Genomic DNA, 990,980 nt, shown 5'->3' on the forward strand with positions numbered 1-990,980 from the left:
TAAAATGGAGTCTGATAACTTTCTCACATAATTTGAAAATAACTTTCTATTTCCAGAATAATTAAGATGAATTTGTCAAATTACACAATCAGTCCATGGCTCGTGAGAAATACAAGGTAAAAGCTTCAACCAGGGTAACCACTTAGCAAAAATATTTTACTAACTTACGCTAGAAAAAGGTACATATAAGGTCTGAAAAAAGTACCATTTATATTTGCTATCTTATTATCCGAGATCAACACAGAGTAAAGCTGTCAAATTAATATATATCCAATAATTATGGGAAAAAGTAAAAAAATCACTTGATTAGAGTCAGTTTTTTTACTTTCGATTTTTAATTATTTCTTATGCAGTTTAGATATGTATAGTTCATTCATTTCACATGCTAAGTGCTTTAGTTTTTCTATTTACATGTAAAAATTTTAATTATTTCATACGCAGTTTGCATATAGATAATTTATTCATTTAATGTGCTACTTGCATACAGTCTTATGCACATGAAAACAATTATTACATTATCTTATGATATTAATTTAATAATAAATATATCATATTAATTTAATATGTAATAAGTCTTAAGAAATAGTAACATCTGTTGCTACACAATGTTTTAATGAGTCATTCTACAAGGGAGTTTGTAGTTGACTTCTTATTTTATTCTTATTCATTGCCACTGTAATAAATATTTCGTTTTATAAATTTTATTTCAAAAATCATTCATTCTTGATATTTTTTTCAGTGTCCTCTTTGTAGATTCACAAAAATATCATTCACTGACAAGATCGTCATAGCCATTTGAACGTAATTTAAAATCTGAAACCATTCAGATTTTTTTAAAATATTTTTGTAATATGTCAAGTAAAAAACAATACTTTCTTTCACATGACACTCTTCTGATGTTTAGGTGAAACATCATGATTTTGATTAAAAAAGTTTGACTGGAAGGAAAAATTTAATAATATTACGAACATTATTACAAACTTGTCGGATTTTAGTCATGTGCTGCCATCTGTTGGCTACATTTCTCATTATTGTAATCATCATGAAAAGTATCTTTGGTAGATAAGAAAGTTTGACACGGTACATATCTTTACAAATGATATAATGACTGCATGCTATTTCCATATCTAAAAATAAGTAAAGATTAAAAAAGAAAACTGTGCGTTACTAATAACTTAGTTAAATAAAATTACTGTCATAGAAAAAATCATACGTTTTCCTCTGTTTCCTGCTTTTCTTTATAGATAATTTAAAGTGAACTACTACCTCTGCTAACTCAGTTAGAGTGAACTACTACCTCTGCTGTTAACAAGAATGTCTGATGAAGATGAATCATCATTGCCTTTCTCTCAATCTTCATTGTCTTTTTCCTTTTTCATTTACTGTTTCAACAAGGATGTTGTATTCATTGGATCCCGAAGAAGGTTCGTTTTCTATTATTATTCGGTAGAGAAACAAGATTTATTTTTTATTCCATTATATTGCTATTAAGTTGCTTCAGAATTCCAAAATTAAGTTTATACAAATAACTTTCATAGTAAAGCTTTTCGTTTTCTTTAGCAGATTCATTAAAGTCAAACTTTCTCCAACAATTACGTAAGATGCTTCTTTCCAGTTTTCAGTGATATATTCACATTCTTGCTTTACATTAATGGTAAAAGGATCAGGATACTTTTGTTCAATATTATAAAATTACAACCTTCGCTAAACAGTTTTTGTAACATCCTTTAAAATCTTTGATAAAAACACAAAACTAAGAACTAAAATACAGAAGTAAAATATGAAGGGAAAAACACTGATTCTTAATTTTTTGCAGATAATTTTGAGATGAGTAATTACCTAGAATAACAGTGACCATAGGTTTTCCCTAGATTATTTTGCTGCTTCATTTTTACATGCAAAATATGTTCCCAGTCACTGAATATTTTTTTCTTTGCAAGTAGCCAACTGATAACGGTTGAATGCTTTTAACACATCTTTGTTTTTAAGTTCTTTGGATCTTCTGACAAAAGCGGCCTGTATGCATCTCTATTGTTTGAACATAGAAATATAATTAAGCACAATAACACGCCGAATAAATACTAATTCAGAAGTCAAACAACAAAAATCAGTGTTATATTTACAAAATTTTCACAGGACTAGTTTCGATGGTTTTACCGAACCACTATCCTCAGCTGCAAAACCGCAAATGAACAAGATAGGAAATAATGATTATATAAGATAAGAAAGCGTGGACAAGAATAAGTTCTTTGGATGATAATAGTAAAGATGATTTAAATAAAGTTCTTTCAACAATGAATTCTATTGATCCTGCTATTCAGTTCACTTTTGAACTTGAGACTTGCAATTCTCTTCCGTTTCTCGACATTCTGGTCACACGTAATACATCCAACTTCAGTAATACGGTTTACCGTAAACCTTCATCGGTTTGCCTTCCACCACACTTTAAATCATGTCACCCGACTAAACAAAAGTTAGCTTCATTTTATTCCTATGTTTTCCGTGCTCTTCAAGTTTGCTCCTCCAAACTAGTCCTTGATGAAGAACTAAATTATCTAAACGCAATAGCTATTGACAGGGGCTTCTTACTCAACATTATTAATCAAGCAGTTAAAAAATTCTCATCTCAACACACTAAAAGACACACTCTTGTTTTAGGAGATTATAAAAATTCTGTTGTCATTCCCTTCTTTCCATCAATTAGCTATAAAGTTGCACATATTTTGCAGAAATTTAACTTTCGGGTTGTTTATTCTCTCATCAATAAAATTCCGAGTTCCATACTCAAGGACCCATTTCCGGATATGAATTCCTGGGGTATTTATAGGATTCCTTGCCACTGTGGTTTAATTTACATTGGCCAAACTAAGAGAGCCTTAAAATTTCGGGTCAAGGAACATGAGGCATATGTTAGAAAAAAGGAAACAGAAGTTTTCTGTTGCTCAACATTGTTGGTCCGAAAATCACACTTTCAATTTTTCTGCTGCCCAAATTATTCAAAAAACATCTTCCATTGGAGAACTGGATTTTCTAGAGGCATTTCACATTCACAAAAATCTTTCTGTTCTAGTTAACGATCCTAATTCCAATCCAAATTTGCCTTCGGCCTTTAAAGAAATTATGTTTTAGTTCTGGTTTCACCAACAGATGGCGCCACTTGCTTATTCTTGTCCAGGCTTTCTTATCTTATCTAATCATTATTTTCTATCTTGTTCATTTGCTGTTTTGCAGCTGAGGATGGTGGTTCGGTAAAACCATCGAAACTAGTCCTGTGAAAATTTTATAAATATAACGCTGATTTTTGTTGTTTGACTTCTGAATTAGCATAGAAATATAGTTAGTCCTTATTTAGATTTCTTCTCAATTTTCATTCTTAAAAGTGAATGCCTAGTCAGATAAAAGTTGAAAACCAGTCAGTCATGTTTCATTAACATTTTAAATGTTTTCTAGAGAATATGTTTCACAAAGATTTTTCGTCTCATATACAGCTTCATATTAATGCTTCATTCAAGTACAGTATATATTTCGTCGACTAAACTATATTTTGAATTAAAGAATATTATAATAACAACAATAGGAAATTTTTTAAGATCGAATTAATTATTTTCCCTTTATTTCTTATTGGTAAAGTTCGTTCGGTATACGTGCAAGGTGCTGGAATGGATTAATAACGTATACCGAAATACCACTAATACGTATAATATTGTGCATCCAAGCTATTTAAAATATTAGTTTTTTTTTAATTTTGAAGGGGGTTGGGAAGGAAGTACCAGAAAAAAAAGGAGGCGAAATTTTTTTGCTGTTTTATTTTCCATGCCTTTATTGTTGTAAGTCTTTCATAGCTACTGCTACTTCAGAGTTCAGTTGTGCTAAGCAGTTTCTTCTGTATCCTTGCAATTTTTATCACCTATCATTATAAGGAATTAATTTTATTAATTCCAATGACATTTATTATTTTATTAAAACCAATGACAGTGGATTTATGTTATCTCCCCTCATTTTATTTTCATAAGCTAAAATAGACCGGCTATTACGTAGATTCGCCTTCATAGTTCCTTCCTCTACTATTTTTCATGTTCTTTTTTTAAGCACCTTGTATATGTAGGACACCATATTAGTATACTATATTATAATACATATTAGTTAAACTAGAAAACTTTGTAATTTTCTGATGAAGATCACGAATTTTATTTAGAATAAATGAAGCCTTCAACCAAGAAATAACTTTATACACTTTTCAAAAGTGTCTAATTATTTTTGGTGTTGTAATCTATTTAAGATGTTGTAAATTATAGCAAAAAAATTTCTCCTTTTGTATTATTGTATGCATATGTTAATATGTAAATTTGAATTAATTTGTAATCTTATTAATTTACGCAATTGTGGTGAACTTATTTATAAATACAAGTGTTTTGATATGTTTTAGTTTTTGAAATTCTCTTCTTCCAAGTATTTATTAAATGTGAAGAGATCAAGTAAAATGAAGACATTGCCTTATCAACTAATGTTAATAAGGCAGAAATCAACTAATGTTAACACTAAATCTGATGGCAAACTGGAGATACTTAGCGAAAGCTGGTGATTGTTGAAATTTTATAATTTTTGTTCTGGATGCTTTAGTCGTAATTTGTTTCAGTCGAAAGCCGCAAAGCTGATGACGGATACGTGCTAAGGGTAGGGATTCTTTTATGGATGATTTGTTAATAGAAATCGGCTTTTATTCACGATATACCGGAGGGGGAAAAAACATCCAAAATCGGTTTTGAATTTATGTTCGGCATACTGCCATCGGTCTAACCCTACTAATCTAGTGTTCACCAGTTTTATTCACTCGACTGCTGGTGTGCCTGAAGTCTTTAAAGAGGGAACCAGTTCTAGTGAAGATACGCGAAATCTATGAAAATAATTCTTCTTTCTTAAGACCTAATCTGTACACATTACTCAGTCACTAACAGAACGTAACAAAGTAAATCATAGATTTGGATTCTTACATTATCGAAAAAATTAGAGGAACCGTAAGTGAATTCAGACGTCTGATGTCTGTTTTCAGCTAGCACTTTCGAGTGTTTCTTCAGGAACATTGAAGTTGCATTTTTTTCTATTCTTTACAATTTAGCCACTTTGATATTTTAATAACGGCAAAGTTTCAGGCATAAGAAGTTAGTACTTATCAGTTTTGTGTTGATCCAGCGATCCTCAAACTGCAGGTGGCGACTCAAGAGTAGGCATGAGATAATGTTTGTGGATTGCAAAAACATTATCTCATGCCTACTCCTGAGTTCGTAGTACATAATTATGTATTTTACCTGTAATTATAAAATAATTTATGGTACTAATGTATTATCCTGTTGACAGTAAAACTGTCGTCAAAGAGCGAGAGTTAGATCTTATGGATAAACGTGAGGTAGTTACGTATTCATAAGATCTGCGCTTTTGCTTGATGTAAACTGGATTAATTTACGATAAATCACCTGTGTTTCTGTGAATAAGGGTATAAATTAACTGTTATTGCTATATTTTTCTTGCATTTAAAAAACAAACAAACAAACAAACAACAACAACAATAACAAAAAAAGAATTTGAAGGATGTAGAATCACATTTGTGTCTGCACTCTAGTTCATTTACACGAGAAAATTAGTATCTTTTGAATGGCAAGAACAGCTGGATATGACCTACAAAGAGTACTAAACTTGAATAACCATTTGCAGGAAGTTTATAGTCAAAGCGCTGTTAAGAAAGCGTCCGGTTAAATCAGAGGGCCTGCAAAAACAGTAGAAATCGATGAAGGCTTTTTATATGAAGCACGAAAATGAAGTAGATCGAATACTGATTGTTTACTAAATAAAGAGGCGTCAGTTCCTTCAGAATTCTGCGGGAATGATTGGCACGAATTTTGCGGAATTCATGATTCAATCGTAGCTAATTTTCTCTGTTGACGGGATAATATGCAAGTACCTAATTTAAAATCATCTATTAGTGTTGATCAGTACTTGTAAATACATGTTTATATTTTACTAGTTTACTCTACTGATCATATTCTATTTTACTATACTGATTATATATGTTTTACTATGCTAATATATGTTTGCATTTTACTATTTTACCATACTGATTTACCAATACTGATCATTCTATCTATGGAGATATTGGATCTCCAAATGTCATTCCTCTGAAAAAATTCCTTACTATGAAAAAACATCTTGTTCTTAAAACTTTTAAAATTATGAATATATCTGCTGCATTTGGAAAAAGCATTTGCCATCTCGCCTAAAAATATGAATATAGCAGCAGAATATTTACTGTTTCTTTAAAATTTCATTATTTTATTTATAATCTCACACGCAGTGACTTTATATTATGAGCATTTGATGTTAGGGCTTTGTTCAGATATTATCATTATTGGTAAGATGGATTTTACGAATTTTCAATCGAACTTCATGGATTCCATGAACTGTGGATTTTATTTTTAATGCCATTGCATTTTATTTTTAGTTTTTTATTCCTCTTTCATGCAAATATGTTTCACAATTTATATTTTGAAATATGTATTGTAATATGAAAAATGTAATTAATGTAGCTATTGTTTAAAATTAAAATAAATATAGTTAATGATAAATGTGGGACAATACCCGTTAACAATTCCTGGTAAATACTGGGTTTTTCCATTCGACGTCAATTGAATTGGACTAATACTAGTTATATACGTTTAAGAAATTACATTGTCATATTCTTTTCTTCCCACTTTTAAGGAATAAATAAAACTCTTGAAAGTTCTGAGGGAATAAAACAAAATAATTCTTTTTTTTTTTTAATAAAACATTACATTAAGTTCAAAATATTGGCAATGTTGAATAGTACAGGTATACCGCTCGCAATATACAAAGCTACATCATGGATACATAAGTCGGAGTCATTCCGAGCTCGGACTGGACTCAGAGCTGGAGGACTCTTTATCTATAGAAGATTCTATGGAAGACTGGCTGCTGACTGCTTTCATTAGCTTGCTTGTCATGAGGCTATTAACCACTCGCGCATGCACGCGAAAGAATTCGTCCTTTTTAGGATCAGCCCATGTCATATTCTGTTGTTTCTGCAAACGTTCTATCCATGCTGGGCACTTCATTCCATCGCCTTCTCTCTCTTGCTGCAAATACACATAAGATCATAAATACATGTAAAAATTTAAAATAAATATCTGTAGGGAATTTACAAGTTTATAAGAAACTGAGATAGAAGATGTAATTACATACTTCGTAAGTATCTAAATATGAAATTACACATTAAGTGAATACGTACATGAACTTATTTACTTCCCGTTTTCGATATAAACAAATTATTAATGTAGCATTATTGAGATATTTTTATTAAGATGATGCTTTATTATCGTTATTATTGTAATACCCAGGATTATTACTTTGAAAAGAATGTTCATTTTCTTTGCGGATTTTGTAAATGGATCATTATGTACACTCAGATAAGAATAATTATCTATTTACGAATACGTACATTATACATATCCATACAGTGTATGCATCATATATTAATATATAGTGTCTGTAACACGTTAAAATCAAGAATCTAAAAAACATTCCTATTTCCGGTAGGACGTATTTAAAGTTTTGAGGTGTTCGATTAGATTTGTGACATTTTGCAAGTATCTAGTGCTTTTAACGAAATGTAGAATTTTGAAAACTCGCTAAATGTTACTTTCTTATTGCCATCAGCAGAACAGCTGCTCCATTGAGTTACGTGCTCATCAGCCTGTTGGATCCCGTCGATGGAATAATAATAATAAAAATAAAACTGAGTGTTATGTTCTCCAGGACTGGACAATATAAAATGAGGAATACTAGAAGGACCGGAACAAAAAAGGAAAGCACATGACGGAGAAACTGCTGTTCAGCACTACAGTGAGTTAGTTATGTGATTCTAGTCTGTTGGTTCCCGTTGATGGAGTAATAATAAAAAGGAAAAAAAAAAAAAAAACTTAGTGAAATGTTCTCCCGAATTTAACTATATAAAACGAGGGATATTAGAAGAACCGGAATAAAAAGGGAAAGCGTATGATGGGGACAGTGCTATGACAGAATTATAGTACAAGTTAAGCATGCAAATAATAATAAGGACAGGGTGTGGCTACAAAGGGATGCAAAGTTGAATCAGTACAAAGAGTTAGAACATTACATGCCAAACAAGAAAAGTTTTCAACATTAAGTAATAAGAATATATACAATAGCTCGATACAGTGGAAGATGTTACATGGTGTTATACTAATTATAAAACATTACAGTGCGGCTGGCAGTATTAACTAATTATCATAATTCTTGTCTTTTGGTAATAGAGAGAGTATGGGAAGTAAAGGCCTTAATGCAGGATATTACATGCCTGTTTTTGCAGGTGTTAGCTATCCATGCGTGACGAATCTCAACTACTGACTTCTGCAGATGGTAATGATTATGAAATGGGGCAATCTTTTTTGCTTAAAATGTTAGTGTAATTTTATTGCATGAAATGCTGTTGCGGCACTTAGTATATATTTGTTGGGCAATACACCTCTTGGGACATATTTGGGCCACGTGATTCGATAATTCTGAAAAGTTATTATTCGAGTTATATAGTTACATGGCTCTATGGACAGAATAATAGCGTTATGGGCTAAATCGGGGATATAAATACCCACTACTTAGATTTTATAGAGTTATTAAACATTTTAAAAGGTTTGTTTGTTTGTTCGTTGTCTTAAACTTTGTTTTCTTAAAATTTTAAAAGGCCTTATATAAAAAAAGGCGAAGAAAAAAAGTTGTCTGGCTTGGATGCACTCAGGAAATCGGTGTTTACTGAGTGTTAAATAATGGCATACTTTTTTTTTTCATTCGCTATGCTATTTAGATTTAGGATGTAAATTGATGACAGTATTTAAATTTGCTCCAAGATATCTTCACCTGTACAAATTGTTACTGATTGAAAAAAAGGTTCAAAATTTTTGGTTATTTGTTTGTTCTTCTGCTATGCTTATTCAAGTTTGTACGAGTTTGTACTGAGACACAAAATTGCTAACTCAGTATTTGAAAACACTAGAAAATATCAAAATATTTAATTCGTTGTTCTGAAGCTGAAGATGGTAACGATCTGTAGAGCAATTTAAAATGGAATCCTAAGTTTTAAAGAGTTTTAATTTGGAAAACAGGCAAGGTGTTAGTTTTATATATTTCAAACTGTGAATTTTAAGATTCTGGTTAATACAATCAGTAGCATGTTACAAGACTTATAATCATAATTCATATTCTGCGAACTGTCTTGATATTAGTTTTACAATATCATAAGGATGATTGAACTTTGAAGGTAAAAACTGCGTACTTTAGTTATTGCTTACTTTAATTATTATTTTTTATCTAAGTTATTGCCAGTGTTAGCAGTGACGTCAGCATCTTGACAGAGTTTCAGGCGTTCCCTTATTCAATTCATTAGACAATCGGCGGGTTACTAGTGTATTAGATTTTTTTGTTTATAGATTCATTTTTTATGCTTTACATATATTGCTTATAATATGGATATAATTTGCATTTTGTGATTTAATTTGTGATTGTTGCGTTCATTTGCCTAACATTATACCTTTTCTAGTGCAAAGTAACAAATGAAATTAAAGATCAAAAGATCAACCGAAAATTGTTAGCGTCATTATAATATTAGTCACAAATAGTTCAAAGTAGCACGACTGTAAGATATATAAAGATAAAAACTTACCATTTCAATTTTCTTTGCTTGTTGTTCTAAAATTTTCTCTAGGGACGTTTGCTTCGAAGCAGCCAGATCTCGTTTGAGTTTACTTTCAGTATACTTCTGAAGCGCCCGTTGGAGTTCTGTCTTCGGGTTGATACCAAATTTACCACTGTAGGGGAAAAAAGTACAATGGTGTCACACTTATTGTATTTTTGGATAAAAATAATGAGGTAATTTAACATTACTGAAAACATTCACACATTAGAGTATTCATATAATGTATTTAAAAATCTACAGAATTTGTATTCATCTTAGTTCAAAGTAGAACTTGAAAAACTTGAACTCCACCAGTTCATTTACTCCGACTCATATATTACTCTAATTTTATTCAGTTAATTTTAGTAGCTGTTAAACCTGAATGCATATCAATGTAATCTAACAGCCGTCACAATTTTAAAAATGGATTAGGCTTATAGGAATATTTCTTACAAGAATGGTGTGGTGTGGTGGTGGTGTATTTAATTATGGCAAAGCACACTAGAGCTCTCTGCCTAAGGGGAGGGATGCCTTCGTGGAGGACTTTCTAAGGGAAAGTGGCTCGTATACACGTTACACATGGGAAAACCACGAAAACGCCCTGCAGCCAGCCCGTTCGCGGGATTCGAACCTCGGACCGAATTACCAGTGTTCGGCGACTTTACCGCTCGGCCGCTGGTGGGCTCTTACAAGAATGATACAAGTTTCTTATCAAATACGTTGCAGAGTCTTTTCAGAACCTTTCGATGTCAGGAAACTGAAACAATCCATAATATCCTCGCCGAGATTCGAATTCCGGACCTCCCGAATACGCGTTGAGCATGCTTATAGTTTACATCACAAAGGAATGCGGAAAGGAGGAAGAAACTATATCATGAAGTTGTCAAGCAATTTATCAATTGAAATATAGCAGCTGACTGACTAATGTTACATTTCTCAATAGTCTCAAAATTACAACACCAGAAATGAAATCAAAAAATCTCCGGGTAAAAATTTTGCCTAAATTCGCTGTTCACAGTAAATGGCAAGTTAAACGGATTCCAAAAAAGAAATCCCACTATTACAAGTTATAAATAAAGGCCATCACTTATCATTTATAATTCTCAATACTTGAACAACATTTATGATTCTCATGTCAAATTCTAAAAGAAAAAATCTGATGTGTACAACACATGACTTCCTTGTACGGAATATTAAATTATACGCATATTTTTCTTGCATTTCATTTAAACTTATTGGATTGAATTAAATCTACTTCGCAGACAACGCATAAACCACAACAGAATAAATGCATTCTTTAAAATTCACTCTATTTGTTTACCATAGCGACACTCTGGCGTTAGGTTCACTTAACAGTATTATATTTCGTTCATATTATAACTCAGAATGCACAAAATTTTTATCATTTAAAGAAGTATCTAATCGTTGCCACATGTTCTATTCAAATACTATAATAAAGCTAGAACGATGTATAAAAGAAATTAAGCAAGCAAAACAAAAAAGAAACAGTTTTTCACAGACGATTGAGTATTTCTCATTTAATTAATTCAGTTCTCACTTCGCGACAAGGCAAAAATACATAAAAACTCAAAATATCTGTATTAAAAATTACAAAGTAAATTTTAAACACTTATTTCCTCGAAAAAATTCCAGAAAGGATTAAGCATGATTTAATTCGCAATAATAAATGAAGGCGTTATCTTTGTTGTTGCGAAGCTAAGTTTCTCTAGATTGGCAACAAATCCACTACTCTGCTGTTTCAAATGTAAACAAGCAATTGCCGCCACCAAAGAATTATTAGGCTTAGCGGCACTGAAACAACTTTAAAATTCTAATTCAGAAGTCAAACAACAAAAATCAGCGTAAATTTGCAAACAAAAGTTAGCTTCATTTTATTCCTATGTTTTCCGTGCTCTTCAAGTTTGCTCCTCCAAACTAGCCCTTGATGAAGAACTAAATTATTTAAAAGCAATAGCTATTGACAGGGGCTTTTCACCCAACATTATTAATCAAGCAGTTAAAAAATTCTCATCTCAACACACTAAAAGCCACACTCTTATTTTAGGAGATTATAAAAATTCTGTTGTCATTCCCTTCTTTCCATCAATTAGCTATAAAGTTGCACATATTTTGCAGAAATTTAACTTTCGGGTTGTTTACTCTCCCATCAATAAAATTCCAACTTCTATACTCAAGGACCCCATTCCGGATATGAATTCCTGGGGTATTTATAGGATTCCTTGCCAGTGCGTTTTAATTTACATTGGCCAAACTAAGAGAGCCTTAAAATTTCGCGTCAAAGAACATGAGGCCTATGTTAGAAAAAAGGAAACACAGAAGTCTTCTGTTGCTCAACATTGTTGGTCCGAAAATCACACTTTCAATTTTTCTGCTGCCAAAATTATTCAAAAAACTGTGAAAATCTTGCAAATTTACGCTGATTTTTGTTGTTTGACTTCTGAATTAGTATTTATTCGGCGTGTTATTGTGTCTTAACTTTAAAATTGTTGATAATTCTAAAAATATTGCATACAGATTTACTAAAGGCATAAAAACCTTAACCGGAAGATAAGAACAACATAATTCAATCATTTTTAAAGCAAAAAATGTACAATTTACAAACATATAAGAGTAAAGAAACTGAGATCACTGAGCCGAGTAGTAGGGTGGATGTATATATAAATATATTTATATTGTAGCGAAAATCGCTCTTTTCAACCGAGCTCCTCATAGCTTAGCGGAGAAGGCGCAGGACTCGAAACCTGAAAGTACCGGGTTCGAAACCCATCAACGGCAAGATGCCCGATAATTGGTTTTTATGTAAATATCCTTGTTGTTAATGTTATCTTATTTATGTAAGTTTCCTTCTTATTCTTCCAGAACATTCCAAGTCTGGAATGTTTCAGCATGTTCATTCAGTTCTAGTTAATAAAAAGTCTTGAGTTTAGACTTGTACTTGCTTGTTCATTAGTAGGATCCCCTCATCTACGCGACAATTTGGTGGAGGCGCCGGGTATTTCTCAGTTACTACGGCAGTGTTACGCCGAAGCCTGCGGATTCGAGGACTTCCTCCTGAGTTTGGGCTCTTACAGGATTCGCGTAAAAGATCGAGAAAGGTGGTGGATGAGAAGGAATCCGAGCAGAATTCTCCAGCAGCCAGTTCCGCTTCAAGTAATATCGCACCAATACCGATCCTGACGTACCAACTACCCAGAAGCCTGTGTATATTCAGCGGGGATAGCCAAGAAGACACTAATAGATGGCTCAAGGACTTTGATCGAATCGCCAACTATAACCACTGGGATGATCAAATGTGTCTGGCGAACGTCATTTTTTACCTTGGCAAAACCGCTCAACAGTGGTTCGATAATAATGAAGATACATTTACCAGTTGGACTGTTTTCAAGACTGCTCTTAAGAACACCTTTTTCCGAGCAGCTGATGTAAAGCGCCAAGCTGAACGAGTACTACTGACACGTGCTCAGCAGATCGATGAGACGTCTGAAGCATACATTCAAGATGTTCTCACTCTCTGCCGGAAAGTAAACCCATCTATGTCTGACGACGAAAAAGTGGCCCACCTCATGAAAGGTATTGCTGAAGATTTGTACCAGGTCCTAGGACTATGACAGCGTCCCAGGACTATGACAGCGTCGATGCCTTCGTGAAACGCTGCCGTCACATAGAAAGCCTTCGACGAAGACGTATCGTCCGATCACGATTCCAGAGGCTGCCTAATGTCTCCGCGGTCTCGGCCGATGCGGACGCCAGTGAACTAAAGTCTATAGTGCGCACCATCGCCAGAGAAGAGCTTCAGAAGGTCCTTACGCAAGTTCAGCATATATACACGGAAATAGAACCCGTAGCACCGAATGACATAGCATCTGTGGTCCGGGAAGAGGTTATAGAGGCGCTGGCACCACTCACAGGAGCAGGGAGAAGCAAAAACACTACCCAATGTTCACTTCCAGTTAGGTCGCAACCAAGACGGGAAGCCAGCCAGAGAACTGCTCCACAACGTAGGACAGATCTGTGGAGGACTGACGATAATGTACCTCTCTGTTTTCATTGCGGACGCCCAGGACATGTTCTGAGGTACTGTAGGGAAAGACGCCAAATATTTGAAAATGCAAGAGCCGCAAAGACGTCCAACCCTCGACGGGACAGGGACACTGAATCTACATACAGCTTCGACGACGAATATGCACAACCTAGTTCTTCCCGAGTAAGGAGCAGTTCGCCTTATCCGCGACGCTCTCTCAACCGCCGACAATCGCAGTCACCAGTACGCCGGTCCAGCCGTTCCCCACGCCGAACCAATGAGGAAAACTAGCTCAAGCGACCTGTACAGGAGGTGAGGCCGCAGTTGAAGAAAATCCTCCGACGTACACCACAGCCAAGTTGGAAAAGAATAACACTTTTATCACCGTGAACGGACAGTGTGTGAAAGCCCTTGTTGACTCGGGTGCCGATTATTCTGTCATATCTGAACAGTTACGTCGACAGCTAAATGCTCCTATGTTTGCTGAGAATGGACCTGTATTGAAAACTGCCTGTAGTAAAACTGTAGCTGCCTCGGGACGCTGTGTATTGAAAGTTGATTTGAATTTGACTAAAAAGCCGTTTGAATTCCTTGTGTTTCCTGAATGTAGTCATCAAATGATACTTGGATGGAATTTTTTCCGTGCCACCGATGCCGTTATCGATTGTGGAAATCAAGAACTTACACTTGCAGAAATCCTTCCAAACATTGAATATTTAAATAAGTCACAGCTTTCCTTGTTTGCCGCAACCGATTATGTAATTGAAGCAAACACCGCAAAGCGAATATGTGCCTTGAATTCAGAGCTACGGGAAGCAGATGAAGCTATAATTGTTGGAAATAGAGTTCTTATGTGCGAAAAAGAACTATCGATTGTCACTATAGAGGATGGTTGTGGTAAATTATGGGTAACTAATTGTTCTCTACGAACCCAACTGATACCGAAAGGGATGAATGTCGGCAATTTAACGACCATAAAAAGCGACGCTATTTGCTCCCTCAGTGATCAGGCTCCAGCAGGTTCCAAGGGACATAGGTCCAGGAAAAGGTTATCTCAAGAAAACTTAAAAGAGATTTTTGATACTGATTTGACCAATGCTGAGGAAGACGAGCTATTGAGTCTACTAGATGAATTTAGTGACATTTTTGACTTTAACAGTATTGCGAAAAAATCCCGATGCAATTCGGTGAAGCACAAGATTGATACAAGTGACAGTGCACCAATCAAACAAAGGCCATACCGTGTGTCAGCCACTGAGAGGCGTGTGATTGCAGACGAAGCGCAACGAATGCTAAAAGAAGATGTGATACAACCATCAGATAATCCATGGCCATCTCCAGTCGTGCTTGTGAAGAAGAAAAATGGTGAATGGCGTTTTTGTGTCGATTACAGAAAATTGAACAAGGTAACTAAAAAGGACGTCTATCCGTTACCTCGCATCGATGATGCTTTGGACTGCCTGGCTGGTGCAAAACTTTTCTCTGTGATGGATCTGAAGTCAGGCTACTGGCAAATAGATGTTGATGATAAAGACAGAGAAAAGACAGCATTTGTGACTACAGATGGTCTCTATGAATTTAAAGTCATGCCGTTCGGATTATGCAATGCTCCAGCCACATTTGAACGGATGATGGACACGGTACTAAGAGGTCTCAAATGGAATATTTGTCTTTGCTACCTCGACGACATAATCGTGTACGCACCTAATTTCGAAGAACATCAAAAGCGTTTGAGGGAAATATTGAAATGTATCCAAAGAGCAGGACTGACGCTAAATTCTAAGAAATGTTCATTCGGCAAAAAGAAACTGACTATACTGGGACACTTAGTCGACCAACATGGGATATATCCCGATCCACAAAAGGTAGAGGCTGTAGCAAAGTTCCCTATTCCGAAAAATATCGCCGATGTCCGAAGTTTTCTGGGCTTGTGTTCCTACTACCGACGATTTATCCAAAATTTCGCAGATATCGCAAAGCCCCTACAGGACTTGTTGAAGAAAGATGCAAAATTTTCTTGGAACGCGTTACAGATTGAATCTTTCGCAACGCTCAAAAGGCTGCTGACCAGTGGCACTGTTTTGGGACATTTTATTCCAGACGCAGAAACCAGGATACATTCTGACGCTAGAGGCTATGGTATCGGTGCAGTACTGGTTCAGATCCAGGATGGCAAAGAAAGACCAATAGCCTATGCATCCAGGTCCCTTAGTGCAGCTGAAAAGAATTATTCCACCACCGAAAAAGAATGCCTTGCCGTCACCTGGGCAATTAGTAAATTCAGGCCATACCTCTACGGAAAACCCTTCACGGTAGTCACAGATCACCACTCTTTATGTTGGCTGGCCAATGTTAAGGATCCATCCGGAAGACTTGCACGGTGGGCTCTCAGGTTGCAGGAGTACGACATAAATATCGTCTACAAGAGCGGTCGGAAGCACTCCGATGCAGATTCACTATCGAGGAAGCCTATTATAGAACCAATAATTGAGAACAATGAAGACATCCCTTTCTTTGCAGCAATCATAGATTACGGAAAAGAGCAGCAGAAGGACAAACGATTAAAATCCATCATTACAACTCTCAAGAGAGGTGACGCGTATCAAAATTATCAAATAAAAAATGGTATACTGTACAAAAGAAGCTATGACCCTATGGAACGGCAGTGGCTCTTGGTGGTACCAAAGCAACTTCGTAGCGCGGTTCTAAGAAGTCTTCATGATGCTCCAACCGCTGGCCATCTCGGATTTGCCAAAACGTACGACCGAATAAGGAGGAAGTACCATTGGCCAGGGCTATATGGAAGCACACGACGGTATGCATCACACTGCCGAGAATGCCAAAGACGGAAATCACCGCCGCAACGTCCACCAGGACAGCTTCATCCGATAAAACCTCCTGACACACCGTTTACAAAAATTGGAATAGATTTACTTGGACGCTTTCCTGTTACTCGAAATGGGAACCGGTGGATTTAGTTTGCACAGATTACCTTACCAGATTTGCAGTCACAAAGGCAATACCGACAGCTGAGGGCACTGAAATTGCCAAGTTTATAGTTGAAGAAATTGTACTGAAGCATGGTGCCCCCAATGAAATGATAAGTGACCGAGGACGCAACTTCCTATCCAATGTTGTTAAAGAAGTAATTCATCTATGCAAGACGTCTCATCTGCTGACGACTGCTTACCACCCTCAGACCAATGGCTTAACTGAAAGATTCAATAAAACATTGGCAGACATGTTGTCCATGTACGTAGATGTTGAACAGAAAAATTGGGATACTATTCTACCATTTGTAACCTATGCCTATAATTCAGCCAAACAAGACACAACGGGATTCAGCCCATTCTTTCTCATTTATGGCAGAGATATCCAGACTCCTCTCGACGTAATTTTCCCATACAGTATCGAAGATCCCGAAGATAGTTATGCGCAACATCTGATCACTAGAGCTGAAGAAGCTAGATAGCTTGCAAAACTCCATATTCTTAAAGCGCAAACCACAGACAAGCGCCGATACGACGAGAGATATCGACCTGTCAGCTACAACATCGGAGACTTTGTCTGGGTCTTCACTCCAGTACGAAAGGTTGGGTTATCCGAAAAACTTCTAAGACATTACTTTGGACCGTATCGAATAACACGACAGCTCTCTGACGTGACGTACGAAGTAGAAAGTGTGGAACAAAATAAGAAATGACGGAATTCAAAAGACATCGTTCACGTGTTGAGGTTGAAGCCCTATCTTGATCCGAAAGTACAACTAGACGATGAGAGAAAGCCCAATATTTCCAGGAGACCTGTTACAAGAAGCCAGACCAGAACGCAGCGGGACGCTGCTTCTTCCTAAGAAGGGGATAATGTAGCGAAAATCGCTCTTTTCAACCGCACTCATCATAGTTTAGCGGAGAAGGCGCAGGACTCGAAACCTGAAAGTACCGGGTTCGAAACCCATCAACGGCAAGATGCGCGATAATTGGTTTTTATGTAAATATCCTTGTGGTTAATGTTATCTTATTTATGTAAATTTCCTTCTTATTCTTCCAGAACATTCCAAGTCTGGAATGTTTCAGCATATTCATTCAGTTCTAGTTAATAAAAAGTCTTGAGTTTAGACTTGTACTTGCCTGTTCATTAGTAGGATCCCCTCATCTACGCGACCAATATACGTTTGGTACGGCCGATTGCAACTAAAATACGAAGTGCACATCTACATGTTTATAGCAGTCCTATATGCAAAATTGCAACGTTCTGAGGCTACTCGTTTTTGAGTTATGCGAGATACGTACGTACATACGTTCGTACAGACGCCAAGAAACATTCTCTTCAGAATTCATTTTAAAGCAGTTTTATAATATTTTTGGAGAAAAAAAGAGTCTTTTATTCTATTCTTACGTACAGATATCACGCAAAGTCATCGTTCAATTGCATTCGATAGCGGTCAAAATGGATATTTTCGTTGAAATATGCTGCCTGAAACTTTTCGCGATTACAATACTTCCTCTTTACTTCGTACAAGGAAGTAAAAAATATGATGAGTCTGGTCCTCTGATGGTATTTTTAATATTTGGCAGTCTCCGATAGTTTCAAGTAACCTTCACTAGTGTAATGAATTTCCATTTGTATAGCCAGTACAGATTAACGTTCAGTTATCGAAGTTTTAGTTATAATTATAATAATGACAGGCCGGCATAATACTGTTAAAAATATACAAAATAGCGCTTTTCTGACTTCAGTCTAGGAACTGATTTTTATGACTGGCACAGTGTTTTATAATTGAATTATTCCACGATCATAAGTTAGAAAACTGTAGGGTTAACAAATAATGACTATAGAATATCAATTTAACTTTTGCATGACAAAGATGTATAGCAAATGGAAAGTAAAAATAACGGAATAAAATATTAAATGAATCTGTTTAAAGTATCGAAACGTCTGTATGCACATACGTAGCCTTGAATTTTCCTCCATTCGTAACTTAGATAAAATTTAGTATCGTTTACGCTCAGATTTAATGAGTATTCCGTGTGGTGTGTGAATACTTACTTATTAATCAGAATTTCAAATTTCGTTTTCGAATACGCGCCGAGTGTGCTAACCGTTACACCACGAAGGCATAACGGAAGGAGGGAGAAAATACCTTATATGAAGAATGTGTGGACTGCAATATTTTATTCTTACAATTATATTAAAATATTTCGGTAAAAATTTATTAAAATTGGCAACGAAAAAAAATTTTTTAAGCTTTCTTTTCAAAACGTTTGAAAACAAATTTAAAAATATAAAAAAGAGCGAGCGAGCGAGCGAGAGAGAGATGGAAGATAGCCTCCTTTATTTGATGATGTAAAACATTATACTAAGAAAATTTTTTTATGATAATCAGTACATTTTATTTAAAAAACCTCTTAAATAAATATCTCTTATAAGGAACTATAAAGCAGATACCAGATATTTTATTACAATAGTAATTACTCTAATAAATTATTATTCTACCCCAATATGTCATTATTACCATAATAAGTACCAGTTCGACAGGATTTGCTTATAATTTAATTTTCTAACCACTTGCTTACAATGTAAAATAAGGTAATTCGATTTACGAAAAGGACGGTATTGCAACGACTTTAGGGGGAAAAAAAAAAAAAAAAAAAAAAAAAAAAAAATTGAAGTGCTCAAAAACTAAAAATACGTATGTAGTCTCGATCGAACACATCAACCCGAAACGAAAGCAAAGATTAATCGGCTTAGTTGTTGAGTCAAGAACACCGAATAGCACCGATTTTTGCCATTTAAAGCTACGAAAGAACTAAAGTAAAATTTAAAAATAAATCCGAACGCCATCTAAAATTAGAACGTTTGAAAACGAGTGAATTATTAAAATTAATATGTTCATATTAACTATCAGCTCACGAAAATCGTCTTTGTGCTTTACTCCAATCAAAAATGGCTTTTTGTGGTGTTTGACAGCTCTAAACTGTTATAGGCAATTTTGGTTAGGATTTAGGAGAAAAAAGATACTTCAATAAGACTTGCACTCTAAAAATAGTCTAATTTTTAGAGAGATTAAGCATTTTCTGACAAGAGCATTTCATAATTCAAACTGTCAGAAATGACACACTTTGTTTATTATTTTTTCTTAGGTAAAACTTGATGGAAACTAGTACGTCCCTATTGCAGATAAACTTGCATAATACGAAAATAACCCGACACCAGACGATTTAGCCGAGCACAGCAATCCGGTCTACACAATTTTGAGAGGTGAAACTGCGCAGCTATTTCCATTCGTATGTGCGTTTTTCACATTATTCTTGTTTTTAGTGATATTTTAAGTTTTTTGTATTACTTTGTGGGATTTTATGTATTTTTATGGGATGTCTGAGAAAGCTGTGAGTTAATGATAAATGCTTCTCTGCATTATACCTTTTGGCTTATGAAGGTTTCACAAGAGAACTCTACTTCCACAATGAGAAAGAAGTCTGCAATATCTACAGTTTCTCTGTCGGGAAAATCCAAACTCTCTCCTTATCACTTTTGGAGGATTCACTTTGTGACAATTTAGAATTAAATTTAAATAAAAAATAAGGAAGTATTTTTATAAAGCGGCTCACGAGTACAGTTTAAAATCTTGAAAAATTCTGAAGCGAACAGAAAACATAATGAATGTAAATGAGATAATTTGAAACCATTTTGGTAATAAAACACAAAAAATACATTAACTAGCTTGAGCAGAAGAATTATATTATTTAATTTTAGCACAAAGGATATCTGCTTAAATTTCTTTGTACTTTTGGTCGAGAACACACCCAAATAGATGAAATCTAAGGATATTGCATTCTTATTCCTCTGCCACGAACCTCTTGAAACTTTCAGACCGACAGAGTCTACGTGCCCTCATTCTGGAAAGATAGTGCAGTCATGGACATCCATGCCTCTGTCATAGTTTTAATTTTGTGTGGCTTCACATTTTGACGCATGCGCAGTAAGCCTTCATTAACCCCTATACAGCCCCTTAAGCAGATAGCAAATATATCTCCACATAATAAATATTAAGTAATATATCAGCAATTCATATTTTCGAATTTCAGAATGAAACGTGACAGCATCATGTATGTGTGTAACACATTCTATATACCATCCAGATTACCACTTTAATATGATCATGCACAACATTTGCGCAGTTTTTTACGAGCTATATGAAAGAAATTTTCTTTTATCCAGTATCTTAAACGAAAGGAGAATTTACATATATGCGAACGAAATTTGAAAGCCGTTTCTTCAATTTAAGGAAACATATTCACTTTTCCAATTAAAAAATATTTAATATGAATTAATACTTTGATATGTTGTTATTTTGATTCATCGATAAACTGCATTTTGAAAATTCCTTCTCAAGCGATAAAAAGAGAAATTTTGTGTATAAACGTAACAAAAACCAAATACATTAAAATCAAACCACAATCTACCTTTTTTTCGTTCAATATGTATGTAACAATTTCATTCAATCCTAGAATAGCGATTATATTCTTAACACAAGATTAATGAACATGTAATCTAACAATGGTCAAACGTTCAATTTAATTTTGCATTAGGATTATCTCTAAAACACTCTGCTGAAATTCTACTTTCTTCGAATATATAGCCGATTTATTTTAAATTGTGTTATCTTAGAAAAAGTATTTTGATTTATTTTAAAGTACGATTTTATGGATGCTTCAGGAATATTATTTAACTCTTAGCCATTCCAACAGACCAATATTTCTGAAAAAAACTCAATTACGTATAAAATAAAAACTACTCATTAAACTTTGTATCATTTGTTTAATTTGCCATGACTCAGATTGAAAAAAAAAAAGATATCACAAAGTGGAGTTTCATGGTAATTCTGGAAAATTCGATTACGTATAGAATAAAAACTATTCATTATATTTTGTATCATTTGTTTAATTTGCTGTAACTTAGACAAAAAATAAGAATATCACAAAATTAAGTTTTATGGTAATTCACTGAATAAAAAATTCTCGGCCACAGAATTAAATAAAGAAAAATGCAAGATAAATAGATTAGGATCCTGGTTTAAAGATTGGTGGTTAATAGACAAATCACATTACACCTTTATGTTATGACAAAAATCTCGAAAACGTCTGTTATAATATTAGACAAAATTTCCTGTTACTTACTATTTTTGACTGAATTTTAGCTCTTTGTGCAGTTTTTGTCTTTCAGTCGAATCTTGAAAGGGATAGGAAGGCTTCCTGGGCTGAATAAGTTCTTCACCTGAGGATGACTTCTGTGTTTCACTTACAGATTTCAAAAGCTCAACTATGGACAAAAATGTATAATTTTATTATTCATTTTAGAATAACAATTACGTCAATTTAAGAATAAAGTGATTTTTAATAACTATTATGCATTTTTTTTGCTTGCTTTGAATGAGAAACACATCACCGTTCAAGAATCATTTTAGGAAATGCGTATATTATATGTTAAAAAAACAGAGACTACAAGTTTATTTATTTAAATATTGGTCATTAAACTATATTTGCAATAAAATATAACGGTATTATGCATTTGTGTAACGCATTACTTAAATTAATTAGAAAGTTTAATGAAAAAAGATGCAAATTATCAGAAAAAGACTCTGGATGCTGTTGAGTGAAGAGATTTGAAAAATAAAGTTTTAACTTTTGAGATAGTTCCCATAAAGTAAAATTTACAATTTGTAAATTATTCATTATTTTTTAAATAAAAAGATTTGTATCTTTAAGCTCAAAATTCAGAAGATTACGCAACTAAGAATATTCGCCAAAAAGAAAAAGAAAACTTACTAGTTAAAAAATAAATACTGTTTTATTAAAGGTGATAACGATAATTAACTAACTAAAAAAATTTACCTCTGTCCCGCTAAAGTAGCATACCAGGCATAACAGAAAGACAAACAAAAGCTAATGGTTCACAATAAAACTACACAAAATTCCTCATACATTAACCTCACTATACAGCTAATATACAGCACTATACAGCTACATAAATAAAAATTAAGATATTAATTTCGTTTCCAGAAAATTGCTGAGAATTTTTTACATCACAGTACAAAGCATTTTATTTTTATCTAATCCAATGTAAAGAATATTTTTGTAATTAATGATTATTATATATTGATTATTATATATTTATTTATTATGAAGCAGAAGCACATTAATTAAATATTTAACTAATTAAAAATTTATTCGCGAGAATTATGCAAAAAGTTAAATTTTATATTTCCGAATGCTTCCCACCCACAACATCTGGACTGTGTGTTTAGAAGATTTTGTATCAAACTCTGCAATTGGAAATGTATTCTTAGAACAAATATTTAAAGAGATTTGTGGCATTAGTAAGGAAAGCAAAAATATTTTCCGCAGAAATATTTTATATTTAATATTAAAACGGCTATACCTTTTGAATAAAATTATTATTATCATTGATTCATGATCATTCTTAAGAAATTACGAAAACGTGGTTACACATTCTTTTAGTATAAGTAAAATCAAAAGTAGTTTTGTGAAATTGCGCAAGTCGCAATCGTAAGATGTACTGCATTCTAAGAAGCCGCCAAATTGTTGATTAACGATGTAATTAACGAAAGAAACATATTCTGTATGAGTATAAAATAAGGAAGCATATCTTATATAGCTTCTCTAGACCTTTATAACCATACTCAAGAAATAGAAAATTAACACATCTTGTAAGACTTGTTAACATTCCTGCAGAAGCTAAAAAGGTAGGAAACTGACTTTATAAACTCTAATAATTCCCCTGTAAACGTGTAGAATTTTAAAAGACTTGAAATCTTTTGATCATAGTAACACCTTACCATTTTAAAGACTATAAAATTTCTACAGCAGGGTTCTTCGCCCAAGGGGGAATTCCTCCCTGGGAGGAAATTTACAGATTCAGGAGAAATGCTGTCAGTATTTTATTTAGCTGAAAAGTATTTAGTTTTAATTTATGAATAAAAGAATCTATATTAATTCAAGTTGTTGGTATTCATCAACAATTTTTACACTTTTTGTTTTTAATTTATAAAACACGTTAAGAAATCATCGAAATCTAGATAAATGTGAATATTAATTTTTCGAATTTTGGAAAGTAGGAGGAAATGACCTTTTGGAAGTGGTGAAAAAGTGCAAGGGGCAAAAAAATATTTTCTTTTCTTTTAATTTTGAATTTCGCTTTTAGTAACTTATATTTTATCATTTATTTTCATGAAATTGATGTTGAAAGATTAAATTTTGATAATATGAAATATTCAAATATGGACTTTATCTCTTTTATACTACATATACTTAGTAGGCTGTAAAATTTACGTACTCATCAGATATTAATAACAATGAATACCACTGAATTAAAGTTTTCTGATTAGTGACGAGTTGCTGCTCCTTTGGTTTTGATAACGGCTCTCCCACAACGAAGCATAGATTGAACAAATCTACGAAAGTATTCCAGAGATATTGCCTGCCAAACTTCTAGAATTTCTCTTAAATCACTTAACCACACTCCCGCCTTCTTGGCATGCCTTCGTGGTGTAGTGGCCTGCACGCTGAGCGCATATTCCAGAGGTCCGTGGTTCGATTCCCGGTGAATGCGTTGCATATTTTTCATCTTTCCTGCTTCCAAAATACCTAATGTCTGTACAGTGGCGTCCGAACTAAAAGGGTGTTGGATGATGATTCTCCACACCCAGGATTTGGCGATTGGATCCCCTAAAACTCCGGGTCGCCCTTTAAAAAGTTAAAGGGTAAACCCTCTGAGAAGGCCTCCGTCCTAAGGGCAAACCAAGTGGAGTAATGCGAGCTCAGAGGCAAATTTGAGAGAACCTGGCCGACCGGACATTTGTAACTTAGACTGAGGTAACGATTGTCTTTTAAGTACTGTAGACGTCTTGCATGGTGATGCTGCATACAATTTGCTGATGTATATTCCTTGCAATAAAAATGCGCTGCGTAGAAGGCGAAGTTACATTACTGCACTTACATTGCATAAGGTATTTCTCCCGCCTTCTTGGTATGCTTTGGTGTGGTGGTCTGCATGCTGGGCGCGTATTTCAGAGGTCTTCGGTTCGATTCCCGGCGAAGGCGTTGCTAATTCATCAATCTCTCTTGCTTCCAAAAGATTCTTAATGACTCTACACGCTTAAGGACGGTACAGTGACTAATGTGCTTACACACTTTCCTTCATAGTACCCTAAAAGTGTTCAACAGTGGGAATAAATTAGGTTTCCCGGTGGCCATTTCAGTAAGTGGTGGAATGCTTCTTGAAACAGATGGGATCTATAACAGAAGTAGCTGTCCTGCTGATAAATTTCATTTCATTCAGCATGACAAGAAACATGAAGGAGTGTAGATCTACGACCTTGGATGCAGGGAGGAGGCTTGTTGCAGCTACCAAAGGTCTCAAACATTGCCAAGAAAACTCCCCAGACCACTACTGAGCTACGTTTGCCTTAATACGTTTTCAACATGGCGCGATGGATCCATCGTTTCATAGGGCTGGCACCATATTTTTTGCTTACCATCAGCATGAGATGCAGTAGGAATGAAAAATCGTTGCTTCTTGCTACTCGCCTCCTATCCAGTGTTCCACACAGTTTTCAGGGGCCCATGTACAACACTTAGCATGGTAATGTACAGTGGCTTCCTTCCTTTTGGAATGTGCAATGGTCTCCTTCACTTTTCAATGGTCTCCTTCCTTTTGGCATGCCTTCGTGGTGTAACTGGAAACACACTCGATGCGTATTCGAGAGTTCCAGAGTTCGAATCCCGGCGCGGGCGTTGTATATTTTTTACGTTCCCAGCATAAAAAAATCCTATTGATTCTACAGTGGCGCCCGAACTAAAAGTTGGCGAACGATAATTCGTCACTACCAAGATTTGGCAATACCAGGAATGGCTCATTGCCAGTCGCCATTTAAAAGAAGGAGTATATAAGTTATTTTCTCCCTCCTTTCCGCATGCCTCCATGGTAACTAGCACACTCGACGCGTATTCGGGAAGTTCGGAAATCGAATTCCGGCGACGGCGTAGCATATTTTTCACGTCTTCAGCATAAGAAAACCTAATCACTCTACACGGTGAGAAGTGGTTCTCTTGTGGGTTTTCGACTTCCAAAGCCTATATAGCAGTGTTTCTCAACCTTTTTCGCAGAATGAACCACTTTAAAAATTTTAAATATGTCACGGAACCCTCTGTGAAAAAAAATTGCTTAAACATCATTTATTACAAAATATATCCTGTTTTATTATTTAATTATTTTAATATTTTTATTTCAATAGTATAAAAAATTTGAAGAAATTAAAATTTTTAATGTGAAGGCTGTTGCTGCTTTTCCTTGATTAACAGATTGAATTGAAAGGCTAATTTGTGTTTCTAAAAATTTCAAATTTTATATGGTTTGCGAATGTTCTTCTTTCCATCGTATTGTGGATGTCTCTATTATTGGGAAATGGCAGACAGACGGCTTACAGAGGTTGCCCGTGACAAAAAATTTTTTTTTTTAATATTGATGCAAACATTTTAAAAATTAGGAGCAGTCGGCGGACCCCCAAAATATGACCCATGGACCCCCAAGGGGTCCATGAACCACAGGTTAAGAAACACTGCTATATAGTGAAGAAAGCACTACACTGTCAGTCTATTGACTTATTTAGTTGTTAGTTCCTTATTTAGTTGGGTAATCACTAGAGCTAAGGTTTTGTGTCTCTGGCTATGTACGGCTGAGTCTTCAAGGGTGTTTGCTCCTTGCCCGATTATTCATCCTTTTTCCGCTATCTGTATACTCTCGCTACACTCAAGCTCTTGTATGTTCGCGATCGAAGGCGTCTAAATCACATGTTTCACCTATCATGTTATTTTTAACAACTGCTTAGAGACTGTTATGCTTTCAGCTATACATAAGTAAATTTAATGCTTTCAGATGCACAAAACTGAGACAGCAGCATCACGATATTTTTAGAAATCTGCTTATCCATGGCTCAATGAGACTTCAGTGTATTAGATTCAAAAAGCAGCGAGTTTATTACGTTTAATTCCAAATCCAAATTTAGATGTATTATATTTATTTCATGGGATTCCGATTGATTTGTTTTCTTTTTAAAGGCCTATTGTTTTGACATCATACTTCCTATTCTTTGACTTACTCTAATCTTTTGTTTTTACCTGATACAAAATAAAGCCTTAGAAAAGCTTTAAAAAGAGTTGATAAAACAAAAAACCTTGTTTCCTATTTTCTTATTATGCTGTAAACGGAAGCAATCGATAAAATGTAATCTCAACAAATGCTGAAATAACAAAGAGAAATTCATAAACTATATATTTTTTGTTGTTATTTATTCATGAGTGTATTTGGGAAATGCTATAACACTTTTGAAGGAATTTTCAAGTAACATGAAATGGAAAATTGCATGAAATAGTGTTTTGTAAAAACAATAGAGCTGGAATATATATACACATTAAAAAATGTGATCACAGGAAGTCGCCCAGAGATTTTTGGAACTAACGTAAATACGATAACTCATATTGATTGATGACTAAGAAAGGCACTGTAGTCGTAGAAACATCCTTTATACTAGCATTTCCATATTTTCACATCTGTCCTCGTTTGTTTATATAGCTAAAGTAAATCCAGCTTAAATGACAAATTAAATTTGTTTTGAATTTGTATGTTGTGTGATTTCGTAATTCTTTCAAGATGAAATGATTTTGAATTCGCACAACTAGATAATAAATAGAGTAACCTAACGGTAACGTTAAATATTAATACGTTTAATAAATTATTAAAAATGCTATTTATTGATTTGAAAACTAAACATCTGCAATTAGAATTTTATTTTAAAACAAACTCTAATTAAAAATCATTACCTAAACCGATCAGGGAGAAACAGGTTAAGCATTTTAAATTGAAAACTTAAACAAACACAATTAAGCTCTCACCCAATACATTCTTAATGGGGAACATAGAATTATATTAAGATTTAATCACATCTTAAAATAATTAACAGCTATAAAAAAAACTTTATGTCAAATTTATCATAAATATAGTTCATGATATTTTAAGGCGATCGTTAAAATTTTAGGTTCAATAATTTGTCAATATTAAAAATTCAGCAGTTTACAAATATTTTAGTTTCACTTATTTATAAGTGTAATAGTTTCAATTATTCATAAATATTATAGTTACAATAATTTATCAATGCTGTAGCTTCATGCATCCATAAATAATGTCAATTTTCTCCTGCAGAGAGTATTATGAATTTACGTGAGTATTTGTAATTTGGGGATTTTAGTGAAAACATTTGACAGATTTAGAAATTTTATGAAAGTATTTATTAAAATTGCAGTTTTTAAAAATTGCCCGAAGCTTCGGTACATAGTATATAATATTGCTCTAGTTTAGGTCGTATCACACATGCAAAACATTTCGAAAATACTATTGTTTAGTATAATTTCTATGTTTTGTCACACGTTATAAAAGAGCCAATCACCACAGATCACACTGGAGTTACCATGTAAAAGAGAAACTGGTTCTTCATTACAAATAATGGTTGATGATGGGGATTCGATGCTGATAGTTCATTGGTTGTTGAACAATTTACACTTTTTTTGCGAAAGGAAGGAACAAATCGCCTGTCTTTCTTTCAATCGTAAAGCAGGTAGAAATGTTGTTTAAAATAGTTGTGCATCTGAAAAAAAATTGATGTATGATAGCAGCCTTAAAGAGCTTCTAAGTCATATAGAAATAAAAACTCAGCAAACCCAGAGAACTTAATTACAAAGGTGTCATATATATATATGTATGTATGTATATAAGTGATTTATACGTATATATATGATATAATATATATGATATACAGTGGTGGCCAAAATTGTGGACACTTTTGGAAATTTTTATGTTTTTGAACTTTGTATGCTTATAGAAAACGTTACGTTTCATAAAATGCAAACTTGTATATATCATTTTAAAGAGAATTTATTACTGAATTCAATACAAAACACAAAATTCAATTATTTACAATACAAAAAAGTTAAACGATAATAGTTATCGATATACATTAGATAGTGATGATTGCAGTGAGTTATCAATACTTAGTAGGGTACGCTTTATTTTTGATTACAGCTTCACATCGACGTTTCATTGAGCTGACAAAAGTTTTAAGCTCTTCTTTCGTTATTACATTATGCCAGGAAACAATTATAGCCTCAATTAGTTCCCTTTTATTTGATGGGCGCTTTATTCGGACAAGAGTTTTCAAACGGTGCCACAAATTTTCGATAGGATTGAGGTCAAGACTGTTTTCTGGCCATGACAACAATTTAATGCTCTTTGTGCGAAACCACTCTTTCGATAATTTGACCGTGTGGCAAGGAGCAGAATCCTGCTGAAAAATAAACGAAGCATTGTTGGGAAAGAGATCTCTGATGGAAGGTAGAAGTTTTGGTTCTAGAATAGTGTCAATGTATTTTCTGGCATTCAGTGTCCCATCGATGACATGAAGGCGACCAATACCATCTGCTGACACGCATGACCAAATCATAACACTAACTGGGTTCTTCACAGTTGCTTGAATGCAGTCAGGATGTAGCTCTTCTCCTATTCTACGTCTTACATATTTTCGCCCATCACTACCGAATAATGATATCTTAGTTTCAGCACTCCATATAACTTGTGACCACTGATCATCTGTCCAATTAATGTGTTCTTTTGCCCACTGTAGTCTTTTTTTTCGTTGCTGAAAATTAAGATAAGGGTTTTTTCGTGGAATTCTACCTCTCAGTCCAACATCTGTTAATCTTCTCCTGATTGTTCTTGAACTGACAGAAACACCTGCATCATTCAGATCACTTCTGATGACATTTTTCTAATCTTGGAGACATAGTCTTTTTATTCGTCTGTCATCAATAGATGTGGTGCACCTTTTTCGGCCTTTTCCTTCTTTGCTTTTTATTGAATCTGTCTCCTGATATCATAAAAAAAACTTTCGGACTCCAGATGTAGTCACTGAGCCACCCACCTGTCTTGCAATTTCAGCATAGGAAAGACCACTTTCTCGTAACACAATGGCCCACCAGCGGCCGAGCGGTGAAGTCGCTGGAACACTGGTAGTTCGGTCCGAGGTTCGAATCCCGCGAACGGGCTGGCTGCATGGGCGTTTTCGTGGTTTTCCCCATGTGTAACGTGTATACGAGCCAGTTTCCCTTAGAACGTCCTCCACGAAGGCATCCCTCCCCTTAGGCAGATAGCCCTTGTGTGCTTTGCCATAATTAAATACACCTGAAACACCTCATAACACAATAATATTACATCTCTTTCTAGGTGTCCAATCTACTCTTTTATTTGATGTCATTGCTTCTTGACTAAATATTAAAAATTTTTACAAAAATTCATACTTGTAATTGCAGTGTATAAGAAACAGGTCTTCCTTCTACAGAACAAAGCAAAATAATGAATTGTTTCAAGTGTAAACATGATGTCAGCTTCTACTGGCAGTTACTAACATTTGATTGGTTCTGAGAACAAGAACAGTGATTGGCCAGAAAGCTAGACATTACAAACCACTTCATAACTGTTTTTTTATTTATATTAAAGTACATATAACTTTTTTTTTGCATTGCAAATAAGTGAATTTTGTGTTTTGTATTGAATTCAGTAATAAATTCTCTTTAAAATGATATATACAAGTTTGCATTTTGCGAAACGTAACATTTTCTATAAGCATACAATGTTCAAAAACATAAAAAGTTCCCAAAGTGTCCACAATTTTTGCCACCACTGTATATATATGATATAATAAAAGCGATAGATAGCTGATGCGTAATAGCTATTAAATCCATGTTGAAGAGGAAGAACTCCGATTGCGTAGTATGCTAATATGTTGGACTTGGTGATATCTAAAGAAGTTGGCAGTCGAGGCAGTTTTAATTCCATTTTTATTTTCAACTGACGTTTGTAGCCACAATCAATTGGCACTTTAATCGTGCTCCTTCATACAACATTTACCTTTTTGATATTATTGCAACAGCAAGCAAAACAGTTGAATTAAAAAGTTTCAATTTGCAATTACGTCATCAGCGTGCGTTGCGCAAGCCATGCAATATACTATATATATATGCGTGTGTGTGTGTGTATATGTGTGCGTGTATATAATATGCAGTATACCTAATTTTAACAACTGTAAGCCTATAGCCTGAAAAAAAAATGTAAAAGAAAGCAGAGTATATTAAAGGAAATAAAACGCAATGTATAAATATAATGCAGAAGTGCAGAAGAATATTGACATATAATTAGATGAAATAAAGATGCGAAGTATGGTTAAACTGTAGACAACTTGTCCAGAAAGCCTTACTTATTTATATATTTATTTACAAAGTTCCTAAAAGATGTCTGACAAACAAAACTGTCATCTGAACGTTGTTTAATTAATTTCTTAAATTGGAACAATGGGTCTCCGGAAATCACTCAGGAGATATCCCTCACTTACGCAAGTGGGAGAAGGAAGCCACACACAGAAAGTAATTGCTTTCGAACAGACTAAGACTCAGTGATATCCAACATTAACAAACTTTACATTACAGTAACCTCGGTTATAATGTATTTTTCCCACTTTCCTAGCGTCCCTTCGTGGTGTAGTGGTTCTGCATGCTGAACCGGTATTTCAGAAGTCCGTAGTTCGATTCTCTGCGAAGGCGGTTGCTATTTTTCATCTCTCCGGCCTCCAAAAAATGTCCTAATGTCTTACATGGTTACAGACAGAGACCGTTATCGCAGCGAGAATTTCCGAGGTTATTTGCTAGAATTTTAAAGAGTTTTCAAGAATTTGAGAAAATGAAATTTTTATGGAAATGGCCAATAAATTTTCGAATATTTTCCCTATTATTTTTTAATTTTGTATTCTATTTATTAGATTACTTTTAAATTTAAATAATTAATGCTAATTTCTGTTAGAATTTCCACATAAATACATAGCAGAATAATCTTGTTCCAAAATCTGAATAGAAGATTAATCTCTGAACTGCTCATAAGTTTTGTCGGAATTTTAAAATAAGAGAAAAATTCATATCTCGGAATTAACCAAAGTCACACTTCATTGTATGTCGGTAAATAATTTCAGTACCAAATGATCCTTCTCAGAAAACGTGCTACTATAGAAAGAAAATCTGTGTATGTAGAATATAATGCATACAAACACCATTCGATTAAATTGTAATCTTGTTTCTAAGATAACGGTGTTGAATTTGTTTTCCAGAATCTGTTTAATCAATTTATAAATTTAAATTCAACTATAAAAGTATAATATTTTTTTTTAGTTACAGACTAATTATTTACTGCTCCGTTTCAGGCACATTTTAGCAAAATGTGAATATAAAAGATCGAGCCAATATATATAGAGAAATTTGAATATTTTCGTGAAAATTTAGTGTAGATTTTCTAGCCGCAAATACTTCACGAATTTTCAGAACTCAATCCGCGATGCTATGCAAATTTTGCCTTTTCTTTCTGCTGCTTTAGTTTAAAAAATAATTTTAAAAGCTGTGAAAATCGAGATTTACGGATAGAAAAAGATATGAAACGGGGGATTCATTTTCCCATGTTTGCACTCTTCTAGCCATATACAAATCCTTCATGTTATTTCAGTTGTTGCTGTCTTTCATTTCATTCACATTTTGCTTTTTTCCCGCCTTTAATAAAAATATTAAATCATAGAAAGAAACAAGAAATAAAAAAAATAAACATCCAACTAAGGAAGTTCCTTGGAAAATAAAAACAGTTATTCAGTAACGATGCCGGAGAACTTCAGAAATCTGAAATACGGTAAACATAAAAAATGTCAGTGCTGTAGTTCTTGTGTGAAACAATGTGAAAGATTGTGACATACGAGTATACCAAAAGAGGAGATTTATTATAGAGAGATAACCTTTTCCTGGGGAAAATATGTTTATTCTGTTGAAAAAATAATGAAATGAAAAACACAATATACTTTGAAGATTTGTTTAATATGAAGAATTTATATTCTGGCCAAGCTTCATATATGAAGTATACATATTCCTACGTATATGAAAAATTATTTGGAATTTTGAAAATAGATGTTGATGGTAAAGAAGAAACTTGCGTTCTTGGCCGATTTAAATATTCTCTTTTATTTTGATAGAGACATATTTCAAGGCAACCTAAATAAACTGGCAAATTAAAAGCGCCTGTTCTTGAAGAACTATATAGGTATCGATGGTTCGCAATAGGTTAGTTTCTGTTTTTCTTTATTTGGAGTGGATAGTATTTAAGCTACAAAATTTATTATTGGATGAAGCATTTTGTAAATAATCTGCATCATGAGCTTTATGTAAGTATCATAAGACAGCAATTAATCTTGAAATGACGCGGTTTAGAGAGGTTTATGATAAGCAATTGCAATTTTGTAAGATAAAAAGCAGAAATACGCAAATTAAAATGAAGATTTGAGGAACTATTGGAAATTAAAACTAGTGTTTGGATTTACTGCATATTTTTTTATCTCCATATGTATTCCTATTCATATGTTATTGGAAAATAGTATTGGAACAGCATACACTTTGTGAAATAAACTAATTTTTAATATGAGTTTCGGAGAAACCATGATAAATCACAAGGCAACTTTTCTTAACGATGTTGAACAGAAAAATGGTAAAACAAATTAGGTGAAGTACTAAAAGCGCGTCAAATTTATAAAGGAAGCCTTTAATAAAAATTGTTTTAACAAATTTTTAATTCTTATTCATGATTTATAAAAACTGGTTTCTGAACAGAAAATGCAATACAAACGATACTAGAAGTGGATAGAGAAATCAGATGTTGGGGCATCCGGAAAGTTCTGCGGTTTTTGAAAACGAAGCGCTTTTCCTTCTAATTAGTTTGTCATGACTGATATGGGGTGACTCAAAGCAAATTTTTAAATACAATCTTTTTTGCTCAAATTCCGTTAATTCTAACATGCATTCTAACATGCATTTTTGTTTCAGTGCAGTACTAACAAGAGAGAACCCAGAAGTTCATTTTTGTCCTATTTTACATTATACACTTTTATTTTAAAAAAGGAAACAAAAATGATAGTCAGACTGCTTATATAATTTGTGTTATATGGGAAAAAAGTGCTGTTGTAGATGACACAGTTCAAAGATGATATGAGAAGTTGATGCATGGGAATTTCAACTTTGAAGATAATGCCTGCCCAGGACGACCTTCATCTATAAACAAGGACGTATTAAAAGCACCTATATAGCTGAAAATTCTCAGTGAAACTATCAGGAACTATCAGACAGAGTAAATATTTAAAACAAATACAGTACATAACCATCTGAAGAAGATTTGGTATGTAAACAGCTTCAATATGTGGGTACCCAATATTTTAAAAGAGCAGTATATGCTTGCTCGAGTTTCGGCATATGATTATTTGCTGAAAAACATAAAGCTCCTTTCTTGAAGCAGATCACTACTGGAGATGAGACATGGATACTATGCAATAATGCTACAAGAAAAAGGTCATGGGATAAGCTAAAGAAACCTTCTTTAAAACAACATCGAGAGAGGCTTTTGTACAGTCAGACTACAAAGGAATTGTACATTATGAACTGTTATCACCAAGTAAGACTATAAATATAGAAAAATACTATTCCCAAATGGCAGTTTTGAAAGCTAAAATTGAAGCAAAATGCCCAGACTGCCCAATTGTCGAAGTGTTGTCTTCTGTGATGACAATGCTTAACCCCACATTTCGATAAATGTGAGACAAAGACTCACTGAATATAGCTGGTATTTTGTTTTGCCCCGCCACATATTTCCTAGACCTTGCCCCTTCTTTAAAGCCCTGGGATCCATTTCTTTGGGGAATGTCAAACAGCTCCCCAAAAAGTTGGAATAAATCTAAAGACGTTTTTAGAAAAAGAATTTTCCAGCTGCTGGAGAGACTGAAAAAAAGTCATGGAACAACATAGAGCTTACATGATTCCATGAAATTTTGTTATGTTTTTGTACTGTTTCATTTGTATTTATCATTAAAAAACGCAGAACTTTCCTGATGCCTCAATGGATATAGTTGGAAAAAAATAGGAAAGATTATTAACCCTTTATTATTATATTAAGGTCGTATTAAGTTTATATATAGGTATCATGCTAGTGGGAATTAATTTTCGTTGAATAAATAGTAATATATAATATGAAAAATTACGAAGCTTGTCAATTTATAATATAAGATCAGTATGATTCTTTGCTGTGATGGCTGACAGCAGACATATGACTGGAACAGTAAAAACTTTGGTGGCTGAGAGTAGACATACGACTGGTATGAGAAGAAATTTTTGGTGGTTGAGAGTAGACATATGACCGTAGTGGGTTAAGACGCTAAATTAAAAAAAAATATTAAGGCATTAGATTTTTGAACCATCAGAATTAGGATTATCTAAGATTACAACAAAAAACTCGAGGAAAATAGAGCGAACAGGAATGACTTCGAGGAGGAAATTTTCAGAAAAATTGTCTCTTATTCAAGTTACACATGAAGAAAATCGCGAAACCTTTTATGCAGTCTGCCTGTTCACCGGGACGAAATCGGTATGAAATACTAGTACTCAGCAGGTTTACCGTTCGACCATGGGAGTCTATTTATGGATCTCTTATTAGTAAACGATAATATTATTAAGGATTAAATATATATGTTTACGAATAGGTAGGTAACATTTTAAAATTTACATTGTAGTTAATTTAAACTCAGACCGGATGTTGAACTTAGGATTTTCTGATTGGTGGTTTGCTGAAATGAAGCTGAAATCACAAATCAGCTGAATGCACAAAATCGACTAGTATTTTTCTATAGTGATTGAAACTCGAAGCTACTGCTATACGACTGCTATGATGATGCAAATAATTTTTAACTTTTCAATATGATCTAGACAGAGTTCATATTTCTTATTAGAAGTAGGACATGTTGCAGGTAAGTATGACATGACAGTGGAGGAGAGCACAAAATTCTTCTACAATTTTAATTTGGTTGAATGCTACCGCTAAAAACTGTGATCCAGTTCAACTTTAAATCTAGAATCTTTCTATTCCCTGGACAAGATGTTCTTACCAATGCCAGAAAATGAAGCGGAGGCGTTACAGTTAAAGATTAAATTAATGAAATAAAGTGGTACCTCGGTATACGTCTGCTTTGAAACAAGTCCAATCTGATACACATTCCATTCAAACACGAAATGTGTGGTGTACGATATCTATTTGGAACACAAATCGGGTTCGATGAACCACGACTGCGCACACTACCCTTATTCACCTTTTTAAGAGACAAAGCTACAACTACCCGTGATCCTCCTAGACGTTATAGTGGTATGGGAACCTATTACGGTACCGAAAGGCCCAGGTTCGAATCCCGGAGAAGCCATGGTTGTAAGTGTCCTTTCCTTCAATAGGAGGCAACGGTGGACAACTATTACTTGCCTCCACAATAAAATGGCCACCTCTTCTGGTCTTAGGGGTGGCCAATGCTGAATAGGTAAGTGCTCGCTGTTGGATTAAGAAATAACTGCCCATGAGCATCAGTGTACCTGTTCCTACTATTCAATAAATAACTTGCACTATAATTTTGAATTTTCACATGATTTAGCGTAAGATCGTTGGCAATGAGTTTTAAGAAAATTAATAAGAAAAGTCATGCAACTATAAAATGGTCAGGTTATCACTGGAGGTGAAAAATAAGATTGATGAAAAGTATGAAGAGGACATGCGTATTTGAGACTTGGCTGTTGCATACCATATGCTGAGAAAGACAGTATCTACGTTTGTGAAAAGCAAAGACGTTGTTAAATCGGCTAATTTTGGGAAAGCGATTACCAAAGTAAGATCAGAGACATTAGAGCATACTGAGAAGTTACTTTGACGTGGCTAATAACAATAAGAACAAATTATGTACAGTTTTTCTTTTATGCACAGTATATATTTTACTCACTGTATTTGAATTTTAGTATTAAACAGTATTATAATAACAACGTGGCCTTTTTTATAAGGACGGATTAATTATTTTCCCTTTATTTCCCCCCTCATCGTAAAAGTTCGTTTGGTGTCCGACCAGTTTATTAAGGATGAGGATGAGATGCTACTGTATTAGAGTATTACGAATATATAGAACTCGGAAACATTGAAACACTTCAACAGGCGCATTTAGCGATCAATAGCTAAATCAGAATATAACAATCGATGAACTTTCCGTTCATCGATTGTAATGCTAGAGAAAACGTGGCGGAAATAAGGAGACAATAAAGATGCTCAGGGTGACAGTAAGTAAATTTTATGGCGATAACAGGTCATTGGTTTAAGTTCTAGAGTCATTACGAAAGTGCGATCCAAGACAATGATTCTTTGTCAGAAATCGATGACTTTAATTACTTAGAAAATCTTCTTCGGTAGAATGGCTTTGAATTCTAAATATGGATTTCTCCTCCCACTTGAAACTTGCGCTGATGTCATTGATCAACTGCGAGAAGTATTTCGCAGAGAGGATTAAGCGCTAAATTTAATTCTTTTAAAAATATGAGGACATTAAGAAGAGTTTGCGAAAGTTATGTAACAAATGCAAACTGGAGACATAAAAGTGTGAATTCTATAGAAGGAATTTTGGATTATAATGAGTATAATTACAACTGGCATCTTAAATATGAACTACAAAGAAATGAATCCAGAGCTTTACTAGATAAAAAATATGATGTACAAAATGCAAAAGTGTTATCGAAATCTGCAAAAAATAAAACAGGGAAAGTATTTGAACATCTGTTTAGAAAGGAGCTTTTAATCACTCCTGTGCTCCATATCCTTATGAAATACTTATACAATCTGCTTTCGTCTGTCAAAATTGAAGAACACTTTCAAACTTAACAAATGGTGCAGAAAATATGAAAGCAAACAGAAAGATATATAAACATGCAGAAGATATGTAAACAAAATACACTTCAAAACGTTTAATACTTATTACTTTTGTCATCGGTGCCTTATTGCTGAATCAGAAGGATACTTGAAGGATCTGCGAAAGGATGAAGCGAAGATTTCATTACTATTTTGTTTTTCTTTTAACTATAGTCGGGAAGTTTCTGCTGTCACGCTATTGTAATATACCAGAGGCATGCAATCTAATTAAGCAGACGTAACACAGAGAATATGGGCAGTACATATAGGCACGCACATTAAAGAATATGGGCAGTACATATGCATAAAGCACATTTAAGAATATGGGCAGTACATATGCATAAAGCCCACAAGCATAAAGCACGTACCGTATTTCCATGCGTATTTTTCCTTCTAGCGTTTTAGTGCTAGATTTCGAAAATTTTAAAAATATTCGCTTAATTTTCCTCTGTTGTACATAGTTTATCCCTCTGAGGCCTAGTTAATTTGTATTCCCTTGATTTATTTTTATTTGTATTCAATATATTCAATTTGTATATGCCTTTTTATATTAGCATTTCATCCACTTTTTTCGCTTGCATTTATTATTTGAAACGTACTTTATGCAGAAGTTTCATGAAGCTACCTGAACGTGGCAAGTATTCCCATAATTCAGAAACTTTCGAAGCATGTCCACCTTTTTTATTTACTTCCAGATCTTGTAGCCTTATCTGCTGTTGACGTGTTTGATCCATCAAAATTCAGGCGTTTCGTTAGTCCCTTTCTCCTTCGTTCCTCCGATGTTCGTCTTGGGAAATGAGTGCAAGAATCATTCATGTGAAGTGCTAGTGTGACTTCACAAGGTGACTGAGCCGCACATGTCGCGAATTGGCTCAGTATTCGATATTGTAATGTTAATATTGCTATATATTCTTACTGGAACGTTGGCTTCTTTTAAAGAAAAAATTTTGTGTTAGTTACAAGTATCACATGAATTTAAGTTATTCATATTTAAGTTTATCGATAACTACTTTGCATTTATTATCATTTTAAAACAACTAGTTTCTTTGGAAATTAAATTACTAGTCCAATTTTCTCCTCTCAGTTTTTTAAGATAAAAATTAGTTAAAAAAGGAGAAAAGTAAGCAAAGAAATAGGATAAAATAAATTAGAAATTGAGACTAGGATAGAAGAAAGATTAATTCACAAATCGGGTTCGATGAACCACGACTGCGCACACTACCCTTATTCACCTTTTTAAGAGACAAAGCTACAACTGTCCGTGATCCTCCTAGACGTTATAGTGGTATGGGAACCTATTACGGTACCGAAAGGCCCAGGTTCGAATCCCGGAGAAGCCATGGTTGTAAGTGTCCGTTCCTTCAATAGGAGGCAACGGTGGACAACTATTACTTGCCTCCACAATAAAATGGCCACCTCTTTTGGTCTTAGGGGTTATTCAATATAACAGCAGGAAGGTTTCTGTGTTATATTGAATATTTTTCAATATAACAGACCAATAAGTGAACAGAATGCATTTATGAAGGTATAAATAGAAAATAACGTATTCAGGGCGTAGTATATTTATTTTAACTAACATTTTAAATTTTAAGTTCAGACTTTTCTATAAGCCTTCATTTTCCTAATTGTAAGTTGCAGAATAGTTAAATGCTGTAGCGCGCGTGAACGCATGCAAATTTTCTATGTTGTTGGAAGTACACTCATGTCCATAAATTAAGGATAATTCGGAGTCACGCGGAAATCGAACTCTAAAATAAATATATCACCTGTAAAATCACTACACACATCTTCAAGAATTATATGCAAATTTCAGGAAGTAACCAGATGACACCGATGGTACGTCGCAATAACGAGAGTATAAGAGAGTGATATATAATTAATACAGGCAAAGAAGTAAAATTGTTCGCAAGCGCTTTATAAGCATTTCAGTGCAATAACCGAATACTTATGACACAAAGGACGCATTTGGTTGATTTTTTACGCGGGGGAATTATCGGCCGTCTAGAATGTGGGCGTACCCAACTGGAAGTATCAGACGAACTTGGAATTGCCCAGAGTGTTATCTCCAGGCTTTGGCAACGATTCCAAGATGGTGGTAATGTGAGTAGACGTTACAGAACAGGTCGCCCCTGAGTTAAAACGCCGAATGAGGACCGGTATTTGGCAGCTACTGCCAAAAGAAACAGGCGGAGCACACACTCAGACCTGTCTCGTCAGCTCTCTTCAGCCACTGGTACGACAATTTCAAGGCAGACCGTGTACAGACGCTTAGGGCAGATTGGTCTATATGCTCGTAGACCTGTCGGACGCGTTCCACTTACTGCAACTCACTGTCGCTGCGGTTAGTCTGGAGTAGAGAGCATGCATTGTGGACACCGCAACAGTGGGCTTGTGTGATGTCTTCCGACGAGTCAAGGTTTAGCTTGCAGTCTGATTCTCGCCGGACTTTCAAAATGGAGAGCTCAGGTACCCGTTACCATTAAGAAAACATCATTGAACGACACCGTTACGGTGGTGCAGGAGTGCTCGTTTGGGGTGGAATTATTCTGGGTTCCAGAACTGACCTGCATGTTCAAATTGGAACCATGACAAGCCAAATCTATCGGGACGTCATTCTGGAACAACATGTACGTTTTTTTCGGGGCGCCATGGGCGCACAATTTGTGTTTATGGATGACAACGCCCGTCCTCATCGTGCAAACATCGTAAGCGAATGCCTTCAATCGAAGGATATCACCCGTATGGACTGGCCAGCATTCTCACCGGACTTGAATCCAGTAGATCACGTGTGGGACATGCTTGGCTGACGAGTTGCAGCCCGTCAACCTCCTCCTACATGTCTACCGGAACTTCAGAGAGCATTGCTTTTTGAGTGGTGTAATATTAATATCACCCAAGATCCGATCGATAATTTGATACTCAGCATGCCTAGGCGTTGTACGGACTGTATTGCATCGTCTGAGAGACATACAATGTATTAACAATCATACCTACCATGTAATATTGGTTTTTGGTAAATAGGTGTTTTTGTAATATGCTCCAGGGAGAAAAAATCGCTAATTTTTTTAATAATATCAAACATATAACATCTTTTTTTGCTCTTTACCTTTTGTTTAATAAATTAGCTTTACAAATAAGTCAAATTTGTTTTGCTTCTAACTCTTCCTTTGCCTGATTTTGCATTATTATTAATTGATGAACATGAGTGTAGTTAAAAGCCGAGTTTCGGTAGGAGAAAGAGGAAGTTAGGCTCTAGCTGCCTTCTCTGCTGTAAGTACGTTTGCTCATTGCTAGTTCAAGTGGCTTAGGTTGCATTGCTTTGCTGCCATTAGCTTAGAAGGGGGTTGGTTCGGAATCTCGCTGATCCCTGTAGGTTAGTTTAGCACTTTTTAAACATATTAACTATTATTTTTCAATTACCTGAGTTTCAGTTACCGCCCCAATAGAGGCGAAGTTTGTGAGCGTCGAGTTGACGCATTGCAAAGAGTTAATAAAGGGTTTGAACCTTTCTTCTGTGTAGTTTCCTGCTAATCCTGTATCCAGATAAAAGTTAACCCACCTGGACTCTGCAAGGGTTATAAAACTTAAAAAGCAATTCATTGACCTTCTTAAACGTTAAGTCAAAAATAACTCATTCTAATAATTGAAACTCTGAAGGAGGTAGATGATTTTCTTAGTCAGTTGCTTTATAAACAAATAAACATAATTTTTAGAATAAAAAATAGAAAAATTTGATATTAGTGTTGATTTTAATTGCACGCTGAAGGTATTTCAAATGATGGTCTGACGTGTGTTTTTTTTATTTAAGAAGCAATATATTTCAAAATATGATTCATGTTAACTTTTTATTACACTTAAGGAATTTTTGACAAAATCAAAAACTGTTAACTTTTGGTCAATAATAAAGAGCTTCTCAAAGTATGATGATGACAATAAAAAAAGGTTCATATTAGGTCAAAAATATAACATAAATAATAAAAAAGGTTCATATGAAATAATACGTTAAGTAAATCATTTTCAAAAATTCCTCACTTGTTTTCGTTTTCATTTGATTTACGATATATACAAGCCTTGACACAGAAACCTTCCTGCTTGCTTCCTTATAATAGAGACGTACTTTTTTTTAATAATTGTTGTGCAATTAGTTTAAGTTTTATGAACAAGTAAGCTTAATTAAACATTGCTCTATTTGCTCTTTGATTCATGTTTACATAAATTCTCTCAAATCAGACATTTAGACAAAATAAAGTACACGTAAGAGTTTAAAAGCTAGCCAACGTTTACTGCAAATCGTGCTTTACTCAGAGAACAACCGTTTTGCTATGCTTAAGAGCTAAGCCGATCTGTTTGGAAAGACATAGTAACTGATCGGAGGTCGTATCGATTCCCGCTGTCGTCCAAGTTGGTTAAGCTCTCCGCTTCTACAGTAATTTGCTGACAGTAAAAGCCATTTGCCTGAAGTGGACAAATAAACTCAGCATAATTTTAAAGATTGCTTGTACAAACTGATTGTAGTCAGGTGGTAATTCGCAGCATTTAGGAAATAACTTCCAGCGAAATACTTTTAGGTGCTTTCGGGAAGTAGGAAAATTTCTACATTTACACACTCATTCTAGAACATTTACCAATACGAAAATCCCTTTAGATGTTTTTCCAGTAGTTTATTTATCTTTAGCATCTTCTATCTTTTTCTAAGACTAGTTAAAGTTAAATTTCAATATGTTGTCATATTGCTTGGTAGAGATGCAATATGCAGGGTGTCTCAACAGTATCTTCGGACTGAATATGCTGCTAAAATAATTTATGTTTAGAAAATTTATTTTTACACACTTAAAACATACAAATGCTCCGATTTAAGAATGTCGAGTTTGATTGGACCTGAAATACTGGTGTTTCATCACTGTCATTTCGCAGCTTTGTAAGCGTGGACTGCTATGCAAAGGAACAGCAAATTTTGACTGCGAAAACTTATTTCAAGATTGGTGAGTGCCATGCACAGACTAAAAGGAATCTTTGGAATCAAGCAATCTTTGAAATTGAAGTACACCTAATGAAGCAACAATTCGCAGGTTCAAAGAAAAACGCATAAAGAAATTTGATTACCCCAGGATCGACAGCATACATTAAATCACCACGTTCTTGATCTAGCCGGTATGTTGAAAACGTCGCTACTGTACATGACTGCGTTATTGAAAAAAAAAATGCCCCAAAATTCGAGCTAGAATCTTAGCAAGATCAACGACAGAAGAACTTAAAGAGTAAATTCAGTGTATCATTAGCCCCTTCAGTCGGCAGATATGTAATAAAGTGCAAAAGAGTGCAGCGCTGCCGATCAAGTCATGGCGAACATATGCCAGACATTATTTTTCATTCTTAAATCGAAACATATCTCTCTTGTAAATATGTAAAAGTATTTTCCACTTTTTAAAAATAAAGTATTTTGTTGGGCATATTAAATTCGGCCTCTTTTTGGGACTCTGTTTACAAATACAATGGTATACTTACTCTTCTTTAAGTAACGAAATCAATAAATGACTCTTTTTTTAAATTGGATAGATTTCGGTTATTATGTAGAATCATTAGATACTTATCTGAGTGTAAAACATGAAAAATGCACAATGCCTTTTCCGGCTCTCGAGCTCCTGATTTTCCGATAGCTAGCCGGACGTGCTTCCAGTTACACCAGGAAGGCACACTACAATCAGGGAAATATATCCTACATTTTCTCTCACATTAAGATGGCATCTGTTAAGATATTAGGTTTGTCAAAGTTGGAAAAGTTAAAAACAAATATCTTTTCAAACTCCGGACATCCAGATTGCTAGTCGAACGTGCTTCTAATTACTCCATGAAGGTACGCGATAAAGAGAGAGAAAATACATTGCAGTTAAGTTAATTTCTTTTCCAAAATCTCATTGTTCTATGCTATTCTTCGAATCGTCATCTGTCTTGCACACAATATTTACGAACTTTTAGATGAGAAAATTATTTTTAAATTTATGATGACCACCTAGGAATATATGAAATCAATAACTGATCTACTGTTATTATGTTTTATGATTAAAATTGTTCATATATATAATTTCATCTATCAGTGCAAGGAAATTAATGGATTGTATTGACTGAAATTTTGTTGACACAAATGACGCTGCGGTATAAATGGGTGATAGTTTATTAAATAGACAAACAAAAATGTACTGATAACCTGCTCTTATTACTGGCATTTATAACAGATGACCGAGCGCTATTTGGTACACTAAATACAATAACATACCGGATTTCGATGGAGGGATAGCTCTTCTTTTCTTCACGTCTTCTGCATCTTCGTCTTCTTCTTCCATATCCCTTAGGCGTTCCACACTTGTAGATTTCTCTTCATCGGATTCATCTTCCTCCTCTTCTGATTCACTATAATCGGGCTCAGGTATCATTTCAGGATAGAAATAATCTGCAATAGAAGAGGTTTTTTATTAAAAAGTTTTGAAGGTGCTTTAACGATCAGTTTCACTCACTGCTATATAAACAGCTATATTACATAAACAGCATATATTACAATAAAATGATTAAGTAACATACTCCGAATTCTTGAAACTGATTATTTGGAAAATAACCTTTTTACCTATTGCTATTGCAAATTCGTTTGCATAATATTGAGGGAAAGCTTGAAATGAATGTTTTAATTGAAAAAAGAAAATTCCTATTTGTCCTTTTGTTAAATAGACTCATTTTCCTTCTCCCCGAACCAGAGGAAAAGTATACCAACTCATATTCACTCATTTTATTCATTAATAAAATCTTAATTTTAATAGTTCATCTAAAAAAGATAATAAAGAAAAGGATATCAGGAATAAGTTATTCTAATGTTAAGTTTCGGTGCACAATAAATTCCATATATTATAAATGTAAAGACCTACTTTTTAAAATTCTGTAGTTCAAAGAATACAACATGTTTTTATTTTTCAATTATGTAAAAGAAAGAAAGCACTCCCACCAAGAAGACGTTGCATTTATAATACAGAAATTTTATTGCATTTGTAAACTTTCACACATTATAATGTATTGCTAATATTCTTGAGCTTTAGTTTCACTATCTGATAGGTTTTTAAGCCGGGATTTCGTACTAGTTAAAAAAACATATAAATTTTGAATTGATATTATCTGGCTTGAAGTTTGCTTATATTACTTTCGGGAAGTAGGAAAATTTCTACATTTACACACTCATTCTAGAACATTTACCAATACGAAAAATCCCTTTAGATGTTTTTCCAGTAGATTATTTATCTTTAGCATCTTCTATCCTAGCTTCATCTGGTAGGAATTTCTTTATGGACCGACAATTCAATCTGAATTTCAAATTAGGAAATGAACAAAAGGTCATAAGTGCCAATTCAGTTAAGTAAAGAAATAAATTTCCAATAAGATACTTATTTTTAAAAACAGTGAAGTGAGATAGTTGCGCTATCATGGAAGAGGGAAATGTACATTTTACAAAGAACTTTGCAATATAGAAATTTCACATAAAACCTTTTTTTTTTGCATTAAAATCCTTGCTTAGAACTAATAAATGATGGATATTATGTACAAATATTTTGCAATAAATAAATATTTTGTTCAAATTATCGTACATTTATAAGTGTACATGAATTATCGTACATTTGTTAATTGTAAATTTTTATAGGTGCGAAGGTCCTCACTTGTTCTAAATTTATGTAAGTACAAAAAGCACTAGCTGCTCTAAATTTGTGTAAGTACGAAAAGCAGCAACTGTCCTAAATCGTTGTAAGTGCGAAAGCCACCAACTGTCCTGCGTTTTCTGCAAATGCGAAAAGCACTAGCCACAAAAGATTTTTCAAGGTATTCGGCGGGTCCTTTGTTGAGCCATAGTTTGTTGCGGTCTAAATAACTACTAAAGTTGGGCTATACCTACATAACCTTTGGTTAAATATTCGGTGTCCACTGTCATCCAACCTGACCAGACCTGAAGTAACCAGTTCTCGGTCTGACTGCTTCAGGTCAGATCAGATTGCTGCTTAGTCCTTTTAAGACATCTTAGAACATCTTTCTGTTACCTCAAAATATCTCTGTAAAATACAATAGGGAATTTGTGACATTAGGAAATGAATTTCTAAGTACTTTCATACGAAAAAAAAATTAGCATTATTTCTGTGGCCTTCCTAACTTAAGCTTAGTAGCTTAAGTTACTTAGCTTTCCTAAATTTAGGAGGACTGGCGGTCTATCACACTGTGGCTTGCTCTTTGGCTTATGTTCTTAGTCATGAATCAAATTTGTTCTCCGTGATGATCGAAGAGGATATACAGGCCGGATTCTAAAAGCAAATAAATACTGAGAAATGGAGGGAATAAAAATTTGGTAATTAGTCTTTTAATATCACTCGATAGTTACGTTTAGCCTTTACGTATTCTTAAAGGGCTTTTACCTTTATAGAAACAAAAAGAAGTTAGGAAATATAAATCGATATCTTCCGTAGTAGACTTATAGAGTAAATTAAGTCTTTAGTAAATCTACATGCACTTTAGTCCGTATTTTAAATGAAACTTTACACCAACTCTTAGATTACAGAAAAATAAACTTTTTAGTAGCAATAATGTAGTGCAAAAGAAATCGTTTTGTTATTAAGCAAATTTCTAGGAAACTTGACAGAAAGTATTTAATCTTTCACTATTATTATTTAATAATGAAAATAATTGAAACTTTCCTCCTTTCTTACCCTTTATTATTGCTTTGTAATGAACCAATTTTTTAACAAAACTGCATTCTAATTTAGTTTAAAGCAGTGGTCTGAAACACAAACTGCTTCCGGGCCGAATACACGATCTGAAAACAGTTCACATGCTAGATTTCCTTACTTTAAAAACAAAAATGCAAGATTTTTAATTTATAGAAAAAAACTAGTTAAAATAAATTTAAAATTTTGCCTTCTAAATTTTACAAAGCATACATAAACAATAATAATAATATAGCAAAGGAAAAAAGTTAAAACTTATGTAAATTTTCTATCTAAAGTTCATTATCTGCAAGAAATTTTTGTTGGCTATACTTCGTAATTAAAATGCACCGACAGTAAAACATTATATGTTTAGACTGACATTTATTTCAAATAATTCTAACATGTTTAATTAATTATTTAATTACGTACTTTAATTTAAACTAAAAATAAATAAATTATGAAAATTTTCGAAGTTTTTCCAGAAACTTTTCCAAGGGAATGAGAATAAATTATGACAACTTAGACCCTTTCTCTCGTTCATTTTCGACGCAGAAGTAAAAATAACATATGTTTAGATGTAAAATAATTGTAAACGTTTTTAGTTCCTACAAAACTTTGATATTTGATGATATTTCGATTCTGATGGTTGTAGCTTTGACAGAAATAACTGGAATTTATCTTCATCACGGATTATAATTTTCTTTGGTTAAAAGAGTTCTCTTCTTATTAATTTTCAACTGTGAACCAAAGCTTTTCACATGTAACTGTTTTTAAATGAATAGATTAATTCTTAGTGCAAAAATCCGTAGATGAGCTTATTTAATTTTTGATGTGTACGAACAAAAACGTTAATAGAATCCGTACGTTCAAATCTTCGAATGAGGGTTATATCACACTGTAAATTAATTAGCTTCATTTATAGATTTTCTGCTGAGCCCATGAACATAATTTTAATATGCCAATCAATTCAAGTCTACAAAAGGTCAGATGGTCGAAACAAAAAAGCGAAATGTTTATGCATTAAAAAACACTATCAAAGTAAAATTTTAAAGTACTATATATTTTTTCCTGACAAGATGAAAAAAAACTAATAAAAATATAATAATTTTTGTCAATACCATATGTTGCTATTGTTCACCAATCCCTGAGGATATTCCAGGACAAGAAAGGATAAATAATAAAAAGATTATCCTTTGTTAAACTACTCAAGATTTACTAAGAGATATGCTGCAAATTTTATTTATAAAAATAAAATATTTTAAGAACAAAATGTATGCAGATCTAAAGAAAATAATGATGTAAAAAAAGGATTATGAGCAAATTAAGTAGTGCATTTTTAAGTTGAAATTACGCCATTAAAAAGTGGTTTCTGCATGTGATAGCATTCATTAACCGTGGGCTGTTAACGCATCTATCATTGGATTAGAATTTTATAGATACTTTGTAGTGATATTACGACTAACGATATACATTTTCATAAGCACTGATGTTTATTATTTTAATCACTGTGATGCACAACAAAAGAGCTGCAGCTTGTTGGCCAAGTAGTCTAAAAAGTCTAAAAATGTCTAAAAACAAGCTCTTCTATTAAAATCAATAATAATAATAAAGTCATAAAGTCATCATTCCTTTCTTTGTCTTTATCAATTGAAAATTTGCATGTATTTCATAGAAATATAACTTTAATTTTTCTCCTGTCAATAAAATATACAATTCTGTTTTTAAAGACCTTTTAACTGATATGAATTCTTGAATAATTTAGAGCAATCCTTGTTACTGTGGCTTGAGCTACACATTGGGCAAATAAGCTGAGCTTTAAAACTTCTCACCAGAGAACACGAGTCTTACGTTCGAAAAAAGGAAATAAATAAATCTATTAGTAAACCAATAGACTAACATATATATTTATACGTTGGATTATAAACCAGTTTTGCTTTTGCCAGATTTATTTAAAAATTTTTTCCTCGCTTGTTGAATAAAATTTCCTTGGATTTTTCTTTATTTATAATAACTTCTTTATTATAGAGAATGACTCAAAATTCTAATTTATCTCTTCCTCCTCCATCCTTTCTGGATGGCACGATTTACTTTATTTCATTTTATTATTTTCTCTTTATCACAGTGGGCGTCATGGTTCTGGTACGTGTCAGAAATTTCGTCAGTCTGTGCCTCTATTTATAGTACTTGTTAGTTGCAGCTGAAGAATATGATCGTGTTTGATTAGTTGAAAGCCCTTCTACTAAAATAAAGTCTACATAAATCAACGTTGAGGTTTCTTGTACTTAATTTACAGTGTATTTCATAGAGATTCTATTAGGTACTCATTATAACATACCACACATATATCGTTGCTTCCTTGAGTGGCCTTTTACTTTTATATCAGTGACTTGCACTTTTTTTGAAAGTTTTAAATTTTGTATGAAAAGAGATTTCTTTTATTACCCGTGTGACGAACGTGGATATTGCCAGGAATATATAAAAGTAACAATTTTGAGCCCTGTATTATTTAATATAGTTATACTTAATTTTGCTGACTTTTTAATCAAAAATGGCCTGTTTCATTAGGTTTCCTTTGTATATAACACAGTATAGTGAAACACTATTTCTAAAATGGAGCAAGATGGATTAATATTGTTTTAAGCACTTTTCTTGAAAAAGTGCATTTGTAGCATCGAGAAAAAAATACTTACGGATAAAAACAAAAGCCTATTCTTTATTCTGAACAGTTATCTGTTCAGAACAAAGAATAGACTTTTGTTGGAACTGTTCAGAATAAAGAATAGGCTTTTGTTGGCGCTTTTTTCTCAGATTAAACCTTCTGCGAGTGAACTTGCTGTATAGTGACTTTTACAACTACTTAGGTTGAGTATTAACTCTTGCTTTAACTGCAGGAACCATTCAGAGCAATTAGTGTCTAATGCTGAATTGACGTTCCCATTCTCTAGCGTCTTGCAGAAGTCAAACGTGGAGCAGCAGAAGAATGCTGATTACCACTTATAAAGTGTAGCTTCAACATGACTTGAATCACTATTGTAAAACTTGGTTTCTGCACCTTAAAAGGCAATCGTCGTCGTCTTAGAATCCTTCTAAAATCAAGTGCTCCGGATCGTTACTGCAGCTGTCAAAACTACTTCCGTACTTGCCATACATTAATTGACTAATTCCAACCTGTGACAAAGCTTATTTGGGTTACTTTTTCATAGACTTGTACCTTATATCCGTGTTTGGTTATACACCTTGCACAGTTGTGCTTACATTATTGTTGCGGGCGTACGAGTTCGTAATAGATCGAATGCTCGAGTCCGATAATAGGCTAATAAAACTTATTCTTATGAAAGGAAATATATCAGAACTCTGGAAGTTTTCTCAGAGATATTCGTACAAGTGTTCAGAGTACCAAGCAGTAATAATCAGTAGTTATACGTCAAACTACGAAAACTTTAATTACAACGCAATGTATAAGGTACTTCCTCCCTCCTTTCGGCATGCATTCACGGTGTATCGATCAGCACGCTCGGCGCGTATTCCAGAGGTCCGACGTTAGATTCTCAGCGAGGACATTGTTAATATTTCATCTCTCCTGCTTCCAAAAAATTCTTAATGTCTCTACGGTGGTCGCCGAAATAAAAATGTGGTAGATGATGATCTCCACCACAAGAATTTGGCGATCGGGACCTCTATTCCCAGTCGCCCTTTAAAAGGGGGGCATATAAGGTATTTCTCTCGCCTTCTCAGCATGTCTTCGTGGTGTAATGGCCAGCACACTCGGTGCGTATTCGACAGGTCGGTGGTTCGAGTCTCGGTGAGGGCATTGCTCCTTTTCCATGTCGCCTGCTTCGAAATAACCTAATGTTTCTGCAGTGGAAACCGAACTAAAAGTTGGTGGATGATCATTCTTCACCACAAGGATTTGGCGATTGAGTCCCCTAATCCCCAGTCGCTCCTTAAAAGGGGCAGTACAGAAGATCTTTTCCCCCTCCTTTCGGTATGCCATCGTGGTGTAACGGTCAACACGGCCGGCTTATATTCGAGAGGTCCGTGGTTCGGGACCCGGGGAGGGCACTTCTCATTTTTCATCTCTACTGCTTCCCAGAAAATCCTAATGCCTCTACAAATGCACAGCGCGTATAGAGAGAAAGCGTAACAGATTTATCTCAGTTCACGCGATACAACATATCGCAACAACAATAACTAAGAAAAATAACTCAAACGCCCTCTTTTCAGTCTTTTACAGATTTCGCGAGATATTTCTAATAATTTCTGCTTCTCGAGATTACTGCATAGCAATACAAGGATGGAATTTACGTTACAGCTAACATAGTGGTCAATTACATTTATTCAATTTCAATACAAACTAAAGAGATACCTATTTATTAAATGTTAAATGCACGTGATCATATGTTTTTACCTTTCCGACATAGCTTTTTCTCCAAAATTGTCTCGCTGCGTTGCACGGGGAAGTACAACAATTTCAATTGTAATTCTACTAAAATTATCTACCTAAACAAACAAAATTCGTAACAATTCGTAACAACGTAATTTCTGTTCCCAAGGACTGCACGTTCCAGGCAGTACAATCCCTGAACAGGAAGAAATATTTATAACAGGCATCAATAAAATAATAAACATTACAATACAATAATGAGCAACATAAACAATAAATGCAATAAGTAACATAAAACCAATAAAATACTAAATTAATAAATGAGTGCATAAATTTTCAAATTTAGAAACAAAAAGGACCATAGTCTTATATTATTTACATTATATACACTACGTACTCTGGCCATAGTAAGGAGCTAGCATGTCGTAATGAACGTACTTTAGGCTTCGATTGCGATGACTTACGGATCCAAACTAGGACGCTGTTCAGCCTGTTTAGGACTGTGCTGTAGTGTAGGACAGAGTCCTTTCCGTTGAATCGGATTCCACAACCATACATTGTCTCCTTCGTTGAATCGATGTCCTGTAGCTTTCATGTCGTAATGGGTCTTCATCGTTTCCGTCGCCAAGTTGACACGCTCTCGTGCAAAGTTATGCATCACTTCAAACCGTGCCTGGGGTTCTTGGATGTACTCCGCAGGCGATGAAGGCGCATCCGGAGGGCGTCCAAACAAAAGATCACAAGGCAGACGAAGGTCACGACCGAACAGCGTCGGAGACGAGGAATAGCCGGGACAGCACTGCGCAAAACCAGTAAAAATAGAGGTAAATCTTGTCCCAGTCCTATTGGTTTCTGGAAACCACTAACGGGAGGTTATTAAGGATTTGTTCGATTAAACCTTTATACCATGTCGCCTATCTAAAGAAAGCTCTCGTTTGAGTTTTGTCAATGCTGAGTAGCTTGCAGAGTTCTTTAATAACAGCCCATGCAAAATTTCTTCCTTGAACGCAATGCAATTGAAGAGGTACTCCGAACCTGGAAATCTAATGTTGTCCCATTACTTCTGCTACTGTGACAACCTCCTGATAAAGAATAGGATACGCTTCAGGCCACTTGGGGAAGTAATCCATGACAACGTATTTCGCTTTGACTCGGGAACAATATTAGCAGCTTTCTGGGCAAGGTCTCCCAGACAGGGAGTCGGCGTTTCCGTGTAATGATCCCTTCTGATGATGGATAGTGATGTCATATTCCTGGAGTCTCTGTATCCAGCTGGCTATTTGACCTTCGGGATTCCTGAAATTTAAAAGCCAGGTCAATGACGCATGATACGTACGGAGCAGGAATTTGCTGCCGAAGAGATAATGCAGGAAATATTATACGGCTTTGGCGAGCAACGCTTTCCTGGTGACACAGTAATTCCTCTCCAGCTTTGATAGGCACTTTCTCCAGTAGGCCCGACACGTTCTTGGCCGTTTATTTCTTGGAACAAAACAGCACCGACACTTTCATTGCTCGCATCCGTGTCGAGAATAAATGGTTGGCCAAGCTGTGGATATGTCAGGATTGGAGAAGATGTTAAAGCTTCCTTCAGGTTGTTAAATGCATCATCACATTCCTTTGTCGACAAGAATTTTTGTTTGGTTAGTTTGTGAAAGGATCTTGCGACAGAAGAAAAGTCCTTCTATTAATCTCTTATAGCGGGTGCAATGATCCACAACCTTCTTAGCGGATGAACATTTTTGGGGCCTCTCTAGTCTTTAACTGCTTATACGTTTTTTTGATCTGTGCACAAAACTTTCGCAGAGAAGACGCCCGAAGTAAGTCACTTCCTGTCTGAATAATTTACATTTAGCGATACTTAACTTTAGATTGGTTTCTTTCAGTTTTTGAAGCACCTTTCTAAGATTTTCTAGATGTTCTTCAAAACCGTTCCCGACGACAATGATATCATCCAGGTATCTCAGACAGGCTTTGCAGCAAAGACGTTTCAAAACGGTCTCCATGAGGCGTTCAAATGTTGCCGGCGCATTACATAATCCAAACGGCATCACCTTGAACTGTCAAAGTCCTTGTCCGGTAGTAAATGCCATATTTCTCGGTCATCAGGATGTATACCAATATCCACTTTTTAAATCAAGTGTCGAAAGCTATTTGCTTCTAGAAAGAGTGTCCAGAATGTCGTCAATTCTAGGAAGAGGGTAGCTGTCTTTCTTCGTAACCTCGCTCAACCGGCGATAGGCAAAGCAAAATCTAGTTGGACCGTCTTTCTTTCTGACCAAGACTATGGGAGATGCCCATGTACTTGCTGAAGGGTCGATGACATCGCTTTCTTCTATTTCCTTTAGAAGGTTTCCTACCTTTTTCTCTTTAGCAATCGGTAGACTTCTTGGATGGTGCGTAATTGTTGGTTGAACCCCGGTATCGATTCTATGGTGTATCAAACTGATTTGACCCACGTCAGAAGATGAGCGGGAGAAAACATCTTGAAGTTTTTGAAAGACACTTTCGGCAGCATTCCTCTTTTTATCGTTTAACTGTATATTCTGCAATAACTCCGATGTAATGCTTTCTGAAGACACGGATTCTAAGATGTTACTGTATCGTTTACGCTGGTCACTGGAGTACATGCTGCAACTGCTTCACTTTTCTTATAACTCTAGTCTTGTCAGTTACATTGGCAACTCTCACAGGGATAACGGTCCTTGATAGGTCGACGAGTGCTTAGGCTACTAGTATTCCTTTTGAGCTGTTACAGTTCTTTTCATATTTCATGGCGCTGTAGCGAAAATTTCTGTTTTCGGCTATGGATCGAGGAAATAAAAATTCTGTTCTTACTAGTATTGTGATATTGTCTTGAGGTAAGATTTGTGGACAGATTTCAGTCATTCATCAATAATTCCGAATAGGGCTACGTTTTCAAAGACAGAATGCAGTTCGTTATTTTTAAACTACAAGGTAAAATTGTATTTCTTTAAAAAGTCCAATCCCAGTATGCAAGGATCTGTAATATCTGCCACAAAGGTCATGTGATAGTAGGCGGCCCTTCCAAACGTGATGTTAACGTTTAATGTTCCATCAATGTCGATTTTATCACCGGACGCGGTCTGGAGGGTAACGCAGAACGGCGTCCAGATGAGTTTATCTTTCAATTGGTCCTAACATCCGTGCCCTGGGGTGTTCTGCAGTTCCAATCGTATGTGGCCTTCAGAATTACACTTCCAGCACTTTAGAGTCGATTTCTTGTGACTAATATTCTTTCTCAAGGCGCTGACTTGTCTGATTAAATCATCTAGGCGAGCAGCCATTTGATCCACTGTCTTTTGGATTTTCCCAGCTCTGATTGGGTTTCGGTCTCTACGAGTTGCTTGCTGGGCAGCCTCGAATTTCATGGCGTACAGCAGAACACTTTTTAAGTCCTTAACATCCGCCATTCGTAGAGCTTTCTGTATTTTAGGATCCTGGATACCATCGATGAAGAATTGCAGCGACAGGATTTCCCTTGTTTCTGTCCGGTACTCCGAAGAGGCGAGATGAGAGAGTCTTTCAACATCCGCGCCGAGCTCCTGGAGTGTTTCGTGCGTTTCCGTTGACGGGATTTTAATTGAAGCCTGCTGTAGTCTTTCAAACATTTCTCCTCAAAGCGCAGCTCTAACACGCCGAATAAAGCTTATAAATCTAGCCTTTGGTATCCCATCCATTCGCTTCTGCCATTATAGAAAATTGTCTTATATGTTTGCCAAGAGGTCTTCTCATCATATGTTGATAACTTCAGAGAGGGACGAGAAGGCATGGGTAAAAATTTAAAACCATCAGAATTGCTCTTTGTTGTCGCCACGAATTTCTTTAAGGTATCAACTTCTTTGGCGACCGCAGAAACCCCGTCATTAATTTCTTGTTCGATTTGTTGTTGGACAAAACTCTTCCTTCTCTTTGTTCTTTGACAGAAGAAACTCTTTTTTCGATATGTCCAACTTTATTTTCAACGGCGTCTATTCTGCCTTCCATAGCCTCAAATTTCTTTTCTATTTTCAGGTAAATTCTCTTTCCATTTCCTCTTGATCTGCTTCAATCTTTGCTTCAACAATTTTCATCTCCTCTTTAACAGATTCGCGACCAGCTTCCATCTTGCTTGAACGGCTTTCATGTCCTCTTTAAAGGATTCCTGAACAGCTTTCATCTCTCTTTAAAAGTTACATGACGAGCTTCCATCTTTTCTTGAACAGTTTCATTTCCACTTTAACAGATACTTGACCAGCTTCTGTCTTTTCTTTAACGAATCCTCGGCCAAATTTCACCTCTACTTTGAACGCAGCAAAGGCTGGCACCAGCTGCCTTAATTGTTGCTCCATCGCTTTTGTCACTGGCATTCAATCCCACTCCTGACACCAAAAAGTACTGCGTGCGTACGGGTTCATAATAGATTAAATGCACATGTCCGATAATAGGTTAATAAAATTTATTCTTATCAAAAGAAATATATCAGAACTCTGGGATTTTCCTCAGAGATATTCGCACAAGTGTTCACAATATCACCCAGTAATAATCAGTAGTTATACCTCAAACGACTAAAAACGTTTAAATAGAACGCAATGCGCAGCGCATTTAAAAAGAAAGTTAGTTCAATTTATCTCAGTCCACGCGGAACTACAACTCACAATAACAATAATTAATTAACTGACTAAAATGCTCTCTCTCCGGCCTTTTATAGATTTCAACCAGTCGCAAGATATTTCTAGTAATTTCTGCCTCTCGAGATTTCTGGAAAGGAGTAAGAGGATGGAATTACGGTTACTGCTAGCATAGTGGTCAATTACATTTATTCAGTTTCAATACAAATTAAAGGATATCCATTTATTCAATGTTAAATGCAAGTGCTCCTGTATTTTTACTTTTCCGGCATTGCTGCCTCTTAAAATTCGTCTTACTCTGCATTGCACGGGAAATACAACAATTTTAATTATAATTCTACTAAAAGTAGCTATCTAACTACTTAATTCATAACAATATATAAATTTTTGAATGTTTACTGTTTTCATAGTAGGAGGTTTTACAAATAAGGAAGCAAAATATAAGTTTACAGCATCTCTCACTAACAATGAGAAAACATTCGGTAGAAAATACAGAACTCTTTTGTTTCCCTTTAAATTGAGCATAATTTTAACCTGTTTACTCTAATATTCAGACAGACACAGATGTATGCTTAATAGCTTGATAGACAATGGAAACATTTAAAGAAATTTACATTTGCATAAGTAAATGCAAATAACATTATATATAAAAATAATATGATAATGTAATGTTAAGAAATAAATACTGCTCTTTTTATAACATGAAAAATTATGCATTTGAAATATACATTTGTAGCTGAAATTCCTTGCACGGATTTTTGACGATTTAAGTTGGCGGAATTGTTGGCACGGTTTTTTCAATCATCAACCATTATGAAAAATGCTGTTTTTACGTATTTTACACATAGTAAGTATTCGAAAATAAATAAATAAATAAATAAATATCGTTAAAAATAATGGATTAATTTTTGTTGAAAACGTTGTTTTTTTAAGATGACAGGCAAATGTAAATAAATGCATTTACTACGAGTATAAAATACTAAAGTAAAGTTAAATTATTTGGTAAAGTAAGATTGCCAAAATCCGTGCAACCGTCTACCAAAGTAACACCAATTTTAGATACAACACATTACTAGAAGTACAAGCCTAGAAAAAATAGTTAGTTATTGAAAAGTCAGATTAATAATCTGTCATTTATAAATCAGACTTCATGAATTTTTTGCGATATGGAATTAACTCCTAATACAGAAAAGTTTAAATCATACTCATCGGAAATAACTTAGAAGAAATTAATAAATGCTAGAATTCGTTAGGAAGGTTTAGAATCGGAAACCCACTAAAGAAACTGATAAAGTAAAAATCCGAATTAAACGACTCATGTGATGTCTTAATAATGAAATTTAAAAGAAATACGATCTTAAAACTAAAACTTAAATGGCTGTTTTATGTTCAACTTACGACAAGAAGAAATATCGCAATCAATCAAACAATTTTGCGTACGGGAATTTCTGCATATGTTAGGAAAAGGGAGCGAGACATGTTTTAAAGTAAATCAATATATACAATTGAGAATTAATGTTGCCATAAAACGTAAAAAATTGTTAAGCTATAAAAAGTAGTTGCTTAAAACCGGGAAGATTTAAAAAAAAATTAATTTTAAAAGTTTCATGATGTAAAAAAACGTGACGGATTATTTTTTCAACTTTAATAAATAAAGGTTTTTTTTAAAGTTGTTAATGGCGTATGGCAACTTTGATCGTTAGTTAAGAAGATAATTGGAAAGTTTTAAACTTCCAGAAGACATAGTAATTGTCTTCATCGATAGATGGCACTACATACAAACATTAAGTGGTGGTTTCATGATGTTCATCTGCGTAGGTGAATAACGATAAAATAATAAAGTTGAATTCATTGAATAAAGATGGTGTTGGTGTATTTAATTATGGCAAAGCACACGAGGGCTATCTGCCTAAAGGGAGGGATGCCTTTCGTGGAGGACTTTCTAAGGGAAACTGGCTCGTATACACGTTACACATGGGGAAAACCACGAAAACGCCCATGCAGCCAGCCCGTTCGCGGGATTCGAACCTCAGACCGAACTACCAGTGTTCAGCGCCTTTACCGCTCGGCCGCTGGTGGGCCTTGAATAAAGATGATATTGTTACCATCACGTCGGTAAAATAATATAAAGCATTTATCATTGCTTTATGGTCTTTTTATTGAAAGCAAAACTTAACCGATTTGCTCTCAGTGCTGTGTGCTTTCTACATTTGTTTACTTGTTATTTTAGTAAATTTAATATCTCCATAGAAAACTCAATTAAGTCTTTATTTATTTCTACGACCTTGTAAATTTGAAAAATAATTTTTGAAAGAGCATTTGTCAAACAATGAATACTGTTCTAATAAATTAAGACATTAAAATTACTGACATATGATATTATATGAGTATACGGTTAACAGCAAATTGGATTATGTTTGCATTAAAAGTGTTTATAATTCGCTGATAATTTCTTAGTTATTTCAGAATGCGGAGCAAATGACTGAAAATAAAAAAAAATATTAGTGGTACAAAACGGAAATATTAATTTCTCAAAAATGCAGTTGCTGAAAATGGTATTAAAGACTGCAGTACAATAAGAACGGAATAACTGTCATGGAACAGAACATTAGCGTTTTGAGCTTTTCATTAACTTATTCCTTCCAGCCTAATTTCTTTCTTCACAAATTATTTGAAATAGTTGAAATTCTGTATAAAAGAACATATCCCAACATGTATAATTTATGCTCACGAATAATAGTTAGAAGATAAGAGTAATCACTAGTATATTTTTAGAGCTTTGTTTGTTGGCCCAGCTATCTAAATGAAAGAGATATTACAGCAGAAAGTTCTTTTGGAATAATTTTAATTTGTTTAAAACGCATTCAGAAGTTTTACGAAGGAAATATTTTTGATGACTTTGAACAAAACCATGATGCAATATGTCGTCCTGATCATTGCAGTGGTTAGGGCTCTTGGTTGCTCTCTCTCATTGGGCTCAGGTTCGAACCCCGAAACGGCATACATATTTTTAAGTGTATATAGTCTGTGGGGCATGGGGGTCACTCAAAATACATGGCGAGCCGAACGTTTTCTCAGATGGTTTGGCTGTAGACTCTTGGACCGTCCCCCGAGATGTTCTCCATCAAAATTGAGAGCGGAAGCTGTCACCAACATGTCGTCTGTCACCAACATGGCGCACAAGGCCCATACCAATAACTCATTGTCTGATCTACCACTCTTAGATCAGACAATGAGTTAAGCCACAACAACAACATGATGCGATATAAAATTTAATTTTAAAATCCTTTCTGCCTTTCTTCGGTTACATCGCAACGGGAAATTATTATAAACACATTAGCCAGTATCCAATTATTCTTTTAATTACTAAATCAAGTAGAAGAATAAAAGAACCTAAGAAATCAGCTAACTTAAGAAGGTGTTTCAACCATCTAGACCAGGGGTTCTCAGCCTTTTTTGTCCCACACCCCTTTCAGTTCAGTTATAAGTTTATTCCCCTTCTTTGCAAAACTTGGAAAATACATGTACATTTATTTAGATTTAGATTATTTTTAAACATATTTTATGAAGTAAACAAGAAAAAGTACAGAAAATGTTGAAAAATACATAAACTAGAATAAAAAAATATTTTTTTTACAATCACATACTAAACTAAATACTGAACAGCTAAATAAAAGGTTGACTGCATTCTCGCCCCTCCCCCGAAACTAGGAAATTCCCTCCTGGTTGCGAATACGTGATCTAGACTGTCCTTTCGACTTGTGACGTTTTTCAAGCTCTGTGGTGGTAAATTGGTAAACTTTATTCAGGTAATTAAACAACCTGAATATTTTCAGGAAATTTAATCTTTGACTGACGTTCTTCGACCAAGGGAAGAGGAGGAAAAAAGAAAGACTATTTCCGTATAACATCAGAAAAGTGAAGAGCAAAAGAAAACAAACAAGAAAAGGGGAGGGGGACGAGTCGCATTTTCTTATAGTCTTATTTTTCTACTGAATTCTTATTATTCATTTCTTATTCTATTTTTATGAGTTCACTATCGCAGATTCGATTTGGATGACCAGCATTTCACTTTTAATGTTACTACCCGAAAAGTTCTTCGTAATTTTACATATTATGTTTAACTAACATAGTGTGATATAATTCAAAATTTGATAACTAATCAATAGCGAAATTGTCCAAAATTCTGAAGAAAATCCTTACAAAGTCTCTTGGCTGAATGCAGTACAGCCTTTTAACTAAAAGTTCAATTCAGCTGAACTCTGTGCACTTCTGGAGGTACAAAGTTTTGAGAATTCATAATATAATTCATGCCAATAAAAGCTATTAAGTTCTGACATATACTACTGATTTTATATCATGAATTATATTTTAATAATATTTCTAGAGAGATACAGACGTTTATATAATACTCACAAATAAAAACACAATTTCGATAATGTGAGAGGTTTGATAAGGGTAAGTAAACGGCTGCATAAGAGCTCGTCAGAAAACACAAATTTTATTCTTCTATGAAAATCACAGACGTAAAAACCACTTTTCTAAATATTATGTACAGATACAGGTATAAGTATGCAGGACACCAGAATTTAACCATTGGTCTCATAACACCAAATGTGCAGCTGTACCCCAGTTGAGATGTAGAACACCTCGGAACACACTCTCAGAGTGTCACACTTCTCTTCTCCTAAAATAAACCACTCGAGAGGACTTTCTTTTTCACCAGTATTTTAAGTATTTCCATGCTGCACATACACTATACATTTACAAACAACCATGCCTTCTCGAGGATTCGAAGTCGGACCCATAGGTAAGGCAGCCAGCGTCGCTAACCACTATATCGAACAGGGCGGCAATATTATGTATCGAAAGACATTAAAAGGATTGAAAGATTGGTCTCTTTGCATCACTTTAAATTTATGAACCAGAAGTACTTCCTTCCAAGGTACTTAATGCACTAGAAATACTTCCTTCCAAGGTAACTTGATGCTAAACGTTGTTCCCTAGCAGCACGAAATGTGAATTTGCAAACATTCATTATGAGGGAAGACACGTGAGATGTGCTTAAGGGATCATAACTGAATAAACAGAAGTTTTGTTTATGTATATTTAGCACCAAGATTCGCACGGCAGAAGATTAACTGAGCGTTTCAATGCGACCTCAAATGTAGATTTCTATTTCATCACTCAGATCTTTAATACTAATTTTCAGTATGGTTGACTAAACAGTAACCAGTTATTGAAACTAAGTATGATGCACGAAAAACCATTGGAATACTAGAATATTCATGGAAAAGAATGAATTATATTATTTCTGAAAATATTTTGTGGCATTGCTAATGTAATATTTTCATGACAATACTTAAGATTTAAAGAACGTAGCTATACAATTAAAAATGTTTTTAATTTTAATTATCCAAATATTTGCCACAAAATTTATGTGCAAGTGAATTTACATGAAATTAGACGAGTAACTAGCTCTAAATTAAAAACACGGTTGCTTGAAAGTATAAAAAATCCATGTTATTAGATTTTATATCGAATATACAGAAACTTAGAGATGAAGTAATTTGTTGCTCCCCGTTCTAAAAATCAAAACTAAAATTAGTTGTTATAAAATAAGTATTTGAAATAAGCTATAAATGGAACTCGTAAGCAACGCAAATGCATAACCAACACCCTAAAAATTTTGTTGTGAGACTTTTCTAAACGGTTATAGATCAAAAATAAGAACATAATGTTAACGATAGTTTTTCAGCAGATAAAAGACGTAATTGTTAATCAAACAAAATATTAAAGGTACTTAAATTTTTGGTTTTTACGTACTTAAAGAGATAGACTTCCGTAATGGCTTGTTGGAGACCACAATAACAGCGTGATTATTAAGTTTTCCAGGTCTCTATATTTTTGCGAATTTCATTTTCTCAATAAACATCATTACGATTTTATTTAGAATTTTGGTACAATATACTACATCGTATTTAAATAAATAATATTGTCAGTGATGGATATCTTTTGTTTCACCGAGGGCAAAATATCCATGCAACGATATAGTGAATTTTTCTCCCACGCGCCTCAGCAAATGCAGTTTAGAAACATGCTCTTTTAAACAGTGTGTTTTGAAAGCGTATAATTACACTATTACACACTAATACACCTGTATACCCTAATGATTCTGCAATATTTAATATTTTTGGTGTTTGGTGTTTATTGAAACATTGAACACCTACGTTTTTTATTAGGTGCCCAAACATCAAGCACTTTTATGTTAAAACAATTCTACGAAAATTAAAAGCTAAACATTTCTTTTGCTTTTCGTAAATTTTCAAAGGAAAATATAAACATTTCATTCTTAATTTAGCTATTCACTGACAACAATAGTAGATTCTAACAGTTACCTGAGCGCCTCCATGCTGTCCATCTTGCATTTACGTCACCGAGGGGCTGTGGCCTCAGGCTAGGCTGCAAAGAAAGCAAAAATTATTCTGTTGCTTTCTTACATATATATAATCAAGAAATTATAATTAAATCTAAAATTAGATGCCAACCGTCCATTGGGGAATACTTTCATTAAAATCGAAAAAAATGGTTACTGTTACATAACGTAATAAAATTAAAATTAAAAAATTAAAATTGTCGAAAATTCGTTGAATTTTTTCAAGGAGCAACTGGAAAATTTTCAACACAGCCACGTTTCTGAATTATGTGTATATAATTGTGAATTTTTTAATGTTCCTTAAAATTTCAACAAAGAAAAATTAAAAAAAAACTTTTTAATGTAAATAATCATGAAGATAAAAACTGCTCCGACGTGAAACCGAAGCAAAAATAACTTTAAAAATGAACGTTATACGAATCCTCGAATAAGAAATCAGAAAAACCATTCAGTGAATAAAAGCAATGTGATAAATAAATTTCTAAACAATAACCTCGACCAGTTCTATATATTCGGCCATCCGGAAAGTTCTGCGGTCTTTTTATGATAATTACAATTGAAGCAATATAAAAATATATGAAAATTTCTTTGAAGCACATAAAGCACATAAGCAACATTTTGTTCTATGACGTTTTGCAGCTGGAAAATTCCTTTTTAAAAAAAATCACTAGATTTATTTGCAAAGGTGTTATCAAGGTGCTGTTGGACTGTCTCCAAAGAAGTGATCTCCCCGTCGTTCAGAGAATTTTGAAGTAATCTGAAGGAGGTGAAAATCCAAGGGGATAAGGCGTGGTGAATATGGAAAATGAAAACATCTTAGGCATATTCAACAAGTTTTTGGTCTGACATTCATCGATATGTGGGGCCGAGCGGACATGACGGAAGAAAACGCCTCCAAGATAAATCAGTTCTGGGCGCTTCGCTTTGATTTCTGCTTTTAAAATTGTCGTCTGAGAGTAGTATTTTTCAGAATTTATTGCCTATTTGGTGGCAAAAATTCATAGCATACAAATCCTTTGTGGTCCTACAATACACTAAGCATTACTTTTGGCACATGCAGCTTCCATTTCAGTGTCATTATAAGAGGTTCTTTTGATTCATCCCCCCCCATGATAGTTTTCTTGTAACATTATTGTAAAGTATCCATTTCTCATCTCAAGTAGTGAAGAATTTCAAAAAAGGAGCTTCTTTATTTTTTCAGCAAAGAATTACATGTCGAAACTCGAGCATGCATATTCTTCTCTGTTGAAGTATGGGAACTCACAAATCTTAGTGGCTTACATACCCATTCCTCTTCAAATGATCATATACTTCAGATATTAGTCTGTCGGATAGTTTCTGAACTATACAACGTAGAGTATCATCGATAGCTTCTTTTAATAGGTCTTATCGAACTGTGTCATCAGAAATAGCATTTTGAACGCATATAGCACCTATGTTACAAGCAGTCTGATTAACATCTTTTCCTTATTTAATATTAAAAGACCATAAATGGTAAGCATGAACTTTTGGGCTTTCCAGTCTTTTGATCTATGCTGGAATTATTCAGCGTGAGCAGAAAAGATCTTATTTAAAATTCTTCGATCAGAGTCGCTTCTTATCAACAGTAACAAAATAATTAGAAGTTAAAGGCCTCCTATAGGAAAACCCGCATGAACTTTCAGGACGACCAGATATATCAGGACGACCAGATATATATCAGGACGACCAGATATATATATATATTACAGAAATACAAATAGAGAAAAGAATTGAAGAATGTAAAGAAATTGTCTGTACAATTTTAAATAGTTTCACAACTGGTCTTTTCTTACGTAAATAGTCTATTATTTTTTTAAAAAATGTTGTTATGGTCATAATATCTGAAGAAGATAATTAATATAACGGTTGAAGTTTATGTTAAATACAGTTGTATGTTGTTCCATCACTGCTTTGTTTTCGTTTTGTTAAATAAATCGTCTATTGTTTATAAAATCTTCCTGATATGAGCTTCTATTTTTTACATTTAACAGTTTATCACTATAGCGTAGAATTTTTCTTAAAAGTTTTAACTTTTCATATCTTATGATATACAGTTGGAACGGCGAGAAAAAAACTCAGTTATGAAATTATCTGATAAGCAATGCGCTGAAAAGACATTTTATTTAAGTCGTACAGTTATAAATGTGAAAAATCTATTGAACAACATGATATGAATTTATTTCATAATTTTCAAGCTTGCAAAGAGTTACGGTAGCTAAGTTAAAATAATTTGAATCGGTTATATTTTATTACCATGACTTTAATATTGACGACACAGACTGAAAACGTTGTCTATAAATACTCCAAAAATTATAAAGCAGATGTATGTGATCATGGTTAATGTTATCATCAAGTTGTCAAATAAAGTAAATATAGATTATAAAACTTGCCAAGAGTCATGAAAATACTGCCGAATTAAGGACTATAGCGCCAGATAAATAGCTTGTTTACGATTTTAATGGACCATTTAAAATTATACACCCTCCTCTGAAAAAAAAAAAAGGAAGCAGCCTTAGTTTGGCTTCGAACTAAGGTTGCTATTGATGTTGAGGATGATCTAATACAAGTTTCTATTAGGAAGGAGGAAACAATTCCCCTGAAAAGATGTACGCCGATTTGAGGTTATGTTTTTTGCCTAATTTTAAATTTTACATTTGCATATTCTCTTCTAGAGAATGATTGATGCCTTCCAAGTATTAAGATTACAGTTATAACATCGGTCGAATAATTCCCAAGAATGTAATGAGCAGCTTTTAAATGAACTATTGAAGACATTATGAATGGTTCATAAACATATTTTGCATTTTTTAAATAAAAATCCTATAAAATTACTTATTTATCTGTTTCTTGTTGTATTTATATTAAATTAGTTCAATTCCATTCTTGTTTTAAATGATATTTTTTCTAATCGTTTAATATCATCGTTCACTTAATGATATTTTTTCTAATCGTTTAATATTATCGTTCACTTCATGCTATAAAAATAACAGTGGACAAATGTGACTACATTAAGCGGCGCCTGATGCACTAATTATTCCTTCAAATAATATATGATTTTACGTATTTACACTCTGCTATGTCAAAAACATCTGCAGACTGATACAGGATGATACCTGATACTGATACCTGTTAATCTGCAAGATTGACGATGAGGCCACTTCGTGGTCAGGAGGGTCTGAGTGTACCCCCAATGTCTTAGTGTACCTGATTCCCCCTCCCCCCTCTCAAAGAAAAAAAAAAACTGAAAGCTTTTAGATTTTATATTACGCCCAAAGAGATGCTTTTTTAATGTTTTGTGTACTTATTAAATATCATGTTCTTCGTACTTAAACCATAAAATTCAATCCACCACCAATATCACAAAATATTTAAAAGAGCATATTTTTAGAATTTCCGATACAGGTCTCGTGCGCTGGAGATAATTTTTTTTTCCGTACAGTGTTGCCATTACTCGCTTTGTAATGGTTGAATTTCTTAATCAAAAGCTCATAAATGCTTTACAAAATATGAAATAGATAATAAAACAAATTCCAAATTTGGGTTTCCAGATGCCCATTTTCGGTTGGAGATGTTCATTATTCAAAATTGGATGGCTCTAGGTACCGTTGTTTTATCACAATGCGAGAAACATACATACATTTATCCAGATTCTTCATTACTTAATTTCTTTAAATATAATACAGGGCTCTAATATTTGTTGGCGACAATTTTAAAAGTGATTCGCGGTTTATAATGAATTATCGCAAAATGCCAAAACGAAATTAATAGCCTTTCTGGGCAAATTGCCCTTTTAGGCTAAAAAAACACTTTTAAGACATTTATGCCTCATTAAAGTTGTAGCGTCTTCTAGTGTGTTTCGGAATCATAAACTGGTAGACCCTACTGAAGGACAAGGTAGCGAATTCTCGCTAGGTCTTGAAAGGACAGATGACTACAGAAGAAGGTTTTATAACCTTTTTATTTTAACTAAATTGAACAAAAACGCATTAAGTCGGTGTTCACAATTTAACCACCACTTGTGGTTAAGCAATGTGAGCAGAAAATATTATGTACAATTACAATAAAGATTAGCTATTCGACTGGCCCCTACTTGACCTAGATCGCTAAATCAGCTGCACACAGCAAAGCCGAGCCTAGAGTATCAATATAATCTAAAGAAAGTAGCTCACACCAACTATTCAACTGCAAGGTTACTAAATCAACCACGCAGCATAAATTCAGAATTAAACTCTCGTACAGCGAAATCTTAAAACTGCAGTTTAAATATTGTTTCCGAACTCACTTATATTTGCATATACGTCATTAAATTTACATTCTTACAGGAAATTGAAATTAGAAGAGAAAGGAAAGTTTCTTGAACTAAAAATAATTGATTAGACCAAGATAAGGTCTTTACAAGGTTGCTTTTTTGCCTATTTTTAAATTTTACGTTCATAAATTCCCCTCTAGCGAATGAGGAATCCAAATGTTCAGATTACGGTTGTAGCATCGATGAAATGATTTCCAGAAATGTAATGAGCAGATTATAAACAATTTTTTGATTTTCTAATAACATTTCTGTGAAAATACCTATTTATATATTTCTTATTGTATTTATATTAAATTAGTTAAGTTCAATTGCTGCTTTGAAGGATATTTTTTCCTCGTCCTTATTCTCATTCTTATGTGGTTAATGCTATTATGCGGTTAATGGTATCCAGATATGATCACATTAAGTTGGGCCTACTACTTTTCAAAATTACTAGAATGAATTTTTTAACCATTTTCCTCAGTATATTATATGGATATTGCAAATAACTAATGTTGAAAATTTCCAATGAACTTGCGAATGCAAAGGCGTACCGAAGAGGGGGGTGACACTGCTCCGGGCCTCTAATCAGAGGGTCCTCCGGTAAGTTTTAAGTTTTAAGTTTAGGTACATATACATATATATACAGAAATATAAAAAAGGACCAAGCTAAAAAGTGGTCTGCATTGAAAATTTTAAAGTGTATTGTGAAATTGCTTTCCGGTAATGTATTTAGCTTATATTTGGCACTAAAGACTTTTTTGACAGTGTGTGTTTCAACAGTTATTTCAAGCTGAAGTTGATTACAAGCTATCTTCAATCAACATTGTGCCAAGTAAGAGTTAATGATGTGCAGTTCTTTCCATCGAAAATGCTGTAGTTAAAAACAGTAATTTTGATGCAGCTATAACACATTTTCAGAAATGCGCACGGAAAGCAGTTTTAACTTTTTTTATTGGCAGAAAAGTTAATAACATTTTTTAAATCATCAGAAATGGCAGATTATTAAGTTTTTTTAAATATATATTTGTCTGCTGGATGTTAAGTTGTTATTTCTTGAATCCTAATTTTTTTCGTTTTTCTAATTATTTTAACTATGTAATTTTAATTGAATAAATGTTAATTATATATTTTTATTGACAATTTGTATGGTGATGATTCCAATTAAAAGGGCGTCCCAGGTAGACTTCAGTCCCGAGTCTTGATAGGTGTAGGTCTGCTGCGCCGATATTCTTATTTCTGACAGGACTTCAAATATTTGTTTTATATTATTAACCATGAAATACAAATTAAGACACTAACACATAGATTTCATTATAATGTCAGCATATATTGTGTAATTACTAGGAAAATGGTAAAGTAAGACCGTAAACATTAAGGTAAGTTTTATGAAAAATATAATAACATCGATTATCAATGCTGAGTTAATTTGTTAGACGACTTTGTAGCTTTATATTCTATACTAATATTTTGGAAAGATACAGCGCACCAAGAACGAAGTGACAATACTTTTCCGATAAAAGAAATTCCCAACATTTGCTTTCCGTTGTTGGGGTTCGTCCTCATTGGACTTGCAGATAACTGGGCGCTGATGACGTCACGAGCAGGAAGCATCCACAGCAATTATGCATATGACGGGTAATGGCTCATCGGTGACGCGTCACGTCAGTGGAATAATATTAGAAGCAAAGCTTAATTTCGTTGGGTGAAAATATTACATTCGGAGATGTGATTTTCTGAAGGATACTTCGCATTTGCCTCACGGGAATGATGGCGATGATGATGAGCGAGAGTTGATGCCAGTGGCTGAATTTGAAATTTCTGAAAGATTAGGTTATGAAACATTAGTGTCTCTGGTAGTTACTCAATGGAATAGGGTTTAAATCATGTTCAGTATCATCTCACAGATGCTAAAGTGTTTTAACTGCGGGGAATTTCAGGAAATTTTCATGAGTGTTATTCAAGCAGAAAATCGTTTTTAGATAGCAAAGTATAAATCATTAATGTAGCATATTATTTGAAGGAATAATTATTACAGTAGGCGCTGCTTAATGTGATTACTTTTGTCCACAGCTATTTTGATAAAAATAAGCGAATGCTAACATTGGACGTTGAGAAAAAATAACCTTTAAAACAATAATTGAATTGAACTAATTTAATATAAATAAACAAGAAACATATGAATAAGTAATTTTACAGGATTTTTATTAGGAAATTGAAAAAATATATTTATGAACTGTTAATAATATTTTAACGCAGTAGTTCATTTATGACCCGTTCGTTACATTTCTGTAAATAATTTGATCGACGCTATAACCCTAATATTAATATTCGGAGGGCACCTTTCATTCACTAGATAAGAATATATAAATGCAAATTTTGAAAAACAGGCATTAAAGCAACCCTAGTTTAGCGTAAACGTTTTAAAGGAATTCTTTTTTTCGATCAAAAAAAAAAAAAATGTCTGCAGACATTTGTTTTTGCTTTTGAAGAAGAATGACCTGTGTCTCATCATCCTCAAAGCCAAAGTAAGGTTGCTTTTTCGTCTAATTGTATATGGTTGACTAAAGTGGAAAACAAGATGCTTGGTCTTTTAATCCTTACTTGGCGACATTTTTCTGAGAGTTATCAATGTTTATAATTAATTTTGATCTTTGGAAACTTTATCCCTCATTTGGCGACCTTTGTTTCAGTTTAAAAAATAATATTTTGATCATATTAATCGAATTGTTAATCACAATAAGCGATGCATTTTCTATTTTTTTTTTAATACAAATAGTCGGGACTTCGGAAATTCGATAACAAAATCCGAGTAACATTAACCTTGTTTACATTAAGCGGCATCTACTGTAATGGTTAAGGTTGCTTGGTCGCATAAGAGCTTGTGATTGATGGTGACATTTATGGAAGAACAAACAGTGTTTGCTTATATACAGCTACGAGTCAAAATGAAAATTTATTTATACAAGATATTTCAAAAAGGTTACACTATTAACTAATTATGTTTTAACCAGATAGTCCCAGTTCTATTCCTAGCTTACGATGTGAATAAAATAATGTTGGCTTTAATGTCACTAAAATTTTCAATCCCACTGCACAATTTAGCAGCAATACATCTATCAAATATAAATTTTGCACAGGTTTTCTGAAAAGAAATTTCTGTTTAGTTTAAAGTGATTAGTCGCCCAGGATTGTTCCAAGCAGTGGCGAATTTTAATTCATTACGGACCTTCAGTATGTTCTCAGAACCTGTCACGCGTTCTATAAATATCTATTTTGTAGATATAGTAGACATGAATTTTGTGAATGCCGTCCTGTACAGGGTTGAAGATGTTTTGTTTTAGATGAGATTAGAGAGAAACTTAATAGTCATTTTTTCTAGATATATGTTATATGAGCTCATGAGATCCGTAAAGAAAGATTGGCCTTTGAAAGAATTTACAGATTTTTATTCATCTGAAGATCTATGTTTTGTACGTGGAAAGTGGAGAGTAAAATTAAATCATCCGAGGAATTGTAAATGGAAAACTTATAGAAAATAATGCAGAATGTAAATATGAAAGATTAACTTCCGAAAGAAAACACTTTAACGAAGGATAATTCCATGGTAACAAATTATTCATTGAAATATAACATTTAGGAAGATATGAAATGCCATAATACAGCTGTCCGAGTATAAAACTAAATTTGAGCAAAATGAAGTAAGTTTTGTTTCATAAACAGGTCAACCATGTATCATACTTTCAATTTTGTAACATTGATAATGTTATGTATTTTGTATATATAGGTAGATGATTTTAGTGCAGTTATATGTGAAATTGTATTTTTCTGTGTAATGTAACGCGAAATATCTTAGGACAAAAGCTAAGCCAAGAAAAAAAAAAGAATACAGGGTAAAGTCAATTTAATATTGAGTAAATGAATATCTCGGTAGTTTGGCAAGATATTCTCAAGATGACAACGGTTTTGATGACTTATTTTGTAGCAATATTTTTTTTTCTTTGAGAACATACAGACTCCCCGTGCACCACATATGTACAACACGGGGCTTACAGAAGTAAGTTAACTAGAACATTAAGGTTACATGTATAAATAAACATTAAAAATTACATGCATAAATAAAGCGAACAAAAACAGAGAACAGCAGTCTGGACTTCACGAAAACAGATAAGTTCACTGGCCAAGTCACTCCGAACATTTTCAAATCGTTCTGTAAGCATAATCTAGGGCCATCAAATGTAGGGCACGAGAAAATCAAATGTTCCACATCCTGAGGAACTCTTTTTGAACATTCACATAAATTGTTTGATCGTAGATTAAAACGAAACAGATAACTTGCAAATTTACCGTGACCAGATAAAAACTGAGACACTTTAAAATTTAACGAGATGAATTTTGTTCATCAAACGTACAGGGAACAAGCGTAGCTTTACTTTTTGAAGGATTGAAAGTGAGTTTATGAGAAATCGCTCAACTGGAGACAAAATCTAGAACTTCTTGTGCTCTCAAAAGAATATTATTCAAAATCCTTCCTTGGAAAATTAATAGTAAGTCGTCTGCAAACACAATTTTTAAACAACCGTCGAGATGACTTAAAATTCATCTCGACGGTTGTTTAAACCGGTGTCTTTTTCAAGCAACAAACTATGTCTCAACTTATGATTAAATGGCAAGACGAGTGGAATAGAAGCGCCACAGGACGAAGAGTATTTAAGTACATCCCTAGGGTCTCCCTGGACAGACATATTCCGCCTTACTATACCCCTCACGTTTTGATAGGCCACGACCCCTCACATTTAACGTTTCCTTTTTTGCAAAAACACATTATGTTGCCATTTTGTTTTAGAATGAGAAGAGATATCCTAAGTAATTTTTATAAAATTAACAAAATATTGATATAATACTCTTATAATATAATCGATATATTCTGTTATTTGCAACCTAGGAAAATATACTGCATGTTATTTTAAAAGTACAGACTTTTGTTTTGCTAATAATATTTCTGTAGTAAATTAGCTTTATTTTCTAACAAAACAACTATTTAAAATTATTATTACTACTAATTAGGGTAGACTAAGGGCGCAGCCTGACTCTCCTTGCAAAAGAAATTTGCCCTATGGTCACAAGTGAGCTGTGCCGATTCCAGCTACCCAGCTATGCTCCATCGAATAGAATTAAATATATTAAGTAAGAATTACAAAATTTTAAGTACCGGAAAACTAGGCCCTGAGTCCCGAGTAACAAAAACGATTAATGTAAACAAACAAAAGGAACTCAAAAAATACAAGCAGGAAGCATTTTCAACGTACAGCTGCTGGAATAAAACACGCAAAGGAAAGTAAGAAAACACAAAAAAATTCAAATTAAGCAGAATATAGTGTTATTTATAAAACAAAACCAAAAATATAAAGGAAAATTATTACACCCGCACTAACACCAAACACACACAACACCTACCAACACAAACAGCAAAAACACAATTAACACTCTATGCCAATGGCCTCCCTATTGTTATTAATGATCTCCATTATTTTTCTTGCAATCTTCTGAGCTCCTCTCTATATATCGTTTTTCATAAAACTTGCGACTGCTTCATCAATGTGTCTTGTTAAAATACATTCAGATATAAAATGCAAGTTATCACCAACCTTATTACAAATTTAGCATATGTCGCTGCTCTGTGAATTAAATCTTTTTAAGTAGCAAGGAAACCTGCCACGCCCAGAGATTAGTTGGTTTAAGTTTATATCACATATGATTTTCATTTTTTGGTTGGGTTCAAATGCACTCAAAAGTGTAGTGATTTTTCGGAGAATCCCCATTGCATCTTCCATTTATCAAAAATCTCACTTTTCATGATATTGATACATTTTTTCCTAGAGGCTTGAATGTCCATTATACGTGTGTCTATACATAATGTTGCCTCCTTCCCTAAGGCATTTGCCTTCTCCTTACCTATATGCCCAATATCAGTTTTCACACAGAAACCGAGTGGATGTTTTTTAGTCAGCCGAAAACACAGATTTTTAACAATTTAAATAGTTAAATTTTGTTGGTCGGGGTCAAAGAAAGCCTGCAAGACAGACAAGCTGTCAGTATGAATTATATCTAATAAGATTCTCTCAAATTACTCAATAGCCATTTTAGCTCATTTTGAATTGCAATCAGTTCCGCTTCATAAACTGAATTGTACCTTTCAAATCGAAATTTTTTTATTGTCAATTTCTGTTACAATGATAAAATATTGCAAAGGCTAGTCCAATATTTCCGAACCATCAGTGTAAACATCAATTTCTCCAATACTTAGAACTTGCTTATTAAAACCAATAGAACGTCTTTCTCTTGGGTGTAAAAGGTGGTGATTAAAAATTGAAAAGCAGTCCTAAAAACAATTTCTTCACCATAACCATAAAAATCAGACTTTCCTGCTTTCGGTGCACATTTCTTACAATGGAATTCATACAGTAAAGAGAGTAACAACCTATTTCTTACTTAAAAAAAAAAAAAAAAAAAAAAAAAAAAAAAAAAAAAAGACATTTTTTCTGAGATATGGTGATGAAAAAATATTTAAATTAAAGAAAAAATATTATAAAGCGTCAGTCATTACATTTCAGAAGTCTCTTTAAGAAATTGATGTGTAAAATACAAACGCACACGTCTAGGTACAAGCAAAAAAATCTAGGCAAATAAAAACACGTACATTTGTTTTTATAACAAGAGTAAAAAAAGTTGGAAAAAGAAAAATATATTTCCTAAGCTTGAAAAGAAAAGAATAAATTTATGTTTATTTCCCAAATTTGCAACAATATTTCTTATTTTTATATTTGAAACGGTAAGATTTCAAGGATTTTGACAAGCATATATATATTTAACGGTTTCAGGGCATGCATTGAGGATTTTAGAGAGCTTGTCTATTGCTTATGTTAGTTCTGTTTTCTTACGCATAGAAATTCAAATCGATAGGAATTCTACTGAGTATTAAGTACGTATTTCGAAAACTACAGATTCACTTCAAAAGAATAAAGGATTTTCTCTTAGAAGATGCAAATAGCAAAATATGAACTCAATGCTCGTAGAGATAAATGTATCCATAAACATGAAATTTTAAAGCAATTATTTCTTTGAGATAAATAACAAATGCCAAAATAATTTTCGAGAAAATAAACTCGCCCTGTTAAATAGTAAACAATTTTTAAAAATTTTTAAGTATGAATAATTTAATAATTTTAAATGTATTGATATTTTATTTCAGAAGAATATAAAATTTCTAACAGTGTTATCTTACTGAATATTTCAACGTTAGGCTTTCTTAAAATTTCCTTTGATTATTGATTAAAGCAGTGCCATGGATATTGTTACGAATTTTGTACGAATGTAAGTAATTTAGAGAAATTATATATAAATTGTAGTATCTGTTGTATAATGCAGTATGAAAAGGCCTTAGAATACGAAGCATCACTGGAAAACGGTCCAGAGAGAAAGAGATACAGGTTTAAGTCCATTTAATATTGAGATACATGCCAACGTTTAAGCTGGCGATAGCTCCTCGCCAAATTGGAAAAAGTCGTCAAACTTGGCAACATTTTGGTCTAATCTCTGTGTAACTGCACATGTATTCGGCCTTGTATAAAATAATTGTATTCGGCCCTGTGTAGCTATAACTGTATATGCCTGCCAACAATTTCGACAAATCTCTGGCAGATGGGGAAAACTATATATAGGATAAGAGAGAGCATCAGTTTTCAGTTTACTTCGGAAGTTCAGAGTATTGAGAGATCACCGTATTTTAGCTTTTGAGGCACTTTACATTGCCTTCTGTTCGGCATTCTTAGTTGTTTGAAGCGGTAACTACTTATTGTGTTCTGTTATTCCAAAAAGAGCTGTACGAGTACTTTTATGTGGAACGTTCAAAATAGTGAACTATTTTCTGAAAAATACACTTCATCAAGCATTCATTGGTTCTGTGTAGATCCAATCCATTACGAAACTGTATTCATATAATGCTATAAATACTAATCGAATTTCAATTCGTTTATGTTTTTAGACTACTTATTACATTACGTTGCTGAGAGCGCTTGATACTAAAGAAGTGTAACGTGATTTTCATATATGATTCACAAGATTAATTATGAGCTTTTGCGGAAAAGATTAATTGTCTTGACGGTCTAGTAGATATATATAATTTTTTCTCAGTATCGTTAATAAATGATGACCTAATCTACTGATGAATGAAAATCACTGACCTACACTTCGAACCACATCCTTTTCCTTATTCATTTTTCAACGAAAAAATGTCTGTGAGGCTTACTGCTGTGACTGTGTGCAGTCGAGTATGCCAGGATTACCTTTGAGCAATTTCCTCGGCAGTTATCATTTATTTATCGTCCTTATTGAAAAAGTGTCTATACATATAACATTTTTAACTTTTACCATAGAAACCTCAAACGTGCATTTATAATAACTAACTGAATCAAACGAGTGTTTTTATTTAGATATATATTTCTAGAATTATCTGTTTTTGTACAATGATGTTTAAAATCTTGCTTCAGTTATATGTTAAATCAATGCACTGCATTTAAATTTTGTGAAATCTTCTGTTTTCAACACAGAACGTTTATATGTTTTCATACGGTAAAGTATATTTAAGTTATTCATATAAGACTTCAGTACTTAGAATGTATTGTGTTATAGCTTTAATATTGCAGAAGATTAATATTTTGTAATACCGAAAACATTTAACGCTTTCTAAATGCTGAAAAATCTTAATAAAGAAAATAATTAACATCGATGACGGAAACATTAAGATTATTAAGCTACTTAAATTAGTACGTTTTGTGTAGCTGTTCAGTACCGTATACCAAAATTCATGAAAATGACAATACGATGCTTGCACTTCGTGTGTCTGGGAAATACGAATATATCGCATGTCAAATGCCACGAGACATTGTTATGCATAAAGGGGCAATTTTATTTTGAAATTATTAATTTACTCTCAAGATCATTAGTATCATTATTCCTACGCTGGTTCAAATACAACTTGATCGAATAGACAGCGGAAATTCATACAAGCAATAATTCTTCTCTTTTCATCTCGCCATAAGTTGCGGACCGAAGTTTCCGCAACTACAAGAGGTAAACGCTCAATAAAAGTTCACAGACAAATTACTATGAAATTATGAAGTACTATCATGCGAAGTAGTACTATGAAATCTAGAAAGGACTATCTTATGTGTTATGTTACACAAGAGAAGCAGCAAGTATCTTTAATCTCTGCCAACTTTCTTCAGAGAATCAGAAACGAAATTCTTGCTAATCGCTTTCCGACGATAAAAAGACTTGCATAAAATATCCCCGAAACTTTTGGGAAATGGCTCGCTTGATGACGACGAGGTGATGTGAGAAGTAATGACGTTATTCAGATTGAGAAGGCGGGATAAATTTATGTCATGGGAATACTGAACATTATGCCCAAGCCTGATAAAAATATTGAAAAATAGTTTTATCTAATATAATTAGCTTTTAATGGAAGTTAGATCCAATAAAAGATTTGATGAAAAACTGAGCTTTGTGGCTTTATATTTCAGACACGCGTCATAAATAGACATTATGGCATTTAAGGCTTTAACAAATTGGTAGAAGCATTCGAAAACCATATTAAAATTTTGACAAACGGAAGATGCAAAGTTTCTAAGATTTCCGACTTTCAGTCAGGCATGCCATTTCTTTTAGAAAAGTCCATTTTTACCTCTCGCTAACCTTTATACGTAGATAATTGAAGTAGTATTTTCGGTTCAAAAATAGGGCAGTGAGTTTTCAGTTAATAAACACGAATTAGGGTCATGTCTTTATGTGCGATATTTTGTAATTTGCTTGACGCCCATAACAGTTTTTAATGAAAAAATTATATTAAAATATAATCCAAAACCTTTCAGTGCAAGTATTTAAGACTTTTATTTGAATGGGAACAACATACTAGATTTTGGTTTAAACTGAGAAAGCGGAAGTGATATTATACTTCAAAAGCTCTGAACAGACTTTCGTAAAAAAGTTTAATACGAAATAATCTAAAACTTCTCTGACTTAGTACTTTAAATAGGTATGTAATTGACAACCATATTATATTTATAAACATTAAATATATTCTTGGAATTGTAATAAATACAAAGAGAATAAGATCATTAATAAGAGCAGCTCTCATCATGAAGCTATAAAATACATTAGCCTCATTCTTCAATGTTGCGTTCGTTTCACTTTTGTATCGAATCACTTTTGAAATAAAAGGATGCTATTTTCCTTTTGCGAACTGTTTTGATGTTAGTTTTAAAAGATTAGATTATGATATGAATGAGCTTTATGAATGAACTGCCTACATTAGTTTTTATTCATGGTTACTTATTATTTCCAGCTTTAGCAGTGGCATGAGCAAATTGGTCAATAAAAAGTTGGCTTGCATGTTTTTGGGGTTTACTGTTTAGTTTTAATTCTCCAATTCACGTTCTCATGCAATTCATTACAGTTGCGAGTTTCATGCGTTCCCTTTCCCGATTCATTAGAGAACTGGAGGCTTACTTATCTTAAATATTTTGTAATATTGATGTTTAATTTTATGCGGCGTAACTGCGAAGAAATTTATGTTAAATAAGTAAAGCTAAAATGACAAATAAGTTAATCATTCAATTATGAAAACTGAATACTGATATTATAAACCGAGAAAAGACTGAAAATATATAGCAGTACGTAACACTGTGTCGGGAATTCTAAAGATACATGGCTTTAAACAAATTTTTCCATCGTCAGATCATCGATTTATGAATCCTAAACACTATATCACCAAAGGATACACTATGATTGATGCCATATTTTCGAATCAAAGCATGGGAACGGATATGTATATGAGCATATGCAGTTATTATTTTCCACTGTATGGGAGAGCAGAATAATGAAAAATAAATTGTGTTGTTGCTGTTTTCACTCATCTTGCTCGTCTGATAATATAACAAGCCCACGAAATTCATCGTGGTAAGGAGGCAAGACTGCGCCTGTCGTTGTGAAGAGGCTTGTGTACCATAAAAGTGACAGTACGAGTTTTGCTCAGTTTCGCCCCCAATTTTGAAAGAAAGTACCCCGCATAATGGTCAGGGTCTTAGGGTCTCCCATCTCTCTTTTCCAACCATCAACCTCTCGAAAGGACTTTTGGACTATCACATATTTAGAGTGTCCCCATGATTCACAGACACTGTGTACAATCATAAACATCCATGCCTTCTCCGGGATAGAAATCCGGGCCTTTTGGTACTGCAGTCAGAGTCACTAACTACTATTATGGTTGAGTGGCTGAAAAATAAGTATAATTAACATTGAACATAACGTTTATAAACAAATTATATTCTATTTGCAAACGGTCGAACGGAAGTTGAAAGTTTACTATGAAATTGGCCAAATCAAATTTTTTGAGCATTTCATAGACGTTCACGCCCAGTTCTAAGTATATAGGAGTTGTTGGCAGGAAGAAACTGTTGTTATCCTTAAACATCAGCTTCGCTGTAGAAAACAGTCATCCTTAAACATCCTTGATGCTTACTGTAGTATTAGTTTATATACTCATGAAGAACAGCGTATAACCTAGTAAATGGAAAAGAAATATGATGAGGGTAGGGCTGCCACATTTAGAGAAAAATCGCTCATTTGGCGAAAAAATTGGCGATATGCCATGGACGGATGGAGAACCTTCTGGAAAGAATTCTTATTGGTTTCCCAAAATGTTTTCGAACACAAAGCGAAAGCTATATAAACCCTGCTGGTCCGCAGTGTGTGTTTGTGTGTGTGACTCGTGTAGAGAGCTGACATTGAAAGAGTCAGCTATTATGTCAGTCATTGAGCGAGTGTCTCGAAGTCTAGCGCCGAGTTGGTCGTCGAGTGCATCGAGAGAGTTTTTAGTGTATCGCGAGTTAGTGCACCGTCGAGAGAGTGTGTTGAGCTCCGGGAATGACTGAACCGAAGAGTCGAGTGCTGTGCTCTGTGTGTCGTCGAGGGCATCGCGAGTTGTAGCGTGGAGAGTCTCGAGAGTACTTGGAGTTCCAAGAACGACCGAGCAGAGTCGAGAGCTTTACTCTGGTGCTTTGCAGTGAAACTGTCTCCACCGTTATAGTCTGATAACCTGAAGACTGTGTCGCTGATTGTTTCAGCGAGTGTATAGTAGATCTTCGACGACTGTAAAACGTGACTTTGGAGCTGTCCTGATTAATATTGCTAAAAGTGTGTTTCGATATTCCATCAAGTAGTGTCGGCGTTATTAACTCCAAATCCACACGAACCCCTTACGAACGTGAAGGAAGAAAATAACGTAACAATTGAGGCAAAATAGCTGTTATGTATTAGTATATGTTTCGAATACAGCGTTTGGTTAAATTTGAATCTAGTTTGGGAGTTTTATCCTTTTAGCCTTATTAACTTTTTCAATGTGATTACTGCTCTGCTTTCAGTCAATATCTTTTGCATTTTAGAAGATTACTTGCTATTTCATTCAGAAAAATTGACTCAGACGAAAAAGTCATCTTTTGGTGATTCAGTGTTATGCCAGATTTAAGATTTAAATTAAATTATGTGGTGATTCAGTCTTATTACTAAAATTCCAGAACAATAATTCTTTTCCCCCGATTTCTGAGAAAAATGGATTATAGTAATTGATATTTTTGTGCAGAGTACAAAAATGGCTGTTCTTTAATCTATAAGACATGTATTAAGAAGCAACAAATAATCATTTTTATTGTTCTACTGAAATTTCATTTGAGTCTTAAACAACAGTAAAGTTACCTCACAAAGTTCAGTGCAAGAAGACGAAACATTGTTCTTGATACATATGAACCATTTATATCAATGCTTCTATTTAATGACGAAATATGTTGTTATGAATTAATGCAAATATTTGTTTTATGTACATACGTATAACTGCTATTACGAATGGTGTTACATATGAATTGCGCAAGAAAAGGGGGGGGGCAGTGTTCCATTCTAGTGGACCGATTGACGAAATTCAACTTTCGTTTTTCATGTCTCAAAAGCGGGACTTAGGATATGTATTAGATTTATATATAACATATTGTTCTAATAATAGGTATTTGGAGACAAAATCGGACATTTTTCTGAAATAACATGACAAGAGTTTTCCATATTTTTGTAAAAATGGCATGAATAATTTTTAAAAAATTAGCCTTCAAAAATTTAGCTCCTCAGTGATAATTAAATTTGATATATATTTATTAATATCTCCTTTTTATTAAACTTATTTGATTCTTCCTTTCACCTTTCGAAATTTAGGTTCATTCTAAATAAAATTCACTAATATTTTATGATTATTTTGAAAATTTGTATTTTTAGGTACGCTTTGTAGATTTTTCGAAAAACAATTTGAATAGTAAACTATAAAATTTTTACCATCATCTTAAAGTAGATGTATTTCTAAGCATACCTGAAAAAATTTAGAATTTTTTATTCAAAATTTCGTAAGATATACGCGAATATACCTATTGGCGAGTTTTGAAATTTGACATATTTGTTTTGAAATTTGACAAATTTGACATATTTGGCGATAATAACACCAAATATGGTTTACGCAATTTGTTAAAATTATTTGAAAGCATGAATGATGACTTTTTTCCTGTCGTGTACAATCAAATAAAGGAAAGGAAAATAGGCTACTATAAATTAAGACGTTCGCCAAGGGAATTATTCTTGGCTCAAACTGGAAAAATTGCGCCAAGATAAAGTTTTGAATTTTTCCGTAAATTTCGAACGAAATTTTACAAAATTTAATATTTAGCCATAATTTGAGTCGTAGAATCAAAATATGGAAAACAATTTGGATGTGCATTGAGAGAAAGTCCGATTTTTTATGAAATTACCTACATTAAAACAGGTGTACATATCAGTTTAATATATATCCTAAGTCGCGCTTTCGAGACATGAAAACGCAACTTAAATTTCGTCAATTGGCCCAGTAAAACGGGAAATATAGAACTGTCCCATTTCTTTTTTTCGCAGTGTACGTGTCTTTCTTTTTGTGAAAAGTTCTAATAAACCAGAGATGTTTGTTACTAGAGGTATTTTACGGCAACAAGTATCAGGCTAATATTTGTAAATTTGTAGGACAAGTTTCGAAGGTTTGAATATAGTACATGTTTCTTCAACTGCAGAAGTGCAAATGACAAGGGAGGGGCCTGTGCTCAGGCGGTAACAATGCGAGGAAGAAAGCTGCTGGCGGCTTCTGTTGATGGACAATGAAAACTACTGTGAAATAATTTTCTTAAAAGCTGAGGATAAAGACAGACTGGAATAGGGAACGTTAAATAGAATTGAAAAATTTTAATTTTAAAGCAGTTTCCATTGGCAGAGGCTTTTCACCTAGCATTATTGCCCAAGCGGTTAAATATTTGTCATAGCAACACAACATAAAGCTCTCTCTGGTTTTAAGAAATTATAAGAACTCTGTGTTCATTCCTTTTTTTTCATCGATTAGATATAAAAATGCATGTATTTTAAAGAAATTCAGCTTTCGAGTACTTTCTTGTTCTATCAATGAGATTCACATTCGATCCCTAAAGACCCTATTCCGGGTATGAACTATGCGATATATACAGGATTCCTTGCCAGTGTAGTTTAATCTGCATCGGTCAAACTAAAAGAGCCTGAAAACTTCGCGCTAAGAAAAATGAGGTACGAAAAATGAAACAAAGAAACACATAAATCCTCTCTTACCTGACACTTTGGTCGGAAAAATCCCATTTTGCATTTTTCTGTGACCAAAAGTTTTCAAAACACATCTTCCGTTGGCGAATTAGGTATTCTAGAAGCGTTTTACATTTATAAAAATCTGTCAGTTGTATTCTAATGCAATTTTAACCCAGTTCTAATTTCAGTCCTAATTCCAAGCCATTTTACAATCAGGTTTTAAGGAAGTTATTTCATAGCTGTTTTCATTTTCCAGCAATAGATAATGCCAGTATATCGACTTCTTCTCTTTCATTGTTATCGCCTGAGCACAGGCTTCTCTTTCGTCATTTGTATTTCTATATTCAAACCTTCGAAGAAGAAATTTTTTATATTTAAATCTTCGAAAGTAGTCCTACCAAATTAGAAAACATTACAGTGACTTTTGTTGCCTTAATACCTCAAATAGTCGTAATTCGGCGTGTTATTTTAACTGAGATACAGGGGTCTGATTTCCATTTTTCCTACAGTTATAAGGTATTTCTCCCGCCTTCTCAGCGTGCCTTCGTGATGTAGTGGTCTGCATGCTGGGCGCATATTCCAGAGGTCCGTGGCTCGATTCTGGGGAAGGCGTTGCTCATTTTTCATCTTTCCTGCTTAATGTCTCTACAGTGGCGCCCGAACTAAAAGGGTGGTGGATGATGATTCTCCACACCCACGATTTGGCGATTGGGTCCTCTAAAATCCCCAGTCGCCCTTTAGAAGAGGTAGTATATAAGATATTTCTTCCGCCTTTTTGGCGTGCCTTCGTGCCTGGGTGGTGCGCACGCTGGGCGCATATTCCAGAGGTCTGCGTTCGATTCCCGGCGAAAGAGTTGCATATTTTTCATCTTGTCTTCATCCGAAATAAACCTAATGTCTCTACAACATATTTATGGTTATATGATAACATGACCTTATATAACGGTTTCTGGACTTAAAAAGGAAAAAAGAGGTTATAAGGAAATTGGAAAAAAGGTTATAAGGTATTTCTCTAGCCTTAGCATGCCTTTGTGGTGTAGTGGTCTACATGCTGGGCGCGTATTCCAGGATTCCGTGGTTCGATTCCCGGCGAAGGCGTTGCTCATTTTTCATCTTTTCTGCTTCCAAAATACCTAATGTCTCTACACAGTCATTTTAAGAAATCTGATAGATTGGTAGTACTTCATTTTTGTTGAAGTGACTCCATTTCTTTAAATTGCAGACAGTGAGATAGAAGCATGTAAGGATCAAATGCTATAACTGAAGATAATGCAATATTTATTTAGTAACGTAACATGTGCAATAAGATTTTAAATGCTGGTCACTATCTACAAATTTGACATACTGAGCTTCCCTATATTTCACAGCCAATGGCTCAATTGTATGCGTCTAAGGAGTCCTTTCCAACGAATATTTCACTATAAAGCTGTATATCGGAACTTAATGCCGGCTCTTGAGAAAAAAAAAAAAAAAAAAAAAAAAGATTTTCCAGGCCATTGGTTTGATAGGAAGCAATTGACTCGATAGATAGAGTCTGAGAGGACTCTTGGATGCTATAAAATTTTATTTTCCCATTTGAAAATATAAAATATTTTCTTATAGAAAATGCTTCAGAATTATCACTTGAAGAGTGGTTTTTAAAGTCACAGAAACAGAATATATTTCACTATAAAGCCGTATATCGGGACTTTCTCCTGTAATAACATTGTTTCTTAGAAAAATAAGTATATAAATATGTTTTTATATACAACTAGCCTCTACGAGGCCAGCCTTCGTCTGGCTTTTAAATGTACCGAGAAAATGCATGAAGGGAACACCAAATGTTAAATTTAAAAACTGCGCAGAAGAATTTTACTCTGCCGAATAACTTTATAAAAAAACATAAATTAAAAAAAAATATTACATATAACAAAATTACAATGAAATAAGCAATATCCCTTAATACAAATATTAATCATCCTAATAAATAAATTAACCAACTTCTCGTTACCTTCTTTCAACAAACATCCAGAATCCAAGAGAAAGATTAAATATTTAAAAACTGAACAGAATTATCGCCCTCATTTTTCCAAGTGGTAACAGTACTGATTTTCAACAGTCAGCAGTCCAGTATACAACTGAATGAAAAAATGTTGCCAAAACGACATTTCTAAAATAATGAAACTATTCAAAATGATGCGATAAAACCGAAAAGATAAAAGTAAAAAAATCTGATTGGAATTTTGAAAAAAAATCGCTTCGAGGTGCACTAGCTCTTGTCTAGATGCATCTATATACAAAATTTCGTATCCCTGGGCCTATTAGCTTACGCGCAGCACGAACGAAAGACACACAGACTCTTTATTTTATTATATGTAGAGATTAATGGATTTTCCAAAATTTGTAACCTATCGCAATATTATTAAACATTATTATTTACCTATAAATCCTATCGAGATATATATTACTTAGGGATGTGTTATCTGTCTGTTTATTGAAATTTATCCCATTATTTATAGTTAATTTTTCTTTCAAACTAATATTCATGCTTCAATTTTTAAGTTGGATTCTGTACGTTATTTATAATTTTGCTAATCATTTTAATCCTCATTCTTTTAATAAGATCTGCAAAAGGAATCACTGTATGTGAAAATTAATTTAATAAAAATGAAGTAATTCAGCGATTATTTTATTTTTCTATTTTATACGATATGATTATGGCAGTCAATCTATCAAAAACAGTGTATATAACACGTTTTACTAAATTATATTTTTCTAAAAATTTGAATATGGGTATTATATTTACTGCAATTTACATTAATCTTTGCAAGAATGTTTTTGTGTATGAAACCTTTATGCAGTTAATGAAACTTTTGTGAAAACAATGCAAATTCAAAAAAGAAAACAATATTTAAAAGTATATATGTGTAATGCATATTGAACCCTTTTCCTAGTAAAGTAATATAATTTTATAAATTGATGCAAACATTTCTAAATATTAAATTTTGTTTACGTATATAACCTTTGCAGGGAGAATTTAATGTATATTAGTTGTTTATAAGAGTATAATGAATAAAGTATAGAGTATAAAGATAAAATAGAAAATATAGAATCGGAGGTAGCGGAGCGTATAATTTAAAGCTTTGATGAAATTGCTGGCAGGTAATATTTGGTAAGTTTTCTGAAGTCGTATCAAGTTTTCTGGAGCTTTTGATTGTATACATTACATACTATCAATAAAACATTTTATATATGTAATAATACCACAATTTTGGAAGCACAGATGTAACAACACTGACACATAGAAAAGCAGAAATACTGATGGCGTAGACACTTGATGCTTAGAGCGTCCATCCATTTTGAAGAAGAAGCAGTTGAGCCAGTATAAATTCCATATTTATTCAAATTGACATTTTGTGGCAACAATTCACTTGGCATTCCAGTCGTGCGTATTTCCAGAACATTTTTGATACTATGGAAATGGAAGCGAACATAGATGATTTCAGAAGTGTCTAAACAGGATGAAAGCATAAGCGACAAGAGAGAGAGAGATACAAAGTGTCGCAGTACTTCGAAGGAAGAAGGGAGGTTGTCGAAAAAGGTTCAATTTAAGTTTTGGTTTACACTTTGGTGATTGGTCAAGAGGCAACTCATTAAGCGTTATATATATATATATATATATATATTTATGTTTGCATGTATGTGTGATATCTCACGTATCATTAATTCTTTTGATATTTGTCAATTAATACGTTCTTAAAAAAGAACATTTACCTTTGAATATATCGAAATTAAATTCTCTTAAACTTAAATGTTTTCTTTCCTTATTCTTTTTATAATAATTTTTATTGTATTTTTTCTTAATGGTAAAGTCTTTTATAAAACTGGTATATGAGGCTGTAAAATGCTAGATATCCGTTACTTTATTTGCCTACTTACAAATATCTGTCTTTTCACTTCTATATATAGATATGCGTATATAGAAGATAAATAAGCTTCAATAACCAGATATAAATAATAGACTATAAATAATAGATAGATATAAATAAGCTTGAATAACTTGAAACTGAATAAAAAAATTTCTGGTGTGGACACCACATGACTTCCTTGTAGGGCTTATTAAATTATACGCATTTTTTGCTGCATTTTATTTAAATTTATTTCCTCGAATTTCATTAGAGATATATTTCTCATTCAATTAATTCAGTTCTCACTTCGTGGCAAGGAAAAAATCTCAACACATCTTCATTGAAATTGGAAAATAGAGAAAAACATAAAATGCCAAATACAGTTAAAACAACAATTTTTACAGTTAACATTAGAGTTTTTATGCAAAAATGAACAATTCGGACAGGAGCAAGAAGGCAGATTTTTCGGTCCACAAAACTGAAAATTTACTTTTTGTCTCACTCGGCAAAAAGACACTAAAGGTGCAGAAACTGACTTAATTCACTGTTCTACTAAACAGGTTTAAATGTAAACAAATAATGGCTATATTAGGCTTAGTAGCACTTAAATAACTTTTAAATAATCTATAACAATCTTAATAATTCTACAACTATTGCATGCAGATTAACTAAAGGCATAAAAACTTTAACCGGAACATAAGAAAACATAATTCAATCTTTTTAAAGTAAAAAAATGCCCAATTTACGTACATGCAAGAATAAAAAACTGAGCTCACCGAACTGGGTAACAAAGTGAGTCTATATATATTTATATACTTTTGGTGCGACCAAAAAGAGAGGTGCACAACTACATGTTATAGCAGTCCCACGTGGGAAATTTCAACGTCTGAAGCTAAAGTCGTTTTTGAGTTATGTGAGAGACATACGTACGTACATACGTACAGACATCACTAAAAATCTGTTCTGAACCCGTTTTGGGAAAAAAGGTCCTTTATTATGTCCGTACGTACAGATGCTACACAAAACACAGCTCATATGCAAGAGCGATCAAAATGGATATTTTCGCTGCAATATGATACCCAAAATGTTTGGCTATTACAATACTTCCTTTGCTACGTACAAGGAAGTAAAAAGTATGTGTGACCAAAAATTTGACTTATTGAACAAAATTAACATAAATTTCAATTTCTACATTCCGTTCAACGTACGAAAATTTCGATTTATTGGAGTTCTACTGTATTTATATATGTATGTAAGATGAAAAGAAGAAAGAGACACCATTCCATTATTATAATCTGTGAGAGATCAGATCTTACTTTGCATAATGCCGGTGAAATATAATTGGGTCGTATTTCGAAACCCTTCAGAAGCTTCTTATTGGAAAATTAACCGCACGTGAGTCGAATGTCACTGACATTTATGGCGAAAATGTATGAAATGTTTCCGAAAATCAATACGGATAATTAACTATAACTTGCTGCATGACACGCAAAATGCGCAAGATGAATCCGGCAGCTTTGACCGTTACAACAAGGATTAATGACTGAAGCGACGCTTCTAGATCCACAGTTTGCGACAGTGAATGTCACATTCAGCTTCAGCTGAAAGCCAATAGGTAATCGCAGTATACACAATGTTTATTTAGGAGTTCACTTTAAGTGTAGGAGTTTACATCAGATGCAGTGGAATAATCTTCAAACTTCGATTCTGGAACCTTTAAAAGTGTACTTTTTGCCTGGAAACAGCATATTCATCGAAATGGATGTTAAAAAAGTATTAAAAATTTATAACAATTAAGCACACTTTTTAAGTACAGAGACTGAATGGAAAATTGTCATTTCATTATATTATAAAAATTGATATATGTTTTATTTTAAGTAACAATAAGAATAGAAATAAAAAAATAACTATTCATTTATATTTTTAGTTCTGAGGTGCACACGGTGTGAACAGTGCTTTGGAATTTTTATTATAACTTATAAAATTCCTAGAGGATTTTAGTATAACCCTAGGGCTTCGCAAAACACCGTTTGAAAAATCACTGATCTAGATGATTTAAAATAAAACAGGACTGAAACATTGGATTTCAAATAAATCTGATTAATTATATTTTGAGGCAAATTTGATACTGTACTTAATCAAAAATGCCTCGAAATGTATATACTAGACACCACTGTAAATATTTAACTCACTACAATGGATATAAAGCGCTTGGTTAAAAATTACAATTTTATGAGTATTATCTTTCGCTTTAGTGGGAAAACCTACACAGGAAATATTCCTTGATATAATGACACCTCAGGAACAATCACTGATAATAAATTTATATCAGAACTTTCTGTAGGCCTGAAAGTTTTAAGTTTAATTGACGCCGAATAGTAATAATATTATTATTATTTATTGAACGAATGGGTTTACTTCGTAATGTAGTTTAAAATTACAAGTGCGCGTTATACACCGATGCGCGTTATACGCCGGAATATACGGTACATATTTTACGAATTTTGTATACATCTAAATAGTACTAGTGAAATTATATGTGAAACTATAGAATCTTATATATAACGTAACATGAAAATTCTGAAGAGACGAAGCTCTACCAGGAAAATAAGATTACAGAGGCAAGTCTATCTGATATTGAGATAAATGGCTGTGCCGTTAAACTGGCGAGATATCACCAAGCTGGCGATGTCGGCTAATTCTTTAGCCAAATTTGGCGAGATATCGCCCAGTCGCCAAACATGACTACAATTTTGCGATGTTTGGGTTCGGTTCCTGTATAAATAGTATAACTGTTACTATAATTCATTTGCTAATTGATTATTATATGAAACTCTAATCGTATCCGGCCCTTATATGTAACTTTAACAGTATATGCCTTCCAGTAATCCGGAGAAATGGAAGGTAATAGATATTTCTCGGCGGCCGGAGGAAAACTATATAAGACCGGAGAGCGCATCAGATATCAGTTTTCAGTTCATAGCTGACTTCAGAGTAAAGGATCTCCGAGCGACCTTCGCCTTTTAGATGCGTTTTGTATTTCGTTGTGCTTAACGTTGTTAGTTTGAAGTGTAACTACTGATTGTGCTCTGTGATATTCAGAACAGCTATACGAGTGCTTTTGTGGAAAGTTCCAGAACTCTAAACTGATTCTTTCGTGAAAATAAATTTTATCAAGCTATCGTTGTGTGCATTCAAACTATTACGAACACATACCCAGCATCAATATATATATATATGTAAGATAAAAAATATGAAGGCAAACTTCTAAACTTAATTCACTATAATGTGATATATAATGTGATATCCTGTCGACTAATTAATAACTGTAATGTTTTCAGATGCCTTCTCGCCTTCGTCCTGCTAACGCTTCCGCTATGCTCCTCTTTCTTTGTTAGAACGTTATGATGTATTAAAGTTTAAAGTCAGTCGTATCTAATAGTTCAATTACTGAATAAGTTATTTGATTGACTTCATCTGGAAAAAGTCATCTGCTATAAATTAAAATAAAGATATGCTTGCTGTTAAAAGTGAAAAGTCCTGAGTCGTCATTTTTCTCCGTGCTTCAATCATTATAGCTTCGTCAACCATCTGCCAGAACGTGTAATAGAATAGCCTCACCATTCGCCCACGATGTGTTGGAATAACTGAAAACATTACAGTTATTAATTGTTATGTTTTTGAAATTTTGTTGAGAATTTTGAATACGAATTTTATAATTATTCTAAAAATAAAGGTGTAAAAAAATAAGTGAAATTATTACAGATATGTAATGTGAAATTATGGTAAATGCATGTTAAATTTATGGGTGATTGTACGTTAAGTATAGTGTATGTCGAGGGAGTACTGGGTTCTTAAGCAGAGGCCTGCAATTACCTCTGTACAGTTGTTCCCTTCACCCTCTTCAAGTAAGATAATGTTGGAGGCTCTCATTTTATGAGTGTTTGTAATTTTTTTATATTATTATTATTATTATATTTTTTATTATGGAATGTATTAGTGCAGTTCTCAAAGGCCAGTTACCTTAATGCAAGGAACGGAGGCCTTTTCAAGTAACTGTCTAGGCACCCTGGGCCACTAGTGCAGAGAACACACTGGTTAGCTCAAGAGGACAGCCCTATTGATGGATATGTTTGTTTAGAAGTATTGCGAGGCTTCCAGTTTGGTAAAATACAGGAATTGTAAATGAAAGATGATAACGGTGAAACCATAAATTCTGAAAATCTTAATCCTATTATTTATGATGTTAAATTATAATTTATCAGTATGGAAATAAGTATCATAAATATTTATGTGCATTACATTTAATTATAAGAAATGATTATGTAAAAGTTTTTGTGATATTCTGTAATAACAAGAACCTTCCCTGATGAATTATGATTATGTGAACTCTCAAACAAAAAGACTTTTGGACTGAAATGCTGAAAAAGTCAATAGGACTAAAAATTAAAAATTTATTTAAAAAAAATTCATATTTATAAATTATACTTTTATAGAATCAAAATTTTAAGATTTATGGTTTTTTTTTTTTTTTTTAAACATTTGCTAGTGCTTTAACTCTTTCTCTTTAAAAAGGCTTCTCTGTCGCTACGCCTTTTTCTTTTTGAAGGGGGGAATATGTAAGATAAAAATATATGAATCAGAATTATAATATAACTATAAACATTAATTCTTCCTCTCTATTCTAAAATCGTAATAACTTCTCTGCATTGCGTCATTTCTAGATCACTCTATGGCCCGCGAAGGTCTGATGACGTAATAATTGTAAACCAAAACTTTTCTCTTCGCGTGCTTCCATCTTTCATAACGACGCACTTCAGCTTTTGCCCTCTACTCTGCTAAGCTGTAATTTCGCTGGCTTGCTTTCTATCCCAACAATATCTAAAATGTAAATCTTCTCTGGAAAGGCACGACTAGAGTGCCAAGTGGTCTGTGGCCACATATGTCAATTGGAAATAAAAATGGAATTCAAACTGCCTCGACTGCCAAGTTCTTTAAATACTACGCAATCAAAATTCTTCAATATGGATCTAATCAAGCATCGACACTGCTCCGGCTTTTCCGTTATTTCCTTTGCTTTTATTATGACATATATATATATAGATAAAAAAAGGGCTGAAAAACCGCTGCACCAAGCACAGCATATAATAACAACCTGATTAAAGACAAACAGCTTTGTTATTTTCATTTTCTTTTGTTATTTATTTGGTTTAAGTCAAGCTTTTGGTAAATCCATACCGCATGATAAAATGCTTTATGTACGTTTAGAATAAAATAATCCAAAGTTTCTGCGATATTGAGGTTAATATTCGATATACATTGGATCTTTTTGAGCATTTCAATTCTTAGTCTGAAAGATACGTCAGTTTGTTTTTCTCCTAGGTTACACTTCACGAAACAAAAGTAATTTTTTTCCAAAATCTCAAAGTGGAACTCATCAAATTCTTTGAAAATGTAGCAGTTGGCTACATCACACTCTATTCACTATTCCGGAAGACATTTAATAAGCAGGAAGGAAAATAACTTACTTTCCCTCAAGTATTCATATTAACTTTCTCGCTTCGTGCGTTCTCTATTTGAAGTGATATTACCGAGCGTTTCACTTCGAAGTTTATTATGAACATTTCCTGTGTTCAAAAGGGAGGTTTGTATGATTTCAAGCACATATCTTTTAGGTGGGAGCCAATAATTACCTTTCAAAGTTACCGGCACTCATGAAAGAATTTGTTCCCATACTTATTTGAATTTGTTTCATGATTTGCTTTGCAGGGAATTTATGTGTTATTGGCACATAAGCCGTGAAAGACGTGTTTTCGTAGTTCCGCGTATTTTATTTATTCCCTTATCTTAGTACTCGAATTGAACGAATTTAATTTTGGCTAGCAGAACACGTTCCAACATGTTACCTAAGTTACAGCGAACATTTTGAACAGAAAATGCAGTCGCATATATTAGATTATTATTGAAAACCTCTCTTATTTTTTCCTTTCATTTCTTGATTTTTAAAAAAATTTTTTTCTGTCTTGAATAAAGTTCTATTTTGGCTTAGTTTGGCATTTTGTGAAAGATTTCCGTTATGTGTATTTCTTGAATGAAATGTTTAAGTCATAAAAAAGATTTTTATTTGAACTTGAGTTTCTTTTTATTTTTCAAATAAATTTTTCCTACACCGCTACACTTAAATTTTCACTGCCTTTTTTTCTACCTTTTTGTAATTTGGAACTTTTCGTAATTCAGATAGATACAGTGAGTGCTCACAAATTTTAGTTACTTATTTTCTTTTAACACTTGAAAATCTGGAACTAAATAAAGGCTCGTTCTAATATAATATAATATAATATAACCTTTTATAAATATTATTGCACTCATTTGATTAGTTGGCATTCTGACATTTTCTGTATTTGTTAAGAATATAAGTTTAACTAATGTTTTTTAACAGCAGTTCGTTCTTTCTTGTTTACTCGCTAAGTTACGAATGTATACCTAGCTTTCTTTATATGTAAAAATCTTTAATTTTAAGCGGAAATATATGTAATAGAAAATAAAACTCAAATAAATTAATGATTATTTTTATACGACATTTAAATCAATTTTTTAAATCCAGATATCACATGTAAAGAAATATGTTTTAATAAAAATTAAAAAAACATATTAAGTTGTTATAAAAAACTTGATCTCTGCCGCGTTAAATTCGTCATTTTCATCTTTTTCTCAGAAACTATAAAAGTTAGGAACCTGATATTTTTACGATAATTAAAACGATATATTTAGGTATTTTAACAACTCATTTTTCTAGTTAAATTTCAATTTGATTAATTTTTGATTGAGAGCAATTTCTTAGATGATAACTTTCATCACATTTAATTTTCTAGAATAATTCTTTTCCAATAAATCCTTAAATTTTAACATAAAAGCATTTCATGCAATGAAAATAATACATTATAAAAATTTCTAGTCATTATGTTAGCTACATGTTGAAAAGAAAAAGGAACATTAAGATTTAAAAAAAACTCTATTTAGGAAAAGGAGAATTAAAGATTATATCAACACTTTTTACAGAAAATTATGAATATCGATTTAATAAAAATACTAATTTATAAGATGGATTATGTGTTTCCTTTTCTTCTTATATCTTACGTATCTTTGAGTTTCATTTTGGAGATTTTGTTCTAGCTAATATTTCTTAAAAATATTTTGACAGTTTAAGCTCTGTGTTGTTTATGCATTATTTCTGACATCCTTGCTGCCTTATTTTTACATAGCAGAAGACTGGACTGATTGCAAAATGATATTTTATTATACTTCGACATCTTTTTACATTTCCTTCATTAAAATAGAAAAAGAATTAAATGCGCCATATTTTAATGTCTTCAATAATACAAAAATAGTCCATTCCAAAAAATCACGATTCTTCGAAATGGCGACTTGCTAAATAACTCCCTACTAAAAATATGTTTAAAAGATATGGCTGGGGAACCAATCTATATCCTGAACTGATTAGCTTTGTAACGTCAATCATAATTTGCAACTTACAGTGCCATTATATTTTACAGCACCAATTGTTTTTGTTGACTTCATTATGGTCATAGTTTCGTTTTCTCTAACAAAATCAAATGAAAATTTGGAACAACAAATTTCAGAATTTCTTTCATAACCATAACCAAACATTCTCAAAGAAATTAATTTTATTTATGTTTTTTATATATTGTTAAATTTACTTAGTATGCATTTTTCTGATGGAAAAATTAGAATGATTATCTTCTCTGACGTCAGAAAAGCAAATAAATGAATTCTATATTTGAAACATCGTACCAAATATTTAATAGGAAAAGAACAATAGAGCTTAAAGCACACGTCTTTGGCATTAGTGAATCTTAGTACACAACATGTTGGTTTATTTATACCCACTTTTAACATTTTTAGGTGAGTTAATCCTCTTAGGGAACTATTCAGTCTAATTTGTATACTTAGATTCTCCAAGGACATCAGAATACATGTTCATCAATCAACAGCACTCTTCCGTGAACACGTTCAGTCCTTAATACTACTGCCAAGCTCCACAATACCTAAGCGTCTCGCTTCAGAACAATAATTCCTATCATCAAGTGAAACTGAAAGCATTAAGAGGTATTAAAAATAGCAGAAAAGTGCGTCCAGTGTGTCGAAGAGAGATGGTTTCCTTCCGCGCGATCTATTTTCTTTTATGGCACATCACAAGGGAGACATAAAATATTCAATATATGAGAATGTTTGATGGTGTGAAAGAAGCTACGCTTAAAATTCTTCCGTCTTGGTAGACTTAGTGTCTGCATACTGGTGTTTTATGCTCTTTATTTTCGTTATTTTCCTAAAAATGGCAGCTTACAGAGCAGACAAAGCTCTTTAAAAGAGTGTAAAGTACCTAGCGTTTTGTTAATAGAGGAACCAGAGTAAAATTAAATAAACTTCTTCTGATATATGGCACACAGTTTCATTATTCGCTTGAGTAAATAGAAGTACTTTAAATTTAAGTTATAGAAATCTATCAAAGTTTTGTGAAAGAGAGAAGTTTTAATTATACTTAACTGAGCTTTATGACTTTAAAAAAACTTCCTTTTGAATACACAGAACAGTTGAATAGAAAAGTCTTGAAAAGAAATGAGAAAATGTATGAATAAAAAGTTGGTAACTCTTGTTAAATAGTTCAAACATTTGAAGATATTCCTACACGAATTATAAAACTGCAAGTATTAGAGGTATGTGTATATACTATGTATATATTCTAAATTATATATATACATATGAGTTTTAAAATTTGTACGCTCGTTTTAAAAAAGCTTTTAATTCAACTAAATTCTGCCACTTTTAGGCTTCTTTAGGTTTAGCCGCTATGTGGAAAAAATGGATGAGAGCAAAGAAAATATAATCTAAAGGTGCTATTAAAACTTTGAAAATGCTGGCAAAGTCCAAAGATAAATTACAGTTTAAAAACGATTTCTTTACGTGACTTCCCATCACTTGAATTAAAAGTAAGTTTAAAGAATTTTTAACTGTTCAAAATGTTCGCAAAGAATGACCTGGAAGATCACAGATATCAAAAACCCCACAAAGCAAGAAAGCTGATCGGATCATGTATCCAAATTTCAAGAAACTCCCTGCAGCAAACGAATCACAAGAAGATAATTTCAAAATCAAATCATGATCGTATGTTGAAGCGCTGTCATCGAAACAATTACTTTCCTAAATAATTCGCACTCTTAATGAAAAGGATCTCAAGTAGAATGCAGGTTTATATATGATACTTGGCAAAATGATTAGAAGATTCTTAGGTTTTTTTAAGGTAGATTGTTTGGGACGATAAGACTACGTTTAGAAACAGCCATTGACAAAAAAGTATTCATTTTTAAAGATTGTATTAAATTTTGAAAATTAACTATATGTTAATAAATTCCAAATGTTTAATGATTTGAACTGTATGAACGATATTTTTGAGTGCAAAATCTGTTTAGTAACATTTAATGTTTTTCGAGACGTGATATAACATTTCAAATTCAGATAAAAATGAGTGAACAATTAAAAAAACAAGGTAAGTTTTTTAAATTTACTATACTGTTTCAACTTGCATTTTTAGTTTTGTGATCTTTGCATTTTCAGGTACATAAAACCACCTTCTTTAAGTTTCACCTTCAATGGAAGTCAATGAACATATTTTGTTGCTGAAGAGTCCTCATTGGCAAATGAAATTTCTAGAATCCTTTTAATTTCACAATGTCTTTAATCTGACACAAATTCCGAGATTACAAGATGTTTGGGATTTAATAACTCATGCAACCGGACAACCATTTGATGCGGAAGAAATGTGATTAGTTATGAAGAGGCTTCCACAAAATTGTGTTCTTGGAAAGTTTTATGCAATCTCGGAAGAATTTAGGAGTGCAGTCACGAAATACGAGATCCTGCGTCTAACCTTAATCACCCTCTTCTCGATACTTTGCGTGACATGAATTCCCAACGAAGTTTTAATTCGATGCGTGGCAACGACCTTGTCTCTCGTTTCTCTTGTCTCGCGTTATATTCTAAGCAGGTGTCAGACGCTCACTTCATTTGTTTGGGAGTCCATATTGCCAACCCGTCAGCTGTTCTTCCCGATGGTGAAAGTGAAAATTTAATTCCGTTTTAATGTCTTGTTCTTCACGAACTGTCTATCACATCGTTTTACAGGAAAAGGGGGCAAGATTTTCTTGATGGATAGCAGTAACTCAAGATACAAACACTTGCAGTTTCCTCGCTTTGATAAAAATAACAGTATCACTATCTACTTTGATCGTTTGTTCACCAATATATTTTTTATCGTTTTGTTCTACAGAAGAATAAAATGTAGCATTTTACATATAACGTATATTTCTGTTTTTAAACAACTTGCTTCATTTATATTTTTATTGTAATTTACTTTGCTTAAGTTTACACTTTAAAATGTTATTCCATACTTGGCGAGGTATTTTATGTTAATTAAAAATTATTATGATTTAAACCTTTACTATGACATCCTTTCCGTAGTCCTCAGCAGTATGTAAATTAAGTTGAATTGTCCTTCAGTTGAGGGTTTTTGAATGTTTTAGATGAAAACCTTTAGGCAGTGACGCCTGCAGTTAATGTTTATCTTCCAGCTTTGTCCGTTAATATGCCGAGGTTAGCCATTCGGCTATCCAACGTTAATAGGCCGCATGTAAGTTTTGAGCCATCTTAAGTAGACCAGTTTGTGCAATCCTCGACTACCATACTTCTAAATTGACATTTCCAGTTTTCTTAGTTTAAATACCTACCAATGACGGAGGCTTTGTGCGTACAACAATCTGTACTTTACGTTCATTTCAAGATAAAACAATGATTTAAAACCTTTATAAGACTTTGTTGTAATATTTCAGACAGAGCGATAATTTGCTTGTTAATCTAATAAGATCAGAAGAATATTTTAATTAATATTATGCAAATAGAATCATATAACTTTTCAAGGAATGCATTTAAGCTAACTGTGCTCCATATACTAAACTTTAGTGTATTGGATTGGTTTGTAGGAATCTCTCCACTACCAGAAAAAGGAATATGGCTACTAGTAAGGATTCGGGAATCAGTAATTAATTAATAACAAACAGAGCATAGTATTTTTTTATAAATAATTATTATTTGGAAAAGGATAGCTATGTGATTATATTACACGGTAAATTTTTAAATAAGTTATTATATTTGGATTAGGATATAATATTACTGTTGTGTACTAACGCTGTGCTACCTAATCTTTTTAAAGTAATTCAATATATTTGCAAAGTAACTGCCCCGTCATCACTCTATAATAAATTCATCTCAAACACTATTCTAAGCAGAATAATTAAAGCTACCCAAAATAGTAATTAGACATCTAGAGCTATCGTCACTTAAATGTAATTGAATGTAATCACTGCCATTTTCATACCTGTTAGACATTTTAAGAATCCATTAGTGGGATGTTTTAATACTTGGGTAACAGATGAGCTGCTGTATTAATTTAATCACATCCGAAGTGGTGCTACGATAAATTTATTTGAGATTTAATCATTTAGAAATATTCACTCCTTTATTTAAATTTCCATTTCAATGATTTGTAATTAAACTGAATTTTGAATAAGCAAGTAAATATATGTAAATGTTAAAAACTTAAAAAATATATATATTTCCAAATTTTAGAATATATCGTAATTAAATTGAACTTAAATAGGAAGCAGTACTAGGAACTTAATAGGAAGTTAAATATAGTTCAAATAGGAAGTTACTTCAACTTACGTCAAATTTAAGAAGGTAACTTACAGAAGAAAGTTATTAAGAAGAAGTATTATTAAGAAGACTTCTTTAAGAAGTCAACATAATAGGAAGTTTACCTCAGGTAAATGGTTACTACTCTCCGCTTTTAATGCCATTAATTTTACACTGATTTGCTGTAGCTATGGGAGTTATTTAACTTTAATGACCTAACATTAAATCTTATACGAGTTTCGAAAATCTGGGATTTTCAATTTGCTTTGACTATACAAAACTCTAGGTTGAGTCTAACCAATAATATATATATATATATATATATATTACTAACCAATAATATATATATATATATATATATATATATTACTAACCAATAATATATATATATATATATATATATATATATTACTAACCAATAATATATATATATATATATATATATATATATTACTAACCAATAATATATATATATATATATGTATTATTGGTTGGACTCAACCTAGAGTTATTTATATTATATTATCATTATATTATATTATATTATCAATATTTAATGAGTAAGACAACTGTATAAGATGTAGAATTTCTGTTACTGACAATAAAATTCGTTAAATCAGGATAATAATAATCTAGTAATAAAATTTGGTAAATAAAGATTATTCCTTAATTCGGAAGATAGTGCAATAGACACACAATATTGCCATTAAATACGAAAAGCGTGCTTTTATATGAGTATGAAGATTTACGTGGAAAAAATTGAATACCTTTTACATAAAATAATGCATAAAATATCTTTTATGAGGTATATACATGTATTATACATAATGCATTCATTGCATTTACAAATCTTTTAAGTGATTTTTTTTTTTTTTGTATCAGCCCCAAGGAAGCTACCAAATGATAAGAAATATCACTGGCAACTAAGACATAGCAGCTTGCTTCAGTGATTAAGCGGAAAGAAGCAAGGACGTTTACTAAGTATAGCGAGATTGTTGTCAAGCAACTGAATGTAAATGTAATTGTACTTAATCATCTGGCATACTCACCAGATTTGGCACTTGCGAAATACTTTTTTTTTTCTCTAAAATAAAATTCCATCTTTCTGAGAGCATTTTAGAAATTAGAAATCCAGAAATATTGTAACGATAGAACAAAATAGGGTTTCAAGAATGCAGAGAGAAATACAGAGTCAAATGGAATGTACCTACAAACGGAATGTAATGGTCAATATACTTATTAAACTGAGATTTTGCTTAATTTTGGTTTGGGTGAGGAACATTCTTTAAATCTGAAAAAGAAATATCATATTTAATCGTTAAATCAGGAATTAATACGTTGTTTAACTCAAAATACTGTATTCTTCTAGAACTGCAATGAACTATATTACAATTTTTAACGAATTTTGAGCACCAATAATAAAACATACTACTGGAATATAAACTCTTTTATCAATAACATGCAACTCTATAAAAATATTTCGATAACAGTTCAATTTTAAGCAAAAGTATTGAAAGAAAATTATTTAACATGACTGTAAATAAAAATCATTAATTTTTTAAAACAATACTTTTCATCTCATTTAAAATATCAAATATACTTTTATAACTGAAATGTTAAGAAAAACAATTTCATAGTTTATATTAAGGAATTAAAAACTCAGATAGCAATAAATATAAAATGAAAATAAGGTAGGACCTTTCCTTATAAATGTTGTACTTTTCGTTACATTCGTAAGAATTAACTTACTCCTAATGAATTTATACAGTTTTAAGGCGTGAATTTGAAAGCTACATTATAAAAAGAAATCTGGTTCGCATTGGTTGGTTTGCTTTATTAGATTACGGAAAAGCACGCTAGGCCTATCTGCGTAATATGTGGAATGAATTTGAGGAGGAGTTTCTAAAGGAAACTGGCTCGTATACACGTTACACATTGAGAAAAGCACGAAACGCCTGTGCAGCCCGCAGCGATTCGAAACCTGGACCGAAATACCAGATTTCAGCGACTTTTACCGCTCGGCCTCTGGTGGTCTGGGGGCATTGTCAGTACTTGAAATATGATCTTACATTAAAACATTTCATGAGGACATTCAGGAAATAAAGTATATATAGATTTACAGAAATGAAGTTATGAGCTTTTTCGCCATGAAATAATTCATATTTGTCTAAGAGATATTTAAACACAAAATAAATTTCGGTAAAGGTGCAAGGTACAAGTTTCTTCAATAATAAGTTCCTTAAATTATTATGTTTACGAGTCATTTAAATTTAAGGCATGGTTATTCCTGCTTTGCAAAATTTACAGCGCATAATTCTCCTCTTAAAGGCAGAGCAATTTATCACTGAGGAGAAAGGTTGAGCTAATCAGCAGGTGCAAATAAATAAATAGAACACTTTCTGTCCTGGCGAAATGAATTATGACGAGAAAATTCTGCTGGGTGGAAGTTATGGAACATCTGCAGATTGAATAGATTGCGGTTCAGCAAGGCATCTTTTAAAAGATCGATTTCTTTTTAAAAGGTAAAAGCTTCTAAAGCAACCACTAGAGGAATGAAAGACGAAAGACAGTAACTGCGGACATGGATTTTTATTTGTCTATTTTTTTCTTCCAAGAAATCCTGAAGTGTTTCAGTTTTGAATATTAATGATGCTCAGCATTTCCGATGACAAAAGCAAATCCCTAGTTTTCAAAAATGATGAAATGTTTTCACCTGTTGTGCTCGTAGTTTTAAAACATGAAGGGGTAAAGAACATCATTGTTACGCGGAACTGTTTCGGTACTGATGCGAATTTCTACTGCGAGAGCATCACAGCCCAAACACGAAAACTTTAATTTTGATTTTTCATAAGAAAGCTTTCAAGTATGACTTTATTATTCATATACAGATCATTTAATAATAAAGTGGTACTTGATATGTTTAGTTAATATGAAAACATCTTCCCAGTTTTTTATTGTTTTAGTAAAATGCCGATTATTCCAACCTGTGAATCCTATTTTGCATAATAACTACTGAGGAGTGTTTATGCTTTTCAATCAGATTTACATTTTAGTAAGGTTATTAATATATTTGTTTGCAAATTATAAATCTATAACAAGCACTATAGTTACTATTTTCATTCTATTCAGAAAAAAAAATTTTGATGATCTTCAAATAATCATCTCTATTCCAAAGACCTTGTTTCAAAATTTGGAATAACCTAGATCTGTAAATCACTTTCATAATCCTTCAGAAGTTTCAGAATAACCTTCGCCGTGGTATTAAAGCCCTGAAGGAGAGTACGGGAATAGGAAGAGCGTTAAGAAGAAAAGAAAAGTTGTTGTGGAGAGAAGGAAGGATGTGTCTCAACACGCCTCAACCATTTCTTCCCTCGTTTGTGAAGTATAATGGTGGCTTTTATGGAGCGTAAAGCCATTTGAAAATAAAGTAGTACTTAAAAAAAAAAAAAGTTTTACCGGCTGTTTAATAGAATCATCTTCAAAGCGATCACCGCACCTCCGTTACGTGTGACCTGGTTCCGAATCTCAGTAGAGCGGGAAGTAAACTTGCTCAAAACTGCTCATTTGCAGTTAAATGAAGAGTAATTGAAGGGTACAGAAATAAAAAAAAAGAGAGAAGATATGCATTGCCATTTTTAGAAACGACTTAAACACGTTTTCTATTCTTAAAAAAGGAAACATTTGAAGGTCATAACGCAAAACGTAAACGAAATTTTAAAGACATAAAATCTGAAAGTTTTATTTCTTATTTCATGTATGTAATTATTTATTTTGGCAACTCAGACTGTGCTCGTTTGCAAGACCCATGATTTAGAGTCGTAAGAATATAAAATCGCTTTGCCAAATGTTCATTTCTAGATCGTGCATTTCTAAAATGAAGCAGAATATCCAAAATTTAAGACTTTTCTTATCAAATTGGGGAAGTCAAGATCAGTTTTTATTAATTGCACTTATTGCACAAACTAAAGAATGCCCATAACAAATACAGCATTTCACAACAGATGCAGTTTAATAATTTATCATTGGAATAATGTCTACATAACATAAAAACTTCAGATTTCTTCCCCAGACAGTCATGACTCATAACTATGGTAATGACTGCGGGGGAAAAGCGTTCAATCCTCTAATTAGCTAAAACCCCACAATTTCCCCTGTGAAGTGACAGCGACACACATAGCGATCGAAAACGACGGGAGGATCACTATGACCTTGAATTGCCTATTTTAAAGGTAACTGACGACAGTTTTATTATTTTGCTCATTCTTTAAGGTTAAAATCAGTTAGGCTTAATCTAAACACTAATCTTTCTTTCCTTGACTGCAGGAGGAATTATCGTCTTGTCCTTAACTTTTAATGTTGGAACATTAAGTAATTAAAATAACTAAAAATTTCAGTGATTCAACTTGGATGGATTCAAAGAAGGATTTCTTTTGTCATTCCTTTCTTTCCATCAATTAGGTATAAAACTGCACGTATTTTACAGAATTTTAACTTTCGGGTTATTGATTGTCCTATCAATATAATTCCTAGTTCCATACTTAAGGTCTCCATTTCGGATATGAATTTTTGAAATAATTACAGGTTCCTTGCCGATATGATTTAATTTACATTGGTCAAACTAAGAGAGCCTTAACATTTCGTGTTAAAGAACATAAGACGTATGATAGGGAAAAGGAAAGACAGAAGTCCTCTGTTGTCCAGCATTTGTGATACGAAAATCACACTTTCCATTTTTCTGCAGCCAAAATTGTTCAAACAAAATCTTCCATTGGTGAATTAGAGTTTCTAGAGGTGCTTCACACTCAAAAAAATCTTTTTGTTCTAGTTAACGACTCTAATTCCAATCCATCTTTACTTTCAGCCTTTAAGGAAATTATGTTTTAGTTTACTTGTTTTATCAGTTGGCGCTAGTAGCTTAACTCCTGTCCAGCCATTCTTGTCTTGCCTTATCCTTTCACTATATCTTATCTTGTTCATTTGCGCAAGGCCAACTTATACTCTAGTACTATAACTACTTTGTAGAAGGTGGCCTTGATTTGCACTTTGGCAGCTGAGACTGATAGTTCGGTAAAGTCTGTATATAGGTTGGCGGGAAATAGAATGCAGTTTAGTAACTTAGTAACGAAAAAAAAAAAAAAAAAAAAAGATTTCATAATATTTAGAAACATGGAGTGAGATAAACATTGCAAAAGTTAATTTGCCTTTGTTACATTGCCAAACGTTTCACAAAAAGAATATCTTTTCATTATTTATTATAAACTCAAACCATTTAAATAATTTTATTTCCATATGTTAAGTAACAAAGCTTTTCAGAGAAGCAATATTTCTCAGAATTAGCACAAATTTAATTGTTCCAGGCAATGTTTAATTCTAGGGCATTATTCTAGGTAATGTCTAATAGGTAATGTTTTTCAGTTTTGATAGCTCACTAACACAACGACATTTATTTTGCCAGTAACAGTAGATGAAAGAGAAAATGCTATGTATGTAACGTTATTATTTCCGTTCGGTTAATACACAAGTGCCAAAAGATTCTCCGCATACTAGATAACACATACTTAATAAAATCAATATTTCTCATTTTAAAATTCTGAGTAATTCACTCAAACAAACTACCAGCAATACCATATCGATATACTGATAATTTGCAGTATTATATTTTAATTCTGATTTTAGTCGGTATATATGCAGAAAAAAAAAACTTACATATACAAATAGAGATAGAAATTTATGGAAAAAAAAAAAGAATGATTCAATCCAAGTTTACACTTTTAAGGAAACTTTAAAATTTTCTTTCTACTCTAATTGAAATTTCCGCTTTTATCTTTACGTTTTAACTCCTAAATTGTTATGACACCAATTATCTAAAACTTTAAAACACACTACATGCCACAACAACTTGTACTGAATCTAAATTCAACACGAGAATGTGCCTCTTAATATTTAATGTTAACTCTAGCAAAACAAACATTAATAATTCACTTTATATTCATATTTTTACCCTCTAAAATATGTTACCTGGCACTATTAATAATACCTAGGACCTGAAATAAGTTTCTAATTCATAGTTTGATTTCAAATAAATTGAAAATTTTTTAGTTAAACCTTTTAGGAAATAGAAAAGAAATTTTAATATAGAATTATCTACCAAGTACGAAATTTAAAAACTGCAATTATATTTCATGTGAAAGGAACGATATTTCACTTTGATCGATTTATCGGTTTTATCCTACTTCTAGGAAATAGTTGATTTAAAAATAAATTCACTTATCTAGGACTGAATTACAAATTTATTTAACACTACACTTAGTGGATCTGTACTCCACTAAAATCCAGACGCCACCTGTCTGCTGCCAGGAGGCACATACAGAGGACGTTTAACATTTTTAGAACGATTTCGGGGTCGTTTAATTAATTTTTTTAAAACGTAAACAGCATTTTTTTAAATATTTGATCTGATAGCCTTTTTCTAACAATACATTTGCATTGTGATTTCAGTGATTAAAGGGCATTTGGTAAGATTTCCCAAGTGTATTGATTTCCATACTTCTTCTGCTACGTTGCGACCTTTCCGGGTATTCATTTGGAGTTTTTTAGAGTCTCACGAACGGGCTGGCTGCATGAGTGTTTTCGTGGTTTTCTCCAAGCATAACGTGTATACGAGTTAATTTGCCTTAGAAAGTCCTCCTCGAAGGCATTCCTTCCTTTATGCAGATAGCTCTCGAGTGCTTTGTTGTAATCAGACAAACCAAACTTTGCGCTTAGAAAATTTAATACTATGCATTTTACTGTATTGAATTGTAAAATGGGAATATTTCTCTTCAGAAAGCGTAAAAATATATCCCTTCAAACCATGGTTTATTTATGTGCGACGTTTTTGAAAAAATAATAAATTTAAAAGTAGCAATAAGCTGTTGCCAGTAGGTGTTATTCCAAAACATTTGCTTTTTTTAAAAATTTCTTATCAAAACCGTTCTAAAAATATATAAATATCCTCTGTAGGTTTTTTACAGAAATGGCCCTTTACTTCTTAACACTTCTGTTATATTTATTAATTTATTAAGAAAATTATTCCTTCTAACGTAGCACAAGATGGTGTTCGATTTATTTTAAATTTCTGGTTCATTTGTAAATGCGATCGTCTCATGTTTTAAATTCACGAGACTTCTAACAATAACAATGAAGAATGAAATTTTTGGTTATGAAAATCTATAATTCTTAGAAAAATAATAGTTAAAAAATCACGAAAAAGTTTTTGAAAACATCTGAACTTTGACAAGTTAGGTTAGAAATTCTGACCATCTTTCTCTCTATCCGATAATGTAAGCATAAGATTTCTGTGATGATTAATTTAATTATTAAAAAAAAATTGAAAAAAATTCAACGCCAAATAAAAAATATCTCTACCGAATTTTGAAATAATTCTTGCGGTACATTGCAATATGCATGCATGAAAATCTCGCCGCCGATATTTATGGGAGAAAAATTCAAGAAACGTCTTTCGATAAAGGGTTCAAAAATCAGATTCAAGATTTGTTTTTATTGTAACGTCTCTCACATGTCTGACAGTAACATCAGACAAAAGCACGAATTTTATCATGACTAGGGGCGCAGGACTGGGTCTTTTCCTTGGGCACCTAATACGACTTTACTTAGTCGCTCTCCAAGTTTGAATAAGAATCCACCGGGAAATGGGTCAAAGGTCTCCACCAAATCTCCCATATAATCTCCTCCCCTACCACTTACCAATACCTTCCCTATCACCAAATAATTGAAAGGATCCAGCTCGCCGAGTTCTTTGAGTGCCTCCATGCCGCAAAGACACTAACAAACATCCAAGTCTTCTTGGAATTCAAGCCTGGTCTCAATAAGCACGGAAGGCACCAACTGTTCTAAAATTATTGTACGTGTGTAAGGCGTCAAATGTTCTAAAACTGATAAAGGCGAAACACACAAACTATATAAATTTTTTTTAAATGCAAAACGCACCAACAGCAAAAAAAAATATCAAGGTACTTCTATGGGCTCTTGTAAAGCCCTGCGGTTTGTAGCGCTCATCGTTTTCCCTAATATCTTAAAGTAGTTAGGGATTTGGCCTTTCCTTAAATAATTAGGGCAGTTGGACTATATCCACATTACTTATGTTTAGGCCGCCCGACCGAGATAGTGATTAGTTACTCTGACTGCCGTACCGAAAGGTCAGGCTTTGAACCCCGGGCAAGACTTGGATGTTTGTAAATATGTAGTGTCTGCGTGGAATGGAAGCATTCAAAATATACTGTTGTTGTTGTTATGACTAATCTCACTTGTCTGGCAGTAACATTAGAACAAGCTTACGAAATTCATCGTGGCAAGAGGAGCAAGATTGCGCCTGTCGATGGCAAAAGCCTGGAGCACCGTACAGGTGATAACGCGACTTCGCTCAGTCCCGCCCTCAATTTTGATGGAGAGCACCTCGATGGGGAATGAGTCTGAGTGTCTCCCACACCTCTTCCCCTACCAACAGCCTCTGGAGAGAACTTTCCGGTCGTCATACGTTTAGAGTGCCTCCATGCCGAAAAAGCAATATATATTTACAAACACCCAAGCTTACTCCGGGATTCGAACGCGGCCTCTTCGGTACCGCAGTAGGATACCCTAACCATTATGCCGTCTGGGCGGCTCAAAATATGCAGCTAGCCGAAAAGTACTATCGTGATGTTGGAGGCAGGCAAAGAGGGGTGGGGGACCATCGGATTAGTCTCCAGGGGGTGCTCCCCTTTAAACGAAATTTTAAATGAGAAAAGTCACATTTTAATTTAAATGAGAAAAGTCACAATGTCACTTGTATGGTAGCCACGGCTGTTGCCAACGACAGGCGCAATCTTACCTTCTTGCCACGATGAATTTCGTGGTCTTGATTTGATATCAGACTAGCCAGATTAATCACAACAACATAACACACAACAACCTGTGGTTAAACACTGGATGCAGACTGTACTTTAATTTGACCTAACCTGACATAACCCAAATAAATAAGCTAAGTTATATAATACGAGCACAAAAGGAAACAGAAATTATAGCACTATCCACTGAGAAAAATAGCTGATTAGAATTTTGAGCTTACGCTTTTAAACACATTTCTAAAGAGAATATTTCAATTAAAAATTTTAATTTAACTTGATAATGATGTTTATGAAATTCTTCAGAGAAATAAAATTCACTAATTGAAGAAGTATTTTAGGCTATGTGAGGATGACTAAGAGAATAGACAAAGGACCAATAATGTTTAGCTTTGAAAGACTGAGTTCTTATAGAGATCTAATTATTTCGCATCTCGTATCTAAAATCTTCTTGGTCAACCTACTAACGCAAATAATCTGAAAAATTCCTGGACATTTAATGCTATTTATGCTATGAAAATACTGGCTTAAATTGATTTAATATAGATTTTAGAGAATGTGTGCATTAAAAAAAGGCTTTGCTAGTAATTTATCTATGCAATGATACTTGGAAAATTATTTTCAAAAAACATCCAGAATTGTCAAGAAAGAAAGGTAACGATAATATCGTAAAATATAGGATTTGCTGAACGGATTAAACATAATGACTACTAAACATTTCTGTGTGAATTATCACCACAAATCCAACTGGTGTAATAAAGTTGTAATCATAAACGCAGACGAAAATTTCTAGGCTTTCTAATACAAACAGTAATAGTAGCTCAGAGATGCAAACAAAAGTAAACCTTATTCGTATTCCTCTTTAAGGTTTTGTCTGAGAAATCAACAGGTCTAAAGTTGTATAAATCCTCCTAAGCTGGGCTGTTTTTCTTTGGTTCAGAATGCACACTCATATTATAATGAAGCGGAAATACAAATTGAAGAAAAGGACAGATAAATAAGGAATGAATTCTTCTAAAAAGGACTCAGCGCATACCTTTCCTTTGAAAAAATCGGAAGAACTATTTGAATAGGAAATGGAAGTGGGAGAGAATTCTATCGAACAAATGACTCAATGTAAAATAGCTAGGTGTCTTGAGAATAAGGGAAAAATGTGAATTTATGTTCTTCTTTGAATCCGTTATATTGCTTCTTCTCGGTCGGTTTTCTTATTCACAATAAAATGCGCGCATCCTCATCTCTAGGCAAATGTATTCTACTTTTATTAGAAATTCAAATACTGTGCAATTTCGTAGCCTGAAACCATTGGGATTCTAAACCTTGATAAATTATTGGACGTTAAATGTATTAGATTACATTCCATCCACCTTAGAGAGAATATGTAGATTATTGTAGCACATTATGTATATGATATGCAGTTGCAAGGCTTTTATGAAGCACAAAATGTACATTGGTGTTTGAAGATTATTTAATTAATTGGATTTAAAAGGCAGAACTTGAGTTTTTAAAATATAATTGGTTAAAATATTTTTGATGTTGAATATTTAAGTAAATGTAATTTATTTTGAATTTTCCAATAAAGCTGCTTGTATTCACGAATTTTGGGGAAAATGGCCGACATTACGTTTTAACCATGATATGAAAACTTCGATTTACTTCGAAGACATGTAAAGCGTTTTCATGTAAAACTTTGAATAATTGCTATAATAATTTGATAATTTTATTTCTTCAAAGTGTTAATCAGCAGTAGCTAAATTTAGCAGGATTTAGCTTTTAGGCACTGTTTTTTGAATGTTGTATCTATAAATAATTGAATAACATTGAAATATTATCATTAGTTTGTAGAGGTTATTTTAAGTTTTTAACAGTTATTTTAATTTTTAAACATGCTTTACTGTCTATTCTTGTTTTCCAACTACTATTCCCTACCAAAATAAGTTTTTAATATCGCGTTACATGTAAATGAGGTAGAAAGAGTATTTAAAAGAAAGTTTCGCTTACTTCAGCAGAAGAACTTAGCAGTCCTTAGTGGCACGTGTTTGCCATCAGACGAATTCCTTGTTAAAAGCTAACTACGGTCGACCGTACTGAATTCCGTTTAGTTTAGGATTAGATTAGTTTCTTATTTTCTTATTTTGATTTAAAGACCTTTTTGTAAGCCTTTTTGGAGGCCTTTTTGCAAGTCGGAGAAAAGGGCCATCTGTGCTCTTAGTTTGAGATAATGATGGGTGAATTTTACCCTTCTCTGGACTTTTCATTTACACACTTGGACTCAGCGAAAGTCGCCACATAGTTCAACAAGTTTTATACTAAGTTAAGCATAGACAAAGTAGTTAGAGACATTACAAGTCAAAAATATTTCTGTAATGATGTGCTAGAATTAATGTGATAACTGTTAGAAGTATGTGAAATAATATTTTTCTGTATCATCATTTTTTCTGAAACAGTCAAATATTCTAAAATAATGCCCACTTTTGTTTTATTTTTGATAATATCTTGCCAGTTGCAAAGAAAAAATATTTAGAATAAGACTTGAAAGGATATTTAGTGCACTCTTTCTATACTGGTTAATACAGCTGAATTTTTTTTATAACCTAACACAATGAGAGTTATGATCAAGTAAAATTTTGATTTTAAAAACCTCATATACTTTTTAGGTCTATTTTATAGTATTAAAGTTACTTTGATAAAAATAATCCATGGATATCGTAAAAAATTTTCAATCTTAAGAAACGGGATTTCCAAATTTTTTGATGCACATACAAATTTGCCTCTTTTTAAAATGAATGTCAGAAGGGAAATTCGAATGTTTTATTTTTGGCGACGAATTAAAATTTGGATTGTGATTTAAAAATTAATTAAAGCGTAAAAGAATAGATGTATATATAGACAAGCATTCATAGATAGGTGTACGTGGGATGGCTGTGTTTTACACTATTCAACATTTACAGTTTGTATACCAAAATCTAAACTATACTAAAAGTGTAATAATGATGTAACCCGAAAGGCAAATATAACAGTGTGCATACGTTCTTTAAAAAAAAATTCCACCTACATTTAAACACTCAACAAAACTAAAACATAAATTATTTTTAAAGAACAAAATTTATGCATCAAATTTAATAGTGTTCTGAACAATACATATGCTAATTTTATGCAACAGAATAGGAAGCGTTATCAATCAGGTTTTATAACGAATATCTAGAATAGTGATTCTCAATCTTGTTCCTTTGACTCAATTATCCTTTTCACCATTACTAAATAATTATTCTCCCATCCTCCTTCATAAAACTCGAAAACAATGTATACATTTATTTAAATTTTTTTTAAATATTTTTTTATTAATTTATAAAGTCATTAGGTTTATCCATGTCAGGAACGTGAAAAATGTGCAGTGACCTCGCCGCAATTAAAACTCCGAACCTCCCGAATAATTGTCGAACATTCTTCCAGTAACATCACGAAGGCACGCGGAAAGGAAAAAGAAAATACCTTATATACCTCCTTTCAAAGGACAAAAAGGAATGAGGGGACCCCATCGCCAAATCCTGGTGGGGACAAATTATCGTTCACCCTCTTTTTGGTTCGGGCGTCACTGTAGAGTTGTGTATTCATGTCAAGAACGTAAACAATTTACAGTGTCCTCGCCAGGATTCAAACTCGGGACCTCCCGAATACGTATCGAGCGTGCTTCCGTTAACACCACGAGGGCATGCGGAAAGGGAGGAAATACTTTATAAACTGAACAACAAAAAGTGTAGAAAATATTAACAAATACGAAAACTTGAATATAAGTATCTTTTTATATTCATAAACTAGAATTAAGCGCTTAAAAGATAAATTAAAGGCTGTCTGCATTCTTCCCCTGAAGCTATGAAATCCCCCTCCAGGGAGGAATTTCTTTCCTGGTTGAAAATCCCTGATATAGGAGCACTATAGTCTATGAATATCAAGTATAGTGTCTGATAAATTATCCCAAGAACATTTAACCCAAAAATAGCAGACAGGATAAAAACAGGTATAGACTGTTAGCTCATCGTTGGTTCAAATCTAGGTTGACGAATCCTAGGTTAAAATCCTAAGTTGGCTAAAAGCATGCTGCTTGGTACTTGGTAGTACTATTTATAAAAGGAGAAAGAGCTATTTTATTTTAGAAAGTCTTTCAGCAAAGTATTCATTCTAATACAGATAGATCTCTCGAGCTTTGGCATAATCTGCTAATCTTTAGTCATCCAGAATATTTCGTAACAAAAGATAGAGATAGCAGGCTGATTAATTCAATCATATTTAGTCAGTTAGGTCCTTTTCCTTATGACCATGCTATGCATTTTGAAGTGTTTTCTAACTGTAAATGATATCTAGTTTACACACACACACACATACATAAATGAAACTTTATAGAGTTTAAGTATTTAGCTATCCTCCAAAGTGCATTAACTCCTGATGGACGTTAAGCGACTTATTGCTAAGGCTAAAACAACAACAGCGAACCACTTGTGTCAAGATAACTTAAAGTAAGATGAAGTCAATTGCCAAGTTTAAATTCAAAGTATTAGCCGAAGTCTTCACAATCAATTTAATGTGAGGTTCCCTCAGAACGTAACTGGCGTAGAATTGAATTATCGGCCATTATAATACAAGTTTGAACTCTTATCTAAGATGGCAACCTAGTAACGTGGTGACGAGTGGCAGAACCCGCTCTGTCTTACAATCTCAGAATCCTAACCTTCAATATATGCAACTTTTCTGCTATGCCCACCCCGACTCATAGTCTTTTTCTATTATGCACACACATGCCAAAATGCGTGGCAGGCGCATAACGGAAAAGTATTGTCAGTTATTTAGTCATTTCGGTTTCACATATCTCACGTATGTAGTTTAATGGAGAAATGAAGGAAATGCTTCGTTAATAATATCATGTAGTGCTAATTTTGAGGGACTCACAATAGTTGATTCGAGATATTCAAAGAGTTTCTAATGAAACGAGACAATACCCGGGCATCTGTTAGTTAACACATGATATTCAAAGAGTTTATGTAAACGAATTAGTTTTATTCGTGAAACGTGCTGAGCGCATCTGGAAACGCTCGGGTAAAGTCATTACGGAAAATTTAATGATTTATTCGTATAATGATGAAGGCTTCAGAAATAAAAGTAAAAGCTTCGACATGCTAAATCCCTACACATCTGACAATGAACATGAGCCATAATGACTTGTAAACATACGTGTCTTCAAGTTCTAATGCCAGATGAGATTAAGGCAAAAATTAGAATCTGGTAGACCTTGCGTTGTACTGTTCTGACACTTACTCTAAAGTCGGGGTAATGGCCAAAGCACTAACGTCAAAGAATTCTTGAATTTTAACTTGAATTATCTGCAAAATGCTTCCCCACGAAGACATGATTAGTTTGTGACAAGAAGAAAATATAAAGAAGGTCTTTCCACTGGCCGTTACATCTTCGAAAATGTATTTCTATCTAAATAAGATTAAGACTAAACTTATCAAAACATACCTTATCAAAAACATATAAATATAATCTTAAATTAATTTATATTTAAATGGCATTTCCATTTCAAGCCAAAGAGATATAGCTATGAAATTATAAATGATTATTTTTTGTTAATAAAATTAATGTATATGGTTGTTGGGGCATGATATTTAACATTAAATGCTATGGAAGTTATCTTATGTGTCTTGGTTGCGAAATTTTTACCTTTGTTGTTTTGTAGCTTTGCATTTGTAAAACTACTTACATTTGATATAACTCGTTATCTGCAAATAGCACAAGACATGCAGAACGATATTTATAGCCAACTTTAAAATAAGTTCAATGACTTTGTAGAATCATTAATTCGAACTTGTTATTAAAATGAAAATAATTTTTAACCACAAATTAATAAGGAATTTCTATTATAATGAACACTACTAAGTTTTATTAAAAAATAATTAAAAAAAGCAGCAATTTTTCAGCCAGTGCAAATAATGTATCTTCATAAATAATTTAGCCAAATGAAAGAAGATGTTTGTGTTTGTTCGTCACATATAGCGTTTTATAAGAGGCTAGATTTCGCTATTTTCTGTTGCAAGGCGCTTTCGTTTGAAAATGGTATTTTTAGATATATTAACTATTTCAGCAAAATCAACATTATATGTCTATTAAACTAAGCACTTTTTTTATGAGAACAGAATAAAGCTCGTAAGGTTTATCCCAAGTTTATAAAAGTTAATTTTTAAGTTAAAGATTCTTTCCTATCTCTCCTAATTTCAGCTTATAAATCCTTACCAGGTTGTGTTTTCAAAATAAATGCAAATAAGACAGACAGACAGAAAGAAAGAAAGAAGTACAGGAGGCACCAAAACATCGCCATGGGCAAAACTGGTATCGCCCCACTGCACTAACCATCTATAGAAGAGTACCCTGACCGGGCACGCTAACACCATGTTCGGGAATTAGTTTACATTGCAGCAAGCAGCATACATAATACACTGTTATATATTAATGGTGCATAATTTGCATTGCAGACAATATTGTCTCTGATATACTTTACATGGGTACTTTGCAGTTGGATGGATAGATACAATAATTACAATGGAAAATTACAATAAGTTATTTACCAGATGTATATACATATTTCTTTTGTGTTTCGGTTTGGAGCTTTGTTGGTGGGTGGGGGCAGTGTTTATGGTATGTGGTTCGTTGTTTGTTTGGTTTTTTTGTTACACGATTCACAGTTTATAAGTTATCATTCATAGTGCAGTTCATAATACAGCATACAGTTTATGAATTCATTTCATGTACATAGTGTTGAGTACGTAATACTGGTGCATCTGTCACACATTGCACAATATGAAGTAGTTCATAAGTAGTGGTATGAGAAAAGTTAATGTTGTCTCAATGAATGGATATATTTAAATGTGTTTTCTAAAGGCACTCCTGTATAGTATGAGGGTGAGAGTGGATATTCTTATTGCTGCGTTTTATGAACTTAGAGGATTATTTGGGGTTGTAAGCTATGGATGACACAGGTCCAGTCCTTGACGGTGTAAGAAATCAATAATATTTTTGATGTTTTGGAAAACTTTACGGTGCTTAATAATGAATCTTCTAAATTCTATTCCAGTGTGGGTCGGATGGCGAATGTGATGGGCTGACGTTAGCGGACACTGAAACATGTAATGTTCAGGGTCTCCGCATTCCCCGCATATGCATATATCCGACGTAGCCATATTGCGATCATAAAAATACTTGGGGAGGGGACCGTGACCCGAGATGTACTGGGTGAGGAAGTAGGTTGAAATTGTGATATTTTCATCAACCTTGGGTAGTAGTTCGAATGTACGTCGTCCTTGTAGTCCTTCTTCCCATTGAAGTTGCCACTTTTCATTCTCCATTGACTTCGAGAGAAAGAGTCAGAGTTTCTGACTAGCGCGCGTTTGCCTTTTAGCTGGGCCCTTGATATACTTCGCTAGCTAATTTTGTATTTAGGGACCAACCAGTTTAGAATTGTATTAGCTTCGGGTAAATCTCTTTAGTTAGTCATTAGTTAAGTTCTTATTTCCTATATTTTTGAGTTTAAGCCCATATGGAGGCTTTGTTGTACGTCTTGGAAAAGGGACCGTCTGTACTTTAGTTTGAGCGCATAGCAGCTTCTAACATTGCAGGCTAACATCGACAAACTATTCATATGAAAACTCTCCCATTGCCACTGAAAGATAAAAACTTTCTTCATTAATTTTTGTAACTGTTGATTTTTTAAATTATAAAAATGTAGCTTCATTGAAAGGAGTTTTTCACTCAATCGAGATTTCATGTGCTTCTTAATAATTTTAACATATTAAAAGTACTTAATACTTGTTAATATTTTTAAAAAGCTATAGAAAGCTTTGGGAGCAGAAAGCTTTGGGAGCTACTTCTGACTTGCAACCCCAGCGTCGATGACCCATGGAACAATATATGAAAAATTAGAATTTACGCATTTAATTAAAAGAAGTAAATTTTACGTGATGAAAGTGTGCGCACAATGAACTGATATGACAGGCGATAGCTGATATCTCATACTAATAAAATGGTTATAAAAAATGAAAGTTTTGTAACAAAACCACAATACCACACCCAGAAGCAAACACATCAAAGATAATATTGACCTTAAGAAAACAAAAGAAGTACTATTCACTCTTCCGAATAAATGACATCAATTACATGGTACAGCATTTGTCGATGAAAGAAAACGACTCAAATGGAGCACTTATCAGCAGAAAAAGGTGGTGAAACAATCACTTCGGAGAAGATTATATATCTCTTTTTTAGTGAATCTAACGTAGAGCTCCTACGATCATCTTCACGGGGCCCAAACGTTTTGTACCAATGGGTATCATATATCTGTTTATTATTAGTTTTGTTTTTGTTAATAATACCATTTTTAGTCTTAAATTCGAGAAACATTTTGCTTTGACCGTAAACCACCTAAAATTGCCATTCTTACATTTAGTTGGTAGTTTAATTAAGCTTAAGATCTTATCATCTGTAAAACAGCATTTTAATTCTGTAGCAGAGAAGAAGGAGCCAGTTTGTAAATGTAGAGATTTTAATGCTTTTTGACTATTAATTATTAAAAATATTTTTTTGTATCGATAGCAATAAGGAATTAGGATAGAAATTTATTTTAAAGCAATAATTCTCGTATCAGGAACAAGGTACGAGAGGCGAAGAAAGAAAGCATTTAATAATTCAGGTGCGAAATGTCTCAAGATCCAAAAATTGTGGATTCTTGTTGAATTTCAGGCACAGTTTCGGCAATGTTACAAGAGAACGCTTGGACAAAGAAATTTTGTTTCACATAGGTGTCTGTGCCAAGTCTGAGATTAACTGTTTCACACAGAGAAGAAGTATTATGAATAGCATCTGGCAAGTTACATCTCTTCGGTAGTTTAATTAGGAAAATATGCCTTTCATTATTGAAAAGCCCAACAGCGGCCGAACGGTCGCTGAACACTGGTAGTTTGGTCCAAGGTTCGAATCCCGCGAACGGGCTGGCTGCATGGGCGTTTTCGTGGTTTTCCCCATGTGTAACGTGTATACGAGCCAGTTTCCCTTAGAAAGTCCTCCACGAAGGCATCCCTCCCCCTTAGGCAGATAGCCCTCGAGGCTTTGCCATAATCACACACACACATTATTAAAAAGGGGCTGGAGCACCGCATAAGGCTTAAAACTGATATAGCAAATAATTCTAATTATTCTTAAAAAGTCTATTCACTTGGTCTTCACTATAAACTGTAGCCTTCATTAACAATAATTAACTATAACCTTCATTAAAAATTTCTTCTAAACATATCAGCGTTTTACCTTCCTGACTACAATCAATTTACAAAGCACTGATTAAAATTCAACAAATATCACTTGTCCAGAACTAAAGCGAAAATTTACAAATTAAGCGTCAGTTAGGCGCAATAACTTTTAATATTTCAGGCCCTGAAATATTTTAGGCTCTGAAATTTACAATGATCAAACCCCAAATAAAAATAACAAACTAATCAAGGATTAAACAAGGATTTTAAATAAAAGCTGGATTTTCCCCCTCAACTATACTTTATAGAAGGGGCTTGTACATTTACTACTTTCGGATGGCAGTGGGATTCGATGTTGCCTTAGAATAGTTTTCAAAGAAATAAATGCTAATTCTAACGAAAAGTAGGGGGCTCTTTACTGCGGCACGAGCTGCAGAAAACCTTCGCTAGATTTTAAAACATCTGAGAAGATCAGAATTCTTGAAAAGGAATGAATATGATTTTTTATGAGAATGAAGAAGAGAATTAACAGTTTAACGAAATTTTATTCTAGTAATGATTTGTTTTAGCAAGACACACATTGTAATGAAAGTAACAGATTTGCTTCCAAAAATTCAAAGTTCTTTATCTGCTGAAACTGAAAAACTGAACAAACGAAAGCTGATGTTGCCAGGTAGGAAAAAAAAATGGGCGATAAAATTTGCACAAATGTCCCATTACTGTAACATAAATATATTGTATAGGAAGATATTTAATCAGGATCTAGAGTCTTGGTTCCAAGCAACATATTGAAGAAGGTTAAAAGATATTCTTCAAAATTCGAGTCCTTGAATTACGGTGGTATGTGTATATTCTGTCTTTTAATTTAGTTACATATTACAAAGGTTGCGATATTTTATACCAAACGTCTTTATGAAACGCAATCAATATTCAAAACAAAGTTGTCAACTGCATGATTGACAACAATGAACCAGATCGTCTTTCTTCTCATCCGAAACCACAAGTCTGACATTAAAGCGTATTGGAAATCGAAATACCTTACTTAAGTCGCTACCTCTAGAGATTTCATTCATTTTAAACTCGTTAAGAATAAATAAGATGCAAACGTAACGTCAACAAAAACTATACAAGACTGCAGCATTATTCTGTAATCAGGTTTGAAAAACATTCCTTAGAATTCCAGCCTTTTTTAAATCTAAATTCCTAATGTGTTCTTTTCTCCTTAACGTAATTTCTTTTCAAACCAGTTTAGTTTTTACATAATCTCCTGGGATGGTACTTTTTGTTTTGTTAAGGAAGTGGTAATCCAGTTTGCGAATAGTATGGATAGCTAGTCTCATTGTTTGGGCAAAATATATATTGATATAGATTTCGTTTTAATAATCATTGCTTAGAAAGAGGCTAATAATATTAGAGTGAATGAAATACAGCGAACAACCTTAAAACTTCCATCTAAATTACCAGATTTATCATCATACTGAAAAGGATGGTTATTTCCTGGTTCAACCAGAGTGTTAACTAAATATTTATAAAGTCATTAAACTAAATTGAGTGCTTTTTAATGAAATTAGTGTCAACCACATTCTTAGCACGTTTCCGACTATCCAAGAACTCGTTCAAATTAAATTTTAAGTAAAACTCTGAGTAATAATTATTATCGCACATATTAAATTTTTAGAGATATAATATGAAGTGCCTTTTTGCGCAAATGTAAAACAAGCAGTCTTACAACTTATATTTGAAAGCATGAAATTATGTAAACACTTTATTTATAAATATTTATTTATTATAAAATCTACATACCACTAGCAAAATTTAATTTGATACGCAATCGCAATATTAGTTTGCTAGTACACTCAAGTTCGAAATTGGAATAAAGTTTGGAGGTTAGGTTTATGGTGTTTAAAAAGTATAGGGGCACATAAAATCCATCTGTGCAAGAAAGGTATTAAATGTTTAGCTGCCATCTCCTGAAGCGCCTCAGTTCAAACATGGATGCTACTGGACAGAAAAAAAGGTGATTCTCAAATGTTTAAGTTTACTGCCATAATACGCATAATGCCTCACGAACGGATGGATTTTGACAGCAACAACATAAATAGGTATGATGGATGATTAAAACAGTTAACTTTAGTAGGAAATTAAATTTTATAAACATACTTGTATCGAAAATGCTAAGCAGTGCACAACGGAACCCCTTTTTTATTCAAAGTTACTTAATGTATAATCATATTTTTCTTCGGAAAAGAAAAATTATTTTCTGTCAACGGTTGTTGAAATATTTCATCATTTCCACATAATAATAGTAAATGTACTATGAATTAGTATATTTTAGTTAATTTTTTATGTGATAAATATAATTGTACTATTTTATAGCATTAAATTTATTCATCCTTAAGCAGAATTATCGGTTTTTGACCTATTTTTGTAAAATTGATTTTAGTCGTTTTCGAAAATTAAATTATTAGATTAGTTTCTTTTGTCTTTGATTATTTTTTCATGCTACAACCAAAACAATAAATGTCTGCACAGGTTTTTGAAACTGCAGTGAATATATATTTTCATGGCAGTTCTGTAAGTTTAAAATTACTATAAATTGTTTGTATGATTAAACGAAACTGCAATTAAAACCTGAAATGTCATTTCAAAAGCTGCGCACATAAGTATAAATGAGTGGAAGGCTGAGTGTGAATGTATTTTCATGACATTTTACATAATAATAATTATCAAAATCATAAATTTATTATAATTTACATAAAATAATTTGAATCTAAATTTACACAAACAAAGTATAATTTATAATAAAAAATTATTGTTCGCATAATAGGTCTTATTTTTACTGTATTATACAGTTTAATAAAATATTAATTTTTTTGGTACTTCTTTATTATTATGGCTCCCGTCTTTAAAACTCCAAGCTGGCGTCAGTATTATTATAAAGTTCATGTTTACTTTGCACACACACTTTGTGACCATCATGTTGCCGCGACTGCTAATAACATGGCATCAGAAGCATTTTCTGGTGCCAAGGACTTAACAACATGCAAGCCGCAGGCTCATGTCGATGGCAAGCCATGTCTCATTGATATTCTGCAACTTGTACGAGCGCTATAGTCTTCCTGCACTTTTTGCATGAGCAGTTGTTGTTAGATCAGCAAAACGTAATTTACGTTCACAATAAAATATCTCGAATCTCTGCTTTTTCCAGTTTTGTATTTGTATACTCGCCAACAGTATGAATAAATCGTCGATCTCTCTTGCACATGTTTGAAAATATTTGCCATGAGTCTTTCCTCTCTATTTGACACAGAATTTTCCATCAGTTTCTGGGCATAACTAGCAGTACTGGTGAGAGAACACTGCCATATTTATTTTTCTCTTTATGGATAGACTTTGTTTAGGTCCACAGTTTTTATTCTTTTATTTGGTTGCAGGCTTAATTATAGAGAAAATACCTCTCTCCAGTAAACAATCCTATTCTCCAATAAGAAACTCTTCCAGTAAACAGTTGTATTTTTCTACAGGTGCTTCTCTCAGCGCGTAATCGACGGCAATTTCTCTTTCAAAGAATAAATAAATTGTTGCTCTGTTACAAACAGTGAACAACAAACTGAAACTCGAAATGCTTTTTTATTAGTATGTAGTTTTATTTAACGGACATTTTCGCGTAATCGAATACGAGATAAAACGTATCTTTCCTGAAAAAAAGGTGCAGCGCCTTTTTCATCTTGGCATAGAAATTAAAAGTGTCTGAAAATCACATCTGTTACACTATAAAAGTCTGGTAAACAAATTTACTTAATTTGGTGACTCATCTTGTGACTCTGACTAGTTACTGAGGTGGCTGTCCTAACAAGGAAAGTACCAAAAAGAGAATACGACAACAAGTGGTTTACTCGGAGCTTTTATCATGAGTAAATTATAAATGATCATTATTTGGGCTGCCGGCCATTTGAAGATAGTTTACCTTAACGATTTATCGATAATCAGTGCTATTTACAAAATGGGGATTGTAATATTAAGGGAGTAGCAATTTGTTTCCTTGTTGAATTTTTGTTCTGGTTTTCATTACAGAATCACAGATGAAAAATTAAAGTTGGCGAAATAAATTATTTATTTCTAGAAGTAATTTAATTTAGGAATTGTGAAAAGAAAGCTAAGGCTTTTTATACAGGTACGTCTGCAGTATTTAAACTTTTACTATTTGAAACAACAACATTCGAAATACAATTAAGTCCGACCATGCTTTATCACAGGTTAACCTTCACGTGTTATGCATTATTTTTCAACATTTATTGTCTTAAATATTTGCTTGTAAATGTAACACGTTTACTCAAGGATTCTCATACGGACAATCTAAATGAGTTTGTATGAAACACAGTTTTGGGAAAGCGAAACATACTTTAGCTTAAGGAATACTTGCCAAAGAAGATATGGCAAAGAACAGAGGAATCGACATAAAATAACGAAAACAACAATAAATATAAAGAACAATTTTTAGAAATGCGAAAAGGATAAAATTTATATTAAAATTATGTCTATTATGTTACCTTACATTACGTTATGGTACCGAGGTATGTATTATTTAGGCAGTTCGGCAAATCATTTTTCAGAGATGTTGCTACTCAATGATCCATAAGATTTAACCTTCTTTTCAAAATAAAACAATGTACATTTCTTTAACAAATAGAGTGGTTTAAAATGGATGTATATAATTTTTAATGATTTATGACTTTATTTTATTTTGTGTTTAAAAGGCTTTCAGCGACATCTATTCAATTAAATGTGAATTGTTATACTATTACGCTACAAAGTTATTTACGTTTACACAATGTAGAAAATACTACTTCCATCGCATAAGACATAATTTTTTTACTTCCAAGCGGCCTGGCAGAAAGGCAGTTTTCATCTGAAAATGAGCTTTCATTTATCTTTTCCAAACTATAAATATATTGTTTAATAAACTAAATGTTTTAAAAGAAGTAAACTTACATGATCGTTTCTAAAAATAATAAGAATGATTAAAGTTTTTATTGTTGACCATATGTGCAATTATTATTTATTTCTTTCAAAATAGCTGCATAGTGATCAAATACAATAATTCTAGCATTTCTGTTACACTTTTAGTGAAGAAAGTCTTTATTCGAGACATTGTTCAAATCTATCATCGTAGTTGAATGGGCGTAATCAATGGTCCCAAAATGATGTACTTTGAGGTCGGTGTTACGGCTTGGGGAATAAAAGTAATAATATCTATGTTAAGTCAGGGTTATCCGAGAGATAAAAAACGGTCTGTAATAGTTTTGGGCTAAGAATTCCTTCACAGGCAATGCATGAATTGGCAAGTTTCCGTGATGAAGGAATTGGGAGTTTACAGCTACATGATGGCTGCTCTCTTTCTCAAACATCGGAGTACCTTTAAATAGGTACCTGTACGAACTTTATATGCTCAGTTCTAGAAATTTAAAATCGCCTTACTCACTATTCGCCAAAAGTGCTCTCTCTCCGTCATCCATGACTATGTTCTGTCACATGAAGATTTGGAGTGAAACAGTGTCTCCTTTAAAGCTACTTTGAACAATTGCAACGGTTCAGAATTATAATTCTTAAAAACTTTATTGCATAACGTTGCTCGAAACTCCTCTACAAGTTTTCACCTGTCAAGACACAAAACTATGAAACAATTTTTTAGAGTACAGATACAAAGGGATTCAACTGATATATCTAACTTTTATGAACGTTTACAGAATTAAAATAAATAAATAAAAAAGGTTTCTAAATATATTATATACCTTGGTAAAACATTTGCACCATTATTTTAATTAATAAATATTTCCAATGCCATTCATTACATACTAGAAGTACAGAACAATTTTTTGAGAACTGCCAAACAGTAGGTTTTGCTTTTAATTTCTATTAGAGTTCAACAATTCACATTAAAATGTAATTATAGTACTAACGAATTCTTGCTCTTAAAAACTGTTGCACGTACTTTCGATTTTACTGTAATAAATGATGTATTACAAAACCAACACGCATATGTATTTATATTTATTTATATGTATCATTAAATTCATTGAAGTCATGAACAAAAGGCTTAAAAATGAAGCAGCAATACCCTGGTAGAATATTTAAGTTCTGTAATATTTTTACCACCCGAATTTTTATCTATGTAAAACAGCACCCTGTTACACGTAACCAATGTTTGTACCTGGAAGAAGTTTCTTAAATTTTAAAAGAACAATTTGATTTGTTTCAGACTGATAGTTTTCAGTGGTTTCTTTCAGCCATTTTGTTTGGTTAGTTTCTGTTATGTTAAATAACGCCACTGAACAAAAATGCACTTCAGAAAAATTGGTTCCATAAAGTTGATAAAAATTTCAGTTTCATTTTTCTTCAGAGAGGGTATTGTACTCAGTTTCTAAGCATAAAAGCAATTTAGCACGCTTAGAGGAGAGAAAATGGTGTCCCCTATCATTTTTCGAAATAGCTTTCTCCCATTTTAGTGATTTAGTACTTCAAATAGTTATAACATGAAAGGAAAAGTTCGTTTTATTTATGTAATAGTTCTCTGATGTTTCTCTAACAAAAAGTACTTCAGATATTCTGAATTTTGTGGGTCAGGTCTTAATGTAAATATTAATTAAAATTTTTAATGAATTCTGCATTCAGTGGTTACTTTTCTTCTTCATACCTTTCTCTTCTTTTTTCTTTCCCTCGTTGTATACATACCTCCGCGTGTGAAAACTGAAAACCATGAATCGATCATGTGAATAAGCTACGTACATAAACGTACAGAAAATGCACAAAACGTACAGAAAATGCAAAACGATATACAGAAAGTCGTTCGCATGTTATGAAAACAATTGTGACAGTTAATTTTTATACTAAAAGGACGTATTTTTGCGGTGATTTGTCTCTATCTGATAGCCTTGCTTCTTGGTTGTAGCTCTAACTCAAATTTTATATGAAAGTAAATTTTTTCTAAACACCGTCGTGTCAGTTTTATTCCACTTCTCTTGGGTCATTTTCCAAAGTCCGTTCGGGGTTGTTGGATGCAGTTTATCTATCGTTTTAACAAACCTAAAGCTCAAAAATACATAGCGTAAGCATCAGGTGATTTTACAGGCATTTCATTAAAAGAGACACACTTTATTGCTATTTTTCTGATTCTTTCTTTATTAATAAGCGATAGTTGACTTAAACATATGACTAGATGCTTGTGCATATTAAGCTGATCTTTACTTATGTCCTTACCATATAAGGTTGGAAATTTTTCTAAAATGCTAATGGTACAGTGAAATAATTTTAGCCTTATTGAGGCTTTTTAGATTTATAATTAAAATTTTTCTGTACATTGAAGAATAAATTCTGTATGATCATTTACTTTAATCTAGCAATAGAAATTTCATCTTTTTACTTCCTTGTACGAAGTAAAAAGGAAGAATTGTAATCGCGAAAACCTTCAGGCAGCATATTTCAAAGAAAATATCCACTTTGACCGCTTTCGAATGCAATTTAACGATGTTTTTGTGTGATATCTGTACGTAAGACAGAATAAAAGACTCTTTTCCTCAAAAAAAAAAAAACTGCTTTAAAATGAATTCTGAAGAGAATTTTTTGTGGCGTCTGTACGTACGTATCTCGCATAACTCAAAAACCTGTATCCTCAGAACGTTGAAATTTTGTATATAAGACTACTATAACATGTAGATGTGCACCTCGTATTTTGGTTTTAATCGGCCGCGCCAAACGTATATAAATATAGTTATAAATATATCCACTCTGTTACCGGCTCAGTGATCTCAGTTTCTTTACTATAGTGTGTATATATATACTATAGAGTGTATATACGTACAATTTAATATTCCGTACAAATAAGTCATGTGGTGTACACATCAGATTTTTTTATTACAGTCACTTAAGCATATCCATGTTTAATCGATCCAAACTGCAACAAATTTCCATTTATCAACAGTTTGGTGTTTTTCATGAAATATTGTACATTTTGTTGTTCTTTCCGCAATATGCTTCGGCAAAAGCAAATGAACTTTCGGTTTAAACATCTTTTTTAATATCAAATATTCATGAATGATTTTACTCAAGGTGTAGAAGATACTGCCAGTTCCTATGAAATGGATCTTTGAGTCGGTGACTCAAAAGACTTCCTTGATATTTACCTGTGTTTGAGTAGTCTTAGTCTGCGGTTTGAGGCCATGTTTTTCATTTTGTTGTTTTGAGGTTATGTTTCGTTTTTACGTTTAGAAAGACCTTTTTCCTTTCATATTTAATATGCTAAAAATACCTTTCTTTCAAATACAGTAACTTCTATTTTGCACTGCTTAAAAATCTGCTGAAATAATACTTTTCCTCGGGAAAGATAATTTACGTTACTTTCGAGGCATTTATCAATTTTACAAGCCATTTCGAAAATAATTATTTTAGTTTGAATTGAAATCAAAATAAACCGTAGAAGATGATTATACATTGAAAATTGAAAGTCTTTATTTCAAAATAATAACGAGAAAATTTAAAAATCAAATCGTTTTCGTAAATTGCGAACGAACTTCTGGTAAAAATGACTAAAATTTCAGAGTGAATGCGCATCCATGGAATGAGTATCAAAATGTTTAATTTAATTATTCATTAATTTAGAAGCTGTGGAGGGCAACGATTAGTAAAACAATTTAAAACAGAGTCCTAGTTTTAAAACTTTTATTTTGAGAAACACGTAAGAAGTTATTTTAATATAATTAAAGCAGTAAATTTTAGGACTCCAATAATACAATCAGTAGGACATAATAAGCCTTATTAAATGAGCTAATTTTACATTTGAATTCTGCGGACTGTTTTGATGCTAATTTTAAGATATTAGGAGATGAATGAGCTTTAATGTATGTGTGGTCTGCTCCAGTTATTGTTTTAGTTATTATTGTTACTTTAGTTATCATTTCCAGCGTTATCAGTGATATCAAAATCATTGTTAATACGAATCAGAAAGGCAAAGAGAAAACAAATGGCGGATAATAAAGCAGGGCGAAAATTTAAAAAAATGTGTGTGACGTGAATACACTTAGCCGATCCATGTTTACGCTTAAAAGTAATATTTCCGAATATGAGAGTAATCGAAACCAATCATAGAAAGATAACTGAGCAGAGAAACAATTTAGTTGCCTTCTTGTCTTAATGAGTTAAAATCAATATAAACATATCAAAAACATTCAAGATAGATGATAGAAAATTGAAAACAAGGGTTGAACGCTGAAATTTTGGAATTTCACGATATTAGGTACGTTGCTTTCGTTATTTTAATTTAAAGCATTATTCGATTCGTTAAAGAATCGGAGGTTTACTATTAATTTCTACAGTATGTTACTTGCACAGAATTTTCGTATGAATAGCTAAGAAAACGTTTGAAGCGAAATAATTATTTGTTACTTTTATTACCTCTTCTTTAAACTCTAAATCTTGTAATATACCAATGTAGAAATATTTTGCCCTGTGCCTTCAGCGTCCACGTAATTGACATCATTTACAAATCTTATTTCATTGCAAAATTGCAATAAGTTTTCTTATTGATTATTTTACTTATATTAATTTCATTTCCTGTTTAAGGTGAGTCATACTTACTTTTCAATTGGATCTACACGGAATATCGGAGAAAAAGATAGATGGTGTCGATTTTCACGAGGACGTAAGCTTTAGAGAAGCCCTGGAAAGTGTTAAAGTGTTTTTCTATACGCAATGAGAAAAGATGCGAACCGTGGAATGATTTTTAAATCTCGGAACGTCGTCTTTAATTCGCGTCAAATTTCAGCCAAGAAGCAAACGAAATTGTACGACGATTTTTCGGTTAATAAGTAGTTTTTAATGCAGTGTATTCATGTTTAAAGTAATAATGTTATTTATTACAGTATATTCAACGTAAAAGTAATTATATTGTTCATTGCAGTATATTCACCGTAAAAGTAATAATATTGTTCATTGCAGTATATTCACATTGGAGGAAATAATGTTGCAATATCACTTATTTTCGAGGATTAATAGATTTCGGCTTTATTTTTTTCTCTCATTCATAATGTTTCCTTACAGTTTCATTGAAAAATGATATATCGAAGGTTCTACTGTATCTAAAATAGTTTTATAATATCGTATCTCCTCGCGTATCCCCCCTACACTAACATTTAAACTCCACGTTCTGCAAATTAAAGAAAAATATTCGCTTAATTTTTCTCTTCTTCAGTGCATTTAGAGAACGAACTCACCTAAATTTAAAAATGGATTCGTCCATGTAGTGAATGTTTTCGTGTTTAAAAAAGAAAAAAAAAACACAAATACTTTCGAAGGTTTCGCCAAATATTTTCCCTATAATTGTTGAAATTTATGACAGCCTAAACCAGTCACAGCCAAGTAAACACGAACTGATATTCAGTCTCCGCTGAGTCGCTCCACATTTAGCTTCTTTAATTATTTTTAGATGATCTGAAGTCAAAAGAGTAGCAGAGACAGCAGTAAGAACGGGTGAAATTCCACTTAGGCAGTAGAAAAAAAGATATCTTTTAGATAGTGCAATGTTAATGTTGCTGTGCATTCTTATTGGAATGTAGATTTCTTATAAAGAAATAATATTGTGATAATTACCGATAGTTATCAATAGTTTCGCTTTCATATTCTTACTGTAACCGGATCCTTCGGAAATTAAATTATTCGCATAATTTTCGCCTCTCGATTTTCAGACGATAAAATTACTAAAACGAAGGAAAAATACGATAGTTATCGCATTTTTCCTATGTAACAATGAAATATTTCAAGAGAAACGTTTAGTTTGAGATATTAAAATTACAATTTAATCCATCAAAGGCTGTTTTAAAGAAGAGTAAAATTTACTGTAGCCAAGCAATAAAATTTAGATTTATATACTTGTTACTAAATTTTTATTTCTATCATTTTGCATTTCGTATTTAGAGCAAAAGATATATCTATTAAAATGCTGATAAATTGAGAAAAATATGTACAGCAGCAAGTTATATATATATATATATATATATAGAGAGAGAGAGAGAGAGAGAGAGAGCTCGTTATATATCTATATATATATGTATCTCATACATATTTATATATCTATATATAGCACGTTTTATATATATATAATTGGCCCACCAGCGGCCGAGCGGTAAAGTCGCTGAAAACTGGTAGTTCGGTCCGAGTTTCGAATCCCGCGAATGGGCTGGCTGCATGGGCGTTTTCGTGGTTTTCCCCATGTGTAACGTGTATACGAGCCAGTTCCCCTTAGAAAGTCCTCCACGAAGGCATTCCTCCCCTTAGGCAGATAGCCCTAGTGTGCTTTGCTATAATTAAATACATATATATATATATAATTTTTAATTTACTCATAATTACTTTTATTTAGAATTTATATTCCAACTGAAAAGCCGCTTTGAGCGCTTTTTTAGTACCAGCCTACTCTCAACATATTACATCCAAGAAACTTTTAAAGTGTTCTCGCCAGTTTAAAGTACAGAACAACACTTTTTACGACTACCCTCTTACATTCTATCAACTGTATACAATTTTTATACAGCCATTTCGTTTCAAATTTTTGCAGGCAAGTAAGTTAATTTTAATTTCCTTCCTGAGCTTAATCTTCAAAAAATTATTTAATTATCTACTTTTATTCAATTTTATTTTTAGAGGATTATATCAATTTTGATTTTTTTATTCTTTTTATTTTGAAGTACTTTTTAGTGTTATAAAAATTTATAACTTCTTTTTTACTTTTGAATTTGAGTTTGAAAATGAGTGTGTCGGAAAATATGTAGCTCTTCTAAAGTAAGCATACCATTTAGGTGTGTTCTTCGTGAGGAATTTAAATTTAAAATATTATTTGCTAATTTATTTTGTTTATGAAGATTCTTTTGGCTTAGACTAATGACTTTCTATTGATTTAGTATTGTTCGAGACTTAACAATTTGGCTGTAGCAGAAATATAATTTGTTGCTTACTTGGAAGAAAGACAAAAACAAACTCACGTAATTCAGATGATGTTATTTGATAGAGGATTGGTTTCTTCTCTTTGGCAAGTCGATTAATCTGCGATCAATAACAGTAGCTACGTTTTCAATACTTAAAGTTTTTACTTTTGATTTTGGTATATTTTACGATTAAGGAATTTTCTTTATGATTTTTTTACTTTTTTAAAGCAATAGAGATCTAGAAAATGCTAATTTAAAATACTAATTAAAATACTGACTAAAATTTTTTGTTTAATAATTCATGGTTTAAATTGAATTTCTGTTTCTTTGAGATGGTATATAAATTTTTTTTAATTATATATATATAATTTACATGTAAAATATAAAATCTGAAAAAAAGTATTAAACTTAATTGGAACCAATTGGCAATAGACCTTCAAATTCATAAATTTTAATTAAACACATCCCCGCTTAAAGATTCGCGTTATACCATTTTGCGTCACTTTTACCCTGCAATTTCTCACTGCGATATCATCAGCGCAATAGCTACTTAGGGTTAACACAAAGTCGTTCCGGCTATGAGTACGACTGAAGTTAGTACGTATTACTTTTTCTCATTTGTTGTTTCTTGATTAAACCACATCTCTCGCTTCGCTTTCTTTATAATCTGAAATGTAAACTGCATATATGAAAATCCTGGGGCACGCTTAGCATCACTAGTGTTGTACCAGTTTTTAGCAGAATATATTTCTGAATCATGTGAAAATCCTGTATCTTTCCTGTGCAAAATAAAAAAGGTGTTTTAACCATCAAGCTATTTGTAGTTTTCGAATCAGTCATTATCTGAACAACAGTCTTCCGAGCCATGAATAAAGAGAGAATTGGTTTCACCTTCCACAAAAATTACATCATCACATACATATAGATTACTACAAGGTGTTTACAACAGCAGAAATTTGTTATTAGGTTTTATTTTTAATTCAGTTTATATTGTTCACAAGGAGAATTACGCATTTTACAGACGATATATCAGACGAAAGTTAAAAACGTATTTTATTTGTTATTTTGATGATATAAATACAGTTTAATGAAAAATATTACTTAGAACTGATAAAATTACGCTTTAAACGACTTACGTTGTTGGGCTCATTAGCAACGCACTTTTATACTAGGGAAGTAAGTGGAATATTTTTAGGCCTCGTCGTTAAAACTACTTCCTAATGTATTATACTTGTACATTAGGTAGAAGCCCCTAAATGAAGACAGTTTCATTCCTTTGAAGTGGCCCACCAGCGGCCGAGCGGTAAGACGCTGAACACTGGTAGTTCGGTCCGCGGTTCGAATCCCGCGAAAGGGATGGCTGCATGGGCGTTTTCGTGGTTTTCCCTATGTGTAACGTGTATACGAGCCAGTTTCCCTTAGAAAGTCCTCCACGAAAGCATCCCTCCCTTCAGGCAGATAGCCCTCGTGTGCTTTGCGATAATTAAATAATCCAATCCATTCCTTTGAAGTATTAAAAAATAATCCAAAATTTTATTATGACTGAGGCAGGAACATGTTTAATCTTAAGACTTGTTGGTTACCTCTAAAATATTACATAACGTCTTTTTCAATAACGTTTAAGCAATAATAGAAAAATTAAATGATGAAAAATAATTAGATGAAACATTTACTGCCATTATATTATTTATGCTGAAAAGGCATATTAAAAATAAATTAATTAATAGTTTGCTGTTTGTTAATCTCGAATTTGAGAGAAAAACTAAGTTTCCCACAATAAATATTGTTTTATTATTTTAACCTCTGTACGTTTAGAAAAATCAAATAATGAATAAGGAATAGGCTCAGCAGTATCTCTTTTATAATCGAAAATGTACTTGTGCATTTCCAATTTAATTCCTGCAACCTTTTAATGCATTCACATTCTTTTGTATCTAAGAAGACTGTTCATTCTTTCCATGTCCATGACAGAAGAAAAAGATTTCAGTTATTTTATTACTTTTGTTGTTGTGACGAGACAATACAATTCTATATCTCAAATTACTTTTCTTCTTATACGGAATCTTTTCCGCTTTACCGCCATGATTGAAAAAAAAAAAAAAAAAAAAAAGAATAACATTGGCAACCACTAAATAGAAAGTCACGTCTTGGTGAAATTTTTACATCAGACGATTACTTGCGATTCCTCCTTTTTTCATACGCTAAACCTAGCCACAACTAAGTGCTTTTCGTGATCATTTGACTCGTATGGTGGAATTAATAATCAATACGCAATTCACTTTATTGCAGAAAAAAAAACAACAGAGACTATACGGTCATAAAAGATTTTTAAAAAAAGAAGGCTTACTTTGGGCAGTTTGGTTGGTAACGTGTTACTTCGTCTTTTGAAAGACACAATCCTTGGAAGCACATACGGAGCTGATATTTCCCATTCCTTCATCGCGTAAATGCAGATGTTCTGAGTGTTTGTTATCTCCAGCTAAACTACCCTCACACTAAAATACACCATCTCATCTCATTCTATGAAGCTTTTGGTTTTTGTTTTCGCTTCACGTACTTTTTTCTCCGTTCTCAAACACTTCGTGTTTCACGCTAGAGTGATCCTTCACCCAAATATTCCTCTTACTCACTCGGAAAGAAGATGGGATACCAGACAACCAATCAGCTACAGTGAGACAATTTCGAAACTTATTGGGCATCAAAAGTGAGGAAATGGTGTTGATGATCTATAACTGTTGATACAGTTGGTTGCGTAAGTGGTTCTGTTGGTAGGAAAAACTGTACCAATATTTTGGAATTTCGTTTATTGTTTCGAAGTACGATATCTTCAAAAACATGCTCATTTTGTAATAAAATACATATTTCAGAGCTTTGAACTCTTAGAATAGTAGATTAATTTAGTGTCTTTTTGCCTACATATACTTTTTGCTTTATATTAATGCATGATCTGAAAATAGCTGACGAATTAAAATTGTATTTTATTTATTTATTTATTTATTTATTTATTTATTATTATTATTATTTTTTGCCATAGAATGAAAATTTTTATCAACAAAATAAAAAGCATTTTAACTTAAATTTGGTTAACTAAATATTTGTAAAAGCACTCATAAACAATAATAATAATAAAGGCAAACGAAAAATTCAATTTTGTATTTTTTCTGAATTCCTAACTTTGGTACCTACAAGACATTTTCGTTGCTTGAGTTTTTATATTTCATATGCATTGACAGCTTTAATGTTTTTTTAAAGCTTAGCTTTAAAAAAACATTACAAACATTACAAACAAATGTAAGTCAAAAATTTAATGTTTAACATTAAATTTTTGACTTACATTTGTTTCAATTAATTATAATATGTTCGATTAATCGTTAAATAATTTACTTTAAATCAAGCTAAAAATAAACAAGTTTTAAAAGCTTAATAAAGTTTTCAGATAAACTTTTCTAAGTAGGAGAAAATTTCCCAATAAATGATGACAGCCTAATTTGTTTCTTTGATTTATGAAATTTTTCTTCGGCTTATAAATAAAAATACATGTGTGTGTGTGTGCTAATAATTATAAACTCTTGATTTATTACAATTTGAAACTTGAAGGCTGACAAATTTTGTAGCCTTGGAGAGATATTACTAGAAATTACCTTCTTCACGGATTGCATATGGTCATCGGTTAATCGGGTTCTTTTCTTATTAATTTTCAACTGTGAAAAAAGCTATTCGCAAACAAATGTATTTCCAAACAAAGCGATTATTCTTAAAGCAAAAGTTCGTATCCGAGTGTACTTACTTTTTAAAAGTACGAAAAAAATTATTCAGATCTATATTTTCAAATCTTTGAATACTATTCATAGCGCAGTGTAAATTCCTTAGACCAGCCTATAGATTTTTTAGTGCATTATTCATGTTCATTTTTCATGATATGGAATTAATGTAAAGTCGGACTTCAAATAACTAAAATACTGAAATTTTTAACACCCCGTAAATGCAAAAAATAATGCAACTGAAATGTATTTGCAGGCTGCATAAAATTGATTAGGGGGACGCTAGTGGGAGATTACTGTATCGAACCGTTTAAAGTGTCATTACACTGTTGTTGTAACATACTAATGTCGGCGAGAATTATTATTCTGAAAGAATATTAAGATGGAGAGATTATAGCAAATTCGAAAATTGTTTTACATGTATCTTCAGTTATTGATAATAAATACTAAAAAAATTAGCTATAGCTGATTAGATTACTTATTTTTGTCTTGAGTGATAACTTAACTTGTCTTAACTTAATTAGTTATGATGTTCGATTACATTAGTTATGATTGTCTCTTATTTGACCCTTTTTCCCAAAGAGGAAAAGAAAGAAAACGTAACATAACTATTACTCCAGATTAATTAAAAACAGTTAATAAAAAAGTTAAAAAAAAGGAATGCAAATGCATTCAGTTATACAGCGTATTTTTAAGAGATCATCATCCAGACAGTTTATTGTAAACTATTGGTGAATGATATTTAGCTTTACTGATACAAGATTACAATGTTACAGAAATTCCCAAAGGCAAAAGTTCAGCTAAGACATGCTAGTTTTTCCTTATTTACTTGCATTGCATGGTTTAATAAGTAGTCAATTATGCAAAATAAGAGACGACATCCTATATTTAAAAAAATGTTCTTAGTTGTTTCAAGAAGTTCCAAGTAGAATTGAATTCTTTTCAAAATTCTCATTATATCTTTGTTACTCGGGGCTTTAATTTATTTAAACTATAGTAACCAAACGGAACAGATTATTTTTTCATAAACTGCCTAAATTGCCAAAAGATAATTTCATATTTTAAGTATTTTTTCTAGTACATTAATAACTTAAATGGCAGCACTCGCCACCGAGAGAGGATTAACTCTTGAAAATAAGCTTCAGCAAATCTTGAGTGAACTTTGAAAATAAAATATTTTTAAAATCCTGCAGAGATTTAATGTTTAATTAGCTCACCAGAGATTTAATGTATTAACGTGAAAGAAAAAATTATTCTCCCGTCATTAAAATCATGTTTAAAATATTTACACGGCAACGGAATAAGGGGCAAGAACTAAGTTTGCGTCAGAGGTTTATTAGGTTTCAGAAAGTTTTCAGAAAATTGCAGTTTTGTTTCCAGGGGAGAACGGAAAATTATTATAATATCACGTTCATAAATTGTTTTAAAAATTTCTTTTAAAATTTGAATTAACTAACTGCTGATGCTACTTTTATATGTTTATCCTAAAAACAATGTTACTGCTTCCTGAATGTACTCGTATATTTGAAAGGTTCAGACCGTTTTTTAAAAAGTCATATTTTTTACGTTCAATTATTGAAGCAGAAAACTTTATTTTATGTTTGATTTGATATGAAAAATTCAAATACATAATGATATATTCGAGATTGAGAATAATATGCCAGGTGATCCAAAAGTAACAGAAAATTTGAAAACCAATAATTCATGAAGTACAGACAATAATAGCACAATATGGTTTTCACAGCAATGCAAGAGTTTTTTTTTTTTTAATAAGAAACATTTTATTGTTACAGTAGTTGCATTTTTTATCGATAGTTGGTGCTTTTGTTGTGTCAGAAGTTCGTACAGTGACAGTTCGCAATAAAGCTACGATTACAACGACATATTATTAACATATTATTAACACTATGAGTTCCGTCATTCATGAGAAGTGGTCTCGCAGAGGTTTTGTCAGTAATTCTTATCACATAATGGCGAATAAGTTCTTTCAGTACTTCTTTCAGTAATGGTGGCCTACACCTGTAACTTAGAGTAGCTTTTAACCAAACGTCACAAGGTGTTAACTCTGGAGACCTTGATGGTAGCCATTTGTCTGGGAAAGTTGGACTGACGACGGGTCACTTTAAAATGTCAATTTCCGCAGGTGCTGGACAAGGCTTTGCTTAAATTCTCCATCTTGCATAAATGTTACGTAACAAAATACTTGAGTCTTTTGCAAAAAGAGTATGATGTTATTCTTCAAAGCGCTGTATAACGCTCGCTTGTGACAAAAACAGTTCGAAATGTACCACACCAAGCTGTCACCTTTGGCTAATAATACAAAAGGGTTTCCACAATCACATATGGACTCTCTTGCTCGCATGGGGTAGTTGCGTGCATTAATGGAAATTTTGTCTTGTCAGTCCACGGGATGTTTTTATAGGTAACCCGCATTGTTTTTCACCGACTGAAAAGCTCAGTTTTCAGATTCATAACGTCTCACGAAATTCATCTATAAGGTATTTCTCCCGCCTTCCTAGCGTGCCTTCGTGGTGTAGTGGTCAGTACACTGAGGCGGTATTTCAGAGGTCTGTGGTTTGACTCCCGGCGTTGCTAATTTTCATCTTTTAAAGGCGTTGCTAATTTTCATCTCTTCGGCCACCAAAAAAAAAAAAGGAAAAAAAAAAAAAAAAAAAACTAATGTCTCTACAGTGGCGCTCGAACTAAAAGGATGTTGGATGATGATTCTCCTTACCCAGGATTAGGCGAATGGGTCCCCTAAAAACACCAGTCGCCCTTTAAAAGGGGGAGTATATAAGGTATTTCTCCCGCCTTCCTAGCATGCCTTCGTGGTGTAGTGGTTCTGCACGATGGGTCGGTATTCCAGAGGACGGTGGTTCTATTCCCGGCTAAGAAGATTGCTCATTTTTCATCTTGCCTGCTTAAAAAAATACCTAATATCTCTACACATCATTTTAGATCTTGAGCTTGTTGGATTTTTTCAGAATACATCTTAAAGGATGATCCTAAGTGTTCGCCAAATATTCCCGTTCGAAATCACAGCTCTCCGAGTCTGATACAGCATCATCTGTTCGTGAAGAACGTAACTATTTGAACAATAAAATGTTTCGTTATAATAAAATTCTATACATTTTCTCCATGTCTGTGAAACTCGATTAGTGCAAGTCTCCACACCTTTTCGAATCACTGTATTTTGATTTTTCTCTTATTTTTAAGTCATCCGGCATATTGTTCTCGAAATATACATCATTAAATAGTTATTTTTTCAGCAGCCGTGGTTGGATTTGCTGCGATGAGAAATAAGTTGTAGGGGGAATAAAGTTTATCATTTATTAGAGATGTGTTCTATGCAATACGTAAGGAACACTGAAGAAGACAGTAAAAACTAACATTCCTCTGAACTGAAATACGAAAATTTTCCTAACTGAGGATTATTTTGGGCAGAGGGCTACAAAACTAGCCTATATGAGAAAGTATTAATCTGTAAACTAATCATGAAATGAATATTAACTTAGAAGCCAAACAACAAAAAATCAGCGTTATATTTTCAAATTTTTCGCAGGACTAGTTTCGATGGTTTTACCGAACCATCACCCTTAGCTGCAAAAGCGTAAATGAACGAGGTAAGATATAATAATCAGATAAGATAAGATAAGAAAGCCTGGACAGGAGACATTCAGGATTATTAAAATACTAGAAAGCTCGGTGGTCAGACGAAATGACCGCTGTTCTAGATATTATAAATTGTAATTAAAATGATTTGTGCAAAGGTGTCTGCTAATTCAAACTGAATTACCCAAGGCAGGCGGCGAGGACTGCCCTTTGCTTACTGCCCCACGGGGTTTCCCTCTTCTACTTGCTTAATTGCTTAAAGTAGAGTGCAATAAAGGAAACCACTGGCGGTACATTTCTTAAGAGCCACAGCTAGCTCAATAAATAAAAGTGATTTAAATAATAAAATGGTAATTAACATATCAAAGATCTCTTTGTACACATCATTTCTTGTGTAGATCTTTCCATCGTTTTTAAGCTCGCCTTGCAGAGGACCATCAATTATTTTTAATTTTACGTCCGTTCTTTCACGAACTCTTGAACAGGCAACATAAAGTTGACCGTGTCCAAATGCAGGCTCAGGTAAAAAATGCCAACATGCTTGTCCCTGAGACTTATTGATGGTCATAGCAAAGGGAAGTTTTACAGGAAATTGTCTACGTCTCGATTGAAACGGCAACCTTATGCCGTGGCAACTTCAACCCATTGGCTAGAACAGTTCCGCAAGCAACCAATAAACTATCGGCGAAAAACAGACACTTAAGCCGCATATATATATGGGGTGAAGTAACATCATCTCCTCCGAAACGGCTGGCTCCCAGGCTTAGCGAAGCACATCGTTGGATTCCGCAGGTCCGTTACACGCCCTTTTGACCATTCGCGTCTTCGTGGGACTTTAATTAGACGAGATATTAATTAAAAACTAATTTTTCCCTACGTTTCCCCTACATTTTCCACTTCCTTTCTTGGTTTTTCCCTATTAGAGGGATTTGGCTACGTGCCAAATTCTTTTTTCTCAAATATCTACGGAACGGCACCGATCTGAAATTCGAGACGCGTATCTTCAGATTCCAAAAATTTCTCCGAATCCATCGATACCATTCTCATCTTCGTACGACTATAATTGGCCGAGATATTAATTAAAAACTGCGGAAAAGTTAATTTCCGCGCTCATATTTCCGGGTGGCAACAATAAACTATCGGCGACAAACACTTAAGTTGCTTATATGGTTGCGTGGTCAGAGCGGACGTGGTCAGAGCGGACAGTGGCTACAGCGGACATGTGAGAGTAGCTGGGTGAGCAGAGCGGACATTCTTGCACCTATTGTATTGTTTGTTTCCTAATCAGTCACATGTCATGTGGTGGTTTCGAGCTTTGCACCAATTGTAGAGATAAGCCGATACTTTTAGGAGAAAAGATTTTTATCAATTTTTCAGTAGATGTTTGATCCTTATGAAGTGTTTACGTCGTTTTATAGCGTCGAAAAAATGTGATGGAACCCATAGCGATTTCAAAATTACTCTTTACAAAAAAAGAAAAAGAATGTTTAGTTTTAGATGATTATCCACACCGTTTATACCGAAAAAATAAAGTAGGAATTAGTATGTGTAAAAGAAAAGACACATCGTTGTAAATGAAATGTAGAGACAACTTTTCAAGACGAAGTACTGAAGAAAACTGAACATTCCTGCATGCTCAACATTGCTGAGATCGAAGTTAAAAGGAAGTTAGAGACTTACAGAAAAAGAGTCCGAGAAGAAATATCAGTTCCTGTTCCCCAGATATTTTAAGAAGAACTTTCAGAATTATATCATAAAGGTTTTGATTTCATTATTAAAACACCGATATACTCCACTGCCAAGACTGTTTTATGTAAGGAGAGGAGAAAGGCTTTGGGAGCTACCCAAAATCTCCAAAATGCCAACGACAGTCAATTTGCAAACGATAAACTTATGCTTTTTAATGGAGAAAAATACCTTTCTTCGTTTAGACTTTCAAAATGATCAACATAACAGGATTTTAGCATTTCGAGGAGAAGAATATCGGTACCTTTTGGAAAATGAAGACTTTTTTCTTAGATGGAACATTTAAAAGTTATCCGAAGCAATTTGCTCAAATATATACAACACACGTCGACTTAAGGAGTTCAGCAACTGAGACCAACATTTATCCAGCGCTTTTTGCATTTCTGCTTGATAAGAGACAAGCAACGTACATTGCAATGTTTCAGGAAGTGAAACGTTGGTGCCCTAAGTGGAAGCCGGAGATTATAAAATTGGAATTTGAAGCCGTAGCCATCAATAGCTGTATGTTAGAATTTCCCAATTCGATTGTTTCCGGTTGTAACTTTCATTTTAATCAATGTTTGTGGCGTAAGATACAAGAAATGGGTCTAGTAAAGAAACATAAAGAGAACGAAGATATAAGAAATGTCTACAGAATGATTTCTGCATTAGCTTACTTGCCAACAGAACACATAGATGATGCTTAGAGCATTTTATGGGGAAAATCTTTTAGCACTGACAAACGTACCACATCCATTGATTATTTTGTCGAGCAGTAGATGGACAATCCAAATATGCCCATTAAAGTATGGAATGCATATGGACAGCATCATAGGATAAATAATTCTGCTGAAGGGTGGAATTCCAAATTAAATGCAACCGCTTGCAGAAACCAGCTTAATGTGCACTTATTAGTTAAAATACTGAAAGAAGAAACACAAAAAGTGGCTTTTAATTTGAAAGCCAGAGAATTAGGCAACTCTGGAATAAAAAGAAAAAAAGTATATGTAAAATTGGATGAAAGAATTGAAAACATCCTAAAAGAATTCGGAACATCAAACAGTTTAGAAAATTGTCTAAAATCTTTAAGTTTTGTAATTGGGTTGAACTAAATCCAATGGTAAATGATATTTATGCCATTATAATAAAGGTTAGTTAATATTTATTTACTTCTATTTATTTGTCTTTTATTTACTTGTATTTGTTTTGTATATTTTACTTCTAGTATTTATTTTTACTTACATTAATGAAACTAATTAATTTTATGACAGCTGCCACCTGTTCTAATATTTATTTGACTTTAAAATACAGTTTTCACAACAGTTTTCCAGACGTACTAAAATTTGTTCACACCTTTCATTATATTGACTATTAATTTTTAAATATTTCTCTAAAATGTTTTATTTTTATTTCATTTAACTATGTTTAAAATGCACTAGCACTATAATATCATAACATTTTAAATATAAATAATTAAATTTGATTGGCAAAAATGTATTTATCCTTGTAAGCAGGGGCAAAAACGAGTGCAAAAACATAAAACTTTAAATAATAAAAAATAAAGTTATCCCACTCGAAAGTTTGCCACTGTTTCAAATTATATTTGGGATTTCTTAAAGTATTTATTTACATATTTATCTGTACCTTTTATCTGTTCTAAGATGGGGAAAAGATTTGTCCGCTTTAATCACGATGAGTTTCGAAATGTCCACTCTGACCACGAAATCGTATGTGTCCGCTCTAACCACGTCCGCTGTAGCCACACCACCGCTTATATATATAAAAGAATATTAATTTTACTCTGTGCAATTATAGGAATATAATTAATTATAGGAATAATTATAGGAAAAATTAGAGTAGCCATTGTTTGCACGTAGGTCAACTTCACGCGTAAGGAAAACCTTGCGGTAAAAGTATATAATTACATTCTTAACTAAAAGTTAAAAAATTAGAGATAAATTACCGTAATATATATATAAATGTTAATCTGCACATGTAAAATTAATACGGCATGAATATAGCTTTCAAATAAGCCTTTAAGACAATAAACATCGTTTTAATTCTGGTAAATACAATATTTGGCATTAAGAAAAGGCTATTTTTTATTTCTACTGCATAAGGTTTACAACGTTCATGAATGCTGACTTTGTTATCCTGATTTACCTGAACGTGTTTAAAGACTAATATGCTTCAGGGAACAGAACTTCAAAATAGAATGTTACATTTTGTGTTATGTTGCAAGTGTGATGAGGAAAATAAAAGGTGTGAGTTATTTGTAAAAGTGAATTTCCACAATATTCTTTGCACCAAGAAATTGCCCAAAACTAAAACTTCGGACGAGTGCACAACTGCTGGAAGTTTAGCAAATTCTATACTGTAGGAGGCAATGTGAATAAGAAAAATTCTTTGGATATTTACTTCGACGAAATGCACAACTGTGTATAACAAGCGCATCTTTTTAGCGTACTATATTAATTATTTTTATTTCAAATGATAAACGATTGTTCATATTATATCTATTACTATACATAAATGTAATTTTATTAGCAACCAAGTTGATAAGTAACTTTTGGCGTTAAAACATCCGCCACGGGGCGTCACACACATGTTACTATTTCAAGTGTCTTCAGATATTTAACTGGCCTGACCGCGCGGCCTGGCAGGTAACAATCTCTTAGAGAGATACATTTGAATTGGTATAACATCCTTAATCTTACATATTGCAACTCACTTTTATTAATAAACTAAGCAGTTTAAAAGTGATAAACAACTTGAAAATTTTATATTTTTTATATTATTTGTATTTTTGTTTTAATAATATTTCTGATTTATGATGCAATTAACTGCTAATTTGTATCAATATTTGCATCGTTATTTCTGTTACAATAAAAGAGGTTTCTCATGTCACTTAATGCTTATACTCGATATGAAATATATGTATATATGTCTGTATTAGTTCAAAACCGTTGTTAGTGTCGAAACACGATTTTGCTTCTGTTTGATTTTAAAGTCATCCACTTTAAATACGTTGTTTCAATTTTCATTTGGGTTTGTTGCCATTCGGAAAAATGTAAGATATTATTCTTTCATATTTAATCTGTCTGTTATTAATGAACAAACTAAACCATTTAAAAGAAATAGACGCAGCTCTTACGAAAATTATTTGTTTGTTTTTTAATCTGATTGATTTAAATATACATCCGTTTAATTCAAGATAGATCTAATTAAAAACATTAAATATTTTTTTTAGAATTACATTACGTATTTTTTCCTTTTTAAATATACAGAAGATATATAACGTTCCCAGGTTAGTCGAAATGGATATTCATCTAATATGTTCATAATGTTCCGCTATTCCACCTGGATCTCTGTTGAAAATCTCTACTGATAAGCTATATTAAATTTTAAAAGAGCTCTCTTGGGTGACCGTTAAAATCTGAAATCTTTCAAATTTTTAGTCTAAAAGGGCTATCAGTCACACGATTTCGCCTTTTACTTTAAATGTCGTCTACTATAAATCTGTCTTTTTTCTTTTTTTAATTTGCTATTGATAGCTTTCATTTATCGTAATTACATTAAGGCACTTTCTCTCAGATTTTCGCATGCCTTGCCGTTTTAACCAGAAGCTCGTACGATTCTTAATGGAGAAGTTCAGAGTACGAATCTGGGACAGGGCATTGTGGCTTTCTTCAAATTCCTAACATAAAAAAAAATTCTAAAAGAGTCTACAAGTGCCGCTCGAACTAAAACGTGGTGGACGATAATTCGTCACCACCACGATTTAGCGAGTGGGTCTTCTCATTTCCAGTTATTCTTTAAAGGGAAAGCGTTTAAAGTATTTTCTCCAAGTGCCTTTATATTGTAACTGGAAGCATGTGCGACACGCAATCGGGAGACCCTGAGTTCAAATCCCGATGAGGATATCTCACATGTTTCACGTCTCCCGTATCGTAAACCTAAAAGCCTATACAACGTCTACAATTACTTAAAGGGATCACAGTCAGTGGCAAACAGTATATTTATTGTTAAGAAAAAAAATTCATTTAGGCTAATAAAAATAATTGGTACACATTTTTAATAGATGTTGTTAAAATGTGAATATCGTCTTGTGGTGCAAATACATCTTCTTTGTAAATGAAATCTTATTTTCCTTTTCGATAATAATACTCCGAAAAAAAAAACGTAAAAAGAAGTCACTCTTACAATTATGTCATCAAGTACTCTCAATGAATTTTATTTTTTGGAAAATTCCTTTTCATTTAGTTGCCATCTCCGGTGTCGGGGACGTATTTCTTTCGGATGGCAAATAGTTTCTAACTTTAATTTTAAATCTCTTCTATTACTCCGTATGTATATCTAAGAAGGTAGCAAAGAACGGAAGTTCTCCCTAGATGGTCTTGAACGAAAATAAAGCTAAAGAAAAACATTAAGCTCTTGAAAAAATTGAGTAAACTTCTCTGCATAATTAGGCGACATTTTTGTCTGTCGTCTGTCTTTTCTACTTGCCAGATATGCTTATTACATAAACTACGAATATAAGTGAGGACAAAATTCCAGCTCCTATACAACGTCTATAATTACTTAATGGGATCACAGTCATTGGCAAACAGTATATTTATTCCTAAGAAAAAAAATTCCTTTAGGCTAATAAAATAATTGGCATACATTTTTAATCGATGTTGTTAAAAAATATATATTGTGTGTGTTTGGTGTGTGTGCTATCTATGCTTGTGTCCAAACTAAAAATATGGTGAATGTTATTCGTCGCAATTTGGGTCCGACACCAGTTCTTTCACAGGAAAGAGCATGTAAGAAATTATCTCATTCCATCGTTCCTGCTCTTAAACTGTAAATGGTTAACACGTCCAGCTGGTAAGTGGAAGGTCCGTATTCAAATCTGGCAAGGACAAACTAATTTCTCCCGTTTTTTTTTTATCAATTTGGGGGAAAGAAAAACTATAAAATTCTACGAAGGTAGCATAGATAATAGAACTAATAGTTGTAGAAATCGACGATATGAATAAGTTTAATAGTCATAATGAAGAACAGACGAAAAAAGCATTTGAAGAGCTAAATGATAACTAACCGATGAAGACCATTCCTGAAGCGTCAAGTAAATTTCTTAAAATAAGCACATTACAAAAAGCTTTCGCACTTGCTAATGAATGATATAGATCTTCTGCAGATACAATCGTTCTCTCAATCTTCCAGTGTAATTGAATCAACATCCCTTGTTTGGTAATGTAACCAGTTAATACATGAAATGTCGTGGGCTCGAGGGAGGTGTTGGCTTTATATATAGCGGTGGGTGCAAGACAAATATTTATTTACCAATGTTAGCCATCCAATGACTCCATCCTCTGTCACTTGTTACTTATAGCTTCAGGCGAAGTTCGTTAAGGTAAAATTAAGAAAAACGTTAAAATTTCTAGTAATTCAAATTGTAGTTTTGAGGTAAAATGAGATTTGTAGCAAATTTCATTGAAAGCAATTAGGAGTCAACGTAGATTTATGCATATGTATAGATATATATTTAATAAAGAAATTAGTGCTTTTGTAAATCATGAAAGTTATTTAAATTTATACAAGTAAGAAACGTTGAAAACTGGAATTAAAATATTAGCCAATCAATAAATTTTGTGAGGAGGGAGACGCACAAAATTTGCTGCATAAATTAAAGAGGCGTGCAGCAACAATTATTGCCCTTAGTGAGTATTAGACTGCTCGTGTTTTCTTTTACGTGAAAATGTTGAAATGTTTTTCACGTTTCTAAATATTTATTTAAATTTCAACAGCCGAAATTTTATGCAGAAATATCAAGTTTAAGAATGAAACTAAGGAAAATATTTTAAAGAAGTTATTTTTGATGTCTAAAATTATATTATATGTAGAAAACATAGAATCACAATGCAAAGTGTTGCACAGATAATGCCCTGAATTCTAAATAAAGTATAGAAACAATCTACAATGTAATCGCAGCATTTTAACATCTGTACGGATCTCCTTTAGCATTTTCGAAGAATTTTATCCACACATACCGGTACAAAGCATCTGCTTCCTTAAAATAAATTTCCTTTCTTTATACTTTCAAATTACAAGATAAGCATATGTAATACGCATGTTAATTTTCATTAAATGTTTCATTAAACTTCAACAGATAATTCTAGAGAGATTGAATTTTTTATTATTGTATTTTTACAACAAAAGTATTTATAATTCCGTGAAATAAAATGTAATATTTCTTCATAAACAAACTATGCAATAGATGTCATGTTTCTATACATTGACATATAAGCAAATTTATCAACGTTTTTTAAATTTTATTTTTAATTACAAATTTATATTTTAACAGAGTTAGTAAATACTTAATATGTTCACTTTCATTGATAATGTGAAAAATTTATGAAGTAGATTTCTTGGTACTATGTGAACGCCAGTATGTTTTGATTGACCAGAACCAAAGAATCTTCATATGGCTGTGAAGATTATAAAGATTAGAGATAACAGGGAACAGAAATGTAATGTCCGTCCTTGAAAAACTAATATAAACCTGAAAGGTCATAAGGGATTAAATAAGAAAACACGTGTGACTACAATATTAACGAATTTTCTGCTTGTTCTGTATGTGCTATCCTATCAAATCTGTGCATCCATCAAAAATTTGCTGCCTTCGTCAGACCCTTCATTCATAAATTGCCTCTATTTTTGTGGCAAATTTGTATTGAGATATTCTCACAAATGGGCCCGATAATGGTACATGTGGCAGCGGGTTAATCGTATTGAGAGCAGAAATCATCATTATTTCCATTCAGCGTGACATCAGCCAATTATTCAATGCTTCAAATAAATCTTCTGAGTAACCCACAGATATCCATACAACACAAAGTGTAGCTATGGAATGTTAAAAACCTGACAAACGTATCCCTATTTTAATGCAATAGAATGCGGTCTAAGCTATATAATTTATTTTTGCTGGATTTTTAAAGTGTTACGAGTTTATGAATAATTCTATAAATCTTATAGCTTTCGGCATATTTTATTTAACATTTCCTTTTACGCGTTTCTTTTCTTTGTATTCTCTCAGCTAAAATTTCAGTGCTTTTTGTCTTTTTTCGGTAGTTAAAATCTAGTGCTTGGATTTACAGCAGAAAAATAATTGAGTACAAAACTTCAAGTACCATCTTTTCCCATGAGTCATACAAAAGTTTTTAATATTCTACCCGTTACTCTTTACTCTTCCTTCGGGTAAATAATGGCGGCGGGGGGGGAGATGAAGAAAAGAAAACATTCAAAAGGAAAAAAAAATCTTTGTTAACATTTTCGTAGTTTGAAGAAAACAGCAGCATGTCATAATGTTATATTCTGCTTCGTCAGTGCTGACCTACTAATATTTTTAAAGAAAACTTTGTTAGAATACATATTCGCTTACAGGAAAACATATAACAATTAAGTGTAGAAAATGCAATTAAAATAAATAACAACTTTCCTTCATTTACATGTTTGTCTTATAAAAATTCTAGCTCATCAAGTCAATTCCATTCAGCATACCTTTGTTTAAAATAATTTAAAGATTTTAACTGCTTTGATCTCTTTAACAAAATTTTGTTAAGCTATTACAATTATCAGCATATAGGAAATTTGTGGTTTATTGCAAAATAGTGGGAACATAGTAGGAATGCAAAATTAGTGCAATTTCCTTATTTGTGAGTTCAAAATTAGAGAAATATAGATATCGTGGTGTGTTTTCTGTTATTAATCGAACTTTCACTTTTATTAACAAAGAATTTATTGTTCTACCAGCAGTATCTTTAGGTGTAATATATTCCTTTATTTCACTGCTAACAAATACTTCGGTTTTGGATGCTCATTTAGTCATTCGAAATCCCACCCAGTCATAGTCGTGCCATTCGCAAATACTGAGTAGTAACTTTAAGCTTAAGGAGCAGTTTAAGAAGCACTTGAAGAAAGCAGTAAATTTCAACTTAAGATTTCAGTTTAGAAGCAAAAATTTCGATCACCTACCAAAACTTCTTGATGTTTGAAAGCAAATAAGAAACTGTTTTGATTGCTTAAGTGTTAAATTTTTCGCATTGTATCCTTCTTTGTAATGTGCCACTCCAGTTTATAATTTCATTAAATTTGTGTTAACATAGTGGCTAATGATTCAAGAAAAACACAATTTAAACAAATGGATTAGCAATTTATAAACAGCTTCAAAATTATACGATCAGAAGGGTTTACTCAGTTTACAAACATCGCAGTTTAAAAACATAGTCGTAAGAAATATCGTAGTAAAAAATAAGACACCTACTAATCATTTCATCATGATAACATCGCCGACATGCGTTTTCCAAGTTTTGAAAGTTGTAAATGTATATTCGCATAATGAGTTGTGAGCGCAAGAAAGAATGAAGAATATTTTTAACTCTATATTTCATATGTTTGGAGTAACTAATAATTTTTTGTTGAAAAAGAAAGAAGAAAACTTAAGCATTCAAAAATTAAAAAGAAGTAGAAACTTAATCCTACATATAGCTACTAATAGAATTTTAAATTTATATACTTAATTATTCAAATTCCTTATTTAATTAAACTCATTTCTGAAGATGTAATGGCAATGTTTCATGAAAAATATTGTCTAAAAAATAGAAAAAGGAAAATGGGTAACTGCATGAGCTTATCTATATTAAAATAGTTAACTAATTATCAAATTGTAAAATTATTTTCTTTCAGTTTGTTAATCCAATATTCTTTTAGTAAAAATTAAAACTTGTTTTGCTTGAATAATTTAAATTTTGATAGTCTCATTCAGTTACTTAAGTTCCCTTTTCGTAATATCATTAGACTACATTGTTCCTGAAACACCACCAATACAGCTTCATGAAAGAGAGTAATTAAATTAAACGTTTTATAACTAAGTACATGAATTTAAAATTCTATTAATTGCTATATGTAGGACTAATTTTCAACTTATTTTCAGTTTTTGAATACTTAAGCTTCTTCCTTGCTTTTTAGCAAAATATTATTAATTAATCAAAAACCTGAAATATTCAGTTAAAAATATACCTCACTACTTGTTGCACTCGCAAATCACTATGCGAATATAAATTTAAAACTTTTTAAACTTGAAAAATGCGTGTCTGCAATGTTATCACCATGCGACGATTTGTAGGTGCTTTATTTTACAACAAATTTTTTACGACGAGGTTTTAAAATTTCGATATTTTTGAATCGCTTTATTTTCGACGAAGCTGTTTTATACCTGAGATGTTTTCTACTTGCTTTCCTTTCTCCCACGATGTTTTGTACTACGACGTTTCCGTCTTGCATTGTTTTCTTCACAAAGTTTTCGTCCGCCATATTTCTGCTGCTATATTTTCTGCGGACACGCACCTTATATAGTTTTTAAAGATGAACTTGGTAAGTAAGTGAACAATTTCAGCTCTTACTATTTTTTCAGTTGGTTATCGGTTGTTAATGCACGAGAAACCGGTGGATTAGATATCATTCCAGTTGTGTACTCATTTTTCTATACTCATTTAACGAATTTAAGTATCAGGTATAAAACAATAGTAAAGCCATCGGTATATAAAATTGCTCTTAAAGGTCGTGTAGCAAAATTTAGTTTTACAAATATCTATCATATCTAATTTTGTAAAAATGTTTACCTTCTAGCAAAGGGGGGAATGCTCTATATAATCAATGCCTTAGCTAAAGAAATACAATTTTTTATTGTTAAAATTTGATTTTAGTTGATTTTTGTTTGCCCTTGCATTATCTTAACAACCTTTCGATTAGACTTCATAAAAACCATTACACGATCCATGAAAGCTAAACAACACTATTGACAGCTGCATTAATAGAATGGGAATTTAAATTTGCTAATAATTTAATAAAAAGATGTGCAATTAGGATATATTTATAGTATTTTAATATTCCGAATATTTGCGCCAAAGATAGAAGTAGAGGTATTTGTACATGGTAAAAATTACATTCTAATAAAAATATTCCAATATATCTGATCTTTTTATTTTTCTTAGCAAAATGCTACTGTTTTCTCTAGTTACAAAATATAGTAAAGAAATGAGTTTATTAGCCTCAATAAGTAGCCAAGTAAAACTGGTTCTTATGTGGTCGTTAACTTATAAAGGTAAAAACGTTAATGCCATTAAATGTGTCATTATTTATGCAAATAAAGATTAAAGAAAAAAGGGAAAGTAAGCAATTTTTTTACAGTTACTTAAATAGTTTATCAATTCATTCGCTTTGCTTCTGTTCTGTTGCCGCTAAGATGCTGCTGCACTGCTTGCTTTCCTCCTATATTTACGTTTTTTATACTGCAATAGTATAAAAAACGTAAATATTACGTTCTGAAACAAGTACGATTAAAGTGCCAATTTGTTTGTGGTAGCAAATTATTTAAATGCAATAAAGAAATAGATTTAAATCTTCTATGACTGCGTCTTGTTGCATCTACAAGAGATCCAAATTTATTTTTTCATTGCTGATCTACTATGCATGCTTCAACATTCCTCTGTGTTATTTCCAAATCATCGCATAAATATTTAATTATATATACATACATACCATTGTTTTATATATACATACCATATATACATACATACAATACCACTATTCCTGGTTTCTTATAATCTTTCCTAGATCAACCAAAATATAAAAGAAAAATAATTCACGGAAAGGAAGACAAAATATCACGTATCTCACAGAATCGTTTTGGAGGGGTGATGTCACGAAATAGCTAACAGGGTATGCATGTTTCTGAAACACAATATAGAATGTAATAAAGTAAAAATTAAATTTTAAATAAATAAAAAATTCATTTTTGAGCTTTTTTCACTTATTACTCATTTTGAATTCAAGTTGATATATATACCTATAAATGCAAATGTGTTCAAAACCGATACAAACATATACATGTATATAAAATTTAAATTTATTTTTAGCAAATGTATATATTTTAATGGGTTTTAAATCCTTAAAATCCAAAAATAAATAAAATAAAAATGTCTCCCTTCGTTTCCTTTTTTTCTTTTAGTTTATTTTCTTTAAAAATAGAGGAAATTATGTATTTATTAAATGGTTCTCTTTTAATGTTCTATTTGAATAGTAGCAAAGCGTTTGAATATTTGTACAACATTGAAAAATGTACTTGACCTAATAATTATGACCTTATAATTTATTCAGTTTTATTGACGTCATAATCTGATTGATAAATTTCCCTTTTCTGAAGATCATAATTCTCAAATAACATTAAATAAATGTGTGTCCACGACCGATTAAATTAAGTCGTAACCAGAACACATTGAATGAAACGATGTTGTGTGAATAAACCAGCAATATTTTCCTTGTGAATGAATGTTCAAAATATATTCATTTGCGTGCACTGTCCTCATTGGTATTCAACGAAGAGAAACATAGTTGAAATCTCCGTTTCTGGACGCTCTTAAGGTCGAGTTGTGCTGATTCTAAATCTCAATAATCTTCCTCCACACCTCCGCCCAGCCCCTCACGATATGTGAGAACCGAAGGTCGGGCGTTCACCGGGTATGTTCACTTTACCAGAGATGAAACAAGTTTTTCGGGCTTACAACAACGAGATAGGACGCTAAGGCCAAAGCGGGTAAAAATAAATGAAGTCATAGGGAAACATTAAAAGGTATGAGACAGTTTTCGCACGGTTGATGTACACGTGGTTTTGGATTTTCATTCATCGTCGTCGTGTTCCGAAAGAATACTTTAGGACTTTTGTATCCCAATTGAAGAACCGTAGCGTATTTCACTGAATTTTCTGCATTTGTTTAAAACATGCCACGATTAAGTTTTTGTCGTAGAGGTGTAAGTTAGAAAACTCCCGTGAATTAAGAATTATAATAACAAAATTGCGAAAACTATGTAGTATTAGAGAATTTCCATTAATATTTTCGGGCATGGTTGCATACTAGAAACGAAGTGCTAGCGCTAAAGTCTGCTACTTTAAAACAGGAATCTCAAGGTTATTTTCTCTCGATTATAGAATTTAGTTTTACCATGGGGACAACAACAGCGGAAAAAGGATCGACTCACTAAAGTCTCAAATGAGGTGGAGAAAATAAATGCTGTGTGGTGATGACGAAACCAGTTACGATCGAATTGCTTAAGATAGCAAAGGCTTTGAAATGCTTATTTTAAATAACAAGTTGTAGTGTATAACTAAATAAGTTCATTTAAAAATAGTATTTACATTTGCAAGCCAACCAAATTCTGGAAACGTTACAATACTGTTAATTTAGACGAAAATTACTATTTAATGGATGGTGATGGTGATTTACTCATTAAATTGTACATATGCAGAATTTTCTTCACGAAAAAGCACTTATTTCGCCCCCCGCCCCCCTCAGAAAAAAATCTTTTCACTGTCATCAATTGGCAGACAGTTTTTATTATAACTTCTGGAAGTTTTTTTTCTTACTACTTTAGGATTTTGCAAACGTTAAGGCCATTTAAACTAATTCAACCTTCCATTTTAGATTTTGGAACAGAACAACTTTATAGTGCATTTTTGTGGAAATTCTAATGGAAAGTTCCCAAAACGTTATTTACATACCAAAATAATATAGCAATTATAATAGAAACTATAAAATAATACGTAAAATTATGAAACACAGCTTTATTCCGCGTTTGCGAAAATTCTGATATTCACGAAATTTTAGAAAATCTAAAATTCGGAAAAATACCGTATTTGCCGGCGTATAAGACGCACCGGCCTATAAGACGAACCCCCTTTTTTATACATATTTTTGAAAGATAAAACTTTATTACTGATCACATTAAAATGAATTTACATTATTTTAAACATAAAGTAATACTTTCAGAAAATATCCAATCTATCTGGAAAAGGACACCTTTTAATCTTATTCATCAAATCCCAGACACTCATAGTCACAGCTAAGTGAAAAATCACTTGAAACCTCTCCTAAATCAGCATTTGTCTCATCATACAACAAACTGTCCTCTGTACCATCCAATGCATTTTTAATGCCCCACTTCTTGAATGAATTAACCACTGTCTCTGTTTTCCCAGTATCCCATGAAGCTTTGATACATTCACAAACTTGCGAAACGCTAACTCCGAATAAAGTGAGTAACAACTTATAAGACGCAATATCGAAGCATAAGATGCTCCCCGTTTTTCAGACCTATTTTCAAAGAAAAAAAGAGCGTCTTATATGAAAGTGTGAGAGATACGTTTCAGTGCCGCAATTGAAGATAATGTTAAAAACAATATTTAAAACAGCTATTGTCGAATCCTGTCATTTTGTAAAATATCATAAGTCGAAGCATATGTCTGTGGTCTTAATAGGTGGAAATGTCTTATGGTCGAAAACTTTAGTATTGACAAAGAAGTGGTTAGAGATTAGTGATATTGGTACGAAATCAGTGAGGAAAATATTCAATAATTTTATATTTAATATTAAATTTAATTGAAACAAAATTTTTACTCAATTCATGCACTGTGTATCCCATACATAGTTTCACAATTTAGTGTAATATAATGCATTTATTAAGGAAAATTATTTAAATGCTAAGGTTTCTTTATATTTAGCTATTAGGTTAGCCGAAGCAGGAAATATAGAAAACGTATTATATTCTCTCCGAGATTCCTTCTCCAGAACTTCCGATCTTAGCCGGACGTGGTTCCAGTTATACCACGAAGGAATACGGTAAGAAGGGAAAAAATGCCTTACATTACCCACTTATATCTATCCACATGCACTTGTTGTTGCTCTTTTCGTGTCTAACATGAATATGAGATAGTTTACCGTAAAAAAACTTTCAAGATCTCAACTCTGTTTTTAGACAGATAACACTAGCATATTTAGCTGTAATTTGATAAACCTAATACACACGCGTCTTTTTAATTTGTCAAGCTCTTCCTGTATCTGCTCTCCTCTCCTCAGAAATGATATATATCGTGTAATGTTTCATCCCCGATTTTAAAGATGTAAAATAGCTTAGACTAAAAGCGAAGGGAAATGCAAGTAATACAGTAATTGTTTAATTTATTAATTTTGCCTCTAATCCTGTAACTTAAATTCATTTCGAATTTTATGATCGCAGCAACTGAACTTTTAATTTAATAAAAAGATCTATTGTCAATAAAATGAGTTAAATCCGAAAGTGTAATTATTTAAGTTATAAAACATTATGATGCCAATGAAGAATGTATTAAGTACAGTAACCAACGAGTTATTGCATTTCAAATAACAATTCTATCGCATGAATAATCTATTTTAAACTTTTTGTCTTTCTTTTGAGAAAAGATTAATTGGTCACATATCCCTGACAGATTTAACTTCGTTAAATACTGATAACGAATGCTGATTATTTGTAGCTTATAATTAATTGAGAATATTTAAGACTATTTAAAATGTGTGCGAAACTAATGTCAGTTAATCCAATTAGCTTGCGTGTTCTGCGTAAACCTAAAAATTACTTCGGATTTCACAGCATAATATAAATTTGAACAATAGAAATTCTGCTAAATCTCTAAAATATTTATTTTCATGAGTAAGCACAGTTTATTAATTTAAAAGCTATTGCCATTTAAAATATTCAGATGATCATTTCTAATTAAAGCTAGTCAAATACGTAAACCTATACTATAGTATGTATTCCGGAGAATATTATGCATATTATTTCACAAAATGTATGCTTGATACGCTTCAAATAACCTTGTCAATATCAAAAGGAAACGATAGAGAATAATATCTGGAGTAACACTTATTTGATTGAAATATATATAAATTAAATATGCTTTTCCAAATTCTTGTCAATTATATTAAACGTTATCATTGCTTCAACTACTATACTACTTCTATTACCACTATTATTAATACTATAAAATGTTACTCTTTGGAAAAATGTACGAAGTTTAAATTACTTACTATTATTATAAAGATTTATTTCTTTGGCTTTCACCGAATCGCCAAAAATACTTTTGGAGTAAGCTACGATGTTAAGAAACTCATGTATAAGTAGTGTATTGTACCTTTCATTTCGTACGGCTGTCGTGCTTGGGGACATGTTCTTGCTAAGAAAGTTAACAGAAGAAATTTAAGAAAGATTCAAAGGAGAATTCTTCTTCGTATTATTAGTGGTTATAGAACCTTAAGCTATGAGGCTACTTTTGTTCTTGCAGGAGTTCCGCCTATTGATTTTGAAATTGCATATAAGAATAATATTTTCGAGTCATTGGCAACTGATGCTTTGGAAGACTGTATTAATGGAATTATCTCCTTCGCTGATCTTCCTCATCCCGCTACTTTAGAACCCATAAATTTCTGCGATTATAAAGAGACTGCTGAAATGAGTTTTTATATGGTTTTCTTTACAGATGGCAGCAAGATGAACAACAAGGTTGGCCTTGCATTTGTTCTTTTTGAAGGTCATTCCGAGGTTTGTTTTTTTAGACACCGTATACGGAATGAATGCACAGTTTTTCAAGCAGAACTTCTGTGCATTTATCTTGCCGTCAAATGGATTCAGGATAATGGGACAACATCCTCAAAGAACCTTATTTTTTCTGATTCTTTTTATTCTCTTCAACTTTTGAACAGCATTACCAGCTGCGATAAATTAGTTATCGAAAACCTAGTAACTGTTAGTTCACTTAGAATTAGAGGTATTGATATCTGCTTTGCTTATGTGCGTGCTCATCATGGTTTCTACGGAAATGAAAGAGCTGATTTATTAGCTAAAGATGCCTTAAATTTACCCATTGATATCAACATTAGCATTCAGTTATTGGAAGTCCTTTCATTATAAAAAGCTTTTAGCTATGTGGAATGAGGAATACATTTCATCCTGTAATACTGAAGCCACCAAAAAGTTCCTTCCTTCTATTAACCATAGACTGAATTCCGAGTCTTTCCTCTCGTTAAATTTTAAAGTGTCTCAGTTTTTATCTGGTCACGGTAAATTTGCAAGTTACCTGTTTCGTTTTAATCTACGATCAAACAATTTATGTGAATGTTCAAAAAGAGTTCCTCAGGATGTGGAACATTTGATTTTCTCATGCCCTCCTTCCCTGATGCCTGCATTTTCTCAGCTGAGCTGATGCCTACATTTGATGGCCCTAGATTATGCTTACAGAAATGATTTGAAAATGTTCGGAGTGACTTAGCCAGTGAACTTATCTGTTTTCGTGAAGTCCAGGCTGCTGTTTTCTGCTTTTGTTCGCTTTAGTTATGCATGTAACTTTTAATGTTTATTTATGCATGTAACTTTTAATGTTTATTTATGCATGTAACTTTTAATGTTTATTTATGCATGTAACTTTTAATGTTTATTTATGCATGTAACTTTTAATGTTTTAGTTAACTTACTTCTGTAAGCCTCGTGTTGTACATCTGGTGCACGGGGAGTCTGTATGTTCTCAAAGGAAAAAAAAAAGGAATATTTTAACTGCTACTATTCCGAATTTCGGCTTTAATCTGAATTTTAACCGAAATCGTATTGCTATTTTCAATCAAGCAATTGTAACTTACTTTTATATTGACGTGTATTATAACTTACTTTTATACATCTCTATTTAGAAACAGTTTCTAAATCTGATGGTGTATTCAGGTTTGAGGAGTTTACTAATTACTTTTTATTTTCAAATTAATTACAAATGTAATTAATAAAGATACTACAAAACTTACGAAATAGAATTATCTTGAGTCTGGGTGTTGCATATTAATTCAACTACTGGTTCAAACTTTCATTAAAACTAATCTGTTATTTAAAAGAATAATGAAATCGTGATATATTTAAAGTCCTATCTTATCTTAAAATAGTATAATTGCGTTAAATAGAAGCAACAAACAAAGTGTGTTATCCGTTAATTTGTAGCCTGTTAAAGATCTTTTTATTGAAATTAAGCGAGAAAGCTTCAGCTCTATATAAAATTTCTCAAAACTTTCCTTGCATTTTTAAAACTGTTTTATTATACATGGTCTTCCAAAAAGTTGACTACGATGTTTTTTCCCCTTAAATACTGCTTCTAGACGCATACTTACATGTACATGTTAAAGTTTGCGAAAAAATAAAACTGCTGAAAACTGTAAAATAGTCTCAAAACTGTGAATGAAAAGAATCGGTTGGAAAAAGAAATTAGCTCTTAATGAAAATGCATAAAAAAGTCAGAACGGTTTCAGATTATAAAGGTCATCCAAAATTATTTGTTAAAGCTTTTTACGCTTTCGCTGACCTCGCAGTCTACCAGTCTGTTCTTGCACGCATTCCTGATAACCCCTTTTTTTTAACTTCATGATTAAGGATGGTTTTCTTCGCATTTACGACACATACAATTCAAGAATAAAAGCACAAAACTTGTAACTGTTGCATAGCAGTATATGTTTAGGATTCCCGATGCAACGTTAAGTGTTGGCATAAACACTTATATAATTTTTCAGTTTTTTCTCACCCCATCATATCAATATTCAATTGCCTTGGTAAGATGGTTAACAAAAAACTGTTTTGTTTTTTTATTATGAACTTATCATGTGTTCGCTTTGTTTATTAATTGACTTATCTATTTTAGCACTTAAGCCACATAAAATTCAATTCAACAGCAAAATCACAAAATATTTAAGAACCACACATCTATAGAATTCCCTGTAGAGTGTTAATTTAATTGCTGTATTATTCCTTTAAATCTAGACGCTCGCATCGCTAAATCAAGCATCTCATGATTATAATAAATGTTTATTTAAACAAACCAATTAAAAAGTAGAAAAAATGTTTTTAAGAATTGTGTTTATTGCTTTTAAATTGTTTAGTTTATTACTCAACGTTCGTAAATTCTTGAAGTGAAATTTGAAAATTGTATTGTAAAGCTTGAAAATTAGGTCGGAGTTCTTGAATCTAGTACTCAAGAACTCTTTTGCCCTAGCGGTAGAAAATAGCGCTTCCATGTCACGGCCTCAGGTTCTGCCTCCCCCGAAGCCAACGCGGCCTCTTGCACAGCACTTCTGATTCGATTCATAAATGTCGCGATGAGCAAGCCTTTGTTAAAACACCGAAATCAGAGCTGAGAACCATAAATCCCCACAGCTCACCGACCGCCACAATATAAATATATTAAAGCAATTGTATAAAGTAGTTTCTTTGCACATAATCGTAAAATTATTAACTAAATAATAATAAAAATCAATAGGTACTTTTAAAATAGGTATACCTATTTTAAAGGTCTCATTTATATTTTAATCAATTTTGTAAGCTATAGATTATTTTGACAGATAAATAAAACTGTTTAAGAACTTAAATCTTATTACAATATTAAACTAGTTTTTCTCTCATATTCTTCACAGAGTTTCAATTTAAGTTTAGTCGTAATGAATATGTCTTGCAGCATGTTTGTTTGCTCATGTTACTATGAAAGCAAATTATATTTTGTTATTTAATATAGAACATATTTCGTTTAATTAATTAAAAAATAATTCAGGTACTTACGTATTATCTCATCCACGGGCCAAGTAGCGCGATTTAGCGCCAATTACGGATGACTGCTTCTTTTATAATTCTGATCCCGCGAACGGGCTGGCTGCATGGGTGTTTTCGTGGTTTTCCCCATGTGTAACGTGTATACGAGCCAGTTTCCCTTAGAAAGTCCTCCACGAAAGGCATCCCTCCTCTTAGGCAGATAGCCCTAGTGTGCTTTGCCATAATTAAATACACCAACACCACACCACTTTTATAATTCTGCAATAACGACTGGCGATTGGCGACAGTTGCCGAAATTTCCGCCAAAGCTCGACGAGGAAATACGTAAGCACCATAATTAGAATTTAATTATATGTATTCATTTCATGTATTAACTGCATTTCGTAAGTTTTTCTTATAGATAAAGATAATAATTTAGTTTAAAATGTGAATATTCAGTTTAGCATGCTAAAGATAATAATTCAGTTTAGCAGTTTAGACCTCTTTTGAGATCTCATAGTTTCAAAGTTTAAGTATAAATGCTTAAATTTTGAAAACTATGAGAATAAAGTTATGTTCGTGTTCAACAGTAAATACATTTGAACGCTAGAAGAAGAAAAATAGCTTTGTGCTTCATTTGTTCATTATTTTGCTGATTCAATTTATTTTAAAGACTTCCCGATGTTTATTTGAAGTATTGGGATAAGTATAATGAGGCGTTTCTTCTCAGAGGAGGTAGCTTTTTTATGGTATTTTTATTTACTTATTATTATTTTTTTAATCATGCATGAAAATTGGTAATGAGGTATGAGTTAGTATCAGGTTTCCAATTGGTATAAGGGTTATACTTTCCATCCTTTCATAATAACAATAATAAATTTTATAAGGCCCACAAAAAGTTCGACTGACTAAACCTGAGAAGTTTCGCATTTTTAAATGTACCGCTCCCTGCACCCAAGTGGCTAAGATCTCTGAACTGTAATAGTTTGCTCAGGGTTCGAATCCTGGCGAACAAAAACCACCAATATGGTTGCGGTAGTATCCAAGTGCCAAATTTATTTCCGAAATAAATAAAAAAAACATTTACGAAACAAATAAAAAACACTTAAGAAACTTTATGTAAAAGTAAAAAATAAACATACACAAATATTTAGACAAACTTTCAACAATACAGAGTACTTACGGAAAAGCTCGTCGATCAATTTGCCTATTAAAGAAAAGACGCCAAACTACGCGATGTTTCGCCAAAATTGGAAAAGTCTTCTTCAAACCCGCTGGGTTTGGTGAAACCTTCATTACACGTTTTAACACTCTTGCTTTTAAGCAGAAGAAAGGAGATGAGGACTTTGGCGAACGCCATTTCCTCTAGTCCGTGAGGATAACGAATTATAACATCAAACGTTTTAGTTATTATTCTTGAGGTAAAGACTCTTTTTTTTTTCCCTCTATCGCGCATTTTCTAAAAAAAAAAATGATTAAAATTTAGGACCTGCCTCATATTTATTTTTATTATTATTTGAGTACCCATTTTTTATTATTATTTGAGGCGAAAAAAAAAAAAAAGTTATTTCACGAGATTTATATTTTCTCGCGAAAATTAAAACCTAAAAATAATTGCTTTTATACCATATCTCCTTGATAAAAATAATGGAAATTTTTAATGAAAAATTAGATATAAATAAATGATAATATAATAAATTTGAAAGAAAAATAAGATAAAACGTTTTTTCTTGTATTCAGTAAGTTTTTTTTTTTTTGTTTTGTTTTGTTTGTTTGTTTGGCGTGATTGTTGTCTCTTGTGGTCGACGGGATTTTCCGTAAGTACACAATACAGTAATAATATAATAGAATGCCTATTCATAATTATGTAAAAACGTAAAGCATGCAAAAAATTCAAAATATACTTGAATAAAGTTTTTTCATATGTCCTATTTCTTCCTTATATATGTTATATATGCTACATTTTGGTTTTTTCTTGCTAATTTATTGATTATTAAATGAGAATATTCTTTTCTTCAAAACAGAGCGTTTAAATAAAATCTAATTGCAAAAGTAAAAAGCGGATTGAAGATTGTTTCCCCAAGTTTTCAAAAAAGAGAACTATGCATTAAGTAAATTCGTTGCCAAGAAATCATGAACTTAGTTTAGAATATAAACTAATTTTTCGATAGAAATTGTTACTGATATTCCTATGGGAATGTTCAACCTTTGATTTTGCTTTCTTACTAGAGTATGTTTTGCTTTATTCTTACTAAAACTGCATTTCTGTAAAGAAGATCATTGAATAACGTAGAAACGTATTTTAAAAGCAATGACAAGTTTTATTTTGTTACTTTCTAGGAAAAGGAAAATAGTTTTTAAGAGAATGCACTAGAGTAATTTTTAAATCACGATGTTGTGAAGCGTATTTTAGATTTCAGAATTCATAAATTATACGTATCATATCATTTTCACTGATAGAATAAGAGCTTTTGTTACTTACAACACTGGTTTGACATTTTTCAAGTCAAAAAAAGAATTGACTTTTATAGAATAATATGTAGAATGTATCTCATTTACAAAAAATAAGAAGCGAATACAATTATTTCATTTTGATTATGTAATTAGTTACTAAACATTGCAATGGTCTCAAACTCGTGGCCTTCGCGCGTATACAACTCCTAAAGCATAATTATATGCAATCCACGAATACTTTTCAGTTACGTATTTGTTGCAAATACCGATGCTGCAAACAAAGATTTCAATATTTTATTCGTTGAAATCTCATGTTTAATTACGTTTCGCTACTGTAAAAACAAACAGGAATAGCGCCTCAGAGGATTAATCGATAAAACTAATTAATTTGCAGTGTAATACAGAAAATTTATTCAAAGATTTGAAGATACAGAGTTTATTAACTCATACATGTCATTAAACAAATAAAATTAGCTTCGAAATTTTGCCATAAGAATAAATATTTGTTTGAGAATACATTTATAGATGAACAGCTCTTATTCATAGTTAGTAATTAACAAGAAAAGTACCCTACTAACCGATGAGAATGTATAGTGCGTGATGAAGCTTTAAGGTTACAAACTTCAAAATCAAAACGCTGTCAGTGTCGAGCTGTAGTAAAGTTTATAAATGATATGTTATAAACGATATATAATTTTATTTATGCATCAAGGAGGTTGACCTTATTCTCAAGTTTTACACGGTTTAGAAATTTTTTTTTGAAAACTTAGAGAAAGTTTTCATAAATTTGTTTATTTTTATTTAATTAAACTCATTTATTTAATACCAGAATTATTTGAAATAAATGTTAGTTTAAAAATTTAATATTTAGCTATCAGTATATTTGAATTACAAAGTGTAACCTACAAATATGTCGCGCAGGCTCCAAACTTTAAATTTTAAATAAAAAAAAGTTTAAATTGTTTTTCCGTTACGTTATTGCTTATTATGCATTATTATATGAAAATTTAGTTAGCGATATTTAAATATTATGTAAAATATATTATTTTGTTAATAATTTTTGTTTTATTTTATTAAAAATAAAATATGGGCCCCAGCTGATTTTTAGATTTTGCGTTTGACCCGCTTGCTATTTGAGTTTGACATCCCTGGATTACTCTATATGTTTTTCTTTTTTTCTTTTTTTTTAAACTTGTTTTAGATAAAAAGAATTCAAATAAGTAGTACTAAACGTAAGAAAAAAATCCTTTTGGAATTCCTATAAATTTTTTTAAGATTTCTTCTGATTCTTAGTCTACATTTAGAAGACAGTTATCATTTTGAAATTAAAGCATACTCCATTAATATATTTCTTATATTTCAAACGAAAACTTAACATTGGTAAAAATTATTATCAAAACTAATTTATTTACACAGGTGTTAAGTGTTAATTTCTTCACGTCTTTATTTCTATGCTTGTAAAAATGAATTAAGTTGCTCAAACTAAGGGATACGTTTTCCGATCTAAATCTACTCGCTTAGATATATTTACTCAGAAAGCAAATTTTCATTTATTTGCTTCTTTCAAGAACAGGTTTTCCTTTAGCAACAAGAAATAGTTGCCTTTTAAGAATGTATTTAAATATGTCACGGAATGATTCTGTTAAACATTCATGCTTTTTCTTTCAAAAACAAATCTAGGCTGAAAGCCATGGGTGTATATGCGAGTTAACTTGAGGTCAAAAACATAATTAGATTACATGTGTTTTATTCATCATACATGTCTGCATAACGTTTTGTTATTAAAGTCTGTTTCTGACGTTCTATATAGTAACTATTTAATATAAATTTCTACTGTGTTTTGAGTAGTTAATGCTTTTAAAAAGCAATGCTGCGATTCAGAGCTTAAGAAATGGTCAATAGAGATAACAGTTTGACTACACATAAACCACTCAAAAGCCATCAATGTCAATATTTAGGTAGCAATATGAATTAATTCTGTTTTACGACTTTTGATCTCCAAGACACGCAAAATTTCTCCAGGAAATACAAAACTAACCGAGTGTAATTGAAGATACGGAACACGTATGAAAGCTTATATTTTGATCTAGAGCGCATCTTTGATATACAGTGCTATTTATTTTGATATATATATAGTGTCTTTAATTTCAAAGCCCACCAGCGGCTGAGCGGTAAAGTCGCTGAACGCTGGTAGTTTGGTCTGAGGTTCGAATCCCGCGAACGGGCTGGCTGCATGGGTGTTTACGTGGTTTTCCCCATGTATAACGTGTATAAGAGCCAGTTTCCCTTAGAAAGTCCTCTACGAAGGCATCCCTCCTCTTAGGCAGATAGCCCTAGTGTGCTTTGCCATAATTAAATAAACCTAAAACCTAAACCTTTAATTTCAAATGTTTCTTTGTTACTGTTCTGAAGCAAAGTAGACTGATTATAGGTTAAAATAAATATAATTTGAACTCACCTATTTATGTCTAGAGAGCTGGTGAATACATTATTTACCAATAAGTATTTGGAAACCAGTGATAGAAATGAAAAACAAAATTTGTTCAAATTCAGTAGCTAGTAGAGCCTCCACAAGCGGCAATCACAGCCTTCACCCTCTGGGGCATGCTTTTCACTAATCCTTGTATGACGGTTATTGGAACTTTCTTCCACATGTAAAGAACACTACTCAGTTCCTTTACCGATATTGGACGTTTGTTGCACCCTTAATTCGTCTATTCATCTTGCGCTAGAGGTTCTCGATTGCTATGGTTCAGGTCACATCATCGTATTAAACGTTCACTGTGGGCTTTGGGCAAGTTATTCCATTCTGTTAACCCCATTGTCATCATACCAATCCATGGTGAACCTCGCAACATGATATCTCGCAAAGTCGTCCTGAAAGTAACATGGATCCAACCTGTAAAACTGCCACAAAGTAGGAAGCAAACTTTCATACAAAATAGTGCAGTTGGCCATGAATTTGGACCGAGGGTTCAGTCCCCCCATAAAAGGAGAAACGCCCCCAGATCATAATTCCACCTCCGCCGAACTTTACTGTGCGCACAATGCACTCTGGCAGGATGCGTTCTTCAGGCAGACGCCGAACCCAGACCTTGCCATCCGAACTGTACAAGGTGAAACTCGATTCATTTACTCCAGAGAACTCATTTCCACTGATTCAATGGTTCAATGTCAACGTGCTTTGCACCACATTAACCTAGCACCGCGGTTGGACATTTTGAACAAAGGCTTACGCACAGCACCACGACCGGGAAAAGCAAGCAGATCTGTTTCCTTACGGATGGTATTCATCGAAAAAAAAAACTCCCGGATGCCTCGGTTGGGGGCGATTCTTCCGAATTTCTCTGGACAACACCCGTCGGTCCCTGTCTGCCAACTCAAAGCACATTCCGATAATCACCGCTCACCTTTTACCTCCGAATCACAGGCCACTGTCGAATTTAGGTAATTCAGTTCGCTGGATATGTCCCTTAAAGATCGGCAATTTTTATGATATCTGACGATTACATCTTTCTTGAAATCAGATAACTTTGCACTTCGTGGCATCCTACATGCTACTAATGCTAATATTGTTTTCTACATGATATGTTATGGTAGAGAGCGTGGCTTATATCAGTATCACACATATCGGCATTTGTATGGGTGTCCAAATACTTATTGGTAGATAGTGTATTTAGATATAGGAATTCTTACACATGAGATCGTTTATTAAATTTTAAATAGTTATTTAATTTTACTGTCGAAGTAATATGGGAGCATAATTATTAACAAATAAACCTACTAGCAAAATATATGGAATGAAGACATTTGCTCTCAAACGTTTATTTACACGCCTTGATGTCCCATTCCATAACTGCTGTTGTTCTTATTTTAGAAATATTTTGCAATTAAATATAATAGCTATGTATATAGTTCAGGATTAATACAGTAGCTATGCAGCATTTTCTTAAAACTTGCTTAGTATACACTTGTAAAAGTTTTCTGATACGCAAATTATGCTCTTTGCGGGAATGGTTTGGTTTTTTGTTATTAATTTTGTTTCTTTTCAATTCATTGTAATGCAAGTACTTGTTCTGAATATATTGTGTTTCATGTGTACTTCAATATGTATATTGTGTTCTTGTCATGTGTCTGCTCTCGCCCTGGCACGCTATCTTACCAATTAATACAATCATATGAGTTCCCATGATGTTGTAATATCACAGCCTCACCTCATGTACAATATAGAAACCATCAAACAAGTTGTCTTTTTTTCATGTGGCTAACACTCAGGGCGGAAATCATCTCATGAAGCATACAGTAGCTATAGTATTCAGATCTATAATTTTTAAAAATCAAATGTGCTGTCCGTAGGGCGTTTTTGCTTTTTCTTAAATGATGATATTGATTGAGGCTAATGATGATATTAATATGTATTTGATTTGATACTCGTATATTACGTAAAGGATAAAATCTTCTTTGGAAATTAAATAGCGAAGACGGTCATTCTGACTGATTTTCACAACTTTCACATAAATTTACACTTTTGGACTAGTATCTTGCTCTTCATTGCGCCTTTTCCCAGCAGTATCTAGTTTTTGTTTGCATATTCTTAAATATATTGGTTGTTTCGATAGTATTAAGAAGTTATTTTGTCCTAACTATGGATGGGACATTTGAATCTTGATTCTTCTTATCTCGAAAGAGATTCGAGTTTAGAAGTCTCAAGTCTTCGAATTTCTTTCTTCTTTCGAATACTTGGAATCCTAAGCTAAAAAACTATTAAATGTTTAACTCAAATCCTTTTAAAAATAATGTTTTGATGCACAGAAGAATTGTTCGCTAAAAATGAAAAGCCATTGTTAAAATTGTAGATATACATAAGTCACCAATTTCCACCCCCCCCCGTGGTCACCCTTCTAGTGGTTGAGTGGGATACGATTGCTAGACACTTGTATTTCCCAAGAATACCCAAGACTGGGCCAGCTGCATGAGCGCTTTTGGTACTCTTAATGTTCAGTGCGAACATGAGCTACTTTTGCTTAAAGAGAAGTGTGTAAAGCAGATAGCTCTAGTATGCTTTGTGACAGTCAAGCAACTGAGTACACCTCATGACGGCAATAAATGTCCCGTTGTTCTAAATAAGTACTTCATTTACTAAATTTCAGTTGTATATCTCAATACATTGTTAGTGCGTACGGGTTCATAAAGGTCTGAATGCACATAGAATCGATATTAGTTTGATGAAATTCATTTTTCTAAGAATTACTCATTACATTTCTGGAATGTTTCACATAGAAGTACTTATAAGCTCTTCTCAGTATACCACAGTTAGAAGATATCACTTTAAATTACTAGGAATGTTGAACGCAAGACAATGCAAAGCAGACTAAAAAGCAAGAGCTCGCACTATGATCTCTCAATATTTTGAACTGAATACTCTGAACTTCCAATACACTGAGCTAAGCTGAAAACTAATGCTTTCTCCTGTTTTATATAGTTTTCTTCCGCCCACCAAGAAGTTTTCAGTATATTCCAAATTTCTGGAAGACATACACACTTGCAGTTACATAATTCCGTATACAGTTACAGTTACATAGGACTCGGATCACAATGTCGTTAAATGGGCCTCAAGCTTGGCGACTTTTGGAGATATCCCACCAAATTTGGCAACAAAAATTAGTGTTCTAAACCATCGCCAGCTTGAGGTAAATGTACTTACCTCTTGTAACCCTATGTTTTCAGCCATTTCCGATTTTGAAGCTTTTCATTTTAGATTACGCTAGAGATATTACAGTTTACATATTATTTCACAGATGTGTCAAAATTCGTAATAATATATATGTATGTTTGAAAACGTACATTAAAGTTTATTTTTCTTTAAGCACAAAGTTCAGATTTGGCTTTAATTAAGCAATTTTAATGTTAAGTAAAAGTTTTTCCCGGTATTTCATGCTCTTATTCTTTTTCTTAAAGGACTCGAAATTAGATTACCTCCAGTACTAACAAATTCTAAAAACCAGCAGAGATACATTTCATATTCATCGTTACGGTATGAGTACAGTCAAGACGAGATAAAATTTATAATTTTACAATAAAATTAAAATAATTAGGATTATTATTAACAATCTATTAATATCATGATATAAAACAGTGTTTCAGAAGATCCTTTTGAATGCTGTCGAGAATAATATTGAACTAAGCTATCATTGATCAATACGAATTAATTTGCTACGCAAGTTATTATCTGTGTTGTTGTATCACGGAATTAATAAAGAAAAGTTAAAAAAAAACATCACCATGTACTTCTAAAATTCAGGGATGAAAGGTTTTTACAGTTCTAAGATAAGGTTTTATGGCATCTTTCTAACACAATCATGGATTTAAATCGCTTGATGGCACAAAAACAATTGTCAAAAACTTATATACAATGACACAAAAATTTTCATCCCTTGGTTTAATGTATGTCAAGGAAAAAACCCTTTTCGTACACAAAATAATATATTCAGGTTTTAGCTTGAGGCAGTGTATAGTAAGAATCAATTACGTCACATACAACATAAAAATCAAATACTTTGAAACATTTTTTTTTTTCGTAACGATAAATAAGCGGTTCTCACTCTTTTACATGGTTCGTTGACTTTTCAGCATTTTTTTTTTTTTTTTTTTTTTTTTTTAGAGTAAAAGAAGGGACATTTTTCTTTACGCGTTACTCTCACGCGCGAACAAGCATTGGTTGAAATATATTTTTACCGCATCCTTTATTTTTTCTGTACATTATTCGGATGCAATTTATACCACATAAACTGGGTTTCGGTGTCGAACATGCAAATCCATCATTTTGAGGCAGGAACTTCGCTTGACAGGTGAAGAATGGATGTTATAGTGCAGTCTTATGCATCCTGGTTGTTTTAAATGACAGATGTTGTTTTGAGTTGATCAACGTACAGTAACATTCCTCGTAACGGCAACTAATTATCCGGAAATATTAAAATAATGGCACTTTTGAAGGTCTAAATTTGAATACAAAGTTTAATTATATGAGATAAAGAATATCTAATGGCTTAACAATCGGATGACTTAAATGGGGAAAAAAATTTGTTATGCTTCTGCTGCTCAACGTAACAGCGTTGCTCAACCAATGAATTTCCCAGAATACAAAGATGAACTAATGGTCCATTTATGTATGTCGATGTGTAAACTTTAAAGGTAGTGTCCATGTTTTCACACTAAAAGGTGTCTTTGGCCCTTGCCTGGAAAGATATGAAGAAAATCGCTGTTTGATGTATATAGGGATATATATTCATTATTTGAGAAACCTCTTATCCGAAATCAAGTAACAGATTGTTGCCTCTTAAAACAGAAGTTCCCATTGCTACCAGTTAAGAGAAATTCCACTGTATCATGAAAGATTTAAAGACCGAAATAATTATGAATTTTTATCTGCATTTACGTACACTAATAAAGCATTAGTTTTCCTTTGCCGGAATATTTTCAGTCGGCAAAAGATGCTATAATTTTTGCCCATCTTATGAATTTTTCTTAGAAGCTGCTTAAATGAAAATTTTGCAAAATTGAAAGACAGCTTCTGTCACCCTTATAAACATAAATATCTTGTAATTACTGAATACAAATATTGACGAACTCATGCTTTCAGAAGCTTTTATGTTATGAAATACTGATTAAAATGTTCTTTTTTTTATCACTAATCAGAGTATTTGAATTAAGCAGCTGAAATAATATTATTTCTGTTCATAAATTAAAAATGCAAGAATTTTTTAAAATCTAGTTCTGAATATTTTTTACTTATTTTTTTAAACGGCTAAAGTAGTTATTGCAAAATTTTGATATTTGCATCATCGGAAAGATAGAAAAATAGTTTAATGTTTTCTTTGTAGCTTCATTTACCAGATTTCTACAACTTTCCAAAATTGATTCCATTTTTAGCTAACGTGTGTATTAACCATGCTGGATTTTAAGTCAAAAGAATTGATTCTTCTCTGTTAATATTAATGAAACAAGATTTTTAAATTAAATAAAGAAATTAATTAATTAAATGTAACATTTCATTATTGTAAATTGAAAAAAAAATGGAAAAAAGGAAAAGAAGGATAAATTTTATAAAAAATAAAAAAAGAAAATGTCTGAAAGGTTTCAGATATTAAGGGCCGCCTAAAGGAGTTTGTTAAGTGTTTTTTTTTTTTTTTTTTTTTCCTTACGGTTGCACTGAGCTTGCACTTTACTAGTCTGCTAACTGCACTCACTTCTGCTAACGCGATTTTTTGGATCCTTTTAGCTTTATTACTAAGGATTATGTTCTTCGTACTTATGCTATATTCAGTTCAACAACAAAATCATAAAAATTTTTAAAGCAGCATAGCAGCATATGTTTAGAATATATGTTTAGAATTCCCGATGCGGTGTTAAGTTTTGGTTCATTTATATTTGAATATTATAATTAATATATATATAATTAAATTATACTAAATATTAAATATTAATATACTAAATATTAAATATCGTAATTAAATTTTATATTTAAATATTATAATTTGTATTTAATTATTTTATATTTTTACATAAAAAACATTTATATATTTTTTTAGTCTTTACTCAGTTTATCGAATCTACATTCAGTTTTCTTAGTAAGATAGCTAATAAAAAAATTAAAATTAAAAAAAAATATATATATGTTTTCTGTTGAAAGTTTTAAAAAGTAAAAAATAATGGTTTATCATCATAAAAAATTGTGCTTTATATGAAAATCTAATTAATAATGGTAATCAATTAAAATACTTTCCCAAAGTTATCAATTTCATCATGCTTTATTGCATAGATAAAGAAAATAGAGGGATTTTATTACAGAAATATAATGCATAATTAAGATAAAGTCATTTTGTTTATCAAGATTGCAAGTAACATGTAATTTACTAAGGGGCAGTGTGTTTTCCAGGTTATGTACCTAATTAATCGCTTTTTAAATAGAATGAAGCCTATCGCCACACAGCTCTGTCAGCATAAGAAATAAGAGTGGGAAATTGAAAATAATGGTAATTAAATGCACGAAAGTTAGCAATATCCATCATATTTATTTCAGCTTAGCTTTCGTCTCCCTTTTCATCTGCTGCTCGGTTTAGTTATGTGCATCACGTACGAGAGATTTTCATCCAGTGCACGTATATTATTAGACCGTGACAGAAACTCACGTTTCTGTAGCGTAAGGAAATCGGAGACACATGATGTATATGTAAATCAGCAAGTAATTCCCAAATATGATGTCTGCGTTATGCGCTTCCTTTTTTCTTTAGATTTAAAATATCTTAAAGGTTTGTTTGAAATTTATTACAGTATCACCCATAGAAAAAGGATGTAAGCAATTTTCTAATCCACGAATCTACTGTATTCTATTATGTTTACATTCCTTTTTACTCATAAACGTTTTTTGTGTTTTTGAGTGTAAAGGTTTATATATTCCAGTTTCACAAAGACATCTTGCTCTTTATTTTCTTATGTAAATTTCTCTCTTAGTTATTTTTAGGCACAAATATTTTTATCACAAAAATATATATATTGTGTAGCCTACTTAGTAATAGATTTTTTTTAAAGAAATATGCTTAAACAGATTTAAAAAATGAAATAATGAAGAATCTGTATGTATTTGTATATAAAAACGACGGCCCCTACGGCCACCCAATTTTTAATACACAAACATGGAACCTAGGCACCCCAATTCTGAATTTCGAATTCGTTTTTGATTTTTTTAATATTTTGTACAAATTTAATGAGTTTTCGTTTAACAAACATAGCAATCTAAAAGCGAGAAGTGGCAGCACTATTCGAAATAAATAATATTAAATGCAGCGCACCAGGCTGCTGCCGTTCGACAAAATGTACGATATTTATCTTTCAATTTTAATGCACAAGTTCGGCTACTTGACAGAAATGTGTTGCCACTGCCTCTAACAGAATACTAATTACCTGTAAGCTCCAGAATGTTGTCATTTAGTAAAGCGTAAGATATTTTAAATTTCAAATTTAGAGAGCAAATTAAACGATTGTAAAGCAATAAGTAGTTCTTAAAAATATTTTTTTCTATATTTTAATCTGATTGATTTAAATAAAAATGCTATTATATCATGATATCTCTAATTAGAAATATTAAATATTTTTATGAAATGACACTAGCTGTGCTTATTAAAATTATAAATATTTTTCTTTTTGTGATAACTCTTCTAGACGGCTGGCCGTTCGAGCGTCTAGTTTTCAAAGAAATAAAAACTAATAAAGGCGGAAGCGGTGGTCACTTTGTTAGGGAGGCGCCGTCCTGCTATGAAGGAGCAGAAAATTTATATCCATGCGTTTAACTGGAATTCGAAACCGGATCCTTCGATACAGCAGTCACAGTCACTAACCACTTACTCGTCTGGGCGCTCAATGAAATAATATAGCAAATATAAAAAAAAAATGTGTAGAAACCGCTAACACTCTATTCGAAACTCTAAAGATTTAAATATTTTGTGATTTTGCTTTCAAATTTTACGTGGTGTAAATACTAAGAAAGCGATGCTTAGTAATTAAGCTAAAAAGAGAAAAAAGTGGTCCAGAAATGAGTAAGTCCAGGAGCAGACTGGTAACCTACGATGACCTATATAAATATATTTATTATTGGGTGGTTGCTACAATAGATTTAAATAATTTTACTATGTCGTTAAAATAATGAATCGTTATATTAACTTGAAAAGAGCTGGTAGCGTCATAGATGCATAATGGAGAAGAAACATTTTCAAACGCGGCCGTAGATTCAACATAGTTTTATTTTGTAATAATGCAAGCTTTGAGAAGCATTATCAAGTTCTCACATTATAACGGGCTCCACAATTTCATATGCCTTATCACATCTTTAAGCAACGGCGATACAGACAGGTGAGTGATGCATGGTAGCAGCGGGAAAGAAAATGCCCAGTGAATCTGTGATACATATAGTCAAAGTTTCTTTAATATAATTGGCGAAAAAATATATGTATTGCCACGCTTACATGAGATGGCGAATTAATATTCAGGTGTTTTAGTTTCATATATTATAAACATTTAGTAGTTTTAAGATAGGAAGGGGACGTAACAAAATTATAATGAGAAATTAAAAGAACTACTGCCAAATTAAGTTAGAAATTTATGTTCATATTCTATGTCTTACATATTTGTATATACGAACATATTTAATCTCAAACGTATGATTAACCTTTTTACAATACATTTTCTCGTGACCGACTTAAAAGAGAGACATTGACCATATGAAACGGTTGACTGAAAGATAATAATTTACTTATCTTTTTTGAGGCTAAAACTTGAGAGAAAGTGCCGGCAGCATTTCGTAAGTGTTAATTTTAAGCTGAAATTGTTCCGCTACTTGCACTTTCCTCACCTATATCGTTTTTCATAGGATTATTTTACAAAGTGCTCTTTTGGCAGACATACACTGGTGTGCAAAAATTGAGGACGAGACGGTTTTTTCAATATAACTTTGTACAAAAGCTTTCCAAATCAACACATTTAATACCATAAGATCCCCAATACATAAGGACATGAGTAATGTAAGCAACACTTACTAAAAGAGAAATCAGAGGGATAAAAAGAAGCTTTATTGAAAAAGTAGCATGGAGCGCAATGCGACTGAAGGCCGAAACAGCCCTGTGATGGGTGTCCAGTAAGAAACATCCGGTCTTTAATAGGGGATACGATCTCCCCTGACTGCTAGGCAGGTTTCACAGCGTCTGCCCATGCTGAGAATGAGGATGTCAATGAGTTGTTGAGGCATTGCTGCCCATTCGTCTTGCAGCGCCAATCGAAGCTCCGGAATCGTTATTGGTGGTAAGGTACGAGCTGCCAAGCGCCTGCCTAGAAAATCCCATGCATGCTCGATGGGATTGAGATCCGGAGATCGTGCCGGCCAATCCATACGTTCAATATCCTCACTCTATAAGAGCTGTTCGGCATCTACTGTGCCATTACATGGTGCATTGTCGTCCATGAAAAGGAACTGCGGACCCATAGCGCCTCTAAAAAGACGCACATATGGAAGAAGAATCTCGCTACAATCTCGTCCCGTTGACTGAACCTGCGTCGAAGATGTGAAGGTCTGTACGACTACCAAGCATGATGCCTCCCCAAACGAGAACGCCGCCAACTCCATACCTGTCCCTTTCAATGATGTTCGAGGGATGATTGTGGCTTCCCCGCTTTCTCCAGATGAGTATGCGATGAGAATCGCTACTCAGACTGAATCTGCTCTCATCTGTAAAGAGTACTCGTCCCCATTCATTGTCTCTCCAATTCCGGTGTTCCCGGCACCACAGAGAACGCCTTCTCCGATGGGCAGGCGTTAGAGGTACACACCGTACAGGGCGTCTTGCAAACAGACCACCACCGTGCAGTCTTCTGGCCACGGTAAAATGCGATATTGGTCGTCCAGTCGTCTGTGTCGTGTGTCTAGCGATTTCTCCCGCTGTCTGCCGCCTGTTTCTTCTGTCCTGTAAGGCAATATACCGGTCACCTGCGGGTGTGGTTCCTCGTGAACGACCACGTAGTTTGCAATTGTCTCCAATGTCGAACTCTGCAGCCACACTTGTCACACTGCAGCCTTCCTCCAACTTCCCAATGATTCGACCTCGGGTAAAAGCATCCAGATGTCGTCTAACAGATTGATTATTCGCTATTTCTCGCTGAGGCAGCAACACGGTGTGATTTTAACTGCTATACGGCGTGCAATCTCTTTGCCAGAAATACTGATCTTACACCGACAACATGCTTTATACTACTCAGACACTCCCCCATTACGTCTACCTGCATATCTGCGCATGTGCTACCGTACATCACCTTACTTAATCTTCTGATTGGTCTTTCTGTCCGCTCTGCCTCTTCGTTTAGCTGATATGCTAATTTTTCGACTTCGTCCTTAATTTTTGCACACCAGTGTATAACATAATCATTATGTATGCTTTTTTTACTATTAAATATAAATACTTCAGAAATAAAAGGAAAGAATGCACTTGTTTAAATTCAAAAATATATTGTCGATTCTACACCGAAACCAGGAATCTGAAAAACTGTAATTTCGGGTAAATTATGTTTAACTGTTTAGTATGAACTTTGTCTTGAGAAAACTGGAATTATAATATTTAAGTAATAATTCTCATACATACGTCTTACAAGCATTAGGTTTGCTTTTGAGTAATGTTAATAATTATAATAAACATTTTGTGAAATATTAAATATAGGAAAATATTTGTAAAAAAACAAAGGCAAAAAATAAAGATTGCTGCCGCCGTAAGTAAAGGGTTACTATCTTAAACTTTGTCGAGTGAAATGAAATAGATTTTCTACTAGCATAGCTTATTTCAGAGAAAATATCATGAATTTATTTCTCATTGCTGAAAAAATTTCATTGATTGAATTTATTCAAATAAAACGGAGTTAATTTGATAAAGATTTATTTTATACAGTCTTTAGAATAAACTCATAATAAATTATTAGCATATTCTACAAGAAAAAAAATTATAATTCGGGCAACATATTTTCTATCAAAATACGCGGCAACGTACTTGCAATTTAACTAGAGAAACGCAATTTAACTAGAGAAACGCTGTGATGGTTAATTTTAAACAAGTATCTACTATATAACTTTTTATAAAACTTTCGTAAACACGAAGTTTAGAAAAAATATTAAATACAATTCTTTCCTCACCAACAACAATCAAAAATTATTTTCCAGTTATCTTGTCATTTAAAACATGTTTACTTCGACTTTTGTGTACGGAAAGACAATGTAACGATAAGTAAGATTTTGAAAATCGTCCTCTTATATGCATAGCAAATTTTATAGTCGAGAGTTTCTTTTAGAATACAAGTAACTGCGGTATATGTATTAAATTGCCTGAAGACCTTGATGGATGGACGAGTAAAAAACATGTTTACAGTTCTGCACATATTTGAGTATCAACCGGACTGTTATGAATAGAAGCGCCTTTGATCGTTTTTACTTCAAAGGAGAAAAACATGCATTTTCTAGTCGGTATTTCTAGCTTTGAAGCATATGTGGAACATAAAATCATTTTAAAACGTTGCCCTTCCTTTTGATAGAAAAAAATCCTGCAAAACCCGTTTAAAAAGCTCTCATTTAAGAAGTTTTTCCACTTAACAAGCTTATTTTGCAAAGCCCTAAATATTTTCCTGTTTCGATAACGATATGTTTTCCTTGCATAAAACGTTTTATCATGAAAAATTTTCCCACTTAGAAAGTTAGCACTAGTTTTTTAGAAATTATTTCTTCCGTTGAAAAATAGGCCTTTTTCTTTTCTTTAAAAAAATATTAAATATCCTTATTTCCTGAATTCGAACTAGAAACGTAAATCGTAATAATTTTAGTGTAGTGAATGCTTTTTCTCTGTTGTTGTCAGTGCCTATTGACTAATTAATTGCATACTACAGTAGACGCCACTTAATGTGATAGCTATTAATGTTATAATTTGGATATAGTTATTCGATTGCCGAAGTCCCGCACGTTTGTATACGAAAACATAGAAATGCATTGCTTATTGTGATCAACAATTTGGTTAATATTATTAAAATACTGTAGAATAATTTTTTTAACTGAAGCAAAGTCTTTAAATAAGAGATAAAAGTGCCAGATAATGCGTAAATAGATGAATACAAATTACTAAATGTCAGAGAAATGTCGCCAAGTGAGGGATTACTACAAGGAAAAAAAAATCAGTCAAACAGCTATTCGGATTTTCGTCACCCATTTAAAATTAGGCTGGAAAGCAAACTTAGTTTGGCTTATATTTTGAATAAATCTATAAATTTTGAGTATGATCAGACATAGGTTCCTCTTCTTCAGGGCCAAAAAATAAATACTGCAGTTTTCCCCTTTCTTCTTAAAAAAAGGGGAAAAAATCCACTGAAAATATTTACGCCAGACTAAGAATTTATTTTTGACTAATTCAAAATTTATATTTACATGCTCTTTCCCAGTGAGCGTGGGACCATTATTATAAGACCAAATATTAAGATTAGGGGTATGGCATCGGTTAAATAATTTTCAGAAATATTATGAACAATTCGTAAATGAACTACTGTTTTAAAGACATTATGAAGAGATTATAAACAAATTTTTGCATTTTTCTGCTTAAAATTCCATAAAAGTACTTAAATATTTGCTTCTTGTGGTACTGATATTAAACTAGTTTAATTCCATGCTGTTTTGAAAGATATTTTTTCCCATCGATTAATGTTATCATTCGTTAATTTTATCAAACTAGCCATTAATGTTATCAAACTATCAACCAAACGTGATAACATGAAAACGCGGCTACTGTACTTGCTAGTATCATAATAATTCGCAAAATACTTAGCTGAATCAGGCGTTTAAGATGCTGAAAGATGTAATTAAAATTCAGCATTTTCTTTCATTACAATGCATAATGTGGGAAAGAAAACTTCGTAGAATGCGAAGTAGTAGACCATTATTACACATTTTTCTGTTGCTCATAATAGCATCATCCACTTTTGAGCTATTACACACTTTTTTAATAATATTATTTAATGAACTTTTTAATAAAGAATAAAATTAGTTATTTAATCATTGAGAGATATGAAGAAAAAAAACATATGAAAAAAATCTATAAAATATGCATGTAAATTTATTTTATTTTGCATACTAAACACAATTCAATTAAGTAATTTCTAAAGTAATTCAGTGGAAATTAAAAAAAGATAGTAATATAATTTAAAATAAAATTCAATAAGAATAATAAAAATTCAATTAAAAGCAACTAAACGGATAAAATTTCCAAACAAAGAATAACTTTAATGAATTTAGTATTATATTATCAGTAAACTGTTTGTTAATAATAATAATTTTGAAAACAGTTGTCTCCTTTTAAGCAGTTCCCTTACAATGACTGACATTTGTTTGGAACATATGTCGTTTTGAAATTTATTTCCATAAATCTTGTATTAAATATTGAAAGACAGAATTTGAAATTTTTTCTAATACTTTTCCTCTGTTTTAAATTTTGCTTCCTTCAAAATTAATACCATCAAAATATTCTTTGTACTAAAGTAATTTGTTCAAAAAGTGTTAATCAGTGATTCGGACATGCCATATTTTTCTTGAGGTATTTTGGTATAAGATGTTTATTGCCATAATATTTGCTTTCAGTGGAATTACATCACAAGAACTACGGTCTAGATTTGGAAATGATTACTTGTTAAGCAAACTGTATTAAAAGTTTCATATCAGAAGTGAACGGGGCAAGACGCTACAAATTAACAATGAATTCTATCAAAAATCAAAAATTTAATTAGTCATCTTCATTAAAAATGGTAAAAATATTCAAATGCCCAAACATTCCTTGATGTAAAGCGTTTAATATAAATCAATGGAAACTGCAAGGAACTATTGAAAATGCACTGTCTATATTCTAAGCTAACATCAAGGAATCGAAGATTTATCTAATAGAAAATAAAACAAGGCCCAAAAATTAGTGCTGGGAAACTTTAGCGGAATTAGGAGACTAGTTTGCAAAACGCATTAACCCTGAATATGTTAGAAGAGTAACGTATTCAGGGTTCAGGCATATGGATACAATGGGTAATCAGTAAGAAGAAAATTTTTGTCAACAAGACAAATGCTTCCGACAGTAGCAAAACCTATAGTAAGCAAAAATTTATTTTTATATTAGGAATGCTATATCTGAAGAGGCGTTAAACTTAATTTTGGGTCGGAAAGTTGAATTACTGTGTGATGAAAGCCGAATGAAGAATCAAATCGCCAAAACCTGTTGCCTACTATAGGAACATAAAGACATAATGGTTTGGGAAGTTTCACTGTCTCTGAGATAGAAGGTTTAAGGTTTATTGAAAATAATATGGATCAGCATAAATATATAAATATTCTTATGAAAAATTAAAAGCAATGAAAAATATATTCATGTTCTACTTGCTTCAAGATTTTAAACATGGATATTCACTTGTAGGTATTATACGATTTTCCTGAAGTTATTAAAATTTCTCCATATTCTTCAGACTAAAATCCTATCGAACACATATAGAGTGACTTGGAGAAATGAATAACGAAATGTGATATTTCTTCGAAATCTCTATTAAAAGCATTTATGAGGTAGGAGTAGGAAAAAAATAGAATATTCGTATTAAAAAAACAGCTGAATCCGCTCCTAAACGCATAATTTCAGTTAAGGGATATCTAATAAAGTATTCAGAAGCCTGTTATTTTCATGTGTTTATTAAAAATAAACTGTTTGCTTACAATATCAGAATAATTCAAGGAGTTTTGTTTTTGGAGATTTTTGCACAAATTATGATTATTTGTTTTCCACAAAAAATGTTTTCAATAACTTTTTCAAAACACGCAGGTTTTAAAAATGAAGATCAGGAGCGTAACGGGAAGGAAACTAAATTCGTGTTAATATTTGGTAAATGATATTTGCAAAAAGAAACTGAGAAACACAGGTGTCCGAAAACAGCTGGGAGCCTCTGTATTTAGGTCTCTTGAAAAACTTCTTAAGCCGGTTTTGCTATATTAACGAATGCATTGGTTATTCAGAAGGAGGCAGAGGACCAATCGTGTGTAGAATGTTGACACCCGTAAACTTCTTTTCTAACTGATAAACGATCACTGTGGAAAATGGTTAAATTATACGAGAGCTATTTTTAGTTTCTTCCCAAACCCTAATGGAATACGTGTCTGCTGATCGTCATTTTTTCCAATTAACCCTCACCCTACACGTCCCGTTATAAAGTGACTTTTCCTGTTGAGTACAAATGTGTACAGGGCAATGGAGAATAACCTTCCTGGAGTGGTACTTCCCATGACTGATCTACAGAAAGGAAGAGAAATTTCCACTGTAGCATTTTATCTCTGACAAAAGAGAAGGCAAAAAGATATTGTAGTAAAAATAAGAGGCAGAAAAAAGAAGAAAAACTGTACCTTAAATAACGTTTATAGCGCTGAGATTCGGAGAGGTAGAGGAAATGGGATTTTATAGTGGGTAAATATTCCTTTTTTATATCAGGCACCTCTGCTCTTCAAAGGAAAAAAAAAATTTAATAATGTGACAGATGTGATAAAAAAAAAGTTAAAACTATTGTAGAAAGTTTTTCTTCTGAAGGCAAAGAATAGGGAAAAATATTCAGCTGAAGATATTTTATACCTTCACAGTTTTACGTTAAAGCATGATGGACATCATTAAATGAAACTGTTTTATTTTCTCTCGTGTAGTTAAAATTATCGCACCTAACATAAGCTGATATCAAGGGAAAACTGTCCAGTAATTGTATTGCATCTAAATACTAATATAAACTAAATGGAAGAATGGATAATACTGGATTGCTTTCTCGTTAACATATATAGGCTATTATGTTCATAGTAAGCTTCCGATTCTCTAACAAATTGAATAATGCCCTGTGTTAAAATGATCGACCATCGTACTCGTCGAGCGTATCTAGAGAACTCACCTTTTTTGATTGCTCAATACTGATGTTAACTTGTCGATTACATGGACAAAATTTGACTGCTCAATGACTTCTCTCATTTTCAAAAACATTACTTGTAAATGAAAACCTTAATCAGATGACAGACTCCCATACATTTGGACTTTCATTTTACTTAGCCATTTTTTCTATTCGCTGTTCTGAATCATTATAACCAAGATTCTGATGTCATTGCTAATACTGGAAATAATAACTGAAGTAATAACAAATAACGATTATCTATATCTAAAGTAGACACTTCAAAACTTAAAGCTCATTCATCTTATAATATATTAAAACTAACATCAAAACAATTCCCAGAAAGCAGATCATTAGTAGTAAGACTTGTGGCGTCCTATTGATTATATTATTGGAATCTTAAAAAATTCAGAATTTTAAATGTATAATAGTAACATTTTATCTGTTTTTCAAAAATAAAAGTTAAAAAGTTTAGGATTGCATTTTAATTTGTTTTATAGATTTAGGTTAAAATAACACCCCGGACAAAGATTAATTTAGAAGTCAAACAGCAAAAATCAGAGTTATATATGCAAATTTTACAGGACTAGTTTTGATGATTTTACCGAACCATCGTCCTAAGCTGCCAAAGTGCAAATGACTTTGGCATGGCTTTAGAAAAGTGCAAATGACTTAACATTTGCACTTTGGCAGCTGAGGCAGTTGGTTCAGTAAAACCATCCTAACTAGTCCTGGAAAATTTGCAATTATAACACTGATTTTCGTTGCTTGACTTCTATATTAATGCTTTACAGACCTTTGACGTCTACAGTTTCAAAACAATAAATAATTAAATTGAACATTTTGATATTTTCATTATGTTCTGATACTGTATTAGTATTTTTATGTGTTAACAGTCCGTATAAACTTTGTGAATAAACATACCAGAAAGCAAATTATTAACCAAAAAGTTGGAACCTTTTTTTACAACTCCAAGCAGTAACAAATTTTACAGGTTAATATATTGGGAGGTTACAGGTTAATATACAGGTTAATATATAATATATTCCGCATATCTTCAACATATGGTTGCTGTCATCATTTTACATTCCAAGTATAAATAGTACAGCGAATATATAAAAAAGTATGACAACGCTTAACACTCAGTAAATGTGAATATTAAACAGCTAACTACATCAACGGCAAGCACAATTTGCCTTTTCTAATATAAGATTTTTTTTAGAATCCAGAGACATAACCAGGCTTTTTTCAGCATTCAAATCAAGCATTAGTCGTCCCCAGATGGGTGTAATAACCCTTTACATAGTGAAAGCACGCACGGAGGAATTGATAATTTACGTATATTCTTCTACATTAAAAAAGCACCTGAGAAGAGGTACAAAAGCCCATTGATCAGGGGTCAGTATAGAAACGCTTAGCGTTTTCGGTGTAAGGAAAGCATGCGTAACGGAATGCAGTAAGTCCATAAAGATATAATGACTTTTTACACATAAAGCGACAGGTCTCTTTATTTATCATAAGTCTGAAAATTGTGATTCTTACTATGTGCAAGCAAATAACTCTTCAGATAAATTCACAAGAACTGAACCCTTACAGAAATAACGACTATGTAAAAGTATGAAATCGGAAAATTTAAACCTTCCAGGCTGACTAGGTTTCAAGAAAAGTGTATCAAAAGTTAAAAAAAAATATTGAGAAAAATTGAGAAAACTATTTAAAATCTATTAATTTATAAAAGAATCATTTTAATAATTTCCTACACAATGATCGTCTTGAATTGACATTTCATAAAGTTGTTCTTGTTTTATTAATTTATATTTCTTTCTGGCCATTTTAGAAAGCTTTTGGTAAGCGAGATGGACACGAATTCTATCACAATCTATATTTCGCTAAGAATTTACCATATAAAATCTTGGTTGTATTCTTAATAATTTCATAACTTTATCGTGGCTTTGTACACCATCAAAGCCACAAACATACTATCGCATCTAACAAACCTAATTTTAATCTTATGACACTCAAACAGTTTTTGCAGTTATTAAAACTTTCATTCCAGTTTTGACTTCTTTCATGAGTGCAATTTAACAGTAGTTTTTTGCCATAGAGACTTGTAAACACACTTTTAACAGCTAATAAAACAGGCTCTGGTAAAGAATGTATATAAACATACTTTTTACCAGCTGAATATGGCTTTATTGTGGCCACACCAGACATCTATCCCTTCTAAACTGATGGATTTGGTAGTGCTTGTTTACATTTTGTAATGAAAGATTTCGGTCTTTTAAAATTTCGAAAGAAGCATAAATTATATATTTTTAGAATCGTTTCAGTCTACTTTATTTGTTAGCCCAAAATTGAAAATTTCAAAAATTTTATAGCATATGTCCGCTTAAGCACAAATTAGTTTCAATTTAAATAGCGAGAGAATTTGTGCTACGGCAATCTTTTCGTATAACATGCTATCTCGAGGAATGATTCTCCTCACCTAGCCGATCTATGGATCGGTGAGTGAATTTTTATCTTTTAAAGCATAGGATTAGAATTCTAATTTACTGGAGACGAATCAATTAAGCAAACTTTAGATTATATGTTTTGTTGCTTTAAATGTATGAGTTCTTGAAATTCCACAAGTAGTTTATTAATTAAAATTGTAAACTATGAAGAATATTTTAATAAATTTTTTACATTTTTCTTTTTAGTGAAGCTTACTTAGTTGCGAAGAGGTAATTCATTTGAATAAAAATGGTTAACTAAGGGCAAAGTCACAGAAGAATTCTTAACGTTTTTGATCATCAGAGAAAGTCAAACACACAACGTGTGGTACTCGGCGTTAGGTCTCGGAAGTAATCTACATCAGCATCCAATACACTTTGGCAGTTTACTGTGCTCTTGCAATGATACTTGAGTGATAACACTCGTTGGTCTTGGACACAAAGAAGTCCGTCAGTGGGAGCAGCAGGTCTGTCCGTTGTTGAAGGATTTCCCACTGAGATATCCAGGGTAGTGATGGGCAACTTCGGTAAATTCTTGTACCCGGTACGAGAGTAACGGGTGCGAGAGTAACGGGTACCGGTACGAGAGTAACGGTTTGGAGTACCAAAGTACCCTAGTAACGATTTGGAGTACCGAAGTGCCCTAGTAACGATTTGGAGTACCGAAATACGCAGCTAACGATTTGGCGCACTGAAGGAACTCTGCCACGTCACCACGTGTTTGATTTTATCTGTACAGAGTAAGATTTTGAATATCAGAAAACATGTCAACTACGGAAGTGTCTGAGGAGCAGACCATTCATGGACACAAGGAGCGCATATCACCATTTCGCAAATACAACCAGATACTACTGTCCTCGTACCAAAACCGAAGTAAGCTGAACCCTCATCGATCCTCCAGTAACGAATACCGAAATACCGAGAAGAGACGCATATTTTCGTTACAAAGTAACGAATACCGAAAAGCACCCGTTTCGGTACAGAAGTAACGAATACCGAAAAGTACCCGTTTCGGTACAGAAGTAACGAATACCGAAAAGTATCCGTTTCGGTACAAAAGTAACGAATACCGAAAAGTACTGATTTCGGTACTGAAGTAACGGGTACTTGGATGTACCGATTTTCAGTACCCGTTACAACTAAGTACCCGTTACAAAATACCCGGTTCGGTAGTACCGACTCATCACTAATCCAGGGTGTAAAACAGGTAATTTGTGGGCTGTAGGTCCAACAAACATGGTCTCAGCTGCGTTGCCGAGTGATGTGGTTGTCCTTGCTTCGTCTGGTCTCGCATTACCGTGAAGGTACAGGAAGTTCTTGCGGTAAATTAACGCTGGCCTTTTTCTGTTGCAATGCATGTTGCTCCATTGAAACTGCTGTGGATACAGGTCCTTAGTTGTAGCGTGACCTGTGGTGATAGCTTGTAATGCACCACTTTGCCAAAAGTCCACCACACCTAAAATACGATTTTGAGTGGGTGCAAAAGTGGTCTTTAGGTGTGAGGCAGACACTCACAAATGTCTGGTTAGCTAAGGAGTTTTATCCTGCCGCACGTTTCGCCACTAGTGAGCACTCGACCAAATACGCATGTTTCGCATTGCCGAGGAACAACGACAAATAAGCTAACATTCATTGTTCCTTGTTAGCTGGCGACAATGTGAGCACTAAAAATTAGCTACTCTACACATTTCTTATGTAGATACATAAGACACATTGCAGAATGTGAGCACTAAAAATTAGCTACTCTGCACATTTCTTATGTAGGCAGAATGTGAGCCCTAAAAATTAGCTACTCCACACATTTCTTTTGCAGATACATAAGAAACACTGCAGAATATGAGCACTAAAAATTAGCTACTATACACATTTCTTATGTAGATACATAAGAAACATTGCGGAATGTGAGCACTAAAAATTAGCTACTCTACACATTTCTTATGTAGATACATAAGATAGTGTAGAGTAGCTAGTACATAAGATACATAAGATAGTGTAGATAGTATGTAGATACATAAAAATGTGTAGAGTAGCTAATTTTTAGTGCTCACATTCCGCAATGTTTCTTATGTATCTACATAAGAAACATTTCTTATGTAGATACATAAGAAACATTTCTTCATTCTATACATTTCTTATGTATCTTTTACATGTACACATTTCTTGTGTAGCACAGATAAAGTCTGACTGATTCATCGGAAAGCTGGAAACATTGTTGGAAGCGTTCGTCAAATTTATTCCACTTTTGATTGCTGTCCTCTTCTATGGCTTCCAACAGGACATCGTAATACAGTGTCTGTAGTCGCTTGCTTGGGATTAAATCACAAATCATAGAATTGTCGTATGTAGTTTTCATATTATTCTGTAGAGAGGATATTCGGTTGAAAGATACTTCAGATGCGTATGAAACAAATTTCATATGAAAATTTAAGCAGAAAGCTGTAGCGTATAATCCAGTTCCGTTTCCGCCTTCAGTGCTTTCTTTAGTCTACTCAGAAATGCAAGAAGCATCGGCAACATTTTAGATATAATAGAAAGTTGAAAAATTTATCTTTTAACAATTTTTCTAGCTATTGTCTATAATTATCAAATTATCGCATTGCAATATTTATCTTTCATCTAGGAGAGACAACATTTAAAAGGGAAATAACAATGTCAGAGATCATCTTGTCAATTCAAAGATGGTATACTGAGATAAGAAGAGGAAAGCTTGAACAGGAATAACTTTTACTTCCACTTGCAAAGTGAACTTGCTCTAACGCTAGTGTAGTAACAGAAATGAAGGAAAAGTTATTCTCCTCGAGTGATTGAACTTGCCCTCTTTTTTGTTTTTGAAGGGCACCCGCAGGGAATGACTTTCCCCGAAGGAAGCAAACTACTGGAGTCTTTTTTGAAAGACTACAGATTTATATTCGTTCAGCCAAGCGTACCATACGTCAACTCGGGTTTAGAGTGCGCCAAAGGAGTAGTCGACATATAATCCCCGAAGTTTCTTATTTTCTGCGTAGGTTTAAATTGTCCTTCTTTCTTCGAGTACGAACTTGCTGTATAAGCTAAAATTAGTTTCTTCTTCAGCTGAATAAAGGAAGTTATAGCTCATTGATTACAAATCACTGAATCACTAATAAACATGAACTATATCTTGTTTAATTTTCCTGTGCTCTCAACGAATTCTTATATTTGCTCATAGCTAGTAGTCTGAAATTCTAAGGGCACAGTTAAAAAGGCAAACTTACTAAAAGGCTCATTAAAACTGATTTATAGGCATAATGTATCCACCACTACTCGCACGGTAGCAAAAATATAAATGTATAAATATGTGCAATAGAAAAAATAGCTTCAATGCGTAGCCAGTTCAAACTGAGATATCGCTAACTTCCACTCCTAAGTGCAAACACAAAAACCAGATCGGCATACTACTCAGAAAATAAAATGTTTATTCTAGTGTTACCAAAATTCTCTCCTCAAACTATAAATTCCCTCGTTATTTAAAAAAAAAAGTTAATCTGCTTTTGGTAAAGGCTGACGAAAGAAATATAAGTTACAGGAAAGAATTAACATAAATATAACGTAGCCTTTGATTATGTCATAATAACTTATTAGCTAAACGAAGCCTTACATTTTTTCCTTTTAGTTTCATTAAGTAGAAAGATTTGATTTAATATAAAATACACTTTTTACTAAGGAAAATTTAAAAAAAAATGCTTTTGGTAATTTTAAGTTTTAACACCTGTAGAGTAAAAATTTAATTTTTTTTACCAAATATTTCTTTTAAAACTTTCTTTTTTGAACAATTGTTCCCTCTGAAGTAGAAAGGATAATGGATACAGAGTTCAGAATGTTTGCTTTTTTTCTTCTCTAATCCTCTTTTTCTCTTTTCTTTGTAGAGAGATTAGGTATTTTGGAAGCAGGAAAGATGAAAAATTAACAACATCTTCGCCGGGAATCGAGCCACGGACCTCTGGAATACCGACCCAGTTTGCAAACCACTACAGCACGAAGGCTTGCCAAGAAGGTGGGAAAAATACCTTATATCTTACTAAAATACAAATACTATTTTTCTTTAAATCATAAGCATTAGTCAGATTTCATTATATATTGCGCAAAAATAAATTCATTCTGAAACAAATAGAATAGGAACTCCATGGAACTGAATTAGATGCTAAGGATAGTAATAAGAAACTAAATTCTGATCTTCATTTATGCTAAAAGCCGATGCCATACGAACATCAGCAAACAAAACTTACCATCGTAACGTCAATAAATTTCATTAGATAGTAATAAAATTAAAATACTTATAAGTTTAATCTATTAGTTTTCTGCATTTATTTATTAATAATAGAAATAAAATCTGTATTAAAATTTAATAGCTGTAAAACATTTTGGGAACTGTATACAAATTTTAAATGTTTAAATGATACAAACTTTGCAAATTTGATAAAATATTAAGTAACGAAACCCTGAACCATATTTTCTTTGAAAATGTAATATTCGAGGGTATGTTTACACATGCGGTGCTTCAAAAGGTTCACAAAACTTGAGGAGTTTGTGAAACAAATGTTCAGAATGCCTAATCTAGTCTGAAATTCTGCGTCACGAATACATAAATAAGTAATAAAACATGATACAGAGTGTGGAGAAAATAATTTTTCATTATAATATCTACATTTTTTTCCTTAAAAGAACCGCTATCAATCGCAATGTATGCGTCGTTGCGACTATAGAGTGAACCGCGTAAATTTCGGAAAATGCAAGGCCTCTCATGCATTACTGGAGTACTGATTCTAATTCTAGCGACAAGGTCCTTAGAGCTTGGATTGGAGTCTGATAGAATGTAGCTCTTCAGATGTTCCTCAGAAAGTCGAGACAGGAGATGATAGAAGTATCCTTGAGCAAAAATATACTTTTGATGTAGCACATCACAGCAAAAATATGCTGGCCTTCTATCGACGTCCTCGGAAGGTTACTGGTGGTACATTCTGCAGAAATTTTGACAGGATCTCTTGCAAAACAATATGTCTGGTTTCTCCGTTTAGGTAATCTGGTAGAAGATAAGGCCTAGTTAAGTAATTGTGGATGATTAGTTGCCCAAGCATTTATGGAGAACTGCTAACGGTTGCCCTTGCCCCATATTGCACGTAGCTATTACGGCGGGCCACATATGTGCGTTGTGCCTATTAACCATCTAATGCTGAAGATGACACCGCACTTGAATAGAACCGATTCTTTCACATTTGCCTGCAAAGCACTTTTCTCCAGTTCCACAAGCAAATTTCGTACGAAGGGGATAAATCTGTATTTACTTTTTGGAAATAAAATAAGTGTATTATTTTTCACTTAATACTTGAACAACTATGGTGCTATATGTTTTATGGTTAATGTGCATATTTTAGATCAATTTTTCATCATACCAAGGATATCTTTATCACATTCGATATAACCATCTTGGTAATACCTATGCTACGTATATTGGCATGAAAATGTACTATTTTATATAGCTGCCGGAGCAAGTGCTTAAATGCTTTCCGATGAGGAATTCATTAATTGGGAAAACGCTTTCGGCACTTTCGTAGCGCTTTCATATCGTTCTTCTCGGTACAGAAATAGTTATTTATCATTTCAGATGTAGAAATTGTGTAGGATGGACAATATGTTCATAGGTAAAAAATTCCTCCAGAAAGTTCTCTGTACTAGTTTCTGTACTCGGATTGATCGTGCATTCTACATCGGAAAAAATCTTTGCTTCAGTTTGTCCTACCAGCTCTTAAAATTTGGTCCATTATCTTTTGAAACACCGTATATTTTACTTACAAGATCAAATAACTCAAGAGATATCAAACCAAGCATGGCAGATGAATGTATACATAAGCTTATAACTAACATTATGCGTATATTTATCCGAGTTGAAACTGAAAATTAATAAAAACAATAATTACAAACTTTTTCTGAAACTTTTGACACATACATACTTTTAAAAATTGAGTATGAATAATGATTTTTAACCCCAAATCATAAAGACTGCATTTATTTTAATTGCTTATATTAATTGTTAATTTCTTTTTACTCTGTGGAAATTCAATAAGTCACAAATTTTACGTGTGACTATAATATTAATGTATTGCGTTAGCCCGACTGTGGCATGATATTTTTCTCAATATTCTATTTAAAAATTGTATTTGTCTTATATACACGGTTTAACATCTTAAACAATGTAGTATAAAAATTTGTTGTTTAATTTATATGTTATAAGAAAATATTTTTACACAATTTTATCTCATACGATATCGAAATAAATTTGTTACCTTTCTTTAAATGCATACGAACTTTTCAGAAAGCTACAAAATATCTTACATCTTTTCTTTCTTCCAGCCTTTCATGACTAAATAAAACACTCACCCACTGGGCATGCTACTTAACACTTTGGTATCATACCAAGTCTGGGTTCGAATGCTCGAACAAGGCATATAGGCAAGGCTCGACCAAGGCAAGTATATCTGTGGATTATAAAGATATTTGTAATGGTTAGTTTCAGAAGGATTGGTCAAGAAACTTTGGAATATTATGCCCCGAAAGGCATTCTGTGAAGATTGAGACGACGATGAAAAATATCCAATAAAAATTGTTGTCAATTTTCGCTCACAATTCATTTTTCATTCAATAGCCTGTTCAATCTGCTATAGAATAAATAAGAAATCGTATGCTTCCATTTCATCCAAGTCTTTGTTCGCATTTTATTTAAGGGGACTCATACACCTTAAACCCCTTATGATCTTCGAATATGTGACTGTTGCAAGAATTGGGATATTTTATTTATTTTAAAAGCAATTACTTCCAACTTTTTACAGCTGACTACATAATATAGCTGCTTTGGAAAATAGTAACCAGAAAGTTTGTGTTGCCACAAATATTTTTGTAATTTAATCCTCTTTGCGACAAAATATTTCTCCATGTTTCCACCTTGCGCGCATGATATTTTAAAAATGGCTAATGGTACATACTTGAAATTGGATGGAATTCTTTATATGGGCACTACTTTCTAACTGAACCAACAATCTGATGAATATTTTAATATTGAAAATTTTATGGACGAAAACATTACAAATTTTTTTAATAAAATACATCTTATAAACTTAACTCAAAATAAAATAAAAATTTAACATGAAAGTTTTAGAATTTTAGGTTCACAGTAGTTTCCAAATGTTATAAAAGCTATATATTAATTATGGAATTAAATTATGAAACAGAATGTTTTAAACTGTGCGCGCAAGTTGGAAACATGACGAAGAATGTTGTCACAAAGCGGATTAAATTATAAAAATATTTGTGTCAACACAGACTTTCTGATCACTATTTCAGAAAGCAGCTATATTATGTAGTCAGCTGAAAACGTTGGTAGCAATTGCTTTCAAAATAAAAAAGTTATCCCAATTCTTGCAACAGTCACCTATTCGAACATCTTATGGGTTTTAAGATGTATGAGTCCCCTTAAACGATTCTGATAATTACTCTTTATGCATAAAAGATATATTTCTTGCAGCGATTTTCTTCTGTGTGATAGCGTTGATCTTAGTTATAGCTCTAGATCGAATCTTTCATGAAAGAAACCTTTATCTTAATATCATCATGCCAAATTTATCCCACTCCTCTTGGGTTGTTTTTTAAAGTCCGTGTAATGTTCTTGGATGTCGTTTCCATAAGCGAACGAACAAACAGCACACAAAATCACAGGAGGAACATCAAGTGATTTTAGAAGTATTTAATTAAATGGGATGTATTTTAGTCCTGTTTCTGCTTTTCTCTATGCTAAATAAGCGACAGTTGACTTAGACGTGTGACTAGAGAGGCTTCGTCCATGTGAAGCTCAACTTTACTGATATCCTCTCCATATGGGGGCTGGAATTTCTTCTACAAAATCCTGTTCAGACTTCAAAAACTTAACTTCAAATCTTTATGAATAATTTTATAGTACCAGAAGACATATCAAATTCCGCTACAGTGGAACTTTGAGTCGGTGGAATTTCTTTCAAATTAGATAGCTCATTTTCTTGACATTTATCCGCATTTTACATGGGCAAATATTCGCGTTCTTTATATTTAACTGCGTTAGGATGCGGTTTTGATGCCCTGTTTAATTTTTATTTTCACCTGAACGCTTTTCCAATTTAATTTATTAGAAATACAATTCTTTGAAAAGAAATAACTTCGATTTTTGCACAAAATTACAATTTGTTGATATAAATATTACCTCGAGAGGGCATTTGCGTAAGCTTCGAGCCATCTACCAATTTCAAGAGCCGTTTCCAAAATAAATCTCTTATTCTTTATTCCATTCGAAGCAAAACAGCAGCAGACGATTATATTCAAAATGCCAAATCTTTATTTCAAAATACTGAATAGAAAATTTGGTACTATTCGGTTTCGAGGGCCGTAAAAAGTCGCCAAACTATTGTTGATGCCAATGCTGCCAAAAATAATTTCGGCAACCCTAATAATTGCGGAAAGAAAGGAAGTATAATAATAAATAACTGTTTAAGATTGATGTTTTAATTTAGATGAAAGTTTAATTTCATATAATACTTTTTTATTATTATAATTTATGTGAAAAAAGCTAAACACGACTGAATGGAAGTATAAGAGTAAATAACCATTTCAGATCATTTTTATAATTTATATAAAAATTGCTAAACGTTACTGAATGGATGCCTGCATCGCTATTTCGCTACCGACTTATCGCTTAAGCGTAATTTCATCTCGTTGGTTGTTGAAACGTAATTTTCTATAATGAATGATGCCTTTTCTTTGAAAATATTCTCGGTAAATTGCAGAATCGCTCACTTATTTGTTTGCCGCTTTTTACAAGGGTGAAAACAATTTGATTTTTGTCAATTTTCTTTTAATTTTTAAGTGAAAATAGGTCGATGTGTGTATAGATAAAGTATATAGATAAAGTGTACATAGATAAAGCCAAGGGTGTGTGCAGTGCCATTTTTGTGCAATTCTAGGATTTTGTTTTTAAGTGAAAATAGGTTGATGTGCACATGGATAGCGAGTATGTGCAATTCTTAAAAATGCGTCAATCAGTGAGTGACTCTGCACTTTACCCAAAGTTCTATTGCCGACTTTTCATCATGGGCAATTCCCAAATTGCTAAATCCATAGGATATCAAAAAGGGATTTAAAATCAAAACAGGAAGTTAAACTAGTATTTTAATGGCGTCTTAAGAAATATAGAACTTACGCAATATGAAACCAGCGCGTACGCTAGATTTGGCGCTTTTGCGCATACATTTTCGCTGCAATTTTTTTACGGCCCTCAAAACAGAAGAGTACCGAAAAGGTAAATAGAAAATTGTTTCCATAAAGTGAGAACGAACTTCTGTATCACGTTATTTAAGAAAAATATATAATATTAAAAAGTTTTAATAGCTTACCTTTGAGTTGAATTTAGCTTTATAAGCAGAATGGAAGATTTCAGAATTCCGCACAGCAGCCATTTCTTTCGGAAGACAGTGATATCACCAATGAAATTAATTTATCTTCAAATCTTTTCGTGTGTCTGTTCAAAGGATGTCTTCAAACGAACTGCTTTTTCCAACCAGCTAATCAGAAAGCAAAACTCAAATTAAACACTTTGAAACGATACAATAAAAAGCAAAACCAAACCCCAAAAAAAGTTTCTACGTAAACCTTTTATCTTTTTCCTTCCTTTTAATGTTCCGTTTTTTCCCTTTACAAGAATATAAACGGAAATTAGAAAAAAAAAAAAAAAAAAGATCCATCACAAATCACGGTCTGATAATTATTGCGTTTCATTCTACACAAAGCATTTGGATATTCCTTTTCTTTATTGTTAATTTTTGTTTCGGATATTGCATATTTCGAATGAGTTTTTCTGACACACCTCGTTAACTGAAACAACCGCGTATCGCATACATGCCTGCTTTAGAACAGGAAAACCATTTTTATTCATAATATTTCGAACTATTTTTCGTCTAACATGGTAAGATTACGACTCATTACCTACATAAAACTCCTTTCATATCCATCTTAGTTTGAGAATCGCAATTACTTTCCAGGATTTACTTTTTAATTGCTATCAAGAATATGCTAAAATCTGATAAAAACGAATCATTAATTTCCGCAGAATGATATTTTATGCTTCGTTTGCATCATTTATCGGTTTCACTTCTCTTTTGAATAATTTTTTAAATAATTTTTGCTTATTAAAGTACTTTTATTTTGTTATTTTTTACTTTTCATTTTATTTTTTCAACATTTTGTAGATATTCCTTGAGACGATTTTATTTTAAGGCTAAGCTCGGCACTTTTGAAGATCATCTAGAAAGAATGCAGAAATAAAAAATAAAAAATGTGCTTGTCGAAATGGCAAGATATTGTTATTTATAGCCGGATTTGGGTTTCCCTAGCTATAAATAACCAGTAATCAATATCGCAACAACAACCTGAAGAAAGCATAATTCAAATACGGAAAACTATAAACTGCCTTACGACGTACAACACTGGATGGATAGATAAAAAGTAGCAATGAAAACTTAAGACAGCTACTTCTTTTCCAATTTCTTTTTGTTTATTCATGCATTTGTTCCATTCGTGCACTATATCAAATCTTTTGGGACATAGCCGTAATAGGACATAGCCTAAATAAAAAAATATAATATTTATGGATAATGCAAGGGATATTTTCGGCATAGGTCCTGCGGCTCATATTTAGGTCACAGTAAAGTGCATGTAACTGTCTCTTTACATAATATGGAACTGTGCTCGTGAACTGAAACAAAGTTGCATGTTTAAAATATGTGTATTGTGTATGTATTAACGTAACTAAATATGCAATATGTGTATGTATTAACGTAGGTGTATGTATTAACGTAACTAAATCTGTAAGTGTTACCTATTAACAATGCAAGTAACAGTAGTTATTTGCATGTAGGTAGGATATGTTTATGTAATTGATATGTAAATGTATTTTGATATGTATGTATCTGTAGGTAACACTAGTGTATACAAGGGCACGTAGTCTCATGGAATAATAGCTGCATGGTTCATTACACTATCGGACATCTAGCGATACCCAAACCACTTTGTGCAAAATTGGCTCTGAGTAGCACCCCCTCTCTCTTTTTATTTTTTAAGCAATTTGTACATTTCTCTTCCGAGAAATTCTGTTTTTAATTACCTTTTTAACTTCGATTTCACATTTAGAATCTGTAGTCTGCATAAGACGGTGATTCCTTTGGTTATGACGTTACTTTTATGTCCTTGCTCTTTTTTTTTTTTTTTTTTTTCTTTTTCATAACTTCACTGCTGTTTGTTCTGTGGCGCAACAGTAATAAATGGCAACTGCAGAGAGGATGTTAATGCTGCAAGGCTAATTAATTATAGCTACAGGGCCAGCAGTTCTTTTTTTGCAGTGTAGCTAAGTGTATTCTGATGGCCGTATCCGTGTTTGGAGGCTCCGAGGAGACAGCAAGTCGCCTCCTTGCATCTGATATCGGTCTAGGGACCCTGCACCTGTTGTGATGGTTTGGACAGCCATTGGGTATACGACACTCACATCTTTAGTTCGGATAGACGGTAATTTGAACACGGATCGGTGCATTTCTGACATCTTACAGTGTTTGTGCCCTATCTTTAAGGCCTGCCAAACGCCTTCTTCCAACAAGATAATGTCAGACCACATATTACATGTCTAGTTCTGTCCTTCATCGATACACAGGGTATTTGATTGTTGCCCTGGCCTGCACAGTCCCCAGATCTGTCACCTATTGAAAGCACCTGGTCGTGGGTTGCTGAGACATTGGCCCGCCACCCCTCTATAGCTAATACGGTTGATGAAGTGGGGCGTAGACTTGAAGAATCATGGAAAGAGTTGCCCGTTTCTGTCATCCAAGCCCACTTCGACTCCATGCCTAACCGGGTAAGGGCCGTTTTAACTGCCAGGGGTGGCAGCTGTTTCTACTGATTTCGCACCCCTGTAAACCCCCAAACTGCTTACAAATTTAATCATTATGTCTTGACGCCATACTGTTTGCGTACAATATTTGCTTTCATTCATGGTGTTGGAATTTTAAAAGTGCAGTGTATAAAGTATTTTTTAATGATTCGTAGCATACACCGGATACAGGACGAAAGTATAAACACAAAGTCAAGAAAGAATTCGGCGAATCTCTTCGTTTGAAATTTGCCTATAAATAGAAAGGAATCGTAAATCGGTTCACGAACAAAATTTTTAGTTCAAATTTGCCTATAAATAGAAAGGAATCGTAAATCGGTTCACGAATAAAATTTTCAAACGAAAACGTTTTGGATGACTAATTATGTCTCGAGATACCAACAAGGAAGCCAGCAGCAAATAATACTCCACAATGTAGTTAATGCAGTGCAGAAGATGCATTAAGAAGGTGCAAAGGCTAAAGGAACATTATTACCTTGATAAAGCAGTGGTAAGCCATAATATAAATATCGGCAATGACAATGCACTGTTTTGATTCAAGAACATTTTAAAGGCCCAGCGATTCTCAAGTAGAACCGATAGTTATAGCACTAATAGTTATAGAGTTAATAATCAACGAAATAAAGAAAATGACAGTAATGCCATCTATTTAAAAAAATAACAATAAAATGTAAAAGGCTTAGATGTTAGAATTTGAAAGCTTTGGGATAAACAGGATTGTTAATCATACCATAAGTAAAGAAAGAAAAATTTTGTAAATATGAAAATTTCAAGGAAGTACAGCTCACAAACAGAAAAAAACTTTTTGGGTGATTTTGACACAATTAAAATCTAAATTGTGGTGTAAGGTATATTTTAATTTTATACCAGTTATTTTAATTTCAATGCACTTTCCTATCGATTCGCATTTCAACTTACAACTCCCTACCAGAATGAACTTTTAGAATCGCGTTGAATGCAAATGAGTTAAAAGTAGTACTTAAGGGAAGGTTCAACTTCGAGAGAGAGAGAGAGAGCTAGGAATCCTGAGTCGCTCGTGTTTGAATTCGGCCTAAGTCTCTCTAGAAACTGTTACGCTCAGCCGTATATTACGTGCTTTTGATATTCGCCAGCTAGTTTAAATTAAGACCCAACTATGGTAGATTTGTGCTAAGTCTCTTTTAGTTAGTTTCAAGTTTCTTATTTCTTATTTTGAGTTCAAGCCCGAGTATAGGGTTTGTTGTAAGCCCGAGAAAGGCGCTAACTGTTCATCTTATTTTGAGTGAAATAAAGGGTAATTAACCCTTCGTATGTTTATAAGTTTTGTTATTTGAACTCAGCGATAAGTCGCTTATCAGTCACTTTAGTAGAATAAGAGCGAGGAACTCTACAGTGGTTAAGTGATTATCTGCAATTAGCTAGGGTTTTTATTCCAAATCTTGCCAGTCTGAGATTCTATATCTGCCCAGTTTTAAATTCTACATTGTCACAACGTTTTCCCCACCATATTAGAATATAATGTTATGTAATTACAAATAAAAAGAGTTCTTTTTTTAAATGCACTTTAAATTCATATCAGAATAATCAATTTTGTCCTTTTATGGCGACCAGAGGTTTCTATTTCCTATCGCGAATCAATAAGATTTTTCTCCATGCATGACAAATCAGGCGGACGGAAGTTTCTCTAAATTTTGTATATGAAAGAAAGCACTTTAGGATTAGATTGAGACTTTTATTGAATAGTAATTTTATGGTTAAATTGTAAATTCCAAGAACTATTGAGCAGCTAAGCGAGGAAGAAGAAAACACTGTCAACCTTTCTATGATAGTTCAAGGTGCTTGAATATCAACAAATTAGTCAGAAGGGGATATTGTTTTAATGCATGCAGGCTGGAAGAAAGAAATCCCATTTCTAGAAACAAAATCTTTTGAATAATTAAATTCGCAATACATGGAGAATATAGAAATAGGAACTTGAATTTGAAAAGAAAAAAAAAAGTAAAGTGTATTAAGAGCTAGGTTTCATTCAATGCCACACTGATGCCGTCAGCATCACTAGTTCAATGTTTTAAATAGCAACGATCATTAAGTAAAGTATAACTTGAGATTATTTTAGATTATTTTATCCAAAATATAATACAGAAATTATGCTTAGTTTTCTTAAGAAAATGATCAACTTTCTTATTTGTGATTTTAGCTTTAAACCTCCCTTACGTTACAGAAAATTCAACAATAAACTCATTAAAAAAATTTGAAAGCTTGTAGATTTTATATTATGCCCAAAGCGGGCGTTTTCGTTCATTTACACACGCATACAGGTTTCGAGAGCTTTTGGGCTAATATCTCTTTAGGCTAAAAATTTTTAAAATGATCTTTAGAATTCCTGATAGACATCGCCCGCTGGAAGATAAAAATGTTTTTTTTTTTCGTACATTGTTAACATTGCTCGTTTTAAAACGTTGAGTTCGTTAATAAAAAATTCGTTAAAAGTTTACAAAATCTGAAATAGACAATAAAACAAATTCCAAAAGTACTGTGTTATTCAAAATTTGATAACTGTAGCTAACATTGGTTTTTCACAATGCGATAAACATGCCAACATTCAAGTAGATTCTTAATTATTTAGTTTCTTTAAATACAAGACGATAATATTTGGTGGAAGCAACTGGAAAACTGATACAGACATTTATAGTGATTTACGCAAAATGCCGTTTCGAGACTAATAACCTTTCTGGGCTAACTCCTGTTTAGGCAAAAAATATTTAAAAGCAGCGTGTATTTAGAATTAACAATAATGTGCAAGTGTTGTTACGCCTCGGTATTCGTTACATTATTTATATTCGCTACACGATTGCTTTAAAACTAATTTAAAATATATTTTTTCACAAAAAATCTGTTTGAAAGTAAAGTATTATTTCCATTTTTAGTAATTATAGCCATTTTTAGTAATTTTAACCGAAATGTAATATGTTGTTCTTATTGATATAAATAACTTTAATACTGGAACTGAAAAGCTTTTGATTATATTTTAATACAGTTTATTATTAAAACCTGCTATGGGCTTCAAGTAAATTTCACTTCCGGTTACCCATTAAAATCTGTTAAGGGCTTCAAGTAAACTACCACTTTTGTTTGTCCAATTTTACCTAAAACCTATTAACTCACTACATGAATGCATAAATTTCAAATATGGAAATTTTTGGAGGTTTTGCAGAGTAATCTCAAATCATAACTTAATAATCTTCCACACATACACATAGATAGACATCATTAAAAAATGGTAAAAATGTGTTTTGGAGATTCTAATTGGTGTTTATTAACTAAACACTCATTATCGAATTTTTAGACCGAAATTTTTATACATATATGGGTTGGTGTGAGGTAAAAAGAATTTGAGGATTAAATCTAGAATTGGAAACGAATATCAAAATATGTTTGTGAATAAAACCATTAACTATACAAAATGGCAACTTTCTTCTCGGATAAGAATTTAAAAATCAGGTAATAGTTTGAAGAACTTAAAAACTTCCATGTTTCATAAACTGCATTAATAGTGAATGTTACATTACAACTGCGTTTTATAAGATAGCCGGTTTTATGAAATAAAAACTACTTTCTTTTGTAAGCAAAATGTATAACCTCCCAGTTATATAACCTCCCAGTTTAATTTCCGTTCTCTCTGAGAGTCAGATGCATAGCTCGAGGATGTTTATCCTCGAAACTTTTTGACAGCACGAAAAATCGAACGATTAATTTCCAATTGCTTGCTTGTGTATAGAATATTAAACTGTTCGATCCAGTCAGCGCCATCTGGCAATCTAAGATTAGAGCTTTCTATTACATCAGAAGTGGTATATTCTGAAAAGTTTTATCGAGTATTGCATGCACTTGGCATTTATCGAGATTAATACGTCCTAACAAGAAAGGAGCAACAGTATATTTTTTTACTTTTAAACATGTAATTTATTCTTGCTATAGAATTTCTGCCCAAGGGTGATAAACGTAGAAGAAATGAAGATCGAAAGACGATAAAAACCCGCAATGTAACCTGATCTTTTGCTTTTTTACTGGCATTTAGTGGCTTTTATCACATGACAGATTGACTGCGTAGGCACTAATTTTTCCGCAGTTGTGAACTGAATTTCTGGTAAAAAAAAATTAAAAAAGGTTAAATTTCACTTTTGTAATATAATCGAATTAAAATACGGAATTTTAAAATAGGCTGCTGTATAACTGCAAATATCTTCTGGGCGGGAAAGACAACATTCTATCCGAGTATGTAGAAACCTATTTAATGTGGTTTATTTTCTCTAACGTTCAAATATTTTAGTGTAGCAAATGACAAATGGTATTAAGAAATCTTTTGATTATGTTTTCAGTGGTAGTAATTATCCTTCTGCATTTCTGTCCTGCAAATCCAAATTGCATTCAGTATTATTAAATCAGAATCCTATAACAGTAAATTTAATGTACTTGAATTAGTAGAGCATTGTCAAAGACAGTTAGGTCAAGTTCTGGTCCAGATGGTATAAGTTATGAAATGATAAAATATCTCTCCAGTGAATCATTGGCCGCCCTTCTAAGTATCTAGAAAAGACTGTGGAAGAAGCATAATTTTACAAATGCTTGGCGGAATACTTAGTTATTCGTTTAACAAAGTCAAGTAAAGATTTTAAGAATCCTTCTAATTACTGGCCTATTGCACTAACTAGCTTTTTGCGTAAAATTCTCGAAAATGTAGTAAAGTGTGCTGAGTGCCACTCTTTTCAGCCTAAGAATTAACTCCATTCTCAAAGCACTTCCTTGCAATGTAACGTTATATGCTGATGATTTGCAAATTAGCTGTCCAGGTGCGGATATGCATGCCCAGGTGCGGATATGCATGCCTGTCCAGGTGCGGATATGCATGCGGATATGCATGCTATTATTTACTATGCGGATATATGCTATTTAGAAGTTACAAACAGCTCTCAATAAAATTTCTAAGTTGCAGAAGGTCATCGATTCAAGTTTTCAAGCCAACTTTCACCTAACTTTTGTCGCAGAATAAATTTACATCCAGACACTGAGATCTGCTTGGTAGATACATTAATTCTCTTTGCATAGGAGACAAAGTTCTTAGGTGTAATATTCGATAAGAATCTAAATTTTCTCTCTCATATTTCGAACTTATGGAAATCATGTGTGAAAGCGTTAGATATTATGAATATTAATAAGGAAAATTCCTGATTTTAGTATCTTAGTATCACAATTTTAGTATCTCTTTTCATTTACATTCTATTTACTATTTGTATGTGTTACCCTTTTCCTTTCTTTTTTACAGTTTTCATGTTATAAGGTAATTTCTCCCTCCTTTCAGCATGCCTTCGTTGTGTAACGGTAGCACACTCGGCGCGTATTCGAGAGGTCCAGTTGAAGTTCCGGCAAGAGCACTGCTCATTTTCCCCATCTCCAGCATTAAAAAATAACCTAATGTATCTACATGCCTCCCGAACTAAAAGGTGGTGAAAGCTGATTCTTCACCATTAGGATTTGGAGATTGGTTCCTCTAATGTCCAGTTGCCCTTTAAAATAGAGGAGAGTATATAAGGTATTTTCTCCCTTCTTCTAGCATGCGTTCGTGATGTAACGGCAGTACACTGGGCGCGTATTCGAGAGGTCCAGGTTCGAGTCCTGGAGACGACATTCCATATTTTTCATGTTTTCTGTTTCAAAATAACCTACTGACTCTATAATGTGTTCCACGGCAGTATTTTATCTGGTTTTACTAAAGTTATTGAAATTTTGTCAGTTTGACTTCCAATTTGACGGAGTTGAAATTATTGGTAAAATAATCAGGTGCTGGGATCAGAATGACTTTTTTTTCTGGTTTTGCGCAAAACTAACCTGCTCTCTAATGCTGAATATTTAACGAAATAGTTCATTTTTTTAACTTAATAGATTATTACATTACGGTAAAACTGAGCTGTGTACGAATTTGTTTGAAAAAAACGAATGCTGCATACATTTTGAAAAATTATTTAGCTCATATTTCTCTTCTTGATACACTGATCTCATAAAAGATACACTGATATATATATATATCAGAACGTGACCTGAAATATAGAGCCATTTTTCTAATGCTTTCTAATGCTGAATATTTAACGAAATAGTTCCTTTTTCTTGCACTTAATAGATTATTACAATACGGTAAAACTGACTACGTTTGAAAACAAAATGCTGGATACATTTTGAAAAATGATTTAGCGCCTATTTCGCTTCGTGTATAAGTGTATCTCATAAAAGATACACTGACATATATATATATATCAGAACGTGACCTGAAATATAGAGCCAGTTTTAAAACCCGTGTCTTACTTTTGTTGCTGATTCTTTCTGGAAGCATACAGGCTCACGAAAGTAATTTTTGTTTTCAACGCTATTTCCAATCTAATCTAGATCTTGCATAAACGAAATCTGATCAAGGTAATGTTGGGGTAAGAGGCGAGAAAAAAAAATTATTAAAAAAAATAAGCAAATAAATAAAACAAATTAAAAAAGCTCAGTTAGAATAACTTTGCCAGTATCTTGTACAGAACGTGAAGTTTGGTCTATAATAAAAAAGCTAAAGTAAGTTGAGAAACAGATAGGAGATCGACTGTGAAGAAAGTCTTTATGTCTCCCATGATAAATAATCAAGTATGCTTCTCTACATGTGTGATTTTTTCCTTGCACTCTGACGAGTGAAAATCTTGTTTTCTCGTTCACATTGAAGCTTATTACCAGGGGCTACAGACAAAAAACATACCGCAAGTAAAAGAAAGAAAGAAAGAAAGAATACTCAGTTCCTTAATAATATATTAGAAAACCTTTTTTTTTATGTTCCCCGAAAAAAAAAACTTTTTAGATTTCCGCATTGCTAAGCGTGAGTATTGTTGCCCATGATCTGAAATAAGATGAATCCAATGTAATGGAAAATTTAACTTGGACAGAAACAAATGAGCTTTATTTAACTATAATGATATTTTATGCTTTATGCAAGTTTTTCTGTGCGCATATTTTTATAGTTTATTAGATGAAGATTTGAGGTACATTTTTTACAAGATTCATTTGCATAACATTCTTTCGATGTAGTTTTAACAATGCGTATTTACATTATTTTGAAATATTTTACATATTTAGAAAGTATGTATTTTCACTGATTGAAATGTTATGTAGACATATGCCGAAGACGCGGACGCCATTTCTGCACTTTCTTGAAATCTCTCTTTGTTTCAAACATATAATTTTGAAATTGGCATAAAAATAATGTTGGTACATGGAGACGAGATAATTATTGGGATGAAGGTTTGTTTGTGGCACATCTGATATAGTACAAGCACAATAAAGCACTGCATATAAGCTAATAACAATGGGAATAAAAGATGAGACAAATACGAGTACCTTTGCATTTTCTGGTGTAAGCTTTCTGTCTTTATCTTGCAATGAAAGGAAAAGGCAGTAGAAGCAATGCCGAAGCAGAGTCTTAGAATGCTTATGTCGAAGCAAAGCCTTCGGAAGAATGCCTTAAAAGCCAATGCAACATGACGAAGCAAAGCCTTAGAAAAATATTTCTTTTGAAAGTTTGAAAACTAATACTAGGTTTATAATATTTTCAATAGAGGATGCTGTTACTGAGTAATGTTAGTAGTTATTATTAATGTCAGCCTATATGGAATTAGATAAAAATCTGATGTCTCTTATATTGCTGTCAAGAATTTTCATAAATTTCTTTCGAAGAAAAAGCCGAAGAGAAAATAAAAATGTTTTCAAATGCTTCATTAGCTTAAGCATTTTTTCGACAGATGCCGCTAGTTAATTATTGCGTGATAAATTACAGTTAAACTAAAACAAAACAAGATCTATATGTACTAAAATACCAAGAAATCTGGTACATCAGAGTATAATTTATTAGATTTTATATGATTGCATAGAACTGCAAAAACATAGATATCACTATATGAGGGAATAAGCAATAAACACGGTGTTTTCAGCAAAGCGACCTATAACCTTTCATTCGGAAATGTAGAATTTCTAGGTTCCACAGATCACTGTATGACATTCCAGATGTGTTCGATAACTCTGCGATCTGTTGACATAAATAACATAAATAACTATGACAAGACTCCATACTCAAATGTCTGTTTCTCTAACCACAATATGGCATCTGTATATATGTGTGGCTATGCGTTATCCCCTTGAAAGAGGAATTAGAACATACCATCATGAATGCACGGCACAAACGTTTCGAACTGATCAGAAAGCACGCATGCACAGAGTTCACTTGTCAGAGACGTTCATGGACATAGAGATATTGAATGATATCAGACATGTCAGTTACCAGGAATGTCGATTCATAGTCTGTATAATCTCTTACTGACATGCAGAACCCATGGTTTTATGATATTTTTTCTGCAAATATGTATCCTTCCATATATTCCCAGAGTTGGAAATGCCATTAGCCAAAGCAGCTTATTAGTTTCCAGCCATCAGGATCTAATCTTCGAAGGAGAACGCAGGAGCTGCACAGTTGTGTATCGTCCATTTGCCAGGAGTATTGTTGTTAGATATGGGCTCCAAAAGCTTGTTTTAGTGAAAAGAATGTTACCTAGACCTATTGCTAACTGTTTTTGTAGTCCTTAGCATGGAATTCCTGTGTTAAACGAGATTTCAGGAAATAGAATTAAATAACTATGTACCAATGTTAAATTGGCCCCAGTATAACTTAATGAAAAGCCTTAGACTGAAATTCATTCTGAACTTTAATTTATAAAATTTAAAGCTGTTATGTGGTTAATTTGCATATATAACTTCTAAATAGTGTAAATATTTGTTTCTCTATTTATCTTATTTGTTTGGTTTTTTTTTATCTTTGGTTTGTATGAATTGGCTTCTGATCAAGGATTGTACTGCCTGGGAAGTGCAGTCGTTGGGAGGGGTCAGAGTTACGAAATGTCCAGGTGCAGCAAGATAGCTTTCAGATAAAGCGGGTTTAGGATTGCCAGAAAATGGTAAGGGAAGACAGGGTTGTCAGATTTGGAGCGAAATCGCCTATTTGGCGACAAAATTGAGGTATGCCACAGACGGATGGAGAAAATTTTAGAACGAATTATTACCGGTTTGGTCCAGAAAAGGCATGTCAAAAGCTATAGAAGCCCTGCTTGTACGCGGAGTAGCAGTCTAGTGTCGAGGCTGTCGTCGATTGTATCGCGAGTTCGTGCATCGAGAGTGTGAATCTTTGAGGTTATCAAGTGTATCGTCGAGTGCATCGCGAGTTGTAGGTTGGACAGTCTTCAGAGTACGTTGAATTCCAAGAACGATCGAACGAAGTCAGGAGCCGTACTCTAGTACTTTGCCGTGAAGCTGTCTTCACCGTTATAGCCTGATAGCCTGAAGGTTGTGTTGCTGATTGTTTCAGCGTGTTCGTCGTAGTTTTTCGATGACTGTGAACGTGTTTTTGGAGCTGTCCTGAGTAATACTGGTTAATAAATTGTGTTTTCATTCTTCATGAAGTGTTGTCATGAACCACTCCAAATCCACGAACCCGTAAGAACGCAACGATATGCACTGGTCAAAACAATTAAAGGATATTGCGGTTTTAGGTGGATCTTGTGGCTGGGAAAATTTTTAGCTGATTGATACATGGCCGACAGAAGTAGTAGATTATATGAGAATAAATGACACATGTTTGGCAGAAAAAAATGCATTTTAATGCGCATTTGTGTACAAAAGGAAAAAAAAACACAATTTGTGCATATGAGAAAAAAAAAGAATAAGAAAAGGTGTTTTCTTCAAAGGAAATCATTTTCAGTAGGGGATATGGTTTCCACGGACGGCCAGCAACGTTGAACACCTTTGTGGTATGGAGTCAATGATGCTATTAATCACGAGTTGGGGTATTCTGTCCCACTCTTCCAGAAGAACTCTTTCCATTTCTTTCAGAGTTAGTGGGGATGGTTGGCGGCCAACAACTCGTCTTCCTAGAGCGTCCCAAACGTGTTCTATTGGATTCATGTCTGGATAACACGCTGGCCATTCCATTCATACGATTCCTTCCTCGAAAAGAAAATCCTCCACCAGGTTAGCACGATGTGGCCTTCAGTTATCGTCCATTAAAATGAAGTCATCTCCGATTGCTGCAGCGTAAGGGACTACAATAGGTCTTAGGATCTCATCCCTATATCGGCGACCAGTCAGAGGTCCATCTCGAATGATGTAGAGGTCTGTGCGCCCGTCAATGGAGATGCCACCATACACCAACACTCCCCCACCGCCAAATCTGACACTTTCGTGCACGAACGCCGGATTATTCCTACTGCCACGGTCCCTCCAGATGGAAATACGCCTATTATCAGGATGAACAGAAAAACGGGACTCATCAAAAAAAGAACATTGCTCCATTCATTTCTCCTCCAGTTCACATGCTCTGTTGCCCACTCCCTGCGGTCGCTACGTTGCCTTGATGTTAGTCTAACACATACCATCGGTCGGCGAGCATACAGACCTACACGATGGAGCCGGTTGTGGACAATCTGAGTTGAAACCGTGGTGCCAGTAGCCGAGCGAAGGTGTTGTTGGAGAAGAGTAGCATTCATATTTCGGTGTCTCCCAGCCGTTAACATTAAATAACGATCTTCATTGGGCGTTGTTGCTCGTCTACGACCTTGCCCTGGTCTTCGGCCTGCACTTCCAGTTTCCAAGAAACGGTTTCAGATCCTGGAAATCACACTTTGTGACACTCCAGTGGCTTGCGCTACTTCGGCTTGAGTTTGGTCCCCTTCTAACCTACCAACAACTCTCCAAGCTTTTGAATCGGTTAAATGACTTCCCTGAGATATCGTACTCATCTAAACAAAGCAGTCACTGAATGCCGATCATCCTTGTCTTCATTGTCTTTTATTCAGTTGAAAGTCAAATTTCATTCGCTGCCACTGAAGCAACGTTTTTGACGTCGAACTCAAAATTAGCTTACTCCACAATTTGAAAATCAGAAAAATTTGCATTTGTGATTCTCTTCTTCCATTTTCGACAAAAAAAAAATTCGCTTATATCTTTATTTTATATAAAACTTACAATATCCTTTAATTGTTTTGAGCAGTTTATATACATGTGTGCATAATTTTTCTTAAATTAAATCAAAATAATTGCCTGTTCTGAATCCCAGTGTAGTTTGTACACAACTAAATTTGAGTTAGTATTTCATTTCCTTTTTTTAACAAATATATTTAATTCAATTCAGATATCTATAAGGAAAAGAAAACTGAAAATAATATACTACTGATCAACTCCTTTTACAATATAATAATATTGCTCAACCCAATCTGATACTACATTGTGGTTTTAATTCTTTTTATCTTCTAATTTTCTACAGTGAGTTATTAGCTATTTGCATGTAGGTAGGATATGTTTATGTAATTGATATGTAAATGTATTTTGATATGTATGTATCTGTAGGTAACACTAGTGTATACAAGGGCACGTAGTCTCATGGAATAATAGCTGCATGGTTCATTACACTACCTATACTTGCACAAAATTACATTTATTTCACAAAGTTACTTATATTATAGGAGATTTAAACTAACGTAGGCTCCACTTTTTGTCATCACATTTGTTCACAGCTATTTGGATAACGTTAAATGATGAGTAAAATTCTCTCTCAAAACAGCAATAGTATTTAACTACTTGTAAATTAATATAAATGCTGTAAGAAAAATCCAAGTAAGTGCTTTTACGAGATTTTTTGTACAAAAATGTAAATATTTGTAGATGAACTCTTCCTGAAAATTATTTGACCGTTACTATACACTTCATTTTAATACTATATACTTAATCTCGGATGACATACCTCATTCGCTGGAAGCTAAAAAGCACTCATTCACTGGAAGCATTCTAATATTTAAAAATGGGCGAAAGAGCAAACTTAATTTGGCGTAGATGTTTTAAAAAATCCTGCAGATTTATTTGTTTTTATTTTTTTAATTTTTGCTCTTGAAGAAGAAGGACCTTTGTCTGATCAGCTGAAAAATCGAGGTAGTTATTCAAAATACAAGCAGAAGTGAGGTTTCCTTTATGTCTAATTTTAGTTGCTACATTTTTCTGACACCTTCCGACGCCTTAGTCGGCGACATTTTTCTGACACTTGTAACATTTATAATCGATTTTGATTTTATTTTTCGTTGGCGACTTCATTTCAGTTAAAAGACTATTCGGTAATAATTTGATCACAATAAGCGGTTTATTTTCCGAGGTTTTCTATTTAAAGAGGCAGCACTCCACAATTATATAACAACATCCGAATGGATAATTAACCCTGATCACATTAAGCGTATCTACTACTGTAGATTGCAAGAGAAAATGCCCAGGGTTTTGCTTATATGTACACATGTAATTTCACTGCAAGACTAGTACTTTTAGATTTTGTGCACTTAAGGGGTGAATTTTTATTCTTAAATTGCGAGGTTGAAATCTGCGAACGCCGGGACATCGCGTACTTGTCATTGTTTGTACGAGAGAAGCAATTTGTAGCAGTGCCACATTCACTTCAATTGCTGCAAGACTTCCTTCTTTATCTTTAAAAAAGAAATTTAACAGGATTTACTGCCAAGGAAACAGTTTCTCCAGGATTTTGTAAATTGCTTTGGAATTTGTTTTTCTTTCTGAAATTTCTAGACTTTGTTCAGTGTATTTCTCCTTTTATTCCTCAACATATATATGATTATGAAAGAATTCAGCTCCAGTTCTGAGTTGTTAAGATTCGAATATTTTATTCATCAGATGATAAATCACTTTAAATTTTTTTTTCTCCGAGTATGAAAGGAAAACAGAATTGTTTTATTGTGCTATTTTATTCGTTTGCTGTTCCAGCATTTCTACTGTTTACAGAAAATGGGATTTATCAAAGATGCAAATTACTTCCTAAAATGCAAGATTTTTATTTATTTATTTTTGATGAACAAAGAAAAGTAGCAAGCATTTATTTAATATTTAAGAAAGAAAAAGAGCATTGAATTTGAACCAGAGAGTTTAAATAATTGATCTTTTTACATTACAGGATGAAAAGTAGTACTATATATGGGAGAAAAAGGCTTAATCTAGTAATCACATATGTGTATTAATGTGGTTCGTTCATTTAAAAAAGAGCTATATTTATTAAAATGCAGAAGAATATTTTAGATTTTAGGAAAAAAAAAGAAAGTGTATATACTAAGATATATTTTTAAATTTGTTTCCTAAAAAAAGAACTCTTTCAGAATTGGTTGATATGATAAGTGTGTAGCATCTTTAATTCGGCAAATTAAGTTTGATTTGCTATCTATACTCTCAACCCTTTTCAAAGGTACGCAAATTTAATAATTGTCTAGAAAACACACCTGACGTATAGATGTAGAGACAAGTTAATTAGTAGTAAAGCTTTGGCCGCATTTTGAAGCTTTTGTGAGAATCACCAGTTCTGCCCTTGCTTGTCAATGGCTTTATTACTAGCTAAGACATAGAACAGTGCAATCGATACCTCATCTTTAGTGCTAAAAGCTTTTAAATTCGTAATTATGAAACTACGCTGGTTAGACAGCTGTACCTTCTATTAACCAAGCTTTCCAGAATTCTCCGAACGATTTTAACTTAAACATATCGGTATTCTATTGTTCGGCTTAAAATATCAAGAATTCATGCCTAACATTCATCAACGTAAATTTTCATATGGAAAAATATTCGGGATTCTTACGTGTCTTGTTTGCTTGACAATCAATATGAGAATAAAATTTCTCTGAAAAGTTGAACATTTTTTCAATAATAAAATTCTCTAGTAAAAGACGTTTCTATCAAATTTATTACATAAAATTTCAAATATAGCATTAAGCATTAAAAATACAGGTTAAACTAAATAATAAAATTTACCCTCTTCTCTTATACTTCACAATATTCTCTGTCCATAAAGGATGTGACAGTATATATTCAAAAGTGTTTCGAAATCTTATTTGAACCATTTATCTTTGAAACACGAACGCATTACTGCTTCATAGCTCTAACTGAAAAAGAAATATTTTTAATAAATTCATTTTGTGTTACTTCTAAACTTGGTACTAAATACGCTTCATTTCTTAAATTTCCATTACATTGCTATTTTAAAGTGCCCTTTTTTTATATAAAAAGTACTTTTAGAGCATTCATCTAATAGAAAAACAAAACTTATAAAGGTATTTTATTTTAATTAACCATTTATTATGATTTAAACATTTACTATAACTTCACCTTTCTGTATTCCTCACCAGAATGCAAATTAATAGATTAAGTATTTATGTCGAGCGTTTTAAATGTTTTAAAGCTATAGCTTTTGCCACCCTCGTCTGCAGTTTACGTCCTATCGCCCGCCTCCGCCTGTAACTAATCTAGTTTTAGTCATTTCGTTAGCCGACGTTAAAAATGTGCCATTAAATTATTGAGCCAGCTTAAATAGGCCAGTTTTTGTAGTCTTTGACTACGATACTTGGATGTGAATTTGGCTTATATGATTTTATATGCCCGCAAGTGGCGGAGGTTATTTGTACGCACAGATAGTGCCTTCTGTTTAATTTAAAGATTTAATAAAAAGGATATTGTACTCTTTTCAGAACTTTGTCATATTAATTCAGATAAAGCAATAATTCTGTCATTTAAGTAGGTTCTGAAGGACATTGATTCAAACTTCTACTGACCGTACAAACTTTTACTTGTCACGGTATTAGCGGATACTAGTTTTCTCTGTATTTCTGTGAATAAGACTCTCGAACAGTAGAATGTGACTCGGGTTCAAATCTCGTTTGGTTCTTCAATAGATTTTCTCATGCGCAACGTGAATACGAGCCAGTTTTCTTTATAAAGTTCTCTTCAAATTCATTTCCTGTCTTAAACGTGCCATTAAACTGCACAGCCTGCTCAAATAGGCCAATGACAGATTGACTTAGTGTGATTTGCCATAAAATCGCAAGCCAATCCTTAACATTTCCTCTTACGTGACTCTTAAGCAAATAACTGTTTACTTTTTATTTAGCTAAAGGTGTAAAATTTATTATAATTAACATGTTATTTAAGTTGAATATTTGTAATATACAGTTGTAATATCTAGCCCCAAATACGAAAAAAATTGTAATTGATTTTGTTATATTCATTTAGTGTTGTTGGAATCTAATCTAAAAGCGGTGCAGTTTAGGAAGGTTTAGAAAGTACTTAGATTAAGTCAAACTGTTTAAATAAAAAGGCACTTTCCCCTTGGTAACACATTTTAAAATGGCGACAAAATGTTGTGTTGCATGATTTTACGTAGTAACCATTCTTTTATTTCTTTTGATGAATAATGTTAACGTTTATTTCTCTGTGCACGTAAAAATTGCTAACAGTGGATATCTCTCTCTCTATAATCTCATGTAGACAGACACTCATCATGACTTCTTTGTACGGCCTGTTAAATTATATGCATTTTATGCTGCCACTTTCATTTCCTCGAATCATTCTGACTTAATTAACAGATCACTCAAGGAAAGATGAAAATGACATCAAAAACTGTAAGTTTTGAAATTAAATATCCCGGACACTTTTTGCCGTACAGACGTCAAACTTTTTACAAATTTATTTTTTCTTAACGAGGATGAATGAAAACGTAAGGATGATGAAAACGCTTATTTATCGCTAGGTTTTCGACTTAAAAATTAAGCTAATTTTGCAAATTCTGCTTTGTTGAATGGAATTATACTACCTTTACTTCGACTGAAAAATTTGTGCCACATCTTATAATTGATAATTCTGCAAATAAATATTAAATATCTAACCCTTTCGTTTTAACCATTTCTCAGTCAAACTTTCACAACTTTTATGAAATAACATGGCTACATAATCAGTGATTAAATATAATATGTTATGATGTACAGTGTTAATTATCTATCCGAAAATGGCATTTAATTCAAATTCTTAAATGCCAAAACATTACTTACAACTGTGTGTGATTTATAAGCTCGTTGCTTTGATGTTAAACATTATTTGTGAAATTAGTTTCCAAATGTAAATCGGGATCAATGTTTCAGAAATCTGCGAAAAACAAGAATTCAATAATTTATCCCATTTGCAAGCCTTCATATCTTGTGGGTTTTCGTACTTCTTACCGTAGTCAGTTTTAAAGTAATGGTAATCGAGCGAAGATATCCAGTAGAGACATTTGTTTAAATGGATTACTAAACATATATGCTTATTCAAGAGAACTAAGTTTTATGTTTTTACTAGTCAATAATAAACACATTGCTAACAAACGCTGTTGTGATCCCCGGACCACCTCGGCACATAAATCTGCACCTAGTAATAAGCATGTAAAATGAGAACATAAGTGTTCACTGCCTTATAAGGACGAAAATCATTCATCCTGTGTATTTTTGTTTTCTGTCATTTCATCAACCCACTATTACAAACATCTTGAGTTCATTCCAGGTCAAGGAAAATACTTTCAAAGATTTCTATATACCTAAGCTCCGCTGTTCATTGCTCTCTAATAGGAAGTTCAAATCAAAATATAAGCACCATTCCAAAAATCTGAGTGTTAATGTACTATAAAATTTGAAAGAACCTGTATCCTCACAAGCTAGAGTATTTAATGTAAATGAAGAAAACCTGTGCCTTCGGATTAGATATAAGAATATTCTGTTGTAATATAAACTTTCTAAAATCATAAATTCTATTTATTGATAAGGATACGACTATTATTTAACATCAGTTGAAATATTAGGAAAAGTTCTGCTGCAGAGAAGATGTGTAATTGTGTAAAGTGATTTCTACTGAAACAATTTCAAATAATTTAACAAATAAAATACTAAGTAATATCTAAGGCTAGAGATCAACGAGTTAAGTCACAGAATTTAGAGAAGAAACATTTTTCAGTTTATTCAAGTTTATTGGTATAACGTAAATTCATTCAGCTCTCATATATGTGTACGACATTAGCATAGTAAGACAGAGGCAATTTAATTCATTTTTTTCCTTGTGCCACCATGTCCCTCAGTCCTGAAAATTTTTGAATGGAATCCGGATATTTGTCCAAAATTTATACAACTTCAATTTTTACCCAAGTCTCATTGAAACAGGAAAAGAATACAACTCTCTTGTTAAGATTAGCCTGACAGGTTCTTAGTCATAAATTAAATATTTCTAGTGTGAATGTTAGCTAAGAAAACTAGAAGTTTATTACTTGAAAACCAGGTCGCTCGAAGTATGATGAATAACCGGTTGCCACAGTAACGGATAAAATTAATCATAAAAATATTGGAGAGAAGTGCAAGAAGAAAAACGAAATCAATGCTGTTTAACGAATGTAGAGATTTAAATTTAGAAATCTTCGACCAAATTCCCCCCTTTTTTTTGCATATCCGCGAAGCTTTTATATTTATTACACTTATCCATTACTCTTACTAACACACGGGTATGTATACATCAGACCAGTTTCATTTCCTGAATGGATATATCCTCACTTTGCTTTATATTTGTAGAAAGATGTTTGTACATTCTGTTCTGTTACTGACATTTACTTGAACTCAGATTTTCTTTAACGTTAATTTACGAATCATTCTGACTTAATTAACAGATCACTCAAGGAACGATGAAAATGACATCAAAAACTGTAAGTTTTGAAATTAAATATCCCGGACACTTCCATTATGAATTCCACTTTGATTTTCCATTATGAAGATCTTACACTGTAAAGCGTATTAAAATATTATTTACTGCATTTCTGCAGCGTACCATGAAACAAATATAGACGTTCCATAATACGATTAACAAGAGCCGTGCCATGTTGTTTATTGGCCCCTCCTATTATTTCTCTAAAGGTAGAGGGGAGATGTTTTTCCTCACTACAGCGTTAACACGGAAGAAAAAAAAATGGTTTTACAATCAGAAAAGTTCCAGCTCGGTGACAAAATTGAAACTGTCAATAAGAGACCGAATATGCAATTCCTGATACAAAAGTGAATGAAGAAAATGTGTTCTCTAGAAACTATCGCCGAAAATATTTATACAGGGCACGTTTTATATCCGTGTGTTTGTCTATTTTTATTAATCGTGCTTTGGATCCTTGCCTAGGGATCAAATTTGAAAATGACCAGTATTTCATAGAACTTAAGCAATTATAAACATTGAACATTAGCTCAATAAGGCTAGCATCTGGAATCATGGGTGTTTGTCTTAAATAGTATTAACTTTACCATATAGACAGCGAACCCTCTCGTGGCGATCACGTCTCTAATAGGATCAACTTTACAGGAGACCGATATTATTAAGAACATAAATACCAGTATTGAGTATCACTTCTCTAAGGCGAGCACTCCTAAAAGACGTAAATCGTAGACATTATATTTTTTGTGTGAATGTAGTCGTGTTAGAGAGATGATGTTCAATACCAGTTTATGTGTGGTCTCAGAAATGTTGATATATTGCGCATATAAATAAATATGTATGTGTATATATCCAGTGAACGAAGTCGTGGTGACCACTTCCCTAAGACGACAGATACTAAAAGAAACCAGTATTTCTGAGAACATAAATATATATTGATATTGAAAATCACATGTCTAAGACGACCACCCGCAAAGAAAATTCTGGATCTGTGGCTGGTCAACTTAGACAGATTCATTTCGCAGAGACAACCTTGACCGCCTGTAAATGATATTCGTATTTCTGAGAACATAAATATATACTGGTATTCAAAGTTGCCTCTCTAAGGGGACCACCTTCAGAGAAAAAAAAATCTGGATCTGTAACTGCTGTGCCTTAAAGATACGACATTGTGTGTATGTTAATTATAATATAGTTATATATGTATCTATTATTGTTTATTATTTTCGACAAAAGTAAAAAAAATCAACAAGGAAACTGACTTTTATGTTGAAATTTTCTAAGAGGGTCACCTACGTTTCCCGGTTAGTCTGTCTTAAAGAGGTTATATTTACCTCATGTTTATCTTAAAGAGGTTATATTTACCTGATGAAATTATTTATATTCTCAGAAACATAGCTTTCAAATGTGGTCGTTTCAGAGGTTGTCGGGACGACAGGATTCACTGCATAATTTTCCATTTTAAAGTTTTCAGTTTGCTACAAAACTGAGATAACCTTAATCTCAACAGTAGCAAATAAATAAATAACTTAAAATAATCAGTACATAGACAATGTATATACCAATCGATTTTGGTAATTTGGTGACTACAAGTATTAATTTCCTTAAACTTCATTGTTTTACGGGATTCTAGTTAATGTCAGTGATCTTGTCAACGAGAATATTTTAGAAGTGTGTAGCGACTATTTCGCTAGCTTCTTAAAACTGCAAGGATAAGTTCAAAGGAAATTTAAAATACAATTTTATTTTAACCCACGAATATTCACAGTCGGCCACTCTCGCGCTTACAGAAAGCCTCCACTTGGGCTTGAACTTAAGATAGCAAATAAGAACTAAACTAATACTAACTAAGCCAAATTTGTACAGAAATAACTAACCAAGTTGGCCCTTATTTAGACAACGGCTGAAGCAATGATATGGCCAGAAGGCAGAACATGCTCTAATGAGAACTTCTGAGCTCTTCTGCGGAAGTGACTGAGACTTCCCATTACATACTGGTTCTTCCTAATTTACATAAAACGCGGTACTGAAAACTCATTCTGGCAGAAAGGTCTAGGTGGAAAGGTTTAGAAAATTTTAAAAATAATTATTAGGAAATAAAAATAATACCTACAGTTTATAAAATGTATATTGATGTCAGTTAGAAAACTTTTATAAACTCATATAAACCAGCGTAAGGTATGGTGACATCCATTTCGATTGCATTAATATATATAGGTAATAGGTACTATTGATTAGGCATTCTTACTATTGATACCAGTAAGAAAACCAGTAAAAGTCAATATAAACCAATACAAACCAGTAGAAAGTGTGACATTGACGTTAGTTACATTGGTTATCAGTTGATATCAGTAAGAAAAACCCACAGAGATCAATAGAAACCAGTAAAAGTCAGTAGCAATCAGTAGAATTCTATAGTAACCAGTAGAAGTTTTTTTGCTTTTATGGGACATTTTGATACCAGTAAAAAAACCCACTAGAGATCAACAGAAGCCACTAAAAGTCAGTAGGAACTCAAAAAATTCTATGGGTAATTCATTAAAAGTGTTACTGATTTCTAGGCATTTTTAGCACGGAAGCTTTTCATTTTTTGGCTATTCAAATAATTTAATAAGATAATATAAAGTATTAAAAAATATAAACTAATTTGATGGGTTTTGAGAATGGAACTCAGATACCTGTATTTAAAGTAGACTAACTATATATGTAAGCTGATGTAAAACAATGCAACAGCATTTTTTCTTGTAAGTGAAGGATGCAATTACCAACGGTATTTTTAACCTTCAGAATCAGCAGCAATTTCATCTTCTGATGATGAAAAATGAAATCCATTTAATATGTGCAATAAAATTAGGAGATGTCTGCGTTATAGAAAAGCATTTTAATAAACATTTAAAATTCTCAGTTTGCAAATAATATTAATAATATGAAACTTATAACATGAATTTAATGTTTGAGACAAAAACACAAACAATTCAGATTTCCCGTATTAACAGTGATATGAAAAAACAAACCACTTTAATCTTTTATAACAACAAGTCTTTTATAAAATTAACTGTTGGTTTAGGCTTTTAGAATTTTACTCAAGAAGATATATAATGACGATTTACCTAAAGAAAATTGTTTTTTTTTTTATGTACCAATTCATTTTACATCTCATTAATCTAATAAAGTACGGTTAATAGAATTTTATCATGACAGTAATATACAAATACCACAGAACAGTAGTAGCTGGTAGTACATAACTATTAATATTTTTAAATGATGAAATCATGAGATAGAGCGAATAAAAATACAGTTTAGAAATGAGGTCACAAGCAGGAGTAATGTAGCCCAGCTGAACGAAACTTGCGTGCCATTTCTGAAGAAAAAGTCATAATTACTCAGCTAAAATACTTTCCAGTGCCAAAATTAATTAAACCGATGACTTTATATTTTTATGAATGAAAAAGCTTAATTATCACTTTGCACATAGCATGCATATAATAGTAGTCAAAATGTATTTGGTGGAGTCCTGAGGTTCCACAAGTCAAAGTCAAACTTGTGGAACATGTAAGAGTAAACGTTTAAAGTGATTAATTAAACAATTATTTTAAAATTCTTTTCTTACTATTGCCTATTCTATTCCATTTTTACTAATGCGAAGTTGATCTATTTTAATTTGTAAAATTATAATTAAATAATACGCATAAAATATATATAACATTGCTATATATTGATATGATTTTTATTCATTTACTATTATGGAGTTGGTATGGATTTCGCAAAAAATTAAAGTGCTGTGGGCTTCCTGAATTGACAAAATGTGAAGACCACTCAATAATTTCTCAAGTACAAAATATCCTATCAATAGCTTCTCAAATACAGCTAAATGTTACTCTGAAACATATTGTTTTCATGTTAAATTCTATTTAAGAAGAGGCATGTGGCAAGGATTTTTAAAGATTAGATATTTTCCCATTTTCAGAGGCCTCATAGAAATTAATAAAGTAACTGCGGATAACAGTTCTACCCGGAGATTTAAAATATGCTGCCTAAAGAACTAAGACCCTCAAAATGCGAGGGAAGCGAAAATTCTTCAATGGTTTACATAAAAAAAGTAACTTCATAGCAAATAAGCTGAGTGTGCTGATTGAGTTCTCAGGGTGGCGACACGAACTTTAATTAGTTAAATAGCTTAATCAGGATTTGGCGGTACTGAGTTTACTACTTGTGAATGCAAATTTAAGAAAAGTAAACGTGTACATGTAAGTTTAAGAAAAGTAAACAGCACTTCCTCTGCAGTTTAGTATTAAAACACTGGATGTTAAACAGGATACGAATGCAATTTAACTTCTGCCGTGTTTATCATCTATACATTATTTTTTAGAAAGTTTTATATTTATAGCTAAACTAAAATTTAAAAGATAACTTTAAGGCAATTATGAATTATTACTTTTCGAAGATACTAATTTAATCAAAATTAAAATTTTCATGAAAAAAATAACGCTCATTTCATTCAACAGAAAGCTAAAGAAAAGTTTTCGAATAGGTAAGGGAAGGTATGTTTTTGTTTGAATTACTAGCTAATTGAAGGTAATGTTTTAAAATTAAAGAGAGACATTCTTATGCTCACGTTATGTATCCTTTTGGTCGCAATACTAGATTATGCATTTGTTAATTTGTCAATTGAATTTGCTTATAGCAAAATCATGTAACAATGCATCCAACCTACGTGAAGATTTAAAATGGAGGTTGAATTACCATTACCTAACAATATTATCCCCGCGATAACTCGTAGGTATCAAATTCTACACCATACTGACCTACGTTACAGACACTATCGGCCCAGAACTGAATTGGTTAATTTAAACTAGACTAAAAAAGAAACACGCTAATGTGACAATCAAAATCGTAAAAACAACCTACTACGCTTGTACTTACGCTAAATACAAGGCTATTTTTACGATTTTGATTACTTTAAACTAAACAAAACACGCAGGGTAACCTGCTTAAACTCAGTGCTAATGTTAACTCGGGTTTGAAAGAAAACGAATCTGGTGATCAGAATATAAAATGGCTTTATGTATGACTCAGCATACTTTAAGTGTGCCCCATTAATTAACCATAGAAAACAACCTGCTTTCAAAACTACCAGTAGATCAGCCTGGTATTAGGTACTATGTGCAAGAATTTCTGTAAGATTATTAAGTGAGCAAAATACATCCTTTTGTCGGCTAGTAGTTAACGATGCTGACTGCCGTACCGAAGGGACCGGGTTCGAATCCTGGAGAAGGCATGGATGTTTGTAAATGTATAATGTCTGTGCGGCATGGAGGCACCCTAAATATGCAACAGTAACGTTCTTTCGAGAGGTTGATGTAGGGAAAGAGTGATGAGAGACCTTATGACCTGTCCACCACCCAGGGTACTCTTTTTCAAAACTCGCGGTGGAATGGAGCAAACTCGTATTGTTACTTGTATAGTGCACAACGCTCTTGCTAATGATAGGCGGGTGGTGGGTTAAGTCACAACAACAACAATACATACTTTTAGATAAATATAAGTATTATATTTTCTTTTAACATAAGTCTAAATAACAAGTGATAAATTTAGATAGTTTTCACTGTACTTCGCATATATGAAAGGTATGATATTTCAGCTTAACATGTATGAATTTCAGAAGGATATTTATTTAAAGAGAGCATACACCAGTCTACGTGGAGTTTTGAAGTTTACTTGAGCGAGCGTTAATTACACGAAAGACTTTTGATATAGCTTACAGACATGCCGGTATTTTTACTTTTAATTTCATTTTTGATGCTTTGCTTAAAAGAGAACCATTTGATATATATATACCTCCAATACTCAAAAGGTTTACGACATGGAGCTACTTACAAATGGACTATTAATTTATTTATTAGGTTTTAATACGTAGTATTTTATGTAGTAATTTAATATGTAGTTTAATAATATTAATAATTTATATAGTTTAATTTATAAACGTCATAAGCTATTTGAATTATTCAAGTTCCTAATTTTAATGCATTGCAAAGAAAAGAATGTTTAAAAACTAATATTTTATTTTGAAAATATATGAATTAAAAAATTTAATTTTCTTACTCTGTAATTTGTTGTTAATATCATTTTATTTTCTGTTTATTTTAGATGAAGTGCCTTCTTCGTTTGAGAAGTCATTGTTTTATATAAATGTTTTGCAATAACATGTTTATGACATTCATTGTCCTATTTTTCTTGAAAATACACAACACTGATTAAAAATATTATTATCTCCTTAAACTGGTTTTTCCATTCTTAACGAAGAACTAAAAAAGTTAACTATAATAATTTTGACCTTTTTGTAATTTCAGCAGCGATAACCTCGTCAAGAATTTTCCAATCTGTAGAACAGGTATAGAATGTGAATAGTCTTACTTTCCTGATGGTTCAAGGATGACAAGAAAATTACATGATATAAAAAACTCTCATATAAAATTTAATGAATCTCAAAACTAAATCGTCTGTAATCCGATATTAGCAAACGTCTTTTGCAACTCTAACGAAGAGCTGTAGTATTGTTCTTATGGAATTAGGTTTAATTTGAATCACATTGTTTTTTCTGCGTGTAGTTATTAGATAATTTCAATAGTAAGTCTCAGATAGTATAATTTCTATAATAAGTCTCCAGTAACCTTTCGTAAAAATGTGTTAGCACACGCAAGTATTTATTTCATATATGGCCAAAAGCATTCAAAGACTAGTATTGGCCGTCATTAAAAACATTATTAATCCTGTTATATATGATTACACAGTAGAAATCTCACAATGTGATAGTGATTAATGTTATCATTAGGATAATATTATCGACCTGCGAACACCCGTCCCTTTGCATATGAAAGCATGGAAAATTCATCTTTCATCGTAATCAACAACTCGGATAGTAAAAATATTATTGTACAATGTTTTAAACTCAAGTTGCCACATGAGGTCAAAATAAGTTGTCATTACCATGGGAGAGAGAAACGTCGCCAAGTAAGTGATTAAACGGTTGATTCCGGTTTCGGTCTACCATTGACAGGTTGATTCCGATTTCTGTCTACCATCTAACCCAGTGTTTCTTTACCTTTTAATATTCACGGCCCAATTTTCAATCATAATTTTCATCGCGCTCCCCACCGCATACAATAAAATGTATACAAGAATAATTTATTTTGAGTATTTTGACGCTAAACCTACACTACAACCTTAATTCTAAACTTTACAAATTACCAAGAATACGGAAATTTATTGACATTTGGCAACATCGATCCTGAGCATTGAAAAAATAAGAGTCTTATGCCTTTTTATTGCTCTTGCGTACCGCCATGTTGAGCATTCTCACGGTTTCGCGAGAAGCTTCGATTTGTCGGAAATTTGTCTGGTCAGCTTAAAAGTTAAGTCATGAGAGTGCGCAGATGTGAACAGATGTTTTCTCATAGGGAGAAGAAGAAAGTTCAGTGACGCCAATTTCAATTCCAGACAATCTCATTCGAGTTGATCCTTCTATCGCTATTGAATCTATTCTGAATGTGTATGTTATATATATTTTCGTGTAATTGCAATTCACCGTATTATATATTCACGGCAGCAGACTTATGCAGAATCATAGATAAATTTTTAAGCGGGCGTAAGCGAGCATTGGACGATAGACAAGCATCAACAAGTACACAGACGAGCGTGTTTCCGAAAATAAAATCAAGAAAATATTCTCAAGAATACTTAAATTTTGGGTTCACTAGTACTGAAGTAAATGACGAAGAAAAGCCCCTGTGTATCATTCGCTCAAAAATGTTGGCGGCAGACAGCATGAAACCTAATAAACTTAAACGACATTTGGAAACGCTTCATAGTGAGTACGTAAACAAACCCAGAGAATTCTTCGAATTAAAATTAAAATCCTATGAAAAGCAAAAATCATTGTTTAAAAAAACTTTGTCTGTGAATGGAAAAGCTTTAATTGCCTCTTACAAAGTTTCATATAAAATAGCCAGACTTAAAAAGCGTCACACCATTGGTGAAGATATTTTGCCAGCCGCAATTGAGATTGTAGAAAATATGTTTGGAGATAATTTTGCAAAACAATTGCAATCTATACCTCTTTGTGAGAACACAGAATTCTCACAGTGAACAGTATATCATCATCGATACTTGAATCGTTATCGCGCGCTGCCACGTGCGTCGCATTGGATAAAAACTGGAAGGACTGGTTTGTCTATTTTTTCCTGCCTGACGTCGTGTTAACAAGTGTGTGGGCCTTCGGAACACACACAGCTCTCGCCATCGTTCCTGCATATTTTCACATGAAATGCCGTCGTATTTTGCATAGAAAGAAGCAGAGCTAAGAGATGTAATATCTAGAGGAAAATGCTTGGTTTGAAAATCAATACGTCCTGCTGCCGTGAATAACATGAAAAAACAGCTCAAGCAGATTATCAATAGGTGTTCGACTCCAGAATGTGCATAACCAGCGATGGATCATCCCGTGATCATAAGTGTGTTAAGGTGAAGTGAGTGTGAAAAAGAAGAGCTTGCACGTGTGTAATAAGACTGCGCGACAGCACGAAAATGAATACGAGAAAATTTTGACTGCATATATGTTCGATGAGACAGGATTGCACTTTATCTCCGAATAATCACGTTTTCGGCATTAGCCTACTATTCCATTTTAATTTATCACGTTTTGTGTTCTAAGTTATGATATTTTGATATTTTATATGTGTGTGATAAATGTTCCATATTTAATCCAGAAAATGTGTTCCATAAAATAAATGTGAGATTAGAAAAAGAAATTTGTCTCCGCAAGACTTATGCATGCCTTATTTGGTAAGTCATTTTATTCTTATTAGTAAAGATCATGCAATGTACTAACCACTAAATTTTAGTTTAACTATTTACGCGGAATTAATTCGTATTTGATACTCTTAGTATTGTTACATTTAGGCAGTCACACCAACAACACCACATTAATGGTGCCGTGACAAAAAAATGAATTTGAGTTTTAACTTTTAGTCCTGTTAAACAGTTCCTCTTTGATTTCAGGTAGAGAACCATTTTATGCATATACCTACTAATATAGATACACATGTGATTCCAGTATGAATATTATTGATGATTGCTTAAATATTTTGAATTTTGTGATTATGTCTGATATCAAATAGGTGAATATTATTGACGATTGGATAAAATTTTAAATTTTGTGATTATCTGATATGAATCATTAAGAAAGATTAAGCTGAAAATTGCATATGTATGAAAAAATAAAATTCCATATGACTATGTTTTCTGCTTAGGTGAAATAATTTAATGATGAAAAATAGATATGTGAAAATGGTAATATCAGTTCAAAATTGATCAGTATTTAAGAGAGTATTCCTGAATGTATATCATATTGTGTGATATTGAGTATGTAATAACTTGTATTTATGAATGTACTATGTATTAGGAGTAATAATAATAGTAATTTATAGTGGAACTAAAAGATAGTAAATTAATTTAGAATGGCTAAGAAAAATAATATAATGAACATGATTCTGGCTACTGCTCTGCCTACTTTTTCTGGGGAGCATGACAAAAATATAATATTTTTTCTAGATCAGTTATGCCAAATGGCAAGTTTAGAGAACTGGAATGAGCACAGAAAAAGTCTGGTGTTAAAAATTCAGTTGAGGGATTATGCATTAAAATTTGTAATGGATAATGAATCATGTAAAGATATGTAATTTGATGATTTGAAAGTATTACTAAGTAACAAATTTGCAAAATCTCAGTCATTTGACACGATTCAAAATAACTTTACCTCAATTAGACAGACCCCAAATCAGTCAGTCGAGGACTTAGCTGATAAAGTGAATGCTTATGCTACAAAATATTTTGGGTGCTATCCTAGTTCGAGTGAAGAGGTACATAACCTCACTCAAAAAGCAATGCTTTCAAAATTCATAGAAGCTCTCAGACCAGATTTAATTTAAGACTGGAGGTTAAAAAACTAGGACCTGTTGATTTTGCTACTGCTGTTAAACAGGCAAAGAACATAGAAAAAGTATTGGAGGATTCTGGTAATAGCTAACAGACACATGATTTTTTTCCAGAAATAAATACATTAATTGTGCAACAAATGCAAAATAATAGAGCCATTGAGGATTTGTCAAAAATATTTAATGAAATTTTAACTAATGGTAGTGTAAACAATGTAACTAGACTAGAACATAATGCTACACAAGGTAGTAATAATAGAGTCTTGTCATATTTGCCAACAGAATCATTGGACTACAGAGTATTTGATTTTTTATTATTTTCCTTCAAACAATAATTTTCAATATTACACACAGCCTAGAAACAACCACAGAGGAAACTTCTATAGGAGTAACTTTATTAATAGAAGGAATAGATATAATAGTCAGTATGCTTTCACTCGAGGTAATAGACTACAGAACAGTAGTAGAAATAGGCCACAATACAGAAGATACAATACTCGTAGGAATAATTTAAACTAGTGAAGGGTACTTGCAGATCTCCCAGATACACAAAGTATTACTCAAGTGCCCATAAAAGAATTTGGGGGAAACAAGACAAAATTAAGAAAATAAGGACCTCAAATAGGCCAAATACACATGAAAGGTTCCGAAACAAAATTAAAGAAAGTAGTGAACAAAAATTGGTAGCTTCTTGCCTGACTAACAGTATCACAGAATTACCAATAATAGAAATCAAATTTGGCGACTTTGTGGTAGAAGCATTGCTCTATACAGGTGCAAATTTAAGCTTGATACAGCCAGACACCTTGCAAGTAATAAAAAATTATACAAAGATTCATTACTTAAGCAGATCTGTAAGAATACATACGCTAAATAATGCTACTATCCCATATTTATCTGCTGTAAACTTAAAATTTCGTTTAGGAAATAAATGGCTTACCAATCAATTTTTTGTTACACAACATAATTGGAACACAGATTATCAAATGATTTTAGGGTATGATTTCATTCAAAAAAAAATAAAATACTTATAGATGCAAATAAAAGTCAGTTAATCATTGATAACACATATTTTGATCTCTTATACAAAAGAAAAAATTGTGCTAATATTAATACAAAAACGGTAAACAAGAGTAGTAGACCAGAGGAATCGTGTATTGTAAGAGTAGTATTAAATACCAGAATTTCGCCAAATACAGCAGAGATAGTAAAGTTAAACATTCCAATTAATAAAGAGAAAGAAAAGCAAATAATGTTCTCACCAGATAGTCGAAAAGTGGGCAAGATAGGTATGACTGACTCAGTTCATGAGTTAAGTGACAGGCAATATATATTCACCATAATTGAAAACAATTCCAATTCTACAATTATTTTAAGAAAGGGTGAAAACATTGGTAAGGTATATAAAGTAGAAGAAAAACAATTTGAAAAACCTAGAGAGCAACAAAATTTGCAGATTAACCATATAACTTTAAAAGAAATTAAAAAATTAAGAAAGGAGGAATTAAGCCCAGATGATTTTGATTTAAGTCATTTAGAAGCAGAACAAAAAATAAGATGATTGAAATGCTCATGAAAAATTCAGCTGTGTTTTCAAAATCTTACACCACTCTGGGTGAGACTGATGCTGTTGTGCCACAATTTAATTTGTTACATAATCTTCCAATTCAAACTAGACCATACACTATTCCTCGCATTGCTAAAAATATGCCCAAGAGGAGATAGCCAAATTGTTAGAAGCAGGTATTATAGAGCCATCGACATCGAGTTACATTTTCCAGTAATTTTTTTCAAAAAGAAATCACCACCTAATACTGATCCTAGTAAATTAAAATTTAGAATGGCAGTAGATTATAGATTGCTAAATTGCATAACTGAATCTTATCAAATATGTCTACTTAAGATTTCAGATATTTTGCATAATATAGCAGGTAAAAGTTATTATTGTGTGCTAGATCTTAAGTCAGCATTTTTTCAAATAAAAATTAGATCAGAAGGATAAAGAAAAATTAACCTTTTGCACGGAACTTGGCAATTTTCAACCAACTAGGTTACCTTTTGGTGCAAAAAATTCATCTGCTTATTTCCATACTCTAATATCAAAATGTCTAGGTGAATTGCATGGTCCAAATTTACAATATTTTCTAGATAACATAATTGTTGCAGCTAACGGTATAAATGAACTAGTAATTATTTTACAAAAGGTGTTTGACAAGTTAAAAAAATTTAATTTAACGTTAGACCCAGCCAAATTGCAGTTATGTAAACAAGAGATTACGTATTTAGGTTTTTCGGTTAATAAGAATGGTTTTGCTCCTTCAGAGGAGAATATTCAGAAAGTAGCCAAATTTCCTAGGCCAAGAAATGTGAAAGAGGTTCAAACATTCATAGGTATGGTAAATTATTTTAGACACTTAATTTTTAATTATGCAGAAATTGTCAAGACAATAGTAAATTTAACAAGAAAGAATATACCATTCGTGTGGAACGAGAGATGCCAAAATGCGTTAGATAAAATACAAGAAATAATTTTAGAAAAACCCACAATAAAAAACATAGAAAATGATAAACTTTTGTATTTACTAACAGATGCTTCTAGATTAGCCATTTGTGGCACATGAATGCAAAAAAAAATGATGATAAGTTTTGCCCAGTACAATTTTACTCAAAAATTTTAACACCTGCTGAGGCTAGATATCCTTCAATTAAGAGAGAACTTTATGCAATCTTTAGATCAGTAAAACAATTTCACGAACATCTGTACAGAAAAAAAATTATAATATTAACGGATGCTAAACCTCTGACTTTCCATATTAATCTTGAAAAACAGCCAGATATTGTAGCATGCTGGTTGTTATATCTACAGGAATTTCAATACACGATGGAGCATATTCCTGGTTTAAAAAACCCAGCAGATTACTTGTCAAGAGTTTCAGAGGATATTGTGGTAAATAATGTAAATATATTTAGGACCAATGATAATTTGTGTATTCAAAACATAATTAGTAAACAGCAAAGTGATCCATACATAAAATCAATAATAAAAAAATTCAGGATAACCATAAAAAGAAAGTGTAGAACATTTTATTGATAGTCATACAGATGTAGTAATGATAAAATTAAAACCTGTAAATGCCAGAAAGAAAGACAGAAGTATCCAGAATAAAATTATAATTCCTAACGCATTAATTAAAGATGTATTACAGACAGTTCATGCCCCTCACTTTGGTATTCAAAAGACATATGAGTTTGTAAAGGCAAAGAATTATTGGAAAGGTACGTACAGCAATACGAATAGTTTTGTAGAAAATTGTTCAAATTGCTTACAAAATAAGTCTAGACCTCACAACACTCTGCCACGTCTAATTCCTAAGAAAGATCTTGCTCCTGGAGAGATGATAGCTATAGACATAGTTGGTAAACTACCAAGATCCATAGATAATAAGTTTTATGTACTCACTATCATTGCTCATTATTCCAGAACTGCACTCCTCAATCCATCATAAAATTTTTAAATGATTATTTTGCCAGATTTGGCATTCCAAAATTTTTGTTATCAGACAACGCTTCTTATTTTCGCTCCACAGAATTTAATCAATTTTTAAAATTGCTTAAAATAGAACATAGAAAAAGTTTAATTTATTATCCACAGTCCAATGGGTTGATTGAAAGAGTACACAGGGTGATGAAGGAATCAATTGCAGCAATATCAAATAAAATGTTTGAATGGCCACAAAAAATAATGATGTTTAAACTTAATTTTCACCAGCAGAACTATTTTTTGGTAGAACATTAAATACTCCCATAGATAGCAATGTTCCTCTTAAATTAGCAGAAGATTTCCAAGAATATTCCAAAAGACTAAAGGAACAATTGAGTAGAGATAAGCAACAAGTAAAATTAAATGAGGATGAATACTTTAATTGTGCAAAAAAAAAAAAAAAATTTGAAAGGGATAAAAATTCCAGAATTGAAATCAGGTGATAAAGTTTTTATGCAGGAATTTACTGATAGAAGGGTGTTACATCCAAAATACAAGGGGTCATATGAGATCATTAAAAAGCTACGAAATGATAATTATCTAATACAATTAGATAATAAAACCACTAAAGTTCACGTAAGCAAATTGTTTTTACAAAAGCCTTCAAGAACAGATTCAACACAAAATGAGGATTAGGAGCGTAACACAATTGTAAATTGCAGATTAGCAAATCAAAAAAAAAAAAAAAAAAAAAGTGTAAAGATGTGGTTATGATAAGAATGTAGCATGTGTACAAACTAGACAATGAATGATGATCATGCGTGGTATGGGTCAATTTAGTGTAATAAAGCGCTAATTGCACGATTTTGGTAGAGTTGGCTGGTCCATATACCAGAAGAATTGAATTGTACTGTGCGGGGTCTCATTGATTACTAGGTAACAGATTCAAAAAAAAAAAAAAAAAAAGAGTGTGGTTCAAATCTCCTTGTCTTACTGCTGAATCAAATTGAAGGTATGTAATTTAGTAATGGATCTAATACAAATATAGCTTGTAACAATGTCATGACATATTGGTATATGAAATGTATATGTGAAATGAATACGATCAAATGATAAAAGTAGCTAAGTAATGAAATAGTGAATGTGATTCTAAAATGTAAAGAATAAGATAATGTAAACAAAGGTAAACAATGGTTAAGAGGAGTAACATCAAATTGCTAATGCAATATCATTAGTAGTTGATAAATTGATTTTTATCACATGTGAGTTATAAAGTATATATGTCAAAATTTCTTTTATGGAATCACATTTGTAGTGATATTTAGGTAAGAGTAGACATGCATGAGTATGTAAAAGAATAATACTAATTTAGGAGTGTAAAAAATGTGTATCACAAAATGTATAAAGTGCTGTGTTTTCTCAAGTAATGTGAAATATGTGGATAATGCAACCGAAATGCATAGAATGCAGTTATTTTCAAGGAATATAAAATGGGGAAGTAGTGCTCAGCTGTGTTCAGTTTTGGACAGTGATGTCATGTGTCCAGCGAAGGGACTTTCTTTTTCTTCGGCCGGAGGAAATGTGAGAACACAGAATTCTCACAGTGAACAGTATATCATCATCGATACTTGAATCGTTATCGCGCGCTGCCACGTCCGTCGCATTGGATAAAAACTGGAAGGACTGGTTTGTCTCTTTTTTTACTGCCTGACGTCGTGTTAACGAGTGTGTGGGCCTTCGGGACACACACAGCTCTCGCCATTGTTCCTGCATATTTTCACATGAAATGTCGTCGTATTTTGCATAGAAAGAAGCAGAGCTAAGAGATGTAATATCTAGAGGAAAATGCTTGGTTTGAAAATCAATACGTCCTGCTGCCGTGAATAACATGAAAAAACAGCTCAAGCAGATTATCAATAGGTGTTCGACTCCAGAATGTGCATAACCAGCGATGGATCATCCCGTGATCATAAGTGTGTTAAGGTGAAGTGAGTGTGAAAAAAGAAGAGCTTGCACGTGTGTAATAAGACTGCGCGACAGCACGAAAATGAATACGAGAAAATTTTGACTGCATATATGTTCGATGAGACAGGATTGCACTTTATCTCCGAATAATCACGTTTTCGGCATTAGCCTACTATTCCATTTTAATTTATCACGTTTTGTGTTCTAAGTTATGATATTTTGATATTTTATATGTGTGTGATAAATGTTCCATATTTAATCCAGAAAATGTGTTCCATAAAATAAATGTGAGATTAGAAAAAGAAATTTGTCTCCGCAAGACTCATGCATGCGTTATTGGGTAAGTCATTTTATTCTTATTAGTAAAGATCATGCAATGTACTAATCACTAAAATTTAGTTTAACTATTTACGCGGAATTAATTCGTATTTGATACTCTTAGTATCGTTACATTTAGGCAGTCAAACTAACAACACCACATTCTTTCAAATGATATTGTTGCCCGTCGAATTGTGATATAGCTGAAGTTGTAGAGTGTCAGCTTTTGTCGAAGTTACGTGACAAATTGTTTTCAGTACAACTCGATGAGGCAACAGATAGTAATAATGATGCTCATTTCATTGCCTATGTTAGATTTTGTGATGATTTGTCACTAGTAGAAGAATTACTTTTCTGCAAACCAATAGAACTCAAAGCAACAGCACTCGCATTATTTGCTATCTTAAATGATTTTATGAACGACGCAAACATAGAATGGAAAAATTGCGTCGGAATATGCACCGGTGGTGCTCGTTCTATGTCCGGAAGATTCCAAAGTTCAAGCACTTGTGAAACAAAAATCGCCACAGTGCGTCTGGACACATTGCATGATCCACAGAGAAGCTTTGGCTTCCGAAGAAATGAGTTTCTTCGAAAGTCAAAGCCTTTTTTGAATATTATGTTAACTACGGTTGTAACCGTAGTAAATTATATAAAAATGAGACCTCTGAAATCAAGAATCTTTTCCGTACTTTGTAAAGACATGGGTTCAATACATTCAGCTTTACTATTTTATTGCGAGTCAAGATGGCTATCACGCGGGAAATTTTGGCAACGTGTTTATGAATTAAGAGAAGAAATCGCCGTTTTCCTAGAAGAGGAAAACAGACCGGAAGCTGAGAATTTTCGCGATAGTTTATTTCTGATGAAATTGAGCTACATGGTCGACATATTCGAGAAATTAAGTAACTTGAATCTTCAACTGCAAGGAGCAAATACACACATATTGGATACGAGTAATAAAGTTAATGCTTTTTGTAGGAAATTGGAATTGTGGAGCAGAAATTTAAAGCAAGAAAACTTAACAATGTTTGCAAATTTGAATGATTGAATTAAAACTTACAAGGCTGAAGAACAACATGTAAAAGTTGTTTTAGTAACCATTGAAAATCATTTAGCAATGCTAGCAAAGAATTTTAAAAAGTACTTTCTTGCTGACGACAAACTGATATCAAGTTACAAGTGGGTGAAGGATCCATTTCAAAATACTCCCGAAGGACTCTCAACTGAAGAGGAAGAAACCTTCATAGACTTCACGGCAAGCGGCGAAACCAAAAGAAATAAATCACTCTTTGAATTTTGGGTAGGAGTGGATGATGAGTTTTCTGCACTAAAAACAAGGGAATTTCGCATTCTACTACCATTTTCAACATCTTACCTTTGTGAAACTGGATTTTCTGCGGTGGCTTCTTTGAAGACAAAATATAGATCTCAGCTAAATATAGAAAAAGAACTGAGAGTGTCTATTTCTAATATTAAACACTCCTTCGAAAAACTTTGCTCTGCAAGACAGGCCCAAGGAAGTCACTAATAATTATTAAATTTGTTTTTAATTTAGTAAGTTGTTTTATTTAATAAGTTAATTATTAAATATGTCGAAATGTATTTTGTTTTGTATGTGTGTGTGTGTGTTCTTTCCTTTCAGTCACTTAATCAATTTTTTTAAATAATGTTTTCTCTTGGATATGCTCGCCCCCCCCTGTTAAGAATCACTGATCTAACCGATTAGGCAAAAGAGCATGAAATGCATTTTGAATAATTCTATCGATTTCGAGGACGACCAAATGTAAGTTCCTCTTGTTCAGATCTTGTAAAGATTTTTCTTTTCTGCTAAAAACGTTTTTTGTAAACATCTCCGAAAATTGAGGTTGCTTTTTGGTCAGATTTTAACTCTACCCCTCGCAGTATTAAAAATTGGGCAAAAACATTGGCCAAATAATTCCCAGAAATATTATATTAAATATGTTTATATAAAATTCATTAAACTTCAATGCTATTTGAATATTTGTTTCATCATTCAATGTTATGTTTCGGTTAATGTTATCAAAATAAACCGTGGATAAACGTGATCACAATTAGGCGGCGTCTACTGTATTAATGAATAAATCTCGTTTTTCTCTTTTTAGTAGTTTCTTCCTTTAGTTTCTTCTTTGTATTTATGACATTATTTCAATCTCGAGCATTATTTAAAGAAGTATAGTGTAGCTGATGATGATTACAATATTATCTATATCAAATAATCTAAAAATAAATAAATAATTACATTTTTACTCTGTGTTGTGATGCAAAATTTCAAAAAGCTATTTGCTAAAAAAAGCTATTTAAAAAATTAAAAAAAAAAAAACAGCGTGGAGAAGTAGAGGATCTGCAGATCTTTTCTCAGAAACTCGTCTAAATTCTAGGTTTACTAAAATGCACTGTTATAACTTTTGATTGCCGACTTCTTGATGCGTTTATATATTTTTATAACTGTTAAAAATGTCACAATTGTGACTGAAGTTGCCGTTTATATTCCTTGGATACCTGTGTAGAGGTCTCATTGGCTTATATATCACATTTTATGTTTTATATATTGCATTTATTTAGTTACACATTATTGCCACGCGTACGGTTTTGTAACGTACTCATAGCAGCGATTATCACTTAATTCATAATTTTTACAGGTATATTGACTCAAGATCATCTAAACATCTACTAATGTTAAATTCAAACTTATTATTTTTATTAATTTTGATGATTTAAGACGGTGATCTCAAATTAGTGGGCAGCGCACCGTATCGGCTCCCGAAACAATTTTGTACGGAGCAAGAATGCGATCCAGCTATGTGGTATGTTGTTGTGATCTATCTTACTTTTCTGACAGTAACGACAGAACAGGCCCACGAAATTCAGCGTTACAAGGAGAGCAAAATTGCGTCTTTCGTTGACAAGAGCCTTCAGCACCATACATGGGACAGTATGACGTCGCTCAGTTCGCAATTTTGATGGGGATCGCCCCGAGGGGGAGACGGGTCCGAGGGTCTCCCATCCCTCTTCCCCTACCAACAACTTGTTGAGAGGACTTTCAGCTCAATATATTTAGAGTGCCTGCATGCCGCACAGACAAACTACATTTACAAACATCCATGCCTTTTCCGAATTTCAAACCCGGTCCCTTCGTACCGCAGTAGGTTCCCCTAACCACTAAACCGTCCGGGTGGCACTTCAGCGGGGTGACAAACATTTCAAGATTTTAGTTACTTGAAGTCCGAATTTACATTAATTATTTTTTTTATTATAAACGAAATTGAACGGATCACCGTAAAATATATAAATTGAGCTAATTGATTTACATATGATATAAATCGTATTCAAATATTTCAAATTACAGATCTGATTAACGTATATTCGTATTTGTCAAAACATAAGTACTCTCAAGTACGTAATTTTTGAATCCCTATGTTTGGGAATAGAAAACAAGTTTTTCTTACAGTTCAAAATTGATAAGAAAATCTCGAGTTTTGTTACACTTGGACATTTTTCTCCAAAAAACTTCGAAAAATTTCATAATCTGTTTATTTTTAATCAAGTTATTTAAAGATGAATTAAACATTAGAATTATTTGAAATAATTATCTGTCTGAAATATTAATATTTACTTCTCAATAGCTTTGAGTTACAAACTGTAGCCAACAAATATATCTTGGAATTACCAAATTTTGGATTTCATATAGAAAATAAATATAAATTTGAATTATTTTCCTTTGTGTTATTATTATTGTTTATGTATGTTATGATAAATATTTATTAAGCAGAATTTAAAATTTAGTTAAGAAATTATTTACATTCTTAACAAAAGGTTTCATTGCGTTAAAAAAATGGTCTGTCAGCTGTTTCCAGATCATGTCTGCAACCCGCGGGCAATCTGAGTTTGAAACCACTGGCTTAACATACTCAAAAATTTTTAAGAACTGTACAGAATTAGTTAAGTTGCATTAAAATTGTTTCTTAAGCTTTTTATCTTTTAAAGCTACTTAAAAATCAAAATGGCGCATAGTTTTGAAACTAGATATAAACAGTACACAAACATTATGTTTCAACGCATTAATCTCGTCTGGCAAATTTTTATAAGACGCACAGTTTTGGTTTTCATAACAAAAAGATTGAAAAGATTTTGAAATATGATAATATCAGATTTACTCACTTTACTAGTATTTGACATCTCCGATACAGAACTGAGACAATTAAAAACTCTCTAATAATTAACTATTCAAATTTTAAAGCAGTTATCTAAAGACAGAATTAACGTAATGATCAAAAACAGAACAAATACCTCTGAAAATATTTCATGTATCGAAATGCTAAGGATCGTAGCTATTTAATCCATATGAATTCCTTTTCGTTGGCATCCTGTACCTTACAGTTAGCTCAGTGGAACAAGTCTTCCTAATCTTTCATTAAACCTGTTTGATGACTTCCTTGACCTAATAGTAGATTTTTTTTTTACCTTTAATTGCAACGATTATAGAAACTTGAAAGCATTTTTATTTAAGTTTAAAACTAGTAATACGCCTAGATGAACCACAAAATAGCCCAAATAGCCTAAGAAACCAGTTTTTAAAGTTATGTGAAAGGTTTAATTTTATTAATTGAAGCAGATAATTACTATTTTTAAATGGTCTTTATAAAAAAAAAGCTTGCTTATCAGTCTTTACTTATTCGTCTTGTCGAACTTCTGTTTGCAGAGATGATACGAATTTCCTCACTGGTCTTGAATTTTCTGTCTTTCTTTCAAAGATGGTTTAGGACAAATCTTTTCTCTTCTACCAGAATATGCACAAAGCAATTTCAGCAGATGGATAAAAGTGTTAATTTGGCATTAGAAATATTTAATGCATTCATGGATGAAATTTCGATTTATTATTTAATTCTCTTAAATATAAATTCATGAGCAGATGTCAGAATAAAGATTAAAACTCATTTAAACAGATCTTAGAAAATATTGCTGCCTATTAGTCACCTTTCAGTTGAATGCGTTTTTCTTACCTTTGTTCACGGTGCTCTTGTTTTCAACTTAATTATTGTCAATATAAAGATCTTTAAGTATGCCATTCTATTTTAGTTTCGTGTTTATTAAAATGAGTAGCTTAAGAAATATACTTTTTACGTCTAAACAAGTTTTGTTAATATGCTATTTTATAATGGTAACGGCCCCTCAGGGACAATTGCAAGGAAACAAATTTTAGAACCTTTGATATTTCGATTTGAATTTTCCTTCTAATGAGTTAAAAATCGAAAACAAAAATATAGCCACTTACTTTTAATTTCTTGCATCATTAAACTTCCATGATATCATCTACACTTACCAGATAATTCTTTCCGGCTCCGGCCATAATGTATCCATTAAATGCACGGCTAAGTTAATTTTTAAATTAATAGTTCTGGTTGGGCTTCTATGTTTCTAGTCAAAACATGAAACATCACAATCCAGCTACGTTTTGAAACTAACGTCGATGATCTGGAAAAAGAGTGTCGCTTTAATTTATCTATGTTTTCTTTTTCAAGAAAGCAAATTATAGGTTCATCAGGAAACTCTAATGATGAATTACTATTTCCGAAAACAAAATAAAACCTCTTGCATGACACAGAACCTTGATTTGAAAAAACCTAGCTTGATTACGAGTTACAAAAACCTTTGCGAGCCTTCCCATATTTTATCGAATAGTTCAGATATAGTATTTCTGGCTTGCTGAAAGTTTTTTCAAAAATAAAATTGTATTATTAGTTTTCATATTCTTTTAAACTTTTTACTGAAATTGATGAGTAAAAGCATTAGTAAAAAAAGTACATAACCTATGCATGGAAAATATAAAAATAAAATTTCCATTTTAAATATAAAATAAACTAAATTTTTTTTTGAAATTTTTTAAATTAGATCTCAGTTTTTCAAATCTCTTCGTCAAATTTGATACCATTTATAAATTTTATCTTTTGTATCGTTTTGATAAATATGAAATTTATTTTTATGTATAGAAGAGAAGCACGCAGATTTCATTTACTCAAAGTTCAGCTTTAGATCGGTACTTGATTTTATAAAGAAATTACATCTTTTAAAAGCAAAGCTGTTTTGTTCTCTTTGAAAAAACTCTAATCTAGGTCTCCGAACAGCAAGAAAGTTCTAACATTTTTGGGGGAGGAATGTGTTCTTAAGAGTACAGGAACGTTTGTCCTTTATTTGGAAATTAATGTATAAATCAACTGTAACAACGTTTATTTTTGACACTTACGTATTATCGTAAAAACCATAGTAGAAATCGCCAAACTCTGGCAACCATGCGCATAACAGCTCGTTAGATAACCATATCCATTGTAAGTTGCAATTCGAAAATTCACCGGATCACCTTGTTTTTCTATAAAGACGGCCAAAGTGCGCCAAGGTATTGTGATAATAAGTAAGTACCAATTTTATTCACTTCCTGATTTCATATCTATCATTTGGGATTGTAAAGGTTTTCTTCTTAGAATCTTTTGTATTTGTTACGTATGCTAAGGTGAACGAAATAGTGTCTTCGATTGCAATGCAACTATTGGAAGGTTAATTTTATATATAATAAGCATAAAGATATTCTAAAATTTTAGTTTTCAAATGAAACATATTTGACATTTGATATTAATAGAAATTTCAAAAATGAGGAAAATAGAAAGCTAGATACGATTTTTTGCTGAGAATTAGTATAATATCAGCCTTACGTAATGAAAAGCAAACTTAGATTTCTTTCTCACATTTTTAGCAGTACTCGTCTATGCTTTTCAATTACTCAAATATTAAAGCAACCAACTTGAGGGAATTTGGAGAAATTTTTGCTGATTAAAAGGTGAACGTTACCTATGGGCTGAAAGTTGGTAATTTTTCGAATTCATTTAAAAAAGATCCTGTTATGTATTAATTGTTATTATTTTCAAGTTTAAAGTTAAGTGCTCTTATTCAGTTATTAATTTTGCTTTAGTTTGTTTAAAGTTGGTTGTAAGTTTTAAACTGTAATTTCTGTAATCTTTAAATTTAGGCTTGGTTGCTTTAAAAGTTTTCTTAAATTCAAGTTGTTTAATTTAATTTAGAGACTTAAGTTTTACTTGGATTTTGTACTTGTTTGTTTCTGACTCTTAAGGTTGTTTAACTTTAATTATTTTGAAGTTTTGTTGTTTGGTATGCTAATTTTAATTTTTATTAAAGTAACTTAATTTGTTTACTCCTATTTCTATTAAAGTTTCTCGAATTCATATTTTGACTGGTGGTAAGGTCAATCAATTGTAAAAGAAACTCTATCTTGAAAATAAATATGTGTACTTATTTCTTCTGAAGAAACAACTTATAATGTGTGTATTTCAGTAACTGAACTTAATTGTTAAATAATAGTTTTAATTTTTACAGTACTAAATTTGTTTATTGTGTTAAAAACTATCCACTGGTTCAGTAATTTTTCCATCCAAAACTGTCGGCTTGAAATTCGTTTCTCAGAATTCCTTATCTGGGGATTATCTGCTCCCTGAATTCTTTTGCCCAAGCACTTTACCATGTGTGCTGTTTTGCATATTCTGTACCCTGTTTTCTCAGGCATCTCTAGTATAGAAATGTTCTGCTGGGAGATTGCTTACAGGGGGTGAAGATTCGTCAGTTAGGTTGCTTGCTATACTATATGGAGATCCCAAGAGAGGCCAGTGCTTTCCCCCTTTCCTTCCAACAGAGAGGTATTTGACCTCGCGCCGTGGTCAGAGGGCTGCCTTTTTTGAACCGCTATGGATGCCAATTTTTGCGTCGAGGAAATCCTTCCCTTGAAGATTTCTCGTTGAATGTTTTTCCATTCAATTCTATTTGTTTATTTGTGTACATATACTGATATTTATAGTTATATTTCACCATCAACTGCAACGTATGGTATTGGATTGTAATGTCATTGTCATCAGCAACTGTATCTCCCGGCCCACACGTTCTTTATGTCCTAATGATAACCTTTCAATTAACGCCGATGCGTGGCATAAGTACGCCCTCCCTGTGGAGGTGTTCTTCTCAGGACGGTTAGTGTGAAGGAGCGACACCAGTTCTGACAATGGTGATGTGTTGGTGCTGTTTCTTTGTTTGAGGCTGCCGGGCTTGGCGTTTTTTTTACATCTCGTTACTTCCAGAATGAACAAAATGAGTGCTGCGTAGTTGAGACAGGAGATGGAGAGTGACCAAAAAAAAAAAAAAAATGCTACGCAGCGTGATCGTGAGAGAACGTACTGAGAAGTCGGGGAAATTCCTTACTGAGATGAGAAAGATGGCATGGCTGCTCAGTGAGAGAAGAGAGCCGGAGTTGGAGGCTACACAATATACAACGTTGAAAACCCCAGCTAAGTTGAAGGGTTTTTTTTCACCGAAATAAGAATGACTTGTTGGAACCAGCAGCCCGGGAGTCTGCTGGAGGGAAACGGCAGAAGGGCGGAGTTACCAGGCCGCCGCCCTAGTGGCCAACGTTTAACTAATTTTCACTTACTTTTCTTTTGTCTTTACAGATATCTTCCCCGCCTTATTGTATCGGGCAACCTGCACTATGCAGAGTATGATTGTAAAGAACTTCAGTATAATAACTTTGTGAGAAGAGGGGATCTTCCACTATTTTTAGAATGTTAATTAATTATAAAGGTTCATTTTGTCGTGTCAGCTAACCATGTTAACTTTGATGGTCCTCCGCCACCAAATTTAAAATGTAACCGTAAACCATTGATGTCACTAAATAAACATTAGATTGATTTGTCTTACTTATTTGTATTGTTTTTAATTTTAATTAATTTTTGACACTAGACCATGTACACTAATTTACTGGGTTTAGTTTCGCTTACACAACGCAAATAGTTGTTTGAAATTACCGAATTGTTTTATTGTTTATGTTCACTCTGATAAATACACGAAATGTTCTTGAATGTGATTTACACAGTATATATGTCGTATTGCACTATCTTGAAATACTCTGAGGAATGTTACTGATGTGGAGCATATTTACACCTTTGCCAAATACAATATTGGCATAAATACACACAGTATTATGAATTTCAATTACTCAGTGATGTTGACTAGTTGCACAAATTGTAAATGACGTATGTTATAGTGTTCTATACTTAATATAGAACAATCCTGAAACTATCTCTCTTTAGCGTAAGTCGGCAAACACTATCAACAAATAAAAAAAAATAATAATAAAAAAATAAAAAAAAACCATATCTTATTAATAAAAAATACAAATTTTAATTATTAAGTGGGAATTATATGATACGTACATTAAAAAATAAAAAGCACTAGAGAAGTACACAAACCCGACATCGCGCACAACTTCAGCATCGCTAACAGATTATCTGTCTAACGCATCTAATCACTGCTCCTTTTATCGATTTTATGGCAAAATATTCCATTCCTGCAGATGTTCTACAGCAGTTTCCTTCCATTGCTGACAAGTTCTTCAAGCAAACATTTTAGAATCCTCATTTTTATGTTGATATTAGTATAAGTGTTGCTCAATGACTTGCTGAATTTTATAAATACTTAGTATTGGATAAAATATATGAAGATTTATTCAGTATTCTAAAAGAACTGAAACAAGACACATCTTTCAGCTGCAGGTTTAAGAATTTAAAAATTATATTTAACTGTTTTAAACTTTGTGTAAACAGTGTTTGAAGCAAATTCTGGGTTTGTAAGCAGTTTTAAAAAGCATTAGGCATACAATAAGTTAATTGCATTTTTAGCATTAATTATTTACATTTGTTTTTTCTATTTTCCTTTCCTTTTGTAAGGCCTGAGTCTAACATCTAACAGCCGTCTAAATAATTAATTGTTTCCGAATTTACATTAAATAGGCAGCACTTAAATAAGTTCCAGTCTTCTAAAGGAAATTAAATCATCAGTACAAAGCAGTTTAAATTCGTTTAGAAGAAAGTAAACGTATATTTATCTTAAATGAAAAAACTGTAATGGAAAACCTACTCACATTTTTTCCAGCGACAGACTTGGGTAATTATTTAAAACTGTTGAAGCATGCAAAACAATGGGAAGGAAAGTACTTAAAAAAATACTACTGAATCTAAGTACTTATGGCAGGTGGAATTAAAGAAAAATCTACGAGCGCCAATATTTACTCTGGTGAAGTTTATTGTCTTAGAATAATAAGAAAACTTCATAATATCATCATGTTCTAGTTAAATCTCTATACTAAACACGGGATAAGTGTATTTTAAGTCATATGCTAGCAGCTATAAGTAAAATGTATATTTGGGGGATGACCAGTAGTCCCGTTGATTTAATTTATTCATTTGTAACGCTGTAACTCACACACGAACACACAAAAAATAAGTATTTGCAAGATGTAATAAAATGGTGTGTGTGTGTATTTAATTATGGCAAAGCACCCGAGGGCTATCTGCCTAAGGGGTGGGATGCCTCCGTGGAGGACTTTCTAAGGGGAACTGGCTCGTATGCACGTTACACATGGGGCAAACCACGAAAACACCCATGCAGCCAGCCCGTTCGCGGGATTCGAACCTCGGGCCGAACTACCAGTGTTCAGCGACTTTACCGCTCGGCCGCTGGTGGGCAGTAATAAAATGAGTTGCATTCTCTAAGAACGCTTAAAAGAGCAAACTAAATATTGGTTTTTGCCGTTTCGTATTTCAAACATAGAAAGAAAATCCATTGATGCTTAAATTTCCTGAATAAATTAAAAATAGAATTACTACAGAAATTTATTTTAAAAATTGTTTTAACTGTATTCTTATTGGAAGAGAAGTATGGTTATGGAAAAATGGGAGAAACAAGTTGCATTAAAGTTTACATCAATCCAAGATTGATTTCTTGCCTAATTTTAATTGCTGATTAATGACTGCTTTTATATAACATCTTGATTATGCTGATTGATATATTGAATATTCCCCGCTTTTTTATAAAATAAAGAACATAGTCAAATATTTATGGTTTTGAGACTAAAACATTTTCATCGAGTAATATTTAATTTCTTGACAAATGGGTAATTACTGTATGTTTTCACATTATAAATAAGATAAAAAATATAAGTTTTCAATACCAATTATAATATATTGTAATGTATCAATACCAATTATAATGTATTATAATGTATCAATACCAACTATAATGTATACCTTTCAAAAATATGAATTATCAATACCAAATATAATGTAACAAATGAAATGTTTAGAACCTTTTAAAGAATGCGTACTTGATCTATTGATATATAGGTAGAGAAAGATGAAGAAAACAAACTGCATTCTATTGTGCCTTAGAATGCACAAAACGTGTAATAATTATGAAATAAGTTTGAAAAACAATTAAAAAAATAAAATAATCATACGAGAAAATAGGATATAAAATCTGATCAATATGTAAATTTTTTGTATATATTCTGCTTTTAGTATAATGAAAACAGAACACGAAAAAGTTACAAGCTCTTTTAACGTTAAATTTGACGTAAGGAAGAATTTAGACCATCTTTGTTATTTAAAACAAAGAATTACACATTTGGAAACTTATGCTGGAAAACTCAATCGAATGGTTTATGTGTATATGTTGTTGCGTTTATTTGAGAAGAAAAAGTAAGTACCGTATTCAACTGAAAAGTAAAGATTTAATATTTGTTTGCCAAACTGAACAGAGGCTTAACATTAAATTTTAAAACAATTGCGGTTTGCTTGAGGTTCAAGGAAGATAATTAAATTTCCAAACAGCTTTGAAACAGAAGTGTGATGGGAAGTATGTATTTTGTACAAGTACCGTGTGGCGGTATAAGAAAGTTAAATTAACCACAGGTAAAATAAAAAAATAAGGTTCCTTCGGAGATATATTTTATTTCGTTCATTTGTGCTTTTGAAGCTGAGGATGATGGTTCGGTAAAACCATCGAAACTAGTCCTGTGAAAATTTAAAAATATAACACTGATTTTTGTTCTTTGACTTCTAAATTATTACTTTTAACTTTTGTTTTCAAATTAGCCTAGTTTAGAAAATAAAAATAAAAAAAGGCTTATCTGCGTCAACTCTTGAGGAAAACTGAGACTCCCCAAACGATTAGCACAACGGATGGCAAGGTTCCTTTGAAGATGGAAAATTATATCGGCAGTCTCAACAATACGAAGAGGTCACAGGTTTACTCCCGGCAAGCTGGCAAGGGAAGTCGATCTTTGGGAAAATTCAGCCAAACGGCTCAAAGCCCCAATATATTAGGGAGGAGGAAACCAGTTATTCGTAAAGAGATGAAAAACTGCATTGTTTCGAAACTATGATGGACTATAATGAGGATCGCTGACGAGAAACGATATTGACAGAAGAATATATAAAACGAAAACGATTCTGGATCTCCAAGTGACTATTCACCGATTCAGATTAAATAGAAGTAATATATAATGTGCTTCCAATGTCAACACTTCGGACACGGGCAACTGTTTTGGAACAGAGAATGCTTCTAGTTTGGATTAGATCATCTCACCTACACGTGCACTTTACCAAAAGAGGGTAAACCTACTGTGTGAGATGCAAAAAATATAACATTGCTTCTTTCAAAGGTTGCGAATTTTATCCCAAAATTCGTAATTAAAAGAATGCTGACAAAACTGCTCCTGAGCTGCCTTCTGATACCAACAAGAAGTTTCAAAAGCCCAGGAAAAGGTCCACTAATGTTTCTGATGCTATCAAAGCCGCGGCTCCTACCCCTAAGACTGCTGATTCCATCCCCAAGACTGAATCCCTGCTGAAAGCCTTCAAGATCATTTTGCTAACTTCTTTGGCAAAATCTTTAACTTTGCTAAGGCTTCTGTGGGAGAAGCCTGAATACGCAATTGAATACGAGGAGAAACTTCAGCTTGTTCTGTAGTTTCTTGACTTAATCGAACAGCTGGACTTTTAAATTTTCAGCCTACTGTACAATGACTGGAATTATGATTTTTTTCAATTTTTTATGTATGGTGATCTAATGTAATTTTGTGTCATGATGGTTTTACTTTCAGCGCCATTAAGGCACAATTACTTAAACAGAAAGTTCAGTTGTTTAGTTAGGTGCTGCTGTTACTGTTTCGAATTGAGCGCAAGATCGGATTAGCTTTCTCTTGAAATGCACGATGCATTGCGTTTTATTTAATGTTTTCAGTAGTTTGAAGTATAACTACGGATTATTACTGCGTGATATTGGGAACACTTGTACGAATATCTCTGAAGAAAATTCCAGAGTTCTGATATATTTCTTTTCATAAGACTAAATTTTATTAACCTATTATCGGACTTGTGCATGCAATATATAACGAACGCAACATTATTATTTTTTAAAACCAAAGTTGTGCTATTTAGAGGTCAGGACAATTTAACGATATTCTTGCAAATCGTTGGGCACGATTGCTAGATACATATTTGGTGTATAATCCAAGAATACTCTAGCAAAATTGCCAGAATATTGTTATACGGAAAATTAATTTGTCAATATAACTGTTATAAAGAAAGCATCATAAGTTATGTATATATAACATAATAATTGAAGATCATAAGCTATGATATTCGAGATTGCACAGGAGACTTAGGATTCTTCTTTGTTTTCCTGTAAACTTTGCAATACTCATAATAAGAATGCAAGATCCGTATCCGCAAATGAAACATGTCTTTTCCCAAGAATAAAGAACGAAAACAATCAAATGAAATGTATTTCAATTTTTGTCAGCGTGTACAAAGCTCTGTTGCGAGTTCAAAAAGATAAAGGAATGTATACATGAAGAAAAAATATTACAATTTCAGTAAATTCATATTTTAACCGAAGAAAAGTCCAGGTGCTCTTAACTATCGATTTTTTGGTAGTGGTTTGTCGAGTACTCGCGACGCAGGTATATGCCAAACATTTCTTAGCATCGGTATCCATAAAAAGCAACCTTTAGAAGTGTATTTCGGGAATTATATGAAGTGTATAATGCGCTTTACGTGACAGAAGCAAAAAGGATGTTAATTCGTGAACTTTGCAGTTTCAAACAAAACATACACATCAATATTAATGTGTCGTCATAAATTAAGCATGCAGTGAAAAAGCACATATGTGTAAAAAAATGTCATAAGTGTTTCAGAAAAATGTCAGAATTTTTGTAAATATTTTAAAAAATTAATTTAATATTATTTTAATGGGTATTGTCAACATGACGAAAATTAACAGTGAACTTACGTTTAGCTCTCTGATGGTGATTATTAACGATATTTAAATACGTTATTATACCCTTATGTTAGCATAAAATTTTCAAATTAAGAACATGGCATTATAGACTGATAATAAGTATTAGCTGACAGAAATGTGAATGGAATATTTTCTAAGGTTAACTGAAAGCGCTTTGATTTTATAAGATTACAGCAATAACTGAAAGAAAAATTTGAATTAAATAATAGCTATTTTAAAACGAGTTTAAACTTCTAACATCCAGTTGGTTAATGTTCTGACATTAAAAAATAAATTAATGTTTTTATTGGTGTAAAAAACATTTAAAAGCATTTTTCCGGATCTTTACTTATGATATAAAATCACGCAGCAAGGCTAATGTGTTATTTATAACTTCAAAAAACATCTTATACCATGTCTTAGATAAATCAGAAGATTAAAAGAAGATCATAAGATGGTCTTTCTTGTTTTTAACTACTGGAATAAATCATTTTATGACAGAAGTTATAATAATATAAAACAATAAACATTATATTTTGACTTTACTAAACAAATTATGAATCTGATGTTGGGACATTACTTATTAGTAATACACATTTAGAATTACATGGTTAATTGTAATGTTTGTAAATTATTAATAATTATTGATGTCGTTATATGCTCAACTCTTACTTTTTAGATATAGTGTAACATTTACTCTCTTTAAAATGTATTCATTTTAACCCTTTTTCTCTGTTTGGTGGCAATTACCACTTTCACGCATAAAGATCTTTTTTAAAGGAAAACCATTGTGTTTCAAAATAAGATTCTGACAGCGATTACACCCGCTCTGTATTTTGCAAGGAGCCACAAAATTAATTAAGGTCTAAAGATACAACATGCTCAGAACTTTTTCATGAAAAGGTTTCATAACTTTTCACGCAGATCATGAATTTAAATTGTACCCATATTTTCAAATTGAGAGATAAAGATCCAGCAGTCGAACATCGGATCAAGTTTGCATATATGTTTGCGTATATATTTTTCCAAAGCTATTTTGTCATTCCAACGTTGCTATTACTGTGTAGATCAAGCTTTTTATTTGCATCATTGCATGTTGCTCATTGCCACTTAGGCCTGCCAATTGCCATTACCAGTTAGAATACCGCCATTACCGCTTATCGATAGAGCTCTGCATTTTTTTCATATTAAACCGCCAATGGCTAAAAGAATCGAAATCCACAATTTAAATCGCAATTATTGTACAGCTGATCAATCTGTCCTGATTCAATGGTCAGCGGTCGTAGTACCGAATGTTTTACTATTCACCCACCCCGCGAGGGGCTCATCTGGAGGCTTGTCAGCATGCGTTTTCCATTTCGTCGTGTAGATATTTGCTTTTGAATGCTGTTTGCTCAATAATTTGATAATAGGAGCAACTCAAGTTGGAATTACTTAATATGTTGCAAAGAAGTTCTTCTAATATCTATAGATAATACTCTCTTACTCTTTAGAGAATTATCTTTGGCTTGTCTCAAGACATCCATGACTGAAAGATTTAATATGCAAAGCTTAACATTAATATATCAACACAGCTTATGGTATTCCTCAGCTTTTGTATTAAAGGAAACCTGTTTATTTATTTTTAACATAATTACATTATTTAAACTATTTAATCACATTTCTGAAATAATACCTACATATCAAATTCAGATATCGGAAGTTGTTTTACTGTTTGGCCTCTTTTTTGCTTTAAAAGTACATAAAGCTTTATATTCTTTAATATCTCGCTTTATAAGTAAGGTTGTTTTATATTCATTCCATTTCTGACACAAATAATGGTCAAAATTAATTTATATTCTAAAATTGTAACATGTCTTCTAAAGTAAAAATAAGTAGCATTTAAATGATATAGTTGTTATTTATAAAGAGATATTAAGATTTTCTTAGAATTAAGCTTTTACTATTTCTTATTTCTTTACAGAATTTTTTTAAAAATTTTACGTTTGTGAATAATATACAAAAAAATAATTTATTAACATACTCCTTTAGGAACTCTTAGCAAATTCTTTGTTCTTCTGTTTGCTGATCTCAAAATGTTAATTTTGCAACATTCTTTTAGTATTTTAATACATTCCCAAAGGGATGTTGAGAGTAACTAGGATTTATATTGCCGGGTCGATAATTCTGAGTACTGGATCACAGCCGCTACAGCGAAATTTCTTTCGATCCCTTGGGCAAAAAACGTTGCGGTCTTTTTGGACAAAAAACCTCTAAAAGAAAGTTGACGCAGTCAATATGTGCCACATTTGACTTTTGAGAGAATGCAGTATATTATTTTCTATTTTTCATCCAAGTTTCATTTTTCGTCAAGCTACGATATTTAAACTCCACAGTGAAATTCACTGCTAAGAAAAGGGGATTGAAAGAGCTGATATTTTATTACGTAGTAGAGATAGATGATAACGTGAAAGGTACTAATTCATCATGGAAAAGAGAAGCATATATTATTACATGAATACTATGAATGCACTAAACCTTCTCGAGACAACTGCTTAATATTTCATATTTTCCATTTAGAATTAATCAACTTCATTAGGTTTTTCTTAGAACAGGACATATGAAAAATATGCAATGCCCTCGCTGGAATTCGAACACTGGACCGAATGCTAGCCGGACGTTCCATCCAGTTAAAGGTTGCAGGGGATTTTCCTTTATTTTGTTACATTTATTGTTGATACTGGAATGTCAACCCTACTAGATAACTACCGAGTTTTCTCCAAGTCTTGAAATAATATGGCAGAGACTTACCAAGCCTTAAAAACAATTTTATTAAACTAAACTTTTAACATAAAAGGATATGACTTGGGATAAATCAAACCACTATTTGTAGCGGTGTAAATCAATAAATAACATGTCCTTCAATTTAAATGTTGATAAAAGTAGCTTAAGACTACACAGGTAATAAATTAAACTGGCTAAACTTCCTTTATCCGACGCGTAAGTTTTACAGCAGTCGTCTGCTAAAGAATGCAAGCCGAGATAATTACACTTAGATAGAGCTGGCAAATAGATACTATGCGAGTGTCAGAAGCCCTCTCACTCTGCTAAAATGCAAAACACTCAACTTAAGTACATTAAAAAGTTAAATTGCATTTTTAGGAGGCATATAGAAAGAAGTTAAAGTAAAGATAAAAATAATAATAACTGTTTAATTGAGAAAAGTACCTTAACATTATCAATTAAAAGAATTAAGTACTTCTTCTAGTCAGAAAGAGGACATAAGATGATTATTGAAAGGAAAAGTAAAAACTACTTAATCGAACATTTTGGCGAACTTTTCTGGGCTCCAAAGTATAGGGATTCAAGATTAACGTATAACCTTAATTTATGTAGTATAAATTATACATTCATTTCCATTTCTCTTCTGCAAATGTCTGGTTGAGGAAACAATAGTACATCATTATTTCCTTCTCCGTTGTCTATAAATCCAGTAAAAGCAATATAAAATCACTTTTTCAATTAACAAATATCATATAAATTTACAAAATATTAGAATTAATTTTCTGCTTTTCACTAATCATTCAAGTGTAGCATAATGATAACTAGGATTATACTTGAACTCAAAAGTTTTCAACAAGAAAATTACCAGACTTCATGCATGCGTTATTTAATATCGGTTTAACAGAATGGTAAAAGCTAACACCTTTACACCTTTCTGAATACGCAAAACGAATTTTCAACTAAACTAAATGAGGAAAATCATACGAGAATTATTTTGTGAGCAAGATCTGTTTTGCAATAAAAATTTTAAAAAAAATATAAATTTTGAAAAATCACTTATTTTCTGAAATGCATATAATTATCTATTTTTCTATAAAATTTCCTTTTCGCATTTTCCGATAACCTCCTCTAAAACCCCTGCCACCGGTGTCAATATCTAGTTCTTTTTTGGTTGATTTTGGTTCTCAATCATGGGTTTCATTTATTCATGACAGATGTTCGTATCTCCTTTTTGCGTGAATTAGGACATCAGCGATCTGCATCAAATCATCAACACTTCTTACGGATAACCAAATTTCGAAACGTTTCTAGCCTTCTTGGAACACAATTCGTTTTCGAATTTTACTGTCACTCATTGTATTGACATCATACACTTCCATATCTAGCCATAAATACCGGCAGTGTTCAAATTTTTTCTATTAAGAAACGAATAGCTGAGCATATTTTACATTTGGTGGTGCTAACTCAGTTGTGTTAAACATTTTAATCTCACACTGTGAACCCTACAGACTGGCGCCTGGGTGCAAGGGGCGTCGGATTCTGCGCAGTAAGGCCGGAATTATTCACACATACTCATGCACGCAAGGAATTTCAAACTTTACTGACAAACGGACGGTACTTAAAAATAGTTTACATTCAATAGATGTAAAGCAAGATTTACATGAGAATGAACTAATATAATGAAGAGAATGATGAATTACTTTTGCTGTTCTGTGATAAAAAATAATAGCTAAAATCTCTGCTTGATGTACTTTAAATTTTTATTTATTTATTAATTTACTTTTTTTGTTGGAAGATATTTAAGGACGTTCTTTTTTTAAAAAGAAAGAAACACTTGCTCCGGTTGCTAGTCTCTACAGAGTTCCATCCAGGAAATTTGTGTATACATAAGCTTGTCAAAAACACTGGCGTATCCTTCACTAGGAAACACATATGTTGTTGTATCTTTTCCACATACTCCATCCAATTATGTACGCTGAAAGATCACCTTATCAATATTGAGGATACCGAAGAATTCTACACATGTCAGTCCTAGATGAGAATCTTAGAGATTTAAGATTATACGATGGGTTTCTATAGAAGTGGCGGAGGGAAGCTAGACTACGTTTGGAGAAGTTTTAAATAGAATTTTGATCGAAAGTGATATCTTCGCATATATTTGTAATAATATAAGAGGACTTATCTGTATTACTTAATTATTAAGCAGATTTTATACTCGTAATTATAAATTCTGAAATGCATTTCGAAGATAGAGAATATTACCTTCTTTTCACATTAAAATTTCAAATTTCTTAGAAATTTACATATGGAGATAAATAATTATTCATGCATATTTTTAGCCAATGATTTCTCATTTAGTCTGTATTAGCGTAAAGATAAAATTTCTAATTAACCTTCTCAGAAATCTATAGGAAGTTTAGATATATTGTATTAAAATATGGCACTTTATTCTTGAAATGGGTATGCAAATAATAACACAAAGCATTGATTTATATCCAAATTAAACTTTAATGTAAGTTGTTCCTCTTTGAAATCTAGCATTTATTAAATGACTTTTAATAACACTCTTATATACAGCATTCGAACACTGAAGTGAACAAAAGTTAATTAAAATTTTACGCATTACAAGCTAAACAAATATACATTATATACATATATCGCTTTGGACGGTATAGCGTGTAGTAAAGGCTAACTGCTGCTCGGAAACCAAAGCTGTGGAATCGACTTTCGCCATCCTGGAGAGCGTAATATCGGTCTGTACCCTGTGACGCATTCTGTGCAACGATTTTGCCGATGAAATAGCTAAGAATTGATAAATTCATCCATTTTTCATGAACTGTTTTCGAGCAAAAAAGTATGGTGATGCGAAATTTGAGGTAAAAATATTCACATCAATTAAATTTGTACATTTCTTAAAAACTTTTAATAGCGCAAAAAGCTATTGCTTTCAATAAAAACAAAGTAATATCATAATATCAACTAATTTTGAATAAGGTAGACAACTGGTTAATATTGAGATGGCTAAGCAATTTTAACTAATGATAATGGAATAAGTAAAGCAAATATACTATTTTCTATATTTATTAAATAATTCTGAAAATGGAATAAGTAAAGCAAGTATATTATTTTCTATATTTATTAAAGTGATATTTTGTGTCTATATTTATTAAAGTGGTATTTTGTGTCTTTGCCATAATATTTTGCACTGATAGGTTTCCACAACAGTTAGATTTAGTTAGTTAGTTACTGTGGTTTTTTTAAATTATTTAGGGTAAAATATTTCTTTAACAAAAGATCATTTTATTTTTCTTTGCTTTGGATAAACACTGAAAGTATATTTATCTCGGTTTATTAAAAGATACTATATCTGAAATCTTACGTAACATCTAAAACATTTTACACTTTTACAAGATCAAGAAATGCATATGTAGTTGATATAAACATGCATAGCCAATTTGTAGTTCATATATGTATGAATCTATGTCAGAATACTTAACTAAATTCTAGTAACTTACACGATTTAGCGAAAAGTATAGGCCCCACAAAAAGTGTTGAAAACAAAAGTGCCGTATACAGTTTATAGTTTCATCAAGATACTGTACGTTAAGGCATTATTATGTTCAAAATATTTGAAATTTCATTCAGATAATACAGTATATAAGTTAAAACAAATTTTTGTTTCCTCACGATACTTACAATACTGCAAAATATGAAACAAAAAGCAGTTTTTAATCATACTAATATTCAAGTAGAATTTTCTTTCGGCTAGTTTGAATCTCAAACTAGCCGTTAAAGCCTCTTCAGTGCTGCAACAGTACAGTTGTTACAGTACTGCAATACTGTACTAAGATGAAAGGAGAAATTTTTATTTTCGGATATTTATTTTGGTTTTAAACTCAAAACAACCGTTAGAACCGTTAGAACAGCTAGTTGTTTCTACACTGAAATAATACATAACACAAAACAGTACTGCATTATATTACTAAGATGCTAAAAGAATTTTTTTATTTCTGTTAGTTTTAGCCGTTAAAGCTTACAGCGAGTTATTACAATATTGTAACAGTACACGACGCACAAAAGTACTGTAACATTGCACAACAGTACTGCTGCACTGCTACAGTACAGTTATTGCAGTACTAATGTGTAAGGAGAATTTTTTTATTTTCGGTTGGTTTTAATCTCAAACTAGACACTAAGCTTTCGGCTTAAAGTCTCACAGCGAGTTATTACAGTACTGCAACAATACCCAACACACAACAGTACTGCTACTTCCCTGCGAAAGTACAATTATTACAGTGCTAAGATGCGCAAGGAGAATTTTTTATTTTCTTCTGTATTTAATGTCAAACTAGGCGTTAAAGCCTTAAACTGAGTTATTACAGTAATAAAATTAAAATTTAGAAACAAATATCTTCATTTTACAATAAGTTATTTTTTTTAAGATTAATGTAAATATCATCTTGTCTTAGTGATCCAGCGTGTATACGAGCCAGTTTCCCTTAGAAAGTCCTCCACGAAAGGCATCCCTCCCCTTTGGCAGATAGCCCTAGCGTGCTTTGCCGTAATTAAATACACCAACACCACCAACACCTTAGTGATCCAATTTAATGAATAAAAGTGATACAATTTAGCTTAAATATTTGTTAATTAATATCCTTTTGTTCCTTGTTGTTTTCGTAATCGAGAAACTGAGAATCATGCTATTCATCGTGTTAATGCATGTATTGTAATTCTACAAAAAATCAAATTCATTATTTGATTTTTTTTTGCAATATGAAGCAGAAGTAGATTATTAGAAGCAAGTTATTCACATTTAGTCAACAGCGATTTCGAGGAATTATTCTGCAGTGATCGATTCGATTTTGAAGCAGAAATGGTCGAAAGTCAGTTGAACAAATTCAATTGGTGACGAGTTATTGTCAATAATGTATTTGAATTCTGACGCCAATGTAGTGATTAGATAGTGTTTAAAATATAAAACACGAGGAAATTAACTAAATTTTCTCCAAATTTCGGAACACCATTTGGAAGCTAAAAAGTAATATGAATTCTTTATCATTCTTCACCTTGATACTCCTCTTGGAAAAGAAAAAGAAGTATCTCCATACTAAACTCAAAGCTTTACATATATTTCTACCATGCGTACTTTACTGCTAAAAAAATATAGTTTTCTCTGTACGTATTCCAAGACACTTTAATGCAAGAGCATTAATTCCTGTCGAAATATCTTTATATAATAAATTCAAAACGAAGCACATAATCTTCCCTTAACCAGCCTCATAATTCACTTAAAGAAAATAAACTGTTCATAAATCAGATATATACAGTCATTTAAATTTTAAATGAAGTATTTAAAATTTAAATTTCACAGTAATTTAAATTTTAAATGATTGTGTATTTTAATTTTTATTTTAAATTTAAATTTTAAAACATGTTTTATGACGTATTTTCTTCATGTAAATGAATATTTTTAATTTTTGTCCCAATATCTTGAATTAATTAATAATGCTACTGGCATAACAACGTTAAGTATTACTTATTAGAAAATGGTTTTGGACAGTAATATTTTCCATTCGATGTATCATAGCAAAAATAAATCAAAACATATTCATAAACGGATAAGAATGCAAGTGTAATTTATAAATTATTCTTATTTTATTATGAGCTTGCAAATTATTTTATTATTTTGACAGTAATGTCTGAAATTCCATACAGTTCAAAATTTTAATATATTGAAATGATTAGACGTTCAGTTTCCTGAAGCGCGAACTGTTTCTTGAATGCATACGAACATTATGCTTTATTGTTTTTAGAGGGTCATAACTCGAAGGAACTTGATCCTTTTCTTCTTAAGGTTTGACACTATTCTGAAGATAAATTTTCTTTAGAAGTGACGCATTCTCTGTTTCCTGAACTTATCTGATCTTATTTGCAAAAAAAGAAAACATGAACACTTAAAGCACGAATCCAGACATCAAGAATTGCATGAGGGCATTGGTTTCTTCTATCTATTTCAGAAGCCAAAGGAAAACGAGAGCTTTTGTAATCCGATTATGTGATTTGCTTTTTTTTTACGATGAAAGAAACCTGCAGGAGTATCTGTGAACGAACTGTGACACGTCGACAGTAATGATAAAAAAAAGTATGAAATAAAAGATCTAGAGTAAGTAAAAGCAAGGGTTAATTATTTGGTCTTTCGGTTGAAAGGTTTTATTTTGCTTTTTGTTTATAGTACAATCTTGCTGACCACAAGATTTTTACTCCCAGTTAAAGGCAAAACGAAGCTTCTAATAATCTTTCAAATTTTTTTATATATTGTCATGTTGTATCAGCGTACTAAGCTCCAATTCTGACGATGTTGAACGGGATAATGAATATGTAACAACACTTATAACGAAAGTAAGCGTTTGGAGCTGATTATTTTAATTCTTGGTAACATTTCGGCAGTAAAAGCAAAGCTTAAATGTAACTGAAGAATATGTCAAAGGGCTAAGCGTTAGACAAATCAATAACAAGCAAACAAAATTGGCATATTACAAGAATCTCTGCAGAATTATACATTTAAAGATAATAATGAAAATTTCCATTTAATCTGCGGAAAGGTAAATGATGATAATGAAACATTAAAATAAGAAAAATATCCGAAATATTTCTTCACTAAATGATACGAACGAAGCATCTAGCACAATTTATTATGCGAAATCTGGCCAAAAAGTAGCTGATTGATGAATTTTTTGGAAGCTCATAGTAAAGAGTAGTATTTCTTAACCATTAGTAAAGGATTTTTATGAATGTGAAACGCTTCCAGAAAATTTAATTCACCAATCGACTACTCTTTAAATAGTTTTGTGTATAGGGTACAGGGAAACGTGATTTTTTGACCAACAGTAATGGGTAAAACAAGAGTTAAGACTTTATTTTCCTAATGTAAGTCTAATCCTATTTCGTGCGAACGTTCTTCCTGTTTGATCATTGTGTACTAAAGCTCATTAGCAAATAATACTGTAGATACCACAAAATTCAATCTTTAAGTATAAAACTGCGAATTGCACTAACAGAAGAAAAAACGTCACTAAACCTATGGAAAATGGGTGCAATTGTATAAGACTGAGGCAAGAACGGAATTATAACCGTATGACCTCTAGTTCCAAACAAACTTAACAATCAGATTTTCAAGATTTAGTCTCTTAGTTACTCTTATAGATAATTCTCCAAACTGTGATTTTATCTTTTAGATGGAATATTCTATTTTATTCTGTAGATGCGTATAAATTTCGGAAAACTACATTATCAAACTATGATAAGAAAAGTCAATAATTAAAATTATCCTTATCAAACATATTAAAAAATTACATATAAATTTCGTGATAAAAATGCTTAAACGTAAAATTTGATTTAAATTTTAAGGGTACAATTCAAATAAAAAGCAAAATTAACTTTGAAGTAGAATTTTTCTTCTAGGTATAGCTCTTTCATAAAAATATTTCCCTCTAAATTCTTAATCAGAAGAGAACCTATAAATTGAACCGGCATTTTAAGCTTGGTGGTTCTGAAACTCGCTATCGGTGAAAATTAATTTGGTACTTTGGTTGAAGAATTTCATGCTTCATTTATTCAGCTTTCATTATGACTTTCATAGATTAAACCTTTAATCCGAAAGAGAGTGACTTTTGAAAAAAAAAATATGTTTCTACGCTGCTTAAATTTTAAAGAGGACTATACACAGCTGATTAAATTTTTAAATGGAATATGGTTAATATTCAGCATTGATTAAATTTTAAAATGGATTTTCTCTATCGACTACCGAAGAGAATTTATCCTAGTTTCTTCGTATTTACAATATCAATAAAGAATTTATGTACATTCTGAAACATTGTTTCTTATAAATACACATTTTTCAGGGCATTAAGGAACGGGAATGCTATTAAATAATTTATAATTTTGTTATTTATAATTCGACAAAAATGAAATTTTTGTAATAGTCAAAGAATTAACATATGACGTATACATTTTCTTACTACTACTGTTACCTGGAATTATAATTTGCAGTAGACTTATTTGAGCATCAAATTTCGAATACACCTATTCGAATATTTTGAATCATACGATTATGCTAAAGCTAAATGCTAATTTATACTAATTAAATGCTAATTTATACTAATTAAATGCTAATTATCTTAATAAGAGTGCTCATAAAAATAATAAATTTTCAAATAAATAAGCATGTTCCTAAAATAATCCTGTGATAATTATTTTCCTGATGCATTAGCAGATAGATTTCTCACTGGTTGTTATCTAATTATTAATTAAAAAATAAAATTATATTAAAAGAAACACTTAGATAATGAAATATTTCGTAAACAGTGCACATTTCACTTTTTCTGTTATAGGGTGTCTCAACAAATGCGCATAATTTAATATGCATGAAAAATATGAAATTTTTAAATCTGTAAAATATTTTTACATACGTAAAACAGGTAAATGTTTCTATTTAAGGATGTGGGGTTTGGTTGGGTCTGGGAACCCTGACATTTTATCACTTGCAATTTATTTTGTCGCTTAGTCGACCTGGACGCTACACAAAGAAACAGGAAGTTTAGATTTGGAAAACTCATTAAAAGAATGGCGAGTGTTACGCACAGACTATTAGAAAGCATCGTGGAATCTTTGGACGCAAATGTGCATCTAATGAAATGACATTTCACAGATTGATAATGAAATCTGAGGATATGGGTTTGAAAGCAAACATTAAATCACCACGATATAGATGCAGCAAGTCTGTTGAAAAATAGCTATTATGGTTCACAGCGTTATTGCTTGTTTAAATATAAAAACAAAAGAACTTAAAGAAGAAACGGAACGTGTCGTTAATCAAGTTGACAGGCAGATACGTGTAAAAGTTATTCCAAATTTTCTGGAAAGAGTACTGTGCTGATGAGCAAATCATGGAGCACATATGCCGGACATCATTTTTCATTCTTAAATCGAAACAGTTACCATCGTAAGTATGTAAAAATAATAGCATACACATGCATGTTTTAGTCATTCAGCAGCTGTTATTAAACCTCAAAATATTCGCAAAGAATCTATGTTTAATGTCTTTATCACTCAATATGGTCTTGAGCTTATTAGATCGTGCTTTGTTAGTTAATTCTTTATCAAAAAGCCTATTTTGCACCAACTGCTTTATTAGACATTTCCAATTTTGGAAGGCTTCAAGGAAGTCTAATCACTGCTAAGCGATTCTGAGTACCATAAACGAAATTTGAGCCAACAATATCATCTGTAATGCAAGTTCTTAACCATTAGTAATTATCTGTAATGCAAGGTCTTTACAATCACCTAACAGAAGCACAGCAAATGTTTTCATGGGTTCTAGGAAAAAAAGCCACAAGAAAAATGCCCACCGGTATAAATGCTCACAGGAAAAAAGCCCACACAGAAATATGCCCACAGAGAAAAAAGCTCACATGGAAAAATGCTCACTTAGAAATATGCTGACACAGAAAAAAGCTCACATGAAAATAAGCCCACTGATAAATAAAATACGTAGAAATATCCTTATATTAATCAATCAATAATTAATCGATTTGAACATCGTACACATACCTAATTTTTAAAAGAAAAATTGTTTGATCATTTAAAAAAATTATTCAACAAATGCTCACATAAACACTTTCAGGGGAGGTATATAAAAGATTGAAAACTATAGTAAAATTTTGCATGTACTTTAATATTTTATACCGCTGCCCCTGCACAACATTTTTATTCCTGTAACTGCAATAGTTATTTTTTGTTTATTTACTCTATTTTTGCATACTTTTGATATGTATCTACAGAAATTGATGTTTGAATTCAGTTATTTATGCTTGGAGCCAAAAACGTTCTAGAAGACCACAATTTCTAATCGAAGTGTGGAATCATTATGAAAGCAGCTTTCGAAAAATCTAAAACCACAAATTGTTACGAAAGCTTTCATAAGGTACTAAATTCATTATTGAATTGTAGCCATCCCAGTATGTGGTTTTTATTTGACGGACTGAGAAAAGATTTAGCCTGTCAATGGTTATTATTAGCTATTGTAAATACATGGCGTACTGACGAAAAAAAAAAGAAAAGAAAATATGAAAACTTTCATTTGGTAATCGCGAATAATGTAAGAAACTATGATGAAATCGACGATAAAATTTGATATTTACATATATTAGCTAATATTCCGCAGTTTTATGTATTTATAACTTTTTGAAATATATATTTATGATTTATATATAATAAGGTATTTTACGAAATTTAAATAAAATAATTTCATATATTTGTTTATTCTTTTAAATGTTTATATTATAAAATGTGTACCTTATATTTAATATTATTTTATTTTTTTAACAATTAAAATTATAATAATTTTTTACTGTATATTCTGTTTTGTTTTTCCTTCTTTCTCTCCTTTTCCTAATTTAAAACGCTGGCTGCATGGGCGTTTTCGTGGTTTTCCCCTTGTGTAACGTGTATACGAGCCAGTTTCCCTTAGAAAGTCCTCCACGAAAGGCATCCCTCCCTTTAGGCAGATAGCCCTCGTGTGCTTTGCCATAATTAAATACACCACACCACACCACCTAATTTAAAACGGCCCATTTACTAATCTTATATAGCAACTGAATCTACACATAAGTTATACAGTTATATATAAATCATATAATTTAAATAATTTTACTTTGAACAATTGAAGTAGGTTCACGATGTTCAAATAGATTAATTATTTATTGATTAATCTAAGAATATATTTCTACATCTTTTATTTTTCAGTGGAATTATTTCCATGCGAGCATATATCTATGTGAGCTTTCTTCCGTGTGAGCATATTTCTAAGTGAGCATTTTTCAATGGGAGCTTTTTTCTAAGTGGGCATATTTCTGTGTGGGCTTTTTTCCTGTGAGCATTATTCTGCGAGCATTTTTCCTGTGGGCATTTTTCCGGTCACCGTTTTCATGAGCAGATGAATCTGAAGAAACATTTAAAACACTGAAGGTGCTTTGACTTTTGCTCTTGTATTAGCTTCTTCTCAACCCGAAAATGACTTTTATTCTCAATACAGGAACCAGGAATGAAGGAATCGGAACGGTTCTTTCGCTCGAGATTGATCGCCAAGAGCATATTATTGCCTATTTTATTAAAAGTCTCTCAAAGCCAGAAAGAAATTATTGTCATAATAAAAGAGCTGTTAGTCATCTTGAAGGACATTTCCATCACCATCTCTACAGCCGAGAATTTCAGTTGTGTGCGCAGCATCTGTCATTTGGTTGGCTGTTTAATTTAAAAAATTCGGAGAGTGAAATGGCTATACGGATACAGCGGCTACAGAAACATGACATGGAAATTCTGTTTCAGAACTTTTGTCGGTATCGATGAAGTTCTTCAAGAAGAGGCGCTTATTACCCGAATTTATTTGTGTTTACTTAAAAATATCTGTCAACTGGAATAATAAGAAATAATAAGTTGTCGACCATGTCTGCAAGCTTCTTTTTTGTCATCAAAATATGACCGCAACTAACATCCAAATCATTTCATATACATATATAAAACGCAGACAAGATTATAAAGGTATAGCTAAAGATTTAAGAACTCAAAAGTGATTTTTAATGGAACCTTTTTACGCAGAGTTATCTTTTTAATAGGATCTAAGTTACCATCTCAACTTATGATTAATCAGGGAACATGATAGTTATCCGCATTAAATAAGGTATCCCACTTAAAATCATAAGAAAATACGGTTGCTCCAATTATTTAATAAAAAGAACGAATCGATAGCAGATAAATTTAATTCAGATTTATTAAAACAACATAATAAACATTTAATAAATATTCGTGATCGAGAATAGAAATTTCACTCCATTAATAGGCAAAGACACAGAATGTGTGAAATTTCAAATAGTGTGTAAATGAAAAGTGCTTAAAGCTCAAATAATCTATCTTAGCATAATTATTTATTCACAGAAGCTTTGAATATTTTATGGAAAGTATTGATTGATTTCATGAAAAATATTATTTATTAGAAGTGTTCAAGTGGTCTTTGATTTTGCAATCGGATTAAAATTTAACAACGTACATTCAATATTTCAATATCAGCTACACAAATCAACTTCATTTCCGATTTTTGCTATGAAATAACATCAAAGAGAGTTATCTAAATGCATTTAAGAACTGCATTCAGAACGTTAGATAACCTGTTATTAAATCTAAATCTGAGGGAAGGAAAAATTTCTTTGATGATGTATTCAGAATATTGGAATTTGAAGTACTCATACAAATGCTCGCTCCATTTGAAATCTTTTTATATCATTTCATAGTAATAAGAAATCCTTTAGATGAGCATCTTAAATCGAAGAATTTGACCTGTTTAATATGTTTACTAACTGTTCAGGGAAATTCGCTTAAAATTTTTGAAAATTCATTCAATTTTAAAATTTATTCCTAAATCTTTCTAATTTGAATAAAAGTGTAATATGTTCTTCTGGCAGTCATATATTAAATGAAGTTGACAAATCATAATTTGAAGCCAGTGTGGTAGAATGTCCGAAGCCGCTACATAAAAGCTCGGTTGTGATACAGGGTTGAAATGAACTTCTAACTCAAGTTCTAATAATAACGTGGATTTTAATAAAATAAAAACATTAACAGTAAAGGTTCATGACCGATGTGGAGCTTCGATACATTTAATCCCGTAATTTCCGAAACTTAATAAACAGTAGAGTACGTTATTAACAGCATAAACGAGGAGTGATAGTTCTAGCGAGCCAAAATGCCCATAGTTCCAGCAGGAACCTGGCTCTTCTCAGACAAAAAAAAAAAAAAAAAAAAAAAAAAAAAAAAAAAAAAACCTGACTTTTTCGCTGCTCAAAACCTTACTAATTCACGGTCTCGTTACATGCCTTCAATTCCTGGGGGAAAAAAGAAGAGAATTTCTTCACTCGTGCATAACAAATGTGTCCACATTCCGGAGCCGATGGAACACTTCTTTTTCTCGGGATCCTTTGGAGTGACCTTCGTGGCTGCAATCGGAATCATTAACAAAAGGTACCTCGTTGTACCAGGATTTCTCATTTGCTATGAAAGAGGTACCAATGTATTCGGAAGTCAGCCATCTTGGGAATCTTGACAAAGAATATCTATATGACCATACCACACCAGTTTCTCTTCGTTTAAACTAAATGCTTCATCTTGACTACTAGTAAAATAATTTCGTGTCTTGGCAAAATAGGGAATTGCTGGCTCTTCCGTTGCATAATAAGTCAACAGTGCGGCCTCCATTTCGTAAACAGCTGTGTTGGTGGTCGACTCTGCGATGTGGTCATCATCAGATAATCATATGTTACAGACCTCGCACCCAGGGCATCAACATTTTTTGCAAAGTTCATTGCTGAAATACGTTCATTTAACAACCAGACTAAGAGAAATACTTTTGACCAACTTAATTAAAAATTGTACTTATGTCATATTGATAATATGTGATATTAATCATATCGCGATATCTTTCAAAGCCACCACTTTTTTATGAGCATTGCCTAGATAGTAATTTTTTGTACTCCTGGCTCATCTCACTAAATTGTACTTTTTTTGTTAAGTTCTGGTTTATATGAGAGTTTAGGTAATATAATCAGTGATAATTTTTATAAATTTGCTATACCGGTTTGAAAGATTTAACATAAGAACAATCTTGTTTAGTTGCAAGAGTGGACTGCAATAAGTACAGTGCAATATATAGTATACATAAAATCTCGTATAGACATTTCAGCCTTTTAGAGCAACAGCTACGGAAGTTTATCAAAATATATAAACGTATCATATCTTTTTCCTTTTTATAAACATCTGTAAAGCAATTCATAGCAAATTTGTTAAACAGCGTAACAAAAAAAAAAATTATCTATTTACTGTTTAAAATAATAAGACTACAATTTTTTGTAATTTTTTCCAGATTCAATATCATATAATGTATGGTAAACATTTCAAATTAAGAAATACGCCTGTAATTTAGAAGCTAATAAAAGTGCTTTCGAAAATTACTGTTATTTAAATCCATACTAAATCATATTGATGTAACTGTTAAGATATCAGTACTTTTTCTTTACCGATTATGTATTATTTTAGTTTTTATTATAAATAATGAACACGCTTCTATATATGACAAGTTTTACATATTATATATTATCTGATCAATATATTTTGGATGACGTTATACAAATTTGGTAAATATGTGTATTTATTTGTCTATAATTTGCCTTTTACTCATTTTTGTATTAGTGCATATTTATATTTTATCGTTTACGTAACGCAAATTTTGGGCTTTTTTTATCAAGCATTGTAGTGATTTTGGATTTGTGACTATTTGTTGTGGGTACCTATTCTGTATACTAAATTATAGAACTTTTAAATCTTAGTTCATTCATGACAGAATTGTAAAAACATTTTGGTTAGAGCCGGATATACACTGCTGGCCATTAAAACTGCAGCATCAGGAAGGAATAACCTGACGAACCTCAAAATCACGTGAAAGGAAGAAGAGGTTGCAATGTGCAAATGATTAGTATTTCATGACATTTAGCAGGAGGGAGAAACGACATCTGAAGCACTGCGTAAAAGAAAAATTTTGTAGTGGATTTATCTTTCGGAAAGCGCTTTGCAAATTAGGGGTTTGCTCTTATATCGTGTTATGCCTTGAACTAATAAGAAGAAATGCTTACCAGTAACTCACGAAATTAAGAGTGTGGATGATCGTTCCATGATATCGCCCGTCGCACTGGTCGACATCCAAGCACTGTCATGTAGGTATGGAATGAATGGGTTGCTGAGGATCATCTTGAACGGCATTCAGAATCTCAACACCCTCCCTTGACTAACACCCGAGAGGACAGAAATATTGTAAGGTCAGCCCTACAAAACCGGGCAACCGTATAAAGGACTATTAGTCAGAAAATGGGCATGTTTGCAGCCCAATATCTGCTCGTAGGATGCGTCGATGTTTGCCGCAGATGGACTATCAGCACGGCGACCATTACTTCGTCTTCACTTGACAATGCAGAATAGAGAGAATCGGCGACTCTGGTGCGCCGAGCGACAAAGCTGGAATGTCATCTTTTCAGACGAGTCCCGGTTCTGCGTGCAGTATTCTGATGACCGTATACGTATCTGGAGGCTCTGAGGAGACCGCACGTCGCCTGCTTGCATTTGATATCGCCATAGGGGCTCTGCACTTGGTGTGATGGTCTGGGCAGCCATTGTGTACACGACACGCACATCTCTGGTTCGGATCGACGGTAATTTGAACGCAAATCGGTACATTTCTGACGTTTTACGTCCAGTGGTTGTGCCCTATCTTCGAAACTGCCAAACACTTTCTTCCAACAAGATAATGCAAGACCACATGTTGCACGTCGTTTCTGACCTAACTTGATACACAGGGTATTCGATTGCTGTCCTGGCCTGCACGGTTTCCCGATCTGTCGCCCACTGAAAACATCTGGTCATGGTACGCAGAGAGACAGGTCCGCCACCCCTATCCAGCTGATACGGTGGATAAAGTGTGGCAGTGACTTGACGAATCATGGAAAGAGTTGCCCGTTTCTGTCATCCAAGCTCATTTCGACTCCATGCCTAACCGAATAAGGGCCGTTTTAGCTGCCAGGGTTGGCAGCTGTTTCTACTAATTTTTCCCCTCTGTAAACCCCCAAACTTCTCACAAATTTAATCATTTTGTTTTCGTGCTATACTGTTTACGTACAATAAATATCATTTTTGTATTTGCTTTCTTTCATGGTATTGCAATTTTAATGACTAGCAGTATATGAACATAAACTCTCCTACAAAGTCTTGGCAATAGTTTTAGAATTTCATGAAAACTCATTTTTGAAACTTTAGGATTGATTTTTTTCTTTAAATATCCAAAATTGTTTTTTTTTCTTTAAATATCCAAAATTGTTTGAGAAAGCCTATAAATAGGAGAATATAAGCGGCGGAATTAAATTCGCACTCTTGCGACTGTTTTTAGCTTCTCGATCGGTTGACATGCTACTTCAGAATTTATTATACAAGCAACTTTGTAATCTGCGAAAGCTCTCACGTATGAAGAATTTCGTTCAAAGAATTTGTTTACATTTTTAGGTTATTTATTGCTGTTAATTTTGCAGTATGAAACAAGAATAAATGAAAGCTTTTTGTTGATCTGGCTTAGTTAGTTATGAATGTTTTACGAATCCGTCACTCGCAGAACGTTACAGATTTAGAGAAACTAGACTAAAATTGAAATGTCAAAAAAAGTCAGATTTAATTGCACTTCAAGTTTTAATATCTGATATAAAACATGTGTTGAGTAATAAGAACTAAACCACTGAGGTCATAACCTCAACCTATATGTCAGTAGTTTTATGAAAACAGAGAAATTCAATTAGAAAACTATCTTCTCTTCGAATAGCAGTTATAGGTATGAGTTTATTACCTATTTCATTAACTGTATTTACACGGGAATCTCATTGTTTATCTTCCGAGTTCTTTGATGAAGCTTTAGACTTCAGAAATATTAAATTTCTGAGATAAATACTAAGAGCAACCAAGTGCCAAGATATGCTTTCATGTCTCACGTGGTCATTTTCGATTAATCTTACTTAAAGTTTTGTTATATCTGTATCTGACCTTATTTTATCGACATGCACTTGTAGAAAGAGTGAGATTATTCCGAATACTAATAACAGTATCTCCCTCTCACCCCAAAAAGGTACCAAACGTTCATTTTAGATTTGTGTTCTTATGGTTCTTGAGGTTTAGTTATAATGAAAACGATTTTAATTAAAGATACTGATTTTCTAAAATGAATCTGGTAAAGGCAATGAGCAATAATTTACGGATTAGGACTTTATACTATATTACAATAATAATAGTTTCTGAAATATGCCAAGTATAAATGTATACACATTAGAACTTAGCTCTGAAATATGAGCATTAGTTGTATAAACGTTTTCAAGAATTTCGCAAAGTAAGCAGCTAAATTTAAAATACAGATAAATGTATGGTAATTCGTTTCTTAGTTTGCTTTTTGCGTAATCTGTTTCAAAATAACTCTACGAGTGGTGCCCGAACTAAAAGGTTGTGGACTACAATCTATCATTTCCAGGACGACTGGATCCCTTAAAGCCCAGCCGCTCTTTAAAAGGGAGAATATATGAGGTGTTTTCTCCCTCGTTTCCGCATGACTTTGCTGGTGTAACTGGAAGCACATTCGGTGCGTATTCGGGAGGTCCAGAGTTCGAATCCTCACTGCTCATTTTTCTCATCTCACACATAAAAAAAACTAATGACACTACGAAGTATTTTCTTAATAAATGACCATACTCTGATCAATATATTTCGGAAGATGTTATGTATTTTGTAAATATTCGGATTTATTTGCTTATAATTTGCGTTTTACGAGTTTATTTATTGCTATGCACTTATCTTTATTTATTTACTTAACGCATTTTTACAGAAATTTTGTGTTTATTTATTGCTCATTTTATTGACATCGAATTTGCGACTATTTGTTGTAGGTACATGTTTTATTCCATGCACTGTGTTACAGAAATTTTAATTGTGAGTTGATTAATGACTTGTGCAATCTGAAATACAACCAGATATATGAGTAAGTCTCCTATGAAGTCTTGGCGACATCTTTCGAATCCTAAATAAATTTAGTTTCATTAAATTAATATAAGAGTAATTCAGTGTCAATTATTCCATATAATAGTAATAGAATACATTCAGTGCCATTCAATTAATATAAGTATTTTTCTTATAAATTATTACCTGATACTACATCAAATTCTTATAATAATAACTTTTTTTGAAGAATATTATGCACGGTAAAAAATAATTACTGTTGTAAACGCGTAGTTCAGTTTTCAAATGCATGTTATACTCAACATTGTCTCTACAGTAAGATATAACACCGAATGTTAACTTCGATATTATTCCTTTTGAACAATATTACTTTATGCTTTAACTGACAATTCCTAAAATGAGTCCGTGTTGCTGCACCATTAGATAAAGAAACATTTATACCAGATAAATTTAATATGATATCATTACGCTGCAGCTTACACCATAGAGTAATCACATCAGTTTCTTCAATAACACGTAAACTAAATCAGTCCTGGTCGTTGGTGTATCTACTAAGTAAATTATTTCACATTCATTGCTTATAAACAAGTCCTGTAGGAAAATGAGCATAACTTACGAGTTTCTGAAAACGTTTTTTAGAGTTTTTCTACTAAACACCAATAATTGGCCCTGACAAATTTCATCTCACAATAGCAAGCATTTACTTAAGCATTTCAGTGAATATTTTTATAATTTACAGATTTGATAATTTACTTAAAAAATATTTTTCTGGTATTTCAGTTTTTAGTAGTTTAGCAGCGTTCAGACAAATTCTTGACGTATAACATCAATTTTTATTGGTATAATTTAACAGTGAAGGTCATTTCCTTAGGAGTGGAATTTGAAGTTATTTCCTTAGGAGAGATTTTGTAGTTAACTGTTTTTTCATAATATACAGACACTGCTTACCTTTATTGCAAAACTGAGACTTCTTACCTTTAGTGCAAAATATGCATTTAATGATTCTAGAAGTTGAAAGAATGAAAAAAGGCTGGTTTGGAAAAGTTCGAGAGGAATGATTTTGGACTCAGTAAGCATTGTATCTTATTATCGCTTTGCTACAACGGAATTTCAATTGAACAAAGTTGAGATCAGCGACTTTTGCTATAAAAGAAAAAATAATTTAGAAGTTGAATTTATGCCCCGTCCAGAAAATTGTGTTAGGTTATGAAAAGGAAAAATAAAATAATTGCCACAACAATCTTTTGACATCTCTATAAATGCAATTATTCGTCTTGCAGGACGGAATGGCTTTACTACATGAAGAAGACAGAAATCGTTCCCCGCCCCTGAAATTCAGAGAATTTTCTTCAAAATAAAGGACAGTCCAAAGTTGTATATTTCTATTAGTGTATATTTCACGTCAGCGTACTCTCGTTCTGCTTGCTACACTGTTAATAAGATTATCAGCATCCAGCAATGGAAGTGCGAAATATGAGTACAAGACAATATTAATAGAACATCTGTAAAATTTATAACACATCAGAAATGAGTTAAAACAATTTCCAGTTCTTAGGACGTAATTTTAATTTAGGAATTATATAATATATTAAAATTATACTATAAAATGTTTTTGTTCATTCTTCTTAAGCAATAAATACATGAGAAGCGGATACATGTATTTCGCACTAAATATGAAAAAATTCAATGTGAAACAAGTAGAAGATAATTCATCACAGTATAAAGAAATTGTTTTCACCCCAGAAATATAAATAAATTTAATTATATATCATGAGTTGAAAATTTTGCTTTGCGTAAATGATAGTACAAATTCATAACATATTTTGATACATTTAGTGTCCTGATTTCGAAAATAATCACCACATTAATTTTTAATTTGTTTATAATGTATTAATTATCAAATTCTGTAAATAAATTGAATAGCGAATTTAGGGAAATAGATATGAAATTTTAAAAAAAAAGTATTCATAAATTTTACCTGGAATAATATTAGACAGAAATTACAGGGACTTTTGACAAAATAAAAAAAAAAAAATAAATAAATAAAAGCTAATATAATAATAAAAAAAAAATCTGAAATGTTTCAGATTTTAAATTACGTCCAAAGGGGCGTTTTTTAGCATTTTGTGTGTTACCTTTCTTTATTAAATATCATGTTCCTTGCATTTAAACCATAAGATCCAGTGCAACAGCAATATCGCAAAATAGTTTTAAAACGAGCATATCTTTAGAATTTCCGATACAGAGACTCACGCGCTAGAGATAAAAATGTTTTTTCTGCACAACGTTGCCATTGCTCGCTTTGAAATGCTTGAGTTTGTTAATCAAAAATTCGTCAAAGTTTTAAAAATAGGAAATCGATCATAAAACAAATTTCAAATTTCAAATTTGGTCTTCCACATGCTCATATTCGTTGGAGGATTACGTTATTCAAAATTCGATGACTCTATGTACCGTTATTTTATGACAATGTGAGAAATATACATACATTTACGCAGATTTTCATTATTTAATTTCTTCAAATATAATGCAGGACTCTAACATTTTATGGCAACAGTTTGAAAAGTGAACCGACATTTATCCGTCCGACGCAAAATGCCAAAACGAAACTAATAGTCCTTCGGGATTCAAATCCCTTTGGACTAATAATAATAATAATAAATAAAAGCTAATATAATAATAATAATAATAAATAAATAAAAGCTAATATAATAATAATAATAAATAAATAAATAAAAGCTAATAATAAATAAATAAATAAATAAATAAAAGCTAATATATAAAAAAAATTCTGTTACAGAAATATGAATTGAAAGAAAAGAATAATCGTTAAAAAATATATCAACTGGCTATATTTTAAAACAGCTGATGTAATAACTATGCTTCTCAATATTATACGTAACCATTTATTGCGGTTATTAAGAGATGCAGCGCCCTCTATACTTTTGATAAAGTGAGCATACAATTGCCCCTCCCCCCGTTTATCATTAGATAAAATATTGCATTTAGCTGTAATGTTCAGGATATATATAGCAATATTTTCTCTTAAATACTTTTCATGTATATAAAAAAAAACTTTCTTTGCTTATTTAATGAAGCTTAAATTTATAAAAGCAAAATAAAAGAAGAAAAAGGAATTTTAAAAAATAGAATTCTCACCATTCAAAACGAAGCCTTACTATCATTATGTTTGACGCGAAATATGCATTTTCTCTCAGTGAACCAGACAGATTAGTAGGGAAATCGTGCTAGTGACCACTGAACAGAACAATGCCATGTAAACTTCAGATGGAGGTCGCGAAAAACCGCTCTTTTCCAAAACTAACATGATTCTCGTGAATTGATTCGATTGCGGTCCGCAAGAGGCCGCTGCGCCCGCAACAAGTTTCATCGGAGCCTGCCGGTGGTTGGTCACTAATTGAATAATCGATTTTGAGCACGTTTGTAGAATTTTGAAATTACGGACCAATTATGAAACTCTAGAATCTTCAAATATCGATATAAGTTTCCTTCTAGTTTAAGTGTGATCTTTTTGATTTTGATTTAAGGATGTTAATTTAACTAGGAAATAAATTCCTTATGAAATCACTTATGACATTTCACCGCAGATTGAGTTGTTGCGCGTTACCACGTGTATAGGAGAATAATAATAAAGAAAGAAAGAAGGCTATTTTATTTGTAAGGCGCAATTTCGCTGGCTTTTAGAAATATGTATCTTAAAAAATGCTGTTCTTAATAATTATACAAATTGTTCGTACTACTACTACCAACGACTGAATATATTACTTTAAAAAATAATATTTAAAAATGTACTTTACTCGTAGAAAATTTTTACAGTAAAACAATTTGGTATTCAGTTTTCATGAGTGTCCATTAATCTGAGATTTGTTTCAGTTCATACAAGTAGCATGTTTGTAATTTCATAATTGTTTAAATTTGAGAAGACAAATGATATAAAACAGGCATTGTCAGACTGGTTCCTTTACCACCCATTAGTGAGCTATTTAAGTTAGGTGCAGCACAAAATATTTGTCAAATGATGAAGATTGAAACCTCTTCACCCGTATATAGATGTCTACATATTATATCATATACATACATATCTACTTGACTGTTACCCTAGGCGTCACGCTTCCCTATTTCCATGTATTTAATGTATAATGATATTATATGATGTAACAGCGTGTGACGTGAGGAGAATTGAGCTTCTTATACTGCCACTAAACGGTCCCCAGACGGAACAGGTTCCCTGAAACTGATGTTCCGGCTAGCTATGCGGGCCATAAATTTTCTGTTTGTTATAAATATATGCAAAATATAAACAACAGGATAAATTAAACTACATATTTTTTACGAAACTTAAATTAAATTACTTTGCTGTTGTGCTAAATTCAGTTATTGCCTAAACGCTGGGCGGCAACAGAATTTTGTTAACTTCAAAGCGTATAAATAGGTTTATTACCCATAATATGATAGATATGATATACGATTGACGACATAAAACCTGCTGCTACCAAAGTTCGAAATCCTGAAGAGAACTTGTCCATAATTGCTTTAGAACGTTAGGAAGCAGGAATCGTTATGGTAATTAATATTAGCATACGGCAAGCACATTTAAAGAAGAAAATTCGTTTCTTGAATTTTATGAATCCTTTGAAAACGTAGTTTATTAGCAGCTTTATCTTTATTAAAGATTGATTCTTCTCAGTAAGAGATCACATTTAATATTTTTCATAGAAATACAGTGCCAGATACTCATTTATTATTCCATCATCTAGTAGAATTGGATGAGTTCTTACTTAAACAATGTCACTATAATCTACAATATTTCGACACAAAGCAAGCTACGTTTAAATGCATTTTAATAGGAAAATTATTAGATCTTAGATCGTAAAGAATCTTTTTAGAAGATTCAAGAGAAATTCATTGTCTCTGTTATATATAAGAATAATACGTCCCTTCAGATTACAGTTGAAATGTCCAAATGTAGAGTGTCCTGTTTAACTAATTTTTAATTCAATCTAAGTGAATATTCATTAATAATAAGAATGAATAATAAAATAAATAATAAAAGAATACGGGATAAATTATTCAGCTCCTTTTAACTCAATACAAAATTAGTAAAGGTATTTCTTAAAAATTTCAATAAACCAATAATAGGAATCTTATAAGAGGTGTTTAGTGGAAACGACTAAATGTTCCATATTCCACAACTAAAAGTATTTATCAGAAAGCTATTTCAGATTTAATCTCAAATACTTTATTGTTGCATGAAAGAGGTTTGTGTCTCATGGAGGAATGACTCAGCATATTATCAGTCATAATACAACCTGCTTTGTGGGAAGCGAAAAAATGTTGTGCTAAAAAGAATGGCTTAAAGAACACTTAAGGCAGAAATGTTTAATATTTTTGACCACATGCTCTATTCAATCATATAAAATCTCTCCCTTACACCCACATTGCGATGATACACGCGAAAGTAATCAGTAAAATTTCACTTGGGAAAGCATACAAGGAAACAATGCTCCACATTGAAGAACTTTCCTTCTGAGATAAACGCTATCTTAAACGCTAAACTGTTACGTTTGATACATCTAATTTAAAATGTAACAGCCTTTTCTCAGTTTCTTGCAGGAACAGATATTTTTTATTAAAAATTCATTGAGCGGCCTGACTATGAGGTCATTAACTCTTTCATCCTTCAGTACCTGTGCATAGTTTAAGAAAGATATATTTACCAGTGCATAGTTTAAGAAAGTGCAGAGTACATGTCCTAATGAGAATCAGAAACGTCATTATTTAGAAGCAGTGGGTAGATAGAAAAGTCCAAAAATCCTCTTCGGGAAAGATGAGCTTACAACTAATCGTACAGTATTTGATATATGGAACAACGTATCGACTATACGTTTTGGAAAGCCTATGTTTTGTCTTTCTAGTTCCCTCCTAAATAGTCTTCCGGTTTTCATCAACCATATAACTGATTATCTGTTAACTATGGCAAACTAGTTCCGTTTAGGAATGAAAAAGAATTTCCTTAAAGGCTTCTGTAAACTTTTGTAATTTTCTTTGTAAAATAATCCACTGACTAGTAGTTCCAAAGTGTGCAATGATCCTTTAGAGAGACATGAAAGAAAGTTCAAAATGCTTCCACATAGGTAGGCAAGAACATTTCCTGTATTTCGTTAATCTCAAAGAGAATCAGATAAATTAACTACTCTGTGCTAAAATGTTTTACGAACAAATATTCGCTTGAGAGTGACAAAGACAGCTTTCAGTTTTCTGTCAACTGAAGTCATTATCATCACAAATGAAAGTAATGGTGATTAGTGCTTCACCAAATGAAGAACACTCATACATCACTAATGCTAAGAGAGATGGTCCAGTAAATTCGTTTCTTCATTGATACGAAGGAAGAAAGCAAAGCTGTAGCCTATTTATCGTTATCCAAGGAGTACCAGGTTAAGGAGTACTATGTTACACTGCTTGGAAATAGATATTTATTTATTTTTAGCAGTAGCACTTAAACATACGTTCATTGACTAGAATGTGACAAGCATACACAACACAAACACATCAAGAAAAGCTAAAACAGCATGAAAAAGATCATAATGCAAAGTTACAAAATGTCAAAAGACAAAACTCGTCAAACAGACTGGAAGTATTGAAGTCACTCTCTGGCCTGCCAGCATCTACTATATATATATCTAATCACTTCAGAGCATTCTTTGAGATGAGCAGCATCTACAACAGTATCTCTCCCTCAGAATACACAGTTAGGTGACGAATAGATACATGCTCTGCAGATGCAGTGGATTTAGCTTTATCCAAGGAGCATGACGAGGAGATCCACTATATTACATGTTTTAAGAAACGTTTCTGAGTGAATTTGACATTTGACAGGTTACTGAAAAACGCAATTAAATCTTTTAGAGGGGAGGTGTGATGATTTGGTGAACACCACGCATGCGCACTTTAGCCGAACGGCGCGCGATTTTGCCTCTCTCTCACGTGACACAGAGTCGAGATTATAAAATAAGCACGATAATAAACATTACAGGCTGTTCCCAAACGGAATATTAGGTTAATAACTTTATGTAAACTATTTTTCATTTGTTCGTGTTATAACAACATGTTCATCCTATTCATACGTATGCTATATGGAAATGATCACATCAAGTCCACGTTAAATATACCTATAACCCACCTTACGACGGATATATCACTAAACTTCCCAATGGTGATGAATAAATGCATATATCAAAATTATTGGAGGGATTCCAGCCATTAATTTGGGGAAGTACACAATGTGTTTGTAGGAGGAGTATAAAATAAATGTCAGGTACGAGGCCATGAAGGATAAGCCACATTGCAGTAGTGTATGCCATATGGTAGTCATCCATTTGCGTAGGATTTGTGAATGATAAGACAAGCACAAATGAAATTATTATTAGGTTTGGAGCTTATTACACCGAGCAAAAATGAACATGCTCATCCTGTGGAACACCTAACGGAAAAAGGAAGGCTAGCGTTGTAACATGGAAATAACTCGCAGAAAAGAATCACTTCGTTTTAAATATAGAAGTATACTCTAGCAACTGGAAATATGTAGCACGAAAATAATCACATACTTATGGACAGAGAAGTTTCTCTGTAACACCGATAGTAAACACATTGCTGGCTAAGGGCTATTAGTTTCAATAATCAACTTTAGGTGAAAAATTTCAATTAAAACGACTTTTCACTGTTCTGCTTTGAAACTCTTCTTAAGTGATTTACATGATGGTAAATTATCTCATTGGACGATGAGCCTAGCTAAGCAAATATAATAAGAAGCTCCTGTTCAGCTTCTGATGGCAAAGAGGAGGGAAAAGCTGTTATATAAAAGGCACCGGATGGCGAGAACAGGAACTCAATATTTCTATTTTGATTTGATGCTATATATTTAATAAAAAGAGTGAAAACATGATGCTCTGTCTTGAACAATTTTTGCTCCAATTTTGAATAAATTATAGATTTCTTAATAAGTTTCATTGATGGGAAAGTTTACTGCGAGAATCTAACGCAGTTACTATTGCTGAGATTAGGAATCCTACTCAATAAGATTGTCTAGTATAGTTATTAAGATTGTATATGCAAAGAAACTAATCGTGAAAGAAAGACGGAGAAACTGCCTGTGGTTTTCTTTGTAAGCCTATGATCCACTCTGTCTGAAATCAATTTTAAATGTTCTATGAATACTCTGATTGTATTTTACAAGTTTGCAAAAATACTCTTGAGCTCTGAACTTATGATTCTAAGCGAATTTCATGCAAGTGTTGTCAAAGCGATGCGGATTATGCCAAGCTTTAAGAATGATTGATTTTTCTGATTTCGAAATATTGGTCTTATCAAATTAATTTAACCACGATGTAGCAAGCTCTTACCTTGCTGGTTGCAACGATTGCTTTTAATTCCTATATTAGCTTATTAAGTTCATTTCATAAATTACTTTTTGTGACATTCTGGTTGCCATTTCTTGGATCAGCCAGTTTCAGAGAAAACACAGATAATGCGTACAACTGTATTAACAATATATAAAATATCATTAATACAGTTGAACGCAATGTTTAATTTATAAATATTATTCTCTAAATCTAATCTTTCAAAACTTTTTTATGTATTAGGTTTAAACTTGATAATGTAAAATCTGAGAATACTACACAAGATTAATATCATAAAATGCAATTAATGATATCAGCATATTAAACTGAACTTGACTGGCAATTCAGGAACACTAAACGAAATCTAACAGGTGGTAAAAGAGTACTGAATCAAGTTGCAGTTGGTATACTTATGGAAAATTTGAGACATAGCATTTAACTTCCCTTATCGGGTTATTGTACTTTGAAAAATTGTAATAAGGGAATAAGGGAACACAGCACTGTGAAAATAAGAATATAAGAATTTGATGCGTAAAGCAAAATAAAGTTGATTTTTATCAAATCTTAACTTTATCACGACAAAACTAGCCGGTAAATCAAGGAATGGAAATGCATTTCCATTTCAGATCATTAATTCCCATATGAACGAAAAGGTTAATAATTCCATGACGTTATTAGCAATCCTAAATATTAAACATATTGTTATGAAAGACAAATACGAACGAGTATGCATCGCTTCTCTTCCCATTCATCCCATTCATGCACTTGAGTTCATTTCCGAAATGCAAAACACTCTCAATACAGCCCTCAGTGTCTCAAGGTCGTATAGTCCCACAATTCCAAGAGCATGGCTTTTCACTCCAGGCCCTTTCCTTTCCAAAAGCCTTTGTTTCCGGTGTTCATTGTATAACAATTTGAGTGGACTCATCTGATTCTGGACAAGCACTTAACTTTGGAGACTGAATTGTAAATTACCACTCGGCTTTTTAGACACTTTCAAAATTTAGCTCGTTGATCATAAGACAAAAAGCTATAAAATTAAGTGAAACTTTTGATTCCTTAAATGTGTAAAGTTCTTGTATCTTATAAAATCTTAGAAAATTTTTAAAGAAGGACAGCATGAAGGAAATGCGATTTCAGCAACCGGATCCAAGTTTCGTAACTATTTATTTACTTTTTAAATTATTAGAAAAATAAATCTTTAATATTACCATCCAGCCAACTATTATTTGTTAATGAACGATTCAAACATAAACTGTTGAACCTGCATATGACGATCACAGTGTAAGATCTCTAAGAATATCGATAAAAGGTACAATGCTATTACTAAAAGGTTTATTAAATGCCTCGTCTTGTATTATAACTCATGTTTATCAAAACACAGCCATCGCTATTGGCAGAATAACAGAAATATCAATACTCAAATAGCTGCAAAACAACAAATATCTTCAATGTCTAATCAATCTTGTAAATGCTAGAAAAGACAAGAAATCACTCCGCAAAACCAGATACACGTGATATTCATGGTTTACGTGCATGCCGATATGGCATACACTTGAACTGAACACAGTACGCTTAAACTGCTTTCTGCATTGCAAAAGCTCTCTCTCTAAATTACGCATTCATTCGCAAGTTAAATTCCACCTAATCGCATTCTGGTGCAGATTAGGGAAAATAAGTTAAAGGAAAGAATTGCAGAAAAATAATATATTAACTAAAATAAACCTTACAAAAGTGATTAAAACAGATCATTGCTTTAATTTAAATAACATGCACTTAACAGCTAAATAAGATTAAGTTTTTATTATTATTATTATTATTATTATTATTTTATTTATTTATTTTTTTTTATTGTCAGAAAGTATCCCCATTAATCTGTTAAGTTGAAACATAAGCGAAGTCACATTATCTAATTTTAAAATACCCCTGTTCTATAAGAAACAAAAAAAGACTTACGAGCGTTTTCTGATTTACTTGTGTGTAATTTAAAATTCAATTATTCAGTTAATGGAATCGATTTTAGATATTACCATGATGTTTAATGTACTTCAGGAGCTATTTTCAGATATTCAATATAAGGGTTTCAAAATTGTAGACATTCAAGTGTAAAGAATACTGCCATAAAATAAATGAAATATATTTGAATCTATAAGAATCTAAAGAGCAAAAGCCAGTATTTTAAAATTTTGTAAATTGATTTCACTTTCAGAAATTAGATTTAGGAAATTATTTTACGACTCTTTATGCGGTTAGACTTGCATTATTAAAATAGGAAAAACGAAATAATCGCCATGTCAAAGTTACATTTATATGCAGCTTGGAACGTTTATTTTATGAAAATAAAAATAACTAGTTTGACAACTTCATATTTTGCACGGTAAATGTATGATAATGCAATGCGCATAAAAAATCATTTTGGTTGGAATCAGAGCTGTATGTCTAAAGGGAACTGAGTTTTCAGGAACATTTCTATTTCTGTTTTTTCACGATTAAGGAGAATAATACCACCATTAAGGTCTTCACTCCATTTTTTTTTTTTTTTTGTTCTTTTTCGAATATTAGAAAACTCCACATTACGTTTTTTATTCAACGGTAAAATAAAATACTTTGAAATTTTTATGCTTCAAATTTCAGCTAAAATCCAGAAAGCTGTAATAAACTCGAATTCTTAAAGAAGTCATTCGCATCTATTTTGTCTTCGTGAATTTGTTTCTTTCTTGATATAAATTTGATGTCTTATCAGAGAACCTTTACGAAAAATGATTCTGTCGCATAGTTTCGGTTACATTATAAAAGTCATATTAATTAAAAAAACTAGAGAGTGGTTTGGAACAGAAGTTTTGTAACAGATGCGGGTTTTCCTTGATGCTCCGTTGCTTCGATAGGTGAGGCTCTAGTGTTATTATCGTGAAAATGATAGCATTAAATCCTTCAAAATAAGTTGTTCAAAGACACGAATAGTACTGTAAATACTGGCAAATGCAAACTCATAAACACAGTTTAATCTTTAATGTTCTCACTGTGTTTCGTTGTGCGGTAAAAATAGTGTATCTTAACAGCAAAATTTGAACAAAAATTTAAATCTTATGTAAAGGAAATTCGTTTCTGTCATAAATAATATTAAGTAAAAAGATCTTTGATAAGCCAATGTGTGGATTCTATGAATTTTCTAAAACGTATTCTAACTCACAGAACACACCATGTATCACTAATAACATCTTTCTCTTTTTATAAAGTTGATAATGTAACTATAATACTTATTTCGTGGTTGATATTTTAGATAAAATATATTTTTATTGGACTAGAAGAGAAACACGCTAATGTGACAATCAAAATCGTAAAAACAACCTTGTATTTAGCGTAGTATAATGAAACACTCAATCGATTTCGAGGGCAGCTAAAGGTCCCTCCTCATCAGAAGAAAGAAATATCTAGAAAGAAGAAAATAAAGGAGAAGGAGTCTCAGAAGGACCACGTGTTTCTGAGACTCCTTCTCCTTTATTTTCTTCTTTCTAGATATTTCTTTCTCCTGATGAGGAGGGACCTTTATCTGCCCTCGAAATCGATTGTTTCATTATACTTACGCTAAATACAAGGTTGTTTTTACGATGAAGATGATGAAGATTTTACGAGAAGATGCTAAAACAATTAAAAGTGATTTTTTTAATGATGAGAATGTGCAAATGTTGCAAAAATTCATTTTGCGAATTTACGAACGGAAATTTGTTAAAATCAAAATTAGGAGTAAATCCTCCAAATAATTTCGTCATCCATTATACATAACATTAACGCAACTGTTACAATATAAGTAATGTACTTTTTGCTTTCCTCTAAAAGGAAGAGAGTTCTTGAATTCAGACATGCCTGTATTAATATTTATACACGTGTCGAAAATTTTACCATTCGGTACAATAAACGTTTCAAGTAAAATCCGTTTCTTACTAAATACTCTCTAGCTGAATCTGCTTTTCGGGATACGTTTTACATATTTGCTTTCCTTAGTTATTTATCATACATTATGAAGAAACTAAAGGATAATTCCAGTGTTATTAATATGATTTACATATTCGTGGATTACAATAGATGGTTTTAAGTTCATTAGTATAATCTGGACCTTCAATGATAATAATGAACTGTAAGCGAAAGCCGACGCACCGAAAAGAATTTATTCAAATAGCTTAAATTCAGTACGAATATATTTAAATGACTTGAATAAATCAATAAAGTACTGGTACACGTCCGGCCAATACGCAAACTTTTGTTCTGTTTGCATTTACTCTAGATAGTCTGCCGCTGTCATTTATGTAGACGGTATCCGGAGCGGATTTGAATCACACACATGTGTTCTGTTAGGTAGAGATAGGGCGATTTAGCTGGAAGCATTTGATATGCTAAGACAATCATCAGAAATGATTTCCATATTGAAGGCATTATCCTGTAGAAATCAACCCTAGGGTGCATGGGAAAGAGGAGTAACTCGGAGCGTAGAATATCGTTGACGTATTGCCGTTTGGTAAGGGTGTCATGAAGGCTTATCAAACTATCAAATTAAATACTCTTCATACCATTACACCATATTATCGGGCTAACTGATGGAAAATAATCCTGTTATTATCATACTACTGTCCTGAAAGTGTCCAGACACGTCTTCGCTCTTCATCGCAGCTAAATTCGAAGCACGATCCGACTCAAGCAACCTTTACCCCGATGGAGGAGATTTGAAGTCGAATGTGCCTAGCACCAGAGCAAACGCGCGTGTGGTTCTACATAGGAATAGAGTAGTTCGTGAAATTGGCATCGTGAGAACGAACGTCATTTTCTGCCCCACCTATCAAAGGTGTTTGCGACAACTCGCTGTTCCATTACACGCCAGATCGTTGATAATGAACTAAGTGCTGTATGAATCATTCTGATCACTCTTAAGTACTTTATCTCTGTAGGTCGACAGTTACATTCTGGACATGGCATTCTGTCAAGGTTCAATCATTCCTGACAACACAGTCGAATGGCTACATCTCTATGTCGACTTTCAAAACTTTGAACCATCCTTTGCAAATGAATGAGCGCTTTCTTTTAGGCCCCTCTCAAATGTTAACAATTACTCATATTGAGCGCGAACCTGTTTCTGAGATTTTTATAGAAGTGAACTGAATTGACGGAATCAAATTACGATAGAAGATATAACATGGAAGAAATTTATCCTTTTTTATGAACTATCCGTATGTTCACTTGCTATGCTCTGTAGCTTTAGCTTTCATTGACAGCCAAAATTAAAAAATTTAGTCATTTGCATGTTGTACGGAAATGTAATTAATTAATTTATTTTTGGTTTGAAAGTGTATTTACTTCACTCATACTCCACCCTTTTTCTGCCTATTCGGAAGTTTAGATTGAATATGAATATGGCAAAATACTGAATGACTATTTTCCTAAGCCAGAATCCGACTAATCCGATCGAATACGACTGTGTGCGACGTCGTAATTTTTTATGGCAATACAAAGTGTATATTTCTTAGCTCAGGATTTTGCAAAACCGCTTAAAATGCCAAATCCAACGGTTTCATAAATTAATTGTATTTTAACAAAATTAAAATTTTGAGTTTCTGAAATTCTTTGATTGTGATATGTTACTGCTGACTAGTTGATCTGTTATCTTTTAATTATGGCTAAACAGACGAGGCTTGAGAGATACTGATTTCGTGGTACAAACAGCTCGTATCATCAAACACATGAGTATAATCGGAAAATATATATGAGCATTGTCTCGAATCCCGGTGAACGGGCTGGGTGCATGGGTATTTTCGTTGTTTTCCCCATCTGTAACGTGTATACGAGCCAGTTTCACTTAAAAGGCGTCCCTTCCTCTAGGGAGATAGTCCTAGAGTACTTTCCCATTAAGTAAATAAACCAAACATAATGTGTATTATGTTTAGAGAAATAACAGATGTTCAGTACTCAAATAATATGAAGTTCGCAGTATTTGTACATCCGAGATGAATTTATTTGCACGTTACCATAGCTCATTATGGATTTCAGAATAGGTAAGACTTTAACAAAGAACGAAATAATTTAGAGCATGTTTGAAGTACTCTTTGGGATTTAATGTTAGGGCTATTACTTATTATTCAATTTATTGTAATTATTTCTTAGTAAAAGTAGTGCAGTGAAGCAATCACTCACTAAGGCATTTTAGAAATTCTAAGAGAAAAAATTACGTTTTAGAACAATACGAGTTAAATAATTTTCTCTAGAAAGATACAGGCAACAATATACTTTCATAGAGGACACATGCATCTAAGATTAGCTGATTTCGACTATGGTAAAATGTTTCTAAACTGAAGAAATATGCCTCTTAAGTTAGTTATTTCATAAAAACAGAAAGATTATAGAATAACAATGTGACAATAGAAATAGAATAGGAATACGGCAATAGAAACAGAAAGGCAGTAGGATAGAATTAAAACGACATACTTATAAACTATTTTAGTAAATACTTAGTTTGAAAATAACAGTTATACTGTAGAAGACAAGAACTACACACTGAATTTTGCTGTGGCCAATAGGCAAATTTGGCTCATATATGTTTCAGAAGAAAAGTGTTTGGTGCTCTGTTGAAAATTATATTGTCTGTAGGAGAAGATCCAAAATGCGCACCAAATGAGAATGAGATAGATTGCCCGGTTCTTGTGGATGGTAGTTCAGTCAAGGGCTGTTTTCATTTGGTGCGCATTTTATAACTTACTATGAAGTATTATGTTTTTAATTTTCAAAATTTTGTTAGGACAGTCTTAAACAGAATCTGAATAAACAAATGAGAAAGACTGATTATATAATAATTCGCGTATTTGTAATATTTTGTATTTTCAATTTAAGCCCTTCTGTTATTTAAAGTTTTAACTAACAAAGCACAGATTGAAATAATGGGTGTTAGAGGTAACAGTTATACTGCAAAATGTTATTAGAAAACAGAGAGAAATTTGAAAAAAAATTCATTTTCTTACTTTAAATTTCTTGAACTTGAAATAATTTCAATCCGTAACTTTCATGGCAAGATATATACTGCAAATTTTGCACTGATTACCTATTATTTTAGCTCCAAAACATTTTTGTTTAAATATATATTTTTTAAACTTTTGCTTTCATTTAAACCATAAATCTCAGATAAAATTGTTCAAACCAAGTCAAACAAGTTTCGCTGTATAACACTAAAACTAGAATTTATAAAATGTTTTAAAATAAGTGATAGTTTTATTTGAAGGCAGAAAAATAATCTAATCACTCACGAGAATCATTATTTGAAATGAAAAGATCACGCATCGATAGTTAACAAGGATCATGTTCTTAAAACAGATTGAATAAGCCACATAATTGCAGATCCCCAGGGTTGAAACTTGACGCATATAGATAATAACATTTCAAAATCGTTATCTTCTAAAAACTACGTATACAAACACCAATAATTGGCTATTACCGACAAAACGTTTGTCACTCAAATTTAATGATCTATTCCGAATAAACCATGCAGTAATGATGAAGCAAAATGAAAAGTATTTCTGTCTCTCCAACGAGCAGAAATCGAACAATTTCGGTTCTTAAGAGCATGCGCAGTGCAACGACATTATAATAATTGGCAATATAATTAGTAATGAAAAGATAAGAGAATGAATTTATAATAAAAAAAGATTAATGTAAGAGTGTACTGTTATAAATGTATACTCGTTTATTGAATTATTAATACACTTGTCAGTAATTATTTCTAACGTATGTTTTTATATGAATGTAACGAGATACTAGAAGGTGTATAGCTTCAGAAATTTGAAGTTAAATATTTTAAAGAAATATGTAGTCCTCTTTAGACTATGATCTTAGCAACAGTTATTATTAACATTTAATGCAGTTAAAAATCTTAAAGTAATTATTGACTGGTTTTGTAAAAATCGAGCTGAAATTAATTTCGCCTAGTGATGAGGGCAATGCTAAATGTTTCGCCGTCAAAATCCTGGAATGATTCTCGAGTTTCTCAAACCTCTCAAATATCGAATCTAAAAATAAAAAGGAAAGGAAAACATCTTTTACTTAATATTAATGGGCTCCAACAGTGACAAGTTCGAGCGATAAATTCGCTGAATACTGGCAGGCTCAAATCATAGCGGAGAGCAGGTAAGATGTTCTTGTGGTCTTTCTCATGTGTAATGACTATAACAGCCAGTTTTCCTAGAACGTCTTCCACGAAAGCATTCCTTCCTTTAGGCAGATAGTCTAGAGTGCTTTGATATAACCAAATGAACCCAACCAAACATTAATATTAAATTTATTAATTAAAGCAAAAATTCATTATCTGTATTTAAAGGAAAACATATTTAAGAACGCAGTTTACAAAAATGCATCTATATATTTACACATTGCACAAATGAACTATAGGATACGAACTTCATAATTAAGACTTTTGCACAACGCGGCTCAGCTGCAATAACATTAAATAATATTTCGAAAGTTCTGAGTCTTACCTTATAAGATTCCGAAGATTCGAATATTCAATAAAAAATGAGAAATTAGAGTTCTCGAATCTTTTCTTAAATTCGGGAATTTAGAATGCCGTCTCTAATTTCTCATTCGATAGGAGGATGTTCATAGCATCCGCTAAACAAAACATGATATCGGCAAGAAAGGCATAATGTAAATCATGGTATAAAAATCACGGATATTGAGCAATACTTTGTAAAAGCCATTGGAGATTTTGGAGGAGGAAAAGTGATAAATCAGCCACATCCTTGCCAGGATTCGAACTGCGTAAGACAGATCTGCGTGGACGTGCTGATCAGTTTCAGCATGACAATAATCATAGCGGAGGAATGCCGTAATTACTAACATTCGTATTCTTTAAAGGTCGACGAGGAACGAAATGTGACCTAACCAACGAGATCCAGATGATAAAGAATTATCATCCACTATATTTTACTTCGGAAGCAACTTTAGGATTATTTGCATTTTCGGAGCGTAAAATATAAAAACTCGAATTCCCCCTTACTGAGATTCGAGCCACGAATTTTTCAAGGCTAGTTAGATGGATATGATAACCACTTACTCTGGCCGAAACACTTAACGTTTTTCCACTTAAACGAAGGCCTGACAGGAGCCTAAGATCCTGTCGACCAAATCCAAATGATGAAGAATTACAGTCAACATAGTTTAGTGCATGTACGACTGTGGAGATCAACAGACACTGAAGTATCAATTCTGCCTTCTCCTAGTACTGAAATGTGAGAGCATTCAATAGGGAACGCCATAAAACACAATTTTCAGCAAAGAAGGGGAAAATCATCTGTCATAAAATGAGTTTTAATAAGTAAGTAACCTTGAGGATTTGTCAAGATTCGTAGTTCACTCTTGGATTCAATTTCTAAACTAAAAGCTGTGAGATGTAATCTTCTCGTTGTTATAAAGCTCTATGTATGTTGAAGATACAACTCAGCCCCGGGTAAGCTAGTTCCTTGTTTTTTATGGCAAGTAATACTGATAGTCAATGTAGTCAAATGTAGCAAGTGACTATTAAATTATGCTTTAATGGTTCGGAAAATATTACAAAATATTTTACTGAAACGTATTGCATATCAATCTTCATCTTTGAAACTTAATTCTATCTTGTAGATTTTATTAAATTTAAAATACCGCTTCTTCTTTCACCGCATTCATGGACTTCATGCGCCTGTACAAGATTTTATTGTCTGTTTGATTACTAACTTTTACGAATGCATTTTTGCTTGTCTTTGCTCGAATACTTTAATCATAAAGACATATTTAATTGGAAATATTTAGTCTGTATTGTTTCTTTGAGTGAATAAAAAAAGTATTTTAACCCTTCTCGAATCTGCGTTGTAAGTACTTGAACTCAGCGGTAAGTCGCTTAGTTCATTAGGTTCCTCGACATTTTATCATGACAAAGTAGTGAGGGACATTACAACTAAATTAAAGTTAAAATTTATATCAAAGCAGAAAAACTTGTTTTCTTAGAATTGAAATAAAATTTCATACATGCAGATTAATTTTAAGATAGGAAATGTAAAATGGACAACGGAAATTAGAGAAAACTAATTTCGAAACATATTTGAATACCCTTGTTTCATATATGAACAAGAGGTCATACGATATTTAATTTCTATTTTTAGGGCTAAATAACATAATTCTCCTTAAACTGGACAGAAATTTGAGTTATAGAACGTTTGATATAGTTACAGTTCATTGCAGCAGGCTTATATCAGTAACGATGAATTTTATGAATTCGGTATGCTAAATAACTAGAAAGTGTTTAATTTAATATTTAGTGTCATGTTGTCCCACCGAAAGTAAAAAGTGTTTTAGATATTCTTTAAGTAAAAACCGGCGACCTAATAATGGATTAGTTTGGGCTCGATTTTTTAATTTAGACTAAGCATACAAACGATACTTACATAATTTCTCTTCTAATTTTTACCGATTAATTTTTCAATTCAGTGATGTGTAGTGTTATTAAGATATAGCCTTCGTTATTAACTGCGTATAAGATATATTCTTACTTTAAGAGATTAATCTATAACACATTTCTTTCTCATTTAGAAAAAATTTTACTTGTACAATATACATGTGACTAATTTTTTAATATAATACATATTCATTGTCATTCATCTTTGGATTTAAAAGTTTAAAGTCTAAACTGTCCGTACTTAAAACTTATGGTAAGTAAGTTTTATTTTAAGAAAAGCAAATAGTTCTAACACAAAATATTCAGTCGGCTTCTACTTCAAAAGCTATTTCTCAATCAGCTCTCCGCTCTTAGATCCAGCACTATCAACTTTATTGGAGCATATGGTGTTCATGGGACTGCCAGGGGAATAACTTAGTGAGAAGCAGATGCACAGAATGGTTAAAAGGGCCACCAGTGGCCAAGTGGTAAAATTGCTAAATACTGGTAGTTTTGACCTGGAATCGAATCCAGGAAAAAGAGATATTTGCATTTGCGATTCCGTGGTTTCCTCCATGTGTAACGTGTGTTCGATCAAAGTTTCCTTAAAATTCCTTCCGAAGTCATCCATCCCTTTAGGCAGATAGCACTAGAGCGCTTTACTACAATAAACTAAACCAAACGAAAAACAATGATTAAAATTTGCCAAAAGGAATAAGATGCTGAAATTCACAAAAAACTAGGCGGTTCTAAGTATTACAGTTATGTGCTATGTATTAAGAAATCAAATACTTACAAAATTTAAATATTTTAGTCAAGTATTTGCAAAACGATAGAAATTAAATCTGATTTATTTTACTAAAATTAGTTCATACAGAATGTTAATGATTTGATTTGGATGGAATTTGATGGAATTTGGTGGAAATTTCATCAAATTCCATCAACTGGAATTTGATTTCAACTTCAAATTCGATCTTCAAATCCATCTTCAACTTCCATCATTGAACTTCAAATTCCATCAAGAATCAAATTCCATTTGATGGAATTTTTGGAAATGGAAGTTGATGATACATGACCTCAGAAGGAAAACTGAACACAAGCAGGAATTTAAACGGAAAAGAAGAAAAAATATTACTCTTAATTTGACTGAAGTTTGCATTAGTTGAAAGAAATTATCGAATTTGGTATAATTGGGTTCAATTGATGATCCTTTTTGTCATTGATTCTTAGTGGATAAATTTGAAAATGTATGTAATTAATATGTGCACTCGGGCTCAAACAAGGAGAACTAGCATTAGACAGCAATATTGGTGATCTAGTACAAAGTAATAGAAAAATAAAATAATTTGACGTCGTCTCATCCACTAAAAAGGCGAACTGAACAATAGACATCCTGAAAAGAAAAGGTATTGTCACATGTTACTAAACACCTTAAACTAAAAGACACACTGGATATTCTCGTATGTCACCATTGAGACCGGTGTCACAAATTCACCATTTTGATGCAAGTAAAAAAATGGTAAATGTTTGCCTGTCAAAAGTAAAGTACATATTTGTTGTCAACATCTAGAAACATGCGTACATTATGATAAACACCCGCGTGTACAAAAGTTCTTACGCGATTTTATCTTTTTGAGCCGTTTGTCGCAGACATGTATTTCTAGTTACAGAAATGTTGCAAATATTTTTGGGTTTTTTAATTAAAAAATATGAATATTGTAAAAATTAAAACCTCTGAGCTTCTATAAAACCCCAAAACCCTGTAGTTATATTTAGAAAAAATGTATACTGATTTTAAGAAAATAATAAAATCAATAAATATAAAGATGACTTCCGTATGAGGAAAATCAGTTGAGTGTAAGGTTTAACTTTAAAGTTTAGGATTTTGGATGTCATTACTGACTTGAGATGTTTGTTAATAAATAAAAGGAAATAACATTTTTAAATATTTTTAAAACATCATTCAATGATATTTTTTATGATGTAATAATGTATAACATTCTTTAATTCATAATTTTGTTATATTAAGCATGCCGAAAAAATTTTCAGAGGATTAATTTATTGTTAATTTTCAAATGCTAAAAGTGCGTTATTAACACTCTCATGCAGATTTACTGCTATAGAATTATGCTCTAATAATAACATGTAAAAGTATTAAATTAAAGCTATTTCGGATTTCTATTAGATTCTGAGGATAAGATTTATTTTTCCAAAAAATTATATTGAATAATAACTTACACATCTGCATAGAAATACTTAATATACTAACACCAGGATTTTTTCTAAACTTTCATTTTATTTGCACAGGTCCAAATCCCAACAGTTCGGTCTTCAGTTTGTCCCTTGCCCCTGAAAATAATCTCAAGATTTAAAATATCTCGTTCAATTTTCTTTCTTTTTTTTCTTTCAAATCTTTTGTATTTTATTTTTCAAAATGGTTATAAACATTTATTAATTTGTGTATTTATTTTTTTAAATAATTATTAGAAAATTTTCCTTAATATAACTAAGCACCGGGAGAAAAATAAAATAATTTAAATTTCGTAACTGTTATAGAACCGATTTTCTTATGAAAAATTGTCATAACATGAATGTTTGGGTCATTTAAAGCATTTTTGTTACTGGAAGTTTAGGTATACGACCAAATGGCTACAAAAGTAAAGGTCCCATAATTGTTTACATAAATTCATGTGTAAAAGTGTGCTCTTTTTGTGGGTGTGATGTATTTATTCACACTTAAAGAATTACTATTACTTAAATGACAACAAAATAAAAGTGTTTGCCTTCTACATAATACGTAGTATTTCTTCAAATATTGGAATAAGAATGTAAAAATTATTATTTAACGTGGTCAGTTTTAATAAAATTTTTAAAAAATTTACAGAAAAGCAACTTATTCTTCCCCTCCTCTCAAACAAAACCAATGGAGACATCCGAACACATTTTGCCATATTTTAGAAGATTTCTTGGAAGATATTTATGCTGCTACTTTTTTCCCTCATTAAAAATCTAAAATACGCCAATCAAACAACTTTGATGTCTGCGAATTATTTCGCTATTTCTTGTGCATGTACTTGGCTTGAGTTTCCTGAGGCAATATAAATAATAAATGAGCAAAGTACCAGAATTGGAGTGCTCAAAAGAAGCATAGCAGAAATGCGTGAATAATTGAAATTCAAAAGATACATGAGGCATGTAGTCATGCTCTTTCTTCCTTGGATGTTTTCTGATCAAAATAAAAGTCTAGAAGATAAATATGTCGGAACTTTTCGCAAATTTCATTTCTGAGCTCTGCACGCAGAACTTAATCATTACTCCTGATTTACAGACACATAAATAGCATAGTTTAAAAGTAATTATTTCTACTGCATTACTCAGGGCATCAATATAGAGATGTGGTAATTCACATTAACAATTACATCGATTTTGTTTTGTAAGCATTATGACTGTGAAATTATTATATTGAAATGTGGGTAATTTCAGTAAATACATTTATATATTACTTTGAAAGCTTGGAAACTGTTTAGCAAGTTTTTGTCTTTTGCCTACTCATATATCTGTTCAGAATGAAATTAAAGTTATTTAATCGGAATGCGACCTGATGCCACTGCTTTAGCTTTTGTCAGAAAAGTTGCGAGACAGATTTTCTTCCTGTCTAAAACTCGGAATGCAGTTCCCCCCTTTATCTGAGAGTAATGGATCGGTTATGCAAGAAAATTCATCCCATTCATCCAGAACGATGGAAAGAGAGGGATTTCTTCTTGCTGCACGACAATTCATCTGTTCGCAAATGGAGTTGTGGTACAGTTTCTAAAGAAAGAATGTGTGCCAGTTCTTAATCATTGTCCATATTCACCGATTTGGCGCTCAGAGGTCTTTTTATATTCCCCAAAATCATACTGCTCATGAAGATCAACGCTGTAACAACGTAACCGACATTCAAGCCGCAGTAACACACAAACTGTATAGTATCCGAAACAAGGATTTCTTTGACAGCTTTATACGGCTGTATGAACGTTTTGTGTGTTGTACATAAGCGCCGAAAACTATGTAGCACACCTGAAGCATTAAAACCTTCATGCTAAATTTTCTCTAGTTTTCATTAATTTAGTCTTGGAACGTTTCGGACAGACAGTATACACCTTAAGATGTTTATCATAAGTCATCACATTTAACATATTTACATTTTTCAAAAAATAAACACTAATTGGTAAATTTAAAAATTTTACATTTTAGTTAAGAAATAAATATGACTGTGAAGCCTGCTATTGATTTCATTTATTTTTCTTAACTTTTTTTATTTCTTCCTCCATCCATTGTTTAACGAGATTAGTTTTTTTTAAAAAAATGTGAGAAAAATCAATCTTAAAAAACTCCTATGTATTGAAAAGAAAAAGGATATGAATAATGACTTTTTTTCCCTTTCTATATTTATTCTACTCCTTGCTGAATATATAAATTGACTAAGAAAATTCTTCATAAAAAACTGTGAGAATACTTTTTGAAATTATAAATACAACTTTTTTACCGATTCACAGGGGTATTTTTTCTAATATTCGCCAGATTATTTTTCGCGCATAAACAATCCGATACATACACTGTGACAGAAAACTTTTCCACATGCTAATTAATCCTCTTATAAACAAGAAAGAAAAATACCTCCTCAAAGGTGATGTTCTGCGAAGTTCTCCAAAACTTCTGAAAAGCTGACATTCTGCTCATGATTTAATTAGATCATTCATTAGGAAGAGTGTTTTCCTAAGAAGGAAGATAATTACACACACCACCGAGCTCTTTGTTGTGGCTGCTTTTCATACGAACCCATCAGGTTTAGAGGCTATTTGTTCTGCAGTGTCTACCCTAAGTCGTATGTCATTTCACCTTTTGTTAATCAAACAATGTATAATTAATAGTCGAGAAAATGGAATGGAAGCTTCGTTTCTTAATCTGACTCATATAGTTTACATTTTGAATCCAGAAACCGGAATGCGGTCTGTTTTGCCATGACTAGGGAATATATACATAAAAGGGAGGTAATCATCTAAGGCTGGTAGATATGCCACTGATGTTTCAAACAAGTGTTACTGAAACGCATTTATTACAGTTGTTTTTAAAAGAAAGAATCAGTCTTGTGTACGGTTGAGATTTGTAATGAGATATTTCGCATATATATTTTTCCTCATAGCTGAAAGCGGAGCGTAAGGATACATAAATCTGTATTAAGAAAAAGAGCAATATTAGTTTAAAAAAAATATAATAGCTCAATAAGTGGACATGCGAGTTTTAATGTCCTGATTTCGAAACTTAAGGAAACTGAATTTTTTTTTCAATGCGTTATTAAAACGCTTAAGATCAAAATATAAATTTTTAAAGCTAACAAAAAGAACTTCATTAAATTGAAGTAACAAAAATAAATGTTAGAAGAAATTTGTGACAATGTGAGAAATATATAATATATACTATTGTAAATGTTAACAAATAATATCATTTCCAAAAGAGATATTTAAGCTAAGAAAATCTAAATATTTTAACCTGTCACCTAAAATCCATTCTTTATTCAAAGATATGAGTTATTTTTCGTGTGATACTGGAACTTTGCACTCAATCCTACAAATGTTTGTAATTATAAAACGTACTCTCGTAGGAACCATAAAAAATGGTATTAGATTTCATGGTTCATAATCTATTAATTTGTTTCTCACTGATTATAATCCATTGATTCTTTACTGGATCACCTACTTGAACTTTTATTTTGTTTACCAGACGTATTACGTGTTTTCAAGTGCGATTTGACACAGCTAAAGATACGTCTGCTTTGATACTATTTCCGTTTTGTATACTTCTGTAATTTATACTGATTTGTTCTTTGCTGTTATGTGCGTGATAAGGGTGCAGTCCTGTAGTTAAAATATTTGTCTTTGCTTTGCATTTTATTGTCAAGATTCATTTACATTTTCTATTTCATAATCTATCCTTAACTACATTTTATAATTTGGACATCTTTCCAAGTACTTCCTGAAAGATAGTGTGATATGTTATTTTTGTAAGTGGTAATACTTTTCTCATACAAAAGCTGCATTTCATCCTTTCCATGCAACTGAACATCTGTCTAAATGATTTAATAGAACAAAAGTAAAACACGCAGAACATTTAATAAGGCAATAAAAGGAGTGCATCTTAAAAAATCTTAAGATTTAGAGCCCCTCTCAAGAATAATGATGTTTTTAAGCTGCTCAGAAACAGAATGGTAATACGAGAAAATTGCGGTTGTCATGCAAATTTCTAAAAGCAAGAATTCAGTAATCCTGCTGTAGATTTTGAATTTATGAGCACATGCACAGTGAGATTGTTACGAATCTACTCAAATGCATGTATTTGTTTTTGCGAATAAAATAAAGAAAATGTCAATGCTAGGAAATTACTTTCTGCATTTACGTCTTATTTTAGAATAGAAAGGTGCATTACTAAATTTTTCAACGACGGAACTTCTGCCTATGAAATACATGACAGATTTACCTTTTTACTGTTTATTATGTGAATATTGTGATGTGAATAATACTAAAAATTTATCTGTTTACGACTGAGATTCCTGAACTGGACGGTATAGTTTTTATTGCAGACTGAGTGGCAGTTCTAGAATCAAGAATGAGGTTTATACTCCTTTCTAAGGCTTCACTACACATGTACGACCCTCTCCCTTTTCGCGTGTGTAATATCGATATATGGCGAATTCCGACATCTACATATATGGGTAATAAGGAACTCCTGATCATTACATATTCTCATGCCCCTTAACTGAGGCTATTCCCAAACATTCTCCACCGATATGATGTCATTCCAAAGGTTTCTAATTAAACAGAAACTTCAGTATCCGAATGTTTAGAAAATATACAACGACTCTCTACATACGGCCTATATCTTTGTCAATATAAGTTCTCATACTGCATAAATTTGAAGAAATTTTACATCCTGTGTATATGTAAAAATGACTCCACTTGTGAACTCTGTAAACTGTAATAACATTTTATAACTGTAACTCTATGGACACCTCTTTAGTATTATTATTACATTTTATTATAACACTGCGTTCCCAGTACTTATTATGGTTATCTCATTATGTTTATCTGTATGCTTATTATATTTATCTTCTATTTTTGTTCCTACAAAAGAAATGTTAAATTTAATTTGTGAATTTCAAATAGTATTAAACTTTATTGTAATATCTTTATGTCCTAAATCATTGCTTTTAATAAACGCTGGATGCGAGGCGTACGGTAGGATTCCATGATGTACCATAATAGGTAAACTCTAGATCCTTTGGAAAGCTCAATTTGCTCATTTTCTCAACCTTATTTGTAAATGCTTATAAAGTCTGCAATTTTTTAAGAGTTAGTCAGTATGGGAATCATTACAAGTTAACCCATAGCACATCGATTTTGTCCTCCATACTTTTACCTGTACCTGTACCTGCTTCTGATGCAACCTGGGTAACATTATGGTGATGAGACGGCAAAAAGACTTAAGGATTGGCTATTCCCGCCAAGATGCCTTCCAACAAGTATTCGGTTACTGAAAGAGGAAAAGAGGGATTTTGATTACTTTTAATAAGTAATCGTAAGTCGGCTAGTTTTCGGAAGTAAAATATTAGAACTTAATCATTAGAGTAACTAATTAATTATGTTTTTATACTATACAAGCACTATCTTTTACAATATTACCCGAAATTACAACTAATTTGTACATCTCTGAGGCATAGCATGAAGTTTGGGTGCATAAAGAGAAATTAAATCAAATGAAGATATGAACATAAACCGTAAATAATAATTAATACTAATCCTTAAATGATCTTTATGCTAACAGTGACTTGCAAAAGATGAAATAAAATGCTGATAAGAAAGCAGTGTCTAATATTGACAAATCATAATTAAGAGCAATAACTAACACTATTTTAAAATATTCCAAAAGCCTATTCTAATTTAGATATAAAGGAAATCAAGTGTTCTTGAAGGACATTGTACAGAAAGAGGAGGTAAAAAACATAAATACCATTACAAATTAAGAGCAATAATTTACACTAACTTAAAATGGCGCTCCAAAGCTTTACCATAATTAAGAACCTAACCAACCTGAAAACATTATCAATAAATCATATTTAAAGTGGAAAACCAGCAACGTGTCTTTCAAACGCTTCGTAATATGGAATTATTTTACTTCTCTTGAGAATCTTCTTAACACGAATTTCCTAAAACTTTACTTTATTTCCTTAAGACTGACGTCTTGAAACTTATGATTATGCGAACCTTATTTTCTTATTCTCTTACTTTAGTGCATTGCATCGGCTAATAGTTAGAAAATACGAAATGATTGGTGTAGATTTGAAAAAGTAACATATTTGTTTAGCTTATTCTTCTCTAAGGACATCACGTGCATTAAAATTAAATACGTTATAATAAAACTAAAAGAGAATCAGGCAGCTATACGGAAGTAACTGTTGGGTTTTTATTATTAAACGTAATTAGAGGAGGCTAACAAATGTCAAATTTTATTGAAAAAAATTACGTTTATTTACATCCTTTAGATTCGTTGTTGTTGTTAATGTCGTGTCCATGATGAGGTCTATTCAAATTGCTGCATGGGCGAAGGTGACAATCCTGCCAATCTGCAAAACGTTATCAATGTAGAGGTAAGATCTCTTAAAGAAGTTCGCAATATTCAACAATTCAGCAAGTATGGATGGCCAATCAAAAATTTGTGCAGTTGTCAGTTCTGCGCCCGGGCAGTTATCACAGTTTTTGCATGTTTCGTTGCATTCTATCAATTTTCAATCCTCTGTAATGGCCAGTCTGTTAAACTATGATATATATGTGCTTGGATTCGTTAATTGTTTTTTAGTTAAAAATTTATTTCAAATTTTATTTCCTATAAAATTCAAAATATCTAGCTGCAGAAAATGTGCCTGTAATTAAATGTAACTTGAAACAAATCTTTGAAATAGACGGGTAAACGTCTTATCACTGTGTCTGAGATGAAATAGAACATAAGAAGAGTGTAACACACCCTTTTATTTAAAACTAAGCAAATTTAACAGAAGGCACTCCTGGTGCTTACTCAGCCAGCATTTATAGCGTACACTCAAAAGTATAATTTTAAATTAAAATTACATCTAAGTATTTATTGACTAAAGGGCTACGCAGAGAACGATGAAGTTTGCTCTCAAGCCTACAACGATGTGACAGCATTATCAGCAAGAATAAAGCAACGCTGTAGACAGGAATACTTAACCTAGAATAAGAACTAGTTACATGGCCCTCAACAGGCAGAGCATGTTCTATTTATACAAACCTAAATAGGCGTGAATTAATTTTCATTTCGACAGGAAAATAGAAAGAGAGAATTGACAATACCACTCGAAACATAAACTAATAAGGTTAATTAATATAAAGAAAACCTTACAAAGTACTAATATGGTATGTGGATTGTCAAATGTCTGCACATGAAACACATTACATGGAATTCAAACTTTTGCACAGTAAAAATTAAATTTGAAACTTATATTTCTTTTGGCTACGTTATTCATTGGCAAAGATCTCAAAGAGGAAATATTTAATAACATTTAGGTTATAAAATAAGACGCCGAACAAAGAAAATGCCAAAGTGCTAATATTCGCACTTTTGCAGCTGAGGAAAATGTTTCGGCAAAACCATTGAAACTAGTTTTTTTTTCCCTTATTACGTGCTCCGCCCTTAGGCACTGCACGGAAAGAGAGGGATGCCCGTGGAAATTTTAAGGAAAACTGGCTCGTATACACTTTACACATGGGGAAAACCACGAAAACGCCCATGCAGCCAGCCCATTCGCCGGGACTCGAATCCCGGACCAACTACCAGTGTTCAGCGGCTTTTATCACTCGGCCGCTGATTTTTGTTTGACTTCTAAATTAATTTAATGATAGTGGAGTATTTCACCTGATTTAAAATATTTGTATGATCATCTTCATTAATATAGCTTTCTTTTTCCGTATAAGCTCAGGTATTCACTTCTGAGAAAACATTGTTTTAATCCTTTCATGAGTCAACATTTAAGAGTGACTATAATTTACATTTATGTTCTAAATGTGTTTCAATTCGGCATTTAAATGTTGATTTTTTTTCAGAGAATTCATTACAAATTATTTATAAATCTTTTTTACTTAATTTTAATAGAATTCTTTAATAGCATTATTAAAAAGTTTTAAAGGCCTTGCATTTCCGTTTTAAATTTTCTTTAATTTGTTTAGTATTTGGCTTACTTTTTCACTTATTTATTAAAACGTTTGAATAGTCATCCAGATATAGTTCAGAAACGTGGCTGTATTGAATGTTTTTCGGCTGCTCATTGAAAAGCATTTTCACTTTTTATTTTATTAAATTGTATTATAATATTTTTAGATTCTTTTATTCTCCTAAAAAAGCTATCAGTCTGGAAACACGATTTTGCATTGTTCCAGTCAAGTCTGTTGCCATTCCGTAAAAGACAAGATATTATTCTTTCATATTCAATATGTGTATTGTTAATTAACAAATTAAACTATGTAAAAAGAGTCCATGTAATTCTTAAGGATATTATTTTTTACTTTTAATCTTACTAATTTAAATAAAAATGCATTTAACTCATGATATATCTAACTAAAAGAATTAAATATTTTTATATAATTACATTAACGTATTTTTTAAGCATATGTTTTACCATGTTAGTCTAAATGCATATTCACCTAAAATCCTATTTAATGTTTCAGTCCTCCACTTGGATCATATCTATCGATAATGTCTACTGGTAAACTATATTATACTAAGAGAGTCCTTTTGAGCGACTGTTAAGATATCTCAGATTTTTTTTTTAATGTTGTTACTTTTTTTGTTCTTTTGTTTTTATTTCAATTTTTTAATTATTCCTGTTAATTAGTCAACTACCGCTTTTGATTTAAATATTATTTCTTGATTATTTAATTAACATCACAGCATACTATATGAATTTAATATTTAATAATCTTAATTTTAAAATTTATTAAAATATATAAACTCTTGTTATTATATACATGTATTTTATATACATATATCCTAGCAGCTGTACACTGTTGTTTATATATACGTATATCCGAGTAGCCCTGAATTTAATGAGACTTGTATGATCAGTTCTTTCAGAAGTGAAAACGTTAATCATGTTAATGCTTTTATTGCAGTGAATGACACTGAATTTATTAATTTTTTTAATTCTTTTAAAGAATCTGGAAAAGTGTTCATATTTTAATCTGGTATTATAAGAGATCTAATTCAGTGATGTCATGAGTTTTATTCCGTGATATAATGGGGCCAGTGAGGGGAATGAGGGCATTTCCTTAGTTGAATGACTGTTATATTTGTTAAAAGGTAAACTTTGATTGAATTCCTGGGTAAAAGATTAAGCAAAGAATTTTATGTAATTAGTTTTTGCCAAAATCTAATCTATTTAAGCTGCGCATAAAATTAAATTTGATTCAAACAGTAATTTAACAAATTAATTTTGTTACAAAGTTACTTAGAGAATAAACTCTACTTTCATTGCGGATGTCTTTATCCAATAAAGAAGATAATTATTAAAATGACGTTTAGAAAAAGACTGTTAAGCTTTTTAGAAATGTGTTTAAAATCCGAATGAGTTAAGGAAGCTGAATAAAAATACAACGTTTGAAAACAGGGTACATTATCTATTGAAACAAAGCTGACATTGAGGTTATGTCTCTTAATAAAATCACATATTTAAAGAATGACAAAATTTAAGTTTCCATTACTATTGGTTTATAGTTAGGAAGTTAAATGAAGTCTATATTGCACATATTATTTTATCCGTACTAATTTAAGAGTAATTTGAAAATTTTTAATCCCATTTGGTAAGGTTAAAATTTAATTATACTAAAAATTTAGCAATGTTGGTAAAAGCCTTTGAATTTTTTTTTAATTTCATATATGTTTCTCTTTTTGTGTGTGTGTGTATCTGATCTATAAAAAGACGTTTTAAGATCAGATTACTTTCTTGGAAGTCTTTACAGTCACCAAAATACCAAGAAAACATTGGACATTTCTTGGGAAGGGTGTCAAAACAGATGCTCGGATGGAAAATAAATTACAGGCAGCATTTTCTTTCGAATCTTCACTGCGACTAAGTACCCACAAAATAAAAAAAAAGGAGACGTGTATACTCTTTTTTCTCTTCAAAAAACATTTAATACAATACACAGATGTTCACGAATACTTCCAACATTTGAAAGAAGACATCATAATTCTTTAGTTTCTTGCTTCCTGTCTTTCGATTTTCTCTCCCCCGCGAGGTCTGGATAGGTACGCTGTACTGTCAAAAATTCTTTATAGTCTAGAAAGCCGTCGTTGTTACCGTCATGGTCTTGAAAAATGTCCTCCACCTGTTCTGGAATATCGAAACAAAAGTTAGGCATAAGAAAACATATCAAAGTCTGTGGAGATCATACCATCTCCTTTTTAATTTTAGAACTTTAGATCTTTTATTATCTTCTTCTACCTTATCTGAATTTCTGAATCTCAGTGGTAGATGTCAAAGCAAAGTTACTATTTTGATACCGTTTTAAAACTCTGCAATCCAGGGAGAAACCATTTTTTCAATAGTTTATCTTCAGTTTCAAATAATTATTTTACATTATTAAATTTATTTTTCGAAGTAGACTTATCTAAATTGTGTTTGGTTTCTTTTCCATTTTACGAATTATGAGAGAAACGGAAATTCAAGTACTATCCAAATCACAAGAGAATCTCAACAGAAAACTCGTTTAACCAAAATGATACTGAATAATTATTTAAACAAACCTTTTAAATTAGCTAATTCTTTACAAATTAAAACCTATTTCATCATGTAAATAGATAGTTTCTGAAAGGGAGCACAAAAAATTATATTTTACAGATTTGTCGCTGTTGTATAAGCTAATGGTTCAAATTTCATACTTATGCGCCAGAAGACGTCAGTAAGAAGAGCTTTATCTCTTATAGCGAACAACGATCTCCTCAATATAGCATCACCTAAAAGCTACTGAGTTACATATATGCAGACTATTATGAGACCGTCCATGACATTACAGCTACATCAGCGTAGATTGTAATGTTATCGTAACAGAACTTCATGAATCTTTATTGAATGGCAGTGAGTAAAACGCACCATACCGGGTAATCTGACAGTCCAACAGCAAGCTGATGAGATCCTTCGGCCCTGTCATTTCCGAACATCCTCTCAACTCTTTTTCTATAATCATGAAAAACTGCAAATACAACTTCACAAAGGAGATTAGGTGATTTTTAATAGTTAAATACATATATTTAAAATTCTATTAATTATTTTATGTAACATTTATGTTCTATTCGTTTTCAAATTTTGAGCGTTTAAGATTTTTGCTTTTGTCCTTTTCTTGCCAAAAATTATTAATTATTCCCAAAATATGAGATATAGAGATAAACATACTCCTCATTTCTTCTTGAGCTCACAAATGATTATGTAAATATACCTTTAAAACTTTTACAACCTGAAAAACTCGTGTCTGCGATGTTATCGTGATGCGATGTTTTGTAAGAGCTTTATTATTTACTGCGATATATTTTACAACTGAGATATTTCTGAATCGCTTTACTTCCGATGATGATGTTTTATTGGCAGTGATAACATTTGTTTTGAATTGCATGATAAATATTCGTCGCAGTAGTCTAATTTTTTATTCATATATTGCGTTTGGTAACTACTAACGTCTTTCCAAAAACATTTTAAGCCGAACCTTTCTACTGAGGGCAACCTTTTTTTGAAAGAAAATGTCGGATTAAACTTTGCTTTAAGAAAGCGGGGCTTGAAGATGAATAGACTGCACAAAATTTATCAAAATTGCCAACATGTCACTTACATTAACATTAAAATACATTTACTTCTGATTTGCAACTTTTTTAGCAGTTTTGCATTTTCTTTGGTTAAAAATTTAATTTTAATTATTTATATATCCCATTATGCTTTTTAATTTACACAGTGGTTTCTCTGGACAGAATTTTTTTTTTTATACTGTTTAGTTTTAGAGTATGATTTGTTTTAGAGTCACGTCAGGGCAGATTATATCTTGATGATGAATGAAAAAATAATGGCCTTAAATTATTATTTCAAATTAACTTAATTTTTATTTGTCACTTCCTTTTGAGTTATTTTATGAATTTATAATGGTCCAAATATAATTCAAAAAGGTTCTTCGTCTGCTCCTTGAAAAAAATCAAAGAGAATTTTCATCAATTCCTTCTGATTTGCATTTTTGTGAAGAAGAAATTTCTACCTTCTCATTTTTGTGAAGAAGAAATTTCCACCAATTCTTCTTCACAAAAATGAGGATATTTTATTAAGCTGTTCTGTTCTCATTTCAATTTCGATGCATATTCCTGTTAGATTGTTCAACCTCTATTTTTGTTTAATTATTATATCTTGATTATAGGAAAAGTGCGGTACCTATCCATGAAAGGTTGGTTGTTGTGCGAGGAAACTGAACAGTTGACTACCAATGAAGCCAGTAATATGTTATGGAAAATTATAAGATATTTTGAATTTTTGTTTTATGCTTTTATTAATAAGTTTCTCTTTTCTGAATATAGATGCATTTACACTATAGTACTGTGAATTTTATCATGTAATTTTCCAAATTTATGAATAAAACATTTCATCAGAAATGACAACTATAATGAAAATATTTGCATTGCGTTCATCAATGTCTGATAAACGAAATACTTAACAACTTGTATTATAACATAAATAAATAAAACGTTTAAAAGCAAATTTTAATGCTAATTGCATTTAAGATGCCTGAAAGATTAATACTTGTTTTTAATATAAAACTTACAAAAATGAGGTATATTCCCATTTATATGAAAAAAGGCATTACTTTATTGAGGCAAAAAATCATAAAATGAATGAAAATAATTTTTTGCTAAATGCACAGTAAGTTTATAGGCTTCTCTTCAGACAACTGGGATTGCATCTCTGATACCACACCAAAATCATAAATCTAGAAAATGATTTTTTTAAATAAAATTTGTTTACAGCTTCGACTGGCGTTTGCTTTTCAAAAAAATAAAGATATGAACGCTACGTGAGAATACTTATGTCTGATGCGCAGGTAACATATCTAGCTTTTGGAATACTCTAAAACACCGAAAGGATTTAAAAAATATACGCGAAAGAAAGCAAAATATGCAGATGCATTACTTTTGGCTGACGCCAATGGCCTTCATCTAGTACCTAATATTGATAAGATATTGATTTTGCTATAAATAGTTTATCGCACATCTACTAACGCTGATCCCAAAGTATTTTTATCCTCTATTACCTAAAGATACAAAAACTTAATAAGCTTGTTATCTCCCTCATCTGATTTAAAAAAAAAGTAATTTCATTCCTTTTGAGTTGGGTTTCTCGTAATGATGTTTATATTTTTAATTATTATTCATGTAGCCATAATATCAGTATCTGTATTAACACCGAATGACACAATAATATCAAAGTTGCCTCTTAGTTGGAAAGATGAAGAATCCTTACAGCATTTTAATAGCTAACGGATTAAAAAAAATGGAATCTTAAGAGGTTGAAGTTGAAATGTAGTTGTTCTGGAAATTCATTTTTACATACAGTTATCATTATATGGAATACGAAAAGCAGCTCAAGCATAATTAATAGAGTTAATATTTCATGGAAAAATTTCAGAGTATTTGTTTGCAATATCATATTCTAATATAATATTCTGGAAACTTTTATACATTTCTAAAATTAAGTTTATGAATTTGAAAGAGAAATTTACAAATATATTTACCACAGTAATCTCGCTTGAGTTGTATGAATAAGATTCCTTAGTATTCTAAAAGAAGTAATTGGAAGCTCTATCTTTGTCTCTCCAGAAAAAGGAAAAAAAAAACAATTAACTAAGAAATTTGACTCCTATAGAAAGGCAAATATTTATATATATTCCTTTTATCACTTTTCGGCCATTAAATTTCAATTAAGTTGAAATAAATATTCAATAGTTTTCATAAAGGAACTGTATAGGTCTACGGAAATCACTACGGAGTTAATGGATAAACATATGTAGATCTCAAACGAATGATTTCAAGTTTTTTTAAATTACTCTAAAGCGCTCATGAAAACATTTGATGTTTTATTATAATCAGTAATCTGTGAAGCGGAGGAAAGAAAACAACTCTTAAGATGAATCCGAGAAATCTTAAGATGAATTGCAATCTTAAGATGAATCCGAGAAAAACATTTTGCACAGTAAATAATGATGTGCCGATCCTTTATATCAAGAGAGCACGAACAGGGAGAATGCAATAATTCTTTACATTTGCTCACAGTTAAATATGTATTGGAGAAGTGAACAAGACTCTATATCGACCAAATACATGTGGTGAAGAATTACAGTCCATCACATTTTTTAAATATTGACTCTTGTGTAGACCATTCGGTTTTTAATAGCCAAAGAAACGAGACAAATAAATTGAGCCTTCAATGGAATTCGAACCAAGATCTTTTAAGTTGGTAGGTAAATGTGCTAATCATTTAAGTCACAAAAGTATGCTAGGGATATTTTAGCACGCTTATCATTACGTTTTTTTTCTAGTACGTTTTTTCTTCCTGTTTGCTTCAGGTAAGTGTTGTTGCAATTACATTTATTTCATTACTTTCAAGGGAGTTAATAATAATTATTATAATATAATAATTCAATTCAAATGCTACCGTATATTATCTTCATTCTCCATTTTTACTATTAAAATTTATATTTCCTCTTTTACATTTCGAGAGAAGATTTCTTTTTCGTTTACTCTTTCTTAATCAGTAAGCCTTTCAACGCTCATAAAAATTTACATGAATTAATGTTATCTGTTATCTAATATAACTCGTTGTTTCGGTCTTTCGTTTTTCTATTAACAGTCTTTCTTTTTAATTACGAAGAGAGTTAGAACATTAATTTCTAGCACGACTTGCTTAGGCTCCGAAGAAAAAGTATTATTAAACTGCAATGAATCATTGACTATTCATTTCGCTTTGAGTCTTGCTTCACATTTGCACATCGTTTCATTTTTGTCCTAATCCTTATCTAGTCATACTAAAGGAAAAAAAAATTATGCAGCCTATAGCTCCGATTATACATCACGGATTCCCTGGCGTATTCATCGATATTTCTTTTCGAAGTTTAAGCAGTTTTTCTGAAAGATATTTCTTTCTTTTGGTAGCATGCAGATGTTGAACATTTGGAATAACGTGAAAAGAAGAAAGGAAGACGTGGGAAATCTCAGATTGGACAGTTCAATTCTGGCTGGTAGATGGAAGAAGAATGAAGTTAGGACTCTTGATTGGAAAGCTTAGCATAGTTAATATTTTTTGACAATGAGGTTTACACTTTTACTCTTAAGTGGATAGGTTTCCATTTTTAATATTTTCATTGTTAATCTTCTGGAGGCTTCATTTTTGTGTCATGTGATAAACATATGTTTTCATTAGAAATTAACTTTAATTAATTGTAAATTTAATTAAAATTTAGTTTGCTACGCTTTAAAAATGAAATGTTTTTTATTTTCCTAATACACAAGTAACATTTTGAACAAAATAAGCAAATCATGTTAAAATTATATTTATATAAAGTCAGTAATAGTTTTATTAGTTGCACAAAAATTTGGCAGTTAAATGTATGCATTTGATTTTGATTTTGCTTGTTTTACCCTCTCGCTTTTTTTTTTCAGTTTTCTTCTGTGATTCTGGGTTTTGCTTATGGTTTATTCCGAAATGAATGTAGCATGAAGTTTAAACACATTATTTAATTTTAATTTATTGTTAACCATTGCCATCACTTGTCGCTACTTTCAATGGACAAGTGGATTGTATGTAGCTGATTTTATGAAATCCTCCTAGGTTTTTAAGTGCTTCACCTTTGTTTTTCTAAGCATGCACGACCACTTTTCAGACAATTTATACATGAACTTAGCTGGAGGTTTAATCATGGTGATAATTTTGCATTAATTTAAAGACCACTTGCATGAACATTAGCAAATTTAATAATTATGGAATTCAATTTTTAACATAGGAAACAGAAATATTATATAAAATGTAGTTACTTCAATGAGTTTTAGCTAAAAGTGATTTTATAAAAAATAACGTTAGACAGTGGCTCTTCATTAACAGATGAATGACTAATTGAAGTAATTACAGTTACATTTAAGGTATATGTATATCATAAAGCAGAAACTAAAGCACGTTTTTAGTTTCTGTTGTTTACTAACTTAAAAATAACTGCTTCCTTTTTGAAATGTGATATTTAATTTAGTAATGCTATAAATCCTACATATATTTAAACATAATATACCTTTTTATTGCTATAAATAAACCAATTATATTAAGGGAAGCTCATGCATCATGCAAAAAATGTTATGGTATTCTACCCCATGAAACTTTCACTCTCTAAAACCGAAATATGTAATTACGCATTTTTTATTGTAATTAAAAAATATTCATAAATAAAGTAAATTAGATATATACAACGATCCTTTTCTGGGATATCCTATTCCTTTCTTCCAAACGATTTTTTTTTCTGTGAGCTTTTAGATAAATGGTTCAATGAGGGCTAGAAATTCATCGAATTGATGAGATGTCATGCTAAAGTAATTAAAAGAAATTTCGATGTCTATCAGGCCCCTTTCTTCAGTTAAATTATTTGCATCTTCTTTCTAGAGCCGTAACTCACACATTAATATAAACCACTGAATTATACTTCTCTTTCATAAAGCGAGAAGTAAAATAAGTTTTAATCTAAAAGAAAGTGGATTCATTTAATGAAAAAAATATAACCGTAAAAAGTCAAAATACCCCACAAAAATTAAGATTTTTCCCCAAATTTCTGATATGAAAAACCATCTAGTGTGCGCATATGACAACGTTTGAAACGAAAGTTTCCGCGCTGTTGTCAATAGATGTAAAATCGGAGAGCGTTTTTTCAGCTTTTCGCGCCAACGGACCACTGTGAACGCAGCTTCACTGCGAGAATTTTACCTTTTTTCCAGATACTCTTTGAAATATTCCCTTCTGCCAGGATGACTATTAACAATGTGAGACTTTTACAACAAAGTCAGGTCAGTGGTTATCTCAGGCGGCGCTCAGATACATTTTGTGAATAATATCACAGCACTCTCACGAGATACAAAGCATGATATTTTTGTTAGTCAAATTGCGCTTTGTGACGCTGCTGACGGATGGAACAATTAATTTAAATTTGAGTAAATATTGTCTGAATAAGCTGAATTATTGGCTGCATGACTTTGATTTTTCATGAAGATCACAAAATACAGGATGTTTCAAATTGAATAGGACAAAAAAATAAGCATATTGTAAACGCTGGGCCACTTTATATATATATATATATATATATATATATATATATAAATCAAATTTACAGTCAAACTGTAGCCATCCAAGTTTCTATAGGTGTACTATACGTGCTCCTCCGGTGACACTACAAATATCTATGCGCTATTCCTATCCTTGCCACACTCGTGATAGAATTTCCTTTGTTAATGATTCGAGCACTTCAGTTATCGGCTGCTCCAGTTGCTTTAAGCCCTTGGGAAATGGAGGAACGAACACTTTGTCTTTAACAAAACTTCCTAGGAAAAAAAATAAGGGGTAAGATCAGGGGATCTTGGGGGCCGACAAAGCAATTGGCATATCGTTTGACCCACCACGGACATTCCGAGGATGGTGTAGACTCTCGTTCAGGTACTGGCGTACGTTGATTTTGTGAACTTCGTAAAAATTTCACAAATTTTTTTCAGCCACTTCGATTTGGATGTTGTTCGACCGAGCTAGTTTTCTTACGCAACTATCCCATCAACTAAAACTGCTTCACCCACCGTTCGATGTTGTGACTATACGGTGGCTGTTTACCAAATTTCTTGCGAAAATAGTTTTGAACGACGATAAACAATAATTTTGTATATTCTAAACACAGTACGCTTTCTCCTGCATGGATGGTTCCATTTTGATTAACAGCTCCTCTAGCGGCAATTTCGTAACCGGAAGATTTTCGCTGTTGCCAGATATAAATTATATAATTGTAGTTTCCGAATTAATTTGGTTCAGCTTAATAAATTAATTTCGGAATTTGTACTATGCTATTCTTTTTGTTCCATTCTGTATGAAATACCTGTATTTAGTTTTAAAGATATGAAAAAATGCAAGCGTTGTATGAATTTTGTAGGGTTTAGAAGAGTACTGAAGGTTGACTACAAAAATGTGCATACAATTCCTTTTTGTTTCTGAATGGAATGAAATTAAATTCTTAGTGTATCCAAATTAAGAAACAGTTGGATTATATATCAACTAGAATGCAATATGTTTACTAAATTTCGAAATATATCACTGAACGTAATCCATATCTGATTAGTAAACTGAAATAAAAATAATTATCATTGTTTACTTTAGAATATAGATATCTAAATTGCTTAAATTTAAGTTTCTCATAAATAAGTGCACTTATGATATGGGAGTAAGTTATGAGAAAGACATTCCTTTGTGTATCTCATAAGAAGAATCCTAATTGAAACGAAAGTATAAGATTCCAACATTTTAGTATGGTTTAGTATAGGAAATGAAAGAGAAAAAGTAGAAAACATTATTATTTTCAAAAGTTTAGTTATATTATTGTTTATACTAATGAAAATGCAAACATGAACTGCAACAATATTTTTAAAAAATCTATTGCATAGTGTAGCCCAACGTCTTCGGACAGTATGTGCTCATTTATGCAGTATTCGTACGAATAGCATAACCATTGTAATGAGTTAAATATGCTATTAATGTTATGTGAGCTATTTGCGTATACTTGGATGATTTAGTCATAACTTCAGAAGAATGAATCCCGTTCTTTATTTAGACTTCCGTTCGTTTCGAATGAACAGCCATGCCAGACCACGAAACATGGTGAACAATGTAAAGAAGCAAACAGAAAGCTTATAAATAACTCCAATGAGTTTGGTGTTAAACCCTGCTTCATTGAAAGTGGAATAAACAAAAGGCTTATAAAAAATCAAATTAGCGTCAAAAGCTATGTTCCCTTTAAAAGGTTACTTTTATGTGCTTCATTCTTTACAGGAAAATATATATTTTATGAAGAAAACAATAAATCATAATATAGCGCATGCTAAATTGAGATTTGTGAAACATTTCACGGAGAAATCACTTGCATGTATCTACGTTCATTGACCAAATTACGTCAGTAAACGTTTTCGTGGCATGTAAAGATTTTTTTAAATGAATAAACTATCAAAAACGAAAGCATCAACATTTTCAAACATATTTTGTTCTACATATTGGGAAAGTTTCCAAGTTCTGTGGACAATTTCTTCAGTGTACTGCCATCGATAATGTGAATAATCAATAAGACTTATAAAATAGAAAATTTCAGGATACCTGTGTTTTGTTATAAGATTTTTATTCCATGCCATTTCTAAACTTGTACACTTTTCATTTCCTTTAATTTTGGGTATTTTTATTTTTGTAAATATTACTGCATTTAAACTGTAGTCATGCTAAGTTTTTCTATGTGAATTTTCAACTTCGTCTACGTAACATGGATTTAGTATTTGAAAAATGATATTTGTGATAATAAAAATATTTCTTGTAATTATAGACTCGTACGGATTATGTTAATTTTATTAACAGTTAAATTTTGAGTTAAACTTTCTATCCTATCGCTTCTTTCAACTTAACACTTCCGGCCAGAACGTAGTTTTAGAATCCCGTTTCGATGCAAATTGAGGAAAAACGGTATTTAACTGCGAAGTTCTACTATCTTAGTCAGAGAGAACCAGAGATTCTGGCTAGCACGCGTCCGCCTTTTTAGGCTACTCTCCTCTCTTAAGCTATTATTACGCTCGGCCATACTTTAGGCCCTTGATAACTTCACAGTCAATTAGCATTAAGGTGCCAACTCCGTTAGAATCTTGATAGCTTCGGCTGTATCTTTTTAGTGATTAGTTTAGCTTAGTTCTTTGTCTCTTAAGTTCAAGCCCGAGTGTCGACTTTATTGTACAACTCCAAAACGGAATTCTGTTACACACGATTGAAATAATAAAGGGCCATTTCACCCTTCTATCTTGCTGTTTTCTAACGATTATTCGCTTATCAGTTCTTAAGATCCTTCACATTCAACTGTAACTTCTTCCGGCCAGAACGTAGTTTTAGAATCCCGTTTGTACACAGTACAGGACCTTTAAAGACTTAAAAATGTTTTTTTTTCTGCCCTAATAAACATGGTTAAACAGAATTCTATAATAATACGGACTAGAAGAAATTGTGGAACAGTTGATTATTAAAGAACTATGAAAAAAACTTTTAAAAAGACAGAAATTTAATAAACGAAACGGTATTAATTATGCAGAATATTTTTAAGGATTCTTGAACAGCTTAACTATGGGCACACTAACTAAGAAATTATTACTAACTCAGAAGTAAAAAATCAGCGTTATATTAAATCAGCGTCAAAAATCAGCGTTAACAAAAATCAGCGTTATATTTTCAAAATTTTCACAGTCCTGTGAAAATTTTGAAAGTATAACGCTGATTTTCGTTGTTTGACTTCTGAATTAGTATTTGTTCGGCGTGTTAGTGTGTCTTAATTAAGAAACTATTATTAAAAAGTAAATTCTACCGTAACTTTTTTCAGTGGATTGTGATTTATTGTTTATTTCTTTAATTTCAATTATTCCTGTATAGCTGATATACGGATAAACAGCAAATGCAGCTTATGTTATTTTTAAGCTAGAATTACAGCATTTATTTCTAATTAATCTCCTATATTTAAAAAATAAAATATGCTTCATATTCTGGTTTGAATGGCAAAAAAACTTAAAAAATTTAACACGAAAAAATTAAAATTTGTTTTCAATGCAATACAATTAGTTTTCGGTTATATTTCAACGCAAAATTAAAGAAGTAAATTTACAGTTGTTGGTTTCTTTCTTAACGGCTTAATTTGTTTTTGCCTCCAACAACAACAGAATAAAATAATTTCGGATCAAGAAGGTAAAACAAACTTTTCATTAAAATAAGTGCAATTTATCTTCATGTAAAAAACATGTATTTCGACCCAAAATGCATTTGTAATGTTAAGAATGGGGCCATAAATATTTACTTTGATTTATGATACGGATTAAACACAGTACTGCTGCTTTGTATGTTCTATTCCAAATATAGCTTCAGAATTAAATTTCAGCTATGTAATTTGTCCTTCTTTTTGAAAATACTACATATTAACACTGAAGAAAAATAGGTTGAATAAATATGTATTCATTTAAATGTGAAATAAAGATTAAGCCAAACTAATGCGATATTCTGCAATTAAACTTATATCAGACGTCACATTTCATTAAGAAATATTTCTGCTTACTTTCGTCTTGTTTTTTTTTTTTTTTTTTTTTTTTTTCTATTGCTTTTCCTTTATAATTTTTTGTTCTTATATATTTTATTTTTGATTATTAATCTACCCAACTGTTATTTTTATGCACTATTTAAGTTGTAATATATAGTACGATGGGTCTTTACTTCATTATTACTTTGGATCAGACTTTTTGAATAATATACGATGACTGAAATTTTAGACAATTAGTTGAAGATAATTTAAGCATCTTAAGTTTTCCGCTATAGCAACACTTGCCAAGGCTAAGAGCTCAAATCTGGAAGCTGATTGAGCTTTTTTCCACCATTCTCATGGTTATTAATGCAATGCTAAAAATGTTGGAAAGATTCTGCCAAGAATGTATTTAACGTCAAAAATCCTAATTAGTAAAATAACTGCTATGCTTCATTAAGCTAAAGAAGAAGCGTTCCGGATATTTGTGCTCAAAGTACTCAGAAATAGTTTAAATAAAAGTTTTAACGAAACCTACGCATGTTGTCTGCACATTTAGAAATGAATATTGCTTTAAATAATAGAAAATTCTTAATCATAGAGTAAAGTAATTTTTTACTTGTACATGCTCTCTAAGCTTATTCTCAAAATACAAAAACGTTCTTAATCTTTATTCTTAAATATCTACCACAAATAATGCGTGAAATTTTTATTGTGGAATCTAGGTCTAGTTTTATTTAGTTGATCACGTCAAAGCACATCAGGGCTGTCTGCCTCGGGGGAGCGAGGTATTTCTAAGGACTTTTCGTAGAGGAGTTTCTAAGACAAACTGGCTCGTACATATGTTACACATGAGAAAAACCATGAAATTGCCAATGAAGCCAGCCCGTTCGAGTGGAATCGAACAAAGGTAGAAAGCCTCCAGGCACTCTCACGCAATGCACAGCAGGAGCCTTCTGGTTAAAAAAATACAGGGATGTCTTAGCAGCATCCCTTTTCGTCCCGTACTCAGTTGGTTGCCAGCGCACGTAGGAATACTTGGAAATGAACAGTGCAGACGCAATGGCGAAAGAAGTTGCTAATAGTGCATATACACTTGAGTGTCCCACAACCCTTCCAATCTCGCTGCTAAAGCATTTCACCTGAAAACTTGTCATAAGACAGAGGCAAGCCCGGTGGAATGATTTCACAACAGGTCGACGCGCTCCCATGTGTAAGCATGGATCTGCAGAGCAAAACTGCCAGTATGTCATATTTCCTAGCAGGAAATGAACCGTACAAAGCACATCTGCACAGGTTTGGTCCTTCCAACCCAGACACCTGCGACTGTGGGAAAACGGCAGACCAGACCACTATACTTTGAATGCTGCTTGACGGCGAAGTTCCAGCTAGAAAAGACAGCACCCATGTTTCGCGCAGCGTGGTGGAAAAATACTCAAATATATTGTCTTGTCGAAACAACTTGGTATCATTACATATTGCCCTGCATAAACGCAGTAATCAGAAACAGTTTTCATCGTTTCCCTAAGCAGCTAAATTTAGGTTTCAACTTCTGTAATATAAGTATTAAATTTTTTTATATAGTTATCTAACTCTTATGATATTTAAATCTTTGTTCCGTCGAATCAGCTTTCTGATTTAAGCATATATTTAAATTCATCCAGTGTAATACATTGTTACATACAGATTTCTAATTCTCGTAATATAAGTGTTCATTCTATTATTGTAAATATGCCAACTTTTCACATGAAGTACCAAAAACAGTGCTGCATAATGTCATTTATATATATTTGTAGTGCAAAAATCCTTTTTTCATATTGATTGCCATCACTTAAATATAGCACAAGTGTATTTATACACCAAATGTAGTATTCATTTAATGCACTGTCATATGCATTTATATGTATATATACTATATAGTTCTCCTTGTATATAAATATTCAATTATGTAATATGAATGTTCATATGTAATACTTAAAATTCAATCAATATTCAAAATATCTCATATAAAAAATATGTATTGAACAACAGGTTTTTTATGCAAATGTAACGGATTTCCGCAGAAGTGACGTTCACTTCCATACGGCACGAACTAGGACGGATGTCATTTTCGCGGTGTATAGCATTCAGGGAATTTATCTCTAGGCCGCTGGAGGGACCTTTATTTTGTAATCTAATTAAAATATAAAGAATGTTTTGAACATAAAGTTTACTCAACGAATGCCATAGAAAATGTCAGATATTTGTTTCCAAATCCTTTCCATTCCCAGACAGCCTGGTCTTTAGACAGCTTTTATGAAATCTGGCATCTCATTTCAAGTGAGCACACGTTAAGAAGTGTATATCAAGGCTGAATATTTAAGAAAACAAAGACATATGTATATTTTGCTAGCAGCTAGCTCTCCAGTTCAATGTAAAGAGAAAATTTAATGAATGAAACAACAGTTCATTAAACGGTAATTACAAATATAACCACTAGTAAGAAAATAAATCCAAAAGATGAGTGCATTAAATTCGTTTATTTCTTTAGCAAAAAAGATTTCTGTACATTGTGTTGAACTAAGAGAAAATTGGATTCGTATTTTTTAGATTCTGTATAAATTTTGAATAGATCAAGATAAAAGAAGTACTTCTATTGCTATTATTAGAATAAATAATTATTATTAAATTACTGAGATAACCACTTTTTGTAATTATATTTTAAATCTTTATGTATGTATAGTTCTGAAAATACATATTTGAAAATAGACATAGATAAATTTGTTATGCTTTAAGATAAAATTATAATTTTATGACATTTATTATCAATATTTCCGTAACAATATACGCTTAATCATTTGAATCACGTATTCAGAATTTTGGGCTATTAGGCACACATGTTAAATTTGTTGAATAAGTTTTTAACCTCTGAATTAACATTTGTTTTCAGTGTTTTTTTCAGTGTTTCAGTGTTTCAATTTGATTTTTTTTCAGTGGCATTAATTTTAGCTTTAGCTACAGTAAGAAAATATAAAATCAGTTGTTTTTATTTGAAACATAATGGATCTATAAAATTTAAAATAAAGATATTTTCTTCTTGAAAATATATTCTATCAGGATTTTAGACAGAGAAAAAGCTAAGCATTTTGTCGCGCGGTGTACTCTCTGCAGATCCTGAATTTTGCTGCCCGTAAATCCATAAATTCCCATCTTAGACTTATATCTACGATCAAAATCTGCACATTGAGATCAATCGCATCAATCAAAGCATTCTTATAAGAACTATTATAATTACACTGATCATTAGTTCAATCAGTCAATTCGTTGACTGAATATAGATGCGCAATTTAATGCGACAATGTAGGCAAAAATGTAATGTAATTTCTTAAATGTAAATTGAACAATATGATGCTTTGTAAAACTCATGAAAGAAGAATCATTTGCGCTGTTTGAGTGAACTACAAGAAATAAGAGATTTAAAGGTAAAATTAAGAAATACGATTACGCTAATCTTAGGATAAAAATATAAAGCAACAGTTATTTCTTTTTCTTTTAATTTGCTCTGAGTGCAGAAAAATTCTCATTATTTTTTTTTAAATGTCATATCCTTATTCTCATTTTAAGACAATACTGATACTGCTTCAAAACTTTGGAACGAAATTTTTCCATTAGAAAATGACTGGAATTTGTAGAAATTTTCGAATTTGAATCATTAATCAAATTGCTAAGTAAATGATTTTCTGATGTGGAACGTAGCAAAACTCCTGTAAAAGCGATATGAAGATTAACCATTAGAAGAAAGTAAACTTCCTTTAGTAATAATACTGCATTGACACGAAATCAGTCATTTTCATACTCGAAATAGATTAGTTGAAGAATATATATCATTAAAATGTTTCAAAGAATATAATAAAATGTGCAATTTTTCTTCTTCCGTTTATTTGCTCTAAGGAAAATAAAATATGACAGATTTATTTTTGCTTTTCAAACTTCGGGTTTTCTTTTGAATCTTTCTTTTTTACATTTCTGATCATTACTCTCGCATTTGGAGAGATAATTACTTAGCACAAAAAGTATCAAAGGTCTTCATACAAAAACGGCATTTTGTATTTAAATGCACGTATAAAATTAGTTCGGTTTATGAATCTTGCTGATATAACCATAATCGTGTTTTGATTCAAAGGTTTGTTCCGCTTCGGGAGATCCGATTTACGAATGGATCTGTCGTCGTAAAAGATGCTGCGATGATTAAGATTTTTATTCAAAAAAACGTATAGGCCGACAACATTTAAAAGAAGAATGCTTATAAGAGGCATTCGAAATGCTTATAAGAGGTTATAAATGTTTATTTTATAATATGTTTATAAATGTTTTACATGTTTATAAGAGGCATTCAATATTATGTGGCATACGAAAAAATAATTCAATTAGTTTGAAATTGCAAAGGATAAAAAATATATATCATATTTTTTTACTGTGCGAGTTTTATAGAGTTCTTACTGAACCCATAGTATTTGAAACATCAGAGTTATATAAGAAGAGTATACGTTTGACGACAATATACTATGTCGTTACTGGTTTCCAAAATTCAGAGGGAAGACAGAAACTGTAAAGATAAACCAGGTTCTGGACTTCCATCGGTGGCTTTTAAGTAGATTTTGGATCACGTCATATTGAATAACTTCTGTGCAGCTATTGAGGGACACGCTTTTCGTAAGCAGAATAACAATTTCAAGCCATAAGCAAACAATTAAGTTTATCACAAAAGTTTGATCGATTGGTTCTACTATAGGTTTCTGAAAAGCAACGACCGGTGACATGCAGTACCTACGTTTCTTTGTTTTCTTATTCCAGATACGAACGATTTGATGAACGCAAAATATCAAAAATCTACGTTAGTGTTACACAGTCTGCTCTATCCACAACAAGAATAAAACACTTCCCAAAAACACTGCATCTCTAAAACACTTTTTTAAGCAGTTGGACAAAGTGCGGGAAAAACTAATCTGTAAGCTGCCAGCATTGTTGACCTCAAAGGTGTTAAATTACAGGTTATAACGCCAAACCTGTAGTTAAACTTCTTCGTATACTTCGAATTCGCTTTTTTGTCTACGCCATTTTATCTTGAAGAAGTACATAAGATGGGAAGGAAATGTAATGTTCACAGAGTTTAACTTAGAAATGAGTTCTATTCATCCTTCCGTAAGCTTTGAACAAATGCTCGACATTTTGCACTCCTTCGAAGCTACAGGAACACAAGTCTGTATTAGATAACCTAAATGTCTTCAGATATGAGTTGAAATTACCATGTCGAGTTAGAAATATGATAATTTCAAAATTGCAGAAAAAATGTTTATTATTCACTCTGTGAGGAATGGAAGGAAAAATAATTTAGTCAAAGAGGTAGTAATAGAATTTCAGTTCATTCATAGCTTGTTTTGCCAGCCAATCAGCCCCTTTTGCTGGACTGCCAGTGTAGTCATGTACATAAGAAAAGATGACATCAACACCTTTATCATTAAAGTGTTTAAAGAATGGCATTAGAAGTGACAATTAATTTATTACATGAGAAGATATTCATAAGAGAATATAAGGAGGAAAGAGAATTAGTGCAAATAAGAAATTTAGCATTTAGCAAACAGTTGTTAGATATCCACTTAATTGACTCACATAATATCATATTAAATATAATATTCATAAATATATGAAGAGTATAACATATAATGGTACCATATTTTGTGAAAATAATACTAGTTCAGATTTGTGTTTGCATAATTAGTTAAAATGTCTATAAATGTGACTTGGAAAATTAGTAATCCATGTTTGACTTTTAGTTGCTGTTCATATATATATATAGAGAGAGAGAGAGAGAACGAGAATATAATTTTATAAAATGTTCTTGTATTTTATGTTGCGTGCGATGTAACGATGTAAATCCCTATCAGTTACAATTATTAATTTAAAGAACTTTTGCATTAACGGCAATCACATAATAAACAACAAAACTTTTTAAATAGTAAAGGTTTCTACAAACGATCAGTTCTCACTTTATACTTTTTCGATAATTTATTTCGCTTTACATTTCATCAATGAGATGATTTTCGCTTGTATATATCTCGTTATCATAATGCATTTCTTTTTCTAAGATTATAAAATGTGTCAAAATCATCGGCTAGCTGCTGAATGTTTTGTGCCATGCACTATTATACCATCAAGTGGTAGTTTGTCTTAGGAAAGGCTTGTTTAACGTATACCGTGTAGACACTTATAAAAATTGTTTTAGGACCGCTTAATACCGATCTTCTTTCATTAATGTGGCATCACATTTATGCAAATCAATTGTTTCGGACAAGACACAAATTTTGTTAACAGCGCTTTGGTTTAGATTTTTCCTCACTCTTATGAACATGAGTTTCTATTTTGAGAAAAGCAGCCTTTATATATCATTATTGGTTACCTTTATTCCAGGTACACTATGCAAGTAGGCTTTTAATTTGTTTTTGTGATTAACGAAACAAATGACGATTCTACCTGCTAACGGTACCTTAGAATAAAATTGCCCTCTACGAAGGCTGCTTTTTATAAATTAGAAATTTATCTAGGTTTCCACCATCTTTATACCTAAATTGTCTTATGAAGAATTCCGAGTTTTCGAAACAAATGAAGATTAGGATATTGAGGCCAGATCCTTTATAATGGGAGAACCGTTACAGTGAAATATACTTGTATTCAACCACTGATACTGACAATATTCAGAAGAAAAAAAATTATAGGTACTATTTATAGTCACTGTGTACTTTTCCGAACCATTTCATGGGACATTTTTTTAGGAATATAAAAATGATAATTTTGGTAAAATTAAAGCATTTTATACATTTTTATTTCTAATTATTCAGTATGAAAACAAAAAGTTTAAGCGGAAAATCTGAAGCAAATTGCAGAAAATATTCATAACTAACATAATTGTAGATAAATATATCATATACGAATAAAGCTTTTCTATTGAATTTTACTTATGGAAAACAGTCTGATCTAATGCATAAAGATGAAATGGGTGCTGTGTTTCAATCAAGAGCCAAAACGGCTTTTGAAAACAGCATAAGAAAAAATCTATCTTTATTTGAAATAGCATGGATATCTATATGTTATTTAAATTATAATATATAACGTAAATATTCAAATCCTCGAGAATTGTTACAGACTCTGTTTTCTTCAGAAGTAGATACGACCTCTTAGAGAGATACTTTTAACTATACGGTCTTAAAAAAATCTCAAACTTTTTATGAGAAAAATATCAACGCTGAGGATGAGGGGAGTTTGTAAATACAAAATTTAGCATTTTTTATGATATCTGAAAAAGATGAAGGAAATGTAGTAAAATGCTCATTGTGCTTGAATATTTTAAACACACCCGTGTGCAAAATTATGAAAATTTGCAAATTATCTCATATTTTATGAAAAGTATGGAACCGATGTTATTAATTATGCCGCCGAAGAATTATGCAAATATTCTGAATAGAAAAAATAAATATACACATATGAGCCTACAAAGAGGTTTCGGCGATTTTATGCTTGTATTCCTTCATGACATTCGTCATGCTTCTCGAAACAGTCATGTAAATTTTATAAGATATCATATAAAATGAGTAGCCGCAAATGTATGGATGACGGAATGCGATGGGGAATTTTCGGTAGATTGGAGGCAGGCCAATCACAAGTGCAGATATATGCAGAGCTCCGTGTAACGCACAGTGTCATCAGCGATTTGTGGATACAGTTTCAGGACACTAGATACATATCGAAAAGACCTGGACAAGATCGTTCAAGATCCACAACGACGAATAAGAATCGTTTTTTGGCCCTTTCAGCGAGGTGACATAGGACTACTACAACTTCCCATTTCTCACGTAAGCTATATGCTCTCGCTGATACCCGAATTTCACGATTTACAGTTCTCCGAAGGCTTCATGAGATAAGGCTATGTGGCGGAAGACTTGCTGTTTGCATCCCGCTCACTGCAGCACACAAGAAAGTGCGCTTAGCAGGGGACAGATGGGTGGCTGGCATAAACCCGAAGTCAAATTCGCTACACCTGAAATCCCAACAACCAAAACACTGAGATTCTGAAATACCAGGAAAACAGCATTTAAAGATTTAAATAAGAATCCTAAATACATTTCTAGAAATATCATAAAAAAGAGTTTGAATAGCATCGCCCGGAAGAGAAATTTGGGGGGAGGGAAGACGACTATTTTTACAAAAGTGTTCACTGATCGACAATCAACCAATTTATTTTGAGGAGGCGTTTTTGCTAAGGTGTTGTGTATAAGAATTGCTTGAGCATGCAGAGCAGATGCTCAACGTTAATGATGTTCCACCTCGCTTTTTAAAATTTGATCTGGCGGTGCGCGCTAGCCGGTGTATAATATACGGGCTAATAAATATCTTGAGCCAGCTTGAGCATTCTACTGAGTGTGTAGTCTTACGCTGCGTTATCAATATTGGAATTTATATTTATTATACATTAATTTAAATATCCGCAACAGTGAGGGTTCATTTGTGTCACAATCAGTGCATTTCTCTTCATTTAAGAGTTAAATAAAAAAGGTTACTTTTAACATTCTGAAAATTTAGCGATTTGTTTCAGACTAAAGTGACAATTTGCTTTGCTGTATAAGGTCAACAAGACCTTAACACAAACTTATAGCGAAATCCTACAAACATTGCAATAAAAAGCAGGTAAGTTAATTAATTTATTTGTCTGAAGATTTAGAAAACAATTTCCTAGCAGTTTGATGATCAAAATATTAATGAATTTCTTGGCATAAAAGGGGCAAAACGTTCTTTCGTATTTAAGATGCTAAACAATATTTTTCCTTAAAAGTAAAAGATGAATAACAATTCTCACATGATTCTACTCTTTTGCAGTGAATAAAAGATTGCTTAAGTGACGATTTCTCAAAATACAACCTTCGTAATATAAAATAACTAATTAGTTGCTGTCTGAAGAGAATAACACCTACTGAGCATTACACTAGCGAATACAAATTGCAGACGAATAGGAAGTAATTGGGTGCTGCTTGTTGCTGATAACGGTTTAAGTGTAGCTTCAAAATTTCCCGGGTATTTATTAGAGGAAGAAAATGTCACTTCTATGTGTATGCACCTTACATAAGGAAGTTAATTGTTCATAGTTTCCTTATCGCAACACAATTGGTTGGTTTTCACATAAAATTTGCTGCAGTGAACATTTGCTTCAGTCCGTAACTCTTATCCTCGTAAAAGTATCAACATAACCTATTGTTGTTTCACATTCCCTGCGTTTGAAATAGTATTTGAATGAATATAGTCACTTCAGAAATACCTCATTTACTTTTATTTAGTTATTAGAATCAAAAGAAATATTGTAATGATTTCTGTCATTCTAGTTTTTGAATAAAATAAGGAAGTCCTATGATATTTTGATAATTTTTTTATTCTGGAAAGATCGAAACACATTCTATATGAAGAAATTTTTATCACAAAAATTTAAGAGCGTAATTATGACAGATGGAACGTATCTTTATGCTTTGTTAAGACCAATGTTAAGCGTAGTTTTCAACCATTTAAAATTTAATTTAAGGAAATCAGTATTTACCAGCATTACGAAATATATTCTAAAAGCACTTTTGAGAAGGCATGCGAAAACCCTTTGACATTATATATAAATACTGCCAAGTTGAACAAAATGTTTTGGCTACAAATATAAATTTTTGCTCAAGAAACATAATATCTGCTTACGTTGAAAACTTAATTGTGAATTCAGAATCTTATGCTCTCTAAGAAAACACTACATTGCTTATTACATGAAATCACCCTAAGATAACAAAAGATGTATCTGTCGCAATATTTGCGTCATGTTGAGTTTAAAATGTTGAGCAGAAATTTACAGTGTTACTGCTCAACATTTTAAGAAACGTGCTAGGAAAAATTTACAAATATTAAATTTCAATCAGGAAAATTCAAATTATTTGCCATGTTTAATTGTTTATGGGGCATAATAAATAATTCTTGCAGGAAAAAAAAAAAAAAAAAAAAAAAAAAAAAAAAAAAAAAAACCATGTATGAACTTTCCCTATGAAAGCCATTTTGTATTAAAATAATTTGAAAACGCTAATCAGATAATGATTGCAAGAAATCTCATGATCGCATTGCTGGAAAAGATAAAACACAGGTAATAATGCTGACGCACATTTAAAGGTACTATCAAAAAGACAAAATGTAATAATCCTTGCTTTTCTCATTTTAGCATTAAAAAACAAGGCATTCATTAACATGGATCTATAAACCAAAATATTATGACTACTTACTTAATTTAGTGAAAAGCCTTATTTTGCCTTTCCAAAACTGCTTTTAACCGAAGAAGCTGGCATGGAATGAGATACTGATAAGTATTTCGTGATAGCTGAAATTAAAATGTCAGCAGAATATGTTCCACTACAGCCATTTTACATAGCTGAATGACGAAACCGTTTTTCTATTTCAGATTGCGAATGCTCTATTGGACACATTTGAGATGAGTGTGGAAGTTGCGAGAACAGTTAGAACTGTTTCTTACGTTCTATGAAATAGTCTCTGGAAATAGTCTGTTGACAAAAGTCATGTTGTCATGAAAGGTAACATGTGATAGCAGCTATGTTCAGATAGGTAACAACCTGCTGATTACTCTGGAAAACAGAAATCCTAATAGTCATGCTTCATCCAAATTCCTCTTTTCTAAGCTAACATCTTTTCAGTCTAATGCTAAAACGCTCCTTTTGGTGAATGATATACATGATCGACAATCTACACGCTATAATAAAAATCGTAATTTGTTGGATTAGACGATCCTTTTCTAGTATTGAGCTGTCCTGTTATCTGTTAATATACCCACTATATGCGGGTCGGCGATGGACAGTTATCAGCATTGAAAACAGACGAATTGAAATGTTTGGTCATATGTTTCACGGTCATGAATAGAAACTGGGAAGGATTTGCTTCAGAGTAGTTTTCTTGTTATTTCATACGAGAAACAGCTACTGGTATCAATAAAATCTTACCAAATTTCCTTCTTCGATCTATTTTATACTAACACTGATGCACAGTAATTACTTATGTTATGAAGAGCTCTTGAGATCAAGGAGTTTGCTATAATCTATGTATAATCTATGTATATGATAATTTCTACTTTTCTGTCTCAAAACCAGATTAATCCATTGTTTCAATTTTTTATGCTTGGTGAAAAATAATTTTCATTTAATATCAACTTTTCTATACTATTTCATTCGTCTTCACAATGTCCTTCATGTTCCTTATCAGACGCGGCTCATTGTACAGAGGGGCATGTGATTATATTTCGTGGTAATAACATTATCAAACGTGATCGGTGAATAGTCTTTCTCTTTCCATATTTGAAAAAGGTACGAACCAAAAGTGAATAAAATTAAGAACCAAATAATTTAAAGAATTTGTTTTTGAAAATTTCACAAAAGAATGGGTTTCGTAGCAAATGAAATAGGAAAAATTACGGCTAGTATAGTCATTGAAATATGTGCGCATTATATGCACGCAAGAAATAAGCATTTTGTACCGTAAAACTTTCTGGGCTATATTTTATTAATAAAAACTGAAGTTGAAAACTCTTTTTTGTCAAGTAATTTATCTAAACGTCTGTGAACGAGTTTTATGCAAAAATGCTTCAACTTTAAAGTAATGTGGAAAATAAAAGTTAGCTACAAAAGCATTATGTTTATTGAAGTTAGTTTTTATGAAAGGAAAACCTTAAATATGGAGAAACTTTTCTTTGTGTCTCTTCAATACAGAAATTTTAGATTTTTAAAATACATGCTTAAGTAAAGAAATAAAAATAATTCACAGCACAGATGTGACATCGTAAATGATAAGTGGGCGCTCATTTTAAAACATTTAAAGCATAAATCTATTTCTCATGCAATCGGATGTAAGAAAATAACGATTACCTTTAATAATTTGATTTAAAATGATGAAGTTCGTTTATTTGTTAACAAAGGGATAGACTCTATTTTATTACTGATGTGGGGTTATTCATGGTTATGATTTAAATCTTATTTTGTTGGCTATAGGAATTATATTGTACTTTTCCCCTTTTATATAGTGTCTCACAAAGGAGATAGGTTCGTAATGCTTTTCAAAGTGATAAATAAAATGATTTCTTTAACACGTGTTAAAGATTTATCCTTCTTTGTGAAGTGCTGTATCTATTTTGTGAGAAAACTAAATGGTTTAAATGCGAAAGAAATTTAATAATTTCTTATCTAATAGCTGATTTGGAAGCTGTTCAAATTATTAAATATATTTCACAAAATAATAAATTGAAACAAACTGTAAAATATATATTAAAAACAAAACACAATGTTCAAAAACGCGGTAGGATTCTCACTGTTTTTATCGAATAAAATTTTGAGAGCATATTCAACGGTTTTCTCTCATTTCATTAAATTACACTATAATATATGTTACATTTTAATATTTTAGGCATAAATTTCTTGAGATTTACCTTTATTTCATTCTTGTTAATATGGCTTTGTTCGTTTTTTGTCATTCATTTTAATTATTGCTTTAAAACTATTTCGTTCTCAAATTTCATTTCTTGTCAAGCTGAATTTAATTTTACGAGAAGTAAGTTCTTTAAAGTTTAAGTCTAAGCATTAAAAAGGGGTTTGCTAATTTCAGAAATTTTACGCAGAATCTCTCGTTCATAACCGTCTCTTTGTAGAATTTAAAATTATTTTACAGGTTTAAGATATTATCTTGATAGATAGAAATTCCTTTGTAAAATATTAGTGTGCATGTATTGACCGTATGCATAAAAATTAAGGTTAAGTTTTCAATGCAAGACATATAATTCCACTCCAGCATATTCTCCATGAGATTCTCTTGTTAGAATTAGGTTTTGCTCTTGAAATTCTTCCTTAGACCAAATATCTTAAACTAATGATGGCAACAAATATAATTTTATTAAAACATTTAGAATTCCTATTTTCCCCAGACTGTAAATCGGAACTCTAAAATTGCTTTCTTCTTGCATGAATGTAATTTAATTACAACTTGCGAATTACACCCAGTATATCGAATTATTGTTTCAGCAATCTCAAAGAAGACGTGTGGCTTTGATTTAAGTTAAACACATATAAAAACCTGCGATTAAATTGCTCACTTGAGTTAAAAATACTAACCTGAGAGAATGATTCTGCAATGCATTACTTTCCGTTTACTTATTTAGAGTTATCCGTCTGTTCCAAAGACATACTTAACTGATACTTTTATTTTCCAAATGCCTAACATTTGTTATTATTAAACCGTCGAGAAACGAAGGATATAAGCTATAAAATGTTTGTTTGGGTCTGGAACAAAAATGATCACCAAATGAGAAGTTTAACTGTGGTGTGTGAATAGCATTTAGCGATCATTGAGAGATTTTACAAAAGATATATCATTTCAAATATTTGTAAAAATGATTGAACACTCGACAGTTTGCATTGAAATACGATACTGTTTCAGTACTGTTCAGTGTTTTTTGATAGTACGAAATATACATCTAAAACAAGACCTAGAGAAAGGGAAGTTAAATTATTCACTCAGAAACGTTTCATATGGTGTTACTGGTAAATGCGCCATCTGAAAATCAGCTGTTGAAAAGTCCACTAAGCACAAACCATAAAATTTCTCTGAGGTGATGGATGTTTGTGTGGCTTTCGAATCGATTAACGCATTGCTAAGAAAACAAACTTGTGTTGAATTCTTAGGCTTTATTGCAAAACAATTTAAGAAGTTCATGAAGTAGTTCTAGTATTTTACATCATTAGTTATATAACAAATTTCATAATTTAATGGCCATGGATGATGGCATATGAATTTAAACATGTCATGCTTGGTATGATAATGACTTCAAAGATTAAAAACAACAATCTAGAAAATTAAGGAGACTTAAAAATAAAAATATTGTGAAAGACTACATGAATTTTACCAAGTACGCATATGTGAAATGCACTTGATTTCTATTACTGAAAAAAATTCAGATGATTGTCACATATACGTGCATTTCATAATTGGTATAATCTTTCACAAGCTTTTTATTTTTACAACATTCTTAATTTTCTCAATGCAACCTAACAAATATCCTTACACGAAGCTTACTAGGTTTATGCTTTTTCAAAGACATTTACGATTTTCTAGAATAACATGTTTGAGTTATTATCCTTCTGCTTCACGTACAGAAAGCAGAATAAAGGAAGATTTAATTGACCGCATTCATAAAGTTACGAGTTTACCTTCGAGTCTTTATAGCACTTGTCATATTTATTAGATGAAACTCTGAGACACTTTTACAGCTCTTTCATAAAATGTTAGTAGGCCAACATCGCAATGCTGAAGGAGTGCATCATAAAGATAATGTTTCAAATGTTGTTTATAACTTCCCTTAAGCTCTATAACTACCGATACTTCCGAGTCTTCCGTATTCTGTTAAACTTTCAAAAGAAGACATTATATGCCTTTGTGTTGGTAGAGAAAATTGTTGCAACTTAACACTTCAGTTTATGAGATTTTAGATGACACAAACATGTATTACAGAATAAAGGTCTTGAAATATAGGATAATGGAAAGGTTATTGCAAGAAAATCGCATATAATGATGTATTTTTAGCAAGCTGCGAGTCTTTCTTGGAGTTTGACAAAGATTAATAAAGAGCTGTTATATTCTGAAAGACGTTATTTACATTAGAATGCTTTAAGATGAATTTTCTTTAAGCTCAAAGATATTAGATATATTAAACTATTTATAAACATTATGATTATTTCCAAAATTAAACACATAGAAGCGTTTGCCATTTGTGCATAATTTTAAATACATTAAAAATTAACAATACTTTTAATATTTATGCTTATTACTGATTAATGAATTATCTGTAAAATTAGTTAAAAATTCCGGAAAGACACTCGTAGATACGAATGTTTTTAACAGACACTGAACTTTTTTTAATATGTATATTTTAGTTTGTATGATTAGTACAGAAGAAGCTATTAATTCCAGTTATTTAATTATTCATTATTAACATAAAATTAGCAAAGCATCAACCTTGTGTTTGGTAGTCCAGAACTTAATCGATTCCGAGGGCAAACAAGAACAGGTCCCCCTTCATTAGGAACCTTCATTTCTCCCGGGGAAGAGAGATCTGTACCCGTAGCCCTCGAAATCGACTGAGTTCTTAACTAGTTAAACCAAACAAAAAGTTGTTGCTTTGCTAATTTTATGTTTCACTTTGGCATGTGTCTCTTCTCTTCTGATGAAGGATGACCTGTAACCTGTTTGCACACGAAATCGACTGAGTTCTTGAAACGTATAATACATATATGTGCATTTAAAAAATACATAATTTTTGTAACAGTGAAAGTAAGATTACATGCACTCTTAATACGTTCCAGCAGAACAGCATGCAAACGGATCAGTTTGGTAACACAAATAATCTTCTGAACCTTTCTTTGCAACAGTTACTGGTTTACTCATCAAGATCAAAATGACTTTTGAAATTTTTTAGGAATTATTTCGTAAGTTAAAGAACGTTTTGGTTTACAAACTCAAATGTCTAGAGTGAAATTTAGCATTTTGATTCTTTTAAATAAAGCTCCTTTCCAACCGAGCTATATTTGCGATAAAATTGTGGCCAAGGCGAAATATTTCGAGTTTTCTTTTTATTTATTGCGCTTAATATTCATACATGCACATACTTACAGAAGTCATAAAAACAGGGTATTGAATTCTATTCTTTAAAAAAGTGAACTGGGTTTGAGGTCATTTTACTGTTTTGTTTGCATAGAATATTCGAAAACTTTGAAAGATAAATATGCTACGCGAAAATTTCTGATGTGTTTTCCTTCTCCTAAATTCAGAGGGTATTCTTTAAGTTCTGGGAATTTAACTGCGAGTCAGATATGCAAAACGAGTAACTAAAGAAGGTGAATAGTGAAAGTTTTATCTGATTAGATTACTTAAAGTTGATTAATAGTGTGGTATATTTTGGAAGCGTAGTTATTTAAACGATATTATAAAATTTCGATTACAAGAAAAGTTATAAAAACTCGAAATATTCTATTTCGTACAAGAAAATAATACTATGCTCCTAATCATTCGGCTTAAATTAACTACATTTTCAATACCGAAATCGAATATCTATCACGTAATTATTCAGAATTTGATTGGTTAGTTAATATACAAATAAACTTTCTCTCTCGAAAATTGAAGTACCAGATGTGAAAACAGATGTGTACAGTTAAATCAAGCTGAAACTATAGAATGAATCATTGTGAAAGAGCTTCATGCACAATTGTCTAAAGTCTGGACACTTAAATCTGTATATTTTTACAAATAATAAAATTTTAGGTGCGGTTATTTTCAGTCTAAATCTGTAGCAAAACAAACTGGATTTTTGCAATTATTCTCATGAATATTATAAATAAAAACTACAAGTAAAAGCTCATATCGAGAAACATTTATACAGAGAAAGATATATGTCTTCCATAAAAAGATATTTACATAATAGCTGTGAAATATATCATGCTTTGGAATAATTTCAGGAATTCAACAATAATGCTAGTTATTTGATATGCGAGAACTAGAGATAATAGATCCAGTTTTGTAGAAAATTTATGAGAATCACAAAAAAAGCTTTATTAGTGTAAGAGAGATCTTTATTGCTTTAACAGCAATAAAGTTTTTTATAACTCACGTATATCTTTGCGTTTAATGCTACATAGCTAATAATGTCTATTTCAGTACTCATGGTTAGTCTTATTTATATATTTTGCCTAAATTATTTAATCCTACTTTGGCTGGGAATACATAGAAGAAGGATGTCTAAGGATATCTCACATTCGAGAACCGAATGAGAATGAGAAATATTTCATGTAACTACTATGGTAATTTTTGATAGAATCATTTCATTTCCAGTCTTCTCAAAGATGAAACTTGTGGATTTCTTCGCAGAATAGCCCCGTAAAAAGGCAGCAGATGTATGACGCAGTTAAGTACGTATTATGATGATAAAAACAGTCTCGCAATGAACTTGAAATGTTCTGTTCTTTAAATACCATGGAAGAATGCTTTCGAAAACATCAGACGAAAATAAAAGAAACTATTCGAATGCTCCAAGACAATTATACATCACGAAAAGAAATAAAGATCAGTAGAGTTAAAAGCTTTCATTGAAATGATTTTAGCAAATAGAATTTAAGGACAGATTAATGCATATACGTTACTTCATTTTAAACGTTTATTAGTAGTACGTAGTACGTTTTCATCCTTTTACATGCCATGCTATAACAGGAAATGGGTTCTTACCTAGTATATGTATAAAGAAATGTCGATTTGTTTGTTTGCTTGTATATAATTCATGATACTACAAAAACTATTCCCATTCCCCTAAATGAAGCCTCTTGACCTACTTAAAGCCCTGGCAATACTACTGGCCCTACTTAAAGCCCTGGGTACTTCAACTAGTAATAAATAAAATGCTTTAACTTGCTTTTTAAAATTTAGTATATTAATAAAAGCACTTAAATAGAAAACGAATGTCTTCGTTTAGAGAAAGTTTCCCCCTAAATTTTGAAATGAATTTCTCCCCATAGTGATTGTTTTCGGTCAAAGACAAACCCTCGCAATCTACTTTCGAAGATCACGCCGATTTTTTACCTCCTAACTGCTGAACTTCATCCAACCTAATATAAGAAACGACCAGTCTTTGCGAAGCAAACATGAATTTACATTCATTTGACGATTTCGCTGATTCATCTCCCCATTCAAGTTCTCTTAACTATTTATAATTGATTTGAGGCTTAAGACGTAGCAGAAAAATCAGTAAAATCTAAGGAGATTGAAATTATATTTAATTTACCATTTGTTTATTCATTACTACGTTTTAGTTATTATGTTTCTTCTCTAACCGCGTCCTTGGGAAATTAAATTTCAGAATAATTTTCACCCTCTCGATTTTCGGACATTATTTAAAAGGAGGATACTCAAGGAAATACGTTAGAGTAATAAGTCATACTCATGACACATTATATGGGTGTTATTTCATTTGTAGTATAGGGAATCCTCTTATTTGAATTTAAATCCTCGACCTCGAATTTATTAATGTAAATTACTCGTACATGCCTCGGAAGCTTCGCGAATTTTCACTATTTACAATATGAACTTTGTATTATTCCTTAGCTAAAAAAGTAGTTGGCTTATTCGTTATTGAAGTCCCATCATGTATCTGTAAACTTATCAATGTCTACTAATGTTCCTTAAAATCATTAATCTAGGTTTAAGGAATGTTTAAAGAGCGTATTTGCTGAAAAATATGAGCTTTTGTTGAAGAAATCATTAACTTTTTATTCTGTTTTCCAAGCTCATTTATATATAATATCATCATAAATAATTGTGAAAGAGTTGTGTTCGCAAAAAATGTTTCATTCTTCCCGGTTGAAAGCTCATGATATATATTTTCTTTAGATAGCTTCAGTCATTCCTTCCCTCAAAGATTCTGCCCAACAATTCCATATCATATTTGACATTTTCATTATTATCAATTTGGTGTATTAATTTTTTATATTGAGGCTAAACAATATAAATTTCAGCAAGTGTACTTTTCATATTTATGATTCGTTTACTTCATTATGCTCTCAAACAGATACTTCTCGTTTACGAAGGAAATGTGTAGCATGAATGGAATTCTTTAAACTTTCCCTTTTTATTTTTATTTTATTTATTTATTGTTCATTTATTTATTTTTACTAGCTCACCGTGCATATTGACTTACTACTCATTAACTCAATGTTCACCCACGTCACTCATTACTCATTGCTTACTCACATCGAAATAACAAACTTGTTAATTTTTACGATAATGCAGAGATCTTTAAAATTTTTCGACTTCAGGAAACTGAACAAATCTGCAACTGCCGTTGTCAAGATTCAAGCTCCAGACCTCCCGAATACGCGTCGAATGTGTTTTCAGTTGCACCACGAAGGCTTGCGGAAAGGAAGGAGAAAATACTTCCATACTTGTCCTGTTTGTTGACGTTAGCATGAAATATATACTGCTATTTCCAGCACCTCAGATAATCTTGTGGTGAGGTTACTACATATATAATATCACAAACATTCCAGTAAGAAAGTGCGAAAACAGAAACAAAAGGAGACCCTAGTCTTGGGAAAGCAAGGAAGTCAAGGAAAGAGTAGCTCACATGGAACGATCATGAATTGTAGCCTCGCATGAATCTGATAAACGAATTAGGAATGTAGGAGAAAATACCTCCTCTACTCCTCGTTTTAAAGGGCGAGCGGGGATGAAGGGATCCAGTCACTAAATCCTGGCGTTGACGAATTATCGCCCACCACCAGGAATTATTGTTCGGGCGCGCCTTGTGGAATTTTTCGATGTCAGGAAAATGAAGAAATCCGCTATTGTTCTCTCCGGGATTCTCCGAACCTTACGAATACGCGTCGAGTGTGCTTCTAGTTGTATCACGAAGGCATGCTAAAAAGGGGGAGAAAATACCTTATAATACAACGAGTATTTTGAAATCTAATATTTCTTCGGTGGTTTTTGAAAGTTAAGTAAGTTTTTTAAATGTTCCACTAACTTCATATTTCGTTTTCAGCAGCAAACAGAATGCAGAACTTAACAATATAATTTACCTTTTAATCACTACCCATGCAGATTACTTATCTGTATATTTTAATTCAAGGTACTGAACTGTTTATATCTTTTAGTTGTTTATTTTGATAGTCCACTGCTTATTTAGCTCTCCTGCGCATCATTAAATGTTATCTAACAACTTCAAATGCAGCTTTCTGCGTCTTTTCTGGAATCCCAACTCTCCATATTACAACACAACGCGAGCATATTAAAGGCATACTATTAAAATTAAGAAGACCATGCACTATACAAGAAGAAATAGTTGATCCGACTTAATTTGAAATTCCTAAAACCCCTTATAGCAAGCACCCAGCTACCAATCCCAGAATCTCTTTTACACTAAAACCATCTCCTCAGAACTTCTCTTATGCTATTATCTATACAGACAACTCTAAAATGAAATCAGGTGTTGGATGTGCTTTTATTATCTTACCAAATCTGAACCAAAGCATTACACTAAAAGCACGTATTGCTAAAGAAAATAGCATTTTTCAACCTGAACTCTTGATTATTCAATAATTAACAACTTGCAGCACATAAATATCTTTGCAGATAGTCAGTCAGCAATTCTAGCGCTCCAAAAACCTAAGCATAAATCTGAATTGATTAAACAAATTATCGAAGGTACCTATCAACATCCTTGCTTATCTCCAAGAATCTCATGGATCAAATCTCATGCTGGAATCACGGGGAACGAGGAAGCTGATACAGCTGCAAAATCAGGCATAGCATGCAGCATGATACTCCAATAATACAGCATCCTTGACCAAAATCCTACCTTAACATTTCGTCTTCGAAAAATTAAAACAAATAGATGGGAAAATAAATGCCAAAATAACGACACAGATATAATACTGTATGAAATCGCTCCTCATGTTAACAAACAACGCACATTAATCTACCACTACATAAATTGCTTTCTCAGAGGACATGGCACATTCCCCACATACTTTCCCAAAGAAACATCTCTACTTCCGATCAATATGTATGTGAGGATAGAGGAGACCCTAACCATTATATAAATACATGTCCCTTAACTAGATCATTTAATATTAAATTACCTATCTCAAACGCAAATGCTTTTTTTAAATTTGCTATCAAGAATAAGCATTTCAGAAAGAAAATAGAAAATAGTATAATGTACCTTTTATTCAGAGGAGAAAAATTTTGCGCTAATAAATTAAATACAGCTCAGTTACCCAGTAACTCTAATAATTATAACCTCACAGATTAACTATTAATACTCCTATTACGAATTACAAATAAATTCTACTATTACGAATCATGAATATACAAACATATACTACAAATGATGAACTGTGATTTATTATAAGCCTGGTCCTAGAGATATAAAGTGATTAATTATATACTATGACAAAATTCTGCAAACTACAAAAAAATGTGTTTCTAACAAAATTTGTACTGCCAAAATTCTGGAACTGACTCTAAAATTTGTAAGTGCAAAGGCACCAACTATAAACTATCATTTATTTATTACATTCTAAATTGATAAAAATGGAAGTGTAGAAGCTATACCCATTTACTTGTAGGAAACATTAGGTGCCCTATTACATTTCAACCTGTACCTGTTTATTTAGTTGCTTGATTATGTGTTTGAGTGTTCGCTCGTTTATTTGTTTGAATATGCTAAAAAAAAACAACAGTTAGCTACCTAAAGAAAATGATGCTTTCAAGGACGGTTTTTGAATAACTTCTTATATTTACGTTATACAGAGAGAAAATTAAGGGAACAATTACGAAACACCATGCAGCTAGCCATGTGCTCAGCTTGTGGGCTTTGTATATGGACTTGTTTATTTTTCTGGTATCTCGTTGTTAAAAATACCATTTATATTTAAAACAAAGGAAATTACAAACTCATTCTCTTTAATTTTGTTCAAATTTCAAATTTTCCTGCATATGGCTATAATTAGCAGCATTATATACTCCCTGAATTGTTTCCAGGTTAAAGAACTCAAAGTAGAGCGGATTTCAATCAATCATTCTACAGCTGACACCCCGATAACTTTCACCCCATAGTAACAGCAAAATTATATTTTTGAGAAATACATCATCTGTTTAAAAACAAACCCTTAAAATATATTTGTATTCTCCAATAATCTACTAAAAAACTGCAGTTTAAATGCAGATGATAATGCGATTTAAATTAACAGCTCTCATTTAATCAAAGTATAATAATAGTGGGGGAGAAAACATAGACCATAGTGAATTATGGCCATAGTTAGAGGGAGATTTTCTTTTTTTTTTTTTTTTTTTTTTTAGTGTCTAGAAGTTTTCGTAATGCTATTTTCGTGTTTACAACCAACAGAGCGAAAGGTAACGTTTGGGAAATGGGTAATCTGAAGTTGTTAACTTTGACTATCATAAAACTAATGTTTCTGAAGCCAACATGTTGATCTGAAACTTTTTTTTTAAAGTATGCAAATTTTACCTTTAGCTATTTAACTAATGATAGTTATACTTGCAAAGTTTCACTCTTTTTTATAAGGCAGTTTCGTTCGCTTCTACGTTTGTCATTGCTTAAAACCATAATGTTTAAAGTACTAAGTAAAATCTGGTTCTAAATACTTCTGAACTTAAATGACGCAACGAATGCCTGCAGTTGCGTTTAATTACCAAATATTTAAGAAACTTGGTTGTATGCATATTTTACCTTTATTCAATTTTGTAATATAGTGGATACCGCGGTATACGGCATTAATCCGTTTTCTGGGTCCTTGTATAATCCCAAATGATAGATAAAGAAAAATAGTTAATTCATTCATATAAAAAAATCCTATTGTTATTATTGCATTGTTTAATAGTAAAATACAGATTGGTGAAATATATACTGTACTTAAATGAAGCACTGTCCGTGAGACTGTACATAAACGATTTTGTGCTATCTGATGAAAAGCAATTTTTCAACATTCTCTACCGTCTCTGGTCAGCATTTGGTAGCTAACTAACTATATTTGGGCATTCACGTTCCGACGACATTACGTAGCCAATCCAACCGCAAAACGAGGTCCAGGGTTCAACCCCTGTCCTCACACCTTGGACAGGATTGACGGCATCGCCATTTGGCAACACTGATCTTCAAATCTGCCACCTGCTAGTCACATGAGCTATTCGTCGCCCAAGGACATTACCCAGGTAACCCGGGGCGCTACCCCGGGCTACTAGAGACTAAGATTTGCCAGACCCACAGACCGACCGATAAGCTATTTTTCTAGGGCTTTTAGAACCACCAGGTTCGTTATTTATGTACCACTCGTGGCCGAGACGGAGTAGGTACAGATCCTAGCCAGTACCTCCGCAGAGTTCTCTAGGTCGATCCTCGGTGGGGATCATTTGGTAATCGATTTCACCCCCTTATCAACGTTAATCGGTTTGATAGCGTCGTTGTTTTTCATATAGTCACCATCTTACTCGGCATAGAGTGAGCAAAAATCTCATCTTTACCCTTTTCAATAATCTTCGTTTTTCACTTACATGGTGATCCTAACAATTTTCTTCGTTGCTCGACGCTTCTCATTAACATTTCCTAAAACTCATTCGTAATAAATTACAAAACATATTCCCGAAAAAACACAAAACTCTCTTGAAAAGTAGGAGTTATTGCGCTGCGTAGTAGCAATAGGTGTGCTGACGCTCACGAACAATTGTAGCATTGTCTAAAAGAATTAAACATTTGTAGTTCGCTCAGTCCTGACTCGTCAAATTCGAATCGTACCCCAAACGATTTTAAATGTGATATTTTGAGAAATAATTTTTAAAATTATTAGGCCTAATTGTTTATTACACAAAGTGTACCTATTATTAAATAATGCACATTTTTGGCATATAATTGAAGCTAATAAAAACTTTTATTTAAAATATTATAATTTTTTTATTTGTTACGATTAATGATTTTGTAAATGGAACCCTTCATAAATTCGTTTGACTATAAAAGTTAATATAACTTATGTTACAAAATACAGATGAAGTGCGATATCTAACAATTGATCCCTTTTGCAAACCAAAGCCTAATAGCGACCTTGAGTACTGAGAATTTAAACGAAAGGAGGTTGATAAATATTACGAATGATGATAACATCGGCCATAAAAAGGACTTGATATTCGCTAAGACATTAACGATTGTTTTTATTTCTGCTTAGTTTTCTTCTACCAGATGCAAATATAAGATTAGAAATAATGGCACCATTTTACCGAATCATTTTCTGAATTAGTTCTAAAATATATTCTCACCTAGAAAAGAAAAACCTTTCCAGTGATGTACTTCGTAATTTTGTTTTCACTAAGATGTTTTTTAAAATTGCAGGAATCTAGTTTTCTACATACAGGATAGGACTTTCATTTGGTAAAGTTCACTATTTTGGTACGTAAAGTTTTCTTTCTTAATATACATATTTGGATAGGATAATATTTCTTGGTGCAAACCCTTGACTTCATAAAACATTCATACATTTTGAATATGCATGTGAATATGGTACACACAAGCTGTTTAAATGAATATTTACGGGAGATAAATTAATGCTAAAATGCGTCGCCATGAAGCTAAACAAATTTCTCAGTTTTAAATTTCAATTTGGATTTTAAAATATAACATCACAGAAATAAGATCAAATCCAAACTATTATTTATCCAGATACTGATCTGCACAATCTATTTTTCTCTTAGCGAAATGAAACCTTTATGCTATTTATCTTATTTTAAACACTGTAGTAGGTATTTTTCTCTTATCTGAAGTAGAAAGCATCACTAAGAGGAACAAACAAAGGTCTCAAGGAAAAGAAGATTTTTATTCAAGCGTGTCTTAGAACTTCTTTCCTCTCAAGATACACGTCCATCGCAATCTCTCGAGACTTTACGTTTCTTTCGGTCTCTTTAGGCATTATTAACACTTTACTACTCATATGTATGCTGTCTAAATATAATGGATTTCTATAAGATTTCGTTTCTTAACAATTAATGAATAGGTATTCTCCAAATTTCTTTTGATGCTTGTTTCATTTCCTTAGACGTTGAAAAATGCCTAAAATTCTAATTTTTCTTGTTCTTTCTGCTTGATCAAATAGCCTGGCTCAGTAAAAGTAGGCGGCCAGTGCAACTCTGATTAAAAATCCAGTTATAACCACGTGCAGTGCTAATAAGGACCACGTGTTTCTGAGACTCCTTCTCCTTTATTTCCTTTCCAGGTAATTCTTTCTCCTGATGAGGAGGTACCTTTAGCTGCCCTCGAAATCGATTGAGTGTTTCATTATACTTACGCTAAATACAAGGTTGTTTTTCGATTTTGATTGTCACATTAGCGTGTTTCTCTTCTAGTCTAACTGTTAAATAATTTGGCGTTGAATATCGACAGACGGTGCAACGCAACATTGCAGTTAGGAAAGGTCATATGCCTTGCTAAGATTCTTTCGTTTGTTATTTTTCCTGTTGGCAAGATTGACTGTTCAGTACAATTTGCATCCAATTCATTTTTTTCCTACTATACTTTCTTCAACGCGTTTTTACTATATTGTACCTCTGTAGTATGAATTCCATATATTTCAGCCAACGTATAAGGTATTTCTCCCGCCTTCTTAGCCAAATCCGAAAACGTTGCTTAAGTTTTGTACACTATTGCATTTTTAAAGTGTAAACGATGAGCATATTTCTCCATTCGTTTTTTTACTTGTATATTTAGAAATGTATACTTGGATACCTGGATATTTATTTAATACCTGGATATTTATTTAGTTAAGCAATCAAATGATACATTGAAGAAATTTGAATCGTAAATAAACCAAGCGGAATAGTGTTTAAAAGAAAAATGTCCTTTTTGCATACAAAAACTAATAATCTGTATAGATACTTTAATAATCATTTCTATAGTATCTTTATAAGGCATCTTTTAAAATGTACAAACGAACAAAAAAAAATGGAAACTCTTCTTAAATTTTAATGATTTTGCTCATGTACTTCTAAATGAGCAACATGTTGCAATATTAGGTCGGGTCAAAAAGTGAAAGGCGAATGCTATTCATTTGACGCGGATAAATACTAGGTAATTTCCATTAATTTGAAAAAGGCTTTTAAAATTGTGTATTATAATTCAATCTATATTACGAACAATTCCATTTTCTCGTACACTTTCAAAACAGCTGATTAGCAGACTCTGAATAATGCCTTGTGAGCATAAAATTGGCGGTACTTACAATTCGTTACTGGGTTCTACGTAAATAGTAATAACTAGACAGCAAATGTCTGCTGTTTTGCTGTAATCATGTCCACATTCATCGTCGCTTACTTTTACATAAGTGCATACTTATCTCATACAGGTCGCATTTACTATAATCTTTATGGATGTCTGATGAATTATGAGAAATAACGAAATAGAAATAATCAGTTTCTCAAGTTATCAAATTTTCAACAAACTATTAAGAATTACTGAATAATATCGAAAATTTGAAATTGAATTAGAATGAAATTATGCGATATTAAAGAAACATTTTTATCTTATTGTGGAGATATAGCATTGAACAAATAATTTAGATAAGTGAAAAAAAATGAGAGGGAGAAATTCTGAAGCGTACTTGTCAGCATTTCTAAGGAACTGTCCGAATTATTTCTTTAATTCTTCCGAAAGTAATGAACACCAACTGAACTTTGTTTTTGCGCAACAGATAATACTGCTATAAAATTGAACAGATATCCTAAAGTCTATAATCCAAAATAAAGGAACAACCTAAATTTCCAAAATGTGAAAATATGTAGGTGTAATTAGTAGCATTTTAAGAAGAAGTGCATGCTCTGTTTATTTTTTTAAATAATCTATGTGTGTTATTTGTTTATTATTAATATTATTCAGTTAACAGACGAAGAATTAACTTAAAATTATTTAGGATTTTTATAGGAAACATAACTTACTAGATATTAAAAATGTCATCTTAGTTTCGGAAGTTGTTTTCTACCAGTTTCTACGCTTTTAATATTAGTTTCCCAAATGTACCAAATGTTCTTTTTTATTTCTTTCTTGTTCCGTCTGTCAGTTCATTCATATGCACAGGCTTTAGAATTTACATTTATTCAAAATTTCGAGGTTTGAATCTGACTTGCGGAATCTACGAAGGAACTGAATGGATTCCCAGGATTTCACTGAACGTATACTGGTTTCCAAAGGTTAAGGAACAAACGGGAAAACTGACGATAACTGAAAAGGAATCAAGTGTATTGGATAAAACTTCATGATAATATTTAAGACACCACTTGCAACATAAAAACACAAGAAATTTATATACAGTATATTTATATTTTATGTTATCAACTGGAACATAAGGTATTCTAAATTTTGGCATACAGATAAATTCAAAAATAGTAAGCAAGATCACCCGAACAGCAATACAATGATGCCTCTTGCTGTTCATGATATCTATGAGCTGCTTGGGTAGCAATGCACATTGACCGCTAGAACACTTCTAAGCCAAGGTTTGGAAAGGGAGTTGAAGGCTAACAACAGGCTTTCCTAGAGCGTCCTATACATGTTTAATGGCATTAAGATCGTATCAACCTGCCAGCTCACCAGCGGGTGACTCGCTAAACATTATTAGTTCGGCCAGGTGTTCGAATCCCAGCGAATGGGCTGGCCGCATGGGAGTTTTCGTGATTTTTCCCATGTGTAATTTGTATGCGAGTCAGTTTCCCTTAAAAGGTCCTCCACGAAGGCATTTCTCCTCTTAGGCAGATGGCCCTTGTATACTTTGCCATAACCTAATAAACCAACCGGATCAGTGTGCTGGCCATTAAATTTAGACAACAGATTTTTTTCCTTCAAGAAGTTAGTGTACTAGGCGAATATTGTGAAGATGGGCTTTATCTGTATGCAAAATGGAGATACCGCCAATTGTTACTGATGAGATAATACAAAATATATTCGTCTCTGCAACTTTGACTCTTGAAAACTCCATGTTGTAGCACATACAGATCTGTGCGTTCATATAAGATACTCTTCAGTGAACATAAAAGTATCTCCAATAATTTTCAGTCCAGTTTACATGGTTAAGTGCAACGTGCCGAAATCAAACGCTTCCTCCAGTAGCAAGAGGTACACGGGGCGCATAATGCCGGTCGCCTACAACGATCTTTCATGCAGACTTCTAAGTATTCTCATGTTTCATACGGTCTTTCCTTTAGCAGAAATGAAGCGGAGATCTAAGCTAATATAGAACTGCAATACTGTTGTGACGCGCACTAAGTCGCAATACTGGTCATCTGAAGAAGTGGTGATACTTTGTCTACTACGGTAGATCTCTTAGAGAGTGGACCCCTAGTTAAGTAGGTTTCACAACCGGGGTACCGCAGAACGTTCGATATTTACCCATCTTGCAACGTTAGACTGTCGTTCATTTGCTTCCAATTGGCCTATGGCTCTAAAACGCAATTCTGTTGGCAAATGCTGCCTCGAACCCATTTTCACATTTTTTGGCTGTCCCAAAATTGTTCAATATACCGTCGTTGAATAAATAGCCATTCCCACATAAACAGCTGGCTAAGCTGTATTACATTTAACTAAAGCGATGGCAGTGACAATCTTTAGCATAAAGGTATTCGATGCAGCTTGCTTTTACGTGTAACAGATCCAAATTTCAAGAATTCTGAACCACGTTTAGTCGATAGTCGATTTATCGCGATTTTTCAATTTATTGCTTAACATTTCGGAAGCAGAATTTGGAGATTTCTGCTACATAGCGCAGAATTTATTTATTAAGCATTTATGTAGCAGATTTCTGCTACATAAATGCACCACTCAACATTGAAAATGCAACACCAAGAAGAAGTAATTAATTAACGCAAATTTAATTTTGCACAGTTCTCCAGCGCACGTTGAAGAAGAAATAGGAGAAGGAACCTGCCAGACTGTTCAGTTTTTGTGCCGTTGTTTCTGCTAGGGAAATCATCGTCAAAAATTTGGTCTTTTCTCAGAGGACCGTTGTAATAGCAGAGAATGCCAGGCCGTCGTACATACGATTATACGAGAATCATGGTGATCGGACTGAGAAGGACAGGTTAGTCCATACGGCCAATCTCAGCTGACACACACAACTAGATGCGTCCACAGTACACAAGCTGTGGCGGAGATGTTTGGAACAAGAAAATGTGGCAGGTTCAAGGGATACCGGTGCAGCCAGAGTGACGTGAGCATAAGTGGATCGACGCATTTCCCAACAAGCGGTGGCGCACCTACAAGCCACTTCTGCCTCCACTTCTGCACCACTTCTGCAGCATGTTCAAGACACTCTGGATGTTTCCATATCGATGAGAACCTTTTACCGTCGATTGGTGGCTAGTGGTTTGCAACGTTTGCTATGGTGCCGGGCCCGTGCAATGTAGACGACGGAAAAGCACAAGGTCGTGTTTTCAGATGAGTTATGCTTCTTTCTTTCCAATGATAGTCGCCGCCTACGTGTATGGCGTCGATGTGGAGACAAGTCCAATCCGACAGCAATTGTGCGCGTCCCATCCCGCAACAATGCGGCATCATGGTTTGGGCACAATGGCGTACAATCCCAGGTCACCTGTAGCTAGCTTTCATTGCAATGGGACGGTCCAACGATACGTGGATGATGTGCTGCGGCCGCTGGCTCTCCCCCACCTTCAAGGAGTGCCCAATGCCCTTTATCAGCAGAATAACGCCCGACCATACACTGCACGCATCAGCCGACGTGCCCTGCAAAGTGTGCAGATGCTTCTTTGCCCACCGTTCTCTGTTGATCTGTCACGAATCGAACATACGGATGTAACTGGACGCCATTTGCTAATCCTGCCACTGCCGCGTTCAGAAGATGAACTGTGACAGATGGTTGGCAGGGAATGGAGAGCCGTTCCTCAAGACACCATCCGTAGTCTCATTGACTCTGTGCTTAGACGTGTTGCTTATTCATTTTTTGTTGCTGTCTCTCTTTGTTTGCCAAGTTTTATCCCTTTCCCACCGCTCCTTCTTGGTATTACATTTTAAATGTCCAGTAGTGTACTACTTTTTTAAAAAATTACTAGATTAGGTTTTAGATTAGGGAGAGAAAAGTCTTCAGGTGTTAATGTGAAGGAATAATATACTTGTGAAGTAATAATATACTTGTGTAATGTGAAATAATAATCTTGCTGATCTCGCGATCGGTTTTGATTTGTACACTTTAATTTCTTGATTTGAATGTGTTTTAATACAATAATCGAACTCTGAATAATACTTAAATTCCTCATACCAGGCTAATTTTATATAAATTTTGACAACATGGACATATTTTTTTAAACAATATCCTAGATTTGATATCATCTTTTAAATCTGAGAATTACAACAAAATGCCGGCTTTGCTTGGCTTTCTTTAAAATTTGAAAGTACTGGATTCCGTTTGAAATAAGAATAAAGTAATGTTCTCAGAACTGATGAAATATATTTATGTCAAAAACTCAGAAAATATATTTTTCGATTTCCATAATCCCCTCTGTATTACTTTTATCTTTAACCGTAACGACACCGCTGTTGCCCAAGGACGTTTTTCCCGATAGAGTGTTTGGTGGAATCCTCGAAAGAAACATTGCTTATGTCTGCGGATATGTATGTCTAAATGAACATACTTTTTTTTGATTTGAGAGGTAAGGGATCAACTCGAAATCTTTCTATAACGAGGTCTCTAAAGCCAAAACATGAAAGGTTTTTCGTCTATTTGAGGTTGTAGCTGAGTGCAACGAATTTTTAAAGGATATCCACTTGTTGCTTATGTATCCTGTATTGTACTATTCGTTAGCCTGTTTTTACCCATATTTCTTTTGATAAAAGATTCTCTTGAAAGTCTAATTTTTACCGCATGTAAAACTGTAGTACACATCGAAATATTTATATACATATGTTTAAATCGGCTTCCATTCTTTATATGCACAAGCATTTTTCTGATGATGCATATTGTGGATTAGCAACCCAAGAATAGGCATGTTTGATTGTTCATGTTGCTTGTGTATGCATTTGTTTTTTGTTCATCCTTTTTCGGATCTTTATACCTTTAGCCTGAATTTTCAAACAATATGAGAAGGCATTCGGGACAGCGCAGTTTTATTAAATTCTTGCAAGTGTGTTATAATAAACAGTTTCATTTAACGTTAGTCTGGTCGCTATTAAATAATTAGTGTTACATTGCAAAAGATTAGCATATTTTTAGGTTTTACGTTTTACATTTTAGCGTACTTCTCTTATTTAATGCTTTACTTTTCTATGCGTGCCTTTCAATTTACATGTAATTTACATTGTATATATTTTCAGTATTTATGACTGGAAAGGCAGAAATGCTTAAATTAATTTTGCAGAACACTTTTATTCTAACGGCCAATATTATTCGCTGTAAATTATAATTGAACTTATTGGTCATTTATCAGTCTCATCACCAACAACGTTGCTCAGGGTGCATCATAGGGGATGACAGATTTTACATCCTCGAGGAAGAAGAATTCCGTCCCAATTTCGAAAGAGAACATCCCGGGTGGAGGGACCTCTGCAGCCTTTCGTTAGCAGTTTAAATGTAATTGCAGTTTCTCAATGGACTCTTGATGGGGCGTCTTTAGGGGTCTTATTTAAATCGTTGTCTTTAGGTAGTAAAGAATGATTAACATATAACTGCTTGCAACTTGTAGCCACAAAATGCCCCTCCTTCCGTCACCTAATTACCTCCTTGGCTTCTATTACCAACCTCTCATGAGGACTTTAGGTTTGATAGTATTTTAAATGCTCTCAAGCCACAAAATCTATGCTTACAAATATTCCTTCCTTCTTCAAAATTCAAACCCTGGCCCAAAGCTGTTGCATCCAGCTCCCTTATCACCTTATAAACATTGCGCTACTTTCCACAGTGTCAGTGCCGTTTATTGTATTTTGAAAAATAACGCAAAATTCACTTGATATTTGACGCTTAAGATGTAGGAATAAAAAAAATTTATGAGGGAAAAAGTATAAAAACGGTTCCATATTATCTCATTAGACTGAGTTCTAACACGTTCGCACTACAGGTGTAGAATGGGTGGGACATTAGAATTTCACAGTTTGTTTTACAAGTATAATCCTACCCCACCAATTTCGATGGAAGGATTCGTAGAGCAGGCAAACCCCTCTTTCCCTGTCGCCAACCCATACCACAAGATTTTCAACTCACTAGTATTTTGAATGCCTGCATGCCGCGTGCACATATATACTCTTACAAATATACGCGCCTTCTCCTGGATTCGAACTCGGGCCCATGGTTATGGCAATAAGCATCATATGAGCGACTACATATAAAATACTCTGAAATCTAATAACTTGCAAATTTAATTTTCTCAAAAGCTGAAACTTCTTTAAAACTTGTAGAATGTAAAATGGCGGAATCAAGAATTAGTATTTCATTTTGCTCATTTTGTATTGTTAGCAAAAAATCCGCTTAGTAAACACAAATTGCGAAAATTTATATATGCTTTATGGATATCGGAATTGTTGGATACAGGATACAAGATACAAATCACCAAATCGTGGTAAAAGTATAAAACGTTAATTAGATTTTAGCTATGTGTTTCGTGAAATACTTAAACATAATTTACTTATTTGCTTATTGACTTATTTTGTTGATAATATTGCCGCATAATTTTATTCAAGAAAAAGATAAGAGCATTAAAACACTGCTAATGTTGACATATTATTTTGAATATGTTTCTTTTTAACAAGAAATATGTTTCCTTTTGTCTTTTGCAAATTTATTTATGTTTTATTTTTGACTAATTAATTCTTTAATGGTTAATTGCTTGGTCAGTTAGGACAGAACATAAATAAGTTATTTTAAATACTTTTCCCCAACAGCTTTTCATTTTTAACAGTTAATTAAATAAGGTGGGAGAAATAGAATATTTACTTGGAATGACAGCAGATTTTGTCGTTTTTATTATAATGCACCTTTTGCATATGTTTCATTTATACTTCTTTTATACTTAAATGTCTTTTCATCATTTTCCCGATTAGTTCCAATTCTAATTAATACATAAATATTTCATTTATGATGCATATTTACGTCTTTATTACATCGTTTTCCTTTTCATTTGTTTATTAATTTTTTCACAGCTAAAGCAGATGCTTCAAATACTAGTAAGCCCCCAATTCTCTAACGAATAGAAAAATGCTTTAAAATAAAATGACCAATCAACCTACCTGTATCCTGTCCTACGTTCAGTTTTTCTTTTTAATACTGAATAATCTGCCTCGAATAAAATTTTGATGCGTTAATATTGATATTAACTCGTCCAGCGCACGGAGAGAACTGAATTTTATTCACTGCATAGTGTTGATGATAACTTGACGAGCGCACGCGCAGAACTACAATTTGATCTCTCTTAGAGTGTTTTTAATTATATTCATTTTCGAAAACATTACCTGTAAACGTTGATCAGTTTGAGTGCTTCTGCTTCCCCCCCCCCATATTCTTTTTATCTTCGGCTTTTTGAATCATGTTAACTAAGATTCTGATGTCACTGCCAGCCTTAGCAGTAATAATTAAAGTAACAATAAATATTACCTAAAGTAAACACTATGTAAATCAGGTAATTAGTGTCTTAAAATACATTCATCTCATAATATTTTAAAACTAAAATCCACATAGTTAGCAGAATGCAAATCCTGCGAGCTATCCGTTTCATTATTGTGTAGTTCAGTAAGCAGATTCTGAGTGGGTAACTGTTGCAGTCTTGCTTTATTCAAAGATTTAACGCTGAAAACCAGTGTCAGAGGACATTTGAAAAGTTTTCTTTAGGAAAAACTGAAATCTATAAATATGTAAGTAAATGAGATAAAAAAGTTTAAAAAATATCATTTACGTCAAAATTTTCCTGTAGAAAAATGTTATTTATTCAATGTTATTATTTATCTTACCTAAAAGTAAAATAATTATAAGATTTGTACTGAAAACTACGCAGTTTAAGTATTATAATTTAAAACATTTAATAATTTAACTTCCTTGAAGATGGGTAATATTAATAAAAACCTAACAGCAGGAAAATTAAATTCACTTTTTGTAATAGTATAGACATAGCATGAAAATATTGCAGTTAACTCATTTCAGATTAATATTTTTTAAATAATGCACCAGAAGTGACTACAGTATAACAAACAAAGACAGTGTAGTTAGTAACAATACCTTAAGTTAAATATCTTTCAGCATTATGATTATCATTGTTCTTATTCAAATTTACTAGTAAATTCTGTGAAGTAATACATTGTCTTTGATTACATGTCTTTGGAAAATGGGATAAGAGCGAATATAGTTTCAGAAATAATGACCAATTAAAGAAATATCAAATAAGGTTGTTCGGAGCCAATCTATCTTAAATATTAAATTGTGGTTACTTGGAAATAGTAAGGCGAGTTATCGCGCCATCTTAATATTTCAGCAAATGAACAAAAAATTAGGATACGCTTAAAATAAACCTTTCAGTTAGACTTCAGCTTAATTCACCAGACAAATAGCCCTAATACATGCAATGTCTCAGGATCTCGACTCGCGAGAGCAAACACGGCTAGCAAAAGAGTAAGCCGAGTCAGGTTACTTTAGAAAAAGAGGTGAAAATGTCACAATCTTTCCCTTAACGTTATGAACTATATTAACATCACTTATTTGTATCGTAGTGGAAGCCGTCGAAACTAGAAGCCCAGCCAAACTAAGAAAATAATTTATTAAATAAACGTAAAAACCATACAATGTTACGGTAGGTTAATTATTTAAGGCAAGGCACACGATTGCTATATACTTCAAGGAAGGTACAACTTTATGGAAATTATTTCGAGTGAAACTGGTTCGCATATTCAGGTTTCACATGGGGAAAATATCTATCGAACTAGTTCGCAGAGATCTGAATGTAGATCTGATTGGCAGTGTTCCTATCCACTCGTACAACAGAATAGGTGACAATTCATTGCACAAATGCCTCATTCTATGCACAAATGCCTACGCCATCAACTGTCACATACAGTCTGCTTTCTACTGCATTAGATGCGGACCTGTTCAAAATTAGCTGTAAGAATGTTCATATAGAAAAAGTTTTAAAATTAGCGGATCAGATTACTAGTGAAGGAAGACTTTCGATTGATTCATTTTACGTAGAGATTAAAATATTAAGCAAGTCATTATTTTTCCTTGTTGCATATTTGACTCAGTTAAATTTATTAATTACGGACATTTATTTATTGCCTTAGTGATAGTCTTTACTTAATATTGTTTTGTTATTTTTACTAATTACTAAGTTAAGCATTAATTTCAAGTAACTGTTTTAAATTACCTTTTTAATTCATTTAAAGTTTCGTTTCATTTAGAGTTTGATTGAGGTTAAAGTTACAACTCAACTCCAAAATTTTAAATTGTATGTTCGGACATTGAAACCTTAATTAGACAGAACGCAAGAAACCTAACCCTACCCGTATTTAAGACATTGGAACTTTATAAATAAGTACTTGGACTAAAAATACAATAAAATTTCAGGAATTTTATTTGGATTTTCTCGTTTAAGCTAGATAAAAAGAGGTACATTTTAAATGTATTTCATGCAGCTTGAGAACCTAAATTATCTAGAATATTACATTTCTAGAATTACTGAGATATCTCCAACTAAATCCATTCCTATTACACAGTTTTCGCATACAACTGGCTATTTATGCCTCTGTTTCACAAAATGAGTTTTAATCTTGTAGATATAAAAATAGTTTTAATAGATTCCGTGATATATGGATTATTTGTGAGAAGATTTACTCACGATTCGAGCCGCTTGGCTTATTTATACGACGTTAAACTAAATCTTCACTTTATGAGGTTTTCAAAATTTACACATCAAAAGGTTTTTTAAAGAATCCAGAATGAAATTTATTAGGGACGCCATTTCAAATTCTTGAACTTTTTAGGGTGAATCCATTAAAATAGTGGAGATTCTTCGTTTACTTGGTTCCAACTCACAGCTTCAATTATGAGAACTATGATATCACAAAGTATAATCATAGGCTTGTTCAGTCTTTCTAGGTCAAGTGTAATTTAGCTGATTAATTAAATCATATGTTTTAAAAATTTTGTTGACTTTGGAAGCATGAAACATGACTTAATAAATTTTTAAATTAGTAGAATGTGCATTGCATGCTGAATGGCCCACATAAATACGTGTGTAAAACAAAAATATCACTGAAAAAACATTTGCCTAATATACGCACTTAGTATTCTTGCTTGCTTGTGAATCAACGGTTAGCTATAACACGAGTGCAGTTTCTAAAACTCGATTGATAAAAGTGTGATGAAGTTGTACCACTTCCTTTTTTAAATATGAATAAGAAAACACTTTGAACTATTAAGAAGATCACTTGACGTTATGCGATTTGTCTTAGAATAATAAACGTAACTGCAGGGGATACATCGCTTAAACCTTTTATTGTACATCGGGGTGTTTTTAACTTTTTCCTTTTATATTTGAAACAAAACGCCGATTTTTCATAGTACTATAATGCTTTCTGGAACATGATAAACTAATAAAAGTTGCATGCAAGTGATTTTGCACTTGACGTGCTTGAATTTTACAATTATTCGATTGAGCGTAATTGGTTGAAATTTGTCTGGATATGTGGAGCTCAAAAATACCTCATATTTGAATTCTTCAACTACAGAGTGCACCAAAATTTCTTTTGAAATTTGAATTTTTAACGAACTGTAATATTTTGATGAAATAAATTTAGTTCATTGGTATTTCAATTGTGCCCCACCGCAGTCTTTAAATTAACCGGATAACATTGCATCCTAAAAGATTCACGGGAATTTGAAGAATCATGTGACTCCAAGATGGTATCAAGTTAGAGAAGGCGAAATGCATACTGTGATAGGGAAACCCAAGAACAGTACACAGACAAGAATACAGACAGACAAGATCTTTCAAGATCAAAAGTTTCTCTTTTCGACGCTTATAGACAGCATATCTTATCTGCTCAGGCTTATCAATTAAGGACGTCAGCATCACCACGCTAATTGGCCTTGATCGAGAAGAAGTATAGTAACCTTGGACAGGACAAGAGTTTTGCGCTGTGGCGTCAGAAATTCAACAACCTATTATACGATTTAATTTTATCCACGGGCGACATTCCGACTCACCCTGCCTGATAAGTGTTTATCCATGAGGTCATATTATTGACAACAGCATGGGAAAACGTATATATGAAAAACCACGACTGCAAATCACAGCGAAAATTGCTGTCAACATTTATGAAGACATAATTGATGTACCTCAAAGTGGACGCCAAGAATATTCATCCTAGTTTTAACTTTACAAGGTAATGAGCGTACAAGGTAATGAGCGTTAAAAGGTAAATCTTATGATGATTCAACGGTCCTTGTATTTTAAGAAAACTGTGTTATAATTAAGGCATATGGCTAATTATACACTGAGTAACAACTAAATTGAAAATATTATATGAAAAAATAAAATATAAAATCTGAAACGTTTCAGATTTTAAATTAAGTCCAAAGGGGCGTTTTTTTTTAAACATTTTGTGTGTTAACTTTATTTATATAATGTTGTTCGCACTTAAACCATAAAATTCAGTTCAACAGCAATATCGCAAAATAGTTTTAAAATGAGCATATCTTTAGAATTTCCGATACAGAGACTCACGCACTGGAGATAAAAATGTTTTTTCTCTGCAACGTTGCCATTGCTCACTTTGAAATCCTTGAATTTCTTAATCAAAAATTCGTTAAAGTTTTACAAATTATGAAATCGATAATAAAACAAATTCCAAATTTAAAATTTGGGTTTCCGCATGCACATATTCGTAAGAGGATTACGTCATTCAAAATTCGATGACTCTATGTACCCTTGTTTTATCATAATGCGAGAAACATGCATATATTTATACAGATTCTTCATTATTTAATTTCTTTAAATATAATATAGGGCGATAATATTTGGCGGCAATAGTTTGAAAAGTGAATCGGACATTCAGAGGGATTCGACGCAAAATTGCCCAACGAAAAATAGTCCATCAGGGACAAAGCCCCTTTGGACTAAAAAAGTAAATGAACTATTTACACATATACTTTTTCAAAATATCTGGACGTAATCGGAATTCTGATGTCTAGTTTTCAGCTTACTCTTTATAAATTTAAATTTGAGAGAAACTATGAGATGATAATCGATCATCGTTGTCAGCTGAAGCGTATTTTGTTGGATTCTACGTGCGAAACCAAATTTAATGCAGCTTCGATTAATTTTCTCCACAAAATTAATCAATATTTGTAACCTCTTTATATGTCTGCGATCTTCCTTCATATAAAATTAAGTTCTTATGATAACCATTAATGAATCTTTAATAATTAAATGCTAGTTAATGGAGCTTTGATCACCTTTAAACTTTTTCTAAAACTATGTATGTCGTATTTAATTACTATTCACTTCTTGCAGCATTTGATTAAAATAATGAAATATATTTCATTTTATGTTACAATATAAAGGAAAATTTAACAAACTGCAAAAGATAGTTTTCACGCTATCATATTAAAAGGACAATATCGGGGCAATATCAATAAAGCGTGCGACGCAACGAATGAACAAAAGCTAGTCAAGCTCTCTTATATATGTTACGTGAGTAATCTATCGCCCACATGTGATGTAACTACATTGTCGACCCGGTTTTAAATTAAAAATTGGATTCCAAGGAAAACAATGGAATAAATATTGTGTTTAGTAACTATGGAATGGTTGAGTAGTAACAACTTCTATGTTGCCTGGCATTTAAAAAGACATAAAACACCATCCTGACTGCTCTTGTTTAGAATATGCTTGTTCATCTAGTTTCCACAAATGGTCCGCGTTTGTCTTTTGCAGCGAGTAGTTTGCGGTGAGTTAGCGACTGTGGGATCATCGACAAGTTTATTCATGAGGTTGTAGAGACATTAGATATTTTTTGGAAGCGGAGAAGATGAAAATGAGCAATCGCCTTCGCCGAGAATCGAACCACGGACCTCTGGAACACCGGCCCAGCGTGCAGAACCACTACACCACGAAGGCACGCTAGGAAGGCGGAAGAAATAACTTGTATACTCCCCCTTTTAAAGGGCTACTGGGGTTTTTAGGGGGTCCAATCCCCAAGAACTGGTTGCGGAGAATCATCATTCAACACCCTCTTTGTTAGGGCATCACTAGAGACATTAGATATTTTTTGGGAGCAGACAAGATGAAAAATGAGCAAACGCCTTCGCCGGGAATCGAACCACGAACCTCTGGAATACCGGCCCAGCGTGCAGAGACACTACATCGCGAAGGCACGATAGAAAGGCGGAAGAAATACCTTATAAGGTCACAAGCAGAATATGGCAAACTAGAACTGCTGGACATTGCGAGCCATAGACGATTGCATGCTGCCTTATTGATAAGTGGCCGTAGGCAGCCCCTGAATGTAAGTGGTAGTAACATGTTTCCTTTGCCCTATATTCGTACTATTTGCTGCTTTGTCACTTAAGGAAAAACACTTGAGGTGTATCTGTCTATAAGAAGGTAGGTTATCATGGAGGATTTTCTAAAGAAAGCTGACCCGTGGTCACGTTTTACATACGGTAAACCACGAAAACACCTACACAGCTAATCCCTTCATCGTTATCCAAACCTGGGCAAAAATATGATACCATAGTACTTCCAGGAGCAAATACAAGTACAACTCAAACTCCTGTAAGATTCTTCTGGAAAGAAGAAGTTACTTGTTATTCCTTCTGTGAAGTTTGTAATATCCTAGCTAAATTGGACTTCCTTGAGAGCTAGGATATTGAAAAACTGTGTAGCTACTATTCGCTGAGCTTTTGTGAGTGAAAAATTCAAAGAAGGGTTAAATTACCCTTTTATTTTAAGTCAAAATAAATGAACTGATGCGTCCTTCTCGGGCTTACAATAAGCCTCCACTTGGGCTTTAACTCAAGATAGAAAAAGTAAAACTAATCTCATGCTAACTAAAATAAAACTAGAAGCCACACAGAATTAACTAACAGAAGGTCACCGGCGTATACTAGCAGGAACGTAAAAGATAGATAGCTTAGACTAGCAGGAACAATGCGGCGAAAGGCAAAAATATCCTCTTCTGTGCTGTTTTAGGAAAGGGACCCAGACTTCAGCTTAAATACTAGTTTCTACCTAATTTAGATACATAGAAATCCTGAAAACTCATTCTGGCAAAGAAACATAGGTGGAAAACGAAAAAGTAAAGGAAAGGCTTGTTCCAAAATAAAAATAAGTATTAGGAAAATAAAATAAACCTTACAAGTTTTAGACATCTCTGCTACTCAAATATTTTCAGAGTACAGTCAAAGCTATCTGAAGAACGTTAAAGTCGCTGAAGATTGGTGGTGTGACTCGGGTTCAAATCCCGGTGAATGGGCTCGCCACACATAGGTGTATTCTCCTTCCATAACAAGTATACTAATCAGTTTGCCCTAAAACTTTCTCCTGAAGGCGTCCCTACTCTTAGGCAGATTGTAGTCACGTCCTTTGCTGTAATCAGCAAATCCAAGCTAAACCAAAAATAACTGAAAGAGTCGGAACCTTGCAGAAATTCCTCGATATTGCTCTTGACTTCGAAATATATTTAAGAAGACTGGTTTATCTGCAATACACTTTCCTGAGTTCGCATACAGCTGTGCATTTTCAGTAGCCAAAAATCTAAGGTGTTGGTTCTGTCCATTGTGGTCTAATGATGCCGTCGGGCCTCTTCAAGCGCGTACGAACGTCCATCCTTAACCCATTTCTTCCATATTCACATCACCTCATAGCACACTTTGCGCACTCCATCAGTTTAAATCTCATATTTAGCGTTATTACTACTTGAGTCATAAACTGCCATAATTTTTTTTAAACCTAAGCTGGAAAAGTGCAGGTACAACTGCTATACTCTTCTGTAAAGTATACCTTGAGCTAATTTGTATACGAGAAAAAATAGCACACAAAATTCCAATGCTTAACAATGGTTGTCTTTTTTTTTCTCCTCATTCATTGCATCCAGGGGTTTTTATGGTTACGGATGATTTGTAGACGAACTACGCTGCTAATCACTAACTTTTCTCTTCACGATTCCTGCATCATTTGTATTCCCAGTAGAACAATTGTGTCCTTTTTAGTGTTACAATCTTAAATTCCAAATTAAAATTGTAACATAGCACTGAAACTAAAGATTGCATAAGCTAAACATGAAGGCATGTTTTAAACTCATGAAACAACCAAATACAAATGGTCTGGCATACAAGTGAAGTTCCTGCCGATGATGCGAACATAAGCAATAGCAGAAAGGATTACTAGGAATTTCATAATATTATCGATAATCATCAACATCCTGCTAAATTGCACTGCGAAATAGTCTCATATTCAATGTCTGCTGCGACCAGATATTTGTTACCGGGAACCAGTATTTTTGCTGATTTGTGATGGGAACATGACTAGCCCAGTTTCATTCTAGTTTTGATAAAGTGTACTCCGAAGGTTTGAACCATTCTTGTTCACCCCGAACCATTCTTTTTCTCCCACCAACAATCTAGAAAGGATTTTCATAACAAAGATTTTAATTGCTAAAAATTCCTTAAAGAATCTATAGTAAAAATTGTCTATGTCTCACTCATATTTTGATCATAAGCTTAGTGTTACATGCCCTTCGTTAACTGCAATTACGTAAGTGAAGCTCATAGTGTTCCTTTCTGCACTCTGCATCATAGACAGAAGATGTGCAGTCCATGGTTTCTAATCGGAGAAAATCCATTGCTGAGGAAATACTTTTTATATTTCATATTTTAAATTAAAACGAAGTTAATTAAATAAAAGAAACAGAAGGAATGTTTGCAAGCATTTTAATAGATATATATTTATTAGTTTAAACGCTCAAATAGTTTTATGTTATATGCTGTCAGCTAAATTGTTATATGTTGTATACTAACAGGCAAACAGTTTTGAATCTTCAAATGATTTTAAGAACTATTTACATTTATTATTCAATTTTATTCCTTTCAGCAAATGAAAAGAGAAAACTCTATATTGAGACAAACACAGCCAGCTCTAAAATGCAAATGTTGGTTTTCAGCGAGAATACCTCATTTATAAATAAGTCATCAATAAAATATCACTTAAGCCTATTCTTTCCTTTGACAAATTCTTATGAATAATGAATAAATCTCTTCTGGGAAAATGAGCTTAAGTGCAGGATCAAGCATCTGTATTTTCTTCCTGCGATAAATATCTTATGACGTCCTTTAAAATACATTCTAGAATATCCGAGCCTTTAGAGATCCACACCTTTCCAAAAATTTATTAGTTTACATTTTTACGAAATTTTCAAGGAAGAAAATGTAACGTGGATGTTTTATCTCTTTTAAATTACTAGAAGAATCAGTTTAAAAATTTGTTTACGTCATACCAAATTTCTCTTACTAATGTAATACTAAAATGTTAAGTATCAATTTACTTATTACATTTATAATGTGAGAATGAGCACATTTACTTTTTCCATATAAACTTGATCATTTCTGGAATGTTCTACTGCATGAATATCTAGGGATTTATATTTGTTTTGAAAAACCAGTTAACTTATACTTTTTTTCCTATAAGCCTCCATTCCCCTAATTGTCAATGCCAGCATAATTAAATTTGGTAGCGCACGTGAAGTAACGCAAATTCTACTCTGAGGAGAAACGGTTTAAATACCGAGTTTAGAAAGAAAAGTTAGAGAGTGTGAGCAAGCGCTGTATTTTGGTAGCGTGAGCTTTTTGTTCTGCTTTTATTGCTGGTTAAAGTGGCGTAACAGCTATTACTTTGCTGCCACTAGACTTCGACGCGGTTTTAGGAAACAGTAGTATATGAGTCCTGTAGAAAGATTCTATTGTTTGTTAATATCTTTTTTTTTTTTTTTTTTTTTTTTGAAATTTTAGTTTAGTTCTTGTTAGTTGAGTTGCCGCTCGAGCGAGGCGTAGTTTGTTAGCGTCAAGTCGACGTATTGTGAGTTTTAAAGAATTTTAACAAAGTTAGAATAACCCTTCTCCTGACTGGTTCCTGCACGTACTTCAGCTGTCGCACCCAAAATTAACAAGTAGATATTACGAGTACCTAAACCTAAGAATTCATTTATTCCAATAAAAATGTGTCAAAAGGTAAATTTATTCCAATAAAAATGGGCCAACAGCCACGTAAATAATTTAATACTTATCAGCAATCATATTATACCAATATTATATTTACATTTACTAGACAGTTAGTTATTGTGAAAATAAGACCATAACATTTTTACAGGGCTATCTGAGAAAAATCTCATATACTTGGGAAAATGGTAAATTTTCATTAATCTTATACATGAAATATCAATGAATATTCACGATTATGAAAATAATAGAAAACCAATACGTCAGATAACATTAAAAGTACTTCATATATGAAATTCAGTTTTAAAGAAATGTCTTTCCTTTTAAAGGGAAACAAAATGATAAATCGCATTTTGTATTTATTCTGGCATTATTTTTCTGTCATTATGCAAATTCGAACTGTAAAAGTGATTTACCTCGAAAGGAAGTATAAAAAATAAGTTCATCATGACCATGGTATAAAATAAGATTTGAATCTGCGCTGGTTAGAGATAATTATCTTGTGCTGTCTTCGTAATCAAAACAATTTAAGTATAGCGAGTTTATCAACAAATGAGCTTTTATTTAAGTACATTATTACATCGAATATTTCTCGTCTTATGAATTGAATAAAATCCAATAAATCATCCACACTCAACACGCGGCCCAGCGTGCTCGTATATGGGATCTAAAATAAAATTTATTTACAGCGCTTGGAAATGAAACTTGGGAGTCACCTGCGTTATAATAAAAGTTTAAATAGCTAAAGGTATGTTATATTTACACATAGTGTAAAGTTTCAATTTCTTATAACCACTTGCACAGCCATTAAAATATCGAACGCTATTGAGTGCATGATGGTACGTACACGATCGTGTATGCATCACTCGAACTAATCTTACATTGCACATGCATGAAGTTTTGCATTATGTATTACTTCGATACTTGCCTTTTATATTTTCAGTTATTTTAATATTGAGTGCACATTTGTACAGTATTATTATCTATGGTGACATGCACGCCTTTAAAAATAAGCAAAAAAAAAGCTATTTAATGGAGAGCAAATAAATGATTTTATCAATTTATTTGCTCTACTGTTCAAAGTACTTCATTGCCGTCTTTCCTCGAACTAGAACAAGACTGAAAGGCAGGCTGTTTTAAGTTTATAGGTCTATCCAAACCGAAAGGAGATTTTCCACATCCTCGATTCATTTTAATTATTTTCGAGCTGATAATTGTTGATTGCATTGGCACTGCACCTGTGACATGCTCAAGCAATTTAAATCCTTTCCGAATGCAGGGATTACGTCATTAATGCATTGCTCTTAAGGCAAATTCATTTAATTACTTTCTGATGCTAAAATGCTTCAGGTATAATTTTGAAAGTAAATATGTATCTTTAAATAATCTTAAACATTATTGTTGTTAAAGAAGAAACGAAACAAAAGTAAATCGAAAGGCTTTGATTATTACTTAATGAGTACATGATACAACTATTCTTTTATAAAATAACTGGTGATTTTTTGCTTGAGACAATGACTGACACAACTCTTAAAAGTTTCGGCTGAGGATAGGAAATACCTTTGATACAGTCCTCTCCTTTCTTCATTTGAATCAATCATCATTGCATATTCAGATAATTCCTGTGTCTTTTTATAAGCTTTTGTTTAGTTCATTCATGGTTTTTCATTCTGGTTGGAGTACTGCCACAGATATTTAAGCTGCTTTCTGATAAGCTACCGTGTTCGAATTTTCTACGTATATTTTTGGTCGATGAAAATGTAATGAGATAAAGAGATGTTCTCAAAACTCGATTTTCATTTTTTTATTTGATGTTTAAGCGTCTGTCTGTCTGCACCATCGAATAGAGCGGAGAAAGAACATTTTTTTTTCGATGAAACTCGTATAACAATTGTAATTTAATTTCTGATCTCTTTTCAAATTTTTGAAAATCGCACGACTCTTAAGTTTATTTGGTGTTTTCATGATTTTAAGATTTCAACATTTGAAAATTGGATAGAAAGTTTTAAAATTTTCACAGATTAAAAAACAAACTTTTCGCCCTCTTTTAAAACAAGAATGATAAGAAAATATTAGTGGAGCGACTTTATACATTCCTTACGAAAGTGTGCTGCAGTCTGAAGCAGGCGAGAGAAAAAAAAAAAGCTCGGAAAAACTGCTTTTTAATTTCTCTGCTTTATGGCAAAGTTTTTCATCTTTGCACACTTAATGACGAATTTTTTTCATTCTAGCTTGAAGTAAAATGCTTATTGTGATATTGTTATAACGTTCAATTTCCGAAACTGATCATTCAAATGATTTCTTCATTCTCTGAATTACGTTCAGTTACTTTTCTTTATTTCATAAATTTCTTATAATATATTGCTTGCGTTTGAATAATGATTAAAATTTCTCGCATTGATTACGCGTTATTGAGTATACAAAATAGAGTGTAAAATACAATTAAAATGATTTCATACAATGAGCTTTTATTTAAAAATGGATGTGACATTTAATTCACAAAAAAAGCAATTTGTCATATAGCTTAATGAAAATAATAGATTAAATAATTTTGTTTGCAGAATCCATCTACAATTATATATCACGAATAAAAACGAAGGGCGTCTATTAAATGAACGTTTAAATTTAATTACGTTGTCAAAAGTAAAAGCTCATATATTTTACAATTTCCTATCAATTTAATTTTTGTCAAATATATAAGCTATTATCTCTTAAATTTATCCTATTCTATTAATTTAATTGCATTTTGAAATGGATAAGCCATTATCTTTTAAATTTATCCTGGGTGTTGCACTTTTTTTTTTTTACTCACGATAAAAATTTTAGACGAAACCTGGAAACAGAATTATTTAATCTATTATTTCCATTCAACTATATGATAAGATATTTTCTTCTTTTGGTACATTAATTATCATGTTTAATTTAAACAAAAGCTTATTGTATAAACACTTGTTTTTTAAATTTTATTTTATTCAATAATTCGTTTAAATTTCTGTAATTTAAAGGCGCCGTATCTTGTTCAATTTGATTACTACCACCTTCGGCCGATATGAAAAGGTCACCCAACTTTAATTCATATTTTCTCTATTAATTCTTTGATTTTTCTTTCTTCCATATTTGAACGGTCCTTTACTGCCAGTTGTTTTAACAATTTGTACAATGATTGGCGTCATTTTCAATCAACAGAAATCCTTTAAAATTGTTGGTAAATTGCGGTCAGAACTGGTGATAAGAAGCATGAATGAACACTGAACCGTGTATGTATGAAATTCTAGTGTTAGATAAATTAAATGGAAATAATTAAGATAAAGTCTGTATCCGAAATCGCGTTTTGCAAGTTCCGCTCGCTAAGGTATTTTTCTCAAGAATTGTTTTCGTCATACATACCATTTGAATGTGTGATATTCACAATTTTAAAGTGTTTACATTTTGGCAACTTATGTTTGAAACAAAATAGCTTATTGCTTTTTTCATTATTAGCACTTGATTTTCATTTCACAATAAAAGCATAATTTACACTCCACTGTAGATAGATGTACAATGACTGACAGCTCTGTGAAGAAAATGCAATTCGCTTTGTGTTCACTACCTATCGCAGTACGATATATTTAGAATCGTTGACTTATTTATCCTTTTTTTCGAACCAATTTCACTCTTTAAGGAGAGATTTGTTCGTATATAGCATTTGACATACAAACTGTTAAATAGAAGTAAAATTTTAAAAAACTTATTATAATATTTTGAAATATAATTATATATAGTAGACAAAATAGTAAGAAATTTAGAACCTAATTCACAAAGAAAGACATTTAGAACCTAATTCACAATTTAGAACCTAATTCACAAAGAAATTATTTTGTGATAATTAATTATATATAGTATATAATTGAATATAGAATAAAATTAAATTATACGTAATTATGCATATAATATATTTAATTATATGTAATTTATATTATTTTGTTAATTCTAATTCTAATATTTTATAATAATACAAAATAATATAATTTCTAAGAACTAATACTAACTATAGAAATGGGAAAAGAAAGATCAACCAGTTTGGAATAAATTATAGAAGAAAACCTGCTATGTCTCTGTACACTGGTGTGCAAAAATTAAGGACGAGACGGTTTTTTCAATATAACTTTGTAAAAAAGCTTTCCAAATCAACTTATTTAATACCGTAAGATCCCAAATACGTAAGGACATGAGTAACGTAAGCAACACTTAGTAAAAGAGAAATCAGAAGAATAAAAAGAAGCTCTATTGAAAAAGTAGCATGGAGCGCTATGCGACTGAAGGCCGAAACTTCCCTGTGATGGGTGTCCAGCAAGAAACATCCGGTCTTTAATAGGGGATATTATCTCCCCTGACTGCTAGGCAGGTTTCACAGCGTCTGCCCATGCTGAGAATGAGGGTGTTAATGAGTTGTTGAGGCATTGCTGCCCATTCGTCTTGCAGCGCCAATCGAAGCTCCGGAATCGTTACTGGTGGTAAGGTACGAGCTGCCAAGCGTCTGCCTAGAAAATCCCATACATGCTCGATGGGATTGAGATCCGGAGATCGTGCCGGCCAATCCATACGTTCAATATCCTCACTCTCTAAGAGCTGTTCGGCAGCTACTGTGCGATGACATGGTGCATTGTCGTCCATGAAAAGGAACCATAGCGCCTCTAAAAAGATGCACATATGGAAGAAGAATCTTGTTACAATAACGGGTTCCGTTGACTGAACCTGCGTCGAAGATGTGAAGGTCTGTACAACTACCAAGCATGATGCCTCCCCAAACGAGAACACCGCCACCTCCATACCTATCCCTTTCAATGATGTTCGAGGGATGATTGCGGCTTCTCCGCTCTCTCCAGATGAGTATGCGATGAGAATCGCTACTCAGACTGAATCTGCTCTCATCTGTAAAGAGTACTCGTCCCCATTCATTTTCTCTCCAATTCCGGTGTTCCCGGCACCACAGAGAACGCCTTCTCCGATGGGCAGGCGTTAGAGGTACACACCGTACAGGGCGTCTTGCAAACAGACCACCACCGTGCAGTCTTCTGGCCACGGTAAAACGCGATATCGGTCGTCCAGGCGCCTGTGTCGTGTGTCTAGCGATTTCTCCCGCTGTCTGCCGCCTGTTTCTTCTGGCTTGTAAGGCAATATACCGGTCATCTGCGGATGTGGTTCTTCGTGGACGACTACTACTAAACCCCCGGATAGCTGTTCCTGTAGTTTGAAATTGTCTCCAAAGTCGTGAAACGATGCTGTGAGCAATTCCGAACTCTGCAGCCACACTTGTCACACTGCGGCCTTCCTCCAACTTCCCAATGATTCGACCTCGGGTAAAAGCATCCAGATGTCGTCTAACAGATTGATTATTCGCCATTTTTCGCTGAGGCAGCAACTCGGTGTGATTTTAACTGCAATACGGCGTGCAATCTCTTTGCCAGAAATACTGATCTTACACCGACAACATGCTTTATACTACTCAGACACTCCCCCTTTACGTCTACCTGCATATCTGCGCATGTGCTACCATACATCACCTTACTTAATCTCCTGATTGGTCTTTCTGTCCGCTCTGCCTCTTCGTTCAGCTGATATGCTAATTTTTCGACTTCGTCCTTAATTTTTGCACACCAGTGTAAAGTAAGTAAAGCTATAGGTATTAACAGGTTTTTAACGTGGTATCTTCTTTAATAGCATTTTCAAGAGAAAAGTCACAAAGAAATAATTCTAAAACATAAAGCAGGGAATAATGAAAAATAAAGGTTAAAACAATAACATTAATAATGTCTAAATAAAATTTTAAAAAACGTTGCAAAAGTTGGCATAATATCAAAAGAGAAAAGAAAAATTTCTATTGCTCGGGGTAGGAAAATGTTGAGTAATATTACTACACGAGATTAGAAAATCACTTCAAAATTATGAAGAAATGTTTCACAGCATGAGCCTCTGTTACTCACAGCTAGTTCGATAAGTATAAAAATGCCTAAACAAAATGTAAAATAGTAAGGGTGTAAAAATATGCGAGTAAAAAGGGAAATATGTAACAAAAAGTATTAAATTAAAAATGTAAGACAAATATGGAGTATTTATAATGTAACTGCGAATGTTTCACTTTAAGTCATATATCTAAAAGCACGTATTTGGTGATTAATATTTCACCCATTACATTAACACACGTTATGTAAAACAACACTCATTACAATTAATCTTCTTAAAACATTATTAATAAATTTTTTGTTAATAGTTTCATCTAAACATGCAAATGTTACATATAAATTCGTGGGAAATTCTTTACTTAGACTTTGGAAGCATAATGAACATCATACTAACCAAATTGTTTATTCTTTCTAGTTTAGGTAAAGAGTTAAATTCCGTGTTTTAAAAACCGTTTAATGACTACATTGGAAATGATTTTCAATCAAGTCATTTACCGTAGATTGAGGAACTGAAGAACTTCGTAATTTGAGGTATGTTTTTTGATATCAAAGAAAATAAAAGCTGTATTTGTCATTCCTGAACACCCTAAATGTTCTATGGAAATTATTTAGTTTTAGTTAATTATAGAATTTTTCACTCTTGAAAGACAGTTAATTATGATCACGCATGAAATTACATAAAATTATTGCTCAATCAATTAGTTATCATCTGCATTCTGGCGTTTTCCAAAATATATTAGAAGTAGTTAACTAATTTCAATGGAAATTTGTGGTGAAAACCGTACTTCAAATTCTCCTTTAGCCTTAATACAGTCAAATGAAATTCATCAAAACAATTTGATACTATTAAAACGATAAATATGGCTTTTTTTTCTTGAAATGTGCTGAATCATATTTATTTAAATTTATTAAGCTTGATTTTCACTGATTAGTGATTTTGGTAATTAAGCAATTAAGCACTTACTTTCAATATCCTCTGTAGGTGTATGATGAGTTTCAGAATGAGTCTCATTTGCATGCTTGGAATCATGGCCTAAAGCTGCGAAGAGTTCCAACCCGTCCAGCTTCTTATTAGAATCATAATCATGAGCTCTGAAAAGGTATGTCTTATGTATAAAATATTTTCATGCAAAAATTACCAAAAAAAGATTCGTATACTTATTGATGTTACAATATTTTAGAATTAAAACCTGAAGCGATTGTTAACATTTGCTTTTTCTTTTACAGGTGATTAATCTAAGCTTCAAATAAGTTTGCATTCATTTAAAAATATTATAGATGTAATTATTGCGTGATACTCATTGTTTTCTAATATTTAATTATTCCGGAATATGCCTACATAACAAAGGGAGTAAGAAGATAATAAAAAAAAAAAACTATATAAAAATGAAATGATTATTTTGCTTAACTTGATTTGCTAATTTGAAACTTATATAATTTTAAACAAAAGTACAATAAATTAAAAAATAGGGACAAATAAATCGGTAAAATGGCATAAATCAGTATCTCCTTTATTTATTTTTTTATTTCAGTTTGTTTACTTGTAAAGGGCAAAAACTAGATTTATAAAACAAAGGGTGAAACACTATCAAAAGGCAAAATTTTTATGAGTGCTTTATCCGGAATCAGATTATTTTGATCGGCAGAACTATACAAACTACTTTGTAAGTTGACAAAAATCTTTTTAAAAATATTGTCCAACATGTGTAACATATTGTCTTCTGATACAATTTTAGAAGAAATTTGCATTTTGTTATTCATTACTTGAATAACTTTTGTATCAATACAATGATTTATGCCGTTTCTGTGGCACAGATGTTTTTATAACTCACATGTTAATTATTTAAATAATGTATAATATGTATAATAACGTGTAACATTAGTATATTGTGTCAGCTGTATAGGTCACAAACTCATAAACCTTTTGTTACAGATGTCAGATATCTCCGGAAGAAATAGTCCAATCAGATAACACAGGTTGAATCAGAAGATAATTTACATATATTTATTTCTTATTTATAGCATAAAATGTTAACACTGTACCACTCTTTAAGCATTCCTTTTGCTTAAAACTAATATTATTTCGGCAGGAATTTTATACTCTCGTTTTTGTAAACATCTCTATGTTTTGCTCACTTTAGAGCTCAATCGCTAACAGTTATTTTTAGAATTCGAAAAGGAAGTCATGGAGATTACCGAAAGGATTTTAATAAATTTTCCGCTAAACCACGGAATTTGGATACTCTCTTTTCATGTTTTTTACTTACTCAGGACTAAGTGAAGGTATTTTCGGACATCCTTTCGCCTAAGCTAAGATCTGACCTCAGAAGGCTAATTTAAAAATGAACGATGAAGTTAAAACGCTAATAATGCTTATATCGTATTTGAATCCTATGCTTTATATAAGTACAATTCATTAAACAAAAGAAAATTGTAATTTTAGTCACACATTTCGCCTTTAGGATATCTAAGTACTAACTACTCGACCAATTCTGGTAACGGGACTTATGTTGTTAAGTATTATAGACATATCTCCTGCCGAAAAGAGAGTTCTTTTTTGAGAAGAGGATAGGATTAGAGGCAAATATTTCTAATGGATACAGACGTTGTATCAGCCTAAGTATGAGGTTTAACTAGAATCGTTATTTTATCATTGCCTGGCATGATCTTGATAATCTTTTAAGTGGACAATTGATCCTTTTATCTCTCTCGTAACTCGTTTTCAATCAAATCAATGTCACCAATATTTATTTGAGATGATCTTTTAGTATCTGATTTTTTAGTAAGCGCTCCTAGACATTCACTTCGAAATCTTTTCCTCAAATTGTCTTGCAAACGCTGTCTGTATTTTGCCCTTCTGTTTAAGCTCTTACGATAACACCATCTGGATTTCATTATGTTTGGATTTCTAGAAAAACATCGGAGGACTCAAAGGAGCAAGTTTATTTTTCTCGCTGACATAAAAGTTAACGAACGAGAACTGATATCTGACCTGCAGTCATAGAACACTGTTGTCATTTGCTCATATGGTTAAGGAATGTCCGCATCATTTTCTGAATAAATGTTTAAGTATTCTTAGTAATCCCGCCCACCAGTCACCACACCATGAGCCAGAAAGTGGGTTAAATTAATACTCTATTTGGTGAAAAAAATGCATCAGCAGTGATAGGATTTCAATCTAAATTTTGAAATAAATTTGAAGATCCAACAAAGCTTGTACTTTATCGCAGAAGATGATTTTGCATCTCCCTCTTCCAGATATGAATCCGCGTAGATCTAATTAGAAGACCTCTGCTGAGAGTCAAGTTACAAACTCCAGGTATACGGGGCGATAGTCTGTGCAAATAAATAGACAGATCCATGATTCTTTTACCCTCCAAGTATACTGAGCCTGCAAGGTCCATTACACGAACTTCGAGAACAGAAGCTTCACGTGATCTTTTCCTGGAATAGGTTCTGTAATAGTGTCCAGTTTCTTAAGAGAATACCTTTTGCACATTTCATACTTCATATAGTTCGTAAGTAGTACAGTATAAGTAGACATTTACATATTATTACTTCGTATAGTAGTAATGAATCTTATAGTTCTGCTTCCATCGAGATCCCAGAATCTCTCTCTCTCTCTTATTATGTTTAGCACTATCTGAGCTCCTGCATAAGAATGCTTCACACCATGATAAAATATTAATCTTCTAACGACTTGATGATGTGATGGAAGAATTTCTGATATTTTGAAATCTTCCCTATTTTATGAATTAACTAATTTGGTCTTTAGTCTGATAATATCAATTTCATCCTTCAAAGTTCTCAAAAATCTTTAAATCTCGTATCTTGTTCACTTAGAATGTACTAAGCTTGAGTTAATTCGATGACTTTGTTTTCAGTTTCTAAAAGTTTTCTGAATCCTTCCGGCCATGTAATGGGATGGGACAAATTTTTAAATTCTAATAATTCAGACAATAAGATTAACAATTGTGCTATACTACAAAATCAGGCAAAGGGACAAAGGGGGTCACTAAATATAATCCCAAAAGCTCACCGGATTAAACTAATGCAGCGGTTTTTAACCTTTTGACTAACGCGTACCATCTAAACAAAAATTGAAAACCACCCTTACAAAGCACTACTACCACCATAATTTTTGACCAAAGCTCATATCGCAAACATTTACGAGTGTTACAGAAAAAAAAATTGAATCAGGATGTTAGAGTTTTCATTTTTGAATTTAATACCGTCAAAAGTCGTTAATTCGGAAACCCATAATCCGGAATGATCTGTAATCGGGACCTCAAAGCTACAAACTCTCTGCGCATGCGTCGCGTTGACGCATGCGCGTAAGACATTTACGGCTGCGAATATGCTTGTGCGCGTGCGCAAAATACGTTTACGAGTGCGCGTTTAATGTATAACGGACGGTATAAGCTAAGCTAAAATTATCTAATTATCTATTTCAGTTAATGTTGCAGATTGCGTTGTTCCTTAATCTTCGAATTGGATCTGGCTTATTATTTTTTGCAGACTGTTAGAGCAATTTTATAAAAGTAAGCTTGAACTTTCGATTAAGTCAAATAGAATTTCTGATATATATTTATTAATATATAAAGGATCTACAAAGCGAAAGTATGTTTCGAAGTTCATTAAACAAAAAGTGGAATTGCTTCAAGAAATGGATAAAGGCATATCCTTTGTTTATCTAAACTTTAACGTTTGTTTATCTAAACTTTGTTTATCTTTAACGCATCGGCGCGCAATGAATTGGAAGTTGATCTGTCAGCACTATTCTTATCTTCAGGGCAGATGTTTTTATTTTATTTGGCTTATAATTCCTTACTAAATGTAGTATTTCATCTCGATGTACTCTGTCTTTGATATGATTTAAATCAAATTCCTCGTCATTATAATTCGCTTCCGATAGCGAAGAAAGTGACAGAGGTTATTGAAAACGAAAAAATTTCGATTGACAAATTAGTCAGTAGAAACAGCAATTATAGGACTTGAACAGCGGAACTTTGTAACTAAACAAGAAATTATGTCTGTTTATAGAATTAAAGAGAATATATTATCACATAAAAAACGAAGCAACTTAAACAACTTACATTGAAAGAAATGTTTAATAAAGTAAACAAATAAATATTAAGCTTTTTTTTTTTTGTAAATTTTGATACCTTTTAGATCATAATTGTTCTTTATTTCATAAATTACGGTTTCATATTTTTAATTTTATAATTTCTGCATGCCATCTTGCCAGATTTAAACTTATGATCTTTAATCCGGAAAAATCGATAATCCGGAATAGCCGAAGTCCCGACGAGTCCGGATTAACGACTTTTGACTGTAGTTAAAAATACTTTGCATCTTTGCGTACCCCCTGTTTTTCTCTTGCGTACTACCAGTGGTATGTGTACCACGGGTTGAGAACACCCGAACTAATGGATTTGCTTTAAAGAAATTGAATATAATAATATTCAGTCTAATTTGAAATCTTTCTCAGATAGCTCTAAATCAATAATTTCAGACTCAGATATAGTCCCAGTATCTTCAGCTTTATACTTAAAACAACTCACCACAGAAAGGATCCCACATGAAACTTTAATTAAACAGAGACACTCTACGCTGACATTGTAAAGAAGACGAGATTTCGAGCTCTCATTTTGTATCCCAAGAAGAATGATTAAAACACTTCTGTCCCAGAAGTTTCGGAAAAGGTAATTGCACTGAAAAATATAGGAATTAAAATACAGAAAAATTACAAATATACAAAATGGTGGAATTTCCATTTATTTCAATGATTAAGACGAAGTTCTAAGAGTCTAAAACACCCTACAAACATCACATACAACAAAAGATTACTATAAATTAAGATTTCCAAGAAAAGAAATCCAAAATGCTACGTGCGCGATGTCTCACGGAAAAACAGTGCAGAAAAGCTCACCAAGACTCTAGCGGAGCACCTAGAAGAGGACATAAAAACTGTCTCTATGCTCTTCAGTTTTCTTGGAAAAGGCAAAGGTATCGTTAAATGGATTACAGAATGCTCGCAAAAAGCTTTTAAACTTTGCATGGAAAAGACATATTTATACAGATTGGTGAATGTATAGATTGGGCAGAATTTTTTGGCATCAGAAAATGCTACAAATGCTAGGACTTTGATCATCATTCAAGTCGCTTTAAGTGTGCCAAAATACACTAGATGATCAAATTCTTCACAAATCAAAATTCTTCACACTTAAATTTGGGAAATTAGGCTCCTCTCAGCTTGCCAAACTTATAAATGACAACGCTCAAGATATGATCTTGATGCAGGAACCATTTTAAATGAAAGGTATTTAAGCTAATCGCAAGCAACTAGAATATTTTTCAAAGCAAGCCGGTTGATCAGAAATGCTCAATCAAAGCTACTATCATCCCCATCAGCGAGAAATGGAATTCAGTCCTGATAAAAGCTGGGAAAGAGATGTAATTATTATTATGTTACTCTCTTAATACTCAAAACGATCAATTCTCGGTAACGTCATTTTACTGATCTCCAACAGAAGAAGACCTCAGTTTGCATCTGCATAGATTAGACTTCTTAATACAATTTCTAATCATAACCAAAATTAAGAGCGAACGATTTTAATGCCCATAACGGGATGTACGGTTACCGATACAAACACAGCAGGGATGATCTTATGGAAGACTTTATTTCTGCTAAAAGAATATGTCTTCACAATAATAGCAATACCCCTTCATCTTTACAAACAACTTCAGGCAGAGAATGACCCTACTTATCTTTCTCATCTCACCATCTTAGGAACAGCATCTTAAATTTGAAAGTTTTTGAATAAGAAGAGGAAAAATCTTTTTTCTGATCATAAAAAAATTAGCTTCGGAATAAAAAAAAAACTCTTGCGTCAGTAGTAATCAGCGCTTTAGAATAGCAGGCAATACGTAGCAAAATATTTATTCGGATATTCAATACCTCCATCTCGAAATTACATTAAAATATTAATAGTGCAAATACTGCCAAAGAAATCTACTTAGCCCCACGCACTCTTTTAACTTCATACAAAATCCTATAGTGAAATCTTCCAAATCAAGCAACGGAATAATCAAATTTATGTTAGCTGCTGGACATCTAAATTACATGGTTCAATAAACAGAACCAAATCTTTCAGAATTCAGAACAAAGATGAAAAGCGTTCCTTCAGAAGATAGGAAGTAGGATAGAACAGGAATTTTTAAAAATGTTTCTTGTAGCCTCATGAAGAACTGCTCTTGATTTTTGCACAGAACCATCAGTAATGCCAAAAGTATCTAATGTGCATAACTGTGAAGCAGATTTATTCAGTAATAAATAATAGATAATCATTAACGAGATATCCTGCTCTCTCCTAATAAAGCTCTTGTCATTTTTCCCATCAAGGTAAATTCCCGTTTAGTCTCAATAGCTGAACGTCCATATGATAATATCTTATAACTAAATTTTACGAGTAGTCCTGCTGTGGCATCACCAATAAGCAATTCAGTCGGATCTTGATTGCTATCATTAATAGGAATATCATTATCTAAACTCTCTTTCCCACAAAATGTATGAGGCAAAGGAGCCCAGTCTCATACATTTGAAAGGCTGACTCAAAACATTAAAATTGCAATTATGAGTTCCATCAGTACTGGTTAAAAACAATGTGACTACATCACGTTTACGCACTGATATGCTATTTTCACTCAAATATCGAATGTTGAATGTATTAATAACTTTGAGCTTCATATCCTGTTTAGCAGTATCATGCAGTAAATACGAACGTTGATACGCATACTCAATTATTGCTCTTGCCTTTTGCCATTATTACCTCCAAGGATTACCATCAATACTTGAAAAATTACATTTTGAGATTGCGACACTTTGGCAAGCGTTTAATCGTTTCTTAGAGATATTATCCACTATCTTTCATCAAATCCATTCTTTTGCTTTTTCATTTTGATTTCTTTTTCATTAAATCCAACAAATGGTTATTGATAAATACTTCGGCATAGCCAAATGTGATATTTCTTACCGTACCATAGGCATCCTACCTTCATATTATACTGTCCAAAACGACTCCCTGACTTTAAACATAAGAAACAACACCGGGATTTGGCTAAAGAATTCTCTCTCTTTTAGTATCATCTTTATTGTTTTAACACAGCCTTAAATTTTTGAAAGTTAAACAAAATATATATATTTTTTTCTGTCCTGTAGCAAAGGTTAGTGAATTAGCTACACTTGGAACTTGCGCAACGTTCCAATATTTAAGTTAATTACTAGTAAACATTTTATTTTAAATTTGTCGCCTGCTTTAAAATTCTATTGCGTTTTCAGAAAATTAAAATTTTACAATAAGAGATGTATTCTCTGTTTTGTCATAACTTGGACTTAATAAAATTATAAAAACATAATTTAAATCTTTTTCTTTCCACTACTGCAGTCCTCTGTACTCTTCAGAACAACATGAGAAACTTAATTGATTGACTCATCGCATAGATGGTTTTTTGATGTCATGTTGTACTGAATAAACATACTTATTTTTCTTCTAATACTACTTTATGAATCAAAAATATATTTACTGGAATATTTACAAGTTAAACATTATTACTTAGTTTTGGATTTTTAAAATGCGTCTCTCAGAAATATCTTTTCGCCATTTTTCTCAGTAAAAAGTAAACGTAAAAAGAACATAATCACGAGAGCTAAAATAACTCACGGGCTGGTTCGGAAACTCATCGAGCGACGCAGAGCCCTCTTTTTTTAAACAATTTCTACATAATCCCAACCTGTACTCATGTCAATAAGTACACAAAATTTACACAACTATATTAACATTAATTAACATAGCTTAATGCTAAACAGTAGGACACATATAAAGGAATAACATATAGTAACTTACATCAAAAACACAAATGATGCACTATAATTAAATGAATATAATAATCAATAATATAAACAATGTAAAAAGCTCAAAAAGAACATTGAATATCCTAAATTTCAAATGAATATAAAAGCTGGATAGCTCTTCTGAATTTTCCGTTTGGTGTGCGAACGAGGCACGCTCGTATACGTCCATCTCGCCCCGCAATTACTTCTTCAACTGCTCCCATATGCCAGAATAACTTAGATTGTTTTGGTCCTTCTAGCAACATAACGTCTCCGGTCTTAAAGTTACGCTTAACTTAAGAGATCAGCAAAATTTTGAGAGTTTCTAAGCTGTAGCAAATATTGCTCTTTCGACTTGATCTATGTTAATTTTAAGAGTTTATGTTGGTAAAGCTTCCGTCTAGTTGGTGTCAGTTTCTTTGCCTGACACCTTGTTGAAAGTTTCTAAACAATGCTCAGGAAAAGTTAATGGTGTCACGTCCTGGAAGTGAAAAACCTTTGAAGGTGTGAAAAAACAGGCTTCACACAGCTCATTGCTCTCGTAAATTAACGGTTTATTGTTTTACACACACTCAAATTTAGTTAATATTGTAGAGAACTCTTCGAGAGTCAATTATACTCCGCCTAAGATTTTCTTCAGAGGTTCTTTGTTGCTTCTCATCAAATATTGCCTAAATCCTCCCGTCTATGGGTAACGTTCAAGCATGAACAGGCAAGTAATTCCTTCGGATGTTAAGAACTCTCGCACAGTAGGATCTACGCTCACCCTTAAATCCCTTAATTATTTCACATGGGCTGCAGCAATTTTTGGCATTATCCTAAATCACCTTGCAGATCTTTCTTTTAGCTATAAAACGTCGTAATGAAAACATGAAACATTTTTCTGACATATCTGACATGACTTTAATGTCTTACAGCACGAGTGACGGGGCATGTAAATAAGGCATTATCAGTATAAATCACCTTTGTGTAAAATAATAATCAATAAAATGTACACCTTTCTGTGGATCTCCGCTTTTCTCTAACAATAACAGCTCCAATTAAACCAAGACCTACACACTGAGAAAGGATTGCTTTTGACTACAAGATCTCTTGGTAACTGACCCGTTAGCTGTTTGTCGGACTTCACTGCCAATTTTAGACACACAAGGCAGGCATTAATATTTTTCATTAATATAGGTAGCCAGAAGTTATTCCGTATTCTAGATAATATTGATGCCACTCTTGAATGGAAAGACTTGTTCGTTCGTTCCACTAACGAACGTGTTCGTTCATAACCACTAAGTCAGTAAACTTAGATTTCGGAAATATCACCTGATGTTTTTCATGTTGAAATAAGTCGGCTTGCTCTAAACCTCCTTTGGCAAGCAATAAATCTATATTGTCAAGATATAATGGTAGGCTTTAAATCTTTGAAGTAGAAGGTATTTGTTTATTTTCCTATCTCGGTGAAATAACTATCACTTTACACTCTCCTTATTCAATATTCTTTTGCTTCTTTAATATCTGATATTGATAAGGACTCACTTTCAAATTCTTTTTCTTCCCACAAATCATTTTACCCAAGTTGTAACTCTAAATACTTTCCTTAAACTATTAAACCTAGGGTCATCTATAACAGTTTCTATTGGAGGAACAATTGCATGAACAGTTGTATTTAGTCGCTCTAAAACTTGATCATAGCTATTTTCGCTTTAATTTATTTTAGGCCATTTATTTTTAGAACATTTCAATCAGGAAGGACCGCACCACCAAACGCTATCACTTACAAGTGTATGAATATGTTCTCGTCGAGTAAATTTATCTGCTGGGTTTAATAACCTCAGACATCCGTCCGTTTTGCGTGACATCCGTACGTAAGGACAGAATAAATGACTCTTTTATCCAAAACACATCATAAAACGGATTTAAAATGAATTCTGAAGAGAAATTTTCATGAAGCACAGACGACGTACAGAGAATTACGTATCTCTCATAACTCAAAAACGAGTAGCCTCAGAACGTTGAAATTTTGTATATAGGATTGCTATAACATGTAGATGTGCACCTCGTATTTTGGTTGCAATCGGCCGCCCCAAAGGTATATAAATATATGTATATATATATCCACTCTGTCACTCGGCTCAATCTCAGTTTCTTTATTATTATATGTTTGTAAATTGTGCACATTTTGCTTTAAAATGATTGAATTATGTTATTCTTATCTTCCGGTTAAGGTTTTTATGCCTTTAGTAAGTTTGCATGCAATATTTTTAGAATTACCAACAATTTAAAAGTTGTTTAATTGCTGCTAAGCCTAATTATTTTTGCCATAGCGACCATGTTTGTTTACATTTTAAACAGCAGAACAGTAGATTTGTTGCCAATCTAGAGAACGTAAGCTTCGCATGGTCTGGGGAAGTAGGCTTATCCGGCGGTAGAGAGATGCCTGACGGCAAAGGATCATGGACTGTCTCCATCTAGAACGACAGAAAAGAGCAACCTTCATGCACGGAGGCTGAAGGTACAATCATTTAAGTTCTAAGTTCTGCTGCTGGCGGATTCGAAGGTATGAATTCTTAATCCTTCCTTCCCAAAATTTGGCAAGTCTGCTTTTTTAGAAATGGATTGACACACATAGGATCTTTCGGAAGCAGAATCGCACAACAGACTAACACTAAATGTGGAAGTATTTCCGACTATTTGGGCACTCAGGGTTTGGTAATAAATCATATCATTAGGAATTTGTTTACTCAGCGTTTCGAGGAGTAGTGAACTGACGTTTGTTTCTTTTACTCCGCCTGTGTTTTGCCCATTTTTGTTGGTTTTATTTCCTTGCACGTTTGAGACACACAGGCTCTCTAAATGCAACTGAGATTTCCAAATATTACATTTAAACTATTTCGCATATTCCCAAATATTACATTTACACTATTTCGCATTACGAAATATTTTTGTGACATTTTTTTAAAGCAGCGCTTACACTTAAATTGAACAACATAAAACGCTTTGTCTTTTTCTGAAATACTCTGAAAGTCGCTGTCTTTTGAGAGGCAAGATTTAGGACAAAAGTCACACAACTGATGTTTTAAGTTTTTTTCAACTGATGTTTTAAGTTTCTTCGCTGGTGCCAAATTCGTTTTAATAGGAGCAAAATTCTTAAGATAGTTGTCAGTATTTGTTTCTCTGGTTTTCGAAACTGTTTGTTGGTCAAGACCAAGAGTTAAGGATATTTCGCGTGCTTCTACTTGTTTTTTAGAAACGTTAATAAATCTGACACTGTTGAATCCTTGCCGAAATTTTATTCTCTACCTAACTGTAACAATAAATCTTGGGAGATACATTTATATAAAATAGGAAGTAATAGATTACCATAAGAATTAAAATTAATATCTTATGTTTCTGAACTTCTAGTTTGAATCGTTACTTCAATATTATAATGTTCTTACACTGGATACATCACTTGAACGACTCACAGGCTTGAAAGATAGGAAAACGTTCATATGTGCGATAACTAATATTTCTTTTTTTTTTTTTTTTTTTTTTACAAATCTGCCAGTTAAAATTTCGATCTTTTTTTATAGTTTTTTTCCTGTTAATGGTAATCCGCTTATGGCTTTTGCAGCTCAGCCGGTGAGTAAAGATCTTAAATAGGTCAATTTCTTAACATCAAGAAGCGTATTGTTTTCATGAATGTCAGCTTTATACTGATCTCAAAATTCAGCTAATCTACATATACCATCATTGAAAGTTTCTAATGCAATACGAGGTAATTTAGTATCATAATTAGTTTTTATTTCAGAAGCTTGTGGATTGTTTTGGTTTTAACCGGCTGTTTCGGTGATGGATTTGCTGTACTATAAAATATATGCAATATGTTCTATCATTATATTTATGTTTCTATTCTAGTATTATCTTTCTGTCTAGTATTATACTACTGTTTCTAATTCCTGCACAGTGTATTGAGCATTAATAGCTTCATCATATTTTAAAACACTAGTTTCTCTCTCGATTATCACTGAAAGCGATTCTTGCAACAGTTCTGCATTTGGATTTTCATTTTGTCTTCAATTTTAATTAATTTTTTGAAACTGGTTTGAACTGAACCTCTAATTTTTCTATTTCTTTCAAAACTTTCTTAGAGACTCATTTTATTTTGCAAAGATAAATTGTATGCAAATATTGCATATGAACAGCATATAAATTGTATCACTCATTTTGTTTTAAGTTGACTACCAATCCTTAAACTTCCTTTACGGCCGATGCGCCAAAACAACATAAGAAACTTTATTTTTTGGTTGCATCGATGGTTTTTTGATGTTATGTTGTACAGAATAAATACACATGTTTTCCTTCTAATATTACTTTATGAATCAAAAATATATTTACTGGAATATTTACAAGTAAACTCAATTATCATTACTTAGTTTTACATTTTTAAAATGCACCTCTCACAAACTATCTTTTTGCCATTTTTCTCAGTAAAAAGTAAGCGTAAAAAGAACATAATCGCGAAAGTTAAAATAACTTTCGCACTCGTGCGAAAACACATAGGGTGACTCAGCGCCATTTTTTGAAGAATTAGTAGCTTCTGCTAGCTTCGTAACGCTACGATTTGTTGCTCGCTAGCGTTCTGCAAGAATTTTCAGTGAACATAATTTCGTCATAAAATTTTCTCACCGACATTTTCACAGTGTTTTGTTTTTGAAGGACTTATATTAACGAATCTCTAACATACACTCGAATTAATAATTCTTCTTTTCCGAAAGAATTTTACAATTGCTTGAAACCACCTTTTCGTACCTGGCTGCGCCCAGAGGAGACCTTTTAATTAGTTCCTCCCCTATGCTGCATTTCTCCATTGCCTGGAATAAGAATGTATATTTGGTGCAAATCTAAATTTGGAACTTTATCGATTTTTTAACCAATTCCTCACACCTCCATGAAATTCGCGCAGTTGAAATTTTGGTTGACTTAATAACAAATTTTTCATTGGAACATCAGATCATTGAGAGAGCATACTGCATGTGGCACCATTAACTGTTTCAGTTTTTGTTCTAAAACACGTAAGTGGTCAGTATAACTCTCTGATTCATCTATTTCCACCTCAAGTAATTTTCATGAATATCATCTACTAACAGTTCTTATTTAATTTTGACATCACAGTTTATCATCAGTTTAGTCACTTAGATATTTTGGTTTTTGTCACTTACAAACAGTCAGATATTTTATTTACAGTATGTAATTTTTCTTCTTGTCTCTCAAATTTATTACAAGCATTTGTAAATAATCTTCGATATTAAGCTCTCTTTCTCCTTAAAAACTGCATTTGTTTTAATTCATGAAAGTCTGCCTTCACTAAACACAGTACCTCCAAATAAACAAAAAACACAACGACTCACCTGCAGCCGCGTTCTGTCTCTGGATGCCTATGTTACAGATATATCGAGAGATAGTCCAATAAAATTTCACAGTCTGAATTAGAAGATAAATTTTTGTAACATTTTTCGAGTAAATGTTTTGAGGTTTTTGTTTTATTTATTCTGCATTTATAACATAAAATGGTTACACTGCACCACTCTTTAAATACTCATTATGTTAAAGCACATAAATTTCTCAATATTCTCTAACTAAAGTTATTCTAATTCAGAAGTCAAACAACAAAAATCAGCGTTATATTAACAAAATTTTCACGGGACTAGTTTCGATGGTTTTACCGAACCACCATCCTCAGCTGCAAAACCGCAAATGAACAAGATAGGAAATAATGATTAGATAAGATAAGAAAGCCTGGACAAGAATAAGCAAGTGGCGCCATCTGTTGGTGAAACCAGAACTAAAACCTGATTTCTTTAAAGGCCGAAGGCAAATTTGGATTGGAATTAGGATCGTTAACTAGAACAGAAAGTTTTTTCTGAATGTGAAATGCCTCTAGAAAATCCAGTTCTCCAATGGAAGATGTTTTTTGAATAGTTTTGGCAGCAGAAAAATTGAAAGTGTGATTTTCGGACCAACAATGTTGAGCAACAGAAGGCTCTCTTAGTTTGGCCAATGTAAATTAACTCTTGTTGTAGGAGACTATGAAAATTCTGTTGTCATTCCCTTCTTTCCATCAATTAGCTATAAAGTTGCACATATTTTGCAGAAATTTAACTTTCGGGTTGTTTATTCTCCCATCAATAAAATTCCGAATTCCATACTCAAGGACCCTATTCCAGATATGAATTCCTGGGGTATTTATAGGATTCCTTGCCAGTGTGGTTTAATTTACATTGGCCAAACTAAGAGAGCCTTAAAATTTCGCGTCAAGGAACATGAGGCATATGTTAGAAAAAAGGAAACACAAAGTCTTCTGTTGCTCAACATTGTTGGTCCGAAAATCACACTTTCAATTTTTCTCCTGCCAAAATTAGTCAAAAAATATCTTCCATTGGAGAACTGGATTTTCTAGAGGCATTTCACATTCATAAAAATCTTTCTGTTCTAGTTAACGATCCTAATTCCAATCCAAATTTGCCTTCGGCCTTTAAAGAAATTATGTTTTAGTTCTGGTTTCACCAACAGATGGCGCCACTTGCTTATTCTTGTCCAGGCTTTCTTATCTTATCTAATCATTATTTCCTATCTTGTTCATTTGCGGTTTTGCAGCTGAAGATGGTGGTTCGGTAAAACCATCGAAACTAGTCCCGTGAAAATTTTGGAAATATAACGCTGATTTTTGTTGTTTGACTTCTGAATTAGTATTTATTCGGCGTGTTATTGTGTCTTAATTAATGTTATTCTCCCATTAATAAAGATTCGGCAAGAATTTAGTTGTCATGTTTCTGTAAACATCTCTGCTTTTTACTCAGCTCAGAGCACAAAAGCTAACTGCTGAATTTAGAATTCGAAAATACGTCAGCGGAGGTTTCCAAAACTATTTTACTAACATTTCACTGAACCATGAAGTTTAAATACTCTCGTTAAATACTCCAACTTACTTGGGACTAAGTGAAGGCATATAAGGAGGAGATGTGAGATTTAAACTTTTAACTTTCATCTAGGTTCTAAAATATTTTTACAGACAAAATATTTTCAAAAGCGTATAAGAAACCCACACTGTCTTGATCTTAGAACATTTTCTGCAATTGTGTTTTTCTGCGGACACAGACGTGAAACCAATGCTGAGGGGTATCCCCCCTAAGCCTAAGAATGTCATACTGAGAGGGGCCATACTTGTACATGAGGATATATTTATACAACATATACTAATAATATACTTATATATGCCAGTAAAGGTTCGAAACTTCTGAATCGTGTTAAATGTTACAGCTAATAACATGAGATTAAACATAAATTATGATAGCTAATCGAAAGTAAATTTGGCTAATTATGTATATAATTTAAAACTCTTAATTATAAACATATTTACGTCAAAAGCAAAATTTAAACATATGCATTTTAAATGCGATATAGGTTCGTCACTACTTAATGTTATTATTATACATTGTTTCATAGTTAGATGCGTTAAAAAACTAATATTTATTTTCAAGAAATTATTGTCAACTCGTGGAAGTATATGAAGTATAAACTACAATATAATTTGGCATTTCTAATCCTTGTACTTTGATATTAAAGGAGAAATTCGAATCCCAATACTGAAACAAGAGATAGCTCTACCTAACATTACCCAAGCTGTTTTTGTTGTATGTTGCTGCCATGTGGACAGGTTAGACGAGAAGTCGCAGAACCTGCGCAGCATAAAGCAAAAGCAGCTTGGGTAATGCAAGTTATTTGGATTAAATTATCAGAATTTTCTTAAATGTGGTACTATTTCTTTTGATTAATAAAGACCTTGATTTTCTTTCATTGATAATAGTATTGTAAACTTAGTTTCAAGTTTCTAAGACAAATTCCAGAATCATCAGTGGAATATCTTTAAAGCTATCAGAAAATGTCTCGTCATAATCAAAGCTATATGTATTTCTGCCGTTAATACCGCACATGGTGCCAAATTTGAAAAAGATAAATATGAGACTTCCAAAGATATCTAAGAAACAAGTAGTTGCCATATGTAACAGTTTGATTCTAAAATGATTAACTTTGATTTAATTACACTTATAATGAAGCTAAAACTATTTTACGATGTGTGGCTAAAGATTTATATCTGAACTGTTTGATGCATTTATAATGGGGCATTTTAATAATCCATTAGTAAACTATCTGCATTAATTAAATTGCTTCTAATATGATTTCAAGTCTTAATATTAATCCATTCTAAAATCTTAAAAATCTCTTTTGGTTTCTCTCAACCCTCTTGCTTTAAATTACAAGTGGTTCAAAACCCCTTAATAAAAAGTTTCACACTGAAGGATATGAAATCATTGTGATTGACATAAAATTTGAAATATGAATATTAAACGCAAAATTTGAATAATTATCGTATATCATAATAGTTGTTCCAGTAAAAGCGGCACATCTTCAGCAATTCTTGAAAAGAAAGTAATATTTAATTATTGCAATGTCTGACACTGCATAAAAATGGCGAAATTATACACTGACGTGATATGTTTTACAGCACAAGTATTGCAGGTTTTAATTTAAAACTCAACTATTTATTCAATCTCAGTAAACTGTAATAAGAGTATGTATAAATTCATAATTTGGTTAAAATCTAAGCTGAAGCATCTTATACTTTAGACCAATAGTGAGATACTGCTATCTTGCATTAATTTTAATCATTCGCACATTCTCCAGAGATTCGATAAAATTGTTTTCCCAATTAAAATTATTAAGCCCTTTTTGTTGCTAAAGAAGGGAGATCTGCGTCTGATTGCCATCGAAATCGTTTGGGTTTTATTCAAAATATAAGCCAATCTAAGATTACATTTTTGATTTAGTTTTCAAGTTAATTCTATTTTAGCATGTTTCTCTTCCAACTGCAACTGTCATATTTTTGGCGGCTTAGTGATTTTTCTGGATAAAGCAATTTCAGTTTTCAAATATTTTATTCTTTAAATAATAAATATGAATTCAAATTTTAAACTGTTGAGTACAAATTATTTCTGTCTCTTTTTTTTCGGGGGGGGGGGGAAGATTATTATAATATGAACTTTATTCTGCAACTTAAAGCTTCTAACGAAATTTATTTAAAATTGATGGAATAACATCGTTTCTTATTTTGAAGAGATAAGCACCTTTAGAGCCTCCTTTGATTATACAATTATCGTTTCCTTGATACTTTGCAGATCAGTATGCAATTATTACCATTCTACAACTTAGAAAATGCAACAGTTCATTGAATGATCAGGTCCCTTTAAAGTACAATTTGAGAAGAAACTTTAACAAATGAGGTATAACGTCAATGCTTTGATCAAAGAGCTACTTAGTTAAACATAACTAAAGGAAAAAGAAATACCCTGGCTCCCTTGTTATCTTGACGAACAATAGGTCAATTGAATCGTTATCGAGAAAGCCGCTTTCTGCCGAAAGTCCCAGTTGGCTATAAGAGGAAAAAAAAGGACCGACACCAAATCCCAGAAGATAATCAAGAAGATTATACTTGGTCTCTGTAAGTATCATCTGATGCTACCAACGAGTAATATAAGTAGTAGTTGTGAGGAACTCTTTATTGAGGTGATAGGAAAAGCAAAAATGGGGCGTTAGATTTGTAGGTACCTCCCTCCCGACAAAGGGTCGAATAATGATCGATTTTTGGTGTATTCGATAAATAGAGAGCTTAGGGTAATATGAAGTCTGAGAAAAGAAATACAAACTTAATTAACTCGGTTCCTTATCGGCTGTTACATGACCAGGAAAGTTGATTCTATCAAGTTTTGAACTCAGTTTTGTAATGTACCTCTTAAAGGAGAGATTAGAATTCCTTCCACATTTACAATGTCCGATAATTTTCGTTAATTAAGAATTTATGCTATGCTACTACATTATAGACTATTACATGATTCAAAAGTAAATTAGTAAAGTTAATGTGTTAAATATTCTATATCTTGAGAAAAATGAAATTGCTGGAGATTAAAGATATTTTATTTTTGTAAAATCTGATACTACTTTGTAGTACATTTCCTAGTTCAATATATATGTGATAAAACCGTATTGTTATTGAAATACGATGATTTGGTGAGAGTTGCAACGGATTGGCGTCGCAGAGGATTGCATCATAACTTGAAGACTTTGCTGCGTAGTTTGAACGATGGATGCATAAACCAAAAAACTTGGAGACATGGCCTAAATTCCACAAATAATTTTATGTCTTCGATAATGCACATTAACACTGTGGGTGCGCTATCGCTCCCGCCCCCAGTTTCGTACAGATTACATTTTCTGAACGAAACTGAGGGCGGGAGATGAAAATTAGAAAAGTAAACTCTGTTGCAAGGCGACATAAGCAGCAGAAGAGACGAACGAAAAGAAGAGAGTTGCGATGTAATTATACTTCTTATACCAAATTCCAAAGTTCTTTCGGTTCAGATTTCATGGTTAAGTGGGCATCAGAACTGCAGGGAGTTTAATTAGAAAAAAAAATATTGCTGTTATTTTTATAATGAAAATGGATGTTAAAGGGATATTAATGTATTATTTGAAAGCTGAATTTTGTATTTTACATTTCCGTCCCCCTTTCAAGAGAAAAAGGGCTGGGTGAGAGAAAACTTTTTAGAGAGAAAACGTTAAAGCAATAGCAAATAAAAAGAAATCATTTGAAAAATACAAATCCTGAAATTTTCAGTAAAATAATTATTTGCATGATTGGAAAATATAAACTTGTAGAATATTTTAAAGTGGTATTAAAATCTTTTTATTCCAAAAGTCTTTGTGTTTTGTGAGTATACATAATTAGATTTGTTTTCAGGTAAGGCTTTAAGGCTTTGCAAAGCTGTGCACACAATATAACAGTTGTAAAAATTGTGCACGCACATTACTTATTTTGAACAGTCACAAAAAATTTCAAAATTTTCGAAACATAACTAATTTTTATTATTATAACTTATATTTTAACATTATAAATTTTATAATAGTATTAAAAATTATGATTTTTTACTTTTATTGTTACATATCTAATTTTATTATTTTACATAAAACTATGAGACCCCACCCAGATTTCTCTAATTTAAACATTTCCATCTGTTGGGCGAAACCACTTAAACTGACTCACGTTATAACATAAGTGGTTAAGTCCCATAGACATTTGAGAAACGTCAACCAGTACTTTGTTAGTTTCTTTTCCTCCCAGAATTTTACTTCGTGGATTCCGTTTAACTAAGAAGATTGCTGCCTTAAACATTAGCAGATGCGATCTGTCAAGAAAGTGGCAAATGGATAGTTTCTCCTTGATGAACTGTCTGAAAGAGAGCAATGTCCAACAAGTTCAGCTCATCAACATTTCATGAGTAAAATGTTTCAGAATTATGAAACTTAAAAGCTTCCTTTCCCGTAAATTTCTTATTTTCAAATAAACTGCTTTTAAAATTTTTCCGGTTTTATTTTTAATGCATTTTATATGTATAAGTTACTAAAATTTCTGAGCTGTTGATTATCATTTGAATTTAAGTACAGGTTAATTAAGCTGCTATTAATAAAATCTGTGCTAACAAATAATTGCTGCAACTTTCATTCCTTTTTTGATACTCCTGAAACATATAAATAGCAATATTTATAGTTCGACTGCATTTTATATTATTTTCGGATATAGATTTGTTTTTGTCATAAATTAAAAATCTTTAAAACTTTAGCACTTGTCTATGTTCTTCATTCATATGCAAATAATAAGTATTTTACCTTAATTTTTACCTATAATTTTAAGATGTTTAGCATTATATTCGAATAATTATTAGAAAAAGGTATCTGCTTTATTGTGTTTGTTAAATATAAGCAACTGTACTCTATAGGACTTTTTAAATTGCCTTTTAGTAGCTCATGGTTACAAATAAAGGAGATTTCAATATTTCAGACTTTCAGGTATTTTTTATGTTGAAATATGCACCTTTATAAAAGGAATGTTATTTTCTGAAAACCTTTTGCCTTCTGAATAAGCAATATGTGTTTGAAAAAATGTATAAAACGCATTTTAAAATAAATTTTAACATTCATCTGCATAAAGCTTTGTGACTGAATGTCTTAGTTTCAGGTAAGAAAAAAAAGAATTTTTATGATTGTACGTGGATTGTTGATTTGAAAAAAGGTGAGTATTAAATGTGATTTATTTTATTTTCTCATAAGATATATGGAAGCAGACATTTAGAAGATTTAAGGATATAGCATGAAGAGTTTTTGAAAGATCAGTATACTCAATATTAGTTCCGAAGCAATATATACTTCCTTTTCAGGAACCGTATTGTAAGTGCTATTCATGCAGAACTCGAGCTTAGAAATTTATTATTAAAATATATTCTCTATCTCCAAGTAATTAAGTTAGTATTCGGTATAAATAAGTCTTAATTTCTGCTTTTTAAGCAATAATTTGGAAAATTGTGAATACCAAAGTTATAAAATTAACTACTGAACATGTTAGCTGTTTTAAGAGCAATTAGCAAAACATTTAGGAGATGAAACTGTAATAAAAACAATGCCAAATTTTCACTTTCCTTTTTTTTGTGGTACATAATCGAAATATTCATGAAATGAATTTAAACCTGATCCTGTTTTTATTTATGAATGTTCAGCTGATCATGAAGAATTAATAGGCTGAGTTTAAAATTTCTTGCTTTCCTGTCCTTGAAACACTAGTAAAGTTTTTTTGAACTAGGATTTAAAACAGTAGTCTATACCTGAAATAGTTTGATAAAAATAGCTTAACCAGTTTATTAAAAATTAGTTTAAATAGATTAATATAAAATGCCAGCATCCTTTAACTGGATTGTGCACCTTCGTGCGCTATCAACTTCAACCGGCACGCTTTGAAATGTTCCCAGTAATTTCTTCTTGAGTAGGATTTTTAGATCTGTGTAGAGAATAATCTCTAAGAACGTCCCTGTGTGTAACGTGAATATGAGGCAAGTTCTTTCAGAATTTCCTCAATCCTCTTTACTGAAAGCATTTCTCAATTTAGTCAGATAGCTTCTGTGTTCTTTGGCATAAGGTTACAATTTTAATCAAATTTTCCACTTTCGGAAAATAAGGTTTGACTTTTGATTTCGGTCGGTATTATTTGATTCTTATTATCACAGAGAAAATTTTGAGTATACATTGAAGCCAAGATCACACTGACATTTTTCCATTAGGCACGCATACTTTAGTGAAATTAAAATGACTCTAACCAACTTTACTCATTTATGCAGCATTTTTGTAGATATCACTCCTTTGCATTTTGCCTACTTAGAACTTCCTTTCTTTGTCTGGAATTTTTCAGCAAAGTAACATTTTGTATATTTGAATACTGTGAATACGCTTTGTGTAAGATGCTAAAAGGTACAATGTGAAATAAGAATTAAATGTCTAATTTTATTTTCAAGTTTACGTTTAACCCTCTAGTTTCTATCTCATATATAGTTTAAGATATTCAAGAATCACGTGACAACTTATACTCAGATGTCACGCGTCCTATTATACGTGCAGTTTCCTAAATTGGGTTCAGACTACGCAGATTTACTCGAGCTGCTCATGAATAAGATAAAATTAATTTCAGCATGCAATGACTAAATTACTGTCTGCGCGTAAAAGCAGCCGTTGTTTCTGAATACATTGCTGTTTTTATTCCATGTAAATACATTTAAATGTGTATATGGGCACGAGTTTTACAAACCTGTATACGAATATGAATGATTTGAAAGTAAAAGTACTTATTTTGCATCTCGCCGCAGGAATTAACGCTAGACAGTTGTTACCGAGCTATAAGATAGCAAAAGATAAAAACATTCGGCCTTGGTGAAATAACTTACTTTCGTTTTCCATCCTCAAAATATTTAATATGCACATGAATTTTACAGTTTTTATACTTAGCATCCGTTTTACATTTTCTAAAGCATTATACGGCACATTATGTAGTTTATGTTATTTAGTGGAATTTGTATGATTAACATTTTCATCAAATTATGCTGCTTTCGATTAAAGAATTAGATGATAATCAAAGCTACAGCATACATTAAATTAAACTTCGACTGAAAAACGGAAATCCCTTTAAAACAGAAATCTGATTCAAATAAAAAAATGGTTAAGTAAATAAGGATCTGAATAAAAAATGAATTATTTTAATTATGGAAAACATGGTTCATTTTAACATGTTTTTCGTAAACGTTAATTCAGTTTATGCACATAAAATTCATTTCTCAGTGACATAGCCACTTTAGTAAAACATTTTTCATTAGATTATGTGTACTTTAAATTGTATTAGAATTAATCAGTGGTGAAAGCAAGTAAAAATAACCAAATCAATGCATATTTCCAATGTCAGCTATAATGGATCAATAATTTTGTTATTTTAAAATGATCAAATCTAATTTACTCTGCTAGTTTTGAAAGAAATTTCTTTTGCTTATGTTAACCATAAGCAGAACACAGAAAGAAAACAATGTTGGCACATATTATAAATTTAAAAATATTCTGTGATTGCTTAAATAAAGGCGAAGTTTTAATCACAGGAAGTGACAAAAATTTTAATATCAATTTTTAATTTAAATATTCATTTTGTACACTATCGAATGTTTTAAAATTCTTTTAATAAAACTTAATAAATATTTGTAATTAGATTTTTGTCAGTTTTTTTAAATGGGGAAACACCTTAATCCTTTTACTTTCTGCCAAAAGGTCAAGATGTCACTGCTAACGCTGGACTAATGTTCATAGAAAGCAAATCATAAAATATATGATAATACATTAGTGCCAAAAGGAAGAGTCGTTGAACATTGGCAGTTTGGTACGGAGTTCGAAGCCCGGTGAACGAGCTGGCTGAATCGGCGTTTTCTTGGTTTTCATCATCTGTAACGTATATACGTATTCCATTTGAAAGCCCTCCGCGAAGGCATCTCTCTGCTTAGGCAGATAACCCTCGAGTACATTGCTATAACCAAATAAACCAAAACAAACCAACCACTAGTATGCAAAGTAACTCTTCTTATTTTGTCAGTAATTCCACAAGAAATCTACTGAGATACATGAAATTTCATACTATACAATAAAGTACGTATTTGATGACGAAAAAAGTAGAGTAACAAATAAAGTGGGGAAGAAGAATACCAGACAGAAGCGAATAGAAAATGGCTTTATTGACAAAATAGCGTTCGCACCAAAAGTTGTCTGGCCAGAAGGGAGACGAATAAACCAGCCTGAGTAAGGGCTACGACATCCTCTAACTGCAATGGTTGCGTTGTACCGTCTGCCGATATTCAGCACCAGATCATCTAACAGTTCTTGTGGTAAGACTTCCCATTTTTTCAAGGAGTATTCCTTTCAGTTGCCTGTTGTTCTCCGCAGGATAACATTGGGCCACCGGGAGTCTCCCTAAAGTATCCCACGCAGGTTCATTGGTATTGAAATAAGTGAAGCATGCTGACTAATCGATTTTGTGGATATCATCACTTTCTAGAAGTTCCACAAAATTCAGTCTAGTATGGCCACGAATTGTCATTCGTAAAAACAAAGGCGGGAACAACTAGCTGATATATACGTTACACATGAGAGAAACCACAAAAACTGCCCGTTCGCTGGAATTTGAACCCTGGGAAGAAATGCTAGTGTGCAGCGACTTTCTCGCTCGGCCGCTGGTGGGCTGTGCACTCTCTTTTGCCATGGTGCTGATATTTGCATATACATCACATTTCTACTGAGTTGACATTTCATTGTACTGATAGCAAAATCCCTTTCAAGAATTTTATCACTGTAATTTGGAAAACGAATTTTTTAAGTTTTACAAGCTTGTGTATTAAGGCTTACACCATTTTATTGGACATATTATTTAATTATTAAAATTTTAAATTGCAGAACTAATCTCAGATATCTTCAGTTTGAAATCATAGAATAATTAAATTAAACATTTTGATAATTCTAATGTTTTCAAATACTGAGTTAATGTACTTGTGCCTTAGCAAGTTAGTGCGTTTCGTTAATTTCATGAGTTCCTTGTGTTAGCATTTTATTCTGTTTTCTTGAGTTGGTATTTTCATGTGTTTTGTGTAACTTTGTGAAGAAACATCCTAGAAGAACAAAAATACACTGTGGCCATTAAAATTGCAGCACCATGAAGGAAAGCAAACACAAAAAATATATATATTGTACATAAACAGTATGGCAGGAAAATAAAAAGATTAATTTGTAAGCAGTTTGGGGATTTACAGGGGTGCGAAATTAGTAGAAACAGATGCCACCCTTGGCATCTAAAACGGCTCCAACCTGATTAAGAATGGAGTCGAACTGGCCTTGGATGACAGAAAAGGGTAACTTATTTCATGCTGTTTCAAGTCTATGCTACTCTTCATCAACCGTATTAGCTCGATAGGGGTAGCGGGCCAGTCTCTCAGCATCCCATGACCAGATGTTTTCAGTAGGTGACAGATCAGGAAACCGTGCAGGCCAGGGCAGCAGTCGAACATGCTGTGTATCAAGGTAGGTCAGAAACGACGTGTAACGTGTGGTCTTCCATTATCTTGTTGGAAGAAGGCGTTTGTCAGTTTCTAAGATAGGGCACAACCACTGGACATAAGACGTCAGGAATATACCAATCTTCGTTCAAATTACCGTCGATCAGAACAGATGTGTGTGTCGTGTACCCAATCACTGCCCAGACCGTCACACCAAGTGCAGAGCCCCTATGGCGATATCAAATGCAAGCAGGTGTCGTGCGGTCTCCTCAGAGCCTCCAGATACGTATACAGCCATCAAAATACTGCACGCAGAACCGGGACTCGTCTGAAAAGATGACACTGTGCCACATCCAGCGTTGTCGTTCGGCGCACCAGAGTAGTCCCCGTTTCTCCCTATGCTGCATTGTCAAGTGAAGACGAAGTAATGGTACCGCACTGATAGTCAACGCTGTGGCAAACGTCGACGCACCGTACGAGCGGATATTGGGTGTGTTGCAAACATGCCCATTTCCTAAATAATGCTCTGTGATGTGGTTGTACGGTTTTGCATGTCTGACCTCAAAATATGTCTTCTCGGGCGTTAACCATAAGAGGGCGTTGAGATCTGCATGTCAATCAATATGACCCTTAGCAACCCATTGATCCCATATTCGCATTATAGTACTTGGATGTTGACCAGTGCGACGGGCGATATCATGGAACGGTAATCCACACTTTCGATAGGTAAGATCCTGCCTCTATCGCATTCCGACACTTGCTGGTAAGCATTTTTTCTTATTACTTCAGATATAGCACGATATTCTGAGCAATCTCTGACCTTAAAAAGCACTTTCCGAAAGAGAAATCCACTACACATTTTTTTTTTCTTTTATGCAGATCTTCAGATGTTTTTTCTCCCTCCTGCGCTGAAATACTAATCATTTGCATATTCCAAATTTCTTCTTCCTTTCATGTGATTTGGATATTCGTCAAATCAGTCAGTCCTTCCTGGTGTTGCAATTGTAATGGCCAGCAGTGTATTAACCAACAATTTTGAACTTTTCTTTCTACTACAGGCAGTAATAATTTTTAGAGATAAATATATCTGGAGTAAATTTGGATAGCTTCATTAAGTTGCATCCCAAATATAAATAGAAAAGCGAATATAAAAAAACAAATATGTTAACACTTGATATTCTTAAACATAAACATTCAGCTGAATGCTTCAATGCCACACACGTTTTCCATCTTTGTCTTTTCCAATATAAGATTAACTTCTTATATGACATTTGCTTACGTGAGCAAAACAAAAAGAACGAAACTCAAAAATATTCCACCAAATCATAGAAAATGAGGTTTCTACAGTAATATGGATCAAAAGTGAACGACAGCAAACAGCCGCCAATTTTCCACGAATTTATTTCTTAGTTGCTTTTATTTAGCCAGTTATTTTCTGGCGTGCCATTTCGTTGCACGATTACTTGTTATTGTAAATAAATACATATTCAGTGCATATTGCATTTCAACTCTAATTGTCGATAATAATCCATTGAATTGTCCGAAATGCATTTCCCAGTGCGCGGGTATTCTGCAGCTAACGTAAGCTTTCGCAATATTATTTATTTAAAGAATGCTGTATTCCAGTAAGAATACATAGTAATTTTGACAGTATAAATATTTAACAAGATAGTTTCATTTCTACTTTCTGTATCTTGAATACTCGCTTATTTTATTGTTGTCCACTCTTACTCTCTAGGCCTCAAAATCATTTAGTGCTGCTGGAATTGCTGTGTGGATCGTCTGCTACAGATTTTATGTCATCGGCAGTGTTATCGTTGTCATCGTTTTTATTACAATTCCACGTGCAACGATCTTGAAAACAGTCATGAGATTACAAGGTATTTCTCCTGCCTTTTTAGCATGCCTTCGTAGTAGTGGTCAGCACGCTAGGCGAGTATTCCAGAGGTCCGTGGTTCGATTCCAGGCGAGGGCGTTGCTCATTTTTCATCACGCCTGCTTTAAAAAATAACCTAATGTCCCTACAGTGGCGCACGAACTAAAAATAGTGGTGGATGATGATTCTCCACACGCAGGATTTCGCGATTGGGTGACCTAAAACCCCAGTCGTCCTTTAAAACGAGGAGTATATAAGGTATATATCCTGCCTTCTTAGCATGCCTTCGTAATGCAGTGGTCAGCACTCTGGGCGCGTATTCTAGAGATCTGTGGTTCGATTCCCGGCGTAGGCGTTGCTTATTTCTCATCAGTCCTGCTTTAAAATTAACCTAATCACTCTACAAGATATTCCCGGTTTCTTAAAGCTTTTCCTTATTATAACTTTATCAGTCCTATTACGTCTATGGTAACCACAGCGGGCAATTATTTTGGCAACCTCTCGCAACAGGTAAATTGTCGAACTGATCTGGAGTGGTACTTGAAAAGAAGTGTTTTGTTTGCCTCCTTTACAGCCTTCCTATTTTTTACGAAGGAAGCACTTCGTATATTGCAATTGGGATTTCGAAATCTGTATACCAAAATTAAATTTGTCTTATATGTTATGCATGTGATCGTGAAATATGTACTGTATTAATAGCATATATACATGCAAAGTAAATAATATTATTATCAGAGATATGTTTCTAGATTAATTGTTTGCTTGTTTAGATACGACAAATCATACAAGGAAGTCTTCGTGGAGAACTTTCTGAAGATCAACTATCTTACTTTTGTTACGTATGAGGAAAATCACAAAAGCAAACCTACATACAACTTTCTCTTCGGGATTTGAACCTGAGTCAAATTAGCAGTATTCAGCTTTAATTACTCAACTACTGGTGAGAGCTATTAGCTTAAAAAATGCCCTCTTAAATGAAAATCTGCATTAAGAGCATGTAGACTTCCATAGATATTATATGATGTCTAGATTATACCTGTTCTATTGCTATGTTTAGAACTTTAATAGCAAAAGATTTAATACTAATATAATGGTTTTGATTAAAGTTTAAATTTATTTTAAAACATTCTGACACATTTCAAGTCACATAAACCCTTATTTATTATTAAGAGTACGTAAGAGAACTTAGTTTGAAATATTAAGACTACATCGAATCTTATTTTCTATTAGAACTAATTAATCTCTCTAATAAGTAACATCAAAATGATACTTAAATATTAATGCAACCGCATAAGTAAAAGTCGCCAAATTTGTAGAATGTGCCAAACACTGGCAACCATAAATATAGCTGTCCTACCAGAAAACATCTCCTAACAATCCTTCAGTCAAGCAACGCCGCCATTTTAGCATGCGTTCTTTTTTGTTGTATTCGAAGTTCCAATAGTTTTTATAGACAAATTATGATATCTTTTGCCTTGAACTTAGTTCAAAAATATGAGCTTGTAGAATTTGCCAGTAATGGAAGGAACTGCGATAAAAGTTTTGCAGAAGAACAGAGTTTTGTTGAAATTTTTCTAAAGGAGCCGCTATTGCCGATGATTGTGTGAGGTCGAGTCTCTGCAAATTCTCTGATATTTTTTTTTAAGCGAAAACGTTTCGCTGTGTACTTCAGAAGAAGAATAGCGCAAAATATATTACATAAAAATTTGAAGAAGAATTAAATGTTTTATTTTTAATGTATCTCGTAATCCTTATTAGATACTAAAACATTTGATTTTAAATTACTGAAGTATGTTTACTTTTCACATACTGATAATGCAAAAATATAAATAATTTGGGAATCTGTCTAAAAAAACTCTCGAAAACCACCAACTTATCCCAATAAGTGACTTTAACCTTTTAACCTCTAAACAATCACCACATTGCTCCAAAGTAAGTACAGTAAGACCCCGCTTAACGCTGTTTCGTTTAGCGCTGTTTCAGTTTAGCGCTCTTTTATTTCAACTCGGGGATTCCACGAAATCGCTCGCAGCATACGGGGATTCCCCGAAATATTATGCAGCGATAGGTTTCAAATACATATCCGAAAGAGTGTACTTGTATTTCTTGTTTGGTGCGGTATTGTACAGACATATTTTGAAGGGGTAAATGTGGAAGATGTCGAAGAAATAATTCAAGAAGCAGCGGTTAGTCTTTCTAATGATGAGCTCAAGGAATTAACTGAACAAGAAGAAAACAAAAATGTTGACAGCAGTGATTCAGAAGAAGAGCAAAAAGAACTTTCGATGGCGTTTGTAAAAAGGAGTTTGTCTACCATAACTGAAATAATAGATCAATTCATTGAAAATGATCCGAATTTTGACAGGAGCTCAAAAGTAAGGCGTGGTGTTAGAGATGCTCTATCCGTTTATGAAGAACTTTTAAGAGAACAACGCAAAAGAAAAAGGCAAACAACATTAGATGCTTTTGTCACAAAAAGGCAGAACACTGAAAACGCGGGAGGCTAACTAAATATGACTGACTGAGAATTTTATTTGTTTTTTTTAAGAATATTCGTTTTGTTATTTATATTTTGTTTTTATTTTTGCAAGAAATAATAATGTGGTATTAATTTGGGCTTTAAGAAATAAATGTTTGGTTTTATTTTTATTAAAAAAACATACTTTTTAAATTTAATACCTAATCAATTTCCTAGCCATCTTCCCCTAACCCCAATATTTACATGTAAAGCAATATTTACATGCCTCGTTTAGCGCTGTTTCGCATTACGCTCTACTTTGATGGAACGTATCCCCCGCGTTAAGCGGGGTCTTACTGTACGTTAATCTGTAAGTACTACCAAAATACTAAAATGTAAAATCCTTATGTCCCTTCAGGGGTTTGCTAATTACTGCCACAAGATCATGCTAATTGATGGTGTAAATAAAACAGTGAATATTACATAAAGCTCATATTCAGAGACTTATAAAGTAAATAAATTTTTATTCGAGAAGGTGGTTAAATTTATATTTAATTTACAATGCAATGAAAAACACTATCTTTCTGTTTCAAATAAATTCGCGCATTTTTACTTCATGGCATTCTATGGAGATTTTATATAAAGATAAAAAGAAATTAAGGTGAATTCTTACGCAAAGTATCGAAAATCCATTTCAGCATCAGAAAAAATCTCCACCCAAGAACCGAAAATATTCAGAAAATCGTGTTTTAAGTGCCTGAAAAGAAAAGAAAAAAATTATTTTGAATCGTTACATCTTTATCATTCTAAAAAGTCAGAGAAGAGTTACAAGAGCAAATGATGAAATAAAAAACCGTAAATGCCGTTTCAAAAAGAAGAGATTCGAGGTTCTATTCAGATCATCGAAAGGCATTAGGATTTGATTTCTAGTGATCAATAAGATTATAAGAATCAATAAACGTCAGTGGACTTTTCTCTTTTAGTCTCAGATTTCCTTTTTTACCTTTTTAATGCATATAAGGAAATGAAATCAGTCGCAAAAACGGATTTCTATATAGATCGCCAAGAAAATGTTCGAAAAAAAATTTCCATTTTAGTGGCAATACTCTTTTTTATGTTTCCTGAGTACGGTTGTTTTTCGACCTACATATATCTGCTTTCATTTCATACTTCTGCATACTCCTTTATGCATTTTAGGCAACAAAATAGGCAACAAAACTTGTTGCCCCTCGCCCGAAAAAAGTCGGACTTTTGTAGAATACCCTTGTACTAATTTAAAAAAAAAAAAACAGTGAACATAGATGAAAATGGAAACACAATAATAAGTATTAATAAGTATTAATAGCATTGTAACTGCAAAAACTGGCATATGTAAATTATAAATAAATATTTATTTAAGAATTTAGTTTAAGAAGGCTCTTCTAAAATTTATACGCTATACAACTGTGTCAACAATCCAGTGCAGAGCGGAATGGCGATTACAGATATAATGATCTTCAATCTTGATAAGCCAAAAGACATAGCTGCGTCAACATCGGGAGTTGTTATAGTAGTGCTTTAGGGATCACGGGTATGTAAAAGTAGAGCAAAAAGATAACATCAAATATTATTTTAAATAGGAAAAATCGGACATATAGACAATGAACATACATGATTAATTTCCAGAATTATCACTAGTGATGATATATAGCGAAAGGTTACGGACTCGCTTAAGCAAAATAATTTCGAGGCCGGATTCCACCGGTTGCAGGAACGATGCTCCCGGGGTGTTGCTGCTTTCGGCAAGCTTACTGACAGAGTCAAAAAGTTATACACATTGTTTATATTGAAACAGACGCTTGGATACTGAAAGAACGTTCTTTGAAATCAACAAGTAATCTGGAAGATCTTCCAAGAGCACAAGTCCATAGAATAAGGCATGACTGCGGGAACTCATGCTTGCGAATAACTGGAAAGCATTACAGATGTTCTTGGTATGTCGTAAAGATCTCTGGTGATCCTTGCCAGGTTTGTTCCTTACCTGTGACTCCTGAAGAGAATGAATTTTGAGTAGCAGTGAGCCAAGACACTCATGAACGTGTTATAACTCATCCTTCATTTCCAGAATTATCACTAGTGATGATATGCAGAGAAAGGTTACTAACTCGCTTTTGCAAAATAATTTCGTAGCCGGATTCCACCGGTTTCAGGAGTGATTCAATCGGGATATTGCTGTGCATGGTAACTGTTTCTAAAGAAATTACATTCAAATTTACTTAAGTAATGCGGATTTTGTCAAGATGGGTAATCCGGTAAATTTTCGATACAGTCCTCTACAAGAGAAAAGAGGGACAAATAGCTTGCTTTTGGAACAATTGGAAAATAACCTACAGCAAAGTTGTTTTCAGCATAATATCCTATGTAGAATTCTCGACATACGATTCAAGCTAAAAATCGTTCATACTTAAAAAAAAAGCTGAGACTAAGCAATAATATATTTGATTAATTTAGTGGGTAGACACTAAGACTAGTTTCCTCCCTTTTTATTGAAAATTAAGAAAAATTTGATATTAGATTGAATAAATATTTGATAAAACTCTGTCGATATCGAAGACATATATCTCCCTTCTTCAGTAGCAAAATTTCTCTGAAGTATTAGAAGCAATATATATATATATATATTTACATAGAAATCAATAAGCAAAGAGAAAACGAATATAGTGCCCTCTGTCAAGGGCAGTAGTAATGAAATTGTTTCGGCGGAATTATTCATAGGCCTTTATTAGTTAATGGAATGGATTTCTTCATCTTAACGTTCAAAAAAACCTAATTTCAATCCACGTTTTCCCCATAGTGTCAAAATTCTTCATTCTTAGATTCTCAGTTGTTTTTGTCAGGTTTCACTACTGTTTTCCCCGACAGATCGCGCTATGTTCTCTCTCTTACTTACATTAAAAAATTATTATTAAATATTTTTCTTTAATAAGATGCCATTTTCATATTTGTTATAAAAAGTATCTTAAGAAGCCATGAATTTCGGATTTGTATTGTGATGCCTTAGTCGTTGTATCGTAAATTTTGCGGAAACTGAGTCGTTATTTACAAGATAAATTTTATAAGCGCGAATTTTAATATCGTTCAAAAGCTCAAAAAAGATTCAAAATAAAAATACGTTAACTTAATAATTTTCGTTTCTTTTCTGGGAGTTGAACGAGGTCAGTTCAGAAAAACCATTCAGAAATCCAGTTACTGAATGGATTTTGAGTAATCATTGCTTATACATATGATTTGATACTGGTGCTAAGAACTTTTCTTTATTTATTTGAATGTAAAAAATTATAAGTATGAAAACATTATTTTATTTTCTTTTAATTATGCCTATTTACATACCCTTTATAATAAAACTTGCGTTGTATCTATTAATTGTGCTGAATCTAATCAGTTCAGAAGTGTATCTTGAGCTGAATCTAATTAGTTCAGAAAGTTCAAAATCATAATTTTTTATGAAAAAGTTTAAAATATTTTATCGTTTAAAATGTGCGTAACATTGTTTTAACTGTATAAATTACAAAGCTTTTAATACGTTAGTTAGTAACACCTAATGCAGGTTCAAATAAACTTAGCTAGCTCACTTACAAACTGTTTGAGAGGCCACGTAAATTCTGTGGGTGAATTCTTACCACTAGAACTCCTAAATAAAATGATACAGAAATCTATTTATCTTAAATATATCCTACCTTACACTTGTGAGGATTAAATTAAAATTATGCAGCACAATTTTAAAAGTCACCTGGGCTTGGAAAAAAACACAGGCTTCCTTTAGGCTGTTATAAAATAAAACAACTTAATTTATCTTACTTAAAGATACAAGCTATGCCCAAGACCGCGACAGTGATTCAAAATCTTACTTACGTGCCCAAATCTATCATTGCTCTGTTCTACTTTAATTCGAGAATAGCGGTGGAGACTACAGACAAACTTGCCACCGCAATACAATGCCGGAGTTAAAACCAAACCTCTGACAAACAGCCATGAAAAACCTTTCTAAGAAATTTTGAAAGGCGAGAACCTCATGACAAAATGAGAATAAACAGGAAATATATACACTAAACAACATTCGGTTAGAGAAACTTAAACAAAAATGCCAAAATTTCAAATTTTATTTTTGCTTTCGAACTGTTACTGATGTGCTATCAGTAAAGTAGCTAAATTGTTCAGGTATCAGTCATATGCTAGAAAACATTCAAAGTGGCGTTTATCTACTTTTCAGGTGAATTACAACAGCATTTGCTGGAGATTTTCACTTTAGGAACAAAGTTTTCTTATGGTAGAATTGCTAATGATAAATTACAAATTAATGTTACCGCTTTAACTGCTTGGGAGATTAATCGAAATTATTCGTGAAAATCTAATTGCAGTGGTATTAAATTTGCGTAAACTAATTTGTCTCTCAAAATGTAACTTATTTCTAAATCAAAAGTGATAATTTAAATTTAGCAAGCAACTCAAATACTCATTCTTTTCTCGCAGATGTCAAATGGCATGGTGAAAGTAAAATGCCTGATGTGGACATCACACGAGTTGCTTGTACTACCTATTAAATTCTACTCATTTTTTGCTGCATTTCATTTAAAATTATTTCCTGTGATTTCATTATAGATACATTCTCAATCAATTCAGTTTTCACTTCGTAGTAAGGCAAAAATACATAAAAACTCAAAACGCCTTCATTAAAAATTGTAAAATACAGAAAAACCTAAAGCAACAAATACAGTTAAAAGCCTGTTAAAAAAAATAATATTTACAATGAAAATTAGAGTTTCTACGCAAAAACAAGCAGTTCGGTCAGCGGTCAGTAAGGCAGCATTTTCGGCGCGCAAAATTGAAAGTAAACGTTTTGTTCCACTAGACATAAAAGCACTGAAATTAGTGAACCAATTCTCTTAATTCATTATTCGAATAAATTTTCAAATATAAACACGCTGCGGCCTCGTTAGGCCTAACCCCACTGAAATTTTATATTGTTAATAATTCTAGAACTATTGTATGGAGATTAACCAAAGGCATAAAATCCTTAACCCGGAGCATAAGAACAGCATCGCTGTCAAAGTTAAAACTGTACAAATTACAAACATATAAAAATAAAAGACTGATTCGGGTAACAGAGTAAAAATATATATACATATTTATATATGTTTGGTAAAGCAGACTGCAGTAAAAAAGAAAGGTGCACAAATAAGTATTCCTGCAGTCCCATATGCAAAATTTCGATGTTCTACGGCTATTCGTTTTTGAGTTATGCTAGATACATATTATAGGTATGTACAAAAATCACGAACGAAAATCTCTTCTGAATCCATTTTAAATCCATTTTACACTTTTGAAAAAAAGAGGCCTTTATTCTACCCGTACGTACAGAGGTCATAAAAAAGATCGTTCAGATGGATCCGAGAGCGATCAGAATAAACATTTTCGTTGAAATAAGATACTGGAAATTTTTCTCGATTGCAGTAGTTCCTTTACTTTGTACAAAGAAGTAAAAATGATCATTAAGTTCTATACTCATTTTTACAGCGCTTTTAGTTTTTTCTATTTAATTTTATTATCCATTAGTTCCTACCTCCCATATTGATTAAAATTGCTTAGAAGAACTTAAGATCTACAATATCACAGCGCAAAATATCCAGAAAGAGTCTATAATGGATTAAATGTAAACCGTCGTTAATTTTTTATTCACGTTGAAACATGCCTCTCATTGTGCACAAATACAGTAACGTTTATAATTCTGCTCAATTTTGCACGCTCTCATAATAACATGAAGTGTTAAAAAGTCGGCTAGAAGGTAGAGTAAAAGTTGTGGTAGGATACAGGAGTAATCGTATTTTTAGAACAATGAAATTTTAAGCTGGAAAATGATCAAATTATCAAAATTAATTTAAATAACTATAGCAAAAGAATGCATTTCATAAGAGGATCTGCACATTCTCAGCTTTTCTGTATTTCCATTTTATTAACTAACCTGTGAATGCATTACAGTATAGAATAACGTAATTTTATGGTATGGAATGATATGTTATTAAAATGGGGGTGGCAAGTTATTATGAATACCTGTGAATGAATCATGATATGGAGATATATGTCATTAGGCTCTAGAGTGATTATCTATGAATACATAATAACAGTGAATGACATATTATTACAATATGGAATGTTATATTATCATGAATATCTATGAATACATAATAACAGGGAATGGCGTATTATTACAATATGGAATGTTATATTATCATGAATATCTATGAATATGTTGCAATATGGAATAATGTATTATTATGATGAAATAACATATTACTACTTAATGAAATGCGCATTATTATAAATATCTGTGAATGAATTTCAATATGGAATGTACGTATAGCGCCGTAATAAGGCTGTGATATGTAATATGTCTAAAACCTGCCGCTTTTGTGAGCAGCTAAACGGTTTACTTGAATTGTCGAGAAAGTATTCTAGCATTTGTAAGCTTCATGCAAGCAACCATTTTGGTGTTATATGACGGTTGGCTAAATCTGTAATAAAATTTCAGTTTCAATCGATTTTTCAATTCTAACGTTAGAAAAAACTGCAATGTTCAATATTATGAGTACAGTAACAGCATTAAAGGACCTTGGATGAAGTTAAACATCCGAATGCAGTTTATTCATTTCCTCATTAAAGCCATTTAATATATCCTCAAGTTATGAATCATGACAAAAGTTATTATATTGTTTGCGGAGATAATGTAAATACACTTACTCTTTATCCACAATAATTTTTCTTTTCGATGGATTGACTCTTGAATAAACAAATGGCAGCAAACAAAGAAGAATAAACAGCTTCGCACCCATTCTTTCTCTAAGCACCTTTAAAAGAATGTTTTAAATGCTAGTAGATATGCAATCAAAATATACCATTAAAATCTGGCTCAAGAAAATTGATCTTATGAATTATTCGTTACATCAAATTTATAATTATTTATTCCCTTTTGAAAGAAAATTTAATTCTTTCTAAAACACTAACTAATGTTTCCTGTTTCATTTAAAGCTGAAATAAACCCTCGGTTATATATATATATATATATATATATATATGTATGTATGTATATAAACATATATATATATATGTATATAAACACATATATATATATATATATATATATATGTATGTATATAAACATATATATATATATATATAGAAAGACAGAGATGGAGAAATATTTTAACATAAACAAAAGATTTAATATTATCAAGTAGAAGCTTGAATTTCTGAGATAAAAGAAAAATAGATATTTTAATATTACTTTATTTCATTTTCGTGCAGTAGAAATGAAAGACATTTCAATGCAGTGCCGTACACACGTCAGAAAAAGGAAATGCTTCATTCTTTCAACATTTCCTTTAACAAGCGAAAAATTCAAGTTACGTGATACATCTTTCTACACAATGTAAAATAAAGCATCAAAATAGTCTACAGGCTCACCAGCGGTCGAGCGGTAAAAGCCGCTGAACACTGGTAGTTCGTTCCGGGGTTCGAGTCCCGGCGAACGGGCTGACTGCATAGGCGTTTTCGTGGTTTTCCCCATGTGTAACGTGGATACGAGCCAGTTTCCCTTAAAAAGACCTCCACGGGACATCCCTCCCTTTCCGTGTAGTGCCTAAGGGCGGAGCACGTAATAAATAAATAAATAAATAAATAAAAATAAAAATAGTCTACAAATGTTGTGAAAACAAAGGAGGTTTAGTTGCACTTATTTCTAAGGTTACTGAGCGATAAATCCATATTTTGCCCTAAACTGGAAAGTAAGCCCTAGCATGATTATTCAAAATGCTGTTTATAAAAATCAAACTCAAAAATAAGCTAGACGAACGCTAGACTTATTCCCGAATGTCGTGTCAAAGTGCAGAGATAATGCACATGAACACATGAAAACGGATGAAAGTGGTTGTGACTAATCACATAATCTTTGTGGTTCAACACGTTGTGTGTTATAAAGAATGTACTTAATTTTCTTTTGTGAATTGAAAAAATATTTACTGAAATTTGCGTCTGTAATTTTCGTCGCTTTTGTGTGTTTCATCTTACACTGCCTTCCAAAATTTAAGGAACAGCATATTTTGAAGTCTCACCATTACAAAAATGTCAGTAACATTTAAATTCACAGTTTATATGCATTACAGTAACGAATTTTATGAAAATATATGCAGAAACAATAGCTATATGCAAACACTTTTATTTTATAAAAAGGAATACTTTTATAGGAACTGAAGAAAAAAGGCAAAAATTGAAAGTTTTGTTCACGAGTGTTGATCTTCAATTGTTATTAGCAATTTGCTTGCAATATCCAGGAGAAGTCGGTTGGATGATAATGGGAATATCACAAGCGGATGCTGCTAGACGTCTCAATTCCTCTGATAATGCTGTCAGTCACCTATGCAATCAGTTTTATCCAAGGATTCTGTATCTAGAAGACATGTTTCAGGAAGACCTAGAGTTACAACACCTACGGGAGGCCGTTATTTAGCTCTTTCGGCCCCGAAGGATGAAAAACAGTACTGTGCCTCAGCTCATGGCAGGTCATTTAGTGGCAACAGGAATAAGAATCTCAGCTACTACAGTGCGCAGACGCCTGCACAATACAGGTCTGTATGCAAGACGACCAGTTACTTGTGTACCCTTGACAGAGGACACATAGGTGAATGTTTATGTTGGGCAAAAGAACACGTCTCCTCGACCAATCAACAATGAGTGTCTGTTCTCTTCACAGATGAGTCCAGGTTCACATTGGATAATGATTCAGGTCGTCAGCTGATCTGGAGGGAACAACGCACCAGATACAACCAATCCCACATTGTGGAAAGACACAGTTATAAAGGTGGTGGAATAATGGTTTGTGCAGGAATCTCTCGGTGGTCACACTAATCTGCAAGTGTTCCACGGAGGAACTTTTACCGATGTGACAAGACCGATTTATCAAGACGAGATCCTTGATCAATATCTACGCCCATATGCCGCTGCTTAGTCTTGGATTGTTCATGCATTTCTTCTGATGGACAACAATGCGCGACCTCACCGAGCTCGGGTTGCTGAAGAATATTTTGAGGGTCACGGTATTGAGCGGACTGAAGGCAGCTCAATTCCTAGACCTGAATTCGATACAGCATCTTTGGGACTATCTTGGGAGACAGGTCGCTGCTTTAAATCCTTTTCCAAGGGCGTTAGATGAGCTTGAACAAAGATTATTCTGTGTCTTATTGCTTCCCATTTTACTGTCCGACAGCTTAATTGACAGGATGGAACGTTGCTGCCGCCAGTTATTACAGCTAGTAGTGGACACATTCCTCATTAGAACCCATTTTTGTAATGTTATCAGCTCATTATTCCCCCGCAAATGGTGACATAACTGTTTCTCCAAGATAAGCAGCGGTCTCTGCCAAGAGTGCAATTTTTTGTTGTAATTCATGTTTGTGTTGAACTTTAGAAACATTCTCTGTCGCATTCCTTAAAGAACTGTTTAGTGAACATGTCCTCTAAATTTCTGGAAAAAAAAAAAAAAAAAAAAAAAAAAAAAACATGCTGTTCCTTAACTTTTGCAGGGCAGTGTATTAACAGTTTTTATTGACACTCCGATTCTCGTAAGTGCTGAACTCATATTGGGTTTACTTGAAGGATCTCTTAAGCAAGTACTTCATACTTTTCTGCAAAGAGAAGATGTTGAATCACCAAATGGTCCGAAAATGGTGATCAGAGTGCGATGACACAGTAAACAAGTAGACAAAGGAAATACTGAGGTTCCTAAGAGACGATCAAGCTGACAATCATTATTTCTTGAATGAGAAGAACTCATTTTCGGAAGGATTTTATCAGCTATAAATAGATCAAACAGAATCTTTCCTGGTAGAAGAATAAGAATTTTGGTTGCTCGCAGTTAATTACAATAGCTCCACATCTGGATATATGAATTGAAAAATTCAAATATCAGAATACTGAATGGATGGCTTCCTTGAGCGATATGAATTATCTCTAATTTGGTTGACAACACCGTTTAATCTGGAAAATATGAAGTTGTTAAATATACACTTGCATTCAAGATTCTTGTTAATGGCCTCAACATTTTTAAATTTCAAATCTTCAAAATGATTGCTATAGATAAAACTGCAGTATTTATGGATTAAGGATCTCAAATGATTATTTGTTTATATCGGTTGCTCGACAGTCTGTATTAACTTCATTATTTACGAAAATGCAAGTAATTGGCATCTGTAACATGTAGTTTTGCACTTTCTCTGGATTCAAAGAAATCCTTGTTCCTAATTAATACTAAGTGCAAGAAAGATAAGACTAAACCTGTTCCAGACACATACAAACAGCTATAAAGTAGTCGACTTTATGCTACAATTTAAGATCCGAAAGTTTGTGATTTAATCAGAACTCTTAGCACTAAAGACAAGGATAACTGTATTACGAAATGACGACTAGATCAAATCACGATTTTATGCGGGAATGGTTTCCTGTCTTTAGACTCTTGATGTTCCAACAAACTAGGCACTCAAGAACTATCTGCCCATGGATATTAATAATTAGATTTAAAAAGAAATGGAAAGGAATAAGAGTGGGAATTTTGTTAAACCTAGCTCGCAGCAGACCATGACTTCGGTGAAGTAACCAATTATAGCTGTCTAACCTAAACGGGCTACATGTACAATGCATATTTAAAACCAATTTAAATGCTAAACATGAGAGATAACGGCAATAGTTGTGCAGTAAATTGAAATCTCAGGAAATTTGAGCTTTATGATAGTGTACCAGTAGATGACATCTCTGTAGTTAAATAAATGTTAATTTTCGCATGTGAATGAGTGAATAAAGGTAAATTCTTGAATACATGAATAAATGTATTAAATGGGTAGTTATTAATTGTTTTTCATGAAAAACTAAGATTCCCTGATAATAAGCTCTTATACGTCGTTTAGAGTACAATTATAAAATCTGGTCTTTTGGGGGATGGAGAACAAGGTAACAGTTGCAAGATGTATAAAATCAGGTATAACCCGAAATAGTTCCTCAATATTTAGTGCGGATAAGGAGTGTTAAGATGTATATTTTTTATTTGTTTAGATACAAATATTTTATTTCATTGGCCAGATATATATATATATATTATTTCATTTAGTAAGATTTCGGTCAAGATAAGATGGACTAGAAAAGTCTAAAAAATACTCAAGAAGGATATTAGCTTGTCAAATAGAATTCAATGTATAAGATAAAAATACGATTAAGACATTGTTCAGTGCTGATGATGTTAATTATATTGTGCTGTTTGGAAACTCTTTTAATTTGAAGAAATCTGCACAGAACCGATGTGAAAAACGACCTAAATATTTGATAGGTTTCTAGGTTTTATATGTATATATATAATATCTACATAGCTTTGGTATATGTATCTTACTCCGAAAGATTTGTGCACATTTTTAAGTTTGTTTTGTAGGGTTTATATTTATTTTAACTAACATTTATTTTAAGTTTAAACTATCTTTCCTGTCAAGCCTTACTTTCCCTGGAACTGCCAATGCCAGAGTATGTAAATTTTAGTAGAACGCGCAAGGATTCAAATTATCAGCGGAAGTATTCTGATTTAAATAGAATGGAAACAAGTTCGAGGTGTGCTATTCTTACTCCACGAGCGCGGAGGTAGTTAGCCAGAAATTGAAGAACCACGCCTTTCGGCCTGTGTGCTTGCCTCGGAGAATTGTTAATCGTTCAACGTGATATTCAAAGTTTGCTGAATTAGCAGCGGTATTGTAAAACGCGGTGAGATTAGTGACGTTTAGAGACCCTCGTAGTTAGAGTCTTGTTATTATTTCTTTTCAGGTTCTAATTTTTATTTTAACGCCGGGTCGGCGTAGTTTGTGAGCGTCAAGAGCACGCAATTGTAATTTATTAAGTTGAATAAAAAGTGACTTAAACCCTTAGCAAGACTCTGTCTAAATTCCAGTTTCAACAGTCACCTCTTGGTTGCGTGCAGGTTGGAGGCGCGCAACTCTACATTGGCGCCCGAACACTTGTCGAACTGAAATGGTCGAAAATCGGATGAAAGCCGCGGGACAATCCCAAGAAATGGCAAGCCAATTGGAAGGATTTGGATACCTGATGCAGACTTTGAAAGCGTCAATCAAGCCAAACGTCAGTTTCGACGGACGGAAAAAATTCGGTGGCGATATTTCTAGAAGGCCTAGAAAATCACTTTCAGCTCTACCCTGTGCCTGAAAGACAAAACGTTGCCGTCGCCACATCTGCACTAACAGGACAGGCCGCGCTATGGTGGAAGAATATAGGCAAATTTTTATTAGGGGAATTTGGAAGCCAGACATATAAATTTGAAAATTTCAAAAAATCTTTAGTAAAGGCCTTCTCCATAGTGAAAGATCGAGCAAGGAGCAAGGAAGGAGCAAGGATCGAGAAGCCGAACTATATAGTTTCTATCAACGGGATATAGAAGAGTTGACGGACTTTATTCTGCGAAAAAATAAGCTGACGGATATGCTGTATGGGAAGAAACCCGACGCGCAGATTATTGAAATAATCTTACCAATATTGTTACCTGCTGTTCAAGACTACTTCGAAATTAGAAACCCAAGCACATTGCAGGAGCTCTTCGAATTGGCGGTCAAGTTTCAAAATCGCAGAATAGCGGATAAAGCTAGAGGGACATCGTATTCTCAAAGTACCCGAGGGCAATCTTCAAATGAGCAAACCAGAAATGCAAACCGCTCTTATGGGGGAAAGAGCTATCAAGCTAACTCATCGAACCTCGAAGGTCAAGGCCCAAAAAGGAAATTCGAAAACAAACATCCGCGTACCCAGAAGGCAGAAGTTGAAAGGAAAGCTTTAAACGAGTAGAGGGGCCTGTGAAAGCGAGGGTCCAGACCCCGGAAGTTTAAAAAAAACCCTCAAAAAACATTCAAATACGGTCATCGTAAAAAACTCACATCTACCAATTATACAAGTCCTGGTTGGCGATGTACCAGTAGAAGCCCTCATCGATACAGGAGCAGAAGGTAATTTTATGAGCGAAACATTCTTCAAAAAGAATTTTTATAGGTTACGATTATTTAAAAACAAAAATATGAAAGCGCAAGGAAAAACCTCTCACTGCATCGGGAAATTATCATTAAACATACAGGTAAAAGAGGAAAGCCTCAAAGTATTAATTTTTGTAGTGAAGAATCTGCAAAATCCTCTTATTTTAGGTATGGAGTTTTTAAGGGCCGCGAGGTTCAAACTGAATTTTCAAGACAGTTCTGTTGTGCTGGAGATGGACCACAGGGTGGTGGAACCTGTGAAACAACCGCAAGTTGACCTTAGCCATTTGAATGACCATGAAAGTCAAGCCATCCAGCAAGTGGTGAGTAATTTTTCAAACTAGTTTTCAGAAAAGCCTGGTAGCTGTCAAATAGTTACGCATGAGATACAGTTAACTGCCGAAAAACCTTGTAGGACTAAACCGTATCGTTATGATAAACAAAAAGACCTAATCATCGGACAACATATTCAGGAGATGTTAAAGAATAAAATAATAACGCCCATAAATAGTGAGCACGCGAGCCCAGTCGTACTATGTAGGAAAAAGAACGAGTTTCCTCCTTCGGATAAAAGGGCTTGGAGGTTTGCTATCGATTACAGAAAACTAAATAGTATTACTAAATTCCCAGTTTACCCTTTGCCGGTTATAGAGGAAATTATTAGAAAGATCAAATCTACTAGATATATGACTACTTTTGAGTTAACGTCTGGGTACTATCAAATAGCTATGAAACCCGAAGACATACATAAAACAGCGTTTATAACAAAATCGGGCACTTATGCATTTTTACGCATGCCCTTTGGTTTGTGTGGGACCCCATCAACATTCCAGAGAGCTATGGACATTGTTCTAAAGCCTGTCCTAGGAAAATCCACTTTAATCTATCTAGATGATATAATTATAACGAGTAGTACGTTGGAACAACATATTAAAGATCTAGAAGAAGTTTTTAAATTATTAAAAGAGGTCGGTCTTACAATTAACGCCTCAAAATGCAAGTTCGCAACTAAAGAACTTAAATATCTCGGTTATAAAATTTCGCAAAAGGGTATAGAAACGCAAGATTCAAAAATAAAAGCAATCAAGAATTTCCCACCGCCAAGAAACTTTCTTCTTTCCTTGGGTTATGTTCTTACTATCGGGCTTTCATAAAATATTTCGCTAATATTGTTGAACCACTGTTAGTAATTAAAAGAAAGAAAAGTAAATTTACGTGGACAGCGGAAGCAAATGTAGCAACATTAGCCGTATTAATGGGTGTACACAAATTTCGGGTTTATTTCGGCAAAGCGCCAGCAACAGTCTTTTCGGATCATGCGGCTGTTGGTAGACTTTACTCGGGGAAAAACCTAACGCCCAGGTTAATAAGATGGGCTTTAAAACTCCAAGAATATAATCTAATAATAAAATATAAACCGGGTATGGAAAACAATATTACTGACGCACTTTCTAGTATAAAACTGGACGATGAAGGAAATGAACTTAAATGCGCTGTGTTGACTTCAAAAATGTTAGATTCTAGAGATACGATTATCACTGAACTGAAAGCTGATACTGAATTTGGAAATATCTATGCATATTTGAAAGACCCCGAAGGCTTTGAGCACACAGATATCGATGCGATAAGAAATAGAGCAGAAAACTATGAAATAATAGATAATTTATTATTTTATACGAAAACAACAAACGAAAATCTCGAGTACAAACCAGTCATCCCAGCCTCGCTTCGATTAAGCATTTTGAAGGAATTACACGACGCGAAAACAGCGGGTCATTCAGGGGTCAGAAAGACTTTAAAAATGGTACACGAGGCGGTATATTTCCCGCAATTATACAAAATAGTAACTGTGTATGTCAGGTCCTGCAATCAATGTCAGTTAATAAATGATATTAATTACAGCCCGGCCGGATACTTAAATAGCATTCGCGCTACATTTCCGAATGAAATTTTAGGCATAGATCTTCTTGGCCCCTTCCCTCAGAGCGAGTTAAATAAAAATCGTTTTCTTTTAGTAATTGTAGATCACTTTCCAAAATGGACAGAAATTGCTCCACTTAAACGCGCGTCAGCCAAAACAGTCGCAGATGCATTCTTACACAGATACATTTTAAAATACGGTGCACCGATAAAAGTCATTAGCGATAACGGAAAACAATTCATTAGTCAAATATTTGAAAACACATGCACTGGACTTGGCATACGCCATATCAAAATGGTTCCGTATAGACCACAGGCAAACATAGCAGAGAGAGTGAATAAAAACATTGTAAAAATAATTCGCAGTTACGTTAGCACACATCACAAGCGCTGGGATGGCTACATAAATGAATTAGCTTATGCTTTAAGAACGGCAAATCACGATACTACGGGAAAAACCCCAGCAGAATTATTTTTAGGCCGAAAGTTAATTACGCCTTTGGATAAATTATTCTTTGTGCAACAAAGAGAGCAAGAGTTTAAACAGAAAGATGTGAAAAAATTTATTGATCAGGTGCTTAAAAGCTCGGATACGGCAAGAAATAAGCAAAAAATATATTACGATAGAAAACGCCGTGAAGCAGATTTTAAAGTTGGGGATAAAGTATTGAAGCGGAAATTTTCTTTATCAAGTGCCCCAGACAATTTTAATGCAAAGTTAGCTCCAAAATTTGAAGACCCCTATGTAATTCAGGAAATCAAAGGAGTCGTATTGTACCTTAAGAACGAGAGAGGGGAAATCTGTAAAGCAAGTCCCGACCAAGTGAAAAAATACTATAATCAAAATGATTTTGAAATCCTTAAAAGTTTCTTGCAGGACTCAAGCCTAAAAGAAGTAGAAGGCCCAGAAATAACGACAACCGTTCCACCACCCAAGAAGCAGAGAACTGAAGAGAGACCTAGCCTTTCTACAACCCAGGCGGCGGTACCGAAAAGAAAAAACGAAAATTTTCAGACTCCAGCATTTAAGAAAAACAAGAATGCAAAGCCACCGCGTAAAGAAACCTTGGTAAAGAGGAAAACACCACCTACAACGTATCGCAGTAGAAATTATACATCAAGGAGAACGCTCCCAGGGCCAGAGAGTCAGGTGCAAACAAGGCTGCCGTTCCGGAAACTAAAAAGACATCAGGAGGAACGAAAAGACCAGCAACAACAGAAGAAATTCAAGAAGGACTCCAGACCGGAGGACGTCAAGACCAGCCGTCCAAGGGAAAAACGAAAAAGACAGCAACCTGACGATTGCTACGCCAAGAGGCCAGCATGCAGAGGGCGCAAAAGAAAAACTAATGTGGACGACACTCGGAGGTCAGTAAGGAGAAGATTGACGTCCATGAAACCTATAACGTGGGAACAGTTTTGCCAGAAAAGAATGACGGAGTTTCAATCATCGAAAACTCAAAGATAATTTAAAATATTTAATAATTTTTTTTTCTTTTGTTCTGAAATGTTATGCGTAAGTACGAAGTTCTATGTTTTGACGAAAGTCAATATGTCTCGGTTGAGATTTAGTTTTGTTTTACTTTATTTAGCTAAGGCAAAAGTATTATTTTCTTTAAGTACAAAATCTAAGAACAAGCATTTTCTGTTGGTCGAAAGACTAATTCTGTTATGTTAAAGCCAAAATTTGGCCGAAGATAAAAATAACTTCATATTCTTGTATTAATAAGAATTTTAGTTTCAGTACCGCCAGCTTGGCGAAGAATGAGTAAAGTAAAAATTTATTTTCTCTTATTCATTTTATGGTAAATTGTAAAAATCATATGTATTAAAATTTTGTAAATGTACGTAAATACTTGAATGTTATGTAAAAGTAGAATTTAGTCTAGAAGCATAAAAGTTTAGATGCTAAAAGTAAAATGCTCAAAAGCAATGAATTCAAAATTTAAGTATTAAACTGTAGATAAAGTCATGCTTTAGAGCGAAAGCCTGCTTGTTTAAAGATGAATGAGGGGGAAGTTAGAATGAATGTGTTTTGTAGGGTTCTCCACCTACACTTGAATTTTTAAAAATGTTAAAGTAGCTCATCGAGTTGTAGAATGTCGAGTAAGGTGTGTCTATTTGGTCGTTGAATTCTAACAAATCATGGTGGTTAGGGGAAGTGTTGTAAGACTAAGACACGACTATTTCCGTTTGACACCACACATGGTGGAGAGTAAAGTTAAATTAATGTTTGAATAATTGAATGAATGTGAAGTAAGCAGTAACTAAGGAAAACGAATCGTTTAAAAACAAAAATTTATTCAGTGTCAAGAAAGTGTAAATTATAATGTATTTAGAAAGATTCTGATACTTATTTCTTCCAGATGCTGGAAGGAAAAGAACATGATTGATTGCTGAAGTCCAGGAAAAGTTGCTGTAAGAAGAGAGATTTATATAAGTATCTACAGAAATTTAATATACCTTTTGTTACATAAGATTTTTTTTTGTGTAAACGAGGCTCTTAAGAGTTAGTTCAGAATTGTAGAAACCTTACAACAGGTCGTTTGTAGAACCTGCTTCCAAGTTTTCCAAATTCTGGCAGCGGCAAATGTAGGGTTTATATTTATTTTAACTAACATTTATTTTAAGTTTAAACTATCTTTCCTGTCAAGCCTTACTTTCCCCTGGAACTGCCAATGCCAGAGTATGTAAATTTTAGTAGAACGCGCAAGGATTCAAATTATCAGCGGAAGTATTCTGATTTAAATAGAATGGAAACGAGTTCGAGGTGTGCTGTTCTTACTTCACGAGCGCGGAGGTAGTTAGCCAGAAATTGAAGAACCACGCGTTTCGGCCTGTGTGCTTGCCTCGGAGAATTGTTAATCGTTCAACGTGATATTCAAAGTTTGCTGAATTAGCAGCGGTATTGTAAAACGCGGTGAAGTTAGTTACGTTTAGAGACCCTCGTAGTTAGAGTCTTGTTATTATTTCTTTTCAGGTTCTTATTTTTATTTTACCGCCGGGTCGGCATAGTTTGTGAGCGTCAAGAGCACGCAATTGTAATTTCTTAAGTTGAATAAAAAGTGACTTAAACCCTTAGCAAGACTCTGTCTAAATTCCAGTTTCAACAGTCACCTCTTGGTTGCGTGCAGGTTGGAGGCGCGCAACTCTACAGTTTTAACTGGGGTATAAAATTGTAACACTCTTACAAGTCTCTAATATTAGCTTATTTCCTCTTTTTTCATTTGTGTATTCATTTTTCTTTAGATTTCAAAAAACGTTTTCTATTTTTAATTGTAAGCTTTTATATTTTTAATTGTAATTCATTCAATTATTTATAGCTCATACTCTAGCATTTCTATTTATCGACCATACACTACTTATTTATTTATTAATTCTCCAATAATAAATTACTATCTTTTCTGCACTATTAAGTACGTAATTTATATACATCTTAATATGTAGAAAAGTTGATTGCGTGGATAGAGGTTGATCTGTAAGTAATAAAGGGTAAACTTGGCAGCCTAGGCATATTTAAAACGAAGCCTTTGTGGAAGATTTGATATTCCACACTAATCGTGCCTGTCCTAAAGTCTTCGCAATTTTGACTGGTTTGCGTTAACTAGAGAAGCAGCATGCAGTAATCAGAAAGGCTGATGAGTAGAAGCAAAGTATGATGTATTTATGCTAAAATCTTAATTCAGAGCGGGTCAGTTTCGATTTCGGTACCATTTTGATTGCTTCATAAAGCTCTAATACGTATTTGCTTTAGGCTTATGTAAGTTATTTTCGTCAGAGCGTTATGTAAAAGTCATACGATACGAATTAATGTATAAATAATGTAATCTAAAAACTTTTGTTACAAGCAATCACTACTTTTAGAATAGAAAGGGAAAATACCTAAAATGAAGATTTAAAGGGATATTGCAAATTTACTAGAATTTTGATTTGCGTACATTTTATCTTACATACACACATATGTATACATATATATATAATTAAAAAGCTAGGTAGTAATTAATATAAAAAAGACTCATTTGGTCTAAAATTTTGTTGCGCAATATGCTGCAAAATTAAGGAAATGAGAAGAAGATAAATTGTAGTTAGCTCGCCAAAAAGTTACCAGGGGCTGTGGCTCCCAGAAAGTTTCAACACATTATTTTTTAACACAATGACATTGAAGGGTGAAAAATTAGGCTACATGCGAAATAAAATGTATAATATAAAACACAGCAAAATACCCATCGATGTGATAGGTGAAAAGTAAAAACTTATAAAAAACCGATCGATGGAACAAGTTAAAACTAATAAAACAAATAAAAACATGAAAAAACATAAAAAATTATAAAAACTATAAAGCGGAAAATGGTAAATTAGCTCAATTCGGTGCCCAACCTGGCTTTTTAAGGGAAATTTCTAGTTAAACGTCGAACCAAGCTAACTCCATTACGCTTTCGCCGAAACAGACAATTGAAACTTTTCTGTTAAGAAAATTTTTTATAATTAGATGAATTGTCCTAAAAAAATTTTTTTAGTCTCAATTCTCTGTTCCAATTTCCCGACGCGTCTGCACAAAACGACACATTAAGGTGTAAAAAATGTAACTGCAACTCCGATGTACAGCAATAATTAAAATAAAATAAAATAAAAATAAATAGCGGTCTGCTATTAGTCAAACTATACAATAACGTATGGGCTAGACCTGCAAGCTTAAAGCATTAAATCTTTATAAATTTTAGAAATCTGAAATTAAATTTAAATGAAAACAAACACAGTGGGTCTTGCTAAGACCAAGAATTTTTTTTTTTTTTTTTTTTTTTTTTTTTTTGTAAAAGAAACATAAAAAACACACCTGTGGCTATGCAGTCCTCTTATCGTGAAGCAAAGCTGAAAAGGGGTTGCAATTCCCCTCTGTGTCCTTCAACGCGATCCCACTCGTCGTGTGACGTAAGGCGGGGGAAACAATGTCACTGGGCAACAGCCAATGTTGGCAGGAACTCGTCCCCTTGAGCTAAAAAAGGGGGTGAAAGACTCAGAAAGACGTGGAAAGATTTCAAAATGGCGTCAGTGAAGTTGTTTGAAGAATAAAACTGATTCTAAAAGTGAAAATGGCTAATTCAACTAAAATTACTAACATGGCCACAAAAGTAAGAGTAAAATGGAAAAAACAGTCATTTGTTAATAAAAGTCGTAATTCTTCAAGCTAGAGGGCGATCAAGCTACAACGAAAAACGAAAAGGCCCGATTTGTTAATAAATACAGTAGAATTGGCCATCAAAGTAATTTAAAACTATTTAAACAATAGTATTAAATGTATTGTGCCAAAATATTTTGGAGAAAAGAACACGTAATGACAAGAACTATCTGTACATTTTTACATTAGATTCACAGAATCAGCCATCCACTTTATACCGTCCCATTGGGCTTTAAGCATAAAATATCACTATCTAACTCAAAAAATCTAAAAATTGGTAAGGCTAATGCCAGCTTTTTTTTTAAGGTATTTTTAATTATTTGTTGAGGAATTAGGTTATTTTTCAAAATTGTCACGAAGTATAGTATTTCTTCTTGAAGGTGTTTTGTTGTATTGCAGATTTTTTTATTCTAAGTAGCTGTGAATAAATTGTGTTTAGGATGACTCTTTTGGAAATATTTGAATTCCAGTTGGTTAATTTTAGTGTTGAGAAATTGAATTCTCTTCTTTTGTCGTAAACTTTTATAAAATTGTAATCAATAATACGTAAGTCATGTTAGACTACATTATGTTGCACCGTATTTGTATTATTTAGTTTTAAGCAACTAGGGTAGATATCAGCAACTTCTATTTTGTTGTAGTTGTTATTGGCAATGACATCATCAATATATCGATAGATGTGTTGGTAAAATTTATGTTCTTCTTTATTGAGTGAACGGACAAAGGTCAATTCTTTTGTAAAAAGGAATAATTCACAGACAGAACTTGAAAAATTACCTCCCATTGGAATTCCTTGTATTTGTTTAAAGATGCTATTGTTAAATTGAATAAAATTATTCAAAAGCACGCATGAGAGAAAAAGTTGCCATTTTTCGGTACTTATTATTGTAGAAATTTTCGGAAATAAATCCGGTAGAGCAAGTAAGCATGTATATATTTCTTCAAGTGGTAAAGTAGTATAGAGGTTTTCAAAGTCGTAGCATTGGATATGGTCTATTTTATGTGATTTTATAGTTTTTAGAACTAGTTCGTTACGATAAATCATCCAGTTGCAATGCAGATCCTTAAAATCATCGTTATTAATTAGGTCACGTACTAGGCGAAGATTTTGTGCAAAAAGATAATCTATTTCTTTAAGATAACTTTTGGTGTTATTGGATACAAACCTGAATTTAATCGGAGACTTATGAAATTTTGGTAGTGCATAGAGATTGGAAAATCTGTTATTATATTTCCGGGGATGTATTTTAAGTCTTTTATGTAGTGCGTTAAATTAATTGAGAAGAATTTTAGTGCTGGTAGTAATTTTATGGTATGTGCAGGTGTTATTTAATTCATTATGCAGAAGGTTGAAGTAAAACTTTTTTCAAATAACAGTAAAATTGTTGCCGGCTTTGTCAATCTTCGTGATGATAAAGTTATCTTGCAGTTTTTGAATAAGATTATCTAGTTGCTTTTTACTGTGCAAAGAGTTGAAACAAGGCGACTTGAAAAGTAAATGTTGAAATTCTTTAATTAGTGCAGCTTTCCATTCAAGAAAAGTAGTAGTATGTAAATTGGATTTATTACTAACTAATATGATAAATTTATCAAGATCATTATTGAATTGTTTGAGGCAAAAGTGCTTATTAATACTGAAAGTAGGACGAAATTTGGTGCCAAGTTGCATAAGGGCTCGCAATTCTAAGTCTTCAATGATATTGAGATCTCCAGTAATAACATGTTGGTGGAAAAGATCGACATATTTATTGTAAATAGGCAGTAGGCAATTACATATGCTATTTTCTTGTACTACGTGATGGTTGATAACTAGTTGACCCAAGGTCTTTTCAAATTTAAAACAGGGCTTAATTTGAAGTTGTTGGTCAGGAAGCAAGTGTTGATATTTTTTAAAAATGCTTGGTATTTTTAGTTGATCGTAATAAGGGTGCTTGAACTGTATAGTACAAAAAAAGTTTTTTGTGATATATATATATATGTGTGTGTGTGTGTGTGTGTGTGTGTGTGTGTGTGTAATTAATTTTCAATGCATCGAAAATGAATTAGCGATACAGTATGAGCAATAAATTATTTAATGAATTACAATTGAAATAATCAATACGAGTTTCTTTCTTTTAACACAAAAAAAAAGGATTTATATATATATAAATGTAAGATATATATATTCATATAAAGGATTTATCCTTTTTTAAATAAACATATAGTTTTAGATACGTGAATCGCATAACATATTGGTCAATGCGCATTAACTGATTGGTCAATCGCGTCGGAACGTTTAGTGCGTATCAATCGCATTCAACGTATTACCATAAAAGCTAAAGACTTCTCATGACTTAATAAATGGTTTATAAGTGCTTAACTTATAAATGACGTATGAGACTGGTGGCGCAGTCGCTAGCGCGTCGCGCAGCAGCACCACAGGTCCGGGGTTTGAACCACATGGCTATGGACAAGGTCGACTCAGCCTTTCATCCCCCGATTTCCATCTCTTGGGTCGATAAAATGAGTACCAAGTGCGCTTGGGGATTAAACACTGGGGGTCCTGCCACAAGCTGACCTTTTGTTCAGGACATATGCTTCTCGGGGCCCACGATCAAAAAGCAGATTTCGGGGTACTGCAGGCCTTGGTCCATTAGGGCTGTTTGCGCCAAAAAAAATATTTATTAAAAGTCGACAGGATTAACCTGGTGCAAGTTTTTCCGAATGGATTTCGAACTCTGCTGCTTCAAACTACCAGTGAATCATCAAATTCGTTTCCGGTGTGTGATTTAACGGCATATTGTTGTGTAGAGAATTTGTCTGATAGCGGTATAGAAACTAGGTGAATGATTTTCTGATTTATGGAAATTTTAATTTTATTTGATTCTGAATTATTTACTTTAATGCTTTAATTTTGGGGAAAAACAGATGCTTCTGGGAATATTATTTAGTTTAAAAGAATATTATTTATTTTCTTTTATTTGCAAATTTTGTACAAGCTTTGATTCATTGTGAAAGAAGCAGGGAAAGGGAAGCAATTTTTTTTTTTGCCAAGTCATGAATTCGCGCGCCTTGTCCTTTAGAATGTTCTAGAAGGATTTTCATTGTGTAGTTGACCTTAAGAGAGGAAGTACGTGACAAAAAGGTCAAAGGTTGCTACTTGTCTTTCAATGTAAGTCATTCAGGTTTTTGGCGATTGAGGGTCCGGTTGTTGGCTAAGTGAAGAAGGGCGCGCATGCGCGATCACCCTTATTTCCGCATTCAGGGGTTGAAAACGCAAATTTTGCCATAATTAAGGGGGCGATAATTGAAGCTATAGTGGGAGCCCGCGTTTGTGAAGGAGACGAAGGAATTCGAGTTGGAATCACTTACTGACTGGCGTGTGGAACTTACTTTGGACGTTACTCGTGAAGCTTGCTCTTGGGATGAGCAAGAACAGGCGAGCCGTAATTGCCTAGAAAAACGTTTCTGGCCGGGAGCTGCAAACATGCCCCCTTGCCGCGTTCTGGTAAAAAGGCGAAAATTGAACCAGTTACCTGCGTGTTGACTTAAGACTTTCAAGACCAAGCGGATAGCCGTGCTGGGCAGCAGTGCTCCTGTTTCTGTTTTACAGAGGTAAAATAACGTCGTCATTATGATAACCAGTTACCTGCGGGTTGACTTAAGACTTTCAAGACCAAGCGGATAGCCGTGCTGGGCAGCAGTGCTCCTGTTTCTGTTTTACAGAGGTAAAATAACGTCGTCATTATGATAACCAGTTACTGCGTGTTGACTTAAGACTTTCAAGACCAAGCGGATAGCCGTGCTGGGCAGCAGTGCTCCTGTTTCTGTTTTCCAGACTTAAAAATAACTTCGTCATTATGAAAACCAGTTACCTGCGTGTGTGTTTTCGCAAATAGTGCCAGGACAGGACGGTGTCTTCTGAAACTTCCATTTTTGTGACCGTAAAGATAAGCCCCGCCGACGTCAACGCTTATTAGGATACGAGTCCTCCACTTCAAGATGTCCACCCAAGATAAGTTTTATTTTTTTGTGTTTGAACTTTAAGTAAGTTTTCAATAACTTTTCTTAGAATGTAAAAACAACGTCGAATCTTAAATTAATTCTCAGGCTTTAAATTGTTTCCCTTTCCCCTTTTAAATTACCAAGACAAACCTTAAAGTTTTTATATGAATTTAAATGAAGAAAAAAGGTAAATGACAAATTGAAGAATTCTCCTTAGACTATCTGATGAGGATAAGATTCTATTTTTGTGATGAAATTGAATAAACTGATATTTAATCTGGAAACCTATTACAGTATGTTTTCTTTATATATTTAATATGTTTTTCCTATATATCTTGTATATGTTTTTCTTATGTTTTTGATCCTCTCACGGCGCGGTCCCGGGGTGCAATTTTTACAACGCAAATGCATAAAAAATTCACTATACGATCACTAAAGGTTTGGTAATTAGCAAATTCTTAAGAGTTTAGTTTCCTCCCTAAGAGGAAGTAGAAACCTTTCACGGCAAGTAGTTTCTTATTTAACAATGGTGCCGTGAAGTATCCTATATAACAATATTTTAAAAGTGCTTTGAAATCATCGAGTATCTGTGTTCGAGTTCAAAAGTGAAAAGTATTTCGGAATCAAGGTCAGTGTCGCCAACGTAGTGAAATATGGTTAATCTTACTTGCTCGCTTCGAATATTCACAATGTTTATGCACCTCCTGTGGAAATTATTTTGATTAATTGATAGATGGCGCTAGCGTTGCGTGTTAAAGCGACGCGACGTGCCTTCTGAATTTCCATAGACTCTCCACCGGCAGTTCGATAGATGGATGTCTGATGGTTCGCACACTATTTGATTAGGAACTCTTCGGTTCCTATTTGATTTCGATTTTCGATTATGAAAGCATATACATTTATTTGTCAACTGAACCACCATGTTTGATCTATGATCTGTAAATATTGTACATATTAAAAGTTACATTTAAAAAGTGATTGATGTCGATTTATAGATCTTAGAATATTTTGAAACAGCTGGTGCATCGGCCGGGAAGAATTGGATTTAGCACGTTGCAAGTGTGCGAAGTCGGCAAAAAAGGTAAGGCTAAACTTTCTGATTTGTAGAGTAACTATGGCGGAAGAGTCTGTTGTTAAATTAAAATCGAAACGCAAAGTTATCAGGACCACCGTGTCCAAGATTCTAAAAAAAATCGAATCGGAGTTGAATAAAGAAGAAATTGATACAAGTACATTAGAAGAAAATTTAGATCAATTAATCACGAAATCAAAAGCTCTGAGTGAGTTAGATGCTCAGATAGAGCGTGACTTGAAATCAGAGGCAGAAGAGTTTGAAACAGAAATTCTATCTTGTATCGAATACGAAGAGAAAATTCAGTTATGGCAATTCAGAGCAAATAAAAAATTGAAAGAATTGAATAAAGTAACAAATTCGGATAATGAAAACTCTCTTAACGAAACTAATTCTAAAATCGAAAGCAATAAATGTACGCGTCTGATAAAGTTAACCATCGCTAAATTCTATGGAGATTACACCCAGTGGACAAGTTTTTGGAACTCTTTCAAGGTAGCAATCCATGATAATGAATCTTTAACAAAGATCGAAAAATTTAATTATTTAAAATCGTACTTATGCGGCAACGTCGCAAACGCGATAGAAGGCTTTTGCATTTCGGAACCAAATTACGATGAAGTTGTCGAAATACTTAAAAACAGGTTTGGCAGAAAAGATATAATAATAAACTCACACATGCAAAAACTCCTGAATCTTACCCCAGTAACCAAATCCAGTGACACTGTAAAACTTCGCAAACTTTGTGACACTATCGAAATTCAAATACGCAGCTTGAAATCATTAGAAGTCACATCGGATAAATACAGTTATATGTTGATTTCAGCCATAATGAAAACTCTGCCGTCTGATATAACCTTAGAATTCAATCGTAAAACGGATTCGTCATCCTTTTTTAATGTTGACGAATTATTGCAGTTTGTTCGTTTAGAATTGGAAAGTCGAGAGAGAAGCCATCTTTTGCTCTGCACTCATAAATCAGAAAGCACTTCCTGTGTTTATAAAGAGAAGGGTGGGAAGGGGAGTATCGTTCATTCCACTTACCAGCTCTTGGCGCCGGTTAAAGAAAACAAAACTACTAATTGCTGTCTGTTTTGTAATACATCCAAACATGTTACTGAAGACTGTGAATCACTGACAGCTGATGAGAAGAGAAATTTATTACGTAAACATTTCCGATGTTACCTTTGCCTGAAATTAAACCACCGCCTAAAGCAGTGTCGAAGCGATCTTGTCTGCTCCAAGTGCAAAGGTCGACATAATCGTTCAATATGCTTTCGCGCTGAGAAAGAACGAAATGAAAAAAATAAAAGTATAGAAGATTCGCATGTTCTTTCAGCATTCTCACGCAGCAAAATTAAAACTATTTCACTTCAAACTTGTTGCGTAACACTTCGAACAACTACGCAGTCGGTTTTAATTAGAGCTCTACTGGATTCAGGTAGTATGCGTTCCTTCCTAAGAAAAGAAATCGCGGATAAATTGAAGCTTCCTGTTATTCGAACAGAGACTCTTTCGGTATTTACGTTTGGAAATAAAACACCCATTAGAAAAACATTTGACGTTGTTAAGATAAAATTACAAAACAAGGAAACACCGAATTTGAAAATCGAAATTGAAGCTCTCGTGACTGAACAAATTTCAAGTTCTGATTTACCACCTCCTAATCTGGATAGACACCTTTTAGGCAAACAGTTAGAAGGTTTACAACTCGCAGATTCTTGGGATTGCAAAGAAAAAATTACTCTTTTGATAGGAGCTGATCATTATTATGATGTAGTAACTGGGAAACTTAAGCGTTTAAACAAACATTTAGTAGCTGCTGAAACGTTATTCGGTTGGTCTCTGCTAGGTTACACTAAAGGTACAACACACACTTCCACAGCCTTTAATATCGTAGTTGAAGAAGATATAATATCTGATCAGATAAAGAAATTTTGGAAGCTTGAAAGTTTAGGAATTAAACCTGAAAATGAATTATCCGACCCATTAGACAATACCATAATGGAAAATTTCGAATCGGAAATTTTATACAAAAATTCTCGTTACAAGGTTAGGCTGCCATGGAAGTTTGATAGAAAATATGAGTTACATGACAATAAAGCGATTGCGCTGAAACGATTTGAGAAACTTGTAAAGCGATTTCAGAATAACCCTGAACTCTTTTATTCGTATCAAACAGTTCTACAAGATTATTTACAACAAAACATCATTGAACCAGTTCCAGACACTGTTGATAGTGAATCTCAAATCACATTTTATTTGCCTCACAGAGAAATCGTTCGTAGTGATCGAACTACTAGTAAACTACGTATCGTATTCGACGCGTCTTCACATGGACCTGGTGAAACCTCGTTAAATGACTGCTTGCATATTGGTCCAAATTTGTATCCTGACATTCTTGAACTTCTGTTGGCCTTCAGGCTTCATCCTGTAGCATTTACAAGTGACATAAAGCAGGCTTTTCTTCAGATAGAAGTAGATGAGAAGGACAGAGATGTAACGCGTTTTCTGTTTACTAAAAACCCATTCGATGATCCACAAAATTTTATAACTTATCGGTTCACACGTGTGTTATTTGGTGTAAACAGCAGTCCATTTTTACTGGCTGCAACCATTAAACACCATTTGAAACAATATGAGAAAACCTACCCTGCCACTTGCGAATTTCTAAATGATCACATTTATGTAGATGACATCATTGGAGGACACCAAAACGTTGAACTTGCTTTCAATACCAGTTTAGAATGCGTCAGCATTTTTAGAGATGCTAGTATGATTCTACATAAATGGCACACCAATTCTCAAGAACTGCGCGAATTATGGATTAAAGAAAGTATTGAATCCGAGGAATCTAGTCATGTTTCGGAAGCTGGAAATCCTCCATTGAAAGTGTTAGGAGTCGCTTGGGACAACCAAAGTGACATAATTTACTTTGATGTAAAAAATTTGATAACATTTCTCTCAAAACAAGTTAATACTAAACTTTTCGTCCTACAAGCAATAGGACGAATTTTTGATCCTATAGGTCTATTATCACCGTTTGTACTTAGAGTCAAAATCTTATTGCAGCAAATTTGGACACTTGCTTTAGATTGGGATGATGAACTACCAGAAAATTTATGTTCTGTATGGAAAACATGGTGCAAAGAAGTTTCCAATTTGTGCGAAATCGGTATTCCACGATATTATTTTTCTGCAATCGGTAATAGTGATGTGGAACGGATTGAACTGCATTGTTTTTCTGACGCTAGTAAAAAGGAGTATGGTACAGTAGCGTATCTGCGTATAATTTCTAGCAATGAACAAATATTTACGGTTTTTGTTGCTTCAAAGACTAGAGTAGCGCCGTTAAAACCACTCACCTTACCTAGGTTGGAACTAATGGGAGCTCTTTTATCAGCCAAATTAGGCACTAGCATCACTAAAATTTTGAAGTTACAACTTTTTTGTTTTTTCTGGACTGATTCGAAAATCACACTTTTCTGGATAAAAGACTGTGCAAAGAAATTTAAGCTTTTCGTTAAAAATCGTATTCAGGAAATACAAAATTTGACATCCCCAGAAAATTGGCATTATTGCCCCGGTAAATGTAATCCCGCTGATTTGGCTTCGAGAGGAGCTAAACTTCCAGATTTGAAAAACAATCCTATCTGGTTTCAAGGACCAGAATGGCTTAGAATGTCGTCTGAGTTGTGGCCTCGACAGAATGAAGAGAAACCTGCCACTGAAGAAGAATTAGAATACCGCAAAAATATTAATGATATTTATGAATTTGTATGCACGGCAGTTGAAGAAAGGGTAATAGACATCTCAAAATATAGTAATTTAAGAAAATTGTTGAGAATAACTGGTTGGATGAAACGATTCATTGGTAAAATTAGGAAAACAAACCATTTGACAGGTCCATTAACGACTGAAGAAATAGTAGATGCCGAAAATTATTGGATTCGATCTGAACAAGAACGTTTTTATCCCGAAGAAGTTGAGTCTCTGAAGAAAGCGAATAAAGTCGAAAAGAAATCAGCTTTATATCTTTTTAACCCATTTTTAGACCAGAACGGGATACTGAGAGCAAGTGGAAGATTAGAACATTCTAGTTTGTCACATGATGAAAAACATCCGGCAATTCTTTCAAGAGACTCCTGGCTAACAAATTTGATAGTAGAAAGTGCACATGTTAAAATGATGCATGGAGGAGTAGCAACGACCTTAGCTGAAATTCGAAGTCGCTTTTGGATCCCAAAAGGACGTCAATTTATCAAGAAAATAATAAACAAGTGTCTTATTTGTAAAAGATATTTATTGAAATCTGCTGACCAGACCACTTCTCAACTTCCAGAAGACAGAATCAATGAGACACCACCATTCTACGTATCTGGCATAGATTTTGCTGGACCGATTTACGTAAAAAACATTGAAGGAAGTCAAAAAGCCTATGTAACATTATTTACATGCGCTATCACTAGAGCCATACATCTGGAACTTGTACCGAATCTCTCTACAGATTCTTTCTTGATGGCATTCAAAAGATTCACATCTAGGAGAGGCAATTGTCGAGTAATTTATTCGGACAACGCGAAAACTTTTAAAAAGGGAAAAAAAGAACTCGAACATTTCTCTAAACTATTGTCGAATGAGAAATTCCAAGATTTTCTGTCAAATGAAAGAATCAGTTGGAAGTTTATAATAGAACGAGGGGCTTGGTGGGGAGGCTTCTACGAGAGATTAGTAAAATCAGTGAAAGAGTGCTTACGAAAAATTCTCGGTAAAGCTTTACTATCGTTTGAAGAATTGTCAACAGTTTTAGCACAAGTGGAAGCTGTTTTGAATTCTCGTCCTTTGACATATGTGTACAATGACCACAAGGAACCGTTGCCACTGAAGCCAGTCAATTTTTTGATTTTTGGAAACAAAGATTCTACATTACCTATCAACTTTAATTCCATTGTTAAAGATGGCTCTACCAAGTTCTCTCTGACTAAAAGAAAGATTTATCAAGATTTATTGGTTAGGCAATTGTGGACTAAATGGAAAAAACAATATTTGATGGATCTTCGGACAGCTCATCAATTAAAAAATCCTAACGTTTATGATGATCTAAAAGTTGATGATCTTGTATTAATTGAAGGCAACAATAAGTGCAAACTTTTGTGGAATTGTGGTAGAGTGATAAACGTTTTTCGTGGTCGTGACAACAAAGTTCGTTCTTGTGAACTAAAAACTGCTGATGGAACAATAATAAAACGACCAGTTCAATTATTATATCCTTTGGAACTTTAAAAACATTTTTTTATCGTTTAATAATATGAATATGTTTGAATATGTTTTTATGCAATTGTTTATTTTACTAGTTTAATTTCATATGCTTAGATTAAGAATCGTTTAAATTTACTGAGTGTCAAATTATATTTGATGATAACATACCTTTTTTAGAATTTAGTATAGTGATTATAGTTTGAATATATTTTCTATTAATTTAATATACTTATTAATTGTTTTATAATTATATGTTAAAATACTTATTGCTATAAATTTGATTCTTGTTAGATTGATGTGAACTCTTGACAGAGTTCAGGTGGGGAGTGTGTGGAAATTATTTTGATTAATTGATAGATGGCGCTAGCGTTGCGTGTTAAAGCGACGCGACGTGCCTTCTGAATTTCCATAGACTCTCCACCGGCAGTTCGATAGATGGATGTCTGATGGTTCGCACACTATTTGATTAGGAACTCTTCGGTTCCTATTTGATTTCGATTTTCGATTATGAAAGCATATACATTTATTTGTCAACTGAACCACCATGTTTGATCTATGATCTGTAAATATTGTACATATTAAAAGTTACATTTAAAAAGTGATTGATGTCGATTTATAGATCTTAGAATATTTTGAAACACCTCCGATCATCGCGTAGAAAGAAAATTAAACATCCAAAGTGCTTTGAAGGTCATCAAAGGGAAATATGAAATGCCAAATAGTATTTTGTGCTTTCTTGCATGTTCAGTGCTTTATTCGGAAAATTCTTCATATTCTAAGAATGCTATATTATCATACGTCATAAAATATAATAGGGAAGTGATATTAATTTCCAAATTGAGTACATTACGTTTAAAAAATTTGCATTTATAAGTTAATTGTATTATAATTTATTGATGGTAATATTTTACTCTAATCATTTTAAGATCAATGTTAATAATTCAAAAGTATTATAATTTATTTAAAATGTAGTTTTGTATTTCTGAATTGGGAAAAAGAAATTATTGAATTTGTTAAAAATTAGGAATGTTTTACTTAGGGAAGGTTTCTAATGCGAATAATATTTTTTTACTATTGTTTAAAATTTTTTTTGAATTTTTACTGTATTTTAAGAATGAAATTATTATTTGAAAATTTTAAATTCTAGGAATTTCTTTAATGTTTTATGATAAACGTTGAAGGCTCTCACCTTAGGAAAAAATACATTTTTTTAACCTAAGTATTTTTATTTTTCTATAAAATGGAGTGTGTTTTTAATATTCATATGGAATGACAGCAGTTCGAAAAAGGCCAGTTGCCTCTACAGAAGGAACGGAGGTCTTTTCTACAGTAGCCCACCAGCGGCCGAGCGGTAAAGTCGCTGAACACTGGTAGTTCGGTCCGAGTTTCGAATCCTGCGAACGGGCTGGCTGCATGGGCGTTTTCATGGTTTTCTCCACGTGTAACGTGTATACGAGCCAGTTTCCGTTAGAAAGTCCCCCACGATGGCATCCATCCCCTTAGGCAGATAGCCCTCGAGGCTTTGCCGTAATTACACACACACACTTTTCTACAGTAACTGCTAATTTGGCAAATCTTTTGGCCACTGGTGAAGAATATTAAACACCAGTTTGCTCAACTGATAAACCAATATGATGGAAATGCTAGTATTTAGATAAAGTTGTGAAGTCTTCAAGTTTTGTAAAGAATAAATAAATTTTAAATGTCTTAATAATGGTAAAAAATTTGAAATTGTGTTTATGAATGATGTTTTACAAAATTTTTATATTTTAAAATGCCTTCCTTGAAAAACATAATTAAATAATATGAAAATTGGCATCTTAATTTGTAATATAATAGAAATATTTTCATCAACAAAAATTTGAAAGAATTTTATTTGAACATTTAGTTTGTGAAAAAATTTGAACTTTTACCGTGTGGAACTATCAAGAACTTTACAAAATTTCATTGGACATTCTTATTTCAGAACAATAAAATGTGCGATTGTTTTAAAAGAGTACAGTGTCTAAAATTATTATTGAATTCAAAATTTTATGACATTCAGTGAAATGTCAAAACTGATTCAAAATATCGGTCAAAATTTTATGACAGTAATTTTTGTTTAAAAGTTAATATGTTTGTATTTTCAAAATTATATCTTTCACATTTTGCTGCTCTAATGCTTGTTCTTCCACCCTGCTCACCCAACTTTTCTTTTGAAGGGGGGATATGTAAGATATAACAAAATATGATAGCTGTTTCAAAAAAATAATTGATGACCTCAAAATTAACATTCTAAATTTGGTAATCTGCCCCTAAATTCATCTCTTCTCACAGGTTCCAGAGTTTTCTATCTTACGTAAGGTTTTAATGCAGATACCTCTTGTCCAATCAAATTAATTGTAAACCAAAACTGTGAACTGAAACTTTCCCACTCCCAGCCTTCTTCGTATGAAAGTACTATAACCTTGGCCTTTTCCGCGTTAGCTTTCCTGCTGGTAAGACGCTTTTCATCTATGCTGCTGCCGCTTACTTGCTTAAGATGACGTCGCACTTCAAAATGGGAGTTATTCTACTCAAATATTATTAAGAAATATCTTGTCTGAAAAAGGATTATTTGATATGCATGGAAAAAATAAAGATTGTGATTTTTCAAGATATGTTGTGCTAAATTGCGTCATCATGCTTTCCACTCTGCCACCTTCAAGCCACTACGGTCTTCTTGGTCATCTACGCAGTATCATAAGCTGTTGAGAGTTCCACTGCTTTTATCTACGCATTTGCTTCAAGCCACTACACTCATCTCGGTCATTTACGCAGTATCGTAAGCTGTTGGGAGGTCTACTGCTTTCATCTACGCATTTGAAATCATTACATATATAAATGACTTCTGAATGGTTCTCATGATTTTAATTCAGTACTCAAGTCTAACTGAATTAAAATAATCGCAATTTTAGAAGTTAACTATCTACTTCGCTTCATTATTGCTTCGTGTGTAAGCAGAGTACAACTCAAAAAGTAGTTTAATATGAAACTTTATTCTCCCTAAGATGTGAAATTTACACTTAAAATAATACAAGACAAGTTTCTTGTTTAATTACTCTTTGGAACTGTACAGCACATTCACTCGCTTACAATTCTAGTAATTCTACATGAAATTACAGCCTCTCTGAGTAGGACAGAAAAACAGCCAACTTGCAACCTTTCAGCCCTTACCAATTAAGAACGTCATGAGCTTACTTCTACTTGGAAAAGCGGCTCTCTAAGCGAGTAGCAGGTTTAGAGGCCAGGGTTTTATTTAGAATCATATAGGTTATAATTTCCTCCTAAATTTTATGTATACTGCATACCATAAAACTTGCATAACTCCCTTGATTGAGCGAAAGCGTGATGAGATAGGGCACAAAAGAAAGAAATCGGTATGAAACTGTTACTAAAATTTACATATCTGGGGGCAATTACATTTGTTTTTACATACTCGTTTTTATTTGCTATTATTAGATACTTGTTATTCATATGAAATAGTGCAAACAATAATTTTAAAACTGCCTTCTTTTAAGCATCAGGATGATATTTAAATTATTTATTAGTGAAAACATCATTTTCTATGTATAGATTCTTTTTGCCGTCTTCAGTATTTGCAACTCATTCGGAGTCACCTTTTATCACTGTAATATCGGACAAATTTCGGTTTGGTATGATTTAAATATTCGAAAATATTTGATCAATTAAAAAAACAGAAACAAAGTTTAGAAGTTGTGTCCATTCTGCTGTATGAATCGTGAATATCTCGCCACCAACAGTTCCTGAATATATAAGATATTCAATTGTTATTGAAAGTGTCTAGAAGTAAAGAAAATTCACTAGATTCACAGATATAAATGAAAATCAAATGGTCAATTGATGGATACAAAACTTGTGATTCTTATTTTCAGTTCGCCTGAGCTGCCTAAACTTGTAATATTTCAGGTTATGCGCCAGGATGTACACTACCACTACTATCAGTAGCATGCTTAATGATATATACTCTCTTAACAGAACATTTTTATTAATTATATTTCTTTTAATTGCTTATTACAATGTTCTTAATTCTTTGGTATGAATTGTGCGGTATCTTTAAATTAAAAGTAGTAGATAAGAAAGTATACTCTTCGAAAATACTAACAAAACCAAATACCGCTGCAGTCAGTCAAGTTAAGTTGCAGTCAGTCGAGTTATGCGCCGTATGAGGAATGTATGAAAAAGCATTAACCTTGAAATTTTTAAAGAAACCTATTCGTCTGATGCGAAATCGATACTAAATAAATTGGAGTGTCTGATATTGATAAATAACTTATAATGCATCTTTTGTGCATCAATTTTCTACAGATCTGAAGTTCTAATTCTTAAAATTTTCTTTTTGTCAACGGCCTAACTACTAGAGTCTTTTTAGAAAGTGATGCTGTTTTCCTCTTTTTACAGTATTTCATATAAATTTCATATATATTAGTTTTTCAGTTTAACCGCAATAAAGAATTCAATCAAATACTTCAGCAGTGCTCAGTGTTATGTTATTTAAAGAAAAAATATACTCACTTTCTATAGCACATTCTCTCAAATTGTCTAGAAAGAAATATTAGAAATTTTCTATGTGGGAATGATTTCGAATTCCTTCATGAGGAAAGAATGTCCAAACATTATCATAATGTTATTACGGCATAAACCTGTTTAACTTATGCTCATATGGCATTTAATATCACAATTTATTTATGCGTAACAAAGCAAACTTCTGGAGGCTCAAGAAAGTGGAATAGATAGGGGTTAAGGGGGAATCTGTCTTCGGGTGCAGCATTCCCATTGAATTTTGGCAAGCGGGGATAAAATCTTAATTTGTCTCCTGGCATCGAAAACCCTAGCTATGCCTCTGAACACAAAAATTAATTTAAAGTATTTATAAATCACACTCTATTCACAAATGTAAGTTTGTAACAATGAAAAGGAAATACAGGATCTTCAGATATAATAACTTCGTAATTCAGTATCCAAATTGATTACACAAGAACTAATTGAAAGTTTCTCTTAACTGCAGTATGAATTTCGGTATTTAGTAATTGTAATACAATGTATATTCAAGACATTCCAATTTTTAGTTTAAACTACGGGAATGTTTACCAGTGTAAATCATTACGAATGATACCGGTGCATGAATTATCGGTGCACTTTAATAAACATAAACATGCTTTTGTAAAACAAATCAAAACAAATTCTCTGCTTTGACTGAATTTTTAATAATGGCACTTATTTTATGTTTGCATTTTGAAGCTTACCTGCAATTAGATAATCAATAGTTTTAATATAGATTTTTAACACTTCGGTTCACATTTCCCAATTCAATTTAATTTTACTATGAAAAAAACTAAATTTCAAGAGAGGTTTTTGAATTCAAATAACCATTGATATCTGTCCTCAGAAATGATATTGCATCGTGACATTTTTTAGCAAAGACGACGGATTCAAACCATTTTGTCAATAGAGTATCTTAACTACAACTTTAAACATTTCTGTTTTATTTTCACTTTGGTTCTTCAACTATTGAATGCAAATACTCACTTTCTTTTTATGGAGACGTTTGCTAAATGCACAAAATAGTAAAGAAAATATATACTTTGAAACTTATAAAGTCGTTATTTCCTGAAAAAAACCATGAATTTCTTCTGTTTATTACAAAAAAGATTTCAGGACATAATTTTAAATGAATAAGACATGATACATAATACATTCGCAGGTCGCCTCTGGTCGCGAAGAAGCGTGAAATCAGCAGGAGGAAAATAACAACTCAGCCGAGGACACTGGCCAAAAGTGAGTGCGCAGTTCCAAGCTCCTCTCAAATTACTCAAAATTCCCGATACCATAATTTTCAAGCGTTGCGCCCCCCTTAAGGATTAAATTTCCACCCTTTTCACCAAATCGCACAAACAGCCTATTTGCGCAAGCGCAACCGGTCAGGACAGGCAGCCAAAGTGGGCACCTCTTTCACCAAAAACCTGTTTACTTTTTCTCGTAAACAACTATTAACCCTTGACCCCTGTCATGTACACAAAAACTACGTTACTATCTGTGCGTGCACTTAACATTTTTTGCTATAACTCGGAAGTTTCTAAATCACATGCTGAAACAAACTAGAGAAAAATCAAGCGAGGGGGAAATATATGCTAATAAATACGTTATTTGTATTTAATTAAAAAATTTTCTCTGAACAAATTCCGTATTTTAAATAATTTTTTTGTCCTCTTTCGCACTAAATGCTGCTTAAATTATTTCTTTTTACACATAACTTAGATCTCAGTAAGGATCATAAAATAATTGTGGACACTTGTGTAATTCGTACCCCCTGAGAAAAAATAGGTATAAATCGTAGGAACTACGAAAAATATTTATGTGTGGTAACAATACATTGTGTTGTCATTTTTATATTTATTATAATAAAATTCCCTACAGTCTATGTTCTCGGATAAAATTAATAAAATTTATGAACACGAACTTGATACGATTTAGACAAGGAGTATTCTAAGTCATACAACCTATAGTGTAAGTCGTACCACATTGAACAATTATAAGACAAATTTGTTGTTCTCAATTACTTTATTTATACAATAAATTATAGCAATGATCATAAACTTAATTTTTCATTTTCTTGTAAACTCTAGCACGTAAGTCGTGTACCCATCGTTGGCATTTTGGGCACTGAATCGTATTCTCCTCGCGATCTTCACAAATATACTGACGCATAAACACGCTGTGAAACAATATTGTTGACTAGGGGATAACTCGTTTCGCCGGAAGAGGCACAGCTGGCATGACATTACGCATGATATTTATAAGGTACAATCTAAGCGGTGGTGCAACTTGCGCCACCTTACCCTATGTATAAATATTTTTAGACTTTCTGATTCCGTTTATTTTATTTTTTCAGACCCTTTAAATTTTATGTATAGTCTTTCTTCTCAGAAATATTTACCCTCGTGAAATACGGAGTATATTCGAAGCGAAACTGAAATATGTAAAAATAAGTTAAGAATAAAATGTGCTCCAAAATATCGCTTATCTTATCTATGATGGGGTATTTTACAACGTTTCTTTTGCTATCACTAAAGAATACTAGTTTTGACTCCAAAATACTTAGCATATCTTGCTTCAATCAAGTTAAAATACAGAATGCAATAATGCCAGCCAGCCATATTAAAGGGAACAAAATATTGCAAACAATTATGCAATACGTTTTCATTTATTTCGTCCATCCCCCTTTCTTTTGACGAAATGTTTCACGCAAACATTGTTACGTATAGAGGAAAATGACATGAGGAAAAGAAACGTTTCTAAATTTTCAAAGTACTTTTGTGCAAGCACACACATACATTTTACCATATATGTGAACGGATGTAAAAGCTTAAATGCAGGTGTTTGATATTTTCACATACCATACTCCGATACAGTATTTATCGTTTACATATACATATATCGTTCATAAAAATCTATAAATACATGTTATATTAACATATTTTCATCAAAAAGGCTGCATTCATATTATTCTGATATCTTTACACTACCAGATTTATGTCGGTTTCATTAAGCAAATGTTACATGTATATGGTTCAAATGCAAATATATTTCAGTTCTTGAAATGTATTGGAGAGACATTATGAAACCAGGAAAATAGAAAATCAACTCCTCCTTCATCAGAAATCTAACCATGGATCTACCAAGTGTAAGTTTGATGTACCAACATCTTGCCACAAAATATGTTATATTTTCTTACATTCTTCTTCACATAAAGAGTTTGGTTTTGCTTGGATTGTTGATTAAGCAGAGCATGCGAGGACCTAAAGAACGGAATTTCTTCGCGGAGGACCTTTCAAACAGAAAATATTTCGTATTCAAGTTACACATGAGGAAAACAATAAACCCACATACGCAGCAAACTCTTTCGTCTGGATATGAACGAGTCGAACTATCAGAAGATATTGGTTTGAATCGCTTGACCATTGATCGTCCCCAATTAAAAGACGACTAATAAGAGAAGAAAGATTCAGTAGGCAAAATCTAGGTAATGAAGAATTATCATTTGCAGTCTATTTACCTTAGTCGACGAAACTATTGATCTTAAGCATCTCTACATTCATGGACGTGTTCATCCAGTGACAATCTTGTCAAAAACGCAAGAAACGTGCTATTTTATGCTATAGATTTCCCACGTTGTTACGAAAACGCAAGTAGAAAACCTAAGAGATAAACTGTCTGCTGTGTATTTGTTTACTTGATTTATAATATTGTTCCCTAGTGTTCATTCCATGATGATATTCATTACATGATGATAGACGATATGTATTCTGTTAACTTTCGGTGTGCAACTGCTTTTATAAATACGTAATACACCTACAAGGGAGAGCTTCAGTAAGCGATTTGCAAAGCAGAAAGTACACTTTTCATATTCTGAAGGGCTAAGTTCTCGAACGATATAATTTTTCTTTAATATATGCAGGTCCACTTTCTTTTAGTATTGCAGTACACATCCTTTAATACTAACAGATAGGCAAAAGAATCTCTTAGTTCGTAAACCCATCTTATAATACACAATAACTGTCATAATACTTAATTTATACAAGTTAATTGATTGATTCTTATATAGCCAAATTTCGAATTAATGCACAAAATGTCTGTTTAAATTAAATCTATAATATAACGCGGTAAGGATGTGTGTCATCCGTCATCGGTAAAGTTTCATGTTGCCATTCTGCAAATCTTTATTTATGTTTCAAATTTAATCATAAAACTCAAGGATGTAGGGATGTAAAAGAACTGTGTTGCTATTCGCAAAAAATTTGTCTTCCGAATTTAATAAACTGAACAATTTAAAACAACGTATTGATACTACACGAGTTAAATTGCTTTTATCTTCTACGCGGCAGTATTTTGTCTTTCAGCAAAGGATTAGAGATTTGATTTTTCCTCCAATTTTTTTTCTTTTACTATATAACAATCTAAGCAATTTAAAAGCAAAAACACAGATTTATTTCTGTTATTATTAAGTAAAACCATAAAATGACACTAGCAAATTCATTAAAATTCATCTGTATATATATATAAAGACTGCCCGTTTGTTTGTTTGTGTGTGTAGGTAACTCGTAAAAATCTAATGTTTTATCCTGATCTTGATGAAAGTTTTCTCACTTGATCTTCAGAACAAAGGAAAGGTCATTGCTTATATTAGATTCGAAAAATCATCCCTAGGGGTCGGCACCCAGAGCATTTATATTACGCGCTCACGTCACTTACCTTAGTTTTATGGAGTCATTGTTGCTCTGAATTCTTGATAGAACCGTTAGATTGCACTGTGTTCTTTTAGTCTTTAGTCTAGAGCAGAATGGAACATTTAAGATTTAAATTCGATCTGTATTCGCTTTTGGTGATTTTTTTCGGAAATGGTGAAGAAATCGGCCAAAGTGGACCGTGATTTTCGGAAAGCCCATCCCACCCCCCCCAAAAAAAGACATTACCGATAACAAAGCAGCAAGTACCAGTTCTTAACTAAAACCGTTATGTGGCGCTGTGTTAGCTCTACACAGCAGCGCAATTTTCTTCGATTCTTGCAAACCTTTTCAAAATTCTTCTTGAACGAAAAGAAGAAGAAAATCTCTGTCTATCTGAGATTTTGAGAAAACTACCCCTATTCCCCTAAATGAAACCTCTCCACTCTGGGAATAACCTAGTTACTTCACCTAGTAAACGATAACTTCTTTAATCAGTATGAATAAAGATCGTGACATAAATTGGTATTATTAGATGGCATGTAGAAAATATTTAGGTAGATTTATGTCTGCAGAAACAGTAGTGTCATAGTTAATCCAAAAATTGTAAGAGACAGGAAATTAAGAATGGTATTCGGATATTTTACTTAATATACCTTTTTAATAAACAACAAATACGTTTTTAATAAACAAACTAACGTCTTCTTAATATATGGTAAATATTGTTATAGGGTTCATAATGTGTGGTTTATTTGCAATATATGATCTGAGCAAAAACGGTGTTCTTGAATGTATTTACTTCTCTACATGAAGGGACGTACAGAGAGTGTTTACACATTTTAGAATGATTTTGTTAAAGAATTAAAATAGTCAAATGCTATAAAATAAAATTTCTCGCAAGAACATATTATTTGAAAAGAATAATATCGGCTGCTATTTTAAATTTATTCTTCTTTCAAAACATAGCATGTAAAAAGTTGTGGATTGAAGGGTATGTTATTGCGCTTTCTGTAAAGATATATTTCTGTTCCATTATTCTGAAACGTAGTGAAATGCATGGTATTAAACTTTCTAAGTTCAAAATAAGCCACATTATTAATAGGAAAAGAAAAAAATATCTATCATTACTTCTAGTAGAAGTTGTCTACTTTAAAAGTGTAGTCATCATTTCTAGTGTTTCATGGAAACAAGACTCAAAAGGAATACCTGAAAAAGGAACGTAGTGCTTCAAATGTTTCTAAACTTAAATCGTTGTTTACAAGAGAAATTCCGTCGATGCAGAAATCAATTGCAAAGTCATACATCTGTAGCAAACAATAAATAAAATAATAAGACCAGATTTACTGCTTATAAAACCAAAAATACATAATGTTTTACAAATTTCTAACAAAACAGAAAACAGAACAATTTGTAGAATCCAAAATAAAAACTATTTAGCAGGAGATAAATGAAATACATTGTGGCCCTTGATGATGCCTAGGTTGACCTAAATCACTGCAACAATAAAAGGCCTATTTATTATGGAAGACGAAGAGTAAAAAGTGCACAAGCCTGGTTCCGTTAATTTGAAGAAAGCTTAAGTAAGGTTTTATGATTGTCGCATGCTTCTCTTAACGTGGGAAACTGAAAATAAGACTACTAGTGGAGAAAATTTTAAAATTAACTCAATGTACTGTCAAGATAAAATGTTACGTCTAATATTTGCAGATGAAATTTGATTTCTTTATTCCAATGACTTTCAACGAGTGAAACTTCATCAAGGCAAAGCAACAAGTGATACATCGAAAAGTAGTACCACTGCATTCCTTTAAGTATGAAGACTAATACAGGTGTAGCAAGTTTAACGTTTCAATGTATTTCTAGGAAGTTTCCTGATTTCTTTCCTATGGACCATTATGGATTTAGTCTCTTGAAAAGATCCTAAACGCAAACCCACCACGATTAATGGACTCTGGAAGGTAGTCGAAGGAGAAGGAAAAACAATGCACCCGGAAATTTTACGAAAAGTCTTTCCATCATAGAAAACACGATGCAGGCTTATGGCCCAGGAGAAAAAGGCTGTCATATCGAACATTTAAAGGTACTCCTTACATTTGAAACATTAATTAACCGGCCCTAAAATTGTGAAATTGTTTAAAAATGTGTAAACAGTCTCTGTACTTAAATGAGTTCAAGTTATAATTTCAGTTGTTAATAAAAATGAAAGCGTCTGGCGTTCAACTTATAATTTTAGTCGTTAATAAAAATGAATAACGTCTAAATACTAATTTTTCGATTTTTGAAAATCTTCAAAATTAAAGGAGCGCGAATTACAGATTATTTTTAAATGATATTTATTGTATATTATATCTTTATGTTTTGTTTGTTTTGTATTTTATTGTTTATGTTGGTTTATCTTTATGTTCTTGATATTTATTATATATTAAATCTTTATGTTTTGTTCATAGCGATAAACATATGGAATGGAAAATTGACGACACAAAATTTTTCAAAATAGAATTTCATTATATATTGGTTTTGCTACATGCTTGTTTAAGAAAGACAAATTAGATCGTCTATTACCTAATGTGAATTTGTTATTACTACTTTAAGATAATTTTCGCTTGAAATTTACTTTACATACGTTTTCATATATATGCACGAAAAAACATAAAAATATTAATTATAATACATTTTCCAGCATCTGTATTTTATTTTTACATTTGTAACATAAAAAACATTTCAAAAGCTTTAACGGCATGAAATAACGGCATGATTTATGAACTGTGTGCATCTGAGAGCAAAGTAAGTTTCAGCCATCTTGTGAAATATGAAAAATCATCAAAGTATTTTCCTCATTTTCTGAACAAAGTATAGAGTAAAACTAAATAAATTAAACATATAATTTATGGAAGAGATTTATATAATTACCATTGCTGAAATTAAAGTCCTTCAATCCTAATTTCAATGAAATATGTAAAATCGAAGTAAATTAATCATATTTCCCACTTTGCAATTTCTGAAAAAGAGTCTGGAATGTTTGCATTATATTCATTTTAAATATATTCATTTAATGGATTAAATGCGGAACGTAAAATATAGTTAATTATCCCCACTCACCTTGCCAGGAGACGTTTACAAAAATTTAATCTGTAGGTGTTCTATTACCTATAGCAGATTGATTTACACAGAGGCGAAACAAGCTGAATACACACTATATCCACCAAGTATATCACAATGGGAATGTTTCCTTTCATATCGCAATCTGAAAACATGGCGTGAGAATGAGCAGCACTAAATTAACTTCCTCTTCGAACACTAGAAAAAGTAAAATAATCAAAGGAAGTTATGTAACAGTCAGATTTGGAATATTTCCGTTCCAGCTACAGCCTTGGCAGAGCTCATATATAAGAACGTATAAAACAGGAAGAATAAACTTTTATCTTCTCGACAATTAAAATTCTTAACACTGTTGCGTGCGTATGGCTTCGTTGTTGACTGAATGCACAAATCTAATGAAAAGTTAACAAAATTTGTTCTTATCACACGAAGTAAAACTAAATGCTGAAATTTTTCTTCACAGATATTCGTACAATATCACAATATCACACAGTAGTTATATTTTAAACTACTAAAACGTTAAATAGAACACAATTCAAAGCGCAGAGAAAGCTATTCGATCTCAAAATTTATTGCAGCTAAGTAAACAACAAGAGCTCTCTAAAACAACTCAGTAAACAACTGAACTGAGGTGTTGCTCTAGGGCTTTTTAAATCTTTTTAATTAGTCACGAGAAGCTTCTGCTATTTTCTTGGGGTTTCTGGAAAGCAAAAGAGTAGAATTATAGTTACAGCTAACAAACAATTGCATTTATTCAATTTAAGCATAAATTACGAGATATCTATTTATTAAATGTTAAATGCGGGTGCTCCTATATTTTTACTCTTCCGGCGTATCTTTCTCTTAAAATAAAGCTCGTGCTGCACTGCACTGGGATATAAAACAATTTTAATTATAATTCTACTAAAAATAGCAAACTAAATACAAAATCCATAAGTTTAAGAATTTCAATCAGTTATTATATGCAAAATTTTGGTAACTTAAATTATACGATAACTTTACTAATTACGTACAAAAGTTTTATAAGAGATATGTAAAGTGCATCGAACCTCTTTTCCTCTTTAAGGATTTAATGTAAGCAATTCATAATGTTCTTATTATGATTTACTGGAGACGGGATAGTATATGATGGTGTTAAATCTAATCTCTAATTAAGAAGTGATTCGAAACAGATTAAGGCACAACAATCAGGAAACGTTTTCGTCAAAATGTTAAACAATTTTGCTCAAGGAACTAAAAATTAAGATCTGTCTTGCGCGATGAATAGAGAATAAATAGCATACACAATTTTGTTTTATCCTAAAAACAATATACTGTTCCATATAAACCGATCTTTCTGTTAATGTTACATGCAGCTGTAAAAACTAATAATAATGTAAAATAAATAGACGAACCTTACGGAAATGTAAAATAAGGCTCCTAACATCAGTTGCAAAAACTTTCAAGAATAGTTATTTAAAATTAATATTCTGAAAATAATGGTACAGAAAGTGTTCTTGTAAAGAGGAATTACTTTTTTTCCTAAATATTTCAATCTCAATGACTAAATTATATATGAAATTTTCAATAATTTATTTTAATTATTTTCTAAATACAAAATAAGTTTTTTCCCGTATATGAAAGGCGGAGATATTGATGACACATATTTGCTTCAGAATTTGGAGATATTCTCTTCTTTAATTTTCCAGAGCATTTTTAAGGTTTTTTTTTTTTTTTTTTTTTTTTTTTTTGGGGGGGGGGGGATATTTTTTCGGCATTTTAGAGTTTTTGAGACATATTTTAATCAAACTGAAAAATAAATAATGAGAACTTAAATAACTGAAGTAACATAAAATACCGTTGTCTCAGCTTCTATGAATTCATTTTGATTAAATAAGCCTCTCCTAACCGCAAAAAATTGTTTATGTCCTATCTTCCAAGACAGGCTTTTACCACAACATACGAGTGTGGCCTCTAAGAATTTTCTGTAACGCCATTTCTTAGCTCTCTAAGCCATTTGGTACATATTAAGTTCCATTAATTACATACGAAGGCAAAAGCCATTACATACACACATTCTTGAAATTATACACTCACATCTGTAGACAATACGTTTTCCTACCTCGATAAAATCTCTTTTATTTTTTTCCTCAACTGGTATAGTCCGTCGGCGGTAAGTTGGTGAATGATCTTGGATCTGTTCATTCATAGAAGCGGATTATTAGATGAGAAATTTCATGAAGGCAAAAGATGCTTGGTGACCCAAATTTTCACTAAACTTCTCTTTTTACTTCTAAAGTACCGCCGAAACGAATAGCGTACCTTAAAAAATTTAGAATTTGCATTTTATACACTTCGTGTAAATCAAAACTTGCTTACTTTCGATAGTAAAAAGAAACATTCAATAATTTAGTGCATTGTTGTCAGGTTAAAATTTGGAAGAAATAGTAATATTTAAGTGACAGGGATGCACAGTTGTTAGGGTTTAAATCCATTTGTCATGGTTTGTCCATTGTGTAATTTTTATATTATTATTTTTAAATATTTATAGAATTTTTTCATTTCTTTTTAATGAAATTGTTTTCCATTTTTAGGGCATATTCTGGCCAATTTAAGGATATTTTCAGTAAGTTTTTAGATTATTAAAATCCAAGCTCTGCTTTTAAGTAATGTAAGAATGCATTATAAAATATAAAAAAAAATAAAAAGTTTTAATTATAAAGTCTGACTTGCACACAAAGAACTTAATATAAGAAAATAGTGCCATTTGCTAATTATTGTAATCTATTTCAAATAGAGAAACGATAGATACTTTTTTGGGAATATTGTGCCACTTAGCGCCAAGCATAAACATTGGTACAAAATCTAACTACATGGCGACAGCCCTAACGATGCATAAGACTTCATGGAAAAACATAAAGGAACGTATCATGTAATAATGTGAGCTATGCCGAAACTGCCCGATATCATATTTTTGCACAATGCTTTATTTGCGCAACTCTCTTATGTTTTCAATTAAAAATATTCAGTGAATTGCACTAGTTCGCCATCATTTACAGCTTTTGATATATCGCTATTCATCACGCGATATATGTAAACTACGAAATTTGCGCTTACAACCAGCACTCCGTTATTTATTTATTTATTTACCGTCAGATGAGCAGCTGCACCGGCTTTAAGACATTCAGCTTTTATGCTCAACTGATGGAATCATCTATCAACTGTGTTATTATATATAAAATATAATAAAATTTTAAAATTTTGATAATTACATTATAAAAATTATATATCAAGAAATAAATACAATAAATAAAAATTAAATATTTAGAATTAGATAAAAGCAGATAACAAAAAATTTCTCGTGATCGATTTATCCTCATGATTACGGATATCGTATAAGAAATATCTGAAATTAGAATGAGTAGAAAGCCGCCAATGATGATTAGCGGAAACTTGACTGCAAGCCCGAAAACGAGGGTATAGACCTGCCGTAAACCGAGGGTTCGAACCCCGAGTAAAATGAAAATCGCACTGTAAAGAAATTTAAAATATTTTTATATTCCGACACCCATCCATAAATCTGGTACCAAATAAATGTTAACTTCCCAGTATTACTAGAGAAACCAATATTTGACAAATAAAATTATATTATCTAACTATCAGTTTACGTTCAATGAGAAAACCGCACATAATCAGGCATAAATATCATATCTAGTACTGATAGCATATTTATTTTTTAAAAGGAGAGTAAAATTTTTATAAGAGACACCCCAAATGACGAGGTAATTGAAATATCATATTAGAAAAGATGAAGAGATAAAAAAAAAGTGTTTATGCCATAGATTGCAGTCAGCTCAACCAGATCAGAACAACAACCATCTTTATAGAGTGCAATACGTTTTTTTATATTCACTATACTGTTTATATTTAAGATATAAATTGTTGAAATTGTCTGGATTTACTTAGTATACTTTCCCCTGTAAAAATTATTACTCTTGCTGTTGTAAAATATTTTAAAATTTTTGGTCAATTTTTTTTTCAATTTTCAATTATTCACAACTTTATACGAAATGTTAACACACAAAAATAAATAATTCAATATTTGAAAACACTGGAAAATTTAAAAATATTTAATTTAATTATTCATATTTTTCAGCTGAGAATGGTAACATTTATAAAGCAATTTAAAACGGAATCCTAAATTTCAATCCGTTTATTCTGGGAAAGAGACAAGATGTTATATTTATATATTTAAAATTTTGAATTTTAAGATTCCAATAATACAATCAATAAAAAGTTATAAGCCTTTTTTCAATTATCTAATTTTAAAATGGTTTGCATTCTACGAAATGCTATGAGATTTTATTTCTTTTTTAAGGTATTATGAGAGGAACGAGCTCTGATGCATGAGTGGCCGCCTATTTTATTTATTGTTTACTTTAGTTATTATTTCTTATTACTTTAGTTGTTATTTCGAACGTTAGCAAAGACATCGCCATCTTGGTTACTAGGATTGAGAAAAGCGAAGTGGGAAAAAAGGTCATGAAAAAAGAGGGCGAATAAAAACAAAAATATGTGTGGCTTTGGATGCACTCAGCTAATCAATGTTTAGTTTACGAGTAAAGTTTTCGCAAATAAAAATAATGAAAAGAAATCCGTAAGAGATCACTGAGCAGTCAGAAAATTTTATTTCTCACCGTGCGATAGACGAGTTAGCATTAGTATTAAAGCATCAAAAAATTATTCTAGACAGATCAAGGGGGATTAAAACCAAGGGTGCTGGACAGGACACGTGTATGTTAGTTAGTCATTTTAATTTACAGATATTCTATTTAAAGCCATTAACTATTCGTTAAATAATAGGGCTCTTACTAGTAAAATAATAACAGCAAGACTACAAATGATAATCTAAATTTCAGAAATTAAACGATACCCAATTCCCTATTTTAGAATACAATTAAAGTAGCAAACATTTTATCTTATTTTACAATAGACAAACTAGTATATTTACTTCAAAAGTCCTCACAATTTTAGAATTACTAATGAGGCTTTATACTAAATGTCGCATGTGCCAAAAATACACAGTTTTTTTTAAAAGATCAACGTTTGTTTCCCAATATGTAAAATACGCCTAAAGAATGAAATAAAGTTGAACCATAAAATAATTTTATATAAACGAAGAAAATTGTTCTGAGTAAATCCCTAATTTTAATGCTCTCAGTGAATTCTCAAAGTAGAAAGGAATTTATTCTGGATATAAATAATGGATTAGGGAAGCAAAATTCCAGAAACCAACACACTTACCAAATTAGAATCAGAAATCTGTTTTAAGCGCGAGTTTTATAAAGAACGTACACATAATTTGATATGCATACTTTGGGATTACTAAACCTTCACTTGTTTAACTACGCCATCACTGAATCAATAAAGCAGATTTTAAGAGACTGCCTAGTTATTACAATAAAGAAGCCACTCTAAATTGTCTTCAAGTAAATCAATAATCTGCTTTCCCAGGGTGATTTATTTTATCATTCATAAAAACTTTTCCCCCATGATACTACTAACCAAGCCGCTGACTAACAAAGGGCTAAATATGAACTCATACTTGAATTCATTAAAAATCTAATAATTTAAACACTGTGAAAATTTTTTGTTTTAGTTATGTTTCTTTGAAATTAGTTTTCTTATAGTAATATTTAGGTAACATATTTTTCAATTGATATTGAAGGAAATTCAAAATTTGCATCGAATATAAAGAAGAAATAAATTCATCTTAAGCGTTTAGGAAATATGATTTTAAGCAATAAACTCTAAAGAATAAAAAAAAAATTAATAAAAGTATAATTTACGGTGCAAACATAAACGAGACCACATATGAAAGCAAAATAAAATAAAATAAAATAAAAAATAATAAATAAATTACCTCTGCCACATACACAATACATTTAAATACATTTATGTATTTAAAAAATAAATTACAATGCAAGGCATTATGATCTTTGTATTTCTATCTGTTTCAAAAGAAAATAATTTGAATCAAGTCTTTAATACTACATTTATGATTTTTGTTCTGTAATTTAAAATTCGAAACAGTTAATTATCTGAGGAGAATAAATCCTTAATGTGAAAGAAATGATAAATTCCGAAGTCAAAGTCATCTTCGAAATGATGATTCAATTTCAGCTGTTTTATAATTTCGAAGCTACATAAATTTTGGTTCGTTATACACACTACAGTATTTTTACAGAAGAAAAACAGCAAAATTGGGAAGGTGGTATTAGAGTTTGGAAAGAGCTTAGGCTCAAGACTGATACTCGATAATTTTTGGCCATTTTCGAGTACTGGATACTGGAATCAAAGCCCGACCGGCTTTCGAGCTCTGTAGATACAAAATGTTTTTCGTTCTGCATTTTGTTTTTAATTTATTTGTCAACTTATTTCTTAAGAATCCTAGAAGACATTTTATTGGTGTCCTAAAACTGCTCTTTTTTAAGTACATAAACACTAAAACTTTTGTAATTGTATTACGGATAAGCAAAGTTAAACAATAAAAGGATTATAAATATATACAGCAAAGTAATGCTTTTACATTTACCAGTACTTTTACCTTACCAGTGCTGAAACTTGTTTTGGTAAAGAGATGGATTTGTTACTGCCTAGAGTACATACAGTACAGTACATAGGAATGCAAGGATTTTTAATCTTTACCGATAGAAACAATATACTTTTAATTTTAAATGGTAACGTGTATGTAATATTAAATAATGATTTTCTTAGTATCAGTAAAAAAACAAAATTACAATTTGTTGAACATTGGAAATGCCGTGTTTCGCAAAACAAACATTTATTACAGAGTAATACGCAGAGAAATACACGCAGAGACACAAGCAGAAATACAAACAGAGATACAAGCAGATCATGTTTTAACAAATCATAAACAAATAGAATGGGATTAAGTTTCGGAATATTTCGGACCTGACAGAAAGCTAATGCATCGAATGTGACAGAAAGCTATACTTCCTTTCAACCAATAAGAATGCGATTACTAATATCTCAACCCAAATTTAGTCGACTGAATACATGCATATTCTAGAATAGAATTTTCTATTTTTTTTTTTTTTTTTTTCTAGAATAGTAATTATGCCGAAAAACAAAAGATCAACCGTTTGGAGTCATTTCGCCAAGGCAGACCAAAATTATGCATGCTGCAATAAATGCAATAAAAAAATTTCCATTTGAAATGGAAATATGTAAACAATGCGTCGTCATCTAAGCAGCGTTCAAAACATTGACGTTGACAAAGTAGAGGCAGAAACGGCAGCTAACAAAACAAAACCTTTGGATAATTTCGTAATCAAAACATCAAATGAAGAAATTGTTGCAAAAATGACTGCAGTAGATGGTGTTGGCGCATTTTACGCCAACGAATCTCGCCAAATCATCGCCTCCTACGATTGAGGCAACAGACTTGAAGAAGAAATCTAACCGGTCTGACGTGAGCAATTACTTGTAACCGAAGCTCACAATTAAATTGTATTTTGCTTCACTGTAAATATTTGTATATGATGTTTTTCTAAATAAAATAATTAAAAACGAAGCAGTGAAGCTGGTCCGTCGATAAAAAATAACCTTTAAGAAAAATAAGTTTATTCATCTGGCTCCGTCGACCCTGGAGCCTACTTCAGCGGTATGGATATATTAATGAAAAGCAAAGCATCCCTAAAGGGGAAAATAACTAGATTCGAAACTTTTGTGCAAACTGCAAATAGTGATGTGGACTTAGTTGAACTTAAAGTTAAACTAAAAAACATTCAAGCTCTTCAAAAGAAAGTTGATGAACTACGAAGTGCGTGCTACGCACAAATTGAAATGAAAGATGATGATCTGACCAAAATTGATGACGACTTAAACCAATGTGATGATCGTCTGGAAAAATTGGAGGTAAGAATTGAAATTCTCATTAATTCTTACAATAAGTTAAATTCTGCAAAAGCAGTAAATGTTACTGAAAGTAATGTAGATGAAAATTTTCAAATCAAAACTAAAATCCCAGCGTTAGTTTTGCCTGAATTTTCAGGAAAATATGAAGAATTTAGTTCATTTAAAACTCAATTTGATGATTTAATTACAAATAATGTTCAGCTGAGTCATTCACAGAAATTGTATTATCTAAGATCTTGTCTTACTAATGATGCTAAGCATTTAAGTAGTAACTTTGATAATTTTGAATCTTTGTACAATGCTTTAGAATCTCGCTATGATAATGAACGTCTGATTGTTGACATTCATGTGCAGAATATTTTAAATTTTGAAAAGATTCAATCCGAAAATGCGAAAGATATCAGAAGTATGATTGATTGTATACAAAAGAATTTACGCGCTTTGAAAGTATTAAAATATGAACAGAACAAGTTATGTGATGTTTTTCTAATAAATATTCTTCTTCAAAAACTAGATAAATAATCTAAAAAAAATTTTGAATTATCTCACAAATCGAAAGTAGTTCCAACATTTGACGAGTTTATTAGATTTTTGGAACAGCGTGAATCAGTTTTGTTATCTATAAATAGAAATATTACACCCGGAAGTAGGGTTAATATAAATAAGAATTCCACTCCTTCCCATAAATCGAAGGTTCTTTTGACAAATGAAAATAAAAGTAAAAACTGTGTTGTGTGTAGGAGCCTTCATCCTATTTTCCTTTGCGATACATTCTTAAAGTTAAGTGTTCATGAAAGATTAAAATTAATTCGTTCACATAAACTCTGCGAATTATGTCTAAGGCAAAATCATAAGAAAAGTCAGTGTCTCTCGAAATTTAAATGCGCTTGCGGGGAAAAACACAATAAATTAATATGCATGGATAATGAAGGTCATTCGAAGACTCCTTGTCGCTCGGTGACGCCACTTAGACAAAACAAAAGTGAGCTCGATGCCGCCGCTGGAAAAGGTGACTCAGAATTGAAAGCGTTGAGTGTTTTAAGTAACAAGAATAAACAAAAAAGAAAAAGTGTACTTTTTTCTACTGCAGAGATTTATGTCCGTGACGCCAATAATCGAAGAATAAAAATCCGTGCGCTTTTAGACAGCGCATCTAATATATGTGTTCTTACAGATAAAATAAGTGAATGCTTAGGAATAAAAAGGGAGAAAATTAAAATGCCTGTTACAGGTCTTAATGGATCAATTCAAAATATTAAATGGAAAGTGAATACATTTATTTCAAATGAAGAATGTACCTTTAATGAACCAGTTGAATTCTTGATTGTAAATAAGATAACAGGACTAACTCCGTGTACTACGTTAGATATTTCGAAAGTAGAAATTCCACAATTTTTAAATTTAGCTGATAAATCATTTTATGAAGCTTCAGAGGTACATGCCCTTATAAGTGCTGATTTATTTTTTAAGGTTTTGAAAAATAATACGTATAAAATAAATGATGATTTATTATTTAAAGAGTCTGAATTCGGATGGATCGCATGCGGGAAGCTTAACGAAATACAACCTTCTTATCAGGGACATTGTTTTCTTGTGCAAAATGACTCTCTTCAAAATACTTTAAAACTTTTCTTTGATTTAGAGGGACTTGGTATTCGCGATGATCCAGTTTTGCATGAAAAGGATCAGGCAATGGAAATTTTTAATGACACCGTTGAATTTAAAAATGGACGTTATGTAGTACAACTACCTTTTAGGAAACATTATGAAGAATTATCTGATAATTATTCCTTGGCGCGGCAGCGTTTTCAGAATTTGTGGAGAAGATTTAGTCATGATCCTGAGTTACATCAACAATACCGTGAAATTATTTGTGATTATTTAAAAGAAGGCATAATCAGCATCGTAAATCCTGATACAAAAGAAAATGCTTTAAACAAGCCTATATATTATTTGCTTTAAACAAGCCTATATATTATATCAGGCCGTGCGGAAAGAAAGTAGTTTAACGTCGAAAACTAGGATCGTCTTTGATGCGGGTAGTCATCAAAATAATGAACTTTCTTTAAATGACTGCTTGTGGCCAGGGGTTAACTTAAATCCAAATCTTTTGGATTTACTAATTAATTTCAGATTGAACAAAATTGCATTTTGTTCAGATGTTAAACAAGCTTTTCTGCAGATATGCCTCTCTGATGAACATAAGGATGCAGTTCGTTTTCTTTGGAGTAGTGATGATCTAAGTGTTGATAAAAGGCCCAATTTACAGATTTACCGTTTCAATCGAGTAAATTTCGGGGTCAGTTCGAGCCCATTCCTGTTAGCAGCTACTATTAGACATCATATTAAAAAATACAAGGAAGATTTTCCCGAAACAGTTGAAATTTTAGACCAGTGTTTTTATGTAGATGATCTCATTTCTGGAAGTGAGGATTTTGAAGAAGCACTTGAAGTATCTAAAAATGCTAAGAAAATTATGGAAGAGGCTGGAATGGTCCTCAGGAAGTGGATTAGCAATAATGCTGAATTAATGGAGCAATGGAAGAATGAAGAATTCGATACCTATCCTGCAGACGCTACTCTCAGCTTGGGCGCACACCAAACTAAAATCTTGGGACTTTCTTGGAAGACGCACGAAGATTATTTAACTATGGATACTAAAAATCTTTTGGAATTTCTTTCTATGGACATAAATACGAAACGCTTCTTACTTCAAGCAATAGGGAAGATATTTGATCCTTTAGGATTAATTTCGCCTTTCACCATTCGAGTTAAATGCCTCATCCAAGATCTCTGGAATGAAAAAATTCAGTGGGATGAACCTTTACCAAAAGAAATTGAAAAGGAATGGAAGAAGTGGTGTGCTGAACTTCATCACTTAGAAAATTTGAAAATACCTAGGTTGGTTAATGATTCTGCATCAAAGGAAGATACTGTTGAAATACACAGTTTTTGCGACGCAAGTAAAAAGGCATATGGCGCTGCCATATATTTGAAGGTGAAGATACTCAGTGGAATATCGGTGAAACTCCTAACTTCAAAAAGTCGTGAGGCTCCATTAAACGGTGTAACCTTACCAAGATTAGAACTATTGGGTGCTCTAGTTGCAGCTCGTCTTAGTTCTAAGGTAAAGAGAATCGTGAATCTGAAAAGATCTTCTGTTGAATACCATTGGACAGATTCCAAGATTGCACTTTTTTGGATAAAGGGTGCAAAAACCCGATGGAAGCAATTTGTGGCAAACCGAGTGAACGAAATCACCAGCTTGACAGATCCTAACTCTTGGCATCACTGTGCAGGTAAAGAAAATCCTGCCGATCTTCTCTCACGTGGAATGAATGCTGATTCCTTGGTGACAGATTCTAGATGGTGGACAGGTCCAGAATTCTTGATGCAGCCTGTCAGTTTCAAGAACTTGCAACCATTTATTCCTGAGATTGAAACCATCGAACAAGTCGAAAAAGAAACTTTGCGGCGAGAAAGGAAAATTCCTTTTGAAGATGAGACTTGTAAAGAGACAGCCCTGCTAAATGACAGCTCTCAACATTTTATTGTGGACGACCTCTTAGAACTTTCAAACAATTATTATAAAATTAACCATGTTTTGTCTTATATTTTCAGGTTTATTTTCAATTGCAGGAATAAGGTAAAAAACACAGGACCACTGTCAGTGGAGGAGGTAAGAGAAGCCGAAGAAGTGTTGATTAAGCATGAACAACGAGTTCTCCTTGAAGGAAAGAAACTGCCAAGTAATATTTCGAATTTATTTCCGTTTTTTGATGACAAAGGAATAGTACGTGTGAGAGGAAGGCTGAAGAATGCTTCAGTGCCATATTCTCAAAGACATCCTCCTATTTTACCTAAGGGTTCAAGATTAAGTAAAATTTATTTTGAAAGTTTACACAGGAAATTATTTCATGTTGGACCACAAGGTCTGCTAAATGCAGTGCGCTTGAAATTTTGGCCTTTAGGTGGCCGTAGTCTCGCACGCAAAACAGTACATCAATGTGTAACGTGCTTTAAATGTAAGCCCACTCTTTCTTCACAAATTATGGGTAATTTGCCTAGTGAAAGATTTAATGTTTCAGCTCCATTTTCTATTACAGGTATTGATTTATGTGGCCCTTATTTAGTGAAATTTAAAAATCAACGTAAAGGTATTCTGAATAAATTGTATATTTGTATTTTTATATGTTTCGCAACAAAAGCCATCCATCTTGAGACATTAACAGATTTGACTTCCGATGCTTTAATTGCAACACTTAAACGTTTTACAAGTAGACGTGGCAAATGTTTCAAAATTTATACCGACAATGCTACTAACTTTGTTGGAGCGAATTCAAAATTGAAAAAATTTTATAAGCTCATTAATTTCCCAGACAAAGAATTAGCTAATCATTTTTCGCAAGAAAATATAGATTGGAATTTTATTCCACCCAAATCGCCTCACTTCGGTGGACTTTGGGAAGCTGGGATAAAATCGGTGAAGTACCATCTTAAACGTACGATTGGCAATTTTCATTTCACTTACGAAGAATTCGAAACGATTGTCATTCAGATAGAAGGAATATTAAATTCGCGACCGCTGACTCCTCTTTCTAGTGATTCAGAAAGTTTCGAAGTTCTGACGCCAGGTCATTTCTTGATAGGGCGACCTATAACAGCAATTTCTGAGCCGTTTTTAACGGATTTAAAGGAAAACCGCTTAAGTCGTTGGCAAAAAACTACAAAAACTATACAACTTATTTGGAAAAGATGGAAGTCTGATTACTTGAATACTTTACAATCTAGATCAAAATGGATGGTTGAAAAAAATGATCTGATGATCGGCCAAATGGTTTTGATTAAAGAAGATTTTCTGCCAATTAACAATTGGCTTTTAGGGCGAATAACATCATTGTACCACGGTTCTGATGGAAAAGTCCGTGTTGTAAAAGTTCGTACCAAAACAGGGGACTATAAAAGGACAATTAATAAAATAGCTGTATTGCCTATTGAAGTTTAGCAAGTTGTGAATTATGTTACTCAGTTGTTAGTAATTATATTGAAAATTATTTTTCTCAATAATTTTGTATTCATGTTTTGTTTACTTATTTTATATTTTTCTATACATATTTTATTGTTTACATGAATAACTGAAACTCTAATACTGGTATTTCATAATTAAATTTATGTTAAGTTCTTGCATGTGAACATAGCAAGGCCGGGCGGGATGTTGGCGCATTTTACGCCAACGAATCTCGCCAAATCATCGCCTCCTACGATTGAGGCAACAGACTTGAAGAAGAAATCTAACCGGTCTGACGTGAGCAATTACTTGTAACCGAAGCTCACAATTAAATTGTATTTTGCTTCACTGTAAATATTTGTATATGATGTTTTTTTAAATAAAATAATTAAAAACGAAGCAGTGAAGCTGGTCCGTCGATAAAAAATAACCTTTAAGAAAAATAAGTTTATTCAGATGGTTTATAAATTCGTCAAATCACTCTGTCAGAGTTTATTCGACAATCTTCGAAAATCATTGGCCTTAAGAGGTTTGAAGCTTCCAGCCAACGAAAAATCTCTAATGGCTCTTGTTCATAACCATATGGAAACTGCGAAACAAAAAATCAAAAATGATATTAAGAAAAGATATTGCCGAATCAAAGAAATTCTCCATTACCATGGATGAATGGACCAGCATACATCGGTAACCGGAAATTCCTGAATATAAATCTGCATACTGCCTGCCAAAAAAGCATCAATCTTGGACTGGTAAGCATTTTTGGAAGTTGCGATAAAAAAAAGTGCAAGAACTCGTACAAGAGCACCTCGTATCTTTTGGTCTATCATTTAAGCAAAGCACGATATTGTATCCACTAGTGGGGATGGAGCAAGTGTTATGATCAAATTTGGAAAAGAATCACCTGCTTTTTATCAAACATGTCTTGCGCATGGCTTGCATTTGGCTGTTACAAAAACTTTTATAAAAAAAATTCAGGAACAGAAGAAAGTATAGACGAACGTTTAGGAGAGACTGATGATTTTGATGATGTTGATAATGGTTTGAGCATTAATGAAACTGAATTACAGAATGAATCGTTCAAGAAAATCATAAATAGTGTGAGACAAGTTGCAATTTTTTTCAAAAATTCTGCTGTGCGTTCTGATTTGTTCAAGTCTAAATGTAGAGAAAAATTACAGATAGAGCAACAACTCTCTCTGGATTGTGAAACCAGATGGAATTCAATGCTGAAAATGCTTGAAAAATTTGTAAAATTTGTTACGAAGGATGTACTCATTGAACTTGTATCTGAACGTCTTTTAACAAATTTAAACCTGGAATTAATAAGATCGATAGTCTTGTCGTTAAAACCAATTGCAGTGGCACTTAACGCTATGGGTGAACAACAAGCCACTTTACCAACAGCATATATTTATATCAACGTTATGCGAGAGAACGTAACTGAACAAGAATCTGAAATAAGTAATTCTCTTTCTGAAAATATCGATTTTTACATCAATAGCAGGATCAACAAAAACATCATAGATTTGATGAATTCATTAAACAACTTAAATAAAGTGCCGTCAAAAGCTTCTATAGAACTAGCAGCTTCTTTGATGAAGCGTTTATTTCCTTCACCAGATTCGTCACCAAATTCATCAAATGAAAAATCAAGCAGTGAAGCAGAAACAACTACCAAAGTTGGTGCTTCTCTTGAAGAGCAACTTAGAGTACTATTAGAAGCTCCAATCAACAAACTACCGAAAGGTGACCGCTTTAAAATATTAAGTCAAAAATTTACTTTGTCAGAAAGTAATGGTGAATTGACTGTAAATTTAAAGCGGTTACTTGAAACTATTTACAATATAAAACCAACGTCGATTGATTCTGAGAGGGCATTTTCCGTGGCCAACAATTTTGCACCAAAATTAGGTGTATTACAAATTACGTATTCAGAGTAGTAATATACAGCTTTTAACAAAATACTGGAATATACGATGGGAATAATGGGTTATCATTTTATATTGAAATTATTTGTTAATAGGCAGATAAAGTGGTTGAAGATGACAAGTCGTACCTGCTAGTATGATATCGGCAGGAATAAAATTTTAAAGTATTCGTATTGAAGTTTAAGCTTACGTTTTAAAAATTCGAATATGTAATGTGGCTTAAATACAAGGTAAGACGGTAGTTTTTATTAGAAATTTGAGTATAATTTCCGAAAATCTCATAATATACTCTGAAACAATATCGGAAATTGCCTTCGAGACGAAAGAAAGTCTCGAAATTGATATGAACGTTTTACCATTATTTTGATGTAGCATGCAGTGTTATTATAAGGGTTTTCGAGTGGCCAGTTCAGTACAGGCAAATATTGGATTACCATAAATTTCCCTATGGTGATTATCTTCAAAATAAGAAAGGTATTGAACGTTTTCAAAAAAACATCCGGCTGATTAATTTAGGCGTTTTTCTGTTACAGATATTAAGACACGAACTTGTCTTGCATATACAGCAAAGTTCCGGAACAACCATGCTGAGGTATGTATTGGAAAACGTTGAAAGTATTCCTTTTTCAACATTTAATCAATCAAGCTTTCAGAAAAGGAATTTATTGAATGAACTGAAACAGAAAGAAATGAACCAAGTGACATATCATTATTCAAAATATATCCTCTGTAAAAGAAATAAAGAGGACCAAGCATTGTGAGGAATCAAGATATATTCGCGTGAGAATGATGAAGTATTAAATGTATTTCTGAAATTTATCAAAAAACCTAAAAAAATAATATTAGAGAAATAGTGAATATTCATAGTCTACAGAATGATATTTTTACAAATTGTGCAATCTATGTAGCAAGTTATTTTTTGAACTATATATATTTGAAAATACTTTATTTAATAGTATTAATGATGGTTGTAAATAAAAAACTTAAATATAAATCAAATTTAGAAATTTTCTTACTAATACGTTTCGTTCACTAAAAATGCTTGCAGTTGTATTAGAAGCAATTCTTTTTTCCTCTCCTTAATGCATTATAGATTATATCAGACATTAGATTATATAAGCCGAATAATGTCGTTACACAGCATTATATACTATTCATCCAATAGCATAACGTCGCTCGAATGTTCCGGATTATCTGATATTTGTTGTATGTGGATCAAGGATGCACACAAAATAGAATAGGTACCTAGATAGTACGTTTGTGAGAACATGGAATAAAATCTAAAGCTTAGTTCGCGTTGCATGTATTAAGAGCCCGAGCAAAATAAGAACCAAAGCTAATAATTTCAATGTGTCTCTAAAATAGTATTTTAATGATCCCTTTTATTTCAACGATTGATGAAATTTTATTTTTATTTTTATTTTGTATATCCTAAACCCTCAGTATAAATAGTTGAGTTTTTAGATTTATTATAGTAATGAATAAAATATTTTACAGTAAAGTACTTCTTTTGTTTGATTCATTTTAACCTGCAATTTTTATTTTAATATGTAACTATTCGAAATTCGGATAATTATTTTGAATAATTCTACATGTCCTCTAACATTTGCGTAATTTCTTTATTATTGTAGAAATAAAAATAAAGTAAATCTAACGCTACAAAAGATTTGCTTGATTTCTCGCCATGATACCATGTTTCTCAAACCAGTGAAGATTATAGAGCTCTCCATAGCTAAAAGGGAACTACTCAATTGCTAAAGTATTAATATTTTAATCGAGATATGAATAGGCTCTTCGTAGGTGAAGAGACAAAGCGTTGACCATTATAATGCTTTGTAGGTGGATTATTTTCCTAGGATTTATATATCTTGTCAAAATGAATAGACAGACTTTAAAAAATAATTTTTAATTAAAACTAATAATTTAAATTCTTCATAGTAATTTCTTCTTGAGAATTACTGCAAATCTATTTAAGATCTGAAAACAAATATTGCAGGAAAATGCGCAAAAACTTGTCTATAAAACAGTAATCAACGAAACGAAGATAAATGGGTTGTAGCTAATGGAAGATTTTGACAAATGGTAGCATAATGCGAATGATTAATAGCAGCAGTGTTCCCATCGGCTTTGATTCACGTAAACTTATATAGTTGTCTTCCGTAGATTTTCTGTCGTCTTGTTATCGATAATTTTGTGCTCTCGACAATCAAGTTAAATATTTTATTTTCTGTTTTTCAGGTTTATACGTTATCAAGGTATTGTTTTGGTACCTTAGGTTATAAAACGTAATCTCATAAAGTATATATGCATGTAAGATAAAAATGTATGAATCAGAATTATAACTATAAACATTAATTCTTCCTCTCTATTCTAAAATCGTAATAACTTATCTGCATTGCATCATTCAAATTAATCATGCGATCTTACGTAACCGTTTATACCAGGTGCCTCTTGACAACCAATCACCGAATTGTAAACCAAAACTTTTCTCTTAGCGTGCTTCCATCTTTCATAACGACGCACTTCAGCTTTTGCTCTCTACTGTGCTAAGATGTAATTTCGCTGGCTTGTTTTCTATCCCAACAATATCAAAAATGTAAATCTTCTGTGGAAAGGCACGACTAGAGTGCCAAGTGATTGTGGCCACAAATATCAATTGGAAATAAAAATGGAATTAAAACTGCCTCGACTGCCAAGTTCTTTAAATACTACGCAATCAAAATTCTTCTTCAATATGGATCTAATCACGCATCGACAGTGTTCTGTCTTTTCCTTTTCCTGTGCTTTTAATATTACATTTAAGCCGGTAAGGATAGTTTCCTGCAGCCTGAAACTTCAATGGAAAATTTAATTCAGCTCTTCAAATCATCGTTTTGTGATAAATCCAAGATAATGTGAAAGAAGTAAATCATCAAGTTTGTTTTTTTTCAGTGTTTAAAAAATAACAGATCATTCTTCTGCTGTGGTGTTTTGCAAGTGCTTCAAAAAATAATCACGCGTAGTGTTTACAGATTGAAAGTAATCTCTCGATAAATTGAGAAGTTCGAATGCCTAGTAAAAAGAAAATCATCAGTAAGTTACCGTTTAGGAATTGAGCATTACAGCGGGTTCAAGGTCGATCTGAGTTAGTGTTTTTCAAGTATGTGCCATAGAAAATTATTTGCACTTCCGCTTTTTCAACAGCTCAAAAATTATTACATTCGTGTGAATCTAGCTCAGGAACTAAATTATTTAATATGTTGCGAATTCTATAATGTTCTAATATGTTCTAATATTCTAATATGTTCTATAGTTTTCATTTAAACTTTGATTAACAATTTCTGCAATTTGTTTTAAGAAAATCTGAAATTCTTGTTCATTAATTTTTCTAATTTTTCATAATTATGTGTAGGCAAATTAAGTAATTAATTTTAAGTTATTTAAACTATTCATAGGGAAGGGTATTAAGATAAGTTTTTATGTTTTTGAAATTTTGTTGAGAATTTTGAATACGAATTTTATAATTATTCTAAAAATAAAGATGTTAAAAATAAGTGAAATTATTACAGATACGTAATATGAAATTATGGTAAATGCATGTTAAAATTTATGGCTTATTGTGTGTTAAGTATAGTATGATGAGGGTTTACTGGTTCCTTCAACAGAGGCCTGTAATTACCTCTGTACAGTTGTTCCTTTTACCCTCTTCATGCAAGATAATGTTGGAGGCTCTCATTTTATGAATGCATGTAAATTTTTATATTATTATTATTATATTTTTTTATTATGGAATGTATTAGTGCAGTTCTCAAAGGCCAGTTACCTTAATGCAAGGAACGGAGGCCTTTTCAAGCAACTGCCTAGGCACCCTGGGCCACCAGTGCATAGAACACACTGGTTGGCTCAAGAGGACAGCCCTATTGATGGATATGTTTGTTTAGAAGTATTGCGAGGCTTCCAGTTTGGTAAAATCAGGAATTGTAAATGAAAGATGATAACAGTGAAACTATAAATTCTGAAAATCTTAATCCTATTATTTATGATGTTAAATTATAACTTATCAGTATAAAAATAAGTATCATAAATATTTATGAGCATTGCATTTAATTATAAGTAATGATTATGTAAAAGTTTATTTTGTGATATTCTGTAATAACAAGAACCTTCCCTGAAGAATTATGATTATGTGAATTCTCAAACAAAAAGACTTTTGGACTGAAATGCTGAAAAATTCAATAGGACTCTAAAAATTAAAAATTTATTTTAAAAAATTGATATTTATAAGTTATACTTTTACAGAATCAAAATTTTCTGATTTATGTTTTTCTTTTTTATTTGCTAGTGCTTTAACTCTCTCATTAAAAAGGTTTTTCTGTCGCTACGCCTTTTTCTTTTTGAAGGGGGGAATATGTAAGATAAAAATGTATGAATCAGAATTATAACTATAAACATTAATTCTTCCTCTCTATTCTAAAATCGTAATAACTTATCTGCATCGCGTCATTCAAATTAATCATGCGATCTTACGTAACCGTTTATACCAGGTGCCTCTTGACAACCAATCACCGAATTGTAAACCAAAACTTTTCTCTTCGAGGGCTTCCATCTTTCATAACGACGCACTTCAGCTTTTGCTCTCTACTGTGCTAAGATGTAATTTCGCTGGCTTGCTTTCTATCCCAACAATATCAAAAATGTAAATCTTCTGTGGAAAGGCACGACTAGAGTGTCAAGTGATTGTGGCCACAAATATCAATTGGAAATAAAAATGGAATTAAAACTGCCTCGACTGCCAAGTTCTTTAAATACTACGCAATCAAAATTCTTCTTCAATATGGATCTAATCACGCATGGACAGTGTTCTGTCTTTTCCTTTTCCTGTGCTTTTAATATTACATGCATATTAATTATTTCTGGTTTAATCGTCACTTTAAGCAGTTGAAACTGACAGCTGCAGTTAGCAAAATAAACTCCAAGTTAAAATTTTTCTGTCATCAATTAAACTGAAACTGAAATACTATGCAATTCTTGATGATACTATGCAATTCTGTATCATGCGCGAGCATCCTATTTAAAGAAATGAGCATCATTTTTGAAAGTACATGGTATTTATCTTCAAAGGTTTTGAATGTAGTGTTAAAATGATTTTCATGAACTTCATTGTATTTATTTCATTAACAGCTTTTATTACTTACAGAACATTATAAACTAACATTATTTCTGATGACCGCTTTATTGCATCTAATTGCTTGATACATATAGTATGTCTTACGGTAAATGGAATACAATTTTTTTTAATAAATTACTTCGAAAGTGGAATATCTCACATTATTAGTCCAAAGGGCTTTGTCCGTGAAGGACTATTGTTTTCGTTTTGCGATTTTGCGTTAAATCACTATAAATGTCGGTTTCCATTTTTTAAACTGTTGCCACCAGATTCCTGCATTATATTTGAAGAAATTAAATAATGAAAAATCTGCATAAATGTATGTCTAGTATGTCTATTTCTCGCATTGTGATAAAACAACGGTACATACAGCCATCGAATATTGAATGACGTAATCCTCCTACGAATATGGGCATGTGGAAGACCAAATTTGAAATTTAGAATTTCTTTTATTATCGGTTTCATATTTTGTAAATCTTCAACGAATTTTTGAGTAACAAACTCAACAGCTAGCAATGACAACACTCTACGGGGAAAAGGAAAAAAAAAACTAACCTTTTCCAGCGGGCGTGGAACTGTGTATCGGAAATTCTAAAGATAGGCTTATTTTAAAATTATTTTGCGACATTGCTACTGAACTAAATTTTATGATTTAATACAAAGAACATGATATTTAATGAACATGATAATAAGTTAACACACAAAACGTTAAAAAAACGCCCCTTTAGACGTAATTTAAAATCTGAAACCTTTCAGATTTTTTTGGAGGGGGGGAATTGTTTTTTTAAGGTATTATTAATCGTTAGTGTATATGTATTAACACGATTGCGTAAAGTATATGTAATAACTTTTTGTTTCGGCCACCAGATCGCTCTGCCTGTTTATGAGACCTTTTTTCTCATCGCGCAGCTCGCATTTCTACAAATATAAAGAAACTGTTAGGAAAAATAAATTCTTTGTTAACTGCAAATTGGGACACTACAATTTCTCGTCAACACGAAATCCAGCCCTTTTCATACAAAAGCTGTACAGAGAGGCAAAATGAAACACACGCTGTTCATTAAAAATTGCAGAAAATTTAGCACTTCATAAAATAATACATTTGTGCTGTTTAAAGGGATTTGTAATCGTAGAAAAATTAAATAACTTTTGGTGAGGAGATGCATAATTAAATGATACTCTATTAATTAATTTTGTAATTTCATAATTTGTGTACTCAATTGCTTATTGTAACCTGTGTACAGATAACAATACTATTAGACAGGGTGTGCAGAGAGACTTGAATAAAATGGAGCTTTCCTTGCTTTTAAAACTTTGGAAAAGAAAAAAAGTGAAAACGTATTTCATTATAACTGCAAAAAAAAATATGAAGTCCTCTAATTCTGGGTCGCTAAGAGCTTTAGTAACAATTACTGCCCAATTTCAGAAGCCCTACAGCTAGTTTCTAACAACATGTACTAAAAATAATTTTTTCCATACCTCAGATGTTTTCAGCATACAAATGAAACATGGGAGGAAAGAAGATGAATACAGCATGAAGAAAATTATTTGAAAGTATAGAAGTTGTGTAAAGAGAAATCATTGCTTTTAACGTGTAATAAAATAACATGGAGCTTTTCTCATAAAGCAAATGCTACAAGATAACGAGCTTTAACGAATGAGAAGCAAAATTGGGTACTCAAATGTAAGAATAAAATGTTCCTTTCTTTTCTAAAATAAAGTCAATTGCCCATCAGAACTTATTACGGCAGCATTCCGTTACATTCAGCTAGAATATTAAACGAAGAACTCAAAAAAATCATATTTTCCTTTTTTAAATTTCTCAATTGACTCTTGCTACTTACGATTATTTTTAAACCTGAAAAACAAATTAGAAAGTGAATTTTCAAATTACGATTTTATTTTAGGGTTTCTTGCATTTCATGCTTTGGGAATTGTCTTGTTAACATTGTCTTAATAAGCCTATTATTGTCTTATTAATATTAGCTTATAATATTGTTTCATTAACGATTTCATTACGTTTCGCATTACTGTTAAATTTCAGAATTGGTCACAATATGATCACAGAATTTATCCTTAAATTCCGACATAATAATATTTAAAGAGTATCTATATTTTTGATCAAAAATGAGAATGTTTCTTTCTGTTTGCTATTGTTATAGATATTGTTACGTGCTTACAGGTTCGTAATAGATTGAATGCACAAGTTCGATAAAAGATTAATAAAATTTAGTCGTACCGCAAGAAATATAACAAAACGCTGGACTTTTTCTCAGAAATATTTGTACAATATCCCGCAATATAATCAGTATCTATACTTTAAACTACTAAAAATGTTAAAATACAACACAATGCAAAGAGAAAGCTAATCCGATCTCACCGCGAATTCGCAGAAAAATAACAACAGCAGCTAGCTAATCAACAACTGAGATGAGTGTTTCTCTCCGGCTTTTTAAAGCTTTCAATCGGTCGCGAGAGGATTCTAGTGATTTCTTTGCTTCTCAAAATTTCTGAAAAGCAAAAGAGTAGAATTACGGTTGCAGCTAACATAGAACTCAATTACATTTATTCAATTTAAATATAAATTAAGAGATATCTATTTAATAAATGTTAAATGCACGTGCTCCTATATTTTTATAGTTCCAGTGTAGCTTACCCTTAAAATATGTCTCGTGCTTCATTGCACCGGGAAATAAAACAATTTTAATTATAATTCTACCAATATTAGCTATCTATAATACAAAATTCGTAACAATGTATATATATGGGTACTAGTGACGTGAATACTAGGTGAATCTTCAGAATTAAAAAATTTTGCAGTAGATTATAATTATAAAACATTTCCTTTAGAAGATCAAGAAAATTTTTATATTTTTATATTATATTTTATAGTTCGTTCATTATAATATATCTATCTCAGCCAATTTACTGTATCTTTATGTCAAAATTAGCACCGCTGTCAGCAATATTAGCAAATGTTTTTGTCAGCAATATTTCTCTCAATAATGTTTTATTGAGAGAATTCTGCTAAAGTTTTGTCAAATCTAACGTTTCTTAATTTATCCTATCTTTGTCAAAGGAGGTAACTTAATATTCTTCAGTGTCATTTGATTTTTAAAACTCCTGGCACGATCAGAGCCTGATTATTGCCTTGGCTTGACTGCAAGTTACAGTTCATTGCATCAGGTTTTTAAGAGTCCTCGAATGATCATATGACATTTCATAACCTTGCTTTTCTCACACAAAAATAAAGAAAAGCAGCACTGGATGCCCATAAAGAAAATAACAAGGGAGCCCTAGCAATGGTGTTCGATTGAGGCCCAGAGCATTTTAATTGGACTCTGTCTGCGTTGAAAAGCAATATGTAAACACGCATTCTTCATTGAGAAAAATAGAATTTGATGATTAATTGAATATGATTATTTCTTATGCCGACGATATATTGGTTATGGTGGAGGGAGACTCTCTTGAAAAAACGGAGAAAGTATTTAAATGTAGAAAATTATTTGAAAGAATAGAGTGACAGAAAGGAAATATGTTTTAATAATGAAAAAAGTTGTCACTTCTCCCCCTCAGAGTGGCAGAAAGACTAAACAATTGAAAAATTGAAATTTAAGGTTAATCGTATCAAATTTGGTGAAAATATGAAATATCTAGAAATTATTATTGATAACAAGTTAAATTTTACGGAACATTTCAAGCATATACATAGAATCACAGATAATATATTTTAAATTTAAGTATAATTTTAGTGTTGATACTTTGAATAGAAAGAGTTCCACCCTGAAAGAGATATTTAGAAATGTCGTCATTCCTAAAATATCATATGGCGTAGAAGCATAGAACTGCCGCTTACAGGAGGTACTTAGGATTAGAATAAAATTAGACACCCTGCAGAGAGGCTGGATGCTTGGCATTACAAGAGCCTTCAGAATCGTTTCGTCTGAAGTTGCCTGCACTCTTGCGGGTGTTCCTCCCTCTCGATTTTATACAAATTATACTACAAAAAGTTTCTATTAGCTAATAAAATTATTATAGTATTATGTTATTTCCGTCACACGAAATTTATAAAACTCATTTCAATCAATATTCTCATAACGCAAAGGGAATTATTACTTCTTTGTACGTAAGGATATTACTACCGTATAACTGTGTAATGATTCATAATTTCTAACATTTTTTGTTTTTAATGGAAATGAAAATTACCTAAAATTGGATTCTAAATCATTGAAATCTTAAACCTTTCCTTAAAATCCTTGCCATAACATTATTAATTAATTCCCGAGAACTGTACTTGCAGGCCGTCTAAAATTGCTTCTGGGTGAGATGCGGACTACCAGTCCACTGCATTATGGAATGAATGGATGGAATTAATTTTTTTAAAAAGCATTAGCACAAAATAAACAGATATTTTCTAAAATACTATATTGAAATAATTTACGTTCCACAACAGTTTTTCGATGCATACAAAATAAATTCAAAAAAAAAAGGAATTGTTTGACCAGCATTTTAACTTAAAATTATGGTCACACAAATGGTTAGTCGGAACATTCTGATACAAAACAAATCCTGTTCTCGATGACTGAACAATTCGGCTGCATAGATGATTAGTGGCTTTACACACGTATAACTAAATACAAATTTTGCCTTCAGAAAAGTTCCGTAGGAAGGAATCACTTATTAATGCAGACCTTTCCATATTTCTTTTTTCAATTTAATGACCGAAATAACTAGCAACTGCAACTTAAGTTCCCATTTTTTATATAAGATATGTCAAAAGCATGAAATGCTACACATGAAACACTAATTTGTGACACTAAATTTTGCAGCTCACAGAATGAGAAAATAAGATTTCATATAAACATATGAACGCATCTATTTACATTAACAAGCTAAAATATTATGTTAAAAAGAAAGTGCATTTCGCTCGTTTTAAATTTAAGCGGCTCAGCAAATTAATAAATTTGACTTACCCAACCTCTCGGAACCAGTATTCTTCCGACAGTAAATAAATAGTAATTTCATTCTTTTCAAAAAACAATAATAAACAATCTGATGTGTATACCACATGACTTCCTTGTACGGAATATTAAATTATGCGCATTTTTTCTTCAAATTCATTTAAATTGATTAGATTGAATTAAATCTACTTCGTGGACAGCGCATAAACCACAATAGAATAAATGCACTCTTTAAAATTCACTATATTTGTTTACTATAGCGATACTCTGAATGCACAAAATTTATATCATTTGAAGAATTATCGTTGCCACATGTTCTATTCAAATACTGTAATAAAGCTAAAACGATGTATGAAAGAAATTAAGCAAACAAAACAGACAAGTAACAGTTTTTCACAGACGATTTAGCATTTCTCATTCAATTAATTCAGCTCTCACTTTGCGACAAGGCAAAAATACAAAAAACTCAAAATATCTGCATTAAAAATTACGAAGTAAATCTTAAACACTTATTTTCTCGAAAAAATTCCAGAAAGGATTAAGCATGATTTAATTCGCAATAATAAATGAAAGCGTTATTTTTGTGTTGCGAAGCTTAGTCTCTCTAAATTGACAACAAGTATACAATTCTGCTGTTTCAAATGTAAACAAATATTTCCGCCGTGTTATTTAAAATTTAACCGCACTTAAACAACTTTTAAATTATTGATAATTGTACAACTATTGCTTCCAGAATTATCATTTTTAAAGCAAAAAATGTACAATTTACAAAGATATAAGAGAAAGATACTGAGATCACTGAGCCGGTTAACAGAGTGGATATATATATAAATATATTTATATACGTTTGGTGCGGCCGATTGCAACCAAAATACGAGGTGCACATCTACATGTTATAGCAGTCGTATATACAAAATTTCAACGTTCTGAGGCTATTCGTTTTTGAGTTATGCGAGATACGTACGTACGTACGCACGTACGTACATACGTTCGTACAGACGCCACGAAAAATTCTGTTCAGAATTAATTTTAGAGCAGTTTTATAATTTTTTTTGGACGAAAGGTGAAATTTATTCTGTCCTTACACACAGATATCACGCAAAAACATCGTTAAATTGCATTCGATAGCGGTCAAAACGGATATTTTCGTTGAAATATGTTGCCTGAAACTTTTCGCGATTACAATACTTCCTTTTTATTTCGGAAAAGGAAGTAAAAAAGTAGAGAAAAAGGTGGGAAATTAAAAAAAATCGGAAAAGATTCAGATTTTTACGTCACACCAGAGGTTTTATTGATTCTTATGCTTGAGTTCGCAGTTTATCTGTCTGCTCTTGAACTCGTTCCTGATGTTTTAAAACCAGCAGATCTTTACAACTACCGGTATAGTGTTAGTATAGTCCGGTAAAGGACTTTTCAGCCCAGAAAAGCTATTACTGTCCACCCTAACTTTTGCGTCGAATTACGTTTTTTGTCCGTTTGACTTTTCAAATTACTATTCGCTGGGCTAATCTAAATCTAGCTAGTGTAATTACACGGAGCCAGCTGAAAATTAATAAAAAAGCTAACGAACTGGTTTATTGCTTTTAAATCGCCTAGCTTGTTAATCGATAACAAGCAGTTTCAATTTGAAAGCAAAATTACATACTTTACGCTGTGCCAAATGACTACAAATTGGCCTTTGAAAATTAAAAATATTTTGTATCGGATATTTTTAGAGTTCCCTATAAAGTGCTAATACTATCATTATTAACAGCAGCTATTCCGTTAAAAAGTATTTAATGTTGGAAAGTATCAAATATTATACATTAAAGTACAAAAAAAGTATCCAAAGTATGCCTAGCACATGGCGAAATTTAAATGAAAAACTTAATCTCATACAAAGTTTATGATTTAATGTAACGGCATATGCTATTTTTAGGGAATTTTCAGAATCTCAGATTTATGATTTTTATTAGTTTATGCCAATAGCATTAACTTTACGCGTTATGGCTTGGAAATTAAAAAGTGATAAATAAGTACTATAAACGTAAAGCAGCATGAAAAAGATGTGTTTCTCTGCACGTTTTTGATTCAATAACTTATCAGGTGATTAAAATAAAAAGAGGAACTGAATAGTACTCGGTATGTTTCTAATTTAAGCAGCTATTAAAATTGTTTCTTGATTATAAGATGTAAACAGATTTGTGTACCTGTTACATACATATTTTTAAATAAATATCATTGCTTTCGCGCATCTTACGAATGATGAATTAATTAATAAAATATTCATGTTCATTCACTCAAAAACAATACGATATGATTCTTATCATAAACTAACCGCACTCATACATAACCGTCGCATATAAATTTTTCATTCACCACAATGTAGACCCTCTGGTGTATTGTAAAAATATGATGTTATCATTATCTTCTTTTTAACAAGGAACTTTTTTTTTCTCCTTTTTCGCATATACTTTAGTTAAATGCATCTAGGAAAGCCGAAAATTGTCATGTTATACATTAACATAGTCCCTTTTCATGGAATTCTAATATAAGTAAATAATAAAATATCTGATGTGTACACCACATGACTTCCTTTTACGGAATATTAAATTATACTCAGTTTTTTGCATTTCATTTAAACTTATTGGATTGAATTAAATCTACTTCGTTGATAGCGCATAAACCACAATAGAATAAATGCACTCTTTAAAATATATTTGTTTACAATAGCGACACTCTGGCGCTAGGTTCACATGAAAGTGTCATATTTCGTTCATATTGTAACTCAGAATGCGCAAAATTTATATCATTTGAAGAATAAGAATTACCTAATCGTTGCCACATGTTCTATTCAAATACTATAATAAATCTACAATGATGTATAAAAGAAATTAAGCAAACAAAACAAAAAAAAATAGTTTTTCACACACAATTCAGTATTTCTCATTCAATTAATTCAGTTCTCACTGCGAGACAACGCAAAAATACATAAAAACTCAAAATATCTGCATTAAAAATTACGAAGTAAATCTTACACTTATTTTCTCGATTAAATTCCAGAATGGATTAAGCATGATTTAATTCGCAGTAATAAAAAAGGCGTTATCTTTGTTGTTGCGAAGTTTAGGTTCTCTTAATTGGCAACAAATCCGATATTCTGCCAAGTTTCAAATGTAAATAAACATGACCGCCATCGCAGAAATAATTAGGCTTAGCCGCACTTAAACAACTTTTTAATTGCTTATAACTCTAAAAATATTGCATGCAGATTTACTATAGGCATAAAAGCCTTAACCAGAAGATAAGAGCAACATAATTCAATCATTTTTAAAGCAAAAAATGCACAATTTACAAACATATAAGAGTAAAGAAACTGAAATCACTGAGCCGGGTAACAGAGTGGATATATATATATATATATATATTTATATAGGTTTGGTGCGGCCGATTGCAACCAAAATACGAGATGCACATCTATATGTTATACCAGTCCTGTATACAAAATTTCAACTTTATGAGGCTACTCATTTTCGAGTTATGCGAGATACATACGTAGGTATAGACGCCACGAAGAACTATCTTCGGAATTTATCTTAAAGCTGTTTTATAACTTTTTTGGAGGAAAAGAGTCTTTTATTCTGTCTTTAGGTACAGATGTCACGCAAAAACATTATTAAATTGCATTCGATAGCGGTCAAAATGGATATTTTCTTTGAAATATGCTGCCTGAAACTTTTCGCGATTGCAATATTTCCTTTTTACTTCGTATAAGGAAGTAAAAAGAAGAAAGAGAAATTTGGAATAACATTTTTACTGCAAAAATGAAGAAAAAAATAAAATAAAATATCTAAACTTATATGAGCAAATCAGAGGGAAAATGTCGTATTCCACTTAAACTTTCTGTCCTTACTTTTCAAGTAATAATACATTTTTTTGCATTTTAAATAAAAAAATTATTAAAGTAATATAAATAAATCAACGAAAGAAGAAAGAACTGTCTGTTTATTCAGCATTAATCTTGGATCTCCTTACACAATTTTTTTTCTCTGTGAAATAAACGAGTAAACCAGCTGAAGGTTGAACTGTAGACTCATTAGGTTTTTAAAGCTTGAATAATAAAATATTAAATGTCCTCACTGGAATTCGAACCATGGATAATGTAAAACGTATTGTATTGGTAGCTGATAATACTAATCATTCAACTTATAAGAACATGCATAGTAGAATGCGATAATTTCATATATTCCCGTCCCATTTTAAAGAGCAATGGGAAAGACACACAAAACCCAACCTTCAAATCCGAAAAATCACATATATCAATCAAATCGAAAAATCACACAAAATCACAATTTGCATCTGGGATCTTTCAATTAGTAGATAGAGGTATTAACAAGTTACACCACGAAAATTCGCATAAGCTAGTATGGTAATTCTTTATAGAATGTCACAAGAATAAAACTATGGACAATGTAATAAACGAATGAAGATACTGGAATTAATATATTATAGAAATAAGAAAAACCATATTATGTCTAACTTTACTTTCGATGGAGGTTAGCCCAACTTCAGCAAAGCATTGCTGTTATGGTGCTTAAAGCAACAGAAGTTGTAGTGTTCGACAAGGAAATTGTAATGCTTAGCCGGAAGAAGGCAAGGAAAAATCCCTGAATCAACAAACTCATTCTCGTACGCATTCGTAACGTTTCACTTCAAGGTATGAAACTTTTTGTTTTCAACGTACATGAAATGCACAAAGAATATTTTCGTAACTGGTCTTAGTGCCAAAAGCTCAAACATGTATTTTTAAAGCGATTTTTACCTCTGTCTTTGAAAATATTTCGCCTTATTCTGTGAAATAAAATAACTGAATTTACATAGCTAAGATTTATATTTGCAAAAAATTTACATAGCTAAGATTTATATTTGCAAAAGATTATAACTACCTTTCTTGAAAACCATAATATTATTGCTTAGTACAACATAATTATTCACATATCACAAATTGTCGTTGATTTGATTGATTATTCAGTTATATATGATAAAAAGTTAAAGCGTGTCCTCCCTTTGGAATATATGGAGGTTTATGATAATAACATATATATATATATATATATATATATATGTTATTTTCATGTTATATATATATATATATATATATATATGTTATTTTCATGTTATATATATATATCCATTTTGCTTTCAAATTACTTCAAAACATCTTTCAAAATTAAAACATTATTAACATTTTGCTTTCAAATTACTTCAAAACATCTTTCAAAATATAACTTACCAGTATGGATGCACACTTTTAAAATAATTCTACTTTAATTAAACTTAGGAGATAATCAATTAATCAATACTGTTTAGGAAATAAATTATCATACATATAATATATACATATATATCATATATATATATATATATATCATACATATATATATATGTGTGTGTGTGTGTGTGTGTGTAAGATAAAAAATATGAAATCAAATTTCTAATTTTAATCGGCAATAAGCTCTTTTATTTTTTATTTAATTTAAGGACTTCCTCTGTCTATCTGAAACTAGTGTCATAAGTCTAAACTGCGTCATTCAAATTAATCATGTTATCTTACGTAATGTTTAATGCAGATACCTCTTCCCCAATCAAAATAATTGTAAACCAAAACTTTTTGACTCTCTCGCTTCTTCCTCTGCATTACTACTGCCACACTCTCACTTTCACTTACGCTTTCATCCTGTTACGACGCAGGCAGTTTAGACGGGGAAGCAAAACGAGGAGCTATTAGCACGGTAGAAGCTAGCAGAGGAATGACTTAATTAACTGGCAGGGACATTTATACCAAGTCCGATGAAGCAGAAGTACAGGCTTCGCTAATCCTTTTCTGCCACCTGCTCTCCTGAGATTTCTTTTGAAGGCGGAATATGTATGATATAAAAAAATATGATAGCTGCTTTAAAAAATATTTGGGTACCTCAAAATTAACATTCTAAATTTGGTGCTCTCTCCCTAAATCCATCTGTTCTCCCAAAATCGAGATTCTTCCACGTTTTGTAACGCTACTAACTATCCAATCATAGATTAACAGTACTTGTACATCGGACTTGGTATAAATGCCCCTGGCTGTTAATTACGTCATTCTTCTGCTAAATACCACCTTGCCTTGCTTCGTTCCTCGCCTTGCTTCACGTCTAAACTGCCTGCTTCTTAATTTTAAGAATGAATTTACATAGCAGTTCATCGTATTTCGTTATGATTGAATCATAGAGATGTCTCGGATATCATTATGATTCTATAAATATCTACTGTTATGATTTTATATGCGCGAATATAAAGCCAGAATTTACATAGCAGTTCATCGTATTTCGTTATGATTGAATCATAGAGATGTCTCGGATATCATTATGATTCTATAAATATCTACTGTTATGATTTTATATGCGCGAATATAAAGCCAGGTAATTCTTCATGTTCATGTTTTATTATCTTCATCTGTACGCCGTCACCCTCAGCCGTCAACGACTGCAAGCTGATTTCTTTTCTATGCTTCCCGAATTATTATAGTTATATACATATATACATTACCCTTCGTGTTTTATTTCACTTCTAGTTATTTCCTCCTTGTAATAGACTTTTCGCGAAGAACTGTTTTTCTAAAAGCAAAAGCCTTATAACAATTAATTTTGCAACGAGGTTTTCTTCCTTGAGCTTTTTTCCTTAGTTTCTCTAAGCCTTTGAATAAGACTAAGGATTTCACTTTCTTTAAGATCAGATTAAATCAAATTGTTTGCGTCAGTGAGATTGAGACAACAACAATCTAAATGGAAGAAAATAATAAAAGTTAGATGATTCTATGAACTGTTTTCTGTTACTATGGTTCCGCATTATTTTAAATTTTTACCCATCTTTTCTGATTCCATAGGATTGGAATGCAGATACTATGTATTAAAATCAGACTATTTCAATTATATTTTTGCACTGAAAATTAACTTTTTCTCTGTTTCCATCTTATCTTTAAGTATAATAAATGCAATGTTTGAAAAGTGAAACGCGGAACCTATTTCATTATATTCACACTATAATAGCAGTAGTTTTAATAATTTTACCGTTCAGCTGAAGAAAAATACAGTTTTGAAATCTACTGAAATGAAAGCTAATATTAATTTCAGACTTTGCCTTTCTCTTAGAATTTGATGCACTACGACACGTTTTCTGTTATATGCATTTCTTTACGTTTTTGCTTTTTGAATAATTTTCGAAGCTTCTTCTAATTCAAAATTGGCTTTTACCTCAAAAATCATCTGTTTAGAGAACATTATTTTTGCATTTTTCATATGCAACGATAATTTTAAATTATTAATAAATTTAAGACACGTTTTCGAATAGGAATACATGGCCATGGCAGTTACGTTAGTATTGCAGTTGAATTGCCATGGCAGTTACGTTAGTATTGCAGTTGAATTGCCATGGCAGTTAATATTCTGTATTGAAAGAGAAAAAAAGTATGTAAGTCTTTAAGTGCGAAAAACTGCATTGTAAAACCAAATATACTTTTTGTTAAGGGATCACTGATTTACTGTACACTGACTATTCATTTCCTCAATTTCATGCAACCCTGAAACATCATTTTGTTTGGTTTATGTAAACTAACACATTATTTTATGTAATTTATTTCTGTACCTTCTAATCCTTTCGTCAGCTGTCACCGGATTTTAAGTTAGGATGAGTTTAAAATACGAGTGAAATTGTGCTTAAGAGAGTTTTCTAGTAACCTACCAGTATAGCTGTTTAGTAAGAAATGTCCACATAATCTACCTGTGCATTTGGCTGAATCCCGAAAACTAGGAAATGACTATATCAAACTTTTCTAAACTCTGCCATTTCAAAATTAGTCTTCCTCGTATGATATATAAAAATTGTAACAAAAATGATGGCAACAGTTTTAAAAGTGATGATAAAACATGGCAAAAGTAATCGTGCTCGTGTGCTGTAGAATGTGAAATGAGAATGCGGAAATATAATTAATGTAAAAAATCTGGAAAACGGAAAGTTGTTTTAATCACAGATGAACAAATAGTATTTGATATTCACATGAATTGCTGTAATGTATGAACAACTGTAATACATGCATCAGAACTACAATCGATCTCTTTTTCGAATTACTGATTGACTATCCTGAAAGGCTTGTTACTGGAACCAGCGTAGCTGCTGCAAAAATACATCATCTGGCATCTTCCAGAATGTAAAACAATCCCTTTGGCGTCACTGGATGTAGTTATTTCAGTTGTTGTTCATTTTTTATACAATTCTTGCAAATATCAGACATTTTTTCCTGAAAATATACCCGTGATTAAAACGAATTTTTATTCTCTAAGTTCCTTGTACTTACTCTGTTTCCGCTTCTGATTTCAAATTCCACCTCCGATTGTGTTACAATGCCATACTCTATCCCTCTTTAACGTTTTAGCCTTCAGTTCTACTATAATTGGAATATATATATATATATTCAAGAACAGTTACATTTTTGATATTATTGCAATAGGACTAAAAATCGCAATAACTTCTCCGGATTGCGTCATTTCTAGATTATTCTATGGCCTGCGCAATTCTGATGACGTAATAATTGGGAACTGAAAGTACCACTGTAAACGAAAACGTTTCTCTTCGCGTGCTTCCATCTTTCATAACTACGCACTTCAGCTTCTGTCTGTGCTGTGCTTGGACGCAATTTCGCTACGCTGCTTCCTATTGCAATAATATCAAAAATGTAAATGTTCTTGAACGGGCACGACTAGGGTGCCAAGAGATCTGTGGCCACATAATATCAATTGGAAATAAAAATGGAATTAAAATCGCCTCGACTGCCAAGTTTTATTTACGAAGTCAATACATTAGCTTACGACGCAATCGTAATACTTCCTCTTCAATATAGGATAACTACGTAGCAACAGTGCTCCGTCTTTTCCTTGCTTTTATTATGTCATATATATATACATACATTAACCTTCGTGTAATATTTCTAGTTATTTTCCCCTTATAAGCAAAAGCAAATTGAGTTCAGTAAAAGAAAAGCAAAAGATTTAAATTTTATCATTATCCTCAAAACAATTTGCCAGATTGTTAAAAACAGCACTAAAAACTATATAGGACAAATGGATTATTTTTGATAACAGAAAAATCATTAAAACCATTAAAAAGTCAAATCATAAATATTAAGTGTACTATTCGAAAATTATGTACTCTATAAAATTTACAGCATTTTCATTGAAGATCCATTTCATTTCATTTCAGTTATAATTGCTTTCCAGACATGACGATATTACTAAATTAAAAATGTGTATTACTTACCTTAAATGCAGGCCTTTTCACAAATTCATTAATATTCAAAATCTTTTCAAAATTCAAAATTCAAAAAATTCAAAATTCAAAATTCAAAATTTCAAAATCATTTATACAAACAAATTAATTGTATTTCAATGGGAACCAATTATTTCACTGCCTTTTGTAACGTTTTTGCGGAAGAATTTAATTTCATCAATAATTTTTAAGACTGCTGAACTGTTTACCTTTACTTCCAGATATATTGATGACAACATTTCCATTAAGAACAAAAAACAAACGACAAAGAAAAGAAGAAAGAAAACAAAGAAATCGATTACTTACTCAAAATTAAACAAAACTAACGATCAAGGTACAGAAATAGAATATTTGTATATTAAAATTTTAAACTTTGATAAAATTAATTTTTTTGACGAAGGAATACTATTAAATTCCTAAACTATTAATTTTTTGCTCAACTAGTTTCGAAAAATTATTGCCTATACTATTATTAATCAGACAAGAAGAATTAGAAAGACTGCGTTGATAATAGATTTCTAAAGAAGAAAAGAGACTTTTAGTTGAATATACTGAAACTAATAGCCTCATAATTTCATAAAATAATGCTCACAAAATTATCCTTCTCAGTTTAATCTATCATTAGTAAAATATTGACCTGAATGATATGTTAATTTTAGTTCGGAGTGTAAACTGGATTTTTAGTATCAAGTGAATTAAACACTTTTTTCAAGTATTTTACACATTAAGTAACGAATTTAAAGGAATTGTTTAATCAACTGCCCTACTTTTACTTACAAATGAATCTATTTCAACTTTACGTTCCTAGGTTACCTTCTAAGATGAAATCTATCTCAATCTTTTTCGTCTTTTTTGGATTTCCGCTACTGTCCACTTGCAATAAAATACTAATTACGATCACATTTTTCAAAGCATTACATATTAAGAAGCCGGGATATTCCTATGTGCTTTAGAGTAGAAAAATTAGGATGTTGCTGCACTGGAGGTAAATAATATTTTACATCTACATTTCATTACTTACATTTTGCGTTAAATTACTTCTCCTTATGGAACACTAGAGGAAGGGGCACGAAGACTTGGCTAGCTCATGAGGCTGCCTTATGCAGTTAAAACCCCTAAAGGCGATCTAAGGAGGCGGAAGGCATAACCCACCGGTCAAATCAGGGGGACGTAAAATTAATATCGTAAAATTTAAGTTATTTCTTATTTTTCCCTACTATTGGCTACGTGATAACAGGTTACTTAGTTTCTAGACAAACAGCTGGCTAATAGCATTTTTTATTCTCTTGTTTAATTTAACAGTTTATTTTAAAGCTTTACTTGTATTAACTTACACATTATTTGTTAGTTTTTAATTTTCATTTATAAATTTGTTCTTTAAAGGAGGATTTGTTAATTATTGTTTAAAAGAATTTGATGTTAAATTTTGTTTTCTTCTTATTCTGATTGTAATTATAAATTTGCAGTGTTTTTAAAGAATTGGACTTCTTATATATTGCAAAATTGATTGAATGAATTTAAGGGGAGTCGTACACCTTAAACCCCTTATGATATTCGAATATGTGACTGTTGGAAGAATTGGGATAACTTATTTATTTTAAAAGCAATTACTTCCAACTTTTTATGGCTGGCTACTTAATATAGCTGCTTTCTGAAATCGTAATCAGAAAGTTTGTGTTGCCACAAATATTTTTATAATTTAATCCGCTTTGTGACAAAAATTTTCGTCTTGTTTTCACCTTGCGCGCGCAGTTTAAAATTATCTGTTGCATTATTTAATTCCATAGTTTCCATATAGCTTTTATAACATTTGGAAACTACTGTAAACCAAAAAAACTGAGAATTTCATATTTTTTATTTTATTTGGAGTTGAGTTTATAAAATGTATTTTATTAAAAAAATCTGTAATGTTTTCGTGCATACATTTTTTTAATATTAAAATATTCATCATATTTTTGGTTCAGTTAGACAAAAGTGCCCATATAAAGAATTCCATCAAATTTCAAGTATGTACCATTAGCCATTTTTAAAATATCATGCGCGCGAGGTGAAAAAATGACAAAAATTTGTGTCACAAAGCAGATTAAATTACAAAAATATTTGTGGCAACACAAACTTTCTGGTTACTAGTTTCCAAAGCAACTATATTATGTAGTCAGCTGTAAAAGGTTGGAGGTAATTACTTTTAAAATAAATAACATATCATAATTCTTGCAACAGTCACATAATTCGAAGCTCATAAGGGGTTTAAGGTGTATGAGCCCCCTTAATGAATTGTTCACTTACATAACACGAAAAGTTACGGCTATGTCCAGCGGCCATCTCATATTTTTGCTCTTCGATTAAAGCTTGGTTGGCATTATTCTTGATACTAAAGAAAGTATATAAACAAATATTATATAAGTAAAACAGGTACTGCTCCTTTGCACTTTTATTTAGAGCTACCCCCAACTAGACCTTACGGCATTTATTGAAATTTGGTAATGTACATAACGTATACATAAGAATATAATATACATATAACAATTTGTATAAACAATTTAGACATCTATACATAACAGTAAAAATTTAGCCTTTATATATTAAAACTGATTTCAAATTTTGATAAGCACGTAAATCAGTTCCTTAGTATGAGTTCATTTTTTCAAGTCATAGGGCTCAGTAGGTTATAGGACCAGATAGGCCGGTGATACACGAAGCAACACATCTAGTGAAACTACGGATGATGTTCTGAGGAATGGCTATCCATTTCCTGTTAACCATTGGCCAAAGTTCGCCTTCTGAAAACGGCAGTGGCAGGGTCATACTTTATATGTGATTACATACCAAATGTTTTTGATTGGTGAGATATCAGGAGAGAACGATGGCCAAGGAAGCACCTTGCAAAGCACGTAGGCTGATGAGAGCAGTATGTGGTCGGGCGTTATCATGCTGATAAAGGGCATTGGACACTCCCTGAAATTAGTGGGAGTGTAATCTGCCACGATATGTAGAGTACGATATGTGGTAATACGAACAAAAGGTGCCCTGGAAACGTACGCAGTTGCACCCCAAACCGTGATACCGCGTTGTCGCGCTGTGCCGCGTACTTGTCTCCACATCGACGTCATAGCCGTACATGGCGATTATCAATGAAGAAACAGAAGCTTGTCTCATCTGAGAATTTCTACCCTGTGCCATTTTGTTGATCACATCGCTCGAGCGCGGCATAATTGCAGATGTTGTCACCTATGATGTGCAGTCAATGTCAGTCTTCTTAGGGACGCAACAAGTGGAGGCCACTAGCCATCAATCGACAGCAAATGGCACTGGTCGATATGGGAACATCCACGGTGTCTTCACCATGCTGCAGAATGGAGGTAGAAGTGGGTTGCGGATGCGCCACTGCTATCGGGTGATGCGTCGATCCACGTGCGCTAACGTAATTCTGGCTGCACCGGCATCCCTCGAACATGCCACATTTCCTTGTTCCAACCATCGTCGCCAAAACCGGTGCACTGTGGCTACGTCCAGGTGTATGTCAGCTGAGATTTTCTGTATGGACCGGTTGCCAAAACAGGTGCACTGTGGCTACGTCCAGGTGTATGTCAGCTGAGATTTGCTATATGGAAGAACCTGCCAATCACTATGACCCTCGTAAAATCAGCTATCTGCTGGTGCTGCCTCCGTTGACGACGGCCTGGCTTTCTCTGCTATTCGACGTGTCATCTGATACCAGAACAAATTTCCTATCATGAATTTTCTATGATTTTTATGATGACCTAGCAGACGTAACGAGATGAAAATTGAACATTCTGCAGTTTCTTCCCCTTATATCTTCTTCAACATGCGCTAGAAAGCTGCGCATTTCACATCATTCGCATAACTTGACGACGTGCGTCTACCCTGAAATTTGAATAAATTCCGGGCCATTCCTTCTCGGTATTGCATTTTCAATATCGGGTAGTGTATATATATATCGTATATGTATATAATTATATATATATATATATATATATATATATATATAATTATATAGTATATATACATATTGAAAATTAAAGAATGAATAACTAGTTAGATAATAATGTAAAGTTAGTAGATTATCTTAGGATCAATGTTTTTAACGCAGAAAGAAAATGTTTACTTGGAAAGAACAATTATCTGAGGAGGTAATCATTTCAGCTTTCAATAACCTGTTACCACAATACTTGTAAAGCTTAATGCGGACGGCGAAAGTTGAAATTATCCAAACTGGCTGGTAGTTGAGAAAAAATTCCAAAGAAACGAAAGAATCAAAAGAAAACTTCGAAAGGAAACTAGCCACAAAAACAAAATTGCTTCGTCTTTCCATTACTGAGTATAGAAAAACGTTCACAAAGGTTCTTCTTGTATTGATCCTAGGAAATTTAGAGAAGATAGAAATTTTCACCACAGGGAGATTGAAAGTAAAAGGAAAACTTTTGTTATTCTATCTTTTACATTTAATGAAGAAAAACGCATGATATATATACACTGGAAAGTGTCTATACCAGAGTGTTATGAATTATTATTAATTATCGGTGATTATAGCTGTTCAAAAATTACAATTCTCATAGATATTCATATTACGCTTTCTCTAATGCAAAAAATTTTTGTTGTAATATGAAGAAATTGAAAACATTAAATTCGATAATTATATACATACTGCTTTGTATACATTTAAACGCATTAACGATAACTCTAAAACAGGTAGCGTCAATAAATAAGATGTTAAATAAATTATTTTGTTCATTTTGTTTTCCATTTTAGATTTCTAAAATTAAATAAATTTTTTATCATTTGGAAAGCCTTAAAGTGACAAGAAATATTTCATTTAGATATTACATTATACTGTAATTTTCTTAATTATCTTATGAGAAACTAAATGCAAATCGCAGATGTGATGTGATGGAACTAATGATAAAACCTGAGTAATAGTATAAGTAATTAGTTTGAAAAATGGTCACTTCTCCGAATTAAAGTATTATAGTTGCAGGAATAAGCTGTTATTTTTCAGCTAAGTGAAACTATATGTACCGAAATTTATGTTGACAGAGTGTATCCCATCCTGCGGTATTTTTAGAGAAAGTACTTTAGATAACTAGGAAGAATAAAGCTTTAAAAAACTTCCTTAAAACGGATATTCTCATAGGATACATACGACGTAGGTGCATTAAATATGATGTGGGTGTAATAATTTTATGTGGGCGATTAGATGTAGGTGTGTCAAACTAGAAATAAATAGGTTTATTCTTGCACCTGAAATTTATCTTAAGTACCATCATATATGTTCAAGAGAAAATACAGAAATTAAAATATATTTAAATCATTTAAAGCACAATTTATTCACATTTCTATATTTTTTATTATTTATTTTATTTTATCTGAGCACGTACTGGATGACTGGTATAAAATAAAATGCTGTTTTATTCATAGGAAAGCGAAAACAAAAATCTTAGTTAATAGGTTATATTCAGGATCAAATAATAAGTGCAGGTATTTTTCTACATAATTTTGTTGACATATCAAAAGTACTGAAATGGATGCTGAATTGGAATAAAAATTTCACAAATAACATTCGAGCTAATATATTGAACATTGTTTAAATTATTTTCATTACATTTTAATGTCGTTTAATTAGATGCCGATGACCATTTGGATTATTTAAAGAAGAGTCCTAAAATTGAAGGAACTGATACAAAAAATAGTTGTAAAGTATCGGGATAATGAAAGTTAAGGATGTCTATAAATTTTTTAAAGAATTTTGTTACCAACAGTTAATAAATTTATTTAAATCTTCATTTATATTTGTAAGCCTTTAGTTTAAATTTGCAGTATCAAAAATTTTGCGGAGTGTGTTTTAAAATGCATTTTATGAAAAACTGAGGATAAAAGTTATCCATCATAAAAATATCAAGAATATTTTTATTACTGTGAACTTTATTTTTCATATTAATCGAGTATTCCCTTTCGATGTACACTAGAGTGCAAAACTTAAACAACAAATTCATTTTTACATACGGTCATGATATTATCTCAGCAAAATGATGCAAATGCAAGCACCATGACATTAGAGGGAATGTCAGGGTACGCAGAAAATGAAGAATCAGCGTGGCAAGTCAACTCAAAAAGAAAAACCAAAGACGTATTTGCAAGCTTGAGGAGTGGCGTAGTTTGGCGTCTGTTGCGCGAGAGTTTAGAATTGATAATGCAGTTGTTTCACGAGCTCTCAAAGCCTTGCAAATGACAAGTAAAGCTGTAAAAAAGGTTGTTGGTCTTCGAACAAACAATCCAGCGGTGTGCGTTAACTGACATATCCCCTTAAAGGCAAAAGGAAATCGAAATCAGACAGCTGGCAACATTGCTCAGCAGTGTCGTAAGTCCGGACGACAGAATTTCCGATTCGCTGGCTAGATGGTTTCATAAAGATGGTATTCGGTCACCGTCCTAAAAGCTGCATATCAATGACAACAGCGGTGGCACCGTTTAAAGTGGTGTAGAGCACACTAGACACCTGATCAATGGAGAGACGTCCTCTTTACCGATGAGGTTCATTTCCATCTGAGAAACGATTCTCGCTGCCATTTGATATGGAGAGAGATAGGGACATTCTTTTATCACACTAACATCAGGGAAAGATGTTGTCGGGATGGTCCTGACATGCTTGTGTTGGGAGATAGTTACTGTGATAAAGATATCCTTCCTCCATTCCACTCTCTCCACATTCTGAGGGACCATGGGTCCAGGATTTGTATTTATGGATAGCAATACTCGGTTACTCGGGACTCATGCTGTTCAGGAACTCCTGCAAGGTGAAAGCATCATTCGCGGAATGGGTTCACAGGCATACTTCCATGATTTAAATCCCATTAAACATGTGAGGGATACTTTAGGAAGAGCCTGGCCGCAAGAGTTTACCCTCCAGCAAACACCATCCAACTGAAATAGATGCCATTGTAGAATGGTAACTCGTACTCTAAAAAGTATTCAATAATCTGTTACATAATTATAGCTTTGTACAGGGTATGGCTGAATTCGACAGACAAATTCAAAGGGGATTACAGTAAGAATCAAGAGGATGAAAAACTGCCATAGAACATGGGGTCGCAAGCCACGTTTAGCGGGAGAAAATCGCAAGAATAGTGAAGAAGGACGTGTTGTCGAGTGGAACAAAAAGGGTTAATAATAAGTAGAAAACATTAATTTAATGTGAAGCAGGAATATAGTGCATCACATTTAACGCCAGAAAAAAAGAAGATAAGACATTTTTTATAGAGACTCTTTTAAGGTGCGGCCGCGAAGGTCATTGTACAGCCGACACTAACGGAAGAATGATTGTTGGACGGCTTGAAACATTCCCGGTATGCTGGCGATGTCAGCTGAAGCGACGACAATCCGGGCCATCAGATTCTTCAGTGTATCTCGTGATAAAAAATTGATTTCAGATGGTTTCAGAAGGAGAAATGCAAGAGATTAAGATCCGGTGTGCTTGAAGGCCAAGTAATAGGTCCACTGCTTCCAGTCTACCTCAGGGATATGTAGCATCGAAGTGGTTACTCAACGCAATAGCAAAATATGCTGTTGAAAATCGTCTATGAACCATATGTTCTGGCTCACAGTGGGCGGTATTCCCTGCAACAAATCCGGCAGGACGTGCTGTAGGAAAACAAGGTAAATTTCTCCCTTAAGGCGTTTGGCAAAAGATACGGTGCCAGCAAGTGATCTACGAGAATAGCTATGTAGAGAATAATACCGAATTGAAGAGACAGTGTTGTTTGAATTTTCCGCCGACCATGTATGCGCATTGTGCATGTTTGACAAGCCTTCTCTCGTAAAGCAGGGACTTCATCTTGTAGGGTTTATATTTATTTTAACTAACATTTATTTTAAGTTTAAACTATCTTTCCTGTCAAGCCTTACTTTCCCCTGGAACTGCCAATGCCAGAATATGTAAATTTTAGTAGAACGCGCAAGGATTCAAATTATCAGCGGAAGTATTCTGATTTAAATAGAAGGAAACGAGTTCGGTGTGATATTCTTACTTCACGAGCGCGGAGGTAGTTAACGAGAAATTGAAGAACCCCGCGTTTCGGCCTATGTGCTTGGCGGGAAGTAGTGTTAATCGTTCAAGTGAGCTTCAAGTCTGCTGAATTAGCAGCGGTGTTGTAAAACGCGGTGAGTTAGTTATTTTAGAGAGCCTCGTAGTTAGAGTCTTGTCTTTAGTTTCTTTTCAGGTTATTATTTTTATTTGACCGCCGAGTGGGCGCCGTCTGTAAGCGTCAAGAGCACGCAATTGTAATTTATTACGTTGAATAAAAAGGGACTTTAACCCTTTACAAGACTTTGTGTTTTATCCTGTTTTCACAGTCACCTCTTGGTTGCGTGCAAGTTGGAGGCACGCAACGTTACATTGGCGCCCGAACAATTATCGAACTGAAATGGCCGAAAATTGGATGGAAGCCGCTGGACAACACCAAGAAATGACAAGCCAGTTAGAAGGATTTGGATACCTGGTCCAGACTTTTAGAGCGTCAATCAAGCCAAATGTCCATTTCGACGGAAAAAATTCGGTGGCGGTATTTCTAGAAGGTCTAGAAAACCACTTTCAGCTCTACCCTGTTCCCGAAAGACAAAAAGTTGCCATCGCCACATCAGCACTAAGAGAGCAGGCCGCGATTTGAAAATTTCAAAAAATCGTTAGTAAAGGCCTTCCCCATAGAGAAAGATCGCGCACGGCTGGAAGCCGAACTATATAGTTTCTACCAATGGGATACAGCAGAATTGACGGACTTTATTCTACGAAAAATTAAGCTAACGGATATGCTGTATGGGAAGAAACCCGACGCGGAGATTATTGAAATAATATTACCAAGATTGTTACCTGCTGTTCAAGACTACTTTGAAATTAGAAACCCAAGCACATTGCAGGAACTCTTCGAATTGGCGGTGAAGTTTCAAAATCGCAGAATAGCGGAAAAAGCGAGAGGGGAAACATATTCTCAAAGTACCCGAAGGAAATCTTCAAATGAGGAAACCAGAAATGGAAATCGCTCTTATGGGGGAAAGAACTATCAAGCTAACGCATCGAAACTCGAACGTCAAGGCCCAAAAAGAAAATTTGAAAATAAACATCCGCGTACCCAGAAGACACAGATTGAAAGGAAAGCTTTAAACGAGTAGAGGGGCCTGTGAAAGGGAGGGTCCAGACCCCGGAAGTTTTAAAAAAACCCTCAAATAGACACTTAAATACGGTCATCGTAAAAAACTCACAGCTACCAATTATACAAGTCCTGGTTGGCGATGTACCAGTAGAAGCCCTCATCGATACAGGAGCAGAAGGAAATTTTATGAGTGAAAATTTCTTCAAAAAGAATTTTTATAGGGTACGATTATTTAAAACCAAAAATACGGAAATTATAGCGGCGCAAGGAAAAACATGTCACTGCATCGGGAAATTATCATTAAACTTACAGGTAAAAGAGGAAAGTCTCAAAGTATTAATTTTTGTGGTGAAAGATCTGCAACATTCTCTTATTTTAGGTATGGACTTTTTAAGGGCCGCGAGGGCCAAATTAAATTTTCAAGATAGTTCCGTGGTGTTGGAGATGGACCAGAGGGTGGTGGAACCTGTGGAGACACCGCAGTTGGACCTTAGCCATCTGAATGACCATGAAAGTAAAGCAATACAGCAAGTGGTGAGTAATTTTTCTCATTTGTTTTCAGAAAAACCAGGAAACTGCCAAATAGTAACGCATAAGATTCAATTAAATGCCGAAAAACCTTGTAGGACTAAACCTTATCGCTATGACAAACAAAAAGACGTAATCATCAAAGAACATATTCAGGAGATGTTAAAGAATAAAATAATAACGCCCATAAATAGTGAGTACGCGAGTCCAGTCGTACTATGTAGGAAAAAGAACGAGTTTCCTCCGTCGGATAAAAGGGCTTGGAGGTTTGCTATTGATTACAGAAAACTAAATAGTATTACCAAATTTCCAGTTTACCCTTTGCCGGTTATAGACGAGATCATTAGACAGATCAAATCGACAAGATATATGTCTACTTTGGACTTAACGTCTGGCTACTATCAAATAGCTATGAGACCCGAAGATATACATAAAACTGCGTTTATAACAAAATCGGGGACTTATGCATTTTTACACATGCCTTTTGGGTTGTGTGGGGCCCCATGAACATTCCAGAGAGCTATGGACATTGTTCTAAAGCCTGTCCTAGGAAAGTCAACTTTAATTTATCTAGATGATATAATTATAACGAGTAGTACGTTGGAACAACATATTAATGATTTAGAACAAGTTTTTAAATTATTAAAAGAGGCCGGTCTTACAATTAACGCCTCAAAATGCAAGTTCCCAACTAAGGAACTTAAATATCTCGGTTACAAAATTTCGCAAAAGGGTATAGAAACGCAAGATTCAAAAATAAAAGCTATTAAGAATTTCCCACCGCCCAACACCGCCAAGAAACTTTCTTCCTTCCTTGGGTTATGTTCTTACTATCGATCTTTCATAAAAGATTTCGCTAATATTGTTGAACCACTCTTAGTAATCAAAAGAAAAAGGGCTAAATTTACGTGGACAGCGGAAGCTAACACAGCTTTTGAAAGATTAAAAGAAGCGCTTATTAATGCCCCTGTTTTAAAATTCCCGGAGGGGGACGAAAACCTGGAAATTGCAGCAGATGCGTCAGACTACGCGGTGGGTGCGGTTCTTATGCAAAATAACCATCCGCTGGCATTTTTTAGTAAAACATTGAATCAGACACAAAGGAATTATACAGCTACAGAAAGAGAAACATTAGCCGTATTAATGGCTGTACACAAATTTCGAGTTTATTTCGGCAAATCGCCAGTAACAGTCTTTTCGGATCATGCGGATTTTGGTAGACTTTACTCGGGGAAAAACCTAACGCCCAGGTTAATAAGATGGGCTTTAAAACTCCAAGAATATAATATCACAATAAAATATAAACCGGGTAAGGAAAACAATGTAGCTGACGCACTTTCTCGTATAAAACTGGACGATGAAGGAAATGAACTTAAATACGCTGTGTTGACTTCAAAAATTTTAGATTCTAGAGATACGGTTATTACTGAACTGAAAGCTGATCCTTAATTTGGAAATATCTATGGCTATTTGAAAGACCCCGAAAGCTTTGAGCATACAGATATCGATGCGATAAGAAATAGAGCAAAAAAATTATGAAATAATAGATAATTTATTATTTTATACGAAAACAACAAACGAAAATCTTGAGTAAAAGCCAGTCATCCCAGCCTCTCTTCGATTAAGCATTTTGAAGGAGTTGCACGAAGCAAAAACAGCGGGCCACCTAGGGGTCAGAAAGACTTTAAAAAGGGTACGCGAGGCGGTATATTTACCGCAATTATACAAAATAGTAACGGCGTATGTCAGGTCCTGCAATCAATGTCAGTTAATAAATGATATTAATTACAGCCCGGCCGGGTACTTAAATAGCATTCGCGCTACATTTCCGAATGAAATTTTAGGCATAGATCTCCTTGGTCCCTTCCCCCAGAGCGAGTTAAATAAAAATCGTTTTCTTTTAGTAATAGTAGATCATTTTTCAAAATGGACAGAAATTGTTCCACTTAAACGCGCGTCAGCCAAAACAGTCGCAGATGCATTCTTACACAGATACATTTTAAAATACGGTGCACCGATAAAAGTCATTAGCGATAACGGAAAACAATTCATTAGTCAAATATTTGAAAACATATGCAATGGACTTGGCATACGCCATATCAAAATGGTTCCGTATAGACCACAAGCTAACATAGCAGAAAGAGTTAATAAAAATATAGTAAAAATAATCCGCAGTTACGTGAGCACACATCACAAGCGCTGGGATGGCTACATAAATGAATTAGCTTATGCTTTAAGAACGGCACATCATGATACTACGGGAAAAACTCCAGCAGAATTATTCTTAAGCCGAAAATTAATTACGCCTTTGGATAAATTATTCTTTGTGCAACAAAGAGAGCAGGAGTTTAAACAAAAAGATGTGCAAAAGCTAATTGATCAGGCGCTTAAAACCTCGGATACGGCAAGAAATAGACAGAAAATATATTATGATAGAAAACGCCGTGAAGCAGATTTTAAAGTTGGGGATAAAGTATTGAAGCGGAAATTTTTTTTATCAAGTGCCCCAGACAATTTTATGGCAAAGCTAGCTCCAAAGTTTGAAGGCCCCTATGTAATTCAGGAAATCAAAGGTGTCGTATTATATCTTAAGAACAAGAGAGGGGAGATCTGTAAAGCAAGTCCCGACCAGGTGAAAAAATACTATAATCCAAATGATTTTGAAATCCTTAAAAGTTTCTTGCAGGACTCAAGTCTAAACGAAATAGAAGGTCCAGAGACAACAACTATTCCACCACCCAAGAAAGAGAGAATTGAAGAGAGACCTAGCACTTCTACAACCCGGACGTCGGTATCAAAAAGAAAAAATAATTTTCAAACGCCGGCGTTTAAGAAAAACAAAAATACAGATGCACCGGGTAAAGAAACCGTGGTAAAGAGAAAAACACCACCTACAAAGGATTGCAGGAAAAATTATACATCAAGGAGAACGCGCACACGGCCACAGAGTCAGGTGCCAGCAAGGCCGCCGTTCCGGAAACTGAAACGCCAACAGGAGGCACAAAAATACGAGGAACAGAAGAAATTCAAGAAGGACTCCAGACCGGAGGACGTCAAGACCAGCCGTCCCAGGGAGAAACGGAAATGCCAACAACCAGACGATTACTCCGCCAAGAGGCCAGCATGTAGAGGGCGCAAAAGGAAAAGTGTGGACGATACTCGGAGGGCAATAAGGAATAGATTGACATCCATGAAACCTCTAACTTGGGAACAATTTTGCCAAAAACGAATGACGGAGTTTCAAGCATCGAAAACTCAAAGATAAGTTAAAACCTTCTATAAATTTTTTTCTCTTTTGTTCCGAAATGTTATGCATAAGTACGAAGTTCTATGTTTTGACGAAAGTCAATATGTGTCGGTTGAGACTTAGTTTTGTTTTACTTCATTTAGCTAAGGCAAAAGTATTATTTTCTTTAAGTGTAAAAGCTAAAAACAAGCATTTTCTGTTGGTCGAAAGACTAATTCTGTTATGTTAAAGCCAAAATTTGGCCGAAGATAAAAATAACTTCGTATTCTTGTATTAATAAGAATTTTAGTTTCAGTGCCGCCAGCTTGGCGAAGAATGAATAAAGTAAAAATTTATTTTCTCTTATTCATTTTATGGTAAATTGTAAAAATCATATGTATTAAAATTTTGTAAATGTACGTAAATACTTGAATGTTATGTAAAAGTAGAATTTAGTCTAGAAGCATAAAATTGTAGATGCTAAAAGTGAATGCTTAAAAGCAATGAAGTCAAAATTTAAGTATTAAACTGTAAAGTCATGCTTTAGAGCAAAAGCCTGCATGCATGTTTAAAGATGAATGAGGGGGAAGTTAGAATGAATGTGTTTTGTCTCCACCTACATTTGAATTTTTAAGAATATTAAAGTAGCTCATTGAGTTGTAGAATGTCGAGTAAGGTGTGTCTATGTGGTCGTTGAATTCTAACAAATCATGGTGGTTAGGGGAAGTGTTGTAAGACTAAAACACGAATATTCCCGTTTGACACCACACACGGTGGAGAACCAGGGTAAAGTTAAATTAATCCTTGAAAAATTGAATGAATGTGAAGTAAGCAATAACTAAGAAAAACGAATCGTTTAAAAACAAAAATTTATTGTGTCAAGAAAGTGTAAATTATAATGTATGTAGAAAGATACTGATACTTATTCCTTCCAGATGCTGGAAGGAAAGACCAAGATTGATTGATGAAGTCCAGGAAAAGTTGCTGTAAGAAGAGAGCTTTATAACGATCAACAGAATTTTAGTATACAAATTGTTACATAAGATTTTTTTGTGTAAACGAGGTTCTCGCCAGTTAGTTCAGAATTAGAGAAACTTACAACAGGTCGTTTGTAGGACCTGCTTCCAAGTTTTCCAAATTCTGGCAGCGGGAAATGTAGGGTTTATATTTATTTTAACTAACATTTATTTTAAGTTTAAACTATCTTTCCTGTGAAGCCTTACTTTCCCCTGGAACTGCCAATGCCAGAATATGTGAATTTTAGTAGAACGCGCAAGGATTCAAATTATCAGCGGAAATATTCTGATTTAAATAGAAGGAAACGAGTTCGGTGGGATATTCTTACTTCACGAGCGCGGAGGTAGTTAGCGAGAAATTGAAGAACCCCGCGTTTCGGCCTATGTGCTTGGCGGGAAGTAGTGTTAATCGTTCAAGTGAGCTTCAAGTCTGCTGAATTAGCAGCGGTGTTGTAAAACGCGGTGAGTTAGTTATTTTAGAGAGCCTCGTAGTTAGAGTCTTGTCTTTAGTTTCTTTTCAGGTTATTATTTTTATTTGACCGCCGAGTGGGCGCCCTTTGTAAGCGTCAAGAGCACGCAATTGTAATTTATTACGTTGAATAAAAAGGGACTTAAACCCTTTACAAGACTCTGTGTTTTATCCTGTTTTCACAGTCACCTCTTGGTTGCGTGCAAGTTGGAGGCACGCAACGTCCCAATCTGAAAATAAAATAGTGGGCGTAAACTGAATCATTCTGTGCGGAATCAAGCTTCTAAGATACGAATCTTATCCGAAGGATGTAATCGGCATCGCCTCAGAGTTTGACCTTCTGCACATGGAAGGTATGTAGGCATAACCTTCCAAACCAATTTGTAACGAATATCCCATTCATTTTCAACCGATCATGTACTGGTCGGCGGTTGAAACAGCAAACAATTGCAATACTTGATTTTCTGCATTATGCCTCGTTACTTGGAAGGATTCCGTCTCCCTTAACTTTAGATGGATGTTCATGAAGCTCAAATGGTGCGGACTAAGCCTCCTCGGATATTACTCGTCGTACATCTCGGCACTAAGCGTTCATTGCTACCTGATGAGAAGCATATCCGCATTGTCTTCATACTTGTTATCCGACATGTTGTTTCCGAATGAAATTCAATGCCCGCAAATTCTGCAATGCCTAGTAATGAATACTTGCCCGCTGATTTTATTATACCCTTACGCATTGGAAATTTGCAAACAAGAAGATTTATTTTTCTCGGCTGCTGATTTATTTTCCCCACACGCATTGGAAATTTGCATACGACAAGGTTTCTTCTCGAATGCAGTCCTCCTAATCCTCGTATTTGTTTGGTCACTCTCATAATCAGGCTTACTGTTCTCTCTATATCTGTTTCTGTACTTTTCATTGACTAAATGTGGCTTGCGACCCTATATTTTAAGGTACCTTGCCTCTTGATGATATCAGCTCTCTGAATTTGCTCGTCGAATTTGGCAACACCCTGTACACTGCAATAAATTGCACTTGCAATGATTTATAATTTGGAAATGAAAAGCATTTATAATTTCTTTAGGATAAATACCAAATAACGTTGAAATAGTAAATAGTTATGTAGCTGTAATAAAGGCACCGTACTTATTTCTTTCATGATTTTTAATAACCCCATTTTATTGCTTTTAACGGAACAAAGTCATCAATAAGTTTTCAAAAATCTATATGATCACTTAATTCCATGGTTCCATAAAATAGCTATGTTTGAACGAATAGCCATGTTGTCACAGAATGGTGAAGTTCGAAATAGCGTTCTCATAGATTGGCCATGTTTGAATGTTTCTGTTGATCAAGTACATATCTTATAGAGTTTATTGCCATTTTAAATTTGTTGGAGCATTTTTCGCGACTAGCAACACTAAATGGCAACATAAAAATATTCTTAATACTGCTTCCAGATTCGGATTGAAAGAACTTACATTAGTAAGTTACTTTTAAATAATGTTATCTTAAAGCTGCTTTAATGTCCAGAATAACAGGAATAGTGAGATTTTTAAAGTTAGGCGTTTCTTATTGTATTTCTGAAGCATTCATTCATCATTTATTATATTGTTATGGTTTTCATATTTAATTTGCCATAATTAAAATTGTTCTATTTCCCCGTGCAATGCAGCGCATGACGAGTTTTAAAAGAAAGCTACGCCGAAAACGTAAAAATACAGGAGCACGCCAATTTAACATTTAATAAATAGATATTTCGTAATTGCACATTTTTGCTTTCCAGAAATACCAGAATAGAGAAAATACCAGAATTTTCTCCTGCATGATTAAAAAGCTTATAAAAGCCGGAGCAAAACATCTGAGTTCAGTTGTTTATTAGTTGTGTACTAAGTTGCTGATTGCAGCGAATTCGCGGTGAGATCAGAATAGTTTTCTCAGTGTTGGAATTGTATTCTATTTAACGTTTAGTAGTTTAAAATACAACTACTGTATGATATTCTGCGAATATCTGTGAGGGCCAATTTTAGCATTTTGCTTTTATTTTTTGTGATAAGAATAAATTTTGTTAACTTTTCATCAGACTTGTGCATTCAATCTATTACGAACCCATACGCAGGCAACAATCATTCGGGTATTTAAATTATAAGTTGTTGTCTTTAAATTACTCAAATCTATTAGTTATAAATTGAAAAGCGGAAGGTATTTCGTTTACAGTTTCGTATCTCCGTAATTTTTGTGAGATTAAAATATGTGACACTTCTTTAGTTTCTGAAATGAAGAAATATTTTTCTGAAAAATTAATTTCCTTATTGATTGATATTTGGAAGTCTGATTTGTCAAATTTTCTTTGTCTTTTCGGTTTAAATTCTGTTAATATTAAATACTTTATAGACTTTTTTATTATCAAGAATACATTCAGAAAACTTTTCTCTAAGCTGCTGTAAATGAAGACTTAATCTTTTTATTAAGCAGGCAGCTTTGTAGACAGTTATATATACTTTTCGAGAGTATGGCTTTATTTACTTCTTCTTCCAGACACAGTATTAAACTCCACGCAGATAACATACATACAAATTTAAAATTGATATGCTTCAAAATGCTCATTCCACTGCAATGATCTATCGTTTGATGATGTTTTATTATTGTTACTCAAATATTTCGAAATACACTAGGGCTATGTGCCTGAATTAAAGGATGGCTTCGTAGAGATTTTTCTAAGGAAAACTAGTTCGTATTCACGTTACATATGGGGAAACCACAAAAACCAACCATGCAGCACTACCGTTTTATCTGGGATCGAATTCAAGCTGAACGTCTACACTTCAGCAGTAACTTGACCAGCGGACCATTAGTCGGACTTATGTTTTTTGATAATCAATGTATTTCAGTTATTTGTAAATACAGTTCTTCAAGAACATTAACTCTTGATGCCCATCGCTATTCCATATTATTTTCAATATGTTATCCCTATGAGCAGCGCGTGTTTTGAGATCTTTCAAGAATGCTTTTATAAGTAAAAGTTGCCACTTTTACTACAATAGATATAACTGACTAAGAAATCTCTTAACTTTTAAATTACAATTTGTCTGGTCCTAGGTTTTCGGCTACTGTTCCTATCCACAACGTTCCGAGTGTGTAATATTGGTAGTGTCCTGGTACGGTTCAAGAAGAACAATTTGGTCGAGTATGGCGAATGGGTTGATTCCATGCGTAACTTGACTACGAGACAATTCCTATAAAACCGCGAAAGCATCCATTCTAAAGAAAGAAATCTCTTGTACTTCGCTATAATAGATTAATCACCGAAGTCCTTGACATTCGTACACCGTTTATCAGTCATATGTGTCAGAAAGACACATTTGAGTTTGACAGAAATTAATATGCCAGCTAATTCTGATTTAAGTACGACCACTAAATCGATATCAGGTAATATATTTCCGGTTACTACTTTCCTCACTTTGTACATAATAAGTATAATTATACTGTAAGTATTATATAAGTATAATTATACTGTATGATCTGATTTTCATTCAAATCAATAAACATGTTCTCAAATCCTAGTTTTTTTGATTTTACTGGTTCAGTTTTTAAAATCTTTAAATTAATTGCTTCATCGTTCTTCATATTTTAATCTCTAGCGGTTGTTGCATAACAAAAACGTTATTTATGTGTTTAAAAATAACATTTCACTACTATATTTTAACGAAAATTATATATTAATTTTAAGACATCAATCATCTGAAACAACACTATTATTCTAAAACATATTATTTTTTATCGTTGCGATTCCATTCTACATAAAATTGTAGAAGCAAAAGGATTGCAAATCATTTGTAGAGGTTACACTACTCCCCTTCCAAGCAACATATTTGCGATACAAGAAGAAAAATAGTTGTAAATATCACCTGAATATTTACAATGCAGTAAGTTTCATCAATACTTTTTACAAAATATTTACAATTATTAAATCAAAAATTAATATGGAACATTAAATGCTCACATAATCTGGATAACATGCTGGCAAAGTAATTATTCTCCCACTACGTGCTGTTTTAAACTTTGAATCATCTGTCTTTCCATTTTCATGTCCGTTTAATGGGTGCGTTTTTGCCTCCTTATCTGTTAGGTTTTGTTTTGAGAATCACCTTTCCCTGAGGCTAAGAAATAAGCTTTTTGCTTGTTTTAATCGATCTATGGAAACATTGATGTCCTTTACCTTAATTCTTACTGTATAATACTTATCACTTCTGGCAGTCACAGGAAAAGCTCCATCGTAAGGTGATTCTAGTGTTTTGAGGCGGTCCACTCTGGCAAATACATGTTAACATGAACCTAATTCCTTATGGAAAATAATTTCTGTTTTCTTTTACATTGGATTTTAACTGTTTTTAATTTTTCCATTTGTTTTTGCAGTTCGCTAGTGAAGGTATTTAGTTCTAATTTGGTTTTCAGGTGTTTGAATAAATACTCCTGTTAACTTCAGTTATTTATAATAAACTATTTCTGCAATGAAGCAGTTGGTATTATCACGTAGAGATGCTCGAATATGAAGGAGTATAGTTGGTAAAGTTTCACTCCATTTGGCCTGAACTGTGCTTTTAATGTTCTGTGTTGTCGTTCACTTTTTCTACTGCATTGTGTATGGTATGAAGTTGTGTTTTAGATTTTAATTCCACAAATAATACCTCAACTTCTGAAAAGTTTTGACCTGAACTGATTTCCTCTGTCTATGTTCACGCTATATTGAACACAAAAACGACAAATCCAATTGCCATAAAATGCTTTTGTGATTGTTTTGTCATTGGATGTGGTAATATTTTCTGTTGTAGTAACTTCCATTCATCTTTCGTAACTTCCATCTAGCAAGTAAAAAGATCGATGCATGTTTTACCAACATTTATTCCCTTTTGATTTTTTTTTGTTTAAGCAACATTTATTCCCTTTTGATGGAGGGTAGAATCCTATTATATCAATATAGGCAATGCTAAATCTTTCATCAGGTTCTTCAAATGTGTTGAATTTGAATGTGTGTGGAGAATTTTATTTTCTGTTAACTAATGCAAGTTTTAGCCCTTTCTCTAATATCGTTTTTAATATTCTTCCAAATGAATCTTAATGTTACTTGTTTCGCTGATGTTTAGGATTGTTAAAGTCATGTACTGTGTGGAAAACATTCAATCGAAATGGTTGTGGTATGAACGGTTGAATACTGGAGTTGAAGCATCACAAAATATTATTTTTCCAGAGGGTACTGGGTATTGTTTAAATTAAAATTTTTGCTACTATTTAGTAATTCTTTGAGTTCTTCATTATTGTTTGGTCATTATTATGTTTTGAACAATTTTGTCATAATCGATGTCAGAAATGGATTCAAATCAAGACATCGAATCTACAATGATGTCATCTTTCCCAGTTATGTATTTTATATTTGTTAAAAACTGAGAAATGTACTGGAGCTGTTTTAATTGTCTTGGTGATGCTTTATAATTTTTCGGTTTCAATACCAATATTAGTGTCTTGTGATCTGCGAATATCGTAAATTCTCTCTCTTTTATCATATGATTAAATTGTTTGGTGGAAAGATAGATATTCAAAAGTTCCCGGCCATATGAGCTTTCTGAGCGTCACTTTACTTTTTGGAATAGAATGCTATTGGTTTCCAAGCTCTTGTCTTCATATTTCTGTAGAACAAATCCAAATGCGAAACTAGAGGCGACAGTATGTAAAGCTAATGTTAGATCTGTATTAGGAAAGGTTAATAAAGCAGCATTGGCTAAATCTTCTTTGCATTTTTCAAAGGACTTCCTTGCTTTCTCTGTCCATGGAATTTCACTTCGATCTTTTTTGTTGAACCTTTTAAATACTCAGCTTTAAGAAAAATTGGATATTAGCTCCATCTTTCAAATATCTTCTATAAAAGTTAATCATTCCTAAAAATTAACGAAGTTCGTGAATAGTTTTAGGAAGTTTGTAATTTATAATGGCTTTTACTTTTTCTAATTTATTCACTGCCATGATTGATTTCGATTGGTTGAGGCATAAACCATACTGCTGACTTATAATAAATACTTCCGTAAGATTTTTTTATGCTGTTCCTCAGTTTCCGACGCTATTAGAATGTCATCCAAATACAGTAAACTAAAGTCTAGGCCACTGAAAACCATTGAATCTTTGAAAAGAGGACATGGCATTTCTCAAGCCAAAATTTATTATGTTAAATTCAAAAAATACAAATGGTTTTATTATCGCTGTTTTTTGTTTATTTTCTTCTGCTTTTGGAATGTGGTAATAGGACTAAGTAAATCAAGTCTAGAAATATCTTTTTGCTTTTCAAAACATGATTAAGGTCTTCAAATTTGGGTAACGAACAGCGATCTCGTACTCTGATATCATTTAAGCTGCGATAATCTCCGAATAAATGAAGTCGGCTTGTCCATGATGATTGTGAAGGTCTGGCAATACCATTTTCATGCATAAAGTGGAATTCTTGTTTGGCTACTTCTAATCTTTTAGCATCTAACTGTCTCGCTTTTGAATAAATTGGTTTGCCATTAAAAATTATATGATGCTCAACATTCTATTTTGTTTCAGAAATTAGTAAATCAAGTTTTGTTATTTTCGAAAATTGTGTCGAAATATCATAATTTTTTTTAAGGAGCGCTTATTTGATTCATCAAATGACGATGTAACTGCGTCAATAACGCTGAGTTTAAGTACTAGTTTTCTGCTTTTAATATCAATCAGTAAATTAAGCCAGTTAAGAAAATCTGCACCCAAAATACCTCTAGTGACTGTAGCTACCATAAATGGCCACTGAGTATTACGGCGAATTCTCAAATCAAGAGTTAAAAGTCTGTATCCGAAACACATGATTTCAGTACCATTTGCAGCATAAAGTTTAAAGTTGCCACTTATTTTATCATTTATACGTGTTTGGAATTACATCCGCACCACTCTCAACCAAAAATTGTATCCCTCTTTGTTTTGTCAATTACAAAAAGTCTGCAATTGAATTCACTAGAATTCTTTAAATCGTCAGCAGCAAAACCGTCCTTTAATTCTGATTCTGCTGCACAAGCAATTTTTCCTGGTATTTTCATTTACATGGTATTTTACATTTTTCAGAAAAGCGTCATAATCCGAAAGTAAAGTGGTAATAACAAAATTTAACAACCTTTGTAACGCCTCCAACTTCTACCTCTGCCTCTAGACAATGATTTCTTATTTGTTTCTGTACTACGATATCCTTTCATTTGGCTTGTAATGGAAATGAAGCTCTTCAATCCGCTGTTCCAACGCTCCAGTAATTGTGAAATAGTAAACTGAAGCGAGCTCGAATTCTTAACTTTTTAGTTGAATAAGCCTCATATACTTCAGTTTGTGAATGCATATCAAAACTCTATTCAGCCATAATCGCTAATTTATCAATACCCTCATCACTAACCACCAATATATGTTTAATATTGTGCGATAATTTTTCAATCCATAGTTTTTTTTATACCATATTGGGAATATCGTTGGGGTTGCCAAGGATTTCATTTTTGTAATATATGGCTTGGTTTAATGTCGCCCATTTCAATGCCTGTCAAAAGGCGTTTGATTCTTTTGTTTTCAGTTTTTTTCTATACATTTAATAAAAGTACTTTTACCAATGAATACTTATTTTCAGACTTATCAGTTATTATGTCCCAAATAGTTTATATATATTTAGGTTCCATTTGCGAGAAAATGTAGTTAACTTTGGTTGCTTCATTAGTTATACGACTAATTTTCAATTGTGCTTGTATCTGATAAAACCAAATTTCTGGCTTTATCTATCCAAAAAGAGGGAATTTTTACACTTACCTTCATAGCTTCTGAAGAATTAGCACCATCTGACTGGTTTTCTGTCTTCTCGGTATTTCCATAATATTTACCGGCCAAAAGCTCAGAATACGTTGCATAAAGAAAATCCCCATGGCGGACCTAAATGACGTTAATAAGTGGGTGGGACTAAGTTGTAACGTTACAATGTGTTCTCGAATTTATACTACGTGTATTTACTATTTCCAACCAAAATAGCAATAATCTGTGTTTATTAAAATTATAAATGCTTATTATTGTAAATTAATATTAAATTCTTTATTTTTAATTTACATTTCTAAAAATTAAGCTTTGATTTTACTGCAAATGAGTATAATAATCTGTTCATTTTAAATTAACTTGGTAGAATAACCCAGCCCTGCTATTTACTAAAACAGTAAACTACAAATCTTGCTTATACATCAGATAGCTTGAATATTTTCAAAGATTTTTAAGATTTGAAATTAATATAAGAAAGCCAAATTTTCTAATTTAAATTTACATTTTTGAACTCTTTAATTCTCCCATTTTCACCGAAACGTTTCTTGCTACACAAAATTTCTTTTATTCTATACTCTTTCTTAAATTCTAGTACACAATATTCATTATAATATAAAAATATTTAAGAAATGACTGTATTACTGAAGAAAGAAAAAAATTAAAGCATGCTCAACTTTCTTTTCCCTACTTCTTAGATTCCTAAATAACATTATACTGTATTTTTACATATCAGTATTCCATACATCAATAACTGGCAAATATCTAATTTCTCACAACAAGGAAAATAAGACACGAAAATAGAAACCACAACTTTAATAATCAGTGCTTCAAGTTGAAAATAAAAAATCAAGTTCAATTACAATAGCAAACACTGTGTAATTATTTTAATACATAATGTTTGCTACCGATATTGCACACGATAAGTAACTTTTCTATTATTATTTTAATAACGCAAAAGTTAATAATGGAAAAGTTACTTATCGAATGCAAATTTGCGATTTTCGCGACTCTACATTTGACTTAAAGACCGCCAAGCTATCAAAATTTACCGTATGTGTAAAACTATTATCAGCATATCAAAAAGAAAACAATGAGAAATCAAATTTGAAACACAAAATTGATGATTAAAAGTACAATTTACAATTAATACAATAACACAAATTAAAAATACAAAAATGATACATTGCTTGTAATATACGATATAATACTGTTTTTCTCCCTATGTACACAGCGATCTGTTTTCGCTTAAAAAAATCAGATAATTACACAAACTCGGCATTGCGCCTAGATTCGCCAGGAGGTACCAGCCATAATCACGATACCCCTAGTTTCACATATAACCCCTAGTTATAACAGTTTCAACTTCAACATACTCTCCAATGTAATGAAAATAAAGAAGGTTCCTCTTTTCAAACTTTTTAAAAATAGGCTGCTTTAAAATTAAAATAACAGATAGCAAACAGAAACACAGAACAAATGAACGGGAGAGAAATATCACACATTGATTCGAGTTCTTGAAAAAAGTAATTTTTCCGGAAAAATCACCCAAGGACCAAAATAAAGCTACCTTAACAATGTCAGTACCTAATGACGAAATTACTAAATTTGGCATGCATCCTATACTTCACTTTAACCAATAACGATAAATAAAACTTACCTTCAGTCCTCTGCTTCGGCCGAATATATCTGTGTCCTGATCTTCGAAGCGCAAACCCTTTTTTCTCTTTCAAGTGATAAGGCTTGTACATTTTCTTTAATTATCTCAAAAATAACTCGGCATCCGTGCTTTCAACCAAACTCTGACAGTCTTTTTAGTTATTCTTAACTCAGATCGTATAAAATCATTCCCGAACATAACCAGCTGCATATAGGTAATTTGCAAAAACCACACTTGCTCAATTTACTCTTTTTAAACTAGGATACTTTTTGAACAGACCTTATACTTCAATTTTTATATTCGCCGCGCATAAGTCTAAACATCTACTCAAAACCATTTATATACACTGGTGTGCAAAAATTAAGGACGAAGTCGAAAAATTAGCATATCAGCTGAACGAAGAGGCAGAGCGGACAGAAAGACCAATCAGGAGATTAAGTAAGGTGATGTACGGTAGCACATGCGCAGATATGCAGGTAGACGTAATGGCGGAGTGCCTGAGTAGTATAAAGCATGTTGTCGGTGTAAGATCAGTATTTCTGGCTAAGAGATTGCACGCCGTATAGCAGTTAAAATCACACCGAGTTGCTGCCTCATCGAGAAATGGCGAATAATCAATCTGTTAGACGACATCTGGATGCTTTTACCCGAGTTCGAATCATTGGGAAGTTGGAGGAAGGCCGCAGTGTGACAAGTGTGGCTGCAGAGTTCGGAATTGCTCACAGCATCGTTTCACGACTTTGGAGACAATTTCAAACTACAGGAACAGCTATCCGGGGGTTTAGTAGTGGTCGTCCATGAGGAACCACGCCCGCAGATGACCGGTATATTGCCTTACAGGCCAGAAGAAACAGGCGGCAGACAGCGGGAAAAATCCCTAGACACACGACACAGGCGACTGGACGACCGATATCGCGTTTTACCGTGGCCAGAAGACTGCACGGTCGTGGTCTGTTTGCACGACGCCCTGTACGGTGTGTACCTCTAACGCCTGCCCATCGGAGAAGGCGTTCTCTGTGATGCCGGGAACACCGGAATTGGAGAAACAATGAATGGGGACAAGTACTCTTTATAGATGAGAGCAGATTCAGTCTGAGTAGCGATTCTCATCGCATACTCATCTGGAGAGAGCGGGGAAGCCGCAATCATCCCTCGAACATCATTGAAAGGGACAGGTATGGAGGTGGCGGTGTTCTCGTTTGGGGAGGCATCATGCTTGGTAGTCGTACAGACCTTCACATCTTCGACGCAGGTTCAGTCAACGGGGCCCGTTATTGTAACGAGATTCTTCTTCCATATGTGCGTCTTTTTAGAGGCGCTATGGGTCCGCAGTTCCTTTTCATGGACGACATAGCACCATGTCATCGCACAGTAGCTGCCGAACAGCTCTTAGAGAGTGAGGATATTGAACGTATGGATTGGCCGGCACGATCTCCGGATCTCAATCCCATCGAGCATGTATGGGATTTTCTAGGCAGACGCTTGGCAGCTCGTACCTTACCACCAATAACGATTCCGGAGCTTCGATTGGCGCTGCAAGACGAATGGGCAGCAATGCCTCAACAACTTATTGACACCCTCATTCTCAGCATGGGCAGACGCTGTGAAACCTGCCTAGCAGTCAGGGGAGATCATATCCCCTATTAAAGACCGGATGTTTCTTGCTGGACACCCATCAACAGGGATGTTTCGGCCTTAAGTCGCATTGCGCTCCATGCTACTTTTTCAATAAAGCTTCTTTTTATCCCTCTGATTTATATTTTAGTAAGTGTTGCTTACATTACTAATGTCCTTACGTATTGGGGATCTTACGGTATTAAATGTGTTGATTTGGAAAGCTTTTGTACAAAGTTATATTGAAAAATCCGTCTCTTCCTTAATTTTTGCACACCAGTGTAGTTCTTTCATTCAACCAATTTCGTATTCGTTCCACAAATTGTATATTTATATAACCTCGCAATCAATATTTTCTCCACAAAATGATACTTTTTTTTTTACTTTTTCTTTCCACTTGGTTAAAAAAAAATCAGAATTCAGGTTTTCATCTATACTGTGGAAGCACCGACATCAGCCATGTTCATAAAAGAATTCCTTTATTCAAAGAATGTTTTCGTTTCGGTAGTAAATTTATTGAGTATTTTCAATCGTTTGGTAAATCTCAAAATTGCATTTTTGAGAGCTAATTCTTTGTGTTAAATGTTAACAATAGCCCACAACACACAATAAAATAAATTATTAGTAAAAGTATCTCGCGCAGGAACATTATAAACCTAACATTTCAATTCAGTTAAAATATAATTTAAATATTCTTGAAATATGAATGAAGCGTTCTTAAAAGAGGCGTTTGCAATATTACGTCACAAAAAGGCGTGTCGAAGTCTGAAACAAGTAAGCAATGTCTTGATTTGTGCATCGTCTTCTAAGATTGAGCCATTTACCGTTACTAACTTGGGTCGCCTTTTCACTACTATATTTTAACATAATTTTTTATTACTTTTAAGACATCGAAAACATTATTATTCTAAAACAGATTATCATTATTTACCGTTGCCATGCCAGTCTACATAAAGTTGTAGAAAGTAAAAAATTACATGTCGTTTGTAGAGGTTACAAATCTTTCTGAAAAACTTCTTCAGCAAGAAACATATCTTTCTTAATTATAAATATTTTAGAATTAGCGGAATAAAATTAAACTTTTTAAAACACGTTGTTGTATATCAAAAGAATAAATTGAATAATTAATAAATTGAATAATATATCAATATTTTTTGTATTAGAATTAGCCAGAAAGTATTGAACTAAATCTTCCATAAAAATTCGGAACGCTATAGTTTCTTTTCATTTCTTTGAAACTCAAACTCAAAAGATCATTTTATTGCATCATTTGTTATAAGCAAGCAATTAAACAACTCAAAAGAGAAACGTCATGTCTTACTTTTTACATATGTCACTGTTTAATTTTTACAATAAGATAGACAAAGTGTCATTATTTTAATCCGTACGAAAGTAATGTACAGAAATAACTGTAAAAAACCAACTGCACAATCCGATACAAATTACATAAGGAAAGATCGCAAGACAAAATCGTGAACTACATTCAACATGCTTCTTTGGTCTTCCGATGTTATTCCGATAGTCCATTGTGTGTGAAATTTGCTGGAAAAAAAATTGAATTTTAAGAGATTCAAAGATAATTATGGATTAATTAGAAAAACACCTTAATTGAAGATATTTACAAAATTTAGAAACAGTATATTATAAAACGATAAAGCTTACTTTCAGAACATAAAACTTAAACAGAGTTGAGTTGTTGCTGGTATTACTCAAACAACCTCCCACATTGCAATTTGTAGGATACCTATAAATTGCAACAAAATTTATAAAGCCATTGAGAATTTTTAACACTTAGGCCAGCTCTAATGACAAATCCGGCTGATGAAGCATCATCTTCACCTGAATCTAAATCATTAGCTGCAGGGCGTAGAGGCACATTCATCCCTTCGAGCATCTTGAGCAATGAATGGTGTATTTTCCGAACTGTTGATTTCTAACGGATAAAGTCTCTGGAATGGTCTCAACTTCTCTTCCCATTATCTGTTCTCACTCTGGCAACTTTTGAGTGTCCGTCTGCTCCAGAATAGACTTCAGTGACGATTCCTAAAGGAATTTACGTTTGCTATCAGTTTCAAGGAGAACGATCTCCCCAACTCTTAAAGATTCCTCCTGGGTCTTGCCTTTATCAATAAACATTGGTAAATACTCATTCCGAAATCTCATTCTTAAATCCTGCCTTAATTTTTGTACAAAACGCAATCTTATATTTAAGCTCTTACTGTCGATTTTGTCTAAATCAGTCTTTTCACTGCTAGGCATAATTTGCAAGAAACAAATAAGAGTTAATGGTTTCAAACCTTCTGAATTGTTTTCAATGTATGTAAGTGGTCTATAATTTATTGTAGCTTCGGAGTCATTCATAGTCAAGACGTTTTCTACCCAAAATTCGTCTTAGCATCTCTTTCAAAATTCTAATCATGCGCTCCCACCGTCCTCCGACCCAGACGGCTGTTCGAAGGGTTCGTATTTTTTCTTATTTCTGTGACTCTGTTTCTCTTTTTTGAACCAAGTTAATGCAACAGTTGAATCAGTCCAAAATTACACTGTATTGGCTTTCAATTCAAGTCCGTCTACTACTTGACCGTATAATTTTGATAAGACCAAGGCTCCCAAGAGTTATAATCTAGGAATTGCAGTCTCTTTGGTACGTTTGCTTACTTTCATCCAGAGTGTTCTCTACATGGTAAGCTATAGTTGCTTCTAGTAAAAATGGACTAGAATAAGTTCCAAATACCACTCTAAAATGTCGGAAAGTCATTATTTCTTCTCTTCTTGATAACTCCTTTCACTACAGATTTAAAATATTCCCTATCCTCCGGATTCAAGCTGATTTATAAAAATGCTTTTTTTGATATCTGATATTACGCCAATTCCGTTTTTCCGAAACTGTGCTTTCAATCCTGGTACCAACTCTAATAAATTTGGCCCTTTTTGTAAACAATTATTAAAGGAATTTTCTTTGGTATCTGCTCTCGACGCATCAAAAATCGGGCGAATTTTTGTTGTTGTGACACCAGGTTTTATCACAAGATGATGTGATAAATTATGTCCCTTTTTCTCATCTTTATCTACAATTTCAATAATTTTATACCGAACCCACTCATTAAACACACCATTGTATTCTCTTAAATGTCTAGATCTAATGAGATTTTGGTAGTTGACGTTAATCCTTTATTGGCTAATTCTTTATTCGTTTCTCATTCTGGAAGTCCACTTTTTCCATGGCAAACATACTTCATATCTTTTGTCTTCGTTTCTTTTAATAGTTTTACGGAAACAAATCTGCTGCTTTTTCATCGGTTACCTGCCTTTACTTCTGTAGGACATCTTATGCCGATGACATCCATGATCCATTATTCCGTCAAATCTAAATTAGTAGTATATACCAAGAGTTCTCAACCGGTGGTACGCAAGAGAAAAATAGGTGTCACGCAAAGAAGCAAAGTATTTTTAACTATTAAATTAAAAAATTAAAACCCCAACATTCTCATTGAGGTTTTACTCTAACATTCGTAAATTTATGCGATCCGAGCTTTGTTCAAGAGTGGTGATGTAGTAGTACTTCGTAGTGGTGGTATTAAAAGTTTTTAATTTCTGTTTAGATGGTACGCGTTAGTCAAAAGGTTGAGAACCACTGGCATATACAATACTCTCCAAAGATTTTGAGTAGTTTCTTTGTTTACCTTGAAGCGTCCATCCAACTTTTGTTTTAATATGCACCAAACTTTTATCAATGGGCTCAATTCTCCCAGTAAGTATTGCACCAAGATAATCTACTCCTGTTAATAAATCTAATTCAGGCACACATTCTCATGTATCACTTAAACGTATATTTTTCTTTTTCAAAAATTGTATAAATATCAGTATTCTCTACACGTTAAATTGCACCACATAACCTCTTTTCATTCAAAACTAACACAGTGTACTTGAAATTTGAACACAAGCTTTGTAATGTAATATTGTAGACATTGTCGAACTCTTGTTTATGACTTTGTTAAGTCAATGACTCATCATTCCTTGATATACATGTTTCAATCCTAATTTCTCCGCAATATCTTTTCTTATGAAAGATCTCTGAGAACCAGTATCAAATAATGCGCGAACGATTCCGGACCTGTCATCATGGACAATTTTCACCAATACTGTTAACAATAATGTTGCCAAATTTTTTGGTGGCAAAAGAACCTGTGCATCCGATTCAGACTGTTTGTCTTGTTTTGATTGACTTATATTATATTAGGACACATAACGCAATGGTGTTTTTTCTTGCATATAATACATTTTAAACAAGCTTTGCAGGTCTTAGGATTGTGTCCCAGTTGCGAACAGACGAAACGAGTCCACCTTTTCTTCAATAATTTCTTCAATTTTTTCCGTCAATTTTATCGCCTCTAGTGATATCTCGGCGGTCTTAAAATATTCTTAGGTATATGAAATGACTTATTACGAAATAAACAGTGCTTGTCATTTCTGTCAGCTCTTTGTTTTTCATTACATACAATGCAAGCTGCAGTAGGAATTTTTCTTTCACTTCAGATTTTTCAAATTCTTGATCATTCGCAAACCCTGATAGAGCAAATTGTAACCGCTCTTCATTTTCGACTTCCAAATGAAAAAATTCTAATAAGTTTCCTAACATGTTCATCTTGTCTTCATTTCTACACGGTTATGTGTACGTTCCCACTCTTTGATAAGAACTTCTGGCAAAGATAATTCTGGCAGAGATAATTCTGGCAGTGCTAGATATAACATTGCTTCATATTTTTCAGATGTCTTCCACAAAGTCTCTAATGTTAGCAACTGCGTCTCCAATTTATCATAAATAAACCGCAAAGTAAACTTTTTACCACTTGCCGCTTGCGTTACAAAGTCCACGAACATAAGTTTCAATTAAGATTTCATTCAAAGAGAGCAAAACGAGATTTCAGCTGTTTAGTGGCATTATAATAGATTTCGCCAAATAGTAGAAAGCTTGCAACTAAATGTCTGGCCGACGAACCTTCTTCAGTTGCTTGTAAAGGATACTGAAATTTTTCATCTGCATAAATGCTATCATAATCATGATTTTTTTAAAATTATCCCCAGAATCTTAGCCAGTTTGTAAAATTACCATCAAATCGTTTCAAATAATTTAACTTAATTTTAATTTAACTTAATTTTAATTTAACTTAATTTTCTGAACTTTTCAATTCTAACTTTCAATTCTGAGACGGAAATTTCGCTGAGTTACATTTACTGCACTGGAAATAGAGCCATTTTTTTCGGTGGTTCATAGCATTACATTAACTTTCGTTTTCAGCAACCCACTGGTTTCAATAATTTTCCGTTAAATCTATATCCTTAGAAAAGCCATCTTCATTAAAGTTTTCCATTTCTAGCCACGTCACTTTAATGTTTTCATCTAATTGAAATAATCTGTAAACTTTCTCATTAAAAATAATAAATACAGGTACCAAATCAATCTTACTTACTGCTTCATCTTTTTAACAGTTTTAATTTCTTTCAAAGAAGTTGTAAAGAATCGCTGTAGTTGTGTTCTTTCCCGTGTTAAATGATCCATAGTTTTGTTGGACGGAGGACAAAATTTTAAAAGATTCAAAGATGATAACTATGGTTTTAATATGAAAAAACATTTTAATTGCAGATATTTACAAAATTTGGAAGCAGTATATTTACAAAAAAGTATATTTTCAAAACATAAAACTTAAACCGAGTTGAGTTGTAGCTGGTATTAAGTAAATAAATATGGTAGATCTTAAACATGCTTTTTTAGTCTTCCGATGTTATTCCAATGGCCCATTTTGTGTTAAGTTTGCTACAAAAAACTGTAGGTAAGTAGGTAACATATTAATGGTGGCGCTTTCCTTCTGACAAAAAGAAGGAAAAGAGTTTAGTCAGTTTTGCCCATTACTCTTCCGCCATTTGAAAATTTAAAACAAAGATTTTAACTGCTATTCACGTGTAAGGTATATAGTAAATAAGTAGGTAAAATTCCAAACTGCCACCAAATATATAATATTAGTAAACGATCAAATCTCTAAATTCAAGGGATCGGTTAAATCGTTAAAACATCCCAACTGGATGAAGAGCCGATTCAGTCTCTCCCAAACCACCAAACGCCAATTCTTGATCAAACAAGTGTGCGATGGTGAGTCTGAAAAATAAATTAAATAAAGAAGGACAGAGATACTTCCTTAAGTCAGGTGGCCCGGTGGCGTATATAGATTTGATACCTGTATTTATATTGCAAAACATATGTGTGAGAAAGAAATCCTTGCATAGTTTCTTTGACCAAAAAAAGAGAGAAAAAAAAAAGACTCACAGGGCGTTTCTTGTGTTTTCAAATTCACCTTACCTGTAGGTGTTTAATATACACTAGGAAACATATTATCCCAGACAGCCCTTTGTATAGAAGGGTCTGTTCGGAGCTGATGTATGGAAAAACAAGGAATTTGTTTATAGGGACAGGAAACACCGGACATCGTCCCGGGAAGTGAATAGGTTTTTCCACTTCTTCTCCACAAGCTGGGTAGACAGGAGATTCGACAAGACCACATTTGTTGAGATGCTTGGCCAGATAAGCACGCCCAGTAACAATTTGAATTACCTGGCATAAGTTAGTTCTACTGAGGTGTATGAATTTATCTGATAAGTTGAGTGTACCGAGCACCAATTTAGAATGAGCACAGTCTGTTAGTTTAGACCAATATCATCATGTTTGCTCTGTATCCAGTTTCTTACTTCTTTTTTAACAATTTGATATGAAACTGGGTAAAATGGTTCTGGGCCAGGTATGAGTAATTGCGAAGCATCTTTAGCAACTTTATCGGCTAGTTCATTTCCAGCAAAATCACAATGACCTTGTCCCCAAACTAAACTAATGGTGTTATGGGCTTGAGCCAGAGAATTGAGATCTTGAGTACAGTTCAAAACACAGATTTGTAACTACTTGGCATGACTAAACAGGGCAAGGATGACTGATTGGCTGTCAGAGAGAATATATATATTCTTGTCAACCGTATGTTTAGCTAAGAGCTCCCTGGCGACCATATTGATTGCCAGAACCTCGGCTTGAAAAACATTTGTTAGTTTACCCAGGTATAGATGAAATCTAAGGAAATCTTCTCCATATCCCTTAGTTCTTGTAATAACTCCAGCCCCGGTGAAGTTGGATTTTTATCCATCTGTGTAGCATTCAATTGATCCTGTTGGGATTAGGTCAGTTAGAGATTCTATCGCATTCCTTTTTGGTATATACGTTAAGAATAATTTATCTGGAACTATTGTTATAGTAATTGCATCCTTGGGCATATAGATTGTAGGAATCTCATTGCCCAAGTCCAGGCATATGTCAATGGGGCTTTTCAGATGGCTTTTATGACCAAAATGTGTTCTTTGGCACCATGTGCCATTTTTATTCAACCTATACATGGCTTTAATTGATTTCCCACTCAAGAAGAGTTTCAAGGGTGGAATTTGCAGTAAAATTTCTAATGCGGAAGTAGGGGTACTGTTTAAAGTCCCACTAATGCATAGGCAAGCAAGTCTTTGCACCTTCTGTAAAATGTTTACATATGTGCTTTTGTTAATAGCATTGATCCATACCATGCCCCCGTAAGGAAGTATTGGCCAGACTATGGCAGTATAAATCCAAACAGTAGATTTTGGGTTAAGGCCCAATTGTTTGCCAACGATTCACCTGCAAAGTATTAGTACATTTGTCACGGTTTGTGCCTTTTCTTTTTATATGGGTGATCCATGTGAGTTTACTGCTCAGGTAACATCCTAGGTATTTAACACATTCCTTTCATCTGATAATCTGGTTACCCAGATACAAATCTGCCAGTTTCCATTTCCTGTTCCAAGCGAAAACTATGACCTCTGATTTTTCAGCAGAGAAAGATAGGCCATTTGTTTCACCCCAATGCGATACTTTATTCAAGATTTGCTGAGCTTGATTGTGTAGGGTTCCAATATCCAAACCCTAAAGTAGCACAATAAGATAAGCTTGTGACAGGCCGGGCTCCTCCCGTAGAAGTACTAAGAGTGAGTTGAATACCAGGTACCACAGGAACGGAGAAAAAATACCACTCCGCGGACACCCTTTAGTAATATCTCTCTTTGCTTCACAGTCAGTGAGACTAACGCGGATATTTCCGTTTTTAATCATAAAAATGATCCATCTAGTTATCATAGGGTGAATATGACTTCCAATGAGAGCTTTATGCATTTCCTCTAAGCGATGTTGTCAAAAGCTCCTACAATATCCAGTAGAATCCTAGCGGCAAAGAGTCTGTCTATAATCTTTTTTTATTCTCCTCACCAGTTGGTGTAAGGCCGACTCAGAGGAGAAGCCAGGTATAAAACCGTGTTGGTGTAAGACAAAAATATGGTTCAGATTGTTATCTGACTGGAGAAAATCAATCGCTCCAACAGCTTAAGCTGGAAGGATGTTAGCGTGATCATTCTAAATGAGTTTGGTTTCTCTTTGGTCATCTTTCCCTGGTTTGAGAAGAAACACATTCGTTAAGTTCTCCATACCTTAGGAACATATCCTAAAACCAAGCTGGATCCGAATATGTCGACAAGAATGTGCCCCCCCCCCAAAAAAAAACTGTAGGAAACTGCTAGTCATCCAAATTTTGTTTGAGATCTTTGGAAATCTTGTTATGGTGAAAGGGTAACTGTTATGGCCATTGCTAAAAATCAATAGGTTTTGAAATTTTGAAAATAAATTAATACTATTAATTAATCTCAGAATTCAGATGAATTTCATAAAAGTAGTGAAAACTACGCGATAAAATCATGCGTGAAATAAATCTGATTGAAGTAAGGCGATGAAAAAAACAGTTAAATTTTAATATTTTTTTCTGTTTATTATATTGACACTATGATTCGTCAAAAATAAACTGACAGTCGTCATCGTGAAAGTGAAAAGAAATACTGGAAAAGATAGTCGGATATCAAGCAATGGATCATGTGGCACAGAGAATAAAAGCTGTATCATAACCAAAATGTCGTTAATATAAGATTTGTAAGCTTCTTAGATAGTTCATGCTTCTTCTTTAAAACTAAATTTATACTGAAGGTTATGTATGTTGATATTATAACAGAAAACTTTATTAATAAAATACATTCACATGCTGTTATGTCACATGTTAACAAAGAAGTAATAGTAGTATAGAAGCTTAAAATCAGAGATGAAACATCCACAGACCTCCTGTCCCATTAACGAATCTTCTGTCTGTCATCTGTCACTGTCTATCCTTCACTGTCTGTCCTTTTCAACATCTTTTAAAATGTTGTTTGTCCTTATATATTTTGTCAGTTACTAATATTCTAAAAATTTATTTTTTAAACTTTTTCTCACTGTTGCGATTGACCATTTTCTAAACTCTGTCTCGCAGTTACTACGCACTTGGAAACCTTTATGTTACTGTACTATAAATGTAATTCTTTAAATTTTTTATAAATAAAGCTGATAAAATTATGTTATTTTAAATATATTTTAAAATACCTCGATGTTCTTTAAAATTGAATGTTAACAATCATAATTTTTAAGAGAAATTTCTGATCTCTCATATTTAATTTGGCAACTCTAGGCAAGTACACATTGCCTCGGATCTAGTTTTGTGGATATTTACTAAATTTGTAATACCATTCTCAATGCTAATTTAGTGTTGAATTCGTTTAAAAACAATTAAATTAAAAAATATTACAAAAATGTAAAATCTTTCAACAAACGGCATAAAAGATTTGAAAATTGAATATCCTGAAACCTTTTTAGTTTCCAATGAGAAGGATTCAATTATTTTTTAACTGTTCAGCAAAAGATTACAGCTTAAAATAGTTCTGAAAAATAATATAAACCCCTATATAAAGAATGGTTGTGGCTGGCAACGCAATCCAGTGCTTCCTTGTCCATGAAAAGGAAATTCTTGTCTTTACGGCGGCCATTCTATTTTTAGGTACAAAACACCAGCAACAGCTTCCGAAATTTTGTGCTTAATAACAAAATTCAGATATGCAAGCTTGGAGACATCATCTATAGAAGAAAGCCATGAAATATACGAGATCTGAATCAGGAACATTTCACAAAAATCAAGTTTGCAAAGTATTTCGAATAGCTGCAGTTAGTAATTACTTCCGTAATTAGGTACATTGTAATTCAAAATTCAGTAAGAATTTTTAAAACCATTTCATTGTATGTAAAATATATTGTAGCACAATTAGCACAAAAAGGCGTATAATTCTTTATTTTAGAGAATTCGAGTCTCATATTTTTTAATCACAAATATGTGCACTTCGTACAAAAAAAAAAAAAAAAAAAAAAAAGTACAGCTCTATATGTCCCGTTCTACTAAGCCGGTTGAAGAAATTTATGTTGCGTTTTTCATGTCTGGAAAGCGTGACTTAAGATATGTATTAGATTTATATATAGCATTGTTAAAGCGTAGGTATTTTGAAGCAAAATCGAACATCTACTGACATGACATACTGATTTTTTTTCCATATTGCGATTCTACAACTCAAATTATGACAATGTACCAAGATTGGTAAAAATCGCACGAGTAGTTTTTAAAATATTAGCTCTCAAAATTTTAGCTCGTCAAAGTAAATTGAATTTGGTATATATTCATTAATATCTATTTTTATTTAATTTATGTTTTCTTTCACAATTTCAAATTTAGGTTAAATTCCAAATAAAGTTTGCAGACGTTTTCTTATTTACTTTTAAAATTTGGATTTTTTAATAACTTTCATAAATTTTTAAAAACGTTTTAGAATTATAAATTATAAAATTTTTACTACAATCTTAAAATAAATGGACTTCTAAACATACTTGCAGAAAATTATTCTTTAATTGAAAATTTCTCAAGATATAGTAAGTGAAATTTATATACAGGCGAGGGTTTAGAAATTTGGCACATTTCCCTGCTAAAAAGGCCCCGTAGAAACCCATAAATTTTTTTTACGGGGAATTGGCCTGCGGGTACCCGTAGGCCAAATCCCCGTAAAAACCCACAGACAGAAAACCGTACAACTGTACGGGTACTTGTAGGCCAGAACCCCATAAAAACCCATAAAAAGAAACCCGTACAGCTGTACGGGTACCCATAGGCCAAATACCCATAAAAACCCATAGAAAGAAACCTGCACAGCTGTACGGGTACCCGCAGACCAAATACCCGTAAAAAACCTGTAAACAGAAACCCGTACGACTGTACGGATACGAGTAGGCCTAATCTCTGTAGAAACCTGTAGAATTGAGACACTATAAACGAAATCGCAGTAAAAACCCATAGCCAGAAATCAGAACTTTATGCATATCCATTGGCCAAATCTCCATTAAAAAAATGGATATTCCGTAGGTCTATGCCTCATAAAACTAGTAGACAGAAGCACGTACACCTATACAGACACCCACAGGCCAAATCCTGTAAAAACCACTACACAAAAATCCATAGACCAATAAACGTACCTCTTCGAAAAAATTGCTGCACAAAACAGTACACAAAAACCCATAAACAAAACCAATAGAATTATATCATAGTGGAGTAACCATACATAGAATCGTACATAGAACGGGTATCCATATGCAGAATCCCTATAAAAAGAATACACAAAAATAGAACTGTAGAACAAATTTCCATAAAAACCAGCAGAAGTACATAATTAGCACTGATGAAATTTACAGAAGTAAATGGTATAGAAAGCATGTAGAGTAATTTTAAATAAAATTCAATGCGAATGAATAAAATTTTTAAAATATCCAGAAGCCTACAAGCCCCTGTCCTTCTCAATACATGTCAATATCTATAAACATATTACAAAATATTTTTATAAATTCTCTTTACAAAATTTTAAACTCCCTTTATATAATTTTGAAAAAAAAAATGAATAGAAAGATAATATGCAAAGTCGTGATTCACAACCATCGAATGATATATGTACATATATATATGTAAGAAAAATAAATAATATGCAAAAGATTAAATTAGCAGCGTAAAATTAATTTTCCTTCTCTATTCTAAAAATAGTAATCTCTCTGCACTGCATCATTTCGAGATTAATTCATGTCATAAGACTCTTGCATAATTTGATGCTGTAAAAGGAACTCAAACTCAAACAGCCAATAGTAATTTTACAGCAGTATACTATTAATTATAAAATAAAAATGCATCGAGAACCAAAATTAACTCGGTCTGAATTAAGATTTCACCCTTAACATAACGCATTTGCTTTCTATGCTTTGGCCTAGCTGGACTATAGTCTGTCAGCTCCTTGTTTCTTACTACATATTTATCAAAAACGTAAATTTTTGGAATAGGCATAAATAATGTGCCAACTTGTTTGTGGCTGCAACATATTTGCTGAAAGAAAAGTTGAATTAAATCTACCTCGACTAGCAAATTTCTTAGTCATTGTGAATTGGAGTTTCAACATCTCTAAGCCATCAAAATTCTTGCGGTTCATTACAGATTCAGCTGCTTATATTCGACTACAGAATCTATTACATATATATATATATATATATATATATATACCATTTGATGTTGCGAATCATTACTTTGACTGTATATATATTATTGATTTGATTATAAATTATACATATAGTACTGTATCTCACTGCATATATTTGTATTTCAGTTCTTTAATTGGAAAATAAAGCAATGGTATTTAATCACATCAGCTTGTTTAACAATTTGATACTTAATGAGAAATGTATTGCCAAGGGATGGTACTTTCTAGCGTTTGCTTAAATTTACCTACAATGCACTAAACCAAATTTAAAAACAAAACTAAAAGAAAGCCTAATTTTTGAGAAGAGAAACACTATTAACAAGCAAGCAAAAAGAATAATGGACTTGCAAATTAGAAACTTAACATAGAGTTCAAATTTAGCATACTTGCTATCCCCTTAAAGCTCACTTACCACTGATAGTAACACGTGCAGCTTATTATGACACGCATACACATAGATGTTTTGCGTGGAAGAATGAATCCTAGAATATAATGTATTGAAGAAATAATAATATACAAACACTGTATCGACCTCTTATTACAATACTTTGAATGTTACCTATATCTCTCAGAAGATAAAGGAAACATGAAGATAAAATATAATAAACTTAATAATACTCAAAATACAATAAATTATATTGTAACAAAACGAACTTTAAAAAATTTACAAGTCTCAATAAATACCAGTTCTCAACGCACAGTTCGGGAATTTAAGGAAATATCTCATAGCGTATAATATTTTATTCCGTATCTCACTTTTAGTGCTATATAATCTTCCATAGATTTTATATAAATAAAATCTATAACATAATGGGTATTTATACTATATGTAGTTCTTGATGTAAAAAAGATCAACTTTCGTACTGTAAAAATTCCATCTATGTGAAGAAGTATGAATATACTTATATACACATAATTATAAGTATCTATTTATTAAATAACTAATTTAATGAAACTAAATTCCTATAGAAAAATGGGGAAAGTGTAGAATCGCCCACTGCTTGGCGCGTTTTTAAGAATTGCACATACTCGGTATCGATGTACACATCGACCTATTTTCACTTAAAAAGAATCCCAGATTGCACACTCCTTTGACTTTATCCATGTACATATCGACCTATTTTCACTTAAAAATTCAAACGAAAATTGGCAAAAATCCAATTCTTATTACTCTTGTAAAAAGCGCCAAACAAATGCCAAATAAATAAGTGGGCGATTCTGCACTTTATCCGAAAAAATATATAAAAATACCATTTAACTATATATATTAATAATTTATTATTACAAAAGGTTTTTCATATATCAAAGGAACATAAATTAAATTAAAGCGATGCATTATTGAAATAAATCTGAGTCAGTGTTTTAGGTATAAGTTATTTAGATTTCTGTTGTTGAAAGAATACTTTAGACAGTGTATAGAAATATTATTTTGAACCACAAAAATTTTAAATAGTAAAATTTAAAGTACTCTAAAGGTAGCTATTGTTTTTACAGTAGATTATATAATATAAAAATACCTCATGCTGAGCATTTTCTGTATTTACAATGCCAAATGAAATTTATATAGTGCACTATTTAGCAGTATAAATAAATCTTCTGTACAGCCAATGCAGTTAAAATTACTGTCATTGCAATAAAGCGGATATAGCGCATATAGTTACATTTGTTTACAAAGAGATCTATTCACGTTATTATCTATACAAACAAATAGATTTAGTGCAGAAAATTGTAACTACCATTTCCGCAGTATAACTAATGAAAGAATATAATGTTTAAATATTACTCTAACTATATTTGAAAGCAATGCTAAAACAGTGCCCTTACAAGACTCATGATCCAAAAAGCTTTGGTTTTAATTGTCTTGTAAAAACTTTCAATTACTTTTGCAAAATTCATACCCATGTAAAATTTATTACACCTAAATCAACTGATTATACAGTAAAACTTTCCTAAAACAATCAACTCCACAATTCCAGATAATGCCAGTTTCCTGTAGCCTAACAAAACTATGAGTGATTTTAAGTACTGCTATCTATTATGTTTCTGACAAATGTATCACTGTCATTTAAGAAAATAACCTCTATATGAGGTTTCACTTAATGTAATTTTTTTCAAATAAATAATTCATTTTTTGTACTCCCACAAAGACTAGTACATTTAATATTACATAAATCTTATTCATAAATCTATTTCAGTTATGAAAAACACATTTGCAGTTTTCTTCATCAAACTAATAATAATGAAAATTAAAGTATGCATAAAAATGATTATATGTGTTTTAAAAAAATAGCACAAAATATTTAATGTAAAAATGTGGTTCTAGTCTCAAACTCGTAAAAAACTAGACCAAAAAGAAAAAACAATGTAAGCTACTATGATCATCTAAATTTTCACATAATTTTAGTAGTGGAAAAAGTGGTCCTTAAGCTTGTATGTCTTGTCTACCCCATTCAATAAGTAATAAAAACATTAAATATTTCAATGGTTACTTCATTAATAAAACTTACCTTTTTTGCTCGCGAAATATAATTAGTACATTTTTTAAGAGATAAAAAAACAATCTTTTTGCTCGGGCATATCACATTAGTCGAAAAGTTGAAAATTGAATCATGCAAGATCATTTTTAAGTAAGGTATTCCCAAATATATTAGTACATAATATTCAAATGATAATGCAAATCTACATGAACAAGAACATGAATCTACATGAAGCATGGGAGGGAGGGGGAATTTCTTTCCTCACGTCAGAGTTAACACGGAGCAAAGTTTTGCGATTGTGAATGAACTGGGTTGCGTTAAAGAGATCTTGGTTGATACCGGTGTTTATTTGTAATATCAGAAATGTAAGTGCTTATGTGTGTGTATTCAGAGAACCAACTCGTAGCAAAAACCACCTCCCTAAGACTACCCCTTCGGAAAAGAGACCAGTATTTCTGAAAACATAAGTATATTTTGGTATTGAACATGTTCAATCTGTTCCTCTGTAAGGCGACCATTCACAAAGAAAATTCTGCAAGTGGGGCTGGACGCCTTAGAGAGATTCATTTCGTAGATGCAATCTCCCTAAGACGATCACCTCTAAAAGATAAACGTATTTCTGAGAATGTGAGTATATACTGGTATTGAGCATCACCTCTCTAAGGCGACCACCTGCAAAAATGAATTCTTATTTGCGGCTCGTCGCCTTAGAGAAACCTCGTTGTGTGTGGTGTATATGATTACTGTTATTGTTTCCGAAAAAAACTAAATCAAATAAATAAGCATATTTAGTAAAAACCCTCTCTAAAACGACCACCTGCGTTTCCATGTTACTGTGATGGTCTTAAAGAGATCATATTTTCATTCCGTTAATTTTATTGTTTACAAGAAGTCTATTAACGTCAGATAGAAAAATAGCATAAACCCATATAAACCAACAGAAGATTTATTATTATATTGATACTAGTTAGAAAACCAGTAAAGTCAATATAAACCAATACAAACCAGTAAAAAATTCTGACATTGAAAAGTTGGTTGTATGGGTGTCAATTGATAATAGTAAGAAGAACCCACAGAGATCAATAGAAACCAGTAAAAGTCAATAGAGACCATCAAAAATTCTATAGGTACCAGTAAGCAGTTTTACTGGCTTCTATGTGTCATTTTGAAACCAGTAAGAAGAACCCACAGAGACCAACAGAAACCAGTAAATATCAATAAAAACCCATAAAATCTTATGGGTACCCATAAAAAGTTTTACTGGTTTCTATGAGGGATTTTCAGCAGGGTTGTTATTATCGATAAAAACGCCAAATATGGCTTACCCACTTTGTTAAAATTACATGAAAGAATGAACGATAGCCTAGATAAGTGTCTCACCAAATTTTGAAAAATTTAATATTTAGGCCTAATATGAGTCGTAAAACTTAAATATGGAAACAAAATCGGTATGTCATTTAAAAAAATGTCCGATTTTGTGTCAAAATACTTATGTTAGAGTAACACTGTATATGAATATAATATACACATCCTAAGTCGCACTTTCGAGACATGAAAAACGCAAATTGAATTTCGTCAATCAATCTAGTGGAACGGGAAATAGAGAATTGCTCCTCCCCCCCTTTTTTTTTTTTTTGTGTGTGTGTGTGTGTGTGTGTCACAGTGTACATACTGTAGATCCACCAATTAAAAAACGCAGAAATATTTTAACATAAAGATTTATTAGCAGAATGAATAATATATTTTTTCATGTTTGTTAGTTTTTATCTAAAAATATTTTTTTGGGCTAAACTACCGATAACCGATCAAAAATCTCCAATAACTTTTTGGAGGCGTGAAAGCAACTAGAAATGAAAACGGTATTTACTTATACATTGAGGCAAAACGTTTATTATTGTTCAGGGAAACGTATTTCTGTGTTTACCATCTCTCATTCACTGATACTGGTGGTACCAACTAGAATAGTTGCTTGCACTTTTAACATGATTATCGCTCGTACAGTGCCAAACAACAATGGATTTTTTACTCAATCGTTAAGCACGCGTTGCTATGGCGGACCAACTGTGTTCAGATGTTTGTATGTACCTATTATACTTATTCGCGTAACTCTAATTTTCATCTGCATTTCTGTAGAAAAAAGTATCTATGGAAAAGTATCGATCAGAGTATGTTTGGATTGTAGCGTCTTATCTATGAGAAAACACGCTATAATCCAAACATACTCTGATTCTGGAAGAAATGAACTTTTGAAATAGATTTTTTCCCATAGCTAATAAAGGTTTTTAGAGTTTTTTGTTGCGAAAGTGAGGTATATATACAATAGCTAGTATAGTATTAGTTTTACTGGCTGTAACATCAAATATTCTATGAATAACGCAAATTTCATCTCAAACTGTGATATATCATATATGATATTTTTTCACAGTGACGAGATTTCATGATTAAATATTTTTAGCTGCCCTTAAATTAAAGACAAATTTGAATCATAAATTTATTTATCAAATTATTTTTAAACATTACCACCATTTTCATTTAAGTTATCCCTGAATTTATGATTTTTTTAAAATGGGTAAAGTAAGTTTATTGCAACAACAAGTAATTAAAATAAACGTTAGTGTGCTAGCCGCCTTACCCATCAAAACCTTCTTTTTTTTCTGCAATCTTTTTTAACTTAATAATTTGAAATCAGTTTGGAGTTGGCAAAGCATTTTCTCTCATAATTATTAATAGGCTAAGACACAATAACACGCTGAATAAATACTAATTAAGAAGTCAAACAACAAAAATCAGCGTTATATTTTCAAAATTTTCACAGGACTAGTTTTGATGGTTTTACCGAACCACCACCCTCAGCTGCAAAACCGCAAATGAACAAGATAGGAAATAATGATTAGATAAGATAAGAAAGCCTGGGCAAGAATAAGCAAGTGGCGCCATCTGTTGGTGAAACCAGATCTAAAACATAATTTCTTTAAAGGCCGAAGGCAAAGATGGATTGGAGTTAGGATCATTAACTAGAACAGAAAGATTTTTTTGAATGTGAAATGCCTCTAGAAAATCCAGTTCTCCAATGGAAGATGTTTTTTAAATAATTTTGGCAGCAGAAAAATTGAAAGTGTAATTTTCGGACAAACAATGTTGAGCAACAGAAGACTTCTGTGTTTCCTTTTTTCTAACATATGCCTCATGTTCCTTGACGCGAAATTTTAAGGCTCTCCTAGTTTGGCCAATGTAAATCAAACCACACTGGCAAGGAATCCTATAAATACCCCAAGAATTCATATCCGGAATGGGGTCCTTGAGTACAGAACTCGGAATTTTATTGATGGGAAAATAAACAACCTGAAAGTTAAATTTCTGCAAAATATGTGCAAATTTATAGCTAGTTGATGGAAAGAAGGGAATGACAACAGAAAGTTGGATATGAATTCTTGGGGTATTTATAAGATTTCTTGCCAGTGTGGTTTGATTTACATTGGCCAAACTAAAAGCCTTAAAATTTCGCGTCAAGGAACATGAGGCATATGTTAAATCGTTATCACATTAGCTGTTTGTTGCCGGACCAAAACGTTTGCAGCAACAGTTCTGAGAAACGGCGTTTGGCGAAATAGGGTTACCATCTTCACTTGGTAAACAGGCTGAAATCCAAACAAGAATCATTTATCGCTCAGATTGGCGAAAGTGACGTTTCCTTTCAAGTGACATTCGCTTCTTCGTGTTGTTTTGTACCGCTCACATGCTTTTCGTTTTAAACTTTATTGTTAGTAATGGAAGATAATAGAAAGGTGATTGCTATCAAGTTAATCACTTTGATCTCCACTCTGGCACTTCATGTAACAGATAAACACACTTCTGGTTATAGCAATCAATTACATCAGTAATAGCCAAATTCTTTATACACTAAGAATAGTTTAAAATATGTGCTGGATAAGTCTATTTATCACACATCGCTTATGTGTATTTTCTGTTGTCTGCATTTCAATGAAAATTTGATGGCTCACTGGAAAATTTGTGACCTGGTAAAAGCATTGAAAGCATTTTCTGACTAACTTTATGGCTCATAATTACTGTTCTGTCCATTCAAACAAACAGACACACACACACACACACACACACAAAAAAAAAAAAAAAAAGACCTTCTATGACAAAAATCTATATGGCTGATATTTACCTCCTCACAGCCAGCAGATACTATTCAGCAAAATGAAGATCAAATAAAGCATATGAATACATGAGCAATCAAACCTGTGCGAAATGTTTACTGTCCCATAGAACACTCGGTAATATACCTAAAACACATTAATTATACCAACTCTACAAATTAGGTGTTCACATCATGAGTTTGTTTTATGGTTTGGTTTATTGAGATTACAGCAAAGCACACTAGGGCTATCTGCCTAAGGAAATGGATGCCTTCGTGGAGGACTTTCTAAGCGAAACTGGCTCGTATACACGTTACACATAGAGAAAACCACGAAAGCGCCCATGCAGCCAGCCCGTTCGCGGGTTTCGAACCTCGGACCGAACTACCAGTGTTCAGCAACTTTACCGCTCGGCCGCTGGTGGGCTCAGTTTGTTTTATGTGATTACCGCAAAGCATCGAGGGATAACAACAGGAAGGAACTTTTTGTAGAAGATTTTTTAAGACTGGCTCGTATATCAGTTACAAATGGGGAAAACCAAGGAAACGTCATGTAGCCAGCCCGTTCGCGGCATTCTAACCTGAGACAGAACTACCAGTGTTCAACGACGCTTCGGCCACTAGTAGGCCCGTGCACTTAATTGGAAAGTGCAATTCATTATATAAACAGACATGAAACGTGATAATCAGTTGTGCACTGTTTTAAGTAATCAAATGTTATAAATGCACAGCTGTTACATTTCTTATTATTTATTAGTCATGTTTTTATTACGTAGATCATACGTATGATATAATTATGAATTTACCCAATAACAAAATGTGTACACTCTTTAGTACTCAAATACTCATCAATTATTTTTCAACTGATTATTACATACCCATCATAATTTGCAAAGAACTGATAACTATAGTTGCTGCCAATTATATAATCGTTATCTGAATTAAAAGCTACTTCAAATAAACATCTTGGCAATGTTCATTTTTGTATTCATACATACATACATCTAATAAGTCATATATTTACATACAGATAGAGAGATGCGATGGTTTAGAAGTTGTTAATATATATTTATTAGTATTAATGTAATGAATACGATTATATTAATGAATGTATATACAAATGCTTTTCATCATGCATAATAATAAATCCATAAATTTCCAATGTTTCAATATGTAGCATTTACAATAAAAGTATAGTTTCTAATGTATTTATAATTCAAAAAGTATTTCGTTAATAACATGAAAATAATAGATATATTTAATGAGTATTCTCATTAATACATAAACTATGCTTTTCTTTTTTTATACATCATTTTTGCTGTTTAAAATGTGTCACTGATTATGCAATTAACAATTTAAAAAATAAGTAATTAGGAGAAAAGCCGCGCATACACAAACGGATTTTAAAAAATTATTCAACTTAAATTTAAGAAATAAAATTTTATTATATAACAGTAATACACGATCAGCACGAAATACGACAAATTTGGCGACGAACAACGAACTTTTGGCGACGAACAATTTGTAAACAAATCCGAACTGCAAGAACGTCGTAAAATACTGTCAACTCTGAAATTTCTACGATTATATATTTAATGAATATATAAACATTTAAAAAATGACTCAGGCAGTTGTATTACAACAAAACAGCAATAATTAAATCGGCCTCTATTTCCACCGTCCATCACTTCACAGTGAGAGCCATCGCCATATTGAAAGTTACCCGTGATCCTTCAGAAGCAGAACTTTCGTCTGATTGGTTGAATGTTCGAGGAACACTTCTCCAGCCGGAACATTTTCGGGCAAGTTTTAAAATGTTGCTCGTAGCCGGGACACGTTCCTCCTAGCTAGACGAAACATTTCTCGGAAGCCTGCCGCTTAAAGCCGTGCTACTAGAATCTCGTTTCTTGGAATTGTCCCGGGAAAGCGCGCGCGTCTATAGAAGTGATAGGGCCCTTAGAAAAAAGGAAACACAGAAGTCTTATGTTGCTCAACATTGTTGGTCCGAAAATCACACTTTCAATTTTTCTGCTGCAAAAATTATTCAAAAAACATCTTCCATTGGAGAATTGGATTTTCTAGAGGCATTTCACATTCAAAAAAATCTTTCTGTTCTAGTTAACGATCCTAATTCCAATCCATCTTTGCCTTCGGCCTTTAAAGAATTATGTTTTAGTTCTGGTTACACCAACAGATGGCGCCACTTGCTTATTCTTGCTCAGGCTTTCTTATCTTATCTAATCATTATTTCCTATCTTGTTCATTTGCGGTTTTGCAGCTGAGGATGGTGGTTCCGTAAAACCATCGAAACTAGTCTTGTGAAAATTTTGAAAATTAAACGCTGATTTTTGTTGTTTGACTTCTGAATTAGTATTAATAGGCTACTATAATTATTAAATATTTTTCTTCTTTAAAAGGCATTCTACTGTTGGCAATGACTAGTATTTATTTTCGCATCATGGCAAGAACATTTTTATCAACTCATTTTATTCTTCTATTAATTACAAAATTGTTCTGAATCTCCTCAAATTTTTTATTTGTTCGAACAGTAATTGTCTCTATGATTTGATATATCAATTCACAGTTGAATGTTATATCATACCATTTCAGTGTAATTGGATAGAATATATCAGCCAAATTGAAAGAATGTTAAATTTCATTTTTAAAATACAAATCCAACAATAACAAAGTTGGAATTACAAAAATAACGACAAATTTGAATCATAAATTTATTTATCAAATTATTTTTAAACATTAACACCATTTTCATTTAAGTGATCCCTGAATTTATGATTTTTTTTAAAATGGGTAAAGTAAATTTATTGCAACAACAAGTAATTAAAATAAACGTTAGTGTGCTAGCCGCCTTACCCATCAAAACCTTCTTTTTTTTCTGCAATCTTTTTTAACTTAATAATTTGAAATCAGTTTGGAGTTGGCACAGCATTTTCTCTCATAATAATTAATAGGCTAAGACACAATTAAACGCTAAGACACGCCGAATAAATACTAATTAAGAAGTCAAACAACAAAAATCAACGTTATATTTTCAAAATTTTCACAGGACTAGTTTCGATGGTTTTACCGAAACACCACCCTCAGCTGCAAAACCTCAAATGAACAAGATAGGAAATAATGATTAGATAAGATAAGAAAATAAAGGTTTTTCCTCAATTAATCATATATAGCCATCATCTAGAATTTGAATCTGTGAAAATTAACCTTTATCATTCATACACGCTCACACACAGACACATAGACACAAAAAAATCATGTTTCCTTTATTTATGACATTAATTCCTACATAATTCTTCCCATACTATCGAAATTTTAATGTCTTTTTTACACGTTCCTGGAGAGATGGCATTAGATTTTTGCCCCACCCACTAGTTTTGTTATACTTTTAGATGTTTACTCCATCAGCTTTGAATAAAATTCGTTGCTTCTGAAGAAGAGGGACCTATGATCGCTTTGAAAATCGTGAGAGTTATGTAAAACATACTGCATTTTTTGTTACTTTTTTGTCTTCTTTTAATGGCTTCTAAACTTTTAAAATGTCCATAATAGTTTTAATTAAAAGTATTCTATATACTATTTCATAATAAATATATTAAAATGTTTAAATACATACGTTCGTACAGACGCCACGAAAAATTCTCTTCAGAATTCATTTTAAAGCAGTTTTATAATTTTTTTGGAGGAAAAAGAGTGTTTTATTTTGTCCTTACATACAGATATCACGGAAATACATCGTTAAATTGCATTTGAAAGAGCTCAAAATGGGATATATTCGTTTAAATATGCTGCCTGAAACTTTTCGCGATTACAATACTTCCGTTTTACTTCGTACAAGGAAGTAAAAAAGAGCTGTAAGAAAGAAAGTTTTCCTAGTCTCTTCTCAGTTTTTCCAGAATAAAAATGAATATAATAAACATGTGGTATTTCTTATCATTGGAAAAATGATTCGAATCCCGGAGGCATATTTCACAAGTGCACATCATCGTAGCCACTGAGGGAGGGGTTTCGAAAATGGACCAATGAGCTTTTATTATTTTTGTGACACTAAATCTTCGCGCATGTTGTTTACGTTATACGAGGGCTATCCAGAAAGTAGATTACGTTTTGGAATAAAAAAATAAACAAAGTATAGGAAACAAATTTTATTATATACAGATGAAAGCCACACTCAAATACTACTTTTCTACATAGTCACCATACAAATTAAGGCATTTATCGTAGCGATGTACGAGCTTGGAAATTCCTTCGTCGAAAAATTCGGCCGCCTGCGCCTTCAACCACTTCGTTACCTCTTCTTGCAGCTGTGCGTCGTCATCAAAACGCTGCATAGCCAGCCACTTCTTCATTGCTGGGAATAGGTGGAAGTCGCTCGGTGCCAGGTCGGGACTGTACGGCGGATGAGGAAACAACTCCCACTTAAAAGATTCAAGAACTTTACGAGTGACATTTGCCGTGTGGGGCCGGGCGTTGTCGTGAATCAACAAGATCTTAGAGCTCAACATTCCTCTGCGCTTGTTTTGAATTGCTCTTCTGAGTTTTTGGAGAGTTTGGCAATACCTTTGAGAGTTTATAGTAGTGCCTCTTTCCAGGAAGTCCACCAAAATTACACCTTTTCTGTCCCAAAAAACAGTCGCCATCATCTTCCTTGCCGACATTGTTTGCATGCATTTCTTGGGTTTTTGGGGAGAACTTGTGTGCCCCCACTGCATTGATTGCAATTTCGTTTCACAGTTCACATGTTTCACCCATGTTTCGTCACCAGTAACGATGCGATCGAGTAAAGAGTCACCATCCTTATGGTAAGCGTCCAAAAAGTTCAACGCTGCAGCCATTCGCTGATTTTTGTGGTCCTCTGTCAAGATTTTTGGAATCCATCTTGCACAAAACTTGTGGTAACCAAGCTTTTCGCTGATGATTTCGTGCAACAAACTTCGCGAAATTTGTGGAAAACTCAAAGAAAGTTCCGTTATTGTGAAATTTCGATTTTCACGGACTTTAGCATCGACTTTTTCGAGAAGTTCGGCGGTCACTATGCTGGGTCTCCCACTTCGATCTTCGTCGTGAACATTGGTTCGGCCATTTTGAAATCTTATGACCCACTGACGCACTCCACCTTCAGTGATAATGTTGTCCCCATACACTTCACGAAGCTGCCGATAGATTTCTATCGGTTTACAGTTTTTTGCAGTCAGAAACCTTATTACTGAGCGCACCTCGCAGCTCGCGGGATTTTCAATTAACGCAGACATTTCAAACCGTCACAGTATCTGAACGGAGCACAGCACGAACCTCTCACTAGCACGGCTAGATGCAGACTGAGCTGCGCAACGCTCTGACCCCAAGATGGCCGCGCTAGCCCCGCCCCTAGCGGACACAGACGGAAACGTAATCTACTTCCTGGATGGCCCTCGTAACTTGCATTTGTTTCGCAGTTTAAAATATATGGAGTAATAGTAAAAAATCTCATAGTGCTTTCATTTTATGAGTTTAATTAATTGCTGACATTTCACTTTGACGATTTTTATCTTTCATTAATATTTAGATTGATGTTCACGGCATATTATCGCTCTTTACATCGAGAAAATGTCTCAAGCTATAATTAGCTTCGAAACCTGTGGATTAACAGAATTCAAGTGCATAGGTTTTTTTAATTGAGCTGAAAAGGACGGAAAGTGTTACAATGAATCTAGTGTTTTCTTATTTCAGTGCTGGCATTCTTTTGATTTTTAAAGTGTAAGATTCAGAATATGTATTGTGTGTGATCTGATTATATCCATTATTAACATTAAAAGTTACATGTTAATAAGTTGAATATATTCGTTGTGAATAAAATAAATTCATTCTATTTGATGAGTATTTCTGGAGAAGACACTGCTACATTTAAGAGTGAGCAGTTATTAAATGTGAAATTTAACACACTAAATGTATTCGAATGCAAATTAGTAAAGTTCACTTTGAATAAAATTCTGCATTGTCTATTATTATAGAACATCTTTTTCATATAAACTGCAATAAAAAATGCTGACTTCTATTACATATATAATTGGTGTAAATATTTCTCTCATATGCATAGTTTTATGTAAAGATATTATTTTGGGCTCAGATATTTATCACATATTTCTTTCTTCATCTTATTTACCACATATTAAGTAATATTTCACATCGATAATTTTTGCGGAGTACCCAACGTGTGTTTTTATTTGTTTCAAATCCTTTCAACCAGGTAGTGAAATTTTTACATTTGCTTATATTTGATTCAACTTCGGAATGAACATTTTCAGAAGAAATGGACGATGCTTAAATTATTTCGTACAGAACATTGCGTTGCAAAATATTTTCAAACATCTTGCCTAAATATTAAAGCACGCGAAAGGTCATATGACATGACAGAAATATTACTGCATGTCGATTGGTCCATCCTAGAAGCCACTCCCTTGGTGGCTATACAGATGTGCACTTGTGAAATATGCATCCCGGAGAAGGCATGGGTGTTTGTAAATGTATAGCGTTTGTGCGACAATGGGGCATTCTAAATACTCGACGAGCCGAAAGTCCTCTCAAGAGGTGAGGGTGGGGAAGAGAGGTGGGAAACTTTCAGACCTGTCCCTCTGAAATATTGTCTCTCAAAACTTGGGAGCGGAATTGAGCTAATGTCGGGCTGTCACCTATATGGAGCTCAATATCTTAAGTCTCATGCCAACGACAAGCGCATTTTACTCCTTACCACAATAAATGTCGGGGCTTGTGCTGCCCATTGTCAGACAAGTGGAATGGCAACAACAATAACAACGACAAAGAGCCTTTAAATAGTATTCAAAAGTAATAGATTGGTTAGGTTTATTGGAATTGTAATAACATAGAGATGCTTTAATGCAGGTGCCTAAGAAAAACATAGCGCCAAAAACAACGCGGACGCAAACGTCATGGACAGAACAATGAAAGGCGAAGACATCATCTAAAAAAGCATGGTAAGAGAAAAGAAAAGAGAAAACATTACAGTTTTAAGACATCGTGATATAAAATATTGTCATCGAAAATAAAGCCGTTCAAAAGCATTCGTAAAGAATATCCATGTAAAAAATAAAGCATCTACAGACCATCCTATGATGATACATCTAAGATATGTTTTTAAGGATTTAGAAGTTGCAAATGTATATTCGCAGAGTAATTTGTAAGCGCAAAAAGGAATGAGCAATATTTTATGTCACATTTCATTTATTTTGATTAATTGATCATTTTTTGCTAAAAAGAGCAAGAAGGAAAGCACTCAAAAACTGAAAAGGAGTAGAAAATTAATCCTGCTTATAGAAATTTATAGAATTTTAAATGTATGTAATTAACAATTAAAAGTCATTATTTGATTAATCGCTTTTATGAATCTGTGTTTGCAGATTTCATGAAAAATATAGTCGAAAAAAATTAGAAAAGGGAAGATGAATAATTGAATGAAGTTACTATCTAAATTTATTTAACTAATCGAAACAAAACAAAATTTAATCTTTACTAAAGAATAGCAGGTTAACAAAGTGAAAGAAAATAATTTAACTATTTGAATAATTCATTTGCATATATAAGCTAAATCTCTGCATCTTCGGACTTCATATATATGTCTCTCTGTAGTTTCTCTTTTTCTCTTGATATATGAGGAATAAGGCTAGCATACATTAATGAACAATTCCAATACTTCATGTTGTTTCATATTTGGTCTACATCAATGAACAATTTACCTGTTTCAGGTTTCTTAAATTATAAGAAACTGTTCTCTTTATGCATAAAATTTCGATCACAAAAATTTATAGCATCGTCGTTTCTCATAATTTTCCGAAAATTGTAAATAGATATTCTCGAGGTGATGCAGATACCATTGGGATTTCCGGTTTATTGACGCGTTCCTGATGAAGAAGGTTCCTGATTTAAAAGAAGCTGCCTGATACCAGTATATTTCCTGGAGTCTTTATTTTATTAAAGCAAAAATTAGACATTCCCGAAGTGAATATACCTGGCACTTGGAAGTTCCAAATCGACGTGTAGTTATTACTCTCCGATACCTGTGGTTCTGGACGCATAGGCGTTCCACACAGAAATATGTTCCTGAAGAACGAGCTTTTTCCTGATTGGGCGGTTAATTTTACAAAAAGGACTCGGTTAATTTTACAGAAAGGTTTCCAGAACTTCTTGTGCAGAATGGATTTCAACGCGTGAATGTTAGTTTATTAACTGTAATCAAGGTGTTGGCTCAAGGGAATAGATTTTCTCCGTGAGAAAACTTGGACACTTTACTCAGGATTATATGTTCCGGAAAATCTCTGAGTGACTTTTAAATGTGTCTACATCTTTAGCTTTTCAAATTACTTAGAAGAAAAACATATGTTCTATACTTATAAATTAAAGTGATTAGAATATTTTGAATAATGACCAGTTAATTTAAAGTCTGTAAATGAAGGTTTAAAGATTAGTTTACCAGCTTAATTAGTGAGCTATTGAATGTCAAATATAGTATATTTACAAATAATATGAGTATGTTAATTTTGGAATGAGACGTGTTATATTTCATCTTAAGGAGGTTTATGAATTATTGTAAGCTGTAATTTGGTGTGATATTTTGCGTTATTCTTCATAGTATTATTATGGTAGGGAACTGATCAGTTTACCCAGTTAACGTATGTTAGAAGTATTCAAGAAAATTAATAAATATGTTTAATTTATATTTTATGTTTCACTTGTTTAATTTTATGTGTAATTTACTGTGGTCTGTCATGTCACTACATTCGTTTGAGACAGGAGGCTTTTTAAGAAACATGGAGCTTTTATTGAATTTGGAGGTACTGTTACTGATTTTTCCTTTTTTCACGGGTTCTCGCTTTATTGTACTACCACTATACGATTGTTTTTATGATGAATTCTTCATTTTTATTAGTTTTTGTCCGGCACCATGTGTTGAGTTAAAGTTTAAAGTTTTTAAAACCCCTAATTTTCAGAATAGCAACATGTGAATAATCTACATTCATCAGGTTTATGATTCATATCGACAGCTTCGAATAAACCATTTACGTCCTATCAAAAATTTTTGTCTCCGTCAGTATCGAAAAATGGTGTCAAATATTTCTGACGAGTATGAGAATGAGTCATCATCACACTGTTTTTCAAAAGATCTCACTGCTTTTATCTTGACCCTAACAGTTCCACCTTATGTTTCGGAAAATCTGGGATCTAGTGAGAACTAGATCGTTTGATTCGACTTATAATTTGAGGCACTGGAAAACACTGGGTGCATAATCAGAATCCAAAAACACTGATGGCATGCTATAATATGGAAAACTTCAGTACTTTTTCCTAGTCAGAGGTATAGGTTTTTGGTGGTTTAGGAATTCGCAATTCATTACTACGGGATATTGGTCACGTATAACTGATAGTATATTTCGATACATTATAACGGATTTCTTTCTCTTCGATACATACTTTTCCTGTCGTGCAGGAGGCACCCCGCAGAAATATCAACCACTCAGATCATCTGAAGACTCCCTCCAAAGCACTGGGATCTCAGGGATGGCGACTGATATTTTCTTGTGAACGAACTAGTTTCGCAGACCGGAAACGCACGAATTACAGCAGATCTGTGGGGCCCAGGACTTGTTCCAATTTGAAGCTAAAACAGAAATTGTAAAATTGTTTAATCATGGAAGTCAAGTTTTGTCTCTGCAACGCAAAACTCACCTCACCACAAATGTAACAAATATTGTCCGGGTTATTAACCCATTTACGAAGCATCTTGCTTGAAACCTGGCTTACAACTGACTAAAGAAGTACTATGCAACACTTTGTGCCAGTTAGTCATTTTTCTAGGGTAAACATAGGGAGAAAAGCGTTTACAAATCGGCGCTATTTCATTAGCTTGTGGATAAGACGTTGTCCATAGATCTTCGAAACGTGAACTAATAAATAATTTTACTAATTATTTTCGTATTCAGCAGATTAAAATTAAGAGATGTTAGTTCTTTTTATATATGATACGTTTTGCTATTGACCAGAGATTTTAGACCAAAACCTATATATTTTTCTAGCTGTTTACTGTTTTACTTTCGGAAACATTATCTGTAACATATTGAATAAAAGACGTAAAATTAGGCATGTGCAATATGCAAAGTAATGGTTTTTTGAAATTTGTTTTGGTAAGAACATCAACATGTACGAACTTATACTAAGATCTGAAATTATACATATTTTATCTTTGCTTTTTCGAAAAAAAATTATTTTGTTTCTTTGTAGTTATTTTCAGTACTTGAGATGGATCTCAAGAAGCATTAATTACTTCATTTTCTTTCATCTACCTTTTGAAAAATTCTTTATTATATATAAATGAATTGTTAAAGTTGAGTTTTATTTTCAACATTCAGACCTAAAAATCTTTAAAACATAAAATAAATATTAAGAAATTTAATGATGAATTTGGAGAAATGTAAAATCTCTCCATTCTTTCTCACAAATAAATCTCGTCTTCTAGATTTACGTTCATGTGTTCATAAAGCACTTAAGAAACAGAGCAAAACACGGCCATGACAGTAATTGCTTCATGATTTTTAAATGTATGTTTAAATATTTAAAAGCAGGGCCCAGTCAGTGATAATGGAATGTCTTTCTTATGTTCTGCGGTTTTAATGTGTTGCGACGATTTTTTTTCGGCTAGCAGAAAAAATATTTGTCTAAACAGTCTTGCTTTAAAATTTCTGAGGCAATGATTCAAGAATGAGGCGTCCAGAATAGATAATGTTTCTGAAAATTTAATATTGTTGTTTTTTCTCCTAGCAATGCGAGCTGAAACACTTTTGTGCAATTTTAACTTTTTTAAATTATTTCAAGCATATGTTTCATCATATATGTTACAGGAAACATACGGGAAATGGAATTTTTTGTAAACCCTTAAAAGATTTCTTTATGTTGATTAATCAATCATTTTAAGTTTTGAATCTTTTCTGTCATTTCTCCTTTCCGTTTTTCCACCGTTTTATTTTTATTTAAATTTTACATATGAACTTATTGTTACTTTAAGTTATTTCGCTTTCGCCACAAGTGGTTGGCTCAGTTTGAAACACAAAATCTGCCTTCTGTTCTTATTTAGTTTTATAACAGTTCTTTTAGACCCTTCTCAAGCTACAATTATTACTTTAGCGTTAGTTCACTTCCAGTATGTCTAAAATTTAGTTAAAGTTTATGATTGCTTAAAAAGATATCTAAACTTTACACCTTTATTATAAGTCATTTTAATTAGTATAACCAGTTATTTTCATATTAAAGCATTTTTACACGTTCTTTAGGTTAAGTCCCTTATTAAGAGAAAGTTTCAGTTCTCGAAATTTTGAGTTCAGTTTCTGAATCAGCTAAGCCATCAGCCTTACACTATGCAGAAAAATGCGTTACTATTTTTGGAATAGAAAGAGGGAATTAAACACTATTTAAGTTAAAATTATAATTTTGAGGTTTACATATTTTCATCTTACATATATATACACTTTTGGCACTGCTGATTAAAAGGGAGGTGCACAGCTAGACTTTATAACAGTCATGTATACAAAATTTCAAAGTCTATGGCTAATCGTTTATGAGTTAAGTGAAATGCGTATGTACGTACACTTAGACTTAAAAAAAACCGTTTTCAATCCATTTTACAAGACGTTTTGGAAAGAGAGTTTATCCTGTCTGTATGTAGACACGCTCCGGAAAAAAAAAAAAAAAAAAGTAGCGAAAACTATTTGGAGGAAGTCAAAAAGGATATATCTATTGAATTATGATACCCGAAAATTTTCCCAATTATTATGCTTCATACAAGGAAGTAAAAATTTGCATTTTGATTTTCTAATTCAGTTTTTCAAGGACCCATTGTTATGTGCCATTATTGTTGAAAACAAGAAAATGTCTTCGTCATAAAAATAAAAACGGAAAAATAACTGATATACTATCACTTTCACTTAACGTTTAATAAAATAGGCGATGAGTTTAGCATGTTTAAGCAAAGCACAATGCGTATAATGTCACATATGTTGACAAATGGAATCCTTTCACGTATAACAGAGGCACGTGAAAGGATTTGCTGATATCTGGGCAAAACCTGGGCGAAAATGGGACGTACTTTCTAACATGCAGTATAAGGAGCGTTATAATTTCTATTAAGATTGATAAGTTTTTCACGCTTTGACAAAAGTTAATTAGAATTTTTAGATGCCACAAACAGCAGACTAAATAAAATAATATATTATTTAAAACTAAGAGAGTTAAAAGGACCATATAATTTATTACAATAAAATGACATGTTAGTAATAATAAAGAGTTTCAGTCTTTAATTTGTGTATTTGGTTATACGTGGTTATGAAGCACTAAAAAGATAGAGAGCAATAGATGTGTTCAGTGGACAATAATAGCTTTAAAAATACAAGATAAAAAGTTAAAAACTGATCTATAATAAAAAAAAATTAATCAAAGGTTAGAAATTGATCAACGATGAAAAAATCGGCAATCGGAATTTAAAATTAGCATACAGCTTTGACTTGAAAATTTTAATAAAAATACGCTGTTGTGGGTTTATTAAAATAAAATGTCTTAAAATCAACTAAAAAATGATTAAAATTTCTTTGGAGTGAAAGTATATTACATCTTGCTAGTAGAAGAGTCCGGGTACATTATGCTGTAATTTATGACTTTTATATTAATTCATCAAAACTTTATAACATATAAAAATATATTACCTTTTGTAATTATATATAAAAATTAGCAAACTTTGTAAGGTTTCCGTTATTTTGCATAACAAATTTATTCTAAGTTGGATACCTTTCCTGAACTCCTCAACTTCACCTCGCATTTTCTCGCCAGGATGTAAATTTAAAGCTACGTGAAGTGAGTATTAAAACGAGTGAAGCTCTGGCAGAGCACATTTTCGCTAGCCAGCGCACGTTTCGCTACTATTTCGTTTTTACGCTAGTAAGCCTCTTGGCCATTTCGGATTATCGTGACGCCTGTTAAGTTTTCTTGAGTCAACCTGTTAGACAATAACTTTACATTCCAATCCAGCATTGTTCTATTTTAGATTTGAATTGATTTATATTCTGCGTTTAAGTTTCACCCATAGTTGACGGTGTTTTTGTAAAGCACGAAGATCGTGTCTTTTTGTTCTCATTTGAATTAATAATTACCCTTCTTCTAAGCTGGTAATTAATTCACGTCTGTGCGAGAATTTGCCAGGTTCATTGTAGGATCTAATTCAGTTTATGTGTAATAACAGATCTTACAACTTTAAAGATCTTAACTTTAAAGAACTTTAAAGAGACAGATCTTACAATTTTAAAGAAAAATCCAAGTTGATAAATTATAGATTTCTAACAAATTTATAACAAATACATAGCAGCAGTATTAAATAATGATGATATATCATACATATCATTGCGTGCATACGGGTTCCTAAAAGATTCAATACATTAGTCCGTTAATAGGTTAGAAAAATTTATTCTGATCAAAAGAAATATTTCAAAACTGTATAATTTCCCTCAGAGATATTCGAACACGTGTTAATAATACGCAATATAATCAGTAGTTATACAGCGTATCTAAAGCGAAAGCTAGATGTGATATCGCAGTTCACACGAAACATAACAGCTCGCAATAACAGTAACTAGGCAACTGACTTAAACGCTCTCTCTCCGGCCTTTTATAGATTTCAACCGATCACGAAATATTTCTAGCAATTTCTGTTTATCGAGATTTCTAGAAAAAATAGGAGAATGAAATTTACGTTACAGCTAACATAGTTGTCAATTATATTTATTCAGTTTAAATACAAATTACCTAGATATCCATTCACTCAATATTAAGTGTACGAGGTCATGTAGTTTTACTTTTCCGGCATAGATTTCTCTTAAAATTTGTCTCACGCTGCATTCCACTGGGAAATACAACAATTTTAATTATAATTCTAGTACAGTTATCTAGAAATTGATTATTGTATCAACAAAATTCGTAGCAATATGTTTGGATATATATCCCAAATACCTTTTTCTTAAATAAACATTTAAGGCAAGAATTAATGATTGTTCTACGAGTAAATAAAATGAGATTCTTTAGATCTTAAAATGTATCTTAATAAAAGAGTAAATGGAATTATCGCACTCTTTACCACAGAAATTTATTATTTGCTCTAGATAAAAAATGCGAACATGAGCTACCTCACCTTCTCAATTCTAAGCTTCAGCTTTAACGAATGAAAAGAACATTTGTTTGAACAGAAAACGCTTATCAATCTTCCATTTTTAACATCCGGAGTTTCCAGCTTCCGTTTCCGGGAGCAATTAGTATTATAATCTCCGCTGGGAATAATGACTCCCTCAGATTAACCATTCTAGTGCTTTGAGCTTTTAACACAATGAACTCGTGTAGTGATTATACACGTTTGGCGTTTCATATTTATTGTTTGCCGTAAGTTGCTGGATTTAATTTCCATGGAAATGACTTTGAATTGCCTCATTTTTTATTTAAACTATGCCTTTGATCTAATTATATCCTTTAAACGTGTGTTTTAGATATCAGTCACACGCCAAATAAATTAATTATTTGAGATCTTCATACAATTTAATCTTTTAAAACCCTTCATTTTATTTCTCATTAGCTCGATTATTTTATGATAGTACCGTGTTTGGCTAGTCAATAAAAATATATAATGAAGTGCTCGGTAAAAGGAAAGTGACATTAAGAAAAAGATAATGGTATATGTTAAGCATGATTATGACAATGGATTCAGGAGTCAAGGTATGTAAAGAAAGCTTTTATGAGCTGGAAAGAGGAAACTTTTTTAAACATTAGATATTAGTGGAATATATTATGATTATGGCTCGAGTAGCTACGAATCGTAATTCAAGAATACTATTTTAAAGGTTAAAAAACACATATTACAAGACTGAGGTTTGATATGAAAATTGCGTTTTTAAAGAAAACCACGAGTCAATCATTGTGTATGAAATCTTATCACAGGGGTCTTTATCTCGTTTAATAAATAAAAGTTAAAAACAGTCAATACTTTTCTTAATCTTTTCTTAATCTGTTTCTCAAATACCATTTTCAAGCGACGCGAAATTTTGAAGTAAATAATCGTTTGGATTCAGCCACCAAGCATCCTGAATTATAATTCTGTTTCTAATGGAAGTCAGAAACTAAACAGATAGATCTACTTTAATCGTCGATGAACTTGTAATAATGACATGTAACGTAGATCATAAAATATCTGTAGAATACGGAGAAAATTCTCTAGTTATTGATTGTTTCACATTTAATGTTAAATTTCTAAATATATTAGTAAGAGCAACTGTAAGGTTATAGAATATCTTTAAAAGGCAAAGATTCAGATAAGAGAAAAATATAGAGTTCATAATTTTTCAGGTTGTTTTTCTGACTAAATGCTTCAACTGTGTCCACTGAAAATTTGGATATAACGTACGAATTTGTAAATATATATATCTCTCTCTCGCTCACTCTCCATATATATATATAAATGTATAAGTGCACTTGAATGTAACTGAGATACAATGGGCGCGCACCAAAGGCACATTTGCGCGATAAAATATTGGTCTGAATAGGCATTTCATTTGAAACAAAGATAAGATTAACCCTAAGCAAAGAAGTCGTAATAAATATCAGAAGAACAGAGCTTATTGGAGAACAACCACCAAAAACAAAAATCTATCATTGTCATCATAGTATATTACAGGTGGACAAAATATAAGATGCAGTGTAGCTGACAAAACTGCCCAAACTCTTTCTTCTGACTTATATTCTCGTACTTTCTTTAAAAGCAACTTAATATACATTTTTTCCTGAAGCTAAAAGTAGGAGTACAAAATAATGCTATCTAGGAGTACAAAATAAATAGCTAGTTAATTGAAATAAACCATACAATTTAACTGTAAGGTTTTCTCGGTTTCATCGTAGAACGTGGCCTATATTATTGCCGCAAAGAAGGAAAATGATTATACAAAAGTATACTAAACTTTCCACAGAAATCAAATTGGCATCCACAACTTCGGACTGGTAGTAAGCATTCACTAGCCAGCAACCGAAGAGATTTTTCTAAATATAGTGGTATGTAATCAAATTATTTTTTAATTGTCTTATTATTGAGTAGAAAGAGAGGAAGAGCTTTCCTCTGCCTTTTAATTTCAAAATGGTTTTGAAATATCTGAGAGTAAGAAATTAAACAGATGACTCAAATATAAAAACACAGAAGGTTGCAATTTATTAAACACAGCAGCTCTAAGTTCAACTGACTTCGACAAAGAGCGTGAGGATTCATGAGTAGCGCGTTTGCTCTTGGGCTACGTCTATCTAAGCTGTCTAAGCTGTTATTACGCTCGGCCGTATTATATGCCTTTTGATGGTCCGCTGACTAATTCAGTATTAGGGGCCAACTAGTTTAGAATTGTGTTAGCTTCGACTAAATCTCTTAGTTAGTCATCAGTAAGTTCTTATTTCTTACTTTTAAGCCCAAGTGGAGGCTTTGCTGTACGCCCAAAGAAAGGGGCCGAATGTTAATCTTATTTTTAGTGAATAATAGGTAATTAACCCTTATTGAGTTTACGCTCTCTGTTCTCTGAACTTAGCGATTATTCGTTTAGCACTTTGCTAGGTTCCTCTACACTTAGTTTAAAATAAACGTGAAGAACTAGCAGTGGTGCCCGAACTAAAAACGGTGGCGGGTTATGATTCTCCACCACCAGGATTTGGCGATTAGGTCCCCTAATCCCCAGTCGCCCTTTAAAAGGGGGAATATATAAGGTATTTCTTCTGCCTTCTTAGCATGCCTTCATAGGGTAATGGCCAGCACAATCGGTGCGTATTCGAGAGGTTCGAGGTCCGAGTCCCGGCGAGGGCATTGCTCATATTTTCATGTCTGTTGCTTCGAAATAGCCTAATGTCTCTACACACATCTTCTGCAGATATATATATTAATAGGACCAAATATTAGGGACATTCTATAAGAGCGCAATTATGTATCCTTAACTTTAGTTAGAGGCAGTATTCTTTGATTGAGTGCTTATAAGTATTATCTTTTCTGAAGAATAATAGCCCATTGCTTAACGGCAGTTTTAATTCATTCAAAAATGATGGTGCCATTTCCAAGCTTCCAAGCTTTCAAAATGTGTTCTTTTCTTTTCTCTGCAAGTGCTACGACTGAGGTTAGAAGCCACAGAAGAAATTTGAACTCAGTATAATGCTTTTAGAACAAATATGAGGCCTAGAGAAAAAGTGCGCTGTTTTGCTGCATTCTGGTACACAGAATGGAAATCCGTATGAGAAAGCATCACAGATATAAAAAAAAGTACGTGAAGGAAACGATCTTGAAAGAAAGTGAGGGGTCAGGATATCGTTGTAGTGGTAAGACTTCCTTCAAACATATCAAAAAATCTGCTGCAGTCCAGGGAATAAAGCCACTCCCATCAATCTACCATGCACATGATATTGAGCTGCAAGCTTTTTTTGTTGCCCTTCTGATTCTGCGGTCGGCAGGTTCCAGTCGCCTCTCACTTCTTCGCTCATCAGCGTTTCCGACCGAAACTGATCTTGTTGAAGTGTTTTGGCTCAACTTTCAATCTTTAGAAACCCCCACATTCTGTGCCAGAAAAACTTAGAATATAAGAAGTTTACGGCACATTAGAAACTAGTCTTCTTGTAGCTGTGATAAAATCTCGTTCAAAATCGCTCACATGTTTCATCTTACCCATTATCGTACTAACCGTAGCGATATATATTTCTTCGCAAGTTGAGAGTGCTTTATCCAAGTAATCCTCTAGCTGTGATGTCATTGTAAGTCACTGAAAGACTAATCTACGATAAAGAAAAGAATGGATATCTGTGACAAAAAAATTCGTTAGTTTAGCAATGCACACATTAGCTTTTAGATAATTTAGCTGATATTGCAGAGCAAATATCAGCTATGTCTATATGAATTATTATTTGGCTGCTAAGTATATGTTTGATGCTTTAGTTTTACCCAAACCTTTTGTTTAAATGTTTTATACTTTTGACACAAATCTAAAAACAGAAAAATGTTTTCGTGAGTTTCGAATAGCAAAACATATATAAGACAGTTTCTCCTTATAAGCATATTGCCTATAATTTCTTATGTCACATAATGTCACAGAAAAAAAATGTAAGCACTTAATAATTTAACAGTATATAACGTGTCTGTTTTCTTCTTAAACAGTTAAATTCTTCTTAAATCACAAACTTTAGCATTTTATCAAGTTTCTTTCACACTAATGCTTATTTTGTGATATTTCTTTTTAAGACTTTATTGAATTTGACTTTCTTTGGTGGCATAAACTAGTTCCAAAGTCCTAACAGACATACAGCGAATTATGCTTGATCTGAAGTTAACTACAGAGATCTGAGAAGGTTAAAATAATTTTTTTTATTAAATCAGAACTTGAATAAAAAAACGCGCTTCTCGTGCTTGACACGATCAACCACCGTTTGTGGCAATATAACTTGAAGTAAATAGCATTTAAACTAAAACTTATCTTAGTAGTCAAAGGCTACACAATTTAGTTAAAACTAATTGGCTAAAAACGTCTCACGTATATAACAATTTAAATGACTGCAGCTATAACCGGTAGCAAAGCCCAATAGTTACAATCTTACCAAAACTGGCTAAACCTAGTAATGAATCTTCGAGAAGCAAAAACACGCACTGTCTTACAATCCCAAAACCTTCGACTTAAATATTCTCTAATTGACTTACATTTGTGGCTCGGAAATGAAAGGAGAAATGATAGTAAAGGTTGAGGTGATAAATTATTGGTTAATGCAAAATCAAATTATTTCAACTTAATATAAACAATATTCTGTCCTCTCTTTGACTCAAGTCACATATATTGGCTCAGACCAGAAGATTGTGTAAATCAAGAGCAAGTGCAAGATAGTTTAAAGCTGGCGAAGTTAGTTAAGAGCCAGAGCAAATCTGTTTAGAAAGACCTTAGAATCATTCGCAGCCTGCATTTGTTCACGTTGCGGCTCAAGATTGATTAGCAACACATAAACGACATTTCCTTTGATTTTAAAATTTGCATATTCAAAGTATAACCATCTTCTTCTTAACTGATGTTGTCGGTATGTACTATATCCTTTAATTTAATATATTTTCGATTTTGCTGAAATACACCAGAGATATTAAAAAATAAATCTTAATCTGTACTTTGGTAAGTAGATTGTAGAGACGGCGATGATTCAGCAAAGTATTAACTGAATGTACTTTAAATACCGTGCAAGCATAAAGTTACAATTTCAAATATTATTTCTAGCCATAAACATAATCCAAAATATAAATCAATAAATTAAAGTTGTTATTATTTTAGCCTTTTCACATCAAATTAAATAAGAAACATATTTTTATCCATTAAAATATTTCTTGCAATCATCATTGATGCATAAAATCTTTCTTCCTCCATAAATCACTAATATCTTTCATCCGAATGTATCGAGCTGTTACCTGAGTTCCAATTGGAACAAGGTAATTTTTGTGAAAAATGATTGCTAAATTTATCACAGATGAAACAAAAGTTAATCTGATATTGTTTCTACCCTTTTCTTCTTAAAGGAACGAACCTTCTTAAAGGAAACTGATGAACTGAAATTAATTTCTTGCAGGTGGGTATTTCTGTATGCATTTCGTAGCTATAAATTTCAGCTTCAAATTTAAGCCATTTTTGTCTGCAGAATTTTGCTGGATCTTTTGCAGATTTGATTCGAAATAAATATCTAATTTTAACCCTTATTTTGGAATTTTAAAAATCTTCCATAAATCATTTGGCGTATTCTACTAGAAAATATCACATTAAATATCTCGATGTCTATCATAAGTTTTATATCTTACTCAATACACTTTTTTCAACTAATTTTAGCGCCCTAAAATCGAAAGGCGAAAACTATGCGCACAATTTAATTTCCGAAGGACGTGTTTGCATTAAGAACATAACAAATGTAGAATATTCGAGGATAAACGTAGTAACTGTCACAATATTATTCTTTAAACAAAACCTACATTTGAATATGAGTGTAGAGTAATATTAACATTATAATTTTGCGATTTTTCCTCCTCAGTCACCTCGTAAAGTCCAAGAGGCAAAAAAAAAAAAAAAAAAAAAAAAAAGAAAAAAAACTCGGATTTTGACAGGCAAAGCACACTAGAAGTAGATAAGATTACAACGAGCTGGAAAGTAAAAAAAAAAAAAAAAAAAAAAAACAGAAAGAGCGCGAAATCGTATTTTTGAAAAGTTTCTTAACCCATTAGCCGCTGGTGTTGCGTTGACGCAACGGTCAAAATAAATGCGTATATAAATAAATATAACTACCTAAGATATTTTATACCAGAAGATGATTTTGTGTAAGGAATATTATGAAGATTATTTCTGTAAAAAATATTTGCCTTCAACAATCATTTTGTTTATGATAATTAATCTCACACTTTAAGCAAAATTTTCGACCGGGTATTTTTGCTGAAAATATTTAACGAAAGAATCGTCGTCTTTATGAGTGATCTATTTTTAGTCAAGGTCATAGTTTATCAGAACATTACATCAGTCAGATGTTTATATTTGTGTTGGGAAGCAAGTGAAAACAGGTGTTGCGCTGACGCAACGTCAGCAGGAAACAGGTAGTCAATCTCCTTTTTCACTCATTCGTTTCGATGTTCTGGTTCACGTTCTGGTTGTTTAAAAATGCCTACAACGAGGTATCTTACATTAGAAGAAGCCCTTCAAAGATTGTTTGATGAAGAAACAGATGATGATAATGTTAATAATGACCAGAATGAAACTGATAGCGTTGTTGTTCCCCCAGAAATTGCAGAAACTAGTGACGAAAAAGAAAGGAATGGCAATGTTTTAAATAATGATAATGATATTTTACCAAATGATACTGCTGGGGAAGTTGAAATTAACGTAAGAAAAACGTTTCAGCCTTCTAAAAGCAGTTATAGTCATACTAAAAAGTTTAAAAAGCAGAAGATTGAAATTCTGAAATGGATAAAATGGAACTGTTAGTTAGGTCTCAAGAAGAACATGAAGAAAGAGATAAAGGAGAAATTATAAAAGACAAAATACAAGGTAAAACTAGTGTACAGATTTTCGATTTTCGTTTTGGTTTAGACATTTACTCTCTTCTCGTTGAACAGACAAATATATACGCTCAGCAAAAAAAAAAAAAAAAAAAAAAAGCCCAGAATTTATTACATCTGAAAAGCCTATATGAGAATATTTATTAGGATATTATTGCTTACAGGATATTATTCTTTACCTCAAGAAAAAATGTATTGGTTTTTTGATAAAGGCATTTCTGTTCCTGTTGTACGAGAATCGATATCACGTTTGCAATACAGGAATATGAAAAAGAATTTGCATTTGACAGTACTGATAAATTATATGAGGTTAGAACGTATCTAAACTTATTAAATATCACCACTTTTTACTACTGGAAATATCACCACTTTTTACTACTGGAAAGTCTCTTAGATTTCAGACGCGAGAATGCATTATTCCTTTTGCAAACTCCTATTGAGAGTGTAGAATTAGCCAGAAATAGATCAGCAACAGGAATACCTAGTAAATTCAGCATTCAAAAACTATTGCGTGGTAGACATTTTATCGTAAAGTCCTTTGATAACAAAAGACTTTGTTGTAAAGAGTACCATAGCCAGACTGTTTATAGATGCAAAGTATGTAATGTTGTAGAGTCATTAGGAATTTTTTACAGGCAGAAAAGATGAAAAATAGCAAACGCCTTCGCAGGGAATCGAACCCCGGACCTCTGGAATAGCGGTCCAGCGTGCTACCGTTACACCACGAAGGACGCTAGGAAAGTGGGAGAAATACCTTATATACTCCCCTTTTTAAATTGCGAATAGGGTTTTCGGGGACCTAGTCGCCAAATCCTTTGTGCGGAGAATCATCATCCACAACCCGTTTAGTTCGGGCACCACTTGTAGAGTCATCAGGATTTTTTTAGAGGCAGAAAAGATGAAAAATGGCAAACGCCTTCGCCGGGAATCGAACCATGAACCTCTGAAATACCGGCCCAGCGTGCTACCGTTACACCACGAAGGACGCTAGGAAAGTGGGAGAAATACCTTATGATGTAGCTTTACATCATGATTGTAATCAAGCTTTTCATGCTTGAATCTTTCAATTGAAATAATCTGTATTTGTAAAAGAAATACAATGTATATTTTAATATTACATTAATTACAAGTAAAGTGATTTGTAGATTTATAAAACGTTATACAGCTAAAAAGTAATCCTGTGCTCCACTCAATAGAAACATCACACGAGTACAATCTTACTCACTAAACATCCGTAGTCTTATTCCGCTGACGTTGCGCGAACGCAACACTCGCGTGTTCCACAGGTAAGAGCATTTTTTTTTAATTTCAATGTAAATTTATGTTATAAATGCTTAATTTAATATTTGTTATTATTTTCATGAGAAAAGAAACATTCCTTGTAGTTTTGGAGGTTAATGTGTTAAGCAGGAGAACATTTGCCATGCCCGAGTAGCTTAAAAAAGAATCTTTATAAAATATGTTTTAAATAAAAAACGCAAGTGAAAATAAAATGCACGAAAATGCAAATACAAATTGAATACACTACATAAAAGTAAAAATAATCAAGGAAGTATAGCATCAATAAAACAACCTTCAGAGGAAAAAAAAAATAAAGGAAAATTTATACCAGTGCTTTTAAGTTTCAGAACTCAGCACCCAAAAAACCTAGGATAGAATGAGAAAATACAATAGTAGTTTCCTTAGTATGTCCAAAAAATCATCTCTCTTACTCTTTTAATCCCTATTTACATTTTAAACATAATTTAAAATTACATATCTGTAAAACTATTATGAATTGTAAAGTATTTTCTTCTCAGATATAAAAGATATAGTTTATAGAGTTCCTAACTCTGTAATTATAATTTAAATGTCATTCATACTCTATTTAGGCTTCACACCTTAGGTTAACAGGTGAGTTATCGCTTTGGCCTGTGGAAATAGGAGTCCTACGAAGGTCTTAAAAAAGTTTTTTTTTTTTAATTAAAACTTGAATTTAACATAAGAAACAATTTGTGCATGCAATTAAAACCCTATATATGGGTACTAAGATAACAGATGCAGGTGCTAGGGTAGCATCCTTTGTAGTACCACAAAAATTGAGGTACTGCTGAACCTCGCTATCTGTTGAGCGTCCTCCCCAGTTTTAAGATAGAGCAGTCCAAGGGTCTCCCACTCGTTTTCTCCTTTCAGATCGCCGTGTAATTTGAGTGCTCTCTTGCCGGACAGACACTATGCGCTAACATACATTTATGCTTTCTCCGGGATTCGCACCCAGACCCATCGGTATGGCAGTCAGAGTCACTAATTGCTATACCATGAGGGTGGCACATTGTGAGAAATCGAACTCCGTTCTGATTACTGGCCGAAGAAATCTGTGACCAAAGATTCCCCAGTTTGGCCTAACTAAGTTGATTCAAACTTTAGTGGTGGGATTTAACTTCGACTAGCGAATGACTAATGCAGGAATATTAACTGGCAGAGCTGGCAGAGAGAAAGTAAAGCTGCGAGCTTCGTTGTTAAACATTCAAATCCTCATCTTAGACATATGTATTTTCATCCTAGTAAGGGCTAACTAAAGGAAAAGCTATAATATAGGTCCAAATCACAAAAAATGGGTTACTTAGCATAAAATACCATATAATTTTTAATAGCTCATTTTTCCTTATTGTTGTATGATGCTAATTTATATATTCAACAGACCTTAAATTTCAGATAAAGTCTAAAATTCAAGTATATGTTCCTGACTAAAAAATATAGGTAAACTTTGTGGCCATATATATGTAAGACAAAATCCACGTAAATCAAAATACTGACTTAAATATTCTAATAAGCCTGTAACTTAATTGTAATAAAATGAACATGAAAAATGTAATTAAAATATGCATCAAAAATAATTTCAAATTATGGTAAATGAAAAATATATAATTATGCGATGAATAATTCAGATGTTAAGAATAGAGAATGTTGTGTGAGTTCAGAGGCCTATTTATACTTCTGAAAAATTATTCGTTTTACCCTTTCATAAAAAGGGAAAGTTGAAGGCTATTTTTCTTATGTCTAAATGTAATATTTTTATTTTTTTTATTTTTATGGCCTTTTTAAAATTTATATAATGTCTTAATGCAGTTCTAAAAAAGCCAGTTACTTTATAAATGAACGAAGATTTTTTTTAAAGTAACTATTTTTTAGTGGGTTTTTTTTTTTTTTTTTTTTTTTTTTTTTTTTTATTCTGTCAAAACATTTAGACATAAGAGTTAAGTTTCTTGAGGAATTGGGATTATCATGTGTTATTTTGAAAACAAGCATATTTTGAAATTTGATTTAATATTAAAATTTTCAAATGACTCAAAACATTGCATCTACTTTCAGAAATAAACCGTAAAACCTTTTCTATTCAAATTATTACTTAATTCAAAATTTCGTGATTTATATTTTCCATATTATTTTTCATACTGTTCTAACGCTTTATCTGTGCTAAGGTTTTTTTCTGTTTGGAGTGGGAGGAATATATAAGGTAGAATATATATAAACCAAAGTACTAACTTTAATTTGTAACAGTCCCTTAACTTTCTATTTTAATTTATATATTTACCCTTTCCATCCAAAAAGTAATAATTGCTTATAATTAGCACCTCTAAACTGCGTCATTTAAAAATTAATTGCTGACACTTGTTTTTTTACTTAACGTACAGACACAGGTAATATAAATAACACTTTAGCCAATAAAAGTTTTCTAACTTTAAAACTGAAATTAAACCAAAACTGAATCCAAATCATTCTGAGCAAGGATATCAGCTAAGAAACATCACATTTGATTTTTGACTCTTCGCTCAACTGGAACCTTGCCTACTGCTTTTCTTCTTACCGCAACATCCAAAATGTAAGAAGTTCTAAAAGTGGCACGCTAGTTTATTTACATTGGGTTAATGAAATATTTATAAAAAAGAGTATCAAGCGATATTTTAATTATCCATGACTGTGAATTCCATTTTTAACCTTTAATATTAGTCTTTAACATTTTAAAAATTAATTTTATTTGAGAGTCTTTTTTTTATATATTTATATATATCTGTAATGAAAGTGGGATGAATGCCATCGTGGGTGATTTTCGAAGGGAAACTGGGTTGTATACACGATGCACATGGGGAAATCTACGAAAACACTCATGCCGCCATGCATTTTTCGCAGGATTCGGAACTCAGCCCACACTTCCAGCGGCCGAGCGGAACACCGCTCGACTGCTGGTGGGCCTGACACTAAATCAGAAGTATGTAGTTTTGAAAATTCCGTTATTTTCATATATCTTGCGCCACGCAATTAAGATGACATCTAATATAATTTAATTCAGTCATATCTGAGTTTGATATTTCGTTAAGAATATTTTTGACATTGTCAGTTACTTTTGTTGGGATGGAAGAAACCTCAAGAAAGCTTAAAATAATAATAGGAATTATCCAGTTGTGTTCTCGGGGTCATACAGAAAATTCGGACCTGAGGTAAAATTTTGAAAACAATTATTGCCGATTTTATTATTACAAGAAAAAATATAAAATGGTTTGAATATGAATGAAATAACTAGCTGTTAACCGAGCGGTAAAGTAGCTAAATATTGATCTTTCTAATATTTCAGTCTTATTTTGCTATTTGTCAAAAGATACTTTTGAAGGTTTCAATTGAAAAATTTTAAATTACTATATGTATTATTTTTCTAAATATATGAAGTTACAATTTGAAAAATGCTGCTATAGACATGGTATATTTTGCCTAATTATCTCTGTTGGATGCAAAATTAGTTAATATAATAGTTAGCAGATATCGCTAATTTGATTTTGAACCTCTTTGCCTCAAGTAGAAAATACCTAAGCGCGGCTCTGAGTTAAATGGCTTCTTAAATTTAGGTGAATCTCCAATTCTTTCCTTAAGGCTATTTTCTCTAAATCTTCATGAGAGTTGTATTTAACAAGAAATTAATATAACTAAACTAATTTTGAGATTATTGCAGCGCTTTACGCTGCAATAATCTTAGCCTTAATTAAACTGATAAAGTTTAAAACGGCGTTAAGTAAGTGAAAGTTAAAAACAGGTTGTTACATATTGAACAATTGCTTTATGTTTAACAATATTACAGGGGATTAATATGCACTTTTGCCCTCATAAAGAAAATGATTAAAGGTTGCTTCTAGACGAATAATTTACTCACTCTGTTTCTGTTTTTGATGTTGGTAAATTTTCTTCTAACTTTTAATTTTCGTTATTATGACTTATCTCATTTGTTTGACAGTATAGAATCAGAACAAGTACATGAATTTTATTATGACAAGGAGCATAGGATTATATGCTGTCTTTGGCACCTTATAGGTGAGATACGAAATTTGCAAGCTTCATTCTAATTTTGATGTAGAATCCTCCAGGAGACGGTCCAAGAGTCTCCCACTCATCTTCTCCTATTACCAAACCTTTCGGGGGGACTTTCGGGTCGGTGTGAAGTTCAACTGCCAATATAAAGCAAGGATATTATACACTTTCCATCCAGCTTCGGATTCGAGTCCAGAGCCTCAGTGATATGCCAGTGTCAGCTAGCAACTTTGACCACTGATCGGGGCGATCATTTAATTTCAAATTTCAAAAGCTCATACTTCGGACTTCAGCAAATTAATTAAAATTAATTTAAATAAATCAAATGTGTATTAAATACTTCTTTTCCAGATTGCTATTTATCAAAATGCTTATCAATAGATTATTTATCAAAACTAGAATTTAAGTTCCCCAAACTCTGGAAGGCATGTAAACAGTATCAACTCAAATATATATTTAATAAATTAACTTATTTTATTGAGCTCTGTTATTGTTACGTTCAAGAAAATAATTAATTTCGCGAAGACTTTTCCTTGATCTCTATTTTCACTTTCAATACAAATAATTTTTTCACAAAAGTCTTGTCGGATATTGTCTGTGGGTGAAAAATTTATACAAAAGCAAATCCAAATTAAAAACAGTAAAAAAAAAAAAAAAAATCTTAAAGGTTTTTAGATTTTAAATTACGTCCATTGGGGCGTTTTTTTTAATATTTTGTGTGTTACATTTATTTATTAAATATCACGTTCATCGCACTTAAACCATAAAATTCACTTAACAGCTATATCGCAAAATAGTTTTAAAATGAGCATATCTTTAGATTTTCCGATATAGAACCTCTCGCGCTGGAGAAAAAATGTTTCTCTGTACAACGTTGCTACTGCTCGCTTTGAAATCCTTGAGTTTGTTAATCAAAAATTCGTTAAAGTTTTACAAAATATGAAATCGATAATAAAACAAATTCAAGATTTCAAATTTGGGTTTCCACATTCCCATATTCGCAGTAGGATTACGTCATTCAAAATTCGATAGCTCTATGTACCGTTGCTTTATCACAATGCGAGACATATGGAGGACAAAATAATACGAACACCTGTAAAATAATGGAAAATCTTTATTAATAGGGGGTTGGACCACCCTTTGACTGAAGTATAGATTGAATGCGACGTGGGATAGATGCATAAAGGTCATGGACAATATTTAAAGGATTATTAAGCCATTCTTCCTGCAGAGTGGTCTCTAATTCCGAAAGTCCGGATGGAGATGGAAATCGGGAATTAAGTTTGGACTCCAAATATGCCCATAAATGTTCAATAATATTCAAGTCCGGAGACTGAGGGGGGGCTAAGTGAGATGTTCAATTGCATCGTCGTGCTCTTCGAACCATTCTTGAAGACACCTAGCAGTGTGAATAGGGCGTTGTCGTCTTGAAAAAGCATTCGCTCCTCAAGGAATACATTCTGGACAAAAGGATGGACATAATTACCTAGAATGCTTAGATAGTGATTGGATGTGATCCTCCTAAGCAGAATAATATGTGGCCCAAGACCGTGCCAAGATATCGCACCCCATACTACAATGGCGCCCCCCTGCTTCACAGTCGGCAAAAGGCAGTCAGGATTAAATTCTTCTTTGGGCGTTCTCCAAACATAAATGCGTCCGGTCGTCTGAAATAGAGTGAATGACGAATGTGAGGATCAGCCTTTGTGATCTCTGCACCATTGGCGTCGCTTGAAAGTATTAATTGCTTTCACCAAGGGTTTACGAATTGCCACTCTGCCAAAAATATCCGGAGCATGAAATTCCCTTTTGACAGTTTTTGTTGAAATGGGTTCCTGGAGATGACTATTCATTTTGGATGTTATCTCGGATAACGATTGCTTGTGCTTTCGGGCTACTATGAGATTCAAGACCCGTCTATCCCTATCAGCCAGCTTTGACTTTCGGCCACTGTTGTGCTTTGAAGATGTCGTCTTATCCTCTTTCGTGTACGCTGTCATAATGGCTGATACCGTACTTCTTGCACACCCCACAAGGTTTGCTATTTCCTAACCAATGCTCCACTTAAACATGCTCCAATTATCAATCCTCTTTGGAACTCTGACAGGTTTGACATTTCAACTTCTCACAGACCGTTCGATTAGCTCATCAATTTCGATGCAAGAGAAATGAAATTCGCGAAGTCTGTTTTCTAGACATCTTAATGCACCCTCCACTGGGACATTGGTGAATAATGATTTTACATCAAAAGAAACCATGAGTAAATTACGAGGAGAAATGTTTTTAACTTTTTTTACAAACTCTATTGAATTTTTTATGGTGTAAATGTTATTGTCTAATAGAGTGGAAAATCTAGAAACTAAATATTTAGCTAATGGATACGAGGCAGTACCTAAATTTGATACAATAGGGCGGATAGAAATACCACTTTTATGAATTTTGGGAAGAGCATATAATCTGGCACAATTCGCAACAGATGGGATAAGCGAATGTTTTAAGTTGCTTGAAATGATTTGCGAAGATTTGATCGCAGTTTTTATTTTGGATAAGTCCGAAGGTGAAGGATCTTTAGGTCCGAAGGTGAAGGATCTTTAGGTCCGAAGGTGAAGGATCTTCACCTTTGGACTTATCCAAAATAAAAACTGCGATCAAATCTTCGCAAATCATTTCAAGCAACTTAAAACATTCGCTTATCCCATCTGTTGCGAATTGTGCCAGATTATATGCTCTTCCCAAAATTCATAAAAGTGGTATTCCTTTCCTCCCTATTGTATCAAATTTAGGTACTGCCTCGTATCCATTAGCTAAATATTTAGTTTCTAGATTTTCCACTCTATTAGACAATAACATTTACACCATAAAAAATTCAATAGAGTTTGTAAAAAAAGTTAAAAACATTTCTCCTCGTAATTTACTCATGGTTTCTTTTGATGTAAAATCATTATTCACCAATGTCCCAGTGGAGGGTGCATTAAGATGTCTAGAAAACAGACTTCGCGAATTTCATTTCTCTTGCATCGAAATTGATGAGCTAATTTCTCTCACTCAACTCTGTTTGAAACAAACACATTTTGTTTTCCAAAATAAATATTACAAGCAAACTGAGGGATTAGCCATGGGAAGCCCCCTCAGTCCCATCCTGGCTGATATCTACATGCATTATTATGAATCAAAATTGTTTGAAACTTTAAACTTCCCGGCATGGTTCCGCTACGTAGACGATACTTTTACCCTGTTTGAAGGTAATAAAGATGATTTAAATAGAGTTCTTTCAACAATGAATTCTATTGATCCTGCTATTCAGTTCACTTTTGAACTTGAGACTTGCAATTCTCTTCCGTTTCTCGACATTCTGGTCACACGTAACACATCCAACTTCAGTACTACAGTTTACCGTAAACCTTCATCGGTTTGCCTTCCACCACACTTTAAATCATGTCATCCGACTAAACAAAAGTTAGCTTCATTTTATTCCTATGTTTTCCGTGCTCTTCAAGTTTGCTCCTCCAAACTAGCCCTTAATGAAGAACTAAATTATTTAAAAGCAATAGCTATTGACAGGGGCTTTTCACCCAACATTATTAATCAAGCAGTTAAAAAATTCTCATCTCAACACACTAAAAGCCACACTCTTATTTTAGGAGATTATAAAAATTCTGTTGTCATTCCTTTCTTTCCATCAATTAGCTATAAAGTTGCACATATTTTGCAGAAATTTAACTTTCGGGTTGTTTACTCTCCCATCAATAAAATTCCAACTTCTATACTCAAGGACCCCATTCCGGATATGAATTCCTGGGGTATTTATAGGATTCCTTGCCAGTGCGGTTTAATTTACATTGGCCAAACTAAGAGAGCCTTGAAATTTCGCGTCAAAGAACATGAGGCATATGTTAGAAAAAAGGAAACACAGAAGTCTTCTGTTGCTCAACATTGTTGGTCCGAAAATCACACTTTCAATTTTTCTGCTGCCAAAATTATTCAAAAAACATCTTCCATTGGAGAACTGGATTTTCTAGAGGCATTTCACATTCATAAAAATCTTTCTGTTCTAGTTAACGATCCTAATTCCAATCCAAATTTGCCTTCGGCTTTTAGAGAAATTATGTTTTAGTTCTGGTTTCGCCAACAGATGGCGCCACTTGCTTATTCTTGTCCAGGCTTTCTTATCTTATCTAAACATTATTTCCTATCTTGTTCATTTGCGGTTTTGCAGCTGAAGATGATGGTTCGGTAAAACCATCGAAACTAGTCCTGTGAAAATTTTGTAAATTAACGCTGATTTTTGTTGTTTGACTTCTGAATTAGTATTTATTCGGCGTGTTATTGTGTCTTAATTATATTTAATCAGTGTTGAGGAAAGCTTATATAATTCCTAATTATGTCAGTTTATACGCAATTTCAAAATAGAAGAGAAATAAATCTGTTAAATTGAGAAATTATATACAATTTCGTAATTTAACAGGCTTTATAATTTTGTATATATATTCACGAAAAATTTTAAAAAGAGCTTTTTGAATGAGCAATAGAAGACGAAAATAAAACTGAGACATAAATTTGCGCAATGTGCTGCAAAATTTTGAAAATATTAAGCAAAGATCTTAGAAATCAAAACGAAAAAGAAAATGCCGCACAGACACTTTACAAACATCCATGCCTTCGTCGAGATTCGAACCCGGGCCCTTCGGTACGGCAATCAGCGTCGCTAAACACTATCCCGATTTTGCAGCATAAAGAAGTTATTTAATTTGCTAATGCTGCGAAGGGATGAAATTGATTACCAAACGAAGATCAGAGATGGCTGTTGAAGCATCATTTTTCATTTGGATAGCAAAAACAAAATGATGTACTTTATTCTGTGCAGTGCTTCATTTATGCATGGTATGCATTTAAACTACTGCATTTTATTTTAATATTGGTAATTTTTTATAATAATAACAACAGGAGTTTTTATAAAAACGTATGAATTATTTTCTATTTATCTCTTACTGGAAAAGTGTGTTCTGAATAAGTTCAGGGATCTAGAAAGATTTAATGACGTACGCGCGGTACCATTGTAATAATGCTTGAAAGCATTAGTATTATTGTTTCATTATCCAATGAGAAAGGCAACACTAGAGGAAAACATAACTCATTTGCATACTGTTTGGATTACTGCGAATAATAAACTCGTGCCTCTTTCAAAAAAAATAGCTCTAGATAATTTAATGCTTCCCTATATAGTTTTTTTTTTTCAAACATATTCCTATATGTTGGCGTAAATTTTAAAAATGTAGCGTAAGGAACAAATCATGTATTTATTCCCCATGGCTTAAGAGCAGCATTAGCATACTTGCTACATTTTAAAAAGGTAAGAACAATTTTCAAAGTGGAAAATAAATATTGCTTAGAAATGCCGAGCGGAAGAATACGAAATCAAATCATTTTAAGCTTTTCTTGTTAAACCAAGAAATCTACCATAAACGAGAGCAGACAACTTGCGTTGAAACAACATATATTGGCCTGTGTTATTTATTTTCTCTAAAGACAATGCGAGAATATTGGTAACTTAATCTGTCACTTCTAAACTTTCATTCTTGTTAATGTATTACTTCAAAAGAATTTTCATAAATGAAGAATTTATCTTCGATGACTTTTGCTTACTCAGTGTCTTACATATTTCGTTAAAGATGCCTCTGTGAATATCTGCATGCAGCAAATAATTATATTTTAAACGAAAGCAAGATCAAATGCTGGATTTTCAAACCACTTTTTCTGATTTCTGTTGGTATCATAAGAATCTGTCTTATTCTTTCAAACTTCTGGTATTTATTCAACAAACGAAACAAAAGAAATTTAATGTCTCAAAGTTAAATTCCAACATGCTTGCTTTTCTTCGAAAGATTACCTTAAATCGACTAAAACCACTGGAAATACTTCTGCCAGTTTCAGAGAGGAAATATTTCACTACAGAATGAAGAAGCACTAAGCTGTGCAAATAGTTTTACGTATAGAAGACGCATTAGTTTAGTATCAGAAGTGGTTTACTTTTGTAAAATAAACTCAGTTAGGCTTGCTCTAAGTCGGGGATTCCTTACCTTTTACTTGCATTGACCCCTTCAAATGGATGATTTTCCTCATCGAAGCTCTTAACAGTTTTCCCAATAATGTACAGGGTATAACATAATCATAATACAAATAATTACACATAAATAACTTAAAGATATAATTTAGTTGAAAAATATGAACAAAAGTTTAAAAAAGCTTTAATTATTATTTCATTTTTTACATTACTCTCAGTTTAAATTTTATAAATATAAACAAGTTTCCAGAAATAAAATTATAGATTCTAAATGCGCAAAACTTTGATTTTAATATGATAGCTGCACTTCATATATTGATGTAATTTTTAGGCATAAATTACTTAATTCTTAAATCGCTCGTTCAGAAATATTCACTTTATCTTGTTTTCCGTAGTAAATTTTTGACTTGACTAAAGCCAGTTTCAATTAGATATGAAGAGGGAAAAATTAATAACGTTTTTGAGGTTAAAGCTTCTGTTTTGAGATATTTTCCCGGATGGTTTTTAAGTTATAAAACTTAGCTTATCCATTCGTTTTGAACAAAACTTGAACGTTTTCTTTCAATGCGATCAGCTGGTCTTGCAACATAATTTTAGCATATTTTCCCTTAAATTTATTTTACGTAATTTCTAATAATGTAGCTTTATATCGATAAACAACTAAATATATATTTTACTCAGATTTCTTTAGATCAATTTTATCTTTATCGATTGAATGAATGGATCTTGATTGCGTTGATTGGGTTCAATGGGTGAATGACGATCAAGGGGTCGATAGCCATAATATGCATCGGCAACTGTCCCAATGCATATTATGATATCGACCTCTGCCATTAATTCACCCCTTTTAAATTTCATCGACTCCGAACTCTATCTCCTTGAGATACCTTGTATCTGTCTCCTTGAGAAACTCTGTTAAAAGGCAATGGTTCTGAAACTGCGCCCTCGGGGTTTCGCGCCTGCTTGAGGAAAATAAAATTTAAAAACAAATATGAATGAAATTAAATATTAAGAAACAAGAATTAGAATCAAAATTAAATAACTAGAAATTACGCTCCGAACAGATATCTGCCAAGCTGAATTTCGAACCTCTGGCAGGAGACGTTTGCCATTCTGCTGCCACAGGTTCCAAAATTATTGCAGCACGGGACGGACAAACAAAACCGCTGAGCAGGTGCCGGGCTGTCGGGTGCTGCGTTTTACTCATGGAGATACGATATAGCTAGACTAGACATTGTGTCTCCAGTCTAAAGCCAAAAAGGTATCAGTTTTCACCCCAATAATGATTTTTTTTCAGCCTTCGTTCAATCGCTCGTTACAATGGAATAAATACTATGGGCATCGATTATTCCTGTCAATAACTTTGATATTATTTTCTTTTAATTGAAAGTGATAGAATAATTCATTTTTCCGCTATTGGTTGTTCATAAAGAACTGATGCATCAAGCTTCCATAGACATGTTTTTTTTTTTTTTTTTTTTTTTACACATAAAGTAATACATATCTTTTCTATTCGCATAAATTTGATCAATCGCATAAATTTGATCAAGCATTTGATAAAATCTTTGACTTTTAAGAAAAAATAAAAATTCTTCCAGATTAAGGATACGAACTATAATTGCTTTGGAAATGCGATTCTACACATTTATATGATGATAAATTAACCTGGAAGAGGCATGAGTGGATGATTAGTAAATTAAAATGTGACATGTGTTTATATTATCACCAAACGTTATTCCAGAATTGGGAGAAAATGATTATCCTTGAACGTGTATCGGAAACTGTAACGAGTAACGAAAGTCACTATTTGCCTCACATTTAATATCTAATTAAATAATTTAATTACATATTAAAACTCAAAAAATTCGCCCTGTTTTTGATGCTTCTAACTCTCAGAGAACGAAACCCGACCGATTTATTTAAAGACGTTATATAATTTTATAGAAATACTTCTTGATATTCACGATCGTTTTAAAATGTATAAATTACGTTTTAGAACGCATGCGCTAGAATGTATAAAATCGACATAAAGTGCTGATAATTAAAAAGCTTTTTTGATGTTATCAGTTGCATCGAAAGAAAGAGATTTTGTTAGTAGATTTTTTTCCTCGTGTAAAGAAGGGCAAGAATTTTATAGATATTGCCGAGCTTATTTGGAATGTTTTCTAGCCCGGGCTAAAAAATAAAGTCTTAAAGATGTATTATAGGCGCATTCAGCAAATAATTGTTAAATGCATCTGTAATACATCTTTTAGAAAACTGTATTCCACTATGTGACGAAACTGTTCAAAAATTGAAAACTCATTCTGTGTGAACAATTGTGCAGCTGAGTTTTTAGCATCGATGTCATTATTAATATTAAATTTCATTTAATCGAACACGCAAAGTTAATCATTTCTAGAGGCTGCTTTAAGTTGCATTTCTTTGAAATCAATATTGCTTGTATAAATTTGACAAGCATTGCGGAGAAACTTCAGTTTTAGAGACAATCTAGGACTTTCCTATAATGATATAAATGTGCACATTAACTAAAAAATGTAACTTTGCCTCTGAATATTGCAATTACTTCCTTTCCTGAATTTCAGGTTTTTGTTGATGCTAGCAAAGGAACAACATATGTTAACGTGCGTCTTTAATGAATAGTTAATTCTGATAACTGAAGGGAGTTCTTGTTAAAACGAAATCTAGAGTATCTCCTCTCAACGCCTGAGTATGCCACTGTTGGGATTCATGGCTTGTATAGTACAGGCGATAGGCTTGTGAATTCTAGTATCAAAGCGCTTCGTGTACAAGATGTTAAAATAACACTTTGGTCTGATTCTAGTACAGCCATTTGGTGGATAACAGAGCTAGAAAATTAGTCAGTTTGCGTGAGCAATTGAGTTAAAGTAATTCGTCAGTTCACAAACCCTCAAACATGGAAACATCTCCTGAGGAATATGCATATTGCTGATTTACTCTTGTGCAGATGTTTTGTTAGGGACATGATTGCTTCCCGGAGATAGTGTAGTGGCCCAGTTATTGCATGAGAAATAATTATTTTTTTATTTCATATATTTGTTCATGTGTTTAATTATTTTATAAAATTAACTTAAATATTTTGTTAATATTCATATTTATATTTCTTTTATGTTGAATGGCAACAAGTAGTTCATATTTATATTTAATTTTTTTATGCTGAATGGCAACTACTTCTACTTCTGATTCATGATTGCTAGGTTTTGGTTTCAAAACGATGCTCGTAGCTTCGCATTTCGATAGCTGGAAAATAAAATGCAATAAACTTAGCTATTTGTTTATAATTCATGCTGTTCCTAATCATAAATTAATTTCAAACATTAGTAGCCGAGGCTACATTGTGGTGACCCTGATTAATTTTCGAAATATCAACAAATGACTCTTCTGAAACTGCTATTAAAGGTACGGTTGCAGTCACCGGAGCTTCATAAGGTGAGTGTAAAAATACATCCTTTTTGGAGTGATAAACCGGAAATATGGTTTTTTCAAGTTGAAGCTCAGTTCAAAATTAGTAATATCGTTTCCGAAGAAACGAAATTTAATTATTTAGTTTCACAGCTTCAACCTAAGTTCGTCAAAAATATTTCGGACATTGTAACGAACGATAGTGCCACAAAATATTCGGATGCTAAAATTATACATTTATTCAAAGAAAGTGAAAATGTACGGATTAAGCGTTTGATTACTGGTATCGAACTTGGAGACATGAAACCAAGCCAACTTTTGCAGAAGTTGAGATCAGTTGCTACTACAGATGTGTCTGAAAATCTAATCAAAACTTTATGGCTGGAGAAGCTACCTGAATAAAAAATATATTATTAGTTAGTGATAAAGATGTAACCAAGTTAGCATCTATGGCAGATAAAATTAATGATATGAATCGGAAACCAGAAGTATTTAGTGCTAATGCTCCTTCCGTTCCCGCAAATGATTTGTTGCAAAGAATTACCTTTCTTGAACAAAATTTGATCAAATAACCATTCGCTCAAGACGCAGGGACTCGGATTTACGTAATTCACGTTCACGATCTCGAAGCCGATCTCGTAAACGATATGACCCTACTGGCAAATTTTGTTATTATCATTTTCGATTTGGAGCAAAATGTATTCCAGGGAAATGCCAGCCTCCGTGTGCTTGGGTAAAAAACGATTCCAAAAACCAGGAAAACTCGAATCTGCAGTAGGTTCAGCGGCAGACGCTTCTGCAGAAAATATGAAGGATTGTCGCAAATTTCGTTTATTCGTTCGTGACCGAAGATCAAATTTGCACTTTCTTATTGATAGCGGAGCTGACGTAAGCACAATTCCTGCTACTTCACAGAATAAATTTAAAACTGAATAAAAACTGTATGCAGCTAATGGCACAGATATTTCCACTTATGGCATAAAAAAGCTCACTTTCATTTGGGATTACTTCGTGATTTTCAGTTTCCATTCATAATTGCTGATGTCACAAAAGGTATTTTAGGAGCTGGCTTTCTTCACACATATAAATTGCTTATCGATGTAAATAAGAAAAAATTAATTGATGGCGTAACACAGCTTTGTGTCCAGTGTGATGTCGCTGCTATTTCCACTGATTACGCAGTAACCACATTAAATAAATCCATAAAAATTTTCGATTTACTGTCGAAATATCCCGAAATTTCTAAACCTAACCGTTTTCTTACACAAATTAAACATGGTGTTACACATTTTATCACGACTGATGGTCAACCCGTTTATTCAAAGACACGACAGCTCTATCCAAAACGCTTAGCTATAGCTAAAGAAGAATTTAAATTTATGCTCGACAATGGAATAATTCGTCCATCAAACTCCCAGTGGTCAAGCCCCTTGCACCTTGTTACGAAAAAAGATGGTTCATATCTACGACGAGGACTACCGACGATTGAATGCGCAGACGATACCTGATCGATACCCAATTCCTCGCATTGAAGATTTTCATGATATTTTAAGAGGTACAAATATTTTTTTATAAAATTGATTTATTCAAAGCTTATTTTAAAATTCCCATTGCAGAAGAAGACAAATGTAAAACGGCCATCATCACCTCTTTCGGTTTATACGAATTTAATGTAATGAGTTTCGGTTTAAAAAATGCTCCTGCAACGTTCCAACGATTTATTCACGAAGTCTTTAGAGGATTCGAATTCGTTTTTCCCTATTTAGACGATATACTCATTGCACCCAGTACCCATGAAGAACACGAAAATCACCTTAAATTAGTTTTCGAAAGATTACATGCATTTGGGTTAAGAATTAATGTTTACAAATCTGTATTTGCTGTTTCACAAATCGAGTTTCTAGGCTACCTAATTACACCTAAGGGTTCCCGTCCTTTGCTAGCAAGAGTTAAAGCTATTACTAACTACAAACGACCAGAATTAATTCATGAACTTAGAACTTTTCTTGGAATACTTAACTTTTATCGTCGTTATATAAAGGATGCAGCGAAGAATCAAGCATTGTTGCATGCGTATCTTAAGGGAGCTAAAAAGAGGGGCAAACGTAAAATCGAATGGACTGAAGAAGCTGAAAAACAGTTTGAAAAGTTCAAGAATGACCTGGTGAACACGGCACTGTTGTCTTTTCCTAATTCTGAACTACCTCTGGCGTTATTTACAGATGCTTCAGATACGGCGATTAGCTCAGTGTTGCAACAATATGAAAACTCCTCGTGGAAGCCAATAGTATATTTTTCTAAAAAACTAAATGAAACTCAGCAAAAATATAGCACCTATGATAGAGAACTATTAAACATATATCTTTCAGTTAGACACTTTAAGCATTATCTAGAAGGAACAGTATTTACAATTTATACAGATCACAAGCCCTTAATATTCGCCTTTCGTCAAAAACTTGACAAAGCAGCACCTAGACAGGCTCGCCAACTTCAATACATCTCCCAGTTTTCGACTGATATCAAATATGTAAAAGATGAGAATAATATTGTGGCGGATACATTATCTAGAGTTAATGAAATTTCATCGATAGATTATGATAAAATAGCTGATGAACAAACTCAAGATGAAGAACTGAAGAGTTTGCAAACCACTACTTCCTTGAATTTCAAGCAATGTTCTCTACCTTCGGAGAAATATTTGTGGTGTGACATCAACTAAACATATTCGGCCGTATATTCCTCAGGCTTTCAGAAAACACGTCTTTCAACGAATTCATGGTTTATCACATCCAGGAATAAAATCGACTATGAAATTAATGACATCAAAATTCATTTGGCCTAACATAAAAAAAGATGTACAGTTGTGGACAAGAACCTGCATTCCTTGCCAAAAAGCTAAAATCAGTCGGCATACCAAAACAAAATTAGGTGAAGTACCACCAGGAAGATTTTCTGTCATCCATATTGATCTCACTGGACCACTTCCCCTATCTAAAAGGAATAATTATTGTCTTACTTGCATAGATAGATTTTCGAATTGGATGGAAGCAATTGCTTTAGAAAATATTTCCGCTGAGAACGTCGCAAGAGCCTTTTATAGCAACTGGATTGCGCGTTTCGGAACGCCAAGTAAACTCATTAGTGATTGTGGATCCCAATTTAAAAGTGATACACTACGAGCTTTGTCCAAAATCTGTGGCATCAATTTACAACACACTACTGCCTACCATCCCTCGTGTAATGGCAAAGTTAAGCGCCTTCATCGAACATTAAAAACATCATTAAAAGCCCACAACAACATATCTTGGACGGAAACATTACCAACAGTACTTTTGGGTTTGCGTACTGCTATTCAAGAAGATACAAATCATTATATTGCGCAAGTAGTTTACGGCCAGAGTCTCAGACTTCCTGAAGAGTTTTTCAGCGAACCAAGTATCCAGACAGCATCGGAGACTTTTGCTAATAAACTCCAGAAACAGATGGAAGTTGTTGAATAGAGACTAATTCGTAAAAATTCATCTGAACGGATATTTGTATATAAAGACTTAAAAAATTGTTCTCATGTGTTTCAGCGAATAGATCGGGTAAAAAAACCTCTGGAACCTTATTATGAAGGACCATTTCTTGTTATTGATCGCAAGGACAAATATTTTACTATTAGCATAAAAGGAAAACATGTTAATGTATTCCTGCATCCCTTGTAACCAGCATATATATTTAGCTGAGGAAAATTCTCAGTTGATACAACCTGACTACACTAATTTGCAGAGACCGGACTCAAATTCGGATGTGAATCAAAAACATTATCGCACAGGCAGAACTATACGTTTACCTGTTAGATTCCAGGATTGACTCTAAATTATTCTGATAGTGGTTATCACTGCATACCAGTTACTACCTATTTCTCCATCTTCGTAACGTAACTTAGTTACTGTTGGGGGAATAGTATAGTGGCCCAGTTATTGCATGAGAAATAATTATTTTTTTATTTCATATATTTGTTCATGTGTTTAATTATTTTATAAAATTAACTTTAATATTTTTTTAATATTTATATTTATATTTCTTTTATGTTGAATGTCAACAAGTAGTTCATATTTATATTTAAATTTCTTTATGCTGAATGGCAACTAGTTCTAGTTCTGATTCATGCTTGCTAGGTTTTGGTTTCAAAACGATGCTCATAGCGTCGCATTTCGAAAGCTGGAAAATAAAATGCAATAAACTTAGCTATTTGTTTATAATTCATGCTGTTCCAATCATAAATTAATTTCAAACATTAGTAGTCAAGGCTACAATAGAACGAGTCTTCTTGGCTAAAGGAAAATCCGGAATGTCGGCCGATAGGAGAAACTGATAGTCAGACCAAATTAAAGATAGAGAGAAAAAAGATTGAAATGGTGACTATTGATTTAGGAAAAGACGCACCTCTTTGGGATTTAAGCAATCTATCAAATTGTGATAAATTAATTGGAGTGTTTACTTGAATTTTTAAGATTTGAAAATAATTATCGGCAAACTGGTATCAAGTGTAAAAACCCTAAGCACTCCTTTTCTGAACATGAAAATTTTGGAAAGTATTTGATTCGTTTAGTTACCTGATGTTATTGTTTATCTGATGTAAAATCTTTGAATTTTGTTACATTTAAAGATAAAGATAATATTTTAAGAATAAAACTAAGATTATTCGTTTAGATGATGAATCTTTCCTGTGTTGAGTACTGTTATCCGATAAAAGTGAATTTATTATGTTATTGATTAAATTTGTACATGAAAAATTGTCATGCTGGAGGTCAAATAATTCGAATCTTATTTCTAGAAAGTATGGATTCCGACTGTATTTCGTATAAGTTTGAGACTCTCTCTAAGTCTCAAAGAGGGAAGGATATTGCGAACTGAAGGGAATTGAAGCTGGGTAGAGTGACGTCAGCTTCTAGAATGTATGAACATCAGAGATTGTCTTTACTTAATGTTTGAAACGTGAGAGAACGTTTGGTTTTTGTGTCTGTCCTTACACGTGTTTAATGTCCTTCAATAAAATGTTTTCATGTTTTCAGAAAGACTTTTGTCTTCCTGGATTTTCCCCAAACCCTGCATCGGGTAGATGGAAACCCTTGAATTAAATTTCGGCTTTTCGTTCTCAACAGGCACAAAATATGTTGTAAGTAAAAATACGTAAAAGTAAATATCTATTTTTGTAAATAAAAGTACAAAAAATAGATGTAAAATAAACATAGAAATAATAAACAATAAAATAATATTAATGAAATAATAATAATAATAAATATTTAAAATAAAAAATAAAATAAATAATAATATTAAAAATAAATATGTAATAAGTAAAAAAATAAAGTTTTAATAAAAAATAAATATTTATTTTTTGTAAACGTTTGCTTAGTTTGCTCATGGTGTTTGTCGCTAGGGTCTGTATTTTGTCACTGAATTTTAACTTATTTTAACCTAACCTAACCTACTTTAACCTATTTCTTTTAAACCTGTTTTCAAAGCTATCGAGTTCAAATTTTGTATATATAGGTACTCTCTGTGGTTGACTATGCAATGTTCTGAAGTGATGGTTTTCAAAATTCGATGTTTTTGTAATTTAATGTTTAAATGATTTTTCTCATATATCATCATTTAACAAGCATACTAAAAATCTCGCAATTTTACTCTTTGCTTTATCGGGTAGACACACACAAAAAAAAAAAACTTTTAAATGAATTTTTATCAAAGTTTTATCGTCATTTCTCATTTGTTGGATAAATTCCAAAAATCGGCCGTTTTTTTGGTTTATGTGAAGTTTATGATTTTAATTCCAAACATCTAAAAGTGCATCGGTACAAAATTTTGAACTTTTCGCTGATTAGAAAACAAACTCTTGTCCCTTTTTTAAGAGAGGAATGTTAAAAAGTATTAATTGAGCTATTTTCTACATTTATGGGAGAAAAACCCTGTCTTACAATGAGAAAGAGAAGGACTTATTCTTTTAAGAGAAGACTAGAGAAGATTTAGAGAAGGACTTATTCTTTTAAGAGAAGACTAGAGAAGATTTAGAGAAGGACTTATTCTTTTAAGAGAAGACTAGAGAAGATTTAGAGAAGGACTTCAGCATTGCTGGGTAAAATATTTTCGAGGTTATGATGTTACTGTGTCTTTTTCTCATGTCGTTACGTCACTTCCTTTGTTGCAAATAGTTTTGCAGCTTACTATAAAAGTCTTCTGTAATTTTATGAATGTCATTCCTTAAATAAAATTTTTTAAATATATTTTGATAAAATAAATCTTTGTAAGAAAAGGTAGATTTTTACTCTATAAAAAACTACACTTTTAATATTTGAATTCATTAACTTTGAGTTTTTTACCTAATGAGTCACTTTATGAGCTGGTAAACATTACATCTTTGTAATAATTCTTATTAAACCTTGTACAATCGATACTATCAAGTGTTTTTCGAGGAAAACGCTCAACGCTCTTTAGTAAGTCTTCAATATTCCTTCTTCAAATAGTACTGTTTCTGAAGGAATTAGTGATAATTCTGTAACCGTTACCAAAATTTAATTCAAAGTAAAACAAAATTAGGCAAAGAAATATATTAGTCATTGTTTTCTTCACAAACATGGGTTTGTCTCTGTAATAGGGCCTCTCTTTTTTATGATAGTGTTACATGGTACTCTAAACAATAAAAAAACAACAATAAAAATAACAACAATAAAAATTTAAAATTTCCTAAAAGTAGATTCTTTAAGCTATTCATGTGACAATATAGAAAGCAAAATTATTTCTTCCTGGTATACAGTGAAGTAATGTCTCAAGCTTCTGCTTTGATTCTTTTAGTAGCAAAAGCAGTAGCATTTCTGATAGACTGTGCCAATTAGGTATTGCTTTCATCATAAGTTTTTCGTTTGATGTAAAATTTTGTACACACTGAAATTTTAAACTGCATGGTCTGGAACCGAACAACTCGAGTATTGTATTTCATTTACTGATCTTTTTACTGAGTGAAAGAATGCATGTATTAGGATCTTCAGCATTTCGTATGAACTGAAGAATGTCTCTTTTTCAGTAATGGATTTCTGATATTCATTTCAATCTTTAAACATCCTCGGTGAGTTTAATTACGTGAAATCGACATTGATAACAATGGAAGAATTAAATACATAGGAGAGTAATGATTTTTTTTCATTTTTGCAACTAGCCTTGTAAAGTAAAGGTATTTTAAGTTAATTTTAGTTTAAAGAACTGTAGTAGAGATTATTAGGTTTTCGAAGAAGATATGAAATATCTCCAGTTCTTGGCCTTACTTCTAACTATGGATCTTCCAGCTGCTAGGTGGATAGGAAGTCGCTTAAATAACCCGATTAGGAACAAGGAAACATAATTATTAATATTTACTCCTCTACTTAAATGGTGGCTAGGAAGAGGTGCTATACTCAGTCAACCAAATCTACGTGATGGTGAATTACTATCCTCCGCATTTTAGGTACGGTGTCTAGAAATAATACTAAATTTTTCGAAACAAAGTACGTGAAACTTAGCTATGTTTTGATAGGATTTCCAGTTTCTAGATGGACTTAATAAGCACTTACACTGAGGGAACCCGCACGGTTGGATATGATAAGTGTTTTCGGCCCGGCGTAAAGGTGCATGCCTCGTTACATGCTGTCAATGCCATGCGTAGTCAGTACAGGCCATTATGATAGCGTATTTGAGTATTACTTCGAGTAGATTATCACACAGACAGAGGAGAGTGTTCATATTAATCTTATATCGCAATCATCGCACAGGTGTTGAGGTATTGTTATACTTAGCTAACTGTTAGACATCCGCCCAAATTTGGAATTCTGAGACGGAACACCCCAGGGCGGCGGCTCGAGAGTTTCTTTCATCTTTTTCTCTACCCCTAACTTCTCAAGAGTATTTTTGTTCGCCGTGTATTTTAAGTGCCCACTCGTCGCACAGATACTATACGCTTACCAACAACTATGCCTTCTCCGAAATTAGAACTCTCCTATCAGAGCAGTAAGCTGGTTATATATGTTTTGGAATGATGGATTGATCTTCAGAAGAAAGAAACATTAAATTCTTTATGTTTTTATATTTAGTGAGCTTATTAGAGATTTCTACAACATTATTTTACTGAAATTGTGTTTGAAAAGTCTGTGGAGGAAAATATGCAAATATTCAACTTCTTAAAAACATTTAAGAGTTTTCTGATTTGAGCATGTCTGTATGAATACTGACATCGCTTTAAAATGTTTTGCGTCTAATCTATTTACTGAAAGTGGATTTTTAGTAGTTTAATTGTTACAAAGTAACTATTTCCTGTAAAAAGCCATTCTTTTATCTGAATTAATTCTATCAAAACAAGTATATGTGCATCATAAGGAATGTGAGTTCTGATATGCTTAAAATCTGATTTGGTTAAATTATTCAAGTAAAGCATATGGGGGCTATAAGCATTCAAGTAAAGCATATGAGTGCTATAAGCATAAAAACGTATGGCATGATGGTGGACTTTTCTAAGCTGTCCCAATTTACATTGCTCATAATAAATTTAATTAAAAATTACTTTCTAAGAGAAAGTTTCAAATATTCAGAATTATTTTTCTAGTTTCAAAATACGATTTTCATTAGAATAATATTTCTTTACGAAATACGAATGTTTGCAAATACAAAAATAGGTAACGCAAATACACAATCATCATTATTATCTTAACATTTACTATGCTACAATTCTACTTTCCTTTTTAATGTAAAGAAGCACTTTTAAAAGAATAGCGGCACTTTTATATGACTCACATTAAATGAGGGTTGCAAGGAGATATCGTCTACTTACATCCGTTAGTATTTTACTTTCTTATATTTTCTTTTTTCTAGTTAGGTTTTTATTAGATAAACTACTTAGTTCATATAACTATTGAAATTCTGTGAGTAGACAGTCATTTAAGAAGTGCGGTATTGTTTTTAAAAGCAAGATAAGAACTAACTAACTTTATACTAATACTTTATCGCATCATTTGTTCTTGCGTTCAAACATTTGGAAGATAGGTGCGTGTTGTCTAATCTGAGCGGCTCACCTGGGTTTCAATCGAGTGCTAAATCAATTAATCGATAACGCTTTCAGCAGTATGGGATCGATGTACTCCTTGGAAATAAAAGCTGTAATTTTTTTGGCGTTTTCCTAAAATGTCTCCTTTTGATATTGTTGTTCTGGGTGAGTGCATATCATCTGAATTTGCACTAATCAGTTTGTCGGTAAATTTTTAGAATAACCCAGATATTTAGACCTTTTATTAAAAGTCAAGAGAAATTTAGAAAATACGCTAGGCTTATAATACTATCAAACGGTTACAATGAATAAAAAGTCTTCTTATAAGTAGTATCTTTTTTCTCTGGTCAAATTGATTACTTTGATGATTGAAGGTAACAGCACATCGCTATCAGAATTTAATCCTGTTAAATGTACTTAAGTTTTGGATCGAAATAATACTTTAACTTGTGAATATAATACAAACAGCTGTTGTCCTCAAAGATTTACCTTTCGTATAACAGTAACTCCAGTAAGTTTGCAATAGCTTGTAAGGTTTATCACTGATTTAAATGTCAACTCCTTGAACCATAAAATCGTAAAGGTAGATTAATGATATTTAGCCTTGCTTTACTTAAGTGCAGTAAATACAGATTCAAATAAAAATATAAAATTAATATTTTTATTAATATGTTAGCTTGATAATTGCTCAAAACTTTAAAATATAACAGAAAACTTACTCCGCAGTTTGCTGAAAGTACAGAACAAATATCCCAGTCAATTTAAAATATGAACACAAAGTAGGCCCTGTCTAGTAAACTTTGGTTCAGTCTCAACATTTCACGAAGGAAATCCTTCTAGTTTCAAACTATGCCGATAACGCCGATAATTCACTTCAATAAAAAGAAGGTTTAACAGAGTAACCAGTCAGCGATAGCTTCAAAGACTCTCTCTTTTGAACTCAAGAAACTCTGCGCTTAAATACGTCAACTAATTTCCATTTTGGTAGATGTTGACAAAATTACGAAAATAAGGGCAAAATCATATAAATGAGTTAAGTAACATAAAATCATGCAAGCTATGAAGATGTATGAAGATTGACTTTAAACTGGAATGCTATTTCTCACTTGTTGAAGCAGACATTTTACAGCTTTTTAGATGTACGAACAACTTCTCTACTGTTTTTTAGCCCAAAAGGACTATTAGATTCAAAATATGATTTTGCCTTGATTGATTCACTTTAAATGTCTTCTACTGTAAATGCCTTATTTCATTTTCATTCGAATCTGTTGCAATTCGTCCAAACGCACTATACTTATATTTCAAATTTAATCTGTCTGTTACTGAATCCCAAATTGAGCTATTTAAAATCAATAGTTCTTGAGATTTGTTTTTATTTTTTATTCGGATTGATTTAAATAAAAATGAATTTAACTCATAATACATATAATTAAATATTAAAAATTTTTATAAAATTACGTTGCTTATATTTTCACTTTTCAAATATACGGGTGATATACAGTTTCCATGTTAAGTCTTAATACGTATTCTTTTGCTATCTCATAAAATGTTTCTCTATTACAATTGAGACATCTTTATTGATAATCTCTACTGATAAATCATATAAACTTTGAAACATTTGTTTTGGACGATTGTTAAATCGGATTATGTATTTATTATTATTATCCTGTTTTTAAATCTCAAATTCCCCTATTTTTTACTCTTCCTTCATATAAAATTTGCATGAGAAGACCAAACAAGCGGATAGTAAGTGTCCCAAAGATAATAAAGATAATTTTGATGACAGAAATTAAATTTCAAATTCTATGACTATTTTAGCCCGCCACTCGATATGACCTAAGAAGTTAACAATCCCATTTTCATTTACCTTATTACTGCTTTATTATTACAATTATTTAGTTTTCCTTTTAAAAATTATAACCCTTACATCCTGATATTGCTTTTGTATCCTATAACTGATATTTTGTGTATTATAAATCATTGGTAACACGATGTCTGAAACGTTTAGCATTTTATATAGTTTTACAAAATTCTGACTTATAGCTTTATTTATTCATTATTTACGGACTTAAAGATAACTTAGAGTCTTAAATTATACATATATATATATATATATATATATATATATATGTGTGTGTGTGTGTATAATTACGTTCTATATTTAAATGAGGTGAGTAAATTCAAACAGAAATACTGTTTGTATTATCACTATATTGTAAGATATTAATATAATACATTGAATTACTAAATTCAGTAACATAAATGCATAAATCTGTTCTTCATTTAGACATTCTGCCCCTTTCGACATTTTATTTAATGCAAATGTACGTAAATCTATATGCATATTTAGCAACAAACAATAAGAATTATATGGGAAGAAAATTAGATTGCTACTCAGTATCCCGTATTAAACTTTGCCAAATGAAGTCAAATGTCTTCTTTAAATTTTCCAGAAGGGTTGATAAATAATATCTAGAGGAACTTAAACGTTTAGATAAGCAAAATCTCTACTTAAGTATAAAAACTATACACTCGTATAAGGGATCTTTTAAAAAGATAAGTGTTCTTAAGTGTTATGTATTTTATATGTTATAAATATCATTTAGAATTTATTATTGGTTGTAAAAATAATAAATTTCTAAATTTAGAATACTGTATTTTTTTAGAATAGTGTTTTTTTGGTTGTAAAAAACACTATTCTAAAAATAATTAGTTAACGATTTGGTCACAAATATGTAATTGACAATTTTTTCTCTCAGTGTTAAGAGGTGTACAAACCAGAGTTACATTGCATTTAGATATTTATATTATTTTTTGATTTCTTAACATAGCTGTGTGAATAATACTTTCCCATAAAGGAAAGGTATTCTGCAAAAACAAATATGTTTCATCCAACTAAAATATAGTAGAAGTTATATAATTAACTAGAAACTCTCTTCGTTTCTAATTCCTAATCATTATAAATATTTTTACAAGTAAATTATATATCACATTTCCCTTCATATTCCCTTAAATCCTTAGCTCTAGGTTCTGAAAATTAAAAAAATTGTGTAATTACCCTTTTCTTAATAAGTTCAGAGAGAGCTTCCCTAAATTCTGAAATTGATTAAATTGATTCTCTCACGTAGTGATTGTTTTCGACTTACTGAAAAAGACAAACCATGTCAAACTGCCTGAGAAGGAAACGCCAAACATTTCCTTTCTAAATGATGAACTCTATGCAAATCTAATACAAGAATTGACCGACCTCAGTGAAGAAAATAGGATTTCGCTGAGTCAGCAGTACGTTAACTTCCTCTGATAATTTATGGATGATTTTGAAACCTAAGGAGTAGTAGAAAATCAAAAACGGGAGAGATTCAAGTTACAGGTAAACAGAAATGACAATATCATATTAGATACTTTAGTTAATCAATTTTCTTTTAAATTTCTCATTTAGATATTTTAATATCAATATATATTCTTAATGGAATGTAGGTTTCTTTTAAAGAAATAATATTTAGTTTATTAATAAGTAATTTCTCTGTGACTTTTTCCTTAATTATGTTCTTATTGTAGCCGCATCCTTTGAAAATTAAATTATTCGCATAATCTCCCCCTCTCGATTTTCGCACTATAAAATTAGTAAAAAAAAAAGAAAAAAATACTATAGTTAGTACTCAAATTAAGCTCTGCTTCCATACTTTAAATAGTGTTTAGCCTAACTTCCTATGAAACTTTAATCAGAAAGTATTATTATTTTTACTTTTTCTGATATAGTTTGCTACTTGATGACATTAACGCTTTATCTGATAAGCAATGCTATTTCATTACAAATAAGGAACGGCAACATTTCTAAATTTAGTATATGCGGATCTGCGCATATACTATTCTCCGTATTCTGAATTCAGAAATGAGGTTGTTGTATAGTGCATATCATAGATTAAACAAAAGAAACCACTTGGGAAATTTTGAAATTAGATAGCGGCATTTTTGTGTTCGATGCGGAAAATTTTTCATCTTTTTTAGGATTAAAAAGTATTTCTCTTCATAAAGAAAAGTAGCTTTTCTCTACTATTATTACTACATAGATTTAAAAAACAATTGCACAATTTTTTTTCGTAAACGCTTTTTTACTTGCATTCCTTTGTTTCATAATGCAAAATTATATAAATTGACATCACTTAAGATAAAAAACTATTATCTGCTTCATTAAACAAAATTAGATTCCTGTACGTGGTTAAAAGTAATTTTCTTTCTAAATCTCTGAAGAAAAATACTATGCAAGATTTCATCAACGAAAATTTTACTAAAGAACTTATTTACAGATCTAAACAGGAAAATTTAGTTACTAAAGTAGCAATTTGCTTGTAGATGAAAATGTAAATTGCAATAAGAACTTTGGTAACCTGTATTCAGTTAAGTTGCATTATCTTCTGCCTCAAACCGTGATCCTAATAATAAAACACAATCCCTATCTTTTCTAAGCCATTTGTAGTAGTTTCATGCGACTCTTAATCGTACTTGTGAAAGCCTTGTCTTAATCAATCGCCAGTTAATTCTAGCTCTCTGAACCCAGATTCTGTAACGTCTTTGAAGTATGGCATGTTAACTGCGAATTTCATGTCTCCTTTATAGATTGAATCTGTTCTAATTATATCTGAAAGTTGAAATCAAAGTACGTTCAGTAGAAAAAAATCGTTTTTCTTCCATATCGCAAAGCAGAAGAACAACAGGAGAATATAACTTCCTCTTATTGAACTATATATTTTAATATATTCAAGACTGGCAAATTTGTCATCATAAATTGCCATATGCGTGAGCGTAAAATTTCTAAATATGTATATTCTAAACTAAAAACAAAATAATACTTATTTTTATAGGCGTTGATTATCTAATTCTGCACATATAATTTAGCCAGCATTTGGAAGGAGGTTTTTTAAAATAAAATCATATTTCAAGAAAACCTAAAACTTTACATTTTCGCAAACTAAATGCTGCACTATGAGACAAATTATTTTGATATATTTAATCTTTTAGAAAGTGCCAACTATTGTGCACAGCCCGTTTACACATTCTACTCGACAAAGGTGATATAATTCTCTGCGATGTAGTTCTAGGAATCTTCCGAACGCATTCGTGAATTTCTTCTTTCAACTCATTGATAATATCAGAAACAGCTTAAACACTGTGTCAGACACTCCCATATAAAATTAGCTGGTCTTGTAAAATCCAGCGAGGTGGCAGGTCAAATGACTAACAAAAAGAAGAAATATCTATCATATAATTTATACTGTTACGTGCGTATCCGTAACAGATTTAATGTACATAGATCCGATGAAAGATTAATAAAATTTATTTTATCAAAAGACTTCAGAGGTCTGAAACATTCTACAGAAATACTCGTACAGGTGTTCACACTATAACAAAGTACAATCAGTAGTTACTCTTCAAACTTCTAAAAATGTTAAACACATCGCAAGCAAAGCACATCTAAAAAGCGAAGCTTTCAATACTCCGAAGACGCTCTGAACTAACAATTCACAACAACAACTCAGGACAGGTGCTCTATCCGGCTTAGTTTTCACCCGGCAGCCGAGATATTTCTAATACTTTCTGCTTCTCGAAATTGCTGGAAAGAATGTGACGGACGAATTACGATTACAGCTAATATAGTGACAAATTACAATACTTATTATTGTGTTAGAGGAATTGGATTGAAATGTCGCCAAATGGTCCCAAGATTAGTGACTTTTGAAGACAAAACCTAGTCTTCAAAACCGTTGCCAGCATGGCGATATCTCGCCAATTTAGCAAGACAGCCATTGACTGAATGTTAAAAAGACTTGCCTCTGTACTCTTTTTCTTTTCGGAAAACATTCCTTCTTTAGACTGTCGTGTTAATTCTACAAATGAAATACAACAATTTCACTAAAATTATGTATCTATGTGCACATTTTCTAACACTGCCCTCTTTCCAAGGACTGCACGTCCCGAGCAGTGCAATCCCTGGATAAGGCAAATCAATGCAATACTTATACAATAACTTCGGTAAATAACATAAAACAAACCAAATACTAAATCAATAGATGAGTACACAAATTTATTTATAAATTTATAAACAAATATCACCATGGTCTTATACTATTTACATTATATAACTATGGGGACTACGTACTATGGCAATAGTAAAGGGTTGAACGACTTTAGGCTTAGTATTCGCCCACTTACCTGAACTACGCGTAGTTCGGATCGTCGAATCGAATTCCACAACCACGCCTTGTCACTTTCGTTGAATCGATGTCCTGTTGCTCTCGTGTCGTATCGGGTCTTCATCTTCTTTGTCGCCAAAATGACTATCTGTCGTGCAAAACTGTGCATCGCTTCAAATCGTGCCTGGAGTTCTTAAATGTACTCCTCAGGCAATGAAATCGCATCCAGAGTTGTCACATGGACAGCGTTGCGACAGGCAAGTAAACAGAGATAACTTTTTGTCCCCGTCTTGCTGGTTTCTGAAAATCACCAGTGAGAGATTATTAAGGATTAGAGATGGACAGATTCTCTCCTTTAAGACATGAAATAGGAACCATTTGATCACTGAAGTGAATCAGTTCCATTTAACGATTCGCAGCTCACTAATAATGTCCTTGATGAATGCGTTCGGAACAGGCATGGATCAAGATGTTCGAAAATGGGGAAAAAGCAGAAAGAATTAAACAAGGAGTGGGATCGCTGGAATCAACTCAACCGCTGACTGTTGCAACTATGCAACTATACAATTCTTTTGATGTCTTTAGTAGCACAGCTTTGAAGCTAGAGGTTTCACTGAGATAAAAAAGAGTATAGAAAATTGTGTTGTGTATATATTAAAGGTTGTATAAAACATCTCTATGACCGCAGTGTGAAGTTACACGAAGAATATTTCAACTTCAGACAAATTAAGGGAAATTCTTCAAATTAAAGTGAACAGAATGCTTCTCTAAAATTTACGAAATATGGCAAAATAAACTGAATAAGATGACAGCGCACTTAGTGTGATTACATATTTGATAAAATACACACTTCACTATTTTTGAAATATTTAACAACATTTAAAATAATATTCTTTCTACATTTTCCCTAAAATACATATTTATTAATACAGGATTTAACAGATCAGTGTACCTATCTGTACATGTAATTACTGTAGAATTATTTCATTATTAGGTGAAAAACAATGTTCGCGTTTCACAAAATCTTATTACATAATCTTATTTCAAAAATCTAACGTTTATTAAATTTTAATTTTGACTTGTGTTATCAAAAATAATTTTGCTTTATTATTACTGTATAAGGTATTTTATCCTTTCTCCCAGCAGGCCTTCGTGGTCATACGGTATTACACTTGGCGTGCATTCGAGAGGTCCAGGTTTGAGTCCCAGCGAGATCATTGTAAATTTCTTCTTCTACTTCAAAATTAACTAATGACTCTACAAGTGCACCCGATCTAAAAGGTAGTGGACAATAATTCTTCTTCCTCTTGAGGATTTGGTGATTGCGTCCCCTATTTCGCAGTCACCCTTTAAAAGAGGGAGTATATAAGCTATTTTCTTTGTCCTTCCGGCCTACGTGATATAACACTACCCCATTAGGCATGTATTCGAGAGGTTCAAGTCCGAGTACCGGCGAAGGCATTGGAAATTTTTCTCCTTTCCCGCATTAAATAAAAAGAATGACCGTACATTTGTTTGCGAACTAATGCATATTCCATAAACGTAAACGTTTATATAATTAAAAAATGCAAATGCTTCTAGGATTTAAATATTAATTTCATGAATTTATTAGCTAAAGTACGAATAAAATAATAACAGTTTATGACTTAGTAATTATAATATCGTATTAATGAGCTATGAGCTAAGATTAAAATAATGCAACAGATTTTGAAACATTATTAATAGGGGAGTTATACCAGGAGCAAGTAGCCACACATAACGTTAAGCAGTAGTTTTAAAAATGTTTATCAGAATTTTCCCTAAACAGGATCTTTATGCCAGGCCCTATCACGTAAGGACATTCGATGTCCTGCCGAAACGGGCAGTGAGAGGTTGCATGCACGTGCTGCTCATTAATTATTTATTGGAAATATTTTGTAAATTTTGATTTAAATATGCTATTAATATATCTCAAGTCAATTGATTCTTCTAACAATACGCTAATTTATCAATAACTTAATAAGTTGATTTATCATTTTAAAAATGATTCTACATATTTATTTCCTAAAGCTTAAAGATGTTGATTTCATTCTTTTTAGTAATCGTAATATTTTTTAAAAAACACAACAAAAATGTCCGAAACCATACAATGCAGCAAGTTGTAACATGTTCCAACTTGCTCTGAGATTTTGATTCATATACTTTCTTCTTTAGATGTTAACACGCAGCTAACTTTTTCTATTACACTTTCTTTCCCAAAATATAAAAGTTGAATTTTCATCATTAAACATTAGACTTTTCCCAAACGTTTCACCTCGGAAGCAGTGTAACAGAGGCCGGCGTGGAAGGAAATCTGCCATCCTAACTGACAAGCCGAAAAAGAAGCATTGGAAAAATAATATGAAGAAACACTTAATAAGAAAAAAAGCAATAAATGTAAATGAAAAGGAAATGTAAATGTAGTTAATGAAAAAAATCAAAAGAGAAAACGAAGAGATGGAATGGCTGAAGAAGAGGATTTTGAACTCAGATACGGACTCTGAAACAGAAAAGTGATTTTGCTTATCTTGCCAAGATGAATACAACAGCTTTCTGAAGACGAATACGTGCGTTGCTTATTTTGCAAAATGTGAGCACGCTTTAAATGCGTAAGACTATTTATCATTTGCTTGTGTTAACAGAAATTCTATCGAAGTCTGACTGTTATGTTGATTAGTTAAATACTACCTGTCTACGAGAAGAACAAACCCACCACAGTGTCTGGTGGATGCCGATCGTTATAGCAACAGGTTTATTATATTTTTAATAAGGGAGAAGTAAGGGTTGCTTTATTGTTATTTTGTTTTGGCGACTGTTGGCTGAGGGAAAAAGAGTTTATCATTCGTCCTCAAGACACCCCTAGGGACAATGGGTCAAGTCTCATTTCTACGGCAACAGAAAGCTGCAGACTAACTGGCGAGAGCTTTTCTTATGATATGTAATATTATTTTGTTTTACTATAAATCACTTGATATTATCCAATGTTTACTTTATCAAACAAAAATAATAACTAAATCTTTTTGCTCCAAGTCCGGGGCAAATTATAACAGATGAATAGATTTGATAAAATATTTTTGTGCTAAAATTAACAAAATTACCATATTTATTCTGTGAATATTACGAAGGTATAATTATGCTTTGAAAACAGCTGCAACATTTTCCCAAAATTTCTTACTACTAGCCCCTAGCTTCCCTATAAATTTAATTTTTCTCATTTCCGACAAAAGCTTTTATTTCAAAACTTCTACTTAAATTTCTATTAAGTATATTTTGAGATTTTAAGTTCATTGTGTAAATGGAATATTAGTGTTTATAAAAGTTCAAAGGAAACAAACATCTATAATTTATACCCAGATTATCGAAGACTACATAACGCATTTCTGCAGATTTGGCGTTATTTTCAATAACCTTTAAATTCATTTTAAGCTGGAAAAAATGTGCTCCAAAACATCTATTTTACTGCATATGTATAAAAATATTTAAGAATAAAAAACTTTTAAAACCGACACTATAAATTTTATAGAATCATTAATTTTTATAGAAAATTTCTGCTTGATTGATTTAAATTTCTCTCACCTAAATTACTTACGTCATTAGTATTCAACATTAATCAGAATTTTGAAAGAAAGTAGGCGTAACCCATTAAGAGAGTTCTTTACATTCTTCAGTAGAATGATGGATAACTTAAACATATGCTTTGAGCACTTTCTTTGAACAAAAGACTAATTTGTGTAGTTTTTGACTTTTATTTAAAATCTACAAATAAATTAAGTATCAGTTTTAAAGTATGAAATGAATACCACAAAAAAGAATTTTTTTTTTATATTTTCCGAATGACAGAATAAAATTTCTGTAATTTCTAATACTCCTATCCATGTTTCTATTTACGATTATAAATAGAAGCACAAAGCATATTTATTCTAAAGAACTTCGCTTTCCTTGAAAAGAAGATAGATTTTCGTTTCCGAAGTTGTTGAGTTAGAAAGTAGGAAAATCTTTTCTTTTTTATTCTTAGAGCACCAGCTGATAAATGATGTTGACAAAAATGGAACTTTCGTAATAACCATCTGCGGAATTCGCATACTATGGAGGAAAAATAAAATATTCTGTACATGCGAAAGATTAAATGTATAAAGCAATATGATCTAAGGTATATTGTGGTGTCTATAGTTATAGCATTTTCGAGTGGTCTCTATAGTTAAGTTTGTAAATGTTGTAACAAACAACATACACAACTTTTGAAACAGAAAAGATAGAATTTGTTCCAGATATTAAATTTGAATTTGGAGTGCTGCAGCTTTTTCACCATTTCTTGAGAATCGGTCAAAATATAAATTAGAATTATTCGAACTGAATTTTCTCCTTTAATATCGTTCAGTCATATTACTTTATGACTTATTAGTATGTGACTAATTAATTCGGTTTAATTAAGAATCTATTAAATAATTCGTTAATTAAATCTAATTAATTCGTTAATTAAGATTTTTTTGCATATATTATTCTGGAAGCATTTTCATACAAGTAGTTTATAATGCTAAAATTGCGTTATTGAAATTACGATACAGTTTGTTGATCATAACTATATGAGTTACTTATATTCGGATACAGTTTGTTGATACGTTACTAATATTCAGATGCAGTGAGCTGATCATGTCGTTAAAAAAAAAAAGGAGAGAGGAAGAAGAAGAAAAAAGAAAAGAAAAAAATAAGAGCTATTGGGTAAGAAAATTAACAATATTAAATAAGTTATTAACTATTTATTTATATAAAGAAAGTTATGCATTGGTTTTACGTTTTGCTGAAACCTGCCACTAGTAGTTTCTAGGAAACGAAATCTAAAAGTTTCCGAAATTAGAACTGAATACTTGGTCTGCTGTACCCCAAGAACACATCCAAAGTCTCTTTGAATCAATGCTTGGGGCGCCTGGCAGCGGTGATCTCCAACAATGGCGGCTACTCTGGCTACTCATTCTGGAAGGAACCACACTTCGCAGAAATCTATAAATTTAATCATTTGATACTTGTGCAAAATGCTATCTACTAAATAAATTTTGTTGTGATATCTCTAGTCTTTCTTGGTGTTGCAACTTGGGTGGCCAGCAGTGTATATTTATCGAAATGTTCATGACTATTTAATTTGTTCATTGTTTAATCTATAAAAAAAGGAAACGTTTTCTTTAAGCGTATTTATAAATTTTTGCATATGATCGCTAAATATGCTCTCAAATTTAAAATGTCATGGTTACTTTTTATCACATAGAAGATCAAATGTAGGAATGTTTAAAAAAAATTAAATAAAAATAAACACTTACTACACTCATGTCCATAAATTAAAGATAATGAAAAATCAAGATCAAAGGAAGAGTTAGACGCAAAACAAATTTGACTTATTTGTAAAGCTTATTTATTAAACAAAAGGTAAAGAGCAAAAAAAGATGCTATATGTTTGATATTATTAAAAAAATTAGCGATTTTTTCTACCTGGATCAAATTACAGAAAACATCTATTTACAAAAAAACAATATTACATGGTTGATATGATTGTTAATACATTGTGTGTCTCCCAGACGATGAAATGCAGTCCGTACAACGCCTAGGCATGCTGAGTATCAAATTATCGATCTGATCTTGGGGGATATTGCACCACTCAAAAAGCAATGCTCTCCGAAATCCCGGTAGACATGTAGGAGGAGCTTGACGGGCTGCAACTCGTCGGCCAAGCATGTCCCACACGTGCTGTACTGGATTCAAGTCCGGTGAGAATGCTGGCCAGTCCATACGGGTGATATCATCCGATTGAAGGCATTCGCTTACGATGTTTGCACGGTGAGGACGGGCGTTGTCATCCATAAACACAAATTGTTCGCCCATGGCGCCCCGAAAGAAACGTACATGTTGTTCCAGAATGACGTCCCGATAGATTTTACTTGTCATGGTTCCAATTTGAACATGCAGGTCAGTTCTGAAACCCAGAATAATTCCACCGCAAACGAGCACACCTGCACCACCGTAACGGTGTCGTTCAATGAAATTTTCTTGGTGGTAACGGGTACCTGGAGCTTTCCATATGAAGTACGGCGAGTATCAGACTGCAAGCTAAACCTAGACTCGTCGGAAAACATCACACAAGCCCACTGTTGCGGTGTCCACAATGCATGGTCTCTACTCCAGGCTAACCGCAGGCGACAGTGAGTTGCAGTAAGTGGAACGCATCTGACAGGTCTACGAGCACATAGACCAATCTGCTCTAAGCGTCTGTACACGGTCTGCCATGAAATTGTCGTACCAGTGGCTGAAAAGAGCTGACGAGACAGGTCTGAGGCTGTGCTCCGCCTGTTTCTTTTGGCAGTAACTGCCAAATACCGGTCCTCATTCGGCGTTGTAACTCTGGGGCGACCTGTGCTGTAACGTCTACTCACATTACCATCATCTTGGAATCGTTGACAAGCCTGGAGATGACACTCTGGGCAATTCCAAGTTTGTTTGATACTTCCAGTTGGGCACGCCTACATTTCAGACGACCGATAATTCTACCACGTAAAAAAATCATCCAAATGTGTCCTTTGTGTCGTAACTATTCGGTTATTGCACTGAAATCCTTATAAAGCGCCTGCGAACAATTTTACTTCTTTGCCTGTGTTCCTTATATATCCCTCTCTTACACTCTCGTCATTGTGACGTACGTTCGGTGTCATCTGGTTACTTCCTGAAATTTGCATATGATTCTTGAAGATGTGTGTAGTGATTTACAGATGATATATTTATTTTAGAGTTCGATTTCCGCGTGACTCCGAATGATCCTTAATTTATGGACATGAGTGTAAATGTAGTACACATACAAAAAAATAGCTGTCTTAATATTTAGGAAATGATTTTTTTAAATTTAAAAATGCGATCTAATAAATATTGTCTTAATTTAAATAAATTTTGTGACTGGAAGTGCATGCCTATGACCCACATTTGCTACAATAAGCGCAAATAAAGACTTTTATTGATACAATGCCATGTTTAGCTTGAGGTGTTACAAAAATTAAGATGTTCGTTCAGACTTACATATAATTTACAAGGTTAACACTTCCCTACTTTCAGTTCAAAATTATTTATGTTACTGAAACTTTAAAACTATATTTGAACTCTTTTCCCAAACATAGAATTTAAACTGATGATCTAATTTAAAAATTAAAGGTTACTAAAATCATGAGTCTTCTATTCTTCTATAAATCTGAGATTTGCGTGTTTGCGAGATTGTTTGCGCCGGCGAAACGGAAAAGTACCCTTTTGTTGCTGTTGTTGTTGTTGTTGTATTTAGTATTTTTTTTATTTATTTTTTTTTATTTTTTTTGGCGCGATTGGCGCCGTTTCTTGAGGTCAACGGAATTTTCCGTAAGTGCCGAAACGGATAGTTTGGTCGCTATGTGAATTTAGTAGCAGTGCTGTAGAGCGTGTAGCTAAGTATTCCCCAAAAGCAGCAAATTTTTTAAACCTTTGAACAAATAAATCAACAGTGCCCTCATCGGGATTCGAAATTCAGAATTTCTAACTGCTAGTCAGACTTGCGTCCAGTTACATTACGACGGTATGCAGTAAGTTTTACCTCACAAACAATTCAAACACATTTCTTGCTGTATATAATTCTACTTAATATTAAAACGTTTTAAAAAGGGAACAATTTCCTTTTACTAAAGCATAGACAGATAACGATTTTACAGTAGCTAAAAGGAATGTATTTCAATATTAAATTTTATTATTTTTAGACTTGATGCTTGAAAAGCTGAACGCAGTCATGGTTTGATTTGGTTTGATTTACATGAATACGCAGAGGCTCAAAGGCTGTTTGCTTCAGGTGAGGGATGACTTCGTGGAGGACGTTCTAAAGGAAACTGGCTAGTATACACGTTACATATGGGAGAAGCCTTACGAAAACACCCATGCAACCAGCCTCTTCGTGAGATTCGAACCTCGAACCGAACTACCAGTGTTCGGCGACTTTATCGCTTTACGGCTTAAAATTCATCGACTTTCATCGCTGCTGGGCCAAGCGCAATTATGAATTTCAGACACGATATTTGAGAGTTACGTATCAATTCATCTAAGTAGTATGTATAACCAAATATTATTACTAAATTAAAATATACTATACTTTAAATATACTATGCTTTGAAGAGTCCTAAAGCATTTAATTTTTACGATAAATGTACAAATCTCGTTGTATTTTTGAACGTACCTTTTCTTTATTAGTTGCACTAACATTTTCATTTTGAAATTAATTATTTTTCATTACATCTCTCAGTGCGAACTCTTGAAATAGATAAAAGTAAAATATTCTAATAGACATTGCTATTTTCTTCCATAAATTAGTTTTGAACAATGTTTTGCATTTGCATAAAGGAAATAGAATAATTGAAATCTTCTTTTTAAACCGCAGAAAGGTTAATACCTTCGAGAGAGAAAAATGTCTTCCATTTTATTTTTATATTTCATTTTAACTAATTTAATTCGGATTGAAACGAAAACTGTTTGTCAAAGGAAAAATAAATTTTACTTCCTTTAAATACTGCAGTTCATCAGTGATTCTTAAACACAGTTTGAGTTCCACACTAAGCGGTCTAGAAAGAACCTAATTTCCTCAACATTATTAGATTATGCACGTCTGAATTTCGTCTCCTTCAAATTCTTCTTTTCCTGATTTACTTACATCGTCTGAAAGAGAAAACATTTACAATGGCTCCCTGGGCAGAGGATTTTCAAAGCCGGGGCTTTACTGAATTAGACTGGGATTTGTAGACAATTTCAAAAGAACTCGAATTTCCGCCCCAGCAGCAAGTCTTATTTTTAACTCGAGCACTAGTCGTTGATTCGTGTATCGACAGAATTTTAAACAGACATCTTCCCTGCAGAGATTGCCACAGAAAAGGGAATATACTGTCACGCCTTTCATGTTTAATTTGAATTCTAAACTCAGTGGAATTTGAAAATAACTGTCTAATTTGAGGATTAGATGTCTTTGTTCCTGATACATGGTTGTCATGGACACTTTCGGGCTAAATTCTGTGAGCGAAGCATTTATTATTCTAAGGAATTTTTTTTAGTAAAGAATGCCTTGTAATCCGAAGACAAAATTTTAGTTTCCTTATTCATATCACCTTACAGGGATTTGTATAGCTACACACGATTACACGATTGTGAAGTATGAATGCATTTACAAATTTTGTTAAGCATTTCGTATTTTTCTTCATAGTAAAATGGGTTTATTTGATCATCTGTGCTAAATGTGATCCTTTATGTCGGAGTCCACATAATTTAATTTTTTGGCAAAAATGAATTTGACGGTAAACTTAATGCAATACAAATTCCTAAGCAATTGTTTTCCAAAAATTTAAGGACTTTTCGGTACTTACGGAAAATTCCGTCAACCACAAGAGACGAAGCTAATCGCGCCAAACCAAAAACCTCATTTACTAAATACAAAAAAAAAAAGTTCTATTCTTATTTTTCTTTCAAATTTATTATATTATCATTTATTTATATTTAATTCTTCATTAAAAATTTCAATTATTTTTCTTTATTATTGCTTCTTAGTTTTTAAATAAATGGCAATTAACACTTTTATTTTTTTGAGACCAATAAGATTCCATAACTTTGGAAATATTCAACAGCATGCTCTTCTGTAGTAGGCAGGTCCCAAATTTTAATCATTTCTCTTTGTCTTTCTTTTTTTTTTTTTTTTTTTTTTTTTTTTCTTTTTGAAAATGCGTGATAGAAGGGGGAAAAAGGAGTCTTTACTTAAGAATAATAACTAACACTTGTAATCAAGGTTACACCAAACTCACCATGTTTGAAGAAGACTTTTCCATTTTTGGCGGAAATCTGCGCAGTTTGGCGTCGTTTCATTAACAGGCAAAAATTGTCGAAGAGATTCTCCGTAAGTACTGAGTTTTCTAATATTTCTTGAATATCAGAATATCAAATGCCAAATAATAGCGTGTTTTCCTGTTATTTTTTTTAACTTTCCTTACAATTGTTTAATTAGTTTCCTACTTAATTATTATGCTGATTTCCTCTAGAATTTCCACAAAATAAGCAGCAAATAAACCTTAGTTCAAATTCCAGGCTAAATAAGTAAACTCTGAATTTCTCTAACTTTTGCTAGACACCTGAAATATCAGAAAAAGATAGTTTTTTTAATTTGATGTTATTTTTTCTCCGTTGCTTGTCAACGCCGATAAACAATTTTAACATTCAACGATCTTTTTTAACCTCTTTGTATGAAGTAAAGGAAGTATTGTAATCGCTAAAAAATTCGGGTATCATATGTCAAAGGAAATATTCCTTTTGACAGCTCCCGAATCCATTTTGATTATTTTTGTGCATGGAGTCTATAGGTACGGACAGAAAAAAGAAATTTTTATTCAAAAACGGATTGTAAAATAGATTTGAAATGGATTAAAAGGAATTTTTTGTGAGGTCTATACGTACATATGTACGTACGTAGAACTCAAAAATTATTAACCTTACAACCTTGAAATTTTGTATACGGAACTGCTATAACGTCTTGTTCTGCACCTACCTTTTTACTGCAATCGGCACTACCAAATGTACCTACCCCCTTACGCAGTTTAAAACTTCTTACCCGGTTTTTATTTTCTCGATCTTTTGTCACAGTCATATACTTCCAATTGTTTAAGCGTTTTAAATGACGAAAACGTTCACGATTTGGCAATGTCAAATTTTAAAAAGAATTAATTTTCGACAAATAATGAAATATATTTTTAATGCGCTCTCCCTTTTCCTAATAATAAGTCTAATTTATTCGTTAGAAAAGTAAAATGACAAGAAGTTTGACTCCCTTAAGATTAAACTTGTTTAGGATCCTGGATTTCAAAATTTGCAATTGTTTAATGTCATTTTCAATTTGCTTTGAACTATCGGGTAATTAAGTTACAATTCGAGGAAATAATTTTAAATGAAGTGCAACAAAAATTGTGCATAATTTAATTGGCCGTACAAAGAAGTAATTTGATATCCACATCAGATTTTATAATATATATATATAGATAGATATAGATATAGATATAGATATATATTCAGTGAGCACAGCTAGCCTAAGTGCAGTACATTAAAAGTAGATTTAGATTTTTGCTTGATCTGATAAAAGATAAATAGTTCAAAACTGTGAAAGTTGCAGCCACTCTGACCTTCTCTGGGTAAGAAATAAAACTTCATTAACACTGGAAAATTTTTTGCCAAATTAAACAACTGAATTTCGTTTCCTTAAAACATTTCAACTCCATGAAATCGGTTAATATGTTTTCAAATGTTTTCTTAATTTTTGAAAACTGTATTAAATCTAATCTATTTTATATGCAAGAAATATGGACCGATATAATATGTACAAAACGTAAATAAATGTCTTGTTACTCTGTGAAATAATTTGTGTATAATAATTGTAGGCCAAATAATGCTAGTTCAGTCTTAAAAATAGCAGAGTATGAAGTTTTGCTATATTTTGTAGGAAGTACACTAAATTTGTTGGAATTAAACTGAAGAACTTAGTAGTTGATTTAAGGATTCTTATAATGAGTATTATTTGCGAAAATGGGTTAATATGGCTAATCATTGCTTCTTTTCTAGCAACGTAGACATCAGCATTGTTATCCCAGCTCGACTGAGAACAAATTGAACTCAAAACACTGAACTGAAAAGTTTTAACAACTAAATTAAAAGCACTGGTATTGGCAAAATATGATTTAACAAAGAAACTACTTCTGAATGTAATCTAGCATAAACTATGTGCCTCCGATATAATTTGTTACCTCTGAAACGAAGGCGAACGCTTATTATGATATGATTTCCTTTTTCTTTTCTACGTCCACTTGTTTGAAGCAAACAGACACATCTAGAAAGCAGCTTCTAATGATTTACTTTTTTCCATCAATTAGTCTCTTTTTCTGAAAATAATCTAATCTTTTAGGTGAATAGCCATCGAATACTTTGCAATAATCCATTGAACAGTTGAATATTTTCCATTTTCATTATTTTCGGAGATAATTAAATGGTGCTTGAATTTTCTGACAATCCCGGCTATTTGGTTAAATTTTTAGAATGATCTAAATTCAGTGCTTCATCAGATTTTGAATAAACATTTAGATTTTGAATTGTCGAAAACCTCTCTCTTCTAATGGGCTTCAGTTGAATTTAAGCCATGGCACATAGTCCATTTTAATATCACAAATTGGAAAAATTACAATCATTCTTTGTTTTTATGGATCATCTTTGTTAAATATATTTAATACAAAATCATTTTGAAACATAGTGGAATGGTAGGAAGCGGAATCGAATATCGTACGGCGCTTTGTCGGGAATAATATTCACATTCTGTTAATAGAACATCATCCAAAAATAATTCTAATCATTATTCATGCTGTGCAACTTCCAACGATGTCTGTCCGACTTTGGAAATGTCCGATGTTTTTCCTGTTATCTTTACAGGTTTAATTACTGACGCTGCTGTGAGTTACGTAACAATACATTTCCGTTTTCAAATTTTCCTGATCGTCATGCAAAATTTTAATCGTGTAGACAAGAACATCGCCAGATTCCCCCCCACCCCCATCTGCAACTTTCGGACCTTTATTTTTTCACAGAATCTTTTTCCCTATGTTTTCATTAGTCTCTCTATCAAATTTGATGGCAGTGTAAATAAAAGGCCCCGAAATAATAAAATAATCTTTCTCATATCTGGCCCGAAATAATATTTCTCATATCTGGTTTTAAGAAAAGTAAGGAAATAATATAGGGAAATATGTTTAAAAAACTTCAATAAAAAATTCAACATCTATACATAATTTCTCCCAAGTTTCGTACTGCCTTTTGCATTTGAGGTTAATTTTGTTTAGTGTAGTACACTTAAGTTCCCTTTGTGTTCGTTAATTATTGAAATACTGTGTTAAATGACGAGATAAAGAAAGTAATTACGCACAGAAAATATAAAAGTATACTGATGATGATTTTAAAGAATTTTTAATCTCACTCAACCTTTTTCTTGGAGCTGTGACATACATATCCGATGCGTTAAATAAGGCTCAAAGATACTGAGCCGGCTATGGAGATTTAAAATTTGAGACTTAATATGGAGCAGAAAATGACAGACCCTTTTTCACAAACCCTGCCGATTTGTTTTTATGTTATTTCCTGATTGAATATTGGCCTAAATGGCTTTCCATACATAAAAAATTCGTTTACATAGACCACGTAAAAAGGTTAACTATAGCAAATATTCATACATTTTTATTTATGTGATGTAATACTTAGATATGGAATCATCTTTAATCCGCATTTCATTTAAGCATAGTTATATTTTGGAAAGAGATTGAATTGTATAAAATTAAATAATTGAAGGAAATCATGTTAAAATTTGTAGGTCATTCTTTCTTTACTTTAGTAGTTACCTCATAGTAAAAATTTTAAGATGTGTAAAAATTTTAAGATGTGTAAAAAAATAACAAACATTTATATATATTATTTATTTGAATACTTTTAAGTTTCAACTAAGCAATATTATTCCATTTTATATGATTACTCATTATTTTGTCGTCTTCAGAAACAAAGTATAAAAGAAATAGCATGTGTACAGCATACAAACAGGGCAATTCAAATATACCGGATAAGAATGCAAAGGAAAGTAGACAGGAGAAAAACAAGCAGAGTTTTTAATGGAATGTTCGCGAAGATTTACTTTAAGGTTATATAAAATACTGTTAAGCTCTAGGTAAAAGCTTTCTTTTGTCGTAAATTGTTCTTCCCCGTGAAAATTTTGACTTTTGTAAATTGCTAAACGAACGAAGTGCTTGCCTACGGGGTCGAGAAATAAAACAGAACGGTTACTGAGAGGCTGTACTAGGGAATAATTCTCTGCATCTCCATTAATAAACTTCTGCATTTTAGCCCAAGTCCATACATAAAATACATGTCGGCTAGCTGCTGAAATCACACTACGCTTCATAGATTTCTGAAATACGGAAAAGTATTTTCCTTAAGTTGCAAAATGTCGCCTTCATTTCGCCTGTGAATGACGACAAATTACGAGTATTACGAACCCGACAAATTTGTTACTGAATGAAAAAAATTGTATATGCCGTTTCTAGTGTATACAAACGCCGTCTAGTTAAATGGTAATATAAAATAATGGCGCTGAAAACGCTTCCAGAATTTGATTTATGTCTAAATGTACATTTCAATTAAAAAGGTATAAAATAATTTTTATTTTGTTACATACTAGTTAATGATGTTGTTGCTTCTTTTCTCTTCATATATTTCCTTCTGAAACAACAATTCAAATTCTCTACCAAGAAATTCTTAATAAAAGTCCCAAGTTTCTTGACTTTTCTAAGATCTTACTCAGCAACTACACAAATTTTTCCTTACCCTCCCAAGAAAAAAAATTACTTCCCTACATGTAATAATCACAGAGCCTTTCTTTTAATTAATTATTTTAAAATGTATATTTCAGTGGCTTCAACAGGATAAACAAAAGTTCAGGAGGAATTTTTGTCTTATTTTAGTCTTCAATAAAGTATTCACTAGACTATTCTGCGAGTAAAATGAAGAAACATTTATCATTCCTTTGAACAACTAAAATATGGGATCCCTTCCCAGACTATAAAAATACCACAGCAAACGGTACAAAATAACTCTTTAAATCGAAATTAACAATGTAGCAAAAGAATGTGATAAATACGCGTCTATACAAAATAAATATAGTTCCTCAGTTTAGTTCCTCACTTTATTGAGAAGACAATGAACTGTTTGAAGCTTAAAGGTAGTGATTGTGATGGTAGATTGCGAGTTCAGCAGAAATATCTTACACTGGATGGTACGAACTGTAGAGTAGAGAAGCAGTTCGTAGGAGAAAACATCTTATCTCCATTTTTAAATATTAAATCTTTTCGTCTAATATTTCTATGTTTGCTCGCTTCAGTGTAGGAGGTGGAGTATAGTTTTGTGCTATTGCTAACATGACGTCCTTAAAATACAATACTGCGCTTTATTACTTTGATTCATTCTTATTTTCCTGTTACGCAGTTTTCAATCAAATTCGAAGCTACGTACTAAACTACAATGAACGTGTTATTTTACAAATAAATGATATATTGTTTTACAATCAAAACACAAAGAAAATTCTAAATGTTGTTTTTACTTTCCACTTTTTGTCACAAAAGAACTTTGAGAAGAAAGCCGTTCTATTGTGCATTATGTGTAAATCAGGAAATGGCAAAATCAGAAAACACCGTTGTATTTTAAAATGTATGAAATAAACATTTAGTATATTGCCGAACAAGACGTAAAATAGTTTACAATCCCGAAAGATTCTTTTCGTTAAATATTTCCCGGTAAGCTACTCAGAAGCTAAACATAAATCTAATTTCTTTCTATAAATCGATAATGTCAAAACATACTAGGATGTCTGTTACTTGTAACCAACTACTAGAAGGAAGAGGGAAAAAGAAAGAAATGAATCTAAAACGTCAGCCTCTTTTTAAGGCTTTTCTTCAGTCTGTCATCAGTGTACTTTTTATGGTGCATTTTCTTATTAGTGTGATGTTTTAGAGTTTATCTTCTGTTTTGTTATCGGTGTACTGTTTTATTGTGTTAAAAAAGTTAGAATTATAACTTAGTTTAGCAATACTGAGTTAAACAATTGCAGCTATTTGTAGTTGCTGATACTGCAGTATTCAGCTACCATTTAAAATGCCATATTTTAGTAAACGAAAAGACGTTTTCACAAGTGCATACTATAGATTCTGTGAAAAGCATTAATAATGTATATCTGCTGTTAACTTAAAACACATGCTAATTTATTTGGAAAAGTGACAGTGCAGAATTTAAAATAGGCTAAACAAAAGCAACTTTAGACTGAATAGAAATGTGTCGATTTCCAGAGCGATGACATGTAGGTCCGAAATTTTCCCTAAATTTTCCATTTCCCTAAATTTTTAATTCTTTGAAAGGACTCGAAAGATCAGTGAAATCAGACACATTATCAGGTTCAATGTTTCTTCTTACCTTCTTCGGAAACATACAATGACCTGACTAGAACAGAGAGCTTACTAAAGCTATGTTCACTAATTGTAGTAAGTAGACAGGATACAGACGAAGGGTATACAAAACCCTTTATTTTTCTTTATATACAATGACTTCCGTACTTCGGAATACAATGACCCTCCACTCGGGGTCTAACGTAAAAGATATCAAAATAAAACTAAACTCTAATTTAACTTTAGAATAAGATTGGCCTTATAATAACAGGAAGCGTATGTAGCACAGAGACTGTGAACACTACAATACGTTTAATTTATCAAGAGGATTAAATCCTCTGGCCTGGAAGGCAAATAGCAACTGCGTAACTTCTAAGGTAAGCGGCCTGCTTCGAACTCACTGCTTCCTCTCTTCTGCTTGGCAAAAAAAGGCCACACTTAAATACTTGGCGTTCGCCAGACAACTTTGCATAAACTCCTTCACGCTTATAGCCCACCAGCGGCCGAGCGGTAAAGACGCTGAACACTGGTAGTTCGGTCTGAGGTTCGAATCCCGCGAACGGGCTGGCTGCATGGGCGTTTTCGTGGTTTTCCCCATGTGTAACGTGTATACGAGCCAGTTTCCCTTAGAAAGTCCTCCACGAAAGGCATCCCTCCCTTTAGGCAGATAGCCCTCGTGTGCTTTGCCATAATTAAATACATCATCAACATCAACCTTCACGCTTATAATTCTGGCCGGAAGTAGAAAATAAGAAGTGATAGTAAAGATTTAAAATAAAATAAACGTTAGTAAAACTTAAGATCCTTACAACATTAAGAACTGATCAGGATCAGTACGATAGATAAATACAGTTATTTGCAGAGGCGTCCTGATTTACAAAATCGTGTTTTGCAAATGCGAGCAGTTGGATAATTCTAACAATAAATATAGAATATGCTTATATGTAATGTATGTGTTTAAAGTGGGTGAAATGAGTCTCGTTCAAAAAGATTTAAAGAATGTATTTTGTGAAATCTAACTATTACGTGTTAAGACACAATAACACGCCGAATAAATACTAATTCAGAAGTCAAACAACAAAAATCAGCGTTACAATTTTGTAAATATAACGCTGATTTTTATTGTTTGACTTCTTAATTAGTATTACGTGTTATTTAAAGTTGAAACTTTAGCCTTCACGTAAATCTAATTTACCAAATACTCGAAAGATTTTGCTTAGTTACTTTTCCAGACAAAAAAAAAAAAAAAAAAAATAACGCAACCACATAAAAATACGATTTTAGTTACTTCACGGAATCGTCTCTATGCAAGTTATGTTCTGAAAATAAATATTAATATGATGATCTTATGTTTATACAAGAGTAATAAAAAGCTGTGCAAGAAAAGTGAAATTTTTCATATTATTCTACTCTTAATTCGCTAGAAATCATAGAGTTTTGTCATATTTGAGTTTCTCTCATAAAGAAATTAACAAATTTAATTAAAACAATACTCGAAAAAATTGTAATTGCTATAAATACAGTTTCATTTCATCAAGCACTATTCTCTTGCTTCTCTTTTTTTCCAATTACAATTAAAAATATAAATTTTGAATATTAATTGCTTCCATCATTTTGCGAGAAATAACTTAAATAAATAATGCTTCGCATTTGCATACTTATTAAACATATTTTCTACGAATGTTTTACAATGGAGACAATGTGTATTGTTATATCATATAAATTTCCGTGTCTGAATTTGCCACAAAAAATGTTCATGGTGATGAATATTTAATTGCAAGAGTTAGAATAAAGAATAACTTCTTGAAGTATTCTGAGTATGACATTGATTAATGACATAAACATTTTGAAATATACTGAAGCCGTTCATTTAGTCTAACAAATAAATATTTCAAAAATGCTTTTAAAATATCTGAAAAAGCATTTTTATTCAATATAATCATAATTATCTTCTGAACATTTTATCGTTTCAATGATCTTAAGCGCGTATAAAATTTGAATATTTTATAAATGAGCTTCTATATTAAGAAACGTATATTGCATCTCATTACTAACAGAATGAGTAATTAGAACATATGCACATCTTCTATCGACTAGTTATTGTGAGGTGAATAATGCATGGCTGGGAAATTAATGATGCGAGTATTTAATATAATCTTAATTTATGAGTATTCTACACGAAAGGTGGTGATAATAATTGTGCATGCTTGGTTTATACCGAACAGAATCAACTGATCCCTTGTTGAATTTGTTATGGAATTAAAAGTCATATAATGTTTCATATTTGCTTAATTAATATTATTGTATAAATGAAATTTAAAAATTAGCGAGTATTAATTTATAGAGGAAGCTCGCTATTTGTTACCTTTCTTTTAATTGGCGAAAGGGTGTCCAATTTTTCTTAAGATTGGCTAAATTTTTAATTTTAGTATTGTTTGAGCCAATAGTGATTTTGAAGCGTTTCTTGGTAAGTGTAAACCGAGCTTTCTTAAGCCGTTGCAAGGGAGAAAGAAGGGAGATTTTTGCGAGTTTTGGTCCAGTTTGATAGTCTTTGAGAGGAGTGTTACCCGGCGACCCCTTGGGGGGGGCGACCGCGGTTACAGTTAATATTGCTGATCTCCGTGGCATTGACAGCGGTGACCGGTCCCAGCCAGCTCGTCGCGGGCTCCTTGCGGTTAAATTTCGGAGTAATTGGCAAAGGATCTGGAGCTAGGTCCAGTGTTTGAATCATGTCTCTGACGTTTTCAAGGGGTGGAAAGAAACTGCAGTTTTTTGCTCGCGCTGAAGTTCCAGTTTGCTTTCGGAAAATAAGAAAAAAAGAGGGAAGTCGTCATCTCCGGCTGTCAATCTCCTTCCGTTATCTTCAGAGGGTCTTCGAAATCGGGAAGTTGATTGAGTTAAAATGCTGCTTGACGGAGGTCACTGCTGGAACTGTGAAAAGGTTCGGTTCCTGAAAAGGATGAAGATTTGGCAGTTATTGTTTCGGCGATTTGTGACTGGTTCCGGGCAGCTTCCTGTGTCCTCGGATTTCGTGAGTGACTTTATATTTTCATTGGTGCTTTATTTTGATAATTAATCTTTTTAAATTTGGAAATGTTTAATACTAAAGCAAGAGCTGTCATGTTAAGTAAATAAAAATTGAATATTTTTACTATATTTTTAGCTGAGAAGGTTTTTTTTTTATTTAATGTTTAATAGTCAGAAGTTAATTGAACTAATTGGAGGAAGTGAATCTTTGTTTTAATGTTTAAGTGCTATGTTCAATATGTTTTATTCTAAATTAGTTTTTTTAAATGAGTTTAATCTTCTTGAGTTCCTGTTTAAAATGATTAAGAACTGTGACGGTTTCACTATGATTTTTGTATTAATGGATTAATTTTAAATATGAGATTGTTATGAAAAGAAAAAAACCAAGAGTATCATTTAAAAGATTTTGTAGGGGTAGTCTGGCCAGCTATTTTAAATTATAATGTGTGGGAATTTTCAATAAAAGTGTTTATTACCTTTAATACTGTATGTTTCTTTTGTGTATTAATTGTGGTCTACTGTGGGTCACCCATGTGATCCTTACGGAAACATGGTTATTTTATTCGAACCTGGGTAATTATATTGCGGTAGTAGAAAAAAAAAATCAGTTTTAGTGTTGGTGACTATACGATCTGTTTACTGAATTTATTTTGATTTGTTGAGTAGACTTCTTAATTGTGAAATTGTATCTTTCCCTGGTGTTTTGAAGAGATCTGTGTGGTATTTGAAATGTTAAGTGTAAATGTAAGGCTATCTCTAGATTTTGTATTTGAAATTTATGTGTTTTCAGGTTGGAGATCTAAATTAATTTTAATTTAGTGAGAGATAGCGTGTTAATGATTTTGTTGTGGAAGAGAATTTTCGAATTTTGTTTTTGTCAATTAATCGTGATTCTACCAGAGCACCGGGCAGGATATCTTCCTTTGATGTCTTTTAGATTTAAAAGTTTTGATTATGTAAGTACAAAGTTTTAGTAGTTTTTTTTTTTTTTTTTTTTTTTTTGTCGCGGCACCAAGCAGTCAATTTGAAAGAGTAACAAGTTAAATGTGAAAGTTTTTTTTTTTTTTTTTTTTACTACGTAACAGTAGCTGGGCCACTTGACTTCTCAGAACGTCATACTGAGCAGCTGCTACATTATTCTATCTAAGCTATAAATGCGATTGCTGTTTAAAACTCAAATTAATAAGTAAAATCTAGTAACCAATGTTTAACTAAAGTTTATAATGCGGTTTTTATGTTAAAAACTATAGGGCGGAAAGCAATCCAGTTTTCTGAACTTTCTGAATAGCATACATAAAATGTATCGCAGTTAATAACAGGTGAAATGGGCAAATAATATAAACGACATTGGGCGTACATGGCAAGACTTAATATCTGATTTAACTTTAGATAGCTCTTGTTAACTGACTTGAAGAAAGCTTTTAAAGCTCTGGAAATAACTGCAGAAAGTGTGGGTTTAAAAATTAATGTAGATAATACGTAATTTATATCATTTAAGGATATCTTAATAATCTCAGTTCTGAAATTAACTGCAAAATTGATATTAGCATTGAAATATAGGAAAAAACTTAGCAATTAATCGATATCCCTGTGGTTTTCAAAGGTATCTAAAATTAGACGTAATAAATAGAAGAAACAAAAAAACTCCTTTGTTAAAAGTAGTAATATGACCATTTTTTATATGTCTTTGAAATAGCTGGATTCTAACAAAAGATAGTAAAACTCTCTTAGTAGCATTCGAAAGAAAAGTCTTAAGGAAAACGGGTTAGAGATGTAAAACTCCGTAATACTTATGAGGGAAAGATTTAGCTGTGATCTCTACAGGGTTTTTAAGGACAGTGATATTATTCATTGCCTAAATATCAACAGAATCAATTTTCTAAACACATTGCAAGAATTGACCTAGAAAATTCAAAACTATTTAAATGTTTACTATAAGTAAACAGAAAGCCAAATTCATGAAAACTCCTAGGCTGATGTTGTTAAAGGACACTGAAAATTGCAGATCTCTAACAGAAATAATAATACACATGGAGAACGGTCTGAAGAAATTCCTGATATACTATTAGCTATGGTGCAGTTACTGCTAAAAATGATATCAAAGGCTTAATAAAAGCATTTAAAATATTCCAAAACATGAACATGTGTTCCAAGTAATAGGAACAAATAAAATGTGTAATAATAATTGAATAATTAAAACTTCTCTCTGGTAGATTCCTATCAATCTTTCTACAGAGGGGGTTTACATATAAGAAGGATTTTGATAAAGAATTAATAAAAAATATTTCTTTTAAAACAAAAGTTTCTGGCAGCAGTCTATTATTTGATATGAGAAATATCACTGCTTTCTTTTATTTAATTCTCTTTTAAAGCTGTCGCTTCGAAATAAGCTGTGGATTGGAGCATAAATTTTCTTCCCTTTTCGAACAGATATATTTTTGGTCTGTAATTAAAAAACATTGTGAAATGTACAGTAATAAAATTTCTAAGCAACGTAGTTAATATGAAAGATAAAAACCATCAATAAATTACTTTAATATGAAAAAAAGACTCGAAGCAGGTAACTTACTTTTTTTAAAGTAATCATTTGCAAAGTCTTTAAATACATCCGAGCAAAAATAAATAAAATAGTAAACCAAGATTTAGGACTTATAAACCTAAACCTCAGTGTAATCATCATCTTTCCCCGAGGCATGTGGCTCAAGACGAAACAATTTATAGAACCCGCAATGAAAACTATTTAGGAGGAGTTAAAAGGAAATAGATTTTGAACCTTTTGAAGCATGAATTTGCACAAGTGACTGCATTAAAAAAAAGTTCTATTTGCGATCAACAACGAAGAGAAAATATTGCAAATGTGTTCCCTCGGTGAAAAGAAAGCTTTAGTAAGGGGATTATGATTGTCGCAGGATTTTCGTCCGATGAGAAATGAAAAATAAAAATGGAAAAATGCTTAAAATCAACTGAACACACTATTAAGAGAACGGTGTACGTAAATAAAGCGTAAAAATTCATGAAGACAAAGCAATAATTCGAAAAGTACTACTGCATTCCTTGAAAAATGAAAACTGATACAGATATTGCCTGTGTAGATTTTCAATGAATTCTCTCCAAGTCCCCTGAAGTTTCACCTGCGGACTACTGTGCCTATGATCTCCTGAAAATAGCTCTAGCTCTTTCTAAGTGTAAACAGACCACGATTGATGGATTCTGAGAAAGAATGGAAGAGGAAAGGAAATTAACACCCGTATAATGAAAAGCCCTTCTATCACAGAAATCATGATGCAGACTATAGTTCAGAAGAAAAGGCTATTTAAGAAATTATTCTTTACGCTTTAAATATGAATTAAACGGCCTGAGTTTGTTTTAAAAATGTGTAAACACCCTCTGCAGAAGTTTCTATATCTAAAGCCTAATTTTAAAACAAATAAAATTATATACATTTTACAAATTGTAAACCTTTTTATTACAACATTTGTATCTCATTAATATATTTCATATCATTAATAAAAAGCAATATGGATTTAATTTGTAGCCATCACTAGATATTTCTAACTAGGAAGTATGAAAATTGGACCAATGGTGCCGTCTCTGGAATACCAGCCACGGATCTTCTACTTATGTGAACATGCCATTACTCTAACTGTACGTCTTAATCGCCATACCATTAAAGCATTAGCATATGAAGCGATTATTCATCAGAAACTTATGAAGTGTTATGATGAATCTGACGCTCTAAAATAGGGAGAGTCAATTTGGTTCCTACCTCGAACTACACTGGTGTGCAAAAATTAAGGACGAGACGGTTTTTTCAATATAATTTTGTACAAAAGCTTTCCAAATCAACACATTTAATACCATAAGATCTCCAATACATAAGGACATGAGTAATGTAAGCAACACTTACTGAAAGAGAAATCAGAGGGATAAAAAGAAGCTTTATTGAAAAAGTAGCATGCAGCGCAATGTGACTGAAGGCCGAAACACCCCTGTGATGGGTGTCCAGCAAGAAACATCCGGTCTTTAATAGGGAATATGATCTCCCCTGACTGCTAGGCAGGTTTCACAGCGTCTGCCCATGCTGAGAATGAGGGTGTCAATGAGTTGTTGAGGCATTGCTGCCCATTCGTCTTGCAGCGCCAATCGAAGCTCCGGAATCGTTACTGGTGGTAAGGTACGAGCTGCCAAGCGTCTGCCTAGAAAATCCCATACATGCTCGATGGGATTGAGATCCGGAGATCGTGCCGGCCAATCCATACGTTCAATATCCTCACTCTCTAAGAGCTGTTTGGCAGCTACTGTGCGATGACATGGTGCATTGTCGTCCATGAAAAGGAACTGCGGACCCATAGCGCCTTTAAAGAGACGCACATATGGAAGAAGAATCTCGTTACAATAATGCGTCCCATTGATTGAACCTGCGTCGAAGATGTGAAGGTCTGTTCGACTACCAAGCATAATGCCTCCCCAAACGAGAACACCGCCACCTCCATACCTGTCCCTTTCAATGATGTTCGAGGAATGATTGCGGCTTTCCCGCTCTCTCCAGATGAGTATGCGATGAGAATAGCTACTCATACTGAATCTGCTCTCATCTGTAAAGAGTACTCGTCCCCCTTCATTGTCTCTCCAATTCCGGTGTTCCCGGCACCACAGAGAACGCCTTCTCCGATAGGCAGGCTTTAGAGGTACACACTGTACAGGGCGTTGTGCAAACAGACCACCACCGTGCAGTCTTCTGGCCACGGTAAAACGCGATATCGGTCGTCCAGTCGCCTGTGTCGTGTGTCTAGCGATTTCTCCCGCTGTCTCCTGCCTGTTTTTTCTGGCCTGTAAGGCAATATACCGGTCATCTGCGGGTGTGGTTCCTCGTGGACGACCACTACTAAACCCCCGGATAGCTGTTCCTGTAGTTTGAAATTGTCTCCAAAGTCGTGAAACGATGCTGTGAGCAATTCCGAACTCTGCAGCCACACTTGTCACACTGCGGCCTTCCTCCAACTTCCCAATGATTCGACCTAGGGTAAAAGCATCCAGATGTCTAAAAAATTGATTATTCGCCATTTCTCGCTGAGGCAGCAACTCGGTGTGCTTTTAACTGCTATACGGCGTGCAATCCTTTTGCCAGAAATACTGATCTTACACCGACAACATGGTTTATACTATTCAGACACTTTCCCATTACGTCTACCTGCATATCTGCGCATGTGCTACCGTACATCACCTTAGCTAATCTCCTGATTGGTCTTTCTGTCCGCTCTGCCTTTTCGTTCAGCTGATATGCTAATTTTTCGACTTCGTCCTTAATTTTTGCACACCAGTGTAGTGGGCGATTTAAGCTTTTACGTTGTGCGGTTGGGGGTTTTGTCCGATAATGATCACGAAAGATCCGAACATGCATAGATGTGTTGATATATATACGACCCCTTAAAGTTTAGTTCCTTACTTGACCATTCTCCTTCGCGCAGTGCTCTTCTGTTTCCGTATATTTATACGGCTTTGTTGTTTGTTAATGAATTTTCTTTCTGTTAAAAGCATAACATTGTAAATAACTATATAAATAAATGTATAAACGTTGCTATATATTTTTTACTAAACCTCTACTTAAAAACAGCTTTTCAGTGGCGCTATATTAGATTACTGTGAGTTGATGGGCGGTATGTATTAAAAGGTTGACTAACGTATGCAAAATTAGATTATAGTTTAATTATTTCTTTTCAGAGAGAAATTTAAATTTTAGTTTATTAGAACAAAGAATATTTATTCCATTTCCACTAATATTTAGTCTTCCATTTACTTTTCGTAAACAACGTGCCCCATAAATAAGATTTAAGTAAATCACATGCGGAAAAGCATTAGTTATGTTGCAATAGTACTTTTCCTTCAAGCAAATATGATAACGTGTTTAAGAAACATATAGAATGCATATATTCATTCTTTTCCGAATATATGCATATATTTTGATAGAAATATATAACAACATATAAAATATATATAAATATATAATAAGTTTCCACTGAAAATATAGCTTAATCAATATTTCTAAGACTGTATGCGACTGCAGATTAACAAACCACAAATTTTAATTATAGATGAACAATTTAAAAAGCAACTGTTTTTCATTAAAATAAAATTGAGATGACTAATTCTGAATAGTACTTGTCTATTCATAGTCTTGCTGAATCTATCACTAAGAATCTATCATGAATTAATTAATTTCTGTATCGTAAATTTCGAAGCTAGCAATGTAACTCGAGTAATTTTATAAATGACACTTCAGATTTGGAATATTATTAAGGGCTTGATTTCGGAAATCGACGAAATCAAGGAATAATAAAATTTCTAATGTAAAATCTAAAGTCTAAGTGGTTCATCTCTTTCACTAAATGCTAAAATGAACTAATGTTCATTTCTAAAGTTTAAAGTAGCGGTCTTCGAAAATTAAAAAATTAGAGATATGCGATAAATTTCTTCAGATTATTTATCGTAATGAAACGAAATCCTCTACCGCTCTCCCTGTACATTAGAATTACAATTTCATATTGCATCTTTCTTTGCTGGATATTCCAGCCATTAGTTTTAAAACATTCAGTTTTAATACGTTCTGCATTAACTTTAAGGTGCAGGAAAAGTATTCCCGGAACTTAAATTTTCAATTTTAAATATGACTACAAAAATATCTGATATATCAATTCTGCACAAGACAAATATTCATTTGTAAACTCAGTAGTGTTATATGTGATATATATAATATATTAAACATATTTTTCATTTTTATTGTATGTAAATAACGCGGGAAACATTTGAAGGGCAATTTTGCAAAGCTTCACGATGAATTTATGACAAACATTTTCTTAAAGAACGATACATTAACTTCGTAATATTTAGATTGCACCGAGTGTTTCTACGAACCACATTTCAAATGCAGTTTTCTACTGACTCTTTGAATGCTCAAGACTGGTGATATAAGTCCTTAAGAGAAGAAAATATTTTTTGAAGAATCAAATTATGCTAGAATGATCATTTTTAATATTAAATTTAGGACCACCAAGAATAAGAAAAATTAAAATAGGACAAACTTTCCTTATCTTAAAAGTCTTCAGTTTGTAAAATTTGGAGGAATCCTATTCCTCTCTTCAAATGAGAGATGAAATCAATTTCAGTTTTGCTCATTACAAATTCAAGTATTTTCTACTCAGTTTTTAAGGGTTCATCAATCTTAAGTTACTACACTAGATTTAGATAAGCCCAGTTTTTTATTCGAAAGAAGCTCAGTGTCTGAGGAATATTTAAATCTGATATCGAATTTTCAAAACACCCATAAATGCAAACTTTTAGATTAAGGAATTTCTGCTTGAGAAAGATTGTAGAATACAGTTAGTACTTTCTTTTGCATGCATTAGTAAAGCATTTCTTTTGCATGCATCAGTCAGGCTACATATTTATTTAAATTTTTGTCCTTTTTGGAAAAGAAGCGAAATTTTACATCTTACGTCACTTTCCGTTTCCTAGTATAAATATAATTTTAAATAATATAATACTCAAAACGATGGCGCAGTCTAAGTTTTATTTGGCTCTGTTTGAAACTTTTGTTGGGATTAAAGAATTTAATACTTTTGTATAATTTATAAGTATAACAGTTAAATATAAATGAGCAATATATGTATGAAGTAATAGTACAAATATTGTAATCCAAATATATTTTTAATTTACATATTTTGTTTCGTTTTTCTAAAAATACTGATCTCTTTATAATTATTATAAGAAAGTCTGCTCTTATGAATACTTTGCTTTTGTTCAAGGAAATGTCTTTAAGTTTTGAGATTTTGTTTCCTTGTATTCATATTTTCCAAATTCTTCTAAATGAAATTTTGGAAATATCTTTATTAATAATGTGAGATTATCAGCAGCGTTTGACTTAAGTTTGCTAGTTAATTTGCGAAGGGCACACCTGATCAGGATTATAGTATGAAAATTGATTTCCTATTCATATAGCATGGCGGTCTGTTAAAAGCACACATATTCACTTTGCAATTCTAATATTAAATTTTTTCTCAAAAATATATCCACCAATTAGTAATTCGTTAAGAATTATTATAATAACTATAGGTCTATACTATATACTATATACTATATTATAATAACTATAGGTCTGCCAGTTATCAATTATAATCAGTTTACTGGGAAATCAGAGAAGCTTTATGGAAAAAGGAAAGGGATACTGCCGGTGAAGGGAGAGATTAATTACATGATTTAATCCAAAAAGTCAACACAGAAGAACTACATATCAACTCATTTCTGACTCATTTCTGAAATACTATATGACGGGGCAAGGCCCCTTTCCAACATATTTTCTCAAAAGAAACATCACAAACACAGATACATGCGTATGTGAAGAAAGGAGTGACACTGACCATTTTATATTTACTTGCGGCCTTACAGAAGAAACATCATGTGAGTTGCCCAACCACAAACCTCCTGCAATTAAATAGCAGCAACCAACGACCAAGAGAAAACATAAACAAGATAAAGAAACAACTGCAAAATACTGGTAGAGATCTTTACCAAATAGAATAAATGTGCCAACAAGGAGATCTCCATTGAAAGAATTCAAGCGAATGGTTATAACAGAGCTCAATCAGAAACTGAATAAGTGATGTGAATAGCATGTTGCAAAATGAACTGCAAAGATTCTCGTGCTGCCGCCCGCCCAGCCGGTATAGTGGTCAATGACATCGACTGCAATGCCGATGGACCCAGGTTCGAATCACGGAGTAGGCATGGATGTTTGTAAGCGTATAATGTCCTTGCGGTACGGGGCACTCAAAATACACGGCGAGCCGAAAGTCCTTTAGAAAGATCGCTGGTAGGAGAACCTCGAATTGCCCACCGGGGTGTTGCCTACAAAATTGTGGGGGAAGCTCAACGATTAGCTACCCAAGTAGCAAACGACGTTGCAAACTGGTCCGAGAGGTCGCAAAGTGGTCGTGGTAACTTTTACAACGTCTTTACAACGTTGCGAAGACGCAAAATATTTCCCGTTGCATCTTGGCAATTTGACGACGTTGCTGAAACGTCATGATATGACCGCTTTTAGACGTGGTCGTTTTAGCATCTTTTTTAGTTCATCAGCATTATTTTTAGAATGAAAAGAGATTAAATCTGCCCTTTCAAAAATCTGAAGTCCGCATAAGATTTACTTTGCAATGTTTCATTACTTTATTTCGGCCCACCAGCGGCCGAGCGGTAAAGTCGCTGAACACTGGTAGTTCGGTCCGAGGTTCGAGTCCCGCGAACGGGCTGGCTGCATGGGTGTTTTCGTGGTTTTCCCCATGTGTAACGTGTATACGAGCCAGTTTCCCTTAGAAAGACCTCCACGAAAGGCATCCCTCCTCTTAGGCAGATAGCCCTAGTGTGCTTTGCCATAATTAAATACACACACACACATTACTTTATTTCATCTAAATATATTGATCTAAGATAGATTCATCTAATGAAATGTAAATTTAATATAAATACTTTTGATTTATTAAATTTAATTAGGACTAAAATTACGTGCTAAATAATTGTTTAAAATTTTCTTAAAATAATTCATACTTAAAATATTTTTTATAAATATTATAGCAAAATATTTAAAATGGAACTAATCTATTAAGTTATTTATATACTTTATAAAATCATATTTCCGAAATCAATGCCAATCACATGTTAGCAATTATTTCACTATTGAAATATGAGTTTATTTCTTATTTTTGAAGTAAGGACGAATTCATGGCTGTCCAATATATATCGCGGAAGGAGAAGCAGACCTGCATATTATTTACTGAATGCTTATATAAATGAACATCTCGAGATTTGCGCGCTTTGGCTAGCTGCCAAATTCGAACAACTGCGCAATTAATTCAGATTCTAGCAGTTCTTTCAAGCAAATTGGTAAAGATACCATCTGTAAAGCGTTTGAAAAGACTTCTTCATGTTTGAAATTGAATCAAGCAATGACTGATATAAATAATATTGCTTATATTTAAAGCAAATGTAATGCACTGTCAATCAAAGAACGCATTGTGTATCTTGTCATTGTTCTGTATCTACTTACTCCAACTGCCTCCAGTGAGTTAAACTATAGTGAGAATGCTGAATTTGTGCTTATTTTGTGTGTGAATATCTGCTCTACAAGAAATGCTACAATGCTAATCGTGAATCTAGTGTTCGTGAAAAAGTGTCTCTGTGGTCTATAGTGGTCTGTGGAATATAGTATTCGAGAAATAGTGTCTCTGTAGAAATAGTATCTGTCTCCAATCACTGTGGTTCCAGCAAAGCAATATTTGGATAAACTTGCTAGCTTTGAGCTTCGGTTATAACGTCCTGTTGGCTTTCAGAATTAATTCATATAAAACCAAAAATAACATACAACGGTAAGCCACTTTCTGATTTTGCTGAAAATGCAATCAATACAGAAGCAACAATAATTCAATCTGTAATGCTATGTTCCTTATTTTCAAAATACAAAGAAATTGTTGGACTGGTACCAGTACTTAATATGACTGCTGAAGATGAATTATATATATATATATATAATTCATCTTAATCATAATATATATATATATATATATATATATATATATATATAAGCAATTAATTAATTATTAAAATTAATAATAATGCACATTCTATAGTATATTGTCTTTTGTACAGTATGCAGAAAAGATTAATGATTTTATCATTTTAAACAGTGTATGAAATGTATGATCGTCGAAAAACTAGTGTTAAGGAGACACTAGCATTTCTATGAAATATTGTAATCTATAATTACGTATGTGATAATTAATTGTGTAATATTAAAAAACACTAAATATTTTTTACTGATTGCAAATTGCAGTTTTATTACTTTTCGTTTGGCATCTATTCCTCCAAACATTGTGTAATTGGCGTTTCTTTTAAATATTGCCGTTATGTATGTTTATTAGATTATCTGAATAAATGAATGTTGTGAATCAGATTTTATTTTTTATTAAATTTAAGTGTATTCTATTGCCGTTATGTATGTTTACTAGATTATCTCAATAAATGAATGTTGAAAATTAGGTTTTATTTTTTATTAAATTTAAGTATATTCTATTTTCTTCCCTTACTTTTTATGTGCTTGTGATAACAAAGAAATTCATAATAAATAGAAACAAAAAGTTTCATCGTGTGCTATTTAAAGCAGAGCTTACTTTAACGTACTTAGCTTACTATCATATATTATATTATTTCTGTAAGTAACAAAAAGGAAAGTTATTGATTATAAAAAGTGCATGAAATAATCGATAATAAATAAGTATACAAATAATAAAGACTTAATAAAGCCGTCTTTGCAACGGTTGCAAAACAGTGGAGTTTCGCGGACATCTGGGCGTCTTAAAGATGACATATTGCAACGTTTTTGCAACGACATCCGCGACCGAGTTTGCAACATCGTTTCGGCGCTGCTGTGCTACTTGGGTAGGTTCAGCAATACCTCAATTACCTACGGTACTATGGAGGTACTGACCTAGCTTCTACCTCTCGCCATCATTTATCCAATTTGCATAAATACTAACACCGGCAGATCGTGTACAACCTACCAGACTTGCAGCTACTGAGATACTCGTTCCGAGTCTTCGTGCCATTACAATCTGCCCTTCATCAAATTTGCTTAGATCAAAAGCATTTTCCATCACTCGCAAAGGTAAATGTAAGAATGATTCCTTACCTTTTCCAGCAGCAGTTAAATACCATTTCCACTTAATCATGTGCCGCCCACGTCATCCAGATGAGTTCCTTGAATAATGTGGGGATGGACATAATGTTTTAGCCTTTATTTCTTTAAATTCTGAGAGTATTTTAATAAACGATACAAAGTATATGAGTTTTATTAATTATTCAGAAGATCCTACTGGAAGCATATATGTCTTTTTCTTAGGAAGTTATTTTTAGTGGGAATTGGGAATTGAAAGTATATATCTTTTTCTTAATGGAAAATTATTATATTTAATCCGAGTAATCTTGTTTTTTGTACCATACTCTAGCAACTCGATCTGTGAAAATATCAAAATGAATTGAAGTGTGTTAAGGATTTGCAGTTATAATTTGATATCAAGGGATATATACAAGTATAAAGATAGAAGCTACATATATTTTTCTTTAATTTTGATAGCAATTTAATTAGAGGTACAAAGTGCATGAATTTTATTAATTAACCAGAAGATCTTATAAAAATCCTAAAATCATATTTTTTATTTTTGAAAATCATTTTTTTCAGTGGAAAAGAAACTTTTTAAGCAATTTTTTTTTTAATGTTGCTAGATTACAGTTATTAAATAATTTTATGCTTTCCTCTGAAGATGACTGCGAAAGTAAGATTGTACTTTTTATCCGCTTCATAATATAGCAATTTTCATTTTTCTGGAAATTTGAATTTTTTATATTTGGTTTTTTTAACCTCTTTGAATTTATTCAGGTCTTCTTCTTCAGTTCGTTTCCGCATTCATAAAAGTACTTCTAGAACAAACGTTAACGTAACTATTTCTGGAAAAAATACTTTAAATTTAAGAAAATGTATTACGCGAATTTCATTTATAAGTCTCACTTAATGTGTAGTATTGGATTATAAATGAAAAGGCGAATTTTCGTTTATAATCCACAACGGACCTGAATTTACTTTAACATCAAATTATCTTCGGTATGATCGATGGTAGAATAGTTTTCTACAACATGTTCTCTTGAACAAAGTAATTTTTAACACATTTGTTTTAAATAGCTTTCTGAAACATTTTAAGATAATTTCTAAATGGCATTTCATTCTGAAATAAATTATTAAAAATCGTATTTAAATCTAATGTTTTAAACGAATTAAAGAGTGATATTAAATGAAATGTGACGAAAATATACCCTTATTTACCTGCGATAAAGAGCAAAAAGGACACACGGAGATTTAGATATGTTTGCTGCTGCAAAAGTGGAAAAGCTTCCTTCTAAGTAAACGAAGCCCTTGAGAATGCGTGAGGAAGCTCGAAATAGCATGGGAATTGGATAACATACCTGGAGCTATAATTCGTACTTAAATGTAGCAACAGCTAAAGCGATAAAAATGTGTATTTAGAATTTTAAAGATCGACTTAACAACTTTTATCTTGGCAAACATAAACTGAAACTTACGATGAAAAGGCCCGAAAAAGGGTAAATCTAGCATGGGAATAATTATATGAAATGATAGATGGTATGAAATAAATTATGCCTTTGGACTGTTTCTAGTCCAAAGTATGCATGTAAACTGAAATATATATGCAACTTCTAAGATATACCAGTAAGCTACACTCCATACACACACAGAACTCATGTGGAGAATACATGTTTTGAGCACTTAAACAAACTGGTATTCATCGTTCTAACCGCGTGGTGCTTTTGATTGTTACAAGATATCTTAGATATTTAAATTTTAGGACTTAATAGAATCATCATTGGGTATTACATTATCCCCAAAATTTAAGTAGATTAGTTTAGATATATTATTAAAAACTGAGATTCTTTTTAGCAAAATCAACCACAATTTAAATTGGACATTTAAATATTTTAAAATTGATGTTGCTATTAGTCTTTCAATGCATCCACAATGTATCAGCCTGTAATATCTGTCCTCTCCCCCCAGGAGGAAGTCGCTGGCATGGAGTCTCGGAACAAATGACATTCTCCCAGGCAAATGCTCAAGCTCTTCAATGCTGGAAGGATTGTTTATAATAAGATTGTATAGCTGACATCCGTTAAGACATATTTACTTTCGTCAAGACATATCGGTATAGCTGCATTAGGATTTTGTACAAGCATTTCAAAGAATCTTTTTGTTATCGCTCTAATATATAGTAATTAAATTACTTAAAAATAACAATAATATTGTTTGATTTCCATTATTATATTATGAAAATTTATTAACGGAACTTTCCATGTTTTTCGTAATGGAAACTTTCTAGTTTTGTTAATGAAAACATAATTATATAATAAATTATATGTTTGAACTTCTGACACTTATTTTCTTTTTAATAGTTTTCTGAGTTTATAAAAATTTCGGAATTATTTTTGTTAAAAACAGTAGTTAAACATTTTTATTATTTCTCTCTGATAAGAATTACATTTAAATTTTATATTTAGAATTTTAAGATCTTTATTAAGTAATTTACATAATGTATGAAATTGTAATAAATATTTATCCTTAGAAAACTGCGACTGAAATCTGATGAGGGACAGGGAGGTTTCAATATTTTAGATATTTCTAGCATATTCGCAACAAAAAAAATCTGTTTAAAAATACATAATTTTTTTATTCTTTTTCTTTGTTTCTTTTCATTTTCTTTTATTTAAGAAATTTAATGGCGTTTAGTACAATTTTACTTAACAGCTGAATTTTTACTTAGTTTCTTTTCCTATCTTTTTAACACTAGAGACGATCACTCACATTTCGACCATATCACTTTCAGATTGTTGCCTAATGTTATCACCATGTATTATATAAAACAATTAAAAACTTCAAAAATAGAACTAAATAAAAAACCTAACAAAAAAATCTGAAAGATTTCAGGTACGCCCAAAGGGACTTTTTTCCCCCACGGGGGATTCAAAACGGGATTTAAAAATTGAAACTGATATTCAAAGTTATTCAATCTAAAATGTCATAAAGATATTGACGTCTCTGCGTTGTTACACTACTGACTTAATACCAGTAAGAAATGTAAAGAAACTTTACGCATAAAATATCCGTGCTTGAAGATGCACGCGATGTTAATGGAACGCTGTGAAATCGTTGAATTTGTTAATACAAAAGTCGTTAAAGTTTTGCAAAATACGAAATAGATAATAAAATAAATTCCAAATTCCAAATTTGGGATTCCAGATACCGATATTCGAGTGGAGGATTAAGTTATTCAAAATGTGATGTCTCTAGGTGCCGCAGTTTTTTCACAATGCGAGAATCATGCATACATTCAAGCAGATTTTTCATTATTTAATTTCTCTAAATATAACGCAGGGCTCTAATGTTTGGTGGCAAGAACTGGAAATGTGATTTAGACTTTTATAGCAAACCAACGTAAAACTCCAAAACGGAATTAATAGACCTTTCTGGGCTAACTCCCATTTGGGCTAATAATGAAGAGTTTGTAGGTTCTGCATGCTCTTTCCTTATCTTTGAAAAACGACGGCACCTATATCCACCGAGCGAGTAAACGCTACCCTCAAAACAAACATGTGCATCTCAAAGCCCGAATTTTGAATTTCGAATTTCTTTCTTTATTTATCTCATATTTTGGCAAATTTATGAATTGTTTAACAAACTCAGCAAACTGAGAAGTGGCAGTATTGTCGAAAGCCGCACCAGACTGTTGTCACTCGGCAAAATGCATTATATTTATCTTTAAACAACAAACTTGGCAATTCGAAATTACCATTTTGCCACTGATTAAATAAATATTTTTATTTCTCACACCCCAGCATGTTTCCATTCAGTATAACCTAAGATAATTAACGTTCAGATTTAATTTATTAGGTTATTGAGTAACAAATTAAGGAATAAATGCAATAAACATAGTTCTTAAAAATACCTTTTTTTTTTACTTTTTGATATGATAGATTTTTAAAAAATGCATTAAAATAATGATATTTGAAACTTATTAAATATTTTTTTATGAAATAACACTAACATATCTATTAAAATGTCTGACATATATATCTATGTCTAACACTATCATGTCTATCTATGTCTCACTAAAATCATTAAGTGCTTTATTCTTTTTTATGATAGCTCTTTAACGCAGTTCCAGGGGCGAGTTTATAATATAGCGAATATAAAAAAAATGTATGGCAACACTTAACACTCTATTTGGTATTCTAGAGATATGATCCTTTTAAATATTTTGTGATTTTCCTTTTAAATTTTAAGTGGAGTAGGGCTGAAGAACGTGATATTTAATAAACAAATGCACAAAAGTTGATAATGAAAAACAAAGATTAGTTTTATTAAGTTATCTTAGCAAGAAAACATATTAGTAAGAATATCAACATAACATTCACATGATGAAATAATAAGACTGAAGAAATAGAAGAATGCATGCCAAAATTTAATAACGGGAATTCTAAACACTTTAAATTTTTGTAAATTTGCTCTTGAATTTTATGTAGAGTAAGTGCAAAGCAAGAGATGTTTAAAAAGCTATAAACGACCAAAAAAAAAAAATGCGAGTTGGCAAGAGGGAGTTTAAGAGCGGAATGGTGATCTGAGATGCTCAACGAGAGCATAAAAGTCCTTAACAAAACCTCTGATTCAACTTTACAGTCTGAATCATTTCGGAAATTCTCTTTTTTGTTTTACTTTGAATATTGCACGAAGTTTATCTTGAAGAATTTGAAATGTACTTTTATTTTATCTAAAACACGATCTTCGCAGCCAATTATACCGTTTGTGCACACTGCGACAAGCAATTTGCATTCAAAACTTATTTGTTCATAAAAAATATTATTCTAGTGGAAGATTTGATTTTGTACTATTTGCAACGCTTTATCTACATATTCTTATTGGAAATGGGACGTAGAAAATACTTTTTCTCGAGCTGAAAAGGGTAAAAAAAAAACATGTACCTCTCTCTAATTCTTTCATTGAGATCTGAATGAAATTGCAAGTGACCAAGTGAATAAAATGGCTGGACTCTGTTAGTTTGGCCTTTTCAGGTTTTATTCCCTAAGGGAATGTGCTAGCTGTACTGCCCATCCAACAAATAGTATAGTCTTTCTTTTACGAACAAATAAGAAGATCTGCTCACTGAGTCTTCAGCAAAAGTAATTCTACCATAATAGAAATCTAGTTGGAGGTACTTTTGCCATTAAAGTTATCTATCTACTGCTAATCTTCGCAAGCTATAATTTATTCAAATACTTTTCTGATTGCAGTCTAAGAATTCATATTCAGAGATTGGCATCCACACAAAATATATCCATGATATGCTAATTTCGACATAGACGTTAAGATTACAGATAAATACTCTTTAACTCTGAAAGTCGTCTGAACAAAAATATAGAATATTCAATGGACATAGGACGTAATAGAATGCCTCCATTCTCAGGTATCATTTCTAAAAAAAAATTAAAAAATACATTAAAAATACATTGCTCTCTTTTGCAAAATGTATATTCTAAGTGTTCAATTCCAGGGTGGACATAAGAACTTTATATTTCTTAGAAGAAAGACAGTTTCTTAGTAATAAAGAACTAAAACTCATTCTATCATCTAATATACATTAAAGATAAAAAATTATGTTTATATAGTATAAATGTTTAATTCATATCAAATGAACTTATTAATCATTATTTTAGTAATTTTTAGAAACAAAAGAATGGTTTCATGAACTAGGTAAAGTGTAAGTTAAATTTTTTCATTGCTGAAATTGAAATTTCATGCTAAGTTATTAGAAGTAATTTTAGTAGTAATTCAAAATAGACTAAAATATTAGTAATTTATTGAAAATGCAAACCTGGTTGAAACAGGATTGTTTCCTGATTTTGGTGGGATCTTGATTCCCAATCTTGGTTTTCGATTATGTGGTTTATGCAATTATTAAGTGTTAACAAAACTAAAATCTTGAAATGTTGTTTTTTGAAACATTTTGAATTTAGTTTACCTGTTAAAACAAATTTGAAAGAAAATCCGAAGTTGCAGTTACTGCATTTATAGGAGAAAATTATTAAATGTTTGTTAAAATAAAAAAAAAAATGTAAAAGGTATTTTTATTTCCTGAAACTTTTATATTTCTGATTGAAAGCATAATGTATGCTATAAAGAAAGGTTATTAAAAATTTTAAAAGTATTTCACTTAACGATAATAATTTCCTTTATCTGAGTTACAGAAATAGCCATAATCCAGATTTATCTTTCTGAAATTTCCTTACAATAAACGATCACTGATTTGTACAAAAATATTAACAACGGTTTCTGATGACTGCATATATATTAGATTTCACTAATATTTCGCCTTGCAAAAGAATGGTTTTCTGATTTAAAATATTAGAACAATTCAAATAGCAACTTCACTGCAGTTAATAAGATTAAGATGATTAATTTTAAGCAGTTCTAGCATTACATCTCTGAGATTCTAGATCTTAATTGAATCAAGCTTTCTCTGCATATTAAATCATTCAGGTGTGTATTTATGCAAAGTATGTAAGTAATCAAGCCAGATTCTTTTATAGGTACAGTAGAGGATCATGCATCCATCATAACAGCAGAACATCAGCTAAACGAAAATGTTGGATAATGGAGAGGTTTTAAGAAAAAAAAAATATTATACTTCAATCTGTGTTATAACTTTATACAACATAAGTCTGAAAAATATGTTTCACAAACAAATAAAATTACAGTCACAGAACTGTCGGAAGTTAAGTAAGTATGTGTAGTGCTTCAAATGCCCTTTTCTTTTGGGATTCAAATTTTTATTTTTAATATAATAGTCTGTCATGACGAATGCTGTTTCATCGGAGTAAGTCTGACCATTTTTTTCAGAATCATTACGTTGTTCCTGTAGTTTCTTCTTACTGCACAATGTATTTAATTTCAGCTTCTAGAGATTTAGTTCCATCGCTTTATGAACCTGACAGTTTCAACAGTTAGTTCTTGTTCTTGATGTTTAATTTTTTTTCATCGCAATTGGCAAGAGTGAGAATTACTTCATCAATTCTTTCATACTGATCATCATCCTTCACCCAGCTTTCGATTTCTTGCAAAGATGTATCTCCACATCCAAGAATATGTTGCACCAAGGTAGGATGGTTTCTTCGATTTCATCATTCCATCTTCATAATTTTATCATCACCTTGCAGCTTTTTCCGTGATTTAGCAATTGTTATAGCCCTTATGTCAGCCTAGGCCTGTGCAACCCAATGAGAAACATATTTTACATTGATGCATTTTAATTTTCCAATGATGCTTTGCCCTTCGGTATATGGCAGCTACATTAGAAGGCAGAAACCGTGCCTTAATATCACCATCTTGGACCTCCTCTACTTCAGGGTGGTTTGGAGCATTATCTAGCAACGAAATAATTTTTTCTGGGTAAATTATTTTATTTCAAAACTTCTCTGTTGAAATAATGAATTCCTTAAAGAACCAGTCAGAAAATTTCATTGCTCCTTCATGCGTTGTTCTGACTACGATATTTTATAGAGAGAGCGTTTTTTGAAACTCTTTTATAAGCTCTAGCATTCTGACATTTTCCAGTCATTATAAGGCTATTTTGAGGTTTTCTGTAGCATAATTGCATTCTAAAACTGTCAGCCTTTCCTTACTAAGCTTATAGCCATGTGCTGCAAGACAATTACTATGTAACATTTTGTAATTAACGCTTGATTCATTTAAATACTTGATCATTCATTAGGTTTTTCAAATTCAGTAAGTTCTTGAATGCTTACATTTCTTCAAACTCAATGATGTTATAAATATTGAACTGAAAGAAACCGTAGCGTTTCTTCCATCAATAGACCCAACCAACAGTTGCTGTGAAGTTATGGTTCTGCTCATTGTCGTGTCTCTTGACTGCCTCAAGGTTTTATTTCATCCGTATAACAACTTTATTTCTTTCTGTACACTTGTGTAAATTTCATGTTTTAAACTCTACAACAGTGTTTATATTAGATACACTACACATTGACACATACATGTGAACAGTGTTAGACGACAAACCGATCCACATGCAAGGATTAAGTGAACTGCACTAAATGATAGACACATGAGTTATACAAACCGATCCTCATGCAAGTATTAAGTGCATTTCACTGAATGATAGACACATGAGTTATACTGTAGTTAGGTCAACCACGCGGCAAAAGAGTCAAAAGTCCAAAAACAAAGTAGGGGGGGGGGAGCTGCGTCCACAACTTGCCATTTTTGCTACAAAACGTTTTTGATTTCTAAATTATTGTGTACATTAAGTTAAGTTATTATAGACGTTTTTGCATTCAATTATTAAAGGTATTAGAAATTTCTATAGTTCATAATTTTTTTAATGCTTGATTTGTTAATTCATTTTTAACTAAAAATTTTGTTCTAATATTTAGATGTTTTTTCCTTTCGCAACTTGCTAATCATGACGTATAAAAAATTGTTTTCACAGTTGTTTTGTTTTCCTGCTACTACGTTTACTGCTCCTGTTACTACTACTAGAATTACTAGTCTTCTTCTGCTGATGTTGCTATTATTGCTACTACTGTTGCTCCCCCCGGGCGTCGTTTATTATATTGATAGAGATCTGTCCACTGGCAGTCTGGAGTATAAAAGCACAAGCCTGGAGGTTCTAATAAGCTGCGGGGGAACAGTAAGGGCCGGTACCTTAAGACGAAACACGACAGGCAAGTAGTTCATTTTTACTTTTATTTTCTTCATGGTATGTTAGATAAGTGAGATTCTTTTGTGTGGTGGCATCAGAAATTCAAAATTGTCTTCGAAATTTAAACTGCGATTTCTCAGCGTTATATCAGCAACTCTCTCTCTATTTATATATATGAAAAACATTAAATTCTTATTAAAATATTTAATTGTTACTTCAAAGAAAATAGAATTTCCGATTTGCTAGATCTCACGGTTATTTGTATTTGGTCTTACAACGGTCATATGACTAAAGCCGCTGAACTCTAATAGCTCGACCTAGATTCGAGTCCTAGTGAATGGGCTAGCTGCATAGGTGCTTTCGAGATTTTCTGCATATATAACGTAAACTCGAGCCAGGTTTCCTTAGGAAATAATCCACGAATCTCTTAGCTTATGCAGATAATGCTAGAATGCTTTGCCATAATCAAATAAATAATCCATTTATTTATGGTTAATTTACAGATTATTGTACAAGCATTTTGAGTTTCTTAATTGTCTTTTATTAATGGTCGGAAGTTCTTTTAAACAGTCTTCGAATGTAAAAAATGTAGTGTAGCAAAAGTGTGTAAGATTAGCCAAGGAAATATTTGAAATAAGAAATGCAACGTAAAATATGGCAAAAGACAGTTTTAAGTTATTAAAATGCATTAGTAATATTTCTGTGCGAATTATTTAATGAAAAATAGAAAACATCCGCCTTTAATCGAAACAGAATTCCTAGAATAAATTTAATCAAGAATGTGAAATAAAACAATTTTAGCTTTTAAATACTTCATTTCAAATTACAGAGATATATTTCTTTTACTTGAATTTCTGTTCAGCTTATTTTAAAAACAGAAAATGTTTTATTTAACATGTCTTTATAGTATAAACATCACACCTGATATGTTTCATTTTTGTTCTTTGTAAAATAAGGATAAAAATATGATTTGTAATAAAAAAATTCTTTTCTATACACACGTTCTGAAGTAAAGGTCAAAGCTTCAAAACCATTATCTGATAAAGTCACACTAACAGAAGGTTTGTTTGTGCACTTTGTTCTGATATTTGCTGAAATAATTGGTCCATTTTATGTAAGTCAAGCTGAAGTGACACTTAGTGTCAAAGACACTATTTTTTTCTTTCTTGAAATAATACTTTATAGAGTGCTTAAAATAAAAGAATGATTTTATACCTCTCTGATCCTTTCTCTACAACGTGTAAACATACAAATGTATTATTAGCGCCCTAGTCTCTTTAAGCTCCATCTGGAAATGGGGCCTTATTGCACCCAACAAAACGACGCTATTCTTCGTCTAAATATTTTTTTCCTAACGAAACTCTTTTATATCAATGCATGCCTTTTTTATATTTATAATGGCTATCAGAGAAGATATATTTACAGGAATATATGCTTTCTGATTAAATTACACTCTTGCTTGAGAAATTGGGGAACAAATGTTTACAATACTTTATGAAGAAATATGTATGCTAAGCAGTTTTCACATTTATTCATTCACTTTTAATGCTATCTGAGAGCTATGGAAATAAAATGACGCATCACACAAAGTATTTTATTTAGGAATTCGTGTTTAAAATTCATTTCGCATCATAAAACGTTAAAATTAATCCTTAAAAACATAATTTCTGAAACAGGTTAATATATATAATGTAAGACCTAGAAGGGGTATATCATTATTCGTTCTAGTTTTCATTTATGAATTATATTACTAAATGTCATACATAGTATCCATTTTGTACTAAATCAGAAGTAGTAGGAATTGTTGCAGTAGGCGGAGAACAACACAAAGATAGGGAGAGAAACTTTAGAAGGTTCACGAGCGGCATCAGGAGTAATAACAGTAACAGCTGCTGCCGAAAAAAAAACAGTAATAATACTATTAGCATTAGTAGATGTAATTTTAGTTGTAGTAGTAATAGTAGTAATAATAGTACTAAAAGCAGCAGCAGTTGTAGTATTCGTAATCGTAGTAATTTAATCTTTACCCTTCTAAAAAGAAGCTCTTAAGTTAGTTCTTCTCTCATTTCCTAAATCTAATTATTTGTTTTTTTCACTTACTCTCACTTCCAATCAGGAACCAAGGATCAACCACCAGCCAATCACAGATCTCCGAAATTTTCTTGTTCCTGACGTTATATCTCCGTATTGGTAGTAGCAGTAGGGTTTTCAGCAGTTCGTCACCTAATCAAAACGGCATGTCCAGATTAACCGGTTTGTTGATAGATTTGATTTGGCTTTTTTTTTTTTCTGGCACAAATATGATTTGTCGTAGGGCTATTCACTCATCTTCTAGCATCTATGCTAGCCATAAGAATACTATTTATCGTATATATGAAGCGTGAGGATACCTGAACGCATGCTATGTGTAATCTAAGGTAAGGAAATAAATATTTGTATTCGGGCTCCGTCACTAATCTAAGTACTCCACGGATTGGCCCCAGCTTAAAACCTCCTTACCAGGCGGAAGATGCACTTCCGGTCAAAAACTCCCTTCGAGACTAAACAAAAACCTTTCGTTTGCCACGCGCCGCACTTCCGGAGACGACAGATCCTTTTCATGGCAAACTGGCCACTCGGGATCAGCACTCCCAGGGCCACAAGCACCACGAAGATGGGGACCTATGAAACAGGAAATCTGACTGGTCGTTAGATTGTTCCGCCAATACAATATGAGCTTACGCATCTGGCCTACTTGCGCCTCCACCTCTAATCACAGCCCGTTCTGAGCACACACGAGAGATCTGTACTGTAAGGCCCATATCACACGGCGTTTGTTTCACCCGAACAACTGTTTCGGACAACTTTTCTGCCTGGTTTACTATTGAAAGAAAGACGTGCGACATTTTCCTGCCTTTCCAAAAAAATTGCAAGTTGTTCGTTTTCAACCAATCAGCTATCAGCTTCGAATGCTATCAGCTTGTTTGAATGACGAATCAGTTTCCCCCTGTGTTAACCCCAAAGCGATCTATGGTGATTGGTACTCCGTGTAGTGGAATTCATTCATGAAGTCTTTCGTAAGCGAGAGAAAACTGGTATTGTCTATTTGGACGTTGCCAAAGCCTTTGACAGGACTTGGCATGACGGAATTATTTACAAGTTCATGCGGCTTGGTTTTTCGGCTCATCTCATTAAAATTATTAACTCGTACTTGACCGGACGCAGTTTCCGCTTGCGAGTTAACCACGAATTCTCCTCTCCCCGCCCAATCTATGCTGGGGTAGCTCAAGGTAGCCTCCTTGGCGCTTCAATCTTTAACCTTTATGTAAATGATATTCCTAAGGCCCCAAATATTGATCTTTTCAAATATACGCAGACGATACAGTCATCATTTCACAACACTCCAACACCCTCCAGGTAATCTCCCAATTGCAGAGTTACCTTTCGACCTTAGAACTCTGGCTCGGTCTGTATAAAATCAAAATTAATGTCGCAAAATGTGCTGCCACTATGTTCATCCGAAGAAATATCCCAAGTTTACCTAATTTAATGCTCTTCGGTGAACCCATTCCGTGGGTCTCTTCTTACAAATATCTAGGTGTTTTACTAGACTCAAAATTAACTTGGCAGCCTCACATCCGCAAAATCATAGCGGGTGCGACAGCTGTCAAAACCGCCCTACGCCCTCTTTTAGCTAGTAATAGCGACCTGTCAACTGATAACAAAATCTTGCTCTACAAATCAATGATTAGGCCTGTTCTTACATATGCGTGCCCCGTCTGGGGCCCATCTGCACTGACTAACAGAAAACATGTCCAAATTTTTCAATCTAAAATGCTTCGGCAAATTTTAAAAGTTCTGGTTCGTACGGAACGAAGAGATTCATAATGACCTCAAAATTATGCCCATTAATCACTATATACAGCGACTTTCGGAAAAATTTTCAAAAATATTCAACGTGTTGCAAATCCTGTGCTTCATATGCTACCCGTATACGATCCTGCTGTTGCTTATTCCCTGAAAAGACCCAGAGCGGTTCTTAACAGGGAATATTCAGCTCTTCCATTTAAACGGGCTAGATATGAGCGCACTGATAGCCACGTGAATAACTACCTCTCGTTCCTTAAACCCCCCCCCGCCTATAAAGTTCTTTAATGCACACGGCATTAACTTGAGGAACCTCCTTTAACGTTTCTTTAATAAGAAACATCACAGTCAAATAGGACTGATTTATAATGTTTTTAACTTATCAATTGAATCAACTGTAAAAGATTTTTAAATTATAACTTCTTTCTTCCTTTAAAAAGGAACTTTCTTAGGCGCTTAACAGCGTCCTTTTTGGCCTTTAAATACCGCATAGAATAGCGGTCAAAAACGGAACTTCTCCCTCCCAGCTGATCACTGGCAGAACTACTTTTTCGACCTGTAAGCAGGTTCCCCCCTCCCCCCCCTGAAGAATGCGCATCGGAAAATCTCCCCTGCGTGCTCTTCACCTCTGACGTATGCAAAACATGATTATCAAGATTCAAGGAAACTTCACCTTTTATTTTTCTAGTCTAAATTTTATGGCTGCCTCTACCTAAATTATTCTCTCTCTTTTTCGGAGCAAAATTAAGACCTTCTGAGTTTTTTGCCTTTTTTTTGACTCAGTGTGAAGGCACTTATTCCAAGTCATTCGCCTTATCAAAATTTTACCCTATTTGACAATCCCCTTTTTTTTTTTTTTTTTTTGATGATTTAATTTCCTTTGAAGATGTGGAGGTAAAGGCGTAATTGCCTATGAACTCCGTAACTTGCACTTCCTTGATCCTTGATCCTATGGTGATTGGCTGTTGTGACAAAGCAGAAGAATTGTTCCAATTGTCCTTCCGAAACAAAACGACGTGTGATAGCAGCCTAATGCGTCTTCAGCGACCCAGCTTCGTGTATGGTGCACGATCTTTACGGCATAAAGATGAAACTAGAAACAAGGAACTACTTGCCTTGCCGTGTTTCGTCTTAAGCTGCAGGCCCTTACTCTTCCCCCTCAAGTTATTAGAATCTCCAGGTTGTGCTTTTATACTCCAGACTGCCAGAGTACAGATCTCTATCAGTACAATAAACGACCCCAGTAACAGAATTAGGAATAATTGTAATATCAGCCCAAGAAGACTAGTAATCGCAGTAGTAGTAACAGCAACAATATATATGACGTAGTAGCAACTAAACAAGATAACTGTAAAAACAAATTTTCATACTTCATGATTAGCAAGTTGCGAACAAAAAAAAACCTCTAAATATAAGAAAAAAATTTAGTTAAAAAAAGGAATGAATTAACAAATTAAGTATTAAAAAATATGAACTATAGAAATTTCTAATACCTTTAATAATTTAATGCAAAAATGTTTATATTAATCAAACTTAATGTAGATAACAATTTAGAAATCAAAAACGTTTGGTAGCAAAATACACATAGTACTGTTTCAACAGTGCGAGAAATTTACTAAAAATTATTTATTAATAGTAAAATAAACATATTATACAATTATAAAAGTAATAAAGTGATTCAGGAAATTAATATTAAAACAAAATACGTTTATTATACATCAGAAACAAGAAGGAAGATGAAGAAATTATTTTATATATGAGCGAAGTTTTGACGAACCTGAAGCAAGTGGTTGCGAAATTGCAGAACAGAACTACTTAGCGTTATATTTTAGAAAGTGTATATTGAGTTTAATTTGAGTTATATATTAGAATAAAATGTTATGGGGGATGGGGATTTGTTGTCTGATAAAATATTTGTGATCGAAAGAAATACTGATTATCATATAATTAGAATTCGAAATAAAATGTGATGAATACGTAATATTGACAATGGAAATTACCGACTACTAATTTACTTATTACTAAATTGGCTACTAAAATCTAATCATAATTTGACTAACATTTTGATTTAATCTGTAAATTAAATTTATTTGCATTCTGAAAAGCAATGCAAAATATAATATAATCGGATTTTGAAATTTCATTTTTAAATATTGAAATCAATAATAATAATTAATCATTGAATTAAATTTGAAAATGAAAGAAATAAAAGTAAAAAAAATAACAAATAGTTCGAGAATTTTCACCTTATAAGACTTCATATGCATTTGAAGAAATATTATGCTTTTTTTTTTTTTTTTTTTTTTTTCAATAAGAAAAATAGCAGGAAATTGTGTATTTGGATGTTTAAGAATATTTAAATAGCCAGAATGTCCTTTTCTACGAAGTTTAAATAGATACCCTCATTTGCAAATAAAATTCGCAATATAATTCTCTTCCTTTATTCAACTGGTTTTTACTTTAATTTTAGTCTTTGCTTTCCAAATTTACAACTATGATGGATAAAAAAAAAGTATTTTTGCACTTTTTCATATAGCACTTAGTGTACAAGTAACGGAATTTTTATTTTATGAATATTTTACTTCCTTTTATGAAGTAAAGGAAGTAATACCTGACATACTCCTTTTACGAAGTAAAGGAAGTATTGTAATTTCGAAACATGTCGGATATCATATTTCAATAGAAATATCCGTTTTAACCCTTATCGAATCCACTTTTACTATTTTTGCCTTACATCTGTATAATAAAAGACTTATTAAAAAAAACGAATTGTAAAATAGATTTATTATTTTTTTGTACTTATGTATGTGTGTATATATCCCGCATTATTAAAACCAACTGGTCGTACAACATTGAAATTTTGCATATGGGACTGCATCTATTTGTGCACCTCACTGTTTTATTGCAATCGGTAGTAATTAAAGTACAGACACACACACACACACACACACATATATATGCAAGTATATATATATGCAAGTATATATATATACATTCCCATCCCCTTACTCTACGCAGCCTTTATTTTCGCAATCCTTGTTCGGAGTCATATACTTCCGATTACAGAGGTGTTTTAAATGACGGAAATATTCAAGTTTTGGAAATTCCAAATTAAAAAAAAAAGTACACTAGGAGAAATAACGAAATCTAACTTTTAATGCGGTCTCCTGTTTCCTGTACGTATTGGAAGGTTTTATACTCGTTATGAAAAAATAAGATTTTGATATACATACGAGAAAAAAGGGAAGTCATGTTGCGTCCGCATCATGTTTTCTTCTCTCGTATTTATATGCATTCAGTATTGAACTGCGCTGAAAAGTCAAAATTGAGTATGTAAGATCAAAGATCATAATATGATCGTACGTATCAAAGACCTGTAACATGTATAATGTTTCTGAGTTCTTCGTGTTACAGATAACATTTACGTAATAAATTTTATTTAGAAATAATTTATAGTGAAAGGATGAAATGATTAAAATACCTGAAAATATTGAGGTTTAGATGATGCGGAAATCAGTAGCTCTAGCTGTTGGCTTCGGGTAGCAAAAGCAGCTATTATGTTGCTCTGCGTTCGATAATGTGGATGGGAGTTAGATAACGCAAACCATTCAGCTCTATGCCAGAATTCATTAGTCGATGCCATGCAGGTGTTTCAGTGCCAATCTTTTTGTAGTCCATTGAGCAGATATTTTAATTTGATGAAAAGTCTGTAGAACTCGCCGGCATCACAAGTGTCAAACGGTCTCTGTGCTGAGGAAATGAAGGACAAAGTGGGGACAACATGCGGCCTCGCAATACTGTGCTGAATGAAGTTCCGTGCTATGAAATCGCAGATGATTTGGCACACAAGCATAGACATTAAATTCTCAATAATGTAAGGGCAGCTGGTCGAAATACGGTTTCACGAAATATCGCGGACTATAATTGGTGCGGATAGGTAAACTCATATCATCAGTCCCCAATTCCAAACCAAATTTCCGGTTCAATGGCCCTCCATATTAGTCAAGCCGCTAAGCCGGTATGATGATGAAAAATGAGTTTTTCCGACGTCCGTTCAAATCGGTTTCACACAGATATGCGGCCTTCAAAATTCTGTAATAAAATATAGAATTCTTCAGAAAAAATTGCGTGCATATGCATCATTGAAGGATTATTACAAGTGTTCATTCTTCTCAAGTGAAATCGAAAAAATGGTGATCTTGTTGCAGTCTATGATAATGCAAACGTGAGAATACTTGTCGCTGTGCAACGCACCAAATTTCCTGGCGGCCTAAGGTATGTAACGAGGTTATATATGATCTCTAACAGCAATACATACAAAATCTATAGTCTAAGGCACTATTCATTGAAAAGTAGTAGTAATCATTCTGTAGTCATCGAAAATCCTCAAATCGACCCGTACAACCAACCTTCTTGGATTGCCTGATTGAAAATTTTCATAACAATTATCGGATCTCTACCAACGCGTGGAGTAATTGGCATTGCAATAATCAGCAGTCCAGTTAGGCTACAATTCTCTCGCAATCAAATATTGCTGGGAGTTTTTTTTTCTTTAAGGGAGGCGTAACACTACCTCAAGTATGAAATCAAAGAGTAAACACGATTTTCAAATGACAGATCGACATTTCAGTTAGCTTTCATATGTTGTTCCGAATTACTATCTCATAAAATGGCCATTAATAGAAAAACGCTAATAGATATGTATATGATTAAATACAAAGCGGTTCAAAATCTTATCCAATTGCGTGCGCTGACAGCAGAAGTAAATGAAGGGAATAATGAAAAATAAATTAAAAATACGTTTAACACTTGTTACAGGTCTGGGTCTAAAATTTCAAAGTTTTCCAAAATGTCATTAATAAACAGCATTTTCTCGATTGTAACTTCAAAATGATTCTGTCATATTATACCTTGATTCTATTTGTTCTAACATACTACAATTCTACGCGGAATCTTACGTCACTTGGAGGTTTAATTTCATCCCATATTCAATACGAAACATCATCGTATAGATTGTGCAATCAAAAACTTAACTAGAACCACAGTGGTAAACTGCATGATAGGCGCAAAAAATGCCAAAACTAAAAAGGAAAAAGAAAAAAACAAATGTTTACATCTTTCATAGTAGAGTCGTCAGAGGACTGGTTCAATGAAAAGGTAAATGCATCAGCTTGTTTCTGAACCAACACTGATGCAAATTAAAATTTAATAATTAAAATAATCTTAGAAAATTCATCAAAGTAATCAATGCCAATCTCCTACAATCCCTTATAAAATTATCGCAAAATGTGCAAGCTTCTAGAAATGAAATTATAAACAAGCTTAAAAAAAAATATTTTTTATTTGCGTCTGTATGTGTATGTGCAGACAGAGTCCCCCCCCCCGAAAAAAACATGTAAACACAAGCAATTTAACATACAAAAAAATATATAAGATCGGAAACGATGCAAGTAGGAGTAAAACGTGTTTTGCAAAATTGCAGAAACAGAAGAAATCAAAAATAAAAATAAAAAGAAGAGTTTGTTCTTTAAATCTATAACATTAAAATAGCAAACGTTTTGAAATGAAAAAAAATATTATTTGGACATGCTCAGTAGCAAATGATTGCAGGTAAGCCTAACATATGCTAAGTAATTAAATAACAGTGGTTCAACTTTTAAAGTAATAATAATAAAATTAATCAGAGAAAGCTTATAGGGTATTTTTCCCACCTTCTTGGTGTAGTGGCAGCACACTAGGTGCGTATTCGAGAGGTCTGTGGTTCGAGTCCCGACGAGGGCGTTGCTCATTTTTCATCACTCTTGTTTCAAAATATCGTAATGTCTCTACAGTGGCGCCCGAACTAAAAAAGAGGTGGTAGATGATGATTCTCTATCACCAGGATTTCGCGGTTGGATTCCCTAATCCCCAGTCGCCGTTTAAAAAAGGAAGTATATAAAGTATTTCTCCCGCTTTCTTAGTATGCCTTCGTGGTGTAATGGTCAGCACGTTCGGTGCGTATTCGAGAGATCCGTCGCTTGATTGCCTGCGAAGGCATTGCTCATTTCTCATCTTTCCTGCTTTCAAAAAAAAAAAAAAAAAAAAAAAAAAAAAAAAAAAGATCTAATGTCTCGAATATTTTTTGCGTGCAAACTGGATTTTTGTAATTGAATTAAAGCAATTGTCATGTTTTATTTTTGTGCATCAGTGTTACTTTTTAACTTCTTTATTTGATAATGGGAGAAATAAAATTCAAATGTAAAAGTAAAATAAATTTAATTCCTATATTCTAAAACAGATTATTAACCCTTCGAAAACTTTTTATTCATTTAAGTTTTGGTAAAATCGTGTCTACATAAAGAGATGTTATTACTAGCCGTCGATGAATAAAGCTTTTCAGTTAATCCTCGATGACTAAAATATTTTATCTAAATATTATAAAATTGTATTGTTGCATGCAGCGTCAAGATATTTATTTAAAATGTTTCAATATTTTTATTCCGCGTCAAAATTTTACAATAATGAGAACAAAGTTTTATAATTATGCTTTCTATGTGTATTAAAATCTTCATTAAATTAAATACTAATGGTGATATTATACAAAGATTTTTAGTAATATACACATCGCGAGTATGTTTTACATTTATTTTTTTAACTTAATTAAAAGGTAATATATTTTAATCAATAGTTTGATATATTTCTTCTTATACAACTTTACTTTAGAACAGAAATGCACATTCTTGCAGAAGCTTTATTAAAATTATTTTTAAGTAAAGTTTTATTGTTATAAATAATCAAAATTTAATTTTATGAGCTGGCAAATCAAGCATTAATTTTATGACTTTATTTTTTCTAAGACGAAAGGTTAAATGATTTGGAATATTTTACATTATGTATATATTCGCCCTGAATCTTCTTTCAGGTGCTATTTTGTTACTCGAAGTTTATAGACTACAATTTTTTACTTAATTTTTATTTATTTATCAAAAATATACAACTTTTCTTTCTTAAATTTAATAATATAGAGCATGATTAATGTTGCCACATAAGTAATGTGTTTAATTGAAATTATCTAAATTTTGAAAATTCTTTTGTAATTGACTTTTATCATTTTAAATTTATAAAAAATTAATAAAGAAAATTTTGAATTATTTGAAATTAGCATAAGGAAATTTAAGAAAATGAAATTCTCGATCTTGTATGCAATCGTCTGAATTCATACTTTTGCACAGAAAAATGCAAATAAAAAAATTTAAAGATTAGCTTCGAAAGTAAATAAAAAGAAATTATACCATGTACTATCTTCATAATGAAATTGTTACTAATGTTTATTTGAAACAGTAGATGTATTCCTTCGGCCTGCAAAGGCAATGGCGTTATTTGCAAAATCTACGCTTATTCGCTTCGCAAATAAAATATAATTTCCTGCTTGGAAGTTTCATTAATATTTTCGCAGGAAAATACATTTGCTATTATTCCCCGGAACACCTGTCACAAAACACAATAATAATTTCATGGAACTTTGATTATTTTAACAAGCCGACTTGCTGTATTAGTTTGGTGAGTTTCAACTCTAGGAAGTTTCTCTCTCTGCGTATTGCCCTTGTTAAAAAGTTCATGTCAAAGGATGGGAAAATACCGAAGTGCATTTCCACAAGAATGGAGGTTTATAGCTAACTCAGTTAATTAAATTTACTTCGAGAAAATTATTTCTATTATACGTACCTTATTTCCTTTTGTACTTTGCTAAATATTCCTTGTGAGTAATAATATGTTTATCAATGACATTCTGTTATCTTTCTCCGCTTCTGTATCTTATTTCCCTAACATTTCCTTCACTAACACATGCGGCATTTTATCTTAATTAGCTTCCTTCCAGAGTATACGTAAAATTACGTTTATTGCAATTAGTACATGTATTAAGGAATGGCGGTTTTAAGAAAATAAATAAAAATATATGCTTTCCAGAATAAATAATTACTTTCCCCGTGTGTTAACATAGTTGATAATAATCAGAGAATATTAACTTTTGAAAAGGACTGAAGAATTGTCTCCTCTGTCTATTCAATTTATTGCTATTGCTGCTAGCCATAAAGAACTGTATCCTAAAATTTCTTAAATTTTAGAGCATTTAAGAAACCGGAAGTCGTAAAATAAAAATTAATAGCACTATGGTCTCACTATGGCACTATGGTAGATTTTTGTTTAATGACTGAAGCAGTATAAAGCTAAAACATTACGTTATGTCTGACGTTAGGTTACTAATCTAAAAATTACAAACAAAAGAAATAGAACAAATTTATATTTAAAATAATATTTTAAATGAAATTTTTACATAATGCGTTGTTTAAAATATTAAATCTAAATGATAGAACAAACGTTTGGTGTCATATTATGACACCAAACGTTTGTTGCAAATTAACACCATGAGGAAACCTGTCAGATTATTTGACGAAGAAAAGACTTAATCTTTCAAGATGTCGCTCTGCAGTTATTTCACCGAATGTTTTGAATACTAAATTGGGAGAAAATATTTTCTTCTAGCGGCAACAATTCCTGCTTTTCCAGGATACTGCTAATTGGAAAGTAAAAGTTTTCTTTCGAGGTATTCAATAAAGGTACTGAAATATCTTCTATCTTAGAACTTCATGTCTTCTGTCTTGCAAATGCATATTTTGTTTTCGCTTGCAATAAAAATATAATATATTTAGCCTTTCCCTTACACTCCAAAAGAATATTGTGGTATTTTGTCTTTGAGATTTAAAAGAATGGTGGTTCAGCTATGTAAAAAGATTAATGAGTGAATGTTTTCATCAAAAATGGTCTTTGAGATTTAAATTAAATAACCATTTGTTTAATCTAAAATTTCAGCTGTATAATGAATGGGCATTAATTGATCCTTGAATTCAAGATCATCTGACTGAAATAAGTACTGACAATGACATCCCGATCCTCATAATTTTTATTATGAGGATCGAGATGCCATAAGTGTCACATAAAAGTTTTGACAACCACTTCTGACGATTGCATCCTAGAACTGACCGTTATCTAAGCCTTATGTTTGTGGCAAATCGAGTCCTGATTAACGTCATTGAGGGACTCACGCTGTTCCTTTAGTAGTCAAGGATTTAGTCCTTATATTCGCAGACTAGCATTCCCTTACCAAAGCCTAAGTTTTATATAGGAATCGAACTGAAAATTAATTTCTCCAGGTTAAGAAACATTGCATTATTATAGTTATTGCAAACTACCCAGGCAAGATTGTCAGATTTTCGTAATGTTTTATTAAAAATAAACAACGTCTTGAGCAAAATCGTTTTCAAATTGTCTATGGATAAGCCTGTATGGGAACTCATATCATATCTTTGAATAAACTACAATGCATAAATGCGATGCGCTTTACAAACTGCCAAACTGATCACCAAGTTGCAGAGCAAGCGGAAGCAAAATGTGACTACCGCAAAACTCGGAAGAAGCGTGAGGGAGAGGGAGAGGGAATCAAAAGTTCCGGTTCTGAACTGAAAACTTATTAAGTGGTTGAACTAAAGGTATTTGCATTGCGGGGTTATGTAAGATGATGCTGATTAATTTTGAGATGATGCAGTTTAGATAGGTATGTTATAAACAGTTACTATTTTTAGGACATAATGTAGAAGTTCCCAAATTAAAACGAAGAATAGGAGGGACTTTTGCGAGCTAAAATTAGAATGCATGTTTTTATCTTACACACACACACACACACACACACACACGCACCTACATACATGCCTACATATATATATACAAAAATGCCCCTTTTAACCGCAAGCAACAGCATCCCGCCAAATTCTGATAACAGATTTTTCCGGATAATTCAATGTGTATTTCTAGATCTTAGTTTATGATGCCGTCTGTAAAAAATGCAGCATGAAAAGTAATTCGGTAATGTTTTTGATTTATCGTCCTCATTAAATAAATAATATCGGAAATCATACAAGATTATTTAAAATTATTTAATTAAGATTTTTAAAATCAAATCATATCACATGTTTTCTTATTTCAGAAAGATGAAATTAAACAATTTTTTTAAAATTGTCATATTTGTAATCCTGTTGAAGTTAAAAATTGTTTTAATAGTGTGGAATATAACTTCGAATGTCTGCCTGGTTACAGTATTGTCGCCTTATTTTTAAAAAATTCGCTATAATGAAGCTTCAAAACATCCTGTACGGGTTCAGATGAATATTTCTGGAAAAATCTTTAAAAAGTCTGCAATTCTTGCAGATTATTTCTTTCCTCTGCTTGTTGATTTCATCTTTCATCAAGAACTCTCTGGCGCCCAGAAGCGCGGCATCGGGAGCTAAATAGCAACTTTTCACTCTACGTGGACATACGGGGACAAGGTGTAAGGCACAGTTTCACATAACATACAAAATGCTGTTACACTGATATAGTACACACATAATGCAATAGCATTATTATTAACACTGATATAGTACACACATGCTGTTACATAATGTGAATAAACATAATTCTCTTCCTTCTCATTTGCCAGTTCATGTCCGATTATTTTAGAGTTGTAGAGACAGGTATTTTTTTGAAAGCAGACGAGATTAAAAATAGCAAACGTCTTCGCCGGAAATCAAACCACGGACCTCTGGAATACTGGCCCAGCGTGCAGAACCACTACACCACGAAGGACACTAGGAAAGTGGGAGAAATACCTTATATACTCCCCTTTCTAAAGGGCGACTAGGGTTTTAGGGGACCTAGTCGCCAAATCCTGGGTGCGGAGAATCATCATCCAGAACCCTTTTTAGTTCGGCCGCCACTGTAGAGACATTAGGCATTTTTTTGAAAGCAGACAAGATGAAAAATAGCAAACGCCTTCGCCGGGAATCGAACCACGGACCCCTGGAATACCGGCCCAGCGTGCAGAACCACTACACCACGAAGGACGCTAGGCAAGTGGGAGAAATACCTTATACAATCATCCTAAAAAAGTACGGTAGGAACAGAATTGCCTACATTTGTCCAAGCTTGCACCTCTTCTTCCCTAAAAAACCTGTCATCTACAAATACGTAAGTATATCCAAGATTATTGAAACGGTATCAGGTATATTTTAAAATGAAGAGAATCTTTTTCATTTGACTCATCTTCTACGAAATGAACAGAGGTCTACATTTAGATCAACAGCCGCATAAAATAATGTTCTTTATCGGTCGTGGACACTTAGCCAACAAGACACTTAACCGACACGGAAACTTGGCCGATATGGACACTTAGCCGACAGGACATTTACCGATAAGGACACTTAACCGACCGGACATTTTGCCGACAGGACAATAAGCCGACAATAAGTCTCGCTCTTCCGAATGCTTTCAGGTTTCTAAAATTTTCAAATTTTATTACTACTTTGCTCAACACACAATGCTACATGCATTCCCGTATAAAGTCGGTTCGCTCCTGCCACTTATGAAATTTCCTTTCCCTGTCAGGAAGTAAAGTGATTTACACTACTCCTTGCCACACTGGAACTGTTTTTTTTTTTTTTTTTTTTTCCCTGAAGTGCTATTTACACTCTCAGAATGTTATTTTCACTTTAAGTATCCTATATTTAATTATCTGGGATAGGCTTCCGGACCAGGAATTCGTGCCTTGTAGCCTGCGGCCACCTAACAGAAATAGGTTTGGCTTCGTTTGGTTTATGTAATTACGGCAAAGCCAGAGGGCTATCTGCCTAAGGGGAATGATACCTTCGTGGAGGACTTTCTAAGGAAACCTGTCTCGTGTCGGGAACCCATGAAAACACTCATGCAGCCAGCCCCATTCGAAGGATTGGAAATTCGGACCAAACTACCAGTGTTCAGCGACTTCACCGCTTGGCCTTTGCTGGCTAACAGAAATAGAGTGACCATTTTACTTAATACATAACCAGTCTCTTCCAATGAAAATTGCTTTTTAGGCTAGCCCTTTTTAAGTGCGTTGCTAGAAAATGAGAAGAATGTTCCAGTTCTGAATACCGAAGTAAAATTCACTATTATTCTTGAATTATGCTTTTAAAGGAAATATTGGCGGTGGTGTGTTAGATTAGTAACTCTATTTTATTTGTTTCTAAAAAATAAGAAAAGAGAGAACTTTTTAAGGTTATGATGACTGACAAGAGATGCTTCATAAAAATCACCTCAACTTCACCATTTTACCATTGTTAAGATAAAAATAAGCAACTCTATTAAAGTTTCGGAATTGGATATATTCATTTTTACCTACCAACTTTGCCCATTATAATACAACTTCAAAAGTTAATACTTAAAACTCCAGGGTCACCACGAGGAGGTGTATGGATATATACCCCATTTTTTCCCTTTATTTAATGCTAGGATAATTAGAAGTAATACATGAATACCTAATACTACATACAAATAAATAAATAAATTTAAAAATAAATGAAGTAGCTAAAGTATGGTAAACAACTTATAAAATAATTTAAACAAAATATAAAGCATTGTATGATATATATAAATAATAAAATAATGTATTGTCTTAAAAATTCTCTTTTTTCAATTGTTTTTAATAACAAAATAAAATAAAATTTATAAACTAACCCTTCGCCGCTAATGTTTCAATAAAAAGTGTAATTCAAGAGTAACAATAATTTTTATTGCATTATTCAGATTTTTCATGACAGGGAAAGGAAATTTCAGTATTGGGAGGAGCGAAACGATTTTATAAGGGAAGGAATGCAGCATGATGTGTTGAATAAAATAGTAATGAAATCTAAAGGTATTAAAAATTTGAAAGCATTAGGAAGAGCGAGCCTGGAAAATTAATATCATTAAGTAAACAAGAAAAATTACTAATCATGTGAAAGTGTTCAAAGGAACCCAGTTGATTAAATGAAGAAGCTTTACGGACAATTTTTGCAGATCCCATATTAAAATGTAACTAAGTGACCGTCGTACTTAGCTAAAAAGTTCTTTTTCCTTTTTGATAATTAATTCATATTCCCTGACTAGAAATTTCAACCCTTTTTCAAAGAATTAAAAACACTTATGGGATCTCTAAGAACTGAAAACTGAATTTTACTGATAGGTGAAAAAAATGATTTAAATATTGAACTTATGGAGAATTTTGTAATTGATAGTAAGTTTAAATAATTATCGAGTACGTGTCAGCTAAGCGTCACTGTCGGCTTAATGCAATTTTAACTAAATAGCTTGACAGTTAAATGTCCCGTAGCTAAATGTTTTGACGGCTAACTATCACCAAAATGCCATGTCGGCTAAGTGTCCCTGTCGGCTAAATGCCCTGTCGGCTAAGTGTCCTGTCGGCTAAGCGTCCTTGTCGGCTAAATGTCTTGTCGGTTTGTCGGTAAACTGTCCGTGTTGGCTAAATGACCTGTCTGCTAAGTGTCCGTGTCGGCTAAATGTCCTGTCGGCTAACTGGTGTCGGTTAAATGTCGTGGAGAACCCGTCCTTTACACCTTTCAAGGAAAGAGACAAAAGAAGGATATATTACGTTATTCAGTGTGATTATTTCTGAAAATCGTGGGCACTTCTTTCAGATTTTCCATATGAATGCACAAAAAGAGATCGATATTCCGTTTTTTATATTCTGGAAAATTCCTTTACTTACTACCTGCAGATTTATTACCCTGGATAGCAGAAGCATAACACAAATATAAGCAATTAAGTCTTCAGTTTGTTACCCTATTATGTACCAATTTTTGTTTTTCATAGGCCTAAACTTCGGATTTAAATTTAGACTTGCAAAAGGGCCGATATTTTGATCTTGCGAGGGATTTTATTGTTTGTCATCTTGTGTAATTAAATTGAAGCGTTTATCCACTCCCGTTAAAAATAAAACAAAAGGAAATGCAATAATACTACACCAAGCTGGGCAAAACTAAATTGCTTAAGAGATGGAAGCTGATTTTTGAAAGGTAATGGAACTTTTCCACTAAATTTGAGACATAAATTTTTCCCAAGAGCGTTGACATTCTGGAAATTTCCAGAAAATTCATTTTTGAAGCTCTAGCACTAGCTGATATTTGGCTGACAAGTTTAAAGTTTAATATGAATCTTAATGCTTTCGAAACTGAGGAAAATTAAATATTTTAATTACATAAAGCAAAATAATAAACATGCAAGAAAAATTAAAAAGAAGAAAAAGAAGTGTGAGTAAGATTAATCAACCCGAATTTTTGAAAGCTCTTAAGTATTTCCAACCTCTTTATTTGTAAATCAGTGGTAGACATTCAACGTTTCGTGGTCTCACAAACTTTCCAGTGTTCGTTTTAGATTTTGCATAAGTATTAACAAAGACAGCTCACGAAATCCAAGCGAGCAGTTCCATTTCGAAGCTACTAATTCATAGCCTTTTAGCCGTTGCAAACAAACAAACAAAGTCACTTAAATCAACTACCTTCACCACTACATGCGCTCATAGTTGCACAGCAGTACGCTCTGCAGTCATAATATAACATATCTTGTCCAAATCATTCCTGGAAACCTGGTAGGCTATTTTTCACAGCAAAGGCCTGGTTACTATATTTCGTTGATCAGTATATGTATGAATTTCTAAAATAAAAATTAAGTTCGTAAAGTTAAAATCTAAAATGTTTATTTAAACAAAACATAATTTCAATACGTTAGTTGGCTTAAATTATACTTGGAACCAGGACTTAAAAGAGAAGGGCTAGCTCATAGAGCTTTTTCCCCTGAAACAGGCAGCGGGGAGTGATGATGTAGTCATAATGACACTGAACGCGGAGATGCAATTGACAACATAGAAATTAGTGTTTTAAATTTGAAGAATCAGCGTTTAAAATGAGCTGTGAGTGAAAGACAGTTATCATTTAGAACAGACAATGTTACTGTAGTATGCGTTTTACACTGAACATTAAAAAATTTAATTTAACAAATTTTAAAATAACAAATAAAATACGCTTCTCTTAACATAAAGTTCCTTTTTTTTAATTTGCAGGGATTGTTTTTTTTTAAATGCCTGTTTATTTCTAATCATTTCTTTATCTGAGATTTAATTAAAAGAACTCTACTACTGCTTCTAAGATAACTATAATAACACCTTTTTAAAATTAATCAAAAAGCAACCTTAATTGGCATAGTTTTCAAAATTTCTGCTAATCTGAGTTTCAGCCTAATTGTAAATTTTACATTGGTATATTTCCCGATTCAATATAATAACATATATATTTTTTAATAATTTTGTAACTTAGGCTTACATCAATATTACATTTAAATAAATGCATGTAAGATTGTTATTTTAATTTAGACAAAACAACTTTACTCACAGTACCTAAAAAAAAATTATTTAATTTTTCAAAAGTGGGGGTTAAGGAGGCAGGTCTTCTTATGTCAATTACTTTAATTTTATATTATTATATTTTATCTAGAATGCTAAGCTAGCACAACATCGAATCAATAATAACACAGGATACAATAAAAATAACTTAACAAAATTAGTTCTTATTAACAAATAATAACAAAATATAACAATAACTTAACAAAATTAGTTCTCATTTGAAATATGCTTTACGCTATTAACTTCTAAAATGTCATCTACAAATACTTCAAATCAAAACATATTATATATGCTTTCTTGTACAGTCACAATGCAACTACCTCTGCAAAATAAACGAATTGCTTCTCTGTTAACTTCAGGATAATCTTTCTCCAGTTTATTAATTAATGAGCCAATTACATGCTTCCCTTTATAGTAACCTGTACCATGAACTGCACAAAATATATTTTCGAACTCGTAAACTGTATTCATCTATGAATGGGAAGGTGTAGTCAAACCTCCAATCCAAAGTCAATATTTTAATTAAGAATGAATAATTTAATCCATTCTGAATTAAAATATTGGTTCATCAGAACTATTTTTAGATATTGTTCCCAATGATGGGTCTTTGTTTCGCACACGGTAGGCAATATAACCTGCAACATATGTTAATGCTTCTTTTTCGGCGGTCGAAAATTGTCTGGCGGAATTCAATTCTAATTCCCAAGATATAGGAGAAGGTTCCATAGGAAAAAGGGCAAGCCATAAGAAAAAGCGGTTTCTTAGTAATTTGAAGCAGTGCGCTAAATCTGCAAAAACCCATATTTTTTTTTCGTTTGCAATACTGTATTTGGAAACTGAGAACTATTAATCGAAATCTGTAACTCTTTCCACAAAGTACTAGATCATCCTAAATCAGACACTATTGCGTTTCCTTCTACTCCAGATGATTGTGTTTGCGTGTGTGATTATGGCAAAGCCTCGAGGGCTATCTGCCTAAGGGAAGGGATGCCCTCGTAGAGGACTTTCTAAGGGAAACTGGCTCGTATACACGTTACACATGGGGAAAACCACGAAAACGCCCATGCAGCCAGCCCGTTCGCGGGATTTGAACCTCGGACCGAACTACCAGTGTTCAGCGACTTTTCCGCCCGGCCGCTGGTAGGCCCAGATGATTGAATATGTCTTTTTCATTCGAGTGTTAAAATCAAAAAAATATTGATTGTTTCCACTGCGAAATGAGACCTCTGATTAAACCAAACTGCACTTTTTGAAAAAGGACCGAGAATTTGGTCCAATTTAGAGTCATAGCTAAGTTTAGAATCTATATGCATTTCGTCGAAACCGAGAACGCATATTTTTTCTACAGAGTTTAAATATTCGCATCTTTCCTTCATTACAGGAAGAACATCACTCTGAATTCTTAAACTACATGAAAATTTAGCGCACCATCTCCTTAATATGTTAGTGCTAGGTAAAGGAATTTCTATTTTTTCTTACCAAAAACGTTTCTTATAGATGACAGAGCTCTTATGACAATGCAACGTGAAATATCTTCACTAGTCCACCTGATTTTTTCCTTCTTTTCTAGCAATGCGTTAATCTGCGTCTTTGTAAAAATATGCTTTAGACCGTTTTTCCTAATTCTCCGATCCGTGCTATTTTTTCCTAAATTTCGCTGTTTGGGATTTTAATTTCTAAATTTCCGATACAAATTTCTTTATAGATGTCGCAAACATTCTAACACATTTCTTTTCTCTATTTTTCAATATTTTATTACAATTTTCTAAGGATATTATTTTGTTCTTCAAATTATCAATACATTCTTGTTTATCTTTACACTTAGGGCATTCAGAGATATTGTCACTTAGGACATTGTCACTTGTGAATTTTATTTCAAAATCATTGACATTTGATTTATTATTGTCAGCTTCAATTTCGTTCTCAGCTTCAAAATAAATTTTCTTTGGTATTAATTCATGTAGTTTTTCAAAACCACTCTGCATTACTTTTCTTTTCAAATGTCTCCGATTTCTTGGTGTTGTTTCGTTTATTGCATACGATAAATTTACTTTCGGCACAGTATTGCATTTCAACAGTTTCTCTTGTGGCAATCCAAGCAAGCGATTTCTTATGTCATCTTCATAGTCACTGCACAGAAAATGTTCGCCATAAATTCTTGCGTTTTTCACAGTAATAGAATCCTGTCTTCGACATTCATGTATCCATTCTTTCGTCAAAAGCAAATTGTCCTTGGGAAAGCATGAAATACAATATCTCTTCCTTTCGTATTTCTATAAGCGTTACAGCACGTTGCTACAGCACAAGAAGCCATATTACATAAAGGATACTTTAAATATAGAATTTAAAAGGAAAGCTGACTAAAACTATATATACAAATTATTAAATATTTGCATTATTAGAAAACAAATATGTATGATTAAAATTAATTTAGGATATGCGACCTCCAGAAAATAGTTTCGCAAGTGAATGAAAGTACAGTTTTAAACGCGCGAAATCAGAGCAGGTGCAACACAGACACGTCAGATTACTTCCAATTCATCCCCTCCATGAGGCTCGCGTCGGCGAGGAGTCGAACAAAGAAATGACCTAGCCCTTCTATTTATCCCTGCTTGGAACTGAAAACAATATGAAGCGAAGTAAATAGTTTGTACAAAAATTGTTTACTAATAATTTTTTTATATTAGATATATATAATAAGCTAATATAAACTAGGTAAGTTTACAAATTTGAACTTAGGAAACGTTTCATAAGTCTTTCTGTTATACCTTTTATTTCTGTACAGTCTGTTGTTTTCAATGGCTGGATACTTAATGATAATTATGTATATTGAAAGCTAAAACCTTAAACAAAGTGTTTTTAGGTTGCTTTTAAAATTTGAGATTCGTAAATATAAGATTATAATAATATAAAATTTTATAACATTATATAGTAAGCAAAGTATAAGATTGTAACAGATATATTTTCTTTCATTTTTATGAATTTTTGTATTCATTGTGACAGTAGAGAGTATGTGAAAAATTTCTCTAACGAAATATATAGAAAACTTAATTAAGGGAAACAATTATTACTAAAATCATAACAATTATATATCACCATTTGTTTCTTATGTAACTAATAACATAAAAAATTATGTGATACATATTTTACAGTATAAGATCTTGAAACTGAACAAATGTTTACTTCAATATTTCAAACATAGTCTTCTAACGAGATTTTATTCATAGTGATTAAGAGATACAAATGACTATGCTAAGGCTAGAATGAGAAATGATTCGGAATGTGTAAGTAGATGTTTGCTTAATTAATGTTTGTCTTCCTCAAACACTTTGGTCTGTTTAATATTCACAAATACTGATCAAAGGCGATTAGTCCTTTGATCATTAGCTGTATTCATTTGAAGCCGCCAAAGGCCTTACTGCTTCAGTTTTGTGCAGATTGCTTGAACAGTAAAGCTAAATACCGTTTCCATGTGAGAAAGATTACCCAAGATCGCAGGTTTATTTGTTGATCTTTTAGCTTCCGTTTAGTCTCAGTTCACATAATATTTATATATTGAGATGCCTATTCTACAAGTAGAACTGGAGAGTGTTATTTTCTTATTCATAATGTTTAATATTTTCTTTGCTACAAATTAACATTTTAAACAAATTTCAAACAGAAATATTGTTTTTTTATTCCTCACAGACTATGATTTTCTTTCAATAGCAATGATTAAATATATTTCAATAAACTGAAAATTTTAAGTTATTTATCAAAGGGAAACGCCAAAAGAGTATCTCCGTATGAGAAGCATACATTGGCATTATTAAAAAATATTGATAGAACATACACATGTAGTTACAACAATAGTTAAGAGGTATTTATGGTATCATTTTATTCTCCTGTTATATCAGAAATCTAACTTTTCTTCTGTTTGAGCCATGTAGTAAATATGTTTCCTTTTCACTGTAATTCTGGTAAAAAATAAAACTCATCATATTCAAACATTTCTGAATCTGAATAATTTCTGAATCATTTATACTAATTGATATTAAATTTTTTGCATTTGTGTTTCCTATCCATTATACGGATTTAATTTTATATTAGTATAGACCCGTTTCAAATAAAAGTTGCTTCAGTTTAAAGTAGTATTTAAATAATTTAATGGTACTCATTTGAAATATGTACGATAAGGGTTTAGATGCAGACACGAAAGAGATGCAGAGATAAGGGTTTAGAACAAACTTTGAAATCAATCAATTTTGAAATAATGTCATTATAATAATACACGGCGATTATATTTTAACGTAAATGAATATGCATATTTTATGATATAATTTTACGATTGCTAATTTAATTATATAAAAAATTTGTAGATTTATTAATCCTGTTAATCTAACAGGATTAATTCTGTTATTAATCCTGTTAGATTAAGACTGTTACTCTACATCTAGTGAATTAATTTAAGTAGATCTGTAGAGTCATTAAATTATTTTGAAACAGGACACAGAAAACAGTGCATTGCCTTCATCGCGACTGGAACCCTGAACTTCTTGAATGCTCGTCGAGCATGATAAATCTACGCATTAGCTATAAAAATATTCCCATTCACTTTAGAATATCAATTATTTTTTACCTTCTTCTGTAAAAACATTAGAACATTCTTTAAAACTATGAAATCATTTGCAGGGAAGTAATTATCAAATTACTTTCTTAATTATCAAAGAAATATGCAGATAACAGTTATATACAGATCCGCTTCGGTAAATTCATTCTCTGGGAATTATTGCTACAAAAATTGCGTAAAACTATCAGTAGATAAAGAAGTAAATATAAAGTACATCAAATATTCAGAACTCTGTGTAATAAACAGACATACGAAAATCAGAGGTGAACTTGCATTTAAAATCGTATTAAGCAAAAGACAAGTTATTTGCTGCACTCGAAAAAATATATATAACATTTTACCATAATTATGTGTGCATACAATTCATACAGTGTTCACATATGTTACTTAAAAACAAAATCACTGTTATAAGCATTCAAATTAATTGCAACTAAGTAGATACAGATTTTTAATTTCTACAACAAATATTTGAGAAATGTGATGGTTATTAAAATGCAGATGGTTTTTGTAAAAATATAATTTTACACCTAAAAAGAAAAACTAAATGACTTCAATATTTCATCATGCCAAAAACAGTATTTTCCTTTTCTTCAAAATTCGTGTTTTCCCTGCATAATAATGAACAAATTCCTTGTAATATTTTTTTGTTATATTTGATTGCATCAATTTAAAGAATGGAATGAGATGTCGGAATTGGCAGTTAACATTTTATACATGTTTTTTATTTATGCAGAATTGTCACTAAATATAAATGTGAAAAGTAGATTTGTGATTGATATTGAGTAATTTAATTTCACTGTTATATAAATCTCTGCTTTACTTTTAATAGGTAAGCTCAGTTTCATTCGGCGGAATTATATCCTAAAATATAGCTTGATAATTTTCTTCCTAACGTTTTCAGCGATCTCCCAAATTTAGAAAAGAATTTTTATGTTATAATGGATAATTTGATATATTCGGCTTCTCAGGACTTGTGTTTCTCTTGATTTGCTTTGGAAACCTGAATGGTCCTGAATAGGAACAGGGAGCATACTCAAGCTATGTTCAAGATTTGTGTATAACAGACGACACAAGCAGGAAGGGTATACGAAACCCTTTATTTTCAATACTTTACAGGCACTTCCGAACTTCGGGATACAGAGACCACCACTTGTTGTCTGAACGTAAGAATATAAAACTACTAACTAAAACTCTAACTAAAAGCTAACTTTGAATTAGTATACAAATGCCTAGCACTAAGACTGGCCTTTATTTAAAAAGGGGTAAGTATGTAGTAAGCCGAGCTTCTGAAACTAGAATACATTTGCAAATATCAAGAGGGATAAACCTCTGGCCTTAAAGGCAACCAGCAACCGAGTGGAAACTAGTAAACTGCAGTGGCAAGCGGCTTGCTTCCTAAAACTCCTTTTCTCTCCCACTTGGGGCCCACCAGCGGCCGAGCGGTAAAGTCGCTGAACACTGGTAGTTCGGTCCGAGGTTCGAATCCCGCGAACGGGCTGGCTGCATGGGTGTTTTCGTGGTTTTCCCCATGTGTAACGTGTATACGAGCCAGTTTCCCTTAGAAAGTCCTCCACGAAGGCATCCCTCCCCTTAGGCAGATAGCCCTAGTGTGCTTTGCCATAATTAAATACACCACACCACACCATCTCTCCCACTTGGCAAAAAGCCACAACTTAAATACTTAAATACTTGGGCGTTAGCAAGAGAATTTACATAAGCAAGTTAAAGCATTCAATTCTGGCCGGAAGTAGAAAGTAAGAAGTGATAGTACAGTTTTAAAATAAAATAAACGTTAGTAAAACTTAGGATGTCTTCCACACCCATTTATCATTACAGTTGTTTGCGGTATTTTAAGTCTTGCCGCATTTAATTAATTTTGTTCCCATTAAGTATCAGTAAACACCCAGAATCATCAAAATCTTTTGTACCGATCGCAGTATTGCTGAGAGATTTCTAGTTTATATTTTCCTTTTTTCAAAAAACATGCCTGGTGAATTGATTGTATTTTATTCCGTAAGGTTACAGAGATTCTAAAAGTCGATTGTTTTTTTAAAGTACAAAGCTATGATTTAATTCATCCCAAAATATCGCGTTTATGTTTTTATCTAAATATTAAATTTTTATCTTCATGTTAAATGAACGTGAAGTGTTGAGTATCTTCATTGTGAATTTCCTCTTGTAACATTATTCAGGATTCTAAAATTGATTTAAAACTTTTCTAAATTAGAATATTTGACTTTTCAGTTGTGAGATATTAAATAATCAACTGTTGCATGCATTTTGATGCTTCAAGAGATGACATAAACTCTATAATTTAAGAAATAAATTTTCAGAGTTTGAATTCCAATTATCAAAATTTAAGCTTGAGAAAAAAGCAACATATTTATTAACCAACTAGAATGCGAAACATATCATACAGAATTTGACGTGTATAAAGGGTAACTTGCAAAACAGCGATATATCCTAAATCTTATCTTCTAAGTACATGACTGATATCACATACTTAAAACTGCAGTCAGTATGGTATTTCGTTTCCTTTAAACAATATCTGGTTCAGAAAATTTACCCATGCGTTTTTGTATGCTATATATTTCATTAGCATTGATTTGAATGAAATCAACCTAGTAGCCATTACATAAGCTATAATGATAATATGGAAAAGATGTCGCTTACATGTTTCTCAAATGGCGCACATACCGTGTGCAAAGTGATTTTGGTAATATTAAAAACGCAGTTCCACATTTTATGATACTACAGTGAATTTTCCTCGCATCGCTGTTAGTTATGAGAAACGTTTTTCTGAACAAAAATAGATTAATCAAGATCCACATACCAGTACATCGCCTTTCACAATTCTTATTGTACTCTTCACAAAATAATATTACGTTTCTGTAAGGATTCCTGGATTGACGACAATACTTGATGAAGAATCAGATACAATTTATTTAGCCAGTATTACTCATGACAGCTCCAAAATCACGCTTACAATCGCCGAAAAACTACTATAAACACGCTGAAACAATCAGCAACACAGCCTTCAGGCTATCAGACTATAACGGTGAAGACAGTTTAACGGCAAAGCCCAAGAGTACAGCTCCCGACTCTGTTCAGTTGTACTTGGAACTTAATATACTCTCGAGACTGTGATTGACGACAACACTCGATGAAGAATCAGATACAATTTATATAGCCAGTATTAATCAGGACAGCTCAAAAACCACGTTTACAGTCGCAGAAAAGTTACTATAAACACGCTGAAACAATCAGAAATACAGCCTTCAGGCTATCAGGCTATAAAGGTGAAGACACCTTCACGGTAAAGCACCAGACTACAGCTTCCGAGTCGGTTCGGTCGTTCTCGGGACTCCAGCTTTCGGTGCGGACAGCTTAACGGCATGTTCGGTCATTCTCGGAACTTCGCGTACTCTCCAGACTGTCCTCGCTACAACTCGCGATGCACGCACCAGCAGAGCCCATACAGGCCTCGCCCGTGTTCGAGAACACACTGGGCCAAACTGGCAAGAATTCGTTCCAGAAGGCTCTCCATCCGTCAATAGCATATCGCCGATTTTGTCTCCAAATGGGCGATCTCTCGCCAAACATGGCAACGTCCCCTTCCCCTGCCACCTTCTGGCAACACCAAACCCGCCCCGCGATTGGACATTTCGTAACACTTAGAGCTGGAAACTTCTGTTACGATGTCAACGATGATTTTGGTAAAAGAAAAACTGAAGAATAACATTCCAAAATGTTGGAGTTACAGTTGTTTTAAAAAAAAAAATAAATTCAGTGTTTTAATTTATTTTCCTCAATTTGTGGTTTTAGATAACAATATTACTATCATATATTTGAAGTGCTTTTGAGTGTACCTAGTGAAACGGTAAACAAACGCTGGGAAAATCTTCATCAATGCCACTATTTTAATAACGTTTTACAAATCAATTTAATACAGTAATAAAACATTTAATCATTTTCAAAATTTCTAAATGTCATTTCTGCTTAACAAATCATGTATTTATATTTATGTTCGTTTTTTATCGTGCTTCGTAAATAATATTGTCTCTTTGTATAATTTCATGATTTAGAAAACATATTTGTGAATTTTTAGATGATGAAATAAGTAGTATGTAATATGAAATGTTAATAAGGGCTATTTAAGAAATTTCTTTGATTTCTCTGGAATAAACAATATTTTGTAGGATTCATTTCACTTTTAATTACAGAAAGAAACGAAACATTTTTTAGCATGAATTTCTTGTGTTGAATGTAAATATTTCATTCAGCGTAAATATTATTCTTTACTTTTTTTCACAAAGTTCTAAATATGTTTATATTTGTAAAGTGCCCTCTAAGTGAGAATTCTTTCAAGAACCTTTTTCTTCATGTGAGAGGAAAGACTTGTACTTATATTTCATAAGATTTGTTGTCAAACTATTCTTATCACTTAAACATTATTTATATCCACGCGATAAGTGCTCTTTATTTATCATGTAGAGACATTAGGTTAATTCGATGCCGGAGAGTTGAAAAATGAGCAATCGCCTTCGCCGGGAATCGAACCACGGTTATCTGGAATACCGGCCCAGCGTGCAGAACCACTACACCACGAAGGCGTGCCATGAAGGTGGCAGAAGTACCTTATATACTCCCTCTTTTAAAGAGCGACTGGGGTTTTTAGGGGACCCAATCGCCAAATCCTGGGTGTGGAGACTCTTATCCAAAACCCTTTTTAGTTCGGTCGCCACTGTAGAGATATTAGAAATTTTTGGAAGCCGGAGAGATGAAAAACTAGCAATCTTTCGCCTGGAATGGAACCACGGACCTCTGGAATAATGGCCCAGCGTTCAGAACCACTACACCACGAAGGCAGGCCGAAAAGGTGGGAGAAATACCTTATAACCAATTAAATAAGATTTAAATTAAAATAGATTCATTGGTAACACTGAGTTTCAGATTTAGTTTTGGCAACTTCAAAAAGAAATTTAGAAGTTGTATTTTCAAAAACAAATATATGAGAGATAACGACTAAAATGGAAACGTACGAAAAACTTCTATTAGCAGGGAAGAGATGTTGCAAATAATAAATTAATTAATGTCAAACTGTGTCTCTTTTATTTAGTAAAGTCAACAACATATCTGTCTAAATTTTGGTATATGCACCTCTTTATCTATTTATTTATTCTCCAGTCTGTTGATATAAGTATGCAGCTAACTTTCTGACTACCTATTTGTCTATGTTACTGTGCATCTCTACTACGATGACGATCCAGCTAAAAAAGCGAAACTCATATGAAGAGATCACTGTATTTATATGCTGTTCTAGGATTTAAATTTTACATTGTATAAGCATTTTTAATTCTAAATTTAGTTTTGAAGCTTGGTAAAATTAATTTAGTTTAACGAAGTAAAAAGATAAGTGCTATGAAAACACTTAATTTTAGAATTTCATGGAACTTAGTGCGTACTTCAGCAAGTTTCTTTTAATGTTTTAGCTGAGACTGAAGCAATTACGAATGGAACGAAAATTAAAGTTACACCCAATTTTCCACCGTCCTTAAAGACTGACAAGTCAATCGAGTATGTGATTTGGAGAGTAATTTTGAAAACCATTCATAAGCATTTCTTTGACTGCAAGACTCAAAAGTGCAGCTTTGGAATAAATAACAGTTGCGAAGTATTTTTATGAATTATTCATATTTTCGGAGAGAATAACTTCATATTGCAGGAAATTCTAAAACAAAAAGTTAAAGCTCCGTTAACTTTCATTTATCGCTGAAATGCCAAGTAGTTAGTTACCTGCTTTTGAGTAAACGTTCTGAATATTTATTTCAACACTTCATTTAATTCTATGGAAGTAAATTAGCAAGGTGGGGATAATTTGCAAGTTAATTTAATGATTTTGAGTAAAATTATGCGGAAGAGAACACATCTTCTTCTCGTTTAAGCGTGAAATGTATTGCATTACCTGGAAACATGAAAAGGAATAAAACTACTTAGTAAAATCTTAAAATGATTAATTAGAATAAAGTTTTGAAAATATGCAGCCGTAACGATGATGGTTTTAAATTTTTAGTTATACGAACACTCTTGTTAACTTATAACAGCGTTAAGGTATTTAACTTTATAACAGAAGAAAACACGTGGAATGTGACGGTAGATATTGCCAGAGATTTAATATTGGATATATATATTCTCTTCTTTGAACTAAATTATGCGACAGGTTTCTTGTTAGTTTGTCTGGTTATCTTGTATTGTTAAGTTTTATTAATTATTAATTTTTCATGCATAACACTGTATTGTATCTTACACCTTTTTGCAACAGACTTTTGGGTTTTAATTATTCATCTTGATGACTAACAGTAAATGATAACAATTAATATTTTGAGTTAGTCATTCACTTAGTTTATATTCTGTATTATTAATTATCTTCTTTTATTTTTTCTGATACCCTTGATACAGATTTAGAAATAATTATATATTGTGGATATATATCTGCATGTATATGAATATATAATCATTGCAAATTTAGGAGTGCTTTAATTACTTTTATTAATTACATTTTTACATTTGTTATTCCCTTTCTGAAATTTGCAAGTAATGTTCAAAAGTACCGAATGGAGAGAAAGAAAGACTACAACAGTTAATGACTACTTTTTTTTTTTCATTTTTATCCTTCCCCTCCCTTTTTTCTGTTAATATTAGTTTGAAAACACTTTAAGTTCACAAATTCAAGTTGATTCTTATTAATTTAGACTTTTGACTCAACAAAATACAACCACAATCATTTTAACCCAGGTTAAATTTGATAAAATGTTTTTGGATTCTTGAACTAATATCTACGGTAGACAAATAATTAACATAACATGTAATTCCAAAATTGTGATTTTTAATAGTTCTTTTATGTATATTATACGACTATAATAATAGCCAATATCTGATAGAATATGAAATTTCTTAGAAAAATAATTAATAATGGCTGTTTATCGAGAAATATAAACCTAGAAAATTTAGCAAAGTTAATGCCTAGAAAAAATAATTCATCATAGAAGATATTGCATCTGCTTAAAAAACAAATAAATATATCTTGTTCTTCTTTGAAGTGAAATGCAAAGAAAAGTATTTCAAAAACTCATCTGAACTTCTGAACTGGTTAAATGAAAAGGAAAACAGAGTGCAACGTTTTATCAAAAGAGACAAAATGAATAGTGTTAATTTCCATGCGAATTTGATGTGTGATGTATTGAAATACACTTAAAACATTACAGAATTTATACCAATTAACTGGCTACCCGATTATTCGACGTTTGATTTTAAAATCTGGGAAATGATGAATCAGTTTAATAGTTTGCAGTGCTGCAAATTTTTAAAATCGAATAATCAAGCAACAAAAAGTGCAGAGTATGCGACTAATAATCCGATATATTCCTTTAACTTAATATCCTTCAACATTTCTTTCTGTACGACTTTGTTTAAAAGCACTAGCTTTTTTGAATCCTGGGAATACTATCAGTTTCCATTGGAAAGTCCTCTACGAAAGCATTCTTCCATTTAGGTGGCTGATTTCCTGTGCTTTATCTTAGCTATAACTAAGCCAATCTTTTTCGAGTATGCACTTGCTATTCAGTCCACATATTTCAAAATAATACTTTGAGAAAATTATTAATTTAAACTTTTACTTACATGCCTTTGTTACTTGAGCGTTATTATTCGAAAAATATGTATATGACACTTTGCTATACCCTTTCCATTGTATGATTAAACCACATCAGAGCTAGAATTTTTACTGGAGACAAAACACTACCTTCAGGCAGGAAATATGTTCCTAATTTATTACTAAATTTCTGGCATCCTTTGACGTCATTTGTTCTAGCTCAAATATGCTTTCAACATTTTTCATCTCGATATTTTGACGAAATGTTCTGAGTTATTTCATCATAACAAAGCTTATTGTCATTGTCACCCAATCGGTATTATTGACAGTATTTCTAAATTCTTCAAATCTCTTTATGCAGAGCAAGTTTTAAATGGATTTTTAATGATTTTGAATGTTTCTTCTAAATTTTCAGATCTCTGCGAGAAAAGCCATTTTTTTATTATTAACTTAACGTATATTGTTATAATAACCTCCCCACACATATTGCAAAGAATTATACCTTAAACCAGTGCTCCGCAACCGGTGTGCCGCGGCACACTGGTGTGCCATGAGTAGGATACAGGTGTGCCGCAATCAAATACATGTATTTGACATTTTGCAATTTTTTATCATGTATTTAATACACAATGACAATTTTTTTCCCTTAATAATGTCTATTTTAAATGCTTTTATATATTTCACTGTTGTGTGGTTGTGTGTGTGATTGTAAGTGTGTCAGCATTTGAATTGTTTCGGCACTTCCTTGATAACTCGGAACTCTTTGGTGTGCCACGAAATTCCAAAAAGTTTTTTTGTGCGTCGCAGGTGAGAAAAGGTTGCGGAGCACTGCCTTATACAGTAGCGTCTTCCTTCGACGGCATTTTAAAACTCACGTTTTAATTTATATTTAGTCAGTTGTACTTTAAGACTGAATATTATTTCCTTTAAACTAGTCAAGAAAAGTGAATTCTTAGTTATAAAAGACTGAATTTCGAACAAGCAGTTGTATAACTCATTGGTAAAAGGGTTTTGTGTATAAAGGACTAACTGATACATTTTAAATTTCGTATTGGCGAGTCGCCCACCTACGATAAAGTCACTGAGTATTGGCAGTTAGATCTGCTCTCGATTCCAGGTGAATGGCTGTCTGCCTGAGCATTTTCGTGGTTTTAATCATGTATAAAGTGGATAAGAATTAGTTTTCCTTAGAATGTCTTCTGGGAAAGTAGACCTTCCTTTAGGTAGATAGCCGTCTCATGACACACCCTCTCTCTTCCTTTGATATTCTTATAATCTGCAATGAATCTGATTCCAGCACTACTGTTTACCTTAAAATCTGTTTATGTTTGTTTGTCTCCTCATACTAACTCATATCACCCGGCTAATCACAAATTGGCTTCTTTTTACTGTTATGTATTTCTTGCTTTCAACGTTTGTGCCTTGGAACCTTCACTTGTTAATGAACTTAATTTTTTAGATTAGTTGTCATTGACCAAGTATTTTCTCTCTTGGTAATTAATGAAACGTTTAAAAAATTGTTATCTTGCCATCAAAGGAGACAATCTGCTGTTAGTAATATTAACTTTTTTGAAACTTAGTTTTATCTTTCTGTCAGTTACAACATTGTACGTATTCTCGTGAAAGTCACTTTTAAAATCATTTTCTCATCTATCAATAAAACCCTTCGTTCGATTCTTAAAGATTCCATTTCTCATTTCAATTCTTGGGAAATTTATAGCATAGCTTGTCAGGGTGGTTTATTTACATTCGCCAAACTGAAACAGCGTTAAATTTTTGCTTCTTGGAATATGAACCTTAAATTCGAAAAGGCCAAATTATCAAATCTGATAGCTGATCATTGTTGGAAATTTAATCATAATTTTGACTTTGGATTATAAGGTATTTCTCTCGCCTTCCTAACATGCCTTCGTGGTGTGGTGGTCTCCACGCTAAGCGCGTATTCCAGAGGTCCGAGGCTTGATTCCCGGCGAGGGCGTTGCTCATTTTTCATCTTTCATGCTTCCAAAAAACTCTAATGTCTCTACAGTGGCGTCCGAACTAAAAGGGTGATGGATGATGATTCTTCATACCCAGGATTTGGCGATTGGGTCCCCTAAATTCGTAAATCGCCCTTTAAAAGAGGGAGTATATAAGGTATTTCTCCCGCCTTCCTAGCATGCCTTCGTGAGTGGTGGTCTGCTCGCTGGGCCACTATTCCGGAGGTCCGTGGTTCGATTCTCGGCGAAGGGGTTGCTCATTTTTCATCTTTCATGTTTCAAAAAAATCCTAATGTCTCTACAGGGTCTGAAAGAATTATAAAAAAGTACTTCCTCCATTGCTTAACTGGATTCTTTTTACCTTTTAATAATCACAAAGATGTGTCTTGTTCAGTCAATGACTTTAATTCCAATCCAGTTCTAAGTCTTTTAAAATTCTATTGACAATTTTTCAACTTTCGTTACTCTTTCTCCCGGCAGATCGAGCTACATTTCTCGTTCTCTTTACAACTAATGATTATGAATACAACCGTGGCTTTCCCTTCTTTCGTCGAATATTTTTAGCTCTTCGCAAATGTTTTGCATTATTTACACTTCGAAAATTATTTCTTCATGTTTGCTTAACTTAGCTACTAATCTAAGTTCGCAAAAGCGCTTATTTTTCTATTTCCAGCGAAAGGCCAGAGAGCCAGAGTTTTGACCAAAATAGAGTTCAAAACTCCCAGCAGTTGATGCCTCAAGAACAGCCAACGATTTTTCGATCCGTTCATTACAAATCGCGTAATACTGAAATGAAGTTTGAGAATTTACGGGCCACTCAGATGGCCGGCACCTGCCCATGTGACAATAGTCATTCCTCTTTATCTTAATCTGTGAAGACATGCTATAGTACTACGTCAAACTTATTACAGTCATGTGCCTTTTGGCAACTCTTCAAGAGCTGGAAAAAGCGCGCTCCACGCGTTACACCAGCAATAATTGCTCGGATCGATCGGATCGAAATGCTATAGCCATGCGTCGCTTTGACTTCTGAGACAGTCGGAACACGTCGTGATTATTAGCCCGATATTCCTGGCAAATTAGTGGAACTGGGAACCTTCATTAAATTCTGTGATTTGCTTGGTACATTCATTTAAGCAAATCTCAGTTTTGTCATGCCCTTCAGGGACTCTCTAAGAACCTGGAAAGAGCTATTTTATAATAGCTGCATGCCAGCATAAAAACTAGTTCCAAGTTTCAAGTTTCTTTGCTACAGATTTCTTTGCAGAAATGAAAAAAAGTCTTCAATAATTTCTCACTGTTGAAATAAAATCCTCAGATTTTCGAGTCGCAAACTAATTTTTTTGAGCGCACCAATTTGCCCCTCAGTTTCCTAGAGGTTTCCGAAATTCTTCTGAATAGCTATCTCATGAATGATGCAAATTCCACCCACCAGAGAGGTGAAACAATCAAATACGGCTGTACCTTTCGTCTTTCGACTAAGCACTACAACCTCCACATGAAGCGCTATAACTTCCACTACATTCATCACAGCGTAACAGCGTTCTTTTGGCAAAATTGTATAGAATTCTAACAAAACTGTAATCAGAGGAAATTTTTTGGCTTTTACGGTCTAAACTGTGCTAATTATTATACTGAATTTCTTAATTTGTGTAATATTAAACTGTAGAATTTTTTTTTTTTCCTCGGGGATATCGTATTGGTAATAATAGTTGAAAAGTACTGAAGTATTTGAATGTAATAATTTAAATACTGAAGATGTAAAATAGAAGTTTGCTGTCATAGTCTGATTTTAAGATTTTTACTTCTTTGTACACAGTAAAAAGGAAGTATTGTAATCGCGAAAAGTTTCATGCAGCATATTTCAACGAAAATATCCATTTTGACCGCTGTCGAATGCAATTTAACGATGTTTCTGCGTGATATCTGTACTTAAGAACAGAATAAAATACTCTTTTCCTCCAAAAAAATTATAAAACAGCTTTAAAATGAATTCTCAAGAGAATTTTTCGTGGCGTTTGTACGAACGTATGTACGTACGTACGTACGTATCTCGCATAACTCAAAAACGAGTAGCCTCAGAACGTTAAAATTTTGTATATAAGACTGCTATAATATGTAGATGTGCACCTCGTATTTTGATTGCAATCGGCCGAACCAAGCGCATATAATGTATTTATATATATATATCCACTCTGTTACCCGGCTCATTAATCTCAGTTTCTTTACTCTTATATGTTTGTAAATTGTACATTTTTTTGCTTTAAAAATGATTAATATATGTTGTTCTTATCTTCCAGTTAAGGTTTTTATTCCTTTAGTAAATCTGTATGCAATAATTTTAGAATTAACAACAATTTTAAAATTGTTTAAGTGCCTTTAAGCCTAATAATTTTCTTGATGGCGGCCATTGCTTGTTTGCATCTGAAACAGCAGGATAGCTGATTTGTTGCCAATCTACTGAAACTTAGCTTCGCAACAACAAAGATGAAGCCTTCACATTTATTATTGCGAATTAAATCATGCTTAATCCTTTCTGGAATTTTTCGAGGAAATAAATGTTTAAGATTTACTTCGTAATTTTTAATACAGATATTTTGAGTTTTTATGTATTTTTGCCTTATCACGAAGTGAGAACTGAATTAATTAAATGAGAAATACTCAATCGTCTGTGAAAAACTGTTTCTTTTTTGTTTTGTTTGCTTAATTTATTTTATACATCGTTCTAAATTTATTATAGTATTTGAATAGAACATATGACAACGATTGGATAATTCTTTAAATGATATAACTTTTGTGCATTCTGAGTTAAAATATAAACGAAATATAATACTATTAAGTGAACCTAGCGTCAGAGTGTCGCTATGGCAAACAAATAGAGTGAATTTTAAAGAATGCATTTATTCTATTGTGGTTTATGCGTTGTCGGCGAAGTAGATTTAATTCAATTCAATAAGTTTAAATGAAATGCAAAAAAATGCGTATAATTTAATATTCCGTACAAGGTAGCCATATGATGTACACATCAGATTTTTTTATTCTTGTTGACGTACACTTTGGAGCTAACAGATATAAAGTGGTACAGTAAGTATCTGTCATAAAACCTTTAGATTTTTTATGTTGTTGCGGTAAGAAGAGAAGCAGTGACAGCATCGCCTGAGAGAAGTAAATAACAGGAAAAGATGAAATTTGGGTTTAAAAGGATTTTAATTTCGCTTCAGTATTTTTTTTTCCATTAGCTAATGAAAGATTTTGGTTGTTAAAACTTTTTATTTCCAAATCTGAAAACATATCAGAACGTTAGTTGCTGAGCAACGGGTAATTAAAATAATAATAGCTATGTAAGCGTCTGTATCATTAAAATTATGTAAGAATCATATGACATGGATTAATTTTGATATGAAGCGGTTTAGAGAGATTTTACTATTTTTAATACAGAGCGGAAAAATATCCAGATTAAAATTATCAGTTAAAGGACTAGTGCAAATTAAAGTTAGAATTTTGAGTTGCATGGTTTTTATCTTACATATATATATCTATATGTGCGTAAATCAATATACTTCATGTACTTTTCATGCATAGTTTGATTAAATGCAAAACGATCGACCCTGATTAGAATATAAGTAGACACTACTAATCAGAATGTTGAAGAATAAATTCTTTAGTATCAGTAATACTCCACTGAATATTTATCTTTCGAAAGCTTTTAGATCCTTACCAGGCTACCATTTCATAATTCAGCAAATTTTGCCATGAATAAATAATGTATATTAAGTTTTAGAGAGTATTATTTTCGAAGCATAATAAAACTTGAATTTTAAGTTTAATCTGTAGTGCTTCACATAAATATGCATTGAAGTGAGATTACAAACATTTAGGATCTGAATAAATCTCTGTCTAGACATATCACTATTCTTAAATTGTTTTCGTGAGAATTAAAAAAAACGCTGATCGAATAATTTAGTTATATATGCCGTGAAAACCTTTGAGAATACGAAAGGGGTTTAGGTATTTGAGAATAGCGCAAACCTGAGAGAGAAATTGACCGGAATGACTTTTTATTCACCAATAAATTAATAAAAATGTGTGAATGACGTCTGAGAGTTTTGACTATAAGCCAATGAAGAAATCAGGAATAGATGCACCTTCTATCAGCGATAACTTGAGCGGCTTCGTATGAATGAATCTTGATTCCTTTCTGTGAACTTATTTTGGCCTTAATTTCATATCTCTGATTCAATCTGTGAATACAGTAAGTAGATTCTCACTTATCTGGCAGCAAAGGGGCCATACCATTTAGGATAGGAGAATTTTTCGTATAATTAAGTACATATTTCTAGAATTTAACCTCTTTATGTTTCTAATGCCCTCTACGTAGAAATTGCAGCTTACAAAACTGTTGGTCGTAATTTTCTATCTCTCTGCTACGTTTAAACAAATAATATAAATTTCGTACAGATAATTTAAAATTAAAATACATACTGTGATTCAATATTTTAGTAAAATAATATATTAAACAACATTTTAAAATTACCATGCATTATCACATGAAAGTTAGAAATTTCTTAATGTGCTGACATATAATTTGTAAATATTTGACTACTTACAAGATTGCCGTCGCAGTATAAGGTACATCTCCCGCCTTCTTAGTATGCCTTCGTGATGTAATGGTCAGCACAACCGGCGCGTATTTGAGAGGTCCGTGGTTCGAGTCCTGGAGAGGGCATTGCTCATTTTTCACTTATCCTGCTTTCAAAAAGTACCTAATGTCTCTACAACAGTTTTAAAAAATTCCCTGAGTGCAAAATGAAGCTTCAAGCTACAGAACATCATATAGCGAAGTAGATGAACACTGCTTAGAAAATCTTTTGAAAGATACGCATACTCTCATTAGCTTCTCTCCACGTAACTCTTTTATTCAAACTGCTATCTTCGTTTCGTCGTCCACCTCCTCTTCGTGTTTTTCCTTTGGAGAATATATTCGACTACTGCGTGTTTATCTTGAGAGTATGAGTGACAGGACTGCTTCCATCCGTCTAAATCTACACATCTTCTTCACTAACAATAACCTTCTCCAAATATGTAGTTAAGTCAAAAGTATAAACCCCGAGCACTAGATGTGTTTTAAAACAACAGAATCTTCGGCTCTTGTCTGTGTCATCTACTAAAATGATCATAGGTCATAATTTACATCTTTTGAGACCACAGACAAAGTAAACATGACGTCTTTCATTAAATATTGTTACTGAAAGTAACTGACGGTACCTTTAACATCGGCGTAAAAGGAGTTGAGACGTTCAGCGTTATATTCTGTATAATTCATTGATTCGATAGCTGCTACACTGGGCTGCAGGAATACCATACAAACGTTTTCCATATTCAACTCTTTAGACTGTTAGCCAATACACATTTTTTTAATCCTGTTGCCCTGAAGTTATAAATTAAATTTAGACCTTCAAAAGTGTTATTATTTTGATACTGCCGGTTAATTGAATACCGATACGAGGATTTTGCTGCCTAGATCATAAGAATGTAATATATAGTGAACAAATGATATAATACACCTACTGAAACATCTAATGAAGGCAGGTTTTCAGCCATTGAAGAAAATCCATGTAAAGTATCATTAATGAGAATGGATATCAGTACAATTTAAATTACTTAAATTGCATGCGAAGTAAAGGTCATAAATCTGTAATACAGTATATTTGGTAAGATAACTCAAAGCAATTATTGTTTTAATCAGATCTAATGTAGGAAAACCAAAAATAATACAAGTGGCAATGCTAATAAACAAATCGTTTCATTATTTCGGACGCATGTAAGTTTCCAATAGTCAGGGCAATTTTGCAGTGTTAAAAATAATTAAGAATATATTGTCGATTAGTTTACAGTAAAACTAATTTGGAGCCTGATAGAGATCAATTTGACATAATGGAAAAGAAAACTGAACAAACTTGATTTACGCTGCTAGTGAAGGAAGGAAATAAATCTCATTTCCACTACTAGGAATTATGTAATATTGTTAATTTAAAGTTAATTGAAAGCAAATTATGAAAATACCTATTGTTGGTAATTGTATGCACAATGGATATATTCATGCTTTGTAGCAATTTAAAAAAAAATCTCGAAGGAACCTTTTATGAAATGCTTATTTCTTATATATTGCAATGAATCACATCCACGATAAATTGATGCTGTTGCCAAATGAGGATGTATAACTTATTTAAAATAGGTTTATAAAATAGGTTTCTGACTCCCTATAAATAGTGAACATTAAAAATTTTTAATCGCACTTCTTGGGCACACTGTCCTTTGCATCCAAAAGATATTTTGATACATATATTCTGAACATATTGGTCTAACTTACTTTTTTCATTACATTCCAGCAAACAAAGTAAAGTTAAATGATGATATGCCAGCATCCTCTATGATATTATATATTCTAAAATGCAAAATGTAAAAATACTCGTGAGCAAAATTAAAAGTAGGTTCAAATAGAAGGGTTTTGAAAACAGGGAAAGGTAGCACTACGAAAGGCGGCGGTCCAAATATGAAGAAGGCAAACATCTACTTGTATTTTTAATCTTAAATATTGTTCCAAATGATAATATCCTTTTTTATATTTTTGGTATAAGTAGAATTTTTAAACTTAAATTTCGAAACATAAAAAGAGGAATAAACTGCACTTTTAAAACCGAAATTCATTTTGAACTTCTGTTTCGTTCGGAACTTCAAAAATACGTTTGGCTTGGTTTCTTTGATTATGGCAATATACGCTAGATTTATTTGTCTAAAGAAAGGAATGCCTTCGTGGAAGACTTTCTAAGGAAAACTGGCTCGTGTCTTTGGTACACATGGGGAAAACCTGGAAAGCGCAAATACTGCTAGCCCGTTTGCCTGGAATTGAACCTAGGTCGACTTCGTTCAGCTGAGTGGTAAAAATGGCCGACAATGTTCGGCCATTTTACCACTCAGCCGCTGGTGGGCCTTAAAAATACATAAATATGTAGCTTTATGAATTGTGAGCATTAAAGATGATATTCATTTTTTTAAATCAGTTTTCGAATAGTTGAGTAAATGATATTATTTTAAACTTGTGTTTCTTTATCTTCTATAAACGAAGTCACGGTAAATAGTTAATAATACAACCTTCAATAATAATATATCTTTATGATATTTCATAATCTGAAATTCAAAGTACAAATATACTCGTGCCTAACATTATGGGAATAAATAGAAAAAGGTAGAGAAGTAGTAATATTCCTGAAAAAATGTGTGCATTCTTTTCATGAAATATCTAAGCGCTATAGACCGCAAAACGCAGTATTTCATGCTGCAAATGGCGTTTTATCAAGAGTGAGATTTGTACTATAATTAAAAAATTTAGCGAAAAATGTTATGTTGCAAAATTTGCTATATACCGAAAGAATCCTTGCGTATGATTTCTTCAAAATTGTTTCATCTGTTCTTTCAGATTTAGCTTGATCTAAGAGGTTGGATTAGTAAGTCTGTTAAAGTGCAATGTTAAAAACGGTAGCAGTTTAAAAAAATAGAAATGCACCTCGTCGTTTCTGTACTGAAACATCGTGGATTACAATGATAGAGTATCTTGTATATTAATAGATCAGCATTATGTAGACACGGTAAGCACGGTACAGCTGGGCATCTTGCCAGAGATGTTTCAAAGTTTCTTGTAATAATCACGCGGACAAAAATTTCATACCTATTGGTTCACTGATTGCAAGAGTAAAGTCTTTGCACTTAGCAAGTGTTATGGATATTTACAATTTTAACTACAGTTCAGCGAGAAACAAATATAGCCTAAAAGAAATAACACTTCTCGTGGAAAGTTCGTTGACGACAGTTTATTTAAATTCTCGAAATCACTGAGCATTAATTTATGCTGCAGAGTGATTAATTTTGTGTTTTCATTTAGAAACCTTCTGAAAGGTCCAACATTTTTAAAAGCTTCGTTTTAGACGCTAGACTAATGTTAGAAGCTAGACGAATATTAGAACCAAACTAAATGTTAGAAGCATGATGTTACTCTTCATCTTCTGTTCTCTAAAATCAAGAACAGTAGATGATAGCAACTCACATGAATGGGAATGTCATTTCCTAAAAATATGTTCAACTGCTCAAGTTTCTATGGGATATGAATTCTTTTTTATGGTTAAAAAACGCGTCGTCATCAAACAATTATATCACAGGACCGCGTGAACATTTACAGTGGCCAATTTTCTCATTCGATTTCCAAACACTGAGCGTGTACGACACATCTTCGGATTATGTCTTGCAGGTATGTCAATGATCCTCTGTAACTACCGGAAGATTTACACCATTCGGATGCAAAAATGGAACTCCATATTTGTAGAACAACTTGATAATTTTATTCTGAATTCTTTCAAACATTGTAATGCATGTGTCTGTACGGTGGGCTAATAGGATAATTTATTACATACTAAGATATTTATTTTACCGTGATACAACTGCGTATTGTGTGGAACTTGCAACTATGAAACTCCATAGAGTTGTTTACCTTTAGTCTGGCTTTCAAGCCAGAATGCTTATTGTTTCCTTAGCTTTGAATTATTACTTAGTACAATATAGACTATAAACAAACATTTTTCTTGCTATCCTGATGGTAAAAGGATCGAAACTTATATTAAATTTAAATTCAATATAGCTGCTATTAAAATTCTATTTTTCTATATACTTAAAAATATTTTTATTAAATTTATAATTGTATCTAACAATTACTAATCCCCAACTTCACTTCCGAAATAATTTATTATTTTAAAAAATAAAAAATTTAGTTTAGTTTAATTTTTAATTCTTTTTTTTTTTTTTTTTTTTTCAATTTAACCCATTTTATTTATTCTGTAATGAAATTTACTAATTTTATCCTTGCTTTTATACCTTCCTCCATTTCCATTTTTTACTGTTGTAACTAATAGAATTTTTATTTTCCATTTCATCAAACTACCAACTTACTACTAAATTCGATTGAGTACCTGAAGTCGATTTTCTTCTGAACCACATGGAACACTCACAATGAAATAAAGGAACATTTTTGTCACAGGTTTTTAATTCCCTTTTTACTATTACATCCAATACATTACTAACTCATTTTCGTTTATAATTTCAGGCCTGTTGCCTTTTGAAATATTTTCCAATTTAGTCTTGTATCTTCCCATTCTTAATTAAAACTACTGTTAACGGCCGAGAGGTAGAATCGCTAACCGCTGGTAGTTCCGACTTGATGTCGGTTCTAGGCTAGCTGCATGACGTTTCCGTGTTTTTCCCCATTTCCAACGTGTATACTAGCCAGTTGTTTCTTTGAAGGTGCTCCACGAAGACATCCTTCACCTTAGGCTAGATAGCCTTTGTGTGCTTTGCCATAATCAACTAAACCAAACTAAAATTATTTATGTTCATTTTCCTAAATTTTGACTTTAAAAGTTTCATTTCTTTTAATTTCCAACAGTTTCATAGCAGTTTTGCCATTTATTAAGTTCAACATTTATTGAAAAATATTAAAATAGCTAATTTCTTCTAATTGGACCAATCGTTTTCTGGTTTCTAATTTCAAGAATTCTTATTTTGTTATAATGTTATATCTTGATTATTAATTAAAGGAATTAACTTAATTTTAATAAAATGTTTTTTAATTTAATGGCCATGAATTTACCTAACATTACATTAAATTTGTTTATTTTTGCATTTATTTTGAATTGTTTATTAATTTGTTTGTATATTCATCCAGATATAATTAAAAACCTTGGTCCTGTTGAAAACTTTTCGGCTTCTCCATGTAAAAAGCCCCAAAATTTTCAACTGTTATTACACTGCTATATTATCATATTTATATTGAATTATTTGATTTTTATATCAAGTTTGATTTATGGTCTCCTACTAGATAGGTGGCCGCAGAGTCTCATTTAATTATTATATTTTGATTATTTCATTAATTTCGCAGCATCTTGTGCGAATTTAATATTAATTTAATAATATTAATTTTGAAATTTCTAAAATCTTCTTTATATGTGTGTGTTGAAAATTTGACTTTGAAGTGAAAGAAATTAAAAACCAAATTGTAGCTAAAAATAAAAAAATTAAAATTTAATGCTAATACGTTACCAAGATTAAATTTATTTTGGGACATCTTTTCCCAAAATTTCGTAAAAACCTTATCAGGCTAGCACAGCCACTACTGGTAGTAGCTCCTACGTTATTCAAATTAGTAATCCATTATATAAATTCTTGCAAAATATTAGTAACAGTGCAAACAATTCGCCATTTTTTAGAATTAATTCTCAGATTTTAAATTTGTTAAGAAACAAAACAGTATTTCCAATTTTTCTTTTGATTTCAAAGGGTCCTTTTTACTACTAATCATATTTCTGATATTACAGGTGTTTCTTAAACTTTATGTATTAATTATTATATTAATATTCATATGACTTTCATAAATAGAAATGAATGATTTATTTGACAATTTGTGATAATTATATTCATTTGTTAGAAATTACCTGCACTGAAATAGCAGAAGGCCATGCTGATAGATAATAGCTTAATTCATATTTGATCTTCTGTAGAAAAAAAAATCTTGTAAACAAATTCTGTAACACTTCAATATTTTTTAGTACTTTAACTACTTCAAACACAAATCAAGTAGTTATAGTAGAAATTATATAGATATTATATACAATAACCTGGTTAGAAAAATTTACAATAAGCATAATTGTTTTAATTCTGAAATCATTTAAGTGCCTTTTTGCGAATTCAGTATCCATTTTCCAGAATTTTATATACAGAAATAAAAATTAAATCACAGATCAAACAATAAAATTTGAAATTTTCTTTTCTCTATCTTTGTACCATTTGTTTTTGTTTTCCCGTGTAATTTGTCAATAATTACACAAATAAATACTTAAGCAAATTCATCTGATTAATACATTTTTTATTTTTCAAATCTTACATTATTTAATACACAAAGCACATTATTTAATACACAAAGCACATTATTTAATACACAAAGCACATTATTTAATACATAAAATCTGCTCTTAAGTAGTCAAAAATAAATTTTATTTTTATAAACGTATCACTTTTTAAAAAATTCAACAAATTATTTGGTTAACAATACTTTTTTCATAAATTGTTAAATTTGTACTTAAAAGGAATGAAGCATAAAGATCCTCAATTTAATCAGACACTTTTTCCTTTTAATGGATGTATAAATATTCTAACTGTATACCATATTATTCTGGTACTCGATATTTTGAGATATGAATTCATGATTTGTGACTGAGTGCTATTTTGCAAGTTTTAAATAATAATTTAACTTATTGTTCCCCGATATTCTCTTCGAAATTAAACAGATTTTAGAAATTTAAATAGTTTTTTGCAATTTTTGCTATAAAATATTAATAAGGGAACAAAATTTGAACTGCTATCATTTGGCTGATATCGTAACCAGATACTTCATGTTCGTAATTTGAACTACATTTATAAACCATGCTTTCTAACAATGTTAAAATTTATATCTGAAAGCTCCGCACTACAGCCATAAAATGAATTTTATTTTATACTATCATAAGTATCGATTGCCGTTTAATGCTATAGGAGAATTTCAGGTGAGAATCCAAATTAATCATAAAGTAGTACCGCCTTATAGCTCACTTTTTGTTTTGAAGAAGTAGTGTAATTCTCTCATTTAAGTTTTCTAAAAAAGAGATTTAGCGTTCTTTACTCGGAATTAAGAATTATGTGAGAACTATTTCCTACAGTCTCATAATTTGATTACACTTTCAACTTTCAAACAAGTATAAATAAGTAAGGCAAAGATTATTTAACGGGGATTCCAAAATTTGCGAATTAATTAACTCGAAGTAACCTTTATAATAATAATTTTCTCGTAGAAGAACAAGATGAGCTGCTGTGCAAGCAGCTTTCATATGCTTACTTTAAACATTACAGAAGATTATCATTCTTGCATTGTCCTTTTGCATGGAGTTAAAAGCAAGAGTATTGTGCATACATTTCTAGACTATGTAAAAGGGGAGAATGTTGATACCCATCACTAGCAAAGAAACAAATATGCAGAAGTGCATAACATTAGCCAGTCGTACTTAATGCTTGCTAACATCAAATAGTTTGAAAGATTCATACTACTTCCGTAGAAGTCAGCTGATATCTGCCTATTCGTATGCGGCTCAAGCACATGCCCATTTCACTACAACAAGGACCCATGCAGGAATCTAGTATGGCAGACAGGTACTGGCGAACAACATAGCAGTTCATGCGCCAATGTCGAAGCGCTGGACCAATGCACCAGATGTGTTGAAAAGTGAGGCAGGCAAACGAGCAACCCACAATGAATGCAATGGGCAGTGCGCAGATGACGGTGAGGGATTTGTAACAACAGTTCTTGGTGCACGTGAAAAGTCGATGAGAACTCTTCCATACACAATCAAATGAGTATGTTCCTTCAGGTTCTGCTATGACGTCATCGAATTCAACCTAAAACGAGAAAAGTCATTTAATTTTATGTATGAATTAGACATACCTATATACATACAAGGTATACATATTATACATACATACAGTAGACGCTGCTTAATGTGATCACGTTTGTTCACGGCTACTTTGATTAAAGTACCCTAATGATTTCAAAATAGTAATGGAATTTAACTAATTTAATACAAAAACATCAAGAACACATAGGAGATTTCAGTCTTTTAATTAGAAAAATTTTAAAGTTTGTTGGACTGTTCATTGGAAAATATTTGTTCGATAATGTGCTTCTAATTTTAATATTCAGAAGCTATCCTTCGCTCGAAGAGAACATACCAATATGAAATTTTTAGTTAAGCAAAAATGCGGCCTTAGTTTGCCGTAGATGTTTTCAGAAACTTTTTTTTTTTTTTTTTTTTTTCAAGAAAAAAGAAAAACAAAATTTTAGATTTCTTTTTCCTCCAGAATTAGAAAAACTTATATCTGATCGTCCTCAAAAGCGACAGAGTTATTCAAAAACACATCAAAATAAATTTGCTTTTTGCCTGGTTGCCTGAAATAGAAAACAGACTTTTCGGCCATTTAACCACTCACTTGGCGACATTTTCTTACTTAGCAATTTTGCAATCGGAAATGAATGAAATATATTCCATAAATTACTGTTAGTGATAAAAATAAATGATCAAATTTACAATACAAAAAACAAAACGAAAGTCGAAAATAAGTACTTCGTGTGTCCGCCACGCTGAGCGATGAGAGTCTGTACACGTCGTGGAATTGAATCATTCAGGTTATGAATGTAATCATGGGGAATGTCATTCCATATGTCTTCGACGTGATGCCAAAGTTCAGTCTTAGTGAGTATCTCATCATCTGTACGAGAGAGTCGCCAACCGATGAAATCCTAGACATGCTCAATGGACGCTGAATATCTGGGGAATAAGAGGGCCATGAAAGAAGAGAAACCTGTTGTGCTCTAAAGACTGCTTGTGCAGTCTGAGAAGCATGTGCCCCGATTAGCCTGCTGAAATACGTCCAAGAATGAGAAGAACCTCTGGTTCTGGGATCGACAATTATATCCAATAACTCCCCACAACGTGATGCAATGCACGCCACGCACTGTGTTGCCATACCCATTGAAATCGGAAGCGTATGTTATTTAGCGACAGGGGAATTCCTGCGTAGCAGTACCCTTGCACGCAGTTCATGATGCAGCAGACAATGACAAATCGTTGAGCTGGACAACACAGCACCAGTAGCCGTGCTCCAAAGTTGTGTTAACACACGAGAAGACGCTGTGCGATGCGTCACTGCCATGCGGATGACGAGATATCCGTCGTCCCATCCCGTTGTCGTATGGCGTACTCCACCGCCAAGATTTCGCCTTGTTTGGTTCTCCGCTGTCCATTTCTTTCAAACAGGCATCACTGTTGTGGAATTACGCTGCGTGCGAGCTGCGATTGCTCGACACGATTGTCCTCCTTCTCGCATAGTGAAGATGCGCATACTGAAGATTGTAACGTACAGAGCGTTGCCAAAGTCCGCAGACTGGCTTCTGTATTTGCAGACCTAAATAAACGTTTATATGCTATAAGAGTCTTGCTAACTGAACCTTACTCTGCTGGATAGATCTTTACTTGAACTGTGAAGCGACTATTCGCTAAGTTCAAAATTGCTTTAATAACAATACGTATGAAGGATAAAAAGACCTTTTTATTTAACTAAAAAAAAGGATATACAGTCGGCACTCCTGATGCTTGCAAGTTTAGCCAATACTTTTGGCTGCAACTCAGATAGAAATATAAAATTAAAACTGAGTTAAATAATCAGCCGAAGCTACGCAGAGATAATTAACGTGAGTTGGCTCTTAGCGCTAACACCGACGTAGACAAACCGGCAATTGATACCCACGTTGATAAAATAGCAATTTTAAATCAGCGAAACAACATGGCCGAACGGCAGAACATTACTGAAATCATTTTCATAAAGTGCGAACGACATTGTGTATTCATGTAGTATAATCATATTTGTTACTATGTTATGCAACGGCAGCTATACTATGCAATGTATTATCACCATTACTGACAAGAATATTCTTCAGTATCATATGAAAGATTCTGTTATTATGAAAGATTGCTTCCGAACTAACTGTAAAATGGAGGAATTTCCTAAAAATCTCTATTAATATCAATAGTAGCAACGGCCAAGGTATTTCAAAAATTAAGACAAAATTAACAAGCTTTCTTATTTATTTCAAGGCGAGGTTTATGAGACGTACGAAGAACAAAAACAGTATTTAAGTAACCATTTAGACAATGAAATGCATGAAAATGCATTTTAAAGTTACTCAATGATTTATCCTAAGCTTTCGTTTTGCAAAGATTAGAGAAACCTTACTTTAGTTAAGAGAAAGAAGAAATACTGTACTTGGACATCTGTTTCCATTCCGACTTTTCATCGTTTAGATATATCTTTTTAGTTATTAATTCAAGCAAGTAAGTATTAAACCAGGTATAGCTGCTATTGAAAAGTTCTCTACAAATATTATTTCTATAGTAGTTTACTTTTAGAAGACTACATTCTCCTTTCTTTCTTATTAATAAAGAAGACAACTAAGGTTTTCTAAAGCCTCTAGACACTTTTAAAAGTTTTTTTAAAAGTGAGAGAAATAAGAAATCAACTATTCTCTGGCCAATATTCGAATACAAATATTCCTGGACAATTACAAACAATAGCTGAAGTAGTGGAAGAGTAGTACACTACGCTTACTTCACTAGACGGACAAGAGTGCTAAAATTAATTTTAAGCTATATATTATATTATTTTTATATTTGGAATTATATTATCTCTGGATAAAATTATCCAGGGATAAAGAAAAAAAGCATAGATCTTTCACTTAGTATTAGAAGCACTTAGCATTAGCATATTTTTATTTAATTTTTTTTATTTATTTAAAGAAAAGGAAAACCTCGTGCAACACAACATATCACACGATACTCAGTGAATACATACGGATATAAAATGCGAAAAAAGAATATAGCAGGTTGTCAAATATACACCAACTTAAGACAGTAAATCATTTTTCTCATCATCACTGATGATTCATTTCATTTAAAAAGCTATTATGAGATGTAGAATTAGCTAGCTTATCTATGTGTGCAGTAGATTCAGAAGAAAAGTGTACTATGATTTGAATTTAAGAGAAAGTTACATATATGCCCATTTTTTGCGTGAAATGAAGTAATGATAAGAACAAAAAAGAGAGGAACAATTGCTATATAAAAAACAGGACTAGAGAACGATAAAAGACTTGCACAAATATAAACCAAATCTGCGTTTCATTGCTGCATCCACTTACATTTGTAGAGCTGCAATTAGCAACACCTGGATGCACAGTCCTGAAATCGCGATGGGAATATTTCAGGAGACTCCATGCATTTGAGGCGAATTTATCAAAGGAGAAAAATAAACTAATTATTAAATCAATTAGTGCTTTCCGGCTCAGAGCTTAACTGAACATGCATTATATTTATAAATTAAAAATTATAAAACTAATTTTAAGAATGAAATAAATTTCAGTTAAACACATTTTTGTGCATTTTAAAATTCTTAATAAATAATAATTATTATTATAAAACGGAGGATGATCGTGTTAATTAACTTGCATGGAAATGAATTTGATGAATGATATACGTAATAATGTAAAAACAAGCACGCAAATATAGAATCCATATGAATTTCTTCTTCTTTATCGTAATCTTAATTAAGTCGTCACTGATAACATACTTTCCTTGCGTGCAAATAATATCTTCGTTAGTACGTTATTCACAGTGTAAACGGGAATGAAGAAGCAACATCGAAATCGATTCTTGGATCATTATTAATGTGTCATTACTAAACGGATTTGTCTCTTACAACCTAGCGAAAGCTACTTCGGATTTGTCTCTTACAACCTAGAGAAAGCTACTTCCAATTAACATCCTTAGAGCATTCATCAGTAGAATCTATTCCGTGCTGGAAACTTCAAACTAGAAGACATATCGCTTACATTCGAATTACCAACCAGTTGAATCAGGAGAAAATGAAACCTTATCGATCATTTCAGTGACTTTATGAAGGTGGGGTACGTATTATCTATCATACGCAGGCTATGTAATCCATTTGAACACTGGTTCTAACTCGATAGCTGAAACGTAGTTGTCTAAGGCTGATATTAATACAATAATTTGTTAGTTCTGGAAAACTTGGCTATTGGTTAAAACCAGCAAATTTTACATTATTCCAAAATAATATTCAGTTATAGTTTTCGATGTCTAAGGAACTAGGTGAATAGATTATTAAGGTAGCAGGCATTTACATTTTAAAATAAATGCTGTTATTTATTTTATAATTTATCTTTGCTGTAAAATGAATATAAACGTATAGAGATTATATGACGAATTTTGAAGATTTAATGTCATCCAACACATATCTAAATATTGTTTGCTTTCGAAAACATTATCTTCGTAGGTTTCTGCCTTTACCATAAAATGCAGAAAAGTCTTCTCATAATTATTTTATGCCTCAGTTCAATACAGATTTCTGTATGTGTCACATAAAAGGATGAAATAATAACTTGCCTCCCACCTTTCAATATTTACATATTCACTGTGTATGTGGAACGTGTTATCCTTAAGTTACAGTTCACTATTTCTGCGAATTTATACGCAAATTCGCCCTGAATGACAAAGCATTCAAACATTTTTGGGCTCTGTAGATTGGCATCTTTGATTTCTGTATAACATGCTCAACCTAGTGAATAAATGTTTGAGTGTAAAAAGCTACAAAAGAGCCACCTGCTTAAGTGACGGACGTTTTCGTGGAATATTTTCTAAAAGGAACTGGCTCCTGTTTGCCTTAAGAAAAAACAAACATGAACACAAACTATAAGGTATTTCTCCCACTTTCCTAGCGTGCCTTCGTGGTGTTGTGGTTCTGCCCGCTGGGGCGGTATTCCAGAGGTCCGTGGTTCGATTTTCGTCGAAGGCGTTGTATATTTTTCAATCCCTCTGGCTTCCAAAAATACTTAATGTCTCTACAAAACAAACTGCTAATCAATTTCTGATTTAAATTCATATCCATTGTCCATTGTATCTTTCTATTCGGCAGCCCATCAGAGGCCGAGAGGTAAAGACGCTGAACACTGATAGTTCGGTCTGAGGTTCGAATCCCGCGAACTTGCTGGCTGCATGGTCGTTTTCGTTGTTTTCCCCATGTGTAACGTGTATACGATCCAGTTTCCCTTAGAAAGTCCTCCACGAAGACATCCCTCCCTTTAGGCAGATAGCCCTCGTGTGCTTTGCCATAACTGAATAATCCACTAATCCTTTCTATTCGGCGACTGGTTAACCACAATACCAGAAGCAAATTATATAAGGGATAAAGATGTTTTCAATTTAAGTGGGATAAAAGGCGGATATTGTTTAACAACAAAATTTGTGCAATGAGTTCTTATAGACAAATCTGTGAGCTTAAACTCCACAAACAAGGAATAGTAAAACAATGGTATAATTAAAAGAAATATGTTATTGATGTATCTTATTTTCTGTAGTGCTTTTATGTGGAATGTTTTGTAAAAGATTAAAGCATTAAGAATGTTTTGGGTAAGAAACAATAAGTTCAAATATGGTACAGACCGAAACGGGGGGATTTTAAAAGTTTAAGTTAATATCTGGTCTTGCAGGTAGTATACGACAGTTAATGTAAACCTTATATTTACGACTCTGATTAAGGACACATTACCAATGTAAATAGGTGTTTTTTTTTTTTTTTTTTTTTTTTTTTTTCTTTTTTTCTTTTCTCTGTTTCTGAAACAATTCAAATTTTCCCCAAATGCGATAATATAAAAAAGCTAACATGGGCATAGTATGTGTGTGAGACGGCTCTAAGTCAGCAAATAGCTGGTACAGTACGTAGGGCAAACATCAAGTTACAGAAGCAGACGTCCTATTCGTGTGCCAGAGTCTATTACCCGTTATCAAACTATGAACGTTGCCTGGCAAAGGGAATATCGGAAGTGAATTGCATAATGGTTTCTGGCTGATGAGTGAAAATGAATCTGAACCATGAAATCAGTGATCGAAAGAATAAGACCCAGTGAGCTAGGACTTCTATAAGTTTGTTACATTTTCTGATGATACAGACAATGTTTTTATGTAACACAGAATGCCCCTTTACATTGGAAAAGTCCTCTAAATAAGTAATTTTGTATATTTACTATATGGGATGTTTTGCAAAATGTTAATGCATTAAACAAATCAACGGGGATGTGATGCAATAGACATGTGTTTGCTGAGTATTTATGCTGTCTCTTTTCGGGCATCTTGACGCACATGGTTTTCCTCAAAATGATATTCGCTGTCATATATCTAGGTATTACAATAGAAGAATTGCACGGGAGTAACGCATACGCTTTCTAGATTATACAATAGCTTAAGATATACGGATTTAGCCCTGCTGAATTTTTGTGGGATGCTGTTCAGCGAAACATTAAAACTCGTGAAACCAAGGTTACAGTTTGAGTGGAGTTGCGGACAATACTACATCAAATATATAGCTAACTGTTTTTTTTTTTTTTTTTTTTTTTTTTGTTTTTTTTTTCTTTTACTGTATTTCAGCATCAAATGATATCGATGTTTCGTATGTAGACTATTATTCCTATTACAGGAGACCCGGTTTATTAGTAAAGAGTTTTTAACGTTTTTTGTGGTTCAATATTTGTATGTATGTTATTAATATTTAACTGAAAGATTTCATGCATAATAAATCTAAATGCATGATAATAGTGATCATGATGATGATGACGACGACGATAATGATACTACTACTACTGCTACTAATGATGATGTTGATGGTGATGATGATAAAAATAATAATAACAGAAAAACTTTATATCTTCTGATAAAAATACTTGCATATATTTCTGCTCAGCGCAATTTCTTCAAATGTAATAAAAACCTCATCAAGCTTATCATCATTCCTTTATGTTAATTAACCAGTTATTTTGTGATTTATATCTTTACTGTCACTTCTTTCCGTTTCCACGCCAGAATGCAAATTAGCTCGCGAGTATTTAAGGTGAGGTTTCTAAATTTTAAGACATTGCGTATTCTGCCTCTCGAGCCACGTTACTGGATTACTAGCTAAGATAAGATTGTAGTGTTCGGCCATGCATTAGGATCACGGATATTGAATCTACCCGGCAGTTAAGTGTGAGCCAAATTCGCGTTAAATTGATCTATGCACCACTCGGCTAGTAGCTGACTTGAATTTACATTACATTTCACTGTTACTTTATCTCGTCATAAGTTCTGGCTGAGTGTGTAAGCACCTAAAGTACCTTCTATTTTCCTTGATTTTAAATAAAAGGATCTTTTACTCCCTTATCAAGGCTCAGTTGTTATTTCAAACTTAGTAATAATTTGCTTAACATTTACCAACAGTCTGTACACTATTAGGTGATTAAATTTTATAACCGTTCAGAATTTTGCTCATGAATAATTGCAACGGTAAAATACAAATTGCTTTACAAAGATGGTAGTTAATAACAGTAATTTATTTTTGATTTCTAGTTCAAATACTGTGACGAATTTTGTACATACGCAAATAATTTTAATGAAATTATATGTGAAACTGTAGTATTTTTTTGTGTAATGTAGCATGAAAATCTAAAGGAGTGTAGCTTTGCCGGAAAAGTAAGAATACAGGGGAAAGTCTATTTCACATAAAGTAAATGGCTATCACTCTAAATTGGCGAGATATCGCCAAGATGGTGATGGTTTTGGCGACTAATTTCAGTCCTCAAATTTAGCAAAAAATCGCCAAATTTTGCCACACTTGGCAAACATTTGTCGGCATTGGGTTTGGGTATTATAATGGAATAAATGTAATTGATCTCTATATGCAGCTGTAACCGTATCCGGCCCTTAGATGTAACTTTAACCGTATATGCCTTCCAGTAATTTCCAAACATGTAATTTAATAGTGATTTCTAGGCAGCCGTGTGAAAAGTATATAAGACCGGCGAGAGCATCTACTCTTAGTTATTGTTACTTCAGAGCTCAGTTCGAAGTATTGAGATATCCGTGTTAGCTTCGCTCTTTAGACGTTCTTTGCATTGCGTTGTGTTTAACTTTCTGAGTAATTTGAATTTTAACCACTCATAGTATTCTGTGATACTTCGAAAAGCTGTACGAGTACTTTTGTGGAAAGTTCCAGAATTATGAAGTGTTTCTTTGGATAAAAATATATTTTTTCAAGTTATCATCCATTCTGCGTGCATTTAATCTATTCCGAAACCGTACGCATGTAACAATACCTTATTTAATTATCAAGATGATTTTTATGTTGAAATGAAGGTGCTGAAAGTTTTCCAAACCTCTAAAAATATAAAAAGAAGATAATAGAAAAGGATTAGAAAAAGTTTTTAATGCACATCAAAAGAATCATTTTATCATTGTGTTAAACTAAATATCACTGTAGTTATTCTCAAGGAAATTGAAGTGCAAAAAAAAAAAAAAAAAAAAAAAAAAAAACAATTATTTTACATGCGTCTAGCAACAGCTTGATAAATTATCAGAAGCAAAAAAAGAAATATTTTGTTCATATCGGCATGTTTTCATTATGGTTTAAACAGGAAAATGTTCAGCAAGGATAACTTTTTAACACATTTTAATGGAAAGTAACTTTTATTATAAATTTTATACAGTACTGTTGTGCAGATGAATAACTTTATGCTATATTTTTAAGAGTTCGTAACAGACATATAAAATTATGTGCATTCGATCCTAAGCATCATGCAAGTTGAAGCACATTAATAAAGATCAAATCCTGGCAGATTTAATTGAAAAATAACTTTAAACTTTCTATCGACAATAATTTATAAATATAAACGAAATTAAAGCTTGTGTTCAATATTTCCTAATTTTTTTATATATTTTAAAATTATATTTAGAGCATATTCATTCAGTAAGTGATATGGCACTTTACCCATAATTATTACAACTGATGAAAATATTCTTCTTCTTGTATTATTTCACATTTTTATATATAAGAGAACCATTCATTCTTCCCCACTACTCCTCTTAAACTGGCTTTAAAATCCAACAAACAATTTTTAATAATTCAAAGATTTTTGAATTATTGGGACTATAATATTTTGAACTTATAAATGCAAATTTTAGAACTCAAAATTTTCGTTCAAACGTACGGTGTTTTGTGTCTCTATGTTTTTCGTATTCTCTGAACACGCGTTTCCTTTGCACTTGTATATAACAGTACGTAAGTTACTGCTAATTAGAGAATTTCTATTTCCAAATTTCTTTATATTGAATTATCTGTGCTAAAAATAGAATAATATATTTATGGTACTTAAGTATTATTGAAAACACCTTAGTAAAAGTCGCCAGATTTTCATAATGCGCCAAATTCTGGCAAACACGCGCATACAGTTCTTCAATTTCAACAAGAAACTTCACCATATTTTTTTTTCGTTCTTCTTGTTGTATTCCATATTACAACAAATTTTATAAACAAATCGTAGTAATTTTTGTCTTAAAAAGCTCAGTTTTAAAATATGCACTTGTTGTTATCTGCAATAGAAGAAACCGCCATATAAGTTTTGCAGGAACGCGATAATTTTGTTAAGCGCAGGAAATAAATCGCTAAATTAGATAATTCTTTCAAATTTATAACGCAGTTCCTCGAAATTTCTACCAGAACAAAAGAAGCATAAACTCAGTAGTAAGCAGATTGTTTACTTATATATAAGCACAACCCCCTTGGCTCAATTAGACGATTTTTTACAAATGAAAAGGTAAAAATTACATTTCGGGTGAAGTTGGTGGTTTACGCGACATTTTTAAAAGGATTACAAACTATCGATTTTTATCGTAAGTCGTTAAACATTATCAATCAATGGAAAGGAAACATATTTTAGCAATTTAAAATAGAAATTTTATTCGTTAAGTTAGGATTGCGTAATACATTAACAAAATAAGATACTTACATTCGTCTCCGAATCATTCCGTAATTTTTTTTATTTCTACTCTTCTCCACAAGTACATAGGAATTTGTTTTCCTTAAAAAAGCATCATAGAATTTCAGACTCAGCATCGCAAAAATCTCAGTAACACTGGCTATCTACCAAAGGCATCTCCTCGTAGTTCTCTTTAGAGATTTCGCAACAAGATTTTGTATTTCTGCATAAATCTTACCGCAATTTCTTCCACTGCTGGCATTCCAAAAGAGCGTATTTTACATTAAGTTCAAGGAAGAGAAAAAAAATGTTTATACGAACCATTGAATCCTGCAATAGAAGTCATACAAAAGTGGTGGTATTGCTCGACTGAGGCATTGTTATGAGCATATTTGCCTAAAGCCTGGTTATGCGCTGTCTGTCTGCGTAAATCTGTGCGACTGATTTTTCATCTATGATGACTTTTATATCAAGCTTTCAAAAATTTCTTTCTTCGGTCTTTAAACTTTAAACCATAACAGGTTTTCAGCAGTCAACACAACATATTGTTGAGTACATAAACCCCGAAATGCTGCTGCAGTTGAACGAGCATTGTTTACTGGCGCTTAAATATCGCAAGGATACTTTAAATGCAGATCAAAATGAATTAATATTTGTTGATACTACAGAAATAATGTAAAAGGATTTTAAATTATGATATTCGTTTCAAAACATGCATTCTAAATAATTAATGAACATTTAATTTTCTTTGATTAAAAACCAATTAATTTATATGTTATTTAGCTGCATCATAAAACGTAATTTTAATACAAAATAGAGAGGCAAACATGTGATTATGTTGGTATAAATTAGTATTTTACACGTAGTTATACCTAAAAATAAGTTATATCTTAATAACATTATATCTTAATAACATTATATCTTAATAACAAATTTTTCATTAATCGAAGGTAGCCAGAAATTTTAACTCCTAGTTTACAATTTACTAAAAATAAATGCAATAGTACCTCCAGGTTTATTTAAAATAAATTGTTATAAAGACTGATTCCTAAGCTCCCAGAGAAGGCATGAATGTTCGAAAATGTATAGTGTCCGTGCGGCATGGGGGCACTCTAAATATGCGACAAAATAAAAGTCTTCTCGAGAAGTTGATAATAGGATAAAAATGTTGGGAGACCGTCGGACCATTCCTCCCTATGGGTGCTCTCCATCAACTGACTGAGCTAAATCGCACTGTCTCCTGTAAGGTGCCCAATGCTGTTGCCAATGATAGGCGTAAACCTGCAGTCTTTGCCACGAGGTGGTGTGGTGTATTTAATTACGGCAAAGCACACTAGGGCTATCTGCCTAAGGGGAGGGATGCCTACGTGGAGGACTTTCTAAGGGAAACTGGCTCGTATACACGTTACCCATGGGAAAACCACGAAAACGCCCATGCAGCTAGCCCGTTCGCGGGATTCGAACCTCGGACCGAACTACCAGTGTTCAGCGACTTTACCGCTCGGCCGCTGGTGGGCCTCTTTGCCACGAGGAATTTCGTGGGCTTGGGCTAACTGTAAGACAGACAAGTGAGCATTAGCAACAACAGCATTGTTGGCTTTTGTGGTTCTCCTCATGTGTAGTGTGAGTACGAGCCGTTTTCTCAGAAAACCCTTCTCATAGGTATATAGCCCTCGCAGCATTGCCATATAAAAAAATCCTTGACGGAATATGTTTTAAGAATTCATATCTTCAGAAAACACCTTAACAACAATTTTTAAGAATTCATGTCTACAGAAAACAACTTAATAACTTTGTCTTTAAACATGTCTTTTGTTAAGGGGACTCATACACCTTAAACCCCTCATGATCTTCGAATATGTGACTATAGCAAGAATTGGGATATTGTATTTATTTTAAAAGCAATTACTTCCAACTTTTTACAGCTGACTTCATGATATAGCTGCTTTGGAAACTAGTAAACAGAAAGTTTGTGTTGCCACAAATATTTTTGTAATTTAATCCTCTTTGTGACAAAATATTTCGCCATATTTCCACCTTGCGCGCATGATATTTTAAAAATGGCTAATGGTACGTACTTGAAATTTCATGGAGTTCTTTATATGGGCACTATTTTCTAACTGAACTAACAATCTGATGAATATTTTACTACTGAAAAATTTTATGGAAGAAAACATCACAGATTTTTTTAATAAAATATATTTTATAAACTCAAAATGAAATAAAAATTTAACATGAAATTTTTAGAATTTTAGGTTCACAGTACTTTCCAGACGTTATAAAAGCTATATATTAAATATGGAATTAAATTATGAAACAGAATGTTTTAAACTGCTCGCACAAGTTGGAAACATGACGAAAAATGTTGTTACAAAGCGGATTAAATTATAAAAATATTTGTGGCAACACAAACTTACTGATTACTTATTTCAGAAAGCAGCTATATTATGTAGTCATCTGTAAAACGTTGGTAGTAATTGCTTTTAAAATAAATAAGTTATCCCAATTCTTGCAACAGTCACCTATTCGAACATCTTATGGGTTTTAAGGTGTATGAGTCCCATTAGACGTTTGCAGGATTCATACGTAATAGTTCTCAGCATGCTCGCTAAAATATTTCTCAAATACCTTGCTTCGCGTTATAGCTAAGAAATAGATTATATTAGAGCATCTGTTGCAGCATTTAATAAATAGCTTCTATTGCAGTCTTTCGAATGATCAGATAATGTGATGTTTGCTAATGATAAGTAACGTTTATAATCTAGTCTTCCATTTTCGCAGTACGTTACTCAGTGACAGTATTTATCAGATCCGCGGGTCGGCAAATTTTCGAATCTGAGAGCTGTTGCCAATACTGTTGCAGATTTTAATAAAGCTTTCAAATTACAGCAGTAGACACGAAAGTGAAAAAGTTCGAGATTTTGTCTTTAATGTGATTGTTCTGTAAAATTTACGTCGAACATAAGAAGATTTTTATAAATATATATAGCATTAGTGCAATTTATGAAACGGTTTATTTATGCCTTGTTTTATGTATTAAGTTGTGAAATAACCCTTTATTTTTTATTTTCTTTTTTTAATATTTTCAACGGTTTTCTAGATTTTAGGTGACTACTAAAATGTCCATCGAATACATCATTTTAGGAATTTGAGGAAGGCATGACTTGTGCCACAGATAAACCGCCAATTGTGGCGATATAAATTAAGCAATAAGAATAAATTCAGTTTAAACGCTCTTAACGTAACCTAAGGCTACATATTCAATAAAATGAGCTGTAATCTGGTTCAGTTAATTTACCGGCTCGTAAGCTTAAATTACCTGCTAACGAGAGAATGCAAGAGACGGAATAATCACTTTTAGATATAGCTCGCAAATAATTCTAGCAGCGCGAAGCGTATGCCAGAAGCTCTCTGTCTATATAAGATTCAAAATCCTCAGCTTATATATACTCTCAAGGCTAATTTGCACTCTGATAATGAATACGGAGGAAAAGATCGAAGTCATGATTACACGTTAATTAATGTAAGAACCTTTCAAGTTTAACTTCAGTATGTGATCCTGAAGAGGCTTGTAGTTAGGATCAAGTGCCCCTTTCGTGAAACAAATGTAATTCGTTTTTCACACTTAAATCGCAGTTTTGGAATTCTTCCAACAATATATAACATTTTTGGTTTTAGAAAAGAAAGAAAAAATATTCTCAAGAAGTCGCTTTTCAGGAATGACAGATATTTCACTTCTCGCTCTATACTTGAATAAAATGCAGGGTTTTTCTTTTTAAAGTGTTAGTGATGTTGAGGTGAAAGCGTGCAAATATTCCTCCTCCTTGACATGAGATATCCAATATGATCCAAAACCCCATCCAACAAATAACGTCGCTTACAGCTTTCGTGAAATGCACTTTACCTTCCAACGGTAAAGACAAACATCGTATATTTCTGTGCGTGAAAATAAAAGCCACATAGCGATAACTTATTTTTCCACATTCTTCGGTATTTCCTTCGTTTTGCTTTCTTTCCCCAAACAGCAAAAATTTATCTCAGAAACTACTTTCCATGACATTTATGCATCTGGCCGAATATTTTGCTGCTCTTCTCTCGTCCTTTAGTTGCCTATTTGCTGTAATATTAAGTAATGTCGGTACGTACATTTTCGAAGGACTTCAGATCCCCTTAATGTCCTAAAGTAGCAATTTTGGGTGTCAAAATGTTACTCTTGCATTAGTAAAACTGCTTGCTTTTTTAACAGTATTCAGAATACACCCGATCACAGTTTCAGCTTTAAGCCAGGAAAAGTGTTCTAAACTGAAACACTTGTTTTTAACAACCCTTTTCTATTTTAAATTTTTTATTAAGATAAAATATTTGCTTTATTTAAAAATTTAAGTGCATTCTTTCTGAGTTGCTCACTAATAGAAGCTTTCAAATTTTTATTTCTTATTAATGTTTCTATAATCATAGATAACTCTTTCTGAAAACTATTAATGGATTTCTGAAAACGATTAATGCAAATATTATTTTATTTTACTGTTTTGATTGATAATCCTATTAGTTATGACATTTTTGGATCATAATTGATAAGTAGAATATTTTGTAACTATGTAAATGCATCCCAATTTTCCTTTTTAACTAATGAGTGAGTAGAATTCTTATCTCCTGTTGTTATGAACTTCTACGTGGTGAAAGCTGTCAGCTTTTAATCTCATGTGCTGTTTTTCCTGACTTTCACATTTTGTCTCGTTACTCGGCTTATTAAATGCAACAAACTAAATTTTATTCTTCTAAGTGTTATTAAATGCAACAAACTAAATTTTATTCTTCTAAGTGTTATTAAATGCAACAAACTAAATTTTATTCTTCTAAGTGTTATTAAATGCAACAAACTGAATTTTATTCTTCTAAGTATTTCTGTAACTACTCCACCAGTGCTACTGATTACATGATTTTGGATACTTAGAAATGCATCATTATTATCAAAATATTACCGAGTATATTTATTTAATATCTCTTTTTGTCTACATCAGGAGTGTTCAATCAGTGGGATGTTTCATAGTCTTAGAAGGGAATGTGATCAGCCTTTTATTTACAAATTTAGTGTTTAGTTTTAGTTCATTTTATTCAAGTTTTAGTATTTATCAACATTGTCTAGACTTTTTCTTGTTTAATTTTAAAAAATACGTTAAAAATAATCTGATTTTATATAAATATATATGTATTTTTCGGGTTTGGGAAATTAGAAGGGGGTCGTCTAGTAATGGTAAAAGGGAGAAAAAAAGGTTGAGAACAAGTAATGCATGAATTAAATCGTTAACTTACGCTCGAAAAAATGAATATGTTTCTGACGCTAAAATGTTACGCTGGTTTACCAATAAAAATATACTAGTCAGTTTTACTGCAGGTTGTGTGTAATCCGAATCGGCAAGTTTGCTTCTTTTGTTTTGGCTGGAATCGCAAACAAGTTTGGAGTAATAAAAGCTACTCTTCATTTCTTTTTTTATACTCCCTGCATATTCATATTGATGATTTAATGTGAAAATCATTTGATATTTTAACAAACTTATACTAAATAATTTATAAACCTTAATATAAAAAATTTAATTTAGAACCAATAAAACAGTTTTACAAGACGTTTGCTTTAAATTGTGTTCCCCAAATTTTGTGAATGTCTCTGTTCTTTTTAGGGATATAAAATATAAAACAAATATGGTATGATTATCAACTACATTTTAACTAAACTTAATAGCTTTGCATAGCGTCCTAAAAGTTTAAGCTGGCATTTTAATTCTTTGGGATTTGCTTTTCATGGTTGATCAACGAATGTGGCTTTTATTTTTAGATTCATCCATGTTGTCTTTTCTGGACTCATCGTTCTGAAAAGAGTTCCGTTTATATTAATGTATTTTTATAAAATTATCAATTTATTGGCTTACAGCAAAACAAAAAAGTTCTTTTCCTTGAGAAATGTTTAATATTCATTCCGAAATACCTTTAAAATCAGTAAAGCGGTGCATTATGATGTGCTCTGGCTTCTCCCTGATGATAACCAACAGTATATAATAGCTCTTTTTTTCTTTTCCCATGCATCTGAATCTGGCAATTTAACTTTTACTTTTTGTTATTAACCTGATTTCTTTTACCAGGTCTTCATGGTGTATGTATAAATCAATAAATAATTATTTAATTTAATATAATTATTTCCTTTCTGATATAAGTTATTTTAGCATCAACAAATGCTCATTCAATGGATTTTAATTTATTACAAGCTCTTTCTTTAGTTTAATTTAGAAATTATCCAGATCATCCCTGAACGTAAAACTAAGAACTGAAAAAAATTTTAAAAAGAAAAACTAAAGTAATTCTAAAACTAATACAAGAATGAAGACGAAAATTCGATACGATAAAATTTGTAATTTGAAATTTGATTTAAAAATATATTTTTTGTTGCATACTTAATGTTCAGATATCATCATAAAAGAAAGAATTCTCTTTTTATCTAGACTACCAGGGGCACAAATACTGCAATGCACAACTTCCTTCATATTTTAACTGTCATTCTGAACACGAAAACCTCGCACTATTTGTCTTAGGTTCATTGGTGCTATGGGTCATTTCTCTTTCCTTCAAGTCGAAAACACCACTAATAGAAACATATATGAGATTTATATTACCACTCATTTTGAACATGTGATTTTGCTCAAGCGTATATTATTAAAACACTTCTCCCATCTCAAGATTAAATCCTTTGCAAACTTGTAAGTGCAATCGTTTCTTTTGGTCTCATAAAGACTAGTCTGAAAACACATTTTTCTATCTCAGCTATACTGGAAGGTTGTACTCATACCATTCATAACACTTAATAAAATGGGCTTCTCCAAATTCCTTTTAATGCTTTTATTATTTTCTGATCCCTTAATCTTCAAAAATGTCTGTGAAAGATTTTCATGTTACATGTTCCATGTATGTGAGCATTTATCTATATAATTAAGAACAAATGAAATAAGAACTTTAAATTTGTATATATATATTTACTAAATAATATTGAATAATTGATTATATTATCTCCTGAGTTTAACTAGAGTAGAAAAATTTTAAAGAGTGAATCCATACAAGTAAGTTATATTTTGAAACATGTTTTGAAGTAACTTAATTAAATGTTAATAATGTTTTAACGGGGACTGGAATTAAATCATCATGAAGAACAAAATTTCAATTGTAAAAGGATTAAATTAAAGGCAAGAATTAAATTAAATGCATTTAATCATTGTCATTGATCGAAAATTAGTTGACTTTTCAAGAGGAACAAACCAACTCCCGTTCAATGAACAATAATTAATAAATAAATACGAAGCTGTTTCGTCTTTACTCGAGCAATAAGGCTAAGCCAAACCGGCAATTCAAGTCAGGCCAAATATTTCCGTGAATAGGGATGATGAACCAATGCTGATATTCAAAGAACTTATTCCTATTAAGCACTTTAGCCAATTGAATTTTGAGTGAAAAGCAATTTCTGTAGTGAATTTCGAAAAAACTCGAGTAACCGTCCCCCGACACCCTCGTGTTCATGCATTTGAGTACAGTATTATTTGTAAAAATTAAACATTGGAAATTGTCATTATGAAATAGAATTCAAAGCATAAAGTTGAAATAAACATTAGAAGATTACAAAATATAAGATAAATAATGCAAACTTTACAAAAACAAATCAAAAATAATATAAAAATAAAAAAAAGAATGTACATGAAGATATAAAGGCCAGGAAAAGTATTAATTAAGTTCTTTCTAGTGGGGAATCGGCAAAGTGTTCTCTTCGCGTCTGACTCAGAAGTGTAGTGTTTCCGAAAAATTCTTAGCGGCAGCGGAGGCTTTGAATAATATCGGTCGGTAAGACTTGCGTGAAGTAATTTATGGTAGTGGATGGGACTCGGAATTCTTGAGATATGTATTCTCTTTTCTGAGTAGCGATTCTAATCGCATACTTATCTGGAGAGAGCGGGGAAGCCGCAATCATCACTCGAACATCATTGAAAGGGACAGGTATGGAGGTGGAGTTCTTATTTGAGTGAAACCGTCTGTTAAAATTTTTTTAAAAAATACTAGTGAATGGAAATTAATTAATTTCTGGCTAATTGTCGTGTCGAAACGATTAAGAATTTAAGAAAGGAAAAAAGTGTTATTAAGTGTATATATATATACACCATTTTATTAAGTGTGTATATATATATATATATATATTATAAGCTAGATATATATATATTATAAGCTAGGTTGTAAGTACAATACTACAAAAAGACCAATTTTGGTCAAAAACTTTTGCGCAATATGCTGCAAAATTAAGGAAATGAGAAGAGAAATTGTAGTTAGCTCGCCAAAAAGTAACCAGGAGCTGTGGCTTCAAGAAAAAGTTCAACGCAATTTTTTTAAAAAAACAATGACATTGAATGAGGTGAAATATTAGGCTACATGCGAAATAAAATGTAAATTATAAAACGCAGTAAAATACTAATTGTTGGAAACAAGTTAAAGGCAAAAAATAATATATATATATATATATATATATATATTAATATACATATTTTTTAAATTTATATATATTTAAATTTCAAAAAAATAATAATAATAATAAAAATAATTATAAGAATTAATTCCAATTTTCTAGGAAATGATAAGAAAATAATTACTTAACGCGAAATTTCTAAACCCGTTGGTGCACAAATTGTAGAAAGTTAAAGGTGTAATATGTACTAAATTTAATGAAACATTTATACACATTTCACAAGAAAAATGATTGCCGATTCCATAGAAAGATTCTGAATCAAACGGAATTAGTCTCTTTTCATAAAATCACCAAAACTTCAATTCGATCGCGTTTCTTCTCTCTCGCGTTTTTAAATAAAACGTCTATGCCAAAATATAAAAAAATGCAAAATAATATAATTTCTGAATTTAAATCTTTGATTTTCAATAAATGCAAAAGAAATTCCCCGACGGGAAGAAAGATATAAATGTAGAGGCAAAAAACGTGGTATACTGCGGAATAATATGCTAAACTTAAAAGAAGAATCAAGAGTTACAAAAATAGGTGAAGATTACTAAATGAAAACATGTAACACAACTAAAATATATTTTAAATAGTCTTATCAACATTTTAATTTTACACTGCGAAAATTACTTTCAGCATTTACTTACAGTTTTTACTCCTGCTAAATAAATGTAGTAACCATTTTGATATTCAGAATGGATGTCAGTTTACAGCAGCATGCTGAGGATGCCTATATATATCTATGAATAAATACTAAGTTTAAATGAAATTCAAAACCGAACTGAACTGCGAGCTGAATGCAGCAACAGGCAGTTGTAATAGTGCAAAATAAATTTAAAATACTTTTAAAATCCATCTGGTATTTAATTCGAAACAAAGAACATGCAAAAAACTAAAAACAATAAAACCAGAAACTCAGTGGCAAACTGCACGTTAGGTGCAAAAAAAAATGACAAAAACCAAAACTGAAAAGTTAAAAAGAAGTTTACATCTTTTTATGCATCGTCATCAGGATGTTGTTACAACAAAACAAGTAGATACATCAGCTTTAAGTTACAATGAAACACGTAGATACATCGGATACGCAAGTTAAGGTTTAATACCTCGAATAATCTCAGAAATGTAACCAAAGAAACCTGAAATAATCTCAGAAATTTAATCGAAGTAATTTGTGTGTTCATTAATTCAATCCCTTCACTACCCAATATAGTAGGTAGTTCAAAGAATTGCAAAATTATAGTATCAAAATCATAATCAAGCTTAAAACGCTAAAAATTTTTTTAGGGAGCAAACGGAATCCATAAACGTAGAGCATGTAAACTGCTGATACATATCCATTATACACTGGTGTGCAAAAATTAAAGACGAAGTCGAAAAATTAGCATATCAGCTGAACGAAGAGGCAGAGCGGACAGAAAGAGCAATCAGGAGATTAAGTAAGGTGATGTACGGTGGCACATGCGCAGATATGCAGGTAGACGTAATGGGGGAGTGTCTGAGTAGTATAAAGCATGTTGTCGGTGTAAGATCAGTATTTCTGGCAAAGAGATTGCACGCCGTATAGCAGTTAATATCACACCGAGTTGCTGCCTCAGCGAGAAATGGCGAATAATCAATCTGTTAGACGAAATCTGGATGAATTTACCCGAGGTCGAATCATTGGGAAGTTGGAGGAAGGCCGCAGTGTGACAAGTGTGGCTGCAGAGTTCGGAATTGCTCACAGCATCGTTTCACGACTTTGGAGACTATTTCAAACTACAGGAACAGCCATCTGGGGTTTTAGTAGTGGTCTTCCACGAGGAACCACACTCGCAGATGACCGGTATATTGCCTTACAGGCCAGAAGAAACAGGCGGCAGACAGCGGGAGAAATCGCTAGACACACGACACAGGCCACTGGACGACCGATATCGCGTTTTACCGTGGCCAGAAGACTGCACGGTGGTTGTCTGTTTGCACGACGCCCTGTACGGTGTGTACCTCTAACGCCTGCCCATCGGAGAAGGCGTTCTCTGTGATGCCGGGAACACCGGAATTGGAGAAACAGTGAATGGGGACAAGTACTCTTTACAGATGAGAGCAGATTCAGTCTGAGTAGCGATTCTAATCGCATACTTATCTGGAGAGAGCGGGGAAGCCGCAATCATCACTCGAACATCATTGAAAGGGACAGGTATGGAGGTGGCGGTGTTCTCGTTTGGGGAGACATCATGCTTGGTAGTCGTACAGACCTTCCCATCTTCGACGCAGGTTCAGTCAACGGGACCCGTTATTGTAACGAGAGTCTTCTTCCACATGTGCGTCTTTTTAGAGGCGCTATGGGTCCACAGTTCCTTTTCATGGACGACAATGCACCATGTCATCGCACAGTAGCTGCCGAACAGCTCTTAGAGAGTGAGGATATTGAACGTATGGATTGACCGGCACGATCTCCGGATCTCAATCCCATCGAGCATGTATGGGATTTTCTAGGCAGACGCTTGGCAGCTCGTACCTTACCACCAGTAACGATTCAGGAGCTTTGATTGGCGCTGCAAGACGAATGGGCAGCAATGCCTCAACAACTCATTGACACCCTCATTCTCAGCATGGGCAGATGCTGAGAAACCTGCCTAGCAGTCAGGGGAGATCATATCCCCTATTAAAGGCCGGATGTTTCTTGCTGGACACCCATCACAGGGATGTTTCGGCCTTCAGTCGCATTGCGCTCCGTGCTACGTTTTCAATAAAGCTTCTTTTTATCCCTCTGATTTCTCTTTTAGTAAGTGTTGCTTACATTACTCATGTCCTTGCATGTTGGGGATCTTACGGTATTAAATGAAATATGATTTGGAAAGCTTTTGTAGAAAGTTATATTGGTGTGGTGTGGTGTGGTGTATTTAATTATGGCAAAGCACACTAGGGCTATCTGCCTAAGGGGAGGGATGCCTTCGTGGAGGACTTTCTAAGGGGAACTGGATCGTATACACGTTACACATGGGGAAAACCACGAAAACACCCATGCAGCCAGCCCGTTCGCGGGATTCGAACCTCGGACCGAACTACCAGTGTTCAGCGACTTTACCGCTCGGCCGCTGGTAGGCCAAAGTTATATTGAAAAAACCGTCTCGTCCTTAAGTTTTGCACACCAGATTATATGCACTTTTGCCTGTGTGCCAGCTCTGTCTTTTGAGCTCAATTAGTATATAATGACTGCTGAAATGTTTGCTTCTACTTTTCTAACGAATTTAACACTACATAGTAAATTTACAGCACTGTAATAAAACAAATACATAGCTGATATGTATTGGTGGGTCGCATAAAATTGCTTAGGGGGGCTGCCATTTTGAGACCACTGTGTTAGACTATTCGTTTCATAGAAGTCAAATTCTACATCAAACGAAACTGAGTTTTTTTTTAAATATCTGAAGATATTTCTGTGGATAGATTGAAGATATTTATTTAGTGGCAGATATTTTATTTTCTATGTTGTCATTTTGGTTTTTGGTACATCTGTCATGTCTTTATTTGAGTCTTTTTCTTTTAGTATATCCTATAGTAAGTAATATATTATTAAAATATAATTAAGTATCAATTCTAGGCAAATAACTTAAGAACTTAAAATGTATAAAAGTTAAAAGTCCACGTTCTCTTCAGTTATGAGTTTATAAGGTTCCAACCTAGAATTTACAGCCAAGTGTGTGGAACTTTGAGAACTGGTAAGCGAATAATCGCTTTAGCTCAGAGAACAGAAACTCAAGAAGAGTTAATTACCCTCTATTGCTCAAAATAAAGTTTATAGATGGCCCTTTCTCAGGACGTACAGAGCAGCATCCACTTGGGCTTTAACTCAAGAATACTAGGAACTAAAACTTAACTAATGCTTAACTAAAACGATATAGCCGAAGCTATCATAATTCTACAGGCCCCTTAAACGCTAACTAAACGCTAGCAATCAAGGGCTTGAAATACGGCCGAGCGTAATAATAGGTTAGAAAGAGTGTAGCCAACAGGCGAACGCGCGTTACTCAGAATCTCTGGCTCTCTAACGAAGTCAATGGACTTTGACTTTAAGACCTCTTCTTCCTTCATTTGCATTTAACCGAGATTCTGAAGGATATTGTAAGCTGAAATCAGGAGCGACAGGAAAGTGGCTTTAACTAAAAATGACTGTTAAAAACTTAGGATAAACCTTACAAGTTAAAATCTAAACCTCAATAATATGTGCAGTTACGATGTTGGAAAAGTTTGCAAACATTTAGGAAGCTACAAAAAGAGAGCTGACTAAAATAGATTTAGAAACAAACTGCTGACATAAATTTTTCCTTGAGGTATAATGTTTTTATTTTTAAGCAATATTTTATCTTGATTCCTCAATGAAGTGTTCATTATTAGGTGCAAAAAATAATATTTTACCCTTCAGTAGATGACGTATTTTGAATAGTTCGCGATAGATTCATCGGAACACTAATGTTTTCAGTTTTATAACTTGAAAGTTTCAAAACTGAATAATTTTGGAGACAAAGAATTAGCTATAATGTTTTACATCCCTTCATTAAAACACATTTAGAAGCAACGTACACAGCTCAAAAAGAAAAAAAAAAAAAAAAAAAAGCACAGTTCTATATCTCCTGTTCTACTGGGCCGATTGACAAAATTCAATCGAAATATGGGAAAAAATTGGTATTATTTCAGAACAATGCTACATATAAATCTAATGTATATCGTAAGTTGCGCTTTCGAGACATGAAAAAGGAAATTTGAATTTTATCAATCGGCCCAGTAGAATATAGAACTGTCCCATTTTTTTTTCGCAGTGTAAATAATTTTTTTCAAGATTTACTATTTTTATTTTTAACAATATTTTATGTTACCTGACAATATATATTACCTCTGACTGACAAATCAGATGCACATGTTTGGCATCATTTATTGCATAAAATAATACTCTCTTCTCTCCCGAAAACCTGCAGAATATTTTGCAGCGGCCCCAATAAACTTACAGAAAGACTAATATTTTTTAGTCTTTTACCTACAATTTTCTTAATTGCATGATTTTGGGAAGAAAGAAATTGCTATATTATCTTTTCTAGTAAGAACATATTAGAAACAAAATGTGTCGTCACTTCAGAAAAGATTAGGTTGGAGTATTTAAATAATGGCAAACGCACTGCTAAATTATGGCAGAGAAGCTTTCTAAGGAAAGCTGACTCTTATTTATGTTGTAAATCATCGAAGAAAAGAGTTTTGAATTAAGAGGAAATATATGCAATGGAAAAAAGAAATTTTAATTACATCGGATATTTATTTCTAAGTAAAAGGTTTATACAGAAATCTGAATTTTCCTGTAGAAGTCCGGAAAATATAAAGGCCATTAATATTTCTTTCGATGCCAACCACAACATTTCTTTGAGGGATCTGTGGCGAATGTGACTAGTGGTTTCCGTGGGATTACAGGCGATTTTTGAGGCAAGATACCAATAGGAACTGCCATATCGACAGATACCCGATTGCTCAGCTGATTGTTTAACCTTTGCAAACTGGACTTACGCCTTCCATTACAACTTATCGTGGTTCCTGTGATCTGCAATGACTGCTTAGCTTGAATGTCTGAAGTGTCAGACTTTCATTTTTTATTCCTTAGTCATCAAATAACCGAAATTATAAACCTCAAATATTAAAAAAAAAAAATGGAGCAATTTTCGAAACTTCGCCAAAAGTTTATAGTGAAACTTACAATCAAAATTCATTTAAAATGTGTTTTCCTGCTCTGTCCGATGACTTCTGCGACCATAAACTTCATATTAAAACCATAAACTTCTGTGACATTTAGTTTGCTCGTTAAATGAAAAGATGTACAAGAAATCTAAATTTAAGAATATTTAATTGAATTTTGAAAGTTCACTTATAAATTTTATTGTCATGCACATGTTTGCGCATGTGTATACAAAATCTGAACTCGGTAGCTAATCAGAAGTTGTTTAAATATCGGTGACAAATTTTGACCAGGGCAATAAAACTCCGTGAATGAACCAAATAAAAGCTTATAAAATGTCTGAATTTGTGCTCAATGAGAAGCCTTCAGCCTGAATATTTGTCGAATGTATTCAGTCACATTCATAAGATTTAGTCTTTTCATTACTATTTAAAAATTTAATTATGATATTCTTTACAGTTATTTATTTTACAACTCCAGCTTCTGCCTCAAATTGAATTTCTCGTGTTTACCTCTGAAGAAAATAATTTACATTCGGCACGAGAACACTGAAATATTTAAAATATTTACAATACTTTTATGCAATGGTTAGAATATCTGTTTCATGAAAACAGAAATTTAATATGAAGCGAAATTAAATTTTTTTGTTTCCCTTGTTTATTATTTTTTCAGCCCGCAAATTAGATCATTCCCCACAATTAAAGTATAAATTGATCTTAAAGACCCAGTTAAAAGTTTATAACATAAGTTTCTTTTAGACAAAATTTTGCAGTTTGTAGACGTACAACAAAATATAAATTTTAAATTACTGCCTCATTATACTAAGGAAAGTAGTAAACTAATTAATTACTTAAGGAAGCACTTAAAGGAATCACTTACCACCTAAGTTCTAAATAAACGTATTTTACGCTGAACCTTATTCACTGTTGTGTTTGGTTTAGAATGAATGCTTTTACAGTTACAAATGTCTAATTTCGTCAAATCATATCAAATTATAGTTTTTTTCTTAACTACTCTAATTTAAGGTAAATTAATGTAAGCTCACGGTTTTGTTAAATGAAATGGTGTAATAGAAAAAGTGGCTTGACAGGATACAGAACAAAGAAATAAACAACAGATGGGAAATATTAAAACACCATCTTATATGAATGACTCCTTTTTTTCTTATTACGCGTTGAAATTTACGTGGAATTATTTGAATGACTTGTGCTCATTCACTAAGCCTTAAGCATTACGTTATTGTTAAAATAACAAAACTTGCTATGGTAGTAATCAAAATGCAAATTCCTGTCAAAGTTTAGAATTAGAAACATTGTCTGAACGTAAAACATTCTTCTGTCTCAGATACAGCTATCAAAAATCTAAAATTTCATGAATAATAAATTACTTTATTTCTTTAAAATTTGATGTTCCATTTGGAAAACGACAGTATTAATGCTTCGTAAGCAACAAAGTCTCTGGAGGGGTAAGAATTTGCTTCCACTTTTTTTCGGAGGTTGGAGGGAAGCGGAAGGAGACATCGTATATCACAAAACCAAAGAGATGCACTCATTGTCTGCTGTCATGTGTTTTATGCATCAGATATAAAATGTATAAATAAAAACATTTTTGTGCATTTGTTGGAAAATATTCGGAAATCTGAAGGACGCAATGCACGTGACTTGGCATTCATTTATTATAAGCTTCATCTAACTTTCGTTCAGCATGCCAAAGGATTTCCCAGTAAAAGGAAAATCATTTCATATGTTTAAAAGGGGGAAGTTCATTGCTTGATTTATGAATAATGTAGAAAAATAATTTTATTTTGAACAGCAAGATTTTATTTAATGAAGTTTTATATTTTAGCATATGATATTATAATGAATGAGCCCTTGAATTGGAAAAGTAAAATACAATACACAGCAGCGATTAAATATTTCAGTAATAAAGTGAAAGCTGAGAAATATAAATTAATAATTCAAAAGAAAATTATTGTGACATTAAAATCTTTCCTATATTGTTATAATCTAAACCTAAATTGCATATTCATTTGCAACCAAAGCCTATTTCTCAGTGCATAAAAATGTCTTAATTTAGTTTTACAGATGCGCTCATCGAATGTTTTCTCAGTTCTAACAGATTAATATATTGTAAGGAAATCTTCTTTGAGGAAATATCTCAATGCTTATCAAGTTTTCTTATTCACAGAAAACTGAGATATATTAATCCTGTTGAATTCGGCGTAGTTGTTATCCTTGATGATGGCCAAAATATTCCGACTCCCGACATACAGGAATAGATATCCGAATAATGGTACGGTGCTCAGCTGTCACACAACTTAATATCAAACATTTTCTCAAATCTTAATTGCTCAAAAATGCTTTGTTTACCGAAACTTGGTGTTTAAAAATTGCTTAGAAAAAGGCGGTAATCTACAAAAGTTTCAGAAAATCCACCTCAGATAATTTTATTTTATACCTTGCCTTCACATTTTGGTAGGTGTTGTCCTCGTGGCATAGTGGCAGGGAAGCCATTTGCCGTAGCTTCCCTTCCACTATGCCACCACCGGGGTTCGAATATAAAAGAAGGTGCTTTTTTCTAAGTCCAGTATTTTGCGACATGGGAGCACTTCAAATACTGTCGAACTGAAAGTTTTTTCAAGTGAATGATTTAAGAGACCTTCTAATCTGTTTCCCGAAATGTTATCCTTTAAACCTTCAAACCAGGTACAAAGCTTTTTCTTTTCAACAGATATAATTCGGTCATCTTCTGTGGGCAACTTTCCAGGTGATGACGTGCTAAGTGACCTGAGAGATTTGGTCATTCCCGACGAAAACATTAATCTGCAAATATTTGGCCATTCGAAACAAGAGTAACGTTTATTGTAAGCTGAGTAATTTAGACTTCTGAACAGAGTTCAGGTTTTCTATAATATGCCAAACATCCTATTTTGTCTGTAACATATTGTTATGAATTGTGTATGCATGAAAATAATTTTAGCGAAATTGTATGCAAACTTATTAGACTTCTCGAATACGAAAAACATCAGAAGGTGAAGAACCGCTGGGAAAATAGGGGTGTAGGGTTAGTCTATTTAACATTGAAGTAAACGGGTAGCACCAAGCCCGCTATGATTTTGGTGATTAATCTTTACCAGATACCACCAAAGGTCACCGAAGTTGGCAACCATTTGACGACATTTTGATTCGAACTCTGTGTAACTGTTAATGGTCCTCTCCCTGTATGTCTGCAACTGTATCCGCTCTATGTACATGTAACTATGTCTTTCAAGATAGGCTTATTTACCTTTAACAGGGGGAAGCTGCGATCACCGAGGCAAGCGGCTGCACGTTCGCAGCGCTCCGTAAAAAGTGTAAAACATTCCTTTCCTCTTAGTGATTATCAATTAAATTACTTTGAAATAGTGTTTTTTCTACAAAACCTACACCTTTCCTAAAGATTTTCATCTCCGATGTTGATGAGAATGAAACAGCGGACAATGTGAGGATATTCTACAAAAGCCTGGAATTTTAAGATAAGTACCTTTCTTTCATCTAAACTAAATCAAATTTCTATAAATAAGTGCCTTTAAATCAATAAATTTTAATTTTTCATCAGTTTTAGCATTAAACAATACTTAAAATTACTCATTTCTTGTGGCTCTCTTTGTGGTTACAATTCCAAACACACGCCAACGTTATCAGTTCACGAATGTCACCACCTACAAAACCCCCTTATCTTGTTTTGAGGAATCTCGAGAGAGAGAAAATTGGGAATTTGGGGCATCACGCTACTTTCCTTTCGGATCTTTTGGTTTTCCTTTTTTTAGATCGCTTAAATATATTTTCGCCTTTAAATAATATTATACCTCACCGATTTTTTTTTCATACTGTTCCTTGCTATCTGTTAAATGTCCATATGTAAGCGATGGATTATTCTTCACTGCCTTAAATAAATTCTTAGAACTATGAGCTTATATAAATAACAGTGTGCCTCTTTGTATTAAACTAGAATTAATTAACTAGTAATTAATTATGATAGTAAAATAATTAAACTTGTACTAAATTATGACAGTTAAATTAATAAATACTATGTTTAATTTATGTTTTTAATGCAAATACTCTGTAATTTACACACGCACACATATATATAAACATATATATACCTTTTTCTTGTGTGTGTACGGTTGTGTTCTTGTATTGTGTATGGCTCTATGTTCTTTGTCTGCTGCTGTATTTGAAAAATGTATGAAAATGTTGGGAACGAAAATAGCATAAGTTACTTTGGTTAAATTAATATATACTTTTGTCTGATGTTATGGGTCTTTTGCTGTTGTGTCTCAGGATGCAAGCATACATATTACTTTGTATTCCATGCTAAATACCTTGCATTCCATGCTAAATACCTTGCATTCCATGCTAAATACCTTGATACGATGCATTTTAACACTTTCACTTTTTTTTTTCAGTATCACATCTGTTCGGCATTACCAAACACACTCACTACACACACACTTATGGAACACTATTTATTGTAAATGAAGACAGCTTCTTCTCCTTTTAACTACACTCATGGACACAATCGTATATTAGGATATTTTATACTTCTTTTTCTTTCTATAGGCCCTTTTTTCGCCCCTCTATTATTTTTTGGCCATTTATTTTAAATTTTATTTTGTCCCATCTTTTCTTCCTGGCCTTTCAAACTCGTTCAAAATGTACGAAGTTTCTTTTTACTCTCTTCTGAAATACGAAATTGCCCCCCTTTCTATGTACGTTTCTGTCGCACCTAAGCTTGATTTTTCGCCCATCGGTGCAGAAAGACTTAGCGAGTGCAAAACAAGAGATCTGGGTACTTTGTCTGTCTTTCAAGATGATACTAGGAATTTCTTGTAGGACAGAAAAACGGGATCTTAAAACAATCCGCTAATATATCAGCTCCTAGCGGCCTATCCTCTCAACCAACAGAAATGAAGTTTCAGATATTGTTATTTGAAAGTATGTTCTCGAGATTGTGATGATTTAAAACAGCGCATGGATTTCGACTGGTTGGGCGGATAGGCTGCTACGGGTTCATCGGAGAAGTTTTTTTGCCGAATGCAACGAAGAAATGTTTTTATGGTCATTCTCTGTATATGATTGGTGAGCGGATCAGTTTTCTGTTTATTTTGCTCAAGTGTTTTGAGAGCTCAGAGTACTAAGTTCAGCACACTGAGAGATAACAGTGCAAGTTTTTGTTTTTTGACGCGCTTTGCATTACTTTTTGTTCTATATCCTTTAGTAGTTTGATGGGGTAACTACTGATCATTATATATGAGCAATTTTGTGTAAAAGGTTCCAGAACTGTGAAGTGTTTGTTGAAAAATAAATTTCGCAAAGCTGTCATCTGTTTTGTGTACATTAAACCTATTACAAACAGTGAGCACGTAAGACGATATGAATAGAATGCATATTGCTATTTTTTAGTTTGTACTATTCATTCATTTAACAGTTTTTCTAGCAAATGTCTTATACTCTCAATTACTTCCCACAATAAAAAGCAAATGTAATACGTAAGTAAAAATAATGTCAAATATCCCTACATAAAACATTAAAAATAATACCGAAAAATTTAATATTTTCTTAAGTAATCAATTAAAATTACAACAGCTATTTCTCTGAGCGGTAAAAAGACAAATGCAACTGATGTTTTACAAAGTAGCAAGTAAACTATCAACATCTAATATCTATGTAGGAAATACAAAAAGTCAACAGCTATTTTTGTGAGTAACAAATTTTATTTTTAAATTCTTTTTCGTTACCTAAATATATTGTTGCGTGCGTACGGGTTCGTTATGAAATGAATGCACAAGTCCGATGAAAAATGAACAAAAATTTATTATTATCACAACAGAAATGCTTAAATTTTCTCAAATTATCATGCAGTATCACAATATCTCACAGTAGTTATCTTTTAACTACTTAAATGTACAATATAACGTAATTCAAAACAGCTAAAGAACGCTAATCCGCGAATTCGCTATAATCAACAACGGCAGTTTTCTAAACAACAACAAACTAAGCAACTACTACAAACTGAGATGTTTTCCTCCTTTTCTAAGATTTTAAAATCACGCGCTAGAATTTTCCAGTACTTTCTCGAAATCAAAAAGAGATATTTATTTATTTAACGGACGCGCTCTTGTATTTTTTAATTTTTCCGGCTTAGCTTTCTTTTAATATTCGTCACGCGCTGCACTGCGCGAGAAATAAAACCATTTAATTTATAATTGAACTAACATTAGCTTTTTAAATACCAAATTCGTAACACTGCCCCCTTCCCGAGGACTGCACGTCCCGGGCAGTACAATCCCTGGACAGGAAGCTAAACTTACAACTGTGGCATAAATGCAACTGAGGCATAAACATTACATTACAATATCAAACAATATAAACAATAAATGCAATAACTAACTTAAACAAATCAAATGCTATCAAATACTAAATACAAAACAAATACTAAATACAAATCAAATACTAAATACACATTTATAAACAAAAAGGACCATGGTCTGATACTATTTACAATTATTTACATTACGTACTATGGCCATAGTAATAAGCTAACCTGTCGTAAGAGTTCGAAGACTCACGGATCCGAACCACGACGTCATTCGTGTTCAGCACTGTACATGGATCATCCGAAGGTGACTGTAGTCTAGGACTGAGTCCTTTTCGTTGAATCGGGTTCCACAACCACACCTTGTCTCCTTTGTTGGATCTCTGTCTAGTAGCTCTTGTGTGGCATCTGGTCTTCATTTTCTCCGTCGCCAAGTTGACTCGCTTTCGTGCAGAACGGTGCATCCCCTCAAACCGGGCCTGGGCATCTTGGATGTGTTCCTCAGGCGATGAAGGCGCATCCGTAGGGCGACTAAACAGGCGGTCACAAGGCAGACGAAGGTCTTGACCGAAGAGCTTCTGGGATGGCGAATAGCTGGTAGTCTTGAGTTTCTTTTCGACCCTGGTATGATTTCGGCAGCTTCCCGAGCTCGATCTTTCGGACAAGGCGTCGACATTTCCAGGCGAGGATCCCTTTTGAGGATGGATAGTCATGCCATCAGATGCTGAAAGCAGCTTATTGTTTTTGAAATCTAAGGAAAAATTGTATTTCCTTAAAAAGTCCAATCCGAGTATGCATGGATCTGTAATATCCGCCACATATGCCGTGTGATGGTAGGCGGCACTTTCAAACGTGATGTTTACGTTTAACTTCCCAGTTATGTCGATCTTGTCACCAGACGCAGTCTGAAGGGTAACACAGGATGGCGTCCAAATAAGTTTATCTTTAAACTGTTCAGCTAAATCTTTCCTAATGATGGTAACATTAGCTCCTGTGTCAATGATCATATTGCAAGGAACTCCATCGATATTCCCATTGATGGACAGTCCGTTATTGTTGCCACTCACTATAGAGATCTTAAGCGCTTTAAAACAGGGCTTTTCATTATCTGGCAACCTCCGTTCCTTGATATGGTCATTAATTTGTTTCCTGCGTCGTTGCTCAGAAATTGTCTCAATTTTCGTACCCTGGGGTGTTCTGCAATTCTTTCGTACGTGGCCTTCAGCTCCACAGTTCCAGCACTTTGGTTTCGTGTCAGTCCTTTTCCTTGCCGTGGCATTTAATTGTCTGTTTAAATCGTATGCCTTATTTTCCGTGCTCTGGAGAGTTCTGCAGTTCCTTCGTAAGTGGCCTTCAACACCGCAATTCCAGCACTTTAGGGTCGGTTTTGTTTCACCACTATTCTGTCTTAAAGCATTCACTGGTCTTGTCAACTCATCCGTTTTATTATCCGTGCCCTGGGGTGTTCTGCAATGCCGTCGTAGGTGACCTTCAGAACCACATCTCCAACATCTTACAGCCACTTTGTTCTCACTGCTACTCCGTATCAAAGCATCGACTTGTCTGGATAAATCATCTAAACGAGCCATCAATTGGTCCCCTGGGTCGTGGACTCGCACAGCTCTGACTGGGTAGCTATCCCTAAGAGTTGCTTGCTGGGCTGCCTCAAATTTCATGGCATACACTAAAGCGCTTTTCAGATCTTTAACATCCGCCATTCGCAGTGCTTTCTGTATTTCAGGGTCCCGGATGCCATCGATGAAATATTGCAGGGACAGGATTTCTCTCTTTTCTGTCGGGCACTCCGAAAAGGCGTGATGTGACAGCCTTTCAACATCCGCGGCGAGCTCCTGAAGCGTTTCGGTGAGCTTCTGTTGACGAGATTTTAATTGGAGCCTGCTGTAGTCTTTTAAACATTTCTCGCCGAAGCGCAGCTCCAAAGCGCCGGATAGAGCTTCGAAATCTAGCCTTTGATTTTCGGGAAGCGTCTGCAGGATATCCGCTGCGTTTGCTCTCAGAGAAGCGGCGAGATGACAGGCCTTAGCTTGGGAATCCCATCCATTCGCATCCGCAACGATAGAAAATTGTGTCCTATACACCTGCCAGGAGGTCTTCCCATCATATGTAGATAGTTTCAGAACGGAACGAGCAGGCATCGATAAAAATTTGAAACCTTCAGAATTGTTTCCTACCGTCGCTATGCACTTCTTTAGGCTGTCAACTTCTTTGGCGACGGCAGCAGAAACCCTATCATCAATTTGTTGTTCGACGGCAGAAACTCTCTCTTCTATATGTTCTTTTACAGAAGAAATTCTTTCTTCTACTTGTTCTTTTACCGAAGAAACTCTTTCTTCTATTTGTCCAACTTTAGTTCAACCGCGTCTATTCTGCCTTCCATAGCCTCAAATTTTTTTTTCTATTACGCAGGTAATTTCTCTTTTCATATCGTCCTGACCTGCTTTCATCTCATTTTTAAGAGATTTCATCTCTTCCTTAACGGATTCCTGGCCCAATTTCATTTCTCCTTTAACGGATTCCTGGCCCAACTTCATTTGTTCCTGTGCCGTTTTCATTTCTTCCTTGAGGGATTCCTGGCCCAATTTCATTTCTTCTTTAACGGACCTTTGACCAGCATCCATTTTCTCTTTAATTTCTTCTTTAAAAGATGTTTGGCCAGCTTCCATCTTTTTTTGGAAAGCAGCAAAAGCAGTAATGAGCTGTCTCAATTGTTCTTCCATCCCTCTTGTTATTGGCATTCAAATCCCACTTCTGACACCAAAAATTGTTGCGTGCGTACGGGTTCGTTATGAAATGAATGCACAAGTCCGATGAAAAATGAACAAAAATTTATTATTATCACAACAGAAATGCTTAAATTTTCTCAAATTATCATGCAGTATCACAATATCTCACAGTAGTTATCTTTTAACTACTTAAATGTACAATAGAACGTAATTCAAAACAGCTAAAGAACGCTAATCCGCGAATTCGCTATAATCAACAACGGCAGTTTTCTAAACAACAACAAACTAAGCAACTACTACAAACTGAGATGTTTTCCTCCTTTTATAAGATTTTAAAATCACGCGCTAGAATTTTCCAGTACTTTCTCGAAATCAAAAAGAGATATTTATTTATTTAACGCACGCGCTCTTGTATTTTTAATTTTTCCGGCTTAGCTTTCTTTTAATATTCGTCACGCGCTGCACTGCGCGAGAAATAAAACCATTTAATTTATAATTGAACTAACATTAGCTTTTTAAATACCAAATTCGTAACACTATAAAGGAAATCGTCACATGAAAGTCCGGTGATAAATAAAGAATATATTATGATAATAACGAATGCTAACATTTTAGAATTTTTTCCTTTTGGTTAACACTTTCAATCATTATAATGAATGCAGTTATGAAGATGAGATTATTATCATGCGATTGCAGATTTTTGTAATTCTGTTTCGTAGCACAACAAAACGATCTGACAAACCTCTCAAGCAGTTCTGCAGGAAACAAAGCTGTGTAGTCAGATTCCTTAGTAATCTTTGAATAAGTGAGTCTTTCTCCTCCTATTTCATAAATTTAAAGTTTTAAACAGTTTGCGACTATACAATTATCAGTAAATATTTCAAGTCATAAACACACAAATATTTGTTTTCACTTACATTTCTAACTATGAAGAAGAAGAAATGCAATGTAATAGAATGTATTGAAAGCAAAAAATAATAAATTGATCAATATTTTTTATTCTTGCCATGTGTAATTATTTTAATCTGTTATATATTAAACAGTTTCACATTTTGCTAGCTCAAATAAATAAATAAAAATCTGATGTGCACACCATATAACTTCCTTGTACGACCTATTAAATTATTCACATTTCTGCTGCATTTCATATAAACGTATTTCCCCGAATTTCATCAGAGATATTTTTCTCATTCAATCAACTCAGTTTTTACTTCGCAGCAAGGAAACATACATAAGAACTCAAAATATCTTCATTAAAAATTATAAAATGAGGAAAATGCAGGTTAACTAAAGGCATAAAAATCTAACCGGAGAATACGAATAATATGATTCGATCAGTTTTGCACAAAAAATGCAGTTTAGCAACATACAAGAACAAAAAAACAACGCTCACCGAGCCGGGTAACAGAGTGAGTATATATATGTGGTCATCCGCCTTTCTCCTGGCAACGTCATTTCTCCTGACATTCTGCACCTGGCAACGTCATCAGCAATTAGATAATTCTTCAAAGCTGAGTGAGGAAATTGAGAGGTTCTCGGCACATGAGGTTAGGACGCTACGCAGGAAGCATCGAGGATGCAAATCAATATGATTGAACAAAAAAGACTATAACCATTTTTTTGTATAACCATTTTTTGATGATGTGAACTCCTGACATGAACGCTTTTTGTTTTAATGATGTCTTCATCTTACTTCCTTTCACTCTGTACATACCAATATCATGTTTATTCTTTCATTATTAAAAAACGATAAAATGCCACTACCTTCCTCGTTATTAAACCTAACCTCATTCCACATACATACATATATATATATAGATAGATAGATAGATATAGATATATATGCATATATTATTTATATGCTCTTGGTACGGCCGATTGCAACCAAAAGGAGAGATGCATATCTACATGTTATAGCAGTCCCATATACAAAATTTAAATGGTCTGAGACTACTCGTTTTTGAATTATGCGAGATACATACATACCTACGTACAGACGTAACGAAAAAATCTCTTCTGAATCCATTTTAAATCTATTTCACAATCAGTTTTGGAAAAAAGAGTTCTTTATTCTGACCGTACGTATAGATGTGATGCAAAAACATTATTCAAATGGAATCGAGAGCGGTCGAAATGGATATTTTCGTTGAAATATGGTATCCGAATTATTTCACGATTACAATACTTCTTTTACTTCGTACAATGAAGTAAAAATGAAAACTAGTAAATGCCTCAAGACAGTGTCTTCAGAATGTTGGCCCCCGAAGCAACTATACCGCGGCCGCCAATATATTTCAATTATGTATATGTTTATTGCAGATACGCAAATACATTGCAAATATTTCAAGGTGTTAGGTATCTGAAGTGTGAATTTACGTTATTTTTACTACCATTAAAAACGATCATGAATAATGCAGAACAAAATCTGTAAATAAAGCTATTTAATTTTTAGTGGGACATACTATATCTACAATTTCTTTTATTAGAAATCAAAAAATAAATAAGCTCATTTACGAATATTTGCACTAAATATAACTGATTTGTTTGGGAAATCATGTGTATGTGATCAGCCTTTTTTTCACAGTTGAAAACAATAAGAAAAAAAGGTGAATGACTAATTAGCATCTATTATCCGTAATGAAGATAATTTCTAGTACTATCTTTGCAAGGCTACAAACGGTTTTAGAGTCACATTGCTCTTAAATGTTCAGCAGTAGTAAGAAATAAAGAAGTTTATAATTATCTATGTACATGCATACGTACTTTAAAAAAATAATATATAGATAAAACAAATAAAATAGTCATTATTTATTCTCAAATTTTGGCCTACTAGAATATTTAGAAAATTTAGAACTTTCCTCAGAAAATTTAGAAAGTTTTCATAATTTATTCATTTTTAGTTTATGTAATAGATTTAATGATTAATTTAACGTTTTAGAACTTTTTTAAATACATGTCAAACTGAAAACTTAATATTTAGCTGTCGCTATATTTGGATAACAAAAGTATCACCAACAAAAATATTTCCAAGTACCAAACAGTAGATTTCAAATAAAAATAAATATAAATTTTCTTTACGGCATTATTATTATTATTATTATCGTTTATGCATATTTAGTATATATATATATACAGGGTGATTATAATTAAAGTTTAAGTTTCAAAACGCTATAAAAAAAGAACCACTGATGAAAATGATGTGAAATTTGAAAGGAATGTTATTGAAGAAGGCGGAACGAGTATGGCAGAAGAAAAAATTTAGTTTCAAAAGTTAGCAACAGATGGCGCTGTAAGCGGCAGAATCACGACGAGAAACGAGAAATGTTTCGTAAAACAACGGCTAAGGTGGCAGTTACACATTAAAACGCATTGACAAATTAGAATTGTTGAATAATTTTATTTGCATGACTGTACATATCACATCGGAAGGGACAAATCGGTTGGTTTCAAGAGTTTTGCGGCGGCATACCGCATAAGAACCATTCATCAAAGAAGTTCGGAACTGTCGCAAAACATGTTCAATATTGTGTCCACCGTTGTGTGCAACAAGTTGAAAGCGACAAACAGCATGTTCCACGACGGATCGCAGTGTCTCCGGGGTGATGTTCAGAATGTTTTGCGAAATGCGTGCCTTTAATTCCGCTAAATTTGCAATTGGAGCATGGAACACAACATCCTTCAGATATCCCCACAGCCAGAAATCACACGGAGTAAGATCAGGCGATCGCGACGGCCAGGCTGTAGGGAAATGACGGCTGATAATTCGAGCATTTCCGAAATGGCGCCTCAGCAGCTGCTTCACGGGATATGCAATGTGCGGAGGAGCGCCATCTTGCATAAAAATGATTTCATTCACACATCCACGCTGTTGCAGAGCTGAAATCACGTGGTTGCGCAAAAGGGACGCATACCTCTGACCAGTGACGATTGCGGTAACAGGACCGGAAGCACCCGTCTGCTCGAAAAAATATGGTTGTAGGATGACTAATGCCGTAAAGCCACACCATACCGTGACCTTTTCAGGATGAAGTGGTACGGGGTGCGTTGCCAGTGGATTTTCTGTTGCCAATATTCGACAATTCTGGGTATTCACGTATCCTGTCATATGGAAATGGGCTTATGGTCATATGGAAAGTGGATAATGAATGGCCGTGGAAAATTTCCAACGTCTCCCTAGCTGTCAGGTCAGAAGGAAGCAACTCCTGCACATGGCCAATTTTGTACGGATAGCATTGCAGGATGTTTCGTACCTGTCGTTTCGAATTTTTGCATAATTTTCTTTAGACCTACGACACTCATTGGACCAACGCCTTCTTTTATACCCTTCAGTGTCCTGAATTTTTGCAGAGCTACTCTTGCACAATCATCATTCTTGTAATACAGCTTTACCAGCAGAGCGCGGTCCTGCAGTGAAACACCCATGGCGAACGCCTGAGTCGCAAAATGAGGAACAGCCTGGTACCTGGCGGCTTTATAACACTGAAATTTAACTAACATTTTAATTTACGTCTTCTTCCGCTTGCAGCGCCATCTGTTGCTAACTTTTGAAACTAAATTTTTTCTTCTGCCATACGCTTTCCGCCTTCTTCAATAACATTCCTTTCAAATTTGACGTCATTTTCATGAGTGGTTCTTTTTTTATAGCGTTTTGAAACTTAAACTTTAATTATAATCACCCTGTATATATATATATATATATATATATAGTATATATATGCATAAAAATAAAATATACAGGGTGATCCTAAATTACTTTTACAAATTAAGATGGGTGATAGTACGCGTCCAGGAGAGCAAAAATTACCATATAACATAGGGGCGCATTCCAGGCTGAGAGGCAGAAAAGAAGGATATTAAAATTCCAAATTGAACTTAAACAGTGTTGGGAAAGCGAATGAACGAGACGAAAGGTTGCGCAATCAGATTCATTTTTTAGTGAAAAAGTCACAGAAAGTGTCGTTGCACAGTTGACATCGTCGAAGGAACGACTGGCGCACCCTCTCAAAGATTCCTGGTGTCGCGTTAATTTTGTCCGCGGCAACAACGATTCTCGCCACGAGATCTTCAGCTGAGTCCGCAGGCGTCTCGTACACTACAGATTTCATGTTGCCCCCAAAAGAAGTCCAGTGGGTTGAGATCTGGTGAGCAAGGAGGCCAAAACAAAGGTCCGCCACGTTCGATCCATCGTGCGGGATATGTGGTATTCAAAATATTAAGGACCGGGACGGAAAATGTTCTGGGACTCCTTCGTTCATAAACCACATGTCTCTCTGGATGGGGAGCGGAACAGTCTGCAATAAACTGGGAAGCACTTGTTCTGAGAAGATACGGTATGTTGCGCCGATCAAATGGTCTGGCATGATGTAAGGGCCTGCCAAGTAATCACCTAGGATACCTGTCCAGGCGCTCACAGACAATTTCTGCTAGTGTTTATGAGGGGCAGTGCAGTGTGGATTGCTGTCGGACTAAACGACTTGATTGTGCACGTTGAAAATGCCTTCTCTGCTGAATTTTGCCTCATCATTAAATAATAATTATGTAGGAAATCCTGGATCATTATTCCTCATTCCAAGCATCCACTACGCAAAGTATGCCCGGCACAGATAATCATCTGTGTCCAAAGATTGCACTTTTTGCACGTGGTGCATGCATTCCTCGTGTAAAATACGCCACACCAACTGGCTGAGAAATACCCATTTCGTATGCCACCGCTTGCGCACTTGTGGATGGAGCTGCTTCAAATCTAGTCAAAACTCGCTGTTATATTTCTGGCATTCGTGCATTTCGCGAACGTCCTGCATTACCTTTTGAGATGGCAAAAGAGCCTGCTTCTCGTAGTCTTGATCGACACTGAAAAGGTTTGGATGATTTGGAATCCGACAAGTTGGAAACCGCTGTTCGTAAAATCTTCGTGCTTCGCGTTCATTTCCTTTTGTTTCACCGTATGTGAGGTGAAAATCTGCGAATTCCTCGTACGCTTACTCCGCCATAACATTCACGAAAAGTGTCGGAGGATGTTATCAAGGTAATGCTTGAAATGATGATGTAGTGCCGTGGTTTTTTTCTGATTGGCTTTTCTCAACTAAGAGCAAAATGCTGCTTCTTCTCAGTGCAAATTTGCATGCGATTAATTCTTGATAGTCTTAGGAGATAGTCTCCTTGTTCTTCCTCGATGCGTTTCAACTTTGCTCTTTTCTGCCTCTTAGAGTGGAATACGACCCTTTGTTCTATGGTAATTTTTGCTCGCCTGGACGTGTACTGTCACCCATCTTAATTTTTAAATGTAATTTAGAATCACCCTGTATATATTAAAATTTATTGAAAGAATTTTTTATTTTGTTATTAATTAATTTTCATCTTGTTAAAAAAAACTATATATTCAGGCCCGTCGGCTCTTTACAGACCGGGCATTTGCCTCGCGAGCAATGTGAGTCTGAGTCGAGCCTCAAGAATGCCGGCGTTTCAGATTTTGCCGTATCTAAATTTAAATTGAAAATAATTCCTTCGATCTTTTAAAAATTCTTCCGAAACAAAAAAAAAAAAAAAAAAATTAGGGTCCTAGTATCTGTTAAGTGCAAATTGCTACAACAAGTTTATGAATTCAAAAACTTTCTGTACATTGTTTTTTGCACAAAACCTTTCCACAAATTTTTACCATATTGCATTGAAGAAAATACTTTTAATAATAAATATCTAACTGTAAAATATTTAATTAAATTTTAAGTTCTATTTTACTGCAATTTAGTTAAATAATCGTATTACGTAACTATTACCAATTTCTTTATACGGAACACTTCCATACATCAGCAAAAAGTTTTATACATTTTTAAAAATAACTCATGACACAAATAAATAGATTTCCCGGTTTGTGTCTGAATCAATTTTATCAGCATTTTGGATATTCTATTTTGCTTATCAAAATTCAGTTTGCAGAATCCAGAGAAGTATGATTTCCGATGGATGAACCGAATATTTTTAAATCAGGTTATGTTCGCATGCCTGATCAAATAATTTTACATATTTGACTCTTAAAATGTACATATTTGACTCTTAAAATGTATATCTCCATGGCCAAAATTTCAAACTTCCGTCTTCAATCTTTTATCAAATTTGACATACATGTGTTATTGATAAAGGTTTCAAAGTGGTTGAGAATTCCGAAAACTCCTCAGTGTTATTGAATTCTTCAGAATACATTTTTAAGTCTTATATTTACGTAAAGCATGTTTAAAATTAAATGTTTCTTTCAAAATGATTTATTTTTGGTGCTAAGTTCTATAATCACTTGGGCTCCACGCATCTCGTCGACGGATTCCGGGAATTAAAATATAAATTTGAATTTTGAAAAACGCAAAACTTAATATATAAAATAATGAATTAAATTATATTTTTATTGTATTTTAGTGTTACCTGAAATAATGGGAGTAAATTATTCTTCGCTTTTTTTCTTTTTTTACTTAACATTCATTTCTGAAGATGGTTCCACAAACAAAGTAAAGTTTCATGAGTTCCTTAAGCCGGAAACTTTTTAAAACTACTTTTTTATATCATAATTCAGTAAAATTACGAGAATATTTATCAGTTTTTCCACGTTAAATTTATAACTTTTTTGTTTTGCTTTTGTAATAATGGCAGCACTAAAATAAAGTTCGAATTTCGTATGGAAACAGTTATGCATGTCTACCAATTATATAGGTATTCCATACCCTAGATAAAGGAAAGTTGTGAGCACGAACAATTCTTAATGAGGCTATATGCTGGCTTCAGAATTAGATAATTTTTTATTTCTATATTAAGAAGAATATCTCTCCAAGATCGAGCCACTGTAATTAGTTTTAATTTCGGCTAAGCTTTTGCAACTCTAGAGCATAACGCTGACTGTGCATGCGTGGACACGCCACGCACAGATAATCCGCAGACTGGATAATCTGCACACGGATAATTAACACTACAGTGAATCAGTAATAAAATGTGTATGTGATACTATCATATACGTAATAAAATTTCTTTCAACCTTTATTAACAGTTTAGTTTCGATCTTTCCTTACGCATTTATTTAGTGCATAAATTTTGGTTGGTTTGAATTGGGAAGCGGAGTAGCTAAAATTGTGAGGAAGAATCATAACCGTATGATTTGTAGGAGATTTGTAGTAAAATTGCCATTTAGGCTACTGCCGCCGACGTATTTTGTACCAGAAAGCGCTGTTAAATAAATAAAGAAGAAATAACAAATAAATAATTAATAAATAAACAAACGTAAGGAATAAGACACGTGTTGGTAAGTGTGATTTTATTTTAATTGTTAGGCTAACCGACTCGGATATTATTTGTAGCCAAACAGAAGCACGTGCATTGTATCTAATAGTTCAGTTGTTGTATGTTCAAACCAATAGATACGAAGTCCAGAAAACTTCATATTTTATGTTTGTGTTATTTTAATTTGAGTTTGCAAGTAGTAAGAAGGAAAGGTTTGAGTAGTAAGGAAAATATATAAGTTATTATTTTATATTTTTCTTTGTAGCTTTCGCATTGTTGTATGTTGGTTGCTAACACAGTTTTGACTAAGGACAATACTCGTAATTAGCCACTGAAGCTGAGGTAATATATGAAGGTGAATATTTGTTACAGGTGCTTAGTTAGTTAAAAGACCTCTCGAACATAATAGCATAATGTAATTCTACTGTTTTATATATAGTATATCTCTTGTTGTTATGCATACTTTATGTTACATAATGCTGTCGTATTTATATTATAATATTTATGATTCCGTACAACAGATTTAGACCATCATATTTCGGACCCGTGGTACTTTTAAAGTAGGCAATTGTTTACAGTCGTTCATTCTCTCCATTATTCCTAAATCTTACGGCTCTAATAACTTTTATAACTAGCAAAACAAAAATGAGGTAAACGGTTCCGCGAATATATATTTATTTGAGTATTTTAGCTTCCATAATGCTTAGAATAATACTCGTTACACTTTTGGAACAACATAGATTTTTTATAATTTTCGACGATGAATAATGTTACTTTTTATAAACTAGCAACTTTGTGTAAAATAAAACAGTTCATCGATATTTATGTTTCGCTATACCATGACAACTATCGGAATTCTAATATAAGGTTATTGATGGGAGGAAATTCTAAAATAATTTCAGCTGAGACTGATATGCATATTTCAAGTAATATTTTTTTCATTAATAAAGAAAATTATCTAATTTATTCTTTCGTAATTTCGTTTCAATATTATTTTTCTCCTTAAATTTGAAAACCGAACTATCAACAATGTTGCATCGCTTTTAATTTAGTTACTTAATTTTCGCATTTTAAATTATCTTCAGTTTGCTATTTGGTAAATGTAACTAGAATTAACATTTCTAAATGAAGGCTGATTTCCATTATAAAAAAGCTCCTCAACTGAAACAACAGTAAATTTAATATTGTGATTCTTAAGTTTAAGAGAAACCGATGATCCACGTGTGTTTAATATTTGCTCGAATACTCTTAAGTTTGTAAACAAGTCTCGCCGATGTAATAAAAAGTTCTTTTTAACTAGGTTTATTTATTTCAGATCATGTTTAATGTCGAAACACCATAATCGTCTACATAGATGTTAAAACAGTAATAAATAAACAACAAGAATGAACTCAAATAAATAAACAGCAAGAATCAACTTAATGCATAACTTTGAAGAACTACAGTATTTAAGTTTGATTATTATAAACTTCTTCAGCTGCGGAAATGAAATTGATGAATATCACAATAACATAAAAAACTCAGTACTATTCTAGCTAAATAATAATAATAAAGCATACCATTAGCATGTATTAACTTGAACCGAAAAACTTTTATGAACATTAAAAGAATTTAGGAAATCTAATTTGTTAACAAAAGACATTTTAAATAATCTTTACAACAAAAAAAAAAGAAAAGAAAAATATGAATTTTTTTTACCAGCAGTGATGGATGCTAAAGTATTTATGAGTCTTTTTTTTTTCCGAACACAAATGCTTCAAGGCTGTTATTGTATGACAATATACACTAGTCATCAAATTAAAGGGTAATGAGAAAAATATGCTCACTAAATTAATGTTACAACTAATTAATTATTTATGTTAATTAAATAAAATTGAACACAGCATTGCACTTCGGGACATACCTTTGCACCGGAATATATGCAAATTCGGTGATTGACAATATGATGCGCAATGGCTGATCCAGGAATTCCGGTCTGTAGTGTTGTTTAAAGTGCATATGGTTCCTGAGAGAGATCAGTATTCTGTTGTTTTGACTCAAAAGCATCATTTAAGCAAAGGTCAATAGTGGCAAATAATATGTAGAATCGAGGAAGGTAAAAAATAAACGGAGGTCGTCCAAGATTTGAATATCCCTCAAAGTGTCATATCAAGAGTTTGAAGTCATTTTTCTAATTTTCTAGCACTTTATCTGTTGATAGAAAGCTGTTAAAGGACGAGCAAGAACAACAAAGGCATCAGAAGACAGTTTTTTGTCATTGTCGGCTCGTAGAAACAGCGAAGCGACTACAAGAGATTTAGTTTCAAACCTTCAGGCTGCCACATAATCTCGAATTAGCGTTCTGCTTCTGCACGAAGGCACTGGACTGTATGCGAGAAACCAATGGTTTCTGGTCCGCTCACTCCAGCTTCCAGAGGGGACCGTTTAAACTTTCCCGTCGTCATGTTCAGTGAAGTCAGGACGGCTGGGCCAGAGTATATTGTACTGATGGTAAGTCCAGATATAGTCTGAAGAGTGATTCTGGACGTGATTTGATCTGGAGAGAGGAAGAAACACGCAGCTTGTCTTCCCCTGTCCGTGAAATATCCTGTTTCTGCAACGGCGTTTTAATGGTTTTGGGAGGAATCATGAAAAGTGACCGCACCGAGCTGCATATCTTTCAATAAGGTTCTGTAATCGCTCGAAGATATGTGTATGCGGTATTGGAACCCCAAGTTAGACAATAAGAATCCCAAGTTGTTTACGAATCCTATAAGCCCAGAGATTTGTTAATGGATAACAATGATATGCCTCATCGAGCATATGTGGTGTCAGAATACTTGCAAACAGAAGATATCATTCTAATGGATTGGTCACCTTACTCACCCGAATTGAAAATAATTGAGCATGTGCGGAATGTTTTAGGGAGCCGACTTTCAGCGCGCCAGATTCCTTCCCAGACCTTCCAGGAGCTGAAAAATGCACTTTAAGAAAACTGACGTGCAATTTCACAAGACTTGATCTACACTTTGGTAAAGTCTATGAAATCAAGATGGGAGGTATGCGTATCGGTCCGAGGTGACGATACGCCAGAAAGAAATTTTTTTACATACGAGGCGATTTAAGTTTTTTATCATTTTCCAGTTTCTTGAAATTTGGTTTTAATTTCAATATTTTGCGAATAATCAGCTGCCAAACATTGTAACTTATGTTAACCAATGCTTTTTTACAAATTACTAAGAATGCATTTTGAGTAAATAATAGTTACGCTTTATTTTTGTCACTACCGTTTAATTTTTATGCCCAGTGTAAATTAAACCATATTTGTAAGAATATTATAGTTAGCACAGAGTTCATATCACTAATGTATCGAACTTGAAATTTTTTTGGTAGGAGAAAAAGAGGCAGGGGTAGTTAAATTCATGTAAAATACGTGCAGTTTCATAACCAATCAAATCAGAGAGGAAAGAAAGGCATGACTACTGAGGTCTCATTATCTATCAACATGTATATATATATTAACTCCAGAACTGTTATACTCTGAACTCAGTTTCTGTCCGTATCACATTTATGTCCAAATCCCTTAACAAATTTTTCTTTAACAATATCAGCGGTTTGAAAGAGAGAATCAGCAACCTGTTCGAAATAAAAAAATTTTATCTCCGACCCGCTCGTCTGATGCAAATCGGAAAAATGTAAGCTATTTATCTTTCAGTTCACCATTCGTCTGTTTGGAAAGAAATATGTTGCCACTGCCTTACTTATTATTTCCTCGAAATAGCGTGTTGTCATTATATAAAGCTTAAGATATTTAACTTTCAAATTTAATTTTTCTATTATCGAGTAGCAAACCAAGTGATTGAAAAGCAATAAATGCCGATTCTTAAAATAGTTTTTCTACCTTTTAATCTGATTGTTTAAAATAAAAATGCATATATGTTGAGATGTTTAATCAGAAATGTTAAAACATTTTATGAAATGACATTAATTGGATTCATTTAAGGGGACTCTGTACCTTTTGAATGATTTTTTTTATTTAAGCACTTTCATCTACTTTTTATGAATAATATTAAGTGGTTTTATGAGATAAAATGGTTTCAAGCTGAAAAAAAATTTTGCTATTAATTTTTGTTTAATTTGAATTTTAAAAAAAAATCAGCAATAAAAAAATTTTTTCTTCTTCCCCAATTTTCAATATTTTTGCTTCAATTTTTTTATTGTATTCATAAATAGTGTTCTTAATAACTTTACGGATCGATCTTTCAATTAACGAATTAGTTTCTGAGAAAAGACATAAAAAGCACATTTTTATATAAAAATTTTAAAAAAATACGATTTCAATAACATTTTTACTTCCAATGATTTTTCTTTTCACTATTTTTCAAATCCCATCCTTGATTCTTTTTAATATATAATTTTAAATAAACAGGAAATTTATTAAATAATTTGGTCCATATCTGAACAAGTTTTAGGACTTTAAGTAAAAGGATATATTAAAAAATTGCAAACTGAGAAATCGCAGTTTAAAGAACGTAAACTGTCTGGACGGTCATTAAATCATTTCCAGTTTCTTAAAACTTTTATTACTGAATTTCAATACATATATATATTTATAATAAAACTTAGTACTGCTCAATTGATTAATATGAATATAAATTACAAGCTTTTGTTTAAAACCTTATCTGGCTAGATATATTGCAAAAATATCATAAAATGCAAGTAGAATTTTCCTTTACCTGTTTTTGTTTTTTGAAACACGCTAAATACAATTTTAATGCATGAATTAATTATAACATATTTTCTAAAACGCTTATAATCATTATTAATAATATTAATTTGTCGTTTTATTCATTTTTTAAAAAGCAAAATTTGAAATTTTAACGCACATAAAACATTTTATTTAAAACCACTCAGCAGCTTATGTGATTTTTTTCTCCTATTTTAGTCATTTGTTCTCGTATATAAATTCCATTTTAAATTAATTTATGTGCATTTTAATTAATTAAAAAGTTTAACGTTTGTTCCAACACTATTTCAATAATGCTACGGTCAGAAATTTGATCACTTTCATTACACCACCTCTTTCTGTTCGTATCTAATCACAGATAATTTCAACTTTTGAATAAACATAGCATTTTTGTTGACTGATAATACATATCAAATTATTTGCTGAGCTCAGTATAAATATATAAACTTGCCAGTTTAAAGGTGAAACAAAAATATTTCTTCCAACTTTAATTTGTATTTAAATAAATCAGTATATACACATAAATAGAGTTTTTTATAGTTGAAGTCATATTTAATTACACTCCTTTTCATTTACACTGATTTTTAGTAAGTTACTGAAAAAATTAAGAAGGAAGAAAAAATAATAAAATAAACACTGAGGGGGTGTGGCATTTAAAGGGGTGTCAAAATTTTAAAAACCTTTTTATAGTATTTATTATCGTCAGATCATTTAAAAATTCCTCTTCAGTGTAGTAAGTGTATTAAGGTACTTTTTCAGCAAAAAATTGAAAAATCGATAATTTCATTGATTTTTGGGGGTACCGAGTCCCCTTAAATTATTATATATATATATATATATATATATTTGTTTTTTATAATATCTCTTTTAGGCGGCAGGCTGTTCAAACGTTCTAGTTTTCAAAGAAATAATTTAGAGAAAAAATAAACTATGACAACCCTTAACGCTTTTTCAAAAATTGTAAAGTTATTCTTTTTAAAATATTCTACGATTTTGCTATCGAATTTTATGCACAAAATGAACTCTGTTGAACTTCATGTGAGAAGAAAGCGGTGTTTCATGATGAAACAAGAGTGAGTCCAAGAGCAGATTGGTAACCTATGATGCTCAGTGAGAGAAACAAAATTCTTAACAAATCCTCTGGTTCATTGTTAAAAACTTGAATGCTTACAGATTTTTTCCGCATTGAGATGAACACTTTTAGTCGCTTCGCCTGTAATACGACAAGATAATATGTAACTGCTGCAATCGTTTTACACAGTAGAATACTCGGAAGTTTGACATTTTAAATTATTTGCATTCATAATAATGCATATGAAATTAACAAGAAAACATCTGAAATTGACAGAATACAAACAAAAGAATTTATCATGATTGCTTGAGCCTAATAATTATTTTAGGAAATAAAACTTTCTTCTTTGAGTGAGTGAAAAAAATTGACCAGTTTCATTACATGAGAAATTAGTTGCTTCAACATTTAGTTCTGCGTATCCATAACCATATAAATTTCTCATTTCATATACTCGTATATAAAATTTTAGTTAAATTGTTATTTCAAGGCCTCATTTGCATGATGTGAATTCTCTTTGAGAACAACGATACACAAACGTTTTTTCAAACCTTTATAGCAGTTTTATATTAATGATATTAATCACTGCTATAAAAGTTTGAAAAAACGTTTGCGTATCGTTGTTCTCAAAGAGGAGAACAACAATATGCTATTAATTATTGTCATTGCTATAAAGGTTACTACTTTATAGCAATGACAAGTAACCTTTATACAATTTATTATTTATTTTACTTTTTATTATTTATTTTACTTTATAGCAATGACAAGTAACCTTTATAAAGTAACCTTTATAGCAATGACTTTATTAGTAATTTATAGCTCTCATTGCTATAAAGTAACCTTTATCGAATCAAATAAAGATTACTATAAAGGTTACTTTATAACAATCATTACTCTAAAGTAACTTTTATAGCAATGATTAATCCCATTGCTATATAGTCTCAGCGCATACAAGGCGTAAACCGAAAATTTTGAGATTTTGATCGCGAAGTGGAAGTGTGATTAAGTTATATTTTTAATTATTTTTGTAGCATTTGAAAGCAAATGATGCACACGAAATATGATAACAAGTAGTCTTTTTTTGATAAATAACATTTATCCAATAAGTGATTACGAAACATAAACTTAAAGGCCCACAGATTTCATCAATAAAAGGGCTTAATGTATGCGTATACACGAAATTCAGCTTCATAATGCATAGCTGAAATTATTTAACAGTATAGTCATTTGAAGGTTTTCGAGGATTCGAAATGTTATGTCAAACTGTGACAAAGATTTAATCAGGAAATTCGAACAACATCCTGTTGTATCTTTTACCGATAGTATATGTTATCCCCCAGGCATTTTACAAAATGTCAGACATTTTTAGGCAACGTATGAAATATGAGAATTAATACGTACTTTTCCCAAGGACTGTATATAATACCTAGGCATTCTATAGAATGACAAATACCATTTAGGGAAAGTATGGAAAAAGGTCATAAGGGTATCATTTAAAAGATGTGCATTCCTCAAAACTACAAACGTCATTTTGAATAAATGCCATTAAAAACATTTATTGAAAGAAAAGAAAAATAAAATATGTACAAAACAAAATGCATACCATTCTTATTAAAGAAAACTAGATATGAAAATGTAGGAAATGTATGGAATCATGGAATAATTGTTTTGAATATATGGATTTTGCTTAAACTTATTAAATGTGTAGATATTCGAAACCAATCGGAGATGTATTTCATACTTTGCCGGTTTGTCATTTACCATTCTATAATATATAATACAATGCAAACGTTTCATACACTGCTCACCAATTTTCGCATTTTATAAAATGCTTAGGTATTTAATAGAATGAAATTTTTGTATACATAACATATGTCAGACCTCCCAGACGGCACAATGGTTAGGGAAACCTACTGCGGTAGCGAAGGGCCCGAGTTCAAATTTCAGAGAAGGCATGGATGTTTGTAAATATATAGTGTCTTTGCGGCATGCAGGCACTCGAAATATATGGCGTCTCGTTTGGTTTGTTGGTCTTTTGTACCCTCATTTAGTTTGGTGGTACGGGAGAGGGGTAGAAGACCTTCGGACCACCCCCGAGATGCTCTCCCTCAGAATTGGGGTGGAAGTAGAAATCCAATATCTTTGAGGCTCTGGCAACCATTCTTTCATGGACAATAAAACAACAACATATGCAAGGCTATTTGTAACTCATTAACATATAGTTAATTGCCTTAGAAATCATTTAAAATAACATACATTTTTACAAAGTGTTGTTCTCCGTAACTGGAAATAAATTCAGAAATTGAGACACATTTTATAAATCTCTTACTCAGTTCAACTCAGAGTGATTTTTTGTTTGGTTGTTTGGTGGAGAATTTCATATCTGAAAGAAATAAATATTTTCTTGTTACTTTCCATCCACCTAAAACCTTTCAAGTCTTCTTGCTGTCATACTTATGCTTGTTACTGTCATTTAATTCCGAATGTGGGAATGTTGTCTCTTGTGAACGTAACGGAGAAGGACGCGCGATTACCATAATGCGACTTTGATCAAAATTCAGTCTCATGTGATCTCAACATAGTGATTTAGAATTTGATAATAGCATTTGAACATCTTACTAATCAAAAATATCGCATCACTAGTAATGCATACAATGTAAAATTTTGTGTTCTCGTTTTAGTAATAAAATGTTACAAAGTCACGAAAGAGAAATTACAACCATTTGCAAAAATGTTATGCTCTTCATTATATATATTACCATTAATTGATGTATTCTTGCTCCTTCAGATGTACCGTTGGTAAATTTAAAGCATAATTTTTTATTTCAATATTCATATACTAATGACATTTATGCATTTTATAATTTAAAAAGATGTTATTGAAATTCTGTTTTAAGAAAGTACTACTGAACACAAAAGTGCAGAAGAATACAATTTTCCAGTTCATATTATATACAAATAGAGTTTTACAAAAAAAATTGGAATTTATTTTAATTCATAAATTTAAAAATAAGGAAAGCAGTCTTTTCCGGAGTAACGCACAGTCAACTATGTAGTTTGTGCAACATGGATGCATCTAAAAACTTGAATATCATATATTAGTGTTTAACTTTTATTATGTACAACACTAACTGAAGTATGTCTACATACTTTTTGAAACTGATATTTATTATTTTTAATGATTACTTTCCTGTCCTCTCTTAATTGAAAATTTATAATATATTCTAAGGAAACGTTTTCAGTGTGACAGTCAACATTATAAGATGCATTTCTTATGTATTGCACTCTAATTATAAGATCGATTTAGGTAAGTGCTTGGAAAAACTTTTTATTAACAGAATTTGCTGGTATTTCCGCCATGGAGACCTTCTTTCTGGTAATCAGTACGGTTTTACACCTCAAATAAGTTCTGAAGACCTTTCTTTCATGCTTGAATGAAATTGTTCAGAGAGGTAAAAAGAAAAACTTGCACGCTATTTTGGTCTTTTTGGATATTAAGGGCGCCTTCGACTATGCGTAGTGGCCTTGTATTCTCAATCTTCTCAAAAAAAAGGAACTTCCAATTAATAATTTTCCACTTGCTGCTGACTTTTTAAATGATCGGAAGGCGAAACTGCAATTGGGCTCGGGTTCTACAATCTGTCACCTTACAAGGGTGACGGCACGGCAACCCTCAAGGCTCAGTTTCAGGACCTACATTTTGGAATATTATTATTAATGATCTCCTATCAAAACTGCAAATCTTGCTTGTTGTGATACTATAACCTTTGTGAATGATGTCTTGTTTTGCTTCCAGAGTAGGGACCTTTCTGCTACTGTTTTACAGGCACAAGAGACTTTAAATCTCGCCTGCGACTGGTCAAAAGGTTTTAAATTAGATTTTAATCCTGATAAAACTAGGGTTATGATTATTGAAAAGCGAAACATCTGTTATGATGCAATTCAGTTATCTTTCGGCGGCACCCCTTTGACTGTGGTAAAGCAAATGAAATATCTTGGGGTTTTTCTTGACTGTAAATTTTCTTGGAAGCAACACCTAACTTATGTATCCGAGAAATGTGATAAATTAAAGCGTGGATTAAGTCGTATTGCATGCAACACATACGGTATTAATTACAACGTTCATTCGCTCATCTATAAACAAATAATTGCACTCTTCATTATGTACGGCTCTAAAGTCTGGGGTATATCGCTCAAGAAGATAAATAATAGATATTTACGACGCGTTCAAAGGCGGATACTTCTGAGAGTCATATTTGTATATCGTACCGTTAGCTATGAGTTTGTTTATGCAATTTCTAGCTTTCCTCCGATTGGCATTGCCATTCTTCATTCTATTGCTTATAAGGAAAATATTTCTGCTTCTGTTGTCTCTCAGTGTGATTGTATTTTACCTCCATCTGATTTCCCTCATCCTTCAGAAAGAAATGCTGTTAATTTTATTCAGTTTAGCAATAAAATAGTAGATGATTCGCCTGTAACTTGCTATACTGATGGCAGCAAAATTGATGGCAAGGTTGTTCTCGCATTTGTTGTCTTCAAAAATGGTCTTGAATTTGAGCACTTTCAATTTAGAATTAGAGATGAATGTACCGTTTTTATAGCTGAGCTTTTGTGCTTAAACTTCGCCATCAAATGGGTATCTGAACAAAATAGTGCTGTTTCAGACTATCTCATTTGTACTGATTCCCTTTCATCCTTGGAGATCTTAAAATGTATTTCTTCTTCTAATAATATCATTATCGAGATTCAAAAAGAACTGAAAAACCTAAAAGATAAAAATATTTCGGTTGCACTTTCATTTGTTCGTGGTCATATAGGTGTTATTGGAAACGAACGAGCCGATTTCCTTACTTAGACTGTGACTAGGGGGGAAATTGACGCATTTGTCAATATCCCTAATTCCTTTTATAAGGTCATGTATGAAAGTATTGTGGAGTCGTGGAATGACGAATTCATTAATTCAAATAAAGGGAGTTTAACTAGAAGATTTTTCCCTTCTATTAAAATGAGATTGTCGTGTCATCATTTCTTCACAAATTATAAATTAACCCAGTTTCTTACTGGACATGGGAATTTTAAAAGTTATTTGAACAGATTTAAGTTGAGTCCTGAGTCTGTCTGTGACTGTGTCCTCGGCGGCGAGGAGAATGTAGAACATGTGCTTCTTCTATGTCCTAAATATGAGAACGAAAGAAAAGTCTTGAAACTGGGACTGAAAAATTTTAAAATTAACTGGCCTCCAGATTTTTACCAATTTATTTCCGAGAGAGGTACTTTTAGCACTTTTTGTCAATTCATTGTAAAACTTTGTAATCATCCTTAATTTTATTTCAGTTTCTTCTGTTTATTTTCTATTGTGTTTCATATTTACTTCTGTAAGCCCCATGTGATACTATCTGATACATTACTGTGTTTCTTTAACTAAAAAAATTATAAGATCGAAAGTTTTAATGAGATTTTCTTACGAATTTCACTCAGAAGTTAGTTCACCAAGAGTTTAGTCGAAGTAATTAATGGCCGATGGTATAAATCAGCTGTAAAATATCGTTTCGGTTTTAACTTTTGAAAATTTTTATATGTTTTAACATGCATTGATCATTTAAAAAAATACAGTGGAGTACCTTTGGAGCCGTTCACAAACAGCGTACAAATGAGAAAGACCTTAAAAACGTAATTTTAATTTATGATATGAAGAAAATATGTATTAGCTGCACAATTTTGATACGACTACTTCAATTCGTTTAAAATATGAGCTATGTTCAAACAAATTTAAAATTAATATTTTAAATAAATACTTAATTCCTATTATTGTAAACAATTAAACAATGAAAGTAATTTTTTATTTTTATTTATAAGCAATTTTTTTTTCTGCTCATAAGCACTTATTACCTATTACGAATTCCACTTAAAAGTTATGGCGTGGTTTACAGTAAGGTCCTCATAATCTACATCTGAATTACTTCATGAGTATTAATGCCTAACCAATCACCGAAATTTTTTTCATAAAATAAAATATTCATATATGTTTGCTTGCTGAGATTCATTCCCAGTAACATAATAAAATACTATTTGAAAAGAAATCTTTCTCAAATATTTACTCCGCTAGAGATATATGCATACAAAGCCAGTCACTTTTCTCTAGATCTATTTGAAGTCAACACATATTTTTGCCTTCCAGGCAATGAAATGAAAAATGCAGCTTAGGAGTTCGCTTCAATTTTCTTTGACGCATTGGAGTATCTGTAGTGCATCATTTTTAGTTTGTATTTTTTATGTTTACCTCAAATTGGAAGTTCCTTTAATTCAATTTTCCATTTCTTGCGCGGCATTCTACTGACTCTGAGGATATGTGTGTCAACACGAGCTTTGAAGATACGTGTCAGCAGTTCTTACTGCTTCAAACACGTGACTTGTGGTGACTCACATCTATGAAATAAAAAAGGGATGAAACAAAAACCTCCTGACTTTTACTTTTCTTTCATCCGACGTGATCAAAATTATTATTTTATTTTAAGATAATACATAGAAAAGATGCTTAAGAGCTGTGATATATCACATAAAGAAATGTATAAAGAGTAAAATGCCAAAAGCTGCTGTCCTTTGAAACAACTTTTAAATGCATATCACGTTTCATGGATTCGACTTGCCTAAATAAATTGTGTAAAATATGTTTATTATTTTTTCAATTTGAAATTTATTTGAAAGAAACTCCATCTTATTCAAGACAGAGGACAAACTCTCCAAAGTAAAACATAAAATTAGGCAAAGCAAGAACCTTGTTTATGTTTATTTTGTATGTAATATGTACAGGTTCTTCTTCATCAGGAGCAAAATGTCAGAATTAAAAGGCAAAAAATCTTTTGTCAGAAAAGTAGAAACAAACAAATCTTCGGTTAACTAACAGCAATATTCGATTACTAAATCTTCGATAGCTTCGATGGCAAAACTTCGGCACGTAATTTTCTTGAAGCATTTCACATTCCCAAATATTTATCTTGGTTAATTAGTGACATTAATTCTAATCCAGGCTTTTCTAAACCTTTCAAAATTTTCACATCTTAATATTTCATGTTTCTTTACTATTTCTTTGGACAAATGGCGCTATGTTCGTTTCTCTTTTCCATCTTTTGTTTTTAATATAAATACGATCATGCCTCTTTCCCCCTTTGCAGACGACACTGCTGTCATATCCAGATTAAACAAGTCTTTACATGGAGCTCAGAACCTGCAGTTTCGACTTAATATAAAGCACACTGGTGCATACTATGGTCAGACTGAATCTAGAATAATGCTGTGTCATAGTTTTTAGAAGATGCAGAAAAAATTAACAAGTCAGTCTTAATTTACGAACTGATAATCAATTACACCCAGCAGCAACCTCTATTAATATTCAGGAATCGCTTCGAATGAGCAGCTAAACTTTAAAGAACATGACATATAAGCATTACACAAAGCAAATGCTGCATAGATCGTCATATAACAACTTGACAGGACGAAGATCTAAACTCCACATAAAAGTAAAGAGAATTTTATGCGTTTCCCTGATACGTCCAGTGTTGCTTTATGGAGCACTAGTTTGGTCCAAAACTTAGAGAGAAAAAAATCTGGACCTTTCAAAGTAAAATTATCCGTCCCATCAGCAACTCGCCTTGGTTCGTGAGAAATTTACGCATTCATAACTGTCTTGACCTTCGCATGCTCAAGATTACATTCTAACAAGTTCTTACAACTTTAAAACTAAGATTATGAACTCAGACTACTCTTATATTTCCAAATTGACAAATTATGATCTCACAGTTGAGTAGCCATATGAAGGCCTGATGAAGAGGACGCTGTACCTGTTCACCGTCAAAATCCACACAGCTAAAACTATGACATACCCAAGGTTATTGGTTTACTTAATTTTATACCTATTTTATTATCTATACTATTATTAAAAGGTATTTCTTCCACCTTCTTAGCATAGCTTCTAGTGGTCAGCACCCGCGGAGCGTATTCGTGGTTCCAGTCCCGATGAGGCATTGCTCATTTTTCTTCTTTCCTGCTTTCTAAAAATACCTAATGACTCTACAGTATGACACGGAACATATTTCAAATAGTAATTCATAAAGAAGTCTGTTTTCATGTAGGATAACCAGTAGTTTATAATTCTATTTTCTGAAATTATAAGTATTATATTAAACTCGTGTGAGGGAAAGAAACCCATTTTTTTTTTTTTTTTTTTTTTCCATTCAGATTTTAAGGTTTCAATGTTCTAGTGTTAATCTAAAGATTTTAATATTTCAATGTTCTAATGTTAACCTAAAGATTCTAATGTTTTAATGTCAATCCAACATTAATCTAAAGATTCTACTGTTAATCTAGAGGAAATTGTTTTAAAATGATAGAAATGCTGCAGTTAACCTTCACTAAATTTTATAACTTTTAAACTAAACTTGGTTGTTTGAAAAATTTAAAATAATTGTCACAGCATCATAAAATAAATTAAAATTCGCATAATTAGAGTGGTCCATGTTTGTTTCCCGACACTCGCATTTTTTAAGTTTATTTCCTTGGATTTTGCATAAACTATTAAAACTCAAGACTCCAAATGTTTTCCTAATATATTATTTTTTATACATTAAGACTTCGTTGTTACAAAATAAATGTTGTCAAAATATTCTTTATTACAAAACAAATATTTCCAAAAAGATTAAGCAGTGACTTACACGATAATTCGGACGACAGTTTTGTTGAGATGTTTCAGAAGACAATGTTTCTTGTCTTATTTTCTTTAAATAAAAATACATTGCAAGATGTACTGTCTACAGTTAGAAACTGTTACTTGTTTTGCAAAATACATTAACACTTCCATGTCTGTAAAGAGCAGCGCGATACGCTAAAAAGTAATGACAAGTTCTATTCGAAATTTATCTTTTCGCGGTTTTAAAGATGTTAAAACTATTAAAAGTATTAAAATCATCCCTAAAGCAAAGATTTCAACTGCCTTCAATAAATTACATTGAAAATTACTTGGAACTGTTCCATATGCACTTACGTATAGAGAAGATTCAAAGCTGTCACGAACTAATCAGAAATTTATCCTGAGAAAAATTAGGCACAACTCAAAACTTAATGCTGTAAGATTTTTAGCAGATGTAGAAAATGATCTTATAACAAACGGTAGCTCAAAAATTGCTAGAAAAGTCATGGACTCAATCGGAGATCAGCAATAAAAATTAATTCTTCCTATGTAGAGTCATTAGGGCTTTTTGATGCTGAAACGTGAGATATGTGAAGTGGCCTCGCCGGGTTTCGAACTCCAAACCTCCCGAATATGCGTTGTGTGTGCTTCTAATACACCACGAAATCATGCAGAAAGAAGGAAGAAAACACCTTATACTTCAACAAAAGAAAAATGAAAATTCACATGGCATTCGCAAAATCTGTGGTAAGCAAAATTTATGGTACTGAAAGTATATTTCATTTGCAGTCGAGTCAAAATTTAATCAAAGTCCATCGGACCTGAATAATTGAGTCCCATGAACGAATTACTGTAAGGCGAAAGTGAATTTAATCCGAAAACCCTTACTGTGTATTGTTCAACATGTAAATGGGAATATAGTGGTTTAGGTATGTTAGGTTATGTTTGGGGTGGGAAATTTACTTTTTGTAGAAAACAATATGGTCATTTGAAATATATAAATATTCTTAATGAAAATCTAAAAGTATCTGCAAGCAAACTTGGGATGCAAAATAATTCAAGTTCTATCAAAAAAATATTCTAACCATTTATTTATATTATATATATGTAATATATAAATATAATAAATGTCCCTTCATAGTTATTATACAACTGTTCTCAAGTTATCAGATCCCCTCCATATTTTTGGACATAAATCCTGTCGAACATGTATGGAATGAGTCGAAGAAAAGAATAAGCAAACATGACATTTCTTCAAAAGCTCTGTTAAAAGCAGTACTTACGGAGGAATGAAAAGAAATGGAATTTTCTTACTCAAATAGTAATAAAGATATCTCAAAGCGCATAGAATGTGTAATTATGGATCTAACGAAGTATTGATGTCTCGTATTTTCATGCTTCTTTTTAATTATAAACATTTATTCAATGTGTTTGACTACTTATGTAAATTCATTTTCAAAACCTTTTTTTTTTTTTTTTTTTTTTTTCAAAAAATATTTCGCATTACCTTTTTGGAAACAAGCAGGTTTTAAAAAAAATGATACGTGAAAGACAAACAATGCCATTTCTGTATTATTTAATAACTGATATTTGTAAATATAATTACAAGGGTCTGGAAACAAATATGAGCTTCCATATATTTCACAAACTTCAGTTTCTAATGCAAATATTATGCTTCAATAATTACTGTAAATTAAATTTTCTGCCATTTACCATTAACGACAGATTACTTTGAATTCACTTCAAGTTACTTTGATTTCACTCAACCCATGCAGATATATGATTTTTGCCTTATGAATTAAGATATCTAAAGAAATTATTGCCATTCATTTTTCTTTCAAATACACAAGCATATTTTTTTCTCTTGAGATTACGTATCTCTGGAAGAATTTAACTATAAATAATGGCTCACAAATTTCCTTTAAATGTGTTCTTTAAAGTATTAAATAGCGGTTTATCTGCTTTCATAGTTTAGAATGGTTTATTTCTTGTTATCTTAATTGAAGATGCCAGCTTTTTATCATTTCACTTTTTAATATCAGCACCCGTTCTAGTGCTTTTTATGCTGTGTTGAGAAAGTTAAATTTTTAAAAGGATAACTGATTAATTTCTTCATGTTGCTCTTATAATTCGTTTTCTTCTGCGTTTTAAAAGACCTCAGATCCGCAGTTAAGAAAAGTAATTACTTAATTAAGTTAATGTTTAATAAGAACTAATGAGTTTCACTATTGCAACATGCGTCTCTTTAAAATAATATGAAAGAAATTTCTTTGATTCTTCAGATGAAAAAAAGGGTTTAAATCCTTTTGTGTGTAGGATTTTTATTTCGCCCACCAATTAACGTTTTTGCTTTTTTTCACATATATGTTCTTTTTATTTTATACCCGCTTACTTTAGAAATGCATAACCTTTGCAAATATTGGGTTCCGATGGTTTATAGTTGTTCCAGGCTACCAAAGATGTGACAAACGGAGGATATTAATAAAAAGAAAAAAAAGAAAGAAAATCTGAAAGAATTCAGATTTTAACTTCGCACGTGAAGGTTTATTAAGGTTTTTTATATACACTTTTCGAAATGAAACATTTTTATCTCAAGCGCGGTTAAGGTTTTCCGCACGTGAAGGTTTGTTAAGATTTATTAGTCTCATTGAGCTCCCATTTTTGTTTATGTTCTCTTGGACTCACCCGGATGATACAACTTTTTGTCTTTTTTATTTGCAATATTATTTCTTTAAAAATAATAAATAGCTTTAGAGCTTGATGGCAACACATGAAACGTTATATGGACAAGAAAGTGAAGTTTGAGACTAATAACACCTCTGATGTTAATAAATGTTACTTGAAATTTCATCTTCAAATTTCTTGATTATTTCTAAGAGATGTACATTGTGTTTCCCAAATATAATCCCTTGTTTTAAGGTCTTCTATAATTATAAGAGGTATAAATAAAATAAAGAGGCCAAACATCTTGCGATCCTCTTGTTAGACAGTATTACTGCTGGGTAGATGGTGAATTCATAGCTGGTAAAGTGACCCTTTTGACATACCTTCGAGGATGCAACATATGTTTAACTAAAAATCTCTTTCAAACAATTCTGTCTTACTTGTAGCTACTCTGTCTTTCTCTGATTTTATTATTAAAAAATGTTAATTAGTATTTTAGAAAGCATAATCGTAAATATCTGGGAGACCTTTTCTAATATTCAGTTTTGCAAGTTAACATAAAATTAGGTAGAAAAAGGATTGTTATAAAATAAGCTTTTATTTTAAACTCATAAAATAATTAATGAACTAAAAGAGAAACACAATTTATCGTATAGGTTTATTAAATCAAGTCATTAACCAATTATATTTACAAAATTCATTTACAGTTTTATATTATGAACGATAATCGCGTAAGGTTCACTTGTTAGCTTTGTGAAGATTATTGATTTTACATTTGAAAATGCAAGTCGATTAGTAGTAGATTAGGTTATTTTAGGCTCCCAAACTTTTATAATCGGTGATTTAAAATTGTAGATGGATTTTATGAACCCATGACGCTGTGAGATAAATTGCTTTTCTTCTTTTAGTTTATAAATTACTTTATGATTTTTAAATAAAAAAGGTTAAAACACTTTCATTTTACCTTACTTAGTTTATTCTTTCCAGTCTCAATGACACATTACCAATTAAATTATTCAGGTAAAAAAATCAATTCCTTTCACCAGTGAAAATCCTTCTTTTACTTCTAACAGTTTTTATGTCAAATTGTTAATAAAATCAAATAATATCTGGAAATTTGTCAAAAAATACTAAATTCAGAAGTTGCTTCAAGCCTTTCAAATAAACTTTATTTAAATGACATTTTTCCCGCTCTATACCGTCGTAAAAACAGTAAAATTCAGAGAATTTTATCTTTTTCATTTAATATAGGTATGTGCAAAAGAGCTTTTCAGTAATAAATCTAAAAATTACAGATTGAATCTTGAAAAACATTTTGTTGCACAACACATTGTATTGTCTTTCATAATAAGTATATGTATGTAAAATATTTCAGTCGGATAGCTTATCAGGAAATTGTTTAAAAAAGACAGATGGCAAAGTTCATAGCGATTAACATTATGAACTAGTTAAATAACAATGCTGAAAGGTTTCAGATTTTAACGGTAACAAAATTTTTTGTCTTTTTATTATTAATATTTTACGTGTTAACTTTACTTATTAAATATCACTGCCTTCGGATTTACGTTACATAAAATTCAATTCAACAGCAAAATCCCAAAGAATTTAAAAACAGCATATCTTCGGAACACCCGATAGGGTGTTAGAGGTTGACATTCATAATTTTGTATTTGTTCTATTATTTCTTTAAAATCTAGCCACTCTGTCGGCTAGCCGCCTGAAATAGTTATCATAAAAAAGTAAAAATGTATATAATAATTTTAATGAGACCAGCTATTGTGATTTCATAACAATGCAGAATATCTCTAATTAAATATCTCATGATTTTAATACATGTTTATTTAAATCAATCACACTAAAAATAGAGAAAATTTTTATTACTTTTATTGCTTTTAAATAGCTTAGTTTATTACTCTGTAACCTTCCAGATTAAGTTTGAAAGCATTTTAGGTTTAATGAATGGGAACACACTGCAGCGTGGGAGGTAAAAAAGTTTTTATTTCCGACCGCCGGAACGCTTTCATAGAGCCGAGTTTGTTAACTAAAACGGAAAGATCTTACATCTTATATAATGAAAAACGTCTCACGCGCTTGAGATAAAAATGTTTCATTTCGAAAAGTGTTACACTCCAAGTTTAAAATTATTGCGCTTGTTAATCAAAAGTTCATTAACACTAGAACCGTAGAGCAGGTCAGTTTGACCCAAACCGAGGTTTAATTTGTCAGCACGCGAAAAAAACTAATTGAAAAATAAATTCATTTTATGACTTTTAATAATTTAAGGTAAACAATAACTTACCGAATTTTAAAATGCGTAAATTCATGATTATATTCATGATTATTAACACTTATACCTAGAATCGCGAAGCGGGTCAGTTTGACCCTTAAGAAATGTTTATGCTTAAATGACTAAATGCAGATGCATTTTCTCGCAAATACCTGCCTCACCCTAAAATTTTTCAAATGGACTGCATTAGACTACCACACAGACTATGAAAAATACAAATCTAGTTATCTTTGTCACCCAGCACAATTTGACCTAATGGACACCATCCATATAAACTCAGATTCTCCGACGCAAAATGATCATGCATTATACACTGATGGATCCAAGACAAAGCCTGGCACAGGATGTGGATTCTACGAATTGGATAAAGGCAGCATTATCTTCTCCTGAAAACGAAGACTGAACGAAAGTAATTCAGTGTTTCAGGCAGAACTCATAACCTTACACGAAGCAATCAGCCACAGTCGTAGGAATTGCCTTAATCAAGTTCATATTTATACGGACTCCGCCTCAAGCCTCCAAGCACTTTCAAGAGTGCACAGTAGGAGCCCTCTGGTTAACAAAATACAGAGAACACTCCTTAGTATCCCTATATGTTTTCGTCCTGTACTCTGTTGGGGCCAGCGCACGTAGGAATACTAGGAAATAAGTGCAGACCTTGTGGCTAAAGAAGCTGCGAATAGTGCATCCTTACTTGAGTGCCCAACAACAGTTCCAAACTCGCTAGTAAAGCATTCCACATGCAAACTTCTTATAAGACAGTGGCAAACCCGCTGGAATGATGCTACAACGGGTCGACGTACACATGCAATACTCCCAAGTGTAAGCATGGATCTGCAGAGCAAAACTGGCAGCATGTCGCATTTCCTAACAGGTTATAGACCGTACAAAGCCTATCTGCATAGGTTTGGTCTATCCAACACAGACATCTGCGAGTGTGGGAGAGTGGACAGTCCAGACCACTATTACTTTGAATGCCGCTTTACGGCGAAATTCCACCTAAAAAAAACCGGCAGCCATGTGTGGCGTGGTGGAATAATATTCAAAATAATAATGTTGCTCTATCGAAACTACATGCTATCATTACCTACTGCGCTGCAAAAACGCAGTAACTGGAACAGCTCTCATCACAGTCATTCCCCAAATAGCTAAATTACAGTTTCAGCTCCTGTAATATAAGTATTTAATTTATATATATATACATACATATATATATATATATATATATATATATAGTTATAGTTATAGTTATTTAACTCTTTTGTTATAAAAACTTTTGTTCTATCGAATCAACTTCTTGACATATACAAATATTTGTACTCATCTGGTGTTCATACAGTTATCTAATTTTCTTAATATAAGTGTTCATTCCAATATAGTAAATATGCCAATCTAACACATGAAATATCAATAACAATGTTGCGTAATGTCTATATATTTCTGTAGTGTAAAAATCTTTCTTCCGCATTGATTGTCATCACCTAAATGTATCACATTTGACTTATTTATACACCAAATGTAGTACTCATTTAATGCACTGCCAAATGCATATATGTGTATACATACAATTTAATTTCACTTATATATAGTATTGATTTATGTTATAAGAGTGTTCATATGTAATACTGTGCTATTCAAAATATCTTGTAACAAAAGAAAATAATGTGTACTGAACAACAGCCTTTGTATGCCAACGTAACTGATTTCCGCAGAAATGACGTTCAATTCCGTACGGCATGAACTAGGATGAATGTCATCTTAGCGGTGTATAGTGGTGGTGGTGGTAGTACTTTGTAGTGGTGGTACTAAAGGTTTTTCAATTTTTGATTAGAGGGTACGCGTTAGTCAAAAGGTTGAGAACCACTGGTATAGGTTTTCAATCAAGGTCATAATGTTTGGTTTGAAATGCGAACTGAGTTCGCATGCAGCGGAAATTTACAACGTATATATTGAAAGACTTTTTGAAGTTGCTTTTATTCTACATTTAGTATAAGGATAAATAAGATGTCACGGCGTCGTTCAGGACAGTTCAACACTGTTCAGGAAGTTTTGGAATATTTACAACAATTATCTGAAAATGTTTTATGAAATGGTGGTAATGATGACAGTGTTTCGATTTTGAGTAGCGAGGATGAATACGTGCCTTCTAATGAAGACATTTCAAATTGAGATGAAGAAATGAAAGTGATGACCACTCCGGCAGTGCCCTAATAATCGCTGGACCTTCTCCTCGCAATAATGATGATGATTTATCAGACAAAAAAGATAAATAAAAAATTCTAAGAAAAGAGTCATGCACTCAAGGAAATCCGAAAAAGAAATCAGCAGCTGGATATAATTAAGTAGCATTCAAAGTTGGAGATAATTAAGTTGGCAAAAATGGAACAGTCTGGAATTTCGTGTTAGGATTGGACTATAAAGGAAGAAAATTAAAGGAAAATGTTTTGAAGGAAGTTGGGAGCCCAACACATGCTAAACGCGATGTTATAGACAGTCCGACAGGTGCCTGGAGACTTTTCATAGATTAAGGCTATTGAAGCATATAAAGAAATGCACTGAAGATGAAGCTCATCAATAGATTCATGAAAATGAATGGAATATAACAGTAGAAGAATTTGACGCTTTTATAGCAATTTTATATGCAGCAATTTTATATGTAGTGCAAAAGAACTTGAACTGAATAGCTTGTGGTAAATGAACTGGGGACTATCGTTTTTTCGAAATACAATGTCAAGGGTCAAATTTCGTGAAATAAAAAGATTCTTACACTTCAAAATCAAAGAGATCACATAGTTCCTGCAGATGTTGAGTCAAAATATCTAATAATCAAAATGATCAGTCGTAAAAAAGGTCCTTATGTGAAATCCAAAAATAAGGAGGAAACAATTGATAAGAAGATATTGAAGGTAAATTACAGTATCAATGACCTTATCATATTTAAAGATATCTTATACTGTCGTGACGAATACTGCGTAAAAATACCATACACAAGTCATTTTTATTACACATAAAGCTACCCTATAATTTCATTTTTCTATTAAACTTTTATTCGAAATGATTAAAAAGTTAAGAAGAAGTATTCAATTTAAAAATAAAAATCTAAAATTAGTTATTAAAATTAGTATAACTTCTAAACGTCAAAATTTAAAATTTTAAACATTGGTATATGAAAAATTCTGAAAGCGTTTTCTTTTTAAAACAAAGTATAAAATATATCTGCAAAATAAGAGCATAACTGAATTGCCATATTGAAAAGTGCAGCATTAATATATAAAAGATGTTTTTTATATTTAATTTTGATACACACATTTAAAATTCATTTATTAAATGCAATGAATCGTCAGCATTTTTAATATTAAATTAATATAAAAACTAAAATATAACTGTGGGAAAGATGTGTCTAAATAATTACCTTTAGATTCTCCTCGCTATAAAAATTTTCGTAAGTATATATACTAATTAATATTCATGAAACTTGTCAATTTAATGAAAATGCAACGTTTATAAATTAACTAATTTTCTAATTAACAACTATATAATTAATTTCTAATTAACAACGTTCCTAAAATTAAAATAATTTTAAAAAAATTAAACAGCTACGTATAATATTTGTTATTTAAATTCTGATTGAAAACCGTAGACCTGTAACACAGAAGTTCTAATATAATTGCAATGAAATATAATTATAACTCATTTTCCATATTACGATCCTTTTTCACATGAGGGTTACCACCCCTTTGGGTGTGTATAAACTAAATCACCAGATATCAGAAAGACAAACAAATATTGAAATCTGCAAATAAACATTAAATTTCCCCTACGCACACTCAGGGAGAACAAAAAAGTGTTTAAGAGTTACAGGATATCGTTGAATATCAAGGCTGACATATTTAAACTAGATACTGACTTCGAATCTGGGCAAAGATATGTTCAGTTTTTCTATTAAATCTCGCTTCTAAACCTTTATTATTTTCAACTGACTGAAATGACAATAAAAGTGTAACCATAAGAGATACATTTTAAGAGTGCTATTTCGAGATAGTCAAATAAAAATCAATAAATGTCCTGCGAGCTGCAAAATAAAATGAAAGAATTTTCAACTTTATCACACATTTTTCAATTAAGCATCCAAAATTAGCAAAGCTTTCTGAAGATAATTTTACCGTTCACTAAGATAGATCTTCTCAAACTAATAAAAAATTATTTTTTATTTAATTAATAAATAAGCTACTTTTTTATGTTTAAATTAAAAGAAATACAAATTACAACAGTTTTACCAAGAAAATTACTCTGAAGCAAAACGATGAGGTATTTTTATGGAAAAAACGGAAAAACTGTTTCTCTAATAATTTCTTTCCATTTTTGTAACTTTCATTTCAGATTAGGAAGAAAGCTGTTTCAGTGTTACCAAAACGATCACTACGAGATGATGAAAAAGAAAATTTGAGAAATACTTTGAATACTGCTAGTTCAGAGCATAAATAAAATTATCTCAGTTTAATTTCACAGTATTCAAAGAAAGACTGACTTGCATTATTTTTATGTTATTCAAATCGTTGATTACACAAAATCTAAGGATTTTCTTAGAAGGAATGAATTTCTCAGGGAAACTGGTTTTTACTTATAAACATTTCAGAAAACTTGTTATTATGGCTACTCTCATTTGTTTGACCTAATCAGAGCGCGACCCCAAATTTTATCGTAACAAGCTGTGCATGACTCTTCGCACCGCAGGTATAGATAACACTACGACTTTGCTCAGCTTCGCCCCAGTTTTGAAGAAGCATCCTGGAGGACAGGTTCTAGGATCTGCTCGAGAGGACTTTTTGTTGGACGTACGTTTTGGGTGTCTCGTGTGTATTATTAGATACCGTATTCGACTGTCATAACTTTGAGCTTCGAAGCCGATCGTTCTTGTAGCTTTTTTAGAATAATAATTTTGTTTTGTTTGTAATTTTGTTAGAATAATAATTTTGTTTGATACTACATGTCTTAAAAGTAATATATGATTTTCGTTAAAATACTCGTATTGTAGTGAAAAGTTATTGTTAAACACAAAAACAGCGTTTTTGTGACGTACCAATCGCTACAGCTCTTTATTACTTTGCAACATGATCTTGGGGTGATAGCAAACTTACCTTTAAAAAGCGATTGCACTTAACGCAATCAGTGAAGAAATTTAATTTTTTTTTTTATTGAAGATGCCGCCCGAAACCCCTTGTTGAATCATTAATAAATTCTTCAACTTTACTTACAAGGTATACTCCAGAATACTCTAGATATACTGTACCCTAGAATCTAAACTACCGAATTATAAACACATTAGCAAGACAGCATCCATAACGCACACTTAGATAATTATCCTCATGATGCACATAAAAGCATCCTCACGATAACCATCCTCACGATGCACGTAGAAGCACACTAAGCGTTCTTAGGATGTATTAATGTACTGGAACACTAGCGTTTAAATGGTGTTCTAAGGTATTCATTCTCTAAGAATATCATTTTTTGATTTTTAATGTGATTGGTTTAAATCAAAGTGCAATTCATTCATGGTGTACCTAATTAAAACAGTCAATATTTTTGTAGAATTACGTTATTTGTTTTCACTTTTCAAATATGCAGAAGATGCCTAATGATTCTATGTTATCTAATGTGTATTCATTTAATATCCTATAAAATATTTCCACGTGGGCCATTTCTATTTATAATCACTACTGATGAGCCATATTAAACTTTAAAAAAGCCATTTTGGGTACCGTTAAAATATGAACCTTTTCAGACTTTTTTCATTATTTTTTTTTATTTATTCTATTATCAGTCTAGTTTTTATAAATGCAGTACAGTCGCTTATTAATTTGCTATTTAATTTAAATCTTTGCATGTTGAACTCTTTTCCACTTTTAATCAGGATTTCAAATGATTCTTCATGAAGCAGTATAGAAAATTTTCGAGCACCCTTTGTAATAGCTTTCTTCCGTTGCAGATTATCTTTTTTAGCGTTCCTGTGTCGGTGATGAGAATTTGTCAATGCCAGACCATTCGGGCCAAATCATTTATATATCATGAAAGGTGGGGCTTTTAATACAACTATAGGCAGACTGAAAGCTCCTGGGAGCCTTTAATAATAAGTGAGATTAAGCAAAATTGGACATTAATTCTTATAGACACAAGGAAAAGCTTTTAGACAAAAATGCCATTAAATAAGATTAGCTGGAATCAATAGATAAACAACTGCTTCTGCAAGACTTTGTAGATAACCTATGTAAATAACCTGGAGCATATTCTCTCAAGTTTGTTTCCATATTAGTTGAAATCTTCAGAATTTCTGCTGGAAATTAGTTATTCAAAATTTAATTTTGTAAGCTTGGAAGACCTTTTAGCTCGTTTTGTAGTTGCACCAGAGCAATGAATATTTTCAATGTGCATAATGCATTTTGCGTTAAGATTCGATAGTCCTGCCTTTGAAACCGTAGTCATTTTATGTAAAAGTGACTTACGTACATAGAAGTGGTGGTTTTGGACCAAACATTAGTCTACAAATTTAGGAAGCGAAGGAGATTTATTTCATGAAGATTAATTAGAACTTTTTTGTTAAAAAGGAGAAGGAAGCACAAGCATTTAAAAACTGAAATTGAGTAAAGGATTAATGCTGCTTACTGGGAGTTTAATCCGCAGATTTTCCTGAAACATAGTTTTAAAAAGTTATAACGAGGAGATGAGTAACTGCATGAGGTTAAATAAATTTAAATTGTTTAATTAATTTTCAACTGTAAAATTATTTTTTTCGCTTTTTAGTAAATCTGATATTCTTTCACTGAACATTAAGTCTTGTTTTGTTTCAGTGTATGCGTCTTTTTAATTGGTCATCAATATTTTGATGTACAGCCTGTAGTTAATCGTTTGAATATTGATTCGTTAGTTATGACGAAACATGTCAGGAAGTAACTACGTAAAATTTCAGAAGAGGATTTGTATGTATTGGATAATATCAGAGCATATTAGAGTTATCTGAATAAAGGGAGAGATGCCTTTATGGTGGATGTTCTTAAAAACTGGCTAGCAACTACGTTATATATTAGGAAAATCACAAAAGTCTCAAAACGCACATTCGATCGCTGGGTCGAACCACCCGTGTTCAGTGACTTTACTACTGAAATGGCCATTGATGGCCATTTCAACATGGGAATATTAACGGAAACTGATCAGTTTATTTCACTGAGATGATGGAATCCAGAAAATTATACCCAGAACATTTAGACGCAAATTGTTTTCAGAAATAATATATAATGACAGTGAACCGTCTTGGCGATTATCTTCCTAAAACGATCAATAATTCTGAGAACATAAATAAACATAGTTCTTGAACATTATATTTCTAAAATGACCGCACCCACTGAAGACTAAAACGATATGAAATCGTGAATGGTCACATTCAAAAGGATGTTTTAAATTTAACTTTGTATTTAAACATTTCTTATACGTACTTTTGAAATATTATTAAATATTTTCTTATATATATATATGAAAATGGTTTAGCTATTACTTGAACATTTATCACTGTAGTGAACCATTTTTTATTTTCATCAGGCAACCACTTCTAAAACTGACTATGAAATTTTGGTATTAAATCTTACCTTTCTAAGATGACCAGCTTCATTAGCAGTGTATATAGTTTAGAACCCTAAATGGTCGCTAAAGAGGTTCACTGTATTTAGCTTTCCCATTTACTTAATTTTTTATTTCCTGTAGTGAGAATTTAAATTTTTGATTTTATTATTTTAATCATTTTGAACTACTTATTGTCTTTTATTAACACATAAAGAATCATCTCGTAGTAACGTCTTCTGGTAGTGAACAATAATTGGCTTATTGTAAAAGATTGTTCCATGTGTTGATAAATAGGTATTTTAACACGGCTACTGCTAAACTGTTGAGGAATTATCACTTAGAAAATGTCATTTCAGTGAGAACGTTTTAAGAAAAATTGGCTCATACTAGTAATTATAGTAAAAATACTGGTCGCAGTTGATTTATTTCTTAAGTTCATGTTTTAGCTTGGAATTTCTGAATTTTCAGAATACTTTAATTTATTCACAATCGTACGACAAATCGACAAAATACAATTATTAATATTTCTGTCTACTTTTGCCCTCGGAAGTTTTTAATTTGAATTTGAGCTGTTTAATAAGTTAATGTTAATGAGCAGTTAAATAGCTGCATCAGCCGTAAAAATCAAATTACGCGACAATTATGTTCCTTAAATCTCCTACTTTGTTATCCTGATACATGCACCTTGTTAACGTATCGTCTAGTTGTACATCGTGTTAATGAAATAATGTCATGGTTTACGTAGAACTTCCTTTGAACCTCTCAGTTTTCGATTTACAGAATCATAGTTCGAATATCACACTCACCTTGCATTCAGATGTAATTGTTGTTTTAACATGAACTGCTTGCGTTCTATTCTAAACAAATATGATCTTTCTATTAGGTAAAGCACATCCTTTGAATATTTGACCGTAAGACTAAAATTAACCAAAGACCTTATTCTTAATTCACGCATTCCTATAATATCGTTAAGTAAAATCTCTTGTAAGCACCTGTTACTGTTCTTTCCCTAATTAAATTTAGTACAGTTGACAAATTATAATATGCTTATAAAGTACTTAAGTTCTTTTGAATTCATTACACTTTAATCACCCTAGAAACTCCTTTGATGTCAATAATTACTGTGTCATAGCTAAATTAATATTTTTTCCAATAAATAAAAGTGACATGGGATGTATTTTAAACATCATAAATTACTTAATTTGATATGGTGTTTATGACATAATCTTTTAGATTAAATTTAATTTAAAAAGAAATATTTAGGAACAAAACAGGAAGGTTTAAATTTAATTTCAGGAAAGAGCATTCAACTTAAGTTATGGAAATATCCGTTAGACAATACTGTTTCCGTTACACAGAACGTTCTTCACCTTGAGAAGAAATTCATGCGGGTTGTTATTTGTATGACATTCATTGATCCAAATTTAATGTGCGTTCATTACATGAGATAGAATATTGCAGGGTAGAAGTTCAAAACAATTGTCATATACTTATGAAACTACATAATAAATTAATAATGCACATATTTTTTTTACTATCGTAATAAAAGTAATGGCACTCACGTATTATCGCGTCGGCCGTGAAATAATCGCCGAGCGGCATGATTAAGCGCCAATTATGAATAAGCATGACTTAACAACACACCCATAACATCGCTTTCTTTTGATGTAACCCCGATCGTTTCTCGATAAGCCACAGTTTCGTTTTTATGGAAAAAGGTTATAAATAGCTATTATTATCTTTTTTGTCTTGCATTTTGAAAATGTGATCAAAATTTGTGACCTGTCTTCTATAGAATAGGAAGCAGTAGATGTTTTTAAAGTTACGGTATCCTATCGTGAAAACGTGTATATGTAGGATATGGTCAGCCTGCGTATGGTCGGTAAAACAGTAATAAATAGCAATTTCTAGCGAGAAGATTGAACTTCACTATTTAGCATTTTAAACGGAGTTTTCATTAAAATCGGAGGCCCTATCAAAATAGCGGAAATCGACGAAAGCCTTTTCTGGAGAGCAAAAAGAAAACGAATCGAATACTGATTGTTTAGTAAATAAAGAGGCATCAGTTCCTTTAGAATTTCTCTGCAAAGACTGACGCAATTTTGGCAGGATTTCCGTCAAATTTTATAGTTCGATGATAGCCAACTAGAGCACTTGTTCACTCATGAACCATTTGATCTCGCGATCTTTTCAGACCCACTCCCTCTGTTTTAGGCCCACCAGCGGCCGAGCGGTAAAGTCGCTGAACACTGGTAGTTCGGTCCGAGGTTCGAATCCCGCGAAGGGGCTGACTGCATGGGTGTTTTCGTGGTTTTCCTTATCTGTAACGTGTATACTAGCCAGTTTCCTTAGAAAGTCTTCCACGATGGCATCCCTTTCCTTAGGCAGATAGCCCTAGTGTGCTTTGCCATAATCTCAATAAACCAAATCAAAACAACCCTCTATTTTAGAGATTTTCCATATGAATAACAATTTTATTTGCCCAAAATTGGAAAGCAAGAGCTACTTCCTTTCGGGGTCCTAATTTTATATTAGAAACGACGAATGTGTGTATTGTATTGTGGACTCAGTGTTCATATTTACAGAGTGTTAAGTGTAGTCATGCCTTTGCATTTCAATTCCCCTTTTCTTTGTATTCGCTAACTATTAAAATTTTTAGGATGTAAATTGATGAAAATATCCGAATAATTTGCTCCGGATATCTTCACCTGTATTATTTTATATTCTTTATCTTACTTCTAACTAATTAATCAAGGTAAAACAAAACTGCTTACCTTGTTCCAATGGGTTCGGCCAGGGCCACTGGATGCATTCTTCTCAGGGACTCTATCTGCAAATCTTGAAAGGTATAATCCATAAATGATAAACTTTCTTAACACAAACATATTTAATGAAGACGCAAACGGTTACAGAATATTTACACAATGAAAGGTTTAAATGTTCGCACGACGCAGCGTGCGACTTCTCAGTTCCGAGTTCTCGTGATCTCTAGCGAGAGTTTATAGTTCGATATGACGTCACTCAGCCATCGGATCTCAGCAAGAGTTGCAACATCCTCCCGCCCGGAAGGAAAATTGACGTAATTGTCCTTATTACATTCCAGCTCCACCGGATATAGTAATTGCACTGGTCTTTTAATCGTATGTCCATTGGGCAAGCGGACAGCACATGCTCTCACTTTGCCATCTCTCCCAGGAAAGACTTCCATTATGATGCCCATCTTCCACATCAGCCGTGGAATTTTATCTTCATGCACTAATACAATAGTTCCTTTATTCAAACAGGTTTCTGTTTTCGCCAGTTTGGAATGATGAGCAGATTTTAAATTCATCAAATAATCCTGCCTCCATTTTCGCCAGATTCTTTCTACCAGTATCTGTTGATGTCTAAATCGACGTGTAAGACTCTCCTTTGTTGAAGTTAATTTAGAGCTTCCTTTTGGCAATGATAGTAATCGTCTTCCTATTAAGAAGTGACCAGGGGTCAAAGATTCTGGCTCTCCTAGATCTGAGTATGTAAATGCTAAAGGTCTGGAGTTCAATATAGCTTCCACTTCTGTTATGACTGTCTCTAATTCCCTGAATGTCAAGGATGATTTGCCTAAGAGTCTCTTCAGAAGAGCTTTAAGAGACTGAACCATACGCTCTCAAAAGCCTCCCCACCATGCCGCCTTCTCAACTATAAATTTTCATTTGATTCCTTGCTTAGAGAACTCGTCTTGAACTTTATTGCTTTTCATCACCTTATTCAATAGCTCTAATTCTTTTTTCGCTCTTTTAAAGGTTTTGGCGTTATCGGTATACACTATTCGGCACAAACCTCTTCTCGATATGAACCCTCTAAATGCAAGCAAACATTTTTCTGTGGAAAGGTCAGCCGTAAGTTCTAAATGCACGGCTCTGGTTACAGCACAGGTAAACAGTAAAACGTATGTCTTAGATAATTCTTTTCCACTTTTCACGTACAGTGGACCCGCGTAATCTATCCCGGAGTTTTCAAACGGAAAGGCTTCTCGGCATCTGTCTGGTGGGAGAGGTGCCATATCTTGCATGACTGGTTTAGTTCGAAATATCTTGCAGACATTGCAATTGTACAGAACACTTTTAATTTTTCGACGAGCCTTCAGCAACCAAAATTTGTCTCTTATCTGATTTAAAGTATCTGCTATTCCTCCGTGCCCTACCACCTGATTACTGTGAAGAATAATTAGATCAGTCAAGTGATCTTTGTCGGGCAACACGATTGGATGTGCTTGTTTGTAATCCGAATTTGAATTTTCTAATCGTCCACCAACACGAATTACACCACTTTCGTCTACAAATGAATTGAGGGACCTTAGTTTCGATTCTGAACTTAATTCATCGTTGTTCTTCAATGCCCGTGTTTCATTTGTAAAATTTCGCTCCTGAACACGTTTGATCCAATAAGTTTCTGCCATTTCCAGTTCGGTAACCTGCAAACATCCTGATAATTTCGAGGTATTTTTAATATTGTTGATGAACCTTAAGCACCACGCAGTAATTCGGTAAATTCTGTGTAAATTGCTGTAATTTTGGGTTTTAAATAAATCTTCGGAAGGTTCGGTAACGCATGTATTTACGAAAATTCTTTTTGATGTTTTTCTTAGTTCCTTGTTGGAATCTTCAATGTTCTTTGTGGAACATAAATTCGGTTTTGGCCAGTGTTCCATTTCTTCTTTCAACCACGTCGGCCCTTCCCACCATATGCTATTCTGCTTCAGATGTTTGACATTTTCACCTCTAGTTAGTAAATCAGCTCGATTATGTTCACCAGGCGTATATCTCCAGTTCAAGACATCTGAATTCTTCTGTATTTCCTTCACTCTGTTCTGAACGAATGGCTTCCAACTTTTCACATGACTTCTAATCCAATGTAACGTTATACTAGAATCGGTCCACATATATACAATTAAATCAATGTCCCGAAGTTTCTTTTGAATGTAATTTGACAAGCGCGAGCCTATCAAAGCACCCATCAATTCCAATCTGGGAAGTGATAAATTTTCAAAGGTGCTACTCGTGATTTTGATGTAATGAAACTTGTATGAATGACTCCATTTTTCGAATAACGAAAATACAGAACAGCCCCATAGGCCTTCTGACTCGCATCTGTGAAACAGTGTAACTGTAAACCATCCTTTATATCCCTTTTCCCAGCACCTGCAAACTGATGTCTTGGTATTTCCAAACTAGAAATATGAGTTAATTCATCACACCAGCTTTGCCAATTCTTTCTGAGATTTTCTGGTATTTCAGTGTCCCATGCTATCTTTTGTTCCCATAAATCTTGTAATAAAATCCTAGCTCGAATGGTGTATGGATTTAAAAACCGCAGTGGATCAAAGCAACGTCCTACAAATCTCAAGATTTCCCTTTTAGTTGGTATGTTATCTATCCTTTTGGCATCTTTTACCAACTCTTCAATTTCTATCAAAAATGTATCATTTGACCTATTCCATATGTATCCCAATACTTTAGAACAAGTCAAATCGTGTGAAAAATCTTCTTCATTCCATACCCTTTGTAAATTCGTTTCATTCGTTTTCCACTTCCGCATGTTAAATCCACCTTCTTTCAGTATGCGTTTAATATGTTCCGATTCCTCGAATGCTTCTGATTCTTCATCTGCTACAGCGATTAAATCGTCAACATACATATTTTCAGTTAGCATGGAAAATACGTTCGGATACTGTAACTTGTATTTGTCAACATGTACATTAAGAGTTGCTCTGAGAAGAAACGGACTAGATGTTGCTCCAAAAATTACCCTTGTCATACAAAGAACCTTTATTTTGGTTCCATTTAATTCACCATCGTTCCATAGGAACTTGACTGAGTTTCTGTCTTCATCAGCAAGAGAAATCTGCAAGAATGCTTGTTCGATGTCAGCTGTAAACGCAGTTCGATTTTGACGGAACTTAAGGAGCAATTCCAGTATATCTGGACACATCTTAGGACCTGAATGTAAACAGTCATTTAATGACAAACAATTCTCCGCATGTGACGAAGCGTCAAAAACCACAAGGAGTTTTGTAGTTTCCTTGTTTTCTCTTATAACGGCTTGATGCGGCATAAAATACGTTTTTGGTCCAATTTCAATGTTAGTCTCTTCGGCGATTCCTTCTTTTAAGTACCTATCAATTACTTCGCGATATCTGTCATAGAACTGTTGATTATTCTGAAATCTACGACTTAAACTCTTAAATCTAATTTTAACAATCTCCAGATTATCACCTAGCTCATTTGAATTATGATTCCAAGGAAGGCGCACCATATAACGATTGTTTTCAAATTTCACAGTGTTTTTGAAATTATCGAAAACTAAATTATCTTCTGATTCGAGTTCTTTATCCGAATCATAATTTCTCCCCATAGAATCGAGCTCCCAGAGATTCTTCAACAAACTAGACAGTGATTCGTTCTGTGTATCTTTAATATTATAAACCACAACCTTCATCGTATTCACATTAGTTTGTGAAATTCCGTAAGCCCTTTCGGTTCCACTAATGGTACAACCCAATTTTGTTTCAACCGCTACTAAGGAATTAGTCTGTGAACCTTACCCGTAACTATCTTCCAATAAAAACCCGCTCCTATCAACAAAGAAATTTTCGGCGGTTTATTCTCTGGTCACCATTCATTGGAAAGTTGTATGCCCTGTTTTTTAATAAGATTAACTATTTCATTTCTAGGGGAATGAATATGTGATCCATTAATGACAGGAATAATTAAAGCTTCTATTTTCATTTCATATCGATTCTTCAAATTACGCAAAATGAGCCTGGTTTTTTTAACATTCTGCGCTTCAGACGTCGTGCAGCCGAAAGAGAATATTTTTATTTTTTCTTCTCCCATAACGGAAAGTTTTAATTTCTTACAGATGTCCTCTCTAATAAATGTTCGCTGCGATCCTAAATCAAACAACAAGCGAACGCTTTGCTGGCGCCAATTGCCTGTGTTTATAATTTCAGCTCGTGCTGTCAAAAAAATGAGTTATTTGCTGTTGCGCAATAGGAAACAGAAGAGATTACTGCCCTTTGGACGAGACTCTTGGACGCATTCGTTTCGTCAGAGTGTATCAATGTATGATGTCGCCGATCGCAAATACCACAAGTTAGTTTCGATTTGCACATCCTCGCTAAATGGTATCCTTTGAGGCACCTGAAACAAAATCCCCTTCGCCTTAACGCTTCCCTTTTTTCTGGCACAGTTTTTTGACATGATTCTGACGTATGATTTTCAGAACAGAATAAACAGCTATTAGATAGTTTTACGCTGCCGCTGAAGTAGTGTTTAACGCTGCCGCTGAAGGAATTCTACCCTTATTATAATCCCGATTTCTTTCGCTGTCTTGAAAACGTTCTCCAAACTGCCGCTTATTTTCCAAATGGGATTTCTTTTCAGTGACTTCAAAATCTGTTGGCTTAATTAAAATCCTGTACGTTCTCGACTTTCTATTTCTTTTCTTAGAAAATGGAGCAAATTCGTAATTTTTGTCTGATTATCATCTTCATATTTCCTATTAAATTCAAGTGCGAAATCATTCGGAATCACCTTTATTAATATCGGATATAATAAGGTACTGTACGAATCCGGTAAAATATTACACGATTCTAATCCTCTAATTTGTACTTCACAACGATCATATAATTTTCGAAGTGCTGTCACATCGCAAGACCTTTTAACCGGAGTCAGAGTTAATAAATTGTTCATATGGGTATCTATTATTAGTTCTTTTCGTCCGAAGCGATCTTTTAATATTTTCACAGCCTTTTCGTAATTCTCTGCTGTTAACGTCAACCCTTGTATTGCAGTTTCTGCATCGGAAGTAAGAATTGACTTTAAATAGTTGAATTTATCTACTGCATGCAGACTTTCGTTTTCGTGTACAGTTGTTTCAAATCGTGCCCAAAACCTGGGCCAACTGCACACGTCCTTTCCCGAAAATGTTTCTAGGGCCAATTTCGGGAGTTTAATTTCGTTCTGCGATTCAGTGACATTTCCACATGAAGTAGAATTATCGCTATGTGGATTAGCATCTAAATATCTTTTCGCGCGTAATTTCCAAATAATAATTTTACTTTTATACTCTTCTCTAGACATTATCTCATCTTCTAAATTTGCTACATCAATTAAAGTTTCAATACCATTATCCGCTAAGATTAGTTCTTCTTCTTTACTAATTAACTGAGCAACCGTTTCTTCAATTACATTTTTATCCCCCTCATTAGCAATTTTATGTTTCTATTTTATTTATTAGCCTCGTAACTACTGCTCTTATAGCAGATCGTTTCTTTTTTAATTTTTCTAAATCCATGTTTTTGCTTAAGCAAATCTATTAAATTTCAGTTCAAATTCAACCCAATGGCCCCACGTTATGGCGCCACAATATTATTATTTTATATTCTTTACCTTACTTCTAACTAATTAATCAAGGTAAAACAAAACTGCTTACCTTGTTCCAATGGGTTCGGCCAGGGCCACTGGATGCATTCTTCTCAGGGACTCTATCTGCAAATCTTGAAAGGGATAATCCATAAATGATAAACTTTCTTAACACAAACATATTTAATGAAGACGCAAACGGTTACAGAATATTTGCATAATGAAAGGTTTAAATGTTCGCACGACGCACTCTGCGACTTCTCAGTTCCGAGTTCTCGTGATCTCTAGCGAGAGTTTATAGTTCGAGATGACGTCACTCAGCCATCGGATCTCAGCAAGAGTTGAGTTGCAACAACCTGTCCTTGGGAATGTAAAAAAGGTTCTACATTTTTAGTTTAATTGCTTCTCTCTTCTGGCATGCTTATTCACGAATTTTAAATTAATTATTGATACAAGCACACTGATTTAGTATCTGAAAACATTGGGAAACTCAAAACAAAGAATAATTTAATTATTCTTTGTTTTGAGTTGTGGATGGCAGCGATTTGTAAAGTAATTTAAAATGACATCTTTAGTTTTAAAAATTTTTTCTTTGAAACAGATATGATTTTTTTATATATTTAAGGTTTGAATTTAAGGATTCGAGCAGTACAACCAATAGCATATTATAAAAATATCTAATTTTATAATTTGCATTATGCGAACTGATTGATGTTAGTTTTATGATATTATGAGGTGAATGAGCTTTAAGGCAATAAATACCTATTTTAACTATTTATTTAGTTATTATTTAGTGCTTATTTTTATTTCCGCCATTAGCAATCCTATCACCATCTTGGTTAATATAATTCAGAAAGGGAAAGAGAAAAGAATGATGAAGAAAAAAGAAGGGCGAAGGTAAAACAAAGTATGCGACGTGGACGCACTTCAGATCGATGTTTAAGTACACCGATAATGTTTTCGAAAATGAGAGTAATGAAGAACAATCTGAGAGATATCATTGAGCAGTTAAAAAATTTTAGTTCTCTCCATGCGCTCTACGAGTTAATAAAACATTGATTAGTCAAAACTTTAGGCCCACCAACAGCCGAGAAGTTGCTGAATGCTACTATTTCGGACCTGACTTCGAATTCCAGCGAAGAGACTAGCTGCATGGGGATTTTCGTGGTAGTGTGCATACGAGCCAGGTTCCCTTAGAAATTTCCAGGAAAGCATTCCTTCACTTAGGCAAATAGTCCTCGAATACCTTGCCATAATTAACAAATCAGATCAAACACTTTAATTCCTTCCCTGCGTTTGGCGACCTATCATCAGCTACTTTTGTTGACCATTTTAATTTAAAGCATTATTCGATTCGTTAAAGTATGTGGAGTTACTGATTAAAACACAAAACAGCAACTTTAAGAATTAAATTGCATACTCGTGATCAGAGACTACATTAACAAAAAATGAACGACTTTGAAATATGTTTAATATGCAAGCAGAAAAAAAAAAATCCTTATTGCAGTTTTAAAAAATTTCCTATTTAATTCATAAAATATTAATTCATAAAAACTTAAATTTGAAAAATGCTTTTTCGATCTCCTCGGACATCCAACATTTAGGTTGTACTTTCTTTTTCAAGTATATGCTATTATGTGTGTTAAAAGGCAGGTGGCTATGTCTTTGTATTTTCAACAATCTTGGACTAGATTGTTATTTTTACGTACTAACATTTACATGATTTAATTTTTCCCTTTTATAACATACTGTCATTTATATCTTCATAATACTTTATTTTTCATTTGCAGTTTTTAGACATTTCAAAGCTTTGTTAACTTTTGCAATCTGCGAATCAAATCAAATTTTGCAACCTTTCATTCAATACACGTATAGTCGCTTCAAGACTTCAATTACATTTGCTTCGTGTTTAATCTGGGTCTTACATAAAAGTTAGTGTATAACCTTATACTATTTTATATGCAATTTAAATATCATTAAAATGCCTCAAAACAAGCTAAAAAATGAGAGAATAATAATTTATTTCTTGCATGAAAACTAGTTTGGGAATTATTACAATGCATCAAAGCGCTTTTAAATGATTCACGAAAATCAGCTTCGCGATCTAAATTCTAAATGAAAAATTTTGCATGTCAATACTAATCGTTCAAGCCCACTTGTAGCGAAATCTCATGTCAAAGAGGACACACATATTCCGGCTAAATAACATTGTAGAATGTATCTCAACTTCAGTACATTTTTATTTATACTTGAATATTTATTGAATTTGGAAATATGTAAGGAGACACGCTCATCTCTGTAATTATATGACGCTAAATATATTTATATGTTTAACATTATGTAATTATAGGCAAAAGAATACAACATAATAATATATGCGAATACTGTAAAAATGTAAACATATATATTTAACGAAAGAAAATTTGATATTATTAATAATCATATGAATTCCGACATATGTTTGGTATTCAGATTCATTTATTCGCACCTAATTATAGTATTTCTATGCATCCATCATCAAAGAAGCAAATATCTGCGAGAAATCAATAAAGTATCAGAATAAAGAGCTCGAGAAAATTAGAAGTGAGCTTTATAAAGCTGTCGGCTACGGAGATGTAAGCTTCTTAATTAACGCGCTGTTTACATTTAGAGGACGTAGTTTCTCAGTTTTGTAATTTATGAGATCCTTTTAACAGCATTTACTTGTCGAATAAGTTAATAGCTTAATATTTTGCCTGTAATAATTTATTTACGTATAACCCATCACAAAAAAGAAACCTTAGCTGTAATATATATGCCAAATAATTATTTTCGTTTAACATTGGGATTTTCTCCTATGCTGGTTCTTCTATTCTGATTGATTAACGTTTTTGATTCAAATGATGAATGATACTAATTTTTTCATTTTGATTTTAGGTTTTTAGCATACATAACTCGGTTTCTTCCTAGAGACCTTAAAAATTGTGGTGTGTGATATTTTGAAATCACTATATTCTCGCCAAGTACTGAATCCGGTTCTATAATTCTTGAGTTAGGTTATATTAACCTTCTGAACAGAGCAAAACCTTGAGGGCTGTCTGCATAAGAGGAGGGATGCCTTTATACAGGACTTTCTTGGAGAAACTGACTTGTATTCATGTTGCTTATGGGGAATATCACGAAAATCAACCACACAGCTATCCTCTTTCGCTTCGGGCTGAATCCAGACCAGATCAAACTAACAGTATTCAGCGGCTTTTACCACTCATAGGACAGAATTCGATCTTTCAAATTTTCGGATTTTGATATATAATGGTAGGATTTTTTGTATATTCAGAGGCAGTTGTTTTTTAAACTTTTTTGGATTTTTTTTTCTTTCTACGACATAAAATACATAAAATAAAATTTGTTTACAGTTAAATGGTTTTAGATAAGCCAAAAAATGACTCAAAAATTAAAAGATAATAGCTTTTCTAGCTATTCAACATTCTTGGTTGCATATAACTAAGTTTTAAAATCCCGAGGTGTGCATGAAAGCATTGTACTGATATATTATCGAAATTTTGAGTAGTGGTAAATATAACAGCATATTAATAACAAAGAGTAAATTAATTTTATTAGGTTTCGTTTGATTTAGTTGATTACAGCAAAGCACCCTAGGGCTATCTACCTAAGGGCAGAAATGTCTTACTAATGGGCAAAAATGAAGGACTTTCTAAGGAGAACTGGCTCGGAGACACGTTTACACATGTTGAAAACTACAAAAATGCTTATGAACCCAGCTCGTTTGCTTAGAATGAAACCCAGGTCGGAATTATCAGTATTCAGCGATTTCACCGCTCCACCGCTGCTGGACCTAATTCTTTTAGGAGTTTTCATAAGAATTATCATATTTATTTTCTCAATGCAAAATTTTGGTCTGCAAATTGCTTAATGTTTATGTCCTTGAAGAAATTAAACTACTTGCTTTCTTCCAGATTACGGTATTTATTTTAGATTATCTTTTATGCACTACACATTTCATAAAAATTTAATGAATTTTTAATTATACTTCATACTGATTTTTTTAATTTTCGGATTCACTTTCATTTTTAGATACTACTTATTTATACTTAAATTTGGGAAAGGCAACTTTTCCAGGGGTTGGACTGAGAAATGCACACATCGATTTAATTTAAATTTTATTGATTTACTTTATATTTTCCTGGGTTAAGATTAATTTCATATGTGTAAGGTATAACAAAATATGATAGCTGTTTTAAAAATAATTGGCGAGCTCAAAATTAAAAATCTAAATTTGGTGCTCTCCCGCTAAATTCATCTGTTTTCCCAAATTCCAGACTTTTCTATGCTACGTAATGTTTTAATGCAGATACCTTTTGTCCAATCAAATTAATTGCAAACCAAAACTTTCTCCAACTCGAAAAGAAACTGTCGACTCCCTCCCTTCTTCCTCTGAGTTGCAGCGTTCTCTTTCGCTTACGCTTTCTTGCTGGCAACACGCTGCTGCCTATTTGCTTAAGATGACGTCGTACTTCAAAATGGAACTTACTGCAATTTACTATAATTAAGAAATATCTAGTCTTCAAAAGCATGATTAATAAAAAATAAGGATTGTGATTCTTCGAGCTCAGTTGTGCTAAATGCGTCATTATGCTTTCCCACTCGGCCTACCTTGAAGCCACTACGGTCTTCTCGGTCATCTACGAATTATAGAAAGATGTGAAATGTTCTAATGTTTTCATCTACACTTTTGGAATCATTACATATTTTATATATATATATATATATTATATGAATGTGAATGAACTCAATCTCCCTCTCAATATGTATATTATATGGATATGGATCAGCTTTCTCTTTTTTCTTTCTGCCGTCTGGACGGTAGAGTGATTAACGAAGGCAGACTTAGTCCAAATAAAAGTTTCAAGTGCGTAAGTTTGAAATCATCGTAAGCCAGGTTTGTAATTCTATTGATTTCTTTTCCCAATATTTGCGGGGGGAGATATCGGTTACCATCTGTGGTTCGCTCTGGGTAACATTTTTGGTGCTAAAAATGTTAAATAAATGGGATCGGTAGTCCTCGACGAATGCTAAACAAGAAGATATTCCACCATTAGGAAAAGTACATTTGAAAATTGTTGGTTTTATTTTGAACAAAATGACATACAGTTGCTTCAATGAATTTGTGGTTAATATTTTTATCGGAGGCAAGAATTTTACATTTTTAACTTTGATTACAAACATCAGAATATTAATGTTTTATACCTTCATTTAGCATTATATATCTAACAGAATATTATAACTAAAACCAGCAGAATGGTTGTTTTGAAATATTTTCGAGAACTATCTGTACCAAAGGGAATGGGGTCGGGTGATACATTTCCTGCTCTCATATACCGCGTGGAATAAAAGGTCTGATGATTCTTTTTTGGCACTTCCATTCACTATCTCGTGAAAAATGGTTCATACTTTCCGCAGAAAAACATGGTTGATCTATTATCGTATCCCACTGTGTTTTGCGAACTTCAAAGATATCAAGAAATACATTTATGTTTCGAAAGCTCTGAATTCAGTGCTCTGCCTTACACATTTAATGTTTTCGAATAATAATAATTACACATTTAATGTTTGCGAATATAATTTAGTTTCAGCATTTGACTTATTTCTTGTAACCCATTACTTTTAGTGTGCTTCAGCAATTTTATTGCATTGAGTAAAGATCCATAGATATGAACTGTAAACTGCTGCATTTTACTCTAAAATATTCTGTGTTTAAAAGAGATAGTGAGATCGGGCATTTAATAAAGATTGGGGTGATGATGTAATATAAGATCTACCACTTTTTCTTATTTATCATCTCTTTTTGCCTTCATTTTATCACCAGGTGGAATATGAAAGCTAGCCAATTTTTTGTTTTAAAAAGCTATTTTTATTGAATTAATTTATTGCAATTTAAATTGGCTAAAGTGAAAAATAAGTGGCCTATAAATTTGGCTCTTCCGTATCAGATAATGATTTGCTTCTAGCAACACTACTTGTTCGCTATTTTGTGATGATTTTATTTTGGCAACCTTAATTTTTAAAAATCGGATTAATGGAATTGTGAGCTGTTTCTACATTGCGGTGTATAAGAACAAGAGTAATACATCATACAATTTATATAATATTTAATGTGAACAACGACGAGACTGTGCATGATACCGATTTAATGCACTTCTGTAATGTTCTTAAGTGAAATCTGTTCATTATGTACATAGAGACAGCAACGACAATGTATCAACAACGACAACAAAGAAAGCTGTATATTTAATTACCATTGTTTGTATTTTAAATAGTATTTTTAATTTTTTTCTCTTAATATACGGATAAAATTTGTATCGCCTACTACATGAATACCAGAAATAATTTGATATAATTCAGTCCAAAAAGTCCAAAAATTAAGAAATAGAAGATATTATTGACAGCATAAAAACTATTAATAGAAAGCTATTTAATTACAGAGGCTTGATCTTAGTCGAGGAAGCTTTTTTTCTTAAAATTCTTGAACAGTTTTCGCTTGAACAGTAAAATTTATTTTTCATGTGCAAGTTATGATTAAAATATGACTTTTACATTAAAGAGAATTATTTAAAAATTCATGCAGTGTGCTTAATTCAATATTATAAATATTTTATACTGATAAATGCTTATCTGTATTCAAAAGTACTATAATAAAATCATTCATGTATGTTATCGTTATTAATCTAGAACGATCTCAGTGCAATATTGTATTACTGGAAAATGCTGTAATGTAAAAAGAAAGTAATTTTGATTGATGTAAAAACTGAATAAATATATTGATACAGGTTACAGCAGACAATTTTTGTAACTGAAAATAAAAATATATATAATTTTTTGTTAAAAAAATTAAGCTCTTATTTAAAACTTATAAAATTATTAGTGAAATCAAAGGAGAAAAATAATTTATCATATAGGTTAACTGGAATAATAGAATACGTAATTTTCTTTACAAAATTCATCCACAATTTTATATCACCAATAATAAAAGCTTAAGATGCCTTTTATAAATGTATGAAGATTACAGTTTATACTTTTAACAATGCAATTAAATGAATAGATTTCGTTATTCATGCGCTCATGCTTTTACTTTTCCCGATATAAAACTATATTCTGTTCCTAAAGTTTTCTGAAAGGTATGATGAACATAAAATTTAGCAAAATAGGACTTTCAGATACATCAAAATAACTCTTTTAAAGAAATATGGAAGGTCTTTTCTTAATACAACCATTTTCGAACTTCAGTCTCGTAGCAGAAAGCAAATAGAGTGCATCTAAATTAAACTCGCACAAAAAGATATTGATATTACGTTCATCCGCGGGTCATGAAAAGATCTAATAACAAAACTCGAGAGATTGTTTAATCTTTCTGCACCAGGCAACGTGATCTCTAACTGATTGAAAAGAAATTGCAGGGAAAGAAGATGCAATTCTTCCATTAAAGGGGGCTCGTCTTTAAGCACATACAGTATCAATGACTAGGTCAAGAGAAGTATAAGTGTCTTCTTTTTGCTTTTTTTTTTCATTACATAATAGCTTCTAAGGGTTTCGACTACTAGGGAACAAACAACTTAAAAACTTTTTGGAACTTTCGAAAAGTATCACATTTTAGCAGTAATACTTTTCGAAGAACTTCGTGATTTCTTATCTGAAATGTGTAATATTTTATCAAATACCAAGTAAACAAAATTTACCTTTTTAGGGTATTGGAGGTAATTTTGTAACCTCAACTGAAAAGAGAACTTTATGATGTGCATAAAATAGTTCTAGAAGTAACTTGCAGGGATTTATTTACTTTAATTAACATTTAATTCATAGTTAAAGCAACTCCCCTTCCAGTCTCTTTTTCACCCACGCTTTCCTACCGCTAAACTAATTAGGTAGCTCTCGTATATTCTAATGAGGGAGAAAGACGTGCTGTTTAAGCGAAGGTATAATAAAGTGATTTTAGAGCGTGTTATGCTTTCTTGAAGGTCACGTTGTTGTTTTGAATTACCATTTGTTTGATTCTGTGTCACTGAGTGCTTCTTGCCATTAGGCTTGTTTCTCCCGGCTTCTATGACTCAGAGCCTTCTTGGGTGTTAAAACTATCCTGTGAGTTGTTAAGCTAAATTTAATACGTTTTAGGTTCAGCGTTATTCGTTTGAGTAATCCAGAAGTGTTGGTTTTGTGTAAGCCCAAGTGGGGCCACCTGTGAATCTATTATTGATTGAGTAAAGGGTTTTTTACACCCGTCTTCTGACTTTTCTTTTATGCTAATGACCCGAAGATAATTCTCCATACAGTATTTTATAGCTCCTTAGCTTAAAGCTAACAACAGGAGCAAGACTCTATAACCTAAAAAAAAAAAAAAAAAAAAAAAAAAAAGATGTGGTTAGGAAATGTTTATTTTAAATATTCGACAAATTCTTTATGATATGAAATGAATATTATGAATATGAAATCTGCTCTGTATTCATTTAAAATACGTGTATATAAATTTTAATAAAATGTTCATAGAGATCTCTTATAATAATTATCCTTCTAAGATGCTCACTTCTCAAAAAAATTAGATTTGTGAACAAATAGTTACAATGAGCTCTAATCTTTAAAGTAATCGCATCTCTAAGATGTGAAACCTCTCCTAAGACCACCAGCTTTGCTAATTATTAGTAATTCTGTAAATATAAATAAATATCAGTATAGAAGGTCACCTGTTTAAAAAGCTCACCTCATCAGAAGACCAGTATCATCTGCAGCCGTGGATGGTCGTAATAAAGAGGATGCACTGCAAATAACAGTATTGTGTTATATTCCCTAAAATGAGAATCTATACTAAAGTCATCTAAATAATGGATATAATCTTATGTTTTTCTTAAATTTAGATTCCATACAAAGAATATAAAACATAAAATTATAGAAATGTATTCTTTAATGGTATGACCAGCGTAGTTATAATTAAAGTGACCCTACTCAGATCCACGTACCTTCTGCTCTGATTGACATATTTGGTTGAAACTTAGTATATACGTTTTGTGCATGATGTGGGGAAGATGAATTGCAATAAAAAATAATAGTTCAAATTTCAAAGAAAAATGAAGAGAAAAGATGGCGTGTAGAGAACAAGAAACACAATTTAGAAGCATAGAATTTTATTTAATCAGAGCATTTGTTCAGTGTGAATTTCAGTGGCATCAATCAGATGTACAAAGCGGGTTGCACCATCTTTAAAGTAGTAACAAGAAAGTTTCCTTGAAAAATTGCAGCAATATGGTTTGTTATGCTTGTTTTTAATTCACACAAAGTCTGTGTCTTCTTCCACAGACACGATTTTTTCCGAATCTAGACAACAGAAGTCACCAGAAATGAACGAGAAGGCCCAGGCATTCGGAAAAGATCTCTATATTACCGATTTCTGAAAAGTGAGCACAAAGCATTTTCTTTTAGTTCTCGGCCAATATAAGGCGGTGCATTGTATTCACATTTATTTTACAGGTGGGCGCAAATTAGACTCCACATGCAATAAAAATTAACACCGCTATCCCGGACAACACATTTAATCCTACTACTACCCATATATAATATAGAATAACTAAAAGGATTATACAGAGACCTCTTTCGGCGGGTAGTAGATGTCGTAACACACTAGGCCCCCATCACCTTGTCATCAGCTTAATTACAAATTAAACAAACTGAAATATAAATGCAAAACATGAAATTAAACCAACTGTAAATGTAACACATAAAATAAATGAAAGAAATAAATCAAATTAAACAGTCATCCACAAGAAGTCGGAAAGTTTCATGGATTGGGGTCTCTTCATTTCACCTGAAAGAGTTTTTAAGTTCACTTCTACCAACAGTATTACTCTATTGTCAGCTCCTTTATAGGTGTAAATTATTGTTGCCATTTTCCACTTAAGTGGTGGCAAGATTTCATCCTTGATTAGCACCAGGTCATTTGCACATAAATAGAAACTGGGAAGTTTTCACTTGTTGCGCACTTGCAACCGAGTCAAGTAGTCTTTTGACCACGATTTCCAAAACGATTGGGAAATCGGTGTGACTATTTTCCATCGTTCACGGATGGGAATTTTCTCATATGTAATATCAGGTTCAGGGACACATTTTAACTCGGAACGGATAATGAAGTGACCCGGTGTAATGATAGAAAAATCATTTGGAGACATTAAAGGACGGGAATTAAATATAGCTTCAATCTCTACCAGACACGCTGGAAATCCTTTTTGTGAGAGGATCTGCGATCCTATAACACGTCTCATGTGAAACTTCATGGATTTAATGGCAGCCTCTCATAGGCCTCCAAATTGAGGGTCTGATGGAACATTCATTGTCCATTTAACGCCTTCACTAGTCAAGTAGTGGCTTTTTCGTACATGCTTTCAAATAATTTTTTGCATCAATAAAATTTATTCTACAATCTCTGAGTATTTCAGCTGGCTTTCCTGGTCGTCCAATGAATCGTTTCAGTGCTACAATATAAGCCTGAGCACTAAGATCACTAGCAAGTTCTAAATGCACGGCTTCCGTTGCGAAGCACACAAACATACATACGCACATTTTCAGTGGTTTAACAACTCTACCACGTCTAGGGTAGGACAAGAATGGTCCTGAAAAATCAGTACCGTATTTAAGAAATGGTCATCCGGGATTCACTCTCGCAGGTGAAGTCATCCATCATTTGTTTCGAAAACTCAGAGCAAAATTTGGCACAGATAATGCACTGTCTTATTTCTCTGCGTATGGCAGCTTTTGCTTTTATAGTCTAATATTTTTATTTCATCGCAGAGTTAATTAATTTCCCTCCTGCATGCATATAATTCACATGGCAAAATTTCACTAATCATTTTATAACAGAATGACTCTTAGGCAATATTATTTTATGTTTCATAGATTCTGGTAAACTGGCATTTCTTAAACGTCCTCGTACACGTAGTAAGCCACTGTTGTCTAAGAACGGATTTAGAGAAATTAAAGAACCTTTCTTTGATACTCTCGCTATCTTTGAAGTAGCTATTTCCTTTTTATAGTCAATTCTTTGGACTAGTTTGATTATAATATCTTCTTCCTTTACATATGCCATTAAATTAGTGACCTTCTGTCCCAAAATATTTAATAGGATTTCTGCTTTTAAATCTTCAGGTACTTGTTTTGTCCTAAAAGCCCTTCCAAGTGATTGAAAAAAGAGATAAAAGGATTCCGCTTTAGTATGTATTGTTTTTACACTTTTAATTAAATTTTCCATATTTCGATTTGAGGTGTCCATCTCAACATTTGGATTTTGTAGCAAATCTTTTCTAATGATAGCTAAAGTTAATACCGCCTCTAACTGAGAGAGTTTTACTTTCTCTAACTCTAACCTAATTTCGTTTTCTGATATTTGTTTCTCATTTTGAATTTTCTTCTCCTCTAGAATATTATCAATAACATTTTGCACAAATTTAGCATCACTTGCAAAAACTTCAGACTTTCTAAGTTTTTAAAGTAACTAAAGTCTCCCCACTCGGAATAACTCATCGTTAGATGAGTATTTCCGACTCGAAAACGATTACTCTCATCGAAGAAAAAGAGCCAAGACTGAAATACACCAGTAAAACCATATCATACAGTAACCCAATTAGAATGTGGAGTTTATTCTTGGACAACACCGGGACTTGCAATGGAAAATATGTGGAAGTCCTGAGTAGTCAGTCATTGCACGCCTTATCTGACCACAAAATTTTCCAGCGCAGTGCTTTACAAAAACCGGAGCAAAATCAGTCCGTTCATGCGGATCCTAAGATTATGGCTTACACAAATACATCTGTTTTAACGTAGGACTACTTTTCTCAACGGCGGTTTCAGGGACAAAAAAATTTTAAGATGCAAAACATGTCTTAGTAGAAAATTTGTATCCCAGTAACCCCGAAAGCTATACTTTTCGTTTATGGCTTATGTGAAAGCTAAAGTTACCATAATATAAAACAGAAGAAAATGTTGAGAACTGGAATTTTTCTTAAGCCACAGTAAAGTCTCAAATTATGCAAAAATGCACAATATTTTTACGACGTCACAAGTGCGTGCGCACGAGTTAGGTTATAATACCGGTCAGTTCTATGCTGGAGTCGGCGGCGAGCGATTGCGGTAGCAAAGTACTGATTTTGTTTATACGAAAATAAATAAACATTTACAAAAAATAAAGATATACTAAGAATGTAATAAAAAAGAAAACTATAATATGAAAAAAGATATACTAAGCTCAAGATGCAAGCACAAAAGTTTAAGAACGATTAATTGAAACAAGGTAATAAAGAAACTATAGATAATAAAGAATTCCAAAATGTGTTCTCTTCCTTTAGGCAGATACGCGCCTCTGGTGTTTTATAGTATTCTACTAACTAATCAGAATGCATCTTCAAAATTTTTATAACCATGCCATATATTAAATGAATGTTTCCATGAAAATAATAAAAGAGTGGAACTAAAAATGAATCTGAATTTGGCATTCGAAAAATGAATATAATTACGAAGTACGTGAGATTTGGACCACGTAAGTGTGGCATTATGACACAGCATAAATATTCTTTCCCAAAATTATTAAAACATTCTTTGCGTATAACTGAAAATTACCAACATTAAAGAGAAATAATATGGTACCAGTTTCTAATACATTCCAAAGTAAAAAATACACCATTCATGGCAAGAAGTAATATACATTATCGCTTCAAGCTGAAATTGTGTGTGCACAGCTAATAACACATTTCACAAAATCGTGTTCGAATACATTTTTTTAAAGTTCTTTAGTTCTTTCTTAACCTCTCTATATTTCTTAAGGCTCCATTTGTAGATCTTACAGTCGTAGAAAGTATTCTTAAAATGTTATCCGATTACCGAAGAAATAGGAAAAGAACAATTCATCAATATAACAACGGTAACTTTAAAACCAAGCCATTTTTTATCGCCAGATTTCCTGTCAGAAGCAGGCCATTAGTTCTTACAGAAACCACTTTCACTCCTCTTTATCAAATAAATGTCCGATAACATGCTACGGAGCACCATGCCACATTTCCTGAAAATTCTACACCTCGATTTTTACTGAGAATTTGTTTGTATTCCTAGAAAGGTTAAAGCATACAAAACCTATTTTTTCTCGATACATTTAAAGCTTTTAACAATGGTTTTATTTTTACGTTATATTTAGAGTTTTGTTGAGATATATATGATATCGGAAAAAATTCTTTAGTTATGGTAGTGTAAATTCTCTTTAATGTTTAAAATGTTTCGGAAATAAACGACTTAATAGCCACTGTGAAAACAGTAGGAGAAATTAATTCATTTTTAATCAAATAAGTTCATCGAAACCTTCAGAAAACAAGGAAAATGAATAGTATTGAAGTGAAATACTTACTTGCATGTGATTATCTTTTGAAACTGGCCAATGAGCTCTAAATTAATTTTAAATGGCAAATAATTTATCCTTATTTGAAAAATATGTTATTTTAAATCGGAAAAATATGTTAACGTCTCTAAGTTTACTTTATCTTGATAATATACTACTATATGGGAAAAGATGTTCTGACATATGCTGTTGTGTTAAGCATTAGGCATAGAAGTATAACAGCACGCATATACTTGTGTGAGCGCAATAGCATGAAAATGCATTTTCGATTCAAATGGGGGACGTACACTCATGCTGATTTACAGGTGTTAATTTATATTTACGCACCCAAAATAATGGTATTTCATGAAATATCCAATCAATGTAATCCATTTTTTCAGGTAATGTGTGAACAATCCTAATTATCGACTCAAGAGTGATCAAGCGGTTTCTGATATACTAATTAGGGCATTTCATCTGATGACGAAGCAAGAGCTTTGCACAAATAGGAAATGGATGAATTTCTGCGACGCAGCGCTTGGTTTCAGAGTGTAAAGATACCAACCGGTTTGTTATGGCTCCAAAATTTCCATATCATTTGGAAGAATATCATATGGAAGAATCTGTGAACAGTCGAATCATCGGCCGTTTAGAAGCAGGGCAGATAATTATGGAAGGTGTGGGATGTATGATTATTTTAAGACAGACAGTTTGTACGCTTATAGAAATAACTTCAGATCTCTAAGTCTGTATAAGGTCATAAACGATTAACAACTGCTTCTCAAGATCTCTATCTGGCAGTAACTGCCTATTGTAAGATTAAGTCTGTTGCTCGGCAGTTAAGTTCAAAGCTGCAGCCACCGCTAAAACTGTTCTATGGCGCAACCTGCACACAGACGGCTTAATTGAAAAGGCCTTTAAGCCAGGAAGCCCCAAAGGTATGTGTTTTACTGCCTTAAAAACAAAAGAGAGATTGCTTTAGTTGGGGCAAATACGGTTAGAACTGAAGTGAACATCAATTGCTCAATGCTCTCTTTACTGAATCATTCGATGTTTAGTTCAACATTTGTGTTCACATCTAGAATGCAAAATATTCCTTCGAACATTATGGAATGTGACGGATTCATTATAATGCAGGGGGAAGGTATGAGAGAGAACAATGATCAAAGGACGTAATCTCCCCCACGTCTTTAACAGTGAAACTCTTATCGGCCAGGAAATCAGTATGTGGTCTTAGAACCTCAGATAACAATTTTTAAAGGTGCATACGGATTTGACCTTCTATTTATGGACTGTAGTTTTTGTTCACACTGCAAAAACCTTCGTTGACGAATTCTTTGAAAGTGAAGATATTGTGGGAATGTCGTAGCTAATAAAACTTCCTGATTTTAACCGGTCGATACAGAATTTATGGAATTACCTTAAAAAAGCAGTTCACGAAAACATCCTTCTGCTGAATATGTAAGACAGCGGCATTGCTGGAAGACATGAGGACACCTTGAAGACCGCATTGCTGAAATAATCGAACTTTATTCCACAAAGTGTAATTATTGCCAGCATGAAAATCTGCTGTGATATGGTTCATCAGGTTTTATAAATTAAATCATCGTACATTTAATTCGTAAGTCTTATATTTTTCTGACTTATTACCATTATCTTTTCCTGAATTCTCCTTGTAATATATTATTAGCATTTTTATTGTTTTTTGATACAGTTTCATACGATACTCAATGCTCCAGATTTTTAATTATGTCTTATGATTTTGTAGAGACATTAGGTTATCTGGAAGCAGTGAAGTGAAAAATGAGTAAACGCCTTCACCGGGAATCGAAACACGGACCTCTGGAATACCGGCCCAGCGTGCACACCTCAAAGGCATATTAAGAAGGTGGAAGAAATACGTTATATAGTCCCCCTTTTAATGGTCAACTGAGTTTTCTTTAGGGGTCCCCATCGCCAAATCCTGGGTGTGGAGAGCCATCAACCACAACCCTTTTAGTTCGGGCGCCACTGTCGTGACATTAGGTATATTTTTCAGTGTGCTGACCCACCACACCATTAAGGCATGCTAGGAAAGCGGAAGAAATACCTTATAATGTTATATATCATTCCACATATACTCATAAAACTATAAGTTGACAAATTCTGAGAAATTCGTGATTTCAAGCATATAAAGATAATTTTGTACATGAATATATATCTGGGTATAAGAACGGCAAGACACATTTAACAATATATAAAGAGGATATTTATTTATAAGTAATATTTTTTTTTTCATTTTAAAACATTTGTTACTTTAATGCTGCAGATTTTACAAAACTCATTACATTTTTCATTTTACTTTTATATTTTTTGGATCATATTTTCATATATTGGATTGCTGCCTTTTACTTTTTTTTGGACTCAGGCTGCTTTAAACGGAAAATGCTTTTTATTAGATTACGTTTTTCTCTTGTCCAGTTTTTACTTCGGCTTGTATGGTTTGTAGAGACGTACCTTAGTTGATTTAAGGACACGCTGATGTATTTACTGCGTTCGTTCCACCAAGCCCCTGATAACGATATGCGAAAGATGTACATTTCTTTTCTTTCTGATTTTTTGTTTCTTTCATGCAGTTTGCCAACGTGGTTCTTTTTTGCTTTTTTCATATGGTTTGTTCCGAATTTAATGTGGAATGGGTTTTAAATGCATTATTTTAATTTATTTTGTGTTATTACCACAACGTGTCTCTGCTTTCAGGCCACATAAGGGGTATATATATATATATGTATATATATATATATATATATAAAATTTTTGCTGTATAACTATATAACTATTGAATAAATTGTCAATTCATCGTTTACCGTAGTCAGTTTCGCTTTCGTGGATGTTTACAACATTTGGAAAGAAACCTACATTCTTAAGCCTAAGTTGCGCTAACGCTGTTTTCTATCGCCAAGGTCATTGCATCGTTGCAGAAGACAAGTGTCCCAAATTTCAGACCAAACATACAGAAAAAAGGGGTTAACATTCAAATAACTATAATTATTCTATTGTATTCATTCTCAAATGAAACGTTTTCGTCTCTTTCTCTCTTCTTTTTTGTTATTATTTGCTTTTTTCATATAATCATTTAACGCTCAAATTTAGCCGCTGCTTTACTCCAAGCTGTACATTTCTTGTCTCTTTTTTCATAGCAATGTGAAAAATCTAAATATTAAAAGATTAAATTTCGTTTCATTAAAGTTTATGAAAATTCTACTCTTTGAATAGAGAAAACACAAATGTTTTACCGAATTGTTGCAATCCTTCTACATATATCTTTTCTGCAGTTTTTCTTCACATCAGAACTGCAGAATAGTTGTGACTAGCGTTTGATCATTCTTTGCAGAAGCTCTTCTCCAGATCTTTAGGAACGATTTTTTCCTACTGCTTAGTTGTCATTTGGGGGTGATTTATTAGGGATCAGATTCAGGCGAACACACATCTTACATCGGCTCAAAAGAAGGCCGGGAAAGATAATAGACTTATTTTCACTGAAGTCCTTTGTTTATTCCAAAAAATATTTAACGATTGACTAAATCAGGCCTTATATGTCTTGACGTTAAAAGCTTTTTTCGCGAAAGAAATCCGAACTATACACTGACCCTCGGATGGTTTCAACAACGACGCCATGGGCTATTTAAGTAATGAAACGTGTGCCTTCTTTGGTGTATTTAATTATGGCAAAGCATACTAGGGCTATCTGCCTAAGGGAAGGGATGCCTTCGTGGAGGACTTTCTACGGGAAACTGGCTCGTATACACGTTACACATGGGGAAAACCACGAAAACACCCATGCAGCGAGCCCGTTCGCAGGATTCGAACCTCGGACCGAACTACCAGTGTTCAGCGACTTTACCGCTTGGCCGCTGGTGGGCTTGTGCCTTCCTATTAATGTGTATGTGTGATTATGGCAAAGCCTCGAGGCCTATCTGCCTAAGGGAAGGGATGCCTTCGTGAAGGACTTTCTAAGGGAACTGGCTCGTATACACGTTACACATGAGAAAAACCACAAAAGCTCTCATGCATCCGGCCCGTTTGCGGGACTCGAACCTCGGACCGAACTACCAGTGTTCAGCGATTTTACCGCTCGGCCGCTGGTGGGCCTGCCTTATTAGTAACTTAAAAGTTTAAAATCGCTGAAAATGTGGAGGAGAAAAATTATCTGTTATATTATTTTTTTTTATACTTTTGGAATAATTTGTAAAAGTCTTTGCACCAGGGAGTAGAAGAAGTTTAGCTGCCGTTCAATCGTCGCTAGCAATCAATACGTAAATGGCCCTGTGTGAGACGTGTAAAGCCAAGAAGTATTACTATTTCTTTAATGAGGCACACTTTGTCATTTATAGCAACATGGACAGATAATATAATTGGATACCGGTAGCTTTTGAAATAGCCAGACATGAATCGTGGCAAATAGGTCAGCCTTCATGGGCCTTTTTAGGATTTTCCGAATGTAAATGTGAATGTGAGCTAGTTTCCTTCAGAAAACATTTCACAAAAGCATCCGTCTTCCTAATCAGCTTTCGAACTCTTTGCTATATTCGATTAAATACGCAGTTATAAAGAATCCTTTATGACAACAGAAAAAAACGATTACAAGAATTACATGAAAAATTTTAATTCTGCAAACCATTATCAAAATTAGTATAGCTATATAGCTCACAATTAAGAGTTAATCAAAGCAAGTCGAATAAACGTTTAAACAAATTGAAGATGAAAGTGTGCGCCAGGCTGGTTAAGGTACAGAACTCAAAAAACTTACTCGTCTCAGTCCTTTTGCCTTTGGTCTTCATTGACATGAGGAGGCAGTTCTAAAAACGTTTCAAGCATTGGCTTTGTACAGGCACTCTAAAACGAGATCAGTGATGGGATATGTGTCCTGCATATGCAGGTGGGTATTTTGAAAATCATTCAGGTAAGCGATTTCAATTAAGTCTCATTTCGCTATACTGTGTATGTTGTTTTATTGGTTTTTTTTTTTTTTTTTTTTTTTTTTTTTTTTTTCAGTTCTCATATTTTTACAAATGGTGGTCACTTAAAGCAACAGAAAAAGATACAGGAATTACTAAAGTTATAATTTGCAGCTAGCAATGATTAAAGCCACCTAGCAGTGATTTATGTCATAATTTGATAAATATGTATAAATGGAAATAATAATTTTTTTTTAACAGATAAGCAAATAAGACATATTTATTGATTAAGAACACGTATTTCAAGAAAAAGAACATGAAACCTGGAGAAACACGAGTAACATACAAATATAAGAACATTAACATCTAAACTTTAATTACCAATGTTTATAAATGATCAACCATGCTAAAACCTTGCTGGAACTTTTGAATTCTTACGATTAATGTATGCAAACTAAATTTAACAGAGGAGAAACTCTGAAAATTCTCACATAAGTGATAATTTTATAGAAACTGTGTAAGATATCAAAATAATGAAGAAGAATGTATTACCAAATTAAGCTTACTCTTAATTGGAACCCTCCTTTAAATTCTTAATTTTAATTGTATGCATCCCCTCTTCAAGGCTCCCTGTTGCATCATGCTACACTATCCGTTTTTGCAGTAACACAATGCGAAATCTTTGGCCATTCGCTGCTCAGGATTAAAACAAAGGCTTTCCTTACTTATAAATACTACTACAGTTACTACTCATCACTCTTTTCTTGTTTGGTATGCCAAGGAAAGTCACGTCTCTTCGCTAAGCTTCTTTTTTAATTACCTAAAATGTAAATGTCATTTATAGAAACTGTGAAGTGCGTTTAGCAGTAGTGTCGTTCCGATTTAAGCAAAAATATATTTCTGAATAACTATTCCTGTTCAAAGTAAACAAATATGTTTCAACCATCAAGCCAGTAGACATTTTTGCTCCACTCAGATCTACGCAGCAGTTTTTCTGGGCCGTGACTAAAATGCGAATTGGTTTCATCTTCCTCAAAGCCTTCAACATCATATATATATATATATATATATATATTCAAAATAAAGTAATTAATATAAATTATTATGAATTATACACTATATATTTGTCTAGCGTTTTTTCCATTATTTAAATTTTTTAACAGTTTAAGGTTTAAGATTTTTTCATTTTTCCAACAAGATTAATTTCAAATAACTTTATATATACTGTCATTTTTTTCTTGAATCTGAATAATATGGGTACATTTGTTCAAGAAGGCACAGAAATACAATATAATACATTTCGCAGTATTTGATAAGAAAAATGGGTGAATAAGTATATAAACAACACGAATTTACTTTTCTCAACTGCACATGCAAACCGGTAAATTCAGTACAGTTAATAAATAATTTTGTAGCCTTTGAAAGAGTTTTCTAAGAAGAATTACTGGTACGTGTGCTGCACAAGGCCCGAAGCTACTTACGTAAGAACAAACTTTTCCTTTCTCAAACCTAAGCAAATTACCAAAACTTAAGGATATATTAATGATACAAACATTCCATTGCTGGTCTTGGATAAAAGTGTGTTAATTGTTGGCTTGGAAAAACGCTGAAATTACATGCATAGATTAAATCATAAACTAACATAAATAGATAACACTACACAAACATTGCTAGGTGACTGACAGTTATTAGTTAAAATTCGGCTTCGTATTTCGCTTTAAATGCATTCAGCAGCACACGTAATTACGTCTACAATTTTTATAAACCCGAAACAATAATGACTCACATCCTCAAACTCAATCTCTTCTGCTCACATATACTGTTCTTACCGCTGTAAAAACCTCTTCCGGTTTTAAATATTTATCGCTAGATTAAATTCTATCCCGGAAAACGGGAACTTGCTAGTGGATACATTCTACAAGTTAATTTCATCATCAACCATCTGCGACCATCAGTGTGACCTCAACGCACGCAAGATCAAGAAAGTTCCACGTTAAGAATCACTCGAAGAAGAAAGGACTTTCTTCATCCTAATGAATCATTAATAAGATAGAGTGACGTAAGCAAGCAAGAACAAAAGACAAGTGGCTCTTAGAAGGAAATCGGAAGGAAAACTAAAATGGTTCAGCAATAACTCAGAAGAGAGACTGTCGGAGAGAAGTATACTCTAAAAGATACTATTTTGAAACGCAATTCATTGCGTGTGATTTCAAGCAGAAAAAGTGGTTAGGTTCATTAATGAGTCTTCTTAAGTTTAATGGGTGCATAATTTGTTTTAAAAATTGTCTCATGTAAAAGAAAACGAAAAGCTTGAGTTTTTCTTTCTTAAATAAATTTATTCGAAATCTAATTTATTGGTTTAAATATACTTTTGATATTTATTACAAATAGATCTTAATAAGATTTCTAAAAGCATTAATATATGAATACAGCTGCATTTAAAAGATTTAAATCTTAAATCTCTAAGTCGCTTTCGAACTAAATTTATAATAGTCGACAGCTCATCATTACCTAGATATAATCAACTTTATGTCATGTATCACCCTAATGATCTTCTATTACGGGAACCTATATTATGTCACCATTTATTACATCACTCCAGTCACCTTCCTTATGGAAAGAATACAAGGAATGTTCGCCACCTCTCGTAAGTTCCCCTGTGGTGGAAGTGATTAGCACGCTCAGCTGGTAAATGGAAGATCTCCAGTTCGAATCCTCGCAAGGACACATTTAATTTACTTTCTTCTCTGTTTCGATAGATTTAATTGTCTTCACATAAATTGCACGTAAACAGCTGATTATCTTCTTGTGAAATCTCTATTAAGTAAAATCATAGCATTATATGTCATATCGAATATACCCCCACGTGTATACTCTTTTTAAAGGAACATCGTATTTTAGTTGAAAAGGTTCATCGATTATCCACATACATCCACAACTGTATATATGAAATAATTTGGATAGGTTGATAACAAAATATTAAAGACAAAATGCAAAAACTTAAAGTGATGGCAGAATTCAATATTTCTTTTTATTCACAGTGAGAAACATTCTAAGTCCACTCATATAAAATGGTCCAATAGGCACCTGTTCTGGAAATTTTGCGTTTTTATGTCATAGCGCTAAGAAGAGAAGCAGCGATTGTTTCTAACTAGCAGAGAAGGAAAGGAAGGCGACGTGTGTTAGTATGAAAGTTTAGTAAAGAGTGACTTTAGTTATGGTTTAAAATAAATTAATTTCGGTTTGCTTTACCTTGAACCGTTAATATTTAAGCTTCTATAATTATTATTAGCTGAAGGGTAATGTAAGTTATTTGAACTATGTGCTCTATATAAGAACCATATGACAGTTATTAATTTTGAAATAGCGAAGTTCAGGGAAATATATTACAAGCAGTTGCTGTTTTTATAATGGAAAAAGGAAATACCCGAATTAAAACGGACTGTGAAAGGAAAGATAGAACTTTGATTTACATACTTTTTATCTTACATAATCTCTCCTTTAAAGAGAACAAGCCTTGGTGGTGGAAAAGCCGTTTTGGGGCAATGAGGACAGTGAGTAAAATAACAGAAAATAAAATCATAAAATTTTGAACTAAATAATAATTTTAAAGTTATGTAGAAAACAAATTTTAAGCATTTTATTTTTGAAAAAATGCAGTTATTTAGAGTCCTGTTAGAATATTCAATTCAATTTGAAAAATTTCTTGCTTTATCAAAGTTCAAATGACAATAATGATTTTTAAGGAAAGATTTTTTCTTACATTTCTTTACAAACTGCGGTACATATAGACCTTTTAAGTAACCAAAACGTATATTGATAGGTTATAAAAATATCACAGAAATTTATAAATGTAATTTTCATATTAATAATTACTTTTTAACGCAAAAAACAACTGAATATTCTACCGAAATTATATTTTCATCGTTATTTATATTTCATTATCAATTCATAATTTTATGGAAACTAAAGGCTATATATATTTCTTAAACAAATATTTTCATCTGAAATAGAAGATATCGAAATTAATTGATTCATATATTACTACAGTGATTAGTACCAGTAATTAAAGAGTGATCCAGCAGTTATTTAAAATAACATTTATTCTTTCTATTAGGTAACAGGCCTTTGAAATCTGCACTAAAAATGCCATAATAATAAACACAACAACAACAATAATAATAATAATAAAAGTAATAATAATAATAAAAATAATAATATAATAACCCATTACAAAACTGTAACATTTATTTAACATTTTGAAAAATGCTTTTATATAGGTTTTATGACTTTTATATAGGTTCCTTTTACAGGATTTGTATATGAAGTTTCTGTATTTCTCAGCAAAAGATATTATTCTTATTTTAAAGTTCCGATTATAATTACATAAAAGATTTTACCCTCATATTTGCCACTACGTAAGCATAAGCTTCATTAGCGTTATTTAAGAATGGTATCAAAGAGATTAATTTTGAATGATTTATGAAACGTGTTTTTTTATTTGCAGAACATAGATTTAAGGAGCTATTATGAATAAAAACTGAAATTTTTTCTTGCACATATAGTATATATACGTTTATATACGAGCATGTGTGTAAGATAAATTTCCAGTTTTAATCTTTCACAGTTATCATGTGTTTTGTCAATATGTTCATTTTTGATAGCGTTGGGGAAGTATCTTTATGTCTGAAAATTATTAATTATTCTTTTAAATGCAAATTTTATATATTAGTTTTTTGTGGTTAAAGAGTTCATTCAAACAAAGAGATGAAACACGATCATACACAAATTGTTGTCGATTTCTTGGGGAAGTGTTAATACTCCTTGATAAGCAAAGCCTTTTTCAACAAATCAGCAATAAGTTACTTACTTTTTTAGGTATGTATCGTTCTATCTCATTCTTTATGTAACTACTATACGTTTTCTTTTTATAAATGTTCGATCTTAATACATACCATAAAAAATGTTAACAGCACATTCCTATTAAGTATTAACATTTCCTAATTTCAATTTGCAATAGTTTATATATATATATATATATATATCATTATATATATATATATATATATATACTAACTGCTAATATGAACTACCAAATATGTCTTGAATGACTGGTCATAGATTCATAATTGTGATTTAGGAGTAGAATAAAATAGTACAGGCTGGCTTTCAAACTTCTACTACTTTGGTTCTATACATATGTAATGTATCTTAAATCTCCTTATGTTGAAAATGTCGTTCAATCGGAAATGCACATGGTAAAGGATATTTTTGTCCCAAATTTAGTGTGTATTGATAAATGTTCATGTAAAAAGTAACTGCATTTTTCCTTTGGTTATGATAGTTTGAAATTGCAAAGCATAAGCATTTTCCTAGATTGTACGAATAGAAATTTAATTTTAATGCCTTTGATGTTTTCTTTATGATACTTCTAGTCACATAAATGCATGATGCATTCACACTATACTTTTGATCACATAAAAAAAGAAATGCTCTTTGTAGAATCATGTTTATGAAGAATGGCACGCAAATGCCTACTTTTATGATACCTACAATTGTAATAATAATATACTAACTTTAATGTATTTCTTTTTTACTTTTTGATGACATTCTTCAACGCTGTTAATCTGAAAGAAACCGTTTAATATTTGAAAGCTTTGTTTTTAATATATGCATTTTTACTTGAAAACAGCTGTTTGTTTCTCCATTTATCTGTAACTAGACCACAATTTTAATTTAATACTTTTTTTAAAAGTCTTATAAAGTATAATTAATTTTTATATGAACTTGATTATTTTGTAAGTAAAATAAATTTCCTTTTTATTGAGGCTGTTAATAATAGGAACTCATCCTGAGTTTTGATACTGACAAGATCGTAGCTACATAATCCTGCTTTTGATGCCCGTTGTCTATCGAATTTGCATAACACTGATTCGTCAGTTCTTAATTGGAAATCACTATCTCCATAACAGACATCATTACGGCACAGGAAGGCGAAGAACAAGCCATAAATGGACAATCTAACCGTTCTTCCCGATAGTTATCAGCAAGATAGGCGGTTACCATGACAATAAGAGATCATGGGTGATGAGATGGATATTTGATCGCCGTGCCAGAGGCTAGTTAACGGTTAATTTAACAATGAAAAATAGGCGTCTTTGTCATCTCCTCATTTATGATTACTTCTTGAAGGGTTATCCTTTCCTTCTACAAATAAAAGGAATCGTTCCTTCAGGCCATACCAAATATCATTATGAGTTAGATACCTTCGCTAAGAAAGTTCATTGTGTAATTTATAAATAGCCTGAAATTAAGGTCTAATTTCACTATTTTATGAACAATTCATGCTCTCTTTGTGAATGATAATAGCAAAACTGTCTCTCATTTAATACCAAATTGTGAATTGTTAATATTTAATCGCATCTAATTACAAAGAAAGTTTTAAGGAAATTACTAATCAGTTTCTGCATGGATATCCGTCATTTATTTAAATAAGCAGAGTTGTAAGGAAATCGTTCGCAGCTGTTTATAGCATTTTAACTTTTGGAACTATGTTCATTGTTAGAAAATTTCTTTTCACAAATGAAACGAAAAAATAAAGGAGACGAATTTGCCGCGCTCTTCTCACTAAATTTTTTTTTTTCAATTATAAGCATTTTAATGCAGTAGATGCCGCTTAATGTGATCATGTTTGTCACCGCTCCTTTGATAACATTAACCGCATGATAAAATTAAACGATAAAAAATCGCTGAAAAAAGAAATGAAGTTTAAAGAATTTAATATATCTACATTGTGAAACAAATAAGTACTTTTAACAGCATTTTAATTTATAAAATGCAAATTTTTGTTTGTGAGTTGTTCATAACCTATTTAATGCAAAAGTTTATTTATGAACTATTTATAGCTTTAGCGCAAAAGCTCATTTATGAGCTGTTCATTAACGTTTGTGGAAATTATTTGACCATTGCTATACATCTAGGATGGCATCACTCATTCATAGCAAAACAAGTCATTCTAAAATTCAAAATTAGACCAAAAAGCAACAAACAACCAACAACAACTATTTTATATAGTTTTTTTCAGAGGATATTCTCTTCAGGTTCACTGGAGAAAAGAAATATTCCTCAGAAATATTTTCGTTTCTGAAAAACACAGACCTGTGTCTAATTATCCTTAAAATCGATAGAATAATTTAAAATCTTGGTCCCAAGATGATCTTGATCCCAAAGCTTAATCCCAAGTTGTCTTTTCGGCCTTATTTTAAATCATTGACTTGTAGAGACATTAGAATTTTTGGAAGCAGGTAAGATGGAAAATATGCAACGCCTTCGCCGGGAATCGAACCGCGGACGTCTGAGTTACGCTCTGAGTGTGCAGACCACTACACCACAAAGGCTCGCTAAGAAGGCGGGAGAAACACCTTATAGACTAAACGCGAAAAATATCTTACTTGGCGACATTTCTCTGTCACTTGACATTTTTAATATTTATTTTGACCGTATTAGCGCCTTTACTTCAATTTACAAAATTTTGTTCCATAATAGTCGGTTAATATAATACATAACAAACGGTTAATATTTTACTCGGATAATATAATATATAATATTAACCGAATTGTTCATCACTATAAGACATGTATTTTCCGTGTTTTCGTATAAAACAGGTGGGAATTCGATAATTCAGTAGCAATATTCGAATAATAACATTAACTGTGATCCCACTAGACGGCGTCAACTGTATTTTGAACATTTATTCCATGACCTTCTGATTCAGTTTTTAAATCGTTCTTCTCTTTAAATTAATGTTTCCTGGTCTTCATTCCTTTTTCCAGGAGGATCAAAAGCGTAAAATGAAGACTTTTCTAGAAAATCATAATTTTTTGTTTATATATCAGAGAACGAAATGTCCATTTTCTTTTTGTATAGAAAAACATATCGGAAAATGCTCTGTTCTTAATTTTAGAAGGTAGAAATCCGCACCTGCACTAAAACCCTAAATATCATTTGTTCTACGGATAAACTCATTTTCTGTTTACTTTTCACTTTAACAGGTGCCACGTCCAACTGACAAGATACAGCTTTGAACGCATATCAGGTAGCATATGATCATAAAAATGTGTAAAGTCGCTTATTATGCCGGCAGTTTTCACCGTGAAAAATCGGGATCCGGTATGTTCAATGCACTACTTCCCAGCTAATTCAATGGAAGGAATTGGATTCAGCCAATTCGTTACGGTTGAACACAATTGCTAACTAAAATATTTTTAAATCAGTAAATCGGTTTATGAAATTTTAATTGTAATAATACTTTTATTTTACATAAACAGAACTGTAATATTTTAGATTTCATTTTGTTTAATAAGCAATTTTAATGCTCATTTAGGCATTCAATCATCTTCCTCATACAGCTAATACTTAATTCATGTACTGAAATTTTTATTTGTTCCGAAATCAATGTAATCTGGCCATCATTTAAATTTAGCGCACTGTTGCTTGTACTTAAGTGTTCAAAAGTAACAGATAGTGTCTAAACACGACTATAGTCTTTACATATTAAAACATGGAATTAAAACATGTAGCCCTAATTAAAAACATTTCTTACATTAATGTAGAGAATTTTCTAAAAACAATTTCAACACTACTGGTAAAAGAGTTACATAAACATAAAATCTAATTTTTTAATGTGATTTTCATAAAAGAACGATTTCAGTAAATTACTCATTTCTAAATTAAATAGCATTTATCCGATGCCTTTACGTAAACAATTTGCAGATATGGTCAAAAACAAATAAACTAACAGAGATTGAACATCTTTTTCTGTTATTATTACCAATTTAAAGTTTATATTTCTTGAAGAAATATTTAGCGACAAATTATATAGCTCAACCTCATTGGTGCTCATAATGACAATTAGTATGTACCTTTGTGTAAAACAACTAATGTAGATAAAACCATAGCTAGTTACATAAACGCAATAGTCACGCATATGGGTGCGAAATCTGTCTATTAAAATACGAAACTTTCTATTTTTTGCTTATTAAAGCATAATAAATACTTTATTCAGTGCAATTTATGACATGTTTGTGAAATACAAAATGTTTGACTTTATTTTTATGGAGCACTTTCATCCACAGCACTGAAATTGTTTTCGTAATAGTCGCCGCTTTATTTAGGAGGCTTTTATAACTGAAAGCACCTTTTTATTTTGAATATTTAACCACTTAATTTCTCCCGAGATAAAACTCGTCCATCTGAAGGATCTTAAGGCGTCAGCAATGGCACACGCTCGTGGGGTATGGATCGCTAACGCCGAGGGAGATACGTCCTTTCGTCTTTTCCAACCCTTACTCCAGATTGCTGTTAAAAATGAAAATAGATGATTGATGGCTTAATTGCTCTTGCTCTCTCTACAGCAAGGTTGTATCAGGATCATACAATGGAAAATTCACTTGGAAAGTCTGTCAGTAGGAATGCAATTCTGGCCTCCTTTCAGCTGCCATTGCAATAGAGCTTCTTCTGGTTTGAAAACGAGCCTTTAGGGCACCGCGTTTGTTAATCTTCATATAAGAGACTAAAAACACAAAATTATTTTTTTCCTAGTAGGAAGGTGTTCAAGATTCTTAAGTGGCAAGTAGACGGTTTTTCAAATATGTGACAGCTGGTGAAAGGGGAAAATAAACATTTCTAAGGCCAGATTCAGACGCAAAAAATTTATTTCTACGGAGAAAAGAGAAGCAAATATTTTAGAATTTAGGACGATGAATTGGTTAAAGGAAAAAGGCTTGTAGTCGCACTTTTTTAATTTTCCTCTTTGAATCTCTTTGAAATTTTAAGTATCAGTTTTATCTTTGCCCATGTTGATGAATTTCTATCCTATATTCTGGCATACTACATGACTTCAAATATTACATAGACGTATCTGTATGCCACAGTCATGTAATCATACATCAAAAAAATGATGGACTATCTTTTCTTTCACAGCTGCTACATTATAGGAAAGAAAACACAATTTAAATTTAATTCTAAGTTTAATTCTAAGTTCCAAACAAAGTGAAATTTATAATAGCGAGGACGAATGAATAATTTTTTCTTACTTTAAAGCTTTAAGTTTATATAATTTCTTGAGAGAATTGCTTTTCTCAGTGAAATCTTACCCTACTATATCATTGAAATAAAAGAAATTGGCATAGAAAGTGAGAAATAACAGGAGTGAAACTCATTAAATTGTGATAACAAGTTTCAAAGTACTAGAACGTTTACATCTACACTGCGTTAAATTATGCAACAGAAAAAGGGGGTGAGAGAGAGCGTGAGATGATTATAGCTTTTTCGATTGTTTAGCAATGAAAACGAATAACAACGTGTATTTATGAAGAAGAAATTTTATTTATTGTATATTTTCTCACTTCATTTCACATGAAAAAATTCTGTATAACAATTTGTTTTTTAAAGTCCTTTTATATCTTTTTAATTATGGCTTTAAATATTAAAAATCAGTTCGATCAATACCTATTTAATACACCATTTTTGTCACGTTTCTTGAATTCAGAGAAAATTACACTTTTGGAATTCTACAGACTTTTCAAAGGCTTTGAAGTGAAATGAAGTATGAATGCAGGATTTTTTATTCCTTGCTGTTTAAAGAAACATTTATATGTATTTTCTGTTACATTTATTTCAATATTTTTTTTCATATCTTTATTTTAAACTCATGTCTCTTACCTCAGCTTCTCTTTGATGATTTTGTTTCATATATATATGCACAGTAGAAGGAATCTGTTAGAGATTTAGATTTGAAACGATAATGCAAATAATTGTAATGAAATAAGTCAAAATACACTGGTGTGCAAAAATTAAGGACAAAACGGTTTTTTCAATATAACTTTGTACAAAAGCTTTCCAAATCAACACAATACGGTAAGATCCCCAATACGTAAGGACATGAGTAATGTAAGCAACACTTACTAAAAGAGAAATCAGAGGGATAAAAAGAAGCTTTATTGAAAAAGTAGCATGGAGCGCAATGCGACTGAAGGCCGAAACATCGCTGTGATGGGTGTCCAGCAAGAAACATCCGGTCTTTAATAGGGGATGTGATCTCCCCTGACTGCTAGGCAGGTTTCACAGCGTCTGCCCATGCTGAGAATGAGGGTGTCAATCAGTTGTTGAGGCATTGCTGCCCATTCATCTTGCAGCGCCAATCGAAGCTCCGGAATCGTTACTGGTGGTAAGGTACGAGCTGCCAAGCGTCTGCCTAGAAAATCCCATACATGCTCGATGGGATTGAGATCCGGAGATCGTGCCGGCCAATCCATACGTTCAATATCCTCACTCTCTAAGAGCTGTTCGGCAGCTACTGTGCGATGACACGGTGCATTGTCGTCCATGAAAAGGAACTGCGGACCCATAGCGCCTCTAAAAAGACGCACATATGGAAGAAGAATTTCGTTAAAATAACGGGTCCCGTTGACTTAACCTGCGTCGAAGATGTGAAGGTCTGTACGACTACCAAGAATGATGCCTCCCCAAACGAGAACACCGCCACCTCCATACCTGTCCCTTTCAATGATGTTCGAGGGATGATTGCGGCTTCCCCGCTCTCTCCAGATAAGTATGCGATGAGAATCACTACTCAGACTGAATCTGCTCTCATCTGTAAAGAGTACTCGTCCCCATTCATTGTCTCTCCAATTCCGGTGTTCCCGGCACCACAGAGAACGCCTTCTCCGATGGGCAGGCGTTAGAGGTACACACCGGACAGGGCGTCGTGCAAACAGACCACCACCGTGCAGTCTTCTGGCCACGGTAAAACGCGATATCGGTCGTGCAGTCGCCTGTGTCGTGTGTCTAGCGATTTCTCCCGCTGTCTGCCGCCTGTTTCTTCTGGCCTGTAAGGCAATATACCGGTCATCTGCGGGTGTGGTTCCTCGCGGACGACCACTACTAAACCCCCGGATAGCTGTTCCTGTAGTTTGAAATTGTCTCCAAAGTCATGAAACGATGCTGTGATCAATTCCGAACTCTGCAGCCACACTTGTCACACTGCGGCCTTCCTCCAACTTCCCAATGATTCGACCTCGGGTAAAAGCATCCAGATGTCGTCTAACAGATTGATTATTCGCCATTTCTCGCTGAGGCAGCAACTCGGTGTGATTTTAACTGCTATACGGCGTGCAATCTCTTTGCCAGAAATACTGATCTTACACCAACAACATGCTTTATACTACTCAGACACTCTCCCATTACGTCTACCTGCATATCGGCGCATGTGCTACCGTACATCACCTTACTTAATCTCCTGATTGGTCTTTCTGTCCGCTTTGCATCTTCGTTCAGCTGATATGCTAAATTTTCGACTTCGTCCTTAATTTTTGCACACCAGTGTATGTATAATGTGCGGTACTTTAACATATGACCTTGAAATCAGTTATCGTTATGATAATCGAATACAACGTCATTCTTGTTGTGCATGTTAGTTTCCTATTATGAGATCCAAACATTGATAATTGATACGATTTCTTAAGACTTCTCTTGCTTAAGTAATGAGAGATAAAAAGAAGAAAATAGAAGATATTATTTTATTGCTAATATATGAAAAATATCATTTAGTCTATTATTTGAATATTTAATTTAGGTCGGCACAGGTGCAAAACGTTCAAGAAGCTGATGAAATCTCTAAACGCACTAACAGAGTGATGATATTCCGTTTTTTATATCGACTAAAGTTTTATCATTTTTAAACATTATCTAGACTTCCCTTAAGGGTAGAAGGCTCAGTTTTATCGATAGATGAGATCATACGGTATGCTACTACAGTTCATAATCGTTTTTCTCGAGGCTAAAGTCGTAACTTTCAAGATAAAATATGAAAAAGAGAATTATTTTATTCTTCCACAGTAACAAATATATTTTGGACAAAATGGGCTTCATTTAGACACATTTCCACACACCTCGTATGTTATGCTTCACTTCTTTTAAAAATTTGTACTTTTTTAAGCTTATACCTGGTGTTCAATTTAACTAAAATTCTATCAGTGTTCATTTCCCCTCATCATTTTGAAGCTATTTTTAAAAACGTAATTCTAACAATAGGCGGGTATGTCATTTTTATATCGAAGTTGTGTAGATACTGAAATACAACAGAGTAATTCTATTGCAAAACATTTCGCAATATTCAAAATTGTGCTGAGCGTTAAAACTACCATAGAATAAAATTAATGATAATATAATGATGATCATTCCTTGCAACCACGAATCAATGAGAAAGAGTCAATTATGTGTTTAGTTTTTCTCAGAAGTAGGGTTTTGTAAGCAGTTCGAAAATTAAATTTTTAGGTACTTACGCTTGCAAAATTAAAATTTAAAAAATGTGATATTGACTCTGTCTGATGCTGATGTTCCTTGTATGTCCTATTAAATTATATATTTTTTTTCCTGCACTTCACTAAAATTTATTTTCTCGAATTATTCTAACTAAATTAACCGATATCTCAAAATAAGTTGAAAATGGCATCAAAAGTTGAAAGTTTTGAAATTAAATATCCCGGTGAACTTTTGTCGTAGTTCTTCTAGTCACGAGTTCTTCTATTTTTACTTTTTCATAATGAGTTTAAAACTTCCCAAATATAAGAACCGGGAGACAGCATTAAATGATACATTCCATTATTTGTTTAAAATTATTAACTAAACCTTCTACAAACAGCTCTAAAATAGCTGCATAGTGATGATCGAGTACATTCCAGTTCTGATCAATTTCCGTCATATAAACCATTCCGGCGGCTTGCTCCTAAAGCGGCATGCGTATCCACTGTAATCACTCAAAGCCATCTGTGGCAACGCGTATCTAGATTTTAGGAGACTGTCAAAAGAGGTTAAAGCAAGAAACAACGTTTCATTAATATATAAACGAGTCACTCGGGAGTGAACTGTGGTTATCGAGTATATGGTTTTAAGAGCGAGGAAACGGAACTTAATTCTCTGTCTTTCAAGATTCGCTTCTAATTTCGACCAATCGAAATCTCATACTGAAGGAATGTTCACAAAACACGGTTCTTTAAATTTGATATGATTTTCGCAGAAATAAAGTTAGTCAAAAGGTTAACGTGATTATTTTGCACAAAAACAAAAGAGTGTTCAATCAGCTCTCTATCACCAAATTAAATTACTGTTATTATAGCGAATGATTATTTTTTACTTCTTTGATAACCTTTTCTTATAAGTTTGAGGTACCTTTCTAATAACCATTCTTCAAAAATAAATAACTAAACAAAACGAAGTATTTAAATAAATTTAAATTCAGCATTTTACAAATTCACAATATTGAGTTTTCGAACAAATAAAATTTTGCTTGAATGGATTAATTGTCGTATGTTATGTTTGGCATCTTGTTGAGAAATGCTTCAAACAAATTTTTAGAAACATGAACTATGTTAACGCAATTTTTTCTTACTCTTTGTTAACGAATTTTTCTGCTATGTTACAATATTTGACTTGCCATCTTATTATTTTACTAGCTCTTTAAATCATTGTGGCTTTTCACGCAGAGACCAGACTTTTTTCCCCTCCGAGTAACACAACCATTGCCCCTGGCTGAAGCTTCTAGGAGTTTGTTTCCAAAGGAGTAGAACAATTTATTTAAATCTTTGAGGTTTTTAAACCTTTTACTAGTCGTTAGAAAGAGAGTTTGAACTAACTGCGGCTACGTTTCATTTCCTCCTTACACTAACCTTGTAGTTAAACTCTCTCGGCGACGATTGTAATCGATTGTGCAGTCCTTTTCCGTTAAACTTTCTTTAGGCATTCTTTCTTGTACATGAACTATTCTCCTTGTTTTGTATAATTCGAAGTTAATGTACTAGAGACATTTTAATGTTAAGACTCATTTCAAATAAAAACGCAGAAAGAAAAATATTAAGTATTGCCTTAAATGTAAGTTAAAATTTGCATTTGTTTATTTTAGTCAGTAAAAAACAAGACAAACATTTTACAAGCCAGAGTACTTATGTCGACCATGAAACTGGCCAATCTAAGTGATTTAGAACCAATTATGGGTAAACGTGACGTAAAGCCTTTTTGGGATAGTTATTTAATTAATTCATTAAGTGAGGAAGAGACCAGAAGCAAATGTTTCTCAGTATAAATTTAAGTTGTATTAAATTCGCACTGCCGTTATGTAACGTTTGAGGTACTTTGTAACGTGTCATGAATGTAAGATATATACTTTTTTTTGTTGTCTCGAAGATAACAATTTACTTTAAAACAATTGTCGCTGTAGAAAGTAGGAGAAATGGCATGATATATATTTTTTGTCACTTTGATGATCAGCTCAAAGGAAAGAAATTGAGACCGTTTAAAATTATTATGCACATAGAACGCAATGCAGAAAAATGAAATTACTCTTTATTAAAATAGAGTGCTGTAGCAAGAGTTCTATTTCAAATTATGTTTGAAAAATTAGATAACTGTCGCAATGCGAACTGCATTTAAGAAGCAAACAGCTTAAGTTTGTCCATGTCCTAGTGTAATCGATTTGCCAGGCTACCGTATGTAAAGCAAATCTGAATGAAGCAAGTGCTCCTGCACGAGGTTAGCCTACTATTTTAGAACTCAGTATGTGTCTTCCGTTATTACTTAGAAGGGATACTAGCAGATAGCTATTAATTCCATTCAAATTTCAAGCATTTAGTTTTTCAGCATAATAACGGCTCATGATTTATTCTTTTAGCTCGCTTTATCAGCATACTATCGGAAGTACTCGATGTCCGTTAGGTTAGATTGAGAATAATGTATCTAACAACAGAGAGAACAATACCGCCGAAATCCTTTCATAATAACGATGTAAAAAATACTATTCATAGTCTCATTTTTCAGTCTTATACGATATAGAACTCACATAAAAATTGTAGATAGAAAAATAAACTAATTCTCTTTCATTATCAATAACAATGGCAGGCAATTTTTAATGATTTTCGCCTTTTTATGGTCGTGAAAGCTCAAGTTCCATCCAATATTTCACCTATATTCAATTTTAGTCAATCAAATGTGACAAAATATTGATCATTATTGATAAAAATTCAATAACATGAACAAACCAATCAACACACAAACAAACATTCTTCTTTATGTATACAGATTTTGTAAAACTTACAAATTTTTTATTAACAAACTCTACGATTTTAAAGCAAGCAGTAGCAACACTTTTTGAAAATAAAGCATTTATATCTCCAACGCACGAGACTGTTGCCACTCGGAAAATGAGTGCGAAAATTAGTGTTTTCAGAGTTTTTATTTAATATCTCGGCTGATTAAAGTCGTGAGAAGATGGGAATAGTAAAATGGCTTTCCACTAATTTTTGAAATCGGGAATAATATATTTAATACTTGGCAATGCTAATTTTATTTCATTGTAAAACTTTAAAAAATTTTTATTAACAAACTCTACGATTTGAAAGCGAGCAGTGGCAAAACTTCTCGGAATAAAGTAGTTTTTTATCTCTAGCGTGCGAGACTATCATCACTCGGAAAAATGAGGCCGAAAATTAGCGTTTTTAGAGTTTTTAATTAATAGCTCTGATTTTTGCTAGTTATTTTTTGAAAAATGTGGACAGTGACCTTTCTCAGGACCCAGAAAAGAATTGTAGAAAGTTTGGTGACGATAGCTATAGTAGTGACTGTGTTAATCGCAAACAAACACACAAACACACAGACATTCTTCTTTATATATAGAGGTTAACTCGATTCCATAAGTAATATAGAGACAACAAGAATTTCTCCCCAACAAATGTTTCTCAGTGATGTGACAGATCTACGACTATATAATACATACTGGTAACCTCTTTCACAACAAAGAGTTTTAGTATTTTCGATATGCGGCTTAGAAATCTCAAATGCTTTTATAGTCTGGGAACTTCATATGTATAAGCAGTTCTACGCAGAATGTCAAAGGCCTGTAAAGCAATATTTTGTATTACCGTGTTTGATACTTTCTATTTCATTGAATACTCGGACTAATTCCCATTCGCATATATTAAATCATTTTAAATTCTCTTAATTCAACTATTTTCCTGTAGCGATCACCACAAAATTAAACTCTATTGTGATTTTATTTAACTTGCATTTAAATCCACATAAAACTTAATTAGTTATAATTATTCGTTCTCAAGGAATATATTTTAGTATAGTTTCTTGATTTTTTTTATTCTCATGTATCTTATTCACTGTTATTCTTAATGGTATTATTAAAAATAAATACTGCTGACTTATGTTTGATAGCATTTACATTACTTTAAATTCTAATGTTAATATGTCTTACGCTGTGAACTATTCCTTAGCTAAATGCACTCTTTTGGAGAAAATATATAAAATCCTTTTCGTTTATTAACACATTTTGGGGAAAGAGTACATTTACAGCATGACCTTCTCACATTCTTTACAGTAAAACAAATTTTCCGTCTTTTCAAGCAATAAATTTTTCATCTACTTCTAGTTAATATTTTGGAGTTACTACAAACATGGAAAGTTAGTTGATACAAACATGGAAAATAATCATTCTTTTATCAGTTATTAACTACGATTAACCTAATCTCTTTATTCCCCTGTTCTATGCCATCAATTCATCAGTAGACATTTTCATCCTCGTCCAGAAAACTGACGATTATTTAGAATGATTAAATTACCGCTAATACTCTTGATTAATTTCAAAGAGTTTTATGTACGAAGCGCACTTTTTTAGATCTTTGGTGGCCAAGTTCTATATATATTGAAATATATTTTCCTAAAAACGTGTAACAATCAATCATTTAAAATTTTGACATTCAATACATTTAAACTTGTGTCTTATTATGTATCAGAGAGAGATAATGGTGGGAGGGGTTTTACACCAACAAGATATTTTATTAATAATATTTATTAATTGAAAAGTGGCTGCAGACAAAATACAAATTAAATTTTTATTTTATTGTCTTATTATTTAAAGAACTTTGAATTTGCATTTCTCCGTTCAACCGTTGATAATTTGGTGCATATCCAGGCAAAGATCATGATAATAAAACTTCAGAATGGAGATCAGTCAGTAAGACGCGTTAGTCCTTTCTAACTTTAAATACGGAAAAGGCCACTTCAAGAAATTACGTAGATCCATAACAATAGATATATTCGCTACGTTTGGTGATGTTGGGACACTTTCTCGATTGACGTACTTCAGAAAGTGTTTCTCAGAGTTATATAATTAGATCAGTTTGTAGAGTTAAAATTTCCTTTGTTAGTGTCTCTTTTGTTTCATTTCACTGTTAATTTTTTGAAAAATTTTTCGGCAAAATGTTTTGCACATAAATGTTTTTTAAAACGAAAAGACAGATACTGCGCATTAACTTTAATAATGAAACCTGATCTCAAAACTCTGAATCACTATTTAATTCTTGTAACGAAATTTTCAATCCTATAATTAAAGTCTTGATGTTTTTAGGTGGTCGGGCAAACGTGGAAATTGATTCAAATTGCTTTGTGGAAGATTTTACATTAGCATTGTGAGGTTTAATCAAAGCGTGTTTATCTACTGAGTGGGAACCTTATTGTTTCTACCAGCTGTTTGAATTCTGAATATCGTCTTCGCATTCTTGCCGAAGATTAATATCACACTGGTATAGGTTTCTGGGTCGGTCTGTTAGATTAAAGCAAATTTTTGTAGTCTGAGGAAAGCTTATGCTTAAATTTAGTTTAGTTTACCATTATCTCTAGTTTTATCTCCACAAGTGGGTGTTGGATTTGTAAGCTCAAAATCTGTGCCGTCTGTAAATAAATTGAGTATAGTAAAGGATCTTTTGCACTCTTTCTCTGCTGTATTCATTTTCAAGTATTAGCGATAATTCGCTAACAGACTTTCAGGTAGGTTTGTTTATGATAGCTAAGAAAATTAGACGTTACGGCATAATAAATTTTGTTTTATATCCTTTGATGTTGCTGATCATTTCAATTATTGTCTTTTCCTTTTCTTGCAATTCTAAATTTAAAACAGTTTTGATATAAAATGTGTAACATACGTTAAATCATTTAACCAAGTTTTATCATTTATATGTGCATATTCTTGATCTTATTCTTCGAGAAAAATTTTTATCTTACTAAGTAAATCACGAAACCATGACGGAAATTTACTTTTATTTAGCCACGTTATACATCGGCATGTAATAATAAATTTAGCTATCCTTCACCTTGCTGCAGATGGAAAAGACGACATTTGAGGGAATTTCTCTGAATGGAATTAAACTATTTTGCATACTATACTATGTTCCCTATATTTTTTTTTTTTTTTTGTATTAAATTTTTTACTAGCTAATACTTGTTGGTGAATTATGCAGTGATAGTTCACAAAACTGGGAAGTCATTATCATTTTGAATTTAAGATACAATACGCAGCAAAATATAACAATTTCACAAATTATTGAGCTAAAATCATCTACCTATGTACAAAATTCATAACATTGTGAACCTAAAGCTAACCCGAAAATATCTCCGATTTCACGCTGAATCAAGAACTCGCAAGAATAGCAACAACTAATTAAGAGTAGATGCTTTCTCTCGGGCCTTATATAGGTTTCAACTGGCCGCCAAGATATTTCTAGTACTTTCTGCTTTTCAAAATTACTGGAAAGCAGCATAATGGTAGAATTACATTCCCAGCTAATATAATGATCAATTACATTTATTAAATTACAGTATCTCTTACGGTAATACAGGGACCGGAGCAAATTCTCGCTAAGTTTGGCGACTTTGGGCAATTTTGTGTTAAGGACTTGCCCCTGTATTCTTACTTTTTCGGCATAGCTAGTCTCTTTAGATTTTTCATGTTACATTCAGCAAAATACAACAGTTTCCGAAATGACTGCATTAAATTCGTCTACTTATGTACAAAATTCGTAACAACAGAAATCCGTTTATATGACCTATAACTTCTCTTGCTCCATCTGTTGTTATTGAAACTTATTTAAATGTGGTAGTTTCAAATTATTAATTTAAGGAAATTCTTAAGAAGTTGAATACATCTATATCTCTAGTCTTTTCTTTCAAAGGCATTTATATCCGAAAATTCTTCTTTGGATGCAGAATCTTTAAAAACTATATGAATAAAAATAAGCAATTATTTTGGATCACTTATATCTGCCGATTCATCAAACTGTAGGAGAAAACAAGAACATCATTTAATGTCGATATATAACTACCGTCAATAAAAGCTGTTATATTTTCATTCATTTTCTCAACCCATGTCATAAAAAATTTTAGAGACAATTCTAGATCTTTCATTGCAGCAATAATTTCAATCTTGTCCTTAAAATCATTCAAAAGTGAATTTGACATTTCCCGGAAGTCAGAGAGGTTTTAAAATTTTTTCTAGCATATGGCTTACTTTGAATGATGCAACAGTCACTGCACGTGATTTTAAGATGGACTTGTTAAAAACATTTTGTTGATTTTGTTGAGTTCTTAACTAAAATTCCTAATTTTATTTTTTTCTCCAGTCACTATTTTGTGGATAATCTAAGTTTCATTTTCGTATTGAAATTATTTCCTGTCGACTGTAATCGACCAACGGTAGCTTCGCGATTGACTTGTTTGCCATTTCTGCTCTAAATCAGATTCCTTCAAAATAATTCAAATTCTTAACAACAAGAATCGCATACCTAAATAAACAGGCATGTACAAGAAATTTTCATGGAAACAAATTACCACAAATATAGCTTTTAATGACATTTCGCTATATTGGAACAAGCACTATTATAATCTGCAAATCAAACTAATCAAACACTTTTTTAACTATACCTCACCCACATCGACTGTCCACTAATTCTCTCTGCAAATCTGTATGACTAAAAATTGTATCAGATTACATATAATTTTGGAATACAGACATTGCTGTAAAATAATCTAGTAACTTAATAAAATAAACATATGCACAAAGACGTATTTTTCTCGCAGATGTGCAAATGTTTTTGAATGAAATACAGATTAAGGGGACACTGGACGATGGTTTTAGCAAAAATCGACCAAAAATTGGGAAATAAAAATTTCATATGGTAATATTTTACGGTTTTAATTCTATCGTCTACAAAAAAACGCTTGTGCGTAAAATTAATTTTAAAGATGTTATAAGCATTTGAATACACTTGTTTACCTTTTTGGGACATTTAAATGTCAGTAAAAAGGTAAACAAACATTTGAGAATCGTTATTTTAATTTCCGATGCTAATACTTTTTACTATTAGTAAGATATAAATGTGTAAGAAATGAAGACCGCAATTTATGCAAGTTTGTTTCACTGTTGTTCCACGGATGACTCACCCAGACATTATAAATGCCTAATAGGTGTCATATCACGTTTTGGTTTTCCAGTAAGTAGCATTGCCAAAAATAAGAAAATTAAATCTCATTAAATGATAAAAACCAAACTAATACAAAATACTGCCAGTGTATCAAAGACTAGCCAGTTATGAACTTTTAAGAAGATGCATATCTGGAGAAACAGAAAACACTAAACAGAGTTTACATAGTCTCATTTGAAAGAACTGCCCCAGAGAAACATTTGTATCGAAAACAATAAATCTAACAGTAAATTCACAATGTGCTTATTATTAAGAAATATTGCCTTTATACTATTTTAAGAGGTATCAATTTCTTACTAATAATGAGCATAATAGGATATAAAAAATTGTATGATAATTTAAATATGTTTGATGAAAGAGAAATGTTTCTTAAATAATGATAGTCGGAAAATTATTCTTTCAAATGTTTATTTGAAATATCATGCTTATTCTTTGAGCGTTAAACACTTAATATCAGAGTTACTAAATTACATTTATAGTTTCAATAAATTTTCTTATTGTATAACACATCCATTGGAAAGATAGTTTTTTTCTTTAGAATTTAATTTAATTTTTACTTTTCAACTAATCCATGGACTCTGAAGTATTAAATTAGGAAATTTATTAATGTAAGATATAAAGTCGATTTTATCTCTAAAATATTATATGTTCATATACAGTTAAATTTCTACGAAGCAATTTACACGTACTCATACTTCCAAAATACCAATTTAGTATACCTCCAATTACAGAAATTGAGTCGAGACTTTCTGTACGAACTTTGGTGGGACAAAAATATGGAAATGAAGAGCTTAAGGAGATATAGCAAATAACTAATAAAATGCATATGATATACTAAAAGATATCTGACTCGACATTGGTAATAATATGGTGCATTACCAGTCTTAAGCTTAGGTGCACAAAAAATTGTTATTTGAGAACAGATTACAAAGACAATAAAGAAAGGTTACTTAATTATATTACAATAAATCTCGTAATAAATTCGAGTCAATAACAGCAATAAATATGTCTTATCCCCAGTCTTAGAGACACACATACGTATTCCGAAACTTCTATAATGTTGTTGATCCAGTGAATAGCTTCTTCACTACGATATCAGAATTCTCTGCCGAAGCAGTCAGATATGCATAAACTTCAGCTTTGATTTCAGCTGCACTCTTCTGAAAAATAAGTCAGTGATTTTAAATCGGAGAATTGACTAAACGATTCAATGAAGCCATCGCTAGCACGTGTTACCATACTGGAGGTGCACGAATTCAAGAACGTCTATCGTAAATCTACAACATGTACATGTACTGTAACATCATGTGTTTTGTGTATGTATGTGTAAATCATGTACATGTATTATAACGTTCAGCAACATGTACGTTGAAGTGTAATGAGGACTCGGTGAGATGTCCAATAGCATCAGGAAGTCTTCCAAGAAATGATCTTCAGCGGTCCAATTCGTAAACAACGCTTTTCTTTCTACGATATTTTTTTGCTTGCGTTTAGAATGCAACCCTTGCATATGAAGACTTTGTACATAATTTCATTTAGTAGCAGTCAAACCTTGCAATTAATTTGTCTTTTGGATGATTAGAACTGACAGAAGTTTTTCTGCATTGCTTTGAGATATTAACTAAAATTAAATACATTTTTCTCTATTTTATTATGGCAAAGTTACGAGGGCTATCTGCTTAGAGGGATGCCATCGTGAAGGACGTTCTAAGGAAAACTGCTTCGTATAACCGTTACAAAGGGAGAAAACCGCCAAAACGCCCATGCAGCCAGCCCGTTTGCGGGATTCAAACCTCGGACCGAACTATCATATTTTTAATGGAGGATATATAATGCAGATATGGCAGATTTTTTACTTATTCTAGTAGCCTTAAGTTTTTCAACTTAGTGTAAGTTGTAGTTAATTACTTGGCACACAGATCCCAGATAAGAAAGACTGACACTCAGGAGATAATGATAAAGATGATAATAACTTTATTAAATTATGTTCTTATAATTAACCATAGTTTATTTTCTTTAAAAAACTCTTTATTATTTTAACGGAAAATTAATCAAATAAAATTGTTAGTTTAACGGAGTAATGATAAGAAAGTAAATTGAATAAAAAAGTTGCAAATAAACTAGATAAGCGTGACTAAAATCAAGCGGAAGCTTTTAATTTTTTTCCAGAACTAGAAATAAATAGCTGTGTTCTTATCCATTCAAGAGTATTTACATGCCTTAAAAAGAATTAACAAAGTTTTATGCAAAAAGAAAACTATTTTTCCGAAAGCAAAATTTGCGGTTCATCCAAGATAAAAAAAGAAGAAGCACGAAATTTTTAATAGCTTATTTCAATTCAGGTTTTAGTTGGATAAATAACAGATTTAATATTTGGGATGGAATCATATGGGCTTCAAACTGGGAAGGAAATTATGCGGATCATTTAACATAATATCCATTCAGACAAGACATGCATGAAGAAAGCACGCTTTAACTGTGTAATCTAAATGCAAATTGTTCCCCTAATTTATGGCTTCTCAAATTTCTTAGAGTTTAGCGACTGCAAACTAAAATTATCACTGAATGATAATCAATCCCTAATTCTGGACGTAAAGCAAATATTGTAAATAAACTGCAGTATGGAACTAACATTTGTGCTTTCAGTTTCAGAGATTAACTTCACTTTCTTGGATATCATTAACGCATGAATGTGGCTGCGAATCATTAATACGGAAACTGAATTTCAGTTTTATAATTATGCAATTATCAGGTTGGTGTTATTTTACAGTTACTGTTTTAACTCAATTTTCTTTAGGAAATTATTCTACGGGAAGACGTTTCTTGTTTGATTCTGAAATTTCATTTTTAAAAGTTTTGTTTTTAATATTTTTGTACAAAACATTGACAAAATGCTGACCATTTCGAAAGTAAATAAACAACTGAGGAATACGGAATATATATGACACATCCAGAGCGCGATAGAGTATCTTGCTGTCAATTATTCAAAACTAATAAAACTATTATTTCTTTACTCATTCTGTGCAGGTACATGATATTACGATACAAGACTTCTAAATATAATATCTTTATAAATTTCATCTTTTTTAATAACCTTTCAAAATAAATTTATCTCAAATTCCAAATATGTTACTGAATCTTTAAGGCAGTGAAATTGCTCAAGCTATTAGTATCTGTTATCTTTGAAATGTAAATTAGAAAGCCTCTGTGTGGTTAACCCTAAGTAACATTAAATTTTCTGTTTCTCTAACAAGGTTTTTTACGTCTTTTGAAGTTTTTGAAACTTCTGTAGCTTTGTATTACTTTTACTAGAAACGCCTAATTTCAAATATCATTTTAAGAACGAGAGACGTATAAATGTTGTTCAATGAAATACTGGAAATGCCCCTCATGCAAAACAAACTCATATTATGTCTATTCTTTTTTAACTTATATGAACGCATTTTATATGATTGAATGCAATATGTTTGATGATATTTTCAAGTTCATAGCTTCTCAGAGGACCATTCTAAACTTCTTCCAGAGCCGAAACAGATTGTCATCAGTATTTTTCTCGGTTTAGGGCATAATCTTCCCTGAGTATCATATAAATGACTTCTGTAAATGGTACTAAAGCTTCTACCAAAGCCCGGACAGTTTGCCCATGACAACTTTCCTGGTAGCTAGCACTATCTTCATTGAACTTTAAAACTGTACACTTAAATGACTTCTGGAAACGGTACAGAAATCACGTGTTAGAAGCCTTAAATATCCAAAATTATTTCAAAATCTTCCCATGTTATTTTCCATCCGAAAACATGTGTTTGAGTTTAATTGCATTACTATTAAACTTATCTTGTGTGCCGACTTTTAGCTCGTACTTCCTGCTGAACACAGAAATGTTTGAACTCCCCTGGATATATCTTTACAGATATAGATAACGCAGAAAATGTCAGTTTGGTCTGCCATCTTCATATAATCTAATGCATTTACATCACAATGGAATTTTGGTTTTATGTTAGCCTCTGAAAATATTGTTGAATAGACTGCAAGAGAAATTCTGCATGATCTAGATTTAATTTATTGTAGTGTTTTGACCAATTTTTAAATGGTGAGGCTAACTTTATAAAGACGCGGATGGAATTTGAAGACTGAAGATGGTTCTGTTAACGGATTTAATACACTATACTACTAAGCGTTTCAAATACAAACAAGTAAAAGCCTAGTGCGTTAGGCCACACGTTAGACCTTTTAGTTATGGAAAACATTGTGACTCTATGAAATAAAATTATAAAACTACAGAAGAATTATAGCTCTCGAGATTTAATGGTAGCTCGAAACAGATTCCAGGTTAACTACATGTAAAACCAGAATGAAGGGTTTGCATTCCACAATCCGATAAATGATTTACACAGGTAGTTCATTAAAGATTAATTAGAAACCAGAGGATCGACAGTCTCAGACTAACACATAGAACCATTAAAAACTAGCAGATGACTTTATTAATGGTAACAAAAGTACACTCTACAGCTAGGGAACTTTTACTATCATTAATAAATCTTACATGAATATTAAAATAATACCTGAAGATTTTTTATAATATTTTCTGCTGCACACTTGTACAAAACAAAATGTAGATTAAGTAGAATGTAGATTAATTCCTTTCTGTAAACAAAGATACGCTTCCACAATAATTTCCAGATCCTGCAGTAATTAATTTATCATGATACAATGATCGATAAAACTTTTACAATTTCTGAGCATTTCAGGCCTCAAATACTAGATAAAACAGAAGCTGTGCAAATTAAAAATTAGTTACATGAAAGAGATAAGAGAAGAAATGTATAAAAACACTAACTAGGCCTAACTAAGTTTCTATGCATATATACTAGAAACATCTGCGACATGTACGAATATCGTACATTGAAATCAAAAGCAATTAATAGCTCTTCAAAAGTAAATAAGAAAAAAACCGTATGGAAATTATTTTCAAGAAGTTGAATAAAATCATCTTACTACTTCATTTCGCTTCAAAATAATTTTTTATTATAATAAAACATGTAAAAGAAGTAATTAATGTTTCATTTTATTCTTATAAGACATAAGAAAGGCATTGTAATCAGCATATTAATCAGCATTTCTGAAACAAGAGGCCTCAGAAACGTAAATCCCAGAAATATGAATAACTAAAATTTGTCTTTACGTTTCAGAGTTGAAAAGAATACTATAGAGAGAATATTAATACTACAGTATAAAAAATTCCTTAAATTGAAACATATGCTTTAAATAAGTACTTTGAAGAATTAAAGATATCATTTGGGTCTTTAATTTCTCCAGATCTGCATTTTCAAACTATTTAACGTTTGATTAACCAACATTTTCTGCAGTGCAAACAACACGGCTTTACACATCATGTATGACACATTTTGCATTCTATAATTTTTAAATCGAATAAAGTCAAATTTCATTAGTTTGTTTAGCAACCAAAAGAACTAAGCATGATTCTTTAATTTTATTTAACTATATATGTAAGTCTTATAAACCTACGAATGTTCGCTAAATGTATTCTTTTGTGTATTTCTAATATGTATTTAGTAAATAATACATAAAACAAATAAATTTGAAGTATAAAATTTATTTAGATTTATGAAAATTTCTCAAAACATTTTAATTTTTATTTTACAAATGCCAAATATTAGCGCTTAAGCCATTAATTAACGGTCTCTCTACTTTTTACAGTGTCATACTGAGAAAATGAAATACAATTATTTAAATTTCAAAAATCATAGGCTAATGGGAATCACACAAAATACAGTTTGGGGAATCCATCACTCCAATGCTATAGAGGTGGTGTCACAAAACAGTCATGTCCGGTCAGACATCTAAACAGAGCTACCGCTGTCTTTCTTGGAAAACTGGGAATGAAAGTTGTCTCTTTCCCTCAGAATCCTCCATCTCTTAGAGCAAGTTGAATCATACCCTGCTTAAGAATTTTCTTAAGGGTCAGGTTAACACACAATTTAGTTGTATGAAAAGAAAGTGGTCGATTAATGTAGGTGCATTATCAAAGTTTCTTTCTTAGAGAGCCAATGTATCAGCTTTTTCGTTTCCCATAATTCCACAGTGAGCAGGAATTCACTGGAAAGGAATTCTGTAAGTCCCTTGCCTTAAGCAAAGACCTAGAGTCTAAGATTCTTTAGGAAATATTTTAATTATTCAGAAGGGTTTGAAGCGCACTTTTGGAATCAGACAATATCAATATGATTTCCTTTACAAAAGAGTGACCACGAATCGACAATTGTTGAATATCCACAGCAATAGCTTCGATTTCCTCATCAAAGGTAGTAGTAAACCGGGTGCGCTGTAGATCTACCTCCTCGTGGTGCACTGATAACACTTTATAGTGGCTAGAAAATCTACAACTGGCATAAGTCTCCTCCTCCTCGGATTGATACTCTTCGAGTATTACAGTGGAATGCTGGCGGACTCTCCTAATCCAAGCGCGCGGAGCTTTTGCAGATTCTGTGTGAAAAGGACATGGATGTATTTACTATCATGGAAGATAATTTGACTATAGAAAACCTAAAATACTAAGAATAAAAGCTCCAATAAACCTAAATCTTATCGTGCGATAAATCTTCTCCCAGCCCTAGGAAAAGTTTTAGAAAGATGTCTTATTGGTCGTCTAAAATTTCATGTTTACAGCAAAAACTTAATAAGCAATAACCAGTTTGGATTTCGAAGCCTACTTTCAACAAGCCATGCAATTAATTCAGCTCTTGAACAAGTCAGAAACAATAAAATCAACCAACTTCATTCTGCAATAATATGTCTCGACTTAAAATCAGCTTTTGATTCTTTATGGTGGCCAGCAGTTTTACAAGCGCTGCGTTCCTTTAGGTGCCCTCAAAATTTATTTCTAATTATTCAAGATTACTTCAGAAACAGGAAAAGTATGATTCTTTACAACAACACTGAAATTTTGCGTAATCAAGTCCGAGGATGTCCTCAGGGGTCTTGCATGAGTGCAAATCTCTGGAATATCAGCTTCAACAACATCATTGCCTATCCATGGCCAGATCACTCAAAAATTGTAGCTTTTGCAGATGATGTAGCTTTTATTACAAGTGGCCGTACCAGAGACATTTTACAGAATAATTGCAACGAAACACTCCAGTTATTTAACCAACTTTGAAAAATTCAAAAACTACAAATTTCACATAGTAAGTCACAAGTCTTAGTGATCCATAAACCAGGACAAAATATAACTAAAGTTTTAGCTCTAAAAATTGACAATCAAAAGATCAAATCTGTGAACACAATCAAGTACCTCGGTTTAACAATCGACAAGAAATTCTCCTGGATTCCTCATCTACAAAATATTAAACTTCGTACAACATCAATAGCTAACTGGCTACGACGTATGCATGGATATAACTAGGGCTTAAATCCCCATATAACACGTATTCTTCTAAAAACAGTCATCTCAAAAATGGTAAATTACGGAGCCGGAATTTGGGCACAACCAATGACAGTAAGAAAGATGAAATGTTTAAATTCAATTCAAAGGCCTTTTACTCTTTGCATTACTCGGGCGTATCGCACAACTTCAAATATAGCACTTGATACTCTAGCTGGTACTCTTCCGTTATCAATCAGTGCAGAAATGGAATGCACCTATATGAAAGTTCTCTAACTTAACCAAGCCGCAGAATTCAACTACCAAACCTTTTGGCCATCCAACTATGAACAGAAAATTAACCCCAATCTCATCCATCCAGCGCTTCGCTTCAGCAAAATAATATTCCCCACGTCTGAAGAAAATTCAAGTTTATCTCCAATTGCTTATACTGATGGATCAAAAGTTGAAGGAAAAGTTGGTTCCGCAGTCTTTTTTCAAATTACCCCCTCAAATATCATCAAATGGAAAGGCCATCTCCATAATAATAATAGTGTTTTCCAAGCGGAATTGTCAGCTATAAAAGCAGCGATTGAAATAGCCATTCTTAAAAATCTCAAGGAATTTAGCATAAAATCTGACTCCCAAGCAGCTATTCTAGCTATTAAAAATCCCTTATCTTCCTCTCCATTGATATCCGACATAAATTCTCTTCTTGGAAAAATCCCAAACTACAAAATTCAAATTTCATGGATCAAAGGACATAGTGGCCATTTTGGTAATGATCAGGCAGATGAACTAGCCAAAGAAGCAGCTATTAATAAAGATGGTACTGAAATCATCATTCCGTGGCCTCGCTCAAATTTCAAGTACCAACTAAAATAACTTGCTTCAAAATCTTAAAAGGTTTGTGGAACAGTGCTCCACAGGGAAGACGCACATATAACTTGATGCCCAATGTAAGCTTAGCATCTCTGAACTCGAATCCTTCCCTAAATTAGTTTATAACAGGACATGGACCCTTCCCCACATATTTCTACGCAAGAAATTTGGCAAATTCTGACATCTGCATATGTGGGGAACAGGGAACTCCTGATCACTACGTTTTCTCATGCCCCTTAACTGAGGATATTCACATAAAATTCCCAAGAACTGACCTCCTGGCATTCCAAAGATTTTTAATTAAAGATAAACATCAATATCCAAAGTTTCAGAAAATTATGCAACGACTCTCTTCGTGCGGCGTAGATCTCTGTCAAGTGTAAATCCACATACAGTTTAAACTTAGTGAACTTTTACATGCTGTGATTATGGACAAAATGGATCCGCTCGTGAACTTTATAAACTGCAATAAACCAATATATCTGAAATAACCCATGGACACCTACCTTAGCATTATTATAACAATTCATTTAACATTGTGTTGCCAGTACTAATTATAATTATCTCATTATGTTTATTTGTTTATTAATTATGTTTATCTCCTATTTTTGTTGCACCAAATCAGATGTTCAATTTATCTTGTGTCAAATTGTGTTCCTACTATTTTGTAATCTACTTATGCCCTACACCATTATTTTTAATAAATACTGGATGCGGGCGTACTGTGGAATTGCACCATGTACCATAATAGGCAGACCTTATACCTTTTGAAAAGCTTCAGTCTATGCAAATTCTTATAAAACTTGCAATTACCCCCCCCTTTTTTTTCTCTCTCAGAGCTAGTATGGGAAGACATTACCAGTTGACCTATGGTACATCGCTGGTGTCTCCCATACTCTTACCTCTCATAGAGACATCCGACTAAAAACTAAGTCCGATGCTTTGTAAAAGGCAGCACGCCTTATGTAAATATTGTACCAAGTCTACTAACTAATCTTAACTAATATTCAAAATATCTTTTGTAATTTCATAATAATCATAATTGTAAGTTGGTGCAAACCAACCAAAATGTAAATATATGTTAAATTTTTGTAATGTAAATTTTAAATAAAAGAGAGGTTGCTAACCAACGACCGGGATGATATGACTGACCTGTAGTGCCCAATGAGAGGCGAGGCAGGCTAAGGATAATTATTATTATTATTATACTCTTACCTTTACCTTTACCTATACTTTTAAAAGGGGACTCATACACCTTAAACCCCTCATGATCTTCTAATATGTGACTGTTGCAAGAATTGGAATATTTTATTATTTTAAAAGCAATTACTTCCAACTTTTTACAGCTGACTACATAATATAGCTGCTTTGGAAACTAGTAACCAGAAAGTTTGTGTTGCCACAAATGGTTTTGCAATTTCATCCTCTTTGTGACAAAATATTTCACCATGTTTCCACCTTGCACGCATGATATTTTAAAAATGGCTAATGGTACATACTTAAAATTTGATGGAATTCTTTATATGGGCCTTATTTTCTAACTGAACCAACAATCTGATGAATATTTTAATATTGAAAAATTTTATGGACGCAAACATTAAACAAATTTTTAATGAAATACATTTTATAAACTCAACTCAAAATAAAGTAAAAATTTAACATGAAATTTTTAGAATTTTAGGTTCACAGTAGTTTCCAAATGTTATAAAAGCTATATATTAAATATGGAATTAAATTATGAAACAGAATGTTTTAAACTGCGCGCGCAAGTTGGAAACATGACGAAAAATGTTGTCACAAAGCGGATTAAATTATAAAAATATTTGTGCCAACACAAACTTTCTGATTACTATTTCAGAAAGCAGCTATATTATGTAGTCAGCTGTAAAAATTTGGTAGTAATTCCTTTTAAAATATAAATAAGTTATCTCAATGCTTGCAACAGTCACCTATTCGAACATCTTATGGGTTTTAAGGTGTACGAGTCCCCTGAAAGGTTACTCTCTTCACGTATTTACAAAATTTAGAAAAGTTGCCAGTGGTATACTAATTGGTGTTAAGAAAGATTTAACAGCGGATTTTCATATCATAAAAGAGGTGGGTGTTGTTGGTGATAGAAGTGAAGTTGTACATTTGGATGTATGGAAATGTTGAGCTCATTTTAAAATTCTAGCTATATAAAGCCCTCCTTGTAACCATCCTGTCTTTTCCTATGTTAATCATTTAAAACATTCTATTTTTAGGAGATTTTAATGCTCATTCTCCCATGTGTGGATATTCTGACGGCTCAGTTCCAAAGCATCAGAATCTATGAATAAAGCCAGTCTGAGTTTTAAGATTTCTAGAAATTTCATTATGATAGTTCCGCCAAAAAGGGTTGTCGGGCAAATGCACCAGCTTCTGGTATAATAGGATCACTTTTATCTTAATACAATCATGAACAGGTTCCAAACCGGTTAAAACCTGCATAGGAAGAATAGGCGTAGAACTCACTGCTCCACTAATTATGCCTAAAACTTGGTTCTGAAAGACTTCGGCGATCTGGAATACGTTCTCCAGAGCCGTGATGAGGATCTCGCTACAATAACCAATAATTGGTTGAACGTATAATTTGTATGTAGTCATCAATGTCACTCTGTCACAGCTCCATCTTGAGTCAGCCAGACGTTTTAAGACAGAGTTTTACATCGGCTTTATTTTTCAAATATTGCGCATGTTTAATCTAGTTTAAGCATGAATAGATGATACAACCCAAATATTTAGTCTAATTATTATGTTGAACATCTACACCCTTATATGTAAACCTCGCAATAAAAAGCTCTCTATTCAGAGTGAAGAACTGGCACGTGCTTTTAACCTGATTTACTCGCACACCATTTTTAGACACCAATATCCCAGCTCTTTCAGAGCACTATTAAGAGTCATATTTAAACCATCTTCCTTCTTTTTAGAAGCACTACAGATAATCAAATAGCCAGCAAAAAGGGCAGAAACTACCACGATGCCAGAGTATTCAGTAAATAGTTAATAAAAACATAAAAAATAATCGGACTGATGATTCTTCTCTGAGAGAGGCTGTAAAGTCATTATATTATTTTGAAGCAGGAGACATGAAAAGCGAGCAATGCTCTTGCCGGGACTTGAATCTGGACCTCTCGAATACGCGCCGAGTATACTACCGTTATATACCTTACAACGCCAGTTTCAGTTTGTTTATACCTAAAAATTTCACAAGCATATCTAACAGCACAAAAACGCTGTGGTAAGAAATTCTTAATCCATAAAAACATCCTGCCATTTATTCACAAGTTCTGTAATTTATGAATAGTAGGCAGTCGTCGTACTTTATCATAAGCTGATTGAAAGTCTGTAAATGTTGCCAGGACCGGCAAACGAATGTCTAAAGAATCCTTAATGGCTTGACTAACATAAGATTACTTTTGGTCAGTGGCATGATATCGTCTGAATCCAGCTTGTTTAGAAGACAAAAGACTGTTATTCTACAGAAACCAAGTTAGTCTAGAGACTATCATCTGCTTCATAATCTTCGACAAAACACTAGGCAATGCAATAGGTCGTTTGCTTTTAATATTAGCTGCAGGTTTATCCTTTTTCAAAATAGAGATAATAATGGCTTTTTTCCACACAGTGGGTACATAAGACATCTAACTATGATTAAAAATAGATAGGAGAAAAATTTGAGCATTGTATCCTAAATGTTTAATAAACTCTGGATGTATATTATCTGGGCCTGAACTTCTTCCTATCTTCAATTCGCGATCCGGATCTCCACAGGCACCGGACTAGATTCTTTGCGGTGCTCCGTTGGCTCTGTGTCGTACACGTAGATGTGATATGTTCGTGCCCGAAGACTATGGTGTTCACGGATGGGTTCGTCTCCAGCATCAGGCTCCAGGCACTAGGAAATCAATAGCTTCATCTAGTTTCAAGCCTCTGCATTAAAAATCTCTTGTCAAAATCCCAATGTCCTGTGGTAGTCCTTGATAAATTTCTTCATCAGCTTTTGATCTCTCTTAAGTTCACCACTCAAACGCTAATTAGAAGCAGAAAAATTCTTAAAAGCGTTAGAAATATCCTTGTCAAATTTTAAGGCCTTTCCTTTAAAAATCCTTCAACAACACCATTTTAAGTTTATACCATGGAGGTAGGAAGTAAGATGGAGTCGCCCTAAACAAGTTTCTCCCGTACCCTGCTTTGAAGCACCGGCGATCCCTGCGTGGTGACCAAACCACTGGGTCATTTACCATTGAGTTCAATGGGATTTGACGCGTTCGGATGTAAATATTTTGTAATTACGTCGTAAATATACATATAAATGTATATATTTTCTTTTTCTACAACACTTCAGAGTCCTAAGTATGTGAAAACAACATTTCATTCTGAATGGAATTAAATGCTATACTTTTCACAGGACAGTTTTCTCAGAATGGTTTAATTTGAATGAAATATTTTCACAAGTTTTCGTTAATTACATTAGAAAAAAAATTAAGGTAATTCGATTTTATTCATTTAAGGTACAAAAATTAAGATCAAAGTTTATTGTATTATTAGTATTAAAATTATGCATTATTTCTTTTCTATTTATAGAGCTTTTTCCTAAAATACTTTCTTAAATATGATATGATTTTTTTGGCTTCTGAGGCATCTTTTAAATCGAAAAATGTAAGTCAATTTATAATTAATGCTCTATTCGGTTCATTTTAAATTAGAGAATTATTAGGAATTAGCGAAATACTTTAAATAGTACTTGACTTTCTCTGAACATTTTTGAAAGGGAATAAAATAAGTTTTTTTTTTAAGTATTATTTAAAACTTGTAACTGAGTTATTATAAAATGTAAGGGGAATAATTCTTTTAATTATACTTATCAGATTTTTTTTACCCTTCATTTCAACAATACATATTCCAAAACTCTTTATTACGTTCTGATCGGACCATTCATGATCAGACCTCCTTTGGCAGGATATACAAATGTTTTCATCTGCGTCGATTACCCTATTTTCAAATTCTTAATAAGCTGTCTTGATGATTTAGCACGTTCACATGGTCACATCATCTTCACCGCACATGGTACTTCCGCCAAATTCGCAAATGTATCCCTCTTCTGTTCCACACATTTGTGTAAAACTGTACATAATTTTACACAAATGTGTGGTGCCAAATCAAGGGAAAGCTAACTTGTTGGAATATCTGTGTGTATATTTATTAATTTTGACAAGGATTGCAGCATTTGAGGGTAATTTTATTTTTAATTATCCCAAATAAGTAAAACGTGTAAGCCCAAAGTGATTATTTTTCAGATATATAAAATTAAAACGATGGGTTTAAAATGAGCAGCAGTAAAGCCTCTCCTCTAAAATATTTTAAAAGGTACATGTTACAATAATATATGGATGTGAAAAAAATTTGCTTTATTTAAAACATTTTGACTTTTGGAAAATAAAATAAAAGTAGCGAATACTCTATCAAGGGTATCGAAAGACGTATACAATTTTAAATGTACCGTAAGGTATTTTTCATTCTTTAAGCATAACATTTTTCTTAAAATCTATATTTTTGTAGTGCAACAGCTTAGAATTTTATAAAACAAATTCATAATCAAAATCGCTGTTGTTAGTTATCGAAAAATAACCAAGATGTGATTTTTGCGTAAATGTCACTAAACTATAGAAATTGCTATTATCCATCACACTATGAATGTTTCTTTCATGCGAAAGTGTCCCTTTTTCGATTTCTATGGAACTGTCGTGTGTCGAAATACTATTAGAATCTTGTCAAGCGAGCTTCTGAATGTAAACAAAGAACACCCCGTCTGGTGACCCAAGCTTCAAAGCAGTGCTTCACTTTTAGCGCGAGTTGGCCCCTCCTCCCTTTCCTACCTCCATGGTTTATACAGTAATAAGTTTGATTTTATTCTAAGCTTTAGGCGAAACATTCCTTGTTCTGTGGAGGCCTATTTAAGTTTTATTTATTTATAACTATAATTACTATCAATATTATTTTAAGGAGATCTTCAGAAAGCAAACAATCCTTAATTTAAATGTAAATTCATATAAATTTAAATTAAGCAATTCATAGTTTTCTGTACGATAAGTAAATAGAGTTATTACAAACACTTTAAACAGACAAATAAACGACAAACAGAGGTATTCAGGAAAAGTCTGATTGATTTTTGCTTCTCAAAATTATCTCAGATAAAAGAATTTAAAAAAAAAAAAAAAAAAAAAAAAACCTTAGTTAAAACTTTGAATGAGTCCATTTCAGAAACAAGATTATCTTACTGGCTATCTTGCAATTAGTGAAATATTTTGCAAAGTGCAAATGATTTAATTTAAGATATCAGTTATTCCCACTTTGCTTCAAAATGGATTGTCTTTATGCTTTCAGATCAATAATTCTTGCGAAAACGTTTGGAAAGAATTTCAATTTTTTAATATTAGAACGGGAATGAAACCGCCTTAAATCTATCATTCCTAGCTCTGGATGATTTTGGTGCTATATGAAGATGGTCGCCATAGAGAATATGATAAGTGTTGACAATGCTACTCATTTTCATGTATGCTTGTTATTTTCACAGGAAGTCTACTAGTAGCGATTCACTGTATTTTATAAAATTTTTATGTTTATTAAAGTTGAATCTTAGACATTCTGTTCTGTCTGTCTAATTTATGTCTGAGCTAACTGTTTACTAGTTCAGTTTTATAAAATCTAATTTCAACTGATAATCTGTCATGAGTCTGATAGAATCACAGATTATTTCCGTGAAACGTCATTCAGCTACAGAAATCGCCTTCATTTATTCTTCATTTCATTCTTTTTATTATCATCTCGTCATCTGTGCAATACGTTCGAAAGTAATTCACAAGTAATTTTTAACGCGTGGTGACATTATTTTTATCACCGCATTATCCTGTTGCATGCATTCGAGAAAAATTTGTACTTGATGAGAATAAAATGATATGCTAGCGTTCCATACAAGTTTTAGGATTACGCTAAGCATCTTATTTTCTTTGTCCGTTTTTGAGTTTCGTTTGAAATTTATATTTTTGTACTTGTCCATAAATACTGCATAAGCTTCACTAAACAATCACAAAATTATTCAGATTTCAAAACTTGCGAAGATTCCTTTTCAGGTTTCTGCTCATGAATATGCGATAAATTACAGCTGCGAGTCAAAGTTTTGATGAATCATAAGCAGTTACGAATTATTTACATACGACAGCGTCAGAACTCATTTTTACTTCTCATTTTTTCCTTTTATTTCAAATCTGAAGCATTTTCTAGCTTCGATCAATCGGTTCCCCTTCATTTTCGATCGATGCTCGTCTTTGGTTTCGTGAAAATTGTACAGCTGCGTTCAAAGTAAAATCTATAAATGTCCTTCAAAAGTCAATTGAAAAGTTCTATGATCCCTTATTTCTAAAATAAATGGGTTTAAATAAATCAACTGTGGTTTGACAGCGCAAACTTTTAAAGATATAAATTCGTGTACTACTGGTACTCATTAATATCGATTCCAAAGGAGTTAAGTGTGGTAGTTAATTATGGCAGTGGTTGTGCAAATGAACGATGAGTGGAATTACCGAGAGAGACAAATTCTTCTCTGGGTATTTCAATCGAAAATCTCCAATGGCCCCGTTCTTAAGCCTTTTCCTCTCGCTCGTATATGTAATGCGTATGTTGGTAGTGAGTTTCAGAGAAACCAAATTTGCGAAAGAACCGTCTTGATTTCTTGAGACTATTTATCGATTCGTGACTCTAAATTCTACTCATTTGTGAGGATTTAATCGATGATTAACACTTTTATTTGTCGCAATAATTACGTATGGAATTTTCGTAACTGTGTACTGCAATTACTGATTAAGATTTAAGGATAGTAACTTTGTGCAGTTTAATGGTAAGCAAAGGGTAAAGCTTAGTGTAAGAATTTGCACAAATAAGCCAAAATGTTTCACTGATGGCAATTTTGTTGGAGCTCAGACAATCTTTATCGAAGCGATGTTTTTACGGTAGTGGAAAGAAGTAGAATTTGTAATAATTGGGTGAAAAAAAGAGGCGTGGGGATATATGAATGAGTTTTAAGAACACAGGACAAATTTACAAATCCTTAAAATTCGTAATAAGCACTCACTCATTGTGCATTAAAGAGAAAAAAGTGCTCGACAGATTCCCATCGATGGAATAAAAATCACCAATTTCCGTTTTTGAAAGTGAAAATTATATTTGGCACTAATTAACTCTGAAATTTGGTTTTTTGAAAGCTTCTGAAATGTTTCTGCGTAGCAGTCTCATCAATGATGCAGCCTCCACTCCATTCATGGCTGTTGCATGGGAAACTTTGTTATCAGTTTTACCTATCTTCTTTCGAGCAATCACTACAAGTATTACAACTCTATATCGATCTTTCTCATTTTTTGCCATTGATTAAAATATTACATTTTTTTATTCTTTTAATTTTTAGCTTTGAAGAAAATATCCAATAAACACTGAGGACTCAACAATAAAAGACAAAAATTTACAATAAGCTGTGTCATAAACATCGCGTTGCTAGCTTTAATCAGTTTCAGAAATCCTAGGAAACTGTAATTTGGTGTAAGTTTACTTCCATTCGAAACAGTCTGTATGAATGAAGTTATAAGTAAATTTTCTTTTATTTAATATAAGTATAAAATTATTTTTTTTTCTAGAAAGTTTCTATAAAAAGTGATATCATCAATTAGAAATATGTCTTTACATGATTTCTTCTACTTGATTAACCATGCGAACAAGGGATCTAGGAATCACGCGTTCAAATTCAATTTTGAATATACTTTGAAAATTTTATTTGAATAAGTTTTATCCTCGCATCGGCACAAACTGGGATTTCAACTACAATCAGTTTACAGGAAGCAAAGGTATGATTTTTTTTTATGCTTTCATGACTTGTACCCTTGGTCAGAGGGTTTATAGCACAAACCTTTCTGAGTGTCTCACTTTCTTAATCATTTTATTCATAAGAATTTAACGCGTAGAAATTCAGTAATAATGATAATAGTATAGAAAACAGAAGTATCAATATAGGTCTGATTTTTTTTAAACAGATAATAATTAGCTATTAAGAGGTCTTCTGTTGAAATAAGGAATTTTAAAGCAAACTTAAGATGTTTTCTAAATCACCGTATTTTCCCTTGTGAAAGTGTGTTGCTTCTTGATTTTGGGACCCTAAACTTGTAAAGAATTCTCTGATTAACGGGCTAGTGTTTACTAGCCTGATGAATTACAATTTAGGAAAAAATATATTACCTTTCGTTGTTGAAATCAACGTTTATCAGTATGCAAATCACCGTTATTATCAGAACTATCTCCACTAGCCCCCTCTCAGGCACACAATAGCCGAAAATGCAATTTTCCAAATGCATTCTGTCAATTAGCCTTTATTCTAGACAGTCTAGTTCTAAAAGAATTCGTTTATGATTTCTTATCGTTAGGTTAGAGGTGACTTAGTATCCAATCAGAGGGGAAGCTCCTTTCTTAGGAACTAGAAACGGCATCATTTGAAACTTTCAAATCTCTTTTTTCCCTAAAAGCTTCCAAGCGATACTGAAGTAAAATTTCGTAGGATTGTTTTTCCTATTCGTTACGCAAGAAGATTTCTGCCAGATCCTGATTTATCCGAATTCAGGATGGATGTGTATCGGAAGAAACAATAATCAAGGTACGAAATGAGAGCGTCCTTTTGGAATTATAATAAAAAAAATTCCACTTATTCGTGTCATTTTGGGAAATAAGAATATTCAGAGCAAAACTTGTAACTCTTGGAGAGCTAATGAATGAGTGGATTGAAGAAATTTTTGTGAATCTGAAATGAAATTTCTGACGTTTCGGTTTCTAAAGAAACATGTGAGCTGCATTCCAAGAATTAAAAAAGCATGTCGTCATTTAGTCTTTCGGCGTTGGTTTCACTGACCATTGGCGCATGAGCCACTGTTGTACAAAATGCATTCAGTTTCTAGACGCAGAAAAGACACGTTTTGAAGAAAATGGGTTTCTTAAACATCAGGAAATACGGTAAATCAGTTTGTGAAAATCTGTTAAATATATAAGAATTTTTTTAATCTTTCTATGGTGATAATTATCGGATTTAAATTCTGTCTCACAGATGTTGTTATTTTCGGAAAGAACATTTTATGATGGTCCTGAATCACATATTTAAGAGTTCATACTCTGTATAAATATTGCCTTTCAGTCTATTTACTACAACCGAGATATAATGTTTAGCCAGGTGTAGCACAGTTTGAATTCGTTCATTTTCTAACCTGATTACTAAACAGTAATAAAACTATGTTCAAGTTGGACATTAGTAATGGAAATGTGCTACATCGCCATGCTATTTGCTGAAGTATACCCTTCTCTTGAAGTCGCGAGTTTGCTGATTTCAATGAATTTTCTAATATGAGCTTGTCAGTAGTACTCTGGAATCATACTTCGCGATGTTCACTGGGACGGAGCCAAATAAACAGTGGATACTTTTTTACATTTTCCAGCCTTTCTGATCCATTTATCTGGCAGTATTGGAATTGGCAAGCTATAACTGCTTCACTATTTGTTACTTCTTCTTTACTGCCTCAGAAGCTGACGAATTAAAGCTAACAGCTGTTTTAGAAGCAGCTAAGATTTCTCAAAAAAATTCCTTTATTTCATTCACTATTTGAGTGCATTGTAATTTCACTCTCCACAATGGCACCGAAGTTAAAAATAATTAAAACATGAGACTGCTGTTAAATAATCTGCATTTCATCCATTCTGTTGCAATAAAAAAAATGTATTAAGAATGCCTCATTTGAAGTATGCAAGAGCATGAAGTCTGCTGTAAAATGTTAACAGAATTGTTGCAATTTTCAAAGACATCAGAAAAAAATTAATATTTCATTTCTTTTTGTCATTTGCAAATAAATTCATTTTTTATGAGGAAAAACATTTTAACTTTGGTAGTTTCCCAAAATGTTCCTTAGTATCTTCTTTAAATTTATAGATGGTCAAAATAACTCCACAGTTATCTACTTTAGTACGTTTTAAGGCATTTTAACTCTTTTATGGTGCAATAACTTTTCACGCTAATCATTCCGTAACAATTTAGATTCATTATAAAGCAGATCAGATGACTTCAAATTAATCTTACTTATATGACGAAATATTAAGAAATTTCAGCCCGCATATTCTTTCATATAGATGAAAAATAAGGCAGGGCAAAATGTAAAACAAAGCAAAAAAAATAAATTAATGAATTGGCACAGTAGAAACTGATTTCGAAGTTTATCTGATGTAGCTTTCTCGTCTATAGGAGGAAACATATTTTACTGATTTAACCTTTAGAATGCCAAGGCCTTCGTTAATCTGTCTGCTTAAAATACCGAAAAGCGAACAAAGAGGTATGATGGTTTCCAGTGATGTCGTTTCTAGTTTCTAATAAAGGAGCTTCCATTATCCACTGGAAGTATACTAAATTATCTTTAATTTACAGATTAAGGATTCACAATGTATAAAGAATACTTTCAGTGTTTACAATAAATAGGAACTTATAAATGCATTTGGAGAAACTGCATTTTAGGCTATAGTATACTTTGGGGGGGGGTAGGAACAAAGAACGCGATCTCGGTCGTTCGGGCGGCCGTTGCTCATTTGACAAAAGGTCGTCTCGGGCGTTTTCATTGTGAAAGAGTTAAAATTAGGCAAACATCAACCTGAAACTGGTGGGGATGTTAAATAAAACTATTAATTTGGACGGCAATTATACATAGTTTTCTTTATTCAGAAGCAAAACTTTTGATACATAAGAAGAACAAAATTTAAACATGGGATATAAAATCATTTAATATAGGCTATAATGTATTAATGATGACAATAGCTTATCATGCGGCATAGCCGGAACCATCAGAATCATGTCTCAAAAGCAGAGAAAGTTTCTCGACTTAGTCGAAAATAAGGACTTTTAGTCATAAACAATTGCAAGCTTACTTCCAACCATACGCTTCTTAATCTAGCAGGAATGAAGCATCTGTATCTAAATATTCCATGAAAAAGTGTCGTATCCTGAAACTAAGTTTAAACATTCAGGTATAACAGAACTGATACATAAGCGCGAATTTACTTTGGCAATTTCTCAGAATTCCAGATCCTGAGCATATTACCTTCATCTACAAAGATGGCTGAAAAATTGGAACAGGCACGGCCACCATGCTCTGCGTCGTAAGGGACAACACGAACACTTGATCTATCAAACTGCAAAATACCACCTCCATCTATCAACTGGAGTTCTACGATTTCCACTTGACGCAAATAATATACAAAGAAAACGTATGCCCAATAGCAAACCATGTGGGACTAAGCAAATGAAGGGAGACTCTCATAAAGTTATTTTCCTTAATGTAACTCCGGAGTTTATATACCACAAAATTATACCACAATTTATATGCCATATAATTATACCACAGTTTATATAATGAGAACTCAGGAAACCTATAATTTATCCTAATTAGCATGAAGAATTATAACTCATAATTTTAAAACTACTGGCATATAAGTTTCCCTTCCCACCTCGCTATTCAGTAGATCTCCACCAAATAATACCGTATAAAAATTACGAAATACTGTAAACTTCATAAAATTTTAACAGAAGAGAAAGCTACATCATATAAACTTCAAAATCAGTTTCTACTGTGCCAATTTATTAATTTATTTAAAATAAGCGATCTGGTTTATTGTTCTTCTGCTGTCTGGAAGCACCCGATGGATGTCTATGGCGATTCTTCAGTCGGCGACAAAAATAAATAAATAAAATAAAAAATTAATTTAAAAAAATTTAAAGTTGCTTATTTGGTTAATTTTAAATTGTACGTAAGGGCATTTCTTATCCAACTGTAATTTTTGCAATCATCCAGCATTTTGAGAAGTTTGTTGCTATTTCTTACTTTGCCACCTTAAGCCATTTTACGTTTTTGGGTCTTAATTTCAGTTTCATTGTGGATGTTTATCTTTCTTGGAAAATGGTAAAGTGTTTTCTTTCAGATTTAATTTATTGACTTTAACTCAATGTGTTTTTGATTATCTTAGTTAATACCAAATTCTTAGCTAAATTTAACTGCGTTATACACGTTGCTTTGCTATTCTTACAAAAATGTTTCGTTCTTGAAGAAAGGGATTTGTATCTAATCGCTCTCAGAATCGATAATTATATTCAAATGCATGGTAATTTAAGACTAAAACTAAACTAAACTCAGTGGCGTAACAGCCCTAATGGGCCAAGGCCTGCAGTGCCCAAAATCTGCTTTCTTGACCGTTTGCCCCGGGGTGCGTAAGCATATTCCCTGAACAAGTGATCAGCTTGTCACAGGACTCCCAGTGTTTAGTCCCGAACTTGGTACTCACTTTATCGACCCAAGTGATGGAAATCAAGCGATGAAAGGCTGAGTCGACCTTGCTTAGCCCGGAAATAGAACCCCGGACCTGTGGGGCTGCTGCGCGATGCGCTAGCCACTGCGCCACCGGCCCTAATTTAAGACTGCTTTTGCTTAATATAAAACTTTACTTTTGTTCCTTTTTCTTCCAACTATATTTTGCAAACTTTGTTGCTGGTGATACACGAAAAACCTGCGAAAAGTTTTGAGAGTTTGCCTTCGAACTTAGTGACATTTTATTTAAGTCTACGCAAATCTAATCCCTCTGCAAGTCATTTTACATATCTCTGTAAAGAAAATTGAGATTAATTAGGCAGTTAACTCTTATGTTCTGTGCCAAGCTGAAAACCTCATTCTAGCTACCCAATGTAGTCTCATTTTTTTTACATCTGTGTCATTTCCGATTAGAAGATCAAGAGATACTGGTGTTGCAGTTCTGTCGTGAGTTATATTTTTTAAATATTCGGAAAATTCGGTCTCTTTTCGGGTAATGATTTTATTCGAGCTAATAAATAGCAAATAAAAAGTGCTTTTTTAGTTAGTAGAGTCATTAGGTATTTTTTTGGAAGCAGGAAATTTGAAAAATGGGCAACGCCCTCACCGGGAATCGAACCACTGACCTCCGGAATACGCGCTCAGAGTGCTGACCACTACACTACAAAGGTAAGCTAATAAGGCGGTATAAATAACTTATATACTCCCCCATTTAAAGGACGACTGGGATTTTTTACCGGACCCAATCGCCAAATCCTGGGGTGGAGAATCATCCTCCAACCCCCTTTTAGTTCGGGCACCACTGTAGAGTCATTATATTGTTTTGGAAGCAGGAGACTTGGAAAATGAGTAACGCCCTCGCCGAGAATCGAATCACTGACTTCTGGAATAAGCGCCTAGCGTGCTGACCACTACACTATGAAGGCATGCTACGAAGGCGCGAGAAATACCTTATAAGTTCTAGTGAATCATTTCGGCATTCTTAAATCTGAAATTAACCGTTTGTTTTCAGGTATTTATTCTAAATGCCTGAAGTTGTCTTTAAGTATACACTAAAAAAATCTACCCTAGGACATACAAGTTCTAAAAATAAATTTCGAATATAGGAAAATAAACGCTTTAAGCAAGGTGCCGTAGCAAGGAATAGATCTAGTATATGTAATCTAACAGCTGTATGATTCTGAGGCTATGGCGACTGCTCGCAGCTATTATACACTCCACCTGCTTTGTCAGAATACTTTCCCTACTACTCTAAATGGCTTCCGATACATTCGTTCTACGTGAAGAAGAAAATGCAACATTCCTTCTCCCATACTCGAAGAGGATGAAGTAGAAGTGCAGAAAGAATGAATATAAGAAAGAAAGGCAGATGGCCTGGGCCGAAACGATCGTTTGTTCCACCTGAATCTCACTTCTGACTCTCTGTAAAGGAGTACAGGTTGCTATGGTAACAAGATATCTTTGCGCTTCAGGTGGCTGTTCAGCTCTAGTAAAATGGAGTTCCTCAAAACAAACACGTGTTGATTTCGAAGTTGTTGAAGGGTAAAATGCTCTCAAGCCTCTATTAGTCTGCTTAAATTGAAAATGCCCTTAGGAAAATACCTTCTTTTGAAATAAATTGTAATAAGATGGAAGATATTTTAGTTTCCGAGCTTTATGATAGCTGAATCAATAGCTGAATTTGAGAAGAATTTTTAAATTTTAAAATGCATTATTCAGGTACAGAGAAGCATGATTTTCTTTGATGCGAGTGATATGGTCTATTCAAAATTTTTGGACTGTTACTTTTAGTCATCAGACATCTCGCCTTGATAAATGCTGCCATTGATCGAAACATAATATCATTGATTTGTCTTTTATTTGACTTCCGCATTTCTGACCACAGAAAATTGCCATTTAGTAAAATATGAAAAATCTTTAATCCGAATTTACGACACAGTGAGTCTACAGTTCCTTATCAAAGTCAATAAATATGCTTCTAATTGTTTCCTGAAAGATAATAAAGGAAGAATTATAACCACCATAAAGCAAGAACGCATTTAAAGTTATACAGCATTAACTGAAATTTTGTATATTTTCTCTTTCAAATCTACTATTGGACTTAAAAGTATAACTGTACACTCACTGTAGATGTTTTAGGGCTTTGGTCTTATTTTTCAAACTGTATCTCTGAAAAGTTGTATTGTTATTGATTAAGGTTAAACACGCTAAGGTTATCTCATCTTGGGAGGGGTTCCTGTTGAGGAATGGCTTGCGGGAAAGTTAATTAGCTCATCCGAAACTTGATAACCTTAAAATTTCAAATGATCATCGCCATAAAAATAGGTTATCTTGCGTGAGTATTTTGTTCTGCCAGATTTTAACTCTCCCATCTCTGAAAAAATATTAAACCTTCGCAATTATTCTAAACTTAAATTTGTTAAGAAGGAACTTGGTTTCATATGACAATGAGAATTAAAAATTCGCTGTTATTATGCACGCTATTAAAAAGTATAAATTTAAATGCTTCTGACATTCTAAAATGTTAGCAAATAGATAAATATGTCTTGGCTGTTATTTTCAGAAATGGAGCTAAAGGCCTTATTTTGAAAGGCTGTCAGTTAGATCTTCTCTGCTTGAATAGATCCACCAAACCTGTATCGTGGTTAGTGATTCTGACTGTAGTATTCAGATCAGGTCAGGCTGAAGTACAGTAGACACCCAATATTTAAATACAGAATAATGTGGGTATAGTCCAACTGCACGAAGTATTTAGACCACAACACACATCAGGGACCCACAAAGAACCCGCCGTGAATATTGAAACCTGCTATGCAGTTGATGGCTTTCGCATTTCAAACAAAATTTAGAGGAGTTGATGCTTTTCGCACTAGCAAAGTTTTAGAATAAAATTTATGCCTTTCTCACTTACAAGGATTTAGAACGGTACCTTCATACTTACAAAAATTTAGAACACTTGTCTCTTTTGCATTTAGAATAATTTAGAAAACTATATAGCACCGATTATAAAAATGAAAACGTTTGTATCTATAGTTTTCTTCATTTTGATCAAAGAATTTTCAGTTAGGAATATTTTACATGGGCTCGGATTAAAATATTTTCTTAAAGAAAAATTCTTCAGGTGTCATCTGACGTGGCCTTTAATTCTCAGCTTTAGACAAGGCATTAAGAGCATAAGGGTCAGTTCATATGATGCTTTAGCCGTCATTATTGTCTTCAGGCGAAAAAAATCTTTAGCCCCTTTCATTCTTGCAGAAAAGTGTTGGAAATATAGTAAATCAAAGAGGTAAAGCTGCGTGTGCGTGAATAAGCAGCTGACCAAGTGAAATCGCAGACCAAATGCCAGTACATGTTCTGGACCACTGTCACTGGCCGGTTATTATATCAGGTTAGCTGCACGGTTAAAAAATTTAGACACTATAGCAGTTTCTGTGAAATAGCAAGGTCTGATTGCCTAGCAATGCAGTTCTGCTTATACTACTTTCTGCTACTAAATATTATCAAAGATTTTCTTATACTTTGCAAAGCCCTCGGAGGAAGATCCATAAACGAAAAATAACTGTCGATTTAAACATTGCCGTAAATAACGCAGGAACAAAAGCTCTTCCATCAACAAACTCATTTGTTCACAAATTGTTTTGCTTATTCTCTGCCTATGAGCAACTTTTCTTGCACCCATGTAGATTAGAAATCCTGTCCAATCTAATGTTCCTATCTCTTTTTTTTCTTCTCATCCGTATCCTCGAGTATAATTTCCAAAAGTTAGACGAGAAAGAAATAGATTTCGCAGAAACTGTTTGAGCAGCGAAAAGAAAAGTCCATAGTTAAGTCAGAGAGGAAATACGTATAATTGAAGTCGTGCATCATACAGACGAAATATTTTACTGCCACCTTGAATCGGAATAGAGGTGAAAAGGCCGTATAAGTGAGAATTATATAATAGATTTTTATTGCAATCCAAACCAAAGCATATTCACTAGTAGAAAGTTAATGGTGAGATCGATTAATGTTGGTACTTCATCCTCCATTTTAGAATGGGATGAAAAGGGGATAGAAATAAAAGATGAATACGAGAAAACAATTAAGTCAAGGCACTATTATATATTGCAAATAAGTAACATTAACAATAATTTTCAATATGAATACACAACGTCAAACTATTGCTTTTTGACAAAAACTGTTATAAACTGCCCTTAGCTTCTTTTCTGAATTGAAAATACGTTTGTTTGATGCATAAAACGCTTTCATGGTCTTCATCGTTTTCCCTTGGTGCATAGAAGATGACTTTAACTTTTTTTTAATATTCGTGAGTTTGGATAAAGCTTTTCCTACCGCCCTTGTTCATTATTTTCTTATTTTTTATCTTATTTCTCCTCAGTACTTTGTTGATCCAAACTGAAAACTAATCATAAAACATCTAAAATATAATAAGAAAAAATTAGAAAAACAAATTGAAATAAATATGTTTTACTTCCACCTAAATAATACTCGCAAATTATGCAATCGCTTCTCTGAAGTCCACGAACGAAACGTTACTGTGCTTGCGTACATAACTTCCACTTTTTCCTAAGCTATCCATCCGAGAAATGCTGACTGGGTACGTGATTCTTAAATGATTAATTTTAAAATGTGTAGTTTATGGACAGAAACATGAGGGAATAAATAATATCATTTATATATAAATCGATTAAGAAGCAAAAAATGGCGAAACGTACGTGTAGGTGAATGATCGTTGCGGAAACTGTAATCATGGCTCGCAACAAGAGTTAATCAATAGGTCGATTACTTCTCCTTTTTCAGATTCCTCTTTTTTTCTTCTAATTAGAATAAACACTAGATTAAAAAAATTAACGAAAAAGGCAACACAACTTTAGGAAAAGCAAGCTAAAGTTTAATCGTCTTAAGAACCTCAAACAACTAACAATGAACGAGAGGCAGTCTAATAGGTATCAGGAATAATATCTAGTTACGTTATTGATAGAACCCCAGATCATATATAAAAGTATGTAGTTAAATTGTGTTCTTTCATTCAGCTTAAATGAAGTTTACTTCAAAAAGATTGGTTCCTTCGATAATTTTCATAAAATGCTTTTTAACAGTTCTGCAGTTTCGCTAGTTTTATCACCTAATTGCATTACAGAATTAATTTTTAACCACATGGAAAATTCATAATTGTTTCTAAAGTACTTTTTCCTCCTTTCCGCATGCCTTTGTGGTGTAATTGGAAGCATACTCGACGCGTATTCGAGAGGTCCATGGTTCGAGTCCCGACTACAGCTTTGCGCATTTTTCACGTCTTTTGCTTCAAAAAAATCCTAATGACTCTACATGTTTAATAAACCGTGTTAATTATCATTATATTTCATCTAAAACTTCTAAAGTTATTTCAGAAGTCCAAATGAAAGGGGTATTATTTCCATTATCAGTATCGCGTTTTTATTTCATGGATATTTAATTTCTTTCCTCGCAAACTCATTTGTTTGAATGTTTTGAAGACTTATTTTGTGTTATTAAGCAACTGTCAGATTTCAAGGTAAATAAAAACTTTGGCTGATTATTATTAAATGTAACACGCTCGAATGTGCGTTGATATACTGAGAATGAAAACGATGCAGTTTAATATTAATGCATGAAATTATTTCTGCACATCATTAATGCAGTTAAAAATAATGAAATTTCTTTTATGATTTACTAAAAGAAAATTATTTTACTGAATAATATAGAAGGTGCGGCCAAAGTAAGCGATTAAATTAAGTTATCAAACGATAAAATAAAAAGTGAAAGAATTAATGTATGTTTAAAAAGAGTGACATCTCTTATTAAAGCCAATTAAACCTGATTATATTGTACTTTGCATATTAAAACGTTGCAATCATTATCATTTACTAAGAATACATTATACAAAAACATTTGCTTCAGAATGGAATAACGTTATAACATTAAATGTTGCTATAAATTAGGTAAATCTGCTACTGAAATGTTACAGATAATTGGAACAGTATATGGTGATGCATCATTATCAAGAGTACAAGTAAATGAACAACGTACAACAGCTTTAAATGTGAGCGAGAAAGCGTTGCTAATGCAACTTAAAATGAAACAAAGATAGAGTGTCAGTGTTAAATGTTACAAATATTTTACAAAAGGTTAGTTGTAACGTCTTTAAACAGTGTTTCGATGACGAGAAGAAAAGCTGAAAAAAACGTAAACATTCTTCTAGAGATTAATTTGAAGGAGATAAATTTATTTGAAAGTAAGTAATCTCTTTCTTCTCTATACAAAATTGTCCGGTTACTTTATAAACGCACCTTGTATTTAAACGTTTCGAAGGAAACCTGTTTGAGGTATTGTTCTTTGCAGTTAGCAGTTTCCTCGTCTTGGAAAAAGAAAGGTACAGGATTTTGATTCCTCATAGCTCGGTAATTTTTTAACTGCTCGTATCTTCGTAATTACTCAAATTTGACAACGTTCTTCGTTTTTCTAGGCATCTAGATATGAGCTAGGATACTGTGGCCTTTAATGTACCAAAAATACCTGCTGTATTTATAGATACATTTCCCAGATAAACAAAAACAATTTATCCTCTTTTCTTACACCATTATATCCTTTGTGTTTGCCCTGCAATTCTCAGTATGGGAAGGCACTAATACTAAAGAGTCACATTTAATGGTTTGCTGTTATTGATAAAATTCAAAAATATTCAGGGTTTTCTCCGAAAAAGCATATACTAGGTAAACAGTAGGGATGTTCTCTGTATTTGTTTCAAAATTCATAAACAAGCAAGTGACGCAATAAAATAGTCCAGCAACGCCTTAAATAATTAAACATTTTTTGATGAAGTAGGCGCAAAAATTTCCATGCAACATTGATTTATAATGGGAAAAACATCATAGCAATTGTTTCGAGCAATTGACCATTTGACACGTCTGCATATTGAGCAGACGATTTTATTTTGCTCATTTCTAATGTCTGCGAGAGTAGACATTAGAAAATTCTTAAATTCTTAGATTATGATACATCTATTCTTAAATTCATAGATGTACCGTTAAAATTATTTCTGATGTTAAATAGAGTTTTTTTAATCAGATGGTAAGTTTAATTAATTTTATGATTTTTTAAAAAAATTTTAGAAATTTTAAAGGCAATTTCTGTAGTGTTGGAATTTTCAGTGTATCATCATAAAATTTCAAATTACAAATATTTTTAATTTTTCTTGCTTAAATAATCACACAAACAACAAAAAGTCGAGAATAGAATCATTTTTTTAAGTACACGTCTTTTGGGAACCTGTAATACATATTTCTGGTTTTATCACGAAATCTTTAAGCTTACATGTTTAAAGCAGAATTAAGTTGAAGAAATAGTAAAATATGTAGTCATACGTGAGGTATAACATCTTTGGAGAAAATCTTTAAAACATTTATATATTTAATGCAATAAGTCAGAAATCTGAGATATCTGTTTATTTCATTTAGGTGAAAAACAAATAAGTATGTGCTTCAATGTAATTAAGTTCTTCTCTTCTCTCATCTCAGTTTCAGACATGAACATTAAATATTTTTTTAACTAATTTTTACGGCTGAAAATTGAAAATCTGTAACTTTCATTTAGAATTTTCTGCGCGCGAAAAATATACTACATATTTCCGCCATTCAAAATAAAAATTACAAATCTAACAATAGTAATGTTATGAGTTTCATTTCATTAATTTTGTCAAATTTGTTTCTTTCGCATATTGCTCTTTTCTCTATTTTGCTTTCAGTAACTGGGCAAAGTAAGATAAATAAATTTTAACATTCAACTATCTCAGATCCTAAATTCATTCAATCAGTTAACTTTAAAAAAATGTGAAATACATAAATTGAATAATGAATAAAATTTAACATATCAACGTTGCCATTGTATGCGATATGCGTTAGCTTACACGTTGTTGTAAAGAGCAGCTATACGCTACATATGTAATTCGCGATTATCCAGATTCATTTCTTCTGTAAACCGTTTGATCCATCAGATAATAAATACAAAATGTATACAAAGTACTACCATGCATATTTTTCATGTTTAGGTTATTTTTTCCAGTCATAGATTATATAGTTATTTCGAATGACTTACGTTACACTAAGATTATAAAGTAAACCTTATTAACTATACGATTTTACATGTTTAAGTTTCTTCCGATCATTTACACTCATGTCCATAAATTAAGGATAATGCAAAATCAGGCAAAGGAAGAGATAGAAGCAAAACAAATTTGACTTATTTGTAAAGCTTATTTATTAAACAAAAGGTAAAGAGCAAAAAAAGATGCTATATGTTTGATATTATTAAAAAAATTAGCGATTTTTTCTACCTGGAGCAAATTACAGAAAACATCTATTTAAAAAAAACCAATATTACATGGTTGATATGATTGTTAATACATTGTGTGTCTCCCAGACGATGCAATGCAGTCCGTACAACGCCTAGGCATGCTGAGTATCAAATTATCGATCTGATCTTGGGGGATATTACACCACTCAAAAAGCAATGCTCTCCGAAATCCCGGTAGACATGTAGGAGGAGGTTGACGGGCTGCAACTCGTCGGCCAAGCATGTCCCACACGTGCTGTACTGGATTCAAGTCCGGTGAGAATTCTGGCCAGTCCATACGGGTGATATCATCCGATTGAAGGCATTCGCTTACGATGTTTGCACGGTGAGGACGGGCGTTGTCATCCATAAACACAAATTGTTCGTCCATGGCGCCCCGAAAGAAACGTACATGTTGTTCCAGAATGACGTCCCGATAGATTTGGCTTATCATGGTTCCAATTTGAACATGCAGGTCAGTTCTGGAACCCAGAATAATTCCACCCCAAATGAGCACTCCTGCACCACCGTAACGGTGTCCTTCAATGATGTTTCCTTGGTGGTAACGGGTACCTGGAGCTCTCCATATGAAAGTCCGGCGAGAATCAGACTGCAAGCTAAACCTGGACTCGTCGGAAAACATCACACAAGCCCCACTGTTCCGGTGTCCACAATGAATGCTCTCTACTCCAGGCTAACCGCAGGCGACAGTGAGTTGCAGTAAGTGGAACGCATCTGACAGGTCTACGAGCATATAGACCAATCTGCCCTAAGCGTCTGTACACGGTCTGCCTTGAAATTGTCGTACCAGTGGCTGAAGAGAGCTGACGAAACAGGTCTGAGGCTGTGCTCCGCCTGTTTCTTTTAGCAGTAACTGCCAAATACCGGTCCTCATTCGACGTTGTAACTCTGGGGCGACCTGTGCTGTAACGTCTACTCACATTACCATCATCTTGGAACCGTTGCCAAAGCCTGGAGATGACACTCAGGGCAATTTCAAGTTCGTCTGATACTTCCAGTTGGGTACGCCCACATTTCAGACGGCCGATAATTCTACCACGTAAAAAATGATCCAAATGCGTCCTTTGTGTCATAACTATTCGGTTATTGCACTGAAATGCTTATAAAGCGCCTGCGAACAATTTGACTTCTTTGCCTGTATTCCTTATATATCACTCTCTTACACTCTCGTCATTGTGACATACCATCGGTGTCATCTGATTACTTCCTGAAATTTGCATATGATTCTGGAAGATGTGTGTAGTGATTTTACAGGTGATATATTTATTTTAGAGTTCGATTTCCGCGTGACTCCGAATTATCCTTAATTTATGGACATGAGAGTATCTTCTTCACTAACAAAGGGGCGTCGGAATAAACTTCAGTAACACAGACGAGAGATGAACCTTAACTAAAAGATTTATTAAAATTGCATCTTGTATTACAACTAATTTTCACAATATTCTCTCTAAATTATAAATTTGCTTGCTGCTCATACTCAAATTAGAGTACAATCTTGTAAAGACCAAAGGAAGAGATAAGGAGAAAAATTTCAAAGGATGTGTTAGAAAAAATTAAGCTTACAAGACTTCACAATTTAAAGTCGGATCAGAAATGTTGCCTTTTAAAGGCGCTTTATTTTTACTGTTATTATCAACACCTTTTTTCAATTCTTACTTGTCTTTTGAACAGTAGTGTATAAGCAAAAATGAAACTGAAACGAATGCACTATTTATAAAACATAATGAAAATACTTAATATAGAGAATTATGTAAAAATTTAAATGAAAACGATCAAAAAAGGGGATCTAGAAAAGTAAACATTCAAAGGAACTAGAGCCACTTGCTTTTCTTTAAAAGTATTTTTTTAAAGTTTGATTTCAGAAACCATTCTTTTGAACATAATTAATTAAAACAAACTCAGAGTAAATAAGAATTCTCGTTAAATGCTTAAACGGAACAAGCGTAATCTGTCATTGCATCCCAAAGATTTTTGATGCAAATTTGCGATTTAGAAACCTGGAAAAAAAATGCATTTAATTATGTATCAAGCAAAATATGGACTTTGTCTCTTTTTTATATCTTACACAATTCCTTATTAATTATTTAAATAACTTTTCGAAACTTGTTTCCTTTGTTTCACTAAAACATATATGACTAATTATTTTCCTGCATAATCTCTAGAAATGTCAAATTCTCTTTTTCTATGAAAATATAAATCTGAAGTTTAGTCACAGGTTATTTCTTTCGATGTTCTTTCAAAACCCTACATCTGTAAATTAAATGGCGCAGTTATAAATCTTTTAAATAAACCAAAAATAACTTTCTCATTATTCATTACTTACGTATATTATGAAAACTGTTTAGTTAACAAATGCGAAAGTTTTGTAAAGATTGACAAAGACCTCTTAATTTTTCTAGTTTATATTTCAGTCACCTGTATTTGATATTTTAATTAAAATAGGTAAGTAAAAGATTTTAAACTCAATAACTAAATATTGTTCCATACTTAATTGTTGCGTCTGTAAATAAAAACATTAAAACTGTTTGGACGTTACATGGAATTCCGAAACGAGTAACGCATAGTCATGAAAGTAATTGCATTTATCAGTTTTTCACGTTTAAAATGAATAAATTTCTACTTTGCACTCAGATTTAAGTTTAGAAGCTATTAATAATTTAAGTAATATATAAAAGCTTATGACTCTTGGAAACAGCTTCGAAATCTTGAAAAATAATTTCTTAAAATATGCAGATCCTTTAAAGTACATTAAAGGATTTTTACAAGGTTAATGCTATATTGTATTAAAAGCAATGTCAGCCAGTGAATAATGAAGATTAGAAAAACAAACACAAGCGTCTTCTAAATTATTTTTAATATATAAATGCTTCTCAAATACATGCGCAGTGTTAATTAAGCTCTGAATTTATTTGGAAATATGTACATATAAACATAACTTTTCTTTTGCGCAAGTAAACAATGCACGCTTAATGTCTTTGAATGGCTAATGACATATCCATAAAAACCGTTTACTACAATTAAAAAGCCAAAGGTGTTGAAATTTCCTCAATAAAAAATTTTATTACTGTAAATGTATTTGAATTGTCGGAATAAAAGAAAAATGGGTTTTTCTTCAAAGAAATGCGAATACTCTACAGCCATTTAGATGGTCTACCCTACTGAGAACCAAAAGGATCAAAAGGATCTTCCAATTCAGTCTATCCTCACTGATAGATGCTAATTTTCTGGTGCATTTAACACGCAAATCCCCAAGCAAGTATTTCTCTGTTCGTTACTGTTTTAGTTTGTAAACATTGTTCTCAGTTCATAAAAAAGTGTTCATATTATCCTCCCTGCATTTGGCTATAAGAAGGTAAGACAGGTTATGTTATGTTACTTACTATTTAAGGCGCTCATATGTTATTTACCTATAAAAGCCCACAGTAAAGGAAATTTTCCTGATGAGAACTAACAGAAAAATTCATATTTTAATATTTTACTGACTTCGTCGTAAGGTTTATAGTTACCTCATTGTCTTCAATTTATAATTTTATTTTTTCAGCAAGACATTATGGTTTAGGTTTAGTTTATTTGACACGCTAAGGCTATCTGTCTAATGGATGTGATGCCTTCGTGTCCCACTAGCGGCCGAGCGCTAAAGCCGCTAAACACAGGTACTTCGATGGAGTTTCGAATACTGGAGAACGGACTGCTACATGGGCGTGTTCGTGGTTTTTCCTATGTGTAACGTATGTACGAGCCACTTTCCCTTAAAAAACACTCCACGAAGTCATATCTTCTCTTAAGCAGATAGTCCCTCATGTGCTTTGCATATGGATATGGATATGGATATGGAGAAATGTGGTGGACACCCATTGTTTAACCATTGGCAATGTGGGTATTGTCCAGCCACACTAGATATCCAGATAAATTACACCCCACGGGATTTACAGGGGATCCTGCCAGGCGTTGTTTGCAATGCTTTGTATTTTACCAGACCGCGGGCAGTGCCTTTCTTTTTCCCTTAAATATACATTGGTACTTTTACAGTTAGAGCCTTTCGCACGTACATGCTATGGAGGGCAGCTCCAGGTCTGCTTGCATACTATGTTTTAAGTAATAGCTTTGTTATATCATTCTAGGTTGTGCTGCATAGCTCAGTGCCTCTTGTGGACAGGAAGCTCATTATAATTATGGTTTTTTTTCGGAGATGGATGTTCTTGGTATCGTATCTAATAAATGGAGTCACTTCATTCTCTTAATTCGAGACGGAAATATTCAGCTGTAAGGGGGCATTTGAATATATAATGGTCGAGACTGCCTTTTTCTCCACATGCACATTGATCTGAAGTTGCTAGTTTCCTTGCAACTAGAAGTACGTGGGAAAAGGGCCATGCCCTGATAAGAACCACGTTATTTCTCTAGTTATTAAACTGGGAGCTGTACCTAATTTTGGGAACAACTGATAAGTCCTTCTTCCTTGTTTGGCATTGTCCCACCAGTTCTGCCATTCAGCTTTAGATTTGTTGGTTATGATTTTTTTAAGGTGCGAGCCAGGCCATGGTACTGATAAATTTTGTGCATTTTGACCCCTATCTGCTTCTTTGGATAGGATGTCAGCCTCCTCGTTGCCTTTTGTCCCTGCATGTGCCTTTAGCCAATTGACAAAGAAGTGTTGATTTTGTGATACTGAAGTTCTTTCTGTAATCTCCTGGATTAATTTTGATCGGTGGCGCGGGTTTGCGATGGCATGCATCGCTGAAAGACTGTCTGTAAAGATATGTGCTGCTTTTAGTGAGTTTGTGCTTTGCCATACCACCATGTCTGTCCTTGGTACGCAAATCAAATACATGCATCTAAAGAAGGAAACTTCTCGTCCAGTTAATGATAAGAGATCTAGCAGGGAAAAAGGGCAAGCAATACACTAATACAACTCAGTTCTATGTATTACATTATTTGCATTTACGAAAGTGGGGTTTTTGGCCGAAAAGCTAACTAGTGGATGGTTACCGCATTATCAGTAGAAAAGAAAGGAAAGTATTCAAGGACGTCACATCTCAGTCGCTGGTGAACCCAAGAGTATTCTTCTTGTTGTTGTCGTGTCCATGTTACATGGAAGAATGGTTGCCAAAGCCTACTGCGAAGAGAGGCTAGCCTTCTATTTTCCACTCCAATTTTGACGGACAGCATCCCGAAGTGGTTGTCCGGGGGCCTCCCACTCCTCTCCCCTTCCATAAAACCATACGCGAGGACTTTCGGCTCGCCGCATATTTAGAGTGCCTCCATGCTGCACAGACTCTATTGCAATTACAAACATCCATGTCTTCTCCGGGATTCGAACCCGGGCCCATCGGTACCGCAATAGGCTTCCCTAACCAGTATACCGTCTGGGCGACACCCAAAGTATTTATTGAGTTTAAAAAATCTTATTTTTCAAAAAGATTTATCGAAACAAAGTTCCTAAAAAAGAATTTAGAACTGAATTATTATTTTACTTATACTAAGAATTTTGCTACGAATGACTATAAGTTTCACACTTGTATTAAAAATTAGTTGAAATGTATCACTGCAAATAACTTTTAACGAGCATATTAAATTTCTGGACAGGAGCTTTTCTTTTTAATCGTGATTATTGAGCTTTTAGAGGCATAGCTTATTTTTATATGCAGTGCTTTTAATTCTAGATCATTAAAATTTAGTGTAAAACTACATGGAATGTGGAGGAGATCACACTAAAAACATGTCGGAGGCCCTGCGTTAGAACAACTTTAAAACGAAATAATTGGCAATTTTTCCCTTCACATAATAGTAATAACACTTTTGTGATTTTTACATGTTTCCTCAAAATTAGACGCCTGGCATTAATTAAACATGACACTGAATGGTAACAACTGAATCAAATTATTTTTACAGTGATGAGGAATGTATATTATTATATAAAGAATACATTATTACAACGCAACAGCTTATTGTTCTCTGCAAAACAAATAAAATTCGTAAGCATACTGCTCATTATGAAATGTATCCGTAAGAGTCTAAACCAAATCTCCGTCACTGACAGGTAGGAAAAAGAGACACATAATGTCTGCCTATTGTTTTCCATTATTTTTATAAAGTTACCACATTATTGCTTGCATAAAAATTGAGCAAATATAGTAGAATGACCATTGTGCGAAATGATAGTGTTCTTCCTTGATGCCCCTGTTTCTAAAAGAACATTTTTATAATAAAACAATACTTGTGATGTCAGAAAAGATGAAAGAAAAATGTATAATGTTTGGATAAGCAAAAACAAACAATTCTGGTTGAGGTCTTTGGAATAAAACCTATTGGTAGAATTTATAGAAGAGAAGGTTCGAAATCAAATGAAATTTGTTCGATATAATAAGATTAGAATAAATACGGATACCACTTTTATCGAAGAATCCGCATTTATCTAATTAACTTAGGTGTATCTTTCAGTCACGTTCTGCGAGGAAAAATAAGAACGCAGTCTCGTTTCATTAGAAAACAAAACGTAAAATTTAGAAATACCGCACGTTTGATGTTATTTAAAATGACTTTCATCAAATTTAGATTCGTAATTAATGATAATATCGTTTTTTTATATTTAAGGAATTATCATTTCGCTATACAAACATAATACGCGTCCTGTCACAAATGCACGTTTTCAGACCTTTGCTAATTCTAATAGCCCTTTCAAATGAAATGAAAAGGAGAAAAATCAGGTGCTTAGATGCTTGCTTTAATTTCTACATTTTTATAGCATCAAGCCTCTTCAGTCATTCGAATCTATAAATATTCTTAGGCAACTCACAGCCAAAATAAATATCAAAGAAAATATTAAATTCCTCGACTGTGAGAAACGAAAACGTTTCTCTGACTTTTAAGTAACAAAATTAAACATTTTTAAAAAGTTTTAAGTAACAAAATTAAACATTTTTCTTTGGTTCTTTTATATACAAACAGAGGTAAAATACTGATATTTAAAGCTTTATTATTACTGAGATAAAGTAATAAGTAATAATGTAATGCTTTATTATTACTGAGGTAGGATTAATTTTTTATTATAAGTGTATTGTGTTTTAAAATACTAAATATTTTGCACACTTCCCTCGTAATCAGAGTTAAAGAAAAATTATGAGCTCTCGCATATATATTATGTTTAATAAAAGCAAGCAGTCCATCAAAATTTATGAACAATTTGTTTATAATGCACTACCGATCGTTAAAACAAGTTTTAATATGATTTCACGAATTTTATGTTCTATGACTTTCCATGGATATTCCATGGATGACTTATGTCAAAAAAGGGGAAATTAACAAGTCTTCAATAGCGTATCATAGCTGGACTTTTAACCATAATTTTGATTTTGGGTCTGCAAAAATCATCCAAAAGGCTTCTTCCATAGGCGAATTGGATTTTCTTGAGGCTTTTCACATTCACAAAGATTTAAAAAGTTTAGTTAATGATTTGAAGTCCAATCCAGTCCTTCCTAATGCCTTTAAAATTCTACTGTCTTAATTCAATTATTTTTGCCGATAGATGGCGTTACCTCCTCGCACTTGGTACTACCAGAGGGTATAAAAATCCGTTCAGTGGTTGCTTTCCATTATTTGAAGTTCAGATTTTGAGCGTAATGTGCATTTGCCCTCGCTCCCTATTTTAACTTCGCTAATATTTCTTTATGCTTGATCAGACAGCCTGGCTCAGTAAAAGTAGGCGGCCAGTGCAACTCTGATTAAAAATCTAGTTATAACCACGTGCAGTGCAGATAAGCACCACGTGTTTCTGTGATTCCTATTTTCTTCTTTCTATGTATTTCTTTCTCCTGATGAGGAGGGACCTTTAGCTGCCCTCGAAATCGATTGAGTGTTTCATTATACCTACGCTAAATATAAGGTTGTTTTTTACGATTTTGATAGTTTTATCTTATTTTAGGTCAAAAAATATTCTATGTATTAATTATTTACTAAACAGTTTTAATTAAATAGATGAAATCGTATTTCAAGAATGGGAAAACTAGGAGCAAATCTGGTAATAGGCAAGTTTTTCGAGCAGAGCACCAACATAATAAATTTAGCTTTAATGATCTCCTTTTCTTTATCATTATTTCAATCACTTGAGGGAAGCATATTAGAAAACAAAAATTACGACAATACTGTATTGAATAATGAATATCAAATATATATAAATGAAATCAAGCTTTCATTAAAATGGAAGTTAGATATTTTAGAAGAAATTGGAAACGTCGTATTTACTCATCTGTTTTTCCCCTCGGTTACCTCTTGAAACTCCGGAAGGAAAAATACGCACTAATTCTAATAAGACGGCTTAAATGATAAACATAGCACATTAAAAAGGAGACATGAAATCACAGTACACTAATTCTATTATGTAAAGGACTTATCAATTCAGTTTCATTAGCATTCTATTTACTTACACAAAATAATTTCTGTATGAACAAGCATTTTACTTTGCTACCATAAAACAGAAATCTCTAAATTATATGCCGAAAAAACTAGGGGAGGAGGAAATACGCGAGGAAGAGAAATATGCGACTAAATACGGCATTCTTTGATTTTGAAAGAATGGAAAATTAATCTCACGCACTGGTTGTTGATTCGTTGTGTGTGGAATTTTGTCTGATAAGTTACAGAGTCCAAATTTTGTACACCCAGTGCCTGCCAATGACAATGCAATGTGTTGAAGCGAATTTTTCCAATTTACATTTAGATTTGTTTCAATTAATGTTTTAACAATTTTTCATGCATATCTTCGTTTAACGAATAAACTAAGCACTTCAGAATTTTATGGCTTGCTCCATCGAATACAGAACATAAAAATCTTTTCAATGAAACTTGTATAAAAATTAAGTTTTGAATTTTTGGCGAATTTTTGAAAAATATTTGTTTAAATGTTTTGATTTAAACTAGTTAAAGTTTATGATTTTAAAATTTTAATGTCTGAAAATGTATCGGTTTTGAAATTTTCAGAGATTATGAAAGAAACTTTTCGCCTTGTTTCAAAACAAAAAAGCTTAAATATTATTTGAGCAATTTTCTACTTTTTTTAAATAATAGTCTGAAGCAGATGGAAGAAAACAACGTTTTGAGTTTGTCACTTTGGCGAAGTTTGCCCTATTGGCGATTTGATCAGGAATTGGCGATATTCGTTTTTTAGATTTCAGCTTCAAGCAAATGCTGGCAGCAACATTGTTATTACATCCGATTTCCGAAAATGAATATTCAAAGCGATTTTTTTATTCTTTTAATGACGTTCAGTTAGACGTTCTTTATTTCAGAATTAACTCAAAATTTACATCTTGTGTTTTAATAACGATAAAATTTTCATCCTTGATAAAAATGTAACTGAGACTAAAACGCATAATTAAGCAGAATTTTAAAAAGTATTTTAAATAATCTTTTATTCAAAATGCATATGATAATTAATGCATTAAAAGAAAACTAATAGCTTATCATATAGTTTAATGGGAATAATAGATTAAATAATTCTAGTTATAGAAGTCCTCTACAATTTTATATCGCAAATAATAAAAAATAGGGGAATAAATAACAAAATTTATTAATTTAATTGCATTGTCAAATGTAAAAGCCACTCTATTTTTTAATTTTCTATTAATTTAGTTAAATTCTGAAACATATAAGCCATTATCTTTTTGAATTTATAATAGGAGTCCCACGTTTTTATTATTTGCGACGTAAAATTGTAGAGAAATTCTGTAAATAGATTTGTTTAATCAATTATTTCCATTAAAGTATTTGATATATTATTTTTCTCCTTTTAGTGCATTAATTATCATATTCATTTTAACTACAGTTTAATGTATAAAAACCTTTTTTTAATCGTATTTTATTTCATTTATGTTATGTGGAACAAAAATTTCAAGCCTATTTCGATTTTACTTATCATAAACAAGGCTCGAAAGAGGTCTTTTGCGTCACAACTTGAACCTTCCTTCCTTTATAATTAGCCAAAAACGTTAAAAATAAATAAAACGTATTGCACAGTTTTTCAGTCTGTAATAGCCTGCATCAACAATTTAAAATAAGGAGGTAAATCAATGGAAAACATATCTGCAGTTGATTAGAAACCCAGAAAAAGCAAAAAATATTTTGCAAACTATTAGGACATAAGCTTAAAAGATAATTAAAAAAGTGTGAGGCCGCTTGATTCGAAATTAAAAACATGTCATCGAATTCTGACAAATCAGAAGCCAGAGTATAAATTTTTATTGCGTTCGCGGTAATGGATACAAGAAAATAGCGTGAGGTAAAAAACAAGTAAAAAAATGGACAGCATGGTGCTCTTGCCTCAGATGGTATATTACGACTTTAATATGTAATTCCACCAGGTGAATTTTTTTTATCTTCACATTTACAAATATTTATGAAGGGGAGGGAAGATAAGAACAGGTGGGCGCAAAGTGTTCTTTCTGTCGATTTGGAGCGTAACATCAGTAAAGAGAACTTCTGAGGGAAAAAGAAACATGAAAGAGAGATTTTAAATGGAATTCCACATTTGGTGGGAAATTTAGATCTTGTACTATCGCTCATTTCGATGAAGTGCATCGTTTGATCTTTCGAACATTTCTTTCTTTCTCTCTTTCTTTTCCTTTAAAATACTCTCAATTCTTATCAATGGTACTCTTCGCTTAAATGTTCTGAAAACCATTTAAGGAAATTCTTGAAATTCTTTCGTTGCTTAGTTTTCTGGAAAATACTACGCGAGTTGTCAGTTGGTTACATTTACCTCAAGGTACATTTTTCGAAAGATATTTTTTAGTATAAAGCAATATGATAATTTAGTTATATTTTGTATTCTGATAGAAAGTTGATAGACAGAAATCATAGATTCAAATATTAAAAGAAACGTACTATTAAACTAGGTTTACATCAAAGTAATCAAGGGCTGTATGGCTTAGAAAAGATGATAGCTAAGAAACGCTGGTAAGTATTTGTAGACATATGTTAAAACATTTAGAACTCTGTTTATTTGTCCTATTAAGTTGCTAAAATCCGAAGCAGGAATAATTATTCTTGTTAGGTACTCTGTAGACGCATTAGAATTTTGTTTATGCTGGGGATGTGAAAAAGGAGCAATGCCCTCCCTTGCACTCAAACATGGACCTCTCGAATACGAGTGTGCTACCATGAAAGTATGCTTAAACCATGAAAATGAAAACCAAGCTTACACCATGAAAGCATGCAAAAAGGAGGGAGAAAATACCTCATATACTCCCCCTTTTAAAGAACAACTGGGGATTAGGGGACCAAATCGCAAATCCCGGTGGTGAAGAATCATCATCCACCACCTTTTAGTTCGGGTGCTACTGAAGAAATTTTTAGAATTTCTCCATGTGAGGAAACTGAAGAAATCCGCAGTGCCCTCGCCGGAACTCGAACCTGGGCCTCTCCACTACGAGCTAAGTGGACTACTGTTACACCACAAAGGCACACGGAAAGGAGGGAGAAAATACCTTATACATTTCAAACAATAAAGGACAAATAGTTAATACGCTCATTTAGAATAATTTGTAAGAATAAACTAGACGTTCCGTTCACGATGCTATTTATTAGCTAATTTTAATACTTTTCTCTGATTTTATTTCACTTACGTATCTCATTTTTTGTTTCTTTTCTGTATCAAAGCTTGGAATTAATGTTTGATCACTCTTCTAACAATAGAATATTTTAAACGTTTCATTAGATATTAGTACGCTTGTTGACAGCTTATTCTTCCACAGCAATGTTTTAAAAATTTGATGTTATTATTATTATTATTAAATTTTTCTCACTTGTTTAATTGTGAAGATTGTCACGATATTTTCAAATTTACAACTTTGGTTTAAATAGATCATCGTAGATTAAAAAATAATCTTTCAAGTCAAGATTTTTCAGAATTTCAAATGTATAGAATTTCGATAATTTTTTCCTTTAACTTTTTTTTGTTTTAATTATAATCCAGCTGTAAACCATGATGGATTTTTAAATCAAAATATACAATCCTTTACGTCATTAGCGGCTACTTTATTTTTAGTGATGACGGATTCTACTATTTCTAAGTGAACGAGAAACAGAGAGTGCCTGTAGTTGGCCAAGACCTTCGACACATTATAAGTGATAACGCAACGTCCCTCCTTCTGCCCGAGTTTTGATCGAGAACAGCTTGGGAGGGGAGACAGGGATTTCGTATCTCTTTTTCCCTACCATCAGTCTTTAGAGAGGCCTCTTGGCTTAGCAGATTTTTAATTGCCACCATCCGCAAACATATACATTTACAAACGTCCAAGTCTTCTTGGAACCCAATGAGATACATCAACCGCCTCCACTAATAACCTTAACTAACAGGGTGGCACAGTTCATACTACTGGATTTGAAGAATTAATATAATGCAAGAACAGTAACTTTGTCTCTAATCAAAAACATATCTTCCGACTGCTAGCTGAATGCACTAGCTACTACCCTACAAGGGTACATAGAGAAGGAATATCATAATTGCTTACACATTTACAATATTTTTTATTCCACTATCTTACGGCTGAAGTTTACCATTTACTTTCATAATATACTCTTTTCATTATTATAAATATTTGATTTCACTCAATATTAAAAAAATATATTGAAATTTTCTTTTGGGAGGGAGGCTCTATTCGCAGTCGTATATCCTGCTGAGCGCTATTTGAAAGTGAGTAAAGCTGTTGAACTTCCGTAATTTTGGTTTCAAAATTCAGAACTTCATTTTTTTAAATAAGTATTTTGGACATTTTTGCTTCTTACTTTTCGAAATTCTATAAAAAGTATCATTCTTTTTAATTTATATGGCTGTAGTCAAAAGTATTAAGTTAAAATGTATTTATTTGCTGTCGTAATATTCTTGGTCACAAGAGGCTGAAATAAAATCATGGAGAGTATATATACGAACTATATTGGGAAATCAGCAGAATTTAAACGCATACAGACAACATTAAAATAATATGTATAAGGAAGATTCTTTTTTTTTTTTTTAATTTCTCTTTGAAACGTTTTATTTAAAATCTATCATTATTAGCAGCTTCACTTTATTTGTAATCTTAAAGAAGATAAGGATTATTAAAAAATTATTTAATTGCTATTTACTTTATTGTGAATATAGTATGTGACATAAATTTTTACACATTTTTTTCTATCAATGTAGTTAGTAAGCAACGTACTCCTATTTTTAAGCATAAATAATTTACTCTATAAACATTCAGTAAATTGTGTAAATGTGATTCAGTAAACAAAGATAATGCGTTTTAGAAAAGATCTTTTTTTTCTTTTGTTACGTCATTGTTATATAACTACCACAGACTGAACGCTCAATAGATTTCCAGTGTTAAACATAACGCAGAGATCAGGAAATTAACTCTCGTGATGTTATTGTATATTCGATTTTGGTGTGGAGTAATTACTTGCAAAAATATGATAAACATACAAACTTTTAATACAAATTTTCATACGAACATTTTGATGCAATGAATTCAAATACAACCTCAAATAATTAACGCAAGGTTCGATTAACATAACATAATTTACAGTTCTTTAAAAAGAACAAGGAAGTCATGTGGTGTCCACATCAGTTTTCTTATTTATAATGTACTGAATTTAAGAGTTAAAAAATTTACTTATTTGTTTTTATATTTTTAATTGTTAATTTGATAATATTTCACGAATAGCGTTAGGTGATAAGCGTAGCGAGCCTATTATTTTTTCACGAACAGATTAGTTATATGAAACAGGTTACTTGAGTGTTAATTATATGAAACATGTTACCTCAAAATACCTTTGAAAATTATATTTTGCCAAGTTGGGTGTTCTTAACTCAAGCCATCTTTTGTCATTGAAGGCCTTTTTTGTTCAGCTAATTTGTTCGGAAAATAATTGTTCGTGAAATCAGTGGTGTTCGTAAGCCGAAGCTCCACTGATACACTCTTTTGCAAAAAAATCGAAGCACCATGAAGGAAGTGATTATTTTTAATGAAATTGAATATGTATATAGCTCATACACAGATAACAAAATGATTAAAAAAATCAAGGTCAACGTACTTGTTCACGGCTCACAATCACCCATTGAGTGTTCAAATTAGTAGTTGGTCGAACCGCCCCTGGCGGCAATGCATGCTTGAATTCGTCGAGGCAAGGAGTGGCAGAGGTTCCTAATGTCATCCTGCGACACATTCTGCCAGGCATTCATCAATTGTCGCTCCAGATCAGCGATATTTTGTGGTGCCTGAATCCGGCGGTCTACCATGTCCCAGACATGCTTGATTAGTGAAAGGTCTGGTGACCTTGCTGACCAAGAAGAGTATTAACTGCACGGAGACAGTCCAGAGATATGCAAGCGGTATGTGGCCTGGCATTATCTTGTTGGAAAATGGCCATGAAGGGTAATGCAACTGACCACAAGATGATATCAACATATCATCGAGCTGTTAAAGATGTACGGAGGATGACTAAAAATGATCTGCTGTCATAAGAAATAGCGCCCCACACCACCACACCAGGGTTTATGGCTGTATGTCTTTGGAAAACAAAGACTGATTGGGACCGCTGGCTCCGTTCTCTCCGGACACGAACACGGTGGTCATCTGCTTCAAGAGTAAAGAGGGATTCATCGCTGAGCACTATACGTTGCCAGTCTGATGGCAGCCATGTTGATCGGTGGCCAGACGACTCCACCGATGTTGTGGAGCCAAAGGCAAACGTCTTAAAGGCCTCTGTGAGCGTAATCCTGCCTGAGACAAGTGCCGTGAGATGGTGGACGGTACCACGAGGGGTATAGACGTGGCTGTAGTGCGTTGAATAATAACATAATAGTCGACAATTATATCGTTGGGACGTTTCGGGCCTGGCGAACATTCATCCTATCTTGCCTCGCATTTGTGATCCTTGGCCTTCCAGAGCCTTCATTTCATCGGCAATTTCCTTGTAGCAAGCATTGCTGCCAAAATCTTTGCACAGCAGGGTCTGTACGCTGCAGGTGGCGGCCTGTTTCTCGGTATGACCACCCAGCTTCACGCAACTTTACAATGCGACCACGTTCGAAGTCGTTTAGTTGTGGATAAGGTCTTCGATATCGTCGTAATGGCATCTTTAGTTGCTTCTTTACGGAATTACAATAGCAGCAACAAAAAAAAAGATAAATTCTCCGCCTCTGTTACTGGTTTTATACTTTGCGAATTGCGCATTAGAAATTCGTGCTATGATCTCAATTCCTGTTCATTAGCCTTGACACTTGGATCATTTGCATGTTTGATCAAGATGTTTTTGAATAGCAAATTTCGTCACGATCGCAAAAGTCCTTCTTCGTGCTCGAATTTTTTGCAAAAGAGTGTATATACTCCTTAGATTTACTGTTAATCTCTCTCTTTCTCTCTCTCTCTCTATATATATATATATAAAATCAAGTGGTCAATTAAATCAAAAGTCAAGATTGTCAAGAATCTAACAACTCAAAGAAAATTATAATGTAATAAATTATTTGTTATATGCGTATTACATTATAATTTGCTTTGTGTTGTTAGATTCTTGACCATCTTTTTCAAGGAGCAGCCGAAATATTTTTAACAGACTCTAGTTTCTGAATTATATCCGGATGATTACAAAAAGTACAAACAAAAACAAATTTAAATTAGTTTAATTCAAAAATTAAAAAAGAAGGGTAATAAAATTTTTTAATAAAATTGAAAAATAATAACATAGGATAAAATATGTTTTTATATTTTTAATGTCATCATGATATGGTCTTCTCTGACGTTATGCTGAACAAATAATACGGTGCAAAAATTAAACAGTATAAAATTAGTGCTCTCTAACTAGAAAACAGAGGAACGAATGAGCTAATTAAAATAGCTTGGCAAATTAATATTCAATTTATAAAAATTAAACATAAGAAAGGACAAACCTGCTAAAAGGTTACTTTAACAATAAGCTAAAAAACAATAAGCTAAAAAATAAATCGAAACTCAGCACAATGTGTTTGAAAAAATTGTTACAGTAAACCCTCATTAATACGAATCCCAGGGGACTCAAAAATCAAGAGTTCATGCTAAAAAAGATTCGTTTTAACTTGCAACTCAAAATTTAGTTTTGGGAATAGTTTTTCCTACACATTAATCATTTACAGTACAACTAAAATGTGTTATGTATGCCGTCATAAAACATGCTACATTACTACATGAATTACTGTATTGTAACCTGAAAAAAATTTACTTACAGATCTTTTTCCGGTAAAAGATTTTTGTATATTGCACTGTCACAGACGGGAATGAAAATGCCTCATAACTTCACGGCAAACTGTACGCACGGTTGCCATAAAACTAGCGATCAGTGCAGATGTTGTAGCAAAATATTCTAAAGCGCACAAAACGTGTAGCACTCGCGGTTGGGCGGAATATATCCTCTTCACTTTCTTTTGATGATATTTCTTGCACCTCCAGATTCCACTTGAGCACACACGACTTGTAAAAGTGGGGCTATAAAGCATTTGGGGGTAAAAGTGAATCCTTATATTAGTTAATAAGATTGAAGTATGAAACTTAATTAACCTAATTTAACCTAAATTAAAAATATTGACTAACTTTTAAAGCTCGTGTTACACGAAAAAAAAACTAATGATGTGACGGACTAAAATTTAGTTCGTAATTTGTGCTAACCGAAATTCGCGTTAACCGATAAAACTTCCTATAAAATCATGTACATCGCGAACTGCCGCGACCGAAATTTTCTTCATGTTAACCAAGTGTTGTCCTTAATGTAGTTCGTGTTAAAGGAGGATTACCGTAATTAAATATTTAATAAAATTAAATAAATAAAAATCGGAAAAAGAAAATGATAAATCTGTATGGAGAAACGTTTCGTAAAATCCTCGGAAAGAAAACTGTAAGGAGTACTTGGAAATCTATCCACGAGAATGAAAGTAGCCAATAAAAGCTGACATGAAACAAGATGTGAAAGAACAAAACAAATTGAGTTGTAGGACTGTAGCCAGTTAAAATGGAAATTAAAAATTCCAGAACTGAGTTAATTTAATATGTCTCCTAAAATGAAATAGGCGGAGAGTGTAAATCCAATAACTAAAGTAAAAGTGCAAAAATATAAATCTTTTTAATATTAAAAAATTTAAAGGCATTCAATTTTTTTAAATTAGAAATAAAATAAATTTTAATTAATTATGGAAGTAAATATTGATATGAAAAATTAGATGCGTGGACAACAGAATTTATGAGAGTAGTATGGAATTTCTATAAAGTGAGTACTGAATTTTTAGTTTAATTGTTTCTAATGGAGAGTAGGAAAAGCTGTGAACATGATAAAGGTAAGTAACGGCAAAAAATCTTCACCTCGTCTTCAGCTTTACCTTTTACTGTTACCGAAATTATTTTATGTAATTCTACTGTTACTGTAATTTAATGTAATTTTACTGCTACTGTAATTTTAATGTATTACTTTTACAGTTACTGTAATGTTTGTTTATTGTTTGCATTTTTTATAAATGTTCAAATATAAATCAGAAAGGTGGCTGTGTTAAATATTTTTTGGCTGCTCCTTGAAAACGTTCAAAGAGTTTTCAAATATTTCTGAAATTATATTGTTATTTTGTTTTTGTTTCAGTTTAGATTTGTGTTCTTCCTGTTAGATTGTTGGCCAGCTACTTTTGATTTAGATATCTTCTCCTGATTTTTTAATTAATTTCACAGCATACTGCGCGACTTTCATAATTAATCATTTTAATTTAGACCTCTGTCTACACATACACACATGTATAAATGTTTATATATAAATGTTGTACACGTATGTAGGTAATTAGGTCGGTATGTAAGAAGGTACGTATATGTGTTCATGTATATATATTTGTAATCTGATAAGTCTACGGAAAATTTGATTCATGTAATATGAATCAACTTATCTAAATGTAACTGAGAAATGGTTTGGTAGACAGATGAATAAGTCGGATTATCGACTCGTCAGAAGGAGTAGTTGTAAATCATTGTGTCAAACAGACGTGTAGTTGAACTGAATAATGAAAGTGGTTTCCAAATATGTGTCTCGTCCAGTCTTAATATTGTGTAATAAACCGCTTTTAGCTCTCTAGGAAATCCGACCATTAGTGAAAGTAATTTGGCGTTCAATGGAATGCAATATATTTAATGGTATCCACATTAGTACCCTCTGCTTGGAAAGAGATAAGAGTTGAAAACTAAAAATAAGGATCATTTTGACGAAGAGCTAAAGTTTTCAAACAATATGACAATAGCAGAGGTCATCGCATTTTGCTTGTGCGACATGAATTATAACAATGTAAAAAGGATTTTAATGATCTTATATTTAGATGCTTTTCTTCAAAAAGGAAAATTTTTCATTAATTTGCTGCTTTTAAAGCACGGTGATATTGTAACCTGATTTGTAGGTTTTAAAATATTATAATTTCTGCTGTGTAATAGATCTTTTAGTAAATGTCAGCTTTTACTGATTAAGTCAAAGATTCCTAATTCTTCATAGTCTCGAAGTCTTTGAAGTGGTTGAAATAAGCATGTTCGTTACAGACGAAGAAGAGTGAAAAGGATATAAAAAATTGGGTGTTATAAAAATTTGAAGTTAAAACAAATTGAAAGATTTCAGATTTTAACAATCGCCCAAAAACATTTATTAAGATTTTTTACGCATTCGTTAAGCTAGCAGCTTACCAGTCTGCTCTTGCATTCACTCCTGCTGAACACTTCCTTTGGTTGTTTTAGCTTTATTATTAAGCATCATTTTATTCGCATATACGCCGCATATAATTCAACAGCAAAATTATAAAACATTTTAAAAGAAGCATAACAGTATATGTTTAGAGTTCTCAATGCAGAGTTAAGTGTTGCCATGCATTTTTTTTCTTTTGTCTTTTTTGAGTTTATTCTATCAATGTTTAGTTTTTTTCGTAAAATGGTGCGCAAAAATGTTTTTGTCTTTTTATTATTAACATTTTATGAGTTAACATTATTTATTAAATACCATGTTCTTCGCACTTGCGCTACATAACATTCAGTTCAACATCAAAATCGCATAATATTTAAAAACAACATAGCTTTAAAATTTCCGATAGACAGTCTCGTGTGCTGCAGATAAAAAGTTTTTATTCAGAAGAGTGTTGCTACTGCTTGCTTTCAAATCGTTGACTTAGTTAATAAAAAATTCAATAAACGTTTACAAAATGCGAAATATAAAATTTGAAATTCAAAATTCGAGCTTCAGTTCCAAATGTTTGGGTGGAAGACTATGTTATTCAGAATTTGATGGCTCTAGGTACTGTCATTTTACGCAATGCGAGAAACATACATGCATTCATGTATATTCTTCATCATTTATTGTTTTAAATAATACAAGGTGATATTATTTGGTGGCGACTATTTGAAAAGTGATTCTCCGTTTATTGTGAACCTTGCAGTGAACACATGCAAAAACCTGTTTTCAAGACTAGTAGCCGTCCCTGGGCTAAATATTAGCCTCCGTTAAAATATTTTTACTATAGTGTAGTATTTTAAGAAAAATTCCGCATACATTTAATAATATGTAAATTTTTATTTTTAAAATAATATGTAAAATCACCGCACAGAATAAGCGGGTAAAAATATTGTTAAACATTATACCTACAATATTACGGGTATAATACTTTAAACTAAATGTCAATGTTGGAGCAGAAATCTCGACTTTGCGTTAATTAAAACCTAATAATAAATTGCGACACAATCAGTGCTAAACAGCGAATCCTCACTTTTCGCAGCTGAGAAAGATAATTTCGTCCATGCTTTCATATTTCGAGAGGAAAGGAGAGAAAAGGAAAATCTCTTCGAGCTTGATCAGATAACTGCGTACGCGGTCACGGGTTCAGCTACTCAGTTTCATACAAATATTTAATGATTTTAATAATAAATTAAAGTGTTATTAAACAATATTAAGCAATCATCCAGTGATTCTAGATTTAAATGTAAAAGAAATTATATGTATTGCTCACGTATACGTAAGCTCAGCCAGCGGAAAATTTCATAGTTTCAGGGGATGCGGTGAGACTTTTATTTAGCTGTTATGTATTTAGTTTAAGTTTATGAGTATAAAAATCTCTTTTTATTCAAATTTTGGTACTTATTAATATTGTCTATATTTTTTTGCTTAATTTACAAAAAACACATTAAAAAAATCTAAATAATGTCTATGTATTTTTTTAATGTTAGCAATGATGAAAGAAGTGTATGGGGTAAAACAGGCTGAAAAATACTGAGTAATAGTGAATGCTGCAACTCATAGTACAATTTCTTTCATATTAAAAAACTGTTATTTATGTACCAAACAGGCTTGGAATGCAGAAAAATTGTTTTTAAACACTTTATTTTTAATGCATTAAATCATCTTAATATGTAACAATTAACACGAAATATAAAATATTAGATGATCGTATTTCCTTCATTACAACCTTCTCAACTATAACTATTTATTTTTTATATAGAGTTGCATTTCAATATATTTGACTGATTTCTTAATGAGAAATTCGAAGAAAGGGGACATAAAGTCGCCTCTGTAGTAATCATCATACATTTTGTTTCTGTAGGAAATTCCTTTTTTCTCTATACCTATTCAAGAAAACATGGAGAATTTTTCTCAAAGAATAGCGAAATGTATCGAGAAAGAAACTTCATGGTAATATCATTAGATACAGGATCGAATGGAAGTACTAAATATAGCAGGTCCTGAAGAATTTCCGCACTAATTATTAGCATGAGTCTAGCTGTGCGAAACAATTCCATACAAAGTCTTCAAATGATGACAAAATACCTCGAAGAAGAATCTGCTTTAAATACCTGTAGAAGGCTATAAAAATTTTAAAAAGAATTCTGAATCATTCCCGTACTATGTGGGACTAGAAAAGCTTTGATAAATTAGAAAAAATATTCATAAAATTATTAATTCTTAAAAAACATTATTAAAACCTGCATTTATTGCTTTTAAATCGCAGGGGGTTTGTTAATCAGCAACATGTTGATTAAATTAGGAAATGATTCGCAATGGTAAATACCATTGTTTCTCAATCCAATTACCAATGAGCATCCCTGACACTATTCCTAATTTTGTTGGTCTCCAACAACCTGCGATAGCTCGTAGAACCTGGTTTTATCGTAGAAAAGCCATACATATTAAACACCTGGTATGACTGTCTCGGAAACTTAAAATAATTTCAGTTTTGCATAGAATCCTTAACTTCTATCGTAGAGACAAAACTATCTCTTCCTCGTAGAACCAATTTATGTGGTAGATGAAAAACAATTGCTTGGTCAGATGCCGAATTTTAAGGGAAACATAATCATCTAAAAAAGTGTTTTCGTATTCAAGATGATAAAACAAAGAAAATGTATGCCTTAAGCGATTGTTAAATCATCATTTCTTTTAGAATTTTGTTTGCATTTTTCAGTTAGTCTGTTACGTCTTTGAGTCTTTGTGGTCTTTTGACACACTTGCTTTTAATTACGTCTCACGTGAATTATTGGCGTTGATAACATTCCAAACAAACAAAATAAGATATTTACATTATTAGAAAATGTGGAAGATAGCACTTAGTAAGATTTAAAAATTAGAATATGTAAGATCGTTGGGCTTTATTCAAACCAGAAACGCGAAAATTAACAATATCTTCACAGCAAATAAACGAAACATCTTCGGATTTTGATGGTTCAATGTGCTTACCGCTACGTATCGACGACACATGGAAGGAATTTCTTAACTCCTTACACTTTTACCCCACTTAAGAGATTGTCAGGAAATAGAGAGCAAACTTCAATCAGCCGAATTTAAGTGATGCTGAATTATCATCCCCCCCACAAAAATTGTTACAATACATGAAATGTTATTAAAGAACTATTTCCCACAGAAACCGTTAGGACATTTTCAGAAAGCGAAACATGTGAAATCAGATTTAACCTCATTATTTTGAATCACGATTTTGGGGTAACGGCTCTTTAATACAGTCTCGTGTAAGCGTTTTATACGACTTCAGAATTCGACGAACATTTTTGACAGAAACAGAAAAACACAATACTAAAATGTAAGTCAGCATTTTATTTGCTATAAAATTAGCATCGCTTTCATAAGTAAAACAATATACTCTGCGAGAAGTTCTGCTACTTATACACGAAACATAACTGTTATTATTATTCAGCTAAAATGTTAGAGAAGTCCACCAATGCTAGAAAGGTTAAAGCTACCGAATAGTAATTAGATTTCCAAAGATAAACAGGCTGAAGGGAGGGAGTCTAATACTTTTTAGCAATATATAACATGAATATGAGCCTCCTCTGCAACAAAATTCTCCATTCCGAAAGACAAACAGACGTTTATCGTAACTATTTTGTCACTCAATAAACTGTAATGTTATAAGAGACCTTTATTCTACTCACTTATACACTCTGCGAGACACTCTGTTTTCTAGGAAAATTAAAATGGGAGGCCGGAAATTACATTACTATATCTTGTATATTTTAGATGTAAGACCCTTAACAATTGCCTTGCTTGTTATGTTTGCATCATTTTTAAACATTACTCTTTCACTTTGCATATATTTAACCACTGTTTCGAGGCGGATCTTTAGAGAGTATGATTGAAAGGAATCAGACAAATCGCTGATGGTTCTTGCATAAGGAATAATTTCAGTTTACCTGAAGGCATTCCATTAACAGATACAGAGTAATTCATCCTGCAAACATGCTTGATTGCCATTGCATCTTAGATATTAGTAACGTTTACTGCCGTTTGAAGTTAGTTCGCAGCGGCGAATGAGATATGAATTTCTGTTCCAGACAGCTGTGGTTCTAATATATGCATGATGTCATACTGTATAAGCACGCATATCATAAATATCCTAACATTTGATATGGAATATTATTTACATTTTAGTTCTAGAACAGTTTTTTCTAGCATTTTGTAACTTTAGGTAATTATTTATATAGATTAACAACACATCACGTATTTGAAATCCAATTTCAGATTTTTTCAAATATTAATTTATAAATTCTCATTAAATTATATTTATTAATATAGATTATTATTTTATACCTTGCTGAGTTTTACATAACGATATTTATATTTTTCTCCTGGTTATGATTTACAGAGACCTTCTGTAAACAGTTTGTATAGTAACAAGACAGGTTACAGTTTAGATATATAATTTTTTATTGAAACCTGAGTTAAACATAGTTGTACGGTTTTTTAGATGCATTAAAGGCCATGAATTTATATTTGGTTTTCAATATTAATTTTTATTACATAAACATAATGTAATGAGTGATCAAACTATTAGGTAGTAAGGATGGGAAATGAATGCACCTGCATTCGAATTTGAGGGCATTTTGCTTAAGTTATAAATACGAGAACATCTGAATGACCCTAAATTTATCTTGATTAACAAAAAGTCTGAAAACCATAGCAACTTTTATTGAATATGCTCTTCAGGGTAAAGCGGATAGATAACTTTATGGTGGCAAAAATCCTAGGGTATCTTAGAAAAATTATATCAAGTGTTCACCTTCTGTCATGTCTATGAACGTATTAACATTTAGGGAGCAAGTACGGTTGCCAATATACCACTGATACTACTCATATTACATTCATGTTTAAGACCAAAGACCAAAGGAAAATTAGCTAATAAATTGTTGCGATACAAGTTACAAGTCATGGAAATGCAGAAACGGACGCCTTATTTATGTCTTTCTTATGCTTACTCCTGCCTTACTTATGCTTTGCATTATTTGCCATTTCGCCTTACCTGAAAGCTGCGAAACTAGACAAGTAGACTTTTGAAAATTTGAATCTCGTTCTTGCTGCAGGGGATGTAAGTAGAGAAAAATGGTACTCTGAAGACAATATGAGGCCTTTCTTCCATTCTGTGGACTTAGTTACGCATACGTATTTATTAGTTTTATACTGACGGCGGCAAACCTTCATTTGGGCAAACTTAGGTCTGATAATGAGTGTGAAAATGTATTTCATGCTAGAACCACTGACCAATTAAAAATGACTGCCAGAAATGATTGTTTTATAGTCTTCGTGCATCTTAAAAGAAACTTTATTTTTAGTACGACAGTGCATTTTTCCACCGAACCACCACAACGCAAATGTAGCTCTAAACACTGAATTCCGTACCATGCAAATGTAACCTAAAGTTCACAAACATCATGACAGTTGAGTTTTTCCTGGGAACGTTTTGGCGAAATATGAGATCTATAAACCATAGACTAACTTGTTGAGTTTATGTTATGGACATTATAGTGGAGCAGATGTGATTTGCACTTCTTTCGCTAACTTTCTAATGTCAATGCTTCGCTTTGTGCGAACTGTAATTTGCGCTAAAAGAGGATACGCTGTTTGTAGCATTTGAAGTGTTTTGATTATTACAGGTGGAAGCTGCGGCTCTATTGCAGCAACTTCACATAGTGACTGGTAGTTGACTAATTTGCTTATCCGTTAAGTTGAAAATAACGGAATGTTGAACTGAAAACACATTTATTCGGTCTACCGTAAAGTTCTATCCGTTTTATCACAACAATTTTCGACACTTAAGCACATGTTTATTTGGCTCATGTTAGGCTCTCTATTTTTATCGCTTAATGTATACATACTAACGTAGCAAATTAAGTAATACAAAGGTGATTTACGTTAGTATAAAGTGGGAAGCTATACTGTGCTCATGGCTACTGTTAAAGTTCACTTACACCACTATATTTTATACGAATTTCAAAAAGGAAGAAATGCTACAGAAGCATGTAGAAATTTATTGAAAGTGTTTGGTGAAGGTACAGATTTTGATAGGACATGTAGAAGAGGGTTTGAAAAATTTTAAACAGGTGATTTCGACTTTTCTGATAAGCCACGTTCTGGGCAATCATCTTTGATCGACAACGATGTTGTTACGATCATGTTGGAGTAAGATCCTTTTCTGACGATATCAGAGATCGCTGAAAGGCTTAATTCAGCTCAGCAAACCATTTTCAGACCATATTCGGAAGATAGTATAGGCGTGCAAATTTTCAAGATGGGTGCTAAATGAATAAAGTTAGAAGAATTTGGATGATTGAGTCGTCATATGCTCATCTCTGCTTGCTTGGAACAAAATCAAGCCCTTCTTGAACTGAATCATAACTGGGGATGAAAAGTGGATTACCTACAGAAATATCATAAGAGAATATTGTGAATCCAGAAAACCTAACCCTTCCACATCTAAATCAAATTTGACCAAATGGATAAGAGAATGTTGTGTATATAGTGGGACATTCAAGGACCAACCGAACGAAAAGCTCAATTCGGAGACGTATTGTCAGCAACTGGACAATTTAAAGACAGAAATCTAAGAAAAGATGCCAGCGATGTTCAGTAGGAAGGACATCATACTGCATCATGATAATCTCAGGCCACATGTTGCTTTGGGGATTCGCCGAAAAATTGCGGAACTAGGCAGGGAAATTCTGTTGCATCCAAATTTCCCGAACTTAGCACCCTCCGACTATAATTTGTTTTTGTCCTTACAAAATTTTTTGAAGGGCAAAAAATTCAAAAATGAAGAAGATATCAAACAAGCACTGGCTCAATTTTTGGCATCAAAAGTTACAATATTTTTCAAAAATGGGATGTACAAATTGCCCTCACGCTGTCAAGAAGTCATTAATAATACTTATTAATTGGCAATTATATTATTTAGTAAAGTTTATTGACGGTAAGACAAAATTATATTTAGTTTTATTAAAAAGACGAACAGAACTTTCCGTTAAACCGAATATTATAAATCTATGAGAAGCTCTATTAACAATATAATAAAGAAATTGACAATAAATATTAAATGCATAGAAACATAGAAACAAATAACTGTGAGATAAGCATTCTCTTCATTATCTGAGGATCTTGTTAGCAGCAGTCTCTCTAGTCGAGAGTCTTAGATCATTCTAGGTACTTTCTCTGTCTGTAACAATGTCCAGACTGAATTAGTCACGCTGTTTTAATTTTTCGGATGTATTCTTCTTTCTCTTATTCATTATAGCTGAAGTCAATACTGTAGAAGCTACAGAGCGACTTTTTATTCGGTCTCCTGAGTTCGAGAGGCCTTGATGACAGAGTGCAGATCTGTAAAATCCTCTGACACTGGCCGTGAAATTTATGACTCTTTTAATATCAAGTGGGAACATTATTGAACACGTTATTGCTCCTAAAATGCTATGCCATGTTATCTCACCCTTCCTAACATCTTGAAGACTGCGAAGAACGGCTCGCACACATGAATTTCTGATCTTTTCATGGTCAAAGGCTCATATAACAAAAGCATAATTCAAGCAATATGAAATGCTTTTGCTACAATTGCTTAAAAGCAAATAATTTATATGATACACATTACACTGTTTACTGATATTACACTGCTACACTAATATTTTTCACTTTCGATAAACCCCATACCTTCGAAGTTATTTAAAAAAGGATAAAATTATTTTCTTTAATTATGTGTATTAAATTTATTGCTCATTTAGGCATAGCAGAGGGCATGAAGATTATGAAAACAAAAAAAAATTAATATGTACGATTTACTATGAGGAGAGAATTACATATTAACAGAAAGCACTAATAGGAGTTCAAACAGAGGAGAAAAATGAAACCTGAATTTGAAATATAACTTCATATTATATACATAAATAAAATCTGCAAATGTACAAAAGTAATAACAATTGTTTCTTACTTTTATTTATATTTTTAAACTTGTTCTTAATATATTCCTTACAATTTTACTAAATGTAATTACATTTTTCTTTCTTATAACTGATTTAAGCAAACCACCCTGATGCAACTGACTAGAGTTTCCTTAAATTCTTAAATACGTATTTAAATTCTTAAATTCGTAGTTTGCCGCGTATACGAAAGCAAGGTTATTTTGTATTTAAAAGAACGCAAAAAGTTTTTAAATTATTATTATTATCGAAGTTATTTAAAAAAGGATAAAATTATTTTCTTTAATTATGTGTATTAAATTTATTGCTCATTTAGGCATAGCAGAGGGCATGAAGATTATGAAAACAAAAAAAAATTAATATGTACGATTTACTATGAGGAGAGAATTACATATTAACAGAAAGCACTAATAGGAGTTCAAACAGAGGAGAAAAATGAAACCTGAATTTGAAATATAACTTCATATTATATACATAAATAAAATCTGCAAATGTACAAAAGTAATAACAATTGTTTCTTACTTTTATTTATATTTTTAAACTTGTTCTTAATATATTCCTTACAATTTTACTAAATGTAATTACATTTTTCTTTCTTATAACTGATTTAAGCAAACCACCCTGATGCAACTGACTAGAGTTTCCTTAAATTCTTAAATACGTATTTAAATTCTTAAATTCGTAGTTTGCCGCGTATACGAAAGCAAGGTTATTTTGTATTTAAAAGAACGCAAAAAGTTTTTAAATTATTATTATTATCGAAGTTATTTAAAAAAGGATAAAATTATTTTCTTTAATTATGTGTATTAAATTTATTGCTCATTTAGGCATAGCAGAGGGCATGAAGATTATGAAAACAAAAAAAAATTAATATGTACGATTTACTATGAGGAGAGAATTACATATTAACAGAAAGCACTAATAGGAGTTCAAACAGAGGAGAAAAATGAAACCTGAATTTGAAATATAACTTCATATTATATACATAAATAAAATCTGCAAATGTACAAAAGTAATAACAATTGTTTCTTACTTTTATTTATATTTTTAAACTTGTTCTTAATATATTCCTTACAATTTTACTGAATGTAATTACATTTTTCTTTCTTATAACTGATTTAAGCAAACCACCCTGATGCAACTGACTAGAGTTTCCTTAAATTCTTAAATACGTATTTAAATTCTTAAATTCGTAGTTTGCCGCGTATACGAAAGCAAGGTTATTTTGTATTTAAAAGAACGCTAATTTTGTGATTACAACAAAATCACAAAATATCTTAAATATATAACGTATTTTCTCATATAACCTATTTTTTATATAACGGAACGGAAAAGCAAAATCAGATAGGCGAACGTGCACAAAAGTATAGGAAATGGAAAAATAAAGAAGTGTACAACGATTTATCAACTTTGTTTTCAAGAAAAATTGCATGCCTTTCATTGTTGATGGTCGAGTTTCTGAATCGATTGATCTTCTGACGTTTCCACTTTTTTATGTGAAGTTTCACGTCCAAGTATGAGAATGTATCATATGATTTTAAAGCGAGAATATAATAATTCGGAGAGATTTATTGAAACTTAGTTTTTGAAGCAACATACTTCTATCTATATAGTTCATTTTCTGTTAAATTCAAACTAAAGCTATTGTATATACTATTTTTTCCTAGGTTAATACCCGTACTGTCAATATTTTATTTAAAATCAAGCAGATTTCCAAGCATACTCTTTCGGTAGTAAAATTTTTTGCATATATAATTTGGTGTAAATTTCTTATATAATATTGTCAGTTTATAGAAACTATCAGATTTGGGAGCAAGAAACCGTGATAAATCAGTTTTAATGTTAACGGGATCTGAATCATGGATTTTTGAATTTAAAGAATGCACGGGGAAATGCGATAATTCCTCACATTCTTTTCCGATTAAAGGGCAACTGGTAAAAGGCATCCGAACAAATCAGCTAAATCCATATGGTGAAAACCCTTTGCCTGCAGCATTTTGATTAATTAGCCGCTGTCGAAGCTTAGGCTTTTTGGTAGACGAAAAACTTGAAAAATGGTCTGTGCCTTGGGATTCGAACCGCAGATTTTCTAATTGGTAAGAGTACGTCTTAAACACTCACATCCCGAGAGCACACATGGCGGATTTTTATAATACCTTGCACTCATTCCCGTTTAAAAGACGATTAGAGGGAAGCACGAAAACCACTCAGTCGCTGATTTATAAGTCATAATATAAATCCTAATATATTAGTAAATGATAATATATTATGGGCCGTCACTGCAAACCATTGTGGGTTTGTTTGAGACGGAAAACCTGAGACATCAGCCATACTCTTTCTTCCCAAGATTCAAACTGCGATTCTTCCAATGCTAGTTGAATGAAAATTCCACTTAGTGTGCAGAAGCACGCATGAGAGAAACTTTGGGTTTATAACCGTTTGAAAAAAGCGGTTTCCTTAACGCCTGTAAAGCACTCAGATAAAGAATTCTCTCGTACAGAGATAATATAAGGCATCTTTACTGGCTGAGAATGGTGAAGAATCCATATATAACAAGTAAAAAGATCATAGATTTTACTTGTGATTGAAAAAGAAACTGTATGTTTTAAATTACTGGATTTGAATTATTTAGATTATAAAAATGCACTCGAGGGCTAGTTACTTAAACGTAGGGATAGTTTCTTAGTAGTCATATTAAGGATAACTTATTTGTATCATGCACGCGGGAACGCATTCTCCTGGACTGGAAACCAGGTTGAACTACCACTGCTTAACTGTTTAAACAGACTGGTTACGCAGTTTCACTGAAGTTTCTTCCAGATAATTTTTGCCATAGACGACCATCTCTGGAAATGACCTTTTCTTCCGAGAACACAAACAGTGATTTGTTAATTATAATAGGATTTTCGAAGGTGATCTTTCGCTAAACACTAAATAATCAAGTCCATCAAAGGCGAAGAACAGCTATCACTGCAAGAATAATAACTTCTTTCTAGGAAACTTAAATGCAGCACTGCCCCCAAAAAACACTTTATATTAATAAAATAAGAAAACGGTATGGAACTCAATCAATAAAATATTCAAAATCATGAGAAGTAAGTAACGCATTTATGTAGCAAGTTCATTGTAAAGACGCAGATGATGCTTCGAGTTAATGAAATTATTATTATTAAGATCCTAAAAAAGGCTGTTTGCCATAAAAACATTACTAGGATTTCACAAGGTATTTAAGTTTTTTCTTTGCACATTAATTAGTCCTTCTGTTTCAATTTATACATCCATTCATTTAAATGTTCTGAACGTTCTTAAAACCGGAACGTAATTACAAATTCAACACTGCTTGTGGTAATCTCAGAATCTGTATTCCAGATAAACACTGTTTTTATCTAGTATGTAAGTCAAGTTGCATTTTCAGTTTTTATTCCAGCAGCAATTTTATTTTTACAGAACAAAAAAGGTAATCATTAACTTCAATGTGGTATGTTTTCTTCTTTATTCTTCTTTATTAAATGAATATCGTAAAGCCCACGAGGGCTTCATTTTACCGTCATGTAGTTAGTCACACATTCTTGCTTCCGATATGAATTTCTTTTAAATTAATTTACTTCATTCGTATAATATTCTTCTATCTCTTCCATACTCCGGCTGAGCAGCTGGTATTGCTTGATAAATCAATGTTTAAATGGCGCCAAGAATAGTTTTAGTTTTGATATTATTGGAATCATTGCCAAGATTTCTGTGCACGGTTGCCAGATTTCCACTTTATATCCGAAGTGTCTGGGTTTTAATGCAAATCTCTGAGTTCACATTTTCTAATTTGAATCTCTGATTTGATTAATATTTTTTCTCTGAAATTTGATTAATAATTTTTCATACATATATGAATTATATTCTAATTTGTTATGTCACCCTTACATTTGGTAATAAAAGAAGTAACTTAATGATGTATTTTTCTCGTTTCAAATAGGATCTATTTGAAAGTCAATTCGTTTCACCATTAACCATCCATCCCATTGACGTAACTGGAGTACTTCCACAAAACTGCTTTGGTCTCAGTGATAAATTTTATTCCAATACTCTCAACAATTATATCTATCTTTGAAAAATATTTTAAATGAGATACTCTCACAAATAGTTTGTATTTTTGTGGTAAGGTATGACTTTGATATTCTTACAAAATATTAGGATTGTAACTGTCTTTTTGATAGACGAAATCATCGCTTTCGTAAAGTCAGTTGCAATACAGGCTACGTTCAGTTGTGGTGTCAACTTTTCAATAAGTCCAAATAATATTTTTCAATGAGGCACAGATATATGTTGTATCAACAAATGTGGTCACTTTAAGAGCTTGAAATATATGCGGGAACATAAAAACAATTTATGAGTCTTTCTCTTTCAGAATAATCAAAATTGACATGGGTTACGTGTTTTACTTTTTATGAATTTCTTAAATTTTTCACCAAGCTATCAATAGCTCTGCGTTCGGCATTTAAACCCCTTAAACTAATATTTTTTACTTTCGTTAATTGTGCAAATGTTTTAAAAATTATAAGTTGGATAAGTTACTTAATATAATGTAATATAACCAGATTACTAAACAAGGGGAGCATAAATATTAAGACAAAATAATATTATTTTTAAATAAATCACTGAGTTTGCTTAACAGTGCAGTCTTTAAGTGAAATGATAATTTTTTGGCTTTGGTGCCGATAGGTACTGCAGGCGCGTAACATAACTGAATGCCAAAATGAAAACACTAAGCTATAGATATTTCTAAAAAAAAGCATTTTGGAAATTAAGAATTTGCTGCTTTTAATTTTTTTAGCGTTTTCGGCAGCAAAAGGTCTAATATGTCTCTACGGTGTATTCCCATATCACACATGGTGCACAATAATTCTTCCTCATTGTTTTGGGACAGCGGATCTTCATCACTGGATCTCGTGCCTCTGTCTAGTTACCTTTTAACCGGAAGAGAATGTAAGGAATTATCTCAAACCTAGTGCATATTCCTGTAGTAAAAATATTTATCTCATTCATTTGAAAGATGGACGATCCAGGTTTCGAATCCCGGGGAAGATGTAGTTGAGTTAAGAAATCTCTATAGTCTTTATTGTGATTTCTTACATTAAGCAAACAAAATTTGGAATTTTTATCCATCTCTTATAAATGTTAAATGATATCAGAGACACCTTTAAGTGAATGCCTGCACTTCAGTTCTACCAACGGAAAGGCTGAAGAATAAACAAACTGCAAAATGAAAGCTGCTGCAGTGAAGAATTTCTCATTTCCGTCAAATATTTCACGCCTGTCTGTGCGTTCCCTTTTTATGCATGTAAATTAGTTATATTTACTCAAAATGGAATAATAGAAAATCAAGCGCTCTAGCTTCTACAAGGTGATAGTATAACATCTTTGAAACACGGAATTCTTTCCTTCGATTAAAGTGGTTGTCATTTCGTTTCATATTCAAAGAGTTTCCCTCCGTTTTGTCAACGAAGGAACGAAAGCATCCGTCCCCTCGTATCGATTGGATGAAAACTCTTGCTGCGTAGACCATTGGCGCCGAGACAGGTCGTGGAAAAGTGTTTACTGTTGGGAAGTTCGGCGTTTTCTTCTCACGTCGAATCGATGGTATGCGCTTCATCGGAAGGATACAAGAGTGGAAGAATCCAACAGTGAGGAGATTCGTTGGAATAGAATCCCTTTACCTGTCGTACTAAGGTTTTTTTTAATGCTATTTCTTTCTTTTTTCGGTTCCTTTTCCATCCGTCACGATAAGTAATCAAAACTCTGGAATGTGAGTTGCAAAGTAATAAATTTGCAGTGAATTCAGACTATTCAAATCTTTTCTTTAATTCCTTTGATGAGAAATGTAAAGAAAAGTTTAACACTTAGAATATATTCTCAGTTTGAAATATATGGAAGCCAATAAGCATAAATAGTATGAAGATTAAGGATTGTTTTGGTATTTACGTATTAACGCAACCACCTTGGCGCAATTTGGCGATTTTTTGTAAATGAAAAGGTACAAATTACTCAGCGGGTTAAGTTGTTGGTTTTCGACCATTTCCCAAACATTCCCGAACTATCAATATTTATAGTAAGTCGATAAACACTACCCACATATAAAAAGAAAACATGCTTTAGCCATTTGAATTATTAAATGAAGATTACGGGATATATCAAAAAATAAAACACTTACATTCTTATACAAATCTTTCTGTAACTTTTCCGCTATTCTCTCGACGTATACAGCGATCTATTTTTACTTAAAAAACTTAGAAAAATGCGGAGACTCGGCTTCGTTCTAACCTCGGCAACAGCGGCTATCTAGGAAATGCATTTCCTCTTTGTTCCCTTTAGAACAGTTTCAGCAAAATTTTGTATACCTGCGGAATTTTTACCGCAGCTTTTTCTATCGCTGGCAAATTCGACAAGCTCGTAATTTAAAACTAAGGCCAAACAAAATCACCATTTGTTCATAAAAATCGTTGGAACTTGGAATAGAACAAAAATGATTTTGCTGTTGAATCGATTTTTATGTAGCGTACGCGCCACGAACGTGATATTTAATAAATAAAGTAAACATATAAAATGTTAGCAATAAAAAGAAAAAATGTAAAGCCAGCTTAGTAAGGAAACTGAACATTGATATGATGAACTGAAAAAAGACTGAAAACGAAACAGAAAAATGCATGCTAACACTTAACGTTGCATCAGGAATTCTAAACGTAAGCTACTATCCTGCTGTTAACATTTTTGTAACTTTGCTGTTGAACTGTATACGGCTAAGTGCCGTATACAGAAACGAATTTTATATGACAACAAGATACAAAAAATTGTATACTGTTGAATTGTATAGGGAGTAAATGCATCCTCTTAAACGACAAAAAAATGGTTTAGTAGGAGTGACTGTATACGGTATTTCTCCCACTTCCCTAGCGTGCCTTCGTGGTGTAACGGTAGCACGCTATGCCGGTATTCCAGAGGTCCGTGGTTGGATTCTCGACGAAGGCGGTTGCATATTTTTCATCTTTTCTGCTTCCAATTAACCTAATGACTCTACAAGTGTAACGGCAGACTTGTAGATGGCGAGGTCAGAGAGAGCATAAATAATCTTAACAAACAATTTTGGTGACCGTTAAAAATCTGAAACCATTTTGTGTGTGTGCGTGTATGCATGTGTCTCTAAAGTAGTTTCCTCGAATATCAGTGCACTTTTCTGGACGAGTTTTCCAAATATTAAATGCTTCAACCATCCATTTCTTCGAATCGATGAAAAACATGTTTCAGTCTCATCGTCGAAATGGAAACAACAGCCACGTAAATTTTGTATTAGATTAAAAAATCTAAAGGTAACACTTAGCAAGATCAAGAGAATAGGATGGATGCCTAACACTTATATGTGTTTTTGTTAAAGAAAGTCTACTATAAGTCTTGTTGAATAAGAAGATGCAGTATCAAGGCGAGCATAAGTTTCTTAATATTTACATTTTGAAGAATTTATAGAAAACACTGTTGTGCCAGTTATTTGTAATCGTATTCTGTTCCTCTAACTTGATAGCTTTGATCAGTCATGTGCTCCTGAAGAAAAGGGCATAAATTATTGCTTTCGTTGCTCGTTGTCTTTTCACCATTGTTACTCGTAGTTATAAGTCATTTTGGAGACCCAAACTTTTCTTTCTTGATGTATTGGAACATTAAAAAACGGTTTTACATCTCAACACCAATTATGATTTTAGAAATAATGTGGTGTCCATCATCGTTGAATAAATTATTTATACTGATTCTAGTAAGCTGAGTTTTTTGGAGTTCTGTTAATTTATGTGGGACTTCATAAGCAGGTCTTACTGAATAATTTTAGGTATATATGCGGATCCAATTTTAAATTTATTATTTGGGAGATAAAGCGATTATTATTGAATAACATGTTGTATGGCCGACACTTCAGCTGATAGAAGACTTTCTGCATGCCCTTCATCTAGGATAGAATTTCAACCTCTACGAAATTTCGTAAATCATTTGAATTCAGTGGCACGAAATGGAGCTCTAATTTCATGTGCTAAATTTAGATGTTGAAGCTATTCTTTTTGAGGTAACCCTACTTTAAAATCATAGAATATCAAAACGAGATAATGTGTTCACGTAAGCTCCATTTTCCTTCATTTCAGAAGTTATTCTACAATAGACAAATTGCAATTATTGCTCTAAATTATCGCCTGCGGACATAAAAGTGTTCACATTTGCGTATCTAAAAAATAATTGTTTTCTGGAGCATATTGTTTGTTCTCGTCTCGAACATTTCAAAGGTACGTACGTATACGTATTTCTAAGATACTGAATTATAATTCCTGGATTAATCATTAACAAATCTATAGTGCTTATTACAAAAATAAGGATTCACTTTCTCAAATTTTTACTCATGTTCTCAAATTTCACTTTGAGAGTAATAAAATCTAATATACATCTTTCTTTTAATTTAAAATATAACTTTGCTAAATATTTAAAGGCTACTTTCAGTGGAGTTTGAAACTGATGCAAGAGTAAAAAAGTAGTTCATATCTTTATAATTTGATGCGCAATAATTGCAATAAAGTATTATGTAATTTGAATTACATGACTATATTTTTGAATCTGCAAAGGTAAAATTAAAGTCCATTCGCATTGCAATTATCAGTAAATATTAAGAAACGTGATAATTAATCATCTGAAATTAATAATATTTTGTAAACTAAAAAAATACTTAAAGTTTGAGAAAAAATTATGTATAAATAATATCAGGAAAATATCAGATTATTACGCAATTCATACAATTATTTTTAGGCATAGTTAGAATAAGAAACATCAATCATTTCTTTTATACTCTATTCAGAATTCAGAGAGAGTAGAAATGAGAATTAATGTGCTCAACAAGTGAGAACAAAACGTAATACGATTCTAACATAAAGTTTTCAAGCCACATAAAGACTCTATACGCTCTAAAAGCTACAAAAATTTTATGTCCATAATGCTTAAAAGTCATGAAATAATTTTCCAGATTATTTTCCATTCTTAATTTGCATGCTGTTTAAGAAAAGCTGTTATTATGAAAGTTGTTACGTTAAAATTGTTATCATATAAATCACCACAGAAATCTTCTAATACACATATTTTTTGTTCGATTTGTTGCAGCATAATTATCTTAAAATCAATACCTAGAAGTTACATTTTTTATCTGGAATCTAGATTGCATTTAATAACAAAACCTTAATATCCTTAACCAATAAATCGTTGTCTCTTAATTTCTTTAAGTAAACATTTTCATATAATTCAGATTATGACTGGATGAGCAGATCAGGCACAGAATATAGACTCTTTCTTATTCTGAATGTTTACGGTGAAAATTAAGAATAGAAAATTAAGTATTTAGTTCTCCCCAAGTGAAGCATTTTACTGAATTTTAAGATTTCATGGGCCCTACCACTGGCAGAGTGGTTAAGAATACTAAATACTGGGAACAACAGAAACAAATAGGCTGGCTGCATGTTTGGTTTTCGTGGGTTTCCACATTGTGAATATGGTCCAGTTTTCCTGAGAACTTCCTCAATGAATACATCAACTCCCTTAGGCAGGTAGCTCTTCTGTGCTTTGCCATATTCGGATAAACAAATCTTAAGATTCCATGTTCATATTTATAGCAAATAAAAATTTGACCTCTTTAATAGGCTGAAAGTAATATGGCTGTTACAAAACAATATTCTTACAATCCTGCCAGCGAGCAAAGGAGTTCTAATCCTACAGTTACGTTAGTATGGTACGAAAAGAGCACAATCAACAAGACACTCAAGCCTCTTTTGCGACTCAAAAGCAATGATTCCAGGCAAAGCGCAGGGAGTCAGCCAAAGGCATCGAAAGTCAGTGTCCTATCAGCAACGTATTTGCCATCCAATAAAATTTCTTTTATGTTTAAGTTTTTGCTTAAACAAAATATAGAGAAAATATCCGTGTCCTCACTAGGTAAAAAGCAATAATGTTAAAACACCAAAATTAAAAAATTACGAATTGAAATATATCTATTCAAAATATTAACGTTCACAAGGCAGAACAAATATACTTCCTGCTTTGAACTATGTAACATGTGTTAAAATTACAGTTAATTAATTTTTTATAGTATTAAATGCCAGCAATCGCGAGACGGGAAAAGCTCAATGAATTTTAATAATGTCCTTGCTCCTGAATTCCCAATAGCTGAATAAATGTTCTTGTGATTTGAACTTTAAATGCCATTTAAGGAAAATTGCTATCACATAAATCTTCTAATGTATATATTTTTTGCTCGATTTGTGACAGGAAAACTACCTTTCCTCAAAGTCAATATCTAAAACTTTCTTCGTGATACGGAAAAAAAAATACGATCCAATTGTCATAAGTGCTTTCGAATATGCTGACCTAAAATCTCGGAGGCAACTTTTTTCTGGTTAATACGAGGACAGAGGGGCTTTTTATACTTCAGTATTTTTATTTTTTTTCAGTGTACTTTCTTATTAAATAAATATTTTTTCGGCGTAGCGTGTCAATGTGTGCCTTATCTGTATATCTTAGTATAGTTAGCTGAGCGAGACTTTGAAACAGCTTTTTATTTAATTTATTCAACATCTTTCGAACTGAATAAAAAAAGAAATGCTTTGCGTGAAAGAGAAAAGGACTTTTATTAAAGATTTAGTTTTTATTGATTTTTAAGAAACAAGACGAGTCAAAACTGTAGTTATGTCAAGTATTAAGAAGTGGATATGGCTTTCTGAATAGAAAACTAAGTGGTTTCTCTCTTTATAAACTGTAAAAATGCTCAATTGCAAATAGAAAAGATATAAGAAGAGCGTGTCTTTGAAGAATCAAACTGCAGTGCTATCAAATTTTTTGGATGAAACGCAAGTTGTAAGAAAGGTGTAAGTTGTATTTGAAACGTAACGCAACAAAATTCTGTCTTTTATCATGAACTTTACAATTACTGGTGATTTCTTTTAAATCCCTGTTTTGAAAACTAAACGATATGATAAAATGCGAAATTTTTATAAAATAAAATAGCTATTAATGTATTTAGTATGAATGTAAAAATTAATTAAAATTTCTTTTAAAAAATTAAAAACTTAGTATTTGTTTTATTCTCATTTGTCAGCATTGCTTTATTTCTATTTGACATTTCAGATAGTATATACTAGAACTTTGGAGAATTAAAACAATATTTTATAAAACTGTTATTTAAGAAGAAACTTTCACTTTTTCCACTTTTTCTTTATCCTGTAGCATTGAAATTTCTTTTACTAAACTGCATAATCATGAAGGAAATAACATTTATTCTTGAAGGAGAAAAATTAGATTTTATATGTTTTAAGTTTTTATTTAGAAAATTTTCCTTAAACACTTTTATGGTGATTATTTCAAACTTCAGATACATCATTCTACAAAGAATATTTTGAGCTCCAAAATAAAAAACTAACACAGAAGGGAAAATAAAAATTACAAATATATCCTGAATATAAATTGCAAGATTTCTAGAAAGAATCGATGCGAGAATACGAAAAACACAGACTCCTGAGCAGCCGAAAGAATGAGGTAGATGCAGTTTCCAAATCTAGGCAAGAAGATTTTCAAACTTTAGAAAAGGAAATACAGAAACCCCTTTCAGAAAAATTTTCCTGTGCAATAAGATGATACAAAACACTAATAAAAAATAGAAATGACTAAAGAAAATTACGATAAAATATTGTTGTGCTTCAGTCAGTATGCTTCAGAAAAGTTTTAACTTTTTTATTCACGGATGTTTGTGTAATGAATGTATGCTTTAATATGATCCTTTTACATATGAAAACTTCTTGAGATTAATAAATTTAAATTTTAAGCAATTATAATTTTTTGTATAATTGTTGATCCAACTGATCAGTTTGGATATTCTTTTTCATTGTGTGCACAGAAAAGTATGTCTGTCTCGCTTTTTTCTTAGAAGCTTATTAGTTACAATTAGTTTTAATAATTTTAAAAGAAAATAATCCGTATTATTTAGACAAACCTTTTTTTCAGAACTACAATTCAAAATAATTTTTTTCTGTTTAGTTTATTTCAAAGAGAGCAAATAAAGTATAAAGAAAATTTCATATGTATGCCTCCTACGTCAGTTTAAATATATCCTCATAAAACTAAAATTCGTCAAATATTCCATTCCAAAATAAATGGACTGAAGGATTCTGGCACTCATCTTTACAACAAATTCACAATGTATCTTGGTTTTTCGCTTCTGTGCGTAATTTTGGTATAATGTAATACACATAATGCAGAGGGACTGAAAAGGTATTTACTATACATCCAAAATGTGCGATATCCAACAATATATCATCACTTAAGAAAAAGCGGCAAACAAATTAATATCATTTTAGTTTAAATGTATTGGACTTGTAACAAACATTTTTTAATTTTTCTTCTTCTCGCAGTTTGAGTTTTTTAACAGCTCTCTAGTTCATTAAATAGTTTTAAAATTAATTTTCAGACTTTATTTTTTTCTTACAACTTTCAGTAAAGTTCTCTCAGATAATAATTAAAATGACAAACAAAAGGAATTATGAAAGGTTGTTTGAAAACCGATATATAGATCTATCTGTACAGGTATAAAAATTCGCAATAAGCAACACCAAATCTCTTTACTTCGTAAAAGCTGGTAGAAAAAGAGGAATAATTCGGCCATAGAAAAAAAGGAATAATTCTGCCAACCAGATTAAAACATTAAACACAGTACAAAAGTCCCTCATATTTAAATAGAGCAAGAAATAAAGTTTTGTTCCTGTTGATGAAATTATACAGAGGTATGTGACTGAATTATTTGATTTAGAACATCATCATCATTATTTAAATCAAATGGCTAAAAATATGATTTTTTCGAGATTTTGTGTCCTAGATCTCCTTTGTAACAATTGTGAACAAGCAATGCTCAATTTTCTATTCTATTATTACTTCAATTAATTGCATTAAAGGTTTTAAAATGTCTGATTAAAGGTTTAAGCATTTCATTGAATAATTAAGGTAGGAAACCTGATGTCGAAGGCATGTCAAGACATACCATAAGCCATACTTTATGGAACCTATATATTACAAACCTAAATGCTGGCTTCGAATAGACAATCAGATTATATATAATAGTCAATAGACCTTATATATTGATTATATAATTATCATCAATATACTTATAGATCTATCTTAGCTTTAGGAGTTAATATGAACTCATAAGAAGTTTTAAAATTAACCTTTTCTTTAAGAACTTCATTTTAACAAATTACATAGTTCATGCAGCACGAAATAAGTCACTGCTTCTTACGAGATTTAAGCACAAACGATGAGTCAAATTAGAACACAAGCAATTAAAGTATGCAATTCACACGGCAAAAAACGTCTTACTGTAAGCTTTGTCTCGAGCTTTCTGATCACACGAACAAGCAAGTGTAGTAAAGTTTTGAAATCGATCAAGGTAAATCTAAGAGCTAGGCGTAAATAGTGTGGAGATAATAATGGGTGGCTGATTAAAACTATGCCTGAACTTCAAGAACTCAGTTCTTATATATCTTCTTTCTTTTAGAGTGTTGAGTACTTAATAATAATGATAATTATTATTAAGTGAGTACTTAATAATAATATTTATTATTATTAAGTTCGTGGTTATTATTATTAAGTATTATTATTCCGTGGAATGCTAATAACTATTATTAGTATTCCACGAAAACCTGGGGTTTCATGGATAATAATCACTTGTCGATATGTGTCTAATTGTTTGAAAGTTTTTTTTATTATTTTAATTCTTGCTTATTGATAAACTTTATTGGCTTAACACAACACCTCGGACACCATAATGCAAATTATAAGGAAGTCCAATCAGAATAACAGTTAAACATTTATTTTTCTATGATTGCACTCACAAATACTATGGGGGATGTCTACTGATATCTGTACAGGAGGAGCAAAGCTCATGAGGGGCATAATTAAAAGAGTCGTATAGCATATTAAAAATATCGTCAAAAACCTGTTCTAGTAACCACTGCGTGATGCATAGGCAGGCAATTGCTGCAAACAAAATTATTCCATAATTCGTTTACCATTTGCAGCCATTTGAAATAGTTGTTTTTTTACTGGAATTGTACTTTACTGTTTTCTTTATTTCGGATAACTATTACTTATCTTGAGCTGTAATAAAAGAATCAAGCTTTCTTTTTAATTGAAAATAAATCTACCAGTGCTAACACTTTTATTGCGTACTGTGTATTCGTAGAGATTTGCAAAATATTTATGCTATCTAAACAGGCAGCTAAAAAAATCCTTATTTAGACGATCCAACAAGATAAACATTTATAAATACCCATAGAAAACCATAGATAAGGCGAAATTCATACTTAAAGCTTAAGCCTATTATTCTTAAAACTGGCTGCCAAAATAGTTCCAGACGTCGGACAGCCCCTTATGTATAAAATTGTTCAAATCAGGGGTTACGTATTTTTGGAAGGTTCGAGAACGATGCTTCTAGGGCTATGGGAAAGTGCTTCCTTGAAACTTCTAAAATATCGCCAAGTAGGGGAAAATCCTCAAATGTCGTCAACTTGGAAACAACAAATTTTCAGGTAAAAAACTTCTGCTCATATCTATGTCTCTACTTCAGCTATCTTTGCAACCCAGACAACAGTCGGCAAAATAATACATGAAATAAACACAAGAAACGGCCATTAATTAAAAATTAAGTAAGGAGACAAATAATTGCAAAACTATTAAATGAAATAGACTAAATAAGTAAATAAAAGTAATAAAATATATAAAAATCAAATTACAATCAAACAGCTTCAAGTATTTCTATAGTTTTACTGTTGTGTTTAACGCTCTTAGGATCAATCATTAAATTTTGAAGCATATTTCTTTATTCTAACTTCGTAACCTCACGAATACGAACCGTCGTAATTAGTATTTTAAACTGTTTGTTTGCTTATTTAGTTGATTATGGAAAAGGACACGAGGGCTGTCCATTTATTCAAGCTGATTAACATACAAGTGTTCACAGAGTGATTTATGTCCGTGAATAGGGTGGAGGTAATTTACGACAGCTTTCGTGTCATAAATGAATTATATTGTTGTCGTTCATGTTTACAGAACGAAAGTGACTAATTTATTAAAATATGTCATATTAACTCAGAAGACTGATTCTAAAAGGAATTTTGCAATAATTAGTAATGTTAAAACAGTGACTGTTATTCAACTGAGGAAATGCGTTTCTTTATATTTCAGTTCTAAAATTCTGAAAATCTTTCTTTAGATAGAACCATTTCATTTATTTAGTATTCAAATGTTTCTAAAGCGTAATTGATTGAAACTCGTGTACATATTTTTATCTTTCTGGAATAAATCCAATATTGTCATGTATAAAAATATTTTCTTATCTTTCGCATCTTCTTGGCAGTTTCTGCATGCTATGTTTAATAAACTCTCTAAGAAGCTCAGGCGGTGTATATTGTGTTCATGTAAAAATATGACACTAAGTAGTGACAGTATTTTTTGCTTCAATATACAGTGCATAGTGAGAAAAATCCTGTTACTTACGGAATAAAATTTTAACTTTCAGTAACAAATGAAGTTGAGCTTGAATATATATAATATAATATCCTAGGCTTTACTTTAAATTAATATCAATTAAAAAAATATGAAAGGATTTAGATTTTAAATTACGTCCAAAGGGGCGTCTTTTAACATTTTGTGTCTTACATTTATTTATTAAATATCATGTTCTTTGCACTGAAACCATAAAATTCAATTCAAAAGCAATATCGCAAAATAATTTTTAAATGAGCCTATCTTTAGAATTTCCGATACCCAGTCTCGCGTGCTGGACATAAAAATATTTTTTTGTACAACGTTGCCATTGCTCGCTTTGAAATCCTTCAGTTTGTTAATCAAAATATCTTTGAAGTTTTACAAAATATGAAATCGATAATAAAACAAATTCCAAATTTTAAATTTGGTCTTCCACATGCCCATATTCGTAGAGGATTACGTCATTCAAAATTCAGTGGCTCTATGTAACGTTGTTTTATCACTATGCGAGACATATTGTAATGTATTTTGCAGAAATTAACAAAACAGGCAATCTTCTTAGTAGAACATGAATTTTATTTCTAGTTCACGGAGATAGACAAATTTTATACAGTTCTTAAGTGGCAAAATTTTCATACTACTCATAGCTGGTAAAATCTTCAGAATCTAATCTTTTAAAACAATATCTCACGTAGCTGAGTAACGGTTCAATACAAATATGGCGGTGCCACTTCTACAATAATTATATTTATTTATTAAATAACAAGATATTACAATATACATACATTTATGCAGATTTTTCATTATTCAATTTCTACAAATATAATGCAGGATTCTAACATTTGGTGGCAACAGTTTGAAAAGTGAAACGGACATTTATAGTAATTCAATGGAAAATCGCCAAACGAAAACAATAGTCCTTCAGGGACAAAGCCCCTTTGGACTAATTATGGGAGTCTGTCTGCTCCAAATGGCCTTTGGGATTCAATGCGTAGACTTACTGTTCCTTTCGTGACTCGCAATTTTTTTCCTCGAAAAACATTTCTGCTACAAAATGTAAATGATATTTACTCATGTTTGTATACAATTTGTATATTCCATTCGTAATTATTTTATGAAATAGAGATTATTTGAGAAATAACAAACATAATTCAATAACATTTCAGTAATATTTCGGACGAATGTAAAATTTATAAACAAGCTGCCAAGTGTACTTGGATAATTCGAAGTACGATGTTCAGAATAAATTGTTGTTTTAGGAAATTCAATGCCTTCTCATTTCTTTTCACTCCACATCTACGCTGAGGATTTTGAATTCCCCATCGTAATAATCGGTACATCTGTGTCTACATCAAACTGGTTATCAATGAGTAAACTTGACTCTGAGTACACTAAAGAGGAACAATTTTAAATCAGCTGAATTAACTGACAGATGAATGCATGCAGATGCCAGTATGTAAAGCGACTGTCCGTTAAATTGTAATGTCGATCATACGTATGTCACCGGTCCCTATTTTTCCTAACCTTCTTCTATGGTTTAAAGTAAACTGAACTGTATTACAATAGGCAATACTCTTTAGATTCTTCTAAATAGCTAAACCACTGGCTTTCCGTTGTCTGCCTTCAGAACGACTTTTCAGTGTAGTAAGCGTTCAATTCGAACGTTCGTAGTTCATAAACGCTTTCAATTCGAAACTTTCCAACAAATTCTTTCGTTGACTCATTTTAAAATTTTATTAATTTCGGTGAAATAAAATTCACATACTGTACAACCATTCATGGCCGCATCCGAAAAGCAACCGCCCTTCAGACGAGAACACAAGAAGGAAGTGGGGATGCACTGTGCATGTGCACAGCGTATGAATCATCATAAATTCCCGCGATTTTCTATAACTTTGTCATTAATCTGAGACTAAACTCTAAATTCAGATTCCAAAGTTCTTTTTTTATTTTGCAGCTTATGCACCTTCGTCAATAAAACGGAACATAAATGAACTCTTTATGTTTTCTAGTTGAGGAGATTTAAGCGTTTCTTTAGCAAGCAAAGCGTCATAATGTTTCCTTTCCAAAGACCACCACAGAGAAATGTAAATCTACGTTAAAAATGATGTTTTCAAAAGTTGAAATGATTTTATTTGGCAGCGGAAGTAAGAAATTATACAAGTGCATATTTATGCGTGTTCTTGATATAAAAGATAGCCTTTCTTTTTCTAGAAATGTATAACATTTTTGCTGTCATTTATGAAAAAGAAAAAGAAAAGAAAGGAAGATGGAAGCTATAATTTCCCAATTATTAATTAACAAATGAAATATTTAATTTTTACTTAAGCACGTGCTATCGCAGTGATACCCAACTTGTTTCCCCATTCACCCTTCTTACCATTGCTAGAAAATCATTACACCCACTTCCTTTCCAAAGCTCTCCATGAATAACTTTATTTAATCATGATTAAAGCAAAATCATAATACATTTTATCCGACTTGATAATATTATTACTTCTCATCGCTGAAACAGCTGTGCTTATTGAAAGGCTATTTAAGATTTCCAACAAAAATGCACTACGTCCATACTTAACAAATTTTCAAGTTACAAAGTACATTCAATTAAGTATCTAAAGAAAATAACAGTTATTACGGATAAATGGGCACACGAAAGAAATAAAAGTCTTTAATAAGTTTATTTTCCAAGAAAATAATTATAAACAAAATTAGCTGTAAAATACTGTCGATCCTTCTATCAAAACATAACTGATTCTGAGCTAGATGGCAGGTAAACGATAATTCTGTAACGAGTATATAATAATAAATGTTTCATATTTTTGTTTGTATATACATATTGTTCCATAAAAAAAGCCGTATACGCATATAACAGTATAGATCAGTGCATTCTAGAATATAACAGTGTAGACTCTGTAGTCGCATTCTGTATAACAATATGGGCATACAAAGTATAATTTGCTAGAAATGTTTTATATTAATTACACTTAACGGTGTAAATATTGATAAAAATTTCAGTTAGTTATATCATAAATAATACATAATTACTAAAAATGAAATTAAGATTATTAAAAAAGACGGCTATACTATTTCAGTTTCTCCACTTATTACAGCGATGGAGAATTTATGAGTAAGCCTATACTGTTTAAGTCCGCAGATAATGGAATCTGACGCTTTTAGCAAAGAATAGATTAAAATAGAATAACAAATTTTTACCTTTTCTTTGTAACACAAATCAAAATATTTTAATTTGGCAGATAAATACCCAGCCAGATGTTTACTACTATTCAAAATAGAAGAGGTCAACCAATTATTGCGATTTAAGCAGTTATTATAACTTCTTTTTTCCATAACCCTCCCCAAAATGCAAATAAAATTTTTGCATATTTAAGCTGAGGATTTTGAACTTTTAGGTCGGAGCTTCTGGTTACTAGTACTTTCTAGAACCAGCTCTGTCTATGTTGTATTCCGGTTGCAGCGTCTTGCTAGGCAAAGTTTCAAAATAAGCGCCGTTAAATATTTGAGCCAGCTCGAGTACACTGTCTCATGCGTAGTCTCAGAATACGTTACTCACATTGGAAATTTAACTTTCTATTATGTTATTTTAAACAGCTGCAATTCGCCTCGCACAAGTCTGTCGTCCGCCGCACAAGAAGGGCTTGTTCACTTAAATAAAAAAGGTTATTTCAACGTTTTAATGACTTCTGTGATTTGTTTCAGACTAATCGATGACTTACTATCAGTCTAGACTTACTATCAGTTTTCAGAGCTTTTAGATACCATAGAAGCCCTGTTTATCTAAACGTTTGGTGTCTGAAGTAGTAGTTCCAGACATAAACTTTTAGATACTGTAGAAGCCTACAAGGCTTTTACATAATAAGAACGAAAACAAAACTAAATTTACCCTGCCTGGAAATCGAATAATGGCATTTTCATTCAGAGGCATGGTCCGAAATCGAACCACGGCCTTCCAAGTACGTTAGAGAGGAGTGTCACAATTCTTTGCTCATCAAGCATTATTGAAGCCAAATGGCGTCAGTTTGATTTCTTGCCATTTCATGAATTCCGTGGCGAAACATATTAGAAAACCCATCGCATATACTACTGCATTGCTTGAGAACAAAAATTAGGAATTAGACAGGAGCTCAAAACGTTCATGGCATAATATAACTTCAAAAAATCATCCACAACTTTTATAAAGTCTTTGCTCTGCACTTGCCCAAAAACCACTTCTCAAAGCGATCTTCAAAACTTTATCACGCAGCTATTTCTGCTGTGTTAAGAAATAAAATTATTGGGCAAGCGAAACCTAAGCAATCGCATATCCATCTGCATTTAGCGTCTCAACGGAGCTCTTAGTAGGTCCTTGCTTAATGTTTAGCGGCAGAAGTCATATTTTTTTAGGATCCACAAGGGCTTTGCTGATACATTACTCTGAACTGTGATTAGCGATTCTCGTTACAGTTACTGGTCCCTTAGTGCAATGACTTTTATTGTTTTCTCGCTCCCATTCACAAAATAAACCAATACGACTATAATTATAACTCAGTTGAATTCAAAGAAAGAATTATTTTTAAATCATTGGAAGTATTTCGCTTATATTTTTTTTTTTACTTTTTACTTCTTACTATTTTTGTCCTTCCTATTCTATCTTACTTATTTCTTTTCTTCTTTTTCTTACAAATGTTTGGTAGAAGAATTTCTAAAATATTCATACCTTTCCGAGTTTTTAAAAATTTCGCTTGAAAATACTGTCTGCTATTTGTACGCGTAAACTTAGTTTATGTTATTCAACTACCGAGTGAAGAAATAACATCAGTCAAAGCCTCTAACTTAAAGAAAAAAAATTGAAATTCAGATGTACCAATAATTAAAAATTAATCCTTATTTATTCTGTGACAAAATTGTTTTCGGCCAATGATGTCTCGGTTTCTGCTTTCCCAATTGCTCCTCAGTACTGCATTGTTCTGTTTAGCATACATTCGTGAAATTAACAGTTGGAGTAAAGAAAAAAAAATTTAAATTTTAAGACAAGCAACATTGGAAAAGCATCAATTGTTGTACTTACAGCTTCACAATTAGCGTAATGTGCACATCATTGAAATTATTCTAAATTTAAAAACTACATACGTCTATAGGGTTCCTAACAGTGTAATATTCACTCAGGGCAAATTGTGCGCATAAATAAACTCTACTTGTGGGTATTTAAAATACCAATACTGAAGTTTCAGACTGGAAACATCATAGTTGGAGATTTCACACATTTGTCTACTTAAGCTGGCTCAAAACTTTAATGGCGCGTGCAAACATTGGCTACCAAATCGGCTAAAGTCGGACTATAAACGGGAAGACCTGGAAGGTAGGGAATGAAGTTATGAGGGCAGCTGCCAAAAGCTTTGTATCTAAAAACTTCTAATACTAAGAGAAATATATTCTGTATGTCCGAAATACTACTAGAAATGTCTTCCGTATAGAGAGAAATGTTGTTCCGTATAGAGAGAAATGTTGTTCCGTCCAAAATAAAATTATACCTGCATCTACCTGCTAAGTTATTTCACCTACACAAAGAAGTACATCAAGTAACGAAAGAATACGAGACGATAAAAGTTACCTGAGAATCGAATCTGAGCTGTGTGTAAGTGTATGCGTTTAACGATATCGAAAGAATTTACGAGCAGAGTCGCTGCCAGGTTTCTGCTCTGGGTAGAAAAGAATACCCTACCTTCTCTTCTCTCTAAATTTAAAATCCTCTTTACTTCCACTGGCGGAGTTTTATTGGCGCACACACAGGACGAAACCTTTTTTATGATTCTCGCCGGATCATATCTTTGTTAATTTTCCGCTTAGTGGTTTGCGCTTTTAATGAGGATTCAATTGGCGTAAATTTTATAGACGCAAATTCAATTTGGGAAAGTTTTATCCCATGTTATAATTCCTTAATTTCTCTCATTGTCTCATTTATCATGTCATTATTAAAATTGTTGTGCCTCATTCTAATCCTACTTTATTCTAACGTTTTAGCTATAAAATGAGTACATACATGCCAGCTTGTTTTGATTTGTTGTTCAATTCTTTATGTTGTGCATAAATGATACGTAAAAATGCGAGCGTTTTGAAATAAGATTCAAGTGTGCTGTAAATATTCAAGACTCACCGATGCTTGGATTAAGTACTATTTAAGCAAAATGTGAAAAATTACAAGAAAGCGCTAAATAGACATCTTAGAAAAATGTAAAAGTTACCGAAATAATGCTTTTCCTTACCAATGGAGATAACAGCGAGATCTATAACATTATTTTATTAGCATTATAAAGTTTATTTATTAAACAATACTTTTGTTATTTTTAGCCCAAAGGAGCGTTAACCCAGAAGGTCTACTAATCTCGAAACGGCATTTTGCGTCGGTTCACCATAAACGTCGTAGGACGTTTTTAAGTTTTGCCATCAAGTATTATAGCCCTGTATTATATAGAATGAAATTAAATAATGAAGAATCTGCATGAACGTATGTATGCTTCCTGGTTTGTGAAAAAACAGCAATACCTAGAGCCATCAAACTTTTAATAGCGTAATCCTCCACCCGAACATGAGCACATGGAATCCCAAATTTCGAATTTGTTTTATTGTCTATTTCATATTTTGTAAAACTTTAGAAAAATTCTAATGAACAAACTCAACAGCTTCAAAGAGAGTAATGGCAACACTATGCGAAAAAAATTATTTTTATCGCTAGCTCGCTGTCTATTGGAAATTCTAAAGATATGCTGTTTTCAAATATTTTTAGCGTAAACAGACATTAACCCAAATGCTCTCGAACGTGCATGTGTGTAAATGAGAATATACGCCTCTTTGGAAGTAATATAAAACCTGAAACCTTTCATATTTTTTTATAACTTTTTTATCCTTGCTATTTTTGTTAAATTTAGAAGTTTCGACACCAAGGTTAAATAGCTTTACTTCAAGGTACCATGTTATATCTGAAATTCCTATATGTTAAATGTTAAATATGAAACTACTTGCCGTGAAAAGGTTTCTACTTCCTCTTAGGGAGGAAAACTAAACTCTTAAGAATTTGCCAACTAACAAAATTTTAGTGATCGTATAGTGAAACGTGTACAGCATTTTTGCGTTGTGAAAAAAATGCATCCCGGGACCGCGCCGTGAGAGGATCGAAAACATAAGAAAAACATATACAAGAAATATAGCAAACACATATTAAATATATAAAGAAAACATACTGTAAGAGGTTCCAGATTAAATGTCAGTTTATTCAATTACATCACAATAAGAAAAATCTTAACCTCATTTGAGAGTCTTTTCATTTAAATTCATAAAAAAAAACTTAAGGTTTGTCTGGTAATTTAAAAGAAAGGAAAGGGAAACAATTTAAGGCCTGAGAGTTAAATTTTAGATTCGACGTTGTTTTTACTGCTAAGGACGTTTTTGAAAAACTTGCCTAAAGTTCAAACACACCAAAAAAAATAAAACTTATCTTGAGGGGACATCTTGAAGTGGAGGACTCGTATCTTAATAAGAGTTGACGTCGACCGGGCTAATCGTTACACTGGTATGTTATTTTTCCACTGTAGAACAGGAACAGGAGCACTGCTGCCCAGGACGGCTATCCGCTTGGTCCTGAAAGTCCTATGTCAACACGCAGGTAACTCGTTCAAATTTCGCCTCTTTAACAGCACGCCGCAAGGAAGAGGGTTTTCAGCTTCAGGTCAGAAACGCATTTTCTAGGCAATTACGGCTCGCCTGTTCTTACTCATCCCAAGAGCAAGCTTCACGAGTAACGTCCCAAGTAAGTTCCACCCGCCAGTCAGTAAGAGAGAGAATCCAACTCGAATTTCCTTCAAGCCAGTTTTCAAGAGCAACGTCCACAAGTCCAGCAAGCCCGAAAGTCAGCGAGTCCAAGAGTGAGTGAGTCTCGCCTCTTAACCAAACGCGGCCGGGGAGCATATTTGCCGCCCTCCGCCGGAAAACATCTCTCTTCGTAATTACATTTTGTCCAGCAAGCCCGTAAGTCCAGCAAGCCCGAAAATCAGCGAGTCAGTCAGAGAGTCAGTGCGTAAGCGAGTGAATCCAACTCGAATTTCCTTCGTCTCCTTCACAAAACGGGCTCCCACTATGGCTTCACTTATCGCCCCTTAATTTTGGCAAAATCTTCGTTTTCAACTCCAGAATGCGGAAATAAGGGTGATCGCGCATGCGCGCCCTTCTTCACTTAGCCAACAACCGGACCCTCAATCGTCAAAAACCTGAATGACTTACATTGAAAGACAAGTAGTAACCTTTGACCTTTCTGTCACGTACTTTCCTCTCTTAAGGTCAACTAAAAATGAAAATTCTTTCTCGAACATTCTAAAGGACAAAGCGCGCGAAATCATGACTTGGCAAAAATTGCCTCCCTTTCCCTGCTTCTTTCACAATGAATAAAAGTTTGTACAAGATTTGCAAATAGAGGAAAATAAATAATATTCTTTTAAACTAAATAATATTCCCAGAAGCATCTGTTTTTCCCCAAAATTAAAGCCTTAAAATAAATAATTCAGAATCAAAATAAAATTTAAATTTCCATAAATCATAAAATCATTCACATAGTTTTTATAACGCTATCAGACAAATTCTCTACATAACATTCCTTTCCCCTAAGGAATTAAATTTTGGTTTACCAAAATTTAGAAGACAGACACTTCTTGAAATACCATGACTCATACTGTGCAATAAGGCTAAAGGATAACATAATGTAACAATATTTCACACGACTCCTTGGTACAGTGACGTTACTGACACATTAAATTTCAAGTCCAAAATGTGCAAGTAAAACAACAAGATTAATCAAAGCAATTACTAATTAAAATACTCAAGGAAGATCATCAAAAATAATTAATCAAAAACATCAATTAAATCACTTAATTAATTACCTAGAAATATTCAGAACACATACAAAAATAAAAATAAAAATAAGGCTTTAATCACAAACAAAATATGTCTAAGATCAATCAATAATGACAAAAAGAATTTCTCTTTTTTTTTCAGTTCATTACATCACACTAGTGTTGCAGTGTCTGTGTGGCCACATTTCTGAACATTTATTTATCTATTCATTCTCTCTCTTTTTTTTCTTTTTTTCAGTCCATTAATGTAAACAATTTCACCTGAGGTGGAGCACATTCTACTATTGTGACAATTTCTGCTGAGCACAATCATGGAGTACATTAAATGAGTACGGAGTTGTCAATGCAAGCGAGGGAAAACCCTGTAGTTAGAAATCATTGTGTTAGCAACTCCCCCCTGCAGCCTTCAACGCGAGAAAATGAAAGCAACCAACCCCGGAATGTGAACTCAGCACCACAATACTCCTTAGTAGAGGAACTTGACCTTAAAAGAAACCAGATTTCACCCTCCTACGTCTCACCTTCGACTAAGGAAGAACAATCACTCTTTCAAGGTTGAAGAAGACTTTATCTTTCAATTTTTCCCTTACGATAGATAAGCCACTGAATGTGTTCGGATACTCACACCCGAAGAAAGAAATAATCTAATCCAATTGCTCACACCAAAAAAATGAAATAAATAAAAATAAGATAATTAACGCGCCGCAGATACATAAAATACATTCCTGAGAAAATAACACACTAATAATTCAAACAATTCCAGATAAAATATGTCACATGAACGTATTCAAATAAGGAGTAAAGACCCCTAAGTACTACGAAATTGAATAACTTCCAAGAATGAATCCCAAACAATCACGTCTAAGAACAGAAGCGGCCTGATCAGGGCCAAGCATTAGAAAAGAAAAGAACGTTACAACACAAGGAACCTCGGAACCAGCCGAAAATACCCCACACAAAAAATCAGAAAAAAAGAAAACGTGATTGTCCAAAAATTCAATCCAACCAAAATCAATTCCGAAAATAGCATCCAGAATACGCTGTGCAAATACCAATTAGAATTTTATCCAAGACACACACAAAAAATAATAATAATACAACCTAATGCATATACAAAATAACGTTTGGCCAATATTTACAGATACTACCAAGATACACATATACACCAAAAATGAAAATACAATTAAACTGTAAAAATTTCGTACATAATTCAAATGAGCAATGAGATCAGTGATACTAAAAAAAAATTTAAACTGCAATACCTAAACAAATACACGCATAGTCATTACGTTAAACCATATCAAGTCAAAAATATTTCACTGTAATTCAAATCAAGCCAAAAAAAAAAATCAACCATCAAGAGTGAAGTGTCGCTAAAAATTTCAAACCTCACGGTAAACACTAGTGAGTAACAACACCATATTTAAGTCCCCTTAATAAGACAACAACAAAAAAAAAAAAAAAATTCAGTAATTCTAAAATCCATTAGGTCCACAAAAAAAAAATTTCAACTAGTCAAAGAAATCAATCAAAGTTGGACTGAAGCACATTACTAGAACACTAAATAAAATATCACAAATCAACAAAAATGTTCAAAACAAACCCCCCAATTTAGGCAAAAACTGAGATCTATTCTGCATCAGACTTTTCCAAACGTTGTATAGTAACCTAAGTAAGCAGCCTTCAGCAACACCTCCACCCAAACAAAAGAAACAAAGTAACTCTTTACCGCGTCCATGTAAGCTGAGAAAAGCGCTGTATTATAAATGACAGACTCAAACTTTACGTATCAAGCAAACCTCCAGACACGTTGAAAGAGAACATAAGATCTCTTATCTCGGAAAGAAAAGTGCGCTGACTGAAACGTTACAATTCTGAACCAACACAATGAAAAAGATACAACAATAGTTTTCTCAGATAACAAGTTCCTGTTTGTCCCGGTGTAAGAGGTCAAGTGCCACCATGAAGTGCAAGTATTTACAAGAAAACGAGCTTTCAGGACATTACAACTTCACGCAAGACCTAACTGCAAGCAACAAATGCAAAGTTCTCAAGAGTGCTAAACTAAAAAAAACTCATAACTCGTAACTCAAAAATCCCTAAAAATCACACAAATGAAATCCATAACTCAAATTCTTCTATTTTCCTATGACCACAGAACTCTCAATTCCTCCACAGAAACCAAACATCAGAGAACTTACATTTTACGGACCTTGGCAGAAACCACCAAAACAAAACAAAAACCTGATACAACTATCTTGATACTACCAATTCAAATACAAAACTTAAGCCAAAATAAGAATTAACCCCAAATTCCGCAACAAGTCCAACCAAGAAAGAAAATTCAATAACTCAAATCAAATCTATTACGATTCACTAGCAAATTCACGACAAACTACTTGTAACCAACAGAAAATTCCCACACATGTGTACAGAGCCAAAAGTAACTAATCTTCTCAATTTTATTTCAAAAATTTCCACAAAACAAATTCTCGTTGTCACAAAATTCTCATTCACTTTCTACAATTCACAAAACTAAACTCAAATTTCTACTATTAACACAATTCTCACGTGACAACTATTCACAAACTTAAACTCAGAAGATAACTAATCTCAATTACTCTGACTCATTAAGCTAATTAGAACTTCACTCAAGCTGACGAATTCAATCCAAAAAAGAAATTAAATATGCAAACATCACTATGGCTGATCTCAGGCAAAAATTCAAATCTAACCCATGTTCACTTTAAAACAGAATTTTGCAATTGCAAAACAACCTTCAATTTTTTTTACTCATTCATTTGTATCATTATGCCTTAAGAACTTATAAAATTCATTGTTCAATACTAAATTAAATTTTCTAACACATTACACAATATACTGGGATCATATCAAAACAGTGTAATCAAAAAATAATAATATACTACGCTAGATAATCATGAAAACATTACATACATTTCACAAAATATTATTCAATCAATTCAAAAAAAAATCAAAATTTCTCTAACGTTACCCCTCACAATTACACATTTCACAAGATTCTAGGTTAAATAATTAGAAAACACACACAAACAAAACAAAAAAAAAATTTCTAGCTACGCATAGCTATGGCTTGTCTCATTCAGTAAAATAATTAGTCTTTAATCTCTTTCTCTTAGAAGTGCTCAAAAAATGAGTCCAGTTTTTAAAGACAAGCACTCGAAACTTGTTACAAGGATATACAAATAGCATAGGATTATCGTGAAATAATTCATTTTCCATCTTGTATCATAAATCAGTACGTCGAAAATCAAAAATACACATCTAGAAAACACTCAAGGATTTTCAACAGTAAGAATGTACAGTACCTATTCTGCTACATCAAAAAAAAAAATATATTTTTCCTAATTTTAAAGTTCAATTCTGTTTGCCTAACGTTAAAGACCAAAATTTTTGAAATTCACACACATTTTCAAACTTTATCACTCTCGTATCAAGAAATAAGCAAACACAAATCAAAAACTCTAATTAATCCTAGCACATAAAATTTAACACCTTCTTAAAACAGTAGGTTATACAAAGTAAATAAATTCAAAAAATAAGTTACTGATTCGATCCTTCACTAAGCAGAGGTCACGGCACCACTGTTATGAAGAATACCGTGAGAATTCAAAAACAAAAAAAAATTGACTTATCTGCTCTTGGACATCTTGAAGTGGAGGACTCGTATCTTAATAAGAGTTGACGTCGACTGGGCTCATCGTTACACTGGTATGTTATTTTTCCACTGTAGAACAGGAACAGGAGCACTGCTGCCCAGGACGGCTATCCGCTTGGTCCTGAAAGTCCTATGTCAACACGCAGGTAACTCGTTCAAATTTCGCCTCTTTACCAGCATGCCGCAAGGAAGAGGGTTTTCAGCTTCAGGTCAGAAACGCATTTTCTAGGCAATTACGGCTCGCCTGTTCTTATTCATCCCAAGAGCAAGCTTCACGAGTAACGTCCCAAGTAAGTTCCACCCGCCAGTCAGTAAGAGAGAGAATCCAACTCGAATTTCCTTCAAGCCAGTTTTCAAGAGCAACGTCCACAAGTCCAGCAAGCCCGAAAGTCAGCGAGTCCAAGAGTGAGTGAGTCTCGCCTCTTAACCAAACGCGGCCGGGGAGCATATTTGCCGCCCTCCGCCGGAAAACATCTCTCTTCGTAATTACATTTTGTCCAGCAAGCCCGTAAGTCCAGCAAGCCCGAAAATCAGCGAGTCAGTCAGAGAGTCAGTGCGTAAGCGAGTGAATCCAACTCGAATTTCCTTCGTCTCCTTCACAAAACGGGCTCCCACTATGGCTTCACTTATCGCCCCCTTAATTTTGGCAAAATCTTCGTTTTCAACTCCAGAATGCGGAAATAAGGGTGATCGCGCATGCGCGCCCTTCTTCACTTAGCCAACAACCGGACCCTCAATCGCCAAAAACCTGAATGACTTACATTGAAAGACAAGTAGCAACCTTTGACCTTTCTGTCACGTACTTTCCTCTCTTAAGGTCAACTAACAATGAAAATTCTTTCTCGAACATTCTAAAGGACAAAGCGCGCGAAATCATGACTTGGCAAAAATTGCCTCCCTTTCCCTGCTTCTTTCACAATGAATAAAAGTTTGTACAAGATTTGCAAATAGAGGAAAATAAATAATATTCTTTTAAACTAAATAATATTCCCAGAAGCATCTGTTTTTCCCCAAAATTAAAGCCTTAAAATAAATAATTCAGAATCAAAATAAAATTTAAATTTCCATAAATCATAAAATCATTCACATAGTTTTTATAACGCTATCAGACAAATTCTCTACATAACATTTTTCTGTCCATTCTCACTAGAATGAAAATTAAATTGCAAGTGAAACCAGTATTTAGTAAGTTAGGAACGACAGATCTAAAACTCTGGTGGTTCAATAATACAACAAGAACTTCAAGCCGTCCATCATTTTCTTCTATTTTACTGAAATGCGAGGAATGATTTGTCTGCTATGAACTAATGCTAGTCGAAGGTAAGCTATTTAGAGCCAAGACTTGTAATCGTTTATAACTTAAATATTGCATATTAATTTAAATCCCGCAAATAGCGGAAGATAAAGTTTTAATTTTGAGTATTATTATAACGTCTAGATTAGAAGAAAATAAATCTTTAATTAGAAATATCTCTGCGTTTCACAAAATTTTATCTCTATGTATTACTAAAATTTAATCCATATAGATTTTATAGTTTGCGATAATGATGCATCCTCTGAGTAAGATAAGGATAGCATAAGAAAGCTATGTCTAATCAAATACTACTGTAATACTATTTCCGGGTATGTATAACTTGTATTCAGTATTAAACAGGAAACACTGAGATACTTTATATTGCTGCGAAATGCCGAGGTGCGGTAAGATAGCTTCTCCGCAAAAAAAGTTTGAGGGTTGACAGAATATGGCAAAAAAGGCAGGGTTGCCAGATTTGGTGCGAAATCGCCCATTTGGCGACAAAGTTGACGATATGCCATAGACAAAGCGAGAGCATTCTAGAACGAATTCTTTCCAAAGAATTTCCCCAGAATGTTTTTGAAGGCAGGTCAAAAGCTATAAATAAATACTGTGCATGTATGCGGAGTAGCAGTTTTATCGTGAAGATTATCTTGAGTTCAATAGTAATGCTTTGAGATCAGCTTCCTTCTTTACATAGACGCTAGTGGCCCAACCGACGCTCGCAGCTGTGTAGACTGCAGTTTGTTTCACGTGCTCCCGCTTGTATTGTTGTAAGTGTCGTTTAAAAACAAAAGTCGATTTCAATTGTAAAACACAAGTTTCAGCAACATACCGCGAACACAGTGCTGCAAATCTTTAGTTTCTACGACCATTATTTCAGCAGTAACTTAGTTTTTATTGTTCTCGTGAAACGCGGCCGATATTCCTTTGTTTGTGAAAGTGGTTAAGCGAAGTGCCAAGGATCACAAGTTATTTATAAAACTCTTCCTGTGTAATAGTGCTGCCGTCTATAAAATTAATTGAACTTTTTGATTAATTCACATTTCCAGGATACCTATGGATGCCATTTGATGTTATTATTTCAAGCAATTAAGGAAGTACAGCTCATTAAAATTGTGCCATATTCAGCTCAATTAATGCAAGTTTTTCCTGGATTATAACTTATTTACAAGACTATCAACGCTGAAATCGTACTCAAGAGGTAGGCTCTTAAACACTTTATCTTCGTTGAAAATTTCTTCCCCGTCCCTTCTTCTGAGGAGTTTATTTTAATTATTTTACATCATTTAACGTGCAAGTGTGTTCCATTTCCCCCGTCACCTTCTACAGAGAGTTTTTTTTTCCCACATACTTGCCCCCGAAACCAGTTGGGAAGCGACCTTGAACTGTATCTGTATGCCCACGACCGTGCTCTATTGTTACAGCTCTAATAAGAACAGCGCCCTTTCAATGCACACGGCTTCCTCAGTTTCATCGGCGGAGCATTTTTGCCCAATTTCAACAATTGTGTTTTAAATCTTTAACCAAAGTTCTAAAAGGATAAAAGCACTGAATGAAACGGGGTTAAATACTGCATCTTCACAGATCATCACATTATCAGTTTGATACCATGCGCTTATCTTTTAGTTAATTAATTATTGAATTACTATTTTTATTCACTTGTAAGCAGAACTCTGCACAGTTTACCAGTTTTCACGGTTTATTTATTAACTCCTGCAGTCTAGTACTTTAAGAAAAAATATACTTTTTTCTAAAATTCATTTTAATATTATTTTATTTTCATTACATTTATTCTTATTATTATCTGGTATTTAGAATCGTATGTACATGTGTTAATGTAACTAGTGTGTCTTTTCATACTTATTTATACTCCCCTATCCTATCACATTGTGTTTTGTGTGTTTTGCCTAACTCTGAAAAGTTTTTACATACTGATGTATCTGTTTTCTAAGTATAATACTGATTACTTAACACTCACTTGCAGAAATACCTGTCTGAATAAGGTTTAGAACTCCTCTTAACGACTTAATATAATGTACGTCTGACAACTCACAGTTATCTAATTAATTAACCTTTAGTTAAGATTTGACATAATATAGTATTACCAACAGATAATTCTGTATTTTTATTTAATTTGAGTTTCTTTCTTTATATATATATTCTTTTTCCTAAGAAACATTGGAACTGCATAACACCTGAATTTATAATTATTTTTGTCAGAATTTATGTGAGTAATAGCATTTATTCTAATAAGCAATTATTCACTACTATTTACTTATTTATTTATTTTTGTTAACTTCCTGTACTAGTAATTTTCTGCTCTGCTTATGAATAATTTCTGATTTTTGTCATTTTTGTTTTATGTGAGCTATGAAATTGTAAACTATTATCGATGGCTTCTAAAGATAGGTCTTCCTCACCATCATTATTAAACATGTCCCATTCTTTAACTAGCAATTCTGAAAATGCTGACTCCTCCAGATTGAATGATATTCTACGAATTACTGATAAAATTAAAGATATTCTAAACATCGGAAAAAATAGAAAACTTAATACCCAAGAACATAAAGATATTTCTGTCCATTTAACAGCTCTTCGTCAAATAGTGGCAGACCAAGAACTTACTCTAGCGAAGCACGAAGGTACAATTTCGGAACTGAGAGAGCAACTGTCTCTTCAGCGTTCAAATACTACAGTTATCTCTGAAGTGAAGGAACATTTGCAGCAACAACAACACGAAGTTAAAAAATTATTCGAAACAAAGTTTCTAGAACAAACCCCAAATTCCTACGCCGTTGCTGCCGCCAAAAACATTTCTTTGAAACAGACACCAAAAAGTCAATTCAGAGATCATATTCTACTCCTGAAACCTAAAGATTCAGAGAGAACACCTGAAGATATCAGACACCAACTAAGTTCGACACTTAATCCACAAAAACTGGGTATTCATATTAATAATATTCGTACTACTAAGTCTAATGAGCTTTTAATCGGTGTCGAAAAGAAAGCAGACTTAGAACACTTACACCGCTCAATCGTTGAAAATTCACAACTACAAGCCTCCGTAACTGTTCGTACTTCAAAACCCAAAAGTACCAAACTCATAGTGTTTAATGTACCATCTTCAGTGGCTGCTGAAGATATCAAATCGGCTTTTCTGAAAATTACATCAAATAAGAATCTTGATATTTCGTGTTCTCCAGTTCACCGATCTGAAAATACAAATAATTGGATTGTAGAAATTTCTTCAGATTCTTGTGACTGTTTTACTTCGTCAAGAGTCTTCATTGGATTCAACTCGTGTTCCTTCCGTCCCTACATTTCACTTCCCCGTTGCGTTCATTGCCAGGGTCTTGGACATAATAGTCGAAGCTGTCAAAATCCTCCCTGCTGTTCCATCTGCGCAAAACAACATTCCCATAGAGAGTGTACCTCAAACGTAAAACTCTGTGTAAATTGTGTGCGAAGTAACCAAGAAACTGGTTCTTCCTTACCAACTGATCACGGTGCTCATGAAAGAACATGCCAGACGTACAGGAGTCAGCTCAACAAATTATTGTACCCGGACAAAGCCACAACCTCACATGTTGCCATCATCCATAACTAATAATTCTTCAGTTGATATTAACATGCAAGAGCGCAATTTAAAGAATAACGCTTCAACTCAAGATTATAACGTGGACAGTGATGTACAAAATAATCTACCCCCAACCTTGCTAAAAAACTCGATTCCATTTTCTTCAATTCGTTTTCTCCAAATCAACTTACAAAGAGCAAAAACGGCTTCTGATGATCTAGCAGAATTCTTAACTCATAACCATAAAGACTTTGTTTTAATCCAAGAACCCTATTGTATCGAAGGGAAAGTAAGTAGCATTCCAACGTCTTGGAATGTCTTTCAATATTCTCCTCAGTCGCCCAATCAACATCCCAGAGCAGCTATCATCAGTTTTAATCATAGCTGGCACCCAATTCTAATTACAGCCAAAAGAGTCCTAGTTACAATCAGTCTTAATAGTTCCAACTCTCAACTTCTTATTTCAAGTATTTATGCATCTCCCTCCGAGGATATTTCTCCTTTGCTTCATGATTTAGAATCCATCTTGTTTTCCTTCCGAAGTCCACACATAATTTGTGGAGATTTCAACTCACACAGCCAGCTTTGGGGCTACAACTCCACAAGTAGAAGAGGAAGGTCCCTTGAGGAATTCTTCAATTCGCATAATCTTGTCATTCATAATCAAGCCTCGGATTTACCTTCTTTCGAAACAATCTATGGGAGAGGGTGGCCAGATCTCGTAGTTACTTCCCATCACCTAATTAATTCGATTTCAAATCGCAAAATTGAAGAAGACAACTCTCACTCAGATAATAAATATATTACTTTTGAAATCAAAGAGAACTCAGAATCAGTTTTAATGAAACGTTTTAAAATTACTAAAAAGAAAGAAAAGAACTTTATTAAGCAAATTCAACAATCCGCATTTCCAATGACTTCTTCCTTCCAACTAAGTGCAACAAAAGAAGATCTAAATAAAGCTACAGAAGATTTTATAAAAAAAATCCAAGAAATATGTGAAAATACCTTTCCAATACCATCTGCAAAACTTTACTTTCATATAAATTGGTGGACTAAAGAGTTACGCGCTCAAAAGCATAAGGCGAGAGCATTGAAACGGAAAATGAAATCGATTACTGACGATGAATTAAGACACCAAGCCTGGCTCAAATTCAAAAAAGAAAATGCAAACTACAAAAAGATGATTCTCGAATCTAAATTAAAAAGCTGGCACAAATATTGTTCAAACAATAAAGAAATTTATGCCACCTTATACAAGATCGCCAGTAGTAAAATATTTAAACCGTCACAAATCCAACTTCCCTCAAATTTGCTTTCAAGTTCTGCTGAAATTCAGGATGCCACTCTCTCAACCCTAAATGAGATTCTTGACTCTGTCTTTCTAAAAGATGATCCAGCTGAAGATTCGCCTACTCAAACCAGAATCCGTAACTGCGATGACATTCCACAAACAGACAACGATATTCCGTTCTCAAAACAAGAAATAAAGCAAATAATTAAAAACCTAACTTTAAAAAAGGCACCAGGCCCAGATGGCATCGATAACCACATTATAAAATTAATCCATCAAGCCCATCCTGACATAATCTGTAGTTTTTGCAATCGATGTATAGAACTCTCTACCTTTCCTGATTGCCTGAAAATTGGTAATATAATACTCTTTAATAAGAAGAATAAAAGCTCCGATGAACCTAAATCTTATCGTCCGATAAATCTTCTCCCAGCCCTGGGAAAAGTTTTGGAAAGATGTCTTATCGGTCGTCTAAAATTTCATGTTTACAGCAAAAACTTAATAAGCAATAACCAGTTTGGATTTCGAAGCCTACTTTCAACAAGTCATGCAATTAATGCATCTCTTGAACAAGTCAGAAACAATAAAATCAACCAACTTCATTCTGCAATAATATGTCTCGACTTAAAATCAGCTTTTGATTCTTTATGGTGGCCAGCAGTTTTACAAGCGCTGCGTTCCTTTAAGTGCCCTCAAAATTTATTTCTAATTATTCAAGATTACTTCAGAAACAGAAAAAGTATGATTCTTTACAACAACACTGAAACTGTGCGTAATCAAGTCCGAGGATGTCCTCAGGGGTCTTGCATGAGTGCAGATCTCTGGAATATCAGCTTCAACAACATCATTGCCTATCCATGGCCAGATTACTCAAAAATTGTAGCTTTTGCAGATGATGTAGCTTTTATTACAAGTGGCCGTACCAGAGACATTCTACAGAATAATTGCAACGAAACACTCCAGTTATTTAACCAACTTTGCAAAATTCAAAAACTACAAATTTCACATAGTAAGTCCCAAGTCTTAGTGATCCATAAACCAGGACAAAATATAACTAAAGTTTTAGCTCTAAAAATTGACAATCAAAAGATCAAATCTGTGAACACAATCAAGTACCTCGGTTTAACAATCGACAAGAAATTCTCCTGGATTCCTCATCTACAAACTATTAAACTTCGTACAACATCAATAGCTAACTGCCTACGACGTATGCATGGATATAACTGGGGCTTAAATCCGCATATAACACGTATTCTTCTAAAAACAGTCATCTCAAAAATGGTAAATTACGAGCCGGAATTTGGGCACCACCAATGATAGTAAGAAAGATTAAATGTTTAAATTCAATTCAAAGGCCTTTTACTCTTTGCATTACTCGGGCGTATCGCACAACTTCAAATATAGCACTTGATACTCTAGCTGGTACTCTTCCGTTATCAATCAGTGCAGAAATGGAATGCACCTATAAGAAAGTTCTCCAACTTAACCAAGCCGCAGAATTCAACAACCAAACCTTTTGGCCATCCAACTATGAAAAGAAAATTAACCCCAATCTTATCCATCCAGCGCTTCGCTTCAGCAAAATAATATTCACCACGTCTGAAGAAAATTCAAGTTCATCTCCAATTGCTTATACTGATGGATCAAAAATTGAAGGAAAAGTTGGTTCCGCAGTCTTTTTTCAAATTACCCCCTCAAATATCATCAAATGGAAAGGCCATCTCCATAATAATAATAATGTTTTCCAAGCGGAATTGTCAGCTATAAAAGCAGCGATTGAAATAGCCATTCTCAAAAATCTATTACTTACATTTTTTTTATCTATTACTTACATTTACAAATTACAAAATTATACTCCCAAGCAGCTATTCTAGCTATTAAAAATCCCTTACCTTCCTCTCCATTGATATCCGACATAAATTCTCTTCTTGGAAAAATCCCAAACTACAAAATTCAAATCTCATGGATCAAAGGACATAGTGGCCATTTTGGTAATGATCAGGCAGATGAATTAGCCAAAGAAGCAGCTATTAATCAAGATGGTACTGAAATCATCATTCCGTGGCCTCGCTCGAATTTCAAATACCAACTAAAACAACTTGCTTCAAAATCTTGGCAAGATTTGTGGAACAATGCTCCACAGGGAAGACGCACATATAACTTGATGCCCAATGTAAGCTTAGCATCTCTGAACTCGAATCCTTCCCTAAATTAGTTTATAACAGGACATGGACCCTTCCCCACATATTTCTACGCAAGAAATTTGGCAAATTCTGACATCTGCATATGTGGGGAACAGGGAACTCCTGATCACTACGTTTTCTCATGCCCCTTAACTGAGGATATTCACATAAAATTCCCAAGAACTGACCTCCTGGCATTCCAAAGATTTTTAATTAAAGATAAACATCAATATCCAAAGTTTCAGAAAATTATGCAACGACTCTCTTCGTGCGGCGTAGATCTCTGTCAAGTGTAAATCCACATACAGTTTAAACTTAGTGAACTTTTACATGCTGTAATTATGGACAAAATGGATCTGCTCGTGAACTGAACTTTATAAACTGCAATAAACCAATATATCTGAAATAACCCATGGACACCTACCTCTTTAGCATTATTATAACAATTCATTTAACATTGTGTTACCAGTACTAATTATAATTATCTCATTATGTTTATTTGTTTATTAATTTTGTTTATCTCCTATCTTTGTTGCACCAAATCAGATGTTCAATTTATCTTGTGAATCTCAAATTGTATTCCTACTATTTTGTAATCTACTTATGCCCTACACCATTATTTTTAATAAATACTGGATGCGGGGCGTACTGTGGAATTGCACGATGTACCATAATAGGCAAACTTTAGGCCTTTCGAAAAGCTTCAGTTTATGCAAATTCTTATAAAACTTGCAATTACCCCCCCCCTTTTTTAGTCCAAAGGGATTTGAATCCCGAAGGACTATTAGTTTCGTTTTGGCATTTTGCGTCGGACTCATAAATGTCGGTTCACTTTTCAAACTGTTGCCATAAAATGTTATTTTGACTCATAATTGTCGGACTCATAAATGTCGGTTCACTTTTCAAACTGTTGCCATAAAATGTTATTTAAATGCATTTTATTTGAAAAAATTAAATAATGAAAATCTGCGTAAATGTATGTATATTTCTCACATTGTCATAAAATAACGGTACATAGAGTCATCGAATTTTGAATAACGTAATCCTCCAACGAATATGAGCATGTGGAAGACCAAATTTGAAATTTGAAATTTGTTTTACGATCGATTTCCTATTTTTTAAAACTTTGACGAATTTTTGATTAACAAACTCAAGGATTTCAAAGCGAGCAATGGCAACGTTGTGCAGAAAAAACTTTTTTATCTCCAGCGCGTGAGTCTCTGTATCGGAAATTCTAAAGATATGCTCGTTTTAAAACTATTTTGCGATATTGCTGTTGCACTGGATCTTATGGTTTAAGTGCGAGGAACATGATATTTAATAAAGAAAGGTAACACACAAAATGTTAAAAAACGCCCCTTTGGACGTAATTTAAAATCTGAAACATTTCAATTTTTTTTTTTTTATTATTATTATTTTTTTCCCCTCAAAGAGTTAGTATGGGAAGGCATTACCAGTTGACCTATGGTACATCGCTGGTGTCCCCCATACTTTTACCTTTACCTTTACCTTTGAGATCAGCTTGAGAGAGATCGACCGAGTCGGGAGCTGTACTTTAGTGCTTTACCGTGAAGCTGTCTTCACTATTATAGCCGGATCGCCTCAAAGCTGTGTTGCTGATTGCCTCAGCCTGTTTATCGTAGTTTTTCGACAACAGCTATGCGTCTTTGGAACTATCTTGTGAAATACTGACGAATAAATTGTGTTTTGATTCTTCAAGAAGTGTTGTCATCAATCACTCCAAAATTCATGAACCCTTAAAACTCAGCAATATGTTTTCTTGATAAGTGACTTTATTTAAAATGAATTTTAGGAGAAGTTTTTAATATAAAATGCATTTATCTGTAAACAGACTTACATTAGGTCTCCTATCTTCATGAATATTTACCTTTTTGTGTCTTTGGTGAAGTCCAGAACGCCACTATGTTCATAAATACACGTCTCTAAAATATAGAAATTCTCAACAAAGTGTAGTTTTGAGCAAAAGTCGAGGTGAGAGCAAAAGTCGGGGGTTTTCTGAGACTGGACATTCAAGTTTGTGTATGGATAGAAAAGAGAACTGCTTGGAAAAACAGAGTAGATAATTGAATCTACTGTTTATACAAGTTTGTGGATGATATTTGTGAAAAACCTGTAAGATAGCAAAATATTAAAAAGCAATCAAAACTTAATTTTACATCGGCTGTATATCATACACCTGAAAATCTCAAACACTGAAGGCCAGTAACTTCTCATTTCTCATATAAGTATTACGAAACATATATCATATAAGCTTCAAGCTAGGCGAATCTTCTCCGAGATAAATTTACTTGACTTAAATGTTTTTGTAGCTATACTTTGCATGTACAGCAAAGCATTTTACGAGTGAAACAAAAAAAGGAGACATTTCTTGACATGCAATAAACACTTGCCAAGAGCGAATTTGCAGAACGCTATTACACATATGTGCATTATCTTATTAACTTTCATTTAATTTGTCCAATTTCATTTATACGTGGTTCAGCGTTCATTCATTAACACTGAATACTTGCTGACATCTGCTCTCGCCAAAAGTTACCAATAATTTTAAGGATGGTTACTGGAATATACAAAGCATAGAAGGGCTATTTATCTAAGTGCCTTCGTGGAAGACCTTTTGGGAAAAACTGGCTCGTATCCATGTCACACATTGAAAAAACCACGAAGCCCAACCATATTACAAACCGTTCGCCTGGGATCGTACCCAAGTCTAATCCCAATTCAGTAACATTTATTATTCGGCCACTGGCGGGGCTAATTATAAAGGATTTCTGTTCATTGGAAATGAAGTAAAAAATCCTGCAAACTACAAAAGCCATTGGCCGCGAGAAATCTTCAGATATGGAAGGAGGAGAAAGAAATTAAAGAATTAATCGAGATATGACGGTTGAAGAATAGGCTGATTTTATAACACCAACCGACTGTGAAAGCAATGATAATGAAAAAGAGATAAAGCACCTTTAACTTATCAGAAGTTAAACAGATTGTTGAAAAAGATACATGAGCTGAGTGATTTTGCAATATTGATTGATCCAAATGAGGAAAGAAGAGGGCACTTTATCCTCCTCAGACCCGAGACAAAAATAAAAGCTTGATATTTTATAAGAGGTATTTAAATAGTTGTTTCGATCACTTTGATGTAGAAAAGTGCAATAAAAAAAATTTTTTTAGTTAATGAAAGCTAGGGGGGGATGTATCACATGTGATACATCAGGAACAAGGCACTACAATCAGAATTTTCTTAAGTATTAAGCAAGATTGAAGTAATTAATTTAATCTTAGTCTTTAATCACACAATACATACAATTCATAAATTCAACACGTAAATTAAGTTTTATTGGAGTTGTAGGTACATATTATTATTATTTATATTCGTGAAATGCCTTGAAACAATTTCTACTAGTTGTAAAGCATAGAAAAACCTTGCAGTCTGTACATTGTACATTTTTTAAGGCCGAGCAGTTCTCATTCCTGCACCTACTTCGATGAGTTCTATCCCCAGCCATTTCAGGCATGTGCCTAGCTTCATTGTTACGAGCTGCTTGATGTGGAATGCAAGTTGTAACTCTGCGTTTTGGAGGGGGTTCATCATTTTCATCTTCGGCTAGCGAAGGAGTGGGAGATGGCTTCTTCAGTAAGCCGTGGATGAGTGTATTTGCAATACTGAGTCTAAACGCAAAATAGTCCAGAATGTTCTTCTTCGGTTCCTCTAATTCTGTCATAGTATTTCTCCTGAAAATCAAATGAAACTGGATTGAACTTATCTGTATGTATTCCCCATTGATTTGGAGCAGAAAAGTCAAAAGTTACATCCTGATCTTCATCAACATCATTCACCTCACATCCATTATCGCTTTGATAATCATCTTCATCTGACAGTGAACTCAAATCAGAATCATCGCGATTCATCAGCTCTAAAATTTCATCTGGTGTCAAATATTTCACTGAAAAAAAATACTTATTAAATAAAAAAAATATCAGGAAAAAATGGGTAAAATGGAATGCAAACACCTCAACTAAAGATTTGAATTCAAGAAATACTTCTATCAATCTTCAAATCCCCCCAAAATATAACTAAAAATTAAAAGAAAATTGACTTAAAAAGTGTGTTCATAAGTGATTGGGTCCCATTGTATCACAAGTGATACAAACAAATTTCACAAGCCATTATGCTTTAATATATCAGTAAAAATTTCTTTTTTTGCTGTTAACTAGTAAAACGTACATATACAAAGAGAAAGCATATTTTAAAAATAGTTTAATATTTGTATATAAATAAGAAAAAAATACTTACTTCGACGACGTGCAGACATTTTGTTTTGATTCAGATGCTACTAGAAATCGCTATCATGGACAAGTACTGCCATCTGTTGACTAAACGAGGAAAATATATGAGGTATTTCACTTTGTATCTTATGTGATACAACCGGTCCCAAATTTGTTTTTGCAGCTCAGCCTTCACAAAAAATTATGAAACTTTTGTATCACATGTGATACAAGGGAACCGAGGAGGTTATAAAAAAACTTTAAAAAAAAAATTGCGTTCCTTTCAATGAAGTTTTCAAATAGTTGCGCTGTGAAGTTGCATTGTCCCAAGACAAATTTACCAGCTTTAAAAAATAACCTATCACGTCTGTAATAAAAAACTTCGTTCAAATAACATCTCTTTCCTTGTTCTCCTTTTAATTGCAACAATATTTAGGTTTAGTTAAATTATACATACTTTCTTCATCTGAATATTAACTACACAAAGCTGAATTTGCTGAATACACTTTTTTGGGATACGAGCAGTGTATTAATTAATTGAGCCCCACTTTCCGCATGAGTTTTCTGCATATAAATTAAAGACTGGTTCAGACTTACACTGCATGCGGGTCGAATGCATAACCTGGAAGCAGTTGGTGGGCTGGTATTAACAAAATAAAACTACATTTTTAGCTTAACTTCAAATTCCACTTATCAAATAATTATCAAAACGTACATAAACAATAATCATAATGCAGAGGCAAATAATTCAACTTTATAGTTTTTATTTTCTAGATGTATGAAAATACCTGTACAAAATCTCTTGTTACACTTTGTAGTTCAAACGCTGTACCAGCTAAATCGGTAATTCTCAACCTGTGGGGCGCCTTCTAAAGGGGGCATGATGACACCAAATGGGAGTCTCGAATATATCGAATAGAAAATATTATTAAAAAATTAAATTAAATTAATTAAATTACTGAAGGGAAAGCTAAACAAAATATAGACAAAAGCTGTTTATTCTGATGTATTAGCTATTACTTATTTCGATAAGAGTCAATAACTTCTTGTTTCTGGTGTCGTTATTGAGAACAAATCTACGAAGCATTAACATGCAATACTATACATACGAGAAGAAAGTTAATAATAAACTGTTGGCTTTTCAAATTTCCGATACTAACTGAGTATTGTTTATATCAGCACATCCGTGTAAAATATTAACAAAGAATTAAAAGGAGCAAATTAAAGCAGAAAAAGGGGAAAATATCCTTATTTACTGCATGTCACGTAAAACATTTTGAAGGCCAGATTGTTTGTTGTCTAAAATTATGGTTGAAAACAAAAGTTTAATAACTTACAAAATGTTAATATTTTTCAGTGCATACTAAATAACCCTAAGAAAATGATAAATTTTGAAAGGTACTCATCATAATTTGTATCATTTTATTTAAAATCGTAATGTGATAGTCAGAGCACTGAAACAATAGTATTAATTCTTTCAATAAAGTTGTATTAATTCTTCCAAACCATATTGCACAATTTTTTCCAAATGTAAATAAAATCATTTATCAAGTTCAGATGCTTATTAAAAAGAGTAAAACAAATGTTCTGTCCAATTCTTTTTTGTTATAGAATTAGACAAAATTTCAAATAAAAGGAAAAAGTATATGCTTCCCTTTTCAAGTTATAAATCATATCTAACTAAATGAACATCCAACTTATTACATTTGTGAATACCGAAGGAGACTCTAAAATCTATAAGACGATCCTTTCAACTAATTTACTGTAAATCCCTAATCTTGAAAGATTAACTTTCAGAAATGAATTCATTAACTATTAAGATCGGTCAGGCTCTTTTAAAAAGGAATGTATTAATAATTCAAATCGGTAATCTTCTTGTTGATATCCTCACACTGTTTCTATAGCCTAAAGCTTCACAATATTGAAACTAAATTCAGTATTTCTGAATTTCGGTTATTCTCATTGAAGAAGAAGGAAGATTCAGAACATCAATACGGCAAAATAATAAATAAAATTTAATGCTGTAAAAGTATTCCTGCAAATGTTTCATTAAAATTTAAGTTTTATACTTAATTTCTGTATTTGTTTCTAAATAATAGCTTCAAAAATGCAAAATATCGTATTTCAAATGCTTGAAATTCATCTGTGGATTGAAAACTGGATTTAATTTTATCACATGAATTTTAAATATTAAAACTGCCTGGTGAAAGCAACATGTTTCTATATAACAATATTTTACCTTCGATACTTATACTTGAAACATAGCCTATTTAACTCAAAAATGCTAGTTATGTTCAAAAATGACACACAAAATATTATTTTATATGCAATTGAAATATACACAAAAATGAGCGAAGAAATACAATTTAAATTTAGCTGAAAAATACCACTTTACTTTGCCATGGGAAAAGTTTGTTTGTAAACCAACATCTTCAACAATTGAGTTATACTTCCAAATCATAATAAGAAGCTTTGCCATGACAAATCCTAAAGCAGTGTTATACCAAGAAAGGACAATAAGCGGACAGAAAAAGTAATTTTAACGAGTCTAACAAATTACTTTCTCTATTTAGTGTAAATTTCTGAAGCTGCAATTTTCTATGTTACGATCATGCTGCAATTGATTCTTTGAAACACTTTATAGCAGTTTCAAAGAATCAATTACAGCACTAACCATTCACACGTTGGACATCAATGCTATTTTAAGTTAATAACTATGTTTCTTAACAATATTTCATTTATGTAAACCTAAAACTTGTACGAGAAATGAGTGATGAGCAAATATGAAAACAATACGATGAACAAATATGAAAACGTTATCTTTGGTCCTATGGCTCTTATCTTTACGCAGTATGTCTCTGAACACTGGTAGTTTGAAAGGAGTTCGTATCCTGTAGAATGGGCCAGCTGCGTGTTCTGTCTTTTCATGGGTTTTCCCATGTGTAAGATGAATACATGGTGGTTTCCCTTAGAAAGTCCTCTACGAAGGTATTCTTTCCTTAGAAGCTAGCCATCGCCATGATCAAATAAACCAAACCTAGCCCGTTAATTTCAGTTCTAATTACAGCTTCACTTGTTTAGTGCTTATTGAAAAAGACTGCAGTAAAACTGCTTCACAATTTTATTTTCCTGCTCGATTTTATGCTCTTTAACTAAAATTAAATAAATAAACAAATTATTAGTTACTATTTAACAAACATGTGCAGCAAATTATTGCTTCTGGAAAGGAAATATAATTCTCAAATATTCATACATGAATGAGCTAGTTTAAAATATGAGTATGTATTCTACTATCTGTCGTACAGATTGCATGTCTTAAGAGTTTACTATACACTGTTACTTTTGAGTGATTTATGATTCTCACTATAATTACATGAAAAATTAAGTGTATTAAATTATTCAGATTCTCTGGTGTATTTTCTCGGAATATGGTTTTCCAACAAAACTATGACAGCTTGCTCGTACATAGTTAAACATTTCAGCTAAATGCAGTTGCTGCAAACCTGCTATTAATGGAAGTTAAATGCACCACAATTTGCATTACAGCCATCGTGTGTACAATAGCTATTATATTGTTTCCATTTTAGAGTTAATTGATTATGATTTCAGAATTAAAGTTTCTACATAGAATGGACCTGCGGAATGTGCAGGTTCAAATTATATAGATAAAACGCTTATATAATCAGGTCACGTTGCCAAGTTTTCAAATTCGAAATTCATCCTTGAAAACCAGCTGATCAGTGCTTGTAAAAAGAGCTTTTGTTTGTGAAACAGGAAGGTTCTGATCTCAGATCTCAGCTGGAGCAAAGCTTTTATAGACTTCATTCATGATCCTTTTTCCTTATAAGTCCTCTAATTCCTTAAAGATTAATTTTTAGATATGCTATCCAGTCCTTGTCATCTTTTATCATACTTTTTTACCCAATCTCGATATGTAAGGCAAATTTTTGCTAATCGAGCTTCATATTTAAAAGCCGCGATTCTGAACTGCATCTTGCGCATAAAGATTGACCCAATGCTTTGGACTTTTCTCGACATTAAGCGCTTTTGACCGAATTTCTTGGCTATTTGGTAAGTAAAAAACTGAATCACAATTTCTGTAGTCAGAATTAGATAACTTCTAATTCTGTTTATAGTATTTAAAAAATAAATACTTCGAAATGATTACCATATTTTAATTTTCTTCTTTGTTATTTCTGTAATATCAATAAATCTTTAAAAAAAAATTTTATTAAAAAATGCATTTTTATTGGATAACTGAATATCATAAAATTTAATTGGTTTTTAAGAAAGAAAATTAATCATTTATAATACTACTTATAAAAAGTACTTTGAAATGAATACCATAATTTAATTTTTGTTCTTTATTATTTCTATGGTATCTACAAACCTAAATTCACTTTGGTCTGCTAGACAGATATCCCTAGTATGTTTAGCCATAATTAACTAATCCAAAACCATTTCGGTCTGTATGTATATCCCGGCAATATTTAGGTATCAGTAAACAATGTTCCTTCATCTGCAACAGTATGTTATTTTTCATCTATGCAACAATATGTTATTGTTTATGTATGCAACAAAATGTTATGTTGCTTTGCTGCAAAACTGTTACGGGTTTCAAGTAAAGTACCTCTCCTGATTGTTTATTAAAAATTATTATAGGCCAAAGGTCCAGTTTTACCCAAGATACAATCAATTCTTTAAACGAATGCAAAAAATGTAAACACAGAAAATAAAAAAAATTTAAAATTATATAAAAGAGTTATCGTGCACGCAAAATTCGCCTCACATATAACACAGACAGACAGACATCTTTGTAAAATAAGTAAATGTTCTGTGACTGCTCTAATTCGGGCTAATTGACTTAACAAGTCATTGGACCAAAATTCTTATCTACTTATACATTTTAGCGGAAGGAAAAAAAGAAAATATATACTGATAGTTAAAAAACTATATAGTATACTGTGATATTAAAAAACTGATAGTTGTAGACAACATTGAACATTGCGATACCAAAACGGATCGCGATTTCATAGTTGCTAATAAATTTTTATAAATTGAGAAATGATAAACAGGTATCTGTGTGCTTTGAGTTTCTGAATGATATAAATTTTCTAATATTGTCATAAGACACAGAGACAAAAAATATTTTATTGCTCATATTTAGGGAGAAGGATATATTCTTGTAACAAATGCTGAGAAAAATTGAAACTATTGTGGTAAACTAAATGAAAATAAAGGCTAAATCCTTTAATTTCCAATATAATATTTGCTGACAGAGGTAATTTAAAATCTATTATTCTCCGAATGATGCACTTTTTAATTCTCAAAATGTTCATCAGGAAAAAGGTGAGAAATAAAAAAGGAAAAATAAATAAATAAAACAAAATGCATAACCTTTTAAGGTATTTCTCCCACTTCCCTAGCGTGCCTTCGTGGTGTAACGGCAGCACGCTGGGCCGGTATTCCAGAGGTCCTTGGATCGATTCCCGGCAAAGGCGGTTGCTAATTTTTCCTCTCTCCTGCTTTTCCAATTAATCTAATGTCTCTAAAGTGGCGCCCGAACTAAAAGGGTTGTGGATGATGATTCTTCACACCCAGGATTTGGCGACTAGGTCCCTAAAACCCTAGTCGCTCTTTAAGAAGGGGAGTATATAAGGTATTTCTCCAACTTTCCTAGCGTCCTTCGTGGTGTAGTGGTTCTGCACGCTGGGCCGGTATTCCAGAGGTCCGTGGTTCGATTCCCGGCGAAGGCGGTTGCTAATTTTTCATCTTGCCTGCTTTCAAAAATTCCTAATGTCTCTACAACCTTACGATTGAGAATTATGCGCAGATTGCATAAGTAGTCATGGTAACATAATAGCAAGGTATTGGTACATCTTGAAAGTATAAAAAAGATATGACAAATAAAAAATTTAAAAAATTGTAAGAAAACCGTTAAGCGAATCTAAGCAATGAGAAATTTCTGAAAGTCTATAATCGTATTCTTCGGTGTTTCCTTGCAGAATAAAAACAAAATCTAAAAACTATGCTCGCTTTAAACTGAGCCAGTTTGTGACATAAAAATTAGATATTTGAAAGAATCATTATTTATTTTTAATGCCAATCAATCTATATAATTACGCGTTATCATCTGTGATGTTCAGACTTGGATATAGTATTTTAACTTTGTGTAGCTGGAGAAATGTTCCTGTTTCTTGCTAAAGAAAACAAGCAAAGTTTTTTTGACGCACCACTTTACTACAAAATATGTATTTGCTTCTGCATGCGAAAAAATGATATGGATTACATGTACGCAACTTTTCTTTTCGCAGCTTAACAAACAAATCATTTTATCTATTGATTTTCTATCAATATTTTACATGCAAATCCTTCATAATCTATCAAAATATGTATTGTTAATAAAAAGAGCGAAGACAAATGCAGTAACGTACTAAAATATATCGTATTTTCTCGAGTATTTGCCCCCTAGGTTTTTAACCCCAGATTCTGAAAATTTAAAACTATTCGCATAATTTTCCCTTTCTTTAGTGTCTTCAGAGAATGAACTTCCTTAAGTTTTATGTAAGTTATTTCGTCCAAGTACTTATTGTTTTCGTTTCACTAACAAAGATCGCAATTCACCTGCGAAGGTCGCGCCAAACCTTTTCTTTATAACTTTTGAAATTTATACCAACCTAATACAAGAACCAAACCATCACAACGAAGCAAAAACCCACATTTAGTCAACAATTTCTTTGGGTCAGGTATACGTTCACCTTCTCTAATTATTTACGGATTTTCTATTAAGCGCATTTAATGGAATTACTTCAGGATGTTTATCGTTTTCTGGGGAATTTAATGTTGCGGAAAAATAAAAAAGGATTACTATTTGAAGGAAGCGTTTATCGTATGCCACGTGCGCAATACGGGCATACGACAAATACGGGCATACGCAATACGGGCACACAACAGGGCTCATTTGTCGTATGCCCTGTGTGTAAATGCACAATAATATCTTGAATTATTAAAAATATTTTCCTCATTAACTAATCCTATACTTGACGTTAATTTGTGATTAAATGATATAATAGCAATTCGTTTTCTATTATTTTTATTTGCCATTTTGAAAAGTTTATTTTAAATTCACGATCTTATGCCTATGCCTTTGACTTTTGGGGGCTGGTTATTAACATTCGTAACAGCTGAACTGAAAATTGTAGTTACCAGACGCATATATATCTTTAACCTGAATAGTTGTATATGAAATGTTTTAAAGAAAAGCTCTTCAAACATAATTTAGTTACTGTTATATTATACTAGTAAGCCCCCAATTCTCTAAAGTTTCGAATAATGAATCTGTAACGTCAAAAGTAATTTTTTAAATTTCTCAATGATCTTTCTACTGTTTTGATTACTCTATAAGGTATCGTCTCCCTCTTTCCAGCATGCCTTTGTGGTGAAACGGTAGCACACTCGGTGCATATTCGAGAGGTCCAGAGTCGAGTTTTGGCAAAGGCATTGCCCGTTTTTCAACGTCTCCTGCTTCCAAAATAAATAACGACTCTACAACTCTCATTTCCGAACACAATACTTGTAAACATTGATAAACTGAGAGCTTCCGTGTTACACACAATTCTGTTCGTTCTTTTTTCTTCGCCATTTTAAGAACTATTTTTACATTACAATACTGTATCATATAACTACATTCTGCCGAATCCTTTTGCATGCTATCTCACGCAGAAGGATTCGTGTAGAGTCTCATTAATAGATGGCACGCGATACTAACTAATAAAGTATAACGGCCATGCTGAAAACTGCTTATTGAATCAGATATTAAATGTAAACAAAACAAAAAAATACGTTAAAAATAATCTAAATCTAACATTACACGATTTTTTAATATATTTAAAATTTACATTAAAAATAATTTAATTAAATGCATATGCAATTTTTAGAGGTTGGGAAAGGATGGATATCGAGGTGAATGATCCCATAACAATGAAGAAAGGAGTGGATGGGGCAAAATAGGTTGTGAGCCATTGATATGAGTTAACCAGTGACGATTTCAGATTTTGGTATTCTGGCGATCAAATCATTCTAATATGAAGATGTGCGTTCCTGTTGCAATGGATATAGAACTGAAAAAGGATGCGACACCAAGTAAAATTGAGTGAGAACTAATTTTCTCATACACTTCGTTTAGTACTGCTGTTAATTTACGTATGTTCCCATACTACTGGGTGGCTTTCAATGATCATGTTTGGAGGTGGTCACCTCTTGGATATTCTGTGTAATTAATCACACGCTTTGGCATGCTGTTCTTTTTAGGCCAAATGGGCGTTAGACTCAAAGGGCTATTAGTCTCAAAACGGCAATTAGCGTTGGTTTCCTTTTCAAACTTTTTCTACCGAATATTATCACGAAACTAAGTAATGAAGAATCTGCATGAATGCATGAATGCTTCACGCATTGTGATTAAAAGATACCTAGAATTCTGAATTACGTAGTCCTCCAACCGAACATGGCACTTGGAAGCCCGAATTTTGGATTTCGAATTTGTTTTATTACCTATTTCAATGTAGTAGTACCTTCCTTTGTAAATCTTTTATCAAATTTTTTATTAACAAACTCGACGATTTCAAAGCGAGCAATTGCAACACTGTACCTAAAAAAATGTTTTTATCTCCAGCATGCGAGACTTTTTATCGTAAATTCTGAAGATATGCTGTTTTGCTGTTTTAAATAATTTTTGATATTGCTGTTGAATTTAATTTTATGCAGTTTAAGAGCGAAGAACATGACATTCAATAAATGCAAGCAACATGCAAAACGTTAAAAAACGCTCTTTTGGGCGTAATATAAATTCTGAAAACTTTTAGAATTTTTTTTTAAATTTATTTTATTTCTTTTCGCCTTTCTGAATAGCATTACCCATCAGAAAATGCAGATCATAAAATTAGATCATAATAATAATAACGAGGCTTATACCATCCTTTTGATTGGAATCTTAAATTTCACAATTTTTAATACGTAAAAATAACGTCTTATCAGTTTTCCAACATAAAAGTCTCAAAATTTAGAATTTCATTTTAAATTGCTCTACAAATCGTTGTCATCCTCAATTTCAGAAAAAACGAAAAATTAAACATATTTGATATTTTCCTATGTTTCCAAACGCTGGCTTAGTATTTTGTGTATTAATAATTTATATAAACTATGTGAATAAACCCAGAAGAGCAAAAGTATTTATCAAAATGTTTTAACTGTTTTTTTAAACTCTAAGCAGTAACAACTTTCACAGATGTAGATATCCGGAGCAAATCTTAATATCTTCATTAATTTAAATCCCAAATGTAAAGCAAACATAAGAAATAAGAAAAAGTATGGCAGCACTTAAACACTCTGTAAACCTGAACATTGACCAAATGAGTGAATCCACGCCCCACACATTTTTCTCTTGACCTTTTTTTTTTTTTTTTTGGTATAAGATACTTTAATTAACTGCGATAGTGTCATATTTCATATAATTTTGATGTTGCTTCTACACAGCAATCTGTCCTTCAGTGTGCTAATAAAGTTCCCGTTACTAAACATCATGATTCCACCATATAATTTTAAATCTTTCTTCTAAGTAAATGCCTTTTTTAAATTGCTTTGAAAGTTCCTATTAAGATCCATTTCTTTAGGATTCTCAAATGATATATTTTTTCCCTAGGAAGGTAAAAAATGATTAATTACCTTTAACTTTTACGAAGAAAACTAATTAAACGAAATGTGATTAACCTGAATGTTAATTGATTTTTTGCCCTGGACTTTAAGCATTTATTGCACAAAGAAGTCTTTATTTCCATTAAAGCTGAACGGGTGAAGTTTTTTGTAAGTAGTTTCAAAAGCGAGAAGAATTAAATTGCGCCAGTCAGAATCAATTAGTTTACAATCCTGTTTAAGCGTTAAAGCCCCAGTTCAAATCCTGCTGCTGTCTAGACTTTACAAAAATAATAGAGAGGAATTAACTTTTGAAATATCATGTTTTGGTACTTCATAATAAATAAGCATAATTGACTTAAAGAGGAATTAACAGGAGACTTAACAAGATATCACTTGAGTTAAAAACACATTTCTTCAGTTTGAATTCAATGAAATTAAAAATCGCAATATTTTTCTGTTGTTATTTATTCTCCATTTCAAAATTAGCTGCGTAGATAGATCTTATAAATACTTCACACAGTTCGAAATCCGGACTAACAGATAAAAATTATTTTTTATTAAATAAATAAGTAATAAGTAAATAAAATAATGAAAGAAACCCCTGTCTTTTACAAGGTCTAGGGATGGAGACTATAATAACAGAAGGAAGTAGGTGTGCAGTTAGTGCGAATTTTTCCTCGGACTAGCTGAAATTCCTGCAGGTCACTTCCAAACACTTTCTGTCTAGGAAGCCTCACTTATGGGCAATAACAATTCATTAATTGACTTTTTATTGATACTGGCCAGGCTTTATACTTTCGGCCATTGAGTGGTTTTCAGTGAGGGGCAGAATCGGTGCAATTTCTGCTAATTGAAACTTTCCTAAATTCTACTACCCGGTGCCCTTTCTCAATTCTAAAAATTCTGCCATCCCTGATATTTGCTACTTCATACTCCATTAAATTCTAAACTTTTGACTTCCCTAAATTCAGACACCCGATGCGGCCGCACAGGTTGTGAGTCTGCTCTAACCCTGTAAGGGGTATGCATTTTTCTATCTGACTTAAACAATAAGTGCAGCCACCATGCTGCCCTGTCCACATCTCATTTTACTGGATTTAAACTAGTTTACACATCTTTGTAGCAGATTTAAAGCGAAATTTCCGAAATCCAGAATCTTCGAACTCCTGACAATTCTGGTTCTCGGACTTGGTATTGTATCTGGGGGCATTTGGAGGTGTGACTGGTTTTATAGCTTGAACGCCGGTTGTGAAAATGACTTTCTTATGTTTATTTGATTTATTTTGAATACTAATTATTTATCCAGTGGATCTTCTTGCTGACGGATGTCAAGTGCCCGTGGATTTGACAGATATTATGGTCATAAACCTAACACACCTTACATGAATTTCATACCCGATCCTTTCTGGGTGGGAGAGTCTTCACTGTGCGCAATATCAGTCAAGTGAAAAGCATTTTCCTGTTATAATTCATTTGCCCAAGCTTTAAAAGTTTGTATTTTTTAAGACGCAAAATACAGTGTCCTGGTAAAAAGACTCTTTATGTACTCTAACATTTGCTTTTAAGGTTTTTTACAGACAATATCCTCTGAAAAACTCATAAACTTTAATCTTTATGTATTTCATTTCGGGTAATTACTTCTTTTTTTTCCCGAGGAAGCGTTCCAAAATCTAGCTATGAGCATGTAGTACATATCCATTCTGAAAATTTCATATGAAAAAAATAGGGAATTGACTTGAGGGAATTTTCATTTGGCAACAAATCAAACTTAAACTCATGAACAAATTTTTCTTTCTTTCCTTTATACCCTCCCTTGATTAAAGAGTGACTGGAAAGAGGCGCTAGATCCAGTGTCGACTATATATAGGCAGTTACATATTACCGACCAGCACATTTTAGCTTTAGCTCAACTGTACAAACATTACGTTTTTCATTATGTATCGAATCTAGACACACATTGGTTTTTCTTAAGCTAAAAATCACACAACTTAATCTACGCCCTCACCAAGATGAGAGCCACAGATCCAATATTCTAACCAATAACTCCCTCTATTCGACATGCTGTTTACATTAAGCAGTTGTATTACTAAATTTATAGCTATCCTTCTTAAAACATTTAACTGTTTTCAAAGAAATGTTGCTTCTACAATTTTGAAAGTTAATTTTTTAATTAATTTTATACTTAATTTAATTTTAAAATAGAACTATTTTAATTTAATTAAAATTTCGAAAAATTTCAAAACTATTTTCAGAATACTCAATTAATTAGTCCAAAGGGGCTTTGCCCCTGAAGGACTATTGTTTTCGTTTAGCGATTTTGCGTAGAATCACCAAATATTAGAGTCCTGCATTATATTTGAAGAAATTAAATAATGAAAATTCTGCAAAAATGTATGTATATTTCTTGCATTGTGATAAAACAACAGTACATAGAGCTATCGAATTTTGAATGACGTAATCTTCTTACGAATATATGGGCATGTGGAAGCCCAAATTTGAAATTTGAAATTTGTTTTATTATCGATTTCATATTTTGTAAACCTTTAACGAACTTTTGAGTAACAAACTCAACGGTTTGAAAGCGAGCAATGGCAACAGTCTACGGGGGGAGGAAACCTTTTTATCTCCAGCGCGCGGAACTGTGTATCGGAAATTCTAAAGATAGGCTCATTTTAAAATTATTTTGCGACATGGCTATTAAACCAAAATTTATGGTTTAAGAGCGAAGAACAGGATATTTAAATCTAAAACCTTTCAGATTTTTTTAAATGGTGTTTGAAACAGTTTAAAGCACCTGATATGCCGGACATATTTTCAGAAACGTTTTGCAAGTTAATATTGCGTAAAAGTAAATATCCTTATCATTTAACACTGATGCATTTGAAAATTCACAAACGTTCTCACTTCATTGCATACCTATAGCTGACAATATGATAATTCTTCAGAAATCATGTTTAAATATTTTAAAACTTTGAGAAATAAAAGCTAATGTTAGGTGTTTTCATTTTATTTGATAATGTCTATGTAAAATTTACAGCAAGAAAAGAAGATCTGAAAACTGCTTGCGAATATTAATAACATCCGAATTTCCTAAAAGTATTTCAATTCTACTGAGAATTTTTTTACCTGATATAAAATTTAGATTAATATTGTACATAGAATTAATTAAATCCAGTTACACTATAATGAAAATTATTTTTCTCCTTTTAGTACATTAATTAAATTTAAATTAAAGCTTATTGTGTAAGAAATTTTCATTGTATTTTATTTAAATTATTAAATTTTTTCCATAGCCTCATTTTTTAATACCTAAAAAGAGTTCTTATGATATATTCTATCATCACTGACTACAATTTTCATCCAAAGTTTGAAACAAAGTACGTAATATCTACATAATTAAATAACTAACGTTTCGTAATTTCCCCAGTTGACTTGTAATACTATCATTTAAGAAGAAAAACATTCTTTCTATATTTTAGGCTTGAAAGCCTAAATGTGTTTCTGTTGAAAGTAAACCACAAGCATATATCAAAAATCTGTATTTTGGAAACAGAAGTTGTTAAAATATTAATGGTATTTTCATTAAGTAATTTTCAACCGGCTTTGCTTACTCGACTTAAAAGCATTTATACAGAAATTCCATTTACAATTCAATTATTGTTGTATGATACAAAGAGTGTTACACTTCAGGTAAACTTCCAGTTTGAAAAATGATGTGAATATAGATTATGTAACAGGCATGTTTATTAAGCAAAGTGAGTGAATATAATTTAATGGTTTCTTAGATGTTCTAACGGTAAAATAATTCCTTAATTCGTTAACGATCTGCTTTAGCTATCGGAAGAGTGTATTTCTAAAGTTAATATATCTGCGTGGAATAAAATGAAAGCTTATTTCACTGACAGCCTTTACAGTCATAAATAGAAAACGAAAGTAGCCTTCAAAACCTTAATTTGAAATGCATTGCTGGTTACGTTGGCAGACTCTCATTAGAAATGAAGGTTAGTATTATTTCGAGCTATAAATCATTTTATCAAATACGATACCCTTATTCATAAATAGAATTTTTCTAATTTAATTTATACATAAGAATCTCGTGATGACGTACATAGAGGCAGTTTGCTTTTACATTTGCCGTTTCAGAAATTTAATAAAGTGGGATGAACAATGTACCGCAGCATTAATAGTATTACAATACAATGGTACACTCTCGACAAAAGAGAACATTACTCGTTCAATTGGGTCGAATTTTTCATGTCTCGAAAGCGTTACCATAGATATTAATATTAACATTTCAAATAATCTTTTCTTTATAAGAAGCTTTCAGCTAAGTGTAATGAGGAATATATTTCATCTTGTAATGCTGAGGGAACCAAAAGGTTCTTTCCTTCTATTCCAGAGACTGCATTCCGACTCTTTCCTCTCTATTAATTTTAAAGTTTCTCAATTTTTACTTGTTCACGGAAAATTTGCAAGTTACCTGCTTTGTTTCGATCTAAGATCAAATAATTTATGTAAGTGTTCGGAAAGGTACCACAAGATGTGGAAAACTTGATTTTTTCATGTCCTAACCTTTGATGGCCCTAGATTATGCTTGCAGAACGATTTGAAAGTGTTCGGCGTAACTTGGCCAGTGAATGTTATCCGTTTACGTGACATGCAGACTGCCGTTCTCTGTTTTTGTTCGTTTTATTTATGCATGTAATATTTAATGTTTATTTTAACTTACTTTTATAAGCCCTTGTGGTGTACGGGAAGACTGCGTGTGTTCAAAATTTAAAAAGCATTACTTAGGACATACATCACATTTTATATACAGTATTGTTCTAACATAGGTATTTTGACACAAAATCGAACTTTTTCTGAAGTGACATAGTAATATTTTCCATAAATGTAAATGCAGTGTGTACTCGGTGTACGTCTTTAACAGTGGACGTATACCAAAAGAACTTTTCCAGTAAGAGAAAAATGGAAAATAATTAATCAGTTCTTATAGAAAATTTCTTTTGCCATTATTATAACACTGATAATAATACTGTTAATAATACCAATATCCAAATGCAGTGTTGATGAAATAAATACAGTACATTAATGTACACATGATACTGTAACATATGCTTTCTAGCTTTCCAAATCAGAGGCAAATTTTCTACGTGCTCTAACGCCTTCTCTGTTTGGTAATCGATTTTCTGCCCATTTGCTACTTTACCCGATTTAATAGTGTGTTTGTTTTTTACATCGAAGTCACCATTGTTCTTACCATATGGTATGCAATAGACAAGTCCCGGTTACGCATGCCATCTTCATATTTTTAAGTATCTATTTTTTCGCCTGCATGATGATCCTCGACTTCGTTGTTTGACTCTTAACTCTCTTAAAACTCCTTGTTAATGAATTTACAAACAATTTACGCTAACAAAAGCCCCAAAATCGCTTGAATAATCAGAGTTATAGTAAGGGGTGTTTGCCAAAAATCAGCAACAGGCGTACTGACGCTCATTATCAGTCGTAGCATTGTCTCGAAAGAGGCAAACATTTGTAACGCGCGCAGTCGTGACTCATCGAACTCGAATTGTCTTCCAAACAATCATACGAGGTCTATTCACAAACTAACTTACGTTTCGCTGCTGCGCGTAGAGAGATAGTGCTACTATCCTCATCTTGGTGTCAGAGTGTATATGTGCGGCAATAGAAAATCCCGCCAGTTGTGAAGTGCGATGAGTGATTAGATTTTTGTTCGCAATAAAACTGAGACCAACTGAAATCTATCAAGAACATTGTACGGTGTATGGAAACGACGTAATGCGTGAAGTCGGAGGGAAACAATGGGGCATCATGTTTAAAAATGGCCGCATAAGTTTTCACGAGGAAGCGCGAAGTGGCCGGCCGAGCGTTGTTAATGCTGAACTCGTAGAGAAAATCGATGAAAAAATCACAAAATCCAGCACTTCACGATTTCGAAGTTCCCTTAAATTTCATAAACTTTATTGTTTGGTTTTGTGATGCAAGATCTAGGCTATCACACGTTTTGTTCCAGATGGATACCAAAACTCTTGTCAGAGGTCCACAAAAAGCAGCGCATGGAAGCAACTTTGACACTTTTCGAGGCGTACCACGAACAGTGAATCACTTCTCGATCGTTCGTGTATGCCTGGCTTGCAATTCAGTGCTTCGACGATGACGAAGAACTACATGCAGGCGTCAGTGCATGGTTGAAGTCTCAGGCGGCAACTTGCTATGACTATGAAATTAATAAGCTCGTATACCACTACGATACGTGTGTTAATTTATACTGGGATTATGTAGAAAAATAGCTGAATAATGTTCCTTTCAAATGTAAGTAATAAAAAAATGTATTTCCTTTTTTTATGCTAAAACGTAAGTTATTTTCTGAATATCTTACGTATTATACCAAACAAAATGTTTTGCATCCAAATAGAACATATACCAAGTTAGACGTATACTGAGCTACTACTACATATACATCAGAACTTAATTAGATTTGCCACAACTCATAAAGTGACAGATCTAACGTTTTAATGATTTAATCTTCGAATGGTAAACTCACGGAATTTGAAAGAATATTTTTTTTTTCAGAAAAGGTTATTTGATTGCTTTTTGGAAGAAATCTAATGAAACATTGCTTATCAGATTTCGTATACACATTAAATATACTTTCTAGTGGAAGTAAAATTATGCCTTGTTGTAAACATTTAAGCCTAAGGTTGTTAATTTATCGAAAAAGAAGAAAACTTTATGAAGAACGACGGATGGTCAAGACAAATGTCATCATAGAGCCTGTTATCGCAGTTTCTATTGTTAAAATTATTGGACACATTTTATTTAAAATAAATGAGAAAAATGGCTGAATTAAAAGAGAATTAGAATTTAGCGCACATTTTAGCGTATTTCTGTTAAATAAAAATGATAAATTAAAATCATGATGGGAAATTTTCAAACTAAAATGCTGATTATATTTCAGATATCATTATTTCAGTGAACAATTTGGAAAGAATAAGCTTGATTGAGGTAAAAGGTACTACGGTGATTAATATATGAAAGAGAAACACGCTGTTTGAAATTTGAAATTAAGCGAAATTCAAAACGTTTTATTTGTGTATAAAGATTTTATCAAAATTTCACAAGTATTCATGTACACCAACTTCATTTTAAGGCTGAATTTAGTTGATAAGTTTCGTAATGAAATTAAAATTGATAATGATAACCTCTGTTCAAAAGGGTTAGAAGAAAAATGTATATCACTTGTGTGAAACCTGCGATATTTGAATGCTTAGAACATACACACATTGTCTGTCTAAGAAATGTATAAAAAGTCAACATCCGGAACAGTATACTTCGAGTTTGTACTTTCTAGTCTACCACCCAGTACAGTAGTTATAGGCGCTGCCTGTCGCACCGATGAGTCCGGCTTCGAATCGCGGAGAAGACACGGACATCGCGGGGAATCGCGGTGATGTTTGTAAGCGTTTGGTTTTTGTTTAATTGATTATAGCAAAGCACTGGAGGGTTATCTGCCTAAGGAAGGGATGCCTTCGTGGAGGACTTTCTAAGGGACAGTAGCTCGTATACACATTACACATGGAGAAAACCACAAAAACGCCCATACAGCCAGCTCGTTCGTAGAATTTGAACCTCAGACCAAACTTGCCAGTGTTAAACGAATTTACCGCTCGGCCGTTGCTGGACCTGTTTGTAAGCGCATAGTGTCCATTGAGTAAGAGGGCACTCAAAATACATGGCGAGCAGAATGTACTCTCGAGATGTTGTGATAAGGAAAGATAGATGAGAGACCCTCGGACCGTCCTCCAGGGTGTTCTTCCTCAAAACTGGGGAGAAAGCCTGAGGCTGCTATTATAACGCGTCCATTTGTTTCAGACGAGCAACTGTTTCTAACTGTTTTTCTAGTGAATTTACCAATGAAAGAAAGACGCACGACTTTTCCTTCTTTTCACAAATAAATAAATAAATAAATAAAAATAAAAATGTGAGTTGTTTATTTTGAACAGCCAATCAGATATCAGCAGCGAAACCTCCCATCATCAGCCGTCATTTGTAACGGAGGACTGGTTTCTCTTTTGCATGGCAACCCCAGAAATGATCCGTGATGATTGGCTGTTTTATATGTGATAAAGCAGTAAAATTACTTTAAAGAGTTGTTCCTTTAAAGAGTGTATGCTTTTCATGCAATAACATAACGCCTGTCACGTGAAGCTCTCTCTCTCTCTTATGTTTAAGAAACTCGTAAATATTCTATGTATATTTTATTGTACGCACATTTAATCAAGATTTATCATGTTTATCCCCATTTATTAAATTATGAAACTGAAATGTAACTGTATATTTAATGCACTATAACTTGTCAGAAAATGCTATTTCTTGCTTAAACCTGCAATGTAATAGTTTTCATTTGTACAAATTAATGTCGCTGTCTTTAGAAATTTATTTCGGGAAAATTCACTATCCGCGAATCACTGTTTCGGGAAAATTCACTGTCTCACAATTCACGAGCCCAAGGGGCACCATCTCAATAGAGCCGGAATACATCGCACCAAATGTGGAATATTCTAGGCTTACAGAGGAACTAGGAGCTAGTCGTATGTTTTGCATGTGTGATCTTAACAGTTATTAGGTGCAAAAATACCTCACTTGTGATACTACAGAGATGCTGGCCTTGCTTATACCTGTGCCTGTTGTTATTTCTAATGGATATAGCCCATTTTGAGCAAAAGGCTTTTGAGGAAGGATGTTTGTATTTCTATAAATAAATACTGTTTGTGCCACAATGCAGATCCCCGCAGACATTCTTACTATATTTTCAGGAATTTCAGGAGCGCTGGAGCAAGTGTATATGCTTCGACACGTGCAACCTCAAATGTGGTTCCGTAAAAATCTCTTACTAAGCTGAAATCCTTGCGAATAATTTCCAGAAAATTTTTCGGTCATACGAATAATGCGTGCAATAGAACACGATTTCTCCTTCCGATGAACACCTTTGTAAAACCTTGATGTCTTGATGACCACCCCTCTACTTTGAATTTCATATTGCTAAGGATTTTCGTGTAAGTAAAATAGAATTATAAAAATTTTAGTCTTAAATATGATTTCATAACGATCCTCTGATCAAAGATATCACTTGATAATGATTAATAATTTGATAGCCATTGAATTTTTATTAACCTTTTTCAAATTTAATTTTAATTTTAATCATTGTCAAATTAATGACGATTGATTTTTAATAACATTAATAAAATAATTTAAAATAAAGATTCATAAATAAAATAATGAATAGTAAAATAATTTTAAATAAAGATTTATTTTTAACTAAACGTTATTAAATTCAAATTTAATTTTAATTTTTAAGTAATTAACAATATTATTTTATAACGGTTGATAATGATTGATATTGTGGTCAAATTGACATTTCCTAAGGATATCATCTGATAACTATTTTAAAAATGCATTTCCATTTAGAGAACTTATTCAAATTTTCAACTGTTAGCGTCAAAACTGAAAGTTCGAGCAACGAAAATTTTGCTTTTTGTGATTGCTTTTATTTATACAGTCTTCATCTCGAAATATTCAAACTATTGCAAAGACAAATATTTTCAGAATTCTTTCTCGTATCTCATTTCTAATTCTCTCAATACACATTTGTAATTAATGCCTTTTAATTTGTATAATCTAGAAAACAGTTTCCTTTATGCTTTTATGAAAGCTGAAAAGTTTACAACATAAACAAAGCTTTCGTTCCCTATCTGCAGACGAGCTTCCACTTCAGTAATATCAAGAAGATTAACAAACATAAACAAGCTGACTGCACAATTAGTATTCTGTCTTCAGGGTAGTTCTAATCAATAAGGAGTCGACTCATTATCGCCCACCTGCCTGGCAACTAGTTTTGTGAGATCTGTTTGCCTTTAACCTAAATATGAATTACTGTCGCTTAAACATATACATGCTATTATTTTGTCTTTGAGAGAATCGGTTCTGCATTAACAGTTCAATTTTATGTTCAATGGTATTTATGATAAAGGCTGTACTCATAACTCATGTAAGATATAAAGTATATTATACAGCTTTAATATGTCTATAGTTTGAACAATAATTCTCAGTTTAAAGGAAAAGGAGGCAGGAAAATTTATACAAATCAAATCTATTGTATCACCAAATTATTGTTAGCATTAAAAAAAGTATGAATTATAGTATCTTAAAGGGATTTTAGAGTAATTATAAAAGTAATAATGAGAAAGCATAACACAAAATACAGGATTTTTCAAATGACCACTTTCTAAACTTCTCTCTCTTTTTTTTAATTTGAAAGTTACATGCTAAAATTTCGCGTTGAGTTTCTAGGATTAGAAATTTATGTATAACTGACTTTATAGGATGATGTACAATTACATGAGGACTCATTCTTTGTGGCAATTGTTTTATGTTTTAATAGCAATTAAGATTAATTTTAACACTTTTCTCTCTTTACTTTGATGTATTTCAAACATATTCTCTCAAACTAAAAGCTTACACAAACTTAAGCACATAAAGGAAAATTTGAGAGCTAGTAAAGATTAACTCCATCGCATGACGTGTTGAGCATAGAACTTGTTATATTAAATGGTAGCACTGTTTTCTTTGGAAACGTTTAAAATTTGTCAGAGGATGCATCCTTCGCTGTTCTAAATTGGCACCTAACCTGTGAGATAACTAGCTGATTGTATACTAGATCCTGACTTTTTTTAGAAAACATGGTTTCTAGAAATGCAATTTCAAGGACTTAGATTTATTAGAATAGGAATCCCCAACTTTTTCGTATCTTAGAGTACATTCTAAAATATGGATGGGGTGAGGCGCATTTATACTTTAAAGGTAAATTTATAAGATGGCATTTTTCATATTATGCATAATATTCAAATAAAACTTCCAAAATTATAATTTTTAAGATTTAAAAATTATTGATTGTACTCTTATGTAAAATAAATAATTACGATATAGTACAGACAGAATTTCGTGATATTTGGTATGATGATAATCCTACTCGTAAGCTACCATTAGAATGGTTGTTGATGATATTTGAATTTTTTTTCATTTTTAACAAATAACCGGATCAAAATGACAAGTTCACCGCGACGTTACTCGAACCTGAGACAATCACAATCAAACGGGGATGTCTGGCTAACACATTTAAAATGATAATTAAATATTTTTTAACAAAACGCTTATTAAACCCCTCTAAATAATTACTAACCGTAAAATTATTTACATAGCATTTTATTAAAAACTTAAATGACTTCTTTTATTATATACCCCTAGCAGCGGGTCACGCAAAACCGTTAGCCGACGCAATGGTGCACGTGGGCATAGAATTGGGAACACATGTATAATAGTACAATAGGGCAATCTGTTTCCTAGGAAGTGTATTCTTATGTAGAGCGCTTTTTAAAGAACATTGTCTCACATTCTCTTTAAACACGAGAAAACCCACGAAAATTCCCATGCAACCAGTTCAATCCGCCAGAATTTGTCGAACTAGCAGTGTTCAGCTGTCTTATCCGCTCGAACACTGTTGGGCCTCAAATTTCAAAGCTGACTTTCTAAAGCGATACTAGTTATTGTCGGTAACTGGTCGGCAATAAACTGGTACATTGTAGGTGACCTGCCTTGAAATATAAAATCGCAATACCCCTGTTTTCCACCATCTGCTCCTGTTTGCAATATTCTTTTTCTGGACAGTTGCGGGATTCGGACGATACCCGAATAGTCAGTGAAAGTCGCCCGGGTGTCCGGACCCTGCTCTGAGCAGTCACCTGCTTTGAAATATAGGACCCACTGGTAAGCCCATCCTGATGAACGCACCAGCCAGTCCATTTGCCAGGATTTGTCGAGCTAATAGTGTTCAGTTGCTTTATTCGTTAGGCCGTTAAAATCAGCTGTAAATTTCAAGGGTAGTTACCTAATCGTTACCATATATTGTTGATAAGTGGTCTATCCTCGAGTTTCTTTTCAATTCATGCTTTAATTGCAATCCACCAGGTGCAGGAAAATTCAGTTTTTGAATCTTAATCTGTCTTTATATAAGATGATTGTATTCAGGACAATAATTCGTTGACATTTAAGTCGTTGACATTGTTTTGCCTAGCATTTTAACATGTTATGAGTTAATATGCTAATGCACACGCTTTTCCCCCGAAATGATTGATAGGAAAAGCAATTTTTCTCAAACTTTAGTATTTGTTTTGGAAAATAATACCCCAGATTATATTGATATATGTATTTTTTTAAATATATGGGAAACTCTACACAAATTATTTTATCTATAACTTTATGTGGGTATTAAATTAAAGTTTTTAATACAGTGAAATATACTATTCGTACACTGATAAAATAGGAAACCACCCAAAACTTTTCATTTGTAAATTATAGAATTCAAACCCATTTCGTTTGTTTCTTTGCATGCATATAAAGTAAGAAGAGAAAGAACATTTACAAAACTAATGTTTGGTTTTGATGCTTCTCATTTCTATACTGCGACAAATTTGGTTCAAGGGAATAAGTAACACGAGTTTCTATTGCTATTACGTAAGTAAATAACTATTCCATAATGCTGAGCTATAATTTCGAAAATTATTTTTCCTGAATGCAACTTCTTTCCCATTTATTCAGATGCTAGCAAATATCCAGGCTTAATTGCAGCTCTAACATACTATTTTTCAAGGTATGAGTGTACTTTAATAAACATCGTAAATTAAACTTTTTATGTTACTTTTATTACAAGAATAAAAAACTTTCAAAGGAACTGATATTGTGGAAACTCAGAGAAAACTCAGATCACTTGCAGTTGTTCTCAAAACTGTAAATACAAACAAATGTTGGAAGGTGCTATAATAAGTGGTGTTAAATTAAAATTTAATGAAACTGAATAATTAAAGTGCCAACTTTCTTGATTTTCCTACCATTATTCAAGTTGTCTGAGATTAAATACTTTCGAATATTTTTCCAAAAGACAGTTGAATTACTTTTGCACGCTGGGCTAAACGTTTCTTATTAATAATTTTAAATTTTGTTACCAAGTTTAAAAAGACGAAACTCTGATTTTCATACCAAAGATACTTACGTGCATTTCTTAACTAGGTAGTATATTAATTTAAACATTTTACGCTTCACTGCTTTTGTTTTTTTCCATATACATGCATTATTAAATACCTGTGATGACCAAACTATGTTTTCATACAGTGTTTTTAAATATCGATCTTTAATTGTACTGCGTTAATAAGATTTATGATAAAAATACAAATCCGAAAAGTTCTGTAGCATTTTCCAAAAATATTAAAAATGCTTACTTTTGCCAGAGTACAAATAATCATTTTCGTCCTTAGCTGTTTTCAGTTTTAATACGCAATAGATAAAAGAAATGTGTCTTTTAATTTGACAATTAGAATATCTTACATGAAAATTAATTCTGCTCACTCCTGGATCAAAATGCGTTTATAAATTTTAACGAACTGCTATAAAGAGAACTCAAAGCACAAAACTGTATATGAAACTATTCGATTTCAATAAATTTAAAAAATATATTATAAATCTATTTTTCGCTTCAAACAAATTTCGCTACGAAATAACAGACCTAAATATTAGATGAAATATATATACTTTAACTTCTTTGTCTACTCATAAAATCCATAAAGGTACATTTTGGAAAGCATATCATTCTGAAAGACATTAAAAATGCGTTTAAATTGCATGCTTTTTATAATTTATGTGTAAAATGAAACGAAAATAATTATTTTGTTATAACTTTATTCTTAAAAATAAATTGAATATTATTTATATATTAATATCAATAAAAAGAATTTAAACATTATTTAGTTATAATAAATTTTAAATGTCTAATTTCGCGCTCCATGTTGTTTTCAAAAATTCTTCTGAATTTTTTTTTTTTTTTTTTTTTTTTTTTTTGTTACTTATTTTTTTACATTTGTTGAGCCTTTAGAAGTGCAACGTGTAAGTTTTAACGTTCGGCGGAGTGCAGTTTAAAGATTACTGGAATCTAGTAGCGTTTAAACCTAGTAAATTAAATATTCATTCTGATATTTTATAACTATGTTGACAAGTTGCGCAGCAGGAAAGACCACCTACTGGTGAGAAGCGCCATCTATCGGCTATCGGAGATCTTATGTTCAGCCATTCTTGGCAAATTCAGGTGCAGTCAGCAGTTCCGCCACTTACATTTCATGTTTCGGTTTAAAACTTTTTGTAAATATTACCTATGATTAAATGATTGTTTTTTGTATAAGTCTAGGTGTTGTGTTTTATTTTATGGTGTTTTAAAAGCATAAAACTCTTTAAAATTCACTTCAAATAACTGGCACTCATAAATGTATCTCAATCAGTAACAAAACCAAAACACTAAGGCAAAAAAAATTTTAATTTTGAAAGATTACGAAATCAATATTATGCAAATGTATATAATATTAAAAAAGAATCCGTGTCCTATTTCGACATTTTCCAAAATATTTAAATATAGAAGAACCAGATTACATACAGAAAGCTTTCATTCATAATTTTAATTTTTTCTCAGTGTACATGGGTACAAATAGTAGACTTTAAGTATGTAATCATCTGTTCTAGAGTACTTAGCATGCAAAATTAAAGAATTTTATCATTCAAAGACGGAGTTAAATTTCAAATATTGACTAAAGGATTCAAATATTAAATAAAGGCTTTTAAATATTAAACAAAGGATTCAAATATTAATTAAAGACTTAAAATTAAATAATAAATAATAAAGAAAATATTCTTAGTCCAACATGCTGCAAGTCTGACTCAAATTGTATAAAAGTGCTAGTTAGCTAAAAAACAATTATATTGAACGACGTTTACCTTTAGCTCACTGATCACTTACATAAGCGTGAATTTTTTACATGACTTCGTTACCCTTAAATCAAGTTAAGTTACACTTTCTTTTTCACTTGGAAAATTATTTTTTAAGACACTCTTCTTTTATCATTAGTTTATTCCTTAATTCACATGATCAACACATCTTTAAGGGACTTCAGAATCGTATCTGACAAATATGAACACATAATTTATGTAACCATAGAAAATCGTGTCAATAAAGATTTTGCAAAATAATACTTAATTTCTAAATTAGGCAAAAGCAAGAAAACGAAAATATAATTCCACTAAATCTTCATCAGTTCTACTAACAAAATCATAAATATTAGGATTTTAATTTGAATATTACTGATTTCATGAAAATTATTAAAGAAAACTTAAATTAAAAAATAAAGATAATAAAAGCGAAATTAAAGTTTCCTGTGGATAATTTTATTTCAGAACTATTATTAATTACTGGAAATTTCTCTTATAACTATGCATATTCGTATTTTGAATTCCTTATGGAATCCTAATGTGACTATTAATGTCGCAATCCAGAGTAGATAAGCAGGTGCAAACAACAAATCAGCTTCGATATATATATATATATATATATATATAAATTTTGACCAAAATTGGTCTTACAACTTTGCTTATAATAAGCTGCAGAAATATTATCATTAAAATCATAAAGTAAGAAATTTATAACTACTAGATCACATAGCCTAAAAATTGAAATTCATAATTAATAAATTTCAAATAATTGCAACAAAGAATTTAAAAATTTTATAACCAAAACATTTCAAACAAGCAAAACCCCATTTCAAAAAATTAATGAAACTTAAAGAAAAATTAACAAAAACAGAAGAGGAATTCAATCTACTTCATCAGGGGACTAGGAACAATTGTAATCTCTCTTCTACATAAAAATCCCATATATATATATGAATAGCTTTTTTTTTTCATAGAAACAAATCTATTCCAAGTAAATAAGGAAACGAGTTTAATATTAACTCAAATCAGTGAAATGACGAACTTTTAATTAAACATCTTAAAGTAATTATAGTAGATTCTCTGTTAACCATGGAGATAATACCGGGAACGATGACATCATGACATCGATTAATCCAAAAATAAAGCGGTAACAGGTAAAAAAAAAAGTACCGGAAACACAAATAATCCATCTGCGTTTGCTTGTATTGCAATAGGAGTCAGTAAGAAACAGAATATCAATGGCTGGATTAATTTTAATTGAACTTCTTTTTTAACGGATAATTTAACAGTGTTTATAAACTCCTTATTATGTATCTTACAATTAAATTACGTAAATGTGTTCTAGATAAATCAAATTCCTAAATATTGTAACATCATCTTCAATTACTGCGTATATCGCGCATTTTCTTCTGTCTTTTCTATTTCCTTTAGAAATTTTGCAATTTTTAATAGCTTGTGGTAGTAGTTTTCCATAGTATTAAAAGATCTGGCGGAAGAAAGACCACTTTATAATTTTTATTGGTGCATTAAGGCAGTGAACTTTATCAAAGATTGAGCCTCTCAACTACGGGGGAATTTTGTAGTTTCGGGAGAGATAAAATTCAGCCATTTATTTAGTTGTTATGTTTAGCTTTAATTTACGAATATATATATATATATAAATGTACTTTTATTCAAGTTTCCGTATTTATGAACATTTTCTGTACTTTTTAAGGTGTTATTTAATTTAAAAATACGTTAAAAATAATCTAAATCTAAGTAAATACATATTCACTTTTTCGAGTTTGGGAAGGGATGAACACAGAGGCGAATGATCCCATAACAATGGTGAAAGGAGGCCATGGGAGCAAAATAGGTTGAGAACCATTGATCTTAGATGAACAGTTAGGATTTCAAATTTTGGTCTTCTGTCGAACAAATCATTTTAGTATGGAAATGTGCGTTACTTTTGAAATGGACACAGAACTGGAAAAGAATACCAGACCAAGTAAAATTGAGTAAAACTTGATTTTCTCTTAAACTCAGTTCATTACTGTTTTTAATTTACGTATGTTCCTATACTACTGGTTGGCTGTAAATGATCATTTTTGGTCTATTTAATTATGGCAAAGCTTACTAGTGCTATCAGCCTAAGGAGAGGGATGTCTTCTGGAGGACTTTCTAAGGAAAACTGGCTCGTATACACGTCACACATGGGGAAATTCACGAAAACGCCCATGCAGCCAAACCGTTCACGTGATTCAAACCTCGGACCGAACTACCAGTGTTCAGTGATTTTACCGCTCGGCCGCTGGTGATCATTTTTGAAGGTAGTCACTTCTTGGATATTCTGTGTGTAAAAAGAAACACAAGTTTTGGCGGGCTGTTCTTTTCAGCCCGAGGTACCTAGAGCCATCAAATTTTGAATAACGTAGATCTGCAACCGAACATGGTCATTTGGAAGCCCGAATTTTGTATTCTGAATTTGTTTTATTATTTATTTCAAATTTTGTAAACTTTAACAAATATTTGATTAACAAACTCAACGATTTCAAAGCGAGCTATAGCAACACTGTAGGAAAAAAAAACCTTTTTATCTCATGCGCGCGAGACTTCGTATTGGAAATTCTACAGATATGCTGTTTTTAAATATTTTTGGGTATTTCTCTTGAATTGAATTTTATGTCGTTTAAATGCAAAGAATGTGATATTTAATAAATAAAGGTAACACACAAAACGTAAAAAAGTGCTCTTTTGGGCGTAATATAAAATCTGAAAGCTTTTAGAATTTTTTAAAATTTTATTTTATTTCTTTTTGCGTTTCTGAATCACATTATCAAAGATCTAATGCCACTGCTAAAGGTAAAAATATTAACTAAAGTAACAATAAGTAATAACTAAAGAAATAACTAAAGTACTCAAATCGTGCATCAAAGCTCATTCATCTGATAATACATTCAAATTAACATCAAAACGGTTCGCAAAATGCAGATCATAAAATTAGTTCATAATAATGAGGCTTATACAATCCGATTGATTGGAATCTTAAAATTCACAATTTTAAATATAAAAATAACGTCTTTTCTATTTTCTAAGGTAAAAGTCTTATTGGAAAAATGAAAACACGACCTTCTTAGATCTGTGAATGGCATCTGTTATTATTTACTGTATTTCTTCCCTAATATCTTCTTTACCAGGTTTTATTCATTCGGACAGCAAAGTATAAAAATTATGGTTTCATGTAAATTGAAATAAATTTTACGAAACGATATTAAATTACGTATAATTAAAATCTAGTAACCATTCTATAATATCTTACTGCGTGTTAATTATGAACGTAATCAAATATTTAAAGCCGAATATGACCATATAAAATCAAACATGGTGTTGCTTCGTCTTATTACAGTCAATATGCACTGAAAAAACGCATTAAGCATATAAATATATTAACGTACTCAAAAGCAATTCTTTGTATCAAATTGCTCTTACATTTCAAACATATCAGTTTGATATGTGAGAACTGACTAATCCCACTCATCAATCCTGTATTAAATATTTACCACTACAAAAATGCGTATAATAAATCAATTTGCTTAATTTGAATTTTGTAAAGTATTTTTTATGCTTAGATGATTACAGTTAGTAATTTGAGGAGAATTCTTAAGTTGTGTGAAATATGTAATGAAAATCTTTTGATGATGAATTTTTTCCTTTTTAGTAATGTTATGGTTTTATATTAGCGAAGTGGCAGCACCCATTTCTTTAATATTTATAGTCTACGCTGAGCATGTGTTTCATATAAAGAATTTCGATAACTCAGCTACAGACTTTTCAATCTAAACGATGTTGTTTGTATTCGTATTTATAGATCAGATACGATACCAGTTACGGATGCAAGAGCCTTCTGCCTGGTGTCTTGTGCCATGCAAGGTATGATATGTCATACCTTGCATGTCAGTATATTAATCCAAGCTGTTCATTCGACAATATATAATCCCTTGTTCGGATTCAAAACAAAGTTTTCTTTAAGCTGATGTATCCTGTGTTGCTACATCGTAACTTGCTATTGATAAACGATCTCATCATTCTCAACCTTAAACTGCGCTTCACACTTGTTGATGTATGGGAAACCCAAATTTTTTAAAGACTTCATTACCATTCAGGGGAAAGGAATGTTATTTTGTATCAGCTATGAGATAAAAATGTTTGCTTCGGCTTTGGTATTCTATGCTGTGTTGTTCTAAATACAAATTATGCTTTGTATGCTTATTTTGTGCTGTTTGCATCAAAAAATGATTAAAATACACGTATGCGTTTATATTAACCCCCGTCACACATTATTAAAGGAGAGGAATGAACACATTATTAATAACAAATTCATTAATGAAATTAATAGTCATGTATTTTGATGGATATTCTCAAAAAATATTATAAGTAAATGCAGATATATGCAATACGCTTCAATAATGTGCTATCTATCAAATATTTCACTTAAAATAAAAGAAGCACAAAATTTTCTTTCTCGCAGTAAGCACGAATCAGAATAGAAAACACATACAAATCCGTATAAACCCATATCAGACTAATCTTTCCCAAACTGGGAAAAAAAAAGCTTAAAAATACTTACCTTAGGCCAGTGAATTTTTCTTATGTGATGGTTTCTGAAACACTTTCTAGAATTACCATTCTGAAACTGATTATGTATATACGCAGCAAATTATTTCATGCTTTTCAATTACTTGTTTATCACTTTTTCGCCTGTAAGCTTCAATTTTTTATTGCTTTGGTTCCGACTCTTTCACTTTATTGAGAAATTTATCTCTTTGTGAAACGTGTAAGTTAAGATCTGCTCTACTTATGTTTAAGTATAAATTAAGGAAGGTATTCATAAAGACATATTTCTTAATTTCTTTCTCAGTCGAAAAAAATGAGATATTCTCGTGAAGAAATCAAAAGCTTTACGTCTATGTGAACATAGAAACAGCATCTAACCAAAATTTCAGTATAAGAGTATCATGACGTTAATTTTTATTGCATGCAAAAATAAATTATGCTTTGTCTGCTTTCGTGCTCATTTTACCTCGCTATCGCCTAATACGCATTTTTGGTTTATCTTCCGCCAATATTTTTGCATGTATGAAAGCACGATAATTCGCGTTTAAACTAAAACAGAAACTTAGAAAAGGAAACGTGAAAGCCTGTTTCCTTAATGAGCTTAGATATTATCCAAATTCAGAGACTATAATAATTTAGAAAAATAACTTATTTTCCATTCCCAACTAATGTAATGAAAATATTTCCCAGGTCTCGAATCCTGTACCTACATGACTAAACAAAATTCATTCAAATGTTCTGCTGATGAAATGTTGAAGCTTTTGCCTGACGTAAATTGCACTTTAATGGATATTTTGTTCACTGTTATACAGTGACCACATTATAAACAAAATTGTGAAGTTTCTGTAAACGTCCAAATGTTTTATTTAATAGTGAGTGCAATTTTAAATTTTTTTTTGTCCCAAAAGGGCTATAGTTTCTAAACACGATTCTCCGTTGTTTCACTTTATTGCATTATTTCACATTTCATTCATGTGTTGATTTTTCCGCTAATAATCCTATGTGATTTATCTGACTTCGAATCTAAAATTTTCTGAAGAACACAAAAACCTTGTGTAAAACTTAAAGGTTTATTTAACTGGAACTTCAACACTGATGAAAACTTAACATCATAAACGAAGACTTAACATCTTGGGCGGAAAACATTCAAAGTGCTTTAAAGTAACAGCTATGCCGGCACGGTGAAGAACACTTTCCCTTAAAAGACAGAATCCATCTAGCCCTTTCGGCATATATCTCCGTTCGCTGGATTCAGACTTCCGCTCCTACGTGTTTTGGACTTAAACGGCCAGACTGGAACTGGAATAGGACTGGATCAGGGCCGGAACAGGACTGGAACAAGACGGGAACCGAAACAGGACTGGATCCGCAACAAGACGGGAACCGGAACAGGACGGGAACCGGAATCTCTCATCCCCTGGCTTCTCCCCCGGGCAGGTCTATTCTGGCTCGAACTAAAATGAACTGCGGTGCCACTAAGGAAAGCACCTCCTTTTATTGCCGGCGGTTGCCGTTACTACAGGCGATTATGCAAATATTTAACACATGTTTGTTACCATTCCGAAAAACGTAAGATATTATTCTTTCATATTTAATCTGTCCATTATTAATTAACAAGCTAAACGATTTTGCAGTTCTTAAGATTTATTGAGTTTTTTCAATGGCACACATAATTTCTTTCCACTGGATTCCAGCCCAATGTGGAATTATGGGAAATACAAAAGTTGATACTTGGCTAAGAAAGGAAATTTGATACTGCAACGCATTAATAAACCACTTTCTTTTCATATGACAAAATTGTTTGCTAACTTGACTCTTAAGAACATTCTTAAGCAGGATATGATTCAACGTTCCAAGGATAGGAGTTGGAGGATTCTGGGGGGAAGAGACAACTTTCCTTCCCAGTTTTTCAAGAAAAGCAGCAGTAGCTCTAGTTAGACGTCTGACCGGACATAACTGTTTACGAGACCACCTCTAGAGAGCTAGAGTGGTGGATTCCGCAAACTGTATTTTGTGAGACTCCAATCAGCCTACAATTTTGAACATTTAAATAATTGTATTGCATTTTCTCGGTATGAGGACATTGCTAAAACGTACTTGAAAACCCGTGAACTAATGCCTTAAGTGCTAATTTTTGGCATTGTAAAATAAATAAATAAATTTTATAGAGTTTTACTTTCTTTGGTAACATAAACTAGCGTCAAACTCCTAACAAACTCGGAGTGAATTATCGCTGCTTCTAATGACAGAATAGATTAAAATAACCTTTTTCATTAAATCAGAGCTTTACATAAAGGCACGTCTCGCGCTTAACAAAACAACCACCACTTGTAGCGATGAAACTTAAAGTAACAGAAAATTTCAAATGTGAAACTTAGTCAAAATTACACAACTGATTTTAAATTCTTAGTTGATTAGGAACCTCTCAGCGGTGTAACAATTATATGCCAGAAGCAATAACGCAAACCCGAAGAATAACAGTCTTATCAGAGCTGGCGAAACCTATTACGGCGGCTTCGAAGGGATGAAACACGCTCTGTCTTATAGCATGAAAACCTCAATTTAAAATGCCCTTTAACTGATTTACATTTTAAAGTTAAAGTAAAGATCTAAGTCATAATAGCTACTTAATTAAAATACTAATAATCCTACAACATTTTAATTTGGCTGATTAAAATAAAAAGTGCATTAATTCATGATATACCTGATTAAAAACATTGAATATTTTAGTAGAATTGCATTAAACTTTTCACTTTTAAAATTTATAGTAAATATACAACATTCCCATGTTAGTCTAAATGCATATTCATCTTATATGCTATGAAATGTCCCGTTATTCCACCTAGGCCATCTCTATCGATAATCTCTACTGATATATCAAATTAAATTTTAAGAAAGCCCTTTCGAGTGACCATTTAATTTTACCTCTTTCAGATTTTGCCCTTAAAGGCCAAATGATATCTTTCTCAACGTAAGCAAACAGTGTTTGTATTCTAAAGGTACATGAAACTGCAGATTTAACGAACTAATAATTGGTTTTTATGAAAATTATTTTATATATTTTACAAAGTAAAAATTTGAAACTTTAAAGTCTGCTGACTGTGAATAGCTGCTTAAAGAACTCGAAAATGTTTATATTTTCCAGAGTTCCGCATATATTGGTATTCCAGAGGTCAGTGGTTCGATTCCGGCAAAGGCGTTGCTAATTTTTCAATCCCTTTTGCTTGAAAAAAAATAACCTAATGTCTCTAGAGTGGCGCCCGAACTAAAAAGGGTGTTGGATGAGGATTCTCCCCACCCAGGATTTGGCGATTGGGTTCCTTAAAAACCCCAGTCGCCCTTTAAAAAGGGGAGTATATAAGGTATTTCTCCCGCCTTCCTAGCGTGCCTTCGTGGTGTAGTTGTTCTGCACACTAGGCCGGTATTCCAGAGGTCTGTGGTTCGATTCCCGGCGAAGGCGGTTGCTAATTTTTTATCTCTCCGGCCTCGAAATAACCTAATGTCTCTACAACTTTATTACAGCAATATTTTGAAATTTGATTTACAACAACAGAATAAGGGTATTTTATTTCCTATGAAAATAGCTATGTTTCAATATTGATTAATTCTTTCATTCCCTACTGTTTGAAAGTTTTTAAGACAAATAAAATTACAATACATTGTTTGGGATAATTCTTGTCATTTCTAATATAAAAATGTGGACATGACTGACAAAAACCCTCATTCAAAATAAAGATTTTTTCTGTTATGATCCAACATTTCTTTCATCAAATGAGAAAATTCATACATTTAAAGCATAAAATCGGTATTGATAAGGATTTTTAACTGAAAAAAATTTTAATACTGTGAAAAGAAGACAAATTACGGTGGTGTAATTTTTTAAATCCAAAACATATGAAATTAAATTAAGTATTCGGAGTCAGTTTTCAACGGAATCTGAAACAATTCTTCAAATAAGGTGGGCTTTTTTTTTCTTTTTTTTGTTTTTGTTTTTGTTTTTGTTTTACCCTTTGTCTTTCAATATCCTGTTTGACATAATACATTCTCATTACTTTAGATCATAATTACATTTAGAGACACTGACAAAAAAAGGGGGTCTGTTTTTAAATTTTATTCATTGTCGTTCTTTAATAGAATTTAGCAGCTTTCTTTAATTTTTTACATATTTGTCGAGATAGGAAGATTCAGCTTTCTAGTCCGTTAACATAGAAAGCGTGATTTACTGACATAGTTTACTTATGATATGTAAATGACAATCGAAGCATTTGTAAGAATGTCATTGTAAATTGGTCACTGACAAAAAAAATGTAAAATGCGTTTCACTTAAAAAAACATAAAGTGTTTCGGTTTCATTAGAATAAGTAAGTAAGTAGGATGTTCCCAAAGTTCTATGAATTCAGGTATAATTTTTTCGTTAATTTTCTCAATATTGCAATGCAAGTTTTCTATATAATTCTTATTTAATTAAATATACGTATTCCAAACTTAAAGCTACTTTTTTGAAGTCTTCCTCAAAGAACATTTTTGACATCTTATCTCTCTTCCCTTATGCACGTTTAAACTCATCAAACATCCTATAAAGATTTCTTTATTCATGGGAAAAGATAGAAGAACATAAATCTAAAAAAAGAATATTTCTCCCAGAAAATGAAGTTTTCACACTCTCTTCCTACAAAAAGAAAATGATTGCTCTTCGTATCTTACATGATTGCAAAAACGCATCAGTCAAACAACCAAATCGGATTAAACAGTATTAACGGAATAATCATGTCAAAATATGTTTCTGACCAATAACATTCTCTATATTTTCTAGGAGCTTCTAGAAACTAACTGTCCTTAATACTCTGGAAACATTTCACGCAAACACAACATGCAGAAGCGTTTTTCCTGAGCTAAAAACAGCTGCTTTTGAACTGCGTTCAAATTTTAACAAGTTCCACTGCCTTTAAATAAAATGCATTAAATCACTTTATTTATTTTTCTTTAAGTTCCGGTTTTTGATAACACCCAGTAACGCGACATGTAAAAATGACTCAATATTCTGCCTTTTAGTTAAATTTATTTTGCACAAAATTTTATGCAGTTTTGTTAACAGCATTATTCTACATTTTATGCAATTAAACGAAGAAATCTTTCGATGAAACGTATTTAAAATGGCAGCAGTTACATCGTAATGACAGAATGCTGAGACTCCAGTGTCAGTAAAACAGTTTGACAGGTAAAAGACTGCATTAAAATAAATTATATGAGAAGACTGGTGCATTGCGGACAGGATTTAGTAACGTGAAATAAAATAATCATTGAATGTTTTGTCTTTTAATTAAAGCACCCACCAGCGGTCGAGCGGTGAAATCGCTGAATTCTGGTAGTGTTCCGACCTGGATTCGATTCCTAGCAAACGAGATGGCCGTATGGGGGCTTTCGTGACTTTCCTCATATGCAATGTGTATACGAGCCAGTTTCGTATAGAAAGTTCTCCACGGCGGCATCCCTCTCCTTAGGAAGATTGCTCTCGCGAGCTTGCCATAATTAAATAAACCAAACAAAACTTTTAATTAAAGTTGTTTTGCACAGTACTTTATACATTTTTGTCAACAGTATTACTCTACCGTTTATTCAATTCAACAGAGAAGATTTTTATGAAAAATTCGAATTTGACTGAAGGTAAATTACAACAACCATATGCCGAGACGACAGTATCAACAGAATAATAGGGAAGAAAAAGAGGTACAGTAAAATTAAGAATGATAGGAATAATATATAAGGGAGTTGTTGATGTAAAAATTGATGTAATTTTGTCTCAAACTTAATATCAAACAATAGCTTACACTTAATGAAAAAAACTGATAAGTACATTTATGAAAACTGCCACGGATGTATAAAATGGATGCAGTGGCTAGATTACTTTGCAAGAAACGAATCCATATTTAGTCAAGAAATTTTATTTCAGGGATGTAGCAAGAGGAACAGGATACCAAGTAACTTTCTGTGGAATCTAGATCACAGTTTCGAAGTACAACAAGCATTGCGTTATTTTCTGTATAGTGACAAATTCTCCATACACCTGCTTCATTATTTTATGATTTTCTTTTGCATATTTCCTACTTTTGTGAGAAATTTTGCATAAATTCTAAAATGTTGCTCTCCGTCTCGCTGATGCCCAATTAAAACAATGTCGCTATTCGCTTTATACGCCTCTCAGAAAAACAAAACTTATACTAAAAAAAAATACATCTCATCTACGTCTTCTGCCTTTTGAATTTCAAGTGAAAAGAATAAGTCTAGGAACTTTGTAAGCACACTCCGTAAGCATATGCGTTACATTTCTGAAGTTTAAAATTACAATAGAAAATTTATCACTGCGTATAAAGAACCTACTACACGCCCTGTAAGGATGTTCATGTTTGAATTTCAAAAGCAGCATAATTAATGATGATATTTAATGAATTTATTAATATAAAACACGTTAGGGAGGTGTTTATAGCATCATTTACCCCAACATGGTAAGTTGTCAGACGTGATAAAGAGTAGAATGAGTTAAGGAATCAGATAATTCCGGATCTAAGTCACGGATTCAGTAATTCTTAGAACGGCTAAAAGAAAGAATCAGTAAGCAAAGTGAATAAAAGGATTAAATGAGCAAAGAAAACAACAGCATAGTCTCTAATTAGAGAGTGAAGGATGCAATCTTATTGCTCAGTCTCAGTCTCTAATTAGAGAATAATTGGAATTCGTAAAAAAAGTAAATAATTCAACTCAACAGGGAGTAAAGAATGGCTCCAAAGTGGTAGTTTATGGTTTAGTTTATTTAATTTCGGCAAAGCACTCGAGGACTATCTGCCTAAGAGGAGGGATGACTTCGTGGAAGACATTCTAAAGGAATCTGGCTGGTATACACGTTACACATATTTCAAAACGGAATGAAGAAAAATCAAAATATGTCACCAAAAGAAGAAGGCAATAAAAAGAGCTAGTCAAACAAAGGTAAAATTTACTTTAAAAACTAAAAAAAGTGGGTAATTCGAAATTCAAATGGTTCGAGCTTCAACTTCCTGTTAAATATATTGCTTATTTCAGGTAGAGACATTAGGTTAATTGGAAAAGCCGGAGAGATGAAAAATGAGCAATCGCCTTCGCCGGGAATCGAACGATGTACCTCTGGAATACCGGCCCAGCGTGCAGAAACACTACACCACAAAGGCACACTAGGAAGGCGGGAGAAATACCTTATATACTCCCCCTTTTAAAGGGCAACTGGGGTTTTTAGGGGCCCCTTTTAGGGGACCATGGCAACGTTGTACAGAAAAAAATATTTTTGTCTCTAGCGCATGAGTCTCTGTATTGGAAATTCTAAAGATATGCTAAATTTAAAACTATTTTGCGATATTGTCGTTGAACTGAATTTTATGGTTTAAGTGCGAAGAACATGATATTTAATAAATAAAGGTAACTCGGAAAATGTTAAAAAAAACGCCCCTTTGGGCGTAATTTAAAATCTGAAACCTTTCAGAGTTTTTTTTTTTTTTTTCGCAATGTACATATTAGAAAGTCTGTGCAAGTTTGAGCACGTAAAAGACCTACCATGTAATCGTAGATTTAGCTCCTCTAAGCCCTTTTCTTTGTGGAACGAACGAAGTACAAGCACTATTACCTAGAAATGCTGCTATAGGAACTATTTCAAAAAGAACAGTGAGGACTTTATTTTCATTAAAATGAAACTTCCTTCGCTTAACTGAATGCTAAATTTTCTGGATCATTGGAATAGATATACTTCTCGAGAAGAGTTTCTTCTCACATAGCCTCCATGCGCTTTCTTCGCGTGGATTTGGTTACGGCAAAAATAATGTGTTCATGTTCCCTTTGATACATGTTTCATTACAGCTGCGATAAGGATTATGCAAGGCAATTATTGCTATCAGTTGACATAATGGGACATGTACCGTAAAAACTTGAATTTAGGATTAACGTCTGCTGAGTGATCCGTAATGCACACACATGTCGTGCACCGTATACAAATTATAAACAGTATCTTTATGAGCTGATATGCACCTTTATTTTTTTCTTTTTTAGTTAATGCACTATGAACTTTCGGAGAGGAAATTATAAATCACTAAAATATTATACTGTGTAATAAAAGAAATCCCAAGCCATAAAGAAGTAAACTCATTGATAAGCAAAATTCTGTAGGGGCGCGCACACACAAGTTTACAAGAGATTACTTTACAAACCAGTTACGCGATCAAAATGCGGGTTATAAACATCCAAACAACACGCAAAGTTTTTAATTTCGTCACTATCAAAGCTATAACTCTTTCTAAGTCTGGTGAACGAAGAAGGTAATGGCTTTAAGACACCATACGCACTCAGTACACGGCTGAGTATTCAATATACGCCATTCGTATACGGTTAATTTCACGATGGGTTCACAATAAGCCCTCGTGCGGTTCGTTGGTTCTTACGTCGTGCTGTGGAGTAAACGCAGATTAACACCACAACTGTTAGACGGCTTTGGTAGCAATGAATTCAGAAGGGAAATGTATTACATCGCATGGAATCCGGAACAAGATGAAAGAGCGCATTAATCGCTGCATGCGACTTCACCCATCATTTATCCAAAGTCTGCAATTTGGTAAATGTTTGTTCCCACTTTTACAATATTGATGCGGACAGCTTCGTGAAGATCGGCTAGTGCAGATTTGATGTCCAGTCCTCTTTTCCAAAGGCTCTTATAAGAGAATGAACCATCAATGGGAACTTTTAAAAATATATCTTAAAACATTTGCATAGAGTGATGAAAGAATTCTATAGTGTTCAGTACGACTGTCTCTTCTGCCTCGCAAATGAAGGTAGAGATTATGCAGTCGATGTAGCCACTGCACAATCTCTATCATCATTTGCGAGGCAGAAGAGAGAGTCGTACAGATTTAGCCACCGGGTGAATGCATGTAACATTTTGAGCGGCATATATCCCACTAGCATGGAATAATAGTTTGGATTGTCATTAAGGGTAACAGCCATTCATCTAGCATACTTCAGACTAGTTTTCTTTCGTATCTTAGAGCATTTTAAATTATATTTTTACAAGCTTGGCAAAAGGCAGCTCGGCTCAAATTGCAAGTTGAGTAATTTCTTCCTTTGGCTAGCCCTGATTCCCTATCTTTTCTAATGGAACATTTGTAAGATATGATTGACAACCACTGAATAGCTCTTCTTCCGCACAAAATTAGGATGAATTGCGAGATCACATCAAAAACCCCCGGTATATGATACGAGCCCTGATTGCTTCGACGCAAAGAAATGTTCAAGAATGTATTGCTCAAACGTGGCTAAAAAAGTTCGTTTTGCTGCGATTACAATTATGTATCTTGCCATTGTATATCTTTGGAAACAAAATAATTTATTAAGTACTTGATTATCTATCTGTACAGAAGGTTGGGTTTGTTTCTTTTATGAAAGTATCTCTTCTAATCGTGAGAGAAGATATCGGTTAGAAAATAAGCTGCCCGCCCTCGCTTTTCTGTTCGATTTGTGATACGAAATAGATTCCGTACAACTGCTTAAATCACCTCATAATTGTAGTAATGTATTATGTGCATTTATGAAATTTAGATAATGATCGTTTTATTATTATATACTAATAATCATCTTTACGCAACGTTCTGACGCAAACACAGATTATTACGCATCAAATGCTGAGGTGACTGCTAAGCGACCATATAAATATTTCTATTTCTTATCAACTCAACAAATGCCCGTCCTTTTAGAAAGTTAATAAAGGTCTTTCCATGAAATTTAGAATTTCTAGCGACTGGAATGAGACATATCTGGCTGTTTAGAAAAATTACAGTTTAACATTATTAAGCAATTAAACAATTATCTTCTTACCAACATTTTTACATAAAGTAGTAAAACATTCAAGATATTAAAAACCCATTAGATTCTAAAATTCGTTATCAAATACTATTTAATTGCTATCCCCTCAAATGCGTATTCCATTGTAAATTGGCTACAGGGTTTTCGCAAATTAGCAATGTAAACTGTCGCACTTATTACAGAATTTAAAACGTCAGTAATTAGTTATTTTTTTTTCAATTTGCCATGTATATTATATAATCGAAATAAATGTTGAACTTCTGCAAATCTTGCCATTAAGTTTTACTCAGTCGTTAATGTTATACATTTGAACGAAAATAATTACTCTAATTCTTGATTCATTTCATCTTAATTTCAGTAAATTTCAATTTCATAGTTGAAACGTTGCTTAATCTTTCAGCAGCTGCACTTATTCCTAAATCTAATTAAATAATTTGTTATCGGATGATCCTTTAAAGCATTTCTTCGTTAATCATTACTTTCACATTTTCTGATTTCAAAATATTTTCATTTAAAGATATCCGTTTAAAGTGCCACAAGTTATTTAATTAAATTGTACACTGTTTTTAAGTACAATAGCAGCTGAAATAAAAATACAGAAGTGCTTTTAGAAAGCTTTTCTTTCTTGCACCATATAAGTGTTCTGAAAAGGGCAATTATTTTCCAGTTAAATATATTTATATATTAATCCCACAAAAATATCTCCACGTTTATTTGGAACAAAGTTAAAAACTGAAATTGACTATTGCAGATTTAGAAACTATTCTCGGAATCTGGAATGCATCCTTAAATCGAGACACTGATCTAAAAACTGAAATATCTGGAATTCTTATTTTAAAGAAGTTTGCGTATTTTTGTGTCACTCATAAAGGAAACCAGTGCAAGACAAAAAATAATTGGATAGGATAATCATAAGTTCATTGTCAGGTATATAGGCAGAGCCGTGCCAAGATATTTTTTCACCTGAGGCAAAAACGATAAATGCACACCTCCCTATATATATATCAAATTAACTATATTTGTATTAAACAAAAGTAACTCTATTAAATCAAAATATCATAATTCTTAAAGTATTTTTAATCGTAGCTTTATAAATTCAGGAACGTAATATAGTCAATTATTTATAACTTTAAAATGAAAATGTTGAAAAATTTCTTTTTAATATCTAAGAAATAACATCGAAATGCTCACTGCATTAATTTCCAGATTTTCTTGCAATTCTTTGTATTGTTTTGTTAATTTAAGTTTGCCGAAACTTATTTCCCCTAATAATAACTGACAAATTTAGAAACATAATTAAAGTTATTTTTGAATTCTTATGGTCAGTTTGGTGCCACTTCTAGTGATTCACCAAAGGCAAAGGCCTCACTTGTCTTACCCTTGTGCCTGCTCTGTATATAGGTATGATGACTTTGTGCTACTGCACCAGTTAACGTCTTTAAGCGTGGAGTTTAGAGTTTTACCGTAAACTTACAAAAGAAAATTTTGAATTTGTATAATAACATAATTACATTTAGAATGTTACTAAGCTTTTCACCAATATATATAAGTGGTATCTTTTCACCAATATATTTATGTGGTTTGATAAGTGACAGTTTAACTAATCCTTGTTATCTACGGAACACTAGGTGAAATAATTGTGTTCATACTATCAGATTTTATGCAAGACATAGCTCCATCTTACTCATTTCGAATGACTTTAATGATATAAATACGGATTTGATTTTCACTGAGCATGAATCGAATAATTGCACATGATATAGGAATATAAGTTCTGCAATTGCATGTTCATTGTTAAATGGGTATTTAAAGATATAGTGTTCCAGATCTCTCCTTTCACTACAGCCCACCAGCGGCCGAGCGGTAAAGTCGCTGAACACTGGTAGTTCGGTCCGAGGTTCGAATCCCGCGAACGGGCTGGCTGCATGGGCGTTTTCGTGGTTTTCCCCATGTGTAACATGTATACGAGTCAGTTCCCCTTAGAAAGTCCTCCACGAAGGCATCCCTCCCCTTAAGGCAGATACCCCTCGTGTGCTTTGCCATAATTAAATACACCAACACCCACATACAGCAATACCTTTCACTACATACCCATAGTTTACTGGAATCCAAATTACATAGAAGAAACCAAGAAACTCAAATGCAGTAAGCCTATTTAATATTCGGAAACCGAACCCTGGTCTGTCGCTTCGACATTAAATCGCTAGGCGGTTGAAGAACCGAGCAAATCACCTATAGGTACACAATCTGCTAGAGAAGGCATAAGCAATACACAATCTCCTGGAGAAAATATTTCAGTCAACAAACGCTTGCATGTATTGATGTAACTACATTTCATTTTTATGTAATCAGTAACTTATTTCGCACAACACAATTAAAAACGTGACGGTCGTTTCTTCCTTTGTGGGTTTTCAAGTTAAGGTATTATGTATTTCCGTTATGTCTGGAAATCAGAGATTGTTATATTGCATAAAAATGTACAGTAAAAAGATCCCACGTTCAAAAGTTTGCATATTAAAGAAATCTAATTTTTTTCCATATTTCAAAACAGGAAAGAAATTCAGATTTATTGTCTTTTAACCTTTAAAACCTAACCATACTTTCTGCTTCAATCTGAGTTCTCTGAATTCTAAACTTGAGATTATTTGAAGTGTATCAAACAGAAAATTAGAAATGGAAGATTAGAAATGAAAATCAAGATTCCATTTGGCTAACGGAAAATGATTCTCATTTTTTATTAATATGGTTTTAAAGAAGTGGATTAAAAATAATTTCGTTTAACCTTACTGGTTGCTCAAAAATTGTTTTTTTCCTCTTTTCTTATAAATTGAATTCTTTTACTTGAACTCAGTAATGAAATTCGAAAGTCAGCTAAAATAAGTTTCCATTTCTAATAAAAATGTATACGTTCAATATCTCATAGGATAAAATTAATGCAATATGTTTAATTTTAATAATATTATTTATTACTTCTTTATTTTATATTTCTTTTACGCTTTTATTATTTATTTACCAAAATAACATAAACATTTTTTTAATTTATCCTTATCCTAATTAACTAACGTAAGACCTTAATGAAATCAGAACTAATGTTTATTTGTAATTTTAATATGCATTCAAATATCTTTTAATAAATAAATTATTTAAAATCAAAAGAGTTTTCTGATATATGTTTTAATTTTTACGTAAGAGAGCATAATATGCTATTACACTCTGAGTAATTTGCAGTTATTTTAAAAGAGTTTTATTTCTTGTTAACATAAATCCGTAATTAAAAGTAATTATCTGAGATCCGTAATTCTCTGAGAAGTTGCTATGTGAAAAGTTTTACAAAAATTATCAGGTTCAATGTTCCGTCTTACTTTCTTCGGGAACATGCAAGGACCTGACTCGGAACAGAGAGCTTACTAAAGCTATGTTCAATAACTGTGGGAAGTAGACAGGATACACAAGAAGGGTATACAAAACTCTTTATTTTTCTCTATTTACAATACCTTCCGTACTTCGGAATACAAAGACCCGCTACTTGTGGTCTAAACGTAAAAATATAAAAATAAAACTAAACTCTAATTTGACTTTGAAATAATAAACGTGGAAGATTGGCCTTATATTAACAGGAAGCCGTATGTAGTACAGAGAACTGTGAACACTACAATACGTTTAAAATTATCAAGAGGATTAAACCTCTGGCCTGGAAGGCAACCAGCAACTGAGTAAAACTTCTAAGTTAAGCGGCCTGCTTCGACTAACTGCTTCCTCTCTCTCTTGGCAAAAAGCCACAACTTAAATACTTGGCGTTCGCCAGACAAACTTTGCATAAATACGTTAACGCTTATAATTCTGGCCGGAAGTAGAAAATAAGAAGTGATAGTAAAGATTTAAAATAAAATAAACGTTAGTAAAACTTAAGATCCTTACATACTTCCCGCCAGAGTTAATTAGTTTGAAACTGAGGTCTAAAACGACCTTGTTGAAAACTTTTAGCTCTAGAATCTAACGCGAGGCCAATCTTTTACAAATATTTTTCGCTAGAAACTAGAAATTTAAAAGAAAGAAATTTGTTTTTACAATAGCAGCTCCCAGGACACGCAATTTTTTCATCTGTACTGCATCTAAACAGGAGCTTTTATTCAAATCTGGTTCCTTCCAGAGATCTGGAGGAAAACTAGTTTAATGAAATGTTACACAATGAAATGGCAAGTAACATGTATAATTATATTTCTCTTAACATTCTTATTTCATTCATGACTATTTTAATTATCTCTCCCCGTGCTCTCTGACATGTGTTGTAAAAGAACACCAAACGGGAATGTGTTTATGTCTACGTGTTCAACACTTCCTCCTACAATCAAAGAACTAACGTGTTAAAAATTCAACATACCAAGACCTCGTAACACACCCTAACTTCAACTCTAAATCCTGAGGTACTATTCTGAAAGTGGCTAACTCTGAAGTGTAGCGTCAGAGAGCCTAACTACATTCAACCTTTAACACATATTCACCATGATTTGGTCTTTTTACAGTCACACGAATAACAAATTTTTAACATTACTTTCACTTTTACCATATCACGGTATTTCTTAACATTTGAAATAACAGTTCACATTGTATATAAGAACATATTAACATGCCGTTAATTTTACGCATTTGACAACATACATTAGTAGTACATTGTTAACTTCTATTCTTTTCAAAGCAAGTGCCAATTCTTTCTACATTGAAATACTACATTTCAAAAAGTCTTTCAGACTAAAATTTCTTTCTTGCCAGAAAATTTTAAATAAAATTTATACAATAACTTTTACAATATTTAAGTCTTTACACATCGCTATTATACCTCAACTTTAGTTTTACACGCGAGTAATTGAAAAACATAATACCAAAATCGGTAACAACTCATTTCTCGCCCTTTTGGCGATAAAGGTAGACCTCGCATGAGGTAAAACTTCTTGAAATCTGCCACTTGCAGTAAGAATGAAAGATTAACTTAAGTTTGCAAAGTAACATAAAATTTTACTTATCTTTGTGATATTCGGACATTCTTTTCTGAGCCCAGTCTTGGAAGGTAGCGCAGATTGTCGTTTGATTTATCCTCCTTCTTGTGCGGGCTCGCCCTTCAGTGCCTTCCTCTAGCAGCTTTCTTTTTTTTCCAGTTCGGTCACCCTTGAATACCTTCTTTTTCGCCTCTGCCTGTGGTCTTGGCCGTTTGATGGCAGCTGGTCTTGGCGGAACCGGGAAACTTCTTTCGTGTTCCTGCTTGGACCTCGTTGCTGGCCGTTCAAATTTTCCTTGTAACTTTTCCCCCGCCGCTGGTGGACCTTCCGCAGTTCGGCGACATTTGCTGCGGAGAGTCCTGTCGGATGAGTAGATCTTCCGTTTTAGAGCCGGGTTATTGTTGCTGTCATTTCTCCTGGCTCTCTTTGCATTCGTCGTACTTCTCCCTTCTTCATTCTGGGGGTGGTCGTGCTCTCTCTTTTCTGGTCGCTGGAACAGCTTCTTTTTCTTGTTACCTTCAATTTTCCCGCGGGGAAACTTTCTTTTCACTTGCTCCTGCATCTTAATGGCTTGCCCTTGTACTTGTCGTTGTTCCACCTCTGGAGCTTGTGCCTGCGGTGTCTGCCGTGCCGGATCCTGCAAAAGATCTTTGAAAATTTGCATTTTATTACGATCATAGTAGGGTTTGATTTGATCAATGTTTGCGGAGCAGGTTTCACCATTTCTAGCTTTTAACACTACTACAGCGTGAGTTATTTTTTCTATAACATATGGTCCTTCAAATCGTGGAAAAAATTTGGCAGTTTTATCTTCTGGTGCTGAAGAAAGTGAATGCTTAATTTTTAATACTTCATCCCCTACTTTATAAGTTACTCCCCGTCGTTTCAAGCCGTAATACAGCTTTTGTTTTCTCTGTGCTACTTCCGTATTCTTTTTTGCTTCTTTAATTAGTTTTTCTATATCACCCATTTTAAATTCTGGGGCTCTTTGTTGCACATAAAATAATTTATCTAACGGCGTTATAATCTTTCTGCCTAAAAATAACTCAGCAGGAGTTTTGCCCGTTGTATCATGTTTTGCGGTCCTAAGGGCGAAAGCAAATTCATTGACATAGTTATCCCAGCTTTTATGAAAATTTTTAACATAACTACGGATAATTTTCGCTATATTTCTATTGACCCGTTCCGCTATATTTGATTGCGGCCGATACGGGACCATTTTTAAATGACGTATGCCCAGTTTTTGGCACATGTCTTCAAATACATTACTTACAAATTGAGGACCATTATCCGATATAACTTTTAGGGGCGCCCCGTATTTTAAAATATATTTATTTAAAATAGAATCAGTAACTAATTTCGCGGAGGCTCGTTTCAAGGGAACAATTTCGGTCCACTTACTAAAATGATAAACCATAACAAGGAGATAGCGACTTTTATTTAACTGACTTTTTGGGAAAGGGCCCAATAAATCGATGCCAATTATTTCATTTGGAAATTCGGATTTAATACTATTTAGAAACCCGGCCGGGCGGAAATTAATATAATTAACTGCTTGACATGTTGGGCAGGACTGGACATACGCCCTTGTTAACTTTTGCAGTTCAGGAAAATAGACTGCCTCGCGTACGCGTTGGATAGTTTTTCGAATACCAGCATGAGAAGCTAAAGGGCTGTCATGGAGCTCCTGCAGGATATTTAATCTAAGACTAGCTGGGATAACAGGTCGAAATTCATTGTTGGAATTCGTAGTTTTTGTATAGAATAATAGACTATCTATTAGTTCGTAATGGGCCGCCCTATTTCTTATCGCCACAATATCTTGGTGGCTAAAATTTTCAGGATCCTTTAAATACTCATAAATGCTTCCAAACTCAGGATCCTTACCCAGTTCGGTTATTACAGTTTCTCGGGAATTTATTGTACATGCTGTGAGCATTGCCACCTATACGGTATTACCTTCTTCATCTATTTTAATTCTGGATAGGGCATCTGCTACGATATTTTCCTTTCCGGGAGTATGCTTGATTACCAGATTATATTCTTGTAGCTTGAGTGCCCATCTTATTAACCTTGGGGATAAGTTTTCCCCTGAGTACAATCTAGTTACCGCCGCATGATCAGAGTACACTGTTATTGGCGCCTTTCCAAAATAGATTCGGAACTTTTGCACTGCTAACAGAACTGCAAGTGCCTCTCTCTCGGTCGCGGAATAGTTTCTTTGTGTTTGATTTAAAGTTCGGCTAAAAAATGCCACGGGCTGTTGATTTTGCGAAAATACCGCTCCTACCGCATAATCCGAAGCATCCGCTGAAATTTCTAAATTCTCATCCTTTTCAGGAAATTTCAACACAGGGGCTTGCGTTAATGCTTGTTTTAATTTTTCGAAAGCACTATTGGCTTCGGCCGTCCACGAGAATCTTGCCTTTTTCCTTTTTAATTTTAACAATGGTTCAGCAATAGCTGCAAATTTTTTTATAAAGGACCTATAATATGAACAATGTCCTAGAAAAGAAGAGAGCTTCTTCGCCGTGGTTGAAGACGGATACTTTTGTACAGCAATTATTTTTGATTCGTCTGTCTCGATTCCTTTCTGAGATATTTTGTAACCTAAATATTTTAATTCAGGGGCTGCAAATTTGCACTTTTCGACATTAACTTTTAGACCGGCCTCATTTAATAAAGAAAATACCTGTCTTAAATCCTGTACATGTTGGTCGAGATTATCACTAGTAATAATGATATCGTCTAAATAGATAAATGTGGACTTTCCAAGAACAGGCCTTAACACAGTGTCCATACATCGCTGAAATGTTGCCGGTGCCCCTGAAAGGCCAAACGGCATACGCAAAAATGCATAAGTGCCAGACTTGGTTATAAAAGCAGTCTTAGGCACGTCCTCAGGCCTAAGCCCTATTTGAAAATAACCAGTCGTTAAGTCTAAAGTCGTCATATATTTGGTGGATGTTATGTTCCTTAGAATTTCTTCAATAATAGGTAACGGATATACCGGATATTTAGTTATGGAGTTTAATTTACGGTAGTCAATTGCGAATCTCCACCTTTTTGGATGTGTCAAAGGATAGTCATTATTTTTCTTACATAAAACCACCGGGCTAGCATAACTACTTGAGATGGGCGTTATGATCTTTTTACGTAGCATATCGGTGATATGCCATTCTATAATTTTTTCCTTATTCTTATCATACCGGTATGCTTTGTGGCGAACTGGCATTGAATCTCCGGTGTAAATACTATGGTTAGTAACCTGAGTAAATCCTGGAATATAACTAAATAACGAAGCAAATTCACTTACCACTTGTCGGATTCTTCACTGTTCTTCATTAGGCAGGTGGTCAAGATTTAACATCGGCGGTTCAGCCTTTTCTCCACGAACTGGTTTCATCGTCAGCTTAAGTGACGCTTCATTAAAATCCAGCCTTGCATGTGCCTCTGAAAGAAAATTTATTCCTAAAATAATATGTGCTTGCAGATTCTTTACTATGAAAAACATCACCTTTACTTGTTCGTGCTTGATACGGACATACAGCGGTAATTTACCTATACACTTACATTTTTCTCCTTGCGCCGCTAACACTGTCGTATTATCCGAATTATATATGCGGTATTTCCGAAAATACTTCCTAAAAAAATCTTCTGCCACACAGGAACACTGCGCGCCTGTATCCAGGAGTGCGGTGGCTGGGATATTATTCACCAACACTTCAATCTTCGGAAGAGTCAAATTTTTCACCATTACTGTATTTAACTTGAAGGAAGAGGGGTTTTCTTGGCCTTCGGATTTCCGCACCCTCCCGTCAGCAGAAATCCGTTTTAGTTTAAATTATTTTTCATTTCCGTGCTTTCCTTCTTTTTCCACTGGCTTTGAGACTTTTTTCCTGGATTGCTATTGAACTGTCGACGTTCGCCGGCTGTTTTTGAATGCTCGGGTTTCCTTGCCCACTGATTCACTTTGCTTCCGTAGCCGTGTGCTTGAGTTTGCTGTAGTCTTGGCGCACCAAATTGGTTTCACTGTTGATATTGGCGTCTTCTTTCAATGTCTGCCGTTCTTCTACTTTCAAACTGGATTGCTAGCTCAAATAACTTTTCCAGTGTAGTCGGATTTCTTAATTCAATAAAGTCTTGCACTCGGGACAGTAAGCTCGGCAAAATCACTTGAATTATCTCAGGATCCGGACGGTTTCCATACAAGAGTTTGAAGACGTGAATTTTTCTTAAAATAAAGCTTGAGAGATTTTCGATTCTTTGCTGATATATACTAAAATTTCCGTTTCTAATTTCGCACGATCCCTTACAACAGGGAAGGCTTTTACTAGGGCAGTCTTGAAATTCTCGTAAGTATAGGTGGGACTTCCTGCTTGACCCAAGAGACTTCTGCCTATACATTTGAACCAGTTAAGCGCTTGGCCCCTCAAAGCGCTGGTAGCTAAGGTAACTTTTTGAAATTCGTGCACGGGGTAGAGCATGAAGTGGTCATCCAATTTTTCTAAAAAACTGCTTACCGGTGAGTTTCCATTAAATGTTGCTTCTGGTTTCATCGAAGCGCGCATGGTCTGGACAATGTAACCAAATCCTTCCAGGGCGGCAGCTGGCATTTCTGGATTCTGAACCACTTTTGCAAGTAGCACAGGTTCTTCTTGAAACTCGGCCATGCTTATTCTTCTTCGTTGGGCGCCACTATCAGGTTCAATGTTCCGTCTTACTTTCTTCGAGAACATGCAAAGACCTGACTCGGAACAGAGAGCTTACTAAAGCTATGTTCAATAACTGTGGGAAGTAGACAGGATACACAAGAAGGGTATACAAAACCCTTTATTTTTCTCTATTTACAATAACTTCCGTACTTCGGAATACAAAGACCCACTACTTGTGGTCTAAACGTAAAAATATAAAATTAAAACTAAACTCTAATTTGACTTTGAAATAATAAACGTGGAAGATTGGCCTTATATTAACAGGAAGCCGTATGTAGTACAGAGAACTGTGAACACTACAATACGTTTAAAATTATCAAGAGGATTAAACCTCTGGCCTGGAAGGCAACCAGCAACTGAGTAAAACTTCTAAGGTAAGCGGCCTGCTTCGACTAACTGCTTCCTCTCTCTCGCTTGGCAAAAAGCCACAACTTAAATACTTGGCGTTCGCCAGACAAACTTTGCATAAATACGTTAACGCTTATAATTCTGGCCGGAAGTAGAAAATAAGAAGTGATAGTAAAGATTTAAAATAAAATAAACGTTAGTAAAACTTAAGATCCTTACAAAATGAACTCAGAAAATGAGTAAAACTAATTTAGAAATGATATTTTTAAATTAGTTGCTTTTTTTGCATATATAATATATGTAAATGATGAATTAAAGGAACTTACTTCTTACATTAACTTTAAGCGAAATGATTCAATATATTTTGAAGAAACGGACCAAATTCACTCTCTTATTTAAGGTAAAATATCTCTAAGAAAGTGCATGGATTCAATAGCCCTAAAGGAAAGCCATACTTAATGCCCGCTAAAGAGATATAAATATGAGAAAGAAAGAAATTTATAAAAACCTGGAAATATTTGCCCAAGTTTTCGAGACAATAGGTACACACCACGAAGTCAAGGGTGAGAAAAGACACTTTAAAAACACTTTAAAAGGAGAAAAGACACTTTAAAAACTCGTAACTTCAATTTATAACTTTATTTTATGAGCCTGATCTTCATCTAATACTTGGTTTTTTTGGGTTTATTTGATTACGCCAAAGCACACGCGAATTATCTGCCTAATTTAATCTAAGGGTATAACTTAGATTACACAAGCATCAAGGTGAATTATCTCTATCAAAATACATAAGAAATAAATAAATAACTAAATAAATCTGAATATAAATTTCAATTGAGACAGCGTAAAATTTCCAAAATTAGAAGCATCAGGATCTACAGAAGGCCTGCAGAAATGTCGAATAGAAGTAAACAAATGAAATAATAATAAAGAAGGTTTTCGTTATACCAAAAAAAGTGCCAATTAAATATAAATTAAAGTGGCAAAAAAATATAAACAAATAAACTTAAACTCATAATAAACAGATAAAAAAACACATTTAGTTAAAATAATGTGTCTCATAAGTTAAATTAAATAATAAAGCAAATAAATGGTGAATAAATTAATAGTACTGAGGTTTTAAGAAAGAAAATAATGTTCTAAGTATTATTCTTGCGGTTAGATACGACTGCTTTCTTGTTTTGCCTTCTACCAAATTTAAAACGTTTCTGCTCGCTTTGTAAAATTTAAAGAATGCTAGTAGAGTCGATAAATATTATTCTTCACGAAGAAGTTTTATTCCAACAAGCGAGATGTCTTCCTTAGGGTTCAGGTTTTCCTTCAAATATTGCTCTTTCTTGCGGAAGGGAGGAATACATTCAATAGCTAGTAGCAATGCCAATTTTACTAGCTCTGCTAAGATAAATGTTGCATGAATAGCAGAACTTTCGGTTACGTGCGAAGCAAAATACCGGACCTCATCTTTTTCGGGACTCCTTAATACTTCAGCTGTAATTTCAGTTTTGCTGAAAAGATTCAACGACTACCTAGAACAGCTAGCATTTTACAGTTTCAAATAACACTTGAACTAGACGCTTAAAATAGCCTGTCATCCAACTCATTCAGCAAAGTTTTTGAGTTCATGGTGCAGAAGAAATCTGCAAAAGATAATATTACTTCCTCAATCAAAAGCTAATCTCATTTAGGCTCAATACAAGATGTAGCGTTGAACTGCAGGACTTGACTTATTTTTGTGCTACTGTGGGCTGCATAGAACTTTTGAATTATTGTGATAGAATTATAGTAACATATTTTGGGGATGGAAGCCAAGAATAATAAAAGGACAGCTCAAAATTAATCTGTTAGTATATTAACATAATTATCACAAACTTATCTCAATTTTACTATCTCACTTAACTTATCTCCTATTTACTTCAATAACTGGAGTTAAATATCCAATAATCATTAATGGTGATTGAAGCAAGGCATTTGAAAGTTGTAACTTAGATGAAACTGTAGAAGCATCTCTTGTATTTTTGCTAAGCAGAATGCACGAAATGCGGCATCTACGTAAGGAGAAATTTCTGATAGAACAACTTTATTAAAGGCTAACTAAAAATCAGTCAAAAGTCACCTTGTTTGCTTCAGTGTTCTCTAGGTGCAAGGAGATGGGAAAAGTATCCAAAGTTTTGTTGTTCAAAACAGGTATCGCTTCTATAACGTATACAAGATCGCAAAATCGAAGCCGTTTTCTTGCAAAATTTCAACTTGGTGTAAATAAAAATGTCACATGGTGGGAGCTGAGAATTGTAAGGTAGACACTGAAGATTTTCCCACAAAATATTTAGATACTCAGAATGCTGAATGAATGGCGAGTTATCCTGTCTTAAGATCCAAACTCTCGTGGCTAAATCTGGCCTTGCTCAATTCGGCATCTTTACCGTTTGACCAGCACGCGTTTCTCTAAGAAAGCCCAAATCTCTAAAACATATCAAGAGAAAGAAATATTTTCTTAAAAGTCAAAATGCCCCTGGTACTTTATACCTGGATTTATGTAGTTTTAATATATTGCTTTAATTTGTTGGACATATTGCGCCAGTCAGAGAATTTTAAACGTTACAAAACTTCCCGATAAAAGATTGCATTAACAAGTCTGATCCGTTGAAAGTAATTCTTTGTTTGCGAAACCACGAAGCTAAAAGATTTCTCCACTGTCTTTGAAACAACGAGTCCACTTCTATACACATGCCGGTGATGCACAATGTTCCCCATACATACTACGCAGCTGATCCCGGAACGGTTAGTTCAGGCAGGTTCGTAAACATGCATACTGTTGTGTGCTAATTCTGTTTTGCCTGTTCGGGTTCGCGTCAAAATTAACAGCTTACAAATCCGTTCTTGTTAATTTATTGTTGTACTTCGTATGAAAATGAAATTGGCGGGAAATTAATTTTCCTACGTGTTATAAAGTTTAGAAATAAAGAAAAATAAGTGATACAGCCTAATACTGTAACTGCAAATAAGATAAATTCGATGAAAACAAAATAGGATAAACGAATCGTTTTTCTTATTTTTAATATAAATATATTTTTATTTAATGTATGAAATATATAATGTCTGAGCTTGTCTTGATGTGGTGGCAACAAATTATTTTCTCATAAAATCCTGGAAGGAAATTTCTTAGAAAGTAGAGTTAAGTGCACTGCAAAATAGATAAAACTCGAGCGCAAATTACAAGGTAGCATCGTAAATCTTTCATGGTTAGAAGGTTAATTGCCGAAGCACACTTTGGATAAACTGTTGCTGAATGTCACCATGGTTACCGCAGAGGCGTCACTGAACCTTTCTTTTGGGTGAAATGTCGATGACTTTTCCTAGAAGTCACTGTTATCAAGATTAGCCTAAAATACACTCAATAAGTACTTTGCATATTACTAAATATGTATTTCGTTAAGTGTATGTTCAAGTTCAAGGTGGAGCCATTTTCTTGAGTAATGTAAAGAATATAAAATGTGAGGATACTGAACTTTGCTTGCTTGCACTGAGGGTCAGTGACTAGTCAACTAGAATTTATGTTTCGAGAAATAATGACAAGGATCAGAATAAAAATGTGAATGTAATATTTCTGGAAAAAATGTCTTATATTCGGCCCTTATTATGCAATTAAAACTATTATAAACTTGCATAAATAAAAAAATTACAAGACAAGCTTTTAAAAGGTATTTCAAAAGAAAATATGAATTATTCCAATAATATTTATAATAATGAAACTAAATTAAACTCAATGGCGTAACAGCCCTAATGGGCCAGGGCCAAGTCCTGCAGTGCCCGAAATCTGCTTTCTTGATCGTGAGCCCTGGGGTGCATAAGCATATGCCCTGAACAAGTGGTCAATTTGTAGCAGGACCCCCAGTGTTTAATCCGGAAGCGAATTTGGTACTCATTTTATCGACCCAAGTGATGGCAATCAAGGGATGAAAGGCTGAGTCGACCTTGCCCAGCCCGGGAATCGAACCCCGGACCTGTGCTGCTGCTGCGTGTTGTGCTAGCCACTGCGCCACCGGACCATTTATAATAATGATCACATCTAAATTTTTTGCTGAAATTCTTTTTAAATGTGCAGACTTTCCTTACCCCCACTCGGAATAGTGGTTAGCGACGGTAACTGCAGTACCAAAGGGCCTGAGTTTGAATTCTGGAGAAGGCATGTATGTTTGTAAATATATAGTGTCTGTGCTGCATGGGGGCGCTTTAAATATGCGGCGAGCCGAAAGTCCTTTCGAGAGGTTGGTGATTGGGGAAGAGGTGGGGAAGATTCTCGGTCTTGTCCCTCCCCGGAGTGTTCGCCATCAAAATTGGAGGCGGAACTGAGCAATGTCGTACTGACACCTGTATGGAGCTCAAGGCTTTTGCCAACGACAGGCGCAATCTTGCACTCCTGGCCACAATGAATTTCGTGGGCTTGTTCTGATGTTACTGTCAGACAAGTGAGATAAGTCGCAACAGCAGCAAATCTACCATAAACACATTCAGTTCATTAAATAGCGTATTTCTATAATATTTATTAACATTTATATGTTTGCATTAATGTGGAGTATTGTTAGTATTAGGTAAGGAAATTCGCTGTATGATTGCATATATCTTCTTGAATTCAATGGAAGTGAGGAATATTGTTTTAACGGATGTATCTTAAATCTTTTGGTATAGAATTACACGAGTACAAGCCTAATTGTTTTTTCTGTACTCACCAAAATAAGAGTATGGCTTATACTCGAAGCAACGAATAAATTTTAGGGCAATTTATTATCATTAATTATCCATAGAAATTTCGGAATCAATGCCTTCAGTTGAAGCTGACCGCTATTTTCTTCATTTGAAATTTCACTACCACAGTCACTTGAGTCTTCATTCTCATATGCCAACAGATTACCTAGAATGCTCTAGCTCATATGCAAATATGCGTCTTCTTCTTACCCGCCTGTCATGTTTTGAAATGTTTAGGCTTCATTTTTGCTTCCTTGTACGAAATAAAAAGGAAGTATTGTAATCGCGAAAATTTTCGTGTATAATATTTCAACGAAAATATCGATTTTGACTGCTATCCAATGCAATTTAATGATGTTTTTGCGTGGCATCTGCAAGTAAGGACAGAATAAAGGACTCTTTTCCCTCAAAAAAAATTATAGCTGATTTAAAATGAATTCTGAAGAGAATGTTTCGTGGCGTCTGTGCGTACGTACGTAATGTACTTACGTATTTCGCATAACTCGAAAACGAGTAGCCTATTATTGCGAATAGCCTTTTATTATTGCGAATTAAATCATGCTTAATCCTTTCTGGAAATTTTTCAAGGGAATATGTGTTTCAGATTTACTACGTAATTTTTAATATAGATATTTTGAGTTTTTATGCATTTTGGCCTTGTCGGGAAGTGAAAACTGAATTAATTGAATGAGAAATACTGAATCGTCTGTGAAAAACAGTTTTTTTTTTTTTTTGCTTTTTTCCTTAATTTCTTTTATACATCGTTTTAGATTTATTATAGTATTTGAATAGAGCATGTGGCAACAGTTAGATAATTCTTCAAATGATATAAATTTATATGCATTCTGAGTTATAATATAAGAAAACACGAGGGGGGCTGCATGCTACCTCGACTTCGAAAAGGCCTTTAATAGAGTGGGGCATGAAGGCCTCCTGCATAAATTGAATAATTTTATGTTTCCAAACAGTTTCGTAAAGCTCATTAGTTCCCATCTGAGAAACAAGACTTTTCAAGTTCGCTGCGGTGACGCCTTATCTGTCAGAAATACAATTCATAGCGGGGTTCCGCAAGGGTCCGTTTTTCCCCCCGGCTCTATAATGTTTATATCAATGATTTTCCGCACCCATTCAACACGAAAATACTCAAATGACGACGCTGTAGTACTGACTGAATCCAGAAATCCCCAGCTCGCTCTAAGTAATTTACAAATGCATCTCAACATGATCAATCACTGGTGCAAGTTTTGGCAAACTAAGCTCAACGCCTCTAAATGTTGTATTGTGCTCTATCAGAGATACAAAACAAGACTAAGAGTCAACACTGATATCTACTAAGATAGAACTCTAATCCCTGTAACTAGTTCCTATAAATATTTAGGTGATTACATAGATAAGTCTCTCGTTTTCAAAGATCATATTTCTTACATCTTAAACAAAGCAAATGGCAATTTGTCCTATTATCGGCAAAAAATCTAAGCTCAGTCTAAAAATAAAGAAAATACTTTACATATCTCTAATTCGACCGATTATGCTATATACAGTGTCGGCCTGGGCAATCGCTAATAAAACTGAACGCAAAAAACTGGATATACTTCAAAATAAAATTCTACGTAGCATTGTGAATGCACCTTGGTGCGTGAGAAACTCTATAATTCATAATGACCTGGATATTCCATCTGTGCATAAATTTATACTCATGACAGCTCACAACTTCTTCGAGAAGATGAAGCATAGTCAGTATAACGCAATTAAACAAATGTTGGATTATGATCCAACCATTGAATACACTGTCAAACGCCCAAGGACAATTCATTACAATTCGTCATGGTGGTAACTTGTAAATTTTAATTTTAAAATTTTCTTGAACTCTGAATGTTTTTCGTACCGACCACAGGTCATGAATTTTGCTTAATTTTCTCCGATAGAGAAATTGGACTCTATCCTATTATTTGTGTTACATCTTATACTTATGTTAATTAAGAACCTTTTTTTTATTCAAGATTTTTATGTTACTATTTCCTTTTTTAATTATTTTGTATGAATTTTTATTTTATCGTATGATTTTACGAACGCTTGAACTATTTACGGCCTATCTAGCTACTGTATACCTCTGAAGAACTTTGAACTTTTATGCCATTCACAGCTTCGAACTGTCTTCGCGCCATTTTCATGATGTCTCACTACTGCTTCCTGCACTCTTACTAGCTATATTGCTTTCACCATCTGCATTTGCCATATAACTCACTGCACCTGCCTGCATGCTTCAATTTAATGCCATTGCTTATCACTGCACAATTTTAATGATGAACGCCTACTTTCGTAAGTATTAAGATATGCCTGCTCACGCAGCTGAATTTTCTTCGCCCACGGGTGTTGGTACTTCTCTAGTACCATTTATTTGGAAATATCTTTGCCTAGTGTACTTTAATGCGATCTGCTGGCGAAACCTCTTTAGTAGTTGATGACCAGAAAAAAGTAAGTCATAAGTTATTATATGGTTGTTATATAGACGGCGGCGCAGGAGCCTCCGTCGCTAGTAATCTCTGAATTCTAGCGCAGCATGTGCACAAGTACCTCCATATTATTGGCCACAACAACAATCGAGCCACAACTCGATTCTTCACGCATTTAAAAGTATAATATATTGGTAAAGGCCGTTAATGGCCGATTGCCTCTTACTAAGTGATAAGACATAGATATATTTATAATATGGACGAAATGTTAAGTGAATCTAGCGCCAGAGTGTCGCTATGGTAAAAAATAAATTTTAAAAAGTGCATTTATTCTATTGTGGTTTGTGCGCTGTCGACGATGTAGGTTTAACTCAATCCAATAATTTTAAATGAAATACAAGAAAAAATGCGTATAATTTAATATTCCGTGCAAGGAAGTCATGTGGTGTACACATCACATTTTTAATATTAGTTTTCATGCAGACTTAATCCATTTGCATACAGGGTTCGCAAATGGGTGCTTTCTTAGCTACTCAATATGCACTTCCTGTAGTAGAAGAAGTCATAGATGTGCCTTAAAAGGACGTTTGATAAACGCATGAAGTGGATGCCACATTTCACTCATCACTCTTGGTATCAAAATCATGTCATTTTTCTCCTCATTCATCACTTCTTTCACATATTTGCTCAGATGACGTTTAAGCTATCAACAACCAACATGGATTATCTGAATAAAAGTGCTCTTCACCGAATCATGCCCATTTCAGTTAATATGAGTGCTTCTGTCATCTACGCCTTGATACTGAATTCGACAATATTCAGTGCCCAGTAGTTAAAGCAGTATTTGTTTTTCTTTCGGCAGAGTTTTAATACTAAATATTGTGTAAGGTAACAGCTTGTTTCCATCAAAGATGCCGTACAGTACAACACTTCGACGTTGCATTTCTACTGCCGTTGCTCGCGCCAAAACTATCCAAACACTCAGTAACACTAATAATCGTTTCAAACGGTTACCTGGAATCTGTGATATTGCCAGAGCCGTGCCTACATATTTTTTCACCTGTGGCAAAGCGGTAAATGTTCGCCCCTGTATGCAATGCAAGATTATTTATTTACCTATTTGTGGGGGGAATAAATAAATAATACTAAATGATGTTTGAAAACATAACATTATACAAGTATTAATAACTTTCAACTTCAAAGTAACTTTTCTGGCTGGTTATATATTTGTCTGCAAAAATTGAGCTGCAAAAATCTATAGCTTATTTACTTTGCCTGTATTTCGTATAGTTTATATTTATTTTACATCTTTTATACTGTATTTTGTTTTAGGTATGGGTACGCTTATTATCTCTCGTCACTTTCTATCTGATTGGCATCCTTGCAGTACAGCACACAATGGTCTCCTCTCCTTTACCTCACTTTCTGGACCATTCTCAGACTTTCACTTGATAGTTTGTCAAAGTCACGTGCTCTCGGAGACTTAATTTCCTCACTCAGTTTAATAATTAACTAATTAGCTCTTGGGACATATAAGCAATTTCTAATCGTATTTCTATCGTATTCTTTGTAGAAACATTTTTGCTCTCACGAAATTTGCTCCCCTGCCCCCAAAATCGATTGAACTTTGTTCAAAATTTGCGCCAAGGTTGCTTATTTGCCTAACTTTCAATTTTTCATTTGTGTGTTTCCTCTGAAATTTAACGTTTTGCTTATTAGTGCTGATTATTTCACAGAACTTCTTTATTTGTTTGCGGTTAAACTTCACAACGTTAATTTTCTCAAGATAATCGTAATAATCATACTTAATAATTTAACATGCTCAAATGCTTATTATTACACCGTAAAAGAATTACCCTCAAGCAGATATATAATATTAATATATGCAATGTGCTTTATTCTGTGACTAGTCTTTTACATCTAATCAAGAATTAAGCGATTGAGAATTTCTGGTACTGATTAATTAGCAGTTTAACATTTTTATACTGCTCTACACAAGATGCAAATTTTACAGAACTTTCTTTTTTAATGAATTAATGAAATATAAAACATGCTTATTTCCATAGCTCACTTATATTTAAGCATTGTATCTGCAATAGCTGTAGTACTTAAAACATGAAGTGCTTGATTAGTGTATGTGTAATATGGGAATTATTTTTAAATTATTCACCATTTTATATATTTTCGATCCTTTTCACTCATATTTTATTTCACTTTCATAATGCATTAAAATATTTAAATGCTAAAAAAACTTATTTGTTCCATAGCAAATGAGCATGGTGTGCCTCCTTAATTCGATAATACAGTACAAAGGAATACAAAAGTTTGAAGAAATGAAGACAAAATCTTTAAGTATAAAAAAAATATTTTATATATTAAGTATTTTTTGTATTCAAATAACTTTAATGAGAAAATTAGGCAAGTAAATTATTCTACATTAAAAGTCTTAATATTTTAATAAGAAAAACTAGAAATAGAAATCCATGAGAGTAATTTCTTTAAGAAGTATTTCTCTCCCATTTTCTCATGAATCCTAAAGTAGGAAAAATGTCCCTTATAAGTTAATTATTCTCTTTCATTATATGCCTAATTTAGAGCTTTGACTTTAGAAAGACAAAATGAAATGTGATCCAAAATTTTTTCAAAGCAAAGGAAAATAGCGCATGCATTAGAATCCACTAATTATTAAGGAAACGTGCCTTATTAATTCGAAAATAGTTACCATTAACTAAATGAAAAAAAATCTGAATAAGAATACTCCACTGAAATTCTTATTCTTCCTTGAAAGATTTTAAGTTGTCGTTTCTAGAAAATTTTAAGGAAATTGAAAGAGTAATTGTTTTCATGAAACAAAATAAAATCCTGTTTTATTTTTAGTTTCAATAACAAGCTATAGAATTGTATTTAAAATATAAAACTAGAACCCAATTATTTTGCGAAGATAGAAATAATAAATTATACCTTTTTGTTACGTTAAATTTTAATAAACATATTTAGAACACGTTTCGCAGCAGTCCTTTTTTTTTATTTTGAAAAGCAAAACTTACTAAGCTCAAACGTGTTGGTAATTGAGACAGGTTTTTTTTTCAGTTAGCGTAATGCCCGCAGCATTTTCCTCTTTCTGTAGTTCAATTTTCAAGGCAAAATTTATTACTGGTTCATATTAGAATCTATTGCGGCCTCTACTATCAAGCATTAAACTTGAATCCCAGTTCTTTTTAGCTAAAAAAGAAATATTCGTTTCCTGACTTCTTTCCTTTTAACTAAAAAGAAATATTTGTTCCTTATAAATCGTTCTACACAATTTCCTTAGCAAATAAAATAAAAACACAACACTAGTGGCTGTGCCGTAAATTCACCTGTTCGACTTGATGCGTTTTGAAGCTATACGTGACAAGAATACGTGATAGCGTAATGACAAAAATATTTATGTTTCTAACTCTCAAACAGATCTTAGCATGTTAGCTTTCTTTTTCCAGCATCTGGCAATGAACCAAAGCTATTTTAAGCCGACGGATGAAGAATAAACAGCAACTACAGTGAATTTTAATGAATAATGCAATATGGAATTGCAATTCTTGGGTATTTTTTCCCAGCTGCATCATGTGGGGCCTAATTTAAGATATTGAATTTAAAATAACAGCATATTTATGTAGTGCTTTCAGAATCAAACAAAAGCGTTTCGATTTGCGAAATAAATGCATTTATAGATTTCAAACTTTTTCAAGCATAGAAGAAGCAATTTCTCCAAGAAAGATGAATATAATCAAGATATAAATGTGCAGTTCATGTTTGACGCAGTCATTAGTATATATCAAAGTTTTTCCCATGATAGAATTGCACATCTCTTTACGGGAGATTGGTACAAAATTTCTGCCCAATATTAAAAAAGCATCCTCTAAATGAGAATATATTAGTTGTCTACTTCAAGCGCCCAGGTTTCAAGATCTGTCCATTAATGTCTATTAATGTGATCTGTCCATTAATGTCCATTAATGTGTCTTCTAAAATGAAAAGTCCGTTAACGAAGGTTCCACTGTACCATGCAAAGATTTCAAGTTAAGGGAATTTGAAACCGCTTATATCACGTACTTAAATTTTTAGTGATTTTATCGGCCTGTATTTGCACTTCCTACAGTAAATAAAAGTAGTCATTTATTTAAATAACTAATATAAAATATGAAACCCACAAATAAACCTAAGAAGATAAATAAGACCTGAAAATTTAAAGTTAAATTTTGTGTTGAAGTTTTAATTTTAAAATGAAACTATCAATATTTTTCTTAGTTGTAAAATAATCCATACCTTTTCTATTAACCAGAAACATTATTTTGAACAAACATAAACAATATGTCATTAGTTTAACAAACAAAGTTATCACACAGTTCTAATTAACATCAGAATATTATACACCTTTCTCATTATCAATATTTCACTTTTCAAGACGCTGACGTCATCCCTAACGTATCATAAACTTTAATACCTTAATGAAAGACGAGCATGTTTTTGCAGTTGCAGATATTGTATTACCACTGAATTACCACTGAAATTATATTAAATAAACTTAATATTGCTGAATATTCTGTTGAATAAGTAAACAAACTGCATTTTCCTTTTTATTTTGCTTTTCAAAATCGACTAGTATACGCAAATATAATGATAGTTTTCCGTTGAAATTTTAACCACATGTATATTGTTTTTCACCTTTTTTGATACAACTGAGTACTGTTTTCCCTTATATGTACTGTTCCTCCGTTATATTAATTAATAGGTAGAAATGTTAATTATATATATAGATATGTGTGTGTGTGTTTGTATGTGTGTAAATTAAATAATTAAAATTAAAACAGGCAAATAATGAAGTAGAAATTTGAAAAGTTAGTGGACTCTGTAAATTAACCTAAACTTAGTTGAAAAAGTAATTCGCAAAAGCATAAAAATACACAAAAATAAATACAACAAATATATATTTCAATGAGAGTATAACATTTTATAAAAAGAAAATAAAAAGTTAGAGAAATTGCTTTTAAAAGGGGCTTTAAAGAAATTTAGAAGAATAAAGCGCTAAATCAAGAAAGAATAATTATAAAGCATATCGCAGTATAATCATGGTAACATTTCGCAGCTCAATCACAGTAATTATCACATTTGTATCATAATATAAGCTATTAATTTTAGTATTAATAGCAATAGTTTCACCTCTGTTATATTAGAATATATATGAATATTAATATATGCAAATACGATCAGATTTTTTATCTAATTTAATTTACGTTACAGGACTGACATTGGTATCGGAAAATATATCTGATTTATATTTATTGATTTGTACTAGAAAAAATAAAAGTAATAAATTGTACTTTTGATTCTCTTATATTATATCTAATACAAACTCAGTAAGTTAATAAATTTAGAAGAGTGGAGAGCAATGTTTTTGTAAATATAACTTTAGATTATAATTTTGGACACCTTTTATTACTGATTACACATTTAAGAACTAGAGTTTAAATAAAGGCTCCTCTTACTGTTTATTCATTTCTTTTTAATCTAAAACTATATCCTCGCGTTTTTTTCTTTCACAATGCCATACCAAATTTATTGCGCAAAAACAAAATGATTTTTGAGCAATATAATTTCCGTATTTTATCTTAAATTCTTCGTAATCCATTAATTTCCTTTCCTCTGTACAAGTTTGTAATAACAGCATTGTTTTTTATATTGTTTTAAATAACGCAAAGAACTGTGACATATATATTTTAAATCTTGGACTCTAAATTGGTTCTGCAAAATTAGTTGGAAGATAAAAAATGTGCAGACTTCCACTGGTAATTAAAGGTACTAGACATTCTTCAGTGTAAGATAATACATATTTTAATAAACATACATATTGTACAATGATGTATGCTTATCAAGCCTAATTTTACAAACAATAAATTTCTAGAAATATACGATAAAAAATAAAATAATGTAAGCTATGGTTAATTATGGAAGCAGTTTAAACAATTTTTGCATTTAAATGTTGCACTGAAAATTACAGATTTTACTGTAATTTTCAGTGCAGCATTCGCCATATATATTATATGTACTGTTAATATAATATATATGCCGGGGAATAATTTTATGCTGTACACAAATTCGCACATCTTCCGGCGCATCTTTTGCGAGAGAAGGACACTATAAAGTATTTTTTAAAAATATGTAGGTGCTTTATAAATCTTTGCATAACACAGGTTATTATGTAAAGCAAACATACTTTTTATCGGCTCTCACAATTTTTCACAGAATATAAAATAAACTCACCTGCAGGTATTCATTGAGGGTATTGGGGTCTCTGTTGTCCATACTAAAAGCTGCTCCCGAATTCCCCATTTTAGGCGAACCTTCGCCCGGAGGCTCCACCGTAGCTATCGAAGCCATTTTTTGAAAATGTTTTATACTCGTTTTATGAAAAATGTTTCTTCTCCTTACCAATTTTGTTTTAAAAATTCAGTTTACAACAAGCATAAAGAATGCTATTAATCTTGCCAATGGTATTAGATATTTAAGTTCGAGTTATCTAGGCAAATAACGTTTTCACTTTTTCGTGTTAAAATTTCTTCCGTCAGCAAGACATTTTTTTACTTATTAGAATAGGAATAAAACTGTAATTTTTCAGCACAGTTTTTAATGAAACTCTGAATATTCGTTGCGAAGTGTCTAACGGCTATCAGTCTTTACACGTAATATATTTGTTATATTATATGCCTTTATCTTAATTAATGGCTAGATAGATCATTTAAAGTCTGTTTGCAACTCGTTTATTTTAATCTGTTCTACAAATTATAGAAAATAAATTTTAGTCAAATATAAACTTTCTTGGAAAATGTACTTAATTCTCACTTTTCTTGAAAATCTTCCACAGTTCATAAAAGGGCAAAACTTTGTATAATCTCAAGTCAATTAAATGCAATCTTTCTTTCAAGAAGTCCAAAACAAAATTCTCAGTAGAAAAAATTACGGCTTTCAATGAAAGGTAAATAAATGAATGTTAATCCTTCAACGCAATGACAAAACAATCTTGTTTTCCGCAAGCAGCTTTAAGAAAACAGCCGTTTTTTAATTGGTTCGGTATTAAAATTTAATGTATAAGAGCGTTAACGAGTTTCTTATAGCAGATTGTCTAAGTGCTAAACGTTCGAGCAAATGAAATGATCAATTCTGGCTTTTTTTCCCGCCACCCGTTGTTGTCATCACGAGAGCACGTTGTTGTGGAATTCATGTTCGTCGTAACCATGACAATGTATTCAAGATAGACAAAGAATTCGCACGCGATCTTATGCTATTGGATTAAAACAAGCCGGATTCAAGGAATTATTGGAACTGATGCGAATTCGTGACCATTTCTTTTTTCATAAAGATACAGTTTTGCGATGGCAGCGCATTAGATTTTGCGTGACACGCCATTTATTTCGCTTTTTCTTGTTTCAATTCACACATTTTATACTGTTGTATTGAGCTCTGAAGGCCTGTTCCTGTAGTAAATTTTATTTGGGGCTGAAAGAGAAACATATTTTTTTGCCTTTAAATGTTTTGTTTAAACAGTTATGTTCAGGTAAATGTTAAATAAAACTTCCCACCTCTGTTTTACAACACTCAAAAACATATGACTATTAAACTGCGTTAAAAGGACAAATTAGGCTTTGGTATAATATAGTTTTTCTTGATGTAAAAATATGTTTGACCCTTAATAATAAAGATTGATAACTTTCGACAATGCGACAGAAATGTATGTGCAAATTAATCTTTTTAATTGCGAAAAAGGGAATCAAAAAATATTTTACAAGATTTAGCTGCCAACCATAGCCATGGGAAGGGGTGGCAGACAGAATGACATGAATAATCAAAAGAAAATTATTTACGGGCACAAATACGTTCTTGCATTTATTTGTAATGCCATTCGTATCTCGTGCCTTTGCGCAGTTTGGTAGAATTGACAAAGAGTAGTGGTCTAGAGTTGAATGCTCTATGTAGGTATAGCAGAATGCTAACAACTTACTGAGGTATTTCTTTTTCATGAAGGATGTTCGAAAATCCAAATTCAACAATGTCCTAAGTGACACTAGCGCTTTGATCTAGAAATCTGACAGAATGCGCTTCATTCTGAGTTATCAAAGAATTTTTGGTACTTACATATTAACGCAACCAGGACAAAATTCGCATAAATCGCCAAATTTGGCGACCCTACTTACGGCAACCCTACGGGTAAAAGTTTACAATTGGGTGTCCCTTGTTTATTGGCGACTCTTTTTTTACGCCAAGATCGGCGCCAGGAAGTCGCAATTTCAAGATGGCCGCTGCACAAAACCAAAATAAGAAGTCATAAGATCTGTGTCCATGTACACATCGATCTGTTTTTACTTAAAAAAACATCCTAGAATTGCACAAACTAGGCATTGCGCACTGCCTTAAATATGTCCATGTACACATCAATCTATTTTCATTTAAATAAAATCGGGAAGCTAAAACAAAGTTAAAACTATCGTGGTAACCGAAAGTGAGGTTTCATCGCCAAATTTTTTTTAAAAATGTCGCCAATCGAAGGGGCACCCAATTCTACACTAAAGCTACCCTACGTGTTATACGTAGTTTTTCGTTACATGCGGATTATTAATTACATGCGGGAGATATGAGCCCTTGAAATGGATGAAAAAGAAAGAAAGCAAATAGACGGCGAAGGACTTATTGCGGAAATAGACGCAACAAAAAACAGAGAGGAACAGCCCGTCATCATCTTGACTCATACCTTATCAAATTTATATGGAGCCAAGCTCAAGCTGTTAATGGCGAAGACGGTTTTCAATCAGTGCTAAAAGCAACAGCCAAAAGATTTCCGCCGAAAAAATAATTCTGCAATTTATTCAAATTCGAAATCGGAAGGGTTAAATTTCTATTTTATATTTTAAAACAAAATAATATAAAAAACTGTATTAAAAATTATCTGTAATTAATAAATGTACATTTTCTTTCTAGTCATACTTTTTTACTCAAACTTACAAATCGCGCCAACCTGGTTGCGATAATACGTAAGTACCGAATTTTTTAATCATTTATTATTACCTGAATTAGATTTTCTCTTAAATCAATGCTCATTTTAATATAATTAAGCTTTCTGAAATTGTCCTCTGAATGTTTATGCCTTTTGAAAATGATCGCCATAGAAATATATGCCTGTTTGTTGGACTTCTTTAATAATATAACCTAAAAAGTGGTATTCGTGACTCTCGCTAAGTAATTTTCTGCATATTGAAAGCAATAATTATTAGTACTAAAAATTAAATGATTGTTAAACTTTTAGTAGACTTACATGACTAATACCTCCTGGTAGTCTTGAATGCCACATTCTTTATTTCCTAGATAGAATTTCCCCTTTCAACCTGAATAGAATTTTGCCTTTCATATTTAATGTAATCTTTGTTAACTCTTGTAATAATCTTCGCGCTTCTTTATTTAAGAAAATTTTAGAAAATTTATATCGTTTGTCAAATATTTTTACCATATCATACTGTAAAAATGAGCCTCAATATATTATAGTTTTAATTATAGATTTCAATTTCACTTTTATCTTTTTAATATATATAACCATTTGCTTTTCCATTTGTGTTTACTTTTCTGACTCATTTTCTTTATCTGTGCATAAACCAGATTAGGTTTTCGAATTCAACGTGGCTAAAAACCAAATTTTTGTGCCTATGATTGGCTAAGTCTTTTAGCACTTTAAAAGATACATAATGCTTTCATGTTCACTTTCTTCTTAATTTCAATAGGGGACTGTAATTCTGAGAGTGTAATCAAACAGTCTCCTACCCTCTTCTTTTCTACCAGCAAACTTTCAGCAAAAGCCTTTCGGTTCGACGCTGTTGAGGTGCTCCCACGCAAAACGATATATGGATATATTTACAAATAACTATATGACTTCTCTGGGATTCGAATCTTCACCAAAAGACATCGCATTCGGCGCCACTAACCAGTATATTGTTTAGGCCAGCATGCATTTCTTTAATAACTGTATTTTTAAAATTGTTTTTCATTAAATACTGATTTCAGATTTTGCCTTATTTAAAATATTTTTAAATTAAATCAAAGTTTTAATTCCTTTTTTCTTCTGCTTATTCTTTTATAAGAAGGACGTGAGATGTCTGAAAAACTTTTAAGACTAGGAGTCAGGAAAACTTAGAATTTGTCCTACCTTTAACTAATTCATTATAATTTCACTCATACATCTATCTATATCATATTATTTTCGGCAACAATAAAACAATACATATAAAAAGTTATTTAAATAATTATTATATGGGTTTCGTTTCTTTTATTCGTGTAATTTTCATAAATTCTTACCAATTTTCATTTTGACTTGACTTGCGAAACTCCTAGAAGAATTGCATAGACTTTCGCTCTTTCACGGATTAGAGTTTTAAAACCATTGATATTCTCCATTATAATAATATTAAAATTATAATAACATCCAATAAAATTAAATCAAAGCATACACATCCATAAATTTTGTCATTTTTAACTGTAAGCAAGTTAAAGTAAATTACAGAAATAATATCATAAATCACGCATGTAAGAATTGTGAATCAAAACAATAATTCACAGCACATTAAATTACTGAATTTTTCTTACCTTCATTTTGGATACTTTTTGATAATATCTCTGAAATATCTTTAACTATTAAGGCCTTAAAGATTACTTATGAAATCCGAAACCCGGTTCCAGTAATAACTCATTCGATAATCAAAGTAAAATATCCTTTGATAACCAAGGATAATATAACGATGAAAGCTCAGAAAAGCTGATTTTGACAGCACAATTGATTAGTTTTCAGCGATTAAGGCCAGTAAAATGTGTTATTTATTATCTGAAGGTGACGGTGAAAGTCAGATCATTTTAATTGTGTTTCTCATGCTATTAGCTTTAAAAGAGAATTTAGTTATAGCTTAATACAAAAAAAAATAATTCTAAAAGATTTCCTTAAAATAGCGTGATTTATTCAAACCACAAATTATTATTTAAAGAGAGAGATTACTTAAAATTTTGTTTGAAATACATTGCTGAACATTAAAATTACTGTAATATGAAAGAAATCAACTAGTACGTGCACGTTTACTTTATAAATGCAGAATAATAGAATGCAAAATAATCAAAATTTCTAGAAATTTTGAAGTGTAGAACATGCAGCAATCAGTATCACGAGCATCTGTCTCTAGCAAACATAATAATTGTTATGCGCTTAGACATAAATTCGAAGAGAATTTGTATGATAATTATGTAAATTGTGATCTATGAGACTTCAGTTCTGTACTAGAGTTCATTTGTCACATTATCTGGCTGTTGTTTTATGTCATTTCCTTTGTAACCATTAACAAGCGTTGAAAGGTTTAATAAACTCCTTCGCCAAGGCAAGTATTTGACGTCCTATATTTTCATTATCCGTAACATCGCGAGTGCAGCATGAAGTCCTGCATTGTCCTACAGCTGCGTGACAGTAGCTTCAAAGGTATGGCACAACAACGGGATAACACTTCAGTAATATAATTGTTGCTCTTGAAGATATACTGGATATACAGAATGGAGGTAAAACAGATGCTTACCTAACTGCATTTCCGATCTCTCAATCCGAGATGTCTATTGAAAAATGCAAGCTTCTGCGGCTCGTTCTCTTCGATGCCTCTAATTTAAAGACATCGCATCATAAGAGTATAAATAAGAAGAGGGTTCGACAGAAAATGACAGAATGAAGCCACTAATACATGATTATGTTTCAAATCTTAACTAAAAGAAAAAGAAGTTCTTGCAAGAAATTAAATCTATACCAAGCGTTATTATTTTCAAAGTTGATGAGGATGGACAGAATGTTGTTGTGGACAAACACTTATTCATGGCGTAGTTATGAAACTGATAAGTATGGACTCAAACTGCTCGATCCCTAAGATCACTTTACTTCTAATCTTAGAAAAGCCAATTAATTTGCCGCATATTTTCAATTCAGTTTAAATAATCGTTCATTGAGCCTATTCTAACTATGCTAGATTTTATGTTCTTCCCAAATTTCACATAACCGAAATTTCTTTTTGTCCATCTAATTTCTATAATAAAATAGCATCGTATCATTTAGCCATATATTTGAGTTCTAGGTTTACCTCCCTTAGTGTTTAAAACTATTTACACTGTAAAACTATGTTTAGGTAGTTAGTAAAAACTTAAGCATATCTTCCCCAGCTAAGTTTTTAACTGAAGAAGCTTCATGGCTAAATTTTTAACTGAAGAAGCTTCAAAACGCCTTGAAATCAGACTTCCGAATTCCATTTAATATATATATAATTTTAGTATGTTAGAAAATAAAAAAATCAAATTTGTTGAAAGCCTTTGACGGAAACTGTTTGCTATTAATTGTATTTGCTTATGTATTCCTATTCCATATTATAGGAAAACATTATACGTTTTATGTCTGTACGATTTTCTAATAAATATAAAAAATTATTAAATTCTAAAACAGTAATAGCCTGTTATGAAATAAATGAAGTTTATTCATTCGATAAACATTTCCCAGATTCCTCAATGAAAACACAAGAATGTGCACTACAAGAAATATTAATGACATGAAAAAGAGTATTAAAATATATGAACCGAAATATTATTTTTTTTTCAAAATGAACTTCATCCAAACTGTATCATTATGTATTCAGTTTACTTAGACAACCCACTCAACTTATTCTTCGGAGCAAGAGATTATGTTGAGAAATTTCTCCATGATAACAAGATTTACTGTTATCCAGAACTAACAAAACGTGTTAAGCACGCTTTTCAGAAGCAACATTTTGAGCAAAAGGATTTCTCTGTAAGCCCCAGAAATAATGAGAAGCCTATATATAGCGATAAAATCTCTTTCTAAAGAAAAATAAAAAATAACAGCAGTATTATATCAATGTTATTTTTCTCTCATTTCAAGTTTCCTAATTTCTTTTCGCAAATTACATTTCGATCTGCTGATTTTATTAAATTTTATGAGCAACGTTGGGAAAATTTTTATTGCAAATAAACTAATATCGAAAAAGGAAGTATAAACTATCCTTCCTATATTGATTTATTTCTTTAGAGATTTTGATATTCACATATCTGCTGCTCACAAAATAACTTTGCATCGACAATCCAACTAAAAATGATTTCTAAAGGCTTACACATATACGTGTACTCTGTGTTCACAAAAGTCCTTACCCTAAATTTATTTTCGCAACCGTTGGTACCAACATATCGTTCAAATCGCCAAAACAAAATATTCTAAATGCCCTAAATATTCATGTATCGTTTTTTTTAAACTTAAAATAAAATCGTGTGTAAACAAATTGTGTAATTGAACTTTTAATATATTCTTCTGGCAACTATACTTATGTTTTGAAACATTTTATACCTATTGAAAAAAATTAAATGCAAAAAGTGGGCTCCAGTCAAACAAAAACTCACAGACACTTTTGTCGAACGAGAATTTAACTTTTTTATTTCCTTTTCGAAAGTAAAGGAAGTATTGTAATCGTTCAAAATTTCATGTTTTAAAGCAAATAGTCATTTTGGCGGCTCTCGAATCCATTTAAATGATTTTTTTGCGTGACATCTGTACGTATAGATAAATAAAATTCAAAATAATAAAGGATTCATTTTTCCAAAATGAATTGTCAAATTAATTTAAAATGGATTCGGAAGAAATTTGTATCGTGATGTGTGTACGTAACGTACGCATGTGTCTCTCGTAGCTCAAACATGTGTAACCGTAGAACGCTGCAATTTTGCATATGGGATTGTTATAACATATAGTTGTGCCCTTTTCTTTTTTGTCACAATCAGCCTCACCGAACATATATATATACACTTATCCTCTTACCCGGTTTGGTGAGCTCAGTCTTTTAATTCTTATACGTTGGTAATTGTGCATTTTTTGCTTTAAAAGTGGTTAACTTTTGTTGTTCTTATGTTTCGGTTAACGTTTCTGTGCCTTTACTTAATAGGGCATGCAATAATTATAGAGTTATTAAATATGATGTTAGACATTTAGGAGGCTGCCATTGATTAACATTTGAAACCTTTAGTAGAAGAGTTAATTAAATCAGTTGCTGCACCAACTTCTGTGTTTTTTTTCATAGTGGCACCCAAAGTTAATTTCAGTTTTATGCACCAAAATTTGGTTTTTCTGTCTTTTGGCTGAATTATTTGTTTTGTTTTAGAAACCTTTATTTTAATTCTAAAAATTATTTTTTTAACTGCATTTGGTGTTTTATGTTCTGTATTTTACAATTTTTAATGAAGATGCTTTGAGCTTTTGTGCATTTTCACCTTACCGTGAAATTAGGATTGAATTGATTGAAAAAGGAATATATCTCTAATGAAATTTCAGGAAATATAATAACAAAATGTACCAAAATATGTGTATAATTTATTGGACCGTACAAAGAAGTCATGTAGTCTCCGCATCAAATTTTTTTTTAGTCAAAGATAAGTAAAATGTCTTCCGTGTCCGAAGATAATAAAAACCCTATCCTAAGAAATATGGAGCGAGAAAAGTTCGAACGGTGAATCATCAGTGACAAGCGGATATAGAGATAGTTGAATGTTTGTTCAGAGTATTGCATTCACACCCTCCTACGTTTACCACTAATATTCGTGAAAAAAAGGATTTGAGCATCTAAGGATGACGGAGTTTGTCGCAGGTACTCGTTTGCTGTATTCTATGGTGTTTCATCATTATATGAGCTAAACTTTAGCCTTTCGCTGATCTTCAGTTATCTTATAACTTGTATGCATTATTCATTTTATGTTCATAGAACACTTTTAGCTTATTCTTGGTTATAGAAGGCACTCACAGCAAGTCGTGACTTTGCTCTGGGATGCCTTGTATAATGATGCAGTCTTCATTTGAGGTTCATTTGAAAACAATCAAGTTATTTTATATAAAATAAAATTAAATGACATAAAGGTAACCCCGACTGCGACATGCTTTCCCTTGTTATACTTCGAGAACAGTTTGCCACATATAAATTTTCCAGAAAGAATATATATTAGTAAGAAAGCTGGAAAAGAAATACCAAGTACATTAACATTGCGATGTTCAAGAGTTTCTAAACATGTAACTGCAACAAAGCAAATAATCAAAATAAATACAAAATATAGAAATGAAACTATCGTAAGAGAATTGTAAAAGCTAAGACTATTTTTCCGAGAATATAAAAGACTTCATTTAGTAATGGTAAAGAAAGTACAGTAAAATCCCGCTATATCGAATCCGGCTTATAATAAATCCTAGGATATAAAGAAGGAAATTTTCGGTCTCGTCCTGTTCCCTATGGATGTTATGCTATTTTATACTGTAGTGGACCTCTAAATGTATGAAAATCGGATATAACAGACTTTATTGAGATCGTCGATAGAATTTATTCTGTATTTTGTAAGCATTTATCTAGAATTTCAATTGAAAAATTACTGGCTATTAAATTCCACCATGCTATTAAGGTAACGAAAAATGCCTTCATATTATTATACTTTTATCTTCTCCCACTGCCTTTCTTTGAGTTCTAAACTAAGGCTATATGGGGAGTGTGTAGTACTCAGTTTTTGGAAAACCAAGGCACATAAATAAACATGCCTTAGAAGATCCTAGTATGGGATGCATTGAGCCAAAGAAAGATTGACAACAACGGAATTTAATTTGAATTGATTCTTTGGTTCCATTCAAGTTCTTTCATGGAGCTGTCAGACAATTTTCTTTTTTAAGGTGATGCCACAAGAGAACGAAAAACTAGTGAATAGATTCTTATGAGCTTGATGATATATAGGGAATTCTTCATTCAGGAAATGGCAATTTTTTATTCTTACCAACAAGTTTGTGTCGTGTAAAATTATTAATGTATGGCGAAATAGGGAAAAAATGGAATTCAGTACTTCTTATATAATGAATATATAGTACTGAATTCCAATCCAAAATGAAGTTTTTCAAATTAGAGTTCACCTCTTTGGGAATTGTGATAATGTTAATTACTCTTTTGTGTGATTCATAAATCAATTTTTATATTATTATCTGAGACCATCCATTTTTTCTTATCAGACTGGATTTAGTGAACCACCGGATACAGAGAATCAAACTTTCAGGCCCTTGAAAATCGTTTTAGTGGGGTTCGGCTGCAACTGATATGCGTTATTTAATATTAATACGTAATACCCTTTGATCAAACATTTACAGTGGCATTTGGATCAAACACAGTGGATCAAAAATTCACAATGGTTTTCGGACCCTTGTTGATTTTCCGTTTTATTTGCAAACAGCAGTTATTAAATATTAGCGAAATGAGTTTATTTTTCTGTCATGTAAACTATTGATTATCTTTTCTAAAACTTGCTTGTTTTGAAAAAAGTTATTCAAACTTTTGGAAAAAATATAATTAATTCATGAAGTTCTGAAAATGAACTCACATAAGTATTCGAACACTTTATAAACATGAAAGTAATGGAATATTCCATATATCTTTTATACCCTTTAACTATTATTACACTTTTAATGCATTTTGTCCTTTATTCAACTAAATTTTTCTCTAAGAATGTTTCATTTCGTTCTGTTCCTCCATTAGTATTGCTTTCAGTACAGATTTCAAAGAAAATTCGTATTTTCCTGTTACTGATCCATACTATTTTCTATGAAAACTAAATTTCCTATAGTAGTGGCAGCGAAACATCACCAAACCATTATGCCTGCGCTCTAATCTTTAGCAATAGGTAGTAGGCAATGTTTTCAGATTAAGTACTTCATTCGGCTTTCACAGACAATAATTCGTTGCGATTCTGTCGTGTCAGCTCGGAGTGTGATACAAACTTCAGTGCATTTTCACCAGTCGTACGCAATTTCCATCGTTACATTAACATCAGAAATAGCTGAAGGCTTTACATTAAGAATTTTGTCGATATTTCGAATGCTTTTGCTAGCTTCAGATTTATGATAGGTTAAATTTCTAACAGAACATTTCATAGGTTTTGCCATGCTCAGATCAGATATGGAACTGTTAATAAATTTTAAAAAACCAGTAATAATTGCTAGATACATATGATAATTCTTGTGATGCATTTTCATTTGAGAGAAAACATTATGGCAAAAAGTATCGTCTTCCAATGCATCTCAACAAAAATTTCGAATATCCAATTTATAACGTGAGAGACTGATTAAGACTTTTTTTATTAAATTATTCCAAGGAATAGTTCGGTGATATTTATTTTGAAACAAGCGACTTAAAATAAAAAAGAATATATTTGAAAAACATTTGAAGTCTAAGTTTCAGTATTTAGTACAATGTCTATGCAAATAGATTTCAAAAATGCAAATGCTCGAAAACAAATCTGAGGCTCTGCATATCTCTATAATGACAGTTTAAGTTAGTTGAATGTGATAAATACCACTATGACTATTTATCTAAGAAAAAGGAAGGTTTTCTGTGGCATACTGAGTCGTATTAACGTTATTCAAGAAGAAAACAACGACAGCTAACCATGCAGCCAGCTCGTTCGCCTAAACTCGAACTGAAGTCGATCGAGCAGGGTTAAGCTGTTTTAACTACTCAGTCACCGCTGGGGTGTTTCAAAGGATAATTTTTTATACTCCTGAAAGAATGCTACAGTTTTCGTAATTTCAGAAATTTCCTTCTACTTCAATTTTTTGTTCTTTTCACACTCACAGCAGGATATTTCACGAAAACTTACGATCGTATTGTGCGAAATTATTGGTAGCGCCTGTTATGAGTATTCTAGAATTTAAAATCTTAGCTTAAAAGCTAACTACTTTAATTCCTTTCGCGTAAAAACTTCTACAAATTGATTCTCACTTTAACATTTAATACTTTCCTAGTCGCTTATTTAATGTCATGCAAATTCAATTACTGGAGTTATATTTTGAGCTAATTTTTTCTGGTTCGAACAAAAACTTGATAATGAAACACACTAAGATATTCCATTAAGTTGTCTAAAATTAAAATAATTTTAAAGTGCACGTATTGCGCCATTTGCAAATGAAAAAGCATAAATAAAATATATTTCCTTTCCTAATACTTAAAAGCTTTTAAAATTTATTCTGACTGGAACAAGGAACTGACCTTTCCTTGATCCTATAACTTTTGGAACCTTTTAAATTTTTAGCAACATTGAAGGAACCAGAATTAAACGTACTTGTACGTTTTAGCTCTGTCTTAAAATGCCTATATGAAGTTTCAAATATTCTAAAGCAAAAGGAAAATAACAGAACTAACAGATATATGTTTTGACATGTTTTTACTTTTCCCCGAGATATAACAGATTGATAAATGGCTATTCGTGGATGAGTAGCTATCTAGTTTCGTGCTGACCAGAATGCATGAATGTTTTATCTCTGTAACTGTCACTGAGGTTAGCTATGATCATGTAAGCTGTTGGAGGTTAATAGTAGGATTTGCTGTCTCGCTGCTATCAATCTGAAGCACCTCATTCCCTGTATTAATTTAATGCATAAAGCTCGGTAGATAACTGCTTTACTGCTGTACTTAAAACTGAACGTAGAGCAGATTTGTTTATTTACCTCATTCAATGAATTTCATTTATTAATTTCTTTCAAGTTTTACTTTATTCTTTATTTTATTTTCTAATATAAATACATTGCTCATGAGCTTATTAAACCATAATGTATAATATTATGTATTAACCAAAGTATTTCACTTTTCCTATAGTAAAAACTGCATTCTTTTGCGATTAACTATTGTTCTTGCGAAACAAAAATATATACCCCATATCTGGCTCTGTACTACTATTCAGTTGGTTATGCTCTTTGTTTCTGCTGTTAAGAGTTTTACACAAACTGCTCTACATTTGTGAAACTTAATGTGCTTTGCATTCCTAGTTAAGTCAAATAAAATATTGTTAGCTCACCAGTGGTGGAATAGTTAAACCGCTGTATACTATTTGTTCAAACCGAATTTAAAACCCAGAGAAAGCTTTGCCGAAGAGTAGCCTCAGTAGTTTTTTCCACGAGTAACGTGTATACGAGGATTCACGGTCCATACATATTATACCATCGACCCTGAAACTGTCGCCAAGCAGCGCGATTTAGCGCCAGCTGTGGATTTGTGACGTACAATATGATCATAAAATCTGCACTTTTCGTTTGATGCACTTCATTCTCGATAAGCCACGCTCGAAATTTGCCGGCGCTTTACAAAATTCAGACGGCATCACCTTGAACTGCAAAAATCCTTGTCCGATAGGAAATGCTGGCTTTTCTCGGCCATTTGTGTGTATCTCTACTTGCCAATATCCACTGTTTAAATCAAGTGTCGAAAACTACTTGCTTCCGGAAAGAGTGTCCAGAATATTGTTAATTTTAAGAAGAGCATAACTGTTTTCCTTCGTGTCCACGTTCAACCGGCGATAATCAACATAAAATCTAGTCAAATCATCCTTCCTTCGGACCAGGTAAAGTTGTTCTACTTTTACCTCCTCCTGTTTAACAATCCTTAAAAGTCTTGGATGTTGCTTCATTGGTGGATGATCTTCCGTATCATTCTTTTCTGAGAAGAACTGGTTGAACTTACGCCAATAGATGTGCGGAAGATAACATCTTGAAATTCTTGAATGACACGTTCGGCAGCTCTCTCATCGCATAGATGTGCTTTTCGAAATAACTCCGACATTTGGCTCTCCGAAGACACAGACTGTGGAAGGCTACTCGTTCGTTTAATGCAAGACAAAGAGTACATGCTGTAAACACCTCGCCTTTACTAATGACTTTCGCCTTATAAGTTGGCGATTCTCACATGGATGGCAAGCCTGTATAGGTCGACGAGTTCCGAGGTCACTAGTACTCCTTAGGGATGTTACAGTTCTTAGGCTATTTCATTATGCCGTACCGTAAATTTCTGTTCTCAGCTTTGGAACCGCGTAGTAAAAATTCTATTCTTGCTGGTACTGTCAGATCGACTTTAGGTATTATTTCGAAAACAGATCTAATTCCTTCATGTTTAATTCTGAACAGGATTATGTTCTCAAAGGCAGAATCCAGATCGTTATTTTTAAAATCCAAGAAAAAATTATATTTACTTAGAAAGTCTAATCCAAGTATGCAAGGTTATGTAATATCTGTATTTGCTACATACGCCGTGTGATGGAAGGCAGTACTTCCAAACGTCACGTTAACGTTTAATTTTCCTTCGATGTCGATTTTATCCAAGAACATAATTTAAAGAGTAACTAAAGGCAGCGTCCAGAGAAGTTTACCTTCAAAATGATGAACCAAATATTTTCGGATTATGATAACGTTTGCTGCTGCATCGATGGTCATACTGCAAGAAACTCCGTTGATATGTCCCATACTGAATAGCCTCCACTCATTGCGTAAATCAGAAGCTCTTTAAAATAGGACTTCTTAGTATCTGGCAACATCCGCTCCGTGAGATGACCACTCTGTAACTGATTAGTTGTTCAACAGCAGAAACTCTTTCTTCGATTTATAGTTTGAGAACAGAAATTCTTGCTCCGACTTTTTGTTCGATCTGAAACTCGTTATCCAGTTTGTTGTTCGGCTGCAGAAATTCGTTCTGCAGTTTCTCAGACATTGTTTTCAACCGTGTCTATTCTGCCTTCCATAACTTCAAACTTGTTTTCTATTGGGGCCTTAAATTCTTTTTTTTTTCTTTCTTCTTGACCTGCTTCGATCTTTTCTGGAACTGAATTGAGTGCTACGTCCATCTTTTCTTGGTCCGATGTTATCTTCTCTTGGCTACTTTCATCACTCCTTTAAGAACATTTCTCTTCTTAACGGATGCTTGGCCCGCTTTCATCTCTTCGGAATATCATATCGGAATTTACGGTCCCTACAATCTTCTCTTGGAATCCTGCAAGGGTTGTCCCCAGATGCCTTAGTTGCTCGTCCAGCACTCCAGTCACCTACATTCAATCCAATTTCTGGCACCAAAAATTGTTGCGAGCTTACGGACTCATAATCGATTGAATGCACACAGAACCGATGATAGCTTGATAAAATTTATTTTCACAAAAGAAACACTTTACATTTCTAGAATTCGCAAATGTAGTCGTATAGCTCTTCTCAATATGACAGAGGACAATCAGTAATTACCACTTGAAACTACTGAGAACGTTAAACAGAAATAGAGCGCAAAGCAAAGCACAAGTAAACAAAGCAAAGCACAAGTAAGCTCGCGAGGAATTTTAATTTTGAATTAAAAATTTACAACTGACTTTCTCTTCGGGCTTATATCATTTATCCCCGACCACTGAGACATCTCTAGTAGCCTCCATTTCTCGAAATTACTGGAAGACAGAGGGATCGATTTCAATACCAAATACACAGAGACCGGACCAAAATGTTGCCAAACAGTCACTACGTCTGGGAAATTTTTGTCGATTTCTCGCCCGACGTTAAGTAGACTTGCCTTTGTAAAATACTTTTTCCTTCAGAGTTTCAATTTTACAAGTATTTTATACTGCATCATACAATAAAATCATATAATTAAACTAAAATTATTTACATATATATATATATAAAATTCGTAAGAGTATTTATAATTGATCAGTTTATCTTGCTATAAACATATTGTACATATTTCTTTTCCATTCGGCATGTTTTTCAGAAATCTGCCAATTTGTGTGAGTAACCAATCTGAAGCATTTGAATGGATGAAATTTTATGTATATACTTTACAGATCGAGATTTTCAAATAACTTCTGTAGAGCCTAAAGAGTCTCTCAAAATATGATGCATGTGTTAACAAACAAGATTATTTAGCGAAATAATATGAAATATGGCGACTTTTGAAGTTTGTCTTACTCTTGACTCTTTATGATTGGTAACAATAGAAATTTTCAGAAAAGAAGATTGCATGGAGTATTGAATGAAATACTTCATATCTTTCGAACCTTAGTTTGGTGATAGGCCTTAAGATTTTTAGAATCAGTCTTAGCCCATTTTCAAACTGATGTACTTTATGCCCCATGTACTCGTATTATATTTTGCAAAAGAATTTACAAAATCTGTTCCTGTGAGATTGTGGACTAGCCTACTAAATCTTCAATGATACTCATGCTTCTTATATTGTATAATCCTGCAACTATCTTTAATACTTATTCTTTGACTGTATTGAATATAATCCTTTCAGAACTTTGTTCAAATATTTCTGACTACCAGTCTGCTTAAGAGATCGTGCATGTACATTGCGAAAAAAAAAGTTGGAGGACAGTTCCTATATTTCCCGTTATACTGGGCCGATTGACGAAATTCAAATTGCGTTTTTCATGCCTCGAAAGCGCGACTTCGGATATATATTAGATTTATATATATCATCACTCTAACATAGGTATCTTGACACAAAATCGGACTTTTTCTGAATTGACATGCCATTCGTTTTCCATATATCGATTCTGCGACTCAAATAATGCCAGACTACCAAGTTTTGTAAAAATCGCACGAGTAGTTTCTAAAAAAATAACTCTCAAAGTTTTAGCTCCTCAATGTTAATTGAATTTGGTATATATGTATTAATATCTCATTTTTTATTTAAAAACTTTTATTCTTCCTTTCACATTTCGAAATTTAGGTTCATTCCAAATAAAATTCACCTATTTTTTATGATTTACATTTAAAATTTGTATTTTTAAATAATTTTTATAAATTTTTCGAAAAACATTTTGTATTATAACCTATAAAAGTTTCATCATCATCTTAAAGTAGGTGTATTCCTAAGCATACCTGCAAAAAATTAGACTTTTTTTATTCAAAATTGTGTAAGATATACACGAATTTACATATTTGCGCGGTTTGAAATTTGGCATCTTTTTTTGAGCGATAATAACGCCAAATGTGGTTTACGTATTTTGTTACAGTGGATTGCCATAGCTATTTTTAATCTTCAGTTTCAAACAAATTTTTACGGAAAATCAATTATATGAAATTTTTGCCTCAGTGATGCGCAATACATATTTATTGATACTATATGAAAAGCTATTTTTTCAATTACAGATGATATTATTCAAATTTTTAACTTTTTTTATTTTTATTTTTTCATTTATATTTTATTTATTTTTTAATGAATAAATAAATTTTTACCTTCGCCTTGTTATCGTCTGCTACTTTACTTTAACTTCATTTAAATTTAATTTTCTAAAACTGAGAAAAGTTCATTTGATGTTTATTTTCACAGTGTTTCACAAACAGAACGTTAACAGTTTGGGTCATGTCCCAGCTTTAAAAAAAATATAAATTTTTACATTAAACCTCTTAAAAAGAATGTCTTAAGTAGTAATTTTCTCTCTTGTTGTAGACTATATAAAAACACATGTTCTTTAATATAGAAATTATTAGACTTAAAAACTCTAAATAATATGATTTAGATTGTTTGCACCCGATATAAGAATCGGGCTACTCAGTGGTACAGGATAAGCGCTGCTGGAGTGGTTTATTTCTTTCTCATTTAACAAAAGGCTTTTAATTTAAATAATTATCCTTTGCATTTTGCTTTAAACTTTATTTATAGTTAAAATGTCTAGAAAATGAAAAGGTATTTTGCAAAGGATATTTAAAGCATTTGACGCAAAGGATATTTTAAAAAATTTCAAAAGAATGCTAAATTTATAAAAGTTTAAAAATCGAAAATTTTTTTGTGTTTTTGTGCGTTGTAATTTTCTTGTGTCAGCACTAGAAACAAATGTAGAAGTAAAGAAGGAAATTAGGTTGAAAAAAGCAAAACTTTAAAGGGGAATCAACTTCAAGGCAGTTGGGTGCTCAAAAAGAAAACACTTGGACGTGCACACCAGCAAATAGCATCAATCGAGTTAGTACTAACGGAAAGGACAAAAATCATATCTTTGCACATTAAATTGAAAAGCGAATGGTTTTCGACTATATGGTTGTATAAATTTAAATTAAGTCATAGAACATCATATCGTATCATAAACGGAACATCCCATGATTTCTCAGTCGAATTATTTGAAGATTCAGGAATTTATCCAGTGACGTTATAAGATATAGTTCGACCGTTTTACCGGCGACCATGAGCGCAAACACGCATACGCCATTTGGACCGATTTATTCTCAAAATGGGGTGGGTGGAATCAAGTCGTAGGGATTTTTTCCGTTTTACTTTTTTTCCTGTTCATTTCCACAGCGTTCAAAGGGCACAGACATAAGAAGACAAAATCACTTTTAAGTAATCTAAGCTGATATGCTGATCATCATTTATTATTAGCTGTTTTAATAAATTATGTTTAATATTAAGCATTTATGTATATATTCTTAAAAATACAAGTGTTTTCTAAAATTAGTTTTGCATAACATTATTTTATAAAAAAACATAAGTAATTTTTTTTATAATTATTCAATTATTACATTTTATTTATGATTTTTCATTATTATATTATTATTATAATGAATTCTAATAATTTAATTATTATAATAATTATATTGCAATAATAATTATAATTACGTTGTAATTGATAATTCGTTTATCTTTTTGATCTTCGAGCTACGATCTATCTGCATTATTACACACTGAAAAAAAATTCCTATTAATTAATTATGATTATACAGTGATAAATAATTAGTATATTTATTGAGTAATTATGGTAATTATAATAACTATATTATAATAAATAAATATTACATCACTTCGATTTTTGCGCTGAAAGCTACATGTAGTATTACATGTACTGGGGAGCTAAAAAACGAAATTTCTTACCTCAGTACTTATTATTCTGTATCACAGTCACTACACATATCCACGTTGTCTTCATCAGAGGAAATAATCAAAGATTCACTTAAATCTTTAATCAAACCATCTTTTTCCCAGTAGTCATTTTCTACATTTTCTACATGAGTGCAGTATTTCTTCCATTCTTCCATCGTTACGCTTTCAAGAGCTTCTTTTGTAATTATTAATAATTTATTCATTACCATGTCTCCAGTTGTGTTGCAGTTCCGAACAAATTGCTTTATTTCACCCCATACGAATTCAATTGCATTAATGTCGCAGTGGTATGGGGGTAGACGTAGAGCCGTAAAATCATGTTTTTCAAGCATTGAATCAAATTTATACGACTTTTCTTTAGGGGCATTTTGTTTCACAAGCTCCATTAACTCTACTTTCCGTAAAACTGGAGAGAACTGAACATTTTTGTTAAGTAACCAATGGCTAATTTCTTCTTTTCGGCTTGCCTTGGTTGGATATTTATTTACTTGAACAGTGTGGTAGGAGGCATTGTATAGAATCAGTACAGCATTTGGTGGAAGATTCGTAATGAGTTTTTCGGAAGTCCATTTTTCAAAAATCGTAGAATTCATTTGCCCGTGATAGTCCCCGGATGTGGTATTTTCTTTGTATACTAGAGACGTATCAGGTAAAATTCCCGTATCTCCTCCAGCATATAAAACAATAATTCTTTGCGATGCATTACCTCTCTGCACGACGCCCAAAACTGCTTGTGATTGCCACCACTTTGAAAATGTTATGTTGCAATCCACCCAAGTTTCGTCCAAGTAAATGAGAGGTCTTCTTTCACGACGTAATTGCCTCACTTTTCTAAGATACTGCGTTCTTTTTAACACAATGTCACTTCTTTCAATAAAAACTTTTCTCTTGTTTTGGCTTTTTTCAATACAAATTCAATACTATGCAGTACATTTCTTAATGTTTCTTTTTTCCATTTAAAATCAATCTTTTCTTGCAGCAAAGGAAGTAATTTTGAAAGTGATAGAATTTTTTTTTCCCTTAATATAAAATTCGTGAACAGTTCTTCGAATTACATCGCATTCAAAATCATCTAAATCCTGTTTAATACGTCTTTTGGGGGCCTTTTTTTTTCCGGGGGAATTAAAAACTGACTCTTCCTCCCTTTCTGCCTCTCGGCGAATTTTCTTTACTGTCGTCAGCGATACTCCTGCAATGCTGCTGGCTCTTTTCGTGGGCTGTGAGATGGGAATGCTAATTTCTCCATTCTCGGCTTTGATGTCACAAAATGAAATGACATTATGCAGCAATTTCTTAGTATCAAAGCTTTGTTTTTACCAACAGAACTCATTTTAACAATAAATCAAGCTATCCCTAACGCTTACACAAAAGATATGCAACAATGACAAATGTTAAGTAAACAATCAACCACGATCTAAATAAATCCCGCGTAAATGCGGTGAAAACATATTGATCGGTTTTTCTTTCTTTACGACAAAAAAGAATACATCCGCTAAAGAATATAGTTCCTTGATTTTAGTGACCTTATCTTTAAAAGTAAGCAATGAACTATGCATTGTTCATATAAAATTCATACATTAGGAAAAACATTTCAACATTCTAGGTTTCAGGGCTGCAAACCAATTTGAATATTAGCATTTATTTCTACAAATGTAAAAAAAGAAGAAAAAACTAAAGGCGCGAAAGACAACTGATGCAACGTCATCACCTGATGACATAAGGATTTTCCCTCCCTCGATCATATAAATTCCCTTTTACCGACGAAGAGAGAACTTTCACGTGACCTCTCACCTCGCAGCAATTAACTGACGCTCCTTTTGGACGATTCTATGTGTTTTGGCAAAATGCCAACAGAGGCTTCGCAACAGACGGTCGAACTATATTACTCCCGCCTTCTTAGAGTGCCTACATGGTGTAGTGGTCTACTCGCTCGGAGCATATTCGGGGCATTGTTCATTTTTCCTTTCCCCTGATTAAAAAAAAAAAAAAAGCTTATGTCTCTACAGTGGCGCCCGAGCTAAACGGAGGTGAATGCTGATTCTTCACTACCAAGATTTAGTTTGACCCTTTAAAAGGGGGGGGGAGTAAAAAATGGTATTTCTCCCGCCTTCTTAGCATGCCTTCGTGGTGTAGTGGTCTGCACGCTCAGCGCGTAGTCGAGAGATCCGTGGTTCGATTCCCGGGGAGGGCATTGCTCATTTTTCAAATCTCCTGCTTCCAAAAAATCCTAATGTCTCTGAAACGTATATGGATATTATCTAAAGACGTTTTTCCTCTTGATGAATACAGTCTTTCCTTTCATCTGATACCTTTAAAATGCTTAGCCTCTAAAGACTGATAAACCCTCTAACCAAATACTGATGAAATGGATTGAATTAAATTATTAAGTTACGACAAAGCAGGGCTATCTGCCTAAAAGGAACAATGCCTTCGTGAAGAACTACTAAGGGAATCCAGCTGGCATACACGTTATACATGAGAAAAAACACGAAAACGCCCATAGAATAATATAGGGTAATAGGATTAAGATTTTCAGAATTTATGGTTTCACCGTTATCATCTTTCATTTACAATTCCTGATTTTACCAATAAATTAAACGGATATTAATTCTCAATCTGAAAGTATCAGATTATCACCTTAAAGAAAGTTAACTATTAAAAACATGTTTTAGTTTAAAAAATTAGGCAATATATAAAACCATATAAATACTTCGGTTTTATTCTCAAATAAAAATTGTATTATTTTTAATTCATAAAACTAAATTTTCTGGAAACTGGAAGCCTCGCAATACTTCTAAACAAACATATCCATCAATAAGGCTGTCCTCTTGAGCTAACCAGTGTGTTCTCTGCACTAGTGGACCAGGGTGCCTAGGCAGTTACTTGAAAAGGCCTCCGTTCCTCGCATTAAGGTAACTGGCCTTTGAGAACTGCACTAATACATTCCATAATAAAAAAATATAATAATAATAATAGAAAAAACATTACACACACTCATGAAATGAGAGCCTCCAACATTATCTTACTTGAAGAGGGTGAAGGAAACAACTGTACAGAGGTAATTGCAGGCCTCTGCTTTAGAACCCAGAACTCCCTCGACATACACTATACTTAACATACAATCATCCATAAATTTAACATGCATTTACCATAATTTCAAATTACGTATCTCTAATAATTTCACTTATTTTTTACACCTACTTCATTTTTAGAATAATTATAAAATTCGTATTCAAAATTCTCAACAAAATTTCAAAAACATAAAAACTTATCTTAATATCCTTCCCTATGAATAATTTAAATAGCTTAAAATTAATTACTTAATTTGCTCACACATAACTATGAAAAATTAGAAAAATTAATGAACAAGAATTTCAGATTTTCTCAAAACAAATTGCAGAAATTTTAACCAAAGTTGAAATGAAAACTATAGAATCCGCAGCATATTAAATAATTTAGTTCCTGAGCTAGATTCACACGAATGTAATAATTTTTGAGCTGTTGAAAAAGTGTAAGTGCAAATAATTTTCTGTCGCACATACTTGCAAACACTAACTCAGATCGACCTTGAACCCGCTGTAATGCTTAATTCCTAAACGGTAATTCACTGATGATTTAAAGCACTTTTTTTTTCTAAATATTGTAGAGATCGGCAAAACAAATTCGATATTCCTTTTCACTAGGCATTCGAACTTCTCAATTTATCGAGAGATTACTTTCAATCTGTAAACACTACACGAGATCATTTTTTGAAGCACTTGCAAAACACCACAGCAGAAGAATGATCTGTTATTTTTTAAACACTGAAAAAACAAATTTGATGATTCACTTCTTTCACATTATCTTGGATATATCACAAAACGATGATTTGAAGAGCTGAACTAAATTTTCCATTGAAGTTTTCAGGCTGCAGGAAACTATCCTACCGGCTTAATTGTCATAATAAGAGCAAAACAAGGAAAAGCCGGAGCAGAACACTGTAGATGCGTCATTAGATCCATATTGAAGACGAAATTTGATTGCGTAGTATTTAAAGAACTTGGCAGTCGAGGCAGTTTTAATTCCATTTTATTTCCAATTGATATTTGTGGCCACAATCACTTGGCACTCTAGTCGTGCCTTTCCACAGAAGATTTACATTTTTGATATTGTTGGGATAGAAAGCAAGCCAGCGAAATTACATCTTAGCACAGTAGAGAGCAAAAGCTGAAGTGCGTCGTTATGAAAGATGGAAGCACGCGAAGAGAAAAGTTTTGGTTTACAATTCGGTGATTAATTGTCAAGAGGCATCTGGTATTAACGGTTACGTAAGATCGCATGATTAATTTGAATGACGTAATGCAGATAAGTTATTACGATTTTAGAATAGAGAGGAAGAATTTATGTTTATAGTTATATTATAATTCTGATTCATACATTTTTTATCTTACATATATATATATATATAGAGAGAGAGAGAGTTATTTAAATATATATATATATAAATTCTCAACGAACGTCTGTATAACTCGCAGCCATTATGATTTCTGTTGCATAAATTTGCTTTTTTTCCCTTTCAATTATTATGTATACTTTCTTTCTACTATTCTATAAATTTATAACTGGCAAATATTCTTGTTTTTACTAAAAAAATGGGGCTTTTTAGTTTCAAAGACGTGTTGTACCCTGACTGCGTGAAGACTGTTATCTTTTATAACATATATTTTTCCTTTTTCTCAACTTTGAGCCAGTACTACTTTCATGTTTTAAGATTTTACAGAAAAGAACATCTTGTAGAAGTTTCTTAACGCCGCCATTTTGGAGTCGACGATCATCCTTCCCCGCGGTAATAGTTTTTACGACCCCGCCTAACGTTTAGCACCCCCCCCTCCACACAAAGTTTAACAGGACATCATTTTTGAACACATGTTTAAATACTTAATTCTGCTATTGGACACTTTGAACCTTATTGCATAACCTTATTTCCAAGAAGTGCTCCGCTGCCTGCTAGGTGTTCAAACTGACCTTTTCCAAGAACTACCATTTTCTACTTCTCTACAGCAACTATGAATTCTACAAGAAACACAGTTTGGTCATCTGAAGAATTAAGTGAATTTTCGTTTGATGTTCGTCATATGATTTCAGTAAGTTAGCGTTTTTTCAATTTGTTTCTAATAGCTTTTCTGTTTTTGCCGAAATAGGCTCCAATTTGATTTTATTATTTAAAGCAATCTCTATAAAAAGTTTATCGTTTCCTTGGAATTAAAAGTTTAGTCCCGCATAATCGGGAACCGCCCATTTTAGGAGTATTGTTTGAATGACCATTTGGTTTGAAGTATTGTATTTTTATATTTACATTTGATTTTCAATTTTGAATTTGCCTATAATGTTTTTAGACCAATTTTTTTTCGAATGTTCATTTTATATAATGTAAAGTTTTTTTTTTTTTTTTTTGTATAGTCAATTTGAATTAATGTTATGTTTTATCCAAGTGTTTCGAAAACGTAACGTATAGGGAAACTTCTGGTACATTTGACATTCGATTTTACGGTTTTATATGAACTTTAACGTCTTAATTGAAAATTTAATTGAATCTGTGTTTGGTTTATGATCTCAAATGAACCAGGAGAACGAAACACGTTTTCGAAACATATTAATCCACTTTTATAAAGCTTTAATTCATTTTCCCTGATGAGTTCGGAGTTTTAGTTTCAATAAAAGGAGATTAATTTTTATATTATTGTTTCGTATATTTTTTTCCCTTTTGCATTTTTAGTTTTCGAATCTGTACTACTTTGATTCTTTTTTTAATTTTGAATTGATTAGATATTGTGTTAAATCTCTTATACAAAGATGCAATTATTAATATTGTTGAGAAATTGCCTTGCTTTGACTCCAATTTACTTTTACTTTAGATACTTTAAGTTTATATATATTATTTTGATTGTTGAATTCAATTAAGTTTACCCCTTGATTAAAGTCTTGCCTGAAGCAATCTTATATTTTGCAATACATTTATTATTTAATTAGTGACAAATTTATTTTTGGTGTACATTATTTATTTTAAAGTTGAATAAATTTTATTAGCTATTTTACATGTGTTTTTCAGTATTTGTTCACTTGCTCAATTAATGAGGAATTAAAAATTAAAAAATATTCTCAATATTGTACATATTAGCGTTTGAAGTAAATTAAAAGATATACGAAAAAAATGCTTGCAGGCATATACGTTGGCACAAAAGTTTGCCGTTACATTTAGATTTAATTTCGGAATGAAGATGATAATATTTTGCAAAATCCTTAAAAATTATTTACCCCCTGTAATGACCTTACGGATTAATAAGGCACCATAAGGAAAACGACACCAACATTTATTAAAAATTAACTTTCAAAGAATAATGAAAAAAAAATTAACATTTAAAGAATAAAGGCAAACTCGGAGCACTACCTCGCTCCTACAACATAATTAACCTACAACCTGCCTCCTCTGAGGCTAACATGCAACTCTTGTCTCTCACTTGCTGGGCTCTCCCAGGCAGCTGATTGGCTCACCGCTGCCAGATACATGACACCCCCCGGTAAGATTGTGCTACGCCAAAGCGAAGCAGAATCTGAAAACTGAACCAGCAAATACAAACTTAAATTGTATACTCCACATACCAAATTAATTCAAAATATATGAACATGTATACATGATGTAATAACATACTTTGAAATAAATGCAATAAACATTCATCTCACAACAGATGAACAGACGGCTTGATACAATACCGGAGTTCTGTAATAAAACATATATGCAATACTATTTCAAAACACACTATTATAATGCAATATTAAATTTAAACCAGTAATTTGATTTTCAAAACAGATGGAAAGTAGCTCTCGTACAATTCCGGAACAAAAGAAAGTAACTAATGCAAAGTTTTAAAACATATTAGTTCATACCTATTTCCTTCACCCACTAGTCTTGAAAGACCATCTGCATTTTTTAATTGTTCACCAGGGCAATGAGAAATATGAATATTATAGCGCTGAAGTGCCATTGCCCACCTCTGTAATTTGGCTGAATGCGGTGCCGACTTCTACAAATATAATAATGGATTATGGTCTGTGATCAGCTCGATATTCGATCCAAACACCCAACACCCGAACTTTTTTAATGACCACACAACGGCATAAGCCTCGCGTTCAATAGTTGACCAGTTCTGCTAAGTTTTCGAAAGTTTTTGACTGGCAAAGCTGATAGGATGCAAACTGCCTTTGCTGTCTCGTTGTGACAAGCAAGCACCAACACCATATGAACTAGCATCACACTGTATGGTGTAAGGTTTTTCTGGTTCTGGAGTGTACAGTTTTGGTGCTTCACACAGTCGACGTTTCAGTTCTTTAAATGCTGATTCCTCAACATCAGTCCATGGAATTATCTCAGGAATTTTCTTTTTCGTAAGCTCCGTCAATGGGCGAGCTATTTCTGCATAATTCTTTATGTAATCACGATAATAGTTGAATAAGCCTGATGCACTCTTTAGAGCAGTCTTTGTTTTAGGACTTTTTATAATTTCAATGGCTTGTAATTTTTCAGGATCAGGTTGATGTCTTCCAGCTCCTATTATATGTCCTAAATACTTTATCTCCGAACGTGCAAAAACACATTTCTTCACGTTCACCGTAAACCTGAGATCACTTAATGTAGTTAGCACAGCATCTAAATGTTTGAGATGCGAATTCCAATCTGGTGAAAAGATAGCAATATCATCAATATATGCTTTGCAAAAATCACTATGTTTTCTTAAGGCATCATTCATCACTCGCTGAAAAGTAGAAGCTGTATTTTTTAATCCAAAAGGCATCACTTTCCAACGATACTGGGAACGATGTGTCTTGAATGATGTTAAATCACGACTTTCTTCTTCTAAAGGTATTTCCCAGTAACTTTTCAAGACATCTAAACAGGTGATAACATTCGCGTGTCCAATTTTATTGATTAGATCAGTCACATTCTCCATTGGAAAATAAACAGGTTTGGTTACTTGATTCAACAACCTGAAATCAATACATAAACGCATACTTCCGTCTTTCTTGGCAACACATACGACTGGGTATGCTATTTCAGCTTCACTTGGCTCAATAAGACCCAAGCTCTCCAATTCCTCGATCTGTTTATCTACTTCAGGTTTCAAAGATTCTGGGATCTTATAGATATATGGCTTTTTTCTTTCAGCTCCAGGTAACAACCGAATTCTATGTTCACCAACTCTGGCTATTTGGATCTCCCCAGAAAATAACGCGATGTGCTTGAGTAAGAGCTCGTGTAATTCCTTTTGTTTGCTATCCTCTAAATGACTAATATCCACCTCGATGTTCCTTCTTGTTACTGCGCAATCTCCTTTATTTGGAGTGGTATGAATTTCCCCAAACTCAGAATCATCTTCAAATATCACTCCCACAGTTTGTGCTCGAACATAAAATTTTCTTATTTTGTTCACATGAACATGCCTCACACTCCCATCGGGTAATTTAACTTTGTAAGAATGAGGATTCACTCTTTCAACAATTTCACCTGGACCTGTCCACCTAGCATATAGCTTGTTGCTAGAGTCTGGTATATGTAAATATACTAGATCACCATTTTTAAATTCTTTCAAACTTTTGCGACGGTTAAAATAATATGCATAAGCTTCTTGTTTTTCCGCGGAAGATAAAGAAGCGAGCTCAGATGCTTTCTCTAAATTTATCTTTAATTCTTGTAGATAATCAACTGCTGAATTACTCAGATTAAGAGGTAATGGTATTTCACCGGACCATGATGATTTTAACACAGCTAAGGGATCTCTAGCTTCACGACCGTACATAAGCATAAATGGAGATACACCGGTAGTGCAATTTGGAACTTCACGATACGCAAAAAGTAAATAAGGTATGTGCTTGTCCCAATTAACAGGATCTGTGCGAATTACATGATGTAACATTTGTTTAAATACCCGATTCCATTTTTCCACTGAGCCGTTTGATGCTGGGTAACCAGGTGTCGAAAAACGAGGATGAGTTCCTAACCTTTTTTCGAATTCTTGAGTTAATTGTGAGGTAAAATTAGTGCCTTGATCGCTACAAATTATTTCTGGAATACCGGTTCTCATAAAAATATCTAAAAGAGCCTCACAAGTAGCTTTAGCAGAAAGACTTTTTAAAGGTATGACTTCTGGCAATTTTTAATGATTATCTATCAAACACAAACAATATTTATGTTTCCTTCCTGAAGGAGGTGAAATTTCACCAATAATATCTATATTTACCGTATGAAAGGGATATGGCGCGCGAACAATAGGAGTAATCGGAATTTTATCCGATTGTCTTTCCGGACTTTTTAATTGACATCTTTCGCATGTTCTACAATAATTTTCTACATCTTTGGATATGTTCGGCCAATGAAATGAAAGCTTAATTCTTTCTTTAGTTTTCCTCATACCTAAATGATTTCCGAATATGGAATGATGAGCTAATTGAAGGACTTTATTTCGATAATTCTCGGGAAAAACTAACTGTTGTATGTTTTCCCCACAAATTGTTTCTTTATGAAATAATAATTCGTCCTGTAAAAAGAAATTATTCTTTCCTACTTCTGCATCCTTAAAAGAATTTATTAACGTTTGGCAGTTTCTCTGATCGACCTTAAATTTATTCGATTCCGAATAACTGTTTAGTCTTTCATCATTCTGATTCGCAACTGAGCTATAAAAAAGATTTACATTTGACAGTTCAACGGCGCCAACCTCAAGTTGTTTTTGTTTATGAGTTTCCGGTTTCGTCTCGGGGAAGACTGTTGATTCATTCTCGTCTTCAAATATGCGATCCCATACATCTGGTGTAATTAAACATTGGACATTTAGCTTATCTGTCAACGCGAAAAGAGCTTCTACGCGCGAATATAGACAACTGTTTGGTTTTTTGTAATAAATGGGAATAGTTGCTAACGTTGCCTCTATGACGTCGCCAAATGCGGAACTTAAAATGATTTTACCCTTACTTTCTATTTTTAAATCAGGAATTAATGTAGTGTTCAAAATTGGTATTTCCGTACCTGAATCTTTCATAGCTTCTACTTGCTTCCCTGCAATGTAAATAGTAATCTTTTCCAAGGAATAAAAATTAAGTTTTCCGTCGGAACACTCGGAATTTTGTAAATGTTTAGAATTTACATTTGTAACAACCGCATTGTCCTTCCACTTACTTGAAGTGTTAACTTTCGGTTTGACCGGGAAATTATCGTTCTGTTTATTGGACCTCTCAAATTTATTTCGCCTGTTCGGGCAATCCTTAGCCAGATGTAAACTGCTACTACACACATAACATTCTCGCGGTTTAAACGAATGTTTCTGTTCATTTACCACTAAATCTTTTCTTAGCGCTGGTGGAATATATTTAGAGTTTTTGTTGTATGAATCACGAAAATTAGCGCGTTTTTCACCTCTTATGTCATCAAAAAATTTACCTTTTGCGATGAAATAAGTGTCGCATTCCTTCGCTAGTTCTTCTGGACGTAGCCAACTTTCACCTTGTCGAACTGCAACATGGCACGCTAAATCACTATCCAATGTTTGAAAAAGTTTGTCGGAAATTATTAAGTTAATTAAAGACTCAAAATCACTGACGTTTCTACTTTTACAATAATGGATCCAACATGATCTTAAACGAGAGGCGAACTGCAAATGAGTTTCCCCCGTCAACCTTTGAGCTTGGCGAAAATTTTCTAAACATATAATTGGCGATGGTTCATATTCCTTAAGAATTAAAGATTTAATTTTTTCATAATCTTTCAAATCATCATCTTTAATATATACTAGAATATTAGAAGATTTATCACCTATCAGTTTAAGTAAAATTTCAGACTTAAACTCATTTGGTACGTTCTTATGCTTAAAAGCCCTTTCTATGGAATCAAAAAATAAGTTCCATGCTTCACCCTTTTTAGGTACAGAAATCGATAATGCCTGTACAGCTTTCAAAAGCTTATCTAATGAAAGTGTATTTTCTACGTTATTACTAGATTCGTTGCTACTTTCGATTTGCATTAAACGCAATTTCACAATTTCTTCTGACTTTTTCCTTTCTTCAACCGTAGTATTAAGAAATTCAATAACAAAATCTTTATCTTTCAAATATTCTTTAGAACTTAAAAGCTTATCTTTTAATTCTACAACTTTTAAACTAGAATCGGCTTCTTCACCTAGTTCCTTCAACACCGAAATCAAACCACTTTTAACTACTCCTTTAAACATATTTAGAAGAAATTTTCCTTAAAGTTACAACAAAAATTTCTCACCTTTTCTCCAAAATCCATTCGGCTTCGTTAGCTCTGGTTCTCGAAAGAGAGCGTGCTGTAATGACCTTACGGATTAATAAGGCACCATAAGGAAAACGACACCAACATTTATTAAAAATTAACTTTCAAAGAATAATGAAAAAAAATTAACATTTAAAGACTAAAGGCAAACTCAGAGCACTACCTCGCTCCTACAACATAATTAACCTACAACCTGCCTCCTCTGAGGCTAACATGCAACTCTTGTCTCTCACTTGCTGGGCTCTCCCAGGCAGCTGATTGGCTCACCGCTGCCAGATACATGACACCCCCCATAAAGAATATTTCTCTAAATAACAGATAAGAATAATTATTGGACTATATATAAGCATAATGTTTTTTAATGTCTATGTTTTCCTTTATTTCTGTTACAGAATATATCAGGAGTAAATCTGAAACAAAGCCTTAAATTTTTAAAAAGGCCTTAAATTTGAAACGCCTTAAATTTTTAACCACATAAATATCAAAATATGATATAAATTTTCATGTATTTTGTTTTGATCATATTAAACTCATAACAAAAGGATCTGTAATAATATTTAGTCGGATTTTAAATAAACAAAATATTTATATCTTTTTAAACTGTTAAATTTATAAAATTTCATTTTGATTCTCTGGCAGAATAAAGAAACAAAAGCAACAGTTTTCCTGAGGGTGTTTTCCCACCAGAAGTTTCTCCACCAAATGCAAACAATATACTAAAGTGTGTTTGGTCTTTATTTCTAACAGGCATAATTTTGTAGTTGAATGAAAACAATATCACCTCTCTTAAGTATTTTTAATTGCGTTAAATATAATTGATAATATGGCCTCTAACTACCTGCGCAGAAGGTAAACATTTTCTAACACTCGGGGTGTTCTTTCTTGATGAGATTATTGCAGTACAGTCAAATTTAAGGAATAATTTGTATAAATCTTACGATTCTCGTACATAGGGGCATTAGGTCAGAATGGCTATTAGTCTCGAAACGGCATTTTACGTCGAATCAGTAAAGACGTTAAATGAATCACTTTTCAAATTATTGCCACCAAATGTTATCGAATTGTATTATATTTAAAGAAATTAAATAATGAAAAATCTGCATGAATATATGTATGTTTCTCTCACTGTGAAAAAATAACGATAACTAGAGCCATCCAAATTTGAATAACGTAGTTCTCCACCTGAATATGGGCGCCTGGAAGCCCAAATTTGGAATTAAATGTTTTATAATTTATTTCATATTTTGTAAAATTTTAATGAATTACTTATTAACAAACTCGACGATTTCGAAGTGAGCAGTGGCTACACTGTACGAAATAAACCATTTTTATTCACAGTGCACGAGACTGTCCATCGGAAGGAAATTCTAAAGACATGCAGTTTTTAAATATTTTTACCTAAAAGAAGCGTTAGCCCAAATACTGTCGAAATGTATGTGTGTATAATCTCCCTTTGGGAGCAATATAAAATCGGAAAACATTCAGATTTTATTACATGTTTGTCATTCTTTTATAGTTTTATCTGATGCGAAAATGAATGAATATTTAGCCTCTAACTTGTATAGGATATGTTCCAGGAAATCTAACACCACGTTTGCATAACACCTATTTTATATAACGGGGGAGGGGGGAAACCATACTTATTTTTCATTATTTTCAGTGAATATATTAAGTACATTTTCCTATAAACTAAAATTATCAAATTTTGTGTTTACGTTAATAAGTATTTGAAAAGCTTCTCAAAATGAGAAGCTTTACAAATACTTATTATTATTTCTCAAATCTTATTTATGGACCCGTTGGATTCTGTCATACAACCGGGCTTAAATTTTCTACAGAGTAGTAAAAGGCCAAATTTCAATGAAGAATAGGCAATGTTTTTGACATATAAGAATTAAATGTTACTGCTGCTAAGAATGCATGTAATAAAAACTGCATGATATTAACTATAATTTTTCAACTGCCAAATATTATAGCAAAGCCTGATTTTGTAAATATCAGTCAAGTTCATTATGAAATAAGAGTATGAAACATGACCTTGAAATAATCCTTAGTGTTCTTACTATCATGATCAGCTAATTAAACAGCCATTCCAATCAATTAAAATGCATATAAAACATATGAATTGATAAGAAGTATGCTGTGAACATTTAGAAAATTGCATCTGCTGATTTTGCATATAGTAAGTTACAATTAAATCTACTTAAATTTAAAATGGAGCGAAATTAACTATTTAGTACCTGTGCAATTATTATTTGATGAGTAATGGTATTGAAGATCCAAAATTTAAATATCACTGAATATAGAATAACTCACATACAACATCTAAAATGGAATTTCAAGTCCCATGAGCAACTAATTATCTAATGCAAAATGCGTTTTATCTGCTCAATATGAAATGACGATTGTTTGGTTTTAAATTTTAGAAGTCATTCTGTTTGTCTTTAAACACTGAAAGTTATTTTCCGTTTCTTAATTATCATTCTTTGATTTCAGAGTGAAGGTTAGCGGAGAAAGAAATCTGACCATCGAAGAATTAGCTCTCATAATGTTATCATCTAAGCAGACTAAGCAGCTGCTTCTGGCATTGCTCATATTGGTTAATTTATAATTTAAAATAATACAAAAATAGTTTGAAAAAATAAAAATAAAGTTTAAAAGACAGACGCAAATTGTTAAAAACAATTTTCTCTATTTATGAAATTAAATGCTTTGGGCTACTGCACAGGTCCAACCTTACTCGTGAAACAGAAATTTGTATAAAATAATATTTGCTTTTCATTTATAATAAAATGGAGGCAAATGCATATCCTTTAAAAGAATACTGACTACTACAAACAATTTCTATGTTAATGCGATTCATTTTGACGTTAACAAAAATATATTAGATTCCTGACACATACCAGGCATAAGTTAAGTAATACATACCAAGTTAAGTATGGCCGACACCTGTTGATTCCCTTAAATATATATTATGTATTACAGGTTCTTGCTAACTGTTAAGCTTTGCCTGCAGTTTTGAAAGATAACCTTTTGGAGGACGGACCGAGGGTCTCCTACCACTACGCTGTCATGAAGACTTCCGGCTTGATAGTTTGACAACCCTTTGCTGCCTAATTTCTGTACACATTTACAAATATCCAAGCCTTCTCCGAACCCATCGGTAGGGCAGTCATTTACTATTATACCGGCAAGGCGACCCATTCCCATACCAAAAAAAGGAGAAATTCCATTTCAGTTAGTTTATACAATCGTACAGAACTGTACTCAAGATGATATATTTCCAAGCAGAATGGTGAAATTATACTCATATTTTTGGGTGGATAAGCTTATTATTCAACTTTTTTCTCTGATAATGTACTGTTAGGAGCTAAGGGTTTAAGGAGATCTCTTAAAAAATTAATACTGAGGAGCAGGAAAAAATTAACAATTTATTATAATCGACAAGAGAACAGAGCAAAGCTAATAGTTATAAGCAACTCAAAGAGAAAGCAGAAATAAGGCAATTACTCCTTAACACATGAGAAATATTGCAGATTACCGATATCATTCACAGAGTGAACTGTGAAACTCAGTTTAGCTCTCTGAGCCACATTCTTCCTGAAATCATTCAGAACCGACTAACAAGTGACCCACTGCCCAGTTGTCAGAGCTACATCTAGATGGAGTTGCACGGGCTTCTGGAAGCTTCGGTGCACGTCTAGGAAAGGTAGCTTTCTTGCAAACTAAGTACGCAAACACCTTAATTACCCAACCAAGCGCAAGTACACCAAAAGAACAGTTCAGCCCCTAGACCGTTAATCAGTGACATAACATAAGATAAAGTAGCATCAAAAGATTGACAAATGCTATTGAAAAGTAAAAGATAATACAAAAATTCACAAAATACGTAGATATACAACCATGTACTATAACACTGAATAACAGTTGCTGCAGGTTACAAGTAAACTATACAATGTAAAAATGAGACTTCTCGTTACTTCTTGTCGTCGAGATGACATCCGAACTAAGTCTGGGATTCCTAACGGATTACTGTCATCCCGATGATAAAAAAGCGATCATCAGACACGCATTTACCTTATCAGGTTCAATGTTTCTTCTTACCTTCTTCAGAAAGATACAATGACCTGACTAGAACAGAGAGCTTACTAAAGCTATGTTCACTAATTGTAGTAAGTAGACAGGATACAGACGAAGGGTATACAAAACCCTTTATTTTTCTTTATATACAATGACTTCCGTACTTCGGAATACAATGACCCTCCACTCGGGGTCTAACGTAAAAGATATCAAAATAAAACTAAACTCTAATTTAACTTTAGAATAAGATTGGCCTTATAATAACAGGAAGCGTATGTAGCACAGAGACTGTGAACACTACAATACGTTTAATTTATCAAGAGGATTAAAACCTCTGGCCTGGAAGGCAAATAGCAACTGCGTAACTTCTAAGGTAAGCGGCCTGCTTCGAACTCACTGCTTCCTCTCTTCTGCTTGGCAAAATGGCCACACTTAAATACTTGGCGTTCGCCAGACAACTTTGCATAAACTCCTTCACGCTTATAATTCTGGAAGTAGAAAATAAGAAGTGATAGTAAAGATTTAAAATAAAATAAACGTTAGTAAAACTTAAGATCCTTACAACCTAAACAACTTCAAGCATTACAGGTATCACACTGTTATGTTGTATACAATACTACATGGTGGACATGTTCGTGCTTCATTCAGCTCTTACAGTGATATAACTTCAAGCATTGCAAATCCAAAGGCAGAGTCTGAAAATATTGACACTGAAAGTCCATTAGCATGTGTATGGTAGCGGCTAGTCGTGTTGTCTTCCTAAGCAAAACCATTTCAGCTTGATTAAAATATCTTCTCGCAAACTCTTTCGCCATGTATATATCAGTGACTATCTTCCATTAGATAAAGCCCACTTCTTGTGACACTTTCCATTTTGGAGCTATCCTTGAGCATTTTAAATTGGGAGTTCCCATTGGTTTGCGGAACTGTATCCGGGATATCAGAAACTGTTGGATACCATAGATCTTTAGACATTTGTGTGTCATATTCTATCGGAGACTATAAATGATCCCATAGAAATTGCGATTTCTGGAGCCTCAAGACGTTTATGATGATAGCTTCCCTTTAACCCTTCATGTCCTGGGGTGGTGTTCCTGAGATTACCTGAAAGGCTGCCCAGAAGGGAAAGTGGCTAGTAGCACTGACTACCGTACCGACAGCTTCGAATCCAGGAGAAGGCATGGATATAAAAATGTCTATTCCCAGGACGCAACGGTGACCGCCTATTACGTTTTACCATAGTAAAATGGATGCCGCTTCTGACCTTAGCCAAAACCTAAAATGGTTAGTGCCGCCATAAAAAAATCGTGTAAGGATAGAGCTGAAGAACTACGAAATGCTCTTGTTAGGAAGATTAGCTGTTGACCTTGAATTGTAGTTTTCTTTTTTTTCGGTGGGGGGGGGGATAACTTTTATTCTTCAGACCGAGACTTCGTACAGGACGATTTGCTCTGAGACTTTTTGTCCAGGTTTTGAGAAATTCAGCAAAAGCACCTCAACTTGGTTGTGCAACCTTTACTACAGAGTTTTGTATTTGGGTTACCCTTAATTTAATTTACCTGAAACGGGAAGCCACGAAAGTCTATTGCTTGCGATAATTACAAAATATTTAAGATTTACAAATTTGATAGATTGGTCCGAAATTTTAATATATGGGTTTCTTTTTAGTTCTTGATGTCTACAATTTAGGAATGCTTTAGTTTTGGCTCCAGAAATTTGAATTTCTTGTTGCTTTGCCAGTTTTGAAAGTTGAAAATACAGTGCTGTGTCTTGGTTTCATAGATGTAGATAAAGAACTATTTGTAGTTACTTGTACATGGCGATATGTTAGACAGCTGCAGATTAAGTTCAGAATTGATGCTGGACATTCTACTGATTTTAAAATATTGTAGACATCCGCATGGATGTCCAGAGAGATCACTATTATATGCATACTGTTATTCTTATTTCAGCCTATTGTTTGCAGCAGGTCATTTAGTGAGTGTTCTGTTGATTTATTTTTTAGAAAATAACACTGTTTGTTGAAGTAATGTATTGGTTCCAGAAAATGGTGAAGTCTTAGCAATCATGTGCGCTCTAAGAGCCTGCTTACTGCAGGAAGCAGGCAGATTGGTCTGTATGAAGTGAGGAAGGATAGATCTTTGTCAGCCTTTGGTAATAATACATCTCCAATTTTTGTATCTCTAGGTAAATACTGTAAGCGCTAAAAGTTGGCAATTAGGAATTGTATCAATGATGGGAACTGCCTATAAAGTACCTTGATGATCTGTTTATCTATACTACCTGCGTCCAGTGTCTTCTTTATATCCGGGACTCTAAACAGGGATCTTCCACTGCTAGTGCGACATCCTAACCACTTATATCCGAAATCACGCTAGGAAGAATGTCATAATTCCTTATATTTTCTCCCATGTAATAGAAAGTGAAAAGAGGCACAATACCCAGTCAGCCAGATCCAAGAGGTGAAAAATTATCTTTTTCCCTATTCAAGCCCCGCAAAAGAGGTCATTAAATTTTTCGAAACCACGGAACGCGATAAATCAACTTGTCTGAGATTCGAAACATAGCTCTTCGAATATTAGTTAGATGTGCTAACGGTTTATACAATAAGAACAAGCGTGGCCGAATGCAGTAATTCCTTACAAAATTATGCCTTTCTTGTTAGGAATAACAATTGCTTTTCATGCAACAAATTATTTTACAGACACTAAACATATTTACAGAACATTTCAGATTCCGTTTTCAATTTCTTTTAAAGTAAAACAAGACTCAGCAGTTCCTAAAAAAAAATGAAGCAGATAATAAATAATAATAATAATAATGAAATTTGTATTAAAACTTTTATTTAGTGATAGGATTTTAAAGTAATTTTTCATTTTGTTTACATTATTTGCAGATGTATGCAAGGGAAAGAAAGTACTGACTTATACTCGGTATCTGAATGTATGTTAAGACTTTAATATCTAAACTTAAACAATGCGAATTACCATTTTCTAAAAATCAAAATCTTGGATGGAACTAAAATAGAATTCCTTTTTCTAAGCACTACTTTGCATTTACTTTGGAAAAATATATCTAGTGCTTAAGTTAAGCATTTGTAGAAGCTTTGAATTCATCATTAATGTATTCCTTTTTTGTTTCAGTCAGCATCGCCTGCAAAGGAGATAAAGAAAAGAGCTCTGCAAATAAGTACAGCCTTTCTTCCAGATGCGGCATGTAATTCCTTAAAAGAATGGAGACATTTGTTTGTTAAAAGTCTTTTTGTTTGAATTTTATAAAGGATTCATTCAAAATTTATTTATTAGTTAAATACTCCAAATTAAGACCTTCTTTTACCTCCTCAAATTATCTTTCTGTTAAATATATGCGTGTTTGCTTGTATTTCTTTATCTTTGGAAACGGAAATCTTTGCTTTCTAGAATATTATTCCATGACTTGAAATAAACATCAGTCGCATTTTCTTTATTACTAATTACTCGTTACATTTATTTATAAATCATGGCGTTTCAGAAACAAAAAAGGAAACTAGGGAACGAAAATGTTTTTGGGGGGTTTCTCTTGATTGAAGGTATTTGAAATTGAATATTATAAAATGCCAATTCTTTGGAATTTTACACAGTGTTTTTAAGGGTTTAATCCATGTAAAGTATACATAATAACAGAACAATAAAATAATTTTTTAAAAACATTTTATTGTTCTAAAAGCTTTCAGATTTTAGATTACGCCCAAAGGAGCGTTTTATTAAGGTTTTGTGTGTTACCTTTTTATATTAAACACCATGTTCTTCACACTTAAATCATAAAATTCAATTCAACAGCAATATCGCAAAATAATTTAAAAAGAGCATAACTTTAGGATTTCTAATACATAGTCTCGCGAGCTGGAGATAAAAATGCTTTTCTTTACAGTGTTGCCGTTGCTCGCTTTGAAATCGTTGAGTTTCTTAATCAAAAACTCATAAATGCTTTACAAAATATAAAATAGGTAATAAAATAAATTTCAAATTCCAAATTTGGTCTTCCAAATGCCCATAGTCGGGTGGAGACTTACGTTATTTAAAATTCGATAGTTTTAGATGCCGTTGTTTTACCACAATGCGAGAAACATACATACATTTATGCAGATTTTTCATTATTTAATTTCTTTAAATATAATACAGGGTGATAATATTTGATGGTAACAATTTGAAAAGTGATTTAGACTTTTAAATGTTTCGAGGGAAAATGCAAAAACGAAATTAAAAGCCCTTCTAGGCTAACGCCCTTCGGGCTAATAATTCAGTCATTAATAATAGTTAAGACTAGCAAATCATTAAAAAAGATAAGTAAGAATTCAAATTTCTAATGCTGTTAAATTAATTAATCCACAAGACAGAACATTGTTGAGGCTTTTTTAGGATAAAAGAGACTTCGGAGATGCTAAACAAATAATTTCCTTGCATCCTGTGACATATTCATTATCAGAAGCAAAATTTTAAGCTAATTAATGGAAAATGTTTGCTAAAGTTATTTTAAATAGTGAAACGTTAATGGGCAGTCAGTCAATGTTGACAAAAGACGCAATACAATTAATTCAGAAATCTGTATTCCTAACGTTCTACACGTGGCGAAAGACAAGCACAATTAAATTAAGTACCTTATTAGTTGTTAAATATTTATGATTTGGTGTCAACAGTGAAACTTATCTTTATTTATTACATAGATAAAGAACAGAAATTTCATTAATTATCATCTTAATAAAATTAATAAATACTTTTTATTTATTATTTTTAAGACAAATTATTTCTTTCTGCTACTCATCCCGTTTAACTGATTCTGTAAACGTTCGTGTAATCATAATGTCCGCCTCTATATTTCTGAGCGAAATGTAAGGAAATGTATTGATCCGAGTAAACTTTGGTTAACTCTTTCTGTTTTTCAATTTATGTGTTCAACCACTCGAAAAATTTAGTTTATTTATGTACGTAAGCATGTATGTGCTTTTGTGAATGGAAAAAATTGTTTTGATAATTAATTTAAAACTACTAGTTAAAATTCCTGATGAATATATTTATCTGTAATTCAAGGAAAAAAATTCAAATTTGAAAAGATATCTACATAGGAATTTTTAACTTATTCTAGAAGAAGCATCGAATTATGAGTTCTGTTTCATTAGCCTTTTTTTCTTTTTCCAGTTTTGAATCTCAAAATTTAGTGTTAGCTTTCCGAAGAAGATCATGCGTAAGTTGCTGAACGAGCTAAATTTACATCTAAAGCCTGCTTCTGGAAATTTACATTAAAATGTTTTGGATAAAAGATGTGAACGTTATCAGAGCATATGCTGGACTTTGCATTGAAGGTTAAAGTTAGATAAAGATATTTCATAACAGTTTAAATATTCTGTACTGAAAATCAAATAGCAGACAAATATTTTATTGTAATTTTTACTATATAACAACAGTAATAATGGTAATATCAAATAATGTAATTTTTATTACAATCATGATAATTCAACTAAACAGTAATAATAATACGACGCTACTGTATAATTATAGTTTTGCCAAAACACAGTTTAAAAAATATATGCGGAATTTAACGAAAATTGCTTATTTCGCAATGTTAGTAATTTGAGTAAACTGAAAATTTACATTGCTTGCAAATTTCTATGCAACTACTTTATACTTCAGAATTTGACTCAAAGGAATGACGAATAGAATAATAAATGAGAGAGAAATAAATGAAACGTTTTATAAATTTGTTACAACAGAACTCAAAATATAAGCTTACAGATATTACAACACACATCGATTATTTTTTCTGAAATTACATAGTAGTATAGAAGTTTTTAGAAAACGTAGTGCATGTATACATTGCATTTAGAAAACTCGAAAGGCTCCAGTTCATACAGTCCTTTCCCACTGAGAAAAAAGCACTTAGTAGAATACCAGTTACAGGGCGCGTTTTTCCCTTAGATACAGATATCAAACAGCGACAAAGCAACCTCTGAGATTATCTCAAATATTGTAAGACAGGAGAGCCAGACTGACATATGAAATATGAAAGACAGGTTAACAAAGCCAAACTCTATCCCTAGCCCAGTTGCTACATTAAAACCACTTACATTTACACCCCAGCATTTAAACTTAAATATAGCAGTAAAATATCATTTTGTCATTCAACTACTCCTGCAACCATCCTTTTTATTGCCAATATTAGCACCGAGGTATTTTAATTTATAATGGACTTCCATTACCAAATGTGATGAGGAAGCGGAATATACAATCAGCGAAGAAGGCACAGAAGAACGTTTGTACAACATGATTGGGACAACAAAGCTAACGCAGAACTACCACCTGATGTAAAACGCCTCATGCAAGCCTTGGCGATGTAAAGGGTCACATGGTCAGACAGGATCGATGATGTAATCATACAGATAACGCATCAAGTTTTCCGAGACTTACTACCTGCCTTCCTCAAGGCATGCTGGGAAACAAGGCACTTTCTTCAAGTCGCAAAGACTGCAGAAATGGCTTTATATCTGTAAAATGATGGTAACTTCCTGCAAACTTTCTATCAACCAGTCTGTGTCCTCCCTGCCCTAGATAAGATCTTAGAGAGAGATATCCACTCAAGATCAGTTAACATCTGTACTTGAGTAGAGGGATGCATCTGGCTCTTTTCTTGTTGAGACTCGATGGACTTGTTGAGACATGTTGGACACTCGACGGATACTCTTAAAGAACTTTTGAGCACCTTAACAGCCAACAGAGAGAGAGATGAGTTCGGCATTTATTTTTCTTCACATACAGAGTGTTTAACTCGGTATATTGTGATAGTAGTATGTCCTGTCACGATCACTGATTTAATTCAACAGTATTTTCAGGAAATATAATCCACGTCACGTTAGAGACTTTATAATAACCAACATTATCACACAGAGATGTCCAGAAGGATCATACTTAGGACTCAGATTAAGATCTCTTATAGTGACCACAGCTTTCAATTTTATGAAAGAGCCAAAGACACAAGTTTCGTAGCTTAAACAAACGACTTCCTCCTAGTTGTGGTTGGCAGGGTTTACCTGGAACGCAGTGCACAGATGGGACTGAATATCGTAATTAACTGAGCCATGCAGAATAAGTTGCAGATTTCAGCTACCAAATTCAAACTCTGACGATAGACCTTCTATAAAATAATTAGTCTAAACTCCAATCTTAGCTCATTGGTCCTTTTATAAACTGTATCTCCCAACTAAATTACTTCGGCATAATATTAAGTAGTGTGCCAGTCATCTGCCAAATGCTAATAACGGCACCCAACAACTGAAGCATTTCATCATATCTTCTAAAACCTTAATATCAGATTATTATGGAAAACATTATTCTAAATTCAGCATTAATCTGTGCATCCAGCGCCACCTCATATATGAGACGGAGTCTTCTATCCATTCCACATCCACTCCTCCTGAATATACGCAGGGCATATAATACTACCTCCACAGCTGCTTCCCAAGTCCTAACTGATCTGTCGCTACTAGCCTTAGTTATGGAAAGAAAAGCTACGATTTCTTACACAATGTCATCCACAAGAATATAGTTTTTCACTCAAAATCCCTTAACTCTCTCCAACACAGAAGTATTGAACTTCTGTCATTTTAAAGATTATTAATTTTAAAGATTTTAAAGATGCATATTCTGGCTGTCACCAAATTCAGTTTACCAAACAAAAATTACGGCTCTGAATACCACTATCATATATACAGAACGACTGCCGCAAAGCAAGAGGCACCATTTATACTGACTTCGCATTCAGCCTACAGGCAGTCTCCGCTATACGCTGCCATAACTCATCATCAACACATGCCTATCGGTCATCCCTATCGAGCATATACCCATTTTGCTACGTTCTAGCCCAGCGGGGAATGAGAGCAGTGAGAAAACAGATTTACTTCCAAAGGAAGCTACAAACAACGTCCCTCTCAATCAGCATTCATCTGAGTTGTTGGTCTAATATTTTAAAAGATCTATTTTACAGATCCTACATGTGAAATGGCAAGAACGCTGAGATAATGCCAGTACATCTGCAAGCACTCACATAATACCAGCACCGGACTTTAGAGTAACAGTGTGTTTCTGACTGAACTCGTTTAGGGACATGGCCATTTTCTTCACACTTATTCATGTTTGGGATTACGGACACAAATTCATATTCCTACTGCAGGAATGTAACGTGAGACATTTCATCTTTGAATGGCCTAACAACAACACCTACAGAATACTAGGAACAACACCTACAGAATCGAGCTCTTGAGCACTAACTTGCATAGACAAATAATCGGAAAAAAAGTTGCAGAACAACCTCAATAATGTCGCATTGTTCAGCCAACCATTCCAACGTTTCACGAATATTCATATTCCAGGCTAAAAGCGTTTAATGGACGCATATCATAGTGAGCGGCATAAGATATACAACTGAGTATAATATATCAAGACAATCATAATGTACGGTAAATTTCGGTTCTAGGAAAAACCCCACAGGAAAAAAAGGCCACAGGAAAAATGCTCGCAGAATAATGCTCACAAGATAATGCTTACAGATATAAATGCTCACAGGAAATAAGCCCACACAGAAATATGCCCACATAGAAAAAAGCTCACATGGAAATAAGCCCACTGATAAATAAAATACGTAGAAATATCCTTACATTTATCAATTTTGAACATCGTACATTTACTTGAGTTGTTTAAAGAAAAATTATTCGATCATTTGAAAAAATTATTGGACAAATGCTCACATAAACAATAAAAGAATGAAAACTATAGTAAAATTTTGCATATACTATAATATTTTATAGTACTGCCCCTGTACGACATGTTTATTCCTTTAACTGCCAACAGTTAATTTTTGTTTTTTACTCTTTTTTTTTGCATACTTTTGATGTGTATCTATAGAAATTCATGTTTGAATCTAGTTATTTAAGTTTGGAGCCAAACAAGTTCTATAAGACCACAGTTTCCAACCGAAGTGTGGAATCATTATGATGCAGCTTTCGAAAAATCTCCTAAAACCCAAAATTGTTACTAAAGCTTTCATAAGGTACTAAATTCATTATTTAATTGTATCCATCCCAGTATGTGGTTTTTATTTGGCGTGCTCATAAAAGATTTAGCCTGTTAACATTTATTATTAGCTATTGTAAATACATGGCATAATGAAATAAAAAAAAGAAAGTATGAAAACTTACATATCTTCTAAAATACATATCATTTATATACTTCTTTACATATCTACAGACTTAACAGAGACAATTTGCATTACCATAATTTCTTTTATTATTCATCAGACCACAATTTTGTTTTTTTTACCATTTATACTTTACACAATCCGCTGTGTATCGCAAATAAATTTACCGCTGTAAGCTCAACAAGATAAAAATACGCACCCATTTCAATATGCAATTATCTTTGTCTGTTTTGTACTACAGTAAGTCTGTAATAAATTTTCCCACTTAATCAGAGTTTCAATTAATACTCTACCTTTTGTAGTTCCATGGGTTAATCTTCAGTTTGGTCTGCAAGGTCAGCAACTTTTGGCAAAATATTTATAAAGGTGGTTATCAGTGAAATATGGGCGCTTGTTTCAGCACTGAAAGGGAAAAAAACTTGTCTCCAATAATGTAAAAAATGTCACCAACAATCTCCAATGCCAATTTCTTACGTCCAACCAAAGCTTAACTGTTCCGTTTCATAAGGCATTCCAAGTTATCGATTATATCGGATAATCAGTTCAATTTATATCGACTAAACAAGATTCTATTGCATTTCGAAATTATTCTTGATCTTAGTTCCATAATTCTTAATTTGCATGTACATGATTGTTTTTAAGAAGAATGAATTTTTGAATTTCAGGTTAACCAACTTTCGGATTCATTTAGATGCTGCCAAAAATGTATAATCCTTTTAAAAGACTAATGTATTTTCTGAAAATTTGGTAGAGAAAATTCACGACTTCCATAGTTGGTTTCCACACAATTTTGATAAATTCAATATTAATAATTACTCCACACAATATTTTTCCTCGATAAAGGCTTCTGCATGATGAATTTCTGCAGTTTACTTGAGAAACATTCTTGCTCGTAATTCTCTCATTCAATCAAAATATATTGTTATTCGGAAGAGGGGGGGAAAGCTTAAGTTTCTATAAGGAAGCTTCATTATTATGACACAAGATACTACACACTTAAAGAGTATGGAAGTAACATATTAGAGAATGAATCGTTTTATGAAATGAAACCAGTAAAGAAAAAGACTGGCATAAATTTTATTCTTCTTCTTTGGTAGTATTAGACCAATGGTCTATAAATATTGTTGATTTAAGGGACATTTTTTAACTCCTAATATCTTAAAAAGGTAGGTATTAAAAATTATTGAAAATATATTAATACTGCATGTATTTTACGTGGAAAATATTATTTCACTGTTATTTTATGATATAAAAAGTTATATTACTTTGGGTAGTAATAGTAACAAAAATTTTAATATTATTTAACTGATTTTTTTAGGTGTATAGCTTGGCTTCATTACATTAAAAACTCCTTTCGAATTTAACATGGATTATGATATTTTTGGTATCTGTAAGAACACTTGGAGAAGTGGCATGGAATACTGGGTTTCTGGAAAACAGTTTGAAGACTTTTAAACTAAACCAGGCTTGTCAAATGCTCTATTTTAAGCGGTACGAATAGTTATCAATGTACAATAATGCTGGCCATATGGAAAAAAAGAGTCGTTTTAATTCTTAATGATGTAGTAAAAAAATGAAAAAATATATAAAATCTTATTTGAAATTGTAATTATTTAAAACACAGAAAGAACAAAAGGAAATCTAGGTAATAGATGGATACCTATTATTTCCTTCCCAGCACTTGATGTCTTTTTTTCTGCAACCAAGTGTCAGATGCCTAGAGACATACGGTTCGCAGTAGCACTTTTCTGAACAGAGATCAGATGCATGTATCTTAACTTAGATCTAGCTGTTTACAAGTTCCTTTTCATAGCTGAAAAATGTTGTTCACAATGATCCGTAGTACCGAACATGCACATGAGTACTACCTGCTTAAGGGGAAGAATGCTTTCATGGAGGACTTTTAAGGGAAACTGGCTTCTATATACATTACATACGGGGAAAACCACGAAACCGCTCATGCAGTCAGCTCGTTCGCCTGAAATTGAACATCAATCAACCCCTAGTGTTTAACGACTAACAGACTTACTTTACTGGTGGGACACAAGGATCTTGTATCCGTAAAGGAACCGTTAGTAAGGTGGTATCTTGTTCTTTGATTATCAAAAAGTGGCATATTTCATTTCTCATAGCCAACGAACTTCTCTGTAATAAAAAATCCCAGAACATTCGAACTCTAAATCTTCCAAGATAGTCGAAACTTATTGCTAATTTAAGCTATAAGATCTCTCGAAACTGATTCTTTTTTTTTACTAGTTTTATAATATTTTTTATATTAATCACTTTCAAATGCAACACTTGCTGCTATATAATGCAATAGAAACGAAAGTAATTAGGTCTTTCCAATGTTTACTTATCTCTCTGTGTACGTGTCTTGTAAAGCCATTATTTTTTCAGTCCTTGAAGGGACTCCTTATGTGATTACATAAGACATCACCGACAGATACAAATCACAAGTTTTCAGGTATTCGTAAACAACTCTAAATATATCCTGTTCATTCTCAATTTCATGACGTCACAATCACCAGTACTTCTTCGAAAGCATAAAATTCCGTATCACAAAAGCTCGAAGAAAACTGTTGAGCAACGTCACCAATACTTGTACTTTCACCATATGCAACCGAATATACAAATAAAGTTTGACATTTTTCTTTCCAGCATTAGATATATACTTGTATATCGATGGAACTCAAACTTTTATTAATGCATTCAAAATCATTATTTATTTTATTTTAATTTCTTGGATAAACCGAAAGTCGCAGATGAATAATTCAATGGCCACGGACTGGACTGTCTCTTACTATGATCCTTGCTTCAGAGCAGAATCATTCTAATGCATTAAGTACTGTTTCTGATGTTTGATACCTGCACTTCTACATCACAGTAATAAAAATATAAGCAAAAAATATATTTAAATTTTAATAAATTAAAATAAAAAGAAAAATCAAAATAATTTTCTCTTAAATTATATATTTTTTCTTATTAAATCTTTAACAGCATATTGATATTCGTATTTTGGTATACCAGGAACAGTTCCTAATATCTCCTGATTAGAGATAAAAAGTGAAGTGTTTAACTCCCTAAAATTTAAATTTTTAATTTTGATAGCAGTTTCAGAATTTTCTAACAGGTGAAGTTATACGACTATTAATTACTTTGAATTGCCAAATAAGTTCAAAATAATCTTAGAGACTGCCAGACGACTTATTTTATCATCTGCCTTTCAACTAAAGGTATCATAACTCAAAGCAAGGATTTAAAAAAGTATAAATAAAAGAAAAAAAAGGAGAAATAATCAGATTTTTAATATTCGCCTAAAAGGGCTCTTTTAAATTCGATATGTTCCATGAGTAGAGATTATAGACAGAGATACCCTAAGTAGAATATCAAAACATTTCATAGAAAACTGGATGAATATATATATAGATTTAACGAAACGTCATATTCTGTATATTTGACAAGTGAAAAGCATGTAACGTAATTCTGTAAAAACGTTTATTATTTTAGTTAGATATATCATGAATTAAATGTATTTTATTCAAATCAAACAGACTAAAATGTAAAAAGGCAATATTCTTGTGAACTCTATTTGCTATTTGTAAATAGCCTAGTTTGTTAATCAATAAGAGAAGCATTAAATTTTAAGGCTAAATATCTTATACTATTTTGTCGAATAACAGTAGACTCGAATGAAAACTAAAACAACTCAAAATCTTATTTCTAGATTAATAGCTGCTCTTTAGTCTAATAAAAGCTATTTATTAATACATCTATGTGATGATTACAAAAATTCGGAAATTTAACGGATTTTTTTGGGCTAATTTAGGGTAATCTTAGCCCACGTTCAAATTAAATTGAACTTGAAATACAAAATAAACACGCCTTACTAAACTTTTGCTCGACGTTAAGTGTTTCACGAAGCAATAATAGTTAGCAGAAGTTTAAGCTGATAAGTTAAAATTTATCATAGCGAAAACTAAGCAGCATGATGATCAGCCTATACTGCCAAGCACTCCCTAAAAATTACACAAGTCTGCGATTATTTATACCTCATCTAATGTGAATGCTTGTAGAAGCTGAAGAAAGTAAAAGCCAAAATAATAATATAATTGGTCTAATTAACATAAAATCTTTATTATCGATCTTTAACTCGATCTGAGAACTGCAGAGGCTCTTGAAGGTAAAGTATTTGTGGCTCTATCCTTTCTAAAAAAAAAACTAGATTCGCGAAGTCTGAATATTGTCAAATGGTAACATATTGCAAAATGTAACAGATTAGAATAACATGTCATTTATTTGTTTAGCTTCTATATGAGATGTCAGTTTAGCAAGCAATATTGTTACACATAGGCTTATGATGCAAGTTATTTTACACGCTATTCAAATACCACTATGTTCTGTATTTCGTAGAAACATCGAAATACAAAAACTTGTTTAATGTCTTTAAAACCAATTCAGGTAAAATATTTACAAACATAGACATGAGCCCAAATTTATTTTCGGGAAAACTATTGTGATGAGTCGTCATTGCTTCCTGTACCTCGTATCTTCACCCTGCAATTATTGACAAATGATCGGAGACAAATGTTGTGACTTCTCCTGCCACAGTGTTACGCTGCTGCTGGAAACTTGGCTGATGGATTTTCTGCCGACACGATATATGCGGCGACAATACGAGAGAGTAGAAGAAATATGTGACAATTTATTACTCTTGGAAGAACGATTTCGTCAGAAGCAAAGTTCTTAATGTATTTCCTGATGTATTGAAACATTCATGTAAAAGTAATCATTATCTCTTCTCTTTTTCATAGCTATTTTGTAGAACAGAGTGCAAAGACATGTGGGCCTCTATTCTAGACTTTATATCCATGCTTTATTTTTTACCTCCGTAAGGAAACTTAAAAACGAAATTCCTATTGGAAATTAAGTTCTGCATTATACCTGCATATATATTGTAGAGTCATTACGCTATTTTTAAAAGGAATTATGAAAAATGAGCAACATCCATCTCAACATCGAACCACGGACCTCTGGAATACGCGCCCAGCGTGCTGACCACTACGCTACAAAGGCATGCTACGAAGGTGGAAGAAATACCTTACATACTTCCTCTTTTAAAGGGCGACTGGTGTTTTTAGGGGACACAATCGCCAAATCCTGCGTATGGAGAATCATCATCCATCACCCTTTTTGTTCGAGCGCCACCGTACAGTCATTAGGTTATTTTTAACGCAGGAGTGATGAAAAATGAGCAACGAACCACGAACCGAGAATCAAACCACGGGCCTCTGGAATACGCGCCCAGCGTGCTGACCACTACACTACGAAGACATGCTAAGAAGGCGGGAGAAATACCTTATAACATAAGCTATCAAATCTGTTTCTAATGCAGCTCTTAGGATGATAGATTTAAAAAATTTAGAAAGTTACATGCAGATTTCTATCGATTATTGCTTCACAAGACATGTTTGCTTCTTTAAAATAAAAACTATGAACTTTCTCCAAGAATGAACACACAATAAAATTGAAAGAATGAACACACAATACATTATGCTGTGTTGCAATATGTTTCTTTTAAATCATTTATCCCCATAATTATAACTGCACCGAAAAATTCTCATTCTCCCCTTTCGCGAAGTGCAAAAGATGTGACCAGTGCTATAGCATAATTATACTGTAAAAGCTAAGACTGTGTATTTCCCTGGGGCGGCTACCCGTGAGGTTATCGTAGCGGCTCTAGCTTTGGTTCTGTCAGCACGATGCGGCGATATTTAAATCCCTGACAGTATAAACTGCGACGTAAAGCATCGACTCTTAGTCAAATGCCTCACAAAATAAATAAAAATGCCAAGTAGACCTTATTGATATAACGCAGCTGTTATCACTATCAAGCTTATACCAGTCAAGCTTATCACTCTGTTACACATCTTACGCTTTTTCTGACATGTCGTAGGTTGGCATGACCTGTTCATCTATTGCATTAAGCTCAAGGAAAGCCCCAATTACAAAAACATTTTGCTTCACTTACATCTCGTATGCTCCTTTGGTTCAATTGTTACATTTCTTACTACGTATCAACTCTCACCAAACCCAAAAACAACTAAAAATTGAAACATAAAATAGTATATTATATTAGCCCTATTAAAATTTTCTGAAAATTTCTTTCCCACACATGGTTTACCTCAGACACGATAATGCGAATTTGTTGATCATTGCCAAGTGCAATTTATTTGTGTTTCACAGAAGATGTTTCGCATTATTATGTTTTTCATAGCTTCCAAGGATTTTTTCATCGTTTTCAGTTGGTGTATGTGCTTCAAATGAGAGTAAAAATGGTAATCTGATTAGATTTCTATAAATTATTGCTTTGCGTTCTTTTTATGTTTGACCTCAAACATCTTTTATAAACCATAAATTATTTATTATTATCTGATATGAGTTTTGTGCTTTTCCGGTCCAGTTTCGGAGGTGAAGAAACCTATATTTTTTAAATTCGGAAACTAATATATAAATATTAATGTACATTTATTAATTAAATAAATTAAATAATTTATTAATTAATTAATTTAATATAAATTTATTTAATTTAATTTAATAAAAACAAATAAATGGCCAATATAATTCAGTATCTATTTTATTTCAACTTTATTAGAGCTGATAGTTTGAAGCAAAAGGGAAAAGAACATTTTTGCGAAACTGAGAATTCACACTCAGTCGCGAAACTGAGTGTGAAATATGGTCATACAAGCCATAAGGTGATAGAAAAAATTCTTATAACTGTTTAAATTCGCTTCTCAAAATATGGTCACTTGCGTAGTCGTTTCTTGGCGGTCAAGAAAGACCAGGAAAAGACATTAAAAACGAACGTATCGAAATTCTTTTCAGGATATGAAATGAAATGCTCTTCTCTCCCTCTCTCTCTTAGATAAACAGATAACTTTATTATCTTCATTTCGACTGTAATTTTCACTTTAAAGTATGTATTACTATATTTCAGTATTTCAGTTAGTCTGTGTTCTTTTAATGTTTTCAAAATACTGAAATACTGAATAACAAAGCAAATATATTTCTCTTCAAAACAGGCAAAGTTACTAAAATAGTTTCGTGAATATATGCAACCATTTAATATTTCTGTTTCCTATTTTCATTAATAACTTATCTATCATCATTGTGTTTCATTCAACATATCAATGCGGAGTTGGGAGTTTATAAGGAATTGTGGTATTCCTCTTTACGTGAGCTCGTGTACTGCATGTCCAGCCAGAATTGGAAATTCCATGATTCAAACTCTGAAGAGCATAGTATATTTTTCATGGTTCTCGCGAAAAAAAATGCTTTTCACAGTGACTTGAAAATTAAAATATATGGGAAAATAATTCGTCCCTATAAATTATCAGTCACGAATGAACAGCTTTAGTGCTTCTTTAAAGTTAAATTTTAAGATGGGAAATTATAAGGAACTATCTTTCCTTCCACACGTGTTCTCATAAGGTTAGTATTGTCCAAGCTGTGGTTTGAATTTCGAAAAGAGCAAATTTGATTTTCAGATTTCCATATTATTTTCTGCTTTAGGGGAAAAAGAAACTTAATGTATATGTAAGTTTTCCACTCTTCTCGTTAAATCGCAAAGTTAAAAATATTTTTTAATATTTCCGAAGTCTTATAAGGTTATTATTTAAACTAAATAGTTATTTATAATTTTAGAAGCTTCCTTTCCGTTTTCTTACAAGAATGAAAATCAGTTAGCTAGCATTTAAAATGAGGTGTTTGGACTAAGTTTCTACCAGGTCAGCTAAGTTGTAATTATTCGTCTTTGCGTTATCGCTGCTGACATTTGAATTTGATACGCCGGGTAGAATTTCTGAACCACCTTAAATTAAAATTTAATTGAGTAGTGTTTCACCACTATTCTATATATTAAATTGAAACTGAACGTTATTTTAGTTGCATCACTACGAGCTGTGACTGATATTGTTAGAACAGAAACATGCATTTCTATTTAAGAAAAAAATTTATAAAACTTCTTATGCCTTGCAGTTAGTTTATACATAGCGATACTTTGCTTTGCATCATTACAAGGAGTTACCACGGGTTTATTATCCTATTCTATACGTTTTTAACAACAGAATGTTAAATGTCTGACATGTGTTTAAAATTACGCAAAATTTAGTTTTTCGTTGTTTAAAACCTATTTGTAATTATAATTAATCTTTTTAAAATATCAGTTATTAAAAAAGATCGAACTATGCAATTTGAATACATCTGAATTAACTTACCATAGAATTATTTCTTCCACTAGGAATTATTCACTTTTCACACAAATTTAAATTTGAAACTTTTCAATTTTAAATTTTAGGGCAATTTTTAAACTTTAGGGCATTTACAATTTAAAGGGAAGTTGATTGACGACAAAATCTGTTTTGTGGTGATGCACAATGAATGGGTTTACCGTTTCAAAAAAATAATGTTTTGCAGTTTTAATTTGGTTTCCATGAGTGCGATTCTGAAAACATTTCATAAGCTCCAAATTATTCTGTTCTCAGCGTTAACTACAGCAACTGACTGGTTGCTTGTTTAAAATATTACTTTGATATTAACAATTTTCTAAAGGCATATTCTGACTAGGCCCGTAAAAATTTGGCAGAGCCATTTTGAAAAATTTACGATGTAAATTGTTCATCCAATATGCGTAAACGGTGCTCTAAAAGTATGTTAGTAAATTAAAAAGCATAAAAACCTATATGGCGTATGGATAAAGTGATTTCAATGGTTTTCTCCAAAAATCAGAAAAAAGTGGGTGTGCTACTAAAACACTGTCTACATACAATATCATTTTGGCTGCCAGTAAGAAATCCCTTGGTGAACAAAAAAAGATAATAGCACACTGTTTGACCGCTATCAAGATGAGAGTGACGATAAACTCACCCGCCAAAATAAAGGTAAATGAGTAAGTAAGTAACTGATTACGACAAACCACTTAAGAACTATCTCTCTGAGAGTTCACTTTTTGTAAGTAACTTTTCTGCGAGATAAACAAGCAGAGATTGCTTACGGAGTAAAAGGTTACGTAAGCCGAGAAATTCTAAGTAGATCAAGGTTGCTGTTTTTTCAGAGCATTGGTGACGAGATATTTGCTTGCAATTTCACTCAGATTCCAATGAAACTTATAGCTTACTTGTATCATCTCTAAACTTCGGTCCTCGACACCCAGTTAATAATTTATATTTGCAGTCAAATATTAAATACCTCAGACCTATTTTTCTTAAAGTACACAGCAGAAGAAGATCCAACTCATTCTAAGATATAATTTCATTTGGGGAGCCTAAAATACTTTTTGAAGGTTAATAATACTATTATGATAAGTGCACGCTAAATATAACCGATAAATTAGTCGAGCATGTCTTGCTACTTTGTTTTTAATTGTTAAAGCTATTGATCACCTATTGCTCTTAAGTAGTATAACGAACATTGTTACAATTGCACTTGTAACTGTCAATGATACCAGTTGCGTGACACAACATGAATGTAGCTGGAACAGAAATCATTCATGGGCACACTGGAAACTAATTTATTTCCATTGGTTTTGCTTATTTGTTCTGATCGTGCTTATGTGAGCTCACCCAGCCAGGTTGTAAAATACACTCATCTCCATAAATTAAGGATAATGCAAAATCAGGCAAAGGAAGATTTAGAAGCTAAACAAATTTGACTTTTTTGTAAAGCTTATTTATTAAGCAAAAGGTAAAGAGCAAAAAAAGATGTTATATGTTTGATATTATTAAAAGAATTAGTGATTTTTTTCTCCCTGGAGCAAATTACAAAAAAAAACCTATTTACAAAAAACCAATATTACATGGTTGGTATGATTGTTAATACATTGTATGTCTCCCAGACGATGCAATACAGTCCATACAACGCCTAGGCATGCTGAGTATCAAATTATCGATCTGATCTTGGGGGATATTACACCACTCAAAAGGCAATGCTCTCCGAAGTTCCGGTAGACATGTAGGAGGAGGTTGACGAGCTGCAAGTCGTCGGCCAAGCATGTCCCACACGTGCTGTACTGGATTCAAGTCCGGTGAGAATGCTGGCCAGTCCATACGGGTGATATCCTCCGATTGAAGGCATTCGCTTAAGATGTTTGCACGTGAGGACGGGCGTTGTCATCCATAAACACAAATTGTGCGCCCATGGCGCAACGAAACAAACGTACATGTTGTTCCAGAATGACGTCCCGATAGATTTGGCTTGTCATGGTTCCAATTTGAACATCCAGGTCAGTTCTGGAACACAGAATAATTCCACCCCAAATGAGCACTCCTGCACCACCGTAACGGTGTCCTTCAATGATGTTTTCTTGGTGGTAACGGGTACCTGGAGTTCTCCATATGAAAGTCCGGCGAGAAACAGACTGCAAGCTAAACCTGGACTCGTCGGAAAACGTCACACAAGCCCACTGTTGCGGTGTCCGCAATGCATGCTCTCTACTCCAGGCTAACCGCAGGCGACAGTGAGTTGCAGTAAGTGGAACGCATCTGACAGGTCTACGAGCATATAGACCAATCTGCCCTAAGCGTCCGTACACGGTCTGCCTTGAAATTGTCGTACCAGTGGCTGAAGAGAGCTGACGAGACAGATCTGAGGCTGTGCTCCACCTGTTTTTTTTTTTTTGGCAGTAACTGCCAAATACCGGTCGTCATTCAGCGTTGTAACTCTGGGGCGACCTGTGCTGTAACGTCTACTCACATTACCATCATCTTGGAATCGTTGCCAAAGCCTGCAGATGACACTCTGGGCAATTCCAAGTTCGTCTGATACTTCCAGTTGGGTACGCCCATATTCCAGACGGCCGATAATTCTACCACGTAAAAAATCATCCAAATGCGTCCTTTGTGTCATAATTATTCGGTTATTGCACTGAAATTCTTATAAAGCGCCTGCGAACAATTTTACTTTTTTGCCCGTATTCCTTATATATCACTCTCTTACACTCTCGTCATTGTGAGGTACCATCGGTGTCATCTGGTTACTTCCTGAAATTTGCATATTATTCTTGAACATGTGTGTAGTGATTTTACAGGTGATATATTTATTTTAGAGTTCGATTTCCGCGTGACTCCGAATTATCCTTAATTTATGGACATGAGTGTAAATAGCAAATATGAACTGATAAACTTCAAATTAAGTGCATAATGAATTTCGAGCTGCGCTTTTCATTTTATACTACAGCATAGAATGAAAAATTGATTCTGTAAATTTTATAGTAACAGAGCGATAGGGGAAATATCAAAAATATTTTTTGAAACGTTAATGAATAACAAAAATTGAATTTAATAACAACCAATTAAATTTAAATAGCCAAATTAAACAAAGAGAGATAACTGGTTGAAAATATAACAGTCCCTCCAAAAATATCGTTAAGAAAACCTTACAAATCGTATAAATAAAGCTTTAAATTACATTTACAAGCAATATCTGATAAACTATAAGGTATTTCTTCCGCCTTCCTAGCGTGCCTTCGTGGTGTAGTGTTTTAGCATGCTTTGCCGGTATTCCAGAGATCCGTGGCTCGATTCCCGGCGAAGACGATTGCTCATTTTTCATCTTGCCTGCTTTCAAAAAATACCTAATGTCTCTACAAAACATACTTGAAAAGAAGATTAGAACAACCTATCTAATAAGGGAAGTAACAATGATACTCTGTTCTTTGGAAATCCTCATTTTACGTCATTGGCAATGGCTGTGATCAAGCAAATTGATACGATGTGAGAGAAATGAAGTATAATTTTTATAGTACATATTAAGATTTCTGAAATTTTAAGGTAAAAATAATATTAAAAATGTGCAATTTGAAAGTGCATTCCTTAAGTTCATTTTCAAAAAATACGCATTTCAGGTTAAATCCTAACCCCAAATATTTTAAGGACTAAAACTTCCATTTATGTTTCTTTATACCTATACTTTATATGGAGGTATTAAAAAAAGGGTATAATTCATCCTTATTTGATGCTAAATGAGAAGGCGAATGATTTGTAATTCAGAAGAAACCAATGACAAAAGAAAATGAACTTTGAAAAGGCAATTTAATCCAGATCTCTTCCCTTGGCCCATTTCTCTAACATCTATTATAAAAGCGATCCTTTATAAGGAAGGCTGAATATAATCATACATAACACTATGTACTGAAATGTTTGTTTGGAATATGGTGACCGCATGGGACAAGGATCTTTCGAATGTGTTGTGTTAATTAATTATCTCAAAACACTCAAGGGCGATGTTATTATAAATGGGAAGCTGCTATGAGAGATACATGAAATAAATATGAGTGAATTTTGCACTGCTTATGTAAAAGCTCTCGAATATTTCAATCATTATCAAACCTTGGGGTAATTTCAGTTTTTAGTTATGAATCCATTTTAAATATATTTTACAGTCCTTTTTGGCAAAACAACCTTTACTTGTGTCCGTAGGTAAAGATGTCACGCGAAAATATTCAAATGGTTTCGACAGTGCTTGAAATGGATATTTTCGTTGAAATATGATACTCGAAAGTTTTCGCGAATACAGTACTTCCTTTACTTTGTATAAGGAAGCAAAAATACTGAATGAAAGAAGTGCAAAATGTTTGCAATTAATTTTACTTTAAATGTATTGAAATACAGATTTGACAAAAATTTTAATTATTTTAAATGCAGAAGGGAGTTTACACATTTTTAGAAGGATTTCGAAGCCGTTTAATTAATCTTTAATATGTAATAAGTATCTTTTTAAACCTTCACTCTGATAGCCATTTTCTGATCTGTAAGTTTCCATCGGGATTTTTACGAGAGAATGGCTTCTTGTAAAATTTTAACTTTTTTTAATAGTATGTTGAATTTAATTAACTTTCTCATTATAGTATGTTCAACTGATTTTAACATTTTATTCATTCTTCTTATTTTTTAATTTCCCATTGTAAGAAAATCTTTCGACAATTATAAACCTCTTACCGAAACTTTCTTTCTTTTCTTTGCTTTGGTTTATATATTTTTCTCTCTTGATTTTCGAAAATAATCAGACCATTTCTTGTGGCACTCACTTAGAAAAATCCATGCCTCATCAAGGGTCACAACGTCTCAATGCTAAATAGTTTTCATACCGGGTTCTACGAATTGCTCTTCAGTGAACCACATGCGTCGGCTAAAGTTGGTGAACATTATGATTTTTAACTTCTTAAAGCTGTAAATTTTGACTTATTGTTTTACTATTGTTTCTACAGATGTACTTAAAGACTCTGTAATTGATGTCTGCGTCAGCGAATCTTCCGTTGTTACCAATAATTTAATATGGAATTTTCTCTCTCCTTTCCGCATGCCTTCATGGTGTAATTGGAAGCACTCTCGAAGCGTATTCTTCTAAAAAAAAATCTAATGACTCTGCAACTAAAAGGGGGTGGACGATAATTTGTCATCACAGAATTTGGCGATTGGATCCCATAATCCCCAGTCGCCCTTTAAAAGGGGTGAGTATGTAAGGTATTTTCAACCTCCTTTTCGCATGCCTTCTTGTTGTAATTGTAAACATTTCGGACTCGTATTCGAGAGGTCCAGAATATGAATCCCAGAAAGGACATTGGATATGTTTCCCATTTCCTGCTTTAAAATAAACCCAGTAACTCCACAACTTAACTTTCGAACTTTTTCGGGTATACGTTTGGAGTCTTCTTTATATGAAGCAATGTTTGACGATTTTCCCCTTTTCGATTAATTATGTTTCTTCTTTTGCAAATGGAAAATTTAATGCTGTGCATTTTACAACGTTTTCGAATTATTAAATAGAAATATTTCTTTTCGGAACACTAGCATATTCTTCAATCCACAGCTTGTTTACATTAAGTATAAGATATTTAAAAGTAGCAGACGATATTTCTCAGTTCTAGTAATAACTGTGGCCATAAATGTTTATTCGAAAACATTTGTTTTTCTTGGATTCTGTTCGAATTCGTTTTAAAAACGTGTAGATTCTCTTTGTAGCATGACGAAGTATTTTATTTTATTTCAGTCATCAAAACGTTTTGCATATAAAAAATGGAAGATCTCTGGAATTCTGACAGTAAACTCCCTCATCAGGTAATAGACAAGCAATTAGTCATCTGTTATTTCATTAAAGTGATAATTTATTTTTGTTGTTGTTTACATGTTTCTATGCTTTCTAAAGAATATTCTGACAGATTACAACATAAGTTCTGTATTCTGTTATCATATCCCAATCTTTTACAACTTTTTCATTCTAGAACTTTATTTTTATTTCTACGCAAAAACGAGGTTTCAGGGAGTCTTACATCTACAGCTGAAAAGTTTGAGGTTTGCTTGGGTGGATTCTACTTATACTGTTGCTTATTCGATTCTTTTCGTCCTTCGCTCCATCCTAAATAAACATTCCCCATCCTACTTCTCATTAGATTCTTTTCGTTGCTCGCTCCATTTTCTCTAACCGTTCTTGATTCATTCTCTTTTCCATCCCGATTTTTTATTGGTAGTGAGCGGTTCGTCATAGAAAGAACCGATTCAGTTCAGTGAGTGAACGGTCTAATCTGATTCCATAAAAGACTGGTTTCACCCATCTCTAAAAGTGATGCGGATAAATTTCAGATCAGAGAATTAGCAACAACAACGTGATAAAGAGCAAAGCATTTACAACTGTCTTTCAGCTATCCTAGTCTTTCAGATCGATTGAACAATCGAAAAATTCTCCTAGTAACCAGACAAATATTTCTAAAGAAAATTTCATCTATTTGGAGTTATTTTAACATAAAGGATATCTAAACTTATTCGAAAGTAATTTGTTTATTAACCACAATTCGAGTGCTGCAAACCAGTATTCTCATATGAACAACCTGAATGCAATAATAATTAATTTGCGAGATGGGAGCTGTAAAACTCATAAATTGCTTTATGTGTTGTTATAATTTCCATCATTTGAATTTAAGGTAATTGGGGACTCTGTTATTGGAGAAGTTATTCGGCTTCTCATTGCTTAATTCTGACGTCCATTGAAAGTGCCTAGGATATTGTAAGAAGCCCTTTCAAAGCACGCGATGTTTAATATTACCAAGAATATGTATAAAAGAACTTGCTTTCTGAATTATTCCCTTCCTAGAAAATTAGAATAGAACACCATGATAGAGAATTTTCAGACGGAATTTATGATGAAGTTTATTCCTTTCTCTAGTCTTTGTACTTCGGACATAAAATGAAAATTCTTTAATAAATATTTTTGTGCATAAATTGTTTTAACATAAAAGTAATTTTATATAAAAAAAAGAATATTTCATACTTTCTGGATAATTGTGCTATAATTACCTGTATATACCTGTTTTTCTAACATTAAAAATTTTGATAACTCCAGTATTCGTTTTATATAGTGACCCATTGTTAACTGATAAATGTAAATTTTCGTCATTTTTATGCTTGAAATAAGCTTTATGGGTAAATATTCAGAATAACATATTCGTTTTAATTCATTTCAACGTTCATTTTAAATGCTTATTGTAAAGGTTTCCTGGTATTTCTATTTCTTTAACAACTATAATAAATATAGTAAAAAATTAAAAATACGAAAATATATTTACTAACACCATTTTAGGGTCTGATTGAAATAGAAGCACGCCAATGTAAAATGCAAGACTAGGAAAGAAAATTATCCTAGAATGTCTTAGATTTGGAACAAAACATTTTTAACTTCGAGTCAAATCAATATTGTCTTTTCCCTAAAGTTACTATTTGATATTTTTTTATTATTTTTAATGTTTCATTATTAAAGGTATTAAAAGGTAATAAATCGGTATATTAAATGGTAACTGAAAATAAAGTTGCAGTTCTCTTTGGAAAAGAGATATAATTGTCCCTGCTTGACTAGAAATTTGTCCTATTGTGTGAATGTAACATCTTTTCTAAATCCATAAACCGTGACTCATACAGCCTAATTTTTAAATAATATATGCTACAATTTTTCGCTGTGTATGACGATACATTAATGTCAGTTTTATGTTGCACCAAAGATTGTACCAGATTTACGTTGTACCAAAAATTATATTGAAGAAAAACATTTTAATTCTGATTAGCTACATAGTTGCACTTGATAAACCTTCTTTTTACAGCCGCCAAATTATTATCCTTATACCTAAACATAAAACTATGTAAACTTCGGTAATTAGAGAGACTTAAGGTTATTTCGAAGCAAGAGATATGAAAGGATCGAACCACGGACCTCTCGAAGACGCGCCGAGCGTACTGACCACTACACTACGAAGGCATGCTAAGAAGGCGCGAGAAGTACCTTATACAGTAATGAGGGAAAACTGAATAAAACGTTTATTAGACTATTCCTTGTAGTTTGGAACTTAAAATTAACGACGAATAAGCATCATTATTTTCGGAGTTTTATTAACGCGGTTATTTAAATCAATATAATATTGATTTAAATTTATCTTTCCGATTCTAACTTGGCTCTAACATTCATTCTGTGCTCTCATAGATGGAAAATTCATTCGCCAATCCACAAGTCGTCTGAGAGAGAAGCTGTTTTTCTTTCACTTTAATAGCTACTGCAGTGGTTGCCACGTGCTCGCTATTTAAAGCGAAACTGATTTGCATTCTCTATAAGAGCGATAGAAGGAACGGAAGGTACAGAGAAAAACTAAGGTAACAATATTTTGTTAGTTAAAATATATTTCATAAGATTGCCTTTTTATCAAGAAGTGAATACTCTCCCTAGGTTTCAAAAGCTATGGTTTTAATTTGCTATGACCAAAGTCATTTTAGTCAGAATTTTTAACGAATTTTGCTGTTTTAGCAAAGTTTTAAGTGTTTAAATTTTAAAAAAATTGTTAATTTTCTATAATTATTCAGTCTCCTCTACTGAATTTTTGAAAATTATGCGGATTTATACATTATTTATTCTTTTGAATAAATATTGTATAAATAAAGCTAAGTAGTTTGCTTTGTTTATTTGCTATAAATTTTCAAAAATTTCATGAAATTTTAAATAACCGTGTATACTGCATTACACAGAGTTATTTAAAATTCCATGATTTTGTTTTAAATCCACAACAATAAACAAAGTAATTAATACCAAATTTAATTACATTTAAATTTAAATAAACTTGTTCTATATTTCCTAAACATTCAATATGGCTGCTTTTATTAGGACCAGACACATCTATATATTAACGTGGGTTTACTTAGATATAACAGAAAACTCGCTGATGCCTTAGTTGAACGAACACAATGATAGCTATTTCTTTAAAAAGGACACTGTTCTGGCTCGTTAACACGTAAACATATGACAGTTTGTCGACATACCAGAAGCATAATGAATAAGGAAATAAAATATGAGTCATTTGGACTCATTGTGAATCCTTGTGAAGAGCTCTACATGGACTTTTAGAAATTTTCCCCACTCGTATGCTTCTAATGTAAATGCGAGCCAGTTTAAACTCTTTTACGAATTAATGCATTCCTCTTTTTTGGCCGATAACTCTTACAGCGCACTTTTAATCTGCCTTTAAATGCTTTTTTTACTTTTTAACTTTCTGTCTTTTTTCATTATAGAGTTTATAGAGTTAGAATTTTCTAATTTTAACTTTATAATCTATCAATCATCTACTGACTGCTACATTGTTTGTTGGATGTTTTAATGCTGATCGTTTGAGGATTTGTAAGAGCGGAAATGCCGACAGTATATTCTTGAAAAATATGTCATTCGACAGCCCTTTATAAGAGTAACATTTTGATATAACTCTCATAGGGGTGCTCCTTATCACCTGTGGACGGTTGAATTAATTACACCTTCGGAAAATAGGTCTCTGCTTTTCAACAATCATTACTCCGTTTCAACGGTGGTGTAAGCTTTATGTACTAGATATTTTCAAGATTTCATTTGAAAATTATGTTTTAAATTATATTTTCTTATAAGAGAAATTTTCTTCTTTACATTAAGATAAATACTTTTCCTATACCTATTTGCATTTAAAAATTATTATATTTTCAAATTTTGAAACTTATCCTCTTTTATCTTAAGAAAAATTTATTGAGTTACATTATTGAATCGGCTCTAACTGATCTAAATACATATATCTTTTATATTTTCATTTTAAGATTTTGTTGAAATATAATGATTTTATAATAGAAATAACAAGAAGAATTTTCTCTTTCTTTTCATATTGGTTTAATTTCTGAATATTCATTATTTTAAAAGTTATTATATATTTTTCAATATTTTACTATTTATTTTCATATTTAAATCATTGGAATATTACTAACAATGCATATGTCAAAATTTAAATAAGCGCATGCAATAATACATTCATCTAATATATAAAATTGTTAATATCCTTAATTATAAAATAAATAAATCTCATTTTAAATATGTTTTAAGAAATTGTTTAGTTTTCTGTACTTGGAAACACTAAATATTTAAATATTATTAAATAGTAATATACGAAATAAAAGTTAACGCATTGTTTACATTTTAATAGCAGAAAGCATTGTCTCTTGTGTTTTGAAGATTTCAATTTTACAAGACTTCAACTTTTTATTTCTATTTTTCTTCTCTACATTTCTATTATTTTATAATAATAATGAGTACCATTGATACTTTTTCGGACACAAATTCAGAATTGGATATGGAGTATTCAACTGACGTTCTCGAAAATTCTGAAAATGTCCTCGTCAGCAATAAGGAGGTCATCGAATTCTTTTACAACAAAGGACTGAAATTGTTAAAATCCAAAAAGGGGGAAAAGAACACTATTCCATTAAAGTTACAAAATCAACTAACACAAATTTTGGACAATCTAAGAAATATTGCCATGAAATCAACTGAAATTAAGAACTATTCTGATAAATCAGGCCAAGTCACTCCTACTATCCTGTCTCCAAATACTCATAATAAGAAGACTACTATGCAAGACAAAGCGGGGCAAGTTACTCCGTCTATTCAGTCTCCTCAATCTCAAAAAAAAAAATCAATATTCAAAATAAATCAGCTCATATTATTTCTAATTTTCATTTAAATGATACTCACACTGATAATTTTCATCAAGATCACTTGCATATGAGATCAAACTGCCATACACATTCTACTCCGAATATCACACTACCACACAATTATCCATCTGTGAACGATTACAACTCAAATAAAAAATCCCCAGCACTTATCATCCATCCAAAAGAAAATAATACGACTGAAAAACTTTTAGATGATTTGGATCACTATGTACCATTAAACAATTTGAAACAGAAAATTAAAAAAAATAACCAAACTTAAAAGAGGAGGCCTGGTTGTCACCTGCGAATCTTACAACGATGTCAAACTCCTTAAAACAACAATAATAGATAGCCCAATAGATAATATTTCTCTTCGAATCTCTTTACCAAGACTCCCAAGATGTAACTTTCACAATGTTCCAGCCCATTACACGGATCAGGACATTTCTGCCTTAATATCTTCGTTAATAGATACTTCCAACCACTCTTTCACCCCACTTTCCAAACTTTTAGAAAGATCAGAATCTACAACAAAGTTGGTAATTGAATGTTCCCCCACGGTTTTTGAACTTCTTATCAACATGAAATCAATTGCAATAGGTTGGAAAACTATTCGAATCACCGAGCACTTCGGAATTCGTCGATGCAATAATTGTCAAGATTTCACACATTCAAGCAAATTCTGCACTTATTCAACACATTGTCTATACTGCGGAGATAATCATCATATCTCGCAATGTCAAGCTCCAGCTCCAACCTGCATTAACTGTCAAGTTAATAACTCTTATTTTAACACCAATTTTTATATCTATTATGCTGCAAATGACGTTCACTGCCCTTCTTATCAATTAGAAGTCTCGAAAATAAAATCAAGAACATACTACTAATGGATTCGCATAAACAAATAAGAATACTACAAATAAATTTACAAAGAGCTCGTGCTACTTTACCGAATGCTCTACAGTTTGCAAAAGAAGAAAATATCAATATCATATTTGCACAAGAACCATATATTTCCTCAACAAGGAAATTGGAAATTCCATCGGGGCTATTTTATCATCTTTCGCATTCTCATAAATCTGCTATAGTCTACATTGGGCCTCTAACTCCAATAATAGTTCATACTACTCTACATACAATAACTATCAAATTAGAATTTCTTATTCATCCTTTATTTTGTACCTCCATTTATGCTCCTCCATCAATAGACTTGCAAGAGATACTTATAGAACTGGACTCAATTCAACTGCCTCCAAACTCAAATCACATCATTGCAGGAGACTTCAACGCACATAGCCCTGTATGGGGAGCGCCGGTTGAAAATAATAGAGGTAGACTGCTTTTAGAATTTATTCAAGAAAAACGACTTACAATTTTAAATAACGCTAATAGTCCACCTACATTCCTGACATTAAGGGCACAAGGTTGGATTGACTTAACTCTCGCAACGCCTAAAATAGCATCCTTAATCACAGATTGGAAAGTTTCTGAAATAGAATCTTTTAGTGATCACCGATTCATCACCTTTGAAATACAATCTGATTTCACTTTTAATAAAAAACGTCGCTTCAAAACTCATTATGGCGGACACAATAAATTTATAGCTAATCTACAAAATTACTCTGCCAGTATTCTTCATTCCTTAAAAACAGCCTCTTCAAAAGCGGAAGTAAATTCCTCTGTTTCATACCTCATAAATAGTATAACAGAGATCTGCAACTCCTCATATAAACGATGCTCAAGTACCAAAAATTAAGTACTCCATGGTGGAACCAAAATCTTGCAATAGAAAGAAAAAAAGTAAGAGCTCTTAGAAGAAGATACAAAGCCTGTATAGAAGATACAGAAATAACTCACTATAAAATAGCTTTCCAAAAAGCAAGAGCGCATTATAAAAGAAATATCAGAATATCAAAAATTAATAGTTGGAAAACATTTTGCACTTCTACCTCCAAAATTTATGGCTCCGCCTTCAAAATAGCGCACAATAAAATTTTCACTCCTCCTTCATTATCAATGTACAGCTTCTCTGAATCAATTTCCTCTTCCCAAGCTGCGTTAGAAATTTTATCAAAACTATTCCCACAAGATGAATATAGATCGAATCATACCACAGATACAGAGTCATCTAACAGTTCTTCTACACGTCGTCCTCATCCACCAACAGTTATCATCCCTCCAAAGATCGATGAATTGGAACATATCATCAAAAGACTAAATAACAGGAAAGCACCAGGTCCCGATGGTATCGACAACATCATCTTAAAACTTATTTTTTATAATTATCAACAAATTATTATATCATTCATTAACGCCTGCTGGTATAACTTAACATTTCCTAATATATTAAAAAAAGCAGAAGTTGTTTTGCTCCTCAAGAAAAATAAACTAGCCACAAACCCTCTATCTTATAGACCAATATGCCTTCTTCCCACGTTGGGCAAACTCCTTGAAAAACTAATCCTTTCAAGACTTTTATATCATCTAAATAAGAATAAAATCATGCATGAAAATCAGTATGGATTCACACCAAATAAATCAACAGATCATGCTTTTCAAAAAATGCAAAAGTCTTAAAGATGAATGAATCAAAGAATCTTCATTCAATAATAATTTCGATAGATATTCAAGCAGCCTTCGATTCTATCCGCTGGAAAGACATCATAACAATTCTAGAAATAATATCATGCCCTCAGGATATCCTTCATATTATCAAAGACTACCTATGCAATAGAACTCTACAATATTCTTCAGATTCCGGTGTAATAAATTATAAATTAACAAAAGGTTGTCCTCAAGGATCTTGCTTAAGCTCTACGTTTTGGAATCTTATAGCAAACGAAGTTTTAAAACTATATGACAATATTAATCATACCCATATCCAAGCATACGCAGATGATTTTCTTCTCATTGTGAACGCAAGTAGCCGGAAATCAATAGAAATTAACTCCAGTTTTTCTTTAAATATCTTCCACAACTGGACAGATAAATTTCATCTTAAAATTTCTACTACGAAATGTAAAGCACTATATATTCCAAAAAAGAGGTACTTCCATAAAAAACCTAAGAAAGCCAATAATCAAAATTTCTCAAGAAAAAATCAAAATTGACAAGAGCATCACATATCTGGGAATAGTATTAGATACTCGGCAATCCTGGCATTTCCATATTCAATATCTCAAAAACAAAACTTTAACCCTTCACAATTCTCTTCGATCTGTAACAGCCAGCACTTGGGGTATATCCTCAAAATTAGAAAAAATTTGGTACATAACAGTTATTGAAAAAATACTACTATATGGTGCTTCCGTCTGGGGTTTAACCTTGAATTCCCAGGCTCAAAAACATTTACTTTCAATCCAAAGACCTTTCCTCCTCTCTCTAGCAAAAGCATATAGAACTACTCCAACTAGTGCACTACAAATAATAACCGGCATCCCTCCAATTACTTTATCTCTAATAAAAGAAGCAAATAAAGTAAGAATATCAAAACTAAGAATTCAAAGCATAATGAATAATAATGTATTTCAACCCACAGATTTTGAATATCTTAAACACAACTTAGAGCTACATCCTACATATTTTTACACAAAATCCTATTGGGAACCTTTGAACTCAATAAATATGAACTCACCATATGTACTGATGGTTCGAAATCTGAAGCAGGCGTTGGTAGTGCATATTGCGCATTCCGAAAAAATTCAAATATTAAAAACTGGAATATTCGTTTAAACAATAACAACTCAGTTTTTCAAGCAGAACTTTTTGCAATCAAAGAAGCCATATGCTTCGCAAAAGAACTTTCTTTACCATTCTTAATTCTCTCTGATAGTGCATCTGGTATTCAAGCTATAATTGGACACAGTCGATCGCCTATTGTACAAGAAATCCATTTTCTACTTTCTCAATTTCAAAACAATAATAGACCACATTTCAAATGGATTAAAGCACACATCGGTAATAGTGGTAACGAGCTCGCAGACGAACTAGCAAAAGGGGCTGCAAACAATTCTTCCCTTCCAAATTACTCAATTCCATATCCAATATCATTACTAAAAACAAAATTAGAAACAGAATTAATGCACTTATGGAAGCAAACCTGGACTGAAGCAGCCACCGGCAGAAGAACTTTTACTTTCATATCAAAACCTTCAAGATCATTAATATCTACCAACCGTTCAATTACATTTTTCCTAACAGCTCATGGTCCATTTCCAGAATACCTTCATAGATTCGGACTTCAGCATACAAATCTCTGTACCTGTGGTAATGAAGGCACAATAGATCATTATCTCTTTCACTGCAACCTTACTAAAGATTATCACCTTAAAGCATACAATTTAACTTCTGCTCAGTTATGGTTTCAACAGTTATTAAAAAGTAATATTCTCAGAAATAATCTTCATAATATAATAAATTATATCTCCGCAAACATCGATAATCTTAAAGGAACTTGAAATCATTATTCTTTGTTCATTTACCTTACTTAATAAGCCATTCTTTCTACTACCTCATTTTAATGCTTTCACTCAAGACTATCTTTATTTAAACCTTCAAGATCTCTCAAGCTCGATCAAGAATTTAAGGATATTTTCTAACTCCATCTCCTTAATATATTAATAAAGTCTCAACTCAAGATTTTTAGTCAAGTCTTTTACATAAGAATGACTCTCTATCAAGAATTTCCACGAACTTTTCATTCAGGTCATCCTAATTCATTCAAATACTATTTCTCATCAACTTTTATTCAATTACTGCTCTTCATTCTCCATAATGAAATACTTTACTCTTTACATATCTTACATTCTCAGCCTCTACTATTCTTATACATTATGTTGTTCATTTTCAAAGTTTGTAATGATCTTCTTAAGTATTTACTTATCTATTTACGTTTCATTTACTTTCATATTTCTTTAGGTATTATGTTTTTATATATTTAATTTCTTCAATTTTATTATATAATTCTCAAAATTCTGATACTTTATTTGACTTCATATATAACAACATTGTATTTATCTTATTCTAAATTTTTAACTTTTATTTATTGTATCTATTTATGTTTATTATTTATTGTATTCTTTATATATTTATTTCTTGATATTTTATTTTTAATATGTAATTATCAAAATTCTAAAATTTTATTGTATTTTACATAACAACACAGTTGGTAGATGATTCCATCAGTTGAGCGTAAAAGCTGAATGTCTTAAAGGCGGTGCAGCTGCTCATCTGATGGTAAATAAATAAATAAATAAATTTTAACTTTATAATCCTTCTACTGCTTTTATATAATAAAATATGACTATTATGGCAGAAGACAGACCCAACATCTATAGTTTAGGACCCTTCCTTTCCAAGTAAAATGTGCGCATGGAATTTCTAATGGATCCATATGTTTCGTTCGCGCTTGAAATTTTACCTTTGAATTTACCTTTGAAATTTTACCACTTGAAATTTGCGCAGCAACAATTAAAGCTTTTGCATTATAATAAATATCGGACAAGGAGAAACTTAGGTAATATTTCTATGGTCTGATGATAGCAACGTAGCTCAAGTCCTATTTAATTGTCTGCCTAATCACATTTTCGAATAAATTCTGCATTGTGTCATCGATAATTAATTTTAATCTTTTTCAAACATGATATCCGTATTTGTAATTACACATTATCTTACTCTAATTCGACTTTATACTCTAAATTAAGTCTTATAACTCTCGATGGCAGCTCGGAGTTTTTAGTAACGCTCACTGACTGTAAATGTCGTTTTCCTGCATATGTTGATTCCTAGCAATGAAAGTAAGTCACAGAGGATGTAAACAATTTAGTCTAAACCTTTCGGTTACTGTCTTTACAGATCAGAAACTTTATTTCTATACACTAAAACGCATGCTAGTGCAGGAAACTTATGAAACTAAAGTCATTGCGACAAATTTTAATCTGCCTGAATTTTAATGAAGCTTAATTATCGAATGAAACATCGGAATCTCTGAAGATGGTTGAGGGAATGGCAGTAGTAGACGAACTGCCGATTTCAGAATAAAATACTTGTTATTCAACAAAGACAAAAATTGTAATGTATAGGATAATAAAACGAAGAGTGCTGTAATATATATGCATTTTCATCTAGAACTATATTATTCAATCTATTATTTCTTACAGAACCTATTAAGTGTTTTGGTCTGCTCAACGAATTTGCATAGATCCTGAGATTATGAATACTTCCCACTCTAAAGCAAGTGTCAGCAACCTTTCTTTGGCTACGGTTCAAAATCAACAACATGTGTATGTGACGTTTCGAGTCAAAGGTATTTTTCTTTTAAGACAGTTTTTTATGACTAAGATAATAATTATAAAAACAAATATAACGAAGTATCTGAATTTTTGGTAGTTAAGCTTCTTCTGTTCTTAACATAAATTCCATGTGTGTAAATACAAGCTCACATTTATAACATGAATCGAATGCGTACAAAATCGAAATGCCAGTTTTTAGAATTATGAATGATCGGCGTTGCCAATCTTATCGAATTGTTCTTTCAAGTATGTTGCAATGTTTTATTTTTTAAAAATAAAAATGCATATTCGTTACTGCAATTTTGTAATCAAAGGAAAGTGTTGATATTATTATTTATTTTTATCTATTCTTTAACTACTCGTTTTATAATTATGTTTTATGATTTATTTTTATATATTATACTTTATTTTCGGATCTCAAGTGGGTCAATTAAATGGGTCAAGTAAGTCAATTTTGAAATGAGTCACTTAATGACTCGCGGGTCATAGGTTTACAAGGCCTGATCTAAAATATATATATGGCCATTTTTACATCTACACCAAACTTCTATATCTACACCATGGTTGCTGAACGATTGACCCAGATTACATCCCAAGCTGCCACACCAGATCAGCTTAGAAACGTGTGGAAGCTGCTTGGTCTGCTGTACCCCAAAAACACATCCAAAGTCTCTTTGAATCAATGCCGAGGCGTGTGGCAGCGGTGATCTCCAACAATGGCGGCTACTCTGGCTACTGATTCTGGAAGGAACGACACTTCACAAAAATCTATAAATTTAATCATTTGATATATGGTCAACATGTTATCTACTAAATGAATTTTGTTGTGATATCTCTTGTCTTTCTTGGTGTGCAGTGTATCTAAAAAACGTAAATATAACAGTAGCAACAAAATAAAGAAAACGTTTTAGGAAAAAAGTAAGATATAAAAATATGAAATTGAAATAATGTCTGTCTACTTCCCGCCCAGAGCTGATATGGCAACATCACTAGCAGAATTAGAAACCGGGCTAATAACTCAACCCACACATATAATAACAGGAGGAGACTTTAATGCAACCAGCCCATAATGGGGAGCACACTGGGGAACTCAACAAGCAAAAATAGTGCAAGAATTTGTAATGTCTTATAACCTGACTATTCTCAATGACACAAATCCAACGTTCTACACCACACAAGCACAAGGCTGGCCCGATCTAACAATTGCATCAACTAATACAGCAGCATTAATACAGAACTGGGAAGTCAGCGACCTACCTTCTGTCAGTGATCACCGCATTATCATATTTCACCTTGGAACCTCGCATACCTACTTCATATTACGTCGCTACAAAACATGCTATGGTGGGCACAAAGCATTCAGAATTCAACTCCAACCACACATAGCAACTCATGAATCAAACTTAGATAATTGTCAAAGCACAGAGCAACTTGATTATCATTACAATCAACTTGTGCAACACTTAATAAAAGCTTGCAATAATACCTTTCGCAAGAAGGCCGTATTTGCAACCAAAAGCCTTTCTTGGTGGACTCCTACACTCAATTCAGAACGTAGTAAAATCCGGGCTTTGCGCAGAAGAGCACAAAAACAACAGAGCAACCACTTAGAAGTCAGCGCATGCTGGAATTTCGCAAGGCCAGGGCGCAATGCAAGCGCAACATTACGGCTGCAAAACTCTCTTCTTGGATTCACTACTGTTCCACAGCGACGCAAACTTATGGTGTAGTGCAAAAAATAACCTGCGACAAAGTATTTCGACCAACAATGCTGACAGCCTCACTCCTACCTTCTGCTAAGTCAGGTTCAGACGTGGCGAGACGAATTATGAACTGCGTATTTCACACAGATAACAATGAAGATATTTCGGCAGCACAAAAGCATACAAGACAGCTCTTCAACAAACGCAGGTGGTCAACAAAGCAAAGAAAAGGACCACTTCCCACAACATTTCAGCTTAACCACATAATGAAATACCTAGCTCCTAAGAAAGCCCCTGGCCCAGATAGGTTAGATAATATGATTATCAAAATCCTCTACCAGCACTTTCCTTCCCTACTACACTCCCTCTTCAATGCATGTTGGAGGAGACAACGTCATTTTCCACAAGGAATGAAAGTGGCAGAAGTAGCCCTCTTCTGCAAAAAAAGGGAAGGATCCGGCTATACCAAGATCATACCTGTCCATCTGATTATTACCAGCCCTTGGAAAAGTGCTAGAACGAACCATCCTTACGAGGCTCAACCACCACCTTGCGACCACTTATGCTTTGCATCCTAACCAGTATGTTTTTCGGGCCGGAATTTCAACTGAAAATGCATTGGATGATCTAATGACAACGCTGTCAAATAATAAGAGAGCAGACATGCACTCCCTCATTATTTCCATTGATATCCAGGGAGCATTCGACACCATCTGGTGGCCAGACATTATCAGCAGCTTGTGCTCTCTTTGCTGCCCTGGTGTGATAATAGATCTCATTAGAAGTTACCTGGACAACAGAGAAGTCCAGATCACGATGAATAATGACATCATCACCAAAAAAATTACTCGTGGCTGTCCTCGGGGTTCGTGCTTAGGAATTACTAGGTTCCTGTGGAACTTAATAGCAAACACTGCATTCCAGCGTTTCAGCAACCTTCACCAAGTCAAGATTCTGGCATATGCTCATGATTTCCTCATTATTGTAACGGGTCGCAGCGATAACCAACAAAGATCGCAGGATTGTCTAGATATCTTTGCTCGATGGGCCAAGGAGCATAAACTTGAAATAAGTGCAGAAAAAAAGCAAGCCATGCTAATAGGACGTCGTCATCCCCTTAGGAGAACCTATCTAAAACTACAGGGACATTCATTAAAAACAGTCTCAGAAATGGCATACCTAGGCCTCTCCTTTGATAATAAACTTTCATGGACTCCTCATCTTAAAATTCTTAGGCAGCGCTTTGGCAATCTCACTAACAGTATGAAACGTACTGCAGGTATGAAATGGGGCATACCAGCAAATCTCCTGAAATCTTGGTATAAAACCATTTCAGAACGCATTATTTTGTACGGAGCCTCCATCTGAAGCCAGAACCTCACTTCTACCATGAGGAAAACTTTGCTTTCCATACAAAGAAGTCAACTTCTGCTCATCTGTCGAGACTATCGAACTTCTCCAATATCTGCTCTACAGGTCATTGCGGGTTTTCTCCCTCTTGATCTTGTAGTCGAGAGGGAAGCCGCAGTGATAAAAGCTACAAGGCTTAATAAAAATACATCAGTGTGGGGATAGAGCATAATCCGCACAGACTATGAAAAATACAAATATCGTTATCTTTGTCACCCATCACAATTTGATCTAATGGACACCATTCATATAAACTCAGATTCTCCGGCGCAAAATGATCATGCATTATAAACTGATGTATCTAAGACAAAGGCTGGCACAGGATGTGGATTCTGCGAATTGGATAAAGGCAGCATTATCTTCTGGAAACGAAGACTGAACGAAAGTAATTCAGTGCTTCAGGTAGAATTCTTAAGTTCATATTTCAAGTCTCCAAGCACTTTCAAGCATGCACAGCAGAAGCCCTTTGGTTAACAAAATACAGAGAACTCTTCTTAGTATCCCTATACCTTTTCGTCCTGTACTCTGTTGGGTGCCAGCGCACGTAGGAATACTAGGAAATGAAAGTGCAGACGTTGTGGCTAAAGAAGCTTCCAATAGTGCATCCTTACTTGAGTGCCCAACAACACTTCCAAACTCGCTGGTAAAGCATTCCACATGCAATACTCCCAAGTGTAAGCATGGATCTGCAGAGCAAAACTGGCAGCATGTCGCATTTCCTAACAGGTCATAGACCGTACAAAGCCTATCTGCATAGGTTTGGTCTATCCAACACAGACATCTGCGAGTGGTGGGAGAGTGGACAGTCCAGACCACTATTACTTTGAATGCCGCTTTACGGCGAAATTCCACCTAAAAAAACCGTCACCCATGTGTGGCGTGGTGGCGTGGTGGAATAATATTCAAAATAATAATGTTGCTCTATCGAAACTATATGCTATCATTACCTACTGCGCTGCAAAAACGCAGTAACTGGAACAGTTCTCATCACAGTCATTCCCCAAATAGCTAAATTACAGTTTCAGCTCCTGTAATATAAGTATTTAATTTATATATATATACATACATATACATATATATATATATAGTTATAGTTATTTAACTCTTTTGTTATAAAAAGCTTTATTCCATCGAATCAACTTCTTGACATATACAAATATTTGTACTCATCAGGTGTAATACATTGCTCATACAGTTATCTAATTTTCGTAATATAAATGTTCATTCCAATATAGTAAATATACCAACCTAACACATGAAATACTAATAAAACTGTTGCATAATGTCTATATATTTCTGTAATGTAAAAATATTTCTTCCACATCGATTGTCATCACTTAAAGGTATCACATTTGACTTACTTATACACCAAATGTAGTATTCATTTAATGCACTGCAAATGAATATATGTGTATACATACAATATAATTTCACTTATATATAGTATTGATTTTTGTTATAAGAGTGTTCATATGTAATATTGTGCTATTCAAAATATCTTGTAACAAAAGAAAATAATATGTACTGAACAACAGGCCTTGTATGCCAATGTAACTGATTTCCGCAGAAATGACGTTCAATTCCGTACGGCAAGAACTAGGACGGATGTCATCTTCGCGGTGTATAGTAGATAAACTTCTGTGTGAAAACTGGAGTAGTAGGAACTACGCAAGGGAAGGGTTAAAGTACCTTTATTAAATCTTTGAAATTTACAATGCGTCAACTCGACGCTAACAAACTTCGCCTCTGCTTGGGCGGTAACTGAAAGTCAGATAATGAAACTAAAAACGTTGAAGATATTAACAAGTGATAGAGACTACAGAGCTCAGCGAGATCCCGTAACTTAATCTCCCTTCGAAACCAGTGGCAGCAAGTAAATGCAATTAAGCCACTTGAACCAGCAATAAGCAAACGTATCTACGGCAGAGCTAGCGGTTATAGCCTAACTCTCTTTCCTCCTACGGAAACTCGGCTTTTAAATACTTCCTTCAAAGTAAGAAATTTGCATCCCTTCATGCGCACTACAAAATTTAACTATTCTGGCCCTGACAATTAGGGGAATGAAGGCTTATAGGAAAGTTTCAAACTTTAACTTGTTAGTTAAAATAAATATAAATCCCTACAAACTTAATTGCAACAAACTGACAATACACTTTTAAATTTCTAATTTTAAATTAAAGCACAGCCCTCTTCAAGGCATCTGAATTTTCCTTGCAGCAACCGGATTGCTTAGACTTTTGCCCATTCGCTGCTCAGGACCAAATCAAAGGGTTAAGAGATCGCAAATTATTTCGAGTTTCTCATTTTGCAGCATTAGCTACTTACTGCATCGCTATTTTGCTGCTTGCTCTGGCTAGAAAAGTCATGTCTCTTTCAAAAGCTTCTTTTTTTATTGTCTAAAATGTAAGCTGCATATAAAAAAATTGTGAGGGGGTAGCATACCGAGTGTTGTACCAATTTAGCAAAAATATATGTCTGAAGAATTATCCCTGTTCAAATAAAAATGATGTTTTACCCATCAAACCAGATGTGATTTTTTTTCTCCAGTTATCATTCAATGTACCACTTTTCTAGGTCATGATTAAAAAGTGATTGGCCTTCATAAATTCTATCGAAGTACCGATGAAATTATTTCATGTATGTATGTATATCTATGTGCATAGCTATATATAGATAGAAAGATTTATTAATTTCCTATTTACAGTTATTTCCTTGGAAAGGAAATGTAAAACTATTACAAACTGAAATTAGAAAGTGTTAATTCTGAATAGGATGGTGTTAAAATTATTAGAAACTTATAAAACTTAAAAGAAGCTTAAAATTTTTAAAAGTATGCATTAAAATCGTGCATTTTAAAATCTAAAAGTAATAGTACGTACATAAAAAAGTAAGTAAATTACTGTCGACTTCCCGGAAGAGGGTTGACTTATTAAGGAGAATTTTCCTCCCCCCCCCCAAAAAAAATTCACAATAATGTGGGTATGATCCCATTTCGCTTTCTTTGTATGTATGAATGAATTAATTTAATCCCGAAGAACTAATATATAGAATTTGTGTTAAAATGAATACTTTATAATTTTCAAACATGAAGGTAATTCCTCGACGCAATTAAAAAAGAACATATTTATAAAAACTGATGGAAAATTTAGAAGTATCAATGCATATTGTTGCGTTTCTCGTTTCTTCTGACAACAGTTATTACGTTATTTTCTTCCTTCACGTTCGTACGGGGTTTGTGTGGATTTGGAGTGAATAACGACGACAGTTGATGAAGTATCGAAACACACTTTATTTGCCAATACTAATCAGACAGTTCCAAAATCACTTTTACAGTGGTCGAACTGTAATAAACACGTTGACACGTTCAGCGACACAGCCTTCAGGTTATCAGGCTATCACAGTGGAGACAGCTTCACTGCAAGCACCAGAGTACAGCTCCCGACTCTGCTCGGTCGTTCTCGGAACTTCACGTACTCTTGAGACTTTCCACATTACAACTCGCGATGCACTCGACGACACACAGAGCACGGCTCCCGACTCTTCGTTTAGTCGTTCCTGGAGCTCAACACGCTCTCTCGACGATACACTAACCGCGCTACACTAAGAGACTCCTTCGGTGAACTCGACGACCCATTCGGCATTCGCTGCCCGGCTGTCAACTCGATCGACTTCGCAGGTGTTGACTCGCTAGACGAGACACCAACACGATACTCACTGTCAGCTCGCTAGCTGAGGCACACACTCGATACTAACTCACTGTCCGCGTGTCAGCAGGGCTTATATAGCTTTTGGCTGGTGTTCGAGAACATTCTGGGTTAAACCGGTAAGAATTCGTTCCAGAAGGTTCTCCATCCTTCTATGGCATATCGTCGATTTTATCGCCAAATGGGCGATTTCTCGCCAAATGTGGCAACCTTGCCATTTTATGGCAACCCTTAAACTGCTTTGCGGGGAAGCCATCTTACCGCGCCTGTACATTTCGTAACAATATCAAACCAGTGTAAGAATATTATACAAAGTTAAAAGCAGTTAAAAGTCTTCACCCAGAATCAGCGATATTTAGGTCTTTAGAAACTAAATGGCTTTTGATTAATAAAAAGAAAGTAGCCAGAGCTATTTACATTAAAATAATGTACAATTAAATGCAAAATATACAAATGTTCAAAGCTAACAAAATATCCGCACTCATCCTCCGTGGATATATATTAATATAAGCCTATCGTAACTTATAAGTTTAAGGATTAAATCTGAAAAACTGAGTAATTAATAAAATTGGAAGAAATTTTAATGTTCATAAGAACTTGTGTGAGTAAAATTACTTCATCTTTTAAGTAATATATTTCTGCACCAACATTTTAAAGATTATTATGTTGCAACAATCTTTTTGATAAGTTGGTATGCCAATTAATTAATTAACAGTAGTGTGTTTAAATTCTTTTCTTTTACTAAATAATTTAATTCCATTGCATTAATTAATCTGTATATCAAAAAAATTATTCCTTGCTGGCTTGTATTTATTTTCATATATATGTATATATATATATATATATATACATATACATAAAATATATATATATATATACATAAAAAGCGGCATAATAATAGGCTAAAAATTAAAAACAAAAATTTTTAAACCCGTCCTGCGCTATAGCTGCAGGATTGAAGTAAAATAAACTTGAAACATCCAAAGTTAATATTAAATTGGAATCAAAGCAAAAGGTTGAGTTTTATGGGTTTTTTTTAGTAGTCAGTTTGGCACAATTTTATGTTTTATTCCTTTTTCCAAGTGTTTCGAAAACGTATAGGAGAAATTCTGGTACATTTGACATTCGACTTTACGGTTTTATATGAATTTTAATGTCTTAATTGAAAATTTAATTGAAATTGCTTTCGGTTTATGATCTCAAATGAACCAGGAGAACGAAACATGTTTTCGAAACATATTAATCGACTTTTCTGAAACTTTAATTCATTTTCCGCTGATGAGTTTTGAGTTTCAGTTAGGGAGATCAATTTTAATGATTTGTATACTTTTATAATTTTGTATATTTTCCCTTTCGCATTTTTATTTTTCGAGTTTGTTCTACTATGAATCCTTATTTTAATTTTAATTTGTTTAGATATTGAGTTAAACATCTTATACACGGTTACAATTATTAATATTGTTGAAGAATTGCCTTGCTTTGATTCCAATTTAATATTAACTTTAGATGCTTTAAGTTTATATATATATGCATAATTACAAAACAATTTTTTGAAAACAAAACTTAAACATGCCTAGTATATTCATTTAATAAATCCAAATACTTATAGTTTTTTCTTCCGAATCTAAGGTTAAAACGTCAGATGTTTCTTTTACAGTAGGATGATAGTTAAATTTTAATACCAAATTAAGCATACACTTTCAAGAGTTGTCTAAATTTTCATGATAGAAAATAAATTTC

General features: G+C 32.7%; 4 protein-coding genes, 1 long non-coding RNA gene and 1 other non-coding gene across 14 annotated transcripts; 2 read left to right on the forward strand and 4 right to left on the reverse strand.

Annotated features, from left to right (window-relative positions):
• Positions 1-6,775: 6,775 nt before the first annotated feature.
• Positions 6,776-261,050, reverse strand: LOC118187951 (uncharacterized). Of its 4 annotated transcripts, none has more exons than XM_035358275.2 (7): positions 260,900-261,050; positions 187,215-187,382; positions 61,900-61,963; positions 44,032-44,205; positions 21,980-22,121; positions 9,746-9,890; positions 6,776-7,145 (listed from the first exon to the last, which is right to left on the reverse strand). In XM_035358275.2, exons 2-7 carry the CDS (start codon positions 187,275-187,277, stop codon positions 6,912-6,914), a joined length of 822 nt encoding a protein of 273 aa, XP_035214166.1. In that variant the 5' UTR covers positions 187,278-187,382; positions 260,900-261,050; the 3' UTR covers positions 6,776-6,911. The 4 variants fall into 4 exon arrangements, with proteins under 4 accessions (XP_035214166.1, XP_035214159.1, XP_035214174.1 ...); XM_035358268.2 differs by lacking the exon at positions 260,900-261,050 and adding an exon at positions 227,453-227,585; XM_035358283.2 differs by lacking the exon at positions 260,900-261,050 and adding an exon at positions 227,324-227,342.
• LOC146997611 (uncharacterized) lies at positions 155,639-184,412 on the forward strand. Its single transcript, XR_015040501.1, has 3 exons — positions 155,639-155,751; positions 181,671-181,798; positions 184,153-184,412. It is a non-coding gene; the product is annotated as an uncharacterized LOC146997611 (long non-coding RNA).
• A 27,765-nt stretch (positions 261,051-288,815) lies between the features above and the next one.
• On the reverse strand, positions 288,816-421,612 carry LOC118187974 (multiple coagulation factor deficiency protein 2 homolog). Of its 3 annotated transcripts, none has more exons than XM_085815241.1 (6): positions 421,456-421,605; positions 398,437-398,595; positions 385,360-385,466; positions 379,259-379,342; positions 349,839-349,966; positions 288,816-289,037 (listed from the first exon to the last, which is right to left on the reverse strand). In XM_085815241.1, the coding sequence occupies exons 3-6, from the start codon at positions 385,449-385,451 to the stop codon at positions 288,889-288,891; spliced, it is 453 nt and encodes a 150-aa protein (XP_085671367.1). In that variant the 5' UTR covers positions 385,452-385,466; positions 398,437-398,595; positions 421,456-421,605; the 3' UTR covers positions 288,816-288,888. The 3 variants fall into 3 exon arrangements, with proteins under 3 accessions (XP_085671367.1, XP_085671365.1, XP_085671366.1); XM_085815239.1 differs by lacking the exon at positions 398,437-398,595 and adding an exon at positions 421,267-421,354 and having other exon boundaries at positions 421,456-421,603; XM_085815240.1 differs by lacking the exon at positions 398,437-398,595 and having other exon boundaries at positions 421,456-421,612.
• Positions 421,613-428,858: 7,246 nt separating this feature from the next.
• Positions 428,859-951,453, forward strand: LOC146997612 (uncharacterized). Of its 3 annotated transcripts, XR_015040718.1 has the most exons (4): positions 428,859-429,375; positions 584,390-584,534; positions 590,886-591,124; positions 951,028-951,446. XR_015040718.1 is itself a non-coding variant. In XM_085815236.1 (3 exons), the coding sequence occupies exons 1-3, from the start codon at positions 429,124-429,126 to the stop codon at positions 951,098-951,100; spliced, it is 564 nt and encodes a 187-aa protein (XP_085671362.1). In that variant the 5' UTR covers positions 428,859-429,123; the 3' UTR covers positions 951,101-951,453. The 3 variants fall into 3 exon arrangements, 2 of the variants coding, with proteins under 2 accessions (XP_085671362.1, XP_085671364.1); XM_085815236.1 differs by lacking the exon at positions 584,390-584,534 and having other exon boundaries at positions 951,028-951,453; XM_085815238.1 differs by lacking the exons at positions 590,886-591,124; positions 951,028-951,446 and having other exon boundaries at positions 584,390-584,753.
• TRNAS-GCU (transfer RNA serine (anticodon GCU)) lies at positions 522,237-522,308 on the reverse strand. Its single transcript has one exon. It is a non-coding gene; the product is annotated as a tRNA-Ser (tRNA).
• Positions 635,425-914,887, reverse strand: LOC118182486 (caveolin-3-like). 2 transcript variants are annotated; one of them, XM_085815235.1, is made up of 2 exons: positions 913,993-914,887; positions 635,425-636,994 (listed from the first exon to the last, which is right to left on the reverse strand). In XM_085815235.1, the coding sequence occupies exons 1-2, from the start codon at positions 914,107-914,109 to the stop codon at positions 636,638-636,640; spliced, it is 474 nt and encodes a 157-aa protein (XP_085671361.1). In that variant the 5' UTR covers positions 914,110-914,887; the 3' UTR covers positions 635,425-636,637. The 2 variants fall into 2 exon arrangements, with proteins under 2 accessions (XP_085671361.1, XP_035207724.2); XM_035351833.2 differs by lacking the exon at positions 913,993-914,887 and adding an exon at positions 708,412-708,543.
• Positions 951,454-990,980: the final 39,527 nt, after the last annotated feature.

Source organism: Stegodyphus dumicola, chromosome 4 (assembly GCF_044657685.1).
Source record: "Stegodyphus dumicola isolate Sdum_Otavi_A_Nest chromosome 4, ASM4465768v1".
Taxonomy (NCBI): Eukaryota; Metazoa; Arthropoda; class Arachnida; order Araneae; family Eresidae; genus Stegodyphus; species Stegodyphus dumicola.

Bases quoted from the DNA above. Each gene is read 5' to 3' on its own strand.
- LOC118187951 (XM_035358261.2), bottom strand. From the start codon at position 129,207: ATGAAGGAATGGGAAATATCAGCTCCGTATGTGCTTCCAAGGATTGTG. The intron at 61,964-129,114 runs GTAAGCCTTCTT...CTTTCTTTGCAG, and splicing joins TACCAACCAAACTGCCCAAA to CCTAGCCTGAGGCCACAGCC. The intron at 9,891-21,979 runs GTAAGTAACAGG...TTTCCCCTACAG, and splicing joins CTAAAATTCAGTCAAAAATA to TGGTAAATTTGGTATCAACC.
- LOC146997612 (XM_085815236.1), top strand. From the start codon at position 429,124: ATGGATATATTAATGAAAAGCAAAGCATCCCTAAAGGGGAAAATAACT. The intron at 429,376-590,885 runs GTAAGAATTGAA...TTGTTTTCACAG, and splicing joins ATCGTCTGGAAAAATTGGAG to TTGTTTTGTTTTCCTGCTAC. The intron at 591,125-951,027 runs GTAGTTCATTTT...TGTTTCAGTCAG, and splicing joins AGACGAAACACGACAGGCAA to CATCGCCTGCAAAGGAGATA.
- LOC118187974 (XM_085815239.1), bottom strand. The intron at 379,343-385,359 runs GTAAGTGTATTT...TTTTCTTTTCAG, and splicing joins AAAATTATTGTGGATAAAGA to GCACTTAAAACACGATTTTC. The intron at 349,967-379,258 runs GTAAGAATTCAC...ATACCTTTTCAG, and splicing joins ATGGATTTTCGATACTTTGC to AGCTCATGATTATGATTCTA.
- LOC118182486 (XM_085815235.1), bottom strand. From the start codon at position 914,109: ATGGCTTCGATAGCTACGGTGGAGCCTCCGGGCGAAGGTTCGCCTAAA. The intron at 636,995-913,992 runs GTGAGTTTATTT...TTCTCGTTTTAG, and splicing joins CCCTCAATGAATACCTGCAG to GTTGAATTCGATGACGTCAT.